Source organism: Pinus tabuliformis, chromosome 4_2 (assembly GCF_031772625.1).
Source record: "Pinus tabuliformis cultivar Carrire ecotype Pingquan chromosome 4_2, CPIR1, whole genome shotgun sequence".
Lineage (NCBI taxonomy): Eukaryota > Viridiplantae > Streptophyta > Pinopsida > Pinales > Pinaceae > Pinus > Pinus tabuliformis.
This window is the reverse complement of record NC_142304.1, coordinates 855,501,560-856,654,992: the sequence shown is the minus strand read 5'-3', so window position 1 is coordinate 856,654,992 and position 1,153,433 is coordinate 855,501,560. Positions and strand designations below refer to the sequence as shown.

Below are 1,153,433 nucleotides of genomic sequence, written 5' to 3'. Positions count from 1 at the left end.
ACGCAACAAATTACAGAGATAACCATACACACAAAGATGCAGTGGAAATAATACTTCATTTCATTAATGGAAAATACTGAAATATGCTTACAACCAGAAATGGAAATAAACCAGCTAGGGCGATGGTAGCTTATCTCTGAGAAGAGATGTGATGGCTACATGCCTCTGAACTGTGTTACAATGAGGCTCGAAGGCCTATTTATTGTTGAGAAACAATGAAAAACCCTTAACATTCCAAAACCTAACCCTAGGAGATGAAACGCCAAACTGTGGGCCCCGTTTGGGGTAAATTGGTACATCAATTTCCCGGGGTCGTAACTTTGGCATATGATCTCCGTTTGACGCATACAATAGCTCGTTAGAAAGATCTATCCGAGTACTGCCACTGTTGGAACGATAACCCCCGGATTCCCCAAAAAACGTCGTTTAGGGCCTCAAAACGGCTCTGGAAGTTCAGGACCCGAAAAACTGCTAAAAATAGTAAGTTGTGCTACAATTAAGGAAACTGAAAATGCTGAGAAAGGCAATGGTGGGGGTCCATGTGGACTTGGCAGGTGGCCACCAATATCCACCTGGATCATTCCTCCCCCCTTAGGAAGCAATGGTCCCCATTGCGTTGAGCTCCTCCATGAGATGAGGAAACTTTTGCTGAACTTGTTCTCTGGTGAGCCACTTGCCCTGCTGAAGGAGTTGGCCTGCTTTGACAACTCGATATAGTTGGATATTCTGTTGGCGAGTGTTCTTGATCTTTGTGTCCATGATCTGATTAGTTGCAGCTTATTCCATGCAATCTGGATTTAATTCTGTGGGTTTGAGCTGTTCTGCAATGTCGGATGTGTCGAGCAATGGTGGAAAGTATGGCCGAAGGCGGTCCACATTGAACACTGGGTGCAGGCCAAGGAATGGGGGAATGCTGAGCTTAAATGCATTGTCTCCCATAGCCTTAGTAATGGTGTAAGGACCATATCGGAGTGGTCTCAATTTCCGATAGGCTCCAGTAAGGCGTTCCTTTTGCAAATGCAACCAGACTTTGTCGCCCACCTGAAACTTGTGTGGCACCCGATGTTGATCATGTCGCTGCTTGTACTTGGCATTTGATTTCTCAAGAATGTCATGGACCTACTCGCGAATATGTTGGATGTGCTCAATGAAGCTGGTGGCCTTATCTGTTTCGGACTGGACATGAGCTGAATTCATGTGAGTAGCTGCAAGTGGCATGGCCACATCAATGGGGCATAGTGGCTGGAATCCCAAACCCACCTGAAAAGGGCTATGGCCAGTGGAGTTGTGAAGAGCTCGGTTGTAGCTGTGCTGAACATAAGGGAGGCTCTCGTCCCATGTGCGTGGATGTTTTGAGTTATACATGCGCAGAATGTGCACAATCATCCTATTGACAATCTTTGTCTGGCCATCAGTTTGAGGATGGAAAGCTGTGGACTTCGTGAGTTTGGTGTCCAGCATTGACCAGAGACTGGACCAAAATGTGCTGAGAAACCGACTGTCCCAATCTGAGATGATGGACTGTGGGATCCCAAAGTGCACCCACACTCGTTCAAAGAAGAGTTTAGCAGTGGCTTCTGCTGTGATATTCTTCTTGCAGGCCACCATAATGGCCATCTTCGAGAACCTGTCGACAACCACAAAAACACAGTCATTTCCATGCTTAGTGGAAGGAAGGCCTGACATGTAATCCATGGAGATGGATTCCCAAGGTCGACTAGGGGTAGGCAACGGGGTATAGAGGCCGTGCTTCTTAATGGTCGGTTTGGCAATGGCACAGGCAATACATGATCTGAAGTACTTCCCAACATCCTGTCGAAGATTCGGCCAATAGAAATAATTTTGCAGTACTGCCACTGTTTTCTCGACCCCGAAATGCCCAGCAGCCCGACTGTAGTGTGCTTCCCAAATCATCTTGGCACGCTCGCTTGAAGGAACACAAAGGTGACCGAGGTGGCATAATAGGGCATCCTGGAGGTGAAAATCTGCAACATGTCGACCGTCCAAGAGTGTCTGGTATGTGTGGCCGAATTCTGGGTCACTTTTGTAGAGAAGTGGCCAATCAGAAGTCTCGTGCCCACAAGAGTTGAGCATGGTGGTTAACGCCATGATCGGTGGTCGACTGAGGCAATCTGCAAGATTATTGGTGCTGCCCTTCTTATACTTGATATTCAAATGGAACAGTTGCAGGTATGTAGACCACTTCTGATGGCGATCATTCTGCAATTTCCCTTGGGTCTGTATGAACTGCAGGGGTCGGTGGTCTGTGTGGATGACCGTTTCCTTCCCCAAAATGTAATGCTTCCATTGTTGGCAGGCCTGTACAATGGAATACATCTCTTTATCATAAGTGGGGTACTTTCAGACTGTGTCTGAAAGTGTTTCACTGTGATATGCTACTGGATGTCCATGTTGAGTAAGGTCTGCCCCAATAGCATAGTCAGAGGCATCTGTCTCGACCTCAAATGGTTGTTGTAAATCTGGTAACGCGAGCACTGGTGCCGTGCAGAGGCGATCCTTCAACTCCATGAATGCCTTCTGTTGAGATTCAGACCAAAAGAAATTTGCTTTAGCCCCTCCCTTGGTGACTTGACTCAAGGGCCAAGAAATATCAGAAAACCCCAACACAAACCTGCGGTAGAAGTTGGCAAGACCTAGAAAGCTGTGGAGCTCTGTTAGAGTGGTTGGAGAGGGCCAATCCCGAATGACTTGGATCTTGGTTGGATCGACATGCACCCCCTGTTCATCAATGATGTATCCCAGATACTGAACCTGGGTCATGCCAAAAGTGCATTTCTCCAAATTGGCACATAGCTTGTGTTGCCGCAGTGTTTGGAGAACCTGTCGGATGTGGTGGAGGTGCTCTTCCCAACTCTGGCTGAAGATCAGAATGTCATCCAAGTATACTACTACAAAGGAGTTGGTGAATGGCCGCAAGATGTCATCCATTAGCCTCATAAAGGTTGCAGGAGCATTCGTCAATCCGAAAGGCATTACCAACCATTCGAAGAGGCCCTCCTTGGATTTGAAGGCAGTCTTCCACACATCAGAGGGTTCGATTGGTACCTGGTGATATCCTGACTTCAGATCGATCTTGCTGAAATATTTCGCCCCCTTTAGTTGGTCTAGGAGGTCATCAATCCGCGGGATCGGGTACCTATTACGGATAGTGATCTTGTTCAGCGCCCGATAGTCAATACAGATTCTCCACGTCCCATCCTTCTTTTGTACCAACACGATCGGGCTCCCACAGGGCGATGAACTTGGACGGATGTGACCTTTCTGCAGGAGCTCCTGAATCTGCCTCTTGATTTCATCGTTCTCCAGAACGGAGCGCCGATAAATTGGTCCATTGGGTAGCGGCGCCCCTGGGGTCAGATCGATGGAGTGCTTGACTTGAGAGTGCAGAGGAACCCCTGCCGGGGAGGTGAAGATGTCCTCGTACTCCTCCACAATCTTGTCCATCTGTAGTTGTCGTGTAGAGGGACCCCGTCTGGAGGCCGCGGCCACTGTCTTCTTCTTTCCTTGAGGGCGTATCATCAGGAAAACAAATTTCCTGGTTTTGGAAATGATCTTACTGCATTGTTTTGCAGTAATCAAAGAGATGGCAGCAGGTGGTGCTACCTCTGGTATCCTGAACAACTTATTTCCCAATGTAATAATAACAGCACGGGGCCTTGATTCATACACAGCATGTCGCTTCCAAAAGTATGGTTGTCCTAGTAATACATCACAAACTTCAAGGGGAGCAATGTCACACAATACCTCATCCGTGAAGGGCTTGATGTTGTATGGAAGGCGACACTGCTGGCTCACGCGAAGATCTCGTCCTTGGTGCAGCCACCCAATGGTGTATGGTTGTGGATGCGCTGTGGTCGGTAAGCCCAACCGCTTCATGACCTCTGCCGAAATGAGGTTCTTTTGACTCCCGCTATCAACAATGAACTGTATCGGGGAGCCCTTTACCCACATCTGGGAGTGGAAGAGACGCTCCTCCTCCTCTGGATCTTCGGGTTCATTTTTTTGGATCTTTGCGGTAGCAACAGTGGCGTTGGGATCCGCATCAATGATCTGCTTCCCTTTTTCATACCCCTTATCAGGTTCTGACTCAGAGTCGGAACATGCATCTGATTCTGAAACCTTTAGCTCAGCCACCAGTGACTGCTTGGCCCGACACTCACTTGTGTTGTGAGTGGAGCTCTTATGGAACTCGCACCATTTTCCAGTGTCCTTTCTCGGCTTCGCGGCGCTGTTCTTTGCTTGCAGCTTCGGCTGGTTGTCTTGGGCTGTCCCGCCTTGGCTTTGTCCTTTGTTCTGTGGTTTAGGGGCACCTTTCCCCTGCTTTGGATTCGCAGATCCAAAGTCTCGCTTCTTTTGTTTAAACTTCTGCTCGACCTTGACGGCATATCGGTATGCTGCGCCGAGCGAGGGGATGTTTAGGAATTGTATTTCTTCCTGGATGTAGTTGTGCAGGCAGCCACGGTATTTGAGTATCAAATGTTGCTCTGAATCCTCGATACCCAACTTTGTGCGAAGGGTATGGAAAAGATTGGTGAACTCCGGCACGTCTTGGTCCCTTCCCTGCCGCAGCGTGGTCCACTTTATGTATTAATCCTCATAGCTTCCAACAGGGTAGTACTGTTCCTTGATGGCATCCCGGAACGAATCCCAGGTGGGTGCGGCTGAAAATAGTGAGCCAGTACTTTGATCCTTCTGCTCGCAGTAGGTTTCCCACCAGTCCTTGACGTGGGGGGCTGCTTTGAGAAGAGCAAAAACAATCTTTTCCCGACTCGAAAATTCATGAACAGAAAAATAACCCTCTAGCAGATTTAACCATTTATCTACGGCATCTGCGTCTATCTGACCCTCGAATATGGGGATTTCAAAATTAAATTATACCTTAAAGGGTGTGGCGTTTCCAGAGTAGCTGCTGGAAGCCGATGCATTGCTTCTGGGTAGCCGCTGAAGGATCTGGGCAAAGCTGTCCATCATCGCGTTCCGTTGTCGCTCGAGGGCTTCTTCGAGCAAGATTTGATGGGATCTCCTGCCCCCTCGTCTTTCTTCTCGTCCGCCATGGGAGGTCGTCGGGATTTGCGAGGCTGGTCTTGCAAAGGTTCAACCAGTTCAAGCCATAACTCCTTATATCCCGACCTTGTTGGGGACATGCAAAGAAAAACAGAGAAAAAGCAGACCGCTCTAATACCACTGATCCAGATTTAAACATGAACGCAAAAAATTACAGAGATAACCATACACACAAAGATGCAGCGGAAATAATACTTCATTTCATTAATGGAAAATACTGAAATATGCTTACAACTAGAAATGGAAATAAACCAGCTAGGGCGATGGTAGCTTATCTCTGAGAAGAGATGTGATGGCTACATGCCTCTGAACTGTGTTACAATGAGGCTCGAAGGCCTATTTATTGTTGAGAAACAATGAAAAACCCTTAACATTCCAAAACCTAACCCTAGGAGATGAAACGCCAAACTGTGGGCCTCGTTTGGGGTAAATTGGTACATCAATTTCCTGGGGTCGTAACTTTGGCATATGATATCCGTTTGACGCATACAATAGCTCATTAGAAAGATCTATCCGAGTACTGCCATTGTTGGAATGATTGCCCCCGGATTCCCGAAAAAAAGTCGTTTAGGGCCTCAAAACGGCTCCGGAAGTTCAGGACCCGAAAAACTGCTAAAAATAGTAAGTTGTGCTACAATTAAGGAAATTGAAAATGCTGAGAAAGGCAATGGTGGGGGTCCAGGTGGACTTGGCAGGTGGCCACCAATATCCACCTGGATCACCAGTTTTGCTCCAAAAGCTTAGAAAATGCATAGGGCACATGTAATCATCATTGTGAATCCAAAATGCTGACCATTTCCTCATTGGATTCCCCTAGGAAAAGCGCAGTGCCAGTGACGCTGCGCATAGAGCCAATTTTTCTGAGTCAAAAATTGCAAAATTCTCCAAAAAGGAAAAAATTATCAAAATTTACTCAAAATTTGTGGAGAACACCACCATCAAGTGTTTGGATTAGCCAAGGAAGCTTCAACAAGTAGCCTAAGCCTATCACCCTCCTTTTTTCCTTTGAGTGCTTGTTTTAGTCTTATCTTCATTTGCTTGACTCTTATGTTACAAATCTTGTTCCGGGTCATGTAATGGCGAGCCATGTGCCTAATTATTTGATTATCCCTGTTGGCCCTTTGTAGTAGCTTCTCCAAATGCAAATTGACCCTGTCAAGCCATGTTTCTCTATGCTCTTCAATCTCCCTTTCAAGCCTCTGTTCTGTAGTCAAGGTGGTTGAGGTCTTTTCCTCTTGCATTACTGATTTTCCTTTGTCATCTTGCCTCTTTGACTTGAGAAGTTCTAGCTCCATGAGGACCTGTTTGTCACTTAGCTGCTTGCTCTCTTGCTCAAGGTATGAAATGACATACTTAGCTCTCGCCAATTTGTCCATCAGTTATTGGATCTATGCATCCACTAGTAGAAAACGATGAAATTAGTGACTAGGTGACTAAAAAGATTAGTCACCACAATTATTTCAAGTGAATTACTACTAAATTTGAGAAATTTTAAGTGACCGAACTAAAAATGACTAACTTAAATGACTAATTTAGTGTAGGGATAAAATATATGACTAGATAATAAGTGACCAAACTAAAGTGACTAATTTAGTCCCGTACTAAAATATATGACTAGATAATAAGTGACAAAATTAATAATGATTAAAGTAAACAACACATATTCAAACCATGTAAACAACACATATGCAAACCTTTACAGGTGTAGAGCCTCCATGCGTGTGTGTGAGGGAAGGTGTTTGATATCTTATAGTTGGTTTCCCTTCATCACCAAAGAGGCTTAGGCTATGAGTGGATTGGCCAAGCAACCCTCATAATTCGTTCCTTTGAGTTTTTGGGAAATCTCAAGTTCAAGTCCAACTAGTGCTAATAGATGGTCTCAAAGGTGTTTGCTAGGGTTTTTAAACAAGGTCACTAGATCCCAATGCAATAGAGGTGCCTTGGATTTGTTGAAAAGTAAAATACCCACATGGCACCGAATGGGTGATTGATGACTACCAGCTAGAGGACTTAAACCAAATTAATTATGGAGGTCAAAACTACAATTGAAAGAAAACAACACACATGTGATAATTCACACTAGAATTCATCCTCTCACAATCAAGAGTTGATGAATAAAATGTTAATTCTTTGATGAAGCCAATGAAACCAAGAAGATCCTTATCAACCCTTACTGGAGTTAAGAAAATCTTCACAAGGAGGATGCATATTTCATCCAATTAAAGATTGAAAGACATGCTCTTTTTTATTTCAATGAAAACTTTATGGAGAAACTTGAGATCGACAACTCATTAGAGTGACTTGAGCTACACTTGAGATGAACTAAAATGATTTCCACTGTAACCTAAGAGTATATTCAATATGTTTCAATTCTATAATAATAACATACAATTTAGCAAGGGTCAAGACATCTCTAAATACACTTGTGGGGTGGTCACACTCCTTGGGGAAACTACCCTTCTAGATTGAAAGTCATGTTCTTTTTTACTTCTAGGAAAAGTTTATAGAGAAACCCAACACTGGTAACTAATCAAAGTGATTTGAGCTACACTTGAGATGAAATGGAATTATTGCCAATATAACTCAAAAGTATATCCAATATGCTGCAAGTAGATACTAATAACACGTGATTTAGTAAGAAGGGTCAAGACATTTTGAGATACACTTGCGGGGTGGTCCTACTCCTTGGAGGCTTCTACTTTCCCAGTGTTATAAAGATGGGACAAATGTCTCATCAGGAATTTGAACCTAGGTGAGGAAATAAAGAACTAAACAAATACTACAACATTGATAATAACCAATTAAACCAACCAACCAATTACTCTTTTTCCCTTAATAAATTTTTTTACCCTAATTTATTACCCCTCTGGGTCAAAATTTCTCAAGTGAGGAAATAAAAAACTAAACAAATACTACAACATTGATAATAACCAATTAAACCAACCAACCAATTACTCTTTTTCCCTTAATAATTTTTTTTACCCTAATTTATTACCCTTTTGTTCAAAATTTATCCACAAAATTCTTTTAAAAAACCCCTATTGTAAAAAAATTTCTACAAAAAAATATTACCCCTTCGTTGTATTTAACCTAATGGACTCTCTTTAAACATACAAGTTTTATTTTTCCAACGTTTAATGAAGTATCATTTTTCTAGTCTTCACTCAAAAGTAAAATAAGCATATTTGAAATAGAACAAATAAAAACGGTGAACATTATTTTTCAAAGCCAACACAAAGAGAGTCCCATCAGATGACAATTTGATAGCTTTCAAAATGGGCACCCTAATTTGTGCGGTATGAAGCAACAATTACATTCAAAAATTTGAGAGAGAATACAACATAAAGCACTGTAACAATAAGAATGTAAGATGGAGTCCCATGAACACTAAATATCTCGGGGAATAATTCGCATAGCCCTTACAGAGCATGACGTCTTGCTAGGGATTGGCATCACAGTAATCGTTGTGATAACATGGTTCAAATTTCAGTCTCAGTCTCATTCAAAATCCCTTCAAAGCATATGGCATACACCGGGTCTTGCCAATAGCGGACTTGAGGTCACTCCTCCCACCTCAGTGGGACCATGGCGGTGATAGTGAAAATTGAACCCACGACCCACAGCAGGTGAAGCCCTTGGTTATAGTGAAGGAAGATTCAACCCAACACCTCTATGGAGAGTGGCGGGAAGAATGAGGGCGCTGACATGCCAACGATGCACAATTCAGGAGACAAGGCCGTGGTATTTGAGAAGACTATTTTGCTTCTACTAAAGAACTCTTGAAAATAAATGGTACAAAAAATCACCCATTGCAAATCATTTTGGCAAGTCCATAGTAGGAACAATGACCATTAGGGCTTTCAGCGTTGAGGATCAGTTCTTGAAGAAGAACTTAGGCCTTATTGACAAAAATTCGAGCCCCTTTTTCCACAGTTTTTGAGCCATTGAATGGTTGATTCAACGTCTAGAGGTGTTAAATGCACTTGTTCTTTGCTCCTCTGCTCTTTCTATGGTTCTACTCCCATAGGACAACTTCAATCCTGGTATGAACAATGAAACTAAATGTCAATTGTGGGTGTTTTCTGTTGTTACTGAATGTTTTTATGTATAATATGATCATTCCTAACAATTTGAATTGGTGCAAGTTTCGTTGGGATGGCCTTCTCTTATGGTCTATCATTGAACAGATTGTTTGTTAAAAGTATACAAAACCAATGTACACTTGCAAATTACATTGTTTCTGTAGAACACATCAAACAATACATGCACATTCCTAGTGAGGCCCCAGTTGTTATAGAAGATCATAGACCACCAAATACTGGAGAAATTTGTAGCAAGATGGAGTACCTGGCACAAACTTCCCTATACCACCAGGAAATAACTTTATGTACAAGTTCCAAGTGAAGGACCAGATAGGTAGCTACTATTACTTTCCCTCATTGTATTTGCAGAAAGTTGCAGGGGGCTTTGGAGGAATAAATGTAGCTAACAGGGCCCTGATCCTTGTTCCATTCCCCCCTGCCTAATGGTGATATCACTCTACTTATAGGTGACTGGTACACAACCAATGTTTTAGTAAGTTATTAATCCATTGATACATGTACATCTCTTGAAATTAAAGAGACTGGCTATGTTCAACTTCATCTTGTACACCAAAATGTTCTCTTGCAATGCATCAATCTCTGACTATATTCTATCTTTGGGCAGATCCTTAGAAGAACACTTGATGTGGGCAGATCTATTGGTAATCCTGATGCTGTTCACATTAATGTCCGTGGGCTACCAAATGAAATAGAAATTATAGTGGAACAAGGTACTTATCGTTGATCTCTATCACAAGGCAGTTCGTTAGATTTAGTATAGGTGTGTCTAGCTTTTCAACGATTCACAAGATCTAGTTTATTTTGATTTTATCTGATGGCTGTTGAATCCATTGCTTCTTCTCTTAAGATGTATTTAAAATGATCCATCTATTCATTAAGTTTTTTGTGCCAATCTTTCAAAGTGATAAGAAATGAATTTGAGATAATGACTATGCACCCATTTAGTTGGGATGCATTTATTTGATTAAACAGAGTTTGAGAAGTCATTTTTAAGAATATTAGGATGTGAGAAGTAAACACTATGCTCAAAGCTACGAGCCTGCAAAAAAATTCAAAACAAAACATGCAACAAGTTTTCAACAACATGGTAATAGCTCATCCTCTTACAATGATCACAATCATGTAGAGACATTTTGCACATGCTAAATATTTCCTAATCCGTATGAATACATGTAAGAAAATATAATGAATCAAGAAAAATAGGGTGGAAAATACTAGCACAACTTGAATTTGGTTAATGTAAGGATTCCAATGAAATCCTTTAGCACTGGCTCAAATTATTTCATGAATCCAACACAATGAACAACTGAAGACCCAAAACCGACTCAAGAAAGTTAGTGCACAAATAAACACAGAAATCCTCTCTTTGCAATGCTAGTCCTCCATCGAACCTAAAACTACCAAGACATATGCATCCAGTTCTCCTCCTAGATAGAAGTACCAAATGTCCAATATTCTAGAAGCACTTCTTGTGAACAATTGAGGGGCCAGACTCATCATATTCTGATTTTGAAATCCACATCTGCAATACACATAATAAGTGCAGATTTTTAGGTGAATCCAAAACTTTTTCCGTGATAAAATTAAAAATCAATATTTATCAAAATTTAATTTGATCAAATTTGTATCAAATTGGCCTTGATGTCATTCTTATTATGTTGGGCCAACTGTTGGGGATATTGTGGTGGTGGAATTGCGTTTTTGATCAAATCTCCCACCCCATTATCCTCCAATACTATCATGATCCTCCCTTTCAAAGAGACGATGTTAGAGGCTCCCTCTAAACAATGATCTACTCTCAATACTTGGTAGGCCATTCTGCTTCCCACAAACAAACTTGTAGTCCTTCACAATAGGCTAAAATATACAGATATTAATTTAAATCTAAGGATTCCATTTGTATGTGAGGAAGAGAGTGGAGAAAGAAAAGAGACCTAGATAACTGATATAGGTTCACAGACAAATAGATCAATCACTCTGAACTCAAATATAATACCTTCTGTATTGATACATATAGTGGTAAACCCAACTACGCTTATGCACCTCATTATGCAAGCATAGGCTACACAAAAGTATGATCAATGTTAGTAGACAAATCCTCCCTAAGGTCCTAGTAAAGCATTGTTACCGCATCTGGGAAAACAATAACATCTGACACAAACACACTTAAGAATTCAAATGTACAACATAAAAAGACATTACAAGCACTAGCAACTACTTCCAAACCTGGCACTCAAGGAACTTCCACAGTAAGACATGCTGCTGATTCAACATAGTTAATTGAGTTGTATCTTGTGAGTAATGACTATTTGAGAGATGTAGTAGTTGAAAATATATTTTTCTTTTATTTTGTTTTCATTCCATTCCCTATATGTGGGTTGAAGTAAGTGACCTAAGGCATGTGGCTTTGGTGATTTGTCTTGGATTAATTGGTAGTCTTTGAAAATATGACTTGGATCATTGTTTCTCTATGTTGGAAGAGACACCTATGATTTCAATTCTAAACCATTTCAAATGTAACATGTTTCATCGTTTAACTATTTATTCTATTTTTTTTCCAATATTCCCTTGGATGAATTATTCATCATTCATGTTATTTGTTGGTTGCGCAGGCTGGAGACTCTGGGAAGCCTCAAATGAAGCCTCATGATCCCTCTCATATTCTTCACATGAATTCAGGTAATGATAATGTGAACTTGAGTGGGACAGATAAACATTTCATCCTAGTGAGCATGCATATATGTATGGATTTATGTTAATTTTAGATAACAATGGTATGTTCTATGCTTAAGAGAAATTTTACTTCAATTTTATTATTAGCCTAATATCAATTTCCAGATTAGCAATCACATTAACATAATAGTAAAATGTAGATAGAACATAAACAATAACTAGAAGACAAGCCAAGACAAGAGGACACAATATTTGGCGGATGCCAGGGAAAAACCCCAATGTGGGGGAAACCCTTTGATCAAATCTTCTTATTATTCTTTAAAAGTTCAGTAGAGAGAGAGTACAATATACAAATTTATTTTCCCAATCATAGTCAAAATTTGTCCAGTCAAATAGCAGTCAACATGATGCCCTAACCAGAAAGTTAATGCTGGTCAACGTGGTAGAATATTTCCTCCAAATCAGCTCAGTCAAAACTAGTCAACTCGGCCTCCAAGGATAGTCTGAATCAGCCCAAAACAGTCTTGAAAATATCAGTCAAACTTGGTCAATGTAGAGTCAAACCTATGGTTAAACTTGTAGTAGTCAACGCTGGTCAAACAACTCTAAATGCCTCGATTTTTGTGCCCAAAAATGTGGCTTGCCCAAATAGAATATTTCCCAAGAAAAACACGGTCAATGTTGGTCAAACCTTCATGCAATTTGTTCAATGCCCAAAACAAAAATCGCAGTCAAACTTCGCACATGTGGAGGAGAAGAAGGCTGCCTTGAAGTTGTACGACCCAATCAAATGATGAGAGAGAGATATGTGTGAGAATGAATGATGTCCAAATGAGGTAGATTCACCTTCTATTTATATGCAACGTTGAGGATGAAAAGACATGTCTTTTGGGCTTCTGAGCCTACATAAGTTTGTTGGCCGACCTTGACAATTTGTCCATAATAGAAATAAATTCATAATTCCATTTGTACATGTCAGAATGAGATGATCTTTAGATCAATCCTACACCTCTCGGAAAGAGGAATCCAATAAAAATATCTTCTGCATCATATGAGTTGTCAAAGGTGGAGTTTGCCCTTAGTTGCCAAATTTAACACTCCCTCTCAACTAGGGAGAACTCCACCTGCCAAACCATCTGTCAATCTGTACCATATTTGACATCTCTATTATACCTTGCTATGATTTGCTTTTCTCTACTGAACCATGAAGAAATAATGAAGAAGAAATGATTGAGAATGTGTCTTACCATTCTCCACTGGCCCGAAGTTAGTCTCCAATAATCAAGAGTGTATCATACCACTCTCCACTAACCCGAAATCAGTCTCCATTGATCCCAGATCAATATCAAACATCCTAGCATAGGGAGTACTGTAGTACACGATGCATCCATCGGTAGTACTATGGTTCCTATCCTCATTTCCCTATTCATTGGTCAGATGAGAGGTACTTCCCATGAGTCCCGGACTGCATGGGTAGGATGTACTGCTAGGAAAAGGTGAACCACTCATTCTACTCATATGCCATAGGAGAAGGTGAACCACTCATCCTATGCATATATCAACATGGGGTATCACAAGGGAAGGTGAACCACTCACCCTGTACACAACGCACCACTAGGAGAAGGTGAACCACTCACCCTATGGTCGCTCATCGCTCCAAGAAGTACCCCAAGCCCCTCGGAGCTCCCAAAGCTTAATATCCATCTCATACGGGACCCTCATAAGAGGGTCTCTCTACGACTCCAAGTCGTTCACGGAAGGTTAAGAAATTGACCTTCCCCAGGGGCTTTGTAAGAATATTTGCGACCTGTTCATTAGTCCCAATGTGATGGAGCCTTATTGCTCCCCATTGTACCATATCCCGGATAAAGTGGTACCTGATATCAATATGCTTGGAGCAGTCATGAAACACAAGATTCTCAGAAAGATGAATCCCACTTTGGTTGTCAGAAAAGATCACGGTGGTATCTAGCACATGTCCAAACAACTCACTAAAGATCTTCCTCAACCAAACAACTTCACAGGAGGCCATGCTAGCAGCAATATATTCAGCCAAGGCGGTGCTCAAAGCAAACGAATTCTGCTTCTTTCTCATCCAGGATATCGAAGCATAACCTAGAGAGAAGCAACATCCATATGTGCTTTTACGATCCACCACACTGCTAGCCCAGTCTGCATCAGAGTAACCATGGAGCCTCACATTCTCGGCAGTGTATCTCAGTCCATAGGTGATTGTGCCCCGAAGATATCTCAAAATATTCTTGGCAGAAATCCAATGAATGTGATGAGGCTCGACCATAAACTGACTCAATGTATTCACTGCAAAACATATGTCCAGACGAGAGTTCACCAAAAACATCAGGGCCCTCACGAGTTGACGATACTCAGAAGGATTTCCCAAATTGGGCCCAACATTACTTTCGCATAACTTCTTGAAGTTAAGTTCCATCGGAGTAGTCACGGACTTGCAATCCACCATCCCAAATCTTTCAAGTAGCTTCACAATGTATTTTCCTTGAGAAATGAAAATATCACCTGGCTTTTGCCAGACCTCCAACCCTAAGAAATAATGCATCAGTCCTAGGTCCTTCATCTTGAATTCCGAAGCCAACTCCCTCTTGCATTGATGAATGAGAGAGTCAACACCAAGATGAGAGGTCTATCATTCTCAACCTTAAATTAAAGGTTTGAATCAACTTCATTTCTTGTAAATCCTAACTTCATCAAATAGTTGTCCATCCTCTCATACCAAGCCCGAGGTGCTTGCTTCAACCCATAAAGGGCTTTCTTCAACCTACATACATGTGTCTTATGATCTTGGACTTCGAACCCCTTGGGTTGTTTTACATAGACTTCCTCCTTAAGTGAACCATGCAAGAAGGCAGCCTTGACATCCATCTGGTGTAGGTTCCATCTTTGTGAGGTAGCAAGGGCTATGATCGAACAGATGGTGGTATATCAGGCAACTGGTGCAAATATCTCATCATAGTCCACACCTTCCTTTTGAGAGAAGCCTCGAGCAACAAATATGGCCTTGAACTTTTTAGCACTTCCATTTGCTCCATGCTTGATCTTGTAGAGCCATTTAGAGGTGACAATAGATTTGTCCTAGGGTCTAGGGACCACATCCTAGACATCATTCTTCATAATTGACTCATACTCTTCATTCATAGCATCCTTCCATACTTGGTGCTTCAAAACTTCTTCAAATGAGCAAGGCTTAGATTGAATAATGGTGCTCATGGCAGTTAAGTACCCTTGGTACCTACTCAGCTTCTTACTTTCACGAAATGTCCCCCTTGGTGCAATATGTCTCTCGACATCTTTGAGAGTTTCCCTAAGCCATGAGGGTCTCCTTTTAGAGCAGGAGGGCTCATGAGGAGGTGGATCAATGGGATCCATTGGTTCTTCAACATCGGGCATCGGCTCATCCTGTGTTTCTCCCTGTTTTCCTATATTTTCTTCTTTGTCCTTCCTTGGAATAGGAAGGTTGTTAATCTTCCAAAGGGAAGCATCTTCATCGAAGGTGACATCATGACTTATCTCCACTTCCTTTTGACCAGGCACATAGATCCTATATGCCTTGGAAGTTTCACTATAGCCCACAAATGTTCCTTTCTTCCCATATGCATCCAATTTGCTTCTCTTTTCTTTCGGCACGTGAAAATACATGGGACTACCAAAAATTCCAAAATGAGAAACATCAGGTTTCTTACCAGTGAAAACTTATTCAAGAGTTTTGGAGCCCAATGCTTGATGAGGGCATCTATTTTGAACATACACGACAGTGTTGATAGCTTCACCCCATAGGAACTTCAGAAGGCTTTGATCATGTAGCATGGCACGAGTGGCTTCTATGATAGAACGATTCTTCCTTTCAACAACACCATTTTTCTCAGGAGTATATGCAATAGTAGTCTCCCTCTTAATGCTAGCTTCTCTACAATAGTCATTGAATTCATTTGATTCATATTCGGTTCCATTATTGGTCCTTAATATTTTGATCTTCTTCCCAGTTTGATTTTCAACCAAGGCTTTGAAAGAACGAAACCATGAGAACACTTCATCCTTCTTCTTCAAGAAATATATCCAAGTTTTGCGAGAGAAGTCATCCACAAAGATAGCATAATATAAATATCCACCCAAATTTGTCACGAGCAACATACCAGATAGATCAGAATGAACCAATTGCAAAATGTCAGTGGTCTTGCTATCACTTGAGGGTAATGGTCCCCTTGTATGTTTTCCTTCGGCACATCCCTGACAAACACCTTCATGTTCTATTTTGAATTCGGGCATACCTGTAACCATCTTCCTTGCATCAGGTAGAGCCTTCTAATGAAGATGAGAAAACCTCCAGTGCCATAGTTCGGATTGAAGAGGTGTGACACAACACATAGCTCCCAATGGAATTCCTCCAACTTGATATAGGCTATCAACCATGAATCCAAGAGTAAATTCTTCTTTAAAATTTCATTTCCAAACATGTACCTTTCCATCGATGAATGCCACCTTGAATCCTTTGTCTTCCATCACCGAGATAGATACTAGGTTCTTCTTTAGATCAGGTACATATAGTACTTCTTGTAGATGAACAATGTTACCTTGATTCAATTGAAGAGTAACATTTCCAACTCCCTTCATGGGATAGGTGGCATTGTCTCCAAGGATAATTTCCAAATTTGTATCCTTTTCTATCAAATTTGAAAGAGCCTCCTTGTACCCAGTGAAGTGCCTTGAGGCACCACTATCAATCAACCAATTTCCTAAGGTGTCCAGAGGAGAGGTAGTAGAAAGGGAAGATATAAGATAAAATTCTTTTTTCTTGTTATCTACAACATTAGATTCATCATACCTAGAGTTTCTTGATCTTTTGGGAGGTCAATCATTTCCAAGTTGAGTAGCGAAAGCATTCCTTTTTCCTTTGTTGTTGAACCTGCCATTCCTTTGATTGTTGTTGCCCCTGAAATTGTTGTGGTTGTTGTAGTCATCATCATGAGGTGTATCCCTTCTATTAGGACACTCCCTAGCATAGTGGCCAAACTTGTTACAAATGAAGCATCTTCCCTTCCTTCCATTTTTGAATCTCGGTCTTCCTTGACATTGCTTCTTTGAACCTGCATTTTTCTTCTTTTTAGCATAGCAGAGAATGCAGTAGGATCATTCCCATTTGAAGGCATGTCCATTTCCATCATCCTTGTCTCTTCTTGAGAACGTTTAGTCAGCAATTCTTCAAAACCTAGAATCCTGTCATTGTTGAGGATAGTAGTGTTGAACACATGCCATTCACGAGGGAGACCTCCAAGGGCAATGCGAGTGAGCTCCTTGTCATCATAACTTCCCCAATTGAAAGTAGATCATTTTTTTATGTCGGTAATCCTCACGAAGTAGGATTGGATATCTTCACCTTTTCCCTTCTTTATGTCCTTCAACTTGTTCTTGAGAAAAAGGACTTGGTTTGCATTGCTAGCTTTGAACATGCCAACCAACCTATCATATATCTCCTTTGATGTGTTCAAATCAGAGATGTAAGCAACTAAATGCTTATGAATAGAATCCCTGATGATCTTCTTGGCTTTGACTTCACCTTTCTTGTACTTTGTCTTAGCAGCAACCGGTGCATTTGAAGGAGGTTCAGTAATTTTTCCCTGCACATAGTCCATAACATCTTGCTCTTCTAAAGTCAAATCAAGAGACATCTTCCATGCATGATAATCAGACTTATCATGAAGCTTGTCATCATATTTGAAGTAGGATGTGGAGGCCATTGACTCTTGTCCTTGATCAATAGATCTCAGTGATTTCTCTTCTCACTCTTGCTTGGGCTTTGTCTTCACCTCAGCTCTGATACCATGTTAATTTTAGATAACAATGGTATGTTCTATGCTTAAGAGCAATTTTACTTCAATTTTCTTATTAGCCTAATATCAATTTCCAGATTAGCAATCACATTAACATATAGTAAAATGCAGATAGGACATAAACAATAACCAGAAGACAAGCCAAGACAAGAGGACACAATATTTGGCAGATGCCAGGGAAAAACCCTTTGATCAAATCTTCTTATTATTCTTCAAAAGTTTAGCAGAGAGAGAGTACAATATACAAATTTATTTGCCCAATCACAGTCAAAATCTGTCCAATCAAATAGTAGTCAACAGGATGCCCTAACCAGAAAGTCAATGCTGGTCAACGTGGCAGAATATCTCCTCCAAATCAGCTCGGTCAAACCCAGTCAACTCGGCCTTTAAGGATAGTCCAAATCAGCCCAAAACAGTCACGAAAATATCAGTAAAACTCAGTCAACGCAGAGTCAAACCTGTGGTCAAACTTGTTGTGGTCAACGCTGGTCAAACAACTCTGAATGCCTCGATTTCTATGCCCAGAAATGTGGCCTGCCCAAACAAAATACTCCCCAAGAAAAATGTAGTCAAACTCGGTCAACTGTTGTCCGGCCAACATTGGTCAAACCTTCTTGAAATTCGGTCAATGCCCAAAACAGAAAATTGCAGTCAAACTTCACATGTGTGGAGTAGAAGAAGGATGCCCTGAAGTTGTACGACCCAACCAGATGAGGAGAGAGAGATATGTGTGAGAATGAATGATGTCCAAATGATGTAGATTCACCTTCTATTTATATGCAACGTTGAGGATGAAAAGACATGTCTTTTGGGCTTCTGAGCCTACATAAGTTTGCTGGCCGACCTTGACAATTTGTCCATAATAGAAATAAATTCATAATTCCATTTGTACATGTCAGAATGAGATGATATTTAGATCAATCCTACACCTCTTGGAAAGAGGAATCCAATAAAAATATTAGTTGCATCATATGAGCTGTCCAAGGTGGAGTTTGGCCCTAGTTGCCAAATTTAACAATTTAGGACTAGCAACTACAAATCCGGGTCCAAATTTGTAACATGCACCTTGTTTTCCTAATATTGAACAAAATTTCATGGAGAAGCTTGCAATAATTGCTGAAATTCTAAAAAATTCTAACATGAAAACATTATTTGTTCTATCATCACAAATGTTTGTTGGGCAATCCATTAGAGAAACTTACCCCATTGAATTGGATTAGGAATTCAGTAAATCTTCTAAATATCCAAAAGAAGATACTAAACAAGACATAACACTTCCAAAGGATTCTAGCATGGTTATACCCCTCTCATAGAGTTTTTCAAATGAAAATGCCACAATCACACAAAATCATTTGAATCCTTGGGTTGATGTAGTATCTTCGGCTATGAAGTTCACTCAATGAAGGGCTTGAAACACTCTCCAATGTCTTATAATACTTTTGGCCTCTACTGTGGTTGTAAGACCATTTTACCTTTGACGGATCCACCATTGCTTTACATGCAATTGCGTTAATGCACCGATTGACAATTTCGAGATCTTCAGATCAAGGCAAGAGAGCCTTGGTTGTCTGCAACGTGATGATTGAATCCTTCCAATCATGAAGGATGCATGAGTTGAATAAGATCTCAAGCTTGTCTATAAGGTTTCCCTTTTCCATTTCCTCTGGTAGCTTCTTCAATGTAGAAGGTGTCTAGTTTTGCCCCAAATTTCATAAACTTTCCCTAATTGAAAAGATTTCTAATATGCCATTAAGAATGTATGGTTGAAGCAACTAGAAGATAATTGTTGGAATTGTTGCATTGGGCAGGTCTACTAAACCATTATCCTTTTATGCTTTAAGTATTTTGAGTTCTGTGAGTGCTGCAACTATCATGGCAAGAACATAAACAAATGTCCCAAATCCTATCCTTTGGAGCATCGTAATGTCGTGCTTGAGACCTGTAAAATTTTTGGCTAGTGGAACAAAGATCCAATTAGACACAGGCACAAGCACAATAATACTGAAGGCTATGAAACACTGCAAGGATGCAGGAGGGATCTCAATATGTCCAATAATCACTATCCACTGTGCTGCCCTATTTTATGAAGAAAGTAGAACACTGTGCAAAGACAACCCCATACATTAAACATGTTACCCAAATAGGAATCAACCGTGCAAAGAGATTGAACTTTTTGGCACTCAATACAGTGTCATGAGATGATTTTTCCGGGAAACTGTTATGACATCCTTCTGACGTTGTTTTGGTATTGAACTAGAAATAAATGAATTACATAAACTGACCCCCACTCTAATTTCTCAACCCAATACTATATAGAATCCAAAATTATAGAAACTTGTGTCTTTGTAGTGACCCTCTTAATCATTTGCTAAACGTAAATGTTATTTAGAATGACATCAATTTTCTGTTTGAGCCAATGTCAAATGCACTAGAAGGGTAAGGCAACCTCTGTGTAGATATGATACCCAACATTGCAAGAATTCCATGTTCAAGAGAATTTTGAACTTGAAATTCATAATTATCTCTAGGTTCCAATGACATGGTTAAGATTACATGATCTAGTTGATAGCAACCATATAGGGAAACATATTTCACTTCGCAGGAATCTCCTACATCAACGAAAACATTTGCACCAGGTGAAGTCTACAATACCTTGTACTGGCCTATATTCCAGCATTCAACCCCCAAAATTGTAGTTTCCAGATGTTAGACTCTGAAGCCTATAGACTATAGAATGAAGAAATCAAAGGCTAAGATGTTTGTTTCTAGTGTGTTCTCATTACATTGTCAAGATGCCATTAGAAGTTGTTTCGCCCAAGTGACAAATAGTCATGAGAAAATGGGTGATGTAGTAAATTTCAGGACCAAAAATGCACTCTCATTTACAAGATATCAAAAAAGGAAACTGCCAGATCAGTGTAAAATATAGAGTGTTTTATTCAAGGTTTGTAGGTAGAGTTTATATTAAAAAAGCTATGGCCATACCATACAACTTGAGTTTACAAAAATTATGTAGTCCTAGGCAACCATGACCTGAAATTCCTAGCTAATGATGAAGGTTGAAGTAGCCAAAAAAAATTCTATGGAGGCCTATCCATATCTACCTCTTAGAAGTCCACAGGTATACTAAACATACTGGCATAATGTAAACGGTACTCAACAAACACACTAGGTTACTAAAAGAAATTAAAATGTAATGCCCATTTTGGGCTTTAGTTACTAGGTCCACATAAGTTGTTGGCCTCTAGGTCTTCATATTTCATTGTTGTAGAGTTAGTATCAAAGTAGATAGCCACATGTTTTTCTTTAGTGGGGCCTTCCAGCAGCTTTGAGATATGAGCAGTTAGGGTGTATCCATAGAATGATGTATGGAAAAGGAGGTAGAGTCTACAGAGATGTTGCTTAGGTTGAGAGTGGAAGATAACTCAACCTCTAGAGGGAGGTTGAAGTGAACCAATGTGCACCCAACCATCATTTATAGAATCCATATTTGAGGCCATTTCCAACTAGTTCCCTCTAAAAATGGTCATGGGGGCCTGAGGTTCATCCTCCCATTCCCTCTATGCCAGGAAACACTACATAATATTTCCAGAAATTCCACCAAAAAATGCACTGATAATCCTGTAGAAGAACATAAAACTGAGTTACCAATATTTAACCCTCACTCATGGCCAAAGCCCACCTACAATTCTGATGGAATTCTCACAATGATTCTGGCATAAAAGGGTATTAGCCTAACCTCAAATCCATTAACCACAAACAATTGTAATCATTATACAGTTGAACCCTTATCCCTCTCACCAAGGCTTGCTTTAATGTCACATAGGACCAACGTTCACCCTTGGATGAATCAATTAATCCCACATGTAGGATCCATTTCCACCAAAATATAGTTCTTTAGAGAATGAATCAAATAGACGTGCATAAGATTAGAAGGTGAGGCTGTTTAAGTCATGTCCTCCACATTTCCCTCATGATATGATAATTATTATGGGAAGGGTTTCCTGTCTTAATGCTTTGCTACTTCATGTGAGTGGGCACATGGAGCTTAAGTCTCTTAACCCCTCCTTTACACACAAAAAAACTCCTTATATTTGAACCCTTTAATCAACCTTTTAGTTTGCTTCAGCATTTAGACTTTAACATATTTTGGCAAGCTTTAGGTTTGTAATTAGGGGGAGTTTGAAGGAGGGTTTAGATAACCGATGTTGAGTTGTTGATTGTTGTCACCTTTCAAACACCTTTGTCTTTTAGTACATCGGCCTTTTAGTTTGCTTCAACATTTAGACTTTAACATATTTTGGCAAGCTTTAGGTTTGTAAGTAGGGGAGTTTGAAGGAGGGATTAGATAACCACCATTGAGTTGTTGATCATTGTCACCTTTCAAACACCTGTCTTTTAGTACATCAAGTCCTTGATGGACTTTAAGAGCTTTTGCTTCATTGGAATATGCTGACAATAATTGTAGTTGTGCTTAGATTCATGTCCATATCTCAACAGTTAGAGAAAATCTCTAACATTTATGATTTTACCTGCTATCTAATAGAGATATCCATATGTCCTATAGCACATTGCTCAATAATTCAATCTTATATATATATCTATATCTATATATATATATATATATATATATATATATATATATATATATATATATATATATATATATATATATATATAGATATATATATATATATATATATATATATGTATGTATATATATATATATTTGTTTGTTGGAGTTGAATTCAAAGGGAAAATGTGGAGACAAGTAGTTAGAAGGCTATCTATTGCCTGCTTTGCTAGGTTGTTGCATTCATCAATTATGTGCTAAGTCTCTTTCTGGAGCTAATTTTAGGAGTAATTTGTAGAGTATATGGTGTTTTTTATCAGAGATTTTGTATAATGGAGAATATATTTCATGCAAAGAGGGGCAGGAAAATATTAGGATTTGAATTGAAAAGGAAAATGTGAAGATAGAGTGGCATAGAAGACTATTTATTTCCCACCTTTCTATGTTGGTGCATTAAAAAATTATGTGCCACAATTTGGGTGTCCTACATTCAGCATCTGAACACCAAGGGTGGCTTCCCTCCACTAAATAAAATGAAGTACTTCTCAGAAAATTCACCACTGATAGTTCCTTTTAAAGCAAAATTCTAGTTTTACATGCAGGACATGATACCTCCCTTGGCACCTTCTTCCATTGCAGTGCCAACCTCTGATCGTGTAGTGGTGGAGGGATTTTTTTGCAAAGGCATGATAGACTACTCTTATGATGGCTCTCAGTGGCAAAGGAAGAATATGCATGGAAAACTATACCTTGTGCCTGGAGGAGATGAAGTTGGATCCTTCTACATGTCAGACAAACCAGATAGCCATGGTGGCAGATTCTCCTTGGAGACCTATAATCCCAATGGTTGGAAAACTCATGCCATTCCAGTGGTATAAGGCCACACCATTCATAGAATGATTAATACTGTGGAGCTCACCAATGAACCAATACTTCCACACATTTCAATAATATTTTTATGGAATCTAACTTTATATCTTAATCCTTTTTGTTTGTTTTGGTTAGCATAATTGTTTTTTAGCTAAAATATTCATGGTTTTTTATTCAACTTTGTGAAAATGTAGGTCACTAGTGGGACCATTCAGCTATTATACAATGGTGGGAACAAAAAGAGGAGTTCCTCCAATGTCTTCAAACATTACAAAGAAAGGGGCTTCATGGACATGGGTATTCAGTTGTTAGTTCTAGACATAGAAGCCTTGTTCTCCTCTGTTTTGCTGAATATGAAATTCTTCTGCCCTTTTGGTCTTGTTGGTTGTTCATGGAAACTTCAAAAATCATAGAGATTGCACAAATATAATTGTTACCATGGGCAGAGGCAGGCTTGAACGACATACTTTTGAGAAAAAGTGCTTCCCATAATTTTTGAAAAACTTATTTTATATTTTATGGTGAGAAAATTTTGATAATAATCATAGTTTGTAAATCTAATGTACGTGTATAGGTTTGTTGAGTTTTGCTAATAATCGTCTTGAATTTTGATAATAATCATAGTTTGTAAATCTAATGTATGTGTATAGGTTTGTATAGGTTTTCTTGTTTTGATGACATTTTTATGCTCAGTCCAAAATTTGAATATTGTAGTTGTTCTAAGAATTGAGCACTTAGGTTTTCAAATTTTGATCATGCTGTGTGCTTCTCTCCATTTTGGCCCCTCATGTTCCATTGCCTCCTAGAATTGATCTTTGCAAGAGTTTGATAAGTAAAGGTCCAGAGAATAAAGCATCATCCTTCACACTTATTTCATTTGATCAACATCCAACAATAATAGGTAAACTCAATGTCGTTGAGGAAGATGGTGATGGAAAATTTGAAATGGTGGATGGAAATTCAAAGACTGATGTGACTGAACATGGCAGTCTTCTTTTTGCTCCTCCTTAGTTTAAAAACATAACACTTCGTAACTTCTCAACTGTTTTTGAGGGAAACCTTCCTGACACTCAGAGCTTTGGTCATATTAATGTGAAGGTTGATGGAAAGCAGCTTCTAGAAATGTGGCACTCATGATTATGTACAACCCAATTTTCAAGGCCCTTGTTATCTTGTAGAAGAACACTTAGCCTACAAACACAATGGGGATTGTCAAAATGGCATTCAGCATGATGCTAGTCCAAAGCTCCTTCATGATAGTTATGGATTAGGTACCGTATTCTGACAATTTTCCCACACTTGACAACAATAAGGATCGAGCCTTTTCTAGCATGAGAAATGAACAAATCAAGAAGATATCCACCAGTTTTGTACCCTGTCTAGGAAATCCACTACAGAAGGAAAGGATCATGTCACACTTCTCCAAGCCTGATGACTTAGAAGATCCATCAGATGGTTAGATTTTCAATGAAAGGTGGAACAAAACCTTGAATGCAGGTAATGAACAGAGTTGTATGGTAGAAGAGCAGGTTTGTGAAGCCTTGAAGGCAGAGGAATCTAAATTTTTTGAAAACAGGGGAAATGGAGCCATTGGTAACTACAAAAATACAAATTTCGATATGAGTTTGAGCAAAATAATAATGTGATTCCTATGCTAAAATCTGATGATGATCATCTGTCCATCCCTCTGGCTGATCTGTATGGTAAAGTGAAGGTTAGTTGCTCCCTGTTTTTCAATTATAATTTTGAATACCATGGATTTTGTCAAAATTTTGAAATGTTGGGTGAAAATGGAAATTGTGATGAGAAGGAAGAACAATGGTGTATTCAAGTTGAAAAGGTGGATATCTATGCATCTGATCTTGTGGCGAATCTAACTCATGAAGTCAAAATTGACGAAAAGTTAGAATTGGAATGGAAACATGGGATCCAGGAAATGTCTTTGTTCCATTGATAACAAAAACATCTACATACAACTCAAACACTGGAGACCTAGGTCATATATTGTATTTTTTTGATGGACCTCCTATATATGATTCAGACTGTTTCAAGAAAGAACAACAAAGACGTTCTTACACCTAAATTTGTCCAAAAAATGACTCGTATGTGCAGAAAAGGGAACAATAACATGGTAAATGTAATGAAGGTAGGTCATATATTGTATTTTTTGATGGACTGTTAAAATTTGGGTACCAGAGGACAAGTGGTTCCCTAAGGCTTTGATCTTTGACCTAGGGAAAAGTGTCCAAATTTATTTTTTAATTTTCTCCTAAAGTGACTTTATAAGTGGTAAAGTCAATTTAATTTAAAAGTGACTTTATAAGTGGTAAAGTTACATTCTAATTTAAAAGTGACTTTATAATTCGTAAAGTTACGTTCTACTTTAAAAGTGACTTTATTAAAGTGAATGAAGAATTAGAAAGTGAAAAAGTGACTATGGAAATAAAAGGCTAAGTGGGTCTTTATTTAGGTGGGAGAGTTAAAAAATAGAAAGTGAGAATTAAATGCACATTTATTTTCATCCCTAGATCTAAATGAATCTCAGCCATTAGATCTTAGGGTAACCCAAAAGGTCATTTAGAGAATAAAAGGAGAAGAGAAGAGGAAAAGATCAATTCATTCTTTCATGAGCATTTGAAAGTAAGAGAAGAAGGAGCAAGAAGAAAATTTCTGAGTAGTGAGGAAGTGGAGGAGGGCAGCAAGAAGACATTTCAACAAATCTGGGAAACGGAATTTATTGGAACGCATCCCAAGGAAAAATCATACAGTAGGAGAAAGGCACAAAAATCGAGGAAGAGGGATAGCAAGTTCTGGGCACATTTTTCAAGGCTGGCTGTACAACATTTAATGTTGTTTTATTGCTGTAAAAATTTCTGTTTTGGCTATTTGCTGATTGGCACGATTTTCGAGGTGGAGTTCAAGCACGAAAATTGAGATAAGTTGTAATTTGTGGTTGCTGGAATTTTTACTGTGTATTTCAGTTTCTCTGTAAAATCATTTTCAGAAATAAAGAAGAGCTCTCAAACTGGTTTTCCCCAAGAGTTGTAGGGGGTTTTTCCAGGGTCACATTGACAAAAAATCACTGTGTTATTTTCGGTGTGCGACTGTCATAATTTTGCTGTGTTTTATTTATGAAATTTCAGGGGTTGTGAAATCTCTAAATTTGTGTTTTCAAAAAAATATTATCATTTCCAGATTTTAGAATTTTTATCATGCTTGGATTTAAAACTAAATGCATGGAGTGATAAGGAAAACTGATAACCAGAGTAGGGGTTGAAATTTCTTCATGGTATCAGAGCTTGGTTGGCTGAAAAGTGCAGTTTGGGACAACAAAGTGAAAATTATAGCAAGCTGATTTTTACACAGAAAACATAAACCTTTACCACAGATTTGAAAATTTTAGTTTGGTAGGATAGTGAAACATGTCTTTGGGTTTGAGAGTTGAAGATAGGTTGGATGGGCAGAACAACTACAGTGCATGGAGGGAGAGAATACAGAGCATATTTGAGGAAGCAGAAGTCTGGGGCATTATGGTAAATACCACACAAAACCCAGTAGTAGTACCTGTTGACCCTGTACAATTGGTAGAGTTTAACAAAAAGAATGCTAAGGGTAAAAAGATTGATTCTGGAAGGAATCAAAGACCATGTCATTCCTCATGTGAGAGGAAAGACTTATGCACATGAGATGTGGACAGCCTTGTCCAGTCTTTACCAGAGCTCAAATCAAAACAGAAAAATGGTCCTAAAGGAGAAACTGAAGGCCATTAAAATGGCTAAGACTGGCAATGCTACAACATACCTCACAAAGATCACTTCAGTGAGAGATGAGTTGGCAGTCGTAGGTGAGATCATTACACCCACTGAGTTGGTGAGAATTGCTTTGAATGGTATTCCCAAGACTTGGGAGAATTTTGTGGATGGCATTGTTGCATAGGAAAACCTTCCCAATTGGGAGAGGTTGTGGGATGATTGCATTCAGAATGAGATCAGAAAGAACCATCTTGGGGCATCCAAACAGGTGGAGGAGGATGACAATGTGGCATTGTTAGCAAGAGGCAAGAAGGGTAGAGCAAAGAAGTGAGCTTCCAACAGTGGAGGCAAAATCAAAGGTAAAGGCAAGCAACAGAACAAGGAGAAGGACTATTCCAAAGTCAAATGTTGGAATTGTCAAAAGTTGGGACACTATGTTGTTGTGTGTCTGGAGAAGAAGAACAAGAAAGGGAAGAGGAAAAGATCAATTCACATCATGAAGGTCATTTAGAGAATAAATCATTTGTCAAGAAGGTCATTTAATCTGAAGCCTATAGACCACAGAATGAAGAAATCAGAGGTTGAGATGTTTGTTTCTGGTGTGTTCTCATTACATTGTCAAGATGCCATTAGAAGTTGTTTCGCCCAAGTGACAAACAGTCATGAGAAAATGGGTGATGTAGTAAATTTCAGGACCAAAAATGCACTGTCATTTACAAGATATCAAAAAAGGAAACTGCCAGATCAGTGTAAAATACAGAGTGTTTTATTCAAGGTCAGTAGGTAGAGTTTATATTAAAAAATCTATGGCCATACCATACAACTTGAGTTTACAAAAAATATGTAGTCCTGGGCAACCATGACCTGGAATTCCCAGCTAAGGATGAAGGCTGAAGTAGCCAAAAAAAATTCTATGGAGGCCTATCCATATCTGCCTCTTAGAAGTCCATAGGTATATTGCTTAACATACTGGCATAATGTAAACGGTACTCAACAAACACACTAGGTTACTAAAAGAAAATTAAAAATGTAATGCCCATTTTGGGCTTTAGTTACTAGGTCCACATAAGTTGTTGGCCTCTAGGTCTTCATATTTCATTGTTGTAGAGCTAGTATCAAAGTAGATAGCCACATGTTTGTCTTTAGTGGGGCCTTCCAATAGCTTTGAGATATGAGCAGTTAGGGTGTATCCATAGAATGATGTATGGAAAAGGAGGTAGAGTCTACAGAGGTGTTGCTTAGGTTGAGAGTGGGAGATAACTCAACCTCTAGAGGGAGGTTGAAGTGAACCAATGTGCACCCAACCATCATTTATAGACTCCATATTTGAGGCCATTTCCAACTAGTTCCCTCTAAAAATGGTCATGGGGGCCTGAGGTTCATCCTCCCATTCCCTCTATGCCAGGAAACACTACGTAATATTTCCAGAAATTCCACCAAAAAATGCACTGATAATCCTGCAGAAGGACATAAAACTGAGTTACCAATATTTAACCCTCACTCATAGCCAAATCCCACCTGCAATTATGATGGAATTCTCACAATGATTCTATAATAAAAGGGTATTATCCTAACCTCAAATCCATTAACCACAAACAATTATAATCATTATTCATTTGAACCTTTATCCTTCTCACCAAGGCTTGCTTTAATGTCACATAGGACCAGCGTTCACCCTTGGATGAATCAACTAATCCCACATGTAGGATCCATTTCCACCAAAATATAGTTCCTTAGAGAATGAATCAAATAGACATGCATAAGATTAGAAGGTGAGGCTGTTTAAGTCCTATCCTCCACATTTCCCTCATGATATGATATTTCACTTCATGTGAGTGGGCACATGGAGCTTACGTCTCTTAACCCCTCCTTTACACACAAAACAACTCCTTATATTTGAACCCTTTAATCAACCTTTTAGTTTTCTTCAGCATTTAGACTTTAACATATTTTGGAAAGCTTTAGGTTTGTAATCAGGGGGAGTTTGAAGGAGGATTTAGATAACCGCTATTGAGTTATTAATTGTTGGCACCTTTCAAACACCTTTGTCTTTTAGTACATCGGCCTTGTACTTTGCTTCAAGATTTAGACTTTAACATATTTTGGCAAGCTTTAGGTTTGTAAGTAGGGGGGTTTGAAGGAGGGATTAGATAACCACCATTGAGTTGTTGATCACTGTCACCTTTCAAACACCTGTCTTTTAGTACATCAAGTCCTTGATGGACTTTAAGAGCTTCTACTTCATTGGAATATGCTGACAATAATTGCAGTTGTGCTTAGATTCATGTCCATATCTCAACAGTTAGAGAAAATCTCTAACATTTATGATTTTACCTGCTATCTAATAGAGATATCCATATGTCCTGTAGCACATTGCTCAATAATTCAATCTTATATATATATATATATATATATATATTTATATAGATATATATTTTGGAGTTGAATTCAAAGGGAAAATGTGGAGACAAGTAGTTAGAAGACTATCTATTGCCTGCTTTGCTAGGTTGTTGCATTCATCAATTATTGGCTAAGTCTCTTTTTGGAGCTAATTTTAGGAGTAATTTGTAGAGTATATGGTGTTTTTTATCAGAGATTTTGTATAATGGAGAATATATTTCATGCAAAGAGGGGCAGGAAAATATTAGGATTTGAATTGAAAAGGAAAATGTGAAGACAGAGTGGCATAGAAGACTATTTATTTCCCACCTTTCTATGTTGGTGCATTAAGAAATTATGTACCACAATTTGGGGGGGATTTCAACTCTTTTGTATTTGTTAGATAAGGGAAAAACTCTATTAGAATAGGGAACCAAGTTGGAATAGTGCGCTTCAACCTTCAAATGTTAGGGTAATACCTAGCAAGTGAATCCTCGCTGGATCCAAGTGGCACATATGAATTTGGATTGCAGTGAAAGACAGTAAAGGTGAGGTTGTGTAGCTCCTCACAAGATCATCCTTGCATATTGTCAGGAATCATGTCATGGGACAAAACTTATACTTGCAAGTCACCACTCTAAGGCAAACTAAGTTTTTTATCTCAACCACATAGTGGCTTTTCAAATAAAACTATTATGGGTATGGAAAAATCATTTAAAACTTTGTTTTTATTTTGCGTCTTTTGTGTTTGTATGTCCATGGATGTGAATTCAATTTCCAGGCTATTTATCCAAAAGGTCAGTTGAAAATATGAAACTACAACTTGTTTTCACCCATGGAGTAAGAGCCTATGCATCTTATCATAAGTTCTTTGCTTTTTAGGTATATTTTTTTCCACATCTTGATTGCATTGCTGACTATGATTCAATCATCTAACCAAATTTCCTACAGAAAGATTTTAAGCTTTTTGGCCAAGATCAACTATAGATTGGGGAGAGGATATATGTGACTCTCTCACTCACCATTACATTTCTATCCTCTGTGTCTCTGACTTTGCTCAGCTCATCGCATTGTGGCACCAATTCAATTCTTATTGTGATCATCCATCCATCCATATTTTTGTCAAGGACAATGAGCAGAACACAGCTGGACATGGAGAACAGAATTGATTGCTCACACTAATGCAGGCAGCTTTACAATAGGCATTTCACACCAAATTCCCCCATTTAAATGTAAAACTTCCTTTCTGGACGTGCAGAAGAGAAGTGCCTTTACAGTACATCAACCAATTGCTCTCTCACACACATACAACTTTAAAATATGCATATTTCAAACCAAGAGTTTTATGAATTTGCCCCCTTTCTCCTGTTTCTTGCAAATCCATGTGAACATGCCTCTTCTCTTCATGATTGTTGACAAATTTCGATGGCCCTTCTCTTCATGAACGATGATTTCATTTTGACAAATTTCGATGACCCTTCTCTTCACGAACGATTTCATTTTGACAAATTTTGGCTTGCTCTCAATTTTCACATCCATATGAAGATGGGTCTTCACGATTTGGAGAAATTTGGGCCTTCCACATCCCTTGAAGATGGGCCTTCACGATTTTCAATTTCAATATTTCAGCATCACAGCAGAGGAAAACCAAAAATAATTCGCTATCAAAATATGTCAAGCTTTTTCTCCTTCGCAACATAATGGGAGTCCAATGGCAGACTTGGATATCACCTGGACTTCCCCGCCAATCCAATCCATTAGTTTTGTGCTGCAAGTATAAAATACTGCACTCAAAATCACCATTGATCATTCAGGGGAGGCAAGCACCAGGCCCATGTCGCCTTCAAAATCCTGACAATGTACCACTAAAACTGAAACTGAAACCCAAACCCTGTCTCTCATTGTCCAGAGGGAAAAAGGAATGCACTGAAAATTGTCTCATTGTTCAGAGAGGGAAAAACACACTGAAAATTGTCTCATTGTTCAGAGGGAAAAAGGCACGCACTGAAAATTGTCACATGAAGCCCTGGTTGTGTCAAAATGACAATATTCATGGATACTCATGTCTTTGTTTGAAGCTACTCATTGTATCTTCATATAGCAAACACCTCGTTCATGAATTTTGGGGCATAGTGCTTATGATTTTTCCATGATGGTGGTCATGTCAAATTGCTCTGTTTTGGAGCTGCTCATTGTATCTTCGGCTAGCAAACCCCTCCTTCTCCTTCATGAATTTTGGGGCATAGCATTGGAGCAAGGCTACTTATGATTTTTCCATGATGGTGGTCAAGTCAAATGGGTCCGCTTTGGTGTAGTTTCATTGTTGTGTGCCCTTTTTCTATGTAGTTGGCGAAGATTGCTTTGCGACATCGCAACTCATTTTTTTGGGCGTTTCTTTCACTTATGCACCCAATGTTCTACGAATAATAGAGTCTAAATACATTGCATACACTATTTTTTGTGCTTCTTTCACTTATGCTCTCAATGTTCCATGAATAATAGAGTCTAAATACATTACATACATCATTTTCTTTTGTGCTTCTTTCACTTATGCTCTCAATGTTCCACAAATAATACAGTCTAAATACATTGCATACATCATTTTTTTGTGCTTCTTTCACTTATGCTCTTCATAGGCATGCATGGGCCATGACGAGCTTTTATTGTTTCTCCAATTCTGAGGGCATGTGACATGGGCATAGTGGGTTATGCCTTTAATAAACTCATAACACGTTGTTACCAACATTGCGCACGGGTGTTGTATGTTTGTTCCAAATTTGTCGGTGTATTTCACATGTGTGTTGGGTGTTTGTCCTAGTGTTGTAGCTGGCCTTGCATGTGTATTCTTTCAAGTTCCTAAACTCAAGGATGATGCTTTTCACGGGGATTTGATTTGAAACAACATGAAGACTCAAAACATTATGTTGCAGATTTAATTTGTTGACGAGGAGTGATGGAAGTAGAAATACCTTGAACTTTGTTGGAGTGTGAAGGCTTCTTGTAATGAAACCATATTAACTCTTCTATAATGTAATATAATGGGTGACCTAATTGTGTGGGCTACTACATGGGTTTGACTTGTTACATCGGGTTAGAAATGGTGTATAAAAGGAACACAGATGTGTTGTATTTGACGAGATGCCTCTTTGTGGGTTATTCTATTGTTTATACCTGCTACAGGGGAATTGTTGCAATGAAATGCCTCATGCTTTCTCCCCAACTATGTTCTTTGAGTTCACATTTCCTTTTATTGGTTAATTTATGCCTAATGATTTGTTACATGCGTATTCCATTGGCATATCTAAGCTATGCTTTTCTAACAAATAAACTCATCAAATTTGACACCATATATCAAAGGCAATAACTTGATGTGAGATGGAGTTTTCGTCTTTGCATGCAGTGGACATCCATAATAGGGGTTCGGGCATAAGATGGTTCACCACAAATAAACTTATTAGAGAAGGGAGAAGTTTAAATTCATCAACAGCCTGAGAGAAAAATCTCTTGTACTTTTATCCATACAAGTCTCCAAGTTAGAGCTCGCTTTGTTTGGCTTGGTTTCATAGTTGCATGCCCTTTCCCTTCAATGTTTATGGTTGCGATATGACAAAAATTGATACAAACACAAAAGTGGGGAGAGGAGGCCCAATGTTCAGAGAACTTTTGTGTTACATGTGTCAAATTGTGTCATATTCTGAGCCTAAGTCTGAAGGATAGAACAAGAAGAACATTACTAATGGAAAGAGATAATTCTGATGTTGTTAGTGAGATAGAAAGTTGTATGACTGGTAATGAAAATCTAGGAGAGCCATGGACCTGGTTAGATGTAGAAGTACAAAGTTCAGGTGTACTTAGATTAGATGAACGACCCATGATCAATTATGATGTTAGCCAACAAGATATATCATTCCACATTCCTTTGAATCGAATGCTTTTTTTATCTTTGCATAAAGCCATGGAGTTGTACACAACTGAACTTGATCGATCAGAGCTAAAAGACAAGAATTTGGCAGCAGCTTGCTATGGAAGATTTAATGAATTTTTTAGGCAACTATTAATGGAATGCCACCCTTGTGGATTTTTTGTATTTTTAATGGAGCACCCATTGCAATTGCAGGCATGTGGCAGCAAAATGGTCACTTGTTCCTTCTTTGTGAATACTGCCATTACATTCGTTGGTGAGTCAAAGGGTTTTCTTTTTCATTTACGGAGAAATATTCTTCACATGGTAAATTTTGAAATTTAAGGTTGCAAAGAGCTATTAAGTGCCATGTTTAACAAATTTACAAATTCTATTTGGCATTTATTTGCAAGTGTGATGACAGTTGCGAGCTTGATTTGTTTATCTTATAGTGTTGTGCTGCAATGGCTCCACCAAAACAATTTTCTCTCACAATTTTAGAAGGGTTTGGTTGATCTCATTATCTTTCACTTCATCTAGTATGACACAATGAGTATGTATTCAAATTTATTATGGTATTATTATCTTAGGGAATAATATGTATATTTGGTATAGTTTTATCTCAACATTAGGCTAGAATTTATAATAGGAATTATTTGTTTCCTTCACTAGTTTTGTCATAACATTGTGCCGATACAAATTTGTATTCCTGAATAACATCTTGTTGATGAGTCCTACAAGGTGATTGAACACTAGGGTTTAACTTATTTGAAAATAATAATAATTATATAGATGGTTTACACTCTTATCTTCATTCATGTGCTCTTGGTGGATGGATGAGAATGTATATGACTGATGTAGGTGGCAGAGATACAATGACATGTTGTCAGCTAGTGGTGGTTGTTAGGCGTTGCATGGTTGGCTGGATGGATGTGAAGAATGAGAGAAAATTTTTCTCCTATAGAATCACCCACTTCGATGGGTAATAGTCTGCACAATGCACTTTCTTTTATCTTTGTCTCTCTCGTTGCATCTAGTTCTATGTAACTACTGAAATGAATCATGGTAGTTTTCCTTCTTTCCTCTATAACTACTTTATTCTTAGTTACGTAACTACTTAATATGTTTGTGTTGGGTTCAGGAATCACACTTAAGAAAACTCCTCAACACTTAAATTGTCAACCCAGGGGATTCGTAAACTTAGAGACAAAGCATAGGCAATGCCAGAGATGGTATGAATATTTCTAATATCAATCCCTACTTTCTTTAAAGGAAAGATTGCAGAATCAAACTAAAAATAGAAAAAGGCAACTTGAACCATCAAAATAATCTAAGACTGGAACAAGGAAGAATGCATTTGCAAAAGGGATTTAGAAATAAAGGGGAAATCACTCTAGCTAACTATTGTTCAACTACTAAGTGTGTGTTTTTCTTTAGCAGAGACACTTAACGGTCTCATTCATATGGACCCTTTAAACCTACTCCTTCAGAGATTTCCTTCTTGCACTAATGTGTCCTGCACTATCGCAGTCTGCTTGCACTAGTGCAGGAACAGAGATTTATGCAAAAGGTATAAATGGTGTCTTTACTAAAGGCGTTTTGCTTCCTGCAAGGTCTTGAAATTTTCCAGGTTTAAAGCACTCAGATCCCGTGGCAAGAAACTAGTTCTTGTACCAGATCAGAGCTTCTTGCACTTAGCATTTAATTCTTAAAATAAGTGCTTAGTTACTGCAAGTGCTATTATACTGTGAAATCAAATTGCACACATAAAAAATGAATGTTTCTGATTTTGACAGAGTGCAGAAATAAAGAAACAATCCATATACATTTATCCTATCATAAAGTGTTTAATGAAAGCAAGAAAATTGTGGGAAGTAAACTAGAAAGGCTTGCTGCATCACACCAACGTGCACTGGTGCAGGTTCATTTCTCCTACTTGGACCAGGCGGGGAAAACCAACCAAACAAAACTGCAGAAAAGGAATATCACAGCAACGTGCACTGCTGCAGGTTTATTTCTCCTGCTTGGACCAAGCGGGGAAAACCAACCAACCAAAACTGCAAAAAAGGAATATCACACCAACATGAACTGGTGCAGGTTTATTTCTCTTGCTTGGACCAGGCGGGGAAACCAATCTGAAATCAGGTGCAGGAAAAGGAAATCTAGCTACTTCACACAATGGATCCACTTTCACTTAGACAGGAATGCATGTGCTTGAAATTAAATCACACTTGATAGTATAAACATAAATTACAAGAAACAGGAAATAAGGTAAACGTGCTAGGTTGGCTAGGCCCTAGCCAACCACCGCGTTTCCCTTTCAAACGAAAATGTTGCTCAGTACTTTAATCAATTCATCAGCTTCAAACACAAAAATACGATTTATAAAACATGAGGCGAAGCTCCCTTTTTATTAATTCACTGAGGCAAATACATGCGTGAATACATAGTCCAGCCCATATTCGAGTGATAACAAAATACAATAACCTGTTACTGCCTCTTTGGTTGTATCTCTATTCTATACAAAACTTCTATCAAAAAATATCTCATCCTATTTACATTCTTCATTATATAGATCTTTGGCTGAAGGCCAAAAAGATCGTTTAACCAATTACATAACCATATGCAGAATTTAGCTTCTCGGCCTTCAAAATTAGACAATTTAACAAAACTGGCCGTAGCCAATCTCCAGTTGTTCATTCTTCATAAATTCGATCTTGGCTGCCTTTGGATCGATCTTGTTGTCGTGGCTGAAGCTGCTCAAAATGAGGCAGTGATCAAGGAGGTTCAGATTTGCTGCAAGGATTTGTTGTGCTGGCACCAGTGCAAGATCCGATCCTACACTAGGATCAGCGGTCACGGTAAGTACTTGACTACCAAATAAACATTGGAGATATCGATAAGTTACAAAGAGTGATTATAAGAAATAAATCATGTAATAAATAATTAATTAATGCTAAGTTAAGTTAAAAATATGAAAAATAAAGTGCATACAAAATATGTCACCATTCTTGGACTAGTGCAAGATGAGGGTGTATAAGAGAGGTAAAACAACGGTAAATGGTTATGATTTAGGAAGGGGAAAATGGCAAAAAGAGAGAAAATTAGGGGGCTAACATCCTCCCATCCCTAAACTATTGTGTGTCCTCACACAACTCTTTACCTCTGCAAAAAACTTCAAAACTTTGAGCATTCCAGCTCAATCCTGCTCTGGCATACTATCATCAGCCTGCAATGTTTTAGACTTCTTCTTTTTGATGTTCTTTAGTTTCTTTGTCACCTTTTTAAGTCACTTGAAACATTACACAACTCGGTACTTCCAGAATTTAACTTCTCTTTTCTTTTTCTGGATCTTTGCCATCAATTCTCCTCTACTTTGTTCTTTATCCTCCTGTGCTTTAGCTACAAGCTATTCTAAGTTCTGCACTTGAAGCTCTAGTTCAACTACTTGAGCAGAAGGAGTGACCAATTCTTTTTCTTTTTCTGTTTTGGTAGGGACTATGTCTTCCTCAGGGACCTTAATATCCCTCATGGTTACATCAGGAAATTCTCCTTCCTCTGGTTCTTCTTCCTCTGGTTCTTCTTCTTCTGGTTCTTCTTCTTCTGTGGGTTCTTCTCCTCCTGCTTCTTCTTCTGCTTCTGCTTCTTCTTCTTCTTTTGCTTCGTCTTCTTCGAGTTCTTCTCCTCCTGCTTCTTCTTCTTCTGCCTCTTATTCTTCTTCCGCTTCATCTTCTTCTCGTACTGGTGCTTCTTCTTATACTGGTGCAGGAGGGAATTCAACGCCCTGTGGGGACTGTGGTTCTTTGCATGCATCAGATACTTTATTCTTTTTCCGGGACTTTTTAATGAAATCAACCAACAGAGAATCGTCTTCGACCTATGTAAATTTTGTTGCGTCCGCAAGGACTGACAGGTTGTCATTTTCGGGGTTTTGTGCCTATAGTGGTGGTGTAGAAGGAGTCTCCTCAGCAGGTTCGCTAACTGACTTCTTATTTGAAGATGGGGCATTTTCTTCTGTTGATTTTACTGATCGTTTCCTTTTTGCACTGGTGCAAGAAGGACTCCCTTTTTCATTTTTACTCGGGCCCTTGCTTATGCTGGCGAGGTGCTCTGTCTCCTTTCCAGCAGTTGTCTCTTTGTGTATCTGTTTTAACAGCGCCTCCCATGTCGTGCCTTTAACCTCTAGCTATTTTAAGACCAGAATTTTTATCAAGCCGTGGTCATATAGCTTTGTTTCGGCCTGGTCTGCCCATCCGTCCCACACACCTTTGGCCATTTTTTCCAAGCTCTTAAGCAAAAAATAGGGGAAATTCATCCTCCATCGGACGTGCCGGCCAGCTTCAAAATGCTGTAACATTCTAAAATGATATACAAAAGTGCGGGAGTATCTTCCCTCACAGGTTACAAACTTCTGTAGGATGAAAAGGAGGTCTTTCCACTATCCCAGTAGGGCACTGCGTGGAACTCCTTCCTTCTAGTCTACCTCCATCTTCTTGTCGACGATAAAACGCTGCCATCACTTCCTTTCTAGCTTCTGATTTTTAAACCACTGTTCACCAGTATTTTCCAAGCCTGTCGCTGCTGCTATAAATTCTTCTGTGACTTTAAATTTGAGAGGCCCAATTTTTACTCAACCGTTTTTTAAATTTCTGGAAAACTATAAAGCCACTTCTTTATCGTGCCCGTCAAACTTCTGCAAGAACTGAAGAAAGCCTGAGTCTTGCAATAGTGCAAGACTATTGCGATACTCGGCGGTCTATTCTACCCTACTGAGAGACGAGGGTTCGTTTCAAACAAGCGGCATCGCTGCTTAACAGATATGAACAGTCGAAAATTTTACATGCAACACCGGGGAAATCGGTTCTTATAAATAGAGATCTAGCTATCCACCATCCTTTCCATCTTATCACCCATTCATTCATTGTAGATGCACGGAAACTTTGAGATCAGGCCGGATTGGTACTTGCGGCGGCGTTTTAACGGCTAGGTGAGGTAATCATTATGAGTGAAGGACATCTAAGATTATGGCGGAGAGGGGTAATTATGTCCAAGCAACAGTTAAACACTTCTGCATTCCTTCATAATTCAAAACAAATAACTTAGCATTCATTAAAAAATGATCATGATTTCTAACTTAAAAACACCTTGTACTTTAAATAATTTTCTCCTAGTTAGTATGATAGCACAAGTACTCGTCGGCTAAGTGAAAGGACTTCATATAAATTTTCATGATGACCACTTTCCTATGCCGTATGCTATGAAAAAAATAACTTGTACTATGTTTCTGACAGGGTGCATGCTTGCACTAATCTGTTTGCACTGCTTAAATTATGCTATTCTGCTGGTACCATTCTGCTTGCTTTATCATATAGGACAACATGCTTGCACTAGTGCAAGCATAATATCTAAAAATAGAGAATTTAAATAAAATATAGGCTGGACTTCCACATGACTTCCTCAACTTATACTGGAAATTTGCTTCGCCCTTTCTTGATGCTTCAAAGCATATCCTTTTGCTCTTTGTGCGCGAGATCCTGCAATGAATTCATGAGGGAATAAAGAAGTGGGAAAAGGGAAATTTCAAAATGGGAAGGAATTCTGTTACAAGGATTCCAGGAATAGTACCAAAAGAGGGAATAAACAGAAGTGGGATAGGGAAAAAATTCAAGGGTAAAGTGGGATTTTTCAAAGCGGACAAGGTAAATTTAGAAGAATGTGGGAAGGTTAATCATTCTAGGATTGAAGAAGAAAACTGAGGGAATATTACGAAAGTGGAATATGAAGAAAGGTAGAAAATTTTCTGGAAGGTCTGCCTACACTGGTGCAAGAAAAAATAACTGCAACGAAAATTAAGTGTTACTTGAATAAAAATATCCATGCTAATTACCCCAATTGTATAAGGGTTGGTTCTATTGAACCTGATTTTACTTGGTGGTCACTAGCATATCTAAAGATCAAGCAACATTTTCTTTTTATTAGGAATTTTTGATCTTCCTGCCAGCAAGCTGGTTTTCAGGTTGATCCTTCTGTAATCATGTCAGCGAACTGATTTTCATAATTACAGGAAAATATTTTTTTCTTTACTTTTTTCTTATTATTTTTTATTTTATTTTTATTTTTAAGAAGAAGAAGAATTCATGTTTTCAAAAGGTTGGTATTACCATTCACCACTACCATCCCAAATTGCTGTTGGACTTGTTGTGTAAAATATTTCCTGGTAAGTGGCTGAAAATACTTCTTTAACCTGTGTCCATTTACCAAGAATACTGAATTTTTTCCATCAATAGTTTTAACTTCTACTGCTCCATTCTCAAATACTCGGATCACTTCATAAGGTCCCATCCAATGTGTATGGAATTTCCCTTTAAAGATTTTAAATCTAGAATCATAAAGGAGCACCCAATCACCTGGTTGGAATTGATTTTTCTGAATAGACTTGTCATGCCACCTTTTGCGTTGCTGCTGAATTAGTATGTTCTACTGAACAACATCCCTACGAAATTCATCTAACTCATTTAATTGGAGAAGACACTGTTGTTGTGCCTCAGAGAGATCTAGTCCTAACTGAACTGCAGTTCTGAAAGTTTTGATTTGGAATTCAATTGGAAACAGAACTTGTTTGCCATATACCAGCTCATATGGTGTATGTCATGTGCTATTTCTCCAAGTGGTTATGTATTCCCACAAAGCCTCTGGTAATCTTTTAGCCCAGTCTTTCTGATGCATATTTACTGTCTTTGTAAGAATGGACTCGATCACTTTGTTTGTGGATTCCACCTGGCCATTTGCTTGCGGGTGATATAGCGTGGATTTCCTGTGCCAGATCTTATATTGCTCCATCACACCCTATACCAGATTATAAATAAACTGCGGACCATTGTCAGAAACAATTTCTCTAGGCACACCAAATCTAGTAAAGGTTTTAGTAAAAAGAAAATCAACAACAACTTTTTCTGTAGCAAAAGAAATAGCTTTAGCTTCTACCCATTTCATAACAAAATCTGTACAAACCAAGATATGCTTTTTACTTAATGATGTTGGATTTATTGGCCCTATAAAATCAATAGCCCATTTTTCAAATGGCTCAATCATAACTTGGGGGCATAAAGGCATTTCATTGGTTTGATTAGGCTGGCCCATTCGCTGACAGCTATCGCAACACCTGACATACTGTTTGGCATCCTTAAACAAGGAAGGCCAAAAGTAACCAGAACACAATACTTTATATGCAGTCTGCTTATCAGCGAAGTGGCCTCCACAAGGTTCATCATGAGTAGATTTCAATATGTCAAACACTTACTCCTCTCTTACACACCTACGGATAATCATATTTGGACCAGTGTAAAAGAGATCTCCTTGAATCCAGGAATATGCAGCACTTTTCTGAATAATACTCCGCTTTTCACGAGCGGACAAGTGGGGTGGTGTTTTCCCAGTAACCAAGTAATTAGCAATGTCAGCAAACCATGGGGAATCTGTTGACATAGAAAAAAGATGTTCATCCGGAAAGTCATCATTAATAGGAGTTGCTTCACCAGGATTATCTAATCTAGAAAGAAAATTTGCTACAACATTAGATTTCCCTGGTCTATCAACAATAGTAATATTAAATTCCTGCAACAATAATAACCACCTAGTCACTCTACCTCTAGTCAATGGCTTTTTCATCAAATATTTGATCATAGAGTGATCAGTATGTACAAATACTTCATATCCTGTAATATAGTGTCTGAACTTATTAATTGCAAAAATTACAGCTAAAAACTCTTTCTCTGTAACTGTATAATTTAATTCAGCGGAAGACAAATTCTTACTAATATAATAAATAACATAGGATTGTTTATTTTCCTCTTGTCCTAAAGCTGTGCCAATAGCCAAATCTGAAGCATCAGAGGAAATGTGAAAAGGCAGGGACGAGTTAGGACCTCTCAAAACTAGTGCATGTACTAACTTTTCCTTCAATGTTTCAAAAGACTGTTGGCAAGTTGTGGTCCAAAAAAATTCACTATCCTTAGCTAGAAGTTGGAAAAGAGGGGCAACTATCTTAGAAAATTTTTCAATGAATCTCCTATAGTAACCAGCATGTCTTAAAAAACCTCTTACTTCCCTTTGAGTTTTGGGTGCATGAAGATGCATAATGATTTCGATCTTTGTTGGATCAACCTGGATACCTTTACCAGATTTCAAATGGCCAAGTACCACTCCCACTTTGCACATTAATCTACATTTCTTCTCACTCAAGGTGAGATGAGCTTCCTGAAAACGAAGAATTAATTTTTCCAGATTTTCGAGAGCTTCTTGAAAAGAATCACCAAACACAGAAAAGTCATCCATATAAATTTCTACAAATTCTAGATCAGCAAAAATGGCCAAGACTGCCCTTTGAAAGGTAGCCGGGGCATTACATAAACCAAAGGGAAGCACTCTATAAGAAAATGTACCCCATGGACATGTAAAAGTAGTTTTATCCTGATCTTCGGGTGCAATCTATATCTGGTTATAACCATTGAAGCCATCCAAAAAGGAAAAATATTTCTTTCCTGCAAGGGTATCAAGCACCTGGTCAATGAAAGGGAGAGGGAAATAATCTTTGAGAGTGGCTTTGTTTAATTCTCAATAATCAATACAAATACGCCATCTTCCATCTTTCTTAGGTACTAGCACTAATGGAGAGACCCACTAACTATCGGAAATAGGATAGATAAAACCAGTATCCAATAGTTTCTGTACTTCTTCCTTCACAATATCTCTTAGATCTAGATTCATTCGCCTTTGGGTTTGTCGGATAGGTCGGGCTCCTTCCTAAATATAGATATGATGTGTACAAGTTTTAGGAGGAATACCCTTCATATCTTCATAGCCCCATGCAAAGGCACTAAGATGGTTTTGCAACAAATTCACAAGCTGCTCTTGCTGAGATGAGTCCAAATCTGAACTAATATACAAGGATTTACCGGGGCTAATCTCAACAAGAGTAGTATCAGTCTCAGGAATACTCAAGGGGGTGGTCAAATGCAACGGTACAGAAGAATGAGAATCATGATTATCTTGAAAATCTAGGCTGAAAATCTGGCTCAATAGCTCAAAATTAGGCATAGTGTCTAGATTATTCAGGAAATCTTGAATCTCATCTTCTTGTGAAGACCCGGTATACTGATGGATAAGGGAAATGGGTTGAGTCTCCTCGTCACTGCTCTGATCCAACCATAAAGTATCTCAAAGGTCCTGAATGGATCTGGTAGGGGGGGTATAAGGTAACTTTCTTGCTAGAATCCCCATGCGAAATATACATATCACCGGAGCGACATCCAATAAATGCATCGGATGTAGCAAGCCATGGTCGACCCAAGATCAAGGGATGTCCTCATACTGCGTTCTTTGGCTGAAGCACAATGAAATCAACAGGATATTCCCAAGAATCTAATGAGATGATCACATCGTCCAATACTCCTTCTGGCTTAATTTTAGATCTATCCACTAATTCAAGCACAGTTCGTGTAGGGCGAAGATGAGATAACCGAAGTTTATCCATGGTTTGCTTAGTCATGACATTAATGGCTGCCTCTAGGTCTATAAGAACATTAGAGACAAGGACATTACCAATCTGAACTAAGACAACAGGGTTTCCGAGATCAATATATTTTTCCATAGACACACATCCTGTCATCAACTCTATTGTCCTACCAACAAATTGAATGGTTTGGGGTTCCAATCTCTTCCTCCCTAGTTTCTTGAGACATAGTTCCTTAATAATCTTGGTACAAATAGGGATCTCTTTGATGGATTGGAGCAGAGGTATCTTAATGAAAAGATTCTGAAGCTCTAATGCCAAGCTAGTCTCAGGAATAGGCTCACTTCTTTCCATTACTAGCCTCTCTGGGAAGGGAGGCTAGTTGGAAGAAGATGGCAAGGATTCAGAGGGTAAGGGATGGTTAGTGACAAATTTCAAAGAATGATTAAGAGTTTCCTCTTCTTCTTTCTCTTCAACAATCACTCTAGCTTGCTTCTGATTTTCTGATGTTAAGTCCTTCCCGATATTAATTGAATATAATGAACCCCAACTGTAATAGACTGGTACTCGAATGGTAAAGGTGGGTTTGTAACATAGATCATTTGCACTGCTTTATTATTGTTAGGATTGGGCATAGGTTGAGCAGGCAAATTAGGAGGTCGAAAAGGTGGAGGTAAAGGTAATGGTGGAGTAGACTGACTCAAAAGTTGAGGCATTGAATAAGGTGTATGTGTAGATGGATATGACTGCATGGGTGGTTGGTAGGAATATGGAGAATGAGTTGGCCCTCTCCAACCTTGTTGCCATGGTTGAGAAGGTTGCCCATGCTGATATTGATTCCCATACTGCCACTGTTGATTAGTGTTAGGATAAGAATATGCATGTGAATTATAACCAAAATAGTGTGGAGAAAATTCAGGAGCCATACCTGCACCTACCTGAGGCCAAGTTCTTTTTGCTCCCATAGCATACAAGTATTCAGCTTCAAGCCGTCCCCTTGTAAATACAGCGTTAAGTCCTGGTATAGAGGGACATTTTTTTGTGACATTGTCTTCTGCACAAATAGCACACTTATTAGTTTCTCTCAAATTAAGAGGACACTCTTTAGGAGGATGCTTGTATCTACATCTAGGAAAAAAAATACTTAATGACTCTTGTTCCTTCATGAAACAATGTAAACTTTGAAACGGGAACTATAAACTCAAAACGAGAACTCTGGCCCAAAAACCCCAAAAAAACCACAAAAACAGTGCTCAAAACGAAAAGTGTGTATACTGGAACGATGTTTTTTTTTTTTAGGTGTCAATTTTGCGGTTGTTTTAAAAATGGCAGTGACTACGAAATTTTCTACGAAATTTTCCTGCAAAATATAGCTTTAGAACGAAAGTGTTGATACTGGAATAATGATTTTTTTTTTTGGGGTCAATTTTCATACTTTTTAAACAATGCTAATAAAACCAATTTTTTATGTCTCAAACAAAGTTAAATTTTAAGGAAAAACACATTAATGTTTCTGGTAGAATATCATTTTTCTTTCCTAAGTATAAATTTAACATGTTTTCAACCACAAAAGTAAAAAAACATGACATTATGAACAAATTATATCACTGAATGAATTCAAAAGTCTTTATTTGTACACTGAATAAAACAGACATTATATCTCTAATTTGATATTGCATTGTAGATATTTAAACAATAAAATTTATCATACTTAAGACATAATCCAACAACATAAAAATGATTCATAACTTCTCATTTAACAAAATATGGAAAACATTAATTTTATTTGAAGATACGATGCATACATCAGTTATATAAACTGTCTTAAACAATTATTCAAAATCACTCATATTTTCTTGCACACCATCAGAATTCACATCTTCAGATGAGTGACTGGAAGCTGACGAAGATGTTCCATATTCTTCTCTGTCATCAACTAGTGCCCCATCTGAGTCCACATGCATGCCCAAGATTCCAGGTTTCAAAAGTCTTCTAGATCTACGACTGGTTTCAGCAGAGTCCCATGTCAACACTGTTCCTTCTGGTAACAACCTTTTCAGAATCTCTATCGTCTTGAAGCGAAGAGTTCCTCTCTTTGTTAAATTGAAGTCATAAACAAGTATGTCAACATCCTTCAATTGTAATATGTCTGTGTGGCGGCGATTTATATTTGTACCCTTTCTTTTTCTTTTTCCACCATTTGTTTTGTCAACTACCATCTCTGGCTTATACACACCATTGAATGGGTGTGTATTTGTGGCATACCAATGTACTTCAACACCTGTAACATCCTCATTTTCTGTAAAGACCTTTATAACTTTAGCAACCCAAAATGGATAGCCATTAGGATCTCCATCTGCTAGCACTGCAATCATGCAACCCTCCTTAATATCCTGTACTGAACCCCTATAAAGGTCTTCCATGGCTTCACGTTCTGCACGAGATCTTCTGGAACCTATATACATCTCTCTTTCCTCTGCCTGTGAAGAATTAATAATACCTTGAGATTGTTGCTGTTCAACAATGTTTACTTCCTCATGTTCATTCGACACATTTTGTGGCCAAATAAATGGATTTTTCAAAGGTATATCTTCATTTATTGTTGTCGAAATGAGATCACTTTGAATATTGAAAAACAACTCCCACCAAACTGAATGAGCAATGTCAAAGTACTCATATGTATATCTAATACATTTTTTAATTTCTTCCAGGCAATCAGAATAATTTATAGCCCTGTTCTGTCTACGTGCATTCTGAACTTCACCAATTGATTGTAATAACAATATTTTTGATGCAAATATTGGATGATATGGAATGAACTTCAAAAATTGCAATCCTGATGACGGTGCCCACTCTGTAGTAGTTGAATACTTCTTGCCCCATATTAGTGTTTCCCCATCAATTTTTTTGATACGAAATTGATGTTGGAAGCTAATGTCATTAAGTTGTTCAATGCATTTCCCCTCACCATATGATCCCAGAATAAACCTTCGCATGTCAACAGTTTCTTCCAACACTTCAAAAGCAGGCTCTGGCATGTATGATTTCTTAATACATTCAATTAGTGATGGCAAGCTCCCAACTTCCTTCCTCCTCAATGTGACTGAAAAACGACTGAACATCTGATCAATATGGTCATGAGTGTCCCCGACAAGAAGGAAACCAACCTTTACCTTTTGAAAAATTCTCAATTCAACAAGCATGTTCAGATACCCAAAAACAACCTGATTTTTGTTTTCACGGCAAGTGTTGTCCAATTGTAGATACAAAACTTCAGGAAGATTACCAGACCAATGAGAAATCACATCATGAATTATGGTTATGGTCAGATTTGCATCATTATGAATATTTGGAGCTGTGAAGTACACCCTTGGCAACATTTTCCCATTGAAGACCATACAACCGACCAAGTGAAACTGAATAAAATTTTCCTCTTGTAGATTTTTGGGTGTGCGAACAAAATGTGGTAAAAGTGTTTTCTTCTGGTCCATACCATCAATTATCAAACCCAAATATTTATTTGGATTATCATAACACTTCTTTCGATGCTTGTACAACTTCTTCCTTTCATTTGTTTGTTGTTCGTGATGCTCCTGAAGTTCTTTGACAATTAAATCTACACAACATAAAAGAAATTCATTAAGAAATATGTTTTTATAGTTGATGACTATACAATTTTAAAAGTAAAAGTTATGAACACTTACCTCTTTCTAAGCCTTCACATTTGTCCCTTTTTGATTTAAGAGAAGCAAATGTACTGCAAATCCCCATCCTTGTCTTCTTAGGAATACGAACATTATTGAATTCTTTCTTCCATATCTTCACAAAATATTGATATGTAATAAAGTGGCCCTGTCCCTTAGCACTTTCTGCATATTCTTTGTATAAGTTGTAGATTTCTCGTCTTGAAAAACTATCTGGAATATGTATTGTCTCTCTATTTGGCATACACTCTCCATGCTTTGAAAAGAAATCTTTCGTCCATGACATTGCAGTATTTGATAATGGCCCAAACTGTCTTTTATAACGTATGGTGGGCTCCAGTATTGTAGCAATAATGCTACAACTCCTGGAGCTTCCTATCTCTAATTTTATCAACCCAGTAGTTCGTACAAACTTGGAAGCGACGGTGCTATATGCACAAGTACTAGCTCTTGTCGCAGCTGTCACTTGGTCAGTTGGCACAAGTCCGCTAGGGCTCAAGCCAACTTCTATATGCTCTCAGAAGAAGCTTTCTAAATGATGGACGAAGGCTATCTCGAAGGAAATTAATCTACTTTGCAAAAATGAACTGAAAGCCAACCAAAACATGGAAACCCTAGTAAACCCTAATTTGACTAGCTTGACCCTTGCGATGCAAAAATGTGAATGAAACTTCTACCAATGATGCCATTACTTGCAGTGAGTTGAAATACTTGAATCTAAGCTACTTGCATCTGAAAAGACATGTTTTTGTATTTTTTCATTAAGTGGTTGGATTTATTGTGATGGTGCTTTTGATTAGGGTTTGACTGTGCAGGAGCGGTTCGAAGGGATGAAATGCTTTGGGAAAGGCTGGGATGGTACAGAGAGGGTCTAAGGGATACCTAACATTCTCTCTGAGAGTTTCACAAAGTTTGGATGACATGCAACCGTGTTTATGAACTTCTACAGGAAGTCTGCAGGGGTTTCTACAGGATGTTTACGAATTGGATTTTTGAGGATGGATGGTTGATGGAAGATGCATGGATGGTTATGGAGGTAGGATGGGGGTCTTTAGTGACCTAGGAACTGATGGATGGAGTGGTGAGATGATGTGGAAGGCTGACTTGCATCAACGAAGGTTTAGGCAATGGAAAAGCAAGAAGGTAGGGTTACGTGGCAAAAGAGCAGATGGGAGATGAAGAAACAGACTTGGTGATGGAGGAGCTAACCTGAACGTGGCTCAGATGAACGAGGAGGTGATGAAGGTGATAGAGATGCCCTGCACAATGCTTATTCAAACAAATCAATGAATTCTTGCAAACAAACCAAGTCCTAGCTAACTCAATCCAACTGTTAATGAATGAATAAACAACATCTTTGTTTGGAAAGAGAACCATATACATCACGTGAGCAAGAACATGCCAAAAGATATAAATGCATAACAAACTCCTACCAATCTATTATAAACATGAAAAGCTACTTGAACCATCAAAGAAACCTAAGTAACAAAGCACGAATTAAATCTGAAGAGCAGATTTTTTCTCAAGAACGTAGCAAACACACATAAAGAGAAACAAGGGAGGTACTGGGGGCTTGAGATGGGCCCAACCCCAAGAGCTACAGCCTCCCATGAAAGATTTAGAGCTGGTGCAAAGCTGGATCCATATTTATTAATCAAGAAATGAAAAGTACATCAAAACTGTCCACAAGGAGAACTTGAACATGAGCTGAAAGCAAAGCTAATCTATTGCATAAAAATCAAACTACAAACTAGCTAACTAATGGCTAAAACAAAATGACTAACTAGCTACACTGGCTAACCCAAAATGAGGCCCTAAGCCTTCTTATTTATACAATTTGAGGACCCAGCAGTCCTCCTAAACTTTAGGGACTCGGCTGCCCAAAACTTGGAGTTAACAGCAGTCCTACTTGACTTGCTTGGCTGCCCTTGTGCTGATTGATTCGGTGGCCCTTGAACTCCGAGCTGATGGTGGAGAATTCGAGGTAAGGGCCCATAAATGAAGGGGACACCTTCCTACAAATCCTCTAGCTTGTTCTCCCACGAATTTCGCTGCCAAGTGCTCATTAAGACCTTCAATTTTGTCTCCAAGTTGACCAAAAAGGCTACACAAAGCACCCATTAGACTTGTTGGCATAATGACTAACCAAATTCACTCTATTAACATAAATATAATCAAGAACATGCAATAAACAAATGAGAATGGTGGACTAAGCCAAATTAGGAGGTTGAATGAGCCCAAATAATTGTACATTTTTGGGGCTCATCATCACCCCCCTACTGAAAGTGTTGCTCATCCTCTGAGCAACCAAATCTCTCCCCTTGTCTTTGATGGCCCTGGTGACTTCCTTGGCTAGCATCTCGGCCGATTTCTCCTTTGGCTTCCCGCTTTTCAAACTTTCCTGTAGAAATTGTTCGCTGGCTTCCTGTAGAAACAGTCTCTGTCTTCCTGTAGAAACAGTCTGCTAGCTTCCTGTAGAAACAGTCTGCTAGCTTCCTGTAGAACCAATTTCACTGCTTTTACTTGCTTGGCTGGGGGTGCCTTCTCCATGAACTGTGCTACCTGAAAGCTGACGAATCCAACATGAATGGCAAGTCCAATGTATTATAAAATCACACAAGTACAATGAGCTGCCCGAAAATAGATAGTGCATGCCAAATCTGGATGGGAAGGAGTGTTTCCAGGCCTTTAACTGAATCAAATGGCATTCTTAATCTTGGATTTGAACTCTACTAAGAATTGATAACAGAAGCAGAACAAAACATAAGATAGATCAAGTTGTCCTTGCCTCAACAGCCGTTGGTACACAACAAATGGCATGGAATGCTCGAACAATGCTTCCATGTATTGAAGGTGGTGTCCAATTTATTAAAGATAATAGCTGGTATATGATCTCATCAGATCCCAATAATGCAGCTGTTGTGTCATTTTGTTCTTTGGGGCAATGTTGTAGACATAGCAAGGTTTGCATAGGTATTAGCAGCTTTTTCTCTCAGAGCAAATATAGTTGACAGTGGTGTGCATAGAAGGTCCAAGATGGGTCAGACCACCCCATCTTTGATCATTTGTAACGCATTCTCAGGTAAAATTGAAAGATTTTGAAGTGCCCCAATGGCTACTAATTAACATTTGAAATCATTTCAAGAAGTGGAAATACAACTCCCTCTTTGAGCAATGCAGCGTTGTTTTCATATGTTAAACCTATCTCTCACAACTTACTTGCTATAACAATCTTCATTGTGTCAGACCCTTCTCTCAGGTTCTGTATCAAGGGCTTGAAATAGTTCGCCTATGCCATTTGCACTACATTACGCTCACTGTATGGGAGATTCTCCAGAACTTCACTTGCATCCTTAGCAGCTTTAGGATTGTCACTATTTGACATTGTTACAAGGAGGAGGATACAACCTTGTACCTTGCCAATCTGTTCACACACAGCCGTATCCTCTGAAAGCTCTAAAAGCAATTCCACGGCTTTCATACCCTCTGCAATATCACGTGCAAGTGAACGAACAATAAAATAGCATGATCCACCTCAACTATTTTCACCTTTCTTCAAGCCCCAAACTTGATGAAGAGAAACTCAGGCTTCTCTGCTCTGTTGCACTTTCCTGTAGAAGACCCCACCCGTTTCCTGTAGAAAACGCCTGTAGAGTGCGACAGGCGGGAATTTTTTTAAGGAACTGAAGAGATCTCGAGAATAAAAGGCAGAAATCGGTAGAGCACCATTGTTTAACTGATCTGGATGGTGGACATGCGCTTCAGTTGACCGCAGTTGAACAAAGAGTGGTGAGAGTTTCAGCCGAGCATCCCTTGAATTACTGCGTGACTTGTGGTGAGGTGGAAAAAACATGCGCGCTGGCTTTTTCGAACTGAAGTGATGTTATGAACTGCTGTTGTTAACTATTTGTTCTCTGCTTGTATTCAATTCCATTAGTTGCACTAGAGTTTAGAATATCCCCAACTGACTGTGTTTTGTTTTTGAACTTCACGTGAATGGCTGATCCATGCATGCGTGATTTTTGCCTTGCTGAGTGCAATTGAACGTGGCTCCCTTCTTGGCTGAATCCACTCATCTCATTCATTCATGCATTGCTTTAGATTAGATCTATGCAAACAGAGGAACAAGGTTAAGTCACGTACCTGAAATCAAACGGCTGCTTGCGAAGCTTCTTGCTGCTGCATGCTTTGATTCTGCTGCTGCATGCTTGGATCCTTTGATTGCATGAGGCTTGGCTAATGATTTTTGATTTCTTTTCCTTGTGCAGGTGTCCGCTGGCCGGATCTGAGCTGCATGCAATCATTTCCACGTTCAACTCCACCCGTTCAAGCTGCTGCTGCTGCATGGTCACAAAACCAGACTTCTTTTTGCCATTTCTCCCAAACGGTAGATCGGTTTGATCTGAAACTTGGTGAACATGTTCCTACCATCATTATGCATCTCCCATAGCAAATTCGTGATCAATGGATGCACGGATTTCGAGAAAAATGGAAAATGGCTGAAGATTTCAGAGCTCTATTTCTCGGAAACCGTGCATCGGAATCGGCTGAAACTGCTTGGGTAGGCTACTATCACCCATGTGCATCTCCCCATGAAACAGGTTTTGAAACGGATGCACGGTTATGGAGAAAATGCAAAAATGGATGATGGTGATGGAGACTGATTTCTTGGAAACCGTGCACCAGAATTGCATGAAACTGCTCAGGCATGTTTTCATCAACCTTTTACAATTCTCCATAAAACGGTTTGTCAAATGGATGCATGGTTTTCAAGTTATGGCATAAACAAATTCTGCTCTATGGATTTTTTGCCTCAAGGCTTTTTGCATGTGCTTGCATGGGATGACAAAATGAATTTTGGCTGTGATGCAGGTATGGAGATGATGGAGGAGGAGTTGGAAGATTGCATGAGGGATTCTGAACCCTTGAGGAAGCTACCATGCTTGCCAAACCACTTTTTGAAATGCATGCCTAGTTTCCCACAATTTCTACACGAAGTTCCTGTAGAAGCACAATGAGGAGCACAAGGAGGTGAACGAATGATGGAGAAAGGCAAGGGATGGACACACAAGTGCTTGTAGGCCTAATCAACAGATTCCCACCATTAGATTCACTTTTGAAATTGTATTTGGCTCGTCCAAAGGTTCTACAGGATGTTTCCTGTAGAAATACAGAGCTTCCTGTAGAAGACACAGTTTTGAGGAAAGAAGCATAATGACATGAAAAAATGATGGAAAAGGGATGAGGAATGGAAACATGGATGTGGGTAGGCCTCATGGACATATTCCAAGCCTTCAGGTCCTCCTCGGAGATCAATTTGGCTTTTTTGTAAGCTTCCTGTAGAAGATACGAAACTTCCTGTAGAAGGCACAAAAACTCCTTTGTCTTTGTTTTGAGTGATCCACCTGACCTACAATGTCCTTCTTGCAACCTGCAATGTCATTGCTGCAACATGAAATTATTCAATGGAGATTAGCTTTTTATTTTTTATTTTTCTTTTTTCTCTTTTTTTTTGAAAAACAACTAGGGCGCCTCATGGAGGTTTTCACACTAATTGCCTGCCCTGGGCGCCTCCAAGGGAGGTTTTCACCCAGAGATCTTATTCTCTTTTCTCTTTTTTTTCCCAACCCATTGACCGCATCATGGAGGTTTTCAATCAATGAGCCAATCTAAGGCGCCTCCGAGGAGGTTTTCACCTTAGATTTTTATTTTCCTTTTTTTCATTTTTTCTTTTTCTTTTTTTTTCTTTTTTTTTCTCTTTTTTTTCATTTTTCTACCCTAACCTACTTGAAAAACAAACTCATTCTCAAGTATAGGAATACTTCCAATGGAGCCATGTGCACATCGAGATTAGAGAAAAAATGATGTGAAGGCTCGGAATGCATGCTTGGACAAGTATCCAGATCTCAGAGACCAAATGATCTGATCTTGAAAGGGTCAAACAAAACTGAGGAAGAAAGTACTGCTGCAACTTAGTGATCTTCTGAAACCATATCTCAATATAGCTTTGATATCCTTGGTTCTTTTGCTGATCTAGATCATTCTTCATGTCACCTTCTATCATGACCTTCTGATCTTCCTCTTTTTGTTGATCTTTCTCTTGAGTACATGGAAGATTTGATGGTAACCATGAGGGATCTCTCTCGATCTCTGATTTAGATCTCTTCTCTTCATTAAGTGCAGCCCATGGTTCTTTGATCTCCTCTTTGGAATCTTCTTTTACTTTTGGTCCTTCAATGTTGTCAATATAATCTCTGCTTTGCAACACTCTTCCTGAGCTTTGGTGAAGATCATTGGGCTCAAGAGGAGTTGTTTGGATATGTTGTGCCTCATATTTGCAATGGGTTTGATCTGCTCCATTGTATGGTTTTGGAAATGGTGGTACGGTTAGCTGAGTGGAGGTGTGTATTTGAGATGGAGATGGATGGCATTGTGGTTGGGTAGGCATTTGGGGTTGCCTTGGTGGAGGAGGAGGCGATGGTTGTGGATGAGCAGGTGGTGGAGGAAAATGAGCAGGATGAGAGTTGTACTGGGGCCTCCACTCCTGATAAGGTGTATTCCACTGAGGCTGTGGCTGAGCATAAGAGTGAAATGAATGAGCAACTGGTTGGGCATAATATGGATCTGTGAAGGAACAAGGAGGATATGACGAAGGAGGAGGTGTGAACCAGGAAGGATGAGTAGGGGGACCCCAAGAAGGCATGAAGGTGGCTTGGTAAGGGTCATAATAGGTCTCGAGTGTCCCTTGTAGTTCCTGCTGGTAAGATCTAGGTCCATGCGGCCAACTTTGGTTCATGTAATAGAGTGATTCAGTGGCTCCCTTGGCTCTTTGATATGTAGCTTTGATTCTGGGCAAGGAAGGGCACTGATCTGTAGGATGGTATTCTTCACAGATGAAACACACTTCTAGAGAGTGCATTGGACATTCGTTCCTAGGATGCTTTCTAGTGCACCTAGGACAAAAAATGGCCAAAACCCTCTTGGCTTCTTCTTGCTTCTTTTGGATCCGCAAGGTATCCAGTTGCATGGCAAGAAACTGCCTCATATCACTCTTGAAATCTTTGATCTGATTTTCAAATTCATCTTTGGACAAGATGTTGCTCCCAACATTTCTGCTTGTAGCCATTTGCTCCAGAGGAATGTTTTCTTCTTCTTCTTCCCTAGAGGTTTTTTAAATATGCTTTGATGTCCACCCAGGGGTTCTTTCATCACAGCCATCGAAGAAGAACGTTGGTTGTGTGAAGCAGTGGGGGTGTTGTGCAATCATTTTTCTAACTTATCTCTACTCCTACAAAGCATGAAATGAAATCTTTTTGGTTGTTTTTTTCTTTTTTCTACTTCTACTTGCAAAACTGAAATAGATTGAACTGCAACTAACTATCTTGCTAAAATGAAAATGCGGAATTGAAATGAAAGAAGGAAAGGACTAATCTATTTTGCTCAAATGAAATTGCAGGAATGGAAAGGCTAGTCTACGCTTGCAAAATTGAAATAATAATCTACGCTTGCAGAATTGAAATACTAATCTATGCTTGCAAAATTGAAATTGCGGAATTGAAAGGCTAATCTATGAAAGCAGGAAATGTCTATGCTACTTTTGCAGAATGAAAATGAAATAAACTACTGAGCAGAAGGTTGTAGTAGAAAATAGAAGAATAGCAACAATCACCAATACTCTGCCGCTTCCCCAGCAACGGCGCCAAAAAGATGGTGGGCTCCAGTATTGTAGCAATAATGCTACAACTCCTAGAGCTTCCTATCTCTAATTTTATCAACCCGGTAGTTCGTACAAATTTGGAAGCGACGGTGCTGTATGCACAAGTACTAGCTCTTGTCGCAGCTGTCACTTGGTCAGCTGGCACAAGTCCGCTAGGGCTCAAGCCAACTTCTATATGCTCTCAGAAGAAGCTTTCTAAATGATGGACGAAGGCTATCTCAAAGGAAATTAATCTACTTTGCAAAAATGAACTGAAAGCCAACCAAAACATGGAAACCCTAGTAAACCCTAATTTGACTAGCTTGACCCTTGCAATGCAAAAATGTGAATGAAACTTCTACCAATGATGCCATTACTTGCAGTGAGTTGAAATACATGAATCTAAGCTACTTGCATCTGAAAAGACATGTTTTTGTATTTTTTCATTAAGTGGTTGGATTTATTGTGATGGTGCTTTTGATTAGGGTTTGACTGTGCAGGAGTGGTTCGAAGGGATGAAATGCTTTGGGAAAGGCTGGGATGGTACAGAGAGGGTCTAAGGGATACCTGACATTCTCTCTGAGAGTTTCACAAAGTTTGGATGACATGCAACCATGTTTATGAACTTCTACAGGAAGTCTGCAGGGGTTTCTACAGGAAGTTTCTACAGGATGTTCTGTAATTCTTCTACAGGATGTTTACGAATTGGATTTTTGAGGATGGATGGTTGATGGAAGATGCATGGATGGTTATGGAGGTAGGATGGGGGTCTGTAGTGACCTAGGAACTGATGGATGGAGTGGTGAGATGATGTGGAAGGCTGACTTGCATCAACGAAGGTTTAGGCAATGGAAAAGCAAGAAGGTAGGGTTACGTGGCAAAAGAGCAGATGGGAGATGAAGAAACAGACTTGGTGATGGAGGAGCTGACCTGAACGTGGCTCAGATGAACGAGGAGGTGATGAAGGTGATAGAGATGCCCTGCACAATGCTTATTCAAACAAATCAATGAATTCTTGCAAACAAACCAAGTCCTAGCTAACTCAATCCAACTGTTAATGAATGAATAAACAACAGCTTTGTTTGGAAAGAGAACCATATACATCACGTGAGCAAGAACATGCCAAAAGATCTAAATGCATAACAAACTCCTACCAATCTATTATAAACATGAAAAGCTACTTGAACCATCAAAGAAACCTAAGTAACAAAGCACGAATTAAATCTAAAGAGCAGATTTTTTCTCAAGAACGCAGCAAACACACATAAAGAGAAACAAGGGAGGTACTGGGCGCTTGAGATGAGCCCAACCCCAAGAGCTACAGCCTCCCATGAAAGATTTAGAGCTGGTGCAAAGCTGGATCCATCTTTATTAATCAAGAAATGAAAAGTACATCAAAACTGTCCACAAGGAGAACTTGAACATGAGCTGAAAGCAAAGCTAATCTATTGCATAAAAATCGAACTACAAACTAGCTAACTAATGGCTAAAACAAAATGACTAACTAGCTACACTGGCTAACCCAAAATGAGGCCCTAAGCCTTCTTATTTATACAATTTGAGGACCCAACAGTCCTCCTAAACTTTAGGGACTCGGTTGCCCAAAACTTGGAGTTAACAACAGTCCTACTTGACTTGCTTGGCTGCCCTTGTGCTGATTGATTCGGTGGCCCTTGAACTCCGAGCTGATGGTCGAGAATTCGAGGTAAGGGCCCATAAATGAAGGGGACACCTTCCTACAAATCCTCTAGCTTGTTCTCCCACGAATTTGGCTGCCAAGTGCTCATTAAGACCTTCAATTTTGTCTCCAAGTTGACCAAAAATGCTACACAAAGCACCCATTAGACTTGTTGGCATAATGACTAACCAAATTCACTCTATTAACATAAATATAATCAAGAACATGCAATAAACAAATGAGAATGGTGGACTAAGCCAAATTAGGAGGTTGAATGAGCCCAAATAATTGCACATTTTTGGGGCTCATCAACGTACTTCTGAATAAAATGTGGGATCCTTTTCCAAATTTTCTTGAATTCTCGAGAGACGAAAATTCCCAATTGAATGAAACATTTTGAAAGCTTTTCTACACAACAAAAAATTCCTAATATGATAATCATAACCTGACAATGTAGATTGCATGAAACCAACTAAATATGAGTTTTGCATGCTTTTATTCATTGAAAAATATCTCTTCCTGCTTTCTAATGCAAATGTGAAATCCATACGTCTCAAGCAATTTTTTTGGCAACATTCACTTGAAATGAGAGCGCTGATAGAACTTCTTCTCGTCAGATATTCTACTCTACCCCTTGTATAACTAGAATAGCTTGCATCGATACGAAAAGGTCTGCTCCTACTCCTCGATACAATATTTCTTGGCAACATCTCCATCATTGGATCATCATTTTTATAAGGATTTTCATCATCATTAAGAGGAATGTTATCCACACTATGATCTGCTCTGATTTTCAAATTTTGACTGAGAGGATACCCTTCATCTTCCCCTTCTTCAGTGCTACTATCATAGTCCTTAGAATTCAGACTAAATGGAAAATCTGACTCGATGTTTAATGGATATTCTTCCTCATGTACATTGTCAGTGCTACTCTCATAGTCCATAGAATTAGGACTATGTTGAAAATGTGGCTGTTTACTTATTGAAGATGCTACATCCTGTCCTTTGTCACTGCTACCTTTATACTTATTAGAATTAGGACTAACTGCATCATCCTGTTCTTCATCACTGTTGCTCTCATAGTCCTTAGAATCAGGGCTAAGAGGACATTGTGATACTCCAATGTTTTGAAAATCATCATCCCGCGCTTCATCACCACTGCTCTCATAGTCCTTAGAATCAGGACTAAGAGGACATTGTGATACTCCAATCTTTTGAAAATCATCATCCCGCGCTTCATCACCGCTGCTCTCATAGTCCTTAGAATTAGGACTAAGAGGACATTGTGATACTCCAATCTTTTGAAAATCATCATCCCGCGCTTCATCACCGCTGCTCTCATAGTCCTTAGAATCAGGACTAAGAGGACATTGTGATACTCCAATCTTTTGAAAATCATCATCCTGCGCTTCATCACCGCTGCTCTCATAGTCCTTAGAATCAGGACTAAGAGGACATTGTGATACTCCAATCTTTTGAAAATCATCATCCCGCGCTTCATCACCGCTGCTCTCATAGTCCTTAGAATCAGGACTAACTGGACACTGTGACACTCCATACTTTTGAAATTCATCATCATGATCTTCATCACTGCTGCTCTCATAGTCCTTAGAATTAGGACTAAGTGGACACTTTGACACTCCATTTTTTTGAAATTCATTATCACATTCATCATCACTGCTGCTCTCATAGTCCTTAGAATTAGGACTAAGTGGACACTTTGACACTCCATTATTTTGAAATTCGCCATCATGCACGTCAAAACTGCTGCTCTCATAGTCTTCAGAATTAGGACTAAGTGGACATCGTGACCCTCCATTCTTTTGAACTTCACCATCACATTCTTCAAAACTACTACTCTCATAGTCCTCAGAATTAGGACTAAGTGGACATTGTGACACCCCATTCTTTTGAACTTCACCATCATGCTCCTCATCACCGCTGCTTTCATAGTCCTTAGAATTTGGACTAAGTGGAATCTGTGACTCTTTATTAATTTGAAATTCTCCATCCCCTCTTTCATCAGTGCTGCTCTCGTAGTCTTTAGAATCGGGACTAAGTGGAAGAATTGACTTTCTATTCATAGTGGAAGAATTCCCGCTATATTCATCAATATGAATAGAGTTGTTACGCGATGAATATGTTGATGGTGTATAAACCGAAACTTCACCATCAGAGAAATCCATCACTTTCAAATAGAAAATGTTGAATGATACAAATGGAGTCTCCTAAGAATATTATATAGCTTAAAGAATGAAATATTCCCTCCAAAGTTATTCCCTCCAAAAATTTTCGCGAAAATATTTCCCTCCAAAAGTTTGTTAGATTTATTTACCTTTATTATTTTATTCTACAATTGATTGAAAAACGTAAACTAATTTATTTTTATGAAATAAATCACTAAAATTCAAATTGTAAATCACAACTTGTACATTAATTATTCTAATAGTTAAAGTATATAATATTTACTTAACAAATTTTTTTTTTTAATTTTTATAATATATTCTCAAACAAATTAATCCCACATTCAATCCGTTGTAAAACAACTCTACAATATTCTCTCTATAATAATGTAAAACAAACTATCCCACATTAATCGTATGGAAAAGCATCTTCGTAATTTCACTTATATAATAAATTTCGCTATCACTATTACTCGCCTCACATCTAGGTTTTCTGAAGTCCCTTGAAAGACTCGTGAATTTGTGGAGCAGCGATATTGCTATCAACAATATATACAACGAAGAATTGTCGCAATTGAAAGGTAAGTTCAATTATTTTTTCGAAATTTTCATATTAAATTACTTTAATGAAGAATATTTTTTTTTTAAATTAAAAAATTTTCCAAGCCAAATTTTAATATTGCTATCTACCCCACCCCGCCCGCCACACCTCCCCCCTTCTCCAACCCCTGCCCCCCTAACTCCCTCCCCCCCCCCATATTTTTTTTTTAAATTAAAAAATTTTCCAAGCCCACCCCACCCCGGGCCCACCCGGCACCCGCCCCCACCCCGGGCACCCGCCCATCCCACCCGCCACCCGCCCCTCCCCCCTTCCCGCCCCTCCCCGGCACCCCCGCCTACCCCGCCCCACCCGGCGCACGGCCCAACCCCGCCCGCCCCTCCCCTCCCCGGCACCCCCGCCCCCCCCTCCCCCACCCGGTGCACGGCCCCAACCCGCCCCCGCCCCCTCCCCGGCACCCCTGCCCGCCCCTCCTCCACCTAGCGCACGGCCCACCCAGCACCCGCCCCCGCCCCGACCCATCGGGCTGCCCCACCCCCCGCCCCCTCCCCCCCCCCCGGCCGGGCCGCCCCACCCCCCTCCCCCTCCCTCCCCCGGCCGGGTCGCCCCACCCCCCTCCCCCTCCCTCCCCCGGCCACCCCCGCCCGAGCCGGCCACCCTCGCCCGGGCCGCCCCATCCCGCCCGGGCGGCCCCACCCCCTTCCCCCTCCCCCTCCCTCCCCCGACCGGCCCCCCCCCGCCCGAGCCGCCCCACCCCCCTCCCCCAACCGGCCCCCCCGCCCGGGCCGCCCCACCCCTCCCGCCCCTCCCCCTCTCGCGCCCCCTCCCCGGCCCCGCTGCCCACCACGCCCGCCCCCCCCCCTCCTGCGCCCCTTCCCCGGCCCCGCCGCACCCCGCCCGCCCCTTCCCCGGCCCCGCCCCACCCTGCCCGCCCCTTCCCCTCCCGCGCCCCTTACCCGCCCCGCCGCCCACCCCGCCCGACCCTCCCCCTCCCCCGCCCCCTCCCCCGCCCCCTCCCCGGCCCCGCTGCCCACTCCGCCTGCCCCCTCCGCCCGCACAGGGCCACCCCCGGGCCGCCCCGCCTCGCTCGAGGGGCGGAGCCGCCTGCGCAGCGCCACCCCCGGGCCGCCCCGCCCCGCCCGAGGGGCGGAGCGTCGATTCGCGCCGCCGCACAGCGCCACCCCCGGGCCGCCCCGCCCCGCCCGAGGGGCGGAGCGTCGATTCCCGGAATCGACGCTCCGCCCCTCGAGCAGGGCGGGGCGGCCTGGGGGTGGCGCTGCGCAGGCGGCGCCGCCGCGCAGCGCCACCCCCGGGCCGTCCCGCCCCGCCCGAGGGGCAGAGCCGCCTGCGCAGCGCCACCCCCGGGCCGCCCCGCCCCACCCAAGGGGCGGAGCCGCCTGCACAGCGCCACCCCCGGGCCGCCCCGCCCCGCCCGAGGGGCGGAGCGGGGCGGCCCGGGGTGGCCCTGTGCGGGCGGAGGGGGCTGGCAGGGTGGGCGGCGGGGCTGGGGAGGGGGCGGGGGAGGGGGAGGGGTGGGCAGCGGGGCCGGGGAGGGGGCGCGGAAGGGGGAGGGGCGGGAGGGGTGGGGCGGCCCGGGCGGGGGAGGGCGGTGGGGCGGCCCGGGCGGGGGTGGCCGGGCGGGGGAGAAAGGGGGAGGGGGGTGGGGCGGCCTGGGCGGGGGGGGGGGGGGCCGGGGGGGGGGGGGGGTAGCCCGGGTGGGGGTGGTCGGGCGGGGAGGGAGGGGGAGGGGGAGGGGGGTGGGGCGGCCCGGGCGGGGGTGGCCGGGCGGGGGAGGGAGGGGGGGCGGGTCGGGGGAGGGGGAGGGAAATTTTGATTATACAAATAAAAAATTTATGGTATATTTTTGTTGTTAATTTAAGTTAATATGTTTTTTTATTAATTTATGTGTTTTTTTTTAGGAAAATGGCATCAAGGAAAATTTCTGTGAATCTTTCTGGACCAAAGAATCTTAAAGGTGTATCTTCAAAAAACATTGGTGAACGAACTCCACCTGAGCTCATACCTACAAATATTTCAAGTGCTTTAAGTGATAAGAAGCTAATTTCAGATTGGAAAAGTTCAAAAGAGGTGAAATTTCCATCAAGAGCCTGGTATGTGAAAGAAAGAGAGAGCACAACCGTGAATATATATCTATACATTGATACACGCAATAATACTGAAAATTTGGAGGTGATGGGAAAAGTCATAGATATGTGTTCGGTACCAAACATTGAAGTTGTTTACGTACTTACAAAAGCTGCCAAGTCACATGAAAGGATTAAATACCGACTATCATATTCATTATATGACAGGAGAGAGGTATCTACAAAGTTGTGTAAACAAATCGTAAATGATATGACACAAAACACGGTAAGTATTGTTATTTGTATTTTTATTTTGCGTTTTGAAAATGTCTCGCTATATTTTTTAACTTTGATTATATTAACATATGATATTTTGTTTGGCAGAATTTTGTTGAAAGCTGTTCAATTATGTTGGGAGGCATTCATTACATAGAGCATGATATCATGAAAGTTGTCAGCCATTTTTACTCAGTGTCAGAAGAAGATAGTAAAACATGGAAAATGTAGTAATTGATGATGCTACAAAACTACATCCAAAGAATCAGAAAAAAAGGCCTCTCGTGGATAAATCTAGCAAGGGTAAACAAGTTACTTTTGAGGACGATGAAGTTGAAATTGACAATGAAGCATATGTTGCCATTACTGAAGATGACATTGAAATTGCGGAAGGTCGTAAAAGACCAAAAGTAACAATGCCCAAGAATAGATCTCTTGAGAATGTTAAGACGAAAAAAAGTAGAGTTGAAGATCTTGAAGTAGTCATTACCAGCAGTCAAGAACCTAGTGAAACTTCAAAAGAAAGCAGAGAAATCATTACACCAGGAGCTGATTTAGGTGATGGCATTATCAAAACAAAACAAAATGCCATTCGACAGAATTTGACAAAGAGAAACTTAGTTGATGGTGGTCGTACATTTCAGTTAAATGTCAGACAAACCTATAAGGCAAGTGAAGGACAATGCCAATATCAAGTCAGAAAGCCACATCATCTGCATGTTCACAACTTGAAGACATTGATGAGGTACAATCCATATGCTCATGTGGTTAGTTATGTGCTTCTTTTTGATCCACTTCAAGTTCCCAACAAAGAAGCATTTGATAAGTCAAAATGTTTTGAATACAATTATTATGTGCTTGGGGGGAACCATTCTGTTGAAGCTCAAAGACAATTGATGGAGGAATATCCTAATAACCCACGTTTTGAAACAATGAAATGTATCATTTATGCTGGTTTAAATGAAACAGAAGCAAAGTTAGTGGCATGGGATCATAATTCAGATAATGAATATAGGATGTCTATGACTTTGATCCAAAAGGTTAGATTTATTCATAGTGAATTCCTAGAAAAATGTGGTGGGGATAAGATCAATATTACTGCAGATTTCCGAAAGGAATGTTGTATGGAAATAGGCTATCAAATTGAAGATAAAGGCAATTCAAAAAGTGGAAAAGACAACAGATCTAGCGATTTATTCAGAGGTGTTGATAACATTTTCCAATTGGCATTTAGAACTGGAGATATTTGGAATTTGATTGATGACATTTTTAGCATGTGGGAAGACATTCGCATTAAAAACCAGAGGGTCAGAAAGTCTAAGCCATTGATATGTAGCAACAATAAATCAGCGCCTGAACTGAAGCAACTTCCAGACGATATGACCATCACGCCTTGGAGGGCGATGCAAGGAGTGAAAGATGAAAAAATTGTCAAAACAATATTATCTCGTGTGAAGTCGGGGGAATTATCATTGGAAGAAATGTCTGAAGAATTTCAAAAGTAAGTTTGCTGAATTATTTTTACTTATTTCCAGGATTATAGTTATCTTTTAAATAAAACATGTTGTTATTGGTAGTATTTGTTATACATATCAGTATATTAACTTTTTCTTACTTTATCTATGCAGTCACAAAGTTTACATGAAAATTCAGGAACAAATGGTTAAATTGTTGAATGAAGATAGTTGGGATGATGTTGTACGCAACTATCCAGATTCAAGTTCTACATCAACATTGAAAGCTTTTTATCTTGCATTTAAAAAGGTAACTTGATTTATACATTCAGTTTTAATCATCTGTGTACTATTTTTAATTTAAAACTTACACATACATTTGTTTGTTTGGTAAAAGATGAAGAAAGAAGATAATGGAGCACCAGACAATTTCAAGACTTTTATTGAAAAAATAAAGATTGAAAGACTGAGAAAGCAACGTATTAAGAATGTTGAACTTGATCCAACTCTTAATCATTTCATTTGGAATGGGCTAGACACTATTCAATATCAAGTAATACAAGGCGACTGTGAAGACATTGCGAAACTCGTACCAAAAAGGGATTATGCCCTGGTTATTGCAGATATTCCCCATGGTTTCAATATTCCAAACATTTGCTATGATATTGACCCTTATACTTATCAAGCTTTTAATAAAGTGGTGGCGGGATTTAAGGAAGTGACGTCATCACCATTATGGAGATTTGTGACATTTCATTCAGACACACAATTGGCAATGTTATTGTCAAGCTTCAAGGGGAAAACAAATTCAAGGATGCAGCTTACATGGTAAGATGTTTAAAGGTATATTTGATTAATGTTGAAAAATTAATTTATGTACAAGTTAATTGAACTTTTACTATTTTATGTTACAGGCAAAAGTCAAATCTTCTTGACAATGAAGATCAACAATTTATAAATGACTGTGAGTTCATTCATATTGATAGTTGGGCAAAAGATGATAGCCATATGTCTATGATTTTTAATCGGGTGGACAAAAAGAGTCATAGCCAAATACTGACTTATGATGCTGTTGTGAGAAAACTAACATATGAAGACAAAGAAATGAAAGGAGAGATAGTTAACATTTATCAGAAACCACAATTATTGATTAACTATCTTATAGACATATGTTCAAATGAAGGAGATTGGGTTCTGGATTTATTTTCTGGCTCAGGTACGTTTTGCCACATGGAATTGAATTTCAATATGTTCTTTTTTTTAATTAATATGTCATTGTACTAATTTACTTCATTATTTTTTTGTGCTTGATAATTAGGTACAACACTAGCATGCTACCTTCAAAAAGGAAGAAATTGCATTGCAATTGAGAAAGATCCATTACAATGCAATTTCATTCAGCAAAGAATTAATGCTCTTCAATTTCTTCCAGATGCAATGCAAGAAATTGGGTTGAAGAAAGGGGACTTTAGTGAATCACGTGTGGCAAAAAAGGCAAAGGAACCCCAACCACCATTACATGGAATGTATGGAAAGACAGATATTGGGGGATTTGCAGACATGAAAGACCCATTAGAAGAGGAAAATGAGCAAAATGAGCAAAATGAAACAGAAAATATTGTGGAAGAGGACAATTATGAAACTCTAGAGGACGAAGAGTTTGGATTACGTGACATTCTTGATTAAATTTAAGTTATGCTTGTAACTCAAGCTTTGCAATGTTTTGAATTTGACATTTTATGAGAAGAATAAACACTCAATTAGGGTTGTTATACGTTCAATATTGGTAATATGTGATTTTTTCATTGATTTTTAAGTTAATCATTATTTTTTGAAAAAAAAAGTAGTTATTATTATCTTTTTGACATGAAATTCATAAAAAAACTATTATTTGACCATTTTTAGTTAATATTTTTGTATAAAAATTGTGATTTTGACATGTTAATTCTAGCAAACAATTATCAAAACGTTTAGTTTTTTTGTTATATTTATGTTAAAAATGGTTATTTTTTATGTCCATTGTTAAAAAATGTTGTTTTTTAGAAACAATTATTTCATGTGGATTGAAAAATTAATTAAGGATGTCTAAATATGTAGATTATCTAAAATTCAAACTATCGACTTTCTAATTTAAAAACGCAAAACAATAAAAACCCCACTAAAAAAAATAAAAAATTAAGATAGAGAACAAGAAAATATGAATACAATGACGACTTCAAAAACTATCAAATTTAGAAAATAATTTTTTACATTTCACACACTAGAAAATTTAAAGTCAAAAAATAGGTCTTTTAAAAAAAGGGTGTGATGCAGAATACTCACTTTTTAAAATGAGGATGAAAATCACTACCATTCACTACCATGCTAAAACTTAATGCACATGAAAAAAATTAAAGTTCCAAAAACCATGTTCTTAAAAAACATGTGTATTCTGCATCAACACTTTTGAAAATCGGGTCATTTTTTTGCCACCTCTACAAAACGGGTAACAGTATCAGTTCCCGTTTCAAAGTTTACATTGTTATGAGTTTTTGTTGAAATTTTAAAGAGTCCAACTGTTTGGTAACAATGTTCATTATATCAGTTTTCATGTTTTCCATTTTATTTTCTAGTCCAATACTCATAGCATCAGTATATTTGGTTTTTCTATTTTTGTTTCGAGTTCCTCTACCGGATCTATACTGATTTCTTGAAACTTTCCTGCATAATTCACAAATTTGTTCAAAATTTTGCTGAGAAATATCACCTTGTCCTAACAGATTTAAATTATTTCTAGCATTATCAATAAGTCCTCTTAAGAACAAGGTTCTAATAGTGTTGGTATCAAGCTTAAGTTTTGACCCTTGTAAAATATACAAAAATCTTTCTAGGTGATCTTCAAGAGTTTCATCCTCATCCTGTATGATTGTAAAAATCTCATCCTGCATGTCCTGAGTTTTGCAATATTCTTGATATTTAGACAAAAACACTCTCTTTGTCTGATCCCAAGAGGCTATAATGTTTTCTCCTAACCCCATAAACCAGCGTAGAGATGAGTCCTTGAGAGTAACAGGAAATAATCTTAGCTTCTAAGCGCCAGTTGAATAATCATAACTTCTACACAAAATATCAATCTCAAATAAAAAAGAGTCAGGATCTTCATGAACTTTAACATGGAAATGAGGGAGAGTTGATGGTGGAATATTCTCATTTGTGCCACAGTATCGGTGTCCACAATTGGAAACACAAAAGTGGATTGTTCCCTACACCAGCCCCTTCCACATGATCTTCATGGTATGCCATTGTTTCCCTTTTGCTCCCAACAGACTGAACCACGCCTGAGATGTTGTCACCAAAATCTAGGTGGATTGTTCCTGTGTGATGGGTTTGAATTGGATTGGGCTTCCTTCTCATAGAAGGAGACCCAATATGAGAATTGCTTTCTGAATTCTTTTGGCCCTTAGTGGGCTTTGAACCCTTACCTTTTCTAGGCAATCATTTCAAAAAAGAAAGAACAATAACAAACAATTTCTAATAAAAAATGTTGTCAGAAATGAATCAACACTAGTAAAATTCCTTCAAAGAAGCTTTTCCAAACAATACTGCAAAACAAAGGAAAAAATTACCTCTATTATATAATCAGAAAATTCTTACCAAATCAAATCGCCTCCCAGGCAGTGGCACCAAAATGTTGGGTGCAAGAATTACACTTAAGCAAACTCCTCAACACTTAAATTGTCAACCCGAGGGATTCGTAAAGTTAGAGACGAAGCACAGGGAATTCCAGAGATGGTATGAATATTCCTAATATCAATCCCTACTTCTTTAAAGAAAATATTGCAGAATCAAACTAAAAAGAGAAAAAGGCAACTTGAACCATCAAAATAATCTAAGACTGGAACAAGGAAGAATGCATTTGCAAAATGGATTTAGAAATAAAGGGGCAATCACTCTAGCTAACTATTGTTCAACTATTGAGTGTGTGTTTTTCTTTAGCAGAGACACTTAGCAATCTCATCATATGGGCCCTTTAAACCTGCTCCTTTAGAGATTTCCTTCTTGCACTAATCTGTCTTGCACTATCGCAGTCTGCTTGCACTAGTGCAGGAACAGAGATTTATGCAGAAGGTATAAATGGTGTCTTTACTAAAGGAATTTTACTTCCTGCAAAGGCTTGAACTTTTCCAAGTTCAAAGCACTCAGATCTCGTGGCAAGAAACTAGTTCTTGTACCAGATCAGAGCTTCTTGCACTTAGCATTTAATTCTTAAAATAAGTGCTTAGTTACTGCAAGTGCTATTACACTGTGAAATCAAATTGCACACTTAAAAAATGAATGTTTCTGATTTTGACAGAGTGCAGAAATAAAGAAACAATCCATATACATTTATCCTGTCATAAAGTGTTTAATGAAAGCAAGAAAATTGCGGGAAGTAAACTAGAAAGGCTTGCTGCATCACACCAACGTGCACTGGTGCAGGTTCATTTCTCCTACTTAGACCAGGTGGGGAAAACCAACCAAACAGAACTGCAGAAAAGGAATATCACACCAACATGCACTGGTGTAGGTTTATTTCTCCTGCTTGGACCAGGTGAGGAAAACCAACCAAACAGAACTGTAGAAAAGGAATATCACACCAACGTGCACTGGTGCAGGTTTATTTTTGATGCTTGGACCAGGAGGGGAAACCAATCTGAAATCAGGTGCAGGAAAAGGAAATCTAGCTACTTCACACAACGGATCCGCTTTCACTCAGACAGGAATGCATGTGCTTGAAATTAAATCACACTTGACAATATAAACATAAATTACAAGAAACAGGAAATAGGGTAAACGTGCTGGGTTGGCTGGGCCCTAGCCAACCAACGCGTTTCCCTTTCAAACGAAAACGTTGCTCAGTACTTTAATCAATTCATCAACTTCAAACACAGAAATACGATTTATAAAACATGAGGTGGAGCTCCCTTTTTATTAATTCACTGAGGCAAATACATGCGTGAATACATAGTCCAGCCCAGATTCGGGTGATAACAAAATACAACAACCTGTTACCGCCTCTCTGGTTGTATCTTTGTTCTATACAAAACTTCTATCAAAAACTATCTCGTCCTATTTACATTCTTCATTATATAGATCTTTGGCCGAAGGCCAAAAAGATCGTTTAACCAATTACATAACCATATGCAGAATTTAGCTTCTCGGCCTTCAAAATTAGACAGTTTAACAAAACTGGTCGTAGCCAATCTCTAGTTGTTCATTCTTCATAAATTCGATCTTGGCTACCTTTGGATCGATCTTGTTGTCGTGGCTGAAGCTGCTCAAAATGAGGCGGTGATCAAGGAGGTTCGGATCTGCTGCAAGGATTTGTTGTGCTGGCATCGGTGCAAGATCCGATCCTGCACTAGGATCAGTGGTCATGGTAAGTACTTGACTACCAAATAAACATTGGAGATATCGATAAGTTACAAAGAGTGATTATAAGCAAGAAATCATGTCATAAATAATTAATTAATGCTAAGTGAAGTTAAAATATGAAAAATAAAGTGCATGCGAAATATTTCACCGTTCTTGGACTAGTGCAAGATGAGGGTGTATAAGAGAGGTAAAATAGTGGTAAATGGTTATGATTTAGGAAGGGGAAAATGGAAAAAAGAGAGCAAATTAGGGGGCTAACAGTTTGTTCACAATCCTAGTCTTCCCCTTGAGTAGTTTTTTTTCTTTTGTTGGCGAGGTTTGCTACTGGTCCTCTTGAACTTTTCCACTTATACAACTCTTACATGGACCATCCACGTAGCTTTCGTTTGATTGTTACTTGACTCTGGTGTGGGTAGGTTACAAGAAATGGGATTGGAAAAAGGATGGGGAGACAATGCAGAGCATGTTTCGGATATGATTCATTTGTTGTTCGAGATCCTTTAGGCACCTGAGCCATCAACTTTGGAAATGTTTCTAGGAGGGATTCTTATGGTTTTTAATGTTGTGATTCTTTCACCTCATGGTTATTTTGGGCAAGCAAATGTTTTAGGAATGCTAGACAAGACACTAGTGGATAGGTCAACAATTTTTTTATAATTGCAATGTTCATTCCATGATATCCTTTCTTTATTATTTGATTGTATTTTGAATGTTTCTTTTGATTTTGGTTTGTCTTTTAACTATGAAATTGAAAATACTTGGTATCATGTCCATTTAAAAAGCATCCAAAGTTTGAAGATGAGTTTAGTATTACATGATTTTAATTGAAATCATTTTAGTTGTTGTGTTAAAATCATGACTATTAAAAAAATTTACTTTCATGTTGTTATTTGAGCAGCCACAGGTTGTCTATATACTTTACCAAGTTCATGATTTAGGTAATGAAATGTTGTTGCGAATAAAATGACAAGGATTAGACATCACACTTAAGATTATTTGTTTTAACAAGTTATCTACAACCTAAGCTTTTTAGCATGTAACTTAGTTGGCATGTTTGTGCCTAAGTTTTCTCTGAAGGTTGAATATTAAGTTACTGAGGTGTTTTTTCTATGGTGACGTTTTATTTTTTTTGTTTATATAGGTCATCTAGCCACTATTGCCCAACTGAAGAAAACTTGTTCGAGTTTCTTGCTTTATGGTGGAAAATGGCATTGACATTGCTGGTGTTGAGGTATATGTCATATAAATATTTTATAGTCTACTTTAGTTTATATTTAAGTATTCATCATTTTTCATTTCTTATACTTTGCATTGTATCTTGTTTCATTTTCAGGAGAGGAACTCATTATTGATGGTAAGAAGCATGAATTGAAGAAAGAGGAGAACAATAACACTGGAGCGACAAATGCAAAAAGAGAGAGAAGAGAACCAGTCTAGTGATACCCTTAGAGCCAATATCTTGCATAAGACACACATATAGAGATTGATGGTCAAGTCTTAGAGTTGGTGAATTCACTTGCAATGCCTTGGCAAGACAGTGATAATGTTTTGAAGTGATAAAACATTATTTCATGTGTAAATTGTAGTCCAACCAATATTAAGTTGGAAACTCATAATGTAATAATTGAAATTTTATATAATAAAATTTATGTGGTTGAAATTATTTATATTTGCACTTGATATTATTTAGTATTGTAATTAATATATGTAATTTTGTGTTTTCATATTAGATGAACATGCACATTGTATGACATTTTTTTAATTTAGTCACAAAATTATATTCATTAATTTATGTTGATTAATAATGAACACAAAATCAATCTAAAACTACTAAATTAGTAGTTTATATTGATTAATGATGAACACAAATAAAATGAATATATGACTAAATTAGTCGTTTATAATGATTATTAATGAAATGAATAGAAACTACTAAATTAGTTGTTTATATAATGAAAATGAAACTACCAAAAAAAGATAAATGACTACTGCAAATGAGAAATTTGTGATTACAAATGACAACTAAATTTTGCATATATACAACTATTAGTAGCTAATTTACAGTATCTTATAACATAACCGAAATTTAGTCATATTTCTTTGGTCATTAATTGGTTTCAAACGATGACTAAAATTTGCATATATATGACTATTAGTAGCTAATTTATAGTATCTTATAGCATGACCAACATTTTGGTCATATTTCTTTGGTCATTAATTGGTTTTCTCAGGTAATCATATAGTAATATATTTTGTTGTATATTTGGTCATTAATTGTAGCAATTAATGACTAAATTAATGACCAAATTTATGACTAAATATACTACTAGACGATAAAATTCAGATAACAAATTAATGACTAAGATAAAAACGACTAAAAGTTGGTCGCGTTATAAGATACTGTAAATTAGCTACTATTGGTCACCGACTGAAAAATGGTCGTTTATATGCAAATTTTAGTCATTTTTTTAGTAACTAATTAGCCATTTTGTACTTGTGATCTTTTTCCTTTATGATTATATTTTCATTTTTCGCCTCATCTTGAGCCTCCAAGTGGACTATCTCAATGTGTGGCTTTTCTGGTTCATCATGTTCCATCAAATCAAATTCCCTTTCCTCTTCATCATTGAGGATTTCCTCCAACATCTTTTCCTTTCCTTTTTGCACCTGTTGCACCTGTTGTACCTGTTGTGTTGATGAAGAAGGCAAAGCCCCTTCCACAGTTTGTGGAGCAAGCATTTGCCTATGAGTTCGTGAAGAAGGCAAGGTCCCTTCCACATCGGGTGGAGTAAACACTTGCCTATCCACTGCAAACAACTCTCTATCCCCTCTCTGATAATTCTGCCTCCCTTATGTGGTTTTCTCTAATGCTGAGGTTCATCTCCCATGCTTTCACTGCCCCTATTTTCCTCCACCTCATAATATCTATCCTATCTATCCATGTTTTTTGAATTTGTAGCTTCAGAAACCATAGAGGAGGTAATCAAGAAGTGAGTTATGGTGAATAGGGAAAAGGGAAGGGGAGAGGAGTTTTGTGTGATGAAGGATGAGATATGTATGATGTGAGAGTGAGAAGGAGGGTATTTTTTGGTAGGGACTATTTAATAAATAGGGGTTTAAGGATTTGTTTTTGGGGATTAGGGTATGGGATAGGTGTAGGGATTTTCTTTGGGTGATTAGGGTATAGGGGATAGGTGTAAGGATTTTGTCTGGGGGGTTAGGGTATAGGGGATAGGTGGAGGGATTTTGTTTGGAGGATTAGGGTATAGGGGATAGGTGGAGGGATTTGACAATAGAATGTGGGAATAAGGGATACGGTAAGTAGGGAGGGTTTTTAAGACAACCTAGGGTTTGAAAATTAAAATAGCAAACAAACTTCAAAATCGTGAAATGAGTGTCGGTAGGATGGTTCGAGTGTACTTACTTGCTTAGAGGTTCTAGGTAGCAAAAGAGCAATTTAGATGGTTGATAGGGTGGTCTTGGTGTTTGCTGGCCCTATGCACAGTGCCTTGTACAGGTGTGGAGTTCTCTGGTTGTATGCGCAACGCCATGCAAAAATGCACTGGAAAACATGCTCTATGCATAGCGCTCTGTCTGTATGCGCAACACTCCCTCCTTTATGCGCAGCGCCCCATCTCTATGCGCAACACTTTTTGCAGGCCACTTTTGGAGGCTTTCCTAGTGTCCAAATTGAGCCCATGATAGCTCTTTGGAAAGGTATCTCTCTTGGATACACAATGGATCTATCCATAATTTACAATGATCAATTATAGCCCATGAAAAGTTAATTCTCCCAAGAATGGTCAAAAAGTGCAGAATGAGGGTGCAAATTGAAGTGTTCTCCTGCAGGAAACTTTTGGAGGTCTTCCTCAACTCAAAATTGAGTGCATGATAGCTCAGTGAACCGATATTTTTATCTAGTTATCATTTCACTCATCAAGAAAGTCATTTGGAGACTCCATATAGGAGAAACAATTATTTTTCCAAAGTCACTCCAGAAGTGCAGCAACTCTCTTGTAGCAATTGTAGTTTTAAAATTCATATAAAACCATGACACCTGTGTAAAACGTGAAGGAGGTTTGTCATCCTTGTCCTATTATGTACAAAAAACTTTCTCACTTTTGCCAAATTCATCCCTGTTTGGTCTAAAACATAGTTTGAAGAAAAACCGGCCCTATGTGTGGCAAATGATTTGTCCCTTGGAATGAATTCTTGAAAAATGATAGACATGATGTTTATGAGTTGGAATGTCATCATACTTGCTTAAATTACCTACCTTATGCCTCATATACTCAGATGTCTCTGATTCCATAGCCAACCCTAGCTCAATGGGTGAGGAAACTAGGGTTTAGTGCTTGTGGAAAATGATGATTTGGACACCCTTGGGAGAAGACAACTACCATTGGCATGCACTTAACCCTTTGAAACTTTACCCTTTCACTTGACTATTTCCTTTGACAAATTGATCTTTTGATGGTCTTGCATCTTTGAAACACTGAGTTAACAACTTGGGATGGTGAAATTATTACATTTGAAAGACATAAAATTACATAATGAAATAAGCATTTCTCTTTACAAATTATCTTCACATGGTGAAGGGATGTTATTTGATCACCCTTTAATCACTGGTCTTATGCAATGGAATGGAACCTTGGCAACCCTAATGACCTAATGAAACCTTGAAAAACCATAGAATACCTAATGAGACCTTGAAAAACCCTAAAAGACCTAATGAGACCTTGAAGGACTGAATTTCAAGATGACATAATAACCTCATGACTGATACAAATGGCATGATAAAAATAACTTAATGGATGATGCACAGTCAACAAGATATGAAACTATGCTAGAAAGTAATCACATTTAGGGAAGAGTGATGTTGTTGGACTAGGACTACCATAAGTGACTAATTTTTTTGCATGACCTAGTCGAATGATAAAAGATTTTTGTGTGGGACACCTAAAATGAATATGAAAAGAGAAATTTTGATCACTGATGGCAGTATGCAAATACTAACTCTAACAATATGCATTTGGGTAAATATAGGGTAAGAAAATGAAGGAATGGATGCATGAGAATCAATAGTAATCTCATTCTCTATTTAATTTATTTCGGTTTTATAATCCTGTCCATTCAATTCCATGAATGTTGTTGTTTGTGTTAAAAAAGGATGAATAGATAAAAACCTCTATAAGTTGCATATGTACATGAATTCCAGTCGGTTACTATCTAGAATTTGTTTATGCGTTGGTAGAATTCATTTTACTTTGCATCTGAAATCTGACTTGTATAGAAGCCAAATGGTTTTTGTGCCTTCATTTTTGTGAAATACTTCTGTTTGTATTGTAGATTTATAATTCTAGAATTATGTTCAGTAATCAAAATTATGTTTGTCCATACCTCTTTTTAAGAGAATTTCCCTCTATAACTGAAATTTAATAAGAGTAGTCACACAGAGTTATTCAAGGGCAGGGACAGGTTGTATCATTTTTCCCTTGATGTCTCTATGAATTCCTAGGAAAAAAATCCCTCTCAGCAACTGTGGTGAATAAAGTGATGAAAAATTGTCAATTTGGAGAAACTAATAACTCTCACATAATAGAGGCATGGGTGCATCCACAGATGATTTCCTCACAGTAGCCTATGATAGTCTTGGATCTCGGGGATGAGAAAAATACTATAACAGAGAAGAGACAACCACCTAAGAGTCGTTGAAATCTTATCCAACCATGTTCTCCTCATCGTATCAATGCTATGGAGGATTGAATAAATGGAATTTGGTTCTGTGCATGTTTACAAATAATAAAATTACATGAAATGAATTATATAAAGAAAATCCTCAACTTGTAAATTTTAGGTAAACAGGTCATTTACTATAAGTTGTTTTTGGAGAAAAGTCCTGGGAGGGAATTGAGATAATGTTCATTAATTACCCAGCAATTATGTCCCCTTTTCTCTAGGAAAAAAGTACAACTTGATAATATTTTTCAAACCAAACTGTCATATTCATAGCCATTATGGAAATGGTCCAGGAAAGACAACTTCAAATACTAAATATAGATTCCAATTTTCATCCCTTTGTTAGTTGGAGGCTGTACATTGAAATAATTATCATATTTATACATGTCCTAAATTTACAATTAGTTCTCTGAAATCTCCAGCTAGATCTTGACACCTACCTCGACTCATCACAAGGAATCCATTTCCATTATCGATGATCATCTATTCCTATGATGGCCATTGCTCTTGCTGAAACTGACAGACAGACTCCTCCAGTAGCCTTGTCCAGCCAAACTTCCTTGGTACCATTGTCGTGTTATGAAACCAGCTCACAAAAATATAGAAAAGATGGATCAACGCCTTAGAATTCAGCCTCTTCGATGGGGCAACCTCCTTTACATTACATAAATGAACAATTCTTGGATGATTCAAATGAAAAAACCTCCTTTCTATATATAGGAGTCTAAGGTGTCACAATATAACCAAGCCGACCTAACAATAATAATATAAGGGCACAAAAATAACAATAGAGGGATTCTATGGGGCACAATAATAACAATATGGGGACAATAGGGGCACAACAATATTAATAAGGGATACAACTACAATATTAATGGGGGCATCACTAGTATTATAGGGACCTAACATGCCCCTCTCCTTCAAAAAAGTGTTGTCCTCAATGCTTGAGTAGTTTTGGATGCTTCTGTATAAAATTCTCATCCTCCCATGTAGAATCTTCAGCAGATAAGTTCTTCCACTTGATGAGATACTCTAAAATGGATCGATTTCGTAGTTGTCGAGTTCTTGTTTCTATGACTGCTTCCGGTTCCAATATAATTTTTCCTTCCTTGTCAAGTTCTGGCAATATTGTTTGAACTGGGAGCTTTTCGCTTATAACCTTATTTAGACATGAAACATGGAAAACTAGGTGCACTCGAGAAGCTACAGGAAGCTCTAATTTGTATGCCATAGTACCAATATTTTGTAACACCTTGTACGGACCATAATACTTTGGTGACAATTTGTTATCCTTCTTAACTTGCTTGAGGGACATTTGTTTATATGGTTGTAGCCGTAGGAATACCCAATCACCTACATCAAAACTTCTTTCACTGCGATGTTGATCTGCTTGTTGTTTCATTCTATTTTGCGCCAACATGAAGTTATCCTTTAAGAGTTGGAGAACTTGTTGTTGATGCTTGATGTGATGTTCCCCTGCTTGAACCTTAGAATTTTCTCTTAAATATGATGTGATGGATGGTGGCTGATATCCATAAAGTTCCATAAATGGGGTCATTTTTGTTGCAGTATGGACATAAGTGTTATACCACCATTCAGCGAGAGGCAACCATTTGACCCATTGTGTCTATTTATCAGATACAAAGCAACGAAGATATCCTTCCAAACATTTGTTTACTATCTCCATTTGCCCATCAGATTGAGGATGATAAGATGAGCTATGAGCTACTGAGTAGCAAGACAAGAAAATAATTCTATCCAAAAATTCCTGTAAAAATGGGATCTTTGTCACTTACAATAATTTTTGGGTTTCCATGTAGCTTTTGAATTGTTTCCATAAATGCCATAGAAACTGTATTGGCTTTAAATGGATGTGATAATGCACAAAAGTGTGCATACTTGGTAAGTCTGTCAACTACCACCATGATGACACTCTTTCCCTCAAACTTGGGTAAACCTGTGATAAAATCCATTGAAACCTCCTCCCAACGTTGGCTTGGAATGGATAAAGGTTGTAATAGACCTGGTGTCTTAATTGTTTCAGCTTTATTTTGTTGGCATACCAAACATTCTGCCACAAACTTTTGAATATCCGATTTAAGGCCATCCCAAAAAAATTCCTTCTTAACCCTGTGGTAAGTTTTTAAAAATCCTGAGTGCCCTCCTAAGGGAGAAGCGTGCAATTCCAGAAGAATCTTTTGTTTGAGTTGGGAATTCTTACAAAGGTATAAGCGATCTTTGTACCATAACGAATCATTTTTCCAGCTAAATGTATCAAATGTACTGGAATCTTGTTGTAACTTTCGAATAAGTTCCCACACTTCTTCATCATTCTTCCATTCCTCCCTTTCTTCGTTTATCCAATCTGGTTGGATAATAGAAATGGCGCACAACAATGCTTCCACATCCTCATCCTTTCTTGAGAGTGCATCTGCCACAACATTTTGCTTCCATTTTTTGTATATGATTTCAAAGTCATAACCCAACATATTTGTGAACCATTTTTGTTGTTCTTCAGAGGATAATCTTTGTTCTAAAAGTATTTAAGGCTATCATGATCTGTTTTTACCTTGAAGTGTCTTCCCATTAGGTAGGGTCGCCATTTATTAAGTGCATGTAGTATTGCCAACATTTCCTTCTCATAAATAGCTTTGTGTAAATACTTTCCCTTGATTGGATGACTTTCGAAAGTAATGGGTCTTTCATCTTGCATTAAAATAGCACCAATTCCATTTCCAGAAGCATCACATTCCACAATAAAGGTTTTTGTGAAGTCTAGTGTAGCTAAGACCAGTGCTTGGCACATTTCCTCTTTAAGATCTTCGAAGGCCTTTGTTGCTTCTGGAGTCCATGAAAATGCATCTTTCTTCAACAATGTTGTTAGAGGTGCTACTATTTTCCCATAATTCTTAACAAACTTGCTATAATACCCTGTCAACCTGAGAAATCCTCGCAATTGATTTATGGATGTGGGGATTTCCCATTCCTTAATGGCTTTAATTTTGCTAGGGTCTACCTTAACTCCTTCATGAGATACAATATGACCCAGATATTCCACCTCTTGTACTCCAAAGAAACAATTGGATCGTTTTGCATATAATTGTTTCTCCTCCAATAATTGTAGCACCCTATCAACGTGTTCAACATGATCCTTCCAAGACTTGCTATAGATTAGTATATCATAAAAAAATACTAACACAAATTTTCTAAGGAAGGGTTTGAAAATGGAATTCATCAAACCTTGAAATGTAGAAGGTGCATGGGTAAGGCCAAAAGGCATGACCAAAAACTCATAGTGACCCTCATGAGTTCTAAATGTTGTTTTTGGAATGACTTGAGTCTTCATTATGATTTGATGATATCCTGAACGAAGATCTAACTTGGTGAAGTAAATTGATCCATGCAATTCATCCAATAATTCATCAATGACAGGAATGGGAAACTTATCTTTAATAGTGAGCTTGTTGATCTCCCTATAATCCGGATACATGCACCATGATCCATCCTTATTGTGCACCAATACTAATGGAGCAGAGAAAGAACTTTGGCTAGGTTGAATTATACCGGCCTCAAGCATTTCTGCAACCATACGTTCAATTTCACTCTTTTGGGCATAGGAATATCTGTACGGCCTGATGTTTGGAGGAACACTTCCTGGAATTAAATGAATAGCATGATCATGATCACAAATAGGTGGGAGACCTTTGGGAGTCTCAAATACCTTGGAATGATTGTCCAAGACATTTTGGAGATCTGGAGCAATAGATGAGTTTGATGTGGAAACATATAGCGAACATAATTGTGCAATTACACCTCGTTGTTCCTTTTTTAGAAGCTTTCTCATACCATTAGAGCTTATTATCTTTCCTGGTTTCCCTGCAATACCCCTTAATTCAACTCCCTTTCCTTCCACATAAAATTTCATGAAAATTTCTTGAAAGTTAAAAGCTATTGTACCCAAGGATTGTAGCCATTGGACTCCTAGTACAACATCAGCACCTCCCATTGGAATGGAAAGCATTGGGATTTTCAATACATATTCTCCCATGGATAGCTTGATATTATGGCACTTTCCAGAGCAATTTATCGTTCCTCCATTTGCAACCATCACTTGACACTCTGGTGCTGGATATAGGAAGCAATTCAATTCTTTTGCTATCTTACAATGAATAAAATTGTGGGTACTTCCTGAATCAATCAACACTATTAACTTTTTCTTCTTGATTTGTCCTTCTATCTTGATGGTTTGAGGAGTGGTAATTCCAGCCAATGCATTACTAGATATGGTCAGATTCATTTCTTCTTTATCCAGGCTTTGTTCCTGGAGTATATCCTCTTCTTTTGACCTTTCTTGCTCCTTTTTTTCTCCCTCTTCACAATCTATGTAGAATAATTTCTTCTTAGCACACTTATGACCTTTAGTGTATTCGCTATCACAACTGTAACAAAGCCCTTTTTCTCTTTTTTCTTCCAATTGTTATGGTGTCAACCTTATAGGTTGTGGAAGGATAGGGGCAACAACACTTCCATCTTTATAGTTGTGAGTGGTATGCTTCCTAGTTGCCATAATTTTGCTTTCCATTTTCCTTGCTAACCTGAATGCCTTCTCTAATGAATCAGGTTCCCAAAGGCGAACATCATGTTGGGTATTATCCTTTAAAGTCCCTATGAACACATCAATCCTATGCCCCTCTGGAATATTTTTTACCCTTATGTTCAATTTTTGGAACTCCTCAATGTGCTCCATTATTGAACCCTTTTGTTTGAGACTTATCAATTGGCTAAAAAAAGTGTTGCTTTTTGTATCCTCATAATGTGCTATCAATTCTTCTGTAAAAATTTCCCAAGTGATTATTTGTTTACAAGAGCAAAGCCATTGATACCATACAAACTGATTTGGTTCCAAATATAAAGTTGCAATACATACCTTTTGTGTGTTTTGCACATTATTGAGATCGAAAAATTGCTCCATCTGTAATATCTATGTTGCGGGATCCTTGCCATCAAACTTCCTCATATCAATTTTTGGAATATGGTGGGTCTTCGATCCAAAATTAGAGTCTATGGAATCATGATTAACATTTATTTTGTTTTCATCATGAGTTTCCTTTACTACCCTTTCACCATTAGTGACCATTTCTTGTAGCAACTTATTCATATTTATCTTCAATTCTTCCATCTTATCATCCATGCCATCTATTTTAGCGTCCATGCCATTCATCTTAGCTTCCATGCCATCCATCTTAGCTTCTATGCATTTCTTTAAACAATCCATCTTAGCTTCTACATCTTTCTTTAAACCATCCATCTTAGATTCTGTTACTTTTTGTGCAAGTGACACTTGTTGCACTTGGTCTCGTAATTTTGATATATCATGTTGCATTTCTTCCTCTTCTTCATGAGTCATGCTAGAGCTTTCAGGTTGCTTACTAGGTGTTTGCATTTTCTTTCCTCGGGGCATCAATTACCAATAATAATGCTTTACTATGCCCTTTGAATTCCTTCAAACTAATTTTTCAAACCAAGCTTGTGCAAAAAACTACACACCTTTTTTCACTTTGTAGGAGCTTGATATTGAATCTGATGTATCTCTGTAATTTTGAATCATCCAGTTCTAAAATTGCAACCTATAGTAGCCCTCTACGTCCTCTTTCCAATGCCACCAGTCTGATCCAAATTGGATTCTCCAAGGAAGAGTTATGCACAATCTCCCAAGATGACCTGATTATAGACCTTTCCAGAAGAGCGAACTTGTATGAAGTGCCACGTGTCACTGTTTCGACCTTTGGCTCTGAAAAATATATACAATAAACTACAATCCGTCCTCTTTTTGTACCTTCTTACAAAATTTCAATCCGATGCTTTGAGAGAAAGTTATGACGATTTTCCCCAGGTCACATGTTTGGAATGTAATGCAGGAATCTGCAAAAAGACCAACTTCCTCAGATCATATCTCCGCAAATATAGCGCGAAAAGCTCTGAAATTTGGACTCGAGGTTTAGTGTGATTTCATCTCAAATTGGTTTTTTTTCACTTCTACAACGTCGCAAAAAAAACGTTATAGCGAAAATGCCACGATGACCTATTTGGAGCAGCGAAACCCTAGAATCCAAAGCTCTGATACCAAATGTTATGAAACGAGCTCACAAAAAGATACGAAAGATAGATCAATGCCTTAGAATTCAGCCTCTTCGAGGGGGAAACCTCCTTTACATTACATAAATGAACAATTCTTGGATGATTCGAATGACAAAACCTCCTTTCTATATATAGGAATCTAAGGTGTCACAATATAACCAAGCCGACCTAACAATAATAATATAAGGGCACAAAAAATAACAATAGAGGGATTCTATGGGGCACAATAATAACAATATGGGGACAATAGGGGCACAACAATATTAATAAGGGATACAACTACAATATTAATGGGGCCATCACTAGTATTAGAGGGACCTAACATGTCGAGTGAAATAGGTATGCACAAAAGAGAATATATCTCCTTTTTCGACAGAGACAAGAGCTTTGAAATGGGCAATTTGGAGAGAATCTCTTGATAACACACAGGTGATTTTTTTTGCCGCATATCTTGTTACCAAAGGCGCTTATATAAGTGACTATCAATTAACATCTTCTTTATACTAAGCTTGCAATTGAAGGATTATTTGATGGAGCTTAATGTTTTTATTGAGGGAAGTCATGGTTTGTGCTTACATTCTCCTTGACACTTCCCTCATGACATTGTTGATCACCTCTGGTGAGTGTTGAGGTGTCTTAAGGAAAGTTGTTCTTATGCACACTTACCTAGTGTCATTTCCCTCGAAATCACATAACCATGGGGGTTTGTTACTATGATTTATTATTGATATCCCATGTTAGATAATGCACATTATGTCCTTGGTTGGCATCATCATTTCTTGTTTAGAGGCTTTCATCTAGCACATATGGTGTTTGAAATGTGATTGAGGGCCTTGCATAACATTGCTCAAACATTTGATTTACCCTTAGCACATTTATGATGAGGGATATCCATCAACTAAGAGTTTCCTTAAATATTGTTGGTTAATTATTGCTCCTTGACATAGTGAATTAGTTGTTGGGCATGTTTGCATGTGTTCATAGGGTTTCACTTGGATTATTGTTTCATGATTTTGATTGGTGAACCTTGAAGTAGTACACCCACCCTTTGTTGCATAATTGATGTCCCTTTTGGTGGATGTCTTGATGACATGGAAAAGTGGTTGTGGTTTGTTAGAAGAATGCCAATGGATATTTATAGTTTGGCTATGATGTGGCATGTTGTGAGTAGTTATTTTCTTGATAGAGGAAATCACTCCCCTTATTTGGCATCTTCTCATGCATTTGGAGGCATTCATACCTTGCTTGGGTGGTCTTCTACATTGACACCCATGGTTTTGGTCACTTGGTATGTTATTTTCACATTGTATCATATAGTTTCTCTTGGTTTGGGAAGATCCTTTATTACTATATTGGAGAGTGTCCTAGCCTCATTACACAATCTCTTAGGGTGAACTATTTATCATATTCCTTAGAGGAGAGGTGTTGGTACATGTGAATTTAACCACTTTGGCACATTGATTGAGGACACCCCACTTCTTTGAGGAGGTTATAACAACTTTATGGACAATTGTGGCACATGTTTCTATGGGATTACTATTTATGGCCAATTTGGTTGATCCTGGGAGATAATTCCCTAACATCTTTATACTATTTCCATTTGGAGGAGTTACGTTGTTTGTCTACAAGACTCTAATTACCTTGGTATATTCTTTGAAGTCACTCCACTTGTAAAGGTGGTCATGACCATTAACTGCAAATATATTTTTTTTTTATGGATTACTCTTGAAGGATGAGTTGCTCTCTTCTTGGAGAAACAACCTTAACATATTCTATTTTGGCCATGTATTTGGTATCTCTAGGTGGCTAACTACCTTGTCTAAGAGATTTCTCCCATTTTGGCTTGAGTATTTATAGGTGAAGTTATCTAGCTACATGGGTTACCCACAAAGATCATTTTGATAGGGACTCTCGCTTTACATACACATTTTGGACAAGTTTGCAATTAGTGTTGGGGACTTAGTTAAACCTTAGCACTGCACCTCATCTAGAAATAGATGGAAAGACTGAAAGAGTAAATCAGGTTATAGAATATATGCCTATAATGTATGTCATGGATAATTAGACTCGGTGGGAAAGGTACTTACCATTGATAGAGTTTTCCTATAACAAAAATTACCACAATTCAATTAGGATGCCTCCTTATCAAGCTCTATATGGATTCCATGCAAGACACCATTGCGTCGACGAAAGGATGGAAGACACAGTAATAGTCACAATAGGATTGTTCAAAATGGAGGAATAGGTGAGATATATTCAACGAAGTTTAAAGGAAGCACAAGATAGGAAAAAGAGTTATGTTGATGCACATAGTACCGATCGAAGTGTTAAAAGTGGGGGACCGATTTTTTATTTTTATTTTTTAGTTATTCCTAACACTATTTAGTTTGAGAAAGGTATGAAGTTACCACCTCGATTTATAGGACCTTTTAGAATCAAAGAGAAAATTGGACCAGTGTCCTATTGTCTTGTACTACCACCCCACTTACATAAAACTCATGATGTTTTTATGTATCTGTCCTATAAGATTATGTTTTTGGTGAATCCCACAAACTCGACTGGAGGGAATTATAGGTCTCAGACATAGGAACCATAATGATCAAACCAATATGCATATTATACCATAGGGTTTGATAGCTCAGGAATCACTTGGTGGACCAAGTTAAGATACAATGGGACAAGTATAACCCAAGATCTGCTACCCGGGAGGATGAAAAGACTATATGTCACAATTACCCCTCACTTTTGACCATTTATGATGTCCATTTTGACTTAGATAACTACGTATGCTAAGGCTCTATTTGTAGTTCCATGTTATTTATTTATGAATGTTATGTAATATTGATGCATTTAGTTGGACATGTGAAACTACTTATATAAATCATTAGATGGATTAGGTATTGATGATTGAAATGTTTGATGTATGACCTAATGTATGACTTACTTGGTTATGATTTATCTAGTGCATGACTTATCAAAGTTAATGTTGTTTCATGTATGGCTTAAGTGGATATGATTTATCTAATGAATGACTTAGTGAAATTATGATTTATCTAATGTAAGATTTATTTCCAGTATGAACCACAAAATTGACATGTGGATACTAGACTTAATAATATGATGTTTAAGATCACGCATATATATGTTGTCTTGTTGGGGCTTGACCCAGTTTCAGAGGTGATTTAGCCAAACAAATCCCGGTACTACTAGCCCTTTTGGCAATATTCTGCGGAGCACGAACTGAGGTTTCACCCGAAGTAGTATGGAAGGGTGCTAGAACTAGGTTTCTGCACCTTGGAGATGTTTGATGAGTTCAAGTGGTCTGCGGTTCGACCCTGCACGCACGTCGCTACGCGCACTTTCCCGTACCTTGCAGCCTGAGATGCTGCCTTTGCGCAGTTCTACTCGGGGGTCGAACGTTGTTATTACCCAAGTCCTTAGTGATATTCAATGTTAGTTGATTATCTTAGTCTACTTGCATGCTTTAAGTTATACTTAACAATATAAACCATTCATACAGGTGCGCGCAGTAAATAAACAATATATTTGCAATTTATATCAAACATGCAATAACCCAAGAACAGATACACAGAATTAAGATAAAAATTTTCTTTATTATTTTCTTCCTCGGTTACAAACTCGACTCCGCCCTGCGCACTCAGCTGCAGGGGTCTGCGCACTCAGCTGCGGACTACTAGGCCTCTGCGCACTCAGCTGTAGAGCCTTCTCCTACCCTACGACCCAAGACACCCTTAGAAACTTAGACTCTTGCTCTTTGCTTCCACTTCACTCTGCTTAGTTATGTTTTACACTTAGAGCCTCACTCTATTTATACAATCCCATGGTCTGCAGACCATGGGTAGGCTGATATTACATTACAAAACTAGGGCGGACAACCCTGTGACTCTATCATAGATTTTGTGCTCCGCGCCCGCAATTCGCGGAGTATTTACAACAATATTGGGTCAAAACTTGAGCTTTGAGCCCCAAAACATTCCTTGGGGGGATTCCATGCCCAAGATATATCTATTTTGTTGTTATATATATGCATGAATGAGAACTAACCTACAGATTGGAAAGAACTATACGATAACCAAGATCTACTCTTCCATTGGGGAAGGTCGAGACATCCAATGAGGAATGGTATGATTTACATTGTCCTTTTACATTTGGTATCTACTTGATATGCACTCTTATAACATGGGTAAAATGTAAATGGCAGGTGACAAGACTATCTGATTGGATTATTCGATGACAAGTATCAAACCAGCGCTGTAGTGTGGCCCAAATTAGGGTGTTGACCCTAGTTGTGAGGAGGGGTGGAGCTATTCCCCACCGTGTAACCTCCAAACCTGGAATCGTGGGAGGGAAATGATGGACACACTCCCCTAGACATGTGATGATGATTTCCAGTTGCCTACTGGGGAAGTAAGGTCAATATAGTCGACGCTTACGCCATATTGGTTTTATCAGTGGTTAGATTGGTATATCTGATGCCATAGTATATAGCAACAAAGGATGGATAGGGAGGGACTGGAAATAGGTTAGGAAGGATAGGAGGATATATATTAGTTGGATACTCTTGATGGGAAGTGGTATCATTGTCTGACTTATCAAATTTTACTACTATAACTCTCTCTATTTTGTTATGCCTTATTGTCAAACTGCTTTTTAACTCCTTGTATCTTTTTCACTCTAACTTCGGGATGAAGTTTTATGAAGGAGGGGTGTATGTAATGCCCTACTTAATCTTATTATGCAAATTTTATTTACCTGAAAATATTGACTTATAGTTATCAAGAAATATTGGTATATACTTACATTTGTGAAACTTTAATTTTTATTCACTGATATAAATTTTATTATTGTTATTATTCAATTCCCAACTTGTCTTCTTAGATTTAATTTTGGATAGGATATGGTCTCCTTCTATTTATTCCAATTTAAATATCCATATCCCAAGGTTTCATCTCAAAATCTACATGGGAGAAGATATGGTCTTCTCCAATTAATTTCCAAATTAAATATCCATATTTTATCGCCAAAATGTCTTCTCAAAATCTACTTGGGAGAAGATATGGTCTTATCCAATTAATTTCAAAATTAAATATCGATATCTTATCCCAAAAATGTCTTCTCAAATCTACTTGGGAGAATATATGGTAAGAAAAGTCAAGGATACTAAATGAAATATGAGGGGGTAGTCATGACATTAATGATAGGTGGTTGAGGTGGATGGGAGGAAGAGGCATAAAAGGGGAAGGATGATGAGAGGAGAGGGGGATCCTTGGTCTTGGTTTGGGTTTGGTTCTATTTTGGAGGATTTTGGTTTGGAGGAGGGATGTGGAGAAAGAGGAGGGAGATCAAACTTGGATCTGGAGAGTGTTGGTTAAACTTGGACACACTACATCTAGTTGGACTTGGGCTCGGAGGGCTAGGGAACCTGTGGAGGTTCCCTGGGCTAGGAAATACTTCCTAGTTGGCTGGGAGGAAAATCCAGTCAGGTATTCAAGAGGAGCATCCCAACAGAGTCAGGAGATTAAGAGAATCTCAACTAAGATATTGGAATAGGTATTCCTCCATTTATTGATTACTTATGTAAATGGTTGCAATGAAATTCTTACTTATTTAATTTGTGGTAAATAAATTTTAATGGTATATTATCATCAAATAAATGTTTAGATATAAATAAGTTATTTCCCATCTTATTGTGTTTAAAATTAGATAAATTTAGTTTTTAGTTAGAGGACCCTAGGAGGGAGCCTCACATATCTATGGAGTATCACAAATGACTGTCCAAGTTACGCCTCAAATATTTGTTCAACAACCTACACAGGTTATCCCTCAAGCATCTACTTATCAAACTGGTCTTACTTTCTAGTCTACAACACAGATTCCTATCAGACAACCTAGTATAGGGATAATGAAAACATCGTATCAAGGTCAAGCTTTTCAAAGCCAACCTTTTCAAGGTCAAGCTTTTCAAAGCTAACCTTTACAAGGTCAATTTTTCCAAGGCCAGCCTTTTCAAAGTCAATTTGTTCAAGGTCAACCTTTGCAAAGTCAACCTTCACAGGGGAAATACTACTTGGGTCAAATGGTTCAAAGCCCACCTTTTCAGAGTCAACCATACCCTGGTCATACTTTTCAAATTCCATTTCAACCACAACCTGGTATGTCTCACCCTGATTACCCTAGAGGAATGCAAATACCAACCACACAAGCTATTCTAGGATATCTTGGGTATCCTTCTCCCTAGGTTGGACTTAACCCTCAGGGTTATCAAAATCCACAACAAGACTTCAACTGACAATTACCATTCATCGCAACCTTAGACTTTATAGATTTATCTCGGCTCACAAATGATCCTATCTATTATTATCCATTTTGGATGGAAATTCCTACTAGGTTACCAAGTGATATACTGAATATTGAAGTTAAATCAGGATAGGACCCATCAAATCATGTTATGACATATCATATTTGGTGTGCGTCTAATTCATTTATTGATGATTCTATCGGATTATGACTTTTCCAGTGAACTTTAATCTGTTCAACAACAAAATGGTACATTGAGTGACCACGTGCCTCTTTCCATAATTTCAACTCTGTTATCACTTAGGGAAAACCCTGGCTGCGGGAAAAACCCTAAGGTAACATCAAACCTATTTTAGGTTGAAACTTGACCCTTCAACCGGGAGAGGGATCTCTCCATAAAGCTCAACTACTTTATGGTCACTATAGCATAAGGTTTTGCAATTGAGTTCGGTGGCCAGATTTAGTTTATGGGATAAAATGGGTTGGGCATTTTACAAAACATACCATTGGGCATGGAATCCAGTTCTAAACAAGTGAAGTTACAAATCTAATGAGAAAGATATAAAAATCATGATAGTAGCAAATACTTTGACTGTTTGAGAAATTGGAAGGAAAAAAATGAAGTGAGACAGAGTTTATAGCTAACTGAAATAACAAATACTAATGTCTGATAATACAAGAAAGGAGCATAAATGAAATCCAATCTTAGAAACTAACATTTTCAGACATGGAAGAAATCTTGTATTACAAAGAGGAAAACTGACAAGGAACTACAGGACACGAGTTTCATATAAATTTCTCAATAAAAACTGTAAATATATTCAATATTTTCTCAAATATAACAAAATGAAAATATGTTTTTCAATAAAATTCCAACCTTTCTTCATTCTTCATAAACTTTTTTATAGAACTTACATAAACTGTTTGCAAACAACTATTCTCCATATTAATTACAAAAATATGAGATATCTAAAATATCTTTCAAGTTCATGCATGTAAAATATAAAACTTAAATACATTCTGTTTTTCCTAAAATAGCTACAGGAAAATATGTTGATATGTAGGTGAAGTAAAATATCTCTCAAATTGTTTTCCTTGGAAAAAGAAACAGGTCCCTATCTAGTGGCTTAGCATCCTAGATGGAAAAATAGGCCCCTCTACAAATCACACCCAAAACTCCTCCATAAACTGCTTTTTTTTCCATTCCTCTTTCCATCGAAACTCCTGGAAAAAACATTGATATTGTCGTTGTCAGCTTCACTAGTTTTTTGTTTATAGCTTTCGCAGAGAGGCTAACTGTCAACATTTTTGTTTCCGCTTGATTTCAAAATCGCTAACAACCAGAGAGTCTACATTTTATTTGTCTGAATATTGCTGATAATGGAGATGTCAGTGCTCCCTCTTTGCTCCAAAATCACTGACAGGCTAACTATCAGTATTTACCTGTATTGTTTCTATCAATTGGCACACATACATTTCACCCCAAAATAGATATTAATGGCTCTATCAACTTTAACAAAAACATTGATGATGGGAATGCCAGCTCTCCCAACTGTTACGCTACACACAAAAGTTATAAGGTCGATTGTCAGCGATAAAATGAAAACCCTGTTTCATGAAAAGATGGGCAAAATTCCGAGTTTTATTCCCCCAAGAATCTTAGCTGAGGGTACTAGCAGCTCTAATAAATACATCTACCTTCTCCAATCTCTAAATTTTTATCTGGCTTTTGTCCATGGGTCCCTTTTTCGCAGTTTCTCTGCCTCTTCTCTTCTTAGAGCCTATAGCCCTTTTCCTGTTAATAATGAGGTGCTTTAGTGGCATGTTGTCAACGTCAATCACCTCCTTGGCCAAATCTGGGTTATTTATGAGTTTGATCTTGGATCTTAACTAGTTAGCTGGCCTAGTATATCTATTGCTACCCTTGAAGACCTTAGATAGTGTCTCATCCTCCTTGCTTTAAACCTCTGGTTCTTTTCCCTTAGGATCCTATATTTTAGCGGTGTCTACAGGGGAAGTTTTGGAAGGTGGATTTGCGGCATGGGAAGAGCCAACATCAACAGGTTGGTTCACAGGGGATACAGGGTTTGGTTTATGAAGTCGAGCATTTTTCCTCAGGTAAGCTTTAGGGATCTTCAGACCAGATGATGTATATGGAAATCCTAGGTTTTCCTAGCTAGGAGGGGGCTCAATAGGAGCTTGATTTTTATCTTTTTCCCATTTTTGTAAGTCTATGGTCTTCCTCTTCTTATCTTAATTGGTTGAGGTTGAATACCTCCCCAAAAAAGGAAATGATTCCAGGTTCTTTCTGCCTTATCTAGATGGATTTCTATTATCAATTTTATCAGGGCTTTATGGTATATAAAATGAGAAGAGGGATAAATGTGGGCCCTAAACATAGCTTCCATATGTTTAAGGCTCTCTAACAAATAAAAACATGGATTGATTCTAACTTACCTGCAAGATGTGCGAGAAAATAAAAATGGTAGTGGTTTACCCAATTAAACTGCCCTTCACACGTAAAATATTGCTGGTAGAGGCATAAAGGGACATGCCATTGGTCCTGCAACCGTGCTGCAACCGCTCCGTTCGAACTCTAGCCCTCCAATTTTTCACTCTGAATACTTCTTTGAACAAGAAAGGGACATTGATTACTGTGAAAAATCTTCTCACCGTCTACTAGTAAGGCTGCGGCCTCAAGAATGGTTTTCTCTATAACTGTAAATCACAAACCTCCCACCTCCACATGATTCCCATTGAAACCCCTGCGTAAAATACTGAGCCACAAGATCGTGGTAGTCGGTAAAACGGGGGAAGAATTCGCTCCACCCTGCCTGCTGAAACAACCAAACAATTTCGGGGTAAATTTCCACCAAATTTGGCGCTTTGGGCTCAGACCAGTTCATCTTACCTCCTTTCCCCATTTCACTATGTGGTATTCCCAAGATTCGATCATGAATCCCTGTGAACAAAATAGTTTCCAATTCCAAATGTAAATGATCCCGAATTAACACAAACAAACTGCTTACGGGACAAGGTGAGATAACTTTGACATGTGATTGAGGTAACAAAGGTGGCAAGTGAATGATCACATTGTTTCAGTTTATGATTACGAATAAAATTTGTATCATATGATAAGATCATGTTAAATAATGTTCATTCATTGCAACGGAGGAAAAATGATTTAACCGATACTTTTACCCTCTTTAAATAGATGGAGAAACATTTCACTAAAAATGTTGATGCTGGCGTGGTTAGCACAGTCATCATTTTTGAATTTCAAAAACTGGTTTTGGTGCTGACAATTGGCCTATCAATAAAGAATGAAAAATGTTGATATCCTTGTTGTCAACAATTTTATTCGCAAGATTGTATTGGATCATAAAATGTTGATAGGCCTGTTATCAGTAATTTTCCCTGCTTATTAGAATTAAGATGCTGACACTGCAACTGTCATCATTTAAAAAATAAAAATAAAAAATGAAGTTTATTGTCATAACAGTTGGCTCCACGGGGATGTTTTCGATCAATGATGGCAGCAAGAACTCCCCATAGACTAGTTGCCTCATCCATTACAAACACTAGTTCAAAACAAAAATGACTCAGAAATAAAGAATTCATCTTTTTAAGAGATGATTTTACAGACTTTGAACTTGAAAAAATATGACTGTTTCTAAAAAACTTTTATTTTTCTATGAATATCAACATAACCTTAGGGCCTTCGCTTTGGGCTTTAGTTCCCTTTGAATATTTGTCCACACCTGCAATTTATTTTTTGAAATATATGGATTTGTACAATGAAACTTGAAAACCATTTTGTGTTTAGGAAATATAATGCTTCAGGAAACGTCCATTGACTGGACCTCCTGACATGAATTCTCCTTGCAAACCTTCTAAGATGAAACTGTTCTTACCCTAGAAAGCTGCAATTATGTATGGCCCTTTCCAAATGTTCTCAAACTTCCCATGTTTACCCTTATCCTCAATGTGGGCATCCAATTTTAAAATCAGGTCTTGGCATTTGAAGTCATCCTCTTTAGTTTTTCTATCAAAAAATTTCTTAATCTGATCTTTTACTTCCTGATATTTTTCATACACCCTTTCTCTGGTTTCTTGCACTTTAATTAGCTTATTTATCCTTCTTTGTAGTTGATTTGGTTCTTCACCCCATTCTTGCAAATATTTCATAGAAGGCATTCCAATTGAAATAGGAAACAATGCGTCAAAACCATACACTAATTGGAAAGGAAAAGTGTTGAGTAATCTCTTAGTACTAACTCTATCTGCCCATAAGGAAAACTTGAGTTTTGTGTGCCAAGCCTTTTTTTTATCTTGTAACCTTTTTTTAATAATTCCGACCAAACTCTTATTAGAGGATTTTGCAAGTCCGTTACCTTGAGGGAAATAGGTTGTGGAATGACTAAGCTTCATATGGTAGTCTTCGCATAATTTTACTAACCTCTTAGTACTAAAACATTGTGAATTATTAGAAATAATCCCCTTTAGGCAACCAAATATATAAATAATATTTTCTAAGAATTGAATAACCACAAGATTAGTAGCTTGCTTGCTCGGAAGTGCCTCAATCCACTTTGTGAAGTAAGTTGTCCCTATCAAGATCTATCTATGTTGTGCTGATGATGTCGGATGAATATCACCTATAAAGTCAAGGCCCCACTGTTGTAAAGGTGCCTCCACAGAGATAGGTTTCAAAGGTAAAGACATCAGTTTTGACTTACCCTCGAACAACTGATATTTGTGACAAGCTGCTACGTCCTTTCTAACATCAAAAAATAGAGTACTAGGCCAATAAAATCCAACTCTCAGGATTTTTGTCTATTGTGGCCTTCCAGTCATGATGTCCCCCACATACTCCTTCATGAAACTCTTTACTCATTTTCTTAGCTTCGTCTTCTAGTAGGAAGTTTAATAAAATACCCTGAGGATCTTTCCAATACAAATAACCATTTAAAAGATAATACTTAATAGATTTCAATCTCAAAAATCTAGCCCATGTCTTATCTATTCCTAGTGGTACTTGTAAATTCTGCAAAATGTAAACAACATCAGCATACCACAGACATTGTTTAAAACAATCTTCAACCTTAACAACTAATTCTTCACCGGGTAGATCAAATGATTCAAAAATAAAATTTATACCAACAAAATCAATATTTGTTTCATTCATTAGTCTAGCCAGACCCTATCCTTTAATTAACTTGGTAGGTTTAATTTCCAAGTCAAACTCCAAAATTTTAGCAATCCAAGTCCCTCTTCTTCCATCACTGTCTGGTTGTACTAAAATCCTCTTTATTGCGGCATCTGGCACATACGCAGTCATATGAGAATGCAAAATAAAAACTCTAAAATCATTTAGTGCTTTAATTAATGCATATGCCTGTTTGCCTAGAATCTTTGATCCGAAATTAAACATGAATGAAACAACTTAGAGATATAATCATAAGCATAGAGATGCAGCAGAAAAACACTATTTCATTAATAGAAAAATAACGAACTATGCTTACAAACAAAATGGAAATAAGATAGCTCGGGTGATGGTAGCTTATCTTTGAGAAGAGATGTGGTGGATATATGCCTCTGAACTGTGTTACAATGAGGCTCAAGGGCCTATTTATTATTGGAAAACATGATAAAACCCTAACCCCAGGATATGTAACACCAAGAGTTTGTGGGCTCCGTTGGGGTTAGTTGGGCAACCAAATTCCCAGGGTCGTAACTTGGTCATATTATCTCCATTTGGCGAATACGATACCTTGTTAGAAAGGTATATTTGACTACTCCAGGTTTTCTTATAGGCCACGGCTTATGGCTATGGGCCTGCTGTGAACCCAAAAAAAACGCCGTCTAGGGGGTCAAAACTGCTCTGGAAGTTCAGGACCTGTAAAATTTCTAAAAATAGTAAATGTTGAAATGAACAAGGAAATAGATGAAACTTGATGGGGGGTCTAGGTGGAATAGGCAAGTTTCCACCAATATCCACCTAGATTATTCCTCCCCCCCTTAGGAATCAATGGTCCGCATTGCGTGCAGAGCCTCCATGAGGTGAGAAAATTTCTATTGAACCTGGTCCTTGGTGAATCAGTTGCCCTGGTGAAGGAGTTGTCCTGTTTTAACAAATTGATATAGATGTATCCTCTATTAGAAAGTGTTCTTGATATGTGTGCGCATTATCTAATCAGTTTTGGCCTGTTCCATGCAGTCCAGGTTGAGCTCTGTTGGTGTGAGTTGTTTTGCAATGTCAGATGTGTCCAGCAGTGGTGGAAAGTATGATCGAAGGTGATCTACATTGAACACTAGGTGCAAACCAAGGAACAGTGGGATGTTTAGCAAGAAGGCATTGTCACCGATGGCTTTGATGATGGTGTATGACCCATATTGGAGTGGGCGAAGCTTGCAGTGGGGTCCAGCAAGGCGCTCCTTCTACAACTGTAGCCAAAAATTTTCGCCCACCTAGAACTTGTGTGACACTCAATGTTGATCATGGCGCTGCTTGTACTTAGCATTGTATCTATCCAATATATCATGGACCTGTTGGTGGATGTGTTGAATGTGCTCAATGAGGATGTTAGCCCTTTCAGCTTTAGATTGAACGTAAACCGAATCTACCTGAGTGGCTGCAATTGGTATGGCCACATCAATCGGGCATAATGGTTGAAATCCCAGCCCTACCTAAAAGGGGTTGTGACATGTTGAGCTGTGGAGAGCTTTTTTGTAGCTATGTTGGACATAGGGGAGACTTTCATCCCACGTGTGTGGATCCTTTGAGTTGTACATGCGCAAAATGTGTATCATCCTATTGACAACCTTTGTTTGGCCATCATTTTGGGGATGGAAAACCATGGACTTAGTAAGTTTTGTATCGAACATCGATCATAGACTTCACCAAAATGCACTTAGGAATTTGTTGTCTCGATTTGAGACAATGGACTATGGGATCCAAAAGTGTACCCATACTTGCTCAAAGAAGAGCTTAGCAGTGGCCTCTGCTGTGATACTCTTCTTGTAGGCTGCCATGATGGCCATGTTAGAGAATTTGTTGATGACCACGAAAATGTGATCATTTCCATGCTTAGTAGAAGGAAGGCCCGACATGTAATCCATGGAGATAGATTCCAAAGGTCGGCTAGGAGTAGGTAGAGGAGTATACAGACCTTGCTTCTTGATGGTTGGTTTGGAAATGGTGCAAGCAGTGAAGGATCTGATGTACTTCCCAACATCTTGACGAAGTTTCGGCCAATAAAAATACTTATGCAATAGCGCCATTGTTTTCTCTACTCTGAAATGTCCAACGAACTGACTGTAGTGCACCTCCAAAATCATCTTGGCACGCTCACTCAAAGGAAAACAAATGTGTCCCAAGTGGCATAACAGTGTATCCTGAAGGTGAAAATTTGGAACTTGCTTCCCTTCAAGGAGTGTCTTATATATGCTGCCTATTTCTAGATCGCTCTTGTAAAGATGTGGCCAACCAGATGTCTCGTGCCCATAGGAGTCGAGCACAGTGATCAATGCCATGAACGATGGTCGACTGAGGCAATCAACAACATTATTGTTGTTTCCCTTCTTATACTTAATGTTCAAATGTAACTGTTGCAAATAGGTGGACCATTTCTGATGGTGATGGTTCTACAACTTCCCTTGTGTCTGTATGAACTGTAAAGGTCGGTGGTCTATGTGGATGACCATTTCCTTCCCCAGAATGTAATGTTTCCATTGACGACATACCCACAAAATGGAATACATTTCTTTGTCTTAAGTGGGGTACTTTCATACTGTGTCTAAAAGTTTCTCACTATGATAAGCCACTGGATGCACATGTTGAGTAAGAACCGCACCAATAGCATAGTCGGAGGCATCTGTCTCAATCTGAAATGGTTGTGAGCACTGGTGTAGAACAAAGGCGATTCTTCAACTTGGAGAATTCTTGTTGTTTGGTTTCGGACCAAAAAACCTTTTCTTTCGCTCCGCCCTTGGTGACCTAAGTTAAAGGCCAAGTGATATGAGAGAACCCCAACACGAACCTATGGCAGAAATTGGCAAGACCCAAAAAGATGCGGAGCTCTGTTAGAGTGGTTGGGGCTGGCCAATCCCGAATGACTTGTATCTTGGATGGGTCCACATGTATACCATGTTCATCAATGATGTACCCTAGATATTGAACCTGAGTCAGGCCAAAGGTGAATTTCTCCAAGTTAGAAGACAACTTGTGTTGGCATAGGGTTTGAAGGACCTATTGAATATGGTGGAGGTTCTCTTCCCAATTCTGGTTGAAGATCAAGATGTCATCTAAATACACCACCACAAATGCATTGGTGAAGGGTCGCAATATGTCATCCATCAGTCTCATGAAGGTTTTAGGGGCATTCGTCAATCCGAATGCCATTACCAACCATTTGAAAATGCCCTCCTTGGATTTGAAGGAATTATTCCACACATCAAAGGGTTCAATATGAACGTAGTGATAACTTGACTTCAAGTCAATCTTGCTGAAATATTTGGCCCCTTTGATCTGGTCGAGAAGGTAATCAATTTGTGGGATTGGGTACCTATTCTAGACAGTGATCTTGTTCATTGCTTGATAGTCAATACAGAGCCTCCAGGTCCCATCCTTCTTCTGTAACAATACAATCAAGCTCCCACAAGGTGATGAGCTTGGCCTTATGTACCCTTTCTGCAATAGTTCCTGAATCTGCCTCTTGATCTCATCATTCTCTAGAACAGAGCATCGATAGATCGGTCCATTAGGCAGCAACGCGCCCGGGGTCAAATCGATGAAGTGCTTGACTTGACAGTGTAGAGGTACCCCTGTGGGTGAGGAAACAATATCCTTGTACTCCACCATGACCTTGTCCATCTGCTACTTTTGTGCAGAGCAGCCCTGCGTGGAAGCCGTGGCCACAACCTTCTTCTTGATCTAGGGGTGAAGCATAAGGAAAAACAAATTCCTAGTTTGGGAAATGATCTTACTACATTTCTTTGCAATGATCAAAGAGATGGCGGTAGGCGGGGCTACCTTCAGTATCCTGTACAACTTATTACCCAAAGTACTAATCACAGAGCGAGGTCTAGACTCATATACAACATGTTGCTTCTACAAATACGGTTTTCCTAACAATACATCACAAACTTCAAGATGAGCAACATCACACAGTACCTCGTCCGTGAAGGGCTTGATGTTGTAGGGAAGGCGACACTGCTAGCTGACACGACGATATCATCCTTGGTGAATCCATCCGATGGTGTACAGATGTGGATGTGATATAGTCTTTAGGCCCAGCTGCTTCATCACCTCTACTGAAATGAGGTCCTTTTGTCTCCTACTATCGACAATGAACTACAGTGGAGAACCCTTCACCCACATATATGAGTGGAAGAGGCGTTTCCCCTCCTTTGGATCTTCAGGCTCAATCTTCTGGAACTTGGTGGTGGCCACGGTGGCACTGGGATCTGCATCAATGATCTTCTTCCCTTTGTTAGTTCCCTTATCGGGTTCTGATTCAGATTCAGAACCTCTGTCTGATTCGTAAGCCTTTAGCTTGGCCACCAGTGACTGGTTGGCCTCACACTCACTTGTATTGTGAGTGGAGCTCTTATGGAACACATACCATTTTCCCGTGTCCTTATTTGTCTTTAGGGTGTTTTTCTATTCTTGTGGCTTCGGCGGGTTGTCCTGGGTAGCGCCGCCTTGGCTTGGTCCTTTTTTATGTGGTTTGGGGGAGCTGTTTCCTTGATTTGGATTCACAGATCCAAAGCCCTGCGTATTCTATTTAAACGTATTCTCAATCTTAACAGTGTACCAATACGTCGTGCTGAGCGAGGAAATGTCTAGGAACTCCATCTCGTCCTAGATGTACTTGTGTAGACAGCCACAGTACTTTAGCACCAAATTCCGCTCAATATCCTTGATACCTAGCTTCGTGCGAAGGGTATGGAAAATATTTATGAACTCTGGCACATCTTGGTCCCTTCCCTACCATAGCATGGTCCACTTTGTGTATTTGTCTTTATAGCTCCCTACAAGGTAATATTGTTCCTTGATGGCAACTTAGAAAGAATTCCAAGTGGGTGCAGCTGAAAATAGCTAGGGTTCACTCTCCTCCTTTTGTTCACCGTAGGTTTCCCACCAATCCTTGATGTGTGGGGCGGCTTAAGAAATGAAAAAGTAATATTTTCTCGATTGGAAAAATCATGAACTAAAAAATATCCTTGGAATAGATTTAACCATTTATCTATGACGTCCACTTCTATTAGGCCTTTGAATATGGGAATATCAAAGTTAACTTGTACCCTAAAAGGAGTGGTGCCTCTAGAGTGGCTGGTGGATGAAGATGCATCGTGTGCGGGTAGCGTCGAAGGATCTAGGGAAAGTTGTCCATCATCGCGTCCCTTTGTCGTTCGAGGGTTTCCTTGACCAACATTTTCAAAGGATATCCTACACCCTAGTCTTTATGTTCTTCTACCATGGGAGGTCATTGGGTTTTGTGAAGTTGATCTTGCAATGGTTCAACCAGATCAATCCCTAACTCCTTATACCCTGACCTTGTTGGGGACATGGAAAGAAAAACAGAGAAAGAGCAGACCACTCTGATACCACTGATCTGAACTTAAACAAGAATGCAACAGCTTACAAATATAATCATAAACACAGAGATGCAACAAAAAAACACTTCATGTCATTAATAGAAAAATATTGAACTATGCTTACTAATAGAATGGAAATAAGATAGGTTAGGCGATGGTAGGTTATCTTTGGGAAGAAATGTGGCAGCTACAAGCCTTTGAACTATGTTACAATGAGGCTCAAGGGCCTATTTATTATTAGAAAACATTAGAAAACCATAAACAACCAAAAACCTAACCCCGGGAGATGTAATGCCAAGAGTTTGTGGTCCCCGTTTGGCTTAGTTGGGCAACCAACTTCCTCGGGTCATAACTTGGTCATATTATCTCTGTTTTCCACATACAATACCTTGTTGGAAAGGTCTCTCTAAGTACTACAGGTTTCACTGCAGGCCCCTACTTATGGCTACAGCCCTGCCACAGACCCCAAAAAAATATTGTTTAGGGGGTAAAAACGGCTTCGGAAGTTCATGACCTGAAAAATTGCTAAAAATAGTAAATGTTGAAATGAAAAAGGAAACAGATGAAACTAACTAGGGGGTCTAGGTGGAATAGGTGAGTGGCCACCAATATCCACTTGGATCAATGTTGTACTTCAATTCAACATCCCTCAACGCCCTGATGGAAACGGAGATGGGTTATTCTTGACCTACCTCATTCTTCTGAAGCAACACACCAGAGATAGTGTGTTCAAAGGCGAAAGAGAAGATCATGAAATCCTTTGAAAAATTTGGACTAATGAGTAAAGGTGCTTGGATTAAATCTCTCTTGATATCATTAAAATAATTCTTTTCTTGCTCAGTCCACTTAATTTCGCTCCCTTTCTTAAGCATACCTGTTATCACCTTTAAAATTTTTGTAACATTCAAAATAAAATGCCGCAGAAAATTTACTTTACCTAAGAAAGATTGCACTTCTTTCTTGTTTCTTGGTTTCTCAATATTTTGGATTTTTGTCACCCTGTTGGGGTCTATCTTGATGTCATCCTTTGATACTATGTGTCCCAATAGCTTACCTTCTTCATGGCGAAATGGGACTTTTTTGGTTTTATAGAAACTCCAAATTTCCTACACTTGTTAAATATTGTTCTCAAATGTTTCAGATGGGTAGATTCAGACTTTGAGAAAATAGTAATGTCGTCTAGATAAATTACCACAAACTTATCTCTTTCATCAGCAAAGGTAATGTCCATTGTGAGCTGAAAAGTAGCTCCTACGTTTATGAGTCTGAATGGCATCTTAGAATACATGAACATACCCCACGGTGTGGTGAAGGCAGTCTTCTCCTGATATTTTGGGTCGACCAGGATCTGATTGTATCCTGAAAACCCATCCAGCATGGAAATCCTTTCTGCACCAACAACTTTCTACAGAACGTGATCCATTTTTGGCAAAGGATAATTATTCTTTAGTGAAACTTTGTTTAAATTTCTGAAATCCACACATAGGTGAATTTCCCCACTTTTCTTCCTTACTGGCACCAAGTTCACTACCCAATTGGAAAATCTAAGTGTAATGATAATTTTTGCAGCCATTAGCCTTTTTACTTCTTTCTCAATCAGTGACAGTAGCTTCATATTGATCCTTCTTAACTTTTTTTTAAATGGTTTTTCATCCTCCTTAAGTGGTATAGTATGCTGGATGATGGACTGATCATAAATATTCAAATCATCATACCTCCAAGCATATATATCAGCAATAATTTTGCATATTTTGGTTTTTGCTCCTCTTTCAAAGTGTTGGAAACTTTGACTATCTTTGGGTCACTTTCGGTCCCCAAATTATAATCCTCCATTTCACCATCACTCGACATAATTCTTGGCTTTAGTGCTACATCATTAGAATAAAATAATCTTTCTAAAGGTACCAAGCCTCTAGGAATCAAATTATTACTTAGTTGAATAATTTCATTTCCAACCACAACATTCAAAAAGACTATTGTTTTAGAATTTTTATTTGTAGTTTCATCTTCATGCTTTTCTATTGGAGTGTTAAGAAATTCATCCATTCTTTCCAAAAACCTTTTGATGTGTTGATTGTCTTCAAACACCTATCAGTGCTTTGTATTGTCTGGAATTGAAGGCCCGTGTCTGTCAAGCCAGGCAGCAACTCCACAAAACAAAAACTGATTTGTGTGTTATTCCATTAGGTAGGTCTTTGTTATATACAATAGGGAGTGACTATTCAGTTCATCTCCCGATGATTGTTCACATTCCTAATTTAATTATTTACATAAATTCACCCAATCATTAAGATTAGGTGTCAACATTCCCACCCTTAATTTGAAGGGATGTTGGTGAGTCTAAGCATCGTTCTGAATCATTCAAGCTTTTCTCTTCCAAGCGCTTTGGTGAAGATGTCTGCAATTTTCTCATTTGTGGAACAATGACGGAGATGGATTGTTTTGGCCTCAACATGATGTCGAATCAGATGATATTTAGTATTGATGTGCTTCGTTCGATCATGGAACTTTGGGTTCTTGGCCAACTTTATTTCTTAGGTATTGTCAATCATGAGTGGAGTTGATTGTACTTGTTTTACCTGCAAATCTTTAAGAATTTTCCTGAGCCACACAATTTCCTTTGTTGCTTCAGCTGCTGCCACATATTCTGCTTCTGTTGTGGAATCTGCTGGAACTGATTGTTTGTATGATCTCCAGGAGACAGCTCCTGATCCAAGACTCCTAGCATATCCTGAAGTAGATATCCCAGTTTCTTTGTCTCCATCGAAGTCTGAATCAGAGTATCCAATCAAACTGAAGTCGTCCACCTGTGTATACTTGATTCCAAAGTCTTGAGTTCCCTTCAAGTACCTTAGAACTCTTTTTGCAGCAGACCAATGTCCCTCACAAGGCTTTTGCATAAACCTGGAGAGAATTCCAACAGCAAATGAAATGTCTAGTCTGGTAGTAGTTAGGTAGTTGAGACTTCCTACAAGCTGTCTATACTTTGTTGCATCCTCAAATTCCTTTCCTTCAATAGATGTGAGCTTTAAGTTTTGTTCCATTGGAGTAGTAAGAGGAGTGCATTCTGTCATGCCAAACCTATTCAACAGATCTCCAATGTATTTCTTTTGAGAAAGAAATATGGACTTTGGATGTTGGGTTACTTCAATGCCAAGATAGTAATGAACATAGCCCAAATCAGTCATTTCAAAACTTTTCCCCAATTCTTTCTTTATGGATGCAATGTAGCTTTCATTGTTCCCTGTCATCAAAAGATCATCTACATATACCACAAGATAGACAACTGTTTTGCCAACTTTCTTGACAAATAAAGTTGCATCAGCAAGATCAAAATGTTTGAAATTGAGTTTCAGAAGATGCTCAGTTAGTTTTTCATACCAGGCTCGCGGTGCTTGTTTGAGGCCATACAAGGTCTTCACAAGTTTGCATACTTTATGTTCATGTCCTTTCACAGAAAATCCTTCAGGCTGGGACATAAAAACATTTTCTTTTAAATCTCCATTCAAGAAAGCAGTTTTTACATTCATTTGATGGACTTTCCAACCGTTCTGAGCTGCTAGTGCAAAGAGTGTCCAGATGGTAGCCCATTTTGCTGTGGGGGCAAAAGTCTCCTCATAATCGACCCATTCCTTCTGTGCAAAACCTTTTGCCACAAGCCTAGCTTTGTGCTTTTCAAGTGAGCCATTAGCTTTATACTTGTTCTTGTAGACCCACTTGCAGCCAATTGGTTTGGTTCCAAATGGAGGATCAACCAGCTTCCAAGTGTCGTTCTTTATGAGGGCATCATACTCCTTTTGCATTGCTTCTTTCCATTCATCATGAGAAGAAGCTTCTTTGAAGGAAGTTGGTTCAAAATCTATAGACAAGTTCAATTCACTATCATAAGAAACATCCATATCAACAGGTGAATTAGAGTCATCTACATCACCTCCATTTTGTCGGTTTGAATTTTTGGTTCCTATCTTTCCAACTTCATCAGGATGAACACTTTCAAGTGTCTTTGTCACCCACTTTGGGGGACGTTTCTCAGATGGTCCAGGCTGCTCCATTGATTGAGTTGGGACTGAATCAAGATTGAGTCTCCCAATTCTATCAATTACATCACTTAAAGCATCATCCATTGTTGGAGTTTCATGTGGGGGAGAGTGTTCTTCAGAAGAAGATTCCACATGTTGATCTAGTATAGGAATCCCCCCTCAAGATGTGGAATCTGATTATCAAATTCTTGAAATGATTTTGCTTTTGCAAATCTATCCAAGTGATCAAGTTGCCGCTCAACAACATTGTCAGTTTTGGATGATTCAAGGAAAATTACATCTCTAAATACAACAAATTTTTTATTTACTTCATCATAGAGGCAGTATGCTTTAGAGGTGTTTGAATACCCCAGGAAGATACACTTACGACTTCTAGCACCAAGTTTATTTCTATGTACCTTTGGTATCAAAGCATAACAGGTGGAACCAAAGACCTTGAGATGTTTTACCGAAGGAACAAGTCCATACCACATTTCATATGGAGTCTTGTTTCTTGTAGCATTAGATGGACATTTATTCTTTATATATGCAACTGTCATAGAACAACATCAGCCCAAAACATTATCTTTACATTTTTGAAGAAGAGCATGGATCGTACCATATTTAAGATTGTCCTATTCATTCTTTCAGCTACACCATTCTGTTGGGGATTATAAGGCACAGTTTTTTGATGTTTGATCCCATGTTGGCGAAGATAATTTTCAAATTCATTTGATGTATATTCTTTTCCATTATCAGTGCGAATAGACCCAATATGAGATTGTGCATCATTTTCAATCCATTTATGAAAATTCTTGAATGTTTGAAAAGCATCAGATTTGTTCTTCAATAAATAAACCCAACACATTCTGGTGTAGTCATGAATAAATGTCATGATATATTTATTTCCATTTGCAGAAGGAATAGGCATTGGACCACATAAATCTGAATGAATGAGTTCAAGTATTCTATGTTCTCTTGAATGTGAATCATGAAAAGACTGTTTGCTATGCTTTCCTAGAATGCAAGCATCACATTGCTTAAGTTTCCTTGGAATTGTAGGCAAACTAACAACACCATTTTTCTTCAACAAGCGGAGACTGTCATAGTTCAAATGTCCAAATCTAGCATGCCATAATAAACTTGATGGAAGTATACCTTCTTCATGATGACAATTGTATGAGAAATTTTGTGCATGAGCAGAGGTTCCTTGCAGCTTGAGAAGCTTTTCTTCTTCTATTCCCCTCATGACAAGTGAGTGGTCAGATGTTTTTCTTACCTCAAGCTTGCCATCAAACATATGAATGGAGTGACCTTGCTGGCAGATGTGGACCAGGGACAACAAGTTTCTCTTCAGGTTTTGGAGATATAGAACATGATGCAGAAGAAAGTCTGGAAGACCAAGCAGTTTAAGCCTGATTGTGCCAAGCCCTGATGGCTTGATTTTTGATTGATCTACAAAGTATACTGCTCCATCAACATTGTCAGTGAAATCTTCAAAAAAATCTTTTCTACGAGTCATGTGACAGGTTGCTCCTGAATCAAGCAACCAATTATTTTTCCAAGAAGTAAGTGAAGCATTAAACAAATCTTCATTTACACCAATGTTACATTGTGCCTCAACATAGTGAGAGGATTCAGGTGCTTTACCTTTGTATGTATCATCAGTTTTACCTTTCTGTTGGTTTCTTTTCTGCTCAATTTTGTCCCATGGTAGCTTGCATGTAGAGGCATCATGTGATCCATTTCTTTTGCAACGAATACAGTGTAAATTTTCCTTTTCTCCTTGAGAATGTCTGCCCCCCTGCCTCTGAAATATCTTCCTCTTCCTCTTCGACCACCTCTTCCTCTTGTAGAATCTTGAGCAGGATGCTTTTCTTTATGAGCAAGGCACACAGCCTCTTCAGAAGATTCAGGGGCTGTCTGTTGGCATTATGATGCATGTGTTGTACTTGATGGCAACCCACTCATAGAAGAACATCTCACTTATATACATTCAGATGAATCTACAGAATAGATATCAGATGTGACATAATACATAGATGCAGGACAGTTCAAAGGAATCAAATGGCAAGTTCTTTGTAAGCTTTTCCATCAAGTCCAAAGGGGGAGATTGTTGGCATTATGGCTAAAGTGTTGTCCTTGATGGCAACCTGTACAGGTGATGGATCACAGTACAACCAGTCAGTAGCAAAGATTAATGAGTAGCCTCTCAGATTGGAAGAAAATAAGGGGTACGCAGGTACACCTTACAGAAGGTGCATACACGCAGGTCTATCTTACATAAAGTGCGTACATACCCGCAGTTATCCCATTCATGAGGTGCGTACCCCCAGTTCACTCACTTCAAGGCAGAGAAAAGCACACGTGGGGTTTCTTATGTTTAACCCTTGGTATTTAGCCGACGGTATTGTGTTATTATGGTTTTGGCCCGTGGTATTGATCCATGATTTGAGGAAGAGCTTGCCTATATAAAGCAAAGGAGATCATTTGGCTTGAGTATACTTTTGGGTTGAACATCTTATGGGAGCTAGATCTGAAATACTATGATCTCTTGGAGTAATGTCTAGATCTAAATAAGGCGAATCTACTGATGGGTTGAGATCTCTTCGGCGCATGATCAGATATGTAGATCTAACAGTCTGGGTTATTCTTGAAGTCTTGAAATCATCTATACCCGCAGGTACACAAGTACAGTGAAAGAAAAGTGCAGAGATACACAGGTCCAGAAGTGCTGCAGGTGCGCAGATACGCAGGTTCAGAAGCACTGCAGTTGCGGAGGTGCGCAGGCAGTTCATTGGACACAGAGCGCAGGTACGCAGGAAGTCTGTGAGGCACAGTGCGTGGGTACGCAGGTGCGCAGTTGGGAACAGTGCGTACTTGTACGCAGGCATTACATGGGTGAAGCTGCGTACTTCTCTTGAAATCTATTTAGCTGTCCATGTTTATCATTGCTGTGTTCTGGGTTTTGAAGTGATGTCTGATGTCTGGTATTATGTTCTGATAACAACAGTCTGAGAAGTGATTGATTAAATGTCTGTACATTGATGGATGAATGGATCAGGTTCTTAATGGCTCATCTTTATGTGATCTGATTGACTAGATCTGATTGATGACTCACTTGTATATGTATTGATCTAGTGCTTGGGTAATTCAGAAGGTTGTTTGATTATGAGCTTCAATGTTGTTGTTGGGTCCAGTATGAAAATTGGATGAAATGTGGCCTTTCAGATTATGTGTTGTGCTTCAGTGTATCCAGTATGAAAATTGATGAAACGTGGTACCTGGAGGAGAGAAGATTGTAGGTCAGCACCTACGTACTAGTATCTAAGCTAGTACAAGAGCTAAAGGAAATCTTTGGAGCATTGTAGCAGGTAGCAGCCTGCGTACTAGTAAATGGATTGGCTAGTACAAGAGCAAAGGGGGTTGTAGCTCCCGTACTGGTATAAGACTGCACCAGTACAAATATTGTAAAAGGATTTTCTTATTAAGAAGAAGATTGAGATGACTTGCAACAGGTGGTTTTCTCCCACATTGGGTTTCCACCTTATATCATGGTGTTCATGTGTGTGCCTTATGTGTGATGATCTATTCTATGTTACTACATCTGTTAACTGATAATATGGTTGATAATGTTCTAATGCACTCATTGAAGATCAATTAACTTAATCATAAGAAGTTGTGAAAGTAGAATATATGGATCAGAGTTTGGAAATGAAAAATGTTATTAATGTGATAATACTGATTCACCCCCCCCCCCTTCTCAGTATTATTTCCAACAATTGGTATCAGAGCAGGTCCTTTGATAGAAGCTTGATCACTTGAAGGAGATCCGTGGAACAATGGGAAAGAAGCTTAAGAAGAAAGCTCCTAAGAAGAAGAAGTCATCTTAGAAGATCTATGACAGTGGGAGAATCGATTGGGGATTAGGTATAAGAAGCTCTTCAGATTCAAAATCAGATTCAGAATCATTATCAGGTATGAATATATTGTCCTCTGATGTTCCATCCATCTTTCCTTCTGTAAGAGATGAAAGTGATAGCGAAACTACTGAACTTGCTCTTATGGGTGAACAAGAAAGATATCAAATAGAGGCAGAATTTAAAAGGCTGACAGACAAAATTAAAGATCAACAAGATCTATTGAACAAAAGGGAATGTGACTTCAAAGAAGAAGCTACCAAACTAAAGGCCCAAATAGAAGAAGGGAACAAGGTAAGAAAACTACTCAAGGACAAGGAAGACCAATTTCAAAAATTGCAGCATGAAGTGACTTCATTAAGAAAAGAAGTCAACGAAAGAAGCACAACCATCAAGAAACTCAGAGATAGATCCAGCTACTATGAAAGTCTTGAAGCTACAATCCTCTCACTAAAAGGAGATCTTGAAGAATCAAAGAAGCAGATTGAAGTTCTACATCAAGCAATTGAAAAACAAGACAACGAAGTCATCAACTTAAAATCCCAGCTGGAATGTGCCTTCCGAGTTCGTCAAATGCAGCAGGATCTGAATGAAGAACAAGAAAAGGAGATTCTCAAACTAAGGGAACAAATGGAAGAAGGAAGAAAAGTTGAAGAAGACATGAAGAAGCAATCTCTTGAAAAGGAAGAACAGCTTCAGGTTGAGGTAAATATCTTGAAAGGTAAAATAGAAGAAAAGGATAAGCTTTTACGATTTCAAGATAGCTCTAAAGTCTTGGATGATATTCTTAGTAGTCAAAGGTCTCCTGCTATAAAGACTGGTCTTGGTTTCCATGAATCTGTTGAAGGTGAATCTAGTTCACAAGGTGAGGCAAGGAACTCTAAAGAGAAATCTAAAGTGATCAACGAAGAAATGAAAGATCAATCTCATCATCAACCAAGGAAAGAAATTCCTCAAAGAAAATCCTTTACTCCTCCTATGAATAATGTTGAATGTTATGTATGTCATAATCTTGGACATGTTGCAGCTAGATGTAGAAGAAGAAGGGTTCAAGACCATTATGCAGAAAAGTCATCTCAATCAAGGTACTTTTATGGATATTGTTTTGCTTGCAATATGTATGGTCATAAAGCTGCTGACTGTTACAGGAGGAATATGAAACATGTAAGATGTTATGCATGTAACAAACTTGGACATATAGCTAAGGAATGCAGGAACAAAGTGTGGGCACCATATCAAAAGGAGAAAATGTCATCATCACACTTGAAGATATGGAAGAAAAAGGAAGTACAGTCAGAAAATGGCGGCACAGCACATCATACAGACATAACAGAGGGAGCCGGAAGTGTAAAACTTCAATCTCCTACGCAAGCTTGATAGAGGGAAATTGCATATATACGCGAATTGGATACTGCACAATCGCGTATATGATTGTCTAAAGAAAAGGCAGTAGGGAAAGTGAAGTTGATCTATGAAGTATGATCTCTCGGGCACAAGATCAGATCTGGGAATCTGACTGTCAGTGGCACAGAGGAGGACTGTTAATTGGGTTCTAATCTGAGGTACGCAGATCATTAACTGTGAAAGTGCGGGCATACGCAGCAGAGGGGAAGTACCGGTGCGGAGGTACGCAGGTGATACATGGAGAATGTTCGAGGGTATGCAGCGAAGCAAAAGCGCCAGTGCGGAGGTACGTGGCTAGCCAGAAGAAGAGGTGCGTAGCAAGATAGAAGTACACGGCGCGATAGAAGCAAAATTGCGTGCTGTACGCGACGCAACTGATGGAATAGGTGCGTGGGTACGCAGAGTAGTAGACGGCTGTCTGGGTGTGTACGCAGAATCACAGAACGCCAGGTGCGTGTATACACAGAGGAGCAGAAGACCAAGTGCGGAGCCACGCAGTTCGTATAATGAGAAACTGCGTACCTGTCTTAAGGCATTTATTGGCTGACTTTTTGATAAGATCTGACAGATGGCACCAGTTTAGGGGGAGCATATGTTCTTAATGCATTGTTGGCATTATGGTCCTTGGTGACGATGCTTATGATTCATCTTACTATGGTTATGGGTTGTTCACATGGTTCTTGGATCAGATTTGTGGTTGATTCTCTAATGGTGCTTGCATGGAGTCTTTATTGTTCTTAGCACATATATGGATGAAGATTGTTGGCTGGATACATGGATGCATTATTGGAGACATGATGATGATGAGATCTTACCTATATGATGATAGGTTGTTTCGTACATATGTTGATTGATGCAGATATTCCCAAATGATGATCATGATGGCTATGTGAAATTCTGTTGACACGGACATACCTTGATGATTCATGCACTAATTGTTGTTGACAGATACTATGGAGCAGATCATACAGTGTTGTTGCTGATGTTTATCTTAGGTGATTGGTCTCTACTCATGATGTAACAGTGTGTCTCTATTGTAGTCATCTCTTCAGGTCATGTAACGACCTATGTTGGTTTCCCCACTATGCCTGGGATGAATGATGTTATCATATGTAAACTTTTGATGTATCACCATTGTGATGGGTGATGGATGTATGTATTGAGTCTTTTGGTGATAGGAAGGTCATTTATATAGAATCATGTTCTTCTTGTAGAACATCCTTTTGCAGACCTTGCTTATTGTCAGGGGGAGCTTGAGCATGATCAGCACTATATAGCAGAGCAGATATTTCAGCTTGTTCTCAGAAAGAGCATTATCCGATTGAAGCACCATGGCATATACAAAGGGGGAGCTCATTCAGAGACTTCAGCAGATCTGGTTTATAGTCAAGAGGAGCATGTTCTTAGGGGGAGCATAACCCTTTGCCCTTGATGTCAAAGGGGGAGAATGATTTGGTGTTGTTGCCATCAAGTCCAAAGGGGGAGATTGTTGGCATTATGATGCATGTGTTGTACTTGATGGCAACCCACTCACAGAAGAACATCTCACTTATATACATTCAGATGAATCTACAGAATAGATATCAAATGTGACATAATACATAGATGCAGGACAGTTCAAAGGAATCAAATGGCAAGTTCTTAGTAAGCTTTGCCATCAAGTCCAAAGGGGGAGATTGTTGGCATTATGGCTAAAGTGTTGTCCTTGATGGCAACCTGTACAAGTGATGGATCACAGTACAACCAGTCAGTAGCAAAGATTAATGAGTAGCCTCTCAGATTGGAAGAAAATAAGGGGTACGCAGGTACACCTTACAGAAGGTGCGTACATGCAGGTCTATCTTACATAAAGTGCGTACATACCCACAGTTATCCCGTTCATGAGGTGCGTACCCCCATTTCACTCACTTCAAGGCAGAGAAAAGCACACGTGGGGTTTCTTATGTTTAACCCTTGGTATTTAGCCGACGGTATTGTGTTATTATGGTTTTGGCCCGTGGTATTGATCCATGATTTGAGGAAGAGCTTGCCTATATAAAGCAAAGGAGATCATTTGGCTTGAGTATGCTTTTGGGATGAACATCTTATGGGAGCTAGATCTGAAATACTATGATCTCTTGGAGTAATGTCTAGATCTAAATAAGCTGAATCTACTGATGTGTTGAGATCTCTTCGGCGCATGATCAGATATGTAGATCTGACAGTCTGGGTTATTCTTGAAGTCTTGAAATCATCTATACCCACAGGTACGCAAGTACAGTGAAAGAAAAGTGCGGAGATACGCAAGTCCAGAAGTGCTGTAGGTGCGCAGATACGCAGGTTCAGAAGCACTGCAGTTGCGGAGGTGCGCAGGCAGTTCATTGGACACAGAGCGCAGGTACGCAGGAAGTCTGTGAAGCATGGTGCGTGGGTACGCAGGTGCACAGTTGGGAACAGTGCGTACTTGTACGCAAGCATTACATGGGTGAAGCTGCGTACTTCTCTTGAGATCTATTTAGCTGTCCATGTTTATCATTGTTGTGTTCTGGGTTTTGAAGTGATGTCTGATGTCTAGTATTATGTTCTGATAACAGCAGTCTGAGAAGTGATTGATTAAATGTTTGTACATTGATGGATGAATGGATCAGGTTCTTAATGGCTCATCTTTATGTGATCTGATTGACTAGATCTGATTGATGACTCACTTGTATATGTATTGATCTAGTGCTTGGGTAATTCAGAAGGTTGTTTGATTATGAGCTTCAATGTTGTTGTTGGGTCCAGTATGAAAATTGGATGAAATGTGGCCTTTTAGATTATGTGTTGTGCTTCAGTGTATCCAGTATGAAAATTGATGAAACGTGGTACCTGGAGGAGAGAAGATTGTAGGTCAGCACCTATGTACTAGTATCTAAGCTAGTACAAGAGCTAAAGGAAATCTTTGGAGCATTGTAGCAGGTAGCAGCCTGCGTACTAGTAAATGGATCGACTAGTACAAGAGCAAAGGGGGTTGTAGCTCCCGTACTGGTATAAGACTGCACCAGTACAAACATTGTAAAAGGATTTTCTTATTAAGAAGAAGATTGAGATGACTTGCAGCAGGTGGTTTTCTCCCACATTGGGTTTCCACCTTATATCATGGTGTTCATGTGTGTGCCTTATGTGTGATGATCTATTCTATGTTACTGCATCTGTTAACTGATAATATGGTTGATAATGTTCTAATGCACTCATTGAAGATCAATTAACTTAATCATAAGAAGTTGTGAAAGTAGAATATATGAATCAGAGTTTGGAAATGAAAAATGTTATTAATGTGATAATACTGATTCACCCCCCCTCTCAGTATTATTTCCAGCACTGTCTTCTTTCCAAAAGCTTTCTCTCTTTCAGCAAACTTTTTCACAAGAGAGTCAAAGGTTATATCTTTGAGATTTCCATTTGCTTGCAATGACTCAAGATAATTGGAGTAAGTAGGATAAAGTGCCTTGAGAAAAGCGATAAGAGGAATATCCAATTCAACCTTAGTGGATTTGATATCATGCATTATATATTTTACTTCAGCTGCAAGAGCAAGAGGATCATTATTTTGCAGTTCAAGAGTGAAGAGTTTAATCATGAGTTGGACAACTTCAAGTGCAGAATGTGAGTCATAGAGTTCTTTCAACTTTTGTAAGGCTTCAAATGCAGTTGAATATGACGAAATATGGCGACTCACCTCTTCATTTACGGATGCTGCGATTAATGCATAAGATTTGCTGTTCTTTTTTTCCCAAATGACGAGCTCTTTGTCTGAGGTAGGCTGTACTGGGTCATTGTCTCCTTCTCCGACACACACTCCTTTCCACAACTCATTGAAAATGAGGATGTGTTTTATCATCTGGGACCATTCATGATAGTTCTCCTTGCCAGTGAGAACTATTCCCACCATGGATATGATCGAATGCATTCTGTAAAAAAAAACTTCTGCTTGATAGAAAAATACTTCTGCCAATATACAGTAAAATTGTACTCAAAAGGGAATTCTCAAAAGATTTCAAATCTCTTCCTCATATACCAATATGTACGTCAATACTTCACGCTACAGCTTTATGCACCATATTTTCTCCAAACTTATTTTCTTCAAATTACTCCAATATTTGATATAAAAGCATCCAGCATTTCATTCAAATATTATGTATTACATATCACTTCAACGTTTTAAATGTAATATACGCCCATTACATTTACATATTACATATCACTTCAACGCTTTAAATGTAATATACGCCCATTACATTTCACTTCAACGTTTTAAATGTAATATACGCCCATTACATTTACATATTACATATCACTTCAACACTTTAAATTTAATATACACCCATTACAAAATATTACATATTACATTACCATACAATGAAGCACGCAGGCGTGATGATTTCCCATGGTGAGGAGCAGCGGTGCGTGGTCTCTTAAGATTGTGCAGTGGCAGGGCTTCTTCCGTCGGGAGCTCGGCCTCTTTGGATGCGCCTTATCTCGTTTAGCCACACAACAATGGCGTTCGAACGCAAGTCTCTAGGCAGAAGGATTATGGAAAGGGAACAGCGATAGTCGCAGGAATCGAAAAATACAACGGTTCTTTACACAGGTAAAAACAGAAGTTCGTCAAACGAGGAGACCCTCAAAATATTTATTAACATCTCAGGTGACGCCAGAAGGATTATTCAATTGCAGTGTTTCTAGAGCCAACGTATATGCTTTCAAGATAATGTGACAGCGTTTCAAAATAGTCATAGTACAAGCGCTGGTTAAAACGCAAGACTTTTGCGTAGTTTTGAACAGTCAAGGAGACACAAAACATGGAGTTGTAGCAGGGTCGAGGTGGACATAGCAGCGTATGAGCGTATGGGAGCCAAATGCAGCAGAGTAACATAGCAATAGTCAATGGTGTAGGTAGGCTTGACATAAAATGTCAAGCAACTGACACCAACGAATATATGGGCAGCGTATTGTATGGAGCAGGGCGCAGGTAATGGAATATGGAGCAGAGCGTAGGTAATGGAATATGGAGCAGAGCGCAGGCAGTACAGGCACTCAGTCAGACAAGGGAGTTACAAGGCACAAGAGCTAAAAAAGGAGCTGGCTCTGATACCATGTCAGGCCAGGCAGTAACTCCACAAAACAAAAACTGATTCATGTGTTATTCCATTAGGGAGGTCTTTGTTATATACAATAGGGAGTGACTGTTCAGTTCATCTCCCGATGACTGTTTACATTCCTAATTTAATTATTTACATAAATTCACCCAATCATGAAGATTAGGTGTCAACAGTGTCTAACAATTATCTCATACTTTTCATTTGGATAAATCGGAATTCTGAATGCACTGGCAGTTGTCACTAAGGAGTCTGCAGTTCCATTCTCATCTCTTGATACCAGTGACATCTCATGTTCGGAAAAAAGGTTAGAAAATAAATCCCAAACTTTTTTCCTATAGGCTCTCATTCTCATATGCTTAGTTTGATAGGTACCTTTGACTTGGTTCAAAATCAGCTTCGAGTCCCAAAAAAAGTGAATTTCCTGCGCCTTTTTCTCTCTTACCAGATTAAACCCAATGATGAGAGCTTCATACTCTGCTACATTATTCGTACAATCAAAGTGCAGTTTAAATGAATGTAATTGACTTGTACAATCCAGTGGAACAATCCACACTCTTTCTCCAAAACCTTTCTCACACATGGAGCCATCAAAATGTAATTTCCAGACTTCATCTGAAAATTTTTGAACCTGTTCCTGCTGAATATTAGTTTCAATTGTTGCTGATGTTTCTCCCTCAAAACAACAATCATTGAAGAATATTTATGATTCTAGTTCTGTGTCTATTGCATAGATTGGGTGATTATCTACCTGGTTTCTTCTACTCACCATATAGGCCATATGAACCTCTTGATATAATCTTTTCATTTCACCAGACAATCATATAGCGGCATAGGACATGTCAATCTGTAAATTCCATCCATATCTCGCTGCCCAAGATCGGGATAAAAACATGCCAAATATGGCTAGAATTGTTTCTACTACTTTATCCATCAATACACTCTTAACGGGAATCTGAGCTAAGGTGACAACCAAATCCTTTATCAGCCCTAGGCATTTGACCTTTCTAGAATCAAAGGAGAACAAATATTTGTAGGGTCTAGTAATTTGGAATCCTAGATGGTCCATGACTGATTTAGGAATGATGGTCATTTGAACTAGTGACATGTGGTCCAAACATGAATTCAGGAGCATCATCATCTAGGTTCAAATAATCTTGTGAATTTATATTGACTTGATCAATTTCTAAATTTTTAATCATAGTAGAAATTATTTTCCTATATTGTCCATTCCTTACAAGTTCAATAAAAAGGGATGGGTACTTTCAACTTACTGATTTTCGACTCCAGATTAAAATATGGCTGTGATTTTTCTGCATATTTGGCCTCATTTCTTGTTTTTTCTGTCCTTTTTGGATTTTCCTTCTTTGGCTCTTTTGGTTTCTTCAAAATATCCTTTCTGGGTTTTTCTGGGTTCAACTTGTTGTTCAACTTTTGTCTTTTGTGGAGGAGCTTTGATAGGGACATTTCGGTTTCTGAGGTTGTACTGCCTTTGAAAATATGCCACCGCATTATTATACCCCTACTGAAAAACAACTAAATCACAGAGATGAACGTTGTCCTTTTCACCTTAGCATCTAGTAAAAATGTCATGTTCTTCTTTGGTAGAAAACACTTGGGTTTCCTTGTCATCGAAACACCCAATCTAACAATTTCCTTCATTAATAGTATCTTCATCATCAAAATATTCTGGAAAAGGAGGTAAAACAACAAGTTGTTGTTCTTTAGGAGATTTCTTCTCTCTAGGACAATTTTGAGTAGCCTGGGGTCTCCTGAAATTCAGATTTCTGACTTGAGGTTGATTCTCATCTCGGGGAGGAGTCAATTTATCCACTAACTTCTCCAAAATTTTCAGCAATATCACATCAAACTTCAAGTCAAGAGATGAAGATGAATCTTCTTTGAAACCCACTCTCCTTTCAACCTTCATTTTTTTTTCTTTGCAAACAAATTGGCCTCCACTCCAATTGCATTACTCTGCATTTTCTCTAAAGTAGCAGGATTCCTTTCATGATGTTGATATGCAAACTCAACATCGAAACAATTAGGATAGTGTAATAAAGCCAAACCAGGAGGCGGTTTGATTTCAGTTGGGATAGAAGTATAAATCTTATTAAATCTGACAGTGAATTCTTGTACAAATTCTCCTATGTTCCTTTTAAGGGCATCATACTCTGCTAAAATATGCAAGGGGTTTTTGTTCACTTCCTATATAGTGAGAAACAATTGTTCAAACTATTGGAAGTTATTAATACCAACTGCAGGTAAATATCTGAACCATTTCTTTACCTCACCCGACAGACTTTGTGCAAAACGTCTGATTTTGACGTCCTCATGGTCAACTCTTCTAGATCTATGAAATCGGTAAGTTTATCTACATGCTGCTGAGTTGTATAATACACAGTGCCATCAAATTGAATAATACATTGTCCATAATTCTTTGGGAGGTCATGGATCTTACCCCCAAGATCCAAAGGTGCATATCGGGTAGCCATAGGGCTGATATATGTGAAATTATACTGACAGCAGGAGTAAGGAAAACAAAAGTTATAGGTACTAAGATTGTTGGAATGACAGTTGATGGAATAGGCTTTTGAAAGCCTCCAGAGGACAGCTGAGTAGTTGGGGTAAACAAAGATGGGCTGAAATAAGGATAAGTTAGAGATTTAACAACGACTTCTTGAAGTTCCTATAATTTTTGTTCCAATTTATGGAAATGAGACCAAATCTCAAAATCTTAGGGTAAAAGCTCTAGTTCTGGGATAGAGGGCCAACGAGTGAAGGTCTTAAGATTTGTTGGATCTAGAACAATATTTGACAAACTACTCTTGGACTTATATCTGAGTAAGTTACTTTCAAATTTTATATCTAGCACTAAGTCTTCAAACGTTTCAAGCTTTGTAGGTAGAGAGAAAGATCTTTCTAAATCAACCGTACATGTTTCCTTGGGATTCTTTTTACTGAACAACATTTTTGTGCTTGAAAAAATCTGAGGTGGATTTGGATCCGAGTTCCTCCAAGTATGAATTCATGTATGATCTAGAAATCCATCAATAATAAACCTTCAGATCATAGTGTAGAGTCACTAGAGAAAACATCTTCAACCAAACTGGTATACAAATATATGTATGCCCTCAGAGATTTGATCTTCAACAACCAAATCGTCAGGGGAAAGAATATGCTTCTTGTTCCCTGGAAACAACGCCACAATTTCATCACTTATGGAAAAAAACCATTGTGGGAAAAACCCTAAGGTAACCTCAAACCTCTTTTAGGTTGAAAGTTGACCCTTTAACCCAGAGAGGGATCTCTCCGTAAAACTCAACTACTCTATGGTAACTATAGTATAAGGTTTCACAATTGAGTTCGGTGGATAGATTTAGTTTATGGAATAAAATTGGTTGGGCATTTTAGAAAACATACCATTTGGCATGGAGTCTAGTTCTAAATAAGTGAGGTTACATATCTAATGAGAAAGCTATAAAAAGCATGATAGAAACAAATCCTTTGACTGTTTGAGAAATTGGAAGAAAAAAATGAAGTGAGACAAAGTTTATAGCTGACTGAAATAAAAAATACTAATGGCTGATGTCAGGCCAAGAGGTAACTCCTCAAATCAAATTGTTCTACTTCATTAATATTACTCATGGTTTTGTACATGAGGGAGTGACTCTTGAGTTTCACCTCCCAATGACTCTTCCTTTTCCATTATTTACTATTTACATTATTTACAAGTGTTCACCCAATCCCCATGATTAGGTGTCAACATTCCCCCCCTTAATTTGAAGGGATGTTGGTGAGTCCAGGCATCATTTTGAATCTTTCAAGCTTTTCTATTCCAAGCACTTTGGTGAAGATGTCTGCAATCTGCTCATTAGTGGAACAATGGTATAGATGGATTGTCTTGGCCTCAACATGATGTCGAATCAGATGGTATTTTGTATTGATGTGCTTCGTTCGATCATGGAACTTTGGGTTCTTGGCCAACTTTATTGCATAGGTGTTTTCAATCATGAGTGGAGTTGAATGTACTTGTTTTACCTGCAAATCTTCCATAATTTTCCTGAGCCACACAATTTATTTTGTTTCCTCTGTTGTTGCTCTATGATTTTTAAGATTGGAAAGAAAAAGGATCATAAAGGATACATCAAACCACTTTGGAGTCTAGGATCTAGCCATCCTAGGCTCAGAGAGGGCTCTCTCTGTATATTTTGAGATTTGATTTTTCTTTCTGGTGTTTTAATATTTTAGGCTAGCTATATAGATAAAAGATTGATTAATTGGTTGATTGTTTGGTTGGTTGGGATAGATCTTGTTTAAACCTTTTCCATTGGGCTATGGAGTCAAAAGCTAGATTGTAGCATCAAATTTTTCAGAGCATTCACAAGGCTAGCTAACTATATCTACTGGATCTTAAAGCACAATAAGGAATGAAATGACAGAATAGTGAAATCAGTAGTGGTTAAAAAGAAATTAAGTATTTCTTAACCAGACCTCAGAGGAAAACACTTATATAGTCAACACAGATAGAAATAAGGTGCTCCAAAAACATATCTTACTCTAAACTTTCTGTTTTACAACAAGATTTTAATGATGCACAATGAAGGAAACAATGAAACATTTAGAATAGAAATAAAACATCACCAGATAAAAATAGCTCAAGTATCTTGCAAACGGTCTTTATTAGCAATGCTCTATCTCCAAAATTACAGTGCTCAAAAATAAAAGTTTTTCAATTGCTCGGGTCCAACCTCTAATACTTCCAATGCATGAATTATATAACTAAAATCTACAACAACTACCATATACACTTGGAAATTTGTTATTAATTACAAAGAAACTAAAATTTGACTAGTGTGACCACGAAGTGGCCACAATGAGATAACTTCGACATTTGCCCCTTTTTTCTGAATGTCATTGCTGGGTAATCAATTCTGCTGTAGTGGCTGATTTGGCTGTTCTTTAACAAATTGTGTTGGCTTTGCTGACTCGGCTGGGTGTTGACTCGGCTTCTGTGCTGACTCTTCAATCTTGCTTGTCTTGATCCTCCCGGTAGTCGCACAAATCGCTCCATTCTTCTTCATCTGGGATTTTAACCTTAATTAACCTGTGGTATATCTCATCTATTTCTGTGTACTGCGCAAAAGTGGGCTTCACTGTGAAAACGTGTTTCAATTCATGTTCAATGAAAATTGGATTGTTGATAGCATCCATCATTGTTTTTCCTGTTATGCTGCCTCTGATATTAGAGAGATTGACAACATCCTTTGTGATGTCCTTTAGCCTCTTGACATAATCTTCTATGGTCATGAGTTTATCATTAATGACAAACAGAGAAGGGAGACCCTTTTGTGTCAAACGCTCAATTCTATTGAAAAGTCTGTTTACTATCAACTCCAAATTCTGGCATTTCTCTTCAATCTATACAGTCAAGTTCTTTTTTGTTAATACCTTCTTCACCTGTAGGATAGTTTCTGTTCTGTCTACTACTCCCAGCTCTTCTAGCTCATACATGTTCTTTGAATTTAGGAATTTGATGATTTTGTTGGTTGTTGCTAGAATGTCTCCCAGCTCTAGGTTAGTGGTTGAAATAGCTTCTTTAGCTTTTTCAACTAGCTCCTTCTGCTCAAATATGGTTTAGATGTTGGGCCAAATCTCATTCATACCATTAATGATATTGTTCTAGATGATTTCCTTTATCTTGCCAATTGATGACTCCTTTTCAGATTTTTGTAGTTTTTCAATTAATGTTCGTGCCCTCCGCATTTCTACTGAATGTGCACTCTCAACTCTTTTAATCTAGTCTTGCAAAACGTTGACTTGAGTTTCCAACTCTTGATTTCTTTTGTCTGAAGGTTCATGCTCTCCATAGATTTGGTAGTTGTTCTGCACTGCTTCCTGTCCCTGTAGTGGTAGTTGTTGGAGTAGCTATGGGAATAGATGTAAGAGGGACAACCTCCATAGTGGTGGTGGTCAATTGTGTTACTTTCTCCTTTTCATGTACCATCTTATCCATCTCTATTTCCATTTGTTTTATTTGGAGTGACTGCTCCATTATCCATTTCATCATTTCTGCCTTCTGACTCTCCATTTCCTCTATTTCTTTAGTCAAGAGATCCTATGTTACAAGAATTTTGAGCTGTTTTCTTAAGGCTGCTATATCAGCCTCTTATTTTTAATAATCTCTTCTACTGCTTTCACATCTGATGGATCATACCCAATTTTCACCACTGAATCTTCCAAGGACTTAATTTTGTTATCTTTTGATTGAGATGAAATATTTTCCATCTTCAGCTGGCATTGGGCATTTGATAAAGCCATTAGCATTTTAAACAAACTCATAGAGGTACTTGTTAGAGTGGAGGAGATCATCTCACATGTTTTCTTATGCATTTCCAGCTGATTAATAGGATTAACATTTATGGCATCAAACTCAAAGGAAGTATGTTTATAATCAGTTGGATTTTTAGGTTCTGTTGTTTGTGCCTGAAGGAATGCCATATGCATTCTTCCTTTCTCTGAATCAAAAGCTGATAGAAGTCTACCTTGGGAAGTAGAACTTTGCTTCCAGAACTAATCATAAGTACTCTTTTTCAAAATTTCATTTCTGATGTTTATCTCTCTGAAAGTATAAAAAATGGTCTCCTCCTTTTCTCCTGTTACATTGGTAGATGTGGGAATTTGAAGAGTTTGTTGCCTTTTTGAGATAGGAGTTGTAGGAAAAGATTGAACTCCTTCTAGAGATGAACCAGGAATATCATTGAGGTTGATAATTATTTGATGTGGTGATTCTTTACCTAGGTCCATGTCCATACAAATTCTTGCCCTTTTCCTAAATTTTAGCTTGAACTCCTTTATAGAAGTATCAGTCCCTGGTGACTGATCTTCTCTCTGTCTTTTCCCAGTTGTTTCTTTTTCCTGTTCCTTTCCCTTGTCTAGTCTGTCCTCTATACTCTACCTTTCTTGCTTCCTAGGAGTCTATGCACTTGAAGAAGAAAGTATCTACTCCTCAGCCTCTTGGAAGGCTCGTGTCTTTATATTTCATAACTTGCAGAAAGTATTTGATCCTCACTTATCTCTCCTATTGGTTCAGATTGAACAGTTGAACCAATTTCATTTCTACCTAGCTACTGATTAGCCAAGCTTAAACTATTTGGAAGATCTTTGTTTTCTACCCTATCAACAGAAATTGAAATTTTTTCAATCATGCTTAGAATGTATGAATTGAACAATATTTGGGGTTTTCTTTTCTTTTCATTTTTTTTCTCTTTTGTTCTTTTCCTTTTTTTTAAAATACCCTCTTTTTTTCTTTTTCTTTTGGAAATCAATTGAATATTGAAATCTATGAACAATATGAAATCTACAAAATGTGAGGTACTCAATCACTTGAGATCCTATAAATTATAGGACCCTAACGGCCTCAACTGCTGCCACATATTTTGCCTCTGTTGTGGAATCTGCTGGAACTAATTGTTTGTGTGATCTCGAGGAGACAGATCCTGATCCAAGACTCATAGCATAACCAGAAGTAGATACCCCAGTTTCTTTGTCTCCATCGAAGTCTGAATCAAAGTATCCAATCAAGATGAAGTCGCCCACCTGTGGATACTTGAATCCAAAGTCTTGAGTTCCATTCAAGTACTTTAGAACTCTTTTTTTAGCAGAACAATGTCCCTCACAAGGCTTTTGCATAAACTTGGAGAGGATTCCAACAACAAACGAAATGTCTGGTATGGTAGTAGTTAGGTAGTTGAGACTTTGTACAAGATGTCTATACTTTATTGCATCCTCAAATTCTTTTCCTTCAATGGATGTGAGCTTTAAGTTTTGTTCCATTGGAGTAGTCAAAGGATTGCACTCAGCCATGCCAAACCTGTTCAATAGATCTCCAATGTACTTCTTTTGAGAGAGGAATATAGACTTAGGATGTTGAGTTACTTCAATACCAAGATAGTAGTGAACATATCCCAAGTCATTTGTTTCAAAAACTTTCCTCAATTCCTTCTTTATGGATGCAATGTAGCTCTCATTGTTCCCTGTCATCAAAAGATCATCTACATATACCACAAGATATACAACTATTTTTCCAACTTTCTTGACAAACAAAGTTGCAACATCAATATCATAATGTTTGAAGTTGAGTTTTAGAAGATGCTCAGTTAACTTTTCATACCAGGCTTGCGGTGCTTACTTGAGGCCATACAAGGATTTCACAAGTTTTCATACTTTATGTTCATGTCCCTTCACAGAAAATCCTTCAGGATGGGACATAAAAACATTATGTTTTAGATCTCCATTCAAGAAAGCATTTTTTACATCCATTTGATGGACTTTACAACTGTTCTGAGCTACTAAGGCAAAGAGTGTCCAGATGGTATCCCATTTTGTTGTGGGGGTAAAAGTATCCTCATAATTGACCCCTTCCTTCTGTGCAAAACCTTTTTCCATAAACCTAGTTTTTTCCTTTTCAAGTGAGCCATCAGTTTTATACTTGTTCTTGTAGACCCACTTGTAGCCAATTGGTTTGGTTCCCAATGGAGAATCAACTAGCTTCCAAGTGCCATTATTTATCAAGGCATCATACTCCTTTTGCATCGATTATTTCCATTCATCATGAGAAGCAGCTTCTTTGAAGGAAGTTGGTTCAAAATCTATAGACAAATTCATTTCAAAATCATAAGAAACATCCACATCAACAGGTGAATCAGAATCATCCACAACACCTCCATTTTTCCTAGTTTAATTTCTTGTTCTTGTCTTTCTAGCCTCATCGGGATGAACAATTTCAAGTGTCTTTGTCAGCCACTTTGGGGGACCTTTCTGAGATGGTCCAAGTTGCTCAGTTGATTGAGTTGGGACTAAATCAAGATTGAGTCTCCTAATTCTGTCAATCACATCACTCAAAGTATCATTAGTGGTTGGAGTTTCATGTGGGGGGGAGAGTTCTTCAAAAGAAGATTCCACACATTGATTCATTATAGGAATCCCCCCTTCAAGATATGGAATCGAATTATCAAATTCTTGAAATGGGTTTTCATGTATGAATCTATCAAAGCGATCAAGTTGCCACTCAACAATATTGTCAGCTTTGGAAGATTCAAGAAATATTACATCTCTAGATACAACAATTTTTTATTAACTTCATCATAAAGTTGATATGCTTTGGAGGTATTTGAATACCCCAAGAAGATACACTTACGACTCCTTGCACCAAGTTTGTTTCTATGTACTTTTGGTATCAAGGCATAATAGGTGGAACCAAAGACCCTGAGATGCTTTACCGAAGGGATGTGACCATACCACATTTCATAAGGAGTCTTGTTTCTAATATCATTATACAGACATCTATTCTTTACATATACAACATATAGAACTGCATCATCCCAAAACATTAATTTTACATTCTTGAAAAAAATCATAGAACGTACCATATTCAAGATTGTTCTATTCATTCTTTTAGCTACTCCATTATGTTGGGGATTATAAGGCACAATTGTTTGATGTTTGATCCCATGTTGGCAAAGATATTTTTCAAATTCATTTGAAGTGTATTATTTTCCCTTATCAGTGTGAATAGAGCCAATATGAGATTGTGCATCATTTTCAATCCATGTATGAAAGTTCTTGAATGTTTGAAAAGAATCAGATTTGTTCTTCAATAAATAAACCCAACACATTCTGGTGTAGTCATCAATAAATGTCATCATATTTCCATTTGCAGAAGGAACAGGCATTGGACCACATAAATCTGAATGAATGAGTTCAATATTTATCTCTCTCAGAAAATTTATTCACAAGGGAGTCAAAGGTATTTTCTTTGAGGTTTCCATTTCCTTGCAATGACTCAAGATAATTTGAATAAGTGGGATAAAGTTCCTTGACAAAAGCTATCAGAGGAATGTCTAGTTCAACATTAGTGACTTTGATATCATGCATAATAGATTTTACTTCTGATGCAAGAGCAAGAGGATCATCATTTTGTAATTCAAGGTTGAACAATTTAATCATTAGTTGGACAACTTCAAGTGCAGAGTGTGAGTCATAGAGTTCCTTCAATTTTTGTAAGGCTTCAAAAGCTTTCAAAAATGGTGAAATATGGCAACTCACCTCTTCATTTACAGATGCTGCAATCAAGGTATAGGCCTTGTTGTTCTTGTTTTCCCAAATGGTAAATTCCTTATCTGAGGTAGGCTTTACTGGTTCATTGTCTCCTTCTCCAACACAAACTCCTTTCCACAACTCATTAAAAATGAGAGTGTGTTTGATCTTCCGTGACCATTCTAGATAGTTCTCCTTCCCGGTGAGAACCACTCCCAGAATAGATATCAATGAATGCATTTTACTTCTGGTAGTAATATGTATAAAATTGTACTTCTGGTAGTAATATGTATAAAAATTGTACTCTGATATATCAAAATAGAGGTATTATGTGGGGGAGGTGGTTTATGGGGAAGGGTTTATATGGATAGCGTATAATGGGAGTGGGGTGTATATGTGTGGGAGGTGGTTTATGGGAATGTTTAAATGGTGGCAAGGCACCATTTTAAACAATGTTATGGCAGTGAAGGTTTTAACTTAGCAGAATCAAAAGTAATGAAATATAAAAAATTTAAGTTCTAACTAAGAGTACAGATTTCGACAGACACAGTTACGTAAATGAAGAATCAAGGTAGCTGGTGGAGGTTCTATCATGGGAGCCACGAGCCTTTCTATATCACAATTTTTTGACCAAGGATGAATGTGAATATTTAATTAATACTGTGAAACCACACATGGAAAGGTCATATGTTGTGGATAGCAAAACAGGGAAAAACGTGGAGAGTAGAGTCCGCACAAGCTCCGGTTATTTCCTAAGCCAAGGAGTCGAGTTATATGGCCAGTGCATGGAAACAGTGGTAGCGTTTAAACACAACAGTGGAAGGGCTTAGATGAGGGAGGCCAGGTCTCAAACAAGCTGTATGATCCTTGCACCTTCCTTCCCGCAACTGAAACCGTGTTAACGTAAAAACCAGGAGCAGATTTATGGGAGTGGTGAGAACATTCAGGCAGTATGGTATGTGAGGGGACATGTGGGAGGACCGCTGATATGTATTAAAAACACATAGTATTAAAATGGTCACGACCTTCACATTATACATTTCAACACACAAATGTAGCACATTAAAAATACCAAGTAATACCACAAAAAATACCAGGGAGGCCAGCAGAGCCGACTGTGCAATGGAGGGATGATCCAAGTGGGTCTTGGGACCTGTGGGTAGACTATGCAATGGAGGAAGGTCAGGGGACATGACTTTAGTATGCGTTGCAACTAATGCTTGACTACATCACAATAATACTACAACAAAACCTCCATCAACCTCCAGCAGAGGACGGAACATGGAAGAGAAATCTTACTGGAGTTACACTGCAGAAAACTAATTTCAGACCTATGCTTTGATACCATGTCAGGCGAGGAGGTAACTCCTCAAATAAAATTGTGCTACTTCATTAATATTACTCTTCCTTTTCCATTATTTACTATTTACATTATTTACAAGTGTTCACCCAATCCCCATGATTAGGTGTCAACAACTAATAATACAAGAAAGGAGCATAAATGAAATCCAATCTTAGAAACTAAAATTTTCAGACATGGAAGAAAGCTTGTATTACAAAGAGGCAAACTAACAGGGAACTACAACACATGAGTTTCATACAAATTTCTCATTAAAAACTATAAATATATTCAAGATTTTCTCAAATATACTAGAATGCAAATATGTTTTTTAATAAAATTCCAACCCTTCTTCATTCTTCACAAAATGTTTTATAGAACTTACGTAAACTATTTGCAAAATAATAATCTCCATATTAATTACAAAAATATGAGATATCTAAAATATATTTCAAGTTCATGCATGTAAAATATTAAACTTAAATACATTCTTTTTTTCCTAAAATAGCTACAGGAAAATATGTTGATATGTAGGTGAAGTAAAATATCTCTCAAACTATTTTCCTTGGAAAAAGAAACAGATTGCTATCTGGTGGCTCATCATCCTAGATGGAAAAATAGGTCCCTCTGCAAATCAGGCCCAAAACTCCTCCAAAAACCACTTTTCTATTCATCCCTCTTTCCTTTGAAACTCCTGGAAAAAATGTTGGTATTGTTGTTGTGAGCTTCAAAGTTTTTCTATTTGTAGCTTTCGTTGACAGGCTAACTGTCAGCATTTTTGTGTCTACCTGATTTCAAAATCGCTAACAACTGGAGGGTCAGCATTTTCTCCTATCTGAATATTGCTGACAACGGAGATGTTAGCGCTCCCTCTTTGCTCCAAAATCGTTGACAGGCTAAATGTCAGCATTTCCCTGTATCATTTCTATCAACCAACACACATAGTTTTCACCCTAAAATAGTTGGTAGTGGCTCTATCAACTTTATAAAAAATGTTGACGATGGGAATGTCAACTCTCCCAACTATTACGCTACACGCAAAAGCTATAAGGCCGATTGTCAGTGATAAAATGAAAACCCTATTTCATGAAATATAGGCAAAATTCTGAGTTTTATTCCCCCAAGCATATTAGCTTAGGGTACTAACAGTTCTAAGAAATACATCTACCTTCTCTAATCTCTACTTTTTGCTCTGCCTTGTCTCCATGGGTCCCTTTTTCATAGTTTCTTTGCCTCTTCTCTTCTTAGAGCCTATAACATTTTTCCTATTGATAATGAGGTACTTTAGTGGCATGTTGTTGTTGAATTGAGGGGCTTAGATCTAGGTTCAGAGTTAGTTGCACTAACCAACAAAACCCTATACTACAGGCCCTTTCGGAAATGATCTGCGTAGCGGAGACCGCTGTCTCACTCAAGGAAATATCAGGGGATGCTAGAACCATGTTTTTGCATCCAGAGGGATTACGTAGTGTGGTTGTATGTTTTTTATCAGTTTAGGTCTTAATCCAACCTTCACAAATTGTTAACCTTATTGTTATAGTCGTAAATTGTTTTCCTACTTAACTGACTTGCGAGTTGTGAGTAACTAGTCTAACATGTATTATTCATCATATAAAATAGTATTTGAACCTTTGAGATGCAATTGAATAAGAAATGTACAAAAATGAACCATAAATGGGCTAAAAAACAGAAACTACACGAACATAAGAAAATACACAGATCTGTCTCAAATTCGTCTTTATTAGTTCAAGTCTTCATAAATACAATCTTTCTGACCCTATGCACACAGCTGCAGACTTACAAAGGTCTCTGCGAACACAGCTTCAGGAGCCTTCCCCTTCACCAAATATAGAAATATCTCCTAATTAGAGACTCAAAAACATATATCTCCTCAATTGATTTCCTTAGACTTTCTAAGACATCCCTTTATATATTCTTTTACCCTTACAATACCATGGTCTGCAAACCATGGGTGGAGCTCAAAATACTCTAGATAATCCCATCCCTTTATAAAATAAGGGGCTTTGACCCGCCCTAAAGCCCCTTTGACTCTTATAACCTTGCGCTAATCACACTCCACTCCTCAAAATGTAGAGATTTACATGACTTGGACAAAAATTTAGACCTGTGGGACCTCTACCCAACAGACCCCCAACACAAAGATGTGACTCATCCTTGAGTCACTCAGCTGGTATGCCCTCGATCTTTGCTTTCAAGCCATTGTATGCAGACTTCAATGGATGAAGTGTTGTGCATTTCTATGTGTCCTAGAGAACTTCGTCCATGAGCTTCTCTGTTGTCAACCCTTCTGCTGCGAGGTTGATTCTCCTCTGTGTTTGCTACATGCTCTTTAATTTTCCCTCTACTTCCTGTGAGAGCTAGCAGGCCTCATCTTCCCAAGGTTGCGTGCACGTAGAGATGATTTATGCCTTCCTCCGCAACTCATCAATTTGTCCCTGCAGAAGTGTTCCTTCCTGAAGATGGGCGAACCATTGCACAGGTGCTAAGGTTCGCACCGCTGCTTTAAGCTCATCGAATTGCAGTTGCTTGTCTTTGATTTCCACTTCGATCTTATGCATATGTGGGTCCTCTTGCAGTGAGGCTCACACTTCCATTTTATCTTCAAAAAGTTGACTATAGTCCTTGACACTACAGTCGCTATATGTGTCATAACAACTTTTATGGAAGCTTCATGTTGCGCTCGAACTTCTGGTGGCATTGTAGGTTGGATCTTCATCTGAAGTTTTGTAATCTGCATCTGCAATTCAAATCTAACCTTTCCCACCTTTTCCTTCAATTCTTTGATTGTTGCTGCCAGTTTTTGAAGTTTTTATGCTAAAGCTACCTCAACAGGGATTTGGAGCTCTAGAAGCTCAATGCATACTTTCGTTATGATCTCCTCCAGCTGCTAGTTGCACGCAACTACCTCCTCGCGATCCTGCATTATTCTTTTCTTCGAACATTTTTTGGTTTTTGATTTTGACTTTGTTGATGACCAACATAGCTCGTTGCTCTTGTATCTTGAGCTCATCTGTGATTCCCTGGTGTAGCTCGTGCAACGTCTGAAGGAGGAGCATCGCGAGATTGAGGTGCATATTCTTTAATTTTTGTGTGCTCTCCCTTTCTTTTGTAGTCTCGACATGTAGTGATCCTTCTAGCAAATGTATTGCTTGGAGGTCTATGGTAAGCTCTGCTATCGAAGGTACCATGCTCACTTGATTCATGCTCGCCTGAACCATGCTCACTTGGATCACACTTATCTGAAGCTGGAATTATTTAAGGTGTTGTTGGAGCTTTGTCAATACTACCCTGTATTGATCTTCAATATTCCCCCACATCTCGTTCATCGCAGCTTGAACGATGTCGCCAATTTCGTCAAAGTCCCCCTCAATGAGGACCAATAATTTTACGCTTGCGGATTTATCTGACTTCTGCTTCTTCCGAGCACCGCCAACACTCTTCTTTTTCCACTTCCTTATTATAAACTAGGAATCAACATCCTCCGTTTCCACAACAGGGTCTTCACCACCCTGATCCCCCTCGTCAATCTCCTGCACAACTGCGTGCTCGGTTCCCTTCGTAGTCTTTTCCTCGAGGTCAATTATGACTCTCAGAGGCACCTTCTTTTTATCCTTCCCTGCCACTGATTTTTTGGCCTCTGTACCTGTAGTGGTCTTACTTGTGCCCGCGTTCTCTTTTGCTGTTATAGCTAGGGTAAAACAATTACTTGACCACTTACAGATGACCATCAAGATGTCCTCTTCAGAAATTAAGTATGGTAGCTCATGCCATACCTTCAAATATTTATTGGCGCGGATAAAGAAACTATGAAAATCTACTTTAAAGTCAGCAATGTGATAGCCATGCCCTTTGGTTGATGGCTATGTGTAGATCCATCTCAAATAGAACCTAGAAAATTTTGTTCTTTGTAACCCAGTTCGGTTCCTTAGATTCCCACAGCGAGGCATACTTTGCAGCCTCACACAGATTAGGGTCCACATTGGGGAACTTTGACTCCTACAACGTTCTCCATGCTACCAATGTGATTTAGAGAAATAGCGATGAGTAGTGGAATGGCTTCCCCTCTTCCTGTGCTTCTTGACAGTCATCGAAAATATCCTGACATAGATACCCAACCCAATCAAACTGGACCCCCTTGTTGCACTGCGGAGCCAAGGATATAACTAGGGTCAACCCTTCTTCCGCTCGACACTTCCTCATCATCTTACCGGCCAAAATGGATGCGGTGAAATGCATAACCTTATCATTAATAGAACTAATATCATAGCCCCGAGACTTCTTGACTAATCCGACGTCATTCTTCATCTGATTGACTAAATTTTTCTCCTAAGACTTCTTGAAAAATGCATCATCAGGGTTTTCCCCTTGGTAAGGCAGCAAATTAATCCTTCACATTAACATATCGTCAATCAAGATTGGCATTCCAAGCCATAGAAACCCATCATGTACCAATGCCAATAGTTGGCACACACAGATTTTGTTTATGTTGTTGCGCCCAAAGTGTGGAACATAAAGCATATTCAACAACCCAACGTGTTGAATCCTTGCTACCCACTTCATCGGCTCAACCCTTGTCACTCTAGCTTCTTCGTAATAAATAGATTGGAGGTACTTGCTGGGCTCGAATTGGGGATACTTGTTGCGATCATTGAAATCACAGTCCTCCATGTGTAGTTGTGGCACCCTGGCCAACAAATCTCCCTCAATTGGTACTTCCTCTGGTAACAGGGGTGTAAATATCTTGTATTTGATAGAATCTGGGTCCTTTGTCACCTTCGAAGTTGGCTTCCACAATGACATATAGGGTGGAAACCTGGAGATTGGTTCTGCCTCGTCTGTGTTGATATCCTCAAATCCACCAGCTATTTCTTCCTCATCAAGATCTTGGGGCTCCATTGGTTCCTTTTGTGTATCCATTCTCTCCTTAATTTGTTTCTTTGGGGGGATTTTCCTCAGTGATTTCCTAACCGGGGTCCTTTGGGGCTTCTTTTTCTTCTTGGCCACTGTTGTTATAGAAGTAGGCTTAGTTCTTGGCGATCTTGGTGTAGTAGTATGAGCTGGCTGTGAAGTGGTCATGATGGATTCTAACCCTCAACTCAGAAACTCCTGCTCAATCTCCTTCCAAATCCAACTAGACATGTAACAGACTATACTACTCAACAACATAACCATTTTTTGGCTTGAGGAGCTTAGACCTAGGTTCGAAGTTAGCAATGCTAACCAACAAAACCCTATAGTAAATACCGGCCTTTTCGGGAACGATCTGTGTAGCGCAGACCACAATCTCACCTGAGGTAATATTGGGGGATGCTAGAACTAGGTTTCTGCATCCAGAGGGATTATGCAGTGTGGTTGTAATTTTTTTATCAGTTTAGGGCTTAATCCAACCTTCATGAACCGTTAACCTTATTGTTACAGTCGTAAAGTGTTTTCCTACTTAACAGACTTGCGAGTTGCACGTAACTAGTCTAACATGTATTATTCATCATATAAAACAATATTTGAACCTTCGTGATGCAATTGCAGAAGAAATGTACAAAAACGAACCATAAACAGGCTAAAACACAGAAACTACGCAAACATAAGAAAATACATAGATCTGTCTCAAATTCTTCTTTATTAGTTCAAGTATTCATAGATACAATCTTTCTAACCCTACGCACACAACTGTAGGGGCATGCACACACAGCTGCAGATTCAGCAAGGTCTTCACTCACATAGCTACAGGGGCCTACACATACAGCTACAGACTTACCAAGGTCTCCGTGCACACAGCTGCAGGAGCCTTCCCCTTCGTTGAATACATAAATATCTCCTAATTACAGACACAAAAACATATATCTCCTCAATTGATTTCCTTAGACTTGCTAAGACATCTCTTTATATATTATTTTACCCTTACAATACCATGGTCTACAAACCATGGGCGAAGCTCAAAATACTCTAGATAATCCCCTCCCTTTACAAAATAAGGGGCTTTGTCCCACCCTAAAGCCCCTTTGACTCTTATAACCCTATGCTAATCGCGCTCTGCTCCTCAAAATGCGGAGACTTTACATGACTTGGACAAATATTAGACCTGGGGGAACCCTACCCAACAATTGTCAACGTCAATCACCTCCTTGGCCAACTCTATGTTATTTCTGAGTTTTATCTTGTATCTTAACTGGTTAGTTGGCCTTGCATGTCTATTTCCACCCTTGAAGACCTTAGACAGTGTCTCGTCCTCCTTGCTTTCAACCTCTGGTTCTTTACCCTTAGGATCCTCTTTTTTAGCGTGTCTGCAGGGGAAGTTTTGGAAGGTGGACTTGCAGCATGGGAAGAACCAACATCAATAGGTTGATTCACATGGGATACAGGGTCTGGTTTATTAATTTAGGCACTTTTCCTCTTGTAAACTTTAGGGATATTCGGACCAGATGATGTAGATGGAAATCCTAGGTTTAGATGATGTAGATGGAAATCCTAGGTTTTCCTAGCTAGGAGCGGGCTCAATAGGAGCTTGATTTTTAGCTTTTTTCCCTTTCTTGGCAGTCTGTGGTCTACCTCTTCTTCTCTTAAGGGGTTGAGGTTGAAAACCTCCCCAGAAAAGGAAATGATTCCAGGTTCTTTCTACCTTAGCTAGCTCGTTTTCTATTATCAATATTATCAGGGCTTTGTGGTATATAAAATGAGAAGAGGGATTAGGGTGGGCCCTAAACCTAGATGTCATATCTTTAAGGTTCTCTAACAAATAAAAACATGGATTGTTTCTAATATGACCAACAAGATGTGCTAGAAAATAAAAATGGTAGAGTTTTACCTGATTAAACCAACCTTCACACGTAAAATATTGTTGACAGTGGCATAAAGGGACATGCCATTGGTTCTGTAGCCACTCCTTTTGAACTACATCCCTCCAATTTTTTCCTCTGAATTCTTCTTTGAAGAATAAAGGAACATTGATCACTGCCAAAACATGACTATGAAAAATATTTTCACCGTTCGCTGGTAAGATTGCGCCCTCAACAATGGTTTTCTCATAGCAAATGAAAAACCTCTGACCTCCACACGATTTCCATCAGACCCCTGCAAAAAATATTGAGCCACAAGATCATGGTAGTCGGTACAACAGTGGAAGAATTCGCTCCAGCTTGCCTGCTGAAACAACCAAAGAATTTTGGGGTAAATGTCCAGTAAATTCGGTGCTTTGGGCTCAAACTGGTTCATCTTACCTCCTTTTACCATTTCACTACGTGTTCTTCCCAAGATTCAATCCTAAATCCCTGTGAACAAAACAATTTCCAATCCCAATTGTAAATGATCCCGAAGTAACACAAACAAACTGCTTACGGGACAAGGTGAGATAACTTTGACATGCGGTTGAGATAACACAGGTGGCAAGTGAATAATCACATCGTGTTAGGTTATGATTACGAATAAAATTCTTATCATATGATAATATCATGTTAAATAATGTTCATTAATTGTAGTGGAGGGAAAATTATCTAACCAGTACTTTTACCCTCTCGAAACATATGGAGACATGTTTCGTTGAAAACACCGATGCTGACGTGGTCGACACAGTCATCATTTTTGAATTTAAAAAACTGGTTTTTGCACTAACAATTGGCCTGTCAGCCAAAATGAAAATTGTTGATATCCCCATTTTCAGTGATTTTATTTGCAAGACCATATCGGATCACAAAATGTTGATAGCCCCGTTATCAATAATTTTCCCTGTTTATTTCAATTAAGATGCTGACACTGCAACTATCAACATTTTCTAAAAAAATTAAAAGATGAAGTTTATTGTGATAACAAACTCCTTAGTAACAACTTTTTTGACACATTTTTAGTTACCAATTTGATATGAAATTGGTACTAAAATTTTGACTTCGCTAAAACAATCGACACCTACCTACATTTCGGATCATATACATGAATGGAGGAGTAGGTGATGTTTAGTCAAAGTTTATATTCCAGATCAAATTTTGGCTGAATGGTTCACGAAATAATTACTTCCTGATATTACCGAGGTTGTTGCTAAAGGAGGTTTTGTAACGAAAGAGCATGTAATTGCTCGTTCCCAGTACCTAGACCTTGTCTATACCCAATCTGACACTTTGTACAATAAAATACCAAATCTACCTCGCCCAACAATTTCAAATCAACTAGATTCAACTCCTACATGATCTCACACTGCTGATGGTGTAATTTAATTTGTTAGCCATTAGTCTAAGGGTAAAATAAGAATTCTAAAAACACTCAGACTTTGGCTATACAAGATTCACCCTGTGAAAACCATTCTCCAGAAATTACTTCTTAAATTAATGACATATAATCCTCTACTGGTAAGAATCAACCATCTGGAGGTAAAGAAGGGGAAAGGTGAACAAAATAAAAATGCTTCTCAAAAAGAGAAACCAACAAAAAATGAACCTTCTGACGAGAAAAAGAAACCTCGTTATTCTTGTTTGATCTATAATGAAGATCATTATACAAAGGAATGCCCACATCAAGTAGAGGTTAGTAAATTCATAAAAGGTTCTCCTACTCCTATTTTTTTGAAAGATCCTTTTCCTTCTCAAGACAATAAAATGGTTCACATAATCCATCCTCTTCTTCCACATCGGAATATGTCATGATGATGTCTTCGCAAGTTATGGTAGCAACAAGATCTAAAGATTATGGATCTAGGGTGTTTGGTAATTTTTATCACTTCCATAATCATTAATTATCAACCAGGGTAATTCTTTTTATTTCAAAGGTGTCTGTAGTATCTGTGTCGATACATGTAACATCCAGGTAAAATAGAGAAGAAAAGACATCGTTGAGCACACTTGCAAAAATTAAAATACTCTTGCATAATGGAAGTAAAAACTTGTAGGAATTAAAAAGCACATTGCAGAAATGAAACACACTCGGCAAGGAAATAATCCACTCTTCATAAAAACTTCAGAATAAAGATAGGCGTGCCATATGCTATCAGCTAAATATATAACAGGAATTAAATAACATGGAATTGATTAATATGTGTAACAACACACAATAAATATGGAAGCAGAAGTGTATCTATCCACAATGAACATGTACAACGATAATAATAAATCCACACTTTAATGCATAAAAGAGATAAATATCCTAACAACACTGCGATCCATGGTAAAGAGGAGGGCCCTTCCTCCCTAGCAGGGTGTAGGAAGAAAATGAAAACTTAGTTAAAAATTCAACACAAAAATTGCAATAACATCACCAAATATTCTTATTCAAAATAATTGAAGAGTACAAGATCAAAAATGTCAGTACTGTCTTTGTTCCCCCCCCACCCAGCCTTTTTACATGAGACTAAGGTCTTTTTATAAAGTCTTTTTAGAGTCACAAAATTAGGAAAACGAATCAGTCATGAGAATCTAAGATTCTCATTCTGATTAAACTAACAAAGATAATAAAAATATATAAATTGTTACAAGATGTTTCAATAAATATTTGTTGTGGTTACACCACTCTTGTTTAGACACAATTATAACTGCTCATATCTTCTTAACCATCCATGTGGAATTACTTTATATGGCCCTTAACAGTTGTCTTTGAAAATAACAGCTACAATTTTGACAATTTGCAGTGTAACAACAACTCGAACTATGTACAACATAAAATGACAAACTTGAGGTGTAACAACAACTTGAACCGTTTAACAACAAGGAATCAACAATCGTTCATTCATGGCTATCAGTAGCTATGGAAATACCTGAAAGAAAAACATTCTGAAGAACTCTTCCAGAGATACCCTAGTTAGTCATCCCAAAGAAAGCATTGTTTCATTCAATACTTAGCATAAAATAGCATAATAATACGTCAAAGAAAATATTTCTTCTTTATCAGAGAGAGTGACATTGTACTAGGGATATTATAGGCTCAAATGAGGGAAAATGGCTAACAATTGGGGAAAGGATGCCTGAAATATCCTTAGATATTGCACCAAACATCTCCCCCCAAATAAAGCCACTACATGTCCTCATGCAGTCTATTTGAAATATTCAGGGTCCTCGACTATTGTGACATTGGCATGTTGTTAATGTAGCCTTGTGAAATCATAGGTGCCAACAATGTCTTCATCGTATTTCATGTACCCCTGGGTAGACATAAGCTGAGTTGTCCAGGAACGTTCATCATATTTGTTAAGGTGAAACAAAGGATGGTATTTCTCAATCTGGAGCCAAATCAAAGGAAACTTGAATTTGAGCCCCATCCAGAAAGCTCCCATCATTTTGACAATTCATGGATATTCAGGGAATCGAGTAACAACAATCATGAAATTTGGGTATCCAAAGGGATCCCCTACTTGTAATGCGTCATTGCAAGCTTCCCACCATTTCAGGCTCCCGACCAATGCTCTACTTTTCAATTGTTCATGAATATTAAAACAAAACCCACCAATCCTTCTCCTGTAGAGGGATAGTTGGTCTATCATGCCAGGGTTACTGAGAACTTCTTGAATTCCCATCTCATAGTAGTGACCATACTAGGTTCTAATCTTACCATCAAGGTTGCCTTTTCTTCATTCATAATAGATGATTTTGTGGAAAGGTGCCAATCAATTTGATTTCTCATAAATGATATGAAATCCCGTAGCTACAAATCTCCAACATAGGGAGTGATATTTACATCCATCCATAAACTAAAATGCTCAACAAATATAATATGTAAAAAGATTTCACATAACAAACTTTTCTCATTGAAATCGCATGCGTGAAATACCTCTAGAAAAGTTTTAGTGGAATTTCTCTCGTAGGGTCTATTCTCATAAATAGATTTCAATTGGAAAAAATAAAAATTTACCCACAAAAAGATTAGGTAGGATGGAGATGGTGACCTGCAACCCAAAAGGTTTAAGGCTAAGTCATACATTTTACCTTTCTCTTTGGTCAGCCTCTTGACCTCTTGTTGTAGTTGTTTTCTCTGTTTTTCCTTCTCCATCTCAGCTTTCCTCATTTCCCACTTTATCAACTTTTTTGTCAACAATTCCTCAACCCACTGATCCTTAAGGCTATGAATAACCTTCTGATGTTCTTCCATAGAAATCATTCCCTTTTTCAGGGAAAGTGCCAATTGCTTCCAATTATGTAGTTTCGATAACAACAAAAGTTTGTTTCTGAATGCCACCCTGCTCCACGGTCCTGTGAAATTTTTTGTTTAATACCAGTAGACGGTACAACAACATCTCATGTTTCAAGCTGCTCTGCCTTAGCTGTTGGTTCGTTTCTATCAACAACTTTATTGACAGGTTCTTGTGGAACAAATCTCAGTGCTTCTTCTTCCTTAAAAACCGATGTCTCAACCACTAGTTCTTGTGTATTAGCAACATAGTTGACAAGTTCTTTTGTGTCATTTTGTACACTAAAATTCATGGGGTACTCTGTTTCAACTATTGGTTCTTGTGTATCAGCAACATCGTCAACAGGTTCTTGTGTGTCATCCTCCCATGGTTCCATTTGGGTTCCTTCTGAGATGGTGTCTGCAACGCAAATTTTATACCCTGTTGTTGCCAAACCCTTTGCACATGCTATACATAAAGGCCCCTGGGTGGTTTCTGATCCTAACTTGTCAACAACCTTAGCCAATGTATCGAGACCCGAAACCTTCATTTTCATTTTTCTACCTCCTAATTGTTGCTTTAATTTCTTATTTTCTTCTTCTAATTTCTCAATTTTAAGCAGCAAGGTTCGGGTTTTGTCCTTACTAGGTGAAGAAGCGTCTTCCTGCTTGGTCTGTTTCCTTTTCTTCTGCTTCTCCTTTTGTTCTTATTTCTTTCTTGGTCTCTTCTTGGATCGTGGCGAGGGTTCTGGCTTCTTCTTCGATGTTAAGGGTTCTGGTTTCTTATTTGGTGGCAATGGTTTTAGTTTCTTCTTTTGTGGAGAGGGTTCTGGTTGAGAAACAAACTTAAGCCTTTTCTTTGGTACTCTGCCACCCACCGGTTTCTCAAGTGACATTTTCTTGACTCTAACTCTTGAAGACTATCCATGTTCCTTATTTGTATTAGCTTCCCCAGAGCATCTGTAGGAGTTTCACTGATAAAATTTTCCCCAACTTCTTCCTTTCTTCTCCAGGGATTCCATCACAATCAACTTTATGAGACCATGATTGGTAATGAAACTCTCTGGATGCAAGGCGATCTTTACCGCTATAGCCATATGCTTCAAATTTTCCAACGGGAAAAAGGGAATATTGACCAATTGCCCATGCCGAAGATGGTTCAACAACGAAAAATGATAGTTGAAGACTATCGTCGAGTGCCCCTCACATGTAATGTACTTAATAATGAACAAGGAAACATCGTCCCACAGCTAAGGAAGGGAAAGGCGGTCAACTCCTCTTCCCTTCTTGACCAATTATTCTTCTTCTTGCAAGAATTCATCTTTGAGAGCTGGGTCATTAATTTTCTGATTGAAGCCCCTCTTCCCTTCGGGTCGAAGTGTTGTTACTTTGGCAATTACTTCCTCTGTAATCTCCAGTCTTAGGCCTCTAACCTCTATTTGACTCCTGTTCAAATTTCAAGCAAATTCCAGAGCAACATTTTCATCCGACCCCCTGAGTCGCTCGAAGAATTTGATCCACCTTGGTTCTTTGAAGATTTGGTATGCTTTCGGACATTTCTCCAAAGCCTCTGTGGAATCTGGTTCATGCCTTACCGCTTCTCCCCCCATCCTTCATTGTTATAGACCCTTCACAATCACTTATGATTTTTTGCCTACTTATCATCACAATTCCTGAAAAGTTTGTGCAATGAGGGTACAAAGCTACGTTGGGTGGATATCAGGGCAATACGAAAGGATATTAGGTCGGAAAGTTGTGTGACGCGGGTTTTAATTCATCATTAATTCAAAAGGTGTAAAAATATGACTTGGATACAATTATAATTAATGAGGTAATCAATCATGTAGGGTGGTAATGATTAATGGGTATTGTCACTTTAAACCGAGTTATGTCATGGATCACAAAATGATTTGTCACCCCCCCAACTTAAATGCAAAGGCCATCCTCGGCTGTCAAAACGAAATGACGTATTAACTTCCATAATTTCTAAATAAAGAAAGAAACAATATTCCTTTTTCGAATAACTTACAAGTGGGTAATTTGATTGATGTCGACAACAGATGGCTAGTAATGGTGATTATTGAAGTGAACGGTTGCCACTGAGTTCATGCGATAGCTATCTTCATCAAACTGGTTGTTGCAAATGTAACAACAAAAGAATTTCTCCATGATGGTTCAATAATGTTTGCAGTAGTACTTTATTACAACAATGTATTCTTTTGAGGGCATTACAATTTTGTGCTTATAAAATAATTTTCAAAATAATACAATAAAATAAAAAAATTGGGCTTGTAACAAGCATGTTGTTATATATCATAAATGTCATTCTCTTACAAAACTTATTAAAATGAAAATGTGTATCAACCGCTACAAAGTGGGTTTCAGCTAGTACGATTGTATGTCTGCGCCCCACAAGAGGTTTTCACAGACAAGTTTTACTTGTTTACTATATATATATATATATATATATATATATATATATATAGATATAGATATAGATATATTTCTTTTTTTTCTCTCTTTTTTTTTTGGTGTATCGACTACCAACAAAAGGTTGGTTTTCAGCTGCTACACTTATTGAAATTTAAGAATTTGACAACACAGGAGAATTTTCCCCTGCTCTCATAACTTGGAGATCATATCCTAAGACAATTTTCACAAATGAATCCTTTGAGGTTGGTTTATGATATAACCAAAGACGATGCCCATTGGCAAGCAATGTCACTTTGGCATTGTCTATGGTAACTAATGTCACGGTCCCATTGTCAAAGACTGTATCTACCTCATAAGGACCTAGCCACCTGGTTCAGAGCTTCCCCTTGAAGTCTTTGAATCGTGAATAATATAGTAGATCCCAATCACATTTATGAAACAACTTCTTTTTTATAAACTTTTCATGCAACTTATCCCTCTGTCGCTGGAAGATGTTTGTTTGTTGGATGGCAGCCAATCTCTTCTCATCTAGTTCATGATTTAATTGGTTCAACCAATGTTTATGAGTTGTAGTCAAATCTAGGTTCACATAAAAAGATGTTATGAGTGTTTTTATTTTGAACTCAATGGGAAATAATGGGTTTTTACCATACACCAATTTGTATGGTGAAAATCTAGTAGTATTCCTCCATGTAGTTCTATATTCCCATAGTTCTTCTAGAAGTTTTTCAGCCCAGTTCTTTCGGTGGCTCCCTACAATCTTAGTGAGAATTCCTTCTATAAACTTATTAGTGCTCTCCACTTGACCATTTGCCAGAGGATGATATGGTGAATTAATTATGTGACAGATCTTGAATTTCTCAACTAACCTCTGGATCAAATGAGATGTGCAATTTGGTCCCCCATCTGTCACTATTTATCTAGGTGCCCAAAAGCAAACAAAAATGTCTTCAAATAATAAATCTTAAATGGTCTATTCAGTTCCCCTGGTTAGTTCCTTTGCTTCAATCCATTTTGTGACATAGTTTGTACAGACTAGAATGTAGGACTTTTGTTGAGATGAAGGATTAATTGGTCCTACAAATTCTAAGGCCCACTTCTCAAATGGTTCCAAGACTATTTGAGTCTATCACGAAATTTGATATGACCGGAGTGGTTGACCCATTCTCTGACAACTGTCCCACCCCTTTACAAATTTCTTTGCATCCTGGAATATGGTAGGCCAATAATATCATGTTGAAAACACTTTATACCCTGTCCTTTTGTCAGTAAAGTGTCCTCCATAAGGTTCTTCATGTCAGGCTTTAAAGATGTCAAAAATATCATCCTCTGTCAAACAATGCTTGATTTGATGATCTGGCCCTGTGTAATAAAGGTATCCCTCTACCCAAGAGTATCTTTCACTCTGTTGAACAATCCTATTTTTTTTTAGGGAAAATGTTGTGGAAATATCCCTACAAAAAGGTAGTTAGCTATGTCTGCATATCACGTTGAGTGAGTTTAAATAGAAAAAAGATATTCATTTGGAAAATAATCCTCAACAGGGATGTAATCACTATTGACAGTTAGCCTAGAAAGAAAATCAGCCAGTACATTATCTTTGCCAGGTTTATCTAAGATTTTTGTATCGAATTCTTGTAACAACAGCAACCAACATGTAAGCCTACCATTATTAATAGTTTTATTCATTAAGAAATGAATGACAGAGTGGTCAGTGTGTACAAATACTTGATAACCTGTAATGTAGTGCATAAATTTATGAATGGCATGCACTATTGCAAGAAACTCTTTCTTTGTAACTATATAATTTAACTATGCCGGAGTCAGATTCTTTTTGATGTAGTAGATGGCATATGGCTTCTTGTCTTCTAGTTGACCTAACATAGCTCCCACAAAAGTATTAGATGCATCTATTGCTATGTGAAATGACAGATCCCAGTTTGGTCCTCGCAAAACAGGGGCTGTTGATACACACTGCTTTAACTTTGTAAAGGCACATTCACATTTCCCTGTCTAAACAAATTCCATATCTTTAGTAAGTAGAGAAAATAATGGAGATGCAATCTTTGAAATTTTTTCTATAAACCTCCTGTAATACCCTGCATGTCCCAAAAAACTACGTACCTCCTTCTGTGTTTTGGGAGTTGGAATTTTCAGAATTACTTCTATCTTAGCAAGGTCTACTTTTATTCCTGCAGCAGAAATATAATTCCCAAGCACAATTCCTTCATTCATCATCATGTGACATTTTTCAGTGCTTAAAGCAACATTAGTTTTCTCACATCGCTCTAGCACTTTTTCGAGATTGGCTAATGCTGGTTCAAAATCATCACCATAAGGTGTAAAGTCATCCATGAATACTTCTAAACAATCATTTAGCAAATATGCAAATATTCCCAATATTTCCCTTTGGAAGGTTGTTGGCGCATTACAGAGTCCAAAAGGGAGAACTTTGTATGCAAAAGTCCCCCAAGGGCAAGTAAAGGTGGTTTTATCCTGATCCTCTGGGGCAATCTGTATCTGATTATAACCACTAAACCCATCTAGAAATGAAAAGAACTTTTTTCTAGATAAGGTGTCAAGGACCTGATCTATAAATGGAAAAGGAAAATGGTCCTTTTGAGTGGCTTTGTTAAGTTCTCTGTAATCTACACAGATCCTCCATTTTCCATTCTTTTTAGGAACAATAACAAGTGGAGATACCCATTGGCTGTCAGAAATGGGATAAATGAAGTTGGCATTTAAAAGATTTTTCAATTCTTCTTTTACTATTTCTTTAAGTGTTGGGTTCATGCGTCGTTGTGGATGCCTAACTAGATTTCAATCTTCTTTCAAGTAGATGTGGTGGGTACATAGGTTAGGGTGAATGCCTTTCATGTCTTTGTAATCCCATGCAAATGTCTTTTTATGTCTCTGTAATAGCTGTAACAACATCATGTTCTGTTCGAGAGTCAGATTAGGATTAATATTTAAACTTTTTATGAGCTATATTTCAACTAGGATTCTCTTGAGATTAGGGGCGGTTTTCATATGTTCTAGACTCAAGTATTCCATGGTATCTTCTACCCCTAAATCATCAATAAAAGTAATAGCAAGGGAATTTCTGATAAAGTCGTTGATAATATCATCCTCGGTTTCATTATTAAAATATTGGGCTTTGCCAAGAGTGAGGAGTGGATGAGAATGATCTAATTCGGGTTCAAATTCATCCCATAAGGGATTTTCCAAATCCTTACTTGGTTTTGTAGGAGGATAAAGGCTAAGGTTATTTGTGGCTTGTCCATCTGAAATCTTCATGAAGCTCGACCTACAACCCATGAATGCGTCTTCGTTGGCCAACCAAGGCCTTCCCAATATCAAGGGATGTCCCCCCATATTTGATTTGGTTTTCAAAATAAGGAGCTTTGCTGGATACCTCCAGAATTCCACTGTGATGACTAAGTCCTTCACCACTCCCACCCCCTATATCGACCAAATCATTGACGATTGTGTCAGTAACAAAATATTTTCTTTCATGGATGGATTTTCCGGATACAACCAGATCAACATACTCCCTTCTCATAAGCATAAAACTGAATTCATTTGTCCATGGGGAACTTTTTCTTATCGGAAAATCTGATTTGGATTAAAAAAATTTGACGCAACCTTTCAACAGGCCATGTCTTCACTTTTCATGATATAAAGCATATTGTACAACCATATTTGGATGATTTACCAACATATTCACTAAAACAGGAAGATCATCCAATGCATTTAAGAGTTATCTTTCTCAGGTTTCAACATTACAATATATGCTTGAATCCTCAAAAATGTGTTTTTTTGTACAATCCAGTCGATCGACTTAAGGTAGAGGCTATTTTGAATTTTCCGCCTCATTCCAACTTGCACCAACTCCAAATTTTACAAGGGAAATTGAACTTTTTACATTGATTCATCCCGAAATATGCTGAGCTAACTAAAGGTTTTACTCAACTCTTGAAAAAGGGCATCTCATTTACATAGGATGAAGTTCCTCGAAAAGATTTTGATGCACTCAGACACGCATTAACTCATACATCGTTGTTGCAACCGCCTAATTATCATCGAGATTAATTTTTGTATTTAGATACATCCGATGTCACCATTGGCATGGTTTTATTTCAGGGTGAGTTGAATGATGAACATGTGATAAATTATTTGAGTAGAAATATTATGAAAATTGAGATAAAATACACACATGTAGAAAAATTGGCATTGGAAACTGTTCAAGTTGTCCAAATATTCCGTCACTACATTCTCTTATGTAAGACAAAAATAATTTCAGACTGCAACCCTATGGTTTACATTCTTACGAGACAGTTTCTACGGGGAAATATTGTAAACAGATAGTTATTGTGCAAGAATTTGATTTACAATTCATAAAATCTAAGTCCAAGAAATCATTGGTTTTTTCCAAATTGTTATGTGACTTTCCCTATACTGAGACAGAAACCATGGTAGAGGATTCTCTTCCAGATGGATCAATTTTTCTTATTAGTAATTTAGACCCTTGGTATGGAGATATTATCATGTATCTTCAAACTCAGACTTTTCGGTGAGAATTAACTCGAACCGACCGTCATCGTATTCGATACCAATCCCAAAAAGACACTATTGTTGTCGATACACGTCATCGTCTTGGTGTTGATTCCATGTTTAGAAGATGTTTGACTCATGAAGAGGCCAAAAAAACATTGAATGGCTGTCATTCTGGAGCTTGTGGCGACAATATGTCAGGGTTTTCCACTTCTCAAAAAATCTTGCGCGTTGGGTATTTTTTTCCTTTGACATTCAAATATTGTATAACTGCAATCCAGAAATGCCACAATTTCAAAATATACGATCGTAGATTGTGTGAACATCCAAATCCTCTTCACCCAATCATTTTTGTCAGTCCTTTTGCAAAATGGGGCATCGATTTCATTACATCTAACCCTCACTTGGCTGGGGGGCATCGGTATATTATCCTAGTTGTGGATTATTTTACAAAATGGGCCGAGGCGATGCCTACATATAAGGATGATGGCGAAACTGTATCTATTTTCATATTCAATCATGCTATTTCTAGGTTCGATGTTCCACAAGCCATCATCATGGACCATGGTAGCCATTTTTGAAATTTTATGATAATCGGACGTACTGCAAAGCTAGGCTTGCGCCATGACAATTCTACCCCATATTAGCCACTGTCAGGCCAAGAGGTAACTCCTCAAATGCATTGTATATATTCATTTAGATTGTTCATAGTTATATACATGAGGGAGTGACTCTTGGGTTTCACTTACCGATGACTCTTACTTTTCCTTTATTTATTATTTACATTATTTACAATTGTTCACCCAATCCCCATGATTAGGTGCCAACATTCCCCACCTTAATATGAAGTGATGTTGGTGAGTCCAAGCATTGTTCTGAATCTTTCAAGCTCTTATCTTCCAAGTGCTTTGGTGAAGATGTCTGCAATATTCTCATTAGTGGAACAATGGTGTAGATGGATTTTCTTGGCCTCAACATGATGCCGAATCAAATGGTATTTTGTATTGATGTGTTTTATTTGATCATGGAACTTTGGGTTCTTGGCCAAATTTATTGCATAGGTGTTTTCAATCATGAGTGGAGTTGAATGTACTTGTTTTACTTGCAAATATTCCAAAATTTTCCTGAGCCACACAATTTATTTTGTTGCCTTAGCTACTACCACATATTCTGCCTCTGTTGTGGAATTTGTTGGAACTGATTGTTTGCGTGATCTCCAAGAGAGAGATCCTGATCCAAGACTCATAGCATAACCAGAAGTAGATACCCCAGTTTCTTTGTCTCCATGATGTCTGAATCAGAGTATCCAATCAAGATGAAGTCTCCCACCTATGTATTATTGAGTCTAAAGTCTTGAGTTCCCTTCAAGTACTTTAGAAATCTTTTTGCAGCAGACCAATGTCCCTCACAAGGCTTTTGTGTAAACCTGGAGAGGATTCCAACAACAAACGAAATGTCTGGTCTGGTAGTAGTCAGGTAGTTGATAATTCGTACAAGCTGTCTATACTTTGTTGCATCCTCAAATTCTTTTCCTTCAACAGATGTGAGTTTTAAGTTTTGTTCCATTGGAGTAGTTAGAGGATTGCACTCATCCATGCCAAACCTATTCAACAGATCTCCAATGTACTTCTTTTGAGAAAGGAATATAGACTTCGGATGTTGAGTTACTTCAATACCAAGATGGTAATGAACATAGCCCAAATCAGTCATTTCAAAACCTTTCCTCAATTCTTTCTTTATGGATCCAATGTAGCTCTCATTGTTCCCTGTCATCAAAAGATCATCTACATATACCACAATATATACAATTGTTTTGCCAACTTTCTTGACAAACACAGTTGCATCATCAGGATCATAATATTTGAAATTGAGTTTCATAATATGCTCAGTTAACTTTTCATCCCAGGATCATGGTACTTGCTTGAGGCCATACAAGTATTTCATAAGTTTGCATAATTTATGTTCCTGTCCTTTAACAACAAATCCTTTAGGTTGAGACATAAAAACATTCTCTTTTAGATCTCCATTCAAGAAATAAGTTTTTACATCCATTTGATGGAATTTCCAACTGTTCTAAGCTGCTAGGGCAAAGAGTGTTCGAAAGGTAGCCCATTTTGTTCTAGGGGAAAAAGTCTCCTCATAATCGACCCCTTCCTTCTATGCAAAACCTTTTTCTACAAGCATGGCTTTGTGCTTGTCAAGTGAGCCATCAACTTTATACTTGTTCTTGTAGACCCACTTGAAACTAACTGTTTTAGTTCCCAATGGAGGATCGACCAAATTCCAAGTGCATCAATTCTTTCCATTCATCGTGAGAAGCGACTTATTTGATGGAAGTTGGTTTAGAATCTATAGACAAATTCAATTCATAATAATAAGAAACATCCATATCAACAAGTGAATCAGAATCATCTACATCACCTCCATTTTGCTTGGTTGAATTTATTGTTCCTGTCTTTCCAACATCATCAGGATGAACAATTTCAAGTGTCTTTGTCAGCCACTTTGGGGGATCTTTCTGAGATGGTCTAGGTTGCTCAATTGATTGAGTTGGGACTGAATCAAGATTGAGTCTCCCAATTCTATCAATCACATCACTCAAAGTATCATCAGTGGTTGGAGTTTCATACGGGGGAGAGAGTGTTTCAGAAGAAGATTCCATAGGTTGATCTAGTATAGGAATCCCCCCTTCAAGATGTGGAATCTGATTATCAAATTCTTGAAATGATTTTTCATTTGTGAATCTATCCAAGAGATAACGTTGCCACTCAAAAACATTGTCATCTTTGGAAGATTCAAGAAAGATTACATCTCTAGATACAACAAACTTTTTATTAACTTCATCATAGAGATGGCATACTTTGGAGGTGTTTGAATACCCCAAGAAGATACACTTATAACTCCTTGAACCTAGTTTGTTTCTATGAACTTTTGGTATCAAGGAATAACAGGTGGAACCAAAGACTCTGAGATGCTTTACCGAAGGAATGTGGCCATACCACATTTCATAAGGAGACTTGCTTCTAATAGTATTAGATGGACATCTATTCTTTACATATACAACACATAGAACTGCGTCAGCCCAAAACATCAATTTTACATTCTTGAAAAACATCATGGAGCGCACCATATTTAAGATTGTCCCATTCATTATTTTAGCTACTCTATTTTGTTGGGGATTATAAGGCACAGTTGTTTGATGTTTGATCCCATGTTGGCGAAAATCGTTTTCAAATTCATTTTAAGTGTATTCTTTTCCATTATTAGTGCGAATAGAGCCAATATGAGACTTTGAATCATTTTCAATCCATGTATGAAAGTTCTTGAATGTTTGAAAAGCATCAGATTTGTTCTTCAATAAATAAACCCAACACATTCTGGTGTAGTCGTCAATAAATGTCATCATATATTTATTTCCATTTGCAAAAGGAACAAGCATTGGACTGCATAAATCTGAATGAATGAGTTCAATTTTTCTATGTGCTCTGGAATGTGAATCATGAAAAGAATGTTTGCTGTGCTTTCCTAGAATGCAAGCATCACATTGCTTAAGTTTCCTAGGAATTGTAGGAAAACTAGTAACACCATTTTTCTTCAACAAGCGAAGGTTTTCATACTTCAAGTGTCCAAATCTAGCATGCCATAATAGACTCGATGGAAATTTACCTTCATCATAATGAGAATTGTATGAGAAATTTTGTGCATGAGCAGAGGTACCTTGCAGCTTGAGAAGTCTTTCTTCTTCTATCCCCATCATGACAAATGAGTGATTTGATGATTTTCTCACCTCAACCTTGCCATAAAACATATGAATGGAGTGTCCTTGCTGGCGGATGTGGACCAAGGACAACAAGTTTCTGTTGGAAATAATACTGAGAGGGGGGGGGGGGTGAATCAGTATCACTTACATTTCATTTCACAATCAGAATTGTATACGCTACTTCAGTTATGGGAAACAGCATATATACATAACTGTGTCTAAAGAAACCAACGTATATCAGTAAACTTATGATTCATTAAATCTTGATCTTTAATCAGTGCATCAGAACTTCATTAACCTTAAGAATAGTAAACAGGTGCAGTAAAATAGAACAGATCATCACACACATGAACACAAGATATAAGGTGGAAACCCAATGTGGGTGAAAACCACCTACTGGAATTCGTCTCTATCTTCTTTTAATAAGAAACTTCTTTTTACAATATTTTTGTATTGGTGCAATCTTATTCTAGTACGTAGGCTTCTACCTGTAGAAGGGTACAAACTTCTCTCGTTCTCCAGCTTCTCCTGGAAGGGAGCTGCAACCCCCTTAGCTCTTGTACTAGCTAATGTACTAGTACGTAGTTGCTGACCTATAGAAGGCTACAACCTTCTCTTTTCTTCCAGGGACCACGTTTCATAAATTTTCAGACTGGATCCATCAATACATCAATCAAACATCAAATGTATCTGCATCAACCAATTTCCTTTGCACCAAACAAAACTGAATCAAATAGTCACTTCTCTGAATGTTGTACCCAGAAAACAGTAACAGTAACCAAACACCAATTCTAAACCTAGAACACTGCAGCAATAAACATATTTTGTGAGATGTACGCTACTTCAATATGTGAAACCTGCATGCATACGCTTCTGTATTAAGGCAAACCAGCGTATACGCTGTTTTGAATTACTGAACCAGCGTGTATACGTGCCTCTGCTGTGCCGAACCTGCATACAGATCTATAAAATATAATTTACCCTTTTCACTTACTCAGACATGAGTTATACCCAGATTATCAGATTTATTGATCAAGTCATGCGCCAAATATAACAGATCAAAATCACATAAAGATACTACTATTCAAGCCTTAAGATCTTGACCCAACAATAGAACTTATCCTTCTTCTAGCGCTCAGGTTGCTCCTTGGTTCAGATCCAGCTATGCACCATAACCCAATCCTAGATCTTGCTCTTCATAAGATATTCAATGCTTGAGTGAATGCCTTTGCCTAATGATCTCCTTGCCCTTTTACAATCTTAGGCCTTACTCAATACCATGGTCCAAAACCATAAAGAATCAATACCATGGATCCAATACCTGTGTTCAACACTTCAAACGAGATACCATGGTCCAAAACCATAGGTCCAAATACCAAGGACTAAATACCACGGACCAAAAACAAGTTTTGCCACATGTACGTGCTTTTCCTTGCATGAAAGTGTGTGCATACATATACACATCTTTTGATCTGTGATCCCACGTGTATACGCGACTTGGTTAAGAGGAACCTGCGTATATCTCTTTTTCCTTCATTCTGAGAGCCTGAACTGTGATCTGTCATCTGAGTGAGTTGCAATCAAGAACAATACCTGTGTCATAATGTCAACAATCTCCCCCTTTGGACTTGATGGCAACCCGAAGTCACTCAAAGTCATTCTCCCCCTTTGTCATCAAGGGCAAAGGGTGATGCTCCCCCTGAGTACGTGCTGAAATCTTTGCTCTATTGTGCTGTCCATGCTCCCCCTGACTGTAGGCAAGGTCTGCAAGAAGATGTTCTACAAGAAGAAACATGACTTTATACATCATAAATGACCTTCTTACCACCAAAGACTCATACATACATCCATCTCCCAACTAAGTGGGGATATACCAATATTGACTCATCCACCCAACCAAGTGGGGATACACCAAAAGTTTACACATGATAAAACAAGAACGTTACATCAACCATCCCAGGCATAGTGGGGAAACCAAGATAGGCCGTTACATGACCTTGATAATAAAGCAAATATATGACATAGAGACTAAATATCTGAGACAAGGCAACTAACATTAGCAGCATCTTTCAATCATCATCAAGACCAGCAACCATGATCTTCCTTTGCACCTATTCCACATGAAAGAAAATGAACCAAGATCTTCTAAGATAATGCCAACAATGCAATATATGCTCCCCCTGAACCTGTGCTAGATGGTCTCTGTCAGACCCATATCAGACTCTTTTCATCCTGAGTCTGGCTCCACTGTTTGTCTTCAAACCAACATATACGTGACTGTATCCATAGAAATAGGCATATGTACGCGGATACGCTTCATCAAACTCGCGTACAACCACTGTTCTCTGAAACAGATAATGTCAACAACAAGATGATGCATCGACTACTCCTAGCTTCTATCTAAGGTATTCAAATGTCTCCCTGGGTAGTGGTTTGGTGAATATATCAGCAACGTGTTCCTTGGAGGGAACATACTCCAATTTGACCTTTTGTTCAAGCACTTATTCTCGGAGAAAATTATATTTGATAGGTATGTGCTTGGTCTTTGAATGCATGACTGCATTCTTTGAAATACTGATTGCACTTGTATTATCACAAAAATGGAGATAGGTGGAGTACAAGTGATTTGAATATCTTGCAACGTTTGCATCATCCAAAGGAGTTGTGTGCAGCAAGATGCAACAGCCACATATTCTACTTCAGCTATAGATAATGCAATTGAGCTTTGTTTCTTGTTGAACCAATATACTAATCTGGAACCCATAAAGAATGCACCACCACTAGTGTTTTTTCTGTCATCCACGCTTCCTGCCTAATCTGCATCTGTATATGCATGAAGTGTGAGATCTGTATCTCTAGGATACCATAAGCCATAATTTTGCGTTCCTTGAAGATATTTGAAGTTCCTCTTAACTGCCTGAAGGTGTGCTTCCTTTGGATTTGCCTGGAATGTTCCAACTATTCCCACTGCATGCATGATGTCTAGTCGGGTACCTGTCAGATAGAGCAGACTACCAATCATGGATCTATAGGTTGGTTGATGTACTGCTGTTGATTCGTCATTTGCGCTGAGGCTGCATCCTGTTACCATAGGGGTACTTACTGGTTTCGAATCCTCCATCCCATATTTCTTCAAGATCTTCTTGAGGTATTTCGTTTGTGATATAAATATACCGTATTTGTTTTGTTGGACTTGTAAACCAAGAAAATATGTGAGCTCACCAAGTAAGGACATTTCAAATTCTTTCTGCGTCACCAAAGAAAAGTTTTGACTCATGTTTTCTTCATTGCTACCAAAGATGATATCATCAACATATACAACAAGTATTAGCAATTTGTCATTGTCAATTTTTATATATAGGTTGCTATCTGTTGATCCTTTAGAAAAACCTTGTTGATGGAGATATTTGTCCAACCAAAAATACCAAGCCCTTAGAGCCTGTTTAAGGCCATAGAGAGCCTTTTTGAGTCTGCATACAAGTTTTGGATCATTTCCAAGGATGAATCCATCTAGTTGCTCAATATACACTTCTTCTTCTAAGTCTCCATTTAGAAAGGTAGATTTCACATCCATTTGATATACTTTGAACTCCTGAAAGCTAGAAAGAGCAAGGAACATTCTTACGGAATCAAGTCTAGCAACTGGTGCAAAAGTTTCTTCAAAGTCTATACCTTCTTGTTGAGCATACCCTTTACAAACAAGTCTGGCCTTGTTTCTAATAACATCTCCATTCTCATTCAGCTTGTTTTTGAATATCCATTTTGTCCCTATAACATTCTTATCATTTCGTCTAGGAACCAACTACCAAGTGTTATTCTTTTCAATCTGCTCAAGTTCTTCATTCATGGCCTTGACCCAGCATTCATCTTTGCATGCTTCACTTACATTTCGTGGTTCAGTGGAGGAGAGCAATGCTAGATAGCTTGAAGCTTCTGAAATAGTTCTTCTTGTTTGTACACCTCCCTCTTTCTACCCCAAAATTTGAGTCTCTGGATGATTCTTCTAGACATACCTGGATGGAGTCTTTTCTTCTACCCTTATATGTTCTTTTGGTGCCTCATAGGTTTCTTCTTCATCCGTAGTCTGATTTGATGTTGAAGGATAGTCCTCATCATCTTCGAAATCTTTGGATTTTACCTGCCTTGGATTGTTTCCTGCTTCATCAACCACTACATCAATACTTTCAACAATTTTTCCAAGTCTTTTATTGTAACACTTATATCCTTTACTTCGGGAAGAGTAACCAAGGAGAATGCCTTCATCTGCTCTAGGTTCAAACTTACCAAGGTCTTCATCAGTCCTTTTGATGTAACATTTGCTTCCAAAAATTTTGAAGTATTTTACCGTAGGAGTCTTACCATACCAAAGTTCATGAGGATTTTGAGTGTTGTTCACTCGGATGTTTGTTTTGTTGAGAATAGTAACGACAGCAAATGTAGCTTCACCCTAGAAAGTTGCGGGAGTTCCAGATTCATCAAGCATAGCACGAGCCATTTGTTGAACCGTTCTGTTCATCCTTTCCAGTACTCCATTTTTCTGAGGAGTACTTGCAGTAGAGAATTCCCTTCTTATTCCATGTTCTTCACAAAAATCGAAAAATTCATCCGAGGTAAATTCCCCTCCTCGATCAGACCTGAGGCATTTGATTCTGCGATCTTATTCGTTTTCAACCAAGGCTTTGAATGCTTTGAACTTTTCGAAAGCTTCGTCTTTATGCTTCAGAAGTCCTATCCAACACATCCTGGAAAAGTCGTCAATGAACAATATGAAGTATTCTTCTCCTCGAGGTGACTTTTTCCTGGTTGGACCACATAAATCAGTATGGACAAGTTCAAGTGGCTTACTAGCTGATCCTTCCTTCTCAGGGAAATTAGTTATGGTTTGCTTACCAAACTGACATGATTTGCATATTGTATTGTCTGGAATTCTGATGTCAGGGAGATCACGAACCGCCTGATATTTTCATGCTTTCCTTATCTGAGAGAAGCTTAGATGCCCCAATCTTCTATGCCATAGCCAGTGTTCATCATTCTTGCTTAGATAACATTGTTGTTGTCCTCCCTTGAGTATGTATAAATTATTTGGATTTCTTATGCCTTTGATCATTGTTTCTCCTGTATCAAGCTCACGAACAATACAACCATTTGATCAAAATATTACCTCATTTCCTTGATCACACATTTGACTGACACTCAATAGATTATGTTTTAAGCCATCAACATACATAAAATTTCTAGCTTTGACATTTTCTTTCAAAAGAACAGAACCTTTACCTTTTATGAGTGCAGGGGTGTCATTTCCAAATGAGACCTTCCTTTCCTTTTCTAAGGCACTATATGACTGAAGTTTTTCTTTATCACCTGTCATATGTTTCGATCATCCACTGTCGATGTACGACTGATTTTACTGACCTTCCGCATATAAGGCTATACCACATCTTTCTAGTTGTGGTTCTTTCTTTCTCCATGTTTTGGGACTCAATGAAGCTTGCTCCTTCTGAGTTGTTTGCCGAAACCTACTCCTACATTCAGAATCTTCATGATCGAAGTTGTTACAAATAGAACATTCTATTTCATTTTCAAGAGCAGAAAAGTTATTGTAGGTTCTTTTCATGATTCCAGTCACACTCCTTTGATTTCGTGCTTCTCTGGTCATGATGGTCTTGTAGGCAACACATTGAGCTACTTTGTGTCCAAAGTTATGACAAGAGAAACATTGGCCATTGAAGAAATTCCTGCGATTATCAAACCTACCATCCAGGTGATTGTAGTTTCCATAGACATTCATTCTTGAGGCAAATTGAGAATGATTTACCTGTGGTTGGTTGTAGCTTCTATTCATCCTTGAAGTAGATTGCCCCCGATTTACTTGGTGATCTTTGTTCATCCTTGAAGTAGATTGACCTTGATTTACCTGGTGATCTGCTTTTTGCTGTCGATTGTCAACTTGTTCACTTCTCCTTGCTGCATCAAGATAACTTTTGGAGGTGGATGGCTTCTGTGCTTGAGATGCTTCTTCAGAATATCCAAGACCTGTCTTGATTAGAGGAGAACGCTGCACTTTGATAATCTCATCTAAAGTTTCAGATCCTTTAGCAAATCTAAGATTAAGAGCTTTTGTTTTCTCAATATCTTTTCTAAGTCCCACAATTTCACATTCTAACTTTTCATTGTCCTTTTCCCTTTCAGCAAGTTGGAATGTCAGAGTATCTATGATCATACTCTTTTCTTCTAAACAGATTTTAAGTTTAGAAATTTCTTCATAGAGATCATCTTCATCTATAGCATCCAAGAAATCATCATCTTCAAAAGCCATCAAAAGTCTATAATCATTACATTGCTCATCTTCATCACTAATTGAAAACCCATCACTGTCTTCATGAGTATAATAGCTCTTCTTACTTACATTATGTTTTCTGTTCCATCTAACTGGCTCCTTACCTTTGTCGAGCTTATCTTTATGAGGACACTTGGTTGCATAGTGACCGACTCTTCCACAAGCAAAGAATTTGAAAGGTAGCTTATCTCTGAATCTTCTAGAACCCCGTTGAAGGTTCTTAACAAAGTTTGATTCTTCCTCTCCTTCTGACATATGTCCTGACTCATTGTAATCTCCTTTTCCTGAAGCTTTGAATGCGGCTTCTCTCCTATCTGATGGTCCCCCTTTTCTCATTTCAAAAGCAGTTAGGATTTCGTGCAGCTGTGACATGGTAATGCTCTGTAGATCCTACTTTTCTTCTATGGCAAAAACTTTTGATTCAAACTTAGAAGACAAATATCTTAGCACCTTTTCAACCAAAGTAACTTCTTTTATTTCTTCACCCAAGTTTTTCATACGATTAACAATCTCACCTATACGTAAGAAGTAATTAGCCACACTTTCATCATTGTGCATTCTGAGATTTTCATATTGAATTCTGAGAGTTTGTAGTTTTGCACGTTTTACCTGATCGTCTCCTTCATAACCTTGACGAATTCTTTGTAGTTTTGCAGTTTTGAGCTGCATAACCTTGACGAATTATTATTGAGATAAACTCCCTAATAGAGTATTGACAGCCTTTGCATTTGTTTCATACTGCTTCTTACCAGCCGTATCTGTAGGAGTTGCTGATGGAAATTTGTATCCTGTTTCCATGATATCCCAAACTTCTGTACCAAGAGATTGAAGATAGGCTGTGATTCTTACCTTCCAATAGACGAAGTTTCTCCCATCAAATATCGATGGCCTGATAGATGCCTCTTTTTCGTAGTTGCTCATGATGATAGATCTTCCTTCAAGCGATCAAGCTTCTTTTGAAGGACCGGCTCTGATTCCAATTGTTGGAAATAATTCTGAGAGGGGGGGGTGGTGAATCAGTATCACTTAATTTTCATTTCACAATCAGAATTGTATACGCTACTTCAGTTATGGGAAACAACGTATATATGCAACTGTGTCTAAAGCAACCAGCGTATATCAGTAAACTTATGATTCATTAAATGTTGATCTTTAATCAATGCATCAAAACTTCATTAACCTTAAGAATAGTAAACAGGTGCAGTAAAACAGAATAGATCATCACACACATGAACACAAGATATAAGGTGGAAACCCAATGTGGGTGAAAACCACCCGCTGCAATTCGTCTCTATCTTCTTTTAATAAGAAACTTCTTTTTACAACATTTTTGTACTGGTGCAGTCTTATTCTAGTACGTAGGCTTCTACCTACAGAAGGGTACAACCTTCTCTCGTTCTCCAGCTTCTCGTGGAAGGGAGCTACAACCCCCTTAGCTCTTGTACTAGCTGATGTACTAGTATGTAGGTGCTGACCTACAGAAGGCTACAACCTTCTCTTTTCTTCTAAGGACCATGTTTCATAAATTTTCAGACTGGATCCATCAATACATCAATCAAACATCAAATTTATCTACATCAACCAATTTCCTTTGCACCAAACAAAACTGAATCAAATAGTCACTTCTCTGAATGTTGTACCCAGAAAACAATAACAGTAACCAGACACCAATTCTGAACCCAGAACACTGCAGCAATAAACATAAGTAGCTAAAACATATTTTTTGAGATGTGCGCTACTTCAATATGTGAAACCTGCATGCATACGCTTCTATATTAAGGCAAACCAGTGTATACGTTGTTTTGAATTACTGAACCAACGTCTATATGCACCTCTGCTATGTTGAACCTGCGTACAGATCTATAAAAGATAATTTACCCTTTTCACTTATTTAGACATGAGTTCTACCCATATTATCAGATTTATTGATCAAGTCATGCGCCAAATATAACAGATCAAAATCACATAAAGATACTACTATTCAAGCCTTAAGATCTTGACCCAACAATAGAACTTATCCTTCTTCTAGCACTTAGGTTCCTCCTTGGTTCAGATCCATCTATGCACCATAACCCAATCCTCGACCTTGCTCTTCATAAGATATTCAATGCTTGAGTGAATGCCTTTGCCTAATTATCTCCTTCCCCTTTTATAGTCTTAGGCCTTACTCAATACCATGGTCCAAAACCATAAAGAATCAATACCATGCACCCAATACCTGGGTTCAACACTTCGGACAAGATACCATGGTCCAAAACCATAGGTCCAAATACCAAGGACTAAATACCATGGACCAAAAATAAGTTTTCCCACATGTACGTGCTTTTCCTTGCATGAAAGTGCATGCATACATATACGCGTCTTCTGATCTGCGATCCCACGTCTATACGCGACTTGGTAAAGAGGAACCTGCGTATATCTCTTTTTCCTTCATTCTGAGAGCCTGAACTGTGATCTATCATCTGAGTGAGTTGCCATCAAGGACAATACCTGTGTCATAATGCCAACAGTTTCTCCTCCACTGTGGGAGATATAAAACATCATGCAAAAGCAAGTCTGGAAGACCAGGCAATTTGAGCCTGATTGTTCCAAGCCCTGATGGCTTGAGTTTTGATTTTTCTGTAAAGTATACTACTCCATCAACATTATCAGTAAATTCTTCAAAAAAATCTCTTCTAAAAGTCATGTGGAAATTTGATCATGAACTAAGCAACCAATCATTTTTCCAAGAAGAAAGTGAATCATTAAACAAGTCTTCATTTACTCCAACATTACAATGTGCCACAACATAGTGAGCGGATTCAGGTGCTTTACCTTTCTCTTTGTCATTAGTTTTACCTTTGGGTTGATTTGTTTCCTGCTCAATTTGGTCCCAATGAAAATTTCATGTGGATGCATCATGTGATCCATCTCTATTGCAGCGTATGCAATGCAAATCTGACTTTTCTCCTTGAGAGTGTGTGCCCCCCCTGCCTCTGAAATTTCTTCTTCCTCTTCCTCTTCGACCACCTCTTTCTCGGGAAGAATCTTGAGCAAGATTCTTCTCTCAATGTGCAAGACACACAACCTCTTCAGAAGACTTAGGAGTTGTCTTCTTCCCAAAATCTTTCTCTCTCTCAGCAAATTTAGTAACAAGGGAGTCAAAGGTAATTCCTTTGAGGTTTCCATTTGCTTGCAATGACTCAAGATAATTTGAATAAGTGGCATAAAGTGCCTTGACAAAAGCTATTAGAGGACTGTCTAGTTCAACATTACTGACTTTGATATTATGCATAATAGATTTTACTTCTGATGCAAGAGCAAGAGGATCATCATTTTGTAATTCAAGGATGAAAAATTTAATCATGAGCTGAGAAACTTTGAGCACAGAGTGTGAGTCATAGAGTTCCTCCAGTTTTTGTAAGGCTTTGAAATCATTTGAAAATGGCGAAATATGGCGACTCACCTCTTCATTTACAGATGTTGCAATCAAGGAATAAGCCTTATTGTTCTTAGAAAAATGGAGGCGAGAGCGAGGACTAGGTTTTCAATTCTTGTCTTCAGCTCAAATGGCATTGCTGAGAGGCTGGGGTTCCTTGCTGTGACTTGCAGGGACACTGGTCAAGGAGAGAATTCCCATAGGAGTGATCAGAGTTATGGATGGGACTGTTTTTTCCCTTTCCGATGGATTTTCCTCTATATCTACCTCAACGAGAGACTAGGGAGCTCTTCGGTGGCGGGGGTTTTGATCCTGAACCAGAATCACCAACTATTTGTTATCCCAATATTGTTTGTTGGAACAATAATTATGAAAATATTTGGTTGCTTGGCTTGGTCCGTGCTTTTTTGATGCAGAGCGTGCATCTGGGGCTAATGCATTTTCTTCTCACAAAGGCGTGTGTGACTGGTTTGCGCTTGCTTCGGCAATAGCTAATGAGTGCAGCATATGTAGGGTCCTTTCTGGGCTATTTTTTCTGGGAAGGAAAATCAGTCTCTGCTCCGCGATGGTTAAGTATAAAAAACAAGGGATACAAGTTTCCTGCATCCGGTTCAAACAAAGCTCTAGGAAAAAAGGAATACCCAAAGCAGTCCTACCCTGCGGCATCAAGGAAGGTTTTGGACCTAAGTGGCTAGTAAGTACCCCATGCTTTCAAATCTTCATAAAGACCCCTGTTGGGACCTCATTATTATTTTGGGTAAATACAGGAGACAGTGGGATGCTATTGAAACAATGCATCACACAAAAAACTGGATACCCTGTGAATAAACAAAATTTATTATACAGAGGCAGAATATTATAGGATAACCATTTCCTGATAGAATATCATATCTTATCATATTCCATAATAATCCTCAATCTGAGGCTCAAGGGAGGAGTGGTGACACCCAATAAACCCAAAAATGCAAATCGGGGAGGGGGAAGCAGCTTTGCAAAAGGCACAGGAACAAAATAGAAACCCGCAAGAATATACTTCAAGGGAAAAAATCAGTCACATAACCAACCAATTAGGCAGGGACTGCTCCAAGCCCATACATAGTGGAGAAACTAAACCATACCCGAGAACTAAACTTAGACATGCCAAAAATAGATTAACATTGTGCCTCTTTCGAATCCCAAGCCATTTTATGTTGTTTCAATTGCTTCTGGCCAAAACCAGGAGAACTTTTCCACTGGATTCTTACTAATTTGTCTCTACAGTGCGAAATACATCTTTGTTCTAAAGGATTATTTATTGTAAAGTTCCCATCACCTGAGGCAAGAGATTCAATCCTTCAGGCAAGACCATGGTTCTAGGGTTTGACTGGCCTTTTCACAACTCCCTGGTTCCCTAAATTCGATGCAAATACCATGGTGGTTTCCAGAATGCCTGTTTAGGTTCGGATGCACAATCTTCCCCTCCATTTCTGGGATGAGAGGGTCCTTGCAGGGATTGGTAATAGTTTTGGGCAGTTTATCAAGACTGATTCCCAAAGAATAGAGGAAAGGGTCTTCACTTATGCACGTATTTGTGTTGAAGTAGACCTCAGCAAAGGCCTACCGGACAACATCCGCCTAATCCACAACAAGCGGACTTGGACACAGATTTTAGATTATGAGAACACAACTTTTAGATGTAGGAATTGTAGGCAAACAGGGCACTTACACAACTTGTGTCCAGAAGCTAAAAAAGACACTCAAAGAAAGAAGAGCCTTGGAAAACAACCCAAAGGATGGCAATATCCCCCACTGAAACCTAAAGAGGAGGAGGATGAAGTTGTGGATGAACCATTACCAATGGGGAATAACCAGACTGCAATGGAACCTGAACCACAGGGGGGAACTCCAAAAGACCCAACAGAATCTCGGAATCACTGGGTGCAAGAAGACTTGATTCTTGACGATGGGGACATCAGTGGGAATAAGCATATTCACTCATCTGATAATTCAGACTCAGACAAGGATAATGCCAAAATGGATGTAGGGAATCAACTTGCACTTGTCTCTTCGTTTCCATCCCAAGGGGAATGGTGAAGGGTTGAGAAAAATAAGGGGAGAAAAGCTTAGCTTTTTCCCATCATGTATATTATCTTGCATTTTTCTACTTGTTTTTGTTTATCATTTGGTCTCTAACTTGATGATGCGGCTTCTAAGCCAATTCAACATGTAATTTTGTTTTCATTAATAAAATTACGCCTTTTTCCTTGATTAAAAAAAAAAAAAAACCTTATTGTTCTTATTTTCCCAAATGGCGAATTCCTTGTCTGAGGTAGGATTTTCTGGTTCTTTGTCTCCTTCTCCAACACACGCTCCTTTCCACAGCTCATTAAAAATGAGAGTGTGTTTGATTTTCTGCAACCATTCTAGATAGTTCTCCTTCTCGGTGAGAACCATTCCCACAATAGATATCAATGAATGCATTTCAAAAAATGTATTTAGGGGGAGGGAGTATTTAGGGAAGGTGGAATATGTGGAAGGGAGTATTTGGGGGATGTGGTATATGGGGGAGGGGCCAACTATTTGACAATATGGTTATACCGGACATCATTAATAAACTTCCAATAGGGAGAGTGTTAATAACATACCAAGCGTTATACCAATCGGGAGAGTGTAGAGTCCCGAAACTGCTTTATCTTGACATCCCTTTTTTCCATATTTACCTCCTTTTTCCTACTGCTATCATCCAAACAACTACAGTAAACAAAAGTTTTTGACAAGGTAAAACATTCATATTTCCTATTTTTCATATTTTGTTAATATGCCTTATTGTTTTATTGAAGTTTACATGCAGCTACAGAATTGATCTGATTCTGTAGCTAATCGACAGATCTGCAGCCATTTCCATTGTTGACAGGGATCGAGTGCGCTAGCTCAGAAAAGGAGTATATGGGTAGATAAGGAATGATCCTCTCATGGATTTCTTCATATTTACCTGAGCTAATTCACCAAGAGATTCACACTATAACATAGTCAACAATGGTGGTCAACAGCAGGACAACACGCTAGAACAGAGTCCAAATTTTAAGAGATTTCATCAATTTGCTTTTTCAATAGAAAATCGACAAATAAGCAATATGATCTAGTTTTGATAAGGACTATAGTGAAGTCTTGTAGGCTTAAATTTTTCATATTGTTAAAAATAACTCTATAAAAACACTGGCAGCTCTGTGTAATGTGTGCGCCACCGTATGTAGTTTGAGCATCATGTAGAACTATTTTTCGCTTAATGCAAAGTTCTTCTTTCATATATTTTATGTGTTGTCAATCTAAGGTGACGGATTACCTCATGGAGGGCCCGTGTGCGCAGATCAGGTCTCTGATTCACTGTAATTAGACTTTCCTTTTCAATTGTTATTTTATAGATTTAATTCATGGATGCCCTATTTTCATGTTTTTAAGATGTAGTTCAATGAAGATCACGACTAGGTTCACTTTATTGATTTCTGTATCGTTCATTTCATTTTCTTAATACCTAGCATAAACTTAGTAATTTTGTTTCATTCATTTTCCTAGCATAGCTTAGTGATTTCATAGCTCAGTAATTTCGTTTATGTTTTTCTTTTTGCATTGAAATAAAGTTGCAGTAGATAAGAGTGGCAGTCTTTCTCAGCTTCTAAATTCAAGCACATTTCATTTCCAAGTTGATAAATTAGGATTTTCTTTATATCATTTCATGCTTTCATAGTTATCTTTTCTTAGTTGCAGCATAAAAATCCAAAAACAATTGATAAGTTGAAAGGAAGATTAATGTAACACATCTATTGAAAAGAGTTAAAATCATTATCCAATCATTCTAAAAACTCAATTCAATCAGAACTAATTCTAGAGATAACATTTAGGATAATCAATTAACAATAAAATATTAGGAATAACATCCTAGTATAGATAATAACATCATCTCAACACTAATTCTAGAGTTTGACATTAACTTAGATAACGATAACATAATCACCTTAACGACATAAAAGACTTCTAACACATACAGTGCACTTGCACTTCATCAGTTTACCTACCCTAGTCGATAATTTATGCTTACAATTTAAGAACATTAAATTGACTAAACATTTTGGCACCATTGCTGGGGAAGTGCAAATAGAAGTTAAAAAAAAATGGAATAAAAACATGACATGCATAGGGAAAGAGACTCTAGAGGTAGATTTGTAGGACGAGGAAGAAGCTTAATTCCCACAACTCCACTCACTCCACCACGACTTCAAAGTTCCACACCACCCACTCAAACTAAAATTCCATCCATAGGCCAACAAAGACTTCTTGAAGTCTTAAGATCTGAAATCCAATCCAGAACCTCACCTACTTCATCTACTGAGGCTATAATCGAAGTAGAAGAAGATCCCACATCCCCAACTACAAGAGTAGCTTTTCTATCTTCCACTGCTGAACAAATTCTAGGAGAAGAATTAGAAATTCCCAGTGAAGAAGAGGAATAAGAAACTCATCTTGATTATCCATTGATAGAGGAACCAGAAGAATTAGAAGATCCTGTCATAGAACCAAATACTAAAGAATCCATCATCATTGAAGAAGCAGAAGGAGAGGTACACAATGTCAATGGTGAACAACCTAAGATTAGAGGAGGAGGTAAAGGTAGAGGAGGAGGTGGAGATAGAGGTAGATGAATAGGTAGAGGTGGAGAAGATTGAGACCCTTTTGGATTTCCTATCTTTGATGAGGATACAACCCTCACAATGAAGAATATTTCACCTTCTATTCTTCCTCATTTCCATGGAAAATGAAGGGAAGACCCAGAGACATTTCTCTTTGAATTTGAAGTATTATGTAGATCATATGATTATCTACATGATGCTCAAAAATTAAAATTGTTCCCTTCTACCTTAAAGGATTCAGCATTGAAATGGTTCATGAGTCTAGGAACAAATACTATAAGGACATGGGCACAAATGAAAGAAGCATTCTTAGAGAAATATAGGGACTACTGTATGCCTCACAAAATTAAGGACAAAGTCTTCAAAATGACACAGAAAGAATATGAGAATCTTGAAGACTTAGTCGAGAGATTTGTTTATAATCTTAAAAGGGAAAAAATGGATAGTCTGGATGAGGAAACTTTGAAATCCCTCCTACTCAAATCTATCAGAGATGAGTGGATTGATCTCCTTAACTTGACAGGAAAAGGAGATATTTCTCAATTACCATTTGCAGATATTTGTGATCTATGTGTACATATCTCAAGGGGTAAAGCACGAGTTGGAAAAAGTCCTAGGGATCCTCTCTTATCAAGAATCAATAAATCTACAGCTAGGTCAGTCAGTAGGGAAGAATTAGGAAGCTTTCTTGATACTTTTAAGACAAATATTTTAGGGATTCTTAGTGAACAAATTGACACCCTTAAAATACAAAACAAGCAAAAGGCCGAAAATGTTGCATTATCCATCATTTGTCCCAGGTGTAGAAAGAAGCATGCTCTGAGAGAATGTCCTTTAGACTTAAAAACCATAGAAACTTGTGTCATATGTGCAGATAACCATGATACTAAAGAATGTCCTTCTCTACCAGGTCTTAAGGCTGTATTTAATGATGAAGGAATACCAGAATAGGTAGATCCTCTTTGTTTTATTGCCAAAAGACCATGGTAGAACTCTCAAGCAAATCGACCACACGACTTTAAATAAAAACAATTTGATGAGTCTTCACAAAGTAATTGGAATCCATTTTGGCAGCTTTGGGCTCAACCACAATCACAATCTTGGAATCAAGGATGGCAAAATCCTTATGGGGCTTATGCTCAATATCAACAATATTCACCATCCTATCCTAATTTCCCACCACAATTCTTACCTCAATCTAATCAAATCCCTCAACCTAATCAAATTCCTCAAGCTAATTAATTACCTCAAGTTCAAATACAAAATCAAAATCCACAACTCTCCCTAGCATTTGCACAAAAACCAAATCAATTACCTTCTCAACCACTTATGAATCCAAATAATAAAATGTCACAACTTGTTTACAATATGGAAGGGCAGAATCCTCAAACCTATGTAATAACTCCACTAGATCTAAATAATGTTCAATTAATATCTGGTAGAGTATTACAAAGAAAACCCCCTGTTGTCATTCAGGAAGCAAGGACAAATCTTCAAAAATATAAAAATCAATCTGAAGAAGGAGAAATCTCTCTTCCTCAGAAAGAAAATAACCAAACATAGAATGTTCCTATAATTTTTTATGATACTCCTATTATAGAACAACCCTCAGTATCCATTAAACCACCTTTTCCTGAACGGTTGAAAATTGATGAAGGAGTAGAAAAAAAAATCACATTGCATGATTATGATATGCTGGATAAATTAAGAAATGTTTATAAAAAACATTTATTGCAACCCATAAAAGAAATACCAATTTTTGCAAAAAAAAATCAAGGAATTGAGTACTCAAAGATCAGGAAGAAAAATAAAAGACATAAAAAGAATTCAATTAGTTGGGAAAATTGCAGACATCACGATGGGGAAAGAAAAAATACAAAAATATCTAGATCCAAGCATTGTGAAAATTCACATCAATGGAATTGAAATACCAAACACACTGATTGATCTAGGAGCAGCCATAAACATAATGAGTAAACAAATCATGGATTCACTAAGGCTTCCTAATCTTCAATACACACCAACATTGTTGCAATTAGCAGATAGGTCTGTAATTAAACCTGATGGTGTGTTAGAAGATGTTTGTGTATCCTTAGATTCTTGGGAATATCCTATCGACTTCATGGTTTTAACACCCAAGAATAATTTAGGAGGACATCCATTAATCCTAGGAAGACCTTGGTTAGCTACAACTGATGCTTTCATCAGTTGTAGATTAGGTGACATGTTTATCTCAGATGGAAGTTCTACAAATAAATTTACATTGTATCCACCTGCAAAAACAAAAATAGAAATAGAGAGTGAGGAATGGATAGATGATGATGATGATATACAACCTGTTTTCACTACTGAACAAGTAAGTGAGCAGGACCGAATATTAAATCTAATGGAAAATAATGAACCCTCCTTACATTATGACCGTAGTCAAATCGAATATTTGTCATCTAGAAAAATGTCTTTACACTCTATGGAAAAATTTGGAAATTCTTCAATAGAAAATTTTCCAGGAAAAACTTTGAACATTAATGAAAACCTCGAAGAATTATAGAAAAATCAACTGGTATAAATTTTACAAAAACACTCTTCAACTTATGCATGTGAATACATTGATATGAATGGAATTAATCTTAAAACTTGCATGCACCATATTTACATTGAACAGAGTGCGAGACCAGTTAGACAACCACAAAGAAGAATGAATCCAAATCTGAAAGAAATTGTTAAGGAGGAATTACAAAAATTGTTGAATGTAAACTGCATCCATCCAATATTAGACCATTAGTGGGTTTCACCCCTAGTAATCGTTCCTAAGAAAAATGGGAAATGGAGAATATGTATAGATTACAGGGAATTGAATAAGGCAACATTAAAAGACCACTTTCCACTTCCTTTCATAGATCAAGTTTTAGACACATTAGCAGGGAAAAAGTATTTTTCATTTTTGGACGGTTTTAGTGGATACAATCAGATTCAGGTAGCACCTAAGGATCAAGATAAAACCACATTTACCTATCCATGGGGAGCTTATGCTTATCGAGTACTTCCTTTTGGATTATGTAATGCTCCAGCAACATTCCAAAGAGCAGTCCTCAGAATTTTCTCTGATCTTATTCATGATTGTGTGGAAGTATATATGGATGATTTCATAGTTTACGGAAATTCTTTTGAAGAGGCACTTGAAAATTTAGAAAAAAATCTAATAAGATGTAAAGAAACAAATCTTTCGTTAAGTCATGAGAAATGTTTTATGATGTTTAATGAAGGAATTGTTTTAGGTCACCATATTTCAGGAGATGGAATTAAGGTAGACTCATCTAAAGTAGAGGTCATTTCTAAATTATCAATACCAAATTGTCAACGAGATGTTAGGAGTTTTCTTGGTTTTACTAGATACTATAGAAGATTCATAGAAAACTTCACAAAAATTGCATCTCCACTCTTCAAACTACTTACCAAAGACTGTGAATTCAATTGGGATTCTGATTGTCAAAATGCTTTTGAAACTTTGAAAAAGAAAATCTCTGAAGCACCTATTTTAAAAGGACCTAATTGGAAATTTCCTTTCCATATATCAACTGATGCTTCAGACACAGCCTTAGGAGCTGTGTTAGGAAAAAAATACCTTACTCCTTATGCAATCTATTATACCAGTAAAAAATTAACTCCATCTGAGCTAAACTATACTGTAACTGAGAAGGAGTTTTTAGCTGTAGTTCATGCCATTAATAAATTCAGAAATTATATAACTAGCTATGAAAATTTCATTCACAAAGTCCATTTTGCCATTAGATATCTAATTAATAAACCAATCACTAATGGTATAATAACCAGATGGCTCTTACTGTTGCAAAAATTCAACATCACCATTCTAGATCGACCCAGAAAACAAAATACAATTGTTGACTTTTTATCTAGAATTCAAAATGATAACAATGATAAACCTCTAGAGGATAAATTTCCTAATGAATATCTTTTTGCAGTATCTACTAAATCACCTTGGTATGCAGATATTGCTAATGATTTAGCTACAAGGAAATTACCATTTCATTTGCCTCATAGAGAAAAGAGGAGGATAATTCAAAACAACGCATATTACTCATGGATAAACGAAGAATTGTACAAAACAAGACCAGATCTCATCATCAGAAGATGTGTTCGAGAAGACAAGATATCGGAAATACTTAAAGCATGCCATGATGAACCATGTGGAGGACATTTGTCTGATGAAAGAAATTCTTATAAGGTCCTTCTCTTAGGATATTATTGGCCTTCCATTTTCATGGATACCAAGGAATATGTTAGGAGATGTGATAGTTGTCAAAGGATGGGGAAACATACTCTTTCAAATGAAATGCCACTACAACCTCGAGCACTCATTGAAACTTTTGAGAAATGAGCACTAGATTTTGTTGGTCCAATCAATCCACCTTCAAAACAAAAAAGGTATATTCTGGTATGTACTGATTATGTCACTAAATGGGTAGAAGCTAAAGCACTTCCTTTTGCTACTGAAAATGTTGTAGTTTGATTTATTTTTTAGGATATTTTCACTCATTTTAGTGTCCCAAGAGAAATTATAATAGATCAAGGAACACATTTTACATCCAGAGTAGTGTAGAAGCTCGTGGAACCGTATACAATCAAGCATCGGAAATCTACTCCATATCATCCACAAGCCAATGGACAAGTTGAGTCTAAAAACAAGGTGATTGAAGAAATTCTCACCAAGACTGTACACTTGCATAAGAAGAATTGGGAAGAAAAGCTTCCAGAAGCTTTGTGGGCCTATAGAACTACATGGAGAAGCACTACATGACATACTCCCTATGAACTTGTTTATGGGAGGCATATAAAACAAAAGTCTAGCTGGACCTTGACTTATCAGAAGCACAAAAGCAAAGGATGGGACAACTCAATGAGATTGATGAAATAAGACAAGATGCCTTCCAGAAGACCATCCTAGTTCAACAACAGAGATCCAGATGGCATAACAAACACATCAAAGAAAGAAAATTTCATTCATGAGATTGGGCATTACTTTTTGATTCAAAGTTCAAGACTTCCAAGAAAAATTCCAAACTCACTGGCTTGGACCTTATGAAGTTGAAAAAGTCTTTGACAATGGTGTAGTCAGAATCAAGACTATTGATGAAGAGAAAATTCATCTTTTAGTGAATGGACATCGGCTTAGACTTTATCAAAACCCATTGACAAAAGAGGAATTTGTCAAAATTTTCCAAGATAACTAAGAATTGAAGATGGTTAAGAGGAATTCTTCTTCTTTTCCACCTTAGAAATTTTATTTTTCTCGGTTTCATATAAAATAATAATAATAAAAAGAAAATGTATAAACATGAAAACCAACAAGTTGTTGGCATGCTTATATAGAAAATTTAAAGTGAAAACAAAATCTTGTTGGCACCTTAAATTTTCTCTTAATCATTTTTATAAAAATCCCTTTTTCTAAACATCCCTTTCTTGAAAAAAAAAATAGCTACAGAATTACTGACTTTCTACAGCTTTGGAAAGTTTCTGCAGCTCTAACAAAGTTTCTGCAGCCAATCTGACAGGGACACTTGGTGGCTCAAACTGAAGAAATGATTGACTCCTTTCAAGTGAAAAGTACCTGCAAATGACATCAAAGGACAAATAAAGGTTAGAAAAAAAATCTAAGGTATGTAACACCTTAATTTCACAATAGGGGTTAACATATTGTATATATGAATTACGTGGACATAACATTATCGAAAAACTGGAATCATTGCAATTCATTGATGATATTCCCTTATCAAATCCATTATGATCCTCCACCATTTTAACTCCTATCTCATACTCATTTCGGATCCATCGATTTGATCGCCGAATCATTGAATTAAATGCAATAAAATGGATAACTCATTGCCGTGAACCTTCATTATACTTGCATGTTCTCTCATTCTTTCAATTCATATAGTCTTTCCATCCTAGAGAGAAACCCTACTAAGACTATTTACCCTGTCAAGTAAAACAGTTTTTGAGACGAAAAATCTCTCACCATGGGCGTTATTGTTCGATTGGAGCCAACATGAATGAAATTTTTGGAAGGATACACCCAAACTAGAGAATTGTTACAGAAATCTCAGTGGTTAGATTTCATAGAAAAGTTTGATGGTTTCCACAGGGAGGTGAAAACAACCTTTGCACGATCTTTTGATGGTGCAGAAGTCGAAATAGGCGATTTCAAGTTCACAGTGACAGAGTCCCTGATTGCAGAAGCCACCAGACTACCTAGAGTTGGAGAAAAGTCGTTCAAGAACAAAGGAATCAAAGGGGAATACTAGAAAATTTTCTTAAAAAAACCCAAGCATGGATACCACTGTCTTTAGAAAAGGTACTCCTAGCTCTGCCCTCAAAAGTAAATGGAGAAATTTTCTCCTTATCCTTCAAAATTTGTTGCTTGTGAAGGCCGATTTGGGTGTGTGTTTTTCTATGACATTAGGCTATTGATGAATTTCCTTGAAGAACATCAAATGAATCTTCCATAATTTCTATTGAATAGCCTTGAGAAAATGTCAGTACGTGTTCAGAAGAAAATCTAGCTTATAAACAACACAATGTACCATCATGGGTTAGTAAAAATTTTGATCAAGTTTCATCTTCAAAGCATAGATGATAATTGGGAAGATTTTCTAGTGAGGAATCACTTTGAAGAGAAAACCCCTGAAAAACCAAGTGGTATAAGAACCCTAAGGGGAAGAAAGAGAAAAATTGAGACAGTAATAGAACAAGAACCACAACATCAACAAGATTTATCAGAGGATGATCTACCAATTGTAGAAATTTTGCAAAAACTGAACACAGAAAGTCTTAGAAGAAAGAAAGACAACAAGAAAACATAGTTTTTACCCCAAATAAAAACCTACCTCAGAAAGAAATTACAAAAGTTAAGGAAAAAAATATTCAAAGAATACTGACCACAGGTTTGAGAAGAAGCACCAGATTGAACAAAGTGAAAGAGGCAGCCTCAAAAGTTGCAAAGCATATTGATCTTGAGTCAAAGGATCATTTTGAAAATCTCGAGGACTCTCCAAGAGTATCACTGAGAATGTCACCAAGGGTATCACCACCTCCATTCATTTCACCTCCAAAGATTCCAGTACAAAGCCTAGGTATTGATCCTATACAACAAGAAATCTATGATTACATAGAATCATTAGAGAGAAAGGAAGCAACAGCCAAAGGATCAATTCAGAGCCCAGAATAAGAAATCAACTAGTTTAATGAGCCACAAGAACCTCCAGTATCTAATGTCTTGAAACAATAAATCTTTGAGATGGAGACATTAAACAGGTACCTCAAAACTGAAAATAAAACTCTGAAGGCACAAAATGGAATTCAAATTGCCAAAAGTGATAACCTCATGCTTCACTTAAGTATATGGTATAAAAAGAATAAGAAATTAAATAAAGAAAACAAGGCCATGAAAAGAGAAATCATTAACCTGAAATACAAGATCCTTATGAGGAAGCCAAGGATGGCAGTAACTACCAAGAAGAAGAAGAAAGTGAAACCTGGATGTGTTGGCAAAGGTATCTAAAGACATATAGAAAAATGACAATTTTGTGTTGTATGAGGACATACAAAACCTCCAGTGTGGGGGAATGTAGAGTCCCAGAATTGCTTTATCTTGACATCCCTTTTGTCCATATTTACCTCCTTTTTCCTACCGCTATCATCCAAATAAATGCAGTAAACAAAAGGTTTTGACAAGCTAAAACATTCATATGTCCTATTTTTCATATTTTGTCAATATGCCTTATTGTTTTATTAAATTTTACATGCAGCTAAAGATTGATCTGATTTTGCAACTAATCCACATATTTGTAGCCACTTCCGTTGTTGACAGGGATCGAGTGCACCAGCTCAGCAAAGGAGTATATGGGTAGATAGGGAATGATCCTCTCATGGATTTCTTCCTATTTACCCAAGATAATTCACCAAGAGATCTGCACTATAACATAATCAACCATGGACATCAATAGCAGGACAACACGCTATAACATAGTCCGAAATTTAAGAGATTTCATCGATTTTATTTTTCAATAGCAAATTGACAAATAAGCAATATGATCTAGTTTTGATAAGGAATATAGTGAAGTCCCATACGATTAAATTTATCGTATTGTTAAAATGAACTCTATAAAAACACTGACAGCTCTGTGCAATGCATGCATCACCGTATGTATTTTGAGCATCCTGTAGAACTCTTTTTCGCTTAATGCAAAGTTCATATTTCATATATTTTATGTGTTGTTGATCTAAGGTGACTGACTTCCTCATGGAGGGCCTCTGCACGTAGATCAGGTCTCTAATTCACAGTAATCAGATTTTCCTTTTCAATTGGTATTTCATAGATTTAATTCATGGATGCCCTGTTTTCATGTTTTTAAGATGCAGTTCAATGAAGATCGTTACTAGGTTCACTTGTTTGATTTCCGTATCATTCATTTCATTTGCTTGATGCCTAGCATAAACTCAGTAATTTCGTTTCATTCAGTTGCCTAGCATAGCTTAGTGATTTCATAGCTCAGTAATTTCATTTATGTTTTGCTTTTTTCATTGAAATAAAGTTGAAATAGAAAAAAGTGGCAATCTTTCTTAGCTTCTGAATTCAAGCATATTTCATTTCCAATTTGATAAATTAGGATTTTCTTTATATCATTTCATGCTTTGATAGTTAGCTTTGTTTAACTGCAACATAAAAATCCAAAAACAATTGATAAGTTGAAAGGAAGATAAACATAACACATCTATTGAAAAGAGTTAAAATCATTATCCAATCATTCTAAAAACTCAATTCAATCAGAACTAATTCAAGAGAACATTTAGGATAATCAATTAACAATAAAATCTTAGGAATAACATCCTATTCTAGATAATAACATCACCTCAATGCTAATTCTATTTTTGACATTAACTTAGATAACGATAGCATAATCACCTTAACGACATAAAAGACTTCTAGCACATACAATGCACTTGCAATTCATTAGTTTACCTTCCCTAGTCGATAATTTATGCTTACAATTTAAGAGCATTAAATTGACTAAACAGAGAGCGTTATTATATGATGGGAGTTGTGAATCGGTGGGAGGTATGGTATTAAAAACACAACAAAAAAAACCATGGGTTGAGTAGTCGACAACATATGGAGTCCGATTATGATCGGGAGTAGATTATGGGAGCAAGGACAATGTATGGAGTCCGATAACGTGCAGTGTTAAAAAAATGAATTCAAGTCACAGGCACAACTTCCACATACAGCGCAATATTATTCACAACATTCAACACACTATTCAACGCACCATACGCATTGTATTTCAACACGCTCGGAACCATCAAAACTTCACACACATATTTTAAGAGAGAGGGTTTATGAACCAACGCATTGCAGGAATGACTAGCTTACAAGAAGTTCAATGCATTGTAAGAATAACCAACATTGTATTAAAACAAAAGTCGTCATGGGCTTGAGCTCACCATCCTACAATACACCCACTTCGTTGCCTCTGCCTATAGGATGCTGGTGCTCTCCTATGTGAGCTTCACAAACATCATCCCTGCTATGAATTTCCTGTACATATTTGGGATGCTTCAATGCTTCTTTTCACAAAAAAATTGAAACATGTCTCCAGTTTACATACAACAGAATAACGCATATGACAGTTTATGGAAGATGGGTTTGGGCCTTAGATCAATGGCATATGTGTCAATTCTTCAAAATAGGTAGAACATAGGCAGAAGGGAGTTACAAGGGCAAACTGGAATGCCAAAAATGGAGTTGGCTCTGATACCATGTGAGGCTAGGAGGTCACTCCTCTATTGAACTGTATCTATTCATTTAGATTGTTCATAGTTATATACATGAGGGAGTGACTCTTGGGTTTCACCTCCTGGTGACTCTTCCTTTTCCTTTATTTATTATTTACATTATTTACAACTGTTCACCCAATCCCCATGATTAGGTGTCAACAGCCACAAGCAAAGGGCCAAGTAGAAGTCATAAACAAGGTTTTGACAAGCATGATTAAACGAATTGTCAGAATTCATAAACGAAATTGGCATCTGATGATTTTTCTAGCCTTGTAGGCATATTGTACCTCAACAAAAACATCAACTGGTTTTACTCCCCTGTAGCTGGTTTACCATCTAGAATAGTCTTGCCTATTGAATGTGAAATCTCATCATTAAAACTGGCAATCGAATTATTATGAGCCACTTCTATAGAGGAGAAACATTTTTTATACTTAGCACAATTAAATGAGACTCATCATGATGTTCATTAGCTAGTGAGACTCATAAGAAATGTGTTAAGGTGCATCTTGATCAAAATGTAAATCCTCGCTCATATTTAGAAGGTGATCTAGTCTTGGTTTATGATCAAGAGCATGATAAATTAGATTTTGGTAAATTCGAGCCCATGTGACATGGTCCTTATATTGTAAAACATGCACTGGCAAAAGGGGCTTATGAGCTAGTTAATTATGACGACATTTCTTTATGAAAGCCCAAAAATTTTCTTTATCTGAAGAAATACTATGCTTAATTCACTTTGTGAAGACTTTGTACATTTTTGTATCATAATGTTTATGTGTGTGTGGCAATTTTAGCATATTTTTATGATTTTTCGCTACTTCTCTTGCTTATATTGTGTTACACATTATTTGCAGATGTCAACACTACAGAAAAAATGGACATTGGTGAGGGTCAAAAAATGTCATCATAAGATCATTGGTGACAAAAAACAGAGCCTCTGTCACCAAAAACTGAACATCACCAAAGGTGCAATCACCAAAAGTATAGGTGTTGTGGTGACATTCAAGGTCTATCACCAATAACTATTTATAATGACATATAGTCACTGTCACCATTTCATATGATTAATGGTGATGAACCTTAGCTTCCATCACCAAAAAATTGAACGTCACCAAAGGTGGCGTCACCAAAATTATGTGTTGTGGTGACATTCAAGGTTGGTCATGAATAATGATTATAACAATGGACAGTGATCGTCGCCATTTCATACGAACAACAACGATTTATTGTGATGGACCTTTCATGCCTGTCAGTATTTGATGCATATATATGGCAACGTTTGTTGACAGTCACCATTTCATATTTTGGTGAGGGTCAAAAAATATCACCGTAAGATCATTGGTGACGGTCAAAAGAGCCTTCGTCACCAAAGGCCACATAGACAAAATTATAACTGTTTTGGTGGCATTCAAGGTCTGTCACGAATAATGATTATAATGATAGGAAATGAACAACAGTTATTTATGGTGATGGACCTTTCATGGTTGTCATTATTGATGCATATATATGGTGGAATTTTTTGACCATCATTATTTCATATTTTGGTGAGGGTATAAAAATGTCACCATAAAGTCATTAGTGATGGTCAAAAGAACCTCTGTCACCAAAAACTGATTGTCACCATTCCATATGAATATCAGGCATGATGGAATCTAACCACTAACATCTTGCTTGTAAAGCAGATGCTCTTTCAGTGAGCTAGCACCCTTTAAATAATTAGACTTTAAAAATTTAAACCTTGAAATTTTATAAATTATAATTTCTACAATTTTCAATAAAATATAAATCTTTATAAAGTCTTCGCAAATATTTTACTAAACAGGGAAAGTAGCATTGAACCTGTAGGTCCCTACCTAATGGTTATGGAAGTTATCAAAAGTGGGTGGGGGGAATAGTTACATATAAGATACTCAATATGTTCAATTGAATACTCAATTAGAAGTGAAACTTTGAAGACATTTATAACCTATAAATGACTTATAATTATCAAACCTAAAATATGTAATTACACCAAATATTGATTTCTCACCTTGTGAATCATGTAAATATGTTGTGATAGCATAAAAATTTTCCTCTAAAAGACTAATTTGCATGCCAAAAAGTAAAAAAAATGAATATATATGATGCAATTATGAATAATGAGCTACTGCTTGAATCCTACTGGCTATGGGGTCTATAAAACTAATTGGGAGTGTTTTTCATTATTAACGAATTCAAGATGTCAAAATACAATGATCAATAACAATGATCCTAAAATGCAACCCCTAAACAAATGTTAAAATGGTAAGCACAAAGTTTGGCTAATACCCATTACACCAACAAAATATCCAAGGGGCATTCAAACACTTCCAAATCCACACCAAGCATGAGTATCTAAAGATGCAATTGCATGGATACAAGGAAAGAACTCTCTACCTCTCAATGATAACTATGTCCTCCTACAAGTACTTCAACTAGAAATGGGGTGTGAAGACAAGAACCTCAAAGCAAAAAGAACTACACAATACAAAAATACACTACATCCCCCTCTACCTTTATAGAATAGATCTAGGCGAATAACAAAATATCCATAGAGAATAGGACTAGCAATTGCCCCTAAAGCTGCAAAGATACACCGAAGGAATAGAATTTTTTTTTCTGCCTAGCCCAAGCCTTCAGAGAGACAACTTAGATGTAATTATGTTTCTTTGTCGCCATGTAGCTAAAACGAGGTTAAATTCTCTTGAGAAAACTTTGTAAAGCCTTCCATTGACATTCTTTTGATATGTTTTGGTTCATAAAATTCACGTTTCTCAATTTTTTTGGATTTTGTTAGGTCCCTATACTACTAGTGCAACCCCTTATTGTTATTAGTACAACCCCTTTATTATATTTTTGTGCCCATGTAGTCCCCATATTTTTATTATTGTGCCCCATAGAAGCCCAATATTGTTATTATTGTGCCCTTACATTATTATTGTTATGTCGGCTCTAATTATATTATGACCCCTTAGACTCCTATATATAGAAAGGAGGTCTTGTCATTTGTATCATCCAAGAATTATTCATTTTTTTAATGTAAAGGAGGCTTCCCCCTCGAAGAGGCTTATTTCTAAGGCGTTGATCAATCTTTTCTATCTTTTTGTGAGCTAGTTTCATAACATTTGGCATTAGAGCTTTGGATTCTAGGGTTTCGCTGCTCCAAAAAGTTCATCGTGGAATGTTAATTATACATTTTTCCCTACGAAGTTTCAGATGCTCAAACCAAAACCCATTTGAGAAGAAATCGGTCTGAAGCTCGGGTCCGAATTTCAGATCTTGTCTCGCTATATTTTTGGAGATATGATATGAGGAAGTTAGGGTTTTTGCAAGATCCAAAATTTCATCTCAAACAGGGCATCATGGAAGTTTTGCTATAATTTGGTTTCTACAAGGTTCAAACTCTTAAATTAACACCCATTTGAACCATAATCATGGGGAAGATCGGGCCCAAATTTCAGATCTTGTGTCACTATATTTTCAGAGATACAGTCGAAGACATTTAGGGTTCCTGCAGGCTCCCGAATTACATCCAAAACAGGTGACCTGGGGAAAATCGTCATAACTGCCTCTCAGAGCATCATATTGAAATTTCGTAAGAAGCTACAGAAATAGGACGAACTGTAGTTTTCTGTGTATATTTTTCAGATCCAAAGGTCGAAACAGTGATACATGTCACTTCGTACAAGATTACTTTACTGAAAAAGTATATAATTATGTCATCTTGGGAGATAGGGCATAACTCTTTCTTGGAGAGTCCAATTTCAATCAGACTGATGGCAATGGAAATAGGATGCGGAGGGCTACCGCAGGTTGTAATTGCAGACCTTGGAGATCATAAATTTCAAAGATATAACATATTCAAGAGCGAGCTCCTAAAATCAAGAAAAAGAGATATGAGGAGGCTTGATGGCAAGGATTCGGTAAACTGGATACTACAGATGGAGAAATATTTTGATATACATGATGTTCAACTGTTACAAAAGGTACATATTGCATCTTTATATTTAGAACCGAATCGATTTTTATGGTATAAAGGGCTTTATTCTCGTAAAGCACTTGTTACTTGGTCAATTTTCACAGAAGAAATGATAGCACATTATGAGGATACAAAGAGTAACACCTTCTTTAGCCAATTGATAAATCTCAAACAAAATGGTTCAATGGAAGAGAAAATTAAGGACTTTAAAAAATTGAATATAAGGGTAAATGATAGTCGAGAGAAGCAACTGATTGATGCCTTCATAGGGACTTTAAAGGATAACATTCAACATGAGGTTTGTCTTTGGGAACTTGATTCATTGGAGAAGGCATTCAAGTTGGAAAGAAAAATTGAAAGTGAAATTATGGAAACAAGGAATCCCACCACTCACGACTATAATTATGGAAGTGTTTTTTCTCCTAGCCTTCCACAACCTACAAGGTTTACACAACAACAATTGGAAGAAGAAAGAGAAAAAGGGCTTTGTTACAATTGTGATATAAAATACACTAAAGGTCATAAGTGCGCTGAGAAGAAATTATTTTACACAGTTTATGAAGAGGAGGAAGAAAAGGATCAAGAAACATCAAAAGAAGAGGATATACACCAGGAACCAACCCAAGAGAAAGAAGAAATGAATCTGACCATATCTTGTAAAGCATTGGCAAGAATTACCACTCCTCAACCTCTCAAGATAGAAGGACATATCAAGAAGAAAAAGGTTCAAGAAGTGAAATATTGCACCGAGAAAGAAGAAATGAATCCGACCATATCTTGTAATTCATTGGCTGGAATTACCACTCCTCAAACTATCAAGATAGAAGGACATATCAAGAAGAAATATGTTCAAGAAGTGAAAGATCACATCGAGCATCAAGAAATGAATTTGACCATATCTTGTAATGCATTGGAATAAATTACCACTCCTCAAACTCTCAAGATAGAAGGACATATTAAGAACAAAAATATGCAAGTAGTGAAAGATCACATCGAGCATCAACAATAAGTTCTCCAACTTTTAAATGATAACACCACTTTGGTGCAGAATCGAATGAAACAACAGGCAGATCAACATCATAGTGAAAGAAGTTTTGATGTAGGCGATTGGGTATTTTTACGGCTACATCTCAAGCAAGCTATTTATGAGAAGGAAATGTTGGCAATACTACATGCACTTAAGAAATGGAAACCTTACCTAATGGGAAGACAATTCAAGGTAAAAATGGATCATGATAGTCTTAAATACTTTTTATAACAAAGATTATCTTTAGAAGAACAGAAAAAATGGGTCACAAATATGTTGGGTTATGATTTTGAAATCATCTACAAAAAAGGGAAGCAAAATGTTGTTGCAAATGCACTCTCAAGAAAGGATGAGGATGTGGAAGCATTGTTTTGTGCTATTTCTATTATCCAACCAAATTGGATAAATGAAGCAAGGAATGAATGGAAGAAGGACGAAGAAGTGTGGCCACTCATTCAAAAGTTGCAGAAGATCCTAGTTCAAACAATATTTCTAGAACTTGACGAGGAAGGAAAAATCATATTGGAACCTGGAGCAGTCACAGAAACAAGAATCCAACAGCTATGAAATCGATCAATTTCAGAGTATCTCCTCAAGTGGAAGAACTTACCCACTGAAGATTCCACATGGGAGGACAAGAATTTTATACAGAAGCATCAAGAACTACTCAAGCGTTGAGGACAACACTTTTTTAAGAAGAGGGGCATGTTAGGTCCCTATACTACTAGTGTAACCCCTTATTGTTATTAGTACAACCCCCTTATTATATTGTTGTTCCCATGTCGTCCCCATATTGTTATTATTGTGCCCCATAGAAGCCTAGTATTTTTATGATTGTTCCCTTACATTATTATTGTTATGTCGGCTCTGATTATATTATGACCCCTTAGACTCCTATATATAGAAAGGAGGTCTTGTCATTTGTATCATCCAAGAATTTTTCATTTGTGTAATGTAAAGGAGGTTTCCCCCTCAAAGAGGCTTATTTCTAAGGCGTTGATCTATCTTTTCTATCTTTTTGTGAGCTGGTTTCATAACAGATTCTCTAATAATTTCATTGAAAACATGTAAAGAGCCTATCCATAATGCTAAAGGTAAATTTTGTCCTGAGTTGTTTGTTGGCCAAAAACAAAATTCAAGTTCAACCAAAATTGCATATTGGCAAAAAATAAGTCCTACGGCCCTTAATGAGGGAAATCAATTATTTTGACAACTAAACCATTCATGATCTCTCAGACTGATCAGTGGTTTGTTTCATGATCTATTATGTTTACTGTATAAGGTCAATGACTGCACCATCTTGTATTCTGTATTGATTGCTTGTTAAAGACATGTCTCAATCTCATCATGAAAGATAAGAGGATATTTGATGTTCAACAATTGTCTACTCTCCACAAACTATAATATTTTTTCCTCTTACAATAACTATAGTTTAAATATCAACAAAAAACTCATTAGACTAGATTGTCTGTTTAGTGGAAGCTTCTAATTGGGGCTCTGCATTTTACATGTGCCTGTCACTTTATAAGGGCCAAAATGTCCATGGTAGAATAAAATGTTACATCATTGCAACACAACTCAATAAAAATAGTTAAATGCAAAATGGCAGCTATGATAGAGTAATAAATTCATATATGGATAAAAAAAATTACTAAAAGTAAGGGTTATATAAAACAAAGAGTACATGATCAATATTTTACCCATGAAATAAACATGCAATTTAATGAGCTTATGTTCAAATTCGAAACATGCATTCTTTAGAAAAATAGAAGAGAGAGCTTTAAATTTCAGAAATTAAGATCACTTTAAAAGAATGTCCATCTTCATGATAGTTTAAGATATGAAAAAATGTATAATAGAAATGACATGATCACTAGGTAATTTCGCTAAGCACAAGCCTACCATAGGAAAATATTAGATGAATGACAAATTAATGTCACGTGAGATGCAAATTAGTTAAAAGCAACACACATGAAGAGCTTTGAAAGCATTGTTTTTGCTTTAATCTTATTACAAATAAATGAAACTTCAAGGATTTTGATTTGGAACCCTATTTGGATAGAATCTTGCTGACAACTTACTTTATTTTAGTTTCATTCACTATTTGTTTACTAGGGCACTTGGCTTTGTTCAATGTTAAAGCAACTTTTATAAAATTATATGGTATATTTACATTACTGCTAAATTCAAATTATTCTCATTGAAATATAATATTTATGGATGGTATCATTTAGTGTGGATGTTAAGAAGGATTCTATTGCAAAATTTGTTAGGGTTGAAGCATGAACTTCTCTGGTTTTAGGGAATAATTATGTGCTTTTGTTGGTTTTGGCACCAAGTGGAAATAAATCTTACCTTTGTGTTTCTTGGTTGAACCAACAAATCCCTCCTCATACTAATTAAAATGTACAACTCTAAACCAGGTCATGTAATTAGATGAAACTCTAGTAGGTTGTATCAAGAGACAATACCTCCTCACACTTCTTCCTTGTAACTACATGAAATGGTGTGTTTCCATTTCTGTCAGGTAGCATAACTATTGTTGGGTCAACCTGAAGTAGTTTCTTCACCACATACAAGAAGTTGGCTCCTTTGGATGCCATGTGCATTGTTGTCTAGCCCTTTATGTCTATTATTTGAGCCATTTTTGGATCCTTTTCTAGTAAATCTCTCACAATATCTGTGTAACCACTTCTTGCAGCAAAATGCAGTGCATTCTTGTCATTGTTTCTAGCAATCCCTGTCAACTATGTCTAGCAAGAAGCTCGTTGACCACCTCAACATGACCCTTAGTTTTAGGAGAAATGAGGTGTTACATTTGATAAATCCAAAGTTTTGCTCAGATCAAGGTTGTGGTTCAGAAGCTCCTTGACAACACGTGTACAATTTATCAGTGAACTTCGTATGAATGTATTGTGCTATGTATTTGTATATCAACATTCATAATATGTGATCCCAGAAACCAATTCAACCTCAATAGATCACAAAATGAATTCCACTATTTAGTAGTCCACAACTCACATTCATCAAAAGAGAAAATGGCATAGAGGTTTCTCACATGGCATGACTTCATATGCATTATTGTTTTTAAATTTGATCTAAGATTTTTACTAGCAGGTTGTGAAGGGAGAGTATGAGTATCATTTCTCCTGTTGTGTCTCTCTAATGGTTCCCAATAGCACATAATCATCATGGAAGCTTTCTTGTCCAAATGGTGATGCTAAATCACCTTAGACTTGAGATCAGGAGGTAGTTGTACTACATTCTTTGTTTGGTAGAGGGGCAATATTTTTCTTGAAGGTTGGTTCTCTCACTTTTATTTCATCTGTTGCATGCATGATGGCTATAGCTTTGCCTTGCAACTTTTTCTATCACCACTGAATCATGTTCCCCAGACTCAAAGTGGTGAAGTAAAGTATCTACCCTGTTGTAGAATTCATTTATTATTATTGTATACACATTTCTCTAACCTCTTTAGCAAATGAAAGCATTTTGTGATGATAATTTAGGAGAACCAAATTATATCAGCCTCGGGTGTTTAGATAGAAGAAGCATAACATCGATATTACTCACAATTACTTGCTCCAGGTACACCTCAGTTAAAAAGGTTTCAGTTGGTTAAACTCAGTATTAGGGTTTGTCTCTATCAAAAGTGTGCTCTGTGGTTTTTAAAGGCCTGTGGTTCGCCCTATGCATGCACTTGGCATGATGATGTGATATGGTATTAACCATGGGAAAGGAACATATTGAATGTTGGCTCCATTTATTTCTTTACATATATTGGTAATTTTCAAATTATTAACTCAGCACCGGGGATGCATAGGTGCTACCCTAAATTCTACCACTGCTGAAATGATTAAATAGAAGAATTTACTTCTATTGATTCTCTCAATATCCTAAATGGGACACCAGAAAAATATTAATACAAGAATATAGCATGAGTAAGCAATTTTGTAAAGGACTTTTGCATTCCACATAGTAATAAGTGATAGGAATTTCTGGGGCTATTAATTATTTGGGATTATTCATCTAAAAAGTTATGCCAATTTTTTTAATAGTATTGGACTATGGTCTGAATCCCTATATATGGTGTTTAAGTGAACTTGGAAGAAGTATTTTGGAAAATAAACATGGGCTATACATATGTAGCAGCCATTAAAGGCTATTTTGCTAGAGTTATTATGTTTTTTTGTGTTTACTCAAAGGGTCTTAATGTGAAACAAGGTTAAGAAAAATGATCTAATAGGAAAGAGACCAACCAGTTCCCAGGAGATGTGTAAAAGAACTTGAAATTTATCATCAAATCCATCAACAACATATGTATGGAGACTTTGATCCTGACAATATGATAATGCAGAAGGAAAGAAAAAGTTATATTCATAGTTGATGATAGAAGTCAAAATATAGCTCAATACATAGAAACTGAGGACAAAAAGGGTGAATTCATATGGACCAGAACATTTTCACAGATTCCTTTAGTGGTAGATCATAATAAATTCAGACACATCTAGTTGTTGCAACAACTACATAGCTAGTGCATAATATTTTTTTGCCTTCTGAGCTTGCAAAAAGGGAGAACAACCCCCTCAACTTGGCACAAAATTATGAGAAGCTTTGAAATTTTTTCCATCTCAATATTTGTGGGGCAAGCTAAAAAAGGTGTGGATGAGGTTATTTAAGTGCATGTGATATGTAGATACAAAAAAGAATCTAGTGGTGAGGAAAAAATAAAATATTCACTAGACAAGGAAAGCTATAGAGAATTAAAAAATCTAATGCTGATAAGGACACCTATAGAAAAATATATCCCAACAAGGACACCTATAGAAAAATATATCCTAATAAGGACACCCTCTTAGTATGTGTACTGATGTGTAGTGTCGGTATCAAATTCCACAATCATATTTGTGATTTTTCTTACAAAACAATAGAAATAAGCTTGAATATTAACATTGTTAAAATCCAAGTGGAAGGATGAAGGAAAATAAATGGCCAAGGAGAATGCATAATGACCCAAAAAGAGAAGAAGAATATGATGCAAGGACTGAAGTTGAATCAAAAAGGAGAGAGGGAAGGAGGCAGTAGGAGGGATATGATAAATATATGGAGTATAGTAAATATTGGCGTTGATGTGTGGGACATGGAAAAACAATAACAATATTTGACAGAAAATGTGATTAAACAACAAAATCATCTTGAAGAACAAAACATGCAATTGGACAAGGTACTGGAAAAACTGGATGAGACATGAACAAAATGAGTGCATTGATTTATAGTGTCAAGGAGTGAAAGAAAAGTTAGACTTGAGATGAGGCAAAACTCCTTAAGCTACTGGAAAAACACCATAGCCTTGACCCAAAGGTTATATTCCCTTAGAGAAGTTTGGGTTTGAGCTAGGAGGTTATGCCTGTAATTTTGGGATTTTGGGGTTGTAGCTAGCCCAACTTCCTATCTGGTATTTTTGTATAAATAAATAAATAAAATTATTTTATCTTTTAAAAAGCAATTTTGTGACAAAACACGACTCTACTTGGCTCCTTTTGCAAAAGGACCATGGATGAATAATATTTTAAACCAATCCTGTTAGTTTCTTGTAATGAATACATGATCTTGACTCCTAGCATCTAGGATCTACTAGAGAAAATATAATCATAATGAATTGATTTAATTGCCACAAGAGAAGATATGTGCATGGCCTAGTGATGGAAAATATCCATCCTCAGAGGGGATTTCTCATACATCAGAGGTGGGAGAGCCAAAAGAGTGAATGGAATTTTTATCAATACATATCCAATGACTATTACAATAGGTTCATGTATAATTATATTGTCTTCATATCTCTTTATCAAATAGTCACGTCATTGTCTCTCTATTAATAGATATTAAAGAATGTTATTATTATTCATTCAGCTATGATTGTCCTATTCATAATTACCAAAATGGTATGTAATATCTTGACAAATGTTTTCCCTTATACTTCTATTTTTGCTCAGCAGAGAAACTATAAAATTTGCAGTCCTATGCCACCATACACTACTCATAGCTTCCCATAATGGACTTCAAAATTATACTTTACCTAGTCAAACATGTGAGAAATCTCCATGGCATAGGACATCAAAATAGCCTATAAATTTTGTATATCCTACAATTAAACTTGTATAACTAATTATTATACTCAGACTTATCCAGAAGCCCCATTGCATAGGCATCAAAGTAACCTTAGTGACACCCTAATGACAAAGAATTCCCTAACTCATCTTTGTAATAATAGTAAATACCTTTTTACAAGCAAGAAACAACTATATTATGATTGATGCCTAACCAATATTTACAACAAAGATATGGAAGTGTATTATCAGTTCCAATTTCCATATCAATGCATGATTAGTTTACAAAAAATATCTTCTAAAAAGGGGCATGTTAAAGGGAGTTTGTATATTTGTTAAGTAAAACACTTAAAATTTAACATTAGATCAAAATGCAAAGAGAAGAAAATGGAAAAAAAGAAACTGGTATAGACAAAACTGTGAATGAAAAACTTACCCTTCCATCCTTCTAGTAGTGTACGGTGACATCCAACATATATCCCATGTAGAGAAGATTGAAAACTTATAAGTTTTATTAAATTGATCAAGTTCAAATCTTATGCTTCAAGCATGGAAAATTTTAAGGGCTAATGTTCACCTAGTGGGCTAATTTTCCATGATTTTTGCACAAAAAAGATTCACCAATTTCCAATTTTATAAAAGATGATTCGCCCAAATTTTAGAATATAAAATTATTTTCCCTTAAAAATCGCCAACATTATATAGAAACTATATATAAAATCATTATAAATTTGAATAATTTTACAAATATATCAATAAACATTTTATAGTTTGCATATTAGGGATTAGTGAGATTTGCCAATTTTTTTAAACTTCAAGAAAATTTTCCATCCTTAAAATTTTCCTTGGTTTCAAGTCTTAGAAGATGGTAATAAATATTATAAATTGATAAAGTTTAGCTTATAGGTTTCTAGCTTGCAACATAAGGTGCATACTCAGGTTGCTAGTGGCATACACATGCCATCTATAAGGTTCCAATTTTTCCAACACCTAGATCCATATCACATTCTCTAAGTAAATCTCACCCATAACATACATGAGCAAGGCATAATGATTATGATTTCTAGGGGCACATTTGTATTCAATAATAAAAAAAATAATCATCTCCACTTCAGACTCACTTCGTTGTATACTTTAAGGACAAAATTTTGGGTTCTCTTCTATGTTGTTGTCCTTTCCACCTGTAGTAGGAACTACAATCAGTGGTTGGGCATGATCCATACAAGGCTACCCACCCAAAGGGTTGAAATTTGTAGGCCTAAAACACTAGAAAGTACACACTGAATAAATTCTAACAAGACATATTAAATATGGATTCAATATAGAAGCATGAGCAAACCCTCATCCTCTTTTGACCCTAAGTTCATCCGTGTATTTATTGAATATTTTTTTCATAATAACAAAAGTTATTTAAAATTGAAAACAAAAAGGAAACAATTTCCTAAGTAAGAGTTTCAGATCATATAAAATTTGTTTCACATTATAGGATATTAGCATTGGTCATATGACACTATAAACAGAGAGAAATTCTCATAAAAAAATTCATACCTAAGTGCTCGAATATACATGTAAAAAACACCACATGATAGCATTAATCAAGAGAGAAAATAAATAAATTTCTGAAGAAAATACTTGTATTCCCCGTGAAAGCTCTACTTTCGCACTAGCAGTTAAAAGTTTTGAACTTCCCCACTCTCGCAACAGGTAGATTGAATCAGAAATATGACCCTTAGATGCAACAACATTTTCTCCCTTTTGAGTTGAATAGGTAGGAAAAATGGTTCAATTGTAGCCTTCTCTTCTCCCTTTGCTCTCCTAGCTCTTCTTTCCATTTGTCAATTAGATATTTCCTTTATATTATATGTCTTCTACAAAGGGGATATAGAAGAGTTGGTTGCAACTTTCATTTTGTTCAGATATATTACGCTACCTTCCAAGTGCAGGTGTAGAACTGGTGGATCTTGGAGATTGAGATTCATGTTCCCTTTCTGAGTGAATTGCAAACAATTGAACTCCATTTTGAGAAGTTCATATCTTCTAATTGTTCCATTTCAATGATTCTAGCCCTTCCAATCCTTAATAAGTCAGCCTCAGAAGGAAATTCCTTCAAGTATTCACTTTCTAATGGTGTTTGACCTTCTGATAAAGTATCTACCTCTCTGGCAGCCTTCACAACTAGTGGTGCTAGGTGATTTACCTTGACTTATTGTCTAATTTTATTGTCAAATATTATAGAGCTAGCCTTATCTGTTTTATGTTGCAAAGTATGGGAGTTTTGAAAATAAATCCTTCTGCAAATGGAAAACTACCTTATTGCTGGAGATTTACTTAAAGGCATCCTAAACACTGATATCCCCCTACATATATAACTATAAAGACCTTGGTTACTCAGTCAGTTGGAGTTTGAAGAGACTAGAAGTGATTGAACATATCATTTGACTACTTTGACATATGGAGAAGTCAAATTGGTGATGTATGCTAGGAAGTGAAAGAAAAACATTTCCGAAGGCACTCTGGTTGATATGGAGATGAAATATGGTATTTCACACATTCCCCAGTATGTTGATCAATCCAACAATATAGACAAGTGGAACCTCTTGTTAAAAGTTTCTAAAATGCTCATGTTCTGGCTATATTATCAAGGATAATGTGTCATTGATTTAGTGCTTCCTTCCTATCTTGCATCCATTCTTCCTAGACTCCATTTCCTTTTCATTTTTCATTATCATAGATGGCAACATGCATATGCTATAGCCTGCTAGAATACAGACCTTATCTTTCAAACTGCTTGGATTTACCTCATGTGTTACAATCCAATAGTAAATGATTTGTTGTTATTTATTAAAGTCACTTGGAAACATCCCCACTCATCCAAGTGGGGTGGATCCATGCTTGTCAAATTATTTATTTACAATTATTTTGGAGGGGATCCTTAGTTGTGAAATTATTTCCATGGACTTCCTACTTGCACTTTGGGTTTTGTCATGTTAATTTTGCTATGCTCACTCCCTTGGTTGTTGTTTTTTATGATGATAGATAGAAAAGGTCCTCTTTACAAAATTATAAATTATTGAGTATTTGTCATATGGGATTAGAGCCCTATGCACACCACCTTATCAAGTGGGGAAGGGATAATATTTCAAGAAGCATCAATGTTGATATTGAGAGTGTAGTATTTTACAAATATTTCCAACGTTTTTTATAATCTAGCATGGAGAAAAATTGAATTGAAAAAGCTTGATATATCCTCCAATATTGATAAGGACCTATGTCATTAGAGGGCATGGGTGGGTGTATTTTATGCCCCCCTATACCTCTTTAGTTTCTCCTTTTTGCTCCATTACATTCTCTCTAATGTTCCATTATGATATTCTGATTGGTGTTATAGATCCTATTCTTCAAACTTCTTTTTTCCAAAGAAAACCTCATGGGGAAGAACCAGGGTTGTTCCCCACATTTTTTTGATGTTACCTAGTGGAAACCCATTGGCCTCTGATTATGTTTTCTGACCTAGTAAGGGTATTGATTGAAGCACACACTAGAGGTAGCCACCCCAGGGGATTGACCTCAAGACCTCCTACATGAAGCTCAAGCCTCAAAGTACATAACCACTTGACATAACCTACTAGGCTAGCTATTCTTCAATCTTATTAGATTGATCCCATCAATATTGTTTATTCAATTTCAACCATTTTTGGATCAGACTCACCAATTCAACACTTTTCTTTGTTTCTTTTTTCCTTCCCAAGGAAAACATTTCATAAAGCCATAGTGCTTTGTTGTGGTCCCTGGATAGTAATGGGGAAAACCATTGACATTGATTATGGTTTTTAACCCTAACCTCCCAACTCTGAAAGGACCCATGTCTGGCTGCAAGATCACTTGAACCTACCGTTGGGGCTATGCCAATATCACCACTTATTTCCTAGCAGTGCAGTTTTCATACTTGTTAGTCCTTTTCAGTTTGAGTTGGCCTTCCCTACTCATATTTTGGATTCCATTTCAAGTCCATAAAATGTGTTTCTCCTTGGCTACAATTATTCCAATTAACATATGGGATTTGTCCTACTTCTTGTTTATCAATACATTACATTTAATATGACGATTAAGGATGTGGCATGACTCCTAGTTTGAAAATTGAAAGTGTGAAATGTTAATATATTCTTCACTAATATGATTTTAGAATTGTTGTACAATGTGTAGATGAACATGCATATTCCTTCAGAGGTGGATCTTTTAAGTTGGATGATTGTCAAAAGTTGTGCAATAATATTCCAAGCACTTCTAAACATGGAGAAATCAGTTTACTGGAAGAGGGTACTTTTCCAATTTGTGTTTCTTAGATTCCTGATGCAGAAGCTCCATTGAATGCTCAGTATATGGATAGTAATCCTTTTGCGCTAGTAAATTCAAAGGTTTGTGACACTTTTCAGATACAATATCAATCTAAGTGGAAATAGGAATTAAAAGATGAAATATTACAAAAACTAGAGAGAGATGAGTGTGAGTTTGATAGGGTGGAGAAGGAACATGAATGTTTGAATTCTGAAACAGAGAATTTTCATTCTGGCTATTTTGATGTTTCTGTATATTATTGGCAGGAAGCATTTAGAGAAACAAATGAAAAAAAATTATGAAGGATTTCACTTGAAGTATTAAACCATCTTATTCAGGGTACATAAATAAGGATATAATTATGGTATCTTCATTGGCATCAAAGTCAGGTAAAGTGGGGGTTATAACTCAATGCCTCATAGAGTTGTCATTTGAATGCCATAGAAAAGGAACATAAGACAAAAAAACCTATCATGTGGATTGTTGGAAGACAAATTACTGAAACATAGGATTGTGGTGTTAATAACATGGATGCTAATTTGGAATATGAGGATATGGAAATCCAATTAGTAATAGCTGAAGATTCAAGTTCACATTCTTATATCAAAAATAAATCTAGGGAAACTTTTCAATTGAGTTCTAAAGTGGGCATTTCAGTACTGTTTAACTCAATGCCTTTGCCTAAAATTTCTATTGGTGGCACTTGTTATTATCTTCTGAAATTTCACATGTCACTATGGAAACAAAATGTTGTGGTGCTTTAATTTTCTAAAATTTCACAGATGTCAGAGAATGTCTCAATGATTGCTTTAATTTTGAAGGAGACTCCTCCTAACAGATCTCTTCAGGAAGATTCAAATCAAGTAAAGGTTGAAACATATGCTGTAAATCTAGATAAAGACGATGTAGTATCAACATGTTTGCAAATAAAGACATCAAATAATGATGAAAATGATATTGCTTTGGAGGAATACATTAAGGGGAAATAAAACACATTTTCTATGAAGAAAGGTCAACCATCCACTGGTACTTTGGTTGTGTGTCCAACAAGTGTTCTTAAGCAATGGGCACAAGAAATTTGTGACAAGGTTACTAAAAAAGTCTATTTGTTTGTCCTGGTCTATCATGGAAGCAACATGACAAAGGACCCTGATGAGCTGGCAAAGAATGAAATTATTTTGACTACTTATTCCATGGAGGTTGCAAAATAAGATCTTGGAGATGATTATGAAGAAGTTGAAAGAAATCCTGATGATTATGGTCTAATTGACTATTTTATTCTTAAAATGAGGCGACAAAGACTATTATGAAGACAAAGAGTAGAAAGGGAGAAAATGGATCCTCAAGTGAACCTATTCCTCCCCCTCTTGCAAGAGTGGGTTGGTTTAGGGTGGTTCTAGATGAAGCTTAGAGTATTAAGAATCATAGGACCTAAGTTGCTAGATCATGTTGGGGTTTACGGGCTAAAAAAAAGGTGGTGTCTATCTGCGACACCAATAAAAAATTATATTGATGATCTTTTCATATACTTTAGGTTTCTTAAATATGATCCATATGTTGTTTATAATTCTTTCATTTCCAAAATAAAGTTGCCGATTTCCAGAAATCCAATTTCAGGATACCAGAAGCTCCAAGTTATCCTAAAGATAGTAATGCTTTGGAGCACAAAAGGTACTACCATTGATGGGGCACCTATTATTACATTACCTTCTAAAAGCGTTACTTTGTAGTAGGTTGAATTCTCTGTGGGAGAACATGATTTTTACCACTTTCCTAAATCTCATTCAAAAGCTCAATTCAAGATCTGGGGTCGTAGGTGGTTTTGGTTAAACCCCAGGCAGGATCTCATCGGCCCGACTCACTCGTTTTGGATGTTTCTATAAATAAATATCTCGCTGAGAGAGAGTTGTGGGTATTTTTTGTTTCAAGGTGGTAGATAACATCAACACACAGAGGATCATATGTTTCGCTAAGAGAGAGTTGTGGGTATTTTTTGTTTCAGGGCGGTAGATAACGTCAATACATAGGGGCTCGGGTTCTTCTATTGGTGGAAGCTCAATTCAAGGTCTATGATGTTGCAGGGACTATGAAAAAGAACATAGATGTGAATATATTATTGATGTTGTTACGTCTTCATTGAGCATGTGATCATCCTCTTTTTATTAAAAGTCACTTATCCATTTCTACTTGGATATGTTCTGCAAAAGTAGTAATGAATCTACCCAGGGAAAATAGATTGATTTGACAAATCGTTTGGAAGGTTCATTGTCTCTTTTTGGCCTTTGTAATGATGCCCCTGAAGAAGTTGTTGTCACCATCTGTTTTTCAATCTTTCCATATTAGTTCACCTTACTCAGTAAGACGATAGCATTTTCCCTACTCAAGGCTGCAAAAGCCATCTAAATGATGATTATATGTTTTCTCTGACTTCCTTAAACCATTGCACTTCTAATGATATTGTCAATGATGAGATCTTTGCAAGTTTATAAGGGATCAATGAATTGGATTTGAAAAATGAAAATCCAGACATTCATTCTTCAAAGATCAAAGTTGTATAGAAACTCTCTAAGCCCTCCCAAAGTTACAAGTGCCTCTAGCAACAATTATGTCAATAATATCAATAAATATTCAACTAAAACATATGATAGTGGTAATAATAATCAACATGCAGAGCCAAGTCTAAAGAAGTAGATTATAGAGACATTGGAGAAAGCCATAGTTTCTCCCAGTGGACGAGTATGTTCGATTTGCTTTAGGTTCAACTAAAAAAATCATGCATACAATATAGAAGGTTGGATGGAACTATGTATGTAATAGCACTAGATAAAGCTGTGAGTGATTTCAGGGCTCTCCCTGAGGTAAATGTTATGATAATGTACTTGAAAGTTGCAAGTTTTGGTCTCAAAATGGTTGTTGTATGTTATATTCTTCTTCTTTATCTTTGGTGGAAACCAACAATTGAAGACCAAACTATTGATAGATCAAATTGAATTGTACAAATTTTTCCTATAATGGTTTCTCGATTTACAGTTCAAGATATTGTTTCTGCATGTAAAAAGTTTTAGCATTTTCATTTATTAATTGAAGTTCAATTTCACTGTATCTTTGCATTTCTATTTTGAGTTTATATTTAATTTTGTTCCTTCATTAATTTGGATTAGGTAGACATGTAGGATAGGACACATCAAATGAAGGACATATTTATTGAGGGTCTAGATTGGAACATTCAACATGATAGAGGAGGCCATCAGGGACAATGATGTAGAGGAAAAAAAGATCCAAGGTAAGAAATCCAAGCTAAACATTATTGATGACTCATGTTTTCTAAAAAGTCACAATAGTAAGAAATTGTTAGAGAAGAAATTCATGCAAAAATAAAATTGGTTTATTATTAGAGGGATTTAATATAAGATTTAAGGTGAAACCCTTGTATCCAAAAAATAGTGATTTATTAGAGGGTTGAAACATAAGTAGCAAAGTAAAACCTTCTTTGAATGGTTACTATAGATTGTATCTGACAATCTATGGCTATGACGCCATGGAGTATTGGGACTTTGAGTTCTCAAAAATTGGTGCCCCATTTCAAGCAATTCAAATGCATGCATAGTCTAATCTTCTAAACATAGTGTTTTAAGAAAAACTATTGATCTAGGTGGATATTGATGGCCATCCACCTCTTCCACTGACTCAACATCTCTCTATCTTATGAGAAACGTTTCTATGATTTTTCGGTCCCAAACTTCCAAGGTTGTTTTGAGGCCCTAAACAATGTTTTTTGGTTATTCGAAGGACTAAGAATTACCATGGCATCCCCTTATCTAAAAGTTGTAATCCTCAGATCATTCTTTCCAACAAGCTATTGTGCACCCCAAATGGAGACTGCATGCAAAAGTTGTGCCCCCAGGAAGTTTGATGTACCAACTAACTACCTATGGGTCCACAAACCTTTTGGCAATTCTTCTTTTGGGGCTAGGGTTTTATGCCTATAGGTTTCTTTCTATATGTTAGAATGCCATTCTTTTATCCTATAATTATATATTTATTTATTTTTGAATGTGTGTAGTTCTCATCTCTCTCTCTAGAGTTTTCTACCAACACTTTATCCAATTTCTGTTATAAAATATTTTGTAATTTTATTTATTAATATAATTAGGGTTTTCACTATATTTTTGTGTTTTCTGCTATATTTCACTATGTACATGTTTCATTTCCTTTCCTTCCTTTCATTTTATTATTTGTACTACCTGTATTAGTGGTATCAAAGAAATTTGTGCCTTTTTGTTTCTTGGTGCATGTCCTTGATGAGGACAGGGTACAAAGAGTTGGATATTTAGTTTGTTTCTCTTAGGGACATTCACTTTCACAAACCTAAGAAAACTTCCATGGATAAAGAGAATGGAGATTATGGAGTAGAAGATCCTATCAAGTTGTTTCTTGAGGAATAACTCATTTGAGGAAGGAATAATATGATGGAAATTTTCTCCCAGATCCTTTAATGTCTTTCGAGGAAAGCCAATGCACCTTCAACAAGTGGCTATTTTAAAGGCACAAAACAATTCAAGTTACAAGTTAACTTTGATATCCCCTTATTTGAAGGCCAAATAGATGATGATGCTTTGGAGAAATGGTTAAATTTTTTAGTGGGCTATTACTTTATTAAAAAAAATATTGACGATAAAAATATCACCTCATGCTCCTAAAAGCCCTTCCCCATGTCAAATATTAGTAGGAAGGTTACTAGGAGAGATATAGTGAAGATGAGTATATGTTATTCAAGGTAGGAACCACTTGTATAGATTTTGTTAATTTCATAAAGGAGGAATTATACCCTATAGGGAATTATTATGACCAGTATACAAGATGGACAACTCTACGACAAGAGAGTGACTAGATGGTGCTAAGGTACTCCAATATATTCCATACATTGCACTCAAAGCTAGGTATCAAATATTTTTAGTAGCACCTAGTTCTCAAGTACTATAGTGGCCTACATAGGTACATCCAAACATAGATGGATTTCCTGGACATATCCTCACTAGAAGTTTCTTATCAATATGCTATCAAAATTGAGAAAAATTTGAAACAAAGGGACAAGTGGGAGTTCGGCTCTACAAATCCACCACAATAGTGTTGAGGAATATAGAGGCAGCTAGATTAGGTGATTTCTTTGATTTTGATAACTTCTTTTGATGTTATTTTACTTAACTTGATGTGCTTGTAGTTAGCTCTTCTTTACTTGATTATTATTGTGTGATTTTATCATCAAACAACAACCAAAAAATAAAGAACAATGAGCCAGGAGGGCACAAAATGTAGCCTTCTCACTAGGGCCAAAACCTCTCCTCTTGAGAGGAAAACCAACAAGAATTCTTCTCTTCTTATAGAATGTTCATATGAAGAATTCCATGACATATGAATTTTCACAAAGACCCCTCCAAGACCAAGTCAACCTTCCTTCTTGATGATATTTCCTTACACAACTTACAGCAACAACTTTGACCCTAGCAAATTCTCCAACAATTTTGACCCCAGTAGCAAATTCAACCACAATAAATTCTCCAATACTTTGACCTCTACAACTTCTCGACTACAACTCGGCCTTACTTCAAAAACCCTTGATTGGCACATGTGAGTATACGATGGTGAAACATATCATTATCTTCCTTCTCTTGAGTATATACTTATTCCTTTGGAACTCGTCCTGCAAGATGATCCCTTTTCTTCTTGATTTCGGCCCTCTAGTATGACTATAATTTTTAGCCTTACTACAATAATAGTTGCCCTAATCCTTTTGCATGTGTGGGAAATTTGGCCCTAAAACAATCCCTTTACAATTTGGTTTTTTCTTCCTTTTATCTCTCATTTTCTTCGCTAGGTATGAGGCTTCTTTTTGTGCTTCAACGAACTTGATGAGTGTGTCTTTGGTGAGGTTAGGTTATTCTTATATATATGATTCATAAGGTGGTGTAATAACCCTTCATGAGGCCAACTAGTTCTTTCAGGTAGGCCGACTTCTCTTCATGACAGCCGACTTGTCTTAGAGTTGATCGTTTGACTCACAAAAATTATTTTGACTTTATACATGATGCCCAAATGGGTCTTATACATATTACAATGACTCAATTGACTTCATTGACTCAATAAAAACCTAGAAACACTCAATGGTTTCTTGACCTACAAATAAAATAATCTTGAGCATGAAACCCATGCTACAAAATAATAATAATAAAATTTGTTTTTTGTTTTAATCAAATACATAAAATCATGATTGCATTAGACATCATGAAGACCGAACCTAGTTTCCCTTTTCAATAAATAGAAGCCTAGAAAAGGCGGACTTAACTTGCAGAACAAGGGAAATATCAAGGAGATCAAACCTCATGATAACCATCCCAAGTCACAGGAAAATAAGGGTAATGAGAATTTAAAGAAGGAAACTAGAAAATGTTATGACTTATAAAAAATCCCGTAGCAAAAAACTTATGAATGTTGCTCGAAAAAATCATTGTTTGTCGATATTAAAGAAAAAGAAATAGACCCTGTCTTTGACTTTGATTTTGGAACAAGATAAAGGAAAGTATATCATCGATGCAAAACCCAATGTTACCACCACAACCACAAATATCCAAATAGAAGAGTTAGAGGAGGTTGAAGAGGGGGTGCACCTCTTCCACTCACAAATTTGGCGGAAGGGGACCTTACTACATTTCATTGTTGATAGCATGAAGCAAAAGAACCTGATATCAATTGAGGTCATCAAGACATTGAATTTGTTGATAATGCCACACTGCCAACCATATACCATTGGTTGGTTGAGCCATGGATGAGACATGAACGTTAGCCAACAATGTCACTTGTCTTACAACATCAAGCCCTTTAAAGATGAGGTATTGTGTAATGTTTCCCCACATTGAAGTGTTTCATGTTATTTATAGTACAACCTTATATGTGGAAACATCATTCTACTTATGGGTCATCCCCATAGTGTTATTATTACTTTAGTAGGTTCACTTTATAGCATACGAGAGGTAGTTTCAACTACTTTAATTTCATTAATAGTAGAAAAATAGTGTAAAAAATATAATCTCTCACACTATAAGTTTTTTTAGAAATTATGATATAGATTTGCAATTGATTATGAAAATTTAATCAAAATCACAAGACACAAACCTACTCTACTTCTCTGTAGAAAAAATTCATAATTTAGAACATTAATTGCAAACATGCACTGAGAATAACACACATGCACACAATATTTTTCTAGGGGAAATGAATTTGCTAAAAACCCCTTTGTTTGTTGAAAAATGTGCAACAAGAAATGTTAAATCTAGAATGTGCTAAAAATAGACCAACTAAAAAAAGCATGTCTAAAAATAGCATGTCTAAAAATAGCCTGTCTAAAAATAGCCTGTCTAAAAATCGCCTGTCTAAAAATAGCAGTTTGGCCAGTGAAGTCATTGGCCACATTGGGTGAGACGTGAAACTGCTAAAAATAGAAAGTTCTAAAAATAGCATTTCTGGGTCCCTTCCTATTTATAGCAATCCCTAGTCTATCTATAGGAAGTAAAATTAATTTTGGTCTTAACAGCAGTTTGAAATATTAATTAATTAATTCAGTTGAGTTAATTAATTAAGGAAATTCAAATTTGAAGTCTTTGTGAGCATGCACATGAGTTTCCTCCACTGATTGAGGGAATAAGCATGAGTTCTATAATGAGAGAATCAGTTGACTTAGTTCTAACTAGTCAAATTCAGTTAGATTATTTTAACAAGTTGTTAAAATAATAAAATATAGTTTGTTAATGCTTGCATGCATGTGACAACTATTATTTTAGATAACTGAGGATTCACTCATGGATAACTGTTGCATGTCAGTTCTGTCAGAGACCCAATTGAGATCAGATGTGGGACAGTGTACTATCAGATGCTTAACTATTTCTAGTAAGTAGTTTTTGCATGGTTGAGGAACTAGCGTTCTCAAGGAATACGTAGTTGGACCATTGGTTAATTTTGGTATGTTGGAATTAATAGCATCTGCTTTTGCTATTATTTCCTAAGCAAACTATGTGAGGACCATAGGTGTTGTGGGGAAAAATGCCTATGCAGGACGATCCTATCCACCTAAGGTGTGACAGTGCCTTAGCAACAAACAGAGACAGCTATTCTGGTTTCTTCCTTTATGAAATGTGAAAGAGGGGAGATCAATGGACTTACCGGTGTCTTCCGTTTGTCCCTCGATCTAGATCCTCTTCTCTTTGGGTGTTCACAGCTACTTGCCTCCTCACTCGCCCAAGAGAACAGCTACTTGATTCCTGCGAGATCACAAGAGAACAGCTACTTGCGACAAGAGAAGAACATGACACAAAGGCAGATATTCATATTCATAAATGATTCAAGATTAGAAGTAAATCAAATACACTAATGCAATCATACATCAAAGATACATCAGTATATAGGAGAAAACCAAGATAGCTTTATTGATAAATAACAAGGTTCAGGAAGAGATACAACCCAGAGGGCTCCAATCCAGCATCTCCTTCCCAGCAGAATGGAATTCCTATCTTCACCTCCCTTCAAAGCATTAAGCACCCAATGATTCCAGTCTCAAACCAACAGCAATTCTTTGCAATAACAAAATTCCAGCCTCTAGATCTCATGGAGGAGAGATCTATATATAGATGTTTTGGAGAGAGGATGAGTCAGCTTGAGATCTGACTAGTGTCCTCTCCCTCTCTCAGTTCTTGAATCCACTTGGAGGTTCTTGCTTCCACTTGTAGATTTGGAACCTCTTACTCATCACCAGTCAAATTCCCTGAGGCAAGTGTCAATTTGGAAGCTTCCTGAGCATTGACACCTTGAGGAATGAGTCTGCCACATGTCCAATCTCGCTCAGCGCAGGTATCCAGTGTTGGAGTTGACATTCAACGCAGGTAGACAGTGGAGCCACTGACATTTAGCGCAGATGGTCAATGGAGCAGTTGACATGATCCTGAATTGACTTGTTTTTGAGCAGTTTTAGGTGGAGAACTTCTGTGAATTGCTGTGGTTAGTTAGCCTTGTTCCTCTAGGGGTAGGAACAACATGTTTAGGGACTTTGGATCCCTTAGATTATGGACATTTCATGCTCAATGCTGTAAGGCACAAAAATGTCTATAACAGTTGCCCCCTAAAGTATGAGGCCGTTTATCGGGTGAAATGCTTTATCTAGGAGGGTCCGAAGTTCATCCATTTGCTGGGAGGAGACCTGTAATAAGATACAATACAATACATTATGATTCATACTTCTTTCATGATCTAGCTGAGGCGGGCATTCCCATGCTCAGCTTTATAAATTCATTTTTGTACATAGAACAGACGATCGTCTGATGGTAGACTGATAATTTTGGTGAAATTATCATCCTTTGAGTAGGATGATCATCTGCTGCAATGATGTACATGTCAAATGCCTTTATCTTTCCTGAATATATATCACAGCCCGGATGGATGAAACTAGATCTGGGGTCTTCAAACTCGTTTGATCTTCACTCTAAGTACAAGTCGATCCATGTGAGAATTGCGCTGAAGTCGAACATGGAAAGACATCGCTTGATTAACGGTCAATGAGGTAAACCGTTAACAAGCGCGAGAGGAATCACCGATAATGATAATGACCCTCAAGGTACTGCAGTACAATTCACGTGGTGTGAATAAAGGACTTGGCATCGAACACCACGCAAAATCTTCTGGTCGAAGGTCATTGATGTATACCTGTCGCCGGAAGTGAGAAACTTGCCATTGAGGCATGCAAGCTTCAAAGTACTGAAGGGGTTGTTCCTAGATCAACTTCTTGGATAATGAGCTGATGTCGACAAGAAGCGATCCGTCAAAGGAGGGCCTTAATGAATCCCACATCAGTGACACGGAACGGAGCTAATGATTTTGATGGAGGTGAAAACGATCTGTGACATATGATTCAGGGTGGCGGTCATGAATGGATGAAGGATAATGTATGGCAATGGATGGGACCCGGTTGACTCTTTCTGAACGACTTCTCTTGAACATATGGCGACACTGATGCGATGGATCGGTAGCATTACCCCAAATATGGATGGTATGGCGAGACCATGGTGATGTGACTGGTGAATGAAACAACCCAACCCGATTGTGGTACGGAGGAAAAGTGTCATGTTCAAGAGCGACCTGCTACCATCAAAGTTCTCTTTAGTTTCTCCCAATCTTTCCCCAGTCATTGCTAACCAATACCTCTTTATTTTTGTCAAGCTTGAGGAGGATAACATATGCTTGTTCTATAACCTGCCCTTCGGGCAAGCCCATCGCTATGTTTTAACGAGCCTAGCGATAGTGAAACTCGTTCTCGTCTAAAGACAAGTTTGTCGCTATTTAGTGATTTTAACGAGTCTAACAACAAGGATAACTCGGTCCTTTTCATTTTTAGAGAGTCTGAAAAGGTACATAAAGTTAACTCCAAAATTCCTTTTTCGTCATCTAATCCCTTTAGTCTGAAAAAGTATAAAACAATACAGAAGGGATGAATTTTCGATAGTTTTAACGAGCCGAACAAAACAAGCGCTCGATCTTTTTGTGCAATAATCCCTCAGGTCCAAAAAGATTAAAATCTAGAGGAGGGATAGCACTTCCGGTCGCTTTAACGAGCTGGAAGGCCAAAACTCGGCAATCTTTTCATATTTTACGAGTCAGTTGAAAAGAGCTTAAAGAAGACTCGTCTTTTGAGGAACGAGTGATGAATAGGGTTAGCAGCTGATTCCAGGTACAGGTTGGAATTTTCCAATCACGGCAGTGTCACAAGGATGGCTAGGTGAAATCACTCTTCGCAGCTATTCCTCAAAATGGGTAAACAATCATATGGAGGTGAACGATCGGCCAAATGAAAAGTGGAGGTGATGGTGCAAACACGACCAAGGCTTTTATGGCTGATAAGGTTACATTCACAATGGTTATTTACCGAAATAGGTTCATTTTTTAAAGAGCTTGAATGCGCCAAAACACTACTCAAACTTATGTTTATTTTTTAACGAGCATGAACTATGTGCTAAAACGGCTCGGATCTTGCGTTTATTTTTTAACGAGCATGAACTGTGTGCTAAAACTGCTCGTTTATACCAGTCATATGAAAAGAGTGTCTCATTGGAGATGCTATTTTTTATGGAGCTTCATCCCACGTAAGCTTTGCTCCGGATCCTTTCGTTATGCAAGTTCGGGAACGACTAATCCTACGAGTTTAAAGGGTTATACCTACAGGTTTAAAGGGAGGACCTAAAAATTTAAAAAATAAATAGCTGCCCCTTGCTAGCACTCCAAAAGGTTTGCATGCCCCCAGGTATAAAACAAAGTTTCAAGGTTACCTCTTTCTTTTACGCCAAAACAAATGTTTTACCGCGCGAGGCCTACCTCTTCCAGGCTACCCAAAGATAGTTTCGTTTGGGATCCAAACAAAATACTTCTTCGGCGGTGTCTATCGAGATAGACAAAGGTGAATGACTTTGGCGCCAAACACGTAACTTTGACAAAAGAATCCTATTCTAGAACAACCCCTCTTCCTCTACGGACTGGGTACGGACTAGTCATATTCTCCCACGAAAACCTACCCTATACCCAAAGTTCTCTGCCGAAGCAGACCAGGACGCATGCCCCCTGGGTTCCAGTCATATCCTCCTGGATTACTCGCACTCATCAGGAGGACAGACCGTGGGTTGAGACATTTCTTGCATGAATAGACCATTTAGGGACGGTATATGACTATTTGCGATGCGTGATCCGGCGAATGAAAGTTGGTCCACGAGCTTGACCATTCTTCCTTCATGCGGAAAACACATTACTCTAAAGAGTGATGAGACGATGGCTCCCATGCAATATATATAGTCTCGTCCAAGGAGTAGGTTATAATCCAAGGGTCCTTGAACGACCATCACGTTCATTTGAACGGTCTTCCCTTTCAATGTTATGGGCACATTGGGGAGGATCCCTAAAGGTCGACTGGTTCCCTTATCAAAGCCTGATAGATTTCTCATTTCAGGAAAAAGCACAGGCGAACCAAGCGCTTTCCAAGCAATAGAGGAAAGGATACTCACAGATGCCCCTTCATCAATAACTGTGCCAACCATTACCATTCTGTATATTTGGACAATAATTCTGAATGGTATGCTAGCTGGCAAGCGGGGTCTGCCTAGTTGGTTCCAGTCAAAGGACATAACCAGGTTGCTTGGTGGTGGGACCGAATAGACGGCCGGATATCGCTCTGATGAACTTCCTTCCTGCGATAAAGGAATGGTGGCATTGCCCCCTTGATCATCAGAGTCAGTGTTGATGAAGAGAATTTGGACGGTGTCATCTTTGTTCTCCTCTGTGATGATGTCATTCGAAGATAGAGCCTCTGAAGGCAAAACCGGGTCAACTGCCGTTTCAACCTTTAGACTTTCGTCAGGTATGGATTCAGACGGTTCATCTTCAATGACAGGTGCTTCGGCTGACCACCTGGGCGGGTCAGCCGGGTTCTCAACTAGCGAGGGACTTGGCAAGAGTTTTTGATATCCAGGAGGAAGTTGCGCTCGTAAAATCGGGCGATCTTCCAAAACTCTTTTTGCCTCGTCTAAGAAGGGACAACGGTGGATGGCGTGATCACCTTCACACAGTCTGCAGGGAAATTTAGCTTTCCCGCTCTGTCCTGGGGCTTCACTCCCACTAGTTGACGGTGAGCAGTCGACATGGCTATCAGAGGTCGATGCTACCGAATTGTGCAAATGGGGGGACCAGTCCCTTAGTATCCGGGGGATACAGGGACAATCTCTGTGGAAGTGGTCTCCCTTGCATATGACGCATGGCGATTTAGGCCTTGCGAGTGCTGTGTGTGGATTTTTGTCAGATGACACTTGTTTGCCCCCAGTCGCCTTAGGCTCCTTCTTCTTCTTCTCCTTCTTCTCCTTAGGAACTCGGTTTTTTGATTTACCAGTTCTGTCGAGCGAAGAGGAAGGAGGAGAGGAAGATGAAGTAGAAGGCTGGGAGGCAACTCTTGTCTGATCTAACTATTGACTTGACTGTTTAGGAATGGTGGTGTTCTGAACGACATTGGTTGAAAAGAGCCAGACTGGTAGGCCAATTGCCAGTCCTGGAAGCGACAATGTGGCCATGTGGGGTGCACCAACATCACCCCAAGAGGAGAAGGGACTAGGATTTCCACCAAGGGGAATTCCTTGGTTGGTGTGCTCCATATTTTCAACCTAAAGATCAACGCGGGAATAAAGGGTGATTGTTCCGTTTAAAATAAATTGTTAACGACGCTTTAGACACAACTTGCTTTTTCACTTTTAAAGAGTCGAGAAAAAGCTAAAGATGACTCTAGTCTCCTTCGATGTTTTAACGAGCCCGAAGTGACAAATGCTCGGATGGACTTTTTCTGTTATAGAGTCTGAAAAAGGCCAAAATAAACTGCTCTCGAGTTCTAGGCAGAGGGTGTGCCAAACTTTTCGCAAAACTGCAGAATACTTTTTAAGGTACGGGCGGTCGATCTTCGTGAATGTTGTGTTCACTGCATTGCGATCAGTAGGGCGGTTGACACGGCTTCCTAAGGATAAAGGATATATGCCTATAGGGGTCTCCCAATATATACGCGACAGTACGTGGGAGCACAATCCGTACTAGCGCTATCGTCCCTCAGGAGGAATCACCCACCTTCCACGAGATCGACAGTCACTAGGCTTAACGACGCCGGAACACGTCTCTAGCCTAGACCTCTATGTTGTGCGTTATGTCGCAAAGCGTTGTTAGGTTCATTCAGTTTATTTTAAGTTGATCTTTTTAGAAGTTTGCCTTTCAGGATCACCACGAGATGTATGGTACAATTCCTAAATGCAGTCTAAGATGATAAGCAAGCTTTATTATCTTTTCAACTTTGAAAATCCTAGCTACTAAGGGAAAAGAAAGACACCATATTTTCTCAAAGAGCAATCAGCACACTCTAATGCACTCTTTCCTAAATCAAGCATGCAAACTTATCAAAATGCAAATGCACAATGCAGGTGTTTGTTTTCCGCTTTCCTAGTATTGATGCCTACAAAGAAAGCTTTTTGTACAACTTTGAATTTGCTTTTAAATGACAAGTACAAACAAGTTTACTTTTTCGAAATCAACAAGGGTAGAAGAGATTACAACACTTTGCGACTTTCGAAATGAATACTTGTTTCGACACTTAAAAGAGACAAACTCAAACCAATAAGCAAAAGCAAATGTATAATCAACTGTAAACAGCCAATGAACTCTCTCCTAAGATCACAGTCAATCAGATCTGAATCAAGGGCTACAGGATGATTATTTCACTCATGCAAAGGAAAACTATAAATGACGTAAAAACACATAAAAACACTCACAGTATTTTTGTACAAAAGGAGGCAGAATTCAAGCAAAGAAAAGGAGTTATCAGACTGGTACCTATGCTGGTTAAAGGCTGCAAAAACAGAGATCAAAACAGGGCAACAGAGAGCAGAGAACCCCAGCTGCACAAGGCCAAACTGGTTTAGCACAACCTCAACACTGTGGGTTTGACATTCAGCGCAAGTAGCCTTCACGGGACCTGCGTTGAAATGCAGACTGCCTTCACAGCAGTTGCGCTGAAGGAGAAACTCTCGTTTCTCATGTGTTCTGGGTCACAAATTGCTCAAAAATCAACAGTTTCAGGCCAAATCAGAAACACAAGCAAGGTATAATCAGAGGGATGCTTTGAGAGGGTACTAAGATCTATCACAAAGGATCATCAAATCATTTGTGAGTCCATTGTTCAGATCATAGACAAAATCCAGTGAAGGATCAAGGCAGCAACAATCTACTTTGCAGAAGCAGTTCGATTGTTGCTGTTGAGTCTATGAAACAAACAATGATGTAAACACAAATAAAATGACTAAAACAATTCTCCCCAGTGGAGTCGCCAATTTGTTGTGGGGAAAAATGCCTATGCAGGACGATCCTATCCACCTAAGGTGTGACAGTGCCTTAGCAACAAACAGAGACAGCTATTCTGGTTTCTTCCTTTATGAAATGTGAAAGAGGGGAGATCAATGGACTTACCGGTGTCTTCCGTTTGTCCCTCGATCTAGATCCTCTTCTCTTTGGGTGTTCACAGCTACTTGCCTCCTCGCTCGCCCAAGAGAACAACTACTTGATTCCTGCGAGATCACAAGAGAACAGCTACTTGCGACAAGAGAACAGCTACTTGCGACAAGAGAAGAACACAACACAAAGGCAGATATTCATATTCATAAATGATTCAGGATTAGAAGTAAATCAAATACACTAATGCAATCATACATCAAAGATACATCAGTATATAGGAGAAAACCAAGATAGCTTTATTGATAAATAACAAGGTTCAGGAAGAGATACAACCCAGAGGGCTCCAATCCAGCATCTCCTTCCCAGCAGAATGGAATTCCTATCTTCACCTCCCTTCAAAGCATTAAGCACCCAATGATTCCAGTCTCAAACCAACAACAATTCTTTGCAATAACAAAATTCCAGCCTCTAGATCTCATGGAGGAGAGATCTATATATAGATGTTTTGGAGAGAGGATGAGTCAGCTTGAGATCTGACTAGTGTCCTCTCCCTCTCTCAGTTCTTGAATCCACTTGGAGGTTCTTGCTTCCACTTGGAGATTTGGAACCTCTTGCTCATCACCAGTCGAATTCCCTGAGGCAAGTGTCAATTTGGAAGCTTCCTGAGCATTGACACCTTGAGGAATGAGTCTGCCACATGTCCAATCTCGCTCAGCGCAGGTAGCCAGTGTTGGAGTTGACATTCAACGCAGGTAGACAGTGGAGCCACTGACATTCAACGCAGATGGTCAATGGAGCAGTTGACATGATCCTGAATTGACTTGTTTTTGAGCAGTTTTCGGTGGAGAACTTCTGTGAATTGCTGTGGTTAGTTAGCCTTGTTCCTCTAGGGGTAGGAACAACATGTTTAGGGACTTTGGATCCCTTAGATTATGGACATTTCATGCTCAATGCTGTAAGGCACAAAAATGTCTATAAAAATAGGGAAAGCCTATATAAACAGGGCTTGGTTGGTTCATGAGACATATCTTCATAGTTCATTGAGAACTGAATAGCTTGAGAGCTAATTCCTTTTGTATTGTTAAGAGGATTTCCACTTGATTGATAATACATGGTTGGGGTTTTATGCTGGTGCCTTCCCCTGGATATATCTTGTGTTATGTGTGATTATTTCTCTTGATCAGTTATGCATGTTTCTACTTGATGTTGCTCATGAATTAGATTATGCTTCCGCTTAATGTTTTGTAGAAGTAGAACAAGTATTATGCTTTAGGACATTGCATATATCGGTTTGTTCTACAGGTGCAATTTCTACATTGTTTACTTGCATTAATCTGATTAATAGAGATGTATGACAATTGATTTTCTCAACTGAGCACAACCTGCAAGTGAATAACCTATCTCTCTACTCACTAAGAATCTTTAACCTAGACTTAGTCAATTTTTTCCTCTGCTCGAGCCCTTATTTCCTTGTGCAATTCTTGATAAATTAGGCCCTTATTATTTACAAAATTCCTCCAAAATGATTGCACAATTCCCAAGGTTGATCATATGGTTTCATGCAACATTTTTACAACCAAGAGTAGTCTACAATTGATGTTACACTTTCTTGGAATCTCCACCACAGTTGGGGAACTTGAATTCTTTGCATGCACTAGCTATTTGGGTCTGATTGATCAATTAACTAGATGATCACTAAGTTTGACTGAAGTCCCACTACACAACTGACTTTCCACTAGTTCCTTCAACAATTAGAACTAGTTTAACTGAAAACAACTTGAAATAATTGTCCTTGATTGCTACAAATTAGAAATCACACATGATTAATTGAATTCTAATTCCTCCAACTCGAATTTACTGAGACAATTGAGTGACAAGAGCCATGTCACCTAATTTAACTGCATCCAAGTTGTCTATTGTTGTGGAAATTTGAATTTTCTAAATTTAATCGAGGAAAAATCAAATTGAGAAATTATTGTTGCATTTTTCAACACTCCCTCTCAACAAGAAAGGGATTATCAACCACCCCTATCGTGCACCTATGGAAATTGAACTTCCCTCTTGACAAGGCCTTTGTCAAAATGTCAACATCTTATTCCTCTGTCATAATGTATTGTAGCAAGATTATATGCCTTTGCACACAGTCCTATAAATGGTGATACCAAATATTTATATGCTTAGCGTTAGAAAATTATATATTACAGAGCAATGGAACACATAAAATATTGTTGAAACACAAATGCAGAAAATGCATAAAACAAAAGAGACACATATATACGTGGTTCACCCAATTTAGGCCACATCCACGGAGAAACAACCAGTGCTTCGTTTTATATTATCCAACAAAATGAAGAGATACAACCTACAGTAGATCTGCTGTAATTTCCTTTTCGCTCTCACATAATCTCCTCTCTCTTTCTTGCTCAGAATAGACATCTACGTAGCTGCAATACAATTCCCTCATATATAGCAATGGGTTGTTTTCTAGGGGAAAAAAACCTTAAAATAAACATAACTTCTATCGTCAGATCATCCGCCTAATGAATGGCTCAGATTGACAACGAAATTACAATATTTTACAAGGCAGTTTTACATCTATTTTTAGCTTAGGGAGCGATGCCCTTTAACCCTCACCAAGGGGGGCTCATAAAATCGTCATAGCCACCCCCCCCCAACCCCCCGCGTGGTAAAAAAACAGGCAGAGTTTCCATCCCATTACGAACTGGGGTCCAGTGTAGTGATACCTCTGAATAAAGAAGATAATCAGGCTCCACACCCAACACTTGGATCGATCGTGAAATACAAGATTCTCAAAGAGCTTGATGCAACTCTGATTATTACACTAGATCACAATTGGATCCATCATCTAACCAAATATCACCACAAGTATCTTTCTCACCCATATCGCCTCACATGTTACTTGACTTGAAGCCATGCATTCTGCTTCTATTGAGCTAAGCATCACAGATCTTTGCTTCCTTTTGTACCAAGAAACAGTTGCGGACCCAACACTGAAAATTCCACTTGATGTACTCTTTTGGTCTGATGGACTCCCCTCCCAATCTGCATTTGTGAAGCCACATAGCTTCACTCCCTTTTTCCATGTGTACTATTACCGCTCAAACTAGCAGGGGTCATAAAAGGAATTCCTCAAGGGAAATTTCTAGATCAAGGGGCAATGATGGAGGCGTAGCCCACTACCACCTCAGCTAAGACTGCCTACTCTTTATGGACTTTCACCGATGGGAGGAGACCCGGTATATATAGAAGGTCACTTGACAAGGATAAATTGAGAAATGTATATGGAGTGACCCTTATTTTCCTTTTCCTAGAAGGGGTTTTAAGAATATATCTCTCTAGCTTATCAAGAAAGGCACAAAGATTTCTAGGAGAAGGAGGTAAGGAATTGAGGGTTAGGTTTAGAGGAATATGCCTTATGAAGGAGTTTCCAATCCTAAAATCCATATTGAACTTGACTTCCCTAATGGTTCTTGAATATTTGAATTTTCAAAGGTGGAGGACGACACGGGACCAAGTGGACCCAACCTAGGTTAAGGGGCAAGAATTGAGCAAAAACTGATGTTCTTAACCCTGACAAGGAGGAGAAAAGGATCAAAGCAATAATTTTCACTTAAAGGTGTCAAATTGATCGTATGAGGCACTGGCCTTAGGGATGCCATGGAAAAGTTTTATCTTGGAGCTAGGGATTTTTTTATCTCACAACTCCACCATTGGTGTAGAAAATTTGTGATAGGTTAACCCGATAATGCAATATAAATCAAAGCAGAATACTATAACCTACTTCTACTATCAATTTGCGGATGCTTAAATATCGAGCTGAACAATATAACCAAAAGAAGAAGAATCAATGGCCCAATACACATGAAGATACTTTGGGGAAAGTCTCAGATAAAACCCCACACTATTGTATTATCATACATGGTGGAAATACATAGGAATTATACAAAGCCTTAGCTCTCACAGCTAACCAGCTCTCAGTACAATCCTCATAGATGCTCACAGGAAATCTTGGCTTCTCTCCAGCCTGCCTCTCTGCCCTCCAAGCTCCTATTTCCTTGAGTTGTTCCTTGTGGATGATTAGCCTATTACCAAGTGGAAAATCAAGCCTTCAGAACTGCACAATCCTCAAGGATGAATCCTTGATTGCATGCATGAGTTTTCTCCATGATAAAACACATGCAACTGATAGTACACTATCCTTGAACATTAATCTCAACTAGGTCTTTCTCATAATAGACATGCATGAGTTTCTGATGAGGGAATCTTCAGTTAACTGGAGTAGCACTAGTTGAGTGCATTAATGCATCAACTGACTGTTAACTCACTATTAGTTCCTCAAACAGTTTGGAACTAATTTAACTGGAATTAACTCAGTAAACTAAGTTAACTAATTACAACTCAAATATAACTCAATATTATCTCCTTAATTTAAGGGATAACTCTTGCATGACTTCAGAAAGACTTCTAACTTGAATTTCTCCAACTAATTAATTTAAAATAAATTAATTAATTATTTCCAATTAGTTGTTAAGACAATTCAATTTTAATTCATAATTTAATTCAAGGAAAAATTAAATTGGAATATTCTTGTTGCCATATTTCAACATTCCCTCTCAACAAGAAAGGGATTATCTGCCACCCCGATCCTGTCTCTATGGAACTCGAATTTACACTTTGACAATGCCTTTGTCAAAATATCAGCGTCTTTCTCCTCTGTCGAAATATACTGCAGCAACATGATCCTCCTCGCTACACAATCTCTGAGATGATGATACCAGATGTCGATGTGCTTGGACCTATCATGAAATACTGGATTCTCATAGAGTTTGATACAACTATGATTATCACAATAGATCACAGTTGGATCCATCCTCTTATCAAACAAGCCAACTAGGATTTTCCGCATCCAGATGGGCTCACACGCTGACTGACTTGTAGCCATGTATTCTGCCTCTGCCAAGCTGAGTGCAACAGACCTCTGTTTCCTGCTGTACCAAGAAACTACCACTGGCCCAAGGTTGAAAATCCCTCCTAATGTGCTCTTCCGATTTGATGGACTCCCTGCACAATTTGCATTAGTGAAGCCCTGTAGCTTCACTCCCTATGTCCGTATGTACCATACTCCATACTGAGATGTGCCTCTTAGGTATCTCAATACATGCTTTGCCGCCTTCCAAAACATCTTGGTAGGCTGAACCATCGCTTGACTCAGTTGGTTCACGGCATAGCACAAATCTGGTCGTGTGTTCATTAATTACATCAGTGAACCCACAAGCTGCCTGTACACAGTAGCCTCTACCACTTCTCTTGAAGTAGCAACCTCCTTCCTCCAGTTACTTGCTAGAGGAGTCTACATGGGCTTGCACTTCTCCATGTGGAATATCCTCAGTATCTCACTGGCATACTTTCCCTGAGACACAAACAACTCCCCATCTTTCTACCACACTTCCATGCCAAGGAAGTAATGCATGAGACCCATGTCTTTCATCTCAATTTCTCTTGTAATGTCCTCCTTGCAAGACATGATCAACTGATCATCACTAGTCAATATGAGATCATCAACATAAAGTACGATGATTGATCAGCTTACCTTTCACCACGATGTGGTACAGGTTCGCATCCGCTTCACTCTTTGTGAAGCCCAACCCCGTGAAGTAGTTGTCTATCCTGGTGTACCAAGCACGAGGTGCTTGCTTCAGCCCGTACAACGCTCTCTTGAGTCAGCACACATGTGATTCATGATCGAAGGTCTCAAAACCTTCCGGCTGCTCTATGTACACCTCTTCCTCAATCTGGCCATTGAGGAATGCAGTCTTGACATCTATCTAATGGATCTTCCAACCCATCTGTACTGATAGTGCCAACATAGATCTGATAGATGAGTACCTTGTGACAGGAGAAAAAGTCTCATCATAGTCAATCTCCTTGACATGTGAAAAGCCACAGGCAACAAATCTTTCCTTATGCTTCTCCACACTACCATCAGCAGCTTTCTTTACCTTGTAAAGCCAACGGCAACTCACAACTGACTTGTTCTCTGAACTCGGAACCACGTCCCAAAAACTGTTACGAACTATGGAGTCATACTCCCCCACCATAGCATCAACCCAAATTGGCTACTGCACTGCTTCCTCAAAGGAATATGGCTCAGTCTCAACACACTCCCCAACAAGGTCCATGTATCCAGTGTACCTCTTAGGTGACCTCCTCTATGTGCGCTGAGAAGATGGTGCTCCCACATTCTCTCTCGCATCCTCCAACAATTTGTCAGCTTCTCTTGTGCGCTTCCATCCATCTTTGGAAGACTTTGCTTGAGTGGATGTCTCCACTCTTGGAACCTCTGCATGCGGCTACTCCGCATCAGTCTGAGGCTCCTCCTCCTTAGGAACGAACAGTTCTTCCACAGCCTGTAGTTGGAGCTCCCTCTCAAGGGAAACTCCCATGGCCTTCTTCTCATCAAAATTGAGATCTCTGCGAACCATTTTCCTCTGATTGGTAGGAAAGTACACCTGATAGTTGTGAGGTGTACCAGTGTACCCCAAAAATATCCCCAACTCTATTGTCAACTCAAGCTTCTTCCGTGCATCCTTTGTCACATGGCAATATACAGATGAGCCAAAGATCCTGACATGACTCACATCTAGTCTCTTACTGGAGAAAGCTTCCTCTAGTGTCTCATCCCAAGTATGCAATGTGGGCTTCTATTCAAATAGACCATTGTGTTGCATGCCTGAGCCCACAAGTGAAGTGGTAGGACTTGGTCATGCAGCATTTCCCGTGCTGTCCCTATAGTAGTTATGTTCTTCCTCTCAGCCACCCCATTTTGTTGTGGGTTATGAGGTGCCGTCAACTCTCGTTTAATTCCTTCCACTACACAGAAGTCCTTAAACTCTTGAGAGACATATTCTCCATCGTTGTCGCTTCTCAAGGCCTTGATCTTCTTCCCTGATTCTTTCTCGACCAGAGCTTTGAACTCACAAAACTTTGTGAAAGTTTGGTCCTTCTTCTGCATGAAATAAATCCATCATTTACGAGAATAGTCATCAATGAAAATCACATAATACCTTTGCTTCATTGTGGATGCCATCGAAAATGGTCCACAGAAATCAGTATGAACTCGCTCTAAGATAGCCTCTACTCGACTGTCTCAATCCTAAAAGGAAGACTTAGTGTACTTTCCCAAGGTACAACCTTTGCATGTGTCAACTTGATCAAGTTTACCTTTGGGAAGTCCTGTAGATATCTATTGCATTATCTTCAAAGCCCCATGATGCAAATGGCCCAACCACCTGTGCCAAAACTCGCCAATGTCTTGGCTTTGCACCAATTCTGCTTTCGTACTCAATGATGTACAATCATCAACCTCTAGTTTATAGAGATTCTTCACCCGAATCCCTATCCTCTTGGTCTGACCCATGGCTATGTGTCTTAGGAACGCCTTTCCTTTACTGAAGACAACATCGTAGCCTTTATTCTCCAACATCGTGACCGATACCAATTTCTTCTTCAGTCCAGGCACATACATCACATCTGTCAAGGTGAGAGGAGCTCCATGCTCCATCTGAAAAGGAACCGTGCCCACTCCTGAAACGTTATACCTTCCATCATCACCCATCTATATGCGCATCTTGAGGTCTTTCTCCTCCAAGGCACTAAATAAATTTTTATCACTGATCATGTGGAATGAGGCTCCACTGTCAAGATACCAGACACAATCCATCATCAATGACTCCATGCATGCGTTGAGGGTAAAGTCCATTTCGAACTGAGAAGCTAATGCATCACCTTCTGATCCTTCCGAGGATCCCTTCTTGGACTTCTTCGATGGGCAATTAGTCGCATAATGTCCCATCTTGTGACAATTAAAGCATATTACTTTAGACATGTCACCCTTCTTCCCTCCATGAGAAGAATTCAATTTGAAATGGGAAGCCTTCCCCTTCCCTTTGCTTGCCTTACTTGCTAAGGCCAGATTTTCTTCATCATCATTCTTGGATGAAGAACCATCTCGTGTGCTCCTCCTGATCTCCTCCTGCATAAGATCTGACCACAGTTGTTACACAAAAATATCGTCACCATGATTATTTGCAGTCAGTATGGGTCTATCATCACTTGTACTGTCCTCCTAAGCAAGTCTCAGGCCTCAGCTCTTCAAATCAAGCTTTGAAAATGAGAGAAAGACATTAAAAATCAATGTAACTCTGGTTCCGCACTTTCTCTCACTGTCACCTGCGGTCTCGCACCTTCTGTGTACAAAAACTGTGGACCTGCCCGCTCTGTCTCTAACGGTGTAGGTGCGGACCCCTATGAAAGTCAAAAGGCACAAGTTTTATCTTAAAAAACTCACTTTGAGTTAATTCTAGAGGTTTCTAGAAGGAATTTTGATGTGGATTGTTCGCTCTGAGGTGGTTCATGCATCCCAAAAGAGAAGGATCTAATCCCTTGATGAGAGGAGCTATCCCTTTGAAGGAGGGCTTTATCCCTTTGAAGGAGGTCCTAGTAACCTCCCTCCATTGCACTATAAATATAGGCATTGGGCTGGTTGCTGGGGGGGTTAGAAGCTGAACATTTTTTAGGGTGAATGCTGGTGAAATCAAGACTTCCTAGTTAAGCCTAAGAGGAGAGATCACATACCTTTTTGGTTTCATTGGGGAGTGAGTGAAACTTGTCAAAGTAGAGGAGACTTCTTGTTGGACCCTGGGAGGAGCTTGTACAGCGTCAAGGCAAAGGTTGTAAAGTTCTTCTTCTTTTGAATTAATACAATCAAACTCATTTTTCTCAACAAGTATCTTATGTTATTTGTTTCATGGACTCCTTGACTTTCATGTTAAATATGTTTTATGCAATTGGCTTTTCAGGTGCTATTTAATTTGTTTGCATTGTTTGTGTTTGCAGATTCGCGAGAAAGGAGCTCATTTGGATCAAAGGAGCGAGGGCATCCACAAGCTTGCGTTGGACCTAAGGTAGGCCCTAAAAAACACTTGTTTGTCATTGTTTATAAAAGCATATTTAGAGAAAGATAGTGTCTGGTTGGTTTGCTTGTCATTAGGTCTTCTTTAGATTCTAGAAAGGTCTATCTTGTCCGCAAGATCGACTTATTCCGTGTGACAAAATGGCGACCATACTGGGGAATTGATTGTTTTCCTTATTTGTACTTTGACCTGAGAAACTGTATTTTTGTTTCTGTTTTTGGCTTGTTGTGTGTAAAATTGGGTAGAGTTTGTAGATCCAGGGTTATTTTTCGTTTTTCATAGCTTTGGGAGAGGACCGCACCCTAGCCGTTTGACACAGTGCGTACCTACCCGCAGCTTGGATTTTAGCATAGAGCGGGACCGCACCTGTGTCAATTGTGGGCCTGCACACCCTGTTAAAATTTTGAAAAACCAAAGATTTCCTCTGTTAGTCAGCTTAGTTTGTGTTTAGAAATTGTTATCCACTGCCCAGACCTACATATAACCTGTCAGAAGCTTTCCTTTGATTGATTTCGTTAGTGTTAGGGTTTTAGGTGAAATTCCTAGGAGTTTTGCTTGTTGGGTTTGTTTTTCATTTTGGTTGTGTAGTGGCTCTGAGCTTAGAAGTTGTAGGGACTTCAGATCACATTAGTGTCTACCAGCCTTCTTATGAGTCTGATCATTTATGAAATCTCCCCTTGTTTGAGGAATCCGCTATGAGTTTTCTCTTTACAAAACTTCGAAAAGCTTGTATTTAAAATTTTGGATTTTCATTTTCAAAAAGAAAACAAAATTGGTTGTTCTTGACTGATTTGTGATTCTACATAAATTGGTCCTTAGCTTACATCTAGCTAAGTAAAACATCCTTAAAAAGACTTTTAGTAGGCTTTGACTTCAAATAGGTTTTTATAATTTGTAGATCTCAAAGTTAGTCATTTTCATTAGTTTTGAGTGTTTTATAAAAATATAAAAAATCTCTTTTGAAAAAAGTTTGTTTTCTAGTGTTTGAGTGCTTTGAAACGAAAAAGGGAAAATTTTGTGAAATAACTAGTTGTCTTGTTTTGAGTGCTTTGGAAAGGAAAAAGCTCTTCTTTTAATTTGTTTAATTGAGAAAGATTTGTGTTTACAAAGTATTTGCATTCTCAAACTCTTTCTTAGTTTAGAAGTTCATCGAAGAGAAAAAGATTGTTTAGATCATCTTAGGTGCATTTTTAGTGATTTTGAGTCGAGTCTTCATACCACGAGTTTCATCTCCGCACCTTTTGACTTAAACAAAAACCAATAAAAAATAACGCTTAAAGTAAAATTCATCTAGTAACATTTTTATTTCTAGGGCTCTGATACACCAACTTAGCTTAGGCTAGTGTCTTGGAGTAGGAGAGTAATTAACTCTCCAAGACAGTAAAAACAAACAAGTAGTTGTATCTTGTGGTAGGGAAGAAATCCAATTGTTGCATTTATGCTCTGGGAAAGCTCCTCTTAAAGGAGAAGCACGAGATCGTGTCCGAACCAGTGTGGGAATCAATCCTTCCTCATTGGGAACGACGCCAGATATTCACGTATTAAAAACGGTAAACCTCAGATTAACCATTGTCGAGGAGCCTGGGGTCACTTGTTGGTAAACCTTGGATTATGTCAAGGAGCCTTCAAGGGGATTGAGCTTGCTACTCTGCCCTTGCGTGCATATCGGATCGTAGACTGTTCCCCCAGGTGTATTTTTCTCAGTTGGTAACCTTAGTGGCCATATTCTTTAGGATTCTTCCTAAGGTGACAGTGGTGGGAAGATCCCACTGTACCTGGAGTAGACGTCGACTAGACTCACTTGGATTTTCTGGGGGGTTCTCTTTACTCGAGACGGTTAAGCGGAGGAACTTGTGCCAGTCTATTCATTAAGCAGGTTGCCGGGGTAACTGTTCCAACCGCCATTTCTGTATTGAACTCTGCGATGTTGGATTTCATCACCAACTAGTGTTTTTAGTACGGAAAGTTACTGTTTGTGTGTGTTTGATCTCCTAGATTCTTTAGGCGTGTGATTCAAATTTGTTTGGTTCTTTAGAGACTTTAGGTGCTTTTCATTGAGATTTTACCTTGTTTGCGTGTGAAGTAGTTAAAAGTTTTTAACTGTGGCTGAATTACCAAGGCAGTCCTGTAGACTTCGGGGCCAGTCTCCTGAGTTTGTAAACGTGGCTGAGTTACTGAGGAAGTCCCGTAGACTTCGGGGCCAACCTCCTGAGGAAGTACCGAGCCAACTTGAAGGCTTGAAAGTCCTTGTAACTCCTAGAGACAGTAGAGTTGGGTCACTTAAAGAAGGAGAATCTTCTTTGATAGTACATCCTGATTTTCAAACGCCAGTGGCAGATTATAATCCGCAGTCAGTGTCTGTTTCCGAAATTGTTGGTAGCTTTTCATCTACTAGTGATATAGGTGAGGAACCTAAAATATCCGAGCTTGAAAGTAAATTTGCTGCTACTCCAACATCGGGGTTTGTTTCTCCAACTTCTAGTTGTCCTGGTTCACCTAGGGTAGAAAGAGTAATCACCCAAGATCTTCCTTCTGGACTTATTGCTATTGAAGAACTTGCTACTCCGGAAGAAGAAGTAGGCATCCCTATCCCTGAAAATCAACCTGTTATTGAACTAAGGGAGCGTGAATCAATTTTTTACAGTCCACCTAGGAGCAGTTCTTGGTATCTTTCTTTGACTAATTTTTTAGAAAACTCAGGGTTAAGTTTTTCACCACCTCGTGCTCCTTATCACCCAACATCTAGAGGTTTTTATACTCCAGTAAATATGTCAGGACAGTCATCCATGTTTACTCAATCTCCCGAATCCTTTTTGTACGGCGGTCCTTCTGTTCCCTCTGGGTATCAGTCTCTTTCTAGTACTTTTTTGGGAGCATCTCCTCAACCCATTGAGCAAGGGTTATTAACTGGAAGCAATGGTACTAAGCCGTTGAGCGTAGAAGACATTCTTATGATGTCAAGTTCTATTCCCAATCCTCAACCTCAAGGTGGCCAGTTACCGCCTGGGGGGCAACCTCAAGGTACACAATTTGCATCTGGGGGGCAACCTCAAGGACAGTACATACCTATGGGACAGTACGTTCCTCAAGGTCAACCCCAGACTCAATATGTACCCCAAGGTCAACCCCAGTATCAATTTATACCTCAAGGTCAACCCCAGTATCAGTATGTGCCTCAAGGGTATCAACCCCAAGTTCAATACTCGAACCAAGGTTTCCAACCACCCCAAGGTCAAACGTATGTTCAAGGAACGAGAAATGCACCTTTCAATTATCAATCCTACCCTCAACCCGGTTATGGTCCTCAATATTCTCAACCTGTTATGGGTCAGTACCCCGGAATGAATATAGTGTGGGATCCATCGCAAACTCAACAGGTGTTGCAGCCAAATGTACAGTTGTCATCTCAAACTGGACAACCCTTAGTTTCTGGTACACCCCAGCAACCAGTCCAGTCTAACATTCAAACTTCTGTACCTTCGATAGTTTCTCAGCCTGGGCCTAGTACACCTCGTACTCCACCTCAAACGACTGCTACAACTGCCGCAACATCCGTTCAATCTACCCCACCTACTTCTGGAGTATCGACAGCTCCAGTTTCTACTGTTCTTGTATCTACTCCTCAGACATCTTTACCACCGTCTGGATCCACGATTCAAACTTCGGTTCAGATGCCTGTAGGACAACCTGGTTTAAGTACGGTTGTCACAAGTCAACCACAATTCACTTATCAACCGTATCAGGGACAGTACCAATTTGGTCCTGCTGTGCAGCATCCAGTCTATCAGTATCAACCGTACCCTGGGTACACTTATCAACAACCTCAACAACCCCAGTATGGTTCGGTTAATCCTAGTTTTCCGGGAGGATACAATATCCCAAACGCAATTCCTATTCCTAGTTATCCCGGATATCCTCCTCCTGGGGCTGGTCTCATGACCCAGAGTTTTAGGGATCCTAATCGACAGTTACCGTTTATCGCAACTTTGGACTTACCTGACTTGTCGCGCCTAACGAACGATCCTATTAATTATCTTCCGTTTTGGCCGCCAATGCCAAATAATTTGCCCAGTGACATTCCCAAGTTCGAAGGTAAATCAGGAGAGGACCCGTCGAACCATGTGATGACTTACCACCTATGGTGTGCGTCTAACTCCATTTCAGATGATTCGATCCGTCTTAGACTTTTCCAGCGCACTCTAATTGGTCTTGCGGCCAAGTGGTACATTGAGTTACCGCGAGGCACTTTTTATAGTTTTAGTCAGTTAGCTACCTCGTTTTTAACTCATTTTCAGTTGCCAGTCCAATATGACAATGGCACGGAATTGTTAACTTTGTTAAAACAATCGACATCCACTTACATTTCAGATCATATTCATGAGTGGAGATGTCGACGACGTTTAGTGAAGGTATTTATTTCGGATCAGATTTTGGCCGAGTGGTTTGTAAAATCTTTGTTGCCAAAGATCACTAAAGATGTAGCTAAAGCCGGAGTTGTTACTGAGGAGCAAGTGATTGCTCAAGCACAATACCTTGACTTGGTCTATACTCATTCAGGTACGTTACACGAAAAAATCCCTAATCTTCCCAAGCAAAATCAAATCGCTGCAGCTCCTTCGGGATCTCATGCCGCCGATGGTATGATTGGTACGGTTAACACTAAAAGTAAGAAGAAATCTTCCAAGAATTATTCTCCTATCATAACCTTGCCTGATTCCCCAACAGGAGATTCTTCTGCAGAGATTTCCACCGATATTCACATTGTAGAGTCATCTACAGCCAAATCAAAATCCGATGGAAAGAAGAAAGGAAAGAAGAAGAATAAAACGGACAAAAGTTCAAAGGAGAAACCTGAAAAGGCGGAATCCAATGATGAAAAGCGCAGACCTCATTATCCTTGTCTCATTTGTGACGATGAACATTTTACAAGAGACTGCCCTCATCGTGCAAAGGTTGCGAAGATTGTCAAAGGTTCCCAAACTCCTACTATTTTGAAGGATCCTTTTCCAGCTCAAGACAATAAGATGATAGGTTCATCCTCGAGTGCCAATGAAGAACCCATAATGATGATGTCCCATGTTAGGATTGCGACTCGATCGCAAGATTATGGTAGTAAAAGTCCTGTTGATGGTAAAGAAGCAGAATCTTCTCATTCTAATCCATCAACCTCAGCTCCCGGTTCCGATCCACTATAGATTGAGAAACCTAATCCAGACTTGGTAATCAAACCGCCCGCCAAGGGTATACTTCGAAAGTCAGCTTTCAATCCACATGCGAGAGCGGCTCAGAATTATAACATTGTTGAGGATTTAGTTGTTTCACCCTCAGCAATGTCGGCTTTGGAAGTGTTGCAATCATGTCCAGCACAACACAAATTACTTTTGTCGGCTATAGGAGCTGTTGACGTTCAGGACCCGAACCTAATAATTTTCGATCTAGAAAATAGTACACCGTGTTTGCCTCATCAAATGGCTTTCCAGATTCCAGTGATAGTCGAAAACAGGCCTATTCATCGGACTGTAATTGATGAGGGAGCCTCAACGTGTATTATGTCGATACAGTGTTGGAGATCGCTTGGTTCTCCTTCACTAAATCAATCCCCGATGATTCTAAAGGCCTTTGATGGCTGTGGGTTTCATCCTTTTGGCATTCTACAGGATTCTCCTATAGGGGTTGAAGGAAAAACCATTAGTCTAGATGTGGAGGCGGTTGATGCTCCTCTATATTACAACCTTCTCTTAGGTCAAAGTTGGTCTTACGCTATGACAACGGTCGTTTCATCGGTCTTTCGAGTAATAAAGTTTCCACACAGTGGAAAGATAGTAGCAATAGACCAGCTGGCTTACTTTTCATCCGACCCAGCCTCTTCGGAGAGTATTCAGCATGTTGGTAAAACGACTATCCCATATAAGGATGTTGGAGTAGGACTAGTTAAAGATGTCGGTTTACTAGGAACTTTTCCTTTTCCTCCAATCAACGCATCGTCTTCATTTGCAACTATTCATATGATTACATCAGACACCATTGTTTATGATGATCCTTGGATCATTCCTTCTGAATCTGAGATAGACTCATTTGGTAATGCCATGCCTTTGAGTCCATATGAAATTGCCTATGAAGCCATGCAGTCGTTTGCTGACCCATCTTCAACCGAAAATGACTTAATGAATGTGGTCCGTGAGGAATCACTTTTCACATCAACCTCGGATTTAACCACGTTTTCTGAACTTTTTCACTCTGATGAGAAAATTCGTGAAATCCTATGTGTAGATGATTTACCATGGGAAGATCTCCATCACAGATCTTCGTTTTTACCTGAGGATGATCGTTTTGAAAATGATTTCTCATCAATTTTTACAACTGAATATGTCAAGGAACCTCAAAATCCAATGAAACATCCCGATTCAGAGTTAAATTTGGGAAACATTTCTCGAACTATTCCTATTGACATTTCGGTTAAGCCCAGAATTGTTGAGAACATTCATATAGGTGCCTCATGTACAGATGACGAAATTCAGATATATAAGGCCCTATTTCAAGAATTCTGCGACGTGTTTGCCTGGTCCTATGAGGAAATGCCAGGAATTGATCCCGCGATTGTTGTTCATGAGATCAAGACTTACCCAGACGCTAAACCTGTCCGACAACGTTTGCGTCAGATTCACCCAAGAAAAGTTGCTGCAATTAAAGCAGAAGTTGAAAAATTGTTGAAAGCAGGTTTCATTTATCCGATCCCGTTAACGGATTGGGTATCGAATATTGTTCTGATTAACAAAAAACAGGGAACAATAAGAATATGCATCGATTATAGGGACATTAATCGAGCTTGTCCAAAGGAAAATTACCCAACTCCCTATATCGATCAAATCATTGATGATTGTGCCGGCAGCGAAATATTCTCCTTCATGGACGTTTTTTCCGGATACAATCAAATCAATATTCTACCTGCCGATCAACCAAAAACGGCTTTCATTTGTCCATGGGGGACATTTTCTTATTTCAATTTACCTTTTGGGCTTAAGAATGCCAGAGCAACTTTTCAAAGGGCGATGTCTTATGCGTTTCATGACATCAAGCACATTGTGCAACCCTATCTCGATGACTTGCCTGCTCATTCATTACATCGAGCTGATCACCTCGTCCATTTACGAGCAATCTTTATGAGGTGTAGGCATTATCGGATTCGGTTGAACCCACACAAATGTGTCTTTTGTATAAAAATGGGTCGATTACTGTGATTTGTAGTTTCGAAAGCTGGCATTTGCGTCGATCCCTCGAAGGTCGAAGCTATCATCAAATTGCCTCCTCCTTCGAGTCTTCGCCAACTCCAAAGTTTGCAGGGGAAAGCAAACTTTTTACGACGATTCATTCCTAACTATGCCAAGGTTACAAAGGGTTTTACCCGGTTGTTGAAACAAAATACTCCATTCTATTGGGATGAGATAGCTCAGAAATCTTTTGATGCACTCAAACACGCGTTGACCCATGCACCGTTGTTGCATCCTCCCAACTACAACCAGGATTACTTCTTGTATCTCGCCGCCTCTCATTCCACCATTGGAATGGTCTTAGTTCAGGAAGATGAATTCGGAACTGAACATGTGATATATTACCTTAGTCGAACTTTAAATCCAACTGAGCTAAAATACTCACATGTGGAGAAATTGGCATTGGCAGCCGTTCAAGCTGTCCAACGTTTTCATCACTACATTTTACTACGTAAAACTACGGTAATTTCGGATTGCAACCCTATGATCTACATTTTTACCAAGCAATTGCTAGGGGGAAAGTACTCTAAATGGATCGTTATCCTGCAGGAGTTCAACTTGGAATTCGAGAAATCCAAGTCTAAGAAATCTTTAGTTTTTGCGGAGTTAATGTGTGACTTCCCGCGTGCTGACACGGAAACTGTGGCGGAGGAGCCCATTGCGGATGAATCCTTGTTTCTAATCAGCACTTTAGATCCGTGGTATGGGGATATCATTGTTTATCTCCAGACCCAATCCTTTCGGCCAGAAATTTCAAGGTCAGAACGTCGAAAAATTCAATTCCAGTCCCAACAATTCAGGATTATTGGAGATACTCTTTATCGCCGTGGGGCAGACTCTGTTTTTCGACGTTGCTTAACTCACAAGGAAGCTGAAAGGGTTCTAAATTACTGTCAATCTGGAGCGTGTGGAAGTCATATGTCTGGGTTTGCCACAGCCCAAAAGATATTGCGGTCCGAAAATGCCACAACTGCCAGATTTTTGATCGAAAGATGCGCGCTCCACCTGCTCCTCTCCACCCTATAATTGCCGTTGGTCCTTTTGCCAAATGGGGTGTCGATTTTATTACATGTAACCCTCACTCGGTCGGGGGGCATGCGTATATCATCCTTGCGGTAGATTATTTTACTAAGTGGGCTGAGGCGATGCCTACATTTGAGGCAGACGGCAAGATAGCTGCAATTTTCGTGTTCAATCATATAATTGCTAGGTTTGGTGTCCCACAAGCGATAATCATTGATCATGGGCGTCATTTTCGAAACGTTATGATGACCGAACTTACAGGCCAGCTTGGTTTACGTCACGATAGTTCAACCCCTTATTATCCACAAGCGAATGGTCTGGTTGAATCCATCAACAAAGTTTTAGTTATCATGATTCGACGAATCATTGGGATTCATCGGTCGAATTGGCACAACATGCTATTTTCAGCGCTTTGGGCGTACCGAACTTCAGTAAAAACATCAACAGAGTTCACTCCTTTCCAACTAGTCTATGGTTTGGAAGCTGTGTTTCCCATTGAATGCGAAATCCCTTCACTGCAAATGGCCATCGAGTTACTTCCAGCCACTTCCGAAGAAGAAAAGCGTTTGTTATACTTGGCTCAATTAGATGAGAATTGACGTGATGCTGCATTGGCAATCGAGACTCACGCAAAACGCATGAAAGCTCAGTATGATCGAAATGTGACCCCTCGAAATTTTTCGGAAGGAGATCTAGTCTTAGTTTACGATCAAGCTAATGATAAATTAGGCGCTGGAAAATTTGTTCCTATGTGGCATGGTCCCTATGTTGTCAAGCGAAAGCTAGCCAAAGGGGCCTATGAATTGGTAGACTTTGACGGGGACTCTTTGGGTAAACCTAGAAATGGTCTTTACCTGAAGAGGTATTATGCTTAAAGAATGGGTATGGAAATTTTTAGTTAGGATAGTTTTTTTTTCTAGCTGGTGTGTTTTAGTTTAAACAGTGTGCTTAGCTTAGAGAGTGTTTTTTCGTCATTATTCCTGCTTATCCTGGTTTTGCTCTTGATATTTCATATGTTGATGCCTCTCCAAACATACATTGGTTTCGCTGATGGTGCTTGTCATAATACACGGAACATCTCTTCCGCAGCTTGGGTTATCTATTCGCCCTCTGACGAGTTAGTATCTATGCATGGGGTAAGCCTCGGTCAAACAACGAACAACATTGCCGAGTATAGTGCAGTGATTGAGTTATTATCTAAATCTATTTCATTTGGGATTCGGAGTTTGATAGTGAGGTTAGATTCTGAACTCGTTGTATTACAGCTTAATAGAGTGTATGCCATTAGAAATCCAGTGTTATTAAGATTATTTTTGAGAGTGCGTCTCTTGGAACGTGAATTTGATTATATTGAATATCAGCATATTCCAAGATCTTTAAATACATTAGCAGATGCAATTGCTTCTCGAATGTTAAATAGACATTTGCAATAATCATACATGTAAATTTAAAACCATTCCATAACATGATTTACAAGATAAGCCGGTAATAGTGATATATATATATATATATAGGAGTGTGTCAAAAAATACATCATCCTCGATCATAGGTTGAAAAACACCTTATGATCGGCAAAAATGATAAGTACAAAAAACAAAAATGTCATATGTGCCCACAATAGGCGATCATCCTATCACTGGTGATGATCTCTATAAGAAACCACTGCACTGGCCACCTTGCAAAGGAACCTCCTAAAAGGTCCCGGGACCCCAATCACATAGCGCTGAAGTCGACGAGGAATGTCATCTATAGTGGTCTCAGGAATATCTCCTGTCAAGCGCTCGAGATGACCCTCCAACTCGGCCAAAACCTCTGCTGATTCGTCCTGTGGGGCTAGCACGGGTGCAACTGGTTGCTTCCTCTCGTAAGGCCGGAGAGCGGCTGGTCACTGTGGACCCACATCTGCATTTGAAATTTTTGCTATCAGTTTTGAGACGATGGAAAAATAATAAAAAAAATTAAAATAGGAAAAATGTTGAAAAGGATTTTACCTAAGTCATCCCACTGCTCCCCTAGTGGAAGAGCCATGTCTAGGTCACCACGAAAATCTATCCCAGCATAAGGGAAGTCCTGAATAGAAAAGACCTGGTTTTCCAGCCATTGGAAATACTCAGGTTTGAATCGAGCAACCTCTGTCCTCTCGTCCGGGTGACGGGCCATAACTGCGACCCATCGCATCAGTTTGGGCTCTCGAGGAAGCTCAACTCCAACAGTAAGGTGCTGCGGGATCAGCATAGGAACCCTCTCCAGGCCAAAAATCACAACCAAAGCCCCATAACCAAAGGTCTTTAGTCGTCCGTTCTTGGCCCTAGTCAGTTGGCCTTTCACATTGGCCAACACAGCATCGCACCAGTTGAAGATGGTGCCTCGAAAGAAATCAACTGCCATACGCATCTGGGATCCGGTGGCAATATGTAATGCGGCAGCCCCGCAAAGTCTGGTGATAGTAAACGCAATCACCATGAGTTCAGGACGGGATATGGTATTTATGTCTATCCCTTTGTCTCTAGCCTGGTTGTTGCAGTACTCTAGCCTGAGGCTATCGACAGACTAGCCACCTGGCCTAGCCCCGAGCAGAGTCAAGTCTTCGCCTCTCTTAGGAAAACCAGTCAAGAAATATATGTCCGTCGGCTCGATTTCGAGCTGGTGGCCGCCAATGAAGAAGCACTGGTCCTGTATGCTCCATCTGTCAACCAGCCACTGTAAGAAATCCACCTGAGCCCTCATGCCAGGAATGGCCCAGAATTTGTACAAGCCGCACGCCCTCAAAGCATCAAGTGAAGGCTCATGATTCCATGTGGCAGCATCCACATCCTCATGCTCTCGTTCACGCCAATCTAGCATGATGTACTCTCTGCATCAAGTATAAGGATAAATTAAATTGCTAGAAATTGTTTTGTTTGGTCCATTTTTGAGAATTTTCGGGTTAAAAACCCTTGTGGCGGGGACCGCACCCTCCGGGTTAGACACAGTGCGTGGGACCGCACTTTGTCTACACGGAAGGTGTGGACCCCGAGCTTTTTCCCAATGGAGAAAAAGTCGAGGTCCCGCGCACGGGTTTTATGCCTAAAAACCCTCCCAAAAATGAAATAAATTACTAAAACAAAAAATGAAATGGTTAAAAATGAAGAGTGGGATGATGTGGGTTACCTGGAGAAGACGGCGTTCGATTCCGACGGTTGGATTTCCTGCAATCTTCACGGGAAGTTTTCTGAGCAAAAGCACTATTTTCTCACCCAAACTCAAACGGTGAAAATGAATTGACAAAGGCCCTTTTTATAAGTTTTTTGAGCAAATAAATTGCAAATTTGTTTATGTTTCACTTTGAAAAGGTATTTTTGCAACATTTTTATCTATTTCAAACAGGTATGAGTAATGTTTGTGCTTTTGTGCAAAATAACGGATTATTCAGGTGAAATCTATCATTTTCAACGGAAAAACATGTAGAGTCATCTTTAAGCCCTTTTCTGACTCATGAAACATGAAAAGATTTCCGAGTTTTTCTTTTAAAATCGTTAAAACGGAATTAAAAGACGGTCCACTTACAGCTCTTTTCCGACCGTAAAAACATGAAAAGATTGCCGGATTTTTGTCGTTTCAAATTCGATATTGGTTATAAAACGACGTGTCATTGATCGCTTTTTTACTTTTTTGGGTCAAGGGCACTAATAACGAAAAGTACTCCTTGGTCGTAAAAGATCAAGCGGTTCTCTCAAGTATTATTTTATACTTTTTCGGGCTTGGGAGACACAAATTTACGAAAAAGGTCAACCCTGGAGTCTTCTTAAGTTTTTTCAGACTCTTTAAAATTGAAAAATGCCGAGTTTATCCTATACTGGACTCGTTAAAATTTCACAGTAAAGGACCTGTTCAATTACAAACAGGAACGAACCACTCCTTCTTAGGGTTCGAATTTAAACTAAGTTGGACTCATTCGAAGGATGAGCTTATAATCAAGCAAATGTTATCCTCCTCAAGCTTGTCAAAAATAAAGAGGTACTTGCCAGAAATGGTGGGGGAAAAGAGAGAAAAATGAGCCTGTTTGTCATACTTTGTAACCACTCTTGAACACGACACTTTTATTCACCTGGGTTGGGAAATCCTTTGCCTAACAGTTGATCAAACCACATTGAAAGTATTCAGCCAGTTTCTGGGTATTAACTTTGGGTCAATTGTCACCAAGCCATCTGTCGTGTCGTTATGTGTTCAAGAGGTCACTGCTAATAAGCCATTCATCTGCAAAATATCTGTCATCCAACTTGACCATCCCTGAGTCAATCGTTGCAACTAAATTTCTTCAACTTGATCTATGATTTCGTGTTGTGGGCTTGCCCACGACGGATCACTTTCTATCGACATCAGCTCATTATCTAGAAAGATGATCTAGAAATCGTCAGTACCTTGAGATCTGCATGCCTCAATGGCAGGTTTCTCGCCTTTGACGACAGTTTACATCATTGACTTTCGATCAAAGGATTCCATGACATGTTCGACATCAACACATTTATTCACATCTCATGGATTGTACTGGGTACTTTGAGAGCCATTGACATCACTGGTGGTTTCTCTCACACTTGTTAACAGTTTACATCATTGACTGGTAATCAAGTGGTTTCTACCATGTTCGACATCAACACATTTATTCGCATGGATAGAATCGTACTATTTTGAGAAGTAGGAATGAAGACCCTGGATCTAGTTTCCACAATCCAGGTTGTGAGGAATTTTGTATTCATTATATAATGGACTATTCATAAACTGATGGCTGCGTCCATACTGTGTCCACCTGAGTCTATACTTGTGATGTTTTACAAGATCATTCCTATATCAGAGCAGTAGTTAGTTTTTCTAGTCAGTTTTGATCTGAGTATGGGAATGCCTACCTCAGCGATGATATGATCTCATATATATATCTTGCATTGAATGTTTTTACAGGTTCCAACCGGGCTCTCCACAAAATGATCCTCGAAATGATAAAGTACTTCACTCTTCCTAAATGATCAATGAAATCCTCATCTACTATAGACTTCGCACTTTAGGGGGCAATTTGTTACACAAAAATATCGTCACCATGATTATTTGCAGTCAGTATGGGTCTATCATCTCTTGTACTGTCCTCCTAAGCAAGTCTCAGGCCTCAGCTCTTCAAATCAATCTTTGAAAATGAGAGAAAGACATTAAAAATCAATGTAACTCTGGTTCCGCACTTTCTCTCACTGTCACCTGCGGTCCCGCACCTTATGTGTACAAAAACTGTGGACCTGCCCGCTCTGTCCCTAACGGTGTAGGTGCGGACCCCTGCGAAAGTCAAAAGGCGCAAGTTTTATCTTAAAAAAATCACTTTGAGTTAATTCTAGAGGTTTCTAGAAGGAATTTTGACGTGGATTGTTCGCTCTAAGGTGGTTCATGCATCCCAAAAGAGAAGGAGCTAATCCCTTGATGAGAGGAGCTATCCCTTTGAAGGAGGGCTTTATCCCTTTGAAGGAGGTCCTAGTAACCTCCCTCCATTGCACTATAAATACAGGCATTGGGCTGGTTGCTGGGGGGTTAGAAGCTGAACATTTTTGAGGGTAAATGCTGGTGAAATCAAGACTTCCTAGTTAAGCCTAAGAGGAGAGATCACATAACTTTTTGGTTTCATTGGGGAGTGAGTGAAACTTGTCAAAGTAGAGGAGACTTCTTGCTGGACCCTGGGAGGAGCTTGTACATCGTCAAGACAAAGGTTGTAAAGTTCTTCTTCTTTTGAATTAATACAATCAAACTCATTTTTCTCAACAAGTATCTTATGTTATTTGTTTCATGGACTCCTTGAATTTCATGTTAAATATGTTTTATGCAATGGCTTTTCAGGTGCTATTTAATTTGTTTGCCTTGTTTGTGTTTGCAGATTCGCGACAAAGGAGCTCATTTGGATCAAAGGAGTGAGGGCATCCACAAGCTTGCGTTGGACCTAAGGTAGGCCCTAAAAAACACTTGTTTGCCATTGTTTATAAAAGCATATTTAGAGAAAGATAGTGTCTGGTTGGTTTGCTTGTCATTAGGTCTTCTTTAGATTCTAGGAAGGTCTATCTTGTCTGCAAGATCGACTTATTCCATGTGACAACAGTCATTCCCAATCCAGTAGTTTCTCCCTTCCATTCACAGAGTCCTGGTAGCTATTCCAACTCTTTGGAAGGACAAGGAGAGTGAGGCTCACCATATCATCATCGGCAAGAGTTATTCCCACACTACCAAGCTCATCTCTACAGGTGGCGAGCTTGTTCAGATATGTGGAAATAGTATCGCCCTTCTCCATCTTTATTCTTCAAAGCTTATCCTTGAGCACCAATTTCTCTGGTCGCTATTGTTCTAGTAGAGGTCCTTCAATGTCTTCCACATTGAAAATGGAGTATCCTTCCCATGGAGACTTGAGACAATATGGTCTCGAACTCCCTCAAGGATGATCCGTCTCACCTTCACCACACACTTCTTCCACTCAGCCAACTCTTGTGCATTAGTTGAAGCTGGTTTTGGGATTTCTTGATCAATGAATTCCTTCAAGCCATTGTCTTCTAATATAGCCTCCATTCTATCTTTCCATGCTATGTAATTCGAGCTACCTTCCAAGGCATACTCGAGTCTCAAGCCATAGAACGCCATTGGCCAACCTTGAAGTATGATATGAATTTGATTTGCACCTGCAACCCCGAACTTCAAACTTCAAATTCTCTTCTCAGTATATTGTTCACAACTCCAATACCATGTAGAAAATTTGTGATAGGTTAAACCGATAATGCAATGTAAATCAAAGCAGAATACTATAACCTACTTCCACTGTCAAGTTGCGGAAGCTTAAAGATCGAGCTAAACAATATAACCAGAAGAAGAAGAATTAATGGCACAATACACATGAAAATACTTTGGGGAAAGTCTCAGATAAAACCCCACACTATTGTATTATCATACATGGTGGAAATAAATAGGAATTATACAAATCCTTAACTCTCACAGCTAGCCAGCTCTCAGTACAATCCTCACAGATGCTCATAGGAAATCTTGGCTTCTCTCCAGCCTTCCTCTCTGCCCTCCAAGCTCCTATTTCCTTGTGTTGTTCCTTGTGGATGATTAGCCTATTACCAAGTGGAAAATCAAGTCTTCAAAATTGCGCAATCCTCAAGGATGAATCCTTGACTTCATGCATGAGTTTTCTCCATGAGAAAAGATATGCAACCAATAGTGAACTGTCCTTCAACATTAATCTCAACTGGGTCTTTCTCATAATATATATGCATGAGTTTCTGATGAGGGAATCTTCAGTTAACTGGAGTAGCACTAGTTGAGTGCATTAATGCATCAACTGACTGTTAACTCACTATTAGTTCCTCAAACAGTTTGGAACTAATTTAACTGGACTTAACTCAGTAAACTGAGTTAACTAATTTCAACTCAAATATAACTCAATCTTATCTCCTTAATTTAAGGGATAACTCTTGCATGAATTCAGAAAGACTTCTAACTTGAATTTCTCCAACTAATTAATTTAAAATAGATTAATTAATTATTTCCAAGTAGTTGTTGAGACTAAATTCGATTTTAATTCAGAATTTAATTCAAGGAAAAATTAAATTGGAATATTCTTGTTGCCATATTTCAACAGTTGGAATGGCTTCAAACTTGGAGGAGGCCTTAAGGACACATTAATGGAGGAGATATTAGGAGATCAAACTTTTTGGAGGGCTACTTTGTTAGGAAAGTGATGCCCTAGGTGACCCAACTTAGCTAGAACTAGAAGAAGGTGAAAAAGAGTTGATTTTTTATCGGCCACGTCTTGGTAGATTAGTGCCTTAGTCTTGGTAGAATGGATTCTAGGATAAATATTAATGAGGACTGTATTTCTTGATCAAGGAAGCCTTAAGACTACTTCTCTTGTCTTCTAGGGAAAATGGAAATAACCTTACAACTTTATACTTTGACTTGCAAAAGGTGATGGATTATCAAGATGAATTCGTTGATGAAATTATCCCTAGGAAATTTCATTCAAAATTACATGACCCATACATTGAGAGATGCTATATACAGACAAAATTCCACAATTTAAGCAGTAAATGCATGCAACAGTTAGCCCTAAAAATAGCGAAATTCCCAATCCAATGTATATGACAAAGTAAAATAAGAATGGAATTGAAAGCATGTACTTACATGTAATAGAAAATATCCAACCATTCACAATTTGACAACGGAGAAGCTCCAAGATAAGATAAACCAAATCCAAACATCAAAATTCATCCATAAAGCTCCAATTCATCCTCCAAGGAGAAGTGTGAAATTCTCAAGAGAGAAAAAAGATCCAATAAAAATTATGATGAGAAAATGAACTCATCTCACTCGTATTTATACACTAATTAGGAGTTTGAATTAGACTCTTACACGTACATAAGCCCCAAAAATAAAATAATGTGTTAATAACCTAACTTTTGGTGACAAGCCCACCAAACTAGCTCATAAATGAAATAATAAGCCTATTAAGATGTCAATTGATAAATAATACATGTTGTAGGGCCCTCCAAGAGGCCTGATGAGGTGCATAGGTGCCATAATGAAGAATATGACCCTCAAAAGTGATGGACAAGGGATTGGCCCCTTGTTCTCCAAACAAAAAACCTGTGATGCTCCCAATGGGTGTGGGGGCACAATAATAACCTAATGGGTGTCCAAATGAGTCAAAGATTCTTTTAGATCATCTATAAGGGCTCTGACGATGGTGTAGGTGATGCCACATCATCCTACAAGTCTTGGGTTAGTTTCCAAGTGCATGGTACATCATTGGGGCTGGCTCGATAAAGGTGAACCATGTGCATCTTCCTCGTCCAATAGGTGAATCTTGAGAAATATCTGAACATCCTAAGGGATCCATTGAGTGTTGTCTACTGCTGTGGAGGCCCATGTCTCTCAACACACGCCCTACATGTTCTAGTGTAGCCCTATGGAGGGTTAGGACCCCGTATAGGGAGACCAAACCTAAGAATCATAGAGACCATCTACAATCCTTCATAAGATCTAATGTGCCCCCTAGCCTTCCAGCATAACAAGTCATTAAGGAAATCAAGTAAAAGAGCTTATAAACCATGGACCACATGTGGGGACTTCATAATGGCCCACCCTTCCATAATGGGCTTTGGGATGTGCTAATGTCTCTAAACTCCAAATGGGGTTAACCAAGTACCATATTATGCGGTTTCTACTTCTAAAGAGGATAATGTGTCCAAGGTACATCCTTTAAAAGGCGGTGGTATGTGATAAAGAGGTGAAAGGAGTAAGGATGAGAAGGGGCGGACCTAGGCCACATGTTGGGGCACAAGGGTAGCTAGTAGAAGGGAAGCCCACACTTGGGTATATAATGTATAGGAGGGAGAAATCATGGTACATGAGGTGCCCCGACCTTGATTTTTCCACCCTTCTTTATATGCCTTTTTCATTTTTATGATTTTTCTTTGATTAACTGCTTGGGGCTCAAAGGGTAAGAGCATTATGTATGAGATATAGAAGTTGATACCCCCTTTTAAGGTAGGCTAGTTCATTTCCCACCAGGGGCTGGGAAAATCATGGGTTCCTATATGATGAAGGAGGTTCATAGGGCCTGTAGGGACGAGGGTGATGGCCATGATGATGGGGTAGAGCTCATGTATAGGATTTTCCCATGTCCTAAATGTGTTTTTCCCAGCATTCTTTGGCATTTTGTGATACATTCTCGTATTGGATGTGGCCAATTATTCTTTTACTTTTATTTTTAGTTACATCAACCTCAGGGGCATGATTCCAAGCCCAAACCAAGGTGTGGGCAAGGGGAAGGGGAGAGTTAGCCATATGTGGACCCAATGGAGGGGTGTGGACTTAGGTGGGAGAAATGATGAATGGGGTAATAATGAGTGGAAAGGGGGTAATATGTGTAGATTAGTGAGCGGGACCACACAACCAAAATCAGGGTTTCCCATGAAATGCCATCCTTAAAACCAAATGTTCAGTAAAAGAGTTCCCACGAGACTAGAATCCAAGGTTAATATCCCAAAGGGGGTCTAGGGGACAATCGCACAAACCTAGCCTATTCTTTCCACTAAATCCCCCCATTAATCCATGCCCAAAAGTGTCCATGATAAGCAAACTATAATACTCAATCACCAAATGACAATGCATACCTTTATTTTTAAGAGGCCCACCTTCAAACTTACGATCATGACAGATGGGTGAGGGACCACATTGCTGGCTTAGGTGGCAGATAAGTGACACAATGAGCTAGTTTGTGGTTGTAAGGGGCTGTTGGCTACCGACTGAGGACCATATTGGAGAATTTTTTTCTCCTAGGGATATCACCCACAAAATGGTGGGTAACATGTACCATATTCCAAATTAGGTAGTGCCTCTGAGGTACCATAAAACATGCTTACATTCCTTCCAAAACAATTTGGTTGGCCAAGCCATAGCTTGGATAAGCTAGATGATTTCATGGAATATATCTAGTTGTGTGTTCACAAGATACATTAGTGAACCCACTAACTGTTGATAAATACTAGCATCCACTTCCTCACTTGAAGTGGCATCCTCCTTCCTCTAGTTGGTTGTTAGAGGTGTCTCCATGGGTTTGCAAATCTTGATCAAATGTCTCAAAACATTTTGGTTGCTTGATATACACCTCATCCTCAATAACCCCATTGTGAAATGTTGTTTTTACATCCATCTAGTGGATCTTCCGCCCCATCTGCGTAGCTAGATCAAGAATTGATCTAATGGATGAGTACCTTGATATAGGAGCAAAGGTCTCCTCATAGTCAATTCCCTCAACTTGAGAGTACCCCTCGGCCATAAACCTAGCCTTATACTTCTTTATTCTTTCATTTATTGCCTTATTAACCTTGAGTATCCATCATGAACCCACAATTGATTTATTTGTTGGTCCTGGGACCATTTCCCAAATACTCTTATTTACAATAGATTCGTATTCATCCACCATTGCATCAATCCATACATGTTTCTCTACTTCTTCCTTGAAATAGGATGGCTTAGTCTCTGCAAGCTCAGTCATTGGAGTCATGTAGCCAATGTAAGGATCAGGTGACCTCCTATGGTTGTGAAAATTTGAAGGAGCTCCCACATTCTCCCTCTCATCCTGCACAATTTTATTAGCTTCCCTAGTCCTTTTTCTGCCTTCTCTAGATGGCTGTGCTTGAGTGGTTGTCTCTGCTCTCTACTCCTCAATTTGTGGCTGCTACACAACTTCCTGAGGATCCTCCTTTGGAGCTAAAATCTCCTCGTCTAATGGGATATAAAGCCCCTTCTCAAGAGAGCACTATATCACTTTCTCCTCATAAAATTTTACATCCCTTCACACAACTGTCATTTTTTGGGATGGCAAGTACACATGGTAGTTGTAAGGAATTTCTATGTATCACAAAAATATACCCAATTCTCTTGTTGACTCAAGCTTCTTCATTGATTATTTGGAGACATGACAGTAAACAAAGGCTCCAAAAATATTGAACCGCGAGAAAGCCTCCTCTAGTGTAATCTTGCCCAAAATCCAATGAGGACTCTGGTTTGTTCTGTAAATAGACTATTGTGTTGCATGCCTCTGCCCACAAACGCAGTGGTAGGACTTGGTAAACTATCATTGAATGGATTCTTTGGCACAATTTTTTTTGAATTCATTCGACACATACCTCCATTATCACTCTCGAGATCCTTCACTTTCTTGTGAGTTTCTTTCTCAACTAGTGCCTTGAATTCTACAAACTTGGAGAATGTCTCATATTTCTTCCACATGAAGAAGATCCAACACTTCTATGAGAAGTCATCAATCAAAATGACAAAATATTTTTTTTGCTAGTGGAGGTTATCAAGAAAGGTCCACAAACATCATAGTGGATCCTTTCCAAGACTGCATTTTCTTTGTTGTCCCGATCATGGAATGTGGATTTTTTGTACTTCCCCAAGGTACATCATTTGCATACATCTTGTTTCTCAAGTGCTTCTTTGGGGAGGCCAATGGTTATTTTCTCCATAATCTACAAGGTGTCATGATGCAAATGACCAAGTCTTATGTGCCAAAGTTCACCGACATCGTGACTCTTCACTTTCTCTACCTTAGTGCTTAATGCAGCACAATCTTCCACGACTAGATTATATAGGTTCTTCACATCAACCCAATCAGCTTCACATGTCTCGTGGCTATGTGTCTTAGGAATTCTTTTCCTTTTCTAAAGATCACATCATAACCACGATCTTCCAAAACTACAACAAAGATGAGATTTTTCTTTAGGCCTGGTACGAACATGCCATCCTTGAGTTTGAGAGGGGAGCCTCACTCCCTCTGAAAGGTGACTGTACCAATCCTGGTCACGTTATAACTTCGGTCATGCCCAACTCAATGTGCATCTACAAATATTTCTTCTCCAGGTCATTGAAAAACTCTCTGCACCCTGTCATGTGGAACGATGCAGCTAAGTCTAAGTACCACACGATCCCCATAACCGTGTTAACTATGCATGGGATAAGGGTAAAGTCAAGCTCAAACTGTGAAGCCAAGGCTTGTAATATATCTGACCTGCAAATATATACAAATATAGAAATATGCTCAGAAATAAGAAGATCTGAATATAGAAATGCTTCTCTTTATTAATCAAAACCCTTAATGTAGGGTAACAGCATACAATCACTCCTTAAGAAAGGAGAACACTCCACAAGCCATATCCCTGTCAATACAATAATCCTTCACATCTCTCCATGGAGAGTCTCTAGCTTCTATATAGGCTTCATACATACAATACCATGGGTCATTACCATGCGTCTATCAATACCATATGTCTAATACAATGGGCTTATCACATTATTGCTAACTACTTGTGGTCCCTTACATGATGTGGGTTAACCACTTTATTTATTAACTATGGCCCATCACATTATTACATTATTCCCTTAGGTACCTCCCTCTGTACCCCATAATATCCCCCTTAGGTATACTACATTCCACCCCCTTAAACATTTTTTGTCCCTAAAACATAAGAATAACACAAATAATAAGATCTACTCAAAAGAGTAGTCCACTGGTACCATGCATGTGCATCTAGCCATCATAGAGACATGTGATTACTCGATCTAGCCGGTGCCTCGCTCGCTTGAGATGGGATTTGATTTTGGCAGTTCCTCTATGTTGATGTGCTGTGGTTGGATCTTTGCACCTCTCTATCTGTCGTGCGGGGGTTTTTGTCCTTGTTGCTAATTCGTTGTCACCGTGTTGGTTGTTTTCTTGCTGGATGATGTGATTTGTGATATGCTGAAGTTTTAACCAATGGTGTGTCTTTCTTTAATTCACCACCTAATGGAGCCTGATGGGTATCTGGTACATGTTGTGGCACCTATAATTGTTTCTTATCTTCCAGTATTACTTCAACCACAAACTCCTCATCTCATGTTTCAGTACATGTAACATTTTCTGCTTCAGCCTCCTTAGACTCTACCTGTTTATTGATGGAAATATCCTGTAATGTAATTTTCTTCTTTTTATACTAGAGCTTCAAGAATTTCTTCTACATATTAATATTGATAGTACCAACAGATTCCATCCAAGGGTATCCCAAAACAACATCCACATTAGCTATATCTAAAGCATAAGAATCAGAATGCAATACATACTTATCCATAGAAATCTTCAAATATTTATATACTTTCACCTGCTTATTATTAACCTGTATGTGCTCCATTTGTTTAGCGAGGACTTGCAACGTTTTAGCCAAATGAACACTAATAAAATTATGCTTGCTATTAGGATTGATAGACACAATTATCTTCTCTTTCTGAATACATCCATGAACTTGTAATAAGGAGATACCATCAGAAAATAACCCCTTACATGTCTCATTCTCCTGTTTTTTAGCATGAGACCATTTTTCTAAGAGGATTTTTTCAAACTCTTCATCAAGAAGCCTTAAATGCTTATGGCAGTCAAGTGATTTCCACCATATGGAAACCTAATCTCTAAACTTAAGCCATGCGCAAGGTCTCCAATATTGCCCAACTTCTGACTTTTCCCTTTTTATGAATTCTTCAATAGTAGGGCCATCATCTTTTCCTGTAAAATAAAATCCTTGCTAGAAGCCATGAAAAGGGTTTTGAAAAAAATCACTTTGGCGAAAATTTAAAATGGACACAACTCGATCAATATGGCTCAGAATCCTTATTATAGACTATTTTGGGGAATGGAATAATAATTCTGCATCTTCCCTTGCGATAGAAATCTCTATCTAGGCACTTTGGAAATTCAGATTCGCTCTGCAATTGTCCTGCCGTAAAAACATTATGAAAAAAGAGATGATTTTAAATCAGCGATATGTCCCTCATCCGGACTCCGATTCAACTGATTATTTTTTAAATTGGGTAAGTTTTCAAGAAGATCTCATATCTTTAATTAGTTTTTCAAAATTCCCCACAAAAACTACAAAAATTAACTAGAGATGCGTCGTCCATGAATTTTCGTCAAAAAAAATCTGCAACACACCGGATTTTTAAATTAGCGATATCTCCCTCATCTGGACTTAGATTCGATAGTTTTTTTTTTAAATTAGGTAATTTTTCAAGAGGATCTCATATCTTCAATTATTTTTTCAAAATTCCCCACAAAAACTACAAAAAGTAACTGGAGATCTGTCGTCCATGAATTTTCGTCAAAAAAAATCTACAACACAATTGATTTTTAAATCAACGATATCTCCCTCATTCAGACTCCAATTCGGCCAATTTTTTTGTTGAATTTAGTTATTTTTTTTAAAATAAACCATATCTGCAATTTTGTTTTGCAAATTTTGCACCATAAGTTTCAGATATGATCTGCAAAATCGCCGCCCCAAAAAATGCCTGCAAAAAAAAAAAAAAAAATATCTCTCTGCTTGCCCAAGAAAGTGCTCTAATACACTTGTAATAGATCTGACTTTGAAATATATGAAAATAGAAATATACCTAGAAATGACAATATTTGAATATAGAAATGCTTCTCTTTGTTAATATTAAAACCCTTAAGGTAGGGTGACACCATACAAATACTCCTTAAGGAAGGAGAACACCCCACAAGCCATATGTTTACCAATACAATAATCCTTGACATATCTCCATGGGGAGTCTCTAGCCTCTATAGAGGTTTCATACATACAATACCATGGGTCATTACCATGCGTCTCTCAATACCATATATCTAATACAATGGGCTTATCACATTATTGTTAACTGCTTGTGGTCTCTTACATGATGTGGGTTAACCACTTTATTTATTAACTATGACCCATCCAATTACTACATTATTCCCTTGGGTAACTCCCTCTGTACTCCATAATATCCCCCTAGGTATACTACAAGGCTTCACCTGTTTCGCCTCCTAAGGTCTTCTTGCTTGGATTTTTGTGTGGACAGTTCGTGGCATAGTGCCTGAATTCATGACAATGGAAGCATTTAATTTTGAAAAAATCTTTCTTCTTGCCCCCATGGCTAGACTCTAGTTTGGATTGAGATTTCTTCCATTTTCCCTTCTTTCCCTTTCCAACCAATTCATTTTTTTCTTCGTCCTCACCCTTAGATGAAGTCCCATCTCTGGTATTTCGCCTTATTTCCTCCTATACCAAATCAAACCATACGTGTTCCTAATTCAATAGTTTCTCCCTCCCATTCACCGAATCTTAGTAGCTATGCCATCTCTTGGTAAGGCCTAGAAGGGCTAGGCTTACCAAGTCATGTTTTGCAACATTAACACCAACCCCGCTAAGTTCATCACAAACTTGTGTGAACCTGCTCAGATACTACAGAATAGTGTCATTCTTCTACATCTTGATATTTCAAAGTTTATCCTTGAGCACCAGCTTCCTGTGGTCACTACTATTCTTGAACAATTATGTCAGTGCTTTCCACATTGCAAACGAAGTTTCTTTCTCATGGATATTTAAAACAATGTGATCCCGTGCTCCCTCCAAGATTATTCTCCTCACCTTGGCTACGTCTTTCTTCCATTGAGAAAGGTTTTGGGCATCATATGCTTGTGGTTTTGCAACATTTGTCTTGATGTACTCTATCAATCTATTGTCATCCAATAGCACCTCCATGTGATGAAATTATAGTTTCCTTCCAAGGCATACTCTAGCCTCATCTCGTTGAAGGTCATCTTCTTAGATCTGAAGATATCTTGCTACACTTAACTGCAAATTCGATCCTCCTGAGAAAAAACTTTGAAATTCTTGTTCTAATGTGAATCCTGCTCTGATACCATGTAGAAATTAAGATATAGATTTGTAACTACTTATGAAATTTTAATCAAAATCATAAGACACAAACCTACTCTATTGATCTGTAGAAATCAATTCACAATTTAGAACATCAATCACAAACATCAAATGAGAAATAATGCACATGCACACAATATTTTTCCATGGGAAAGAAATATGTTGAAAATCCCTTTGCTTGCTTGCATTAATTTAATGAATAGAGATGTATTATAATTTCTTTTCTCAACTCAGTACAACCTACAAGTGAATAACCTAATCTATGACCCAAACTTAGTCAATTTTTTCCTCTACTTGAGCCCCTATCTCCTTGTGAAATTCCTGAGAAATTAGGCCCCTATTATTTATGAAATTCCCAAGGTTGATCATCTGAATGCATGCAACACCTATACACTCAAGGCTTGTCTACCACTGATGTTACACTGTCTTGGAATCTCCACCACAACTGGGGAACTTGAATTATTTTCATGCAATAGCTATTTCGGGTTGATTGATCAGTTAACTGGATGATCACTTAGTTTGAGTGAAGTCCCACTACACAACTGGATTCCACTAGTTCCTCCAATAGTTAGAAATAGTTTAATTGAAAACAACTTGAAATAATTGACCTTGATTGCTAAAAATTAGAAATCACACATGATTAACTAAACTCTAATTCCTCCAACTCTAATTTACTGAGCTAATTGAGTGACAAGATCCATTTCACCTCAGTTAACTGAATCCAATTTGTCAACTAATGTGGAAATTCAAAATTTCTCAATTTAATCAAGGAAAAATCAAATTGAGAATTTCTTGTTGCATTTTTCAATAATTTTTTCCACTTCATGGTTCAGTTAGAAGGTGAAAAGAACACCTATGGAACCACCATAGCCTTAGCATGGGGTTTCACTACAAAACTCAAGTAGGTGGACAAGATTGTTGAGACATAAAGAGATATCTTCACTTCACTTATGTGGGTGCCTCTTCATTACTAGTTCAAACTTTCAATTGACTTGATAATTGGTTCTTCTTTACCTAATGACCTAATATATAGATACTCACTCTTGGAGATGAGGAGATAAAATTGCATATTCACGTCCTCATCCATAAGGGCCACATTAGACTAATCTCCCCACTTAGCAGGAGCCTAATTGTGTTGGTAGAGAAGAAGGATGAAACATGGAGACTATGTATTAATTATAGATCCATAAACAAAATCACTATTAAGGAGATATACCAAATCCCCTAGATTTATGATCTTTTTGATCAACTTAAGGGTTCCAAGCTCTTTATTAATATTGATTTGAAGTTAGACTACCACTAGATTCCAATAAAACAAATTGATATATCAAAGAAAACCTTCAAATCTAAAGAAAACCTTTTTGAGTTGTTGGCCATGCCATTTGGCTTGAATAATGCTCTAGCAACATCCATAAGGATGATGGACGATATCTTATGGCCATTCAAAAAATATTTTGTGGTTTTATATTTGGATGGCATCTTCATATTCAGTAGAACATAGGCATAATTATAGCACATTCAACAACTCTTGAGCACGTTGCAATAATACAAGTTGTATTCCAATAAGGAGAAATGCTCATTTGGAATGTAGAGAATTCAATATTTTGGATACATCATGGATGTTCATGGGGTGCATGTGGACCCAACCAAGATAAAATTTATTCAGGATTGGTTAGCCCCAACTACTCTAACATAGTGCAACAACTTATTAGGCCTTACTAAATTCTACTAAAAGTTCATGTTGGGGCTTTTTTCATATTATTTCTCCCTTAATTCAAGTGACTTTGAGTGGATCTAAATAAATGTTTTCCTAGTCTAACTCACAACAATAAGAATTCAAGGATTTGAAACATTGGCTATTTTTTGCACTAGTCCTCACCCTCTAAGGCCTACAACAACCATTTGAGATTGAGACAAATGCCTCCAACTATGTTATTAGTGTAGTCCTCATCCATCAAGGAAATTCAATGGAATATCCTAGTGAAACACTCTCTGATACTATCTAGAGATACCCCACCTAGAACAGGGAGATGTACTACATCATGAAAGTCTATTGGTAGTGGAAGAATTATATTATGGGAAATGAGACAATTTTCCACACTAATCATAGTCCTATGTAATTCATCTAGACACAAGAAAAGTTAAATAATTGTTGCCATAAAAAATGGTCCACATACCTAAAACGATTCTACTCTAACGCTAAGTACAGGAAGGTCAAAACCAATCATGTTTTGTACTCCCTCAGTCGTCCCCTAGTTGTGCTACAAACCATATATCCTAACTCTTGTGAGAATGAGACCTCTAAGTGGCGACAATTATACAACAATGATTTTTAATTCACTACCACAAACCCGACATTGATAGTGGGAAAATAAGTTACACAACTCCACCTATAAGATGCATTCTCGTGCTACCTAAGACACCTTTATGTTCCTTCAAGTGTGTGTCAGGCTTATTTTGGGGGCACATTACAATTGGGTGGTTTGGAAATTTGGTGTGGATAAAACACTAGTAGTAATTCAAGTGTATTTCTATTGCCCAAATCTTTGACAAGATGTCCACTAGTATATCAAATCATGCACTGCCTTGCCATTGTTAAAAAAACCATGAAGTAGGGGTTGTAAACCCATCTAAGTAAATGAGACAAGCCTTGGGATTCAGTCTCCATGAATTACATTTTACTTTTCCCTCCACCAAGTGTGGTAATGATGATGTGTTTATGCTTGTTGATATATTCTATGAGATGGCCATTTTGGCACCATGCAAGAAGAGTATCATAGTGAAATTCCACAGCTAAACTCTTCTTTAAGTGTGTTTGGGTTCATTTTGGGCTACCTTAGACCATTATTTTAGATAGGGAAAATAGGTTCCTTAGTACCTTTTGGTCTAGTTTATGGTTTCTTATGGATACCAAATTGACAAAATTGATTGCTTTTCATCCCCAAACAGATGGACAAACATAAGTGGTTAATAAGATGATTGTGAATATCTTGCAGATGTATAACTCCAAGCATATGCATACATGGGATGAAAGCCTTTCATTTGTTCAACACAGCTATAACAAAGACCTCCATATCTTTATTTTCCATAATACATTTTAGGTGTGCTTGGGGTTCCAACCATTGGGCTTAATCAATGTATCTCTATCCATTGCCTCTTCACTAACAGAGTCCTCCCATTCTTAGGTTGAGGCAGATAGAGAAACCAATTTTTTTAACAAATACAACACCTCCAACAATAAGTTCATGACATCTTATAGGAATCCAATGCAAATACAAGCAATGATATTACCACCATTAGGGTCCACACAAGTTTCAGGTTGGTGATAAGGCGTGGTTGCATTTACATAAAGAGTGTGTCACATGACCCCATAAGAATGTAAAACCACTCCAATATGGACCTCAAAAAAACACAAGGGGTGTGGGTGAAAATTCTTTTGAATTGAGTACTCCCCATTTCCTTAGTTTGCAACCAGTATTTAATGTAGAGAGTTTTCTTCTACCATATTTTCCACCTTTGTTGGACACCCCAAAGGTAGTTGAGAAATTATCCCCCATATAACTCAATATTGATTATATTTAATATGTTGTATTGTATTAGATTAGTGACACTAAGATGAAGGATACCTACTAGTAGAACATACAACTCTACTAGGTTGTCAAAGTAGGGAAGCTTCCTCACTACGGAAATTGGCTCACCAGGAGCCAAATTCAACATAAGTTTCCCCATATGACAATGGAACTTGAAACAATATATAGCATTGCTTTGTAATGGGGTATAATTGATCTAGGCAAATATCAATGTCCACACACCCCTTCCACAGGCTGAAAGGTTCTATATCTTTTTAGCAATTTTTTTATCATTTTTGGGACTCAAACTTTTAAGGCCATTCTGAGGCCTTAAATTATGTTATTTGACCATTTGAATGAACAGTGGTTTCCATGGAATTCCTTAGCATTGGCCAAAAGTTTTAATCCTCAAATGATTCTTTCCAATGGGCTACTATGCACCCCAAATGGAGATTGTATGCAAAAGTTGTGTCATTGAGAAGTTGATATACCAATTAACCACCATAGGGCCCACAAACCTTTTGGCACTTCATCTTCTAGGGTCAAGGTTTTGAATGCATATGGTTATTTATTTATGTTAAAATGCTATTCTTTCATCTCCTTGTAACAACATTTTTTGAATGCATGTAATCAACATGTTTCTATCTTCAGAGATTCTTATAACAACTCTAGCCAATTTGTGTTCTATAATATTCTACAATTTTATTTATTAATAGAAGTTGGGGTTTCACTATATTACTATTCTCTCTGCTATATTTCTCTATGTATGTGTTTCGTTTCATATCCTTCCTTTCATTTCATTCCTTGTACAACTTGGATCAACTATGCAAAAATTGTGCTCATGTGATATCTGTAGTTACAAAAACGTAGAGATGATAAATTTAATGTCCCTTTCTTATGGAGATTCCATAAATTTTGAACCACTAAAATATTCCCATATACAAGTTTCTTTTGATTCAGAACATAGCAACATGTGATTTGAATGGGTGAATTTCCAACGAACTCATGAAACCAAAAACCCAAAAATGTCTTTTGTATGTGATGATCCGAATTAGTCTGACTTTGTGGACATTCAACCACCATGTGATGATATTGTTAGAGGTAAACCCATGGATATCACCATTGAGGTCATTTGTGGGACAAATGAATTATACAAAATCGAGCATAGCATTGGGAAGCTTCAATTTTCCAAAGATTTGTTTGCTCTAGAGTCATATCTTAGTTTTTTTTAGAATCTTAATCTTAAAATAACTCTAGTTCAATCAATAGATGATACAAGTTATGGTGTATGCTCATTTCAATGAGCAATACTCCTTGCAAAAATGGATCTATGAGGATCCACCAATTTCAAGTTTATTTCATCTGAGCAGTCTTGGTTCTTGCTTCCAAGGCTTATTACAACTACATAAGAAGCAAGCAAAGTGGTGGCTTCAATTTTGATGTTCCAACCATATGTGTAGCTTGTGTTGTCTTTTAAACTGTTTTTGCACATTTTGTTGTTTGAAATATATATATATATATATATATAAAGCCTCTTCCAAGGGATGAATATAGGATAATAGAATTCTTATGTAGTAATGGTTCTGAAATGTTTGGGTACAGGACTTGTGGATTATTTCATTGCATAGATAATTGTGAAGAATATCTAGATATTTTTATGATGTTATTTTGCCATATAATGACTAATCAAATATCTTGATCAAGGAAAAAATGTCCTCAACATAAGGCTTCAATCCAATGGTATTCCATATGACTAGTTTGGATACAATTTTTAGTGTAGGTGAAAAAACCCCTCTTCACAGTGTTATTACTTGTGTACGTAGATATATTCTCATTAGTTAATAGATAGGGCCAAAAGTCATGTACATATAACATGGATGTATGTCATGAAATTTTTTGTTATTTAGACTTAATGAGATGGGCACTCTTATCTAATTACATGTATTTGAATAAAAAAATTACGTCTATTACATAGAGTAGTGATAATTAAAAAACTTCCATATGTGTTTCTTGAAAAATGTATGAGCACACGTAAGCATGCCATTTTCATTATTTTTAATTTTAGTGATGGAACTAAGTATTTTAAGTAAGGAGAGAACAAGGATGAATTTTCAATACCTAGTGTTATATTTGTATTGAAGTGTTCATTTTGATGAAATGAAATGGGCACTTTTGTCTAATTGTGTGTATGTCAATGATATCCATGAGACATTGATCCAAAATGGATCTTGTATAAAAACCTCTAAGTCTAAAATCTTCATTTGATTAAACAATGCAAACAAAAGAATGGCGAAAAAACCCAAAATCCAAAGGGAAGCGGAGAAGCGCAGCGTGAATTCCCCAGAGTCGTTGGATCCACAGGATCAACGGATGAGATCAAATCACATCGGAGGAAGCCAGCGGCATATCAACCTCAGCCTCAAGTGATTTGCGATCAGCGATGACATATGAACCATTGATCGAGCGCGCAGATCAACGGTGGAGCGAGATCGTATTGCATCACAAATACGCTAAAGGGAGGACTTAACACAGGCGGAAGGCTTTCAGCGGACCCGAAGGAGTTATGAATTAAACAGCGAAGGATTTGAGTTCCGTGGTAAATGGTATTTCGGGCGGGCTTCAGGTGGTAAGTGGTATTGGAAGGGCTTCACCCGATTCCATACACCAGCTGAAACGTAGCACATCGCAGGAGAGAGAACCCGCTTTTTTGGGTGGGTAATCTCCGTGCAATTGGGCCACCCGAAATGGTTGTCAGCTGTTGGATTGGAGATCGTGGATCAACGGTGGAGATTGAGCGGACTACTTGATGTTTCGGGTTGGATGCAAACCGCCGGATTGAAGGCAGGTCAACAGTGTGGAATACAAAGGGATTATGACTCGTAGCCAATGTGACTTGTGACTACGATCAAGGCGGACCCGAGAGGACTATAGGGTGGAATTTATATCATTTGAAGTTCGGCTTTGACGTTTCGGTCAGATTTTCCATTGTTTCAGTGTATTTCCGTGTATTCCCTGTGTAAATGGAAAAGTGTGTTCTCTGGGATTTTCACCGCACCCGGTCCTTTCGTTGTAAATAGGTGGCCTCAATGCCTTAAGCGTTTTTGCAATGATTGTTTAAACGCTCAGTAGGGAGATGAAGGGACAGCGCCGGGAGCTAGAGAGCCCAAGAAGGGGATTGAACTGACAGCATCGATAGGCTTAAAAGCCATTCAATGGCAGCATAGAGAAAGGAGGAGGTGAGAGATAGAGAGTCAAAGAAAACACACAACTACAAATAGTTGATCAGAGGCACTAAGAGGGAGAGTTTGTGCACTCTTTAGACTCGAGGTTTTCGAGTGAAATCCCTGTGTAATATCACTGTTGTTGTGTTATGGCTCTGATTGAGCTCACACCTGTAAAATCTGTTCTTGAAGACATAATATAGAGGTCGACACTGAAAGCTGGACCAGGAGATGTAGCCAGGAAGTCTGGTGAACTCCTTGATTATTTGTTGTGTTGATGTGTTGAATTGTTATGTTTTCCAATTGTTAAATGTCTGTATTATTCGCAATCTTTTCGATCCATTGCACTAAATAATATAGGCATTCCTGCACATGAGTTTGTAATACCTTTTCTTCTTGATTTAGTATCCATTTCAGATCAAGTGGTATCAGAGCATTTGGTTTTGGTTTTATTAAGGTTAGACAAGCTTGTGCTAGATTTTGAATGCTAACTAGATTAAAGCTCAGACTAGGAGAAGGAGAACTTGTTGAGGCTAATCCAGAGATTGGAAGAGTCTATTCTTAGAGGAGAATGGCAAAAGAAGCTCCATTGGGGTCAAAATCTCAATTTATATAAAGTTTTAAAACACTCCAAGCCATGGTGGAAGAGATGTATCTGGAGTCTAAGAAGGGTCGAGGTGAAAGCACTGCAACACCCAAACCAAACAAAGGAGTAGAGGAACATTTTCTAGTTTCCCCTCCAAAAGGCAAAGGAAAAAGAGGAATGACTCCTCCACCATCTCCTCCATCATCATCCTCGTCATCATCATCCTCTAGCTCTTCTAAGAAAGAAGAAAACTTCCTTAATCAAATTAGATGTGAAGTTTGATTTGGAAATTTATGATGGAGAACTCAATGCAGAAAAGCTAGATAATTGGATAAGACAAATTGATGTATATTGCAGGGTACAGAACGTTGATTCAGAAAGGAATAAGATTTAGCTGGCTAGCCTTCGACTTGGAGGAACTGCACTAGTATGGTAGGAATGCAAGACACAAGTTGATCTGCAAAAACATGGTAAAATAATTTCTACCTGCAATGAATTTGTTTCTGCTATCAAAAAGCAATTATATCCTTTAGCTTACATGCAGCAGGCAATGATGAGTTGGCAAACTCTTTGTCAGTTGAAGGGTCAAAGTGTATAGATTTATACTCAGGAATTAAGAAAAAAGAGCTTTAACTCTAGGTATATCATTAGACTCACCTAAGACTTTATTGAAGTATATAGGTGGTCTTCATAGCTATTTAAAGCATACTATTCTCATGTTTAATCCCACTAGCTTAGATGATGTATCAGTTCAAGCCACACATCTAGAAGCTAGAGGTAAGAATGTAAACCCAGAGGTTGGGGGATCATCTAAATATTCTGTAAACAAGAATAAGGAAAAGAAGAAACTGAAATGGAAGGAGAGGAAAGCAAACACTGTAAAGAAGGATAAACCTTCATGCACTCATTGCAAGAAAGAAGGACACGATGAGGCACACTGCTGGTTTTTGCATCCAGAACGGAAACCTAAGAAGTTCAGTGGTAAGAAGAAAAAGAATGTTGCTGCTATTCAGCAAGACGGCGATGAAACAACAGTTACAGCCACGGGCATTAAAGGTAAATATTTTAAAGCATCCACAAGTAATTCTGCACAATCTGTTGATAATGAAAATAATGAGAGGGAAAGAAATGAGCTTTTTCGTATTAGAGTGATTTCTAAGCACAATAAGATTGATACTTTATTTGATAGTGGATCACAAGTAAATTTGATTTCTGAAACAATTGTAAAGAAGTTGGGATTAGAAACAAAACCTCATGAGAAGCCATATCCATTAGGTTGGGTGTGTGATAAAACAAAGCTACAAGTAACGATACAATGTAAACTTAGGTTTGCTGTTGGATCAACATTTGTAGATGAGGTTGAGTTAGATATAGTTCCATTGGATATATGTGGTATTGTTTTGGGAATTCCATACTTGTATGATAGGAAAGCTATTTTCTATAGAGCTGAGAATAAGTATTAACTCACTAAAAATGGAATAGAATACATTGTAAGAGCTCATAAACTCAAAGGTAACTATTCTCTCATAAACTCAGGATAGATGAAAAGAATTGTGAATTCAAGTAAGCAATTTTTACTAATGGTTGTAAAGGCAAAGGATCCTGATAAATCCAATGCATTTGAAGGCTGTGATTCTAAACAAAAAGTTGATTTAGTTAAAGTTGTTTCAGAATATGATGCTCTGTTTCAAGAACCTAAAGGTCTGCCACCCAAGCGAGAAATAATACATGATATTTATTTGCAGCAAGATGCTCCATTACCTAACATTGGAATGTACAGGTTGTCATCTTTAGAGAATGCAGAGATAAAGAAGTAGGTACATGAGTTGCCCGATAAAGGGTTTATATGACCAAGAACATCACCATGTGGATCTCCAATCGTGCTGGTGAGAAAGAAAGATGGTTTGTGGAGAATGTGCATTGATTATAGAGCACTAAATAAAATAATTATCAAGAATCATTATCCTCTTCCTCGTATTGATGATTTATTAGATCAATTGAAAGAAGCAGTTTACTTTTCTAAGTTAGACTTGCGAAGTGGTTATCATCAGGTCAGAGTTGCAGAACAGGATGCATGGAAGATTGCTTTCAAGATGAAGCAAGGACTGTATGAATGGTTGGTTATGCCTTTTGGCTTAACTAATGCTCCTGCTACATTTATGAGAGTCATGAATGATGTACTCAGACCATTTATTGATGATTTTGTAATTGTTTATTTAGATGACATTCTTGTTTTTAGTAAGACATGGGAAGACCATGTAAAGCATGTGAAGCAGACTTTAGATGTTTTAAAAAGAGAAAATCTCTATGTAAAACTGTCAAAATGTGAATTTGGCAGAACATCTTTAAATTATTTGGGTTATATTGTAGGGGGTGGTGAATTGAAGATAGATCCCTCTAAGGTTGAAGTCATTGTGAACTGGCCTAAACCCAAATCTGCTACAGAGGTTAGGAGTTTCCTAGGGGTAGCACAATACTGGAGAAAGTTTATTGCTAACTTCTCATTGATTGCAGCTCCATTACATGATTTAACAGGATTGAAACAGGTGTTTAAGTGGGGAGGCAAACAACAAAAAGCCTTCGACACCTTAAAAGAAAAAATCAGTACAACACCAGTACTAGCACTGCCAGATCTTCAACATCCATTTGAGATTGAGACAGATGCCAGTGACTATGCCATGGGAGCAGTGTTGATGCAACACAAAAAACCCATATGCTATCATTCTGAGACATTTACTTCTGCAGTAGTTAATTATCCCACATATGATAAAGAATTGTATGCATTAGTACAAAGTGTGAAAAAGTGGAAACATTACATAATGAGTAAAGAAACAATCATACATACAGATCATCAACCACTTCAATATTTTCACTCACAAACTAAATTGCAACAATCAAGACATTATAGGTGGATGGGTTTTCTACAGCAATTTCATCTTATCATCAGATATAAGAAGGGCATACACAATAAGGTTGCAGACATGTTATTAAGACCAATCATAAATGCATCTACTATACTTAAGCATAACTTAGTAATGCATGAAAGTTGCATTGAACAATATGCTCAAGATGTAGATTTTAAAGATGTATATGCAACTTTAAGTCATGGCAAGCAAGTAGAAGAATTGGATTATTATGTAAAGGACAAACTCTTATATCATTTGGTAAAGTTATGCATTCCACAAACTGAAAGAGTTAACATAATTCGAGAAGCACATACTTCTCTCATATTAGGTCATTTTGGTGTAAGTAAAATAGTTGCATAATTGCAAAGGTTCTGTTATTGGCCAAGAATGCATGAGACAGTTTCTAGATATATCAAAGGGTGTACTATGTGTGCTACAAGCAATCCTAGTAATAGAAAATTAGGCTTGTACACTCCACTTCCAATTCCTTCTCGTCCTTGGGAAAGTGTTTCCATGGATTTTGTTGGGGGATTGCCAAAATCTAGGAAAGGTCATGATTATTTGTATGTTGTTGTGGATAGGTTCAGTAAAATGTGTATTTTGATACCATGTAACAAGCAGGTTACAGTTGAACAAACAAAAAAGTTGTTCTTTCAAAATGTATGGGTTCATTTTGGGTTACCCACTTCTATTATATCTTATCGAGATTCTCGATTTGTTGGGAAGTTTTGGTCAAGTTTATGGGAGTTGATGGACACCAATTTGAAGAAGAGCATAACATTTCATCCACAAATAGATGGTCAGACAGAAGTGGTCAATAGGACAGTGATCCAGTTGCTCAGAGGCTATTGTAGCAAGCATCCCAAGCTTTGGGATGAGCATTTGTGTTATGTGCAACATTCTTACAACTGTGCCAAGCACTCTTCTACTCAGAGGTATCCTTTTGAAACTTGTTTTGGTTTTATACCAAAGTCCCCTTTGGATTTTGTCTTTGGTAAAGACATAATAGTTGATGGACACAGTGATGTGGACATAGCAACCAAGTTCATTGAACAAATCTAGGAAATTCACCAGGCAGTACAGGAACAGCTGGAACTAAGTCAAGCAAAGTACAAGGCAAGACACGACAAGCATCGAGCTTAACATAGTTTTCAAGTTGGTGATCAAGTCTGGCTGTATATCAGCAAAGACAGAATGCAGGGTGAAGGTAAGAAGCTAAAACCAATAAGATATGGACCTTTCAAGATACTTGATAAAATTGGTGAAAATGCTTTTCACCTTGATTTGCCAGCTTATGTGTAGATATATTTAGTCGTTAATGCAGAAAACTTGAGATTGTATGAACCGTCATTGATTGAGGATCCTGAAGAGCAAAGTCAGTTGCCTTCTATTGGGGATTTGTTGCCTAAGTATCTCAATGAGTTACAGGAGGACACAGTTCTGGACAGGAAGGTAAGAACTATGCATCAAGGGGATGTTGAGTACCTAAGAGTGGGACTCAAAGGTTCAAATCCAAGCAAAGCATGATGGATAGAAGTTAGACAGGTGAAGGAGCAGTATCCTCACTTGCTCGAATGCTAAAAACCAACTTTTGGTGGTCCAAAAGCTTTTCAGTGGGAAGGCATGATCCAAAATGGATCTTGTATAAAAACCTCTAAGTCTAAAGTCTTCATTTGATTAAACAGCACAAACAAAAGAATGGCAGAAAAACCCAAAATCCAAAGGGAAGCAGAGAAGTGCAGCATGAATTCCCCAGAGCCGTTGGATCCACGGGATCAACGGATGAGATCAAATCGCATCGGAGGAATCCAGCAGCATATCAACCTCAGCCTCAAGTGATTTGTGATCAGCGATGACATATGAACCATTGATCGAGTGCGCAGATCAATGGTGGAGCGAGATCGTATCACATCGCAATTACGCTAAAGGGAGGACTTAACACAAGCGGAAGGCTTTCAGCAGACCCGAAGGAGTTATGAATTAAACAGCGAAGGATTTGTGATCTGAAAATGGAATGTACTTGTTTAAGGGTGCAAGGTATCCATTTCCCATAATTTCAAATGTGAGCTATACACTCCAAGTGACCTCTGAAAATGTGAGAACTTCTTATTTCTTATACAGAGATAGACTGTAGGGGCATTCACTGGACATGTCACCTCTAAAGAGAGGATGAGTTCCAGAGGCTACCTAGCCCTCTACAGGCTCTGCCTAAAGAAATAACGAAGTAAACACTTAGAAGTCTTTGACATACACATACTTGAAGTTTGATGTCTTGTGGAATAAGACAAATAACTTTCTGCAGTTGAATAGGTGATTATGTGTGTATGCAAGTTATGTATATTTGTTGTTTAACACTTTATATCAGTTTTGTTTAGCATATCATCTTCAGCAAATAAATACATCAAAATGATAAAGCAGTTCACCCCCTCTGGGCTACATCTGCTGGACCAAGCCTCTCAAACTAGGCTTGTCCTCTTGCATTAAAAATGCTACAAAGGCTAATACAAGAATATGAGTGTCTCGAAAGACAGATCTAACTATAAGTACAAAATCAAAAGATAGGAATTAGCTAAACATGCTCTTTCCCAAACACTAAACAGTGAAATTGTACCTTATACAGTACTTTCCCCAATTGGCCCTCGTGGTCCTTTAAACTTGCATGTAGAATTTCGAGGTGAAGATGACCTCAATTGGTTCTAAAACCTCTGCCATTAGACTTAGAAGGTCGAAAATAGCAGACATAGGCTTTTGAATCACCAAAAATGGATGAACATAGCCCCCAAATAGCTCAAGCACTGAAATGGCCCTTATGGCCCTGAAAGCTTCCCTGAAGCTAAACAGTGAGAAGAATGCCTCAACAGGCAAAACGAGCTGTAGAAATAGATTCAGAATGCTGAAAACCTTCAGGAATGACCTTCGTTCCACATTCACTGGCTGCACAATTCCCAATGTAGCTCCCAAACTGATTTGGCCCTAGTGGCTCCTGGAACTTCCAAGAAGCTAAAACACCTGCAAACGACATCAGATGGCTGTGAAACCTGTGCCAATGGCTTCAGAAGGTTGAAGAGCCCCAAAATACAAAACAAATTCGTCCAAAACGGACTTTCCTAGCCAAAGTAATGGCCATTTACTCCCAACTGCCAATTGGTCCTAAAAAGACTCCAACTAACTTTAGTTAGAGTCCCAATAGGCACGCCAAATACGGCGGGCCCGCCAATTTTGGCTCTCCGCCAATTCCGTCGCTAATTGACCGCTGGTTATCCATTTTTCATAACTGTGCATGTGAACGGGATTTAATTGAACAACAGTTTATCTCGGATTTTGTGCCGACGGTTAAGGGTTAGGCCCTTGGATCCGGGTGGTGGTCGTATTACATGGGGGCTGGCCCCCTTCGGGTCCCGCCAAAAACCACTATAAACTTCAAATAAAGTTTTTTCCGCTCACATATCATGACTCGCCCATGTGGTGGAATGGTAAAGCGTTGTAATGATACAAGGGAGGTCGTGGGTTCAAACCACAATACAACCAAAATTTTAAACATGCGCCCAAGTGCTGATGTCACCTTGCCACGTGGCGGCCTCTGCGATTGCCACGTGGTGGCTTCTGATTGGCCTATCCAAAAGGAATATTCACTGGAATATTCTATGGAATATTCTTCTTTTTATTTTTTTTGAAAAAATTCAAAAATTAAGGGTTATTGGGCGATTTTTTTTTGGCATAACTTTCTCATACGACGACCGTTTTTCGAACCGTTTGTGGTGCCGGAATCAAGAGGACGAGCTCTATCCGATCGTTTAGGTTCAAATCAGTTCTGAGCACTTTCATTGTTAACCATTTGATGACACTTGGTCCTGAGCTCCTGATCACACCTCCCAAATGAGAAGGCTTTTGGTCCCCAAAAGCTTATTGAATCTCTGAACTGAACTGTACAGCACTTGAGGAACAGAAACATCCTCTTCCGTTCAGCCAAAAGAGCATACTGATGCCAAAATGTCCTGCCTTGCCAACTGTCGTCATGGCGACTTTTTGTTGCATAAGCCAAGTACTTGTCGAATCCCGACCAAGCTTGTTTGCCAGACAAACTGAAAATTTGCAGAAACCAGCAATGATACTTGCTGATATATGAGCTGAAATCTTCCTCTGAACATGTGGGCTTGCCAACTATCACGATGCCCATCCATGGCACCTCCACTCCAGAGGAAGAGCTGCCTCCCAAATGAGAAGGCTTTTACCGGCTATAGCATGCTGAATGTACTGCAAATGCTCATCCCAAACTCTTGGGATACTTGCTGCAAAAACTTCTGAAAAGAAGTAGAGACCCATGCTGAAATTTGAGCCCTCTTTGCATGCATGCTTTTCCAGCTTGCAACTTGCATTCCCTTAACAAAGAAATGCATTCAATCAAAAGACATGCAACTTTAATTGGATAAGAATTCTAACCATTTCTTACCAATCCATTTCAAAGGCGCTTCCTTTAACTGCACATCGATATCAACATGTGTATCATCCTGACACATATCAATGATGGAAACTTCCTTCCCATTCTTGCCATACTCTTTCTCCAATTTCTTCAACTTTTGTGGAAGTATTGTTGGATTCAAAGTCCAACACCTTTCAGCAGTATGTCCTTGCTTATGGCAATAAGTGCAACACATGTTCATCTTCTTGACAGCATGATTTGCATTGTTCAATGGAACTTTGGCTTCTTGCCTCCTTTCCTTCAAAAGTTTCCTGTATGTTTCCATTCTTTTCCAACATCTAGAAACACTATGGTTAACCAAACCACAAAAAGAACATGCAATTATTTTCCAATGCTTATGTGGAAATTTACCATGCTTTACATGATCAAAGGAAATATGATTGAAATCAGATTTATACCTTTCTCTTTCACCTTCATTACCTTCATGAGGAGGTGAATCAAATGAAGAAGAAGCTCCTTTTGGAACACCATCAATCCCTTCAATGGTTTTAGAGCTTTCACAATTCTCTTGTTCAAGTGCATTCTTATGCACACCTTCTTCTTGCAAGGTATGTTTCAAACTATTTCATTCCTCAAGGATACAACCTTTACAACCTTGAGATAGAGAACCTGCAATGAAACTCCTTCTAGGAACTATTTCAATTGCCTTCATGGCTGCTTTGGAACTTTCTCCATAAGATTGTCCATAGCCAAGACCCAAATTCTTAGGCCTTACCTCAACCATTATTGGCTCAACTATACCTTGTGCATGTTTTCCCAATCCTTTTCCTTCATATCCCATTTTGGACATCAACTTGGACCCTGTGCCTCTGGTATGTTTCTCAAAAGATCCAACATAAACATTCTTATAATAATTTGAAGATAAACTAGAATTGTTTACCTCTTCTTCAAGCTGATAGTTGGCTAAGGCTTCTTTGGCAACAAGGAGTTGTGTCTCCAACTCATGCATCCTTTCCAGATTCATGTTTGCAATACGAAGTTGGCCTTTCATTTCCCGCAATTGGTTAGAAAGCAACTGCTTCTCTTCCCTCATGGAATTCAACTGCTCTTGAAGTCTAGAGCTCTTTCTTTCATCCTCATACATTTCTCTCACCATTTTCATCATGATGAAAAATTCTTGCTTCAAGCCTTCATCAAAAAATCTTGTGAAGGAGGATGATTTTGAGAACTCACTTATGGAAGTTGTCATTATAAAAATGAACAAAAGAGCTTCAACAAACTCAAACAACAAGTAGTTTGCATAATAATAAAGTAGTCAATCTTCAACACTGCTTAAGACACCTTTCAAGCTACACAATCAAGCTAGCGATGTCAGTCAAGCAAACCTAGTGCTCTGATACCATCTGATCTGAAAATGGAATGTACTTGTTTAAGGGTGCAAGGTATCCATTTCCCATAATTTCAAATGTGAGCTATACACTCCAAGTGACCTCTGAAAATGTGAGAACTTCTTATTTCTTATACAGAGATAGACTGTAGGGGCATTCACCGGACATGTCACCTCTAAAGAGAGGATGAGTTCCAGAGGCTACCTGGCCCTCTACAGGCTCTGCCTAAAGAAATAACGAAGTAAACACTTAGAAGTCTTTGACATACACATACTTGAAGTTTGATGTCTTGTGGAATAAGACAAATAACTTTCTGCAGTTGAATAGGTGATTATGTGTGTATGCAAGTTATGTATATTTGTTGTTTAACACTTTATATCAGTTTTGTTTAGCATATCATCTTCAGCAAATAAAGACATCAAAATGATAAAGCAGTTCACCCCCTCTGGGCTACATCTGCTGGACCAAGCCTCTCAAACTAGGCTTGTCCTCTTGTATTAAAAATGCTACAAAGGCTAATACAAGAATATGAGTGTCTCGAAAGACAGATCTGACTGTAAATACAGAATCAGAATATAGGAATTAGCTAAACATGCTCTTTCCCAAACACTAAACAGTGAAATTGTACCTTATACAGTACTTTCCCCAATTGGCCCTCGTGGCCCTTTAAACTTGCATGGAGAATTTCAAGGTGAAGATGACCTCAATTGGTTCTGAAACCTATGCCATTAGACTCAGAAGGTCGAAAATAGCAGACATAGGCTTTTGAATCACCAAAAATGGATGAACATAGCCCCCAAACAACTCAAGCACTGAAATGGCCCTTATGGCCCTGAAAGCTTCCCTGAAGCTAAACAGTGAGAAGAATGCCTCAACAGGAAAAACGAGCTGTAGAAATGGATTCAAAATGCTGAAAACCTTCAGGAATGACCTTCGTTCCACATTCACTGGCTGCATAATTCCCAATGCAGCTCCCAAACTGATTTGGCCCTGGTGGATCCTGGAACTTCCACGAAGCTAAAACACCTGCAAACGACATCAGATGGCTGTGAAACCTGTGCCAATGGCTTCAGAAGGTCAAAGAGCCCCAAAATAAAAATAAAGAATCGTCCAAAACGGACTTTCCTAGCCAAAGTTATGGCCATTTACTCCCAACTGCCAATTGGTCCTAAAAAGACTCCAGCTAACTTTAGTTAGAGTCTAGATAGGACCGCCAAATATGGCGGGCCCGAAAATTTTGGCGCTCCGCCAATTCTGCCACTAACTGACCGCCGGTTATCCGTTTGTCATAACTGTGCATGTGAACGGGATTTAATTGAACAGCAGTTTATCTCGGATTTTGTGCCGACGGTTAAGGGTTAGGCCCTTGGATCCGAGTGGTGGTCGTATTACATGGGGGCTGGCCCCCTTCGGGTCCCGCCAAAAACCACTGTAAACTTCAAATAAAGTTTTTTCCGCTCACATATCATGACTCGCCCATGTGGTGGAATGGTAAAGCGCTGTAATGATACAAGGGAGGTCGTGGGTTCAAACCACAATACAACCAAAATTTTAAACATGCGCCCAAGTGCTGATGTCACCTTGCCACGTGGCGGCCTCTTAGCCTACCATGTGGTGGCTTCTGATTGGCCTGTCCAAAAGGAATATTCATTGGAATATTCTATGGAATATTCTTTTTTTAATTTTTTTGAAAAAATTCAAAAATTAAGGGTTATTGGGCGATTTTGTTTTTGGCATAACTTTCTCATACGACAACCATTTTTCGAACCATTTGTGGCGTAGAATCAGGAGGACGAGCTCTATCCGGTCATTAAGGTTCAAATCAGTTCTGAGCACTTTCATTTTTAACCATTTTATGACACTTGGTCCTGAGCTCCTGATCAATTTGAATTCCATGGTAAACGGTAGTTCGGGCGGGCTTCAGGCAGTAAGTGGTATTGGAAGGGCTTCACCCGATTCCATACACCAGCCAACACGTAGCACGTCGCAAGAGAGAGAAAATTACTTTTTCAAGTGGGTAATCTCCGTGAAATTGGGCCACCCGAAATGGCTGTCAGTCATTGGATTGGAGATCGTGGATCAACGGTGGAGATTGAGCAGACTACTTGATGTTTCGGGTTGGATGTGAACCGTCGGATTGAAGGCAGATCAACGATGTGGAATACAAAGGGATTATGACCCGTAGCCAATGCGACTTGCGATTACGATCAAGGTGGACCCGAGAGGATTATAGGGCGGACTTTATATCGTTTGAAGTCCAGATTTGGCGTTTCGGTCGGATTTTCCACTGTTTCAATGTATTTCCGTGTATTCCCTGTGTAAACGGAAAAGTGTGTTCTCAGGGATTTTCACCGCGCCCGGTCCTTTCATTTGTAAATAGGTGGCCTCAATGCCTTAAGTGTTTTTGCAATGATTGTTTAAACACTCAACAGGGAGATGAAGGGATAGCACTGGCAGCTAGAGAGCCCAAGAAGGGGATTGAACCAATAGCGCCGATAGGCTTAAAATCCATTCAATGACAACATAGAGAAAGGAGGAGGTGAGAGACAGAGAGTCAGAGAAAACACACAGCTACGAATAGTTGATTAGAGGCATTAAGAGGGAGAGTTTGTGCACTATTTAGACTCGAGGTTTTCGAGTGAAATCCCTGTGTAATATCACTATTGTTGTGTTATGGCTCTGATTGAGCTCACACCTGTAAACTTTGTTCTTGAAGACATAATATAGAGGTCGACACTGAAAGCTGGACCAGGAGATGTAGCCAGGAAGTCTAGTGAACTCCTTGATTATTTGTTGTGTTGATGTGTTGAATTGTTATGTTTTCCAATTGTTAAATATCTGTATTATTCACAATCTTTTCGATCCATTGCACTAAATAATATAGGCATTCCTGCACATGAGTCTATAATACCTTTTCTTCTTGATTTAGTATCCATTTCGGATCAAACACATAGAAATAGGAATGTCAATAATAATGATATTGGATTGACTATTCATGACCAACATTTATTAATGCATGATCACTTGCAAGCATCCCTTGAATTTTCTTGCAAATTTTAAGAATGGAACTTAGTGCTTTATTTAAGAAAAAAGCTAAAATCATGTTTTGATGCTTTATGTTTTCATTTTACACTTTAAGTTTCCTAAAAACACAACTTTTCAGATTAAAAATAAGAATAAAACACCTCTATATTAATAATTCCAAATATATATACGTTGTTGATCAAACTTGCAATTAAATCCAATTTTACTTTAATCAAATTTTATTAATTAAATTAAATAATTTTAAATATTAATTATTAATTTAAATGAAATAAAAATAATTAATTTTTAATATTAAAACATTTTATAAAACATTTTGTTTACTCTTTCATCGTTTTTTCTCATCCTTTTCATATCAAACTTTAATATACTTCAATAAAATTTATTAAATAAATTAAGTCATTTTAAGTATTAGTGGTGGATTAAAATAAAATAAAAAACAGTAACAAAGCAGGTTACAAAACAATTTTGAAATATCAATATGTTATCAAATTACTTTTATTATTCACATTATGTTTAGTTATCGTACGGAGATGAAAAAAAAATGCTAAACCACTACAAAAGGAAAATGAACTAGTTCTTGGGTTATACCACCATATCTACATACACCACCATATCTTGTGTGTTATCTTCATGTACAACTTGATTAACCTTTGCTTAAATAAAGTCAAAAGGGCTTTAGTTAGGGTAACTTTTTAGTCTTCAAAAGCTAAAGTTGAGAATTTTTATAGAGTATTTGCACAATCAATTCATGAACACAATGTCCTAACTCTTGAGACACAATTCGTTGTTAGGGTGAACAATATATGTATATTCGTTGTTAGGGTGAACAATAGGTAGGTATATTTTGTAGTCTTGTGAATATTTTAATAGATCAAATTAGGCCCTCTCCTTGGTCCATTGAAGCTAATATTTTTTATGTAGGTTTTCCCTACTTCGTCTTGATGCGGTAATTTTTGAGAACATGGGTCTATTAATAAGTTGTTATAGGTTATTTTGCAATCTTGTGCACACTATATGAGATAATGTCGCCTTTTCCTTGGTATATTAAAATCTATATTTTTTATTTAGGATTTTCAGATTTTGTTTTGAAAAGACAAATTGGAATTTATTGACATAATAAAGAAAAATTATGAAATTTTTTATTTTGATTTTTTGCAATTTTATAAAAGAAGATTAATTATGAGTAATTTTATTAAATTATTTTCATCAATCATATTAAATTTGAAAAATTTGTCATCCTTACAAAAAAAGGACTTGATTGGATGGAGTCTTTATAAGCCAGGAACACTCCAGTGGAAGTCAGGTATGGCTTCTATGAACTATACCCCTTTGGTTACTCTTTCCCCTGCTAGAGATAGAAATTATAGAGGCACTATAGTATGAGGTGGAGGGATTGCTATCAGACCTTACCTTGCTTTAGCCACTCACCCACCTACCAAAAATACCTTCTCTATACCATAATACAACACTCCATATACACCATAATATAGCCTTTAATAAATAAATTTAATAAGGTTTGATTCTTGGATCACTTTTTATTAAACCAACCATGTTTCCTATTGAAAGAGGTAGCAAAAACAACGCCACACTAATATTAGAAGAGTGTGTCACATAATTTAATTAGGCTTCTTAGATTTCAAAGTTTTATAAAGTATTCACAAAATCAAAAACGATGTCACACTAATATTAGAAGCTTGTGTCACATAATTTAACTAGGCTTCTCAGATTTCAGAGTTTTATATAGCATTCAGAAAATCAATATTTGAATGCAATGTTATAATTGTGAAGAACCTCGGTATACTAAATAATTTTAGAAAACAATTAGTTGTGAATGTGAATAATAGATATGTATGTTCTTTAGTCTTGCACATACTTTACAGAATCAAATTAAGCCCTGAGTCCATGGAAGTAGGTTTCAAGATTTTGTTTTAAAAAGATAAGCTAGAACTTATTAGCATATTAAAGAGCAATCAATTTCTAAACACAATGCCTTAAGTGTTTTGCAATCTTGTGCTTATTCTTTTTTATCAAATTAAGCTTCTTCTTGGTCCATCAAAATTGATAATTTTATGTAGGTTTTCAAATTTTGTTTTAAAAAAACAAGTTCGAATTTATTAGCATATTAAAGAGCAATTTATGAGATTTTTTTATTTTGAGCATTCACAATTTTATAAAAAAAACATTTTTATTGCTATTATCTTTAGAGAAATCCACCATTACATCATAATTTTAATCATTTATAAAACAAAAATTAGAATTCTTATATAAAAATTAGTAAAATTATAATTTCATTATACATAAATATAATTAATACATAACACTTTCAAAAATAATTATTATAACATTAAGATATAATAATTAATATTAATATGAAACACATTAATACACTTTATTACACTTTATTAGCATATTGATATGAAGACGTTATAAGAATTAACCTACTCTAATATTTTTGGATTTGAAGAGATGTGACATATTATTACTCATTAAGCTCCTCTAAGTTATTATTATACAACAAAATTAAAATTGTGTTATTATTATACTATAAAATTAAAATTAATGTTTTTATATTATATAATGATGTATTATTATAGTAAGATATTAATATTATTAAAATGTAAATTTATGGTTGAATAATCATTAATCATAACAAAATATGACAATTATAGGGAAAATATGATGAAACAAAATGAAACATAGTTGGAGGGAATTGAACTTCATCATGTCATTTGTGAGACATGAATATGAATGGAGAGAATAACAATGGTTTCTCCCACCCCTGGCTAGAGGGAATTTTGTGAGACATGAATATGGATGGAAGGAATAAAAATGATTTCTCCCACCTCTAAATAGTGGGGGGAGTAGCACTTCCTAACCAAGTATTGCAATTGGAAGGCATGGCACAATGCCCCTTGTCCTCCATTAATACTCCACTCACCTTACAATTATGTTGCCATTCAGCTCAACATGCGGAAGGTTTCATTACTCAAGGTGGATTTTAATGAGAGGACAACCAACCATCAACTCCACATTGAATGGAAATGAGAAGATGTGGGAGTTATCACACATTCACACTAGTGAGGATTATTGTGAGGTGAGTCATCTATACTCCACATGCACAGACATGAAGAGTTGTGCAAAATTGAGTTATTAGCCAAGCTGGGTAGCACTCTCTTTGTCCCTCTATGTATCAAAGGCATGAAAAAGCACTCATGGTTGAAAGGTTCCCTTGTAGCTATTAGGGTTCAAATATAAGGCCTTAGTTATAAAAAGTAACAACTAGCTACCGAAGTATTTTAGGTCTAGTTGTTTCCATGTTGAGTTCAAATGTCAAGTTTTTAAAGTTTTCTTTTTACGTATGGTTTTCCTTGCAATTTTTTCTCTTTTCTTTCACCTTATCCTCCTTGTTGTCCCACTTATTTTCTTGCCTCGATACCTTACCCTCTCGTGCCCTTTCTTTAATAATTTTCACTCTAATATTGTGCGTGATACTCTCTTTTGTGGGTTTAGGAAAACTGTAGTTTAACTGGATATCTCTAGATTTTTCTCTAAACAACTCCTTGCCCCACCTCCCCTCATCTTCCTTTGTTTTTTTATTTTGGTTCCTTTGAGACGAGTCCTAATCTATGAAAACATTATGCCACGAAAACGATTTAGAATGTGAAGGGGGGAATCGTACCACAGGGAAATGGGAAGATATTGGGCCCAACAAAGAGCAACGACCGTGACTAGAGGGTACAAGGAAAACACACTAGTGCCGATTCAATAGGAAATTGAGCAAGTTGAACAATAGATTACTAGAGAAAGAGGTTGTTTGTCAGATATAGAAGTTCTTGACTAGATTCCAGATGTGGGTCACACCCGAGGAAGAATCAATCACTACATGCATGTCATTGATATTTATTGGCATCTCAAGATTCCCATGGGATGAGTATTAGTGGACCAAAACAAAACAATGGAGGAAATACTATTTATACTAAAAAAATTGTTTTTTCATGGGGACTTGATCAGTGGATGGAGTGAATTGTGTCACAACTAGGCATTTCTCTAGATCTAGGCTACTCACAAGGAAGCAACAGGGATTGATCGTTGTCGATGAATCCAAATCTTCCAAATCCGAATAAAGTACTTAGTACTCACTTTTTCTATTACTCTAGCGAAATGTGTTTCTAGTTTGAAGTTGTCACACTATTTTGGCTAGTTTAAAGCCATATAGTATTAGTTTTTTGTTTCCAACTATATTTGAACTCAAATTATTTTGGATGTTGAAGAAACCATGACATTGCCACTGGTAAGTTTTCTCTAGTGACAGACTAGGCCTTGAGATATAATGTTTATTTTTACCAAAAATTAATGAAATGTTGCACCTTTGCTTTAGACAAAAACAATTCCTCCCATCTACCAAGATAAACTCAATTAACATAGCATACTACTAATTATTAATATTATAATAATCTTTTTTTTTTGTTTGCTAGGTAACACCTAACCTGTGGCTTGAGTAATCGCGATCTAGGAGCATCTAAGTTGTCAAAATCACACAGGATTCCACCCATCCTGGGCCACACCAACCCTTAGCATCGCTGGATTTTTTCCCACAGAATTTTGAATCAGTGACTTTTACACCACATAGTGCCTTAATAGAACACCCTATCACTATTTACTCTGCACCCCATAGACTATAATAAATCATATTAACATAAATATATATAATTATATAAAATTTAATTTTGATAAATCTTAATCATATTCATTAATATTATATAAAAATTATTATATTATAAACTTAAATATTATTATATTATAATATTTAAAAATTAATATAACTATAATTTATCTTATATTAACCTAATTCTTAAAAATTCATATATACTAATTAATATAAATATAAAATACATTACAATAATTATAAAATATAAATAACTAATATTAATATAATTTATTATTATTAGAATTATATTTAAAAAATATTATAATATAAATATTTAAAAGAATGTTTTTGTTAATATGAATAGCATATATTTATTTTATTAAGAATAGTCTTTTCGGTAGAAATCACATAGTTTGCCAAGGCGTTTCGAACCAACTAGTGTGGTTCATCATCAGGACCGGATGAAGATGTAGATCATGGCATAGGCTTAAATAGAGTACGATGTAGAGACCAAAAGATCATAAAACGACTAGTTTATGAAAATTAATATTTTAACAATGATTATTAAGATCAAATAATATTCCTATAACGGCTAATATAACAGGTAGTTTAAGAATAATAATATTATAATTTACAATAATAATTAAGATAAAACAAAAAATAAAACAAAAAATATATATAATAATGTTAATTAAGAAATATCGAAAAACGTAAACAAGAAACAAATAATCCAAGTCAATCAAATACAGGGAACAAACTAAAAAAATAAAAAATATAAATATAAATAAATAAATAAATAGGAGTAAAGACGTGATTAATGAGTCAAGATCGTATAACAAAAATAATAATTAAAGGAGACTAAAATTAAAACAAAGCAATCAAAATGGAGGGTTAAATGGAGTTGTCTTTAGTGCGACTTTTTGGGCTTTTCTGAATATCGCGGAAAACATTGAACAACGAGCAGTGTGAGAGCAGAGGTATAGAGTAGCAAGCAAGCAACAACAAATGCATTCAAACATGACAAAGGAACCAGAAAGTTCAGAACATGTGGAGACAAATGATTTAGGACAAGTGAAAACTGCCTCATCTGCCAAAGCTGGGAAGTGGGTTTGGGTCAATGCTAAACAATATCGGGGCATTTTAAAACGAAGAATAGCCTGTCTAAAATGGGAGCAAACAAGGAAGAAACAGTCTAAAAAGAAAAGTAATCGAGCCCTTCACAAAAATCACTCAAACAAGTCTCCTCCACAAGCACGTGGCAACAAGAAGTCCAAAGGAAAATTCGTCAATGATTCTGCCTTATATAGTCCCACATCCACACCTCTCACCTAGTCATCTGATCTTTATGTGAAAAAATTGTTAAATGCAAAACAAAGGTTGGAGGTTTTAGAAGCTAAAGGGCAAGAAAGAGATCATAAAATTCATATAATAACAGCTGAGAACAAGGCGTTAGCAAAAAGCAATAAAATTTTAAAAGAACAAGTGGCATTGCTATAGGAAGCTCTCCTAATAGGGAAGACAGAATGGCAACACATGAAAGCGGATGTGCAAAACATAAAGAAATCTGTAGTGGAAAGTACACAGGTGGTGAATGTGAAATCATCCCAAGATAAAGGGAAAATGATTGCCCAAATAAACAACCATGAAGAGAACGCAAGAGAAGAAACGAAAGGAGATTCCACCAAAGTTTCCAAAACTTGGGCTCAAGTTATTAGCAACTCTGCTAATAAGAAAGGAGAAACAAATATATAGGTTGACAACATACAAGATAGTGAAGGCAAGGAAAGACAAAAGGGCAGCAAACATAATTATTTAAGGGGTGAAAGACCATGGGAAAAATGAATGTACTCTTGACCTTGCAAGAGACTTCTTGAAAGACAAGTTGCTATGGCAAGGAAAAATATGCCAAGCATGGAGGGCGGGTAAGTTTAATGGGGAGAGAGACAGATCCATAAAAGTCATTATGCCTAGCTTGTGTGATAAATATATTATTCTAAGCAAGAAACATCTCTTAAGGGGTTCTCGATTTTTCCTAGAAGAAGATTTAACTGTAAAACAACAGGAGGAAAGAAGGGAGGAAAATTTAAATGTTAGGGCAACAAGAGATGAAGGAAAGAGAGCATGGATTTATAAAGGCAAAGCTGTGATAGCGCAATTTGGACCTCCTTCCAGAACATAGCAGCAAGATGGTAATAAAGAAGAGGCAACAAACTCTTCAATAGGAAATCAGGAAGCAAGGTCGGTATGGGAGAACAGGGACAAACTCAAATGTGAGTCTTGCAAGTCAAAATAAATAGCAATCAAGTCATACCCAGGTTTCCTTAAGATTAGTTTGTTGGAACTGCAGAGGTTACCCATGGAGACGAGGACCTGGGTTAGCGGAAAATAGAGACATAATTTGCCTCATAGAAACACATGAGCATGAAGGGTGCAAGACACCTTTGTTTGAAGGATACTAGAAGATGGCAGTGTGGAACAAGGCAATAGGGAATGGCAAAGGGCATGGGGGTATCATGGTTTTAGTAAGGGAGAAAGAAGGTCGTCTCATTCAGTTAGAAAAAGAAGACTCAAATAAGCAATTCATTTGGTTTAAAATATCAAAAAATGGAAACCACATCAGAATTGCAGCATGCTATTTTGTGCCACAGGTTTCAAAAATCTACAAAGGTAGAGGGCTTGACCACAAAGATCCATTTGTAGCTTTAAAAGCAGATATTGCAACATATTCGTAGCTAGGTGAAGTCCTTATAGTGGGTGATTTCAATGCTAGGACTGCAAGTGAGCAAGCTAGCATTCTTTGTTGTAAAGATAATTGTGACCCGATTTGACTTATAAAAGAAAGTAATCATAAGTGGGAATAATTCAACCTTATTAAAATTCATAAAATTAAAATTAAGTAAATAAAAAGTAAAACAATAACCTTTCTTAATATCTCATAAACCAAATTTAATATACATGAGAAAAATATAATTCATTCTCAGTAGCGCAAGCTTGGTTGCCTGGAAATTAATTATAAATTGCCCATGTTATTAATTAAAATGGCATTTTTTTTGTGACGTTTTAAATAAAATGGATATTTTTTTTAAACAAAAATATTATATCATTTATAATTAAGTTACTTTTTTAAGCTACTATAGCAAGTTAATATAGCAATTAAATTTTTATTTTATTTAATCTAAAATAAACTTAAAACAAGGCAGTGTGCTGTGCTAAATGGAAGATAAAGTCTTTGCAGGTTAGATAAATAAAATGAAAAAAAAATAACACATTCATTAACTTAGTGCATAATGCGACCACATATTATTTGCAGAAATAAAAAATTTGTAACACGAGCCCTGAGCTCTAACTTTTTTCGAAGTCAATGGTCGGTGCGGAAATTAACTTTAATATGCAGTTATTAAAATTTTGGATGATGGAGTTCGCGATGGATCTTGGACCGCGTGGAATTTGTGCAACGTTGAAATGTAATTAATATTTTTTTAAATATTGGAAAAATAGGGTTAATCTGCGCCAATTTTATAGGAGTTGTTTATGGAGGTTGAGAATTGTTTGAACCGTCAAAAATGACTCGAAATTGGGCAAAAAAAATTCAAAAAATATTGTTGAAGTAGTTTTTGAATCATATTTTGGATGGTTAAAATGGGTTCAACACCATCAAAAACTTATAGGGTACCTAAAATTATGAATTTTAACAACATTTACTTGGATTTACAAAAGTCCCTGCCAATTTTTTCAAAATATTACCAAAATTTCCATAATTTTCAGAGCAAAAAAGCATAATTGTTAGACTATGGTAATTTTAGAGGGTAAACACTTTTTGGCTTTTGCTCCATTATGTTTGCTTTACAGACTTATGTTACTATTCTTATGTTTCACTATTATTATACCTGAGCTAGCAGTATATAAAGTATTTAGTTTTTCATTGACTTGCTATTAGATTTTCTTTCACTAAAAAAAATTTAAAATCTATCTCAAGTTGAACATTATGAAATTAAATTTATAATTTTAAATAAAATTTATTTCTATTTATCTCAAATATGATTCGCTAAAATGTCTCCCCTCTTATTGTGTAATGATGGTCAGAATTGGTTTTTGTGTACTCTATTATTAATTACTATATCCTATATCACTAATTACTATGTAAAATAAATATAAATAATTTGAAAAATAACATTATATATTAATTACTGTGTACCATAAACACAAATGGTTTGTAATTAAATTCAAAAATTCCATTTTCTTATTGGTGTAAAGTATTGAATAGACAATTTTTATGGGTTTTATTTTTTAACTTACTAAAAAATAATTTAAAAAATATAAATTTGAAAAAAAAAAAAAAAAAACATGTGTACAATTTGTACAACTCTCATTATATCAAATCTATACTCTAATGACATGACATGTGTACTATAATATGAACATTATATAAAAAATTTGTCACCATTCAATATTAAATAAATAATTATTAACTTATTATCATTCCCTTCAATGTCATATATATATATAAACTTTTATCTACCAAAAAAATACTTAATTATAATAAAAAAATTAAACAAATATTCATATAACTCATTTAACAATTTTATTATTATTTGAAATACATACAACACATCATAATATTAAAATATTTTATTAAATTAAACGTTACCTAATTCAATGAAAAACAGTATTCAATATTTTTTTTTGGTTACCCTGTTGTGATTCTACAACATTTTAATATTTTATGAGCTTGTTTACAGTCTGCAAAATGTCAGGTCAATTTGGGTAGCCTTGTAGAGCGTAATAACTAGTGTAACTAAAGTAGCCTTGTAGAGTGTAATAACTAGTGTAAATTGCTTTGTAGAGCGTAATAACTAGTGTAACTTGCTTTGTTTCGTGTCAGTCAACAACATGTCGCTTGCATACAGCCAACAACATGTCACGTCAAGTTGGCCTAATTTATAATGTAGCGATGTAACGGTGTTGTATTTTTGCCCTAAGTCATCAAATAAACGAATTGCAAATGTTTAATTTTTATAAATTTGTTTACTAAACATTGTTTCAATTACAAAATATAATAATTAAATCAATTGATATAGTCATATAGTGTATGGCTTTAATTCAGTTGGCTAGAATGATAAAATAAATAAATATTTTTCAACGTTATTATTATTAGTTGTTACTTAATGAACATTGTAATCTAAATATTAATTTGGTTAAATGTTTTTTAATGTTGTTTTATTCTCGCCAGTTAAGGAACATTATAGTCTAATTGATATGGATTTAGTGTAAATTTATTAATTAAGTTTTTTAAATATTTAATTATTATGAGTATATTTGTCCACTATAATTATGCTTTGTTTACCATTTATATATTTTTCTCATTATTATTTTTAATGTGGTTGTGCTTTATTTACCACATATATTGTTATTATTTGGTGTTTTCTCATGTATTTGGTGTGACACCTTTATATTTATCCACTCTGCCATGGTTGTGGTGAAGATTTTCTCGAATGGATGTAGAGTAGAGTAAGGAAATACAATCTAAGCATTTAATAGTTTCAAATATTTTATGGCAGGTCCTTGAATTGTGGTTGCTATGGTGTTAGTGGGAATTGGTTTTTATACTAAACATATTTGACATTTTACGTGGGCCATTGTGAAACTCAGTGTGATTTTTTTTTTTTTTTTTTTTCCACCATCCTTCAAATCTAAGTGAAACAATTTGGTCATTGTCAAAATTGTAATTTTAAATTCTGAATATTTAAATTTATTTAGCATGGAATTTTTTAACATCCTTTTTAATGTGCAATTTTGATAATAATTTATAATTTATAATTCTCATTACTTTGACTTTTACGGAGATCATTTATATATACCTTCTCTGATTCCTTTAACACTAAAATGGAATCTTTCTATCATTTAACATTTCTTGATCACATACAACCTTATATGCATAAATATATGTCACCTATATATTTATCCATATATGTTTTGCTTCTTTTTACTATACTCTTGTCAAAGTATAGACTTCATTTTAAGTATTAAAAACTGCATTCTATTAAGGTAGGAAATTTGGTGTAATTTTTTATTCTGTAATAAAGTGGTTTTATACATTTGCTCCAAAAAAATTATGTAGTGAAATTTCTATGAAAATATCAATGTCGTCAAGTGAAAAGAAGAATATTATACAGCAATTTGATCTATAAATAAATTACAATCTTAAAATTAAAATATTATTTTATTTTATTTTATTTTGTATATTAAATAATTTTCTTATTTTATTTTTATTTTTATTTTGAATTAATAAAAATATGTTTTTAATTTTTAATAAATAAAAACATCTTTCCACATTATTGTTCACAAAATACTATAAATAAAAATATTTATTATACTAATTAAATTGTTTTTTTCAAAAGCAAATATAATTTTAACTCAGAAATTAAAAACATTGTTAAAAACATTATTCTAACAATTATACTATGTATTATTAATTCATACATATAGAAAGTAAGAACACATTTTCAATATAAGGAATCCAAAACTTGCTTGCTTAATTGATGTGTCTAAGTAATGACATATATAAATTTTATGAATTAAGAATGCTTATTTTTTTTTGTTACTTTGGCTCACATGGTTTTGAATCTCATTGTTTACATAGTCTTTCATAACAAGGTAGTCACCAATTAAGCTACCTTAGTGGACAAAATAAAAATGTATTATTTTTATTAAAAAAAAAAAAAAAAAACTATATTTAAACTAAGGGAGAATAACTATTTTGTAGCCCTTGTTCAAATGTAGGAGCTAATTTTCACTACACTGCTTTGTTAACTACTCAAAAACCATAAAATTGTATAATTTTCCAAATTTATGTTAACATCAATTAAAAAATTATATATTTATGTTTTCTATTCCCATTAAGCTAAACCCTCCTAACAAATCCATTCTATTAGAATAACAAAGCTAGCAAATTTCACGGGTATGATTTAATGAACTCTATTAAAGATAACAAATCTATTGCAATAAACATGCTTCGAATTTTCTCCAAAAATTAGATGTGCTTCAAATCTACTAAAATGAACCTGAAATGACTCATTAATAATGAAACATCTCTCCATTTTAAAACATATTCATACCAAAAAAATCATTTTTTCAAATTCATTTTTTGGATAATTCATTTTCAAACTTTACAAACTTTTATCACACTTGACTAATAAAACATAACATAGTTATAGATATATGAATGTAATGTCGTCATAGTTGAATCAATTAAATAATATATATATATATATATATATATATATATATATAATCTCAACCAAACGAATCTACGACAATGGATAAGCATTTTATAATTTACAATTTTAAAAAAGTAAGAGCAATCTGCCATAACTTATTCTCCTCATAGAAGTTGATTTGTTCTTTATTGAGAGCGTGGCTAGGATTTGGTATGTAGTGTCTAAGCATAATATAACTAACATGAATGAAAAGAGGTTTACTAATATTGATTCAAGATATAATCAAAATCACTTGTGACTAAAGAGGAGTTGACATAAAGATGACAATTTTTGGCTAAAGAATCACAACGTGAAGGAGTATGTTAATCTACTGATTATGATACTTATAAATTTGAGGAAAAGTTATAGTATAAAAAATAAATGGAGGACAAGAAAAAATTAAGATTCTATAAAGACATCATTGACCTTAATCTAGAAGATCAAAATTAGTTTTCTATTATAGCTAGCTTAAAAAAGAAAGTGAAAATTGCTAAAATAAGAACGATCTCTTACAATCTTTATAGTGAAACAAGATTTTGGACAACTCCTAAAACATCCAGTCTTGATGAATTCTCCATATTTGTGATACTAAGAAGGTGGAGGGTGAAAAGAACTTTCCCTTAGAATATTAAATTACCAAAGCTATAAGCATTTATGAAATCTTCTTTCCAATTTTTTTTGGTAGAGAAAGGAAACTTTTAATTAAACCAATTAAGGCATTACAATTAATGGACTATAACAATCATCATTATCATCATCAACAACAATAACAAAAGCATAAAAGGATTAACTATTTCCTTTTGTAATCTAGGGACATTTTTTTCTACTTTAAGCAAAAGATGGTATTCCTATAGCTATTGTCTTCACGCTTGGAAACCAAAATAATAGCACATGCATATATTTTTTGTCAAAATTATCAAATCCAAATGTCAAAAGGATTTATAGAAAATATAGTATCTAGGCCTATCAATAAAACTACTAATTGACTTAGAACTTGAGCTATTAGCTAGACCAATGTTAAGCCATATATAATCCCTAGGCTAACCCTAAAATTTATCCCTATATATAACATTATTACATTTCTATTGTTATATTTTTATGTTAGCTATAACATTTTATTATAACATTTCAATATAATTGTACCCTTTGTCTCTTATATATACACAAAGGGGACTCAGACTTAGGATCATCAAATCTTGTCTTATACATTGTATTCATTGTAAAAAAATAGTTTCCCCCTTGAAGTGGACTATAATTATTTGTTTCTTATCATTTTTAAGTTGCAAGATTTATAACATTTGGTATCAAAGCTATGCTCTTGGGATTTTGTTGTTTCAAACAAGTCATCTTGGAAATTTTTTCTATTTATCTTTTTGTGGGAAGACTTAGACTGTGAAATTTCGAGCATGTTGAAAAAACATTTGAAGATAATTTTAGTGAAAATTTAAAATTTCTTTCACTATTGTTTCAAGATATAGCTTGTGAAAGTTAGGGTTTGTGAATGGTCTCAAAATCAATTTTGAACGAGTGATCATGGCATTTTTTATATAACTTTTTTTTCCAAACATTTCAAACAGTGAAATTTTCATATATCTAGGGAGACATACCAAAATACGTTAGGTAAAAATTTCACTATCCAATTTGGAGAATTACACACATGACACACTATACAAGTTTTCTATTGGGAAAAGACAAATAATCCACAGGTTTTGGGAAAGTTACCATAACTTTCAATTGATAGATCAAATTTTTTTTAGACCCATGAATTTATAGAGAAGTCATATCAGTGTAATGCAGCAAAAAAATTTAGATTCGAAAGAGATTAAATCTCAAAGATATATTAGGACAAATGTTAGCCATCCAAGTAGGCTAAAGATTAGAGTTTTGAAAGGTGCATAACTTACAACTGGCATAAATTTCGGGTAGAGGATCTATTTTTCGTGAATCAAAATTAGTGATAAAGTAGAAAAATAGGAGCATTATTATTTACTCACATGGCTCCTGAGGTTGCCTTAAAAGTAACTCTCACCTTGGTCACACCTAACTTCACAAAAACCTTCATTATTAAGTGTGATGCCTTAGGCCATGGGATTAGTGCAATTTGAAGTAAGAAGGAAGGCCATTGCCTTTAAAAATAGTGAACTTAAAAGAAAGAACTTAGACTCATTTATGAAAAAGAAATATTGGTCATACTAAATGCAATTAATAAATGTCATCATACCTAATAGGAGGGAAATTCGAAGTAAAAATAATTCATGAGAGTTTGAAATAGTTCTTGGAGAAAATATTATATTTAGAAAAGAAAAAAGAAAAAATGCTACAAAGATATAGGTTATTATTTTAAAACTATCTACGAATAGGGAAAACAAAATACTGGTAGATGCACTCTTAAGGAAAGAGAAAGAGAAAGATGATTTACTATGCACTATTTCCATTCCACAATCTTGCTAGGTGGAAGAAGTAAGGATAAAATTTAAGAAAGATGAGAATGTATGCAGGATCATTGAACAACTATAGGATGACCCTGACGCAATAAAACATGTATGCAGAAGAGTGGATTATTGTGGTATCACGATTACTTATGTAAGAATTCTCAACTCAAATAGAAGGTCCTTTTGGAATTACACACTACTTCTGTAGGAGGACATTTTGGGTTCTTGAAAACATACCATAGGATCAAGAAAGTTTTTTTCGGAGGGTCTTAAAGAAAATGTATAGAGATTTTGGTTGAATGTGTGGTATGTCAATAAGATAAGGGAGAGATAATCAAGACTTCAAGTCTCCTACAACCATTAGCCATACCAATCCAGTGATCGAAAGAAGTTTCAAAATATTTAATTACATTTTTAACCAAATCTAAAGGAAATAACGTCATTACGATAGTGGTAGATAAAATGAGAAAGTATTCCTATTTTTTATCTCTTTCTCATCCTTTTAAATAAAATATAGTGGTAGAAGAATTCATGGAAACAATCCAAAAGTTACATGTACTACCAAAGAATCATTATTGTAAGTGACAGAGATCCAATTTTCATTGAAATGTCGTAGATTAAATTTTTTCTTGTTTCTGTACTCAACTAGCTCACTACTCATCTTATCATCCTCAATATGATGGGAAAGCTAATATTTTGAATAAATTTTTAGAATGATATCTACATTTCTTTGCATCTGGCAAGTAGGCACAACGGATTAAGTGGTTTCCCTTGGCAAAATGGTGGTACAACATATCCTTTGGCACTTCATAAAAAATGCCCTCATTTTTTACACTTTATAGATATCATCCTCTATGCATAAAGTCACCCTTGAAAGGGATTGTAAAATCTTAAGAAGTGGAGGACCATATAGGACACCAACAAGAGGTTCTCAAACTGTTAAAGTACAACTTGGTTATAGAAAAAAATAGGCTAATATAGCAACCATATCAACATTGCAGTGAAAGGAATTTTGAAGTGGGGGATTTGGTATTTGTGAGACTACAATCATATTAAAAAACGTCCCTCAAGAAATAAAAGAAGAATAATAAATTACCATAGGATCAAGAAGGATTTTTCTAGGAAGGTCTTAAAACTGATGTCTAAAATTTTGTGGTGGAATGTGAGGTATTCCAATAGAATAAGGAAGATACAATCAAGATCTTGGGTCTCCTACAACCATTATATATACAAGTTTAACAATGGGAAGATGTTTCAATGGATTTAATTTTAGGTTTACCCAAATCTAAAAGAAAGAATGTCATTATGGTAGTGGTTGATTGATTGGTAAATTTATCTCTTTCTCATTCATTTAAAGCAAGTAATATGGTAGCAACATCCATGGAAATTATCCAAATTCTACATCTCGAAGATTATTGTAAGTTATAGAGATCCAATATTCATTGGAAATTTCTATATTAAATTATTTTCTTGTTTGGGTACTCAATTTTTTAGTAAGCAATCTTATCATCCTCAATTCGATGGAAAACCTAAGATTGTGAATAAATAGACACAATGGGTCCAATGGTTTCCCTTGGTTGAATGGTGGTACAACACATCCTTCCATACTTCATCAAGATGTATCGATTTATGAAACTTTATGGGTATCATCCTCCATCCATTGCATCACCTTTGAAATAGATTGCAAAGGTTCACATTGTTATCATCTTATTTTTCTGTAGAAAATATGTGATAGGTTAACCTGATAATGCAATATAAATCAAAGCAGAATATTATAACCTACTTCTACTATCAATTTGAGGAAGCTTAAAGAACGAGTTGAACAATATAACCAGGAGAAGAAGAATCAATGGCATAATACACATGAAAATACTTTGGGGAAAGCCTTAGATAAAAACCCCACAAAATTGTATTATCATACATGGTGTAAATACATAGGAATTATACAAAGCCTTATCTCTCACAGCTAGCCAGCTCTCAGTACAATCCTCATAGATGCTCACAGGAAATCTTGGCTTCTCTCAGCCTTCCTCTCTGCCCTCCAAGCTCCTATGATCTGAAATCACCCATAAATGACCTCAGTGAATTAATAAAGGTATTACAGACTCATGTGCTGGGCTGTGCCTATGTTATTTTATGCAACGGATTGATAAGATTGCGAAATACACAGAAACTAAAACAGTAAGAGAAACACAGTAAGCAAACACATAAAACACAACACGCTTAATAAGGAGTTCACCCAATCCTCCTGGGCTACGTCTCCTGGTCCAGCCTTCAGTGGTGGCCTTTCAATTGTCTCTTAAAAAGCAATTTTTTTACAATAAGGAGCTCAATTTGAGTCTCACTTAATAGATGATGATCAGTAGGATTGTACTTGGATTCCCCAAGTCTCTGGAGTACACAGACTCCCCTTACTGAATCTCAACCTCAACTGGTCTCAGTAGTATGAGTCCAATTTGGTACTCAATACTTGACAGGTATACACAGAAGAGTTGCTTGAACCTCTCAAGCCTTCTCTGGAGATCACATGCTCTCGGACACTCTCTGTCTTTGTCTGCTCGATGATGCCTTTGTCTGTAGGTCAGCTCGGATTCTCTGTTCTCTGCAATTTGCTTCTCTCTCTTTCTACCTCCTTCTCTTACTCTTTGTCTGTTCATGGCTTAAAGCAAATCCCCTCCCTGACTATTCATTTCCGCTTCCCGACTCCCTGGATCTCTTGCCTCTGTCTGCTTGAATTCCCCTGCTTTGCGTCATCATCACTATGTAATGCTTCACAGAGAGGTGGCCACCTGTTTCCTCAAGAACTGAGTGTCAGTTCTCTTTGAATGGTCGCTATTTCCATTGCTCCAAGATTGCCCACGAAACTGATTCCTCTGCTAGCTCAGAGGTCATGCCGGACCTCAAATCTTATATGACTCAACCTATTTCCCTGTCGAATCCGGTCATCCATCGGATCATTTCTCCATCGTTGATATGGAGCCTCCAGATCCTATGGTCTTCGTCCATATCAGGCGGGTAAGTAGCATGACCTTTATCTGAGTGATGTGAGCGGTTTTCTCTCTCATCCGCTAGATGCGTGTCGCCCAGTGTATGGCATCGGGTGGCACTCGGTCGAACCTGCTTACCACTTGAAGCCCTTCCGATATCCTGCCGGTTTTAGCGTGGGACCCACCTTCTGCTGGAATCGACATTTTCCGTACAGTTTTATGCTTTTCCTCGCAATCGAGCACTTGGGGGATTTTCCTTCACTGAGGGGGATGCCCTGTGATACGTGATTAGCCTCTGTTTTGGATTTGACCTCCCATTTGTCAATTTGTGCCAGTGCGCGGTCACCATGGGCCAGCGGTCTGCGCGCTTTGACCGAGGGTCCTCGTTGTTCCGTGCCGACCACAAATTTCCATTGTTTAGAGGTTATTTATGATAAGGTCAATATTCATAAGATTTTGAAGCTTGAAATAATTTGAAACAGTCATGAAAACTTAGAGAATGTTTAAGGATCCAATTCGGATCACGACCTTCCCACTGAAAAAGCTTTTGGACCACCAAAGGTTGGTATTCAAGCATCGACTAAGTGAGGGTATCGATGTCTCACTTGTCCAATCTCTATCCACTTTGCACAGCTTGGCTTTGAACCCTTGAGTCCAATCCTGAGGTACTCAACATCCCCCCTGCACGTCGTCCTCACCTTCCTGTCCAGAACTATATCTTCCTGCAATTCATTGAGATATTCAGGTAATAGATCATCAATAGAAGGCAATTGACTCTGCTCTTCGGGATCTTCAATTAATGAAGGTTCAAATAGTCTCAAGCTGTCTACATTAACGACTGAGTATATGTGCTTGTAAGCTGGTAAATCAAGGTGAAAAGCGTTCTCACCAATTTTCTAAATTATCTTGAAAGGTCCATACCTTATTGGCTTTAGCTTTTTACCTTCACCTTGCATTCTGTCTTTGCTGATATACAGCCAGACTTGATCACCAACTTGGAACTATGCTCCATTCGATGCTTGTCATGCCTTGCCTTGTATTTGGCTTGGCTCTTTTCCAGCTATTCCTGTACTGCCTGGTGGATCTCTTGGATTTTTTCAATGAACTTGGTTGCCTTGTCCACATCACTGTGTCCATCAACTACTATGTCTTTAACAAAGACAAAATCCAAGGGAGACCTTGGTGTGAAACCAAAACAGGTCTCAAAAGGAGATCTTTGTGTAGAAGAATGTTTTGCTTGGTTGTAAGCATGTTGAACATAACACAAATGTTCATCCCAAAGTTTGGGATGCTTGTTGCAATATCCTCTGAACAACTGGATCACTGTCTTGTTGACCACTTCTGTCTAGCCATCTGTTTGTGGATGAAAGGTTGTGCTTTTCTTCAGTTTGGTGTCCATCAGTTCCCACAAACTCGACCAAAACTTCCAAACAAATCGGATGTCTCGATCAGATACAATGGAAGTGGGTAATCCAAAATGAACCCATACATGCTGAAAGAACAACTTTGCAGTTTGTTCAGCTGTAATCTATTTGTTACAAGGTATGTTTACTCACATGGCTCCTGAGGTTGCCTTAAAAGTAACTCTCACCTTGGTCACACCTGACTTCACAAAAACCTTCATTATTAAGTGTGATGCCTTAGGCCATGGCATTAGTGCAATTTGAAGTAAGAAGGAAGGCCATTGCCTTTAAAAATAGTGAACTTAAGAGAAAGAACTTAGACTCATTTATGAAAAAGAAATATTGGTCATACTAAATGCAATTAATAAATGTCATCATACCTAATAGGAGGGAAATTCGAAGTAAAAATAATTCATGAGAGTTTGAAATAGTTCTTGGAGAAAATATTATATTTAGAAAAGAAAAAAGAAAAAATGCTACAAATATATAGGTTATTATTTTAAAACTATCTACGAATAGGGAAAACAAAATACTGGTACATGCACTCTTAAGGAAAGAGAAAGAGAAAGATGATTTACTATGCACTATTTCCATTCCACAATATTGCTAGGTGGAAGAAGTAAGGATAAAATTTAAGAAAGATGAGAATGTATGCAGGATCATTGAACAACTATAGGATGACCCTGACGCAATAAAACATATATGCAGAAGAGTGAATTGTTGTGGTATCACGATTACTTACGTAAGAATTCTCAACTCAAATAGAAGGTCCTTTTGGAATTACACACTACTTCTGTAGGAGGACATTTTGGGTTCTTGAAAACATACCATAGGATCAAGAAAGTTTTTTTCGGAGGGTCTTAAAGAAAATGTACATAGATTTTCGTTGAATGTGTGGTATGTCAATAAGATAAGGGAGAGATAATCAAGACTTCAAGTCTCCTACAACCATTAGCCATACCAATCCAGTGATGGAAAGAAGTTTCAAAATATTTAATTACATTTTTAACCAAATCTAAAGGAAATAACGTCATTACGATAGTGGTAGATAAAATGAGAAAGTATTCCTATTTTTTATCTCTTTCTCATCCTTTTAAATAAAATATAGTGGTAGAAGAATTCATGGAAACAATCCAAAAGTTACATGTACTACCAAAGAATCATTATTGTAAGTGACAGAGATCCAATTTTCATTGAAATGTCATAGACTAAATTTTTTCTTGTTTCTGTACTCAACTAGCTCACTACTCATCTTATCATCCTCAATATGATGGGAAAGCTAATATTTTGAATAAATTTTTAGAATGATATCTACATTTCTTTGCATCTGACCAGTAGGCACAATGGATTAAGTGGTTTCCCTTGGCAAAATGGTGGTACAACACATCCTTTGGCACTTCATAAAAAATGTCCTCATTTTTTACATTTTTTGAAAGGGATTGTAAAATCTTAAGAAGTGGAGGACCACATAGGGCACCAACAAGAGGCTCTCAAACTATTAAAGTACAACTTGGTTATAGAAAAAAATAGGCTAATATAGCAACCATATCAACATTGCAGTGAAAGGAATTTTGAAGTGGGGGATTTGGTATTTGTGAGACTACAATCATATTAAAAAATGTCCCTCAAGAAATAAAAGAAGAATAATAAATTACCATAGGATCAAGAAGGATTTTTCTAGGAAGATCTTAAAACTGATGTTCAAAATTTTGTGGTGGAATGTGTGGTATTCCAATAGAATAAGGAAGATACAATCAAGATCTTGGGTCTCCTACAACCATTATATATACAAGTTTAACAATGGGAAGATGTTTCAATGGATTTAATATTAGGTTTACCCAAATCTAAAAGAAAGAATGTCATTATGGTAGTGGTTGATTGATTGGTAAATTTATCTCTTTCTCATTCATTTAAAGCAAGTAATATGGTAGCAACATCCATGGAAATTATCCAAATTCTACATCTCGAAGATTATTGTAAGTTATAGAGATCCAATATTCATTGGAAATTTCTATATTAAATTATTTTCTTGTTTGGGTACTCAATTTTTTAGTAAGCAATCTTATCATCCTCAATTCGATGGAAAACCTAAGATTGTGAATAAATGTTTAGCATAATATATTAATTTATTTCACATATGATAAATAGACACAATGGGTCCAGTGGTTTCCCTTGGTTGAATGGTGGTACAACACATCCTTCCATACTTCATCAAGATGTCTCGATTTATGAAACTTTATGGGTATCATCCTCCATCCATTGCATCACCTTTGAAATAGATTGCAAAGGTTCACATTGTTATCATCTTATTTTTCTGTAGAAAATATGTGATAGGTTAACCTGATAATGCAATATAAATCAAAGCAGAATATTATAACCTACTTCTACTATCAATTTGAGGAAGCTTAAAGAACGAGTTGAACAATATAACCAGGAGAAGAAGAATCAATGGCATAATACACATGAAAATACTTTGGGGAAAGCCTTAGATAAAAACCCCACAAAATTGTATTATCATACATGGTGTAAATACATAGGAATTATACAAAGCCTTATCTCTCACAACTAGCCAGCTCTCAGTACAATCCTCATAGATGCTCACAGGAAATCTTGGCTTCTCTCAGCCTTCCTCTCTACCCTCCAAGCTCCTATGATCTGAAATCACCCATAAATGACCTCAGTGAATTAATAAAGGTATTATAGACTCATGTGCTGGGCTGTGCCTATGTTATTTTATGCAACGGATTGATAAGATTGCGAAATACACAGAAACTAAAACAATAAGAGAAACACAGTAAGAAAACACATAAAACACAACACGCTTAATAAGGAGTTCACCCAATCCTCCTGGGCTACGTCTCCTGGTCCAGCCTTCAGTGGTGGCCTTTCAATTGTCTCTTAAAAAGCAGATTTTTTACAATAAGGAGCTCAATTTGAGTCTCACTTAACATATGATGATCAGTAGGATTGTACTTGGATTCCCCAAGTCTCTAGAGTACACAGACTCCCCTTACTGAATCTCAACCTCAACTGGTCTCAGTAGTATGAGTCCAATTTGGTACTCAATACCTGACAGGTATACACAGAAGAGTTGCTTGAACCTCTCAAGCCTTCTCTGGAGATCACATGCTCTCGGACACTCTCTGTCTCTGTCTGCTCGGTGATGCCTTTGTCTGTAGGTCAGCTCGGATTCTTTGTTCTCTGCAATTTGCTTCTCTCTCTTTCTACCTCCTTCTCTTACTCTTTGTCTGTTCATGGCTTAAAGCCAATCCGCTCCCTGACTATTCGTTTCCGCTTCCCGACTCCCTGGATCTCTTGCCTCTGTCTGCTTGAATTCCCCTGCTTTGCGTCATCATCACTATGTAATGCTTCACAGAGAGGTGGCCACCTGTTTCCTCATGAACTGAGTGTCAGTTCTCTTTGAATGGTCGTTATTTCCGTTGCTCCAAGATTGCCTGCGAAACTGATTCCTCTGCCAGCTCAGAGGTCATGCCAGACCTCAAATCTTATATGACTCAACCTATTTCCCTGTCGAATCCGGTCATCCATCGGATCATTTCTCCATCATTGATATGGAGCCTCCAGATCCTATGGTCTTCGTCCATATCAGGCGGGTAAGTAGCATGACCTTTACCTGCGTGATGTGAGCGGTTTTCTCTCTCATCCGCTAGATGCGTGTCGCCCAATGTATGGCATCAGGTGGCACTCGGTCGAACCTGCTTACCACTTGAAGCCCTTCCGATATCCTGCCGGTTTTAGCGTGGGACCCACCTTCTGATGGAATCGACGTTTTCCATACAGTTTTATGCTTTTCCTCGCGATCGAACGCTTGGGGGATTTTCCTTCACTGAGGGGGATGCCTTGTGATACGTGATTAGCCTCTGTTTTGGATTTGACCTCCCATTTGTCAATTTGTGCCAGTGCGCGGTCACCATGGGCTAGCGGTCTGCGCACTTTGACCGAGGGTCCTCGTTGTTCCGTGCCGACCACAAATTTCCATTGTTTAGAGGTTATTTATGATAAGGTCAATATTCATAAGATTTTGAAGCTTGAAATAATTTGAAACAGTCATGAAAACTTAGAGAATGTTTAAGGATCCAATTCGGATCACGACCTTCCCACTGAAAAAGCTTTTGGACCACCAAAGGTTGGTATTCAAGCATCGACTAAGTGAGGGTATCGATGTCTCACTTGTCCAATCTCTATCCACTTTGCACTGCTTGGCTTTGAACCCTTGAGTCCAATCCTGAGGTACTCAACATCCCACCTGCACGTCGTCCTCACCTTCCTGTCTAGAACTATATCTTCCTGCAATTCATTGAGATATTCAGGTAATAGATCATCAATAGAAGGCAATTGACTCTACTCTTCGGGATCTTCAATTAATGAAGGTTCAAATAGTCTCAAGCTGTCTACATTAACGACTGAGTATATGTGCTTGTAAGCTGGTAAATCAAGTTGAAAAGCGTTCTCACCAATTTTCTAAATTATCTTGAAAGGTCCATACCTTATTGGCTTTAGCTTTTTACCTGCACCTTGCATTCTGTCTTTGTCGATATACAGCCAGAGTTGATCACCAACTTGGAACTATGCTCCATCCGATGCTTGTCATGCCTTGCCTTGTATTTGGCTTGGCTCTTTTCCAGCTATTCCTGTACTGCCTGGTGGATCTCTTGGATTTGTTCAATGAACTTGGTTGCCTTGTCCACATCACTGTGTCCATCAACTACTATGTCTTTACCAAAGACGAAATCCAAGGGAGACCTTGGTGTGAAACCAAAACAGGTCTCAAAAGGAGATCTTTGTGTAGAAGAATGTTTTGCTTGGTTGTAAGCATGTTGAACATAACACAAATGTTCATCCCAAAGTCTGGGATGCTTGTTGCAATATCCTCTGAGCAACTGGATCACTGTCCTATTGACCACTTCTGTCTAGCCATCTGTTTGTGGATGAAAGGTTGTGCTTTTCTTCAGTTTGGTGTCCATCAGTTCCCACAAACTCGACCAAAACTTCCCAACAAATCGGATGTCTCAATCAGATACAATGGAAGTGGGTAATCCAAAATGAACCCATACATGCTGAAAGAACAACTTTGCAGTTTGTTCAGCTGTAATCTATTTGTTACAAGGTATGTTTACTCACATGGCTCTTGAGGTTGCCTTAAAAGTAACTCTCACCTTGGTCACACCTGACTTCACAAAAACCTTCATTATTAAGTGTGATGCCTTAGGCCATGGCATTAGTGCAATTTGAAGTAAGAAGGAAGGCCATTGCCTTTAAAAATAGTGAACTTAAAAGAAAGAACTTAGACTCATTTATGAAAAAGAAATATTGGTCATACTAAATGCAATTAATAAATGTCATCATACCTAATAGGAGGGAAATTCGAAGTAAAAATAATTCATGAGAGTTTGAAATAGTTCTTGGAGAAAATATTATATTTAGAAAAGAAAAAAGAAAAAATGCTACAAAGATATAGGTTATTATTTTAAAACTATCTACGAATAGGGTACATGAACCATCTGGAGGCGCTCAATACACGTCGAACAACCTTCTAGAATGCTCTAGAAATGACCACAAGTAACTTTTTAAAGATGAAACTTGCGCATTTTTACCTTTACAGGGGGACGCACCTACTCCTTTACATACAGAGCGTCCAAAGACGCAGCTTTTGTGAACACTGGGTGCGTACCCGCAGGTAAGGTTGAGAGAACCTGCGTACCCAGAGATAAATACATTTGTAAAGACTTTCTCTCTATTTTGAAGTTTGACATGGAGAGAAGAGGCTTAAGACTTGCCCAGGAGGTTAGCATATCTGTTGATAGAGCCATACTAACTGTACATAGCCATGGTGACATTTTTTAGTGTAACAGATTGCCCCCTAACGTGCGAAGCCTGTAGTAGATTAGGGTTTGGTAAATCTAGGAAGGGTGAAGCGCTTTATCATTTCAAGGATTATCTCGTGGAGAGCCTGGTCAGAACCTGCAATTTTCAACACAAAATACATGTATAAGATTATATCATCACTGAGGTAGGCATTCCCATACTCAGATCAAAACTTTAACTAACAGACTAACTACTCTGATACAGGAATGATCTTGTAGTACATCATAATCATAGACTTTTGTAGACACAGTATGGGCGCAGCCATCTGTTTATGATTAGTCTACTTAGATAATGAATACAAAACTCCTCGCAGCCTGGATGGTGGAAACTAGATCCAGGGTCTTCATTTCTACTTCCCGAATTGGTACGATTCTAGCCATGCGAATAAATGAGTTGATGTCGAACATGGTAGAAACCACTTGATTACCAGTCGATGATGTAAACTGTTAACAAGTGTGAGAGAGACCACCAGTAATGTCAATGGTTCTCAAAGTACCCAGTACAATCCATGAGATGTGAATGAATGAGTTGATGTCGAACATTTCACGGAATCCTTCGATCGAAAGTCAATGATGTAAACTGACGTCAAAGGCAAGAAACCTGCCATTGATGCATGCAGACTTCAAGGTACTGATGATTTCTAAGTCATGTTTCTAGATAATATGCTGATGTCGATAGAAAGTGACCCGTTGCAGGCAAGCCCACAACACGAAATCATAGTTCAAGTTGAAGAAATGTTGCTGTAAGGACTGACTCAGGGATGGTCAAATGGATGACAAGTATTTTGCAGATGAAAGTTTTGCTTGCAGACCTCTTGAACACATAACGACACGACAGATGGTTTGGTAATGAATGACTCAAAGTTAATCCCCGGAACCCGGCTGAAGACTTTCAAAGTGGTTTGATCAACTATGAGGTAAAGGATTTCCCAACCCAGGTGAATGAAAAGTGTCGTGTCCAAGAGTGGTAATAAAGTTTCTTCTGAGACAAAAGATAACAAATAGGCTCATTCTTCTCTTTTTTCCCCCACCATTTCTGGCAAGTACCTCTTTATTTTTAACAAGCTTGAGGAGGATAACATATGCTTGATTATAAGCTCATCCTTTGGATGAGTCCAACCTAGTTTTGATTCGAACCCTAGGAAGGAGTGGTTCATTCCTGTTTGTAATTGAACAGGTCCTTTACTGTGAAATTTTAACGAGCCCAGTATAGGAGAAACTCGACGTTTTTCAATTTTAGAGAGTCTGAAAAACTTAAGAAGACTCCAGGTTGAACTTTTTCACAAATTTGTGTCCCTCAAGCCCGAAAAAGTATAAAATAATACCTGGGGGAACCGCTTGATCTTGCGACCAAGGAGTACTTTCATGATTAGTGCCACTGACCTGAAAAGTAAAAAGCGATCAAGGACACGTCGTTTTATTTCCAGTATCGAGTTTGAAACGACAAAAACCCGGCAATCTTTTCCTGTTTTTACGATCAGAAAAGGGCTATAATGGGACCGTCTTTTTAGTTCCGTTTTAACGAGTTTAAAAAGAAAAAACTCGGAAATCTTTTCATATTTTGAGAGTCTGAAAAGGGCTTAAAAGATGACTCTGCGGTTTCACTTTTTCGTAAGTTTTAACGAGTTCGAAAAAATGATAAAAATGTACTCATTTGGCCGACTTTCAATTTAATTTACGAGCAGGAAAAGACGGAAAGAACTCGGCATTTTCATTTGTTTTACGAGAATGAAAGATAGCAAAATAATCTCGAGATTTTCATGAGTTTAACGAGTCTTGAAAATAACTGAAATTGACTCGAGATAGGTTTCATTTTTACAAAAGCTTGAAACAGATAAAAACTATGCTTCAGAGTAGTTTCATTTTTGCACAAGCTTGAAACAGAGAAAAAACCATGCTTGATGCCCCCTAAGCATAACGGCTAGAGTGCATGCCCCCCAGCTTCATTTCATTCAACCAGTTGGATGAATTGAAGGTTCAGTGATGAGATCATTTGAAAGACTCGACCTAAAACTGTAAGAAAATTATGCAAAAAACTGAAATAACTAACCTAAATATACCACTTAACATTTACGAGATCTAGTCAATCTCTCGACTCAATTAGAGGAGGTTTTGTTTCATTTTTTAACGAGCTTGACACAGGAAAATAACTATGCTCGGATTCGGTTTCATGTTTACGCAAGCTTGAAATGAAAAACTATGCTTGTTATAAGTTCACATGCCCCCATCATAATGACGCAAATCAAGGTACATGCCCCCCAAGCTTCATTGCATTCAAATGGGTGGATGAAATGAAGGTTTACTTTCAAGATCTTGTAAATATTCGACTTGAAAAGGGAGTTGTTTCATTTTTTAACGAGCTTGACACAAGACAAGGAACTATGCTCATAACTACTCTCTACAATCTACCTAACAATAAACTCTACTCTAAAAACCTTGATTCATTTTTTAACGAGCTTGACACAAGACAAGGAACTATGCTCTTAAAATCCTTGATTCATTTTTTAACGAGCTTGACACAAGACAAGGAACTTTGCTCGTGACTACTCTCTAAAATCTACTTATCTAACCTATCCTTGTTTCATTTTTTAACGAGCTTGACACAAGATAAGGAACTATGCTCAAGAAGTTCGCATGCCCCCAGCATAATGATGCAAATCAAGGTACATGCCCCCCAGGCTTCATTGCATTCAATGAGGTGGATGGAATGAAGCTTTACTTTCAAGATCTTGGAAAGACTTGTGGGAGTTGTTTCATTTTTTAGTGAGGTTGACACAAGAAAAGAACTATCCTCAAAACCCTTGTTTCATTTTTTAAACGAGCTTGACACAAGATAAGGAACTATGCTCATAACTACTCTCTACAATCTACCTAACAAAAACTTTACTCTAAAAAACCTTGATTCATTTTTTAACGAGCTTGACACAAGACAAGGAACTGTGCTCTAAAATCCTTGATTCATTTTTTAATGAGCTTGACACAAGACAAAGAACTATGCTCATGACTACTCTCTACAATTTACCTACATATCCTAAAATCTACCTGATTCATTTTTTAATGAGGTTGACTCAGTAACAGGAACTATCCTCAAACACCCTGTTTCATTTTTTAATGAGGTTGAGACAGGAACAAAACTATCCTCGTACCTGATTCATTTTTTTAATGAGGTTGACTCAGTAAAAGGAACTTTCCTCGTACACACTGATTCATTTTTTAACGAGGTTGACACAGTAAAAGGAACTTTCCTCACTACATCCAGTTTCATTTTTTAATGAGGTTGAGACGGGAACAAACTATCCTCACGGACACCTATTTTATTTTTTAACGAGGTTGGCACAGGAAAAGGAACTGTCCTCGCTACATCCAGTTTCATTTTTTAATGAGGTTGAGACGGGAACAAACTATCCTCACGGACACCTGTTTCATTTTTTAACGAGGTTGGCACAGGAAAAGGAACTGTCCTCGTACTCACTGATTCATTTTTTAACGAGGTTGACACAGTAAAAGGAACTTTCCTCGTACTCACTGATCATGGCTTCCAACTGGAAGAAAGACATGTCAATGGAGACACCTTGATCATGGCTTCCAAGAGGTCTTCATCAGAAGGAAGAATACTTCTCTGGAAGGAACACATGTCAAGGGACTCAAAAGGGATAAGAACATCGTGTTCAAGTAATCCCATAGAGTTTGCCATGTCGATTACCGGATCTAAATCAAAGGAAGATCAGCAAACAGTGAGAGGCTCACTTACATCGGTAACTGAAAACATGGGACCAGTTGCCACATAATTAACCCATGGCGGGGTAGATACCACTTTAGAATCAGGAACATTTAGGGCTGTCATATTACTGGTAGTTGAAACAAGACTAGGGAACGAAAGCTGGTCTACAGTCACAATACTTCCATTGTGAGGGAAAGACATCACATGAAAGAGTGTCGATAGGACAGCTTTCATTGCATAAACATAGTCTCGCCCAAGGAGTAAATTGAAATCCAAGGGACCTCGAACTACCATAAGATCAATACAGACAGTTTTACCTTCCAAGGTAATAGAAAACTTAGGAAGGATCCCTAAAGGTTCGCTAATGGTTCTGTTAAAAGCTTTTAGATTCTGCGTAATAGGCGCAAGCTGAGGGGAACCCAAAGCTTTCCAAATAGTTGAGGATAAAATACTAACAGAAGCACCTTCATCTACCTGAGTACGATGTATGTCCCTACCACTAGCCTTGACAATGATTTGGAAAGGGATGGAGGAAGGAAGACGAGGTTCTGTCAGTCCATTCCAGTCAAAGGAAAAGACCTCAGTACTTGGAGGGGGTTCTGTAGAAACAGGTGAAATGCCCCCCGGCATAGAAGAATCTGATGTAACAAGAAGAACCTGAGCGGTATGAAGTTCACTCTCTAAATGGAAAGTGGGATCGACCGAATGTGAAATTGAATCGACCACTTGATCAACTAATTGATCATCAACCTGAGTGACATGAGTTTCACTCTCCAATGGGAGAGTGTGATCGACTGTACTTGAATTTAGATCAATCACTCCGTCAGCTGACGGTAGGTTGGGAGAAAGTTTACGGTAACCAGTCGGAAATTCTTGCTGTGGAATAGTAAGTTTTTCCAACAATGTTGAGGCTTCATCCATGTGAGGGCAAATGTGAGTTTGATGACTCCCTTTGCATAACTTACAAGGAAACCTAACTTTACCCTTTTTCCCAGGAACCTGACTATCACTGGTTGATGGATCAACGGAAAGTTGATGAGATTTTTCTGACCATACTTCCAAGATCTTGGGAATACTAGGACAATTGACAAGGAAGTGGTCACCCTTACAAAGCCTGCAAGGGTATTTGGGTTTATGATGCATGTTGGAGTTTTCCTCAACATAACTAACACTTACAGCCACGGTTGGTTGGTTGACTTCTTTCTTATCTTGCTTCTTCTTCTTCTTCTTCTTCTTCCCTTTCTTCTTCTTCTTAGCCTCCTGGTTACTAGCATCAAGGCTTTTACCAGGCGAAGAGGAAGAAATGGAGGAAGAAAAATTAGGCGAAGAAGGTAAAGGGTCAACAGAAGGTTGGTGATGTTGAGATGGTGAACTCTGTTGAGTTGAAGCATCCGGTTGAGGTGGAACAATTGGAGTACTTTGGGCCAACGAAGTTGAAAATAACCATATCGGTAATCCTATTGTAAATCCAGGTAATGACAAAGTAGCCATATAAGGAGGACCAACATTTCCAAAGTAAGGAAAAGTACTAGGATTCTCGTTAGGAGGGGTTCCTAGGTTGGTAAATTCCGGAACATTTGCCATTATATTCAACTTCAGTGAATTTTATTAACAATTTAAAACTAAAATTAACAATTCACAATTCACACCTAACAATTAAAATTCACAATTCACACCTATGGTCTCTAAAAGTAAAAACAAACAAATTAAGACGCACTATCAAATCTAGGAGTCAAACCACATACAAACAGTAACCTTCCGGACCGAAAACACTAGTTGGGGATGAAATCCAACATCGCAGAATTCAGTACAGAAGTGGCGGGTGGAACAGTTACTCCGGCAACCTGCTTAATGAATAGACTGGACCAAATTCCTCCACTTTAACCGTCTCGAGTGAAGTGAACCCCCCAGAAAATCCAAGTGAGTCTAGCCGACGTCTGCTCCAGGTACAGTGGGATCTTCCCTCCACCGTCACCTTGGGTAGAATCCTAAGATAATGACCACTAAGGTTACCAACAGCAACAAATACACCTGGGGGAATAGTCTACACTCCGATAGCACGCAAGGGCAGAGTATCAAGCTCAATCCCCTTATCGGCTCCTTGACAACAATCCAAGGTTTACCGATAAGTGACCCCTGGCTCCTCGACAATGGTTAATCCTAGGTTTACCGTTTGTAATACGTGCGTGTCTGGCGTCGTTCCCAACGAGGGAGGATTGATCCCCTCACTGGTTCGGACACGAGCTCGTGCTTCTCCTTTAAGAGGAGCTTTCCCAGAGTATAAATGCAACAGTTGGATTTATCCTACCACAAGATGAGCTACTTGTTTGGTTTTTCTGTCTTGGAGAGTTAATTACTCTCCTACTCCAAGACACTAGCCTAAGCTATGTTGGTGTTTCAGAGCCCTAGAAATGTAAAAATTACTAGATGAATTTTAATTAAGCGCTGTGTTATTAAGGTTGTTATTACTCAAATGGGTAAATGGATACGAAACCAATGGTGTTATGACCCGACTCAACTGAATGCAATCGAATATGATAATGTAATCCTTTCAATTCGATGAATCCTAACTAGAGTAAGGAGAGAGTTTCCATTCACTTCCAACAATGCAAAAAATTGATCACTAAGAGAAAATATAACAATTTCTCTAATGCACTAATTTTATCAAGAAAAACTAATGCATATCAATTCCAAACCATTTTTTTTATTTTTATTTTTGTGTAAATTCAAATCAAAGAAAGCTGATCTAAATCTACGATTGATTTTTCAAAATGTAAACTATGCAATTGTAATCTATGCACAATTCATTTGAAAAGTATGCAAATGTAATCTATGCACATTTTTCATTCATATTCTGAAAATGAGAATTCTAATTATGCAAATGTGATCTATGCAAGAGAATTCTCAAACACAAGATGATTCTAATGTAATATAAGAACCAATCAAGTGCAAGTCGAGAAAATTGGGCGAGAGTTCCAAAGATCAAAAATAAAAACACTCAAAGGCGATTAACACTCATACACAATTTAGCCCCCCCCCGGCGAATAGGGGGAAATTTTTTTGCAAAAACAGAAGCAAAAAGATGCAAAATTGTGAAAAGACTGAGACAAACCTCCAAGTAATGACCGAAGGAAATCAAATTAAGAATTTCTCAAAAAAGAGACTCAAAACACCCAATTGATGAAAGCTTAAAGCAGGAATGCCGATGAAACAAGCTTAGGTGAAGATTATGGCAGGTAATCAGTGGATCTGGGCAGAAAAAACTAAGAAAAAGCAAAATCTAAGAGGAAAAAAGTAAAAAAATGGAAATTTCTTAATTTTAAGCAGGGGACACAGGCAACCCGTTAGAACAGGTGCGGGCCCGCTCTGTGCACACAGCGACAGTGCGTACAGGGACGCACTGTGCAATACTCAGAGGGTGCGACCTACTGGAAAATTCAAGAAAAACTAAATCTAATTTAATCCTAAGCTAATCCACCCAAATACAAATTCACACAGCCAAAAACCAGAAAAATAAACCAATTTTCTCAGAGCAAAGTAGCATACAAAGGAAAAAACTTTCACATCAATGGATCCCCAGTATGGTCGCCATTTTGTCAAGCAGAAAGAGTCGATTGTGCGGACACAACCAACCTCCCTAGGAGCCTAAGACTCTCTAGTGACAAACAAGACAAACGAGAGCAATCCTTCTCTAAACATGCATTTACTATATAAGAAATCAAGTGTTTAGATCCTACCTGTAATCCAACGCTGTTGTAGCAGTCCAGCTCCACTGATCCGGATGAGCTCCTCCTTCACTTCGAAACCTGCGTTCACTAACAATCAAATGATTAAATAGCACTTGATAATCTCATAGAATAAAACATATTTAACACATAGACCAAGGAGTACATGAAACAACTCATAAATAACAAGTTATTGAGAAGAATGGACTCATTTGCATTAATAGGTAACAAAAGGAACAAATACAACCTGAGCCTTGGTGTTGTGCAAGTCCCTCCCAGGGTCCATCAAGAGTTCTCCTTTACTTTGACAAAGCTCACCCACTTCCAAATAGAACAAGCAAAGATGGTAATCTCTCCTCACAAGCTTCTAAATGGGAGTCCTAATTCCAGCAGCATTTACCCATAGAAATGTATAGCTTCCAACCTCTCCTCCTTCTGGCCCAATGCCTGTATTTATAGTGCTCAAGAGGAAGTTAATCAGGTCCACCATCAATGGGATAATCCCCTCTTTGGATGGGATAGCTCCCTTATTGATGGGATAAGTTCCTCTTTGGTAGGGGCACATGAACCATCTGGAGGCGCTCAATACACGTCGAACAACCTTCTAGAATGCTCTAGAAATGAACACAAGTAACTTTTTAAAGATGAAACTTGCGCATTTTGACCTTTACAGGGGGACGCACCTGCTCCTTTACATACAGAGCGTCCAAAGACGCAGCTTTTGTGAACAATGGGTGCATACCCGCAGGTAAGGTTGAGAGAACCTGCGTACCCAGAGATAAATACATTTGTAAAGACTTTCTCTCTCTTTTGAAGTTTGACATGGAGAGCAGAGGCTTAAGACTTGCCCAGGAGGTTAGCATAGCTGTTGATAGAGCCATACTAATTGTACATAGCCATGGTGACATTTTTTAGTGTAACACACCCTATCAACATGTTCAACATGATCCTTCCAAGACTTGCTGTAGATTAGTATATCATCAAAAAATACTAACACAAATTTTCTAAGGAATGGTTCGAAAATGGAATTCATCAAACCTTGAAATGTTGAAGGTGAATTGGTAAGGCCAAAAGGCATGACCAAAAATTCATAATGACCCTCATGAGTTCTAAATGCTATTTTCGGAATGTCTTCAGTCTTCATTATGATTTGATGATATCCTGAACGAAGATCCAACTTGGAGAAGTAAATTTATCCATGCAATTCATCCAATAATTCATCAATGACAAGAATTGGAAACTTATCTTTAATAGTGAGCTTGTTGAGCACCCTATAATCTGGACACATGCGCCATGATCCATCCTTCTTGTGCACAAATACTACTGGAGCAGAGAAAGAACTTTGACTCGGTTGAATTATACCAACCTCTAGCATTCCTGCAACCATACGTTCAATTTCACTCTTTTGGGCATAAGGATAACTGTACGACCTGATGTTTGGAGGAACACTTCCTGGAATCAGATGAATAGCATGATCATGATCAAAAATAGGTGGGAGACCTTTGGGAGTCTCAAATACCTTGGAATGATTGTCCAAGACTTTTTGGAGATCTGGATAAATAGATGATTCCAATGTGGAAACATCTAGTGAACATAATTGTGCAATTACACCTCTTTGTTCCTTTTTTAGAAGCTTTGTCATACCATTAGAGCTGATTATCTTTCCCGGTTTCCCTGCAATACCCCTTAATTCCACTTCCTTTCCTTCCACATAAAATTTCATGAAAAGTTCTTGAAAATTAAAAGCTATTATACCCAAGGATTGTAGCCATTGGACTCCTAGTACAACATCAGCACCTCCCATTGGAATGGAAAGCATTGGGCTAGTCAATACATATTCTCCCATGGATAGCTTGATATTATGGCACTTTCCTGAGTAATTTATTATTCCTCCATTTGCAACCATCACTTGACACTCTGGTGTTGGATATAGGAAGCAATTCAATTCTTTTGCTACCTTACAATGAATAAAATTGTGGGTACTTCCTGAATCAATCAACACTATTACCTTTTTCTTCTTGATTTGTCCTTCTATATTGATGGTTTGAGGAGTGGTAATTCCTGCCAATGCATTAAAAGATATGGTCGGATTCATTTCTTCTTTATCTAGGCTTTGTTCCTGGAGTATATCCTCTTCTTTTGACCTTTCTTGCTCCTTTTCTTCTTCCTATTCACAATCTATGTAGAATAATTTCTTCTCAGCACACTTATGACCTTTAGTGTATTTGCTATCACAACTGTAACAAAGCCCTTTTGCTCTTTTTTCTTCCAATTGTTGTGGTGTCAACCTTATAGGTTGTGGAAGACTAGGGCCAACAACACTTCCATCTTTATAGTTGTGAGTGGTATGCTTCCTGGTTGCCATAACTTTGCTTTCCATTTTTCTTGCTAACCTAAATTCCTTCTCTAATGAATCAGGTTCCCATAGGTGAACATCATGTTGGATATTATCCTTTAAAGTCCCTATGAACACATCAATCCTATGCTCCTCTGGAATATTTTTTACCCTTATGTTCAATTTTTGGAACTCCTCAATGTGCTCCATTATTGAACCCTTTTGTTTGAGACTTATCAATTGGCTAAAAAAAGTGTTGCTTTTTGTATCCTCATAATGTGCTGTCAATTCTTCCGTAAAAATTGCCCAAGTGATAATTTATTTACGAGAGCAAAGCCATGGATACCATACAAACTGATTTGGTTCCAAATATAAAGTTTCAATATGTACCTTTTGTGTGTTTTGCACGTTATTTAGATCAAAAAATTGCTCCATCTGTAATATCCATGTTGCGGGATCCTTGCCATCAAACTTCCTCATATCGATTTTTGGAATATGGTGGGTCTTCGATCCCACATTAGAGTCTATGAAATCATGATTAACATTTCTTTTGTTCGCATCATGAGTTTCCTTTACTACCTTTTCACCATTAGTAAGTATTTCTTGTAGAAAATTTGTCAAATCTGTCTTCAAATCTGCCATGTCTGTCTTGAAATATTTCTTCAAATCTATCTTCAAATCATCCATCTTAGCTTCCACACCATTCATCTTAGCTTCCATGCCCTTTATCTTAGATTCCACGCCATTTATCTTAGCTTCTGTTAGCTTTTGTGAGAGTGACATTTGTTGCACTTGGTCTTGTAATTTTGATATATCATGTAGTATTTCTTCCTCTTCTTCATGAGTCATGCTAGAGCTTTCAGGTTGCTTACTAGGTGTTTTCATTTTCTTTCCTCGGGGCATCAGTTACCGATAATAATTCTCTACTATGCCCTTTGAATTCCTTCAAAATAAATTTTTCAAACCAAGCTTAAGCAAACATTTAAAAAAATCTACACACCTTTTTTCACTTGGTAGGAGCTCGATATTGCCTCTGATGTATCTCTGTACTTTCCGATCATCCAGTTTTGAAATTGCAACTTTTAGTAGCTCTCTGTGTCCTCTTTCCAATGCCAAAAGTCTGATCCAAATTGGATTCTCCAAGGAAGCGTTATGCGAAATCTCCCAAAGTGACTTGATTATAGACTAGTTCAGTAGAGCGAACTTGTATGACGTGCCACGAGTCACTGTTTCTACTTTTGGCTCTGAAAAATATATAGAAGAAACAAAAGTCTGTCCTCTTTCTGTAGCTTCTTACGAAATTTCAATCCGATGCTCAGAGAGAAAGTTATGACGATTTTCCCCAGGTCACCTGTTTGGAATGTAATTCAGGAGTCTGCAAAAAGACCAACTTCCTCAAATCATATCTCCGCAAATATAGCGCGAAAAGCTCTGAAATTTGGACCCGAGATTCAGCGTGATGTATTCTCAAATGGGTTTTTGTTTTAGCTTCTGAAACGTCGTGAAAAAAACGTTATAGCGAAAATTCCACGATGACTTGTTTGGAGTAGCGAAACCCTATAATCCAAAGCTCTGATACCAAATGTTATCAAACCAGCTCACAAAAAGATAGAAAAGATAGATCAACACCTTAGAATTCAGACTCTTCTAGAGGGAAACCTCCTTTACATTACATAAATGAGCAATTCTTGGGTGATTCAAATGACAAAACCTCCTTTCTATATATAGGAGTCTAAGGAGTACAATATAACCCAGCCGACCTAACAATAATAATATAAAGCCACAAAAATAACAATAGAGGGATTCTATGGGGCACAGTAATAACAATATGGGGACAATAGGGGCACAACAATATTAATAAGGGATACAACTACAATAGTAATGGGGTAATTACTAGTATTATAGGGACCCAACATGCTGCCCCAGACCCCATAGAGTGGGGTTACCTGCACCCCTCAGACTCCCTGGTTAACTATGTGGGCTAGTCGTGGAAAGAATATAAAACAAACCAACAACATCCATAAAGAAGGAATTGAGGAAATGTTTTGAAATGACTGATTTAGGCTATGTTCATTACTATCTTGGTATTGAAGTAACTCAACATCCAAAGTCTATATTCCTTTCTCAAAAGAAGTACATTGGAGATCTGTTGAACAGGTTTGGCATGACTGAATGCAATCCTCTAACTACTCCAATGGAACAAAACTTAATGGTCACATCCATCGAAGGAAAATAATTTGAGGATGCAACAAAGTATAGACAACTTGTAGGAAGTCTCAACTACCCGACTACTACCAGACTAGACATTTCTTTTGCTGCTGGAATCCTCTCTAGGTTTGTGCAAAAGCCTTGTGAGGGACATTAGTCTGCTGCAAAAAGAGTTTTAAAGTACTTGAAGGGAACTCAAGACTTTGGACTCAAGTATACACAGGTGGGCGACTCCAGCTTGATTGGATACTCTGATTCAGACTTCGATGGAGACAAAGAAATTGGGGTATCTACTTCTGGTTATGCTATGAGTCTTGGATTAGGAGTTATCTCCTGGAGATCACACAAACAATCAGTTCCAGCAGATTCCACAACAGAGGCAAAATATGTGGTAGTAACTGAGGCAACAGAAGAAATTGTGTGGCTCAGTGGAATATTTGCAGGTAAAACAAGTACATTCGACTCCACTCATCATTGAAAACACCTCTACTATAAAGTTGGCCAAGAACCCAAAGTTCCATGATCGAATGAAGCACATCAATACAAAATACAATCTGATTCGACATCATGTTGAGGCCAAGACAATTCATCTATGCCATTGCTCCACTAATGATAAAATTGCAGACGTCTTCACAAAAGCACTTGGAAGAGAAAAGCTTGAAAGATTCAGAACGATGCTTGGACTCACCAACATCCCTTTAGATTAAGGGGGGGAATTTTGATACCTAATCATGGGGATTGGGTGAGCAGTTGTAAATAGTGTAAATAATAAATAGTGGAAAAGGAAGAGTCATCGGGAGATGAAACTCAAGAGTCACTACCTCGTGTAGATAACTATGAGCAAAGTAAATGAATAAACATATTTCATTTGAGGAGTTACCTCCTGGCCTGACAAATAAAATTCACTAGACTCGTCTTTTATTTTTGTTGGTAGTACACAAACATTAGCTTAGCATAGCATTTTGGAGATAGGTATGTGAGTAATCTCCTCAAGACTATAAAAAAAACTTAACAGTCTATGGTAGGGAGTGAAAAAATCCTCCATAATCCCACGGTCAACGACAGAGTGTGTCAGAAACCCGATCTAGAGGGGGTTAGGCTTAATCTATGGTGCGAGCGGTTCTCCTCAAGGCTACCCAACGCATGGCAGGGAATCTTGTGTCAGCATCTAACTACCCAGAGGCCCAATATTTGTGTGCCCTCATGAGACAGAGCTACCTTAGTGGCCATTCTTAGTAAAAACACCTTATAGATGGTGGTTATGGGAAGCAACCATCCGTCTACCCTACCTTCCCCTTGACCGCTCTGGTTGCAGAGTTGAGATCCTGCAAGTAAGAAGTTGTTTGGAAGTAAATCTAAGACATTGTACTAGGATTGGTTTACGTGTGACTACCTTTTAGGTCTTTTCTAGTGTGTGTTGTTTAGTCTAGGTCAACAGTTTGACCATAGGGGTGTGTTGGTAACTTACTTGGTTAATAAATTTATACTCCCCATGGTTGAATGAAGTAACTATCATTCTTGTATATTGTTAGGCCTTTCTCCTAAAGAGGAGGGTCCACCAACACACAAATTTATGGGATGGGGTCCCCTGGGTCAATTTTGGGGCAAAAGCCCAAGTTTTGGGGCAGAAAGCCCAAGTTTTTATGTATAAGATGTAAAGTCTCTGCAAATTTTGGTCGCGAAGCGTGTAGATAATTAAAGAGTAAAAAAGGGTTTTACCCTTCTTTATGTAAGTTAAGTCGGCTTTTAAAGATCTACCCATGGTCTGCAGACCATGGGATTGTATAAATAGGTGTGTCTGAGAGAGTCTAAGACAAGTAGTAGATGATGAAGAGGAATGTAATGGGTCAATAACAAGAAGATCGTAGAAGTCTTAGAGTACAAGGAAGGCTATGTAGCTGTGTGCGCAGAGTCCTAAAGTAGAGTCTGCAGCTGAGTGTGTGGACCCCTGCAATTGAGTGCTCAGGGAAGTCTTGAGTCTATAAGCTGAACCGAATACTAATAAAGAAGATTGTTATAGAAATACCTGTGTTTATCTATATACTTTTTTTTTTATATGAATGCACTTTATGTTGTGATAAATGATGGGTTTATGAAATAACAATGTACTGATGCACGACTTTACTTGATTTATACTGTTATATGAATGCAATTGATGTTAACTATTTACGCGAAGATTATCTTGTTGTATGTTAAATTTATCGAACACTTAAGCCAATCAGAGTAATTACTGGGTTAAGAGTAATCTTTGATGCGCGTAAGTAGCTAACCAACCTGTTTAGGATTTGTGAAAGACAGTCGTAACCTTCACGGAGGTCTAGAGGCTGATTAAAGGGAGTTATATCGATAAGCCATAAAGGCTTATTGTTCTGCACGAAGGTATATTTAGGGCACAAAATGACATTACACCGATCTTTGGGTGCGAAAACTTGGTTCCAACATCCCCCCATACTGCTTCAGGTGAGACTTCCATCCACACACCGCGGATTGATGTCGAAAGGGAGAGTAGTGTAGGGATTTGTTTGGAGCAACTAACTCTGAACCTGGGTCAAGACCCACTAAGCCAAAAAAAGGTTTTGTTTCTGGGACCGAGATCTACATAAAGAGATGTGTGATGTCGCATCACTAGAATCCAACAAAGAAAGAAATTGAGAAATGGTTGGATAGAAAGATCCATGAATTCGCAGCGCAAGAAAACATAAATCCTCGCCTGAAAAAAATAACATTGCTTGGATAGATACTTATACACAGAAATACACAAGATCTTCTTCTGCACCTTCCCAATCGAACTATACGAGTGGATTGCTAAATTGGCAAACAACCAAGGAAGGTGGAGGCTTGACGGTCCAATAGTGTGGACCCTAGAACTAGTACGAAGATTGGAAGCTTCTGAAGATAAGATCACATGTGCTGTTGACCATTGGCTCAATAGAGTCATAGGAGGATTTGTGACAAAATTTGCGGTCAATACCTCAGTTAGCTACAATGAAGAAGAGCGATGCTTCTTCAAGGTACCGTGAGGTAAGTATTTGAGATCTTTGAATACTTGGATTAAAATGACCTTGTGTGAAAAGCGGGTTATGCCACTACCTTGATGTTTGGATCTACACGAAGTGGATGAATCTTTAGAAATTAGGAAAGAGCAGGTCCTGAATACATCCCATTGATAGAACCCCCTTTGAGCGATGATGAAGGAGCGGTACATGCCTCACCATGAAGCGTTGTACAGTTGATAAGACAAGGCTTTCTGCAAATACCTCATCCACCCACACTACCTCCACCTTCACCTCCACAACATACACCTTTTCCCACACCACCACCACCTCCACCACTGTTCAACATGTCGAATATGATAATGCTTCCCATTTTCAAGGGCTTGGGAAATGAGGGCTCAAACCAATTTTGGTTTTTTGTGAAGGCTGTGTGGATAACACAAAATATTATAGATGAACATATGAAGAAAGCACAGTTGGTTATTGCTCTACATGATCGTGCATTGACATGGTACATTAAGTATTGTACTGACAATCTGTTGGCATCATTAGCGGACACTCAGACTGCTTTAAACAAGGAGTTCGGAAGGCCTAAGTCTGAAACACAATCAGTGGTGGGGTTCAAGGAAATCACAATGAGGATTGGTGAAAAACCCTGGGAGTTGGATCAAAGACTGAAGTGTGGAATCCACGAAGCAAGCATGTATCTCACAGAGAGTCAACACCACGATCGGTTTATAGCCACGCTCCTAGCTCACTTAAGGATTTCTTTGTCACAAAAAAACATAGGGACTCAGGCAGAAGCAATGGAGATCGTAATGAGATTACATGAGACACCTATCCAAGACACGATGTTGGGAGTTCAATAGATTTATTCGGAGTTTTAGAACCTCTTCCTAGAGTTTCAGAGCTTGAAAAAGGAGAAGTGGCTCGATCGGAGGTGCACGAAGAAGTTTGGTGCCTGAAGTGTAAAAGCAGGGGCATGATAAGGATCATTGCCCTATTTTCATGAACTATATGGTAGGAGGAGATCCCATGCCTCTGGGGAAGGAAGCTCCAACGAGACCAAGTACAGGGCCCGTGCTATGTTTTTCTATTTGTCAAGTAGTAGGAAAACATGTAGTTGCATACAATTTCCACTTGCTGCAAAAATTTGTGCAAACACCGCAACAATTATTCTGTAATTTCTGTAAATCGGTGGGCCACGATGAGCGTAACTGCCATAGCTATGAATTGATGATGGAAAGAACGTCCGTGTATCGAATGCAAATAGAAACTCGGCCTCTAGATCTAGGTGCTGGGGGAGTGCGCGGAGGATATTAGGGCCGCAGACGAGGCCAGGGAGGAGGAGGACCTAGTAGAGGTCGAGGGCAAGTTATTTTCTATAATTGTGGAGTGTCAGGACACTACACATGGGAGTGTATGAGCGAGACACACCTGTCATGCCTATATTGTACTCAGTTTGACAATGTGATAGAAGAATTCCCTATATTGATAGCTAGGATGCAGATGAAAAAGGTGCAGCCTCAGCAGCCTACCTAAAATTTACAGATGATGAGGGCCGAGCCCTGCGAAGAGGATCCCAATGTGAATATTGTGCTGCGAAGTGGGATGATGAATGGTGATGATAAAGGAAAGAAACCTGAATAAAGTGAGTGGGTTTGCAAGGCTCCAGAAAAGGAGGTTGGGTTTGATCTGGAATCTGTGAAGGAAACATTCATGGAAGCGAAGAAAAACTTCGTTGAGGCCTCTACCTAAGAAAGTCAAGACAAGGTATCTAAGAGGTTGACCCCTCTATGCTTACCACCTTTTTGGAGACTTGTATGAAGTTGTTGCATGATAGCAAGGCTATGAAATGGTTACAAGAACTCATAAACAATTGTGTTGGCAAGGGAACTTCTCTTGAAGGGCACCGTGTAGTAAAAAAGATAGGCAAACACAAGACAAGAACAGGGCACGAGATGAGGCTCACCGCGCAAATAGGAGAGTATGTAATGGATCAAGTTATTCTAGATCTATGGTCGGATGTGAATGTTTTTCCTAAACATACGTGGGAAAGAATGGGGAGACCTACACTGCAGTGGCCTCCAATTCAATTGAGAATGGAAAATCAACAGAAGATTATCCCTAGGGGGAGATTGCATGGAGTGATAGTAGATATAGAAGGTGCGAGCGCGTTGGCCGATTTCGAAGTGATAGAGATTTTTGATGACAACAATCCATACCCTGCACTCCTTGGGATTGATTGGGATATCAACATGAATGGGGTGATCAATTTGAAGAAGCAGACTATGTCTTTCGAGAGGAAATTGCTATGTGTAGTAGTACCATTGGACCCTGTAGAAGGACCCCGCTATACTAAACTGGCTCGTGATTATGAGGAAAGAGATGATGATTTGGACCAGATCTATAAAATAATAACACGAGACCAAGATTGGGTTAATCTGACAGTCGATGGATGAATTGCATGGACCGTGAAAGTTCCTGTACATCAAATTCTAATGAGGAGTTGGAACATTGGCACAAAAGGATGGATGAACTATCTACACTATGTTGTAATATGATGACTAAATCGCTACGCTGTGTATCATCTGAGGTAAGAAGTTTTCCTTATTATGATGGTCTAACTGATGCAGATAAATTTTTGGATGCATTTGAAAGGGAGGTTCTTGAGAAACATCGCTTCCAAGCACTAGATTTGGCACTGTGTGCTACGCTTGCATGGTGGTGGGTTATGCATAAAGATAGTTTTGATGAATGGCACGAGTACAAGAGAATGATGATATTGTGGTTTGGTTGCCCGAAAGTTTGGCTAACTAAGAAATATGATGGGAGAAATGATCCACACGATCATTTAGCGAAGTGGACTAAGTTCTATGGAACGGAGCTGCAACCAGAGTGGGTGCATATATTCTGTCACACTTTGGATATCATTCCTATGAATTGGTACTTGGAAATAGAGCTTTGCCATGACACCGTAGAGTGGGACATCTTAAGGGAAGGGTTTTTGATGACCTTAAGCTTTGAGGATGGATTCGAAAGCATTGACACAGCGCTGTAGGAGGTTAAGGCATCAATCTTCAGAATACCACAGGATCCTTTAGAATTGATTCAACTAGATTGGAGCACCCAGTTGCGCCATGCGCTGGAGTGCTATAATGTGACAGCCGAAGCAGATGATGAGGATCCAAGGAATATTAACATCCTAGAGGAAGAAGGCCACCGTGAAGTTGAAGGACCGCAGATAGAGGATCCAGATATCACTGTGCCAATGAAAACTAGGCAAGTAAATATTGGCATTGAAGCGGAGCTAAAGTTTACGAAGATTGGGGGCTAATGGGATGATGCCATAGTAGATAAGGTTGCTGAGTTTCTCCATGAATATTAGGATTTTTCCCCTACAAATATTTTAGACCTGAAGGGTATCATAGGTGATTTGGGCATAATGAAGATTACCTTGAAGCCGGACGCGAAGCCAATTAAGAAGAGGCCATATCACCTTAATCCCAAGTATAAGGAAAAGGTTCACTTAGAATTGGATAAGATGATGGAGGCATACATTATTGAACCAGTGGAAGAATCTGATTGGGTGAGCCCAATGGTAGTCCAAGAGAAGAAGCAGAAGGGAGAGATATGAATTTGTGTAGATCTCAGGAAGCTCAACGATGCCTACGTTCATGATCCTTTTCCGACACCATTTACAGATGAAGTACTGGATAATGTTGGAGGACATGAAGCATATTCATTCACTGATGGGTTCTCTAGATACCATCAGATTAAGATCGCGCCAGAAGATAGGAGCAAGACGACCTTCACGACAGAGTGGGGATGTTTCCAGTATACAGTGATACCATTTGGGCTTAAGAATGCGTCAGCAATCTTATCGCGCATAGTCATCGCGACGTTCAAAGAGTTCATTCACAAATTTTTGGAGTTATATTTTGATGATTAGACAGTGTTTGGACTGGTAAAGTGCCATGTGGCCAGTTTGCGTTAAACTTGAAGAAATGATTGTTCTGTGTCCCTTTCAGGATCTTGTTGGGTCATGTGGTGTGCAAGTAAGGACTAATGGTGGACCTTGCTAAGATCGCGGTGATAGTCGATTTGGAGGCACCAAGAAGTGTTAAACAAATGCACGTAACACTAGGTCATACTAGATATTGAAGGAGAAGATGGTCACCGCGCCGATCCTAGTCTTCCTAGATTGGTATAAGGAATTCCATGTGAATGTGGATGCCTCGTGTATTGCGGTGGGAGCAGTACTGATACAAGCTGGTGAAGGAGAGATGGATCACCCTATAGTATTTGCGAGCAGGAAGTTGTCTAAGGCTGAAAATAATTATTCGACAATAGAGAATGAAGGATTGGCTATGGTGTATATGCTCTAGAATTTCAGACATTACCTGCTAGGTGAACATTTTAAATGTACACAGAACATTCTGCATTAAATTATCTAGTGAACAAGCCTCTCTTGTGCAGGAAGATATGCAGATGGCTACTGCTATTTCAAGAATATGATTTCGAGGTAATTGTGAAGCCAGGAATGTTGAATGCAGGGCTAGACCATCTATCGCGCATTGAGACAGGAGAAGAGCCTACCAATTTGGAGGAAGGGATGCCTAATGCGTAGCTCTTCATGGTGTGCGTAGCAGATAATCACTTCACATACATTATCCACTTTATGACTACAGGGACGGCTCCAGAAGGATACACCAGTCAGCAGAAGAAAGAAATGGTGGTGCATGCGGCAAAATTTTTAGTTATTGCAGGGCATTTGTACAAGATGGGATCGGATGAGATAATGCAACACTATGTGCCCGAATTTGAACGAAACAATATCCTCATTGAAGCTCATGGAGGAGCTGCGAGAGGGAATTATGTAGGAAAATAAACAACGCAAAATATTTCGCGCGCTGGATTGTGGTGGCCATCGCTGCATAAGGGTTCTAAAGCATATTGTAGGGCATGCGACGCATGTCAGAGAACGTGCAGGCCATCACAGAGGGATGATATGCCTCTCAATCCGTAAGTGTCATTGCAGCCATTTGAGAAGTGGGCAGTTGATTTTGTAGGACCAGTTCAGCCTCCAGGTAAGAAGATGAGTGCGCAGTATATCATCACCACGATCGAATATTTGACTAGGTGGGCGGAGGCACAGCCTGTGAAGGACTGCCTAGTCAATTTAGTATCCTAAATTGCTCTACATAAATTATCAATCTGGGTATCGTAAATTGATGAAGTGTGGTGCACCATATGTGCTTAGTTAACCCTTTTTCTTACTTCGTTGTTTTATAGTTTATGTTGTTTTTGGGGGTTTTGTTTCTTATGTTAGAATCCAATTTCTAAAGGGAAGAGAAAATGAAACAAATCAAAACTAATGTTACACTAATGAAAAAGCAAGTCATCTCATCTATAATCATAACATTCCACCAATGTTGGCTCTAGAAACATCATCATATAATCATGAGAGAACGAAAGACTACAATAAGCAGAAAGAAAGAAAAACAAATCAAGTCCCATTCATAACTTCATATATCACCAATTTCGCTCTTAAGGAACTAGAAAGGCTCAGGAAACATGAACTTATGTAATGAGTATCCTACTAAGAAAAAAGCATTGAAAAGCAAACAAATCCCATTCATAACTTCATATATCACCAATTTCTCTCTTAAGGAACTAGAAAGGCTCAGGAAACATGAACTTATGTAATGAGTATCTTACTAAGAAAAAAGCATTGAAAAGCAAACAAATCCCATTCATAACTTCATATATCGCCAATTTCGCTCTTAAGGAACTAGAAAGGCTCAAGAAACATGAACTTATGTAATGAGTATCCTACTAAGCAAAAAGCATTGAAAAGGAAACAAATCCCATTCATAACTTCATATATCGCCAATTTCGCTCTTAAGGAACTAGAAAGGCTCAGGAAACATGAACTTATGTAATGAGTATCCTACTAAGCAAAAAGCAAGAACATGTAAAGAAAAACTAATCTACAATCAACCAGTTGAACACACTTGCATGAATTAAAATTGCATGAATGGAAAATCTAAACTATCAAACTTGAAAGCAATAAAATTACATACTTGAATGAAATCAAAGCAAAACTTCAAAACAAAATCTACTCTACCTTACATTCTAATGTGCTCCATGACATCTGCTTCAAATCTCATTCCATGTTGAGAACATCAAAGCTTTATTCAAATTCTTCAAAATTACAAAGTACAACAAATCTCTCCAAAGCTTTCCAAAACCATCAAAGAAGAACTACAAGCTCCAAGCTACAAAAAAGCTACAAGCTTAAGAACTAAAAATCTAAGCTAACAAGTGAAGGAGAGAGATCTCCTATTTATACAAAAGGATGAGAAGCCATCTCATTAATGAGAGTCCATGAATCTCTCCCTCTACCTCTAGAGTCCTAATCAAAATAGGAACTGATAAGACACATGTCTTCTTAGAGTTTCAATACAATTAGGAGATGTGACACATATCCTCATGATCCCATGATTCTCTCCACTCAAATTCGAATTTGGCCTTAGAGTGCCACATAAAGGTATTCTAGAAGCCTCCTTTTGACCTACACATGTCAACAATCTCAACCCACTTGTTAGGTATAAGCATGTGCACAATATTTTCTAATTTTAACCACAAATTCAATTAAAAAGGCTAAGAATTAATAAAGTTCAGAAAAACATAAATGTGGCCCAATGATAATGAAAGTGGGATGAATGTAGTGACATAGTAGTGAAATGGAGGTGAAATGGAGGTGATATAATGGACATAATAATGAAAGTGTAATGGAAATGAATGACATTTTCAAGACCCAACAAGCACTTTACAGGGGAAACATCAATGAAATTCTTTTTTGAATATGTGTTGAATAGGTTTGATTGCCCGAAGGTTTTGATGAGCGATCGCGGTACACATTTTCTCAATGAAATGATCAGCGCAATGTCAGAAGAGTTCCAGGTTTATCATCAGAAGAGTACGCCATATCATCCTTAGGCCAATGGAACGGTTGAGGCTTTTAATAAGATATTGGAGAATGCAATGACAAAGGTTTGCAAGGGGCAGAGAAATGATTGGGACGTGTGCGTACCAGTAGTATTATGGGCTTACAAAACTACTTGTGAAAATCTCACAAGTCATACACCTTTTAGGTTGGTCTATGGTGTAGAAGCTATGATGCCTATGGAATACATTGTGCGTAGTCTACACATAGCATCTTTCACAGGAATGGTGGACCGTAGAGACTTAGAAGAAAGGCTTACACAACTAATGGAGCTCATGTAAGATAGGTTTTTGGTTGGATTCCATCAACAGGTTCAGAAGGAACGCGAAAAATCTTGGCATGATCGACACATCAAACTGCACACCTTTAAGGTAAATGATTTAGTTCTATTATATGACAGTAAGTTTGATAAGTTTCCAAGAAAGTTTCAGATGCACTGGTTCAGACCATAGTTATCAAAGAGATTACAGATGGTGGAGCAGTTCAGTTTGTGAAGTTGAATGCAGATCCATTTCTGGGAAGGGTAAATGGAAGCTGATTGAAGCCATACACTAGGGATAATGACTACATGACAGCAGCACAGTCTTAGCGCTCCAGGCAGCTGCAAGGAGGTGCGAGACTATAAAATATACTACCTAGTTTGTAGAGCTGCGCGACAGAAGGGTTGCACGAAAAAGGATGATTTCACAGTACTAGAAGAAGCGCGAGGGGAGCGGCGCTATAGGGGGAGAGACCATGCAACATAGCTAGAAAGTCACTGTTACAGTCATTGTTCATGATTTGACTGTGAGGAGACGGTTAAGAGGAGCGGCGGGAAGGGGGGGACAACATTTAAGGATGAATTTAAGAGTTAAATCTTTGGAAATATACTGCCAATTCAGTATTTATGGATGATTTTTGGGGGGAATGGTCGAATTTGAATTCGAATTCGCCTATAAAAATACGTGTTGTCATCTAGTGAAAAACACTTTGCATTCTTAGAATTTCTGTGTTGAGCTGTCGATTGTTTATGAATCCTCATGTTTTCACTGACTTGGTCGCTAGCTCTGTATTTGATAAGTTACCCGAGGATACCTAGCAGTTTACTCTCAGCACGATGTCCGGAACAAGAGAGACTTCTAGTACTAGATGGGCTGTCACCTCTGAGGGAGCTGCTCCAGAGGTTGTGAGCATGGAGGTTCCAGCTGCTGTGCCTACAACACCGAGGTTGCCTAGGCCGAAACCTACACCAGTGAGAGAAGTCCTGAAACCCAAGAAGGGCTAACAAAGTAAGCCCATGCTGGTGCACAAGTCATAGAGGAAGCATGCTGCTACCCAGGCTCAGAAGAAAGAAAAATTGAGTTCAAAGGATAAGGGGAAAGTGGTGGATCTGGAGGTTGAAGAGGGTGCGGAGGACATAGACATTGAGGGGGTGGATCCTATATCCAAGTTGCAAGATTACATACCTCCGCACAAGGGGAAAGTCAAAATCACCAAAGATTCAGATGCAAAGAAGTTATTGATCCACACACCCCTGTTACTGGATAGCGTTACATTCGAAGGTATGTGCTTAGCATAGATTCCACATTTAAAGTTGGAGGACTGGGATTTGGTGGACCATGAGAGGTTCCCCCACTTGGCCACAGAAAATTACATGAAGGGGGTCTTTTACAAGGAGTTAGGTGTGACTGCACCGGAGCTTGTGGAGTGGATTCACGGAGTGAATCAATCAGGGTTTTTGAACCTGTTATGGGTGCCCCACTACCACCACTCCAACATCAACCTAATTTTGATCAAGTAGTCGCTGACCCTGGTGCATGACGGGTGTTTATGGCTGAGCGCACCAATCCCCATTACTGATATGTTGATCCATCAGATCACGCTGCTACCGCACTCAGCATTGAATCCAGCCAAGGAGTTTGTCAGAAAGACGAGTGAGCGCGATCTCGCAGAGAAAATGAAGGAAAATGTCAAGCTTTTGAAGAAGCCCCACGAGTACATGATCACCTCTATCACTGACCCCGCAATAAAGATTTCCACCCAGATCCTTGCTGGCAAGGTCATGAGAAAATGTTGTGTGGATGAGGTTCCGGCGCTAGTTATTTTTTTGGCTGCACAGTGCGCGAAGGGTGTGTAGTTCAATTGGGCACGCTACCTTTATAGTGAGTTCCTCACGAATTGTCGAGAGGCGTAGGAGGAGAGTAAAACATTCCACTATGTGTGGCTATTACTCTCCATCATATTGGTAGCATGGGATCTGCCGGAGGAGAGTCAGTTTCCTCCTGTGGACAAGGGATTGCTGGAGGCTGCCTAGTTCGCATCCCTTTGGGTGACAAAAGATGCTGCGCAGGTCACAGAGACCAAGGTGTTTTGGGTTTTGATGGAGGCCAGTCTACGCATGGCCATCAACCAGAATCCGTGGTTGTCTCCAATGGTGTTTGAACAACTCTCGAAGTATGTAGAAGTCAAAGAAGATTTCCATCATGTATATATCAGGGTGAGGAAGGATCTACAATAGAAATGGTTCGACCTACTATACATGGCCACGAAGGATATTATTCAAGAAACCATCAAGCGTTGGCCAACATATTGGCACTCTCCATCTGATCTAGCTGTAGCCACTAGCAAGTCCACGGAGAAGAAAAATAAGGAAGCGGCCAAGCAGAAGGTTTAGCAGTTGGCCGAGAAGCACAAAAAAGAGGTTGAGGAGAAGGCCCGGGTGGAAGCGGAGCGCATCGTGAAGCAGTAGGCTGAATAGGAAGAGCGTGACTCCGAGCAGAGTGGTAAGTCTCCTTCACCCCAAACAGAGGAGGAGGAGCAGTCAGAGCAGGGCAGCAGTGGTCAGAAGGAGCAGAGCACTCCCTTCTGGATCAAAAGATACAGGAAGCAAGGGAAGGAAGGGTCGCAAAAGAAATCGAAATCAACCAATCCATCGCTGGATCCAATCACTCCGACAGATGGCGACCTTGATGAGATTGGAGACAAGGTGTGGATACCACCGCAGAACTGTTGCAACAGTTCAAACAATAGCAACAACTGGCGCTGAGTACCATTCAGAAGGATCTGCACAAGTTGTAGATTGAGACGAATAGGATCTAGGTAGGCACTTGGCATATCAGCACTGCATTAATGAGTTTGGCACCGGGGACCACTCACGCAGCAGAGATGGTTCGATCACTGGATCTCTGGGCAGTCACGCTACCAGATGGATCCTTGAGCACGGAGGTGGCCAATGACAAGGTCATTGTGAGTTCTTTGAAGAACACCGGCCTCAACCTAGCCACGATCCTAAATGAATGTCTTCACACACTACAAGCAGGTGTGACAACAGAATTCCGGGCATGGGAGCAGTGCACGCTCAGCCTCATAAGTGAATATAGAGTGAAAAACAAATAGAAGTTCACTAAGAAGTCAGAGGTTGATCCAAGTGGATGTTGGTGGCCACCCGCCTATCCCACTTGGACCCCCACAACTGTCTCTATCAGTTTTTCAGTTTCCTTAATTGTAGCACAATTTACTATTTATAGCCGTTTTTCGGGTCCTTAACTTCCGAAGCCGTTTTGAGGCCCTAAACGATGTTTTTTGGGAAATCTACCATCAACGATTTGCTCTTTAAAATCCTCTTTTCCATCATAGTCCTCGAAGAGATCTTTCCAACGGGTTATCATATGTGTCAAACGAAGATAATATGACCAAGTCGCAACCCCAGGAAGTTGGTTGTCCAACTTCTCCCAACAGGGCCCATAAACTCTTGGTGTTACATCTCCTCGGGTTAGGGTTTTGGTTGTTTATGGTTTTCTCTTATTGTTCAATAATAAAAAGACCCTTGAGCCTCATTGTAACACAGTTCAGAGGCATGTAGTTGCCACATCTCTTCTCACAGATAAGCTACCATCGCCCTAGCTGGTTTATTTCCATTTCTGTTTGTAAGCATATTTCAGTATTTTACAGTAATGAAATGAAGTATTATTTTTTATGCATATCTGTATTTATGGTTATCTTTGTAATTTGTTGCGTTCCTGTTTAAATCCAGATCAGTGGTATCAAAGCAGTCTGCTTTTTCGTTGTTTTTCTTTGCATGTCCCCAACAAGGTCGGGATATAAGGAGTTATGGCTTGAACCGGTCGAACCTTTGCAAGACCAGCCTCGCAAATCCCGACGGCCTCCCATGGCGGATGAAAAGAAAGACGAGGGGGAAGGAGATTCTATCAAAATCTTGCTCGAAGAAGCCCTCGAGTGACAAAGGAAGGCGATGATGGACAGCTTTGCCCAGATCCTTCAACGGCTACCCAGAGGCAACGTATTGGCTTCCAACAAATACTCTAGAAACGCCACACCCTTTAAGGTACAAGTTGATTTTGAAATTCCCATATTCGAGGGTCAGATAGATGCAGATGTTGTAGATAAATGGTTAAATCTGCTAGAGGGTTATTTTTTTTTGTTCATGATTTTTCCAGTCGGGAAAAGATTATTTTCGCTCTTCTCAAAGTAGCCCCCCACATCAAGGACTGGTGGGAAACCTACTGCGAGCATAAGGATGAAAGTACGGGCTCACTGTTTTCAACCGCACCCACTTGGAATTCGTTCCGGGATGCCATTAAGGAGTAGTACTACCCTGTCAAAACCTATGAGGGCCAATACATAAAGTGGACCACGCTGTGGTAGGGAAGGGACCAAGACGTACCAGAGTTCACCAATATTTTTCATACCCTTCGCACAAAGTTGGGTATCAAGGATTATGAGCTACATCTGGTACTCAAATACTGTGGCTGCCTACATAAATACATCCAGGAAGAGATGGAGTTCCTGAACATCTCCTCGCTCGACACAGCAATACCGATACACTGTCAAAATCGAGCAAAAGCTAAAACAGAGGAAGCAAGACTTTGGATCTACAAATCTGAAGACCAAAGGACAAAGCCAAGGCGGTGTGACCCAAGCCAACCCATCGAAGCCACAAGAAAAGAAGAACACCACGAATTTCAAGAAGGACATAGGAAAGTGGTGTGAGTTCCACAAGATCCCCACTCACAACACAAGTGAGTGTCGGACCAAGCAGTCGCTGGTGGCCGAGATAAAGGCTTAAGAATCAGATGCATGTTTCGACCCTGAGTCAGAACCCGACAAGGGGAATGGAAAAGGGAAGCAGATCATTGATGCGGAGCCTAGCGCCACTGTTGCCACTGCCAAGATCCTGAAGAATGAGCCTAAATATCCAGAGGAGGGGGAGTGCATTTTCCACTCAGAGATGTGGGTGAAGGGTTCGCCGCTACAATTCATTGTCGATAGTGGTAGCCAAAAGAACCTCATTTAAGGAGAGGTCATGAAGCAGTTGGGCCTACCAACTACACCACACCCACAGCTGTACAATATCGAGTGGCTTCACCAAGGACGAGATCTCTGAGTCTACCAGCAGTGTCGCCTTCCCTACAGCATCAAGCCCTTACAGATCAGGTATTGTGTGATGTTACACCTCTTGATGTTTGTGATGTACTATTAGGCCAACCATACTTATGGAGGCAACATGTTGTGTATGAGTCAAGGCCTCACGCTGTTATTATTACTTTGGGTAATTCATTATACAGGATACTGGAGGTAGCCCCACCTACCACCACCTCTCTGATCACTGCTAAGAAAGGCAGCAAGCTCATCTCCCAAACCAGGAAATTGATTTTCTATCTGGTTCACTCCCAAAGTAAGGGGAAGATCATCGCCACATCCATGACCCCCGCGAAGGGTTCCTCCACGGAGTAGTAGCAACCGAGGGATATGGTCATGAAAGAACATAGGAACAACTTCTCCTCACCCACAGGGGTTCCACACAAGTTTTAGGTGGGCGACAAAGTCTAGTTGCATCTGTAAGAACGCCTTACAAGAACCCATCAGAAGCTCAAAGCACTCCGACATGGTCCTTAAACCATTACCAAGGCTGTGGGAAATGCTTTGGAGCACAACATTCCCTCATTCCTTCTCCTATACCAAGTATTCAATGTGTACCGCCCTCGACCATGCTTCCCACCATTACTGGACACATCAGAGATTGCAGGACAGCTCACCAGGGACCAAGTTCAACAGATGGAGGAACTCAACACAATGGGGACCATTGCTTCCTAAGGGGGGAGGAATGAACTAGGTGGATGTTGGTGGCCACCCAACTATCCCACTTGGACCCCCACAACTGTCTCTTTCAGTTTTTCAGTTTCCTTAACTGTAGCACAATTTACTATTTTTAACAGTTTTTTTGGTCCTTAACTTCCAGTTTTTTAGTTTCCTTAATTGTAGCATAATTTACTATTTTTAGTAGTTTTTTGGGTCCTTAACTTCTGGAGCCGTTTTGAGGCCCTAAACGATGTTTTTTTGGGAAATATACTACCAGCGAATTACTTACTAAAATCATCTTTTTTGTTATAGTCCTCGGAGAGATCTTTCCAACGGGTTATCATGCGCGTCAAATGGAGATAATATGACCAAGTCGTGACCCCGGTTAGTTGGCTGTACAACTTCCCCCAATGGGGCCCATAAACTCTTGGTGTTACATCTCCTCAGGTTAGGTTTTTGGTTGTTTATAGTTTTCTCTTATTGTTCAATAATAAAAAGGCCCTTCAGCCTCATTGTAACATAGTTTAGAGGCATGTATCCGCCACATCTCTTCTCAGAAATAAGCTACCATCGCCCTAGCTGGTTTATTTCCATTTCAATTTGTAATCATATTTCAGTATTTTACAGTAATGAAATGAAGTATTATTTTTGCTGCATATCTATATTTATGGTTATCTCTGTAATTTTTTGCGTTCCTGTTTAAATCTGGATCAGAGGTGTTGTAGGCAAAGGGGAAACTTCAAGCACAAAACACCCAGCTTGCAGCCGAAGTGGCAGAAGCATGCATAATGGTGCTATAATTTCATATTCCATAGGAAGCACCATTGTAGGGAAAGATCAGAAAGCTGGCTGCGGGTGTGCATGACGCCAAGACAAAAGTGCCTAGAGTTCAGTTTGAGTTGAACCTGAAGATCACAAAATTGGTGTTGAAGTAACAGCCTTCAACTCCGCCATAGGTGAGGGAACAACGCGAAGCCGTTGTGAAGGATGGAATCACGATGGTGGATGCTGCACTGGTGGACTGCACCGCACTATTTGAACAAGCTATGGAGGTATTCACAACTCTATAGGAAGATCCCACCCTGCAGGTCTTGAATATAGAGGTCCGTGAGCTCCAACAGCAATATGATGAAGTGAGGGCAATGATGTGCACTGTTTCTACGGCAAAACGCCTTGCCAAGCTGTAGGAGGCGAAGAAGTTTCTTACACAGGTGGAAGTAGCATAGAAGAAAGAGGCAGTCCTCAAGGCCAGATTGGGGCCTTGGCTAGATGAGGCCTACATCGTCTTCGCCAATATTTATGAGAAATTGTCAAACTTGCAGAGTACGCAACAGAAGATCAAGGACGACAGTGTAAGACTAGCCACAGAGCAGTTGGTAGAACAGATCAAGCAGGTAGCCACACAGAGTGCGACTAAGGTAGTAGTTGCATAAGTGGAGCTAGGGGATCTTCACAGTAATATCTTTGTAGTAAGATCTCCACGCCAGGCGAGTGAATCGAGGGCAAGTCACGATCTTTGTGTTGGGGTCCTGTTGGGATGGGGTCCACTGGGTCAATTTTGGGGAAAAAGCCCAAGTTTTGATGTATAAAATGTAAAGTCTCCACAAATTGTGGCCGCCGAACGTGTAGATAATTAAAGAGTCAAAAAGGGTTTTACCCTTCTTTATGTAAGTTAAGTCGGCTTTTAAAGATCTACCGGACCATGGGATTGTATAAATAGGTGTGTCTTAGAGAGTCTAAGACAAGTAGTAGATGATGAAGACGAATGTAATGGGTCAATATAAGGAAGATCGTAGAAGTCGTAGAGTAGAAGGAAGGCTTCACAGCTGTGTGCGCAAAGGCCTAGAGTAGAGTTCACAGCTGAGTGCGCGAATCCCTGTAGCTGAGTGCACAGGGAAGTCTTGAGTCTGTAAGCTGAACCAAATACTAATAAATAAGATTTTTACAGAAATTCTTATGTTTATCTCTTTACTTCTGTTTTATATGAATGCACTTTATGTTGTGTTAAATGGTGGGTTTATGAAATAATGATGTATTGATGCGTGACTTTACTTGATTTATACTGTTATATGAACACAATTGATGTTAACTGTTTACGCGAAGATTATCTTGTTGTATGTTAAAGTTATCTAAAACTTAAGTCGATCTAAGCAATTAATGGGTTAAGAGTAATCTTTGATGCACGTAAGTAGCTAACCAACATGTTCAAGATCCACAAAAGATAGTCGTAGACCTTCGCAGAGGTCTAGAGGTTCATTAAAGGTAGTTATATCGATAAGCCATAAAGGCTTATCGATCTGCATGAAGGTATATTTAGGGCACAAAATGACATTACACCGATCTCTGGGTGCAGAAACTTGGTTCTAGAAACCCCCCATACTGCTTTGGGTGAGACTTCAGTCCATGCTCCACTGATTGATGCTAAAAGGGCCAGTTGTGTAGGGATTTGTTTGGTACAACTAACTCTGAACCTGGGTCAGGACCCACTAAGACAACACAAATGTAGGGTAAATTCCACATTGGAAGACCCATACCATACTCAAGTCAGGGAGATAACCTTGTTCCTAGGAAGGATGATTCTATTACTATTGAGGTAGTCGATGAAATTCCCTTACAACACTTTAATCCACCTTTGACTGACCCTCTCGGCCAATTTTTAGTGTAGTTGAGACCTTACGGTAGTGAACCTATTTACGTACAAGTCCCTTTAATGGCTAGTGAGAATATTTCTTCTTCTACGGAGGGGGCATGCCCCACTTTACCTTCTGAAGCAGCAGTCTTTGTTGCCATGTCATCGCTACCGCCACTCAGTGTCACACAGTCTATGCCTCCTTCTACACCTCTTACTTATTCTTGGGGCATTCCACTAGTCACCTTTGTAAGCTCATTAATTTTTCCATCTTTATCTGTGTCATTACGTTTTCCTAACTTCACATTTTGAGCAAGGAGAAGCTCTAGTCAACCTATGGGAGCTAATATATTTACTCCTAGTTCATCTCAACCTATGGTTCCTAACTTGGGTACGGGAATATTTACCTCGGGAAACATGATGGGGGGATTGTATATTCCCAATAGTCAGCTTGGGGGGAACATTTTTTATGGTAGTACATCTCAACTTGGGTCAAGTTCTATGTTTGGAGGGACACCTTTCTCTGGAACTTCCTTCTTCTTTCAAGGGGTGAGTATACTTGGGGGTACCATCCCCACTATCAGTTAGTCCTATGAGTTATAATGCTTATACTAGTTCTTCTGCATAATGAGGTCCATTCCCTAGTGTTGGGTATAACTGATGAGCCTCATCATTGGGTGATTATATGGGCCCTAATTCACCTCCTAACTTAGTCAAACCAACTATTCTCACAACTTATTGCGTACTTTTGATAATATTTTGTTTATGAGATGAGTTAGAGTTGGATATTTTTCTTTGTGATCTAATGTGCATTTAATGCAGGAATAAAGGATAAAAGCAAGGAACTATAGCAAATACCATGGTAAAAAATCGAATGGAACAAGGGAGAGGAATTATAGGAGGTAAATCCTCCTCATTTACTACCCCTCCATTCAAATATTCCTCCATCAACTTGGAGTACAAATAGTTTATCTTGAGTTGGGAGCCGAGCCTCCCTAATTTTAAGGAAGTCGTTGGAGACTTCAAACGTATAAGTAGAAAGGTTTAGGACCATAGTAGGATTCAGTTTTTATTTGGATTTTTAATATTGAAGATGAGTTTTGTTTTGAGCGAGCACTGAGTTAACTCAGAGGGCTGAAGCTCTTGGGTTAGGGCCCGACCCTAGCAGCCAAAGCTCCTCTTTATTGTATATGTATGCTAGCGTAGATTCCTAGTTTAATCATTCATTTGATTAAGTAGTTGCATTTCCATTACAACAATATAGCACATAGATTCATGGTTTAATTGTTCATTTGCTTGAGTAGTTTCATTTCCATTATAGTAGTGTAGTGTAGATTGGTTGTGTTTCAGATTTCTAGTTCTTGCATGAAGTTTGTGTTTTGATTCAGTACGTGGTTCATTTCACTGTCATCCTTTTCCATCACTCTCGGTCCACCCTCACCCTCACTAGTTTTTCGGTCGTCTCCATTGAAATTTCCTTCAGCACGAAATGCTTAGGTGGAAGCTAATAATTCACGTTTTAATAGGTTTATCCCCATCGATCTCCTTTCCGTCCGATCCACAGCAAACCTGAACAATCACCATCCAATTCATTTCAACACTTAACTTTACGTGCTCCATTCTCCACCGTCGATCTGTCTCGCCTGATCCGATGGCTACCGCGTCACTCGCTTGCCAACTAGCTTGGTCAATCTCTTTAGTTGATTAGTCCCGCCTGATCCAACAGCTATCGCGCAATCTCGCACGGATTCTTGCATAGCCGTTATCCGATCAAGAGCACACGAGAAAAGTGGTTTTCCTGTGCTATGTGTCACCCAGTTAGGCTAATCGCGTGAAATTTAGAAATACAGCTTACAACTTTGAGGGCACACGAGAAACTGCTTACCACCTATGAAAACCTGCTCCATCATTTCCGCACGTTTCTCTCGTGATAATATCTTCGCCATTCATCTGCCATTAATCTTGTTCGTTCATCCATTCACTTAATCTCCCATGATAAGATCTTCGCCGCACATCTCCCATTCATCCTGTTCGCCCGTCTATTCACTTAATTCCCCATGATAAGATCTCTGTCGTTCATCCTATTCATTACCCTATTCGATTCATCTATTCACTAAATCTCCCGTGATAAGATCTCCATCGTTCATTCTCTGTTCGTCGATCGATCCAACGGTTCCTATGCACTACTACTTCATCACGTCCTCCTTTCACTGATTTCGTCCTTCGACTGCTCTTCTGCTTGACTCCTTCCCGAACTTTGTTCTACATATTAGTTAAACACTCCCACCAGATTAGTTTAGCTTCCCTGCTTACACTAGTATAGTTTGATGCTCTTTACTTTTGTAACTTAGATAGCAGCATTAGGTTAGTGTTGATTTAGTAATTCTATTTAGAATGGCTTTTTAAATGGTTAGTTAGGTTATGGTGTGAGTTAACATTGCATATTGTTTTCTTCATTACTGCAGTTAGAATAGATTTTCTCTTCTTCCATCAAGGAATTAAGATTCTTCTGACCCTATAGAAGTCTGGCTTGGAACCCCTGGGGTCTCTTGCCAGATGAGCAGTGACAATAAGCAGGACCTTCCCTTCTAGTTGTGCATATAGCACTGTCACCTCCAAGTTTGTATGAACCCCGGGTTGATAAGTAAAGCTGGTAGCCCAGGAGTTACAACATCCTTACTGCAATACTGGTGCTCATCACTTTTTTGCGGTGTTGCCGGGGAAGTGTCAAAGTAGAATGTGATTAGTACTTTCTTTTCTTATATTTCTAGTCTTCAATTTTCTTCCATTAGTTTATTTCTGCAAAAGTAATCTAGTAGCTTCCTTTCTTTCATTTGTGATTATTTTCTTTCCTTTTAATTATGCAAGTAGAATTTCAATTCAGCAAGTAGTTCTTTTTCTGTTAGTAGTTTTCATTCAATCAAAAATTTCATTTCTATAAAGTACTTTCTATCTTTACAAAAAAAACAAAAAAAGTCTTCCAAAAACCAACCCAAAAAGATTTCCTTTCATGCCTCGTCGGAGTAGGGACAATTTAGGGAAATTCTTGCCAAATACCCCCACTGCATCCAACTGTCAACCTTCTCTCTTCTTCAGCGACTGTGAATTGGAAGAACCTTTAGGTGAGCAACCTGACATATTTGAAGAACCTACAGGGGAAGAAGAAGAGGAAGAACCCATTCCTACTGAACCAATGGCTAAAAACCAAAATGACAGAGGAAATAGAGAGAGATTTGAGGGTGCCTTCCCCATCAGGGAAACTAATGGGGACACTAAGATGAAGAATATAAGCCCCTCTGCTCTACCTCATTTCCATGGCCTGACCACAGAGGACCCTCATACTTTCCTATTCGAGTTTTCTATTCTATGCCGAACCTATGACTATACAGATGATGAGACAAATTTAAAACTGTTTCCATCTACCCTCAAGGATGTAGCATTGTGCTGGTTCATGGGTTTACCTGGAGATAACATCACAACTTGGGCTTAGATGCAACGGGATTTTAACAAAAAATATAGGGACTATTGTAGGTCAAAGGATACTAAAGAATAGATTTTCAGGATGACCATAGGCCAGGATGAATCCCTAGAAGACTACAAAGAAAGATTCCAACTCAGTTACAAAAGGGCCAGGTGCAAACTTGACCCTGAGTCACTAAAGCTGGTCCTGCTCAGAGGAGTAAGGGAAGATCTTCTAGATACCTTACATTTGTTAGTAGGAGGAGATATCTACCAATTACCCTATGAGGATATCAAGACTGTCTTTAGAAACCCTTCTAGGGCAACCAGGTAAAAAGGTAGGAGTAGTCAACCTATGGCCAGTACATCATCTTCCAACTTATCCATCAAGGGTGAAATTGGAAACATGCTGGAGGATTTCAAAAGTGAGATGTTGCAAACCCTTGCCTTGTAATTGGACACCATGAACATCAAAAGGAAGCAAGAGGAAGTAGAGAGAGCCTTGGCTATCGTTTGTCCTAGATGCACCAGGTGGCATCCTACGAATGAATGTCCATTGAACTATTTTGAGATTTTCTCGGTCTGTGAAGAAAACCACTCCATAGACAAGTGCCCTTCTTTACCCAGACACAAATTTATATATCAAGGAGCTAAAGGGGTCACTGAGAATCTTTTCTACATCAACCAAAGGAGACCTCTTAGGCCTAGACCATACCAGCAGTGTATGTAAGGGTCATCCCATGCATATTACAACCCCAACCAAACCACAACTATACCTTCTTGGGGACCCCCTGCTCATCCTTCCTGGTCTACACCCCCTCCTGGTCCTATGCATCTCAATATCATTCCCAGCTAGCTAGCCAATCATTTCAACCTTATGTTTAGCGACAACCCGAGTGGAATACCCCACTCCAGGGGTGGAGGCCCCAATTCAACAATGTTCCAGCCCTATTGCCTCCACCACCTACCCAACCATGACTCTTGCACTCTGCTCCACCTAAGCAACCCCAGATGCCTAGCCAACCAAATCTGAACCCAAACAATAGGCAGGCTCAAAAAGTATACAGTGGAGAGACATCATACCCAACTTATGTTGTAGAAATCTAGGAGATCAACCTAAGATCTGGGAGAATTCTCCTTGATAACCAACCTCCCTCTCCACATAGGGAGGTTGAGGAATAAAGAGAGGAAAGAAACCCTAAAGTAAATCAACCCTTTCTTGAGAGATTAGCCCAACCACTCCAGCCTAACCCAGAAGAAACTGGATTTCTGGGAGAATTGAAAAATCTATGTGTAAAGATCCCCCTTCTCCAGGCAATCAAAGATGTTCCTACTTACAATAAACTGATTAAGGAGAAATGCTTCAAGCATCCAAGAAGAAGAAAAAGGGATGTCCCTGTTATCACCCCAATAAACTCTCCTAGGTTGTATCTCAGAGATGCTCGGGAACATTACAAACTCAACAAAAATGTTGGAGATGGATGAATGGAAGGAATGATGCTTGTCCAAGCCAGATAACCACTTCTACTATGCTTAACTCTAGACATGGGTGAACACCCCCAGACTACAAGGCTTTAGACCACTAATTACTCACAGTTTGAGGATTAGGTGTACGTGGAGAATACTAACCACACCAGCAGATGCACAAGACCATGTGATGGCCGGCTACAACCAGTAAAGAGGTCTGCAAATCTATTTCCTAGTGCACAGACAAGATGACAGCTCTCTGGCACTAAGTTAATAGAAACCTACATACAGATTCAATAATACATACAAGACTTCAACACAGAGGTGGGATGACAGCCCCTCTAATGCTAAATATCAAGAGCACATGAACAAATGCATAACAGGCATAGCCTAGAACAGAATAGAAGTAGACAGTGAGCAATTAACAACAAAAGAAGCTTGTATTAGTTGAAAATGAAGACTAGAAGCTGCATGTATCAAAGTAGTTACAGTCTCCAGAAGTTGAACCTTACATCAAAACTATAACCATCAACCCTGATTACATCTCTGTTCTGGGTATATATAGAGTTTGTTTACAAAAATGCTCTGCTGTTCTATGCGTGGAGGGGTCATAATGGACCACCAACCACTTTAACTGTTTAGTATGGGTCTCTGCTACAATCTGACTGTGTTCTGCAAATGAATTTGACGCTCTCTGGTGCTCTGTTTTCCTTCTCGAGCAGGCGGAGTGTTGTCTGAGAGGAGCGCCATAACTGATAAATGCGTTTAACTGCTCGAGGCTTGTCCTTTCCCTTCTCGGCCATCCTGCTTGTTGAATGCGGGGGTATGTTGCGCTGTACTGCTCCATGACTACTTTGTCGGTGGGGATGAGCTGCTTGTGTTGTGTTGTCGCCTTTCCACTTCCAACCTTCTGTCTCTGTCTCTCGGCCTCCTTTAGATGATGGAATGGCTATTCGGGCCTTCGAAACCCCTTTAAAACGTGGATAGTGGTTGCTTTCTGTTATAAATAGAAAGCACAGCAATTCTGTGAATTCCTGCTCCTCTCTGTCCTTTTCGGACTTCAAAAAGTCCATAAACGTGATTACTTCCTTTATCGGGTCCGCCCTTCAGGTCACTGTCACATGTCACACTGCCCCAAGGTTCCTTTGTATTTTGTTTAAACAACAAAATACATTAAAATTTGGGTGATGGCGGAACTGAAAAATATACATTTTAACTCCAAAACCCCTTCAGGTCCAGTTATCGGGTCACATGCATGTATATGTAAAGGCCCTCCCCCTTGGTTTTCCCGATTGCGATCCGCCGATGTGGTGATCAGCGATCGCTGATCGGCAGTGTCCTGTGCCGATAACCTCTGACTTGCCTCTGCCGATTGTGACCCGCCGATTCGATCATTGGCGATCGCTGATTGATGGTGTCATGTGCCTACCTTAAGCCTACCCACTCTACTTGGCCGATATGCGATATGTGATTAACTGGCTAGATCTGGGCCGTTGATCGACTAGATCTAACGGTGGCTGTGCGATGCCCAGTTTAAGCCTGCGGAAATGCTTTTGCTTGATTTTAGAGTGTTTTGAGCCTCCCGATAGTGTATTTCCGCCCTTCCAAGGGCTCTCCTCTTGCGATGGTTTTGACTTTGAATGATCCTTAAGAGGATTTTGGAGACTTTGGGGCATATTTGGATCCATTTTTCGGGCCAACCAAGCGGACCAAGCCTGTCTCTGACCATAGAAAATCTTCACTGTATAGCAGAGCTAACAGTCCCTACCATTAATGTCATTGGGCAGCTGTTTGACTTAATGCTGGGGTAGGTAATATGTCCAAAATATTTGGACCCTGGAAGCCCTATAGTAGATGTGCACATCAATGGCACCATTGTCCCACACACTCTGATTGATCTTGGGGCTGCCATTAATGTGATGACCAAGGACATCATGCTCAACCTCAACCTCCAAGGGTCATTGAGGAATACCACAATAGTTTTGCAACTTGTAGACCATTCCATAGTCACCCCTGAGGGAATTGTGGAAGATGTGATGGTCTCCATTGACTCTTGGGAGTACCCTATAGATTTTCTAGTTCTCCAGCCTAAGGCTAAGCTTACTGGTTACCCTCTCATCCTTGGGAGGCCATGGTTGACCACAACCGATGCTTAAATTAGTTGCGGAGCTGGGAATATGATCATCAAGAACGGGCATATGTCCAAATAGTTAGTCCTATACCCTCCTGCTCAACCTTCCCTAGAGCATGATTTACCTTTATGGTTGGAGGAGGAGGAAGAAGATGAGGTTTATTCTGCCCAACTTTATGCTTTGGAAGCAACCATAGGAGGAGGACAGTAAGATGAGGATGACTTAATTGAACACCTGCTCAAAAGTCCAACTCCTAATTCATTACCATTAGAAGAAGAAGTAAGGAAAACCCAGAGCAATCATCCAATTGACTTATGCTTGGCTGATTCCAACCCACTCCATGTAAAAACCATAGAATTTGGCCCAAAGAAAACTTTGAAAATTAATCCATCTCTTATTTCATTAGAAGAGGAAAATCTATGCAACATGTTGAGAGAAAACTGAGAAGCCTTCACTTGGAGTTACAAGGAAATGAAGGGAGTACACCCCTCAGTGTGTACTCACCACATATACATCAAAGAAGGTTGCAAGCCAATCAGGCAACCACAAAGGAGGATGAATCCAACTCTTAAAAACATAGACAAAGAAGAACTGCAAAAACTGCTAGATGTAGGATTCATTTACCCTATCTCAGACAGTGAGTAGGTCTCTCCTTTAGTGTTAGTTCCCAAGAAAAATGTTAACTGGAGGATTTGTGTCAATTATAAAGAGTTGAACAAAGCAACAAAGAAGGATCATTTTCCCCTACTCTTCACCAACCAAGTGCTAGATGGCCTGGCAGGGAAGAAGTTTTTTTCCTTCCTAGATGGATTCAGTGGGTACAACCAAATCAAAATCTGCCCAGAAGACTAGGATAAGACCACATTCACCTGTCCTTGGGGTACTTTTTCCTATAGGGTCCTTCCTTTTGGCTTGTGCAATGCTCCTATTACTTTCCAGAGAGAAGTCTTGAGTATTTTTGTTGAATTAGTACATGATGTTGTGGAAATTTATATGGATGATTTTACACCTTATGGCTATGATTTCTAAGAATCCCTGACTAACCTAGGCAAAGTATTACACAAATGCATTGAAATGAATCTGTCTCTCAGTGCAGAAAAATGTGAATTCTTAATGACTGAAGGGACTGTGCTAGGTCATTCAATATCTCAGCAAGGACTACAGGTGGACCCAAAAAAAATAGCAATCATCCAAATGGTCCCACCTCCACAAAAGCAGAGAGATGTCAGGAGTTTCTTAGGGTTAGCTAGATACTAGTGAAGGTTCATAAAGGACTTCAGCAAATTGGCCTCTCCTCTGTTTGGGTTGTTGGCCAAAGATTCCGAGTTTATATGGTCAAAGAGATGTCAAGAGACCTTAGACATTCTAAAGGGTAAGTTAACCACTGCACCATTTCTTCGAAGCCCAAATTGGGCCCTCCCTTTTCATATTCATGTTGATGCCTCACATAAAGCCATAGGAGCAGCCTTAGGTCAGGTAGAGGAGAAATTGTTGTATGCCATCTATTTTATTAGTAAGAACCTATCAAAGGTTGAGCTAAATTATATTGTGACCGAAAAGGAACTCCTGGCTGTTGTGCATTCATTAAACAAATTTAGGCATTACATTACAGGCTATCAAACATTTGTGCATACTGACCATGCTGTAATAAAATATTTAATGAACAAACTAGATGTGAATGTTAGAATTATAAGATGGTTGCTTTTATTACAACAGTTTGATCTAACTATTGTTGATAAGCCTGGTAAGGAAAATGTTGTTGTAGACTTTCTATCTAGGATGAATCTACCTGCATGTCAAGAAGAAATGGTGGATGACCAGTTACTAGACGATCATTTGTTTTCTATTTCAGTTCTCTCCCCATAGTTTTTTGATATAACAAACTATTTGATATCAGCATAGTTCCCACCAAACTTTACCTCCAAAGAAAAGAGCAAGATAGTTAGGAAAAGAGCCCCCTTCACCTGGATTGGGGGAAATTTGTTCAAACATGACCCAGATCAAATCTTAAGAAGGTGTGTAAGGGAAGAGGAATTTTTTGACATCCTTCTGACCTATCAGGATGGGCCTTGTGGAGGTCACTTTGCGGTAAAGAGGACAACATTCAAAGTGTTGCAAGCAGGCTATTATTGGCCTACTCTTCATTAGGATGTGAAAAAGTACATTAGTCAACGTGATCGGTGCCAGAGGATGGGAAATCCTACTCCAAGAGATGAAATGCCCCTACAACCTCAAGTGACTTTGATAAGTGGGGCATGGACTTGATTGGGCCTATCAACCCTCCTTCAAAGCAAAAGCAGTACATTATTGTGTGCACTGATTATTTGACTAAGTGGGCTGAAACCAAGGCAACTAAGGCAGCAACAGAAGAGAAGGTGGCTGAGTTCCTACGGGAGAATGTATTCTACAAATTTGGGTACCCTAGAGAGATAGTCACAGACCAAGGCAACCAGTTTACCTCCAGCGTGATTGAAGAACTGCTCAACCATCACAAAATCAAGTATAGGACCTCCACTCCTTATCATCCACAAGCTAATGGGAAAGTGGAGGTGACCAACAGGGCACTAGAGAGCATCTTAACCAAGGTAGTGAGCAGTAGTAGGAAGGATTGGGTAGAGAGACTAGTTGAGGCCACCTAGGCCTATAATACAACATGGAAGACCACCACTGGATTTACACCCTATGAGCTGGTCTATGGGAAAAAGGCTTTGCTGTCCATCGAGTTTGAATATAACACATTGAGGATGGTAGCCCAACTAGATTTGATCTCATTAATGCACAGAAAGAAAGATTGTTCCATTTGAATGGCTTGGATGAATTCAGAATGCAGGCCCTCCTACATACAGAGATAGTTTAGCTTCAGAGGAAGTTCTGGCATGACAAAAATATTAAGGAGAAGCAATTTCAAGAGGGAGACTGGGCATTGTTATATGATTCTAGGTATAAAGACTTCAAGGGCAAGATAAGGACAAGATGGCTCAGACCTTATGTGGTGGAAAGATTCCATGACAATGGTTTAGCGAAACTCAGAACTATAGATGAAGAAGCCATTCCATTGCTAGTTAATGGACACCGATTGAAAATGTACAAGAGGCCTTTATCAAAACAAGAGTTCATTTACAATATCATTAAGACAATGATGATGGTGGAGAAAGTTCCAACTCCTCCCTCATCAGGTCACTGAAAAAGAGAAAAAAGAATAAGGATTCAAGTGAAAACCTCCATGAGGCGCCTGAGTCCCATATTTGGGTTGAAAACCTCATGAGGCAGCCCAAGGATGAAAAAATGAAAAATAATAAGAAGATCCCTGGGTGAAAACCTTCCTTGAGGCGCCCAGGGAAAATATCTAGGGTGAAAACCTCTTTGAGGCAGCCTAGGTGTTTTTCAAAAAATAATAAAATAAAAAAGAGAAAAAATACATAATCGTTATTTACAGGTGGGTGAGAAGGACAATCAAGGAGCAAAGAGAAGATCCAAAGGGAACCGTGCCTCGCATATATTCATCTCCTCCACTCCTTACCATGCACCCTTCCATCAATTCCATTTTTTTTTACTTCATTGCTTCAATTTAGGTGCAGGTTGTGTTTTTTACAGGATCCCCTGAATGGTCGATTGGTTAGGTCCCCAAAATTCATTCTAGACATGATCTAGCCATCCCTGGATCCACACACACTCCTACTCCCTTTGTTCATTCATTGTAGCATCCTCACAACCCCAGCCAACAACATGACATCAGCTACAGGACATCTTGTAGGAAATCCTGTGGCATCCTATCCCACAGAACATCAATCATCAGCTATAGGTCTTCACTAGGATGATCCAGGGGCTCCACAACAGCAGCAACAACATCAGATATTTAGTCACAGACACCATCAACAGACAACAGAGGAGGAAGAAGAATGACCATACAAAAAATAAACAACGTAGCACCTCTGATCCTTGACAACTGCAACATGGCATCAAGACCACAGGTAAGTATCCTGCTCACTCTTTCACATGCATCATTTGATCAAAAGTTGTAAGGGTGACAAGGTAGTTGGTTTAAGTGAAACTCCTGCAGTAGGCCACCACCATCGCTCCACTCCATCTCATCTCCTCCATGTCATCCCCGACCTTCATTCATCACCGTCCACCTCATTCACCGTACGCGTCACCTCATCTACCATTCCATAGATACAATGTTGTTTATGGCTGCCAGTTTAGAATGCTTGAAGAATTACGATTTGGGGTAGAAACACCAACTCACCAAAGACTCAGCATACACTATTTCTTGATGCAATTACTCATAGACTCTAGTAGCAAAGTAAAGGAAGAGAATTCCCAACAGTTGGCTCACCATGGGTTGATCAGAATCCTCATTAAGGATGCCTTCCAAAACCTCAGGATCCCTATAACATGGTCAGACTTTAGAGACTTACCAGCAGAGGATGACATCAAAACTCTAACCTATGATATTAGTCCTTTTGTCAGTGAGGAGGAGGAAAAATAAGAATAGGAAGATACAGAGCTAGATGGGGATGAGATGGATAAAGGAGAGCCTAGTAGAGGAACATGATGAATCAGAAGAGAAGGAGGATGATGCTGAAATAGAGGAGGAAACGAAGGAAGAAACTGATAGAGATGAGGAAGAACAACAAGAGGAAGAAGATAAGAAAAACATAGAGGAAGAAGGCATTGAAACAGAAGGGGAAGAACAAAAGGAAAACAAGGAGGAAAACCCCTCTATATTTTAGAATAAGAAAGAGCAGCAAGTGTTGGACACCTAATCCTCTAAGGGTTGGTGTCGAAGCTGAACAACCAAAAGGAGTCCAAGAGACCATTTGGAATATGAATCCAAGGGTCACACCATGTACTATAAATGTATATCATCTGTTAATAATAAATGGAATCTCTTGCTTATCATTCAAATTCTGTTGCTGCCATGTGTGTGTTTAACATGGTATCAGAGCAGGCGATCTCCTGCCGTGCTTAAGTGTGAGCCACCTATTTCTGTGGCTTTTGTAAACCAATGCTCTCCTCCTGATTATACCTTTCTGAGCATTTGTTAGAATAGAGATTGTTACCTCTATCAACTCTGCCATTCCCCTGTTCTGAGCAGACCTGCCCCTGCGACTGCAAAGAGGAATATTTCCAGACCTGTCCCTCTCTACCAATGGAAAACTCTAACACTTTCTGTGTGTTTCATGCTCCCACTCAGACCTGTTCTTGCAAACCAACATAAGTTGTGTTCTCTTTCTCCATTCCTCGTTCAAACGTTACCTCTGCCTTTTAGTTGTGCATCAAGTCCTGTCCAAATTCTCAGCAATACAATTTAAATTGTTTGTCATTTGCTATTTTTTGCGACCATTCATTGCCAATATTCCATTTGCAGCATGCTCCGCGTGGTACAAATGGAGGAGTGACTATTTTAGGCCTTGTTGCAGCTGCAGCTGGAGGTGCTGTGATTGGGCTAACCTTTGTAATGGCAGGGTTGTTCACAACAAGTTGTGAAGGCCGGTTAGCATCAAGGCAATTACTAGCATTTCCAATTGGTGCTTTTGCAGAGCTTTTTTGGTAGTGTTATTGACTCTCTGTTGGGCGCCACAGTGCAGTATAGTGGGTTTTGTGCTGTGAGGAAGAAGGTCGTAGGAAAACCAGGGCCAACTGTCAAGAAAATCTGTGGGCAAAATATTCTTATCAACAACGGAGTGAATTTTGTTTCAGTGTTGTTGACCACACTGGGAACATCTGTTGTTTGTTTATATTTGTTCTAATATTCCAACACTCGTTGATCTTGCTGAGTACTGGAATGCATAACTAAAGTTACTAGATGCTTGCATTATTTTTTATATTCCGTGTTAGGGTGAGGGTGGTAATGCTGCACATAATTAAGTTGACTAAGCAGCTATAGTTTTCATGAAAACTGAGGAAAAGGAAAGCAAAACGTGTGTCAAGCAATTCACTGCGTGATTGCACCGTGAACAACAATATTTCATTATCACGTTTCTCAGAGGGAAATACAACTGAGGCAAAATAAAAGACACAGAGGAAACAAGGCTAGTCCATCGACCATCTTCATTCTTCGCGAGCCTCGTGTTCTGAATTATGACAGTGGGAGGCCAGACAATATCATCGTCCGATGGCTTGAACTTTCGCTTCTGGCGAATGGTGGGGGTAATCACCAAAGTCTTACTATCAACCATGGTCAGCCCAATAAAAATATGAAAGAACCAGAGTTACATGCCAAATTTACTGATACAAGACTACCAGACTTTGCCAAAAGGCAAAGGTGCCCACTATCTTTCTTTATATATGCCAAGAGCAAGTGGAGAGTTATTGTGCAAGATGGAATTGGTAATGGAGTTGCGGTGTAACTATCGCATAGCCTTGAAGCTAACTGGTCATTGATGGAGTGACACTCTCTCTTCTTTCTGTCTCCATTCGCCAGCTTTGCGATTTTGAAACCACTAGTGTACGCTCTTGCTTTGAATGGTACCATACGTCTGTAGTCAACCGGAAATCTCATCAATTTGATTGGGAGTGGGATTGCGGATCCCTTCCCTGTACATTTCTTCTAATAAATCTTTTTGTTCTTTTGCTAGAATCCATCTAATGTTTATGGTGGATGGACCTTCTACCATTTCTCTGCGTTCTTGACCTCCCTTCGTCTCCTACTCAAACACTTTGTTGAGAAGAAAGTGATTTGTGGATTTTGATTGACAGCGTCCATGCCCCTTCATCGACATTATATCTTTGCGAAGGATCCCACATTGCCTGGGTCATTGTAGCCTCCTGTTCTGCCATACAACATGGCCCTGAGTGTAATTGTTGCGACTGTATATGGTGCATTATTTTGCGTTTGGGTTGTTACAAAGAGGAAGTGATACATTATTTGGAGCATGATGTCAGCTTGAATGGTATGTATACTTGTTGCAACTAATCTGTGGTGTGTAAAAGCCATGATATATGTATGTGGAATATTGTGCATGGTTCATTGGTATCTTTCTATGAAGACTGTAATTTGGTATGGGTATGTTGGCTCACATATATGATGCATGGTTGGTGCGTGGCTGCTATTTAAATCATTGAAACATATAAAGTCAAATTACAACGTTATTTTGGAGATAATTGCATAAATATATCAGATTTTTTTTACTATTTTGGGCCCAACTCCACCTCTATCTCTTGGGATTTATTTTATCAATTGAAGCCATAATAAAAGAAGCTTAAAGAACAATGGTGCATTTCTAGTTGAAATCCTTTGAGGTCTTCATTTTTGCTGAGACAATGGCCAGAATCAATGATTTTTTAGAGCTATTGAGCACATTAATGTTGTCTACTGTTGAAGACATGGTGAAGGTCAACAAAGACACTCTCTTTGACATCCAAACCTGTCTGCAAAATGCACAGGAAAACATTGATTTTTTGCAGCTTGAATCTCAGCTACAACGAGCAGAATTACAACAATGGAGTCATCATTCTGAACTTGTTTCTGTTCAGAACAATGAAACAGACTCCCATAAATAGCAAGAAAATAATGTTACAATTGATTCAGATCCAATGCCCAATAAAGCAACAGTTGTACATACAGATGCAGAAATTCAGTCTGCACTTCCCAAGTCGGTCATCAAACCTTGGGAAGAGCTTGTCCACAACAAGCACATAACTAGTCTTGGATATGACAAGGACGTGTCCTTTCACATTCCAAACTACTCAAAGCCCATTCAGTTTCAGAGTGTTGGATTCATTCATGACAGTTCACCTCCAGCTGTTCCAGATTCTGCTCCTCTTCCATAGCAACAACAACAGATTGTGAAATGCCAACACTGTGACTGAGTTGGCCATATGAAATATCATTGTTTTAATCTTCATCCATGTAAGCACTGTCATAAAGCCAGTCATTCTTCAAACAAATGCTTAAGAAAAAAACCTCCTGCAAGAACAAAGATTCATCTTGGATGGATCACTTCTTGGCAATGGGCATCAACAACCAAGAAGATATTCCAGTCACGTGTCAGAACTTGTTCTAGAGTATTGAACAGTCTTGCAATTGAGTTTTCTCCATCATCTCACCTTGTATCTGATAGGGGGAAATAATGGTCATCTACAAGCTTCAAAGCCACATCAAGTGAGCCTGAGCCACAACTTGCCACACCAGTTTCAGAGTTGTAGCTAGAGACAAAGATGCCCATGAGCATGCCTTCAGTTGGTAATTTGGGACACTTCCTCTAGCAGAAGACTTCAGCTTCTTGCCAGTTTCGAAAGAGTTCCAGGAATAGAATTGGGGACACTTCCTCTAGCAGAAGACTTCATCTTCTTGCCAGTTTTGGAAGAGTTCCAGGAATTGCATTAAGCATTCCAGAGTTGGTGGTAATCCTTAAACCATCACAGGTTGAGACCTCCCTTTTCATGTTGAGATTCTCCCTTCTATGCAGGGTGAGACCTCCCTTTCATGGTTGAAGGTTTCCCTCTTCAAAACAATAAGAACACTTCCTCTAGAAGAAGACTTCAACTTCATGCTAGACTTGGAAGAGTTCTAGGAATTGCACTAAGCATTCCAGTGTTGGTGGTCATCCTTAAATCACCACCCTTTATACCAACATTTCAGAGAGCACAATCAACCTAGTGCTACCATGCATTTTTTTTCACATTTTGTATTATAGCTCTCTTCTTGGACTCATACATAACCCTTGGGATTAAGGGGGGGAATGTTGGACACCTAATCCTCTAAGGGTTGGTGTGGAAGCTGAACAACCAAAAGGAGTCCAAGAGACCACTTGGAATATGAATCCAAGGGTCACACCATGTACTATAAATGTATATCATTTGTTAATAATAAGTGGACTCTCCTGCTTATCATTCAAATTATGTTGCTGCCTTGTGTGTGTTTAATAGCAAGAAATAAAAGAGCTAAGTAGCTTTAGGGACAGAGAAGCAATAATGAGAGATCAACTTGAGAATAAAAATGCATGGCTGAGAGGATAGCTGCAAGAAAAGGGAAAACCAACTAGCATGTATGGCCAGCCTCTCCTTGGAGGCCATCTAGTGTAGAATGCCAGCTAAATCATATGCTCCTTACCTCAGAGAACAATGGCTGCAATTTCAGATTAAAACACTAGCACAGAGGGGCACCATGCCATTTTAGATTACAGGCAGTTTATTGATCTTTGTGATCAAAGTGCACTAGAGGATAGGGCTAGAATGGCTGAGTTTTACTTGCACAACATGGCCCTCATCGACATGAATATTTGGGATCCTAATGCAGTGCTAGGAGATCTACAATTAATGGCCTTGGCATCATCAATGAACCATGAGGAGTCAAGGGCTACAGAGATGAAATGAATATTGGCCAAAGAGCAAAATAAACCACTTTTCATCAAAGCTGAAAAATCAAATCCCATTGCCCTAATCAGCACCCATAATCTAATTGCAAATGATCCTCAGCTGGCACCTAGATATCTTTCTTCCAAACAGCAAGCAATTTCACATTTTGAGGTTATGTTTAGGCTGCTGAGAGACGATAATATCCATGTCTGCTAAAGGAGATGGAACACACTGCCACATAGCTTGAAGATTAGAAAATATCACTCCCCTCAAAGGTTGAGAGAGGCACTCAACAGGACACCTATGTATAATCAATCAATGTAAAGGTTTAAGGTCAATTGGATAGGCCTAAAACTCAGTCCACCACTACTCCTAGGATGCTATAAGGGAGAAAAGAAGAAGAGGAAAAGAGGCAGCGGGAAGAAGTAGAAAGGAAAGAAGGATTCTATGAACAAGAAAAAGATACCACAGTAGAAGCATGGGATGTTAGAGAGGCTACCAGAGCCATGAAGTACACGGCCATTCACTAAGTTGCTCAAAGGATGAGCAACACTTTCAGTAGGGGGTGATGATGAGCCTCATCATTGGGTGATTATATGGGCCCTAATTCACCTCCTAACTTAGTCAAACCAACTATTCTCACAAATTATTGCATACTTTTGATAATATTTTGTTTATGAGATGAGTTAGAGTTGGATATTTTTCTTTGTGGTCTAATGTGCATGTAATGCAAGAATAAAGGATAAAAGCAAGGAACTATGGCAAAGACCTTGGTAAAAACTCAAATGGAACAAGGGAGAGGAATTATAGGAGGTAAATCCTCCTCATTTACTACCCCTCCATTCAAATATTCCTCCATCAGCTCAAAGTACAAATAGTTTATCTTTAGTTGGGAGCCGAGCCTCCCTACTAGAAGGCAACTGAGCAAGTGAAAGTACAAATAGTTTATCTTGAGTTGGGAGCTGAGCCGCCCTACTAGAAGGTAGCCGAACAAGTGAAAGTGAAAGCACGAGTTTATCTTGAGTTGGGAGCCGAGCCTCACTAATTTTAAGGAAGTCGTTGGAGACTTCAGATGTATAAGTAGAGAGGCTTAGTACCTCAGTAGGATTCAGTTTTTATTCAGATTTTTTATTGTAGAACTCTAATTTATTCTCGAGCTACAAGACTTGTGATAGATTGGATGTAATCCATTGTTTTGATAATGAAGATGAGTTTTGTTTTGAGCCAGCACTGAGTTAACTCAGAGGGCAGAAGCTCTTGGGTGAGGGCCCGACCCTAGCAGCCAAAGCTCCTTTTTATTGTATATGTATGCTAGCATAGATTCCTAGTTTAATCGTTCATTTTCTTAAGTAGTTGCATTTCCATTACAACAGTGTAGCACATAGATTCATGCTTTAATCAATCATTTGCTTGAGTAGTTGCATTTCCATTACAACAGTGTAGCGTAGATTGGTTGTGTTTCAGATTTCTAGTTCTTGCATGAAGTTTTGTTTTGATTCAGTACATGGTTCATTTCACTGTCAATCGTTTTCCATCACTCCCGGTACACCCTCACCCTCACTAGTTTTTCTGTCGTCTCCATTGAAATTTCCTTCAGCACGAAATGCTTAGGCGTAAGCTAATAATTCACGTTTTAATTAGTTTATACCCATAGATCTCCTTATCGTCTGATCCACAACAAACCTGACCAATCACCATCTGATTCATTTCAACGCTTGACTTTACGTGCTCCGTTCTCCACCGTCGATCTGTCTTGCCTGATTTGACAGTTATCGCGTCACCCGCTCACCAACTAGCTTGGCCAATCTCCTCCGTTGATCAATCCCTCCTAATCCAATGGCTATTGTGCAATCTCACGCAGATTCTTGCACAACCGTTATCCGACCGAGAGCACATGAGAAAAGTGGTTTTCCCGTGCTACGTGTCACCCAGTTAAGCTAATCGCGTGAAATTTAGAAATAAAGCTTACAGCTTTGAGGGCACATGAGAAACTGCTTACCACCTACGAAAACCCACTCCATCATTTCTGCATGTTTCTCCTGCGATAATATCTCCACTGTTCATCTACCGTTAATCCTATTCGTCCATCCATTCACTTGATCTCCCTCTGCCGCTCATCCCCCATTCATCCTATTTTCCCGTCTATTCACTTAATTCCCCGCAATAATATCTCCATCGTTCATCCTATTCGTTACCCTGTTTGATTCATCTATTCACTAAATTGACGCGATAAGATCTCCGCTATTCATCCTCTATTCGTTAATTGATCCAACGGTTCTAATGTACTATTGCTTCATCACATCCTCCTTTCACTGATTTCATCCTCCGACTGCTCTTTCGCTTGACTCCTTCCAGAACTTTGTTCTGCATATTAGTTAAACACTGCCACCAGATTAGTTTAGCTTCCCTGCTTACACTAGTATAGTTTGAGGCTCTTTACTTCTATAACTTAGATAGCAACATTAGGTTAGTGTTGATATAGCAATACTATTTAGCATAACTATTTAAATGGTTAGTTAGGTTATGGTGTGAGTTAGCATTGCATATTTTTTTCTTCATTACTACAGTTAGAATAGATTTTCTCTTCTTCCATCAAAGAATTAAGCTTCTTATGACCCTAAAGAAGTCTAGCTTAGAACCCCTGGGGTCTCTTGCCAGATGAGTAGTGACAACAGGTAGGACCTTCACTTCTACTTTTGCATATAACACTATCACCTCCAAGTTTGTACGAACCTCGGGTTGATAAGTTAAGTTGGTAGCTCAGGAGTTGCATCATCCTTGCTGCAATACTGGTGCTCATCAATAAGCCTATGGGCAATCAAGCCTATGGGGATCCTTTGTTCTCTGGGGGACTTTCCCTAGGGGAGATAATTCTTATGCCTCATCTACTGGCCTAGGATATTAAAATATTTGGATGAACTATAATCGTGGTCCTAATCTTGTTGCCTTTCATTACGGGATGGGAGGACCTTATGGTCCATCTAGGGTTATGACCCTTATGATTTGTATGGTCAGTTACAAATTCCTTTTCTCACTCCTCTTGATTTACCTAATCTAGATAAATTGACCAATGATCCCATTTGTCATGATCCTAGGTGGCCACATATGCCTTCCAAGCTACCATCTGATATTCCTAAGTTTGAAGGGAAGCCTCAGGAAAATCCTTCGACACATATCACCACTTTTCATCTATGGTGTTCATCTAATTCTTTGGTGGATGATTCTATGAAGTTGAGACTTTTCTAAGATACCCTAAAAGGGGATGCTACCCGTACAACAAACTCAATTGTGCATCCTATAGCGACTTTGCTTCCTTGGCTAGGAATTTCCTGAATCATTTTCAATTACATAAGTGACATGATCTCGGGATTGACCTTTTGTACAACTTTAAACAAGATGATTCCACCCCATCTTTGATCATATTCATGAGTGGTGCAGACACAAGAAGTTAGTACAAACTAGACTCCTTGATGATGTTCTTAGAGACAGGTTCACTCGATCCCTTCAACCTCAGATTGCCTGGGATGTCACTATGATTAGGGTAGCTACAAAGGAGCAGGCCATTTTACATGCTCAACACTTTGATTTTATTTATTCTCAACCAAGAATATTATATAAAATCCTTACCAATTCTACTCACCCTTCAATGGACCCACAACCACCCAAACTTGGACCACACTCTGATGGAGTGATTGGTTCTCTTTCTTTTGATACCATAAGCCAATTAGTTTCTCAGCTAAGGCAAATGATGGTTAGATCCAAAGCCCCTACAAGTGCCCATGTCTCTCAATAAGAACCCAATTATTCTATGCATTCCGTTGACATTCTTACCGTGAAGTCCAAGTCACCTAAGAATGCTCAACAACCTAGTGAAAAAAAGAACCAAAAGGATAAGCAAAAGAATAAACTTGTTCATGAGAATAAAAAAGACCAACCTACTTAGGGTGGGGGCATGAATGAACAACATCATAAGGTTAATTTCCCTTGCAATATTTATCAAGGTGTTGTACTGTAAAACAACCCCACATTTAATAAAATTTTTATAATATGAAATGGGTCCCTTTTAGATTAAATTGGTATCAACTTATCATTATCCAAAAGGTCCGAAAAGAAATAAAACATATAAACCTTTTTGATAAATCACATAATCAGTCTTATAATAGAAAATGAATAATCCTTTGTTATTGCGATAAAGCGATCGCAAGATCGCATATCGCAATAACAAAGGATACATAACGATAAGACCCATTGTTTTTCCTCAATGTGACAATGCACGAATAACTATCGGATATCGGGAAGACAAGCGATCATAACAAAAGGCCCCTCTCTTTGCTCCGATGTGATATCGCTATCGGCGATCGGGGAATGTAGCATGCATATATCTAAAAGCCCTCGTTTAAAACTCCCGATGCGAATTGGAAATATCACTATCCGCGATCGGGGATTCCGAAAGGACGCCAATATAACAACTTAAGCATTCTCTCGATCGCCGATTGCGATAAAGCTAGGCGCGGATTTCAAAAAGGATTGATAAGGCTGGGATATATTATGGTTAATTAGTATTAAAGGATTTTCTCTTCCCAATAGTGATTCACTTGCACTCAACTGCCAAAACATCAAAGCCACGCTTAAATGAATTATTCGGTCAATAAACAATATGATGAGCATTTAAAGGATTGACTAGTTTAAACGACCATTTAATGAAACAGTAAGGCTAAAATATCTTCAGAGATTGTATCCACGGCCACCTTAAGTTAATCCTCCACTATTCATTGATTAATATATCTCGTTCATATTTGGTTTGTGCCACCAATTCTCCACATTACGTTCATTTTATCTCCTGTGCAGAGCTCCTCCGAAGCAGCAAATTCAAGCCAAATGGGGAAGAAATCTAAGAAAACTGGAACAGCTTCAGCTTCCGCAGTAACATGACAACACATTGCTGATCCGGGACCAAGCAAAAAGGGATTGATCTTGGACATAACATGTCTAGGACTCAGTAAAACTACTTGGCTGAGTATCTATAATCTGATTAAGGCCGAAGAGCCTCAGGTAACAACAGTGCAAGCCACAGCAGACCCGACCCGGAAGTCTGATGCTACTCTAAAGGATTTGGCCGACTCTTACCTTCATCAGATAGTAGCCCGAGAGCAAATTCTCCCATAAACAGATGTGGTGAGATGGGAAATTGAAGAAATCCCAATTACAAATAGAACATTTTGCACCATCGACGGGAGAGTGTTCGGCTCATTTCAACTCGATGATTTGAGACAAATGTACCATTTGCCTGCACCGGAGAAGAAGTACAATAAAGCATTTCTGGAGAAGTTCAGAGATGAAAATGACATTGAATCAGAACCTATACAGGATTTGAGGCAAAACCCAGCAAAACACAAGCATGAGTCTCCGGGTAAGTACTCTGTTGATTCCTTGTGTTCTCCTTATTGTTATGCCGGAGTAATGATGTGTAGGATTTGGGGGTTACATGATTCTAAAAATTTCACCATAGAAATGGTACCTTTAATGGAAGCAGCATGCAATAGTGAAATAATGGATTGGGGGACTATACTGTCTGATAAGTTAGCAACAGCTGTTCTTGAATTCAAAAACAAATCCCGCGTTACTGAAAGGTTCATTCCTCCATTTTACTATAGTGCCTACATCTTGGATACCCTCTGTTTTAATTCCGAATTTCCTGTGCTCGGGTGGAGATGGACTCCACAGGACCCCATGCCCATTCATATATACCACCAGAAGTTGTGGAAAGCCCACCATAAACACCACCTGTATCAAGTTTGCAATGGATTTATGTTACCCATTCACTATGCCATTTTTGACAAACCTGCTCCTAAAGTCTCCTCACAAGCAGAGATTGACTTAACAGCCATAGGGAGATGGTTCGGAGAAGAAAAATTCACCTATGTAATAGTTTTCGGCAGTCATGCCAAGCCTCATGTCCTCCCCTTATATACACCAGACAAATTGTTGGCCCGAGAGATAGCATATCAGCTTACATCTGAAGGAGTTACACAGACTCTAAGGAATAAAAAGAAGCAGGTTTGGCCTCCTTTTCCTCTAAGGTGTGGCATCTACGCTCTGCATGACTATAAACATGCAGAGAAAGAAGCAGAAGAGATTAATACACTGAATCTCGCCACTCTTCCTAACAGGCGATTTGATCCAAACAAAGTCGCCTACAATGCACTTGAACATGCAAAACTCACTAAATTTGAACATAAAGATGATGAGTTTGATGACCTATTCTCCTCAGCCGAGTCGATATTTCAGGTTCAAGAACTAGCCAGAATGAGATATCACGACGACGGTTTAGTCGAATTTAACAGACTTAGGGAGTAGAGGTTGCAAACTCTGCCTCTAGATCTGTTAGAAATGGCCCCGACGACACAGTCAAGTGAGCCTGAACAACGACTTACTAATGAACCTCCTGCTACATCAGAAATGACTGGAGAAATCCAAACAAAAGAGCGGGAGGAACTCCAGAGGAAGGAACAGGAGAAAATCCAGAGGAAAGAACAGGAGAAAGTGCAGAGGAGAGAGAAGGAGAAAGTGCAGAGGAGAGAGCAGGAGAAACTCCAGAGGAAAGAACAGGAGAAACTCCAGAGGAAAGAGCAGGAGCAGAAAATCACGGGCGTGAATGTCGATGTCCAGATTGACCCGAAGTTTCTCCAGGAATGGAAGCAATTCGATTCAATCATAAGTAATCTTGAAAGCTCAAAGGAAGCCGATACATTGAAAGCAGCTGATACATAGGATACAACATCAAAAGAGATTCCAAGTGGAACCAGCGGCCTACCCCCTTCTACAGAAATAAAGATAATTCCCAAAGATCCTTCAGATCAGATCATTTTGCAAGTGGAGGATATACCTCCATTGGATGTCTTTTACAGCCCAAAGCACAGGGCTGTAGTAAAGCAACAACGGAAAAGGAGAAGGATTGATCAACCTTCCCTATTCCCTGAACAAACAGTGACAGCCAATGTGGTTTGGAAAGAGGAGTTTGATCCTTCTGATGACCTAACAAAATTGTCCCAATATGCTGGAGCCTATTCGGCGGCCACCATGGACAAGGCATCAGAAGTGAGTAATCTATTAAGAGAAAAGGACCAAGCAATCGCTTCGCTACAAGCACAGTTATCGGAGGCACAACAGAAAGCAGAACAACTCGAACAGCAGTTGTCTACGCAGCAACAAATTAATAATCAATTGAATAAACAATTGCAGGAAGAGAAACAAAGGATTGATTCAAGTGCAATTCAAAAGCAGAAAGAGCTGTCGGAAGCATTGGAAAAATTGAAAGCAGTGAATGAACAGATGGTGAGGTCGAAAGATGATCAAATTGCTCAATTATCAGGCCAAATAGAAAAGTCCAAGAACCTTCCGCAGCCTGCCGAATTCAGAGCATAGGCACTACAGATTAACAAGGCATTGGTAACACAAATAAGACTATTATGTCAGAAAATTGCTCAAGCAGAACCCTTATGTGACATAATAGCGTCAATAATCGATAAATGAATCGACGCTAGAATAGACTTGGAGCAGGCCGATGAGACCGTGACAAATTTTCTTGATTGGCAGGACACTGATGAGGGACAGGCAGCTAATTTGCCAAAAATCTTAGAATCCCATAAAGAAATCCTATTTATGGAATGGCAGTCCCAGTTAAGGAAAGCAGAGAGAGCAGTTTCCAGATGCAAATTAACCACAAGTAATTTGGTTGAATTGATTAATGATACTCTCTACTTATCTAATATGATCTCTCAATGTACCCCAGGTAAATTACTATCGGCTAAAACATTGGAGCAGTCATGCTATCAAGAGCTGGAAAAGAACGAGAGGTTGATCGCAGGTATTAACAGTTTAACTTGGGACACCTATTGGTTGTTCCTAGTAAAACCATACATCCAGAGAGCCGTCCTCAAGTGCCTAACAGATGCAATCGGGTGTATCATTCCCGATATACAAGATGCCACCTACGCTGCTTAACTCAATTCTCGTCTCAGCCGCCCTCAAGAAGTGGAACCAATGCTAGCAATATGCCAACTCAGGTCTAAAGGCAAACAGCCAGAGTGATGAATCATGCTGCCGACTGCCAGATTGCTATGAGGAAGATACTCCAGATCAAGTTGTACCAATTAAGTAGCATTTTAATTTTATAGTTAGTTAGTTTTAATCAAGTATTTATAGACCCTTTCAATGCATTGGAAAGGGTCGTAAGTTTTTGTATATGACTTAAACCTGAAGTTGCACTACTGTACTTCAGGCATATTTTTTTTATAAAGACTGGGCCAATTATTCCAATTTTGATAACAAAGCTTTTATGTGGATGTGCACTATTGCCTTTGTTTAAAAGTAATTCTGAGTCGGAAGAAGGAATTCAAATAGCGATTGATGTTGGGAATGATTTGCAGCTCATATGGTACTACTATCTATGTCTGAGTTCATTCTTTTTATGTGAATTGTTGTTTGATCGCTCTTGCTGTTATCAGATATATGCATGTGTTTTTAACAGCATTCTTTATATTTTCCACTACTGGATGTTTACAACATGCTTATCTTTTAATCATACATGTATCGGTAATATAAAAAGATAAGTGTAACAATGTTTTGTTAATCACTTTGTTCAACTATTTGAACAAAGCAATCATTAAGTGAATTAATGTCTATGTTTATCGAGCAGAGTCATCTATATTCCTATCGATGAACAGAGATCATAAATCGTTGCACTTAAAAGAATAGAAGCTTCCCGGGATAGAATAGTCATTTATATTTTCGCTGTTAGATTAATTCATCCACTCATTATCATTTATTAGAAAACCAATCACTCGCCCATCCCCTTTTTATTCATTATTGGGAAACTGGTCCCATTATATCCAGTCGGAGCCACCATCCCAAACGGAAAAGGAGCTGTATTAAGGTCCGGACCAGGTGGTTATCCCCGATGTTGATGCAACGATTTTCGGGGCATCAACATTTTTGGCGCTAGAAGGAGGGCCGAACTATGAATGGCGAGCAAACCCAAATCTACAGACCATTCTGAGAGTAAATCTCCCTCCACATCACCTCGTACTTCTCAATTGCATGCTGGTTCTCCAACATCCAAGCAAGAAGAGGAGGAATCAACTACCACTGCTCAAACCCATAATACCCCAGAACGATTAAGTCCTGAGTCCCGTGAAGTTCAGTTACTCATCCATAAAATTCAAGGCTTCTCGATATCGCCACATAAATCTGAGGTATCTCAAGGCAGTGGGACTTCGCAATTCAATCTACCTCACCCTCTCACCAGACTTCAGAGCGGAAAGCTTGGTATTGAACCTACTGAGTTGCCCTTACCTAAAAGGAAAAGGGCAAAGAAGAACACTGAAGGATCTGACAGTGATTCATTTTCATCCACATCATCCATCTCATCTTCCCCAGTGTGAAGTCAACCATCCACTCCCTCATTACATATTGTTGTTCATCAGGGATTAGGAACTTCAACATCCCAACCAGCGCAATCCTCAATATCAATTCCTTCCCAAACATCTGGAATTCCATCAGCAATCTCATCCACTACTGGTGTTTCAATGGAAAATCCATGGAATAGACCTGGTGCGGTCAATATGCCTGCACCATTACATGCATTACCAGATGCTCCCGAAAAATGGCTACCCAAGTTTAACCCAGATGATGGAATACAAGCTGAAGAACATATCAATAACTTCATGTTATCAGTTAATTTGAAAGGAGTAACAGAGGAAGATATTATCGTTAGGCTTTTCCCTTATACTTTGCAAGGATCAACGGGATCCTGGTATTTTTCCTTGCCTTCTAGATCCATTACCAGTTGGACCACTTGCCAAGAACAGTTTCTTACTAAGTATGGTGATGATAGATCTTTAGACACATTAATCAATGATCTCTCCAATCTTAGGATAGAGCATAGGGAACCGATTAAAGAATTCAATACGTGATTCAATAAACTCTTGAATAAGATCCCAACGGCCTCCAAACCAAGTGAGCAAATCAGAAGCGAATGGTATATAACTGCCCTACCTGCCAATATAGCTATCTTCGTAGATAGGGCCGGAAAACCAACTTTAGCTGAAAACATGAAAGAAGCACTTGCTATGGAGAAACGTATTAATGCTCTAGAAAAGAAAGCTGCTCTTGAAGATAGAAAATCCAAAAAAGTTTCTTTTAAAGATGATTCAAAGAAGAAAACCCCTAAAGATCCATATGATATGGAGGGTCTACAAAAAGTCCTCAAGACCCTGTCCAATGAAATGGTTGAAATCAAAAAGCAAGTAGCAGAAACCTCAACAAAAAGGCCCTTTAGAAATTTTAAGAAAACCGAATCAAAACCACCAAATGTTATATCTAATGCAGATTCAGATCCTGAAGAAGAAGAAGGAGATGAAACAATTGCACCAACTAAAGAAGAAGAAGAAGTTGTTGAATGCCATGGAATGTGGGACTTTATATTACCTAACTCCGATACAGAAAATGAACAAGAAGCTTTTCCTGTGACTACAAGGAGCAAAGGTGCCCACGAACCTGTCCAGGCAAGTTCAAAGAAAAGAAGTGCATGTGCTACTACTACAAAGTAAAAGGTATCCACAAAGAAGCCAGCTGCAACAGTACCACAAAACCAACCTTCATCCTCAAATATACCTTCAACATCTAAAACGTTGGTAGTATCGGATTCAATGGATTACAATATTGTTGATGATATGAAGAAGACTAAGGCAAACATTACAATGTTTGAACTTAGCAAACTAAAAAATCAGCAGAAACTGCTTCTCAAGGAATTGAATGCCGTGCCTTCTTCGCCTCCTCCTAGTGCTAAAGCTGCAAATGATTCAAGTCAACCACCTTCTGGTAGGATTGAAGCTACTGATACGATTCTGATTGGAGACAGATCAAATTCCCACACTCCTCATTTCCTCTTAACATATGAGATTTATAATCGAAATCTACACAATTGTTTGATTGACTCAGGGGCATCCTCTAATATAATGCCAGCTTCAGTTTGTTCCAAACTGAACATTGAGCCCCAAAAGTATTCAATTCACATTGTGCAGTTAGATAGAACCAAAGTCCAGGTTTTAGGGGAAATTAACTCTGTAACTATAAGGTTATTAGCTGATCCACGAGTAGTTCAAAGAATTGATATCCTAATCGCTGATATACCTGAGTTTTATGGTTTAATCTTGAGTAGGGATTGGTCTGAAAAGCTCCATGGGTATATTTCTACCGATTGGTCCCATATGTGGCTACCCTACAAGGGAAAGCCAAATCAAATAAAAATCGATCGGTAGAAACACATGACCCATACTGTTACAGAATTTGAACAGGAAAATCAACCAATAGTATTTAATAACAATATCTTGGGGAATTATTCATCTGAATCATTCTTTGGCAACATCACTACCCAACCATCTCCTTTCTCATTAAACAATTTTACATCTCAGATCGAAAATTATTCACAAACAGATAAATCAATATGTTTTAACAATACTGAGGAAACTGTAAATAAAATTGTTGATAATTCTTTATTTTGGTCGCTATATTTTGATGGGTCTAAGTCTAGTGAAGGTTCGGGAGCAGGTTGCATTTTGGTTAGCCCCCAGGGAGAAAAAACGATTCTGTCCTGTAGGTTGGAATTTGAATGCACGAATAATACAGCTGAGTACGAAGCCTTAGTCCAAGGACTATACAAAGCGATTGGGCTCAAGGTTCAATACTTGAAAGTATTTGGTGATTCAGAAATCGTTATTAAATAGGTGAGAAATACAATTCATTGTCTTTCTAGCCATCTCAAACATTATCAGTCGCTGGTACAAGAACTCACCTCTCAATTCTTAACATTCAATATTTCTCCTATCCCTAGGTCTCAGAATTCAGCAGCTGACTTGCTAGCCAATGTTGCTTCCAAACTCCTACCTTCCGAAGATTATAGCCCAGATAGATTTTCAGTAGAGTTACTTTTTAGACCATCAATTCCTGACAATGTCACTAATTGGCGAGCGTTCAATCACGATGAAGACATCTTACATTTTTTAACTTCTGACAAGTCCTACGATGATCAGATCATTGAGGAAAGCGAGCATGACCTTCAGATGAAAGAAAAGCACGAAGAAAACTCAATACCAAAGCTTGTGGTTAAGCTTGAGGATCTTTACGATATTAAAGACAGATTTAAACCAGTGACCAATACAAAGCTCCAAAGTTCCACCTTAAGATTTGAATTGATAAATCTTGGGACTGAGAAGTATCCTCAAAACATTAATTTGGGATTAGGACCTTCTGTGGAAGAAAGGATAGCATTCATTAGATTACTAAGAAAAAATAAACATGTCTTCGCTTGGAAATATGACGATTTAAAAACATACGATGCATCTATCATCCAACATACCATTCCAATGCTTTCCGAACAAAAACCAGTTCAACAAAAGTTGAGGAAAATACATCCGAACTTAGAGAGTCAAATAAAATCAGAACTCAATAAACTCTTGAAAGCTAAGATTATTTTTCCTGTTCGACACTCAAACTAGGTCTCCAATATGGTGCCTGTTAGGAAGAAAAATGGCGACATCAGGATTTGTATGGATTTCAGAAATCTGAATAAGGCAAGCCAAAAAGATAATTTCCCATTACCTACTATGGAGCAGATACTCCATTTAGTAGCAGGTTCTGAGTTAATGTCCTTTTTAGATGTTTTTTCAGGATATAACCAAGTTTTGGTCCATCCTGATGACAGACTCAAAACTACCTTCAGAACGAAATGGGGAACTTATGCTTATCAGAAAATGCCTTTCGGACTTATTAATGCAGGAGCCACTTTCCAAAGAGCGATGGATATAGCTTTCAAAGGATTGATCAACAAAATAGTAGTTGTCTACTTAGACGATATTACTGTATTTGATAATAAGAGATCCAATCATTTGCATGATTTAAATCAAATTTTTGAACGATGCAGAAGGTATGGTATTTCACTCAATCCCAAAAAATCTTTCTTCGCTCTTAATCAAGGAAAGCTCTTGGGTTTTATTGTTTCCAAATATGGAATTTATATTGATCAGGATAGGATTAAAGAAATCTCTGAAATTCCTTTCCCTCATAATAAAAAATCCATGCAGTCATTTTTAGGCCAAATAAATTTTGTTAAGAGATTTGTTCCTGATTTTTCCCACATTATTTTACCATTACAAACTATGATTAAGAAAAATTCAGTGTTTAGATGGGGATCTGCAGAAAAGGAAGCATTTGATTCAATCAAAAAATCAATAATCAATGTCCCCGCTTTAAACACTCCTATTTTTTCTAATCATTTCACATTGTATACTATCGCATCTGATTCATCTTATGCAGCAGTACTCACTCAGATTAATGATCACAACTTTGAAGCACCGATTTCATTTTATAGTTCAAACCTGTAGGGTGCTGAACTGAATTATTCCAAAGTGGAAAAACAAGCCTTTGCTGTGTATAAAGTTGTCGAACATTACAGACCCTTCCTTTTAAAAGCTCATACGAAAGTTATAGTTCCTTTTCCTACAGTAAGGCAATTACTAATCCAAAGGGAATTATGTGAAAAAAGGGCAAACTGGGTTATAGCACTTCAAGAATATGACTTGGAAATCAAGCCAGCAAAGATTGTTAGAGGCCAAGGTTTTTGCAGGTTATTAGCAGGAGTATCCAACATTCAAGAACCAGGTGATACAGAACATATTGAAGAAATCAACCAGATAAGTATTACTGATTCTGAATCGCAATATGCAGACTTGATCTTTTATTTGAAAAATGGATATGCACCTCCTAACCTGTCTTATAAAAACAAAAGGGCCATTAGATTAAAAGCAAAAAACTTCACAATCATTGATGATGTACTTTTTAGGCAAAATTATGATTCAATTTTATTAAGATGCCTAGAAAAACCTGAAGCACAAAAGGTTTTGCAGGAACTACATGATGGACCAGCAAGAGGACATTTTGGAGCTGACACAACAGCTCACAAAATCATTCATGCTGGATACTATTGGCCCACCTTGTTTAGAGATGCTCACGAATATGTAAGGAAATGCCGAAGTTGTCAAACTTCCAGTGGAAGACAAAGAAAGCCAGCTTTCCTTTTGCAACCAGTCAACATTGAACAACCATTTGAGCAATGGGGATTGGACATCATTGGGGAAATCACTCCACACTCATCCAAACAGCATAAGTATATCCTTACTGCCACTGATTACTTTACTAAGTGGGTTGAAGTGATTCCTTTAAAGACAAAAAATTCTAAAGCAATTATGTAATTCATAGATCAATTCATCATTACCAGGTTTGGTGTCCCAAATGCTCTTGTTTTCGATAATGCATCTTATTTCTCTGGAAATGCTATGTTTGATTTCGCTATTAAAAGAGGGTTTAAATTGAAATATTCTGCAAATTACTATCCCCAGGGTAATGGTTTAGCGGAATCTACCAATAAAAATCTAGTTAAAATTATTAAGCGAATTATCGAATAGAATCATAAAAATTGGCACAAATCTTTAATATTCTCACTATGGGCTGATAGGATAACGCAGAAGACTTCCATAGGTACTTCTCCATTCAACCTTGTGTATGGGAAAGAAGCAGTACTACCAACCAATCTAGTGCTTCCTTCTCTAGCCCTAGTTCAGTTTATTGAAGAAAGCCCCTCTTCTTCTATCCAACTTAGATATGATCAAATCTTAAAATTAGAAGAAGAAAGAGAAAAGGCCAAAATTACTCATGCAAAACATCAGCAAATTGTCAAGTCATCTTTTGATTCAACTTCATCCAGTTCAAAACAGTTACAGATTGGTGATCTAGTTCTAAAATGGGACAAAGCCCATGAGGATAAAGGAAAACACACCAAGTTCCAGAAGATGTGGCTTGGACCATTTCAGATCTGCGAGAAGATAGGCCATTTGACATTCATATTACAAGATTTATCAGGTAAGATAGATTCTCTTCCTGTTAATGGCCTCATCTTAAAGAAATTCTTCAATTGAGGAGGTAACCCCTTCTCCTTTTAGTTAAGTAGAATTTGTAGTTTGTAGGACCATTAGGAAATAAAGTTGTATGGTATCTTCCATTGACCTTTGCTATACTGAAAAGTTGCTCAAAAGAAGTAGTTTTGATATTTACTTTTAAAATAGAATCCTTAAACAAAAGGGAAAATTTCTAGGAAATTAGGTATATTCACATTCTAAAACCCCATTTCAATTTTTGTAAAATCTTCTCAAGATTTAGAAGTATTGTAAATAATTTTATGGTTTTCAAATTGGTCACAAAAAGGTTATCAATATCAAAACAGAAACTAACTCAACTTCAGCATCTTCAACTCTTACCCTGTCAGCCATTCGCTCTTAAGGAGAAAATTGTCCATCCCATTCATCAAAGTTTATGATTACTCAGAGTGTAATTCTAAAATATTTGATATAAAAGATAAGGGGTCTTATTACAAGTCTGCTTACCACGATCATTGGGAAATAATTTAACCGACATTACCAACACTACATACCAAAACAGGGTAATGGCTTACAATCATAAGACAAGGCGTCTCATCACGAGCCATCTTGTTTGGTTAGATTAATACCAGTGAATGGCATTGTCAAGTAGCTGGCCACCAAACCAGGGCAATGGATTTTTATCTTACAAAATAATAGAAAAGAAAAAAGAGAAACAAAATATGAAAACATGTTTTGAATTCGTTCTTTTAGTCATACTCTGAAATGGATGGGATAATGGACAGTCAAATGGTTAAAATGTATCCCTGTCGAAACTATGAACATTTGCTGGCAGCAGAGGCTCTACCTATGACAAAGGAGTCAATTAAAAAGGCTGAGTTGGAAAGGTTTTCTGTTTTATCATTATCAACTAATAGAGGCCAATTTAAAACTTAGAATGTATATAATTTTAACGAGAGAAGAAAGTAGTAAAAATAGCTTTCATTTTATTCAGAATGAATATATACCTAGTTATATTAGAATTTTCCTCTTTGATAAGATTCCTATTCAAAGAAAGTCTAAGTATTTCAATATTTCCCAGAGTTAATTGTTTCTCCCAGCAAATCGCCAATTGTTGTGCTGTACAACAACCCCCCATTTAATAAAATTTTTATAATATGAAATGGGTCCCTTTTAGATTAAATTGGTACCAACTTATCATTATCCAAAAGGTCCGAAAAGAAATAAAACATATAAACCTTTTTGATAAATCACATAATCAGTCTTATAATAGAAAATGAACAATCCTTTGTTATTGCGATAAAGCAATCGCAAGATCGCATATCGCAATAACAAAGGATACATAACGATAAGACCCATTGGTTTTCCCCGATGCGACAATGCACGAATAACTATCGGATATCGGGAAGACAAGCGATCATAACAAAAGGCCCCTCTCTTTGCTCCGATGCGATATCGCTATCGGCAATCGAGGAATGTAGCATGCATGTACCTAAAAGTCCTCGTTTAAAACTCCCGATGCGAATTGGCAATATCGCTATCGGCGATCGGGGATTCCGAAAGGACGCCAATATAACAACTTAAGCATTCTCTCGATCGCCGATTGTGATAAATCTAGGCGCGGATTTCAAAAAGGATTGATAAGGCTGGGATATATTATGGTTAATTAGTATTAAATGCTTTTCTCTTCCCGATAGTGATTCACTTGCGCTCAACCGCCAAAACATCAAAGCCACGCTTAAATGAATTATTCGGCCAATAAATGATATGATGAGCATTTAAAGGATTGACAGGTTTAAACGACCATTTAACGAAATAGTAAGGCTAAAATCTCTTCAGAGATTGTATCCGCAGCCACCTTAAGTTAATCCTCCACTATTCATTGATTAATATATCTCGTTCATATTTGGTTTGTGCCACAAATTCTCCACATTACGTTCATTTTATCTCCTGTGTAGAGCTCCTCCGAAGCAGCAAATTCAAGCCAAATGGGGAAGAAATCTAAGAAAACTGGAGCAGCTTCAGCTTCCGCAGTAACAGGACAACACATTGCTGATTCGGGACCAAGGAAAAATGGATTGATCTTGGACACAACATGTCTAGGACTCGGTAAAACTACTTGGCTGATTATCTATAATCTGATTAAGGCCGAAGAGCCTTAGGTAACAATAGTGCAAGCCACAGCAGACCCGACCCGGAAGTCTGATGCTACTCTAAAGGATTTGGCCGACTTTTACCTTCATCGGATAGCAGCCCGAGAGCAAATTCTCCCATATACAGATTTGGTGAGATGGGAAATTGAAGAAATCCCAATTACAAACAGAACATTTTGCACCATCGACGGGAGAGTGTTCGGCTCGTTTCAACCCGATGATTTGAGACAAATGTACCATTTTCCTGCACCGGAGAAGAAGTACAATAAAGCATTTCTGGAGAAGTTCAGAGATGAAAATTACATTGAATCAGAACCTATACGGGATTGGAGGAAAAACCCAGCGAAACACAAGAATGAGTCTTCAGGTAAGTACTCTGTTGATTCCTTGTGTTCTCCTTATTGTTATGCTGGAGTAATGATGTGTAGGATTTGGGGGTTACATGATTCTACAAATTTCACCATAGAAATGGTACCTTTAATGGAAGCAGCATGCAATAGTGAAATAATGGATTGGGGGACTATACTGTCTGATAAGTTAGCAACAGCTGTTCTTGAATTCAGAAACAAATCCCGCATTACTGAAAGGTTCATTCCTCCATTTTACTATAGTGCCTACATCTTGGATACCCTCTGTTTTAATTTCGAATTTCCTGTGCTCGAGTGGAGATGGACTCCACAGGACCCCATGCCCATTCATATGTACCACCAGAAGTTGTGGAAAGCCCACCATAAACACCACCTATATCAAGTTTGCAATGGATTTATGTTACCCATTCACTATGCCATTTTTGACAAACCTGCTCCTAAAGTCTCCTCACAAGCAGAGATTGACTTGACAGCCATAGGGAGATGATTCGAAGAAGAAAAATTCACCTATGTAAGAGTTTTTGGCAGTCATGCCAAGCCTCATGTCCTCCCCTTATATACACCCGAAAAATTGTTGGCCCGAGAGATAGCATATCAGCTTACATCTGAAGGAGTTACACAGACTTTAAGGAATAAAAAGAAGCAGGTTTTGCCTCCTTTTCCTCTAAGGTGTGGTGTCTACGCTTTGCATGACTATAAACATGCAGAGAAAGAAGCAGAAAAGATTAATACACTGAATCTTGCCACTCTTCCTAACAAGCGATTTGATCAAAACAAAGTGGCCTACAATGCACTTGAACCGGCAAAACTCACTAAATTTGAACATAAAGATGATGAGTTTGATGACCTGTTCTCCTCAGCCGAGTCGATATTTCAGGTTCAAGCACTAGCCAGAATGAGATATCACGGCGACGGGTTAGTCGAATTTAACAGACTTAGGAGCAGAGGTTGCAAACTCTGCCTCTAGATCTGTTAGCAATGGCCCCGACGACACAGTCAAGCGAGCCTAAACAACGACTTACTAATGAACCTACTGCTACATTAGAAATGATTGGAGAAATCCAAACAAAAGAGCGGGAGCAACTCCAGAGGAAAGAACAGGAGAAACTCTAGAGGAAAGAACAGGAGAAAGTGCAGAGGAGAGAGCAGGAGAAAGTGCAGAGGAGAGAGCATGAGAAACTCCAGAGGAAAGAACAGGAGAAACTCTAGAGGAAAGAGCAGGAGCAGAAAAGCACGGGCATTAATGTCGATGTCCAGATTGACCCGAAGTTTCTCCAGGAATGGCAACAATTATATTCAATCATAAGCAATCTTGGAAGCTCAAAGGAAGCCGATACATCGAAAGCGGCTGATACACAGGATACAACATCAAAAGAGGTTCCAAGTGGAACCAGCGGCCTACCCCCTTCTACAGAAATAGAGATAATTCCCAAAGATCCTTCGAATCAGATCATTTTGCAAGTGGAGGATATACCTCCATTGGATGTCTTTTACAGCCCAAAGCACAGGGCTGTAGTAAAGCGACAGCAGAGAAGGAGAAGGATTGATCAACCTTCCCTATTCCCTGAACAAACAGTGACAGCCAATGTGGTTTGGAAAGAGGAGTTTGATCCTTCTGATGACCTAACAAAATTATCCCAATATGTTGGAGCCTATTCGGCGGCCACCATGGACAAGGCATCAGAAGTGAGTAATATGTTAAGAGAAAAGGACCAAGCAGTCGCTTCGCTACAAGCACAGTTATCGGAGGCACAGCAGAAAGCAGAACAACTCAAACAGCAGTTGTCTATGCAGCAACAAATTAATAATCAATTGAATAAACAATTGCAGGAAGAGAAACAAAGGATTGATTCAAGTGCAATTCAAAAGCAGAAAGAGCTGTCGGAAGCATTGGCAAAATTGAAAGTAGTGAATGAATAGATGGCGAGGTTGAAAGATGAGCAAATTTCTCAATTATCAGGCCAAATAGAAAAGTCCAAGAATCTTCCGTAGCCTGCCGAATTCAGAGCAGAGGCACTACAGATTAACAAGGCATTGGTAACACAAATAAGACTATTATGTCAGAAAATTGCTCAAGCGGAACCCCTATGTGACATAACAGCGTCAATAATTGATAAATCAGTCGACGCTAGAACAGACTTAGAGCAGGCTGATGAGACCGTGACAAATTTTCTTGATTGGCAGGACACTGATGAGGGACAGGCAGCTAATTTGCCAAAAATCTTAGAATCCCATAAAGAAATCCTATTTATGAAATGGCAGTCCCAGTTAATGAAAGCAGAGAGATCAGTTTCCAGATGAAAATTAACCACAAGTAATTTGGTTGAATTGATTAATGATACTCTCTACTTATCTAATATGATCTCTCAATGTACCCCAGGTAAATTACTATCGGCTAAAACATTGGAGCAGTCATGTTATCAAGAGCTGGAAAAGAACGGGAGGTTGGTCGCAGGTATTAACAGTTTAACTTGGGACACCTATTGGTTGTTCCTAGTAAAACCATATAGCCAGAGAGTTGCCCTCAAGTGCCTAACAGATGCAATCGGGTGTATCATTCCCGATATACAAGATGCCACCTATGCTGCTCAACTCAATTCTCATCTCAGCCACCCTCAAGAAGTGGAACCAACGCTAGAAATATGCCAACTCAGGTCTAAAGGAAAAATGCCAGAGTGATGAATCATGCTGCCGATTGCCAAATTGCTATGAGGAAAATACTTGAGATCAAGTTGTACCAATTAAGTAGCATTTTAATTTTATAGTTAGGTAGTTTTAATCAAGTATTTATAGACCCTTTCAATGCATTGGAAAGGGTCGTAATTTTTTGTATATGACTTAAACTTGAAGTTGCACTACTGTACTTCAGGCATATTTTTTCTATAAAGACTGGGCCAATTATTCCAATTTTGATAATGAAGCTTTTATGTGGATGTGCACTACTGCCTTTGTTTAAAAGTACTTCTGAGTCGGAAGAAGGAATTCAAATAGCGATTGATGTTGGGAATGATTTGCAACTCATACGGTACTACTATCTATGTCTGAGTTCATTCTTTTTATGTGAATTGTTGTTTGATCGCTCTTGCTATTATCGGATATATGCATGTGTTTTTAACAACATTCTTTATATTTTCCACTACTGGATGTTTACAACATGCTTATCTTTTAATCATACATGTATCGGTAATATAAAAAGATAAGTGTAACAATGTTTTGTTAATCACTTTGTTCAACTATTTGAACAGAGCAATCATTAAGTGAATGAATGTCTATGTTTATCGAGCAGAGTCATCTATATGCCTATCGATGAACATAGATCATCAAGCGTTGCACTTAAAAGAATAGAAGCTTCCCGGGATAGAATAGTCATTTATATTTTTGCTGTTAGATTGAGTCATCCACTCATTATCATTTATTAGAAAACCAATCATTCACCCATCCCCTTTTTATTCATTATTGGGAAACTAGTCCCATTATATCCAGTCGGAGCCACCATCCCAGACGGAAAAGGAGCTGTATTAAGGTCCAGACCGGGTGGTTATCCCCGATGTTGATGCAACGATTTTCGGGGCATCAACACAAGGAGAGAATTTAACTCATGAGTGCCTACATATGGATGAATTCCATTGTTTCCTTGCATCACCAGTTGCTTCCCAACAACCCGTTGAATTGGCTTATCCATTCCCAGCCCAACCACAACAACAAATGGTTGCACAGGCTCCTCAATCTTCGTAATGGGGAAATGGGGGGCTACAATTTCATCCTATTGCTACCAATGCACCAATCCTAATGTGTCAAAAATAGGTTAACATGACAATGCAATAAAAATCCTATGACCTTCCTAAGTCGAGTTCCGCTCCTAAGGACTCGACCACCCATACTTATTCTCTTGGACCTCTCACGTTAGATAAACCTATAGAAAAAATATATCACCCACCTAATGGTGTAGTCTGAAATTTAACACACAAAACCCAATGCATGGGTTGCCCAACACTATAGTATTATTGAGGACTTTTCCCAAGCAGTGCCATATCTACTTTGGAGGTTTTGCAGAGCTTCCCTCAACAACACAAATCCTTGTTGACTTCCATTGGAGGGGTGGACCCTTGAGAGTCTAGTTTGATCACATTTTATGTTAATGCACCTCATAGTATAATTTCCCATCAGGTTTCCTTTCAGATTGCAGTGAAAATTTTCACTCATGATGTATATTTCTCTTTGGTGGATGAAGGGTCTTCCACTTGTGTTATTTCAGCATCGTTATGGAAATGTCTCATGTCTCCAACACTTGTGAAGTCTAGTACTACTCTTAAAGCCTTTGACAACCACCATTTTGTTCCTTTGGGGGTTCTTCTAGAGTTTGCCATCGAGTTAGGGGGAAAGACTACCTAAGTTGATGTTGAAGTTGTAGATGCTCCCTTAGATTATAATTTTCTCCTTGGATGTAGTTGGTTTTATGCCATGTGTTTTGTCGTATCTTCAGTGTTTCATGTGCTTCGCTTTCCCCATGAAGGAAATATTGTCACAATTGATCAACTCGGTTATTGTATACCATTGAATAAACTTATATCTACGTGTAATACGGTACCATTCATTAGAGATATCCCTGGAAGTTATCAGAGTGTTGGGGTGAGGTTGTTGAAACATTCCTCTCTCATGGGAGTCTTTCCTTTACCCCTGCCCAATGTTCCTTCTTCTTCTACCATTGCTCCTATGTACATGATCCCTTTTGTCACATGTGGACCCCAAGATATCCTAACCCTTGGGTGGTGTCTTATTCTATAGATGTAGATCAACATGGTGAGCATGTGTCACCACATTTGGTGGAAGAGATTTCCTCCTTGACAGTCCTGTTAGTACCTCCTAACACTGCACATAAAATTCATCCCAATATGTAATATGACCCGAATCATTTTCCCACATGGGCCATCACTCTGCCTCTTCCACATGACGCCCTTGATGACAAGTATTCTTGACAAGTCATATTGGAGGTCATGGATCCACCTATTTCTCATCCTAAGGATATTATGCCTCTTCATGCCTCTAGTCTTCTCAACTTGGAAAAGATAGAGATTGGCAAACAAAACCTTAAATAGACCCAGGGAGCATCTCCTTGGCTTCCCTTAGAAGTTCCACCCTTGGACCGAGTCAAGTCTTGGGTCTCTAATGTTGAACTTTCCAATGAATTGTCCCACTTCTCTCCACCTATTGACAAATGTCTTATACCCCCTTTACATCTTGATAATCCTTGTTAAGGAGCTCCATTAGATCACAAGATCACTCACCTTGTATGTCATTAGTTCATTCCTTATAATGCTATGTTTCTAGGTTTTCCCTAGCATCATCAACATTTAGGAATCGAGAAGTTAAATTTTTTATGGAATTGCCCCACCACTGTGGACCATATGGTACATCAACTCCTCCATGACTTCATGTATGGGAATCCTTGGCCTATGCCCAATAGTGGGCACACTTTGATGTGACCTATTAGACTAAGTTATTCTTGTACATTTTGTACATAAGAGTGTGTGTGATGCTTTTATCTCTTTTTGGTTTGGTGTGTGGTGCGAGCTCTTTTCTAGTATCTCATATATGCCAAAAATCCAAAAAGAAATATAAAAATAAAAAAACCAAAAACATATGGTTATGTTTTTACCTCGTCCATGTTTTATTTATTTCCTTATGTTATTTAACCATGGGTCTAGTCTTTCTGGATGTCCTTTACAGGACAAGGCAACGTCTTTATTGCGACATCCATTGGACCTTAGGTTTGTTTCTCCTGAACCTGACATACAAGAGTAGGTCACATATCGTCATCTTCGTTTCCTTATTGAACATCAGTGCCATCATTGTGCCTTAGGTCTGACCCCATTAATTTGCGACATTAGCCTCTCTCTTTTATACACGTCATAACTTGGCGGTAGCACCTACCTAATAATGGATTCCCTAGTTTAGCACCTCTTTAATGTAATGGTTTCCATGCAATATATCATTTATTTCCTTTGTGGAATTCCTCCTTCTGATCTTCCATGACCTAGAATATGAGCCTTGTGTTCTCTTCTTCGTCATATTTCTAGCCTTACCCTAGGAGGATTTTACAACTTTATCCATTGTGATTGATGCATTTTATTTGCCTATTTTTGCACGATGAACCTTGGTTTCCTCATCCCATCATAATCCTCTATTTAGCCTATCATTCACTTTCACTTGCCGTTTTACCATTTTTTGGAGGAATCATTGTGATGAGTGGTCTTATCAAGCCAACCTCTTTATATCCTTATGCTTTGTGTGGTTCCATTATATCAGAACTAGATGTTATCTTTTATACCACTTTCTCCTCTAGGACAAGCTTTCTTCGTGTCTTTCTTATGCTCGTTAAATCCTGAATGGAACCGAACTCATTCTTTCCTTGTTTTCATCCTCATTAATCAATGAAAACAACGAGTTCATTTTGGTCCTATTTTCATTACTCATTAAAATTATGAAAACCTCGATCTTCTTTTGTTATCTTTTCATGCTCATAAAATCTAAATGAAAATGTCAAGTTCTTTTTATCCTTTCCTACTTGTTAGTTAAATTGAAAGTCAGTGGGTGATCTCTTTTCCATTCTCAAATCTCGTTAAACCATGAGAAGGGTACGAGTGTACTTTTATCTCTTTTTCAACCTCGTTAAACTTTACAAAAAAGGAACCTATTGAGCATACTTGTCTTCTCTTTCATGCTCATTAAATCATAAGGGAGGCTAAAAATAGAAAATGGGAAGGGAAGCTTTATTTCTCTTAGTCATCAAAATGGAAACGTCAGTGGCATCACCCTTGACCATGACATTTGTCTACATTATTAGCTTACATTTGAGTTTTAGCTTGCCTGAGAGCCGTACCATACATATGAGTATGTCTACTCCTCCAACTGGTTACTCTTCTAGTCACTATGGAGCATGCTTCAATGTCTCTTTCTTTTTTTTGCACAATATCACGTGATGCTCATTAGTCATGATGCCAAGTCAATTTTGTGTCATGTCATCATGTGTTTAAGGGATGTCCTAGCCTATGTCAGCCATCTACAGTTTCCTATTGACATTGTTGAATCAATCATGCTATGTTAGTTTTACTTCACCATCACTTCATGACTTCATCCATTCATTTCATCTCTTGTTTTGTTTTGTATCGATTGATGGGGGAGACATCAAGGCCCTCATTTGACAGATCTTTTTCGATCAACTTTATATAATTATCCAAGAGCTTGATCCAACAACCAATAGTACCTTGGAGATTTTAGACCTCAGTGGTAGGTTTCCTTGTGATTGACAGTGGTTTTACATCATTGACACCTGATCAGTCGAGTTCGCAAGTGTTCGACATCAACTCATATATTCACACTTAGTGGAATGTACTAGGTACCTTAGGGTCCATTTTCATCATTGGTAGGTCCCCTCATGTCTATTAACGGTATACCTCATTGACCGGTAATCAAATAGTTTCTACCATGCTCTACATCAGTTCATCTATTTACATGTTGTATATTCGTACCATTGAGGTTATGTCGAAGAACCATGGTTAATGACATCTCACTCTTATATGGTAACCTTCCCAAGCTGCATTGGAGTTATGTATCACTTTTTAGGACTAATCTAGGCCACCTCCTGTCTTATGTATCCATAGTCCTACTGATGTATACTGTGACATAGATCTAGATTGTATTTTCTTGTGGCTATGATATTTTTTATGTGTCACATGGATCCACTATGTATTGTTCATGGCTATGTCTTAACATTTCATGGCATGGATCCGTAGTGTGTGTTTGGCGGCCATGTTTAGTATCTCTTTATGACTGAGCATGGGTATGCCTACCTCAGGGATGTTATTAACAAAGTTGAAACTATAGAATTTGGATTCTTCTGATCTGGTTCCTTGGCTTTGTCTCGTTCCTCCCAATTTGACCTCTAAGCTTTATTGTAATTCATTTCATCCATCAATTAATCTTCTAGCCTCATGCATTAGGGGGGATCTATTATTAGCCTATTTTTCTCCCTAAAGTTAGTGCTCATCATTCCTTTTACTTTTTACCACTTGCTTGAGCTTTGACCCCTTCTTTGACTTAGTTTTGTCCATAGTCATTGGGACCTAGTGTCTAGAAGAGTAGTTCTAGCCCTCTAACCGCATGGAGCATCCTATCTTCATAGTGACTAGAGCTGAACTTTCCTATTTTAATCCCTACGACCCTAGATTATGTTCTAGAGGCTTACTTTCCTTAGGACATCAATTCGAAGCCACATATTATCTTATCCCTTCAAGTTGGATTGGGTGCATTATTAGAGAAGATTCCTAACTTCTCTTCACCATAAGCATCTACATTCATCCTCCTTGGAAGAAATTTTAATATTTATATATTGTTCCATCCTTGAGGTTCAAGCTAGAGAGTTTTGGAGAATTATAGATTCATGTTGCTATTTTTATTTTGTGAGAGATTGTGAACCATTTTGTTCTCAAGGGCATATTGCTTGGAGAAGGGGAGACTCTATCAGAATCTGGAGGAGAAGATCCATATGATGGTATAATACATTTTGTATTCATTTTATTTCATGATTAATAGAAGTGAAGATTCCTTTCAATCATATCTGTGTTTATGATCAATTATTCATGTTCATGTTTATTTGTTTGAGCTGGTGATCCTACATGGAAGGTCATTTGTGTGCATTGTTTGGTGTTGCAGATCTATTGTAGAGGACAAGATCTCTTGCATGGATGATTGATTTGATTGTATGATTTGGGGATTTTTTTGTTTGCTCACTTCTTTCCATATACTCCTCGATCTGTTAGTCTTGTTAGGGCCAAGACTATGGAGCAATAACTCCTAGTGGCTATGCTTAAATTTCCATAACACACATAGTAGAGGGCCACATAGGGAACCAAAAATAAGTTCTCAAACTATTGAAGGAAAAATTATTTATGACACAAAATAAAATGAAACAACAAATAAATCAACATCACAATGAAATGGAATTTGAAGAGGGGGATTAGGAGGTTTTTTAGGATACAACCATATAAACAAATGTCCATCAAGTAACAAGATTGATGAGCCTCATCATTGGGTAATTATATGGGCCTTAATTCACCTCCTAGCTTAGTCAAACCAACTATTCTCATAACTTATTGCATACTTTTGATTATACTTTGTTTATGAGATGAGTTAGAGTTAGATATTTTTCTTTGTGGTCTAATGTGCATTTAATGCAAGATTAAAGGATAAAAGCAAGGAATTTTGGCAAAGACCAAGGTCAAAACTCGAATGGGACAAGGGAGAGGGATTATAGGAGGTAAATCCTCCTTATTTACTACCCCTCCATTCGAATATTCCTCCATTATCTCGGGGTGCAAACAACCAAATCATGAGGACTAGAAGGCAACCGAGGAAGTGAAAGACAAAGCACCATTTTATCTCGAGTTTGGGAGCTGAGCCTCCCTAATTTTTAGGAATTCATTGAGGAATTTGGATGTATAAGTAGAGAGGCCTAGGACCTTAGTAGGATTCAGATTTTTTTTATTGTAAAACTCTACTCTATTTTCGAGCTACAGGACTTGTGACAGTTTTTTATGTAATCCATTGCTTTGGTAATAAGAATGAGTTTTGTTTTGATCCAACACTGAGTTAAATCAGAGGGCTGAAGCTCTTGGGTTAGGGCCCAACCCTAGCAACCAAGGCTTCTCTTTATTGTACATGTTTGCTAGTATAGATTCATAACTTAATTGTTCATTTGCTTAGTAGATGCATTTCCATTACAACAGTATAGATTAGATTAGTTGTGTCATAGTTTGCTTCCATTCGTGAATTATTTCAAGTAGCAAGTTAGTAAGGAGAAAAAGGATCACCACAAGGTTTTCAGCAGGTGTCTCAGCCTCACTTCCTCCCTCCGGGACCATGACTTGACGAAGGGACCCTTCAGCAACCCCAAAAACATAGATTTCTAGTTCTTGTATGAGCTTTGGAGTTTGTTGTCTTTGATTCAGTATTTGGTTCATGTTGCAAGGAAGATTTCATTTTCATATTTTTCCATCTCCATTTTTGCAATAAGATCTGACTCATGCTTTCATTTCCTTCAACAACTTTCTTCATGCATAATATAGGCAATTGATTCATGTTTTTCTAGTTTATGAAAATGTATCTTGTTGCATAGTTCTTGGAAGACACACAGGTTTTAAGCAGAGAAGGTACTTTAGGAGGATACCTAGACTTCAATACCAGCAGCCACCTTCCACTTCATCCACCATATCCATCTCTTATTTCACCGTCACCCTCACTAGTTTTTCAATGAAATTCCCCTAGATACATTGAGTGAATCTAGCCATCTCTTATCTTGGATATTAACTCCTGAGTGCTCCTAGACCTTCTAACACCCCATTCCACTCATCACACACCTTTCCCAAGCTTCCCAACACCTCCAATATCTCACAATTAGCTCTCGGTTGTATCCTGTAGGTTTCCTGTAATTCCTACAGGATCATCCTGTAGGTTTCTAGTACATCCTGTAGGTTTCCCTGAAATAGCTTGTTTTGAGGCCGAATTGATGGGAAACCTCTAGGAAGTCACAAAAAGCCTCATAGGATCCCTCCACACCATCCAAACACTTCATAAACCTTCTAGCAACCCTCAAACACCTTCCATCCACCTGTCACATCCACAAGAACAATTAGTTTGCATACTTGATTTTGCCTAAAAAAACCCAAAAAAGTGAAAACAGATTTAGTTTAGTTTTTTTGCTTGCACATTAGTATGGTTTGATGCTTTTTACTTCTGCAACTTAGATAGTAGCATTTTTTTAGTGTTGATTTATCAATTCTGCTTAGCATAGCTAATTAAATGGTTAATTAGGGTATGGTGTGATTTAGTATTACATGTTGTTTTTTTATTACTGCAGTAGAGTAGCTCTCTTAGAGTAGATTTTCCTTTCTTCCATCAAAGAATCAAGCTTCTTCTGACACTATAGAAGTCTGGCTTGGAACCCCAGTGGTCTCTTGCTGGCTGAACAATGAAAATAGACAACACCATTACTTTTACTTGTGCATACAACACTGTCACCTCCACGTTTGTACGAACCCCGAGTTGATAAGTAAAGCTGGTAGCCCAGGAGTTATAGCATCCTTGCTGCAATACTGGTGCTCATCAAAGATAAGGTCAATAAATTAGCACCAAGGTATTATCACCTCTATAAATTGTTGCAAAGGATTGGAAATATAGATTGCAAATTGGAGTTTCCTCTATGTTCACGTATACATGTAGTCTTCCACATTTCTTTCTAAATGAAGGTGATTGATGATAAGATCCTAGTACAAACTATTTTTCGAGCCTATATATATATATATATATATATACAATGTCGAGCCTATCTCTAATGAGATTCAATATTATAAATAAAACGATCAACCCAACTTTTAGGCACTAATAATTAGAACTCTATGGCCTCCCGATATAGGGTTCCAGCACACGTGCATAGCCACACTCTACAATAGGAGAACCACAATGATAACCATGAATCCTTAGTCATATGCACAGACACACACGCACACACACACATGTTGATGTTAGTTTGGTAGCTTAGTGACAAATTCCAATCATGGGGCTAGACTCCTCTTTTCGAGAGGACCAATTTTGACTTTTGAAGCACTTGATTTGGACAAGGGAAAGTGTATTTTTGAATTGAAGCCCACATGTGCACAAAAGGATAGGTCGGCCCAAAAGAGAAATTGGACACCCTCGGATGGCTATAAATACAAGTCAAGTGACCCTCATTTTGAAATCATAGTGGTCAATCTGCTTTCTTTGGTTTGGTTCACGCATGTTTGATGTGGTTCACATAGATTGGTTCATACATGTTCGAAATTGCAAGGTCTGAAGCTTGCATGTGAGATCTAGGGTTTTGGTTTCTAGCTGCAGGGATGACACAATCATTTTTCGGTTGTAACCACAGGGATGACACAATCATTTTTCAATTGCAACCATCAGCATGTAGGCTCATTATTGCAGTTGGAGGGTTTCAACCACACACACATACACTCTCTGCATGCGGTTGGAAACTAGGGTTCAATTTTTTAGTTGACAATTGAATTCATCATTTGAACATAGAAATTGATAATTGACTGCAAGCTTCTGACACATGGTTTTGATTATTAGCATTTTTGGGTTCATTTCTTGGATGTTTATTAGTTGATTTTGATGGATAGTTTTATGGTTGAAGATTTGGATCATTGTACTCTCTCTTTTTGAACATTTTATGACAATCTAATAAGAAGAAGAATTTGAAAGTGTTTTCCCCATAATGGGTTTTTCCCTAGTCTCTGACCAATCCTAGTGTCTCTATGTGTGAATGATTTTCTTCTATTGTTCCTTTATGTTTCGTTGCATTGATGATGATATTGTTCTTTCTATATAATTGCATATGTTGTTGAATAATGTGGTAAAACTGAATAATGTTATGATGTTGTGGGGTGAATTTAATATGTAAATGAAGAAATGAAATTATCTAAAGAAAATAACAATATATCCCTAAGAAAAATTAACATGGTATCAGAGTTGGGTTGAAGAAAAGTCATTAAGATCACCCCTATGAAGACATCATTGATGGAAGCAAGAGAATATGGAGGAGACCTAAAAGAAGGCTAGGGTTTGAAGGAAACCTTATGTTATATAGTTATTAGGGTTTTATAGATATGATGAGATTAGGGTTTGGAAGAAACCCTATATTATCACAAAGATTTGAGATATGCAATATAGAAACCTAACATGATTAGCATGAAGATGTTATAGCACTTGTGACAAGTTTGATGTAGCACTAGATGGGATAGTCGAAATTAGGCCAGGTTGTTGAGGAAGTTGGTTGAAATATAATGAAGGCAACAATGATATAGGGACAATGGACAATCATGACTCTTGTATGTTGGTTCAAGATGGAGGTGATCACCTCTAATTAAAGATAAGTAAAAAAATTTATTTATGTTACTTCTTTATGTCTTTACTTTTGTTTAGATTCATTGATTTGATCATTGATTATATTTCTTTCATGTATATTTGAGTATTCAGATACTTATAACCTCTTGATGAGATGTGATAAGTGGATCCTTCTTTAGGATCATCTGAGGTGAAGGGAAATATAGCTAGTGCAGGGAGATAAGAGCTACAATTTCCCATGGAAAGTAAGTGATACAAAGTCAAAAAGGTATCTGAATGTTATAAGGTATGTATAGTATATTGTTTCAATTACAATTTTCGATGGAAAGGTAAGACCTAGGGTATGATGGAAATACCATCCTCATTAATGACTCATATATGCATATGAAAGTAAGTTTTATTTATGGTACATGTAATATATTGGTGCACTTGATATATGACAAGTATCTTACATTTTAGACATGATGGATTTCTTGATTTTACGAAGCAAGCTAGATACATTGTTTTTTATATATGGTGACTTAATACTATTGTTAATTCTTGTGAGAAGCATGATAACCTTGATGATAAAAGTATAACAATAAGATTGATACTCAAGACCTTCTTGTTAGGTTCTAATAAGCTTACCAAATTTGATAATGTGGTAAATCTAGATGCCATGTCTTGATGGTTGGATAATGTGATAAAGAAGTGATGAAGTGATTATGATCCTTGAAGTATGATGGCACACTTTTCACATGCCCTAATTATATGAAACTAACCCTTGATGAAATTTTGATGTCATATTCATATGTGATGATAAAGTTGTCGAAAAGTTGGCATTGTTTGTCTGGCTAGTGGCAGTAAGTGTGTTGGCATTGATGTCAACAATCATGCTGGGAGATCAAGTTGGGCAGTTGGAATTTCTTGACAGTTAGCAAGTGTGTTTCCATTGATTTCAACTAGATTATCATGGATGAATGTGCTAGCATGATATTAGGCAAGACAACATTTATGTCCACTAGGTTAGCTATGATATCACCAGATGCTAGTCGGTCTATCATTGCTCTAGCTACTGACAGGGTTGGATTCTTCATAAGATGGATGTAAAGACACATTTTCTTCATGTTATACTTAAGGAAGAGGTGTACGTAGAAAAACCTCAAGGCTTTGAGGAACATGCTAGGGAAACCCATGTATGCAAATTGAAGAAAGCTCTCTATGAACTAAAGCAAGCCTCTAGGGCTTGGTATGCTCGGCTCGATGGATATATGATGAAGCTTTCATTCAACAAAAGAAATGTCGACCCCAACCTTTACTTAAAGGTTGTCTAAGGTATGCCTTTGATTTTTATTTTATATGTTGATTATTTATTCATGATAGGAGCAGAGCCTTTGATCATCCATTGTAAGAGGGAGATTTCCTCCAAATTTGAGATGAAATAACTTGAATTGATGCACTATTTCTAAGGCTTAGAAGTGTGGCAGAAACCAGGAGAGGTTTTCCTCAGCCAAGGAAAATATACTATCAAACTCTTGGAGATATTTGGGATGTTGGATTGCAAATCCATGGCCACACCGATGGAGGCGAATTTCAAGAGGCTATGTGGAGAAGATGCGGGATCAAATCTTGTGGATCCTTTTATATATCAACAGCGGATTGGGGCTTTAATTTTCTAGTAAACACTAGACTAGATATATGTTTTTCTATTAAAACCTTAAGCCTATCCATGGTGGAACATTTGCATGATCACTCGGTAGCCACAAAAACATATGTTGTGATATCTTCATGGGACAATAAATCATGGACTGAGTTATGTCTCCAATGATGATTTGAGACTACATGGGTATTGATGAGACCCGGTATTGCAACAAGAATGTTGCAACTCCCAAGACTACTAACTTTAATTATCGATCTGGGGTTTGTATAAACTTAAGAGGTGTCGACACTATATGTGCAACATGCACTGTGTCCTTCTTTAGCTAATATGATGCAATGAAGTGAATGTCATGAAATCAAAGCCTAGAATAATTGTAGAAATGGAAATGTTACTCTAGTTGCAAGAAACAGAAATTTTTCTCACTCAAATGTAAATGCTAATCCTAATTGTAGAAATTTAAAACCTATACTACTTGCAAAAATGTAAACATTAAGATACTTGCAGAATGTAAATGTTGCATTGAAAGGAAACCTGGTCTATGGGATGGAAATAACAATGCTTGAAATAGAAGCCATAGCTTAAGAATAAAGAAAAAAAAATATAACTTACATGAAGGAAATAGAATGTAATCAATCACTGCATTCCAAATAGTCTATGTCCATTGACAGAGTTCATTAGATGTGGCAATTAAGAAAATCATTATTGTGCTATCCAATTCATAAATATGTCCATTAACCATAACTTCAAAGGTGAATTGTAATGGAGAAGATGCAAGGCTTAAGAGGTCTTTGGTCTTACTCAATCATGGTTTTGGAGCCTAAGAGTCATTATTGAAGGATAAGAGGCAAAAATCAAGCTTCAAGGACAATTCTAGTCAAGTTTGGAGGGCTTTTACACGGTGCTATAAGATGCTACAATATTGCCCTGTTTTTTTACAGGATTGAATCCATGAGTATTATAAAGGAGAAAAAGGTGATGTAAATGTGGTAAAGGGTAGTGGAATGTAGTATACGTTTGTATGTTTCCATTTCCAAGTTTAGTACCCTTCAGGAGCCCATCTTGCACAAGGAACAATGCACACGATGACCTTCAACAAACTAGAAATGTACTCTTGATGAATAGTCTTTTGGAGGATTTTCTAACGAGGAAAGGAGATGGTGGTAGAATAAGGAGTGTAAATGACAATTATAACCTTGAAAATCAATAGTATCACCTACACACCATAAGAAGATTATGATTTTTATACTTTAAAAGATTAAATACCTAGTCTGCCAGTTAGTCTGTCCTCTAAGTTATTTCTCCAATGACCAAAAAAATCAAATGAAAATAAGATGGGGTGAACTTTGTTATTAAGTAGGATATCTTAGGAATCAAATACTAGTGAAATCACTTAAAAATACCATTTTTAACATGTGCAAGAAAATAGCAGAAAATTACTACTCCAAAAACTAGAAATTTAAGAATCAGTGAGCTAGTTAACCTACCAAATGCCTAACTTAATCAAGTGAAAATGATGTGGGGTAAATTTTGTTATTAAATTGAATGTTTTTAGGACTTAATCCAAGTGTAATAAACTCAAAATTGGCTTGTTAACATGTGATAAAAAATAGCAGAAAATTATTACTATTTTGTTACATGCCTGACTTCTAGAAATTCTAGATTTGTGAACTAATAAACCAATCCAAGTATCTCAATGATGAATATGCATTTTCAAAGTTGTTCTAAGGGAGAATCATGCTTTTGACTCTATAAATAACTGCAAAACAACTCATTTCAATCATTTGACAAATATGACCTAAAACAAAATAAGCATGAACAGTAAATGCAGAAATAAGAGATGCGAGTGAAAAGGACATTCAAAGGAATTAAAGAAAATGTACATCAAGGCTCTGAGGATCCTGTGATGGCCAAGCCCAAGGATACTCATATTTCACTTAAAGAAACCAAGTTTTAGAAGCTAAAAATGGCACCAAAGTTCATAATTTGAATCAATACAAGTACATCTCTGTTAGAAATGAAAGTGGAGAAGCTAAATAACAAGATTTCTCCACAAGAAGACTAAGAAATGCATGCCCCTAGACGCAAATTTGAATTGGTACTTATAAAAATATATGGGGAAGCATCCTCCTTGAAAGGAGGCATCTTTCCCCTCCAAAATCCCTCAAAAATTAGATCTAGTTCCCAACAGTACTAGGAATCTTCATTTAATGATAGGGAACACATTCCTAAATTTTCTCAATTAGTGGAGATCCATAACTTGTCAATAATTTCATGATATATTGTTCATTTATTATCCAATATTGGTCCATCCTGTAGGGGAGAAAGTCCCTATGTTATCTCATTTATAATTTACTCAATATTCTGCATAAATAAACAATATTAGGCACATAATATGAAATTATCTGTAAACCTCCCTAAGAATATATTGAAGCTAATAAAACATTACTAAGTGTAGAAGGAGAGGTTTAATATATCCCTTATGTGCCTAATAAATGTTAAATGGGCATTAATTTGTGTCTTATTTGGAGGCCCATCAGGTATACAAAAGAAAATTTTGCTAGGAGTGTTACAAACAGAAAGAGCACATCAAGATGTTGCTTTAGCTTCATATCTACCATAATTTATGGGATGAGTAAGAAACAACGATTTGTTTCTCTTAGTAAAATCGATGTAGAGTATATTAAAGCTAGTAGGGCTAGCTCTAAGGCAGTTTGTCTATGGAATTTTCTTGCAGAGTTGTTTGATCATGTGCTAAATATGACTATGATATGTTGTGACAATCAAAGCGAGATCAAAAATTTAGAGAATCCAGTATTTCAGGACAAGTTGAAGCACATCAAGATAAGGTACCACTACATCAAATATATGTTACAGAGAGGAGCAGTGCGGTTCCAACATATTTCAACTGATAAGTTGGTTGTAGACATTCTCACCAAGACATTTTCCAAAGTGAAGTTCTTATTCTTTAGAGACCAACTTGGCCTACAGGAGAATGTATCCCTCCTTAAGAGGGAACATTGCTAATTGAGAGCATTGAGCATATGCTCTTCCCTTGGTCTTTTGACTATCCATGGACTTGGTAGGGAGGGATGAGAAGAGTATCTCTTGGGTGTGAGGTTACTCCTTGGAGCCATGGACTTGGCTTAGTACATACCCCAATACTCATCCCACCCACAATTCATCTTCATGTCATAATTGACCAAGGGCCCTTTTGTGATGGTTAAGCTTGTCGATATTTCCACCCATTTGGCCAGTGGGTGAGGATAATTAGGTGTGTGTCATATTTACCAAGGTTAGACATGACTTCCAGGGACATGGTTGTGGCAAATTGATCTCCCCTAAGTGTTGGATGTAAGTGTTATCCCACTTGATCGTTGAGGATCAAGCTAGGTGAGAATTAGTCAATAAACATAGGGTGTGTGATCATTACCAAGGTCATATGTGACTGCCATAGACTTGGTTGTCATAAAATTGATCTCCCCTATCTTCGATTGTGGATCATTATTCTTCTATGGATCAAGAAATCATTGTTCAACTGAGATGAGATCTATGGTGCAACTAGAAATTCCTCCCTAGCTAAGAGGGAGTGTTGAATTTGGTAGCTTCGATCAATATTTTCTTTGGAAATTAATGTAGACAAGTCATATTTTTTACTTTTTTACCAACTCGGCCTCATGAAGGACAAGTCAACCCCACATGTGTGAAAAACCACCTCTTCAAACACATATATTTACAACTTCGTTGGAGCTCATTTGACACATCTCACATGCATCCGTTCGATCTGAAATCACATAATGAATTCACATGTGCAAAGGAGACAAGAAGGAGATATTCCATTCTACATTGAACAACATTTTTCTCTCTATTTTGACTTGCTTTGACTTCTGTTGACTTGGGATATTTTGGATCTATTTGACCGAGATCTTTGATCGTCTCGGAGGTTGATAATTTCATGAAGACTTTGACCCTATTTGACCGCGCATTCATCACTATTTTGGGCACGTTTACTTGCACTAATCAAAGGGTATGACTGAGGCTTTGATAGAGATTTGAATGGTTTATTGACTATGATTATGAGGAAAATTTTAGGATCAAATTTCAACCCCTTTGTTCAGTTTCCACAAGAAAAAATTCAACCCTTTGTTGCAGACTATAACCTTTGACAAACATTGACTTTTTTCTCCTCATTGACTGGTTTTAACTAGATATTGTTAAGGTCAAATTTGGAAATTTGTTGGAACATTCTTGATGTACAAATTGGATATTGTATCTCAGTGGAACATTGAATAAATATCTCCTAAGAAGAAGATTTATTTGGGTTTCCCCCTTGTGGGGTTTTTCCTAGACTTTGACCAAGATTCTTTGTCTCATTGTGCATGATTGTCTTCTATTGTTCATTACTATTATTGTACTTGTTAATTTTTCAATGTTTTATGCTTATCACAATCACTTATTCCAATTCTTCTTCAATTAGCAATCACTTTTCAAATAAATTCAACATTCAATGAAAATAAGAAATTGTAGATAGAACAGTAAATCCAATTCATAATAGAAGATATCCAAGAGCAATAACAAGAGACACAAGATTTTGTCAAAGGCCAAGGAAAAACCCCACAAGGGGAAAATACTTTTAGATTCTTCTTCTATTAGATTGTCATCAAATATTTAGTAGAGAGATACAATGTTCCAATTAAAAAAAAATGAGTCAAAGTCAAATTTTTGACAATCCAAAAATTCAACCAACCAAAATCAAGACATGAGCCCAAAACTCAAATTTGGTCAACAACTCAAATTTGCAAATTCTATCAAATTCAACAGTAGTAAATTATGCCCTAACTAGTCCAAAATTCAATGGTAAAACTTCCTCCAAAAGAGTCCGATCAACAGTCAAGCAACTCAACCTTTTTTTTGTCAAACCATAGTCAAAACAATCCTCAAAAGTTTGGTCAAAGGAGAGAGAAATTTTGCAGTCAACTTCTATCAAGGGCATCAATAAGCCGAAGTCAAACATCCCACAAAAGTTTGTTACCTTCACCAATCAATTCAGCCTCCAAAAATCAGAATTTTCCGAGTCAAAGCAAGGTAAAACATGAAGTCAAAATTGGTCAATAGTTGGTCAGACTGTCCGAAACTAAAAAATCAACGCAAAAATTAGATATGCCCTTCTTCCCTTTGCATATGTGATCTTGGTCTTGAACCTCCTTATTTGTGACCTATACAAACTAATCAAATGAAGAGAGAGAAGATGATATGAGTGATGATGATCCTCCAAAGTGATGTGACATTAGGTCCATTTATATGCATTGGAGGAGACCCAGTTTATCCTTAAAGTTGACCTGAACTTTTGTGCACATGTGGGCTTTTCATTAAAATTAATATTTTTCCTTGACCAAATTAAATTATTCCAAGGGCTAGGAGGGTTCTTTCTTGATGACAAGGGTTTTCCAATGGACGAAATTTATCCCTAAGCTACCAAATTAACACTCCTTCTCAGTTAGGGAGAAATTTTCGACTACACCATGAATCTCATCTCAAAAATATCGTCATCGTCATAACTGAACCAAGTCATATATTTTTTATGTTCATCTCTTCTCATCTGCTAAACATTCTCAAATCTAAAGAAGAAGAACCATCATATGGGAGCTCAAGCTACCACCCCATATCCAAGGACAATAGGCAAGATACTACTTACTATGAGGTAAGGATCACAACTATCCTAATATTTGTTAATCTTCCCACCTTGTCCCTTAAGTGTTAAGTGGTGGAACACCTGCATCCACTACCTTGGGGGGATACACACTTACCATGTGAGGTAAGGATCAGAGACACCCAAGGAACTTGGGGAAACTACACACTTACCATAAGAGGTAGGATCAGGCACACCCAAGTCTCCTCACTCATTGGTCAGATGGGTGGAAATCGTGACAAGCCTAGCTTGTGGGTAGGAAGCATATTGGGATATAATATATAGGGGGAGATACACACTTACTCTGAGGTAAGGATCAGACACAACCCTACAATGACAATAGGGGAGATATACACTTACAATGAGATAAGGATAAGACACATCTATTTTGTGTGAGTTCCCTTAATCCCAGGAGCTCTCCAGTCCAATTCCTTTCCCTAGGAGCTTAGACACGAGGGAAGATCATAACTCATTGTTCCGAATTAGTTGGGACCCTTACTCAGGAGGGTCACATCCATCAACCCAAACTTCTCTCTAAAGAATAATAACTTCCCTTTAGGAAAATCCTTGGTGAGTATGTCTTCTATCAGCTCATCTATCGATGTGTTAGAGTCTCACAACTCATATCTACACCATATCTTAAATGAAGTGATACTTGATCTCAATGTGCTTAGACTTATCATGGAAGAAGAGATTGTATGCCAATCAGATCCCACTCTTTTTGTCACAATATATAATTGTCATATCGAGTACCTGTTCAAACAACTCTCCAAAGAGCTTCATCAACCATACAACCTCACAGTTATCCATTATGGCAGCTATACTCAGCCTCAACAATGCTAATGGAAACAAACTTGCGCTTCCTCCTCATCCAAGATATCATGGTAGAACCAAAACTAAAGAAGCACCCTGATGTGCTCTTCCTGTCAATGATATTTTTGTCCCAATCAGCATCAGTGTACCCATGAAGTCTCAAATCTCTGGAAGTATATCTCACACCAAGATTAATCGTCCCATGAAAATATCTCAGCACGTGCTTGGTAACAACCTAGTGTGCATGAAGAGGCTCAGTCATGAATTTATGCAAAGTGTTAACTGCAAAACATATGTTCATATGGGTGTTCACAAGGAACATTAATGCCCCAATAAATTGTCGATACTCGGGGGGATTCGCCAAGTCAAGTCCTGCAACATCTCCACATAACTTGTTGAAGTTCATTTGCATCAGTGTAGCCATAAACTTGCATTCTACCATTCCAAAAATTTCACAACATGTTTTCCTTGTGAAAGGAAAATCTCACAAGGACTTTTCCACACAAGGACTTTTCCACACCTATAGGCCCAGGAAATAATGGATCAATCCAAGGTCCTTCATCTCAAACTTAGAGGTCAACTCCATCTTGCACTCAAGCATTAGAGGCTCACTACCTTTCAAGAATAGATCATCAAAATATACAACAAAAATAAAAGGCATAACTTGGACTACTTTGAAGTAGAGGTTTAGGTCAACATTGCTTCTTGTAAGTCCAAGCTTCACCAAATAGCTATCAATATGGCCATACCAAGCTTTGGAGGATTGCTTCAATCCATAAAGTACCTTTTTCAGCCTACAAATGTGAGTCTTCTTGTCATATACTTCAAATCCCTATGGTTGCTCAAAAGATACTTCTTCTTATAGTATGCCATGAAGAAACGCAATCTTCACATCCATCTGGTGAAGCATCCATCCCTAGCTAGCAGCAAGGAAAACAATAGATCTAATGGTAGTATAGGGGGCAACAAGTGAAAATATATCATCATACTCTTCTCCCTCTTTCTAAGAGAAACCTCTAGCCATGAACCTCGCCTTATATTTCTCGGTGCTTCCATAAGCTCCATTTTTATCTTATACAACCATTTAGAAGTTGCAATATACTTCCCTCTGGGCCTTAGAACAAATTCCCACACAACATTCTTCATAATAGATTCATATTCTTTGGTCATAGCATCTTTCCAAACTTGTTATTTCACTGCTTCTTCAAAGGTGTGTGGTTCAGCCTGTATGATGGAGCTCATACCCACAACATATCCTTGGTATCAACATGCCTTCTTACTATCCCTAAAGATTCCTCTAGCATTAGCATGTATTTCAACATCTTGTAATGTATCACGAAGCCAAAGAGGTATCTTCTTAGAAGGAGGATAATATGGAGGAGGATCTAAGGGGTCCATAGGTTCCATGGGATCATCATCAACTTCTTTCTGAGGTTCAGGCATATAAGGACATTCTAGTAGGTCCATGTCATAATATTTCTTTTAAATAGGAGGAGGAGGAGGAATGTCTCTTGCTTTTCCAAGAGTAGAATCTTCATCGAAAGTCATATCCCTGCTAAACTCTATATTCATTTGGCCCGACACGTATATTCTAAAAGATCCATAATTATTACAATACCCAACAAACATACCTTTCTTCCCAATGGCTTCCCTCGTGTTCCTTTTTTCCTTTGGCACATGAAAATACACGGGGCAGCCAAAGATTCTTAAATGACCAACATCGGGCTTGATACATGTGAACACTTCTTCGAGAGTCTTATCATCGAGAGCTTGATGAGGAGTTTTGTTTTGAACAGAGAATGATGTATTAGTGTCTTCTCCCCAAAGGAACTTTGGTATCTTTTTATCATGTAACATGCCTCAGGAAGCTTCCATGATGGTATATTATTTCTTTAGCCACACCATTCTGCTCAAGATTATAAGATACAATGGTCTCCTTCTTGATTCCAACCTTATTACAAAGGTAAACAAACTCATTAGAAGAGTATTCTCCACCATTATCATACCTGAAGACCTTGATCTTTTTTCCTGTTTGATTCTCTATCAGTTCCTTGAAGTCCTGGAACATATCAAATGCTTCATCCTTGTGCTTCAAGTAGAATATCCATGTCTTCTAGGAGAAGTCATCCATAAATATTATATAATATAGATAGCCACCCAAATATTTTACTGGCATGGGTCCACATAGATTAGAATGAATGAGTTGTATAATATCATTGGTCGTACTTTTGTTGGAAGGGAATGATCCCCTTGACTTCTTTCCACTGGCACATCCTAGACATACCCCATCATGCTTAGTTTGAACTTTAGGAATTCCAGAAACCATCCTTCTTACTTTAGTAAGGGCTTCATAGTGTACATGAGAAAATCTTTAGTTCCATAGCTCACTTTGATGATTGATATCATGTATCATTGCTCACATCAGTCTTTCATTAACTCTGTAGAGTCCTTCAATTCTAGATCCCAAGGTGAATGCATCTCTCATGAGAGATTCCATAAGCCAAGTGAGGACATTTCCTTTTATGAAGGAAAATCTCATCCCTTTGTCTTCCAAGGTATATATAGATACCAAGTTCTTATTTAATATCGATACATACATAGCATCATGAAGAAGAACGGTTTACCCATATTTTAAATGAAATGTAACAGAACCAAAATCCTTCATAGGATAAGTAGAGTTGTGCTTAAGGCTAATCTTTAGATTAGTCTCCCTCTCAACCAAATTTGAGAGGACCTCACGATACCAAGAGAAGCTTCTAAAAGCCCCACTATCAACCAACCAACTATCACATGAATCCGGAGGAGAGGAACTAGAAAGAGAAGAAATAAGAATATATTTAGATTGAGTAGCAGTTGCATTATTTCCATACCTTGAGTTTCTTGATCTATTTTGAGGATGATAGACCTCTTCACGATCATCGGGATAATTTATTCTTCTTCTATCATTAAACATGTTGTTGTTGAAGTCATGATTATTGTTGTAGTTGGACCTTGGAGCATGTCTCTTTTCTGGACAGTCTCGAGCTTAGTGATCATGCTTGTGGCAATTGAAGCATTCAACTTGAGGCATATCTTTTCTATACACTCCCTTGGAGTCATTGGATTCAGAAAAAGACTTTCTAGTATTATATGGTCTTCCTCTTCCTTTCTTCTTATTTTCTTGACCAACGAATGCAAAGGGCTCTCCTTCTTCATGCTTTGGAATCCTTCATCTATCTATCATCCTAGTTTCTTCTTGAGTGCACTTACCAACAAGCTCATCAAATTTCAGTAACTTGTCATTGTTTCTTATAGTAGTAATGAAGGTTACCCAAATAGGAGGAAGGCCTTGAAGAGAACCAAGCACCATCTCTCTATCAGACATAGATTCTCCAGCAATGTGCAACTGATCCCTTAGTTGGGATATCCTCGTGAAATATGATTACATGGTTTTCCCCTTGTTAATATTAATGTCCTTGAGTTGATTCTTCAAGGAAATAATGTGATTCAAATTGTTGACCTCATACATCCCAACCAACTTATGATAGATATCCTTGGACTTATTCAACTTAGTAATGTGTTTAGGTGAAAACTCAACCCCCCACCCCCCCCCCCCAACTTTTGACTTATTTATTTCAATAATGGGGACCCTTTCCGTAAAATTTTGTCTAAATTGACTTTTAATATTTTTCATTTGGTTAAGTGAACTAAAATTTTGATAAATTTTCATTTTCTTCAGGTTTTTCTTTTGATTACTTCACTGTGTTCAATTTTCTGCTAGCTTTCTATAGAATTTTGTTTCATCTCATTTGGATGCACAGTTTTCAAATGGCACGTCTCCGAAGTTTGATAATTTTTACCATGAGGCCTAAAAAATGTATAAAATTTATATTATGTTAATTGTTGTAAATTATTTGTAAATATTGATTTTTAGTTAATTTTTACTAATTAATTCATTTTTTCGGTAATAGTCCTACAAAATCACCATAGCCAGTAGAACAATTAAAATTGTGTTATCAGATTTCAAAGGTTAATTCAAATTTCAATTTTAATTAAATTCTAAGATTTGAAATATTTTAATATCATTTGGCTATAGTTTTTAATCTTGGGACTTGAAATTACAAAGTGGTTGTAGTTTTTGGGTGGGTCTCACTCCACGTGGACCTTATTACACACATCCCCTCGCTCCTTACTCCTTATCGTGGCACCTCAGGACATATTTTATTATAAAATTCTTACTCTCTCACCTCTGATATGACTTACCTTCCAATGCTTCTCACTTCCGATGCCCGATATACATCGAAGCTTTGGGATTTTTGGTATCAAAGAAACTTTTTAAAAACTTACAATATACCACACTTCCGATATTATTATGGTCCGATATCATTATATCGTCAATATTCCAAAAGTCTCGATATCATAATTACGATGGCTCCATTCCTCTGATCTTTGATATTTCACTTCACATCTGATGTTCCAATATTCATTCTTCCCAATGTTTCGATGACTCTACCTCATGCTTCTCGGTACTCTTCATACATCGGACCTTGATATTTTTTTCCATCGTAACTTCATTTTAAAAACCTTTGATATCACTTCATCTTTGATGTCCGATGTCCCTCATAGCTTCGACGAGCTTGGTTATAAAACGTTGATTTGTATATTAAATTTTATATAAAGGTTTCTTAACATAGAGAATTTATTTCATACTAGTTATGTAATTTTCTGAATATAATATTATGATGTATTTTATTAATATAATGTTTAATAATTTAATTAAATTAATTTCTAATTAATATTTTTATTTTGTAAATAATTTAATTCATATGAGAATTATATTGGATTTTGTAATTAATTAAATTTTTTAGTTTGTAATTTAATTTAATATTTTTAAATATAATGTAATTGTAATTAATCAGTTTTAGTTGTACATTTAATTAGAATTAGATTTTTAATTAAATTTTCTGAATTTTAACCCAGGTAGACATTTTTCTAGAATTCGGATTATTTTGGCACCTCATTTTTGGAGAGACATATCTCGATATTTACTCAACCAAATAAAGCTCCCAATAGCTCGTTGGAAAGCTAACACAGAGAAGGATAATCTGAGATTGTTAATTTTAGAAAATATCATCATTTAATGAACCAGAAATCCAGCAGAAAGAAAAGTGACAAATTTGAAACAAATTTAATTTTGTATGTTGATTTGGACAAATTTTATTAGTTTTGGAAAATTGATGTTACTAACTCCTCCTCCAACATAACTCAAAAGAAAACCAGATTCAACAGAAACAATCACATCTTGAAATTTATTTGGATTTTAATTTATTGTTTTATTTTTAACAATTTGTGAAAATAATTTTTTGTTTTCTATTTTGTTCATCAAATCTGTTTTAATTTTTTGAAATTCAATTGATTGTGGCAAGAGAGCAGTTAATGATATGAGTAAGAAAATATTTTAATTAATAGAATTTCTCCAACAAGAGAGGAAATAAAATTTTGGCCAACCAATTTATTGGAGCAAGTTTATTCTCCCAAAGTTCTCTCATTTTAATTCTCTTTTGTAATTATAAATTGGTATTTTTTTTAATGGAGTAAAGGATTCCAACTCTGAAGCTTGGGGAGAAAATTCTCGGCAAAGAGAGGGATTTTGCACTACTATAGTGAGCAATATTTTTGTAGAGAATTAGTTAGTTTGGACTAGACTTGTGAATATTAAAAGAGATATATTTCAGCTCTGAAAAATTCATGCTATCATGAAATTTTCTGAGATTTCATGTACTCAAAGGTTGTAATCAGATCTTTAATTATTGCATGCTACTGTTAGAGATAGAGGTTGATTGGTGGCCTACACTTAATAAAATTTGTGGAAATTTTTGATTCAGGTAAATATGTGTTTTTGAGCTTTTGCACTATTGTGAATTCATTTAAATACATGCTTGTTTTAATCATTTGAAATCTATATTTTAATGATGGATCTAATTGTTGTGAAGTTAATTTCCAAATTCAAATAGATAAATAGGGCATACTTGTTAACTATTTAGCAAATTCATGACAAGTTTATCTTGGTTTTAATAATAATTTTTATGTCAACTATTTCCTTAATGCGTTCATATATATGTTTTAGTTTGAATTCATTTTATTTGAAATTGGATGTATTTATATCGGAGATCTAATGACTATTCATCAGATAATTGAATACATATACTTGCTTGAACTAGTAATAAATCTTGGAACTGTTTCCTTAGCTTATTGACTTCATTTTTTATTGCAAATTCAAAACTAATTCAAATCCCTTTTTACTTTGCTCTTGGTTCAGAGGGGGACTAATCCTTCTTTTAATCGAGATAGATTTGGCATTTACTTTCTATTGCTTAGAGTAGGTTTGTATTTGGTTTTAATTATTGCATGCTAGAAGTCATCTTATACAAGTACATATTTTAGAGTGGCCTGACTGAGCCATTAATTCAGCTTAAGGTTCTCTTTCTTGCATGAGCTCAGCAAGAGAGTTGATTTTATGTCTCTTCTCTATTGGTAATTAAAATGCATACTTTAAGCCAACAGAGATAAAGAGAAGGTAAATGGACCTAGTTTAACTAGTTGGAACCGCCATTCCAAGCGGAAAATTAGCTACTTTAAGGTCCCGACCGGGTGGTCTCCCTTATAACGTTGAATGGTCATTTTTGGGCCATCAACATTTTTGGCTCTAGAAGGAGTGCTTGATGACTTGTTGTCTTTTGGATTTTTTGTATTTTAAAGTTTTTATTTAATCAAATGAATCCTCTCAAACTTTCCATTTGGAATTGTATCTTTGGATGTGCATCCACTAATACTCTACCAGAAATAGTAAGAAACTTGTCAAAGGTCAAATTTAACAACAAGAATAATGTTTCTGCATTTGACCATGCCTTGCAATTTATTCAAAAAATTTCAAATTCTACTTTTCATGATATTGATGAAGGTATTTTATGCAGAATTTTTACTCTTACATTCTCGGGAAAAGCTAGAAGATGGTGTCAATCTCTTCCAGTTGCCTATATTCACAGTTGGGATCAATTTATCACAAAATCCCTTTATGAATTTTATGGTTATGATTATGAACAGTTATGTGATGAATTTGAAAATTTACGAAGGTTTGAAAAATGAATATTTTATGGATTTTTATTGTTAAATTTCGATTAAATTGCTTAATATTCAAAGTTGAAGATAAACCTTTAGAAATTGAATTGATGGATTGGTTTGAATATGTTTGTTCCCTTCCTTGCATTCCAAATCCAAATGAGACAATTACAAGCTTTGATGAATCTTCTTCAACCTTTATTAACATAATTGAGAATTCCAATATGGAGGTGCATACCAATCATGATGAAGTTGCCTCTACCATGTATGATTAATTTCTTCATTTAGTACACACCTGTTATAGCATTAATAATGATCATGATTCTCTCTCTCATGTTAATGAAACACAATCACAAATCTTGGAAATCTCTACTAATCAACTGTAAGAAGATACCAGTGATAATCTTGAAAAACCACCTGCCACGAAATCTGAAAATTAGCCTGAAATTAATTCAGAAAATCACTCAATAAATTAGCAAGCGCAAGTAGAAATCAAAGATTCCAATATGCAATATATTGTAAGAATTTCTGAATTTGATCATGTTGATCAAATGCCAAATTCAAGGAAGTCAGTTTACATTCTTCAAGAAAGCATAAATAAACAAATGAATGGTCATAAATTTGAAATTTTCAATAGAGAAAATGTACAAGAGTCTGCAAACAAAGATATTCAGATTCATAATTTTTAACTCACATTTCTCTCTTTATCCTGATATTTTTGCTGATAGTAATTTATCCCCTCTTCGCATTAATTTTTTTCCAGAAAACAAAGAAGTTGGTATTTTTGAATTAGCAATTTGTTTTTATCGGGATAGATAATTATTCATTCATCATTCTTCCAACATTGATGAATGTGTGCATAATATTCCTTCTTGTCTTGATACATCATATGGGAATGAACATAATTTTAATGAATATCGTGAAGTCATTTATGATAATTACTTTGACATTGAGGATGTTAATTTATATTCCTCTCTGTCAAACCTTCATAATAAAATTCAAATCATATTTGAGAATGAAGAAAACTCAAATTCAAAAATTGCTCCAATAAATTCTCATTTTCAAATAATTAATCATTTTCGTGATTTCAACATTCAAGAATCCATCCCAATTTATGATTCCTATGGTGATAAAGTTCTCACACCTATTCATAGTCCTGAATCTTTCCTTCTTCCACAAGTCGATGTCGATGATCATTATAATTGTATTATTTTGGCTAATGCTTGTGAGAAGGCAATTGTTTCAAATCAGTTTATTTTTCTTTCTAGAGTGCATCGTCAATATGAGTCAACAATTGTGAGTGCATTGATCCAATATGATCAGCGATTTAACCAAATTGAAGATCTTCTGACATATACACTAAGCATCCATCCACACTTCATTGATCCATTTCAAAGTTGTTTGGAAGTTTTATTTTCACATAGGATTGCTAATAGTTTGTTTAATGACTTGTTTCATGGTTCTTCAACCTCTCTTTCATATAATCTCTTCCATTGTCTATTAACTACTCATCCTTATTTTTATGATCCCATAGAAATTTAGTTGGAGGGAACTTTCAAAAAGAGAATGTTTGTAAATAAATTTCTTGTTATAAATATGTTAGCATTAAATACTATATTCATATTTATTTCTATTGGCCTTATTATAATTGTATTTTTGTTACTAATGTGTGACCTATAAATACATGCAGGAAATAAAATGTTTAAATGGTTACATTGGAAGTATGTTTGTACTTAGTCATGTTTCCTTTTCATTCAATTAGGATTAGGCATAGATTAGTTTAGATTATTTTTTGTATTTATTTCATTATTGTGGATTTTTAATAAACATATAATGTACTTCCTTGTTATTTACTCCATTCTCTAGCGAAGAGTGTTTAAAAAGTATGATTTCTCAAATTATGCTTATGCTACACTCGCTTATTCTTCTTCGTGAAACTTCGTCACATTTTTGAAACTTGCAAAGAAAAATCAGGAAGGTTGAAGTTTCAAACAATCTTTACAATCAAGCACTCTTGAAAAATTCAATTTTCAATTCACAAATGTTTCTATATGGTCACTTTTAACACTCATATTCCTCAATGTAACTATGAAGTGGATGCAAATTGAAAGCTCATTACTTAGCATTTTAATAAGTAGATGATTTTGAACATATGCAAGTTTTGAGAAATGCATGGGAGAACTTGAAGATTCTTGAGGTAAACTTGCAGACAAAATTCTTCCAAGTATGCATCCATATGTTCATCTTCATCTGTTGCTAATTTCTATTTTCATTATTTTATCTCTTATTTCTGTTTTTCTTCTTTTGCAGGGATTCATTGGCTTGATCCGGAGACTTGATTTTTATTAATTAGCTTTAAAAATAAGTAACCAACCAACCCTTTCTAATCTGCAACATGTTCATGGAAGTATTTGTTTTTCAGCAAAACCTTGGTATTCTTTATTGTTGATTCTTTTCTTATTTCCTTGCTTCACAAATACACAAGATGAGTCAATAATCATTAGTGTAGCTGAAATCGAATGTTAGACTCTATCTTGTCCATATTTGCTACAAGCAAAGGAAATTGCAAAAATCTTGCAGCATATGATCTTATCCATGATTTTATCACTTTCCCTTCCTAATAACATATTTTACAGGTTGAGTTGAACCATTTCACTTCACTCATTCATCTTGTATCCACTTTAGTCACAATCCTTTATACTGAAATGTCTCAAAGCCTCTAACTGGTAAATCTTGAAGTTCTGATTCTCTGTTATTCATTCTTCCAAGATTTCCATTGCTCTCTATTTTGAGCCTTTGAATTTCTTAGACTAGTGAAATATCAAATCATATAATCTTGTTGACCTCTCGTCAATTAATCTATTACTATATAGTTTGACTTATCATTATATTCACATGAAGTCCTCTTTGCTTATCTTTGTATCTTTATGTTGACTTCCATGCTACCCTTGTATTTGAGAACCTAGATGCTTTTTTAATTATAATTTAGTCCAACATCTAAGCTTTCATTTCTCAGGATAACTTTGTGACTTTGAGGATATACATACTTCATGGTGTGTGCACATGTGTCTCTTTTTAATTTTCATGGCAATCTTCCTAGCGAATGAAAAATTAATCACTTGTGGCTCGCTTACATTTTGATCTTTATTCTACTATTGGATGCCCATCTCTTTTTCCTGTGTTCTATAGTGTGCATCTTTTATTTGATTTTCAAAGATACTTTTGAGCAACCACTATGGTAATGAAACAATTGGTAAGGAATTTGGAACAAGTAAAGGTAATAGATCATGGGAAACCTATGTTCCAATTCTCTTGTAATTTTCCTATTTCTGATATATCACTCCATATTTAGCATGCAAAATTTCAAGACCTCTCCATCTACACATATGCATTATATTGTTTAGGACTTGGTCTTGATTCTTGACAATTTATGAAAATTGTGGAGTATATATGAAATCTAAAATATAAAGGAAACCATTCTTGCTACAATTCATAAAAAAGCATATCTTTATTATCATTTCTGATGGATTTGATTTCCTCTTCCAACTCCTTGAACATGAGACATCATTTTTCTAGTTTTATTGCTTGTTTTAGTTTACCTTTAATAAGTTATGATTTTGGGCAAATGAAAACTACATTGAAAGCCACTTATTTATGCTTTTAATTCCAATTATAATAAGAGGTTATCTTTCGTCGGAGAAACTCAATATCTCTCAGGTAAAATTTTAACGAAATTCTCCAATGGTAAGTTTCATATGCCCACTTTCATCCTTTTATATTTCTTTACATTTTTGTTTCATTTTTATTTTTAATTTTTCTGATATATATCTCTATTTTGCAAGTCTCCCATAATTATCTTGCACTTCTATCATCTCAGATTTGGAGCTCATTCTCTTTGTTGTTTGCCTCTAAGTTTTGAACGAATGGTAATGACATTCATCAAATCAGCTAAATTGAGGAGTCCTTGAACCTTCTATTCATTTCACATGTATTTATTTTATTTGGAAAATTGTTAAGATGCTTTCATTGCAGCCTTTGCTATGAAACAAGAAAATTTGCAGCAGGTAGAAACTTCTCATTTTGGCTGAATTTTACCTCATGATTCATTTTCACCTTTTTAGTTTCAAAGCCTAATTTCTTGTAACACTGCAAGATAAAATTCATTAGATTCTCAACATAAAATGAACACACACATGGTTTTCCTATTTGTTGAGACATTTTATAATTAGTCTTGATGGGGTTTGTCTTTTAAATTTGAGATTTTCTTTCAGCTTCTCCTTTTCTCATTTTTAGATTTTTTGAGTTTGTTGATTTCTTCTTTCACTTCCATTTGAACTTATTTTTCCATTTTTCTATTGGCTATGGTTTGATTCTGGTGACTCCGCTAAGATTTATGTGGAAGGATTTTTCCTCACCCAACTTGGGTTGGCATACATAGGAAATTTCTACTCTATCTATTTCAATGAGTTTCATTTAACTTAAAGTTATATCTTTAGGAATCCTAAAGGCCTCTCAAAATAAATATATTCCATGGAGGAACATGTATCATTTCTAAGTGATATAGTTCACATTTTCAAGGAAATAACTTACTTGATCTTAATTCAATGGATCCCTCTCATCCCTCCACTTTATAAAACCTATGATTGATAGTCACAGGGAAATATCTTTGGAGCCAACAATATTGAAGTATTATATTCATTTGCTTAAGTCTCTATCACCATCCCACCTCTTTCACTTAGGTACATCATAAACTAAGCTCGCACATGTGTTTATCAAAAGGGTGATCAAATTTAAGAGAAAGCATGGGAAATACAAGTAAACCCGTCAGGGCTATGGATGCTCATTAGCAGCGGGGTCATGCTTGTATGGCATTAAAAACAACTTCGTTGGGGTATTGTTCATGCTCAGTGGTAGCGAAGCAATGTTGGAGACCATTCATATCAATGGATATATGCTTTATCAAAATACTCCTATCTATATCTTCTTATATTTCTCATACAAGGTAATCTTAAAATAATTTTTTTCAAAATTCGGATTCATGATTTTAGGTTTAGTCTGTTTTGAGTACTTATCATTTTAAACTTATATTGCTTCATTCATTAATGTAGGACTCTTTGAAGTGTTTTATTGTTTGACGGTTTAATACAATTCATCACCTTTAGCCTTTGGGTAAAATGAAGTTCCTCACTTTTAATCAGAAATAACGGGTTCTTCCCCATGTGTCGCCATTGCTGAGGTAAAAACTCAACCCCCCCATTTTTACTTATTTATTTCAATAATGGGGACCCTTTCCGTAAATTTTTGGCTAAATCACATTTTAATATTTTTTTATTTGGTTAATTGTCCTACAATTTTGCTAATTTTTCATTTTCTTCGGATTTTTCTTTTGATTGCTTCATTGTTCGATTTTTCGCTAGATTTCTATCAGCTTTTGTTTCATCTCATTTTTCAAATGACGCTTCTCCGAAGTTTGATAATTTTTACCACCAGGGCTAAAAAATGTATAAAATGTATATTATGTTAATTGTTGTAAATTATTTGTAAATATTGATTTTTATTTATTTATTTCTAATTAATTCATTTTTTAGCTAACGATCCTACAAAACCATTGTAGCCAATTTGTAGAACACTTAAACTTGCGTTATCGGATTTCAAAAGTTAATTCAAATTTCAATTTTCATAAAATTATGAGATTCAAAATATTTTAATATCAAGTGGCTATAGTTTTTAATGTTGGGAATTGAGTTTACAAAGTGGTTTTAGTTTATGGGCAAGTATCACTCCCCGTGGACCTTATTACACACATCCCCCTTGTTCCTTACTCCTTACCGTGATACCTCAGGACATCTTTTATCGTAACATTTTTACTCTCTCACCTCTGATATGGCTTACCTTCCAATGCTTCTCACCTCCGATGCCTGATATACATCGGAGCTTTGGGATTTTTGGTATCGAAGAAACTGTTTTAAAACTTACGATATACCACACTTCTGATATCATTATGGTCTGATATTATTATATCGTTGATATTCCAAAAGTCTCAATATCATAACCCCAATGGCTCCATTCCTCCAATCTCCAATATTTCATTTCACCTCCGATGTTCTAATATTCATTCTTCTCAAGGTTCTTATGACTCTACCTCGTGCTTCCCAAAAATCTTCATACATCAAACCTTGGGATTTTGGTCCATCATAACTTCGTTTTAAAAACCTCTGATATCACTTCATCTCTGATGTCCGATGTCCCTCATAGCTTCAACGGGCTTGGTTATAAAATGTTGATTTGTATATTAAAGTTTGTATAAAGGTTTCTTAAAACATAGAGAATTTATTTCATATTAGTTATGTAATTTTGTGAATATAATATTATGATGTATTTTATTAATATAATGTTTAATAATTTAATTTAATTAATTTCTAATTAATATTTTTGTAAATAATTTAACTCATATGAGAATTATATTGGATTTTGTAATTAATTCAACATTTTTTTTAGTTTGTAATTTAATTTAATGTTTTTAAATATAATATAATTGTAATTAATTAGAAATTTTTTTTCTCGGTAAAAGACTAAACTATTCTATTATGTACAGGATACAAAAATACATCATGGTGAAACAGAAGAGAGTCAGGCTCTGGGCATGTCACCCGAGAGCGATTGAGTCATCCCAAAACTAGCCCACACAAGGGCGCCAGACACAGAAACTAGACTTCCATAGGAGCTCGCCCACGCAGGGGCATTAACCATTTCATCCCACGCAGGGGACACCGACCTTACCCAGATCATTGACACAAAATTCAGGAACTTGGAAATAGACCCAGACACGAAAGAGACCAGACACATTGTTACTTTAACAAGTTCAAAATAAAACAAACAACAAAAGACCATACAGAAGGCCATAGAAACCTTATGTGCGGGCGTCCTCAGTCGTCCATTTGCACCTCCTCGACCCGGCACCAGCCATAGGCTTCTCTTTCAGCCGCAGTGGGATAGGTGTCTTCCTCCTCGCAAGTTCCCGGCTTCTTGTCTTGCTCGCGTTGCATTACGTCTTCCAGGGCTGAGGCCGCATCCTTACCCTTCTGCTCCTTGTCCGCTTCAGAGGCCGCTGCTTCATGGTGTTGATTGTCATTCGTCCTCTGCCCCTGTTCGTCCAGGGCGTCCTCATCTTCCCTGGCATTTTCTATGAACAAGACAGAGACATGCGCGCTAATCCGCGGATTGTTCATGGCGCTGCTGAAATTGAATATGGCCGAACCAAAGGCAGGCAGGGCATTCGAGCTCGAAGCCCCTGCATCCATGAATTGGCTGGAGTGGAGGGGGTTGGCGTGAGAAGAGCGAGCGAGGTAACAGTGGCAACAATGGACAGCATTGTCCGCTTCTTGACTGCGCGTGGATCCCCCCCTGGAGGTACCTCGGCGGCTAAGCATGCGCTGTCGAGGTCTCACCATTCTTGCGGGATGCGGAAGAGCGAAGTGCCAAACGACCACAGGGTAGTTCAAGTCCCCTGCAACCAGACCCCCTGCAACCAGACCTCCTGCACCCAACTCCGAATGAGGGATAAACCAGACAGACGGATAAGAAATCCCGACAGAGACGGAGAGGCCGGGCACCTGCAAAACCCCAAACATTCTCTGATCCCAAGCTGCGATTTCCCTTATAACTTCAGCGGCTCTGCTTTGGATCTCCCCCGCCATAACTGTTGCCGTCGCCTGAGCCAATTTACCTCGCGGGTCATTAACTCTCGTCTGCCATCCCACCTTATACCAGCTGCAGCCGATGGCAAGGTTCTTAACTGCTGCCACGTGATGGCCACGGGCTGGCATGTGGCCATCTCCCATCGCCTGTCCCATCTCATATATCACCCGCATCCGGGGGCGCTGCATCGTTCTGGACCAGTTGAGAGCACTCTTGAGCCTTGTCATGTGTTAATATAGTGTTCAGCTGCCCTATGATTAGAGAGTGATCAGTCTCCACTCCTACATTGGCCATGAAGTCCGCAACCCTGTTGCCTTCCCGTCTTGTGTGAGTGAAGGTGATTGCTCTGTTGTTATGGAGCTCACATTCTATTTCTTCCAGTCTTGCTTCAAGCCTCCAGCTGGTGGTGATATTCCTGGCCTGAGATCCATTAAGGATTTTTTTGGCCAGGATTATAAGGATCTGAGAATCTCCTTCCACCTCCAGGGGGTGATAGTTGTGTCCTCCAGCAAGTAGTAATCCTCGCCATCGACCCTCTAGCTCAGCTGAGTTATTGGTGTCCCATCCAATGTTTCCGAAATACAGCATTAGGGGGGCACCTTCATGATTTCTTATTATTCCTCCAAAGCCTGCAAGACCAGGATTCCCTTTTGAAGCTCCATCGAAGTTGAGTTTGAATGTAGACCTTGCTGGGGGCTTCCATGTGTTCTGATTTTTGTTGTTGGTTTTAGAGTGGTCCATCTTATGAGAGCCTTGAGTATGATGAATTTGCCAGTTGTCCATAATGGTTTTTTCGCTGGCTAGCGTAGGCCAGTCCTCCTCCTTCCAGGATTTTAACATAAGAGTCTCCTGAAGATTTCTGCATAGCAGGTTCCAAATGCTGTCTATCGTGGAGTACTGATTTTTAAATATATGCTTGTTTCGCTCCTTCCATGTGCTCCACAAAACTAGCCCGGGTACTAGTTTCCAAAGATGATTGAGGATTTCACTCTTGTAAGGGTTTTGTGGCCACTGACGAATTGAGTGCGTGATGTCATTCTCAAGTCTACATCTTCTTTGACACCGAAAGCTCGCTTTTTCCCAGAGTTGATTTGCCAGGGGGCAAGAGTCCAGCAGATGTTGGAGAGTTTCCTCATGGGCGCTGCAGTTGTAACAGATGGAGGGGCCATGAAAATTTCTTCTTCTAAGCTTGTCCCAGGTTAAAATTCTCTGATGTCCTACCAGCCAGAGAAAATGACAGATTTTGGGCCAGGAGCCCGAACTCCATATTTTACTCCAGATTGGGTCCTGAGGAACGGATTCATTGCATAAGATTTTGTAGGCCTCGGATGTGGTGTAGGCTCCTTTCGGCTGGTATCCCCACCTTAGAATGTCTCTACTCTCGTCACACCTAATTTTCCTTTTGCTGAGTTCCCTTTCCAGCTCCACAGAGAGTTGTATATCTTCATTTGTTAGAACATGGTTACCCGGTTTCCAGATTCTGAATCCCTTCTCAGAGTCCTGAGCCCAGTATTGCCTAATCTTCGCTTGCTGTGTCTCCTCCTCAATGGTGTCCGGAGGCAGGTTCAGAACATTACTAAGAGTAGGCATTTGGTTCCAGGCGTCTGTCCAAAATCTGGTGGTGAGACCATTTCTTACTTCCCAGAAACTGTGCTGCTGAATCATTTGATAGTGTTCTTTGGCTGCATTCCAAATTAGCGATCCTTTATCATTGGGCTTTAATCTGATGAGTTCTTCCTGGGGTCGATGATTGGCATACTTTGCCGTCCATAATGTAACCCATGGTTTGCCTGGACTTGTGAGCCATTGCCACCATATTTTGGCCCCCATGATGGCATTGTTGTGCTCGGGATCTCGAAGTCCAATGCCTCCTTTTGCTTTTGGTTTGCATACAGTGCTCCACTTTACCAATGCCCATTTGCGATTAGTTGCATTGCCGCCCCAAAGGAAGCGTCTCTGGATATTCCTTAGTCTTTTTAGGACCCACTTCGGTGCAGCTAGGATTGAAAATAAGTACAGCGGCATTGCTTGTAGAACGGCCTTTATGAGCACTGCGCGGCTGACTAAGTTCAATGCTCTGTGCGTCCACTGGTTGAGACGGGATTCAAGCTTTTCAATGAGGTTGCGCCAAGAGGAGTGCTTGATGGCTGAGACAGTGAGGGGGGCCCCAAGGTACTTGGAGGGAAGGGTGGCGATAGGGAACCCCAAAATGCGGACTATAGCAGACTTGACAACCGGAGGGGTATTAAAGAAGAAGATCTGCGATTTGGAGCAATTGATGCTGGTTCCAGAGGCTTCGGCAAAGTCATTGAGCACAGCTTTAAATCTGGAAGCTTCTTGAATGGAGGGGTAACCAAAGAGCATGGTGTCATCAACAAATTGCTGATGGGAAATGGCAGGCAGCTGATGAATAGAGAGACCTTTAAGCTGATGAGTGTGAAGGGCATTATTAATGTGACGTCCCAGTCCTTCAGCCATTAAAACAAAGAGGAAGGGGGAAAGAGGGTCCCCTTGCCTTATGCCTCGGGAGGGGGCAAAGGGTCGAGAAGGGATCCCATTCACGAGTATGGAGAAACTAGTGGAGGAAATGAGGCTAATGACCCAGCGAATCCATGCGGGACTAAAACCGAAAGCAGTTAGCATTTGCTGTACATAATCCCAGCTGAGTTTATCAAAAGCTTTTGAAAGATCCAGTTTTAGGAGCATACCTGCCTGTTTTGAGTGCTTGAGAGTGTGTATGATCTCATGCGAGAGGATGATGCCGTCCATGATCTGTCTCCCCTCCACATATCCTGACTGCTCCGGGGAAATGAGCATAGGCAAGAGGGGCTTTAGCCTGTTTGCAATGACTTTGGAGATGACTTTGTATATTACATTGCAGAGTGCGATCGGTCTGAACTTATCCGGTTTGATCGAGTCCTCCTCTTTTGGGATTAAGGCTATGAATGTGGTGTTGAGTGAGGGAAGCAGCCAGTGATTCACTCGCGATTCCTCAACCACTTCCCAAACTTCCAATTTTATTAGCTCCCAGAACTTGTGGAAGAAAGTGGTGGTGAAACCATCCGGGCCGGGAGCTTTACCTTCTTTAAGCTGAGCCATAGCTACGTCCACTTCCTGTGTTTGGATTGGACTGAGGAGGAGTTCATTGTGCTCCTCCGTAATTAATTTTGGCACATTGCGTATGATTCTTTCGATTGCTGGACGTCTGTTGATGTCAGGCTCTTGATGGACTTGCTTGAAGTGGTTGAGGAATTCCTTCTCAATATCTTCGTGCTGTTCCACCCTTTCTCCTCCTGATGTTTGAATGTAAGGGATATTATTGCACATTCTACGCTGCACTGTGGTTCTGTGAAAGAATTTGGTATTTCGTTCTCCCTCTTTTAACCATCTGATTCTGGACTTTTGCTTCCAGTATATCTCCTCCTGCCTTCTTCTCTCCTCAAGTTGGTTGTGGATGAGTTGCTCCTGCTTAAGGGTTCTCTCTGTGTGGCCGTTTGTACTTATTTCTTGCTGCAATTCCTTCAGAGCTTTATGGAGATCATCTTGCGCCCTGAAGATGTTTCCAAAGGTCTCTCTGTTCCATCGCTTGAGGCAGAGCTTTAAATGTTTGAGTTTCTGTTGGAACTGGTACATCTTGGAGCCATCTGGGGGCCTGAAGGATGTCCATGTAGAGTGAACCAAATCTTTCAATGAGGGATGGGTGAACCAAAATTCCTCGAAGCGAAAAGGTCTTCTTGTGGTGCTGCCAGGACGCTGCCATTGAAGGGCTACCGGCCAGTGGTCGGATCCAGAATGTGGAAGAATGGTTGCCGAGAAGTCTCCCCCTAGGTGAATCGAGTTGTCTGAGATAAGGAACCGATCTAGCTTGGAGGCTATTTGATGCTTGCCTGCTCTTCGATTACTCCACGTGAAAGTGCCATTGCAATAATGTAGATCTATCATGGATGCGTTCTGGATGAAGTCTCTAAAGAGGGTGTTTTCCTGTTCCAGCCTGTTTCTGCCCCCAATCTTTTCCTCTAATTTTGTTATCATGTTAAAATCCCCCCCAACAATCCAGAGCGGGTGCCTTCTATTGGAGTTAAGAGCTTCTATGGTCTGGAGGAGAGCAATTTTTTCCTTGGCTTCCTGCGGGAAATATACATTCGAGAGATGCCCATGTATATTCGTGCCTATTATGTGAAAAGCAGCTTGAATTAGATTATGAGAAGCATGAAAGTCCGTGAGGGTAAGTGCTTGGGAGTTCCATGCGATAGCCAGCCCTCCAGATGCCCCAGAGGCATCCACCGCCACCGAGTGACTACCTGGCCATGCTTTAGAGAGGATCACTTCTAGAGTTGAGCTGTTACATTTTGTCTCTTGGAGAAAGCATATTTGCGGCTTTTCCATTCTTAACATATTTTTTAGCATTCTGAGTTTTCCTGGGCTATTGAGCCCCCTTAGGTTCCATGAAATGAGCTTCATGATTCACTATTGGTAGAGGGCTTGTAGTACTTCGTAAGCTTAGCATACCTGCCTGAGTCTACCAGGATCTTCCCTACCGCTATTGTTCTTTGGAGATCAGTTCTTCTTCCTCTTTTTTTGGAGTCTTTTGGAGTTTGGCTTAAATCCCATTGGCTTCCTGCTTGGATACCTAGCTGGTGCTGATGGTATGCTCTGGAAATTACCATTTCCAGTTTGTTAAGCTGAAACTCTGGGATGCTTTCATAAGCTTTCTTCTTGCATGCTGCTTCAAGTTCCAATATGTCTAATCCATTTAGATCTATACTCTCTGGTTCTTCCTCCATGCGCTGCATCTGGTTGTCCTCTTCCGAGGGCATGTTTGAGCTTTGGAGTGGGTCTGAGGACCCGTCAACCTCCATTTCATTTTCTTTTTCCCCTTGCTTTTCCTTGCTTTCCGAGGGGTTATCTGGGACCGCTTTGGTAGGAGGAAGGTTCGAGGAGGGGCCTGAAAGAGGTGGTTGGGTGGAGGAGGAAGGGATATCAGTGTTGGGGGGAGAGGAAGTGTTTTGCTCTTCCGTGGTTTGAGCCAGGATTCCAAAGCTATTTCTGACCGCAGGGTCAGAGGTGTTATTTTGCTGGGGTTTCTTCCTTGTTTTTGATTTTTTGTGAGCTCGTTTGCGAGTAGGGGCTTTGGTGAAGCCATCATGGGTCAAAGAGTCAGAGGGGATAGGGTCCGTAGCTTTGACATTTAGGGGGAAATCTCTAAAAAAGATGCCCTATGGCATGGCATTTACGACAGCGAAACAGGACATGTTCATAGTCTAAGGGTTGAATCCATTCATAGTCACGGTGCGAGAGACTTACCGATTCTGGAAAAGCTTTGTCCAGGCACATAAAGACGCAGATGCAAGCGTATGATGTGTATCTTTGCATTTTCGTTTCTTCGGCAGCCTTTATGTATTCCCCCAGACCATTTCCAATGTTTCTCAGGATATCCTCGCCCCAATACTCATCTGGGAGTGAGTATAGTCTTATCCAGACCGGAGCCCAAGTGAGGTCCTCCTTATCCGGGTTGAACCTGGGTGCCCGGTCACTTAAGTATAGACCTGCTGAGTTGAAAAAGTAAGGTCCCTCCACTAGGATTCCGTATTTGTCTTCCAGGCAGAAGAAGATCGCTGTGAAGAATCCTTTTGGGCCTAGCTGCAGAGTTACATCACCCTTCGGCTTCCATTTCGCTGCGATCCAACTGTGTAGGGCTTTTTCCGTCGGCCAAAACCCTATAAATTTCCCGATGAGTGCATGATCTTGCATAAACTGGATTCTTTCTTCTATTTTCTCTCCCGGCAGTTCGATTCTGGGTCGATCTGTTGCTATTGGTTTGCAGGTGGTCGAGGAGACCTTCGGGGTATCTTCTGGTCAGTTATTCCGCCCTGTTTCTTCATCCCCCTTATTATCCGGTTTGTTCTTGCCATTGCGCTCATGCTGGCGCGGGATCTCCTGATTGATCACATTCTCGTTGATCGATCCAAAGCGTATCGTTCCTTCTATTTGGTTCTGCGCTTTATTTGCCATGGGGGAGGTCGCCGTAACCCCCCCTGGGGGTTATCCATTTGCCTTCCGGTCCCTTCCAATGCAGATGAGTGATCTCTGGGTGCAGGGTCAGGTCCTCGATGGCTGTCTGCGTAGGTCAGGCTGCGTCGTCTGAGGAAAGTACGAAACCCTAGCAGTCAGGCTGCTTCAGTCCCATCTCCGCAGACCCGAGTCGAGACGATCCTATTGGAAAATTTTGTAATTAATTAGAAATTAATTAGTTTTAGTTGTACATTTAATTAGAATTTAATTTTTTTAATTTTAGCCAAGAGACATTTTTCCAGAATTTGGATTATTTTGGCCTCTCATCTTTGGAGAGGCATATCTGGAGATTTACTCAACCAAATAAAGCTCACAATAGCTCGTTGGAAATATAAGATAGAGGAGGATAAACTAGGATGGATAATTTTAGAAAATATCATCATTTAATGACCCAGAAATCTAGTGAAAATAAAAGTGGCAAATTTGAAACAAAATTAAACTTTTATGTTGATTTAGAAAAAAAAAATATTAGTTTTGAAAAAATTGTTGTTACTAATTCCTCCTCGAGCATTACTCAAAAGCAAATAAGATTCAACAGAACCAATCACATCTTGAAATTTATTTGGGTTTTAATTTATTGTTTTATTTTTAACAGTTTGTTGAAAATGTTTTTTTGTTTTCTATTTTGTTCATTAAATATGTTTTAATTTTCTGAATTTCAATTGATTGTGGCAGGAGAGCAGTTGAGGAGATGAGGAAGAAAATATTTTGATCAATAGAATTGCTCCAGCAAGAGAGGAAATAAAATTTTGGCCAATCAATTTATTGGAGAAAATTTATTCTCCAACCTTTCTCTCATTTTAATTCTCTTTTGTAATTATATATTGAGCTTTTGTTGAATGGAGTAAGGGGTTTAGTGAATGATTATTATTCATTGCATGAGTATATTGTTGCCGATTTAAGATCTAGATCTAAGCTTAAGGATGCAACGACTTTATATGGTCGGGAACTATGAGAAAAATCTATATGAATAGTTAATGCAATCTAGAGGCTATTCATTTTGCTTTTAAGATGTAGATCTGATTTGTTAATGGTGTAGTAGGCATTTCTAGTCGAGAGGGTTATTCAAGGAATATTGCAAAGCTTCAACTTCTTCAAAAACTCAAGGCTCTCTCGTATTTTTCCACTCAAATAATTCTTTCTTATTCCCATAAACTAAAGCTCATGCCACTGATCCAACGTCTCAGGAATCAGACCTGCAATCAGGCTAGGCATAATGGTCAAGTTTACAAGTGAAATTAGCAAACCGATGGTGCCATCGAGCTATTAGAAAAATTATTCTCAAGACCCTAAATTCAAGTCCGCAATGGTGTTCGATCCATCAGATCTAGTGGTTGATCGCATAATTTCTCTGCATGTTTTCTCAGGCCATGTTGGCAAAGGAGCCGCTCTTCCCAAATCACAGAGGTCGATGCCCATGTGTGTTTTAGATTCTAATTTCTTAGCTGCTCTGATATCGACTCCATTTTGTTTGGAGAGGGTCCATCTCTCAACGTAAAAATTGGTGAAGGGGCCACCTTCAACCATTTCCTACACGCAGATCCTTGATTGTCGCACGTTGTTTTCTTGGGTCTCCTCACTATGATTTGCGTCGCATGAAGATCTGTACCATGCGATGGGTATTTGAGGAGCAACAGACAACCTAAGGGCGTAATATGCAACGTAAGAGGCAACATGCCATCGACTTTGAGGATAAAAATTTGACATGGGATGACGTAGTTGAATGTTGTTATGCTTTGTTGGATGTTGTTGTTTTGTTGTGTTGAGGGGTGGCAGATGTTTGTGTGTTGCAAGCTAAATTGCAGTGCGAGTCAAGTTGCTAGGAGCGTTGGAGAAGAATAAGATTCACATATCTCATATCTGAAAGAGGAAAAATATGTAACATGGACTCTCTTCATTTAGAGAAGTTTAATGGCATCAATTTCATACATGGAAAGTTAAAATTCAAATGCATCTTATGAATAGAGGTCTGTGGAGTATAGTAAAAGGAACCGAAAAGGCTCTTACCGATGCCAAGCTTTTAGTAGAATGGGAAAAGAAATAAGATAAGGCTAAGGCTATAATTGGATTGGGTCTTTCAGACACTCAAATGCATTTGATTGATTTAGCAAAATTGGCTCATGAAATCTGGGAACATTTGAGTAATCTATTTGGGGAAAAGGCTATGAACGCAAAGTTCTCTTTAAAACTGCAACTCTTTAGTCTCAAAATGCATGATGAGACACCTCTCTCTAATCATATAAATGAGTTAATGTCTCTCTTTGGGAAATTGGATGAAATTGGTGCCAAGGTAGAAATAGATGATGTTAAAGAAAATTTATTAAATAGCTTACCTCCCAAGTATAGAAACATTGTATTCACATTAATCTAAATGTCTTCTCAATCATTAGAAGGAATGGTATCATCACTTTTAGTTGAGGAAAAAAGGGCAAATACAGAAGGTTCAGATGTTGGTGGTCAACATGAACTTGCACTATTTTCCAAAGGCAAAATGAAAAAAACAAAGGGTTCAACATAATGCTTCTACTGTCACAAATATGGGCATACCGCATGGAATTGTAGAACTTGTGTAATATATATTCTAAATGGAAAGGAAACTGGAAACATATCCAACTTGGATGACATGTCAGAATCAGATAGTGATGAGTGGCCATCAGAACCACCTCTCAAACTATTTTAAAAGTAAAAGAGATTTAAGTTCTTCTATTGTGTGGTGTGAGTTGAAGAAGTTTTCTATTTGTGTTTTTTATTGGTTATAAAAAGGATTGTTGGTTCTCAAACTGGTAGCCCCAGTGTCCTAAACATTAATTCTTATGTTAGTAAGGTCAAGTTGTTTGATCAACTTTTGAACACATTCAGTATCCAGACCTCCATCCTAGCAACTGACGGATCGCTGAAAGTGTAATATCTAACAGATGGTGGTTGGTCCACAGGCTGGTTCATTACTTGATGGCTCTTATCGCAAAATCCCTGACGAGCCGAGTTGTCAATATTGTGTCAATATTGTTGATATTGAATCAACGATGGTAAACGATGTTCAGAGGTGGTTACGTTTTAAATGGAGGTCAAGTAACACCTCAAAGATGTGGTGGTGAAATAGTAGTGTTTGCAAGATTCCAGAGTGGATGTGGGTGTTTATGAAGACCATTCAGACAAAGATTTGTTTATTGTTGTAAAATGTGTTTTTCTTGTTATTCATGTAAAAATTAAGGGAGGGTGTTGGAAGTAATGCTTCCATGTCATGTGTAGTTGTCATTGTGAGTCCCTAGGCGTCAATCTAGAAGATGTTGGTTTCTATGTTATGAGTTGGAATCATAATCTAGATGTGTTGAAGTCAGTGTGTTATGTCATTTATATTTGTATCTCTTGTGATCAATAATACAGTGAGTGATTTGTGTGTCTAATTGTTCTCTCATCTCATCTCTCTTAATTTTCTATTATGAAAATTGGGGAGGAAATTCTCTGCAAAGAGAGGAATTTGCACTACTATAGTGAGAAATATTTTTGTAGAGAATTAGTTTGTTTGGACCAGACTTGTGGAAATTAAAAGAGTTGTATTTCAGCTCTGAAAATTCCATGCTATTATGAAATTTTCTGAGAATTTCATGTATCAAAGGCTGTAATCAAATATTTAATTCTTATACACTATTTTCATAGATAGAGGTTAATTGGTGGCCTGCAATTAATAAAATTTGTGGCAATTCTTGATTCTAGATAAGTATGTGTTTTTGGGCTTTTGCATTATTGTGAATTCATTTAAATACATGCTTGTTTTAATCATTTGAAAGCTATATTTTAATGATGGATCTAATTATTGTCAAGTTAAATTCTAAATTCAAATAGATAAACATGGCATACTTGTTAACTATTTAGAAAATTCATGACATGTTTATCTTGGTTTTAATAATTATTGTTTTATGAGAACTATTTCCTTAATGAAGTCATATATATGTTTTAATTTGAATTCATTTTATTTGAATTTGGATATATGTGCACTGTAGATCTGATGACTATTCATCAGATAGCTGAATACATATACTTGTTCGAACAAGTAATAAGCCTTGGAACTATTTCCTTGGCTTATTGACTTCATTTTCATTCCAAATTCAAGGTTGGTCCAAATCCCATTTTTACCTTGCTCTTGGTTGAGATGGGGACTAATCCTTCTTTCAATCGAGGTAGATTTAGGATTTACTTTCTGTTACTTAGAGTAGATCTGCATTTAGCTTTAATTATTGCATCCTAGAAATCCTCTTACAAAAGGGGCAAACGTTAGAGTGGTTTGGTTGAGCCATTAATTCATCTTATGGATCACTTTATTGCATGAGCTCTGTAAGAAGGCATATCTAATGTCTCTTCTCTATTGGAAAATAATAGACATACTATAAGCTAGTAGAGATAGGGAGAAGGTAACTGGACCTAGTTTAACCAATAGGAACCACCATTCCAAACCGAAAAGGAGTTTCTTTAAGTTCCCGACAGGGTTGTCTCCCTTACAATGTTGAATGGTCATTTTGGGCCATCAACACAATGTAAGTAAGAAAATGATATTTCAAATAATATATAACAATTTTCTTTGCTTTGATCTCACCTTTCTTGTACTTAGCCTTAACAGTAGTAGAACCATTCTAATATTCTATGGAGGTTCAGGTTCCTTCCACATATTCCAAAACATCATTTTCATCCAAGGTTACTTCAAACCTGATCTTCCAAGTAACAAATTTTGATGAGTCATTCAACTTCTAGGAATCCTTGAAGTATGAGGTAGACATCTTGACCGAGTCAAATAAGCTCCTTCAATTTCTTCCAAAGATGATTACTTCAAGGGTGATTTATTTTGTCTCTTGTCTCCTTGTGCTTGTATTCACCTCATCTCTAATTTTTCCTAATTTTTCAATGTTTTATGCTTAGCACAATCATTTATTCTAATTCTTCCTCAATTAGCAATCAATTTTAAAATAAATGCAATCTTCAATAACAATAAGAAATTGTAGATAGAATAATAAATCCAATGCACACTAGAAGAAAACCAAGAGCAATAACAAGAGACACAAGATTTGGTTAAAGACCACGGAAAAACCCCACAAGGGGAGAACCCTTTCAGATTCTTCTTCTATTAGATTTTCATCAAATGTTAACCGTAGAGATATAATGTTCCAATTCAACAACAATGAGTCAAAGTCAAATCTTTTACTATCCAAAAATTCAACCAACCAACATCAAAAGATGAGCCCAAAAGGGAAATCTGGTCAACAAGTCAAATTTGCAAATTCTGTTAAAGTCAATAACAACAAATGATTCCCTAACCAATCCACCAGTAAATGGTCAAACTTCCTCCAAAAGATCTTGGTTAACATTCAAACAACTTGACCTTCTTTGCTAGCGAAACCATAGTCAAAATAATCCTAAAAATCTTGATAAAAGGAGAGAGAAAGTATGTGGTCAAAATTTGCGTTGAACTTCAATCAAGGGTTGTGGTCAACCTAATTCAAACTACCCATAAAATTTTGGTTCCTTAACTAGTCAATTAGACCTCCAAAAATCAAAACTTTCCAAGTCAAAGCAAGTCAAAACTAGTCAAATTGTTCCAAACAAAAAATTCAACACAAAAATCGTATATTCCCTTCTTCCCTTTGTAGGTGTGAGTTATGACCTCCTTATTTAATACCTATACGAACCAATCAAATGAAGAGAGAGAAGATGAGATGAGTGATGATGATGCTCAAAGTGATGTGATATTATGTCTATTTATATGCATTGGAGGATACACAATTTGTCCTTAAAGTCGACCTGAACTTTTGTGCACATGTGGGTTTTCCATCAAAATTAATATTTTTCCTTAACCAAATTAAGTTCTTCCAAGGGCTAGGAGGGGCATTTCTTGATGAGGAAGGTTTCCCCATGGAGGGAATTTATCTTTGAGCAACCAAATTAATAGTTCTCTCTATACTTGCTTAACTATTTTGGGGTGAATGTAATTGAATGAAAAATTGTTTTAAGTAATTATTACAATAGAGAACTTGTGGAAAATTAATAGAAGAAAAAATTAAACATTTTACGGAGAAGATTGATGAGTGTGTGGCCTCCTGTTGAGCGATGGAAAAGGTATGTATTTGCCATTTATTTCTTTATCTTTTCCTTTGAATCATAACTCCTTTACATTCTAAAATGGTAATATGTTAAATAATTATGGTAGAATTAAGGAGATTTGTGATTGATACAAAATAACTGATTATTATCTTTTTCTATACAGAAAATGAAGGAAATGGAGAACCACTATTCAAGATCCGTCTCCAGACAAGGAGATCAAGATCGGAGCGCATAATCCAGGAGAAGAAAGGGAAAGTGCAGCATCAGTGCAAGAAGACAAAACGATAAATTGGAAATCAAAGATAGAGCGAATCCATCGCTGCTTCAAAACTTATCTGTACTCTTGATATATCCGCCTGGCCATTATAAAAAGGGACAACGCTTGTAGCCCAGGGGGCATGTATTATCATTTTGTAGAACTTCTTGTTGTGCTATTACTTTGATCATCGACTCTTGTTGGTTAAAACAGAGTACGATTGCTTGTAAACTGTTTATACATGATTAATACATAAATCAATTGTTGTTCCATTCCTCCCTACTGAATTAGCCTGGCAGTGCTTCACTAGTGACTAAGGGCCAGGCCCTGGTGGATCCAATTGCTATCTGTACCATTATTTTACAGTTCCAGTCGTGTGATGGTTTGATTTACTTTTCATCTCTTTGAATTGCATTGCTTTACAATTTCTTGTTTCTTTAAATTTCCCTAAAATCATTTTATGGCATAAATTGTAATTGAATCGTGTTGCCATTTTCTTTCATCATAACAAGATTATTATCCTTTGCAACTTAAATTGTTATGCTGTTCATTCTAGTTATAAAGCTTCATTGTTCACTTCAAACTCTTCCGTTCATTACGGATTGTTGTTCATTTAGTTTTGTTGTTCATTTCCATTAATTTGTCTTTGTTGTTCATTTCCATTAATTTAGCTTTGCTATTCATTTCCATTAATTTAGTGTTGTTGTTCATTTCTGGTAAATTAGCTTTGCTATTCAAATAGGCTTTTCTGTTATCTCTTTCATGCAACGATTTGGTTTCTCCTTTTAAATGTTATTGTAGCAAGTTTGTTTGTTCCATTTCTACTAGCAACATTATTGATTGAATTGTCATTTCCAGTTAATTGTTTTGGTGTCGAGTGTAAGATCAACAACTGTAAAGGACATGGACTATCACTATCTAAGTTCTCAGATTGAGGATCTTGTTTTATTGCATTTGCATTAGTTGACAGTGGAAAGAGTTATTACTACTGCATCCTTGACTGATGATTGCTGTAGTTTCTTGAGAGAATGATCTAGTTTCAGAATATTAAGTTTCTTGCCATTGCAATTAGATTTTATTTCAAGCATCTATTTACTCTTGTATTTGAAGCACTGTATTGCAATTTAGAAACATTACTCTTGAGTAAATGAACACCTCAGACTGAGCACACTCTTGAAATAAAAAAATCATACCTGGATTGATAATTAATGTGAAGATAATTAGGAGTTAAAAATACACCTCTTTATTGCTCAACATTCTAGCATCATTGCCAAGGAGAGTGTAGCCATTTCTAAAGAGTAGTGTGCATCTGATGGGTGCTTGTTAGGAAAGAGTTGGGTATTAAAAATGGAAGATAAGAACCTGTGTACAAAGCATGCAAAAGCCTTGCTCCCCCACCCGCTTTCCAGCAGGATTGTTAAAGAACTTAGGGTAGAAATAAATGTTTGAATTTCTATGTGAATGATTAAGAAAAAAAAAATAGAAATTTTGAAAAGCAAATCTCATGATTTCACTTAAGTGGTGATGTAAGAACCACCCATTTCACTAACCAATTGATAGGAACATTTGAAAGAGGAGCCTCAAATAAACACATGAAGAACATCTTATATTATGGTAAGAAATGGCTCACATTTCTACTTTTGAATTCCCTATCAAAGATCTAGGAGGAGTGACACAAATGCACATAATTCCCCCATCTTCTCTACCAAGTTTTCATGTTTTGACAAATGAGGATCCAGATACATTGTTATTTGAGTTCGAAATACTTTGTAGAGGATATGATTATTGTACTAATGTTCAAAGGTTGAAAGTGTTTCCTTTTACTCTAAAAGGAGCAGCTCTCCGATGGTTCATGAGCCTAGTTAAGGGTTTGAGTGTTACCTTATAACTAAAAATCAAATTTTGATGTACTATTTAAAAAGAAGAAAAACGCATGAAAGGGGTTTGGTCCAAATATTTTGAAAATTTTAGCTACAATGTAATGCTTTATCTTCCTTGGAGATTAATAAAATAAAGTCCATCTAGTTCAATCTCTTATGGCATGTTATAGTATGTTGTGTTATTTATCTTATGTGGTGTTTTTCAATTGCTAATTTTATTGAAATGAAGTCAATGTATGATGTAACAAGTCCATCTTGAAAAGAGATACAAATTTATTTATGTTACAATGAGTTGCAGACAATACCTATGTTTTCTTTAAAGAAACCTTAAGAAGTACTCCATTGTATTCAACATTTTCATCTTCTTTGTTTTCTTTGTTTATTTCATTACTTCTTCTCTCAGTCTAAATATTGGATTCCTTCCGGCCTAAGTGATAAAACCATGCTTCAATTTATTTTTTCTTTTTCTGCTAAATATTTTAAAAATTGTATTCACTGAAGAAAAGTCCAGTTTGATTAAGTTTAGTTTATATCCGAGATTAATTTTTGGATTACACTTACAAGGTGTTTGTTGGGTTGTGTTATATTCTTTCCATGACTAGCCCAAGTAGTTAACCAGGGGGTTAAAAGGGGGGCGGAGCCCTCCCTTTGTTGCGCCGATTGTGTAGCGGGGGGGGGTCACAGGGGGTTTGAGGGGTGTAGGTAACCCCCCTCTATGGGGTCCGGGGAAGCGCCCCGGAAATTTTTGTTTTTTGGACCCTATATTAGGTTGGCTGGACCTATCTATGGTTTTGTGGATGATTTTCACACATGGCTTTGGATGCGATGGTTTTCGTTCCATGGTATTGGATGCTTCGGAATGTATAAATATGTATTGTAACATTGAAAGGAACATAATGAAAAATCAAGCTGGTAGTCCCAGTTTTGGGATCCAAGGGAAAATCTTGTGTATATGTGTTTTATATGTTATTCTCTTGCATTGTTTATTTTATGTGTTTTAGAATTCGTATGCAGGTAATTTTTGTACAGGGTTAAAATCTACATTTGGTATCAGAGTTGTTTTGGCTTCAAGGGGACACCTTTGTTGCTGAGGGGTTTCGCTCAGGCCTATGGTAGACCCTATTCAGTGGGAGATCTGTGGGATCGATTTTGGTGGTGAAAGAGGAGGGCGAGCAGTTGAAAGATAGAGATCGAGAAATTTAATGGTCAGAGTTTTGAGTTATGGAAACTCAAGATGGAGGATTTGTTGGTGGATAAATATCAATGGGTCGTGGTAGATCTAGGTACTAAACCAACAGGAGTGTCCGACGAAGAATGGAAGAAGTTGTATTGGAAGGCAAAGAGCACAATATGATTGTGCGTCTCAGATTCAATATTGCTGAATGTATCAGGGGAAGCTACGACGAAGGCTTTGTGGGACAAATTAGGGACTTTGTACCAATCTAAGTCTTTGGTGAATAAAGTTTTCCTACGGAAAAAGCTATATAACCTGAGGATGAAAGATGGAGACTCGGTAACAAAACATCTGAATGCATTTAATACTGTGGTAAGTTAGTTGTTATCTTTTGATATTAAAATTTTAGATGAAGATAAGTGCATTAGTTTATTGTGTTCTCTACTAGATTCGTGGGATAATCTGGTTATTGCAATAGGTAGCAATGCAGTTGCCTTGCAGTTTGATGAAATAGTATCATCCCTGCTGACGAAGGAGATGAGACGAAAAAATATGGAGAGCCAGAATGGTGATGCCTTGTCTGTACGAGGACGGTCCCAGAACAGAAACAAAAATAAGTCATCGAGTGGGAGATCTAAATCTAGAGGGAGACCTAAATCTCCAGGAAAACCTGTAAAGGTGGTGTGGTGGAAATGCAGAAAGGAAGCGCACTACAAAAGGGATTGTAAATCAAAAGCCCCTAACAAAGAAAAGGGATCTGATGATGCTCCTTCTACAGAGGCGAAAACCACCTCAGATGAAGGTGGGGACGTGTACTTTGCTTCTTCAAGTACACATGTAGATCATGAGGCATGGTTGATTGACTCAGGTGCATCCTCTCACTTCACTCCCCATAGAGAGTGGTTCTGTGAGTATGAGAAATATGATGGTGGTGATGTCTTCTTGGGGGATGACAGGAAGGCTAGAATTCTTGGTTGCAGAAAAGTAAAGTTAAAGTTTCAAGGTGGAAGGGTTAGAACACTTCCGGGTGTTCTGCATATTCCTGCATTGGCCAGAAATCTGATTTCTGTAAGCAAGTTGGATGATGCAGGTGTAAAAACAGTGTTCGAGAAGGATACTTGCAAAATGGTTTGGGGAGCACTGGTATTGATGCAGGAAGTTCAGATTGGAACTCTATACAAGCTGCAAGGTAGCACTGTTATTGATGGTTGCAACAGTTCTATGGTTCTCGAAAGTGGAGCAGAAAATCTAGTGGTCTCTGGAGAGAAGACCATGTTGTGGCATCAAAGGCTTGGAAGTATTGGAGAGAAGGGCCTTCGAATACTTCATGGTAAAGGTATGGTAGAAGGTATGAGTAATAGCTCTCTGGATTTTGATTTCTGTGAAAATTGTGTATATGGGAAGCAGAATTGGGTGAGTTTCCCCTCTGGTGGTAAGAGGGTGAAACAAATATTAGAGCTTGTGCAAAGTGATGTGTTTGGACCTGTGAAGGTTCCATCACTGGGTAAGTCTATGTACTATGTATCATTTATAGATGACTTCTCAAGGAATACATGGATATATTTCCTTAAGAAGAAATCTGAAGTCTTTGACAGGTTTAAATAATTTAAGGCTCTGGTGGAAAACTAGACAGAGAAGAAGATAAAGGTGTTGAGGACAGATAAGGGTGCAGAGTTTTGCAGTAAGGAATTTGAAGAAGACTGTAAGAAGTGTGATATAGCATGACAAAAGACTACTGCATATACACCTCAGCAAAATGGAGTTGTAGAAAGAATAAACAAGAAGTTAATGGAAAGGGCAAGAAGCATGCTCAGTGGTGCCGGGTTAGGACAATAATTTTAGGTAGAGGTGTTGGAGACTGCATGTTACCTAGTCAACATATCACCTTCATCAACATTGGAAGATAAGACTCCACAAGAGGTATGGACTGGTAAGAAACCTTCTCTTTCACATCTGAGGGTATTTGGATGTGATGCATATGTACATGTTCCAAAGGAGAAAAGAACCAAGTTAGATAGTAAATCTGAAAAGTGCATCTTTATTGGGTATAAGGATGGTTTAAAGGGTTATAAGCTCTGGAACCCAATAATAAGGAAGGTTGTGTACAGCCGAGATGTGGTCTTCAGAGAGGTGAAAGATGTTATTAAACATGAAGTCCAACCAAAGGAACCTGAGAAGATAGAGTTTGAGCTAAAGGAGGAAGAATCAGACTCTATAGCAGAGGAGAAATCAGAAGATGAAGAGCCATAAACTCCGGGTGTGAGAAGATCAGTTCGAGAAAGAAGGCAGCCAGAAAGGTATAGTCCATCTGCTTTCTGTTCAAATTTTTCTTTATCTATTACTAATGATGATCCCAGAACTATGAAGTAAGCAGTAGATTCAGAGGATAGAAAACGCTAGAAAGAGGCCATGGTTGATGAAATAGCATCTTTGCACAAAAATGAGGCTTGGGATCTGGTGGAGTTGTCAGTTGGAAGGAAACCCATTGGCAGCAAATGGGTCTTCAAGAGGAAGACAAATGTAGAAGGAAAGGTGGAGAAATACAAAGCTCAATTGGTAGCAAAAGGTTATTCCCAGGTGCCGAGAATTGATTTTGGTGATATTTTTCCTCCTATTGCCAAGGTAAGTTCTATTAGATTACTTTTATCTATTGTTGCTGCTTTTTATTTTGAGGTAAAACAGATGGATGTGAAGACAACATTTCTTCACGGGAATCTGGAAGATGAGATCTACATGAAGCAACCTAAAGGCTTTGCGGTGAAGGGTAAGAAAGAACTGGTATGAAAGTTAAAGAAGTCTTTGTACGGGTTAAAACAGTCACCAATGATGTGGTATCAGAAATTTGATACATTTATACAGGGACTTGGCTTCACCAGAAGCAAAGGAGATCACTGTGTGTATTTTAAATTAATTCGTGACCGTGTTATTTATCTGGTCTTGTATGTGGATGATATGTTGCTTGTTGGAAATGACAAAGAAATTATCCAAGATTTGAAGACCCATTTTTCCTCCAAATTCGACATGAAATATCTTGGTGCTGCAAAATATATTTTGGGCATCGAAATTAATAGAGATTGGACAAAGAAGAAGCTCTAGTTAAACTGGAGGAAGTATGTAGAGACAATATTGCATAGGTTTAATATGCAGGATAGTAAACTGGTGAAGTTTCCTATTCCTGTAGGTATAAATTTATCTGCTAAACAGTGTCCCAAGACACAAGAAGTGAAAGAGGACATGTCCCGTGTTCCATATGCAAGTGCAGTCGGTAGCCTGATGTATACGATGGTCTGTACTAGACCAGACATTGCACATGCAGTGGGAGTATTGAGAAGGTTTATGTCAAAACCAGGGAAGGAGCACTGGACAGCAGTGAAGCAGGTTTTTAGGTATTTGCGTGGCACTAGTGATTATGGTTTGTGCTACCAAGGAAGACTAGGATTTTACAGAGTGTTGGATATTCATGACATTGTTGATGCAGACTGGGCTGGAGATCTGGATCAAAGAAGATCTACAAGTGGGTACGTGTTTAACCTATTTGGAGGTGCAGTCAGTTGGATGATTAAGAAACAATCTGTAGTGGCACTATCAACTACAGAGGCAGAATACATGGCAGCCACTCATGCAAGCAAGGAAGCAGTTTGGTTGCAAAGATTGTGTTCAAATATCGGGTTAGTTCAGGGAGCTATAAGGATAGACTATGACAACCAAAGTGCAATTTTCTTGGCAAAGAACCCTGCATATCATTCAAAGACAAAGCACATTGATGTTCAATATCACCTTGTGAGGGATATGATAGAAGACAAAAAGGTGTTGCTGGTAAAGGTGGACACTTTGAAGAATACTGCAGATGCATTGACTAAATCTGTGAGCTCTGAGAAGTTCTCTTGGTGTAGAGAAAAAATGGGCATTGCAGGGCTAGATAAATGACTAAGATCTCTTGTGTCCCCCTATGGAAAGAAAACAACAAGTGGGAGAATGTTGGGTTGTGTTATATTCTTTCCACGACTAGCCCATGTAGTTAATCGGGGGGTTAGAAGGGGGGTGGAGCCCCCCCTTTGTTGCACTGATTGCATAGCTGGGGGGGGGGGGGGGGTCACAAGGGGTTTGAGGGGTGTAGCTAACCCCACTCTATGGGGTCCGGGATAGTGCCCCGGAAAATGTTTTTTTTTGGACCCTATATTAGGTTGGACAGACCTATCTATGGTTTTGTGCATGATTTTCGCACATGGTTTTGGACACAATGGTTTTCGGTCCATGGTTTTGGATGCGATGGTTTTCGGTCCATGGTATTGGATGCTTTGGCATGTATAAATATGTATTATAACATTGAAAGGAACATAATGAAAATCAAGTTGGTAGTCCCGGTTTTGGGATCTAGGGGAAAATCTCTATGTATATGTGTTTTATGTGTTATGCTCTCGCATTGTTTATTTTCTGTGTTTTAGAATTCATATGCAGGTAATTTATGTACAGGGTTAAAACCTACAAATACAAGTGACAATACAAAATGTATGTTGATATAATGAATAAGAGATGAAACATATCTATGCCCACGTGAACTATTTCTCAAATATCATGGAACAATGTGGAGGGGCAATGAGTAAGGTGTTGTAACATGCTAATAAAAAAACATTCTTCATTGTTTAGGACATAAGTCAAAGCATGGATATATATATATATATATATATATATATATATATATATATAGATATATATATATATATATATATATATATATATATATATATATATATATATATATATATATATATATATATTGATAGATAGATAGATAGATAATGTGGTGGGAGACAATAAAAAATAAAACATTTGTAGCAAGGGTAAAGATAAAACAATACTCTTAGGTTCTCAAAATTCTTGCCATGAAAATCAGCATGAAGAGGCACTCATATACAAAATTGAGCAAAAACATGACTTGAGTGAACTGAACCTTTTATTTTCTTATTCAGACTGATTTTTAAATTATAATAGACTATATATTTCCCAACACTTCATTTTGGATGTGATCATGAACATAGAAGAAAGTAGGGGATGTTATCTCAATGTAGGAGGTGGCAAGTGATAAGTATGGGATGCATGTGTGTTTGCAAGAGGGGCCAAAATTTTAATCACTTGGCTTTTCCTGGAAGTAGACTATAAGTATATTGAGCATATGAGTTAGATAAGTTTGTAATAATAATAAAAAAAAATAACGCATTTATGTGACATGCTGCCCAAGGGCCTCGTGGCACAAATTGACAATCAGACTCAATAGAGAGGAATGAATCAAATCCATCTCTACATTATATGTAGTACGAACAAAAATGTTTTCATATTTAATCTTAGGAAAATAGGCTAGGGAGCCACATAATGAAGCTTTTGAAATACAAACAATTGGACATGAACTAGATGCCCTCTAAGAACTATATGGATGCTCATGTATGGTGGAATGTGGTTGGGGCAAGGTCAAGGGTGAAATTGTTATTTTATTTTTCACTGTGAGTTGAGCTTGATGTGCCAATCAAATTAGGAAAAATATAACAATTTTTTTAAAAGGCGAGGCACCCAAGGTGGTCATGAGACAACCATGGGGGTAGGACCTGGGAGCAAGTAGCAGATTTTGTCCAAAAATCATAATGCAAATGGAAGGCTATTCAATCATAGCAAATCACAAAAATACGAACCCATTAGAATTTTGCAATGAAGGGTAATGTATAAGTTGAGACTGTGAGTCAGATTCACATGGAAGGTTTCCATACATTTTCCCACATAGGAGACATAGACCTAGTTTTCCAAAGTTGGGCATGAGTTGGGGATTTACCAATTTTTAAGGATACTTGGCTTGGGTTAAGCCATGGCTAGGAACTTAATATAATTCCCCTGCACTAAGACTAGATATATCCTGAGAGAGGAATATGGTCATATATAATTTGTTCAAAAAATTGTTTAACATAGTTGTAGGTTGTGCTGGTCATGTGCTAGTTGACACATGAATGATTGATTAAACTCGTGAATTTGATGCATATATGAATGACATGTTTGGGATAACATAATGAAGTTATCCAATGAGATTCTCGGTTGTGTGAGGAATCTATTGAACAAGTGTGAATTCATTTTGATGATATAATATCATGTGCCCATTTTTATATCATGATCATCAAGTAGCCTCACAATGTTAAATAATGCAAAGTGAAATTTATGTTTTCACATCATTCATACCATCATAATCCTGTTAATGATAAATGGTTTATCTTGCTATTGTGATGGTACCATACGTTTTCTCATATCTTTATTTCATTTTCCCTTTTCTCTCATATCCATGAAAAATAGAATATCAACCATATGTAGTTTTAGTTAAGGAAACTATCCTTTCCCATGCCATTATCATGGTTATCCATTGACTGTCCATCTATTCATATGAACCCAACCAATTCGCATAGTTGTTCTTTCCCATTTTCTTTCTTTCAACTGCCCCTTTTATTTTTACACGGATCTTTGTTTGGGTTGTATACTTCCTATTGGGTTCCACTTTGAAGCTCCATTACTTTCCTTTTAGGACCAAAATTTCCCATGACCCCAAAACATAAAAAAGGAAAGAATAAAGAAGAAATGAAAAGCAATAAAAGCATGTGACAACCACGCAAAAATCACAAGCAAGGTAGCATGGCCATGTTCAAGTCAACAATCTAAGCAACAATTAACTTGTAAATCTAGTCATGAAACACAAACACATGAAGTATTCAATAAACCACAATCAATTCAATCCCATGAATTTTGGTGTTCATTGTGCCCTTCACCACCTTGTGTGTGTGTCTATAAATCAGACTATGTCCTTTCCAAGGTATTTATGTCAACTATTTGAAAATTTAATCTCCCCTCAAATAGTTCATATAGGGGATTTTCAATATATATATATATATGAGAGCTTAAGGGGGTGCTCCTTCCTCTCCTTTGACAATACGCATTTTTGATTTGAGTACCTGAAGCCCGCAAGAACTATCCTTATTCTTCTTTTTCTTTTTGTTGGGATAGTCCCTTCTCAAGTGTTCCTCTCCACAATACCAACAAGAGATTGGTTTCCATTCCTTTTGACCCTTACGAGGCCTCTTTTTGGCCCTATCAGAATGACCTCCCTCTTATTGCAACAATTCCTACATGTATGATATTTGTTTTCATAACATTGAGCTCAACTCTTCCAGCCTTTGTTGCTTCCGAGCGAGCCTTTCAATTTTTTGTTTACAGCTCTTCAACTCAACCTTCAAGCTCCTGAAGGTCCCTTCTCTTTCAAGGGAGTTTGCCCTCTCTTGTTCATGATGGATTTCATTATCCATGCCCTTTTCTTGTTGCTACGCCTGAGATTTCTTATGTGTTGTCGCACATGCACTTAGCTACTAGTTATAATAAATAAATAAAACTCAGTCATTACCTCACCATGCTCACACCATGCATGTTGTCCTGTAGATATTCTTTCGTTTCAATTTTCATGTCAGTCACGTGTTCCTAAAAACTGGGAATACATCTACATATATTATCATGCCATTACAAAATTTGAAAACAACCCTTTTACCTAGACTATGATCATCAACTAAAATTGGTCTCTTTACCATAATCAACATTCTTAATTAAAATCAACCTTCTTTTCCCAATGCTAGCAACCATGACCTCTACAATATTAAAATTCTATTAGAAAGAAATCTAACACATTAGAATTTGTCATCTTTATAATTTTGCAATTATATCATCATTATGAATATGCATGCAATACACATTTGGAAATCAACACATAGCTATCAAAGGGAAGCAATTCTTAAAACATAATAACAAATGATCAATTTATGAAATTGGCCAACCTCCAATTCATTGAAGCTATTTACCACACTTAACATGTGTACCATAGGATTTCCATACCCCAATCAACCTATATATATATATATATATATATATATATATATATATATATATATAGATATATATATATATATAAGCATGTCATTCAACCAGTGGTTCCAATATACTGCAAGCACATGGCAATACAAGAAGCCCTGTCATTACAAAGGAATGACGACATCCACACATTCCCTCGACCCCTCCGCATGCTCTTGAAAACCAATACAACATAATCATTGTGCATACATATACCCATATGCCCCCTCTGGTGGATCAATGACTTCTATGTGATGGGGGAAATCAATGGCATGGATTAATAGTGGACCCCCCATTTTAACACACGCACACACACATTTATTTATTTATATCTCAAGCATCCCATCGTAGACCAATATGACTACCCTACTTTATAACAGGTCCTAACACTCTATCACACTATGTTAGAGACCTTAACTCACCTCCATAGGTCTAGTATTGAACCTTCTACTTTGATACCACTCTTTTACCAACGTGTTGTGACCTTCTTGTGCAACATCACAAAACTTCCTCCTTGCTTAACAATGCATCCAAATTCTTTCTCCGTTGCCCAATGTTGTCTCTTGCTAATTCTCTACCCTCCTTCATAATTGTACCACCACTTGTTATAGATCTAACCCAAAGATATTATGATAATAGAAATACCCAAGAATAACAACATAGAAATAGATAGAAATGCTTCTTTATTGATATCAAACCCTTAAGGTAGGGCAACACCATACATTCACTCCTTAAGGAAGGAGAACACTCCACAAGCCATATGCCTGTTCATACAATAATCCTTGACTATTTCTCCATGTGGAGTCTCTAGCCTCTATATAGGCCTCATACATACAATACCATGAGTCATTACCATGGTTCCCTCATACCATCAACTAATACCATGGGCCCATTACATTATTATTAACTACTTGTGGTCCCTTACATGATATGGGTTAACCACCTTATTTATTACTATGGCCCATCCCATTATTACATTATTACCTTGGGTACCTCCCTTGGTACCCCATATTATCCCCCCTAGGTATATAACAATAACTCCCTCGCTCTTTTATCCTCTCCTCAAACTGGTTGGGTAGTTGAACCATTTTTGTCATTTGTTATAATATATTTTCTAATCAAATATCGATTAGAGTTTGAGAACGAGAGTTCTAAAGGGAAATATAAAAAGATTAATTTTAAAACAATTATATTTGAATTTCCTAGTAGGTGGGACCCCCACCCTATTCCATAATATGAGTCATTTAATATAACTTCTTGACATAAATTTTTAACCCTTAATAATATGATCATCATAAAATACACGTGTCATATAAGTCAATAAATAAACCAATTATGTTGTCATAAAATATTCATAAGAAAACATAATCTTTGTACTTTTGTAAAAGTCATCATCGTCTATGTGTACTGGTGAGCTCCAGTATTGTAGCAATAATGCTACAACTCCTGGGGCTTCCTGTCTCTTAATTTTATCAACCCGGTAGTTCGTACAAACTTGGAAGCGACGGTGCTATATGCACAAGTACTAGCTCTTGTCGCAGCTGTCACTTGGTCAGCTGGCACAAGTCCGCTAGGGCTCAAGCCAACTTCTATAGGCTCTCAGAAGAAGCTTGCTAATTGATGGATGAAAGCTATTCTCAAAGGAAAGCTACTCTACTTGAAAAAATGAACTGAAAGCAAATCAAAGCATGTAAACCTAGGAAACCCTAATTTGACTAGTCTAACCTCTATAATGCAAAGAATGTGAATGCAACTTCTACTAATGTTGTCATTACCTCTAATAAGTGCAAATGCATGGATCTAAGCTACTTGCATCATAAAAGACATGTTTTTGTATTTTTCCTTTAAGTGTATGGAATGATTGTGATTTTGTGCTAACTAGGGTTTGGTTGTGCAGATGGGATGGAAAAGGAAGGAAGGCGTGGGACAGGTTGGGGAGGCTAGGAGAGGTCCCTAGGGATCCTTAGCATCCATCCACAGAGGTTCCTCACGTTCAGAAGCTCAGCAACCGAGTGAGTGGCCTCCTACAGGATGTCTGCAGGGGATCCTACAGGATACTCTGGTTTCTACAGGATGTTTACGAATTGGGTTTTTGAGGATGGATGGTTGATGTAAGATGCATGGATGGTTATGGAGGTAGGATGGGGGTCTGAAGTGACCCAGGAACTGATGGATGGAGTGGTGAGGTGATGTGGAAAGCTGACTTGGCTTGAAGGTGGTTGAGACAACAATGGGGAAGAAGGTAAGGTTACTTGGCAAAAGAGAAGATGTGAGATGAGGGAACAGACTTGGTGATGGAGGAGCTGATCTGAACGAGGCTCAAATGAACGAGGAGGTGATGAAGATGCCCTGCACAATGCTTATTCAAACAAATCAATGAATTCTTGCAAACAAGCCGAGTCCTAGCTAACTCAATCCAACTATCAATGAAATGAATAAACAGCAGCTTTGTTTGCAAAGAGAACCATATATATCACGTGAGCAAGAACATGCCAAAAGGTCTAAATGCATAACAAACTCCTACCAATCTATTATAAACATGAAAAGCTACTTGAACCATCAAAATAAACCTAAGTAACAAAGCACGAATTAAGTCTAAAGAGCAGATTTTTTCTCAAGAACGCAGCAAACACACATAAAGAGAAACAAGGGAGGTACTGGGCGCTTGAGATGGGCCCAACCCCAAGAGCTACAGCCTCCCATGAAAGATTTAGAGCTGGTGCAAAGCTGGATCCATCTTTATTAATCAAGAAATGAAAAGTTACATCAAAACTGTCCACAAGGAGAGCTTGAGAATGAGCTGAAAGCAAAGCTAATCTATTGCATAAAAATCGAACTACAAACTAGCTAACTAATGGCTAAAACAAAATGACTAACCACTAGCTAACCAAAATGAGGCCCCAAGCCTTCTTATTTATACAATTTGAGGACCCAACAGTCCTCCTAAAAGTTAGGGACTTGGCTGCCCAAGACTTGTAGTTAACAGCAGTCCAACTTGACTTGCTTGGCTGCCCTTGAGCTGATTGATTCGGTGGCCCTTGAACTCCAAGCTGATGGTGGAGAATTCGAGGTAAGGGCCCATAAATGAGGGGGACACCTTCCTACAAATCCTCTAGCTTGTTCTCCCACGAATTTGGCTGCCAAGTGCACATTAAGACCTTCCATTTTGTCTCCAAGTTGACCAACAAGGCTACACAAAGCACCCATTAGACTTGTTGGCATAATGACTAACCAAATTCACTCTATTAACATAAAAATAATCAAAAACATGCAATAAACAAATGAGAATGGTGGACTAAGCCAAATGAGGAGGTTGAATGAGCCCAAATAATTGTGCATTTTTGGGGCTCATCATCACCCCCCTACTGAAAGTGTTGCTCATCCTCTGAGCAACCAAATCTCTCCCCTTGTCTTTGATGGCCCTGGTGACGTCCTTGGCTAGCATCTCGGCCGATTTCTCCTTTGGCTTCCCTCTTTTCAAACTTTCCTGTAGAAACTGTTCTGTCTTCCTGTAGAAACAGACTCTGTCTTCCTGTAGAAACAGACTCTGTCTTCCTGTAGAAACAGACCTGTAGCTGAGTTTTGGCTTCCTGTAGAAATCGTTTCAACTGTTTTGGTCTGCTTGGTTGGGGGTTCCTTCTCCTTTCAGCTTTGTTGTGGCAACCTTCATCTCCTCCCCCTTTCTGCTCTTCTTCCTCACTGTCTGCTGCTTTTCTTACTGAGTATTCAGCCTTGTTATGAGTGCACAATCATATGGAAGAAATGGTGCCCTCTTCTCTGTCAAAGACAATTCACCAGCATTTTGTGTGAAAGCAAATGTACCATCAAACTATCACCTCTCAGCTCCAAAGTAAGATCTTCACAGAAATCATCACAGATGAACATCTTGCAAACAATCCTCAAATGCTAAGTTGGACCGGTTAGCAGAATGAAGCCATCACCAAATCACCCCACTTTTCAAAGGCTTTGGTAAGCAGGTTATTGTGCTTAAGCATATTAGTAAATGGAATAAGTAGCAATATACGAACACACCCAAGTCCCAAGTTGAAAACACCTTCCTCTTTTATAAATTTCACAAACATCAGTGAAACAAGGAGACACAAGACACTCAATCAGAACCAAGCCAAAATAGTGTTTTCAGGACTTCCTGTAGAAGTCCTGTAGCTGATTTCTGGCTTCCTGTAGAAGCCATTTTTACACTTCCTGATTTGGCTTGCATGGCTGGGGTGTATTCTTCTTCAATTTTGTTGTGGTTTCCTTGGTTTTGACTTCACTTGTTTGGACTTTTTCAGTCCTCTCTACCCTGCGTTGCAATTGTTTCTCCCTTAGCATTTATGCCTTTATTCTACCCACAGCTTTGGTCTTGGTAGCTTGGCCTTTGTTTGTTTCTCTTCTTTCTTTTCCTGTGGTGGCCTGTCTTGGGTCTTTTCTCTGCTGTTCATCAGATGCTTCCTTGTCTGCACTGCTGGATGAGGTGAATTCATAACTTGAAGGCTGACCTTGCTACCAAAAAGGATGTAAGCTGGTTGGTCTGGTTTGGTGAGAGTGCCCTGTTTCAATGCTCTGAGCAGAAAGGGACTGTTTTTTTTTATGCTTTCCTCTTTTGATCCTCAGGACAAGATTTCTCGGGTGCTTGTATTTCAACTTTGCACCAATTCCCTGGTTATAATGCTTTTGCTGCCCAAACCCGACTGTCAAAAGGGAATCAGGCTCCCACAGACAAAGTGTAGAGCTTCATCCTCAGCATGCATACAATCACATAAAATTCGTATTCTTCATGCATAGGTTAACCCTCATAGTGGTTTATCGTTTCTAGCAGAGGAATTTCTTAACATGAACTGTGGAAGAGAATTTGACGCAGAACCAACTAAAACATTCCATGTACCACACAGGAAAACTACTATTCTGGATTCACAAGAAGATTTGTTTCATACTTTCTTATTCAAAACAGTTTTAATTTGCCATCTTTCAGATGTATCATGCATGGAAGAGTTTTTTCAAGCCTACCACTTTCGGGACTCCCAATTTGTCGAAGAAAAATCCAAGCTTTTCTGCTCTGGAAGGCTCTGTTGTACTTTCCTGTAGAACGCCTTCCTGTAGACTGCGTTCCTGTAGAACTGCGTCCCTGTAGAAACGTCCGACGGGAATTGTTTAAAGAACTGGAGAGATCTCGGGAATAAAAGGTAGAAATCGGTAGAGCACCATTGTTTAACTGATCTGGATGGTGGACATGCGCTTCAGTTGACCACTGTTGAACAAAGAGTGGTGAGAGTTGCAGCCAAGCGTCCCTTGAATTACTGCGTGACTTGTGGTGAGGTGGCAAAACACATGCACGCTGGATTTTTCGAACTGAAGTGATTTTATGAACTGCATGTCTTCTATTTGTTAATCAACTGCACTAGAGTTAAACTTCCGATCACTGTTTTTTTCTTTTACAATTTTTTTTAATTTTTGCGAGAGTCCATTGTCCACGTGCACTGCGTGGCTGCCGGCGGAGTTCTGAAGCAGAAAATCAATTGATCCTTGCTACATTCGTGGCTTAATCCCTCATCCAATTCATTTATGCAGCTCCCAATTAAATCTATGCAATAGAAGAATGAGATTAGTCACATACCTCAAAGTCGAATGGTTGCCGTGAGCTGCTGTGGCCTGTCCTTGCTGCATGCATTGATTTTATGATTGCATGATGGCTTGGCTGCTAATATTTGATTGTGTTTTTCATGTGCAGGTGTCCTCTGGCCGGATCCAAGCTCCAGAAAATTGTTTCCACGTTCAAATCTGCACATTCAAGCTGCTGTTGTTGCATCTTCCCCGAACCAGAACTTGTTTTCGACATTCCTCCCAAACGGTAGATCGGTTTGATCTGAAACTTGGTGAGCATGCTACTACCATCATTATGCATCTCCCATATCAAATTCGTGATCAATGGATGCACGGATTTCGAGAAAAATGGAAAATGGCGGAAGAATTCAGAGGTCAATTTCTCGGAAACCGTGCATCGGAATCGGCTGAAACTGCTTGGGTAGGTTACCATAACTCACATGCATATCCCCATGAAACAAGTTTTGAAATGGATGCACGGTTATGGAGAAAATGTAAAAATGGCTGATGGTGATGGAGGCTGATTTCTTGGAAACCGTGCACCGGAATTGCATGAAACTGCTCAGGCCTGTTTTCATCAACCTTGTACAATTCCCCATAAAACGGTTTGTCAAAAGGATGCATGGTTTTCAAGTTATGGCAAAAACAAATTTGGTTCTATGGATTTTTGCCTCAAGGCTTTTTGCATGTGCTTGCATGGGATGACAAAATGAATTTTGTTTGTGATGCAGGTATGGAGATGATGGAGGAGGAGTTGGAAGATGGCATGAGGGCTTCTGAACACTTGAGGAAGCTACCATGCTCGCCAAACCACTTTTTGAAATGCATGCCTAGTTTCCCACAATTTCTACAGGAAGATCCTGTAGAAGCACAATGAGAAGCACAAGGAGGTGAAAAAATGATGGATGAAGGCAAGGGATGGACACACAAGTGCTTGCAGGCCTAACCAATAGACTCCCACCATCAGATTCACTTTTGAAATTGGATTTGGCTCGTCCAAAGGTTCTACAGGATGTTTCCTGTAGAAATACAGAGCTTTCCTGTAGAAGACACAGTTTTGAGGAAAGAAGCATAATGACATGAAAAAGATGATGGAAAAGGGGTGAGGAATGGAAACATGGATGTGGGTAGGCCTCATGGACATATTCCAAGCCTTCAGGTCCTCCTCGGAGATCAATTTGGCTTTTTTGTAAGCTTCCTGTAGAAGATACGAAACTTCCTGTAGAAGGCACAAAAACTCCTTTGTCTTTGATTTGAGTGCTCCTCCTGTCATGAAACGTCCTTCTTTAACCTGCAATGTCATTGCTGCAACATGAAATGGAGATTAGCTTTATTTTTCTTTTTCTTTTTCTCTTTTTTTTTGAAAAACAACTAGGGCGCCTCATGGAGGTTTTCACCCTAATTGCCTGCCTTGGGCGCCTCCAAGGGAGGTTTTCACCCAAAGATCTTATTCTCTTTTCTCTTTTTTCCCAACCCATTGACCGCCTCATGGAGGTTTTCAATCAATGAGCCAATCTAAGGCGCCTCCAAGGAGGTTTTCACCTTAGATTTCTATTTTACTTTTTTCATTTTTTTCTTTTCTTTTTTCTCTTTTTTTTCTTTTTCTTTTTTTTCTACCCTACCCTACTTGAAAAAAAACAAAATCATTTTCAAGTATAAGAATACTTCCAATGGAGCCATGTGCACATCGAGATTAGAGACAAGATGATGTAAAGGCTTAGAATGCATGCTTTGACAACTATCCAACTTTCAGAGACAACATGATCTGACTTTGAAAGTACAAAACATAGCTGAGGAGGAGAGTACTGCTGCAACTTAGTGACCTTCTGAAACCATATCTCAATATAGCTTTGATATCCTTGGTCATCTTGCTGATTTGGATCATTCTTCATGTCACCTTCTATCATGACCTTCTGATCTTCCTCTTGTTGTTGATTTTTCTCTGGAATACATGGAGGATTTGATGGTAACCATGAGGGAACTCTCTTTATCTCTGATTCTGATGTCTTCTCTTTATCAAGTGCAGCCCATGGTTCTTTGATCTCTTTTCTTGAATCTTCTTTTGCTGGAGGTGATCCTTCAATGCTTTCAAGATGATCTCTTTTTTGCACCGCTTTTCCTGAGCTATGGTGAAGATCATTGAGCTCAAAAGGAGTCATTTGCACATGTTGTGCCTCAGCTTTGCAATTAGGATGAGCTACTCCATTGCATGGCTTTTGAAATGGAACGGGTAGATGAGTGGAGGTGTGAGTTTGAGATGGAGATGGATGGCATTGTGGTTGGGTAGGCATTTGAGGTTGCCTTGGTGGAGGAGGAGGCGATGGTTGTGGATGAGCAGGTGGTGGAGGAAAATGAGCGGGATGAGAGTTGTACTGGGGTCTCCACTCCTGATAAGGTGCATTCCACTGAGGCTGTGGCTGAGCATAAGAGTGAAATGAATGAGCAACTGGTTGGGCATAATATGGATCTGTGAAGGAACAAGGAGAATATGACCAAGGAGGAGGTGTAGACCAGGAAGGATGAGCAGGGGGACCCCAAGAAGGCATGAAAGTGGCTTGATAGGGGTCATAATAGGTCTCGGGTGTCCCTTGCAGTTCTTGTTGGTAAGATCTAGGTCCATATGGCCTCCTTTGGTTCATATAGTAGAGTGATTCAGTGGCTCCTTTGGCTCTTTGATATGCAGCTTTGATTCTGGGTAAGGAAGGGCACTGATCTGTAGGATGGTATTCTTCACAGACAAAACACACTTCTATGGAGTACAATGGACATTCATTCCTAGGATGCCTTCTAGTGCACCTAGGACAAAAAATGGCCAAAGCCCTCTTGGCTTCTTCTTGCTTCTTTTGGATCCGCAAGGTATCCAGTTGCATGGCAAGGAACTGCCTCATATCACTCTTGAAATCTTCGATCTGATTTTCAAATTCATCTTTGGACAAGATGTTGCTCCCAACATCTCTGCTTGTAGCCATTTGCTCCAGAGGAATGTTTCTTTCTTCTTCTCCCCTAGAGGTTCTTCAGATATGTCTTGATGTCCACCCAGGGGTTCTTTCATCACAGCCATTGAAGAAGAACGTTGGCTGTGTGAAGCAGTGGGGGGGTTGTGCAATCATTTTTCTAACTTATCTCTACTCCTACAAAGCATGAAATGAAATGCTAATCTACGCTTGCAGAAATGAAATTGCGGAATTGAAATGCTAATCTAGGAAAGCAAGAAATGCTAATCTAGGAAAGCAGGAAATGCTAATCTATGAAAGCAGGAAATGCTAATCTATGAAAGCAGGAAATGCTAATCTACTTTTGCATAAATGAAATTGCATAAGGGAAATGAAATAAACTACTTAGCAGAAGGTTGTAGTAGAAAATAGAAGAATAGCAACAATCACCAATACTCTGCCGCTTCCCCGGCAACGGCGCCAAAAAGATGGTGAGCTCCAGTATTGTAGCAATAATGCTACAACTCCTGGGGCTTCCTGTCTCTTAATTTTATCAACCCGGTAGTTCGTACAAACTTGGAAGCGACGGTGCTATATGCACAAGTACTAGCTCTTGTCGCAGCTGTCACTTGTCAGCTGGCACAAGTCCACTAGGGCTCAAGCCAACTTCTATAGGTTCTCAGAAGAAGCTTGCTAATTGATGGACGAAAGCTATTCTCAAAGGAAAGCTACTCTACTTGAAAAAATGAACTGAAAGCAAATCAAAGCATGTAAACCTAGGAAACCCTAATTTGACTAGTCTAACCTCTATAATGCAAAGAATGTGAATGCAACTTCTACTAATGTTGTCATTACCTCTAATAAGTGCAAATGCATGGATCTAAGCTACTTGCATCATAAAAGACATGTTTTTGTATTTTTCCTTTAAGTGTATGGAATGATTGTGATTTTGTGCTAACTAGGTTTTGGTTGTGCAGATGGGATGGAAAAGGAAGGAAGGCGTGGGACAAGTTGGGGAGGCTAGGAGAGGTCCCTAGGGATCCTTAGCATCCATCCACATAGGTTCCTCACGTTCAGAAGCTCAGCAACCGAGTGAGTGGCCTCCTACAGGATGTCTGCAGGGGATCCTACAGGATACTCTGGTTTCTACAGGATGTTCTGTAATTCTTCTACAGGATGTTTACGAATTGGGTTTTTGAGGATGGATGGTTGATGTAAGATGCATGGATGGTTATGGAGGTAGGATGGGGGTCTGAAGTGACCCAGGAACTGATGGATGGAGTGGTGAGGTGATGTGGAACGCCGACTTGGCTTGAAGGTGGTTGAGACAACAATGGGGAAGAAGGTAAGGTTACTTGGCAAAAGAGAAGATGGGAGATGAGGGAACAGACTTGGTGATGGAGGAGCTGATCTGAACGAGGCTCAAATGAACGAGGAGGTGATGAAGATGCCCTGCACAATGCTTATTCAAACAAATCAATGAATTCTTGCAAACAAACCAAGTCCTAGCTAACTCAATCCAACTATCAATGAAATGAATAAACAGCAGCTTTGTTTGCAAAGAGAACCATATATATCACGTGAGCAAGAACATGCCAAAAGGTCTAAATGCATAACAAACTCCTACCAATCTATTATAAACATGAAAAGCTACTTGAACCATCAAAAGAAACCTAAGTAACAAAGCACGAATTAAGTCTAAAGAGCAGATTTTTTCTCAAGAATGCAGCAAACACACATAAAGAGAAACAAGGGAGGTACTGGGCGCTTGAGATGGACCCAACCCCAAGAGCTACAGCCTCCCATGAAAGATTTAGAGCTGGTGCAAAGCTGGATCCATCTTTATTAATCAAGAAATGAAAAGTTACATCAAAACTGTCCACAAGGAGAGCTTGAGAATGAGTTGAAAGCAAAGCTAATCTATTGCATAAAAATCGAACTACAAACTAGCTAACTAATGGCTAAAACAAAATGACTAATTGGCTACAAAATGACTAACCACTAGCTAACCAAAATGAGGCCCCAAGCCTTCTTATTTATACAATTTGAGGACCCAACAGTCCTCCTAAAAGTTAGGGACTTGGCTGCCCAAGACTTGTAGTTAACAGCAGTCCAACTTGACTTGCTTGGCTGCCCTTGAGCTGATTGATTCGGTGGCCCTTGAACTCCAAGCTGATGGTGGAGAATTCGAGGTAAGGGCCCATAAATGAGGGGGACACCTTCCTACAAATCCTCTAGCTTGTTCTCCCACGAATTTGGCTGCCAAGTGCACATTAAGACCTTCCATTTTGTCTCCAAGTTGACCAACAAGGCTACACAAAGCACCCATTAGACTTGTTGGCATAATGACTAACCAAATTCACTCTATTAACATAAAAATAATCAAAAAAATGCAATAAACAAATGAGAATGGTGGACTAAGCCAAATGAGGAGGTTGAATGAGCCAAAATAATTGTGCATTTTTGGGGCTCATCATGTACGCATGTTGAAATAAACATCATCATATAGTAATCAATAATATCCTTGTGCCTCCCAAAATACCCTTGTCTCTCCATCGTCATAATGACCAATACATGAATACATCCTCAAAAATATACATGCATCCTCAGAAGAATATACGTAGTAGATTTATCATAAAAGACCCAAAAATGCCATCCATAAATAAGTGTTGTAAACCATCCATATGAACATACAAAACTGACATAAGTTTGTGTAAGTTGGTGTTGATAAAGTAAACCAAAATAGTAGAAGAAAATGAGATATATCCATACGTGCATAAAACTCAATATGAAAATACCCAAGGATTGTCATTCTAGCCTATGAGAAGGAGCACTTTCAGCCTGTTGCTCCCGTTGGCGGGGATGGGATGTGACAGAGTGAGAAGAACCATGAGATGAATCAGATCTTGTAACATGAGCCTTTTGGTTTTCTTAGTTGGTGGTAGCTTGAACAAGAATAATGGTATGTTTAGAAGGTTGAGTAATAGATGGAGAAGGTTGGTCGACAAGCCTAGAGGATTGGGTTATTGGTTGTGGCATGGGAACAACAAGAGAAGTAACTAATTGTAATTGATGTGAAACAATATGTTCAAGAGGGGGACGAGGTGGAGGAAGTGAAGTTGTTAGCCACCCCTTAATGGACCATAATGGTTTTGGATACCAAATAATGTTTTTCCAACCATCATTAGCAGGGATTGCAAGAAAAGTATAATGTGAGGTGGTACTAGGATTTTGATACTAGGCCTATTATGAAAAGAAGGATGTGGAGTTTGAGCAAAAAGATGACCAGTTAGACTAACAATGATAGTTTGGAGTAGCTGCCTTAGCTCCTTTGAATATCCATTAAAATGAACGGAAACTCTAGGCCTTCTTTCTCTCCTTATTCTCAACCCCTTATCTCTATTATTCCTTCCCTTTCCTCTATTTATGTTATAAAAACTCATGTTGTAACATAAAAATCAAGAAACTTGCAGGTCATGACAAAATAAAATATCCTAGTATCAACAAATTTAATATTACACGAAACTTTAAATAACAAATAATTAGGAATAAATAATTGCAGGTTTTTGTACCGTGGAGACAATTCTTGGCTGAACGAATTAATGCCCAAGACATCCTCTAATATTGATGCAAATTGTAAAATGGTAGCTTGAAGATAAAACACTTCAGGTTTTAACCCTGTACACAAATTACCTGCATATGAATTCTAAAACACATAAAATAAACAATGCGAGAGAATAACACATAAAACACATATACACAGAGATTTTCCCCTGGATCTCAAAACTGGGACTACCAGCTTGATTTTTCATTATGTTCCTTTTAATGTTACTATACATATTTATATATGTCGAAGCATCCAATACCATGGACTGAAAACCATCGCCTCCAAAACCATGGAACGAAAACCATCACGTCCAAAACCATGTTCGAAAATCATGCACAAAATGATAGGTAGGTCCAGCCAACCTAATATAAGGTCCAAAAAACAAAATTTTCCTGGGGGCTACCCTGGACCCCATAGAGGAGGGTTACCTACACCCCTCAAACCCCCTGTGACCCCCCCCCCTCCCCACTGTGCAATCGGCGCAACGAAGGGGGAGCTCCATCCCCCTTCTAACCCCCTGATTAATTACGTGGGCTAGTCATGGAAAGAATATAACACAACCCAACATTCTCCCACTTGTTGTTTTCTTTCCACAGGGGGCCATAAGAGAGCTTAGTCATTTATCCAGCCCTGCAATGCCCATTCTTTCTCAACACCAAGTGAACTTCTTAGAGCTCACAAATTTTGTCAATGCATCTACAGTATTCTTTAATTTACTAGCAACACCTTTTTGTCTTCTATCATATCCCTCACAAAGTGATACTGAACATCAATGTGTTTTGTCCTTGAATAATATGCATGGTTCTTTTCCAAGAAAATTGCACTTTCGTTGTCATAGTCTATCCTTATACCTCCCTATACTAACCCCATACTTGAACACAATCTCTGCAACCAAACTGCTTCCTTGCTTGCATGAGTGGCTGCCATGTATTCTGCCTCTGTAGTTGATAGTGCCGCTACAGATTGTTTCTTACTCATCCAACTGACTGCACCTCTAAATGGGTTAAACACATACCCACTTGTAGATGTTTTGTGATCTAGATCTCCAACCCAGTCTGCATCAACAAAGCCACGAATATCCAACACTCTGTCAAATCATGGTCTTCCTTGGTAGCATGAACCATAATCACTAGTGCCATGCAAATACCTAAAAACCCGTTTCACTGTTGTCTAGTTCTCCTTCCCTGGTTTTGACATAAACATGCTCAATACTCCCAATGCATGTGCTGTTGGGTCCCTATAATACTAGTGATTACCCCATTACTATTGTAGCAGTACCCCTTATTAATATTTTTGTGCCCCTATTATCCCCATATTGTTATTACTGTGCCCCATAGAATCCCTCTATTGTTATTTTTGTGGCTTTATATTATTATTGTTAGGTCGGCTGGGTTATATTGTGACTCCTTAGACTCCTATATATAGAAAGGAGGTTTTGTCATTTGAATCATCAAAGAATTGTTCATTTATGTAATGTAAAGGAGGTTTCCCCCTCGAAGAGGCTGAATTCTAAGGCGTTGATCTATCTTTTCTATCTTTTTCTTGAGCTAGTTTCATAACATTTGGTATCAGAGCTTTGGATTCTAGGGTTTCGCTGCTCCAAACAGGTCATCGTGGCATTTTCGCTATAACTTTTTTTTCTGCGACGTTTCAAAAGTTGTAAAAAAAACCAATTTGAGAAGAAATCACGTTGAACCTCGGGTCTGAATTTCAGAGCTTTTCGCGCTATATTTGTGGAGATATGATCTGAGGAAGTTGGTTTTTTTGCAGACTCCTAAATTACATTCCAAACAGGTGACCTGGGGAAAAGCGTCATAACTTTCTCTTTGGGGATCGAATTGAAATTTCATAAGAAGGTATAGAAAGAGGACAGGCTGTAGTTTCTTTTATGCATTTTCAGATCCAAAGGTCGAAACAGTGACTTGTGGCACGTCGTACAAGTTCGCTCTACTGAACTAGTCTATAATCAAGTCACTGTGGGAGATTTCGCATAACTCTTCCTTGGAGAATCCAATTTGGGTCAGACTTGTGGCATTGGAAAGAGGACACAGAGGGCTACTGTAGGTCACAAATTCAGATCTAGATGATTGTAAAGTACAGAGATACATCAGAGGCAATATCGAGCTCCTACAAAGTGAAAAAAGGTGTGTAGATTTTCTTAAATTTTTGCTTAAGCTTGGTTTGAAAATTTATTTTGAAGGAATTCAAAGGGCATAGTAGAGCATTATTATCGGTAACTGATGCCCCGAGGAAAGAAAATGCAAACACCTAGTAAGGAACCTGAAAGCTCTAGCATGACTCATGAAGAAGAGGAAGAAATGCAACATGATATATCAAAATTACAAGACCAAGTGCAACAACTGTCCCTTGCACAAAAAGGAACAGAATCTAAGATGGATGGTTTAAAGAAATGCGTAGAAGCTAAGATGGATTGTTTAAAGAAAGGTGTAGAAGCTAAGATGAATGACGTGGAAGCTAAGATGGATGATTTGAAGATAGATTTGAAGACAAACATGGAAGAATTGAAGATAAATATGAATAAGTTGCTACAAGAAAGGGTCACTAATGGTGAAATGGTAGTAAAGGAAACTCATGATGAGAACAAAAGAAATGTTAATCATGATTCCATAGACTCTAATGTTGGATCAAAGACCCACCATATTCCAAAAATCGATATGAGGAAGTTTGATGGCAAGGATCCCGCAACATGGATATTACAGATGGAGCAATTTTTCGATCTCAATAATGTGCAAAACACACAAAAGGTACGTATTGCAACTTTATATTTGGAACCAAATCAGTTTGTATGGTATCAATGGCTTTGCTCTCGTAAACAATTTATCACTTGGGCAATTTTTACGAAAGAATTGATAGCACATTATGAGGATACAAAAAGCAACACTTTTTTTAGCCAATTGATAAGTCTCAAACAAAAGGGTTCAATAATGGAGCACATTGAGGAGTTCCAAAAATTGAACATAAGGGTAAAAGATATTCCAGAGGAGCATAGGATTGATGTGTTCATAGGGTCTTTAAAGGATAATATCCAACATGATGTTCGCCTTTGGGAACCTGATTCATTAGAGAAGGCATTCAGGTTAGCAAGAAAAATGGAAAGCAAAATTATGGCAACCAGGAAGCATACCACTCACAACTATAAAGACGGAAGTGTTGTTGCCCTAGTCTTCCACAACCTATAAGGTTGACACCACAACAATTGGAAGAAAAAAAGAGCAAAAGGGCTTTGTTACAGTTGTGATAGAAAATACACTAAAGGTCATAAGTGTGCTGAGAAGAAATTATTCTACATAGATTGTGAAGAGGAAGAAGAAAAGGAGCAAGAAAGGTCAAAAGAAGAGGATATACTCCAGGAACAAAGCCTAGATAAAGAAGAAATGAATCCAACCATATCTTGTAATGCATTGGCGGGAATTACCACTCCTCAAACCATCAAGATAAAAGGACAAATCAAGAAGAAAAAGGTAATAGTGTTGATTGATTCAGGAAGTACCCACAATTTTATTCATTGTAAGGTAGCAAAAGAATTGAATTGCTTCCTATATCCAGCACCAGAGTGTCAAGTGATGGTTGCAAATGGAGGAACAATAAATTGCTCGGGAAAGTGCCATAATATCAAGCTATCCATGGGAGAATATGTATTGACTAGCCCAATGCTTTCCATTCCAATGTGTTGATGTTGTACTAGGAGTCCAATGGCTACAATCCTTGGGTACAATAGCTTTTAATTTTCAAGAAATTTTCATTAAATTTTCTGTGGAAGGAAAGGAAGTTGAATTAAGGGGTATTGCAGGGAAACTGGGAAAGATAATCAGCTCTAACAGTATGACAAAGCTTCTAAAAAAGGAACAAAGAGGTGTAATTGCACAATTATGTTCGCTAGATGTTTCCACATTGGAATCATCTATTTCTCCAGATCTCCAAAAAGTCTCGGACAATCATTCCAAGGTATTTGAGACTCCCAAAGGTCTCCCACCTATTCGTGATCATGATCATGCTATTCATCTGATTCCAGGAAGTGTTCCTCCAAACATCAGGCCGTACAGATATCCCTATGCCCAAAAGAGTGAAATTGAACGTATGGTTGCAGAAATGCTAGAGGCTGGTATAATTCAACCAAGTCAAAGTTCTTTCTCTACTCCAGTAGTATTGGTGCACAAGAAGGATGGATCATGGCGCATGTGTCTGGATTATAGGGAGCTCAACAAGCTCACTATTAAAGATAAGTTTCCCATTCCTGTCATTGATGAATTACTGGATGAATTGCATGGATCAATTTACTTCACCAAGTTGGATCTTCGTTCAGGATATCATCAAATCAGAATGAAGACTGAAGACATTCCGAAAACAACATTTAGAACTCATGAGGGTCATTATGAATTTTTGGTCATGCCTTTTGGCCTTACCAATGCACCTTCAACATTTCAAGGTTTGATGAATTCAATTTTCAAACCATTCCTTAGAAAATTTGTGTTAGTATTTTTTGATGATATACTAATCTAAAGCAAGTCTTGGAAGGATCATGTTGAACATGTTGACAGGGTGCTACAACTATTGGAGGAGAAACAATTATATGCAAAAAGATCCAAATGTTTCTTTGGAGTACAAGAGGTGGAATATCTGGGTCATATTGTATCTCATGAAGGAGTTAAGGTAGACCCTAGCAAAATTAAAGCCATTAAGGAATGGAAAATCCCCACATCCATAAAGCATCTGCGAGGATTTCTCGGGTTGACAGGGTATTATCGCAAGTTTGTTAAGAATTATGGGAGAATAGCAGCACCTCTAACAACATTATTGAAGAAAGATGCATTTTCATGGACTCCAGAAGCAACAAAGGCCTTCGAACATCTTAAAGAGGCAATGTGCCAAGCACCGGTCTTAGCTACACCGGACTTCACAAAAACCTTTATTGTGGAATGTGATGCTTCAGGAAATGGAATTGGTGTTGTTTTAATGCAAGATGAAAGACCCATTGCTTTTGAAAGTCGTCCAATCAAGGGAAAGTTTTACACAAAGCTATTTATGAGAAGGAAATGTTGGCAATACTCCATGCACTTAAGAAATGGCGACCCTACCTAATGGGAAGACACTTCAAGGTAAAAACGGATCATGATAGCCTTAAATACTTTTTAGAACAAAGATTATCCTCTGAAGAGCAACAAAAGTGGGTCACAAAGATGTTGGGTTATGACTTTGAAATCATCTACAAAAAAGGGAAGCAAAATGTGGTGGCAGATGCACTCTCAAGAAAGGATGAGGATGTGGAAGCATTGTTGTGCGCCATTTCTATTATCCAACCAGATTGGATAAACGAAGCAAAGGAGGAATGGAAGAATGACGAAGAAGTGTGGGCACTTATTCAAAAGTTACAACAAGATTCCAGTATTTTTGATACATTTAGCTGGCAAAATGATTCGTTATGGTACAAAGATCGCTTATACCTCTGTAAGAATTCCCAGCTAAAACAAAAGATTCTTATGGAATTGCACACTTCTCCCTTAGGAGGGCACTCAGGATTTTTAAAAACTTACCACAGGGTTAAGAAGGAATTTTTTTGGGATGGCCTTAAATCAGATATTCAAAAGTTTGTGGCGGAATGTTTGGTTTTCCAACAAAATAAAGTTGAAACAATTAAGACACCGGGTCTATTACAACCTTTATCCATTCCAAGCCAACGTTGGGAGGAGGTTTCAATGGATTTTATCACAGGTTTACCCAAGTCTGAGGGAAAGAGTGTCATCATGGTGGTAGTTGACAGACTTACCAAGTATGCACACTTTTGTGCATTATCACATCCATTTAAAGCCAGTACAGTTTCTACTGCATTTATGGAAACAATTCAAAAGCTACATGGAAACCCAAAGATTATTGTAAGTGACAGAGATCCCATTTTCACTGGAAATTTTTGGACAAAATTATTTTCTTGTCTTGGTACTCAGTTAGCTCATAGCTCATCTTATCATCCTCAATCTGATGGGCAAACTGAGATAGTAAACAAATGTTTGGAAGGATATCTTCGTTGCTTTGTATCTGATAAACAGACACAATGGGTCAAATGGTTGCCTCTGGCTGAATGGTGGTATAACACTTCCTTCCATACAGCAACAAAAATGACCCCATTTATGGCACTTTATGGGTATCAGCCACCATCCATCACATCATATTTAAGAGAAAATTCTAAGGTTCAAGCAGTGGAACATCACATTGAACATCAAAAACAAGTCCTCCAACTCTTAAAGGATAACCTCGTGTTGGCACAGAATAGAATGAAACAACAGGCAGATCAACATCGTAGCGAAAGAAGTTTTGATGTAGGTGATTGGGTATTCCTACGGCTACAACCATATAAGAAAATGTCCCTCAAGCAAGCTAAGAAGGATAAAAAATTATCACCAAAGTATTATGGTCCATACAAGGTGTTGCAAAAGATTGGTACTATGGCATACAAATTGGAGCTTCCTGCAGCTTCTCGATTGCACCCATCTTTCCATGTTTCATGTTTAAAGAAGGTTATAGGCGACAAGCTCCCAGTTCAAACAATATTGCCAGAACTTGACGAGGAAGGAAAAATTATATTGGAACCGGAAGCAGTCACAGAAACAAGAACTCGACAGCTACGAAATCGATCAATTTCAAAGTATCTTATCAAGTGGAAGAACTTATCCGCTGAAGATTCCACATGGGAGGATGAGAATTTTATACAGAAGCATCCAGAACTTCTCAAGCATTGAGGACAACACTTTTTTGAAGGAGAGGGGCATGTTGGGTCCCTATAATACTAGTGATTACCCCATTACTATTGTAGTTGTACCCCTTATTAATATTGTTGTGCCCCTATTATCCCCATATTGTTATTACTGTGCCCCATAGAATCCCTCTATTGTTATTTTTGTGGCTTTATATTATTATTGTTAGGTCGGCTGGGTTATATTGTGACTCCTTAGACTCCTATATATAGAAAGGAGGTTTTGTCATTTGAATCATCGCAGAATTATTCATTTATGTAATGTAAAGGAGGTTTCCCCCTCGAAGAGGCTGAATTCTAAGGCGTTGATCTATCTTTTCTATCTTTTTCTTGAGCTGGTTTCATAACATGTGCAATGTCTGGTCTAGTACAGACCATCGCATACATCAGGCTACTGACTACACTTGCATATGGAACACAGGACATGTCCTCTTCCTCTTCTTGTGTCTTGGGACACTGTTTAGCAGATAAATTTACACCTATAGGAATAGGAACCTTTGTCAGTTTACTATCCTGCATATTAAACTTCTGCAATGTTGTCTCGACATACTTCCTCTGGTTTAACTAGAGCTTCCTCTTTGTCCAATCTCTTTTAATTTCCATGCCCAAAATATAGTTTACATCACCAAGATCTTTCATGTCGAATTTGGAGGACAAATGGGTCTTCAAATCTTGGATAAATTCTTTGTCATTTCCAACGAGCAACATATCATCCACATACAAGACCAGATAAATAACACGGTCACCAATTAATTTAAAATACACACAATGATCTGCTTTGCTTCTGGTGAAGCCAAGTCCCCTATAAATGTATCAAATTCTTGATACCACATCCTTGGTGACTGTTTTAACCCATACAATGACTTCTTTAACTTGCATAGCGGTTCTTTCTTACCCTTCACCGCAAAGCCTTCAGGTTACTTCAAGTAGATCTCCTCTTCCAGATCCCCGTGAAGAAATGTTGTCTTCACATCCATCTATTCTACCTCAAAATCAAAAGCAGCAACAACAGATAAAAGTAATCTAATAGAAGTTACCTTGGCAACAGGAGAAAAAATATCACCAAAATCAATACCCGGCACCTGGGAATAACATTTTTCTACCAACTGAGATTTGTATTTCTCCACTTTTCCTTTTGCATTTGTCTTCTTCTTGAACACCCATTTGCTGCCAATGGGTTTCCTTCCATCCAGCAACTCCACTAGATCCCAAGCCTCATTTTTGTGCAAATATGCCATTTCATCAACCATGGCCTCTTTCCAGAGTTTTCCATCCTCTAAATCTACTTCTTCCTTCACAGTTCTGGGATCATCATCAGTAATAGATAAAGCAAAATTTGAACAGAAAGTAGATGGACTATACCTTTCTGGCTGCCTTCTTTCTCGAACTGATCTTCTCACACCCGGAGTTTGTGGCTCTTCATCTTCTGATCTCTCCTCTGCTATAGAGTCTGATTCTTCCTCCTTTAGCTCAAACTCTATCTTCTCAAGTTCCTTTGGTTGGACTTCATGTTTAATAACATATTTCACCTCTCTAAACACCACATCTTGGTTGTACACAACCTTCCTTGTTACTGGGTTCCAAAGCTTATAACCCTTTAAACCATCCTTATACCCAATAAAGATGCACTTTTCAGATTTACTATACATATTTATACATGCCAAAGCATCCAATACCATGGACCGAAAACCATCGCGTCCAAAACCATGGACCGAAAACCATCGCACCCAAAACCATGTGCAGAAATCAAGCACAAAACCATAGGTAGGTCTGCCAAACCTAGTATAGGGTCCAAAAAACAAAATTTTCCAAGGCACTGCCCCAGACCCCATAGAGTGGGGTTACCTGCACCCCTCAAACCCCCTATGACCCCCCCACTGCTACACAATCAATGCAACGAAGGGGGGGCTTTGATCCCCTTCTAACCCCCCAGTTAACTACGTGGGCTAGTTGTGGAAAGAATATAACACAACCCAATAGTCTTGGTGGCATGAATGGAGAGTTACCTCCCCTACTTTTTATATTTTCCCTTGTGTGTGTATAGTAAACACTCCATGATTTCAAATAGTCATTATTTTGCTAATTATGTATTTATGTTCAGAAAAATTGATGGATGCATGAAAAATGTTCTTAATCACACTACAATATGAGTTTATTTAGTAAAGGTTCATGGGGAAACAAAAGAGGGAAGAACAAAAGAGCCAATATGTCATGGAGGGAAAACATGAATAAAAAAATCAATTTTTCTATTCATTTTGATGTGGACTCTAAAGAGTTTAACCAATTGACCCAAACTGGTCATTTACACCTTAGAGGTCCTCCTCCCCCTCCTCCTCTAGTGTATGATTCTCAAAACATGCCTCTTCCACATCCAAGGATAATGGAAATTCCTGAACCACATGCATATTAGCAACAACTAGTTCAAAATGATTCTTAGGAAGCCAACTCTATTAGGCTTGCATCTAGATTTGCACATTGGCCTACTATTTCTCATAATTCAATCCAAACTGTCGTCATTCCTCTTCAGATACCCTCTGCTTTATCTCAAGCTACTTCTTCTCATGCTCAACTTCCGCTTGATTGCCCTGTACACATAGCATTGGGAAATTTTTTATGTCTACTATGCTTGTACATTCTCCCTATGAAGCTACTTCATCTCATACATTTTGATATTCCTACAATGTAAGGAGGGGGGAGGAGAGAAATATTCTTCCAAGACATACACCCAAAGGTACAAGGAGAGAGGGAGGAGGAAAAGAATCCATCTTACATGGCTAGCCCTAGCAGGCCACTTGAGCTGACTTGAGTTATTTCTTTGATATCATATGTTTTAACTTCATTTTACTTACGGTTATCTCAAACTATGACATTATCACATTTGTTAGACAACATAATATTTTTTACTATGCTACATGTTTTGATAACATTTTGGTTCATGGGAGACACAAGGACGATTTTACATGCTTGATTATATATGTTTGTGGATATTGGCATGTTTCATATATGTGATTTTTCATGATGGTGGTATTGTTGATGATGTCATATTTATTTAAGTTTTATTACATGGAAGTACAAGGTTAATGGAAATGTCAGGGAGCCAACCTACTAATATAAAATTAATTAATTTAAAATAAAGACCCTTCTAAGTGCCTTCTCATGAATTAAAAATAAAAGAAGTTTAACATAACACAAACATTAGTTATGAGACAATTTTGCCCTCCAACTACCCAAGGAGAGTATAAAACTAAACAAAAGGCACAAAATGGAGGATGGAAAATACTAGTGAGGAGAGGTATGCATAAGTTTTGAAAGTTTTCATTTTTCCTCTGATTCATTTATTCTAGAGTACTAGAGCTTTCTTGTTCTAGTGACAACAAAAATAGCTTTAGGAGTGATAAGGAGAAAGTGAGCTCATCAAATTTCTAGTTTTTTTTATTAAGGTTACTATTATGCTTGCATGAATTAGTGTTGTTAGAAGGTCTAATATTTTGTCATGTCAGTGCTAATTGGTACATTTTTTGTAGAAAATATTGTTGATCCACTCTCACTGAAGGAGTCCAAGTTGCCCAACATTTTTCCTCGCTTGTTATTTTCCATTTCAAGTGCCTACGTATGAGTTTTGTTACATCTTAGACATTTTGAAATTGATTTATGGTCTTGATTCTCATAAGAATAAGCTAAAACATTATGTCGTACTTATGTTATTATCAATAAAATCAACAATTGATAGTTGATATTTTTCTCTCATATTTCTCCAATAATTTTACTTTGTATTCAATTTTTGGGAGCATATTTCTTTGATATTATTGTCTAAAAAATTCTAGATGATATATATCATATTTTATAACATACCTGTGTGGTTTTTGTTGATTTTGGGTAGCATCGGATGTGATATAGCCATGAAAATTGGTGGAGAGGCTAAAGCACATGAGATCTCCAAGACCCAGAAATGGTTTGAGGAAATTATGCCCAGTTAGGGAGATATTAAAATAATTAATATTTTTAATGGGTTCCTAAGTCTAAACTTAGGAAAATAAAAATACTATGGGTATTAATATAAAATTGGGTGAGAATGTTCTAAAAGACATGGATCAAGCCAAATCTAACCTTACCCATTGATTAGAGATTTAATCTCGGCCATTGAAGACTCAAAAGAAAAAGTATAAGAGGAGGCTTGAGGGTCAGTTGGAGATACACCAAAATTGATGAGTCAGTTCGATTTTCTAGAGTAGGGTTTGCTGAGAAAATTCAAACAAGTGATATGTTGTAGCAAGGGGTAGTGAGTACATAGTAGAGAGGCAAAGATAGTTCCTGAGGGTCAGCGCAGTGACTAGAGAGGCTGACGCAGAGGCAGCCAGAGCTACGTAGAGGTAGCAAGAGCCATGCAGAGGTAGCTAGAGACTGCACAGAGGTTGAGGGGCCTACGTGGGTGACACAAAAGGCCAAAGAGCTGACGCAGAGAAGCAGAGAAGCAGAAGGTTAATGCAGAGGGTTCTAGAGCTACAATGAGGCTAGCAGGGCTGACGCAGAGACTTGGAGAAGTGCCAGAAGGATTTTCATGGGGCGGACTTGCTGAATATCTGTCTTCGAGAAGAGGTATTACTGCCATGTAAAAATATTTGTTGGGTGAGCCAGTTTGGCACCCAGTGTACTCAAGAAAAGTTTCTTAATAATAAAACCCTCACAACTGCTGCACTGGTTTTCCCAAGTTGGGTTTTTCTAGGGACGATTGTCCAAAAATAACAATGTCCCTTGTGTGTTTGTTTATTTCTTTCAATTGTTGATCTGTAGATGGTTGAGACTGTATTGTGTTTATTTCAGTATTTATATGATTAAATAACTTGTTAGTAATTAAAACAAGTAGGCGAAATAAACCAGAGAATACAAAAAAATTTCTAACGGGTAATACTTAGAAATTTAAACATGGTATCAGAGCATTGCAGATCATAGAAGAGTTGAAGGCACCAGCTGAATCGGATAATTTGCAGTAGAAACAGCTGTCCCGAGTGACGAAAGCTATTCCTAAGCAGAAAGCTGCAAAGAAAGGTTGACGCAGAGGGTCTGCATCATCAGTTCAAGCCAGAGAAGGGGCTAGTGCAGAAGCAGTGAGAGGCAGAAGAGGCTCAAGAAGAGCCACATCATCCTACTCAGCCAAGTAGGAGTGACACAGTTGGCTAGTGGAGTGATTCAGCCACTGTCGGGATTGCGCAGAGCCTAGAGGCTCAGTTCTTCAGTTACTAGGGCATAGGAAGTTGTGGGCAGATTGTGAAGCATGAAGCTGGTGGGGTGTTGTTGCTGTTGAGAGAGAACAGTACCTAATGGGAGAAAACCAAGGTAGTAGGGAGTCACTACCTAGGCAAATTTCTAGCCAAGAAATCCGGATCAGTATTGCAGGAGCAAAGGAGATTTGAGAGGTGTGATTTGACTGTTGGCAGAAGGATTTCCAAGAGGGAAATCGAGACTTTGAGGGAGTCTAGCAGAGAACTTCTGAGAGGGAAGTAGAGACTCAGAGGAGTCAAAAAGAAGACCAGATATGGCCATGAACAGACTAAGGGATCAGGACAGGCTGGACAGGGCGTTCAACTTTGTGATCTGGAAGGCCATGATCCTGTGCGTTTCAGATAGACATCGCATCAAGGCCTTCGCCTTGAGAACCGTGGCTATCCCAGCCGAGCCAGTTGATAATGAAAGGTATGATGATGCGATGGAAAAGGCAAAATGAATAATTCTTGATGGGGTCAAGGATCATGTGGTTCAGCATATTGCCAAGAAGAATACGGCAAAGGAAATGTGGGACACCTTGACGACATTGTATCAGGGCACTTCCGTGCAGAGGAAGATTCTACTAGAGAATCAGTTGCGGTCATATCAAATGTTGAAGGGGGAGTAGGTAGATCACTTCCTCAGCAGGTTGAAGGATATTCAGGACCAACTGACTTCCATCGGGACCACGCCGGATCAGGAGTTAATGGTGAGGACCTCCCTGAATGCAGTCTCCAAGGAGTGGGAGACATTTGTCCACAACATTTTGGGCATAGAGCATCTTCTAGATTGGGAAGAACTATGGGCAACTCTTCGTCAAGAAGAGATCAGACAGCTGACCAAGCTGGGAAGTAGTAGCAAAGGAGCCTGAGTCAAGAAAGAGGAGGTAGAGGATGCATCTCTGGCATCTGCGGGACAATAGGGGAAGAAGAAGAAAAAGTACCTCTCCAAGATAAAGTGATTCAACTGTGGGGAACTGGGCCATTATGAAAACCAGTGTCCAAGGAAGAAGAATAAGGGAGAGGCTTCTGACTCCAAGATAGCGCCAACGAGGCAGAAACAAAGGTAGAGGATGATGACGATTGTGCCATGAGTGCTCATGTACCTCTAGAGAAGAGGTGGGGAGATATCGAGCTGTAGTAAGGAGGACTACAGGAGATGAGGGGAAGGATCCTTGAGGCACCCTAACTCTTGGATCATATCTGGCTACGGGATCCCCGAAGAGACAGTAGCAGGATGATGGATGTCGGTAGAAGCAAGATGTAGATGAAGCGACAGAATAGTGCTAGAGTGCAATGACTTGTAGCAGCACAGTGAGGGTTGCAGCAGTGAGAGAGGCACATATGTGGTTGCAGCAGTGCAAAAAGGCATAGAGATGTTTGCAGCAGTGCGAGAGGCACAAAGTTGTTGCAGTAGCATAGAGGCAGCAGAGGGAGCACATGATAACAACAGAGGGAGCTTTAGCATTAGGAGGGATTATAGCCTGACAAGGATGTTAGTAGTTGGGTAGATCAGTTACTTACTTCTCAGTAACTGAGTTACAGTGCAACAATTAGTAGTGTTAGTGCTATGGACAACACGATGTAGCATGATGAGAGAGATTTGCAGTGCAAATGCAGTGTTGGGAGGAAGGACCAGCAACAACACAGATGCAAAGGGATCTGCAGTACAGATGTAGCAGTGGTAGTGGCATAGCCATGGGAAGCAGTACAGGAGGTAGCAGTGCAGAGGATGTTGGGGAGTAGGCCAAGTATCATCACAAGTATTGGTGCTGGATGATCAGAGCGATGTTCAGTGATGGAGCATTACTAGAGCACATTCCTTACTAAGAGGGAGTGTTGATTTGGGGTAGCATCGGATGTGCTCTAGCCATGAAAATTGGTGGAGAGGCTAAAGCACATGAGATATCCAAGACCCATAAATAGTTTGGGGAAATTACGCCCAGTTAGAGAAATATTAAAATAATTAATATTTTTAATGGGTTCTTAAGTCTAAACTTAGGAAAGTAAAAATATTAATGGGTATTAATATAAAATTGGATGAGAATGTTCTAAAATACATGGATCAAGCCAAATCTAATCTTAGTCATTGATTAGAGATTTAATCTCGACCGTTGAAGACTCAACATAAAAAGTATAAGAGAAGGCTTGAGGGTCAGTTGGAGATACACCAATATTGATCAGTTGGTTCGATTTTCTGGAGCGGGGTTTGCTGAGAAAATTTGAACAAGTGATTTGTTGCAGTGAGGGGAAGTGAGTACATAGCAGAGAGGAAAATATAGTGCATGGGGTTAGCGCAGTGACCAAAGAGGCTGATGCGGAGGCAACAGGAGCCACGCAGAGGCAGCTAGAGACTGTGCAGAGGCTAAGGGGCCTGCGTGGGTGATGCAGAAGGCCAAAGAGTTGATGCAAAGAAGAAAAATGCTAACGCAGAGGGTTCTAGAGCTATGTTGAGGCTAGCAGCGCTGACGTAGAGCCTTGGAGAAGCACTAGAAGGATTTTCGTGGGGTAGACTTGCTGAATATCTGTCTCTGAGAAGAGGTATTACTGCCATGTAAAAATATTTGTTGGGTGAGCCAACTTGGCACCCAGTGTACTCAAGGAAAGATGATTAATAACAAAACCCTGAGAACTGCTGCATCAGTTTTCCCAAGTTGGGTTTTTCCGGGGACGATTATCCAAAAATAACGATGTCCCTTATGTGTTTGTCTATTTCTTTCAGCTGTTGATCTGTAGATGGTTGAGACTGTGTTGTGTTTATTTCAGTATTTATATGGTTAAATAACTTGTTAGTAATTAAAACAAGTAGGCGAAATAAACCAAAGAATACAGAAAAATTTCTAATGGGAAAAATTTAGAAATTTCAACAGTTTTATGGTTGACAAGGTATGATCTTAGAAGTTTTCTTGTAATTTTTTTCATATCTTTATTGTTAGTTTGTTTAAATTTTAGTTTATTAACTCTCATCAATGTATATGGATGTTTATATTGTTTCTTTCATTATTGTAAAAAAAAATCTCTATGTTATTGTACAAATATGTTGTAAATAATTTTAATATAACTTTGGGCATTAAACCCTAGGCCTAGTCCCATTATCTCACCAACCTAGTGATATTTGAGGGTGTCACTAGTAAAGCATAAGAAATTTCTCTCATAAACACCCTTAACTCAATAAAAACCATTTTCAACAACCAAAATGTCCTGCAACCTTAGAGTTGTGAGTCTTTCCAATAAGATATAATCTTTCACCTCTAGGGACAGAGAGCTTGTCTAGCTTGTATAATACCCATCATGGAGATGATTGAAATCTTTGATATTACCATATTCTACATGAATTTGGCCTTGAAGTTGATGAAACACCTTGAAGACCCCATATTCTATGTATGCCTCTTTACAAGCATCATGGTTAAAAGGATCCAGTGCATAAGAGTTCCCAAACTTGAAATCTAGGCAAGAATAGAGAAGAACGTTGTGGAGAATTAGCAAGAGACAACACTAGAAGATAGAGAAATAATTTGGAGGCAATTTTAAGCAAGGAGGAAGTTTTGTGATATTGCACAAGAAGCTCCCAACACGTTGGTAAAAGAGTGGTATCAAAGTAAAAGGCTCAATACTAGACCTATGGAGATGAGTTAAGGGTTCTAACATAGTGTGATAGGGTGTTAGGACCTGTTATAAAATAGGGTAGTCATATTGGTTTATGATGGGATGCTTGAGATATAAATAAATAAATATGTGTGTGTGTGTGTGTGTGTGTGTTAAAATGGGGGGTCCACTATTAATCCATGTCATTGATTTCCCCCATCACATAGAAGTCGTTGATCCACCAGAGGTGGCATATGTGTATATGTATGCACAATGACTATGTTGTATCAATTTTCAGGAGCATGCGGAGGGACCGAGGGAATGCGTGGATGTTGTCATTCCTTTGTAATGATAGGGCTTCCCGTATTTCCATGTGCTGTGATATATTGGAACTACTAGTTGAATGGCATGCTTATGTATATATGTGTGTGTGTGTGTGTGTGTGTTGATTGGGGTATGGAAATCCCATGGTACGCATGTTAAGTGTGGTAAATAACTTCAATGAATTGGAGGTTGGTCAATTTCATAAATTGATCATTTGTAATCATTTTTTTAAGGGTTGCTTGCCATTGATAGCTATGTGTTGATTATCAAATGTGTACTGCATGCATATTCATAATGATGATATAATTGGAAAATTATAAAGATGACAAATGCTAATGTGTCATATTTCTTTCTAATAGAATTTTAATATTGCAGAGGTCATGGTTGCTAGCCACGGGAAAAGAAGGTTGATTTTAATTAAGAATTTTGATCATGGTAAAGAGGCCAATTTTAGTTGATGATCATCGTCTTGGTAAAAAGGTTGTTTTCAAATTTTGTAATGACATGATAATATATGTATATGTATTCCTATTTCTTAGGAACATGTGACAGACATGAAAATTCAAACGTGTGAATAGCTGCAGGACAACATACTTGGTGTGAGCATGGAGAGGTGATGACTGAGTTGTTTTTATTTATTATAACTTAGCAACTAATTGCATGTGTGACAACGCATAATAAATCTTAGGCATAGCAATAATAAAAGGACATGGATAGTGGAATCCATCATGAACAGGAGAGGGGAAACTCCATTGAAAGAGAAGGGACCTTTAGGAGCTTGATGGTTGACCTGAAGAGCTGTAAAGAAAAAATTGAAAGGCTCCCTCGGAAGCAACAAAGGCTGGAAGATTTGAGATCAATGTTACAAGAACACATATCATACGTGCAGGAATAGTTTCAACGAGAGGGAGGTCATGTTGATAGGGCCAAAAAGAGGCCTCGTCAGGCTCAAAAAGAATGGAAACCAATCTCTTGTTGGTATCGTGGAGAGGAACATTTGAGAAGGTATTGTCCCAACAAAAAGAAAAAGAAGAATAAGGACAATTCTTGTGGGCCTCGGGTACTCAAACCAACAATGTGTATTTTCAAAGGAGAGGAAGGAGCACCCCCTTAATCTCTCATATATATATATATATATATATATATATATATATATATATATATAAAGGCCCCTCTGTGAACTATTCGAGGGGAGATGAAATTTTAAAATAGTTGACATAAAAATCTTGGAAAGGACTTAATAGTTTGATTTATAGACACACACACACAAGGTGAATGGCACAATGAACACCAAAATTCATGGGATTGAATTGATTGTGGTTTATTGAATACTTCATGTGTTTGTGTTTCATGACTGGATTTACAAGTTAATTGTTTCTTAGATTGTTTACTTGAACATGACCATGCTACCTTTCTTGTGATTTTTGTGTTGTTGTCACATATTTTTATTGTTTTTCATTTCTTCTTGATTCTTTCCTTTTTTATGTTTTGGGGTCTTGGGAAATTTTGGTCCTGAAAGGAAAGTAATGGAGCTTTGGAGAAGATCCGAGTGGAACCCAATAGGAATTATACAACCCAAATAAAGATGGTGTAAAACTAAAAGGGGCAGTTGAAAGCGGGAAAATATGAAAGAACAACAAGGCGAACTGGTTGGGTCCGTATGAATAGATGAACAGTCAATTGATAACCATGAGAATGGCATGGGAAAGGATAGTTTACTTAACTAAAAGTACATGAGAGATAAGCGAAAATTAAATAAAGATATGAGAATTGGTATGGTATCGTCACAATAGCAAGATAAACCATTTATCATTAAAAAGATTATGATGGTATGAATGATGTGAAAACATAAATTTCACTTAGCATTATTTAACATTGTGAGGTCGCATGATGATCATGATATAAACATAGGCACATGAATTATTGATTATACTTGTGAATTTGATGCATATATGAATGGCATGTTTGGGATAACACAATGAAGTTATCCAATGAGATTCTCGGTTGTTTGAGGAATCTATTGAACAAGTGTGAATTCATTTCGATGATCATTATTTTTTATGATATCATGTGACCATGTTTATATCATCATCATCAAGTAGCCTCACAATGTTAAATAATGCTAAGTGAAATTTATGTTTTCACATCATTCATACCATCATAATATTTTTAATGATAAATATTTTATCTTACTATTGTGACGGTACCATACCAATTCTCATATCTTTATTTCATTTTCCCTTTTCTCTCATATCCATGACAAATAGAATACCAACCCTATGTATTTTTAGTTAAGGAAACTATCCTTCCCCATGCCATTCTCATGATTATCAACTGATTGTCCATCTATTCATATGGACCCAACCAATTCGCCTAGTTGTTCTTTCCTATTTTTCTACTTTCAACTGCCCCTTTTATTTTTACACCGATCTTTATTTGGGTTGTATACTTCCTATTGGGTTCCACTTAGATCTTCCCCAAAGCTCCATTACTTTCCTTTCAGGACCAAAATTTCCCAAGACCCCAAAACATGAAAAGGAAAGAATCAAGAAGAAATGAAAAACAATTAAAGTATGTGACAACAACACAAAAATCACAAGCAAGGTAGCATGGCCATGTTCAAGTCAACAATTAACTTGTAAATCCAGTCATGAAACACAAGCACATGAAGTATTCAATAAACCACAATCAATGAAATCCCATGAATTTTGGTGTTCATTGTACCCTTCACCACCTTGTGTGTATATGTCTATAAATCAGACTAGGTCCTTTCCAAGGTTTTTATGTCAACAATTTTAAAATTTCATCTCCCCTCAAATAGTTCATAGAGAGGCTTTTCAATATATATATATATATATATATATATAGATATATATATATATATATATATGAGAGATTAAGGGGGTTCTCCTTCCTCTCTTTCAATAGTACGCATTGTTGGTTTGAGTACCCGAGGCCCACAAGAACTGTCCTTATTCTTCTTTTTCTTTCTATTGGGGCAATCCCTTGTCAAGTGTTCCTCTCCACAATACCAACAGGAGATTGGTTTCCATTCCTTTCCAGCCTTATGAGGCCTCTTTTTGGCCCTATTAGCATGAACTCCCTCTTGTTGCAACAATTCCTGCATGTATGATATGTGTTTTCGTAGCATTGAACTCAACTCTTCCATCCTTTGTTTCTTTCGAGTGAGCCTTTCAATTTTTTCTTTACAACTCTTTAGCTCAACCTTCAAGCTCCTGAAGGTCCTTGCTCTTTCAAGGGAGTTTCCCCTTTCCCATTCATTATGGATTCCACTATCCATGCATTTTTATTGTTGCTACGCCTGAGATTTCTTATGTGTTGTCACACATTCACTTAGCTGCTAGTTATAATAAATAAAAACAACTTAGTCATTACATCACCAGATTGCTCACACTAGGCATGTTGTCCTGCAGCTATTCACACGTTTGAATTTCCATGTCAGTCACATGTTCCTAAAAACGAGGAATACATCTACATGATTATCATGCCATTACAAAATTTGAAAACAACCTTTTTACCAAGACTATGATCATCAACTAAAATTGGCCTGTTTACCATGATCAACATTCTTAATTAAAATCAACCTTCTTTTTCCCAATGCTAGCAACCACGACCTCTGCAATATTAAAGTTCTATTAGAAATAAATCTGACACATTAGCATTTGTCATCTTTATAATTTTACAATTATATCATCATTATGAATATGTATGCAATACACACTTGGAAATCAACATATAACTATCAATGGCACGCAATCCTTAAAAAAATGATAACAAATGATCAATTTACGAAATTGGCCAACCTCCAATTTATTGAAAATATTTACCACACTTAACATGCGTACCATGGGATTTCCATACCCCAATCAACATAAATATATATATATATATATATATATATCAACATGTGCCACGTGTGCTTATAAGATAGTAGCTAGTTTGTATTGGGTAAGCTAAGGCCACAAGCTTGGTTACTTGCTGAGATAGCCATGACAACGTGTTGTGTACATAAAGCCAAAATATAGAAAAATGAACTTACAGGACCATGGAATATGTTGATAGGCTTTGTGGGTGGTGCTTATAGAGTGTCTACATGCATCATTTTAAAAATTATAGTGAGACCTAGGTGGTGTAAGAATCTTTTGAGTTGACAACAATGAAAGTTGAGTACGACAACTTGAAAGTGGATGTGAACAAGGTTGTTTGAGGAGTTTTGAGCAAAAATACCCAATCTCATGTGTGCATAATTGAAAACAAAAAGAAATGGGAGAAATGAGGAGAAAAGTTTGGTTGGGCTTAACTCCTGGCATAAGGTTCAACAGATCAAATAATTCAAGATTTTGCAAAAGAATCACTAACAATGGAAGTTGAGATGAAATCATCTGTGTACCTATGACCAATGTGTTTTATCTATTCTAGAACGAGTTGTTGTCGGTTCCTTTCAACCATTGTAAGTCCTAGATAAGAGTTCCAGTAAGCCTCTGACCTCGATTTTTCCTCAAGAGCTAGAGCATATGCCAAATACCGACCTTTTTTAATTTTAGGTATGTTCTATGCTAGATCAATTTATTTCAATTTTCACAGTTAGCTCAATATCTTTTGCAGATTAGCAATCACATCAACATTAAATTAAACTGTAGATAGAACATAAATATAAATCATAGAAGACAAGCCAAGACAAGAGGACACAAGATGTGGTGCTAGCTAGGGAAAAACCCCAATGTGGGGAAACACTTGATCAATTCTTCTTATATGTTATTCAATAGTTCAACAGAGAGAGAGAGAGATAGTACATTTACAACAGAAGTCAACACTTTGATTTATCTAGATAAGAGCATAGATCATCTCTAAGAAGATGATACCTGAGATCAGTTGAAGACATGCTACTTCAACTAATTCTCCAAGGTGACTCCTTCACCTATCGTTGTGCTGCATTTTGTCATCATGTTGCACCCATCATCACTATGCTACATCTCATCCCTTGCTTGCTTGTTGTCCCTAGCATGCTTGTTGTCCTTAGCATGCTTGTTGTTGCATGCTAGCTGTCCCTTGCATGCTAGTTGTAACATTGCATGCTTGGTGTATTTTCTGCTAAGTACCATACAACTATCCCAATGTTAGTTAGTTGTCCCTTGCATGCTGCTCTCCTTCAGAGACAAATGCTCTGACTGTTTCAACAGTTCCCAGTGGTTATGGAAGTTCCAGCTATTTTCGGCAGTTCTGAATGTTCCTGGCAGTTTCAGCTTTTCTGGCAGTTCCGACTTTTCCGGCAGTTTCGGATTTTCCGGCAGTTCTGGCTTTTCCAGCTTTTTTGGCTTTTCTTGCAGTTCTGGCTTTTCCAGCATTTCCGTCTTTTTAGGCTTTTCTGATAGTTCTGGCTTTTCCAGCTTTTCCGGCAGTTCCATCCTTTCCGGTAGTTCCGGTAGTTCTGGATTTTCCACCTTTTCTGGCAGTTCCGATAGTTCCGGATTTTTCGGTAGTTCCAGCTTTTCCAACATTTCCGGTAGTTCTGACAGTTCTGACTTTTTCGGTAGTTTCGTTTTTCCGGTAGTTCCGGCTTTTCCAGCTTTTCTGGCTTTTCTGGCCTTTTCGGCTTTTTGAGCAACATAGAGCTTATTATCCCATGACTACATTTAGATCTAAGGCATGTCATCTAGGGCAGCGTATACCCTAGGGCACTCCCTCTAGCTCTCATCTTCATCAAACCCAAAACAAGATGAAGTGAGATCACAAGAGTGAGTGTGTGTGTGACAAATGACTTCAAGTCCTCTTCTATTTATACTAAAACGTAGAGGTTGAATAGACATGATTGTTGGGCTTCTGAGCCTACATAAGTTGCTGGCCGACTTGACAATTTGTCCATAATCAAAATAAATTCATATCTTCATAAATAATTATCGGAATTGGATGATCTTTAGATCAATCCTACACCTCTTGATGAGAGGGATCCAAGAAAAATATCAGTTTCCATAAATAAGATGACCCACATGGATTTTGGCCCTAGTTGCCAATTTTAACACTCCCTCTCAACTAGGGAGAACTCCATCCGCTGATCCATATGTCCGATTGTAATATCCCTGCCATCAGTGCTCTGCACTGCTCTGATCTACTGAGCTCTGCTTTTCTCTGCTCTTCTCTGCTCTGCTCTGCTAAACCATGAAGAATAAGAATTGATCGAGAATGTCTCATACCATTATCTACTGACCCGAAGTCAGTTTCATCTGAAGAGAGTGTGTCACATCACTCTTACTGACCTGAAGTCAGTTTTATTGATCCCAGATCAATATCACAAGAGAGTGTCTCAAACCACTCATACTGATCCCAGATCAATGGAGGTCATCCTAGCATTGGGAGTATGGTAGATACAACGATGCATCCATCGATAGAACTACTATGGTCCCTATCCTCATTTCCCTGCTCATTGATCAGATGAGTGGTACATCCCATGAGTCCCAGATAGCATGGGTAGGACGCCTCAACAGGAGAATGAATCATCCTATCCACATGAGAAAAAATCATCCTGTTAGTGGATGCCACGAAGAATGAATCATCCTGGCCAACAAGAGAACGAATCATCCCGTTCCACAGTCACCATGGAGAACGAATCATCATGGCCCACAAGAGAATGAATCATCCTATTCCATAGTCGCCACAGAGAACAAATCATCCTGGCCCATAGGAGAATGAATCATCCTGTTCCACAATCACCATGGAGAATGAATCATCCTGGCCCACAGGAGAACGAATCATCCAATTCCATAGTCGCCACGTAAAACGAATCATCCTGGCCCACAAGAGAATGAATCATCTTATTCCACAGTCACAACGGAGAACGAATCATCCTAGCCCATAGGAGAACGAATCATCCTGTTCCATAGCGCACCACCAGGGGAGGGTGAGTTGCCCTGTGGTCGTATGTTGCTCCAGTGAGCACCCCAAGCCCCCTAGATCTCCTAGAGATAAATTCATGCAACATGCAGGACCCTTATAAGAAGGTCTCTCAACGACTCCAAGTCGTTTAGGAAAGTTATAGATTTGACCTTTCCCTGGGGCTTTGACAAAAAATGTCTGCAACCTTTACATCAGTCTCAATGTGATGGAGCCTCCCTGCTCATCGACTTACCATATTCCAGATAAGGCAGTATCTGATGTCTATCTACTGGAGCAATCATCGAATACGGGATTCCTCAATAATCGAATCCCACCTCTGGTTGTCACAAAGAATCACAGTGGTATTCATCATGTGTACAAACAACTCACTTAAGAGTTTCTACAACCATGCAGCTTCACACGAGATCATACTCGTAGTTGTGTATTCAGTCTCAATGGCCTTATCGAAACCGATTTCTGCTTCCTGCTCATCCATGATATTGAAGCAGAATCCAAAGAGAACTAGCACTGAGAAGTGCTCTAGTGATCCTCCACACTGCCTGCCCACTTAGCATTCAAATAATCATGCAGTTTCATATTTCCAGCAGTGTATCTCAATCCATGAGAGATTTTTCCCCGAAGATATCTCAGAATATTCTTGGCACCAATCCAGTGAGGCTCAACCAAATATAAGCTCACCATGCTAACTGCAAAACATATTTCTGGACGGAAGTTCACCAAGAACATCAACACAAATGAGTTTATGAAACTCAGAGGCATTTCCCAAATCTAGTCCGACATCACTACCATATAACTTCTGAAAGTTAATATACTCGAGGTAGTCACAGGCTTGCAGTTTATCATTCCACATTCGGAATCCAACTCCCTCTTACTTTTGAAAATGAGAGGGTCTACACCTGTCAGAAATAGGTCTTCCTCATAAGGTGTCGGTATGATAGGTCTATCATCCACAACCTTCGGGTAATGGTTTGGATCGGTTTCACTCCTAGTGAATCTCAACTTCATTTAACAACTATCAATCCTCTCATACTATGCCTGGGGAGTTTTTCTTCAAGCCATAGAGGGCTTTCTTCCAACTATATACATGAGATTCCTGTCATGAATCTCAAACTCCTCGGGTTGTTCCAAACCTGTGGACCTGCTACATGAGGGGAATGGTCCCCTTGTAAGATTCTCCTTTGGTACATCTCAGACATGTACTTTCATGCTCTTTTTGAATTCAGGCATCCCTATCACCATCTGACTCACAGACCTTCGGTGCTATGTGTCAATGGACATGGTCCCCAGTGGACTTCCTGCAACTTGATACAATCCTAAACTCAAAAACATCTTTGAAAATTCTGTTTTCAAACACATACCTTTCCATCGATGAGTTCCACCCTGAAACCTTTGACTTCCATTCCTGAAATGGAAACCAGGTTCTTCTTGCGATCAGGTACATAAAAGAGATTCTGTAAATGAATTGAGTTACCCTCATTCAATTGAGGGATAACATTCCTAACACCCTTTCCGGGATAGGTGGCATCGGCTCCAAGTATAATCCCACGGTTGTTTCCATCTCTACCAAATTAGAGATTTCACCCATCTATCCAATGAAGTGCCTTGAAGCACTACAATCAATAATCCATATTCCCAAAGAATATGAAGGAGAGGGCCAATACATGATAACGCTTCCATATCTTATCAGAAACAACATTTGATTCTTCATACCTAGGGTTCCTTGCTTTCTTTGAAGAGTCGACCATTTCCTTGATGACCTGCATTACCTGTCATTCTTTTGATCATTGATGATGTCTCTAGAATGATTGTTATCTTCATGAAGAGATGTGTCTCTGCCATTCAGACACTCATTCACATAATGGCAAAACTTATTGCAACCAAGGATCTGCCTTTCCTTCAAACCTAAGATCTGAACTTCCCAATGAAGTGATCTTTAGGTAGGCCATTAGAAACTTCCGCTGCACCATTATGATAATATTCTCTGCTTCGACTTCACCCTCGATGAATTTGAAGAGGGGTGAGGAATCCACTGATCCTTTTGTCCTTTCCCAACTGTCTTCGGTGATTTCTCTTTCACGCTTGCTTGGGCATTGTCTTCACCTCAACTCTAATACTATGTTAGTTTTAGGTATGTTCTATGCTAGAGAAATTTATTTCGATTTTCATAGTTAGCTCAATATCTTTTCCAGATTAGCAATCACATCAACATTAAAGTAAACTACAGATAGAACATAAATAGAAGTCATAGAAGACAAGCCAAGACAAGAGGACACAAGATGTGACACTAGCCAGGGACAAACCCCAATGTGGGGAAACCCTTGATCAATTCTTTTTATATGTTCTTCAATAGTTCAGCACAGAGAGAGAGAGAGAGAGAGATAGTACATTTACAACAGAAGTCAACACTTTGACTTATCTAGATAAGAGTGTAGATCATCTCTAAGAAGATGATACATGAGATCAGTTGAAGACATGCTACTTCAACTAATTCTCCAAGGTGACTCCTTCACCTATCATTGTGTTTCATTTCGTCATCATGTTGCACCTCACTGCGCTGCACCATGCTGCACCCATCATCACTATGCTGCATCTCATCACGCTTCATTAATCATGACTGTACCCATCACTGTACTACATTATGTGCCATTGTTGCACCATGTTGCCATCTTGACCTATGTGTTGGCTGCACCTTGCTTGCTTGTTGTCCCTTGCTTGCTTGTTGTCCCTAGCATGCTTGTTGTCCTTAGCATGCTTGTTGTTGCATGCTAGTTGTCCCTTTCATGCTAGTTGTAACATTGCATGCTTGGTGTATTTGCTGCTAAGTACCATACAACTGTCCCAACGTTAGTTAGTTGTCCCTTGCATGCTGCTCTCCTTTAGAGATAGATGCTCCGACTATTTCGGCAGTTCCCGGCAGTTCTGGAAGTTCCGGTTGTTCCCAGCAGTTCTGGCTGTTCCTAGCAGTTCCAACTTTTCCGGCAGTTCCAGCTTTTCCGGCAGTTCTGGATTTTCCGACTTTTCCGACTTTTCTGGCAATTCCAGCTTTTCCGGCATTTCCGGCTTTTCCGGCATTTCTGGCATTTCCGGATTTTCTGACAGTTCCAGATTTTCCGGCTTCTCCGACAGTTCCGGCTTTTCCGAATTTTCAACTTTTTCGGCTTTTCCGGTAGTTCTATCTTTTCCAGCAGTTCTGGTAGTTCCGGCTTTTCCGGCTTTTCCGGCAGTTCCGACAATTCCGACTTTTCCAACAGTTTCGGCTTTTCTAACAGTTTTGGCTTTTCCGTCAATTCCTACAATTTCGACTTTTCCAGCAGTTTGAGCTTTTCCTGCAGTTCCAGCTTTTCCAGCTTTTCCAGCTTTTCCGGCTTTTCCGGCTTTTTGAGCAACGTAGAGCTTATTCTCCCATGAATTCATTTAGATCTAGGGCATGTTATCTAGGGCAGTGTATACCCTAGGGCACTCCCTCTAGCTCTCATGTTCATCAAACCCAAAACAGGATGAAGTGAGATCACAAGAGTGAGTGTGTGTGTGACAAATGACATCAAGTCCTCTTCTATTTATATTAAAACTTAGAGGTTGAATAGACATGACTGTTGGACTTCTGAGCCTACATAAGTTGTTGGCCGACTTCACAATTTGTCCATAATCAAAATAAATTCATATCTTCATAAATACTTATCGGAATTGGATGATCTTTAGATCAATCCTACACCTCTTGATGAGAGGGATCCAAGAAAAATATCAACTACCATAAATAAGATGACCCACATGGAGTTTGGCCCTAGTTGCCAATTTTAACACCCTCTAGTTGCAAATCAAGATGTGTTCTTCAGGGAGTGGTGAGATCAACTTATGTCACGTCTAATAACCTCATCTAGTAACCAAATCTTGTTCTATATGATTCGAGCTCATACTTCCACATACCAAACACTTACAATTTCATAAGGATTATTTACACCAGGGTGTATACATCACCAATATCATCCACATAATATACATTTACGATGATGTGGTTGATAACATTTTATCATGATGTATACATGTCATGCTTTGCTGGTAGGGGCATATTCATTTTACAATTGTAATTCCTTATGTGCCTCTTTGGCTTTTGTTTACAATTAATGCCACATGCATGGCATAGATGATCCTTGTGTGGTTTAATTTACACTATGCACCACTTTGAGTATGTGACATAGAGTGTTGTAAACTTACATAGGGTTTAATTATCCAAATGGATGAGTAAGATTTCGCCATTATATTATTGGTCACATTGTGTGTATTGGTAACTCTGGAAGGGCAAGGTCATACTTAAAATTTCAAGTGAGAAAATGTGTTTATGCCCATCATGAGAGCCATGTCACAACACCAAATGATATGGTTAATATTTTAACAACCAACCTTTGCAACCATGCTCTGCCCAACACTATAGCTTATATGGCCTAGGTTAATCTATATATACTTTTAGTGCTTGAGGTGGGCCCACAAATCTTATGATAACCTAACAACAATGGGTATATACCTTCATGGAAAATATTCAACAACATGATTTAATAATTAGATATACATGTATACAATTTATGACCAAAACAATAAATTGTTGGCTTGAAACTCAATTTATACTTTTCACCCGAAATATAATCTCAGTGTGAATCATATTTTTCCAATGAAGACTGCTCATGGAATTTTGATGAAACAATGTCGACAATGAAACTGTTGTTATCAATCTTGTAAGTGTATCAAATTATATTATTCGTATAGTAAAACCTTTCAAACGATATATGAAATGTATATCACACAATGTATAAATTCTTGTAAGACTATATCCTGACATAACAAATATAAACTGCAAAATGATGTCATGTAAATACCTTTTATTTCTCAAAGGGAACCCACCTACTAAGAAAAAAATTTAGTTATTTTAGGGAAATTATTTTAAAGTTTTTTCAGGAGTCATGATGAGGTGCAATGACCTACACAAGGTTTTTCATGTAAGTGGCTCAATAAAAGGTTGTCCAAATGAAAGAGGAAATTACATAGTCAAATAACATATTTCGAGACCTTTCTAAGATATATGGCACACCTTCTAACTTCTCAAGGTTGAGGATAAATTATTTTTAGAATATATTCATTTAATTATTTTGGATTTGTACAAGTTGGCCCTTCTAGTGGACAGGTAGGCCCCAAGATAACTTGTCCCCCGACTTGTTTAGTATAAATAAGGCCATTCATGTGACTCATTTAGAAATCAACTTGTTTGTGTCAAGAATGAGGTCTAAGATAGACCATAGATCTGAACTAAAGGAGGAATGTCGAGTCTAACACAATATTTGAGCTAAGAAAAGAAAAGATCAAGTTGAGACAGGGCTAAGTTTGAGGAGTGGTGAGTAGACTGATTTAGAGGAAGGAAGCTAAATTGGAGAAGTTTTCTATGAGGCTTTTTGGCATACTTTTGGGAAGGGTTATCTACATTTTTTAGGGAAAGTTGCAGACTTATTCTAGTTGAAGGTCGAGCCTTGTTGAGGCCAAATTTCAGTCTTGGTTAGAAGGTGAGTTGTAGACTTATTTGGTTCAAGGGCAAGCCTTATTGAGGCCAATTTTCAATCTTGATTAGAAGGCAAGTTGTAAACATGTTCTCGTTGAAGGTCCAGTTTGAGACTTGGTTAGAGGTATAGTTATAGACCGGTTCTATGTGTTAGAGGTCGAGTTTTGTATGCTAGTTTTGAGAGAGGTTGAGTTAGTTTTGTGTGCTAAGGAGATTGGGCTAAGGCACAACAAGAAGACTCTTAGTTTTTTAAGAAAGAGGTTATATCAAAGGTGAACATATTTGTTGTGTGAAGGGTCCAATTAGTCTTAGAAAGTGCACGATGAAGGGTAACTAGACCTAACCCCTATCCAAGGACAAATCGAAGCAGAAGGGAATGAGTTATATTGAAGGAAAGATAGACCCAAGTGTCACACTACACTCTTATCAATTTGGGTTGGAAGTTTTTGGCAGTAAATATTAGTGAATCCATTCACATGTACTATAGGAGTAATGTTGTGAAAGTTTTTGAAATGTTTGATGGTATGTTATTAGAAGTAAGATACATTAGGATATGATCTACAAGGAAAATGTAGTTTTTCACATAGACTTCATTGCAATGAATGGGGGAGAAATAGATTGTGACCTCAACATTGAAATTGTATAAGTGATTGACCAATGTGCAACATGGACAAGGTTGTGGATAGTCGGAATGAATAATCAAGGAAGTTGAAGATCAGTGTTGTGAAGGAATTGTAAAGTAATGTAAAGCTTGTTGCTATGGAGAAGTCCAAGGAAAAAATTGACAAAGTATTCCATAAATGAAAGAACAAGAAGTAAGAGAAGTTGTGTAGTACTTTGAATAAGTAGGTTGGTTCCTACAAATTGCTAAGTTGGTGCTCAAGAGAAACTTTGAGGTCAAAAAGGGGTCTCAAAACAAAAATGTACAACATAAATCAACTTTATAAGAACCAATAAGATTGAATATGATGATGTCAACCATGGGGGATGATTCACCATTTTTGGAGTAAAAATGTAAAAAGATAACAAAACAAAAAAAAACTATCTTTTCAACTCATTTTCAACTTATCTCCCTATGATTTTACTCAAATTTCAAGTGGGGGCACTTGTTGGATGTGGAATTTAATTTTTCATCCAAGGAGTACCCATGTTGCATACTTCCGATGGACCCTACACGAAAACTGTGAATTGCAATCATGTTTTTTTTTATGTATTTCTCATTTTCGTGTAGTAATGTCCATCGAAAGTATGCAACATGGGTACTCCTTGGATACAAAGTTAAATTATTCATACAATGAGTGTTCCCGCTCAAAATTTGAGTAAAATCGTAGAGGGATAAGTTGAAAAATAGTTTTCTCATTTTTCCCTCCAAAACTTGATGAGGCAATCTAATCTTATTTTATTATTTCCACTATTATTTTATAATATTTCTTAGGAGGCTCGTTTTAGACCTAAAAATTTCTCTAATGGGGATTAGCATCTCCTGTAACTTAGTTCCTATGAAGTTTTTGAGTTGATGCTCAGCTAGGGGATTGAAATCTCCTATAAGTTGGTGCCTACAAAAGTTGTAAGTTGGTGCTTTGTATGTGGAAGTTTTCAAAATATTTATACAAATTATGTAAGTTTTTCTTTTATATAGATTTGTGTTTCATAATTTATGTGCATTAAATGTTTTAAAAGCAAAAAAAATGTTAAAAGTATTGAATAATTGATTCACCCCCACTCTCGGTATTTCCAACAATTGGTACCAGAGTATGTTCATGTAGACACAACCTAACAATGGGAAGGCAGACCTAACAAACACAAATGGAAAAGGTAATAAGACATGACTCCAAACCCTTGAAAGAAGTTGATGATAATTCCACATCACACAAAAAAGAACAATTGAGCGCAAAATGTTCTGCTCTTGGGGTGTGGAGCCATAAAAAAAATAGGAAGAATATCCAAAAGACTGTATCGGTTGGAACTGCCGCTATTGTTGGATATGGATTAACTTAAATTGGTGCCATATTTTCTCTTGGTGTGCGGATAATCCTATGGAAGGCTATTGAGATTTTGATCAAAACACTCTAGATGCTCTGCTACCTTTCTGAGGTTTCGAACCCGGGACGAAAGCTGGTCATACAGATTCAACTAGCAGGTACAAATAATACAACGGGCTTCAAGCGGGCATTTATTGGTTAGTTGTTGGTTTGGTGTAGCGCATTGGCTGCAATTAAGGGACAATCCATAGCCCAATCTGGGATGTCAGGGCCAGATCTTTCTGATTATATCTCTTTTCCCTTTTGTTGCTCACATCGATGTGGAAGACATTAGGTACTCTCCCCTGATTTCTCGGGTTCTGTCTCGACCATTTGGACTTCCATTTCCCTGTCTACTGGCGTTTGCCATTAATCCGGGAGGATTTCAGGCATAATCGGGGGATCCTTAGATGGTGATCTGGGTCTGAATTTAACTTGGGGGAATTTTATTTTATTTAAAAAATTCTAAAGTCACTGACATACGCTCTATCGCCACCTGACAGCCATTCATTGGGGATTTTCTTCGGCGTTACATGATGGAATTGGATGGCCCAATTAGATGAAGACTTGGCATTCCGATCCGCCAAATTTGATTGGACAAGTGAACATGAATAGGGATCATTGTTGAGGTGTTTCCGGTCTCGTAGTTGTGCCCCTACCATCATGCTCTGTGCGTACTTTTCTCTTATATACATTCTGCTGGTCTATTTTGACATAAACACATCCGACTTTCTCTGATTTTTGTCAGCTGCACTCTGGCACTTTGCTTTAATATTCATCCTGTAGATTCGTTTTGACGAAAACACACCCCGATTATCTTTGATTTCGGTCAGTTGCACTCTGGCATCCTGGACAGATTGGGCACACTCTTCCCTTAATGTTGCCTCGTGGATTTGTTGGATGACAACACACATTTACCATCCTCTACATCTCGTTCTGTGTTAGTTGGTGCATTCACCACTCCGCTCTTTCGATCATGGAGGGCCAGCCACCGATTGAAGACCTGGATTTTGATTTCACAAAACTCATTGAAGCGAGCCATCAGAAACAAGCTGCCATGAAGCTTGGGGAGCACAATACTCAGGGTAATCCTGCGGTGAACAAACATCTGGGCCACACACCCACTTCAGGGTTTACAGAACATGACTTAGGAGCTGTGGTGGGTGGACAGGTACCCTCCTTGTCTAATCTGAATCCTCTGCCACGAGGGCACAGAGAAAACAAAAGGAAACCTATCAAAGCACAGGAGGAGGTCGAGAAGATTATCTTGGGGGTTGATTTGTACTGGGAAAATGTGGTGAGATTGTGCAAGCGGTTGTTGGTTGCAAAATGGGAGTTTACGAAAATGAATGGGGTTCAAATCAAAGACTGGGTACAAAAACGTTGGTCTGGTTTGCTGGGATACAGGCCCAAAGTGAGTGTTATGGTCAACAGTTGGTTTGGGTTCCATTTTCTAGAACGGGGAGATGTGAACAAAATCGTCACATTACCATGGGTAGAGGAGCGCGGTTTCCTGGTTCTCCAACATTGGAAGGTTGGTTTTGATCCTATTTCGGAAAGGTCCAAGCGGAAAATTATCTAGGCAAAACTGCCTAGCTTTCCCATTGAAATTTGGACCAAAAGTGTGATCCATGAAATTGCGAACATAATTGGAGCTCTAAACTATGTGGATGAGGGGTGCATGGGACTATTGGACAATAAGATTGCTTGGTTCTTAGTTGAAGTAGACATGTCTGGTGGACTACCTACTGAGATTGATCTATTTTGGGCCACACTTTTTATCAAACAAAAGGTTCACTATTGGGGTGTATTGTTTTGATGTCTTATATGCCATAACACTAGTCACCTGATGTATAATTGCCCTAACAGACTAAAAGACAACGGGAGGAACATTGAGTCAAGGGTCCCAAATGGCAGAAATTACACAAAAATTGATATAGAAAGCCATGAAGTCGGGTCTCCTCAAAACCGTCAGGAGCAGCCCATGGACAATGCTGTCACGATTGTTGAGACATGTGGCTTGATTAGTGTGCATCACTCTGTGATTCCTAATTGTATACACGAAGATGGGTCTCCACAGAGCTGCCCGGATAAGAATTTGGACAGTATGGCCCTTGTCCCAAACCCATTTGGATATAAAACCTTTGCTGACAATGGGATGGACAAAAGAGATGATTTCTACATAAATGCAAATGTTATTGGTCATCGAGTTAAGCCTCCACATCAGCAAGTAATGACTCCAACAAAACGGAAGGGAAAATCCATCGATTTAGAGGGGAGTAAAACATGCAAACTATCACTATTATCACCTATCTACAATAGGACTGGATCTCCAAATGATTACCTTACCTCCTCTATTGACAAGGGTCTTTTAGCTCTGAAAAGGTTTCCGAGAATTGATCTTGAACTAATTTCCATCAAGAAACTATCAATTGTCAATTCGGATCCTCCCAGTGGGACCTTCAGTTCCCTGAAGAACAGCTGGAAGAAGAAAAGGGAAGCCAAATACAAGAGTCTTGCACTTTGTGGAGGTCTTGGGTTTGATTTAAACTCCTGCTTCTCTGAAGCCTTAGAGGAAGCCTTATCCCTGGCTTTTGACCCTGGACCTGCTTGCACATCATATGAAGTTAAAGATGGAACTTTCCCACAGGACCTTAGAGCAAAATTTCCTGCTAACGATGGCCCCCAATGAAGGTCATGTCTCTAAATGTTAGAGGCCTAAGATCTACCCAAACAAGAAGATCCTTAAAACACATCATTAACTCTAAAGGACCATCCATCGTACTGCTGCAAAAAACTATGACATCAAAGGAAAAATCCGTTGATATTTTGTTTAAGATCTGTCCGTTGTGGAGGGGTTGTGCAACGAACTCTCATGGAAATTCTAGGGGCCTGGCAACTATATGGGATCTAACAATATTCCAATTTCAGGCATACTCTTGTTGTGCTGGCATTATTCTGACTAGTCCTTGTAGGGACTACTCCTTCAGATTACGAGTGATGAATATATGCACCATATGCCAACTGAAGAGAAGACTTAATTAAATCCTCAGGAATTCTAGACATTCGTCCCCTAATCATTGCTGGGGATATGAACTTCATTATTGCTGCAAACGAAGTTTGGGGTCACAGGGCCAAATTGGATTCGATGGCTAGATATTTCAAAGAACTGATAGATGATAATGCCCTCAGAGACGTGGCTCCGTCTCCCCTGTGCCCAACATGGCGGAACAATCATGACAAATTAGAGGGTATTGCTAAAAGAATCGATAGATTCATGGTTGACTCAATCTTATGTCGAAAACTAAATCAGTTACAATCATATGTCTTCTTCTCAGACATTTCTGATCACGATGTCATCATGTTGGAATGGAATGTTGCGTTGGACTCATCCATAAGACCCTTTAAATTTAACCCAATATGGCTCGATGATTCGGATTTTCAGGCACTAGTTCTCTAGTCTTGGTCCTCTTGGCCAATTCTCACTCTGAATGTCTCATTCTGAGGATCAAAGACAAACTTTTGTGACTTAAAAAGGTAGCAAAAACATGGATTTTCAACAAGAATGGTTCCCTATGTTATGAACAGAATTCTATAGTGTTAAAATTGGCAACCAGGGCCAAACTCCATGTGGGTCATCTTATTAATGGAAGTTGATATTTTTCTTGGATCCCTCTTATTGAGAGGTGTAGGATTGGTCTAAAGATCATCCGATTACGATAAGTATTCATGGAGATATGAATTTATTTGTGTTATGGGACAATTCGTCAAGGTCGACCAACAACAAAATAAACCCCACTTGTGCTCAACGTTTTAGTATAAATAGAGGTGGCCTTCAAGTCATTTCAACACACTTGGGATCTCTTCCTCTCTACTTGCCTTTGGGTTTTAGTAGGAGGAGAGATCCTAAGGGATAACGCTGCCCTAATCTAGAGGGAAGAAGCTCAAACTGTCGGAATTGCCAGAAAAGCCAGAACTGCCGGAACTGTCGGAACTGCCAGGAAAAGCCAGAACTGCCAAAACTTCTAGGAATAGCCAGAACTGTCGAGAACAGTCAGAATTTTTGGAACTGCTGGGAACTGACGGAACAGGTGGGAAAGCTGATGCAGAGGGCGGAAGCTGGTACTGCCGGGAAAATCCGGAAAAGCTGGAACTGCTCGGAACTGTCGGAACTGCCAGGAACAACCAAAATTGCCAGAACTGCCGTAACTGCTGGGAATTGCCGAAACAGGCGGGAAAGATGATGTAGAGGGAAGAAGCTGGAACAACCGGGAACAGCCGAAATTACCGGAACTGCTGGAATTTTCGGGAACAACTAGAACTATCGGAGCTACCGAAACTGCCAAAACTATCAGGAACAACCGGAACTGCCGGGAACTACCGGAACAGCCAGAGCATCTGTCTCCGAAGGAGAGCAGCATGCAAGGGACAACTAACTAACATTGGGATAGTTGTATGGTACTTAGCAGCAAATACACCAAGCATGGAATGTTACAGCTAGCATGCAACAACAAGCATGCTAAGGACAACAAGCATGCTAGGGACAATAAGCAAGCAAGGGACAACAAGCAAGCAAGATGTAGCCAACGCATAGGTGAGTATGGCAACATGGTGCAGCAATGGCACATAATGCAATATAGTGATGGGTACAGTCATGATTAATGAAGCGTGATGAGATGTAGCATAGCGATAATGGGTGCAGCATGGTGCAGCATGATGACGAAATGCAACACAACGATAGGTGAAGGAGTCACCTTGGAGAATCATTTGAAGCAACATGTCTTCAACTAATCTCATGAATCATGTTCTTAGAGATGATCTATGCTCTTATCTAGATAAGTCAAAGTGTTGAATTTTGTTGTAAACGTACTATCTCTCTCCCTCTGCTGAACTATTGAAGAACGTATAAGAAGAATTGATCAAGGGTTTCCTCACATTGGGGTTTGTCCCTGGCTAGCACCACATCTTGTGTCCTCTTGTCTTGGCTTTTCTTCTGCAATTTATGTTTATGTTCTATCTACAGTTTACTTTAATGCTGACGTGATTTCTAATCTGGAAAAGGTATTGAGATAACTGCGAAAATTGAAATAAATTTCTCTAAGCATAGAACATACCTAAAATTAACATGGTATCAGAGCTGAGGTGAAGACAATGCCCAAGCAAGAGTGAAAAAGCAATCACCAATGATAGTTGGGAAAGGACAAAAGGATCAGTGGATTCCTCATCCCTCTTCAAATTCACCGAGGGTGAAGTTGAAGCAGAGAATATTATCAAAATGGTGCAACGGAAGTTTCTGATGGCCTACCTAAAGACCACTTCATTGGGAAGTTCGGATCTAAGGGTAGAAGGAAAGGCAGATGCCTTGGTTGCAATAAGTTCGGCCATTATGCGAAGGAGTGTCCGAATGGCAGAGACACATCTCTTGATGAAGATAACAATCATTCCAGGGACATATTCAATGATCAAAGGAATGACAGGCAATGCAGGTCATCAAGGAAATCGCCGACTCTTCAAAGAAAGTAAGGAACCCCAGGTATGAAGAATCAAATGTTGTTTTTTATAAGATAAAGAAGCGTTATCTTGTATTGGCCCTCTCATTCAGATTATTTGGGAATTTGGCTTATTGATCATAGTGCTTCAAGGCACCTCATCGGATAGAAGGGTGCTCTCTTGAATTTGTTAGAGACGAAAACAACCGTGGGATTATACTTGGAGTCGATGCCACCTATCCTGGAAAGGGTGTAGGGAATGTTACCCCTTAATTGAATGAGGGTAACTCTATTAATTTACAAGAATCTCTTTTATGTACCTAATCGCAAGAAGAACCTGGTGTCCATCTTGGAAATGGAAGTTAAAGGTTTCAGGGTGGCATTCATCGATGGAAAGGTACGTGTTAAAGAATAGAATTTTCAAAGATGTTTTTTCTCATGGGTTCAGGGTTGGAAATTTGTATCAAGTTGTAGGATGGTCCATTGGGGATCACGTCAATTGACATATCGCATCTATAACACCGGAGGTCTACCTATGGGGCCCTACCCGATGTGAGTCAGATGGTGATAGGGATGCCTAAATTCAAGAAGAGCATGAAGGTACATTTCTGAGATGTACCGAAGGAAAATCTTATAAGGGGACCATTCCCCTAATGCAACATGTCCATAGGTTTGGAACAACCCGAGGAATTTGAGATTCATGATCGGGAATCTCATGTATACAGGTGGAAGAAAGCCCTCTATGGCTTGAAGCAAAACACCCCGGGCGTAGTGTGAGAGGATTGATAACTATCTGATGAAGTTGAGATTCCCTAGGAGTGAAAGCGATCCAAACCATTACTCGAAGGTTGTGGATGATAGACCTCTCATACCGACACCTTATGAGGACAACCTATTTCTGACAAGTGTAGACCCTCTCATTCGCAGAAGTAAGAGGGAGTTGGATTCCAGATGTGGAATGATAAACTACAAGCCTGTGGCTACCTCAAGGATCTTAACTTTCAAAAATTATATGGTAATGATGTCGGACCAGATTTGGGAAATGCCTCTGAGTTTCATAAACTCATTTGTGTTGATGTTCTTGGTGAACTCTCGTCTAGACATATGTTCTGCAGTTAGCATGGTGAGCTCATATTTGGTTGAGCCTCACTGGATTGGTGACAAGAATCTTCTAAGATATCTTCGAGGCACAATCTCTCATGGATTGAGATACACTACCAGAAATATGAATTACATGATTATTCGAATGCTGACTGGGCAGGCAATGTGGAGGATCACTAGAGAACTTCTCAGTGCTGGTTCTCTTTGCATTCTGCTTCGATATCATGGATGAGTAGGAAGCAGAAGTCGGTTGCTATAAGCACCGCCGAGACTGAATACATAGCTACGAGTATGATCTCGTGTGAAGCTGCATGGTTGCAGAAGCTCTTAAGTGAGCTGTTTTTACACATGATAAATACCATTGTGATTCTCTATGACAACCAGAGGGGGGATTCGATTACTGAGGAATCCCATATTCGATGATTGCTCCAGCAGATAGAAATTAGATACTGCCTAATCTAGGATGTGGTAAGTCGATGAGCAAGGAGGCTCCATCACATTGAGACTGATGCACAGGTCGCAAACATTTTGTCAAAGCCCCAGGGAAAGGTCAAATCTGTGACTTTCCCGAACAACTTGGAGTCATTGAGAGACCTTCTTATAAGGGTCTTGCATGATGCATGCATTAAGCTCTAGGAGATCTGGGGGACTTGGGGTACTTACTGGAGCAACATACGACCACAGGGTGACTCACCCTCCCCTGGTGTTGCGCTATGTACAAGATGACAGGTTCAACCTCCCCTTGTGATACCCTGTGGCAACTGTGGAATAGGATGATTAGTCTCCTATGGGTTGGGATGATTATTTCTCCCGTGGAAACTATGGAACAGGATGATTAGTTCTCCTGTGGGCCGGGATGATTATCTCTCCTATGGCAACTGTGGAACAAGATGATTAGTTCTCCTGTGGGCCGGGACGATTAGTTCTCCTATGGGCCGGGATGATTAGTTCTCACGTGGTAACCATGGAATAGGATGATTAGTTGTCCTGTGGGCCGGGATGATTAGTTCTCCTGTGGCAATTGCAGAACAGGATGATTAGTTCTCCTGTAGGCCGGGATGATTAGTTCTCCCATGGCAACTGTGAAACAGGATCATTATTTCTCCTATGGGCCAAGATGATTAGTTCTCCCATGGCGACTGTGGGGCAGGATGATTCGTTCTCCTGTGGACAAGATGATTAGTTCTCCTGTCGAGGCATCCTACCCATGCAGTCTGGGACTCATGGGAAGTACCTCTCATCTGATCAATGAGCAGGGAAATGGGGTTAGGGACCATAGTAGTACTATCGATGGATGCATCGATGTATCTACCATATTCCCTATGCTAGGATGACCTCCATTGATCTGGGATCAATGAAACTGATCTGGGATCAGTATGAGTGGTTTGAGACACTCTCTTGTGATATTGATCTGGGATCAATAAAACTGACTTCGGGCTAGTAAGAGTGATGTGACACACTCTCTTCAGATGAAACTAACTTCGGGTCAGTAGAGAATGGTATGAGACATTCTCGATCAATTCTTCTTCTTCATGGTTCAGAAAAGCAGAGCAAAACAGAGCTCAGCAGAGCGTAGTAGTGCAGGGCACTAATGGCAGAGATAGTACAGTCGGACATATGGATCAGTGGATGGAGTTCTCCCTAGTTGAGAGGGAGTGTTAAAATTGGCAACTAGGGCCAAACTCCATGTGGGTCATCTTATCAATGGAAGCTGATATTTTTCTTGGATCCCTCTCATCGAGAGGTGTAGGATTGATCTAAAGATCATCCGATTTCAATAAGTATTCATGGAGATATGGATTTATTTGTGTTATGGGACAATTCGTCAAGGTTGGCCAGCAACCAAAGAAACCCCACTTGTGCTCAACGTTTTAGTATAAATAAAGGTGGCCTTCAAGTCATTTCAACACACCTGGGATCTCTTCCTCTCTACTTCTCCTTGGGTTTTAGTAGGAGGAGAGATCCTAAGGGATAATGCTGCCTTAATCTAGAGGGAAAAAGCTGGAACTACTGGGAACTGTTGGAACTGCCGAAAAAGCCGAAACTGCCAGGAAAAGCCAGAACTGTCGGGAATAGCTGGAACTGCCAAGAACAGCTGGAATTGCCAGAACTACTGAAATAGGCGAGAAAGCTAACAGAGAGGGCAGAAGCTAGAACTGCCGGGAAAAGCCAGAAAAGCCAGAACTTCCAGGAATAACCGAAACTACCGAAACTGCCAGGAACAGCCAAAATTGTCGGAACTGCTAGAACTGCCGGGAACTGCCGAAACAGGTGGGAAAGCTAATGCAGAGGGTAGAAGCCAGAACTTCCGAAAACAACCAGAATTTCCAGAATTACTGGAAATGTCAAAATTTTTGGGAACAACTAGAACTGCCAGAACTACTGGAATTGTTGGGAACAACTAGAACTGCCAGAATTGTCGGGAACAATTGGAACTGCTGGGAATAGCCGAGCTACCGGAACTGCCGGGAACAGCGAGAGCATCTATCTCCGAAGGAGAGCAGCATGCAAGGGACAACTAACTAACATTGGGATAGCTGTATGGTACTTAGCCGCTGTTAAAATTGGAAAATAGGGCCAAAATCTATGTGGGTCATCTTATTCATGGCTGATAATATTTTTATTAGACTCCTCTTGTAGAGAGGTGTAGGATTCATCTAAAGATCATCCGATTCTGATAATTATTTATGGAGATATGAATTTATTTTGATTATGGAATAATTATCAAGCCTACCAACAACTCATGTAGGCTCAGAAACCCAACAGTCGCATCTATTCAATTATCATAAGATGTGTATAAATACAGGAGGATTTTTCCTCATTTGGACTCACTCAAATCATCACATCTCTCTCTCTCCAGCGCAGTAAAGAGTTTCTTCTCTCCTGCGTAGTAGGTGACTCTCTCTCACATAGGTGGAAGGAAGGACACAGAATTTAGTGTTGCAACTGCAGAACCAAAGTTTGACCAATGTTTACCAGAAGACTCCCTCCTCAAAACTGCATTGTAGGTCCATCTGGACCTCCTCTGAAGGCCGCATTTTTTGGTGGTGGAATCAAGCCGATCTGACGGTTGGTTTGCGAGATATCAACTACCCTAGTTTTGATGATGAAGCCGCTAATGTTGATGTTGCTAATCTAGGGTTTGCTACTGCTGATATAAATCAGATTTTTGTACTATTTCTCTCTGCTGAATTATTGAAGATAAAAGAAGATTTGATCAAAGGGTTTCCCCATATTGGGGTTTGTCCTTGGCTAGCCGCCACATCTTGTGTCTCTTGTCATGGCTTGTTTCTGTCGATCGTTTAATGTTCTATTTGCACTTTACTTTATGTACATGTGATTACTAATCTGTGGATAGTAATAAGAAAGATAAGTAAACTGCTATAAGCATAGAAGCTACCATAAATTAACATGGTATCGGAGTTGAGGTGAAGACAAAGCCCGAGCAAGAGCAAGAGAAATCACCAAAGAGAAGATTGGCAAGGCTATCCTAAAATAACTATGGGGTCCTCAACACTCTTCCCTACCGAAGACAAGCTCCATGAGAAAGCTGACTATCACGGATGGAAGATGTCTCTCGATCTAACCTTAGAAGATCAAGGAGTGTTGGACCATGTGAAAGGCAATATTGTCAAGCCTCCATCAAATGCACCTGCTACTGCTAGGAACAAATGGAAAACTGGTGAATTCAAAACAAAGAAGATCATCCAGGACTATATTGAGAAGCGCTTGGTGGTCTACATCTCCGACCTAAACACCTCCAAGGAAATCTACGATAGACTGGTGAGTTTATTTAAATTTAATGATGCAAATCATGTTTTGTTTCTTAGAAATAAGCTGAAGGAAATTAAGAAGGGCAAAGATGAGAGTATGCAAGCATACTTCTTAAGAATCACCGAGATTAGGAAAAATCTCCTATCTATTGGGGAGACTATTACTGATAGGGAAATGGCACTCACAACTCTTGGAGGATTACCATCCAAATGGTACGTGTTCAGGACTACTCTTTTGAACAATAATTTAATTCCTGGTTTCGAGGAATTAATGGCTAGATGCATTCAAGAAGAAACAAGGGTTGAAGAGCAAGAAATGCCCATGCCTAAAGGTCCTCCTGCTACCTTTTCTTCTCATGCTAAGGAAAGAAATAATTCCGGGACTAAATCAAAAAGAAAGGCTAGACCTAAGGGTGGAAGAAAAGGACGATGTTACATTTGCGATAAACCAAGTCACTATGCAAAGGAGTGCCCTGATAGAAAGATCTCACACCGGGACGATGATCAAAATTCCTCTCATGGCAATCAGAGGAATGGGAAATCTAATAGCAAAGGTAAATGGAGTGCTGGTAATCAAGGAAGAGGACAAACATTCAAGAAGGCTAAAAATTCCAAGTATGAATCCAACATTGTTGAAAATAAGCAATATGAATATTATTTACCAACTGCTCTATCTACCTCTGCTCCTTCAGACTCAATGGGAATTTGGCTCATTGATAGTGGCACATCAAGGCACTTCACTAGTTACAAAGAAGTTCTCCATAATCTAAAAGATAAGGAAACTAACCAGGAAGTTGTCCTCGTAGATAATATGAAATATCCCGTGAAAGGTGTACGCAATTTCTCTCTTAAATTGAATCAAGGAAATATGATCCACTTACAGGATGTATTATAGGTACCTGACCTCAAGAAGAACTTGGTGTCCATCTCAGTAATGGAAGACAAAGGCTACAAGGTGACCTTCAGTGATGGAAAGGTACATATATGGAAAAATAATGTTAAAGATGCCTTCACTCTTGGGTTTCGAGTTGATTCATTATATCAGGTCGGTGGAAGTCTGCTAGGTGTCATGTCTTGTGACACATCTATTCAATCTGAACTTTGGCATCGAAGGTTTGCCCACCTTCATTATAAATCTCTACCCGATGTAAGACAAATGGTAACAGGGATGCCCAAATTCCGAGTAGAGAAAGAAGGTGTATGTCCACGATGTGCTGAAGGAAAGCTCAAAAGGGGCCCATTCCCCTCAAGCCAAAGCAAGACCTTCAATATATTACAACTGGTTCACTCAAGCATATCTAGTATGATGCCTATGAACTCCCTGAGAGGATATTTATATTATCTTACTTTTACAGATGACTATTCTCAAAAGACTTGGATATACTTCTTGAAAAGGAAGGATGAAGTGTTCTCTTGGTTTCGACACTTCAAAGCTCTGATCGAGAATCAAACCGAAAAGAAGATCAAGATCTTAAGGACTGATAATGGGACTGAATATGAGACTAAAGAGTTTCATGACTTTTGTAAAGAGGCTAGCATCAAGAGGGAGACTACTACACCATATACTCATGAACAGAATGGTGTGGCAGAAAGGAAGAACCATACGATTGTGGAAGTTGTCCATGCCATCCTCCATGATCAAAGACTTCCGAAATTTCTATGGGCCGAAGCTGCAAACACCGTTGTATATGTACAAAACCGATGCCCTCATCAAGCATTGGGTTCTAAGACTCCTGAAGAAATGTTCACCGATAAGAAACCTGACGTATCTCATTTTAGAATATTTGGAAGCCCTGTATATTTTCATGTGCCGAAAGAGAAAAGGAATAAATTGGGTGCATCTGGAAAGAAAGGAATCTTTTTGGCTATGGTGAAAATACTAAGGGCTATAGAATCTATGTTGCCAGTCAAAGGGAAGTCATGATTAGTCATGATGTTACTTTTGACGAAGATATGGCCCTCAGCAATGTGGACAATCTTCTGACTTTGAAGAACTCTCAAGAAGTCGACACCAGGGAACCGAAAGAGAAGGATGATGAAATAATGCATGATGTGGAAGAACCCATGGATCCTATTGATCCACCTAAACCCTCCTCTTCTAGGAAGAGGCCCTCTTGGATCAAGGGGCTACTCGATGATGTTGAAGGACACACTGCACCCCGAGGAACCTTCCGTGAAAGTAAGAAACCCAACAAGTATCAGGGGTACCTGACCATCATGAGCATGATCATACAAAATGAGCCTTCATCATTCTCAGATTCCGTCAAGCATCAAGTATGGAAGGATGCTATGACCGAAGAATATGAGTCCATTATGAAGAATGATGTCTGGGAAGTAGTTCCTAGACCCCAAGACAAGATAGTTGTTACTTATAAATGGGTTTACAAGATAAAGCATGCAGCAGATGGAAGTATCGAAAAATATAAGGCTCATTTTGTCGCTCGTGGCTTCTCTCAGAAGGAAGGTATAGACTATGACGAGATATTTGCACCTGTTGCTAGATATACCACCATCCGCTCAATCATAGCCCTTGCGGCTTCACAAGGATGGAATCTACATCAGATGGATGTCAAGACAACATTCTTACATGGTTCGATCAAAGAAGAGGTCTACGTGGAGCAGCCCGAAGGATTTGAGATTCATGATCAAAAATCTCATGTATGCAGGTTGAAGAAAGCTCTCTATGGGCTGAAGCAAGCACCCCGAGCATGGTATGAGAGGATCGACAGCTACTTGATGAAGCTGGGATTCACTAGGAGTGAAGCCGACCCTAACCTCTACTTCAAGGTTGAAGATGAAAAACCTCTCATACTGGTGTTGTATGTGGATGACCTCTTCCTAACAGGTGCAGACCCTCTCATTCACAAATGTAAGAGGGAGTTGGCTTCTGAATTTGAAATGAAGGACCTAGGACTGATGCACTATTTCCTAGGACTTGAAGTCTGGCAGAAGCCAAGGGAAATTTTCCTATCTCAAGGAAAATATGCGGTGAAGATATTGGAAAGATTCGGTATGGTAGACTGCAAGCCTGTAACTACCCCAATGGAGCTTGACTTTAAGAAGCTAAGCAGTAGCGCTGCTAGACCTGTTTTACGAAATGCCACCAAGTATCATCAACTCATCGGAGCATTAATGTTCTTAGTGAACTCCCGTCCAGATATATGCTTCACAGTCAACACGTTGAGTCAACATATGGTTGAACCTCACCACATACATTGGATTGGTGCCAAGAATCTATTGAGATATCTTCATGGCACAATCACTTATGGGTTAAGATACACTCCCGGAGATGTGAGTCTACTTGGATACATAGATGTTGATTGGGTAGGTAGTGTGGTGGATCGTAAGAGCACTTTCAGGTGTTGTTTCTCCTTGGGATCTACTTCGATATCCTGGATGAGCAATAAGCAGACGTCGGTGGCCTTGAGCACTGCCGAGGAAAAGTATATTGCTGCTAGCATGGCATCCTATGAGGCAGTCTGGTTGCGGAAACTCTTTAGTGAGCTGTTTGGATTTACACTGGATACCACTGTGATCTTATCTGACAACCAGAGTGGGATTCGTTTGTCAGAGAATCTAGTATTTCATGATCGCTCCAAGCATATCGATATCAAGTACCACTTTATTCAAGATATGGTGCAGCAGGGAGCTATCAGGCTCCAACATATCGGTACAGATGAACAGGTCGCTGACATTCTGAGAAAGCCCCTAGGAAAGGTCAAATTCTTGACTTTCCGAGAACGACTTGGTGTCGTTTAGAAACCATCTAATGAGGGTCCTGAATGATGTATTGAGATTTGGGAGATTTGGGCGGGGGATGGGGTACTTCTTGGAGCGACATATGATGACATGGTAAAAGAATCAAAACTTTCCCTGTATCACCCCGTGGCGACTATATAGCAAGATGATTAGTTCTTCTGTGAGGTCTGGATGATGTGTTCTCCATGAAAAAATGTAGCATGATGATTAGTTCTCCTGTGAGGATGAGATTGATTAAGTTCTCCTATCAAGGCATCCTACCCATGCAGTCAGGGACTCATGGGAAGTACCTCTCATCTGATCAATGAGCAAGGAAATGAAGTTAGCGACCATAGTAGTACCGATGGATGCATCGTTGTATCTATCGTACTCCCTGCGCTAGGATGACCTTCATTGATCTAGGATCAATGATACTGGTTTGGGACCAGTGGTAGGAGTGGTACCTACTATGATGCTAACTTCGGGTTGGTTGAGACTGGTCTGGGACCAGTGGTACGCAATTTGAGACTGACTTCGAGTCAGTGGAGGATGATACTAGTCTGGGACCAGTGGTAGGGGTTGTATTCACTATGACACTGACTTCAGGTTGGTTGAGACTGGTCTAGGACCAATGTTACGAACTCTGAGACTGACTTTGAGTCAGTATGATGCATCCTCAATCATTTCTTCTTCTTCATAATTCAGACAAAAGTAGAGCAGAACAAAACAAAGAAAAGCAGAGAAAAATAGAGCGGAACAGTGCAGATCAGTACAGGGCAGAACAGAACAAAGTAGAACAAGCAGAATAGAGTAGATCAGGGCAAGGGTCAAGTTGTACAGGGCAGTGCATTTGATGGATGAATAGTAGCGACCGATAGATAGATTATAGATGGAGTTATCCCTAGTTGAGAGGGAGTGTTAAAATTGGAAACTAGGGCCAAACTCCATGTGGGTCATCTTATTCATGGCTGATAATATTTTTATTAGACTCCTTTTGTCTAGAGGTGTAGAATTGATCTAAATATCATCCTATTCCGATAAGTATTTATGGAGGTATGAATTTATTTTGATTATGGAATAATTATCAAGCTTACCAACAACTCATGTAGGCTCAGAAGCCCAACAGTCGCATCTATTCAATTATCATCAGATGTGTATAAATACAAGAGGACGTTTCCTCATTTGGACTCACTCAACTCATCACATCTCTCTCTCTCTCTCCAACGCAGTAAAGAGTCTCTTTTCTCATACGCAGTAGGTGACTCTCTCTCACACAGGTGGAAGGAAGGATGTAGAATTTAGTGCTGCAACTGCAGAACCAAAGTTTGACCAGTGTTGACCAGAAGACTCCCTCCTCAGAACTGCGATGTAGGTCCATCTGGACCTCCTCTGAAGGCCGCATTTTTTGGTGGTGGAATCAAGCCGATATGACCGTCGGTTTGCGAGATATCGATTACCCTAGTTTTGATGATGAAGCCGCTAATGTTGATGTTGTTGATCTAGGGTTTGCAATTGTTGATATAAATCAGTTTTTTGTACTATTTCTCTCTACTGAATTATTGAAGATAAAAGAAGATTTGATCAAAGGGTTTCCCCATATTGGGGTTTGTCCTTGGCTAACCGACACATCTTGTGTCTCTTGTCTTGGCTTGTTTTTTGTCGATCGTTTAATGTTCTATCTGCACTTTACTTTATGTACATGTGATTGCTAATCTGTGGATAATAATAAGAAAGATAAGTAAACTGCTATAAGCATAGAACATACCATAACTTAACAATAGCAAATATACCAAGCATGGAATGTTACAGCTAGCATGCAAGGGACAGCTAGCATGCAACATTAAGCATGCTAAGGACAACAAGCAAGCAAGGGACAACAAGCAAGCAAGATGTAGCCAACACATAGGTCAGTATGGCAACATGGTGCAACAATGATACATAATGCAATACAGTGATGGGTACAGTCATGATTAATGAAGTGCGATGAGATGCAGCATAGTGATGATGGGTGCAGCATGGTGCAATGCGGTGAGGTGCAGCATGATGACGAAATGTAGCACAACAATAGGTGAAGGAGCCACCTTGGAGAATCAATTGAAGCAACATGTCTTCAACTGATCTCATGTATCATCTTCTTAGAGATTATCTATGCTCTTATCTAGATAAGTCAAAGTGTTGACTTCTATTGTAAACGTACTATCTCTCTCTCTCTCTGTTGAACTATTGAAGAACATATAAGAAGAATTGATCAAGGTTTTCCCCACATTAGGGTTTGTCCCTGGCTAGCGCCACATCTTGTGTCCTCTTGTCTTGGCTTGTCTTCTGTGATTTATATTTATGTTATATCTGCAATTTACTTTAATGCTGATGTGATTGCTAATCTAGAAAAGATATTGAGCTAACTCTGAAAATTGAAATAAATTGCTCTAAGCATAGAACATACCTAAAAGAATCGATAGATTCATGGTTGACTCAATCTTATGTCGAAAACTAAATCAGTTACAATCCTATGTCTTCTTCTCAGACATTTCTGATCACGATGTCATCATGTTGGAATGGAATGTTGCGTTGGACTCATCCATAAGACCCTTTAAATTTAACCCAATATGGCTCGATGATTCAGATTTTCAGGCACTGGTTCTCCAGTCTTGGTCCTCTTCGGCTGATTCTCTCTCTGAATGTCCCATTCTAAGGATCAAGGACAAACTTCTGCGACTTAAAAAGGTGGCAAAAACATGGATTTTCAACAAGAATGCTTCCCTCTGTTATGAACTGAATTCTATAGACAAGGAAATTGCAAGGCTTTGGGAGCCGATCACCCCTGGACTTTTCTCTATCCAACAACAACATGCAATCCTGAAATTAGTGACAGAAAAAGACAAAATCCTTCAAACACAAGAAGCTGATTGGAGGCAAAAAAGTTGCCTTGCATGGATCAAGGGAGGAGATCGTAACACAAAAAAATTCATCAGGCAGCCTCCAAAAGGAACCAAATCAACTCTATTTGGGCCATAAAAGATCTTGCAGGGAACATTCATACCACTGATATGGAGATTAAAAGGGAGGCACACAGATTTTTCAAAGATTTATATAAAGAAAGAGAGGATGACTACTTGTCGGAAAAATTGAGTCTTGTTGAAATGCTTCCCCTCATGGTCAAAGATGAGGACACAATGTTGTTGGACCAGCCAATCTCGCTGGAAGAACTACTCCAAACCATCAAAGAGATGGCCAAAGAAAAAAGTCTTGGGCCTGATGGCTGGCCGATCGAACTGTTCCTCTTCTTTTTCGATATGATGGGACTAGAACTGGTGAAAATGGTGGAAGTTGTTTGCATCTCTTGGCATATCCCAGGTGCTATCAATTCCACCTTTCTTACTCTTATTCCAAAGAAAATAAACTCTCTCTTTCTCTGATTTCAGGCCTATTTCATTATGTAATTTTGTTTACAAGATGACATCTAAATCCCTTGCTAACATAATTAAAAAGATTTTATCACCTCATATCTCTTTGGAGCAGTTTGGTTTCTTGTCTAACAGGCGGATCCAAGATGCCATTGCAATTGCACAAGAGTGCATTCATTCGATCAAGACAAAGAAACTAAATACATGTCTCATGAAGTTTGACCTCCGAAGGGCTTTTGACTGTGTGGACTGGGAATTCCTCACACTGATTTTATATAAGATCGGCTTCAAGCATAGACATGTTCAATGGATTTTGGCCTGCATATCATCTGCGTCTATGGCTGTCCTCATTAATGGCGCGCCTTCCCAATTCTTCAAAACTCATCGAGGCCTCAGACAAGGATGTGCACTATCACCTCTTTTGTTTATATTAGTAATGGAAGCACTTAGTAGAGGTATCAAGAATAAAGCTGATGCAAGGGCCATCGTGGGATGCAAACTCGCTAGAGGTTGTAGCATAACCCATCTAATGTTTGTGGATGATGTATTGTGCGCTGGAGAAGCCAAACTCTCTATGTGGGCAACTTTTCATAAGATTTTTGGTGACTTCAGCAAAGCTTCTGGCCTCATAATTAATCAAGAAAAAACAGAGTTGATTTTCGACTCTGTTGATTCCTCGATGATGACTGAAGTTGCTAATATATTTGGAGTCAAAATAATGTTGATTTGGGGTAGCATCGGATGTGCTCTAGCCATGAAAATTAGTGGAGAGGCTAAAGCGCATGACATCTCCAAGACCCAGAAATGGTTTGGGGAAATTCCACCCATTTAAAGAGATATTAAAATAATTAATATTTTTCATGGAGTTCCTAAGTCTAAACTTAGGAAAATTAAAATATTAATGGTATTAATATAAAACTGGGTGAGAAGGTTTTAAATGACATGGATCAAGCCAAATATAATCTTAGTTGTTGATTAGGGACTTAATCTAGATCGTTCAAGACTAAACAGGAAAAGTATAAGAGGAGGCTTGAGGGTTAGTTGGAGATACACCAAGATTGATCAGTCAGTTCAATTTTCTGGAGTGGGTTTTGCTGAGAAAATTCAAACAAGTGATCTGAGTTTCAACGAGGGGAAATGAGTACATAGCAGAGAGGCAGAGATAGTGCCAAAGTTCCAACGTAGTGGTTGAGGAGGTCACACAGAGGCAACAGGAGCCATGCAGAGGCAACCAAAGATTGCGCAAAGGTTGAGGGGCCTACATGGGTGATGCAGAAGGCTAGAGAGCTGACGTAGAGAGGCAAAGGGTTGATGCAAGGGGTTCCACAGCTATGTAGAGGCTAGCAGGGCTGACGCAGAGCCTTGGAGAAGTGCTGGAAGATTTTTCATGGGGCAGACTAGTGCTGAGACGCTGAATATTTGCGTCCGAGAAGAGGTATTATCGCTGTGTAGAAATCTCTGTTGGGTCAGCCAGTTTGGCACCCTAGTTGTACCCAAGAAAGCTACTTAATAATAAAACCCTCAGAACTACTGCATTGGTTTCCCTAAGTTGGGTCTTTCTGGGGACGATTGTCCAAAAATAATGGTGTCCCTTGTGTGTTTGTCTATTATTTCAGTTGATGATCTGTATATGAGTTGAGACTGCATTTGTGTTTATTTTTAGTATTTATATGGTTAAATAACTTGTTAAGGAATAAACAAGTAGCTGAAATAAACAATATAATGCAGTAGGAATTTCCGACGGGTAAGACTTAGAAATTTCAACATGGTATTAAAACATTGCAGATCACAGGAAAACTGAAGGCACCAGCGGAAATCAGAAGATTTGCAGTAGTAGCAGTTGTCCCAAGAGACAGAGCTGATCCTAAGCAGAAAGCAACAAAGGAGTGACGCAGAGGGCCTGCTTCATCAATTCGAGTTAGAGAAAGGACCAACGCAGAGGCAGTGAGAGGCAAAAGGGGTTCACGAAGAGCCATGTCATCCTACTCAGCCAAGAAGGCTTGACGGAGTTGGCCAGAGGAGTGATTCAGCCTTGTCGGGATTGCACAGAGCCGAGAGGCTCCGTTTCTTCAATTGCTGGGGCCTAGGGAGCTGTGGACAGATTGTGGATTGGGAAGCTAGTGGGGTGTTGTTTCTGTTAAAGCAGAGAAGTATCTAATGGGACAGAACCAAGGTAGAGGGAGTCGCTGCCTTGGCGGATTTCTAGCCAAGAAATCTAAATCCGAGTTGCAGTTGCAAAGAGGATCGGAGAGGAGCGGATCGACAGTTGGCAGGAAGATTTCCAGCAGGGAAATCGAGACTCAGAGGGAGTCTAGGAGAGAACTTCCAAGAGGGAAGTCGAGACTCAGAGGGAGTCTAGGAGAGAACTTCCAGGAGGGAAGTCGAGACTCAGAGGGAGTCCAGAAGAGGAGCGGAGATGGCAATGAATGGACTAAGGGATCAGGACAGGTTGGACGGGGCCTCCAACTTTGTCATCTAGAAGGCCAAGATCCTATCTGTTTTGGATAGACATCGCATCAAGGGCTTCACCTTGAGAACCATGGCTATCCCAGTTGACCCAGCTGATAATAAAAGGTATGAGGATGCAATGGCAAAGGTAAAGCGCATAATCCTTGATGGGGTCAAGGATCATGTAGTACCACATATTGCTAAGAAGAACACGGCAAAGGAGATGCGGGATACCTTGACGACATTGTATCAAGGCACTTCCATGCAAAGGAAGATGTTATTGGAGAATTAGTTGCGGTCGTATCAGATGCAGAAGGGGGAGCAGATAGAACTATACCTTGGCAAGTTGCAAGAGATTCGGGACCAACTTACTTCCATAGGGCCCACACCGGATCAGGAGTTCATGGTAAGGACCGCACTGATTGTAATCTCTGAGGATTGAGAAACATTTGTCCAAAGAATTTTGGGCAGAGCTAATCTTCTAGGATGGGAAGAAATGTGGGCAGCTCTTCGCCAAGAAGAGATCAGACAATTGACCAAAGCGGGAAGTAGCAGCAAAGGAGGTCGAATCAAGAAAGAGGAGGAGGAGGATGCAGCTCTAGCATCTGTGGGACAACAGGGGAAGAGGAAGAAGAAGGACATCTCCAAGGTGAAGTGCTTCCATTGTGGGGAGCTAGGTCATTATGCAACCCAGTGTCCCAAGAAGAAGAATAAGGAAGAGGCTTCTGACTCCAAGGCAGCTTTGGCTAAGGCGGGGAAAGAAATCGAGACAGACAATGACTGTGCCATCAGTGCTCAAGCACCTCTAGAGAAGAGGTGGGGAGACATCGAGCTATAGTCAAGAGAACTACAGAAGATGAGGGGCAGGATCCTTGAGGTACCCAAACGCTTGGATCATATCCGGCTACAGGAGCCCCGAATGATAGTAGCAGGATGATGGATGTCGGTAGTAGCAAGATGTGGATGGAGCAACAAGGCAGTGCTAGAGTGTAGAGGTCTGTAGCAGCGCACTGGGGGTTGCGGCAGTGTGAGAGTTGTGGAGATGGTTACAGCATTGCAGAGAGGCATAGAGGAGGTTGTAGTAGTGCGAGTGGCATAGAGGTGTTTGCAGCAGTGCAGAGGCAGTAGAGGGTGCACATGATAGCAGCAGAGGTAGCTTCAGCATCAAGAGGCTTCTGAACTGACAACGATGTAAGTAGTTGGCTAGATTTGTTACTTACTTCTAGATAATTGAGTTGTAGTGCAACAGTTAGCAGTGGCGGTGTTATGTGCAGAATGATGCAAAATTTGAGAGAGTTGCATTGCAGATGCAGTGTTGGGAGGAAGGGCCAGTAGCAACACGGATGCAGAGGGAACTGCAGTACAGATGTAGTAGTGGCAGTGGTAGAGCCATGGGTAGAAATACAGGAGGCAGCAGTGTAGTGGATGTAGGGTAGCAGGCCCAGCATCAGCACAAGTACCGGTGTGATGTTCAGGGGTGGACCATTACTAGAGCACATTCCTCACTAAGAGGGAGTGTTGATCTGGGGTAGCATCGGATGTGCTCTAGCCATGAAAATTGGTGGAGAGGCTAAAGCACATGAGATCTCTAAGATCTAGAAATGGTTTGGGGAAATTCCACCCAGTTAGATAGATATTAAAATAATTAATATTTTTAATGGAGTTCCTAAGTCTAAACTTAGGAAAATTAAAATATTAATGGGTATTAATATAAAACTAGGTGAGGAGGTTCTAAATGACATGGAACAAGCCAAATCTAATCTTAGTCGTTGATTAGGGACTTAATCTCGGTTGTTGAAGAATCAACAGGAAAAGTATAAGAGGAGGATTGAGGGTTAGTTGGAGATACACCAAGATTAATCAGTCAGTTCAATTTTCTGGAGTGGGGTTTGCTGAGAAAATCCGACAAATGATCTAAGTTTCAGAGAGGGGCAGTGAGTACATAATAGAGAGGCAGAGATAGTGCCAGAGGGTCAGCATAGTGATTGAGAAGGCTACGCAGAGGTAGCAGGAGCCACGCAGAGGCAGCCAGAGACTGCGCAGAAGTTGAGGGGCTTGCGTGGGTGACACAGAAAGCCAAAGAGCCGATGCAGAGAGGCAAAGAGCTGATGCAGGGGGTTCCAGAGCTACGCAAAGGCTAGTAGGGTTGACGCAGAACCTTGGAGAAGCATCGGAAGATTTTTCATGGGGAAGACTAGTGCTGAGAAGCTTAATATATGCTTCCGAGAAGAGGTATTACTGCCATGTAGAAATCTCTGTTGGGTGAGCCAGTTTGGCACCCTAGTTGTACTCAAGAAAGCTGCTTAATAATAAAACCCTCAGAACTGTTGCACCGGTTTTCCCAAGTTGGGTTTTTCCGAGGACGATTGTCCAAAAGTAATGGTGTCCCTTATGTATTTGTCTATTATTTCAATTGATGATCTATATATGAGTTGAGACTGAATTTGTGTTTATTTTGAGTATTTATATGGTTAAATAACTTGTTAAGGAATAAACAAGTAGGTGAAATAAACCAGATAATGTAGTAGGAATTTCTGATGGGTAAGACTTATAAATTTCAACAAATCATACTCATGTCTATGTTTTTAAAATATCTTTGCTGCAGATTAAAGCCTAACAAGTATTCCATTTCGGTGGGATTGGCTTATTTCTAAATTCAACAAAAAGTTGTCTAGCTGGGACAAGAGATGGCTCTCCTTGGGTGGAAGAGTGATAATGATTAAGGTTGTCTTGATAAGCATTTATGTTTACTGGATGCACCTCTTCCATATTCCACAAGCTATCATCAACAAAATTGACTCCATCGTTGCCAAGTTTCTTTGGTTTGGAGTGGGTGTTGCACGAAAGTACCATCTAACGGGCCTGCAGAACATTGCGAGGTTTGTCATGAAAGGTTGCAAGGTCTATCATGAAAGGTGGATGGGGTATCATTGATTCCCATAGTTTTAATTTGGCTCTATTGGTGGCAAGCATATGGAGGCTTTTCTTCATGAAGGGGCCTTGGCAAAAGATCATGTTCGGGAAATATATCAAGCAGGCAAGCTTGGAGGAGTGGATTGTTGTGGGGGTCCCTTCGGCTGGTAGACATTCAAAAATCTGGAGTAGTCTCCAACTAGCCATCCCCTGGCTTTGCAGCAATTTGAGTTGGAGGGTGGGTAATGGACTCTGCGTTAAAGCGGGACTAGACGCCATCAAAGGCCTCAACGGCTGCCACCTTCTCCCTTTCACAATCATCAATGACCTTAACACAAAGGGGCTAGACACTCTTGCTAAAATTTGGGAGTGGTCATGGTTGCGTGTGGATGCCCATTCCTGGCCTCATGCCTGGCAGATCAGACTTTCAGAGGAATTGGTGGTTGAATGGGAAAGGTATCATAGCATGCTTTGCATGGTTGGCATAAACATATCACAGCAGGCTGATGTTCTGGTGTGGGGTGGACACCATGGGAATGACCGGATTTCGGTCAAGGAAGCATATGAACATATTACCTCCACTTCCCAAATACTGCCCTTCTCTGACATTACCTCTATGTTCTGGAAGTGGGATGCCCCCTTGAAGATAAAGTGCTTCTCATGGCTGGTCATTCACAACCGCATACTCACTTGGGACAATCTTCTTAGAAGAGGCTTCATTGGTCCTGAATGGTGTTGCATGTGTAGACAATTCTTCAAGGACTACCTCCACCTGTTTATTCATTGCCCCTTGCTGTTGAGATTTAGGCTAGGGTTGCCACAATTTTGGGTGTCCCACAGATCAACGATGCGCCCTCTATTCTCAAATGTTTCCAATTATGGAATTTCAGAGAAAAACCTCATAGAACTCTTCCCATCTATGTACTTTGGGGGATTTGGCGTGCTAGGAATGCTCTGATTTTCAAAGGAATTCGGCGAGTGACACTGACCGCTGCCATGGACATTACTGCCCATTTCATGGAAATTGGTCCCTAGACTCCGAAGCACTCTCTACGAACTGTCTCATATGTCGATCTGACTGGCATCTACCCTATCTGCTTCTTTGATGGTGCCTCCTCTGAAGGGACTTGTGGATGCGGTATCTCACTTCATTTAGACCCCGTTGTCCAATATCATTTCTCATGGCACGGTGGTTGGGGGGACAATTGCAGAGCTGAGTTGATTGCATTGTGGGGGGCTCTCAAGTGCTCTTCATGGCTGGGCATTGATAATATTCTTATATCCGGGGACTCCCTAGTCTTAATCAACTGGATTCAGGGTCGTTGTTCTCTTGAGGTTCCTGCTCTTTGCCACTGGATTGAGTCGATTCAGAACATCCTCCCCTCATTCTCTGACATCTCCTTCTGCCATGTTTTTCGAGAGAAAAACAGGGAAGCTGATGCGCTCTCCAAAGCTGGCCTCTGCCTCTGCCCGGGCTACATGTTCTTTGAAAAATTCTCAGCTGATCGAGGTTGTGGTCTGGGCTTCTTTGAACTTTAACTTCCATCTTTGCTGCGGGTTTTTGGTCACTGTTTTTTGTTGAATCCTGTTTGGGTGGGGATCCCTGCAACTCCCTTGTTTTTTCTATTCTGTTTTCTTTTTCGTCGTATCCATCTGCTCTGTCATTAGTACAATGTGTTTGTTTTTCAGATGATCATGTTCGGATATAGACTTGTGATTATGTAACTTTCTCTATATAATGGAATGAAAACCTATTTTTTTTCTTCTGGAAAAAAATGGACAAACGGATCTGTGAAACTTCATATTTTTCATATTTCTTGTTATGCACTTATCATCATCATAGCTTGGTCTGGGTGTACCCAAGAATCTAATCCTTCTCCCAATGGTACTTCTCATAAACTATAGTGGACACATAGAGTTATGGAAATTCCCTACATGTCAACCATTTAATTTAATACGACAAGAATAATAATCAACCATCCATTTTGCACCACTGACCCTCCTAGAATTGGATGACATTTTCTACCACTGATTTGGTAGCAGAATTGGATGACTCTTCCTCCATTCCATAATAAAGGTTGAATCAAACACCACAAATTTTGTTGCCACAAAATCAAGTGGCGTAACATAATGAAAGCACACGGAGCCACAAAAAACGTGTGGAAAGAACCTAATTAGCGACAGATTGACTAGAGTTGGTGTCAGAAATGGCCAACAGCTTACGATTGTGGTCACATCACAGCCATTGTTTATGGAATTGTACCCCAACATCCCACACATTGGAAGACACTTAGATTCGTAGTCATAGATGACGAAGGAGATGAGCAGCATAAATTGTAACGTTAATGGACATCAACAACACACTCCCATGCTGATTCCTTTGGACGTACTCCAAGTCTAAAGATGTGAAAAATCTTACTCATGAAGACATTGAAAAATGACGTCTATCTCCAATCCGTCATTTATGAAATATTAAAACGTCATGAAGACATCAAAAAATGATTTATATCACCAATCCGTCATTTATGAAATATTAAAATGTTTACCACTCAACCTGCAAAAAGTGCTACCTAGTCAACTACCATCCCTTAGAAACCTTAAATGCCACCCTTGCATTTAATACATTTCTGTATGTTGGATAGGTTTTGCCTTATGGCTGACCTTACATTTTTCCTAATGATCGGCCTTACAATTTTCCTGGCATACAAACTCAACTGAACATGTTTTCATAAAAATTGCAAATCTGGCAGCTAATTGTGCAGTTCGGCCTTACAATTTTCCTGGCATACAAACTCAACTGAACATGTTTTCATAAAAATTGCGAATCTGGCAGCTAATTGTGAAGTTCGGAGCAGTGAGAGTTGGTTGCTTCTGCTGCCTATATCCAATACATTGGCGGTCATGACCTTGGGATTGCACAACAGATCTCACATTATCCCAAAATTCTTTGTGATTATTCCTCTTTTCCTCCGCTTTAAAATTCTCCACATGAACATGATTGTTATTTTTAAAATTCCATAAATAACATTGGACATAACGACTGCAAAATTGCATTTCTCGGAATGAATGGATAGCTTATACAGTGCACACAATTGAAGTTGGTTCAATTTCATTTTCTCGGTTTTGCAAACAGGGAGTATTTTGGTTGACTGTAGATAGATTAAACGGAGGAGCAACGTTGCAACACTAAAGAGCTTGCTTGCATTCAAACAATTCCAAGTTTCGACGTAAGTGTCGTTGTAAATTAATGCAAAGAGTTGCTATACATGTTTGATGGCTCCATGCTGGTTGCTTTTAAAACATGCGTCGTATAAAAAGGGAAATGCATCTTCCCAAAGATGTAATGTGAATTCTATTTTGTTGGCCATTTTTTTTAATGCTTTGGTTTTTAATATTCCATGTTACAAAATGTTTTCTATTCTGTTTTCAGAGTTTTATAATTTCTTTGTTAGGTTTTGGGTTTTATTTTTTCCATTACCCAAAACTTTTTGCTAATAATTAAATGAAATTGGATAAGAATTCCATTACCCAAAAATTTTGGTTTAAAATTGAATGAAATTGGATAAGAAAATGTAAATTATATTTATATAGAGTGAGTGGTTAGAAGAAATAATAAAATTTATCAACCATAGAATCACACTTTTGCTAGTTGAATTTGGATTTAAAGTTGATGCATAATCTTCCAACATTTTATTGAGATGATGAGTTATTTTTCCTCTCGACATGAAAATCCTATAAAAAAGGTCTTACTGAGTGCTCCCTCCTTTGCTCAATTGCTACTCATTTTAGTGAAAAACTGAAATTTATCCTCTTTTTTGAGCTGGGAGGCTTTTATTTTGATGGGTTGGGGTTTGTGGGCTCTTATGTTTTCAGTAGAATTTTTTTAAGGTTTGAAGAAGGTTCCAAAAATTTGCATAAAGTTCTTCCTGTTTCTGACATCCATAAAATGTTTCCAAGGCAGCTTCTGGGTCTAGATGCAATTTTGAGTGCATAAATGTATTCTTTCCCACCAGAATCAATTATTTCTGACATCCTGAATATGTTTCAAAGTTAGCTTATTGGGCGTGGTAGCACTTTTGAGTGTTGAAATGCACTTCTAAGCCCCGGAAATAGTTTTGAGGATGCGTAGCTTGCAAACTCATTTTAGGCAGACACTAAGTTCCAACAAAGCAATATATATGTCTTTAAAGAAAAAAGGTCTAAAAATTGTGGAATTAACCTTGAAGGAAGCATTGTAAAAGAATTTGGTAATTTGAAGGACTCAATTTCTTTCTTTTTTTAATAAATAGTGGTTACTCAATTATACTTAATAACTGGTTTCTAAAGATGTTTGAGAAACTAATCACCATCCAAACGATACTCCCTCAAAAGCTAGAACGATAAATAGGACCTCCTGCAGAATTTTTATGTGCATTTTAAAGTATCAAAAAATAAGGAAGTGGCACAAGATAAAAAGACAAGTATCAAGAACCCTATGAGAAGAATTATTATGAAAACGTCTTTCAAAATTATGGCAATACATCATACCTGAACATGCTAAGAAGGCTTATTGGAACTGTCAAATTACCAACACGTAGCCTCAGGTGTAGATGAATTCTTCTATTGCCTTTCATTTCGAGCCTTCTTCAGGGCTTTTAGACTAAAATTAGACTTGTCCTCATATAAATAGAGGAGAGGATGTTTTCATTTATCATCATCATCACCACTTGGACAATTTGGCCTCTCTTAGCATAATTTCAGCCTTCTTTAATTGTGTAAAGATGTGATCTATAAAACGAATTTTATATTGGAGCTATGTCTTTGTCTTTGGACAAGTTATCTTGGGTCAATGATGGATTATTCATGCACTAATTACTCATTATATAACATTTGAATGGTATTCCTATTGGTGAACTCATGTCGTAGCTCTCCCAAGTGCCTTTGATCCCTCACAAAGACAATAGTTAGGGTTTTGATGCTAGGGCATCAAAAAATGCTTACTCCTTTACAAGGATTAGCTAGCATTAAACATCCATATATTCCATCCACCCAAGGATAAGGCACTAGCCATCTTTTGTTGGTGATCAACCCACATATTTTTTTTGCTTTTTCTACTCTTACCTAATTCGGCCCTCTTAAGGCAAAGCGGCCAACTAGGGCTTATTGTGAATTGATAAAGAGGATCTTTTGGTCTTGGAAAGTCTAAACATCGAGGGTTGAGTGGTTTCCATAAAATCATTCCCCTTTGGTGGGAATTCATTATATTTTCGTCCATAATTTCTTTTTCCCTAGTTGTTTGCCTAAGAAAACCCAAATTTGGTGATAGCTTCAACTTGGGGGCTTGTTAATGGTTTCATGTGTCATAGCCTTGTTGAAATACATTGTGGGAAACCATTTCTTTTCACTTGGACCTTTAGTCATTCCAACTCTCAACCTATCTATCAAACCCTAGGTCTTGTGTTGCCCTAATTTGGCCTCTTCAAGAAAAGCAAGTTGCCTCCTCTTCATAGTTGGAGCCGTGTACCTAAGTTGAATTTTTCCCTTGAGAGCCTTTTGTGTCACTTTGTACCTTTAAACTTAGAATGTCTATTAGGTGACCTTATACCGAGACCCCTCCCATTGGTGAAATTCCATAAATACAAGGGGGTTTTGGCTATGGTGATAGTGGGCCATCACCCCATTGTTGTCACTTGGCCTAGTGTTTTCCTTGTATGGTACCCGTCTACAAGACTTGCTAGATTTTATAGCAACGTTTTTGGTTCCATTGTCAGGGATGAAGCAAGTTTACCTCCTTGTAATTCGAAGATTTAGCTTCATCCCTAATGACAAGATGGACTCTTTTATGATGACTCCATTAGAAGGACGAAGTCCTTGTTCTTCACTAAACACCAAATTTCAATGCTTGTAGGGTGGAGTAAGCTTCTCTCAAGGCCTTTTGAAATCCCCTGGGTTACTCCTCATTCGTTTGCTATGAAAGACTCGAGGTAATGGCTCCTTGGGATTTGCATGAGATGTACCATGATTTGGATGTCAAGGATATTCCTAGATATCCAAATCAATTGAGTTTAAATTCTATGATGAATGTCCCAAATTTGATGGTGATCCTTCTTTAGTTGTGAATCATGTTGCCAAAATTTTCAAGTATACCCCAAAGATCAACATTATTCATGAGGATTCTATTATGATATTCTTCATTAATTTGTTTGGGGATGGTCAAAGAGATTGGCTTAAAAATGTAGACCAAAGTGCATCCCCCCTATTGGGGTATTCATTGAATCATTTGTTAAGTATTGGGGACCAATGTGTCATATTGAAGATGCCATCCGAGACTTGACTATTCCTCTCACGAAGAAGGCCTCTTCAGCCATAATGAAGAAGTTGGAGAAGAGTTTCCATCCAAAGGAAAGTATCACCCTTGATCATAGATCATCCTATTGATGAAGGAAACCAAGGTAGTGACAAGCAAGAGTACATTGAACAAGAATCCTCCCTTGATCATCTAGAAGAGCACTGTGAAGGTGGTCTTAAAGATGGCCTAGAGGATTGTATGCCTGAGGTTTCTCTTCAACGAAAGTTCCTAGGCTTGATTGTTGATTACTCCATATTCTGGCTACAAGAAAGGATTCGATGATGCATACACGATTTGTGTCCTCCCTTTTCATATGTGACTCCTTTTCATGATACATGGTCTTCTCATTTTTCCTCCTCACACCCTTGTGCCTCAACGTGTAAATTTTGCAAAGGAGAATGTGATATTTGGTTGTCCTGTCTCATAATGACTCACTCCTTGAGAGAGGCAAATTTATCAAGTTCTCAAAGGAGACAGATCCCTTGAAGTGCAATCATTTCGTCAATTTTTGACACCATAAAAATGATCTGCACTTTGCTTCATAGTTCCATGGTTAAGAGGGATCCATGTTGAGGGAAGCTTTGTCTAGAAAGATGTCTTCCTTTGTAAGCTTTGTCTAGAAAGATGTCTTCCTTTATCAAGACAGCATTCCAAGATAAATCAGCTCTCAAGGTTACAAGTAAGGTGGGCACCTTTAATAAGTGTTAAAAAACTCCAGCTAAAGAGATTTGTCCCAAAAAGGGTGGATCTTCATAACCATAAATAAGGTTCCCTATCAAATTACTAAAAGAAATCTAGACCTCAATAAACCGAGAAGAGTTTGCTTGACTGTAGTGCTTATTCCTATTGTGAGATCATTTCAGGACTGGATTAGATCAGCCTAAAGCTGCAACGCCTTTGCTTCCAAATATGAGGATAAAATTCTGTTTTCTAATCAAGAATTTATCATAGCTGAAAGACTGCTTATAGTTGTTCACCAGACATGATCCTCTGCAGGATTAATTCAAGGCTGCACCCTTCATAAAGATGAAACCAATCTCAATCTGGAAGGAAAGGCCTGTCAGATCTGCTACAAATAGTCCTCCAGATCTGATACTGTCATCAATTTGCTGTTTAGAAGTATCTCAGACTGATCCATCAATGACTTCATAAGTGCTGGCACAGGTGTTCTTTTAAAACAGATAGGCCTGAGCACTTGAACAAATCTAGAAAACTCTTGTTTCTTCCTCGGCCATTAGCGCACTAATTCTTGGTAGAAGCAACACATATATGTATGTGTGTTTGTGTTTCTTCTTTATAACAATAAATTGATTAGTCAACCCCAGTATTTATTATGTACAAATCAGCTCCAGTCTGTTCATTTGAATGTTGTTATCAATTTACTGTCCAGACGTATATCTCAGACTGATCCATTAGTGTATTCATCAGTTCTGCTATAGGTGCTCTTTTAAAACAGATAGGCCTCGGCAGTAGAACAAATCTCGAAAATCCTTGTTTCTTCCTCAGTCATTAGCACACTACTTCATGGTAGACAAGGGGCATATGTATGTGTGTGTGAGTGTTTCTTCCTTGCAAAGATAAATTGATAAAAAAGCCCCAGTATTTATTATGTACAAGTCGACCCTCTTTTCAAGTCTGTCAAGATTGGCAAATAGATAAAAGAGCATCCCTGCTCTCCATTCTTAGAACATGGATTAAGTCTACTTTCATAAAAGGCATCACCCCATCAAAAGTTCATATATGCAGGAAACTAATCCACAAGAATTATCCTGCACAAATTAAACCAGCATATCTCTGTGACTTTTATGATGATGTACCAAGTGACATACAAGATGTGTCGTGTTTGACACATTCTTTGTTCATAATTTTGTTCAGATCAGAAAACCTTTACTCACATGTTACTAACTTTGTACCAGGATCGTAAAAGTCCAACGATCTACAGCAGCTTCATGAGAATTTAGACCATGATAGTTATTCAATGGCAAAATGAATTAAGCACCCCCTGAAATCTTTTGCCTAAGCAGCATCAATAGATATTTAAAATGGTATGTGCTCCCTCATCATGATGCTCAAATTTCTGGTCTGGTTACAAATATATCGGAACAAGTATTTATTGCTGGCTGCTTTGATGCAACACTGTAACTTGCTGCTTCTCTCATCATGATAACAGCGGCTTCCCTGATGGCTGTGTCATTCTCTCTGAATACTTTCTTCTTTGTTCATCTGGTTTTTTTAAATCAAAAGCTAAAATTCCATTCCAGATTCACTATCTTCAACCCGCAGGTAGAATACTTGCACACTCGAAAGACATTTTAAGATAATCACAGGATTCATATGAACATTTGGAAATATCTAGCAGAACGTTTGAAGGCAGGAATCTTAGCATTTCCACAAACCATGACTAGTCCTGTATTAGTGCCTGTAGAAGAAGATGGTTGCTAAGGCTTCGACATTTGATTGTTTCCCTATCTCATAAATATGCCAGTGTAATCTGGTATAGAATCAGTGGCCTTTAGATCCTTATTATATTATTTTGTTTCACAACATTCTTCTACAAACAATACCACAAACAGTGCTGGAAAGTTCATCCCAGCGGATCAAAGATAAAGATGTCTTCAAGCTCCCTTTAAAACAGATTCCAGATTAGGAGCCTGTTTATCGTGTAATACAGCTAATGGTCCTCACAACCTTTGAAGTGTGAATGTAATGCAATAAGTATGCCTTCCTACCATGATATCAGGATGACTCGTGAAGTGCAACCATCCTCCTCAGATAAATTGGTCCATCCAAAAAGAGGTGCACATATTTGAGAAAAGGAGCATCAATAACACCATATCATAGCACCAAGGATGCATGTCACTAATAATCATCAAATATGAAGAAATCAATATCAACGAAGCAATTGAACAACCTAACATCTCAAGAAAAATAAAATAAAATGTACCACCAATGAAGAGATCATACACGTGTGATGAAAATTACACTTGTTAATGCTCATACAATATGACGGCTAACACATCCCTTTATTGCATCTCAGCGACTGTTAATAAATAATAGTTCAATAATCAATTGTGGGAAGTTATTTATTGATGTTGAGAAAAGAAACAATTTGTGACACATTTTATTACCCAAAAAAGGTCATTTACTTCCTTGCAATGTACTCTAGAGTCTAAAGACAATCTTTGAAAATGCTACTCTACCAGTGTTGATAGAGCACTATGTTACAATTTTGAACCACCATCTGGGCCAGCAGTATGACATAAGAACTAGACATCAAATTTGTTATGCACACAACGTTCACTCAGAAATCCTTCCTGCAATCATCGCCCTTTAATTACAAGATGGTGTCATCATTGTCTTAGACAAAAGCAGCTACAATTACGAATGTATTATAGTATTGGTTGGTATATAGACTAGAAGGGAAAGATACTCACATCCCTTCCATTCAAAATGCCCTTTGAAGTTTGAAGTGCATTGAATTCAATGCCTTCAAATCCTCTCTAGTGCTACGAAAACAAAATTGACATATAGAAAACACTTTTTACATATTAAAATACAATATGGTGTCAATGCATCAGCTAGAATACAAAGAATAAGAAGACAAAATCAGTCTCTCACAGAGTAAACCTTAGAAACTGTACAACGAGGTACACGACTGCAAGAAACAGACCGACCTGATAAACATCTCTTTGAAAACTATTATCAACCTGGAAGAACTGCACATACCATAAATGAAGTTTCATAATTACAGAGCAAAGAGAAAGAACAGAGAATGAATGAATACTTCAGTGTATTATATTAGAGATATTTTTGGTGGGTGAACTAACCGCATAGTCTGGAAATCAACCAAGACATACAATTAAGATAAGAATCTCAAATTTACCTTTGTTGGGTCACCAGACGTGTCTGAAAAGATGTCTGGGCGTTCCTCTTCTTTACCAAATCGATTTTTCGTACCGTTTACCAGTTCAGCCACATCTTTACCAGGTTCTACTGTGACATACAACCATTGAGATGCCCAGAAATAAGCCTGTTCCAGGCCAGATGATGCAGAGAGATCCCAATCTTCTTGATGTTTTAACACTTGACCACTTATCTGGTTCAATGTAAATGTTGAGTTGATATAAATAATCACATCTCCAGAAACTAGTGCAGAAATTTTAGGCCTTCCTCTGATAGTCCACTTTATATTTAAAACACTTGTTGATTGCAATGACATTTCCTGTACTGTCTGAGACAAAGTATAGAATGTTAGGTTCTGTACTGTAAAACATGAAAGACAAGGTATGCACTTCTCTTTAGCCTAAACAGATACAAATGCTTATTTAGTGTGCCCATCTCATGTTGATGGTTTCAACTTAAAACATCAATTAGAGCAACAGAAAAGACAGATTTTACTATTTATCTCAAGCTAACAAAGGAAGACTTTATCCAGCAAAAGTTTTCCTTGAGTGGATTATATATATATATATATATATAAAGCAAAGTTTTCCTTGAGTGAATTAAAAATTTTAAAAATTGTATATATGTAAGTTGCACAAAGTGCCAAAACATTTCAGAGTTTCCGAAATGGGTACATTTAGGAACGCCACTGTAATATCCCCAATTTTGATTTTCAGCATTAGAAATGAGTTTTGGGAGGACGAAATTCCAGCATTGGGACTTAGGAGGAAAAGGGAAAAATTGTGGCTCTAGTTGAATATGGGGACCATGAGAAGGAGAATTTGACCCAAGGAGGGAACTTGCACTCTTGGAGGAGAGAGGAAAGAGAAGAAAGTGTGAATTAGGAGAGAGAGAGAGTGGGGACCACAAGGAGAGAAGGGACCAACAAATTATAAATAGAGCTTGGGGGTCTCACTTTTGGGCATATTTGATCATTTGACAATCTAACAATTGTTCTTTTGCACTTCTTAGCCAAGACAACCGTGTTGTTTAGCACAAGGAATTTCCAAGTGGGAATTCCACCCTCATTTCGGAGAACTTCGAGTGTCTCCCTAGTGAGGAAATTTGGGGAGCTCAATTCAGAGTTTCCTTTGGGCATCATTGCAGGAGTTACTTAGCAGTATGCATTTCTTGGGTGCAGAGGTATCTCTGTGGAGCACATTGTGGGAGAAAGCGTGGATTAGAGGCTCCGGGTTTTTGCAGGAAATTCTCTTATAGTTAGACTAGAGTTTGGACAAGGATTTTCGGGTTGGATTGGAGGCTATCACTTGGGTCGAATTTCCTACCTCTTGACAGGGATGCAGAAGCTAATTTGTGGTGCTTGGAGGAGGAGATTCACAGAGAATTTCCCTTTGGGAATTTATAGGAAATTTCCTTGGGGAAGGACGAAATTATGGAGTAATTTTCAGGGCTAGAGGTACTTGCTTCAGTGTGGGACGAATTTGCCTTCCTAGGGCCTACGCAGTCATTTTTTGGGCTCAGCTTGCAGCAATAAAATTACTTAGAGTTAGCGGGATTTGAAGGTTGGACTCTCACTTCTCTTCCAGTAAAATATTGTAGGAATTTCCAACTCAGTGGAGGAGTTTTGGAGCAGGGATTTAGCAGATATTTTTGAATTGGGTGTTGGGCTAGCAGTTGGAGGAGAACGCACCAATTTTGGGTAATTTTGGGTCGGTTGATTCAAGCCAAACCCTTTCTGGGTTTTTGTGGGTTTGGTGAGAGGAGCCCGGGATTAATTTTTGCAAAAAATTTTGAGCAGATTTGAGGGGTCAAATAGGGGTCCCAACTCAGCCAGCAGCTAGAGGAGCTAGGGGGAATTTGGGTCGAAAATCTGAGGTTAACATTTGGCCAATTCCTTCGTGGGTTATTCTGGGTATTTGGTGGAGAGATCGGGGTTAATTTCCTGGAATTTTCTGAGCACCGGAGGAGGCCCTAGCAACAGTTCTTCACACCGAGCAACATATTTCTGGGTAGTTTCAGCGCAGAGCCAGAAGAGAGCATCAACACATTGGAGAGGGATTTCTTCTTGTTCATTTGAGCTTAGCTCACTTGCCTTGAGCAAGCCCAGGTGCACTCTTTCCAGGACCTCATTGCACCCTCTTCTTATTGTAATGTGTAATGTCCTAAATGAAGAAAATTTGGAACAAACCCTTCACATAAAATTATCATTCACTTAACAGAGGATTGCTATGTAAAACCCAAACACTGGAAATTTGACTGAAACAATAAACCTATAATTTGCATGAAAATCTCATTAAAATATCACAACATGAGGAACAATGAGAAATGCAACAACAATAACAAAATCCAACTTTATTATATGGAAATATATGCCAATACAATAGTTGGGAACAACTCTCCAAGATATGTGATAATGTTGATGTCAGCCTCCAAACTAAAATGGGAAATCAATCACTACACCTGTAGTTTCTGAATGAATCCACCAAGGGGAGATGGGTTCTCGCCCAATCTCTCTAAATCACCCGATGGTTTCTGTCCTGGGGCTACCAATGGAGTAGAGAACCGGGTTCTCAACTTCTCATACAAGAAACAATATCAAAAATCCAAGATGTCTCCAAATGACCTCCTCCCTTTTTATAGATCTAATAGATAGATCTCCAAGCCTCTAGAAGCATCTTATTTTATTATTTTATTATTATTCTAGAAACTCCTCCATTGACTTTATCTTAAGTGACATTTTTATTTGATTTTATTTCACTGAAGTCACCTTTGGCCCATTTTCTCCAATTTAATTATTTTTCCTTAATTAAATGGCTAATTCAAGTCATTTTTAACTAAGGAAAATGGTAAATCGCCCACCATACTCTCTTCGGTCATTGGAAGCCACTTCTTAGCATCCCATCCTATAGATCTTCTCGTTCTGGTTCCAATGAACTATTACACTGAGGTGTTCCATCAAGTAATCTCCCTGGAATGCCACCTTGAGCATAATTAATTAAGTTAAACTCCATACTAATGCTAATTTTTTAAAGTTGTCGGAATGCGACGGAACGAAAGGCAAACTGTGTGGATGATGAAATATTGTTAATTTTAGATAACAATGGTATGTTCTATGCTTAAGACAATTTACTTCAATGTTCCTTTAGTAGCCCAATGACAAATTCCAATTATATCCAGTAGCAATCACATTAACTTATAAACATTGACAGTAAATGCAGATATAACATAAAATCATATGCATAAGACAAGCCAAGACAAGAGGACACAAGATGTGGTGCATGCTAGGGACAAACCCCAATGTGGGGAAACCCTTTGATCAAATCTTCTTATTATTCTTCAATAGTTCAACACAGAGAGAGAGAGAGTACAAATATAAGCCCAAAACAGATTTGCTAAATCAACAGTCAAATCAGCCCTAACCAAAAAGTCAACAGTGGTCAAAGCTGCCCCAAAATATCCTCCAAATAGCAGTCCAATTTGTTCTTCCAAGAGAGTCAAAGTCAGCTCAAAATCTTTAGTCAAACTCAGTCAAAGGAGAGAGAAATCCTGCTGTAATTTTCTGTAGTCAAACCTAAAGTCAACGTAGGTCAAACCACTCCAAATGCCTTGATTTTTGTGCCAATAAATGTGACCTAGGAAAAGAGAAATTTTGGCCCAAAAATTGAGGTCAATGCTAGTCAAACTCCTCTTGGTCAACGCTCTGCAATTTTGACCTGTTCTGCCTAGAAGAAACTCTTTCTCCTGCCACACATGCAAAGAAGATAAAGAGTTGCCCAACCACATGTGTGAAGTAGAAGAGAGAAGCCTCCAAAGTTGTGTGAGCTAGTCAAGAGAGAGAAGGTGTGATGAGATGATGATGTCCAAATGAGGAAAAGGTCTCTCTTATTTATACACAACATTGAATGTGAACAGACACCTCGGTTGGGCTTCATGAGCCTACATTTGACTGGAGCCAACCTTGACAATTTGTCCATAGGAGAAATAAATTCATAATTCCATTTCTACATGCTAGAATGGGATAATCTCTATATCAAAATTGTACCTCTCCGAAAGAGGAATCCAATGCAATAATCATTTCCAACATATGAGTTGTCCTAAGGTGGAATTTGACCCTATTGCCAATTTTAACACTCCCTCTCAACTAGGGAGAATTGCACCTGCCAATCCATCATCATGCCAACTTGTCATCATGTACCATCCTGTCATCATTGCTCTGCTCTGCTCTAGTGAACCATGAAGTAATAATGAAGAAATGATCGAGAGTGCATCATAACACTCTCCACTGACTAAAGTCAGTCCTTGATCCTAGATCAAGTTGTTGAACACCATGCATCCTAGTCATAGGAGGTACGGTAATACATGATGTGTCCATTGGTAGTGCTATGGTCCCTGACCAGCTTTTTCCAACTCATTGGCCAGATGAGAGGTACTTCCTATGAGTCCCAGACTCCATGGGTAGGATGTGTGTCGAGGCATTCGCAGGAGAAGGTGAACCACTCATCTTGCTCATATGCCATAGGAGAAGGTGAACCACTCATCCTATGCATATGTCAACTGTAGGGAAGGACTCACCCTAGATGCATGTGTTTGGGTAGGGGAAGGTGAACCACTCACCCTACATACATGTCAACCATAATGGGGTATCATAGGGGAAGGTGAGCCACTCACCCTGTATCCAACACACCACTAGGGGAAGGTGAACCACTCACCATATGGTCACTCATAGCTAGCTCCAAGAAGTACCTCATGCCCCAAGGAGCTTCTAGAGCTCTATGTCCAACTTATACGGGACCCTTGTAAGAGAGAAGTTCCACGACTCCAAGTCTCTCTCAGAAGGTTAAGAATCTGACCCTCCTGAGAGGCTTCGTGAGAATGTCAGCAACCTACTCATCCATCTTGATGTGTTGGAGCCTAACTGCTCCTCATTGTACCATATCCCGGATAAAGTGGTACCTTACATCAATGTGCTTGGAGCAATCGTGGAACACGGGATTCTCTGATAAACGAATCCCACTCTGGTTGTCGCAGAAGATCATAGTCATACCTAGCACATGCTCTAATAGCTCATTGAAGAGATTCCTCAACCAGACTGCTTCACAACAGGCCATACTCACAACAATGTCTTCATCCTCGATTGTGCTTAGTGCAACCGATTTTTGCTTCTTGCTCATCCTGGATATAGAAGTAGGCACCAAAGAGAAGAAGCACCCAAACATGCTCTTACGATCCACCACACTTCCAGCCCAGTCAGCATCTGAATATCCATGTAGCCTCAAATTCCTGACAGTGTATCTCAGACCATAGTGGATAGTGCCCCAGAGATATCTCAAGAGATTCTTGGTAGCAATCTAATGAATGTGATGAGACTCAACCATATATTGACTCAATGTATTCACAGCGAAGCATATGTTAGGACGAGAGTTGACCAAGAACATCAGTGCCCCCATAAGTTGATGATACTCGGTAGGGTTCGCCAATTCAGGCCCAACAACACTTCCACATAACTTCTTAAAGTTGAGTTCCATCGGAGTAGTCACGGACTTGCAGTCCACCATCCCACATCTCTCAAATAGCTTCACAATATATTTTCCTTGAGAAGGGAATCTCACCTAGCTTTTGCCAGACCTCCAACCTTAGGAAATAATGCATCAGTCCTAGGTCCTTCATCTCGAACTCAGAAGCCAACTCCCTCTTGCTTTGATGAATGAGAGGGTCATCACCTATGAGAAAGAGATCATCCACATAAAGGACCAGAATGAGGGGTCTATCCTTTTCAACCTTGAAGTATAGGTTCGGGTCAACATCACTTCTTGTAAATCCCAGCTTCATAAGATAGTTATCGATCCTCTCATACCAAACCCTAGGGGCTTGCTTCAACCCATAAAGGGATTTCTTCAACCTGCATACATGTGTCTCACGATCTTGAACCTCGAACCCCTTGAGTTGTTCCACATATACTTCCTCCTTAAGTAAACCATGCAAGAAGGCAGTTTTGACATCCATCTGATGAAGGTTCCATCCTTGCGAGGCAGCAAGGGCTATGATCGAACAGATGGTGGTATATCGGGAAATTGGTGCAAATATCTCATCATAGTCTATTCCTTCCTTTTGAGAGAAGCCTCGAGCTACAAATCTGGCCTTGAATTTCTCAGCACTCCCATCAACTCCATGTTTGATCTGTAGAGCCATTTCGAAGTGACCATAAGGTTATCTTGGTTCTAGGAACCACATCCCAGACATCATTCTTCATGATCAATTCACACTCTTCGTTCATTGCATCCTTCCAACACATGTTACTTCACGACTTCTTCGAATATACAAGGCTCAGATCGTACAATGGTAATCCTGGCAGGTAAGTACCCTTGGTACCTATTCGGCTTCATGCTTTCAAAAAATTTCCCCCTCAGTGCAATGTGTTTCTTGACATTCTCAAGAGTATCATTGATCCACAAAGGCCTCTTTCTTGTAGTAGAGGGATCACAAGGAGGTGGATAAATGGGATCCATCGGTCCTTCAACATCAGGCATCAGTACATCAGACAGAGATTCATCCTATTTTTCTGCATCTGCATCATCATTATCATTGGCCTTATTACGAATAGGAAGATCTCGAATCTTTCTAAGTGTCTAATCTTCATCGAAAGTGACATCAAGACTTAATTCCACTTCCCTTTGACTAGGCACATAGATTCTATATGCCTTTGAAGTTTCATTGTAGCCCACGAATGTTCCGTTCTTCCCAGATGCATCTAGTTTGTTTATTTTCTCTTTCGGAAAATGAAAGTATATGGGACATCCAAAAATTCTAAAATGAGAAACGTCAGTTTTCTTACCAGTGAATACTTCTCCAGTTGTCTTGAAGTCCAAAGCTTGATGTGGGCATCGATTTTGGACATACACAGTGGTGTTGGTAGCTTCTCCCCATAAGAACTTTGGAAGACCTTGATCATGAAGCATAGCTCGAGTGGCTTTGATGATAGTATGATTCTTCCTTTCAGCAACACCATTTTGTTCAGAAGTATATGCAGTGGTAGTCTCCCTCTTAATGCCAACTTCTCTACATTAGTCTTTAAATTCATTAGAATCATATTCAGTCCCATTATCGTTCCTCAGAACTTTGATATTCTTCCCTGTTTGATTCTCGACGAAGGATTTGAAGGAGAGGAACCATTTGAATTCTTTGTTCTTTTTCTTTAAGAAATAGATCCATGTCTTGTGAGCGAAGTCATCCACAAAAATAGCATAATACAAATATCCACCCAAAGATGTAATGGGCATCATACCTGATAGATCATAATGGACCAATTGAGGAATATCAATGGTTAGAGTCTCACTTGAGGGGAATAGTCCCCTTGTATGTTTTCTAGCTTCACATCCCTAACAAACACCTTCATGACTCAAGTTGAATTTGGGCATCCTTGTGACCATCTTCCTTGAATTGGATAAGGCTTTAAAATGAAGGTGAGCAAATCTTTGGTGCCATAGTTCAGATTGAAGAGAGGTGTCACAAATCATAGTTCCCAACGGAATTCCTCCAACTTGATAGAGACCTTCAACCCTAAATCCTAGAGTGAATACATCTCTTGGATTCCTTTGCCAAAGACAAACTTTCCCATCAACGAATGACACCTTAAAACCTTTATCTTCCATCGCAAAAATAGAAACCAAGTTCTTTTCAAGTCAGGTACATATAACACTTCTTGTAGGTGAAGGGTTTGACCTTGATTTAAGTGAAGAGTAATGGTCCCAATTCCTTTCACAGGATAGGTGGCATTATCCCCAAGTATGATCTCCATATTTGTCTTCTTCTCAACCAAGTTTGAGAGAGCTTCTTTATACCTAGTGAAGTGCCTTGAGGCACCACTATCAATCAACCAATGGTCCAATGTATCTGGAGGAGAGGCGGTGGAGAGGGCAGAAATAAGATAAAATTCATTTTGCTTTGCAACATTAACTTCATCATACCTGGAGTTTCTCAACTTCTTGGGAGGACGATCACCTCCATTTCGAGCAGTAGGTGAATTCCTCTTGCCTTTGTTATTGAACCCGTTGTTCCTTCAATTGCCATTGCCCTTGAAGTTGTTGTTATTATTGTTTTCATCATCTCGTCGAGTATCCTTCTTGTGAGGACACTCTCTAGCGAAGTGGCCAAACCTGTTACAATTGAAACCCCTTCCCTTTCATCCTTCTTTGAATCCTTGCTTGGACCCTTGTCCTTGATTCCTTGGACCAGCATTGTTCCTTCTTCTAGAATGAGTGGAGAACACAGTAGGATTGTTTCCATTTGAGGGCTTTTCTCATTCCATCATTCTTATTTCTTCTTGAGTGCATCTGGCCAATAGTTCCACATATCCTAGTATCATGTCATTGTTAAGAATGGTAGTGTTGAACACATCCCAATCTCTTGTAAGGCCCCCAAGCGCAATAAGAGAGATTTCCCTGTCACCAATGAGTTCTCCAATAGATAAGAGATCATTCTTGATCTCGGTGATCCTCATGAGGTAGGATTGGATAGATTCTCCTCTATCCATATTGATGTCTTTCAACTTGTTCTTGAGAAAAAGAATTTGATATGAATTGTTCACTTTGAACATCCCAACCAGTCTTTCATACATCTCCTTAGATGTTTCCAAATCAGAAATATATGCAACCAAAGGCTTGTGAATAGAATAAAAAATAATCTTTTTAGCTTTTGTCTCAACTTTATTGTTCTTTGTTTGAACATCAACATATGCATTTGAAGGAGGATCAGTTATTCTTCCCTTGAGATAGTCCATGGCATCATTCTCTTCCTGAGTCAAATCCAAAATAGTCTTCCATGCATATAGTCGGATTTGTCCTCGATCTTGTCCTCGGATTTGAAGAAAGATGTAGTCGTCATTAGGACTAGTTCCAAGTCCTTGTCCAACAACGTCCTTTAGTGATTGATTTGCTTCACTCTTGCTTGGGATTTGTCTTTCACCTCACCTCTGATACCATGTTAATTTCAGATAACAATCGTATGTTCTATTCTTAAGACAATTAACTTCAATGTTCCTTTAGCAACCCAATGAAAAATTCCAATTATATCCAGTAGCAATCACATTAACTTATAAACATTGATAGTAAATGCAGATAGAACATAAAATCATATTCATAAGACAAGAGGACACAAGATGTGGCACATCCCAAGGACAAGCCCCAATGTGGGGAAACCCTTTGATCAAATCTTCTTATTATTCTTCAATAGTTCAGTAGAGAGAGAGTACAAATATAAACCCAAAACAGACTTGCTAAATCAATAGTGAAATCAGCCCTAACCAGAAAGTCAATGGTGGTCAAAGCTGCCCTAAAACATCCTCCAAACAGAAGTCTAATTTAGCCTTCCAAGAGAGTCAAAGTCAACTCAAAATCTTCGGTCAAACCCAGTCAAAGGAGAGAGAAATTCTGCTGTAATTTTCTGTAGTCAAACCTAAAGTCAATGCTGGTCAAACCACTCCAAATGCCTCAATTTCCATGCCAATAAATGCGACCTAGGAAAAGAAAAATTCCTGCCAAAAAAATGAGGTCAACATTGGTCAAAATCCCCTTGCTCAACACTCGTCAATGCTCTGCAATTTCGACATGTTCTGCCCAGAATAAACTCAACCTCCTGCCACACGTGCAAAGAAGATAAAGAGATGCCCAACCACATGTGCAAAGTAGAAGAGAGAAGCCTCCAAAGTTGTGTGACCCAATCAAGAGAGAGAAGAAGATGTGATGAGATGGTGATGTCCAAATGAGGAAAAGGTCTCTCTTATTTATACACAACGTTGAGGGTGAAAAGACACATTTGTTGGGCTTCATGAGCCTACATTTGACTAGAGTCGACCTTGACAATTTTTCCATAGGAGAAATCAATTCATAATTCCATTTCTACTTGTCAAAATGGGATGATCTTTATATCAAAATTGTACCTCTCCGGAAGAGGAATCCAATGCAATAATCATCTTCATAATATGAGTTGTCTTAAGGTGGAATTTGGCCCTAGTTTCCAATTTTAACAAATATACCAAGTAGATGCCATCATATCCCATAAAAACTTCTCAAAGCTCCATTGGAACCCCTGATGACATAAACCTGCTCTGCTGACCTGGCCATCCCCTGCCCTGGAAATCCACCATAGTTGTACTATGGAGGAAAATAAAAATGGGGACATTACAAATCTTCCCACCCTAAGATTTCTTCTCCTCAAGCAATCCACACCTGTCCAGTGTGGAGGTGCTTACAAACTGATGCCAGGATCCCATATGAACCACTGGTCCACATCATGCCTCCAAGTGTTGGGTTGTGTTATATTCTTTCCATGACTAGCCCACGTAGTTAACCAAGGGGTTTGAGGGGTGGAAGAGCCCCGCCTTCGTTGTGCTAATTGCGTAATGGGGGGTCACAGGAGGTTTGAGGGGTGCAGGTAACCCCACTTTATGGGGTCCAGGGTAGCGCCCTGGAAAGTTTTGGTTTTCGAACCTATGTTAGGTTGGGCAGACCCACTTATAGTTTTGTGCATGATTTTCGCACATGTTTTTTGGACGTAATGGTTTTCGGTCCATGGTATTAGATGCGATGGTTTTTGGTCCTTGGTATTGGATGCTTCAGCATGTATAAATATGTATTATAACATTGAAAGGAACATAATGAAAAATCAAGCTGGTATTCTTAGTTTTCGGATCCATGGGAAAATCTCTGTGTATATGTGTTTTATGTGTTATGCTCTCACATTGTTTATTTTCTGTGTTTTAGAATTCTTATGCAGGTAATTTTTGTATGGGGTTAAAACCTACATTTGGTATCAGAGCTGTTTTGGCTTCAAGGGGACGCCTTTGTTGCTGAGGGGTTTCGCTCAGGCCTGTGGTAGACCCTGTTCAGTGGGAGATTTGCGAGATCGATTCTGGTGGTGAAAGAAGATCGCGAGCAGTGGAAAGATAGAGATCGAGAAATTTAATGGTCAGATTTTTGAGTTGTGGAAGCTCAAGATGGAGGATCTGTTGGTGGGTAAAGATCAGTGGATCATGGTAGATCCAGGTACTAAACCAACAGGAGTGTCCGATGAAGAATGGAAGAAGTTGGATCGAAAGGCAAAGAGCACAATATGATTGTGTGTCTGAGATTCAGTATTGCTGAATGTATCAGGGGAAGCTACGATGAAGGCTTTGTGGGACAAGTTAGGGACTTTGTACCAATTTAATTCTCTGGTGAATAAATTGTTCCTATGGAAAAAGCTGTATAACCTGAGGATGAAAGATGGAGACTCGGTGACGAAGAATCTGAACGCATTTAATACTGTGGCAAGTCAGTTAGCATCTGTTGATATTAAAATTTCAGATGAAGATAAGTGCATCAGTTTGTTGTGTTCTCTACCAGATTCGTGGGATAGTCTAGTTATTGCAATAGGTAGCAATGCAACTGCCTTGCAGTTTGATGAAATAGTCTCATCCTTGCTGACGGAGGAGATGATACGGAAAATATGGAGAGCCAGAATGGTGATGCCTTGTCTGTACGAGGACAATCCCAGAATAGAAACAAAATAAGTCATCGAGTGGGAGATCTAAATCTAGAGGGAGATTTAAATATCTAGGAAAACCTGTAAAGGTGGTGTGGTGGAAATGTGGAAAGGAAGGGCACTACAAAAGGGACTAGAAATATAAAGCTCCTGATAAAGGAAAGGGATTTGATGATGCTCCTTCTATAGAGGCGAAAACCACCTCAGATGAAGGTGGGGATGTGTACTTGGCTTCTTCACGTACACATGTAGATCATGAGGCATGGTTGATTGACTCAGGTGCATCCTTTCACTTCACTCCCCATAGAGAGTGGTTCTGGGAGTATGAGAAATATGATGGTGGTGATGTCTTCTTAGGAGATGATAGGAAGGCTAGAATCATTAGTCGCGGAAAAGTAAAGTTGAAATTGCAAGGTGGAAAGGTTAGAACACTTCTGGGTGTTTTGCATATTCCTGCATTGGCTAGAAATCTGATTTCTATAAGCAAGTTGGATGATGCAGGTGTAAAAACAGGGTTCGAGAAGGATAACTGCAAGATGGTTCGGGGAGCACTGGTATTGATGCAGGGAGTTTGGAATGGAACTCTGTACAAGCTTCAAGGTAGCACGGTTGTTGATGGGTGCAATAGTTCTGTGGTTCCTGAAAGTGGAGTAGAAAATCTAGTGGTCTCTGGAGAGAAGACCATGCTTTGGTATCAAAGTCTTGGACATATTGGAGAGAAGTGCCTTCAAATACTTCATGGCAAAAGTATGGTGGAAGGTATGAATAATAGCTCTCTGGATTTTGATTTCTATAAAAATTGTGTATATGGGAAGCAGAATCAGGTGAGTTTCCCCTCTGGTGGTAAGAGGGAGATACAAATATTAGAGCTTGTGCACAGTGATGTGTTTGGACCTATGAAGGTTCCATCATTGGGTAAGTTTGTGTACTATGTATCATTTATAGATGACTTCTCAAGGAATATATGGATATATTTCCTTAAGAAGAAATATGAAGTCTTTGACAGGTTTAAATAATTTAAGGCTCTGGTGGAAAACTAGACAGAGAATAAGATAAAGGTGTTGAGGACATATAACGGTGGAGAGTTTTGCCGTAAGGAATTTGAAGAATTTTGTAAGAAGTTTGGTATATCACGGTAGAAGACTACTCCATATACACCTCAGCAAAATGGAGTTGCAGAAAGAATGAATAAGACGTTGACGGAAAGGGAAAGAAGCATGCTCAGTGGTGTCGGGTTAGGATAGGAATTTTGGGCAAAGGCGGTGGAGAGAGCATGTTACCTGGTCAACAGATCACCTTCATTAGCGTTCGAGGATAAGACTCCACAAGAGGTATGGATTGGTAAGAAACCCTATCTTTCACATCTGGGGTATTTGGATGTGATGCATATGTACATGTTCCAAAGGAGAAACGAACCAAGTTGGATAGTAAATCTGGAAAGTGCATCTTTATTGGGTATAAGGATGGTTTAAAGGTTATAAGCTTTGGAACCTAGTAACAAAGAAGGCTGTGTACAACCGAGATGTGGTGTTCAGAGAGGTGAAAGATGTTATTAAACATGAAGTCCAACCAAAGGAACCTGAGAAGATAGAGTTTGAGCTAAAGGAGGAAGAATTACACTCTACAGTAGAGGAGGAATCAGAAGATGAAGAGCCACAAACTCCATGTGTGAGAAGATCAGTTCGAGAAAGAAGGTAGCCAAAAAGGTATAGTCCATCTACTTTCTGTTCAAATTTTTCTTTATCTATTACTGATGATGATCCTAGAACTATGAAGGAAGCACTAGATTCAGAGGATGGAAAACTTTGGAAAGAGGCCATGGTTGATGAAATGATATCTTTGCACAAAAATGAGACTTGGGATCTGGTGGAGTTGCCGGCTAGAAGGAAACCCATTGGTAGAAAATGGGTGTTCAAGAAGAAGACAAATGTAGAAGGAAAGGTGGAGAAATACAAAGCTCGGTCGATAGTGTTGAGCTCTGAAACTACATCTCTCCTACACATTTTCCTAGACTTTTTTCCCTCACCAGTACCTCATAAGCTATCGAAGATCATTGGATATTGATTCTAAAAGAGCATTTAAGTGGTTTTCTAACTATGTTTTTGTGTTTGATATTTGAATTAGATTTTGCTCATTAGCTGCGGAATGCAGCCACTTTCCGTAGCTGTTTTTGTTAATCTCTAGGTTGCAGGTGTCATCAAGCAAAACGAGGCACGTGGGCAGTTCAAGAATGATCTGGACATGAATCAGGTCCTATTGATTTAGCCGGATTCATAAAGGAACTCCTTGGTCAAATGGTGGTCAAACGAAGGAGTCCTACGGCAACAGGTCTCTGTTTTTCAACACGTGAAGGGTCCGAGGCCGTTCTTAGATCTCTGGGTTCATTTTGACAGTTGTAAATTGCCTCCACGACGCAAATCCAGCAACCATCTTTTGATAGATTGAATGATCTTGGCAACCATCATGCTAAACTCACGGATGCTGTCTTTTTACGTGTCCTCTGTTGAAGGTGTTTCATAAGAAAACATTTATGTAATTTCCCTTATAAATAACATGTTTGCAAACGCATAGAGTTAGTTAGTTTTTTATGTCATTTTGTTGTTAATCATTGTACTGTGTTGTGAATTGGTCTCGCTGTTGTAACGAGAGGAGTCTTCCTCTGTTTTGCAATATAACAAGACTTTGTTTTATATGACTGTGTGAGCATAATTCCAGACTGATAGCGTGTTGACCAAGGCCGTGCAGAGGGCCCCCGCACACTGAGGTTTTGTTTTCTTTATTGCTATAAAGTTTTTATGTATTGTTTCCTTATTTCCATTGTACATATTTCGTAATTTGTTCACCTGTGTATTTTTATGATGTTAACGTTACAGTCCTATACATGATTTTTCAAGCATTGTATATTTTTGCTAACATTGATCAGCGTGTGTTTTAGGATAGGCTAGGCCCCGGCATTTTCATACAATTTTTACGATAACTAGTGACATGAGATTAACCTCTCTGCTAACTTTACTTTTCTTAGCTTTTCAATTTCAGTTATGCTTTGATATCAGTTTTATTCATTTGCTTTGTCAGTTAGTTTAGATATAAAATTCCTCATATCATTGACGTTATCTCCAGAGCCATAGCTTAGACTACTTGGCGAGCTATCGTACTATGAATGATGTGATTTGATCTAGCTTTATTTTTCTGCAATTAGATATCAAATTCCTCATATCATTGACGTTATCTCCAGAGCCATAGCTTAGACTACTTGGCGAGCTATCGAGCTATGAATGATGTGATTTGATTTTAGCTTTATTTTTCTGCAATTAGATATCAAATTCCTCATATCATTGACATTATCTCCAGAGCCATAGCTTAGACTACTTGGAAAGCTATTGGACTATGAATGATGTGATTTGATTTTAGCTTTATTTTTATGCAATTAGATATAAATTCCTCATATTATTGACATTATCTCCAGAACTATATCTTAACCCCGAAAAGACTACTTGGCGAGCTATCAGACTATAAATGAAGTGAATTGATTTTACTTTTATTAGTTTGCAGTTTTTGATTTGTTTGAGTGCAGTAACTTAACTCATTTTTCTTTCTGTATTTAGATAAGCAGCAGAGATAGTGATTTCATGATCAGTAGTTCATTATTTGTTTGATTTGAATAGCAGCACATTTCCATTCTTGTTCAAGTATCAATTTCATCACTAGTATGTTTTAAGACCTTCTGAAGTGTTAAGTTCTGGAAATTATTATAGAGGACATAATTGCCTTAAAATATATACCCAAACTTGCCTTCTAAAAGTATTCTTAAAAACTTAGGAATAGGATTATCATTTTCATTAGGAGACAAACCAAGATAAAACCCCCAAAAACAAGATAAAATTGATAGAAAGTAAGAAAGAGGCTATCTTGCACATATAGTGCGCCACACTTCATCATTTTACGACTCCCGGATTGATAATTAATGTAGCAATTTAGGACATAATAAATTGACTAAACATTTTGGCACCGTTGCCGGGGAAGTGTAACTAGGTAGCCAATCTCTTAAAAAAAAAAAAGGGAAAAATTGATAACTTCTTGAAGTATGCTCTCCTCTTGCACCTAGCGTGCTCTGGTGGATTAGAAAAGAGAGTTATTAGTTCAATAAATCTTGATTATGCTCTCTTCTTGCACCTAGTGTGACCTAGAAGATCAGAAAGAGAATTATTAGCCCAACTTAAAAATAAAAAAAAAGATAAAAAATGACATGCATAGAGCAAGAGATTCTAGGGGAAGGTTTATAGCTAGGGCCAAAAGTTTGATTTTCACAACTCCAGCTACTTCAAGGCATAGACAAGATACACCTCCATCATCTCCGACTCATACTCCCAGCCTTAGGATTCCTGGAATTCAAGGAGCAACCGAATTAGGAGATTCTCCCACACTATTTACTAAATCTGATCTAAGAGAAGAACCTTTCTTCACTTCTACAGGGGAACATATTGTAATCAAAGAATTAGAATCACCTGAAGAAGAGGAGGAAGAAACTCTTCTTTGTTCACCATTAATAGAGGAACCAGAAGAATCTGAGGAAACTATCATGACAGAGGAAGTAGTAGATGGATTTGGAGGAGGGGGTAGAGGTAGAGGAAGAGGAAATAATGGAGGAGCTAGAGGTAACAATGGGGGAAATAGGGATGGAGATAACTCATTTGGATTCCCTATAGCCGATGAGGAAACTCATACAACAATGAAAAACATTTCACCATCTGTTCTCCCAAACTTTTATGGGTTGCGAAGTGAAGATCCTGAAACATTTCTATTTGAGTTTGAAGTCTTGTGCCGAACCTATGACTATATGGAAGACTCTCAAAAACTCAAACTGTTTCCTGCAATATTGAAAGGAGTTGCTTTGAAATGGTTCATGGGATTAGTCACTAAATTTATTAGGACTTGGAATGATATGAAACAAACATTTTTGGATAGATACCTGGATTATTGTATGCCCACCAATCATAAGGATGAGGTATTCAAGATGATGCAAAAAGAAGATGAAAACTTGGAGGATTTACTTGAAAGATTTCAATACAACTTAAAGAGAGCAAAAATGAGTAATTTAGATGAGGAAACCTTGAAAGCCCTTCTATTGAAAGCCATTAGAGATGAATGGATAGATATTTTAAACATGATGGGGAAGGGAGATATTTCTCAACTTCCACTTCATGACATAGCAGAACTATGTGTTCATCTCTCAAGGGGAAAATCTAAAACTGGAAAAGGGCCGAGAAATCCTTCCCTTATTAGAGTAAACAAATCTGCAACTGGATCAGTAAGTAGGGCAAAGATTGGCAATATGCTTGATGAGTTCAAAACTGATATTCTAGGGAGCCTTAGTGAACAACTAGACACCCTTAAAATACAAAACAAGCAGAAAGCAGAAGCTGATGCCTTGGCCATCTTTTGTCCAAAATGTAGAAAGAAACATGCTCTAAGGGAATGCCCCTTGGATGCAAAAGTTGTAGAAACATGTATGATTTGCTCAGAAAGCCATGAGACCAAGGATTGTCCTTCAATTCCTGGGCTCAAAGCTGTCTTTCAGAAAGATCCAAATTCAGTAGTCCCTTTTTTTTGTTTCAAGAAGACCATGGTAGGGGCCACAAAATCAAGTGTTTAACAATCCTATGAACTTTCAGCTCTCGCCAAATTGGAATTCTTGGCAACAACCTTGGCCCCAACCTCAAAATCCATACCAATCATGGGCACAAGGGATGCAAAATCCTTATGGGAGATTTGCTCAATTTTATCAATATCCTCCATCTTTTCCAAATCAACAAAATCCACCAATTCCAAATCAAAAACCATAAATTTCATTACCATTCCCACAACAACAACCTTCTCAACAAAATCCAAATTCTCAACTCTTGCTTCCATTTCAACAAAATACAAATCAACTACCAGCCCAACCATTACCAAATCCCAACAACAAAAATCCTCAGAATGCTTACATGGTAGAAGGACAACAATTTCCTACCTATATGATTGTTCCTCTTAATGATGTTCAACTTAGATCTGGTAGAGCTTTGGAAAAACCTTCTATAGATGTTCAAGAGCAAGGTACTTCTAAAGAGGATTCTCTTAAAGTCAGTAAAAGTTCTGAGGAAGCATCTCTTCAAAACCCAATCATTCAAAAAGAAAAAGAAAAAGAGTCAACCCCCACAACTCCTATAGTTGGGCAACTTGCATCTTCATCCACGCCTCCTTTCCCCGAAAGATTACAAATTGACAAAGGGGTGGAAAAAGAAATCTTGTTGCCTGACTATGATTTTCTAGATGAATTAAAGAATGTTTGTATCAAGATTCCCTTGCTACAAGCCATTAGAGAGATTCCTATTCTAGCAAAAACAATAAAGGAGTTGAGTCTTAAAAGACCAGGAAGGAAACCAAGAGATACAAGAAGAATCCACCTGGTAGGAAAAATTGCAGATATCATGATGGGAAAAATTACCATGTAGAAGTATGTAGATCTAGGTAGTCCAATTGTCAAGACACATATAAATGGGATAGAAATTCCAAACACTTTGATTGACTTAGGGGCTGCTATCAACATTATGAGTAGACAGACTATGGAACAACTTAAACTTCCTAATCTTCTTTTTACACCCACCTTACTGCAACTTGCAGATAGATCAATAATCAAACCAGATGGTGTACTAGAAGATATTTTAGTCTCTTTAGATTCTTGGGAATATTCAATAGATTTCATGATTTTGACTCCCAAGAGTAATTTAGGAGGGCATCCACTCATCTTAGGAGGACCTTGGCTAGCCACAACTGATGCTTTCATTAGTTGTAGATCTGAAGATATGTACATTTCTGATGGTAGTTCGACAAAGAAATTTAATCTGTATCCTCCAACAAAGGCAATTATAGAAGTAGGAGACAATGAATGGGTTGATGATGAAGATATTATACAACCTGTCTTTACTATTTCTGAAATTAGTGAAGATAGTCAAATTTTGAACACATTAGAAAATTTTGAAACATCTTCAGAATATGACCACACACAATTTCAGTTAGATTTTGATATTGAATATCTATCATCAAGACAAATGTCTCTTTACTTTATGGAAGAGTTTGGTAGCTCTACCATTGAGATTTTTCTAGGAAAAACACTGAATATCAACAAAAATTTGGAAAAGTCACAATAGGAAGAGCTAACCAAAATCTTGCAAAAACATTCTACTACATTTGCATGGGAGTATACTGATATGAAAGGTATTGATCCTAAGACTTACATCCATCATATCTATATCGAGGAAAACAATAGACCAATCAGACAACCTCAGAGAAGGATGAATCCAAATCTTAGGGAGATAGTGAAATAAGAGCTCCAAAAAATACTCAATGTAGATTTCATTTACCTAATTTCAGAGAGCCGATGGGTTTCTCCTTTGGTTATAGTACCCAAAAAGAATGGTAAATGGAGGGTATGCATTGATTACAGGGAATTGAACAAAGCAACTTTGAAGGATAACTTTCCCTTGCCCTTTATCGATCAAGTATTAGATACATTAGAAGGCAAAAAGTATTTTTCATTTCTGGATGGTTTTAGTGGTTATAATCAAATTCAGGTAGCACCTGGAGATCAGGATAATACCACATCTACCTGTCCATGCAGAACATTTGCTTATCGAGTGCTTCCTTTTGGATTATGTAATTCACCCACAACATTCCAAAGAGCAGTACTAGGAATTTTTTCTGATCTAATCCATGATTGTGTAGAGGTTTATATGGATGATTTTACAGTTTATGGTGATTCGTTTGAAGAGGCATTAGAAAATTTGGAAAAAGTCCTTATAAGATGTAAAAAACAAACCTTTCACTAAGCCATGAAAAATGTTTTATCATGTTTACTGAAGGTATTGTTTTGGGACATCATATTTCAGGGGATGGGATTAAAGTTGATAGATCAAAAGTTGAAGTCATCTCCAAGTTGCCTATTCCAAATTGTCAAAAAGATGTTAGAAGTTTTCTGGGATTTACTGGATATTATAGAAGATTTATAGAAAAATTCACTAAAATAGCATCTCCACTCTTAAAACTACTTACAAAAGACTGTGAATTCAAATGGGGTCTTGATTGCTAATCAACATTTGAAACTTTGAAAACAAGAATATCTGAAGCACCTATCTTGAGAGGACCAAATTGGAAACTTCATTTCCATATTTCTACAGATGCTTCAAATACAACTCTAGGGGCTGTATTGGGACAAAAATATTTAGTTCCTTATGCTATTTACTATACCAGTAAAAATTTAACTCCTACAGAGTTGAACTATACTGTGACTGAAAAAGAGTTCTTAGCTGTTGTTCATGCAATCAATAAGTTTAGACATTATATAACAGACTATAAAACTTTTATTCATACTGATCATTTTGCAATTAGATATCTAATGAAAAAACCCATTACTAATGGCAGAGTTACAAGGTGGCTCTTACTTTTACAGGAATTCAATATTACTGTGTTAGATAGACCAGGGAAACAAAACACAGTAGCTGATTTCTTGTCTAGGATTCAGAATACTAAAGAAGATTCTCCTGTAGAGGACAAGTTTCCTGATGAATATTTATTTGCAGTAACTACTAAGACTTCTTGGTATGTAGATATAGCTAACTATTTGGTTACAGGGAAACTACCTCCACATTTATTTCCTGGTGAAAGAAGAAATATTATTCAGGAGAATTCAAAATATTCATGGATCTCTAACGAATTGTTTAAAATAGGGCCAGACTTTGTGATCAGAAGATGTGTTAGGGAAGATGAAATGCCTAATATTCTCAAAGCATGCCATGATGAACCATGCGGCGGACACTTTGCTGACAAAAGGACAGTCTATAAAATTCTCTCTTTAGGATATTATTGGCCATCCCTCTTCAACGATGCAAAACAATATGTTAAAAGATGTGATAGCTACCAAAGAGTAGGGAAACCTACCCTTTCAAATGAAATGCCATTGTAGCCACAGGTACTCATCGAACCCTTTGAAAAATGGGCTTTAGATTTTATTGGACCTATTAACCCACCATCTAAAAAACGAAAGTATATATTGGTGTGTACTGATTATGTCACTAAATGGGTAGAAGCCAAAGCATTATTTTCTACTACTGAGCATTCAGTTGTTAGTTTTCTTTATGAGGATATTTTTACTCGCTTTGGTGTTCCAAGAGAAATTGTGACAGATCAGGGAGGACAATTCACATCCAAACTGGTGGAGAAGATGATGGAAGAGTACAAGGTCAAGCACAGAAAATCTACTCCTTACCATCCGCAAGCAAATGGTCAAGTGGAGTCTATAAAAAAAGTTCTTGAAGGCATCATTACCAAGACTGTTCATCTACACAGAAGAGATTGCATATAAAGGCTTCCTGAAGCTTTATGGGCTTACAGAACTACATGGAGGAATACAACAGGACATTCTCCCTATGAACTTGTTTATGGGAAAGAAGTTCTGCTCCCCATTGAGTTCCAAGTTAGAACCTTCAAGATGGCAGTTCAATTGGGAATGGATCTATCAGAAGCCCAAAATCATAGAATGGAGCAGTTGAATGAGCTAGATGAGATCAGACAAGAAGCAATCCTAAGAACTGATATAGTTCAATATCAAAGAGCTAAGTGGAATGAAAAATACATCAAGGAGAAAAAGTTTCAAGAAGGAGATTGGGCATTGCTATTTGATTCCAAGTTTAAATATTTCAAAGGAAAATTTCAGACTCATTGGCTTGGGTCATATGAGATTGACAAAATCTTTAGCAATGGAGTGGTAAGAATCAAAACCATTGATAAACATCAAACTCCTCTTATTGTGAATGGCCACAGATTAAAGATCTATCATAAGCCACTCTCAAAGGAGGAATTTGTCAAAATCTTTCAAGATAATTCTGCAATAAGGCTGGTGAAGAAGAATCCTTCTTCTCCACCAACCTAGTCTTTGTTCTTTTCTGTTAAAAATAAAAAATAAAAAAAAATTGTATAAGCCTAAAAACCAATCACTGATTGGCAGTCTTATACAGAAAATACAGGGCGAAAATCAGAAACTTCTGACGCCCTATATTTTCCAAAAAAATCTTTCCTCATTTTATTCATAGTTTCATGTCATTTCACTTCATTTCACTTCACTCCATTTCATTTCATTTCATTTCGCCAATAAAATTCCTTTCATGACCAGTTTTCATATATCATTCACTCAGTCATCATTCATTTCCATCCATCTCCATTCAGTCATATGTTTACTATGTCAGTTTTCGCAGCTGAATTCAGTTTCCGCAGCTAGAAACTGATTCCGCAGCCAGTTGATTGATTCCGCAGATAACACTTATTTAGTCAACACTAACAGTCAGATGTTAGCCAAATAATGATGAGAACCAAGTGCAGGTATGACAAAGGAAAATATTTTGAAGTTATAAAGCACCAACAGGAAGTAGCTAATCAAAGGTTAATGGATGAAAGTGGCAAAAATTCCAAGGTATGAGCAAGATTTATTTCAAATAGCATTTAAAAAAAAGCACATTCTATATAGTTATGAAACCACGGCTCCATTATATGTAATGATTAGCATTGATAGCTTCCATAACCGCTCCATGACCTTTACATGATTTCTCCATGAACCTTGCATTAATTTTTAACGGCCTCATGATCCACCTTTGAATTTAACTCGTGTTTATTTGTACGTTGGCATTCCACCTGCTGAAATGGGTAATTATGACGACGTAATCTATTTGATCACGGCTCTATCACGTCGCACATTCCGCAACCATTTTGAGAACGTGCTCACGCTTATTCTGCAGCCGTCCATCTCAAAATCTAAGCTCACTCTATTCCCATACTACCCCGTTTGTTATTTCCGACCTGTTTACACTCCCGTGAACTCATTATCATTACCTGTTCTCTGCTCTTTCGTTTACGATTACTAGTTTTTCTCCACAAACCTTTGCCATTCCTCGCTAACACAGCCGTTTCACCTCCATCAATCCATTATCCACTCAAATGTATTTTAAGGCAGGGGGTAGGAATGGGTCTTTTGCTAAGAGTAGAACCGGAAGGGCCCAAATTCATGGAGGGGTATCCCCAATTGAAAAACATACTAAGGAAGGCATGGTGGCTACAGTTCATCCAGAAATTCAAAGGCTATAGCAAAGAAGTTACGAAGACATTTGCGAGGTCTTTTAATGGCATGGAAGTTGAGGTTGTAGACCTTAAATTTTTAGCTACAGAGGCATCTATCACTACAGCAATGGAACTCCCACAGGAGGGGGAACGGTGGTTCAAAAACAAAAGCTTTGATGAGAGGGCCTGGAGGGTTATCCTACGCAGTCCAGGTATGGATATAACCATTTTTAAACGTGGAATCCTTGTCTCTGCTTTAGAAGAAAAGTGGGCTAGTCTATTATTGATAATCTATAAGTTTATTACATGTGAGGGACGGTTCGGGTCCATGTATATGTACCACACCCGGTTGCTAATGAATTTTCTAGAAAATCAAACCATCAATTTGCCTTACTTTTTATTGAATAGTTTGAAAAAGATGTCCATAACTGTACAAAAGAATTTGGAGGACATAGAACCCCACCTGTACCATCACAGCCTTGTAAAAATTTTGATTGAAAAACAGTTGAAGGAAAAGAAGGACACCTGGGAACAGTTTTTGGTTAGAAACTTCTTTCAAGATCCACCTGAAACACCCGAGAGCAGCTCAGCAAGGAAAAGTAGGAGAAGGAAAACAAGTGTGAGAATTCAGGACACTCCTACTAAAATAGCTAAAGAAACTAATAAAGAAAAGAAGCTGCCAGAAAGTAGGAAGGAAAGAACTGAGGTTAGGAAGCAGAGAAAATTAAAGGGGAAGAGAAAAATTGAAGTTGTCTATCAAACCCCAGAACCTTCCTTAGAAGAGGACCACCAGATACTTTCTTGAAGACTAGTTTATCTTCATGAATAATCAGCTGCAACAAAGAGGAAAGGGAAAGAAAAACAGAGTGTGGAGAAAGAAGACACTAGCTCACAAAATCTAAGGAGGAGCTCTAGACTTAAAGGAAAACTGAGGAAAGTACAAACTAAAGGGCCCCACTTCATTGATTTAGGAGGGGAAACACCGAAACAACCTCCAACAATCCCTCCTGGCTGTGGCCCACACCATACTCCTATTCCTCAGCCAGATTTTGAGATTAGTCCTTCTCAACGAGATCTTGAGATCAGTCCTTCTCAACCAGATTTTGGGGACAACCCAAGGAAGACTACACCTGAGATAGATCCAACCCAACAAGAAATGTATGATTATATTGAAACATTGGAGAAAACTGCCATAGATCAAGGCACGTCATCTGCCTAGCCTAAGACAGCCCAGGAAGCTCTAATCCAATCACTAAAATAGGAAGTTTTTGAGCTGGAGGTCCTAAATAGACACATCAAAAGAGAAAATGAAACATTGAGAGAACAAAGCAAGTTGGATAAGATTATTCATGACAAAACCATGTTGCATCTTGGGCTGTGGTAGAAGAAAAATAGAAAACTGAAGAAAAAGAGCAGGAGGTTGAGTAGAGCTCTCAGCAACCTCAAATTCAAGTGTCTAATGAGGAAGCTGAGGATGGCAGTGGTCCCAAGAAAGAAGAAAGGAAGGCTGGATGTGTTGGCAGAGGTCTCAGAACACATGAATTGAAGGGAGGATGGTCAAAGTTTTGGTTGCATGGGGACATGCAACACCTTCACAGTGGGGGTATGTTGAGCTCTAAAACTACATCTCTCCTACACATTTTCCTAGACTTTTTTCCCTCACCACTACCTCATAAGCTATCAAAGATAATTTCATATTGATTCTAAAAGAGCATTTAAGTGGTTTTCTAGATATGTTTTTGTGTTTTCTATTTGAATTAGATTTTTCTCATTAGCTGCGAAATGTAGCCACTTTCCGCAGCTGTTTTTGTTAATCTCTAGGTTGCAGGTGTCATCAAGCAAAACGAGGCACGTGGGCAGTTCAAGAATGATCTGGACATGAATCAGGTCCTATTGATTTAGCCGGATTCATAAAGGAACTCCGTGGTCAAATGGTGGTCAAACGAAGGAGTCCTACGGCAACAGGTCTCTGTTTTTTAACACGTGAAGGGTCCGAGGCCGTTCTTAGATCTCTGGGTTCATTTTGACAGTTGTAAACTGCCTCCACGACGCAAATCCAACAACCATCTTTTGATAGATTGAACGATCTCGGCAACCATCATGCTAAACTCACGGATGCTATCTTTTTACGTGTCCTCTGTTGAAGGTGTTTCATAAGAAAACAGTTATGTAATTTCCCTTATAAATAACACGTTTGCAAACGCATAGAGTTAGTTAGTTTTTTATGTCGTTTTGTTGTTAATCATTGTACTGTGTCGTGAATTGGTCTCGCTGTTGTAACGGGAGGAGTCTTCCTCTGTTTTGCAATATAACAAGACTTTGTTTTATATGACTGTGTGAGCATAATTCCAGACTGATAGCGTGTTGACCAGAGGGCCCCTGTACGCTGAGGTTTTGTTTTCTTTATTGCTGTAAAGTTTTTATGTATTGTTTCCTTATTTCCATTGTACATATTTCATAATTTGTTCACCTGTGTATTTTTATGATGTTAACGTTACAGTCCTGTACATGATTTTTCAAGCATTGTATATTGTTGCTAACACTGATCAGTGTGTGTTTCAGGATAGGCTAGGCCTGGGCATTTTCATACAATTTTTACGATAACTAGTGACATGAGATTAGCCTCTCTGTTGACTTTGCTTTTCTTAGCTTTTCAATTTCAGTTATGCTTTGATATCAGTTTTATTCATTTTCTTTGTCAGTTAGTTTAGATATCAAATTCCTCATATCATTGACGTTATCTCCAGAGCCATAGCTTAGAATACTTGGTGAGCTATCGGACTATGAATGATGTGATTTGATTTTAGCTTTATTTTTCTGCAATTAGATATCAAATACCTCATATCATTGGCATTATCCCAGAGCCATAGCTTAGACTACTTGGCGAGCTATCGAACTATGAATGATGTGATTTGATTTTAGCTTTATTTTTCTGCAATTAGATGTCAAATTCCTCATATCATTGACATTATCTCCAGAGCCATAGCTTAGACTACTTGGCGAGTTATCGGACTATGAATGATGTGATTTGATTTTAGCTTTATTTTTCTGCAATTAGATATTATTTCCTCACATTATTGACGTTATCTCTAGAGCCATAGCTTAACCCCTAAAAGACTACTTGGCGAGCTATCGGACTATAAATGAAGTGAATTGATTTTACTTTTATTAGTTTGCAGTTTTTGATTTGTTTGAGTGCAGTAGCTTAACTAATTTTTCTTTCTATATTTAGATAAGCAGCAGAGATAGTGATTTCATGATCAGTAGTTCATTATTTGTTTGATTTGAATAGCAACACATTTCCATTCTTGTTCAAGTATCAATTTCATCACTAGTATGTTTTAAGACCTTCTGAAGTGTTAAGTTCTAGAAATTATTATAGAGGACATAATTGCCTTAAAATCTATACCCAAACTTGCCTTCTAAAAGTATTCTTAAAAACTTAGGAATAGGACTATCATTTGCATTAGGAGACAAACCAAGATAAAATTGATAAAAAGTAAGAAAGAGGTTGTCTCGCACATATAGTGCACCACACTTCATCAGTTTGCGACTTCCGAATTGATAATTAATGCAGCAATTTAGGACATACTAAATTGACTAAACAGGTAGTAAAAGGTTATTCCCAGGTGCCAGGAATTGATTTTGGTGATATTTTTTCTCCTGTTGCCAAGGTAACTTCTATTAGATTAATTTTATCTGTTGCTACTGCTTTTGATTTTGAGGTAGAATAGATGGATGTGAAGACAACATTTATTCACGGAGATCTGGAAGAGGAAATAAACATGAAGCAACCTGAAGGCTTTGCGGTGAAGGGTAAGAAAGAACTAGTATGCAAGTTAAAGAAGTCTCTGTATGGGTTAAAACAGTCACCATGGATGTGGTATCATAAATTTGACACATTTATATGGGGACTTGGCTTCACCAGAAGCAAAGCAGATCACTATGTGTATTTTAAATTTATTGGTGACCATGTTATTTATTTGGTCTTGTATGTGGATGATATGTTGCTGATTGGAAATGACACAGAAATTATCCAGGATTTGAAGACCCAATTGTCCTCCAAATTCAACATGAAATATCCTGGTGCTACAAACTATATTTTGGGCATGGAAATTAAAAGAGATCGGGCAAAGAGGAAGCTTTGGTTAAACCAGAGGAAATATCTCAAGACAATATTGAATAGATTTAATATGTAGGATAGTGAACTGGTGAAGGTTCCTATTCCTGTAGGTGTAAATTTATCTACTGAACATTGTCCCAAGAAACAAGAAAAGGAAGAGGACATGTCCCATGTTCCATATGCAAGTGCAGTCGATACCCTAATGTATGCAATGGTCTATACTAGACTAGACATTGCACATGCAGTGGGAGTATTGAGCAGGTTTATGTCAAAACTAGGGAAGGAGCATTGGACAACAGTGAAGCGGGTTTTCAGGTATTTTCATGGCACTAGTGATTATGGTTTGTGCTACCAAGGAAAACCAGGATTGGACAAAGTGTTGGATATTCGTGGCTTTGTTTATGCAGACTAGGCTGGAGATCTGGATCAGAGAAGATCTACAAGTGGGTATGTGTTTAACTTATTTGGAGGTGCAGTTAGTTGGATGAGTAAGAAACAATTTGTAGTGGCACTATCAAATACAGAGGCAGAATACATTGCAGCCACTCATGCAAGAAAGGAAGCAATTTTATTGTAGAGATTATGTTCAAGTATTGGGTTAGTACAGGGAGCTATAAAGATAGACTGTGATAGCCAAAGTGCAATTTTCTTGGAAAATAACCCTACATATCATTCAAAGAAAAAGCACATTGATGTTCAGTATCACTTTCTGAGGGATATGATACAAGACAAAAAGGTGTTGCTGGTAAAGGTGGACACTTTGAAGAATACTGCAGATGCACTGACAAACTCTATGAGCTCTGAGAAGTTATCTTGGTGTAGAGAAACAATGGGCATTGCAGGGCTGGATAAATGACTAAGCTCTGGCCCCCTGTGGAAAGAAAACAACAAGTGGGAGAACATTGGGTTGTGTTATATTCTTTCCACGACTAGCCCACGTAGTTAACCGTGGGGTTAGAGGGGGGGGGCAGAGCCCCCCCTTTGTTGTGCTGATTGTGTAGCGGGGGGGTCATAGGGAGCTAGAGGGGTGCAGGTAACCCCACTTTATGGGGTTTGGGGCAGTGCCTCGGAAAATTTTGGTTTTGGAACCTATGTTAGGTTGGGCGGACCCACCTATGGTTTTGTGCATGATTTTCACACATGTTTTTTGGACGTGATGGTTTTCGGTCCATGGTATTGGATGCTTCAGCATGTATAAATATGTATTATAACATTGAAAGGAACATAATGAAAAATCAAGCTGGTAGTCCTGGTTTTGGGATCCAGGGGAAAATCTCTGTGTATATGTGTTTTATATGTTATGCTCTCACATTATTTATTTTATGTGTTTTAGAATTCGTATGCAGGTAATTTATGTACGATGTTAAAACCTACACCAAGCAATCCAATAATGAGTGGATCCCCTAGTACCTGGATCCCATTCCCATCTCTGACTCAACCTTCTACTAGTAGATCGACCTGGATCCTAATGCCACCATGGCCAATCATCGCCCAAGTCCCTTGGCTCACACTGTGCTCTGTCTCTAGCCAAATTTGTTGCTCTATAAAGCAAATACCAACTCATCAACTCTCTCTAATCCAGATCCTGACTCAATCCAATGCTAATCCCACTCTCCTGATGTGGAGAAGTAACATTGAAGAGTCTTCAACCTATATCCCACTGCCAATTGGAGCATGTAGTCACTGACATGTATGGGGGTCCCTGCTCTACTACGCCCATGACTAAGGATATCACACCATCAATAAGATACCAACTCATGATCTCTCGTTAATCCATCCTGTGGGAAGGATCGAATGGATAGGCATCTGTAAAGGTGATAAGTCCCCTATGCTGCACTGTGCCCACTCATGCAACCTCGCCTCATCAGTCAGCAATATCGATCGAGAAATCCGTACCTCTCTCCCTATAATGGGTATAAGTGGCAAAACTATGCTACAAGACCTATCTATGTACGCCTGGAGACTGTTTCTCCCTAAAATTCCTACAGCTCTGCCAGCTACCTGTGCATCTACCCGCACCTCATTAATGGGTCGGCCCAAAGATCGATGCACCACCATCTCCAACAGTCCTTGCCATCTACTAGCCTCTTGCAAAACTATCTTGTCAATATCCAACACCTCCTGAGGACAAGTTTTTGCAAATACTACCTCCCTGTACGCTGCCTGCACATCTATTTGCTCCACTACAATGGCTAGCACCAAGGGTGTCTGCTCATCCTCCATTATGGGCTCAACATGAGCCATTGTTTGACTGTTATAGACATATTTGGGCACTGCAACCCTAATCACATATTTCCATAAACCAAGGGCTTCTAAACCCCTAAAAGTGTTGTTTCATACCCTAAAGGATCAAGGTCAACTGATTACAGCATTTCCCAGAAGTTCTCCTTGAAAAACTGCTCAGAACTGGTCAAAACTGGATCATCTCACCTGCTCCATGGCCAGGGTGTGATGCATCTCACCTTGTACACACAGGAGGTGTGATGCATACTGAAAAGGCCTTTTGTAGGGTGCGATGAGTGAGAATAGACAAATGGCAGAGACAGTTTGCTAAGTGGATGATCAAGGAATCTTCTAGAAAATTCTCATATGACACTTGCCTCTTAGAATTCGCCCAGGGTGTTATAGACATTTTTGGGCACTGCAACCCCAATCACAAATGTCCATAAACCAAGGGTTCCTAAGTCCCTAAAAGTGTTGTTCCAACCCCTAAAAGAACAAGGTCAACTGATTACAGCATCTCCCAGAAGTTCTCCATGAAAAACTACTCATAACGGGTCAAAACTGGACCATTTAACCTGCTCCATGGTCAAAGTGCGCTGCATCCCACCTAAATACACACAATAGGTGTGATTCATGTTGAAAATCCCTTCTATGGGGTGCGATGGGTGAGAGTGGACAAATGGCAGGGTCAATCCGCAAGGTGGAGGATCATGGAATCTTCCAGAAACTTCTCCTGTGACACTTGCCTCTCTACATTCGCCCAGGGATGAGTAAGAGATCATCAATCTCCAAGTGGAGTCAAGAACTATCAGAGAGAGGACACTAATCAAATCTCAGAAGCTGAATCACCTCCCTTACAAACATCTATATATGGATCCCTCATCCCAGAGATCTAGAGGCTGGAATTGGTATCTTGTAAGGAAGTGCTGCTGGTTTCTTGGTGCAACATCATAGTGTTGGGTGATCTAAGATTTTCATGAGGTGAAGAAGGGCTTTCTTGCTGAGAGGATGATGCTGGGTCAAAACAATTGGTTGTAATCCTCTTTGCTCTTTCTTGATTATCAATAAAGCTATTCAAGTTTTCCTCCACATTCTTGTATGATTGATGATTTATGCATTTGTGCGGTCAATATATATCTGGTCCTATATTGTTTATGATAGTAGATCTCTGTTCTTGATAGTGTTATGCTGCTTTGATTCTATAGGTGTTATTTGAAGCTGGGTATACGAGGAAGCGAGTGGCAAAAATCTATCAGAAGGGAGAGGAATCAAATAAGGAACCAAGCGCAAGACAGAGGTTTGTCTCCTTTATTCCCCTCTTATCTATTTCTCATAAAGGAAAACGAAAGTAGTTTTAGTTTGTTTGTTTCTAAGGTAGCTACCAGCATTAGTGGGACTAACAGATCTACATAGACACTAGTTTTCCCGATAACAAAATGGTGACTCCACTGGGGAGCGAATAGATTGTTTGTTTGTCTATATTTGTTTACTTTATAAACTTACAGACGAAGCCTGAAGTCAAGCCAGTTAGCCTTCGAACTGCATTTGCTATGCAAGTGAAAAGTAGATCAATGTTGCTTCAGTCTATCTCCGGGTTTTGTTTATGAATTAAACAATTGATTTACAAGATCTCTAATTGCCCTTGTGGTGGCTCTAGTAACCTCCTTAGATCTACCCCTGTGATTGATTTACTGATTACCACTTGCCCAGCCTAAATCCCTGAACTGAGCTACAAACTATGACCCGGAACCCAGTTAAAGTCTCGTCCTTGGTCCATCGCACTGTCTCTTCTTTGGAACCTGAATGCATCGCACTTCCCGAGTGTAGTAGGTGCATTGCATTTCACTTTCCTTGTGTAACAGGTGCGCTGATCAGAAAGGGCTAATTTTGCCTCTAGACTTTGGTTTTTTCACTCTTTTCAGCTCTATTCAGGAGTTTTTCTGTCTGTAGTCAGTACACCTATGTTGGAAACCCCCTTCCTTGCCATTATTCCGCCTCCATTGTGCAAAGAACTGTAAATCTTTTTATGTATTTTAAGCCATTGTCAGTTCTCTTTTACAAAGAAGTAGCGTAATTGAACTGTCGTTTCTTGATTTGGAAGTGTCACAAGTGTCGTTTTCAGTCATAGAAGAGAATCTAATTGTTCTTGATAGTTGATTACACTGTTACTCTTGTATTTGATTTGAATTGGTAGTTTTTCAAGTGTCAAAAGCAAGTTTTCAATTCCAAATAACAAAGTGTCGTAATTGTCCTCATTTTGTCTTGAAAAGAAACTTGTTAGTAATGTCGCTTTGAAAAATAATTCAGATTTGCGCTTAGCTTTCTTTTTATCATTCACACATTAAGAAGGCTGAAAAAAAATACATGCACGTGCATTTGCATTTAGAATGTTTGTTGGTTTGATTTAGGACAGTGCATATAGTGTGTGCTCTCTGCTCTATGTTGAAAGAAAATCATCTCTCTTTCCTTAGTAGCTAGGATTTTCATTGCAAAAAGAAGACTAAACGACTGTTTATCATCTTAGATTGCATCTTAGGAATTGTACATCTACATCACGCGGTGAACCTGAAAGGAAAATTTCTTAAGAAAGATCAACTGTAAAATAAATTTAATGAATCTAAAAATGCTTTGGAACCTAACGCACAACATTTAGAAGTCTAGGCTAGAGACATATTCCGGCGTCGCAAAGCCTGGTAACTGCTGTTTTCATTGCTGGTTGGGTGATTCCTCAACTTTGAGACGATAAGTGCCAGTACAGACTTATGCTCCCACGTGCCGTTGAGTATATATTGGGAGACCAGAATAGGCTTTATCCTTTATCCATAGGAAGCCGTGTCTGCCGCCCTATCGATCGCAATGCACTGAACACAGCATTCGGGAAGATTGACTACCGTACCGTAAAATGTATTCTGCAGTTTTGCGATTGGTTTGGTAATCCCTCTGTCTAAATTTCCAGAGCAGTCTCTTTCATTCCTTTTCAGACTCCTTAAAGGAAAAGGTCCATCTGAGCACTTGTCACTTCAAGCTCATTAAAAATCGAAGGTGACTAGAGTCATCTTTTGTTTTTTCTCGACTCTTAAAAATTGAAAAAACAAGTTGTGTCAAAGCGTCTAAAATTTATTTTAATTGGAATAAACATCACCTTTCCTACGTTGGTCTTAGGTTGAGAAAAATGGAGTCCACCAACCAAGGAGTTCCCCTTGGAGGAAATCCTAGTCCCTTCTCCTCTTGGGGAGATGTTGGTGCACCCCATATGGCCACATTGTCTCTTCCAGGATTGACAATCGGCTTGCCCGTATGGCTCTTCTCAACTTCTGTCGTTCAGAACACCGTGATTCCTGAACAATCAAGTCAGCAACTAAACGATACCAGAGTTACCCCCCAACCCTCTACTTCATCCAATTCTTCCTCTCCTCCTTCCTCTTCGCTTGATGAAGCTGGTAAAGCCAAAAATCAAGTAACCGAGAAGAAGAAGGAGAAGAAGAAGAAAGAGAAGAAGAAGAAGGAGCCAAAGGCGAAAAGGGGCGACCAGGCATCGTCTAGCGAAAATCCACACACTACACCATCCAGGCCTAAATCGCCATGTGTCATTTGCAAAGGAGACCACTATCATCGAGATTGTCCTTGCATCCCTCGGATCTTAAGGGACTGGTCTCCTCGTTTGCACAATCCGGTGTCATCAACCTCTGACGATCATGTTGAGCATACACCGTCAACTAGTGAAAGTGAAGCCCCTGGAAAAAATGAAAAATATAAATTTCCTTGTAAATTATGTGAAGGCGATCACACCGTCCACCATTGTCCCTTCTTAGACGAAGCTAAAATAGTTTTGGACGACCGTCTGGTTTCACCATTACGGCTTCCTCCTGGATATAAGAAACTCTTGCCGAGTTCGTCACTAGTTGAAAATCTGGCTGACACGCCCTTGTGGTTGGCCGAAACGTATATCATTAAAGATAAACCATCTGAATCCATACCAGACGAAAGTCAAAAGGTCGAGGCGGTAGTTGACCCGGTCTTGCCTTCAGAGGATCCGTCTTCAGATGATACAGTCACCGAAGAGAACAAGGATGACACCGTCCAAATTCTCTTCGTAAGCACAGACTCCGATGAACATGGGGGCAGTCTACCCGTTCCTTTACCGCAGGAAGGAAGTTCGTCAAAGTCATATCCGGCTGTCTATTCAGTCCCACCTCCAAGCAACCTGGTTGTTTCCTTTGACTGGAATCTACTAGGCAGACCCCGTTTACCGGCTAGTGTACCATTTCGAATCATTGCTCAAATATATAGAATGGTCATGGCCAGTACCATCATAGATGAAGGGGCTTCTGTGAGTATGCTTTCCTCAACTACTTGGAAAGCGCTTGGTTCGCCATCGCTTTTGCCTGAGATGAGAAATATAATAGGCTTTGACAAAGGAACCAGTCGACCGTTAGGGATCCTTCCCAATGTGCCGATAACATTGAGAGGGAAAACCGTTCACATGAACATAATGGTAGTCCAAGGACCCCTGGATTATAATCTACTCCTTGGACAAGACTATATTTATTGCATGGGAGTCATTGTCTCCTCACTCTTTAGAATAATGTGTTTTCCGCATGAAGGAAGAGTGGTCAAGCTCATAGACCAGCTTTCATTTCCCGGTTCACACATTGAAAATAGTCATACACCAACCCTAAATGGTCTTTTCATGCAAGGAATGTCTCATCAATCCCCAGTCCGTCCTCCTGATGGGCACGAGTGATTTAGAGGATATGATTGAAACCCAGGGGGCATGCACCCTGGCCTGTTTCGACAGGAAAACCTTGGGTATAGGGTAGGTTTCCGCGGAGGATATATGACTAGCTGACACACCCGTCCATTTTGGAAAATGGGATTAGACCGGAATAATATACCTCTGTTAAGGTAGGCCTTTCCCGATAAAACAAATGTTTTGTCTCCAAATTGAGAGGTAACCTGGAAAAGGCAGGCCTTTCCTGATAAAACAAATGTTTTGTCTGCAAATTGAGGGGTAACCTGGAAACTCTACTTCGCTATACCTGGGGCATGCAAACCTTTTGGCGTGCAAGCGAAGAGCGACCATTTATTTTTTTAAATTTATAGGTCCTCTAACCCTTTAAACTCGTAGGATTGGTCGTTTCCTAACTTGCATAAAGAAAGGATGCGGGGCAAAGCTTTGAAAAGATGTCGTTTATATATGAGACATCCTTATTATACGACTGGATTATCGAGCAATTTTAACGCAGAATTCAAGCTCGTTAAAAAATAAACATAAGCAATGAGCAATTTTAATGCGGAATTCAATCCCATTAAAAAATAAACATAAGCAATGAGCAAATGTTCCTCTAGAATTTAAGCTCATTAAAAAATGAACCAATTTCCGGTAAATAACCATTGTGAATGTATTACCATCAACCTTTGAAGCCTTGGTCGTGTTCTCATCATCACCTCCACTCTGTATTGGCCGATCATTCACCCCCATTTGATTGTTTACCCTTTTTGAGGAACAGCTGCGAAGAGTGATCCTGTTAGCCATCCTTGTGACACTGTCGTGATTGGAAAATTCCAAACCTTACCTGGAATCAGCTGCTACCCGAATCTATCACTCGTTCCTCAAAAAATGAGTCTCCTTTAAGCTCTTTTCAACTGACTCGTAAAATATGAAAATATTGTCAAGCCATTGGCCTCTCCAGCTCGTTAAAGTGACCGGAAGTGCTATCCCTCCTTTAGATTTTAATCTTTTTTGGACTTGAGGGATTATTACACAAAAAGATCGAGCGCTTGTTTTGTTCGGCTCATTAAAAGTACCGAAAATTCATCCCTTTTGTATTGTTTTATACTTTTTCGGACTCAAGGGAGTATGTGACGAAAAAGGATTTTTAGAGTTTTCTTTATGTCCCTTTTCAGACTCTCTAAAATTGAAAAGGACCGAGTTATCTTTGTCGTTAAACTCGTTAAAACCAAATAGCGACAAACTTGTCCATAACAGACAAGAACGAGTTTCACTATCGCTAGGCTCGTTAAAACATAGCGATGGGTTTGCCCAAAGGGAAAATTATAGAACAAGGAGATGTTATCCTCCTCAAGCTTGACAAAAATAAAGAGGTACTGGTCAGCAATGACTGGGGAAAAATTGGGAAGAAAACTTGAAGAAAACTTTATTGGTAGCAAGTCGCTCTTGAACATGACACTTTCACTCCGCATCCGAGTTGGGTTGGGTTGTTCCATTCACTGGTCACATCACCATGGTTCCGTCACACCATCCATATTTGGGGTTAATGCTACTGATCCATCATGTCAGTGTCGTCGATACGTTCAAGAGAAGTCGCTCAGAGAATTCACCTGTGTCTCACCCACTGCAATACATTTACGCTCCATTCTTTCATGACCGCCACCCAGAACCTTATATCACCAGATCGTTTTCACCTCCATTAAAATCATTTACTCCGTTCCGTTTCATTGATGTGGGATTCACTAAGGCCCTCCTATGACGGATCGCTTCTTGTCGACATCAGCGCATTATCCAAGACATCGATCTAGGAACAACCCTTTCAGTACTTTGAAGCTTGCATGCCTCAATGGCAAGTTTCTCACTTGCGACGACAGGGTTAGATCAATGGCCTTCGACCAAAAGATTTTGCATGGTGTTTGACGCCAAGTCCCTTATTCACACCACATGAATTGTGTTGTAGTACCTTGAGGGTCATCATCATTATCGGTGATTCCTCTCACGCCTGTTAACAACTTACATCATTGGCTGGTAATCAGGCAATGTCTTTCCATGTTCGACTCCAGAACATCTCTCACATGGATCGACTTGTACTTTGAGTGAAGATCGAACAAGATTGAAGAACCCGGATCTAGTTTCATCCATCTAGGCTGCGATATATATTCAGGAAAATAAAGACATCAAATGTACGTCATTGCTGCACAGATAATCATCCAATCTAAGGGATGATGGCTCTACCAGAATCATCAGTCTACACTCAGACGATTGTCTATCTTATGTACATGAAAATGAATTTATAAAGCTGAGCATGGGAAATTCCTGCCTCAGCTAGATCATGAAAATATTATGAAGATAATGTATTGTATTGTATCTTATTACAGGTCACCTTCCGGCTTGAAAAAACTTTAGATCCTCATGATAAAGCATTTCACCCGACATCAAAAGATTAACGACCTAATGCTTTAGGGGGCAACTGTTATAGACATTTTTGGGCACTGCAACCCCAATAAAAAATGTCCATAAACAAAGGGTTCCTAAGTCCCTAAAAGTGTTGTTCCAACCCCTAAAAGAACAAGGTCAACTGATTACAGCATCTCCCAGAAGTTCTCCATGAAAAACTACTCAAAACTGGTCAAAACTGGACCATTTCACCTGCTCCATGGTCAAAGTGCGCTACATTCCACCTAAATACACACAGTAGGTGTGATGCATGTTGAAAATCCCTTCTATGGGGTGCGATGGGCGAGAGTGGACAAATGGCAGGGTCAATCCGCAAGGTGGAGGATCATGGAATCTTCCAGAAACTTCTCTTGTGACACTTGCCTCTCTGCATTCGCCCAGGGATGAGTAAGAGATCATCAATCTCCAGGTGGAGTCAAGAACTATCAGAGAGAGGACACTAATCAAACCTCAGAAGCTGACTTACCTCCCTTACAAACATCTATATATGGATCCCTCATCCCAGAGATCCAGAGGCTGGAATTGGTATCTTGTAAGGAAGTGCTGCTGGTTTCTTGGTGCAACATCATAGTGTTGGGTGATCTAAGATTTTCATGAGGTGAAGAAGGGCTTTCTTGCTGAGAGGATGATGCTGGGTCAGAACAATTGGTTGTAATCCTCTTTGCTCTTTCTTGATTATCAATAAAGCTATTCAAGTTTTCCTCCACATTCTTGTATGATTGATGATTTATGCATTTGTGTGGTCAATATATATCTGGTCCTATATTGTTTATGATAGTAGATCTCTGTTCTTGGATAGTGTTATGCTGCTTTGATTCTACAGGTGCTCTTTGAAGCTGGGTATACGAGGAAGCGAGTGGCAAAGATCTATCAGAAGGGAGAGGAATCAAATAAGGAACCAAGCGCAAGACAGAGGTTGGTCTCCTTTATTCCCCTCTTATCTATTTCTCATAAAGGAAAATGAAAGTAGTTTTAGTTTGTTTGTTTCTAAGGTAGCTACCAGCCTTAGTGGGACTAGCAGCTCTGCATAGACACTAGTTTTCCCGATAACACAGGGATGAGTAAGAGATCAATGAAATCTCCAAGTGGAACCAAGAACTATCATTGGAATGACACTAATCAAAAACCCAGAGCTGACTCACACCTCTGCAGATATCTATATATGGATCCCTCATCTTAGATATCCAGAGGGAAGAGGTTGGACTTTTGTAGTTTGCAAAGAAGTGTTGTTGGTTTCTCTTTGAAGACATTGTTGGGTGATCTTGCCTTGTATGAGGTGAAGAGGGCTTTCAAGCTGGGAGGATGGCGTTGGGTCAGACCAAGTGGTTGTAATCCTCTCTTCTACTACTTCTATCAATAAAGTTATTTGAGTTTTCCTCCATATTCTTATGTATCTCTGAATCTTGTGTTGATATATGCATTTGTATGGTCAATATATATATATGATCCTATATTGTTTACAGTGATAGATCTCTATGCTTTGATGGTATTATGCTATTGTGACTCTACAGGTGCTCTTTGAAGCCAGAAAAGTAAGGAAGGAGTGGCAAGATTCTGTCAAAGGGGAAAGGAAGCAAGCAAGGAACCAAGAGAAAGACTGAGGTTGGTACTCTCTGCTTCTTTCTCATCTATCTCTCGTAAAGGAAAACACAAGTGACTTTAATTTGTTTGTTTCTAAGATAGCTACCCATCTTAGTGGGACTAGCAGTTCTGAATAGACACTAGTTTTCCCGATAAAAAAATGGAAACTCCACTGGGAACGAATAGTTTGATTGCTTGTCTCTATTTGTTTGATTCATAAACCACAGACGGAGCCTGAAGTTAAGCCGACTAGCCTTCGAATTGCATTTTCTATGCAAGTGAAAAGTAGATCAACGCTGCTTCAGTCAATCTCAAGGTTTGTTTATGAACTGAACAATTGACTTGCAAACATTCTAAGTGCCCTAGAGGTAGCTCAAGTAACCTCATTAGATCAGCCCCTATACTTTGTAGTTACTGGCTATCATTAGCTCAGCCTAAATCCCTAAACTAAGCTGCAAACTGTGACCAAAAACCAAGTTAAAGTCTTGTTCCTGGACCATTCCACTGTCTCCTTTTGGCAGACTAGATGCATTGCACCTCCCGTGTGTAGTAGGTGGGATGCATCCCTGTTTCCCTATGTTACAGGTGTGATGATTAGGTAAGATTGTTTCTGCCTCTAGATTTTGGTTTTTTCTTCACTGTCTTCAGCTTTTTTCAGGAGTTTTGTTGTCTGTGATCAATAGACCACTATTGAAACCCCCTTCCTTTGCATCATCCACCCTCCATTGTACAAAGAATTGTGAATTTTTTTATGTATTTTTCGCCATTTACAGTTCTCCTTTACAAAATAGTAGCTTAATTGAACTGTCGTCTTTTGATTTGAAAGTGTCGCAAGTGTCGTTTTCAGTCAAAGAAAAGAATCCTCCTCTTTTTGATAGTCGATTACACTGTTACTCTTGTATTTGATCTGAATTAATAGTATTTCAAGTGTCGAAAGTAGTTTTCAATTCAAAATCGCAAAGTGTCGTCTTGTCTCCCTTTCGTTTTTTGAAAAGAAAATCGTTAGTACTGTCGCTTTGAAAGAAGAGATAATTCAGATTTGTACTTAGCATTCTTTTTGTCATTCACACATTAAGAAAGAGGAAAACAAATACATGCATGTGCATTTGCATTTAGACTGCTTGTTGATTTTGATTTAGGACAGTGCATTTAGTGTGTGCTTTCTGCTCTATGTTGAAAGGATTTCGCTTCTCTTTCCTTAGTAGTTAGGATTTTCATTGCAAAAAGAAAAGTAAACGACTGTTTATCATCTTAGGTTGCATATTTAGGAGTTTTATATCTATAGCACGCGGTGAACCTTAAAGGAAAACTTCTTAAGAAAGATCAACTGTAAAATAAATTCAATGAACATAAAAACGCTTTGGAACCTAATGCACAACATCTAGAAGTCTAGGCTAGAGACGTATTCTGGCATTGTAAAGCTTGGTAATTGTCACTTTCATCGTAGGTTGGGTGATTCCTCCTCTTTGAGATGAAAAGTGCCAGTACAGACTTGTGCTCCCACGTACCGTCGAGTATATATTGGGAGACCATAATAGGTTGTATCCTTTATCCTTAGGAAGCCATGTCTGTCGCCCTATCGATCACAATGCACTGAACACAACATTCGGGAAGATTGAATGTCGTACCGTAAAAAGTATTCTGCAGTTTTGCAATTGGTTTGGTAATCCCTTTGTCTAGATTCCTAGAGTAGTCTCTTTCATTCCTTTTCAGACTCCTTAAAGGAAAAGGTCCATCTGAGCACTTTTCAATTCAAGCTCATTAAAAATAGAAGGCAACTAGAGTCATCTTTAGCTTTTTCTCGACTCTTAAAAATTGAAAAAGCAAGTTTTGTCAAAGCGTCTAAAATTCATTTAATTCAGAATAACATTGTCCCCTCTTATTTTGAGTTGATCAAATAATCCACAATCGTGGAAGAAAGTCAATCAAAACCCCATCGTTCATGGAGATTGACGAGTCATTCGTCTTTGACTCTGGAAACAAAACCATTCCAAGCCAAGCGAACTCGTTTAACTGGGTCAAAGTCTCCTGGTTTGTTTGAAACTTGTGTTTCAACATCCTCTGAGACTCCAGTTACTCCAACCATTTCTGGTATCCCTGCCTCTATAGAAGAAGTTCCGCAGTTACAAGAGAACATTAGAACTGATCCTAGTGTAATAGTAAACACTTCTATTCCTAAACCATCTCCATCTAGGGTTGATTCGGAAGGTGTTACCCCTCCAGCATCTGTTGCTGCAGAATCTATACCCTCTTTGTCACCAGAAATATTTTATAGACCGAACGGTCTACCTCTTCCACCTGGATTGATTGCTATAGAAGAGATTACGGAGGATCTTCCATCCAGTACTCCATCACATTTTGGAACTGGGATCCACCTACATCCTTCTACTTCAGAAGTTAGTACCCCTTCATCGCAAGTTCCTGTAGAATCGCTAGGAAGTCTTTTGGATAGACTCAATATGTCTGGACAACCATCGACATCTAGGACTGTGTCATCCGATATAGCGGTAGCAGAACCTCATGCCGTCACTCCGACAATGTTTGCTGGTATACCATCTGTCCCAACTAGTTCTCAACCGCTAGAGGGAGTCCACCCAGGGACTGTTTCGACAGTATGGTCTGTTCCCGTTTGTTCGTCCGAAATAATATCTGGAATTTATTATGTTGAGTCTCAGCAAATTGATCCTTCACGACAGTATCAATTTGGGCAGTCCAGTCTCCAAAGGCCAATCTTTCCTATCAGCACTGGATTGCCGCCGTATGGGGGGCAGTATGCCCTTTCATTGTTCCCTCTGGGAGAACAACCATATGAGAGTTCTCAACCAAATTCGGGTCAAAATGGAATCACATCCAGTGGTTGGGTGCCAATACTGCCTCAACAACCAAGAATTGTATACTCAATGCAACCGAGTCTACCTGTGTCGAATATCCCCACTACACCAGCTATTGTGACAGTGTCGCAAGTACAAGCGTTGCTTGTTGTATGCCAGCCTCAAGTTTCTCAGGTCGTAATACAACAACCTTTTGTCTATATGATGCAATCACAATCGCCGGTTAGTGGCTCCTTAACTGGAGCGACTCAAGCTCAAACAGGTATTATTACCCCTCATCTTGGTCAAACATCCAGTATTGGGGAATAGCAAATGGTTTCATAGCCATGGCTAGTGCAACATTAACAACCGCAATTCCAACAAGCTTACCAAGGACCTGAGCAGCAAAGCTTTGCAGGTAATGGGCAGTCGTATATTCAAAACGGTTATCATCAATCATCCCAAATTGGTTATGCCCAGCAACCTTATCAAAGTTATCAACATCAAATGCATTATGGTGGTATGCAAAGACCCACTGCTCAGGCGATCCCATCTTATGCTGGGTACGCTTCACTCAACCTGAATCAACAGTTGCCCTTCGTGGCAACTTTAGAGTTACCAGATCTAAATCGGCTAACGAATGATCCAATCGCTTATGCCCCTTGGTGGCCAGCAATTCCTCATAAACTTCCGTCAGATATTCCTAAATTCAATGGAAATCCAGGTGAAGATCCGTCGAATCATGTGATGACCTTTCATCTATGGTGTTCCTCCAACACCCTAAATGATGATTCGATTAGGCTTCACCTTTTTTAGTGAATGTTAACTAGTCCGGCAGCAAAATGGTACATCAAATTGCCTAGAGCTTCGTTTTATAACTTCGGCGGCCTTGATACCACCTTTTTTAACCCATTTTTAGTTACCAATAAGGTACGAAACATGAATAGAGCTTCTTACCAATTTCAAACAGATGACAACCACACACATATCTGATCATATTCATGAATGGAAACGTCGTTGTAGAATGGTAAAAACATATGTCCCTAATCAGCTACTAGCTAAATGGTTTATTAAGTCCTTGTTACCTTCTATTACAGAAGATGTGGCAAAGGGAGGAGTCGTCACTGAAGAGCAGGTCATTGCTCGTGCGCAATATCTAGACTTGATCTATACTCAGTCTGGCACGCTCTATGACAAAATCCCTGATGCTCCAAGGCCAAAATTTTTCGTTCCTCCTCCTCCTAAATCAAACAAGGACTCTCATGCCAGCGATGGCGTGATAGGTACGACAAGCACGAAATCGACAAAGGCTACATCTAAGAAAGCTCGTAAGGTTTCTGGTCAAAATGCAAATGAAGAACTTCTAGCCTCGGAGGTTAATGCCATGTCGACCGACAAAGGCAAAGAACCGAAGCAACCAGGGGGCAAGAAGAAAGGGAAGAGAAAAAAGAAGAAACAGGACGATTTGTCTCCTGAAAAATCTTCTACAAACCCTTCTGGGCAAAAGAAACCTAGTCAGCCATGCCTCATATGCGATGAGGATCATTGGACAAGAGATTGTCCATATAAAGCTGAAGTTAAGAAAATCTTTAAGAATTCAAGAACTTCAGCAGTATTGACTGACCCATTTCTGAACCTAGGAACCAATCTGGTTGCTAGCGACAATGCTTCCCCATCCCAAGTTCTTATGTTGTCCATTTCAAAATAGAAAAATGATGCTTTGATATCGACAAGGAATAAATACTACGGGAATCTACAGCTGTCGAACAACAAGGCTACTGATCAACCTAGTAGTTCGACAACAACTTCGACCGAAGTTGTGCCACCCATCATTCCTGAGCTAACGATAAAGCCACCAAAGGGAGTAGTACACAAATCAAAATTTAATCCTTGTGCCAGAGCGACACAGAATTATAATATAGTAGAGGACCTGGCCCAATTGTCGTCCACTATGTTGACACTTGAAGTACTGCAAAATTTCCCCTCCCAAAAGCAGGCTCTATTATCAGCAATAGGTCGGATTGACCCAGCGGATTCCAATCTTGTGGCCTTTAATCATAAAGGATATGAACCTCAGTTACTGGCTCAACTCGCTTTCCTCATTCAAGTGAAATCCCTCAACAAAACTGTTCATCAAACAATTATTGATGAGGGGGAATCTACATGTATTATGTCAATGAGTTGCTGGAAAACTTTAGGCTCACCACCCTTGTCGCAATCATCAACGACGTTAAAAACATTCTATGGATGAACATACACTCCATACGGGATTTTGAGTAACTTACAAGTTGAACTGGGGGGAAAAACAGTAGAAATTGATGTTGAAGTTATCGATGGAAACCTTGATTATAACATCCTACTGGGAAGGCCTTGGATTTATGCAATGGCCACTGTTGTGTCAACATACTTCAGAAAGATTGCATTTCCTTTTCAAGGAGGAATTACAATCGTCGACCAAAAAACCTTTCTCCCCAACAGTTCACAAGTTACGGGAAGCGTCCCAATGATCCATGGAAGCTCTCATTCGCTTCAAAATATTGGAGTAGGCCTGCTAAAAGACCCTACATTGATGGGTACTTTTGCCCTACTACCTCAGAGTAATTTGGCGGAAGTGGCCACGGTGGAAACCTGAAATATGATATCTTCTATATCTAAAAGATTCAGAAGATTCCCGCACATTTTGTCACCGTGGATCATCGCCATTTTAGAAATATTGTAGCAATATATTTTCTTGGCCTAGGGGGCAAACCCAAATCAATGCTCACCAAGTGTTTGGATAGATAGGTCTAAGGAATATGGCACCTCTTCAGATCCTTGGTCGCATGTACATTCTACAGATGAAGGAATCATTCAGTCAATGATGATAGGAGAGACACCATGGGAATATTACCACCATTGTTCCCATCCTCCGGATCACCATGAAGATTATTCCAGCAACCTTAATCATCCTTTAGTTTTTGATTTTCTATCAAATACTGTAAATACGGTGGATTATGAGGATAGTTCTTTTACTATGTCAACCTCATTAAAAATTGAAACAACTCCCTTTCCAAATCAAGTCTTTGATTATGATCTCATAAAATCCAAGTCGAGTCTTTCAAAAATCTCAAAAGTGAACCTTCATTCCATCCACCTCGTTGAATGCAATGAAGCTTGGGGGGCATGCACCTCGATTTGCGTCATTATGCTGGGGGCATGCGAACTTATAACAAGCATAGTTTTTCATTTCAAGCTTGTGTAAACATGAAACCGAATCTGAGCATATGTTGTCACATGGTTCAAGCTCATTAAAAAATGAACCAGGCCACGAGAAATTTTATGCGAAGTTCAAGCTCGTTAAAAAATAAACCTAGCAATGAGCATATGTTCCACCAAAGTTTAAGCTCATTAAAAAATGAACCCACCTATGGTAAATAACGATTGCAATTGCATAATTATCAGCTTTTGATCCTTGGTCATGTTCTTACCATCACCTCCACTCTTTTCTAGCCGATCATACGACTCCATTTGATTTTTTACCCCTTTTGAGGAACAACTGTGATGAGTGATCCTATTAGCCACCTTCTTTACACTGTCATGATTGAAAAGTTCCAAACATTACCTAGAACCAACTGCTATCTGAAAACATCATTCGTTCCTAAAAAACGAGTCTCCTTTAATCTCTTTTCATCTGACTCGTAAAACATGAAAATATTGTCAAGCAATTGGCCTCTCCAGATCGTTAAAGTGATTGGAAGTGCCATCCCACCTCTAGATTTTAATATCTTTGGACCTGAGGGATTATTACACAAAAATATCGAGTGTTTGTCTTGTTCGGCTCGTTAAAACTATCGAAAAGTCATCTCTTTCGCATTTTTTTATACTTTTTTAGACTTAAGGGATTATATTACGAAAAAGGAATATTGGAGTTTCCTTTCCGTCTCTTTTCAGACTCTCTAAAATTGAAAAGAACTGAGTTATCCTTGTCGTTAAACTCGTTAAAACAATAGCGACAAACTTGTCCATTCAGATAAGAGTAAGTCTCACTGTGGCTAGGCTCGTTAAAACATAGTGACGGGTTTGCCCAAAGGGAAAATTATAGAACAAGCATATGTTATCCTCCTCAAGCTTGACAAAAATAAAGAGGTACTGGTCAGAAATGACTGGGGAAAATTGGGAAGAAAACTTGAAGAAACTTTATTGGTAGTAGGTCGCTCTTGAACATGACACTTTCACTCCATCACCATGATTGAGTCGGGCTGGGTAATTGCATTCACTGGTCATATCACCATTGGTCCACCGTACCATCCACTTTTGGGGTTAACGCTACCAATCCATTTCAGTGTTGCCGATATGTTCAAGAGAAGTCGCTCAAAGAATTCACCTACCCAGCTTGTGTCTCATTCGCTGCAATACCTTCATGCTTCATTCTTTCATGACCGCCACCCTAAACCTTGTATCATCAGATCATTTTCACCTCCACAAAATCATTTTCTCCGTTCCATGTCGTAGATGTGGGATTCATTAATGCCCTCCTATGACGGGTCACTTCTTGTCGACATGAGCTCATTATCCAAAAAGCCGACCTAGGAACAACCCTTTTAGTACTTTGAAGCTTGCATGCCTCAATGGCAAGTTTCTCACTTCCGGCGACAGGTTTACATTAATGGCCTTCGACCGAAATATTTTACGTGGTGTTTGACATCGACTCATGTATTCACACAACGTGAATTGTACTGCAGTACCTTTAGGGTCATCATGATCATCGGTGATTCCTCTCGCGCCTGTTAACAACTTACATCATTGGCTGGTAATCAGGAAATGTCTTTCCATGTTCGACATTAGAACATCTTTTCACATGGACCGACTTGTACTTCAGGCGAAGATTGAACGAGTTTTGAAGACCCCGGATCTAGTTTCATCCATCCGGGCTGCAATATATTCAGGAAAATAAAGACATCAAATGTACATCATTGCTGCACAGATAATCATCCAAACCAAAGGATGATGGCTCTACCAGAATCATCAGTCTGCTACATAGACGGTTTTCTGTCCTATGTACATGAAAATGAATTTATAAAGCTGAGCATGGGAATGCTTGCCTCAGCTAGATCATGAAAATATTATGAAGATAATGTATTGTATTGTATCTTATTACAGGTCACCTTCCAGTTCGAAAAACCTCGGATCCTCATGATAAAGCATTTCACCCGACATAAAAAGATTTACGACCTCATGCTTTAGGGGGCAACTGTTATAGAAATATTTGGGCACTGCAACCCTAATCACATATGTCCATAAACCAAGGGCTTTTAAACCCCTAAAAGTGTTGTTTCATACCCTAAAGGATCAAGGTCAACTGATTACATCATTTCCCAGAAGTTCTCCCTGAAAAACTGCTCAGAACTGGTCAAAACTGGATCATCTCACCTGCTCCATGGCTAGGGTGTGATGCATCTCACCTTGTACACATGGGAGGTGCGATGCATACTGAAAAGGCCTTCTGTAGGGTGCGATGAGCGAGAATAGACAAATGGCAGAGACAATTTGCTAAGTGGATGATTAAGGAATCTTGTAGAAACTTCTCATATGACACTTGCCTCTTAGAATTCGCCCAGGGATGAGTAAGAGATCAGTGAAATCTCCAAGTGGAACCAAGAATTACTAGTGGAATGACACTAATCAAAAACCCAGAGTTGACTCACACCTCTGCAAATATCTATATATGGATCCCTCATCTTAGAGATCTAGAGGGAAGAGGTTGGAATTTTGTAATTTGCAAAGAAGTGTTGTTGGTTTCTGTTTGAAGACATTGTTGGGTGAACTTGCTTTGTATGAGGTGAAGAGGGCTTCCAAGCTAGGAGGATGGCATTGGGTTAGACCAAGTGGTTGTAATCCTCTCTTATACTAATTCTATCAATAAAGCTATTTGAGTTTTCCTCCATATTCTTGTGTATCTCTGAATATTGTGTTGATATATGCATTTGTATGGTCAATAGATCCTATATTGTTTACAGTGATAGATCTCTATGCTTTGATGGTATTATGCTACTGTGACTCTACAGGTGCTTTTTAAAATGGGACAAGTAAGGAAGGAGTGGTGAGATTCTGTTAAAGGGGAAAGGAAACAAGCAAGGAACCAAGCGAAAGACTGAGGTTGGTACTCTCTGCTTATTCCTCATCTATCTCTTGTAAAGGAAAACACAAGTGACTTTAGTTTGTTTGTTTCTAAAATAGCTACCCGTCTTAGTGGGACTAACAGTTATGAATAGACACTAGTTTTCTCGATAACACTGACTCTCCAAAAATGGCATCTCGCACACTGTGTATCATCTGTCTCATGCTCCACTATGTGCTCTCCATGTTGAATCACCAATCGCTCATCTGATCTCGTATCTCCTTCCCAAATGGCAACAATATGTTGCTCATCATACTCCTCTACCACACATTGTTTATGGGAAAACTAGTGTCTTTTCGATCGACTAGCCCTCTAGGTTTGGCAGCTACACTAGAAACAACAGTTTAAAGCAATTCACGATTTCTTCTATGTATAATAGATAAGAGAAAGACAAAGGAAACAACCTGGATCTTCCACTCAATCCCTTGCTTGATCTCTCCCCCCCTTGACAGAGCTTGCAACTCCTCTCCATATTTATCTCGCTTCGAGAGTACCTGTAGAAACACAGTAATAGAGAACCATCATAGCATCTTGATCTATTATGACATAAGCATTATAGAATCGGATATATAATAAACATACAATAGAATTCACAAATAACAACATTCACAAATGCATAATTATATGGAAGAAAACTTGAAGAACTTTATTAAATAGAAGGGAGAATTACAACCCAGTTGTCTGATCCAGCATCATCCTCCCAGCATCAATCCCTCTTCACCTCATGAAATGGCAAGATCACACCAACAATACAATGCTCTTTTCTCAAATACAAATTATCAGCACTTCCTTGCAATTCACAAAATTCCAGCCTCTAGATCTATTAGATGAGGGATCCATTTATAGATGTGTGCAAGGGTGTGAGTCATCTCTAGGTTTTGATTAGTGTCATTCCACTTGTTACATTTGGTTCCACTTGGAGATTTCTTAGATCTCTTACTCATCCCTGGGTGAATTCAGAGAGGCAAGTGGCATAGGAGAAGTTTCTAGAAGATTCCACGATCAACCACCTAGCAAACTATCTCAGACATTTTTCCATCCTCGCCCATTGCACCCTACATAAGGCCTACTCAGTATGCATTGCACCTGAGTAGTGTATCACTCAGTATACATCGCACCTGGCTAGTGTAACAGTCAGTATGGTCTAGTTTAGGCCATTTCTGGATGGTTTTTCACGTGGAACTTTTGGGGAATGATGTAATCAGATGACCATGTTCTTTAAGGATATGAAACAACTCTTTTAGGGGTTGAAGAGCCCTAGTTTATCGACATATAATATTGGGGTTGGAGTGCCAAAATATGTTTATAACAGTTGCCCCCTAAAGCATGAATTCGTAAATCTTGATGTCGGGTGAAATGCTTTATCATTAGGATTCGAGGTTTCAAATTGGAAGGTGACCTGTATAATATACAATACAATACATCATCATAATATAATCTTTCATGATCTAGCTGAGGCGGGCATTCCCATGCTCAGCTTTATAAATTCATTTCATGTACGTAGAACAGATAGTCGTCTGCATATGCAGACTGGTGATTCTTAAGATGTAGAGTCATCATCCTTGGCCGGATGACCATCCGTGCAGCATCTTTGTACATTTGATGTTTTTATATCCCTCAATATATCGCAACCCGGATGGATGAAACTAAATCCGAGGTCTTCAAACTTGTTATATCTTCACCCGATGTACAAGCCGATCCATGTGAAGAGATGTTCTGAAGTCGAACATGGAAAGACATCGCCTGATTACAAGCCAATAATGTGAGCTGTTAACAAACGCGAGAGGAATCACTGATAATGATAATGACCCTCAAGGTACTACAAAATAATTCACGTGGTGTGAATATATGATACAATGTCGAACACCACGCAAAATATTTTGGTTGAAAGCCATTGATGTCAACCTATCGTCGGAAGTGAGAAACTTGCCATTGAGGCATGCAAGCTTCAAAGTACTAAGAGGGGTGTTTCTAAGTCAACTTCTTGGATAATGAGCTGATGTTGACATGAAGTGACTCATCGTAGGAGGGCCTTGAGGTATCCCACATCTACGACATGAAACAAAACAAATGATTCTGGAGGTGAAAACGATTTGACGACACAAGGTTCAAGAATGGCAGTAATGAAAAATGGAGGTTGAAAGTATTGCAATGGATGAGGCATTAACTGGATTGTGGTTTCTCAACTGAATGACTTCTCTTGAACATGTCGGCGGCACCGAGATGGATTGGTAGAGTTAACCCCAAAGATGAATGGTGTGGAAGACCAATGGTGAAATTATCTGTGAACGGAATAACCCAACCCAACTCAATAATGGTGATGGAGTGAAAGTGTCATGTGCAAGAGCAACTTGCTACCATAAAGTTTTCAAGTTTTCTTCCCCTTTTCCCCAGTCATTGCTGACCAGTACACCTTTATTTTTGTCAAGCTTGAGGAGGATAACATATGCTTGTTCTATAATTTGCCCTTCGGGCAAACTTGTCGCTATGTTTTAACGAGTCTAGCGACAGTGAAACTCGTTCTTGTCTAGAATGGAGAAGTTTGTCGCTATTGTTTTAAAGAGTTTAACGACAAGAATAACTCGGTCTTTTTCATGTTTAGAAAGTTTGAAAAAGGACAAAAAGGAAACTCTGTCTCGTCTAGAATTGACAAGTTTGTTGCTATTGTTTTAACGAGTTTAACGACAAGGATAACTCGGTCCTTTTCATGTTTAGAGAGTTTTAAAAGGGATGAAAAGGAAACTACAGCAGTTCTTCTTTGTAAAATAATCCCTAAGGTCTGAAAAAGATTAAAATAATACAAAAGGGATGACTTTTCCGATCACTTTAACGAGCCAAAAAAGATAAGCGCTCGAACTTTTTCGTGAGATAATCCCTCAGGTCTGAAAAAGATTAAAATGTACAGGAGGGATGGCACTTCCAATCACTTTAACAAGTTGGAAAGGCCAATTTATCGACAATATTTTCATATTTAACGAGTCTGAAAAGGGTTTAAAGGAGACTCGTTTTTTAGGAACGAGTGGTGTCTAAGGTAGCAACTGGTTCTGGGTAAGCTTGGAACTTCTCAAAACATGGTCGTTTCTGGGAAGAGGTTGGCTAACAAGACCACTCGTCGCAACTGTTCCTCAAAAAGGGTAAACAACCAAGTGGAAGCATATGATCGGCCAAAAGAATGGAGGTGATGGGAGGTACACAACCAAGGCTCAAAAGGATGATAGCATGGCAATCACAAAGGTTAATTACCCAAGGTGGGTTCATTTTTTAATGAGCTTGAACTGTGGGGGAACTATGCTCGGTGTTTAGTTTCATTTTACGCAAGCTAGAAATGAAAAAACTAAAAAGGTAGAAAAAAGGTAGAAATGACAAAACTAAAAAGCTAAAAAAATGAAATTAAAAATGGGAAAAACGTTTGCATGCCCCCAGCATGAAAAAAAGGAGAGTCTCCTGTAACCATATGGAAACTTACTGAGGTTAGGTAGGACGGTTTTGTCCACAGAATAGAGAAAAAACTTCCTTGGCTTCGTCTGCAGAATAGATAATGGTGAATGGTGTGTCAGGCCAATCACATAACCTACAGGGAAACTTATCTTTTCAGTTGGGTTTGTCCGCAGAATAGACAAGGGTGCATGCCCCCTAAGCTTCGTTACATTCACTAGACTACTCATGGAAATTAGGTGGATGGAATGAGGGTTCAAGAGATACCGCTGATGTAAAATGACCATTTAGGGATGACAATTGACTTGGAGCTATGCTTGAACCGGGAAATGAAAGCTGGTCAACAGTGACAATTTTGCCTTCATGCAGGAAACACATCACTTGGAAGAGTGTTGAAACAATAGCTTCCATGTTATTAACATAGTCACGTCCAAGGAGTAGATTGTAATGTAACGGTCCTGGGACTAGCATCACGTTCAAATGAATGGTTTTCCTTCTCAAAGTGATCGGTAACTTGGGAAGGATCCCTAACGGTCGATTGGTTCCTTTGTTAAAGCCTTACAGATTCTGTGTAACAGGCATAAGTGATGGGGAACCAAACACTTTCCAAGTAGTTGAGGAAAGGATACTCATTGATGCACCTTCATCTATGATAGTGCCAGACATAATCATTTTGTAAACTTGTACTATGATCCAGAAAGGTACATAAGAAGGAAGGCGGGATCTTGCTAGTCGATTCCAATCAAAGGAAGTGACTAGACTACTTGGAGGGGGTACCAAATAAACAAGAGAAATAACCCCTTGATTTATGAGAACTGGGGGATTTTCCTCCTGTTGTGAAGGAACGGGCGGATTGCCCCCAAGTTCATCGGACTCTAAAGTGACAAAAAGAATTTGAACGGTATCATTCTCACTCTCTTTGGGAAGGATATGATCTTTTGAAGGTGAAACTGGGTCAACTGTCACATCGACCTGTTGATTTGGGTTGGGTATGGACTCCTGAGATTCACTTTCAGAGAGAGTGGTTTTGACCGACGATTGAGTTAAGTCAGTCAGTTTTTCAACTAGTAAAGGACTTGGGGAGAGTTTCCTGTAGCCAGATGGGAGTCGCTGTGGTGAAGTAGGATGGTTATCCAAAACTCTTTTGGCTTCATCCAGAAAAGGACAATGGTGAAGGGAATGATTACCTTCACATAACCTACATGGAACTTTGACCTTTCCTTTCTATCCATGAATCTCACTATTACTAGTTGATGGTGTACTATCAACATGATCACCAGAGGTTGATGACACCAGATGGTGCGAACGGGGAGACCATTCTCTCAAGATCCGAGGAAAGAAAGGACAATCTCGATGAAAATGGTCTCCTCTACAAATTATGCAAGGAAATTTGGGCTTGTGAGCTTTAATGTGCGGATATTCACCAGATGATTCATGGTTGCCTCCTCGCTGAATTGACTTCTTCTTCTTTTCCTTCCCTTTCTTCTTCTTCTCAGCCACCTAGTTATTAGCATCACTACTTTCACCAAGCGAAGAGGAAGAAGCGAAGGGAGAAACAAACAAAGAAGAAGGCGAAGGGTCAACTTCAGTATCAACTGGATGCTGATAAGATTGCGGAGGAATCATGGTATTTTGAACCATAGAGGTTGAGAATAGCCATACTGGCAGGCCAATGGTAATTCCCGGAAGGGACAATGTGGCCATATACGGAGCACCAATATTTCCCCACAAGGAAAAAGGGCTAGGATTCCCCTCAAAAGGGATTCCTTGATTGGTGGATCTCGGATTTGTCTCCATATATATCAACCTAAGATCAACTAAGGAACAGGTATGTTATTTCGATTTCAATTAATTTTAAAGACGCTTTGACACAACTTTGCTTTTTTAGTTTTTAAGAGTTGAGAAAAAGCTAAAGATGACTCTAGTCCCCTTTGATTTTTAATGAGCCTGAAGTGACAAGTGCTTAGATGGACCTTTTCTTTTAAAGAGTCGAAAAGGAACGAAAGTGACTACTCTGGAGAATCCAGACAGAGGGATTACCCAACCAATCGCAAAATTGCAATATACACCTTGGTGATAAATTAAGGAGAAATTACCAAGGACTTATGTATGGCAGTCAATCTTCCCGAATGCTGTGTTCAGTGCATTGCGATCGATAGGGCGGTAGACTCGGCTTCCTATGGATACAGGATATAAGCCTATTGTGGTCTCTAAATATATACGCGACGGTACAGGGAGCACAAGTCCGTGCTAGCACTTGTCGTATCAAGGAGGAGGAATCACCCAACCTTCGATGAAAATGATAGTTACTAGTTTTTACGATGCCGGAACATGTCTCTAGCCTAGACCTCTAGATGTGTTGCGTTAAGTTCCAAAGCGTTGTTAGATTCATTGAAATTTATTTTAGAGTTGATATTGTTTAAAGTTTTCCTTTCAGTGGTTCACCACATGATGTTGATCGAAAATTCCTAAAATGCAATCTACAATGATAAACAATCGTTGTTTATTTTGAGCAATGAAAATCCTAGCTACTAGGGAAAGAAGATTACAATTCTTTCAAACAAAGAGCAAAGAGCACACACTAGTGCATTTTCCTAAATCATTTTTCGCACACAAACTAACTACAAATTCAAATGCATGTATTTGTTTTTCGTTCCCCTTAATGTGAAAAAATGCCAAAAAGGAAAACTAAATGCAACAAATATCTGAAATATTTTACTCAAAGTGACATTTTCGACAATTTCTTTTTCAAAATAGAAAGGAAGACTAAATGGCACTTTTCAATTTCAAATAGAAAATGCTTTCGACACTTCGAATATCACCAAATCAAATCAAATACATGACAAAAAGTTCAATCGACTATCCAGGGAAGAAAGAATCAACGACACTTCTCTTTTTGACACAAAATGACAGTTACGACAATTTTTGTACCAAAGCGATAGATCGATTTAAGAAATTTTTTGACAAAGGATTGTAAATGATGAACAAATACATAAAAAAATTTACTAATCCTAATCAATGGAGGCTGATCTATGTGATGCAAGCAGGCTTTAGTAAGGAGGCACTGTTCATAAGTAGCAAAGCAACTAAACAGAACTGAAAACAAGGACAAAAACCCCCAATTTCAAGAATGGAAATAGGTTCAGTCAGTCATCGCACTTGGGCTTCACAAAAATAGGGATGCATCGCACCTACTGCACTCGAGAAGTGCGATTCATACTGGTTTACAGTGACAGACGGTGCAATGGGCCAGGGAGCGCAACTGAAATGGGTTTTGGCTCAGATTTGTAGCTGTTTTCAGTGAGTTAAGCTGAGCTATGATGGACAGTAAAGAGAAAAGTACAGAGGAATGTCTTGAGAGGTTACTGAGCTACCAAAAGAACATTTAGAATGCTTGTAAGTCAAATGTTTAATTCATAAACAAAACCAGAGATTGACTGAAGTAACATTCATCTACTATGCAATTGCAGAGAAAGAGCAGTGCGAAGGCTACCTGGCTGACTTCAGGCTCTGTCTATAGTTTATAAAACAAACAATAAAAACAAACAAACATCTATTCGATCCCCAACGGAGTCGCATTTTGTTTATGGGAAAACTAGTGTCTTTTTGATCGACTAGCTCTCTAGGTTTGGCAGCTACCCTAGAAACAATAGTTTAAAGCAATTCATGATTTCTTCTATGTATAATAGATAAGAGAAAGACAAAGGAACCAACCTGGATCTTCCACTCAATCCCTTGCTTGATCTCTCTCCCCCTTGACAGAGCTTGCAACTCCTCGCCGTACTTATCCCGCTTGGAGAGTACCTGTAGAAACATAGTAACAGAGAACCGTCAAAGTATCTTGATCTATTATAACATAAGCATTACAGAATCATATATATAATGAACATACAATAGCATTCACAAATAACAACATTCACAAATGCACAATTATATGGAAGAAAACTTGAAGAAATTTATTAAATAGAAGGGAGAATTACAACCCAGTTTTCTAATCTGGCATCATCCTCCCAGCATCAATCCCTCTTCACCTCATGAAATGGCAAGATCACACCAACAATACAATGCTCTTTTCTCAAATACAAACTATCAACACTTCCTTACAATTCACAAAATTCTAGCCTCTACATCTCTTAGATGAGGGATCCATTTATAAATGTGTGCAAGGGTGTGAGTCATCTCTGGGGTTTTAATTAGTGTCATTCCACTTGTTACATTTGGTTCCACTTGGAGATTTCTTGGATCTCTTACTCATCCCTGGGTAAATTCAAAGAGCCAAGTGTCATAGGAGAAGTTTATGGAAGATTCCATGATCAACCACCTAGAAAATTGTCTCAGACATTTGTCCATCCTCGCCCATCGCACCCTACAGAAGGCCCACTCAGTATGCATCGCATCTGAGTAGTGTACCTCTCAGTATGCATCGCACTTGGCCAGTGTAACAGTCAGTATGGTCCAGTTTAGGCCATTTTTGGATGGTTTTCAGGTGGAACGTTTGGGGAATGATGTAATCAGTTGACCATGTTATTTAAGGATATGAAACAACTCTTTTAGGGGTTGAAGAGTCGTAGTTTATCGACATATAAGATTGGGGTTGAAGTGCCCAAATATGTCTATAACACACATGGATGCATATCTGGGTTACTGTCATCAACTCCACATGACTACGCGTGCTCCTTAGAGGTATCATCATATGAACCCATGGACTCATCCAAAGAAAAATCCTCACCCTGAAAGTCAGAAGGAATCAACTCTTTCTCTACCTCTGTCATCTCTTCAGTGTCATTCAAGCATGAGTGGTCAGGTCCCGAAGGTCCTTTGCAAATGAAGTAAAGTCCCTTCCTCCTCAACTCATTCTTGCTGCATGATCCACCAAACCTTAGCAGCTCCTATCTAGTCAACTGTCTCCTGAACAACTCAATGTTTTGCTCAACCAACCTCTCGGCTAGCTCATAAGCAGCAGGTGAGACCGACTGCTCTCTTGTCCAAGTAGACAACAATTGAGACTGCAACTCCTGACAAATGGAATCATGACCTCTCATACATGATGATAATATGGACTGCATGTGTGCTATGACTGCATCAAGATGATGTTTCCTAATGCTGAAGAATCATTGGAACATCTGCAAGATCAAACCATCACACTCTAGATCAAACATGATTTCATAAGTCCTAGTCATGGCCATAACTCCTAAAAAGTCAAACTTCTTCCCAAAGGTAGAGCCTACACTATTGCCCAAATCTCAAAAAAGTTTCTATGCTCACTCTAAAAACTCTCCTCATAACATCATCATTGTAAGGAGCTATAGGGGTGGTTAGTCTCATGATGTTACTGAGACAAGATACAACTGGAAGTCTAACCCCTTCACAAGGTTCCTCCAAGAACTTGTGTTGTATGAGAGCAAGCATAGTTAGTTTTAGAGCCCAAATTAGTTTCTTCCCTTCTAATTGGTTCACTTCAGAAAGGAGTGCATCTAGTTCATCTAGTTTGAAAAGAACTTTCCATGTGACCCTCATGTGTTTCAAATTTGTCCCAAGTGCAAATATTTTGTGTCCTATTTCCTACCCCTTTTGTACATCTTTTGGCTGCTCTCTCTAAAGAATGGCATAGACCCCCTTTGAGAATGGTATATTGTTTGTTGTTGTTGGTTTCTTGAGGGATTTTGTGAAATTTTTATCCATGTTTGGCTTAATGATCACAACAAAAATTGTGATAATGAGGCCATTGTTTTTCTGAGTTCATTGAGGTATTTTGACAAACAATTTGGGGACAAACTCTGTATTTTGCAGCTGGTCTCAAATTAGACCAACTGTGGTCTTTGGGATGATAAAGAAGACCTCAAATAACTGAACCACTTGTGTTTATAAACTCATAATATATATATATATATATATATATATATATATATATATATATATATATATATATATCACTGTTGTTGCAATATTAATTAAAAAATGAAAGATCTGGGCATATATCAACTTCTACTCATTGTCTAAACATTTATAAACACCAAAAATAACAAAGTTTGAAACTTGATTGCATATGTTGTAGATATGGCATGCTACAGGACCTTCAGGTGACAACTCCAGCGTCTCTCTTCATTTATCAGCAATAATTTCCATCCTCTTTGTCCTAAAAATATTTCAGGGAATATGCATCGCTATCGAATTCGAACTAGCCTCTAAATTTGACTGATGGTGTTGGGTGTGGAGCCTGATTATCTTATGTATTCAAAGGTATTTTCGCATTGGACCCTAGTTCAAAATGGGGCAGAAACGTCGCCCGTAAAATATTTGCTGCAGGGGGGGTCCAGGGGGGGCGGTTGCGACCTTTTCAGAGCCCCCCCTGTTGGGGGGATTGGGGGCAGCGCCCCTAAAGCTAAGAATAGATGTAACATTGCCTTGTAAAATGTTGTAATTTCATAGACAAGGGGTTACCTTGCCCTAGAAGGTAACCCCTCGCTATATATGAGGAAATTATATTGCGTCTATGTATATCTATATTTTGAGTGAGGAAGAGAGAGAAGATTGAGAGCAAAGAGGGAATTACAATGGATCTATTGTAGGTTGTATCTCTTTATTTTGATGGATAATATAAAAGGAAGGACTTGCTGTTTCTCCATGGACGCAGCCCAAACTGGGTGAACCATGTATATCTGTGTCTCTCTTGTTTTATGCATTTTCTGTGTTCATATTTATGAAATATTTGATGTGTTCCATTTCTCTGTAATATATATTTGTCTAACAACTGGTATCAGAGCCAAAGGTTTATTTGGTTGACAAACTCGCAGGAGAGAAGGGTTCCCGGTTCGAGTGGGAGCAATGACGGAAGATGGTAGGTTTAGGGTCGAAAAATTTAATGGCCAAAACTACCAACTGTGGAAGATGCAGATGGAAGATTATTTGTACCAAAGAGATTTGTACCAATGATTAAGTGGAATGACAAAGAAGCCGATGAGTATGATAGACACAGAATGGGATATTCTTGATAGAAAAGCACTTGGAACATTACGGCTGTGCCTAGCAGCGTCGGTAGCGTTTAATATTTCAAAGGAAACGACAACAAAGGGTTTAATGTTGACATTGGCCAAACTATATGAAAAACCTTTGGCCTCAAATAAGGTATTTCTTATGAAGTGTTTATTTAATATGAAGATGTCAGAAGGTGGATTTGTTGCTGATCATTTAAATGAGTTTAATATAGTTACCAGTCAGTTAAGTTCTGTAGGGGTAACTTTGATGATGAAGTTAGGGCTCTGTTATTTCTGTGCTCATTGCCATAAATTTAGAATGGTTTAGTTATGACCATTAGTAACTCTGTCTTTGGATCTAGTACTTTAGAGTTTAATGATGTTGTTGGTGCAATCCTTAGTGAGGAAATGCGACGGAAAAGCTCCGGTGAGACATTAGTTAATGCTTTGATTGCACAGAATAGGGGAAGAAAAATGGAAAGAGGAAAGAGCCCTGGATATCGCAGTAAGTCAAGAAAAGGAAGATCCAAGTCCAGATTGGGGATAGTGTGCTGGAAATGTGGGAAGAAAGGACACCTGAAGAAAGAATGCAAGTCTCGAAAGGGAAAAGAAGGAGACACGCAGCAAGAAACTAATCATGAAGCGAATGTAACAGGCGATGTGTTTCAAGATGCTTTGATTCTTTCATTAGAAAATATTATTGATGCCTGGGTGGTAGATTCAGGGGCCTCATTCCATGCCACACCTGATAGGAAACATTTTTATGATTATGTTCAAGGAGATTTTGGACAGGTTCGACTGGGTGATGATAAACCCTGTAAAATCATTGGAATGGGTACAGTTTTCATAAAACAACAAAATTTAAATCAATGGCTATTGGAGGAGGTAAGGCATGTTCCAAATCTAAAGAAAAATCTGATTTCAATAGAGCAGTTGGGAGGTAAAGGTTGTGTAACTACTTTCACAGATAAAACTTGGAAGGTCACTAAAGGATCCTTGGTAATAGCGAAAGGAGGAAAGGTTGGTAGATTGTATTTAGGCAATGGTATTTATAATTCTATTAATGCTTTAACCTCTATAGGAGAAGATACGACATTGTGGCATCATAGGCTCGGGCACATGAGTGAGAAGGGGATGCAGATTCTTCACTCAAGAAATTTGTTGCCAGGTTTGAAGCATGTTGATTTAAAATTCCGTGAGAATTGTGTTTATGGAAAACAGAAGAGAGTCAGATTCCTAAGAGTTGGGAAAGAAAAGAAAAGCGAAAAATTAGATCTTGTGCATACAGATGTATGGGGACCTGCTCAAGTATCATCTCTTTGTGGCTCTCATTATTATGTTACTTTTATCGATGATGCAACCAGAAAAACCTGTATTTATTGTATTCGAAATAAATCTGATGTATTGTATACTTTCAAGAAATGGAAATCTTTGGTTGAAAATGAGACAAGAAAAAGGTTGAAGTGTCTCAGATTAGACAATGTAGGTGAATATTGCAGCAAAGAGTTTGACAGGTACTGTTCAGAGAATGGAATTCGTAGAGAGAAGACAGTTCTAGGAACACCACATGAAAATGGTGTGTCAGAAAAGATGAACAGGACAATCATGGAGTGTGTAAGGTGCATGAGATTGCATGTAGGATTGGCTTTCCAATTTTGGGTAGATGCTGTAGATACTACTATTTATCTAATAAACAGAGGGCCTTCAAGTTCCTTGGATGGTGGTATTCTAGAGGAGGCATGGATAGCTAAAAAGATAAAATACTTTTTTTAAATACTTTTGGTTGTGAAGCCTTTTCCACATTAATAAAGAAAATATAACAAAGCTTGAGGCAAAATCAAAGAAATGTACCTTTATTGGATATGGTGTTAATGATTTTGGTTATCGCTTTTATGATTATGAAAAACACAAAATCATTAGGAGAAAAGATGTCATATTCAATGAAAAGGTTTTGTATAAGGATCAACTGCAGGAAAAGAAACAGGAAAAAGAAAATAGAGAATACACAGTGCTTGACGAGATCACAAAAAAAGTGATGGTGCCTGAAAATCATAATGATCAATAGCCAGAACAACAACCACAATAGCAACAAGCACCTCAAACACCTGAAATTGGTGTTATAAGATCTACCAGGATAGGTAGACCCCCTGAACGATAATCTCCTTCATTATATTATGTATTGTTGACTGATTCTGGTGAACCAGAATGTTATGAGGAAGTAGTGCAGGTAGAAACGAGGAAGAAGTGGGAGCAAGCCATGAAAGAAGAGATGGACTCCTAAGCACATAACCAGACTTGGGACTTAGTTAGGTTGCCTGCAGGTAAAACAACATTGTAGAATAAATGGGTTTACATGTTGAAGGAAGAATATGGAGGTAGAAAAAGGTATAAAGCTAGACTTGTGGTGAAAGGGTTTGCACATAAAAAGGGTATAGAATTTGATGAAATATTTTTTTCTGTTGTTAAAATGACTTAAATCAGAACTATTTTAAGTCTAGTAGCAGCTGAAGATTTGCATCTTAAGCAATTAGATGTAAAGAAAACTTTTCTCCATGGGGATTTGGAGGAAGAGATATATATGCAACAGCCACAAGGATATGAGGTAAAAGGGAAGGAGAAACTAGTGTGTGGGTTGAAGAAGAGCTTGTATGGCTTAAAATAGGCTCCAAGGTAGTGGTATCTAAAATTTGACAGGTTTATGTTTGAACAAGGTTATACTAGATGTCACTCTGATCATTGTGTTTATCTCAAAAGGCAAAATGATGGAAACTATATTATAGTCTTATTGTATGTAGATGACATGCTTGTTGCAGTTTCTAACATGCAGGAAATAAATGTGCTCAAAAGAAAATTGGCAAACTCATTTGCAATGAAGGATTTGGGTGCTGCAAAACAAATCCTTGGTATGAGAATAACTAGAGATAGAAAGAATCGCAAATTAACATTGTCTCAAAGTGAGTACATAGGAAAGATGTTGAAAAGGTTTAATATGCAGAATGCAAAACCAATTAGTATACCTTTCGCTATCCATTTCAAATTAAGCAATAAGGAGTGTCCCAAGACTTGGAAAGAAATGGCTTATATGTCTAAAGTTCCATATGCATCAGCAGTTTGAAGCTTAATGTATGTAATGGTCTGCACAAGGCCTTATATTGCACATGCAGTGGGAGTTGTAAGTAGGTACATGAACAATCCAGGAAAAGAACATTGGATGGCAGTGAAGTGGATTCTCAGGTATTTGAGAGGTACCACAAATCAAGCATTATGCTTTGGTGGTTCAAACATTGGTCTACAAGGATATGTTGATGCAGATATGGTGGGTGATAGAGATAACAGGAGGAGCACAACAGGGTATGTGTTTACTATAGGTTGAACAGTTGTCAATTGGGTCTCAAAACTACAAAGTGTTGTTGCACTCTCAACAACAGAAGCAGAGTATGTTTCTGCTACAGATGCTAGTAAAGAAATGATTTGGTTACAAAGATTTCTGGATGAATTGGGTAAGAAGCAGGAGTTGGGAAGGTTATACAGTGAACTCTACATTTCATTCCAAGACTAAGCATATACAGCTCAAGTGCCATTTCATACATTCAGCGTTGGAAGATGGACAATTGAAGTTGGAAAAGACACGCACTAGCCAGAATCCTGCAGATATGTTAACAAAAGTTGTAACTAGGGAGAAACAAAGAATCTGCTCAGTTTCAATTGATCTTCAAGTATGATGAAGAATATGAGAAACAACCAGGTCCAAAGTGGAGTCATTGTCCAACAAATGTAGCAGCGGTGGAGTTGCTATAATTAGTCTCCAAGTGGGAGATTATTGGGTGTGGAGCTTGATTATCTTCTGTATTCAAAGGTATCGTTGCATTGGACCCCAGTTTGAAATGAGGCGGCAATGCCGCCCGTAAAATATTCGATGCAGGGGGGGTCTAGTGGGGGTGGCTGCGACCTTTTGGGAGGCCCCTCAATTGGGGGCAACACCCCCGAAGCTAAGAATAAATGTAAAATTGCCTTGTAAAATGTTGTAATTTCGTAGACAATCTGGGTTGTTCATTAGGAGAAGATCTGACGGTAGAAGTTATGTTTAATTTAGGGTTTTTTTCCCTAGAAGGCAACCCCTCGCTATATATGAGGAAATTGTATTGCGTCTATGTAGATCTATATTCTGAGTGAGGAAGAGAGAGGAGATTGAGAGATAAGAGGGAATTACAGTGGATCTGTTGTAGGTTGTATCTCTTTAGTTTTCTGGATAATATAAGAGGAAGGACTAGCTGTTTCTCCGCGGACGTAGCCCAAACTAGGTAAACCATGTATATTTGTGTCTCTCTTGTTTTATGCATTTTATGTGTTTATATTTCTGCAATATTTTATGTGGTCCATTGCTCTGTAATATATAATTGTCTAACAGATGGAACTCAACCAGCCCTTGTCTAGAGGATTCGGCCCAATAACAACTTCGAACCACCTACAGCACGTAAATCCTTCAACACGATTTTGCCCCACACATCAGAATCTGTCCTACACAATTCGGCCCATCGATGTGGCCATTTGATGGCTTGCACGATGACAGTCGGCCCCACAATACAACGTGGCCCTCCAATTAAACGGCTACATGGAAACAACTGGTTCCTTCAAAATATGAAAAATTTGCCCAATTAAATTCGGTGTTGCACAAATAATAATTACACTCATAAATGGCATGCATAGCAACTTGCCCAACGAATTTGTCAATCAACTCTCTTTTACTGTGTAAATTTACTCACTGTGATGGATTCAGGGAGGACTAGTTACACGCCCATCAAGAGGAACAACGCTTACTTTAGCCCAATGATAAAGAAGTTCATGGCCCTTCAATTTTGATGCTACAAGTTTAGCTTCCACTAGAGTAATACAACCCACAACGACCCAATCGACTAACAACCAACCCAAAAATTGGTGCATATAGTAGTCACGTACAGGGAACAATGGCATCAACTTTCACGTCCACAAAATGAAACATACAGACCATCTATGACTTATAACGACTTCCAACAACCATATGCGTTCAACCCACCAGTCAAGCATGCAGTCACTTTGGACAACAGAGTGAGTAGCAAGGAACACAGCCTTACACAACAAAAAAAAATCGATCTTGTATGGCCAAAACTCGACCCCCCAGAAAATAGCTTCAACAAATATGAAACCGACCCCTGCAAACTTATCATCAGATTTGGCCTGCGACTCTTGAATGGCAACTCAGAGTGCATATAATCCCAATAAATCCGTGGCCAAATAATTTAGCCTCTAAATAATTAGATCTCAGCTCTCAGGATAGGCAATCTGTCGACTTGTTGTTGCTCTCGGTTTGCAGAAATCCTCACTCTCGGTCTATAGAAATACTCATGTGACCTGACACTGGACCATGATATCTCAGCTCCTGTGATCTTCTTTCATGATGAACTTTGTCTACCAATTTCAATATCAGGCCCTTTCCATTTGCAAAAGATTGTCTGACTTATGCCAACATCCCCTTGTGGGTGTTGTTGTTGCACTGTGTTCCACGTACTAATTAGTCACGATGAGCGAACCAGTTTTGTGCAAATGTCAACGCACTTGTGTGCTTAATTCATCCTTCCATTCGATCTCGCTCCAACAATTAGATAAAATCAGCCTCTGCTCCACGAATAACAAATGCACAAGCTTGATTAGGGCTCCTCCATTCTGTTATAATGTTCACAACTTTGTGGCTTCCGAAACAGAAGTGGCTAAGTCCAATTTCAGCATTGTTGGCTCAGTGTTTTGCGCGGCGGACAGGGCTTTGAACTGCATGAGCTTGGCTTCATAATCATCTTATGAAATTCGATGAAGTTTGGCCTTTAATTAACATGTCCACTTTAATGAATTCCTTCACAATATTCAGAAAGTCGGCCCCACCTTTTAATTAATTCTCGGCCCTCTTCACTTAAAATTTTTCCCTTGGCACTTTCAAATCTTCTTATAGTTCAAATAGAATAAATACCAAACCTTGGCCCTTAGACTTAAAAAAATAATGCGTTGGCCCTACTGACCACTCGAGTGGCACCTAATGATTATATGAAGACTCCATGCCCAAGGATGATCTAGAAGATAGTTGTACCATCATATATCATCAGTCAACAGAGTTTTTTAACTCTACTTCTATGTTTTCATCATCTTTCTTGTACACAGATTCCACACCTTGTGGGGAACTCTAATAAGTGATACTAGTAATGATGAGTTTCTTGAGTCTGTAACAGGCCTAGGATGTTGGGACTTGATTAGCAAACGAGTACACCTTGGAGTGTTTTTTGTATCTAGTTAATTATCCCTTCTTTTTCAAATTGGATAATTTTCTGGGTTTTTTCACTCACCTTTTACCCCAAAGCCAGGGTGATGGTTTGAAGGTTGAGCCCCTAACACATCTTAGTGCCTAGAGTCTATGTATATTTGTTGGAAATACTGGGGGGGGGGGGGTGAATCAGTATTTCTTACAATCTTTATTCTAGTAATTGCCAAAAGCATATATAGATATGTATGTGTATACACAGAACACAAAAACCAGCAGCTGGAATAAATGCTTTTATTAAAAATCAAGACAGTGCAATGAAATAAATACAATATAAGTATATATCTGACTGTGAATAGTTGCCAAGCTCCAACTTGGACTTTAGTGAGGCTCCAACCTCTAGAGCACCAACTTTGTTTAGCAATGGTTCTACACTTAGGAGCACCTACCCCTAATGACTTTAGTCCTGTTCAGTTCTAAGGCTCCAACCTCTTGGGCTCCAACCCAATCTTGGTATACACTAGTATGCTGCTGCACTCTATTCAACTGAGGTTCTCTCACTCCTACTCTCCTGCCTCTGCTACTTCTATAGCCTTTGTTGCTTCTGCTCCCTCTTCTACCTCTGCTGCTTCTGCTACCTCACGCTCTAGTTCTTCACCATCATAACATCCCCAATAGTTCTCTGTTTTTACCGTTTTATACATTCCCATCCCTTTGTCCATTCATTTCCGCTTACACCGTCTCTTAGGATTCCTCCTCAGTCGCTGTCGTTTCTTCTGACTCGCTTGATCTTTCAACTTCCCTCCTTGATCGCTGTGACTTCCTTTGTGCTGGCTTTCCATTCAACTTCTTGGATTTTCGGTCACTGTGTGTTAAAAACTGTAACCCAGGCCCGTTTTTTTCAATGATAACAGGAATCCACCGAGACTGTTTTGTTTAACGGACATGCTACATCCTATCACAGTCGCAATCGGCATTATTTCAGCCTCCTGTGCATATATTTTCAAGTCTGCTTTTCACCTCCGATAGTGTTAAACGCATGTATGTAAGGTTTTGGCCACTGATGTATGTTTATGCTGTGGATAGTGTGTTATATATATGTGTGTGTGTGTGTGTGTGTTTCTCCTCCAATAACGTATTCTATGCATATATATATAAAATTTGCCTTTTCCGTTGGTCGCTGCACCCCGACGTAATATTTCCCTGTCACATCTGACTAAGTCACATGGTTTAAGCCCTGCCGTATGATCATTCGCCAAGTGATCCAATGGCATTCACTCCTCCTAATGCCGTAACTTATCCGCATGTTAATGCGCGATAAAGTGGTTTTTGGCCGCATCCCGTCATCCACGTTTCTTGCAATGAATGGTATCGCACGCCATGGTACGTTTACCACCCACCTCTGAAAGCGGTGCAGGGAATACCGCTTACTGCCGTCCCCGCTCGCTATCTCTCGTGCATCTTTATCACCCATGACCGTTGGATCTGCCCGTCGTGCTGTATCTTCCGTCCATTTGCGCAACTCTGATAGTGTATTTGCTGAGGATTCATAGTATTTTGCCTCCATTTATGTTAATGCATATTTATATGGTTTTTGCTCCGATAATGTATTAAAAGCATATATGGGCTTTACAGGCCTGATAAGCTTCCGATAGTGTAATCGCTAGCATCTGATAAGCTTCTGATAGTGTAATCGCTAGCATACAACTCTTTTGTGGCCTATACGGCTCCTGATGGCTCCCGATAGCATTATCTGTGGCATATTTGCTCCTCTCGTCTCCATCTGCTCCGATGGCTCTGTGTGCTCCTCTTCTTTGGCTCTGTCTGCTCCTCTTGGCTCCATTTCGTCTGCTCCTCGAATATTTCCATATTGACATCAATGACAATCTGTGTCCAACAATCTCCCCCTTTGTTATTGATGGTAATATTCTTCTTTCCCCTCTCCCCCTTTGAAATCAATGGCAAAGGGATGCATATGGACTCCCCCTGTCAAACTGCTGCCCCTGTCCTGCTACATCTTTATGACTGAACTTGAGTGATGATAAAGAAATAACCCCCATATTTTGACACAGATGTTCGAACGCTTCTCGAGGAAGAGGTTTTGTGAAAATATTAGCTATCTACTCCTTAGTACTGATATATTCCAGGACGATGTTTTGTTCAGCTACTTGCTCACGGAGGAAATGATACTTGATTGGTATGTGTTTGGTTCTTGAGTGCATCACTGGGTTTTTGTTGAGACTGATAGCACTTGTGTTGTTACAATAAACGGTAATTGGTTGATCTGTACATATGTCGAGATCTATTAAAGCTTCCTCATCCATAGTATCTGAGAACAACAGTCGGCTGCAGCAATATACTCAGCTTCGGCTGTGGATAATGATATGGATGACTGTTTTTTGCTGAGCTAGGATACCAAACAGTCTCCTAGGAAGAATGCATTTCCACTAGTACTTTTCCGATCATCTATGCTTCCAGCCCAATCGACATCGGTATATGCAGTTACAGTCAGTGTTGAGTTCTTTTGGTACCAAAGACCGAAATTAGAAGTTCCCTTCAGATATCTAAGAATTCTTTTTACAACTAATAAATGGGAATTTTTGGGAATAGACTGAAATCTTCCCACCATTCCTATTGCTTGCATTATGTCTAGTCGTGTAGCTGTTAAGTATAGAAGGGCTCCAATAATTGACCTGTAATGAGTTGCATCTACTAAAGGGGAGCCATCATCTTTGCTCAGTTTGTAGTTTGTGGTTATAGGTGTGCTCATGGGTGCATAGTCCTCCATTCCATATTTTTTGAGAATGTCTTTTAGATATTTGGTTTGAGATATACACAATCCTGCTCTGGTTTGAGATATTTGAAGTCCAAGGAAGTGAGACAGCTCTCCTATCATTGACATCTCAAACTCTTTTGACATGCTTTGAGAAAATTCATGGCTCATTTCATCATTATTACTAGCAAAAATTAGATCATCGACATAAACAAGAGCAACTAGAAACTTACCTTCATCTGTCTTTATGTATAGATTACTTCCATCCACTCCCTTTTTGAAGCCTTGTTGTTGTAAATAGTGATCCAGTCTTTCATACCAAGCTCTAGGAGCTTGTTTCAACCCATATAAAGCCTTTTTCAACTTACAAACTAAGTCCTTTCCTGCTGTCAGATCAAAACCTTCTGGCTACTCCACGTAGACTTCCTCCTTGAGTTCCCCATTTAGAAATGCTGATTTCATGTCCATTTGATAGATTTTGAATCCTCTTGAGCAAGCAAATGCCAAAAGCATCCTAATAGCTTCCATATGGGCCACTGGTGCAAATGTCTCTTCAAAGTCAAATCCTTCAATTTGTGAATAGCCTTTCTAGACAAGTCTTGCCTTGTTTCTGATAACCTGTCCTTCCTCATTCATTTTATTTTTGAACACCCATTTGGTCCCTATTATGTTTTTGTCCTTTAGACGAGGTACCAACTCCCATGTCTTGTTCTTCTCAATTTGGGACATTTCTTCTTCCATGGCTTTTACCTAATGAGGATCCTTACTTGCTTCTGCAAATGTTTATGGTTCTATGACTTTTCTCTTGGGTGTGATAGTTATCCTTCTTCGGGTCTGCACACCTTCATCTCTATTGCCAATGATCTGCTCTTCTGGATGATATCTTTGGACATACTTCATCTTTGAAGGGCTATTAGGTGGTTCTCTTTCCTCTTCTTCTTCTTCTTCTTCCTCTTCTATTTCTTCCTCTTTAGGTTCTTCTTCTTCAATGAGAGAGTCATCTTCATGTTCTTCAATTTCCTTTTCTGGAAGATCTTCATCAATTTTTACATCAATGCTTTCCACTATTTTCTTCAGTTAATAATTGTAGCACTTGTAAGCCTTGCTCCCTGTAGAGTATCCAAGAAATATCCCTTCATCAACCCGAGAATCAAAATTTCCGGGTGAGCCATCACTTATTTTTATGAAGCACTTGCTTCCAAAGATCTTGAAGTACTTCACCGAGTCTTCCTTTCCATAGCTCATAAGGAGTTTTTTCAAAATTTGGTCTTAATTGAGTTCGATTCAGTGTATAGATAGTTGTCCCTACTGCTTCTCTCCAAAATTTAGGTTGTAAGTTTTCTGCTAATAGCATATTTCTTGCCATTTCTTGGACTGTTCGGTTTCTTCTTTCAACTACCCCATTTTGCTGAGGTGTTCTGGTAGTCGAGAATTCTCTTTTAATTCCATGAATATTACAGAACTCACTAAACTCGTTTGATGTGAATTCTCCTCCTCTGTCTGTTCTGAGACACTTAATTTTTGAATTTTTTTCATTTTCTACAAGGGCTTTTAGATTCTTAAAGCACTCAAAAGTTTCAGATTTATACTTTATGAAATATATCCACATCATTCTAGTATAATCATCAACAAATAACACAAAGTACCTTTCTCCTTGGAGTTCTTGATTTCTAGTTGGCCCACACACATCAGCATGGATGATCTCCAAGGGCTTCGATGTATAGAGCTCCTTTGTCTTGTGGCTAGTTCTGGTCTGCTTTCCATGTTGGCATGGACCACACACTGATTTGGTTTGGACAGCCTTGGGATGTCTCGTATAGCTTTGATCTTGTTGATATTGATCATATTTTCGAAGCTTGTATGTCCAAGTCGCTTGTGCCATAGCCAACTCTCATCTGTCTGACTTAAGTAGCATTTATTTTCTTGAATCTTGTTCAGAATGTAAATGTTGTCTGATGGTCTCACCCCTTTTTCCACAAGTTTCCCTGAGGCAGAGTTCCTTATTTGATAGTCTTTGGTTCTGAAAACGACCTTATGTCCTTGATCACAGATTTGGCTGACACTCAGGAGGTTGTGTTTGAGCCCGTCAACTAGCAGAGCATCTTGAGCTTTTCCTTTTCCATTGATTAGAGTAACTGTTCCTTTTCCTGCAATTCTGCCTGATCCGCTTCCAAAGGACACATTCCCTTCCTTTTTACTCAGTGAGACAAACTTCCTTCTGTCTCCTATCATGTGTCTGGAGCACCCACTATCTACAAACCACTGGTTTTCATTATTTTGAGCATATAGAGCCAGGCCACATTTGTCCATGCTGGAGTTCTTGCTACTCGTCTTTCTTCCTTTGAGTGGGCAGTCTTGTTCATAGTGTCCATTATTGTAGTAGAAAGAGCAAATCAGATCAAATTTGATCAAGGGATAAAATGAATTGAACATTTTGATTTGTCCCTGCCTTTTAGGGGCATATGAGTTGATTATTCGGTCCTTTAGATTTGTCTTTTCACTTCTGCGAGCCATACAATGTCTGGCTTGATGACCGAAGTTTTTACAGTGAAAGTAGTGTCCAAGAAAGATGGTTTTGTACTTGTTGAAGCAACCATGATTTGAGTCGATGTCCATCCTAGGAATTAATCCTCCCTCGTTCTTCGGATTTGCGATGGGCTTTTGGTGGAGTACAGGTTTGTATTTGTTGTAGTGTCCATGATTTGACTCCACATTCTTCTTTGGAGCAACTCTCTCTTCATTCTTGGGGTCTGGGATGCACTTTTGATAACATATTCTTTCATCTTTTGGATTGCAGGAAAGTGCATCGGCATAGCTTTTCGCACTATTCTTAGTTCTTGAGGATTCTCCTTTGAAACCTATTCCATACTTGTCATGTTGAGGTTTTTGATTTTTAAGAATAGTCTCAAGTATTTGGGAGCTTTTACAACCCTTTTTAATTTGCTCCAACTCCTTTCTCAGAGACACTATTTCGGCCTCGCATTCTTCACAAGTGTCTTCCTTTTCTTTAAGCTTTGTTTCCAAGAGATCTTCTCTCCTTCTTATTTCCTCGTTTTCCACTTTGAGAAAATGATTTTGTTCCGTAGTTTCTCATTTTCTTCAATGGCACTTATTAACAGTTCGTCTACATTTCCTTCCAGCCTTGAGTCATCATCATCTGCGAGTGCCATGAATAATGCTTCTTGGCTTTCATCATGATCACTTTCCTCATCTGATTTCTTTTTGATGACCATAAACTCATCCTCATCAGACTCATTTTGCTTGGAGAAGAAGTTTTTCTTATTGAACCCTTTCTTTTTATGTGCCATTCTTTTAGAATTTCCTTCATCATCAGTGTCATGTTTATGAGGACATTTTGCTGCATAATGACCTATTTTACCACATTTAAAACAAATAAGAGGATATTTACCTTTAAGCTTAGATCCTCTCTTCAGCTTTCGTACAAATTGAGCCAATTCGGATTCCACATCTGACTCTCACTATAGTCATTCCTTTCTTTCCCCTTCTTTGATTTTGAGGCCTTGAATGATGCATCTTTGGAGCTTGGGCCACCTTTCCTCATTTCATAGGCAGTGAGAATTCCATGGAGTTCATCCATTTTGAGGGTATCTATATCCTTTTCTTCTTCTATAGCACTTATTTTGGAGTCAAATCTATCTGGAAGAGACCTTAACACCTTTTGAACAATGGTACTTTCTTCAATTTTTTCGTCCAATCCTTTCAAGGAATTTACCACTTCAGCTACTCGGAGGAGATATGCTGCAATGTCTTCTTCATCTTCCATCCTAAAACTTTCAAATTGTCTTCTGTGAGTTTGAAGCTTTGCCTTTTTTACTTTTGAGTCTCCATCGTACAAGCCAACTAGCTTCTCCCACATTTCTTTGGCAGATGTACAGTGCATGATTTTTGTAAACTCGGAATCAGTGATTCCACTAGTGATGGACTTCATGGCCTTTGCATTTGCGATGTAGGCTTTCCTATCGTCTTGGTCTGTTGGAAGAGTGGTAGTCATTTTGTATTCATTTTGAACAAAATGCCAGACTTCAGGTCCAAGGGACATTAAGTACTAGGTCATTATTTTCTTCCAAAGTTAGTGGCATTGAACAAAGGAGGTCTTCTTGATGCTTCGCGATTTCTCATAATGGCTGCGGATCCTTCTTCAATCTGTTAGGCTAGTATGAAGAAGCCCGCTCTAATACCAATTGTTGGAAATACTGAGGAGGGGGGGGGTGAATCAGTATTTCTTACAATTTTTATTCTAGTGATTGCCAAAAGCATATATAGATATGTATGTGTATACGCAGAACACAAAAACCAGCAGCTGGAATAAATGCTTTTATTAAAACTCAAGACAGTACAATGAAATAAATACAATATAAGTATATATCTGACTGTGAATAGTTGCCAAGCTCCAACTTGGACTTCAGTGAGGCTCCAACCTCTAGAGCACCAACTCTGTTTAGCAATGGTTCTGCACTTAGGAGCACCTACCCCTAATGACTTTAGTCCTGTTCAGTTCTAAGGCTCCAACCTCTTGGGCTCCAACCCAATCTTGGTATACACTAGTATGCTGCTACACTCTATTCAGTTGAGGCTCTCTCACTCCTACTCTCCTCCCTCTGCTACTTCTACAGCCTTTGTTGCTTCTGCTCCCTCTTCTGCCTCTGCTGCTTCTGCTACCTCACGCTCTAGTTCTTCACCACCATAACATCCCCAATAGTTCTCTATTTTTACTGTTTTATACATTCCCATGCCTTTGTCCATTCGTTTCCGCTTACACTGTCTCTTAGGCTTCCTCCTCAGCCGTTGTCATTTCCTCTAACTCGCTTGATCTTTCAGCTTCCCTCCTTGATCGCTGTGACTTCCTCTGTGCTAGCTTTCCATTCAACTTCTTGGCTTTTCGGTCACTGTGTGTTAAAAACTGTAACCCAGGCCCGTTTTTTTCAATGATAATAGGCATCCACCGAGACTGTTTCATTTAACGGACATGCTACGTCCTATCGCAGTCATAATAGACATTATTTCAGCCTCCTTTGAATATATTTTCAAGTCCGCTTTTCACCTCCGATAGTGTTAAACGCATGTATGTAAGGTTTTGGCCGCCGATGTATGTTTATGCCGTGGATAGTGTTATATATATGTGTGTGTGTGTGTGTGTGTGTGTGTTTCTCCTCCAATAACGTATTTTGCGCATATATATATATATATATATATATATATATATATATATATATATATATATATATATATATATATATAAATATATAAATATATAAATATATATATATATAAAATCTTCCTTTTCCGTTGATCGCTGCACCCCGACGTAATATTTCCCTGTCACATCCGATGAAGCCACACGGTTTAAGCCCTGCCGTCCGATCATCCGCCAAGCGATCCAATGGCATTCACTCCTCCTAATGCCGTAACTTATCCCGTCATCCATGTGTCGTGCAATGAATGGTATCGCACGCCATGGTACGTTTACCACCCACCTTCGAAAGCGGTGCGGGGAATACCGCTTACCGCCGTCCCCGCTCGCTATCTCCCGTGCATCTTTATCGCCCGCGACTGTTGGATCTGCCCATCGTGCTGTATCTGCCATCCATCTGCGCAACTCTGATAGTGTATTTTTTGGAGATTCATAGTATTCCGCCTCCATTTACATTAATGCATATTTATATGGTTTCTGCTCCGATAATGTCTTAAACGCATATATGGGCTTTATAGGCCCGATAAGCTTCCGATAGTGTAATCGCTAGCATCCGATAAGCTTCTGATAGTGTAATCACTAGCATACAACTCTTTTGTGGCCTATACGGCTCCCGATGGCTCCTGATAGCGTTATCTGTGGCATATTTTCTCCTCTTGTCTCCATCTGTTCTGATGGCTCTGTGTGCTCCTCTTCTTTGGCTTTGTCTACTCCTCTTGGCTCCGTTTCGTCTGCTCCTCGAATATTGCCATATTGACATCAATGAAAATCTATGTCCAACAATATTACCATAATAGATCACACAAAAAAATTCCTAGAATTTGGTTAGGTCTAGGTAGTCATTTTTTAATTTTTTAGATTTCCCCTACGTAAAAAATTGCAAATAAACTTGTATTTAAATCGTAATAAGTGTAGTCTAGAGAAGTTGTATGGGGTATGAGCAATCAAAATTACACCTTTCTATTATGACACACTTTGAGGGGTTAATATTGTGTTTTGGACCCTTAAAAGCCACATTTCCTAAGTTTAGTGGGAAATCTGGTAATTAATTAAACTAGAAATTAAATAAATGGAGAAAAATAAAGATCCACACATGTTAAATGTTGTAGAAATGAGGTGGAAAATTATGGGGGAGTTAAAGTGAAGTCCCAAGGTGACGTGGACTTCTAGAATCAAGCAAAGGACATGTGCTAAAAAAACCGAATTTGTGGCACTAAAGGAGAAAGTTGTTTACATGGAAATTCGAATTTGTGAAGTTAATGCACATTTGGGAGGATTTGGGAGAATATTTGGTGGAGATTTTTATGGGAAATTGTCCCCACATGGGTTACCACCCATATACACTTGTCATTCCATAATAAAATTCGAATTTGGCACATAAGGGAAGAAGAAAATGATGTCCACTTGCCAAAATTCGATTTTTACACTTGACATTGGAGCTCCATTCAACAAATTTGAATTTCTCTTTGGGATTGTCACCTCATGCCACTTGTTTAATCACTTCTACATTGGTATTAGCTCCCATAGTTCTATATAATAGAGCCTTGAGCTCTCATTTGTATCATGTAATATGAGCTATTGTGCTTGAGGAGACTCTGTGGGATTGTATTCACTACTTGCAACATAATACAACAATGTTTGGGGTAAAGCATGATGGTGCTCTTCTCCTTGCATGTGGTAAATTCTTGACTTTTTGTTATACTTCTATTTATTTCCTTGTGTCATTATTTATTTCATGTTTGTTTCAAGTTATGTTAGTATGCAGTTATCTCATATTAGCATAAGAATTAATTATTTGCTTTAGGAAAAGAAATCTTCTAATAGATAATAGTTGTATATCTAGGAATCCTTTCCACTACACTTATTTAATTTCATGTCGATTTAATGATTTTTAGTGAAGTTTTGTAGATGAATCATTATTTGGTCAAGCTTTTCAAGTGTGAGGGGAAATTCTCGAGGAATCAACCCATTCTTGAAAAATATTCAAGGAGAACCCAAATGTTTTGAATTCCAAAGTCTCATATATATCTTATTTGTGTCTTGCAGAGATTCTTTCAAGTTTCTTAAAGTTTTTATTTCTTGCATCAAAATATCAAACTTGGAAAAAATTATTTTTTACGTATTGTACTTCATTTATCAATATCTGGCTATTTCAAAAAGCTAAGTCATGGCTAGTCAAAGAGGAGAGCTTGGTCATACTTTTTGGCCTAGCCTCTTGTAGATTATTTGTGTAACATACTTTGTTGTCATCTTGGTCTAACATTTGAGTTATTTTCGTATCCTTTTGAGCAAGATAATTTCCATTCTTTGATTTGTAAACTTATTCATCTTGAAAGCATTTATAATATTTTGTGCTAACAATTTAGTGTTTCACTTTTCAGGGTTATTTTGGCCTTCCATTTGAAAGCATTTCACTTCATTTTAAGCAAAATGAAATTTCATTTCTTAAAGAAAAAATACTTGGAAAGCGCTGGTTGTTTATGTATTTCATGCTTATTTTATGATGGTTATTTCTCATATCAATTTTTTACTTATAAATCTTAAAGAGATAATCTATTTAACTCTAACAATTCTCCTAGAAACTCAAATCCCTTTTAAATTAACTTTTCATTAGGGACCACCCCCCATAGCTAAACTAGGAGATAGCTCAAACGAAGAGAGTCGGGATTAGTGTGATAGCCCCTTCTTTGAGTTCTCCGCCACCAACCACACCTTGTGGGGTTGAAGGCTTTTCTTACTGACTTGTAGGTAGGTGTAGGTGGCAAGGTCAACATCTTTGGCATTGTTGCTGGGACAAGATTTCATGTACCTGAGAAATCAACTAACCTTTTGCTTTTAGCATTTTTGAACTTTAGATTTAGATTCTTGCTCAAGTGGCAACTCCACTCAATCCAAATATTGCAAGAGTCTCTACTAGGAAAAATTCAAGTGGTCTAGTTAGCCCCTCTCCTAATGCTGGAAGGGTTTTTCGAGAGAGGTTGAATAGAATTTCTCATAGTAGAACTCTTGCTAGTCTTGGCCAAGAGGCTATTTCTGATATTCATTTGCTTTTTCAAGAAAAAGTAGATCCTATCATCATGAATGATCTTTTTTCTCCTTGTGACTTCACTAACATAAATGGCTATCCTCACAATATCCCTAACAAGGCTATTGAAAAGTTGTCTTCCTTTCAAGGTAACAATGCCATTAGTGCTACATCACATGTGAAAAAATTTATTGTTTGTATCTTTAAATGGTGAAACATTGCTAATTATGAGGATGTGAAGATGAGGCTTTTTCTTTTATCTTTAGAAGAGGATGCTCTTGATTGGCTCACTGAGCAACCTGTTAACTCATATAACTCTTTACAAGTCATTCTAACTACGTTTTTAGATAAGTTTGGAGAGAAGAAGGAAAATAAGCATTTGATCAATGCCATTAGCAACATGAAGAAAAATGAGAATGAAACCATGGAGGAGTTTAACAAAAGATTCAATGAATTAGTAAAAAGCATGCCTACTATTGTTAAACCTCCTGATGAATTTACTTTATGCTCATATCTAGATGTGTTTGGGGTTGACACTACCTATGAGTTGAGGAGGAAAGAGCCTACAAATCTAAGTGTAGCTCAATCTGAAGCCTTGAAGATAGAAAGGGCTAGAAAGCAATAAGGAAAATTTGAAATTCCCGGTTTCAATAGAGGGCCATCAAAATCAAATGATTCCAAAGACAAGGCCAAAGAAAAGACTACGCATGATCCTATTAAAGAATTAACTCAACTCATCATGAGCATGGAATCAAATCACATTAAAGAAATGAAAGCCATGCAAAATAGGTTGGTGGCCATGGAGATATCACAACTGTAAAGATTCCAACCTAGGCTAAATGATAGGCGACAAAAGAATAAAGGCCCTCAATAGGAGCATAGGCCTCCAAATCCATTGGAATCTACCAACATGGTAGATCACATTCCCCCTTTTTGTAGGCCAAGTAATGAGTTCCATGAAGAAGCCAGATGCCCATATGTGAAGAGAATCATGGAAAGTGGCATGTTAGGCGATGAACATGTAGGGACAATGGGTCAAATCAATATGTTCTCCATGGAAGATCATATATACACCATTGAGAGAAAACAAAAGATTGACCATATTCCTAATAATCTTGGGGTTTACAATATGATTGCAAATTTTGACGAAGTCACTAAGATTTTTGGGGGAAAACCTACATCTGGGTAGATTCTTGATATGGAAAAATACGAAGGGATGACTTATCAGAGAATGGAAATCCAAGACCAAAATAATCACAGGACCTTTTCTCCTCCTACTTCAGAATTGAATTTTGACTTGGGAAATTGGGTGAATAATGCAAAGGTTTCTATTCCAGTGACAAAACTTTTAAAGATACCATCTCAAAGGGCCAGGTTACTAAGTTCCATTGAAGTTACTCAAAGGGAAGAAAAGCCTAGTGGCAAACCAGAAGATGAGGAAATTGTATTGAAAAGTATGAATTGTTATGTGGGGAATGAAGATCATCTACCATTTTATGTTTCTTTGATAGGGAATGATTGTATTTTACAGAGCTTCATGCTGGATTCAGGGGCTTCATCTAATGTCATGACCAAGAAAGTCATGGAGCAACTGAATTTAAGGGTATCTAGCCTCTATCACAACATATGTTCAATGGATTCTAAAATAATTGAAGTGTGTGGGATAATTAAAGATTTACATGTTTTCCTAGCTGCATACATAGATGGAATAATGACTATGGATATTGTTATGATATATGTTCCTGATTCATGGGGAATTCTCCTATCAAGAAAATGCACATCAGATCTAGGTCGTAGCCTTCAAATGGACTTATCATATGCAACCATCCACATGCCTGATAATACCTTTGTCAGACTTGATCAAGAGTTATAGAAAAGATATCATGTTGAAGATCCAAGGAAACACAACAATGAGATTATCTACATATCATGCTAGACAAGAAGTGATGCAGTGTTGACAAATTTTCTTCCCCCATTAAGAGAGTAGATTCAAAACGAAGAGACTAGGCATAACTAAAAATCTAGGGTACTTGAAATCTTCCATTAGAGAATTTTCAAGACAAAGTAGTAGGATTGGCAATAAATGCATCATCATCACCATCGCAACTAACCAAGAAGAAAAGAAAAAGTGAAAAAGGAAAAAAGATATAAAAAATGAACCACCAGTTTTGAGCAGGATCAAGCCTCAATGCATCAATAGTCTGAAAAGGAAAAGGAAGAGGTTTGGTATATCTGATGGCCAGAAACATGTTAATATTAGGGCAAGTCATAGTCCCAAGATAATCAGAATTGGGCAAGGCACATCAAAGAAAGAACCTATGGACTTGCCTATGAGTAGGCGGGTTATCAAGATGGATTTCACTAAATACATTTGATGCCATGGGGCATCTTTTTGTATCATATTTCTAACCTTATCCCTTGTCATTTTTGTTTAATTAGTTTTATTTCATGAATAAATTATGATTTATGCTCTTAGAATAAATTTCAATTTCTTCATTTTTGTACTTGATTTCATTTGATGATATTTTGAATGGATACTGCTGATATGTCTTTTGTCGGTGGATGCAAATTCTAGTTTCTTGCATACTATCACTTCATATCTAGCATGCATCTCCATATGGAGCCAAAATGTTGATTACTCGAGTGGCACTTGATGATTATATGAAGACTCCATGCCCAAGGATGATCTAGAAGACAGTTGTACCATCATATATCATCAGTCAACAGAGTTTTTTAACTCTACTTCTATCTTCTCATCATCTTTCTTGTACCCAGATTCCACATGCTACAGGGAATTGTAATAAGTGATACTAGTAATGATGAGTTTCTTGAGTCTATAACAGGCCTAGGATGTTGGGACTCGATCAGCAAACGAGTACACCTTGGAATGTTTTTTTATCTAGTTAATTATCCCTTCATTTTTAGAGGCGGATAATTTTATGGGTTTTTTCACTCACTTTTTACCCCAAAACTAGGGTGACGGTTTGAAGGTTGAGCCCCTAACACATCTTAGTGTATAGAGTCGATGTATATTACCATACTAGGCCATGCAAAAAATTTCGTGGAATTTGGTTAGATCTAGGTAGTCATTTTTTAATTTTTTAGATTTCCCGCAGGTTAAAAATTGCAAATAAAATTGTATTTAAATTGTAATAAGTGTAGTCTAGAGAAGTTGTATGGGGTATGAATAAGAAAAATTACACCTCTCACCCTCAACTTTCAACTATAACACACTTTGAGGGATTAATAATGTGTTTTGGATCCTCAAAACCTACTTTTCTTAAGTTTAGTGGGAAATTTGGCAATTAATTAAGCCAGAAATTAAATAAATGGAGAAAAATAAATATCCATACATGTTAAATGTTGTGGAAATGAGGTGGAAAATTATGGGGGAGTTAAAGTGAAGTCCCAAGGTGATGTGGACTCCTAAAATCAAGGAAAGGACAGGTGCTAAAAAAAAACCAAATTTCTGGCATTAAAAGAGAAAGTTGCTTACATGGAAATTCGAATATGTGAAGTTAATGCACATTTGGGAGGATTTGGGAGAATATTTTTTGGAAATTTTTGTGGGAAATTGTCCCCACATGGGTTACCACCCATATACACTTGTTATTCCATCATAAAATTCGAATTTGGCACTTAAGGGAAGAAGAAAATGATGTCCACTTGCCAGAATTCAATTTTTACACTTGGCATTGGAGCTCCATTCAACAAATTCAAATTTCTCTTTGGGATTGTCACCTCATGCCACTTATTTAATCACTTCTACATTGGTATTTTCTCCCATATTTCTATATAATAGAGCCTTGAGCTCTCATTTGTATCATGTAATACGAGCTATTGTGCTTGAGGAGACTCTACGGGATTGTTTTCATTACTTGCAATATAATACAATAGTGTTTGGGGTAAAGCGTGATGGTGTTCCTCTCCTTGCATTTGCGGTAAATTCTTGACTTGTTGTTATGCTTCTATTTATTTCCTCATGTCATTATTTTTTTCATATTTGTTTCTTAGTTATGTTAGTATGCAGCTATTTTATATTAGCATAAGAATTAATTGTTTGTTTTAGCAAAAGAAATCTTCTAGTGGATAATAGATGTATCTCTAGGAATTCTTTCCGTTGCACTTATTTAATTTCATGTCGATTTAATGATTTGTGGTGAAGTTTTGTAGATGAATTATTATTTGGTCAAGCTTTTCAAACGTGAGGGGAAATTCTTGGAGGAATCAACCCATTCTTGAAAAATATTCAAGGAGAACTTGCATGTTTTGAATTCCAAAGTCTCATTTATATCCTATTTGTGTCTTGCAGGGATTATTTCAAGTTTCTTAAAGCTTTTATTTCTTGCATCAAAATATCAAACTTGGAAAATTTTATTTTTTACGTATTGTACTTCATTTATCAATATCTGACTATTTCAAAGAGCTAAGTCATGGCTAGTCAAAAAGGAGAGCTTTCTCATACTCTTTGGTCTAGCCTCTTGTAAATTACTTTTGTAACATACTTTGCTGTCATCTTGGTCTAACATTTGAGTTATTTTCATATCCTTTTGAGCGAGATAGTTTCCATGCTTTGATTTGTAGACTTATTCATCTTGAAAGCATTTATAATATCATGTGCTAACAATTTAGTGTTTCACTTTTCAAGGTTATTTTGGCTTTCCATTTGAAAGCATTTCACTTCATTTTAAGCAAAATACAATTTCATTTCTTAAAAAAGAAAATACTTGGAAGGCACTGGTTATTTATGTATATCATGCTTATCTTATGATGGTTATTACTCATATCAATTTTTTTCTTATATATCTTAAAGAGATAATCTATTTAACTCTAACAATTCTCCTAGAAAATCACATCCTTTTTAGATTAACTTTTCATTAGGGATCACCCCCCATAGCTAACCTAGGAGATAGCTCAAATGGAGAGAGTCAGGATTAGTGTGACAACCCCTTCTCTGATTTCCCTGCCGCCAACCACACCTTGTGGGGTTGAAGGCTTTTCTCACTGACTTGTAGGTAGGTGTAGTTGGTAGGGTCAATAGGCCCTTTTTGAAAAAAAAGAAAATTACATGCCTTTTTAATGTGTCAACTACATTGGGTTTAAGAAAAATTAAATTCTCATTTTGCAAAAACTGGTTCTTTGACTTCCCTGGCAAAACCCTCCGACAATAATCGTTGCAATTGGAAACTGAAAATCTGTAGGCTAAGGCAAGGCCAAGGCTCTAATACCACTGTAATGTCCCAAAAGAAGAAAATTTGGAACAAACCCTTCACATAAAATTATCATTCACTTAACAGAAGATTTCCATGTAAAACACAAACACCAGAAATTTGATTGAAACAATAAACCTATAAATTGCACGAAAATATCATTAAATTATCACATGAGGAACAATGAAAAACACAACAACAATAACAAAATCTAGCATTATTATATAGAAATATATGCCAATACAATAGTTGGGAATGACCCTCTAAGATATCTGATAATGCTGATGTTGACCTCCAAACTGAAAAGGAAAATCAATCACTACACGTGTGGATTTGGAATGAATCCACCAGGGGGGGATTGGTGCTCACCCAATCTCTCTAAATCACCTGAGGGTTTCCGTCATGGGGCTACTAATGGAGTAGAGAACTGGGTTCTCAAATTCTCATACAAGAAACAATATCAAATCTAAGAGGTCTCCAAATGACCTCCTCCTCCCTTTTTATAGATCTCCAAGCCTCTAGAAGCATCTTGTTTTATTATTTTATTATTATTCTAGAAGCTCCTCCATTGAATTTATCTTAAGTGACCTTTTAATTTTATTTTATTTCACTTAAGTAACTTTTGGCCCATTTTCTCCAATTTAATTATTTTTCCTTAATTAAATGACTAATTAAAGTCATTTTTAACTACAGAAAATGGTAAAGCGCCCACCATACTCTCTTCGGCCACTAGAAGCTACTTCTCAGCATCTCATCATGTAGATTTTCTCATTCTGGTTCCAACGAGATATTACACTGAGGTGTTCCATCAATTTAACTCCCTAGAATGCCACTTCGAGCATAATTAATTAAGTTAGGCTCCATAATTATGCTAATTTTTTAAAGTTGTCAGAATGCGATGGAACGAAAGTAAAACTGTGTGGATGATGAAATATGCCAAGCGAATGCCATCGGATCCCATAAAAACTTCTCAAAGGTCCATCAGAACCCCTAATCACATAACACTGCTCTGCTGACCTGGCCATCCCCTGGCCTGGAAATCCACCCTGGTTGTACTATGGAGAAAAATAAAAATGGGGACATTACATAATAAAATGGCTCAGCAATGCAGATTTTGGTGAAATTGTGAAAATTTCTAACAAGAAATTCTACTACAGTAACTGATTTATTTCTCCTACTTATTTCCCACAATAAGTTATTGACGAAACCCTTCAGTAAACATTAATATAAATTCTACTGCAATTATCACATAATTACATAGAGAAAATAATAGTGATATACAAGCACAAGAATCAATCAAATCAACACAATTGTTTTTGGACAATTGTCCCCCGAAAAACCCAATTCGAGAAAACCAGTGCAACATATAGAGGATTTGTATTATTAAGCATATTTCTGAATACAACTAGGGTGCCAAACTCGGCTCACCCAATCAGAGACTAAACCCGACAGAAGTACCTCTATCCAAAGACAGATGAACAAACCCCACAAGTGACTGCATTGTTCCCAGTCCTGGGCAGCGATGGCTGCTCCAAGCTTTTTGCTGGAACTACGTCACCTCCTCTAGGAGTTGCGTCACTGTGTCAGAGCTCTCCCTCTATGTCACTGCGTCATAGCTCTTCTTCTGCATCACTGCTCTCCCTCTATGTCATTGCATCACTGTGACACTGCATCATTGTGTCAGAGCTCTCCCTCTGTGTCAGAGCTCTCCCTCTATGTTACTGTGACACAACATTAGAGCTCTCCCTCTTCCTTCACCCCGCAACTCTCCCTCTGAAATCAAACTCCTTCTCCTTGAGAATCGATTTCCCTCGGGTTACTGAGTATTTGACCGGTGTGTCTCCAAATGACTCTCAAGTCTTCTCTTATACTTTTCCTGTTGATGAATCAATGATCGATATTAAGTCTCTAATCAACGACTAAGATTAAAACAGAGTTGATCCTCGTCTCTTAGAAGCTTCTCACCCATATCTTTATTAATACCCATTAATATGTTTATTTTCCTATGTTTAGACTTAGGAACACATTAAAAATATTAATTATTTAAATAATTCCTCATCCAGGTGGAATTTCTCCAAACGATTTCTGGGTCTTGGAGATCTCATGTTTTCTAGTCCCTCTACAAAATTTTGGAGCTAGAGCACATCCGAGGCTACTGAAAATCAACACTTCCTCTTCGTGAGGAATGTGCTCTAGCAATACTTCCCAATAGAAGCATCACACTGATCCACGACATCGGTCCTATGCATTGTTGATGCTCGGCCAACTGCCCCTCATCCAATGAGCTACTACAACCTGTACTACTGCCCATAGCACTGCCATTGTCACTACTACATCTGTACTACAGCTCCTTATACTATGTGCTTCTGCTATTGGAACAGATTCTTCATCATCCCCATCTTCTCCCTGAAGTAAACAAAATTTGTTCTTCCTAGAGCCTTGGTGAGAATGTCTTCCACTTGTTCTCCTGTTGGAGTGTACCTCAACTATCTTTCCCCTCAGTGGACACAATCTCTGATAAAGTGACACATGATATCAATGTGATTTGACCGATCATGAAAGACTAGATTCTCAGAGAGCTTGATGCAACTCTGATTATTGCACAAAATACCGGTCACTTCAATCTTTCTCCTGAATACATTCACAAGCAATTTCCTAAGGCATATTGCTTCACACAAAGTTTTGTTAGCTGCCATATATTCAGCTTTAGTTGAGGTCAGAGCCAAGGATTTTTGTTTCCTACTACACCAGGAGGTCATTCCTGATCCAATGTTGAAATAGTACCTAGTGGTACTTTTCCGATCTACTGAACTTCCAACCTAATCTGTGTCAGTGAACCCACATAACTTGATGTCATTGCCTTGGCTGTACATTAGTCCATGCTCAACTGTTCCTCATATATATCTAAGAACATGCTTCGCTGCTACCTAGTGTACCCTCTTTGGTTCCACCATGAACTGACTGAGGGTGTTGACAGCGTAACATATGTCTGGCCTAGTATTAACCAAATACATCAGGGACCCTATGAGCAAACAGTACAAGGTGGGATCAACTTCTTTATCTTCGGATGCATCAATCTTATTCCAGTTTGTGATCATTGGAGTATCCATAGGTCTACAGTCCTGCATTTTGAACCTTTTCAAAATATTTGTAGCGCATCTCCCTTGCCAAAGGAAAACTTCACCCTTCTGCTACCAAACTTCCAACCCTAGGAAATAATGCATCCATCCCAAATCCTTCATGTCGAATTCTGTGGCTAGGTTCTCCTTTCAATCTTTGATGAGCCTAGAGGAGGCTATCAGAAAGAGATCATCCACATATAAACCAGGATTAGAAGTTCATTCTCTACAACCAGATAGTAGAGGTTAGGATCTACGTCACTCTTGACGAATCCCATCTTCTGCAAGTAGCCACCAACTCGACCGTACCATGCTCTAGGTGTCTATTTAAGACCATACAGAGATTTATTCAACCTGCATACATGAGATTTCTTCTCATGTGTCTCAAAACCCTTTGGTTGTTCAATGTATACTTCTTCTATCACTCCGTTCAAGAATGTCGTCTTGACATCCATTTGGTGAATCTCCCACCCCATCTGTGCTGTAAGGGATATCATGGATCTAAAAGTATACCTAGCTACTGGGGCAAAGGTTTCTTCGTAGTCTATCCCTTCCTTCTGAGTAGACCACTTAGCCACAAACCTGGCTTTGTATTTTTCCACACTGCCATCTGCACTATATTTGACTTTATAGAGCCATCTCGACCCTACAAATGACCTGTCTCGAGGCCTAGGTACCACTTCCTATACATCATTGACCATTATGGAACTGCATTCCTCGACCATAGCATCTACCCATACCTGATGCTGAACGGCCTCTTGAAAACTGGAGGGTTCTCCAACCTGAGCCACCAAGGTTTAGTATTTGTCTGGCTGTCTACACTCCCTTTTCTCATTCCTGGGTGCCCTGACGGTCGAAGTTCCCAGCTCGTTCTACCATGGGTAGTGGGTATATCTATCTACTCCTCCTCTTCCTGAGGCTCCACCTCTGGAGTTTTCCCTTTAGGAGAAACACTAGTGATAGTTTTTGCTAGTTGAAGTGGCTAGAACAATGGATCATCCTTTGACTACTCTTTGGAAGGCATTTCTCAGGATTTCCTGAAAGCTTTATCTTCCATGAACTTTACATCCCGCCGAATTATGATCTTCCTATTCCCCGGAAGATAGACTCTATATGTCTTAGCATTCTTGCTATGTCCCACAAGGTATCCTTTCCCGTAGTATGATCTAATTTGTTCCTTTTTCTTCGAGTACATGGCAGTATGCCAAACCTCCAAATATCCTGAAATGACTTACCTGAAGCTTCTTACCGGTGAAGACACTCTCCAAGTAATCTTACCTAATGCCCTGTGAGGAGTCATGTTCTGGACATACACTGTCGTGTTGCATGCTTTTGCCCATAGAAACTTAGGCATATCCTGATCATACAACATCACCCTGGTTGCTTCAACAATAGTCTGGTTCTTCCTCTGCTACTCTATTCTGTTCCAGATTATAGGGGGTTGTCCACTCTCTTGTGATGCCTTCCCTTGTGCAAAAATCAGTGAAGTCCTTGTCGATGTATTCTCCACCATTGTTTGAGCGCAATATTTTTATCTTCTTTCCTATCAAATTCTCAACTAGAACCTTCAACTCTTTGAATCGACCAAAAACCCCATCTTTGGTTTTTAGAAAGTAGATCCAAGACACTCGAAGTTCTCCAAAATGAGGGTGGAATTCCACTTGGAACTCCTGTGCTAAACATCACTTCTCTTCTTATGCTAAACAACTCTAAGAGAAGATGTAATGTAAAGTGTAATAGTCAAAAGATGATTAGAAAATAAGTGTATCCTCCTTTTATAATTTCTCTACATGCTTCTAGACTCCTTTTTTTTAATTATTATTTTGTTGGTGGGGGCCATTTTCCACTAAGTGACTTTTGTTTCCATTTTAATAAAATAATAATTTATCGCCAATCTCCAATAAAATAATACTTGTCACCTTTCTCCAAAATAATATTTGCCCCTTTACTTAATATCACCAGAATTAGGCAAAATTCTCATGCTCACAAAATTGGGGATATTACAGTTTTGCAGGTACATAATCTTCAAGATGTTGAAGATGTTCATAATTAAAGATGATGAGCATGATAAAGGAAGCTACAAGAATGATGATGATCAAGATGACCTTGATGCCATGAGAAAGAATGAAGCCTTGAAAGGTTGAAGTTTCTCTGATGTTATAAAAGAAGGAAGTTGTTGATCTCCCTAAGTTGAGAGGGAGCTTGGATAGAAGAAAGAGTATATCTCCCCAGTTAAGAGGGAGGGCATATTATGAAAATTCCTAGTAAATACCTTGAAGAAAGAATGAAACCGAAAAATGAATGAAAGTACTATAGATGGATTTGCAAACAAAAGATTTGAGAAGGATTGAGGCTATATTTAGTGCTACTAAAGAAGTGAAAGAAGAAGAAAGCTTCCGACAAGTTGTATTTGGATAACTTGATGATGATATAAGTAGCATTAGAATGATTGAGGACCCCGAAGGTTTTTGTTTACTTGTATATATACTTGAAGGTTTATTATTGATTGGGGTTGTGATTGTGAAATATCTCTCTGGGTCCACAGATATCTGAGTGCATCAATCCCAAAACACTCTTAGCCCTATTGTTGCTTCTGGAAAATGCTGCCTTGGCGTACTTGCCTAGTGCACATCCTCTACATACATCATCTCGTTTAGTACTTAATTCTGGAACTCCTAATACTATTCTCTCGAGAATTCTTAGAGCCCCATGGTGTAAGTGTCCCATCCTCCTGTGCCATAGCTCATTCAAATCTTTTTCCCCACTACTGCCTATTAGTGCTAGTGGAGATTCTAGTTGTAATCTATATAGCCTGTTACTTCTGACTCTAATTTGGGCCTTCCTTTTCCAACTTGGGTGTTTGACATATACTTTCTCCTTAATGAAGAAAAAGTCATAGCCCTTGTTTTGAAGCTGAGATACAGAGAGTAAGTTCATCCCCAATCCTGGCACATGTAGCACATTGGTTGCGCGAAGCCGATCCCCTACTTTTTCTTGAAAGATTATAGTACCACTTCCTACGAGGGTACATTTTGACTTATTTCCCAGGGTGATCTAGAAGTGTATCCTTTCTTCCTGATAATTCAAAAAACATTCTCGTATTCTTGTCATATGCCAGGAAGCTCCACTATCTATATACCAAACCTTAGAGGAGGCAGAACTTTCTAGGCAAGCGACTCCTTCTTCCAGTTTGGAAGCTAACATAGAATAATCATGATCCATATTCTTCATGCTTTCTTCTTTCTCTGGAGATTTGTGTGAGTCCCTCTGAGTTGATGCCCCAGAATCAAGCTCTTGACTCATCAATCCTGTTGCCCAATCCCTACTCTGATACCATGTGAAAATTTCTAACTTGAAATTCTACTGCAGCAACTGATTTATTTCTCCTACTTATTTCGCACAATAAGTTATTTACAAAACATTTCAGTAAACATTAAAATAAATTATACTGTAGTTATCACAAAATTATATAGAGAAAATAATAGTGATATACAAGCACAAAAATCAATCACATCAACACAATTGTTTTTGGACAATTTTCCCTGGAAAAACCCAATTCGAGAAAATCGATGTAGCACATAGAGGGTTTGTATTATTAAACAGATTTTTGAATACAACTAGGGTGCCAAATCTAGCTCACCCAATCAAAGAATAAACCCAGCAGAAGCACCTCTATCCATAGACAAATGAACAAACCCCACAGGTGACTGCGTTGTTCCCAGTGCTAGGCAATGATGGTTTCTCCAAGCTCTGCACTGGAACTGTGTCACCTCCTCTAGGAGCTCCGTCACTGCATTAGAGCTCTCCCTCTGAATCACTATGTCAGAGCTCTTCTTCTGTGTCACTGCATCACTACTCTCCCTCTGTGTCACTATGTTAGAGATCTCCCTCTGTGTCATTGCATTAGAGCTCTCCTTCTACGTCACTGCGACAATGCATCACTGGGTCAGAGCTCTCCCTCTACATCACTACGCCAACGCATCACTGCGTCAGAGCTCTCCCTCTTCCTTCAACCTGAAACTCTCTCTGAAATCGAACTCCTTCTCCTTGAGAATCGATTTCCCTCAGGTTACTGAGTATTTTCCCATTGTGTCTCCAAATGAATCTCAAGTCCTCTTTTATACTTTTCTTGTTGATGAATCAACGGTCGAGATTAAGTCTCTAATCAATGGCTAAGATTAAAACAGACTTGATCCTCATCTCTTAGAAGCTTCTCACCCATATCTTTATTAATACCCATTAATATTTTTATTTTCCTAAGTTTAGACTTAGGAACACATTAAAAATATTAATTATTTTAATAACTCCTCATCCAGGTGGAATTTCTCTAGACGATTTCTGGGTCTTCGAGATCTCATGTGTTCTAGTCCCTCCACAAAGTTTTGGAGCTAGAGCACATCTAATGCTACCCAAAATCAACATAAATTTCATGGTTTGATTCATATGTTTGATTTTCATGGTTTTATGTTTGTGTTTGCTTTGTTATGTACTGTAAAAATTCCCTAAGAATATTACAGGCGACCTCCCAAAAATGGAAACATTAGCTGAAACATCATATATGTATATATATATAAAGAAATTTATAAATAAGTGAATAACACATTATCTTGCAAAAAAAAGGAATAACACCCATAGATGACAATTTAGATGGAAAATCAAGTCTATATTAACTCTCATAGATGATTACATGATGGATGAGTTTCGGAGTTTTAGGTACAGGTACAACCCGAAACGTTGTGGTCCTAAAAGTTTTGTGCAATCTCTCTCTCTCTCTCTCTCTCTCTCTCTCTCTCTCTATATATATATATATATATATAATCCTAAAGTATTGTAAGAAACTACTCAAAGCAGTGGGGATGGGAATTACCATGATATAAAAAAGTTGAAGATTTTTCCTCCTATTGTGTAGCGGATTTTGTAATGTTATTTATACTACATATCAATAGATAGGTTTTACTAATTCATAGGACACCATCAGTGGTGATATGGTGAAAAATCTTATCTCTCTCAGACTGTTCAATCAAAAGAAAAGTCAAACTAAAAAGATACTAGAAACAATCATTGATCAGAAGGAAGAAAGGAAGCTTGACACATTATCAAGAGAAAAGAGTGCCAAGCTGGAGAATAATATCTCTATAGAATATATAGTAAATAAAAATAGGTTATAAAAGCACGTCATCAACTTCAAAAGAATATCATTGATTATGAAAAATGTAAACCAAGGTAGAATCACAGCTAAGAGTGATTTAAAGCTCCAATTCCTGATCACTGGAAAATTTACACAGTCCTGTGTAATGCATAGAATGACAAGATAAACATAGATTCTTGACATTTGCTTGCATGACAAGAGAGAGAGACTGCTTCACCTGGGTAACAAAAAATCCTAAACTACAACAGAAAGGCCCTTTCAAAATGAATATCACTAGAGTAATAGAAGAACCCAAACATTTCTCTTATTTTAAGGGAACAAGTCATGAGCTAAAAATAGATTGATTTGCAAAGGCAATGAGATGACCTGTAAGCAACATAATCTCCTCAAGAGAGCACAAAGGCTTACGCTGTCTCATTCATGGAATTTTGAATGTTGAAGATAGCTCTTATACCAATTCTACTGAACATGTAAGACCTCAAAAGCATTTAACAAACAAAAAAGATAAAGGTCGCAGAAAAAATCAAGGTAGGAGAATATGATGAGTTAAATGAATCGATAATTTACATAGCACCTCTTGCCAGGGACTACTTTTTGTCGCAAAATGACACTACGTATGACTTAGGATTTAAGGAGCTGATGTCTACACCTGAAGCCCATGTAATTCCATTATGACAAAGCTTCAGCCTAGTGGGCTAGCTTGAGAGGTTGAATTTGAGCTTCACGCAGGAAGTCTCAGGATTAATTTTGCAGGCTGGCTACCTCTATTGTGTGCCTTACTTGATGTCCCTACCATAGCATCCTCCAAAATAAAGGGGGTTCAAATGAGATCTCTGATTCTAGTCCATGGGAAAAAAAAGATATATCTCTCTATCGATCATACAATCTTCCCATACATATTATATACTACATATTCATCCTTGTTCTGTATTGTTAAATTTAGGTATGTTCTATGCTTAGAGCAATTTATTTCAATTTTCACAGTTAGCTCAATATCTTTTCCAGATTAGCAATCACATCAGCATTAAAGTAAACTGCAGATAGAACATAAACATAAATCGTAGAAAACAAGCCAAGACAAGAGGACACAATATGTGGCACTAGCCAGGGACAAACCCTAATGTGGGGAAACCCTTGATAAATTCTTCTTATATGTTCTTCAATATTTCAGCAGAGAGAGAGAGAGAGAGAGAGAGAGAGAGAGAGAGAGAGAGATAGTACATTTACAACAGAAGTCAACACTTTGACTTACCTAGATAAGAACATAGATCATCTCTAAGAAGATGAGATTAGTTGAAGACATGTTTCTTCAACTGATTCTCCAAGGTGACTCCTTCACCTATCATTGTGTTGCATCTCGTCATCTTACTGCACCTCACTGCGCTGCACCATGTTGCACCCATGATCACAATACTGGACCTCATGACTGCTGCACCTAATGCTGCACTGCGTTCCCATGCGCCATGGTTGAAAAATGTTGTCATACTACATGTCTCATGTGCTTGCAGCAACATGCCCATTCTGTCCACACTTGCCATGTTGCACCATGCTTGCTGCTGTCCATGCTTGTTGTTGCCATGTCATATCACAGTTGTTGTCCCACTTTGCTATCATGTCATATCACAGCTGTTGTACAATTTCTGTTGTCCTATGTCATAGGGTTGTCCCATCATAGTTGTTGCCCCAACATAGTTGCTGTCCCAACATAGTTGCTATACCTTGCTGCTGTCCTATGTGACTTTGTAGCAGTATGTAGCCTGCTTGTCCATGCATCTTGGCAACACCATGTAGCCCAGTTGTCTATTTACTTTGCTGCACTGGTTTGTAGCAACATGTAACCTTAGAAATGTTGTACTAGTCACCTTGCTTGCTGAGCAGCACCATGTACCCTTGCTGCCATGTGTTGTTTCACCATGCTACACTACTACACTACATCACTGGATAGGGCATCACCCTATAGCCCTTACCTTCCATAAAAATCAACAAGGCAGCTTTCTAAAGATTGCGGTTAAGCAAGGGAATAACCCTCCATACCTACACTATTTCCTTAGGCCTTGTTTAACTGTGGTTAAGGCCATGTTGTCCCTTCAGCTCCTTCACATTGTCTAGGGCAGCCTCCACGCTATCCTTCTAGTCCTTCAAATTGCGGCTAAGGTCACAATGTCCCTTCAACCCCTTTACGTTGTCTAGGGTAGCCTCCACGTTGTTCCTTTGACCCCTTATATTGCGGCTATAACTCTATTGTCCACATAACTATTCCTCGGCCTAATCTTCCCATCATTATGCACTTGGAACGACCCACATTGTCACCAACAGCAAAACCTCATTGCGGCCCATAAACTTGACTGCGTTAGGGATGAATTAGATCAGCGTTTAGGGCTAGATTAGACCAGCATTTAGGGCAGCTTTTAGGTCTGCGTTAGGGCACCCTTTAGTCTGCATTTAGGGCTGCCTTCCATCTGCATCTAGGGATGCCTCTTTTCCTCAAACTTCAAGGGCTTCCACTCCTAGATTTCTCTTCCACTAAAACCCAAGACAAGTGGAGAGAGAAATCAAGATAGAAGTGTGTGTGAGAAATGACTCTCAAGTCATCTCCTTTTATACTTAAACGTTGAGCACATGTGGGGTTTATTTGGTTGCTAGCCAACCTTGATGAATTGTCTTATAACACAAATAAATTCATAACTCCATGAAAACTTATCGGAATCGGATGATTTTTAGATCAATCCTACAGCTCTCAATGAGAGGGATCCAAGAAAAATATCAGCTGCCATAAATAAGATGACCCACATGGAGTTTGGCTCTAGTTTCCAATTTTAACACTCCTTCTCAACTAGGGAGAATTCCATCCGCTGATCCATCTGTCTGATTGTACTATCTCTGCCATCACTGCCCTGCATTGCTCTGCTCTGCTGAACCATGAAGAAGAATAATTGATCTAGAATGTCTCATACCATTCTCTACTGACCCGAAGTCAGTTTTATTGATCCCAAATCAATATCATAAGAGAGTGTCTCAAACCAATGATACTGATCCCATATCAGTTTCATTGATCCCAAATCAATGGAGGTCATCCTAGCATAGGGAGTATAGTAGATACAACAATGCGTTCATCGATAGTACTACTATGGTCCCTAACCCCATTTCCCTGCTCATTAGCCAAATGAGAGGTACTTCCCATGATTCCCAGACTACATGGGTAGGATGCCTTGACAACAGAACATTCATCCTGTCCCTAAGTCACCTCGAGTTATCAAAGGGGAAGTTTGAGCCATTCACCCTATATACAATGCACCATTAGGAGATGGTGAGTTGATTTATGGTCGTTGGTTGCTCGAATAAGTACCCTAAGCCCCTCAGAGATCCCAGAGCTCAATGCATGCAACATGTAAGACCCTCATAAGAGAGTCCCTACATGACACCAAGTCGTTCGGGAAAGTCACAAATTTGACTTTTCCCCGGGGCTTTGACAAAATGTCTGTGACCTGTACATTAGTCTCAATGCGATGGAACCTCCTCACTCATCAACGCACCATATCCCAGATAAGGTACTATCTGATGTCTATTTGTTGGAGCGATCATAGATATGGGATTCCTCAACAATCGAATCCTCCCCTAGTTGACACAAAGGATCGCGGTGGTATTCATCATGTGTCCAAATAGCTCACTAAAGAGCTTCCACAACCAGGCAGCTTCACACGAGATCATGCTCATAGCTATGTATTCGGTCTCAGCGGTGCTTATAGAAACCGACTTCTACTTCCTGCTCATCCAGGATATCGAATAGAACCCAAAGAGAACCAACACTCAGAAGTGCTCTTGCGATCCTCCACACTGCTTGCCCAATCAACATTCGAATAATCATGCAACTTCACATTTTTGGCAGTGTATCTCAATCCATGATAGATTGTGCCCCGAAGTTATCTCAGAAGATTCTTGGCACCAATCTAGTGAGGCTCAACCATATATGAGCTCATCATGCTAACTGCAAAACATATGTCTGGATGGAAGTTCACCAAGAACATCAACGGGAATGAGTTTACAAAAATCAGAGGCATTTCCCAAATCAGGTCCGGTATCACTACCATATAACTTCTGAAAGTTAAGATCCACGAGGTAGTCATGGGTTTGCAGTTTATCATTCCACATCCAGAATCCAACTCCCTCTTACTTTTGCAAATGAGAGGGTTTGCACCTATTATCAATAGGTCGTCCTCAGAAGGTGCCGACATGAGACGTCTATCATCCACAACCTTCAGCAATGGTTTGGATCGGCTTCATTCCTAGTGAATCTCAGCTTCATCAGACAACTAGCAATCCTCTCATACTAAGCCCGGGGTGCTTTGCTTCGAGCCATAGAGGGCTTTCTTCCACCTGCATACATGAGGCTCTTGATCATGAATCTCAAACCCCTTGGGTTGTTCCAAACCTGTGGACTTGTTACATGAGGGGAATGGTCCCCTTGTAATATTTTCCTTCAGTACATCTTGGACATGTACCTTCATGCTCTTCTTGAATTCAGGCATGCCTACCACCATCTGAATCACATCGGGTAGGGCCCCATAATAAGTAGACCTCCAAAGCTACAGATGAGATGTGACAACTGACATGGTCCCCAATGGACCATCTTGCAACTTGATACAAATTTCCAACCCTGAACCCATGAGTAAAATCATCTTAGAAAATTATATTTTCAAACACGTACCTTTCCATCGATGAATGCCACCCTGAAACCTTTGATTTCCATTGCCGAAATGGAAACTAGGTTCTTCTTGTGATCAGGTACATAAAAGAGATTTTGTAAACGAATCGAGTTACCCTCACTCAATTGAGGGGTAATATTACCTACACCCTTTCTAGGATAGGTGGCATTGGCTTCAAGTATAATCCCACGATTGTTTCCATCTCCACTAAATTAGAGATATCACCCTTCTATCCGATAAAGTGCCTTGAAGCACTATAATCAATAAGCTAGATTCCCATAGAATCTAAAGGAGAGGGCCAATACAAGATAACACCTTTTTATCTAATTAGAAACAACATTTGATTCTTCATACCTAGGGTTCCTTGCTTTCTATGGAGAGTCAGCCATTTCCTTGATGACTTGCATTACCTGTCATTCCTCTTATCATTAAAGATGTCCCTGGAATGATTGTTATCATCATCAAGTGATGTGTCCTTGCCATTCAGACACTCCTTCGCATAATGACCAAACTTGTTGCAACCAAGGCATTTGCCTTTCCTTCCACCCTTAGATCTAGACTTCCCATTGAAGTGATCTTTAGGTAGGCCATCAGAATCTTCTGCTGCGCCATTCTGATAATATTCTCTGCTTCGACTTCACCCTCAGTGAATTTGAAGAGGGATGAGGTATCCACTGATCCTTTTGTTCTTTCTCGACTATCTTCGGTGATTTCTCTTTCACTCCTAGTTGGGATTTGTCTTCACCTCAACTTTGATACCATGTAAAATATAGGTATGTTCTATGCTTAGAGCAATTTATTTCAATTTTCACAGTTAGCTCAATATCTTTTCTAGATTAGCAATGACATCAGCATTAAAGTAAACTGCAGATAGAACATAAACATAAATCATAGAAGGCAAGCCAAGACAAGAGGACACAAGATGTGGCACTAGCTAGGGACAAAACTCAATGTGGGGAAACCCTTGATCAATTCTTCTTATATGTTATTCAATAGTTCAACAGAGAGATAGAGAGAGAGAGAGAGAGAGAGAGAGAGAGAGAGAGAGAGAGAGAGATAGTACATTTACAATAGAATTCAACACTTTGACTTACCTATATAAGAACATAGATCATCTCTAAGAAGATGAGATTAGTTGATGACATGCTGCTTCAACTGATTGTCCAAGGTGACTCCTTCACCTATCATCGTGTTGCATCTCATCATCATGCTGCACCTCACCGTGCTGCACCATGCTGCACCCATCATCACAATATTGTACCTCATGACTGCTGCACCTAATGCTGCACTGCGGTCCCATGTGCCATGGTTGAATAATGTTTTCATACTGCATGTCGCATGTGCTTGTAGCACCATGCCCATGTTTTCCACACTTGTTGTGTTGCACCATGCTTGTTGTCCATACTTGTTGTTGTCATGTCACAGATGCTGTCCCACTTTGTTGCCATGTCATATCATAGCTATTGTCCCACTTTTCTTTCATGTCATATCACAACTTTTGTAAAATGTTTGTTGTCTTATGTCATAGGGTTGTCCCATCATAGTTGTTGTCCCAACATAGTTGCTACACCTTTCTGCTATCCTATGTGACTTTGTAGCAGTATGTAGCCTGCTTGTCCATGCATCTTGGCAGCACCATGTAGCCTAGCTGTCTATTTACTTTGCTGCACTGGTTTGCAGCACCATGTAACCTTAGCACTGTTGTACTAGTCACCTTTCTTGCTGAGCAACACCATGTACCCTTGCTGCCATGTGTTGTTTCACCATGCTACACTACTACACTGCATCATTGGATATGGCATCACCCTATAGCCCTTGTCTTCCATACAAATCAATAAGGCAGCCTTCTAAAGACTGCAGTTAAGCAAGGAAATAACCCTCCATACCTACACTATTTCTTTAGGCCTTGTTTAACTACGGCTAAGGCCACGTTGTCCCTTCAGCTCCTTCACGCTGTCGAGGGTAGCCTCCAGGCTGTCCTTCTGGTCCTTCAAATTGTGCCTAAGGTCATGCTATCCCTTCAACCACTTTACGTTTTCTAGGGCAGCCTCCGCATTGTTCCTTTGATCCCTTATATTGTGGCTATAACTCCATTTTCCACACAGTTGTTCCTCGGCCTAATCTACCCAACATTATGCACTTGGAAGTTGGAACAACCCACGCTGTCAACTATAGCAAAGCCTCATTGTGGCCCATAAACTTGACTGTGTTAGGGCTGAATTAGATCAGCATTTAGGGTTGGATTAGACCAGCGTTTAGGGTAGCCTTTAGATCTGCATTAGGGCACCCTTTAGTCTGTGTCTAGGGTTTCCTTTTTGCCTCCAACGTCTAGGGCTTCCACTCCTAGATTTCTCTTCCACTAAAACCCAAGGCAAGTGGAGAGAGAAATCAATATAGAAGTGTGTGTGAGAAATTACTCTTAGGTCATCTCCTTTTATACTAAAACGTTGAGCACATGTGGGGTTTATTTGGTTGCTGGCCAACCTTGACGAATTGTTTTATAATACAAATAAATTCATAACTCCATGAATACTTATCAGAATTGGATGATCTTTAGATCAATCCTATACCTCTTAATGAGAGGGATCCAAGAAAAATATCAGCTACCATAAATAAGATGACCCACACGGAGTTTAGCCCTAGTTGCCAATTTTAACATATATATAACACAAAATTTAAGACAAAGCTCAAGGCAACCTCATATGACATGGCATGTAGGAACAATGTTCAATCTAGAGCAGGTGCTTAATGGTATGAATCTTGAGTTGGAATCTTCTCCTTTGTATTGAGTATCCCAAGAGCTTTCCAAGCACAAAACAACACACAATTATAAGCTTGGATAAGAACAATTTAGTCATTTTGTTGCTCTTGATTTTTCCAATACAAAAGAAGCAAGTAATTATTTCTGAAACGTGATAATTACTTCCAATGATGTAGATGATTATTTAGCTCTTTCAATGTATCATTAAGTAATTACACATTCATAAGTTCAAACATAGAAATACTAGAGCAATAAAGATCATAATGCACAAAGAGACAAGAAGATTTTACCTTGGGAAAACCCACAATGGGGGAAAATCCCATCCAACCTTTTCCTTAGAGAATCAATGCAACAAGAGATACATCAAAGTCAACTAACCAACAAGATGACCATCCACCAAGAGCCAAGTCAACCCTCGACAGAATCCAAGACAAGTATTCCCCATTCTGTTCACGATAATGTCCAAAATAGGGTCTGCTATAGATCTCCAAGATGACTGAAATTCGTCCTGTCTCAGCCTCTAAATTGGGATGATGCCACATAAATATTGTGCCTCAAAACTTTGCACTCTACCACAGGAACTTCACACTATGCCACAGAGAAATATACCTCAGAAACTCATACACAATTCGGTCTCTTTGATTGCTAGGGCGAGGGCAAGTGTAGTGTATCTCTTCCTTCTGATGTTAACCTTGTATTCCTTCTCTTCTTCATTCATATAAAATACATATGAGATGATTTGAAGCGTGTCCTTGGAGGTAGATGAATAGGCTACTTATAGTCTTCCAACCATGCGAATGGGTGCCTCTCATGGGCAGGCCGACATGAATTTTGGAGGGTTGACTTGGCTTGTGGAGGTGTTACCCAACATTTTGTGGGTGATATCCCTAGGAGAAAAAAATTCTCCAAGATGGTCCTCAGCCAACAGCTAGCAGCCCCTTGTAGCCACAAACTAGCTCATTGTGCCATTTCTCTGCCACCTGAGCTAGCCATGTGGGCCCTCACCCGTCTGTCATGATGGTATGTTTGAAGGTGGGCCTCGTGAACCTAAAGGTATACCTTTTCATTTGGTAATTGGGTATTGTAGTTTGCTTATCATGGACACTTCTAGGCATGGATTAATGGGGGGATTCGGCAGAAAGAATGGGCTAGGTCTGTGCTCTTGTCCCCTAGACCCCTTTTGGATATTAACCTTGGATTCTAGTCCCGTGGGATCTCTTTTACTGACCATTTGGCTTTAGGGATGGTATTTCATGGGAAACCCTGATTTTGGTTGCGTGGTCCCACTCCCTCATCCACATATATTGCCCCCTTTCCACTCATTATAAGCTTATTCATCATTTCTCCCACCTAGGTCCACATTCCTCCACTGGGTCCACATAGGGATAGCTCTTCCCTTCCCATGCCCACACCTTGGGTCAGGCTCGAAATGATGCCCCGAAGGTTGATGCAGCTAAAAAGAAGAGTAAAAGCATAATTGGCCACATTCAACAGGAAAATGTACCACAAAATGCAAAATATGTTCGGGATAAAGATATTTAGCACATGGGCAAAATCCAATAAATGAGCTCTACCCCATCATCATGGCCATCACCCTGGTTCCTACAAGTTCTATGAGCCTCCTTCATCATATAGGAACCCATGATTGTCACAACCCTTGGTGTGCAATGAAATTCCCTACCTTAAAAGGGGGTACCACTGCTATATCTCACACATCATGCACTTACCCCTTGAGCCCCAAGCAGTTAATTGAAGAAAAATCATAAGAAAACAAAAGGCATATAAAGAAGGGTGGAAAAATCAAGGACGGGGCACCTCATGTACCACGATTGCTCCCTCCTTTACATTATATACCCAAGTGTGGGCTTCCCTACTACTAACTACCCTTGTACCCTAGCATGTGCCCTAGGGCTGCCCCTTCTTATTCCCTACTCCATTCACCTCTTTATCACATGCCACCACCTTTTAAAGGATGTACCTTGGACATATTTTTCCCTTTAAAAGTAGAAACCACGTAAAGGGATACTTGGTTAACCCCATTTGGAGTTTGGATACATTAGCACAAAGCCCATTATGGAAGGGCAAGCCATTATGAAGTCCCCACCTGTGGTCCATGGTTTTTAAGCTCTTTTACTCAATTTCCTTGATGACTTGTTGTACTAGAAAGCTAGGGGATGCATTGGATCTTATGCAAGATTGCAAGTGGTCTCCATCTTGGGTTTGGTCTCCCTATAAAGGATCCTAACCCTCCAGAGGGCTACATTGGAACATGTAGGGTGTGTGTTTAGAGCCATGGGCCTCCACAGTAGTATACAACACTCCATGGATCCCCTGAAATGTTCATAGATTGCTCAAGATTCACCTATTGGATGAAGAAGATGCAATTGGTTCACCTTTGCCTAGCCAGCCCCACAGATGTACCATGCACTTGGCACCTGAACCAGGACTTGTAGGATGATGTGGCATCACCTACACCATCATCTAAGCTCTTACAGATGGTCTACAAGCATCTTCGACTTACTTCAAGACCCATGAGGTCACTTGTGTGCCCTCATAGCCATTGGGAGCACCGCATGTTTATTATGTGGAGAACAAGGGTCCAACCCCTTGTCCATTACTTTTGGAAGTCCAACTCATCATTTGGCACTTACGTGCTTCATTAGGCCTCTTGAAGAGCCCAAAGACATGCATTATTGATCATTTGACCTCTTGGGAGGCTTATTATTTTATTTGTGAGCTAGTTTGGTGGGCTTGTCACCAATATACAGTTATTTGCACATTATTTTAGTTGATGGGCTAATGTAGGCTCAAATTAGGTAATTCAAACTCTTAATGAGTGTATAAATAGGATAGACATGAATTCATTAGTATCATCACTTTGGATTGGATCATTCTTCTCTTTCGAGAATTTTGCACATTTTTTGGGATGATGAATTGGAGCATGGATGAATTTTGATGTTTGGATTGGAGTATTTTATCTTGGAGCTTCTTTATTGTGAAATTGTTGATGGTTGGATATGTTCTATTACATGTAAGTACACACATTTAATTCTATTCTTGTTTTACTTTTGTCATATGCATTGAATGGGATTTTCGCTATACTAGGGCTAATTGTTGCACTGCATAATTGTAAAACTGTGGAATTATTGTTTATATATAGCATCTCTCAATTGTTGGGCCATGTATATGAATGAAATCTCCTAGGGATAATTCCACCAATGAATTTATCTTGATAAGCCATCTCTTTTTTCCGTGCGAAGTATAAAAGCTTTGAGGTCTCCTCTTCTTGTCCTAAAGGCCGAGCGAAGTAGTCCTTATGGATTCCTTGACCGAAATATGAATTCCTTTCTCATCATTCTCCTAGACTCCATTCTCCCCAAGGGATTAGGCATGGGTCTGCCAATAGGTGATCACTCAAAGAACATTTCTTCTCCACCTTTCCCTTTCTCTTCCAGGTCTAGCCAAGTTGGGTCACCTAGGGCATCACTTTCCCGACAAAATAACCAAAGAAAAAGTTCGATCTCCTAGCCTCTACTGCACTGGCTTTTCCTCAAGGCCTGCTCCAATTTTGAAGCCACTCCAATGCTATAATTGTGAGGTAACTCAAGCCCTAGCTCTGAGATCAAAATTTGCCCTATTATTCCCTAGGCTGACACCTCATAGGATCACTTTAACACTTTTAGTTGGAAATTTTTGCTTTGATCCTTTCCCCTTCCTTGTTTGGGTTAATAACATCATTGGTTGCTTGATTCTCTCTCCTTAACCTAGGTTGGGTCCACTTGGCCTGTGTGGTCCCATACCTTTGAAAGGTCAATTCTTCAAGAACCATTCAGGAAGCCAAGTTCAATAAGGATTTTAGGATTGGGAAACTCCTTTACAAGGCATATTCCTCTAACCTAACCCTCAAATCCTCCCCTCCTTATCCTAGAAATATTTGTACCTTGCTTGAAGACCAAGCAAGCTCCATTCTTTACCCCCTTCTAGGAAAAGGATCATCGGGGTCACTTCACATCCATTTGTTGATTCATCCTTCATAAGTGACTTCCATATACCGGGTCTCCTCCCATTGGTGAAAGTCCATAAAGAGTAGGGAGTCTTAGCTGAGGTGACAGTGGGCTAAGTCTCCATTGTTTCCCTTGGCCTAGCAGTTGTCCCCTTTAGGAATCCCCTTTAGCCCCCTTGCTAGTTTGAGCGGTAACATTTTGGCACCATTAGCGGGGACAAGAAATGTGTTTTTGGTTCCCCATATGACATATCGACATAACATTATTGGTGACTCCATTAGAAGAACGAAACCATAGTTCTTCATTGAACTTTAAAGTCAATTCTTGTAGGGTGAAGCAAGAATTTGTTAAGGAAATTTCATTCACCCTAGAGACTCCCATGTCATTAAGGACCCAAGAACATGTTGACCACATTATTCCAACCATACATATGACAGGGACCCCGAGATATCCTTCATCAAAATCCATGAAGAATATGCCAATGTTCGATGGGGATCCACATTCCGCAGCAAACCACGTGGTAAGGTTCATAAGGTACCTTTTAAAGGAAAATATATTTCAACCTTGTGACCAAATCGAATTGTTTGTCCTATCCATTGCCCTAAGTACCAATTGGCTTGAGTCACATAAACCTAAAAGCATCTCTTCTCTTCCAATGTTGACTACGCATTTCTTGTTGCATGAAGGGCCGTGTTGTTGCACAGTGTCTAGGCACCATGACAACGCTCAGATTGGGGATGTCACCCTGATCCCCAATCTCTCCATTTAAACTATCTCCCTATAGCAAGCTAATGGGGGTAGACCCTATGGAAAAGAAGAACTAGTTGGGAGCCAACCAGTTCGGGAGACATAGCGAGGCGATCAAATACTTGATTAAGGCCTAGCAAGAGTTAAGATTTGATTAGACTTTAAATGATTAATACCAGTTCCTTATGGTGTTAATGATCTCGCTAGATAAAATGAAAACCAAGTAATTAATTAGCTGCTGCTGATTCAGAAACAGAGATATAATTCCATGATAAAACTCTTTAACAATCACTTGAAAATATTTGCAAAATGTCTAGCATGTAATGAGCATTAAATGATTCAAGCAATGACGATCAATTTCACTAGACACACAATGTATTAGCAATTTGATTTCAAGAGATAGAAACACCTTAATTAACCACAAAATTTAAAAGCTAACCAGTTTCAAAAATGATTTACCACTTTCAGATAGTTAATCTTCAGATATAAAAAATTTAAGCACATTTAACTACAGAGAAAGGAAAAATACCACAAAAATTTACCTTTAGCACAAAAAGGACGCCAAGAAGAAATTTTAAATTTGACAACTTGATTACTTCTTAGGTGAATTTCCTGATATTTTAAGCAAGACTAAATGTGACCTAAATAAATAAAAAAAGATTTAATAAATTTTTAAATTTTTTAATGGGCCAGAGGCCACATAAAATATTTAAAACCCTTAATTATGAAACTTATTTCGATTTAATACTTTAGGATTTCTTAAAGTGACAAAATATGAAATGTTAGAAAATTATATATTACAGAGCAATGGAACACATAAAATATTGCATAAATATAAACACAAAAACACATAAGACAAGAGAGACACAGATATACGTGGTTCACCCAGTTTGGGCTACGTCCACCCTGAACAGCCAATCCTTCTTTTCTATTATCCAGCAAAATGAAGAGACACAACCTACAGCAGATCTGTTGTAATATCCTCTGTTTTCTCTCACAGTCTCGCCACTCTGTTTCTCGCTCACAGAATACACATCTATTACATAGCCTCAAATACAATGCCCTCATACAAAGAGAGGGGTTGCCTTCTAGAACAAAAAACCCTAAACTAAACATAAGTTCTACCGTCAGATCATCCGCCTAATGAACGGCCCGAATTGACTAGAAATTACTATACTTTTACAAGGCAATTTTACATCTATTTTTGGCTTCGGGGGCGCCGCCCCCGAGCCCCCATCGAGGGACTGCCGGTCCCCGGATCCCCCAGCCGGGGGGGATCGACCCCCCCGGACCCCCGCGGGGGGGACAAGTCCCCCTCGCACCCCCCCGCGTGGAGGAGTGTACAAACTTCCTGGGGTATACATCCGGCTGAAACAAAGACCTCTGAACAATCATGCTCCACACACAACATGAAATCCCTTTTACCCCCTTTTTAAAGGAATTTTTTAATGTTTTTGGATTCAATTTTTTTTTTTTTTAAATCAGGGAAGGAAGGAAAAAGTTAAATGTCACAAAGTTAATTTTTTAAAAGTTTTATTAATTTTTTTAGAAAAGAAGAAATCAAAGTGGAAAAGAGAAACCAAAATTGAAAACCATTTTTATATGTTATATATATATATATATATATATATATATATATATATATATATATATATATATATATATATATATATATTATTAATAAAAAAAAAAACTAACTAAAACCCTAATTAAATATAAAAAAAAATCAAATCATAATAATACAAATGAAAATTAAAAGGGAAAGTCGAATATGCTAAACAATTGACTAAAACCTAAAAGCCAATACAAAAAAAAAAATCAAAGCGTTTTGTATATGCTAGGCAGGTGTTCGATGGTGGAAATGAAGAGCAGGTCAATGGAAACTTCACGCATTTGATCGTTTGATTCTGATGCAGGTTAGACGACGGCAACAAGGAGAAGCTACGCAGGTTTGAAGCGTGGAGAGGTGGAGCTCAACGTGGACAAGGATGGAGCTACGATGAGGGGAAGGGAGCTGCGGCAGAATGGAGAAGAAGCGCGGATTTAACAAATTCGAGCTTGATTGAGCAGTGGGAGGAAAGTTGGATAGCGTGGAAGGGATGAGCGATGGTATAAGGGTATGCATGGGAGAGTGTAGAGGGCTCTGGGAGTGTATAGAGCAAAGGTGTATGGATAGCGATGAGGAGCAGGTAGGTAATACACTACAGTATGGAGAAATGTGCGAAGAAGCTGGCAGACAATGAAGGGAGAAGGAGTCATAGAGAATGTGTGTGAACAGAAAAGGAGGATGCAGCAGAAAGGTTAATGGTGGGCAGCGTGGATGGGTTTGACAGCGCAATTCTAGAAGAAGGAAGGAACTGCGTAAGGACAACAAGGGAGAGATGAGCGGGGTAACAATGGAAGATGATAAAATGATGGAGCTGATTATAGAAGAGAGGGTGTATCTGATGGGTAGCGAGATCAGCAAAGGTTTTACACAGTTTTCTTAAAGAATTTTCGAAATTTTCATACAACAAAAATGAAAACCCCAGGCAGTGGCAGACATGAATGGCAGCCTAATAAACTATTAAAAAATTCCCAGAGACTTCTGAAAAAAATTTATATGCTCTGCTTCAGATTTATTACTTGAAACCCCTGTAAAATCATCTCCAGATAAAAAACATTAAAACCCTGGACTGCAGAAATAATGCCCCTGCAAGAGATGTTTCTGAGGCCAGATCTTACCCTCCAGGGCCTAGATCTGGCTTCGAAATCAAATTTCACCTTAACATCCGCAACCTGTTCCTGAAAACACAAGCACCCAGAACCTGGATATACAAAAATGGATGAAACCCTAGAAACCGTAAGTCAAAAAAATTAAAAAAAATTACAGATCTATGCACAAGAGTAGTAGATCTACCAGATTTGGTGAGTATGAGTCCAACTCTGCTCCCAAATTTGATAATTTGAGGCTCTTAAAAACCAAATTTATCAATTTAGCACAAGATTTTTTTTTGTGATTTAAAATTTAAACGAAGGTGCTTCGCCCAAAACCCTTCATGCATCAACAATGAAACTTCTTATGATAAGCCCGGGATTTAATCAAGCTGGGCTCTTCAGAAAATACTAATCGGGAGGTGGCTGGTCCAATTGAAAACTTCCCCGAACGCTCGATGATCTAAAAATAAAAATTCCTTGCACAACTCAATTCAACCATTAACGTAGAGCGAGAAAATGATAATGAAATTCAGATTTAATAGGGATACCTGCCATTATATTCACAACTCAAATTACCATTCAAACCCCAGTGATCAAGCAAGATACTTGTGCTTAAATCACTCTTCATAAAGCTATCATCAATGGCTGAAAGGAAATCTATGCATAAAAATAACACATCTTACAGCATTTCCACGAAGAGTAACACCAGGAGAAATTAACCCCAAAGTTTTTCTTTATTGCTCATAAAAAAAAGGTTACAAGAGAGCTTTCACTTAGCACATGACTCAAAGATCGAATGGTCTCAACTGACAAATGATCTCCTATTTAAAGATAAATCCTCCAATGGCTAGTTCGAGTGATCCTTGTCAAAGTGATCTTGACTATTGATGAGGATTAAAATTTCTTTTAATCTCATCCATCGAAATTTTAATTTATTGAGGAAATTTCGAATTTTTCAATTAAATGCATTTTAATAAATTCAAAAATTAAAATTTTGCATTTATTTCCTCAAAATTTTGACTTTGACTTAACCCCAGGGTCCCAAGGCATAAAATTTAGCAAAATAATTAGTTAACCTTAGTCCTTGGACCTCTTAAACTTTAATTTTTTAAAAGATCCATGAATTTTACCTCTGGAAAATTTAAATTTACCTAGGACTTCGGACCTATGAGGGGATAAATTATTTTTCTAACCCTCAAGACACTTTACATCATGATTTTTACATTTTTTACATCTCAAGGGGGAAAAACCCATTTGAAAAGGACCCTCACAGACTACCCAGTTCTGCGACACAAATATAATCTAGCAAATCAAGCAATTTGTAATAAAATAACCTAACCAAATAGTTAGGATTATTCCCAAATCACTTTTACATAGACTCGATCTAGAACACTAGGACTCCCCTAAGATGCCAGTGACAAAATCCATTCCGAATTTGGGGTAAGGTTGAAGGAAAACTCTGTCGACCATCCGAGAATGGATCGGTGAGACTAGAAACCTCTCAGAATGTAGATTGTTTCCAAAAAAAATAGGTTTACCTAGGCAATTACATACATGACACAGATCTGCTGAGATTATTTACATCACATATATGCAGAATGGGTTTACATTATAACATGATAATTAGGCTGATGATGATAGCTAGACGACACGGACACATCGATCAGACGCTATCCCTTTTTCGAAAAAAGGGGGTGTACTGCTATGGGTCGTTGACACGTAGTGGTAAACATCTAGCTCTACTTGGGGACACATTGCTTAACTGTAGGAATGTGAGAATCCAGAATTTGCATCCACGCAACACACAACAAAACATAAGTTACGTCCATCCAAAAATCATCATATAACATTAAGCACAGGAAAGATATAAGCTCTTCATTTATTAACTATATAGTAACATGAAAAGTAAATCTAATCCTAAAACAGAAATGAAATGCTGAAATGACAAGTTGTAGGGTTAGAAATATAATACAGAGGATACCCCATGGCATCAAATGTTATATTTGAAGAATAGCTTGAGCATTTGGCCATGCGCAGGTAAGTCAAGTGGTTTGCCATCCAATCGGCTCAAGTGGAACGAATTTGGCCCAGCAATGTCTCGAATAATGTATGGTCCCAGCCACAAACTATCAAATTTCTTATGTTTTCCCAGTTTTTCATTCTTGCGATCCCAAAGGAGTACCGTATCTCCAACCTGAAAAGATCTATATCGAGATGATTTATCAAAGATTTTCTTAATGTTAGATTGACTTTCACATATATTATCAAAATTTGTCCTACGAGTTTCATCCAACTCCACAATCTGATCAATTTTATGTTGAACAACATCTTTATTAGTGGAAAAACGTTGAAGGAGTTGATAAGCTGGCAATTTCAGGTGCATAGGTAAGGTTACAACCAAGCCATAAACCAATTCAAAGGGACTTTTACCAGTATCTTTCTTTTTAGTAATCCTATCTGCCCATAAAGCATACTTGATTTTGCTATCCCAAGATCACTTATTATCTCCTACTATCTTCTTGATAATGGTTATGAGATTTTTATCACTTGATTCAACAAGTCCATTACCCTCAGGATAGTAATTTGATGAATGAGATAAGACAATGCTATACTTGAAACAAAAAGATGAAAATTCTGAAGAACTAAAAGCCTTGGCATTATCAGTAGTGATCTTAGCAGGGACACCAAATCTGGTAATGATATTATTTTCAATGAAATCCATAATAACCTTTTCAGTGGCATTCTTAGCAATGATGTCCTCAACCCATTTAGTGAAATAATCGGTAGCAGTCAAAATCCATGAGTAGCCATTGCTAGAATTTTCATGAAACTTTCCAATGATGTCCAAACCCCAATGCTGAAAAGGTGCCTCCACAACGACAGGTTGTAAGGGAAGGGCAACAAGCTTCTATTTCCCAATGAATATTTGGCAGGCTTGACAACTCCTAACAAATTTATGCACATTAGAAAAAATTGAAGGTCAATAATAACCAGCTCTCAGAATTTTTTGGGCAGTAGTTCTTGCAGCATAATGACCACCACAAAACCCTGAATGAAACTCAGAAACTAACTTCTTGGACTCAATTTCATCAACACACTTAAGTACTATGCCCTCAGGATTTCTCCATCCAAGGCCATCCTTCATGAGGCAATACTTAGTGGCTTTTAATCTAAGATCCCTTCTCTTATGAGCGACTAAATGGTTAGGACATGTAAGATTTACCAAGTAATAAATAATGTCCTTGTACCACTCATGCTCTCCTAATCTTTGTAGCTCAGGTGAAGATGAATCGTTAAGACAAACTAGACCAAGAGCTTTCTCATTACCTTCAATCATAATTTGAGCCTAGACTTGGCCGTTTACTAATTTGGTGGGTCTAATCTCTAAATCATATTCTTGTATTTTAGTAACCCACCTAGCACGAGTCCCTAAGCAATCAGTTTGAGTTAATATATCCTTAACCATAGAATGTGGGACAAAGGCAATGATTTTGGAATAACCCACATAAGTCTTGAAATTCTTAAGAGAATTGACTAAGGCATAGGCTTGCTTTTCCATGGTATTGTATTTAATTTATAATTTTGAAGTGTTCTACTCATGAAAGCAATAGGCTGCTTGTGACCATCCTTATTTTTCTGCTATAAGACACCAACAATGGTATCTTCAAAAGCGAAAGAGAAAATCATGAAATCCTTAGAGTAATCAGGACTAACTACAACAGGGGCTTTTGCAATAGCACCTTTGATTTCCTGGAAAGCCCTTTTGCCATCTTCTTACCAAACAAATATTACATCTTTTTTCAGAAGACTTTGAGTAGGCTTAGCTACTTCCGCCTAATTTGGAATAAATCTTCTAAGAAAATTTGTTTTTCCAAGAAAAGATTGAAGGGACATAAGGTTATGGGGAAGAGAAATATTTTGGATTGCCTCAACTCTTTCAAGATCAATCTTGATTCCATCTTTAGAAATGATGTGACCAAGTAATTTCCTTTTAGTTACTCCAAAAGCAGATTTAGCCAGATTTAAAGAAATCCCATACTCTCTGGATTTATCAAAAACTTGCCTAAGATGACTTATATGACTAATACCATCCTTAGAAAAAATAGTAAGATCATCCTCATAAATTTTGATAAACTTCCCAATTAAACCTTTGAAGGCATAATATATAGCCCTTTGAAATGTAGCTCCAGCATTGGTTAACCCAAACGACATTCTAATATATTCAAAAGTACCCCATGGTGTGGTGAATGTAGTTTTGTGACGATCCTCCTTCTTAACCCATAATAGATTATATCTAGGAAAACCATCTAGCAATGACATCATTCCAGAACCAGTTACTCTTTGCGACATAGTCTCCATGTTCGGCAAAGGGTAATTATCTTTCTTACATGCTATATTAAGGTTTCAAAAATCGACGCAAAGTCTTATTGTACCATTATTTTTCCTAACAATCACCAGGTTGGAACACCATGTTGAATGCCTCGTTTGAGCAATAATGCCTGTTACAAGCATCTTTGAAAGCTCTTTTTGAACCAAAGGGGCTAACTTAGGATTTATCTGCCCAAGCTTTTGACGAAAGGGTTTAGCATTTTCATCTTTCAAAGGGATAGTTTTCTCCATGACATCTTCCCTGTAACCTTTTAATTCATCATAAGAAAATGCTAAAACGTCACGGTATTCACGAAGTAAGTTGGTTAAATTTTTTCTTTCTTCAAATTAGTACCCTTACCAATTTTGATAATCTTTGGATCCCTAGAAGTACCAATGTTTACCTCAATGTATTCACCTGGATTCATTTTATTTTCCTCTTTCATTTTTGTGGCATCATGTCGATCAAAGTGTTGTTCTAAAGAAACCACATTCCTAGGAGTAGGATTTATGATATCTTCATGATCATCAGATCCATCCTCCTTAGAATCTATCCGAAAAATTTCAGACTCATCCAAATTATCAAGAAAACGAATCACTTGTTTCTCATGATCAAAAACTTGGCAATGCTTCGAGTTATCTGGAACAAATGGCCTAAATATAACTTCCATTTTTATCTTATCCTTAATTAGCCCATCAGATAACAACAAAGTAGAAGCAGCTACAACAAGCTCATCTGCCGAACTATTATGCTCTCTTGGGATAGCCTCAAAGTCAAGGGCATCAAAGTATTCCATAGTATCCCATACAACATTTCGATAATTCTTTAACCTTTGATTTTTACATGTAAATTTATTTTTAATTTGCATGATAATTAAGTCAGAATCCCCCTTGATGCTAAGCAACTTAACTCTTAAAGCCTTTGCCAACTCAAGACCCAACAACAAAGCTTCATATTCAGCAATGTTGTTGGTTGCTTCAAACTCTACTCGATAGACAAATTTGAAAATATGACCAAGGGGAGATTTTAATACTATTCCTACACCTTTACCATGCCTAGACAATGCCCCATCAAAATACATGTACCAAACTTTATCCTTGAGACCCCCAATGTTTTTATCAACCTTATCATCAAGAAGAACTGTGGAATTAGATAGGATAGCATAATTCCCAATGTCAGAGTGTTCTTTAATTATCTCATTATGGGGTCTCTTAGGATCTTCGACATGGAATCTTCTCTTAGGCTCTCTATTAAGTCTCACAAAACCATCACCTCTAGGAGAAGAAATTATATTATATGACCAATTCATTTGAATAATCCCTCCTAGATAAGAGGCCCATTTTCTTGATAAAAGCATACCCCAAGCCTCAGGCACATCAACAATGACAATGTCCATAACAATCATAATGTCAGAGTAAACTAATAAATGAAGCCGTAAATCCTTGATCAAACCGTGAACTTCAATCTTCTTATAATCCATGGCACATATATTGTAGTAAGGCCTAGAAACTCTTAAATTAAGTTGTTCCATGACCCTCTTGGTCATGACACAAGCTGATGCACTAGAATCCAGCATGCAATTATTTAATTTATACCCATTAACCATCAAAGTAATAAAGAATGGTTGATGATCCTTGTTATCTGAATCTAAACTTTGCAAATATATAGGAGCATCCTAATAATCAACCTCAAGTGCATTTTGTAGAGAAACATTCAAATGAGGAGATTCAATAGCTTTTAGTAACTTATCCCTTTGGGAAGGAATCTTTGCAATCTCGGAGACAGGAACCCAGATTTTTGCATTATTAAACCAACTTCCCAGATCGACATCTAATCCAGAGTTTGAACCCGGGTTAAAAATTTGAGGGGGAATTTGATTCCCGCTTTGATCTTTATCCCTTCTTTGATAAGTTAAACCCTTATCTTTAGCAATTTCCATGATTCGCTCTGGAGAAGGCTTCTCACCATATAATTTAACCATCATATCATCTTCATTCTCAAAATTATTTATACTAAAAGCTGATGTGGAAGGCATAACATCTCGACTGTTTTCCTTAACTTCCATCCAGTCTTTCATAGACAAAGAAAACTCTTTACCCACACAATTTATTTGATTACCTGCCCCAAACATTCCATTATCCAAAATACTTCTAACTATGGGGTAAGAAGCCTCCTCATGAAGAGCATCACAAGCCTAACAATAAGGCGGAGCATCATCGACCAAATTAGTATGTTCAAGCGGATTAGGTGGTCTCTGCTCACTAGATTGACCTTTCTTTTGCCAATTATTATTTCGATTATTATTATTATTTCTAGGCTAGAAATTTTGCATTTGAGCTCTTTCCATTTGGACCAACCTATTCTGCAAAGTAGTTATTTCCTTAGCATGGTTAGAGGTTAATTTCGCTTGGTTAATCTCCATGCTTTCAATTTTTTGCAGTAATTTTTGAACGAGGTCATTATCAGATTCTTGAACCTCTTTTCCTTTAGGTTCTTTCAATTTCGTTGAAGCCCTATCAAAACTTGGGATTTCAAACTTCCCAGATGTTGCCTTATCTTTTTCAAGCTCTACTGCTAAAGCTTGACAATCCCTATAATCAGGAAGTTTAGCACGTCTTAACTCATAAGAAGGCTCAGGGCTAAAGGCATCAATATAAAAGTCTCGAAGAGATTTATTAGTAGGTTTATAATCTTGAGGTAATTCCTTAATGATATCATTGAACCTCTTGTTAAATTCTTCTACAGTCTCATTTTCTCTCTTTTTAATGATACTAATAGCTTTTACGAGATGCCTTCCTTCTCTCTTATCTCCATACTTTTCCTTAAAGGCATTAACAATCAATTGCAAAGAATCAAATGAATTTTGAGGCTTTTCCGTAAACCAGTCTAAAGCATCCCCCTCCAAGGTAAGAACAAAAAGGGTCATTTTTACATCTTCATGATTAAAATCAACAACCCTTGCATACTTACCCAGCCATGAACTAAAAGATTTTAAATGAGAGTTAGCACTAACTACATTATTGCCCTGAAAGATAGGTATCTTATCCATTCCATGTTTTGGAATATCATTAGGATAACCTTGAATGTTAGTAAAGTCACAAGGCGTGAATATGTCCATGATGTCGTGCTCGACCGGGTTAGTAAAAAGCAAATGGATATCAGAGATGGCTTCCTATCCGAGATTAACAAGAAGGGTACAAGAAGAGAGTTTGTGTAACCGTACTCTAAGAGCCCTTTCAGGATCAGGAGCAGGATTAATCAAACTGTTTGGATGTCTTCTAGTATACACTCTTAGAGAAGATAGATGAAGTGGAGTCACCACCCAAACAAAAATTCTAACTCAGAATAGCCCGAAAGCAAGGAGCCAAGGACAAGGGACTTATCTTGGTAAGAGACGAAAGGGATGAGAGGAAAGAAATGAGATGAATGTCGAAAAAAAAAAAGGACATAATTACTTTTTCCTCGACAACGGCGCTAAAAAATGTTGTCAAACAGAGTGTCTAGGCACCGCAACAACGCTCAGATTGGGGGCTGTCACCCTAATCCCCTCTGTTTAAACTATCTCCCTATAGCAAGCTAAGGGGGGTAGGCCCTATGGAAAAGAAGAACTAGTTGGGAGCCAACCAGTTTGGGAGACACAGCGAGGCAATCAAATACTTGATTAAGGCCTAGCAAGACTTAAGATTTGATTAGACTTTAAATGATTAATACCAGTGCCTTATGGAGTTAATGATCTCGCTAGATAAAATGAAAACCAAGTAATTGATTAGCTATTGCTACTTAGGAAACAAAGATATAATTCCACGATAAAACTCTTTAACAATCGCTTGAAAATATTTGCAAAATGTCTAGCATGTAATGAGCATTAAATGATTCAAGCAATGATGATCAATTTCACTAGATGCACAATGTCTTAGCAATTTGATTTCAAGAGATACAAATACCTTAATCAACCACAAAATTTAAAAGCTAATTAGTTTCAAAAATGATTCACCACTTTCAAATAGTTAATCTTGAGATATAAAAAATTTAAGCACATTTAACTACAGAGAAATGACAAATACCACAAAAATTTACCTTTAGCACAAAAAGGACGCCAAGAAGAAATTTTAAATTTGAGAGCTTGATTACTTAGGTGAATTTCTTGATATTTTAAGCAAGACTAAATGTGATTGAAATAAATCGAAAAAGATTTAATCATTTTTAAAAAAATTTAATGGGCCAGAGGCCACATAAAAAATTTAAAACCCTTAATTATGAAACTTATTTTGATTTAATACTTTAGGATTTCTTAAAGTGACGGAATGTGAAATCCCTTTTACCCCTTTTTTTAGGAATTTTTTAAAGTTTTTGGATTCAATTTTTTTTTTTTTTTTTTTTTTTTTTAAATCAGGAAAGGAAGGAAAAAGTTAAATGTCACAAAGTTAAATTTTTCAAAGTTTTATTAATTTTTTAGAGAAATAGAAATCAAAGTGGAAAAGAGAAACCAAAATCTAAAACCCTTTTTATATGTTTTAGAATTTTTTTTTTTTTAAATTAAAAAAATAAAAATAAAAACTAACTGAAACCCTAATGAAATATAAAAAAATTAAAATTAAAATTAAATCATAATAATACCAATGAAAATTAAAATGGAAAGTCGAATATGCTAGACAATTGACTAAAACCTAAAAGCTAATATAAAAAAAAATTGAAGCGTTTTGTATATGCTAGACAGGTGTTCGACAGCGGAGATGAAGAGCAGGTTGATGGAAAATTCACACATTTGATCATTTGATTCTAATGCAGGTATGCGTGGGAGAGTTTGGAGGGCTGCGGGAGTGTATAGAGCAAAGGTGGATGGATAGCGATCAGGAGCAGGCAGGTAATACACTGCAGTATGGAGCAACGTGTGAAGAAGCTGGCAAACAATGAAGGGAGAAGGAGCCATAGTGAATGTGTGTGAACAGAAAAGGAGGACGCAATAGAAAGGTTAATGGTTGGCAACGTGGATGGGTTTGACAACGTAGTTCTGGAAGAAGGAAGGAACTGCGTAAGGACAATAAGGGAGAGATGAGCAGGGTAAGGATGCAAGATGATAAAATGATCGAGCTGCTTATAGAAGAGAGGGCGAATCTGATGGGTAGCAAGATCAACAAAGGTTTTACACAGTTTTATTAAAGAAATTTTGAAATTTTCTTGTAACAAAAATGAAAACCCCAGGCAGCAGTATACAGGAATGACAGCCTAATAAACCCTTAAAAAGTTCCCAGAGATTTCTAAATAATATTTATATGCTCAACTTCAGATTTATTACTTAAAACCCCTGTAAAATCGTCTCCAGCTAAAAAAAAAATTAAAACCCTGGACTGCAGAAATAATGCCCTTGCAAGAGATGGTTCTGAGGCCAAGTCTTACCCTCCAGGGCCTAGATCTGGCTTCGAAATCAAATTTCACCTTTAGATCTGCAACCTATTCCTGAAAACACAAGCACCCAGAACCCGGATATACAAAAATGGACGAAACCCTAGAAACCCTAAGTCAGAAAGATTAAAAAGAATTACAGATCTATGCACATGAGTAGCAGCTGTACCAGATCTGGTGAGTGTGAGTCCAACTCCGCTCCGAGATCTGATAATCTAAGGCTCTTAAAAACCAAATTTATCAATTTAGCACAGGAATTTTCTTTTGTGATTTAAAATTTAAACGGAGGTGCTTTGCCCAAAACCCTTCATGCATCAACAATGAAACTTCTTATGATAAGCCCGAGATTTAATCAAGCTGGGCTCTTCAGAAAATACTAATCGGGAGTTGGCTGGTCCAACTAAAAACTTCCTCGAATGCTCGATGATCTAAAAATAAAAATTCCCTACACAACTCAATTCAACCATTAACGTAGAGCGAGAAAATGATAATAAAATTCAGATTTAATAGAGATACCTGCCATTATATTCAGAACTCAAATTACCATTCAAACCCCACTGATCAAGAAAGATACTTGTGCTTAAATCACTCTTCAAAAACCTATCATCAATGGCTAAAAGAAAATCTTTGCATAAAAATAATACATCTTACAACATTTCCATGAAGAGTAACACCAGCAGAAATTAACCCCAAAGTCTTTCTTTATTGCTCATAAAAAAAGATTACAAGAGAGCTTTCACTTAGCACACGAATCAAAGATCGAATGATCTCAACTGACAAATGACCTCCTATTTAAAGATAAATCCTCCAACGGCTAGTTCGAGTGATCCTTGTCAAAGTGATCTTGACCGTTGATGAGGATTAAATTTTCTTTTAATCTCATCCATTGAAATTTTAATTTATTGAGGAAATTTCGAATTTTTCAATTAAATGCATTTTAATAAATTCAAAAATTAAAATTTTGCACTTATTTCCTCAAAATTTTGACTTTGATTTAACCCCAGGGACCCAAGGCATAAAATTTAGCAAAATAATCAATTAACCTTAGTCCCTGAACCTCTTAAACTTTAATTTTTTAAAGGATCCACGAATTTTGCCTCTGGAAAATTTAAATTTACCTAGGACCTAGGACGTGTGAGGCGATAAATTAATTTTCTAACCCTCAAGACACGTTACATCATGATTTTTACATTTTTTACATCTCAAGGGGGAAAACCCCATTTGAAAAAGACCCTCACAGACTACCCTCATAGACTCGATCTAGAACACTAGGACTCCCCTAAGATGCCAATGACAAAATCCATTCCGGCTTTGGGGTAAGGTTGAAGGAAAACTCTGCCGACCATTTGAGATGGATTGGTGAGACAAAAAACCTCTCGGAATGTAGATCATTACCAGAAAAATAGGTTTACCTAGGCAATTACATACATGACACAGATCTGCAGAATGGGTTTACAATGTAACATGGTAATTAGGCTAATGATGATAGCTGGACGACATGGACACATCGATCAGGCACTATACCTTTTTCGAAAAAAGGGGGTGTACTGCTATGGGTCGTTGACACGTAGTGGTCAACAAGCTAAGTTTCCAATCTCATGAAGACATATCCCAAACATTAGATATGGCCCTTCGAGAGGAGGAAGTTATTGAATATGTTTTTATGTTTGGGGAAGAGTCCCTTATTAATCCATAATTTAATGATGGTGCCAAAGGAGAGACTCATGAATTGGAAAGCATGTCCACTAAGGATAATGAGGAAGATCTCAACCCCGAGAGCCCTCAAACATTGCAAGAATGGATGATGGAATATGAAAATTCTTGCAGGACACTGATGGCCACATATAATTCCCAAGAGATTTTCTCCCACTATTGTAAGAAATCAGAGAGGCTCCGTAACATGAAGAGTGAATATAAAGAGAGTCCTACTAATGACCTTCTTCTTGAGGCATTTGATCAAAATCATGTAGTAAATACCTTGGAGATCATTCTTCGGGAAATGAAGGAGGAAAAGTCCTCCCTATCTAAAGAAGAGAATGAATGGCATCCTAACCAACACCAAATATATAGTGAAGAGTGAGAGGATTCTAAGGAAGATCATGATAGTCGAATAAATGAAGTGTTAATTTTAGGTATGTTCTATGCTTAGAGCAATTTATTTCAATTTTCACAGTTAGTTCAATATCTTTTCTAGATTAGCAATCACATCAGCATTAAAGTAAACTGCATATAGAACATAAACATAAATCGCAGAAGACAAGCCAAGACAAGAGGACACAAGGTGTGGCGCTACCCAGGGACAAACCCCAGTGTAGGGAAAACCTTGATCAATTCTTCTTATATGTTCTTCAATAGTTCAATAGAGAGAGAGAGAGAGAGAGAGAGAGAGAGAGAGAGAGAGATAGTACATTTACAACATAAGTCAACACTTTGAATTATCTAGATAAGAGCATAGATCATCTCTAAGAAGATGTTACAGGAGATCAGTTGAAGACATGCTTCTTCAACTGATTCTCCAAGGTGACTCCTTCACCTATCGTTGTGTTGCACCTTGCCATCATGCTACACATCACCATGTTGCACCATGTTGCACCCATCATCACTATGTTGCATCTCATCATGCTTCACTAATCATGACTGTACCCATCACTGTACTGCATCATGTGCTTGCTGTCTCATGTGCCATTGCTGCACCATGCTGTCACACTGCTTATCCCAATGTTTAGCACTGTTGTACCTTGTTGTCACACATGTTGTTCCAATGTTTAGCACTGTTGAACCAAGCCATCATTGTAACATTGTTGCTATCATGTTGTCATGGCTACTAGCATTGTTGTCCCACTGTTAGTGACAACTGCTCCTAAGATAGCTTGCTGCACCAAGCTCTATTACCTAGCTATCCCATTTACCTTGCTCCAACAGGCACCCTTGTTGTTGTTGTTGTCCCATGTATCATACCATTATGAACAACCACCAATTTGACCTCCACTGACTGCCCAACAATCTGGTCCAAACTGATCCTCATCTAGGATCCAACACCTACAAGAAGTGTCATAGACAACATACCTTAACTCACTGTTTTGAGGTCTGATTAGTTTGTTGCAAACTAGGCCTGGTTAGGGCATATCACAGTCCCTTTGCCAGCCTTCTTTTCTGCCCAGATTTGCTCCAAGGTGATGCGGCTGCCCTTCCTTGTGGGGATGTGACCCTTCACAATAATCCTGGGCGGTTCTAGTCCTTACAAGGTCCACGGCCTGCCCTCACAGCAAGCTTCCATAGATTTGCAGCAACCTGGTTAAGGGTTTGCCCACCTCTAAACAGTCTCTTCTAGCCTCGGCCCTCTAGCAAAGCTTCACGACCCTCCTTCCAATAATTCGGTTACCTGAAATGGCCTTGCAACAATCCTTCAAATCCTCATTCGAATGCTGCCTTAGTTGCGGCCATCCCTTTACTCGACCTGTTATACGAGAGAACAATCCTCAAATACATCCATTTCTCAACCTCCTTAATTTCACGTTGTCTAGAATCTCCTCGGCCTTCATAATCTAATTGTGGTAGGCTTTAGACAACCTACTTAGGACAACGTATGGGATGGCTGAGTCATCACTCATTATCTAGGGCACCTAACCCTCCTTGACTGTGGTTAGGGATTGTGTGTGTGGGTCTTCCTTAGACAATAGCATAGATAGACTTCCTTGACTACGGATAGGTGTCATGATCCCTTTAGGATAGCATTTAGATCTCTCCTCCATAACTGTGTTGAGAGCTAGATCATCCTCCTTAGGACTGTGTTAGGGCATCCTCCTTAGAACTGCGTTAGGGCTACTTGTTATAGACATATTTGGGCACATCAACCCCAAACTTATATGTCGATAAACTAGGGCTCATCAACCCTTAAAAGAGTTGTTTCATACCCTAAAAGAACATAGTCATCTGATTACATCATTCCCCAAAAGTTCCACCTGAGAAACCATCCAGAAATGGCCTAAACTGAACCATACTGACTGCTCCACTGGCAAAGTGTGATGCATACTGAGTGTTACACTACCCAGGTGTGATGCATACTATTTGGGCCTTCTATAGGGTGTGATGGGTGAGGATGGACAAATGTCTGAGACAGTTTGCTAGGTGGTTGCTCATGGAATCTTCTAGAAACTTCTCCTATGCCACTTGCCTCTCTGAATTCGCCCAGGGATGAGTAAGAGATCCAAGAAATCTCCAAGTGGAATCAATTGGAACAAGTGGAATGACACTAATCAAAACCCCATGGATGACTGACACCCTTGCACACATCTATAAATGGATCCCTCATCTAAGAGATCTAGAGGCTGGAATATTGTGAATTGCAAGGAAGTGCTGATAGTTTGTAATTGAGGAAATAGCATTGTATTGTTGCTGTGATCTTGCTATTTCATGAGGTGAAGAGGGATTGATGCTGGGAGGATGATTCTAGATCAGACAACTGAGTTGTAATTCTCCCTTCTATTAATAAAGTTCTTCAATTTTTCTTCCATATGATTGTGCAATTGTGAATGTTATCATTTGTGAATGCTATCATTTGTTCATTATGTATCTGATTCTGTAATGTTTATGTTGTAATAGATCAAGATGCTTTGACGGTTCTTTGTTACTGTGCTTCTACAGGTACTCTCCAAGCGGGTTAAGTATGGGGAGGAGTTGCAAGCTCTATCAAGGGGGAGAGAGATCAAGCAAGGGATTAAGTGGAAGTTCTAGGTTGGTTCCAATATATTTCTCTTATCTGTTACACATAGAAGAAATCATTGAATTGCTTTAAACTGTTGTTTCTAGGGTAGCTGCCAAACCTAGAGGGCTAGTCATTCGACAAGACACTAGTTTTCTCAGAAACACTACTTCCTCCTAGATTTCTCTCACAATAAAACCCAAGACAAGTGGAGAGAAATCAAGAGAGAAGTATTGTGTGAAATGACTCTCAAGTCATCTCCTTTTATACTAAAACGTTGAGCACATGTGGGGTTTATTTGGTTGCTGGTCGACCTTGACGAATTGTCTTATAACACAAATAAATTCATAACTCCATGAATACTTATTGGAATTGGATGATCTTTAGATAAATCCTGCACCTCTTGATGAGAGGGATCCAAGAAAAATATCAACTGACATAAATGAGATGACCCACATGGATTTTGGCCCTAGTTTCCAATTTTAACACTCGCTCTCAGCTAGGGAGAACTCCATCTGTTGATCCATATATCTGATTGTACTATCTTTGCCATCAATGTCCTACACTACTCTGCTTTGCTGAGCTTTGCTGAACCATGAAGAAGAAGAATTGAATGAGAATGTGTCATACCATTCTCCACTGACCTGAAGTCAGTTTTATTGATCCCAGATCAATATCATAAGAGAGTGTCTCAAACCACTCATACTGATCCCAGATCAGTTTCATTGATCCCAGATCAATGGACGTCATCCTAGCATAGGGAGTACGATAGGTACAACGACGCGTCCATCAATAGTACTACTATGGTCCCTAACCCAATTTCCCTGCTCATTGGCCAGATGAGAGGTACTTCCCATTAGTCCCAGACTGCATGGGTAGGATGCCTCCACAAGAGAACCATTCACCCTATCCCTAAGTCGTCTAGGGGTATGACAGGGGAAGGCTGACCCATTCACTCTGTAAACAACGCACCATTAGGGGAGGGTGAGTCACCCTATGGTCGCTTGTTGCTCCAAGCAGTACCACAAGCCCCCCGGAGCTCCCAGAGCTCAATGAATGCATCATGCAAGACCCTTATATGAAGGTCTCTCAACGACTCCAAGTCGTTTGGGAAAGTCATAAATTTGAGGTTTCCTCGGGGCTTTGATAGAATGTCTGCGACCTGTACATCAGTCTCAATGCGATAGAGCCTCCTCACTCATCGACGTACCATATCCGAGATAAGGCAGTATCTAATGTCTATATGCTGGACCAATCATAGAATATGGGATTCTTCAACAATCGAATCCCCCCTGTGGTTGCCATAGAGGATCCCGGTGGTACCCATCATGTGTACAAACTACTCGCTGAAGAGCTTCCACAACTAGGTAACTTCACACAAGCTCATACTCGTAGCTATGTATTCGGTATCAACGGTGCTTATAGCAACCAAATTCTGCTTCTTGCTCATCCAAGATATCAAACAGAACCCAAATAGGACCAGCACTCGAAAGTGCTCTTGCGATCCTCCACACTACCTACCTAGTCAGCATTCGAATAATCATGCAGCTTCACATTTCCGACAATGTATCTCAATCCATAAGAGATTGCGCCCTAAAGATATCTTAGAATATTCTTGGCACCCATCCAGTGAGGCTCAACCATATATGAGCTCATCATACTAACTGCAAATCATATGTCCTGACGAAAGTTCACCAATAACATCAACGTGAATGAACTCAGAGGCATTTCCCAAATCTGGTTCGGCATCACTACCACATAACTGCTGAAAGTTAAGCTCCATTGCGATAGTCATAGGCTTGCAGTTCACCATTCTTAATCCAGAATCCAACTCCCTCTTACTTTTTCAAATGAGAGGGTCTGCACCTATCAGAAAGAGGTCATCCTCAGAAGGTGCCATTATGAGAGGCCTATCATCCACAACCTTCAAGCAATGGTTTGGATCGACTTCACTCCTAGTGAATCTCAGCTTCATTAGGCAGCTATCAATCCTCTCATACTAAGCTCGGGGTATTTTGCTTCAAGCCATAGAGGGCTTTCTTCCACCTGCACACATGAGATTCTCAATCATGAATCTCAAACCCCTTGGGTTGTTCCAAACTTGTGGACCTGCCACATGAGGTGAATGGTCCCCTTGTAATATTTTCCTTTGATACATCTCAGACATGTACCTTCATGCTCTTCTTCAATTCAGGCATCCTTGTCACCATTTGACTGACATCAGGTAGGGTCCCATAATAAGTAGACCTTTGGTGCTATTGATGAGATGTGACAGCTAACATGGTCCCCAATGGACTTCCTGCAACTTGATACAACCCTGAACTCAAAAGCATCTTTGAAAATTTTCATTTTCAAATACGTACCTTTCCATCGATGGATGCCACCCTGAATCCTTTGACTTCCATTTCTGAAAAGGTCACCAGGTTCTTCTTGCTATCATGTACACAAAAAAGATTCTTGTAAATGAATCGAGTTACTCTCATTCAATTGAGGGGTAACATTCCCTACACCCTTTCCGGGATAGGTGGCATCGGCTCCAAGTATAATCCCACGATTGTTTTCCATATCTACTAAATTACAGAGAGCACCCTCCTATCCAATGAAGTTCCTTGAAGCACTACAATTAGTAAGATAGATTCCCAAAGAGTCTGAAGGAGAGGTCCAATATAAGAAAACACTTCTTTATCTTATTAGAAACAACACTTGATTCTTCGTACCTAGGGTTCCTTGCTTTCTTTGAAGAGTTGTTCATTCCCTTGATGACCTACATTACCAGTCATTCCTATGATCATTGAAGATGTCCCTAGAATGATTGTTATCATCATCAAGTGATGTGTCCCTACCATTCAGACACTCCGCATAATGGCCGGACTTGTTATAACCAAGGCATCTACCTTTCCTTCCACCCTTAGATCTGGACTTCCCATTGAATTGATCTGAAGGCCAATAGAAACTTCTGCTGCACCATTCTGATAATATTCTTTGCTTCGACTTCACCCTATGAAAATTCTATCACTGCAGCAATTGATTTACTTTTCCTACTTATTTCACCATAAGTTATTCATGAAATTACTTCAATAAACATTAAAATAAATATTGCTTTAGATATCACACCGTAATATAGAAACAAACATATCCACAAGAATCAACACATTGACACAGTTATTTTGGACTAATGTCCCCAGAAAAACCCAATGTGGGAAAACCGGTGCAGCAAGGGAGGATTTTATTATTCAACAATTTTCTAGTACAATAGGGTACCAAACTGGCTTACCCATAGATAGACAAATTCTTTAGCACCTCTTCTAAATGCAGTGTCAGCCCTACTGACCTCTGCGTGACCTAAAACCCTCTGCATCATCCTGTTGAGCCTTTGTGCAACCTCTCTGACCTTCTGTGTCACTCCTGCAGCCTCTGCGTGGATGACGCAGGCCCTGCTAGCTCTACGCAGTCTCTATTGCCTCTGCATGGCTCCCTATGGCCATGCATCTACCTTTTCTACCTCTGTGCTAATCTCACATCTCTTATTTCCGTACTTGCTGCCTCCTGACTACTCTCCAGACCACTGGTTCAATTTCTTAGCTAACCCCGCTCTAGAAATTGAACTGACTAGTCTCCCTCAGTGTGTTCTCCACGTGCCCCTCAAGCCTCCTCTTATACTTTTCTCGTTGACAAATCAATAGTCGAGATTAAGTCCCTAATCAATGGCTAAGATTAGATCTGGCTTGATCCATGACTTTTGGACCATTCTAACACATTTTCATATTAATTCACATTAATATTTTATTTTCCCTAAGTTTAGACTTAGGGATTACATTAAAAATATTAATTATTTTAATATCTCCCAAACTGTTTAGAATCTGTGCAAACCCTTTCTGGGTATTGGAGATCTCATGTGCCTTAGCCTCTCCACCAAGTTTCGTAGCTAGAGCACATCTGATGCTACCCAAAATCAACACTCCCTCTTAGCAAGGACTGTGCTTTGGCAATACTCCTCACTAAGCATCACCTTGATCATTTGGCATCAGTTCCTGTGATGATGCTAAGTCTTTCTGCCCAACATCCACTGCACTGTTGTATCTTGTACTGCTTCCCATGGCTCTACCACTGCTACTACCACTATTTCATATGTACGACAACTCCCTCTACATCTTTGTTGCTATTGGCCCTTTCTCCCAACACTGCATTTGCACTGCAACTCCCTCTTCATTCGTGATGTTAACAAACTCATTTCTACTTTTGAAAGGGGTTCTTTACCATCCCCATATTTTCCCTGAAGTAGTCAAATTTTGACTTTCCAAGGGCCTTGGTGAGGATATCTGCCACCTATTCTCCTGTAGGAGTGTAGCTCAACTGTACAGCTCCTTGTTGGACACATTCTCTGATAAAGTGACACTAGATATTAATATGCTTCAACCTATCATGAAACACTGGATTCTCAAAGAGTTTGATGCAACTTTGATTATCACACATGATCTTGGTTGCCTCCATATTTCTTATGAATAGGTTTACCAACAGTTTTCTAAGCCATATGGCCTCACACGAAGCTATGATTGCTGCCATATATTCTGCCTCAGATGAGCTCAGAGCCATAGACTTCTATTTCCTACTGCACCAAGAGGTCATTCCTGATCCAATGTTGAAACAGTACCCAGAGGTACTTTTCCGATCCACTGAACTTCCTACCCAATCTGCATCAGTAAATCCACTCAACTTGATATCCTTCCCCTTGGTGTATAAGAGCCCATAATCAATTGTTCCCTATAAATACCTGAGAACATGTTTGGCTACTGCCTAGTGTGCCCTCTTTGGTTCCACCATGAACTGACTGAGGGTGTTGACAACATAGAAAATATCTGGCCTCGTATTGACCAGATACATCAGGGATCCTATGAGTTGTCGGTATAGGGTGGGATCGACATCCTTGTATTCTGATGCATCAATCTTCTTCTAGTTAGTGACCATTGGCATAGCCATAGGTCTATAGTCTCCCATCCCAAACCTTTTCAGGTTTTTTGTAGCATACATCCCTTGCCCAAGGAAGATTTCTCCTTTCTGTTGCCAAACTTCCAACCCTAGGAAGTAGTGCATTCGTTTCAGATCCTTCATATTGAACTATGTGGCTAGATTCTTCTTGTAGTCCTCAATGAGTCTGGATGATCTTGTTAGAAAGAGATCATCCACATATAATACTAAGATAAGAGGCTTGTTCTCTACAACTAGATAGTAGATATTCAGATTCGTGTCACTCTTGACAAACCCCATCTTCTGCAAGTAGCCATCTATTCGACCATACCATGCTCTCGGTGCCTGCTTTGGCACATACAAGGATTTCTTCAGTCTGCATACATGAGACTTCTTCTCATGAGTTTCAAAGCCCTCTGGTTGTTCAATGTATACCTCTTCTTCTATTACCCTGTTCAGAAATGTCATCTTGACATCCATTTGATGCATCTCCCATCCCATCTGGGCTGCAAGAGATATCACGATCCTAATAGATGTATACCTAGCTACCGGGGCGAAGGTTTCCTCATAGTCAGTCCCTTCCTTTTGAGCATACCGCTTAGCCACAAACCTAGTTTTGTATTTCTCAACATTGTCATCTGCAGCATATTTGATCTTGTACATCCATCTTGAACCTACCCCAAATCTGTCTTGAGGTATTGACACCACCTCCGAGACATTGTTCACCATTATGGAGTTATACTCCTCTACCATCGCATCTAGCTAGACCTGATGCCAAGCTGCCTCCTTGAAACTGGTAGGCTCTCCATCCTGAGCTACTAATGCCTGATATCTGTCTGGTTGTTTTCGCTCCCTCTTACTGTTCCTTGGCTCACTGATGAAGTTCTCTCCATCACACAGAATCTGAAGAAGTTCCCTACTAGTTCTTCCTCTGCTAGCAGGTGCTTCTGTTCGCTCCTCCTCCTCATCCTGAGAATCTTCCTAACCTGAGGAAGAATTCTTCACTTCTTTTGGTCGGAGAGGCATGACCAACAGATCCTCTTTCGCCTGCTCCTCGGAAGGCATTTCTGAGATCTTCTGAAAGCTTTGTCCTCCATGAACTTTAGATCTCATCGTAATACTACCTTCCTACTCCCTGGAAGATATATTTTGTATGCCTTAGTGTTCTCGCTATATCCCACCAGATATCCATTTTCTACAGTCTGATCCAGCTTCTTCCTCTTTTCTTCGAGTATGCGACAATATGCTAAACTCCCAAATATCCTGAAATTACTGACTTCAGGTGTCTTCCCAGTGAAGACTTTCTTTGGAGTAATCTTGCCTAGTGCCTGATGAGTATTCCTATTCTGAACGTAGATAGCTGCGTTGCATGCTTCCGCCCATAGGAATTTTGGCATATCTTGATCATACAACATGGCCCTAGCTGCTTCTACAATGGTCCTGTTTTTTCTTTCTGCCACCCCATTCTGCTCTGGATTGTAGGGAGTTGTCCACTCTCTTCTAATTCCCTCCTTAAAATAATATTCAGTGAAGTCCTTATTGACATACTCTCCACCATTATCTGAGTGAAAAACTTTTATTTTCTTCCCAATCAAATTCTCCACCAGAGCCTTGAACTCCTTGAATCGATAGAAAACCTCATCCTTGGTTTTCAGAAAATAAATCCAAGTTTTCCTCCAGTAGTCAACAATGAAGGTAAGGAAATACTCGGCACCACTGAGAGCTTTGACAGACATGGGTCCGCAGATATCTGAGTGTATCAATCCTAGTACACTCTTGGCCCTGTGTTTTCTCCTAGCAAATGGCGCCTTGACATACTTTCCTAGAGCGCATCCCCTGCATACATCATCTCATTCTGTACTCAAATCTGGAACTCCTATTATAGTTCTCCTGATAATTCTTAGAGCTCCATAGTGCAAGTGACCCATCCTTCTATGCCATAGTTCATTCAATTACTTGTCCCCATGACTGACTATTAGTGCCATTGGTGATTCTAGTTGTATTCTATACAACCGATTACTTTTGGTCCCGATCTGCACTTTCCTTTTCCAACTCGGGTGTTTGATGTATACCGTTTCCTTGATGAAGTAGACGCCATAGCCCTTGCCTTGTAGTTGTGACACGAAAAGTAATTTCATCCCCAATCCTGGTACATGCAGCACATTTGTGGCACCGAACCGCTCTCCTGATTCTGTCTGAAAAACTATGGTACCCTTCCCTACTGGAGTACACTTTGCCTTGTTCCCCATGATGATCTGAAAGTTCATCTTCTCTTCTCAATATTCTGAGAAACACTCCCTAATTCCCATCATATGCCACAAGGCTCCACTATCTGTATACCATACTTCTAATGATGCAACAATAGTCATGCATGCCACTTCTTCTTCCAGCCTGGAAGCCAATATAGAGAAATCAAAATCTCTTTCTCTTATGCAATCTTCTGAAAATCTGTGTGAGTCCCCTGAGGTGTATGCCTCTACATCGTGGTCTCGATCGATAACTGATTTTCCCTTTCTGCCTCTGATTACTTGCTCTGATACCATGTGAAAATTTTATCACTACAGCAACTGATTTACTTTTCCTACTTATTTCACCGTAAGTTATTCATGAAATTACTTCAATAAACATTAAAATAAATATTGTTGCAGATATCACACCATAATATAGAAATAAACATATGCATAAGAATCAACACATTGACACAGTTATTTTGGACTAATGTCCCCGAAAAAACCCAATGTGGGAAAACCGATGTAGCAAGGGAGGATTTTATTATTCAATAATTTTCTAGTACAACAGGGTACCAAACTTGCTTACCCACAAATAGAAAAATTCTTCAGCACCTCTTCTAAACCCATCATCAGCCCTACTAACCTCTGCGTGACTTGAAACCCTCTGCGTTAGCATGTTGAGCCTCTGCGCAACCTCTTTGGCCTTCTGCGTCACTCCTGCAGCCTTTGCGTGGATGACACAGGCCCTGCTGGCTCTGTGTAGTCTCTGCTACCTCTGTGTGGCTCCCTCTAGCCCTACATTTACCTTTTCTACCTATGCACTAATCTCCCGTCTCTCTATTCTATACTTGTTGCCTCCTGACTGCTCTCCAGACCACTGGTTCAATTTCATAGCTAACCCAGCTCCAGAAATTGAATTGACTGCTCTCCCTCAGTGTGTTCTCCAAATGCCCCTAAAGCCTCCTCTTATACTTTTCTCGTTGACAAATCAACAGTTGAGATTAAGTCCCTAATCAATGGCTAAGATTAGATCTAGCTTGATCCATGACTTTTGGACCATTCTAACACAGTTTCATATTAATTCACATTAATATTTTATTTTCCCTAAATTTAGGATTACATTAAAAATATTAATTATTTTAATATCTCCCAAACTGTTTAGAATCTTCCCAAACCCTTTCTAGGTATTGAAGATCTCATGTGCCTTAGCCTCTCCACCAAGTTTCATGGCTAGAGCACATCTGATGCTACCCCAAATCAACACACCCTTGGTGAATTTGAAGAGGGATGAGGAAGCCATTGATCCTTTTGTCCTTTTCCAACTGTCTTCGGTGATTTCTCTTTCACTCTTTCTTGGGCTTTGTCTTCACCTCAGCTCTGATACCATGTTAATTTTAGGTATGTTCTCTTCTTAGAGAAATTTATTTCAATTCTCATAGTGAGCTCAATATCTTTTCCAGATTAGGAATCACATCATCATTAAAATAAATTGCAAATAGAACATAAAAATAAATCGCATAAGACAAGCCAAGACAAGAGGACACAAGATGTGGTGCTAGCCAGGGAAAAACCCCAATGTGGGGAAACCCTTGATCAATTCTTCTTATATGTTCTTCAATAGTTCAGCAGAGCGAGAAAAAGAGATAGCACATTTACAACAGAATCAACACTTTGACTTATCTAGATAAGAGCATAGATCATCTCTAAGAATATGATACAAGAGATCAGTTGAAGACATGCTGCTCCAACTGATTCTCCAAGGTGAATCCTTCAACTATCATTTTGATGAACCCTGTCATCATGCTGCACCTCACCATGCTGCACTATGTTGCACCCATCATCACTATGTTGCATCTCATCATGCTTCACTAATCATGATTGTACCTATCACTGTATTGCATCATGTGCTTGTTGTCTCATGTGCCATTTCTACACCATGCTATCACATTGCTTATCCCAATGTTTAGCACTGTTGTACCTTGCTGTCACACATGTTGTTCCAATGTTTAGCACTGTTGAACCAAGCCATCATTGTAACATTGTTGCTATCATGTTGTCATGGCTACTAGCATTGTTGTCCCACTGTTAGTGATAGCTGCTCCTAAGATATCTTGCTGCACCAAGATCTATTACCTAGATATCCCATTTACCTTGCTCCAACTGGCACCCTTTCTATTGCTGATGTCCCATGTATCATACCGTTATGAACAACCACCAATTTGACCTCCACTGACTGCCCAACAATCCGGTCCAGAATCTCCTCGGTCTTCTTAATTTTCTTGCAGTTGGCTTTAGACAACCTGGTTAGGACAACGTATGGGATGGTTGAGTCATCACTCATTATCTAGGCACCTAACCCTCCTTAACTGCGGTTAGGGATTGTGTGTGTGGGTCTTCCTTAGACAGCAGTGTAGATAGACTTCCTTGACTATAGAGAAGTGTCATGATCCCTTTAGGATAGCATTTAGATCTCTCCTCCATAACTGCGTTGAGAGCTAGATCATCCTCCTTAGGACTCCGTTAGGGCTACTTCCTCCTAGATTTCTCTCACACTATTATAGCTCCAAATCTCACTCTTATGGTTTGTGATGCTGCACTCATGGCCTAGGGAAACCCCTCCTTCCAGACCTAGCCAAAATATTCAAAAAACAATGTTTTTTCCCTTATACGTGACATTGCCTTGAGCTAAACGCATGTATACGCAGGTCTGTGTATACCCAACCCACGTATATGTATAAAAACACTTAAAAAAATATAAAACTCCTTAATTTCGGGTGCAGATCGCGGGTTTTACCTGCTGATCACCTGTTAGTGCCCATGGCCCAACTGTTCCCAACCAATTCCCAACTAAACAACTACCTTGGGAGAAGTATAAAAGGCTTCCATGGGAAGGCCTAAAGGAGGAGAGAATTGGGAGAAAGATCACGCTGTTGAGATCATCCCTATACCAGGTCTGATGTCCCTTGTGCTTCCAGCACTTCCCACATTTGCAGGAAACCCTTGTTTCCTTGTAGGTTGATGTCTATCTACCTTTTGAGATATCATGGAGTAAGTCATGGAAGGAATTTGTTGAAGGCTTGAGGTTGGGCAAATCCAAAGATCGGTTCCGCTTGGAGCCTGTGGAAGGTTGAATCAGGTGAAATTATTCCTTTCTGTACTTTATTTGTCTATAATAAAAGAAACACTTGTCCTTGTTCCTGATATATATCTTCTTCATGTTTATGATATCCATGTTATGATTCATGAATGAATGGTTGTTTAATTGCATAACTAACTTCCTTTCAATATAATATGAAGATGATTTCTTGATGATGTTTAGTCCATATATTGCTATACTTTCTTGAATTGATGGTTTTGCAGGTCAAAGGAGCAAAAGGGACTCAAAGAGGGTTTGCACCCTAAGTGGATCTTCTCAAACGAAGGACCCCCAGGTACGCCCCCTACTGCGTAGTTTGCTTATATTAGTAGTATGGCTGCATGTAATGTGTGTTTCTTTGCATAGACAAACTCCAGTCTGCTAGGGTATTAACCCAAGACCCTAGGCGAACATTTCCCTCAACAGAATTGGCGAATCTGCTGGGGACAACACTCTTGTTGTTCCTAGTTTGGGTTTGTTCAAGCCATTGAGGGTTTAGCTTTGCATCTACTTACTGTCATTAAGTAATATGTCTTTATAAGAACCTGCTTTGAAAGTTTGATCAAGTTCTTCAGACTGTTTTCTTTGTTTTTTTTGAAATCTGTCATATACACTTTTTTACTTGTTTATAGAGGCGTATACATGCATGTTTCCTTAAGTGAACCAGCGTATATGCAGGTTTCCTTAGGTACAGTTGCGTATACACGCATATGTACATTAGTACAGTCGCGTATATCTTAAATTTTCAAGATGTTAGCATCCTATTGCAATAGGTTTCATATTTCATGATTGACATTAGAAGTGCCAAAAATGTTCATCTTTCCATGCTGCAAAAGTTCCATTTTTGAAGGATTTCTCAGTTAAGGGAAGGCCAAACAGCTTAATCTTGGCTTCCCTAAGTTAAATTTCTTGTTTTTAGAGATAGAGAATAAAGATCTGACCAAACTGTTTAATCTTGGCATATTATTAGATAGGTAGAGAATCATGGGTGCTCAACAACTTAATCTGAGCCCCTGGCAGAAATAAGGATAGATTTAGATAGGAGGATAGCTAAAAGAAAGATGAAAAACTGGGTTTGCTAGTCCAAGTGCACCCATCCAAAAGAAGACAAAATGTTAGGTGAGTAGGTAGGGTAGGTAGTTTTGAGGTGGCAGAATGATGAATTGTGATCCATTTTATGTTTTCAAGTGTTATATCCATTCAAATCACAAGTATGAGGCATTTTTCCCTTGGAGCAGCTCAAGCGAGGCATGACTAACTTCCCCTTCTTCCTTTTCCCCAAATCATTCACTAATTTCCCCAAAGGATATTGAGATCTGCTCAATAGTCCTAGATTTCTCCATTAAACTCCTTTTTCCCCTTTAAAGCCTAAGATTCCTCATACTTAGCGCTTTCTCCACAAATTCATACTAATTTCTAACTTTATTATATAAATCCCCATGTTATTTCCCCTTCCCCTATTAAAATATGCTAAATAGCTCCCTTATATACATATCCCCTCCCCTGGTTGAAATATAACCATAAATATTCCCTTGGGAATTACTAAGTTTGCCTGAAACTTAGTAAGAACCCTCATCTTGCCTCTTTAACCATCTTCCTATGCATTCGTACCCCTTCCGATGCATTAACAACCCCCCCATTTTGGCAATCGCAACAATAATAAAGCCGCGCCCCATGCTCCCCGCCGCCGTGAAATGCCGAGTTAATCTCAGCCGTCCATCACCCCGCCCATCCAACGGCTCTGATCTTTTCGGCGATCGCATATATATAAACCCTCCTCCCCGCCGATTTCCGAAATGCCGAGTTGTTCGCAGCCATCCATTGCCCCACCCAGATCAATGGCCCACATCATTTCGGCGATCGCCCATTTTCAGTGATCGCATATGAATAAACCCTTCGCCCCGCCGATTGCCGAAATGCCGAGTTAATCTCAGCCGCCCATTCGGGCCCGCAGATCAACGGCCCATGTTTAATCACATCTTTCCCATATATAGCGCCGACTGGTCGGAGCCGAAATAATATAGAGTGCAGCATATAAGGAGTTCGGCTCCACTTATCCATTTTCATCAAATCTGCCGATTGGGTTTCGTCGATGGGCCGGACCCGATTTCAATAAAGAAGGAGCCTATAAACATTTCGAGTCCGCGGCATTTCGGAGGTTTTGTGTTTTGGGACTGCCGATCCGCCAATCGCCGATTTAGCGCCAGCCGTTGGATCTGCCCATGCTAGATCTAATGGCCAGGATTTAATCTTTGCTACAGTGTCGCTCCCGCTCCAAATTTTCGTGATTTTTGCATAGAAATGGGTCTTTTTGTGTAAAAGGAAAAGGCGGCATTTTTTCATATTTTCATATATATGCCTATACGCGCTCCCGATAAGGGAAATCATGCATTCTTAAGCCATTTTTGATCGCTCCAAGCCCAGATTTTGCTCCGAACAACGAGCACGGCCCAAGCACAATTATCTTTTTGTAGATCTCCGCCATTTTTGCAGCATTTCTTCATTTTGGTTGATATTTTGATCGGCCAGTGCCGAAACAACTCCAAAGCTTACAGAAAGCCACGGAAAACACAGCAGTAGTCAAATCTCACCATAAAGGGGTAGACAAGGGCGATTTTGCAATTAAAGAGTATCAGAGTAGCGACAAAGAGTATCAGTGGGGCAAAAGAGTCCCGATTCAGTGAAAGAGTATCAGTTCGGCCGAGAATTCAAAGAATATCAATGCAGCAGTAAAGCCACAACAAAAGAGCATTAAAGAGGATCCATTTAATTCAAAGAGTATCAGTGATGGAATTTAAAGCTATTAAGGCTCACCAGATCGAAATTAATGCATATTAAAGCCACTTAACAGCAGCAGAACCGCCTAAAGGGAGCAGATAGGAGATTTAAGGCCCAGATTTTGCAGAGACAATGTATAAAGACACATAGGAGCAGTGTTGCAAGTCCCAAGGCGCAGTTATGGCAAAATTACCAGTGCATTGCAAAAAAGAAAAAATATTTATTCATTCTTGAGGCTGCTGCCCCAGCGCAGCTGTTAGATAAACATTTTTTCATTTATTTTCAACATATGTTAGGTTAGAAGCATTTATTTCTTCAGATCTGTCTCAGATCCGTTGTTGTAGATATTTTTAGATATTTTCTCTATAAAGACCACCCTCTGTATTATGAAAAGGGTTGGTTGGTTGATTTCCTCATTCTAGACATGCGATGTATATGTTGAGAGCTTTTATAATCAAAGAATGCTGGAATGCTTGTTTATGAACTGCTGGTTGTGGATTTGATGGCTTAAAGAGTATGATACAGAATTTTGGTGTTTCAACATGACTCAATAAGTCCTTCTTGTCTCTGTTTTCAGTTTATATGTGTTTATGCCACCCTTGTTTCACCATCTAAATAGCAGGAAAGAAGAATAGCTTAGAATTTGCTTAGCAGCACTCTATGCTCAATTCCTGTCATTTCTTTATGTTTTCCTTTGAATTAGTGATGAATATGCATACTTAATTGATCATGTTTAAGCTATTTCTCTCATTTCTGAATGTTGTCTAGGAATTCTTCATTGCTCCTATTTAGCCTTCATCCACTTTCCCTCTTTGGCTGGATGAGAGATCCTTAATTGCCTCTCATCCCCTAACCTCCATTTCATCCTTGTTCCAGCATTTAACATTGTGCCATGTGTAGCTATCCTGCTCTGTATTTCCCTCTTTTGCTAAAGAAAACACACTCTTCAGTTCACTTTCATTGACTCCATGCCCAATGGTCTGAACCTCTCATCCTTTGCAGGCCAACTCTGTCTGAAGCATCAACCATCCCACCAAACGTAAATCAAACTCATGCACTCATATCTAGCCTAAAATCACCCCTAAACAAAGGTAAATCATAAAGAGAGAGCCCTCTTTGACTGCAAGTAGGCTAGGACCTGCAGTCCAAAGATTGGTTTGTGGTTACCTCGGCCATATCCCTTAAGGAGCCAAGGGACAACCTGAGTGATAACAATACTAGCGACTCCGCTGGGGACCTGAATCATTTGTTTATTACAGTAAATCCCCAATTTTGACCAGTTTTCCTTTCGCTTAAGTCTTTTTGAAAAAATCCCAAAAAAAAATAAAAATCAAAATAATCATAAAAAATCTCAAAATTCTTGTTTTCTAGAGAAAGTCGACCCTTTCTTCAGAATTATTTCATGTTTAGCTCTGATCTGTGATGGTGGACAGGGATCAGACACACCAAGGTTAATTCATCCACCTGGCGACTCCACATCATCCTCATAATAAAGACTCCGCTGGAGAAATGAACCCGTAAGAATTATATGAGCAGAACAGGGTTTTGACCTGGATTATTATCCAAGAGATCATGTTCTTTCTCTTCCATAAAATTTTTCAATGTATATTGTATTTTAAAGACGATTTTAGATCAGATTTTTATGATTTTCCTTTGGAAAATGTTGTTGAAAAGCCTCCTTGCACATTAGAGCAGCAACCTTCTAATGCTGTTGAAGATCATCATACAGTCAAGGAGAAACCAAAAATTGAGCCCAATCTTCCAATCCCTGTACATATTCCTACAGCTCGTAAAGTTCCTGATAGATATAAGCCTCTCATTTTGCCTCCCGTGCTCAATCCTTTGCGTAAATATCATCCTGAGTATCTCCCAAGATTTGATGGAGAGAATGGAGTTACTGTGCAAAAGCATATCCAGGCTTTTGAGGACTATCTTAATATATTTGAAGTAGAAGATGAGGATGTTAGTATTAGGTTGTTCGCCCTTTCTTTGCAAGGCGAAGTTAGGACTTGGTTTAAAGCATTGCCTGAGGCTAGCATCTCTAATCTTGAGCAGTTATTCAAACTCTTCCTTGATAGATGGATGATCAAAGTCAATTTCCTCATGCTCATAGAAGAATATAATCAGTTAAAAAGGCTTCCTAATGAATCTGTTCAGCAATTTTCTGACCAGTTCAATCAAGTTTATCATTCTATGCCATTGAATATAAGACCTCCCCCTGATTTAGCTCTATTGCATTATCCAAGAGCTTTTGATGCAGAAATTGAATATCGTTTGAGAGAAAGAGGCCCGTCCACCATGAAACAGATGCAAGACATGGCTGTGGACATGGAGGCAAATCTGAAGATGAGGGAAAAATAGCGCAAGGCAGAGCAAGAAGAAAAGCTTCTTTATTTGTTAAAAGAAGCAGAGGAAAGGATGCAGCAGATCGCTATGAAAGTTGAATGTTTAGAGCACCAGAACACATCTGTTTTGCAGAAGGAAAGTAGTGACATTCACGAACAAACCTACCACAAATCAGATGACATATTCATAGAGCCATATGTGAAGGAGCAGTCTCCTGATATACTGTGTGAATATAATAGCTTCTCTTCTTTCAACTGTCTGCCCAAATATGATCAATATGATGAAGATTATGCTCCTCAAATCCAAATCAGCCTTGCAGAGGAATCAGAAGCTATTTTGGGAGAAAGCAAAGTTCAGGTTCAGCAGCCTGAACCCAGTGATCAGCTTGCCCATTTCAGCTATGAAGAGGAGGAAAATGCAGAGAATTTTGATTTCAACAAAGGAACTTTACCATTTTGTTTCGAATCTTTTCAGTTTATTAGGGAGAATTATCATGCAGTTAATAATCAAGTGTCAGCGTGTTTTGATATTGATCATCTAGAGGAGAGTCAAATCCTTGCTCCTAATGCATTACCTCTAGATTTGCAGCCCCAAAGTGCCACTGAATGTCAGATGGAGGAAGACTCGGAAGCAGCAGCATGTGTTCAAATGATCCAAGTAGATCCCCTGCCTCTTTGTTTTCAGTCTTCTGAATTATTTGAAGAAAAAGAGGAGCAGCCTGTGCAAATCAGTCAAGTGCCAGCTGAGCCTGTTTGTAATGGGTTGCAAGTATCGCTCCAAGTTTTGTGCAATCCATTAGATGGCAGGCTGAGTGATGAAATAATTCAGTGCTCTTCTCCATTAGCGGGCTGTGTGCCTCAATATCAAGATGCTGGTGATTTCCCAATTCAAAGGCATGATAGTCATCCAAAGCATTTGTACAGTTGTTTAATTCCGCCCAAGAATAATGTATATATGTTGCAGAACCCTTTTTTACAGTGTTTAGATTCAGCAAAGGAGGTCAGCAGTTTCTTGATCTTCTCAAAGATTAACAAAGCTATATCAGATTGGAAGATCTCTATTCAAGCACCAACAAACACAAGTAGCAAAGATCATTGATGTTTTTAATACTTAAGTGGCTTCATTGGCTGTTTCATTTCACCTAACCAGCAAAGTAAGTGCTGATTAGAGTAGGTAGGTAGGATTCCATTTTTTTGTTTGGATAGCAAGCTTGCTGCAGTTGAAGACCGAAGTGAAGGCCCTAAGCTCTTCAAGTCTGCTGTCATATATATAAATAAAGTAGCCAGCAAAGGGAAGTTTTCAGAGTACAACAACAAATGAAGATCAAGGAAATCTGACCTGCTATTCTTGACTTTTCACAAGGAAAAGCCATCCCCAAGTGGAGCCACTGTTAGCCTCCTATTGCAATAGGTTTCATATTTCATGATTGACAATGGAAGTGCCAAAAATGTTCATCTTTTCCATGCTGCAAAAGTTCCATTTTTGAAGGATTTCTCAGTTAAGGGAAGGCCAAACAGCTTAATCTTGGCTTCCCTAGGTTTAAATTTCTTGTTTTCAGAGATAGAGAATAAAGATTTGACCAAACTGTTTAATCTTGGCAGATTATTAGATAGGTAGAGAATAAGGGGTGCTCAACAGCTTAATCTGAGCCCCTGGCAGAAATAAGGATAGATTTAGATAGGAGGATAGCTAAAAGAAAAGATGAAAAGATGGGTTTGCTAGTCCAAGTGCACCCATCCAAAAAGAAGACAAAATGCTAGGTGAGTAGGTAGGGTAGGTAGTTTTGAGGTGGCAGAATGATGAATTGTGATCCATTTTATGTTTTCAAGTGTTATATCCATTCAAATCACAAGTATGAGGCATTTTTCCCTTGGAGCAGCTCAAGCGAGGCATGACTAACTTCCCCTTCTTCCTTTTCCCCAAATCATTCACTAATTTCCCCAAAGGATATTGAGATCTGCTCAATAGTCCTAGATTTCTCCATTAAACTCCTTTTTCCCCTTTAAAGCCTAAGATTTCTCATACTTAGCGCTTTCTCCACAAATTCATACTAATTTCTAATTTTATTATATAAATCCCCGTGTTATTTCCCGTTCCTCTATTAAAATATGCTAAATAGCTCCCTTATGTACATATCCCCTCCCCTGGTTGAAATATAACCATAAATATTCCCTTGGGAATTACTAAGTTTGCCTGAAACTTAGTAAGAACCCTCATCTTGCCTATTTAACCATCTTCCTATGCATTCGGACCCCTTCCGATGCATTAACAACCCCCCCCCATTTCGGTGATCGCAACAATAATAAAGCCACGCCCCATGCTCCCCGCCAACGCGAAATGCCGAGTTAATCTCAGCCGTCCATCACCCCGCCCATCCAATGGATCTGATCTTTTCGGCGATCGCCCATTTCGGTGATCGCATATATATAAACCCTCCACCCCACCGATTGCCGAAATGCCGAGTTGTTCGCAGCCGTCCATCGCCCTGCCCAGATCAACGGCCCACATCATTTCGGCGATCGCATATGTATAAACCCTCCACCCCGCCGATTGCCGAAATGCCGAGTTAATCTCAGCCGCCCATTCGGGCCCGCAGATCAACGGCCCATGTTTAATCGCATCTTTCCCATATATAGCGCCGACTGGCCGGAGCCGAAATAATATAGAGTGCAGCATATAAGGAGTTCGGCTCCGCTTATCCATTTTCATCAAATCCGCCGATTGGGTTTCGCCGATGGGCCGGACCCGATTTCAATAAAGAAGGAGCCTATAAGCATTTCGGGTCCGCGGCATTTCAGAGGTTTTGTGTTTTGGGACCGCCGATCCGCCGATCGCCAATTTAGCGCCAGCCGTTGGATCTGCCCGCGCTAGATCTAACGGCCAGGATTTAATCTTTGCTACAGTGTCGCTCCCGCTCCAAATTTTCGCGATTTTTGCATAGAAATGGGTCTTTTTGTGTAAAAGGAAAAGGCGGCATTTTTTCATATTTTCATATATATGCCTGTACGCGCTCCCGATAAGGGAAATCATGCATTCTTAAGCCATTTTTGATCGCTCCAAGCCCAGATTTTGCTCCGGACAACGAGCACGGCCCAAGCACAATTATCTTTTTGCAGATCTCCGCCATTTTTGCAGCATTTCTTCATTTTGGTTGATATTTTGATCGGCCAGCGCCGAAACACCTCCAAAGCCCGCAGAAAGCCACGGAAAACACAACAGCAGTCAAATCTCGCCATAAAGGGGCAGACAAGGGCGATTTTGCAATTAAAGAGTATCAGAGTAGCGACAAAGAGTATCAGTGGGGCAAAAGAGTCCCGATTCAGTGAAAGAGTATCAGTTCGGCCGAGAATTCAAAGAATATCAATGCAGCAGTAAAGCCACAACAAAAGAGCATTAAAGAGGATCCATTTAAGTCAAAGAGTATCAGTGATGGAATTTAAAGCCATTAAGGCTCACCAGATCGAAATTAATGCATATTAAAGCCACTTAAGAGCAACAGAACCGCCTAAAGGGAGCAGATAGGAGATTTAAGGCCCAGATTTTGCAGAGACAATGTATAAAGACACATAGGAGCAGTGCTGCAAGTCCCAAGGCGCAGTTATGGCAAAATTGCCAGCGCATTGCAGCAAAGGACCAATATTTATTCATTCTTGAGGCTGCTGCCCCAGCGCAGCTGTTAGATAGACATTTTTTCATTTATTTTCAATAGATGTTAGGTTAGAAGCATTTATTTCTTCAGATCTGTCTCAGATCTGCTGTTGTAGATATTTTTAGATATTTTCTCTATAAAGACCACCCTTTGTATTATGAAAATGGTTGGTTGGTTGATTTCCTCATTCTAGACCTGCGCTGTATATGTTGAGAGCTTTTATAATCAAAGAATGCTGGAATGCTTATTTCTGAACTGCTCGTTGTGGATTTGATGGCTTAAAGAGTATGATACAGAATTTTGGTGTTTCTACATGACTCAATAAGTCCTTCTTGTCTCTGTTTTCATTTTATATGTGTTTATGCCACCCTTGTTTCACCATCTAAATAGTAGGAAAGAAGAATAGCTTAGAATTTGCTTAGCAACACTCTATGCTCAATTCTTGTCATTTCTTTATGTTTTCCTCTGAATTAGTGATGAATATGCATACTTAATTGATCATGTTTAAGCTACTTCTCTCATTTATCACTGCTGTCTAGGAATTCTTCATTCCTCCTATTTAGCCTTCATCCACTTTCCCTCTTTGGCTGGATGAGAGATCCTTAATTGCCTCTCATCCCCTAACCTCCATTTCATCCTTGTTCCCGCATTTAACATTGTGCCATGTGTAGCTATCCTGCTCTGTATTTCCCTCTTCTGCTAAAGAAAACACACCCTTCAGTTCACTTTCATTGACTCCATGCCCAATGGTCTGAACTTCTCATCCTTTGCAGGCCAACTCTGTTTGAAGCATCAACCATCCCACCAAACTTAAATCAAACTCATGCACTCATAGCTAGCCTAAAATCACCCCTAAACAAAGCTAAATCATAAAGAGAGAGCCCTCTCTGACTGCAGGTAGGCTAGGACCTGTAGTCCAAAGATTGGTTTGTGGTTACCTCGGCCATATCCCTTAAGGAGCCAAGGGACAACCTGAGTGATAACACAAGATTTTGCAAATATTTTTGTTTCTAAAGGTCTGTCTGCTGGTATGATTCAATCTTGCATAGTTACTTTTTTCTGTCAGTCTGCATTTTTACAACAAGCATCTGATTTCAAATTCTCTCTGATTGTGAGTAGTGTTGGTCTTGTTTTTGTTTTTTCAAGCGTCATCGTCTTTGTCTAAGCACACAAGATTTCTTGTTAGGAATCTTGGCTGCTCTGATCCTTCAGGGTAGGAAGATTGTTCTCAATCTTCGTGTCAAATCTTGCTTTGGTGACCTTTTTGTTTGCTTGACAAAACTACTTTTTGTGGCCATCTACTTTTCTTGTTTCTTGAAAGTTGTTGTTTGAACTTTCTTGGAAATTGTCTTTTTGATCTTCTTGGTCTTCGTTGCCAAGGCTTTCATTGTTGCTTTTGATTGTTAAGAGCATCTTTAAAACACATTGTTTTTGTTGAGTTTTCATCCATTTTGTGTTGTCAACTTGCAAAAGTGTTTGTTGCCTATTCTTCAATCATAAAGTTTCAGTCTTGTTGAGAGTACTTTTGAAAAGACATTTTGTTTTTCGCTTTTTGAAGAAAACTTCTTGAAAAAAACTTGGTTTTTCTTTCTTGAACTTTGTTTTTCATTTAGTTTCTTTTAGTGAATGAAAGTGCATTTTTTGTTTGTCCTGAAACTTGCTTTTAGTGTAGAGACGAAAGTGAGCTTTAGTGACTTATATTCCATCTAAACATTTTAAGTGGCAAATTGAATTGATAAACAAGCAACTTTCATTTCTTGATTTTGAGTAGTTTTGAGTTTTTTGCATCAGCATATATCTTTTTCATTTAGGATAAATTTGCACATATTTTTAGGCATCCATAGTTTTGTTAACTTTTGTGAGTGTGAAGATTGAACTAAAGAAAAGAAAATAAAAATTTGTTTATTTGAAGTTCCTCTGAACCCCTGTAGAAATTTCTTTTCATCGAAAAACGAAAACAAGTGCATTTGCATGTAGTTTGGTTTTTATTAATTTCTTTTGCATCAAAACACCACTAGTTTCACTTCCGCTTACCTTGTGACTTAAAGAATAGCCTATTTTAAAATCAAGCGCTAATTAAAATCCATTAAAACTTTTTATTATCAAGTTAGATACACCAACAAGTTTAGGATTTTAGGGCCTTGGATTAGGTGTGTGGAGAGTTAACTCTCCAAGGCCATTTAAACAGTCAAACGTAGGAGTCTGAATAGTGAGTGAAAATCCAATAGCGTCAGGAAGACCAGGAAAGCTCCGGATCTGGGAGTTAAGCACGAGGGTCTGTGAATAAAGGGAAGAGAGATACCCCCTCTCCTACTTGTCCGAACTTACCTCACAACTGTTCCGCCTGGCTTCTGCGACGAGTTGGTACCCATAGTTACCACTCCTAGGGATCTACACAGGTGGCTGCGGAGGGGAATCCCGTGGCACTTGAGGTCGATGTTGCATCACTCTCAACGGTACTACCGTAGGGCACCCTTGCGAAGCTTGGGGGATTGCACCGGTGCAGGCTGTTGTTAGGAGGTCAGTGTAACTTCCTCTGTCACCTTCGCTGGTAGGACTGGGCCGTCATTATCCCAGACTATCTTCGGAAGGTCCCTTATTTTCGCTTTCTTGGATTTTGGTGTCCGGTCCTCATCACCCGGAGCGTAAATACTCGAAATTTGTTTGACTAGCTGATATCTTTAGGGACTTTGTAGTGTGTGCTCTGTGCTCTTAGTTGGCCTAGCTTTCAATTTTTTGAGTCTTTAGCTAGATCTTAATAAAAAATTCAAAGTGGCTGACCGATCTCCTAGACGGTCTCAAAGACTTCGTGGTCTTTCACCACCAAGTTTAGAGCCTTCTCCTAGAAGGCGCAGAGGTAATACTGCCGGTGGGTTTCATCCAACGGCAGCTGATGCATCGGGGATTGATCCTCCTCTCTGGGACATTAGTGTTCAAGATAGGCCTGGTACTTTTGCTGAACAAGAGAGGAACACTCCAGTTCTATCTCGAGTTCTCTTTCAAGCGGAGGATAACATTGAGGTAGAAGAGTTTTCAGAGTCGTTAGCAGCTCCGAATTCTCCCCTATCTTCTAGTCATCCAGAAGTATTACGATACATCGGATCTCCAACGCATAGACCATCAAGTCTAGGTCATACTATGCACTTACCATCGATGACTACCACTGGAAGCATGGCTTCCACCACAAGTGCTACAACGATGCAGACTCCAACATTAGTACAGGGAGGAGGAACCATTTCCATCTCCTTTGCATCTCTATTTGGGTCTTTCGCTAGTACATCTTTAGTTGGGTCTACCTCCATTCCTTCTACGAGTGTAAATTCCCAAGCCAATGTTTTAAGTACTAGATTATTCCCTTTTGGCACCCAGTCACAGGGTATTCCGTCAGTTCCGTTTAGTGCCGCCACATCCATGATGGGTGGATCAGCTTCATTTCAGGGTTTTCCTTTTGGAAGTGGTCATATACCACATTCCAACCCCACAGTAGGATATATGCCTTTTTCTTCTATAGGACAAAGCAGCAATCCTTTTCAAGGTTGAACTAACCCTGCGGTTAGTGGCATGGGAACTGGGAATCTGTTATACAGCCAACAAGGGAGTGTGTCGTACTCCACGGTTAGCTCGTTTCGAAGCATTCCTCCCTTAGCTTCTGCTTGGAATCCGTATCAGGGGTTATCAACTCCTTATAATCCTTTAGGAGGAAGCTTCGCCGGTTATGGAGGTTTTACGGCAGGAGTTGGTCAAACTCCGAGTTTTTTTGGATCACAAGGTTCATCCTTTGGTCCAGCTGGTTCTGCTGGTTACTTCGGGTAGCCTGGTGCCTTTCAAAATCTAGGCCAATCTTTTCATAACTTTGGGAGTTCTGCCCAGTCTGGGTGAAATCCCCAAGGTCCTCCTAGATTTCCGTTTCTGGCAACTTTAAACTTGCCAGACCTCACGAAATTAACAAAAGATCCAATCAAATACAACCCGACCTAGCCTCCGGTCCCAACCAAACTCCCTTCGGACATTCCAAAATTTGAAGGAAAGGGTGGTGAAGACCCAGGTGACAACGTAACCACATTCCATTTGTGGTGCTCATCTAACTCCCTTATTGATGACTTAATTAGGTTGAGACTCTTTCAACGAACCTTGACTGGTAATGCGGCCAAGTGGTATATAGAGTTTCCAGGGGGTAACTTTACATCTTTCGCTGACTTAGCTAATATTTTCTTAAATCATTTCCAGTTGCCTGTCTGTTATGATGCCGGAACTGAACTTCTAGCCACTTTTCGTCAGGGCACAGCAACGCACATTTCTTACCATATTCAGGAATGGAGATAGAGAAAGAGGCTCATTAAAGCTGAAATCCCTCCGGAGTACCGTCTCGAATGGTTTTTGAAATCTTTACAACCTGAGATCTCTAAGGATGTCTCCATGTCTAGAGTCTATTCTGAGGAGCAAGCCATTTTTAGGGCCCAGGAATTAGAATTTATCTATTCTCAGTCTGGGATCCTTCAAATATACTTGCCAGATGCTCCTAGGTCTAAGGTTGACTTAGGTAAGTCGAAGCCAGGTCTGCACGCCGATGGTATCGTTGGATCGGTAGAAACAAGTGCAGTGAACTTGTTGAACCAATTGCAGCAGTTGTCTTTGCAAACTGCTTCTAACAACCAAGACACATCGTCTAACCTTTCGTCTTCCCAGACCTCTTCGATTAATGCCGTCCAATATGATAAACCCAAAGGAAATCAAAATTCCAATGGCAAAAAGAAAGGATGAGGTAAGAAAAAGAGTCAAGATGGGAAGGCCGATGCAAATAAATCCGGCAATAATGCCGGTGATGGTAGAAATGAGCCTAAAAAGAAAGTCAAGTTTCCATGCAAGTTGTGCAATGGAGACCATTTAACTCATCTCTGCCCCAAAATCCAAGATGCTCAGCGCTTGTTAGGACAGCAAGGGACTTCTAGTTCTCAAGTTGTGTTAACAAACCCCTTCCCCCAAGGGCAGCAACTTCTTGCTGGCGCAAGTTCAAACCCTGGTACCTCCGCAGGGGGCAACCAGGAAGGGGATAAAGCATCAAATGTTTTCATGATGGGTTCCAATGTCCATGTGGCCACTCAGTCACGTGATTACGGTGAAGCTGAAACTTCCAAGGAAAAAATTGCTCCTGGAAATACCGACCTTCATATTGAGCGACCCCCTATCGAGACTATACAACGGATATCGAAAGGTTTTGCTAAACACGTGACTATTAATCCTAATGCCAGGGCAACCCAGAATTACTCCATCGTGGAGGATCTGGCTCAGAGTCCATGCACCATGTCCACTTTAGAGGTTCTCTAGTCGTGTCTGGCTCAAAGAAGTGCATTACTTTCGACAATTGGGGTAGTTGATCCAACTAACTATTTAGTGCTCACTTTTGACATGTTGAATGTCAAAAAGTGACTCCCTCATCACATGGTTTTTCAAATAAAGTCTACATACCGGAAAATTAACATTTTTCGTACCGTTATTGATGAAGGAGCTTCCACGTGTGTCATGTCAATGTCATGTTGGAAGGCTATTGGATCACCTTCGGCTATGCCTTAACCTACCCTCCTGACTGCATTCGATGGGCATTCTCACAAGCTGCATGGGATTATCCCAGCCTTTCCCATATGTGTTGGGGGAAGGTTGTCAATATTGAAGTAGAAGCCATAGATGCTAACCTAGACTACAATCTCCTTTTAGGAAGGAACTGGGTGTATGAAATGGACGTCGTTGTTTCGACTCTGTTTTGTGTCATTTGCTTTCCTCATCAGGGGAAAATCGTTAAGGTTGATCAATTGGATTACGCTCCAGTCGATCCTCAAGCAACCGCTGACTCTATTGTGCCTTTAGTGGATAACCCTCGTCCGCCGACTAAGAATCTAGGAGTTGGGATGTATTCCTCATTGATGGGTACTTTTGATTTCCCCTCTCCTATCGCTAGAATCAATGTCGTTTCATCATCTAAGGAATCTTCTCGAGAAGAGTTTTTTTGAACTCGTTATTTTTCAGGCCCTTGGACCTTGCCTTTGCCTACGACCACATTAGCTGAAGGACAAGTAAATGGAATGTCATTCCCTATGTCTGCAGCTGAGCTTAGATATCAGTCTATCGTTAACTCTGCAGACAACCACTCTACACCTTTTTCCGAAGAGGAGTTAGATGGTGATGTGGCCCCGGCCTGGAGCCTTGATTCTACCTCTGCCTTGGACTGCTTAGATTCGGTTTACCTTTTGAAGAAGCAATCCTCGAAGCAATGATGGGTATAGATCGACCTTGGGAAGACTTACACCATCGTTCATACTTTCTTCCTCCATTGCAGGAAGTAGAATCCAGATTCTCCGAGCTCTTTACTAGTGATGTTTGTACGATGTCAAATCCTTTTGCTCCAGCACACTTTCATGCCGAAGGTAATATGTTGGTGATTTCAGAAACGATATCTATAAACATCTCTAGGGACCCTAACGTGATCGAGAATCTCTTCATTGGAATTGAATGTTCCCCTGAAGAAATTCGAGTTTACACCGACCTTTTCAAGAAATTTCGAGATGTATTTGCTTGGTCTTATGAAGAAATGCCTGGCATCGATCCTTCTATAGTTCAACATGAGATCAAGACGCATGAAAACGCCAAACTGATTCGTCAAAGTCTTCGGCCAGTCAATCCTAGGAAAGCGGCAGCAATCAAAGCTGAAGTAGAGAAGCTGCTAAAGGCGGGTTTCATATACCCTGTTCCTCTTACCAATTGGGTTTCTAATCCAGTCCCTGTAGACAAAAAACAAGGAAAAATCCGAGTATGCATCGAAAACAAGGCTTGTCCAAAAGATAATTACCCCACGCCATTCATTGATCAGATTATCGACGAGTGTGCGGGTAATGAAATTTTTTCCTTCATGGATGGTTTTTTCGGTTATAATCAAATTTCTATCCATCTTGAAGATCAACATAAGACAGCCTTTATATGTCCCTGGGGTACCTTTGCATATAGAAAGATGCCTTTTGGTCTTAAAAATGTTGGAGCCACCTTTCAGTGGGCCATGTCATACGCTTTCCATGACATTAAACATATCATCGAAGCATACTTGGACGATCTCGCTGCTCGTTCTCGAAAGAGAACTGATCACCCTAGTCATCCTCGAATGGTCTTTGAGCGATGTCGTTTTTATAAAATCTAGTTGAATCCCAACAAGTGCGTTTTCGCGGTTACGTCCGGTTGGTTATTAGGGTTCATCGTTTCAAATGAAGGGATTCGGGTTGATCCCTTCAAGGTTGAGGCAATAGTTCAGTTGCCTCCCCCGTCCTCAATTCGACAACTTCAAAGTCTTCAAGGGAGGGCTAATTTCCTAAGACGGTTTATAGCGAACTATGCTGAGATCACTAAAGGGTTTATGCGTTTGCTATGTAAAGGAGTTCCATTTGTGTGGGACGACTTTGTGCAGCGGTCGTTTGATGCTTTGAAAAAGGCATTAGTCTCTGCCCCGCTTTTGAGTCCACCGGATTATGGTAGGGACTTTCTTTTATATCTCGCTGTAGCAGAACCAACCATTGCGATGGTTCTCATTTAGGAAGATGATGCTCTCACGGAGCATGTGATTTATTATTTGAGCCGAGGCTTGATAGGTCCTGAGCTTCGCTATTCTCCTGTTGAGAAATTGGCTTTAGCAGCTGTTCATGCTGTCCAGCGGCTCCGTCATTATATTTTGCTACGAAAAACTTTTTTCTTAGCGGCGGTCAATCCATTTCAATTTTTCCTCAGTAGGCGAGTGATTGGGGGCAAATATAATCAATGGATAGTCATTTTACAAGAATTTGATCTCGAGTTCTTGTCCGCCAAGTCTAAGAAATCCATGGTTTTCGCCGAGCTTATTTCCGAGCTGCCTTGTGGAGAGGACACTGTTTATGAGGAAAGTTTTCCTGACGAACATTTATTCCTCATCTCTTCACTCGACCCTTGGTATGGAGACATCATTGTTTATCTCCAGACTTCGAAGTTTCCCTCCACTTTCTCTAAGGATGAACGCCGGAAATTACATCACCTGGCCAAGAATTATATTATCATTGGTGACACGTTATATCGTCGAGGGGTTGACTCAATCCTTCGACATTGTTTAACCTTAGAGAAAGCAGAGTCAGTTCTCAATGATTGCCACAGTGGAGCTTGTGGTGGTCATCTATCAGGGCTTGCTACATCCCAGCGTATCTTGTGTGCCGCCTATTTTTGGTTGTCGCTCTTCAAGGATTGTGTTGAAGCGGTCAAACGTTGTCACCCGAGTCAAATTTATACTCGGAAGATGCACGCACATCCAACTCCTCTCTTCCCCGTTGTCACTGTCGGTCCTTTTACTAAGTGGGGTATTAATTATACAACTTGTAATCCGCCTTCAGCGGCAGGTCACAAGTACATTATCGTGGCTGTCGACTACTTTACGAAGTGGGGCGAGGCCATGCCTACTTATAAAAACGATAGTGATACAGAGGCATTGTTCCTTTTTAATTAGATTATCTCAAGATTCAGTATCCCGAGAGAGATTTTCATTGACCATGGCAGTCATTTCCAGAATCAACTTATGTCTGAATTGGCTCGTAAATTAGGTTTCCAACAGGAACATTCGTCTCCTTATTATCCTCAGGCCAATGGACAGGTTGAGGTAGTTAACAAAACTCTTAAGATGATCCTGGAAAGAACAATCGATAAAAATCGATCCAATTGGCATCTCATGTTGTATTCGACTCTTTGGGCATACCGAACCTCTATCAAGACTGCTACTGGTTTTACACCTTTTCGGTTAGTTTATGGGATGGAATCTATCTTTCCGGTTGAATGTGAAATTCCATCTCTTAAGTTAGTTGTTGAGCTCCTTCCAGAGACTTCTAGTCTCGAAGAGCACCTCATTCATTTAGAACATCTCGATGAGCAGTGTCGAGATGCCGCCACAATTAACAAGGCTCATAAGAAAAGGGTTGAAATGCAGTATGATAAATCTATCTGTCCTCGAGTCTTTTCTGAAGGCGACCTCGTCCTGGTCTATGACCAAGACAAGGACACCTTGGGGGTAGGCAAGTTTAAGCCTATGTGGTACGGTCCTTTCATTATTAAACGAGTTTTAGAAAAAGGAGCGTATGAGTTAATCGATTTTGAAGGAAACAAGTTGGCAGAGCCCCGAAACGGGCTCTACCTTAAGAAGTATTTTGCTTAGCAGTTAGGCAAATAGCTTCTTTGTACATTTTGTATATTTGTACATATCTCATCGAGAGTTTGTTGATATCGACACTTTTGGTCTGTTGTGGCAGGTGTTGATGGATGACATGGTTTATTTCGGATTCGTCGATGGTGCTAGTTGGCACACTCGGAACCTTGCTTCCGCAGCTTGGGTACTCTATTATCCAACTGGTCAATTGATGGTGTCAAGGGGAGTATGCATTGGTCCTGCTTCAAACAATATGGCTGAGTATACTGCCGTCATTAATTTACTATCCGAGGCAATTTCTCATGGAATCGACTCATTGGTAGTTTATCTTGATTCTCAATTGATAGTGTCACAATTAAATAACATTTATCGAGTAAGGGATCCATGTTTATATCACCAGTATTTAAGGGTGAGTTTGTTGCAAAGATCATTTACTTACATTAATTATTTGAATATTCCAAGATCTCATAATTGGTTAGCTGATTCTATCGCTAATCAAGCATTAGACTGGCACATCAATCATTCATCACAATAAAATCAAATATCAAAAGTCGAACTGTATATACATATCATAAAAACATATCGAGTGTACATATGTCTGTCCAAAAATAATATACAAAATTGGGACTCAAATGCCCATAATCATGTCCGGCATATCTAAACCCTCGGCTCAGGATGAGCGGCTAATTCGGTAACTATCGCATTGGCCACACACTGAAAAGTGCGAACCCAGTCATGTGGCATGCCAACCACATGACGCTGCATATCCTCAGGAAGGTCCTCTATGGCAGCCATCGGTACTCAGTGACTCAGTCTCACGAAGTGTCGCTGGACGTTATGTAGAAGTCGTTCTGTATCAGCAGCCGCCTCTTCGGCTCCTCGACCGTGTTTTCCATGCCATGGGAACCCATCTGGTCATACCAGCCCAATATCTGGAACATGATCATCATATTAATCATTTGAATCCTATCAAAAATATTTTTCATAATTGATTATTATATTTGAAAAATCACAAAAAAGTCATAAAATCAAAAAATCACTTACCAATGTAGCCCCATGCTACGGTTGGTGGTAATGCCAAATCGGGATCTCCTTGGAAACCCAACCCAGCATAAGGGTAGTCATCTATGGCGATGATCTGCTGATCCCACCAGGTAAAGAAATCATCGTCAAATGCGGTCCGTGGGACGTCCCCACCTCCTAGGCGTTTCATCAGGTCAGCCCACCTGCCCATCCGTGGATCGCGTGGGGTGCTGATTGAAACTGGCACTCTAGGATGTAGTGCTGGGACTCTCTCAAAGAAGAAAGAGCACAAGATGGTCCCATATCCAAAGTTCTTGGTCTGCCCTCTCTTGATGGAAGCAAGCTGGCTTTTCAAGCCAGCCAGCAGAGGAGTACACCAGTCAAATACGGTAGTGAGACAGTCTACCGCCAGGCTCATGGCTGGTCGTGATGCCTGGTGCAGAGATGTTGATCCGTTCACTCTGGCTATGGTCAACAGGATTATCCTCAGTGATAAACTCGCTACATGTTTGATTGGGATCTGACTCCCAACATTTTCCGGATGTCCCGGGTAGTATATATGAACATAATCCTCGATCGAGAGATTGCTTTGTGTCCTGCCCCTAGATCGCACTATCTCTCCCATAGAAAATTTTAGGGGTGAATGTTCGCCCTTTGGCGAAATTAAGGGGTTTTAAATTTTTAGTGGGCGAATATTTTGTATCATAGTACATTTTTACAAATCACCTCAAATAGCCCACCTTATTTTAAGGGAGATGGTAAAAAAGGTAAATTTAGCCCTTAAAATTAGGAGTTACAACCTTCCATTCGCCCATTTTCAAAAATAGGTTTTATTTAAGTGAATCCATTCGCCCATTTTCAAGAATATTTTTTATTTAAGTGAATCCTATGGGCCAAAGGCCCAAATACCATATTTATAAAAGAGGTATGGTAAATTAATAAAAATATAAATAAATGAGAGGTATGGTAAATAAATAAAACATTTTTTATATTTACTCCATAAGTCACCTTATATACATGCAAGGGTGTAAACAAATAAAAATATAAGTAAAGTGGAGGTATGGTAAATAAATAAAACGTCTTTTTATACTTACTCAAAAGGTATGGTAAATAAATAAAAATATAAATAAACTAGACGCATGGCAAATAAATAAAACCTCTTTTTATATTTAGTCCATAACTGTTGGGTCCCTATAATACTAGTGATTACCCCATTACTATTGTAGTTATACCCCTTATTTATATTGTTGTACCCATATAGTGCCCATATTGTTACTATTGTGCCACATAGAATCCCTCTATTGTTATTGTTGTGCCCTACAATATTATTGTTATGTAGGCTCTGATTGTATTGTGACCACTTAGACTCCTATATATAGAAAGGAGGTTTTTCATTTGTATCATCCAAGAATTGTTCATTTATGTAATGTAAAGGAGGTTGCCCCCTCGAAGAGGCTGAATTCTAAGGCGTGGATCTCTCTTTTCTATCTTTTTGTGAGCTGGTTTCATAACATTTGGTATCAGAGCTTTGGATTCTAGGGTTTCGCTGCTCCAAACAGGTCATCGTGGCATTTTCGCTATAACTTTTTTTCTGTGACGTTTCAGAAGTCGCAAAAAAAACCCATTTGAGAAGAATTGGCGCTGAACCTTGGGTCCGAATTTCAGAGCTTTTCTCGTGATATTTCGGAGATATGATCTGAGGAAGTTGGTCTTTTTGCAGACTCCTGAATTACATTCAAAACAGGTGACCTGGGGAAAATCGTCATAACTCTCTCTCTGAGGATCGGATTGAAATTTCGTAAAAGGTACAGAAAGAGGACGGACTGTAGTTTCTTGTGCGTGTGTTTCAGATTCAAAGGTGGAAACAGTGACTCGTGGCACGTCGTACAAGTTCGCTCTACTGAACCAGTCTAAAAGCAAGTCACTGTGGGAGATTTCACATAACTCTTCCTTGGAGAATCCAATTTGGCTCAGACTTGTGGCATTGGAAAGAGGACGCAGAAGGCTACTACAGGTAGCAATTTCAGAATTGGATGATCTGAAATTACAGAGATACATCAGATTCAATATCAGGCTTCTATAAAGTGAAAAAAGGTGTGTAGTTTTTTTTTTTTTTTTTTTTAATTTTTGTGTAAGCTTGGTTTAACGGAATTCAAAGGGCATAGTAAAACATTATTATCGGTAACTGATGCCCCGAGGAAAAAAAATGCAAACACCTAGTAAGGAACCTGAAAGCTCTAGCATGACTCATGAAGAAGAGGAAGAAATGCTACATGATATATCAAAATTACAAGAACAAGTGCAACAAATGTCACGCTCACAAAAGCTAACAGAAGCTAAGATAAGTGGCGTGGAATCTAAGATAAATGGCATGGAAGCTAAGATGGATGGCATGGAAGCTAAGATTGATGCTAAATTTGATGGCATGGATGATAAGATGGATGAATTGAAGAAGTTGCTACAAGAAAGGGTCACTAATGGTGAAAAGGTAGTAAAGGAAACTCATGATGAGAACAAAAGAAATGTTAATCATGATTCCATAGATCTAATGTTGGATCGAAGACTCACCATGTTCCAAAAATCGATATGAGGAAGTTTGATGGCAAGGATCCCGCCACATGGATATTACAGATGGAGCAATTCTTCGATCTCAATAATGTGCAAAACACACAAAAGGTACGTATGGCAACTTTATATTTGGAACCAAATCAGTTTGTATGGTATCAATGGCTTTGTTCTCGTAAACAATTTATCACTTGGGCAATTTTTACGGAAGAATTGATAGCACATTATGAGGATACAAAAAGCAACACTTTTTTTAGCCAATTGATAAGTCTCAAACAAAAGGGTTCAATAATGGAGCACATTGAGGAGTTCCAAAAATTGAACATAAGGGTAAAAGATATTCCAGAGGAGCATAGGATTGATGTGTTCATAGGGTCTTTAAAGGATAATATCCAACATGATGTGCGCCTTTGGGAACCTGATTCATTAGAGAAGGCATTCAGGTTAGCAAGAAAAATGGAAAGCAAAATTATGGCAACTAGGAAGCATACCATTCACAACTATAAAGACGGAAGTGTTGTTGCCCATAGTCTTCCACAACCTACAAGGTTGACACCACAACAATTGGAAGAAAAAAGAGCAAAAGGGCTTTGTTACAATTGTGATAGCAAATACACAAAAGGTCATAAGTGTGCTGAGAAGAAATTATTCTACATAGATTGTGAAGAGGAAGAAGAAAAGGAGCAAGAAAGGTCAAAAGAAGAGGATATATTCCAGGAACAAAGCCTAGATGAAGAACAAATAAATCCGACCATATCTTGTAATGCATTGGCGGGAATTACCACTCCTCAAACCATCAAGATAGAAGGACAAATCAAGAAGAAAAAGGTAATAGTGTTGATTGATTCAGGAAGCACCCACAATTTTATTCATTGTAGGGTAGCAAAAGAATTGAATTGCTTCCTATATCCAGCACCAGAGTGTCAAGTGATGATTGCAAATGGAGGAACAATAAATTGTTCTGGAAAGTGCCATAATATCAAGCTATCCATGGGAGAATATGTATTGACTAGCCCAATGCTTTCCATTCCAATGGGAGGTGCTGATGTTGTACTAGGAGTCCAATGGCTACAATCCTTGGGTACAATAGCTTTTAATTTTCAAGAACTTTTCATGAAATTTTCTGTGGAAGGAAAGGAAGTTGAATTAAGGGGTATTGCAGGGAAACCAGGAAAGATAATCAGCTCTAATGGAATGACAAAGCTTCTAAAAAAGGAGCAAAGAGGTGTAATTGCACAATTATGTTCGCTAGATGTTTCCACATTGGAATCATCTATTTCTCCAGATCTCCAAAAAGTCCTGGACAATCATTCCAAGGTATTTGAGACTCCCAAAGGTCTCCCACCTATGCGTGATCATGATCATGCTATTCATCTGATTCCAGGAAGTGTTCCTCCAAACATCAGGCCGTACAGATATCCATATGTCCAAAAAAGTGAAATTGAACGTATGGTTGCAGAAATGCTAGAGGCTGGTATAATTCAACCGAGTCAAAGTTCTTTCTCAGCTCCAGTAGTATTGGTGCACAAGAAGGATGGATCATGGCGCATGTGTCCAGATTATAGGGAGCTCAACAAGCTCACTATTAAAGATAAGTTCCCCATTCCTGTTATTGATGAATTACTGGATGAATTGCATGGATCAATTTACTTCACCAAGTTGGATCTTCGTTCGGGATATCATCAAATCAGAATGAAGATTGAAGACATTCCGAAAACAGCATTTAGAACTCATGAGGGTCATTATGAATTTTTGGTCATGCCTTTTGGCCTTACCAATGCACCTTCAACATTTCAAGGTTTGATGAATTCAATTTTCAAACCATTCCTTAGAAAATTTGTGTTAGTATTTTTTGATGATATACTAATCTACAGCAAGTCTTGGAAGGATCATGTTGAACATGTTGACAGGGTGCTACAACTATTGGAGGAGAAACAATTATATGCAAAAAGATCCAAATGTTTCTTTGGAGTCCAGGAGGTGGAATATTTGGGTCATATTGTATCTCATGAAGGAGTTAAGGTAGACCCTAGCAAAATTAAAGCCATTAAGGAATGGAAAATCCCCACATCCATAAAGCATCTGCGAGGATTTCTTGGGTTGACAGGGTATTATCGCAAGTTTGTTAAGAATTATGGGAGAATAGCAGCACCTCTAACAACATTATTGAAGAAAGATTCATTTTCATGGACTTCGGAAGCAACAAAGGCCTTTGAACATCTTAAAGAGGCAATGTGCCAAGCACCGGTCTTAGCTACACCGGACTTCACAAAAACCTTTATTGTGGAATGTGATGCTTCAGGAAATGGAATTGGTGCTGTTCTAATGCAAGATGAAAGACCCATTGCTTTTGAAAGTCGTCCAATCAAGGGAAAGTTTTTAAGAAAAGCTATTTATGAGAAGGAAATGTTGGCAATACTCCATGCACTTAAGAAATGGCGACCCTACCTAATGGGAAGACACTTCAAGGTAAAAACGGATCATGATAGCCTTAAATACTTTTTAGAACAAAGATTATCCTCTGAAGAGCAACAAAAGTGGGTCACAAAGATGTTGGGTTATGACTTTGAAATCATCTACAAAAAAGGGAAGCAAAATGTGGTGGCAGATGCACTCTCAAGAAAGGATGAGGATGTGGAAGCATTGTTGTGTGCCATTTCTATTATCCAACCAGATTGGATAAACGAAGCAAGGGAGGAATGGAAGAATGACGAAGAAGTGTGGGCACTTATTCGAAAGCTACAACAAGATTCCAGTACTTCTGATACATTTAGCTGGAAAAATGATTCGTTATGGTACAAAGATCGCTTATACCTCTGTAAGAATTCCCAGCTAAAACAAAAGATTCTTATGGAATTGCACACTTCTCCCTTAGGAGGGCACTCAGGATTTTTAAAAACTTACCACAGGGTTAAGAAGGAATTTTTTTGGGATGGCCTTAAATCAGATATTCAAAAGTTTGTGGCGGAATGTTTGGTTTGCCAGCAAAATAAAGTTGAAACAATTAAGACACCGGGTCTATTACAACCTTTATCCATTCCAAGCCAACGTTGGGAGGAGGTTTCAATGGATTTTATCACAGGTTTACCCAAGTCTGAGGGAAAGAGTGTCATCATGGTGGTAGTTGACAGACTTACCAAGTATGCACACTTTTGTGCATTATCACATCCATTTAAAGCCAGTACAGTTTCTACTGCATTTATGGAAACAGTTCAAAAGCTACATGGAAACCCAAAGATTATTGTAAGTGACAGAGATCCCATTTTCACTGGAAATTTTTGGACAGAATTATTTTCTTGTCTTGGTACTCAGTTAGCTCATAGCTCATCTTATCATCCTCAATCTGATGGGCAAACTGAGATAGTAAACAAATGTTTGGAAGGATATCTTCGTTGCTTTGTATCTGATAAACAGACACAATGGGTCAAATGGTTGCCTCTGGCTGAATGGTGGTATAACACTTCCTTTCATACAGCAACAAAAATGACCCCATTTATGGCACTTTATGGGTATCAACCACCATCCATCACATCATATTTAAGAGAAAATTCTAAGGTTCAGGCAGTGGAACATCACATCGAACATCAACAACAAGTCCTCCAACTCTTAAAGGATAACCTTGTGTTGGCACAGAATAGAATGAAACAACAGGCAGATCAACATCGCAGTGAAAGAAGTTTTGATGTAGGTGATTGGGTATTCCTACGGCTACAACCATATAAGCAAATGTCCCTCAAGCAAGCTAAGAAGGATAATAAATTATCACCAAAGTATTATGGTCCGTACAAGGTGTTGCAAAAGATTGGTACTATGGCATACAAATTGGAGCTTCCTGCAGCTTCTCGATTGCACCCAGTTTTCCATGTTTCATGCTTAAAGAAGGTTATAGGCGACAAGCTCCTAGTTCAAACAATATTGCCAGAACTTGACGAAGAAGGAAAAATTATATTGGAACCAGAAGCAGTTATAGAAACAAGAACTCGACAGCTACGAAATCGATCAATTTCAGAGTACCTTATCAAGTGGAAGAACTTATCCGCTGAAGATTCCACATGGGAGGACGAGAATTTTATGCAGAAGTATCCTGAACTACTCAAGCGTTGAGGACAACACTTTTTTGAAGGAGAGGGGCATGTTGGGTCCCTATAATACTAGTGATTACCCCATTACTATTGTAGTTATACCCCTTATTTATATTGATGTACCCATATAGTGCCCATATTGTTACTATTGTGCCACATAGAAGCCCACTATTGTTATTGTTGTGCCCTACAATATTATTGTTATGTAGGCTCTGATTGTATTGGGACCACTTAGACTCCTATATATAGAAAGGAGGTATTTTCATTTGTATCATCCAAGAATTGTTCATTTATGTAATGTAAAGGAGGTTGCCCCCTCGAAGAGGCTGAATTCTAAGGCGTGGATCTCTCTTTTCTATCTTTTTGTGAGCTGGTTTCATAACAATAACCCTCGTTCTATTTATGAAGGCTCAAGAAAGAGGTTTTATTTAAGTGAATCCTATGGGCCAAATACCATATTTGTAAAAGAGGTATGGTAAATTAATAAAAATATAAATAAACGAGAGGTATGGTAAACAAATAAAACATTTTTTTTATGTTTACTCCATAATTCACCTTATATTTATGAACACTCAAAAAATGCGTTATATTTAGGTGAAACCTATGGGCAAAATACTATGGGACAAATACCATGGACTAGATTGTTATTAATACCATGCAAAAAAACATTATTAATAAAAATAAAAGTGGCACATGGTATTGACCCATGGTATTCACCTGGAATGTAGCCTATTTAAATGGGGGAATTAAACCAGCATAGATCCATCTTTACTCTAGATCTACTAACCCCCGAGAGGTATCAAATATCGTGGTATGCAAACTAGCATAGAGTGAAAAAATATTCGATCCGATCAAGAGTAAAAATGGATGTTGTAATTTAATGTATGTTAAACATTTTAGCTTGGTTAAAATAAAAAATAAAATAAAAATCAACTATTAATTTTATTAATTTTTATAAATTACTAATAGTAATTTTTAAGCTCCAGGTTTATGATAACCCATGGTATTGATGCATGGTAATACCATGGTATTCTAATAGTAATTTTTAAGCTCTAGGTTTATGATAACCCATGGTATTGACCCATGGTAATACCATGGTATTCATGTGAGCATAGACTATTTAAAGGGGAAATTCTATCATCTTAGATCCATCTTAATTCTGGGTCTACCAAGTGCTCAGAGGGATAAATAGATTTCATCCCCGTAAGAGTGGTAGATGTGGAGTTAAGATGGATATAGGTTGGTTTTTATGATAATGAAGATATTAAATAGACTTATGAAATAATATTGTAAAAACATCTTAAGGTGAATGGTTAAAGCATAAACATTGGACAAGTATATTTGTATACTTCTATTTTAAACTGAAACAAATCCAGGGCTAAAAGGAATGGATTGATTGCACTATTCATCCTTCTATAACTTTCCAACATATGCTGGAGTAAATAGATTGTAATTTGGGTAATTTTTCTAATTGCAAACAGGAACATACTTGTGTATTGGCAAGGTGGTTACGAGGTTGCTAGAAGTGATGAATTTGAATTTTTCTTGGTTTTATATATAGTATTAGTTTTTTTCTCATGCTTTCTATGAATGGCATGGGTGAATTTTATCCTACACCCACTAGGTTATCAATATGTAATTTCAGTAATTTTGACTTCAAAAGATATTTTAAAGAAATGCAATGATTTCATTTGTGTATTCAATAAACACAAGATTTTATAATTGAGTAAAATATTCGCCATGCCTGGTGAGAGATTCGCCAAAAAATTATATATACATATCATATTATTAATAAAATCGCCTTCCATTTTTCCTATATACCATGGAGATTCGCCCATTTATTATACATGTAAATTTGGGGGGGTTCTTAAAATTTTCCCTAATCTCTCCCCTCTGGGAAAGGCCTGTGATAAAGTAAATGTCTTCCACTTCCATCCTGAGTGGCATCTCTTCAATCATAAATGCATCATCCTCGATACTCCAATAGTGAATGAGCATCTCAAGCAACCGTGTGTTTGCTTTCATATTTGGCAATTTGAAGAATTTTAGCAAACCACATCCCCGCAAGGCATCCAAAGCATTTGGATCGTTCATGGCCTCATTATCCACTGAGGTATGCTCTCTTTCTCGCCATGTGACAGTCATCCTAAAGAAAAAATGAGTTTCAACCGTTAGTTTTTTTGTTTAAAACATTCAAGGCATATACGCGGGTTACCTTTACACACAGTCGTGTGTAGGGCCCGCGTATACGCCACGGAGAAATTTGGGCAAAAAATCCAACGGTAAAACCTAATTTAAAAATTTTGAAACTAGTCACAAATTAATGCAAGTCAAGGATAGAGCTTACCTGGTGATTTTCAAAGGATTTGAACAGTTGAATCCCGCGTATGGAAGATTTGCTTCTTTTTCTCCAAACTTTTGCTCTCCAACTCAAATGGTGAAAATGGTGAGTCCAAAATGTGTTTTATAGGTTTTGAAAATGCAAAAATTTTTCAAAATTTGATTTTGTTTGGTCTCAAGTCACTTTTAACTTGGGAGCTTGGAATGTCGAGAATGGTTTGATTTTCAGGTCATTTTGGACACTTTTTCGACAGTTTCGAGACGTTTCCATGACTGCTGACCCGTCATGGCAGGTATCGTTTTCTCACTGGCATATAGGTTAGGGACACCATTTTTTCCGCTGCATTATGCATACTAGCCTCCATTTGTCGATACATCTGCCATAGGGTCGATCCCATCGTGTTATGGTCAGTACACCATCTTCACTCGCCGATTTTTTAACCATGACATGATGGTAGAGCCATCCTTTTCATGGGCATCGTAGTTAGCACCTCACTGACATTTGTTGCCCATGCTGCTCCGATTTGAGTAGGCTCGGGAGTCCTCTGTAGTCCCGCCATGACTTATGCGACGGAGACTCATTCCTCTTTGCTTCTTTGCTTTGTTCTGGCCTTATACCTAGAGGCTTCTTTGTGTTGAGTTGTACTGCTGCATTGCATTTTGACCATTTGCACCTATTGGCCTTGAGACAGCTTCACTTGGACTCGTGTTTAAGCCAACTTTTGACCATGACTACTGCGAAATCAAACTTGCATGCCTTAGCCTTCTGCAGCTTGACACACCTTGACCCGTGGAAGCAACATACCTTTGAGTGTCTTTGACCAGTTTTCGCCTCCCTACATTGAGCATAGGAATATTCCCATCCCAGGAACTAGATCATCTGTTTCACCGACACTCGTTCTTTCCACTGTACTATAGAATTCTTTTATTCTTTTTCCAGCTTAAAGAAAAAGACAAAAAAATTATATATTCCAAACAAGAGCGGGAACGGGACAAGTATTTCCATTTATTGTTGGCAGCTAGAGTCAGTCGTGTCGCCCTTGAACAAAGCACTCAAAACAAAGTCTCCTCCACTTGGGTGGGATTTAGTTTGACTTAGGTACGCCTAACCTTGTTATTGAGTCAGTTCTCCCCCGATTGGTTATCTCTTCCAATCATATGGATGGTTCATTTGTGCCTCTTGCACAATGAACTTATACAGAGTCATCATATGTTGCCACATAGTCACATTGAGTGGTGCTCTTTTTCAAGGGAAGTTAGCCTAAGTCGGCCTCTCTGCGGTGTCTCACGACTCATTTTTCAGTCGGCCATCCCTGGTTTTCAGTGTCTTGTCTATCATCACATCAGTTATATTGGTCCTTTACTCGTGCCGGTTTGAGAAGGTCCCCATTGACTTCTTGCTGGCGGGTCTTGTCCTTATCGACGACGACATCTTGCTTTGAGGGCAGGCCTAGAGTCGCACCCTGGACCTATTTACATTATTGATAGGTCACCTTGTGATCAGCATCGATCAGTATCATGGGTCTTTGACTGAGTAGTTTCCCTTGTGTTCGAAATCAGCTTACATTATCACACATTGGGATTTGTGCAGTACCTTGGTTTCCATTTGACCCTATTGGTGGATACCTCGCCTCTGTGTCAACTTTCATTATTGGTTGGTTCAGAGGGTTTCTGTCGTGCGCTAGCTACATCTTGTGTATGCCGGAAACATGCTTCGGTCGGGTTACTACATCTTTTTTCGTCCGATTCCTTCCACATTATTGGCCTACGGGTTACACTCGCACTAGATTGATGAAGGATGCCTTAATGCCTTCCTTCTAGCAGATCTTTCCCCATCGACTACGATTCATTGCTCTAGGGCAAAGGTCTAGAGTCCATTTGGCAGTACCTTGGGGTTTGCAGTCATTAGTGGCAGATCCTTCGCTATCGACAATGGGAAACCATCATTGTCCCCTGATTGATAGATTCTTACAGGTGTTCGACTCCAGCTCATTCATTCACACTTGTTGGATTGTACTGGGTACCTTGACGCTCATTATCATTATCAGTGAGTAGTCTCGCGTTTGTTAATGGTATACATCAATGACCGGTAATCAAATGATTTCTCATGTGGTCGACTTCAGATCATATATTCCCATGGTGTAGAAATGTACCACGGCAATCGGTGAAGACCTCAGGTTACATCATCATTCATTGGTTCACTTGACAGTTGCTCCTGTTGCTGCTAGTTGATACCATTCCACCTTATATGTTGCAGTCATTCATGGCGACATTCTATATGCTGGCACCTGAGTTTGCAGTGTAGTACCATCTTACTCCATCATGTTCATTTGGTACCTTATGGGATCAGTCTTTGATATCAGTGATCCGTTGCATCTTTCAGCATCATTGACAGTCTTATATGTGATATTCAGACATGTACTTGTTCGATTATGATCAGATGATCCATTATGTATTTTCCAGTTCATTATACTTGTATACTTAGTGGATCTGCTTGTACTTGATATGCGGACATGCTTTACTTTTTTTGAGCATGGGTATGCCCACCTCAGACAGTGTTTCTTTCTGATCTCCTTTTCTGGCTTGGCAGGTTGAAATCTGGTGACGTCCTCCTCGGTTTTTGACAGATTTCCTTTCCATGTACTTGCTTAATACATTTCGGCCATCATGTACCCCTTCTGACCTCATATATTAGGGGGCATCTGTTATAGCTCCAAATCTCACTCTTATGGTTTGTGATGCTACACTCATGGCCTAGGGCAACCCCTCCTTCCAGAGCTGGTCAAAATATTCAAAAAACAATGTTTTTTCCCTTATATGCGACATTGCCCTGAGCTAAACGTGTGTATACGCGGGTCTGTGTATACCCAACCCACGTATATGTATAAAAACACTTAAAAAAATATAAAACTCCTTAATTTCGAGCGGAGATCGCGGGTTTTACCTGATGATCACTTGTTAGTGCCCGTGGCCCAACTGTTCCCAACCAATTCCCAACTAAACAACTACCTTGGGAGAAGTATAAAAGGCTTCCATGGGAAGGCCTAAAGGAGGAGAGAATTGAGAGAATGATCACGTTGCTGAGATCATCCCTATACTAGGTCTGATGTCCCTTGTGCTTCCAGCACTTCCCCCATTTGCAGGAAACCATTGTTTCCTTGTAGGTTGATGTCTATCTACCTTTTGAGATATCATGGAGTAATTCATGGAAGGAATTTTTTGAAGGCTTGAGGTTGGGCGAATCCAAATATCGGTTTCGCTTGGAGCCTATGGAAGGTTGAATCAGGTGAAATTATTCCTTTCTGTACTTTATTTGTCTATAATAAAAGAAACACTTGTCCTTGTTCATGATATAGATCTTCTTCATGTTTATGATATCCATGTTATGATTCATGAATGAATGTTTGTTTAATTGCATAACTAACTTCCTTTCAATATATTATGAAGATAATTTCTTGATGATGTTTAGTCCATATACTACTGTACTTTCTTGAATTGATGGTATTGTAGGTCAAAGGAGCAAAAGGGACTCAAAGAGGGTTTGCACCCTAAGTGGATCTTCTCAAACGAAGGACCCCCAGGTACACCCCCTACTGCGTAGTTTTCTTATATTAGTAGTATGGCTGCATGTAATGTCTGTTTCTTTGCATAGACAACCTCCAGTCTGCTAGGGTATTAACCCAAGACCCTAGGGGAACATTTCCCTCAACACACACTAAAACCCAAGACAAGTGGAGAGAAATCAAGAGAGAAGTTGCGTGTGAAATGACTCTCAAGTCATCTCATTTTATACTAAAATTTTGAGCACATGTGGGGTTTATTTTGTTGTTGGCCAACCTTGACGAATTGTCTTATAACACAGATAAATTCATAACTCCATAAATACTTATTGGAATTGGATGATCTTTAGATCAATCGTACACCTCTCTATGAGAGGGATCCAAGAAAAATATCAGCTGTCATAAATGAGATGACCCACATGGAGGGTGGCCCTAGTTGCCAATTTTAACAAAGAATCTACGAGTGACTTTTGGGTTGTTGATTGGGGAATTGGGTATGATTATAGAAATAAAGATGCAATGGTTTCTCAAGTCCATAAGAATGAGCTCAGGGAAGAAGAAAATGCTCTACCCCTTGTCAATAACAATGTTGGTCCTTACAAAGCCCTTCCTGGTGGTTGGAAAGGTCCCTTCTTTATGTTCCACAATGATTCAATCAAATAAGAGCCTCCTAGATTGTCGGAAATTCTTATGACTCTACTATAGAATAAATTGAGGAAGATGCTTCCCTATGCCATGCCACCAATAAAGGGTTTTTCTTCATGTTTGAGCATTCCTCCCCTGCCCTGGAAATAGATGTTTGTGATGATGTTCATTCCCCTAGTCTTGATGAAGAGCTTCTTTCCCCTATGAAGGACCAAGAATCATGGTTTTTCCCCAAATACGATGATGGATCCACTTCTTGTTTTCCCAATGACCAAAATAGTATCATCCTAAACATGTTTAAGTCTTTCACCCCTTCTTACCCTAATAATGTGTTTACCAGAACATGTCAACGACCATAGCAATACACCCCCTTTTTTCGCAAAAGGGACAGTGCGTGATCGATGTGTCCTTGCCTTCCAACTATCATCATCAGTCTCACTTCCAAGATGTTATGTAAACCCATTATGCATGTGTATAATGTAAATAATCTTAGCAAACCCATGTCATGTATGTAATGACCTAGGTAAACCTACCTTTCTAGTGACGATCTCCATTCTAGGAGGTCTTTTGCCTCACCGATTCATTCTCGGATGATTGGCAGATTTTTTCCCTCCGGTCTTACGCCAAAGATGGAATGGATTTTGTCGCTAGGATCTTAGGCGAGTCCTAGCGTTCTAGACTGAGTCTATATAAAAGTAATTTGGGAATAATCCTAACTATTTGGTTAGATTATTTTATTACAAATTGTTTGGTCTGCTGGATTATACTTGTGTCGCATAAATGGGTAGTCTGTGAGGGTCTGTAACAAATGGGTTTTCCCCCTTTATGATGTAAAAATATGTAAATCTTGATGTAAAATGTCTAGCGCATGGTCCCTCATAATTAGAAAACCATGGCTAAACATTTGAGAGTTGGAAAAATAATTTATCCCCTCATAGGTTAATTAATTAAATTTTCTAGCCCAAAATTAATTAAAATCCTAAACCAGAAATTTAATTAATTCTAAGTCTTAGGTAAATTTAAATTCTCCAAAGGCAAAATTCGTCGTCCTAAAAAATTAAATTTTAAGAGGTCCCGAGACTAAGGTAAATTAATTATTTTGATAAATTTTAAACCTTTGATCCCTGGGGGTTAAGTCAAAGTCAAATTTTTGGGGAAATTAACTCAAAAATTCTATTTTTGAGTTAATTAAAGTGCATTTAAATGAAAAATTCGAATTTCCTCAAAAATAAAATATTTCGACGGATGAGATTAAAAGATATTTTGATCTCTATCAATGATCAAGATTACTTTGACAAGGATCACTCAAACTAGTCGTTGGAGGATTTATCTTTAAATAGGAGGTCATTTGTCAGTTGATCCATCTGATCTCTGAGTCGTGTGCTTAGTAAGAAGCTCTGGTATAATCTTTTTTTGGATAATAAAGAAAGACTTTGGGGTTAAATTCCACTGGTGTTACTCTTCATGGGAATGTTGTAAGGTGTTTTATTTCATGCATAATTTTTTCTAAAGCCATTGATGATAGCTTCTAAAGAGTGATCTGAGCACATGTATCTTGTTCAGTTTGTTGGGGTTTGAATAATAAATTTAATTTTGAACGTAATAGCAGGTATCTCTATGCATTAGGGGACAGTCTTCACCTGGACCAACCAACTCCCGATTTGTATTTCCTGAAGAGCCCAGCTAAATAAGCTCTGGGCTTATCATAAGATTTTTGCTTTGTGATGCATGAGGGTTTCGAGCTAGCACCTCCTTTTAAAATTCACAAAAAAATTAGTTTTTGTGTAGCATAATGGTAGATTTGACTAATTAGAGCTTTCAGTTTGTAATTATTGTAATTGTCTCACTGGGTCTTTCTGGGTTTTTAATTTTATCATTGTATATATCATTTGGGTGTTTTCTTTTCGTTGTGCAACTGCATATCTGAAGATAAATTTTTATTTGAAGCCAGATCTAGGCCCTAGAGGGTAAGATCTAGCCTCAATATCATTTTGCAGGGGCATTATTCAATTTATTTATTTATTTATTTATTTTTTATTTTATAGTTCGCGGATTTTAAACTTTTAGATCTGGGGATTTCATGATTTTTTCCTGAAAGGAAAACTGAAGCCAAAGTATACTCGTTTAATATAAATTTCCTAAAATTTTTTAAGGGTTTCTTGGGCTACCATATTTTTTTGTTTGCTACCCTGAAGCTCTTCAAAAATTGCAGCTCCTCTTTGTTGCATTTTTCCCATTTTCTGCTGCATTTTTTTTCTCTGGAAAATTTTCGAAATATTTTTACTGCCTGGGGTTTTCCATTTTTCTCTACAATCTTCTCTTCCTCAAACCCACATCCCCTTCTTCTCTACGTGAGCTCTTTCCTTCTCCTCTTTGCGTCGCCTTACCTCCGCGTCCCTCATCCCTGCTCACATCTCCCTCTCAGTTCCCTTAACCCAGCTCCCATTTCTCTGCGTTTTCCTCACTCGGCAGCCTAAACCTTCGCTTCCTCGCTTTTCCTTCTACGTCTCCTTTCTGCCCCGCGTGACCTAGCTTCCCTATCTGCCCACTGTCAGATCCTCCGCTTCCCTGCTCTCCCGCGTCCCCTTGTTTCTCCTTTCCCGCTGCCATATCCCTGTTGCCCGAGCTCCATTTCTCATCACTCCATCCTCCATCCTACTGCAAACTTGCATCATCGCTCCTCCAGACGCCGCCACTAGGCCTGCGAAAAACAAACGCTTATTTTTCTTTTTTTTATTTCATTTGTTTTATGTTTCATGTTTTCATTTAGGTTAGGTTTTAGTTTTATTAACAATTCGAATTTCTTTTTTAGCTTGTTGCTTTTTCGATTTGTTTAGTTTTCATTTCATTTTTTTTAAAAGGAAAATTAAAAAGAAAAATGATTTTTAATTTGGTTTTAGTTGTGTTTTGATTTCTTTTTAACTTTTTTTTAAAAGAAAAAACAAGAAAAACAAAAAAATTTAAAAAATTTCATTTGTATGTGACTTTGAAATTTCTAAAAGAATTAAATCAAAAGAGGACTTATGCTTTTACATTAAAAGATTTTAGATTTTTTACGTGGCCTTTGGCCTATTAAAAATTTAATTTATTAACCCTTTTGATTTTTTACTTTTTTGCACATTGAAAAACTTTCTCATAAAACTTAGCACATTAAAAATTGCCTAAGGAATAATCAAATTTTTAATCTAAAGTTCATTCTTGGGTTTTTATTTGTGTTAAGGGTTTTTGGACTTTAAAAATTTTAAAGGAAAATTTTGTGGTATTAATTTCTCTATTGTCAAACACGCTTAAAATCATATCTAAAGATTGACTATAGGAAAATTAACAAATTTTCTAGATCTGGGTCATTAAAGAAAAATCATTTTAATTCTAGGATTGTGAATTGCCTAGCATTTAAATTTCATGGTTCTTCATGGTATTTAGATCTTTCTGAATTTAATTGCTAAAATATTTTTCATGCTAAGATCATTATTTCTATCACATATCTAATTCTTTTCTGAATAGTTTGATTTTATTTCTTCAAGGAGGTTCATGGTTAATTGAGTATCTAAGGCATTGGTCTACAAATCATTTCTATATTGTGGTTGGGTCTTATTCATCTCAGTTGATATATATAAATAACTAGTTAATAAGAAATTGTCTCATTTTCATTAAGTTATTCAGCCTTAAGTCTCCTAGAGCCTGTGTTCCACATGTTTTCCTCATTCATTTACCCCTAAGGACTACCCTCCTTCACACTTTGTCTGACAACATTTTTTGGCGTCGTTGTCGAGGACCAATTTATTGGACTTTGGCTTTATGACATTCCATCATTCTTTTTTTTCTCATCCTTTTGTCTCTCACCACGATAAGTTCCTTGTCCTTGGTTCGTTTTACTGACTTTCTTCCTTGCATTTGGGTTATTTGAAGTTAGATTTTTGTCCGAGTGGCAACTTCGCTTCCTTCATGTTCTACAAGAGTGTGTACTAGAAGACATCCAAGTAGTTTGGTTAATCCTGCTCCTGATCTTGAAAGGGCTCTCAGAGTATGATTACGCAAGCTCTCTTCTCGTACCCTTCTTGTTAATCTCGGACAAGAACCTCTCTCTCATATCCATTTGCTTTTTCCTAGCTCGGTTGAGCATGACATCATGGACGTGTTTTCCCCTTGTAACTTTGCTAACATTCACGGTTATCCCAATGATCTTCCAGACAATCAGATGGATAAATTGCCTTCTTTTGAGGCCAATAATGCAATTAGTGTTAATGCTCATCTAAGAGTTTTTGTTTCTTGGCTAGGTAAGTATGCGAGGGCTACTGATTATAATCATGAAGATGTAAAAATAAGCATTTTTGTTCTTACCTTGGAGGGAGATGCTTTGGTCTGGTTTACAGAAAAGTCCAATAATTCATTTGATTCTTTGTAATCGATTATTAATGCCTTTAAGGAAATGTATGGAGATAAGAGAGAAGAGAGGCATCTCGTAAAAGCTATCAGTGTCATAAAAAAGAGAGAAAATGAGACCATAGAAGGATTTAACAAGAGGTTTAATCATATTATTAAGGAATTACCTCAAGATTATAAACCTCCTCATAAATCTCTTCAGGACTTCTACATTGATTCTTTTAACGTTGATACCTTTTATGAATTAAGACATGCTAAACTTCCTAATTATAAGGATTTTCAAGCTTTACTAGTAGAGCTTGAAAAATATAAGAAGGCATCTGGGAAGTCTGAAATCCCAGGTTTTGATAGGGCTTCAACAAATTGAAAGAACCTAAAAGAAAAGAGGTCAAAGAATTTGATGACAACCCTATTCAAAAATTACTACAAAAAATTGAAATCATGGAGCTTAACTAAGTGAAATTAATCGCTAACCATGCTAAGGAAATAACTACTTTGTAGTCTAGGTTGGTTCAAATGGAAAGGGATCCAACATAGAATTTACAGCCTATGAATCATAATAATAATCAAATAATAATACTTGGAAGAAAAAGGGCCAATCTAGTGAGTAGAGATTGCCTAATCCGCTTGAATCTACTAATTTGGTCGATGAAGCTCCACCTTATTGTAGGGCTTGTGATGCTCTTCATGAGGAGGCTACTTGCCCCACGGGTAAAAGGATTATGGATAGTGGAATATTTGGGGCAAGTAATCAAATAAATGTAGTGGGTAAAGAGTTTTCTTTGTCTATGGAAGATTGGATGGAGGTTAAGGTAAACAGTCAATATGTTAGGCCTTCCACATCATCCATTAGTATAAATAATTTTGACCATGAAAAGGATGTGACGGTTAAATTATTTGGTGAAAATCCTTGTCGGGAGGAAGTCATGGAAATTGCTAAAGATAAGGGTTTAACTTATCAAAGAAAGATAAGGATAAAAGTGGAAATCAAATTCCCCCTCAAAGTTTTAACCCTGGTTCAAACTCTGGATTAGATGTCAATTTGGGGAGTTGGTTTAATAATGCAAAAATATGGGTTCCTATCACCGAGATTGTGAAGACTCCTTCCCAAAGAGCTAAGTTACTAAAAGCTATTGAAGCTCCTCAAGTGAATGTTTCTCAATAGAAGGCACCTGAAACTGACTATCAGGATGCTCCTATATATTTGCAATGTTTGGATCCAGATAGCAAAGGGATTGTTGAAGTTTCTAAGTTTACTTAGTTAGAAACCCTTCATGCACTTTTCCTGTTTTATTCCCACCTACTTGTTATTTTTCTTTAACAAGTTATTTACAAAGTAAATAACTTGTTAAACACCAGTGCATGCTCAACATATTAAAGATTAACAACTAAAAGAAACAGAACAAACACGCCACATGACACCATTATTTTTGGACCAATGTCCCCCGAAAAACCCAATGCGGGAAAGTCGGTGCAGCTATCTGAGGGTTTTCTTATTAAGCAATATCAAAGTACAATCTGGGTGCCAAAACTGGCCTACCCAACAAAGAATTTCCTTAGTAGCTATACCTCACAGTTTGAGAGAAATCTCCTGGCTAAAACCCCGGAAAATCCTTCCGGCAGTTCCTCAGCACAAAACTCCTCTGCAACCCCAGCGTATGCCCAATCTGGACTGCATCAGCTCCTCTCTGTCTCACACTAGACCTGCGTTAGCCCCAGGAGGCCTTGCATCAGCTTTCTGGGCCTCTGCGTCAGACACGATGGCCTCTTTGGTGCTTTGCGCAGTGCTTGGCTGCCTCTGCGTGGCCCTGCATGAGCCCTTGCTGGCTCTACATCACTCTCCTTAGCTGTTGCGCTACTCTCCTGGCACAATATCTGCCTTCTCTGTTTCTCTGTACTCAATGCCTCTTAGCTACTCTCCCGATCACTGATTCTATCTCTCTTAGGAAACCCCGCTCTAGAGAATAGAATGGCTGATCACTCTAGTGTACTTCTCCAAGTGACCCTCAAGCCTCCTCTTATACTTTTCCTGTTGACATCTCAACGACTGAGATTAAGTCCCTAATCAATAGCTAAGATTAGATTTGGCTTGATCTATGTCTTTTGGACCATTCTAACACAGATTCATATTTTTTTTTTTTTGAGTAAAGACTAATTCTATTAAAAAGAAGAGTATAGTACAATCAAGCTTGCATGCAAGCGAAGCAGAAAAGCAAGGGAGCCCAAGGAGATAGTCTCCACCTTGCTCCTTGGCGAAGAACCAGGAGAGGGCTAAAGAGAACATGGAATAACAAAGAACTGGAACTAAGCAGAGAGAACTACCCTGAGGGGGCTGTTACTATCACACGACTTGTTTTTTCCTTTTTTCTTGCTTACTTTGACCCATTCAGTGGAATTTGGCTGAGCCGAAACAAGTTGAAGACTATTCTACCCTAGCGGTGGAATATCCTTCTCAGAATCTGAGGACGAAGTGAAATGAGAATGTTTCTGGGATATCTGAGAGATGGAGGGGTTTGTCTGATCGTCCAAGGGAGCATCCAGCGGAATCTCAACGTTTTGTCCATCTGCAACAGTTTCCTCCTCATCTGAACTGGCAGAATCTGAATCGTCCATAGGGGGAGGAGGCGCACAGGGGTTCCAACTTTTGGACTTGGGCTTGCGCTTTGGAATCTTCTTTTTGTCGAGGTACTGGGGACAAGAACTTTGGAGGTGTCCTGTTTGATGACAATGGCGGCAACGGAAAGCTGTGTTCTCGTAATCCAAGGTTTGAGTCCAATGGAAATCTCCATACTTGAGATTAATCTGATCCGGCAGTCCTCTGCTTATATCTATTTCTGCACAGATTCTACCATAGGTGTAGAGCCCATTTGCCTTTCGAGAAGAATCTACAGCCAGGTAGCGTCCTAAAGTTTCTGCAATTGCTATGAAGACCGAAATATGCCATAGATGCACCGGAAGGTTCGGGAGCCTGACCCAAATGGGAATCTTGGTGATAACAGTTGTAGAAGGGTCAAAGTCTGGAAACCAAGGAGTAAAAAAACGTCCCACCGAGCCCCAAAACCAAGGGCCTCCCGTTAAGACCTTCTGATAATCTTCATTTCGGTCAAAAACCACAATGAAGAATCCTTTTGAACATAAGTATATCTCGCTTTTTTTAGTCCAATTGGTATGAATCCATTGGTATAGATCTGATGTGCGAGGCCATAGCCCATTGAATCTACATACAAGTGCGGATTCTGCAAAAAGTTGATAGCGATCATCAATCCCAGGATGGGAGAGATTGATGGAAGGAATGTCCTCTGATTTGTCTACCAAAAAGGGCTTTGGAGCCTCGAATGGATGGCCTGCTGTTGAAGAAGGCTGTGAATGGGCAGCATCTTTGTGGAAAACATCTTTAAAAGAGAAAGAAGGGGCAAAGGAGGTCTGCCTGAAGGAACCCCCTCTCAAACGAAAAGTAGCTACAATAGAGGTGTCCCTCTAAATGATGTAATAAGAGAGAGGAAGGGTAGTAGTAAGTTGCTTACCCTTGTATATCAGTCTGAGGCAAGATGAGGGGATCCCTAGCCGGCCTTCAAGATTTTGCAAAAGGTCCTGCACAAGATCCGTTGCGCGTGCCCATTGCATTGTTGTCTTGCCCGAGAGGTTGACTTGGATCTGGAAAACATGTGAATCTTCATGCAGATCTGGGTCAGATCTGGCTCCTGCTACCCGGCTCCAACCTTTGCAAATCTCAGATGAGAGAGGACTGGAGCTTTGAAGGGCCTTCTCCTCCTGAATTTGCCGCAGGGGAATGAGAGTAGAAGAGGGGAGGGTCCAAAGATTAATGAGCTTGTCAATGCATTCCGTTGAGGAGAGTTTCCGGGAGATCCGTCCAGGCAGATCCAGGAAGCTTAATAAATTTTTCAGATCTAGAACAGGGTAATAGCTATTCTGGGGGAACAGATAGAGTGCTAATATGAATGGGCTTCCTTCCAGAGCGAAGAAATTCTTCCTGGGGGCCTTTGCCTGAGGATGGATAGGAGGGTACTCTGCACGTTCTTCCTCAGCCGCTATACCTTCATTTTGATGGGGTCAGCTCGCGCATGAAGCAGCTACACAAGTCCATGATCTGTCGGCTACAGGGCCGAGGGCTAAAAAATGAGGGGGGCTTTCAGAACATGATGGCCAGCAAGCATATTCGAGGTGGAAGAAACCTGAAATCCGTGGATGCAATGCGCATCGCCAAAGGCAGATGTAACAAAGGAGAGGTTAACCAGAAACTCATGGAGGAAGCACTCGTCCCATGCGTCGACAAAACCGTCTCGAGGCCAGACGGTGGCCAAAAGTGAGGAGACGGCAATATTTTTAGGGTTCATCTTTTTTTCTAAATCCTCAACCTTAACACAGATTCATATTAATACACATTAATATTTTATTTTCCCTAAGTTTAGACTTAGAAACTCCATTAAAAATATTAATTATTTTAATATCCCCTGATCTGTTTCGAATCTGCCCAAACCATTTCTGGGTATTGGAGATCTCATGTGCCCCAACCTCTCCACCAAATTTCATCGCTAGAGCACATCCGATGCTACCCCAAACCAACACTCCCTCTTAGTGAGGATTGTGCTCTAGCAATACTCCTCACTCAGTATTACTCTGATCATCTAGCATCAGTACTTGTGCTGATGCTAGGCCTTCCTACCTAACATCCTCTACACTACTACCTCCTGAACTACTGCACATGGTTCTGCCACTGCCACTGCTACATCTGTACGACAACTCCTTCTGCATTCGTGCTACTACTGGTCCTTTCTCCCTGCACTGCACCTCCTCTCATCATGCTGCATCGTGCTGCCCATTGCTACACTGCAACTTAGTTACTTAGAAGTAAGTAACTAATCTCCCAACTGACCTCCCTATTGGGCTAGAAACACCCACTGATGATGAAGCCCCCTTTGTCGCTGAAAAATGCTCCCTCTCTCTGACCTCTGTGTTGTTGCAACAACTCCCTACATCTCACACCGTTTCACACCTCGATGTGCCTTCCTGCACTAGTGCAACACTCCTGTGCCTCTCACACTGTTGTAGCCTGCTAGCCCTACACTGTCTTGGGACTCCTCGGTTAACCCCATTTGGCGTTTGGAGACATTAGCACGTGCCAAAGCCCATTATGGAAGGGCAGACCATTATGAATTCCCCACCTGTGCTCCATGGTTTGTAAGATATTTTACTCAATTTCATTGATGACTTGTTGTATTAGAAGGCTAGGGGACACATTGGATATTATTCAGGATTGCAAGCGGTCTCCATCTTGGGTTTGGTCTCCCTATACGGGGTCCTAACCCTCCAGTGGGCTACATTGGCACATGTGGGATTTGTGTTGAGAGCCATGGGCCTCCATAGCAGTAGACAACACTCCATTGATCCCCAGAGTGTTGATTTGGGGTAGCATTGGAAGTGCTTCAGCCATGAAAATTGGTGGAGAGGCTAAAGCACATGAGATCTCCAAGACCTAGAAATGGTTTGGATAGAATGTACCCGGTTTGGGAGATATTAAAATAATTAATATTTTTAATGGAGTTCCTAAGTCTAAACTTAGGAAAAATAAAATATTAATGGGTATTAATATAAAACTGGGTTAGAAGGTTCCAAAATTCATGGCTCAAACCAAATCTAATCTTAGCCGTTGATTAGATATTTAATATCGGTTGTTGAAGGACCAACGAGAAAAGTATAAGAGGACGCTTGAGGGTCAGTTGGAGAACACACCAGAGTGATTAGTCATTCATTTTTCTAGAGCAGGGTTGCGAAGCAAAGTTGAATCAGTGATCAGTAGTGAGGGGCAATGAGTACTGGATAGAGAGGTAGAGACAGTGTGAAGAGACCAACAAAGAGGCAGAGAGTGAGAGTAGTAGCTAGAGTAGGCCACACAGAGCCCAATAGAGACAATGTAGAGCCCAGAGGGACTGTGCCATCCACGCAGAAGGTAAAGGAAGTGACGCAGAGGGTCCCAGAGGTTGCACAGTGCCTCAAAGGGCTGACGCAGAAATGTTTGAGGTTGATGCAGAGCAGAAGGAGGTTGACGCAGAGGCCAGAAGGGCCGGCGCAAAGCTTCAGAGTCGCTGGAGAGGGTTTCGTGGGACAAGTTTTCTGAATACCTATTTCCGAATAGAGAGGTATTGTTGTTGTGTAGTTTTTCTTAGTTGGGTGAGCCAGTTAGGCACCTAATTGTACTTAATGAAATACTGCATAATAATAAACCCTTAGAATAATTGCACTAGTTTTCCCACATTGGGTTTTGCCAGGGACATTTGTCCAAAAATAATGGTGTCACTTATGTGTTTGTTTTCTTTCAGCTGATGATTTGTAGATGTTGAGACATTATTGTGTCTATTTCATTATTTATATGTTTTAAATAACGTTTTCAGAATTTACAAGTAGAAGAAATAAACCAGCAGAATACAAATTAATTTTCTAACGAATAGACTTAGAAAATTCAACACATAGATGTTTAGAGATTCTTTGAGATTCACCTATTGGACGAGGAAGATGCACCTAGTTCACCTTTGCCCAGCCATCCCCACAAATGTACCATGCACTTGGCAGCCAACCCAAGACTTGTAGGATGATGTGGCATCACTTACACTATCATTTGAGCCCTTACAGATGGTCTACAAGCATCTTCGACTTACATCGAGACCCATGAGGTCACTTGTGTGCCCTCACAGCCATTAGGACACCAAAGGTTTATTATGTGGAGAAAAAGGGGCAAGCGCCTTGTCCATTACTTTTGGAAGTCCAACTCATCATTTTGGCACTTATGGACTTCATCAGGCCTCTTAGAGAGCCCAATTATGTGAATTATTGATCATTCGACCTCTTGGGAGGCTTATTATTTTATTTGTGAGCTAGTTTGGTGGGCTTGTCGTTGATAGATAGTTATTTGCACATTATTTTAGTTGATGGGCTAGTGTAGGCTCAAATTAGGTAATTTGAACTCTTAATGAGTGTAGAAATAGGAGAGACATGAATTCATTTGGATCATCACTTTGGATTGGATCATTCTTCTCTTTAGAGAATTTGACACTTTTCCTCGGATGATGAATATGAGCATGGATGAATTTTCATGCTTCGATTGGAGTATTTTATCTTGGAGCCTCTTTATTGTAAAATTGTTAATGGTTGGATATGTTCTATTACATGTAAGTACACACATTTAATGTTATTCTTGTTTTACATTTGTCATATGCATTGAATGGGATTTTCGCTGTACTAGGGCTAATTGTTGCATTACATAATTGCAAAATTGTGGAATTGTTGTTTCTATATAGCATCTCTCAATGTTTTGGCCATGTATATGAAGAAATCTCCTAGGGATATTCCACTGGTGAATTTATCTTGATAAGCCATCTCTTTTTGACAAGCAAAGTATAAAAGCTTTGAGGTCTCTTCTTCTTGCCTTAAAGGCTTCCTTGACCAAAATAAGAGTTCCTTTCTCATCATTCTTCTAGACTCCATTCTCCCCAAGGGATTAAGCATTGGTCCGCCAATAGGTGATCACTCAAAGAACATTTCTTCTCCACCTTTCCCTTTCTCTTCTAGGTCTAGCCAAGTTGGGTCACCTAGGCATTACTTTCCTGACAAAATAACGAAACAAAAAGTTTGATATCGTAGCCTCTACTGCGTTGGTGTGTCCTCAAGGCCTCCTCCAATTTTGAAGCCACTCTGACGTGGAGTTGTGAGATAACCCAAGCCCTAGCTCTGAGATCAAACTTTGCCCTAGTATTCCCTAGGCTAGCACCTCATAGGATCAATTTGACACTTTTAATTGGAAATTATTGCTTTGATCCTTTCCCCTTCCTTGTTTGGGTTAAGAACATCATTGGTTGCTAGATTCTCTCTCCTTAACCTAGGCTGGGTCCACTTGGCCCGTGTGATCCCATACCCTTGAAAGGTCAATTCTTCAAGAACCATTTGGGAAGCCAAGTTCAATAAGGATTTTAGGATTGGGAAACTCCTTTACAAGGCATATTCCTCTAACCTAACCCTCAAATCCTCCCCTCCTTATCCTAGAAATATTTGTACTTTGCTTGAAGAGCAAGCAAGCTCCATTCTTTACCCCCTTTTAGGAAAAGGATCATCGGGGTCACTTCACATCCATTTTTTGATTCATCCTTCATAAGTGACTTCCATATACCAGGTCTCCTACCATCGATGAAACTCTGTAAAGAGTAGGGAGTCTTAGTTGAGGTGACAGTGGGCTAAGTCTCCATTGTTTCCCTTGGCCTAGCAGTTGCCCCCTTTACAAATCCCCTTTAGGCTTCTTGTTAGTTTGAGCGGTAATAGGAGAAAAATACAAATTTCAGATTTTCATTTTTTCCCGCTTTGATAAGGTCATGAAGAACATCCCTTATAAAATTTCTTTTGAATATAAAAATCATTAAATATTTTTCTTTTACAAATACAATCTATTTTTTATCATTACAAGTACAAATGAACATTATGAAGACCAACCATAGCTTAAAAATTCAACACTCCAACTTAGCTAGGGAGGTATTCATAATAACTATCCAAATGTTCTCTATATACATGATCTCTCTAAGGAAAGGTACAATTCATCAATAGCATCATCATCTAGGTCAACACCCTTGACCTATATCAGCATCATCAATAGGTACCACAACCCAAGTTAGCTCTCCTAACCAATGGTACTCAGTCAACTAGTCATCATGATCCGATGGGCACCTCACCTCATGGTACTCTGACTAGTTCAGGGTTGCCATCACTCATGGTCAAACCCTAGGGAAACCCATGTCCCAAATCCAAAGGCCTCACTCTAGGCCATGATGCTGAAGAGGCACCCACTCCATGAGTGTTTGGGCCTCAGGGACCATTCTCTCTAGAATGTTCATCCCTCATGCTATCTCATCAATAATACAGGCTATGCTCTTGTTGTCACTAACAGTTTGAGCCATGCCCCTGTTGTCCATCCATCAACAGTCTGTGCCATGCTCCTATTGTCACCAATAGTCCAAGCCATGCCCTATTGATGTCACACCAATACTCCTTCTCACTGATAGAGGGGTTCCCCACAAGTTCAATCTTGTCTCCGAAGTATACAAACTTCACCCAAGATAGAGGATTTGTGAGAATGTCAGTTGTTTTCTCATCAGTGGGAATATATGGGAGAATCATTGCTCCCTTCTGTACCAGATCACAAATGAAGTGGAACTTAGTATTAAGGTATGGAAAACTCGTTTTGCAAATAAGGGTTTTATTATTCTTCAGCAAATCTGTAATTGAAAATTTACATAAATTGTTTTCCATAAACTGGAAAAGCACCAGAAAATTATGTCCTTCACTTTTGCAAGCTAATTTGACCTCCTAGAAGCTATTCGACCCCTCATAATCAATTTGGCCCTCCTGTACGGCCTTGAATCGTCCCAGACATGTGACCCTGGAGAACAGCTCAACCTCCACTGGAAACTCACACCACCTAGCAAAATAATTCGACCTCCACTAGAAATCGATCTTTACTTGAAAACTCAACTTCTCTCATGCAAATCGATCTCTCTAGCAAACTTGGCCTCTCACTGGCAAATCAGCCTTTCTTTGTCAATTCGCACCAACAATAAAAATTTGACCTCTGTAGAATAATTTGATCACTCAAATCAATCTCAATCACTACTGAACCCTCTGTTGGTGTCAACCCACACTATCATTGCGTCTTTGCTCACTCAAATTGTGTCTCCAAGATGCCCATCAATTTCCTCTTATAATCTCTCGTTGTGCAATCAACTACCACAATCTAATCACAATCGATGGCTAATATCATCTTGACCTCATCAAGTCACTTTTCTAGAAGTCACTAGAGAGAAATCAACTTGTCTCAATTAACATTGATTAATTAACCCATTTTCGTAAGTTAGACTTAGGAAAATAATTAAAACTAGTTAATAAATCTAATTAAGACATTTTCACTTTCTAAACTAAGTTGGGCTTGGAGATAATTAATCCATTTGTGTTCCTAGCCTCTTTAACACCACTTGAGACTAGAGCACTTATAAGTGATTGGAGGCTTTCACAATTTTTCATATTATTAGATATTTCTGCGAGGGAATTTTGTAATGGATTTTCGATCCATCCAATGTTTCGGATGGTTACTCCATCCATCATCAGGGACCAAAGAGTTGATCCAAACTACACTTGTCCAAGCTACACAAACTAACATCTTATACCGGCCAAGTGTTGCTTCAACCTATGGATGGCCCCTTCTTGCCATTGGGCGCTTGCAATATTTGCACAACACTTTTCCATCAATAGCATCGCAATTAACCAATGTAGCATCTTTGGTTTTTGGTGCCATTGTGGATGGTGAAATATCATATTTGAATGGAAAAAGATACCCAAATAGAAAAGAAAAATGCATCTAAGTAAAATGCAAAACCTATGATAAATTTCAAAACCAAAAAATAGACATATTTAGCCTACAAACAGGGATTGTTTTTTACTTGAAATAGGGGGAAAAAATTAAAAACTGGGACAACAATTAAATTTGGAAATTTTGAAAAGAGAAATCATACCTGGGAATGAAAAACAATTGCTAAAGCTTCCTCCCAAAGATGCCAACTCCCCTAGAGAGCTTTGAACCAACTCCAAGATGAAAAAGAACATCCAAAATTGTTGTTGTTGCTCCAAAACTCAATGTTGTTGTGGAACTTTCCAATCCCTCATATGCTCACAAACACTAGAAATCATATATGTAAGGCAAATAGGAGTTTAGGCATGATTTTATAAGCTTGAAGAGGCATGCTTAGGAGGGAACCAGCCCATGATTTGCAAAAAACCACCTATAAAACTACTTGTGGGTCCCATCTCCTCTTTGAGCAATGTGTTAACCTAACTACGCCAGTATTTTACGAATGCGGCTGGTTTTGACCAATTACGTACCAAATCATCTAGTTTGGTACCTAACCAATCCTTAGATCGGATTTTTTGCTCCATTTAGCAAGCAAGAGGGTCTGATTGGTTGGCTTGGCACATTGAAGGTTCAACCCGACTGATTTTTAAAACTATGTGATGAAATGGTGGACCTTGGATGCTCAATTTTCATCTTGAATGACTAGCTTAAGGCTCAACTTGCTTGGATGGAGGTTCCACTTCGTCCATAACCCACATCAATCGGTCCTTGTTACACAGTAATTCGTCACTGTCTTCCTGTCAGTCTTCCTACTGTGTCATGAGTTCAAATTAATCATGCTCATGCTTTCTGATGTTGCCAAATGACCCACTTTGCCAAAGTTTTTGCTATCATCGCGACTGTTGTCAAAATAAACGCGCTGACGGGCACTCCATAACAGACGGAATGCGCTGCTAGTGTGGAAGCACACGTGTTTCCCGCACTGGTCAAATTTCATGAGCCAGCGCATCTGTTATTCATATCCGACCGCGCTGACATGACCTTCTTTGTTATTCAGCTGCGATGTCAGCGCTCCAGTGTAGTTATGGACCCGCGCTGATCCAGTTTGGGCGAGTTTGTTCTAACAACCGGCCTTCCAGATGACTCCAGACTTGGTTGTTGGCCTTGTAAATGTCGCCCTCCCTTCTCTGGCATGTCTGTTTCGTCATTTGAGCCACCTTCCTTGGAGATAAGCTCATCCTCCCACCATTCATGGAGACTCCTTCTCCTATTTAAGCCTCTACCATTGCCATGAGCAGCTAGTTTGGATAGTTTGGAATTGATAGTGCTTGGAGTGTTGATGCTAGTGTGTGAATTTGATAGGTAGTTGGTGTGACAAGTGTGGGATTGCTAGAGAGCTAAAGGAAGGTTGTGAAGTGTTTCTTTCTTGTGTAAACTTGTGTGAGAGAGAGTTTTTGTCTTGGGAGATCTACCTTCAAGGGTGAATGCTTAAGAGACTTGCTGGCTGGACCCTGTTGAGAAGGATTCGATGTCAGAACTTTGGTTGTACTCTTCTCTGTTATTTATTAATAATAGATGACTATCATTATGGTTCCACTCTCATTGTTTCATGTTTGATGTTGAGTTATATCTTTTCTGACTGATATATAATTGCATCTACTAGATTTTACGCTTGTTTTCGTGTTGTTCTTTGCATGTGCAGGTATCTAATCACGGAGATCGTGTGGATCGTGACCGGCCAAAGCAAAGGAACGAAGGTGACATCTCTTCGACGAACACTAGCGTTGGAATCCAAATAGATTCTCACCATCTACTTTTTATTTGCAATTAGGAACTTGCGTGATAGCATTGTGTGATTGTTGCTAGACCTGGTCTGGGCTAGTAGGGATCGTCTCTGTCCGCAGAGAGGATTTACCTCTACAACAATTTGGCGACTCCGCTGGGGAGTTTCTTTACCTTGTTGTTTGATTTGTAAACTTTGGACGGAGCCTGAAGCATGGCCAGGTAGCCTTCGAAACGCTATTGCTCTGCATTAGCAAAGTAGATCAAAGCCACTTCAGTCCATCTCCGGTTTGGTTTACAAACTGAACAGCTTGGAGCTGGCTTTTGTCTTTTTGTGTTCATTTTTTGTCCTTGAGTTTGATTTTTGCTCTCTTTTCAAATATTGGGGATTAGTTCTCTGCTTTTGGATTTCCTGGTTCAGTCTGGGAGGTGCCTTGATTGTTTAAAGAATGATTGCCTTGGTTTGGGAGCTTTTGGCTTGATTGTGCCTGTTTTTTAGCTTCAGCGCGGTTTAGAATAAAACAGTCGCGCTTCCATCACATAACTGTTTCTTTGACTTCGTGGTCATCGCGTTTATAAACCTAACAGTCGTGACGGTTCTGAAAATCGAACCAGTGCGGTTAAGCCGTGTACTTCCGCGCTGACAGCACTTTATTGCTACGCGTGGTTTCTGATCAGCGCTTTGTTGCTGTGTATCACCCGCGCTGATACCTGTAGAATTGAATTTCTTCAATTCTGCCTCCTGAGCCTGTTGGTTTTGCTACCCCCTGCTCTTTTCACTTGGTTTATGACTTGATTTCCATTGTCTGAAGATTGAAGCACTTTCTTGAGAAGTCTTGTTGGGCGGATCTTGTTTTTTGTGTCTTGTGACCTGGTTTTATCATTCCAATTTCGTTGGATTGGCTTTGCTTGGTTACTCGCTCACAAAGATTCGTTTACTGCTTGCTTTCGGTTTTGTGAAACCTTCCTCTTTGCTTGCTTTTGCTTGGTTGTTTAGGTGATTGTTATTGAACCAGTCTTCGCATTGTTTCGATTACTTCTCACTACCCGGACACAGATCACAGTTGTTTGGGGTCAACCGGTTCTTTTCACATTTGTTTGTTATTATTTCTCAAAAGTTTGTTTAGTGCACTTTGCCATTGAAAAGAAAACGAACAATCTCTTTTGCGTTGAATTAGTTAATTGAAATTAGAAGCTTTTCATTGATTAAGCGATTTAAAACAAAGAAAAGTTTCGTTTATTTGTCATTAGCTGCATTAGAGTAGCTCTTGTTTGTTTGTGGTCATTTTGTTTGAAAAATCCTTAACTCTTTCGTAGTTAGTATTCATCGAACGAAATGATATTCTGTGGCATATAGTTTGCATCTAGGAAATTTTGAGAGATTTCATACGGTAGGACCTGGAAATTGAAACTTAACTAAAGATCAACCATAAAATGAACTGAATGAACTTAAAAACTCATTGGAACATAACACTCATTGATTAGAGGTCTAGGCTAGAGACGTGCTACGGCGTCGTTAAACCTAGTCACTTTTGTTTCACACTACGGTTGGGTGATTCCTCCTTTTGTGACTCGATAGTGGTCTAGCACGGACTTGAGCTCCCACGTACCATTGCGTATATAGGGGAGACCCCACTAGGTTATCATGCTTTATCCACAGGAAGCCGCGTCTGCCGCCTTACAAGCCGTAACGCACCGAACACAGCATTCGGGAAGATTGACTGCCGTACGGGAAGTCCTTGGTTTTCATATGACTGCCAAGGTGTATATGCAGTTTTACGGATTTGTTTGGTAAACCCTTTGCCTAGTCTCTCCAGAGTAGTCACTTTTGATCCTTTTCAGACTCCTTAAAAGAAAAGGCTCACTTGAGCAGTTTGTCACTTTGGGCTCACAAAACATTCGAAGGTGACTAGAGTCACCTTTTTGTCCTTTTCTCGACTCTTAAAACATGAAAAGGTCAAGTTGTGTCCTTGCGTCTTAAAATTTATTCGGCCGCGTTCACATTTACCCGGTTAGATCTTGTTTGCGTTAGCTTGAGTAGGCTTCTTTTCGTTCTCAATGGCAACTTTTCCGGGGTTCACCAACCCAGGGATCCCCTCTGACGGGAACCCTGGTCATTTCGCTCCTTTTGGAAATGTTGGTGCTCCTTATATGACAACGTTGTCCCTCCCAGGGTTAACTGTTGGGTTGCTGGTCTGGTTGTTCTCAACCTCTTTGGTCCCCGCCGTCTCACCGTCTAGTCAATCCGTCCCTCCACCTGAACAACCTCATGTTGATTCTAAGGTGGATCTCTCCCCTTCTACGTCCACTTCTATGTCCTCATCTTCTACTTCACTTGGTGAAAGTCTAGATTCAAGTAACCAGGTGGCTAAGAAGAAGAAGAAGAAGACGAAGAAGAAGACGAAGAAGAAGAAGGCCCCTCAGGGAGAGGTTACAAGTTCAGCTACCCCCTCGAGTACACCTGAAGTCAGGCCCCCTTCCGCTCCTCCGCGGAAGGTCAAGTTTCCTTGTCGATTATGCAAGGAGGACCATCTCCTTCGCGATTGTCCTGGCATTCCCAGGGTACTAGAAGTATGGTCTCGCGATCCGGCCCGCCCCTCATCGTTCTCTGAAGCTCACGGCGATGCTACCCTATCAGTTGGGAATGGTAAGGGAAAAGGGAAGATTCGAATCCCCTGTAAACTTTGTGAAGGCAATCATCCCCTTCACCTTTGTCCGCTCATGGATAAAGCCTCCGTTGTATTGGAAGGTTTTACAGCTCCTTCACCCCAACTTACCGTTGGTTATCAACGTCTCTCTGCAACTGCAGATCGTCCCCCTGCTGACAAAGAGATTGCTTCAAATTTTTCTCTTGTCAAGGCCCCTCTTCCTGAATCCAGCTATCCCCAGCCTGTTCCAGACCAACCATTGGTTGGAAAGAGTGTTGACTCGAGTCCGCCACTCGCTCACTCTGTTTCGGAAGAGAATCACGCCCATGTTCTTTTCGTCTCTTCAGATTCTCCTGAGTCCCGAAATGACTCTCTTAACCCAGTTGCTCCCGAAGATTCTCCTTCGGTTCCTTTAGCACATGGGGGCAATCATACGATTCCCCCACCAAGTAGTTTGGTTGCATCCTTTGATTGGAATCGCCTGATCACCGGTCGCCTTCCATCCCATATGCCTTTCCAGATCACAGTACATGCCTGTGGTAAGGAAGTACCTGGCACGGTTTTGGATGAAGGCGCGTCTGTCAGTCTTATGCCGTACACTACTTGGCAAGCTTTAGGTTCCCTGCAGCTTGGGCCAGTCACTCAGAATCTGTTGGCCTTCGACGGAGGAGCCTGTCCATCTCTAGGAGTTCTCTCAAAGTTCCCTATTACTTTGGGAGGCAAAACCGTCTATATAGATGTCCTGGTTACCCAAGGTGTTTTAGACTTTAGTCTTCTCCTTGGTCACGACTATGTTTATGCTATGGGGGCCCTTTTCTCTTCACTTTTCCGTGTGGTGTGCTTTCCACACGATGGAAGAATTGTGACTATCGATCAAGTGTCATTCGTTAGTCCCCCGCTGCCTCCTACGCTGTTGTCGTCCCCTCCTAGTTTTTATCCACCAGTTGTATCTGCCCCACTGTAGATCAACTACGTGGCCACCTATCCCGTGCCTATATCCAGTGATGACACCGTCGTGCATAGTCTCCTGGGGGCATTAGGTCCTGACTTCCAAGATGTCGTCCTTTCACCGGGAGTAACACTCTTGGAAGCACCGACTTCCTGTTCATTATGATGCAATTCGGTCGGAGCATAGTTCACTTTCCTATGTCAAGCTCCTTAAAAAATGAAATTGGGTCTGGTCGGAGCATAGTTCTTATCCTGTGTCAAGCTCCTTAACAAATGAAACTAGGTGTCACGAGGATAGTTCTTTTAAGTGTGTCAACCTCGCAAAAATAATGAAACATAAGCTCGTGCAATTCGAGTGCGATCATAATATTGTCAACCTTCACTCCATTTTTAATGGACTAAAGCTTGGGGGGCATGTACCTCGAATTGAGACATCATGCTGGGGGGGCATGCCCGTTTTCCCTTGTCTTCAAGCATAGTTTGCATATGTGTGGTCATGTGTGTTTTTAAGCTTGCATAAAAATAAAATCCTTTTCCAAGCATAGTTTGCATGTGTGTTGTCATGTGTGCTTTTAAGCTTGCGTAAAAATTAAAATATGTGGGTCGTGTGTTATGCAACTGATACATTAGATTACATTTGTGTTAGACATTTGCATAGCATATAAAAACATCATCACATGTAAAAGATCCATCCAAAATTGGTATATATATATATATCATGTGGCGCATCAAAGCGCTCAAAAATAAGTGTATATGTCTAGATAAGGCCCGTGTTCTCGGTACATCTGAGACACATGTCTCTCAAAAAACCATCAGTAGGAAATAAAGACCTAGATGTCTACTGTGGTGGGTTATGCTCTCTATAATCTGCAGCCGCCCGTGCCACCCGCCTCAAAAGGCGGTGCATCCTGGGTTCTACCCCCACTGTATGGATCTGAGATGCTATGGGGACCTCCTCTATCCCCTGGTAATCTGGAATCCCTGCCAGTAAGCCCTCGAGGTTCTGTATCACAGTCTCCATCGTATCGACTCCCGGAGGAGCCAGGGCTAGAGCTCCAATGCCCTGTGCATCCCTCCGTGCCTCTGGGGCCAAACCAAGGGGTCTCGTTGGTCCTACATCTGCATACCATAGTATTCATCATTAAGACATGTACATGAAAAATAAAAAACATTAACAAAAATAAAAAATCAAAAAGAGATCAAGTGGCTTACCACCATCGTCCCACTGCTCTCGAGTAGGCAGCGGCATGTCTGGGTCTCCATGGAAGTCTATGCCAGCATATGGCCAGTCCTCCACAAAAATAGTCTGTCGATCCAGCCACTCTCGGAAGTATACTCCCCATGCCACTGGTCGGCTGCCACCTCCTCGCGGCATGACATGGCCCCATCGACTGGCCCTTGTCTCTCGGGGACCTCTAGGTGGATCCACGACCATGTCCTGTAGCTGTAATGCCGGTACCCGCTCCAGCATGAGCGGGACTAAAATCGACCCATAGCCAAACTGCTTCGACTCACCACATCGGCAGTTGGTCAACTGTCTCTTCATACTGGTTGTTATTGCTGCTGCCCAGTTGAATATGGTGGGATTTAAGCATTCGAGAGCCAATCGAAGATGGGTCTTCGAAGCCTCATGATTGGCCAAGGAGCCCACTGCCCGAGTCACCATGAAGAGTATGGTTCGAAGGACGATGTCCTCCACCGTAGGAATAGCTACTTTCCCACTCCGCGTCTTGCGTGCCTGTGGGCACACTCGGGCCATCAGCATATCAAGAGTTTCACCAATAGGTCACTGCCCCTCCAAAATGGGCATCTCACCTCGACGTGATAACCCGGTCAAAAAATAGATATTTGTATAGTCGAACTCAATGTCTTGACCTCGAATCACAAATTTCCCATCAGTGGAATTCCAGGCTCTGATCAGGAACTCGAGAAGGTCAGGCTGTGCTCGCAGGCGCGGAGTTAGGAAGAATTTGAGCAACCCGCACGCCCGCATTGCATTACGGCACCCAGCATAGGAAAATGGCGCTATATCCTCATTATCATGAGCTCGCTCCTGCCAAACGAATGCCATTTTATCCTGCATGGTCACAAAAATTCATTAGGGCCCTGTCCATAAAGTTTCACACGTTCAATTTGTTAAAAAACTTGTTTCGCGGCGTCAGCGCGACTGTTTTTAAAACAGTCGTGCTGATAATGGCGCCCTTTGATATTTTTCCTGGGTCAGTGCGGAAGTACATCACTCTTCCGCGCTGATCCGAGGGTGGTCTGTGTAAATATTTTTCGATCAACGCGGACCTGATAAGGAAATCCGCGCTGACCGAGAGCGAATTGAAGTTCAAAAATTCGCCCCAATCAGCACTTCCCACCGTTAGAATGCAGCTAAAATACTTCAAAATAGAGCGCAGAGGAGGGTGAACCTACCTGAAACAGACTGCAGGATGGTTGATGTGTGCACGGAATGGAATTTGGTTCGTCAACCTCGCAGCTCCACCACGTCCTCCACAGCTCCAAATGGTAACAATGGTAAAAACTTTTTTTTCCCCCCTATTTATGGTAAAATTTCATAATTAAGTATTATTTTTCATAAATGTGGGTTTTTTGTGATGTTTTTTACCATGTGCTTGGTGCCAATATAGTTTTACTATGTTTTTATGTGTGTGGTCCGTATTATCTCGAACAGGTTTACGCGTGCGGTGTTTCTTGTGCAGATTCTCATGCCGGTGGAATTACGACGGTTCAATACACACTTGGTCCCGGAACGTCGTCTTTAGGCTCTTTTTCGACGTGAAATAAGAAAAGATAGCCGAGTTCCCCCTCTCGGCTCGTTAAAAGGAATGAGAGGCGATCGCTTTTAAAGCTCTTTTTTCGACCGTTTAAACTAAAAAAGATTGCCGGGTGTTTGTCGTTTCGAACTCGTTATTGGCTCCAACAAGACGTACTTCTGATCGCTTTTCTACTTTTTCGGGTCGAAGTCACTACTTACGAAAAGTACTCCTCGATCATACTAGTCGGGCGGTTCTTTCGAGCATTTTTTTATACTTTTTCGGGCTCGAGAGACACAACTTTACGAAAAAGGACCCCCCTGGAGTTTACTTTTCTGCTGTCTTTTCAGACTCTCTAAACAGGAAAAGATGCCAAGTTCTTCCTTTGTCAGACTCGTTAAAACTTAATGACATCGGACTCCGTCGAAATGATGCTCACAAGCATATGCTATCCCCGTCAAGCTTGTTAAAAATAACTAGGGTACTCGCCAGCAATGGTGGGGCAAAATGGATCCATAATCCTTGTTGTGTCGACAGTATGTCGCTCTTGAACATGGCACTAGTCTGCATTCGTGTCTGGGTGGGGACATCTCATCTTGTTTTACACTGGCCTCCGTGGGTTTGGGTTATCCTGTTTGACTTTTCATCTGCTCATTGATTTGTCACCATGACCCTTGATCATTTGAATATCAATACTGCCAAGTCCACTGTCGTGCCGCCGATATGTTCAAGAGAAGTTGAACTCTGCAAGAATACTCAACCCTCCCTCTGATGCCTCACACAAAATATCTTATCCTTCTCTGTCTCGTGTCGATGATGTGGGAAACATTATGGCCCACCTTCGATCAAGGTCACTTCCTATCGACTTCAACTCATTATCCAGGAAGGTGACTTAGAGACTCCCTTTAGGTGCCTTAGAGCCTGCATGCCTCAATGGCCAGTTCTTCGTGTTCGACGCGAGGTTTTCATCATTGGCCTCCGATCGAATGATTCTGCGGGTGTTCGACGCCAGCTCATTGATTCACACGCCGTAGATTGTACATATAGTACCTTGAGGGCCATTGTCATTATTGGTGGTACCTCTCGCGTCTGTTAACAGTTTTCATCATTGACTGGTAATCAGACGATGTTCATGCATGTTCGACTTCAACTCATGTATTTGCATGCCTGGACTTGTACTTTGTTCGGGTCGAGATGGAGCGCAAGACCCTAGATTTTGTCTATTGCAATCCAGGTTGCGATTTTGTGGATTATTATGATCATTAAATGACTCATTGATGGATGGTTGCGCCCATACCTGAGTCTTCATGGATGGCTGCACCCATACCTGAGTCTTCATGGATGGCTGCGACCATACCTTTATTATCATCATGGTCTCTTTAGCTGGGTAGCTGCGTCCATACCACAGACCTCCTTCGTATGTCTTTTGGATCGCTGCGCCCATGCCTGGACTACATGTAATCGATTGTCAGAGATATCAGTTGTACATACGTGCAGGTCCTTCCTGGTGGTGTTCCAGTTCAGCCAGTTTCGTAAAGCATTTCACCCCTCCCACTCTCTCGGGCTTCATGCTTTAGGGGGCATCTGTTACACAGTAATTTGTCACTGTCTTCCTGTCAGTCTTCCTACTATGTCATGAGTTCAAATTAATCATGCTCATGCTCTCTAATGTTGCCAAATGACCCACTTTGCCAAAGTTTTTGCTATCATCGCGACTGTTGTCAAGATAAACGCGCTGACAGGCGCTCCATAACAGATGGAATGCGCTGCCAGCGCGGAAGCACACGTGTTTCCCGCGCTGGTCGAATTTCATGAGCCAGCGCGTCTGTTATTCATATCTGATCGTGCTGACATGACCTTCTTTGTTATTCAGCTGCGATGTCAGCGCTCCAGTGCAGTTATGGACCCGCACTGATCCAGTTTGGGCGAGTTTGTTCTAACAGCCGACCTTCCAGATGACTCCAGACCTGGTTGTTGGCCTTGTAAATGTCGCCCTCCCTTCTCTGGCATGTCTGTTTCGTCATTTGAGCCACCTTCCTTGGAGATAAGCTCATCCTCCCACCATTCATGGAGACTCCTTCTCCTATTTAAGCCTCTACCATTGCCATGAGCAGCTAGTTTGGATAGTTTGGAATTGATAGTGCTTCGAGTGTTGATGCTAGTGTGTGAATTTGATAGGTAGTTGGTGTGACAAGTGTGGGATTGCTAGAGAGCTTAAGGAAGGTTGTGAAGTGTTTCTTTCTTGTGTAAACTTGTGTGAGAGAGAGTTTTTGTCTTGGGAGATCTACCTTCAAGGGTGAATGCTTAAGAGACTTGCTGGCTGGACCCTCTTGAGAAGGATTCGACGTCAGAACTTTGGTTGTACTCTTCTCTGTTATTTATTAATAATAGATGACTATCATTATGGTTCCACTCTCATTGTTTCATGTTTGATGTTGAGTTATATCTTTTCTGACTGATATATAACTAGATTTTACGCTTGTTTTCGTGTTGTTCTTTGCATGTGCAGGTATCTAATCATGGAGATCGTGTGGATCGTGACTGGCCAAAGCAAAGGAATGAAGGTGACATCTCTTCGAAGAACACTAGCGTTGGAATCCAAGTAGGTTCTCACCATCTACTTTTTATTTGCAATTAGGAACTTGCGTGATAGCATTGTGTGATTGTTGCTAGACCTGGTCTGGGCTAGTAGGGATCGTCTTTGTCCGCAAAGAGGATTTACCTCTACAACAGTCCTCTTGAAGTTTGATTTGGTCCTTGGGTGCTTTCTTGATTTTTCAACAGCTACTTTTGTGTCGAAAATATAACAAATGGTTCCTTTGACCCGTAACATTCACCTCTTGACCTTGAAATGGCTACTTTTGACCCCAATGGCTACACTAGTAATAAGTTGACTTTGACACCTTTGCTTGGATCTTCAACACCCTTGGGTAATTTCCCTTGATTTTTTACCATTCGTTAACCTTTTTCCTTGATATCATATGCCACTAGCCCCATTGGCTAGAAATTCAAGAATGCCCTGTGTTTCCACATCATCATGCCTAAAAGAGGGATCTCCAATGCCCTTGAGGATCTTGGGAATTTGCAATCTGGGTTTTGTTGACCTCTTTTGATGTAAGGCATGCAAAAAATTGTTAAGTTTTGCAACTATTTTGCCACCTGAAACCTAAGTTACACTGAAATGGATACGGGAACGGATACAGATACGAGGTTTGAAACGAATAGGACAAATTTTCAAAATATTAGGATACGATACGATAAGGAAATGTCTTATATATATATATATATATATATATATATATATATATATATATATATATATATATATATATATCTATTACTATTCATCTTTTAGAATCTAGAATCTATATCTAAAAATGCATAGTCATCGTCATGAATTCAACATAAACAAATCATCATCATCAATTCAACATCATTAGTGATTATTATAACATTCAACATATTATCATCATCATTAATAATGTAATCAGAAATGCTACAACCTTTGTGCTTTCGGGTCCAACTCCTTCAAAGAACGTGTCATGCATGGCAAATGATATCTATCTTCCTTGCATGACAATTAAAAGGCCCATGGGATCATTGGGATATTCCATCAAGACCTATTTGAACATTTCAATCTTCTCAATGTCAGCTTGGTCTCATGACTATATGTAGGCACAAGATTGGCTAGAGAAGATTTGTTATATTGGATGAATTTATGAAATCAAGAGCAAAATCAATGACAATTAACAAAACCTTAACCAAAATGAAAATTAATCTCTCAAATAAATATCTTTACGAAGACATTCATCAAACCCTTTTATTTGCATTTTTGAACATCTATCTTTTTCTTAGTAAGAATCCTTGATAAATATATGGAGTGTCGTTGTTTCTAAAGATTTAGAAAAGACTTTATGAGACTCTGTTTATAGTGAGTTTATTTGCAAATCTAATTTCTTCATTTTTATTATTTATTTATGGCTATAAAAAATTTCAAGCTTTTTAACATTTTAAGGGTGGATTTTGATCACAATTTCCGTGGATGCGTTTCCGAAAATCCGGAAACGGATCTAAAAAACTTAAATCCCTTAGAAACGTATCCAATTCCAAATCTAAAGTTTCTTATTTTTTGAAACGGCACAAAAACCTTTTTACAACGTTTCAGACAAGAATCATATCCGTTTATGTATTGGAAACGGGGATCCGTGTTTCCGGAAAATTCTTCAGGAGTTTCTAGTAACTTAGCCTGAAACCCTAATGTGCCACTATACAAATTTTGACCGCCTACTTTGGCACAATGCCTTCACTATTTGGAAAAATTTCAACGCAACATGATATCTTCTCTTCATTTTGAGCATTTTGAGACCAAGTTGACTTTTTTACTTTCGAGACTACATGCATCAAGAAACGTGAACTACCTCGAGAAATGTGAATTGTTGAATTTATGAGACTACCTATTGAAAACTATCTGAGGAATAATGCACTAAGGCCAAGGCAACATATAGACTCAATGAAACACATAACCATGCAGTATGACATAGGTGCACCCTGAGGCAAGTTGGCCTAGCCCATACACCGACAAACACCTCTACATAACCAAGGCTCCCCTAAACCATTAGTCCCCATGAAATCAATCCAAATCCCCTAACCTATACAAGACAAAAGGACCTAGGACATATCCCAAGAGGACAAGCCATGGTCGACCATCACAAGGCCTAGGATACCTAAATATAAAGATTCACATAGTTTTTACAACGCTTTTGACTTGTGACTTTGGGCTTACAATGGTGATAATGTAAATTGAAATATGTATATACCCTTGCTGACATAAGGGGTAATATGGCCCTTCATTAAATGTCAGTTATTATTTAATTATGAGTTTATATATATATACATATATATATAATGAATTAATATATGCAACATTTCTCAAACATAATAATATTAAAACATTTAACAAACGATAATTTTTAAAAGGGAAAAAAAATCAACGAAGAATTGACTCATACCCAATATAAAGTGAAAGAGAATGGTGTCCTATGAAGCATAAGATAACACTTCAAGTTTGCAAAGACAACAGAAACCAAAACCAACTTTCTAACCTCGTAAGTAAACCATACGCAACAGATTTGTTGTTGGAGAAGAGAAATGAAAAATATGACTCAAATTGTACATGATCTTGGCATATTACCAAGTTATTCAAGTTAAAGCAAAAAGAAAAGAATAGATGCTAAAAACATTTGAATTAATCTATACAATAAATCCCCTCAAAACCATTCTGTATTCTGTCTTAAAATTGGTTTTTATATTGAATTCATCTAAATTGTTTATCAATAGAAACGATGATATAAAAAATAAGGGTTCTCATATGAATCTATTTTGAAGGGCACATAATTTTATTTTACTTGGTCTTCAAATCAGCAGGCCAAAACTTTCACCATCATACAGAAACAAATTAGGAATACAGAAACAGATTACGACTTACCACAGAAGGTCCATCTAAAGCCCCTTTCATCCAAGAAGGTCTCTTGTACTTCTCCCGGCCAATAAAAGATCTTAATGGATCCTACAGATAAAAGAAAGAAATCATTGTACTGAAATTCAAGCAAAACATGTTCGTAGATGACAATAAATTAGATGCAAAATGAACAGAGATCAGAGAAAAAAATTGTTTCAAGCAAAGTCCATTAAACGATTAAACGATTTGGACTCATATATGCTTAAAATTGATCAAATCGTAACCAAAAAAGGTCAATATGTGACCAAAATGAGTCCAAACTGTATAACAGTTAGATAATTCCATTTCTATAAAATAGAACAATAATGTTTTCCATTGCTTTAATTTCTATTCCTAGAAGCTCCAATTTAGTAGAGAATTGCAAGCTAAAAGATATAGTGGAATGGAAAAGGGCCACGAAGTTATGTTGCAGTCCAAAAAAGATCCACAAACATCAGTGCTGCAATAAGTTCCGGCTTTAGGGAAAGCAAAGCAAGGTAAGGTTGCAAAGTATAAGATGCCACAAGAATGGATTGAGGAGCACATAAAGTACCACAAAGTTAGGTTGCAGAAGATAAAAGATCGTGAAAAAATGGTTGCAGAACACAAAAGCACTGCAAGGACTATTTGCAGTAGAGAAGAAAAGTGTTGGAATCAAATTTGTTTCAGAAACATGGCAAGTTATAAGATGCCACAAGGATGGTTTGACGAACAAATAAAGTACCACAACTGAGGCTACAGAAGATAAAGGATTGTGAACAAATGGTTGCAGAACATAAAAGCACAGCGAGGACTAATTGCAGTAGAGAAGAAAAGTGTTGGAATTAAATTTGCTTTAGTCACTTGTTCCAACCATTGTATTTTTGTAATTTATCTGGTCTATAAAGTCTAACCCTCAAAGTATATGTGACAGCTGAGATATTGTTTTATATACTCATGATTAATGAGAATTGAAAAGTGAATAAATAGGTTGCATTTAGTGTGAGGTTATTTTTTAATTGTACCAGATTAGTTTTGTTCTTTATCCATTAAGATGAAATGTTTGATGATATGTACATAACATGGTTTCTAAGTATAATTAGCCATCAATAATTTAAGGATAGGTTAGCCACTGAAAGGTTAATGCAATGTTTTGTTGAAGCTTTTGGTAGCTTCAGAGGGTTTTCTGCATAGGATTGGTGTCTTAGCATGTAGAATATGGTTTATGGCCTTTTTAGGTGTTTGCTTGGAGTAAGTGATTGATGTCTTCTTTCCTAAGTCTAACTTAGGAAAAGTACAATATTAAAGTCAATTAATTATTGTGGACTATTAAGTCAACTTCTAAGGATAAATAATTAAATTATCTAAGTGATTTAGAAATGATCTCAATCATTGATCTCCTAGATTTTCTAGAAGGGAGATTAGGGTTAGGGACTTGGGCTCGATGAAGATTATAAAATAAGCTTACAGGAGAGGTGAAGACATACAAGTTGAAAACAAAATTTTCTCTAGAGTGAGAGGCTCAGCGAGACTGTAGCACAGAGGAGGAAAAGTGCATGTGGATTCAAAAGAATTTCCGGGAGGCAAAATTAGTGGAAATTGCAGGGTCAAATTGCTGAAGCGAGAAGGTCAAATTGTTCGAGAGGATGATTTGCCAGAGCCGAAGTCCCTGAGCTGCAAAAGCTATTCGAGGGGAAGACAGTGTCAAATTTTCGATGAGAGTTGGGATGGAAATCTCTAGGTCGAATTTATTCAAGGACTAATTTTCAATGGGCCAAAATTCCTAGGGTTGCATTCTTCCAATGGGGATGAGTTACAGGTTCCAGTGAATGCATATTTCCTTGTAATTTCTTTGTGGGTTGAAACCCTAATTTTCCTAAGAATAATTGATGGAGGAGAATCTTCTGGGTGTATTACCTCAAAATATAGCAGGTCTTGTGAGAGGAGCTCACAACACAAGTAGACTAAGTGACAACACATTGAGGTGTGGCCGACTGCCACCACATCCACCACCTCCTACTCTTTACTGGGTTTTCACCACAAGGGAGGCTTCCCAATATTAGGTCTTCTAAAGGATAGATATAATCCAACAGGTAAAGGTGAAAAAATACACCAAGGAGGGATTCTCTTCTTAAGAAGAAGGCTCAACTAGCACAATTAAGGAAATGTGCATTCTCCAAGATGCCTAGTTAGGGCACAATGTGACCTAAGGTTTATGATTGACCAAGGTCAAAAAGCTTATCTAGGGTCACAAGGCCAAGAAAGGCATGAAAAATATGTATTTGATCAATCAATGGCATGTCAAGCCCTCAACAAGCCTCAAGTTGAAGCTTATGGAAAACTATGGCTTAGCTAGGGCAAAGGACATCAACCCTCAAATGGAGAAATTGGCCACAGGAAGAGGTTGATTTTGATTCAAATACCTCACAACCAAGTGTTGAATCTCTCCACTAGGCAACGTGGTCAACCCAAGTTGAATTTGGTGCCCTAAACCTAGCTAGCACTTTCCATAAGAGGCCAAAATTCAGGTTCTAGGTATGAAATGTGAAGTTTAATGTGAATTTTTGGTGTGATCAACAATGTGACCAAGGCTAGTGCCTTGACCTTGGGTGATGGAGTCTATGGGATTCCTAACTTAGGAGAAAAATACTAAACCCTAACAAGGAGTAAGGGAATATGAAACCTTAGGTTTCAAACCCTAGCTATCATTTTTGTGAGAGAGCAAAGTCAATGAGGAGAGTTAGTTTAAAGATTCACTCATGGCATTGTCATACAAATTCTATAGTGGGTAATGCATACAATACTATTGCTAATATTTCATAAAATAATTCAAACAATAACTAGCACATAGAAACCCTAGACAATTAACCATTCCATGCAATAGCCACAAAATATAAAGATATATCAAATAGAAGGAACACTTACAAGATAGAATGCATGAATCAATCCTTTATTGCTCCAAAATGACATCTCCAATACCAAAGAATATCTCCATAAGCCAAAACCCTCAATAGATCACATCTCCACAAGATACAAGGTGAATTTCAGCTAGGCCGAAATCTCTAAGAGGGTTGAAATTGATCCTAAGCGATGATGAAAATGAAATGTCAGTAACCTCTTTATATGAGGCTTATCTCACCTAATTTATCCTAATGAAGCCCCTAAAAACATGTTTGACATTAAATGACCTTGGGTTACAAGCCAACCCATTAGCTAATGATAAAATAGACCAAATTAGCCCACACATATGAGCCTTAGCCTCTCTAAATGTTGAAGCCATGCCCAATTAGGGCTCAAAATGCCATGCCAAAGTGTGTTAAGGTGTCAAAATGGGTGAAGATGCCTAGATGATCCAAAATTTCAGGGATGGTCCTCAAATCCACCTCAATATCTCCTTTGGGGTCCCAGCTGCAGCTAAGATGCCATCAAGTGATATTCATGGGTCTCTAACTATCAAATAAGGTCTCCTTCACTCCAGCATTAGGGATTCCTATGGTGCAACAAGCCCTCCCTAGTCTCTCAATGGATGAACATCTGCATCTGGGCTCTAAATCAGGTTGTGTCAAGGCCAACCTAGGGGCATACTAGGTCCAATGGTGTCATCATGAAGAATCCTCAAAGCAAGGTTAAAGTTGACCAATGTCCTGGATCCTAGAGGTACTCTGGGACATGTGTCATATGCTAATGTTGTTAGGAGGTTACTAGCTATCAACATTATATCTGCTTAGGCCATGTACTTCTCTGAAAGGCCTAGGTACCTGTGGAGTGGGTGCCCTCAAGGCCTAGGTTGTAGTGAACCACCTTACAAAAATAACATGGATTCTAGTGAAAGCAACCATCCATCAAAGACTAAGACCAATAATGCATTTAAGTGAACCAAACTTGAATCTTAAAGGCATATTAATACTTCAAACAAAGATCACCTTCCAATATCAAGACCAAGTCCTTGCAAAGGTGTTTTCTCCCTTGGTAGGGGTGGCTAATGGTCAACCCTATTAGGTGCTTTCGACCCTTAAGAGGAGGTGACATTTCCATGGTCCACCCCTCAATTGATAGGTGTTAGTGTATATAAATGTGGTAATGGAGGATAGAAGACTTCATGGCCAAATGCCACAGTCAAAGGGACCAGTTGATTGGGGTGTCCACGTCCTGAGTGTATGGATGTAAGGAAAGAGCATTCATGGATGCATGAGTCACCGACTTGGCCTGATTTTTCCACCTCTCTTGTGTGCCTTTTACTTCTTAATTATTTCTTGTATTACCACTTATAGCTCAAGGGTTAGAACTTGCTCTTTATGATGTAACAATTTTATTACCCCTTAGGATGAGTCAGTTTATTTCTCATGAAGTTTGGGATATGCAAGGGTTCCTTTTTTATGTAATGGAGTATCAAATGCTGAAGAACTGGATGATAGCCAGATGAGGGAGGTAGAGCTCATGTTAGACCTTCTGAGACATGGGAGGGCTAGTAGTGCCTGGAAAGCCCTTAACATTGGAGAAAATATGGGCACTTTGACCTACTAGACACCCAGAACATGACCTCTTGTGCCCCAAGATGAAATTTGGGGACAACATAGGGATTTTGACATAGATTAGAGGGCCAACCCTTTCATCATGACTTTTAGAGGCTTCTACAACTTTCATGGCACCCTTAAGCCTCAATGCATGCCACATAGAGCTCAATGCATGGATGACGTCAGCGTTTTGACTCACACATGTGGGCATTTCACTTGGTTTTATGTTTTGGCTAGTTTTTGGCTTGTAACCCAATTCATCATTGTAATTGTACTTGAGATTTAGGGGCTTTTAGGCTAATTAGACATTGTTCCTCATATAAATAGATGAGAGGATCATTTTGTTCAGCATCATCACTTGGTGAACTTGGCTTCCTTTGGATATTTTGGCCTCTTTTTCTAATGGGAAAGATGTGATCTATAGAACGAAATTTGTCTTAAGCATTTTTTCTTGTCGTTGGAGAAGTCACTTTGGATCAATAATTGGATTGTTTCATGCATATTGTCGTGTGAGTACCATGTTTATTGCAAATTTCTGATTTCATGTCTAATGTATGGAATGAAATTGAAAGTCTAGGATAAATGTTGTGCCCTAGTTTTGTTGAATATCAATTGAATGAAAGCTATGTCATATTATTGCATGCATTACTCATATTATGATATGTGAATGGAAATCCCCTTGGTGATCTCATGTTAGCTCTCCCAAGTAAATTTTTGATCCCTAACAAATGTGATAGTTAGGGTTTTGTTGTTAGGGCATCAAAATATCCTTACTCCATTGCAATATCAAATCAAGTTGAAGAACCCGTAGACTTTATTAACCCTAGGACTAGGCACTAATCTTCCTTGTTGGTGATCAAATAAAACTTTTGTCCACAAATTTTCTCTTTCTTTCTCTTGCCTTAATTCGGCCCCTTTAAGACCAAGCGACCAAGCTAGGGCTTGGTCCAAAATTCCAAGGGAGGTGAGTGTTAAAAATTGTAGCTCGGATAAGTGTTCTAGACTTGAGAGGTGCCATTGGGGCTAGAAACACAGAGGAATTAATTATCTCCAAGCCCATGTAATTTTTCTAAATTTCACCTAGGGAAAATATTTTAATTATGTCAATTATTGAATTTTAAAATATTTCATAAGTTAAAACTTAGGGAAAGTGGATAATTAATTGATAATAGTTGGGATAATATTGCTTTGCCTCTAGAATCTTATTGAGAGTTTCTAAGATGATCTTAGCCATCGATTGGATCAAGTGAACTGTTAATTATGTCCATTCAATGAGAGATTATAAAGTTAGTCGATGCGCAGCATTGGAGATCATTTGAATTGGGTGAGTTTTCAGTAAGACACCAAGAGGATTTCAAGAACAGTAATTGAGGAAATATTTTCCAAAGTTATTCTTCACCTAAGAGACTTACAACTTCTGAGTTTTAGAGGGAGTTTTTGCTATTAGTATATTTTCTACAGAGAGGGCCAAGTTATTTTTCCAAAAAGCAGTGTGAGCTTGCAGAGGAGGTGTGAGTTCTCTGGGAGGTACTGTGAATTGCTTGAAAGAGATTGAGTTTCCAGGAAGGCAAATCAAGCATCCAAAATGCCATACATGTGAGAAATGTGAGTTTGTCGGAGAGCTAGTGCAAATTGCTAGAGTGCTAGTGCGAGTTGCTAGAGGCAGTGCGCATTTTAGGAAAGGGGCCAAAGGTTTACTTCCCTAGCTGAATTGATCAGCAGAGGAGAAGATAAATATTGTTATATCTTTGCCAATGTGAGGCAAGCAGATGTATTTTTATCAATAGCAGTTTTTCTTAAGATAATAATATAAACCTTCAGACTTAAGACTGGTTCTCCCCACATTGGGGTTTTTCCATGGATGTTTGTTTAAAAATATGTGTTCATTTATGCGAATGGATTTTCATGTATTCCACTACAATTTATTTTGTGATTGGTGCTATTTATGTTTTTATTCTTTACTTTCAGCTAAAAAATTAATTTGTTTTCTATATGAAACCAAAATAATTAACCGGGTTAATAACACCTTCTGGGTAGCCAAAAATCTCACGGTGAGATTTTCGATGTTGGATAGTCTAGACTCTAAACATCAAGGGGATAGTGGTTTCCACAAAATCACTCCCTTTGGTGGGTATTTACTCCAATTTCATCCATAATTTATGTTTCCCCAGTGGTTTTCCCTAGGGTAAATACTTATAACACTAGTTTAGCTTTAGCTTCAACGCGGGGGCTTCTTGAGGGTTTCATGTGCCTTGACCTCATTAAAAAACATTGTGGGGAACCCTTTCTCTACACCTTGACCTTTGGCAACCCCAACTATCAACCTATTAAACAAGCCCTAGGTTTTGTGTTATTCATCCTAGGTCTCTCTAGAGAAAGACAATTGCCTCCACTTGGAGCCTTATGCCTAAATTATGTCTCTCTTAGAAGGCCTTGTTGTGTCACCTTATACCTCAAACCCGAGAAAATATATTAGGTGTCTTATACATATACTGAAGCTCCTCTCACTGGTGAAAATCCATAAATAACAGGGGGTTTTGGTTGTGGTAACAATAGGCCATCACCTCCAAACCGCGGAGCAGAATCATTTATGTTTACTCCTACTTTGGTTCAACCAGAAGGTGGTTTGTATTACATTTGTCCATGGATTTTGTGGAAGGACGAGGAGTAGGCAATGGTCCTAAACGTATGTACAGAGCAGCACAATGAACAGAGCAAATTCTATTCTGGCAAATTGGTTGTATCTCACACATCAAAAGGCGGTCCAGACAATTCCAGCAATTTCAAAGCACCTCCAATCATGGATTCAACGACACAAATCCACCAAAGGGCAGTCCAGTCATTTATGCAGCATCAACCTCCTGCTGTATCAAAGCGTGAAACCCTCTCTATGTAATAAGAAATTATGTGTAACAAGAAATAATGTGTAACAAGTGAAATACTGTGTAACAAGTACGTGGCCGCTGTTTTGCCGCCTTTCAAAGAAAGTTAACCGTTAAAGTCAAAAAAAAAAACAATAGGTCATCACCTCATTGTTGTCACTTAGTCTGGTGTCTTTCCTTGTAGGGCACCCCTCTCAAAGGCATACTAGATTTTGCAGCAACAATTTGGCATCGTTACCAGGGAGAAAGTGAGTCTCTCACGGTAATTTGAAGATTTATCTTCATCTTGAACAATAGGATAAATCATCTTAAAAACTAGGAAAACACTAAGAGGGGGGATGAATCAGTATTGTGAGATTTTTAAAACTTTCTTTCACAAGTAAAGAATACTAGGACACCAATAAACAATTCAACAACCATTCATATAGGCATCACAAGAATCAACACTAGAAGCACAAATTAAACACAGATTCTTCAAACTTCTCTTTAATTACTTTCACAAAGCCAAGCTTCAACTTGTTGTAACAAACTTCTCTGGATGCAACCAAAAAGAAGCTACTACTCTCTCATTTATCAACTACTCCTGAAAGGAGCAACTACCCTTGTTTATCAGCTACAACTGAAAGGACCTACAACCCCTGATTTATCAGTTGCTACTGAAAGAAGCTCGTAGCCTTGATTTTTTACCACCCACTTCTAGAAGGAGCTACAACCCCTGGAATGCAAGCTTCCACTTGTGCATTCCACTTGCTTGACTTCCTTGATTCATATTTCATTCCATTTTCAAACTCAAATCATGAAGGCCACTCTCTTACATAAAACCAATAAATATCTTCTTAATCACATACCCCAATCACCACAAAATCACCTTCAGCATCCTTTGATCTCTAATCAACGCACACAACACTAGCACCAATAGCAATAGCATCAACAACAATCTTGCAAATTCAATGTTTCTTATAAAGCAATAAGGATAGATAATTTTGGTTTTTAGAACTTTAGTTAACCTCAGCTCTTTATCATGGATAAATCCTTGATTTTGCTTATGTAACATTTTTGTCAAGACTTCTAGGTGTGTTCTTGAAGTCTTCAATCTCTAATCTCCTATCTCTGTGAGAAAATCTGAGTTAAACTGCCAATTTTCTCAATTTTGAAATTTTTACAGGTTTAAGTAGGCCTTTTATCTGTAGTTCTAAATTTGGCAAACTACCAGATTTGGAAAAACTACTAAATTTTCCTCTAACTTTGTCAACTTTTTTAGTTAACTTTAGTTCTTTGTCACTTTTGGCATGGTTGCCAAATATGCCACCAAATTTGGGCCATACTGCCAAAGTTGTCAACCCATTCATTACAATAAGTGCTTTAAATCATGGTTGTGAAACATTATGGCCACGAGGGCTTAAGTCCTTTGTTAAAACACAACTGCTGACCCATTCATACATTATATAAGCCCAAAGGCCTATCACACAAAACTATGCATATGTCCATTGATTGGGCCCCTTTGCACTATAGCCCCGAGGGTTTAACAAACATGTGCCAACCTTTGTGACCTTGGTCACCTCGCGCACATGAAACCAAGTCCTAGAGCTTGACTTTTATACCCCGTATTTATTCCCCAAGAAAGCACTCAATGTGCTATGATTGAAACCGTCGGGGTTTAATCCTCCGAGGTTGCATGTCTCGGTGGGACCACTTCCCAATTATTCTGGGTGATGTGTCAACCCGTGAAGCCTCCAACACTTGCTACTTGTGCACCAAGTTGTCTTGAATCCTCGTCAACCCAATGTTTCCATAATGAGCTCATTAGAAAATCGTCAGGGTGCCGAGACCTCTGAGGCCCGAGATGACATGTCCCTATGGGACCTTGCACCGCACACATGGACCAATCACAAAATTGTCGAGGTGATCTATCTTTGCCACCTAGATGTCACTGTGTCCCGGAGCTATCTCTCTGGACTTTTCTTCTTATGCACCCTTGTAAACTTCCAGGGTCATTTCTTCCAAGATGATGTATCTGCCACAATGATGCCACCTGTTCTCCTTTGCCACATGTCACTAGCCAACAAGTGCCACGTGTCATCCATTTCTAGCCCACTTGGCCACCCAAAAACACCAAATTTTCATGCCACGTGTCACATCCCTGTTGGTGCTACATGTCCCACTAACATCATTATGCCATCATGGCTCCACATCACCTTTGTAGGCCAATAAAATCATGCCACATCTCATCCTCCAATTTTTCCACGCAATCAAGGGGTGCTGAGGAAGAGGATTCGCGAGGAAATGAATTTCGTCGAAGTTCTTTATAAAATTTGAAGGTGAGACAGGAATTCGTGCACCAACTAACGAGGATATTGTAATTTCTCCAATCCTCCTCCCTGGAGATTTATTATGAGGCTCCCTTTGACTCTTCTAGGGTGACAAGCCAAGCATTGGTAACTCCACGAAATGATGCATTTCATTAAGAAGGATAGGTGATATATACAAGGAGAGGGAGACTATTGCAATTCATATTCCAGTGTCCCTTTGTATTATTTATTTTCTTATTTACATTATTTACATTATTTACAATTTTTCCAATCCGAGAGATTAGGTGTCAACATTTCCCACCCCCCGCCACACAATCTGAAGGAATGTTGGTGACTCCAAGCATCATTCTGAATCTTTCAAACTTTCCTCTTCCAAACGCTTTGGTGAAGATGTCTGATGTCTGCTCATTTGTGGAACAATGGCGTAGGTGCATAGTCTTGGCCTCAACATGATGTCGAATCAAATCATACTTTGTATTGTTATGCTTGGTTTGATCATCGAACTTTGGATTATTGGCCAATTTTATTGCAAAAGTATTGTGAATCAAAAGAGGAGTAGAATGCATTTGTTTCTCCTACAAATCTTCAAGAATTTTCCTGAGCCACACAATTTCCTTCGTTGCTTCTGTAGCTGCCACATATTCTACTTTTCTTATGGAATCTGCTGGAACTAAACAGACTATTTGTGTGACCTCCAGGAGACAGGTTCTAATCCAAGACTCGTAACATAACTGAAAATAGATACTCCATTTTCTTTATCTCCATCAGAATCTAAATCAAATTATCCAATCAAGCTGAAATCATCCACTTGTGTATACTTGAGTCCAAAGTCTTGAGTTCCCTTCAAGTACCTTAGAACTCTTTTTGCAGCAGACCAATGACCCTCACAAGGCTTTTGCATAAACTTGGAGAGGATTCCAACAATAAATGAAATGTCTGGTCTAGTAGTAATCAGGTAGTTAAGACTTCCTACGAGCTATTTGTACTTGCATCCTCAAATTCATTTCCTTTTGTGGATGTGAGCTTTAAATTTTGTTCCATTAAAGTGGTCAAAGGATTGCATTCAACCATGCCAAATTTTTTCAACAGATCTCCAATGTACTTCTTTTGAGAGAGGAATATAAACTTCGGATGTTGGGTTACTTCAATACCCAGATAGTAGTGAACATATCCCAAATTTGTCATTTCAAAACCTTTCCTCAATTCTTTCTTTATGGATGAAATGTAATTTTCATTGTTCCCTGTCATTAGTAGATCATCTACATACACCACAAGATATACAACAATTTTTCCAACTTTCTTGACAAACAAAGTTGCATCATCAAGATCATAGTGTTTGAAATTTAGTTTCAAAAGATGCTCAGTCAATTTCTCATACCAGGCTCATGGTGCTTGTTTGAGGCCATACAAGGATTTGACAAGCTTGCATACTTTGTGCTCCTGTCCCTTCACAAAAAATCCTTCTGGTTGGGACATAAAAACATTCTCTTTCAAATATCCATTCAAGAAAGTGGTTTTTACATCCATTTGATGGACTGTCCAACCATTCTAAGCATCCAAGTCAAAAAGAATATTGATAGTAGCCCATTTTGTTGTGGGTGCAAAAGTCTCCTCATAATTGATCCCTTCCTTCTGTGCAAATTCTTTTGCCACGAGCCTAGCTTTATGTTTGTCAAGTGAGTCATCTGCTTTATACTCGTTCTTGAAGACCCACTTTGATCCAGGTGGATCTCCAGACACCGGTGGCATGGAGAAGGCTCAAAATTCAAAGTGGCGGAAAGACGATTAACTTAACATCATATTGAAATGATTGTCACCCTGATTCCAATGGTGTGAATACCACTCCAATCCGAGTCTGAATGAAGGAGATAGAGGCAGTCAAGTTTCGGTTGAATTTTGCTAACTTGGCAGGACTAATGAAGACACAATTTGGACTTTTCCTGTGGATGAAATCCAGCAAACTCCGGCCATATTCTAGGCGAAATTGTCACCTGGTTAAAACGACTCCTTCGGTCAAAATCTGAATTTTCAAAAAGGGTTGGGTTGTTTAATTTAACAAAAAAAAACTATAAAAAAGGGTGGCGGGCCACCAACCCTGCCACCCCAAACTGTATCAAGCAATGTTTAGTGGAGGGGTAGGCCACTACCCCTGGCCCCTCCTACGGAACCACCATACCATACACAACAAAGTTTGGGTGGGCCGACCCTTGGGGCACAGACCCAACCCTCGTTAAAAAACAAACAACGTGCATTAGAAGGTGGGTCAGTGCTTGGGGTGTGAGACCCAACCTCTAAGCATGACCCCATTATAATCAACTGCCCGCATAAATAAGGGGACAGGTGAGGTGGGCGGGCTGCCCAAGGTGGGCCTAGCCTGACCTCCCTACCCATTAACAAATTTTCGTTATGTAAAAAAGGAGGCAGGGGGTTTGACTACCCAACCTCCTCCGTAACAATCTTATCTCAAACCGACTCCGCCAATAGGATCCTTGTAAACTCCATCCAATTTTTATTTAAAAACTCATTTCACTAGTGTGCCCAGGCAGAGGAGGGAGCGCATGCAGTTCAAGGCAGATTTTTGCAGGAGGGCCGGATTTTCACTTTGTCAAATTTTATATGGTTTCAACATTTCTTGACACCACGAATGCAATGGCGCTGCCCGTTTCTCCATCAAAGTTCTACATTTTTCGGCCATTTTTCAGTATGGAGGTATAAAACTCCTTTTCTGTAACGGATGCTTGTACTCTTCTTTCTCATGCCACTTAATGAATGAAGGCCTCTCCATTGACCGAGGAAGGCCCATAGACATAGTCCAAGTTGGACAAACTCCGTTATCAAGTTTTGTTTTCTTCTTTCATGCTTTATGTGTTTCTCCTCTTCTCTCATGTGCACATTAAATTTCTATGTTGAAGCTACAATTTATGCATGTAATTATTTAATACATCTATAAGCAAAAGAACTTGGATCACACTTGCAGCCAATCGTTTTGGTTCCAATGGAGGGTCCACCAACTTCCAAGTTCCATTCTTTATCAGAGCATCATACTCTTTCTGCATTTCTTCTTTCCATCCATAATGAGAAGCAGCCGCTTTGAAGGAAGTTGGTTTGAAATCCATAGACAAATTTAAAATCATAAGAAATATCCATATCAATAGGTGAATCAGACTACAACACCTCCATTCTGTCTAGTTGGGCTTCTTGTTCCTATATTTCAACTGTGAAAATTTCAACTACTAAAATTCTATTGCAACAACTGAAATTTTTCTTCTAACTGTAAATTAATTTATCAGTTTATTGCTATGAAAAAAATGAAATAATCACATTGCAATCTTCACCAAATTAAATTATCCAAATGATAAAGATAGGAACTGAGAAATTCTAGCACACACATAAAAATTTACACAATTATTTTTGGACATATGTCCATAGAAAGACCCAGTGCGGGAAAGACGGTGCAACAGATGAGGTTTTTATTATTATTATGTAGCAACAGAAATTATGAGTACAATCTATGGATTCCCAATTGGAAATCCAATCTTAGAGAAACACTGGAAAAAATATTCTAGAGAAATTTGCTCCCTTCTACAAACCCACTGTGAATTCCTGTAATTACACGTGAATCCCTGTAATCATGAATTCCTACAATTACGCGTAAATTCCTGTAATCGCAAAGTCCTACAATTAATTGCAAATTCTTGCAATTATATGTGAATTCCTGTGATCGCACGTGAATTCCTACAGTGTGGCCCTTTTTTGCAGAAATATTCAGCCTCCTCTCTCCTGACTCTTCCGAAATTGGAAAGTCCTCCGGAAATCTTCTACTCTGCTACTCAATCACTGCCTCGATCTCACTACTAACTCACCTGCTACTGGAAAATTGATTTTCTTTGATCACTGAGTATCTGCAACTGGTGTCTCACTCATGTGTCCTTTTGGCTTGAACTTCTCTCCCTTGCTTGATCTATGAAACTGGGTAGATCGATCTGCCAAGGAACTCACACACTGAGTGTGTTCCTCCATCTATTCATCGACCTCTTCTTATAATCTCATTGTGGCACTCCAATGACCAAGATTAAATTTGAATCAATGGCTGAGATTATTTCCTAGTCCATCCGTGTGAGTTTCTAGAGAAATATCACCTTCCTCAATTAATTCTTGTTAATTAACCATTTTTCCTAAGTTAGGCTTAGGAAAAAATTAATTACTGATTAATTAATTTAATTAAGGCATTTCTAGGTGGATTTTCCTGAAACCTTTTCTAGGTTTTGGAGTCCTAGTGTTTCTTATTCTCTCTAACAACTGTCGAGACTAGAACACCATCCAATGCTACAAAAACTAACACTCCCTCTCGGTGAGGAAGGTGTTATAGTGCTGCACTACTGCTACAACACCCTATCTCTATATCACGCTCTGTACATTGTAGATGTCTGGCCACTGTGACTTCCTGCCATTGCCCACCAACCACTGCACAACTCTGATGCTTCATTTGTGTTGTTGTTGACACTACACTGTACAACCTATATTGTTGCCACTCTGCATCTGCACTACAACTCCCTCTCAAATTTTGTTGTTGTTACTACAACTACTGCAACTGAGAAGCATCTAAAATACTGAATATATTGTGTCTTTGTGCTACATCTGTCTCTTGAGCATCTAATTGCTACTAGCATCTACATTGTCCACTAGGAATCTGCGTTGCTGCTGACTCTGCCACTAAGCCTCCTTCTCTACTGTTAACTCGACACTATGCTCCTCAGCACTTGAATACAACTAGTCTGTAACTGACTTAGGAATCTAACTGCATCAACTGACACTGATCCATCCTATTATTGAATACTATGGGCTCTTGTAGCAAAGGTGATGGCCTTGCTGCAACAATCTAGAACTGATCTAACTGATTTCCTTGTTGCAACTAGGTTAGACCCTGCCCATTCAGCACGTTGGAGTTTCATACTCCTCCTCCTCCTGGATTTGGTGCCCAACTATCTTCTTTCAAGCCTAGTCCCTAGTTAGGAACCTTCACTTTGTAACTTGCACTGGATAACTCATACTTCCTCTGACACCTGTCTCCAGCAATAGGAAGTTGATCTACTACCCAGATCTACATTTTGGTTAACTCAAACAGGGCGCTCTAGAAATCTTGTACGTCCATCTTTAGAAAGCTGCAAAATCTGCTAAACTCAAACATCCGAACATAAATTTCCTCTCTTTTTTGCGGTCGTGCTTCTACTACTCGCACTCCCTTCTGGAATACGCAATCATGCCCATTGGTTCTACCTCTCCAATTAGAAATTTTGGATTTCTGAAGCTAGAAAACATATGAGAGAAATTCTCTTTATGTGTGCCTTTCTCTTCCTCATCATTGATCTGCTAGTGTTGGTATAGCTGTAAATCAACTACGCCCAGATCTTCTCAATGAAATTTTTGATCTACTCACCTTAACCCTCTATCCAGAAAATCTATTACAAATTCCTACGAGTTCCTGCAATCACACTACAAATTCCTTCAATTATGCACGAATTCCTGCAATTACGTGTGAATTCCTGTAATTGTGAATTCCTGCAATTATGCATGAATTCCCATAGTGCAACCCTCTCGCTACTGACGTTGATCGAATTTTCCAATGGTTGCAAACTAAAAGTTAAACCCCTGCCTATGTTATTTTCACTTTGCGTAGGTCTGTAAAAAATTTGCTCAGATCTCCCTCTAAACTGTGAAATTTTCTCTCGCTTCATCTCTGAGCCTCTGATCTTATCAACAATACTCTGATACCATGTGAAAATTTCAACTACTGAAATCCTATTGCAGCAACTGGAATTATTTCTTCTAACTATAAATCAATCTTTTAGTTTATTGCTACAACAACAATGAAATAATCACACTGAAATCTTCACCAAATTAAATTTTGCAGACAATAAATGTAGGAACTAAGAAATTCTAGCACACATAAAAATTGACACAATTATTTTTCGACAGATGTCCCCGGAAAAACCCAATGTGGGAAAATCGGTGCAACAAATGAGGGTTTTATATTATTATGCAGCATCAGAAATTTTGAGTACAGTCTATGGATGCCAACTTGGTAATCCAATCTGAGAGAAATACTAGCAAAAATATTCTAGAGAAATTTTCTCCCTTCTGCAAATCCACTGCAAACTCTTGTAACTGTGAATTCTTGTAATTGTGAATTCCTACAATTATGCATGAATTTCTATAAACATGGATTCTTGCAATTACGCATGAAATCCTTCAATTACGAGTGAATTCCTGCAATTATGCGTGAATTCTTGTGATCAAGCATGCATTCCTGCAGTGGCCTTTTTCGACATAAATATTTGGCCTTGTCTCTCCTTACTCTTCTGGAACTGGAAAATCCTCCAGAAATATGCTACTCTATCCCATGTTGTCGCTCAGATTGTACAGGCACCGCAAGAATGGCTCAGGGTGAGGACTGTCACTCTGATCCCTACCCACTCCATTCTAAGTATCTCCCGACAGCAGGCTATGGAGGGTAGTCCCTATGGAAATGAGATGATGAAAGACAAGTTGGGAACCAACCTGTCTGGGAGACACAGTTGAGTAGCCTAGCTACTTGGTTAAATTTAGCAAGAATTAAGTATTTAATTATATTTAGAAATGAGAGCAGTGCCTTATGGAGTCACAATTCTTGCTTATCACAAATTAAGACCAAGTAACTGGATTGACAACTGCTGCTTGAATGATTGACTAACCTATATGTTATATAAATCCTAAGATCTAGGTGTAATGCAAGGATCTTGGTTACTTTTAAATTTATATGCCTAATCTAAATGGAACCTCTCTCTTAATTGTTTTGAGGCCTGTTACCCACCATTTTGTGGGTGATATCCCTAGAATAAAAAAAATCTTAGAAGATGGTCCTCAGCTGGTAGCTAGCAACCCCTTATAGCCACCAACTAGCTCATTGTGCCATTTCTCTACCACCTGAGCTAGCCATGTGGTCCCTCAGCCATCTGTCATGGTCATATGTTTGAAGGTGGGCCTCCCACACCTAAAGATACGCCTTGTCATTTGGTAATTGAGTATTGTAGTTTACTTATCATGGAAACTTTTGGGCATGGTTTAATGGGGGAATTCAGTGGAAAGAGTGGGCTAGGTCTGTGCTCTTGTCCCCTAGACCTCTTTTGGATGTTAACCTTGGACCCTAGTCCCGTGGAATCTCTTTTATTGAACTTTGGGCTTTAGGGATGGTACTTCACGAGAAACCCTAATTTTGGTTGCGTGGTCCCCCTCCCTCATCCACATATATCACTCCTCTTCCACTCATTATAATCCCATTCATCATTCCTCCCACCTGGGTCCACATTCCTCCACTAGATCCACATAGTGTTAGCCTTCCCCTTCCCCTTGCCCACACCTTGGGTTGGGCCTAGAACGATGCCGGGAAGGTTGATGCAACTCAAAAGAAAAATAAAAACATAATTGGCCACATTCAACAAGAAAATGTACCACAAAATGCAAAATATGGTCGGGACAAACACATTTAGCATGTGGGAAAAAGCCAATACATGAGCTTTCTTGACCACTCCATGTCAATGACCCCATAGCTGTACATTTTTCGCACAAGGACTTCCATCATGTCTGAGCAGTTAGATGATCCATGGATTCATCATTACCAGCTATATGTACACTGGAGTTTTGTAAACCCATTTTGCATTTTGTAATGCAAATGATCCTAGTAAGACAAATGTATGTAAAAACCTAGGTAAATTTATTTTCTGATGATGATTCTATCCTAGGAGGCTTTTCGTCTCACCGATTCACGTGTGTTTATAAACACGGATGATTGACAAAGTTTTTCCATTTAGCCTCACCCCAAAGCTAGGGTGGATTTTGTTGTCAGGATCTTGGATGAGTCTTAGTGTTATTTATCGAGTCTCTGTAAAAGTGATTTGGGAATAATTCTAGCTATTTGGTTAGATTATTTTATTACAAGTCACTTAGTCTACTAGATCATATTTTGAGTCGCAGAAATGGGTAACTTATAGAGGGTCTATAACGAACGGGTGTTCCCCCTTCATGGGTTAGAATGTAATATTTCATGTAAATAATATTTTAGCTATAATGCTAAAGTATTAGAGGGTTGGAAAAATTATTAATCCCCTCATTAGTCAATTAATTAAATTTTTTGGCTAAAATAAATTAAAAATGTTAAGCCAAAAATTTAATTAATTTAGGTCCTAGGAAAAATTAAATTCTCCAACATTTAAAATTCGTGGGTTTTAAAGTTTTTAATTTTTGGAGGTCCCCGGCCAAGGGAATATTGAAAATTTCAAGATATTTTGGACCCTTGGACCTTAGTAGTTAATTCAAAGTCAATTTTTTGAGGTAATTAACTCAAAATAATCATTTTTGAGTTAATTAAAAAGAAATTAAAAGTGAAATTTGATTTTCCTCAAAAAGGTAACTTAATTTCGACAGTGATGATTAAAAGATAATTTGATCTTCATCAACGGTTGAGATTACTTTGACGGAGATCAAGCCATCTAGTTTTGGAGAATTTATCTATAAATTAGAGGTATCTCTCCATTATTTGGATTCGATCATTGAATCGTGTACTTGCTCTGAAAAGCTCTTGTAACTTTTTTCTGGTTAATAAAACACAAAGACTTTGGGGTTTCAAACGGTGGTGTTCCTCTTTTAGATTTATGTGGTAATATTGCTCTTAATACTTTGCTGCTTTTATTTGTATTTGCTAGATAATATCATTTGAGGATTGGTTTATGCACATGTAGCTTGCACAGATTTCTAGGTTCTAAAAATATCATTTTGATTTGATAGAACTAGCAGGTATCTTTATTTTTTGATGATTCTATGATTATTTTGAATCTCTATTAATCTAACAATCAAATCTAAGTGTGCAGAAGTTATTATTTAGGATTTGGGCATTTTGGGAATCCTCAGCTGGACCAATTGACTCTCATATTACAGAATCTAAAGAGCCTATTGTTTTAATTTTTGAAGTCATCTTACAAAATATTTTAGTTGCAGGGTTTTCTAGGCATGTGCCCCTTTAAAATTTCTAGTTTACTTATAAATTCGTGCAAAATTGTTTACATCTAGCTAATAGAGGGCTTTGATTTACAGATCTGGGAGCGGAGTTGGACTTATACTCTTCAAATCTGCTAGACCTTTAGAATATTATTGTAGATTTGTAAATTAATTTTTTTTTAATTCATTGGGGTTTTGGGGATTTCATATTTTTGTATCTACATATTTTAGGGTTTTCTATCTTTTGTTTCTATAGGAACTAATCTGAAGATTGTCGATGATTTTTGTGGATTTTGGAGACAAATCTAGGCCCTAGAGGGAAAGATCTGATCTCCATTTTATTTGCAGGTCAAAGAAGAATTTCAAAAAGGAAACTCGTAATATTTCGATATGGGTTCTCTTTATCTTGTGAAAGATCATGGGCAAATTTTTTGTTAGGGCCTAGAGGCCCTGCATTGGCCATCTCCAGCTCTCAAACCCCCTTCTTTTCTCTCAGCCCTAACCTCCTTATTTCTCTGAGCTCCTTTCCTTCCCCTCTATCCTCCCAGCCTAGCTCATGACCTCCCTTATCCCTCCAGCTCCTACCCTTGGCTCCCCTGCTCCTCCTTTCTCCCTCTCCCTCACGGCATCCTCCCTTCTCGCTGCCTCTTCTCCCTCACTTCCCCTTGGCCATCTCCCTTATGGCCTCCCTCATCTCCCTTATCCCCTTGGCCCTAGCCATCATTCCTCCCTCATCTCCCTTATCCCCTTGCCCTAGCCATCTTTCTTCCCTCATCTCTTGGTCCCTACCTCCTCGGCCCTCACCCTCAAGCCCTCAGCCCTAAGCTCCCTTTCAGCCTCCTTCCCTATATCCTTTTCACAATCTTAGCTCGCCTCAAGGGATTTCCTTATCGGCCCTAATCCTTGCAGCCTCTCTTCCTTCACCCTCTTTCACCAAAAAATTCACTAAATTTTGCCCTAAATTTCCAAATAATTTTGAAAAAAAATCCTTAAAAATAAAAATAAATAAAAATAAATCTGAAAACAATTTATGAGTTGGCATCTGGATCTGGTGCACATCCTCTAAAACCTTACCTCATTTCATTAATCTAATTGAGAGCAAGACTAATATTGGCATAGAGTTTCAGTTAGCTAAAGTTTGACAACAAATTTAGTTTGCGTCTTTTACTCCATTACATTTCAGAAATAGAATTATCTTCAGAAACTTTTGCATGCTAAATGACAAATTTTTGAGTATTTTTTTTTTTTTTTAGACAAATTTGGGTTGCTATATTATGATCTGAAAAAAAGAGAGGCAGTTCGCCATACATACAATGTTTCCTGGACATCATGGATCCAAGGAATTACAAAAAGGGTCCTTTCCTTGGTCCTTGTTCTAATATTCCTGCCTCTAAGGCTACTTAAACTACTGTAAATCCTTACATATTGCAAACACCAAAATTTACAACTACACAACATATCTAATCTATCTCTATATGGCTGATCTTCCTAGCTGTGGACTCTTCTGGGTATGGGTCTGGTTCATTCTGTTTTGCACTGGAGGAATAAGGGGTTTCCTTGAGCTTTTTGTCCATCATGAACTTGAGGACTACTATCGATTCTTCTGCGTGGCTGCACCGGTTGGCCAAGTTGCTGAACTGCTCATGTAGAGAATTGACTCTGTGCAGAAACAGATTGATCTCTGCCCGATACTTCTCATTGAGAACTCTGAACTGATCTTCCATTCGCGTTTCCAAACCTCGGACTTGGTCCTCCAGTGCACGTTGTTGCGCTCTCAACTCCTCGAACTCAGCCTGAAGGTCTCTGCAGTGGAAGCAATCTTCTGAGCGGGCCATTATCACTGAAAATTCCCTGTCTGCGTTGTCGGCTTCTTTAGCGCTGGACCTCTGAGTTCTTCGCTTCCAGCTGACTGCAACCACAACTTTCACAGGATTGTTATGCTTCTGCTGGGCGCTATAGCAACTACCTCGGGCTGACTGGAGATGAACGAGAACTATAATATTCTGTTGCCTGTAGAAACTGGATTTCTTAATGTATTGAAGAGTTCTGCCATCTGGGGTATAAATAGAATCCATTTGCCTGTTGTGAGGGCGGGAAGATGCCCGTCTACGTCTCACAGTATTCCACGGAATGGTCAAATGCATATCTTGAACCGCAGATGGGATCCTTCTGCAAGGACGATTTTCTCCTGGATTACTCTTGATTCCCATGCGCTGAATCGATATTCTGACCTCATTTCTGATCCAAATCCTGCCTACCTTACCTGCTCCGTCATCGGCACTGATTACTTGTCTGGTGTCATTGATTCTGTCAGTTTGGGTACTCCTGCTGTTGACTAAATGTTGTGGGTTCATGGTAAAGGTTGAAGAGAGACAGTGTTATTACAACTCAGGCTGCCCTTGGAGCGCTCGCATGCCCTGTTGGCATACTTGTCAGCCTCCTTGTTCAAGCCACGTAGGATGTGATAATATTCGACATTTTCCATTGAAGCATGGAGGATCTGATTCCGGTGGTTTATCTGCTGGAGGAGGATATTCGGCGTGCTCTGTCTCTGCGCCATTAGTCTGATAATTATTGCTGAGTCCCCAAACACCACTGCCGTTCTTATCCCTAACTTTAGCAGCTGTGTGAGGCCCTGATATAATGCTAATCCTTCTGCCCTGTTGTTGGTAATCTCTCCTAGCCCCCATTCGAAATGAAGTATGCTCTCTCCATTTGCGTTGCAGATTAGACCCCCTGCACCTGCTTGACCCGGGTTCGATTTAGAAGCACCATCAAAAAATAAGTAGAACCTGTTGCAATTTCTCAGCCAATTCGAAAATTCCTCATCCTTTAACCTCAGTTTCCATGCGCTGTTTGTATCTTTCGTTTGTGTTCTTCCTTGATTTATTTCCTGAGCGCTAGCAATATTCTCTAAAACATAGCTGATCAGGTTTCTCTCTTCCATGCTATAATTTGTTGCCTCAATCTTGCCTTTGGTGTGATTTGTGACTGTCTCCACCGCTAACATTTTTGCCTTGTGACACATTATCCTGGTGTTTCAACCTTTCTCCTGGAAGACCCTTCCATTTCTTGCCAACCAAATGCGCCATAAAAGGGTTAGAGGAATGGTGTTCCATACCCTTTGCACCAATTTACTCCTTTTCTCTTTCCATGGACAGTTCCTCCTCCATTTGTGAATCGTTTCTGCAATAGTTGCCTGAGGCTCCCAGGCAGCTTCCCCTATTGAGGCCATCTTTCTCCAACATTCATCTGCCACCGGACATTCTATAAACAGGTGCTGGATTGTTTCCTCCGATCTACAGTAGTTTGGGCATCTAGATGGCCCCATTATGCCTCTTTTCTTTAAATTTTCCGCTGTTAGTGGTTTTCCTTTCAAGAGCAACCAAATGAAAAATTTGACTTTGGGGGGTGCTTCTGCTCTCCATACAAGTTTCCATTGGTTCCATATTTCCTGATGGAAGTTGCTATTACATAGAAATTGGTGTCCAGCTTTAACCGTGTATTGAGTTCCAGTTGGATCCCAACGATAGCCATCATGCTTGCCTTCTTGGATCGGAGCTTTGCTGTGTAGGAGATTCTTTAGGACAGTGAGGCTAGTTTCTAGCTCCCTGGGATGGTCCGGAAAATTCCAACCTGTCCAAGCTTGAGAATGATTGTCCCATTGTGATATTTGAGCCAAATTCATTATTCCTTTTCCATTGAGCCAGTTTATGGCAGGGATTGCCTCCATGTTTGTTCCAATGGGATGCTGCCCTAAAATTCTATCTGTGGAGAAATTGATGCTGCTCCCCCCTCCTGGGACCTTTGAGATATTCTGAGACATAAAGGTAATAGCCTTCTTGCAGAGTTGCCAAATTTTTGTGCTATCTCTGTTGGGTATATTTGTCTCCAGGAGTTGATGCCTTGTGCAGTTAAGGTATTTTGATTCCAAAACATTCTTCCACCACGATGTAGGCCCTGTGATCATCCTCCATACTATTTTAGCTCCCAGTGCTAAATTTAGCAATTTTGGTGATCTGATGCCTAATCCTCCTTTATCCTGAGATTGAATGATGTTCTTCCAGCTTACAAGATTGAATTTTTTTTTATCCGTTTTCCCTCCTTGCCAAAGGAAATGCCTGAGGGCTCTTTCCATTTTCTGATGGAAAACAACAGGAGCTTGATATAAAGAGAAACGATATATGGGAAGAGAAGCTATACCTGATTTTAGAAGAACTAGTCGTCCTGCTGGATTCAGCCACATGGTGCCCCATTGCTGGATTTTTCTCTTTATTTTGTCAAGAATTTCATTCCAGGTATCAGCTTTCAGCGGTCCCATACTTACTGGCATCCCTAAATAGGAGAAATGATTCTAGACTAATTTGCAGGAAACTCCAAATATACTTGCAATGTTATGAATGGTGTGATTTGATGTATTCCAACCATATATACAACTTTTTATCTGATTGACCTTCCCACCTGAGCAATCCATGAATTGGTCTAAGGTCTTCTTAAAGCGCCTTGCTATAGTGATGGAAGCTCCTCCTATTAATAGAGTATCATCTGCAAATTGAGAGTTATTGATGTTCTTTGTTCCTTGCTCAATCTTGATGCCAGTGATTAGACCTACTTTCTGGTTGTAATCCAAGGTTTGACTGAATGATTCAGCCATAAGGATAAACAAGTAAGGAGATAGGGGGCAGCCTTGTCTAAGGCCACGAGAGGATTGGAATGCAGCACACGGTCTCCCATTAATTAAAGGGGAGATCCAGGGATCAGTTATACAAGCTTTAATCATTGTGATGAAGGAGGGGTCAAATACCATTTTATGAAGAACAACAAACAGGAAGGAATGCCTTACCCTATCAAAAGCATTGGCAAGATCCAGCTTAAGGACAAACCCTTTCTCTTTTCTGCTTAAGCTTGAGTGGATGGCCTCTTGCACAAGAAGGATAGAGTCAGTGATGTGCCTATTAGGGAGAAAGCCCCCTTGGTTTTCTGAGATCAGGGATGGGAGGTGTGGCATGAGCCTGCATGCTAGAATTTTTGAAATTATTTTATGTGCTGAGTTGCATAAAGATATTGGCCGAAATATTGAAAAAGAGGAGGGTCTGTTCTCTTTTGGGATTAAGGCTAGATAGGTGGAGTTGGTAAATCCCCCCACTTTGCCTTTTTGTAGAACCCAACATATCATCTTTAAGAGATCTTTTTTGATCATCTGCCAATATTCTCTAAAAAAGTTGATTGGAAACCCATCAGGTCCTGGAGCCTTATCTGGGTGTAAGCTCCAAATTGCTGCTTGGATTTCTTCTTCTTCTACTTCTTTTCTAAGGCTGCTGTTCATTTCTTGTGTGACTCCTTTAGACAGGTGCTGCAGCATGCTTGAATAATCCTCCTCATCTTTATCCTCAGTCAGAAGGCTATTAAAGTGTTTGGTGGCTGCTTCCTTTATAGAGTCCTGAGTGTTGTAACTGTTTCCTTCATTATCCTTTATTGTATTCACTGTATTTCTGGCCTTTCGAACCGTGGCCTGCTTGTGGAAATAAGATGTGTTTTTGTCCCCCTCTTGCAACCAGAGTTGCCTTGATTTCAGTCTCCATTTTGTTTCTTCATCCCTTATAGTTTGACTCAGCTGAGAATATAATCTAGTTTCTTGCTCCTTAGTTTGCTGGGATAGCCCAAGAGCTTCAATTCTTTGCTGCACTTCTTCTAGCTCTTGCTTAATTTTCTTTTTGTTCACCTCGGGCTCTTGATAGTTGTTCTTTGCCCAATTTTTTAGAGCCTGTCTTACTCTCTTCAATTTTGTCTCCCAAATATAAGTTGGCGAACCTTCCACATGTTGAATCCAAGCCTGTCGCACCACATCTTTTGCTGCTGGGAAACGATTCCAAATGGAGCAGTATTTGAATGGTATGGGTCCTAGCTGACATTGATTATGAAGAGTAAGCGTTATTGGGTAGTGATCAGAGGCTGAAACATTGAGAATATTTGAATGGCCTGTAGTGAAGGTGGACAGATATGCTATACTTATAAGGAATCTATCAAGACGTTCCATGATATTGCCGGCACCAATTCTTCTGTTACTCCAGGTGTACCTACGGTTTGTGGGTCTGATATCAACAAGGTCTTGTTCCTGCATGATGGTCTCAAGTCGACTTCTGAAAGGATCAGGGGTAAAATTTCCTCCTCTTTTTTCGTTAGCGTGCATCACCAGATTTAAGTCTCCTGCTATAATGAGGTTATTGTTCTGCTCTTCTTCTATACTTGCTTCCAATGTGTTCCAACACACTTCTTTCTCTCTGTACTGATTCGGAGCATATATGTTGTAAACTGTTACCTTTGAGCCACCAGTCTTGCTTTCCAGTTTGACTCGGATCCAGTTTTGGTGGACTCTGGTGGAGTCACAGATCCATTTATTGTTATCCCACATAGTTAGAATGCCGCCTGAGGCTCCTCTTGCTTCGCTTGCACATCCATTGAAATGCTTTTGCTGGCTTATTACTCTACTAATTTCTGACTGATCTTGCTTTGTTTCTTGGATAAGGACAATTTCAGGATTTTCACTATGTATTAAATCCTTGAGGGCTGCTAGCTTGGAGGGGTGCCCTAATCCCCTACTGTTCCAAGATAGTATTTTCATCATGATTTACTGGTTACATGGAGAGGTGCTCGCCTCTCATTGCCTTTGTTACTATTTTCTTTTTCCAAGTGTCCAAGAATGAAGGACTCTATTGGAGTATGGGAACCCATGGCTATGTCTTTCTGAGCATTTTCCTCCCTCTGTTGCTTGTCCGATTTCCTGCCAAGCCCATGCTTTTTAGGGACATCACTGGGCGCTCCATGTTCCTTTGAAGAGCTCCTGGTAATCCTAGAAGAAGGGGGATCAGGAGAGGGCTGAGTGATGTGAGGAGGAGAAAGAAGGAGAGGTGGATCTGTGGAAGTGAAATCAGGCCCGAAATCAGCCTCAGAGAGGATCATGAAGGGGTTAGAGGATGGAGGGATAGGAGGATCGGAAGTCCGAGGAGGTGAGGGAGGATTCTGAAGGGGAGGCTGCTGGGAGGAGGAGGGTTGCTGATGGGAAGGTTGCTGACGGGAAGGATGCTGATGGGAGGGGCCAGGGGCCTCAGGATCCGAAGATTTGAGGGGAGGAGATGATTTTTTCCTTTTTACAGTTTCCCGTTGCCCATCCTGCTCATCAGATTCTACGTTAACTAATTTAGTGCATCTATTTGCAAAGTGTCCATATTCGTGGCATACCTTGCATTTGAAGGGTATCTGCTCGTAATCCAACTGCTGAATATGGAACCAGTCATCAACTTTCAGCTTGATCGCTTCCGGCAGTCCTCGACCCAGATCGACTTCAACACAAATCCGCGCACACGCCTGCATGTTGTCTTTAGGTTCACTACGATCTATGTATTTCCCAACCACATTTCCTATTGCTTTAACCGAGTCATCCCCCCAGCAGTGAAGGGGAAGGTGAGGCAGTATAACCCAAACTGGAACCGCATTTGGTATATCAAGTTCTGGATCAAAATCTGGAGTCCATTTATTGAGATAGAGGCCCCTGGAGTCCATAAAGTAAGGCCCATTTCTGAATATTAGATCTTTATCCTCTTTGGTTTCAAAATGAAAAGTAAAATATCCTCTGCCACAGAATCTGATGGATATTTTACCCTGGATCTTGTCCGACCAATTTCTCTCGACCCATCTTTGCACTGTTGTGGGTGATGGCCACAGTCCTGTAAATTGCCCGATTAACCCTTTCTCTGCTAGGGAAATGGCTGCCATGCGCGGAATGGTAGGAGGCAGTTGGACTTCCTGTAATACATCAAGCTTCTTCACAAATTTTGTTGCTGTTGGTCTAGGTCTTTGCAGAGGGAGTGACTTTACCAGATTGGAGAAGGCTCTTTGCAGCTCTGGATCCCCACCGGGTGGATCCGGAGGATCCATGATGGAGCTCGTTCAGGTGTTCCCAGGCCGAGGCTCGATCGCGGGTTCAGACGCGCGCGCAGCAGTAGCTTGATGCGCAATGACAAATTTTTGAGTATTATTTCACTCCTTTTTCAGTAATTTAAATATTATTTCACTGTTTTTTCAATAATTTATTTATGAGTTTTAAGATCAAATGCATCACTAGATTGGAAATAGTTAAACCCATAAATTTTCTAAATTGTTAGTTATCAGTTTGTCATATGAAGTTTTTGTTGTTACACATAGAAAAAATATGAATCTTGAATGGTTATAGGACCACAAGTTTAAAACAAATTGTTGGCAATTCCATTTGTTTTAAGAGCAGATTACTAGAACTAATATTTCAAAGTTTGCACCTAATTGTTGTGATCTGAGTTTAAACGCTTAATTTAATTCCTGAAGTGCATTTGTTTTTACATGCTCATTCAAGTAGGATTAATTTAGTTTTACTTATGCATCTAATGATCTCTGATTGAGTACTTCATACAAATGGATTTCTGAATATAAAGTGTTTTATTTCCAGCATTTTACATTGGTTTCCTATTGTGTTTTCAGTAATTACTTGTGCAGACTTCATATTTTACATTGTTGGTATAAGTATTTGTTTTCACATTAAGATCATTTTTCTGAGCCTCAAGTTAAAAAACACTCACGACATACCTCAAAATAACTCATATTTTAGGCCCTCCTTTCGCCATCACATCATTTCACTTTGCATTTGCATACTAAGCTAGTACTTGCACATTAAAATTTTACTTCCAAGCATAAGCTTGGTCGATAGAAGCATTAAGGGATCAAACTTAGAATAGGCATTTAACTAAAATTAACCAAGTCCTTGCATTTCACACAATTTTAAGTTTTGCATTTGCATATAAGATAGTCAAATCATTTAGTAGAAGTTTCTCATCCATTACTTGGCCTTTATTTCCTTCACAAGATAGTTGACTCCACAAGGCACAGGTATCATTTTCCTCAAATCAAATTGAATCCTTCAAAATCTTGCACAATATAAACAAGTATTGGTTGCTTAATTGTCTCCAAGATTGGTTGGTTCCCAACTAATCTTCCCTCATTCCATTTCTTAGGGTTTACCCCCCTTAGTATGTTGTTGGGAGACACTCAAATGGAGAGATTGGGTATCAGGGTGACAGCGCTCAATCTGAGCCATTGTCATAGTGTCTAGACATTTTGTTCGACCACATTTTTTGGCACTATTTTCAGGGACCAATTTATTGGAACTTGGCTTTAATACAATTATAATCTTTCATCTTCAATCCTTCATCTATCATCTCAAGTGTTTGAGTTAGATTTTTGTCAAAGTGGCGACTCCACTTTATTCACTTCCTACAAGGGTTTTCACTAGAAGAAATCTAAGTACAATGGTTCATCCCACTCCAGATCCTGAAAAGGTTTTTATAGTTCATTTAAACAGGCTCTATTCCCATGCACTCCTTGATAATCTTGGACAGGAACCTCTCTCTGATATCCATTCGCTTTTTTTAGATCCCATTCAGCAAGACATCATGGATGACTTGTATCTTCCTTGCAATTTCACTAACATTCAGGGTTACCCGCATGACCTTCCTAATGCATGTATGGATAAATTGCCTTCTTTCCAAGGCAATAATGCGGTAACTACTAAAGAACATCTTAATCGCTTTGGGCATTTCATTAACAAATGGGGTGGTGCTAATGTTTCTCACGAGGATGTGAGGATAAAGCTCTTTGTGCTATCTTTGGAAGAGGATTCTTTAGAGTGGTTCACCGAAAGACCTGATCATTCCTTCAATTCATTACAAGCTCTTAATAATGCGTTCAAGGTTAAGTTTGGAGATAAGAAGGAAGAAAGGCATCTAGTTAAAGCCCTAAGTATCATAAAGAAAAAAGAAAATGAAATCGTTGAGGAATTTAACAGAAGGTTTAATGGTATTGTTAGGGAATTACCTCAAGATTATTAGCCTCCTAATAAATCTCTCTTAGACTTCTACATTGATGCTTTTAACGCCGATGCCTCTTATGAATTAAGACGTGCTAAACTTCTTGATTATAAGGATTGTCAAAATTTAGTCGAAGAGCTTGAGAAGGATAAGAAGGCATCTAGGAAATATGAGATTCCAGGCTCTGATAGACCTTCCAAAAAGCTAAAAGAGCCTAAGGGTAAAGAAGTTAATGAATCTGAAGATGATCCTATGTAGAAGTTACTTCAAAAGCTTGAAAGCATGGAGCTTAACCAAACAAAATTAATCTCTAACCATGCTAAAGAGATAAGTACTCCGCAATCTGTTGATTTGGGGTAGCATCAGATGTGCTCTAGCCACAAAATTTGGTGGAGAGGTTGGGCCACATGAAATCTCCAATACCTAGAAAGGGTTTGGGTAGATTCTAAATAGATCAGGAGATATTAAAATAATTAATATTTTTAATGGAGTCCCTAAGTCTAAACTTAGGGAAAATAAAATATTAATGTGTATTTATGAATCTGTGTTAGAATGGTCCAAAAAAGACATGGATCAAGCCAGATCTAATCTTAGCTGCTGATTAGAGACTTAATCTCGGTAGTTAAGATGTCAACAGGAAAAGTATAAGAAGAGGCTTGAGGGTCACTTGGAGAACACACCAGATGATCAATCATTCTATTATTTAGAGTGGGGTTTTCTAAGAGAGATAGAATCAGTGATCGGGAGAGCAGTTGAGGGGAATTGAGTACAAAGAAATAGAGAAGGCAAAGATTGTATCGGGAGAGCAACACAACAGCCAAGGAGAGTGACGCAAAGCTAGCAAGGGCTCACGCAGGGCCACGCAGAGGCAGCCAAGTGTTGTGTAGAGTACCAGAGAGGCCAACGTAGCTAATGCAGAGTCTCCCAGAGCTGACGCAGGGCCTCCTGGGGCTGATGTAGGCCGAGGAAGGCTGATGTAGTGCCAACGCTAGGCTAGGAGAGGCTGGCGTAGTCCAGATTGGGAAGACGCTGGGGTTGCAGAGCAGTTTTGTGTTAAGGAACTGCCAGAACGATTTTTCGAGGTTTCATCCAGGAGATTTCCCTCAAATTGTGAGGTATAGCTGCTAAGGAAATTCTCTGTTGGGTAGGCCAGTTTCAGCACCCAGATTGTACTCTGATATTGCTTAATAAGAAAACCCTCAGATAACTGCACCGATTTTCCCACATTGGGTTTTTCCAGGGACATTGGTCCAAAAATAATGGTGTCATGTTGTGTATTTGTTCTTGTTTCTTTTAGTTGTTGATTTGTAATATGTTGAGCATGCACTGGTGTTTATTTTCAATATTTACTTTGTAAATAACTTGTTAAAGAAAAATAACAATTAGGTAGGAATAAATTAGAAAAAGTGCATGGAGGGTTTCTAAACTAAGTAAACTTAGAAACTTCAACATGGTATGAGAGCATGATTGCAGATCATAGGAGGACTAAAAGACATCAGCCGTGAGGAGAAATAACAGCAGAAAACAGTTGTCTCAAGATGACAAAAGTTGTTTCTAGCAGCACAGAAGCCAAGAAGTGTGATGCAGAGCCAACCAAAGCCATGTAGAAGAAGTTGAGAGTTGCGCAGAGTCTCAGAGAGGCCAGCGTTGTTGACACAAAGGGCCAAAGGGTTGATGCAGGGCATCGCAGGACTAACGCAGACCCATCTGGGGTGACACAAAGCCAGCGTGAGGCAAAGAGGGGCTGATGCAATTCACAGAGAGGCAGTTGTTGGAGTCTAGAAGGCTGCAGAAATATTGCAGAGTGGAGCTGGTGAGGTACTGTAGTCAGAACAGTACTTGACAGAGCAGGGCTAGAGGAGTTGTTATCGAGGGTTTCTAGCTGAGGAACTTGGATCAGCAGTGTAGTTGCACAAGATGATCAGAGTAGGGGGCATCTCGACAAGCTGCAAAAGTATTTCCAAGAGGGAAATTAGGACTCGGAGGGAGTCCAAAAGATAACTTCCAGACAGGAAGTAGAGACTCAGAGGAGTCGAACAGAGAACTTCTAGGAGGGAAGTAGAGGAGTGTCATGGCACTACACAGGGTAAGAGACCAAGATAGACTGGATAGAGTATCAAACTTCGCAGTCTAGAAGGCCAAAATCTTATCAGTGCTTGATAGGAATTGTGTCAAGAATATCGCGTTAAAGGTTATAGCTATCCCAGTCAACCCCAATTATAACGACAAGTACGAAGAGGCGATGGCGAGGGCCAAGTGCATTATCCTTGACATGGTCAAGGATCATGTGGTACCACATATAGCCGAGAAGGAAATGACAGTTGAGATGTGGGAGGCTCTCAAGAACCTGCACCAGAATACTTCTATGCAGAGAAGAATGTTTCTCGAGAACCAGATGAGGTCATATAAGATGAAGAAGTGTCAATTAATTGACACTTTCCCGGAGGACTAAATGAGATTTGAGACAAGTTGACTGCTAAAGGAGCGACACTAGATCAGGAGCTTATGGTGAGGACAGCCCTGAATGCTATCTTAGAAGATTGGGAAGTGTTTTTCCAGAGTATCCTGGGTAGAGGGACTCTCCTACCTTGGGACGAGATGTGGGTAGCTCTTCGCCAGGAAGAGATCAGATGACAGTCAAAGAAAGGTAGGAACATCAAAGGGATCAAGGTCAAGCAGGAGGTGGAGGATGTGGCCCTAGCAACTAAGGGTAAGCAGCAGAAGTAGAAGAAGAAAGATCTCTCCAAGATCAAGTGCTTCCACTGTGGGGAGATGGGTCATTATGCGACCCAGTGCCCAAGGAAGAAGAGTAAGGGAGAGTCTTCCAAGACTAAGGCAGCGCTAGCACAGGCAGAGAAGGACATTTTGATAGACGATGACTGTGCCATGAGTGCACATGCACCACTTGAGCAGGAGAGGGGAGACATTGAGCTGTAGTCAAGTGGACTATAGGCGATGAGGGGCAGGATCCTTGAGGTACCCAGCCTCTTGGATTAGACCTTGCTACGGGAGCCCTGACGAGGAGTAGCAGGATTGGCTGAGTGGGTAGAGACGGATGCGAATGGAGCGATAGAGAGAGCTACAGTGCAAGATTCCCAAGACAATGTAGAGCTAGCAGGCTGCAACATTGCAAGAGGCACAAGAGTGTTGCACCAATGAAGCTCGGCATAGAGAGGTATGCAATGGTGCGAAATGCAAGGAGGTGTTGCAATAGCGCAGAGGTTAGAGAGAGGGAGCACTTGTCAATGGCAGAGGGAGCTTCACCATCAATGGGTGTTTCTAGCCCAACAGGGAAGTCACTTGGGAGATCAGTTACTTACTTCTCAGTAACTGAGTTACAGTGCAACAGTGGGCAGCACGATGTAGCATGATGAGAGGAGGTGTTGTGCAGATGCAGTGCTGGGAGAAAGGACCAACAGCAACACAGATGTAGAGGAAGTTGTCATACAGATGTAGTAGTGGTAGTGGAAAAATCATGGGAATCAGTACAGCAGGGTGCAGTGCAGAGGATGCTAGCAGGAAGGCCTAGCATCAACACAGGTACCAATGCCGGATGATCAGAGTAATACACAGGGAGGAGTATTGATAGAGCACATTCATCACTAAGAGGGAGTGTTGATTTTAGGTAGCATCAGATGTGCTTTAGCCATGAAATTTGGTGGAGAGGTTGGGCCACATGAGATCACCAATACCCAGGAAGGGTTTGGGCAGATTCTAAAAAGATCGGGAGATATTAAAATAATTAATATTTTTAATGGAGTCCCTTAGTCTAAACTTAGGGAAAATAAAATATTAATGTGTATTAATATGAATTTTTGTTAGAATGGTCCTAAAAAACATGGATCAAGCCAGATCTAATCTTATCTGTTGATTAGAGACTTAATCTCGACCATCGAAATGTCAATAGGAAAAGTATAAGAAGAGGCATGAGGGTCACTTGGAGAACGCACCAGATGATCAATGATTTTATTCTCTAGAGCGGGGTTTGATAAGAGAGATAGAATCAGCGATCGGGAGAGAAGTTTAGGGGCATTGAGTATAGAGAAACAGATAAAGCAGAGATTGTGCCGGGAGAGAAACACAACAACCAAGGAGAGTGACGTAGAGCCAACAAGGGCTCACACAGGGCCACGCAGAGGCAGCCAAGTGCTACGCAGAGCAACAGAGAGGCCAGCATAGCTGATGCAGGGCCTCCTCGGGCTGATGCAGGCCAAGGAAGGCTGACGCAAGGCTAGCACTGGGCTAGGAGAGGCTGACGCAGTCCAGATTGGGTAGACGCTGGGGTTGCAGAGCAGTTTTGCGCTGAGGAACTGCCGAAAGGATTTTCTGGGGTTTGAGACAGGAGATTTCTCTCAAACTGTGAGGTATATCTGGTAAGGAAATTCTCTATTAGGTAGGCTAGTTTCGACACATATATTGTACTCTGATATTGCATAATAGGAAAACCCTTAGATAGCTACACCATTTTTCTCATATTGGGTTTTTCTGGGGACATTGGTCCAAAAATAATGGTGTCATGTGGTGTGTTTGTTCTTGTTTCTTTTGGTTGCTGATCTATAATATGTTGAGCATGCACTGGTGTTTATTTTCAGTATTTAATTTGTAAATAACTTGTTAAAGAAAAATAACAAGTAGGTAGGAATAAATCAGAAAAAGTGCATGAAGGGTTTCTAAACTAAGTAAACTTAGTAACTTCAACACAATCTAGGTTGGTCCAAATGGAAAGGTCACAAGCTCAAAGTTCCCAACCTAGAAATAATAACAATAGAAATAATAATGCTTGGCAGAGGAAAGGGAAATCTAATAAACATCGACTGCCAAATTCCCTTGAATCTGCTAATCTTGTTGAGGATGCTCCTGCATATTGTAGGGCTTGTGATGCCTTGCATGAAGAAGCTACTTGCCCCACTATTAAGAGAATTGTGGGAAGTGGAATGTTTGGGGCAAGTAACTAGATTAATGTCATTGTTAGGGAATATCAACTATCAAATGAAGAATGGGAAAGGGTTAAAGAGCATAGTCATGATGTCAGGCCTTTCGCATCTTCCCATAGTATCAATAATTTTGACCATGACAATGATATGTTGGTTAAATTATTCAGTGAAAGGCCCTCTCCAGATCAAATTTTAGAAATTGCGAAAGATAAGGGGCTAACTTATCAACGAAGGGATAAAGATCAAAGTGATAATCATGCTCCCATTCAAAATTTTAGCCCTGCCTCTGGAATGAATATTGACTTGGGTGGATGGTTGAACAATTCCAAAATTTGGGTTCTTGTCACTAAGGTTTTGCAAATACCTTCCCAAAAATCTAAATTGTTAAATGCCATTGAGAATCCTCATATTAATGTTGCTCAAGAAAAGGCTCCTGAGACTTTCTACTAAGATGCTCCTATGTATTTGCAAAGTATGGGTTCTGACAATAATGAGCATCAACCTCTTTTCATTACCATGATGGTTAATGGTTACAGGTTGTACAATTACATGTTAGATTCGGGAGCTTCAGCTTGTGTTATGACCAAGAGGGTCATGGAACAACTAAATTTAAGGATTTCCAGGCCTTACTACAACATATGTGCCATGGATTCTAAGAAAATTGACATTCATGGGTTAATAAAGGATTTAAAAGTCCATTTGTCTATCGACCCTGACAATATGATCATGATGGAAATAGTTGTAGTTGATGTTTCTAATGCTTGGGGTATGCTATTGTCTAGGAAATGGGCCTCTAATCTAGGAGGAAGTATCCAAATTAATTTGTCATATGCTATGATTCCTAGAGGTTCCGAGTTCTTAGACTAAATAGAAAGCTAGAAAGGAGATTCCATGTGGAATATCCTAAGAGACCCCATAATGAGGTGATCACCGAGAAACCTGACTTTGGGAATTACGCTATTTTTTCTAATTCCATAATCCCCTCAGAAGTTAAGGTTGATGAAAATATAAGTGATATGAAGAGTCAACTATGGTATATATGCATTTCGATGGTGTATCATCTAGGCATGGTAAAGGTGTTGGGATTGTGTTAAATTCTCCCCTGGGGCATGTTTTCAAATTTTCCTATAGATTAGAATTTGGAGCAACCAACAACGTGGTTGAGTATGAAGCTTTGTTGTTGGGCCTTGAGTTGGCAAAGGCCTTGAGGGTTAAATTGCTTCATATCAAGGGAGACTCTAATTTGGTTATCATGCAAGTTAAAATTAAATTTACTTGTAAGAATCAGAGATTAAGAAACTATCAGAATGCAATGTGGGATATCTTGGAATACTTTGGCGCTCTTGACCTCGAAGCTATCCCAAGAGAGTAGAATAGTTTGGCCGATGAGCGTGTTGTAGCCGAATCTACCTTGTACTTGTATGATGAATTAGTGAAGGATAAGATTAAAATGGAAATCATTTTCAGACCTTCTGTTCCAGATAACTTAGAGCATTGGTAGGTTTTTGACGATGAAAGCAAGTGGTTCGCTTTTTAAATAACTTGGATGAGTTTGAGAATTTTCAGGTAAGCTGTAGGGAGGATGGATCTGATGACTATGAAGATATTATAAATCCTACTCCCAGGAATGTTGTTGCCTTAGAGCAACACTTTGATTGGCATGATGCCACAAAGAAAAGAGAAGAAAATAAGATGGATCTTGGTGAATTTATTGAAGTAAATATAGGTACCCCTAGTGACCATAAAATTGTTAAAATTGGTAAGGATACTAGTAAGGAAGAAAGGAAAAAGATAATTGATTTACTTCATGAATATCGGAATGTCTTAGCATTTTCTTATGATGAGCTAAAAGGTTATAGGGAAGATGTCATGGAGTACACTATCCCTTTAAAGAATGAAAATGCTAAGCCCTTTCGTTAGAATCTTAGGCATATAAACTCTAGGTTGGCCTCCTTAGTCCAAAAAGAGCTTGCAAAAATGGTTGCAGCTGGAATCATTGCTCAGAAAAGGCATTCATCATGGTGTTCCAATCTGGTGATTGTTAGAAAGAAGAATGGAACAATCAAAAACCTTAATCTATCATGTAAGAAGGATAACTACCCGTTTCCAAACATGGAGACTATGTTGGAAAGGATAACTGGTTCTATAATGAAGTCCCTGCTAGATGGTTTCTCTGGGTACAATCAAGTTTGGGTTAAGAAAGAGGATCGACACAAAACTACTTTCACCACACCATGGGGTACATTCGAATGCCTTTTGGATTAACTAATGCTGGAGCTACCTTTCAAAGAGCTATGGACTATGCCTTCAAGGGTTTAATCGATAAAATTATTGAAATTTATCAAGATGATCTTACATTTTTTTTCTAAGAAATGTATTAGTCATATAGGTCATATTAAGTAGGTTTTTTATAGATGTAGAGAATTTGGAATGTCTTTGAATCCTGCTAAGTTCGTTTTTGGAGTAACATAAGGGAAGTTGATTGGTCACATCATTTCCAAGGATGGGACCTGTTAACACCCAGGTTGTTCCCTTTGACTCCCAAAGGAATACGGCCGGGGTAACCACTAACCAATCTTTGGATTACAACTTCTAGCCCAACTGTAATCAGAGAGGGCTCTCTCTTTAAGGTTTGTCTCTGTTCTGTAGAGATTTTAGGCTAGTTATGGGTTCAGGGTTTTGGTTTATGTTTCGGTTGAGGGATGTCTTTCTGTACGTAAAGTGGAAATCTGCAGATAATGTTAGTCCATTGGGCAATGGAGTCTGTGGCTACAGGTTTTTTGAAATATTGAGTAGAGTAGCTGAAGTTACAGGGCCATTTAAATACTTCATAAAACAAACTTGAAATTGTGATGATGATATGTAAATAACCAGTGAAAAGCAATTAAGAATTTTCCACTAAGCTGGGGTGTGAGAAAGAGATATATTCCTTAGGAGCAAAACTTGAATTCCTGAAACAATAATCACTGTGAAAGATATAGTGTGAAGGTGCAGCAATTAAGAATTACACCTTTATTACTATAATCTGAAGAAAAACATGTGTAATAGCTTAGATTGAGTTAAGGGTAATCTGTGATTAAATCCTAGAACTATTCTTTTTCCTTACTATTAACTGTGAATTACAGAACATGAAAGAGGTGTGAAAAGATAACAAAACACATAACGAAAAGTTTTAAGAAAAACTTATTGTGCCATGAAATACGCAGGAATCCTGTAACATTCAGCTAAACACCACAATGCATCAAGAAACACAGAGCTTTGGAAATTCCATTAGCTTTTGTATTACTTCTCTGAGAATTTACAGCAAAGGAAATCTAGAAGAGAAATCAACAACAACCCCTGCAAACTTATGCGAGGGGGAATATATACAAACGCTCATACAAAATATCTGAAGCGTTGAGTCATCTGAGAAATGAATACGTTCACCAACTTTTCAAGATAGTAGATAAGAAAGTTATTACATCATTGAATACAAAATAAATGCTCTTTATATCTATCAGGAGATACTTTGACCTTTGGAGGCCACTTAGTCGGTTTGAACGTTCTACTTTAATGCTGGAAAATGTGCTTTTATGGCTGTCGTGCTGTAGCTTTTCGGCCCTGTTACCTGTTAGCTGTCAATCTTGCTTTGTTGGCCGAATATGATCTGCTGAGTTGGCTCAGCCCTTCCCTTTTCACGCATGCTGATTTTACTAAGTTTTCCTGTGCATGACCACTTATAAATTTGAACAAAAAACTTGATTTACAGGCTCTGGCCTACAATATCAGCTGTATCATTTTGGTCCAGTATTCCTGTGTGGGCAATTGATGTCTAAGAATTGCATCCAAAGTCTCATCTGCCTCTGTGTATTTGTAGAAGTTTGGAGGCACTTCAAACAGATGTTTAATTTCATTCATTATAAAGAATAAATTCTCTACCCTGTTGTAGAGACTTTGTCCTGTAGCTGGCCCTGTTTCCTCTGAGGTGCTGGGTCTTTCAATGATCTGATTTGTGGCGAATGTGTTGACCCTCTTGGCATACTGCTCATGTGTAAGTAGCCTTCCTGCGCTGTTCAGTAAGCCAGGGAGACCTCTGTTTTGCAATGCCACAAATTTGTCCATGAATCTATTGACCTCTGTCTGCATGTCCTGGGTCCTTCTTTCTAGTGTCTGCACCAGGTTTCTTAGTGTCAGGACCCTCTTTATTAACAGAATAGTCTCAGTCCTGTTGGAGATTCCCATAGTTGCTAACTGAGCACTTGTTCTATTATTAAGCACATTGATCATCCTGTTGGCAACCTCAGGCATATTGCCTAGAGATGCCCTTGATCTCTGGATTTCCCTGTGTGCTTTTGCAATGAGCTCCAGCTGTTCATGAATTGTCTCAATATATTGCCATTGATCAGTTATGGATTGGCCAATGTTGGCCCATAGCACTGTCTTGAGCTCAACTGTCACTTTTTCAAGTGTGAGCTCCTTCTCCAGCTCTTTTATCTTATCCTTAAGGGCCTTTATTTGCCTGCCCTTTTCTGCTACAGCCTGCTTGGATTTGTCATATCTTTCATTTAATTTGACCAAATTTTCCCTGGCCTCTTTTAACTCTGCCATTTGGCTTCCAGGGCTTGGATTTCATTCTTGAGCTTCTGCATATCTAGGCTTAGAGCCTGCTCTGTTGTTGGTGCAACTGCTGATGTAGATGGTGCTGTCTGTTCAGTCTGTTGAGTGAGGGGAGCAGTAATTGGAGGAGCTTCCTCAAGGTTAATTATTTCTGGAGGAGGCTGAGATGTTTGACCTCCTTCCTTTTGCTGTAATGCTGCTTGCAGTGCTGCCTGTGCAGCCTCTGATTCTCCCAACTTCTCTTGAGTCTGGATCAGCTGTTTGTATAAAGACACAAGCAAAGCTGCCGCATCTTGATCATGTCTCAGCTGGGCAACTTCTTCCGTTTGAGGGTGAATAGTTGCTGGGATTTTGATCTTTTTCTTCAATGCTGCCATGTCTGCATCCCTCAATTTCAATAATGCTTGTATACCCTTGATGTCCTTGGGGTCATGCCCAATCTCTATGATTATATCTTCTAAGGCCCTGATCCTATTGTCCTTTGCTTGGGAGGATGCTCTCTCCAACTCAAGTTGGGCAGCTGTATTATTTAGGCTATTTTCTAGCCTGTAGTTATCCAATGTCTTGTCTACCAAGGAGGCATACACCATCTCACCCGTTTGCTTATGCAATTCGATTTTGTCCATTGGGTGGATGTCTTTGGCAAGGACCTCAAGATTGGTCCTCAAGTAGTCTGAAGGGGATTGTGGCTGCAATGCAGTTGGCATAAAGTGACTCATGATCATCTTGCCCTCCTGGACATCATATGCAGACATTAGTCTTTGCTGGTTAGTGGGAGCCATTTTCAACAAATGATTATATAGCTGTATTTTTATGGGCTCATTCCTCTTCTTTATGTCAATGAACTGCTGTTTGATGCCCAGTTCACCTTCTCTCTGCTGGCTTGAGGAGCTGACTTCTCCTCCCACTGTCCTCTCTTGTTCCTGCTGGAAGGAACTTGCAGATGCCTCCATACTAGGTGGGCCCATGCCCAATGACTGCCCAATAGGCATTTCCTCCTCTGAAAGGGGATTCATTCTGTGCCTTTTCTCCCCATGACTTATTGATGTGGTTAGGGGAGTCTCTCTGTCCCTCTTTCTGCTTATGTCTTCCTTTTGTGGAGTTTGGAGGACTGAAGCTTCAGCTGTTGTTTCCTGCCTAGGAGGCACAATTTGTGGTGGCTGCTGCTCAGTAAAAATTGGGGCCTCAGCTGCCTTTTCTTGCTGTAGTGGCTGCTCTTTCTCTTGCTGCCCCTCTTGTGGCTGTTGTACCTGTTGCTGTTGCTGCTGTACCTCCTCATGAGCTGGCTGTTCTAGTTCCGTTTCCTTTTCCTTGCCTTTGGTAGAGGTTTGCTCAGTAGCTTTGGCTGCTTGCTGATTTGCTGTGGAGGAAGATGCAGCTGTTCCCACTTGAGTGCTTGGAAGAGTAAACACCTGTGAACAAAGCTCTAGATCAGCCATCTTTTTCAGATTTCTTAGTGCTCTTTGATTTAACTCTTCTTGTGTGAGAGGTTCCTCTAAGGTTCCTCTCCTCCACTTTGTTTGATTTGCATACTTTTCTATATGAGGAATCCTTATGTGGTCATACCCGGACAGCCTATATTTGACTCTTCTTAGGCTTATGAAGTGACCGGGGTCATATGGTTTCCAAAGGAAACTGGTTTGTAGGCCAAGGGATTCAAGCATTCTGTCTGCTTCTTGCCAACCTTCCTCCCTCTTGTTATAGATAAAGTGGCCTAATTGGTTCCTGACCTTGAGTTGTGCTTTCTTGCCTTTGCCTGAAAAATGTAGCACATCAGCATTCCCAAACTGCCTGAAATATTCAAGGGCAAACAATCTCATGGGCACATATTTGGGCAATCTGTAGGGAGGCAATTCACACCCATATATCCTGATGACCGTGTGGTTCTGGTAGAAGTACCAGTCCCCAATGCTGTATGATTTAGACAACTGAAGTACCCTTTGCATCTCATCAGTTAGTCTTGGAGGAGGTGAGCTCATCATTAGAGACATGGCTGGGTGGATGAAGAGATCTATGAACTCACAGTAAGTATATGGGGAGTCAGGTCTGCAGTGGAAGACAGAGGACCAATAGACCACTGACCTTGGATTGCCTTGGGCATCCACCCTTTTCATAGCAAAAGAAAACTTTTCATGTTGATAATATAGGATTAAGTGGTAGATGTAAGAGGTGTATCTGAACACCTTTTCTCTTGCCAAGTTCATCAACTGCTCATGTATCTTATCAGAGATGTAGGTGGCATAGTCATAGAAAATTGGAGACTCGCCAGGAGCGAACATGAGCATGATCACTAGCACAGTTTCATCAACAAATTCAATTGAATTATAGCCCAAAATGGGACTAATCATGTCTGCAAGATCCCTGCCCAATTGGTTGAGGTATACTTGGTTAATAGGAGGATACTTTACAGAGTCAGAGCCAATGTACAACTGATTGAGTTTGGTGACCTGAGCATCTGTCAATCTAGCTCCTTGATTTATCAAATCTATTAGTGATAAAGGAGCTAATTTCTTCTCAGTCTTGAAGTTCAGCATCTCTTTGATAGCTTCAGGGGTGATATAGAAAACAGCTGAGCCTGAAGGGTCAAGCACTGCCCTCTGAGTAGGGTCATAGCATTCGGCACATAGGTGAATTAAATCAGGAAACTGGTTGACCTGAGGGAGCTTGAAGATAGGGAGAAAAGAGTCCCATATGCCCAGCACATCTGTTCCACTCTCATGTTTAGCCTTTAATTCATTCAGCAGGTGGATGTGGAACTTGGTTTTCATCAGCCTTTCCTCTGAGATTTGATAATCCAGGTCTGCTAGAGGTTGCCATTCCAATTCTCTCTGAGGGGCATTTAAAGGGGCAACATTCAATGCTACAGGTGCTACTGGAGGATCCATGGTCACTTTTAGGATTTCTGTTGTTTATAAACTGGTGTTACTGTGCAGAGCAACACCAAAGAGTTTTTCTTTAAAAGAAAGGTGAATTACTGATGAACAGAGGGTAAATGGTCAATTGCAGCAATTGAAATACTTCTTAAAGCATGGATAAGACAAATGTCTGGCCTCAAACTCTTTTTCTCAGCAAATTGGTACAGTTTGGGCTACCAGTTCGCGATTGCGCGAACATAATGAAATTATTGGTAAAAACTCGAGCAAACAAGGCTCAACCGGTGGATTTCGACCTTAGAGTGTAAATGGGATCTAGGCACAGGGGATTTGCCGGTGAATTATAAGTTTCTCAGTGTTTTAAGCTTTCTTGGCAATTTACAGACGAAACCAGGTGCAGGAGGGATTCACAAGGATAAATACCTGGTATACAGAGAACAATGGACACGAATGCAGGTGGAAATGGCACGCCAGCGGTCTCCAGGTCGAGTTCAGCAGGTTGGTGCGCGGTTGGACGTAAAAACCATGCAGAGAAAACAACAGCGTTTTTGGAAAAAAGTGCAAAAAACGCGAATTTTTGGCCAAAATATGGATTTTTGGCACATTGGCGCCTTTTTTGGATGACGTCAGCATGACATCATCAGGTGGGGTCAAGGTCGGATGACGTCAGCATGACGTCATCGAGTGACGTGGCGGCATAAGAGAGGTCCACGGGAATGGTGAGGTGGCAGACAGGTGGAGCAATGGCGGACGGGGCGTACCGACGCGGCGCTGACGTAGCAGTGATGCTGGCAATGACGTAGGCAAGGCGGATTAACTGAAACCGGAAGTGGTTAGCGGTTTCATATCGCACTGCCTTCCATACGGAAGCGGAATTGTCAGAGGTACCTCCGATACGATGTGGGGGTGATGCGTGGCAAAGGCCTGACATCACCTTCTAACAGATATTGGAAGGTATCTTTCGGACGTCGGGGCTGGTCCGATATGCACGATGGCCATCAGATGAAAAGGGCCCGATCCGACGGTAGACGGATCGTTGAGCTGGCCAGACGATACGGATGCGGGCGGGATTAAAGTACTATTTCTTTTGAGATTTGCGCCTGGCGGAACCTTGGGAATTTTGGCGGTTTGCATAGTTTTTTCAATGTATTTTGTAAAAATGCGCATAGCGCCAGGACTTTGGATAAAATGAAAAAGTGGGTTTTTGGTGGATATTTTGCAGATGAAGCAGGTTAGGGGTACAATAATGGGGTTTATTACAAGGTTTCTTAGCCAATGAAGGGTTTAATGGGTCAAATGGCTTCAGAAGGGGAAAAAGGGGTAAGGTTTAGGGTTCTTAAACTGACCAGATGCCAATTTAATCCCTAACAGTGAACATATGGCTATAATGCCAAGGGAAGGGATATTTATACAATGCTTGGGGTTTATACACCATAGTGTTATAATAGTAGGGAAAGGGTGACATAGGGGATTTAAATAATAAAAGTCAGGGGTTAATATGGAGGGAAAAGGTGAATGAAGAGTGATATCACTAAGTTTATTTGAAAACCACTTAGCTTAGGGAGTAGATCAAAATGAAAAGAATTTTTAGACAAGAAATGTGGCTCTTAAAGGAAACCAGAACCAACATAAAACCTTGAATTCTTTCATAACCACAACTGGTGTAGGGATGTTAGTTATGAGTGTAAAACAGGGAAAAAGGGAGTTAGACATGCTCCATTGTGTTGCTTTTCTTATCTTGACCAGCAAGATTCAGTTTGAAAGGAATGCCACTTCTGCAACCCCATCTACCTACCCATCTACTTGCCTAGCATTTTTTGTTTCTTCTTGGAGGGTGCACTTGGACTTGCAGACCCTTATGTGCCTTTTCTTTTCCATTGGCTTTTTCTTTTGATTGCCTATCTAGCACTACCCTTATTTCTTCCAAGGCCCCAGATTAAGCAGTTGGGAACCTTAATTCTCTACCTAACTACTGGTCTGCCAAGATTAAGCAGTTTGGACAGACTTCTTTCTCTATTCTACAACAGAAAATTGAAACATGGCATGATCCAGATTAGGCTGTTGGACCATCCATCAAAATTTAGTAAACATGAAACTATGTACACACCTTGTCTTCTCTTGGAAATATGGGATCTTTGTATCAGCAAAGCAGAGCATATTTGGCATTTGAATTTGCCAATCATGAAATATGAAACCTATTGGTATAGGTATCCAACAGGACCAAGATTGACCCTAAGAGGGTTGAGGCAATCCCAAAGATTCCTCTCCCTCATAATCTCAAATCCCTTCAGTCTTTTCTTGGGAAAGCCAATTTCCTTAGAAGATTTATTCCAAACTACGCAAAAATAGCTAAGCCTATTCAAAGTCTTCTAAAAAAGGATGTTAAATTCTTATGGAAAGACGATGGAAAAAAGGCTTTTCAAGAGATCAAAGGTGCTATTGCTAAAGCTCTTGTCTTAGTTAGTCCCGATTATTCAAAGGACTTCATGATTTTCTCTTTTTCTTCTGAAGATACCATTGTTGGTGTCCTGTTACAAAAGAATAAAGACGGTCATGAACAGCCTATAGCTTTCATGAGTAGAGCGATTCAGAATTTTGAATTAAATTATACTACCATGGAAAAGCAAGCCTATGCCTAGCTCTTGTAACTTTTTCCTAGTTCTTCCAAGATCATTTGTTTTATCCCACACTCTTCTGTTAAAGATATATTAACTTGAACCGATTGCTTAAGGACCAGTGCTAGGTGGGTTACTAAGATCCAAGAATATGATTTAGAGATTAGACCCAGCAAGTTATTCAAAGGTCAAGGTTTGGCTGAAATGATGATCGAGGGAAATGAAATAGCTCTTGGTTTGATTTGTCTTAACGATTCATCTTCGCCTGAGTTGCAAATATTAGGAGAGCATGAATGGTACAAGGATATTATTTATTACTTGTTAAATCTTACATGTCCTAACCATTTAGTTTCTCATAGGAGAAGGGCTCTTAGATTAAAAGCCACTAAGTATTGCCTTATGAAGGATGGCCTTGGATGGAGAAATCCTGAGGGCATTGTACTTAGACGTGTTGATGAGATAGAGTCTAAAAAGTCAATTTCCAAGTTTCATTTGGGATGTTGTGTGGTCATTATGCTGCTAGAACTATCGCCCACAAAATCCTTAGAGTTGGTTACTATTGGCCTTTGGAAAAAATGCTTCCATTTCCTCGTTTCCAAAAAACATCCCAGCTTCATAGAGCTCTACTTGAATGGTTCATGAGGCACAATACTTGCTATGGTTTTGCAAATGGGGTAGCAAGCTAAGTGGGCTTGATTGTGGGTAAAACTCCACAGTTAAGCACACTTGAGCTAAAGGCGATCTGGAATGGGTGACCTCCTGGGATGTCCTAGTTACCGAGTGCAAGCCCCGGAAGTGATGATTGATGCTATGTGATTCATTTCACTAGTTTCAATCCCACTTCTTCACTCCTCTGAGCATCACCCGATGCTATGAGTGCTATGTGGGCTACCCAAAAATCATGAGAAATTAGTCAATTACAACTACTTCTCATGGAAATGGTCATTAATGAATGACTTACTTAACGCAATTGAATCCCAAAAAATGATATCTAATATAATGCACTGTGAAAACCCCTCAATACTTAAATACAAAAGAGTGAAGGGAGCTCTACCTGAATGGTTCATGAGGCACAATACTTGCTAAGGATTCGTAAATGGGGTAGCAATCTCAGTGGGCTTAATTGTAGGGAAATATCCATTGTTAAGCGCGCTTGATCCAAAGGTGATCCAGGATGGGTGACCTCCTGAGAAATGCTAGTTACTGGGTGCAAGCCACGGAAGTGATGATTGACGCTATGTGATTCATTTCACTAGTTTCAATCCCACTTCTTCACCCCTGTGAGCATCACTCGATGCAATGAGTTTTAAGTCTACTTTTCAAAAAATCATGAGAAATTAGTCAGTTACGACTACCTCTCATGGAAATGGTCATAGATGAATGACTTACTTAACGCAGTTGAATCCCAAAAAATGATATCTCATATAAAACAAGTTATGTAAAGTAAATGACTTAATAGTGTAAGTCCCTAATATCGGATTCTTCACGCTTGAATTTCTTTGAGTCTCCTTCTTCAGCAAAGTTGGCTTCATTTCTTCCTCTCTTCTTATTCCTTGGATTCTCGAGATAGTCATTTTTGTAGTGACCTTTCTTACGACATTGATAGCAGTCTATCTTAGACATGTCAACTTTCTTCCTTGGTCCCTTCAATCTCTTTCCTTTATGGTGAGAAACATAAGAATTTGATACTCCTTCAAGATTGGCAACCATTGAGATCCTTAATTCTTCTTGGCTACATGTGGTCCATAATTCTTCAAAGGTAGGAGCTACCTTCCAACTGTTGAGACCTGAAGCAAATGCACCCCAAGAGGGTGGCAATACTAATATAGCAGTGATCACCAATTCTTTGTCGGGGACAATCTCATTGATGGCTAAAAGATCATCCCTGAGTCTAAATATCTTCACAAAGAAGTTTTCCACATTATCTTCTTTAGTCATCTTTGTATTCCTCAGCTCATTCTTCAAAATTACTACTTGACCAATGTTCTTAATAGTGACCAATGTTCAAATTGTTACATTTCAGGCTATACAATGTCACTACTAGGATTTAGCTGCAAAACCCTAGATTTTCATTTTCAACAATCATCTAATAGATTTCAGATTGTTATATCATGCATAATAGACATTTTAAACTTCACTAGGGTTTAGCTATAACACCCTAGATTTCTAGATATCATCATCTTAGAATCTCAGACAAGGACTTCCATTAAATCCTAAGACTCATGACCATCAATGACTAGGTCAACACATATATCTAGGAATTCATAACCATACATAGGCATATCATATGTCCAATAACATAAATACATTTGACCTAGACCAACCTAGGATTTCAACCAAAAGGACATATCCAAATAAGTCTAGATTTCATCATCATGCAAATGCATTTCATATCCCAACTTCACAAATATCAATAAGAGTTAGACACACTATCATTTTGATTACACTAGAGTTTAATCAGACAAACAAACATATACCAGAGAAAACATTTTTAAGATAATGGAAGGGTCTTTCTCACACATTCCACCAAACCCCAATGAGCTAGGGTTCCACTATAGAATCACACATTCCACCAAACCCTAATGAGTTAGGGTTCTAATGTAGAAACATAGTAAACCCAACATTACCAAAACTTCAAAGGTTCGGGATTTTAGACCTCATCATTCAACCCTAACAAGTTAGGATTTCCATATCACACCAAAATCCCAAACAAGACATCAACAATAAAAAATTCAACTAGCATTTCACAGTATCTGTAATCATATTTAGGATTTCAGACATTCACAATAGCATACCCTTTGGTTATGGTTTTCCATAACCTGTCTTGGGTTCTACAAAATCATTTAAGAGTGTCGTGGGTAGATTTATCAAGAAATGAATCACCCAAACAAGAATCACTAAGATTCAATATAGCTAGTCATGAAAAAGTTAGTAATAGATCATCAAATGAATAATCCTTTCAATCAATGTATTCAAATCATACCTTTGTTTCTTGAATAACCTTGTCCTCCTCCTTGCAGATGTTTTCCTGATCAAGTCAACAGAGGGAGAAAGGTGATTAGTATTTAATATAATCAAAACTAAATGAGTACATGAACCCAAAACTGAAAAGACATGAGATAATTATCTTTGAGAGTTGTGGGGAGCTCCTTGTTGGGAACGAGATCCCCTAAGGGCAGTTTTGGGGCTTAGAGCCCAAATTTTGGTCCAATTTTGTAATTCCAATGTAAAGACTCCATATGTTGTGGGCGCGGAGCGCGTAATTGTTAAAGACTCATAGGGTTGTCCGCCCTTATTTTGATAATGTAATGTCAGCTGTAGAAGACCTACCCATGGTCCGTGGACCATGGGATTGTATAAATAGAGTGAAGCTCTAAGTAGTCAAAGGCATCTAATGAAAACGCAATGAAGATGTATGCGAGATAGCTCTGAAGTGTAAGTCTAGTTTTGGGTCATAGCGTAGGTAGAGGCTCTGCAACTGAGTGCACAGAGGCCTAGTAGTCTGCAGCTGAGTGCGCAAACCCCTACAACTAAGTGCGCAGGGCGAGTCGAGTCTATAATCATCTGGAAGTATTAATAAAGAGATTTTTTCTATCATTTATGCGTCTTTATTTCCTGTTATGCATCTGTTATATTGGGTATGAATTTCACTTCTAATGCTCATATGATGCGCGAACGTGTATAACTGTATTGGTTAAATGAACGCAAGTAAGAACATCTGTTTTTGCGAAGCTGACTAAGATCTGTTGATAAGATAAGTAAGATACTTAACCTAGGTTGGGAAATAACGTAGTTCGTTGCCCTAGCAACGTGAAAGGACTTCATCCCCTGGATGGGGCTGCACGAAAGCCGAGTGTAACATTTCACGAAGGGTAGAATAGAGCGCGAAGCAACCTGCGCAAAGGTAGGTATAGTTGGAATAAAAAAACATCACAACCATATCAAGGGTGCAGAAACTTGGTTCTAGCACCCCCCCATATTGATTCAGGTGAGACTTGAGTCCACGTTCCGCGGGCTGATGACGAAAGGGCCAATAGTGTAGGGATTTGTTTGACTAACTAATGCTGAACCTGGGTCAGGCCCGCTCAAGCCAACACTCCCTCCAAACATTTAGGGAAACCTACAAACTTAAAGCAATACAAGCCCCCTCAAGCCAACAGTCCCTCCAAAGATTTAGGGAAACCTACAAACTTAAAGCAATACATAAATGTCTTTTTCCAAAGATATGTTAAAAATCTATAAATTCTAAAATGTATAAAACAAGTATTAAGGGGTTTTCGCAGTGCATTATATTAGATATCAATTTTTGGGTTTCAACTGCATTAAGTAAATCATTCATCTATGACCATTTCCATGAGAGGTAGTCAGAATCGACAAATTTTTCATGATTTTTGAATAGTCCACTTAGCACTCATTGCATCGGGTTATGCTCACAGGGGTGAAGAAGTGGGATTGAGACTAGTGAAATGAATCACATAGCAACAATCATCAATTATGGGGCTTGCACCTAGTAACCAGGACTTTCTGGTAGGTCACCCATCCCAGATCACCTCTAGCTCAAGCAAGCTTAACTGTGGAGTTTTCCCCACAATCAAGCCCACTTAGCTTGCTACCCCATTTGCAAAACCTTAGCAATTATTGTGCCTCATGAACCATTCAAGTAGAGCTCCCTTCTGCAAAATATGCCACAATTCAAGGGTGATCCATCCACAACAATGGACCACATAACAAAACTTATGAAGCTTGCTTCCAAAGTTAATGTGGTCCATCTAGATAGCCTCATGGAGTTATTTATTGCTTCTATTGAATACAAGCACCGAGGTTGGCTCAACTCTTGTGAGCCTAAAAGCATTTCATCGTTTATCAAGTTTCTCAACAAATTCATAGAGTATAAGTGACCCAAATTCCAATCTAAAGAAGTTGCTCGTGAAAGCCTAGAGGAAGCCCTCTGATGGGAAGGTCTCATTAGTCAAGATGAAGAAGTTGGAGATAACCTTGAGGATCTTAGTGATGAGTAGGAAGATGAGTCCTCATTAGGTGCACATAACGAACAAGAAAGCATAGGTGGTGGGAAGGATGAGTTTATGGAAAGTGAAATTGAGACCAACCTTACCTTTCTCAAGGATATTACTCTTGATGACTCCTCTTTTGAGAACCTTGAGAAAGTTAATCCCATTAGCTCCTTGGAAGATGACATTGAAAATTATTTTTGCATTGAAAAGGAGAAATGGGAAATTGTTGGGCCTCAATTTGATTATGCTCCCATTTATGATACCGACAAGGAAGACGAGGTTGAGATTGGTTTTCCCTTTATCCCGGGCATTACTTGCGATGACATATCCATCGATACCCTTGGGAAGGAGAATTATTATTTTCCCTTGCATGAAGAGGGACATATTGGAAGTAATTGATTCTCTTTTTAATGAAAACCCAATATTTGATGCTTATAATGAGGAAAGCAATGAGGATCCTACCTACCCACCTTATGATTATATATTCAAATCAGTTGAGACTCTAGAGTTGGATTTTCAGGAAAAGGATTTCGTTGATACTTCACCCTCCCCTTTTCCCTTTTCTATTGTTCATCATCTTGAGTCTTCATCAAATGACTCCCTCGCCCCTTGTCATATGATCTCAAGTGACCGTGAGCCCTTTCCCCATTTCGAGATAGTGTCGAGGAAGAAATGTTGATCAAGGTTGTCATTGATGTCAATAAGGCATTGTTGGAGATGGCAAATATTATTGTGATACATAACCTGAGGCAAACCCTAGGAGAAAATCCTAAGCATGAAGATGATGCATATTCAAGTCATATCATGCATGACCTATCTTGAATGATCTAATGATGCATGATGATGAATGAAGAAGCCCTTTCCATGAAACCCTCCTAGGCACATGTATGCATAAAACCATAGCCTTTGACCTTATGAGATAATGTTGCGTGGATGACCATTGGTTGGCAAATAAGATGAAGGCCTAACCTCCTTGATTAATGCTCATGGTGACCTAGTCTTTAATGAAATAAGGAAGCCCTAATCCTAGTAGGTTCATTCCATGAATAAAGAAGGACCTTTAATCAAGATGCCCATTATGCCTTTGAAGATGCCCTAATCCTAATTAAGAACACAAGTGAAGAATCCCTAAACATTGTCCAAAACATAATCCTAAGGGCTACCAAGATAAAATAATAATGGGAGTTCACAAAAATATAATTTTATTAATGGAAAAATGACTTCATGTTGATTTTTGGTAGCATCGAATGTGCTCTAAGTATAAAATTTTGTAGGGAGGCTTGGGCACATGTATTCCAAAGAACCCAGAAAGCATTTTGGGAAATTCCACCTGGAGACAGTTTTATTAAAATAATTAATTATTTTTAATGGGGCCCTAAGTCTAAACTTAGGAAATTAAGATAATTAATGGGTATTAATCTAACTTTGGGTGCAACTTCTATAAGAAGACAAGGATCAAGCAGAAATGGTCTTAGCCATTGATTAGCTTCTAATCTGGGTCATTGAATGTCAACGAGGAGATTATTTAACGAAGCTTGAGGTTCATTTGGAAGACACATAGAGAGTTGATCAATTAGATTGAATTACTGAAGCTAGAGACATCACAGTGATTTGTAGTGATCATGTAGAGAGGGGCAGAGGGAGTTTTGGCTGGAGAATCTTCTCCACAGCCAAGAATACTCAGCAGAGAGGTAGAGAGACACACAGAGGAAGCAACGCAGAGGCCAGAGGAGGTAGCACAATGATTTGTAGTGATCACATAGAGAGGGCAGAGGGAGTTTCAGTTGAAGCATCTTCTCCGAAGCCAAGAATACTCAGTAGAGAGGTAGAGAGACACACAGAGGAGACAACGTAGAGGCCAGAGAGGGTGACGCAAACCAAGGAAGAGCTCATGCAGAGCAGCGCAGAGCCTCCCACGCAGAAGTCAAAATTTAATGTGGAAGTTGACGTTTCTAAGCCAAGAGGGTTGGAATCAACGCCAGAAGGAAAATCGATCTCCAGCAAAGGTGACACGGGGCCTTAGAGGTTGACATAGGCCCACGCAGGGGCACCATTGAAGTAGCCGAGGAACTCGTTGGTTCAAGTATCGGATCAGTCGGGAGTTGTAGTGTAGAGTGAGGTAAACTCACTAATTTCTTCTACCGAGTGATATTCTCTGTAACTAGATTGTCGGGAAGGCATCCAGAAGTTGTATTGAGAAATAACGTTGTAGCTCTAACCCAGAAATATATAATAATATAAATAAACCCAAGAATAAAAAAATCTGAATATAGAAATGATTCTCTTTATTGATATCAAACCCTTAAGGTAGGGCAACACCATACATTCACTCCTTAAGGAAGGAGAACACTCCACAAGCCATATGCCTGTTCATACAATAATCCTTGACTATATTGACATGGAGTCTCTAGCCTCTATATAGGCCTCATACATAGAATACCATGGGTCATTACCATGGTTTCCTCATACCATCAGCTAATACCATGGGCCCATTACCTTACTACTAACTACTTGTGGTCCCTTACATGATATGGGTTAACCACCTTATTTATTACTATGGCCCATCCCATTATTACATTATTACCTTGGGTACCTCCCTTGGTACCCCATATTATCCCCCCTAGGTATATAACATTCGACCCCCCTAAGCATGTTTCGTCCCCGAAACATGGGAAGAACACAAATAATAAGATCTACTCAAAAGAGTAGTCCACTAGTACCATGCACGTGCATCTAGCCATCCAAGAGAAAGGTGAACCCTCGATCTCGCTGGTGCCTCGCTCGCTTGAGATGGAAGTTGACCGTGGCAGCTCTTCTGTGTTGATGTGTAGTAGGTGGATCTTCTCTCCTCGCTATCCGTCATACAGGGGTTGTTGTTCTTGTGACTAATTGGTTTCCATCTTGATGGTTGTTTTGCGGGGTGATGTGGGTGATGATATGTTGAAGTTTTAACCCATGGTGTCTTTTTCTTTAATTCACCCTGCTGTGGTGCCTGTTGTCGTCTCTTCTTTTCCAATATGACTTCAACCACTGAGTCGTCCTCTGATGTATCAGCACCTATAACCTTTTCTGCTTCAGCCTCTGTTTGTGTTTGATTATCTATCATTACTAGCTCATCATCTAATATGTCAGACTCTGGAACATCTTCTGCTTCAGCCTCCTTGGACTCTACCTGCTTATTAATGGAAATATCCTGTAATGTAATTTTCTTCTTTTTATACCAGAGCTTCAGGAATTTCTTCTGCACATTAATATTGATAGTACCCACGGATTCCATCCAAGGATATCCCAAAACAACATCCATATTATCCATCTCTGAAGCATAAAAATCACCATGCAACACATATTTATCCATAGAAATCTTCAAATCCTTATACACTTGAACATCCTCATTATCAACTTGTGCAGTTTCAATGTGTTTTGCTGGAACTTGCAATCTTTTTGCCAAATTAACACTTATAAGATTTTGCTTGCAACTAGGATTTATAGACACAACGATTTTCTCCTTCTGAATCAATCCATGAACCTGCAATAAAGATATACCAGTAGGAAATAACCCCATATGTTTCTCTTTATCTTGTTTTCTAGTATGAGACCATCAGTCTAAAAGGAATTTTTCAAATTCTTCATGAGGCAGGTTGTAACACTTCGGTTGGTTAAGTAATCCCCACCATGTGGCCGCCTCATCTCTAAAATCCTCCACTGCCCACCATTTCCAATGGTTTTTCCATACCCACTTATGTTGTTTTATGTATTCTTCAATAGTAGGACCATCATCTTTTCCTGTAAAATATAGAGTCGCCATGAAGAGGGTTTGAAAAAAATTCGCTTACTTGGCGAAAATTTGAAAGTGTCACAGTTTCGTCAATATTGCTCAGAATCCTTATTATGACCTGTTTTCAGAAATGGAACAATCATTCTGCATCTTCCCATGTGATAGAAATCCTGATCCAGGCACTAGAATTCCAGATCTGCGCTGCTACTCTCCCGCCGTCACCCAAAATTTCTGAAAAAAGAGCTGATTTTAAATCAGCGATATCTCCCTCATCCGGACTCCGATTCGACTGATTTTTTTTTTGAAATTAGGTGTTTTTTCACAAAGATTCCAGATCTATAATTAGATTTTGCAGATTGTGTACCAAGATGTATAGACCTGTGCCGCAAACTCGCTGTCCTGAAAAATTGTCTGCAACCCCACTGATTTTTAGATCAGCGATATCTCCTTCATCCGGACTCCGATTCAACCGATTTGTTTTTTTGAAATCGGCTATTTTTTCACAAAGAATACAGATCTACAAATAGATTTTGCAGATCTTGCACCAAAACGTATATATCTGATCTGCAACTCGCCACCCAAAAATCCCTGCAAAAAAAAATTCTCCACTTTTGTGCCCAAGAAAGTGCTCTGATACCACTTGTTTTAGCTCTAACCCAGAAATATATAATAATATAAATAAACCCAAGAATAAAAAAATCTGAATATAGAAATTATTCTCTTTATTGATATCAAACCCTTAAGGTAGGGCAACACCATACATTCACTCCTTAAGGAAGGAGAACACTCCACAAGCCATATGTCTGTTCATACAATAATCCTTGACTATATTGACATGGAGTCTCTAGCCTCTATATAGGCCTCATACATACAATACCATGGGTCATTACCATGGTTTCCTCATACCATCAACTAATACCATTGGCCCATTACCTTATTACTAACTACTTGTGGTCCCTTACATGATATGGGTTAACCACCTTATTTATTACTATGGCCCATCCCATTATTACATTATTACCTTGGGTACCTCCCTTGGTACCCAATATTATCCCCCCTAGGTATATAACAAATAATTCAACTTAACAATAAAAACCCTCAGATGTACTACACTGGTTTTCCCGCATTGGGTTTATCTGAGGACGTTTATCCAAAAATAACTATGTCAATTGTGTTGTATCTTTCTCTATTGTTCAATTTCTTGTTTCGACATATTATTTAATTGGTGTAGGCTGCAGTTTATGTATTTTGATGTTTGTAGGAAACTCCAAATAACTTGTTCGTGTATATCTAACAAGTAGGAGAAATATCATCATTTGTTGCAGTAGGGATTCCGGTTTAAGGAATTTTCACGTGGTATCAGAGCAGTGCAGGTGGAGCAAGAAGATAGTGCCAGAGAACCTAGCATTGAGCAGAGAAGAAGACTGAATAGCTACAGGAGGCAACAGTTCGAATCCCCAGAGGTTTTGCGCAGTCCTATCCAGGAGGGCTAAATTTTTAAGGCAGTCTCTCTCTGAGTGAGTTGACAGAGAGGAAGGGCTTTCAAATCGAAAACTTGTCATTGCAAAGGGAGATGCATTGAGCTTCAACATGAGGAAGAGTTGGTGGGATGAAATTTTTCTGCAGGCTGTTTTGCTAGGCAGAAAGATGTCAGAAGAGAGAAGAGAAGCACAGTAAGGGAATTTTTCCTTAGTAGACTTCCCGCCAAGAAGTTCATTTTCTTATTGGCTAAGAAATAGCAATAAGAAGCAAAGAGGAGCACTTCAACATTTTTGTGGTAGAGATGGCAACCAGTGGGTTGAGAGATCAGGGTGGGTTGGATGGGACATCTAACTAGGTCATCTGGAAGGAAAGAATATCATTCCTTCTAGATGATCATTCTCTCAAGACATATGTCGACAGCGTGGTGGCTATGCTTGTAGATCAAGATCCACTGAAGAAGTACCAAGCAGGAAATGTCGAAGGCTAAGAGGATGATCCTTGATGGAGTAGAAGATCACATGGTTTGTCACATCACTAGTAGACGAACTGCTAAGGAGATGTGGGATGCCTTGGAAACACTGTATCAAGGATCTTCTGAGCAGTGGAAGATGCACTTAGAGTAGAAACTAAGATCTGCATAGATGTAGAAGGGGGAGCGCATAGATCTATTCTTCACAAAGCTTTACGAGACCCAGGACGAGTTAGTAGCTATGGGGTCTACACCTCAAGGGTTTGTGTTGGTTAGAATGGCCCTCAATTTAGTCTCAGTTAAGTGGAAAGTCTTTGTCTAGAGCATCCTGGGCAGGGTGACTTTTCTAAATTGGGATGAGATGTGGGTAGCTCTTAAGCAAGAGGAGCTGAGGAGAGATCTAGTCAAGTGTAAGCTTGACGGAAGCAACAACAGTGGGTTGAAGCCCAAGGAGGAGGAAGAGAATGTAACCCTTATGGCCAAGGGGTAGCATGAGTAGTGGAGGTGAAAGAAGGACGTCTCGAAGATCAAATGCTTCAGGTGTGGTGAAATGGGTCACTATGCAACAAAGTGTCCTCTCAGGAAGAAGGACAAAGATGAAGGTTGCACCCGTGAAGATTGAGGAGGAGTTTCCCATGAAAGCCGAGATACCTCCAGGAGGGAGGTGGGCTAATTTAGAGTTGTAGTTCGAAAGAGCTACAAATGGGTAGGATCCTTAAGGAGCCCACCTCTCAGATCAATTCGTTGATACGGGAGGTCAGATCAGAAGTAGTAGGATGGACCAGTGTCAGTTGGTGTAGAGGAGTGTTAGAGAAACGGATGCAGTGGCTAGAACGCCAAGTCTGAGAAGTGTAGTACAGAGTTGCAGCAGTGTAGGGAGGCACAGTGCAGTAGTAGCAGCAACTCAATGGCTTCAGAAGGATAGCGTGGGACTAGTAGCAGTCAGATCTTCAACATCGAGATGCATCTATGCTAAACACTTGTGCAGATTTTGGGATGTTTTTCCGTTAATGATGCAGTAGTAGCAATAGTTTGCAGTGCAAGGGAAGTTGTTAGTGGTAGTGCCAGCAATAGCACATATGCAAAAATTAAGAGCAAGTTGCAGTATGGATGTAGTGTTGACAATGGCAGGGTCAGCAGTAGTACAGATGCAGCATTTGGGCAGTAGTTGGTGGACAACATGTTAGATATCAGCAGAGGAGAGGACGATGTTATGAAGTTAGGGTGATGCTTCAGTGGGAGGCATTGCTACAGCACATTCCTCACTAAGAGGGAGTGTTGATTTTTGGTAGCACTGAATCTTCTCTAAGTCTCATATTTTGCAGGGAGGCTTGGGCACATGTATTCCAAAGAACCCAGAAAGTGTTTTTCGAAATTACACCCGAAGACAGTTTTTTGATATAATTAATTATTTTTAATTGGGTCCTAAGTCTAAACTTAGGAAACTAAAATAATTAATAGATATTAATCTATCTATGGATGTAACTTCTAGAAGAAGACGAGGATCAAGCAGAAATGATCTTAGCCATTGATTAGCTTCTAATTTGGGTCGTTGAATGTCGAGGAGATTATTTACGAAAGATTGAGGGTCATTTAGAAGACACACGGAGAGTTGATCAGTCAGATCGAATTTTTGAAGCTAGAGGCAACATAGTGATTTGTAGTGATCACACAGAGAGGGGTAGAGGGAGTTTTTCCTGGAGGATCTTCTCCGGAGCTAAGAATACTAAACAGAGAGGTAGAGAGACACACTAAGGAGGTAGCACAGAGGCTAGAGAGGGTGACGCAGCGCCAAGAAGGGCTCACACAGGCCCCATGCAGAGCAGCGCAGAGGCCAGAGAGGGTGACGTAGTGCCAGGAAGGTTTCATGCAGGCCCCATGCAGAGGAATGCAGAGCCTCCCATGGAGAAGTTTGAATTTGCTGAGGAGGTTGATGTTTCTGAGCCGGGAGGGTTGGAATCAGCTCTAGAAGGCAAATTGATCTCCATTAGAGGTGACATGGGCCTTAGAGGTTGACACAGACCCACACAAGGGCAGTGAAGTAGTCAGGGAACTCGTTGGTTCAGCTACCGGATCCGTAGGGACTTGCAATGTAGAGTGAGGTAAGCTAACTAATTCTTCTACCGAGTGATATTCTATGTAACTAGATTGTTAAGAAGGCATCCAAAAGTTGTATTCAGAAATACTTCAGCTTAATAATAAAAAAACTCAGATCTACTGCACCAGTTTTCCTGCATTGGGTTTTTCTGGGGGATGTTGTACACAAATAATTGTGTCAATTGTGTTGTATCTTTCTCTATTATTCAGTTTCTTGTTTCGGCATATTATTTAATTGGTGTAGGTTGCAGTGTATGTATTTCGATGTTTTTCGTAGGAAACTGCAAATAACTTGTTCATGTAAATCTAACAAGTAGGAGAAATATCATCAGTTGTTATAGTAGGGATTCTGGTTTAAGGAATCTTCATGTCTCAGTCAAGGATGAAAATGGCACAAGCTCGTAGATGTCATTCTCCCCTATCAAACGAGCTATTACACACCTTATAACTCCTCTTAGTTTGTGAGAAAATGATTTTTTAAGATGAAATAATATATTTTATCCTAGCCAACCTAAGTTGACTTGTGTAGGCTACATGCCCCATCAATAGACGTGTCTTTTCATTTATGGTCAAAGCTAGTATATATGACATCTAGACTTGTCATTCCAATCATCAACTTGGTGAAGATTTCAGAGATAAGGTTAAGAACCATAGGAACAACTAAGAGGCCGAGGAAGACATTGAAATTTACACTTTGGGGAAAAAATTGATTGGGTATACCTCATGTTTGTGGACAGCTCGGACCAGTTTTCTTTAAACTCAAAATCTTAGACCTATTGCAACTTGTCAAACTCAGATTGTTGAACTCGGAGAAAGAGGTTGATCAACTTAACTATCATTTAGATAATGAAACTCTACCTCAAACCTGTTACAAACAGCTTATTGTGAAGGCTTGATAACTCTGCTTTGGAGCTCGGACTTCACCTTACCTTAGTCACTTGTACAAACTTGTATATCCATTACAGTGACAGTCATCACCTTGGTAGCTGTGTTAGGTCCCTATAATACTAATGTATTCCATTATTATTATTGTCACTGTAGCTCCTTATTGTTATTGCTGTTCCCATGTTATCCCCATTTTGTTATTATTATGCCCCATATAAGCCCACTATTGTTATTGTTGTGCCTTTACATTATTATTGTTATGTCGGCATGATTATATTGTGACTTCTTAGACTCCTATGTATAGAAAGGAGATCTTGTGATTTGTATCATCCAAGAATTGTTCATTTGTGCAATGTAAAGGATATTTCCCCCTCAAAGAGGCTACTTTTAAGTCGTTGATCTATCTATTTCTTCTATTTTGTGACATGGTTGCATAACAATTGGTATCAAAGCTTTGGATTCTAGGGTTTCACTTCTTCAAATAGGTCATTGTGACTTTTTCGCTATAAATGTTTTTCTATGAAGCTTCAGAATATGAAATCAAAACCATTTGAGCTGAAATCGTGATGAACCTCATGACCGAATTTCAGATCTTGTCTCGCTATAGTTTCGAAGATATGAACTGAGGAAGTTAGCGTTTTTGCAGGCTCCAGAATTTGATCTCAAACACGTCACCTTGAGAAAATCATCATAACTTTCTCTATGAGCATCAGATTCAAATTTCATAAAAAGCGACAGAGAGAGGACGAATTGTAGTTTGTTGGGTATCATTTTCAGGGCCGAAGGTAAAAATAGTGACACGTGGTACATCATACAAATTCGCTCTACTGAACAAGTCTATAATAAGGTCATCGCGAGAGGTTTGGCATAAATATTTCTGGGAGAATCATATCATGATTAGACTTGTGGGGTTGGAAAGAGGACTCATAGGGCTATCACAAACTAAAATTTCATAACTTGGAGATCCGAAATTATAGAGTTACAGTTGTTTCAAGATTGAGCTCATACAAAGAGGAAAAAAAAGGTGTGTAGTTTTTTTTTAAATTTGCATAAGTTTTGTTTGAGAAAGTAGTTTGAAGTGATTCAAAGGGAATTGTGAAGCATAATTATCATTCATTGATGAACCGAAGAAAGAAAATGGAAACACCTAGTAAGCAACCCAAAATCTCTATTATGACACATGAAGAAGAGGAAGAAATGCAACATGATATATCAAAATTACAAGACGAAGTACAACAAATTTCGCTCTCACAAAAGTAACTGAAGCTGAGATGGATGGTTTAAAGAATGGAATGGAAGCTAAGATGGATGGTATAGAAGAAAAACTTAAAGGCAACATGGAAGATTTGAAGATAGATTTGACAAAGTTGCTACAAGAAATGCTTACTAATGGCGAAAGGGTAGTAAAGGAAACTCATGATGAGAACAAAAGAAATGTTAATCATGATTTCATAGACTCTAACATTGGATTGAAGACCCACCATGTTCCAAAGATCGATATGAGGAAGTTTGATGGCAAGGATCCCGTAACATGGATACTACAGATGGAGCAATATTTCGATCTCCATAATGTGCAAAACACACAAAAAGTACACATTGCAACTTTATATTTGGAACCCAATCAGTTTCTATGGTATCGAAACAAAAAGAAATCACTTGTTCAATTTTTATGGAAGAAATGATAGCACATTATGAGGATACAAAAAGAAACACTTTTTTTAGCCAATTGATAAATCTCAAACAAAAGGGTTCAATGGTGGAGCACATTGAGGACTTCCAAAAATTGAATATAAGGGTAAAAGATATTCCAGAGGAGCATATATTGATGTGTTCATAGGGACTTTAAAGGATAACATCCAACATGAGGTTCACCTTTGGGAACCCGATTCATTAGAGAAGGCATTCAGGTTGGCAAGAAAAATTGAAAGCAAAATTATGGCAACAAGGAAGCCTAACACTCACAACTATAAAGATGGAAGTGTTGTTGCCCCTAGCCTTCCAAAACCGACAAAGTTGACACCACAATAATTGGAAGAAAAAAGAGCAAAAGGGCTTTGTTACGGTTGTGATAGAAAATATATTAAAAATCATAAGTGCGCTGAGAATAAATTATTTTACATAGATTGTGAAGAAAAGGAACAAGAAATGTCAAAAGAAGAGGATATACACCAGGAAAAAACCCTAGAGAAAGAAGAAATGAATACGAAAATATCTTGTAATGCATTGGTCATAATTAACACTCCTAAAACTCTCAAGATAAGACATATCAAGAAGAAAAGGGTAATAGTGTTGATTGATTCGGGCAATACACATAATTTTATTCATTATAAGATAGCCAAGGAATTGAATTGCTTCCTATATCCAGCACCAGAGTGTCAACTGATGGTTGCAAATGGAGGAACCATAAATTTCTCTGGAAAGTGACATAATATCAAGATATCCATGGGAGAATATGTATTGAATAGTCCAATGCCTTCCATTCCAATGGGTGGTGTTGATGTTGTACTAGGAGTCCAATGGCTACAATCTTTGGGTACGATAGCTTTTAATTTTCAAGAACTTTTCTTGAAAATATTTTTGGAAGGAAAGGAAGTTTAATTAAGGGATATTGCAGGGAAACCGGGAAAGATAATCAAATATAATGGCATGACAAAGCTTCTAAAGAAATAACAACGAGGCATAATTGCACAATTATGTTTGCTAGAGGTTCCCACATCGAAATCATATATTTCTTCATATCTCCAAAATGTCTTGGACAATTATTCTAAGGTATCTGAGACTCCAAAAGGCCTCCGACCTATTTTTGATCATGATCATGCTATTCATTTGATTCCAGGAAGTGTTCCTCCAAACATTAGTCCTTACAGATATCCCTATGCCCAAAAGAGTTAAATTGAACATATGGTTGCAGAAATGCTAGAAGCTAGTATAATTCAACATAGTCAAAGTTCTTTCTCTGCTCAAGTAGTATTGGTGCACAAGAAGGATGAATCATGGCGCATGTGTCCGGATTATAGGGAGTTCAACAAGCTCACTATTAAAGATAAATTTCCCATTCTTGTCATTGATGAATTATTGGATGAATTGCATGGAGCAATTTACTTCACCAAGTTGAATCTTTGTTTAGGATATCAACAAATCAGAATGAAGACTGAAGGCATTCCGAAAACAACATTTAGAACTCATGAGGGCCATTATGAATTTTTGGTCATGCCTTTTGGCCTTACCAATGCACCTTATACATTTCAAGGTTTGATGAATTCCATTTTCAAAACCTTCCTTAGAAAATTTGCATTAGTATTTTTCAATGATATACTAATCTATAGCAAGTCTTGGAAGGATCATGTTCAACACGTTGACAGGGTGCTCAAACTATTGGAGGAGAAACAATTATATGAAAAAACCTCCAAATGTTTCTTTGAAGTACAAGAGGTGGAATATATGGGTCATATTGTATCTCATGAAGGTGTTAAGGTAGACCCTAGCAAAATTAAAGCCATTAAGGAATGGAAAATTCCCACATCCATAAAGCATTTGCGAGGATTTCTTGGGTTGATAAGGTATTATCGCATGTTTGTTAAGAATTACGAGAGAATAGTATCACCTCTAACAACATTACTAAAGAAAGATGCATTTTTCTGGACTCTAGAAGCAACAGAGGCCTTTGAACATTTTAAAGAGGCAATGTGCCAAGCATCGATCTTAGCTACACTAGAATTCACAAAAACCTTTATTATGGAATGTGATGCCTCAGGGAATGGAATTGGTGTTGTTTTAATGTAGGAAGCAAGACCCATTGCTTTCGAAAGTCGTCCAATCAAAGGAAAGTATTTACACAAAGCTATTTATGAGAAGGAAATGTTGGCAATACTACATGCACTTAAGAAATGGCGACCTTACCTAATGGGAAGACACTTCAAGGTAAAAACGGATCATGATAGTCTTAAATGCTTTTTAGAACAAATATTATCTTTAGAAGAGCAACAAAAATGGGTCACAAAGATGTTGGGTTATGACTTTGAAATCATCTACAAAAAAGGGAAGCAAAATGTTGTTGCAAATGCACTCTCAAGAAAGGATGAGGATGTAGAAGCATTTCTTTGTTCCATTTCTATTATCCAACCAGATTGGATAAACGAAACAAGGGATGAATGGAAGAATGAAGAGGCAGTGTGGGCACTCATTCAAAATTTGCAGCAAGATCCCAGTACATCTGATACATTTAGTTGTAAAAATGATTCGTTATGGTACAAACATCAATGATACCTCTTTAAGAATTCCCAACTCAAACAAAATATTCTTCTAGAATTGCACACATCTGCCTTAGGAAGGCAGTCGGGATTTTTAAAAACTTACCACAGGGTTAAGAAGAAATTTTTTTGGGATGGCCTTAAATATGATATTCAAAAGTTTGTGGTGGAATGTTTGGTTTGCAAACAAAATAAATTTGAGACAATTAAGACCCCAAGTCTATTACAACCTTTATCCATTCCAAGTCAATGTTGGGAGGAGGTTTCAATGGATTTATCACAGGTTTGCCCAACTCCAAAGGAAAGAGTGTCATCATGGTGGTAGTCAATAGACTTACCAAGTATGCACACTTTTGTGCATTATCTCATCCGTTTAAAGCTAGTACAGTTGCTACTGCATTTATGGAAACAATTCAAAAGCTACATGGAAACCCAAAGATTATTGTAAGTGATAAAGATCCCATTTTCACTGGAATTTTTTTGGCAGAATTATTTTCTTGTCTGGGTACTCAGTTAGCTCATAGCTCATCTTCTCATCCTCAATCTGATGGGAAAACTGAGATTGTTAACAAATGTTTGGAAGGATATCTTCGTTGCTTTGTATCTGATAAACAGACACAATGGGTCAAATGGTTGGCTCTGGCTAAATGGTGGTATAACACTTCCTTCCATACTACAACAAAAATGACCCCTTTTATGGCACTTTATGGATATCATCCACCGTCCATCATATCATATTTAAGAGAAAATTCTAAGGTTCAAGCAGTGGAAGATCACATCGAGCATCAACAACAAGTTCTCCAACTATTAAAGGATAACCTCACTTTGGTGAAGAATAGAATGAAACAAAAAGTGGATCAATATCACAGGGAAAGAAGTTTTGATGTAGGTGACTGGGTATTTCTACAAATACAACCATACAAACAAATGTCCCTCAAGCAAGCTAAGAAGGATAATAAATTATCACCAAAGTATTATGGTACGTACAAGGTGCTGCAAAATATTGGTACTATGGCATACAAATTGGAGCTTCCTGCATCTTCCCGAGTGCACCTAGTTTTCCATGTTTCATGCTTAAAGAAGGTTATAGGTGACAAGCTCCCAGTTCAAACAATATTTCCAGAACTTGACGAGGAAGGAAAAATCATATTGGAACCTGAAGCAGTGGCAGAAACAAGAACTCCATAGCTACGAAACCGATCAATTTCAGAGTATCTCATCAAGTGGAAGAACTTACCCGCTGAAGATTCCACACAGAAGGATGAAAATTTTATACAAAAGCATCCGAAACTACTCAAGCATTGAGGACAACACTTTTTTGAAGGAGAAGGGAATGTGAGGTACCTATAATACTAGTGTATTCCCTTATTATTATTGTCATTGTAGCCCCTTATTGTTATTGTTGTGCCCATGTTATCCCCATATTGTTATTATTTTGCCCCATAGAAGCCCGCTATTGTTATTATTGTGTCCCTACACTATTATTGTTATGTCGGCTCTGAATTGTGACCCCTTAAAGGAGGTTGCCCCTTCGCAGAGGCTACTTTTTAAGTCGTTGATCTATCTATTTCTTCTATTTTGTGACATGGTTGCATAACAAGCTAAGAGTTCAGTCCTGTGGAAGATTAGTGAGCAGTCACCAAGACATCTCGAACCTTCAAAAACAGTCAAGAGCTTGGATCTGTGATTATAGCTCACAATTGCACAGAACTGTTGGAAGAGCTCAGATTACTGCCTTAAGCTCAAACCCATGGAAGAGGTATATATATATATATATATATCTATATATATATATATATATATATATATATATATATATATATATATATATATATATATAGAACTCAGACCTCAGCTTGGACTTAGTCAAGATTTGTAGCACGGTGCTTGGATTTGTGGGTGAACTGTGATCACAAACAGCTTGGATAGAATAGTGACACTTGAATTTGTAATCAATACCTCAGACTTGTTACACTGCCTAAAGCTTGGATTTGTTGGAGGATAGATCTCAGGTTCAGAACTGTGCCCCTGTATCTTGTATAAACTTTGGACTTGAGAAGAAGACAAGGAGCTCAGATAGTTATCTATAAAAGAAGACCTCACCTCAGTTCAGTAACATTCTTGGACAGTTATCACTACAGCTCGTAGAAGAATAATATCTCGGACAGGGGACAATCATATTTGTCTTGGCTCGAATTGATAGCTCATATATGTGAGGATCTGTGCTACAATCATCGATGGAGCCTTAATGCTATATTTCAGATCTATGATATTTCAAACTTGAGGAAAGAAGGGTTGGATCTGAACTTGTGGAGGGGTTATCCTTTAAAGGCTCAGACCTATAGCAAAGAACCTATGGCGTAGCTCTCTATTGCAAGAATTATAGGAGCACTCATTGAAGGATTATTGAAGTACTATTTGAGGCGTTATTGAAAACACTCTAAAGGAATCTGTGGAAGAAGACCTATTGAATAAATCTTGAAGAGTAGTTGGAGTTGATCTTGAGCATACCTTGAAGAGTCATCTAGAAGCCTATTGGATACATTATTGGAGACCATGATGCCTTGTTGATGTCATCATGAGGTAACCTTGAAGATTTTGTTTGGGTGAAATGAAGAGTTGTGGTGACAGCTTCATGAGAAGACAAAGTTGTCATTGATGAGCTAAGTGCCTTGGAGATCGTTTGAGGGTAGTGTTGTAGGTAAAGATATTGTTAGGACTCGTTGCAGAAGATATTGGGATCTGTGAAGAATCATTAAAATTATCTTGACGAATTGAAGTTGTGAGTTGGAGCCTTAGAAGATCGGAGTCCTCAAGAAGTCCAGGTTGGAGCTTGTACCAGTGAGAGGGTTGGATCCCTAAAGGTTGGAGCCTTGTGAAGTCCAAGTTGGTGCATATAAAAATACAAGTTGGAGCCTGGCAGATTTTAGATTGGTGTCTTCATTTAAGGTTGGCACTCTACACTATATTGTACTTGATTTATTTTAAAGAAGAGGATTGAAGTCTTGGTTTTTCCTGATTAATAAAAGTATCTATTCTTATTGTTCATTTTGTGTTCTAATTATAAGTGATCTAACTGGTAAAAATAACAATTGGAAAGAAATATTGATTCACCCCCCCGCTCAGTATTTCCAACAGATTATACGTTACCTCATGTTGTCACACAGAATGTCTAAGCACCGCGACAACGGCTCAAATCGGGGTTTGTCACATTGATCCCCAATATCTCCATTTGAGTTCTCCAAATAGCAGACTAAGGGGGGTAAACCCTATGGAATTGAATAAGGGAAAATTGGTTGGGAACCAACCAATCTGGGAGATAGAGTTAAGCAACCAATACTTGTTTAAATTGCGCAAGATTTTGAAGGATTCAATTTGATTTGAGGAAAATGATACCATTTCCTTGTGGAGTCAACTATCCTGCGAAGAAAATAAAGTTCAAGTAAAGTATGGGAAATTTCTGTTGAATGATTTGACTATCTTATATGCAAAAGCAAAACTTAAAGCTATGTGAAATGTATGGACTTGGTTAATTTTAGTTAAATTTTTGTTCTAAGTTTTATGCCTAAATGTTTCTATTTACCAAGTTTATGCTTGGAAGTAAAATTTTAATTTGAAAGTACTAGCTTAGTATGCAAATGCAAGGTGAAATTATGTGATGGCAAAGGCAGGGCCTAAAATTATTTTTGAAATATGTCGTGAGTTTTTTTTTAACTTAAGGCTCAGAAAAATGATCTTAATGTGAAAAAAAATACTTATAACAACGATGTAAAATATGAAGTATGCACAAGTAATTACTGAAAACACTATAGGAAAGCAATGTAAAATGTTGGAGATAAAACACTTTATATTCAGAAATCCATCTATGTGAACTACTTAATCAGAGATCATTAGATGCATAAGAAAAACTAAGTTAATCCTTCCTAAATGAACATGTAAAAACAAATGTACTTCAGAAATTAAATTAAGTGTTTAAATTCATATCACAACAATTAGGTGCAAAGTCTGAAATATTAGTTCTAGTAATCTGCTCTTAAAACAAATGACAATACCAGCAATTTATTTTAAGCCAACAATCCTATTACCATTCAAGATTCAATTTTTTTCTATGTATAACAACATAAATTGCATATGACAAACTAATAAATAACAATTTAGAAAATTTCTAAGTTTAACTATTTCCAATCTAGTGATGCATTTGATCTTAAAACTCATACATAAATTACTGAAAAAGCAGTGAAATAATATTCAACAATTTTTCAATTAGCATGCAAGAGTTTCTGGAAATAATTATATTTCTGAAACGCACTGTAGTAAAAGATGCAAACTAAATTTGATGTTAAACTTCAGCTAATTGAAACTCTATGCCAGTATTAGACATGCTTTCAATCAAATAAATGAAATGAGGTAAGGGTTTAGAGGATCTGCATCAGTCAGCCTTTAGGGACTTGAATATACTTGGAGATAAGTTGCCCAAGTCATTGAAAATATTCAAATCCAATGCCAATCTGAGAAGAAAAAAAATTGAGAAAAATTTTGTTAGATTTCCTAAGAAATTTTTTTAGTGAAAATTTATGGTGATAGGGAGTGAAAGAAGACAGGCTTGAGGGTAAGAAGAGGGAGATCGAGAGGGCAAGGGAGAAGAGGTTGGTTGAGAGTGAGGGTCGAGGGTTGGCCAAGAAGGAAGAGGGAGAAAGGGAAGCAGGGGAGTCGAGAAGGGGAAGGTGAGGATGCCATGAGGGAGGCTGTGAGTGAGGGTCGTAAAGGGAGGCCATAAAGGAGGAAAGGAGGTCGAAGAGTAGGGGAGGAAGGCTGAGAGAGAAGGGGAGAGGAGGAGAAATGGGGCACCGAGAAGAGAAGTGAGGTCGTAAGGCTAGAGGGAGAAGGGGAGGCTGAGAAGAAGGGGAGGCTGAGAAAGAGAAAAGGGAGGCCGAGAGGAAAGAAAGGGAGCAGGGGGCTAGAGATGGCCAACGCAGAGCCTCAAGGCCCTAAAAAATTTGCCCACGATCTTTATGAAAATTTTCTTCAACCTAAAAATAAACTGGAGATCAGATCTTATCTTCAAAATCCACAAAAATCACATGCAATCTTCAGATCTGTTACTACACAAACAAAAGCTAGAAAACCCAAAAACTTGTATATACAAAAATATGAAATACTCAAAACCCCAATGAATTAAAAATATTGAAATTTACAAATCTAGAATAATATTCTACAGATCTAGCAGATCTGTAGATTAAAGTCCTCTATTAGCTAGATATAAATAATTTTGCACAAATTTATAAATAAACTGGAAATTTTAAAGAGGCACAAACCCAAGAACAACCCTACAAATAAAATATTTTGTAAGATGACTTCAGAAATTAAAAACAGTAGGCTCTTTAGATTCTGTAATCTAAGAGTCATTTGGTCCAGTTGAGGACTTCCCCAAACAGCCAAAATCCTGAATGATAACTTTTTCACATTGAGATATGATTGTTAGACTAATAGAGATTCAAAATAATCGTAAGATCATCAAGAAATAGAGATACATACTAGTTCTATCAAATCAAAATGATATTTTAAAAACCCAGAAATCTGTGCAAGATACCTGTGCACATATCAATCCTCAAAGGCTATTATCCAGCAAATACAAATAAAAGCAGTAGAGTATTAAGACCAATATTACCACATAAATATAAAAGAGGAACATTATGGTCTGAAACCCCACAATCTTTGCTTTTTATTAACCATAAAAAATTTACAAGACCTTTCTTAGAGCAAGTATATGATTCAAAGATCGGATCCAAATAATGGAGAGAGACCTCTAATTTATATATAAATTCTCCAACAGCTAGATGGTTTGATCCGTGTCAAAGCAATCTCAACTGTTGATAAAGATCAAATGATATTTTAATCATCACCGTTGAAATAAAGTTACTTTTTGAGGAAATTCGAATTTCATTTTTAATTTCCTTTAAATTAATTCAAAAATTATTATTTTGAGTTAATTGCCTAAAAAATTGACTTTGACTTAATTATTAAGGCCCAAGGGTCCAAAATATCTTGAAATTTTCAATATTCCCTTGGTCGAGGACCTCCAAAAATTAAAAATTTTAAAACCCATGAATTTGAAATGTTTGAGAATTTAATTTTTCCTAGGACCTAAATTAATTAAATTTTTGGCTTTACTATTTTAATTTATTTTATCCAAAAAATTTAATTAATTGACTCATGAGAGAATTATTAATTTTTCCAACCCTCTAATACTTTAGCATTATAGCTAAAATATTATTTATATGAAATATTACATTCTAACCCATGAAGGGGGAACACTCATTCACTATAGACCCTCAACATTTACCCATTTCTGCGACACAAAATATGATCTAGTAGACTAAGTGACTCGTAATAAAATAATCTAACCAAATAGTTAGAATTACTCCCAAAACACTTTTACGGAGACTTGATAAATAACACTAGGACTCATTTAAGATCCTGACAACAAAATGCACCCTAGCTTTGGGGTGAGGCTAGAGGGAAAAACTTTGTCAATCATTCGTGTTTAGAAACACACATGAATCAGTGAGACAAAAAACCTCCTAGGATAGAAATCATCACCAGAAAGATAAACTTACCTAGGTTGTTACATACATTTGTCTTACTAGGATAATTTACATTACAAAATTCATAATGGGTTACAAAACTTCAGTGTACATATAGCTAATAATGATGAATTTATGGATCATTTGAGTGCTCAGACATGATGAAAATCAATGCACAAAAAAATGTACAGCTATGGGGTAGTTGACGTGGAGTGGTCAACATCTGGCTCTACTTGGGGACATGTTGCTTCATCGAAGGAATGTGAGAACCCAAAATTTGCATCCAAATAACACACAGAATGGCATAAGTAGCATCCATCCAAATATAATCCAAAAATCATCATATAACATTATATTTATGAAATAAAATCTCTGTAACAATTTTTCAATCATGAAATGTAAACTTAATCTAAGAACAAAAATAAAATGCTAAAATGACATGGTGTAGGGTTAGAAATATGATACAAAGGATTACCCATGGCATCAGATGATTTCTTTGAAGAACATCTTAAGCATTTGGACATTTGCAGATAGGTCAAGTGGTTCACCTTCTAATGTGCTCAAGTGGAATTAATTTGGACCAGCAATGCCTCGGATGATGTAAGGTCCTAGCCACAAACTGTCAAATTTCTTATTCTTTCCTGGTTTTTCATTTTTGCAATCCCACAGTATAACCATATCTCCAACCTACAAAGATCTAGACCGAGAATATTTGTCAAATATTTTCTTAATGTTAGATTGATTCTTGCATATACTATCAAAACCTTTTCTATGCAGTTCATCCAATTCCATGATTTGATCAATCCTATTTTGGACAACATCTTTATCACTAGAAAAATGTTGAAGGAGTTGGCAAGCGGGTAATTTACGATGTACAAGCAATGTCACAACCATGCCATAGACAAGTTCAAAGGGACTTTTACCAGTAGCTTTCTTTTTAGTTATCCTATTTGCCCATAAAGCATACTTGATTTTGTTGTCCCGGGACTGCTTGTTATCTCCTACTATCTTCTTGATAATGGTTATAAGATTCTTTTTACTTGATTCAGCGAGGCCATTACCTTGAGGATAGTATTTAGAGGAATGAGATAACACAATGCCATACTTAACACAAAAATATGAAAAATCCATAGAACTAAAGGCCTTGGCATTATTGGTGGTGATTTTAGTTGGGACACCAAATCTAGTAATAATATGATTTTCAATAAAATCCATTATGACCTTTTTAGTGGCATTCGTAGTAGGAATAGCTTCAACCCATTTAGTGAAATAATCGGTAGCTGTCAAGATCCATGAGTAGCCATTGCTAGAATTTTCATGGAATTTGTCGATGAAATCTAGACCCCAATGCTGAAAAGGTGTCTCAACAACAACAGGTTGTAGGGGTAGGGAAACTAGCTTTTGCTTCCCAGTGATCAGTTGGAAAGCTTGGCAATTTTTAACAAACTTATGAACATCAGAAAAAATAGAAGGCCAATAGTAACCAGCTCTAAGGATTTTGTGGGCGTAGTTCTAGCAGCGTAATGACCACCACAAAATCCTGAATTAAACTCGGAAATCAACTTTTTAGACTCTATCTTGTCAACATGTCTAAGTACAATGCCCTCAGGATTTCTCCATCCAAGGTCATCCTTCATAAGGCAATACTTAGTGGGCTTTAATCTAAGGGCCCTTCTACTGTGAGCAACTAAATGGTTAGGGCATGTAATATTTAACAAGTAATAAATAATATCCTTGTACCATTCATGCTCTCCTAATCTTTGCATCTTAGGCGTAGATGAATCATTATGACAAATCAAATCAAAAGTTATTTCATTTGCTTCGAGCATCATTTCAGCCAAGCATTGACCTTTGACTAACTTGGTGGGTCTAATATCTAAATCATATTCTTGAATCTTAATAACCCACCTAGCACGAGTCCCTAAGCTATCAATTTGAGTTAATATATCTCTAACAACAAAGTGTGGGACAAAAGCAATGATCTTGGAATAACCCACATAAGTCCTGAAATGCTTAAGAGATTTAACTAAGGCATAGGATTGCTTTTCCATGGTAGTATAATCTAATTCACAATTCTGAAGTGCTCTGATCATGAAAGCTATAGGTTGTTTATGGTCATCTTTATTCTTTTGTAACAAGACACCAGTAATGGTATCTTCAGAAGCAAAAGAAAAAATCATGAAGTCGTTTGAATAGTCGGGACTAATTAAGATAGGAGCTTTAGCAATAGCACCTTTGATCTCCTAAAATGTCTTTTTGCCATCGTCTTTCCATAAGAATTTAACATCATTTTTCAGAAGACTTTGAATAGGCTTAGCTATTTCTGCATAGTTTGGAATAAATCTTCTAAGGAAATTGGTTTTCCCAAGAAAATACTGAAGGGATTTGAGATTATGAGGGAGAGGAATCTTTTGGATTGCCTCAACACTCTCAGGGTCAATCTTGATCCCATCCTTGGAAATGATGTGACCAAGAAACTTCCCTTTTGTCACTCCAAAAACAGACTTAGCAAGATTCAAAGAGATTCCAAATTCTCTGCATCTATCAAAAACCTACCTAAGATGACCTATATGACTAATACAATTCTTAGAAAAAACCATAGGATCATCTTGATAAACTGTAACGACCAAAAGTTGTATACACAGCGGAAATATTTAAAATACTTCGTAGACAAAGACATCCATCGTAGGATAGTAATTGTAAATTGTATATTGTATAAAAGAATGAATGTAGGATGATACAAATGAGAATGAGGGTCTTGTATATATAGCCAGGTAAGTACCCTTTCACTAACGGTTATGTCCTTAGGGACATACCTTTTCATTAATTGCTAACTAATTAATCATTAATCTTATTTGTTGTTTTTTACATTATTTGTGTTTATTTTTATATAAATTTAGTTTGTTACATTGCCTTCCCCTTCAAAAATATTTGTCCTCAAAGCTTACTGATGACGGATCAGATCTCTTCTATCGTTTGGAATATTTTCTCATTTTTGAACTTTCATCTTTGTTGATACAAGACGATATGATGTTCTGAGCAACAGACAGAATTGTCATACTGAAAACAGATCAGACCATCCTAGATTAATCTTCTGGGAAATCTTCTTGCCCGTGGAGATGTGTGGTGAATAGTTATTGTATAACTAGATTGAGCTTATTTCAGTATCCTTCGAAACATAAGTTTGTTTATGTTTTGCATGATATAGATTTTTAGATTTATTAAGAAGTCGACTCTTGTGATTTGGATGCAGATAAGGAATTTTTTTTGTTTGAACTTCCTTAAACGTTTTTATGGAAGTTTCCTGATTTCCATCAAGCATTTTTTTGATGACTTATCTACTCAATCCTTATTTTGGGTGTCCTCTATTTGAACGATAACCTCTGAGTATGTTTTCACTTCAATAGGGTTTGGATTTGCCTGAACTGCGAGATTAGTGGTATTGATGTTTGTTTCCTTAGTTTGGACTACTACATCTGGATATTTTGATTCTTCCTTTACGACAAGTTCTTTGAACCTATTTGTCAATGCTTTATTTTCGTGCTTAAGTTTTTTAATCTGTTTGAGTAGATTTTGATTATGATTTTTGAGACATAGGCATTCCTCATTCTCTGAGTCAACTTTATTTTGGCCTTCACGCTTCTCGTCTTTTAAACACTTGATTTGTTCTACTAATGTTTGTTTAAGGCTCTTTAAACATAAATTTTGTTCTTCTTGTTCTAATAAATGATACTTGAGTTCCTTCTTTGATGCTTTAGCTTTCTTGACTTGTTCGAGTAGTTTTTCTTGGTGATCTTTGAGGCGCGAAATTTATTTGTCTTTGCTGCAGATGACTCCTTCAAGCTTTTTTTGCTGCTTTGATATAGTTTTTTTTGTTATCTTGAAACATTGAGTCCATGATATCCTTAAGGTATTCTAATGAAGATTTTATTGATTTTGATTTACTTGTTATGTCTCGAAATGTGACCATCTTCCCTTTATAAGGAAACATCAAAACTTGTTTCTTTATGTTTAACATGAATGTACCCAAATCCTTAAATCAGGGTTGACCAAGTATGATGTCTATCTTTTTATCCGTCCTTACAACATGAAATCGAGATATGTACTCATAATGACCTATTGTCACTTGTAGATCACTAATTTTATACTCTTTTTGGTCAAAACTATTTTTCTTTACACCAACACTTAGATCTGGAATTAATAGTTGATTTGCGAAGTTGATGTTGATATAATTTTTATCATTGCTTGAGTTGATAGTGACATTAACATCTCTTCCTTGGATACTTCCTTTTAATGTAATTACTCTGTGATATGTAACTGAAAGACCATTATAGGAAAACCTTTCTTCCTTTGTCATTTTAGAATTGAGCTCCATCATTTTTTTTCAATGATTGATCCCATTTGTTTTGTCGAGATGACTTAAGGTATTATGTAATCTAAATATATAAAATTTCTTTTAATTTGATGGATTGTGAACACTTAGCTATCAATTGGAATATTCTCCAAATTCACCTTTTTATGTTTTATAAGAATATATATCTTCCCTTTAATCCACTAAGGAATAAAATTTAATACTACCATTTTCTTATATTCACTTATATATATTTGAATGTTTCTCTTTATACTTATATAAAGAGATATGCTTTAACATAACCTTATTAACTTTTAATAATAATAAAAAAAATTAACTTTATATTCTCTCTTTTTTTTTCACTTGAACTTTTCTTTAAAATACCCCTTTATAATATAAAACTTCTCTTTATATATCTTTTATTTATAATATTTTCCTTTTCTTTTTGCAAAATTACAACCCTAGTGAAACATGACTATTCATCTCTTTGGGGTATAATATAAAATATATGTCCACTTATGTTCCTTTGACTCAGTTAATTTCCTCCACATAAAAGTAAACCTTACCATTCACATATAGACTTTTTGTATTCCTTTCGTTTTTATTTTACCTTGAAAATACCATGGGAAATTACCATGGGTTGCTAAAGCCACGGGTTTGTAAACCACTCAATGAAGAATAAAAATAATATTATATACTCTTCCTGCTCTTAAGTATAGTTTTAAAGATATTTGGAAAGATTCCCTCTTAACTTTATCGTGTACATTTTTTATTAATAATGTAGAACCTTTATATATATATGAATGTTCTCCTTCAAATTTTACATGAGACTATATATATATTTTATTTTTAATAGTATATTTTTATATGATTTTTTTCTTTAATTTTTTTTTTTAATCTTTATATGTACTTTTTTTTCTTTGACTATCTTCTTTTTTTCTTTATTTTTTTTTGTTTAATGGCCAAAGGCCTCTAACGAATTAGTGACGGAGAAACTCCCAAAAGTGTAGCGAAACACTTCAATCTCAATGGAAACAATGTTGATGAAACCTGGATGGCCAAGGGCCTAGATTTGAGAGCATGACTCTGTGCAGCGGTGGTGTGGCCAGAGGATCGAACTAATCTAATACCAATGTAATGACCAAAATTCGTATACGGAATGGAAAGACATCCATCATAGGATAGTAATTGTAAATTGTATATTGTATAAAAGAATTAATGTAGGATGATACAAATGAAAATGAGGGTCATGTATATAGCGCCAGGTAACTACCCTTTCACTAATGGTTATGTCCTTAAGGACATACCTTTTCATTAATTTCTAACTAATTAATCATTAATTTTATTTGTTGTCTTTTACATTATTTGTGTTTATTTTTATATAAATTTAGTTTGTTACATAAATTTCAATAAATTTTTTGATTAAACCCTTGAAGGCATAGTCCATAGCCCTTTGAAAGGTAGCCCCAATGTTAGTTAATCCAAAAGGCATTCAAATGTATTCGAATGTACCCCATGGTGTGGTGAAAATAGTTTTGTGTCAATCCTCTTTCTTAACCCAAACTTGATTGTACCCAAAGAAACCATCTAGCAAGGACATCATTCTAGAACCTATTATCCTTTGCACCATAGTCTCCATGTTTGGAAAAGGGTAATTATCCTTCTTACATGCTAGATTAAGGTTTCTAAAATCGACACAAAGTTTGATTGTTCCATTCTTCTTTCTAACAATCACCAGATTGGAACACCATGATGAATGTCTAGCCTAAGCAATGATTCTAGTTGCAAGCATTTTTGTAAGCTCGTTTTGGACTAATGGGGGCAACCTAGGGTTTATCTGCCTAAGCTTATGATGGAAGGGCTTAGCATTTTCATCCTTTAAAGGGATAGTGTGCTCCATGACATCTTCCTTATAACCTTTTAGCTCATCATAAGAAAATGCTAAGACATCCCGATATTCATGAAGTAAATCGATTATATTTTTCCTTTCTTCCTTACTAGTACCCTTACCAATTTTAACAAATTTATGGTCACTAGGGGTACCTATATTTACTTCAATAAATTTGCCAGGATCCATCTTATTTTCTTCTCCTTTCTTTGTGGCATCATGCCGATCAAAGTTTCGCTCTAAGGCAACAACATTCTGGGGAGTAGGATTTATAATATCTTCATAGTCATCATATCCATTCTCCCTACAACTTACCTGAAAATTCTCAAACTCATCCAAGTTATTTAAAAAGTGAATCACTTGCTTTTCATCATCAAAAACCTACCAATGCTCTAAGTTATTTGAAACGGAAGGTCTGAAAATAATTTCCATTTTAATCTTATTCTTTACTAATTCATCAGACAACTGCAAGGTAGATGAAACTATAGCAAGCTCATCGGCCAAACTATTCTGCTCTCTTGGGATAGTTTCGATGTCAAGAGTGTAAAAGTATTCCAAAATATCCCACACTCCATTCTGATAGTTTCTCAATCTTTGATTCTTACAAGTAAATTTATTTTTAACTTGCATGATAACCAAATCAGAGTCTCCCTTAATATGAACCAATTTAACCCTTAAGGCCTTTGCCAACTCAAGGCCCAACAACAAAGCTTTATACTCAGCCACGTTGTTGGTTGCTCCAAATTCTAATCTATAGGAAAATTTGAGAACATACCCCAGGGGACACTTTAACACAATCCCAACACCTTTACCATGCTTAGATGATGCACCATCGAAATTCATATACCATACTTGACTCTTCATATCACTTATCTTTTCATCAACCTTAACATCTTAGGGGATTATAGAAATAGACAAAATAACATAATTCCCCAAGTCAGGTTTATCAGTGATCATCTCATTATGGGGTCTCTTAGGATCTTCCACATGGAATCTCCTTTCTAGCTTTGTATTTAGTCTAATGAACCTAGAACCTCTAGGAGAAGGAATCATAGCATATGACCAATTCATTTGGATACTTCCTCCTAGATTAGATGCCCATTTCCTAAATAGTAGCATACCCCAAGCATCAGGAACATCAACTACAACTATGTCCATCACGATCATAATGTTAGGGTAGATAGACAAATGGACTTGTAAATACTTTATCAACCCATGAACCTTGATTTTCTTACAATTCACGACATAAATGTTGTAGTAAGGCCTAGAAATCCTTAAATTTCGTTGTTCCATGACCCTCGTGGTCATAACACAAGCTGAAGCGCCCGATTCTAACATGCAATTGTACAACCTATAACCATTAACCATTAAGGTAATGAAAAAGGTTGATTCTCATTATTGTCAGAATCCATACTTTGCAAATACATAGGAGCATCTTGGTAGATAGTCTCAGGAACCTTTTCTTGAGCAACATCAATATGAGGATTCTCAATGGCATTTAACAACTTAGCCTTTTGGGAAGTGATTTTCAAAACCTTAGTGATAGGAACCCAGATTTTGGAATTGTTAAACCATCCACCCAAGTCAATATTCATTCCAGAAGCGGGGCTAAAATTTTGAAGGGGAGCATGATTATCACTTTGATATTTATCCCTTCTTTGATAAGTTAGCCCTTTATCTTTCGCAATTTCTAAAATTTGATCTAGAGAGGACCTTTCACCGAATAATTTAACTAGCTTATCAATATCATGATCAAAATTATTGATACTATAGGAAGATGCGAAAGGCCTGACATTATGACTATGTTCCTTAACCCTTTCCCAATTTTCATTTGATAGGTGATATTCCCTACCAATGACATTAATCTAGTTACTTGCCCCAAAGATCCCACTTTCCACAATTCTCTTAATAGTGGGGAAAGTAGCTTCTTCATGCAAGGCATCACAGGCCCTACAATATGGAGGAGCATCCTCAACGGGATTGGCAAATTCAAGGGGATTTGGTGGTCGATGTTCATTTGATTTCCCTTTCTTCTACCAAGTGTTATAATTTTTATTGTTATTATTTCTAGGTTGAGAACTTTGATCTTGCGACCTTTCCATTTGGACCAACCTAGATTACAAATTACTTATCTCTTTAGCATGGTTAGAGATTAATTTTGCTTGGTTAGTCTCCATGCTTTCTAGCTTTTGAAGTAACTTCTGCATAGGATCATCTTCAAATTCCTTAACTTCTTTACCCTTAGTCTCTTTTAGCTTTGTGGAAGCTCTATCAAAGCATGGAATCTCAGATTTTATGATGCCTTCTTATCCTTCCCAAGCTCTTTGGATAAAGTTTGACACTCCTTATAATCAGCAAGTTTAGCATGTCTTAATTCATAAGAGGTATCAGTGTTAAAAGCATCAATGTAGAAGTCCCAAAGAGATTTATCAGGAGGTTTATAATCTTGAGGTAATTCCTTAACAATACCATTAAACCTTCTGTTAAATTCCTCAACGGTTTCATTTTCTTTTTTCTTTATGATACTTAGGGCTTTAACCAGATGCCTTTCTTCCCTCTTATCTCCAAACTTATCCTTGAAGGCATTAGTAAGAGCTTGTAATGAATTGAAGGAATGATCAGGTCTTTCAGTGAACCAATCTAAAGCATCCTCTTCCAAAGAGAGCACAAAGAGCTTCATCCTTACATCCTCATGAGCAGCATTAGCACCACCCCATTTGTTAATGAAATGCCTAAAGTAGTTAAGATGATCTTTAACAGTTACCACATTATTGCCTTGGAAAGAAGGCAATTTATCCATATCGGTATAAGGAAGGTCATGCAGGTACCTTTGAATGTTAGCGAAATTGCAAGGAAGATACAAGTCATCCATGATGTCTTGTTGAATGGGATCTGAAAAAAGTGAATGGATGTCAAAGAGAGCTTCCTATCCAAGATTATCAAGGTGTGCATGAGAAGACATCTTGTTTAATCGAACTCTAAAAGCCTTTTCAGGATCTGGAGTGGAATTAATCAGGGTACTTGGATTCCTTCTAGTGCAAAGCCTTGAAAGAAGTGAATAAAGTGGAGTCGCCACTTGGACAAAAATCTAACTTAGACACTTGAAATGAAAGATGAAGGATAGAAGATGAAAGATGAGAATTGTCGTAAAGCCAAGGTCCAATAAATTGGTCCCCGGCAACGGTGCTAAAAAATGTTGTTGTTGCTGGAAAAAATGATAAAGATTATATGAGGAGAATAAAGATAAAATGTCGTTGAAGTGCTGAGAATAAAATATCCCCAGCAACGTCACCAAAAAAAGTTGTCGCACAGAATGTCTAGGCACCGCGACAATGGCTTAGATCAGGGGCTATCACACTGATCCCCAATCTCTCTATTTGAGTTGTCTCCCAATAACAGGCTAAGGGGGGTAGACCCTATGAAAATGGAATGAGGGAAAATTGTTTGGGAACCAACCAATCTGGGAGAAAGAGTTAAGAAACCAATACTTGTTTACATTTTGCAAGACTTTGAAGGATTCAATTTTCTTTGAGAAAAACGATACCAGTGCCTTGTGGAGTCAACTATCTTTCGAAGGAAATAAAATTCAAGTAAAGGATTGGAAAACGTTGTTTAATGATGCGACTATCTTATATCCAAATACAAAACTTAAAGCTATGTGAAATGCCGGGACTTGGTTAATTTTAGTTACATGCCTATTCCAAGTTTGATACCTAAATGTTTCTATCGACCAAGCTTATGCTTGGAAGTAAAATTTTAATGTGAAAGTACTAGCTTAGTATGAAAATGAAAGGTGAAATGTTGTGATGGCAAAGGTAGGGCCTAAAATTATTTTTGAAATATGTCATGAGTGTTTTTTAACTTAAGGATTAGAAAAATGATCTTAATGTGAAAACAAATATTTATACCAACAATGTAAAATATGAAGACTGCACAAGTGATTACTGAAAACACTATAGGAAAGAAATGTAAAATGTTGGAAATAAAACACTTTATATTCAGAAATCCATTTTTATGAACCACTTAATAATAGATCATTAGATGCATAAGTAAAACTAAGTTAATCCTTCCTGAATGAACATGTAAAAACAAATGTACTTCAGAAATTAAATTAAGTATTTAAATTCAGATCACAACAATTATGTGCAAAGTCTGAAATATCAGTTCTAGTAATCTACTCTTAAAACAAATGACAATGGCAGCAATCTATTTTAAACCAGGAGTTCTATTACCATTCAATATTTAGATTTTTTCTATGTATAACAACATAAACTGCATATGACAAACTGGTAACTAACAATTTAGAAAATCTATGAGTTTAACTATTTCCAATCTAGTGATGCATTTGATCTTAAAACTCGGAAATAAATTACTGAAAAAGCAGTGAAATAATATTCAACAATTTGTCAATTAGCATGCAAACGTTTCTGGAAATAATTTTATTTTTGAAATGCACTGCAGTAAAAGATGCAAACTAAATTGTTATAGACATTTTTGTGCCTTACAGCATGGAGCATGAAATGTCGATAATCTGAGGGATCCAAAGTCCCTAAACATGTTGTTCTTACCCTTAGAGGAACAAGGTTAGCAAACCACAGCACTACAAATCAGTTCTCCACTGAAAAACACTCAAAAACAGGTCAGTTTTGGATCATTGCAGCTGCTCCACTAGGCATCTGCGCTGCATAGCAGGTACAACAAAGGCTACCTGCATTGCATAGCAAGTAGAACAAAGGCTACCTGCGTTGGGCGTACTTGGACATGTGGAGGAATCTTTTTCTCAAAGTGCCAGTGCCCAGGAAGCTTCTAAAAAGACACTTGATGATAAGATTCGCCTAATGATGAGTTAAGAGCTTCTAAAACTCCAAGTGGAAGACAGAAACTCCGAGTGAAGAACTGAAGAACAACTGAAGTTGAAGAGGACAACAAGTCACACATCAAGCTGACTTATCTTCACTCCAAAACTCTATATAAGGATCTCATCCCATGGGATCTGGAGGCCGGAATTTAGTGCAAAGAATTGCTGTTGGTTTACAGTTGTTAGTATCGGGTGATTGCTTGAGGGAGGTGAAGAAGATATTTCTCTCCGTCGGGAAGGTGATGCTGGGTTGGACCTCTCATGGTTGTATCACCGCCTGAACCTTACTTCCATATATTAATAAAGCATTTGATGTTCTTCTATTCGCATGTGTTTCAATGGTGTATTGTCTTACTTGCGTCTTTGATTTATGCTAATCCTTGAATCAGTTATGCATGCATGCTTCTTGTAGTTTCCTTTCTTTGTCTTGTTTGTAGGATCTCGTGTAGCTGGGCCCGTGAAAAGACTTGGAGCTGGGAGCAAGCGGCAATCGAAGGAGATTGGATCGACCATTTGCGCAAGACATCGGTAAGTGGATCTCTTCCTTTTATCTCTTGCATGTCATAAAGAAGAAACTTTAGATAGCTTTGCTTTCAGCTGTTGCTAAGGAACTGTCACCCTTAGAGTGGGTTAGGGTCATTCCGGGTTGGATACTTTCCCCCACAACAGACTGGCGACTCCGCTGGGGATCGTTTCTTGTTGGTAGCTTGTGTATTCTTGCTATTTATCTCTTGAACAAAGGGAGTACCGAATCGAACTGCATTCGAATCCTTCGAATGCAAAGTAGAGGGCAGCTACTCTAGCCCAGTGCTGGGCATGTTCATGATTTAAAGAGCTGATCCACAAGGAATCTTTTAATCTCTTTGTGATAGTGTTCATCTCCCTTAATCATCCTCTAGTGTATACTTGTCTGATAGCTTCTGATTTGGCCAAAAACCGCTCATTTTTGAGCAAACTGTGACCCGGAATCTGAGAGAGACGTGACTTGTCTCATCAGTGCAGCTGCCACAAAGGCTACCTGCACTGCAACGCAGGTCCCGAAGGGGCTACCTGCGCTGCATCTCAGATTCACAGTGTAGCACCTGCGCTGATCCAGTTTTGCCTTGTGCAACTTGGATTCTCCACTGTCTGTTGCCCAGTTTTCAGTATTGTTTTTGCAGCCAGTTGTCAACCTGTATACCCAGCTGAAACCACTTCTCTTTGCCTTCATTCCGCCTCAGTTGTATGAAGAAACCGTGATTGTTCTTATTGTATTTCTTGCTGTCATTCACAGTTTCCCATAGCGAAAGTGAACTAGTCTTGCTATGACCTCTTGAATCTAGACCTGTGAGAAAGTGTCGTTGTGATTCTAAGAGTTAGTTTATTGTTGTTCATAGCTGCTTGAGCATTTGCTTTCGTTATATGGTTCGAATTTCAGTATTTCTTGTGTTTGAAATGAGTGAATCTTAAGGTGTTCTTTTGATTATTGGACAAATACTTGTTTGCTTTCGCTTGAAATTGAATTCGAAATCGTACAACAGCTTTCTTTTTGTCATACACCAAACATTAAGAAAGAAGAAAAGAAATACTTGCATTGTGCATGTGCATTTTGACAGTTTGCATGTCGATTTAGGAAAAGTGCATCAGTGAGTGCTCTATGATCTGTTTGAAAAGATGATGTCTTTCTTTTCCTTCAGTAGTTAAGGTTTTCATAAGTTGAAAGAATTGAAAAATCTTGCTTATCATTCTTAGACTGCATTTAGGAGTTGTATCATACATCACGTGGTGATCGTTAAAGGCAAACTGCTAAGCAAGATCAACCTAAAAAGAACTGAATTTATCTAACAACGCTTTGAAACATAACGAAACACAATAGAGGTCTAGGTAGAGACGTGAACCGGCGTCGTTAAACATAGTGACTGTCGATCTCTACGAAGGTGGGTGATTCCTCCTGAGGGACGATAGCACTAATACGGACTTGTGCCCCCGCGTACCGTCGCGTATATTGGGGGACCCCTATAGGAACAAAGCCTTTATCCATAGGAAGCTGTGTCGGCCGCCCTACTGATCTCGATGCAGTGAACACAACATTCACGAAGATTGACCACTCGTACCGTAAAACGTATTCTGTGGTTTCGCGAAAGGTTTGGCACACCCTTGCCTAGAACTCCAAAGTAGTTTCTTTTGGCCTTTTTCAAACTCTATAACTGAAAAAGTCCATCCGAGCATTTGTCACTTCGGGCTCGTTAATACATCGAAGGAGACTAGAGTCATCTTTAGCTTTTTCTTGACTCTTAAAAAGTGAAAAAGCAAGTTGTGTCTGAAGCGTCATCATATAAAATTCATCTTAAACGGAACATAATTACCCCTGATTCCTACGTTGATCTTAAAAGTTGAGAACATGGAACACACCAACAAAGGGATTCCGCATGATGGAACCCCTAGCCCTTTCTCCTCTTGGGGAGAAGTTGGTGCGCCCCACATGGCCACATTGTCGCTTCCAGGACTGACAATTGGCTTGCCAGTTTGGCTATTCTCAACCGCTGTAGTTCAGACCGTCGCGGTTCCTGAACAGTCGAGTCAATAGTTAGACTAGTCTAGAGCTACCCTCCAGCCTTCCACTTCTTATGAGCCTTCCTCCGATCCTTCTTCTTCGAAAGGTCAAGCCACCAAAAGCGCAGCTCCCATAGAAAAGAAGAAGGAAAAGAAGAAGAAAGAAAAGAAGCAGAAGGAGCCAAAGGTGCTTGGGGGCAAGCAAAAGGTATCTAACGAAAACCCACACACAGCATGGACCGGGCCCAAATCGCCGTGTGTCATATGTAGAGGAGACCACTTCCACAGTGATTGTCCCAGTATTCCCCGGATACTAACGGACTGGTCCCCTTGTTTGCACGATTCGGAAGCGTCAACCTCTGACAACCAGGTTGAATGCTTACCGTCGACCAACGAAAGTGAAGGTCGCAGACGACGAAGAGGGATGAGATTCCCCTGCGAACTGTGTGAAGGCGATCACACCCTTCGCCGTTGTCCCTTTTTAGACGAGGAAAAGAGAGTCTTGGAAGATCAACCGGTGGCACCGGTGCTACTTCCTCCTGGATATCAAAAACTCGCGCCAGGTCCTTCGTTGGTCGAAAATACAGCTGTCTTGCTCAGAGGGCCAGCTGAAGTGTCAGTCACTGAAAGTGAATCTACTGAATCCGGACCGGACGAAAGTCCAAAGGTCGAAACGGCAGTTGACCCGGTTCTCCCTTCAGAAGTTTCATCTTCAAATACCACAGTCACTGAGGATTCATCTTCAGTTGACACCCCCGCCGAAGAGAATAAGGATGACACCGTCCATATTCTTTTCGTCAACTCCGATTCTGATGAGCATCTGGGCAAAGCGCCCACTCCTTTATCGCAGGAAGGAGCATCGTCAGGATCATATCCGGCCGTATATTCGGTCCCACCACCAAGCAACCTAGTTGCGTCCTTTGATTGGAACCAACTAGGCAGACCCCGGTTACCAGCCAGTATACCATTTAGAATTATAGTCCAAATATACAAAATGGTGATGGTTGGAACTATCATTGATGAAGGGGCGTCTGTGAGTATCCTGTCCTCTATTGCTTGGAAAGCACTGGGTGGCCCGGCACTTTTTCCCGAGACAAGGCGTCTCTCGGGTTTTGACAGGGGAACCAGTCGACCATTAGGGATTCTACCTAATGTGCCTATTACCTTGAAAGGGAAGGCCGTCAAGATGAATTTGATGGTTGTCCAAGGACCCTTGTATTATAACCTACTCCTTGGACGGGACTACATCTATTGCATGGAAGCAATAGTCTCCTCACTCTTTCGAATAATGTGTTTTCCATACGAAGGAAGAATGGTCAAGCTCGTAGACCAACTTTCATTTCCGGGATCACGCATCGCAAATAGTCACATACCTATCCTGAATGGTCTATTTGATCAAGAAAGGTCTCTACCTCCGGTGCTTCTTCCTGATGAGCGCGAGTGATTCGGGAAAGGAAGGCCGGAACCCAGGGGGCATGCGTCCTGGTCTGCTCTAGAGGCAGAAAAAACCTTGGGTGTAAAGTAGAATTTCCGCGGGAAAATATGACTAGTCCGTACCCCATCCCCCCCTTCATCTTTGAGAATCTTCCTCTGAGCCATCTTCATGGAGAAGAAGGACAAGAAGACAAAGAGAGAGATGGGCTCTCAGAAGGGGTAATTGGGAGTGGGGTTGTTCTAGAATAAGATTCTCTTGTTAAAGTTAAGTGTGTGGCGGAGCGTCGTCATTCACCTTTGTCTAAATAGGTAGGCTCTGCCAAAGAAGGGGATCCGTTTGCGGCAGCAAGTAGTAACCATCTTTGGATAAAAGGCAAGCCTCACCCATTAAAACAAATGTTTTAAAGGATAAGTAGGGGCAGCCTCCAAAGAAAGAGATTCTATTGCTGCAACAAATTGTAACCATCTTTGGATAACCTAATGATAGACATCGCCGAAGAAAGTTTCTGTTTAAAAGAATTAACAGAACAATCTTTGGGTAACCTGAAAGAGGTAAGCCTCACCTGTTGAAAACAAAGGTTTTTAACGGAAAAGTAGGGGCAACCTTGAAATTAGACTTACACCTGGGGGCATGCAAACCTCTTGGAATGCAAGCACGGGCAGCTATTTTGTTTTTTAGTTTTTTAGGTCCTCCCTTTAAACCTGTAGGTCTAACCCGTTAAACTCGTAGGATTAGTCGATACCCAGCTTGCATAAAAAGAGGGTATGGAGCAAAGCGCAGGAAGATGAAGCTCTTTAAAAAATAGGAATCTTCCATGAGACCTTACTACTTTATGACTGGTAAAAACGAGCAGTTTTGGCAAAGTTCATGCTCGTTAAAAAATAAACGCAAGAACCGAGCAGTTTTAGCGCATAGTTCATGCTCGTTAAAAAATAAACATAAGATTGAGCAGTGTTTTGGCGCATTTAAGCTCTTTAAAAAATGAACCCAGTACCGGTAAATAACCATTTGAGACCGTAAATTCATCAACCATAAAAGCCTTGGTCGTGTTTGTGCACCGTCACCTCCACTTGTCATTTGGCCGATCATTCACATCCACTTGATTGTTTACCTATTTTGAGGAACAGCTGCGAAGAGTGATTTCACCTAGCCATCCTTGTGACACTGTCGTGATTGGAAAATTCCAACCTGTACCTGGAATCTGCTGCTATCCCTGTTTATCACTCGTTCCTCAAAAGACGAGTCTTATTTGAGCTTTTTTCACTGACTCGTAAAATATGAAAAGTTTGCCGAGTTTTGGCCTTCCAGCTCGTTAAAAGGACCGGAAGAGCTATCCCTCCTCTAGATTTTAATCTTTTTGGACCTGAGGGATTATTGCACAAAAAGATCGAGCGCTTGTCTAGTTCGGCTCGATAAAGATATCGAACATTCATCCCTTCTGTATTGTTTTATACTTTTTCGGACTTAAGGGATTAGATGACAAAAAAGGACCCCTGGAGTCTACTTTATGTACCCTTTTCGGACTCTCTAAAAATGAAAAGGACCGAGTTGTCTTTGTCGCTGGGCTCGTTAAAAATATTAGATAGCGACAAACTTGTCTTTAGACGAGAACGAGTTTCCCTATCGTTAGGCTCGTTAAAACATAGCGATGGGCTTGCCCGAAGGGCAGGTTATAGATCAAGCATATGTTATCCTCCTCAAGCTTGACAAAAATAAAGGGGTACTGGTCAGAAATGACTGGGGAAAAATTGGGAAGAACCTCAAAGCTTAATGGTAGCAAGTCGCTCTTGAACATGACGCTTTTGCCTCCGTAAATATCGGGTTGGGTTATTATCATTCACCGGTCCCTTCACCATGGTCTCGCCATACCATCCATACATGGGGTAATGCTACCGATCCATCACATCAGTGTCGTTATATGTTCAAGAGATGTCATTCAGAAAGTGTCAACCGGGTCCCATCCACTACCATACATCGTCTTTCATCCTTCCATGACCGCCACCCTGAATCGTATTTCACAGATCGTTTTCACCATCATCACTAGCTCCGTTCCGTGTCACTGATGTGGGATTCATTAAGGCCCTCCTTTGACGGATCACTTCTTGTCGACATCAGCTCATTATCCAAGAAGTTGATCTAGGAACACCCCCTCAGTACTTTGAAGCTTGCATGCCTCAATGGCAAGTTTCTCACTTCCAGCGATAGGTATACATTAATGACCTTCGACCGGGAGACTTTGCTTGGTGTTCGACGTCAGATCCTATATTCACGCCACGTGAATTGTGTTGTAGTACCTTGAGGGTCATCATCATTATCGGTGATTCCTCTCGCGCTTGTTAACAGTTTACATTATTGACTGGTAATCAAGCGATGTCTTTCCATGTTCGACTTCAAGAAATTCTCACATGGATCGACTTGTACTAGAGTGAAGATTGGACAAGTTTGAAGACCCCGGATCTAGTTTCATCCATCCGGGCTGCGATATATATTCAGGAGATAAAAACATAGACATGTGCAGCAGATGATCATCCTACTAAAAAGGATGATAATTAAAAGCAGAGAATTATCAGTCTATTATCAGACGATCGTCTGTTTATGTACAGCAAATGTATTTATAAAGCTGAGCATGGGAAATGCCCGCATCAGCTAGATCATGAAAAGAAAGTATGAAAAGATAATGTATTGTATTGTATTTTGTTACAGGTCACCTCCCGACGATTGAATGAACTTCGGATCCTCCTAATAAAGCACTTCACCCGATAAATGACCTCATACTTTAGGGGGCAACTGTTATAGACATTTTTCTGCCTTACAGCATGGAGCATGAAATGTCGATAATCTGAGGGATCCAAAGTCCCTAAACATGTTGTTCTTACCCTTAGAGGAACAAGTTCAGCAAACCACAGCACTACAAATCAGTTCTCCACTGAAAAACACTCAAAAACAGGTCAGTTTTGGATCATTGCAGCTGCTCCACTAGGCATCTGCGCTGCATAGCAGGTACAACAAAGGCTACCTGTGTTGCATAGCAAGTAGAACAAAGGCTACCTGCGTTGGGCGTACTTGGACATGTGGAGGAATCTTTTTCTCAAAGTGCCAGTGCCCAGGAAGCTTCTAAAAAGACACTTGATGATAAGATTCGCCTAATGATGAGTTAAGAGCTTCTAAAACTCCAAGTGGAAGATAGAAACTCCGAGTGAAGAACTGAAGAACAACTGGAGTTGAAGAGGACAACAAGTCACACATCAAGCTGACTTATCTTCACTCCAAAACTCTATATAAGGATCTCATCCCATGCGATCTGGAGGCCGGAATTTAGTGCAAAGAATTGCTGTTGGTTTACAGTTGTTAGTATTGGGTGATTGCTTGAGGGAGGTGAAGAAGAGATTTCTCTCCGTCGGGAAGGTGATGCTGGATTGGACCTCTCATGGTTGTATCACCGCCTGAACCTTACTTCCATATATTAATAAAGCATTTGAGGTTCTTCTATTCGCATGTGTTTCAATGGTGTATTGTCTTACTTGCGTCTTTGATTTATGCTAATCCTTGAATCAGTTATGCATGCATGCTTCTTGTAGTTTCCTTTCTTTGTCTTGTTTGTAGGATCTCGTGTAGCTGGGCCCGTGAAAAGACTTGGAGCTGGGAGCAAGCGGCAATCGAAGGAGATTGGATCGACCATTTGCGCAAGACATCGGTAAGTGGATCTCTTCCTTTTATCTCTTGCATGTCATAAAGAAGAAACTTTAGATAGCTTTGCTTTCAGCTGTTGCTAAGGAACTGTCACCCTTAGAGTGGGTTAGGGTCATTCCGAGTTGGATACTTTCCCCCACGACATAAATGTGCCACTAAACTTCAGCGAATTGAAACTTTATGCCATTACTAGTCTTGCTTTCAATCAGATAAATGAAATGGGGTAAGGGTTTAGAGGATGTGCACCAGTAAGCCCTTCATGGCTTGAAGATAATTGGAGATAAGATGCCCAAGTCACTGAAAATATTCAAATCCAAATGCCAATCTCAGAAAAAAACTTGAGAAAAAAATTGTTAGATTTTTTAGGAAATTTTTTTAGTGAAAATTTATGGTGATAGGGAGTGAAAGAAGAAAGGCTTGAGGGTGAGAAAGGGAGGCCAAGAGGGGAGACTGAGAAGAAGGAGAGGGGGAAGGCTGAGAGGGAAAGGGAGAAGAGGGTGGTCGAGAGTGAGGGCTGAGGCCTAGAAGGAAGAGGGAGAAAGGGAAGAGAGGGAGCCGAGAAGGGGAAGGTGAGGATGTGGTGAGGGAGGCTGAGAGTGAGGGCCGTGAGGGGATGCCATAAAGGAAAAAAGGAGGCCGAAGAATAGGGGAGGAAGGCTGAGAAAGGGGACATCAAGAAGAGAAGTGAGGGAGAATGGGAGGCCGAGAAGAAGGGGAGGCTGAGAAAGAGAAAAGGGAGGCTGAGAGGAAAGAAAGGGAGCAGGGGGCTAGAGATGACCAACGCAGGGCCTCAAGGCCCTAAAAAAATTACCCGTGATCTTTTTGAAAATTTTCTTCATCCTGCAAATAAACTGGAGATCAGATCTTGTCTTCAAAATCCACAAAAATCACCTGCAATCTTCAAATTTGTTCCTACGCAAACGAAAGCTAGAAAACCCCAAAATATGTATATACAAAAATATGAAATACCCAAAAGCCTAATGAATCAAAAAATTTGAAATTTACAAATCTACAATAATATTCTACAGATCTGCAGATTAAATCCATCTATTAGCCAAATATAAACAATTTTGCACAAATTTATAAATAAACTGGAAATTTTAAAGAGGCACAAGCCCAAGAACAGTGCTGCAAATAAAATATTTTGTAAGATGACTTCAGAAGTTAAAAACATTAGACTCTTTAGATTCTGTAATCTGATAGTTAGTTGGTCCAGCTGAGGACTTCCCCAAACGCCCAAAATCCTGAATGATTACTTCTGCACACTTAGATCTAATTGTTAGATTAATAGAGATTCAAAATAATCATAAGATCATCAAGAAATAGAGTTACTTTCTAGTTCTATCAAATCAAAATTATATTTTAAAAACCAAGAAATCTGTGCAAGATACCTCTGCACAGACCAATCCTCAAAGGTTATTATCCAGTGAATACAAATAAAAGAAATAGAGTATTAAGAGCAATATTACCATATAAATCTGAAAGAGGAACACCACGGTCTGAAACCCCAAAGTCTTTGCTTTTTATTAACTAGAAAAAAGTTACAATAGTTTTCTCAGAGTTAGTACACGATTCAAAGATCGGATCCAAATAATGGAGAAAGACCTCTAATTTATAGATAAATTATCCACCCCGTCAAAGCAATCTCAATCGTTGATGAAGATTAAATGATCTTTTAATCATCACCATTGAAATAAAGTTTCTTTTTGAGGAAACTCGAATTTCACTTTTAATTTCCTTTTAATAGCTCAAAAATGATTATTTTGAGTTAATTGTCTCAAAAATTTGACTTTGACTTAACTACTAAGGCCCAAGGGTCCAAAATATCTTGAAATTTTCAATATTTCCTTGGTCGGGGACCTCCAAAAATTAAAAACTTTAAAAACCACGAATTTTAAATGTTGGAGAATTTAATTTTTCCTAGGACCTAAATTAATTAAATTTATGGCTTTAGCATTTTAATTTATTTTAGCCAAAAAATTTAATTAATTGACTCATGAGGGGATTATTAATTTTTCCAACCCTCTAATACTTTAGAATTATAGCTAAAATATTAAATACATGAAATATTATATTCTAACCCATGAAGGGTGAACACCCGTTCACTATAGACCGTCAACATTTATCCATTTTTGCGACACAAAATATCAGCTAGTAGGCTAAGTCACTTGTAATAAAATAATCTAACCAAATAGTTAGAATTATTCCCAAATCACTTTTACAAATACTCGATAAATAACACTAGGACTCATTTAAGATCCTGACGACAAAATCCACCCTAGCTTTGGGGTGAAGCTAGAGGGAAAGACTCCGTTGATCATCCGTGTTTAAAAAAACATCCGTGTTTAAAAAAACACATGAATCGGTGAGACAAAAGACCTCCTATGATAGAAATCATCATCAGAAAGATAAACTTACCTAGGCTGTTACATACATTTGTCTTACTAAGATCATTTACATCACAAAATGTAGAATGGGTTTATAAAACTTCAGTGTACATATTGTTGATAATGATGAATTTGTGGATCATCTGAGTGCTTGGACATGATGGAAATCCATGCATGAAAAAATGTACAACTATGGGGGAGTTAACATGGAGTGGTCAACACCTCCTTAGACACATCCTTAGGGTTTTGATCACTCAATGACCTCCCCTCTCCAATGTGACCACCACTTTGACCAACCTATTTGTTGCACTCCTTCTTTCCCTCACCCTTCATTCCCCTCTCATCACAACCTTGTGGCAACTATAAAGCACAATATTATAAGTAATGATTGTGATAAGAAGTTCTTAAGGATAATCATTCATTCCACCACTGTATACTTAGAGGGAAGACTTTGCATTTCTAGATTAACTCATGTTCCTTCTCTTAGGGATTCCTCTTACCTCACATGGAAACCATATTTTCCCACTTCTCGCCTGCAACATCCTCCATGTGTTTGGATTTGCATTTGCTTTAGGATTTGTTGCATGAGTAATCATATAGGCAAACATATTTACATTGATTTGATGATATGTTGGTTGCATTGGCTTTATGATTACACTCGATATTAGCTTCGTCATATGCATGTTAGGGTAGGATGCATTGCATGTTGATTTTTGCATTAGAACTAATGACATATGATATTTATCATGGTAGATTAGTTGCATTTAGATTAAAGTGTGTTCAAGTTTCTAAGTTTACTTAGTTAGAAACCCTCCATGCACTTTATCTTATTTATTCCTACCTACTTTTTATTTTCCTTAACAAGTTATTTACAATGTAAATATTGAAAATAAACACTAGTGCATGCTCAAAATATTACAGATCAGCAACTAAAAGAAACAGAAACAAACACACCATATGACACCAATATTTTTAGACTAATGTCCCCGGAAAAACCCAATGTGAGAAAAACGGTGCAGCTATCTGAGGGTTTTTTTATTAAGCAATATCAGAGTACAATCTGGATGCTAAAACTGGCCTACCCAACAAAGAATTTCCTTGGCAGTAATACCTCTCAGTTTTTGACAAATCTCTTGGCTGAAACCTCGCATAATCCTTCCAGTGGCCACTCAACACAAATCTGCCCCAGAAACCCCAGTGTTAGCCTCTCTCTAGACTGAATTAGCCCCTCTGTCCCATGTTGGCCCTGGGTCAACCCTCTATCCCTCTGTGTCAGCAACGTTGGCCTCTTTGAGGCTCTGCACAACTTCTGACTACCTCTGCGTGGCTCTGCATCACTCTCCTTCGCTACTGTGCTGCTCTCTCAGCACTATCTCTGCCTCTTTGTCTCTCTCTACTCAAATTCCCCTCAACTGCATCTCTCGATCACTAATTCTATCTCTCTTAGCAAACCCCACTCTAGAGAATAGAATGATTAATCACTCTAGTGTGTTCTCCAAGTGACCCTCAAGCCTCCTCTTATACTTTCCCTGCTGACATATCAACGGCCGAGATTAAGTCCCTAATCAAAGGCTAAGATTAGATATGGCTTAATCCATGCCTTTTGGACCATTCTAACACAGATTCATATTAATACACATTAATATTTTATTTTCCCTAAGTTTAGACTTAGGGACTCCATTAAAAATATTAATTATTTTAATATCTCATGATCTGTTTAGAATCTGCCCAAACTCTTTCTGGGTATTGGAGATCTCATGTGCCCCAACCTCTCCACCAAATTTCGTGGCTAGAGCACATCCGATGCTACCCCAAATCAACACTCCCTCTTAGCGAGGACTGTGCTCTAGCAATACTCCTCACTAAGTATTACTCTGATCATCTGGCATCGGTACCTGTGCTGATGCTAGGCCTTCCTGCCAAACATCCTCTGCACTGTTGCATCCTGTACTATTTCCAATGGTTCTGCCACTGTCACTACTTCATCTGTACGACAGCTCCCTCTGCATCCATGCTACTGTTGGTCCTTTCTGATAGCATTGCATCCACACTTCACCTCCTCTCATTATGCTGCATCATGTTGCCCACTGGTGCACTGCAACTCAGTTACTGAGAAGTAAGCAACTAATCTCCCAAACTAACCTCCCTATTGGGCTAGAGACACCCACTAATGCTGAAGCTCCCTTTGTTGCTGACAAGTGCTCCCTCTCTAACCTTTGTGTTGCTGCAACAACTCCCTGCATCTTGCACTGTTGCACACCTCTCTATGCCATCTTGCACTGGTGCAACACTCTTGTGCCTCTCGCACTACTGCAACCTGCTAGCCTCGCATTGTCTCAGTACTCCTGTACTATAGCTCTCTCTATCGCTTCATCCGCATCCATCTCTACCCACATCAGCCAGTCTTGCTACTCCTCGTCGGGGCTCCTGTAGCAAGGTATAATCCAAGAGGTTGGGTACCTTGAGGATCCTGCCCCTCATCGCCTGTAGTTCGCCTAACTATAGCTCAATGTCTCCCCACTTCTTCTCAAGTGGCGCATGTGCACTCATGGCACAGTCATCGTCTGTCAAAACTTCCTTCTCTGCCCACACTGGCATTGCCTTAGTCTCGGAATACTCTCCCTTACTCTTCTTCCTTGGACATTGGGTCACATAGTGACCCAGCTCCCCACAATGGAGGAACTTGATCTTGGAGAGATCTTTCTTCTTCCACTTTTCCTACTTTCCCTCAGATGCTAGGGCCACATCTTCCTCCTCCTGCTTGACATTAATCCCCTTGCTACTGCTACCTGTATTCGACTGTCATCTGATCTCTTCTTGGCAAAGAGCTGCCCACATCTCGTCCCAAGGTGGGAGAGTCCCGCTGCCCAGTATACTATGAACAAATACCTCCCAGTCTTCTGAGACAACATTCAGGGTTGTCCTCACCATCAGCTCCTGATCCGGTGTCGCCTCTATAGTATTCAACTGATCTTGCATCTCATTCAGTCCTCCGAGGAAGGTGTCAATCCGTTCTCCCTTCTTCATCTAATACAACCTCAATTGATTCTCAAGCATCATTCTTCTCTGCACAGAAGTATGTTGGTACAGCTTCTTGAGAGCCTCGCACATCTCAAATGTCCTTTCCTTCTCAACTATGTGTGGTACTACATGATCCTTGACCTCGTCAAGGATAATGTTCTTGGCCCTCGCCATCACCTCCTCGTAGTTATCATTATCATTGGGGTCGACTGTGATAGCTATTACCTTCAAGGTGAAGTGCTTGACATGATTCATGTCAAGCACGGATAAGATTCTAGCCTTCCAGACTGCGAAGTTCGATGCTCCGTCAAGTCTATCATGGTCTCTTACTCTGTGTAGTGCCATGATGCTCCTCTACTTCCCTCCTGGAAGTTCTTTGTTCGACTCCTTTAAGTCTCTACTTCCCGTCTGGAAGTTCTCTTCTGGACTCCTTCTCAGTCTTGATTTCCCTCCGGGAAATCATTCTATCGCTGTCGAGATGCCCCCTACTCTGATCATCTTGTGCAACCACACCACTGAACTGGGTTCCTCGGCTAGAAACCCTTGGTAGTAGCTCCTTTGGCTTTGCTTTGTCAGGTACTATTCTAACTACAATACCTCACCATCTCCACTGTGTAATATTCATGCAGCCTTCTAAACCCCAGCAACCTGAAGGTGAGAGCTCTTAATCTCTCCGCAATCTCAGCACCAGCAACCTGGCCTCCTCAGCCAACTGCGTCATCCCTCCCAGCTACTGCATGGCTCTCCATGAGGCTTCTTTTTCCTTCCTTAGCATCTGCGCTACCTCTTCTCGGCTCACCCTTGATGACGCAGGCATTGTGTCATCCTTCCTTGTTGTTGCTCTCCTAGAAACAACTTCTATCACCTCGGGACAACTATTTTCTACTGCTATTACTCTGCTCAGCTGATGTCCTTTAGTCCTCCTATGATTTGCAATCACGCTCCAATACCATGTTGAAGTTTCTAAGTTTACTTAGTTAGAAACCCTCCATGCACTGTATTTGATTTATTCCTACCTACTTGTTATTTTCCTTAACAAGTTATTTACAATGTAAATACTGAAAATAAACACTAGTGCATGCTCAACATATTACAGATCAGCAATTAAAAGAAACAGAAACACACACACACCATATGACACCATTATTTTTGGACTAATGTCCCCGGAAAAACCCAATGTGGGAAAACCAGTGCAGCTATCTAAGGGTTTTCTTATTAAGAAATATCAAAGTACAACCTGGGCATCAAAACTAGCCTACCCGACACAGTATTTCCTTGGCAGTAATACCTTTCAGTTTCTGACAAATCTCCTGGCTAAAACCCCGAATAATCCTTCCGGCAGCTACTTAGCATAAATCTGCCCCAGAAACCCCAACATTAGCCTCTCTATATCCCACACTGTCCCTGCGCCACCCTATATGGGTCTGCGTCAGCCCTGGGATGCCCTGCGTCAGCCCTCTAGCCCTCTGTCTCAGCAATGCTAGCCTCTCTGAGGGTCTACGCAACTCTCGACTGCCTCTGCGTGAGCCCTGGATGGCTCTATGTCACTCTCTTTGGCTACTGCACTACTCTCCCGGCACTATCTCTGCCTCTTTGTCTCTCTGTACTCAAATGCCCCTCAGTTGCATCTCCCGATCACTAATTTTATCTCTCTTAGAAAACACCGCTCTAGAGAATAGAATGACTAATCACTCTGGTGTGTTCTCCAAGTGACCCTCAAGCCTCCTCTTATACTTTTCCTGTTGACATATCAACGGCCGAGATTAAGTCCCTAATCAATGGGTAATATTACATCTGGCTTGATCCATGTCTTTTGGACCATTCTAACATGGATTCATATTAATTCATATTAATATTTTATTTTCCCTAAGTTTGGACTTAGGGACTCCATTAAAAATATTAATTATTTTAATATCTCCTGATCTATTTAGAATCTGCCCAAACCCTTTCTGGGTATTGGAGATCTCATGTGCCCCAACCTCTCCACCAAATTTCGTGGCTAGAGCACATCTGATGCTATACCAAATCAACAAATCTTGCATATTTATTTTTCTGTTGATTTTACGGCCTAACACTAAGCATGGGTGATCATAAGAAATTGTGCAATACATGTTTCCTTGTGGGTTTAATCATTGATATGTGTAGGCAATAGGTCTATGGTAACCAAGAGATTATTGGAGTTCTCATGACCTTCCATTCGAGTAGCTTTGTCCTCTTCAAGAGAGATCATGTCCTAGTTGGAGCCAGGTGTTACTCACCATTTTGTAGGTGATATCCCTAGGAGAAAAAATTTCTCAAATATGGTCCTCAGTCGGCAGCCAGCATCCCCTTGTAGACACCAACTTACTCGTTGTGCCATTTCTCTGCCACCTTAGCCAGCCATGTGGTCTCTCACCCATCTGCCATGATCGTATGTTTGAAGGTGGGCCTCCTAAACCTAAAGGTATGCCTTGTCATTTGGTAATTGAGTATTGTAGTTTGTTTATCATGGACACTTTTGGGCATGGATTAATGGGGGATTCAACGAAAAGAATGGGCTAGGTCTATGCTCTTGTACCCTAGACCCCTTTTTGATGTTAACCTTGGATTCTATTCCCGTGGAATCTCTTTTACAGACCATTTGGCTTTAGGGATGGTATTTCATGGGAAACCCTAATTTTGGTTAAGTGGTCCCGTTCCCTCTGTTACCGCTCAAACTAGTAGGGGATCCTAGAGGGGCACTTGCTAGGTCAAGAGAAACAATGAAGCTAACGCCCACTATTGCCATAGCTAGAGCTTCATACTCTTTACGGACTTTCACTGATGGGAGGAGACCTGATATATAGTGAATCATTTATTAAGGATAGATCATTTAAGATGGGCGTGAAGTGATCTCGGGGACCCTTTCCTAGGGGAGGAATGGGACTTGCTTGCTTCTTACACAAGGTACAAGGATTTCTAGGAGAAGGGGATGAGGATTTAAGGGCTAGTTTTAATGAGTGTGAATTGTAAAGGAGCTTCCAAAACCCTAAAATCCTCATTGAATTATGAAAATTCCACAAGAGGAGTCCCTACTACAGCAAACTGACGTTAATTCTCCTACTTGTTAATCCATGCAAATTATTTACTATTTTCTATGGTAAATATCGAAGAAAATACTACTGTAGCCTTAACTTAATTAAATTATAAGCGAAAACAAGACACTAAGAAAGAAAGAAAATACAACACAATAGACACCGTTATTTTTAGACAAATGTCCACAAAAAAACCCAATGTGGGAAAACCTGTGTAGCACCTCTAAGGGTTTATTATTATTAAGCAGTAGCAAATTTTGAATACATCTCTGAATACCTCATAGGGTTATTTGGTTACGGAGAGAAATATTGGCAGAAAGATTTGTGAGATTACCTCACACAATCACTGAGAAAATCTCTGCTGATCCAGATACTGAATGAATGGCCTCTGGAAGGCCCTACGTTGCTCTGTGCAGTCCTCATGTAGGCTCTGTGTCAACCTCTCTAGGCTCTACGTCACTCAGTTTGCTGATCGATTTGCTGCCCATAGTCTCTGATCTCAGCCTCTCGGTCTCACACCCCAACTCCCGGCTTCTGAAATTGACTCTCCTCAGCGAAATCTCGGATTATCTCTCACCCTCTGCGTTGCCTCTACATCTAGGCTACTGGATCACCCTCTGCCTCTCTTTGTTGATGATTCTTCGACTAAGATAATCTCTCTCTTCAGAACCTATCCCTACACCTCAACTGCAAGAAATCTCGTAATCGAATTTTCCTCCTGAGACCTTCTCACTTCAGAAAATCGATTTCTTGATCTCTCTTAGTGTGTTTTCCAAATGAACCTCAAACCCCTTCTTATATATTTCTGTTGGATAACCAACAGCCTAGATTAACTCCTAATCAAAGGCTCAGATAATTTTGGTTTGATCTTTGTCTTCTTTTAGAAGTTACACCTACAATTAGATTAATACGCACTAATATTTTACTTTTCGTAAGTTTAGACTTAGGAACTCCATTAAAAATATTAATTATTTTAATAAAATTGTCTCTGGGTGGAATTTCCCAAAATGCTTTATGGGTTCTTTGGAATACATGTGCCCAAGTCTCCCTACAAAATTTGAGACCTAGAGCACATCCAATGCTACTCCAAATCAACACTCCCCCTTAGCGAGGAATGTGCTCTAGCAATATACTGTTGTTTCATATTTCTTTGACTCTGAAGCATTGTTCTCTAGGTTGTTGATGTCTGACATGCTCTCCACAAACTACTATGTTGCTGCTGCAACTGTATTTCTTCCTTTGACACTGCCACTACCAATGCTACATTTGTACTGCAACTCCCTCTCAAATGCTGCATCTGCTATGCTCCTAGCACTACCACTGCTAACACTGCATCCATACTGCAACACAGTTGCTGAGAGAAGCGACTAAAAAACATACAAAATTACTGAACTAACTATGTTCAGTATGATACCATGTGAATGTTGGAACTGACTGCTACTAGTCTCTGCAGTGAGCCTCTGAATCCACTACGCTACTGCTACCAACTTTGCTTTGCGTTGTTCAGCCTCTAGCACTCCTAGCCACTACAACCATCTCCCCGACACTCTTCAACACCATCTGACACTAGTCCATCCTGCTACTACAAAACTGGGCTCCCATAGCAAGGTATTGATCCAAGAGGTGGACTCCTCAAGGATCCTGCCCATCTGTAGCTCTTTTGAACTACAACTCCAAATCAGCCCACCTCCCTCCTGGAGGTATCTCGGCTGTCATGGCGAACTCCTCCTGTTCGATCTTTGCGGCTGCAACCTTAGGATCATGCTTCTCATCCTTGTCATTTTTTTTCAAAGGACACTAGGATGCATAGTGGCCCATCTCGCCACATCTGAAACACTTCACCTTGGAGATGTCCTTCTTTCATCTTTGTTGCCCCTGTTGTCCCTTCGATGCAAGGGTTGCATTCTCCTCCTCCTCCTTGGGCTTCGACCCACTGCTGCTGCTGCTTCCGTCAAGTTTGACCTTGACTAGGTCTCTCCTCAGCTCCTCTTGTTTTAGAGCTGCCCACATCTCATCCCAATTAGGCAATGCTGCTCTACCCAGGATACTCTAGACAAAGACTTGCCACTCATCTGAGACAGAATTGAGGGTCAGTCTAAGTAACTATGAATCCTCAGGTGTATGCCCCATAGCATACAACTCATCATGGGTTTCTTTCAACTTCGTGAGGAATGGATCCACACACTCTCCCTTCTGCATCTAAGCAAATCTTAGCTTTTGTTCCAAGTACATCTTTCGCTGCTCAGAAGATCCCTGATATAACGTGGCCAAAGCATCCCACATTTCCTTAGCAGTTTCTCTGCTAGCAACGTGACACACTACGTGATCCTTGACTCCATCCAAGATCATCCTCTTTGGCTTTTCCATCTCAGCCTTGTACTTTTTTAGCAGATCTGCATCCATAGGTTCAGTCACCAAGCTGTCGACATATGTCTTGAGAACATTCTCATCTAGAAGGAAAGACATTCTAGCCTTCCAAATAAAGTAGTTGGATGCTCCGTCCAACCTGTCTTGATCCCTCAAGCCACTGGTTTCCATATCTACCAAAATTTTTCTAAAATCCCCTCTGCTTCTCACCATTGTTGATTAGCCAATGAGAAAACAGACTTCTCGTAGGTGCTTCTCTTCTCTCTTCTAATGTTTTTCAACCCAACAATAGCCTGCTGAAAATCTGCATCCCACCAGCTCTCTCATGTTGAGGCTTAAGCGCTACTCCCTCTGCCCTTGCAAAAATTTGAACTGGACATCCTTCTCTCCGTCGACTCACTCAGAGAGAGATTGCCTCGAAATTTTAGCCCTCCGGCTAAGAACTGCACAAACCCTCTAGGGTTTCGAATCATTTCCTCCTGCAGATTTTCGATTTCTCTCTTCTTCTCAACGTTGGGTTCTCTGGCACTGCTCTTCTTGCTTCACCTGCAGCTCTGAGACCATGTGAAAATTCCACAAGAGGAACCCCTACTGCAGCAAAGTGATGTTACTTCTCCTACTTGTTAATCCATGCATGTTGTCTGTTGTGTTCTACAGTAAATATCAAAGTAAATACTATTGCAACCTTCAATTAATTAAATTATAAGCGGAAACAAGATAATGAGCAAGAAATAAAATAAAACACAATAGACATCGTTATTTTTGGACAAATGTCCCTGGAAAAACCCAAAGCGGGAAAACCGGTGCAACAACTCTATAGGTTTATTCTTATTTTTTTGAGTTTTTAGAAATATTTTCGGAAAAATGACATTAGTAAATCTTGTCGACGCGTTTCGAACCAACGAGTGTGGTTCATCATTAGGACAAGTTGAAAAAATCAGATCATGGCTACATGTTAAATAGGGATGGCAGATCTTCCAACGGTTAGGTTTGACTGGAAAAACGACTATATTAGGCTTAATTGGACCAAGGCCATCATTGATTAATAAATGGCTAGATTAGGTAGGTTAAAAATATTTAATAATAATATTATTATCAATGAATTAGAGTAAAAATATTAGTATTTTATAATGCCATTTAATACATTCTTGGATTATCTAATAAGTTTTATAAAATTATTATACTAAATCTTATTAAATTATAATACTATAATAGGGTAGAATTTACAAAAAAATTTAGCCAAAACATATTACTCAAATCTAAATATCAATCTTATAATGGTTAATATTAACCCCTTACAGTTAGTTATAACAAGGGTAATCATAATTTAATGTATAATATTAATATTTATTACGAGTCAATCTTAATTATAATGATATTGATAATAATTTAATATGGGTCTAATCTTAATTATAATGATAATATTAATATTTATTTAAAACAAGTCATAAATGCTTTAATATAATGATACTAAGTATAATAGTAATATTATTATAGTAATAAACCTCCGATTATAAATCTAGATAGTGATCTTATATTAACTCATTTAATGACAAGGGTAATATTATTAATGTTTAATATGACAAAATAGTATCATTGTCTTTAAATTAAATATTATTAAACAATTGTAGAAAGTAATATTATATCATTAATGGTTTTTGGGAAACTTTTTAAATTAATTCATTCAACCATCTAAAGAGAAACAAACTAGTTAGTTATGATAAGGGCAAAAAAGGAAAGGGTGAAATTTTTAGTTTAAGTTATTAATAGAAGGGGGGGGGGGGGGGGGTGGGGGGGGGGGGGGGGAGGAGGAAGTGAAGCAGAGGGGAGATATGACTGGGAAGAAAGGGCAGGGATCCAACAACTACTTATCTTCCACCCATCATCCCTATTGAGATTAAAAGGCCTCTTTTCAATTCAATAGCTTCCCTAAATTTCCGGTGATGAAAATGCATAACCTTAGCAAACACTTGGGCTTCCCCAATAGAAACATGACATTAGTCTTCTCCGCATGTTCCGCCAATGCAGAGGACTTGGTTCTCCCATGTTTTAGGTTAGTTGCGTGCTCATTAATTCTTTGCTTAATAGAACGATCAGTCTCACCAATGTAGGGGGTTCCGCAGGAACAAGGAATAACATAGACACCTTTCATGTCCTTGGGGTTTATTATTATTATGCAATAGCAAGTTTTGAATACATCTCAAAATACCTCACACGGTTATTCAGTTACAGAGAGAAATATTGGCAGAAAGATTTGTGAGATTACCTTACACAATCACTAAGAAAATCTTGGCTGATCCGGATACTAAATCAATGGCCTCGAGTAGGCCCTACGCTGCTTTATGTAGTCCTCACATAGGCTCTACATCACTCAGTCTGCTGATGGATTTCTTGCCTGGAGTCTCTGCTCTCAACCTCCCAGTTTCACACCCCGACTCCCGGCTTCTAAAACTGACTCTCGTCAGCAAAATCTCGAACTCCCTCGCACCCTCTATGCTGCCTCTAGGTGGCCCTGCATGGCCCTGCACCAGCCTCTACGTCTAGGCTACTGGATCACCCTCTGCCTCTCTTTATTGATGATTCTCTCACTGAGAAAATCTCTCTCTGGAACCTATTCCTGCCCCTCAACTGCAATAAATCTCCTCAATCAAATTTTCCTCCTGAGAACTTCTCACTTCAGAAAATCGATTTCTCGATCTTTCTTGGTGTGTTTTCCAAATGACCCTCAAGCCTCTTCTTATATATTTCTATTGGATAACCAACGGCATAGATTAACTCCTAATCAAAGGCTTAGATCATTTTTGCTTGATCTTCGTCTTCTTTTAGAAGTTATACCCACAATTAGATTAATACCCATTAATATTTTAATTTTCATAAGTTTAGAGTTAGGAACTCCATTAAAAATATTAATTATTTTAATAAAATTGTCTCTTGGTGGAATTTCCCAAAACCTTTTATGGGTTCTTTGGAATACATGTTCCCAAGCCTCCTTGAAAAATTTGAGGCCTCGAGCACATTTGATGCTACCCGAAATCAACATAAACTTGGTTTCCCAAGTGGTTTTTGAAGAGTTGACTTTCCAAAGGTATGGGACCACATAGGACCAAGTGGACCCAGGTTAGGTTAAGGGGAGGGAGTTTAGCAACCAATGATGATCCTAACCTAAACAAGGAAGGGGAAAAGATCAAAAAAAGAGTTTCCACTTAAAGGTGCCAAATTTATCCTATGAGGTACTAGCCTAGGGAACACTAGGGCAACATTTAGTCTCAGGGCTAGGGCTTGGGATATCTCGTAATCCCACCATCGAAATTTCTTCAAATTTGGAGGAGACCTTGAGGACACAATAGCGCAGTAGATGCTAGAAGGTTGAACTTTTTCTATGGGTACTTTGTCGGGAAAATGATGCCCTAGGTGGCTCAGCGTGGCTAGACCTAGAAAAAGGGGAAAAGTGAAGAAAGAGAGTTTTTAAGGTGATCACCTTCTAGTGGATCAGTGCCTAATTCATTTGGGGATATGGGGTCATGAAGAATTATGAGAATGGATCTCATTTCTAGCTCAAGGAGGCTTTAAGGGCACATCGTTTAGCATTAGGGATAAAAGAGAGTGACCTTAAAGCATTTATACTTTGTTTGCAAATCAAGATGGCTTATCAAGATAACTTAGATCTCTAGGAAAATTTGTTCAACAAACAAGGAACTAGTAAATGCATGTAGCAATCAGCCCTAAAGCAGTGAAAATCCCATGATCAATGTATGTGACAAAGTAAAAGAAAATAGCATCAAAATTGTACTTACATGTAAGAGAATATATACAACCCTCAATACATTTGCCAATTAAGAAACTCCAAGATAAGAAAATGCAATCCAAACATCAAAATTCATCCATGCTCCAATTTTGCCCAGCAAGAAGGAAATGTGAAATTCTCAAGAGAGAGAATGATCCAATCCAAGTGATGATGAGAAAGAAATTTTTCTTAGGTTTTTGGCTACCATTTTTCTCTTGTTTGTTGCCTTATTGAGCCTCTGGAAAATTTCGAATTTTTTTTTGTTATCTACGTTTTGGGGTTTCTGGAAAATTTTGAATTTCTTTTTTGCATCACTCTTCTGCTGCTATACTCCTCGCCCTCCTTGTTGATGTGTTTTCTTCCACTTATGTATTGTTGCCAACGTTCTTGACCTGTGTTTCTCTTTCTGTCCCTTCCTATCCCACAGCCTTCATTTTCTCTTGCATTCCTTGAGCTCCCCAACACCAGCCCGCAACCTTCTTTCCTACCTCTACCGTCGGTCTCTCCCTTCTTGTGGCCCACTGCTGCCATATGCATGCTACCTTTCACTCTCCTTTGCTCCCTGCAACCAAACCCTACCTTGCAGCCATATCTTCCCCTCCGTCTACCTTACATCTGCAACTCGAGCTCCATTCCCATCCTTGCAGCCCCTCGGTGCTTCTACCTGTGTGCAACTCCTCTAAAGTGTAGTCTCCTTCCATCCTTGCTGCCGTCAAGGCCCTGCCAAGCCTGCACAGTAAAGCAAAACAAATTCAACTTTTTTCTTTTTCATTTCATTTGTATATTTGCATTAGGTTTAGTTTCAAGCTTTCATTTTTCTTGTTTGTTCTTTTTGTTTTAGGTTAGGTTTTGTTTTCACGTTTAATTCAATTTTATTTTTTTCACTTTTTGTTTTAATTTGATTTTATTTTTTGTTATTTTTTATTATCTTGATTTTGTTAAAAAAAGAAAAAAAAAACTCTAAAAAATCTACTTTTTGGTTTAGGTTTCATTTTTAATTTCTTTTCCATTTTTTTTGTTTAGTTTTCATTTTAAAATTTTTGTTCTTTTGAATTTCATTTTTAAATTAAAAAAAAAAAATCATTTAAAACATCTAAAAATAATAATAAAAAAATCATTTATGTGACTTCAAAATTCCTAAAAGAATTAAATCAAAAGAGGATTTGCGCTTTCACATTAAAAATTTTAATGTGGCCTATGGCCCATTAAAATTTCAATTTATTAACCCTTTTGATTTGTTTTACTTTTATCACATTTAAAAATTTAATTTTTTCATTTGCCACATTAAATTAATTACTTAATGAATAATTAAATTGTTAATCTAAAGTTCCTTGGTGTCCTTTCGTGGTAGTGATTTCTCTATTGTTAGATGCTATTAATGTTTTAAAATCATTGACTATTGGAGAATGATAAATTAATTCTAGATCCCGGTTATTGAATAAAATTATTTTTAATCTAGAACATATTACAATTTTGGGCGTTTACATTTAATTGTTCATGATTGTCACTATTTATCACATTTATAAATTGCCTTGGATAACTTGTTTTTTCATTTAGTCTATGGTTAATTGAATATAAAGACATTGGTCTATAATCATTTATATCTTGTGGTTGTGTCTTATTTTATTAAGATTTATCCATTTTGGTTAACTAGGATTTGTTTACATTCATTAAGTTGCCCATCTTTAAGTCTCCTAGAGTCTGTGTTCCACAAACTATTCTCATTCATTCACCTTAGGGACTACCCTCCTTGACTTGTCTAGGAGAGAGTCTAAATGGAGTGAGTAAGGATTAGAGTGACAGCCCTTACTTTGAGTGTTGGAATTTGTAAGCCTATCTGTTACAAATCCTTCACGTACTTTATGATTTATTTCTTCCTACTTGTTCTGTTAATTAACAAGTTATTTACCATGTAAATACTGAAAATAAATACAATTACAATCTCAACACATACAGATCATCAACTGAAGGAAAAACAAGCGCAAAAGTGACACCGTTATTTTTGGACTACTATCCCCAGAAAAACCCAATGCGAGAAAACCGGTGCAGCTATCTGAGGGTTTTATTATTAAGCAGTTTCAGAATACAATCTGGGTGCCAAAAATTGCTCACCCTACAGAGAATGCCCTCGACAGTAGTACCTCTCAATCAGAGACAGACATCAGCCCCAATCTGCCCCATGAAATCCCCAAGCGTCAACTTCTAGGATCTGCATCAGTCTCTCTAACCTAGCGTCAGCTTAGGGTCAGCATTTTTGACCCAGCCTCAGCCTCACGGGGCTTTGCGTTAGCCTTTGCATCTCCCATGATGGCCTTCCTCAGGCTCTGCACAGCTCCTGGTTGGCTCTCTGTGGCCTCTGGCTGCTTCTGCGTGGCCTCTAGCTGGCTTTGCGTCAACCCTCTCCTGGCTTCTGCGATGATGCTCCCGATACTATCTCTACCTCTCTACTACTACTACATTCACTACCCCTCAGCTACAACTCTGATCACTCCTTTGATTTCCTCAGCAAGCCTTGCCCTAGAAAACCGAATTCTTGAGCAACTCGATGTATTCTCCAAGTGACCCTCAAGCCTCGTCTTATACTTTTCTTGTTGACATTTCAACGGCCGAGATTAAGTCCCTAATCAATGGCTAAGATTATATCTGTCTTGATCCATGACTTTTGGACCATTCTAACTCAGTTTTATATTAATTCACATTATTATTTTATTTTCCCTAAGTTTAGACTTAGGGACTCCATTAAAAATATTAATTATTTTAATATCTCCCAAACTGGTTAGATTCTACAAAAACCATTTTTGGGTATTGGAGATCTCATGTGCTTTAGCCTCTCCACCAATTTTCGTGGCTAGAGCACATACGATGCTACCCAAAATCAACACTCCTTCTTAGTGAGGTTTGTGCTCTAATAATACTCCTCACTAAGCATCACCATGATCATCCAGCATCGGTCCCTATGTTGATGCTAGACCTGCTGCCCAACATCTGCTGCACTGCTGCATCATTAACTGTTACCCATGGCCCTGCCACTGCCACTGTTTCATCTGCACTGCAACCCCTCTCATCACGTTGCATCATGTTGCCCATAGTACTGCCACTGCTAACTGTTGTACTGCAACTCAGTTACTGAGAAGTAAGTAACTGATCTCCCAACTATGACATCTTTGTCAGGCTAGAAACACTCCCGATGCTGAAGCTCCCTCTGTCACTAACAAGTTCTCCCTCTCTAACCTTTGCGCTGCTGCAACAACTCTGTGCATCTTGCAATTCTTCCTCACGCTATCCTGGGACTCCTACACTATAGCTCCCTCTACCACTCCATCTGCATCCGTCTCTACTGACATCTACCAGTTCTACTACTCCTCTTCGGGGCTCTCGTAGCATGGTATAATCCAAGAGGTTGGGTACCTCGAGGATCCTGCCCCTCATCTCCTGTAGTCCTTCTGACTATAGCTCGATGTCTCCCCACTTCCTCTCAAGTGGTGCATAAGCACTCATGGCACAGTCATCACCTGTCTCCACTTCTTTCTCCACCCTTGCTGGCACAGCCTTGGTCTCAAAAGCCTCTCCCTTGCTCTTCCTTCTCGAACATTGGATCACATAGTGACCCAGTTCCCCACAATGGAAGCATTTGACCTCGGAGAGGTCCTTATTCTTCCATTTCTCCTTCTTTCCCTCAAATTCTAGGGAAACATCCTCCTCTTCCTCCTTCTTGATTTTGACCCCCTTGCTATAGATTCCTGCCTTGGTTAGCCTTTCGATATCTTCTTGACGAAGAGCCGCCCACAGTTCCTCCCAATCTGGAAGGGTCGACCTGTCCAGTATACTTTAAACAAATACCTCCCAATCCTCTGAGACTACGTTCAATGCGGTCCTCACCATCATCTCCTCATCTGGCGTGGCCCCTATGGAAGTCAGTTGATCCTGGATCTCCTTCAATCAGTTGAGGAAGGTGTCTATCTGTTCTCCCTTCTGCATCTGGTATGACACAGTTGATTTTCTAGTAGCATCTCCCTCTGCATGGAAGTATGATGATACAATTTCATCAGGGCCTCCCACATTGCATTTGTCGTGTCCTTTTCAACAATATGTGGTACTACATGGTCCTTGACCCCATCAAGGATGATGTTCCTGGCCCTCACCATTGCCTCTTGGTACTTTTCAATCTCAGCTGGGTCAACTGGGATCGCTATTGTGTTCAAGGTGAAGTGCTTGAGATGATTCCTATTTAGAATGAACAAGATCTTGGCCTTCCAAACTACGAAGTTTGAGGCTTGGTCCAGTCTATCTTGATCTCTTACCCCATTCACTACCATTTCACTTCTCCTCTTTCAACTCTTCCATGTCTCTCTACTTCCCCCCTGGAAGTTCTCGGTGTGACTCCCTCTGAGCCTTGATTTCCCTCCTGGAAACCCCTCTACTAATGTCGAGATGCCCCCACTCCGATCGTTAGTTCAGCTGCACCACTGATCCAGATTTCTTGGCTAGAAATCCTCAGGAGCAACTCCCTCCTCCTTGGTCTTGTCCTATTAGGTATTGTTCTAACCACAGTACCCCACTAGCTTCACTCTGCAACTTACCCACAACCTCCTATGCCCAACAAACTGAAGGTTAGAGCCTCTAGGCTTTGCACAATCTTGGAACTAGAAAAGTCTGCACCTCCTGGCCACAGTTGTCAATCCTTCCTCACTGAGAAAGATGATCGGGCACTGCATAGGTTAGGTCTTCTCCTCTCTGCCACTGCGTTGATCCTCTTCCTGGTTCGAACTGATGAAGCAGGCACTGCATCACCCCTTCCTTGCTTCTTTTCTGCTAGGAACAACCTTTGTCACTCAGGACATTTGTTTCTATTGTTGTTGCTTTGCTCGGCTGATGCCCTCAGTTATCTTGTCATCTGCAACCATGCTCTGATACCATGTTGGAATTTCTAAGCCTATCTGTTAGAAATCCTTCCTGTACTTTCTGATTTATTTCTTCCTACTTGTTTTGTTAATTAACAAGTTATTTACCATGTAAATACTGAAAATAAATACAAGTACAGTATCAACACATACAGATCATCAACTGAAGAAAAAATAAGCACACAAGTGACACCATTATTTTTGGACTAATGTCCCCAAAAAAACCCAATGCAGGAAAACTAGTGCAGCTATCTGAGGGTTTTATTATTAAGCAATTTTAGAATACAATCTGGGTGCCAAAAATGGCTTAGCCAACAGAGAATGCCCTCAGCAATAGTACCTCTCAGTCGGAGACAGATATCAACCCCAATCTGCCCCATGAAATCTCGTAATGTCAACCTCTAGGGTCTGCGTCAGCCTCTCTGGCCCAACATCAGCCTGACATCAGCCTTTTTGGCCCAGTGTCAGCCTCTCGGGGCTCTGCGTCAACCTCTGGAGCCTTTGCGTTTACCACGTTGGCCTTCCTCGGGCTCTGCGCAGCTCCTAGCTACCTCTGCGTGGCCTCTGGCTGCTTTTGTGTGGCCTTTAGCTGGCTCTGCGTCAACCCTCTCCTGGCTTTTGCGTAGATGCTCCTGGTATTATCTCTACCTCTCTGCTACTACATTCACTACCCCTTAGATGCAACTCTAATCACTCCTTTGATTTCCTCAGCAAGCCCTACCCCAGAAAATCGAATTCTTGATCAACTCGGTGTATTCTCCAAGTGACCCTCAAGCCTCCTCTAATACTTTTCCCATTGACATTTCAACGGCCACAATTAAGTCCCTAATCAATGGCTAAGATTAGATCCGGCTTGATCCATGACTTTTGGATCATTCTAACTCAGTTTTATATTAATTCAAATTAATATTTTATTTTCCCTAAGTTTAGACTTAGGGACTCCATTAAAAATATTAATTATTTTAATATCTCCCAAACTGGTTAGATTCTGCCCAAACCATTTCTGGGTATTGGAGGTCTCATGTGCTTTAGCCTCTCCACCAATTTTAATCGCTAAAGCACATCCGATGTTGTCCCAAATCAACACTGAGCGGTTATCATGGTGCCTAGACACTGTGCGGCAACATGTATTAATCTAACTGTGGGTGAAACTTCTAGAAGAACACAAAGATCAAGACAAAATGAACTGTGCCATTGATTAGAAGTTAATCTGGGTCATTGGTTGTACAACAGAAATATATAAGAAGAGGCTTGAGGGGCACTTGGAGAATATACATAGAGGGGAGATCAGAAGTTCGATTTTCTGAAGCAGAGCAACTGTTGGAGAGATTTTCGATAGTGATCTTTTGCAGTGAGGGGCAAGGATAGTATTCGAAGGGAAATATTTCCCAATCGGAGAATACTCAGTAGAGAAGAGAGAGAGAGAGATCCAGTAGAGGCAACACAAAGCCACACAGGACCACGCAGAGGTAGTGTAGGCTGACGCAGAGGCAGTGCAGAGCCTTGAGGAAGTCTAAAAATTTTTATAGGAGATTGATTTCCGTAGCTAGAAGCCTGGGTGTGAGACCGAGAGAGAAGAATTTAGAATCTTAGAGGAAAATTGATCAGTCGGGAGGAGTGACACAGTCCCTAGAGGGTGTGATGCTAGGCTGACACAGTGACTGCACAGAGGCAACACATAGGTAGCCAGAACAGTTCATTCAATAGCTAGATCAACCAGGATTTCCTGTGATAGTGTGAGGTAAGCTCACTTATCCCTCTGTCAGTGATATTCTCTGCAACTAAATTGTCAGGAAGGCATCAAGATATTGTATTTAGAAATTACTATTGCATAATAATAAAACCCTCAGAGCTCCTGCACTTGTTTTCTCACATTGGGTTTTTTCGGGGACATTTGTCCAAAAATAACTGTGTAGATGTGTTGTATTTCTTTCTTGTTCAGTTTCTTGTTTCCATATTTTACTTAAATGGTGAAGGTTGCAGTGTATTTGTTTTAGTGTTTACTATAGGAAACAATAATATACTTTTTTTCAGTAATTAAGAAATAGGAGAAACGTAATCAGTTGTTGCAGTAGGAATTTGGGCATCCAAATTTTCACATGGTATCAAAGTTGCAGGTGAAACAAGAGAACAGTGTCAGAAGAGCCTAGTGCTGAAGGAGGAAGGGAGAATGAAATTCCTGCAGAGGTAGCAATTTGAATCCCCAGAGGGATTGTGCAGTTCAGGCCAGGAGGGCTAGATTTTCCTAGTAAATCTCTCTCTGAATGAGTCGATAGATAGGTAGGATTTCCAGATGAAAATTTTCCAGCGACAAAGGGACCAGCACAGCAGTAGCTTCAACAAAGAGGGGTTCCTAGTGTGATGTAGTTTTTCTGCAGGCAGTTGTTGGGCAGAAAGTCGCCAAAATGAAGAAGAGAGAAACTTGAAGGAATTTCTTCCTCAGAGAATTCCTAGCCAAGGAATTCGAATTCTCATTTGCTGAGCAAGAGCAGGAGAGAGGAGGTCATTCAACTTTTTTGATTGGCAGAGATGGCAGCCAGTGGATTGAGAGATCAGGATATGTTGGATGGTGCATCCAACTATGTGATTTGGAATGCAAGGATGTCATGCCTTCTAGATGGTAATTTTCTCATAGTCTACATCGACAGCATGGTAACTGAGCCCGCGGATCCATATCTGCTCAAGAAGTACAACAGAGAAATGGAAAATACCAAGAGAATGATCCTCGATGGAGTGAAGGAACATATAGTTTGTCACATCACTTGTAGAAACATTGCCAAGAAGATGTCGGATGCTTTGTCAATGCTATGTCATAGATATTCCGAGCAGTGGAAGATGTACTTGGAGCAGAAGATGAGATCTATGCAGATGCAGAAGGGGGAACACATTGATTCATTCATCTCTAAACTTTAGGAGAACCGAGACGAGCTTGCAGTTTTGGGGTCAACACCTCAAGGTTTCGAGATGGTAAGACTGGCCCTAAATTTAGTATCTGAGGAGTGGAAAGTCTTTTTCTAGAGCATCCTAGGCAAGGTGACTTTGCCAAACTGGGATGAAATGTGGGTAGTGCTTAAGCAAGAGGAGCTAAGAAGAGACTTGGTCAAGTGTAAATTTGATGGAAGCAACAACAGTGGGTCGAAGCCCAAGGAGGAGGAAGATAACGTAGCCCTCGCATGCAAGGGGCACCAGGAGCAACGAAAGAAGAAGAAATATGTTTCGAAAATCAAATGGTTTAGGTGTCGTGAATTAAGTCACTACGCAACACAGTGTCTTCTCAAGAAGAAGGACAAAGATGAGAAGCATGATCCGAAGGTTGCAACTGTGAAGATCGAGGAGGAGTTCACCATGACAGCTCAGGCATCTACAGGAGGGAGGTGGGGTGATTTAGAGCTGTAGTTTGAAAGGACTGTAGATAGGAAGGATCATTGGGGAATCCACTTCTCGGATCAATTCCTTGCTACGGGAGCCCAGATCAGAAGTAGCCGGATGGACCAAGTCAATTGATGTAGAGGAGTTCCGGAGTGACAGTTGCAGTGGCTAGTAGTGCCAGAGACTGAGCAACACAGAGAAGATTTGGAAACAGTGCAGATAGCATAGAGCAGAGGTCAGCAGCAATGTAGAGGCTTCAAAGGGTTAGCGCAGAGACTAGCAATAGTCAGAACTCCAGCAACGAGATGTATCATATTGAACACTAGTTCAGTATTTTTGGATGCTTTTCTATTGCTGATGTAGTAGCAGCAGTAGTTGGAGAAGGTTGCAATGCAGATGTAGTATTGGCAGTGGCAATGCCAACAACAGCACTAATGTAGAATTGAGAGGGAGTTGCAGTACGGATGCAGTGTTGATAGTGGAAAGGTAAGCAACAGTACATATGTAGCATTGTTATAGACATATTTGGGCACTGCAACCCCAATCACATATGTTGATAAAACAAGGGCTATTAAACCCCTAAAAGTGTTTTTCCACACCCTAAAAGATCAAGGTCAACTAATTACATCATTTCCCAGAAGTTCTCCCTGAGAAACCACTCAGAACTGGTCAAAACTGGACCATACAGACTGCTTAGTGCTGAGGGTACGATGCATACTGGTTGTTACACTGGCCAGGTGCGATGCATACTGAAAGAGCCTTCTGTAGGGTGCGATGGGTGAGAGTAGACAAATGGCAGAGACAATTTGCTAAGTGGAAACCCAGAGAATCTTCTAGAAACTTCTCATATGACACTTGCCTCTCTGAATTCGCCCAGGGATGAGTAAGAGATCATGAAATCTCCAAGTGTAACCAAGAACTATCAGGGAAATGACACTTATCAAAAACCTAGAAGCTGACTCACCCCTCTGCAAATATCTATAAATGGATCCCTCATCCTAGAGATCCAAAGGCTGGAATTTGTAATTTGTAAGGAAGTGATGTTGGTTTCTCTTTGAGACATTGTATTGTTGGGTGATCTTGCTTTTCATGCTGGGAGGATGATGCTGGATCAGACAGCTAGGTTGTAATCCTCTCTTCTACTTCTACTATCAATAAAGTTATTTGATTTTTCCTCCATATACTTGTGTACTTGTAAATCTTGTAATGGTGAATGAAATTGTATGGTTAATGTACTTCTGATTCTGCATTGTTTATGGTATTATAAATCTCTATGCTTTGATGGTTTTATGTTACTTTGTCTCTACAGCTATTCTTTAAAGTGGGACAAATGAGAAAGGAGTGACAAGCTCTATCAAAGGAGAGAGGAAACAAGCAAGGAGCCAAGCGAAAGATTAAGGTAGGTGCTCTCTTCTTCTCTCTTATCTATCATACATAAAGGAAAACACAAGTTACTTTGCATTGTTTGTATCTAAGATAGCTACCCATCTTAGTGGGACTAACAGATCAAATAGACACTAGTTTTCTCAGAAACAAGCATTTGCGCAGTATTTGGTGGATAGGATGTTAGACATCAGCAATGCAGAAGGATATGTTACATAACAGAGTGATGCTTTAGTGGGTTGCAATACTAGAGCACATTCCTTGCTAAGAGGTAATGTTGATTTCTGTTAGCATCGGATGTGCTCTAAGTCTCAAAATTTTTAGGGAGGCTTAGACACATGAATTCTCAAATACCCAGAAATCATTTTGAGAAATTCCACCTAGAGAGAGTTTTATTAAAATATTTAATTATTTTTAATGGGACCCTAAGTCTAAACTTAGGAAATTAAAATAATTAATGGGTATTAATCTAACTGTGGGTGAAAATTCTAGAAGAAGACAAGGATCAAGAAAAAATGATCTGGGCCATTGGTTAGAAGTTAATATGGGTCATTGGTTTTCCAACAGAAAGATATAAGAAGAGGCTTGAGGGGCACTTGGAGGATATACAAAGAGGGGAGATTAGAAGTTTGATTTTCTAAAGTAGAGCAGCTGTCGGAGAGATCTTCGATAATGATCTTTTACAGTGAGGGGCCGGGATAGTATCCAAAGGGAAATATTTCCCTATCGGAGAGTACTCAACAGAGAAGAGAGAGAGAGAGATCCAACAGATGCAGCGCAGGGCCAAAGAGGATGATGTAGAACCACGCAGAGGCAGTGCAGAGCCTTGAGGAAGTATGAAAATTTGCTGAGGAGATCAATTTTTGTGGCTGGAAGTCAGGTGTGAGATCGGGAGAGCAGAAGTCAGAATCTCAGAGGCAAATTGATTAGCCGAGAGGAGTGACGCAGTCCCCAGAGGGTGTGATGCTAGGATGATGTAGTTACTGCACAGAGGTAGCTAGGGGCAGCTCATTCAATGGCTATATCAGCTAGGATTTCTTGTGATAGTGTGAGGTAATCTCACTTATCTCTCTGTCAGTGATATTTTCTGTAACTGGATTATCGAGAAGGCATCCAGAGATTGTATTCAAAAATTAATATTGTATAATAATAAAACCTTCAGAGTTGTTGCACCGGTTTTCCCACATTGGGTTTTTCCGAGAACATTTGTCCAAAAATAATTGTGTAGATGTGTTGTATTTATTTTCTGTTCAGTTTCTTGTTTCCGTATTTTATTTAAATGGTGAAGGCTACAATGTATTTGTTTCAGTTTTAACTGTAGGAAACAGTAAATAATTTTGTTCAGTAATTAACAAATAGGAGAAACGTAATCAATTGCTGCAGTAGGAATTTTAGCATCCAAATTTTTACACTGGCTACTAGCTGAGGACCATCATGGAGAAAAAAAATTCTCCTAGGGATATCACCCACAAAATGGTGGGTAACATCTGGCTCCAATTGGGACATGATCTCTCGAAAAAGTGGACAAAGCTACTCAAACGAGAGGTCACGAGAACTCCAACAATATCTTGGTTAACATATACCTGTTACTTGCACATATAATAGAGGAAAAACATGGGGCAACATGCTTTCGCGACATCTCATGATTGCACATGCTTGGATTAGACCCATAAAATCAACTCATAGAAATAAACTTTCAAGTACAGTTTTTTTGAAATCTAAATGCAGCTATTCTATCATGTGAAATATCATATGAAATTAGTTTTAATGCGAAAATCAGTATGCGATGCATCCTACCCTAACATTCATATGGTAAGAGCATTAGTTAGTGTAATCATAAGGCTAGTGCAACCAACATATCATCACGTCACTATACATACCCCTGCTAGTATGATTACTTATGAAACAAAACCATAAGCAAATGTGGACACAATCACATGGAGGTTGAAGTGTGTTGAAGGTGGAAAAACAAGAGACCCATATGATATAAAAGGGAACCCTAGAAGAAAGGAAAGACATCAAATGAGAAGATTCAATTTGATCTTCTAACCAGGAGATAAATATGTCCATGATCAAGTACATGAATCTTTGATGAAGATCTATCTCAGGCCTATCGCCATCTAGTTAAGAAAGATTGAATGTCTCAAACATATTTAGGATGATATTATTTTGGTCATTGGGAAAACAAAAAGTGGACTCGTCATTGTATTTGGAGTAAAACCATGATTCTTGGTTCTTCATAGGGGAAAGTAGCTCTTCATCAAGACTATGGGAATGAAAATCATAATAAACATCTATCTCCAGGGTAGGGGCATAACAAGGGGAGGAATGCTCAAACATGAAGAAAAACTCTTTTATCAATGGCATGGCCTAGGGAAGCATCTTCCTCAATTTCTTCTATATTAGAGTCATCAAAATTTTCCACAATTTTGGAAGGCTCTTCTCTAATTGAATCATCTTAGAACATAAACAAGAGGCATTTCCAATCACTAGGAAGGACTTCATAAGGGCCAACATTGTTATTTAGAGGGGGTGCAGCATTTCCTTCCTCCTTAAGCTCATTATTATGGATTTGAGAAACTATGGGGTCTCCATTTCTATAACCATACCCAATTCCCCAATCAATAGCCCAAAAGTCACTCATAAATTCTTCGTTTATTTGACTATCATGATCTTCCTCAAAATCCTCCCCTTATTCACTATATATATGGTGTTGGTTATGATGCCATTCATTCTTTTTTTGGATAGGGAGGACTTTTCCTCCTTCATCCATTCTCAAAGAATGATCTCCAAGGTATTTACTACATGATTTTGATCAAATGCCCCAAGATGAAGGTCATCGGTAGGACTCTGTTTATATTCACTCTTCATGTTACAGAGCCTTTCCGATTTCTCACAATAGTGGGAGACAATTTCTTGGGGGTTATATGTAGCCATTAACTGCCTGCAAGACTCTTCATATTCCGTCTGTTAGCCTCCTGTTGCAACAGGGTATCATCTTTCATGATTGACATTTTTACATGCCAAATATGTCATACTTGGCAAGCTGCAGTGTTCCATATTTCCAGAAGATACCATGAGAGTGTGCTAGTCCAAATGCCACTGCTGAGATTCCATTTTGAGGAGTTGTCCCAGTTTTGAAGAATTTTCATTTAAGGGAGGTCCAAACAGTCTAATCTTGGTCTCCCTAGGTTTCAATTTCCTGTTGTAGAATATAGAGAATGCATTTGTCCAAACAGTTTAACCTTGGCAGATTTTGTAGATAGGTAGAGAATCAAAGGGACCCAACTGTTTAATCTGGGCCCTGGCATAAATAAGTGTAGATTTAGATAGGAAAAATTCAAAAGAAAGAATTGTAATTCTGGGTCTGCAAGTCTAAGTGCACCCAAATCAGAAAAGAAGAAAAAATGTTAGGAAAGTAGGATGGGTAGGTAGCTGTGGTTGCAGAAAGTTGATTCATGATCAATTCTGTGTTTCAAACTGTGTTTTATCTTTACAGATCACATTGCAAGCAGTTTTCATTCAGAAAGAGATCAAAGCTGGACATCACTAACTTCCCCTTCTTCTAATTCCCCAAGTCCCTTACTAACTCCCCAAAGAGGTCAAGATCTGCTTGATTCCTCTTAGCTTCATCATCATCCATATCAGTCACCTTGGTGAAGATCTCCTTCACTCAAGGATCTCAGTTCCTTTCAAGTTATTTTCCCCAAAATTTAGCCTAAGGTCCCTGACCTTAGCGCTTGCTAGTCACCTTCATATTAACTACTAACAGTATTATATAACTCCCTATCAGTTTTCCCATTCCCCTACTAAAGCTATGTACATATAACTCCCCTATGTAAATATCCCCTCCCTGGCAATATAGCCATATTTTTATAAGTCCGGGGAAAAATAGTCCATCTGGGGCTATTTTAGCCCATCTGAGTCATAGCAGGGGTTAGATGACACCTGGTCATGCTAACAACCTGTCCCCTAGCCCAAAAACCCCCAAAAATCCTCAAAAACCCATGTTTTACCCCTCATCACCAAGTCCCAGCTGTAAATATTTCAACCGCGCTCATTTTACATCCATAAACCCCCTTTCCCCGCCCCTAACCCAAAGTTTTTTGTATAAAATATTAACCCCGCCCCTATTAACCCTCATAATCCACCGTTCCCTAAGTTATAACCCACCGCGCACATTATTAAAAAAGGAATATTCTTTGAATATTCCCCCGCCGTATTACCTTTGCCGCTAGCTGTCGGATTATCTTCCCCGCATATCAATGGCTACCGGGCCGTCCCATCCCCGAGCTGCCCGAGCTTTAGCGTCCAGGAGATGGGCGGTATTATCGCCATACTCCCGCCACACGTCAGCTCCTGGGCTGTGGCGGGCCCCCCTCCCCCAAAACCGCTCTCCCCCAAAGGCGGTGCGCCCAAAACCGTAAACTGTACCTACCACGTCACCGACCGTACATGATGACATCATGTTGACGTCATCTCGCCACATCATCATGCTGACGTCATTGCTGACGTCACCCGTCGTACAACATCACATCATGCTGACGTCATCAGCACTTTTTTGGCACAAAGGAGCAAAAGTCGCACTTCGGAGCCCCGGAATCCAATTCTAACGCAGTTTTTGATGAGCGATTTGCACCTGCAGGATTTTTTAGGCAGAAATGGAGAATCTTCAGGGAATCTTTCCATTATGCAGCCCCCAGGAAGCCCGAAAGGCGCAAAAATGACCCGTTTTCTTCGCAGAACATACCGAAAGGATCAGAAGACAGTTCCAGAGGATGCAAAGGCCGAACAACAGCCATCAATGCGTGATTAGACTTGCAGCACATCAGAATAGCAGTCTATATTTTGTCAAAAGAGTATCAGAAGAAAGAAAAGACACCCAAGAGTATCAGCAAAGATTTTTTAGGGGCTCGAAGCACCTGTACATTAATGAAGCCCCCAGAAAGTCAAATCAGGCATCATCAGCCCATCCTTACCCTCAAATCACAATTAAGGCATTTAAAGCCACAGGACAACAAAGAAGCAGAAGCCCATGCACATTTATTTCAGAAGCACCTGCACCAAGCCACCAAGGACTACATAAGTTATTCAGTTTTGATACAACCGCCCCAACGCAGCTTGAGATATTTTCATGCATTTATTTCAGATAGGAGTAGGTAAGTTAATTATTCTTTATGACCTAATTAGGTCAAGATGTAATAAAGAACTCTGTAGATAGTTTTGCCCTATATATACCACCCTCTGTATAGTTTTAAGGGTTGGTCGATTGAGAATTTTCACTAGAGACTCGCACTGTATACCTCACTGTTTCTATAACCAAAGATTGCAGAAAGCTTGGATAACAGACTGTCTATTGTAAATGAAAGTTTTTGAGATATGAAGATGGAATTCTTGTGCTGCAGCCTGAAGCAATAAGTGCATCTTACCTCTGTTTATTGTTATCACTATCTAAATAGCAGAAAGAAAGAATAGCCTAGAATTAGTTTAAATACTCTCTATGCTCAATTTCTGCTATTTCTTTATGTTTTCCTCTGATTGAATTGGTCATGAATATGAATTCCTCCTGGCTCATGTTTACCCCAATTCACCTGTGTTTGCCAATTATCTAGGGATTCTTAACTGCCCCTAGGTAGCGCCTTGTCATTTTCCCTTGTTAAGCATAATTGAGAGATTCTTAACTGCCTCTCATTACTTAGCATTTCTCTCCATCCCTTAGACCTGGAACATTGTTTCATGCTCAGCTATCTTGCTCCATTTTCCCTCACTGTTATTAGGGAAAAGCACCAGCAGTTTTTATCCTTAACTCCATGCCCAATGGTTTGAAACTTCCAGACTATGCCTTGCCTCTCTGTCTGAAAACATCAATTTTCCCACCAAAAACAAAACAAAAACCCTCTGAACTCGAGACCTAGCCTAAAATCCTTTTCAAACAAAGTTAAATCTAAAAGAGAGAGCCCTCTCTGATTGCAGGTTGGCTAGAACCTGCAGTCCAAAGTTGGTCTGTGGTTACCTCGGCCGTATCCTTTCCGGAGCTTAAGGACAACCTGAGTGATAACATAATGGCGACTCCACTGGGGATTCTAATCCTCAGAAAGTTTTATTGATTAAGTTGGAAAGCTCCACTGGGAACTTCCTCAGATAGTTTCACGAAGAAGGTAAGAAAGCTCTGCTGAGACCATAAATCAAACTTTCCAATTGTTGTTTATCTCTTAAAACTACAGATGAAGCCTGAATGTCAGCCAGGAAGCCTTTGAGACTGTTTTTTGCTTTGCATTAACAGGAGTAAATAAATGCTGCTTCAGTCAATCTTCATGCTAGTTTTAAGTTACAAACAAGCTGTCCCATATTTTAATTAGTCCCTTGTCGATTACAAAAACATTCCCAGGAAAAATACCCAAAAAACAATTCGGAAGCTGGCTCCCAAGAAAAATCCACGATATACAAGGTCAAATCCAGACCCCAACCCTCCAGCTGTTTTTGAAAACCCTAATATAATCCCGAAAATTCTTAGGAAGCAAGAAGGACAGGAAAATTTTGATGATTTGAGCCCTGAAACAACTTACCCTAGCTGTTTTCCGACTCCTGTCAAGGTCTTGTTCCGTTCAACCCCTATTTCCATCAGTTCATCATCTACATCCCGTAGTACTCCTTCCACTCCTTCATTCACTGCACATACTGACACCACTGTTGTTTCCAGCGTTCCAGTTAATCCTGTGATCCCCGTCACTCCAGTTGTTCCACTTATCTCTGTTGTTCCACTTATACCTGCCAATATGGCTAATAGATATGCACCCCTGCAATTACCTGCTAATGCCGGGGCTTTACCTCAAGACTACCAATCTAAAATCACATATTTTGACAGCACCGGTCCTTTCACAGCCATTCAGCATACCAAAAATATGCAAGACTATTTTGAAAACTATGAGATAGACGATGATAGTGTTAGGATGAGAATTTTTGTTCAGAGTTTGACAGGTGATGTAAGAACTTGGTTTAGATCACTTGCTGCAAATTCCATAACCACCCCAGATGAGCTTTACCAATCCTTTACCAACAGATGGGAGAAAAAGAAAGACCCCTTGCACATACTAGCTGAATATGATACGATCAAACGAGGTCCTCAAGAGACTGTTCTAGAGTACTGTGCAAGATTCAATAATGTATATAACGCAATACCACAGAACTTAAGGCCTCCACCTGATCTGGCCTTGTACAAATTTCCCGATGGATTCGACCCGGATATGGCATACCAGTTAAAAGAAAGAGCTCCTCAAACCCTTGCAGACATGCAAAATGTTGCTGTCAGCGTAGAAGCCAATTTAATTGCCAAAAGAAACCGAGCTAGAATGGAAAGAAGAACCACCTTTAAAGAAGAACCCTCAGCCTTTGACTAGAAGCTTGATGCTATTATCAATGGCCTGCAAAGGCTAGGAGAAAGAGTAGAAAATGTTGAGAGAAAAGTATCATGGGAAGGACAACAGTCTAATACCATAAGGAACCCAAATTTTAGAAAAACACAGAACACAAATGCTGGTAGGCCTAACCAAGACCATTATATAAGACCCCCTTTCCAAGATAATTATGTTGAAGGATCTACTTCTAGTCAACCCATAGAAGACACTCACATGAACTTAATGGATCTAAAGGGTGAGCATCAAACTGTCCTGTCCCAAGAAGACCAAAATGAACCCGATTACAATCAGTTTCAGACTAAGTCTGGCGAGTCTTTTGATTTTAAACAAGGTTATGATACCGTTGTGTATGAAGTACACAAACAATATAAGCTGAGAACTAGGACCATTGACATTTCCGAACCTAGTAAAACAAAGGATGGCAAACAGCCCAACAAGATCAAAGGCAAGGCTGTCACAACAGAACCAGCTGATATACCTGTTCCAAACCCGCATCAAGTGACTGTAGAAGACATAAAAGATTCGTAGCCTTCGGTTGAGCAGCCTTTGCCACCCCATTCCTCAAAAGAAAATTCAAATAGTAGCCCAAAAAGCACTCCTAAAACTGGAAAACCGCAAGCAAAAACTTCCCATAACGCTGATAAACAAGATCAGATCGCTGAGAATTCAAATGTAACAGAAACAACTGCCATTGTCAACACCAAGACACCACTGGAAAAGCCATTTAACTTAGAGGCAGAGATAGGAAAACTCAAGATAGCCATCCCTCTTTCAGAACTGGTTAAACACGATGTATATAGGTAGCAAATTCAAAGGTCACTTCAAATTCCAGAAAACAAGGATGATTTAAATGTTTTAGACGACACCCCAGAGCTGCTATTTGGCCCAGAAGTTAACGAAAAATCAACACATGGACCTATCCCACCCTTTTATGTCCGTTTGCATATACATGACAACGTTTTGCACAATGCTATGTTTGACTCAGGGGCATCGCACAATCTTATGCCCAAAGCAGTTATGGAAAAACTAAATCTTGATGTTACAAGACCTTACAAAGATCTGTACTCATTTGACTCAAGTCAAGTGAAATGTTTAGGCCTCATCAAAGACTTGTGTGTCTCCTTAGTCCAATATCCCAACAAGACTATCCTCATGGATGTAGTGGTGGCTAACATTCCACCAAAGTATGGTATGCTCCTGTCAAGATCATGGGGAGAAAATTTACAAGGATCCCTTCAATTAGACCTTTCCTACGCCACCATTTTAGTCTTTGGGCAACCAAAGAGACTGTACAGAGAAACGCTGATGAAATATGTCGTGAGTAGTGAGAGCAGGCCTGAAAATTTTCCCATTTACTCAATCCACTCTGATATGGATTCATTTATTTTGTTTAATCATGATACAAATGTTTCAATTGATAATGAGCCCTTCGCTTTAGAGCAACAAGCACACATAAATGAAGAATCGGTTGCGCATACCCACGAAACTGTCACAGCAGCTGATGCAACCAGCCTACCAGAAGAATATCCTCAAACAGAAAGTTTAAGTCTACCCAATCCTGAGATAGCTCAAACTCTTACTACGAACCACAAGCAAGAAATCACATGGTACTTAGAGTTTGATGGCTCTGTCAACAAGTTAGGAGCAGGGGCAGGTGTCTGGATTCACAACACATACAATAACCATGCAGAAGGTCATGCCTACAAACTGAACTTTAAATGCACAAATAACATGGCAGAGTATGAGGCTCTGCTTTTAGGCCTTAAACTACTTAAAGCTCTAGGAGCTGTAAAAGTGTCTATCTTAAGTGACTCTGATCTAGTTATACAACAGATGAAAGGTAATTTTGTTACCAATGACAACAGAATGAGAGCCTATAGAACCGCTGCTACAGACATACTCCAGGCATTCACTGAATTAAAGCTTGACAAGATTTCCAGAAATCACAACATTCATGCACATAGCCTAGCCACCTTTGCTAGTACATGCAAGCTTCCTTTTGACCCAAACCATCACTTCACGGCTAAAATAAAACATAGGCCTACTGTCCCAAACAACGTTAGAGATTGGCAAGTATTCAAAAATGATTCCCAAATTAACAGTTTCCTTACCCTTGAGCATGAATTTTCAAATATTAACATTGACATGGATGCTATGACAGATACAGAACACCAAACAACTGAAAATCAGCAAGATATAACAGTTGCAACAGTCAAGAAAATCACAAAACCAACTATTTTTGACAAAGAAAACATAGAACAGCTGAAACAAACACAGATAGAAGAGATAGATAAAACGGAGGCAGAGGTCATTGACTTGAAAGATAATTTTTTGCCTGCTGGCCTAACACCATTAGAAGATATGTTTGATGCTAATGACGTGCCCAGAAAGCCGAAATTGCAGCCCATAAACATTGAAATAGAAGAACACAACATTGGGACACTAGAAAATCTGAAAATGATCAAACTGTCCAAAAATTTACCACCTGATCAAAAGCCCAAGTACATTGACTTATTCAAAGAATTCCAAGATGTATTTGCTTGGAGCTATGAGGATCTGAAATCCTATGACACCTCGGTGATCCAACACACCATTCCTTTAAAACCAAACCAGAAACCCTTCAAGCAGAAACTTAGAAGAATTAACCCCATGCTTCTTCCCCCGATTGAGAAGGAAGTAAAGAGGATGTTTGAAGCAGGCATTATAGCACCCATCAGATTCTCCGATTGGGTGTCCAATCTTGTCCCTACAAGAAAAAAGACAGGTGAAATCAGACTTTGTGTAGATCTCAGAAATTTAAATCAAGTCTCCTTAAAAGACCACTATCCTTTGCCCAAAATGGACCACATATTGCAGAGAGTAGTGGGAGCCTCTAGAATCTCTTTGCTAGATGGTTTTTCAGGTTTTAACCAAATACTTGTTCACCCAGACGATCAAGACAAAACTGCTTTTACTACACCCTGGGGAACATTCAAATATGTAAAGATGCCATTTGGACTTAAAAACGCTGGTGCAACCTTTCAACGAGCAATGGATATTGCTTTTGCAAAAGAAATACATGACTTCCTAGTTGTCTACCTTGATGACTTAACCCCATTTTCCAAATCTGATGAAGAACACCTCAAGCATCTCAGGCAAATTTTCATAACATGCAGGAAATATGGCATTTCCTTGAACCCCAAGAAGTCTCTGTTTGGCCTTGAAGAAGGCAAATTACTTGGCCACATCATATCAAAGGATGGGATCAGAATTGATCCTGAAAGAATACAAGCCATCCTCCAAATCCCATTTCCAAGAAACATTACAGAGCTACAAGCATTCCTTGGGAAAATCAACTTCTTGAGAAGATTTATTCCAAATCTAGCTGAGCTAATAAGATTGTTAAGCAACATGTTAAAGAAGGATGCCAAGGTAAAATGGTCTCTTGAAACCAAGCAAGCATTTGAAAGTATCAAATCAGCCTTAACACAAACCCCTGTCCTAACTAGCCCACAGTTTGATAAAGATTTTATCATATTTTCGTTTGCATCAGATCACACTATAGCTGTTGTCCTGCTGCAAAAGGATGAGCAGGGAGCTGAAAAGCCAATCGCTTTTTTCAGCCGAGCCTTAAGAGACGCCTTGTTGAAGTACCCAATCATGGAAAAATAGGTCTACGCACTTGTTAAGGCCATCAAGGATTTTAGAGTGTACATACTGTATTCACACGTAATTGCCTACGTCCCACATGCTGCTGTAAAAGACATATTGACCCAAGAGGGATTAGAAGGCAAAAAAGGCAAATGGATCGCAAACATCCTTGAATATGACATAGAAATAAAACCAACCAAGCTGATAAAGGGACAAGGTTTAGCTAAACTGATGTCCGAGACGAATTTTCAAGCCTTAGAGATTAACCAGCTGGACAATGAACCGGAGCTGGCGACTCCACAGATCAGTGAGATCTTTTTACAATCCCCATGGTACGCTGATATATGCTTTGTATTGTTAAACCTGTGTGCTCCCCCAAGATTGTCCAGAACTAAGAAAAGATTTTTGAAAATGAAGACTTTAAAGTTTTGTGTTATAGATGGTGTATTATTTTGGAGAAATCATGAAGGTATATTGCTTAATTGTTTAACCATGAATGAAACTAACAATGTCATGAAAGAATTCCATGCAGGTGATTGTGGAGGACATCTCTACTGGAAGTCCACTGCTGACAAAATTCTAAGGGCTGGTTTTTATTGGCCCTCTCTTTTTGCAGATGTAAAAAAGTTTTCCATATCATGTCACAAATGTCAAATTTTTGAGGGCAAGAGAAAACTGTTGCCCCTGCCCCTTAAACCCATATCCACCGAAAAACGTTTTCAACAATGGGGTCTTGACTTCATTGGAGAAATCCATCCCTCTTCCTCAGGCCAGCACAAATGGATTCTAACAGCCACCGACTATTTCACTAAGTGGGTTGAAGCCATTCCCTATAGACAAGCCAATGATACCATCATTATCCAATTCCTTGAGTGCAATATCCTTTCCAGATTTGGCTGCCATGAGAAAATCATCACTGACAATGCCGCTGCCTTTAAGTCTAAAAAGATGATCAATTTTTGCCACAGATTTCATATTACCTTGGGCCACTCCACAGCCTATTACCCTCAAGGCAATGGCTTGGCCGAATCATCTAACAAAAGCCTCATCAACATCATAAAGAAAGTGTTGGAAGAAAACAAGAAGAACTGGCACAAAAAATTCGTAAATTCCCTATGGGCAGACAGACTTTCAAGCAAAAGATCCATTGGAATGAGCCCTTATGAGCTAGTATATGGCATGGAGGCTAGATTTCCTTCATCCCTAGGCATCCCTACTATCAAGCTGTTACAAGAGATTCAGGCTGAACCGAATGACATTCAAAGAAGAATCAATCAGACCATCCATCTGCAGCAAACCAGAGAACAAGTTTATGACAGAGCTCAGATTGTGCAAGAAAAGCTCAAAAAGATGTTTGATAAGAGAGCAAAAGCTGAAGATTTCAATGTTGGTGACAAAGTTCTAAAGTGGGATTCAAGAAGAGAAGACAAGGGTAAACATGCCAAGTTTGATTTTCTATGGAAAGGTCCATTTGTAATTTCTGTTGTTCAGGGAAACAACACTTATTTTCTCAGATCTATGGAGGACAACACTATTGAAGAAGGCCCTGTGAATGGCAGGATGTTGAAACATTATCATGATCCTTGTTGTTGAAACAATGCAAATTCTGTAAATACCTTTGTACAACATTATTTGTAAATATCAGCACTCAGTTTTTTATTTTTGTATAAACCGGCTGATTTTTGAGGAATAACAATAAATTCGGTGAGGACGCAGCTGATGCAAAATTTTCCAGTCTCAAAAGCATCAAAACAGAGCAAAATTTTCAGTTTATATCAGCACCGTGCTCTGAGTAAAAGCAAGGCAAACACAGCAGTTTGATCCATGTCCCTAAACTGTTTTAAAGGGCATGTTCCAGCAGAATTGTGCATAATTATCAAGCACGCAGAAGAAAGCAAGCGATGCTATGCAATTCACAGTAACTCAGTTGAGGAGGAGGTTTTTCATAGTTCAAAGTTTCATATCTTTATACAACCAGAACAAAGAAGAATTTCCCAGTCCACAGCAACAAACAGAAGATCAAGGCAGTCTGACCTGTTGTTCTTGACTTTTCACAAGGAAAAGTCATCCCCAAGTGGAGCCACTGTTAGCCTCCTGTTGCAACAGGGTATCATCTTTCATGATTGACATTTTTATGTGCCAAATATGTCATACTTGGCAAGCTGCAGTGTTCCATATTTCCAGAAGATACCATGAGAGTGTGCTAGTCCAAATGCCACTGCTGAGATTCCATTTTGAGGAGTTGTCCCAGTTTTGAAGAATTTTCATTTAAGGGAGGTCCAAACAGTCTAATCTTGGTCTCCCTAGGTTTCAATTTCCTGTTGTAGAATATAGAGAATGCATCTGTCCAAACAGTTTAACCTTGGCAGATTTTGTAGATAGGTAGAGAATCAAAGGGACCCAACTGTTTAATCTGGGCCCTGGCAGAAATAAGTGTAGATTTAGATAGGAAAAATTCAAAAGAAAAAATTGTAATTCTGGGTCTGCAAGTCTAAGTGCACCCAAATCAGAAAAGAAGAAAAAATGTTAGGAAAGTAGGATGGGTAGGTAGCTGTGGTTTCAGAAAGCTGATTCATGATCAATTTTGTGTTTCAAACTGTGTTTTATCTTTACAGATCACATTGCAGGCAGTTTTCATTCAGAAAGAGATCAAAGCTGGACATCACTAACTTCCCCTTCTTCTAATTCCCCAAGTCCCTTACTAACTCCCCAAAGAGGTCAAGATCTGCTTGATTCCTCTTAGCTTCATCATCATCCATATCAGTCACCTTGGTGAAGATCTCCTTCACTCAAGGATCTCAGTTCCTTTCAAGTTATTTTCCCCAAAATTTAGCCTAATGTCCCTGACCTTAGCACTTGCTAGTCACCTTCATATTAACTACTAACAGTATTATATAACTCCCTATCAGTTTTCCCATTCCCCTACTAAAGCTATGTACATATAACTCCCCTATGTAAATATCCCCTCCCTAGCAATATAGCCATATTTTTATAATTCCGGGGAAAAATAGTCCATCTGGGGCTGTTTTAGCCCATCCGAGTCATAGCAAGGGTTAGATGACACCTGGTCATGCTAACAACCTCTCCCCTAGCCCAAAAACCCCCAAAAATCCTCAAAAACCCATGTTTTACCCCTCATCCCCAAGTCCCAGCTGTAAATATTTCAACCGCGCTCATTTTACATCCATAAACCCCCTTTCCCCGCCCCTAACCCAAAGTTTTTTGTATAAAATATTAACCCCGCCCCTATTAACCCTCATAATCCACCGTTCCCTAAGTTATAACCCACCGCGCGCATTATTAAAAAAGGAATATTCTTTGAATATTCCCCCGCCGTATCTCCCTGCCGTATTACCTTTGCCGCCAGCCGTCGGATTATCTGCCCCGCAGATCAATGGCTGGCGGGCCGTCCCATCCCCGAGCTGCTCGAGCTTTAGTTTCCGGGAGATGGGCGGTATTACCACCGTACTCCCGCCACGCGTCAGCTCCTGGGCTATGGCGGAGCCCCCTCCCCCAAAACCACTCTCCCCCAAAGGCGGTGCACCCAAAATCGTAAACCGTACCTGCCACGTCACTAACCGTACATGATGATGTCATCCTGCCACATCATCATGCTGACGTCACCCGCCGTACAACATCACATCATGCTGATGTCATCAGCACTTTTTTGGCGCGAAGGAGCAAAAGTCGCACTTCAGAGCCCCGGAATCCAATTCTGAGGCAGTTTTTGATGAGCTAGCGCAAATCGCTCATCGCAGAATTTTTTAGGCCGAAATGGAGAATCTTTAGGGAATCTTCATGGAATCTTTCCATTATGCAGCCCCCAGGAAGCCTGAAAGGCGCAAAAAGGACCCGTTTTCTTTGCAGAACACACTGAAAGGATCAGAAGACAGTTCCAGAGGATGCAGAGGCCGAACAGCGACCATCAATGCGTGATTAGACCCGCAGCACATCAAAATAGCAGTCCAGATTTTGTCAAAAGAGTATCAGAAGAAAGAAAAGACGCCCAAGAGTATCAGCAAAGATTTTTTAGGGGTTTGAAGCACCTGTACATTAATGAAGCCCCCAGAAAGTCAAATCAGGCATCATCAGCCCATCCTTACCCTCAAATCACAATTAAGGCATTTAAAGCCACAGGACAGCAAAGAAGCGAAAGCCCATGCACATTTATTTCAGAAGCACCTGCACCAAGCCACCAAGGACTACATAAGTTATTCAGTTTTGATACAGCCGCCCTAGTGCAGCCTGAGATATTTTCATGCATTTATTTCAGATAGGAGTAGGTAAGTTAATTATTCTTTATGACCTAATTAGGTCAAGATGTAATAAAGAACTCTGTAGATAGTTTTGCCCTATATATACCACCCTCTGTATAGTTTTAAGGGTTGGTCGATTGAGAATTTTCACTAGAGACTCGCACTGTATACCTCACTGTTTCTATAATCAAAGATTGCAGAAAGCTTGGATAACAGACTGTCTATTGTAAATGAATGTTTTGGAGATATGAAGATGGAATTCTTGTGCTACAGCCTGACGCAATAAGTGCATCTTACCTCTGTTTATTGTTATCACTATCTAAATAGCAGAAAGAAAGAATAGCCTAGAATTAGTTTAAATACTCTCTATGCTCAATTTCTGCTATTTCTTTATGTTTTCCTCTGATTGAATTGGTCATGAATATGAATTCCTCCTGGCTCATGTTTACCCCAATTCACTTGTGTTTGCCAATTATCTAGGGATTCTTAACTGCCCCTAGGTAGCACCTTGTCATTTTCCCTTGTTAAGCATAATTGAGAGATTCTTAACTGCCTCTCATTACTTAGCATTTCTCTCCATCCCTTAGACCTGGAACATTGTTTCATGCTCAGCTATCTTGCTCCATTTTCCCTCACTATTATTAAGGAAAAGCACCAGCAATTTTTATCCTTGACTCCATGCCCAATGGTTTGAAACTTCCAGACTATGCCTTGTCTCTCTGTCTGAAAACATCAATTTTCCCACCAAAAACAAAACAAAAACCCTCTGAACTCGAGACCTAGCCTAAAATCCTTTTCAAACAAAGTTAAATCTAAAAGAGATAGCCCTCTCTGATTGCAGGTTGGCTAGAACCTGCAGTCCAAAGTTGGTCTGTGGTTACCTCGGCCGTATCCTTTCCGGAGCTTAAGGACAACCTGAGTGATAACACCGTCATCCATTCTTGCAACACCTGAGGGCTCTCGGGATCTAGATCTTCTTTATCAGCCTTGGAGGACATGCCTTTCAATTCATGAGTTTCTTTTTCAGCACAATCCTCAAGGTTATTTCCAAACTCTTCATCTTCCTTACTAGGCATATGAGATCTCCCTTCTTCTTTATTTACCTTATCGAAGAGCTCCTCAAGGCTCAAATGAGTTTGGCTTTCCTTGCTCTCTTGATTAAGATTATTTTGATTGGTCCATTTTTTTACAAAGACATCCTTGAATTGATCAAAATCTTCAATACTTCTTGGGGGGAGGTTGACAAACCAGTCCCTAGCCTTACCCTCAAGTGACAATGCAAAGATCATCATGAAGATATCATCGTCATCCTCATTAGGCATCCATAAGGTACATTCCCATATAAAGTCAACCATATATTTCTCGGCATCGACACTATTTCCATCAAACTTGGGCAACCATTCATAATGCTTAGCAATTAATAGGTGCGGAGGAATGGAGGAGGCCCTTAAGTTCAGTGCCTTAAATGAATTTAGGTGTTGAATGACATCTTCAACCACCTTTAGTTTGAGCTTCTTGTGTGCCAAGAAGCGGTCAACCAAAGTGGATAAAGAAGAGATACTTTTAGGTTTGCATGATTTTTCAAGCCAACCCCCAGGTGCGGTCCCAATAGAGATGAGGAACTGATGAATCCAAACATCTTCATGAACAATGTTGGCCTTTGAAATATATGCCATGAAACTAGCCACATGGTCAACTGCTAAAGATGGGTCATCATCAAACCTAGGCAAGGCTTCCCCATGATTACGATTAATGGCATTTGGGTATCTCGAGATCCATTTAGTATCCAATGTTGGGTGTCTTGCTGCCCAATCCCACATGGTTTTGAATATTCTATGGGGATCATATGTGGAGTCGCCAGGGTGATTGAAATTGCCTTCACAAATTCTTGCTTCACCCTTCAAGCGTTGAATTTGAATCATAATGAAGAAATAGAACTTCGTTCTTCCAAAGGAGTTGCCAATAATGATATGTCAACATGTCGTGTGTAGAACAAAACACACGTTTCATGTCCCTGACAATGGTGCCAAAATGTTACTTCTCAAGCTAGCAGGGGGTCCTAGAGGGGCACTCGCTAGGTCAAGAGCAACAATGAAGCTAAAGCCCACTGTCACCACAGCTAAAGCTTCCTACTCTTTACGGACTTTCACCGATGGGAGGAGACCCGATATATAGAGAATCACTTATGAAGGATAGATCAACTAAGATGGGTGTGAAGTGATCTCAGGGACCGTTTCTTAGGGGAGGCTCGAGAATGGGACTTGCTTGCTTCTTATGCAAGCTGCAAAGCTTTCTAGAAGAAGGAGATGAGGATTTAAGGGCTAGGTTTAAGGAGTGTGAATTGTAAAGGAGCTTCCAAAACCCTAAAATCCTTGTTGAACTTGGTTTCCCAAGTGGTTTTTGAAGAGTTGACTTTTCAAAGGTATGGGACCACACAGGACCAAGTAGACCCAGGTTAGGTTAAGGGGAGGGAGTTTATCAACGAATGATGATCCTAACCTAAACAAGGAAGGGGAAAGGATCAAAAAATGAGTTTCCACTTAGAGGTGCCAAATTGATCTTATGAGGTACTAGCCTAGGGAACACCAGCGCAAAGTTTGGTCTCAGGGCTAGGGCTTAGGATATCTTGCAACCCCATCATCAGAATTTCTTCAAATTTGGAGGACACCTTAAGGACACACCATCCCAGTAGAGGCCAGGAGATTGAACTTTTTCTATGGCTAATTTGTCAAGAAAATGATGCCCTAGGTAGCCAAACGTGGCTAGTGTTAGGAAAAGGGGGAAAAGTGAAGAAAGAGAGGTTTTAAGGTGATCATCTAATGGTGGATTAGTGCCTAATTCCTTTGGAGATATGGATTCAAGAAGAATTATGAGAATTGATCTTGTTTCTAGCTCAAGGAGGCTTTAAGGGTAACTTTGTTTAGCATTAGGGAAAAAAGAGAGTGACCTTAAAGCGTTTATACTTCTTTTGCAAATCAAGATGGCTTATCAAGATAACTTCGATCTCTAGGAAAATTTGTTCAACAAACATGGCCCATACATAGACATATTCTATATAGAAACATAATTCCACAATGAAGTAGTAAATGCATGCAATAATTAGCCCTAAAATAGCGAAAATCTCATGATCAATGTATGTGACAAAGTAAAAGAAAGTACCATCAAATTTGTACTTACATGTAAGAGAATATATCCAACCATCAATACATTTGCCAATTAAGAAGCTCCAAGATAAGAAAATGCAATCCAAACATCAAAATTCATCCATGCTCCAATTTCGTCCACCAAGAAGGAAATGCGAAATTCTCAAGAGAGAGAATGATCCAATCCAAGTGATGATGAGAAATGAACTCTCATCATTTGTATTTATACTCTCCTAATGAGTTCGATTTACCTATTTGAGCCTACATTAGCCCATAAAATAAAAATAATGTGCAAATAACTAAATTTTGGTGACAAGCCCACCAAACTAGCTCATACACAATATAACAATCCTCTCAAGAGGTTGAATAATCCATATCGTTGGGCTCTCTAAGAAGCTTAATTAAGTGAATAAGTGCCAAAATGATAAATTGGGCTTCCAAAAGTAATGGACAAGGGGTTGGCCCCTTGTTCTCGACATAATAAACTTATGGTGCTCCCAATGGTTGTGAGGTCGCACAAGTGATCTCATGGGTCTCCATGTAAGTCAAATATGATTATATACCATCTGTAATGGCTCAGATGATGGTGTAAGTGATTCCACATTAGCCTACAAGTCCTGGGTCATATGTCAAGTGCATAGTACAACTGTGGGGCTAGCTGGGCAAAGGTGAACTAGGTGCATCTTTCTCATCCAATAGGTGAATCTCGAGCAATCTCTTAACATCTGTGGGGATCAATGGAGTGTTGTCTACTATTGTGGAGGCCCATGGCTCTCAACACACACCCTGCATGTGCCAATGTAGCCCTCTAGAGGGTCAGGACCCTGTATAGGGAGATTAAACCCAAGAAGGAGACCACCTGCAATCCTGCATAAGAACCAATGTGTCCCCTGTCGTCTAGTACAAGTCATCAAGGAAATCAAATAAAAGAGCTTACAAACCATGGATAACATGTGGGGACTTCATAATGGCATGCCCTTCTATAATGGGCTTTGGCATGTGCTAATGTCTCCAAGCTCCAAATGGGGTTAACCGAGTATCCCATTAGGTGGTTTCTACTTCTAAAGGGGATAATATGTCCAATATACATTCTTTAAAAGGTAGTGGCATTTGATAAAGAGATGAATGGAGTAGGGAATGAAAAGGGGCAGTCTTGGGCCACATGTTGGGGTACAAGGGTAGGCTAGTAAAAGGGAAGCCCACACTTAGGTATATAATGTATAGGAGGGAGCAATTGCAGTAGATGAGGTGCCTTGGCCTTGATTTTTCCACCCTTCTTTATTTTCCTTTTGCCTTATATGATTTTTCTTTAGTTAACTGCTCTGGGCTCAAGGGGTAAGAACATGATGTGTGAGATTTAGCAGTCAATATCCCTTTTAAGGTAGGGCAGTTCATTGCCCACCATGGGTTGGGACAATCATGGGTTCCATAATGATAAAGGAGGCTCATCTAGGGCCTATAGGAACCAGGGTGATGGCTATGGGTATGGGGTATGTGATAATTCCTAGACTCGAAGGAACCCTTACTACAACAAATTTGAATCTACTTCACCTACTTGATTTTTAAATTACATTAATCAAGTTATTCTTCTGAATATTGAAGCAAATTACTTCTGTAGCCTACGCTAATTAAATATTTGATATCATGAAACAAAAAACGAAGCAAAGAACAAGATACATAGGACACACTTATTTTTGGGCACAATAGTCCCCGGAAAAACCCAACGCGGGAAAACCGATGCAACAGTTCTAAGAGTTTATTATTATGCAGGAAAAATATCTGAATACAAATCTAGGATGCTCATCTAACAATCCTTTACAGAGAAAATACTGGCGGAAAATCTAAGTGAGTTTTACCTCACTTCACCCAACAAAATTTCGGCTAATCTGGCACAAGGCTAGCTAACCCCGACTATTTCTGCGTTGGCTTTGTGTAGGCTCTATGTCAGTCTTTCAACCTCTATGTCAACTTTGCGTTAACTTCTCTGCCCTCTGTGTCAGCTATCCCAGTTGTTCCAACAGTTCCGGTTGTTCCCGGGAATTCTGGATTCTGCGTGATAGGAAGCTTTTCTGCTCTGAGCAGGCTCTTCTGGCTCTGTGTCAAGACTACGTGGGCCCAGATTGGCCCTGCGTCAGCCTTTCCTGTCTACTACACTGCCTCCTTACAAGCTCTCTCCACCTCTCTGTCAGTATTATCCAAAAATTCCTTCTTCCGAAGTGTCACTGCCCCTCTATTGTTGAATGATCACTTAGGTCGAGTTTCTCAGCTTCCTAGCCCCAGAAATCGAACTCTAGATCAATTCTATCTCTGTGTGTGTTTCCAAATGAGCCCCAAGCCTCCATTTTATACTTTTCTTGTTGAGTCTTCAATGGCCAAGATTAAGTCTCTAATAAATGGCTAAGATTAAAACATGACTTGATCCACCTTCTAGCTCATTCTCACCCATATTTTGATTAATACCCATTAATATTTTAATTTCCCTAAGTTTAGACTTAGGAATCCCATTAAAAATATTAATTATTTTAATAAAATACAATCTGGGCAGAATTTCACCAAATGGTTTTGGGTTCTTTAGAACTCATGTGTCTTAGCCTCTCCACCAATTTTCAAGGCTAGAGCACTTCCGATGCTACCAAAAAATAACAAGGTAGAGCTCATGGATTTGGATTTTTCCCACGTGCTAAATGTGTTTGTCTTGGCCATATTTTGCATTTGTGGTACATTTTCTTGATGAATGTGGCCACTTTTTCTTTTACTTTTCTTTTTAGTCACATCAACATCTGGGGCATGATTTCAAGCTTGACCCAAGGTGTGGGCAAGGGGAAGGGGAGGTGATGAGCCCCATAAATGGGTAATTATATGGGCTCATTTTGCCTCCTAACATAGTTAAATCAACCATTCTCTTAGCTTATTTCATGTTTTTTTATTATGGTTATGCTTAATGAAGTGAGTTGAGTTAGTTATGATGCCATGAGGTCTAATATGTGTTTAATGCAGATTAATGATGCTTTTTGTGGTCAAAGTAAAGGATTGAAGGGACAATTGGCAGCAATAATTCGAAGTGGACAAGGAAAAGGATTTATAGGAGGGAATTACCCTCATTTATTACTCCCCCACTTCGAATTCTCCTTCATGCAGCTCGGAGCACAAACAACCAAATCAATGCACTAGGAGGCAACCAAGCAAAGTGGAGGATAACTTATGTTTATCTCGAGTTTTGGGAGCCAAGACTCCATGATTTTAAGGAAGCTATTGGGAGGTTTAGTTTTATAAGTAGAGAGGCCTAGGGCCTCACTAGGTTCGAATCTTTTTTTTGAGTTTTGTTGGACCTTTTGCTGCAGTTTTTCTCATACTTCGAGCTTATTTTTGACAGTCTTGTGTAATCTGATTATTGTTGTGGAAATAAAGATGAAATATTTTTTGAGCTATCACTGAGTTACCTCAGAGGGCTGAAGCTCTTGGGTTAGGGCCCAATCCAAGCAGCCAAGCTCCTCTTTTTCCTGTATTTGTATGCTTCATTTCAGCTTGTAGATTAGTTTGTTGTTAAATATATTTCTCTTCATGGTTTGGAATAGGTTGCTTTTGATGATTTAGTAGTTTGTTTCCATTTGTGTTTTCTATAGTAGGTTAAGTAGTGATAAAGAAAAGATCCAAAAGGTTAGCAGCAGTTCCTTGGACTCTCTTCCTCCCTTTGGGACAATGATTTGAGGCAAATACCCTTTTGCTGCCCAAGAAACACAAATTTTCCTTTTTCAATAGGACTTCTAGTGTTTGTAGCTTTCTAGTTGATTGATAGTCTAGTTTTCTTTGCTTCAGAACTTCTTCATCATGCTCATTTCCTTATTTGCAACAGTATTCTTTCATGCTTTTCTTTCATAAAATGGTTATCAACACTTCCTTTCATAGATCATAGTTTACTTGATGCAAAAGCTCTGTTTTTTAGATGAACTTCTTTCCTTGCTTGCTTAATCCCATTGGTTGACTGTCAGTGTTCATGAAGAAGATATCTTCTACTAGTAGTCTAGCTTATCAACCATTCCATCTACCATCTAATCCATTCCCTACAGGTCACCCATGTCTCCCCTCAAAATCTGCCTTAGTTTCTAACATTCTCCATAGACTTTCTTCTCGCTCCTTGAGCTAATCCAACCAAATTTCTCTCTCCTACTGATTCTTGGTAGACCCTAGGTGTCCTAACACTTCATCCCAACCTTCATCCACCTTTTTCACCCACTTTTCCACCTTCAAAAAAGCTAAAACTGGTCTCGGCCTCCTCTTGTAGGCCTCTTGTAGAACGTTGTTTTTCCTCCTGTAGAATTCCTGTGTCCTCTTGTAGATTTTCTTGTAGGCTTTCTTTTGAAGGCCGAGCTTGGGAAAAGCCTCCAGAAGGCCACTTAAGACCTCCTAGGACCCATACACACCCTTCCACATCCTCTCACATCCCAAATTCACTCTCCATCACCACCTATTCACTGCCACATTCATAAACAAATAAATTACATGCATGACAAATTCCTACAAGAATACATAAATGTCCAAAAATATATTTTTTGCTCATTTGATTCCATGAATAGTTCAGTTAGATGTTGTTTAACTCTTTCAATAGATAATGGCATTCTTTTTCATGGCTTTCATAGCACTTTCTGCAAAAGTAGGTGTTTCTGGGAAAACTAGTGTCTTGTCGAACGACTAGCCCTCTAGGTTTGGCAACTACCCTAGAAACAATAGTTTAAAGCAATTCAATGATTTCTTCTATGTGTAATAGATAAGAGAAAGATAATGGAACCAACCTGGAACTTCCGCTTAATCCCTTGCTTGCTCTCTCTCCCCTTTGACAGATCCTGCAACTCCTCCCCATACTTAACATGCTTGGAGAGTACCTGCACAAGTACAGCAACAAAGAACCGTCAAAGCATCGTGATCTATTACAACATAAACATTACAGAATCAGATATATAATGAACAAATGATAGCATTCACAAATGATAACATTCACAATTGCACAATCATATGGAAGAAAACTTGAAGAACTTTATAAATAGAAGGGAGAATTACAACCCAATTATCTGATCCAGCATCATCCTCCCATCTTCAATCCCTCTTCACCTCATGAAATAGCAAGATCACACCAACAATATAATGCTCTTTCCTCAATTACAAACTATCAGCACTTCCTTGCAATTCACAATATTCCAGCCTTTAGATCTCTTAGATGAGGGATCCATTTATAGATGTGTGCAAGGGTGTGAGTCATCCATGGGTTTTGATTAGTGTCATTCCACTTGTTACAATTGGTTCCACTTGGATATTTCTTAGATCCCTTACTCATCCTTGGGCGAATTCAAAGAGGCAAGTAGCACAGGAGAAGTTTCTAGAAGATTCCATGAGCAACCACTTAGCAAACTGTCTCAGACATTTGTCCATCCTCGCCCATCACACCCTATAGAAGGCCTAATCAGTATGCATCACACCCTAGCAGTGTACCACTCAGTATGCATCATACTTTGCCAATGGAGGAGGCATTATGGTTTAATTTAGGCCATTTTTGGATGGTTTCTTAGATGGAACTTTTGGGGAATGATGTATTCAGATGACTATGTTCCTTTAGGGTATGAAACAACTCTTTTAGGGGTTGACGAACCCTAGTTTATCGACATATAAGTTTGGGGTTGATGTGCCCAAATATGTCTATAACAGTTTCCCCCTAAAGCGTGAAGTCATAAATATTGATGTCAGGTGAAATGCTTTATCATGAGGATCCAAAGTTTCAAACTGGAAGGTGACCTGCATGAGTTACAACACAAAACATCATCATAATATAATTTTCATGATCTAGCTGAGGGAGGCATTCCCATGCTCAGATTTATAAATTCATTTCATGTACATAGATCAGATAGTCGTCTGCAGATACAGACTGGTGATTCTTCAAATATAGAGTCATCATCCATGGGTAGGATGACCATCTATGTAGAGCCTTTGTAAATTTGATTTTTCTATATCCCTGAATATATCGCAGCCTAGATGGATGAAACTAGATCCAGGATCTTCAAACTCGTTCAATCTTCACCCAATGTACAAGTCAATCCATGTGAAGAGATGTTCTGAAGTCAAACATGGACAAACATCGCCTGATTACCAGCCAATGATATAAGTTGTTAATAGATGCGAGAGGAATCACCGATAATGATAATGACCCTCAAGGTACTACAGTACAATTCACGTGGTGTGAATATATGATCCGATGTCGAACACCACGCAAAATATTTCGGTAGAAGACCATTGATGTCAACCTGTTGTTAGAAGTGAGAAACTTGCCATTGATGTATGCAAGCTTCAAAGCACTGAAAGGGGTGTTTCTAAGTCAAATTCTTGGATAATGAGCTGATGTCGACAAGAAGTGACTCGTTGTAGGAGGGACTTGATGTATCCCACATCTACGACATGAAACGAAGAAAATGATTTCTGGATGTGAAAAATGAACTGACGACTAAAGGTTTAGGAATGGCGGTCATGAAAAAAAATGAAGGTTGGAGGTATTGCAGTGGATGAGACATTAACTGGATGGTGGTTTCTCAACTGAATGACTTCTCTTGAACATGTCGGAGACACTGAGATTAATTGGTTGCGTTAACCCCAAAAGATGGATGGTATGAAAGACCAATGGTGAGATGACCGGTGAACGGAATAACCCAACCCAACTCAATGATGGTGATGCAGTGAAAGTGTCATGTTCAAGAGCGATTTGCTACCATAAATTCTTCAAGTTTATTCCCTTCTTCCCCAGTCATTGTTGACCAGTACCTCTTTATTTTTTTCAAGCTTGAGGAGGGTAACATATGCTTGTTCTATAATTTTCCCTTCGGGCAAACCTGTCGCTATTTAATGTTTTAACAAGTCTAGCAACAGTGAAACTTGGTCTCATCTAGATGGACAAGTTTGTCACTATTGTTTTAATGAGTTTAACGACAAGGATAACTCGGTCCTTTTCATGTTTAGAGAGTTTGAAAAGGGATGAAAAGAAAAATCCATAAGTTCTTTTTTGTAAAATAATCCCTTAGGTTCGAAAAAGGATAAAATAGTATAAAAGGGATGACCTTTCCAATCACTTTAACGAGCTGAAAAAGACAAGCGCTCGACAATATTTTCATATTTAACAAGTCTAAAAAGGGTTTAAATATGACTCTATTTTCAGGAACGAGTGGTGTCTAGGGTAGCAACTGGTTCCGGTGATTTTGGAACTTCTCAAAACATGTTGATTTCTGTGAAGAGGCTGGCTAATAAGACCACTCATTGCGACTGTTCCTCAAAATGAGTAAAAAAACCAAGTGAAAGCGTATGATCGGCCGAAGAGATGGTGGTGATGAGATGAAAACAACTAAGGCTCAAAATGATGACAGAATGGCAATCACAGGGGTTTAAAAATTGAAAATGAGTTCATTTTTAGATAATCTTGAACCATGGGGAACTATGCTTGGCTTCAGTTTCATTTTTACACAAGCTTGAAACGAAAAACTATGCTTGGATTCAGTTTCATTTTTACACAATCTCGAAAGGAAGAAACTATGCTTGGATTCGGTTTCATTTTTACACAAGCTTGAAATGAAAAACTATGCTTGGATTTAGTTTCAATTTTACAAAAGCTTGAAGCAAAAAACTATGCTTGGATTCAGTTTCATTTTTACACAAGCTCGAAATGAAGAAACTATGCTTGGATTCGGTTTCATTTTTACACAAGCTTGAAACGAAAAAATTATGCTTGAAAAAAGGTTTGCATGCCCCCAGCATGATGAAAGGGAGAGTTTGTTGTAACCAGATGGAAGTCACTGTGGTGAAGCAGGATGGTTATCCAACACTTCTTTGGCTTCGTCCAGAATAGACAAAGGTGAATGGTATGATAGACCAATCATATAACCTACAGGGAAACTTATCTTTACTACTAGGTGCATGCCCCCCAAGCTTCATTACATTCACCAGATTACTCCTGGTTATTAGGTGGATGGAATGAAGGTTCAAGTGACACCATTAATGAAAATGGACCATTTAAGGATGATGATTAACTTGGAGCTATGCTTGGACCGGGAAATGAAAGCTAGTCAATGGTGACAATTTTGCCTTCATGCAGGAAACACATCACTCGAAAGAGTGTTGAAACAATAGCTTCCATGTTATAAACATAGTCACGCCCAAGAAGTAAATTGTAATCTAAAGGTCCTGGGACTACCATCACATTTATATAAATGGTTTTCCCTCCCAAAGTGATAGGTAACTTAGGAAGGATCCCTAACGGTTGACTGGTTCCTTTGTTAAAGCCTAACAGATTCTGTGTAACAGGCATAAGCAGTGGCGAACCAAGCGCTTTCCAAGCAGTTGAGGAAAGGATACTCACTGATGCACCTTCATCTATAATAGTGCCAGACATGATCATTTTACGAACTTATACTATGATCTAGAAAGGTACATAAGAAGGAAGGCAGGATCTTGCCAGTCGATTCCAATCAAAGGAAGTGACTAGACTACTTGGAGGGGGTACTGAAGAAATGGGAGAATTGACCCCTTGAGTTACAAGAACTGGAGGGTTTTCCTCCTGTCTTGATGGAACAGGTAGATTGCCCCCAAGGTCGTTAGAATCTGAAGTAATGAAAAGAACTTGAACGGTATCATTTTCACTCTCTTCGGGAAAGGTATGATTAGCTGAAGGTGAAATTGGGTCAACTATTACCTCGACCTGTTGACTTTGGTCGGGTATAGACTCATAAGATTCACTTTCAAAGAGAGTGGTTTCGACTGACGGTTGATTTAAGTCAGTCGGTTTTTCAACTAGTGAAGGACTTAGGGAGAGTTTCTTGTAACCAGATGGAAGTCGTTGCGGTGAAGTAGGATGGTTATCCAACACTCTTTTGGCTTCATCCAAAAAGGGACAAAGGTGAAGGGAATGGTTACCTTCACATAACCTACATGGAATCCTGACCTTTCCCTTCCATCCATGAACTTTACTATCACTAGTTGATGGTATGTTACCAACATGATCTCCAGAGGTTGATGACATGGGATGTTGTGAATGGGAAGATCATTCTTTCAAGATCTGAGGAAAGCAAGGACAATCTCAGTGAAAATGGTCTCCCGCGCAAATTATGCATGGAAATTTGGGTTTGGGAAGTTTAATGGGTGGATTTTCATTAAAATGATGCATTCAAAGCAATGGTTGCTTGGTTGCCCCCTTGCTAAATTGGCTTCTTCTTCTTCTCCTTCCCTTTCTTCTTCTTCTCAGCCACCTGGTTACTAGTATCACTACTTTCACCAAGCGAAGAGGAAGAAGGGGAGGGAGAAACAAACGAGGAAGAAGGTGAAGGGTCAACTTCAGGATCAACTGGAGATTGATTTTGTTTAGTTGAAGGTGTACCCCCATTTTGAACGAAAGAGGTTGAAAACAGCCATACTGACAGGCCAATGGTAAGTCCTAGAAGGGATAACATAGCCATATAAGGAGCACCAATATTTCTGAAAGAAGGAAAAGGACTAGGATTTCCTTTAAAACAGATTCCTTGATTGGTGGACTCCGGATTTGTCTCCATATATCTCAACCTAAGATCAACTAAGGAACAGGGATGTTATTCCGAATTCAAATAATTTTAATGATGCTTGGACACAACTTTGATTTTTCAGTTTTTAAGAGTCGAGAAAAAGTGAAAGATGACTCTAGTATCCTTCGATTTTTAATGAGCCTGAAAGGACAAGTGCTCAGATGGACCTTTTCTTTTAAAGAGTTGAAAAGGAACGAAAGTGACTTCTCTGGAAAATCTAGATAGAGGGATTACCTAACCAATTGCGAAACTGAAATATTCACCCTTGTTGATAAATTAAAGAGAAATTACCAAGGACTTATGTACGACAGTCCATCTTCCTGAATGTTGTGTTCAGTTCATTGTGATCAATAAGGCGGAAGACTCAACTTCCTATGGATAAAGGATTTAAGCCTATTGTGGTCTCCCAGTATATACGCGATGGTACGAGGAGCACAAGTCCATGCTAGCACTTGTCGTATCAAGGAGGAGGAATCACCCAACCTTCAATGAAAATGATAGCCACCAATTTTAACGATAGCAGAACACGTCTCTAGCCTAGACCTCTAGATATGTTGCATTAAGTTCCAAAGCGTTGTTACGTTCATTGAAATTTATTTTAAAGTTCATCTTGTTTAGATTTTGCCTTTCAATGGTTCACTGCGTGATGATGATTTGAAATCCCTAAAATGCAATCTACAATGATAAACAATCTTTGTTTATTTTGAGCAATGAAAATCCTAGCTACTAGGGAAAGAAAATTACAGTGCTTTCAAGCAAAAGCAAAGAACACACACTAGTGCATTTTCCTAAATCATCTTTTCGCACAAAATTCTAAAAATGCTAAATGCAAATGCATGTATTTGTTTTCATTCTCCTTAATGTGAAAAACGCCAAAAAGGAAAACTAAATGCAACAAAGATCTAAAATATTTTACTCAAAGCGACATTTTCGACAATTTGTTCTTCAGAAGAGAAAGGAATACTCAATGAAACTTTTCAATTTTGAATAAAAATGCTTTCGACACTTCGAATATAAAAAAATAAAACCAAATACATGAATAAAATTTCAATCGACTATCAAGGGAAGGAAGAATTCACGACACTTCTCTTTTCGACACAAAATGACAATTACGACACTTTTTGTAGCAAAGCGACAAATTGATTTAAACAATTTTTCGACAAAGGATTGTAAATGACGAACAAATACACAAAAACATTCACTAATTCTAATCTAATTGAGGCTTATCTATGTGATGCAAGTAAGCTTCAGTAAAGAGGCACTGTTCATTTGCAGCAAAAAAACTAAACAAAACCGAAAATGTGGTAAAAAAACCCTCAATTTCTAGAATGGAAAAAGAGTTCAGTCAGTCATCGCACCTGGGATTCACAAAAATAGAGATGCATCACACTTACTGCACTCGAGAAGTGTGATACATACTGAGTTATAGTGGAAGACAGTGTGATGGTCCAGAGAGCGCAACATGAATTGGGTTTTGGCTCAGATGTGCAACTGTTTTCAATGAGTTAAGCTGAGTTTTGATGAACAATAAAGAGAAAAGTATGAAGGAATGTCTTGAGAGGTTACTGGGTTACCAAAAGGGCATCTATATGTGCTTGTAAGTCAAATGTTTAATTCATAAACTAAACCAGAGATTGACTGAAACAACATTTATCTACTACGCAATTGCAGAGCAAGAGCAGTTCGAAGGCTACCTGGATGACTTCAAAATTTGTCTATAGTTTATAAAACAAACAACAACAACAAACAAACATCTGTTCATATCCCCAGTGGAGTCGCCAATTTGTTTTTGGGAAAACTAGTGTCTTGTCAAACGACTAGCCCTCTAGGTTTGGCAGCTACCCTAGAAACAACAGTTTAAAGCAATTCAACGATTTCTTCTATGTGTAATAGATAAGAGAAAGATAATGGAACCAACTTGGAACTTCCGCTTAATCCCTTTCTTGCTCTCTCTACCCTTTGACAGATCCTGCAACTCCTCCCTGTGCTTAACACGCTTGGAGAGTACCTGCACAAGTACAACAATAAAGAACCGTCAAAGCATCATGATCTATTACAACATAAACATTACAGAATCAGATATATAATGAATAAATGATAGCATTCACAAATGATAACATTCACAATTGCATAATCATATGGAAGAAAACTTGAAGAACTTTATAAATATAAGGGAGAATTACAACCGAGTTGTCTGATCCAGCATCATCCTCCCAACTTCAATCCCTCTTCACCTCATGAAATAACAAGATCACACCAACAATACAATGCTCTTTCCTTAATTACAAACTATCAACACTTCCTTACAATTCACAATCTTCCAGCCTTTAGATCTCCTAGATGAGGGATTCATTTATAGATGTATGCAATGGTGTGAGTCATCCATGGGTTTTGATTAGTTTCATTCCACTTATTACAATTGGTTCCACTTGGAGATTTCTTAGATCCCTTACTCATCCTTGGGCGAATTCAGTGAGGAAAGTGGCACAGGAGAAGTTTCTAGAAGATTCCATGAGCAACCACCTAGCAAACTGTCTCGGACATTTTTCCATCCTCACCCATCACACCCTATAGAAGGCCTAATCAGTATGCATCACACCCTGGCAGTGTACCACTCAGTATGCATCGCACTTTTCCAGTGGAGCAATCAGTATGGTTTAATTTAGGCCATTTCTGGATGGTTTCTCAGATGGAACTTTTGGGGAATGATGTATTCAGATGACTATGTTCCTTTAGGGTATGAAACAACTCTTTTAGGGGTTGATGAGCCCTAGTTTATCGACATATAAGTTTGGGGTTGATGTGCCCAAATATGTCTATAATAGTAGGGTTAGTGGGTTAATTAGGATTTCCTTGGTTTGCTTTACATTTCAGTCTTCCTTTCTGTAGTTAGAATAGCATCTATCTTTCTTTCTTTCATCACATTAGAGCTTCTTCTAGAATTCATAGAAGTTGGCTTGAGCTCCTAGTGATCTTGTGCCAACTGACCAAGTGACAACCTGCAGTACAAACTAGTACTTGTGCATACAGCACCGTCGCTTCCAAGTTTGTTACGAACTACCAGGTTGATAAGAGTAAAGTAGATAGCCCAGGAGTTGCAGCAATATTGCTGCAATACTGGTGCTCACCACTTTTTGGCACCATTTCCAGGGAAGCATCAGAGTATTTTATGATTACTGCTTTCTTCTATTTCTTCTTGCAACATTCTGCTAATAGTTTATTTCAGAAAAAGTAGAATAGTTGTTTCTTTCAGTTCTGCATTTCCTTGCTTTCCTTTTCAATTCTGTAAATTTCATTTCAGCAAGTTCATTTTAGTTAGTTGCAAATTGTTTTATTCAATCAATTTCAGTTTTTCAGTTACTATCAGTGTGAGGAAAAAGAAGAAAAAACGAACCAAAAATATTTCCTTTCATGCCTCATAGGAGTAGAGATAAGTTAGGAAAATTGTTGCCCAACACCCCCACTACTTCACAGCCAACCTTCTCTCTTTTTTGGTTGTTATGATCAAGAAGAACCCTTAGGTGAACATCCAGACATATTTAAAGAACCTATAGGGGAAGCAGAAGAAGAAACATTCCTCTGGAGCCAATGGCTGAAAACAGAAATACTGGGGGCAGTACCTTTTCTTCCAACTCGTCCATTAAAGGTGAAATTAGAAACATGCTGGAAGACTTCAAGAGTGAGATGTTGCAGATTCTTTCCACGCAAATGGATACCTTACATATAAAAAGAAAACAAGAGGAAGCAGAGAGGGCTTTGGCCATTTTTTCCCTAGATGCACCAGGAGGCATCACAAGAATGAATGTCCATTGAACTCTATAAAGGTTTGTTCAATTTGTGAAGAAAATCATTCTACTGACAAGTGCCTGTCCTTGCCCAGACTTAAAGTTGTATACCAAGGGGCCGAAGGAGCCACTAAATAGATCTATTACATATACCAAAGGAGGCTGCATGGACCTAAACCATATCAGCAAGGGATGTAAGGGACATCTCAGGCATGCTACAACCCCAACCAAGTCACATCCATACCTTCTTGGGGCCCCACTGCTCATCCTTCCTGGTCCACACCTCCTCCTTGGTCCTTCAAATCTCCATATCATGCCCAACCATCCACCCATTCATTTAAACCCTATTCTTAGCCACAACCTTAGTGGAATGCATCTCATCAGGGGTGGAGGCCCCAATACATATCTCTTCCCGCTCCTCTACCTCCACCACCTACCCAGCCACAACCCCATCCACATCCATCACAAATATACACTCCCACTCAACTACCTGTACCACCATTTCCAAACCTGCACATTGAAGTAGCTCAACCCATTTACAATCTTGAGGTACAACACTTCCAAACAACTCCTTTTGAGCTCAATGATATTCACCATAACTTAGGAAGAGTATTGAAAAAAAGAGATTATATTGATATCATTGAAGGACCACATCCAGAAAAAGAAGATTCAAAAGAGAAGATCAAAGAACCATGGGCTACACTTGATGAAGAGAAGACATCAAAATCATAGATCGAGAGAGCTCCCTCATGGTCACCATCAATTCCTCCATGTATTCAAAAGAAAAATCAGCAAAAAGAGGAAGATGTGAAGGTCACGGTAGAATAAGACATGAAGAATGATCCAGATCAGCAAAAGGACCAAGGACATCACAACTATATTGAAATATGGTTCCAAACAGTCACTAAGTTGTAGCATCACTCTCTTCCTCAATTATGCTTGATCCCTTCAAAGTAAAATCATTTGGTCTCTGAAATCCGGAGATATGTCAAAGCATACATTTCCAGCCTCCACATCATTTTTCTATCATATCGATGTGCACATGGCTCCATTGGAAGTATTATTATACTTGAAAGTGATTTTTTTTTTCAAGTAGGGTAGGGTAGAAAAAAGAAAAAATGAAAAATAAGAGAAAAAACAAATCTAAGGTGAAAACCTCCTTGGAGGCGCCTCAGATTGACTCATTGATTGAAAACCTCCATGAGGCGGTCAATGGGTTGGAAAGAAGAAAAAAAGAGGAAAAAGAATAAGATCCCTGGGTGAAAACCTCCCTTGGAGGCACCCTAGGCAGGAAATTAGGGTGAAAATCTCTCCGAGGCGCCCTAGTTGTTCTCAAAAAAAAAAAAAAAATAGAAAGAGAAAAATGAATTTGCAGTTGCATTGCAGGTTTGCAGGAGGACTAAAAAGAGCAGCGAAGGTGCCAAGGGAGCCTTGAATACAATACCAGCACCCATCTCATATTCTCCACACCTTCCTCCATCATTTCTGGCATTTCTTTCACCCCACTGTACCAGTTTTTTCAAAGACTGTGTTTTCTATAGGAGACTTCTGTAGGAATTACAGAGAGCCAAAAGTGACTACAGAAGGCAGTTTGAGGGACGAAGAAGCTGCATAAAGAACCTATAATCCCTCCTACAATCTTCAAACCTCCTTGCCCTCATTTCCAAGCCTGCATCACACCCCAAGCTCATTTTTTACTATAAAAAAAAATACAGGATGCTCTGATACAAAAAGACATAAAGCATAAATTTGTTTTTTCCCTAACTTGAAAACCTTGCATCCATTTAAAAAAAAGTTTCATGGGGAGTTGCATATGGATGATGGTAACATGCTCAAGCGATTTCAGCAAATTCCAGTGCAGGGTTACCAAGAAATTGGCCTCCATCACCTTCAACCATTTTTGCATTTTCTCCATATTCGTGCATCCATTTAAAAAATTGTTTCATGGGGAGATGCATATGGATGATAGTAACATGCCCAAGCAATTTTAGAACATTCTAGTGCACGGTTTCCAAGAAATCGACCTCCATCACCTTCATCCATTTTTATTTTTTCTCGAGATACATGCATCCATTGACCAAATTTTCTATGGGGAGGTTCATAATGATGATGGAAACATGCTCAGAAAGTTTCAGGTCAATCCAGTCTACCATTTGGGAGCTATGGGCAAAACAAGTCACTATCCCATTAAAATCTAGCGTCAACAGCATGAGGGTGCAAATCTGAAGGTTGAAGCAGACACCTGAAGATCAAATCCAGCCAGAAAGGAACCCGCACACAGCACAACCATCTCTCAGCAAGCAGACAAGCATGCATCAAAAGAAATAAAGGCATGCAACAGAAGGAAAGGCCATAACACCTCAAAACAAATGCATTTAGATCTCAAGTAAGTAGCTAACCCACTCCTCCATTGCATTTGTGTAATTGAAAGATATGCATGAGAAAGGGAGATGGTTGAGATTGAACGAGGTTGAGGTGGCTAGTTAACTTGGCCACCTTCATCCAGTTTACTTTAGATGTCACCACACGTTCGCTTAATCAACTTAGGGAAATATACCAAGGACAGGTAGTGGAGGGTATGCAAACTCCGATGCAATAATGAGAGGTGATTGCAGGAAGGAACCATGATGAAAAGGTAGGTGGTGACCAATAGTCCAAATATGGCCAACATCTAGTTCTGCCAGCTCACCCCCATCACTAGAAAATCTAAAAGAAGTAATAAGTATGCCTCCTTAAAGCACTCTCGCCACCTTCTTCCTCATTCTCTCCTCGTGAACTTAGCTGCAATAAACTCCTTGTCACCCCATAGCCTCGAAACCATCATTTTCCATCGATCCCACCAGTCCTCCTACTCTCGGCGTTGTCTATAGGAGCACTTACAGGTTCTATAGGAGCACCTACAGGCAGTTCTACAGGAGGGACAGTGAGCTGTTTTTAAGAAGAAAACACAGGGTTTTTGCTCGGTTTCGGGCTTGATGAGGTAGGTTCCGTGCATACCCACCTTGATTATCAGCATATGTAAGAAATTATATCATTTGAAGGGTGAATTAAGTCCATAGAAGAAGAATAATTGCATAAGAATTTTCTGTCTATTTAAAAAGAAAAAAGAACACACACAGTTTTCCTCTGTTTTCCTGTTTTCTTCAAAATTCTTGTCTCCATCTCTACATTTGGTGTTCAAAAGGGGGTATAAGCACAATTACAAGAGGATTCATAAGGAAGGAGCCCACTAATTCAACCAAGCTCCATGAACATCCCCAAGTAGTATCCATATTCACAAGAGCAAATTAGATGGCCTTCTTTGAAAAATTTTGAGGGTTTGATGAGGAAATCGCTCAAGAATTTGCCCTTTCTTTAGTCCCTCACTCAAAAACCCATGCCAATATCACTTTTAGAGGTCTCTCCATGGAAATCACCCTAGAATTTATCAGTAGGATTACTACCCTTCCTCTTGGATTACCTTGGAGCAAAGATGAAAAACCAATTGGACAGGCTGCCAAGAAAACCTTCTTCCAAAACAATGAACATCCTGTAGAAGAAAAAAATGGCATCAGAAGGACAAGCATACCCTACCCTTGGGATGAGGTTAGTTACCAAATCATCAAGTATATTTCCTGTGAGGGGAGGTATAGCATATATATGGCTACCATTTTAGAATTCTTCATGAGCTGAGGTATGGCATGGACACTCCAACACACCAAAAACTCAGCATCCCCTATTTTCTCCTACATTCCCTCATAGAATCCAGCACTAAGTTTAAGGCAGGGATTCCAAATCAACTGGCTCACCATGGGCTCATCAAAATTTTGGTGGAAGAGGCCCTCCATATATTTACAATCCCCACAGCCTAGGATCTTTAGAAATATGATAGCAGAAGATGACATAAAATCCCTCACCTATAATATTAGTCCTTATGACAGTGAGGAAGAAGAGCAGAAAGGGGGAGAAGGTGAAGAATTTGATGATGTAGAGGAACAAGAGGAGAAGAAGGAAGAAACCAGAACAGAGCAGGGAGAAATAAAGCCAACAAAAACTGAGAAAGAACAAAAGCAAGAGAAAAAGGGGCAAAAAAGGAAGAGGTGTCCGCTGAGATCCTAGAAAGGGAGGCAACCGCTGTTCTCACTGCTCTTAGCACACCCATTAAGCCAAAACAAAAGAGGAAGAGACAGACACCTCTGTATTTCAAAGCCAAGAAAAGCACAAGGATAAAAAGAGGAAAACCCCAGCCATCTTCAACAGTGCCCATTACAATTGAAGATTCCCCCACTGTCAAAGGGGAAGCATCTACCTCTAAAACTCCTATCACATATGAAAGAGGGACTCCTAGGGCTTCAACATGGAGAGAAAGAATAAAACTACAGGACTCGTAAACAGTCCTATAGGAGGCACCGACAATTCTACAGGAGGAACTGTCAAAGCTACAGGAGGCCCAACAGCTAGAGAAAACAATGGAGGAATAACCAAAGGGGAAGGAGGCAGCTATAGAGCTTCAAGAGCCTGATCCCCAGCCTAGCCTGGCCTCTTATTACAGACTTCTAGAGGGAGGACAAATTATTTCGGACATTTGCAATCCCATTGTTCTTTGAGCTAGAAAAAGAGAGAATAAGGACCCATAAGTGGATGCAAATTGCCAAATCCAAGGGGGTGGAGGATATTGGCCACATGGAGAACAAGCTTAAAGAAATGGGAAAGGAGCTAAGTGCTACCAGAGATAGGGAAATAATCACAAGGAGCTGCCTTGAGACTAAAAATGCATTCCTAAGAAGGCAGCTACAAGAAAAGGAGACCTAGCTGGCATGCATGGCCAGCTGGTCCATGGAGGCATTACAATGTAGGTCACTAGCAAAATCTTATGGATTATACCTCAAGGACCAATGGATACAGTTTCAGATCAAGACTTTGGCACAAAGAGGCACAATGCCTTTTCAAGATTATAGACGATTTATGGACCTGTGTGACCAAAGCATAGCTGAAGACAAGGCAAAAATGGCAGAATTTTACCTGCATAATATGACCCTCACAGACATGAATGTGCGGGACCCCAATGCTAGGCTAGGGGACCTACAAATAATGGCCATGGATTCATGGATGAACCATGAGGAGTTAAGGGCAGCTGAAGTAAAAAGGATGATGATCAGAGAGAAGAATGAGCCACTAATTATTAGAGCTGAGCCATCAGATCCCATGGCTCTCATCAGCACACACCAGCTGCTTGCAAATAACACTCAAATTACCCCTCAGTATAGAAGTGATCAAACACAGACCATTGCACATTTTGAAGACATGGAAAGGTTACTTGGGGATGACTGTGTGCATGCATGCACAAGGAGGTGCAATACCTTACCACACAGTCTGCAAATCAAGGAGTATCATTCCCCAATGATGATGAAGGAGGCACTAAGGAGAGTGCCAATGTACAATCGATCAATGCAGAGGTTGAAGGTCAATTGGATTGGCCTAACACTGAGTCCACCAATGTTGCTAGGCATGCTAGAAGGGAGAGCCGAAGAGGAAGAGTAGAACCGAAGAGGAAGAGCAGAGGCAGTGGGAAGAGATAGATAGTAAGGTAGGCTTCCATGACAAGGAATAGACACAACATCAGAAGCTTGGGATGCAAGAGAGGCCACGAGGGCCATCAAAGATGAGGGACTGGACTAAGTTGCTCAGAGGATGAGCATCATCTTCAGTAGGGGGTGATGATGAGCTCCATAAATGGGTAATTATATGGGCTCATTTTGCCTCCTAACATAGTTAAATCAACCATTCTCTTAGCTTATTGCATGTTTTTTTATTATATTTATGCTTAATGGAGTGAGTTGAGTTAGTTATGATGCCATGAGGTCTAATATGTGTTTAATGCAGATTATTGATGCTTTTTGTGGTCAAAGTCAAGGATTGAAGGGACAATTGGCAGCAATAATTCGAAGTGTACAAGGAAGAGGATTTATAGGAGGGAATCCCCCTCATTTATTACTCCCCCACTTCGAATTCTCCTTCATGCAGCTCGGAGCACAAACAACCAAATCAATTCACTGGGAGGCAGCCGAGAAAAGTGGAGGATAACTTATGTTTATCTTAAGTTTTGGGAGCCAAGCCTCCCTGGTTTTAAGGAAGCTATTGGGAGCTTTAGCTATATAAGTAGAGAGGCCTAGGGTCTCACTAGGGTCGAATCATTTTGGAGTTTTGTTGGACCTTTTGCTACAGTTTTGCTCATACTTCAAGCTTATTTTTGAGAGTCTTATGTAATCTAATTATTGTTGTGCAAATAAAGATGAAGTCCTTTTTGAGCTAGCACTGAGTTACCTCAGAGGGATGAAGGTCTTGGGTTAGGGCCCAATCCAAGCAGCCAAGCTCCTCTTTTTCCTGTATTTGTATGTTTCATTTCATCTTGTAGATTAGTTTGCTGTTAAATATATTTCTTTTCTTGGTTTGGAATAGGTTGCTCATGATGATTCAATAGTTTTTTCCCATTTGTGTTTTCTATAGCAAGTTAAGCAGTGATAAAGAAAAGATCAAAAAGGCTATCAGCAGTGCCTTGGCCTCTTTTCCTCCCTTTGGGACAATGAGTTGAGGCAAATACCCTCTTGCTGCCCCAAAAACACATATTTTTCTTTTTCAATAGGACTTCTAGTGTTTGCAGCTTTCTAGTTGGTTCATAGTCTAGTTTGCTTTGCTTCAGAACTTCTTCATCATGCTCATTTCCTTATTTGCAATAGTATTCTTTCATGCTTTTCTTTCATGCAATGGTTATTAGCACTTCCTTTCATAGATCATAGTTTACTTGATGCAAAAACTCTGTTTTTTAGATGCACTTCATTCCTTGCTTGCTTAATCCCATTGGTTGACTATCAGTGTTCATGAAGCAGATATCTTCTACCAATAGTCTAGCCTATCATCCATTCCATCTACCATCTAATCCATGCCCTACAGGTCACCCAAGTCTCCCCTCAAAATTTGCCTTAGTTTCCTGCATTTTCCATAGACTTTCTTCTCGCTCCTTGAGCAAGTCCAACCAACTTTCTCTCTCCTACTGATTCTTGGTAGACCCTAGGTGTCCTAACACTTCATCCCAACCTTCATCCACCTTTTCCACCCACTCTTACACCTTCAAAATAGCCAAAACTGCTCTCGGCCTCCTCTTGTAGGCCTCCTATAGAATGTTGTTTTTCCTCTTGTAAAATTTCTGTGTCCTCCTGTAGATTTTCCTGTAGGCTTTCTTTTGAAGGCCGAGTTTGGGAAAAGCCTCCAGAAGGCCACTTGAGACCTCCTAGGATCCATCCACACCATTCCACATCCTCTCACATCCCAAAGCCGCTCTCCATTGCCACCTATTCACTGCCACATTCACAAACAAATAAATCACATGCATGACAAATTCCTACAAAAATACATAAAAATCCAAAAAGATGTTTTTTTCTCATTTTCTTCCACAAATAGTTCAGTTAGATGTTGTTTACCTCTTTGAATAGATAATGAAATTCTTTTCATGGAATTCATAGTGCTTACTACAAAATTAGGGTTAGTGGGTTAATTAGGATTTCCTTGGTTTGCTTTACATTTCAGTGTTCCTTTCTGCAGTTAGAATAGCATCTATCTATCTTTCTTTCATCACATTAGAGCTTCTTCTGGAATTCATAGAAGTTGGCTTGAGCTACTAGTGATCTTGCGTCGGCTAACCAAGTGACAACCTACAGTAAGAACTAGTACTTGTGCATACAACACCGTCGCTTCCAAGTTTGTTACGGACTACCGAGTTGATAAGAGTAAAGTAGGTAGGCCAGGAGTTGCAGCATTATTGCTGCAATATTGGTGCTCACCAAGAGGCCAACCCTATGTGGATCCAGTGGGGAAATGTGGATCCAGGTGGGAAGAATAATGAATGGGGCTATAATGAATGGAAGGGAAGTAATGTATATGGATGAGGAAGAAAGACCACGTAGACAAAATCAGGGTTTCCTATGTAGTACCATCCCTAAAGCCCAAGGGTCATTAAAGGAGATCCCACAGGACTAGGGTCCAAGGTTAACATCCAAAATAGGTCTAGGGGACAAGAGCATAGACCTAGCCCACTCTTTCTGCCGAATCCCCCCATTAACCCATGCCCAAAAGTGTCCATGATAAGCAAACTAAAATACTCAATTACCAAATGATAAGGCATACCCTTAGGTCGGGGAGGCCCACCTTCAAACATACGATCATGAGGGATGGGTAAAGGACCACACGGATGGCTCGGGTGGCGGGGGAATGCCACAACAAGCTAGTTGGTGGCTGCAAGGGGTTGTTGGCTACCCTATGAGGACCATCTTGGAGAAAAACTTTCTCCTAGGGATCTCACCCACAAAATGGTGGGTAACACCCTCATCCACATATATTGCCCCCTTTCCACTCATTATAACCACATTCATCATTTCACCCACCTATCTCCACATAGGGCTAGCTCTCCCCTTTCCCTTGCCCACACCTTGGGTCAGGCCTGGAATGATGCCTTGGAGGTTGATGTGGCTAATAAGAAAAGTAAAATCATAACTGGCCACACTCAACAAGAAATGTACTACAAAATGCAAAATATGGTCGAAGCAAACACATTTAGCACGTGGGCAAAAGCCAATACATGAGCTCTATCTCATCATCATGACCATCGCCCTGGTTCCTACAGGCTCTATGAGCCTCTTTTATCATATAGGAACCCATGATTGTCCCAACCACTAGTGGGAAACAAACCACCCTACCTTAAAAGGGGGTATCCACTGTTATATCTCACACATCATGCTCTTACCCCTTGAGCCCTGAGCAGTTAATTAAAGAAAAATCATAAAAGGCAAAAGACATATAAAGAAGGGTGGAAAAATCAAGGTTGGGGCACCTCATCTACCATGATTGCTCCCTCTTATACATTATATATGCAAGTGTGGGATTCCCTCTAACTAGCTACTCTTGTACTCTAGCATGTGGCCCGGGGCTGTCCCTTTCATTCCCTACTCCACTCATCTCTTTACCACATGCCACCACCTTTTGAAGGATGTACCTTGGACATAATATCCCATTTAGAATTAAAAAACACTTAATGGGATACTTGGTTAACCCCATTTGGAACTTAAAGACATTAGCACCGACCAAAGCCCATTATGGAAGGGCAAGATATTATGAAGACCCCACTTGTGTTCCATGGTTTGTTATCTCTTTTAATCAATTTCCTTGATGACTTGTTGTACTAGAAGGCTAGAATACACATTGGATCTTATGCAGGATTGTAGGTGGTCTCAATCTTGGGTTTGGTTTCCCTATATGGGGTCCTAAACCTCTAGAGGGCTACATTGGCACATGTAGGGTGTGTGTTGAGAGCCATGGGCCTTCATAACAGTAGAGAACACTGCATGGATCCCCAGAGATGTTCAAATATTGCTCGAGATTCACCTATTGGACAAGGAACATTCACCTGGTTCACCTCTTCCCAACCTGCCCCATAGTTGTACCATGCACTTGTCAGATGACCCAGGACTTGTATGTTAATGTGGCATCACTTACACCGCCATTTGAGCCCTTACAAATGGTCTACAGACATCTTCGACTTACTTTGAGACCCATGAGGTCACTTCTGTGCCTTCACAGCCATTGGGAGCACCATAGGTTTATTATGTGGAGAATAAGGGGCCAACCCCTTGTCCATTACTTTTGGAAGTGCAACTCAACATTTTTCCACTTATGGACTTCCTCAAGCCTCTTAGAGAGCCCAACGACATGCATCATTGCTCATTCAACCTCTTGGGAGGCTTATTATTTTATTTATGAGCTAGTTTGGTGGGCTTGTCACCAATACATAGTTATTTGCACATTATTTTAGTTGATGGGCTAATGTAGATACAAATTAGGTAATTCGAACTCATAATGAGTGTATAAATAGGAGAGACATCAAATCATTTGTATCATCACTTTGGATTGGATCATTCTTCTCTCTTGAGAATTTTGCACTTCTTTCTTCGAGGGTGAATTGGGTCATGGATGCATTTTGATGTTTGGATTGGATTATCTTATCTTGGAGCTTCTTTATTGTCAAATTGTTTATGGTTGGATATGTTCTCTTACATGTAAGTACACACATTTAATGTTATTCTTGTTTTAATTTTTCATATGCATTGGAATGGGATTTTCGCTATACTAGGGCTAATTGTTGCATTGCATAATTTGCAAAATTGTGGAATTATTGTTTCTACATAGCATCTCTCAATGTATGGGCCATGTATGTTGAATGAAATCTCCTAGGGATAATTTTGCCAGTGAATTTACCTTCATAAGCCATCTCTTTTTGAAAAGCAAAGTATAAAGTTGTGAGGTTACTTCTTCTTGCCCAAAAGGCGAAGCGAAGTATTCCTTGCGGCCTCCTTGACCGAGAAACAAAGTCCTTTCTCATCATTCTCCTAGACTCCATTGTCCCCAAGGGATTAGGCACTAATCTACCATTGGTGGTCACTCAAAGAACCATTTTTCTTCACCTTTCCCCTCCTCTTATAGGTCTAGCCAAGTTGGGTCACCTAGGGCATCATTTTCGCAACAAAGTAGCCATAGAAAGAGTTTGACCTCCTAGCCTCTACTGCATTGGTGTGTCCTCAAGGTCTCCTCAAAAATTGAAGAAATTTGAATGGTGGGATTGTGAGATATCCCAAGCCGTAGCTCTGAGATCAAACTTTTCCCTAGTGTTCCCTAGGCTAGTACCTCATAGGATCAATTTGACACCTTTAAGTGAAAATTCTTGTTTTGATCCTTTCCCCTTCCTTGTCTAGGTTAAGATCATCATTGGTTGCTAGACTCCCTCCCCTTAACCTACATTGGGTCCACTTGGTCCTAGCTGGTCCCATACCTTTGAAAATATCATTCTTCAAGAACCACTTGGGAAATAAAGTTCAATAAGGATTTTAGGGATTGGGAAAATCCTTTACAAGGCACATTTCTCTAACCTAGCCCTTAAATCCTCACCTCCTTGTGAGAATTCGAGAAACCCCGAATCACTACTGCAACAAATTAATATTTCTTCTCCTACTTGTTAATCCATGCAAGTTATTTACTGTGTTCTACTGTAAATATCGAAGTAAATACAACTGCAACCTTCACAATTTTAAATAATATGCAAAAACAAGAATCTGAGAAAGAAAGAAATAATACACAAGTGACACCGTTATTTTTGGACAAATGTCCCTGGAAAAACCCAATGTGGGAAAACTAGTGTAGCAACTGAGGGTTTGTATTATTAAGCAATACTTTTTTGAATATAATCTTTGGATGCCTTCATAGCAATCCAACACAAAGGGAAACTGGGCAAAAAAATAGTGAGATGATCACACCTTATCATTGGAAGAACACTGATCTGCGTTGGAGATGGCACTTTGCACTGCCTTTGCACAGTTCTGTGTCACTCCTACGTAGTCACTATGTCACTGCAGCTGGGACTGCGTTGCACCTCCTTCTAATCCTCTGTTGATTGGAAATTTCATTTCTCTAGCCTCCCGGGCTTCGACACTGATCCTGAATTTTCCTTAGCAAAATTTTGATCTCCCTTTCAAGCTCTACGCTGCCACAACATGGCCCTGTGTCAGCCTCTCTGGACGTCTTTCTGTCCTCTCAGCCTTGTACTCTCTGGACAAGGAAAAATTCCATCTAGAAACTATCCCTGCCCCTCACTGCAAGAAATCTCCTTGATCGATTCTCTAGTAACTGTTGTGTTGCCCTCTATGAGAAATTCAATCTCTTGATCTCTCTCTAATGTCTTTTCTGAATGCCCATCAAATTCCTTATAATCCTCTAGTTGAATAATCAACGACCCGGATTAGATTCTAATCAATGGCTCAAATCATTTGGACTCGATCTTCGTCTTCTTCTAGAAGTTTCACCCTCAGTTTGATTGATACCCTTTAATTATTTTAATTTCCTAAGTTTAGACTTAGGCACCCATTAAAATTAATTATTTTAATAAAACAATCTCTGGGTGGAATTTCCCAAAATGATTTCTGGATATTGTAGAATACATGTGTCCTAAAATCCCTGCAAATTTTGAGGCTTAGAACACATCTTATGCTACCAGAAAACAACACTCCCTCTTAGCGAGGAATGTGCTCTAACAATGCAACTTGCTAAAGCATCGACCTTCTCTATAACATCTCCCTTTGTGTTGTTGATGTCTGACATCATTGCCCACCAACCACTACGCAAATGTTGCATGCATACTATCGTTGACCTTTCCACTGCCAACATTTCATCTATACTGCAACCCTTGCAAATGTTACATTTTTGCTACTATTGGCCTTGCTACTGTCAACACTGCATCTACACTACATCCTATTGAAGAATCTAAGGCAAGATGACATTAATGATTCTTCTAACTATGATAACTACTTGTGATGTCTTTTTACTTATTAGGATTATCTTCTTCTTATTATTATTATAGTTTGTTCTTCAATAATCAAACAACTACCAAAACAAGAAGATCAACAAGATACAAGTACACAAGATGTAGGCTCCAAGCTAGGGAAAAATCTCTCCTCTTGAGATGAAAACCCTTCAATCTCTTCTTATAGATTCTTTATTGACGAATACCAAGACCCTTGACCAACAATGAAGCCTTTCCAAGACCAAGACCAGCTTCACAAGAATGTGCATGCTTTACTACTTTTCAAACCCAACAGAGTCTCTTTCGTCAACACTACTTCGACCTCCAACCACAGCTTTTCAGCCCTAACTACAAATCTGCAACTTCAGCCCCCAGGCTGTAGTTTCTACTTCACACGTGTGGACTAGAACTGCTTCTTCTTAGCCTCCATCTACCTCACTTGACCTAATTTTTCTTCTGGATCTAGAAGGGTACTTTGTTGGCCCTTCCTTCAGTTGTTTTTCATCAGATCAAACTGTCACAATGAAACCCTAGCCCGGAAGCAAAAACCCTAGCCCAACAGCAGAAACCCTAGCGAAAAGCTGTAGAATTTCAGCCCTCTTCTTCGCACGTGTGGAGAGAAAGAGAGAGAGAGAGAGGAATCCAAAACACTTCTTCTCCCTCTTCTGCCTTCTTCGCTTGCTCTTTTTTGCTTCTTCCTTTGCATGAGAGAGAGAGAGGAATGAATGTGTCAAAATGAGGCAAAATTGTCCTCTATATCATTATATAGGTCTTCCAGGGGTACGAATTCCAGCTTCTAGGCCAACTTGGTCTTGGAAGTCTCAGTAAAAAACAATGTAAACTTTGAAACGGGAACTGACACTGTTACCCATTTTGTAGAGATAGCAAAAAAATTGACCCGATTTTGAAAAGGGGCGATGCAGAACACACATATTTTTTTTAGAACATAGTTTTTGACACTTTAAATAACCTTAAATAATTGATACGATTACCCGTTTCATAGAGGTAGTAAAAACATGGCCCGATTTTGAAAAGTGGTGATGCAGAATACAATACTTATTTTTTGGAGCATATTTTTGATAATTTAAATATTCTTATGTATCAAATATAAATATTTGTTTTTAAATGTTAGTGATTTTTATGTTGATTTTGAAACGTGTTGATGCAACGCGTTATACAACATACCTTTTTTTTTTAGAGGACTTATTTTTCACACTTTAAAATTTATTATGTCCATTTTTTTTTAATTATGATTACTTAAAGAATTTTTAAGTTGTTTTATTTTTATTTTTTTAAATGTTGATTACTTCAAGAAAGTCATATAAAAATATATATAAAAAAAAAAAGACAAAAAAAAAATGTTAATAAAAAAAAATTATCTCATAAACTATAAAAGAATTTGGAAAAAAAAAAACATAATTTAAAATATATATATATATATGTATATAAAATTAAGTAAGTCAAAATTGAAAAATTGAAAAAACATTAACAAAAACAAGAAAATAAATAAATCAAAACAAACTAGATTAAAAAAAAAAATAGAAAACTAACAAAAATAAAAATAAAAAACTAGTAAAATTAACATTAAAAACATTTAAAAATAAAAATACAAAAATACACTGAAATTAAAAAAAAAAAAAAAAAACCAAAAAAATATAAAAATTTTAAAAATATGTCTTATAAAAAAAAAAAAAAAATTTAAAAACATATATTTAAAATTGAAAATTAAATTTTTCAAGAATCATGTATTTTTCTATTTAAAAAATAAAAAACAAAATTGATTAAACACAAAAAAAATAAATTAAAATGTTTTAAACTTACCTTTTTTTATTTAAAATACCAAAAAAAAAAAAATTTAAAAATTTAAATTTTTTTTTATACATTTTTTTTTTTTAATTTAGAAAAGTATATATTAAAAATTTTTAAATTAATTGCTAAACAATTTTGTTTTTTTTTTTTTTTTATTATTAAAAAAAAATAGTTATTAAAAAATGTTTTTTTTTTTAAACAAGGTTTTTTTTTTTTTTATTTAAAACAAAATTTTTTAAAGTTTTTTTACTTAGAAAAAAAATTTATTAAAAAAAAAAAAATTGGGCCCTCCCGGCCGCCCACAGTGGCGCGGCCCCGGGCAGACGCCTGCTTGCAAGACCTCCGCCCGGGGCCGCGCCACCGCGGGCGACCTGCAGGGTGGAGGGGCGATTCCCGGGATTTGCCACCGTGGGTGGCCGGGAGGGCCCAAATTATTTTTTTCAATAATTTTTTTTTAAATAAAAATCCTTTAAAAAAATTTGTTTAAAAAAAAAAAAAAAAAAACCTTGTTTAAAAAAAAAATGACATTTTTTAATAATTATTATTTTTAAATAATAAAAAAAAACAAAATTGTTAAGCAATTATTTAAAAAAATTTTAATATATAATTTTCTAAATAAAAAAAACAATATGTATAAAAAAAAATATTATTATTTTTTCTGTGTGTTTTAAATGAAAAAGGTAAATTTAATCAATTTTGTTTTTTATTTTTTAAATAGAAAAATAAATGTTTCTTTAAAAAATTTAAATTTTTTTAATTTTTTTAGTTTTTTTTTTTTTTAATTTGAAAAGACATATTTTTAATTTTTTTGTTTTTTTTTTTTTTTTTAATTTCAGTTTATTTTTATTTTTTTTTGTTTTTTTTTAAAATGTTTTTGATGTTAATTTTACTAGTTTTTTATTTTTATTTTTGTTGATTTTCTATTTTTATTTTTAATCTAGTTTGTTTTTAATTATTTTTTTTCCTAGGTTTTTTTAATGTTTTTTTTTCTATTTTTATTTACTTTTATATATATATATATATATATATATATATATTCTTTTTTTTAATTTTGTTTTTTTTTTTCCTAATTCTTTTATGGTTTATGAGATAATTTTTTTTTACATTTTATTTATTTATTTATTTTGTCTTTTTAATATATACATTTTTAAGTAATTAAAATTTTAATCTTAATTTTAGTAGTTTAATTTTATTTTTTTTGTTAATTTTTTATGTTTTTATTAAATTTAGTTTGTTTTTAATTTTCAATTTTTTTTTTTAGTTTTTGGATAATTTTTTTTAAATTTTTCTATTTTTCCCTAAAGTATATAGTTTGTTTCAATTATTTTTTTCTTTTCCATATATAGATATATATATTTTCCTTTTCTTTTGACAATTTTTTTTATTGTTTACAAGATTTTTTTTTTCTTTTCCATTTTTTTAAATTTACTATTTATTTGTTTATAATTTTTAAGTGTTTTTTAGTTTTCTAATTTAGTTTTTTTTTTTTACTTTTTTATGATTGATTTTTTTTTTTTTTTTTATGTTCTGTTTTTAGTATATGCTTTAATTTATGTTTTGTTAATTTTAAACTTTTTTTGTTTTGTGTTTTTTCATTGTTCTAATTTTTTTATTTTTAATTTTATTTTATGTCTTCATTATTTGTTTGAAATTTTAATATTTTTCAGGGTCATGATAAAATATTTTACTCTATTATTTCGAAATGTTGAAATATTACCCTTGAAAAAAAAGGGAAAAAAATTGTTATCCCAATGTTAACACTTTTTGTTTTGAGGGCGTTTTTTGGACATTTTTTGCACACAAAATTGGTTTTCACCGCCATTTTTAAAACATGTTCAAAATTTACCCTAGAAAAAAAAAAAGGTGTTATTCCAGCATCAACACTTTTTGTTTTTAGCACTGTTTTTGATGTTTTTAAGGGGTTTTTTGGCTAGAGTTCCCGTTTCAAGGTTTACATTGTTAAAATACAAAAATAATTCTTTTTACAATTTACAAGATGCTCGATGGGGTCTTCATATTATGACAATGTCCCTATTTGACTTCTTGACCTAAGACAATCCTAAAAGCACTTTCAATTAGTGCTTGACCTACAAAACAAATTGTTGATTTGGGGTAGCATCGGATGTGCTCTAGCCATGAAAATTGGTGGAGAGGCTAAAGAACATGAGATCTCCAATGCCCAGAAATGGTTTGGGCAAAATCTAACAAGTTTCGGAGATATCAAAATAATTAATATTTTTAATGGAGTCCCTTAGTATAAACTTAGGGAAAATAAAATATTAATGTGAATTATTATAAAATTGAGTTAGAATGGTCCAAAAGTCATGGATCAAATGAGATCTAATCTTAGATGTTGATTAGGGACTTAATCTCGGCCGTTGAATTGTCAATGAGAGAAGTATAAGAGGTGGCTTGAGGGTCACTTGGAGAACACACCGAGTTGATTAAGAATTTGATTTTTTGGGGCGGGGCTTGCTAAGGAAATCGAAGGAGTGATCAGAGTTGCAGCTGAGGGGCAATAAATGCAGTATCAAAGAGGCAAAGATAGTACCGAGAGCATCAGTGCAGAAGCCGGGAGAGGGTCGATGCAGAGCTAGCAAGAGGCCACGCATAAGCAATCTGAGGCCACGCGGAGGTAGTCAGGAGTTGCGCAAAGCTTGAGGAGGGACAGCATGGGAGACGCAGAGGCTGACGCAGAGAGATTTCGTGGGGCAGATTGGGGCTGATATATGTGTTTGGGTGAGAGGCACTACTACCAAGGGCACTCTCTGTTGGGTGAACCATTTCTGGCATCCAAATTGTATTTTGAAACTGCTTAATAATAAAACCCTCAGATAGCTACACCGGTTTTTCTGCGCTGGGTTTTTCCAGCGACATTAGTCCAAAAATAACGCTGTCACTTCTGGGCTTGTTTCTTCCTTCAGTTGATGATTTGTATGTGTTGAGACTGTACTTGTTTTTATTTTCAGTATTTACATGGTAAATAACTTGTTTTTTTTTTTGGTAGGTAAGACCCATGGGGGATTTGAACCAGTGACCTATCACGCAGAGTGCCTTAACAATGCACTCATTAACTGTCAATCCAAAGCCCCATGGGCATAAATAACTTGTTAATTAACAGAACAAGTAGGAAGAAATAAATCAATAAGTACAGGAAGGATTTATAATAGTTAGACTTAGAAATTCCAACATGGTATCAAAGCGTGGTTGCAGATCATAGGGTAACTGAGGGCATCAGCTGAGCAGAGCAGCAGCAGCAGAAACAGTTGTCTCGAGTGGCAGAAGTTGTTCCTAGCGGAAAAGAAGCAAGGAAGGGGTGATGCAGTGTCTGCGTCATTAGTTCAAGCCAAGAAGAGGATCAGCGCAGTGGCAGAGAGGAGTAGACGTGACCTACGCAGTTCTCAATCACCTTTCTCAGTCAGGAAGGATTGATGCCCGTGACTAGGAGGTGCAGATTTTTCTGGTGCCAGGATTGCGTAGAGCCTAAAGGCTCTAACCTTAGTTCGTTGGGGCATAAGAGGCTGTGGGTAAGTTGCAGAGTGAAGCTGGTGGGGTACTATTGTCAGAAAAGTACCTAATAGGGCAAGACCAAGGTGGAGGGAGTTGCTTACGAGGATTTCTAGCCAAGAAATCCAAACTAGTGGTGCAGCTGCACTAACGATTGGAGTGGGGGCATATCGACATTGGCAGAGGGGTTTCCAGAAGGGAAATCAAGGCTCAAAGGGAGTCACACCCAGAACTTCTAGGAGGGAAGTAGAGAGACTCAGAAGAGTCAAAAGAGGAGTAGCAAGATGGCAGTGAATGGGGTAAGAGATCAGGACAGACTGGATAAAGCCTCAAACTTCGTAGTCTAGAAGGCCAGGATCTTGTCCGTTCTAGATAGGAATCACCTCAAGGACTTCGCCTTAAAAACGATAGCGATCCCAATTGACCTGGATGAGAACGATAAGTATAAGGAGGCAATAGCAAGGGCTAAGAGCATCATCCTTGACAAGATCAAGGACCATGTAGTGCCACATATTGTCAAAAAGGACACGGCAAATGCGATGTGGTAGGCCCTGACAAAATTATATCAACATACTTTCGTGCAGAGGAAGATGCTAGTATAAAATTAGCTGTGGTCATATCAGATGCAGAAGGGAGGATAGATCGACACCTTCCTCGGTCGATTGAAGGAGGCTCGGGATCAGCTAACTTCCATAAGGGCCACACCAGACCAAGAATTAATGGTGAGGACCGCATTGAATGCAGTCTCATAGGACTTAGAGGTATTTTTCCAGAGCATACTGGACAGATCAACCCTTCCAGATTAGGATAATTGTGGGCAGCTCTTCATCAGGAAGAGATCAGAAGGCTAATCAAGGCAAGAAGCAGCAACAAGGGGGTGAGAATCAATAAGGAGGAATAGGAGGATGTTTCCTAACATCTGAGGAAAAGCAGGAGAAACGAAAGAAGAAGGGCCTCTATAAGGTCAAATGCTTCCACTTTGAGGAACTGGGTCATTGTGCAGCCAGTGTCTGAGGAAGAAGAGCAAGGGAGAGGCTTTTGAGACCAAGGATGTGCCAGTAAGGGCGGAGAAAGAAGTAGATACAGATGATGACTGTGCCATGAGTGCTTATGCACCTTGAGAGAGGAAATGGGGAGTCATCGAGCTATAGTTAGATGGACTACATGCGATGAGGAGCAGGGTCCTCAAGGTACCCAACCTCTTGGATTATACCTTGCTACAAGAGCCCCAAAGAGGAGTAGTAGAACTAACAAAGATGTCAGAGTTGGGAGATTAGTTACTCACTTCTCAGTAACTGAGTTGTAGTGCAGTAGTTAGCAATGGCAGTGCTATGGGCAGCACGATGTAGCATGATGAGAGGGATTACAATGCAGATGCAACAGTGGCAGTGTTAGGGCCATGGGCAGCAACACGGATGCAGAGGGAGTTGTTGTACAGATGCAGCAGTGGCAGTGGCAGGGCCATGGGTAGCAGTACATGATGTAATAGTGCAGAGGATGTTGGCAGCAAGCCTAGCATCAACACAAGGACTGATGCCGGATAGGGTGATACTCAGTGAGGAGTATTACTAAAGCACAATCCTCACTAAGAAGGAGTGTTGATTTGGGGTAGCATTAGATGTGCTCTAGACACAAAAATTGGTGGAGAGGCTAAAGCACATGAGATCTCCAATACCCAGAAATGGTTTGGGCAGAATCTAACCAGTTTGGGAAATATTAAAATAATTAATATTTTTAATGGAGTCCCTAAGTCTAAACTTAGGGAAAATAAAATATTAATGTGAATTAATATAAAATTGAGTTAGAATGGTCCAAAATTCATGGATCAAGCTAGATATAATCTTAGCCATTGATTAGGGACTTAATCTTGGTCATTGAATTGTCAACGAGAAAAGTATAAGAGGAGGCTTGAGGGTCACTTGGAGAACACACCAAGTTGATCAAGAATTCAATTTTTTGGGGTAGGGCTTGCTGAGGAAATTGAAGGAGTGATTAGAGTTGCAGCTGAGGGGCAGTGAATGCAGTAGCAGAGAGGTAGAGATGGTACCGGGAGCATCAGCGCAGAATCCGGGAGAGGGTTGACGCAGAGCCAACTAGAGGCCACGCAGAAGCAACTAGAGGCCATGCAAAAGCAACTAGAGGCCACATAGAAGCAACTAGAGGCCATGCAGAGGCAACCAGGAGCTACAAAAATCCTGAGGAGGGCTAGCATGGGAGACACAGAGGATCCAGAGGCTAACGCAAAGCCCAAAGAGGCCGATGCTGGGCCAGAGAGGCCGACATAGACCCTAGAGGTTGATGCTAGGAGATTTCGTGGGGTAGATTGGGGCTGATATTTGTCTCCAACTGAGAGGTACTAATGCCAAGGGCATTGTCTATTGGGTGAGCCAATTCTGGCATCCATAATTGTATTCTGAAACTATTTAACAATAAAACCCTCAGATAGCTACTTCGATTTTCCCGCATTGTGTTTTTTCGGGGACATTAGTCCAAAAATAACGATGTCACTTATGTGCTTGTTTTATCCTTCAGTTGATGATCTGTATGTGTTGAGACTATACTTGAATTTATTTTCAGTATTTACATGGTAAATAACTTGTTAATTAACAGAACAAGTAAGAGGAAATAAATACGAAAGTACAGGAAGGATTTCTAACAGTTAGACTTAGAAATTCCAACACAAATTTCTTGGGCAAGAAACCCAAGCTCAATAATAATAATAATCGTTTTTATTTCTTTTTCAAAATACAAGAATCAAAAATACATTTCATATTTATGAAGACTGAACCTAGTTACACTTTCTTCAACACTCCTTCTTAACTAGGGAGGTATTCATAAATGGTACATGGCTATTCTCAATACTTAAGAGATCTTATAAGAAGAGTCAGACAAGTAATCCATCTGTATAGCATCATTATAACCAACATTGTCACATAGCAAGGCCTTGACTAACAACTCTATCTCTCAATAGATCAGATCACAATGTTGGTGAGACTAATGATTATAGACACCTTCAGCATTGTCTCTCAAGGTACATACCCACCTGGGTGTTCACCGAGTATGACCTTCTAGGTCTATTCTTATCTTCGGTCCACAGCCCTCAAAGAATATCATTCCTCTTGCCTACTCTTATCTCGGATGTCCTACCACATCCTCAAAGAGTATCAGATGCCAGAAGATTACTCAATCCTCCATTATTTCTTCCAAAATGAAGACAAGAATGATGTGTCTATCTCTCCCTCTCAACTAGGGAAGATATGTAAACCAATCCAAGCTTGTTTCTAAAATACACAAGCTTCATATTGGGAAGATATTTTGTCAAAATATCAGTACTTTGATCATCAGTGGAGATATACTCCAGCTTCAGTACACCATCTTGTACAAACTTTTGAATGTAGTAGTACTTATTGTTTAGGTGCTTCGTCTTTCCATGAAATATCGTGTCCTCAAATAGTCTAATACAGCTGGTATTATCACAATGAATTATGGTAGGATCCAACAATCCTGCAAACATATCAGATAACATCTTCCTTAACCAAACCTCTTCCCTGCTCACTTCATAGGCTGCAATGTACTCGACCTCAGCACTACTCAAAGCCACTGTCTCTTTCTTTCTGCTCATCTAAGAGACCATGGAGGATCCCAAACTAAAACATCCTCTTGTAGTTCTTCTTCCATCCTTCTCGCGGCCTCCCCAATTGGAATCAGTAAATCCTTCAAGATGAACATATTTTCCTTTTTCATACTTCAGTCAGTAATGGATGGTTCCCTGTAGATATCTAAATATATGCTTGACAACTATCATGTCTTGGCTCCATTTGAAATTGACTGAGAACATTTACTGCAAAACATATGTCTATCCAAGTATTCACCAGTTACATCAAGGAGCCAATCAATTGTCTATACTTAGTAGGATCCACTAAACTAGATTCAGAATTCCTTAACATTTTCAGGTTTGTGATCATCAGAGTTGTCGTGGGTTTGCATTCCATCATATCAAACCTTTTCAATAGCTTGATCACATACTTTCCTTGTCCCAGGAAGATTTCATTTACTTCCTACCAGACTTCTAGTCCCAAATAATAATGCGTAAGTCATAGATCCTTCATATCGAATTCCGCTACCAACATTTTCTTACACTCTTGAATTCTTTCTTCATTACCAGATCATCTACATATAGAAGAATGATGAGAGGTTCATCATTATCTACTTTGATGTATAGATTGGGATCTGTCGTGCTTTTCCTAAAACCCAACATTTGCAAGTATGCATCCATTCAAGCATACCATGCCCTAGGAGCTTGCTTGAGTCCATAAAGTGTCTTCTTCAATCTGCAAACATGAGTTTCTCTATCCTTTACTTTGAATCCCAATGGTTGCTCTATGTAGACTTATTAATCTATGGTACCATTCAAGAATGTTGTTTTGACATCCATTTGATGTACCTTCCATCCTATTGATGCTGCCAGAGATATCAGAGATCGGATTGTGGTATACCTTGTTGTGGGAGCAAAGGTCTCTTCAGAGCCAATGCCTTCTTCCTGAGAGAATCCTCAAGCCACGAATCTAGCCCTGAATTTATCTATGCTTCCATCTGCAGCATGATTGATCTTATATAGCCACGTAGAGGTTACCACTGATTTGTTTTCCGGTCTTGGGACAATTTCGCAGACTCCATTCTTCATAATAGATTGGTATTCCTCATTCATTGCATTCTTCCATTCTTGGTGTTTGGCTACTTCTTCGAAAGTGGAAGGTTAATCTTCAATGAGCTTCGACATGTATGTTGCATATCCTAAGTATCTTTTCAGTTTCTCTCTCCCTGAATCTTCCTCTTGCAGTGTGACCTTCTTCTTCTTGAAATGTAGAAGTTAACTAGTTAGGTCTCCTTCTTCTTTCAGGGAGAGAGATTGGTTCACTAGGACCTTCTTCATGATGAGAGACTTATTCTTCCTTATTAATTTCTTCCTCAAACATAGGAATATCCTCCTCATTAGAATAAGATGGGAGATCTTTAGATTTCTTGAAGGCAGTGCTCTCATCAAAAATGACATCTTTGCTTACTTCTTTTTGATGTCCTTTTATGTAGATCCTGTAAGCCTTGGAAGAGTTGCTATATCGAACAAATATTCCTTTCTTTCTTGCAGGATCTAGCTTCTTTCTTTTTTCCTTGGGAATGTGAATATATACGTGACACCCAAATATTTGGAGATTATCAATAGTTGGTTTCTTTCCAGTTAAGACTTCTTCTAGAGTTATATTACCAAGTGATATATGAGCACTTCTATTTGAATGTATACTGCAGTCTTTGTTGCTTCTCCCCATAGGAATTTTAGTAGATCTTGATCATCGAGCATAGCTTTGACACTTTCTTCTATAGCTCTATTCTTTCATTCAGCTACTCCATTCTACTCGGGATTGTATGGAACTATAAGCTCCCTCTTAATCCCAACCTCCTTACATAAAGAAATGAGTTCTTTGGAAGTATACTCGCCTCCATTATCTGACCTTAGAATCTTTATCTTTCTTTCTGTAAGATTTTCTACCTCTTCCTTGAATTGTTCAAATTTTATGAATACTTCATCCTTGGATTTAAATAAATAAACCCAAGCTTTCCTTGAATCAACATCAATGAAAGTAACATAATATAGATGACCTCCAAGTGATTTAGACATGGGACCACATACATCAGAATGGATGAGATGTAGAATCTCTTGAGCTCTAGATGTACTATTTGCAAATGGTTTCTTTGCATTCTTTCCCATAGCATAGCCTTTGTAGAGTCCTTCATGGTCTTCTTAGAGATTTGGTATCCCATTTTCAATGGATTTTAGAGTTGGCAAGATCTTGTAATGAAGATGGCCAAATATTCTATGCCAAAGTTCACATGGACTTATCTCAATGTGGACAAGTGTTTGATTTAGAGGAGATGAGAGTTTGTAGATTCTTCCTTCTTGAACTCTAATTGTTCTAGATTTTTCAATGTTAGAATCTTTAGGCCAAACCGCTACTTGACCATCTATAAAAGAAATTATATCTCCTTTTTCTTCTAATGATGAAACAAAAATAAGATCTTTTCACAAACCTGGAACATATAGAATTTTGTTGAGATGAATGTTACCTCCTCCTTCTTCAATTGAGGTAGATCCAATGCCTTTTACCAGATAGCTCTTATTGTCACCAAGCTCCACAAAGTATGAGGACTTCCCTTTGGATAGGGTTTTGAGTTTCTTGTGATATCTAGTCATGTGTCTTGAAGCTCCACTATCTATCACCCATATATTTTCATCTTGAAATGTTCTGGTGAGGGCTAAGAAGAATCCTTCATTCTTTGAAGATTTGAGATCTTTGAAAGAGAAGAGACTATTCCATACTGCCTTGAAACTTTTCTTGATGAGACTTGCTAATGATGAACACTTCTTTTCAAGATTCTTCATAATAGAGTTGGCCTTATTCATGCCTTGTGCAAACCATAGCTCTAATTCCATGTTGAAGAATCTAAGGCAAAATGACATTAATGATTCTTCTAATTATGATAACTGCTTGTGAGGTCTTTTTACTTATTAGGATTATCTTCTTATTAATATTATTATAGTGTGTTCTTCAATCGTTAAACAACTACGAAAACAAGAAGATCAACAAGATACAAGTACACAAGATGTTGGCTCCAAGTGAGGGCAAAACCTCTCCTCTTGAGAGAAAAACCCTTCAATCTCTTATAGATTCTTTATTGACAAATACCAAGAATCTTGACCAACACTGAAGCCCTTCCAAGACCAAGATCAGCTTCTCAAGAATGTGCTTGCTTTACTTCTTGTCAAACCCAGCAGGGTCTCTTTTGGCAACACTACTTCAACCTCCAGCCACAGCTTTTCGGCCGTAACTATAGATCTGCAACTTCGGCCCTCGAGCAACAATTGCTACTTCGCACTTGTGGACTAGAACTTCTTCTTCTTAGCCTCCAGCTACCTTGCTTGACCTAATTTGTCTTTTGGATCTAGAAGGGGACTTTGTTGGCCCTTCCTTTAACTCTTTTTCATTAGATCGAACACTCACAATGAAACCCTATCCCTGCAGTAGAAACCCTTGCGAAAAGATGCAGAATTTCAACCCTCTTCTTCGCACGTGTGGAGAGAAAGAGAGACAGGAACCCAAAACACTTCTCCTTCTTCTACCTTCTTCTCTTTCTCTTTTCTGCTTCTTCCTTCGCATGAGAGAGAGAGGAATGAATGTGTCCAAATGATGTCGAACTGTCTTCTATATATAGGTCTTCCAGGGGTATGAATTCTAGCTTCTAGGATGACTTGGTCTTGGAAGGCTTAGTAAAATACAAAAATAATTCTTTTTACAATGTACAAGATTCCTGATGGGGTCTTCATATTATGAGAGTGTCTCTATTTGATTTCTTGATCTAGGACAATCCTAGAAGCACTTTCAATTAGTGCTTGACCTATAAAACAAATTTCTTGGGCAAGAAACCCAAGCTCAATAATAATAATAATAATAATAATAATCATTTTTCTTTCTTTTACAAAATACAAGAATCAAAAGTACATTTAATATTTATGAAGACCAAACCTAGTTATACTTTCTTCAACAGTTTGATTCAATTTGATTAATACCATTTAATTGTTTTAGTTTCCTAAGTTTAGACTTAGGCATCCATTAAAAATAATTAATTATTTTAATAAAACTGTCTCCGGGTGGAATTTCCCAAAACAATTTCTGGGTATTGTGGAATACATGTGTCCTCGCCTCCCTGCATATTTTGAGGTTTAGAGCACATCTGATGCTACCAGAAATCAACACTCCCTCTTAGCGAGGAATCTGATCTTGTAATGCAACCTGTCGATGCATCACCCTTCTCTATAACATCTTCCTCTATGCTACTAATGTCTAGCATCACTACCCACCAACTACTGTGCAAATATTTCATTTGTACTGTTTCTGACCCTACTAGTGCCAACATTGCATCTACACCACAACCTTCTCCAACTGTTGTTGCTACTGCATTAGGAACATAAAAACATCCAAAATTACTAAACAGGTGTTTAGTATGATGCATCTGTTGCTGGAGTTCTGACTGTTGCTAGTCTCTGTGCTGTCACTGAAGCAATTGTGTTGTTGTTGACTATGCTCTGTGCCAACTGCACTGCTGTCAACACTAGCTCTGTGCTGCTTTGATTTTGGTGCTCCTATCCATTGCAACTATCACTCTGACACTCCTTTGGATCAACTAACCTGGTCCATCCTCCTACTTTTGATATGGGCTCCCATAGCAAGGTATTTACCAAGACGTGGACTCCTCAAGGATCCTACCCATCTGTAGTTCTTTCGAACTACAGTTCTAGATCACCCCACCTATCCCCTGGAGGTATCTGGGCAATCATGGAAAACTCATCCTCGATCTTTGTGGATGTAGCCTTCAAATCATGCTTCTCATCTTTGTCCTACGTAGCATAGTGACCAAGTTCACCACACCGGAAGCACTTGATCTTCGAAACATCTTTCTTCTTCTTCCACTTCTCCTACTACCCCTTAGATGAAAGGGTTGCATTCTCTTCCTCCTCCTTTGGCTTTGTCCCACTGCCGCTACTGCTACTATCAAGTTTTCACTTGACTAAGTCTCTCCTCATCTCTTCCTGCTGAAGAGCGGCCCACATTCCTTCGCAATCTGGCAATCTCTCTCTATCCATGATACTCTAGAAAAACACTTTCCATTCTTCTAACACTCAGTTTAGGGCCAACCTCACCATCTCGATAGGTTGAGGTGTCGACCCCATAGCTGCCAACCAATCTCAGATCTTCTGAAGCTTCGTAAGAAACGGATCAATGTGTTCCCCCTTTTGCATCTATGTGGATCTCATCTTCTGCTCCAAGTACATATTTTGTTGCTCGAAAGATCCTTTGTATAGTATGGCCAAAGCTTCCCACATCTACCGAGTGGTATCCTTGCCATCAATGTGACACACTACATTATCCCTCACTCGATCGACGATCAACCTCTTGGCCTTCGCCATCTCGGCTTTGTACTTCTTGAGTGGATCTGGATCCATGATTATAGCTACCACACTATCGACATAAGTTTTGAGATCATGCTCATCCAGAAGGCATGAGATCCTTGCCTTCCAGATCACGTAGTTGGATGCACCCTCCAACTGATCCTGATCTCGCAACCCATGAGCTACCATCTCAGCCAGTGAAATGTTGAATTGCCTCCTCTCTCCTCTGCATAGCTATTAATATGGCCTACGCACTTCCTGCTGGAGTTAGTAGATTTATTCATCTTTGTTGCTACTCAGCACTTGAGAAATCAAATTCCTGGGCTAGGAATTCTCTGAGGAAGAAATTCCTTCAAGTGTATCCTTCCTTCTTCTGACGTTTTTCTACCCCAGAAACTGCTGCAAAAAATTGTGTCTCACCAGAAAACTGCTTTGCATTGATGCTTCTACAGTACTCCCTCTGACACTGGCAAACTTCAGTCTCGAAATCTTTCTCTATGTTGACTCACTCAGAGAGATATTTTCCCATGAAAAATTTTCCCTCATGGCCTAGACTGTGCAATCCCTCTAGGGATTCGATTTGCTTCCTACGCAACACTTCAACTTCCCTCCTTCTTTTCAGCGTTGCGCTCTTCTGGCTCTTCTCTCTTGCTTCACCTGTGCTTCGATACCATGTGAGAATTAGAGAAACCCTGAATCACTGTTGTAGCAACTAATATTACTTCTCCTACTTGTTAATCCATGAAAGTTATTTACTGTGTTCTACTGTAAATATCGAAGTAAATACAATTGCAGCCTTCACAATTTTAAATAATATGCAGAAACAAGAATATGAGCAAGAAATAAATAATACACAAGTGACACAGTTATTTTTGGACAAATGTCCCAAGAAAAAACCAATGCGAGAAAACTGGTGCAACAACTGAGGGTTTGTATTATTAAGCAGCAGTTTTTTGAATACAATCTTTGGATGCCCTCATGGAAATCCAATACAGAGGGAAACTGAGCAAAAAAATAGTGAGATGATCTCACCATGTCACTGGAAGAACCCGTATTGATTTGCGCTTGACATGAGCCTCTACACAACTCTGCGTTACACCTATGCAGTCACTGCGCCACTACAATTGGGACTGCACTACACCTCTTTCTGATCCTCTGTTGGCTGGAAACTTCAGCTCTCTGGCCTCCCGATCTCACACCCCAGCTCCGGAACTGATCCTGAATGTTCCTTAGTAGAATTTCGATCTCCCTCTAAAGCTCTGCACTACCACAGTGTAGCTCTACATGGCCCTGTGTTAGCCTCTTTAGACGTCTTTCTACCCTCTCTTCCTTGTACTCTCTAGGCCAGGGAAATTTTTCTCTAGAAACTATCCCTGCCCCTCACCGCAAAAAAATCTCCTCGATCGATTCTCTAGAAACTGTTGCACTGCCCTCTCTGAGAAATTCGATCTCTTGATCTCTCTCTGATGTGTTTTCCAAATGCCCATCGAATTCCTTCATATAATCCTTTAGTTGAGTAATCAACGACCCAAATTAGATTCTAATAAATGGCTCAGAGCATTTGGTCTCAATCTCCGTCTTCTTCTAGAAGTTTCACCCTCAGTTTGATTAACACCCTTTAATTATTTTAATTTCCTAAGTTTAGACTTAGGCAGCCATTAAAAATAATTAATTTTTTAATAAAACTGTCTCCAGCTGGAATTTCCCAAAACAATTTCTGGGTATTGTGGAATACATGCGTCTTAGCCTCCCTACAAATTTTGAGGCTGAGAGCACATCCGATGCTACGAAAAATCAACATTCCTTATCCTAGAAAGATGTGTACCTTGCTTGAAGAGCAAGCAAGCTCCATTCTTAACCTCCTTCTAGGAAAATGATCATTAAGGTCACTTCACATCCATTTGTTGACTCATCCTTCACAAATGACTTTCCATATACCGGGTCTCCTCTCATTGGTGAAAGTTCATAAAGAGTAGGGAGTCTTAGCTGAGGTGACAATGGGCTAAGTCTCCATTATTGCCATTGACCTAGTAGTTATCCCTTTAGGAGTTCCTTTTAGGCCCCCTACTAGTTTGAGCAGTAATAGGCCCCTTTGTGCTATAGCCTCAAAAGCTTAACCAGCACGTACCAACCTTTTTTCCTCGGTCACTTTGTGCACACGAAACCAAGTCCTGGAGCCTGAATTTTAGCCCCTAGTTCTATTTCCTTGGGAAAACAATGTGCTACGATTGAAATCTTCAGGGTTTAATCATTCGGGGTTACATGTCCCAGTGGGACCACTTGTCAATTGTTTTGGGGTGATGTGTCAACCTGTGAAGCCTCCAACAATTGCCACTTGTGCGCCACGCTATCCCGGATCCTCATCAACCCAAAATTTCCATAATGAGCTCATTCGCAAATCGTTGGGGTTCTAAGACCTTCGAGAACCAAGGTGATGTGTCCCCATGGAACCTCGCGCTCCACACATGGACCAATCACAAAATAGTTGGGGTGATCTATCTTTTCCACTTGGATGCCACCCATGTCTCGGAGCTATCTCCCTGGACTTTTTTGCTTATGCACCCTAGTAAACTTTTGGGGTCATTTATTTTGGGATGATGTGTCTGCCACAACAATGCCACCTATACTCCTTTACCACATGTCACTAACTGATGAGTGTCACATCCTCATTGGTGCCACGTGTCCCACTGACATCATGTTGATGTCATCATGCCATCATGGCTCCATTTCACCTTTGTAAGCCAATAAAATCACGCCATGTGTCATCCTCCAATTTGTCCATGCTATCAAGGGTACAGAGGAAGAGGGGTTGCGGGCCTGTGATTTTTGTCGAAGTTCTTTATAAAATTTAAAGGGGTGAGATGGGAATTTGTGTAGCAACTAACGGGGATATGGTCATTTCCCTGATTCATCTCCCTAGAGATTTCTTATGAGGCTCCCTTTGAATCTTCTCGAGATAGACCTTCGAGGTGATGTGATTGTAAGGTTCTCCTAGCTCTGAAACTCCACGAATCAACTTTGTTTTACCTGCCACGTTGTTCGGCCATGTCCTCTATCACTGCTCTAGCTCACCCTGGGATTCGGGACAGTCTCGCCGGCATTTTTAACCTAGGCACCTTGAAGAATTCCTGGGGAAAGACTTCCGGAGTGACATGTCTAACATGGGCCCACCTTGCCAACTTTATTCACTATCCAAACTTGGAACCATTTTCCCAAACGTTTAGCCTTGCGCTCCTTTGAAAATTTCCATGGTAAGACCATTGATGGTTTTTGAGGATCCCCATTTTATGGTTTCGTGGTAAAGGGAGAGGGGGTCCACTTTTAACAAGGATCATCAATCACATAACTGACGGTTTGGTCAATCCATCCCATTGTAGACCCCCCCTGTTGTTTAACCCTTGGACAGGCATGGGCCCCACTCTTTCTTCTATGAGTTAGAGGTGATGTGTGGCACACGATCCACCCACAAACTTGCCTATAGTTTAAATACCACTCCGCCAACTCCACCAACTTTGGAGAACCTTGCCAAAATTAGTGCCAGCTAACCCCTTACCACCAATTTAGCTCTACAACTTTGGCTTTCAGTCAGCTACCTTTGACTAGCCACATCTTTCAATCCAAGATGCCTTTTGCATACTTCAATATATTGTTAGAAATCTCTTTTCGAGCAATATCCAGTTGAAAAATTCCCAATAGCTATTGAGACGATCTTATAAAATGAAAATGGCTCCAAAGTCTCTTCTCTTTGATCAATCTGCTGGCACCCATCTTTACCTTTGCCATCAATGACAACTTATGTCTAACAAATCCTTTTCTAGTGGCCCCACTGGAAGAAGGAAGCCCTTGTTCTTCATCTAACTACAAAATTTGATGTTGTAGTGTGGAGAAAGCATCTCTCAAGGCATTTAGAATTCACCCCGATGACTTCTTATTTGTTTGGTATGCAAGACTCGAGGCAATGACTCCTTGGGATCTGCACAAGATGTACCCTGCTTTGGATTTCAAGGATATTCCTGGATATCCAAATCAATGGGATATAAATTCTATGATGAATGTCCCAAAACTTGATGGTGATCCTTCTTTAGTTGTGAATCATGTTGCCAATTTTTTCAAGTATACCTCAAAGATCGACATGGTTCATACAGGGGCTCATGATACTCTTCATCATATCCTTTGGGGATAATTAAAGAGATTGGCATAAACACTGTAGACCAAAGAGAATCCCTTCTATTGGGGTATTCATTGAATAATTTCTTAAGTATTGGGGACCAATGTGTCATATTCAAGATGTCATCCAGGACTTGATTGTTTCTCTCCAAGAAGGCAGCCCCCTTAGCCATAGTGGAGAAGTTGAAGAATACCATTTCCATTCAAAGGAAAGCATCACCCTTGATCATCTTGATCATCCTCTTGATGAAGGAAACCAAGGTAGTGATGAGGGAGATTACCCTGAGAAAGAGTACTCTCTTGATCATCTAGAAGAGCACATTAAAAGTGGTCTTAAAGATGGCTTGAAGGATTTTATGCCTTAAGTTTCTCTTCAGCAAAATTTCCTAAGCTTGATTCTAGATTACTTCATATTTAGGCTGCACGAAAGGATCCAATGGGCATATTGGATACCTCTTCTCCCTCCTTATCGTTGAATCCTTTTCAAGATGCATGGTTATCTCATTTTCCCACCCCACACCCTTGTGATTCAATATGCCATTCTTGCAAACTGATTGTGATGTTTGCTTGTGACTCATAAGGGAAAGAGATGTTATATTGATCTAATGATATGTTGGTTACATTTGTTATATGGCTATACTTAGGTCATTACATTGTATGCTAGCATTGCATTGTGTTGACCACTACGTGTCGACGACCCATAGCAGTACACCCCCTTTTTTTGCAAAAGGGATAGCGTCGATCGACGTGTCCGTGCCATTAGAATATCATCATTAGCCTAATCGTGTTACATTGTAAACCCTTTCTGCATGTGTAGATTGTAAAGAATCTCAGTAGATCCGTGCCATGTATGTAATTGCCTAGGTAAACTTAATTTTCTGGTGATGATCTACATTCTGGAAGGTTTTTTGTCTCACCGATCCATGATCGACAAAGTTTTCCTTCAGCATTACCCCAAAGTCAGAATGGATTTTGTCATTAGAATGTTAGGGCACTCCTAGTGTGCTAGTTCAGTCTATGTAAAAGTGATTTGGGAATAATCATAACTATTTGCTTAGGTTATTTTATTAAAAATTACTTGATATGCTGGATTATATTTGTGTCGCAGAACTGGGTAGTTTGTTAGGGTCTTTTTTAAATGGGTTTTCCCCCTTGAGATGTAAAAATGTAAAAATCATGATGTAAAATGTCTTGAGGGTTAGAAAAATAATTTATCCCCTCATAAGTCCTAGGTCCTAGGTAAATTTAAATTTTCCAAAGGCAAAATTCGTGGGTCCTTTAAAAAAATTAAATTTTAAAAGGTCCAGGGACTAAGGTTAATTGATTATTTTGTTAAATTTTATGCCCTTGGTCCCTAGGGTTAAGTCAAAGTCAAAATTTTGAGGAAATTAATTCAAAAATTTAATTTTTGAATTAATTAAAATGCATTTAATTGATAATTTCGAAATTTCCTCAATATTTAAAATTTCGACGGATGAGATTAAAAGAAATTTTGATCCTCATCAACGGTCGAGATCGCTTTGACAAGGATCACTCGAACTAGCCGTTGGAAGATTTATCTTTAAATAGGAGGTCAGTTGTCAGTTGAGATCATTCGATCTTGGAGTCGTGTGCTAAGTGAAAGCTCTCTTGTAATCTTCTTTTATGTGCAATAAAGAAAGACTTTGGGGTTAATTTCTGTTGGTGTTACTCTTCATGGAAATGTTGTAAGCTACTTTATTTTCATGCATAGATTTAATTTTAGCCATTGATGATAGCTTTATGAAGAGTGATTTAAGCACAGGTATCTTGTTTGATCACTGGGGTTTGAATGGTAGTTTAAGTTCTGAATATAATGACAGGTATCTCCATTAAATTTGAATTTTATTGTGATTTTCTCTGTCTATGTTAATGGCTGAATTGAGTTGTGCAAGAAATTATTGATTTCAAGATCATCAGGCATTCGGGGAAGTTTTCAGTTAGACTAGCCAACTCCCGATTAGCATTTTTTGAAGGGCCCAGCTTGATTGAATCCCAGGCTTGTCATTAGAACTTCCATTGTTGATGCATGAAGGGTTTCCTATGAAGCACCTCACTTTAAACTTAAAATTTTAAAAAAATATGTGGCATAATGATAGATCTGGCTACTTAGAGCCTTCAAATTGTAATTACTGTAATTATTCAACTGGGTTTTTGGGGTTTTAATTTCATCATTGTATATTTTTTTCTGGGTGTTTTTTTTTTTGTCATCACAAGTTGTAGATCTGAAGGGGAATTCTTGCTTGAAGCTAGATCTAGGCCCTGGAGGGTACACTCTGGCCTCATAATTAGCTCTTGTATGGGTATTTATTTCAGGTCTAGAAAACTTTTGTGGGGTTTTCATCGGGAATATCTAAAGCAGGACGATTTAAAATTTTATTAAGATTTTTAGAAAATTTCAAACATTTCTGGGCCACCTGTCTGCTGTTTCCTGAGGTTTCATTTTTACAGGGAAATCTCAAATTTTTTTAAGAAATCTATGTAAACCCCTCACTACTCCCATCAAATCTACATTTCCTTGTTTGGCTGCCAAACCTTTCTGCATATTTTTCTCCAAACCTGTGTTGTCCCTCATACTCAAAGTTGCAATCTCAGTGTCCTTATATTTTTTCCCTCCATGCAGTTTCAAATTTAAACCCTTTGCCCATCTACATGGCCTCCTTCTCCCTCTGCATCTATCATCCAGCTTTCTCTTCCAGCCTTCACACAGCCATACATCCTTCTCAACGCTTTCTGCCTGAAATACCCATGCAGCCAAAACACCTGCCATCCACGCATTTTCCTTCTACGCATCTCTCTGCCATTGCATACCCATCACATAGCTGTCTTTCTCCTATGTGAAGCCCTCTCCTATCCGCAGCCTTCCCCATCGTCCCTCTCCACTCGCACACAACCTCCATTAGAGCTGCTCCTCATGCGTGTTCACCTGCAAACTCTTTCCGTCGTCAAGTTCAAACCTGCTTTCACCCACACAACAAACAACATTAAATAAAAACATTCAAAATCCTTTTGATTTGGTTTTATGTATATGTGTTAAGTTATATTTTTTTTAGGGTTTTGCTAAGTTGGGTGTTTTTTTAGTTTAATTTCGTATATTATTATAGTTAGGGTGTAGGTAGATTAGTTTTCATATATTTTGATTTTATGATAGTTGTTTCATTTGAAATTAATAAATCATAAAAAAAGGGACTTCACATCTTCTCACCGCAAGAAACCTTAAGTGTCAAATCGAAATAAATTTCAAATTTAAGCCCTTTAAATTTTTACGTGGTCTTTGGCCCGTAAATTTTTTTAAAGTTTTATTGAATATTTTTTTTCGATTTGTCTTGCTTAGCCACTGAGAAATTTTTCCTAAGGATCAATTAAAGTTGGAAAATCTAAAGTTTCTTCTTGGTTTTTTTATGCTAAGGAAAGATCTAACAACAAATTTTTGTGGTGTTTTTCATTTTACTTTTTACTATAGTTAAATGTGCTTAAATTTTTATATCTAGAGATTAACTATTTGAAAATGGTGAGTTTCCTAGATTTGGGTCATTAAGCATAATCATTTAAATTATAGGATCTAAACTCATTAGCTTTTAAATTTTGTGGTTGGTTAAAGCATTTGCATCTCTTGAAATTTAATTGATAAGACATTTTTTATCTATAGAAAATCTATCGTCATTGCTTGGATTATTTAATGCTCATTACATGCTAGATACTTTGCAAATATTTTCAAGCGATTGTTAAAGAAGTCTATCATAGAATTTTCTCTATTTCCTAAGAAACTACAGCAAACCAATTACTTGGTTTTCATCTAGCGATATCATTAACTCTATAAGGCACTGGTATTAACCATTTAAAGTCTAATTAATCTTAAGTAATGCTAAGCCTTAATCAAGTATTTGATTGTGTCAGGCCAGGTAGTAACTCCTCAAAACAAATTGATTTGTATATCATTCCTTCAGGTTGGTCTTTATTATATACATGAGGGAGAGACTGTTCATATTACTTATTATTTATTTACATTATATTCACCCAATCCTGATGATTAGGTGTCAACATTCCCCCCCTTAATCTGAGGGGATGTTGGTGAGTCCAAGCATTATTATGAATCGTTCAAGATTTTCTCTTCCAAGCGCTTTGGTGAAGATGTCTGCAATTTGCTCATTAGTGGAACAATGACGAAGATGCATTGTTTTGGCCTCAACATGATGTCAAATCAGATGATATTTAGTATTGATGTGCTTCGTTCGATCATCAAACTTTGGGTTCTTGGCCAACTTTATTGCAGAGGTATTGTCAATCATGAGTGGAGTTGATTGTACTTGTTTTACCTGCAAATCCACAAGAATTTGCCTGAGCCACATAATTTCTTTTGTTGCTTCCACTGCTGCCACATATTTTGCTTCTGTTGTGGAATCTGCTGGAACTGATTGTTTGCGTGATCTCCAGGAGATAGCTCCCGATCCAAGACTCATAGCATATCCTGAAGTAGATACCCCAGTTTCTTTGTCTCCAACGAAGTTTGAATCAGAGTATCCAATCAAGCTGAAGTTGTCCACCTATGTATACTTGATTCCAAAGGTCTTGACTTCGAATCACACCCAGCTCGCGCTGGGGGGGAGATTTTTGGGCATTGGATAATCCAACGCTCCCCGTGTGTTTCGTGACATGTGCTTAACTGCCTCTTGAGGATCCGTTAACTCTGGCGATGCATCCGTTTACTAACACCTGCGGCTCTTGAGGATCCGTTAACTCTGGCGATGCATCCGTTTACTAACACCTGTGGGTTTTGGTGTAACGACAATTGTGATCAGAAGAAGATTCCACATGTTGATCTAGTATAGGAAGCCCCCCTTCAAGATGTGGAATCTGATTATCAAATTCTTGAAATGAGTTTGCTTTTGCGAATCTATCCAAGTGATCAAGTTGCCACTCAACAACATTGTCAATTTTGGATGATTTAAGAAAAATTGCATCTCTAGATACAACAAACTTTTTATTGACTTCATCATTGAGACAGTATGCTTTGGAGGTGTTTGAATACCCCAGGAAGATACATTTATGACTTCTAGCACCAAGTTTGTTTCTATGTACCTTTGGTATCAAGGCATAATAGGTGGAACCAAAGACCCTGAGATGCTTTACCGAAGGAACATGTCCATACCACATTTCATATGGAGTCTTGTTTCTAATAGCATTAGATGGACATCTATTCTTTATATATGCAGCACATAGAATAGCATCAGCCCAAAACATTATCTTTACATTTTTGAAGAAGAGCATGGATCGTACCATATTTAAGATTGTCCTATTCATTCTTTCAGCTACACCATTCTATTGGGGATTATAAGGCACAGTTGTTTGATGTTTGATCCCATGTTGGCGAAGATAGTTTTCAAATTCATTTGATGTGTATTCTTTTCCATTATTAGTGCGAATATACCCAATATGAGATTGTGAATCATTTTCAATCCATTTATGAAAGTTTTTGAATGTTTGAAAAGCATCAGATTTGTTCTTCAATAAATAAACCCAACACATTCTGGTGTAGTTATCAATAAATGTCATCATATATTTATTTCCATTTGTAGAAGGAACAGGCATTGGACCACATAAATCTAAATGAATGAGTTCAAGTTTTATATGTGCTCTTGAATGTGAATCATGAAAAGAGTATTTGCTATGCTTTCCTAGAATGCAAGCATCTCATTACTTAAGTTTCCTAGGAATTGTAGGCAAACCAGCAACACCATTTTTCTTCAACAAGTGGAGGCTGTCATAGTTCAAATGTCCAAATCTAGCATGCCATAATAAACATGATGGAAGTGTACCTTCTTCATAATGAGAATTGTATGAGAAATGTTGTGCACGAGTAGAGGTTCCTTGCAGCTTAAGAAGCGTTTCTTCTTCTATTCCCCTCATGACAAGTGAGTGGTCAGATGATTTTCTTACCTCAAGCTTTCCATCAAACATATGAATGGAGTGACGTTGCTGGCAGATGTGGACCAAGGACAACAAGTTTCTCTTGAGCTGTGGGAGATATAGAACATGATACAGAAGAAATTCTGGAAGACCAGGCAGTTTAAGCCTAATTGTGCCAAGCCCTGATAGCTTGATTTTTGATTGGTCTGCAAAGTATAATGCTCCATCAACATTGTCAATAAATTCTTCAATTTTTTTTTTCTATGAGTCATGTGGTAGGTTGCTCCTGAATCAAGCAACCAATCATTTTTCCAAGAAGCAAGTAAAGCATTAAATAAATCTTCATTTACTCCAATATTACATTGTGCCACAACATAGTGCGCGGATTCAGGTCCTTTACCTTTGTCTGTATCATCAGTTTTACCTTTATGTTGGTTTCTTTGCTGCTCAATTTTGTCCCATGGTAACTTGCATGTAGAGACATCATGTGATCCATTTCTTTTGCAGCGTATTCAGTGCAAATCTGCCTTTTCTCCTTGAGAGTGTCTGCCCCCCCCGCCTCTGAAATATCTTCCTCTTCCTCTTCAACCACCTCTTCCTCTTGAAGAATCTTGAGCAGGATGATTTTCTTCATGAACAAGGCACACAATCTCTTCAGAAGATTCAAGGGTTGTCTTCTTTCGAAAAGATTTCTCTCTTTCAACAAATTTTTTCACCAGAGAGTCAAAGGTAATGTCTTTAAGATTTCCATTTGCTTGCAATGACTCAAGATAATTGGAGTAAGTAGGATAAAGTGCCTTGAGAAAAGCGATAAGAGGAATATCCAAATCAATTTTAGTGGCTTGGATATCATGCATTATAGACTTTACTTCAGATGCAAGAGCAAGAGGATCATTATTTTGCAGTTCAAGAGTGAAGAGTTTAATCATGAGTTGAACAACTTCAAGTGCAGAATGTGAGTCATAGAGTTCTTTCAGCATTTGTAAGGCTTCGAAAGCAGTTGAAAATGGCGTAATATGGCGACTCACCTCTTCACTTGCAGATGTTGCGATCAATGCATAGGCTTTACTATTCTTGCTTTCCCAAATGGTGAGATCTTTGTCTGATGTAGGCTGTTCTGGTTGTTTGTCTCTGTCTCCAATGCACACTCCTTTCCACAACTCATTGAAAATGAGGGTGTGTTTTATCACCTGGGACCACTCAGGATAGTTCTCCTTGCTAGTGAGAGCTATTCCCACAATGGATATGATTGAATGCACACTGTAACAAAAAACTTCTGCTGCAAAACTTTTACTCTTAATGGGAAAAAAATATAATTCTGATATGTTTGGACAACAAATTAAACTCGACAGCAAATGTCAATACCCAAGGCTGTAAATACACAAATCTGTACAACACATTCAACACTTCATGCCACAATTCTTTGACCCACGACCTAGTTTTTAAAAACTTTATTCGACACATGGCATTCAACACATTTTATATGCCAAAAACTTCAACTGTAGGACCAGCATTACAATATCATAGGAATTGGCATTCAACACATTTCAACGCATACAATGATAACAACGTTATATAGTGTAATGAGACTAGCATGAATAAAAATGTAATGAGACCAGCATGAATATAATGTAATGAGACTAGAGTGAATAAAATGTAATGAGACCAACGTGAATACAATGTCATGAGACCAACGTGAATAAAATGTAATGAGACTAGTGTGAATACAATGTAATGAGACCAGCGTGAATACAATGTCATGGGACCAGCGTGAATAAAATGTAATGAGACCAGCGTTATAATACCAACGTGAGTACAATGTAATGAGACTAGCATTATGATACCTGCGATGGCTACCAACGACACTCTCTTACTTCATTTTCGAAATACTAGTTCTTCCACCAAGCCCTCAAACTTCAAATAAAATTAACCTTTTTGCAACAGCTAAATCCACAAAAGTAGTTCGATGCGCTATTTCATACAAGTTCTGCAGGATTTGTAAATACACTGGAGCCGTCCCTCTCTCAACACAGCAGCATTCCTTCACGTAGGTATGGGAACGTTTTCTGAATTTAGGCAGCAAGAACAGTGGATAGACTGCGTAGTAGGCACGCACAGAGGCAGTGGATAGACTGCGCAGTAGACAGAGAGCACAGTAGGCAGACTCCACAGGGGCAGTGGACAGAGTGCGCAGTAGGTAGAAGGAAGTTACAACTAATTTTGGTAGCTGGCTCTGATACCATGTCAGGTCAGGAAGTAACTCCTCAAAAAAAATTGATTCGTATATCATTCCTTCAAGTTGGTCTTTATTATATACATGAGGGAGAGACTGTTCACTTCATCTCCCGATGACTGTTGATATTACTTATTATTTATTGACATTATATTCACCCAATCCTGATGATTAGGTGTCAACAGATTGCCTCACTGTGTCTCCCGAGCCGGTTGTTTCCCAGCTGATTCTCATTCATCCCATTTATCCATAGGGTCTATCCCCCTTAGCTTACTGTAGGGAGACAACTTAAACAGAGATATCGGGGATCAGGGTGACAGCCCCCAATCTGAGTGTTGTTGCAGTGCCTAGACACTCTGCGCGACAACATTTTTTGGCGTTGTTGCTAGGGATAGAGTTTTTTCTATCCTTGGTTTATTCAACATTCATCTCATTTGTTTCCTCTCATCCTTTCATCTCTTACAAGGATAAGCTCCTTGTCCTTTGCTCCTTTCTTTCAGGTTATTCCATGTTAGAATTTTTATCCAGGTGGCGACTCCACTTCATCTATCTTCTGCAAGAGTGTATACTAGAAGACATCCAAGTAGTTTGGTTAATCCTGTTTTTGATCCTAAAAGGGCTCTCAGAGTACGATTACACAAACTCTCTTATCGTACCCTTCTTGTTAATCTCGGACAAGAAGCCTGTTACACTAAAATTTGTCACCATGACTATTTGCAGTCAGTATGGCTCCATCAATAACCATACTGTCCTCCTTGGCAAGTCTTATACCTCTGCTCCTCATGTCAAACTCCAAAAAAGAGAGAAAGCCTTTGAAAATCAATATAAGTCTGGTTCCGCACTTTCTCTTACTCTTACCTGCGTGTACGCACCTCAAGTACATAATACCTGCGTACTTGTACGCTCTGTCTGTAAAGGGGTGGGTGCGTACCCCTGTAAAAGTCAAAAGGCACAAGTTTTACTCCAAAAAACTTACTTGTGGTCGATTCTAGAGCATTCTAGAAGATGGATTGACGTGGATTGAGCGCCTCCATATGGTTCATGCATCCCAATGAAAGAAGAACTTATCCCATGAAGAGGGGAGATATCCCTTTGAAAGAGGAGCTTATCCCATTGATGGTGGACCTGTTTAACTTCCTCCAAAGCATTATAAATACAGGCATTGGGCCAGAGGCAAGGGAGGTTGAAAGCTGAACATTCCTAAGGGTAGATGCTGCTGAAATTAGGACTCCCTTATAGAGCTTGAGAGGAGAGATCCCAATCCTTTCTTAGCTTCATTTGGAAGTGGGTGAACTGATCAAAGTAGAGGAGAACTCTTGCTGGACCCTGGGAGGGACCTGCACAACACCAAGGCACTGGTTGTAAGGTTTCTTTTGTTTCCAATTAATACAATTAAGTTCATTTTTCTCAACAAGTTGTTATATATAATTTGTTTCATAAACTCCTTGGTCTTTATGATGAATATGTTTTATTATATGAGTTATTCAGGTGCTATGTAATCGTTTGCTTGTTAGTGAATGCAGGCTTCAAGGAGAAGGAGCTCATTTGGATCGAAGAGGCTTGGCTGCTACAAACAGCGTTGGACTAGAGGTAAGCCTTAAACACCTGGTTGCTTTTATTTTAAATGCATATTTAGGGAAAGATAGTGCTTGATTGTTTTGTTTGTCACTAGAAAAGCCTTGTTTTCTAGGGAGGTCGGTTTTGTCCGCAAAATTGACTCTTTCCGCATGACAAAATGGCGACTCCACTGGGGAATCCATGGATTTGATTGATTTCTCTTTTGATTGATACTTTGATTTGAGAAACGTTGATTTCTTTCTAGTTTTTGACTGATTGACTGTGAATTTGGGTGGAATAGCTTAGGATTGAGTTAGTTTTTTATTTTTCTTGTTTTTGAGAGCAGTACGCACCCTCTGCGTTAAGCACAGTGCATACCTGTACGCACTTCTGCTTTGTACACAGAGCGTGGCCGCACCTGTGCAAACAGGCTGCCTGCGTACCCTGTCAAAAGTTTAGAAAATTTCAATTTTTTCCTTTTTACCTTTTAGATTTTGTTTATAGTTTATTTATTGCTGCCCAGATCGACTGGTTACCTGTCAGAAGTTCTCATCTAAGATTGTTTCATTTGCATCAAGGGTTTTAGTGAAGTTCATAGAAATTCTAGCCCTAGGTTTGATTTTTGTATTGGTCTTGTAGTGACTCTGGCTTTAGAAGTTGTAAAAACCTTGGATATCCCTGGTCTTTTCAGTCTTTTTAGGAGTGAGACCATTCGTAAAATCCACCTTTGTTTGAGAAACCTACCGTTGTGTTGTCTCTTTGCGGAATTTCGAGAAGGCTTGTTGTTAAGCTGTGAATTTCATTCTTAAGAAAAAGAACAAAAATTTTTTGTTTTTGTTTTTGACTGATTTATGATTCTGCATGAATTAGTCCTTGGTTGAATTATAACTGAGTAAAACAACCTGGAATTATATTTTGTAGGCTTTTACCTCATTAGATTTGCTTTTAGGTAAATTTCTCTTAGATTTTCATAGATCTTAAAATTGATTTTTGTTAAGTAGTTTTACATGCTTTGTTAAAATAGGAAAAATACAAAATCTCTTTTGAAGAAAGTTTGTTTTAGTAGCGTTTGAAGTCTTTGAAAAGAGAGGGGAAGTTTTCGTGAAATAATTAGTGGTCTTGTGTTGTGTGCTTTGGAAAAGATAAAGAGATTGTTTCTTTGATTTTCATTGCCAAGAAAGTTGTCTTTATAAATTTTGCATTCTCCAACTCTCTTAGCTAGGGAATTCATTGAAAAGGAAAGATTGTTTTTTCATCCTAGGTGCATCTTTTTAGTGGATTTGAGTCGAGTCTACACATCATAAGTTTCATCTTCGCTACCTTTTGTCCTAAAGAAAAGCCATAAAAAATTAACGCTTAAAGTAAAATTCACTTAGTAACTTTTTATTTACTAGGGCTCTGATACACCAACATAGATCAGGCTAGTGTCTTGGAGTAGGAGAGTAATTAACTCTCCAAGACAGTAAAAACAAACAAGTAGCTTATCTTGCGGTAGGATAAATCCAATTGTTACATTTATGCTTTGGGAAAGCTCCTCTTAAAGGAGAAGCACGAGATCGTGTCCGAACCAGTGAGGGAATCAATCCTCCTTCATTGGGAACGATGCTAGATATGCATGTACTACAAACGGTAAACCTTGGATTAACCATTGTCGAGGAGCCTGGGGTCACTTGTCGGTAAACCTTGGATTATTGTCAAGGAGCCGGCAAGGGGATTGAGCTTGTTACTCCGCCCTTGCGTGTGTATCGGATCGTAGACTGTTCCCCCAGGTATATTTGTTGTTGTTGGTGACCTTAGTGACTATTATCTTTAGGATTCTTCCTAAGGTGATGGTGGAGGGAAGATCCCACTGTACCTGGAGCAGACGTCGGATAGACTCACTTGGATTTTCTGGGGGGTTCACTTCACTCAAGACGGTTAAAGTGGAGGAACTTGGTCCAGTCTATTCATTAAGCAGGTTGCCGGGGTAACTCTTCCACCCGCCATTTCTGTACTGAATTCTGCGATGTTGGATTTCATCACCAACTAGTGTTTTCGGTCCGGAAAGTTACTGTTTGTGTCTGGTTTGACGCCCTAGATTCTTTAGGCATGTGATTCGAATTTGTTTGGTTCTTTAGAGACTTTAGGCGGTTTGCTTTGAGATTTTACTTTGTTTGCGTGTGTAGTAGTTAAAAGTTTTTAGCTGTGGCTGAATTACCAAGACAGTCCCGTAGACTTCGGGGCCAGTCTCCTGAGGTTGTAACCGTGGCTGATTTGTTGAGGAAGTCCCGTAGACTTCGGGGCCAACCTCCTGAAGACGTCCCGGGCCATTACGAAGGTTTGAAAGTCCTCGTCACTCCTAGTGGCAGTAAAGTAGGGTCACCTGAAGAAGGAGAGTCTTCGTTGGTTGTTCATCCTGATTACCAAACTCTAGAAACAGGTTATAATCCTGAAGCTATTTCAGTTTCCGAACTTGCTGGTAGCTTTTCATCTACTAGTGATATAGGTGAAGAACCTGAGATATCTGAACCTGTTACTCCAACATCGGGGTTTGTCTCTCCAACTTCTAGTGCTCCTAATTCACCTAGGGTAGAAAGAGTAATTACCGAAAATCTTCCTTCTGGTTTGATAGCTATTGAAGAACTTGCTCCGGAAGAAGAAATAGGCATCCCTATCCCTGAAAATCAACCTACTATTGATCTAAGGGAGCGTGAATCAATTTTTTACAGTCCACCTAGAAGTACTACCTGGTATCTTTCTTTAACTAATTATTTGGACAACTCAGGGTTAAGTTTTTCACCACCTCGTGCTCCTTATCCACCTAGGGTTTTTATACTCCCGTAAATATGTCAGGTCAGTCGTCCATGTTTACTCAATCGCCTGAATCTTTTTTGTACGGCGGTCCTTCTGTTCCCTCTGGGTATCAGTCACTTTCTGGTACTTTTTCGGGAGCATCTCCTCAACCCATTGAACAAAGGATATTCACTGGAAGTAATGGTGCAAAGCCGTTGAGTGTAGAAGACATTCTTATGATGTCAGGTTCTATTCCCAATTCTCAACCTCAAGGTGGCCAGTTACCGCCTGGGGGGTAGCCACAATTAACGGCTGGGGGGCAACCTCAAGGTACACAATTTGCATCTGGGGGGCAACCTCAAGGACAGTACATGCCTACGGTACAATACATTCCTCAAGGTCAACCCCAGACTCAATATGTACCCCAAGGTCAACCCCAGTATCAATTTATACCTCAAGGTCAACCCCAGTATCAGTACATGCCTCAAGGGTATCTACCCCAAGGTCAGTACTCGAACCAAGGTTTCCAACCACCCCAAGGTCAATCTTATGTTCAAGGAATGGGAAATGTACCTTTCAATTATCAATCCTACCCTCAACCCGGTTTTGGATCTCAATATTCTCAACCTGTTATGGGTCAGTACCCCGGAATAAACATAATGTGGGATCCATCACAAATTCAACAGGTGTTGCAGCCAAATGTACAGTTGTCATCTCAAACTGGACAACCCTTAGTTTCTGGTTCACCCCAGCAACCAGTCCAGTCTAATATTCAAACTTCTGTACCTTCGGTAGTTTCTCAGTCTGGGCCTATTTCACCTCGTACTCCATCTACGACTGCTGCAACTGCCGCAACATCTGTTCAATCTACCCCACCTACTTCTGGAGTATCGACAGCTCCGGTTTCTACTGTTCCTGTATCTACTCCTCAAACATCTTTACCACCGTCTGGATCCACGATTCAAACTACGATTCAGATGCCTGTAGGACAACCTGGTTTAAGTACGGTTGTCACAAGTCAACCACAATTCACTTATCAACCGTACGAGGGACAGTACCAATTCGGTCCTGCTGTCCAGCAACCAGTTTACCAGTATCAACCGTATCCTGGGCACACTTATCAACAACCCCAGTACGGTCTGGTTAATCCTGGTTTTCCAGGAGGATACAATATCCCGAACGCGATTCCCATTCCTAGTTATCCTGGATATCCTCCTCCTGGGGCTGGTATAATGACTCAGAGTTTTAGGGATCCTAATCGGCAGCTACCGTTTATCGCAACTTTGGACTTACCAGACTTGTCGCGCCTAACGAACAATCCAATTAATTATCTTCCGTTTTGGCTGCCAATGCCAAATAAGTTGCCCAGTGACATTCCCAAGTTCGAAGGTAAGTCTGGAGAGGACCCGTCGAATCATGTGATGACTTACCACCTCTGGTGTGCCTCTAATTCCATCTCGGATGATTCGATCCGCTTACGTCTTTTCCAGCGCACTCTCATTGGTCTTGCGGCCAAGTGGTATATTGAATTACCACGGGCCTCTTTTTATAATTTTAGCCAGTTAGCTACCTCGTTTTTAACTCATTTTCAGTTGCCGGCCAGATATGATAATGCACAGAGTTACTAACGTCATTAAAGCAATCGACGTCCACTTATATTTTTGATCATATTCATGAATGGAGACGTCGAAGGCGGTTAGTGAAAGTTTTTATCCTGGACCCGATCTTAGCTGAATGGTTTGTTAAATCATTGTTACCAAAGATTACTGAAGACGTAGCTAAGGCCGGAGTAGTTACTGAGGAGCAAGTGATTGCTCAAGCGCAATACCTTGACTTGTTCTATACTCAGTCAGGTACGTTACACGAAAAGATCCCTGATCTTCCTAAGTCAAATCAAATCGTTGCTGCTCCGTCAGGGTCTCATGCTGCTGATGGCATGATTGGTACGGTGAACACTAAAACCAAGAAGAAATCCTCAAAGAATTCTTCTCCTATTATAACCTTACCAGACTCCCCGACAGGAGATTCTTCTGCAGAGGTTTCCACCGATATTCACGCTGTAGAGTCATCTACGACTAAATCAAAATCCGGTGGAAAGAAGAAGAATAAAACGGACAAGAGTTCAAAAGAGAAAACTGAAAAGGAGGAATCTAATGATGAAAAGCACAAACCTCGTTATCCATGTCTCATTTGTGAAGAGGAACATTTTACAAGAGACTGCCCTCATCGAGTAGAGGTTGCGAAAATCGTCAAAGGTTCCCAAACTCCTACTGTCTTGAAGGATCCATTTCCAAAAGATAGCAAAATGATAGGTTCTTCCTCGAGTGCCAATGAAGAACCCATATTGATGATGTCCCATGTAAGGATTGCGACTCGATCACAAGATTATGGTAGTAAAAGTCCTGTTGATGGCAAAGAAGCAGAATCTTCTCATTCTAATCCATCAACCTCAGCTCCCGGTTCCGATCCACTACAGATCGAGAAGCCTAATCCAGACTTAGTAATCAAACCGCCCGCCAAGGGTATACTTCGAAAGTCTGCTTTCAATCCACATGCGAGAGCGGCCTAGAATTATAACATTTTTGAGGACTTGGCTGTTTCATCCTCAGCAATGTCGGCTTTGGAAGTGTTGCAATCATGCTCAGCACAACGCAAATTACTTTTGTCGGCTATAGGAGCTGTTGATGTTCAGGACCCGAACCTAATAATCTTTGATCTAGAAAATAGTACAACGCGCTTACCTCATCAAATGGCTTTCCAGATCCCAGTGATAGTCAAAAATAGGCCTATTCATCGGACTGTAATTGATGAGGGAGCTTCAACGTGTATTATGTCAATACAGTGTTGGAGATCACTTGGTTCTCCTCCACTAAATCAATCCCCGACAATTCTTAAGGCCTTTGATGGCCGTGGGTTTCATCCTTTTGGCATTCTACAGGATTTTCCTATAGGGGTTGAAGGAAAAACCGTTAGTCTAGATGTGGAGGTGGTTGATGCCCCTCTAGACTACAACCTTCTCTTGGGTCGAAGTTGGTCTTACGCTATGATAGCGGTCGTTTCGTCGGTATTTCGAGTTGTAAAGTTCCCACATAATGGAAAGATCGTGACAATAGACCAGCTGGCTTACTTTTCATCCGATCCAGCCTCTTCAGAGAGTATTCAGCATGTCGGTAAAACGACTATCCCATATAAGGATGTTGGAGTAGGATTAGTTAAAGATGCCGGTTTACTGGGAACTTTTCCTTTTCCTCCAATCAACGCATCATCTTAATTTGCAACCATTCATATGATTACATCAGACACTATTTATTATGATGATCCTTAGATCGTTCCTTCTGAATCTGAAATAGACTCATTTGGTAATTTTATGCCTTTGAGTCCATATGAAATTGCCTATGAAGCCGTGCAGTCTTTTACCGACCCGTGTTCAACCAAAATCGACCTAATGAATGTGGTCCGTGAGGAATCACTTTTCACATCAACCTCGGAGTTAATAGCATTTCCCGAAGTTGTTTCATCTGACGAGCAACTTCGTGAAGTCCTGTGTATAGATGATTTACCATGGGACGATCTCCATCATAGATCTTCGTTTTTACCCGAGGATGATCATTTTGAAAATGATTTCTCATCAATTTTTACAGCTGAATATGTCAAGGAAGCTCAGAATCCCATGAAACATCCTGATTCAGAGCTGAATTTGGGAAACATCTCTCGAACTATTCCCATTGACATTTCGGTTAAGCCTGGAATTGTTGAGAACATTCATATAGGTGCCTTGTGTACAGATGACGAAATTCAAATATATAAGGCCCTATTTCAAGAATTCCGCGACGTGTTTGCCTGGTCCTATGAGGAAATGCCAGGAATTGATCCCGCGATTGTTGTTCATGAGATTAAAACTTACCCGGATGCTAAACCCGTCCGACAACGTTTGCGTCAGATTCACCCACGAAAAGCTGCTGCAATTAAAGCAGAAGTTGAAAAATTGTTGAAAGCAGGTTTCATTTATCCGATCCCGTTAACGGATTGGGTATCGAATATTGTTCCGGTTAACAAAAAATAGGGAACAATAAGAATATGCATCGATTATAGGGACATTAATCGAGCTTGTCCAAAAGACAACTACACAACTCCCTATATCGATCAAATAATTGATGATTGTGCCGACAACGAAATATTTTCCTTTATGGACGGTTTTTCTGGTTACAATCAAATCAATATTCTACCTGCCGATCAACCAAAAATGGCTTTCATTTGTCCATGGGGGACATTTGCTTATTGCAAATTACCTTTTGGGCTCAAGAATGCCGGAGCAACTTTTCAAAGGGCGATGTCTTATGCATTTCATGACATCAAACACATTGTGCAACCATATCTCGATGATTTGCCTGCTCATTCGTTACATCGAGCTGATCACCTTGTCCATTTACGAGCACTCTTCATGAGGTGTAGGCATTATCGTATTCGGTTGAACCCACACAAATGTGTCTTCTGTATAGAAGTGGGACGATTGCTAGGATTTGTAGTTTCGAAAGCCGACATTCGCGTCGATCCCTCGAAGGTAGAAGCTATCATCAAATTGCCTCCTCCTTCGAGTCTTCACCAACTCCAAAGTTTGCAGGGGAAAGCAAACTTTTTACGACGATTCATTCCTAACTACGCCAAGATTACAAAGGGTTTTACACGGTTGTTGAAACAGAACGCTCAATTCTCTTGGGATGAGATAGCTCAGAAATCTTTTGATGCACTCAAACACGCGTTGACCCATGCACCGTTGTTGCATCCTCCCAACTACAACCAGGATTACTTTTTGTATCTCGCTGCCTCCCATTCCACCATTGGAATGGTCTTAGTTCAGGAAGATGAATTCAGAACGGAACATGTGATATATTACCTTAGTCAGACGTTAAATCCCACTGAGCTAAAATACTCACATGTGGAGAAATTGGCATTGGCAGCCGTTCAAGCTGTCCAACGTTTTCGTCACTACATTTTACTACGTAAAAATACAGTCATTTCGGATTGCAACCCTATGATCTACATTTTGACCAAACAATTGCTAGGGGGTAAGTACTCTAAATGGATTGTTATCCTGCAGGAGTTCGACTTGGAGTTTGAGAAATCTAAGTCTAAGAAATCTTTAGTTTTTTCAGAGTTAATGTGTGACTTCCCGGGTGCTGACACGGAAACTGTGGCAGAGGAGCCCATTGCGGATGAATCTTTGTTTCTAATCAGCACTTTAGATCCGTGGTATGGGGATATCATCGTCTATCTCCAGACACAATCCTTTCGGCCCGAAGTTTCAAAGTCGGAGCGTCAGAAAATTCGATTCCAGTCCCAACAATACAAAATTATTGGAGATACTCTTTATCGCCGTGGGGCGGACTCTATTTTTCGACGTTGCTTAACTCACGAAGAGGCTGAAAGGGTTCTAAATGACTGTCACTCTGGAGCGTGTGGCGGTCATATGTCTGGGTATGCCACAGCCCAAAATATATTCCGCGCTGGCTACTTCTGGCCGTCCTTGTTTAAATATTGTATTACTGCGGTCCGAAAATGCCACAACTGTCAAGTGTTTGATCGAAAGATGCGCGCTCCACCTGCTCCTCTCCACCCTATAATTTCCGTTGGTCCTTTTGCCAAATGGGGTATCGATTTTATTACATGTAACCCTCACTCGGCCGGGGGGCATGCGTATATCATCCTTGCGGTAGATTATTTTACTAAGTGGGCCGAGGCGATGCCTACATTCGAGGCAGACGGCAAGACAGCTGCAATTTTCGTGTTCAATCATATAATTGCTAGGTTTGGTGTCCCACAAGCGATAATCACTGACCATGGGCGCCATTTTCGAAACGTTATGATGACAGAACTTACAGGCCAGCTTGGTTTGCGTCACGATAGTTCAACTCCTTATTATCCACAAGCGAATGGTATGGTTGAGTCCATCAACAAAGTTTTAGTTATCATGATCCGACGAATCATTGGTATTCATTGGTCGAATTGGCACAACATGTTATTTTCAGCGCTTTGGACGTACCGAACCTCAGTGAAAACATCAACAGGGTTCACTCCTTTCCAACTAGTTTATGGTTTGGAACTTGTGCTACCCATTAAATGCGAAATCCCGTCACTGCAAATGGCCATCGAGTTACTTCCAGCTACTTCCAAAGAGGAGAAGCGTTTATTATACTTAGCTCAATTAGATGAGAATCGACGTGATGCTGCATTGGCGATCGAGACTCACGCAAAACGTATGAAAGCTCAGTATGATCGAAATGTGACCCCTCGAAATTTTTCGGAAGGAGACCTAGTGTTATTATATGATCAAGCTAATGATAAATTAGGTGCTGGAAAATTCGTTCCTATGTGGCATGGGCCCTATATTGTCAAGTGAAAGCTAGCAAAAGGGGCCTATGAGTTGGTAGACTTTGACGGGGACTCTTTGGGTAAACCCAGAAATGGTCTTTACTTGAAGAGGTATTATGCCTAAAAGATGGGTATGGAGAATTTTTAGTTAGGTTAGTTTTTTCTTTCTAGCTGATGTGTTTGTTAGTTTAGACAGTGTGCTTAGCTTAGAGAGTGTATTTTCATCGTTATTTCTGCTTATCTTGGTTTTACTCTTGATGTTGCAGATGTCGATGCCTCTCCAAACATACATTGGTTTCGCTGATGGTGCTTGTCGTAGTACACGGAATATCTCTTCCGCAGCTTGGGTTATCTATTCGCCCTCTGACGAGTTAGTATCTATGCATGGGGTAAGCCTCGGTCAAACAACAAACAACATTGCCGAGTACAGTGCAGTGATTGAGTTATTGTCTGAATCTATTTCATTTGGGATTCAGAGTTTGATAATGAGGTTAGATTCTGAACTCGTTGTATTACAGCTTAATAGAGTGTATGCCATTAGAAATCCAGTGTTATTAAGATTATTTTTGAGAGTGCGTCTCTTGGAACGTGAGTTTGATTACATTGAATATCAACATATTCCAAGGTCTTTAAATACATTAGCAGATGCAATTGCTTCTCGAATGTTAAATAGACATTTGCAATAATCATACATGTAAATTTAAAACCATTCCATAACATGATTTACAAGATAAGCCGGTAATAATGATATATATATATATATATATATATATATAGGAGTGTGTCAAAAAATACATCGTCTTCAATCATAGGTTGAAAAACACCTTATGATCGGCAAAAATGATAAGTACAAAAAACCAAAATGTCACATGTGTCTACAAAACGACCATCCAATCACTGGTGATGATCTCTATATGACACCACTGCACGGGCCACCCTACACAAGAACCTCCTAAAAGGTCCTGGGACCCCGACTACATAGCGCTGAAGCCTGATTGGAATATCATCTATGGTAGTCTCCGGTATATCTGCTGTAAGACGCTCTAGGTCACTTTCCAACTCAGCCAAAGTCTCTGTGGCCTCGTCCTGTGGGGCCGGTGCCGCTGCAACTGGTAGTATCCTCTCGTAAGGCCAGAGATTGGCTGGACGTCGTGGGCCTACATCTGCATTTTGAAAATTATTACTATCAGTTTTGAGACGATATAAAACAAACAAAAAAAATAGATAATTTAAAGAACTTGTGGAAAATGAAGTTACCTGTATCATCCCATTGTTCTCCCGGTGGAAGAACCATGTCCGGATCTCCATGAAAATCAACTCCGGCATAAGGAAAATCTTGTATAGAAAAGACCTGGTCTTCTAACCAGCAAAAGTACTCCGGAGTAAATCGGACAACCTCCGTTCCCTCATCAGGATGACAGGCCATAACCGCAACCCATCGCATCAATTTGGGCTCTCGGGGAAGCCCAGCCTGAACAGTGAGCTGCTGTGGGATCAGCATCGAAACCCTCTCTAAGCCAAAACTCACAACCAAAGCCCCATAACCAAAGGTCTTTAGCTGTCCGTTTTTGGCTCTAGTCAGTTGGCCTTTTACATTGGCCAACACAGCATCACACCAGTTGAAAATGGTACCTCGATAGCAATCAATCACCATCCGCATCTGGGATCCAGTGGCAATGTGTAAAGCGGTAGCCCCGCAAAGTCTGGTAACTGTAAAGGCAATCACCATAAGTTCAGGACGAGATATAGTTTTGATCTCTATCCCCTTCTCCTGAGTCTGAGTGTTACACCACTCTAGTCGGAGACTAGCGATAGACTGGCCACCTGCCCTAGTCCCGAACAGAGTCAAGTGTTCGCCTCTCTTGGGCAAACCAGTGAGAAAGTAGATATCTGCCGGCTCCATCTCAAGCTGGTGCCCTCCAATATAAAAACACTGGTCCTGAACGTTCCATCTTTCTACCAGCCACTCTAGAAAGCTCACTTGGGCCCTCATGCCAGGTATGGCCCAGTATTTATAAAGGCCGCATGCCTTCAAAGCATCAATTGACGGTTGATGATTAATGGCAGCCAAATCAACATCTTCGTGCTCTCTCTCGCGCCAATCAAGCATGGTGAACAATCTACACACCATAAAACATCCATTAGAGTCCATAAAATCAAAATTTTTGGTCCATTTTGGAGAATTTGGGGTTTAAAAACTTGTTGCGCGGAGTACGCACCCCGCCTTTAGGAACAGAGCGTGGGTACGCAGGGTCCCTGAAGGCAAGGTGCGTACTCCCGACATTTTTCCAACTGAGAAAATGTCGGGGTACGCGGGTCCCTAGTGTGGTGCCTGCGTACCCCGAGAGGCGGTCTTTGAAACCCCAAAACCTCCAAAAAATGAAATCTGGGGCCTAAAAAGAATTCTAAATGGATGAAATTGAAGAGGAGGATGTTGAAAATTACCTGGAAGAGACGGCGTTCGGTTTCGACGGTCGGATTCTCCGCAATGTCCACGGGAAGTTTCTTGCCAAAAGCCCTTTTTCTCTCCTCAACAGTAAAATGGTAAAAATGAATTGGTAAAAGCCCTTTTTATAGGTTTTTTGGGTAAATAAATGGTAAATTTGTTTATTTTTCACCATGAAAAGGTATTTTTCAAAGTATTTTTATCTATCTTCAACAGGTATGAGTAATGTGTTGGTTTTTGTGCAGGATAAAGGATTTTCAGGGAAAATTGTCCTTTTTTACAAACAAAAACATCAGAGTCATCTTTAAGCCCTTTTCTGACTCCTAAAACATGAAAAGATTGCCGAGCGTTTCTTTTACACTCGTTAAAACGGAACTAAAAGACGGTCCTCTTACAGCCCTTTTCTGACCGTAAAAACATGAAAATATTGCCGGATTTTTGTCGTTTCAAATTCGATATTGGAAATAAAACGACGTGTCCTTGATTTCTTTTTACTTTTCAGATCAGAGACACTAATCATGAAAGTACTCCTTGGTCGTAAAGATCAAGCGGTTCTCTCAAGTATTATTTTATACTTTTTCGGGCTTGAGAGACACAAATTTACAAAAAAGGTCAACCCTGGAGTCTTCTTAAGTTTTTCAGACTCTCTAAAATTGAAAAATGCCGAGTTTCTCCTATATTGGACTCGTTAAAATTTCACAGTAAAGGACCTGTTCGATTACAAACAGGAACGAACCACTCCTTCTTAGGGTTAGAATCTAAACTAAGTTGGACTCATCCGAAGGATGAGCTTATAATCAAGCAAATGTTATCCTCCTCAAGCTTGTAAAAAATAAAGAGGTACTTGCCAGAAATGGTGGGGGAAAAGAGAGGAAAATGAGCCTATTTGTTATCCTTTGTCTCGAAAAAACCTTATCACCACTCTTGAACACGACACTTTTCATTCACCTGGGTTGGGAAATCCTTTGCCTAACAGTTGATCAAACCACATTTCTTCAACTACATTTCTTCAACTTGATCTATGATTTCGTGTTGTGGGCTTGCCTGCAACGGTTCGCTTTCTATCGACATCAGCACATTATCTAGAAAGATGATCTAGGAATCGTCAGTACCTTGAAATCTGCATGCCTCAATGGCAGGTTTCTCGCCTTTGACGACAGTTTACATCATTGACTTTCGATCGAAGGATTCTGTGACATGTTCGACATCAACACATTCATTCACATCTCATGGATTGTACTGGGTACTTTGAGAACCATTGACATCACTGGTGGTCTCTCTCACACTTGTTAACAGTTTACATCATTGACTGGTAATCAAGTGGTTTCTACCATGTTCGACATCAACTCATTTATTCGCATGGTTAGAATCGTACTACTTCGGGAAGTAGAAATGAAGACCCTGGATCTAGTTTCCACCATTCAGGCTGCGAGGAGTTTTGTATTCATTATATAGTAGACTAATTATAAACAGATGGCTGCGACCATACTGTGTCTACATGTGTCTATGATTATGATGCATTGCGAAATCATTCCTATATCAGAGCAGTAGTTAGTTTGTTAGTTAAGTTTTTGATCTGAGTATGGGAATGCCTACCTTAGCGATGATATGATCTCATATATTTATTTTGTGTTGAATATTTGCAGGTTCCGACTGGGCTCTCCACAAGATAATCCTTGAATTGATAAAGTACTTCACCCTTCCTAGATGATATAAAACCCTAATCTACAACAGACCTCGCACTTTAGGGGGCAATCTGTTACACTAAAATTTGTCACCATGACTATTTGCAGTCAGTATGGCTCCATCAATAACCATACTGTCCTCCTTGGCAAGTCTTATACCTTTGCTCCTCATGTCAAACTCCAAAAAAGAGAGAAAGCCTTTGAAAATCAATATAACTCTGGTTCCGCACTTTCTCTTACTCTTACCTGTGTGTACGCACCTCAAGTACATAATACCTGCGTACTTGTACGCTCTATCTGTAAAGGGGTGGGTGCGTACCCCTGTAAAAGTCAAAAGGCACAAGTTTTACTCCAAAAAACTTACTTGTGGTCGATTCTAGAGCATTCTAGAAGATGGTTTGACGTGGATTGAGCGCCTCCAGATGGTTCATGCATCCCAATGAAAGAAGAACTTTTCCCATGAAGAGGGGAGATATCCCTTTGAAAGAGGAGCTTATCCCATTGATGGTTCACCTGTTTAACTTCCTCCAAAGCATTATAAATACAGGCATTGGGCCAGAGGCAAGGGAGGTTGAAAGCTGAACATTCCTAAGGGTAGATGCTGCTGAAATTAGGACTCCCTTATAGAGCTTGAGAGGAGAGATCCCAATCCTTTCTTAGCTTCATTTGGAAGTGGGTGAGCTGATCAAAGTAGAGGAGAACTCTTGCTGGACCCTGGGAGGGACCTGCACAACACCAAGGCACTGGTTGTAAGGTTTCTTTTGTTTCCAATTAATACAATTAAGTTCATTTTTCTCAACAAGTTGTTATATATAATTTGTTTCATAAACTCCTTGGTCTTTATGATGAATATGTTTTATTATATGAGTTATTCAGGTGCTATGTAATCATTTGCTTGTTAGTGAATGCAGGCTTCAAGGAGAAGGAGCTCATCTGGATCGAAGAGGCTTGGCTGCTACAAACAGCGTTGGACTAGAGGTAAGCCTTAAACACCTGGTTGCTTTTATTTTAAATGCATATTTAGGGAAAGATAGTGCTTGATTGTTTTGTTTGTCAACAGAAAAGCCTTGTTTTCTAGGGAGGTCGGTTTTGTCCGCAAAATTGACTCTTTCCGCATGACAAAGCCCTTTCTGATATCCGCTTGCTTTTTACTAGCCCAGTCAAGCATGACATCATGGACATATTTTCCCCTTCCGATTTTTCCAACATTCAAGGTTATCCCAACGATATTCCAAAGCATGGTATGGATAAATTGCCTATCTTTCAGGGCAATAATGCAATTAGCGCTAATTCTCATCTAAAATCTTTTAGTTCATGGCTGGGTAAGTATGCAAGGGGTACTGATTTTAATCATGAAGATGTAAAAATGACCATTTTTGTTCTTACCCTGGAGGGTGATGCTTTAGATTGGTTTACAGAAAAGCCTCAAAATTCATTTGATTCTTTGCAGTCAATTGTTAATGCCTTTAAGGAAAAGTATAGAGATAAGAGAGAAGGAAGGCATCTTGTAAAAGCTATCAGTATCATTAAAAAGAGAGAAAATGAGACCACAGAATAATTTAACAAGAGATTTAATGATATTATTAAGGAATTACCTCAAGATTATAAACCTACTAATAAATATCTTCGGGACTTTTATATTGATGCCTTTAGCCCTGAGCCCTCTTACGAGTTAAGACATGCTAAACTTCCTGATTACAGGGATTTTCAAGCTTTATCAGTAGAGCTTGAAAAATATAAGGTAGCATTTGGGAAGTCTGAAATCCTAGGTTTTGATAGGGCATCAATGAAATTGAACGAACCTAAAGGAAAAGAGGTTCAAGAACCTGATAACGACCTTGTTCAGAAATTGAAAGGATGGAGATTAGCCAAGCGAAATTAACCTCTAACCATGCTAAGGAAATAACTACTTTGCAGAATATGTTGGTCCAAATGGAAAGAGCTCATTTCAGACGAGATTCCACGGGGCTCTCTATGCATGCCTCTGGAAAACTACCGCAACATAGGCTAGCTAAAGAGAGATAGATCGAGTAAGTCTACATTGAATTATATATGCCATTACGATCTGAATCTCTATTTTATGAAGCCGCAACTACCACATGCTCATATATAACTAACTACGCCGTATCTAGCAACCAAGCTACTTACGGAGGAGGCTTATAAACCGCCCCATTATGGTAACCCTTCGACCCAGGAGGCTTATAAACCGCCCAATTAAGGACCTTTAGGTGCTCAACCATAGGGAGAGGATGCGTAAGCAGGATCGACTGTTAAGGATGCGTAAGCAAGCTCGACTATTAAGGCCGCCATCACCTTTAGGTGCTCGACCATAAGGTCCGTTTAAATGCAAAATTTCCATACTAGAAATAATAATAATCAAAATAATAATTGGCAGAAGAAAGGTCAATCTAGTGAGCAGAGACCACCTAATCCACTTGAACATACTAATTTGGTCGATGATGCTCCACCTTATTGTTGAGCTTGTGTGAGGAGGCTACTTGCCCCATAGTTAGGAGGATTTTGGATAATGGAATGTTTGGGGCAGGTAATCAAATAAATGTAGTGGGTAAAGAGTTTACTTTGTCTATGAGAGACTAGATGGAAGTCAAGGAAAATAGTCGAGATGTTATGCATCCCACATCAGCTTTTAGTATAAATAATTTCGAGAATGAAGATGATATTATGATTAAATTGTATGGTGAAAAACCTTCTCCAGAGCAGATCATGGAAATCACTAAAGATAAGGGTTTGACTTATCAAAGAAGGGATAAAGATCAAAGAGGGAATCAAATTCCCCCTCGAATTTTTAACCCATGTCCAAACTCTGGATTAGATGTCGATTTGGGAAGTTGGTTTAATAATGAAAAAGTCTAGGTTCCTATCTCCGAGACTGTGAAAATTCCTTCCCAAAGGGCTAAGTTACTAAAAGCTATTGAAGCTCCTCAAGAGAATTTTTCTCGACAGAAAGCACTGGAGTTTGATTATTAGGATGCTCCAATATATTTGCAAAGTTTAGATTTAGATAGCAAAGATCATCAGCCTTTCTTTATTACTTTTATGGTCAATGGGTATAAATTGAATAATTACATGATGGATTCTATTGTGTCAGCATGTGTCATGACCAAGAGGGTCATGGAATAGCTTAATTTGAGAGTTTTTAGGCCTTACTAAAATATATGTCCCATGGATTCGAAGAAGATTGAAGTTCACGGTTTGATCAAGGATTTACAGGTTCATTTATCAGTTTACCTTAACATTATGATTGTTATGGACATTGTTGTTGTTGATGTGCCTGATGCTTGGGTATGCTTTTATCTAGAAAGTGGCCTCTAATCTAGGAGGGAGTATTCAAATGAATTGGTCATATGCTATGATTCCCTCTCCTAGAGGTGATGGTTTTGTGAGACTTAATAGAGAGCCTGAGAGAAGATTATGTGTCGAAGATCTTAAGAGACCTCATAATGAGATAATTAAAGAACAACCTGACATTGGGAATTATGCTATCCTATCTAATTTCATAGTTCTTCCCGATGATGAGGTTGATAAAAACATTGGGGGTATCAAGGATAAAGTTTGGTACATATATTTTGATGGGAATGGTGGGCTCCAGTATTGTAGCAATAATGCTACAACTCCTGGAACTCCCTTCTTTAATTTTATCAACCCGGCAGTTCGTAACAAACTTGGAAGCGACGGTGCTGTATGCACAAGTACTAGCTCTTGCCGTAGCTGTCACTTGGTCAGCTGGCACAAGTCCGCTAGGGGATTAAGCCAACTTCTATGAGCTCTTAGAAGAAGCTTGTTAATTGATGGATGAAAGCTAACTCAAAGGAAGTTGATCTACTTGCGGAAAGAAACTGAAAGCCAAAAAGAAACGCAAACCCTAGCAAACCCTAATTCTACCAGCTAGTCCTACTGACGCAAAGGAGAGCATGCAAACTACTAAAAGAGATGCCATTACTTCTATGAAGGTAAAATACATGTGTCTAGACTATCTCTATCTGAAGAAAACATCTTTGTGTATTTTTGTTTAAGTTGTTGGAATTATCATGCATGTGCTTCTAACTATTTTTTACTGTGCAGAGGTGGATCAAGGAGGAGAAATGCTTGGGAAAGGTTGGGAAGGTTTAGAGAGGGTCTAAGGGGTCCCTAACACCCTTCCAGAGAGTCTCACAAAGTTTGGCTGCCAAGAAACCGTGTTTATGAGCTTCTACAGGAAGTCTGCAGGGGTTCTACAGGATGTTCAGGATTTCTACAGGATGTTGTGTAATTCTTCTACAGGATGTTTCGAAATGGGATTTTGGAGCATGGATGGAGGGAAAAAGATGGAGGAATGAGTATGGAGGTGAAATAGGGGTGTGAAGAGGTCTAGGACTTGGTGGATGAGTCTAAGGAGCGATTGGATTTGTTCAAGGATGGAGGAAGCGATGATGCACAAGAATGTAGGAATTAGGGCAAGGTGGGGAAAGTATGGCAAATGAAGGGTACGAATCATGGACTAAGGGTTGGAGCAGATTATCTGATGGATTATGGGTAGATAGAGAAGGATAACAGGTGCTCTGCAAGTTATTTTTCAAACTAAACAAACAAACACTTATAAAACCTATGACCTAGTTACTTCACTCTAATCTGACCTAACAGCAAAAGGAAGTGAACAAAAGTTTATTTGCAAGGAAACCATGTGAAACAACTATGCAACTAAGCAATCATAAACCTAAACATGCATCCAAAACTGATATCAAGTTCTGCAAATGAGATTCGAACACTAATAATTGCATGGTGAAGCAAAACAACGTTTTTGTGGGCAGCAAGGTCTCCTTTGTCCCAACTCACGATCCCACTGAGGGAGAGGTAAGATCAGAGGTGCTTGAGCCCCTTTTTCCAAGGATCCTTTATGTTATTAACCTATAAAATCAATCTGAATATGAAAATCTACTTTAATCATCAAAAGCAACCTAAATAACAAAACAAGATTTAGATCTAAATGGCAGATTTTATTCTAAGAATGCAGCAAAGACACATAAAGGTAAACAAAGGAGGTACTGGGCGCTTGAGATGGGCCCAACCCCAAGAGCTACAACCTCCTAAGAGAGATTTAGAGTTGGTGCAAAGCTGGATTCATCTTTATTGATCAAGAAATGAAGAGTTACATCAAAATTGTCCACAAGGAGAACTTGAAAATGAGCTGACAGCAAAACTAATCTATTGCCTAAAAATCGAACTACAAAATGACTACAACAAGACTATGAAATGACTAACTACCAGCTACAAACTGACTGACCACTATCTAACCAAAATGAGGCCCTAAGCCTTCTTATTTATACAAATTGAGGACCCAATAGTCCTCCTAAACTTTAGGGACTCGGCCGCCCAAAACTTGTAGTTAACAGCAGTCCTACTTGACTTGCTTGGCTGCCCTTGTGCTAATTGATTTGGTGGCCCTTGAACTCCGAGCTGATGGTGGAGAATTCAAGGTAAGGGCCCATAAATGAAGGGGACACCTTCCTACAAATCCTCTCCCTTGTTCTCCCACGAATTTGGCTGCCAAGTGCTCATTAAAACCTTCAATTTTGTCTCCAAGTTGACCAAAGAGGCTACACAAAGCACCCATTAGACTTGTTGGCATAATGACTAACCCAATTCACTCTATTAGCATAAATATAATCAAAAACATGCAATAAACTAATGAGAATGGTGGATTAAGTTGAATTAGGAGGTTGAATGAGCCCAAATAATTATCCATTTTTGGGGCTCATCATCACCCCCCTACTGAAAGTGTTGCTCATCCTCTGAGCAACCAATCTCTCTCCTCATCTTTGATGGCCCTGGTGGCCTCCTTGTCATGCCAAGCTTCTGAAGTGATGTCCTCTTCTCTGTCATGAAACCATGCTTTTCTCTTTGCTTCTTCCCACTGCCTGCTCCTTTTCCTAGTGAATTCTCAGCCTTGGTATGAGTGTGCAAGTATATGCAATCATATGAAAGGAGATGAAACCAGTGGAGGATGGAAGAAAAGAGTGGTTGCATGCCTCCTCAACAAACTTCAAGCTTCAAATCCCTCTTCATAATCAATTCTGGCCTGCCCAACGGCTCTACAGGATGTTTCTGGTAAAAATACAGAACTTCCTGTAAAAAGTCTTGTAGCTTCCTGTAGAATAGTTTTTTGACTTCCTGTAGAAACGGTTCTCCTCGATTTGGCTCGCTTGAAGGTTCTATAGGATGTTTCCTGTAGAAATATAGAACCTCCTCTAGAAGGCACAAAAACTCCTTTTTCTTTGTTTTGAGTGATCCTCTTGACCTGCAATGTCATTGCTGCAACCTGAAATTATTCAATGGAAATTAGATATATTTTTCTCTTTCTTTTTCTCTTTTTTTTTTGAAAAACAACTAAGGCGCCTCATGGAGGTTTTCACCCTAATTGCCTGCCTTGGGCGCCTCCAAGGGAGGTTTTCACCCAGAGATCTTATTCTCTTTTCTCTTTTTTCCCAACCCATTGACTGCCTCATGGAGGTTTTCAATCAATGAGCCAATCTAAGGCGCCTCCGAGGAGGTTTTCACCTTAGATTTTATTTTCTTCTTATTTTCATTTTTTCTTTTTCTTTTTTATTTTTTCTACCCTACCCTACTTGAAAAACAAAATCATTTTCAAGTATAAGAATACTTCCAATGGAGCCATGTGCACATCGAGATTAGAGACAATATGATGTGAAGGCTCGAAATGCATGCTTCGACAGCGATCCAAATTTCAGAGACAAAATGATCTGACTTTGAAGGGATCAAACATAGCTGAGGAAGAGAGTACTGTTGCAACTTAGTGACTGTCTTGAACCATATCTCAATATAGCTTTGATATCCTTGGTCCTTTTGCTGATCTGGGTCATGTTTCATGTCACTTTCTACTATGACTTCCTAATCTTCCTCTTTTTGCTGATCTTTCTCTTAAATACATGGAAGATCTGATGGTAACCATGAAGGATCTTTCTTTATCTCTGCTTCTGATGTCTTCTCTTCATCAAGTAAAGCCCATCGTCCTTTGATTTCCTCTTCTGAATCTTCTTTTGCCTGATGTGGTCCTTCAATGTTTTCAATATAGTCTCTTTTTTGCAATACTCTTTCTGAGCTATGGTGAAGATCATGGAGCTCAAGAGTAGTTGTTTGGACATGTTGTGCCCCAGCTTTGCAATTGGGTTGAGCTGCTCCATGGTATGGTTTTGGAAATGGTGGTACGGGTAGCTGAGTGGGGGCGTAGATTTGAGATGGATGTGGATGGGGTTGTGGTTGGGAAGGCATTTGGTGTTGCCTTGCTGGAGGAGGAGGTGATGGTTGCAGTTGAGTAGGTGGTGGAGGAAAAGAAGTGGGAGGAGTGTTGTACTGGGGCCTCCACCCCTGATGAGGTGCATTCCACTGAGGCTGTGGCTGAGCATAAGAGTGAAACGAATGAGCAACTGGTTGGGCATAATATGGATCTGTGAAGGAACAAGGAGGAGGTGTGAACCAGGAAGGATGAGCAGGGGGACCCCAAGAAGGCATGAAAGTGGCTTGATAGGGGTCATAATAGGTCTCGGATGTCCCTTGCAGTTCCTGCTGGTAAGATCTAGGTCCATGTGGCCTCCTTTGGTTCATATAATAGAGTGATTCAGTGGCTCCTTTGGCTCTCTGATATGCAGCTTTGATTCTAGGTAAGGAAGGGCACTGATCTATAGGATGGTATTCTTCACATACAAAATACACTTCTATGGAGTACAATGGACATTCGTTCCCAGGATGCTTTCTAGTGCACTTGGGACAAAAAATGGCCAAAGCCCTCTTGGCTTCTTCTTGCTTCTTTTGGATCCGCAAGGTATCCAGTTGCATGGCAAGAAACTGCCTCATATCACTCTTGAAATCTTTGATCTGATTTTCAAATTCGTCTTTGGACAAGGTGCTGCTCCCAACATTTCTGCTTGTAGCCATTTGCTCCAGAGGAATAGTTTCTTCTTCTTCTTCCCTTGAGGTTCTTCAAATATGTCTTGCTGTCCACCTAAGGGTTCTTTAATCACAGCCATCGAAGAAGAGAGAATGTTGGCTGTGTGAAGCAGTGCGGGTGTTGTGCAATCATTTTTATAACTTGTCTCTACTCCTACAAGGCATGAAATGAAATCTTTTTGGTTGATTTTTGTTTTTTTCTACTTCTACCTGCAAAACTGAAATAGATTGAACTGTAACTAAATATCTTGCTAAAATGAAAATGCGGAATTGAAATGAAAGCAGGAAAAGACTAATCTATTTTGCTCAAACGAAATTGCAGGAATGAAATGCTAGTCTACGCTTGCGGAATTGAAATGCTAATCTACGCTTGCAAAAATGAAATTGCGGAATTGAAATGCTAATCTATGAAAGCGGGAAAGGCTAATCTACTTTTGCATAAATGAAATTGCATAATGGAAATGAAATAAACTACTTAGCAGAAGATTGTAGTGGAAAATAGAAGAAAAGCGGCAATCACCAATACTCTGACGCTTCCCCGGCAACGGCGCCAAAAAGATGGTGGGCTCCAGTATTGTAGCAATAATGCTACAACTCCTGGAACTCCCTTCTTTAATTTTATCAACCCGCAGTTCGTAACAAACTTGGAAGTGACGGTGCTGTATGCACAAGTACTAGCTCTTCCCGCAGCTGTCACTTGGTCAGCTGGCACAAGTCCGCTAGGGGCTTAAGCCAACTTCTATGAGCTCTTAGAAGAAGCTTGTTAACTGATGGATGAAAGCTAACTCAAAGGAAGTTGATCTACTTGCGGAAAGAAACTGAAAGCCAAAAAGAAACGCAAACCCTAGCAAACCCTAATTCTACCAGCTAGTCCTACTGACGCAAAGGAGAGCATGCAAACTACTAAAAGAGATGCCATTACTTCTATGAAGGTAAAATACATGTGCCTAGACTATCTCTATCTGAAGAAAACATCTTTGTGTATTTTTGTTTAAGTTGTTGGAATTATCATGCATGTGCTTCTAACTATTTTTTACTGTGCAGAGGTGGATCAAGGAGGAGAAATTCTTGGGAAAGGTTGGGAAGGTTTAGAGAGGGTCTAAGGGGTCCCTAACACCCTTCCAGAGAGTCTCACAAAGTTTTTCTGCCAAGAAACCGTGTTTATGAGCTTCTACAGGAAGTCTCCAGGGGTTCTACAGGATGTTCAGGATTTCTACAGGATGTTCTGTAATTCTTCTACAGGATGTTTTGAAATGGGATTTTGGAGCATGGATGGAGGGAAAAAGATGGAGGAATGAGTATGGAGGTGAAATAGGGGTGTGAAGAGGTCTAGGACTTGGTGGATGAGGCTAAGGAGCGATTGGATTTGTTCAAGGATGGAGGAAGCGATGATGCACAAGAATGTAGGAATTAGGGCAAGGTGGGGAAAGTATGGAAAATGAAGGGTACGAATCATGGACTAAGGGTTGGAGCAGATTATCTGATGGATTATGGGTAGATAGAGAAGGATAACAGGTGCTCTGCAAGTTATTTTTCAAACTAAACAAACAAACACTTATAAAACCTATGACCTAGTTACTTCACTCTAATCTGACCTAACAGCAAAAGGAAGTGAACAGAAGTTTATTTGCAAGGAAACCATGTGAAACAACTATGCAACTAAGCAATCATAAACCTAAACATGCATCCAAAACTGATATCAAGTTCTGCAAATGAGATTCGAACACTAATAATTGCATGGTGAAGCAAAACAGCGTTTTTGTGGGAAGCAAGGTCACCTTTGTCCCAACTCACGATCCCACTGAGGGAGAGGTAAGATCAGAGGTGCTTGAGCCCCTTTTTCCAAGGATCCTTTATGTTATTAACCTATCAAATCAATCTGAATATGAAAATCTACTTTAATCATCAAAAGCAACCTAAATAACAAAACAAGATTTAGATCTAAATGGCAGATTTTATTCTAAGAATGCAGCAAAGACACATAAAGGTAAACAAAGGAGGTACTGGGCGCTTGAGATGGGCCCAACCCCAAGAGCTATAGCCTCCTAAGAGAGATTTAGAGTTGGTGCAAAGCTGGATTCATATTTATTGATCAAGAAATGAAGAGTTACATCAAAACTGTCCACAAGGAGAACTTGAAAATGAGCTGACAGCAAAACTAATCTATTGCCTAAAAATCGAACTACAAAATGACTACAACAAGACTATGAAATGACTAACTACCAGCTACAAACTGACTAACCACTATCTAACCAAAATGAGGCCCTAAGCCTTCTTATTTATACAAATTGAGGACCCAACAGTCCTCCTAAACTTTACGGACTCGGCTGCCCAAAACTTGTAGTTAACAGCAGTCCTACTTGACTTGCTTGGCTGCCCTTGTGCTAATTGATTTGGTGGCCCTTGAACTCCGAGCTGATGGTGGATAATTCGAGGTAAGGGCCCATAAATGAAGGGGACACCTTCCTACAAATCCTCTCCCTTGTTCTCCCACGAATTTGGCTGCCAAGTGCTCATTAAAACCTTCAATTTTGCCTCCAAGTTGACCAAAGAGGCTACACAAAGCACCCATTAGACTTGTTGGCATAATGACTAACCCAATTCACTCTATTAGCATAAATATAATCAAAAACATGCAATAAACTAATGAGAATGGTGGATTAAGTTGAATTAGGAGGTTGAATGAGCCCAAATAATTATCCATTTTTGGGGCTCATCAGGGACGTCGTCTAGGCATGGTAAAGGTGCAGGAATAGTATTGAAGTCTCCCCTTGGTCATATTTTCAAGTTTTCCTATCAATTGGAATTTGAAGCAACCAAAAATGTTGCTGAGTATGAAGCTTTGTTGCTGGGTCTTGAGTTGGCAAAGGCTTTAAGAATTAAGTTTCTTAGCATCAAGGGGGATTTTGACTTAATTATCATGCAAATTAAAAATAAATTTACATGTAAAAATCAATGAAGTACTATAGAAATGTTGTATGGGATACTATGGAGTACTTTGATGGCCTTGAATTGGAGGCTATCCCAAGAGTGAAGAATAGTTCGACAGATGAGCTTGCTATAGCTGCTTCTAATTTGCAGTTATCTGATGGGATGATTAAGGAAAAGATAAAAATGGAAATTATATTTATACCTTCTGTTCAGGATAACTCAGAGCATTGGCAATTTTTTGATGATGAGAAACAGGTGGTTTGTTTTCTTGATAAATTGGATGAGTTTGAAAATTTTCGGATAGATTCCAAGGAGCATGGATCTAATGATCATGAAGATATCATAAATCCTACTCCTAGGAATGTGGTTGCTTTAGAACAACACTTTGATTGGCATGATGCCACAAAGATGAAAGAGGAAAATAAAATGGATCCTGGTGAATACATTGAGGTAAACATTGGTACATCTAAGGATCCAAAGATCATTAAAATTGGTAAGGGTACTAACATTGAATAAAGAAAAAAGTTAAACAATTTACTTCATGAATATCAGGATGCTTTAGCATTTCCTTATGATGAATTAAAAGGTTATACGAAAAATGTCACGGAGCATACTATCCCTTTGAAAGATGAAAATGCTAAACCCTTTCGTCAAAAGCTTAGGTAGATTAATCCTAAGTTATCCCCTTTGGTTCAAAAGGAGCTTTCAAAGATGCTTACAGCAGGAATTGTTGCTCAAACGAGGCATTCAACATAGTGTTCCAACCTGGTGATTCTTAGGAAAAAGAATGGTACAATTAGACTTTGTGTCAATTTTCGAAACCTTAATCTAGCATGTAAGAAAGATAATTACCCTTTGCCAAACATGGAGACTATGTTGCAAAGAGTAACTGGTTCTAGAATGATGTCATTCCTAGATGGTTTTTCTGGGTATAATCAGGTATGGGTTAAAAAGGAGGATCATCATAAAACTACATTCACCACACCATGGGGTATTTTCGAATATATTAGAATGCCGTTTGGATTAACCAATGTTGGGGCTACGTTTCAAAGGGCTATGGATTATGCCTTCAAAGGTTTAATTGGGAAATTTATTGAAATTTATCAAGATGATCTTACTATTTTTTCTAAGGATGGTATTAGTCATATAGGTCATCTTAGGCAAGTTTTTGATAGATGTAGAGAGTACGGGATTTCTTTAAATCCGACTAAGTCTATTTTTGGAGTAAATGAAGGGAAATTACTTGGTCACATAATTTCTAAGGATGGAATCAAGATTGATCCTGAAAGAGTTGAGGCAATCCAAAAGATTCCTCTTCCCCATAATCTTAAGTCCCTTCAGTGTTTTCTTGGAAAAACAAATTTTCTTAGAAGATTTATTCCAAATTACGCAGAAGTAGCTAAGCCTATTCAAAGTCTTCTAAAAAAAGATGTAAAATTTTTTTGGCAAGAAGATGGCAAAAAGGCTTTTCTGGAAATCAAAGGCGCTATTGCAAAGGCCCCTATTTCAGTTAGTCTTGATTACTCTAAGGATTTCATGATTTTCTCTTTCACTTTTGAGATACCATTGTTGGTGTCTTATTGCAAAGAAATAAGGATGGTCATGAGCAACCTATTGCTTTCATGAGTAGAGCACTTCAAAGTTAAATACAATACCATGGAAAAGAAAGCCTATGCCTTAGTCAAATCTCTTAAGCATTTCAAGACTTATGTGGGTTATTCCAAAATCATTGCTTTTGTACCACATTTTGCGGTTAAATATATATTGACTCAAATTGATTGCTTAGGGACTCCTGCTAGGTGGGTTACTAAAATACAAGAATATGATTTAGAGATTAGACCCACCAAGTTAGTCAAAGGCCAAGGCTTGGCTCAAATGTTGACCGAAGGTAATGAAAAAGATCTTGGTTTGATTTGTCTTAACGATTCATCTTTGCCTAAGCTGTAGAGATTAGGAGATCATGAGTGGTACAAGGACATTGTTTATTACCTAATAAATCTTACATGTCCTAACCATTTATTCGCTCATAAGAGAACGGCTCTTAGATTAAAAGCCACTAAGTATTGCCTCATGAAAGATGTCCTTGGATGGAGAAATCCTGAGGGCATAGTTCTTAAGTGTGTTGACGAAATTAAGTCCAAGAAGTTGGTTTCTGAGTTTCATTCGGGGTTTTGTGGTGGTCATTATGCTGCTAGAACTACTGCCCACAAAATTCTGAGAGCTGGTTATTATTGGCCTTCAATTTTTTCTGATGTGGATAAGTTTGTTAGAAGTTGTCAAGCCTACCAACTGTTCACTGGAAAATAGAAGCTTGTTGCCCCACCCTTACAACCTGTGGTTGTGGAGGCACCTTTTCAACATTGGGGTCTGGACTTCATTGGGAAGTTTCATGAAAATTCTAGCAATGGCTACTCATGGATTTTGATTGCTACTGATTACTTCACTAAATGGATCGAAGCCATCCCTACTAAGAATGCCACTGAAAAGGTCATTATGGATTTCATTGAAAATAATATCATTACTAGATTTGGTGTCCCTGCTAAGATCACTACTGATAATGCTAAGAATTTTAGTCTTAAGAATTTTCATTTTTTTGTTTCAAGTATGGAATTGTCTTATCTCATTCATCAAATTACCATAGAAAATTTTAGGGGCGAATGTTCGCCCTTTGGCGAAATTAAGGGGTTTTAAATTTTTAGTGGGCGAATATTTTGTATCATAGCACATTTTTACAAATCACCTCAAATAGCCCACCTTATTTTAAGGGAGAGGGTAAAAAAGGTAAATTTAGCCCTTGAAACTAGGAGTTACATCCTTCCATTCACCCATTTTCAAGAATAGGTTTTATTTAAGTGAATCCTATGGGCCAAATACCATATTTATAAAAGAGGTATGGTAAATAAATAAAACATTTTTTATATTTCCTCCATAAGTCAGCTTATATACATGCAAGGGTGTAAACAAATAAAAATATAATTAAAGTTGAGGTATGGTAAATAAATAAAATGTCTTTTTATACTTACTCAAAAGGTATGGTAAATAAATAAAAATATAAATAAACTAGACGTATGGTAAATAAATAAAACCTCTTTTTATATTTAGTCCATAACCCTCGTTGTATTTATGAAGGCTCAAGAAAGAGGTTTTATTTAAGTGAATCCTATGGGCCAAATACCATATTTGTAAAAGAGGTATGGTAAATTAATAAAAATATAAATAAACGAGAGGTATGGTAAACAAATAAAACATTTTTTTATATTTACTCTATAAGTCACCTTATATTTATGAACACTCAAAAAATGCATTATATTTAGGTGAAACCTATGGGCAAAATACTATGGGACAAATACCATGGACTAGATTGTTATTTATACCATGCAAGAAAACATTATTAACCCTAATATTAGTGTTAATAAAAATAAAAATGGCACATGGTATTCACCTAGAATGTAACCTATTTAAATGGGGGAATTAAACTAGCATAGATCCATCTTTACTCTCGATCTACTAACCCCCGAGAGGTATCAAATATCGTGATATGAAAACTAGCATAGAGTGAAAAAATTTGATCCGATCAAGAGTAAAAATGGATGTTGTAATTTAATGTATGTTAAACATTTTAGCTTGGTTAAAATAAAAAATAAAATAAAAATCAACTATTAATTTTATTAATTTTTATAAATTACTAATAGTAATTTTTAAGCTCCAGGTTTATGATAACCCATGGTATTGACCCATGGTAATACCATGGTATTCATGTGAGCATAGACTATTTAAAGGAGAAATTCTATCATCTTAGATCCATCTTAATTCTGGGTCTACCAAGTGCTCAGAGGGATAAATAGATTTCATCTCCCTAAGAGTGGTAGATGTGGAGTTAAGATGGATATAGGTTGGTTTTTATGATAATGAAGATATTAAATAGACTTAGGAAATTATATTGTAAAAACATCTTAAGGTGAATGGTTAAAGCATAGACATTGGACAAGTATATTTGTATACTTCTGTTTTAAACTGAAACAAATCCAGGGCTAAAAGGAATGGATTGATTGCACTAGTCATCCTTCTATAACTTTCCAACATATGCTGGAGTAAACAGATTGTAATTTATATGCTGCAGTGAACAGATTGTAATTTGGGTAATTTTTATAATTGCAAACAGGAACATACTTGTGTATTGGCAAGGTGGTTAAGAGGTCCCTAGAAGTGATGAATTTGAATTTTTCTTGGTTTTATATATAGTATTAGGTTTTTTCTCATGCTTTCTGTGAATGGCACGGGTGAATTTTATCCTACACCCACTAGGTTATCGATATGTAATTTTGGTAATTTTGATTTCAAAAGATATTTTAAAGAAATGCAATGATTTCATTTGTGTATTCAATAAACACAAGATTTTATAATTGAGTAAAATATTCACCATGCCTAGTGAGAGATTCGCCAAAAAATTATATATACATATCATATTATTGATAAAATCGCCTTCCATTTTTCCTATATACCATGGAGATTCGCCCATTTATTATACATGTAAATTTAAGTGGGGTTCTTAAAATTTTCCCTGCAAATTACTATCCTCAGGGTAATGGTCTTGTTGAATCAACTAATAAAAATATCATAACCATTATCAAGAAGATAGTAGGAGATAATAAAAGATCTTGGGATAGCAAAATCAAGTATGCTTTATGGGCAGATAGGATTACTAAAAAGAAAGCTACTGGTAAAAGTCCCTTTGAATTAGTTTATGGCTTGGATGTAACCTTACCTATGCACCTGAAATTGCCAGCTTATCAACTCCTTCAACATTTTTCCACTAATAAAGATGTTGTTCAAAATAGAATTGATCAAATTGTGGAGTTGGATGAAGCTTGTAGGACAACTTTTGATAATATATGTAAAAGTCAATCTAACATTAAGAAAATCTTTGATAAATCTTCTCGATCTAGATCTTTGCAGGTTGGAGATATGGTGCTCCTTTGGGATCGCAAGAATGAAAAACCAGGAAAACATAAGAAATTTGATAGTTTGTGGCTGGGACCATACATTATCCGAGACATTGCTGGACCAAACTCATTCCACTTGAGTAGATTGGATGGCAAACCACTTGACCTGCATGCAAATGGCCAAATGCTCAAGCTATTCTTCAAAGATAACATCTGATGCCATGGGGCATCCTCTGTATTATATTTCTAACCCTACACCTTGTCATTTCAGCATTTCATTTCTGTTTTAGGATTAGATTTACTTTTCATGTTACTAGATAGCTAATAAATGAAGAGATTATAGCTTTCCTGTGTTTAATGTTATATGATGATTTTTTGGATGGACGCTACTTATGTTTTGTTGTGTGTTGCATGGATGCAGATTCTGGATTCTCACATTCCTACAGTGCAGTAACGTGTCCCCAAGTAGAGCCAGATGTTGACCACTACGTGTCGATGACCCATAGCAGTACACCCCCTTTTTTCGCAAAAGGGATAGCACCCGATCAACGTGTCTGTGCTGTTAGACTATCATCATCAGCCTAATCGCGTTACATTGTAAATCCTTTCTACATTTGTAGATTGTAAATAATCTTAGCAGGTCCGTGTCATGTATGTAATTACCTAGGTAAACTTAATTTTCTGGTGATGATCTACATTCCAGAAGGTCTTTTGTCTCACCAATCCATGATCAGCAGAGTTTTCCTTCAGCCTTACCCCAAAGTCGGAATGGATTTTGTCATTAGAATGTCAGGGGAGTCCTAGTGTGCTAGTTCGAGTCTATGTAAAAGTGATTTTGAAATAATCCTAACTATTTGGTTAGGTTATTTTATTACAAATTACTTGATCTGTTGGATTATATTTGTGTCATAGAGATGGGTAGTCTGTGAGGGTCTTTTTCGAATGGGTTTTCCCCATTGAGATGTAAAAATTTAAAAATCATGATGTAAAATGTCTTGAGGGTTAGAAAAATAATTTATCCTCTCATAAGTCCTAGGTCCTAGGTAAATTTAAATTTTCCAAAGGCAAAATTCGTGGGTCCTTTAAAAAATTAATTTTGAAAGGTCCAGGGACTAAGGTTAATTGATTATTTTGCTAAATTTTAGGCCCTTGGTCCTTAGGGTTAAGTCAAAGTCAAAATTTTGAGGAAATTAATTCAAAATTTTAATTTTTGAATTAATTAAAATGCATTTAATTGATAATTTTGAAATTTCCTCAATATTTAAAATTTCGACAGATGAGATTAAAAGAAATTTTGATCCTCATCAACGATTGAGATCGCTTTGACAAGGATCACTTGAACTGGTCGTTGGAAGATTTATCTTTAAATAGGAAGTCAGTTGTGAGTTGAGATCATTTGATCTTGGAGTTGTATTCTAAGTGAAAGATTTCTTGTAATCTTTTTTTTATGTGCAATAAAGAAAGACTTTAGGTTTAACTTCTGCTGGTGTTACTCTTCGTGGAAATGTTGTAAGATGTTTTATTTTCATCCATAGATTTCCTTTTAGCCATTGATGATAGCTTTATGAAGATTGATTTAAGCACAGGTATCTTGTTTGATCACTGGGGTTTGAATGGTAGTAAGAGTTCTGAATATAATGGCAGGTATCTCCATTAAATCTAAATTTTATTGTCATTTTCTTTCTCTATGTTAATGGTTGAATTGATTTGTGCAGGAAATTTTTGATTTCAAGATCATCAGGCATTCGGGGATGTTTTCAGTTGGAATACCCAACTCCCAAATAGCATTTTCTGAAGGGCCCAGCTTGATTGAATCCCAGGCTTGTCATTAGAACTTCCATTGTTGATGGATGAAGGGTTTTCTCTAAAGCACCTCACTTTAAACTTAAAATTAAAAAAAAAAAAGTGTGGCATAATGAGAGATCTGGCTACTCAGGGCCTTTAGCTTGTAATTACTGTAATTATTCAACTGGGTTTTTGGGATTTTAATTTCATCATTGTATATTTTGTTTCTGGGTGTTTTGTTTTTGTCATCACAGCTTGCAGATCTAAAGGGGAATTCTTGCTTGAAATCAGATCTAGGCCCTGGAGGGTAAGATCTGGCCTTAGAATCAGCGCTTGTAGGGGTATTTATTTCAGATCTGGAAAATGTTTGTGGGGTTTTCATCAGGCAAATCTGAAGCAGGACGATTTAAAATTTTATTAAGATTTTTGGAAAATTTTGAACGTTTCTGGGCCACCTGTCTACTGCTATCTAGGGTTTCATTTTTACAAGGAAATCTTAGAAATTTTTAAGGAAGCTGTGTAAAGCCCTCGCTGCTCCCATCAAATCTACATTTCCTTGTTTTGCTGCCAAACCTTTTTGTGCATTTTTCTCCAAACATGTGCTATCCCTCATACTCAAAGTTGCAATATTAGTGTCCTTATATCTTTTTCCCTCCATGCAGTTTCAAATTTGAACCCTCTACCCATCTACGTGGCCTCCTTCTCCCTCTGCAGCTATTATCAAGCTTTCTCCACCACTCTTCACGCAGCCATACATCCTTCTCAATGCTTTCTGCCCGAAATACCCACGCAGCCAAAACACTCACTATCCACGCATTTTCCTTCTACGAATCTCTCTTCCATTGCATACCCATCATGTAGCTGTCTTTCTCCTATGTGAAGCCCTCTCCTATCCGCAACCTTCCCCATCATCCCTCTCCACCTGTGCGCAACCTCCATTAGATCTGCTCCTCATGCATGTTCACCTACAAACTCTTTCTGCCGTCAAGTTCAAACCTGCGTTCACGCACACAACAAACAACATTAAATAAAAACATTCGAAATCCTTTTGATTTGGTTTCATGTATATTTGTTAAAGTTAAATTTAGTGTAGGGTTTTGTTAAGTTAGGTGTTTTTTTAGTTTAATTTCGTATATTATTATAGTTAGGGTGTAGGTAGATTAGTTTTCATATATTTTGATTTTATGATAGTTGTTTCATTTGAAATTTATAAATCATAAAAAAATGGGACTTCACATCTTCTCACCACAAGAAATACTAAGTGTCAAATCGAAATAAATTTCAAATTTAAAGCCCTTTCAAATTTTTAAGTGGTCTTTGGCTGTAAATTTTTTTAAAGAGTTATTGAATCTTTTTTTTCGATTTGTCTTACTTAGCCACTAAGAAATTTTTCCTAAGGATCAATTAAAGTTGGCAAATCTAAATTTTCTTCTTGGTTTGTTTTATGATAAGGAAAGACTAACAACAATTTTTTGTGGTGTTTGTCATTTTACTATAGTTAAATGTGCTTAAATTTTTATATCTAGAGATTAACTATTTGAAAATGGTGAGTTTCCTAGATTTGGGTCATTGAGCATCTCTTGAAATTTAATTGCTAAGACATTGTTTATCTATAAAAAACCTATCGTCATTGCTTGGATTATTTAATGCTCATTACATGCTAGATACTTTGCAAATATTTTCAAGCGATTGTTAAAGAAGTCTATCGTAGAATTACATCTCTGTTTCCTAAGAAGCAGTAGAAAACCAATTACTTGGTTTTCACCTAGCGATATCATTAACTCCATAAGGCACTGATATTAACCATTTAATGTCTAATTAATCTTAAGTATTTCTAAGCCTTAATCAAGTATTTGATTGCCTCGCAGTGTCTCCCAAGTAGGTTGTTTCCCAGCTAGTTCTCCTTCATCCCATTTATCCATAGGGTCTACCCCCCTTAGCTTTTTGTAGGGAGACAACTTAAACAGAGAGATCAGGGATCAGGGTGACAATCCCCAATCTGAGCATCATCACGGTGCCTAGACACTCTGTGCGACAACACATAGTAACGTGGGTGCATTGCATATTGTGTGAGCATTCTAATATCATACATATCATGTTTCATGCTAGAGTAGGTGCATTTAGAATAGGTTTTATTTTTTTGTATCGATTCATACTTTTATATAAACCAAGGGTAATAACCTATGCCCAGTGCACATGCTCCCAAACAAGTTGATTGCAATGTGTAAGTTACAAGTCTGTGAGCATAGGGAGTATTGGAGTTCTCATGAACTCCCAGTTGGATTTAGATGTTACCCACCAAAATGTGTAATCCCATAGGAGAAATTTTCTCCCACTCTTCTCATCTAGCAAGCTAGCCAGCAACCCTTGACAACCACCACTAGTTGATGATGACGTGCCATTATATCTATGCCACCTACATTAGTAATATGACTCTTACCCACCTGGCAAGAGCATATGAACGAAGGTGGGCTTTGTTAATATGTGGTAGCATTGGATGTGCTCTAGCCACAAAATTTGGTGGAGAGGTTGGGGCACATGAGATCTCTAATACCCAAAAAGGGTTTGGGTAGATTCTAAACAGTTCAGGAGATATTAAAATAATTAATATTTTTAATGGAGTTCCTAAGTCTAAACTTAGGGAAATTAAAATATTAATGTGAATTAATATGAAATTGTGTCAGAATGGTCCAAAATACATGGATCAAGCCAGATCTAATCTTAGTCATTGATTAGGGACTTAATCTCAACCGTTGATATGTCAATGAGAAAAGTATAAGAGGAGGCTTGAGGGTCACTTGGAGAACACACCAGATGATCAGTCATTCTATTCTCTAGAGTGGGGTTTGCTAATAAGAGAGATATAATTAGTGATTGGAGTTGTAGCTGAGGGGCATTGAGTATAGAGAGGCAGAGAGGTAGAGATAGTGTCGGAAGTTCAGCACAGGAGCCAGAGAGAGTGACACAGTAGCAGCCAGGGCTCACGCAGGGCCACACAAAGGCAGCCAGGAGTTGTGCAATGCTTCAGAGAGGTCAATGTTTCTGACATAGAGGACCAGAAGGCTGACATGGACCCATTCAAGGTGACGTAGGGCCAGCGCTGGGCAGAGAGAGGCTAACATAGTCAAGAAAGGTAGACATTGGGGTTTCTGGGGCAGATTGGAGCTGAGGAGCTACCAAAAGGTTTATCTGGGGTTTCAACAGGGACATTTGTCTCAGACTGAGAGGTACTACTTCCAAGGAAATTCTCTATTGGGTAAGCTAGATTTGGGACCCAGATTGTTCTCTGAAATTGCTTAATAAGAAAACCCTCAGATAGCTACACTGGTTTTCCCACGCTAGGTTTTTTCGGGGACATTCGTCCAAAAATAACGGTGTCATTTGGTGTGATTGTTTCGGTTTCCTTTAGTTGTTGATCTGTAATATGTTTAGCATGCATTAGTGTTTATTTTCAGTATTTACGTTGTAAATAACTTGTTAAGTAACGAAACAAGTAGGTAGGAATAAATCAGATAAAGTGCATGGAGGGTTTCTAACTAGTAGACATAGAAACTTCAACATGGTATCAGAGCGTGGTTGTAGATCATAGGGTAACTGAGGACATTAGTCGAGTAGAGAAATAGTAGCTGAAAACAGCTGTCTCGAGTGATAGAAGTTATTTCTAGTAGAGCAACAACAAGGGAAGGGTGATGCAGTGTTTAAGTCATCAAGGGTGAGCTAGGAAGAGGTAGCGCAGAGGCTAAGGGAGGCAAAGGGAGCCTCATGTAGAGCCATGCTGAAGCTAGAAGGGCTGATGCAGTTGGTTGAGGAGGTCGGGTTGCTGGTGCCATGATTGTGAAAAGCCTACGAGCTCTCACCTCCAGGTTGTTGGGGTTTAGAAGGTTCTCGAAACATTGCAGAGTGGAGCTAGTGAGGTACTGTAGTCAGAATAGTACCTGACAGGGCAAGGCCAAGAGGAGGGATTTTCTACCGAAGGTTTCTAGCCGAGAAACTTGGATCAGTGGTGTAGTTGCATAGACGATCAGAGTAGGGGGCATCTCGACATCGACAGAAGGATTTCCAGGAGGGAAATCAAGACTCAAATGGAGTCAAATAGAGAACTTCCAAGAGGGAAGTAGAATAGCATCATGGCACTACACGAAGTAAGAGACCAAAACAGGTTGGATGGAGCATCAAACTTCACTGTCTGGAAGGCCAAAATCTTATCTATACTTGACAGAAATCATGTCAAGCACTTCGCCTTGAAGACAATAGCTATCCCAGTCAAGCAAGAAAAGCTGAAGAAGAAGGATCTATCCAAGATCAAGTGCTTCCAGTGTGGGGAGCTAGGTCATTATGCGACCCAGTGTCCAAGGAAGAAGAGTAAGGGAGATTCTTCTGAGACTAAGGCAGCGCCAGAAAGGGCAGAGAACGAAGTGCTCACAAACGATGACTGTGCCATGAGTGCACACGCACCACTTGAGAGGAAGTGGGGAGACATCAAGCTGTATTCAAGCAGACTATAGGCGATGAGGAGCAGGATACTTGAGGTAACCAGCCTCTTGGATTAGACCTTGCTATGGGAGCCCCGAAGAGGAGTAGCAGGACTGGCTGATGTGGGTAGAGACAGATGCAGCTGGAGCAGTAGAGAGAGCTATAGTGTAGGAGTCCTGAGACAACGCGAGGCTAGCAGGCTGCAGTATTGTGAGAGGCACAGGAGTGTTGCACCAGTGCAGGATGGCACAGAGAGGGGTGCAACGATGCGAGATGTGGGGAGTTATTGCAGCAGCATAGAGGTCAGAGAGGGAACACTTGTCAGCGACAGAGGGAGCTTCAACAACAGGAGGGTCTTTAGCCCAACAAAGAGGTTAGAGTTGGGAGATCAGTTACTTAATTCTCAGTAATTGAGTTGCAGTGCAGTAGTGGGCAACACGATGCATCATGATGAGAGGAGTTGCAGTGCAGATGCAGTGTTGGGAGAAAGGACTAGCAACAACACGGATGTAGAGGGAGTTGCAGTACGGATGTAGCAGTGGCAGTGGCAAGGCCATGGGTAGCAGTACAGGATGCAGCAATGCAGAGGAAGGTGGGCAACAGCCCTAACATCAGCACGGGGACCGATGCTAAATGATCAGGGTAATTCTCAGTGAGGAGTATTACTAGAGCATAGTCCTTGCTAAGAGGGAGTGTTGATTTGGGTAGCATCGGATGTGCTCTAGCCATGAAATTTGGTGGAGAGGTTGGGGCACATGAGATCTACAATACCCAAAAATGGTTTCGATAGATTCTAAATAGTTCAGGAGATATTAAAATAATTAATATTTTTAATGGAGTCTCTAAGTCTAAACTTAGGGAAATTAAAATTTTAATGTGAATTAATATGAAATTGTGTTAAAATGGTCCAAAAGACATGGATCAAGCCATATCTAATCTTAGCCATTGATTAGCGACTTAATCTCAGTCATTAATATGTCAATGAGAAAAGTATAAGAGGAGGCTTGAGGGTCACTTGGAGAACACACCAGATGATCAGTCATTCTATTCTCTAGAGCGGGGTTTGCTAAGAGAGATAGAATCAATGATAGGAGTTACAGTTGAGGGGCATTGGTTACAAAGAAACAGAGAGGCAGAGATATTGCTGAGAGATCAGCACAGGAGCCAAAGAGAGTGATGTAGTAGTAGCTAGGGCTCACGTAGGGCCATGCAGAGGCAGCAGGGAGCTGCCCGGTGCTTCAGAGAGGCTAGCGTTGCTGACGTAGAGGGATAGAAGGCTGATGCAGGGCCTCCTAAGGCTGATGCAGACCCATTCAGGGTGACGCAAGGCCAGCGTTGGGCAGAGAGAGGCTGATGCAGTCCTGAAAGGCAGACGCTGGGGTTTATGGCGCAGATTGGAGATGAGGAGCTACTGGAAGGTTTATTCGAGGTTTCAGCCAGGACATTTGTCTCAAAATGAGAGGTACTACTACCAAGGAAATTCTCTGTTGGGTAAGCCAAATTTGGCACCCAGATTGTACTCTGAAATTGTTTAATAAGAAAATCCTCAGATAGCTGCACTAGTTTTCCCACACTAGGTTTTTCTAGGGACATTGGTCCAAAAATAACGATGTCATTGGGAGTGATTGTTTTTGTTTCCTTCAATTGTTGATTTGTAATATCTTGAGCATGCACTAGCGTTTATTTTCAGTATTTACATTGTAAATAACTTGTTAATTAAGGGAACAAGTAGGTAGGAATAAATCAGATAAAGTGCATGGAGGGTTTCTAACTGGTAGACTTAGAAACTTCAACAGGCTTCTGATCAAAGGGTACTTTATTCTTTTTTCAATTAGGTGCTTATGCTTGTTTGTATTCAGGCATTTGACATGGATTCTGGGGTAACCTGGAAAAATGGCAGGTGTTGGTTGTGATCTTGTTCTCTCACCTTAAATGGGTGGGTTAATCTTCAATCCTAGTCCAGTGGGACCTCCCCTAATGGTCCAATGGGTATAGGAGGGGCAATATTCAAAAGCCCTGATTGAGATAGGGTAGTCTTATCTATCCCTATTCCATACTTACCACTTTCCATTACAAGCCCTTATCTCACATCCCTTCTTCAGGTTCAACTGACTAGTGGTTCTCTATGATTTGGCACCCATACATCCTCATACCTGGGTAGCGCTTGGAACTTAGACATGGGAGGTTGATGTGGCTAAAAGAAAAATAAATAGCATATAATGTCCACAAGAAAAACAAAATAAATAATATCAAAATGCAAAAGATGGTTAGGAGATACATATTAGCACATGGAAAAACGCCTAGCATGAGCTCTACCTCGCTCCTTATGGCCATCACCCAATTCCTAAACACATGTTGCTCTTTCACATCATAAAGAAACCTTTGCATGTCCCAACCCCAATGGGCAATGAGCTTCCTCATCATTAAGGGGTAATACAATTGCTATACATCATACAAAGCAAGCTCTAACCCTTTGAGCTACAAGGAGTAATACTATCAAAATTGGAAACTAGGGCCAAATTCCATTATTGGTTAGCTCATCTATTGGAGATTATAATTTCATTAAATTCCTCTTTCTTAGAGGACCAAAATTGACATAAAGATCATCAAATTTGGACAACCAGAAGTGTGTTTTTGAATTTTTTCCCTCACATGTGCAAATTGTCAATGTTGGCCACATCATCATAAAGCCCAATGGTCGTGACACTTGACCCCCATCAATCTGTATATATGGAGGCACCTACAACCTCATTACACACATAAAAAATGTCTCAAAAGGTATGTCTGAGGTAAAAGAATTCAAATGGAGGACGGAGGAGTGTTTTAGTTTGGGTTTTCTCATCTGTCATGAAGCCAAGAGTCTTATTAGCGACATCCGCAGGACATAAAGGGTAATTATGACCATTGTTGAAGTTTGTTTTGTCTCTTTCAAGAGGCTGAGTAGGAGCTGAAGGCAGCTGCTATGATTTAGGGTTGCCGCAGGCCTATATATAGTGTTATATGAAGGTTGAGCTTCATACCCTAGGAGAAGGAGGGTCACAGGTCTACTTTAGGGTTGGTATAGCTCAGACTAATTGTATTATATTGCAAACCTTATTTGAAGACTGACCACAACTGATAAAGGTGTTTTGATCAAGTGGAAGACGGCTACTTTACCCTAACCAGGTCACCTAACCCTACAACTGAGAAGCAAACCCAGATCTAAGGAAATTATCAAGGAAGGAGAGTCACAGTTGTTGGGAGACCACAGGAGTTGTTTGGAATAATTTGACAGTGGCTATTAGGAGCCCTTACCAAGAAATAAGCTACATCAATTGAAGTTGTAGACTTTACAAGGTAGTTTTGGACAATGATTAACCAAGTCAATCTGACTTATATTATTGTACTTGCTCTCTCTCTCTAAACATTTGATATTAATATTAAGAAGAATTGATCAAGGGTTTTCCCCATCTTGGGGATTTTCCCTGGCTTGAGCCATATTCGTGTGTCATCTTGTCATGGCTTGTCTTCTATATTTATTGTTGATGTTATTTCTTTAGTTACTTTATGATTCACGTGATTGCTAATTGATTGATAAATGGGCTAATATGGAATATTAAAATAACTGTCATAAGCAAATAACATGTTAACCAATAATTAACAAATAAAAAGAGAAATCAAGAATAAGTAAAAGTCCAACAAGAGGGGTGGAAAATCAAAGGCTGAGTTGGTAACTCATGCATCCACGATTTCTCCCTCCTCGCATCTATACACAAGATCAAGATCCCCATTATGATGGTCCCTTTGAACATGGCACTTGGCCATGAAATCTTCTCCCCTCCATTCCATCATTATTATTCACTGACACCTATCAATTGAAGGGTGGACAAAGGAAATTTTACTGCCCCTTACGGGCTAGAAGCACCTAATAGGGTTGTCCATTAGCCACTCCTACCTAGGGAGGTAACACCATTGTGAGTTCAAGGCTTCAATTTTGGAATGGAATCCTTATTTGAATTGTTAAATAACCCTTTTCTTTCAAGATTAGTTCACTTAGATGCAAGAATGGTTATCAGACCTAATGATTGGTTGCTTGCACTAGACTTTATGCTCTGATTGTCAGGTGTTTCAATAGCCCAAGTCTTGGGCACCTTACCCACATGTACTTGAGGCATTTAAGGATCATATTGGCACCCACATGTGAAGCGTTGAGAGCCTTGGGTCCCCGAGTAGTAGCAACACAATATTTGCACCCTATACACCTCCTACACCATGGAAGTTCTACCGCTTTGCACATTATCTGATGATTCTTCAGGATGATACACCTGCACCAGCATGCCCATGGTCAGCCTTAGCACTCTTAGAGATATGGCACCTGATCTAGAGCCGAGATGAAGATGGTCTCACCTTCTGAGACATGGGAGGGCTAGTAGCACCTAGAAAGCCCTTAATGTTGGAGCAGAGATGGGGGCTTAGACTTGTTGGAGACCCAACCTTTTATGCCCCAAGATGAATTTTGTTTACCAAAAAGGGGTTTTGATAAAGATTAGAGGGCCAACCCTCTCATTGTGATTTTTAGAGTTTTCTACAACTTTCATGGCACCCTTCAGACCCAATGCGTGCCACATAGAGCTCAATGCATGGATGATGTTAGCATTTCAGCTTACATGTGTGGGCATTTCACTTGGTTTTATGTTTAGGCTAGGGGGTGGGCTTGTAACCCAATTCATCATTGTAATTTTACTTGAGATTTATGGGATTTTAGGCTAATTAGACATTGTTCCTCCTCATATAAATGAAGGAGAGGATCATTTTGTTTAGCATCATCACTTGGTGAACTCTGCCTCCTTTAGAGATTTCAGCCTCCTGTTCTATTGGGAAAGATGTGATCTATGGAGTGAAATTTTCCTTGAGAATTTGTTCTTCTCTTTTGAGAAGTCACATTGGATCAATAATTGGACCATTTCATGAATATTGTCTTGTGAGTACCATGTTTATTGGGAATTTCTGATTTCATGTCTAATGTATGGAATGAATTGATGATCTAGGCTAAATTTTGTGCCCTAATTTTGTTGAATATCATTTTAATGGAAGCTAGGTCATATTATTGCATGCATTACTCATATTAGGATATGTGAATGGAAATCCCCTTGGTGATCTCATGTCAGCTGCCCCAAATAAATTTTTGATCCCTCACAAAGGTGATAGTTAGGGTTTTGATGCAAGGGCATCAAAAGATCCTTCCTCCCTGGCAAGATCAAATCAATTTTAAGAACCCATAGACTCCATTGACCCTAGGACTGGGCACTGACCTTCCTTGTTGATGATCAAATATAACCTTTTATCCATAAATTTTCTCTTTCTTTCTTTTGCCTTAATTTGGCCCCTTTAAAGCCAAGCGACCAAGCTAGGGCTTGGTGCAAATTCCTAGGGAGGTGAGATTTTTAGTGTTGGAGAGTGTAAACATCAAGAGGATAGAGATTGCCACAAAATCACTCCTTTTGGTGGGCTCACTCCAATTTTGTCCATAATTTCTCTTGCCCTAGTTGTTTTCCCTAGGGTGAAAACTCTAGTTTGGTTTTAGCTTTAGCTTAGGGGCTTCTTGAGGGTTTCGTGTGCCTTGAACTTGTTAGAATACATTGTGGGAAACCCTTTCTCTACACGTTGACCTTCAGCTACCCCAACTATCAACCTATTAAACAAGCCTTAGCTTGTGTTGTTCATCCAAGGTCTTTCCAGACAGCAAATTGCCTCCCCTTGAAGCCTTGTGCCTAAATTTTCTTTCTCTTAGAAAGCCTTGGTGTCACCTTATACCTCAAACCCTAGAAAATCTATTAGGTGAATTATACACATACCGTGACTTCTCCCATTGGTGAAAATCCATAAAGAGAAAGGAGTTTTGGCTATGGTGACAGTGGGCCATTACCCCATTGTTGTCACTTAGTCTAGTGTCTTTCCTTGTAGGGTAGCCCTGTCCAAGGCCTGCTAGGTTTTGCGGAAACACTTCCCATTTGAATGAAACAAAGAATGCCAATAACATATGATAACATATTTTCTAGTAAATTATTCTTCTTGAGTGCAGTGTAAGGAACGGGTGCCCCCCATACAATCTATCTGCTTGACATGAAACACTCTGACTTGTAGGATTGTCAACCAAATATTGGTGTTCAACTCTCCCAGATATTTTCTATTGAAAATTTTATAATTGATCAAGATATAAAGTTAAACATCTCGATTATTGATGTTCCAATTTTCCTTAAATACAAATTGCATAGACAATATTTGTCCCATTGTAACATTAAAAAGCTATATAACAGATATGGCATCTATCTTTCTTCATGCTGGATTAGTCATGCCATTTCTCAACACTAAGGCAATAAATGCAATAGAACTTGTGATGAATCTTACAAAGTGATGATAAACCATTGTCTTGACAACAACAGATACAAAAAATCTTGCATAAATATGGAAATGAATAAATAAGGAGTACAGTGTTAGCCATGCCATGTCTTGGCAAAAGCAGGAAAGTTCTTGAAGCAACAAATGGTCAATGCAATAAAAATGTATGATGTTCCTGGGTTCACATAAGTCAGTCCAAACAAAAAGACCCATATTTTTAGTAAATTAACATCATTTTTGACATATGGAAAATCTTAATAAAGAAAGCCACCTTGTATTTGACAAAAACTGCAAAGGTTGCCAGTGTTCTGTTGCCTTCTCGCATCTCTAGAATATCTCTTGCAAGCTATCGTGTTGTGTCTTCTACATAAGGAATGCTGACACACTTGAATTCAATGCATAACTCACTAAAATCCATTTTATCAACAAGTTTGTCAGCCTCAGATCTCTCCTTTGCAGCCATAGGAGAACCCTCACTTCCTTCAACATCATTCCGAACTGCCATTCCAAAATAACATATCTATTATGCTATAGTCATTGCCCAAAATAGAAAATGAACCAAAATTATACAGAAATTGAAAACATTCATAAACAATAGAAAATTTCCTTTTATAGTATTTATTTGTCTTTTCCCTAGGCATCCTTACTAAGCTTCTACATGTAGCAAACATATAAGTACCTATAAAGTGAATAATTTTCCTTCAACTCATTTTCCAATAGTGATTTAAAAATAAAATAGTCATGAATTGTAAAGAATCAAGAGAGGGCTTGTGTGAATGTTAAATTATTATACAAAGAAATGTGTGGACAAAGAGTACTCACCATCTGTCCATGGGCAATAAAGTATTGATAATAAACAAGAAAGAGAATGTTATATTTTTCACCACCTAAACTCGTACATCTTAAGGTGAAAGACTTACAACTCATGTAATGCCCTTGGGTAACATGGAGAGGTTGTCCAATGTCACCACAACACCCTCCCACTCTTTAGGCCAGCTCTCCTGAGACACTAAGCAAACTATATGATGGACACAAGTAACAAAAGAGAGAGCTTAGATATACAAATTTGAATTCTAATTTTTGTAATTTTCAGATTTATGGACAGTGTCACCCATCATTTTGCATGAGTCTTATACTAGTGATTTTTTTCCACTACACATGATTTTGATCACAAAGGCAAGTTTATAGATCAATGGAGCTTAGGATAACATAGGGGAGTGAGTTCACTTGATGATTTTTGATGCCCTAGTTGATAATTATGAGATGATGTAGTCATGGGTGTCTTGATGGTGTTTTGCTTGGTACACTTGTTTATCATAAAGAAAACATTGCACTTCGGCATGTGATGTTTTAGCCTTCAAAGTTCATGCTTGAAAGATGATTGAATATGAAGATATATGACTCCCTTAATGGAATTCCATAGCGCTTTGGGGCTAAGTTGATATCATATTGCATTCTGCAATCAACCGGCCTCATGAAGGCATAAAGAATTTGACACTTCCCCCTTTGTCTTCACTTATGTGCACATTATTTTTGAGGTGATTTGACATGGTCTAGTATCATTGGAGCCTTGGTATAAGAACACCTGAGCACTTTGGCGTTCATCTCATTATGGATTACATCTTTCTTAGCTGATCACTTGATTATGTAGAGCACCCCCATTCTTTGGCTCATATGTGGAGGAGCATACACACTTGTCATACTATTACTGCTTCAATGATGGGATCATACCCATCCTTTATTCACTTGGATGACTTGGAATATGGATTAATGGTGATAAATGGTGTGCTTCAATTGAGAAATCTCTCTATAGATCTAACACATTACACATTATTCCATAGTAGCTTGGTCCCTTGCATTATGGAGCTAGCACTTGGTACATTTTGGAGGGTTGTTACATCTTGTATCATGAACTTGAGTGATCTTTTGCATACTTTTCTATGCTTTATTGTTGAGCACTCCACCTTATGAGGTGAACTTGCACACCTTCTCATGCATTATTCTTCACACGTGCCATTTTTGGAGGAGTATCTTGCACACATATTGAGATATAATCTCACATTGTTGGTTGCTTATGCGGCCATGTTGGTTGAGCTTTTGATACACTTTGCATGTGATTTATGATGAAGTGATTCATTGCTTTATGGATCTATGAGTTGGAAAATGTGGTTACACCTTGGAGATTGAACTCATGCATTATTGTTGAGGTTATCCACTCTTGGGAGGTTGTAGATTACATACTCATGCACTATTTATGAAGTTCTCTAGCTCTTGAGCCCCTTTTTCACACCTTATTGATCAAATGTTTATCTTGGATATGTCACATTTGTTATCCTCAAATCGTTGGCATGGTTCATGCCATATTTTTGGGAGACATCCACCTTGAGGTGGTTGTTCGCACTCATGTAAATGCTTATGGTTAAGGATGTCCCATATTGGAGGAGTTTTGTTGCACATCTACTCATTATTGGAGGACATCTCACTCATGATGCCAAACATTCCACCTTACAAGAGTTTTACTTGGCCTTTTTACTTTCTTTCATGATTTGGGGAGGACATCTCACCTTGCAGAGCTACATGTCCACTCTTGAAGGGTTTTACTAGGTCATTACACTCTTTGCAATGCCCTTGATGAGGATGTTCCACATTGGCGGAGATCTAGGAGGTTTCAAACACTAGTACCAGGGTTTCGTTGTATAATTTGAGCATATTTTATGGGACTGCTACACTTGGAGGCCATTTTGATGCTAGACATTGGAGCTTTGACATGGCATTTTCCCCTTTTTGATGAGGTGTACTGCCTTCACTTTTAGATTTTGTAGCTCGGAAAATTATTCTAGGCTTGAGAGGAGTCATTATGCCTACGAACATAGAGGAAATAATTATCTCCAAGACCATGTAATTTTTCCTAAGTTTCACCTAGAGAAATATCTTAATTATGACAATTAGTGATTTAATAATTTTCTAAGAATAATCGAGGGAAAGTGAATAATTAATTGATGTTAGTTGGGATAAGATTGATTTTCCTCTAGAAGTTTGTAGAAAGCTTCTAGGTGTTGAATTTTCTAAGTCTACTTAGTTAGAAACCCTCCATGCACTTTATTTGATTTATTCCTACCTACTTGTTATGTTACTTAACAAATTATTTACAATGTAAATACTAAAAATAAACACTAGTGCATGCTCAACATATTACAGATCAACAACTAAAGGAAACAAAAACAATCACACCATATGACACCATTATTTTTGGACCAATGTCCCCGGAAAAACCCAATGTGGGAAAATCGCTGCAGCTATATGAGGGTTTTCTTATTAAGAAATATCATAGTACAATTTGGGTGCCAAAATTGGTCTACCCAATAGAGAATTTCCTTGGCAGTAATACTTCTCAGTTGGAGACAAATATCCTGGCTGAAACCCCGGACAATCCTTTTGGTAGCTCCTTAGCACCAATCTTCCCTAGAAACCCTAGCGTCAGCCCCTCTCTGCCCAGTACTGGCCGTGTATCACCCCAGAGGGGTATGCGTCAGCCTTAGGAGGCCCTGCGTCAGCCTTCTGGCCCTCTGTTTCAGCAACACTGGCCTCTCTAAGGCTCTGCGCAGCTCCCGGTTGCCTCGGCATGGCCCTGCATGAGCCCTGGCTGGCTATGCATCACTCTCCCCAACTACTGTGCTGCTCTCTCGGTGCTATCTCTGCCTCTTTGTTTCTCTATACTCAATGCCCCTCAGCTGCAACTCCCGATCAATAATTCTATCTCTCTCAGAAAACCCCACTTTAGAGAATAGAATGACTAATCACTTTGGTGTCTTCTCCAAGTGACCCTCAAGCCTCCTCTTATACTTTTCCTGTTGACATATCAAAGGCCGAGATTAAGTCCCTAATAAATGGCTAAGATTAGATTTGGCTTGATCCATGTCTTTTGGACCATTCTAATACAGTTTCATATTAATACACATTAATATTTTATTTTCCCTAAGTTTAGACTTAGGGAATCCATTAAAAATATTAATTATTTTAATATCTCCTGAATTGTCTAGAATCTGCCCAAACCCTTTCTGAGTATTGGAGATCTCATCTGCTCCAACCTATCCACCAAATTTCATGGTTAGAGCACATCCGATGCTACCCCAAATTAACACTAGGGTGATCATAGCCATCGACTGGATCTAGTGAACTTCTAATTGTGAACATTCATTTGTGAATGAGACATTATAAATGGAATCAATGGGAAGTATTGGAGACACATTCGAGTGGGTGAATTTCAAAAGACACCATAGGGTTAGTAGTAGTGATTGAAAGATATTTCCAGGATTATTCTTCATTAGATAGATTTCCAGTTTTTGAGTTCTAGAGGGAGTTTATTAGGGCCAAATTATTGATGCAAAAGGAGGCTGAGTTTGGCAATGCGAGTTTTCCAGTTTACCAAAGCATGAGTTTCCAAAGGTCCAAATTGAGTTGCCAGTGCGAATTGTTGGAAGCAATGTGAGTGCCCTGTGCAAGTTGTTGGAGTTATTATGACTTGCTAGATCAATTTCTCGGAGGTGGTGCAAATTGTTGGGAAGGGTAGTGCGAGTTCCCAATTAGCCAGCGCGAATGTAGGAAGGGAGTGTGAATTGCAAGAAAAGGTCGAGTTGATCTATAGAGGGAGATAATGAAGGTTTCCAGTTTGATTTGTTCAAAGGCGGAGATAAAAATATTGTCAGAGCTTTGCCAGTGTCAAGCAAGCAGTTGTAATTTCTCAACAGTGGTTTTTACTGAAGATATTATAAAAATTCCTAAGATCTGAAAACTTGATTTCCCCACATTGGGGTTTTTCTAGAGACATTTTGTCAAAAAATACTAGTGTAAATTGTGTGATTGGTTTTGTTGTCGCCTGAAGTGTACACCTAAGGCGCAATGCTCAGAACAGGGGTTGTCACTCTAAATCCCTATTCACTCTGTTTAGACTCTCTCCTAGCTAAGTCAAGGGGGGTAGTCCCTAAAGGTAATGATGAAAGAGAAAACTTGTTGGAACAACAAGTCCTAGGAGATTAAGGGCAAGGCAATTATTATTAATGTAACTTGATTATTAATTAAAGCAAGTGTGAGAGTTTATGAGCAATGTATATTAAGATAAATGCAATTGGGATCAATAAGGCAGATACAAAATATAAATGTAACAGACCAGTGCCTATACAATGCTCAATGGAAATTTAGAAACTTGCAAGAAATAGATACTCAAAGTTACAATAACAATAATGTTGCAAGAAGAGTTAGCACAGAAAATTAAAGACCAAGATAACCAGATATATGAGCAATGAACCTTAAAGAAAGACAATTGCAAGAAAAGATGATATTTCCAGATACAATAAACTTGCAAATTATAAATTTAGCCCACAATTCCAATCACCAATGATCAACAAGGAATGAATGCAAGATCTAAGCTAATGTGAAATGCAAAATCTTGGTTGATTTTAATTAAGATGCCTAATCTAGATGAATCCTTCCTCCTAGTTGTTTTGAGGCTAGTCTCTAGAGTAAGTTGTGGAGAGAAAGCAAGGGGAAGCAAGTTATGGCTTGATTAACGATCCCTCCCCTTGAGATCTAACCACCCGATGCCTCTGGCACTGCAGAGACTGTGGCTCTGACGACTGCAAGGTCACTGTGTTAACCACTAAAGAGGGTCTATCCTTCGCAAGCTACAAAAGAAAGGTGGTCCTAATTTTCTTTCAACCAAGCTTAGGCTTGGAGGTAAATTTTAAGGATGCAATCTAAACTAGGATGCAAATGCAAATGATGACAAAGTTAGATAGCTTCAATGACAATATGCCTCAATGTAAAGATGTAAATTACTTATAACCAAGCTTTATTAAGATACCAACTTAGATCACAAGGCTACAAGATTTCTAATAGCAACTCAATGAAGCAAACTTAAGATAATGATAACGATAACAATTTCAAAGTCTTTAGTTATAGCGTTATTAGAGCGTTCTTCACTTATGAGATATAGAGAATAGGAGCAAGTGAAATTTAATGACATCAACACAAATAACTAAAAGACAAAGAGATTGCTAACAGTGATTTTCAAAATGATGAAATGCAACAAAAAGATTAAACTATGCAATGCAAATAAAGTTAGAATGCAAATGCAAGTTAGTAGGCAGAAGTAAATTAGTATGTTAGTTCTCCTTTTGAAATAAGGAGATGGAGGATTCCAAGGGATCTAAGTCCCAAGCTCCCCAAGAGAAAAAATTATTTATTTTTTTATTTATGTGAATTACAAAGAAGGAGAAGAAGCCCTTTGACAATCTGAGAGGCTTCTTCACTTAAGGAGATTTACAATGATGATAAAGACTTCACAAAACGAATAGTCTCCTCAAGAAAGAAAGAAATCCACTTATGATAACTTCAACAATTTCTCCAAGCACGGACTTCAAATGTTTCAAACTTCTAGCAAATGATAGCAAGGTGACAAAAAGAAATTTCTTGGCCTGCAAGACTGCAACGTTAGCCTTCAAAGTATGGCAGATCCCTTCAAGATTTTACAAATGATGATAAGCCTTCTAGAAATCAGTTTCTATGCCAAAACTTATGCTGAAATCTTCTTCAGAATTTTACTAGAACACTTGAAAACTGTTAAGAGATAAATGAAATTTAATGAGAAAAATCAGGTCTATTGTTTATTTGCAAATAACCAAAATTAGAAGAACAATTTTCAATTTTTTTATTTCTTAACAATGTGATGACAGTGAGAAAAGTTCACAGCCCTAGATGATTCTAAAGAACTTGATTTTTTGCTCCTAGGAAAGCTCAATGCTTCAAAGGTAAATGTCCCCTCAGACCTTTATGAAGACTTGATGACAAAATTTAAGGAACAAGACCAGATTTGATGCTAAAAGATGCACCAGGCTTCAGAAATATCACTTTTAGTCAAGATATCAGTCCTCTGCAAATGTATACATTCAATGAGGTCAAGAGAATACAAGCAAAAATAGCCAAATATATATTATATTGTTAGCAATGTTTTACATAAACGACTCAACCAGTTAGATCTTAATCAATGATTCCAACAAAGAGCAGAAAAGATGACTCAACTACAAACAGAAGATAAACCAAGAGAAATTACTTTAGCTATCCAAATGTCAAAATATTGCACAACTGTAAACCAAACCTTATTGTCAGAATATATCAGTGTACTATAATGAAACAGTCACAAGTGAACAGTCACCCAAGAAGCAAGGGATAAGAGTTTAAAATACTTATTAATTTTCTTATGATGCCCAAAATTCACCTGCAAAACAGTTTTGTGAAGAAACCCTTGAATTTGTTTTCATATCTTCAAATTGAAAGGAATATATATATATATATATAGAGAGAGAGAGAGAGAGAGAGAGAGAGAGATATACAAGAAAATAAAATTTATACAAAAAATTATATACAAATTTACAAATCTATTGGATCAAAGGAGTATGAGTACAACTTCATTCCTTGATCAATAGAAAAATAAGCTCTATGTTATGTGTTGTAGTTTGATACTAAATTTTGATTATGCCTGCAAAGTTCTGTCCCTTTAGATATGGCTGGATAAATGTAACAAAACTACGGCCTTGCAGACCAGAAAGTCTTAGACAAGCTCTAGGAAATCAAAGCAATTATGAAACTCAGTATTTAACATAAAATCATGTTGTGTGTTTGCATATATTTTGCTAATATAATTATTTGTTTCTATTAAAAAATAAAAAATATTCAATCCTAGCATTGACCCTGTTACCGCTTCACACTAGTAGGGAACCTAAAGGGGGATCCCTAAAGGGAAAATGCTAGGCCAAGGGCAACAAATGGAGACTATGCCCACTGTCACCTCATCTAAGTCTCCCTTCTATTTACAAACTTTCACCGATGGGAGGAGCCCCAATATATTATGGAGTCACTGATGAAGGATAGGTCAATGAAATGATGTAGATTGACCCAAACAATCCCTTTCCCAGAAGAGTTAGAAGGATAAGGCTTGCTTATTTTCTAAGAAAATTACAAGGTCTTCTAGGGAAAGGAGAGGAGGATTCAAGGGTTAGTTTTATGGGATATGACTTATGAAAGAACTTCCCAATCCCTAAAATCCTTATTGTAATTGGTATCCCGGATGGTTCTTGAAGAATTGTCTTTTCAAAGGAATAGGACTATACCAGACCACGTGGACCTGGTCTAGGATAGGGGGAATAAGTATAGCAACCAATGATTTTCTTACCCTAGACAAGGTGGGGGAAAGGATCAAAGAAAGAATTTTTCACTTGAAGGTGTTGATTTTATCCTATGAGGTACTAGCCTTGGGGATGCTAGGGAAAAGTTTGATCCCGGAGCTAGGGCTTGGATTTTCTCCCAACTCCACCATTGGAATGGCTTCAAAATTGGAGGAGACTTGAGGAAACACCGACACAGGAGACCCTAGGAGATCAAACTTTTTGGCAGGATAGCTTGTCAAGGAATTGATGCCCTAGGTGACCCAACTTGGCTAGACCTAGGAGAAGGTGAAGAAATGTGATTTATGGTGACCACTTTTTGGTAGATCAGTGCCTTAATATTTGGGAAAATGGATTCTGTGATGAATATGAGTAGGATTTCTTGGTTCCCAGTCAAGGAGGCCTCAAGACCACTTCGCTAACCTTCTAGGTCAAGGAGAAGTAATCATTCAGCTTTTATACTTTGATGCACAAAGGAATGGCTTATCAAGGTCAAATTATTTGATAGAATTACCTCTAGGAGACTTCATTCATATTGCATGGCCCATGCATTTAGAGATGTTATAATAGAGACAAAATTCCAAAATTTTAAGCAATAAATGCATGCATCAATTAGCCCTAGAACAACAAAAATCCCAGTCTAATGTATATGACAAATTAAAACAAGAATAACATTAAAAGCATTTACTGACATGTAATAGAATATATCCAACCATCCACAATTGACAAGAGAGAAGCTCCATGAGAAGATAGACCAATATCCACACATCAAAATTCATCCATAAAGCTCCAATTCATCCTGTGGAAAAAGTGCAAAAATCTCAAGAGAGAGAAAAGGTCCCATCCAAAGTGATGATGAGCAAATGAGCTCATCTCACTTGTATTTATACACAACTGAGGAGTTTGAATTAGCCTCCTTGGCCTACATAAGCCCCAAAAATAAAATAATGTTATAATAATTCAACGTTTGGTGACAAGCCCACCAAACTAGCTCATAAATGAAAAAGTAAGCCTCTCAAGAGGTCAAATAATAATCTATGCATGTCGTAGGGCCCTCTAAGAGGCCTAATGAGGTCCATGGGTACCACAATGAAGAATAGGACCCTCAAAAGCAGTGGACAAGGGGTTGGCCCTTTGTAATAACTTGTGTTGCTCCAAATGACATGTGGGAACACACAAGTGTCCTCATGGGTCTCCAAACAAATCGTAAACCATGAGAAATCTCTAAATGGATATGGGGATACATGGACTGATGTATATTGTTGTGGAGACCCATGGCTCTCAACGCACACCCTACAAGTGCCAATGTAGTCCTCTGAATGATTAGGACCATGTATCAGTGTTGGTAATATTGGTATTGGTAAAATATTGACGAGCGTCCAGAAAAAACCTTATCGGCAATATCGGTAAAAATATTGACAAAAGATCGGCAAACATCGGCAAGCATAAAAAAATGAAAAATATATTCATTTTTTTAGGTTTTTAAACATATAAAGCAATAACAACATTAAATAAACACATTGACACATAAATATGAAGAAATCATTGATATATATGATGTCAAATAGAAATGATACATCAAAGGTGATACCAAATCTTGAGTTATATGTAGCAAAACAAATAAAACTAGTAACTATCTATCTGAAATTAGTGCCCTCTCTCCCTTCTATGGGAAAACATGATGGGATGTTTGCCAGGCCTGCTCCTAACAGTAGAAGGCCCTGGCCCTGCCCCTGCACCTAACGTCAAATAATGAGTGCTAGGTATGGATCTGTGATCTCCTATATCTATAGCAGATGGCGTTGATTCTGATGCTCCCACAATCTCCTCCTCCTCTTCCTTCACCTCATGCTCCTCCTTCTCATGTTGCTCCTCCAAGTCCTCCTCCTCTTGCTGCCCCTATTCTAATGGATCATCTAGCTCTAACCATGAAGTTGAATCCTCAAAGATGGGAACCTCAGACTCTACCCTCCACTAAGACGATACATCAATATTGTCTAAGGAAATGGCATCTGGATCCATTGGTGCTTCTATTTGCTTCACTCAAAGTTGGATATTGTAATGTACATACACTAAATCATTGAGGCGTGCGCACTCCAACCCGTAAGAGTGTCAAAAAAACTAATGAGTCTTGACTCTTGACTCTGGGCACTTGAGGGTCATAAATAAAATTTTTTAACTACAATAAATCCAATTGCTCAACTGAAGGTTGAAGCTCAAAGTTATACTTGTTGTGCTTTTTTGAGTGTATTTTCTCAAATACATTCCAATTGCGCTCACACCCTAAAGAGCTACATGTTTGACTCAAGATTATTATGGCCAATTTCTGCAAATTTGGTGCCCTTGCACCATAGCTTCACCACCAAATATCTACAACAAAATAAAACAATAAAAAAGTTGAAAACATAAAACATAATTAAAATTTCAAATAAAAGTTACATAATTGAATTTTAAAAATCTAGAATTAGAAGTAAGGAAATTCTAAATTGAAAATTCTAATGAGTGATGACTTGTCACTTACATGGCATGAAGAAGGTCCTTTCCCTAATAGAATCATCAAAGCCAAATAGGTCAACATAATCCTGATAAAATTGTATCTCGTGATTGATTTTGCTACAAAGATCAAGATCAGGTACCATCCTCTTAATCCAAGAATGGAGCCCTTCCATCACCTTGCCATCAAAATCAAAGGCGCATTTGTATGAAAATGTGAGGTTGAGGAAGAGTGCTGCTGCATGAATGGGTCGATGAAGCATCCTTGTCCACCGACTATCAATCACATCCCATAACATCATATGCCTATCAAGCCCAATAGAACCCTTGTCTACATAATAAGAATGAATGGCCTCCTTGGCCCTATCCATGGCCTCATACAAATAAGCCATTGCAGGCTTGTCCCCATCTACCAATCTCAGAACCTTTACTATAGGTTCACTAACTGACCATGCTTCTTCTACTCCCTACCAAAACATGTCAAGGTACACAATTTTTGCAATGGCTCTCCCATCCTGTCTCCTACTGTATCTACAATCACGCCACTCATTATAAACAAACATTTTCTTCAACTCGAACTGGCATCAAAGCAAATACTGAAGAGTAATAAAGTTGGTGGAAAAGCGTGTGATTGCAGGACACCGCAACTCCGAGTTTCTAGTGTACTTCCTCATGAGGCTAAGAACAAAAGCATGGTTATAAATAAACTTGGGGATGCTCCTAGCCATATCAATCACCTCCTTGATGAAGGAGAGTTTCCCCATATCCTCAAGCATCAAATCAATACAATGTGTTGCACACGGAGTCCAAAAAAATGTGCAGTGCCTCTCCATAAGCATCTTGCTGGTAGACACATAATTAGTTGCATTGTCTGTTATGACTTGCACCACATTCTGCACACCAATCTCCCGGATGAACCCATATAAGGACTCACATATCATTGTTGCATCTTTGATATGTGTTGATACATCCATTGATTTAATAAACATGGTACCTTTAGGACAATGTACCAAGAAATTTAGAAGGGTCCTACCCTTCCTATCTGTCCAACCATCAGACATCACTGTGCATCTAGAAAACTTCCCATGTTTGTTTCAACTCTGCCAATGTAGAGTTGATGTCCAGCCTTTATACTTGAAGAATTGGCCCCCGCAACTCCTCATATGTAGCACTTTTGTACCCTGGGCCCACAACAACAATAGCATCACACATTGACTGCCAAAATGGATTGGTTTTGGTGATACTAAGAGGTAAGTCACTCCAGAAAAGACACCTTCCCACAACTCTATCTACTTCTTGCTTCTCCTTTTTTTTAACAATTGATTTTATGGAAGGTTGTGCTCCATGTCTTGTTCGTGGAACAAAAAATGATGACCTCACACTAGCAGTAGCAAGTGATGTTGTGGAGCCCCTCCCACTACAATCAACCTCAAAATCAGAAGAAAATATCCCGAAAGATCTACTTGCATGTTCAGCCTTGTTTCTTTCTGCCTCTTCCTTCTTTCTGTCTTTTTCATCAATTACTTCAAGAGCTTCTTGTATAAGCTCTGGACTAGAAATTGTACAAAGCCCAATATCATGTCTAGGGAGTCTAGCCAGATGGTTTTCAATCATGTAACCCCTCCTGTCATCCTGGTCTCACACAATTTGCATGATAGATATGCCCGATTTGTCCCACCATCAAGATCCCCATACTCCAAAATGGGTCCAAGGCATTTGGCATATTTGTAGTGAGCTAATTCAAACCTAAAGCCCAAAAAAAACCAAAAATTGGATTTAATGATTAAAGTTACTCCACCCATACACAAAAAATAATAAGTAATAACCATCTCATTTTACAAAATAAATTTTTTGCTACATTATTTGCAATGTGAATTCAATGAAAAATGACAATAAGAGAGTGCATTTGAAAGTTAAAAAAAGAAATGGAGTTTTTTGTCCAAATATGGAGAAAACCCTTGCATTGGTTCATGGGCATGAAAATCATAGCAAATGGAAGAAAAAAAAATTGTTTCTAGGCAAAGAGGCAAGCAAGAATAACCCTAAATCTATCAAAAAAATCATTAACATAGTGGTTTTTTAGAACATACCTGTTAATGGAAGAAATGAATATTGTCTCACTGTTTTTCAATATTTTATCAACAAAAAATCCATAGTTGGTGATGATAAAGGTTCTTAGATCCTCAATTCCTCCTTGACAACAACCACAACACTCTCCCCTTCCTTCTCTAACATTAAAAAAACAAAAATGAGCCAAAAAAATTTGTTAATTCCCTTTTCTAGCCACGGCTTGGTGATATTCCATATCGTTTTGCGATAGTTTCACGAGATATTGGTGATATCTCAGAAATATTGCGATATTTTTGGGGAGCAAAAATATCATGATATTTTATCAACAATATTTCAGGCCCCCGAAAATATCACGATATTTTTGAATATCGGCGATATTTTCAACACTGCCCCGTATAGGGAGACCAAACCCAAAAAGGAGACCATCTACAATCCTGCATAAGATCCAATGCATCCCCTAGCCTTCCAGTACAACAAGTCAATAGAAAAATTGAACAAATGAGCTTACCAAATCATGGACCACAGGTGGGGACTTCATAATGGCATGCCCTTCCATAATGGGCTTCTAGATGTGCCAATGTCTCCTAAACTCCAAATGGAGTTAACCAATAATCCTATTAGGTAGTTTCTACTTCTAAAGGCAATAATATATTCCAGATACATCATTTAAAAGGTGGTTGCATGTGGCAGATAGGTGAATGAAGTAGGGAATGAGAAGGGGCAGCCCTAGGTCACATGTTGGGGTACAAGGGTAACTAATAAGAGGGAAGCCCACACTTGGGTTTATAATGTATAGGAGGGAGAAATAATGGTACATGAGGTGCCCCGACTTTGATTTTTCCACCCTTATTTATATGTCTTTTGCCTTTTTATGATTTTCTTTGATTAATTGGTTGGGGCTCAAGGGGTAACAGCATGATATATAAGATATAGTGTTGAAGTTTCTATGTCTACCAGTTAGAAACCCTCCATGCACTTTATTGATTTATTGCTACCTACTTGTTCCATTACTTAACAAGTTATTTACAATGTAAATACTGAAAATAAACATTACTGCATGCTCAACATATTACAGATCATCAACTGAAGGAAACAAAAACAAGAATACAAAACGACAACGTTATTTTTGGACCAATGTCTTAGGAAAAACCCAATGCAGGAAAACTGGTGCAGCTATCTGAGGGTTTTATTATTAATCAGTTCTTTTTTGAGTACATTGGGTGCCAAACTGGCTAACCTGACAAAGATAAAAAATCTGGTAGTAATACCTCTCTTCGGAAGAAGGTATTCGGAAATCTTGCTCCACGAAATACCTCTTCAGCACAATCTGAAGCTCAATGCCAGCCCTGTTGGCCTCTGCATTAGCCTGAAACCCTCTGTGTCAGCTTAATAAGGCTCTGTGTAGCCTCTCTAGCTGTCTGTGTCACTCCTGTAGCCTCTACATGGATGACGCAGGCCCTTCTAGCTCTTCGTAGTCTCTGTTGCTTCAGCGTGGCTCCCTCTGGCTCTGTGTCTACCTCTCTCCGCTTCTACGCTACTCTCTTGGCACTGTCCCTGCCTCTCTTCCTCATACTCACTACCCCTCGCTGCAATTGATCACTAATTCTATCTCTCTTAGAAAACCCCACTCTAGAGAATAGAATGACTGATCATCTGGTGTGTTCTCCAAGTGACCCTCAAGCCTCCTCTTATACTTTTCTCGTTGACATATCAATGGCCGAGATTAAGTCCCTAATCGACGGCTAAGATTAGATCTGGCTTGATCCATGTATTTTGGACAATTCTAACACATTTTTATATTAATCCACGTTAATATTTTAATTTCCCTAAGTTTACACTTAGGGACTCCTTTAAAAATATTAGTTATTTTAATATCTCTTGAACTATTTAGAATCTGCCCAAACCTCTTTTGGGTATTGGAGCTCTCATGTGCCCCAACTTCTCCACCAAATTTCGTGGATAGAGCAGATCTGATGCTACCACAAATCAACACTCCCTCTTAGCAAGGATTGTGCTCTAGCAATACTCCTCACTGAGTATTAGTTTGATCATCCGGCATTGGTCCCTATGCTGATGCTAAGCCTGCTACCCACCATCCTATGCACTATTGTATCCTATACTGCTACCCATGGTTCTGCCACTGCCAACACTGCATCTGTATGACAGCTCCCTCTGCATCTCTGTTGCTTCTGGTCCTTTCTCCCAACACTACATCCGCACTGCAACTCCTCTCATCATGCTACTTCGTGCTTCCCACTGCTCCACTGCAACTCAGTTATTGAGAAGTAAGTAACTGATCTCCCAACTCTGACCTCTCTGTTAGGCTAGAGACACTCGGTGATGCTAAAGCTCCCTCTGCCACTGACAAGTGCTCCCTCTCTGACCTCTATGCTACTGTAACAACTCCCTGCATCTCACACCGTTGCACACCTCTCTGTGCTATCCTGTACTCATGCAACACTCCTGTGCCTCTCACATTAGTGTAGCCTGCTAACCTCACGCTATCTTGGGACTCCTACATTGTAGCTCTCTCTGCTGCTCCATCCGCATCCATCTCTACCCACACCAGCGAGTCCTACTACTCCTCTTCGGGGCTCCTATATCACGGTCTAATCCAAGAGGCTAGGTTCCTTAAGGAACCTGCCCCTCATCACCTGTAGTCTGCTTGACTACAACTCGATGTCTCCCCACTTTCACTCAAGTGGCATACGAGCACTCAAGGCACACAGAACAGAAAGGATCCTAGCCTTCCAGATGACAAAGTTGGATGCCTCATCCAACCTGTCCTGATCCCTCAGCCCATTCATGGCCATCTATCTACTCTTCTTGTCGACTCCTCCGAGTCTCTCTACTTCCCACCTGGAAGTTCTCTGTTCGACCCCTACTAAGTCTACTTCCCATCTGGAAGTTCTTTATTCGACTCCTGCTAAGTCTCTCTACTTCCTGCCTGGAAGTTCTCAGTTCAACTCTTGCTAAGTCTCTCCACTTCCCATCCGGAAGTTCTCGGTTCGACTCCTGCTAAGTATTTCTACTTCCCATTTGGAAGCTCTCTTCTGGACTCCCTCTAAGTCCTGATTTCCCACCTAGAAATCCTTCTGCCAATGTCGAGATTCCCCCTACTCTGATCATCTGTGCAACTGCACCACTGATTCGGATTTCTCAGTTAGAAACCCTCGGTAGAAACTCCCTCCTCCTTGGCCTTGCCTTTTCAGGTATTGTTATGACTATAGTACCCCACCAGCTCCACTCTGCAACTTTCCCACAACCTCCTAAACCCCAACAACCTGAAGGTGAGAGCTCTTAGGCTCTGTGCAATCCCAGCACCAGCAACTTGGCCTTCTTAGCCAACCGTGTCACAACACTCTAGCCCTCTTCATGGCTCTACATGAGCCTCCCTTTGCCTCCCTTGGCCTCTGCACTGCCTCTTCCTGGCTCACCCTTGATGACATCGACACTGTGTCCTTCCCTTGTTGTTGCTCTGCTAGGAACAGCTTCTGTCACTCAGGACAATTTTTTCTAGTGCTATTGCTCCAGTCGGCTGATGTCCTCATTTCTCCTGTGATCTACAACCACACTCTGATACCATGTTGAAATTTCTAAGTCTACAAGTTAGAAACCCTCCATGCACATTACTGATTTATTCCTACCTACTTGTTCCGTTACTTAACAAGTTATTTACAATGTAAATACTAAACATAAACACTAGCTCATGCTCAACATATTATAGATCATCAATTGAAGGAAACAAAAACAAGCACACAAAACGACACCATTATTTTTGGACTAATGTCCCCGGAAAAACCTAATGCGGAAAAATTGGTGCAACTATCTGAGGGTTTTATTATTAAGCAGCCCTTTTCTAAGTACACTGGGTGCCAAACTGGCTAACTCGACAAAGATAAAAAAATATGGCAGCAATACCTCTCTTTGGAAGCAAGTATTCGGAAAGCCTGCTCCACAAAATCCCTCTCCAGCACAATCTGAAGCTCAATGTTAGCCCTGCTGGCCTCTACGTTAGCTTGAAACCCTCTGTGTTAGCCTACTAAGGCTCTACGCAGCCTCTCTGGCTCTCTATGTCACTCCTGCAGCCTCTACATGGATGACGCAGGCTCTTCTGGCTCTGCGCAGTCTCTATTGCTTCAGCATGGCTCCCTCTAGCTCTGCGTCTGCCTCTCTCTGCTTCTGTGCTAGTCTCTTGGCACTATCCCTACCTCTCTGCCTCATACTCACTGTGCCTCACTACAACTGATAACTAATTCTATCTCTCTTAGCAAACCCTGCTCTAGAGAATAGAATGACTGGTCATCTAGTGTGTTCTCCAAGTGACCCTCAAGCCTCCTCTTATACTTTTCTCGTTGACATATCAACGGCCAAGATTAAGTCCCTAACCAATGGCTAAGATTAGATCTGGCTTTATCCATGTCTTTTGGACCATTCTAACACAGTTTTATATTAATCCACATTAATATTTTAATTTCCCTAAGTTTAGACTTAGGGACGCCATTAAAAATATTAATTATTTTAATATCTCCCGAACTGTTTAGAATCTGCCCAAACCCTTTTTTGGTATTGGAGATCTCATGTGTCCCAACCTCTCCACCAAATTTCATGGCTAGAGCACATCTGATGCTACGACAAATCAACATATAGCAGTGAATACCCTCTTTTAAGGTGGGGGGGTTCATTGCCCACCAGGGTTAGGACAATCATGGGTTCCTATATGATGAAAGAGGTCCATAGAACCTGTAGGAACTAGGGTTATGGCCATGATGATAGGGTAGAGCTCATGTATTGGCTTTTGCCCACGTGCTAAATGTGTTTTGTCCTGACCATATTTTGCATTTGGTGGTACATTTTCTTGTTTGAATGTGGCCATATATGCTTTTATCTTTCTTTTTCGCTGCATCAACCTTCAGGATTCATTCTAGGCCATGACCCAAGGTGTGGGCATGGGGAAGGGGCATGCTAACCCTATGTGGACCCAGTGGAGGAATGTGGACCCAGGTGGGAGAAATGATGAATCGGGTAATAATGAATGGAAAGAAAATAAGGTAATATAAGCATATAAGGGAGTGGGACCATGGGACCACGCAACCAAAATCAGGGTTTCCCATGTAATACCATCCCTAGAGCCAAATGGTTAGTAAAAGAGATCCCATGGGACTAGAATCCAAGGTTAATACCTAAAAGGGGTCTAGGGGACAAGAGCACATACCTAGCCCATTCTTTCCGCCAAATCCTCCCATTAATCCATGCCCAGAAGTGTCCATGATAAGCAAACTACAATACTCAATTTCCAAATGACAAGGCATACCTTTAGGTTCGGGAGGCCCACCTTCAAACATACGATCATGGCATATGTGCGAGGGACCACATGGTTAGCTCAGGCGACAGAGAAATTGCACAATGAGCTAGCTGGTGGCTGCAAGGGGTTGTTGGCTGTCGGCTGAGGACCATCTTGGAGAAAAAAAAAATCTCCTAGGGATATTACCCACAAAATGGTGGGTAACATCTGGCTCCAACTGGGATGTGATCTCTCGAAGAAGTGGGCGAAGCTACTCAAACAAGAGGTCATGAGAACTCCAACAATCTCTTGGTTACCGTAGACCTATCTCTTGCACATATAATAGAAGGAAAAACACGAGGCATCATGCTTTCATGACATCTCATGATCGCACATGTTAGATTTTACGCCATAAAATCAACAGAAAATAAAATATGCAGATATGCACCTATCTACCATGAGAAATATCATGTGATGTTATTTCTAATGTAAAAATAGTCATGCAATGCATCCTACTCTATCATGCGTATATTAAGGGTAATACTAAGTGTAATCATAAAGCCTGTGCAACCAACATATCATCACATCAATATACATATGCCTGCCAGTATGATTACTCATGTAACAATTCCCAAATCTAATGTGGACATAATCACATGACAGATGAAGTAGCTGGGAGGCGAGAAAGCATGATCTCCATCCGAGGTAAAGGGTAGTCCCAATAGAAAGAAAATAGATCGATCTAGAGGTCCCAAGATTTCCTTCTAAGTACACAATGGTGGAATGAAAGATTACTTTCTAGAACTCCTCATCACAATCATTGCTTGTAATGTCATTCTTTGAAGATGTCACGTGATTGTGATGAGAGGGGAACAAAGGGTGAGAGAAAGAAGGACTACAACAAATAGGTTGCTCAATGTTATGATCATATCGGAGAGGGGAGGTCATGGAGTGATCAAAACCCTACGGGTGAGTCGAAGGGGATAAAATATATTCAATGAAGGGTTCTTCCTTGACACCATATTCAGAAAGGAGAAAAGGAGCATGGTCACTCGAGGTCGTACCAAAAGGGACAAGGGACTCACTTCAGGAAGACTCAAGATGATGAACAAGAAGGAAAGTCAAAGGGGAGGGTGAAGTGTCATATTCAACGGGTTTTCCTTCCCCATAAACTAAAGGCTTAAGTGATTTGATTATATAATCATAAGCTAGGTAGGTAGGAGCCTCATTGCTTTCCTCATTATAAGCATAAAAAATTGGGTTTTCATTAAAAGAAAAATCAATCACTTCCAACTGTCCTTCACGCAAGGGAAAATAATAATTCTCCTTCCCAAGGGTATTGATGGATATGTCATCGCAAGTAATGCCCGGAATAAAGGGAAAACCAATCTTAACCTCATATTCTTTGTCAGTATCATAAATGGGAGCATAATCAAATTGAGGCCCAACAATTTCCCATTTCTCCTTTTCAATGCGGAAATAATCTCCAATGTCATCCTCCAAGGAGCTCATGGGATCACCTTCCTCAAGGTTTTCAAAAGGAGAGTCATTAGGAGTGATACCCTTGAGAGAGGTAAGGTCAGTCTTGGCCTTACTTTCCATAGCCTCATTCTCCTCAACACGTGCTCTCAAAATCATCCTGTCCATCTTGCGGCCCTAACGAGGACTCATCTTCCTACTCATCACTGAGATCCTCAAGGTCATCTTCATCTTGGTTGGTTGACAAGCAGGACCTCTCTTCTTCTCTCTTCTCTTGAAGAATAATGGCTAAGGTATTTGTTACATGATTTTGGTAATATGCTTCTAGGAGGAGAGCATTAGTAGGGTTCTCTTTATATTCACATTTCATCTTATGAAGCTTCACCTCTTCATCATATAGATGGGAGAATACTTCATTAGAATTACATTCCCTTGCTAACCCCCTGCATGGCCTTTTATATTCATCCATTCTTTCTTGCATGATTTGGAGGCTTTCAAGATCCAACTCTTCATCATCCTCAGAGGAGATGTCTTTCACTTCAATATTATTGGCACTAAATTCCATAACTTATGTTTGCTCATCATCCTCATTTTCTTGGTCATCCTAGTCATCCAAATCCTCATCTGGCAATGAGCTATATTTTTCTTTGATCTTGTGAGACAAGGAAATAAATGCACCAGTATAATAGAAAAGCTCCAAGAAGAGATAATCCGTGGGCCTTTCTTCATACTCCTACCTTATGATGTTGAGGTTTGACTTGCTCTTGTTATAAAATTTGGGTATGAAGTCCTCGTTCTCATGCTCTATCAGATGATCACAAAGCTCAAACTGTTGAAGTTTCTAAGTTTACTTAGTTAAAAACCCTCCATGCACTTTATCTGATTTATTCCTACCTACTTGTTATTTTACTTAACAAGTTATTTACAATGTCAATACTAAAAATAAGCACTAGCGCATGCTCAAAATATTACAGATCAATAACTAAAAGAAACAGAAACAAACACACCATATGACGCCATTATTTTTGGACTAATTTCGCCAGAAAAACCCAATATGGGAAAACCAATGCAACTATCTGAAGGTTTTCTTATTAAGCAATATCTGAGTACAATCTTGGTGTCGAAACTGGCTTACCCAACAAAGAATTTCCTTGGCAGTAATACCTCTAGGTTTCAGACAAATATCCTGGCTGAAACCCCAGATAATCCTTTCGGCAGCTACTTAGCACAAATCTGCCCCAGAAACCCCAACATCTGCCTATCTGGACTACGTCAGCCTCTCCTTGGCCAAAGCTGGCCCTGCATCAGCCTATATAGGCCTACGTCATCCCCAGGGGGCCCTGTGTTAGCTCTCTGACCCTCTGTGTCAGCCACGCTAGCCTCTCTGGTGCTTTGCGCAGCACTTAGTTGCCTCTGCGTGGCCCTAAGTGAGCAATGGATGCTCCTGCATCACTCTCTTTGGATTTTCTGCTACTCTCCCGACACTATCTCTGCCTCTCTGTCTCTCTGTACTGAATTCCCCTCAGCTGCTCTCCAATCACTAATTCTATCTCTCTTAGCAAAGCCCGCTCTAAAAAATAGAATGACTAATCATCTGGTGTCCTCTCCAAGTGACCCTCAAGCCTCCTCTTATACTTTTCCTGTTGAAATCTCAACGGCTAAGATTAAGTCACTAATCAATGGCTAAGATTAGATCCAGCTTGATCCATGTCTTTTGGTCCATTCTAATAGAGATTCATATTAATACACATTAATATTTTATTTTCCCTAAGTTTAGACTTAGGGACTCCATTAAAAATATTAATTATTTTAATATCTCCTGATCTATTTAGAATCTGCCGAAACCCTTTCTGGGTATTGGAGATCTCATGTGCCTGAGCCTCTCCACCAAATTTCGTGGCTAGAGTACATCCGATGCTACCCAAAATCAACACTCCCTCCTAGTGAGGACTGTGCTCTAGCAATACTCCTCACTGAGTATTACTCTGATCATCTAGCATTGGTACCTGTGATGATGCTAGGCCTTCCTGCCCAACATAGTTTTCACTATTGTATCCTGTACTGCTACCGATGGTTCTACCACTGCCACTGTTGCATCTATACGAGAGCTACCTCTGCATCCATGCTATTGTTGGTCCTTTCTTCCAGCACTGCATCCGCACTGCACCACCTCTCATCATGCTGCATTGTTTTGCCCACTGCTGCACTGCAACTAAATTACTGAGAAGTAAGTAACTGATCTCCCAATCTAACCTCCCTGTTGGGCTAGAGACACTCCTCATGCTAAAGCTCCCTCTACTGCTAACAAGTGCTCCCTCTCTGACCTCTACATTGCTGCAACAACTCCCTACATCTCGCACTGTTGCACACCTCTCTACACCATCTTGCACTAGTGCAACACTCCTGTGCCTCTCGCATTGGTGTAGCCTGCTAGCCTCAGACACTCTCGGGACTACTGCACTATAGCTCTCTCTGCTGCTCCATCCGCATCTGCCTCTACCTGACTCAGCTATTCCTGCTACTCCTCTACGGGGCTCCCATAGAAATGTCTAATCCAAGAGGCTGGGTACTGCGAGGATCCTGCCCCTCATCACCTATAGTCTACCTAACTACAGCTCGATGTCTCCCCACTCCCGCTCAAGTGGCATGTGTGCACTCATGGCACAATCATCATCTGTCTCCACTTCCTTCTCTACCTGTGCTGATGCTGCCTTAGTCTCGGAAGACTCTCCCTTACTCCTTTTCCTTGGACACTGGGTCGCATAATGACCCAGCTCCCCAAAGTGGAAGCACTTGATCTTGGAGAGATCCTTCTTCTTCCGCTTTTCCTACTTTCCCTCAGATGCTAGGGCCACATATTCCTCCTCCTGCTTGACTTTGATCCCCTTGCTGCTACCACCATCTTCGACTGTTGTTTGATCTCTTCCTGGCGAAGAGTTGCCCACATCTCATCCCAAGGTGGAAGTGTCCCTTTGCCAAGTATACTATGGACAAATACCTCCTAGTCTTCTGAGACAATATTCAAGGTTGTCTTCACGATTAGCTCCTGATCTAGTGTCACCCCTATAGCAGTCAACTAATCTCGGATCTCATTCAGTCCTCCAAGGAAGGTGTCAATCGATTGTCCCTTCTTCATCTAATACGACCTCATCTAATTCTCTAGCAGCATTCTTCTCCGCACAGAAGTATGCTGGTACAGCTTCTTGAGAGCCTCCCACATCTCAAATGTCATTTCCTTCTCGGCTATGTGTGGTACTACATGATCCTTGACCCTATTAAGGATAATGCTCTTGGCCCTTACCATCACCTCCTCGTACCTGTCATTATCACTGGGGTCGACTGGGACAACTATTACCTTCAAGGCGAAGTTCTTGACATGATTCTTGTCAAGTACATATAAGATTATGGCCTTCCAGACTGTGAAATTCAATGCTTCGTCTAGTTTATCCTAGTCTCATACTCTGTGTAGTGCGATGATGCTCCTCTACTTCCCTCCTAGAAGTTCTACGTTTGACTCCTCTGAGTCTCTACTTCCTGTCTCGAAGTTCTCTTCTGGACTCCCTCTGAGTCTTGATTTCCCTCCTGGAAATCTTTCTGCCACTCTCGAGATGCCCCTACTCTAATGGACTTATGCAATCACACCACTGATCGAGGTTCCTTGGCTAGAAACCCTCGATAGCAACTCCTCTAGCCTTGCTCTGTCAAGTACTTCTCTGACTATAGTACCTCACCAGCTCCACTCTGCAATATTCCGGCTATCTTCTAAACCCCAGCAACGTGAAGGTGAGAGCTCCTAGGCTCTGCACAATCCCAGCACCAGGAACCCGGCCTCCTCAGCCAACTATGTCAGCCCTCCCAGCTACTATGTGGCTCTACATGAGGATTCTTTTGCCTTCCTTAGCCTCTGCGTTGCCTCTTCCCGGCTCACCCTTGATGATGCAGGAACTGCATCACCCTTCCTTATTGTTGCTCTGCTAGAAACAAATTCTATCACCTCGGGATAGCTATTTTCTACTACTATTGCTCCGCTTGGCTTATGTCCTTTAGTCCTCCTGGGATCTCCAATCACACTCCAATACCATGTTCAAGTTTCTAATTTTACTTAGTCAGAAACCCTCCATGCACTTTATCTGATTTATTCTTACCTACTTGTTATTTTCCTTAACAAGTTATTTACAATGTAAATACTGAAAATAAACACTAGTGCATGCTCAACATATTACAGATCAGCAACTAAAAGAAACAAAAACAAGCACACCATATGAAACCATTATTTTTGGACTAATGTCCCCGAAGAAAACCCAATGTGGGAAAACCGGTGCAACTATCTGAAGGTTTTCTTATTAATAAATATCAAAGTACAATCTGGGTGTTGAGACTGACCTACTCAACAAAGAATTTCCTTGGTAGTAATACCTCTCCGTTTCTAACAAATCTCCTGGCTGAAACCCCAGATAATCCTTTTGGTAGCTACTCAGCACAAATTTGCCCTAGAAACCCCAATGTCTAACTATCTGGGCTACGTCAGCCTCTCCTTGCCTAGCGCTAGCCCTACATCAGCCTATATAGGCCTGCATCATCCCCAGGAGGACCTGTGTCAGCTCTTTGACCCTCTTCGTCAGCTATGTTGGCCTCTCTGGTGCTCTGCGCAGCACTTAGCTACCTTTGTGTGGCCCTGCGTGAGCACTAGCTACTCCTGCGTCACTCTCTCTGGCTCTCCCGACATTATCTCTACCTCTCTGTCTCTCTGTACTCAATGCCCCTCAGCTACTCTCTGATCACTAATTCTATCTCTCTTAGCAAACCCCACTCTAGAAAATAGAATGAGTGATCATCTAGTGTTCTCTCCAAGTGACCCTCAAGCCTCCTCTTATACTTTTCCTGTTGACATCTCAATGGTTGAGATTACATCCCTAATCAATGGCTAAGATTAGATCTGGCTTGATCCATGTCTTTTGGATCATTCTAACATAGATTCGTATTAATACATATTAATATTTTATTTTCCCTAAGTTTAGACTTAGTGACTCCATTAAAAATATTAATTATTCTAATATCTCCTCTTATGTTTAGAATCTTCCCAAGCCCTTTCTAGGTATTGGAGATCTCATGTGCCCCAGCCTCTCCACCAAATTTCGTGGCTAGAGCACATCCAATGCTACCCTAAATCAACACAGACCATTAATCCAATCTTTCCCATAGGTCTTGTTCTTCTTCAGGGCTAATGTCATGGATACTTTCTTTAGCCATTTTTCATCATCTTGCATATAATGCCAAAATGGAGTCATCAGGGTGAATTAAAATTCCTTCACAAATGCTTGCTTCACCCTACAAGCATTGACTTTGAAGTTCAATGAGAAACTAGGACCTCATCCCTCCAATGAAGTCGCCAAATGATATATCAATAATGTCTTATGGGGAACGAAGCACGTGTTTCGTGTCCCCAATAACGACACCAAAATGTTATCACTCAAACTAGTAGGGGACCTAAAGGGGGATCCCTAAAGGGAAAATGCTAGGCTAAGGGAAACAAATGGAGACTTAGCTCACTGTCACCTCAGCTAAGGCTCCCTTCTATTTACGGACTTTCACCAATATATATTGTGGACCTTTTGTCTCCCGCTGTCGACAATGAATTATAGCGGAGAACCATTCACCCACATTTGTGACTGGAAGAGGCGTTCCCCCTCCTCTGGATCTTCAGGCTCATTCTTCTAGAACATGGTGGTGGCAACAATGGCACTGGGCTCCACGTCAATGATATGCTTCCCTTTATCATTCCCCTTCTCGGGTTCTAACTCAGACTCAGAACATGCATCTGATTCAGAAACCTTCAGCTCAACCACCAGTGACTGCTTGGCCCGACACTCACTTATGTTGTGAGTGGAGCTCCTATGGAACTCACATCACTTTCCCATTTCCTTCTTTATCTTGGTAGTGTTGTTCTTTGCTTACGGCTTTGGCGAGTTGTCCTAGGTCGCCTAACCTGGGCTTTGTCCTTTGCTCTGCAGTTTGGGGGCGCCTTTCCCATGCTTCTGATTGGCAAATCCAAAGTCTCGCTTCTTCTGTTTAAACTTATGCTCAATTTTGATAGCGTATCGATACGTTGTGCCAAGCGAGGAGATGTTCAAGAACTCCATCTCATCCTAGATGTACATGTGTAGACAGCCATGGTACTTGAGTACTAAATGTCACTCAGAATTCTTGATACCCAACTTCGTGTGAAGGGTATGAAAAACACTAGTAAACTCTGGCACATTTTGGTACCTTCCCTGCCGCTGTGTGGTCCACTTTATGTAATTATCCTCATTTCTCCCAACAAGGTAGTACTGCTCCTTGATGTTGTCCCAGATCAAATTCCAATTGGGTGTAGCTGAAAATAGTGAAGGTGTACTTTCGTCCTTCTTCTCACAGTAGGTTTTCCACCAGTCCTTGACGTGGGGGGCGACTTTGAGAAGTGCAAGATAATATTTTCCCAGCTAGAAAAAACATGAATAGAAAAATATCCTTCTAGAAGATTTAACCATATATCTATGGCATCTGCATCTATCTGACCTCCAAATATGGGGATGTCAAAGTTAGCTCATACCTTGAAGGATGTGGCACTTCCAGAGTGGTTGTTGGAAGGAGATGCGTCGCCTTTAGGTAGCTGCTGAAGGATTTGGGCAAAGTTGTCCATCATCGCATTCCTTTTTCACTCGAGGGCCTCTTTGAGCAAGACTTTGAAAGGATCTCCTATCCCCTCGTCTTTCTTCTTTCCCACCGTGGGAGACCATCGAGGTTTGCGAGGTTGATCTTGCAAAGTTGCGACCAATTCAAACCCTAACTCCCTATATCCCGACCTCATTGGGAACATGCAAAGAAAAAAAGAGAAAGTGCAGAACACTCTCATACCACTAATCCAGACTTAAATAGGAACACAAAAAATTATTAATATAACCATAAATACAGAGATGCAGCAGAAATAACACTTCATTTCATTAATATCAAATATTGAATTAAGCTTACAAATAGAATGGAAATAAACTAGCTCGGGCAATGGTAGCTTATCTCTAAGAAGAGATGTGGTGGCTACATGCCTCTGAACTATGTTACAATGAGACTCAAGGGCCTATTTGTTATTGAATAATAAGGGAAAACCTTAAACAACCAAAACCCTAACCCCAAGAGATGGAATGGCAAGAGTTTGTGGGCCCCGTTGGGGTTAGTTGGGCTGCCAACTTCCCGGGGTCGTAACTTGGTCATATTATCTCTATTTGGAGTGTATGATACCTTCTTGGAAATATCTCTCTGATTACTACAAGATTTGAAATAGACCCATCGACCTGTTGCAAACCTCAAACAAATGTCGTTTAGGGGGTCAAAATTGCTCCGAAAGTTCAGGACCTGAAAAACTTCTAAAAATAGTAAATGCTGCAATAAATAAGGAAATGAATGAAAATCACTGGTGGTTTAGGTGGAATAAGTGGATGGCCACCAATATCCACCTGGATCAATCCTCCCTCCTTAGGAAGAAATGGTCTCCATTGTGTGCAGATCCTCCATGAGGTGAGGAAATTTGTGTTGAACCTGGTCCCTAGTGAACCACTTGCCTTAGTGATGGAGTTGGCCTGCTTTGTGAACTCGATATAGTTGGATCCTCTGTTGGCGAGTGTTCTTGATCTTCGTGTCCATGATCTAATCAGTTGTGGCATGTTCCATGCAGTCTAGGTTTAGCTCTATTGGTGTGAGTTGTTCTGCAATGTCAGATGTGTCCAGCAATTGTGGAAAGTATGGCTGAAGGCAGTCTACATTGAACACTAGGTGCAGACCAAGGAACAGTGGAATGCTAAGCTCGAAGGCATTATCTCCTATAGCCTTGGTGATGGTGTATGGCCTGTATCGAAGTGGCGGAGCTTGCGGTGGGGTCCAGCAAGACGCACCTTCTACAAATGTAGCCAAACTTTGTCGCCCTCCTAGAACTTGTACGACACCTGATGCTGATCGTGGCGCTTCTTGTACTTAGCATTGGCTCTATCCAATATATCATGGACCTACTGGTGGATGTGTTGAATTCGCTCAGTGAAGTTGTTAGCCCTGTTGGCTTTGGACTAGACATGAGCCGAATATGCCTGAGTAGCTGCAAATGGTAAGGCCACATCAATGGGACATAATGGTTGAAATCCCAGCCCTACTGGAAAGGGGTTTGGCCCATTGAGCTATGGAGATGATCCGAATTGGATCCGTGAAAATTATTAGAGTTCTATGATTGTTTCAAATCATGACGGACTTCAAAATCTTGTAAACAACGAGGTATCAGAAATAACCTCTGTATAATGGTAAATTGCAGCCAGCACGGAGCAACGAGGACCTTCGGTCAAAGTGCGCTGACCGTTGGCCCATGGGGACTATGCATGGCACAAAAATGGCAGTTGGGAGCTCAAACCCAGAAACAGAGGCTATTTCTAATGCGTGAGAAGGAAAAGCCCCGAGCACTCGGTCACAAGGGAAGCCAGGAAACCATAGGAAAAGCGCTAAACCCGACAGGTGGGTCCCGCGCTCCAAAACCGGCGGAATATCATAGGCATTTTGGGTGGTAAGAGGGTTTGTCAGAGTACCAAGCGATTCCATACACCGAGTGATGCGTGTCTGGTAGGGAGAGAGAAAAACCGCTTACGTCATGGGCTAATGGTCAAGCAAGTCAACCGCGTGATAAAAGTGAAGACTGTAGGATCTGGGGGCTCCAGATCAAACGACGGAGGTTCAATCCGACGGATGACCGGACCCGAGGGAGAAATAAGCTACGACACATAAAGGTTTGAAGTCCGATTTGACCGCTGAGCTGGTGGATGAAACATTCGCAGAATAACCGAAATAATGACCATTCGAGGAAGAGCTGGTCCTCAGTTCGTGAGGGGACAAGTGGCCACCTACCTGTGAAATGTTACACAGTGGCGATGATGTAGAGGCAGGGAATTCCAAGCGGATAGAGGTAGGTGATTCGAAGGGCTAGAAGAGGAAGCAAACAGTGAAGGGACATATTGGCTATAAGCCACGAACAGACAGAGGAGACAGAGGAGACAGAATAGTGAGTGAAGCAAGAAGCAGAGAATAAAGAAGCCAAGCTGACCTGCAGAGCTAAGGAAACATTGAGCAGATAGAACTGAGAAGGCTTGAGAGGTTCAAGCAATCCCTGCGAGGATATCTGTAGGGAACTGAGTACCAAATTGGACTCATCCCCTCAAGAACAGTTGAGGTCGAGACTTGATAAAGGGGGAGTCTATGCACTCTAGTGGCTTGGGGAATCCAAGAACCACCCTACTAAGCATCATCTATTTCAGGAGACTCAAATTGAGCTCCTCATTGTAAAAACTCTTCTTGAAGACACAATAGAAAGGCCACCACTGAAAGTTGGACTAGGAGACGTAGCCCAGGAGGATTGGGTGAACTCCTTATTAAATTGTTGGGTTTTTTCATTTGCTTGTTGTGTTTCTCTTACTATTTTCCATTGTCTGTTTATTTTGAAATCTTATCGATCCATTTCCTAAGATAATATAGACACACACACCAGTTCATGAGTCTGTAATACCTACATTAATTAACCGAGATCACTCACAAGTGATTTTTAGATCAAGTGGTATCAAAGCTCTAGGTTGTTAAGGTTAGACAAGCTTGTGTTGGATTTAGCTATTGAATGCTAACTAGATCAAAGCTCAAATTAGGAGAAGGAGAGTTTGTCGAAACTAATCCTGAAATTGGAAGAGTCTATCCTTAGAAGACAATGTCGAAGGAAGGTTCTGTGGGGCCATACCCTCAATTTATAGATATTTTCTTGGCCATAAGGTCCATGGTAGAGGAAATGTATAAAGATTTTAGGAAACACAAAGATGAAGATTCATCAAGCTCCAAACAAGATAAAGGAGAAGAAGAGTCTCTCCTCCATGACCACTCAAAAGGAAGAGGGAAAGAAGAAAGCTTTCTCACACCTCCTAATAGCCCTGAACATAAAAAGAAGACATCTTTGATTAAACTAGATGTTAAATTTGATTTACCAATATATGATGGAGAGTTGAATGCAGAAAAGCTGGACAACAGAGTATCGACTCAGACAAGAGCAAGATTCAGCTGGCCATCCTACACCTTGTAGGCACTACCTTGGTTTGGTGGGAAGGCAGGAACTAAGCTGACATGAAGAGACATGGTAAGACTATTTCTGTCTGGAGTGAATTTGTTTCTGCAATAAAAAAGAAGTTCTATCCACTGGCCTACATGCAGCAAGACATGATGAGCTGGCAAACTCTTCGACAGTTGAAAAGGAAAAGTATACAAGGTTACACCCAAGAATTTAGGAAGAGAGCATTGATTCTAGGAATCTCATTAGACTCACCTGAGACTCTGTTGAAGTACATCGGTGGTCTACATATCTACATGAGGCACACTATCCTCATGTTTAATCCCACTAGTGTAGATGAGGTATATGTTCAAGCTACGCATCTAGAAGCTAGAGGAAAGAATGGAAACCCAGAAGTTGGGGGATCATCCCAACCCACTGCAAGAAAGAATAAGGAGAAAAGAAAATAGAAATGGAAAGCAAGGAAGGCCAACACTGCACAGAAAAGCAAGTCTTCATGCACTCATTGTAAGAAGGATGGGCATGATGATGAGCACTGTTGGATTCTACATCTGGAGCTGAGACCTAAGAAGTTCGAGGGAAAGAAGAAGAAGACTACTGCAGCTATTCAGAAATATTTGGGGTTAGACTCAGGAGATGAAACAACCATAGCAGCCACAGGTATAAAGGGTAAGAATTCTTAAGCATCTACTAGTAATTATGCACAATCTACTATTGATGAAGAAAATGAGAGAAAAAGACATGAGCTTTTCCATATTCGAGTTATTTCCAAACATCAAAAGATTGATACTTTGTTTGATAGTGGCTCACAAGTAAATTTAATTTCTGAAGCAATTGTAAAGAAGTTGGGATTACTGACTACACCTCACAAGAAACCATACCCATTAGGATGGTTAAGTGATAAAGCACAACTACAAGTGACTAGACAATGCAAACTTAAGTTTTCTTTTGGGTTAGCATTTGTAGATGAGGTTGAATTAGACATAATTCCTTTGGATATATGTGGAATTGTTTTATGAAGTCCTTACTTGTATGACAGAAAATATATCTTCTATAGAGCTGGGAACAAGTATCTACTCGTTAAATATGGAATCGAATACTTTGTAAGAGCTCATAAGCTCAAGAATAATTATACTCTCATAAACTTAGGGTGGATGAAAAGAATGATAAATTCATGCAAACAATTTTTACTGATGGTTGTAAAGGAAAAGAAACTTGATAAAACCAATGTATTTGAGTGCTATGATGCTAAACAGTAAGCTGATTTAGAAAAAGTTGTTTTAGAGTATGATATCTTGTTCCAAGAACCTAAAGGTCTACCACCCAAAAAGGAAATAGTGCATGAAATTAATTTGCAGCAAGATGCTCCATTTCCTAACATTGGAATTTACAGGTTGTTCGCTTTAGAGAATGCAGAAATCAAGAAGCAGGTGTAGGAGTTGCTCAAGAAGGGGTTCATCAGACCTAGCACATCACCATGTGGGTCACCAATCGTTTTGGTGAGAAAAAAAGATGGCTGATGGAGAATGTGCATTGATTACCGAGCACTGAATAAGATAACAATAAAAAACCATTATCCCCTTCCTCACATAGATGACCTGTTAGATCAATTGAAAGAAGTTGTTTATTTTTCCAACTTAGACTTGCATAGTGGATATCATCAGGTCAGAGTTGCAGAACAAGATGCATGGAAGACTGCTTTCAAAACAAAGCAGGGATTGTATGAGTGGCTGCTTATGCCTTTTGGCTTAACTAATGCTCCTGCTACTTTCATGAGAATAATGAATGATGTACTCAGACCGTTTCTTGATGATTTTGTTATTGTGTATCTAGATGACATTATGATATTTAGCAAAACATGGGAAGAACATTTAAAGCATGTTAAGCAGACACTAGATGTTTTGAAAAGAGAAAAACTTTATGTTAAACTTTCAAAATGTGAATTTGGCAAAACATCTTTGAATTATTTGAGACATATAGTAGGGGGTGGTGAATTGAAGATAGATCCCTCTAAGGTGGCAGTCATTGCAAACTGGCCTAAACCCAAATCTGCCACAAAAGTTAGGAGCTTCCTAGGAGCAGCACAATATTGGAGAAAGTTCATTTCTAACTTTTCCTTAATTGCAGCTCCCTTACATGCTTTAACAGGATTGAACAAGGTGTTTCAGTGGGGAGGCAAATAGCAGAAAGCCTTCGACACCTTGAAAGAAAAGATTAGTACAGCACCAGTACTAGCACTGCCTGATCTTCAAAGACCCTTTGAGATCCAAATGGATGCCAGTGACTATGCCATGGGAGCAGTGTTGATATAGCACGGTAAACCCATATGTTATCATTATGAGACATTTAATTCTGCAGTAGTTAACTATCCTACATATGACAAAGAATTGTATGCATTAGTACAGAGTGTGAAAAAGTGGAAACATTATTTAATGGGAAAAGAGACAGTAATACGTACTGAGCATCAACCACTTCAATATTTACACTCCCAAACTAATTTGTAGCAATCAAGACACTATAGATGGATGGGTTTTCTACAACAGTTTCATTTAGTCATCAGATATAAAAAGGGCATACACAATAAATTTGCAGATATGATATCTAGACCCATTATAAATGCATCTACTATACTTAAGCATAATTTTGTGTTACATGAGAGCTACATTGAACAATATGCTCAAGATATAGACTTTAAAGATGTATGTGCAACTTTAAGTCAAGGCAAACAAGTAGAAGAATTGTATTATCATGTAAAGGATCGACTCTTATATCATTGTGGGAAGCTATGCATTCCACAAAATGAAAGAGTAAAGATAATTCGAGAAGCACACACTTCTCTAATATCAGGTCACTTTGGGTAAGTAAAACAGTTGCACAGCTGCAAAGATTTTGTTATTGGCCAAAAATGAACGAGACAGTTTCTAGATATGTAAGAGGGTGTACTATGTGTGCTAAAAGCAAGCCCAGCAATAGAAAACTAGGCTTATAAACTCAATTACCAATTCCTTCTCATCCTTGGGAAAGTGTTTCTATGGACATTGTTGGAGGAATGCCTAAATATAGGAAAGGTCATGATTATCTGTATGTTGTTGTGGATAGGTTCAACAAAATGTGTATTTGGATACCTTGTAATAAATAGATTACAACTGAACAAACTGCAATACTGTTCTTTCAACATGTATGGGTTCATTTTGGATTACCCACTTCCATTATATCTGATCGAGACACCCGATTTGTGGGAAAGTTTTGGTCGAGTCTGTGGGAACTGATGGACACCAAACTGAAGATAAGCACAACTTTCCATCCATAAACTGATGGCCAGACAGAAGTAGTCAACAAGACAGTGATCTAGTTGCTCAGGGGATATTGCAGGAAGCATCTTAAGCTTTGGGATGAACATTTGTAATATGTGCTGCATGCTTACAATTGAGCAAAACATTCCTCTACACAGAGATCTCCTTTTGAGACTTGTTTTGGTTTCACACCAAGGTCTCCCTTAGATTTTGTCTTTGGTAAGGAAACAACAGTTGAGGGACACAACAATGTGGATAGGGCAACTAGGTTCATTGAAAAAATTCAAGAGATCCACCAGGCAGTACAGGAACAGCTAGAAAAGAGCCAGGCCAAATACAAGGCAAGGCATGACAAGCATCGGATGGAGCATAGTTTCCAAGTTGGTGATCAAGTCTAGCTGTATATCAACAAGGACAAGATGCAAGCTAAAGGTAAAAAGCTAAAGACTATCAGGTATGGACCTTTCAAGATACTTGAGAAAATTGGTGAGAACGCTTTTCGCCTTGATCTACCAGCTTACATGCACACCTACTTAGTCGTCAATGCAGACAGCTTAACACTATTTGAACCTTAGTTAATTGAAGATCCTGAAGAAGAGAGTCAATTTCCTTCTATTGATGACCTGCTACCTGAATATCTTAATGAATTGCAGGAAGACACAATTCTGGACAGGAAGGTGAGAACGACGCACAGGGGAGATGTTGAGTACCTCAGAATTGGACTCAGGGGTTCAAAGCCAAGCAGTGCAAAATGGATAGATATTAGACAGGTGAGAAAGTTGTATCCTCACTTAGTCGATGCTTGAAAACCAAATTTTGGTGGTCCAAAAGCTTTTTCAGTGGGCGGGGCCGTGATCCGAATTGGATCCATGAAAATCATCAGAGTTCTATGACTGTTTCAAATCATGATAGACTTCAAAATCTTGTAAACAACGAGCTATCAGAAATAACCTCTATATAATGGTAAATTGCAGCCAGCACGAAGCAACGAGGACCTTCGGTCAAAGCGCGCTGACCGTTGACCCATGGGGATTGTGCATGCCGCAAAAATGGAAGTTGGGAAGCTCAAACCCAGAAACGGAGGCTTTTTCTGATGGCACGATTAGCGCATTGTTGGGCAAAGCCCCTCGAGAAGGAAAAGCCCCGAGTGCTCGGTCACAAGGGAAGCCAAGAAATCATAGGAAAAGTGTTAAAATTTACAGGCGGGTCCCGCGCTCCAAAACCAGTGGAATATCGGAGGCATTTCGAGCAGTAAGCGGGTTTGTGAGAGGACCAAGTGATTCCATACACCGAGTGACGCGTGTCTGGCGGGGAGAGAGAAAAGCCTCTTACATTGTGGGCTAACGGTCGAGCAAGTCAACCGTGCGATAAAAGTGAAGACTGTAGGATCTGGGGGCTTCAGATCAAATGACAGAGGTTCAACCCGATGGATGACCGGACCCGAGGGAGAAATAAGCTATGGCGCATAAAGGTTTGAAGTCTGATTTGACCGCTGATCTGGTGGATGAATCATTTCGCAGAATAACCGAAATAATGACTGTTCGAGGAAGAGATGGCGCTTAGTTCATGAGGGGACAAGTGGCCACCTCCCTGTGAAACGTTACACATTAGTAATGATGCAGAGGCAGGGAATTCCAAGCGAACAGAGGTAGGAGATCCGAAGGGCTGGTAGAGGAAGCAAATAGTCAAGGGACAAATTGGCTATAAGGCATGAACATACAGAGGAGATAGAGAAGACTGAATAGAGAGTGAAGCAAGAAGTAGAGAACAGAGAAGCTGAGTTGACGTGCAGAGCTAAGGCAGCATCGAGTAGACAGAACCGAGAAGGCTTGAGAAGCTCAAGCAATCCCTGTGAGGATATCTGTCGGGAACTGAGTACCAAATTGGACTCACCCCATCAAGACCAATTGAGGTCAAAACTTGGTAAAGGGGGAGTCTGTGCACTCTAGTGGCCTGGGGAATCCAAGAACCACCCTACTAAGCATCATCTATTTCAGGAGACTCATATTGATCTCCTCATTGTAAAAACTCTACTTGAAGACACAATAGGAAAGGCCACCATTGAAAGCTGGACCAGGATAAGTAGCCCAGGAGGATTGGGTGAACTCCTTATTAAATTCTTGTGTTTTTTCATTTTCTTGTTGTGTTTCTCTTATTGTTTTCCAATGTCTGTTTATTTTGCAATCTTATCGATCCATTGCCTAAGATAATGTAGAGACACACACCAGCACATGAGTCTATAATACCTACATTAATTAACCGAGATCACTCACAAGTGATTTTCAAATCAAGTTGTATTAGAGCTCTAGGTTGTTAAGGTTAGACAAGCTTGTGTTGGATTTAACTGTTGAATGCTAACTAAATCAAAGCTCAAATTAGGAGAAGGAGAGTTGGTCGAATCTAATCCTGAAATTGGAATAGTCTATCCTCAAAAGACAATGTCAGAGGAAGGTTCTGTGGGGCCATACCCTCAATTTATAGATAGTTTCCTGGCCATAAGGTCCATGGTAGAGGAAATGTATAAGGATTTTAGAAAACACAAAGATGACAATTCATCAGGCTCCAAACAAGATAAAGGAGAAGAAGAGTCTCTCCTCCATGACCACTCAAAAGGCAAAGGGAAAGGAGAAAGCTCTCTCACACCTCCTAATCACCCTGAACATAAAAAAAAGACATCTTTGATTAAACTAGATGTTAAATTTGATTTACCAATATATGATGGAGAGTTGAATGCAGAAAAGCTAGACAATTGGATTAGACAAATTGATGTTAATTTCAGAGTGCAAAGTATCGACTCAGACAAGAGCAAGATTCAGCTGGCCAACCTACGCCTTGGAGGCACTTCATTTGTTTGGTGGGAAGGCAGGACCCAAGCTGACATGAAGAGACATGGTAAGACTATTTCTGTCTGGAGTGAATTTGTTTCTGCAATCAAAAAGTAGTTCTATCCACTGGCCTACATGCAGCAAGCCATGATGAGCTGGCAAACTCTTCGACAGTTGAAAGGGAAAAGTGTACAAGGTTACACCCAAGAATTTAGGAAGAGAGCATTGATTCTAGGAATCTCATTAGACTCACCTGAGACTCTATTGAAGTACATCGGTGGTCTACACAGCTACATGAGGCACACTATCCTCATGTTTAATCCCACTAGTATAGATGAGGTATCTGTTCAAGCTACACATCTAGAAGCTAGAGGAAAGAATGGAAACCCAGAAGTTGGGGGATCATCCCAACCCACTGCAAGCAAGAATAAGGAGAAAAGAAAATAGAAATGGAAAGCAAGGAAGGCCAACACTGCATAGAAAAGCAAGTCTTCATGCACTCACTGTAAGAAGGATGGGCATGATGATGAGCATTGTTGGATTCTGCATCCGGAGCTGAGACCTAAGAAGTTCGAGGGCAAGAAGAAGAAGACTGTTGCAGCTATTCAGAAAGATTTGGGGTCGAACTCAGGAGATGAAACAACCATTGCAGCCACATGTATAAAAGGTAAGAATTTTGAAGCATCTACTAGTAATTCTACACAATCTACTATTGATGAAGAAAATGAGAGAAAAAGACATGAGCTTTTCCATATTCGAGTTATTTCCAAACATCAAAAGATTTATACTTTGTTTGATAGTGGCTCACAAGTAAATTTAATTTCTGAAGCAATTGTAAAGAAGTTGGGATTACTGACTACACCTCACAAGAAACCATACCCATTAGGATGGTTAAGTGATAAAGCACAACTACAAGTGACTAGACAATGCAAACTTAAGTTTTCTTTGGAGTCATCATTTGTAGATGAGGCTAAGTTAGACATAATTCCTTTGGATATATGTGGAATTGTTTTAGGAAGTCCTTACTTGTATGATAGAAAAGCTATCTTCTATAGAGCTGAGAACAAGTATCTACTCGTTAAAGATGGAATCGAATACTTTGTAAGAGCTCATAAGCTCAAGAATAATTATACTCTCATAAACTCAGGGCAGATGAAAATATTGATAAATTCATGCAAACAATTTTTTTTGATGGTTGTAAAGGAAAAGAAACATGATAAAACCAATGTATTTGAGGGCTGTGATGCTAAAAAGTAAGTTGATTTAGAAAAAGTTGTTGATATCTTGTTTCAAGAACCTAAAGGTCTACCACCCAAAAAGGAAATAGTGCATGAAATTAATTTGCAGCAAGATGCTCCATTGCCTAACATTGGAATGTGGATAGGGCAACTAGGTTCATTGAAAAAATCCAAGAGATCCACCAGGCAGTACAGGAACAGCTGGAAAAGAGCGAGGCCAAATACAAGGCAAAGCATGACAAGCATCTAATGGAGCATAGTTTCCAAGTTGGTGATCAAGTCTAGCTGTATATCAGTAAGGACATGATGCAAGGTGAAGGTAAAAAGCTAAATCCTATCGGGTATGTACCTTTCAAGATACTTGAGAAAATTGGTGAGAATGCTTTTCGCCTTGATCTACCAGCTTACATGCACATCTACTCAGTCGTCAATGCAGATAGCTTGAGACTATTTGAACGTTCATGAATTGAAGATCCTGAAGAAGAGAGTCAATTGCCTTCTATGAATGACCTGCTACATGAATATCTTAATGAATTGCAAGAAGACACAGTTCTGGACAGGAAGGTGAGAACGACACGTAGGGGAGATGTTGAGTAACTCATAATTGGACTCAGGGATTCAAAGCCAAGCAGTGAAAAATGGATAGATATTGGATAGGTGAGAAAGTTGTATCCTCACTTAGTCGATTCTTGCAAACGAACTTTTGGTGGTCCAAAAGCTTTTTCATTGGGGAGGCCATGATCCGAATTGGATCCATGAAAATTATCAGAGTTCTATGACTGTTTCAAATCGTGACGGACTTCAAAATCTTGTAAACAACAAGCTATCAGAAATAACCTCTGTATAATGGTAAATTACAGCCAGCACAGAGCAACGAGGACCTTCGGTCAAAGCGCGCTGACCATTGGCCCATGGGGACTATGCATGGCCCAAAAATGGTAGTTGGTAAGCTCAAACCTAGAAATGGAGGTTGTTTCTGATGGTGTGATTATTGCATCGCTGGGAAAAATCCCTCGAGAAGGAAAAGCCCCGAGCGCTCGATCACAAGGGAAGCCAGGAAACCATAGGAAAAGCGCTAAAACCAACAGGCAGGTCCCGTGCTCCAAAACCGGCGGAATATCAGAGGCATTTTGGGCGGTAAGCGGGTTTGTCAGAGGACCAAGCGATTCCATACACCAAGTGACGTGTGTCTGGTGGGGAGAGAGAAAAACCACTTACATCACGAGCTAACAGTCAAGCAAGTCAACCGCGTGATAAAAGTGAAGACCGTAGGATCTGGGGGCTCCAGATCAAACGACGGAGGTTCAACCTGATGGATGACCGGACCCGAGGGAGAAATAAGCTATGGTGCATAAAGGTTTGAAGTCCAATTTGACCGCTGAGATGGCGGATGAATCAGTTCGCGAAATAACTGAAATAATGATTGTTCGAGGAAGGGCTAGTGCTCAGTTCATGAGGGGACAAGTGGCCACCTCCCTGTGAAACGTTACACAGTGGTGATGACGCAAAGGCAGGGACTTCCAAGCGGACAGAGGTAGGCGATCTGAAGGGCCGGAAGTGGAAGCAAATAGTCAAGGGAGGAATTGGCTATAAGCCACGAACAGATAGAGGAGACAGAGGAGATAGAATAGAGAGTGAAGAATGAAGTAGAGAACAGAGAAGCCAAGCTGACCTGCAGAGCTAAGGCAGCATCGAGCAGACAGAACCGAGAAGGATTGAGAGGTTCAAGCAATCCCTGTGAGGATATCTGTTGTTGACGACCTCTATTTGGCCATCAGTTTGGGGGTGGAAAGTCGTGGACTTAGTAAGATTTGTGTCCAGCATCGACTAGAGACTTGACGAAAATGCACTTAGGAATCTATTGTCCCGATCTGAGACAGTGGATTGTGGGATCCCAAAGTTTACCCACACTCGCTCAATGAAGAGCTTAGTAGTGGCCTATACTATGATACTCTTCTTACAGGCTGCCATAATTTCCATCTTAGAGAATTTGTCAATGACTACGAAAACGCAGTCATTGCCATGCTTAGTAGAAGGAAGGCCCGACATGTAATCCATGGAGATGGATTCCCAAGGTTGACTAGGATTAAGCAAAGGAGTATATAGGCCTTGCTTCATGATGGTTGGTTTGGCAATGGCGCAGGTAGTGTAGGATCTAATGTATTTCCCAACATCCCAATGAAGGTTTGGCCAATAAAAATACTCATGCAGTACTTCCATTGTTTTCTCTACTCAGAAATGTCCAATGACTCGACTATAGTGCGCCTCCCAAATCATCTTGGCACACTCGCTTGAAGGTACATAGATATGTCCCAAGTGGCATAACAGTGCATCATGGAGGTGAAAATTTGGAACTTGATTACCTTCCAGGAGTTTTTGATATGTGCTACCAAATTCAGGATCACTCTTGTAAAGATGCGGCCAACCCAAAGTCTGGTTCCCACAGTAGTCTAGCATAGTGATCAACGCCATGACTGGTGGACAGTAGTGGTAGTCTGCAACATTATTCACAATTCCCTTCTTGTACTTAATGTTCAAATGGAATTGTAGCGAGTATGTGGACCATTTTTTAAGGCGATCATTTTGCAACTTCCCTTGTGTCTATATGAACTGCAAGGGTTGGTGGTCTTTGTGGATGACCGTTTCCTTACCCAAAATGTAATGCTTCCATTGACGACGGGCCTACACAATGGAATACATTTATGTCATACGTGGGATACTTTCGGACTGTGTTTGAAAGTGTCTCACTATGGCAAGCCACTGGATACCCCTGTTGAGTAAGAACTGCACCAATAACATAGTTGAAGGCATCCGTTTCAATCTCAAATGGTTACTGCATGTCTGGTAACGTAAGCACTAGTGCAAAGTGGAGGCGATGCTTCAACTCAAAAAAACATTTGTTGTTGGGTTTAAAACCAAAAGAAATTTGATTTCGCTCCACCCTTGGTGACTTGACTTAAAGGCCAAGTGATATGAGAGAATCCCAACACGAACCTGCAATAGAATTGGTGAGACCCAGAAAGCTATAGAGCTCTATCAAAGTAGTTGGGGCTGGCCAATCCTGAATTACTATATCTTGGTTGGGTCCACATGCACACCCCTTCTCATCAATGATGTACCCTAGATATTAAACCTGGGTCATGCCAAAAATGCATTTCTCCAAATTGGCACACAACTTGTGTTGTTGCAGGGTTTGAAGGACCTATCGAATATGGTGGAGGTTCTCTTCCCAACTCTAGATGAAGATCAAGATGTCATCTAAATGCACCACCATGAATGCATTGGTGAAAGGTCACAAGATTTCGTCCATCAATCTCATGAAGGTTGCAGGAGCATTCGTGAACCCGAAAGGTATGACCAACCATTCAAAAAGGCCCTCCATGGATTTGAAGGCAGTCTTCCACACATAGGAGGGTTCAATAGGCACCTGGTGATACCCGGACTTCAAGTCAAACTTGCTGAAATATTTTGTCCCTTTGAGCTTGTCCAGAAGGTCATTAATCTGTGGGAATGGGTACTTATTCTGAACAGTGATCTTGCTTAGTGCCCGATAGTCAATACAGATTCTCCAGGTCATGTCCTTATTTTGTACAAATACAATTGGGCTCTCGCAAGTTGATGAGCTTGGCCTCATGTGCCATTTTTGCAACAGCTCTTGAATCTGCCTCTTGATCTCATCATTCTCTAGAACAGAGCATCAATAGATCGGTCCATTGGGTAGGGGCACGCCTAGGGTCAGATCGATGGAGTGTTTGAATTGATAGTGCAGAGGTAGCCCCATAGGTGAGGTGAAAATGTCCTTGTACTCCTCCACAACCTTGTCCATTTGTTGTTGTTGTATGGAGGAGCCCTATTTGGAAGCTGCGACCACAATCTTCTTCTTTCCCTGAGGGCGAATCATATGGAAAACAAATTGCCTGGTCTATGAAATGATCTTACTACATCCCTTTGCAGTGATCTAATAGATGGTAGTAGGTGGGGTTACCTCCAGTATCTTGTACATCCTATTTCCCAAATTAATAATCACAAAAGGCAGTCTAGAATCATATACAGCATGTCGCTTCCACAAGTATCTCTCTCATTCATTTCAAATCCCTCTGGTTGTTCGATATACACCTCCTCTATCACTTCATTCAAGAATGTTGTCTTGACATCCATCTGGTGAAACTTTCATCCCATATTCACTGCTAGAGATATCATAACACTGATGGAAGTGTATCTGGCCACTAATATGAAGGTCTCCTCATAATCTATGCCTTTCTTCTACACATATCCCTTGGCCACTAACCTAGCCTTATACTTCTCCACGTTTCCATCTGCAGCATACTTGATCTTGTAGATCCATTGAGAGTTAACTATAGACCTATCCACTGGTCTAGGTACAACCTCCCATACATCATTGATCATGATGGAGTTGTACTCGTTCACCATTGCATCCTGCCACACTCGATGTTGCTCATCCTCCTAATAATTGGAATTCCCTTTGTCAATGACCTTTGTCTCCAAAACCTTGTACTTGTCTAGTTATTTACGCTCTCTGGTGCTTACCCTAGGTGCTCTCATGAACTCTTGTGCATCCTTAAATGTCTGAACCACCTCTCTACTTCTTCTTCCATTGGTGGTGGTTGGAGCTCCATGTTCCTCATCCTGCCCCTACTGCTCCATCTGTTGTGAACTCACTAGACTTTTTGCACCTGAGCTAGTGCTAGTGCTCATATTAGTAATAGTACTCATGCATTTTTGTCCTTGTGGCTATTGCTCAAACTTTGGAGCTTTTGTTGGCCCACTCTAATCATTTTCTAGCAACTTGTTAATTTTCTTAGGGTTGCATGTGTTATTTGCTTCAGATAATTGCATTATATCATTTACACATTCAATTCACCCCATAGCATCATAACTTCATAACATCATATGCAACTACATAGAAAGAACAACATCATCAATAATGCAGCGGAATGTAAAAGGAACATTAAAATAAAATCATACAATCAAAGAGATGTCGGAATTTGGTCGAAGACAAGGGAAAAACTGCACAAGGGGGAAAACTCGGAATTCAATTCTTCTTCTTCTATTAGATTGTAGGACTCTGGACACCACATATCTCCACAATGGTATGATATTGTCCACTTTTGGCCTAAGCCCTCATGGATTTGTTTTTGGGCTTTACCCCAAAAGGCCTTATACCAATGGAGATATTTGTCCATCCTTATATACCCATGATCCTCCCCACTTCTAGTCAATGTGGGACTTTGGTGGTATACCCAACATAGATTTCATTAATTTTTCACCTGAGATATAAAGTACATAGAGACTTCTCAAATTTAATGGGCCACTTATGGCTTGTTACTGCTCAAACTAGCAAGGGTCCTAGGAGGGGATCCTCTAGAGAAACAACTAGGTCAAGGGCAATAATGTAGTGATAACCCATTGTCACCTCAGCTAAAGCTCCCTACTCTTTACAGACTTTCAACGATGGGATGAGACCCAATATAAAGGGGAATCACTAGATGAATGGAACAATGAGAGGACAAGGAGTGATTCCTAAAGTCTATTCACAAGAGAGACTCAATTATATGGTTTTCTTGCTCGGGAAGCAAGGTGATATGCTCTCCAGGAAGGGTTAAGAGGATCTCGAGGCTAGGGTTTGGGAATATATCCTGCAAAGATGATTCCTAGACCTAGAAATCCTTAAGGAGAATTGGTCTTTGTGTGATTTTTGTAGAGTTGGCATCAATAGGTTGTGGGACCACATGGCACCAAGCGGACCCAAAATTAGGTCAAGGGTATGGAGTTGATCACCCAATGAGGGAATTGACCTAATTAGGGAGGAGAAGAGGATCAAAGGACAAATTCTCTTTGAGGTTTGAATTCAATGATCCTAATGAGGACACTAGCCAAGGGAAACCTAGGGCAAGAAATAGTCTTTGACCTAGGGCTTGCTATATCTCAAGATCCCACTGTCAAATTTGCTTCAAATTTGGAGGGCCTCTAGATAAAACCTCAACGCATTTGTGGAACAAAAATTGAAGTGTTTGGATGGCTATATGTGATATAAATGATGCCATAGGTGACCTGCGTAGGCTAAGGTCTAGAAAAAGAGGGAGGTGAAAAGAATAAGCATTGAAAATGATCGCCTATGGAGGATTAGTGCCTTATCCTTTGGGAGAGATGGAGTCAAGGGGAATTTATAGTTTGGGAAGAATTCACCCAATCAAGGAGGCATTCAACAACTTTGCATGGCATTTAGAGCATGAGAACAACTGTTGCAAGGACTTTATACTTCGATTTACAATAAATGATGACTTATCGAGATGTATTTAACATAAATTATCTCTAGGAACATTCACCCATTCATACATGGCCCATGAAATGATGCAACGCTATAAAGAACAAAATTCCCATGACTTCGTATAGAGCAGCAGTAAATGTTAGAGTTGTATAGTGAAAATCCTAGCAACAGTCATGTGACAAAATTAAATGACAATAATAAGCATTAAAAGAGTACTTATATGTATAAAATGAGCATATTCAATTATCAAATTATGCCAATAATGAAGCTCCAAGACAAGTGTGAGATATCCAAACATCAAAATTTATCCATAACATCCAAACTCATCCTCCTAAAGGGATAGAAAAAATCTCACAAGAGAGAATAACCCAATCCAAGTGATGATGATCCAAATGATTCATCACACTTGTATTTATACACTTCTTAAGGAATTCAATTTAGCTAATTTGGCCTAATTTAGCCCCTAAAATAAAATAATGTACATAATAACAAAACTTTTGGTGACAAGCTCTCCAAATAGATCAATAATGTAAAGATAAACCTTTCAAGAGGGTCGAATGAACAACCAAGTGAATCGTTGGGCCTTTGAGGAGGCCTGATGAAGTCCAAGGGGTGCCATGATGTAGAAATGGACTCCAAACATAGTGGAAAAGGGGTTGGCCCCTTGTTTTTCAATCAAGAACCTGTGGTGCTCCCAAGTGGGTGTGGCGGCACAAGGACATCCTCATGGATCTCCAAATGGAACAAATATGCTTGTAGACCGTTTGTAAGGGTTGGAGTAGTGACATAAACCCTCCCTTTGCAGTGGGAGGCATCCTAAAACATTTTCCAAGTGTATGGTGTGACTATGGAGCTAGCTGGGCATGGTGGACCAGGTGGCATGTCTTTCCATAGTGGGGTTTGGCATGTATAAGTGTCTCCAAGCTCAATAGGGGGTTAACCAAGGACTCTATTAGGTGGTTTCAACCTCTAAAGGGGGGACATGTCCATGGTGCATCCTTTAAGAGGTAGGTGGCCAATGATATAATAATGGAATGGAGTGGGGATCAGCGAAATCATCCAGACCACATGTCTTGGTACAACGATAGCTATGATAAGGGAAGCCCACACCTGGGTATATGATTGTAGGAGGGAGAAAATCATGGTACATGAGTTACCTCGACCTTTGTTTTTCCACCCTTCTTCATATGCCTTTTTCCTTTGATTGATTTTTCTTCATAACTACTCGAGGCTCCATGGGATGAGAGCATGATGTGTAGTATATAGCAATGGATACCCCCTTAAGGTGGGGTAGTTCATCGCCCACCATGGGTTGGGACAATCATGGGTTCCTTAATGATAGAGGGGGCTCATCTAGGGCCCATAGGAACCAGAGTGATGGCCATGTATAAGGGGCAGAGCTCATGTTTGGCCTTTACCCACATGCAAAATTTTCATGTCCCAACCATCTTTTGTATTTTCTGGTACATTCCCTATTGAGATTGGCCAAATTAGGCTTTTATTTTCTTTTTAGCCGCATCAACCTCTAGGGCATTGTTCCATGCCCAACCTAAGGTGTGTACAAGGGGAGAGGGAGGCTAACCCTATGTGGACCCAGCAGACACATGTGGTCTTGGATGGGAAAAGAGATGAAAGGGGCTAAAATGAGTGGAAGGGGAGTAATGTAGTTGGTATCGGGAAGTGGGGCCACACAACCAAAATCGTGATTTCCCATGTAGTGACATCCCTAAAGCTAATGGCTACTAAAGGCGATCCCACAGGACTAGGATACAAGGCTGACCACGAAATCTGGCAATGGAGACAAGAATACAGACCTAACCCACTCTTTCTGCCAAATGCCCCCCACACCAATCCATGCCAAAAAGTTCCCATGAAAAGTAAACAAAATTACTCAACCAAACCAATCAAAATTCATACCTTTCGGCTCGGGAGGCCCACCTCAAAACATACATTCATAATAGATGGGTGAGGGACCACATCGTTAGCTCGTTGTGGCATTGAAAATGGCACATCGAGCTATCTAGGGTTACAAGGGGCGGTTGGTTGTTGACTAAGCTAGGATAAGAAAGTTTCTCATATATACACTACCCACAAGTAGTTAGTAATAGGGGTTGTTAACCACTACATGTCAACGACCCATAGAAATACACCCCCTGTTTTGGCAAAAGGGTTAGGGCCTGATCGATGTGTCTGTTTCATCCAGCTATCATAACCAGCCTAACTTCCAATATGTTATGTAAACCCATTCTACATGTATATGCTGTAAATAATCTCAACAAAACCATGTCATGTATGTAACAACCTAGGTAAACCTACCTTTCTAGTGACCATCTCCATTCTGGGAGGTTTTTTATCTCACTAATCCATTCTCGGGTGGTCGGAAGAGTTTTGCCTCTAGTCTTACCCCAAAGCTGGAATGGATTTTGTCACTAGGATATTAGGTGAGTCCTAGTGTTCTAGATTGAGTCTATGTAAAAGTAATTTGGGAATAAATCTAACTACTTGGTTAGAATATTTTATTACAAATTTCTTGGTTTGCTAGATTATACTTGTGTCGTAGAAATGGGTAGTCTGTGATCATCTATTACAAATGGGTTTTCCCCCTTATCATGTAAAAAATATGTAAATCATGATGTAAAATGTCCAGTGCATGGTACCTCATAATTAGAAAACCATGGATAAACATTTGAGGGTTGGAAAAATAATTTATCCCCTCATAGGTTAATTAATTAATTTTTTTTGCCCAAAATTGATTAAAATCCTAAGCTGGAACTTTAATTAATTCTAAATCCCAAGTAAATTTAAATTCTACAAAGGAAAAATTCGTCAATCCTAAAAAATTAAATTTTAAGAGGTCACGGGACTAAGGTAAATTAATTATTTTGATAAATTTTAAACCTTTGATCCCTAGGGATTAAGTCAAAATCAATTTTTGGGGGAAATTAACTCAAAAGTTCTATTTTGAGTTAATTAAAATGCATTTAAATGAAAAATTATATTTTCCTCAAAAATAAAATATTTCGACAAATGAGATTGAAAGAAATTTTGATCTTCATCAAAGGTCAAGATTACTTTGACAAGGATCACTCGAACTAACCGTTGGAGAATTTATGTTTGAGGCCATTTGTAAGTCGATCTACCAGATTTATGAGTTGTGTGCTAAGCAAGAAGCTCTTATGTAATATTTTTTCTGGATAATAAAGAAACACTTCGGGGTTAAACTCTGTTGGTGTTACTCTTCATGGGAATGTTGTAAGATGTCTTATTTCATGCATAATTTTTTCTAAAGCCATTGATGATAGCTTCTGAAGAGTGATTTAAGTACATGTATCTTACTCAGTCGCTGGGGTTTGAATAATTTTAAATTTTGAACGTAATAGAAGGTATCTCTATTTGTCTAAGTTTTATTATTATTTTGTCACTCTATTTTTAATGGTTGGATCGAGTTTTGTAGGGGGATCTTCATTTAGATCATCGGGTGTTAGGGGAAGTTTTTAGTTGGACCAACCAACTCTCGATCTATATTTTCTAAAGAGCCCAACGAAATTAACTGCATGTTATAGACATTTTTGTGCCTTACAGCATTGAGCATGAAATGTCCATAAGATAAGGGATCCAAAGTCCCTAAACATGTTGTTCCTACCCCTAGAGGAACAAGGCTAGCAAACTACAACAATTCATAGAAGTTCTCCACCTGAAACTGCTAAAAAACAAGTCAATTATGGATCATGTCAACTGCTCCACTGAGCATCTGCGCTGAATTTCAACTACTCCACTGTCTACCTGCGTTGAATGTCAACTCCAACAAAGGCTACCTGCGTTGAGCGAGTTTGGACAAGTGGCAGGCTCATTCCTCAATGTGTCAATGCCCAGGAAGCTTCCAAAATGACACTTGCATCAGCGAATTTGATTGGTGATGAGTAAGAGGTTCCAAATCTCCAAGTGGAAGCAAGAAACTCCAAGTGGACTCAAGAACTGAGAGAGGGAGAGGACACTAGTCAGATCTCAAGCTGACTCATCCTCTCTCCAAATATCTATATATGGATCTCTCCTCCATGAGATCTAAAGGCTGGAATGTTGTGATTGCAAAGAATTGCTGCTAGTTTGAGATTTGAATCATTGGGTGCTTAATGCTTTGAAGGGGGTGAAGATAGGAATTTCATTTGCTGGGAAGGAGGTGCTGGATTGGAGCCCTTTGGGTTGTATCTCTTCCTGAACCTTGTTATTCATCAATAAAGCTATCTTGTTTTCTCCTATATGCTGATGTTTTCTTGATGTATGATTGCATTAGTGTATTTGATTTACTTCTAATCCAGAATCGTTTATGAATATGAATATCTATCTTTGTGTTGTGTTCCTCTCTTGTCGCAAGTAGTTGTTCCCTTGTGATCTTGCAGGATTCAAGTAGCTGTTCTCTTGAATCTGGGCAAGCGAGGAGGCAAGTAGCTGCGAACACCCAAAGAGAAGAGGATCTTGATCGGGGGACAAACGGAAGACATCGGTAAGTCCATTGATCCCTCTTCTTTCTCAATTCATAAAGGAAGAAATACTTGAATAGTTGTCTCTGTTTGTTGCTAAGGCACTGTCACACCTTAGATAGGATCGTCCTGCATAGGCATTTTTCCCCACAACAAATTGGCGACTCCGCTAGGGATATTTGTTTTAGTCATTTTATTTGTGTCTCTATCATTGTTTGTTTCATAGACTCAACAGCAACAATTGAACTGCATCTGTTTCTCTCAGATTGCAAAGTAGACAGTGCTGCCTTGATCCAGTCTTTGGATTTTTCTATGATCTGACCAATAGACTCACAAATGATTTGATGATCCTTGTGATAGATCTTAGTACCCCCCTCAAAGCATCCCTTTGTTTATACCTTGCTTGTGTTTCTAATTTGGCCTGAAACCATTGATTATTGAGCAATCTGTGACCCAGAACCTGAGAGAAACGAGAGTTTCTCCTTCAGCGCAGACACAGTGATGGCAGTCTGCATTTCAACGCAGTTCCCGAAAGGGCTACCTGCGCTGAATGTCAAAATCACAGTGTTGAGGTTGCGCTGAACCAGTTTGGCCTTGAGCAACTGGGGTTCTCTGCTTTCTGTTGCCCTGTTTTGATCTCTGTTTTTTGCAGCCTTTAACCAGCATAGGTACTGATATGAAAACTCCTTTTCTCTGCTTGCATTCCGCCTCATTTTGTGCAAAAAGATTATGAATGTTTTTATGTGTTTGTGACTTCGTTCATAGTTTTCCTTTACAAGAGTGAAATAATCATCCTGTAGCCCTTGATTCAGATCTGATTGTGATCTTAGGAGAGAGTTCATTGGCTGTTTGCAGATTGATTATACATTTGCTTTTGTTTATGGTTTGAGTTTGTCTCTTTTAAATTGTCAAAACAAGTATTCATTTCAGAAATTGTTAAGTGTTGTAATCTCTTCTACCCTCTCTGATTTTGGAAAAGTGAGCTTGTTTGTATTCGTCATTTAAAAGCAAATTCAAAGTTGTACAAAAAGATTTCTTTGTAGGCATCAATACTAAGAAAGCAGAAAACAAACACCTGCATTGTGCATATTGCATCTTGATAGTTTGCATGTCTGATTTAGGAAAAGTGCATTAGAGTGTGCTGATTGCTCATTGAGAAAAGATGATGTCTTTCTTTTCCCTTTGTAGTTAGGATTTTCATCTGTTGAAAAGATATATAAAGCTTGCTTATCATCTTTAGACTGCATTTAGGAAATTGTACCATACATCTCGTGGTGATCCATAAAGGCCAACTGCTAAACAAGATCAACCTAAAATAAACTGAATGAACTTAACAACGCTTTGTAACATAACGCACAACATAGAGGTCTAGGCTAGAGACGTGTTCCGGCGTCGTAAAACCTGGTATCTTACCGTTGAGTGGTTGGGTGATTCCTCCACGGTGAAGAGATAAGTATCAGTACGGATTGTGCTCCCACGTACCGTCGCGTATATATTGGGAGACCCCTATAGGAATAAAGCCTTTATCCATAGGAAGCCGTGTCGGCCGCCCTACGATTCGCAATGCACTGAACACAGCATTCGGGAAGATTGACCGCCCGTACCTTAAAAAGTATTCTGCGGTTTTGCGAAAAGTTTGGCACACCCTCTACCTAGAACTCCAGAGCAGTTCCTTTTGGCTTTTTCAGACTCTATAACGGAAAAAGTCCATCCGAGCATTTGTCACTTCGGGCTCGTTAAAACATCGAAGGAGACTAGAGTCATCTTTAGCTTTTTCTCGACTCTTTAAAACTGAAAAATCAAGTTGTGTCTAAAGCATCGTTAAAAATTTATTTTAAACGGAACAAAATCACCTCCTATTCCTGCGTTTATATTTCGGTTGAAAAAATGGAGCACACCAACCAAGGAGTTCCCCTTGGTGGAAATCCTAGTCCCTTCTCCTCTTGGGGAGATGTTGGTGCGCCCCACATGGCCACGTTGTTGCTTCCAGGACTGACAATTGGCCTACCTGTCTGGCTTTTTTCAACCAATGTAGTTCAGAACACCACCATTCCTTAATAGTCGAATTGACAGCTAGATGAGTCTAAAGTTAACCACCAACCTTCTACCTCTTCTAACTCTTCCTCTCCCCCTTCCTCTTCGCTTGAGGGAACTGGTAAAGCTAAAAACCAAGTTCCTAAGGAGAAGAAGGAGAAGAAGAAGAAGAAGGAGCCAAAGGCGACTGGGGGCAAACATGAGTCATCTAGAAGAAATCCACACACAGCACTGACTGGGCCTAAATCGCCATGTGTCATATGCAAAGGAGACCACTTCCATCGAGATTGTCCCTGTATTCCCCGGATACTAAGGGACTGGTCCCCTCGATTGCACAATCCGGTAGCATCAACCTCTGATAGCCATGTTGAATGTCTACCGTCAACTAGTGAGAGTGAAGGACAAAGAGGGAGAGCTAGATCTCCCTGTAGACTGTGTGAAGGCGACCACGCCATCCACCGTTGTCCCTTCTTAGACGAGGCAAAAAGAGTTTTGGAAGATCGTCTGGTTTCACCGTTACGACTTCCTCCTGGATACAAAAAACTCGTGCCAAGTCCCTCGTTAGTTGAAAATCCAGCTGGCCCGCTCAAGTGGTCAGCTGAAGCGTCAGTCATTGAAAATGAACCTACTGAATCCGTACCTGATGAAATTCAAAAGGTTGAAATGGCAGTTGACCCGGTATTGCCTTCAGAAGATTCATCTTCGAATGATTCCATCACTGAAGAGAAGAAGGATGACACCATCCAGATTCTTTTCATCAACACAGACTCCGACGAACAAGGGGGTACCCCTCCCATTCCTTTATCGCAGGAAGGAAGTTCGTCAGAGCGACATCCGACCGTCTATTCGGTCCCACCACCAACCAACCTGGTTGTGTCCTTTGACTGGAACCAACTAGGCAGACCCCGGTTGCCAGCAAGCATACCATTTCGAATTATGGTCTAAATATACAGAATGGTAATGGCTGGCACTATCATTGATGAAGGGGCATCTGTGAGTATCCTTTCCTCTATTGCTTGGAAAGCACTTGGTTCGCCAGCGCTTTTGCCTGAGATGAGAAATCTATCAGGCTTTGATAAAGGAACCAGTCGACCTTTAGGGATCCTCCCCAATGTACCTATTACATTGAGAGGGAAGACCGTTCAAATGAACGTGATGGTCGTTCAAGGACCCTTGGATTATAACCTACTCCTTGGACGAGACTATATATATTGCATGGGAGCCATCGTCTCCTCACTCTTTAGAGTAATGTGTTTTCCACAGGAAGGAAGAGTGGTCAAGCTCGTAGACCAACTTTCATTTCCCGGATCACGCATCGCAAATAGTCAAATACCAACCCTAAATGGTCTTTTCACACAAGAAATGCCTCCACCCCCAGTTCTTCTTCCCGATGAGCGCGAGTGATTCGGAAAGGTGTAACTGGAACCCAGTGGGCATGCATCCTGGTCTGCTTTGGGCAGAGAAAACCTTGGGTATAAGGTAGGTTTCCGCGGGAGAATATGACTAGTCCGTACCCTGTCCGGCATGGAAGAGGGGTTGTTCTAGAATTAGATTCTTTTGTCAAAGTTATGTGTTTGACGGAACAAGGTCACTCACCTTTGTCTATTTCGGTAGACATCGCCAAAGAAGTGTTCTGTTTGCAACAGAACAATCTTTGGGTAACCTGAAAGAGGTGGCTTTTCCTGATAAAACAAAGGTTTTATTTGCAGAGGGGTAACCTTGAAATCGTACTTTATACCTGGGGGCATGCAAACCTGTTGGAGTGCAAGCAAGGGATGACTATTTATTTTTTAAATTTTTAGGTCCTCCCTTTAAACCTGTAGGTCTAACCCTTTAAACTCGTAGGATTAGCCGTTTCCAAACTTGCATGAAGAAAGGATCCGGAGCAAAGCTTCGTGAGATAAAGCTCCATAAAAAATAGCATCTCACATGAGACATTTCTTATCTTATGACCGGTATAATCGAGTAGTTTTAGCACACAGTTCATGCTCGTTAAAAAATAAACGCAAAGATCCGAGCAGTTTTAGCACATAGTTCATGCTCGTTAAAAAATAAACATAAGACCGAGCAAATGTTTCCACCCACGTTTAAGCTCGTTAAAAAATGAACTATTCCCCGGTAAATAACCACTGCGAAAGTAAAATTATCAGCCATTAAAGCCTTGGTCGTGTTTGCACCGTCACCTCCACTTTTCCATTGGCCGATCATTCACCTCCATTTGATTGTTTACCCATTTTTAGGAACAGCTGCGAAGAGTGATTTCACTAAGCCATCCTTGTGACACTGCCGTGATTGGAATATTCCAAGCCGTACCTGGAATCTGCTGCTGCCCTGTTCATCACTCGTTCCTCAAAAGACGAGTCTTCTTTAAGCTCTTTTCAACTGACTCGTAAAATATGAAAATATTGCCGAGTTTTGGCCTACCAACTCGTTAAACGACCGAAAGAGCTATCCCTCCTCTAGATTTTAATCTTTTTGGACCTGAAGGATTATTGCACAAAAAGATCGAGCGCTTGTTTAGTTCGGCTCGTTAAAACTATCGAAAATTCATCCCTTCTGTATTGTTTTATACTTTTTCGGACTTAAGGGATTAGAAGACGAAAAAGGACTTTCGGAGTTAACTTTATGTACCTTTTCAGACTCTCTAAAAATGAAAAGGACCGAGTTATCCTTGTCGTTAGACTCGTTAAATGCATTAAATAGCGACAAACTTGTCTTTGACGAGAACGAGTTTCCCTATCGCTAGGCTCGTTAAAACATAGCGATGGGCTTGCCCGAAGGGCAGGTTATAGAACAAGCATATGTTATCCTCCTCAAGCTTGACAAAAATAAAGAGGTACTGGTCAGCAATGACTGGGGAAAAATTGGGAGAAACAAGAAAACTTTGATGGTAGCAAGTCGCTCTTGAACATGACACTTTTCCTCCGTACCACAATCGGGTTGGGTTGTTTCATTCACCGGTCCCATCACCATGGTCTCGCCATACCATCCACATATTGGGGTAATGCTACTGATCCATCGTATCAGTGTCGCCATATGTTCAAGAGAAGTCGTTCAGAAGAGTCAACCGTGTCCCATCCACTGCCATACATTATCCTTCATCCTTTCATGACCGCCACCCTGAATCATATGTCACAGATTGTTTTCACCTCATCAAAATCATTAGCTCCGTTCCGTGTCATTGATGTGGGATTCATTAAGGCCCTCCTTTGACGGATCGCTTCTTGTCGACATCAGCTCATTATCCAAGAAGTTGATCTAGGAACAACCCCTTCAGTACTTTGAAGCTTGCATGCCTCAATGGCAAGTTTCTCACTTCCGGCGACAGGTATACATCAATGACCTTCGACCGAAAGATTTTGCATGGTGTTCGACACCAAGTCCTTTATTCACACCACATGAATTGTACTGCAGTACCTTGAGGGTCATCATCCTTATCGGTGATTCCTCTCGCGCTTGTTAACAGTTTACATCATTGACTGGTAATCAAGCGATGTCTTTCCATGTTCGACTTCAGAAAATTCTCACATGGATCGACTTGTACATCGAGTGAAGATCGGACGAGATTGAAGACCCCGGATCTAGTTTCATCCATCCGGGCTGCGATATATATTCAGGAAATAAAGGCATTGACATGTACAGTATTGCAGCACATAATCATCCTACAGAAAAGGATGATGATTTCATCAAAATCATCAGTCTACCATCAGACGATTGTCTGTTCTATGTACAGAAAAATGAATTTATAAAGCTGAGCATGGGAATGCCCGACTCAGCTAGATCATGAAAGCAGTATGAAAAATAATTTATTGTATTGTATTGTATTACAAGTCTCCTCCCGGCAATGAATGAACTTCGGATCCCCCTGATAAAGCATTTCGCCCGATAAACAACCTCATACTTTAGGGGGCAACTGTTATAGACATTTTTGTGCCTTACAGCATTGAGCATGAAATGTCCATAAGATAAGGGATCCAAAGTCCCTAAACATGTTGTTCCTACCCCTAGAGGAACAAGGCTAGCAAACTACAGCAATTCACAGAAGTTCTCCACCTGAAACTGCTCAAAAACAAGTCAATTCTGGATCATGTCAACTGCTCCACTGAGCATCTGCGCTGAATGTCAACTGCTCCACTGTCTACCTGCGTTGAATGTCAACTCCAACAAAGGCTACCTGCGCTGAGCGAGTTTGGACAAGTGGCAGGCTCATTCCTCAATGTGTCAATGCCCAGGAAGCTTCCAAAATGACACTTGCATCAGGGAATTCGATTGGTGATGAGTAAGAGGTTCCAAATCTCCAAGTGGAAGCAAGAACCTCCAAGTGGACTCAAGAACTGAGAGAGGGAGAGGACACTAGTCAGATCTCAAGCTGACTCATCCTCTCTCCAAATATCTATATATGGATCTCTCCTCCATGAGATCTAAAGGCTGGAATGTTGTGATTGCAAAGAATTGCTGCTAGTTTGAGATTTGAATCATTGGGTGCTTAATGCTTTGAAGGGGGTGAAGATAGGAATTTCATTTGCTGGGAATGAGGTGCTGGATTGGAGCCCTTTGGGTTGTATCTCTTCCTAAACCTTGTTATTCATCAATAAAGCTATCTTGTTTTCTCCTATATGCTGATGTTTTCTTGATGTATGATTGCATTAGTGTATTTGATTTACTTCTAATCCTGAATCGTTTATGAATATGAATATCTATCTTTGTGTTGTGTTCCTCTCTTGTCGCAAGTAGCTGTTCCCTTGTGATCTCATAGGATTCAAGTAGCTGTTCTCTTGAAGCTGGGCAAGCGAGGAGGCAAGTAGCTGCGAACACCCAAAGAGAAGAGGATCTTGATCGGGGGACAAACGGAAGACATCGGTAAGTCCATTGATCCCTCTTCTTTCTCAATTCATAAAGGAAGAAATACTTGAATAGCTATCTCTGTTTGTTGCTAAGGCACTGTCACACCTTAGATAGGATCGTCCTGCATAGGCATTTTTCCCCACAACACTGCGGGCTTATCATAAGAATTCTTTTGTGATGCAAGAGGGCTTCGAGTTAGCACCTCCTTTTACAATTTGAAAAAAAATTGTGCGACATAATGATATATCTAGCTACTTAGAGCCTTTAGGTTGTAATTATTGTATTTCTCTAACGTGGGTTTTTGGGGTTTTCAATTTTATTTGTATATCTTATTTCTGGGTGTTTTGTTTTTGTTATTGCAGGTACAGATCTGAAAGGGAAATTTTTATTTGAAGCCAGATCTAGGCCTTGGAGGGTAAGATTTGGCCTCAATATCATTTTGCAGGGGCATTATTCCTTTTTACAGTTCGAGGGTTTGAAAAATTTAAATCTGTGGATTTTATAAAGAAATCTAAAGCATAAGTGTACTGGTTTGAAAATAAATTTTTCTGGGTTTGTTCTCGAGTTTTTGAGGCTACCATTTGTTGCCTGGAAGCTTCTCTTTTCTCTATTGCCTGGGGTTTTCCATCTGTTGCAAATTTCAATTATTTTTTTTGTTACACTATCGCAGCCCCTCAAAACCCTATATGTTGCCATCACTACGTTCTCCCCATCTGAATCTCCTCCCTCAACCTGCAACCTCACAGCTCCTCATCCCAGAGTAAAAAACCCTTTTCCGCAGTTCCCTCGACTTTCATTTCTTCATCCCTGCCCTCTAGTTGTTTTCCTCTTCCCCGTGGCTCCTCAACCTGCCAGCTCTCCTCCGCTTGTCCTTCTTGCAATCCCTTTTGCTGCCGCTATTGCTGCTAACGTGCCCTCCATACCCTTGCTCACTTTCGTGTGGATCCCTTCTCCATTGCTTGTAACAACTACATCTCCCTTCACTGCTTTCAACATGTTGCCAAAGCTAATCGCTCCCATATGTCGCTGCCAGACCTGCAAACAAATGAACATTCATTTCATTTTTTTGTTTATTTTGTTTTATATCTCATGTTTTTATGTTTTAGGTTGGGTTTTATTTAAATTTCGATTTTTTTTTTATTTTTTATTTTGGTTGCTTTTTCGTTTTATTTACATTTCATTTTTTGTTTTGATTTTTCATTCAAGCTTAAAGAAATCTAAAAATTAAAATTTTGTTTTTAATTTATGACTTCATTTTTATTTATGTTTTGATTCCTCTTTTGACCTTTTTTATTGTTTCGTATTAAAAATAAAATAAAAATAAAAACCCTCAAATTTTTTGTGTGACTTTGAAATTTCGAAGGAATTAAATCAAAGGGTAACCTATGCTCTCACATTTAAAAATTTAAATTTTTCAATCTTTTGAATTTTATTTTTGTCACATTAAAATTTTTAATTAAACATTTACCGCATTAAATTTTCTTATGAGCTTAATACATTAAAATATTCCTAAGAAATAATTAAATTGTTAACCTAAAATTCCTTCTTCGTATCTTTTCGTATTAAAGTGTTTTTGACTTTGAAAATTAAAAAGGGGAAAATTTTGTGGTATTGATTTCTCTATGGTCAATCACGCTTAAATCATATTTAAAGATTGACTATAGGAAAATTGACAAATTTCCTAGATTTGGGTCATTAAAGAAAATCATTTTAACTCAAGGATCGTATATTGCTTAGAATTTAAATTTCATAGTTCTTCGTGGTATTTACTTGCTAGAATCTTTTGCATGCTAAAGTTTTGAGCATTTTTTATCTATTTGTTCATGATCATCACTTCTATTACATATCTAATTTTCCTCTGAATAACTTTTTTTATTTGGTTTATGGTTAATTGAACATTATGCCACTGGTTTAAAAGGAATTTCTATCTTGTGGTTGTGTCTTATTTATCTTAATTGTTAGATCTATCCATCTCGGTTTAACCAGGACTTGTTTCACATTCATCAAGATATTCATCTTTAAGTCTCTTAGAGCTCATGTTCCACAGGCTACCCTCATTTATCCACCCTAGGGACTACCCCTTTGACTTGTCTATGAGAGAGTCTAAACAGAGTGAGTGAGGATTAGAGTGAAAACCATTACTCTCAGCATTGTTGCGGTGCCTGGACACTTTGTGTGACAACATTTTTTGGCATCATTCCCGAGGAAAGATTTTTTTTGTCTTTGGTCCTCTCAATCTATTTTCATCATTTGATCCTTTCATCTTCACCTATTCGTTTTCATCTCATTTTCATCATATCATATTTTGTGTCTAAGTTAGATTTCTGACCGGGTGGCGACTCCACTTCCTTCATCTTCTATAGGGGCATGTACTAGGAAGAACCCAAGCAACTTGGCTAATCCTGCTTTGGATCCTGAAAGGGCTCTTAGAGCTAGATAACACAAGCTCTCTTCTCGTACACTCCTTGACAATCTTGGCTAGGAAGCTCTCTGTGGCATCCATTCACTCTTCTTCAATCCTCCCGTTCTAGACATCATGGATATCTATGAGCCTCTTAACTTTGCTAACATCCAAGGTTATCCCCACAACCTTCCTAATATTGGTAGAAACGTTTCCCGCTTTCCAAGAAAATAATATAATCACTGTTAAAAATCATTTATATTCTTTTCAGGCTTGGTGGGCTAAATTCACTAATGTTCATAACTATGAGGATGTGCAAATGAAATTCTTCGTCTTAAACCTTGACCAGGATATTATGGATTTGTTTAGGGATAGGCCTGATCATAGCATTGATTCATTTGATTCCCTCCTTAATTATTTTAGAGAGAAATTTGGTGATAAGAAATAAGATCGATTTTTAGCAAAAAGGTCCAAGCCTTCTAGAATATTATCTCGATGCTTTCAATCCCGACGCTTCTTATGAGCTAAGAAGGAGAAATTTGGTGATAAGAAAGAAGATCGAGTTTTAGCAAAAAGGTCCAAGCCTTCTAGAATATTATCTCGATGCTTTCAATCCTGACACTTCTTATGAGCTAAGAAGGTCCAAGCCTGTTGACTACAAGGCTTGTTAACTCACAGCTTTAGAGATGGAAAAAGATAAGAAGGCTTCTAGAAAATATGAAATTCCTAGGTTTAATAGATCTGATGTTAAATAAAAAGAGCCTAAAGGAAAAGAAAAGGAATTTGAAGAAGAACCTATGCAAAAACTTATTAAAAATTTGGAAAATATGGAGTTAAATAAAGCTAGGATGATCGGTGATCATGCTAATGAAATAACTACATTATAGTCTAGGTTGATTCAAATGGAAAGAGCTCAAATGCAAAATCATCAACCTAGGGGTTAGAATAATAATAATAATTGAAAGAATTGGTAGAGGAAAGGTTAGTCTAGTGAGAAGAGTCCTCCTCACCAGCTTGAAATGAATAATATTGTGGAGGAGACCCCACCTTATTGTAGAGCATGTGATGAGCTTCATGAAGAAGCCACTTGTCCTGTTATAATGAGAATCATGCATCATGAGATGCTTGGGACAAGCAACCAGATAAATGTGGTTGGTAAAGAATATCGTTTATCGCAGGAAAATTGGGAAGAGGTCAAGGGAAATAGTCAACCCGTCAGACCTTTCATATCTTCATATAGTATCAATAATTTTGGTCAAGAAACTGATGTCTTAGTTAAACTCTTTGGTAAGAAACCTCCACCTGAGCGAGTCCTTGAAATTGCTAAGGACAAGGGGTTAAATTATAAAAGGAGAAATCAAAATGATCTTTTCTTGATCTTCATAGCATATCAGTATGTGGCACCAAACAAGGAGATGTCGAGGAACTCCATCTCATCCTAGATGTATTTGTGTAGAGACTCGCGATGCTTGAGTTCCAAATGCCACACAAAATCTTTGATACCCAACTTCGTGTGAAGAGTATGAAAAATATTTGTGAACTACGACACGTCTTGGTCCCTTTCCTACCATAGTGTGGTCCATTTTATGTACTTATCTTCATAGCTCCCAATAAGGTAATATTGTTCCTTGACAGCGTCTCAGAAAGAATTTCAAATGGGTGCGGCTGAAAATCATGAGGGTTCCTTCTTGTCCCTCTATTAACATAAGGTTTCCCACTAGTCCTTGACGTGGGAGGTGGCTTTGAGGAGTACAAAAGTAATCTTTCCCGATTGGAAAAATTGTGGGCCGAAAAATATCCTTCCAACAGATTAACCATCTATCTACGACATTTGCATCTATCTCACTTTCAAATATAGGAATTTCAAATTTAACTTGTACCTTGAAAGGGGCAACGCCTCCGATTTTACTACTGGATGAAGATGTTTCGCTCGTTGATAACGACTGAAGGATTTAGGAAAAGTTATCCATCATCTTGTTCCTTTGTCGCCCGAGGACCTCTTTAAGCAACATTTTGAAAGGATCTCTTGCTCCCTAGTCTTTCTTTTCGTCCACCATGGGAGGTCATTGGGTTCGGCAAGGCCGGTCTTGCAAGGGTTCAACCAGTTCAAGTCCTAACTACTTCTACCACGACCTTGTTGGGGACATGCACAAAAAAACAGATAAAGAGAAGACCGCTATGATACCACAGATCTGAATTTATATAGGAATGAAATGAAATACAAATTTAAACAAAAACACAGAGCTACAAAAAAAGTTGAACTTCAATTAATTAATAGCAAATACTGAAAAATTGTTTACATGCAGAATGGAAACAAACTAGCTCGGGCGATGGTAGCTTATCTGTGAGAAGAGATGAGGCAGTTACATGTCTTTTGAACTCTATTACAATGAGGATAAAAGGCATTTTTATTATTGAGAAACAAGGGAAAACCCTAAACATCCAAAAATATAAACCTAGGAAATTAAGTGTCGAAAGTTTGTGGGCCCTGTTGGGGTTAGTTGGTACATCAACTTCCCTTGGTCGTAACTTTGGTATATGATCTCTACTTGACATGTAAAATACCTCATTAGAAATATCTATCGAGGACAACAAGTATAAACCAAAGACCCTTACGATGAGCTTTCGATTTGCCCGTTTTCCAAAAAAACGTCGTTTAGGGCCTCAAAATGGCTCTGGAAGTACGAGGCCTGAAAAACTACCAAAAATAGTAAATTGTGCTAAAAATTAGGCAACTGAAAGGAAATAGTGTTGGGGTCCAAGTGGAATAGGTGTGTGGCCACAATTATCTGCTTGGAACACTAACACTCCCTCTTAGCAAGGAAGGTGTTCTCCACTACTCCTATCTTATCCCTGAAGAAGACAAAATTTGTTGACTTCTGGTAGCATCAGATGTGCTCTAAGTCTCAAAATTTGCAGGGTCGCTTGGACACATGTATTCAACAATACCCAAAAATAGTTTTGGGAAATTCCACCAAGAGACAGTTTTATTAAATAATTGATTATTTTTTATGGACCCTAAGTCTAAACTTAGGAAATTAAAATAATTAAAGGGTATTAATCTAACTGTGGGTGAAACTTTTAGAATAAGAAAAATACCAAGTCCAGATGATCTGAGCCATTGATTAGAATCTAATATGGGTTTTTTGTTCTTAACTATAGGATTATAAGAAAGAATTCGATGGGCATTTGGAAGACACACCAGGCAGATACACAGTTACCTGAGTAAAATTGATTTTCTCACTGGTCGAAGTTTGGCAAGAGGAAATCGATTCAGAGCGAGAGTTGCAGGTGAGGAGGAGAGAGAGGGTAGAAGCATCAGTAGGGAGTGCAAGAGAAGAAGACAAAGTAGAGAAGGGACAACGCAAAGGCTGTGACGCAAAGGGACAGCATATAGGCTGATGTTGGGACTGCGCAGTCCTCACGTAGAAGTTGATGCAGTGAGACACAGAGGGGCCAGCAAGTCCTCTCCTAGATTAGAATCTCATTGGGAAGTGTGAGAGAACTGTCTATAAATTTCTCACAGAGATTCCTCTTCTATTCTACTGGTTGTATCTTGTACATGAGATTTTTGCTAAAGATTAATAAAGAAACCCTCATCTACTACACCGATTTTCCTGCATTGGGTTTTTCCGCAGACAATTGTCCAAAAATAATGGTGTCATTGTGAATATACTTGTGCTAGTATTTTTCCTTGCATTTATTTTCTACAGTATTTTAATTGTGAAGGCTGTAGTAGAATTTATTTCGATATTTGGCATAGAAACATTGAATAACTTATTTCTGAATTAATAAGTAGAAGAAATAATATTAGTCATTGCAGTTGGATTTCTATCTAGAAATATTCACATGGTATCAGAGCACGTATTGTAAGTAGAAGAGCTTAGAAGAAGAGAGTATAAGGATTTTGAAATTATTGCAGAGGTAGCAATTCGAAACCTTGGACGCAGCGCAGTTCGAAGGCCAAGGAGGACGAAATTTTCAGGAGAAAACGATTTCTCTGAGTGAGTCGCCAGAGAAATTCAATCTCCAGATGAAGCTTACCAGAGGCAGAAGAGAGCAGCATATTTTCTTATAGAGCAGATCTTCAACTGGGACGCAAATATTTTGTAGTAGTTGTTGGGGCAGAAAATCGTCAGAAATCGATAGGAAAATAGCACAAAGAAGGATGGAAAATCAAGATGTCTCTAGATTATCTGCTAGATTAGAAGAAAAATTCATATGCTTGGCAAGTTCAGCATTAGTAGATGTTTGGTACATTAATAGTGTGGCTTCAGCCCATATGACTGGAGTACGAGAATATTTCTCAAGCTATGAAGAATAGCAAATGGACTTCCAGATTACTATGGGAAACAGAACGAAGTGCACTCTAGTAAAGAGAGCCACCATAGCATTTCAAATGGAAGCAAGAACCAACATCCGAGCCACTAGTGTTTTGCATGTACCTGGATTAAGAATGAAACTGATTTCAGTGTCCTAGTTACATGATGAGGGATATGATGTATACTTCATTGGAAAGAAAGTATATGTCAAACATCCAAGCTGGAAGAAGAAGAGACAAATTGGAGCTTGAAGCAACAGACTACATACGTTGCAGCTCGAGTCTCCAATGGCACTAATAGGTAGCAATCTTAATAGTGAAAAGGAATTGAATGAGCTATGGCACAGGTGAATGGGACACTTACACCATGGAGCACTAAGGATTCTTAGAGAGATTGTTACATGAATTTTAGTTCTTAGTAGTGAGCATGATGATATATGCAGAGGATGTGTTCTAGGGAAGTACGCCTAAGCAGCTTTTTCTAGGAGTAAAAATAGAGCAGAGGGTATATTGGGATTGATACACTCAAATATTTGTGGTCCAATGTCTACAAGAGCTCTTAGTGGTGGCGAATACTTCGTCACCTTTATTGATGATCACTTTAGAAAAACCTGGATCTATTTCTTAAAGACCAAGGATGAGGTCTTTGATCGATTCAGAGAGTTTAAGACTCTCATTGAGAACATGACAGGGAAAAAAGATATTGCGTTCAAATAATGGTGGAGAATATACGGACAAAGAATTCACAGATTTCTGCACAAAAAAGGGCATCAAAAGAGGATGGACAGCTCCATATAATCTGGAACAAAATGGAGTAGCAGAGCATGAGAATAGAACTACTGTTGGGGCAACAAAGGCTATGTTGTATGATCAGGATTTGCCTAGATTTTTATAGGCAAAAGCTTGCAACACAGTGGTGTATATCCATAATAGAATTCCTCACAGAGCCTTTGGGAAGAAAATGCCCGAAGGTGTCTTCATAGGGAAGAAGCCGAAAGTCATTCATCTCAGAATATTCGGAAGTGTGGCATATTGTCATGTCCCATATGAGAAGCGTAGTAAACTAGATCAGACTACAGAAAAGGGGTACCTCATAGGATATAGCAAGACCTCGAAGGCATACAGAATCTACATTCCTAGCAGCAAGAAGATTTTAGTAAAACTGGGCGTGAAGTTCATGGAGGATAGAGATTTCAGGAAATCTCGAGAGATGCCAATAGAAAATCAGTCAGAAGATATTCCTTTAGTCTAGCAGCAGGAGGACAGACACCTGGAACTAGCACCATGACCAGTACTAGTATTTCCTTAGATGAAGGAAATCCAAGTAGCTCTCAATAGGTGGAACAGCAGGAACAAGAGGGGGATTTTATCGAGCCTCCTACCACCAATGGCAGAACCAGTAGAGAAGTATGACAAACATTGAGGGATGTAGAGGAGTTTGTTGGAGATCCTAGAACCAAGAAGAGGCAGTGTAGACAGCCTGACAGGTACCAAGCCTTGGTAACACAGGTTGAATAACCCTCTAGCTTTCAGGAAGTCGTTCAACACCAATTGTGGGTGGATGCCATTGTAGAAGATTATAGTTCTATCATGATGAATGATGTCTGGGAAGTGGTACCTAAGCTAGAGGATAGATCAATTGTAGGATCAAGATGGATCTACAAGATCAAGTATGCTACATATGGGAATATAGAGAAGTACAAGGCTAGGTTCATAGCAAAGTTGTATGCACAAAAAGAGGGAACAGACTATGAGGAGACATTCACCCTAGTAGCCAGATATACCTCTATCAGATCCGTTATATCCCTAGAAGCTCAAATGGAATGGGAGATTCATCAGATGGATGTCAAGACAACATTCTTGAATGGGGTGATAGAAAAAGAGGTGTATATAGAACAGCCCAAAGGCTTTGAAACTAATGAGAAGAGAAATCATGAATGTAGGTTAAAGAAAGCCTTGTATGGGCTCAAGCAGGCAGCTAGAGCATCATATGGTCAGGTTGATAGTTACTTGCAGCAATTAGGATTCATCAAGAGTGATGTTGATCCCAATCTCTACTATCTAGTGGTGGAAAATGAGCCAATTATTCTAGTATTATATGTGGATGAATTGTTTCAGCAGGGTCATCTAGGCTCATAAAGGACTACAAGAAGAATCTTGAAGAATAATTTGACATGAAGGATATGGGGCTGATGCATTATTTTCTAGGGTTGGAAGTGTGGCAGAAGGATGGGGAGATATTCCTTGCACAAGGAAGATATGCTACAGAGGTTCTGAATGCAGGATTTTCAACCCATGGCTACTCCCATGATCACCAACTAGAAGAAAATAGATGCATTAAGAGACAAGGAAGTGGACCCCACCTTATACAGACAACTCATTGGGCTGCTCATGTATCTAGTCAATGCTAGGCCAGACATTATCTTTGTTGTTAATACCCTTAGTCAGTGCATGGTGGAACCGAAAAGGGTGTATTGGGCAACAGCTAGGCACATTCTTAGATATATGCATGGAACAGTCAGATATGGGTTGAAATACATCCGAGAAGATAACATTCAATTGAATGGATTTGCATATGCAGATTGGGCAGGTAGGTCAGTAGACAGGAAAGATCAAGTCCGAATGATACGAGTCTTTAATTAGAATCTAATATGGGTCGTTGGTTCTCAACTAGAGGATTATAAGAAGGAATTTGATGGGCATTTGGAAAACACACCAGGCAGATACTCAGTTACCCCCAGTAAAATCGATTTTCTCACTCGTCGAAGTTCGGTAAGAGGAAATCGATTCAGATGGAGAGTTGGAGGTGAGGAGGAGAGAGAGGGTAGCAGCATCAGTCGGGAGTGCAAGAGTAGAAGACAGAGCATAGAAGGGACACCGCAAAGGCTATGATGCAGAGGGACATCATAGACAATGACAATGGTATTGCACACTCCTCACGCAGAAGCTGACGCAGTGAGACGCAGAGGGGTCAACAGGTCCTCTCCTAGATCAGAATATCATTAGGAAGTGTGAGAGAACTGTCAGTAAATTTCTCACGGAGATTCCTCTTCTATTATGTTGGTTTTATCTTGTACATGGGATTTTTGTTGGAGATTAATAAATAAACCCTCATCTACTGCACTAGTTTTCCCACGTTGGGTTTTTCCAGGGACAATTGTCCAAAAATAACTGTGTCATTGTGAATATACTTGTGCTAGTATTTTTCCTTGAATTTATTTTCCATAGTATTTTAATTGGGAAGGTTGTAGTAGAATTTATTTCGATATTTGTTGTAGAAACACTGTGAATAACTCATTTCTGAATTAATAAGTAGAAGAAATAATACTAGTCACTGCAGTTGGATTTCTATCTAGATATTTTCACAAACTTTCCCTTACCAAAGGCCTTCATGACAATATATAAAATCTACTAATCTATGGGACCATATTGTAGCTGAACTAATCCATGTTGTATGCAATCTCTGATGAAGTGGTATTTGATGTTGATATGCTTAGACCTATCATCAAAGACTGGATTCTCAAAGATTTGATGCAACTCTGATTATCACAGCAGATATTGGTCGAACCTAACCGCTAACCAAACAGTCCCACTAGTAGATTCCAAAGCCAAATAGCTTCGCATGTGGCCATGCTCGTTGCCATGTATTTGGCTTTTGCATAACTCAATGTGACAAACTTCTGCTTCTTACTGCACCAAGAGATAACCCCTGATCCAATACTGAAACAACACCTGAAGTACATTTACAATCCACTGAGCTTCCTGCCCTGTCTACATATGGATATCCCATCAAATTGATACCATCACCTCGATCATATCTTAGACCATACTCGAATATCACATAGATATCTCAATACATGCCTCATTTTTGTCCAGTGTACTCTCTTTGGCTCCACCATGCGCTAACTGAAAGTATTGACCATGAAACAAATGTTTTCCCTTGTGTTGACCAGATACATGAGAGATCCATCGAGCTGCCTATATAAGGCCAGGTCTACTGCTACATCATTTGATGCAGCTATATTCCTCCAATTGGTAATCATAAGCACAAACATGGGTCTACAGTCCTGCATCCTAAATCTCTTTAGGATCTCCATAGTATATCTCCCTTTTCCAAGGAACATCTTCTCATCTGTCTTCCATACCTCCAGTACTAAGAAATAATGCATCAGTTCTAAGTCCTTCATCTTGAAGTTAGTTGGCAAGCCCCTCTTACAGTCCTCTATGAGCCTTGATGACCCTATCAAGAATATATCATCCACATGCAATACGAAGACGAGTGGCTCACCTCCTACCATCAAATAGTGGAGGTTGGAATTTGCCTTGCTTTTCATGAAGCCCATCTGCTACAAGTAGTTATCAATCCAACCATACCATGCCCTGGGAGCTTGTTTGAGTATGTATAGTGTGCTCTTAAACCTACATATATGATTATCGCTCTCATTCATTTCAAATCCCTCTAGTTGTTTGATATAAACCTCCTCTATCACTTCGTTCAAGAATGTTGCCTTCACATCCATATGGTGAAACTTCCATCCCATCTGCATTACTAGAGATATCACAACACCGATGGAAGTGTATCTAACCACTAGTATGAAGGTCTCCTCATAATCTATGCCTTTCTTCTGTGCATATCCCTTGGCCACTAACCTAGCCTTATACTTCTCCACGTTGCCATATGCAGCATACTTGATCTTGTAGATCCATCGAGAGTTAACTATAGACATATCCACTGGTCTAGGCACAACCTCCCATACATCATTGATCATGATGGAGTTGTACTCGTTCACCATTGCATCCTGCCACACTTGATGTTTTTCATCCTCCTAATAATGGAAGTCTCTATGTCAATGACCTTTGTCACCAACACCTTGTACTTGTCTAGTTATTTTTGCTCTCTGGTGCTCACCCTAGGTGATCCCATGAACTCTTGCGCATCCTTAAATGTCTAAACCACCTCTCTACCTCTTCTTCCATTGGTGGTGGTTGGAGCTCCATGTTCCTCATCCTACCCCTGCTACTCCATCTGTTGTGAACTCACTAGACCTCTTGCACCTGAGCTAGTGCTAGTGCTCGTACTCGTAATAGTACTCATGTGTTGTTGTCCTTGCAGCTATTGCTCAAAATTTGCAGCTTTTGTTGGCCCACTCTAATAATTTGCTAGCAACTTGTTAATTTTCTTATGGTTGTATGTGTTTTTTGTTTTAGATAATTGCATTATATCATTTACACATTGAATTCACCCCATAGCGTCATAACTTCATAACATCATATGAAACTACATAGAAAGAACAACATCATCAATAATGCAGCGGAATGTAAAAGGAACATTAAAAGAAAATCATGCAATCAAAGAGATGTCAGAATTTGGTCGAAGACAAGGGAAAAACCAGACAAGGGGGAAAACCCAGAATTCAATTCTTCTTCTTCAATTAGATTTCATCAATTGTTCAGCTGAGATACAAAGTACATAGAGACTTATCAAATTTATTGGGCCACTTAGGGCCTATTACTGCTCAAACTAGCAAGGGTCCTAGGAGGGAATCCTATAGAGAAACTACTAGGTCAAGGGCAACAATGTAGTGATAGCCCATTGTCACCTCAGCTAAAGCTCCCTGCTCTTTACAAACTTTCACTGATGGGAGGAGACCCAATATAAAGGGGAATCACTAGATGAATGGAACAATGAGAGGACAGGGAGTGATTCCTAAAGCCTATTCACAAGAGAGACTCAATTATATGGTTTTCTTGCTCGGGAAGCAAGGTGATATGCTCTCCAAGAAGGGCTAAGAGGATCTTGAGGCTAGGGTTTGGGAATATAGCCTGCAAAGATGATTCCTAGACCTAGAAATACTTAAGGAGAATTGGTCTTTCTATGATCTTTGTGGAATTGGCATCAATAGGTTGTGGGACCACATGGCATTAAGTGGACCCAAAATAAGGTCAAGGGTATGGAGTTGATCACCCAATGAAGGACTTTACCTAATTAGGGAGGAGAAGGGGATCAAAGGATAGATTTTGAGGTTTGAATTCAATGATCCTAATGAGGACACTAGCCAAGGGAAACCTAGGGCAAGAAATAGTCTTTGAGCTAGGCATTGCTATATCTCAAGATCCCACTGTCAGATTTGCTTCAAATTTGGAGGGCCTCTAGAGAAAACCTCGATGCAGTTTTGGAACAAAAATCGAAGTGTTTGGATGGCTATATTATGATATAACTGATGAACTATGTGACCTATGTAGGCTAAGGCCTAGAAAAAGAGGGAGGTGAAAAGAATAAGCATTGAAAATGATCATCTATGGAGGATTAGTGCCTTATCCTTTGGGAGAGATGGAGTCAAGGGGAATTTATAGTTTGGGAAGAATTCACCCAATCAAGGAGGCATTCAACAACTTCACATGGCATTTAGAGCATGAGAACAACTTTTGCAAGGACTTTATACTTCTATTTGCAATAAATGATGACTTATCGAGATGTATTTACCATAAATTATCTCTAGGAACATTCACCCATTCATACATGGCCCATGACATGATGCAATGCTATAAAGAACAAAATTCCCATGATTTCGTATAGAGCAATAGTAAATTTCAAACTTGTATAGCGAAGATCCTAGCAACAATCATGTGAAAAAATTAAATGACAATAATAAGCATTAAAAGAGTACTTATATGTATAAAAAGAGCATATCCAATTATCAAATTATGCCAATAATGAAGCTTCAAGACAAGATTGAGATATCCAAACATCAAAATTCATACATAACATCCAAACTCATCCTCCAAAAGGGATAGCAAAAATCACACAACAACAAATAACCCAATCCAAGTGATGATTATCCAAATGATTCATCACACTTGTATTTATACACTTCTTAAGGAATTCAATTTAGCTAATTTGGCCTAATTTAGCCCCTAAAATAAAATAGTGTACATAATAACAAAACTTTTGGTGACAAGCTTCCCAAATAGATCAATAATGTAAAGATAAACCTTTCAAGAGGGTCGAATGAACAACAAAGTGAATCATTGGGCCTTTGAGGAGGCCTGATGAAGTCCAAGGGGTGCCATGATGTAGAAATGGACTCCAAACATAGTGGATAAGGGGTTGGCCCCTTGTTTTTCAATCAAGAACCTATGCTGCTCCCAAGTGGGTGTGGCGGAACAAGGACATCCTCATGGGTCTCCAGATGGAACAAATATGCTTGTAGACCATTTGTAAGGGTTGGAGTAATGACATAAGCCCTCTCCCTGTAGTGGGAGGCATACTAGAACATTTTCCAAGTGTATGGTGCGACTATGGAGCCAGCTGGGCATGGTGGACCAAGTGGCATGTCCTTCCATAGTGGGCTTTGGCATGTACAAGTGTCTCCAAGCTCAATAGGGGGTTAACCAAGGACTCTATTAGGTGGTTTCAACCTCTAAATGGGGGACATGCCCATGGTACATCCTTTAAGAGGTAGGTGGTCAATGATATAATAATGGAATGGAGTGGCGATCAGTAGAATCATCCAAACCACATGACATGGTACAACGGTAGCTATGATAATGGAAGCCCACACTTGGGTATATCAGTGTACGAGGGAGCAAATCATGGTACATGAGATACCCTGACCTTTGTTTTTCCACCCTTCTTCATATGCCTTTTTCCTTTGATTGATTTTTCTTCATAACTACTCGGGGCTCCAAGGGATGAGAGCATGATGTGTAGTATATAGCAGTGGAAACCCCCTTAAGGGGGGGTAGTTCATCACCCACCAGGGGTTGGGACAATCATTGGTTTCTTAATGATATATGGGGCTCATCTAGGGCCCATAGGAACCAGGGTGATGGCCATGGATAAGGGGTAGAGCTCATGTTTGGATTTTACCCATGTGATAAATTTTCATGCCCCAACCATCTTTTGCATTTTTTGGTACACTCCCTATTGAGAGTGGCCAAATTATGCTTTTATTTTCTTTTTAGCTACATCAACCTCTAGGGCATCATTCCATGCCCGACCCAAGTTGTGGACAAGGGAAGAGGGAGGCTAACCCTATGTGGACCAAGTGGACACATGTGGTCTTAGATGGGAAAAGAGATGAAAGGGGCTAAAAGGAGTGGAAGGGAACTAATGTAGGTGGTATTGTGAAGTGAAACCACACAACCAAAATTGTGATTTCCCATGTAGTTCCATCGCTAAAGCTAATGGCCACTAAACGCAATCCCACAGGACTAGGATACAAGGCTGACCATGAAATCTGACAATGGAGAAAAGAATACAAACCTAACCCACTATTTCTGCCAAATCTCCCCCCCCCCCCCAACCACCAATCCATGTGCAAAAGTGCCCATGAAAAGTAAACAAAATTACTCAACCAAACGAATTAAAAGTCATACCTTAAGGCTCGGGAGGCCCACCTTCAAACATACATTCATAACAAATGGGCGAGGGACCACATCGTTAGCTCACTGTGGCATTGAAAATGGCACATTGAGCTATCTGGGGATGCAAGGGGCTGTTGGTTGTTGACTAAGGAGCATCTAGGAGAAAAAATTTCTCCTATATACACTACCCACAGGTGGTTGGTAATAGGGCTTGTTGACCACTACATGTCAACAACCCATAGAAATACACCCCCTTTTTTGGCAAAAGGGTTAGGGTCTGATTGATGTGTCCGTGTCATCCAACTATCATCACCAACCTAACTTCCAATATGTTATGTAAACCCATTCTGCATGTATATGCTGTAAATAATCTCATCAAAACTGTGTCATGTATGTAACAACCTAGGTAAACCTACCTTTAGTGACGATCTCCATTGTGGCAGGTTTTCTATCTCAATGATCCATTCTCGGGTGGTCGGTAGTATTTTTCCCTCCAGTCTTACCCCAAAGCTGGAATGGATTTTGTCACTAGGATCTTAGGCGAGTCCTAGTGTTCTAGATTGAGACTATGTAAAAGTAATTTTGGAATAAAACTAACTATTTGGTTAGAATATTTTATTACAAATTACTTGGTCTTGCTAGATTATACTTGTGTCGTAGAAATGTGTAGTCTGTGATCATCTATTACAAATGGGTTCCCCCTTATCATGTAAAAAACATGTAAATCATGATGTAAAATGTCCAGTGCATGGTCCCTCATAATTAGAAAACCATGGCTAAACATTTGAGGGTTGGAAAAATAATTTATCCCCTCATAGGTTAATTAATTAAATATTTTGGCCCAAAAATGATTAAAATCCTAAGCCAGAACTTTAATTATTTCTAAGTCCCAAGTAAATTTAAATTATCCAAAGGAAAAATTCGTCGGTCCTAAAAAATGAAATTTTAAGAGGTCATGAGACTAAGGTAAATTAATTATTTTGATAAATTTTAAACCTTTGATCCCTAGGGAATAAGTCAAAGTCAAGTTTTGGGGGAAATTAACACAAAAGTTCTATCTTTGAGTTAATTAAAATGCATTTAAATCATAATTTATATTTTCCTCAAAAATAAAATATTTCGACAGATGAGATTAAAAGAAATTTTGATCTTCATCACCGATCGAGATTACTTTGACAAGGATCAATTGAACTAGTCATTGGAGGATTTATCTTTAAATATCAGGCCATTTGTAAGTCGATCTATCAGATCTATGAGTCGTGTGCTAAGCAAGAAGCTCTTATGTAATATTTTTTCTGGATAGTAAAGGAACACTTCAGGGTTAAACTCTGTTGATGTTACTCTTCATGGGAATGATGTAAGATGTCTTATTTCATGCATAATTTTTTCTAAGGCCATTGATGATAGCTTCTGAAGAGTGATTTAAGTACAGGTATCTTGCTCAGTCACTGCGATTTGAATAGTAATTTAAATTTTGAACGTAATAGCAGATATCTCTATTTGTCTAAGTTTTATTATTATTTTCTCGCTCTATTTTTAATGGTTGGATCGATTTTTGTAGGGGAATATTGATTTGGATAATCAGGTGTTAGGGGAAGTTTTCAGTTGGACCAGCCAACTCTCGATCTATATTTTATGAAGAGCCCAGTGAAATTAACTTCAGGCTTATCATAAGAATTTTTTTGTGATGCATGCGGGTTTCGAGTTAGCACCTCATTTTACAATTTAAAAAAATATATGTGCAACATAATGACATATCTAGCTACTTAGAGCCTTCAGGTTGTAATTATTGTATTTCTCTAACATGGATTTTTGGTGTTTTCAATTTTATTTGTATATCTGGTTTCTAGGTGTTTTGTTTTTTATATTGCAGGTACAGATCTGAAATGGAAATTTTTATTTGAATTCAGATCTAGGCCTTCGAGGGTAAGATTTGGCCTCAATATCATTTTGCAGGGGCATTATTCCCTTTTATAGTTCGAGGGTTTGAAAAATTTAAATCTGCGGATTTTATAAAGAAATTTGAAGCAGAAGTGTACTAGTTTGAAATTAAATTTTTCTAGGTTTGTTCTGGATTTTTTTAGGGTACCATTTGATACCTGGAAGCCTACCTTTTCTCTGTTGCCTGGGGTTTTCCATCTGCGACAAATTTAAATTTATTTTTTTGTTGCACTATCACTGCCCCTCAAAACCCTATATGTTGCCATCACTACGGTCTCCCCATCTGAATCTCCTCCCTAAACCTACAACTTCACAGCTCCTCATCCCACAATACAAAAACCCTTGCCACAGCTCCCTCGACCTTCATTTCTTCATCGTTTCCCTCTAGTTGTTTTCTTCTTCCCCGTGGCTCCTCAACTTGCCACCTCTCCTCTGCTTATCCTTCTTGCAATCCCTCTTGCCGCCGCCATTGCTGCTAACATGCCCTCCATACCCTTGCTCACTTGTGCGTGGATCCCTTCTCCATTGCCTGCAACAGCTCCATCTCCCTTCACTGCTTTCAACATGCTGCCAAAGCTCCTCACTCCCATACGTCGCCGCCAAACCTGCAAATAGATGAACATTCATTTCCTTTTTTTGTTTATTTTGTTTTATATCTCATGTTTTTATGTTTTAGGTTGGGTTTTATTTAAATTTCATTTTTTTTTTTGGTTGCTTTTTCGTTTTATTTACATTTCATTTTTTGTTTTAATTTTTCGTTTAAACTTAAAAGAAATCTAAAAATTAAAATTTTGTTTTTAATTTATGACTTCAGTTTTATTTATGTTTTGATTCCTCTTTTGACTTTTTTTATTGTTTCATATTAAAAAAAAAAAAAAAAAACCTCAAATTTTTTGTGTAACTTTGAAATTTCGAAGGAATTAAATCAAAGGGTAACCTATGCTCTCACATTTAAAAATTTAAATTTTTAAACCTTTTGAATTTTATTTTTGTCACATTAAAAGTTTTAATTAAACATTTAACGCATTAAATTTTCTTATGAGCTTAATACATTAAAAGATTTCCTAAGAAATAATTAAATTGTTAACCTAAAATTCCTTCTTGGTATCTTTTTGTATTAAAGTGTTTTTGACTTTGAAAATTTAAAAGGGGAAAATTTTGTGGTATTGATTTCTCTATGGTCAATCACGCTTAAATCATATTAAAAGATTGACTATAGGAAAATTGACAAATTTCCTAGATTTGGGTTATTAAAGAAAATCATTTTAACTCAAGGATCACATATTGCTTAGCATTTAAATTTCATAGTTCTTCATGGTATTTAATTGCTAGAATCTTTTGCATGCTAAAGTTTTGAGCATTTTTTATCTAATTGTTCATGATCATCACTTCTATTACATCTCTCATTTTCCTCTGAATAACTTTTTTTATTTGGTTTATGGTTAACTGAACATTAAGGCACTATTCTAAAAAGAATTTCTATCTTGTGTTTGTGTCTTATTTATCTTAATTGTTAGATCTATCCATCTCGGTTTAACCAGGACTTGTTTCACATTCATCAAGTTGTCCATCTTTAAGTCTCCTAGAGCTCGTGTTCCATAGGCTACCATCATTTATCCACCCTAGGGACTACCCCTTTGACTTGTCTAGGAGAGATTCTAAATGGAGTAAGTAAGGATTAGAGTGACAACCCTTACTCTTAGAGTTGTCGCATTTGTGTGACAAAACATTTTGGCATCGTTACCAAGGAAAGATTTTTTTTGTCCTTGGTCCTCTCAATCTCTTTTCATCATTTGATCCTTTCCTCTTCACCTATTCGTATTCATCTCATTTTCATCATATCATCTTTTGTGTCTAAGTTAGATTTCTGACCAGGTGGGGACTCCACTTCCTTCATTTTCTACAGGGCCATGTACTAGGAGGAACCCAAGCAACTTGGCTAATCCTACTCCGGATCCTGAAAGGGCTCTTAGAGCTAGATTACACAAGCTCTCGTCTCGTACACTCCTTGACAATCTCGACCAGGAAGCTCTTTGTGACATCCATTCACTCTTCTTGAATCCTCTCATTCCGAACATCATGGATATCTATGAGCCTCTTAACTTTGCTAACATCCAAGGTTATCCCCATAACCTTCCTAATATTGGTATAGAAACGTTGCCCGCTTTCCAGGGAAATAATACAATCACTGTTAAAAATCATTTATAGTCTTTTCAAGCTTGGTGGGCTAAATTCGCTAATGCTCATAATTATGAGGATGTGAAAATGAAATTCTTCGTCTTAAATCTTGACCAGGATATTATGGATTTGTTTAGGGATAGGCCTGATAATAGCATTGATTCATTTGATTCCCTTCTTAATGCTTTTAGAGAGAAATTTGGTGATAAGAAAGAAGATCGATTTTTAGTAAAAAGGTCCAAGCCTTCTAGAATATTATCTCGATGCTTTCAATCTTGACACTTCTTATGAGCTAAGAAGGAGAAATTTGGTGATAAGAAAGAAGATCGATTTTTAGAAAAAAGGTCCAAGCCTTCTAGAATATTATCTCGATGCTTTCAATCCTAACACTTCTTATGAGCTAAGAAGGTCCAAGCCTGTTGACTACAAGGCTTGTCAACTCATAGCTTTAGAGCTGGAAAAATATAAGAAGGCTTCTGGCAAATATGAAATTCCTAGGTTTTATAGATTTGATGTTAAATAAAAAGAACCTAAAGGAAAAGAAAAGGAATCCGAAGAAGAACCTATGCAAAAACTTCTTAAAAATTTGGAAAATATGGAGTTAAATCAAGCTAGGATGATCGCTGATCATGCTAATGAAGTAACTACATTACAGTCTAGTTTGATTCAAATGGAAAGAGCTCAAATTCAAAATCATCAACCTAGGGGTCAGAATAATAATAATAATCAAAAGAATTGGCAGAGGAAAGGTCAATCTAGTGAGCAGAGTCCTCCTGACCCTCTTCAAACGAATAATCTTGTGGAGGAGTCCCTGCCTTATTGTAGAGCATGTGATGAGCTTCATGAAGAAGCCACTTGTCCTATTATAAAGAGAATCATGCATCAAGAGATGCTTGGGACAAGCAACCAGATAAACGTGGTTGGTAAAGAATAACATTTATTGCAGGAAAATTAGGAAGAGGTCAAGGCAAATAGTCAACCTATCAGACCTTTCACGTCTTCATATAATATCAATAATTTTGGTCAAGAAACTGATGTCTTAGTTAAAATCTTTGGTAAGAAACCTCCGCCTGAGCTAGTCTTGAAATTGCTAAGGACAAGGGGTTAACTTATCAAAGGAGAAATCAAAACGATAATTCGGTTAATTCTCAAAGTCTTAACTTTGGGTCAGCTTCTAGTATGAATATTGATTTAGGAGGTTGGTTTAATAAGTTTAGTCCCTGTCACCGAAATAATAAAGATCCCATCCCAAAGGATTAAGTTATTGAATGCTATTAGTAGTACCCAGATAAATGCATCTCAAGAGGAACCTCACGAGGTTTTATATCAAGATGCTCCCATATACTTGCAGAGTATGGATTTTGATAATAAAGAACACTCTCTGTTCTTCATTACTTTGCTTGTGAACAATTATCAGTTATACAATTGCATACTTGAATCTGGTGCTTCTACTTGTGTGATGACTAAGAGAGTCATGGAATAGCTTAAATTAAGGATATCGAGGCCTTACTATAACATATGTGCCATGGATTCGAAGAAAATTGAAGTTCATGAGTTAATTAAAGACTTCTAAGTCCATATGTCTGTTTATCCTGACATCATGATTGTCATGGACATAGTTGTGGTTGATGTGCCTGATGCTTAGGGTATGTTGTTTTCTAAGAAATGGGCCTCTGATTTAGGAAGAAGCATACAAATGAACTGGTCATATGCTATGATTACTTCCCTTAATGGTCAAAGATATCTTAAGTTAAACAAAGAGCCTGAAAGGAGATTCCATGTGGAAGATCCTAAAAGTCCCCACAATGAAATCATAAGTGAACAACCTAGACTTGGGAATCATGCCATCTTGTCTAATTCTATCATTGCCTTGGAGGCCAAGGTTGAAGAAAATGTGGGTAATTTAAAAGATAAGGTTCGACATTTATACTTTGATGGTGCAACATCTACGTTGGAATTTCTAAGTTTAACCCGTTAGAAATTCTTCTTGTACTATCTAGTTTATTTCTTCCTGCTTGTTTAATTACTTAACAAGTTATTTACCATGTAAATACTGAAAAAAACACAAGTACAATATCAACATCTACAGATCATCAACTGAAAGAAAACAAGCACACAAGTGACAGCGTTATTTTTGGACTAATGTCCCCGGAAAAACCCAATGCTGGAAAACTAGTGCAGCTATTCAAAGGGTTTTATTATTATGTAGTTTTCAAAATACAACTAGGGTGCCAGACATGGCTCACCCAACATAGAATTCCCTCAGTAGTAGTACCTCTCCTCGGAGACATATATTCTAGTTGATTAATCACCGAATGAATAATCCCACAGCAACAATTGCAGCTCCCACTGCTCTGTGCCACTCTGATAGGGACTGTATCACCCTCTCCAGCTCACCAACACCCAGACTATCCCATGAAATCCCTCTAGCATTGCCCCTTGACCTTGCATCATCTCTGCTAGCCTTTGCATCAACTTTTGGAGCCTTTGCGCCAGCCTCTCATCATGCTGCATCGTGTTGCCTATAGCACTACCACTGCTAACTATTGCACTGCAACTTAGTTACTGAGAAGTAACTAATTGATCCACACAACTCTGACATCCCTATTAGGCTAGAGACACTCCTGATGCTGAAGCTCCCTCTTCCACTAACAAGTGCTCCCTCTACTAACCTTTGGGTTGCTGCAACAACTCCCTGCATCTCGCACCGTTGCACACCTCTTTGTGCCATCCTGCACTGGTGCAACACTCCTGTGCCTCTTGCACTATTGTAGCCTGCTAGCCTCATGCTGTCCGGGGACTCCTACACTGTAGCACTCTCTGTCGCTCCATCCACATCTATCTCTACAACATCTACCAGTCCTGTGACTCCTCTTTGGGTCTCCGTTAGCAAGATATAATCCAAGAGGTTGGGTACCTCAAGGATCCTGCCCCTCATTCCCTGTAGTCCTCCTGACTACAACTCAATGTCTCCCCACTTCTTCTCAAGTGTCACATGAGCATTCATGGCACAATAGTCATCCTCCTCGACTTCTTTCTCCACCCTAGTTTGTGCTGCCTTAGTCTCGAAGCTTCTCCCTTGCTCTTCTTCCTAGGACAATGGTTTGTAAAATGGCCCAGTTCCCCACAACGGAAGCACTTGACCTTGGAGAGATCCTTCTTCTTTCTCTTCTCCTGCTTCCCCGCAAATTCTAGAGCTACATCCTCTTCTTCCTCCTTCTTGACTCTGACCCATTTGCCGCTACTCCCTGCCTTGGTCACCCGTCTAATCTCTTCTTGACAAAGAGTGCCCACAGTTCCTCCCAATCTGGAAGGCTCGACCTGCCCAGTATGCTCTGGACAAATACCTCCCAATCCTCTGAGACTACGTTCAATGCGGTCCTCACCATCAATTCCTGATCTAGCATGGCCCCTATGGAAGTTAGTTAGTCACGGATCTCCTTCAATTGACCGAAGAAGACATCTATTTGCTCTCCCTTCTGCATCTGGTATAACCGCAACTGGTTTTCAAGTAACATATTCCACTGCATAGAAGTATGCTGGTGCAATTTCTTCAGGGCCTCCCACATCTCATTTGCCATATCCTTTTCATTTTCAAGGTGAAGTCCTTGATGTGATATCTGTCTAAAATGGACAAGATCATGACCTTCCAGACCACGAAGTTGGATGCTCCGTCCAACCTATCCCGATCTCTCAGTCCATACACGGCCATTATGCTGCTATTCTTTCGACTCCTACTGAGTCTTTCAGCTTCCCGTCTGGAAGTTTTCTTTTGGACTCCCTCTTAGTCTTGATTTGCCTTCTCAAAATCCCTCCTCCTTGGTCTTGCCCTGTTAGGTATTGTTCTGACCACAGTACCCCACTAGCTTCACTCCGCAAATTACTCGCAACCTCCTATACCTCAGCAAATGAATGATTTAGCCACTTGGCTCTACGCAATCCTGGCACCGACAAATCAACACCCCTAGCCAACTGCATCAGCCCTCCTGGCCTCTACATGGCTCTGCGTGAGCCTGATTCTGCCTCCATTAGCCTCTGTTTTGCCTCTCTCTGGCCTAGAATGATGATGTAGTCTCTCTGCATCACTCCTTCCTCTATCGCCTTCTGCATGGATCAACTTTGTCACTTGGGACAATTGAATCTGCTGCTAATCCTCTGCTAGTTGATGCCTTCAGTTATCCTGTGATCTGCAACCTCGCTCTGATACCATTGTTGGAATTTCTAAGTTTAACCCATTAGAAATTCTTCTTCTACAATATGGTTTATTTCTTCCTACTTGTTTAATTACTTAACAAGTTATTTACCATGTAAATACTAAAAATAAACACAAGTATAGTATCAACATCTACGGATCATCAACTGAAAGAAAATAAGCACACAAGTGACACTGTTATTTTTGGACCAATGTCCCCAGAAAAATTCAATGTGGGAAAACTAGTGCAGCTATTCTGAAGGTTTTATTATTATGCAGTTTTCAGAATACAACTAGGGTACCAGAGATGGCTCACACAACAAAGAATTCCCTCGGCAATAGTACGTCTCCTCGAAGACAGATATTCTAGCTCATTAATCACCGAATGAACACTCCCACAACAATAATTGCAGCTCCCACTGCTCTACATCACTCTGATAGGGACTACGTCACCCTATTATGCTCACCAGTATCCATTATGTCCCACAAAATCCATCCAGTGCTGCCTCTTGACCCTACGTCAGCTCTGCTAGCCTCTACATCAACTTCTAGAGCCTCTGCGTCAGCCCCTAAACCCTTTGTGTCTCACATGCTGGCCTCTCCTGGCTGCCTCTGCGTCAACCTCTTTGGGCTTTGCACTGTCTCTCTAGTACCAACTATACCTCTCTACTATGTATTCACTGCCCCTCACTGCTGATCATTGATTCTATCTCTCTTAGCAAACCCCACTCTAGAGAATAGAATGACTGATCTCTCTGGTGTATTCTCCAACTGACCCTCAAGCCTCCTCTTATACTTTTCTCGTTGGTCCATCAACAGTTGAGATTAAATATCTAATCAATGACTAAGATTATATTTGGCTTGATCCATGACTTTTGGAACATTCTAACCTAGTTTTATATTAATACCCATTAATATTTTATTTTTCCTAAGTTTAGCTTTAGGAACTCCATTAAAAATATTAATTATTTTAATATCTCCCAAACAGATTAGAATCTACCCAAACCACTTCTGGGTCTTGGAGAACTCTTGTACTTTAGCCTCTCCACCAATTTTCATGGCTAGAGAACATCTGATGCTACCCCAAATCAACACTCCCTCTTGGCGAGGACTATGCTCTAGTAATACTCCATACTGAGCATCACCCTGATTATCCAGCATCGGTCCCTATACTGATGCTAGGCCTCCCAGACCAACATATTCTGCACTGATGCATCCTATACTACTACCCATGGCCCTGCCACTGCCACTATTGCATCTGTACGACAGCTCCCTCTACATCCATGCTATTTCTGGTCCCTCCTCCCACCAATGCGTTGGAAAAAGCCTGGAAAGTTAAATTTCTAAGTATCAAGGGTGATTCAGATTTAGTTATCACACAAATCAAAAATAAATTTACATGTAAAAATCAAAGATTAAAAAATTATAGGAATGTTTTGTGGGATACCATAGAATATTTTGACGCCATTAACCTTGAAGCTATCCCAAGGGAGCAAAATAGTTTGGCTGATGATTTAGTTGTTGTTGCTACCACCATGCAGTTATCTAGTAATTTAATTGAAGATAAAATTAAGATGGAAATCATTTCAGCCCTTCTATGCCAGATAATTCTAAGCATTGGCAGGTCTTTAATGATGAAAGAAAGATTATTCACTTCTTAGACAATTTGGATGAGTTTCAGGGTTTTCAAGTAAATTCTAAGGAGGATGGACCTAATAACGATGAAGATATTTTAAATCCTACTCCTCAGAATGTTGTTGCTCTTGAGAAACACTTTGACCAGCATGATGCTGTTAAGAAGAAAGAGGAAAATAAAATTGATCCTGGAGGGTTTCTCCAAGTAAACATTGGTACATCTAAAGATCCTAAAATTATTAATATTGGTAAAGGTACTAATGATGATGAAAGAAAGAAATTATTTAATTTACTTCGTGAGTATAGGGATGTTTTAGCTTTTTCGTATGATGAATTAAAAGGCTATAGGGAAGATGTTATGGAACATACTATTCCCTTAAAAGATGAAAATGCTAAGCCATTTTGTCAGAAACTTAGACAAATAAATCCTAAATTGGCCCCCTTAGTCCAAAAGGAGCTCACAAAGATGCTTGCTGCTGGCATTATTGCTCAAACTAGGAATTCTACATGGTGCTCAAATCTGGTGATCGTTAGGAAAAAGAATGGTATGATCAGATTGTGTGTCAATTTCAAAAACCTTAATTAAGCTTGTAAAAAGGATAATTACCCTTTGCCTAATATCGAGACCATGTTGCAAAGAGTGATAGGATCCGGGATAATGTCATTGTTAGATGGTTTTTCCAGGTATAATAAAGTATGGGTAAAAAAGGAGGATCGATATAAAACAACTTTCACCACACAATGGGGAACATTTGAATACATAAGAATGCCTCTTGGTTTAATGAATGCTAGGGGTACTTTCCAAAGGGCTATGGATTATTCTTTTAAGGGTTTAATTGGAAAATTAATTGAAATATATCAAGATGACCTTACTATCTTTTCTAAGAATTGTATTAATCATATAAGTCATCTTAGGCAAGCTTTTGACAAATGTAGGGAGTTTGGCATTTCCTGAAATCCTGCTAAATCTATCTTTGGGGTAACTGAAGGGAAGTTACTTGGTCACATAATTCTTGGAAGGAATAACCTTACGTGCATGAAATCAGCAAGTTGCCTACAGACAGACAAAATTGAGTTCGCTATGCCCCAAATGAACCATCCGCCTTTGTAACCCCCAAACCACCATCTTTGATTTATAAAAGAAAATTGGAGTTATCCCAAAAGAAAGGAAAGTATCAGGCAAAGAATTTGAAAGCCATCTTGCTTCTTACATTTACTCATGGACTACTCATCACATATTGTAGGAGCTGCTACTCCAGTTATAGGATGCATGTGCCCAACTTTGTTGCAATGCTGCTGCGCCGCACCTAGTTTCAAAGGATGGGATCAAGATTGATCCTGAAAGGGTTGAGGCAATTCAAAAGATTCCTCTGCCCTATAATCTAAAATCCCTCTAGTATTTCTTAGGAAATATAAATTTACTTAGAAGATTTATTCTGAATTATGCAGAATTAGCGAAGCCTATTCAAAGTCTTCTGAAAAAGACACAAAATTTCTGTGGAAAGAAAATAGTAGAAAGACTTTTCAAGAAATAAAGAATGCTATAGCCAAAGCTCCTGTTCTAATCAGTTCCGATTATTCCAAGGATTTCATGATTTTCTCTTTTTCTTCTGAGGATACCGTTGTTGGTGTCTTACTTCAGAAAAAGAAATATGGGCAAGAACAACGTATTGCCTTCAAGAGTAGAGCACTCTAGAATTCTGAGTTTAATTACACTACCATGGAAAATCAAGCTTATGCCTTAGTTAAATCTCTTAAGCATTTCAGGACATATGTGGGATATTCCAAATTCATAGCTTTCGTCCCACATTCCATTGTCAAAGATATATTAACTCAAATTGATTGCTTAGGGACCCATGCTAGGTGGGTAACGAAAATTCAAGAATATGATTGGGAAATTAAACCCACCAAGTTGGTTAAGGGTCAAGGTTTAGCCGAGATGTTAACTGAAATTAATGAAAAAGCTCTTGGTTTGATTTTTCTTAACGAATCATCTTCACCTAAGCTGCAAAGGTTAGGAGAGCATGAATGGTATAAGGCTATTATATTTACTTGTTGAATCTTACATGTCCTAACCATTTAGTTGCTCTTAAAAGAAGAGCTCTTAGATTAAAGGCTTCTAAGTATTGCCTCATGAAGGATGGCCTTGGATGGCGAAATACAGAGGGAGTTATACTTAGATGTGTTGATGAAATTGAGTCTAAAAAGTTGATTTCCGAGTTTCACTCTGGATTTTGTGGAGGGCATTATGCTGCTAGAACTACTGCCCACAAAATCCTTAGAGTTGGACATCACTCGCCTTCAATTTTTATTGATGTGCACAAATTTGTCAGAAGTTACCAGGCCTGTAAACTATTCACTAGGAAGCAGAAGCTAGTTTCCCTGCCCTTTCAACCTCTGGTTGTTGAGGCTCCTTTTCAGCATTGGGATCTAGATTTCATAGGGAAATTCCACGAAAATTATAGCAATGGCTACTCATGGATTTTGACTGCTACTGATTATTTTACAAAATGGGTAGAAGCCATTCCAGCTATGAATGCCATTGAAAAGGTCATTATGGACTTTCTTTAAAATCAAATAATTACTAGATTTGGTGTCCCTGCCAAGATCACTACTAAAAATGCTAAGGCTTTCAGTTCTATGGAACGTTTATCATTTTGTTTTAAGTACAGCATTGTGTTATCTCATTCATCTAACTACTATCCTCAAGTTAATGGCCTAGCTTAATCAAGTAATTAAAATCTCATAACCATTATCAAGAAAATAGTAGGAGATAATAAGCGATCTTGGGACAGTAAAATCAAGTATGCTTTGTGGGCAAATAGGATAACGAAAAAGAAAGTTATTGGTAAAAGTCCCTTTGAATTAGTCTATGGCCTAGATGCAACTTTGGTGGTGCACCTCAAATTGCTAGGTTACCAACTCTTTCAACACTTTACTAACAATAAAACTATTGTACAAAATAGGATTGATCAGCTTGTAGAGTTGGATGAAGCTCGTAGGAAGGATTTTGATAATATGTTTAAGAATCAATCTAACATTAATAAAATCTTCGACAAAAAGTCTCATCCTAGATCTTTGCGGGTTGGAGATATGGTCTTATTGTAGGATCGAAAGAATGAAAAACCAAGAAAGCATAACAAATTTGATAGTTTGTGGCTAGGATCATACACCATTCGAGGCATTGCTAGACCCAACTCATTCCATTTGAGAACGTTGGAAGGCAAACCAATGGATTTACCTGCGAATGGCCAAATGCTCAAACTGTACTTCAAAGAGGACATTTGATGCCACTTGGCATACTTTGTATTGTATTCCTAACCCTTCACCCTTTCATTTCAGCATTTCATTTTGTAGTTATGTCAGATTTATGTTACTAGACTAGTTAATAAATGAAGAGCTTATATTTTTCATGTGTTTAATATTATATGATGATTTTTGGATGGACGCTACTTATGTTATCTCGTTTGTTGTGTGGATTCAGATTCTAGATTCTCACATTCCTCTGGTGCAGAAAAGTGTCCCCAAGTAGAGCGAGATGTTGACCACTACGTGTCAATGAACCATAGCAATACATCCCCTTTTTTCACAAAATGGATAGCGCTTCATCAATGTGTCCGTGTCATTCAGCTATCATCAACAATTTGACTTCTAATATGTTATGTAAACCCATTCTGCATGTATTTAATGTAAATAATCTCAGCAAAACTGTCTCATGGATGTGACAACCTAGGTAAACCTACCTTTCTAGTGACGATCTCCATTCTAGGAGGTTTTTTATCTCACTGATCCATTCTCGTATGGTCGGCAAAGTTTTTCCCTCCAGTCTTACCCCAAAGTTGGAATGGATTTTGTTGCTGGGATCTTAGGTGAGTCCTAGTGTTCTAGATTGAGTTTATGTAAAAGTAATTTGGGAATAATCCTAACTATTTGGTTAGAATATTTTATTACAAATTACTTGGTCTATTGGATTATACTTGTGTCGCAGAGATGGGTAGTCTGTGAGGGTCTATTACAAATGGGTTTTTGACCTTATGATGTAAAAAATATGTAAATCATGATGTAAAATGTCTAATGCATGGTCCCTCATAATTAGAAAACCATGGCTAAACATTTGAGGGTTGGAAAAATAATTTATCCCCTCATAGGCTAATTAGTTAAATTTTTTAGCTCAAAAGTAATTAAAATCCTAAGATAGAAATTTAATTAATTCTAAGTACTAAGTATATTTAAATTCTCCAAAGGTAGTCCTAAAAAAATAAATTTTAAGAGGTCCCAGGACTAAGGTAAATTAATTATTTTGATAAATTTTAAACCTTTGATCCCTGGGGATTAAGTCAAAGTCAATTTTTTGGGGAATTAACTCAAAAATTCTATTTTTTAGTTAATTAAAATGCATTTAAATGAACAATTCGATTTTCCTCAAAAATAAAATATTTCGACAGATGAGATTAAAAGAAATTTTGTTCTTCATCAACGATTGAGATTATTTTGACAAGGATCACTTGAACTAGCCGTTAGAGGATTTATCTTTTAGTAGTAGGTCATTTGTCAGTTGATCTATCCAATCTATGAGTCATGTGTTAAGCAAGAAGCTCTTATGTAATCTTTTTCTCTAGATAATAAAGAAAGACTTTGGGGTTAAATTCTGCTCGTGTTACTCTTCATGGAAATGTTGTAAGATATTTTATTTCATTCATAATTTTTTCTAAAGCCATTGATGATAGCTTTTGAAGAGTGATTTGAGTACAAGTATCTTGCTCAGTCGCTAGGGTTTGAATAATAATTTAAATTATGAACTTAATAGCAAGTATCTCTATTTGTCTAAGTTTTATTATTATTTTCTCACTCTATTTTTAATGGTTGGATCAAGATTTGCAGGGAAATCTTGATTTAGATCATCGAGCGTTAGGAGAAGTTTTTAGTTGGACCAGCTAACTCTCAACCCATATTTTCTGAAGAGCCCAACTAAATTAACTTCGGGCTTATCATAAGATTTTTTTGTGATGCAAGAGAGTTTCTAGTTAGCACCTCCTTTTAAAATTAAAAAAATAAATAAAAATTGTGCAACATCTGGCTACTTAGTGCCTTCAGCTTATAATTATTGTACTTCTCTAATGTGGGTTTTTGGGGTTTTCAATTTTATTTGTATATCTGGTTTGTGGGTGTTTTGTTTTTGTTATTGTAGGTACAGATCTGAAAGGGAAATTTTTATTTGATGCCAGATCTAGGCCCTCGAGGGTAGGAAGCCTCTCTTTTCTCTGTTGTCGGGGGTTTTCCATCTACTGCAAATTTCAAAAAAAAAAATTGATGCACTATCACAACCCCTCAAAACCTTGTTTGTTGCCATCACTACATTCTTCCCATCCGAATCTCCTCCCTCAACCTGCAACCTCACAGCTCCTCATCCCATAGTACAAAACCGCTTGTCGCAGCTCCCTCGACCTTCATTTATTCATTGCTGCCCTCTAGTCATTTTCCTCTTCCTCATGGCTCCTCGACCTACCATGTCTCCTCCGTACGTCCTTCTTACAATCCCTCCTACCACTGCCATTACTGCCAACGTGCCCTCCATACACTTGCGCGTGGATCCCTTCTCCGTTGCATGCAATAGCTCCATCTCCCTCTGTTGCCTTCAACTTTCTGCGAAAGCTCCTCGCTCCCATACATCACTACCAGACCTGCAAACAAATGAACATTCATTTCCTTTTTTTGTTTATTTTGTTTTATATCTCATGTTTTTATGTTTTAGGTTAAGTTTTATTTAAATTTCATTTTTTTTTAATTTTTTTTTTTGGCTGCTTTTTCATTTTATTTACATTTCATTTTTTGTTTTGATTTTGCATTTAAACTTAAAAGAAAACTAAAAATTAAAATTTTGTTTTTAATTTATTACTTTAGTTTTATTTATTTTTTGATTCCTCTTTTGACTTCTTCTTCTTTTTTTTTCTTTTTTTTTTTATTTTGATTTTGTTTCATATAAAAAAAAAAACAAAAAAATCAATTTTTTTGTGTGCCTTTGAAATTTCGAAGGAGTTATATCAAAAGGTAACTTATGCTCTCACATTTAAAAATTTAAATTTTTAAACCTTTTGAATTTAATTTTTGTCACATTAAAAATTTTAATTAAACATTTACCACATTAAATTTTATTATGAGCTTAATACATTAGAAGATCGCCTAAAGAATAATTAAATTGTTAACCTAAAATTACTTCTTGGTATCTTTTCGTATTAAAGTGATTTTTACTTTGAAAATTAAAAAGGGTAAAATTTTGTGGTATTGATTTATCTATGGTCAAACATGCTTAAATCATATTTAAGGATTGACTATAGGAAAGTTGACAAATTTCCTAGATTTGGGTCATTAAAGAAAATCATTTTAAATCTAGTATCTTATATTGCTTAGCATTTAAATTTGATAGTTCTTCATGCTCTTTAATTTCTAGAATCTTTTGCATGCTAAAGTTTTGAGCATTTTTTATCTAATTGTTCATGATCGTCACTTCTATTACATCTCTAATTTTGCTCTGAATAAATTTTTTTGTTTGGTTTATGGTTAACTGAACATTAAGGCATTGGTCTAAAAAGAATTTCTATCTTGTGGTTGTGTTTATTTATCTTAATTATTAGATCTATCCATCTTGGTTTAACCAGGCTACCTTCATTTATCCACCCTAGGGACTACCCCCTTCAACTTGTCTAGGAGAGAGTCTAAACAGAGTAAGGATTAGAGTGACAGCCCTTACTCTGATCGTTGTCATGGTGCCTGGACACTTTGTGCGACAACATTTTTTGGCGTCGTTGCTGGGGAAAGGCTTTTTTTGTCCTTGGTCCTCTTAATCTCTTTCATCATTCGATCCTTTCATCTTCAGGCATTCATATTCATCTCATTTTCATCATATCATCTTCTATGTCTAAGTGAGATTTTTGTCCGGGTGGTGACTCCACTTCCTTCATCTTCTACAGGGGCATGTACAAGGAGGAACCCAAGAAACTTAACTGATCCTGCTCAGGATCCTACAAGGGATATCAAAGCTAGATTACACAAGCTCTCTTCTCGTACACTTCTTGACAATATCGGCTAGGAAGCTCTTTGTGACATCCATTCACTCTTCTTGAATCCTCCTGTTCCAGACATCATGGATATCTATGAACCTCTTAACTTTGCTAACATCCAGGGTTATCCCCATAACCTTCCTAATATTGGTATAGACAAGTTGCCCGCTTTCCAAGGAAATAATGCAATCACTCTTAAAAATCATTTATATGCTTTTCAGACTTGGTGGGCTAAATTCACTAATGCTCATAATTATGAGGATGTGCAAATGAAATCCTTTGTCTTAACCCTTGAGCAAGATGTTATGGATTGGTTTAGGGATAGGCCTGATCATAGCATTGATTCATTTGATTCCCTCCTTAATGCTTTTAGAGAGAAATTTGGTGATAAGAAAGAAGATCGATTTTTAGAAAAAGCCATTAGCGTCATTAAAAAGAAATAAAATGAGACGTGTGAAAATTATAATAAAAGGTTTAATGGTATTCTTAAAGAGATATCTATTGATTATAAACCAACTGAGAAAATGCTTCTAGAATATTATCTCGATGCTTTCAATCCTGACACTTCTTATGAGCTAAGAAGATCCAAGCCTGTTGACTACAAGGCTTGTTAACTCACAGCTTTAGAGCTGGAAAAAGATAAGAAGGCTTCTGGAAAATATGAAATTCCTAGGTTTGATAGATCTGATGTTAAATAAAAAGAACCTCATGGAAAAGAAAAGGAATCTGAAGAAGAACCTATGCAAAAATTTCTTAAAAAATTGAAAAATATGGAGTTAAATCAAGCTAGGATGATTGTTGATCATGCTAATGAAATAACTACATTACTATCTAGGTTGATTCAAATGAAAAGAGCTCAAATGCAAAATCATCAACCTAGGGGTCAGAATATTAATAATAATCGAAAGAATTGGCAGAGGAAAGGTCAGTCTAGTGAGCATAGTCCTCCTGACCCTCTTGAAACGAATAATCTTATGGAGGAGACCCTGCCTTATTGTAGAGCATGTGATGAGCTTCATGAAGAAGCCACTTATCCTGTTATAAAGAGAATCATGCATTATGAGATGCTTGGGACAAGCAACCAGATAAACGTGGTTGGTAAAGAATATCATTTATCGCAGGAAAATTGGGAAGAGGTCAAGGGGAATAGTAAACTTGTCAAACCTTTCACGTCTTCATATAGTATCAATAATTTTGGTCAAGAAACTGATGTCTTAGTTAAAATCTTTGGTAAGAAACCTCTACCTAAGCGAGTCCTTGAAATCGCTAAGGACAAGGCATTAACTTATCAAAGGAGAAATCAAAATGATAATCCGATTAATTTTCGAAGTCTTAACTTTGGGTCAACTTCTGGTATGTGTTATGTTCCTATACTAATAGGTGGCATATATCATGATTGACTTGGTTTAGCTCTAAAATATGTACATAAATTTGCTTGTTGCAAATGCTTTCCATATTCAAAAAAAAAAATGTGAAGAGGGTATGTCATAGAAAGAATAAAAGGACAAAAAGAATGAAAAGGTCAAAAGAAAAAAAAATTGAAAAAATGAACAAAAAGACCATGAAAGTGTGCAAGTCCAAATGCCACTACTATTTACTTTTCTATATAATAATGATTTTGTGTAGCTTGTTGCCTTATGCCACAATCCATGAATAGTCAAACAGTGTAAACTTGGCTATTTCGTGTTTTGAATTTCATGCTTAGAGATAGAGAATAAAAATCTGACCAAACTGTTTAATCTTGGCAGATAAGTAGATAGGTAGAGTGAATAAAAGGAGGTCAATAGTTTAATCTGAGCCCTTAGATGTAATGAGGTTAGACTTAGATAGATTTCTATATGTAAAAGAAAAGAAAGTTTGATAAGGGTTTGCCAGTTTAAGTGCACCCTAATAAAAAGAAGAAAAAATGGTAGGATGAGTAAGTAGGGTAAGTGGATGAATGGTTGCAGAATTGTGTATAATGAATGATTATCGAGAGATCAAGTCATATACTTTCATCATCAAAAGCACTTAAAGATATGGATGACAATGAAGACATTTACATCATAGACAAAAGTCAGACTAATTAACCTCCTCACTCATTTTTCCCTAAATTTTACTAAGTACTGAAGGCACCAACAACCTGAAAGTTAAAGGGGCTCAGAGCATTTCTCTGACTTCTGGAGGGACAGGACCCTCGGCCCAATAACTTGTAAGGCCTAAGTTCTAAAGCCCCTTCATCAAAATTCACCCCCTTCATAATTCATGCATTCCCTACAAATCCTTTTCCAAGGTAAAATCACTCTTTTACATAGGAAAAATAAATGGTTCTTTGTAAAACCCCCCCAAACACATTTTAGCCTAAGACATAATGTTGGATGATGAATGTATTTTCAAAAAACATTTACTTAACGCATTTTCTTTTTCCATGGTCATATTAACTTTTAATTCTTATTATTTGTTTAATTCCCGAAACAAATTACCCTTTCTCGTATTATTAATAAAAATCCCAAAATAAATATATATCCTCTCCCGATTGTTTGGAAAATAAACCATAATAAAGTTAATTAAGTTGGATTAATTAATCAAACCACGATTAATTAAGAGCTAAAACCCCCCGACATGTTAAAAAGGGATTAATTAATCACCTGAATTAATTAATAGCCTCTCTGCCAATACAATCATCCCCGATGTAATTAAAGTTCCTTAATCCTTTATTCATCCAATCATATCATCCCCGATATAATTAAAGTCATTTTAATTACTTTGATTATTCCATTGGGCCCCTCCATTAACTCCCTATCACATCTGCACCCCGATCACCATGCGATCTCACTCCTTCAGATCCAACAGTTGACGCTCATATCGGGCGGCCTCCGACGCCAAACTTTACTCGCCCAATGTGAGTGGTTTTACTGTTCACCCTGATGCAACGTGTCACCCGATGAATGGCATCAGGCAAACCTCTAACAATACCACCAAGTGTCAAAAAGCAGTGTGATAGATCCTGCTTACCACCTCCGCTAAACGACAAAGTATCCCATCGACTAGTTGGCGCCAACTGTCATTTTCCCATTCACCCGCCAAAAGTCATTGACTTAGCGCATAAAAACAAAAATATTCATTGTTTTTCCTTTTACTGAGAAAAGAAACTTCTGCCTTCCATGCATGCACAGATTACGTCCAGACCAGTAGCTCACTCCAAACCATCAACCACCATCAATCGCTGAACTCCAGACCACTGCAGACTACTGTGCACGCCCAACAAAGCATGCACCACAGCCATTTGTCCCTTCAGTCAACCATAACCAGGTATTTACTGCATTTCCTTCTCAGAAACCCTATTTTCGTAGTAAAACCTCCACCAAATTACTCTAAACTCAAGTAGTTCAATACAATTAATTTGTTTCTCAGTCCAAAGGCTTCCACAAACAACTTTTTATCTAAAATCCTTGAAACCCCCAACTTTCTTGCTTGAATCCACAAGAACCAAGGATGGAAGCTCCGGTTGCCCTGAATGTCATGCCATTGAGTGCCCCTCATCAAGATTTAGGTCACCTCGCCTTAGCTGACAAATATTTTCAAATTAAAGACATTAGTTTGGAAGAATCCCCATTGAAACTTCACTACAAACAACAGAGACAATTATCTGAATCAGGCAGATAAAATAGGTCTATGGGAATTGAATTTTCCAAAATACCAGTTTCCAAGTGTACATGTGTTTCCTGAAATTGTCCACTACTGCCATGCGAACTATGAACCCAACATGAGGGCTGTGATGTCTGCGGACCAAAGGATTTTGTTCACAATCACAACAGAGTCTATTAATGAGATGCTCTAGTTGCCAAATGAAGAAAACCTAACTCCACTTACTATTTCTGACCTGCTTGATAGGTTTGCAAAGCTGTCCAGTGAGAGAAAAACCCAAATTCTACAAACCTTCATATTTGCAGAGAAATACATGCCAAAAAACCCTCCACCCTATGTCTCAACCATGTTTTCTCAGTTAGGGAGGGACATCATCTCCATGATTTCATGTATTTTAGGTTTCTCCACCAGTGAGTATGTTGAAGAACTGGTTTTTGCTTACTTGTCTATTTTTACCCCTGGTCAGCCTCCATCGGTGAAATTTGATTATGCCAAGTTCATTGCTGAAAAGATACATGATCAATTCATGAGATTTGAGAATGAAAGAGTGTTCAAGTACTCTTCAGTCTTGTATCACCTATTTATCTATTACCAAAGTGACAAGTTCCCATTTTCTATACAAAAGCTTGATACTAAAGGAAGTCCTAGGTCAGTCATTTTTTGGACCCCTGTGTTCCACACCTCCAATACATACACAGATTTTATTGATTTATTTGTACATCCAGTGGTCACATTACTGCTAGGAAGCCCTCCCCTCAGAATCAGTGCAGACATTAAGAGGGTGCTTCAGCTATCTAAATAGTACAAAGTAGGGGATTGGTATCTATACCAAAACCATACAGAAATCAGGATCTATGGGTGTGAGCTGCCCCCATACAAACTTCCAAAATATCTCCCAATGAGATTATTTGCCCTGGAGTACTACAGGTAAATGATTAATTCAGATGAAATACATTTTGTGAGAAACAAGAAGAGAACCCAGCTAAGAATCAACGATCACTTAGGGCCTTTCATTTGTAACAACAAAGAGGCTGGGCATGAAGCAAAAGAAATGTTGCAAAAACTAAGATTGAAACAAAGCTTTATCTAGGCCTATGACCCACACAGCTTTATCTGCAACAGAAGGCAGAAAAATAAGTTGTCCCCCTACATCCATCATAGAATTCCAGAGATAGAACAATATGCAAATCAAAATGAATTGGTGGAGGGAACACTTGTAGATTGAGATAGTATACAAGTTGAAATAGAAAATGTTTTGAAAGATTTGGAAAGAAGACTTAATCAAGATTCCTTTGTACAGGTGCCTAGAGAATCTTCATAGGGACCAGCACAGGAGCATAGTGCACAAACATCAGGTCAACCAGAGACTTCAAGACAGGGAAAAGATTCAGGGTCACAAAGCATTTCTGAGGAGTTGTCCTAGACTAATACAAACATGGGCAACCCTCCAGTATTGTAGACCCCTCTTAATGAGGAGAGAAGTCAAAAAAGAAGTCGAAATGAGGCTAGCCCCTCTACAGTGCCATTGAACCAGGTATATGTAAAGAGGCAGAGATTGAATCATATGTCCGAGTAGGAATATGAAGAGATAGGAAGTGACACAGCAACTGGGGGAAGTGACACAGTACAGACAACACTAGCAGGGGAGACACCATCTACCTCCCAAACATAGGCACTAAGCAGGCAGCAAAGTGTAGAAGTGTCATTACTAAGGCCAGCTTCAGAGCAGAGCCAAGATTTGAAAGAAAAGTACAAAGAGATTAAGGCTAGGAATGAGAAGCTCAAAGCTCAAACCTATGCCCAATATCTAAGAATGGCTCCTACAAACCAAACAAGGTTGATGTCAGCCTTTGACATCAAAGAGGGAAAGATGCAGATGAGCATTTTAAAGCCAACAGTATAGCAACCAAAGTCCATGGATGATTATTTAAAAATGGATTTTGAAGTTCTTGCTAGAGACATCCACCCAATTGATCAGATTAAGCTCCATAAGCAAACAGGTGAGATGCTCTATTCCACATTGACCAGTAAAGCCATCACTACACATCAGTTGCAGAATTATCTGAGTAATACTATAGCACAGTTACAGTTGGAAAAAGCCTCTTCTCAAGCTAAGGACACCAAGATAAAAACATTGGAAGACCTAGTGATTGATTTGGGACATGATCCCAAAGATGTTAAAGCAGCCAAAAGATTGATAACGAAAAATAATGATGACATAGCTACACTCAAGAAAAAGCTCAAACTCCCTCCCTTCCTACATCCACAAACTGCAAAATTAATTGAGAAACAAAAGGAGGAAGAACTTATGGACTTGGTCCTTAAGTTGAATGATCAGTTGAAAGAAATAGAGCAAGAATTGGAAAAAGCTTTACATTCCAAGCCAATGACAACAATAGCAAGTACATCAGAAGCAATAGCAACTTCTACCAGGCAAACAAAGGACTTAGTAAAGTCCATGGAGGAAATGCAAATCCAAGCAACTGAAAGAAATGGTTACTAGCTTGGAAACCAATTATGAGCTATCACAGATTCATTACACTGAAGAAGAGAGAAAAAATAGAAGGATAATTGAAAGAATCAAAGCATTGGAGAAGGACTTAACATTAGAAAATCCTCTTAGGGACATCAAAGAAATTTTGTGGAACAATATTATTGATTCCATCAATGAGATTTGGCCTTCCATTCAAGTCATTTTTGAACAAACAGAACTGGTTAAAGTGGCAATGGAGGCCATTCAAAGGATTAAAACAGAGTTAGGCAATAAGCCTGAGGAAGCTAACCACTTGATCAGTTTTTTGAATAGCAGAAACAGGTACCAGCTAGATGAGCTGGAGATTGAAGATAGGACGGCTACCATAATAGAAATAAAAAAGATTTTGATAAAGAAAAACTTAATGTTAAATTTAGAGAGAAGATATCAGAGTATTCAGGCTGACATAGATGATTTCATGTTTAAGTATGGCATTTTGAGAGAGAAGGGCCTCCCTAGTCCAATGGTAATTCATGATAAGCTTATGACTTAGGTAGACTACCTAGAAAGATTGAATGCACAGGCCAAGACCCAAGCCAGTTCCTCAACTGTTAAAGCTTTACCAACTGGGAGAGTTCTTTATGATGGCTTGGAGAACTTATTTTTCATTGAGCATGAAATCAAACATTTGTTCAGTACTCAGCCTAATTTTTGCTAAATACATAGAGGCAGATGAAGTGTACAGGAAAGTAATCAGAATAAAACTGCCAGATGATGAATGGTGGGCCAATTTGACAGATTTGCTATAAATCTACTATGGTAAATCTGTGAGGTGGAAAATGTTGCCAAAGTAAAAACTGGTAATAAAGGTAACATTTGGTAAAATGCACAGGTTAAAGAGTATCAATAGGTAAAATTAAGAGTGAATGTCCAGCACACAGTTATCAAGACAGCTGCAAAGAGCCTAAATCGAGTCCCAGTCTTCCAGCACATGCACTAATAAAGGAATAGCCAACAAACTGTTCTCATCCATCTCTATCTTTGGGTAGAAGATAGGCTTCTGTTTCCTAGAATATATCTCATCTAGTTATGAGATATTTTGTATTTAGAGATATTTTTGCAAAGATATTTTTTACTATATTTTTCATAAATACTTTTCCATTCGAAGTATTTTCGGTGGATTAAAAAAGACATTTCTGTAGACTATTTTTTGGAGCTAAAGAACTATTATAAAGGCTGGACTATTTTTCTGGAATGAATAAAGCTGAGGACATTTCACTCGATTCATGTGCATTGTGGAGACAAATAAGTATCACTTTCTTGAGTTGTATTATTGTTTTTCCTTTACTGTGTTAAATATCATATGCGTTTTCATACCTCTTTAAAGCAAATAAGGAAGAATACTACAGAATTAGTTTAATTACTCTTTGTCTTAACTTAATTTTCTTATGTAAGTGTTTTCTGGTAAATTGTTTGAGTTAGGGAATTCTTGATTGCTCCCCAACTTCTATAATTTCAACCTTTTCTAGCCGTTATTACAGGATTCTTAATTTCCCTTGCTATTTGCCATTTTTCCCTTCTTCGTCCTGATCCCTGCTAAGGAATCTTCATTGCCCTTAATGCTGGTTAGGATTTCCATCCATCCGATATTCTAATATTTGTCCTTGTGGTGCTATCTTGCCTTGTGAACTCTTACCTCTGTGAGTACTCATATCCAGTAAAACTTTCCTCCTTGACTCCATTGCCTAATCGCCTAAACAGCTGCGCTGCCCATCTGTTACCTTAATTCCTCCAGACAATTAAAAAAAAAACACTTTAAGCTTTAATAACTAGCCTAAAATCAACCTAAAACAACGCTAAATTATAAAGAGAGAGCCCTCTCTGGACTTAGGTTGGCTAGAACCTAAGTCTAAAAGATTGGTTTGTGGTTACCTCAGATCCTTTCCCTCTTCCACTAACTTCTGAGGAAAATCTGAGTGATAACAGTATGAATATTGATTTAGGAGGTTGGTTTAATAACTCTAAAGTTTTGGTCCCTGTCACCGAAATAGTAAATATCCCCTCCTAAAGGACTAATTTATTGAATGCTATTAGTAGTACCCAGATAAATGCAGCTCAAGAGGAACCTCCTGAGGTTTTCTATCAAGATGCTCCCATATACTTGCAGAGTATGGATTCTGATAATAAAGAACACTCTTTATTCTTCATTACTTTGCTTGTGAACAATTATCGGTTATACAACTGCATGATTGACTCTGGTGCTTCTGCTTGTGTGATGACTAAGAGAGTCATGGAACAACTTAACTTGAGGATATCTAGGCCTTACTATAACATATGTGCCATGGATTCGAAGAAAATTGAAGTTCATGGGTTAATTAAAGACTTGCAAGTCCATCTGTCTATTTACCCTAACATTATGATTGTCATGGACATAGTTGCGGTTGATGTCCCTGATGCTTGGGGTATGTTGTTTTCTAAGAAATGGGCCTCTAGTTTAGGAGGAAGCATACAAATGAATTGGTCATATGCAATGAGTCTTTCCCTAATGGTAAAAGATATCTTAAGTTAAACAGAGAGCCTGAAAGGAGATTCCATGTGGAAGATCCTAAAAGTCACCACAATGAGATCGTAAGTGAATAGCCTAGCCTTGGGAATCATACTATCCTATCTAATTCTATCATTTTCTTGGAGGTCAAGGTTGAAGAAAAAGTGGGTAATTTAAAAGATAAGGTTTGGCATTTATACTTTGATGGTGCAGCATATAGGCATGGTAAAGGTGTCGGAATTGTCCTATAATCTCCCCTTGGTCATATTTTCAAATTTTCCTATCGGTTAGAATTTGAAGCAACCAAGAATGTGGTTGAATATGAAGCCTCGTGGTTCGGTATTGAATTGGAAAATGCCTTGAAAGTTAAATTTATAAGTATCAAGGGTGATTCATATTTAGTTATCATGCAAATCAAAAATAAATTTACGTGTAAAAATCAAAGATTAAAAAATTATAGGAATGTTGTGTGGGATACCATGGAATATTTTGATGCCATTAACCTTGAAGCTATCCTAGGGGATCAAAATAGTTTGGCCGATGAGTTAGTTGTTGCTGCTTCCACCATGTGGTTATCTGATAGTTTAATTGAAGATAAAATTAAGATGGAAATTATTTTCAGCCTTTCTATCCCAGATAATTCTGAGCATTGGTAGGTCTTCAATGATGAAAGATAGATAATTCGCTTCTTAGACAATTTGGATGATTTTCATGGTTTTCAAGTAAATATTAAGGAGGATGGACCTAATAACGATGAAGATATTTTAAATCCTACTCCTCGAAATGTTGTTGCTCTTGAGAAGCACTTTGACCGGCATGATGTTGTTAAGAAGAAAGAGGAAAATGAAATTGATCCTGGAGAGTTTGTCGAAGTAAACATTGGTACATCTAAAGATCCTAAAATTATTAAAATTGGTAAAGGTACTAATGATGATGAAAGAAAGAAATTAATAAATTTACTTCGCGAGTATAGGGATGTTTTATCTTCTTTTTTTTACGATGAATTAAAAGGCTATAGGGAAGATGTTATGGAACATACTATTCCCTTAATAGATGAAAATGCTAAGCCATTTCATCAGAAACATAAACAAATAAATCCTCAATTGGCCCCCTTACTTCAAAAGGAGCTCATAAAGATGCTTGCTTCTGGCATTATTGCTCAAACTAGGCATTCTACATGGTGCTCAAATCTAGTGATCGTTAGGAAAAAGAATGGTATGATCAAATTGTGTGTCGATTTCAGAAACCTTAATTTAGCTAGTAAAAAGGATAATTACCCTTTGCCTAATATGGAGACCATGTTGCAAAATGTGACGAGATCCGGGATGATGTCATTGTTATATGGTTTTTCGGGGTATAATCAAGTATGGGTAAAAAAGGAGGATCGACATAAAACAACTTTCACCACACCATGGGAAACATTCGAATGCATAAGAATGCCTTTCGGTTTAATGAATGTTGGTGTTATAGACATTTTTGGGCACTAAAACCCCAAGCATAAAATGTCCATAAACCAAGGGCTCCTAAGTCCCTAAAAGTGTTGTTCCAACCCCTAAAAGAACAAGGTCAACTGATTACAGCTTCTCCCAGAAGTTCTCCATGAAAAACTACTCACAACTGGTCAAAACTGGATCATTTCACCTGCTCCATAGGCAAAGTGCATTGCATCTCACTTAAATACACACAGTGGGTGCGTTGCATTTCAAAAATCCCTTCTATGGGATGCGATGGGCGAGAAAGGACAAATGGAAGTGTCAATCCGCGAGGTGGAGAAGCATGGAATCCTCCAGAAACTTCTCCTGTGACACTTGCCTCTCTGAATTCGACCAAGGATGAGTAAGAGATCATCAATCTCCAAGTGGAAGCAAGAACTATCAGAGGGAAGACACTAATCAAATCACAAGCTGACTCATCTCCCTTGCAGACATCTATATATGGATCCCTCATCCCAGAGATCCAGAGGCTTGAATTTTGCATCTTGTAAGTAATTGCTGTTGGTTTCTTGAGGCAACATCATAGTGTTGGGTGATCTAAGCTTTTCATGAGGTGAAGAAAGGCTTACTTGCTGAGAGGATGATGCTGGGTCAGAACAACTGGTTGTAACTCTCTTGGCTCTTTCTTGATTATCAATAAAGCTATTCAAGTTTTCCTCCATACTCTTCTGTAATTTATGTTTCACACATTTGTATGGTCAATTTACATCTGATCCTAGATTGTTTATGATAATAGATCCATGTTCTTGTATAGTATTATGCTGCTTTGATTCTACAGGTACTCTGTGAAGCTGGGTATACGAGAAAGCAAGTAGCAAAGGACTATCAGAAGAGAGAGGAATCGAGCAAGGAACAAAGTGCAAGACAGAGGTTGGTCTCCTTTATTCTTATCTCATCTATCTTTCATAAAGGAAAACGAAAATAGTTTTACTTTGTTTGTTTCTAAGGTAGCTACCAACCTTAGTGGGATTAGCAGTTCTGCATAGACAGTTTTCCCTGTAACAAAATGGCGACTCCACCGGGGAGCGAATAGATTGATTGTTTATCTACATTTGTTTACTTTATAAACTTACAGACGGTGCCTGAAGTCAAGCCAGCTAGCCTTCGAACTGCATTTGCTATGCAAATGCAAAGTAAATCAACGCTGCTTCAGTCAATCTCTGGGTTTTGTTTATGAATTAAACAACTGATTTACAAGTTTTCCAATTTCCCTCGTGGTGGCTCTAGTAACCTCCTTAGATCTACCCCTGTGATTGATTTACTGATTACCACTTGCTCGGCCAAAATCCCTGAACTGAACTGAAAACTGTGACCCGGAACCCAATCAAAGTCTCGTCCCTGGCCCAGCGCACTGTCTATTCTGTGAATCTCAAATTCAGCGCACTTCCCGAGTGTAGTAGGTGCGTTGCATTTCAAATTCACTGTGTTACAGGTGCGCTGATCAGACTATGCATTGTTCCTAAATTTTGGTTTCTGTGTTCACTCTTTTCAGATCTATTCAAGAGTTTTGCTGCCTGTAGTCAGTTCACCACTGTTTGAAACCCCTTTCCTTGCTGTTATTCCGTCTCCATTGTGCAAAGAACTGTAAAAAAAAATTATGTATTTGTTGAGTCATTTTCAGTTCTCCTTTACAAAGAAGTAACGTAATTGTACTGTCATTTCTTGATTTGAAAGTGTCGCAAGTGTCGTTTTCGGTCATAGAAGAGAATCTGATTGTTCTTGATAGTCGATTACCCTGTTACTATTGTATTCGATTTGGATTAGTAGTTTTTCTAGTGTCGAAAGCAAGTTTTCATTTCCAAATCGCAAAGTGTTGTCGTTGTCTTCATTTTGATTTCGAAAAACAAACTTGTTAGTAATTGTCGCTTTGAAAAATAATTCAGATTTGCACATTATCTTTCTTTTTATCATTCACATATTAAGAAGGCTGAAAACAAATACATGCATGTGAATTTGCATTTAGACTGTTTGATTGGTTTGATTTAGGACGGTGCATATCGTGTGTTCTCTTTGCTCTTTGTTGAAAGAATACTATCTCTCTTTCCTTAGTAGCTAGGATTTTCATTGCACAAAGAAGATAAAACGACTGTTTATCATCTTAGATTGCATTTTAGGAATTGTATATCTACATCACGCGGTGAACCTGAAAGGCAAATTTCTTAAGCAAGATCAACTACAAAATAAATTTAATGAATCTAACAAAGCTTTGGAACCTAACGCACAACATCTAGAAGTCTAGGCTAGAGACGTATTCCGGTGTTGTAAATCCTGGTAACTGTTGTTCTCACTGTTGGTTGGGTGATTCCTCCACTTTGAGACAATAAGTGCCAGTACGGACTTGTGCTCCCACGTACCGTCGAGTATATTTTGGGAGACCACAATAGGCTTTATCCTTTATCCATAGGAAGCCGTGTCTGCCGCCTTATCGATCGCAATGCACTGAACACAGCATTCGGGAAGATTGACTGTCGTACCGTAAAAAGTATTCTACAGTTTTGTGATTGGTTTGGTAATCCCTCTGTCTAGATTTCCAGAGCAGTCCCTTTCGTTCCTTTTCAGACTCCTTAACGGAAAAGGTCCATCTGAGCACTTGTCACTTCAGGCTCATTAAAAATTGAAGGCAACTAGAGTCATCTTTTGTTTTTTCTCGACTCTTAAAAATTGAAAGAACAAGTTGTGTCAGAGTGTCTGAAATTCATCTAATTCGGAAACATACTTCCCCTTGATTTTTATTTGATCGAGTAATCCACAATCGTGGAAGAAATTCAATTGAAACTCCGTCGTTCGCGGAGGCTTACGAGTCAACCGTCTTTGTCTCCATAATCGAAACTATTACGGACAAAGCGAACTCATTTAACCGGTTCCAAATCTCCTGGTAAAGTTAGAACAAGTGTTCCAACAACATCAGAGACTCCGGTTACTCCAAACATTTCTGGCATCCTTGCCTTTACAGAAGAAGTTCAGCAGCCACCGAGGGACAGTAGCTCTGATCCTAGTTTGAAGGTAAACACTTGTGTTACTGAACCAGTTTCATCTACAACCGGTTCAGAGAGTGTTATTCCCCAAACATCTGTCGCTACAGATTCCCTACCTTCTGCGGCACCAAAAATATTTTACGGACCTGATGGTCTACCTCTTCCACCTGGTCTGATTGCTATAGAAGAGATTGTGGAGGATCCTCCATCTAGTACTCCATCGCAATTTGGAGTCGGGATCACTCTGTATCCTTCTTCATCGGAAATTAGTCTACCGCCAGCGGAAGCTCCTGTAGAATCGCTAGGTAATCTTTTGGATAGACTAGAAATGTCTGAACAACCGTCGACATCTAGGACTGTGTCGTCCGACACAGCGACGATAGGGCTTCCTGCTATCACTCCAACAATGTTCGCCGGTATACCATCTGTCCCAACTAGCTCTCAATCGCTAGAAGGGGCCCACTCAAGGGCTACTTCGACAGTATGGTCCATTCCTGTTTGTTCATCCGAAATAGTATCTGGAAACTCTTATGTTGAGTCTCAAAAAATTGATCCTTCAGGATGTCAATTTCTCCAGTCCGGTCCTCAAGGGCAAACCATTCCTTTAAGTACCGGATTACCGCCGTATGGGGGGCAATATACCCTTTCATTGTCTCCTCCAGGAGGACAACCATACAGGAGTTCACAGCAAAATTCAGGTTATGCTGGAATTACATCTAGCGATTGGGTACCGATACTACCTCAACAACCAAGAGTTGTATATACAATGTAACAATGTTTACCTATGTCAAATATACCAACTACGCCAGCTATTGTGATGGTGTCGCAAGTACAAGCGCTGCCTGTTGTATGCCAACCTCAGGTTTCTTAGGTTTTAATGCAACAGCCCCTTGACCCTATGACTCAACCACAATAACCAACTGGTGGAATGACATAGACCCAAACGGGTACAATTACCCCTCATCTTGGTCAAACAGTTAGTATCGGGCAACGACACATGGCTTCACAACCATGGCTGGTGCAATACCAACAACCGCAATTCCAAAAAGTATACCAAGGATCTGAGCAACAAATCTTTGCAAATAGTGGGCAGCCGTATATTCAAAACGGTCAAAATCAACCGTTCTACAATGGTTATGCCCACCAACCTTACGAAGGTTACCAACATCAAATGCATTATGCTGGTATGCAAAGACCCACTGCTCAGGGGATTCCATCTTATCCTAGGTATGCTTCACCTAACCTGAATCAACAGTTACCCTTCATGGCAACTTTAGAGTTACCAGATTTAAATCAGTTAACAAACGATCCAATTGCTTATGCCCCTTGGTGGCCAGCGATTCCGCATAAACTTCCATCAGATATTCCAAAATTTAATGGAAATCCGGGTGAAGATCCATCGAATCATGTGATGACCTTTCATCTATGGTGTTCGTCAAACACCCTAAACGATGATTCGATTAGGCTTCACCTTTTTCAAAGGACGTTAGCTGGTTCGGCAGCAAAATGGTATATCGAATTGCCCAGAGCTTCGTTTGATAACTTCAGTACCCTAGCCACAACCTTTTTAACCCATTTTCAGTTACCGATAAGGTACGAAATGGGAACAGAACTTCTTACCAATTTCAAACAAACAACGGCCACTCACATATCCGATCATATACATGAGTGGCGACGTCGTCGTAGAATGGTAAAAACGTATGTTCCTGATCAGCTTTTAGCTGAATGGTTTATTAATTCATTATTGCCTTCCATCATGGAAGATGTGGCAAAAGGGGGAGTCATCACCGAACAACAAGTTATCACTCGTGCACAATATTTAGAATTGATTTACACTCAGTCTGGCATGCTCTACGATAAAATACCTGACGCTCCTAGACCGGAATTCTCGGTCCCTCCTCCTCCTAAATCAAACAATGACTCTCATGCCGATGATGGCGTGATTGGCGCAACAGACACAAGATCGACAAAGGCTACATCTAAAAAGGCCCGTAAGATTTCCAGTCAAAATGCAAAAGAAGAACTTCTTGCCTCGGAAGTAAATGCCGTCTCGACAGATAAAGGCAAAGAAACCAAGAAACCAGGAGGCAAGAAGAAAAACAAAGGGAAGAAGAAGAAATAGGAGGAATCATCACCTGAAAAATCTTTTGCAAACCCTCCTGGAAATAGGAAACCAAAAAATCCATGCTTTATATGCAATGAGGATCATTGGACATCAGACTATCCACACAGAGCTGAGCTTAAAAAATTCTTCAAGAATTCAAAAACCTCGACAGTATTAACTGATCCGTTTCCGAACCCAGGGACAAATCTGGTTGACAGTGGAAATGCTTCCCCGTCTCAAGTGCTGATGTTGTCGGTTTCCAAACAGCAAAATGATGCTTTGATATCGACAAGGAACAAATATTACGGGAATCCACAGCTGTCGAACAACAAGGATAAAGATCAGCCTAGTAGTTCGACAACAACTTCGACAGAAGTTGCGTCACCCATCATTCTTGAGCTGACAATAAAACCGCCAAAGGTAGTAGTACACAAGTCGACATTTAATCCTCGTGCTAGAGCAGCACAGCATTATAATATAGTGGAAGATCTAGCCCAATCGCCATCCGCTATGTCGACACTTGAGGTACTGCAAAATTGCCCATCCCAGAAGCAGGCTTTATTATCAGCCATCGGTGGGATAGACGCAAAGGATTCCAATCTTGTGTCCTTTAATCATAAAGGATACGATCCCCAGTTACTAGCTCAACTAGCTTTCCTCTTTCAAGTGAAAGCCCTCAATAAAACTGTTCATCCAACAATTATTGATGAGGGGGAATCTACATGTATTATGTCAATGAGTTGCTGGAAAACTTTAGGATCTCCAACCTTGTCGCGATCTTCGATGACATTAAAAGCATTCGACGGATGAACATATACCCCATATGGTATTCTAAGTAACTTGCAAGTTGAACTAGGGGGGAAAACAGTAGAAATAGATGTCGAAGTAATCGACGGAAACCTCGATTACAACATCCTACTGGGAAGACCATGGATATATGCTATGGCTGTTGTTGTGTCGACCTATTTTAGGAAGATTGCATTTCCCTTTCAAGGAGGGATTACAATCGTCGATCAACAAACCTTCCTCCCCAATGGTTCTCAAGTTACGGGAAGCATTCCAATGATCCATGGAAGCCCCCATTCGCTTCAAAATATCAGAGTAGGCCTACTTAAAGACCCTATATTAATGGGAACTTTTGCCCTTCTGCCTCCAATAAATCTGGCGGAAGTAGCATCAATAGGAACCTGCAATATGATATCTTCGATTGAAAAGATCTCAGAAAACGATATAAACATGGATCATATGCAGGTATTGCGTCCAAGCCCAATGGAAATATTGTAGCAATCAATGTTCCTAGCATGGGAGGCAAACCCAAACCAACACTCACCAAGCGTTTGGATAGATAGGTCTAAGGAATATGGCACCCGTTCAGATCCTTGGTCGAGAATGCATTACACTGACGAAGGAATTGTTCAATCAATGGTAATTGAAGGGGCACCATGGGATGATTACCACCATCGTTCCCTTCTTCCGGATTGTGAAGAAGATACTCCTGATGACCTTCATCATCCTTCAGTTTTTGATTTCCTATCAAATACTGTAAACACGGTGGATTCCGAGCGAAACTTGTCCAACATTGAAGAGACAATAGCAATAAATATCTTGACCAAAACAGATGTTGTAGAGAATATTTATGTTGGCAAATGTTGTTCTCCTTCAGAACTGGAAATATATAACGCTCTTTTTCACGAATTCAAAGATGTCTTTGCTTGGTCATATAATGAAATGCCAGGCATTGACTCGAGTATTGTTGAACACGAAATCAAGATGTATCCAGATGTCAAACCAGTACGACAACGGCTACGGCAGGTGCACCCCAAGAAAGCCGCTGCCATCAAGGAGGAAGTTGAAAAGCTCCTCCATGCTGGTTTCATTTACCCGGTTCCTCTAACTGATTGGGTATCGAACATTGTTCCTGTTATGAAAAAACAAGGAACGATTAGAGTGTGCGTCGATTATAGGGATGTAAATCAAGCTTGTCCAAAAGACAACTACCCTACACCCTTCATTGACCAGATAATTGATGAGTGCACTGGATGCGAAATCTTTTCATTTATGGATGGATTCTCCGGGTATAATCAAATAAATATCTGCCCACAGGACCAGTCAAAGACTGCATTTATTTGTCCGTGGGGCACATTCGCATATCGAAAATTACCCTTTGGTTTAAAGAACGCAGGGGAAAAATTTCAGAGGGCAATGAATTATTCCTTCCATGACATCAAAAACATCGTTCAACCATATCTCGACGGCCTTCCAGCTTATTCGCTAAAGCAGACTAATCATCCGCAGCATTTAAGAGCGATATTTCTACGTTGCCGACACTACAAGATACGACTCAATCCACACAAATGTGTGTTCTGTGTCAGTTTTGGTCGTTTACTTGGCTTTGTAGTCTCAAAGGACGGGATTCATCTTGACCCATGTAAGGTTCAGGCAATCATTAATTTTCCTCCACCTTCGAATTTGCTTCAGATTCAGAAACTCCAAGGGAAAGCAAACTTTCTGATGAGGTTCATTCCAAATTACGCTGAACTTGCTAAAGGTTATACACGTCTATTGAAAAAGGAAGTGCCCTTCATCTGGGATCAGGTTGCACAAGCTTCCTTTGATGTTTTAAAAGAATCCCTAATGAAAGCATCATTAATGTACGCTCCTGATTATCAAAAAGACTTTAACTTGTATCTGGTTGCAGCGGATACAACCATCGCAATGATTTTAGTTCAAGAAGACATCGGAATTGAACATCCTATATATTATTTGAGTAAGAACTTAAATGATACAGAAAGCAAATATTGTTATGTTGAATAGCTAGCACTCGCAGCTGTTCAAGCGATACAGAGATTTCGACACTATGTCCTCTTTCGAAAAACTACCATTCTATCATATTGCAACCCCATGACTTATATATTGTCGCGACAGTTGCTGAGGGGGAAATATTCAAAATGGATAGAAATTCTACAAGAGTTTGATCTGGAATTTGTAAAATCCAAGTCAAAGAAAGCCCTGGTTTTTGCAAAATTATTATGCGATCTCCCATCGTCATCCAACGATGAAACAACCGAAGAAACTATCGTGGATGAATCTTTGTTTCTGATATCTTTAAGCAATCCGTGGTATGGAGATATAATCATTTATCTCCAAACCCAAAAATATAGGGCTAATACCCCCCGTTCCGAACAAAAACGTATTCGATACCAATCAAAAGACTACATGATTGTCGGTGATACACTTTACCGTCGTGGTGTCGATACACTTCTACGGAGGTGCCTCACCCATGAGGAGGCCGAAAAAGTCCTGAATGATTGCCATTCAGGCGCATGTGGGGGGCATCAATCCAGTTATGCTACGGCGCAAAATGTTTTACGAGCAGGATACTTCTGGCCAACAATGTTCAAAGATTGCATAATCGCAGTCAGAAGTTGCCATGCCTGTCAAATTTTCGATAGCAAAACCAGAAGACCACCCGCACCTCTGCAGCCAATAGTTGTTGTTGGGCCATTTGTAAAATGGGGCATCGATTTCATGACATGTAACCCCACCTCGACCGGGGGCATGGGTATATCATAGTCGCAGTGGACTATTTTACCAAATGGGCCGAGGCGATGCCTACATTAGATAACACTGGTGAAACAGCTGCCCTTTTCTTTTTTAATCATGTAGTCACCAGATTCGGCGTTCCACAAGCTATAGTCAGAGATCATGGATCGCATTTTCGCAATCACATGATGGTTGAATTAGCTGCCAAATTAGAGTTGTCCCACGACAGCTCTACTCCATACTACCCGTAGGCCAACGGACAAGTTGAAGCAATCAACAAGGTCCTGAAATGCATGCTGCAAAGGATGATTGGAGTCCACAAAAGGAGTTGGCACCTGATCCTGTACTCAGCCTTGTGGGCATACCGAACATCGGTAAGGAATGCGACCAGGTTTACACCTTTCCAACTGGTGTATGGCCTAGAAGCAATCTTACCAGTTCAGTGTGAAATCTCGTCCCTCAAACTCGCAATCGACCTTCTCCCTGGAACTTCAGAAGAGGAGGCTCGTTTCTTGGAACTAATCCAATTGGATGAAACCCGTTGTGATGCCACTTTGGCTAATGAAGCCCATAAGAAATGAGTCAAGGCGCAGTTCGACAAGAATGTCAAACCCCGTGTCTTCTCAGAAGGTGACTTGGTCTTGCTTTATGACCAAGAATCTGATAAATTGGGAGCAGGTAAATTCAAGTCTTTATGGATGGGCCCCTATATTGTTAAGCGAGTGTTAGCAAAAGGAGCCTACGAGTTAATGGATTATGACGGGATTCCACTGGCACAACCTCGTAATGGGTTGTACCTTAAGCGTTACTATGCATGATTCAGTGTGGTAACCTATATGCTTTTGTTACATTTTTGTTTTCGCTAAAGTATTTGTTTTGGTCAAGTAAGTCTGCTTTTTACATTTGTCGCAGATGTCGAACCTATTGGAATTTTTTGTTGGATATGTCGACGGAGCAAGTCGTAGTTCGCAGAACCTATCTTCTGCAGCCTGGGCCATTTTCGATCCAAGCGTTGAGTTAGTAAGTTGCATAGGGGTATGTATTGGTCGATCAACGAATAACATCGCTGAATATAGCACGTTGATATAACTTCTCTCTGATGCCATCACACATGGCATATGCCGACTGGTCGTCAAGCTAGACTCACAGCTCATCATACTACAGCTCACTAGTATCTACTCCGTCCGAAATCTAGCTATCTATCGCATGTTCCTAAGGCTCAAGATTTTGGAAAGGCAATTTGATTTTATTCAATATCAGCGTATTTCCATAAGCTTAAACACATTAACTGACTCATTGGCAAATTATGTGTTAGATAGACATTTGCAACATTTATAAAAAGAAGCATCTCATCAATATTTGCATCAGGATCATGTAACTTAACCAAAATAAAACTCTAAAAATCAAATATATATATATATATATATATATATAACTGTTTATGGTTTACACATAATGTTCTGTAACCAAGACAAAATTGGTCAAATGACCCAAAACTCAAAACGCTAGGGGGCACCCTAGTCTAATGATGCTGGTGATAACAAGTCACCGCCTGTGAAATCATGCGTAAAAGCCTAGTCCATCGATTTGGCATGCCAGTAGTATGTCGCTACAACCTCAAAGGCAGCACGTCAGTCCTCACATCTGGAATACCGAGAGTGAGGCCCTCGACCTGATCCTGTAATGCTGAAAGAGTCTCGGCCACATCAAGGTCGCGAAGGATAGCCCTTCCCACAGCCTCTCCTGCTGGAGCGGTAGCTGGCACTCTCAGGCGTACTACTGGCCGAACGGGACCAACATCTGCATGCTCACATGAGTTCTGATTAGTCTTGATAGAATAAAGCACAAGGACATTATAAAAGGAAAAACGATAAACATAAATATGGTCAATAACTTACCAATGGCACCCCACTGTTCGCCAGCCGGTAGTACCAAATCCGGGTCACCCCGGAAGTCCATACCAGCATATGGATACTCATAATAAACCACCTCCTGACAATCAAATCACCCGAAGAAGGTATCAGAAAAGGAAATCTGATACTGACCAGCATGCCTAGACATATGGTCGACCCATCTCTGCGTACGTGGTTCAGTCAGTGGAGGTAAACCAAGTGAAATATACTGCGGCTGTATCAGTGGTATCTTTTCCAAGGCGAAGGCAGTCAAAATAGAACCGTATCCAAAGTTCTTCAATCTCCCGTTTTTCACCTTGGTCAACTGTTCTTCCATCATAAGGAGTACTGCGTCACACCAGTTGAACACCTTCGGTTCGAGACATTCCAAGGCGTACTGCATATAAGATTGGTTGGCCACATGAAAAGCGCACCACCAGCCATCCTACCAAAAGTGAACAGAATGGTCCTCAAAGACCTGTCAATGACATCTCAGATGATGATCTTGTCGTCTTTACTCGGCTGAGATCCGTCTCTGCAATACCTACGAACATAATCTCTCATAGATTCACCTCCACGGGCCGAACTTGATAAAGATATGGGGCCACCACACCTCGATAAGCCGGTCAAAAAATAGATGTCCACTATAGTCAAGGGGATGGATTTGCCCCTAATCTGGAACACCTGGCTGGTAGGATCCCAAGCATCGAGCAAATACTGCAGCAAGTTGATTTGTTGTCTCATGCTAGAAATGCGGAAAAACTTCAACAGGCCACAGGTCCGTAATGCATTTACTGTAACCGGATCATGTAAAGCAAGCATGTCATCTTCTTCATGCTCACGTTCTCGTCATGTAATGGTCATTTTGCTCCAATAAATCTGTGAAAACAAACAAGAGAAGAGTTAGATCCTGATTTGGTGAGAAACAAGCAAGAATTTCCACTAAAAAGTGCATAAATTTCCTTCCTTGCGCTCATCGCACCTACAGTAGTGTTCTGGGTGCGTTGCATGTCAATTGGCCAGTGGACAGGCTAACATCCAACGCACCTTTCGATTCATAAAGGGTGCGATGGAGCCAGGGCGAGTTTTTCAAACCCCAGAGGCTCAGAAAAACCAGAAATTAGGCTCAGAATGCAAAATGGAAAGGATGAAATGAAAGAGCTCAGGTTTAGCTCCTACCTGGTCCAGACGGCACCAAAAATCATCCACAAAATCTCCCGGAATCAGCTGGTGAAAAATCAAAGGGGGAAAGCACCTCCAAAGCTCCAACAAGCCAAAGTTCAAATGAAATGGTAAAATGAGAGGTAAAAGCACTTTTAAATTACTTTTACATAATTCGAGTAAAATATTAGTGTCCTAACTCAATTTTCAAACATATATTGTTCATTTCTAACTAGTTTGATGAAGCAATTGAGCATGCAGTACAATCTTTGAAAGAACAAAGCTATTAATGGTAAATTCAAGAAATGAACATTATATCGGGCAGTTTTAACGCGGACTTCATGCTCGTTAAAAAATAAACATAAGCAATGAGCAAATGTTTCCCCTAGCGTTTAAGCTCAATAAAAAATGAACCAATTTCTGGTAAATAACTGTCGTGGATGTAGTACTTCAGCCTTTAAAACCTTGGTTGTGTTCTCATCATCACCTCCACTCTGTATTGGCCGATCATTCACCTCCATTTGATTGTTTACCCCTTTTGAGGAACAGCTGCGAAGAGTGATCCTATTAGCCATCCTTGTAACACTGCTGTGATTGGAAAATTCTAAACCTTACCTGGAATCAACTGCTACCCAAATTTATCACTCGTTCCTCAAAGACGAGTCTCCTTTAAGCTCTTTTCAACTGACTCGTAAAATATGAAAAGATTGCCGAGCCATTGGCCTCTCCAACTCGTTAAAGGGACCAGAAGTGCTATCCCTCCTTTAGATTTTAATCTTTTTGGACCTGAGGGATTATTACACAAAAAGATCAAGCGCTTGTTTTGTTCGGCTCGTTAAAAGTATTTAAAATTCATCCCTTCTGTATTGTTTTATACTTTTTCAAACTTAAGGCATTAGATGACGAAAAAGGATTTTTGGAGTTTCCTTTACATCCCCTTTTCAGACTCTTTGAAATTTAAAAGGACCGAGTTATCTTTGTCATTAAACTCGTTAAAACCTAATAGCGACAAACTTGTCCATGACAGACAAGAACGAGTTTCACTATTGCTAGGCTTGTTAAAACATAGCGATGGGTTTGCCCGAAGGGAAAATTATAGAACAAGCATATGTTATCCTCCTCAAGCTTGACAAAAATAAAGAGGTACTGGTCAGCAATGACTGGGGAAAAATTGGGAGGAAAACTTGAAAAAACTTTGTTGGTAGCAAGTCGCTCCTGAACATGACACTTTCACTCCACATCCAAGTCGGGTTGGGTTGTTTCATTCACCGGTCACATCACCATGGTCACATCACACCATCCAAATTTGGGGTTAATGCTACCAATCCATCATGTCAGTGTCGCCGATATGTTCAAGAGAAGTCACTCAGATAATTCACCTGTGTCTCACCCGCTGCAATTCATTTATGCTCCATTCTTTCATGACTGCCACCCTGAACCTTATATCACCAGACCGTTTTCACCTCCATTAAAATCATTTGCTCCGTTCCGTGTCATTGATGTGGGATTCATTAAGGCCCTCCTATGACGGATCGCTTCTTGTCGACATCAGCTCATTATCCAAGAAGTCGATCTAGGAACACCCATTTCAGTACTTTGAAACTTGCATGCCTCAATGGCAAGTTTCTCACTTCCGGCGACAGGTTTACATCAATGGCCTTCGACCGAAAGATTTTGCGTGGTGTTCGACACCAAGTCCCTTATTCACACCACGTGAATTGTACTGCGGTACCTTGAGGATCATTATCATTATCGGTGATTCCTCTCGCGCTTGTTAACAGCTTACATCATTGGCTGGTAATCAAGCGATGTCTTTCCATGTTCGACTCCAGAACATCTCTCAAATGGATCGACTTGTACTTTGAGTGAAGATCGAACAAGATTGAAGACCCCGGATCTAGTTTCATCCATCCGGGCTGCGATATATATTCAAGAAATAAAGACATCAAATGTACATCATTGCTGCACAGATAATCATTCAATCTAAGGGATGATGGCTCTACCAGAATCATCAGTCTACACTCAGATGATTTTCTGTCCTATGTACATGAAAATGAATTTATAAAGTTGAGCATGGGAATGCGCGCCTCGGCTAGATCATGAAAATATTATGAAGATAATGTATTGTATTGTATCTTATTACAGGTCTCCTTCTAGCTTGAAAGAACTTCGGATCCTCATGATAAAGCATTTCACCCGACATCAAAACGATTAACGACCTCATGCTTTAGGAGGAAACTGTTATAGACATTTTTGGGCACTACAACTCAAAGCATAAAATGTCCATAAACCAAGGGCTCCTAAGTCCCTAAGAGTGTTGTTCCAACCCCTAAAAGAACAAGGTCAACTGATTACAGCTTCTCCCAGAAGTTCTCCATGAAAAACTACTCAGAACTGGTCAAAACTGGATCATTTCACTTGCTCCATAGGCAAAGTGCGTTGCATCTCACCTAAATACACACAGTGGGTGCGTTTCATTTCAAAAATCCCTTCTATGGGGTGCGATGGGCGAGAAAGGACAAATGGCAGTGTCAATCCGCGAGGTGGAGAAGCATGGAATCTTCCAGAAACTTCTCCTGTGACACTTGCCTCTCTGAATTCGACTAGGGATGAGTAAGAGATCATCAATCTCCAAGTGGAAGCAAGAACTATCAGAGGGAAGACACTAATCAAATCACAAGCTGACTCAACTCGCTTGCAGACATCTATATATGGATCCCTCATCCCAGAGATCCAGAGGCTGGAATTTTGCATCTTGTAAGGAATTTTTGTTGGTTTCTTGAGGCAACATCATAGTGTTGGGTGATCTAAGCTTTTCATGAGGTGAAGAAGGGCTTACTTGCTGAGAGGATGATGCTGGGTCAGAACAACTGGTTGTAACTCTCTTGGCTCTTTCTTGATTATCAATAAATCTATTCAAGTTTTCCTCCATACTCTTGTGTAATTTATGTTTCATGCATTTGTATGGTCAATTTACATCTGATCCTAGATTGTTTATGATAATAGATCCATGTTCTTGTATAGTATTATGCTGCTTTGATTCTATAGGTACTCTGTGAAGCTGGGTATACGAGAAAGCAAGTAGCAAAGGACTATCAGAAGAGAGAGGAATCGAGCAAGGAACCAAGCACAAGATAGAGGTTGGTCTCCTTTATTCTTCTCTCATCTATCTTTCATAAAGGAAAACGAAAATAGTTTTACTTTCTTTGTTTCTAAGGTAGCTACCAGCCTTAGTGGGATTAGCAGTTCTGCATAGACACTTTTCCCTGTAATAGTTGGGGCTACTTTCCAAAGGGCTATGGATTATGCTTTTAAGGGTTTAATTGGAAAATTCATTGAAATATATCAAGATGACCTTACTATTTCTTCTAAGAATTGTATTAATCATATAAGTCATCTTAGGCAAGTTTTTCACAAATGTAGGGAGTTTGGTATTTCCTTAAATCATTCTAAATCTATCTTTGCGTAACTGAAGGGAAGTTACTTGGTCACATAATTTCAAAGGGTGGGATTATGATTAATCCTAAAAGGATTGAGGCAATTCAAAAAATTCCTCTGCCCTATAATCTAAAATCCCTCCAGTCTTTCTTAGGAAATATAAATTTCCGTAGAAGAGTTATTCTAAATTACGCAGAATTAGCGAAGCCTATTCAAAGTCTTCTAAAAAAAGACGCAAAATTTATATGGAAAGAAGACAGTAGAAAGGATTTTCAAGAAATAAAGAATGTTATAGCCAAATCTCATGTTCTAATTAGTCCCAATTATTCCAAAGAATTCATGATTTTCTCTTTTGCTTCTGAGGATACCATTGCTGGTGTCTTACTTCAGAAAAATAAAGATGGGCAAGAACAACCTATTGCCTTCATGAGTAGAGCACTCCAGAATTCTACGTTTAATTACACTACCATGGAAAAGCAAGCTTATGCCTTAGTTAAATCTCTTAAGCATTTCAGGACACATGTGGGATATTCCAAATTCATAGCTTTCATCCCATATTCCACTGTCAAAGATATATTAACTCAAACTAATTTCTTAGGGACCCTTGCTAGGTGGGTAACGAAAATTCAAGAATATGATTTGGAAATTAAACCCACCAAGTTGGTTAAGGGTCAAGGTTTAGCTCAGATGTTAACTAAAAGTAACAAAAAATCTCTTGGTTTGATTTGTCTTAATGATAAATCTTCACCTGAGCTGCAAAGGTTGGGAGAGCATGAATGGTACAAGGATATTATATTTACTTGTTGAATACTACATGTCCTAGCCATTTAGTTGCTCATAAAAGAAGCGCTCTTATATTGAAGGCTTCTAAGTATTGCCTCATGAAGGATGGCCTTGGGTGGCAAAATCCAGAGTTCATTGTACTTAGATGTGTTGATGAAATTGAGTCTAAAGAGTTGATTCCTGATTTTCACTCTAGATTTTGTGGAGGGCATTATGCTCCTAGAACTACTGCCCATAAAATACTTAGAGTTGGATATTACTAGCCTGGGATTTTGTTGACACCTAATCTTCATGATTGGGGGAATTTTGTGTAAATAAATAAATTAGGAATGTGAACAGTCATCGGGAGATGAACTGAACAATCACTCCTATTGTATATAACAATGACCTACCTATGGAATAATAGACGAATCAGTTGTTTGTTTTGTGGAGTTACTACCTGGCCTGACATGGTATCAGAGCCAGCTCCTTTTTTTAGCTATTATGCTCCTGTAACTCCTCTGTCCTGGCCTCTACCTCTGCCTTATTCCCCTCAGACCTGAAATAACCTACCTCTGCCAGCACTGCACATCTGTCCATACTGTCATTTCCTGTTTTAGCGCTGAGGCCTGATGGTGCCACTGCAGAGATACGCCACCATCGATGAAGATCCAGCTTCTGGTATGCGCATGGTTCGAAGTTGAATGGTATGCGTATGGTTTTTGAATATTAACGATGTTGAATGAATGCGTTATGTTCGAAGTTGAATGCGTTTGGTAACGCTGTCTAGTGGTATCGACGTTTGGTTTATTGAATGAGTTTGTATCAGAAATTGTATTTGCGTTGAACAGCTTTGGTATATGCGTTGAACCTGAATGGTATACGTTTGAATGGTAATACACCGTTTGGTATATGCCTGTGCGTTTGAACTGTGGTTTTATTGAATGGTAATACACCGCTTTTGTATATGGTATTGAACTGGCTTTGCGACTTTGGTATATGCCTGTGCGTTTGAATGGTAATACACCGTTTGGTATATGCCTGTGCGTTTGAACTACGGTTTTATTGAATGGTAATACACTGTTTGGTATATGCCTGTGCGTTTGAACTACGGTTTTATTGAATGGTAATACACCGTTTGGTATATGCCTGTGCGTTTGAACTGCGGTTTTATTGAATGGTAATACACCGCTTTTGTATATGGAATTGAACTGCGGTTTTATTGGATGGGCACGAGTTTATACTGAGTAATGCCCAGTACCTTCAGTTCTACGTGGACCAGTTTCCTAGTAATTTAAGTGGGTTGAGTTGCATCTATTGAAGCTTGTATATCTGAATCTATATGGCTGGTTTTATCTCTACATGTGACTGATATTTTGGGGCTGCTCTCTGAACGAGGCTCCAGGTTCCTCTATTCTCATTAATCACTGTGTATTTATAAATTAAATTGAAAAGAGAACTGCGTTGAAGGGGCCTGTTATATCAGAGTTGGTATATGGTATTAACGTTGTTTGAGTATTATATCAGAGTTGGTATATGGTAATAACGTTGTCCCATAACATTTTATTGATTCGTATATATGGAATATGAACTGAGTTTATAGTATGGTCCAGTTATATGTTGGATATATTATATGAGGATGTTTTTATAAACATTGGAGGGATTTGAAGAAAACATAGTGCATAAAGTATTTGAAATCTTTTTTCCCTTTTGAGTACAATTTCACTGTATATCAACAAAAGTATTTTTTCTATCAGCAGAAGTATTTTTTTTACAGAATGCATTCAATCATCTCTATGGTAGGAATAGTTATCACTAGCAAGGAGAACTATCCTGAATGGTCTCAGATGATAAAACACACCCTCATCTTCAATGAGTTGTGGAAAGGAGTGTGTCGGAGAAGGAGACAATGACCCAGTACAGCCTACCTCAGACAAAGAGCTCGTCATTTGGGAAAACAAGAACAACAAATCCTATACATTAATCGCAGCATCTATAAATGAAGAGGTGAGTCGCCATATTTCATCATATTCAACTTCCTTTGAAGCTTTACAAAAGCTTAAAGAACTCTATGACTCACATTCTGCACTTGAAGTTGTTCAGCTCATGATTAAACTCTTCACTCTTGAACTGAAAAATAATTATCCTCTTGCTCTTGCATCTGAAGTAAAGTCTATAATGCATGATATCAAATCCACTAAGGTTGAGCTGGATATCCCTCTTATTGCTTTTCTCAAGGCACTCTATCCTACTTACTCCAATTATCTTGAGTCTTTACAAGCAAATGGAAATCTTAAAGATATAACCTTTGACTCTCTTGTGAAAAAGTTTGCTGAAAGAGAGAAAGCCTTTGGAAAGAAGACAACCCCTGAATCTTCTGAAGAGACTGTGTGCCTTGCTCATAAAGAAAAGCATCCTGCTCAAGATTCTACAAGAGGAAGAGGTGGACGGAGAGGAAGAGGAAGATATTTCAGAGGCAGGGAGGGCAGACATTCTCAAGGATAAAAGGCAGACTTACACTACATTCACTGCAAAAGAAATGGATCACATGATGCCTCTACATGCAAGCTACCATGGGACAAAATTGAGCAGAAAAGAAACCTACATAAAGGTAAAACTGATGATATAGACAAAGGTAAAGCACCTGAATCCACTCACTATATTGAGGCACAATGTAACATTGGAGTAAATGAAGATTTGTTTAATGCTTCCTTGCTTCTTCGAAAAATGATTGGTGTATTGATTCAGGAGCAACCTGTCACATGACTCATAGAAAAGATTTTTTTGAAGATTTCACTGACAATGTTGATGGAGCAGTATACTTTGCAAATCAGTCAAAAATCAAGCCATCAGGGCTTGGCACAATCAGGCTTAAACTGCCTGGTCTTCCAGACTTTCTTCTGGATCATGTTCTATATCTCCCACAGCTCAAGAGAAACTTGCTATCCTTGGTCCACATCCACCAGCAAGGTCACTCCATTCATATGTTTGATGGCAAGCTTGAGGTAAGAAAAGCTTCTGACCACTCACTTGTCATGAGGGGAATAGAAGAAGAAAGGCTTCTCAAACTGCAAGGAACCTCTGCTCATGCACAACATTTCTCATATATTTCTCATCATGAAGAAGGTACACTTCCATCAAGTTTATTATGGCATGCTAGATTTGGACATTTAAACTATGACAGTCTCTGCTTATTGAAGAAAAATGGTGTTGCTGGTTTGCCTACAATTCCTAGGAAACATAAGCAATGTGATGCTTGCATTCTAGGAAAGCATAGCAAACAGTCTTTTCATGATTCACATTAAAGAGCACATAGGAAGCTTGAACTCATTCATTCAGATTTATGTGGTCCAATGTCTGTTCCTTCTGCAAATGGAAATAAATATATCATGACATTTATTGATGATTACACCAGAATGTGTTGGGTTTATTTATTGAAGAACAAATCTGATGCCTTTCAAACATTCAATAATTTTCATAAATGGATTGAAAATGATGCACAATCTCATATTGGGTCTATTCGCACTGATAATGGAAAAGAATATACATCAAATGTATTTGAAAACTATCTTCGCCAACATGGGATCAAACATCAAACAACTATGCCTTATATTCCCCAACAAAATGGTGTAGCTGAAAGAATGAATAGAACAATCTTGAATATGGTACGATCCATGCTTTTCTTCAAAAATGTAAAGATAATGTTTTGGGCTGATGTTGTTCTATGTGTTGCATATATAAAGAATAGATGTCCATCTAATGCTATAAGAAACAAGACTCCTTATGAATTATGGTATGGACATGTTCCTTCGGTAAAACATCTCAGGATCTTTGGTTCCACCTGTTATGCTTTGATACCAAAGGTACATAGAAACAAACTTGGTGCTAGAAGTCGTAAGTGTATCTTCCTAGGGTATTCAAACACCTCCAAAGCATACCGCCTCTATGATGAAGTAAATAAAATGTTTGTTGTATCCAGAGATGTAATTTTTCTTGAATCATCCAAATCTGACAATGTTGTTGAGAGGCAAATTGATCGCTTGGATAGATTCGCAAAAATGAAATCATTTCAAGAATTTGATAATCAAATTCCACATCTTGAAGGGGGGATTCCTATACTAGATCAACATGTGGAATCTTCTTCTGAAGAACACTCTCCCCCGACTGAAACTCCAACAACAGATGATGCTTTAAGTGATGTAATTGATAGAATTGGGAGACTCAATCTTGATTCGGTCCCAACTCGATCAACAGAGCAGCCTAGACCATCTCAGAAAGGTCCCCCAAAGTGGCTGACAAAGACACTTGAAAGTGTTCATCCTGATGAAATTGGAAAAACAGGAACCAGAAATTCAAACCGACAAAATGGAGGTGATGTAGATGACTCTAATTCACCTGTTGATATGGATGTTTCTTATGATTGTGAATTGAACTTGTCTACAGATTTTGAACCAACTTCCTTTAAAGAAGCTGCTTCTCATGATGAATGGAAAGAAGCGATGAAAAAGGAGTATGATGCCCTCATAAAGAACGACACTTGGAAGCTGGTTGATCCTCCATTTGGAACCAAACCAATTGGCTGCAAGTGGGTCTACAAGAACAAGTACAAAGCTGATGGCTCACTTGACAAGCATAAAGCTAGGCTTGTGGCAAAAGTTTTTGCACAGAAGGAAGGGGTCAATTATGAGGAAAATTTTTCCCCCATAGCAAAATGGGCCACCATCCGGACACTCTTTGCACTAGCAGCTCAGAACGGTTGGAAAGTCCATCAAATGGATGTAAAAATTGCCTTCTTGAATGGAGATCTAAAAGAGAATGTTTTTATGTCCCAGCCTGAAGGATTTGCTGTGAAAGGACATGAACATAAAGTATGCAAACTTGTGAAGTCCTTGTATGGCCTCAAACAAGCACCGCGAGCCTGGTACGAAAAACTAACTGAGCATCTTCTGAAACTCAACTTCAATCATTTTGATCTTGATGATGCAACTTTATTTTTCAAGAAAGTTGGAAAAATAGTTGTATATCTTGTGGTATATGTAGATGATCTTTTAATGACACGGAACAATGAAAGCTACATTGCATCCATAAAGAAGGAATTGGGGAAAAGTTTTGAAATGACTGATTTGGGCTATGTTCATTACTATCTTGGCATTGAAGTAACCCAACATCCAAAGTCCATATTTCTTTCTCAAAAGAAATACATTGGAGATTTGTTGAACAGGTTTGGCATGACAGAGTGCAATCCTCTTACTACTCCAATGGAACAAAACTTAAAGCTCACATCTATTGAAGGAAAGGAATTTGAGGATGCAACAAAGTATAGACAGCTTGTAGGAAGTCTCATCTACCTCACTACTACCAGACCAGACATTTCATTTGTTGTTGAAATCCTCTCCAGGTTTATGCAAAAGCCTTGTGAGGGACATTGGTCTGCTGCAAAAAGAGTTCTAAGGTACTTGAAGGGAACTCAAGACCTTGGAATCAAGTATACATAGGTGGACGACTTCAGCTTGATTCGATACTCTGATTCAGACTTCGATGGAGACAAAGAAATTGGGGTATCTACTTCAGGATATGCTATGAGTCTTGGATCAGGAGCTGTCTCCTGGAGATCACGCAAACAATCAGTTCCAGCAGATTCCACAACAGAAGAAAAATACGTGGCAGCAGCTGAAGCAACGAAAGAAATTGTGTGGCTCAGGAAAATTCTTGAAGATTTGCAGGTAAAACAAGTACAATCAACTCCACTCATGATTGACAACACCTCTGTAATAAAGTTGTCCAAGAACCCAAAGTTCCATGATAGAACAAATCATATCAATTATAATATCATCTGATTCGACATCATGTTGAGGCCAAAACAATCCATCTCCATCATTGTTCCACAAATGAGCAAATTGCAGACATCTTCACCAAAGCACTTGGAAGGGAAAAGCTTGAACGATTCAGAATGATGCTTGGACTCACCAACATCCCTTCATATTAAGGGGGGGAATGTTGAAACCTAATCTTCATGATTGGGGGAATTTTGCATAAATAAATAAATTAGGAACGTGAATAGTCATCGGGAGATGAACTGAACAATCACTCCTATTGTATATAACAATGACCTACCTATGAAATAATAGACGAATTAGTTGTTTGTTTTGTGGAGTTACTGCCTGGCCTGATAGATTTTTACTGGTGTGCACAAATTTGTCAAAAGTTTCCAGGCCTATCAACTATTCACTGGGAAGCAGAAGCTAGCTTCCCTACCCCTTCAACCTCTGGTTGTTGAGGCTCCTTTTCAGCAATGCGGTCTGGATTTCATAGGGAAATTCCATGAAAATTCTAGCAATGGATACTCATGGATTTTGATCGCTACTGATTATTTTACAAAATGGGTAGAAGCCATTCCAGCTATGAATGCCACTGAAAAGGTCATTATGGACTTTTTGAAAATCAAATAATTACTAGATTTGGTGTCCCTGCCAAGATCACCATTGAAAATGCTAAGGCTTTCAGTTCTATGGAACTTTCGTCATTCTGTTTTGAGTACAACATTGTGTTATCTCATTCATCTAACTACTATCCTCAGGATAATGGTCTGGCTGAATCAAATAATAAAAATCTCATAACCATTATCAAGAAAATAGTAGGAGATAACAAGCGATCTTGGGACAGTAAAATCAAGTATGCTTTGTAGGCAAATAGCATACTGAAAAAGAAAGCTAATGGTAAAAGTCCCTTTGAATTAGTCTATGGCTTGCATGCAACATCGTTGGTGCACCTTAAATTACCAGCTTACCAACTCCTTCAGCACTTTACTAACGATAAAATTGTTGTCCAAAATAGGATTGATCAGCTTGTAGAGTTGGATGAAGCTCGTGGGAAGGCTTTTGATAATATGTATAAGAATCAATATAACATTAAGAAAAGCTTTGACAAAAAATATCGTCCTAGATCTTAGCAGGTTGGAGATATGGTCTTATTGTGGGACCGAAAAAATGAAAAACCAGTTAAGCATAACAAATTTGACAGTTTGTCATTGGGACCATACACCATTCGAGACATTGCTAGACCCAACTCATTCCATTTGAGCACATTGGAAGGCAAACCAATGGATTTACCCGCGAATGGCAAAATGCTCAAATTTTGGAGAGGACATCTGATGCCACTTAGCATCCTTTGTATTGTATTCCTGACCCTACGCCCTTTCATTTCAGCATTTCATTTTGTAGTTATGTCAGATTTATGTTACTAGACTAGTTAATAAATGAAGAGCTTATATCTTCCATGTGTTTAGTATTACATCATGATTTTTGGATGGACACTACTTATGTTATTTTGTGTTGCGTGGATTCAGATTTTGGATTCTCACATTCTTATGGTGCAGCAACGTGTCCCCAAGTAGAGCCAGATGTTGACGACTACGTGTCAACGGCCCATAGCAATACACCCCCTTTTTCACAAAAGGGATAGCGCTTGATGGATGTGTCCGTGCCGTTCAACTATTATTTCCAGCTTGACTTACAATATGTTATGTAAACCCATTTTGCATGTATATGATGTAAATAATCTAAGCAGAACCATGTCATGTATGTAACAACCTAGGTAAACCTACCTTTCTAGTGACAATCTCCATTCTGGGAGGTTTTTTATCTCACCGATCCATTCTCAGATGGTCGGTAGAGTTTTTCCCTCCAGTCTTACCCCAAAGCTGGAATGGATTTTGTCGCTAGGATCTTAGGTGAGTCCTAGTGTTCTAGATTGAGTCTATGTAAAAGTAATTTGGGAATAATCCTAACTATTTGGTTAGATTATTTTATTACAAATTACTTGGTCTGTTGGATTATACTTGTGTCGCAGAAATGGGTAGTCTGTGAGGGTCTATTACAAATGGGTTTTCCCCCTTATGATGTAAAAAATATGTAAATCATGATGTAAAATGTCTAGTGCATAGTCCCTCATAATTAGAAAACCATGGCTAAACATTTGAGGGTTGGAAAAATAATTTATCCCCTCATAGGCTAATTAGTTAAATTTTTTTGCTCAAAATTAATTAAAATCCCAAGCTAGAAATTTAATTAATTTTAAGTCCTAAGTAAATTTACATTCTCCTAAGGAAAAATTTGTCGGCCCTAAAAAATTAAATTTTAAGAGGTCCCGGAACTAAGGTAAATTAATTATTTTGATAAATTTTAAACCTTTGATCCCTAGGGATTAAGTCAAAGTCAATTTTTTTGGGAAATTAACTCAAAAAATCTATTTTTGAGGTAATTAAAATGCATTTGAATAAAAAATTCTATTTTCCTCAAAAATAAAATATTTCGACGGATGAGATTAAAAGAAATTTTGATCTTCATCAACGGTCGAGATTACTTTGACAAGGATCACTCGAACTAGCCATTGGAGGATTTATCTTTAAATAGGAGGTCATTTGTCAGTCGATCTATCCGATTTCTAAGTCATGTGCTAAGCAAGAAGCTCTTATGTAATCGTTTTTCTAGATAATAAAGAAAGACTTCAGGGTTAAATTCTGTTAGTGCTACTCTTCATGGGAATGTTGTAAGATGTTGTATTTCATGCATAATTTTTTCTAAAGCCATTGATGATAGCTTCTGAAGATTGATTTGAGTACAGGTATCTGGCTCAGTCGCTGGGGTTTGAATAATAATTTAAATTTTGAACATAATAACAGGTATCTCTATTTGTCTAAGTTTTATTATTATTTTCTCTCTCAGTTTTTAATGGTTGGATTGCGTTTTGCAGGGAAATCTTGATTTAGATCATCGGGCGTTAGGGGAAGTTTTCAGTTGGACCAGCCAACTCTTGATCCATATTTTATTAAAAGCCCATCTAAATTACCTTCGGGTTTATCATAAGATTTTTTTTGTGATCCAAGAGGGTTTCAAGTTAGCACCTCCTTTTAAAATTATATATATGTGTGTGTGTGTGTGTGTGTGTGTGTGTGACATAATGATAGATCTGGCTACTTAGAGCCTTCAGCTTGTAATTATTGTATTTCTCTAATGTGGGTTTTTGGGGTTTTCAATTTTATTTGTATATCTGGTTTCTGGGTGTTTTGTTTTTGTTATTGCAGGTACATCTCTAAAAGGGAAATTTTTATTTGAAGGCAAATCTAGGCCTTGGAGGGTAAGATTTCGCCTCAATATCATTTTGCAGGGGCATTAATCCTTTTTACAGTTTGAGGGTTTGAAAATTTTAAATCTGTGGATTTTATAAAGAAATCTGAAGCAGAAGTTTATTGGTTTGAAATTATTTTTTTCTGGGTTTGTTCTGGAGTTTTTGAGGCTACCATTTTCTACCTAGAAGCCTCTCTTTTCTCTGTTGCCTCAGGTTTACCATCTACTGCAAATTTCATTTTTTTTTACTTGCTGCATGTCACAACACCTCAAAACCCTGTCTATTGCCATCACTATGTTCTCTCCATCCGAATCTCCTCCCTCAACATGCAACCTCACAGCTCCTCATCCCACAGTACAAAACCCCTTGCCACATCTCCCTCGACGTTCATTTTTTCATCGGTATCCTCTAGTCATTTTCCTCTTCCCCATGGCTCCTCGACCTACCATCTCTCCTCCACGCATCCTTCTTACAATCCCTCCTGTCATCGCCGTTGCTACCAACGTGCCCTCCATACCCTTTCTCACTTACGCGTGAATCCCTTCTCTATTGCCTACAACAGCTCCATCTCCCTTTGCTGCCTTCAACGTATTGCCAAAGCTCCTCGCTCCAATATGCCACCACCAAAGCTACAAACAAATGAACATCCATTTCCTTTTTTTCTTTATTTTTTTTCATATCTCATGTTATCATGTTTTAGGTTAGGCTTTATTTGAATTTCGATTTCTTTTGTTTTGGTTGCTTTTTCGTTTTATTTACATTTTATTTTTTGTTTTGACTTTTCACTTAAACTTCAAAGAAATCTAAAAAATAAAATTGTATTTTTAATTTATGACTTTAGTTTTATTTATGTTTTGATTCCTCTTTTGACTTTTTTTATTTTGATTTTGTTTCGTAAAAAAAAAAAAAAAAAAAAAAAAAAAAAAATCAATTTTTTTTTGTAATTTTGAAATTTCAAAGGAATTAAATCAAAAGGTAACCTATGCTCTCACATTTAAAAATTTAAATTTTTAAACCTTCTCAATTTTATTTTTGTCACATTAAAAATTTTAATTAAACATTTACTGCATTAAATTTTTTTATGAGCTTAATACATTAAAAGGTCGCCTAAGAAATAATTAAATGGTTAACCTAAAATTCCTTCTTGGTATCTTTTCGTATTAAAGTGTTTTTTACTTTGAAAATTAAAAAGGGGAAAATTTTGTGGTATTGATTTATCTATGGTCAAATGCGCTTAAATCATATTTAAAGATTGACTATAGGAAAATTGACAAATTTCCTAGATTCAAGTCCTTAAAGAAAATCATTTTAACTCTAGGATCGTATATTTCTTAGCATTTAAATTTCATAGTTCTTCATGGTCTTTGATTGCTAGAATCTTTTGCATGCTAAAGTTTTGAGCATTTTTTATCTAATTTTTCATTATCATCACTTCTATTACATCTCTAATTTTCCTCTGAATAACTTGTTTTTATTTGATTTATGGTTAACGGAACATTAAGGCATTGGTCTGAAAATCATTTATATATTGTGGTTGTGTCTTATTTATCTTAATTGTTAGATCTATCCATCTTGGTTTAACCAAGACTTGTTTCACATTCATCAAGTTGTTCATCTTTAAGTCTCCTAGAGCCCGTGTTCCATAGGCTACCCTCATTTATTCACCCTAGGGACTACCCCCCTTGACTTGTCTAGGAGAGAGTCTAAATGAAGCGAGTAAGAATTAGAGTGATAGCCATTACTCTGAGAATTGTCGTGATGCCTGGACACTTTGTGTGACAAAAGGGCCAATTAAGGATCATACATGGTCCTCATATGAACTGCTATACATTATACCATTGTTATGCATTTCAATGATTACTGCCCTCAAAGTTACTACCTTGACTCTGTCTTTCAAGGTCAATTAAAGTTGTTGCCATGTCTTTCATTACGGTTACTTGATTACTGCAAGATCACTATTATACCAAGGACACTTCCATGCATCATTGTTGCAATATTGTCATCTATTACTATTGAGAATATACCACCAACTCTTGTGATAAAGTCACTACATCTAAGTCCCTATTGTCATCAAATATCATTGACATAACATCAAATCTACTGCCATACCAAAAATCATGGTCTAGGTTACTACTACACTAAGGACCCCTATAATGTCAATGTTCCATCAAGTTGCCATCAGTCACTATTATTATATAAGAGCAAGATAATAGTTATGCCAAGACTGCACTATCTGGAAGTTATCCGTAAATACTTTTGAGAGCTACAAAGATATACCGGTGAACCAAGCGAGTCATAGAGACATGTTATAAGAATAATATAATCCATAGGGAATGCAACAATGCAATGTAACTTAAAAGACAGAGAACACATCGTTACTTGATAGGCCTGAGAACAAAGTAATGATGCCATTTACTAATGCGATGCCATACTATATAGACCGATGTCACACTATCGTTGTGCCAATATGATGCCACTCATGCAGGGGTAGGTGCTACTAGTACAATGTCATTGAAACGATTCCAAGTTGTAAAGGTAGATCTATTTTTAATGCCATTGGATCAATATTTAACGTTGAGCCACATAGATCACTATAGTGCGGTCTAGAGTAATACAATGCTAGATTATTGGGTTGTCTATCCAAGTAGCAGGTCAGTGCTCTGTGAATGCAAGGTTTTCCATAGTGTGAGACTGCCTCAAAGTGAACCTACCTTAGAGTAATGCGAGCTTGGAACAAAGTGAGGAAATGATCAAGTCACAAGGTGAGTCAATATTCAGAGTGACTCACTGTGCGTAGGATGAGATGCCACAAGGTTGCAGTACGAACTGCTGAAGTCTATTTGCCCAATTTCAAAAAGGTATTGACAACGAACCAATGCAAAAGCTTGAAGGAGGTCAACAAACCAATAATCGAATCATAAGAGCAAATATGTGTTGCAGACTTTATGAGATCGAGCCTTAGAGATTTGTTGCCAGCCATAGACTTACGAACTTTTGAATTTACTAACCATACATCTAGTTCTGTTCAATGATTTTGCACAACTTGCCTTTTATATATAATTTGATGGGGTTTCTTTGAGAGGCCAACATTTAATTTGGAGGGAAAAGAAAATCTCTCAAATTTAATTTTTCAAGTTTTCCCTCCAATAGAAGCTAACTTGAAGAGAAGACAAAGCCTATTCTTTATAAGTGTTTTCTTGCTATAATGTCTCCTTTGCTTAATCAAATGGGAGAAGTTCTATGGAATTTCTCCCTAGCTGCCAGATTTAACACAACTCGTGAGATCTCCTGAAGGTTTTCCTTTCCTGGAACTTCACATCCCATCTCACGATGATCCTCCTACTATCAAGAATGTGGATCCAGTATATCTTGGACATTTCTCTATAGCCAATGAAATAGTCCTTCTTTGCAATCTGATCCAATTTGTTGTGTTTATCATCTGGTACATGATAATAAGCTAGACTGCCAAAGATCCTGAAGTGCCTGACCTTTTGCTTCTTCCCTTTGAATAATCCCTCCAGTGTTATCTTTCCAACACTCTGTGAGGAACCCTATTATGTAAGTACATTGTTGTGCTACATGCCTCTGCCCATAGAAACCTGGGCATATCTTGGTCATATAACATTGCCCTCGTTGCTCCAACAATTGTCTTGTTCTTCCACTCAGCGACCCCATTCTGTTGTGGGTTGTATGGAGCTATCCACTCTCTCTTGATACCCTCCTTTGCATAGAAACCCATGAAAGTCTTATCTATATACTCGCCTCCATTATTTGTACAAAGCACCTTAATATTTTTACTTCTCGTGCTCTCCACAAGAGCCTTGAACAATTGGAAACGACTGAAGACCTCATCCCCCATCTTCAAAAAGTAGATCTAGTTTTTCCCGGAGAATTCATCGATGAAGGTTATGAAATACTCATAACCCATGAGAGATCTAGTAGACAACACACCACAAATATCTAAGTGTATCAATTGAAAGCTCATGAGAACTACATTAAATGGGTTCTCAAAGTAGTGGGCCATGTTTTTCCCAGTGATCAATGGACAACAAGACCTACCTGACTGGGATCGATTTTGGATCGATTTCACTCAAGAAGAGCTTAGGTTGAGCCTTGTCAATGGCAGCAACGGTAAAAGCAAGAAGCATGAGGATGACAAGAATGTTTCTCTTGTAGAAAAGGGCAAAGCCATGAAGGGCTCAAGAAAAGGTCCTAACTCCAAGGGAGTAAAGAAAAAGGACTTGAGTAAAATAAAGTGTTTTGGATGTGGTCAACATGGACACTTTTACCACGAAATTTAGCAAGCCTTGGAGAGGGAATCCTACAAGGCTAAAGCTAAACCAAGTGCTAACAATGGGGTAGTGGCCCACTATCACCACAGCCAAAACCCTCTACTCTTTACACAATTTCACCGACGGGAGGAGTATTGGTAAGATAAGATCATCTATGAAAGATATTTTTAAGGGTGGAGAATAAGGTGATCAACTAGGATCTCCTTAAGAAAGACTCAATATATGGCTCAAGGCTTCACTAGGAAGCAATCTGCTTTCTACAAGAAGACCTAGAAAGATATGCGCAAGACCTAGGGTTTGATAGGTTAGGCAAGTGTTGGAGTTCCCAAGAGTCAAGGCAAGGAGAAAAGGTTCCTTAAGATTGATTTCAACAAGGTCAAGGCTCATGAAACCTTCAAAGAAGTCCTCAAGTTGAGAGAAGAAAACTAGGGTTTCCCTCTTAGGGAAAACACCTAGGGCAAGAGATTTTATGGATGAAATTGAAGTGGATGCCCACCAAAATGAGAGATATTGTAGCCAAGAAACTCCTCTTGATGTTTAGGCTCTCCAACCACCAAAAATCTCCTTCCCTAGAATTTCACACCAAGCCCTAGTTGACTAGTCTAGCCTTAAAAGGACTGATTTTGAGAGAGAAGAGTGGATAAATTTTGAGGGTGATCACCAAGTGATTGGACTAGTGCCTTGTCCTATGGGCGTATGGAGTCTATAATGCTTAAGAGAAGCCAAAGTTGTTCCCAAGGAGGCCAAAATTTGATGCAAGAGCAATCAAATTTCCAGCATTCACCCATTCAATGGAATAATGGAGTTTCATGGGAGAGCTACAAGGAGTTCACCACTAGGAACATTCATTACATGTTATGATGAGTAATGCACACAACATTCATCTAGATATCTTTCAATAAATTGATCTTCAACAAATTAGGGCACAAAAATTAACCTAGAATCAATAGTTCCATGCATTAGACATTCAAGAAATAAATATTCAACAATAAAATTGACTTACAAGATAACATGCAATATATCCTTCCATTAGACCAAGAATAGCTCCAAAGAATATCCAAAAATCAGCTTCCATACATCAAAATGCATCCAATGATCTCCAATTTACCCACAAGAAGCAAGTGTGAGTTCTCTAAAGAGGTCTGAGTTCACAAGTTTTTGATGATGATTGATCACAATGGAGTGATCTCCAATATATACAGGTCCTACTAAATCGAATTAGGCCTAACATCCCTCTAAATCATAAAGTAATGTGAGAAAAAGACCCTAGGTCACAGGCCAACCTAGTAACCAATGTGAAACATAAGTAATTACCCACAAGAGGGTCGAAATGTTGATGTCATGCATGCATTGGCCCTTTTAGGGAATTTGTTAGACTCCTCCAATGCCAACGTGTGCGTAGAGGGCTCCTGAAATCAAGGCCTGGGGGTTGGCCCCTAGATATCCATGCAAATCATCTTGTGGGCGCCAATTTTTGGTTTGGAGCACAAAATTGGGTCTCATGGGTCTCCAAGTGGTGAAATCTTTGTCTTTGCTCCAACGTTGAGGGCACTGAATATGGTGCTAGCCCTCCCATGTCTCAAGGTATGAGAAAAATCTATATGGGCCCTAGACCCATTGTTTGGACCTCATGAGTGTTAAGCTAGTTGTTAAGGGGCATGATGGTTCAAGTGCATCATCCTATGGATAATATAGGGAAAAGTGCAGAAGTAGTGGGTGCTAAAGGTGCCCATAGCTATGAATGATGCTCTATAACTATCCAAAGTCCCATGGCTCTCAACACATCACCTATGGTGTCAATATGTCCCTCTAGAGGACCTAGACCCTAGTTAAGTTGCCCAGACCTATAGATGGAACCACCTACCAATTACACACAATATCCAGTGTTGCAATTTTCATCATCAAGTACATCAATCATTAGTGCATCTAAGTGAACCAAGCTTGAAAGAAATGGGCATAACAACCCTTCATATGTGGCCTCAGTCATGTAATGGTGTTACCTCCCTAGGTAGGAGTGACTAATAGACAACCCTATTAAGTGTTTCCAACCCATAATGGGAAGTGACATGTTGTCAATCCTCCCTTAAATTGATAGGTTCCATGTGAATAATAATGGAATGGAGAGGGGAAAAGGACTCCATGGCCAAGTGCCATGGTCAAAGGGCTAGTTATGATCTAATACCTCATCTTGGGTGTATAGAAGTGAGGAGGGAGCAATCGTGGATGCATGAGTTACCTCGACCTTTGTTTTTCCACCCCTCAATATTTCCTTTTACTTTTTCATGAATTTTACTTGTATTATTGCTCGTAGATCGAGGAATGAGAGTTTTCTTTGTACGATGTATAGCAATTATTACCCCCGTTGACCACTACAAGTCAATGACCCATAGCAGTACACCCCCTTTTTCGCAAAAGGGATAGCACCCGATCGACGTGTTCATGTTGTCCATCTATCATCATCAGCTTGATCATCATATTATAATGTAAACCCATTCTACATGTGTATAATGTAAATAATCTCAGCAGATCCGTGTCATGTATGTAATCACCTAGGTAAACCTACTTTTCTGGTGACAATCTACATTCCGAGAGGTTTTTTGTCTCACCGATCCATTCTTGGATGGTCAGCAGAGTTTTCCTTCAGCCTTACCCCAAAGCCAGAATGGATTTTGTCACTGGGATCTTAGGGGAGTCCTAGTGTTCTAGATCGAGTCTATGTAAAAGTGATTTGGGAATAATCCTAACCATTTGGTTAGGTTATTTTATTACAAATTGCTTGGTCTGCTGGATTATATTTGTGTCGTAGAATTGGGTAGTCTATGAGGGTTTTTTGCAAATGGGTTTTCCCCCTTGAGATGTAAAAAATGTGAAATCATGATGTAAAGTATCTTGAGGGTTGGAAAAATAATTTATCCCCTCATAGGTTAATTAATTAAATTTTTTGGCCAAAATTAATTAAAATCCTAAGCCATAAATTTAATTAATTCTAGGTCCTAGGTAAATTTAAATTCTCCGAAGGCAAAATTCGTCAGTCCTTAAAAATTAAATTTTAAGAGGTCCAGGGACTAAGGTAAATTAATTATTTTTCTAAATTTTAAGCCTTTGGTCCCTGGGGTTAAGTCAAAGTCAAAATTTTGAGGAAATTAATTCAAAAATTTAATTTTTGAATTAATTAAAATGCATTTAATTGAAAAATTCGAATTTCCTCAATAATTTAAAATTTTGACGGATGAGATTAAAAGAAATTTTGATCCTCATCAACGGTCAAGATTGCTTTGACGAGGATCACTCGAACTAGCCATTGGAGGATTTATCTTTAAATAGGAGGTCATTTGTTAGTCAGTTCATCCGATCTCTAGATCGTGTACTAAGCGAAAAGCTCTCTTGTAATATTTTTATGAGCAATAAAGAAAGACTTTGGGGTTAATTTCTATTGGTGTTACTCTTCGTGGAAATACTGTAAGATGTGTCATTTTCATGCATAGATTTATTTTTAGCCATTGATGATAGCTTTCTGAAGAGCGATTTGAGTATAGGTATCTTGCTTAGTCGCTGGGGTTTGAATGATAATTTAAGTTTTGAATATAATAGCAGGTATCTCTATTTATCTGAATTTTATTATTATTTTCTCACTCTATGTTGATGGTTAAATTGAGTTTTGCAAGAAATCCTTGATTATTAGATCAGTGGGCATTCGGGGAAGTTCTTGGCTGAACCAGCCAACTCCCGATCTTTGTTTTCTGAAGAGCGCAACTTGATTTGATCTCGGACTTACCATAAGATTTTTCTTTTTTTATGGATGATGCATGAAGGGTTATGAGCTCAGTACCTCCTCTAAAATTTGAAAAATTTTAATTTTTTCTGTGCTAAATTGATAAGTTTGGCTTTTAAGAGCCTTAGGTTATCAGATCTCGGAGCGGAGTTGGACTCACACTCGCCATATCTGATAGATCTATTGTTCCTCTACATAGATATGCAAAAAAAATTATTTTTCTAACTTGGGTTTCTGGGGTTTCATTTATTTTTGTATATCTGAGTTTTGGGTGTTTATGTTTTTAGGTACAGGTTGCAGATATGAAGGTGAAGTTTGATTTTGAAGCCAGATCTAGGCTTTGGAGGGTAAGATTTGGCCTCCAAATCAGCTATTGCATGGGCATTAATTTTGCAATCCAATGGTTTTTCAAATATTTTAAATATAGAGAAAATTTTAAGGGCTTTCATTCAGAGAAATCTGAAGCAGAAGTATAACATTTTAATCAAGGTTTTCTGGAAATTTCTTTGTTTCTTCAGCTATCACTTTATACTAGGTTTCTTTCTATCTGCATTTTGAAGGTTTTTCAGCAGAAAAATATGGAAGTATTTTCGCTGCCTAGGGCTTTTCTGCTTTTTGCTGCATCTTCTTCCTGCGTTTTTCCTTCTCTGCCTGCACTCCCTCTTGCTGCTGCGTTCTCCATCTTCCATCATTATGCTGCCAAACCCTTCTTCATATTACTGCCGTCATCGCAGTCCTTTCATCCATTCCTTGCAACCTGCGTGCTATCCACACCCTTCTCGCTGCTCTGTTTGTTGCGTCCTCTCTTCTGCACGCTCCTGAAAACCCTCACGCAGCTACCCACAGCTGCCATAACATGCTAAATCCTACATGCAACCCGTCTTTTTCCCTGCCCGCATCCAAGCTTTTGATCTAGCTAACGCTTCTCCTCGCTACTGTACAGTTCCCTCTGCCATCGCATCCCTTTCCTATCGACTGCCTATCCATTCCTTTCCACATTGTCCGTCCAAACCTGCAACAAATCTCCTTGCTATCCGTTGTCTGCACTTGATTTTCGTTGTCCATTAATACAGCTCCCCGTTGCGTCCATCAATGCTACCTTCGCTGACTCGCAGTCCATCCCTCAACCTTCTCTCGAACACTTCTTTCGTTGACCTACAGAACATCAAACAAGAAGTCCGACCTTTTTTTGTTTTGTGTTTATAGTTTAATGTTTATGTTAGTTTAGGTTTTAGGTTTTATGTTTTATTTTTTATGTATATTACGTTAGGTTTTATTCTTATAATTTCTTCGATTTCCTTTTGGTTTTGTATTTTATCTTAGGATTACTTTCTTTTATCGAATTTCATTTTTTTAGTTTGTATATAATTAGCTTATATGCATTCTTTTTAAATTCCATTTGATTTCATTTAATAAAAAAAATCTAAAATACTTTAAAAATCTGAAATATTAATAAATCTAAAAATCCAAAAAAAATTAAAACATTTTAAAAACCCTAAAAAAAAATTCTCAAAATTAAAAAATTTTAAACGATTAAAAAAATCTAAAAAGATTTGGTAAAATAAAAGGGATTTGCGCTTTAACATTAAAAAAATTAATGTGGCCTATGGCCCATTAAATTTTTTATTTTTAACCCTTTGATTCATTTTTCCGTTGCATTAAAATATTTTAATTTCTTCAATTACCATTAAAAAAATTTGCCCAAGGAATAATTAAATTTTAAATTTGAATTTCCCTAGCATTCTCTAGTGATTAAATGCGTTTTTTCTCTATTGTCGAGTGCAATAAATGTTTTAATTTATATTGACGATACGAGAAAGTTAAATGTTCTATATTTGGGCCATTAAATGAAGATCATTTTAAATATGGAATGTCTTGCATGATACAGCGTTGGGCATTTATATTGATTATTCATTATTCGTCACATATTGCAAATTGTTCTGGATAACTTATTTTCTTACTCAATTTGCGATTAATTGAACATAAAGGCATTGGTCTATAATTGTTTCTATCTCGTGGTCGTGTCTTGGTCACATTAGCATTTAATATATTCATCTGAGTTAATAGAGATTCATTTAAATTCATTAAGTTGTCCATCATTAAAATCTCCTAGAGCCCATGTTTCACAGGTTTTCTCATCCATTTACCTCAGGGACTACCCCCTTGACTTACCTAGGAGAGAGTCTAAACAAAGTGAGTAAGGATCAAGAGTGATAGCCCTTACTCTGAGCATTGTCACGGTGCCTAGACACTTTGTGCGACAACATTTTTTGGCGTCGTTTCCGGGGACCGATTTATTAGGCCTTGGCTTTACAACATTCATCTTTCATCTTTCTCATCTCTCATTCAAGCCGGAAAATCCAACACTTCTTGGCATTGCCACTGGGGACAAAGTTCTTTATGTCCTTGGCTTCTTCGACATCGTTTTAATCATCTCATCTTTTCTGCCATTAATTAGCCTGTCAGGCGACACAACATTTCCTGGTTTCATTTGATCTTTTCATCACCTTATCTTTTGTCATCTCATTTATCGTTTCATCTACAATTTTAGCACCAAGACATATCAGTTCATTTCTTGTTTGGGGGGCAAATCCATTTCTTTCATTTATTATTTCTCAGACAAGAAGCCCTCCTTTATATCCATTTGTTTTTTTTGCCTTTAAGATCCTAGAGTTAGATTCATGTTCAAGTGGCAACTCCACCTCTTTCGTTTCTTACAAGAATTTCTACTAGAAGCTCGTTTCTTGTGGATCACTTGATTTTCTTGAGTAGGGGTCCCTCTCTGGCATCCATTTGGTCCCTCATTATTCCTTCAATAAAGTCATCATGGATGATTCATTTATCCTATGTCATTTTACTGATCTTCTCCATGATATTCCGAAAGTGGCCATTCATAAATTACCTTTGTTCTCGAGTGATGATTCAGTGGTTGTTAGAAAGCATCTATGCAGGTTTACTCATACAATACTCAGATATTGTTGTTCTCCCCAATCTGATCATGAAGATGTAAAAATGCATCTATTTTCCTTTTCTTTAGAGGGTGATGCTTTGAATTGGTTTAATAATTGTCCTGAAAATTCACTCACTACTTTACAAGACATTGTCAATGCTTTTATAGATAGATATGGTTATCAAGGTAGCCCACCTTGTGCCCCTAAAATTATGTAGCATGAATGAAAGTGATCTTGTAAATGATCCAGTTGTTAATGAAGGATTTCAAGACAATTCTCCTTATCAGAATGTGTCATCCACTTGTACCATTGCAGATCAAATCCATGACAGTGGGAAAACAGGGACAAGTTGTCAAATCAATGTCAAAAATGAAAGGGAAAATGATAAGCAAATTGTAGAAGAACTAAAGGAGTTGGTTAAATACATGCAGTTCAATCAAATGCAGTTGGTAAAAAATAAGGAGCTTAATCAAGAAAAAATTTTAACCGATTATGTCAAGGATATGACAAATTTATACACCCACTTAGAAAAGCATGATAAGGAGACGGAAATCATGAAAATTAAACACTCTGATCACATAATCGACATGCAGAGTCAGCATGCTAAGGAAATGGAAACCACGAAAGCTAATCATGACAGGGAAATTAATTCTATGCAAAGCAAGTTATTAGTTATAGAGGAAAATATGATGATCATGGAATCCAATAATTCAAATCAAGTGACTACCATGGAAGCAAGTTATCAGGAAGAAACAAGTTCGATTCAGAACAAATTGTCAAATATGGAAGAAATGACCATCATGAGATTCGATTATAATAATCAGTTAGCTACCATGCAAGCAAATCATAAGAAAGAGAATAACTATATGCAAAACTGTTTCATGGGCATGAAAGAAAAGAATGATAAAATTATAAAGGACATGGAAGTTGGTCAAATATCTCTTTAGAATAGATTATTGGCCATAGAAGAAAAGCAAGTACCATGTGTCATAAATACAAATGGAATACATATCATCGAAAACAAATTAAAAATAATGGAAGTTATTCATTCTAATCAGATGTCCATTATTCAGAATCAAATAAAGGCTATGCAAGCTAATCATGTCACTTTGCAAGAAAGATTCGTGCAAACGGATATCAATCAATCAAAGTTAATAGTAAGACATGCAAGAGAAATGGGTTCATTACATAAGAGGCTGGAAGAGAGGAAATAACAGGTCCTGTCTTGTTGTGAATATCCTGAGAAAGAAGCTAACTCCACTAATGAAGATTTAACTAAGAATGACATGACCGAAGGAGAAATAAAAAAGGGTCAAGTTATAACTCATGACACCTGTATGACTGATCCATCATTCTTGACAGAGGAGATGCAGAATAAAGAAAGACATGTCATGCATATCTTACATACTTCATCTAGGAGTTTTGAAGCAGAATGTTCCACGTCATCAGTGATACAGCCCGTCACAAAGAAAAAACGCAAGAGAAAGAGAATGAGAAAGTGATTTGATGCATCAAATGGCCGCGAGTAGCTTGATTTTTAGATATGAAAAAGTCCTACCGTACGCAGGATTGGACATGGCACATCCCATAAACAACCGACAGATTTGCCTAAAAGTAGACAAATGCTCAGTATGCACTATATTGAAAGCATCTGATGCCATGGGGCATATTTTTATTGTATTTCTAACCTTATGCCCTATTATTTCAATATTTCATTTTGTAGTTAGACTTGTGTTTTTCATGTTGTTATACTAGTTAATAGATAAAGAGCTTATATCTTTCCTGTGCTTAACATTATATGATGATTTTTGGATGGACGCTACTTATGTTATGTTGTGTGTTGCGTGGATGAAGATTCTGGATTCTCACATTCCTCCATTGTAGCAACGTGTCCCCAAGTAGAGCCAGATGTTGACCACTATGTGTCAACGACCCATAGCAGTACACCCCCCTTTTCGCAAAAGCGATAGCACCTGATCGACGTGTTCATGTCGTCTGGCTATCATCATCAGCTTGGTCAGCATCTTATAATGTAAACCCATTCTGCATGTGTATAATGTAAATAATCTCAGCAGATCCATGTCATGTATGTAATCACCTAGGTAAACCTACTTTTCTGGTGACGATCTACATTCCGAGAGGTTTTTTGTCTCACCGATCCATTCTCAGATGGTTGGCAGAGATTTCCTTCAGCCTTACCCCAAAGCCGGAATGGATTTTGTGACTGGGATCGTAGGATATTCCTAGTGTTCTAGATCGAATCTATGTAAAGGTAATTTGGGAATAATCCTAACCATTTGGTTAGGTTATTTTATTACAAATTGCTTGGTCTGCTCGATTATATTTGTGTCATAGAATTGGGTAGTCTATGAGGGTCTTTTGCAAATGGGTTTTCCCCCATGAGATGTAAAAAATGTGAAATCATGATATAAAGTATCTTGAGGGTTGGAAAATTAATTTAACCCCTTATAGGTTAATTAATTAAATTTTCTGGCCAGAATTAATTAAAATCCTAAGCTAGAAATGTAATTAATTCTAGGTCCTAGGTAAATTTAAATTCTCCTAAGGCAAAATTTGTCGGTCCTTAAAAATTAAATTTTAAGAGGTCAAGGGACTAAGGTAAATTAATTATTTTGCTAAATTTTAAGCCTTTGGTCACTGTGGTTAAGTCAAATTCAAAATTTTGAGGAAATTAATTTAAAATTTTAATTTTTGAATTAATTAAAATGCATTTAATTGAAAAATTCGAATTTCCTCAATAATTTAAAATTTCGATGGATGAGATTAAAAGAAATTTTGATCCTCATCAACAGTCGAGATTGCTTTGACGAGGATCACTCGAACTAGTCATTGGAGGATTTATCTTTAAATAGGAGTTCATTTGTCAGTCAGTTCAATCAATCTCTAGATCATGTACTAAGCGAAAAACTCTCTTGTAATATTTTTATGAGCAATTAAGAAAGAATTTGGGGTTAATTTCTATTGGTGTTACTCTTCATGGAAATACTGTAAGATGTGTCATTTTCATGCATAGATTTCTTTTTAGCCATTGATGATAGCTTTCTGAAAAGCGATTTGAGTACATGTATCTTGCTCAGTCGTTGGGGTTTGAATGATAATTTAAGTTTTGAATATAATAGTAGGTATCTCTATTTATCTGAATTTTATTATCATTTTCTCGCTCTATGTTGATGGTTAAATTGAGTTTTGCAGGAAATCCTTGATTATTAGATCATCGGGCATTCGGGGAAGTTCTCAGCTGAACCATCCAACTCCCGATCTGTGCTTTCTAAAGAGCCCAGCTTGATTTGATCCTGGGCTTATTATAAGATTTTTCTTTTTTTATGGGTGATGCATGAAGGGTTATGAGCTCAGTACCTCCATTAAAATTTGAAAAAAATTAATTTTTTATGTGCTAAATTAATAATCTAGCTTTTAAGAGCCTTAAATTATCAAATCTGGGAGCGGAGTTGGACTCACACTCCCTAGATATGATAGATCTATTGTTCCTGTGCATAGATCTGTAAAAAATAAAAAAATAAATAAATAAAAATAAAAATAAATAAATAAATAAATAAATTCTGACTTGGGTTTCTGGGGTTTCATTTATTTTTGTATATCCGAGTTTTGGGTGTTTGTGTTTTCAGGTACAGGTTGTAGATCTGAAGGTGAACTTTGATTTTGAAGCCAGATCTAGGCCCTGGAGGGTAAGATCTGGCCTCAAATATTTTAAATCTGGAGAAAATTTTAAGGGTTTTTATTCAGAGAAATTTGAAGTAGAAGTATAACATTTTAATCAAGGTTTTTTGGAAAATTTTTGGGTTCTTTGGCTACTGCTTTCTACTGGGTTTCTCTCTGTCTGAATTTTGAAGGTTTTTCAGCAAAAAATTTTGGAAGTATTTTCGTGCCTAGGTTTTTTCTGGTTTCTGTTGCATCTTCTCCCTGCATTTTTCCTTCTCTGCCTGCACTCCCTCTTGTTGCTGCATTCTTCATCTTCCATCATTCCACTGCCAAACCCTTCTTCATATTGCAGCCTTCATCGTAGTCCTTTCATCCATTCCTTGCAACCTACGTGCTATCCACACCCTTCGCGATGCTCCATTTGTTGTGTCCTCTCTTCGTAGGCTCCTGCAAACCCTCGCGCAACTGCCCATAGCTACCATAACCTGCTAAAGCCTCCACGCAACCCATCTTTTTCCCTTCGCGCGTCCAAGCTTCTGATCCAGAAAATGCTCCTCCTCATTGTTGTACAGTTCCCTCTGCCATCGCATCCCTTTCCTGTCGACTGCCTATCCATTCCTCTGCACGATGTCCATCCAAACCTGCAACGAATCTCCTTGCTATCCCCACGTGCTATCCGTTGTCTGCACTTGATTTTTGTTGTCCATTGCTACAGGTCCCCATCACATCCATCAACGTTGCCTTCGCTAACTAGCAGTCCCTCCCTCAGCCTTCTCTCAAACACTTCTGCCATCGACCTACAGAACAACAAACAGCAAACAAGAAATCTGACCTTTCTTTTTGTGTTTATAGTTTAATGTTTATGTTAGTTTAGGTTTTAGGTTTTATGTTTTATTTTTTATGTATATTACGTTAGGTTTTATTCTTATAATTTCTTCAATTTCCTTTTGGTTTTGTATTTTATCTTAGGATTACTTTCTTTTATCGAATTTCATTTTTTTAGTTTGTATATAGTTAGCTTATATGCATTCTTTTTAATTTCATTGGATTTCATCTAATAAAAAATTCTAAAATACTTAAAAAATCTAAAATATTAATAAATCTAAAAATCCTAAAAAAAATTAAAACATTTAAAAACCCTAAAAAAAATTAAATTCTCAAAATTAAAAAAATTTTAACGATTAAAAAAATCTAAAAAAATTTGGTGACTAAGGAGTTTAAAATAAAACAAAAGGGATTTGCGCTTTAACATTAAAAAAATTTAATGTGGCCTATGGCCCATTAAAATTTTTATTTTTAACCCTTTGATTCATTTTTCCGTCGCATTAAAAGATTTTAATTTCTTCAGTTACCATTAAAAATTATTGCCTAAGGAATAATTAAAATTTAAATTTGAAGTTCCTTAGTATTATTTGGTGATTAAATACATTTTTTCTCTATTGTCAAGTGCAATAAAAGTGTCTGGGTCTTTTCTACTGGGCTGCGTGCACGAGCCTACTATTTGACCTAGCGGGTTCCTTCTCTGCTCGCAGTCGCCACTCAGTAGCCTACTGCTGCTGAGATCTCAGAGCCAATGGATCCCCTAGAGGAGGGCGATCCACTAACAGATCAAATCCAAGGAAATGAAGAAACAGCGGATGTGTTTTCCTCCCTTATAGCAGCTACAAGACCTCCAAGAATCAGGCCAACAGTAAACAAGTTTGTTAAAAAGCTCAATGATATTCTAGAAATCTCCCTTCCTCCTGCTCTTCCTCGCAGAGCAGCGTTGTCTCTCGCTGAACGTGGTCTAGTTGGACAGTTCACTGGGCTATGGCCATCCCCCAAATCAGTCTAAAGATGGGTCACCAAGAAACTAGAACTCAACCATCAATGGGAAAATCACAATAAGATTCTGTGGAAGGGGATACTACACCTTTCATTTTGAATCAAAGGAAGATAGAGATCTGATCTTTAGAAATGGCCCATATTTCATGGATACCAAAGGACTATACCTAAACTGATGGACCCCATACTTCGATCCTAAAATGGATGTGCCAAGTGCAGTGCTAGTATGGATCAGGTTACCCCATCTCCCTCTACACTGTTGGGGAGATGAGTCAGTAAAGGCCATAGGAAATGCAGTAGGAAAATATATAGATAGATGTGAACCGAAGGAAAATATGCATGCATGTGCCAGAACATGCGTGGAAGTGGATCTAGGAAAAGGACTTCTAGAAGTGATCAAGATCAAAGTCGACCAATGGACACATATACAACAACTGGACTACGAGAAAATCCCTTTCAAATGCAAGGTATGCCACAAATATGGTCATTTTGCAAATAGATGCTCTTAAAAAAAAGGAAATTGAAAATGTATAGGAACAAGAAAATAAATGGGAGCAAGTAAAAAGGAAGAAACCCACCAACAAGCAGCCTCCCCCCCCCATCTTCACAGCCCCAGGAATCAAATGAAACTTCCTCACCATCTCCTTCCACTGTCCACCCCCCACACCTCACAAATTCGAACCCCTTTGGGCCACTAGAAGACACTACAGATCCTCCCTCACCCAGATCCCCAACGCATTCACATAACCCCCTTATCCTCTCCACCATCCCTTCAAACCCTCGCTCCCCCCCCCCCCCCCCCCCTCCTCTCCCCCCCATTAGTGGACCGTATCTTAACTAGAAACCAATCCAAAGAGACCCTACAAATCAATGAACAACAAAAAAAGGCAGGGAGAAAATCCAACAAGGAAATAAGGGATGAAGCAGCTACCAAAGAGATGGCTCTCAGTACTTAGTAACCAATGGACTCCTTCCTTAGGAAAAATTCAGGAAACAGTGAGAAAAATTAGCAGAGAGGGAAGGGCATCATGCACCAACAAACCAATAAATAATGATAGTGGTATCTTGGAACTTTCATGGTCTAGGCACATCTTACAAAGCAAATGCAGCAAGAGACATCCTAACGAAAGAAGTGTCGGACATTTTCATGATCCAAGAGACCAAAACAAACAGTCAAGAAACTAGAAAAATGATACAAAAATTAAAAAATTATGAAGGAATAGCGCTTGAAGCAACAGGAGCCTCAGGAGGAATTTGCACTCTTTGGAAAAAAAGGAAATGGGAAATGACAAATCAAAAAATCGGCAAGCATTGGATCAAAACAGAATTAAAGGATCTTAGCACAAAGGAAAACTACAACCTCATTAACATATATGCTCCAAATCATTATAAAGAAAAAGAACAATGCTGGAACTCGGTAAAAGAAGTACTAACAGAAAGTCAAAATGGGAAAATAATTTTGGGAGGTGATCTAAACTTGGTAAGAAAGGTAGAAGAAAAATTTGGAGGGACTTATCATGCGGATTCATCAAGAGAAGCTCTGGAAGAAATAATGGAGCAACACAATCTAATTGATATCCCACCAAGTAACGGGAAATACACATGGAGCAACAAGAGAGTGGGTAAGAATAATATAAAGGAGAGGTTGGACAGAATTTTAGTTCAAGAAACCATAGCAGCTGATTACACCTCTGTAAAATCCAAAATTATTCATACAACAGCCTCGGATCATAAACCAGTAGCACTTATTTTGGGCAAAATGGACAACCAAGGTCCTCTTCCTTTTAGATACAATTCAATCTGGGACAGCAATGAAGATTTCAGAACTCAAATCAAAGAGGGATGGGCACAAAACATTACAGGATCTCCCCAATATGTATGGGAAACAAAATTAAAAAATCTGAGAATAAAGCTAAAAATATGGGCAAGAGAGAATGAAATTAAAAAAAAAAAAATAGAGCTGAAAAAAATGGACAGCATGCAAGAAGAAAAGGAAAACAAAGAGGAGGACAAGCAGGATTATTTGAAAGAAAAGGAATTATTTTGGGAAATATACAGGCAAAATAGAAAGGAAGAAGAAGAGCTCAGATTAAAATCCAGATGCCTTTGGCTGAAAGCAGGGGATAAAAATACTGCCTTCTTTCACAACACAATGAAAATTAGAAGAGCCAGAAATCAGATAGACCAAATTAAAGTGGATGGACAAGAAATAAAGGGAGTGGAGGAATTAAAAAAAGTATCCCATAACTACTTCAAAGATTTATTAACAACAAATGAACAGCTAGCACATCATGAGGATTTTCTATAGCTCATCCAAAAAAAAAAAGTGAGGAACAAAATTCAGAAATAAATAAAGAAATCTCTGAAGAGGAAGTGCCAGCAGAAATATGGAGTCTTCATCTAGACAAGGCTTCGGGGCCAAATGGGTTCACAATCGCCTTTTTAGAGAATGAAAAAAAATGTATTCAAAAAAAAAAGGGAAGAAATACCAAATCCTCTTATCTGGCTCTAATTCCAAAGGAATCTAGCCCAACAACTTTCAACAGATACAGACCAATATCTCTCTGCAACTCCTCCTACAAAATTATCACAAAAATTATAGCCAATAGAATCAAAAGAGTTCTCCTTGATGTAATCTCTAAAAATTAGGGCGACTTTGCCCCCATCCTGTAAATAATTGACAATGTGATTATTGTCCATGAAGCAATTCATACCAGCATTCAAAGGAAAGAGAAAGGAATTATTATAAAGCTAGACATCGCAAATGCTTTTGATAGAGTCAGCCACTCATACCTAACAGCAGTTCTTAAAAATTTGGGTTCTCTCAAGACATAATTGAGACCATACAAGCTTGTATCTCAACCCCTTGGATAGTGCCACTAATAAATGGAAGGCCCAACAACTTCTTTCAGAGCTCAAGAGGGTTGAGACAAGGATGTCCTCTATCTCCATTTCTATATATTATAATGGATAAAATGCTAAGTGCAGCATTGGAAAATCAAAGGAAAGAAAAAAAAATCACAGGTATTCAAATTGCAAAAGGAGTCAAAAATATCAATCATTCTCTTTTTGCTGATGACACTCTTTTATTGGGAGGGGCATCAAGTATAATAGAAATAAGATTTAAAAAAGTTCTGGATGATTTTCTTCAGGTATCCGAAGGGCTATTAAATAATTCAAAATGTAAAATATATGGTTGGAACACTCCTCCAAGAATAATGCAGAACATCTCACAAATCCTTGAAATTCCAACACAAGCAAGATGGACGCACTTCACCTACCTAGGACTTCCAATAGCCAAGGAGAATGTGAAAGCTGAAGTATGGAGCAAACATGTGGAAAAAATGAAGGACAAAATACAAAAATGGGGTATGATGTGGCTCAATATGGCAGGCAAGGTGATTATGATTAAGGCACTACTTTCAGCTCTCCCAATATATCAGTATGCGATTATTTTGGCTCCAGCAAGCACTCACAAGCAAATGGAAATAATCATAAGAAGCTTTCTTTGGCAGGGAGGAAAGCAAGAGAACAAAAAGTTCAGTCTGGTAAAGTGGGACCAAGTCACACTACCATATGAACAGGGAGGTCTATCCATACGTTTACCAGGCTTAATGAACGCTGCATTAGGGATGAAAATAATATGGAGAATGATAACCGGAAAGGAAAGTTGGTGGAAAAAAGCCCTCGCCACAAAATACTTGAATCAAACCAGAACAAAGTTATTGACAGACATCATTCCTGTGAGACCTTGCATGCAAGTTTGGAAACTTGTAAAGAAAATAATCCCCTCAATCAGGAATCATATATCTAAAACTCCAGGAAATGGGAAATCGGTGGCAATTTGGGATGACAGAATAATGGGAAAAGAGCCCCTAAATCTTCAACGAGACCTCCTTGGCATACAAAAATGGATGGAAAAAATAGGGTTGAACACTCTTCCTTCAATTTCAGCATGGGAACATCAAACTTGGCATGAGTGGAAAATCCCAACAATCCCCTTAAACTTAAAAGGACAATGAGAGAAATTAAAACATCACCTCAAAGGTACAGCGCCCATAAGTATCGAGGAAGAGGACAATTATGTTTGGGATCCAAATGGAGGAGGATACACGGTTAAAACAGGGTACAGAGCACTTCAAGAACAACAAAACCATCAAGAGTGGAGCCTCTAGAAAGTGGTTTGGAAAATTGAATGTCTCCCTAAAATCAAAGCATTTATATGCACTCTTGTTAAAGGAAAAATACTAACTACAGAAAACTTAAAAAAAAAAAAAAAGGAATTCAATGCCCATCTAGGTGCTCCATGTGCTTGATAGAGGAAGAGCCCATCGAACATCTCTCCTTGGAATGCAGGATAGCCAGAGAATGTTGGAAGCAGATTACAAGCCCACTGGAAATCAATTTAAACTTCACAAATACTTTCTTATATTTTTATAAAACATGGGAGAAGAATTACCCTTACTCTAAAAAAAACAATGCTACAATTATCAGGCTCTAGAAATGCCTTCCAACAGTACTGTGTTGGCATATTTTGCTAACTAGAAATAAAAGTATCTTCAAAGACCAAAAGCAAGGAACATGTAAAATCTTATCAAAAACATGTGGTTTAGTCTCAGAAATTATAAACACTAAAGGGATGTCAGCAGTGGATCACAACAATCTTCAGCAAGAGGAGAGAGATTGGATTGGCAAAGCTATATTGGAAAACACTGGGAAAGCAGGACCAAAGAAAGCTCCTACAACAAGAAATTGGAAACTAAGGATGAGTGAAAAAGAATTTGAAGAGTGGAGAAAAAAAACAAACTAGATTCAATCTTTTTTTCGATGGGCATCGAAAAAAAATCCAGGGAAAGCAGGAACAGGAGGAGTGATAAGTGATCCAGATGGGAAAGAGATCGTCACCTATGAATGGGGCCTAGGAGAAACCACAAATAACAAAGCAGAAGCCTATAGTCTTTTATTAGGCTCAAGGATACTAAAAAAAAGCAATCTGAGATCCTCTGATAATAGGAGACTCTGCAATTGTCATTGAAGCAATGATCAATAGTAAAAATCCCAATAATTCAGCTATCAACAGAATATATCAGAGGATAAGATTGAATCTAAAAGGATTGGGAAGAGTCAGCTTCAAACATGTCCTGAGAGAACATAATAAAGAGGCTGATAACCTTGCCAATAAGGCTACAGAAAGAGAAGCAAGTAGCGTCAAGGAAAACAATGAAATATATTGTATTTCCATCCCATAATTTACAACATCCCTCATGAAGAAAGAGAAAAAAAAATGGAAAAAAGCATGAGGCAAATCAAAAAATCAGTGAGTACTCCAGAAAATCAAAAGGTAGATTTGTTAACAGAGGCACTCAATTGGTACCTTCAGAAGTATAAGCAGAAAATCCAAACAAAATCTAACACTATCCAAAGCTCGCAGGCCAAGGATGACAGAAATATTCTCTTCCTGAATCGAGCCGATATCTGTCACTTCAGTGTCAAGTTTCAAGAAACAAATGTGTTCATAAATTGCAATCGAAGGACCATATTCAAACACTGCAACAGGACATGTATCCTCGCGTTCATCAACAAGCTTAGTAAACTCAATACAAGCTTATGTAACTCTTCAACGAATAGCAACAGTTCTCAGTTATATGTTTCCAGTTTTCTGTGTCAAGCCATCAGTGGAGCAATCTCTCAGTCAGGAATTTTCATACATTCGGGTCACCCATCGTCCTTCTATGAGCTCTCCGCTAGTCTCTCAGCCATCTCCAAACATTGTAACAACAAGAGCTTTCTCATTCCTTCCAACAAGCATATCGCTCCCAATAATTCCTTGTGTATCCCTCCATTGAATCGACATAGCATTATGCCCTGTGTTTCCTCTTCTTTGTGTCATTTTATCAGGGTGTCTCCAAATCTCCATCATTTTCTTCAGTCCCATCTACCTTCTCACAGTGCCTTCTCCATCATCCATTCAGCTTTCGCAAAAGTCTCGGTGGACATCCCTTCAAATAGGCTTCATAGTATTTCTTCAAATCAAGCTCATAACATCTTATCTTTGCCAGATTGGGCGTTGTTGTGTATTTGGGTGGTAACAGGCTGCAACAGATCAAACTCTCATTACAAGGACAGAGAAGCAGAGCAAAAGAATCTCAACAGAAGGTATATCAAAAACAACAGTAAGATCAGCAAGAGCAAATACAAAAGGAATAAAAAAATCACAAAAGATTCAGCAAGTCAGAGGAACAAAATGGAGTGCAATCCCATAGAAAGAGTTGCAAAAAATGATGGTTGTCCAACATGCAGAGCAAACAAGTTCATGATAGGTAGGTTCAACAAAGCTCTCAAGGATCTCAGGTCGGAAATGAAAATAGAGAACATGTATAAACAGAGAGACATAGATAAGCAGAAAGCAGAAATAATAGAGCTCAAAAACAAATGCAAGCATCTTGAGGAAGCCATAGATTATATCAAGTCAATCACTCAGAGCCAGCAAGGGGAAACCTCCACTCAGCAAAGCAAGAAGCACCACTCTCAACAAGAACAGTCAGTCAACCAGTTTTGGTGAAATCTTTTAATTTTATATGTATTGCAAGTTTATTTTACTTCTAGGACAGTATGTATGGCAATACGCCAAGCTAGTCAAAGGAATACATAGAAAATTGGAATCAAGTTTAGAAATAGGGACTGCGATCCCATTTTCATCTTTCTACTTGAATCCAATCCCCATCGAATGTAATAGGAGTTTGTCTCTCTATTTTTTTGCGATATAATCAATACCAAACCATGTTAAAAAAAAAGTGCAATAAATGTTTTAATTTATATTGGCGATAGGAGAAAGTTAAATGTTCTAGATTTGGGCCATTACATGAAGATGATTTTAAATATGGAATCTCTTGCATGATACAGTGTTGGGCGTTTATATTGATTATTCATTATTCGTCAAATATTCAAAATTATTTTGGATAACTTGTTTTCTTACTCAATCTGTGATTAATTGAACATAAAGGCACTAGTCTATAATTGTTTCTATCTCATGGTCGTGTCTTGGTTACATTAGTGTTTAATCTATTCATCTGAGTTAATCAAGATTCATTTAAATTCATTAAGTTGTCCATCACTAAAATCTCCTAGAGCCCATGTCTCACAGGCTTTCTCATCCATTTACCTCAGGGACTACCCACCTTGATTTTCCTAGGAGAGAGTCTAAATGGGGTGAGTAAGGATCAAGAATGACAGCCCTTACTATGAGCATTGTCACGGTGTTTAGACACTTTGTGCGACAACATTTTTTGGTGCCATTTCCGGGGACCAATTTACTGGGCCTTGGCTTTACGACATTCATCTTTCATCTTTCTCATCTCTCATTCGAGCTGGCAAAGCCAACACTTCTTGGCATTGCCACTGGGGACAAAGTTTTTATGTCCTTGGTTTCTTCGACATTGTTTAAATCATCTCATCTTTTCTGCCATTCATTATCCTGTCAAGCGGCACAACATTTCCTGACGTCATTCGATCTTTTCATCGCCTTATCTTTTGTCATCTCATTTATCGTTTCATCTACACTTTTAACACCGGGACATATCAGTTCGTTTCTTGTTTTGGGGGCGACTCCATTTGATTCATTTATTATTTCTCAGATAAGAAGCCCTCCTTTATATCCAGTTTTTTTTTGCCTTTTGGATCCTAGAGTTAGATTCATGTTCAAGTGGTGGCTCCACCTCTTTCATTTCTTACAAGAATTTATACTACAAGCTTGCTTTTTGTGGATTTCTAATTTGAAGTAATATTATTTAATAAAACACAATTAATGATGTTTTCAAGATAACATTTCATAGACCCATATATAGAATTGCTTAACAATTTTTAATACAACCGCATTATAAAAGTAAATTGCTACGATATATCATTCTTTTTTTTTAATTAATTTAAATATGTGATTTTATTCATTTTAAAAATATTAATTACTAAATTTTACATTTTTAATATATTAAAAGTTTTAGAAATATTAAATTGATGCCTATAACTCGGATCAACACGCATTAAAATAATATTTGTTTTGTTATCAATACATTTTTTTAAATGATTTTTTTTTGTTATTAATACATTTTTTAAATGATTTTTCGTTATAATATTATCTTTTAACATGTATTTTACATATATAGATATATATGAAGTTTAACCATTGGTTGTATATTGGTTGCAGGTTTTGACAACCAATGATATTTTCCCATGGTATTTGAAACTTCTTACGTATATTTATATATAGAAAAAAAAAAAGTTCAGGGAAAATATTTTAAAGTTGTATAATATTTTAATATTAATTAATGTTGAAGTAAAAATATATTAATAACAAAAATATTATTTTAATGTGCCATAATAAAATGGTTCAATGCACATGTTATGCAAAATATATTATATATTGTTTTAAAAAAATATTTATATATCATATTAAGTTATTGAAAAAAAAAAGATTTTATGGTAAAAACCTCTGGTCATAGTATTTTACAGTTTAATCCTTTTTAGGTAAAAAAAAATCAAAATCCAGCAAATCTTTTTTAGACTTACGGATTTAAGTTATGTAATCTCTATAGCATTCAAAAATACATTTAAATAGTGAAAAAATACATTACATAAAAAATACATTTAAATAGTGAAAAAATACATTACATAAAATGTGTTAGAAGGAAATAAGATAATCACCTCTAATTAATACGAATATTATTTCTTAAAACACAATTAACGATGCTTTCAAGATAACATTTCATAGAGAAAGATATAGAATTGCTTAAGAATAACTTTTAATACTACTGCTTTGTAAAAGTAACTTGCTATGACATATCAGTTTCTTCCCTTTTTTTAATTAATTTAAATATGTGACGTTTTTCATTTCAATAATATTAAATAATAAATTTTATTTTTTAATATAATAAAAATTGTGGAAATTTTGAAATTGATGTCTATAACATAGATCAACACACATTAAAATGATATTTTTTTGTTATTAATACATTTTTTAAACGACTTTTCTGTTATTGATACTATAGCTCAATATTAACTCATATTAAAATATTTAATTTATAACATTAAAAAAATTATTGCATATTCATTATATATAACATTAAAATATTATATTTTAACATGTTTTTTTCCATATATAGATATATATGAAGTTTTACTATTGGTAATGGATCTGTCAAGCGCGAAGAGGGATCAAATCTCAATGCAAAACTTGAGATATTTTGCACTTTGACAGATTTGATCCCTCTCAACGCTTCATAGTCTGGAGTCAAGATGGATCTAGGCTGGTGTAAGTCGTGTGCGGCCAAAGAAAATATATCAAAGATCTGATTAATTTTATCAATAATATGTAAATACATCTAATATTAATATTATCATTTTAAATATGCTAAATATGCCTGAGATTAATCTAGTAATTTTAGTTTGTTTTAAATTTAGATATGATTAATTTTGTCAATAATATGTAAATACATCTAATATTAATATAATCATTTTAAATATGCTAAATATGTCTGAGATTAATCTGGTCATTTTAGTTTGTTTTAAATTTTCTTAGTTAACTCAATTTCTTGAGATGATAAATATTGTTAATAACTTTGATGATGAAAAATTTTGAAATATAAATTTTGAATGGAAAGTGACAATGTAATAGTGTTGAATGATAGAAAATGTGAATAATATATATCAAAGATATGATTAATTCTATCAATAATATCTAAATACATCTAACAATAATATCGTAATTTTAAATAGGCTAAATATGTCTGAAATTAATCTGGTTATTTTAGTTTTAAATTTTCTTAGTTACCTTGGTTGAGATGATGAATATTGTTAATAACTTTAATGATGAAAAATTATGAAATAAAAAATTTTGAGTGGAAAGTGACGATGTAATAGTTTTGAATGATAGAAAATGTGAATAATAAGAACGCAATCAGTTACAAATAGTATTCATTGTGATTAATCTCAAACTATTTTCTTCTACTATCCTTATTTTCACCCTTGTTACTTTTTTTCATATTTTCATATCATTTATATGAAAATGACAGTCAAAATAGTAAACCATTTAAATCTTTAGCTTGAGTTGTTGTATTAAACATCCTACCTTCTCTCTCTTGCTATTCAATATTAATAGGTTGAATTACTATAACATTAAAATCAATGTACATTGTCAATAATTTTTTGCACTTACACTAAAAGAAATGCACAATGTTAATCCAATTACTTCAAAATTAATGTGCCATCATACATCCAATTACATCAAATCAATATCTACACTGAAATCAATGCATCTAATGCAGGCTGGCAACCAAATAAGATTAGAAAACAACATTTACATTGAAATCAATGCATCTAATGCAAGCAATCAAATAGGATTAGAAATCAACATCTACACTCAAATCAATGCATCTAGTGCAAGTAAGAAAATAGGATTAGAAGCCGACATCTACACTTAAATCAATGCATCTATGCAAGCAATCAAATAGGATTAGAAATCACCATCTACACTTAAATAAATTAATTTAGTGCAAGCAATCAAATAGGATCAGAAATCATCTACATTGAAATCAAAGCATCTAGTGCAAACAATAAAATATTATTAGAAAGCAACATCTACATTGAAATCAATGCATCTAGTGCAAGAAATCAAATAAGATTAGAAATCGCCATCTACACTGGAATCAATGCATTTAGTGCAAGAAATCAAATAGGATTAGAAATCATCTTCATTGAAATCAATGCATCTAGTGCAAGCAATCAAACACCATTAGAAATCAACATCTACACTAAATCAATGCATCTAGTGTAAGTAGTAAAATAGGATTAGAAATCACCCGCTACACTAAAATCAATGCATATATTGCAATAAATATTCTTTCCTCTCTCCCCCTTCGATCTATATCTATATATACCTTCATCTCTCCTTCTTTACCTCTCTATCTCACCACCCCAAACACACATGCTGTCTCAGTCCATATATATGAATCTCTCTCTCCCTCTCTCCCTCTCTCCATCTCTTTCTTCCCTCTCTTCACCTTCCATCTATATCTCTATCTCCCTTTGTCTCTCTATATCACCCCAAAAACATACACTCTCTTTCTCCAATCTATATATCTATCCCTCCCTCATCCTCTCCCCCTCTCTCTCTCTATTCCCCTTCTCTCCCTCTCCACCGCTTCTATCTCTCTTCCCTCTTGATTTCCTCTCTCCCTCTTTTCATATTCCTTATCACTCCCTCTCTCTCTCCACCTTTCTCTCATTATTTCTTTCTTCTTACCTCCCTCCCAATCCCCCTCAAAATCCATCTCTCTTTCCCTCCCTCTCTCCTCCTCTCTCTTAAGTCCTCTCTAGTCCTTCCTCTCTCTCCCTTTCTCTCCTACCTCCCTCTCTCTTCCCCCATATATATATATATATATATATATATATCTTTCATCAAATCCTCTCTCTTCCCTCATGACTCTCCTCCGATCTCTCAAGTCTTGTCTCTCATCCTCTCTCTTCCCCCATCTCTCTCTCTCCCTCTCTCTCCAACTATGTTACTACATCCCTCCCTCTCTCCTTCTCTCCCCCCTTCTCTCCATATCGCCTTCTTTGTCTCTTTATCTCATCCCTAAACATACACACTCTCTCTCTCCATATCTCCCTTATCCCTCCCTATATCTGTTAGGGTCAAACACTAACCCCCTAATTTGTGTAATAGGGTTGAGTCATATTTATAGCTAGTTAAAGAGTCAATAAAGCCCATATTAATAATTGTAAGTGGTTGACCTACATTTAAATAAGGGACCACAGTTACTTGCAAATGGGCCATGGTATTAGATAAATGGTATTAATAAGAACCATGGTACTGACCCATGGTATTGCATGTACGAATCCTATATAAAGGATAGATACTCCCCTCGAGGAGCATCGTATCTTATTTTGTAATTGAGCCCAACTCTATTGGAGGTTGCCCCCTCGAAGAGAGAAGTGAACATTGCTTTCCTTTCTGAATAATAAAATACATGCTGTTTTTTCTTATTGTTCTGGTTTTGGGTATATTTCTTCGCATATTTGGTATTCTGGTATCTTCTCACAGGTCAAGAGCATAACAAGTGGTATCAGAGCACTTTCTAGGGCCGGTGGGATCTCCATTTTTAGCAGAATGTTTTTGGCTAGAAACGTGTTCCAGCGTCTTTAAACCATGGGATCTGTCGTTGAGCGCATAAACCTGCGCATTTGGGGAGGCATGCACACAGGAAATACAAGAGGTGGTCACGCTTGTTGGACTCCCTTGTAACCTGTTGAGGCCCCGAAAATCAGTTCGACAACAAGGGGGATACCCGCCCAGTCCGGACCTTGGTTGGCAGCTCCTTATCCGTTTGGTATAGGGGGTCTGACTGGGGATAATGGGACCAGTTTCCCAATCTATGAGTGTGTGTGTGTAGAATTTGATGTTGCTGATCTAAGAGTTCCTATTTAAGATATTCTAATTCAAACTTTAATCTAATTTTATGCTATTGTAATCTAATAAACAGCACATCTAAATCTATACTAACCTGGGATGTAATTCTTCTATTATGCGATCTAAAGAGATTTAAAATAACAACTGGTAATAAAGATCATTAAACGATTATAAGAAAGGAAATCAATAAAGATGAACCACTTCGCATAAAAAGTTAGATGAAATAGTTGTGAAAAACATATCGCATAATGAGCTATTCATACATTAGGCATAAATAAATAGCTATCACCATACAAAAGTGCCAAATGATAACTCATGCATTCATGCAATAATACATAAACAACTAAAAACTGTATATCACTTTAACATATAAGCAAAAATGGTCAAGAGATAAAAGTACCATTTATGACTAGTCCTACTCATAATCTTCAAGCGACAATGATTTATCTCTCCTTGCTCTAACATCCACTAAGAGTACAGAAGTGCAACATCAGTAGCAGATATCAAATGCAAACATCAACAAATCTTGATCCATTCATTCACCAAAACCTCCTCGGAGGGTGCAAAAGTGCATGTTCTGAGGACAAGTTTTTGATAAATTTCTGGACCCTTCTCTAAATGCATGAGAAGGGTTTAAATACTACTTACTAAATATAATAATAACTTATTTACAAAAATTCAGGATGCGGTTTAAATGACCGCCCTTTTTCTAAGCAAAATTAAAATGAAAATTGAATCCAGAATTAAACTATTTCAGTATTTGGTCTTTAAAATTGCATGTATGCAGCATTGGTTTAAGGAGAGTCAGTTGGCTGACTTCTGCTTTTAACTGGGCTGAGAAAATGGAATCGATGAGAGCTAGTACCATCTTTTCGGCCACATTTATGATACACTTAACAGTCATCCACTGGCTATGCGGCTTCACCAAGTACGCCCAGTAATATTCCCAATTTAACCTGTTCAACCCTTGAATTGCTTTTCCCTTTTCTTGCGCTCTCTGTTTCCATTCTGCCTCTAGTTGTAGTTTGTTCGGTAAATATCCTGGGGTGGTTTCTGCGATCAAATTTTCCCTATGAAAATTCTCATTTACACAATCAATAAGACTACTTGCTGCTGTCGTTGCTGTTTCTGCCGCTTATTCTGCCTCTCTGATTTGATCGTCCCACTTGTTAAAGAGCAGCTCTTTATGGTTCTCATTTATCCTTAGTGCGCCTACTCTTTTTCCCTCATATTCATCCTGCCAAGCCAAGTACTCAGTCACTCGTTTATCAATCAGATCATAGTCACTTCGTAAATCGACCACTTGATTAGTGATCTTATCACTAATTTCACAATAATAACTCCACTGTGATATCTTTTGGCCCAACACTTCTTTCTGCTGCAGTAATTGTTCATTCAAGGAAATAGATTCTGAAATAAACTTTGTAAGCTTAGGGTCGTCTTTGTGCATCTCTTGTAAATCCTGTAACTGCTTTCCTTTCTCATCCAAACTTTTATGATATCCTATCTGCATTTGCTGGAAGTCCTGCTGCAACCTTTCAAGCTGTTTTTGTGCTTCATTATTGGTGTTGGCTTGTTGCAATTGTTGTTGCAGTACTTGTATCTGATCTTCCCATTCTTTTAACAACTACTGTACTTCAGATGCTTTATCAATAGTCGCAGAGTCGTATGCTCCTGCGATCTGAGATAGTTTGATGAGATTTTCAGTAGGATTGCTAGTGGGATCTTTCCACAAGACGTCTAATTCTTCTGCGTCTTGAGAGAGTGTATTTTCCAATTTCCTTTTCTTTCTCTGTCTTCTTACTACTGCTTTTTGTTGTGGGCTATAAAATATATCCAGAGGGGGAATTTCTTCTATGTTAAGTATAAGCTCAGAAGATGGGGCAACAGGAATATGCTCCGTATCTGAGACATTGCTGACTATTGTTGTGACTACTTCTTGTGCTACCTGTGTATTGCTCACAGGTATTTTTAGGGCTTGTCCTTCAAGATTGATCAATTCATTGAAGGTTTCCCATTCTTTATCTAATTCAGTTATGACTGGTGGTGCTTCAATGATGAGAGGAGGAGGATCTCTTTGCGGGGAGGCAATAACCTGTTGTTGTAGAAGTTCCATTGACTGAGCAGTATCTTTAGCTAACTCTTCGCTCCTATCCTAGTCATTTCTTGATCTTTTAGAGTGTTCGGGCATTTCTTGTTCAGACTTGGATTTAGATCCATTAGTGCTTGAACTCCCACTGAGACTAATGCTTGGAGTTGGTTCTCTTGCGGACAGTCGTAGTTTCTCTAGAGGAATACTGGCTAATCTTCTTTCTCTGTATACCATGAACTTTTGAAAGTCTTCTGGAGACAATTGCAATTGGGATTCGCGCAAAATATCTTGAAGTGTGCTTTTCTGTTGGAATATGTCATCAAATAAATCCTTTTTCCCAACGAACACTTTTGTCTTGACTGTAGTTGTGAAATTCTAAGCAACCTCATTCGGGTCAAATGGTCTTCCCGGGAATTTGAATAGTTGTAAACATGTCATATTCTGTACTTCAGTGAACGCGTGACCTACATCAAATAGCGAAAAGGCCCCACAAGCTACAGGAAACTGTGGCCATATAGCCTTCTTTTTGTCCTTTAAGTCTTTAGTTAGGCCACCTTCTCCACAGGTTTGATATGAAATTTCTCGAGCTAGGAGTTTATCAGGGATATACAAAGGTAGAACATGAGGGGGTGCAGTACTTCCAAATACCCTAACATAAGTGAACAATTCCTCTCTGAACCATCTTGCGATGGGGAGGATGTCTACCTATGCTTCAGGTGAGCACCTCGGGGGGTCTTTATCATACAACATTCTATACAAGGGCAGCATAATTCCATGACAAATTTGGTAGAAGTATGGAGTGAACTGAGAGTCCCACAATTCCTTATAATAGACATGGATGGGTAAAGGGTCTTGAGTTGTCCACTTCCAACCCATAACAGGGAACTTAGAGACATAACATATTGAATCCATAATATATGCAGATAGGTAAAAAGGAGGATAAATCCTTTGAGACGTAGTGCTTCTGGACTGATAACTGACAATAGCTGTGATTAGGTTATCAGATAAAATTTTGGCCCAATCTACAATAGTGGCATTTGTGGCAGCATCTAGTAATGGTAACCATTGGGATGAAAATTTGTTGATAATTGGCATTCCAAATATTCTACAGAGCATGGCAGCAACAAAGCAATATGGGGAGGTAAGGGAACCAGTACTGTACATACCGTGTTTATCTTTCTTGAGTGGTTCGTCTTTTCTGGACCAGTCTTTGGTGGTTTCTGACAGGTTCTGGTTCTCCTTCACGAATTTCTCTATGAATTGCGTGTTATAAGTTGCCTGTGGCTCAGGCAGATGATACATGAGCTTTAAATCCTACGCAGTGAATGACCCGATGAGCCCTTGACCATGAACCTTGAACTGTCTATTTTTTATTTCTACGCTATCAAGTATCCACTTGACCATATCTGTGTATGGGAGGATTTTTGGCCTCGCTACTATCCGATGTAGGAATGAGCAAGCTAGCTCTGTTAGGGTTGCTTCAGAAGAACTCTGTGAGCCCGCAACAGCAGTAACTTCCATTACTCTGGGGTTCTCCTCTTCGAGTAGCCTGTACATGCCTTCCCACGTAGCTATTCCCGCATCTCTGTTACAAGTCGTGTCTGTATACAAAGGTGCCATTTCCTTTTCTTCGGAGCTCGGGGCTTTGTTTTTCTTTCCTATTTCAACCTAAGTATTGCTTTATATCGTCCTTCGTTCTCCGTTCCTGCAATTCACAAGTGAAGTAGAAATGAATGACCAGGAAGGGTGATGGGAGAGTTTTAAATACCGCAGACATACCAAATACACCACCTTACGTGAAGTGATTCTTTGAAAGGCATGCGTTCATATTTTATTAATAACTTACAACTAACTCCTTTATTAGCATTTAAAGCGCATAATAATGTGTCAGCTTATGGAAAATAGCTTTTCTTGAATATTGTGCCCGAAAGATCTGTGATGGAGTGATTTTGCAATTTGCTTCACAACATCGCAGATCGCACCATCGCATATCGCAACATCGCGGAATCGCACAAACATAACATCGCAGCGTTGATCTGGCCTAGCATCACAACCATCGCTTTATCACGATATTGCGATATCACAGATCGCAGAAATTTTATGTATGACAAATTTTGTTAACCTGTTTCCTGTGATATGCGATCTTGCGATCAGCGTCATCGCAAATCGATAAATTCTGAAGTATTTCATATAAGTTTTGTTTAATGTGACGCGATATTTGCTTAATGACACGATCTTGCAAATGCTGGGATTACACTTGAATGGTGGCATCCTACTACCTTTTTTACGATGTGATTTTAAAGATTTTTTCCTTAGCATAAACTTAGATTTTACGTATTCAAAGAAGTTTCCTAAGCTTATGATGGTAACTTTATTTGCAGAAAAGGAATTTAAGCACTACTTTTGCTTTTCCTAAATTTTAACTAAGGGTCCCCACACATTTAGTATTTCGGATGACACTTAAATGAGAGGGGGGGTTGTTGCTGCTCACAACAATTGGCGATTCACTTGGAAGAACCAGTTATCTCTATTTTCCTACTAAATTTTCTAAACTTCCAAAACAGAAAATTTTCCGAAAAGTTAAACTTTGTTATGGAAAGATAAAGTACATTATGCTCTAACCTGTTAATGACATTTTGTTTCGACTATTTCCAATTTTGATTATTTGCTTCCTCAGGCTAGTCCATGTATTTACATCAGTCATTACTTGGTCTTTGTAAAGATAAAACAAAGTCTCCTCTGTAAACCAGTCTTAAATATGCTCATTTGTCGTAGGTAAATCCTCTGCTGCCAGCAGGCTTTCATAGCCTCGACAGAGTTACCTGTTACCCAGCAACGATCCTGTATCCTACTAAAAGTAGCCTACAACTTTCAAAGAAAATCCATATCCACACTTATTGCTTTGATTTTGTTTTTTTTTTAACTTCTTAAAGAACAATGTCTTGGTTTGGTAGCCAAATTATGACACAGTCATTCACTCGATTTATAACTTTGTTGAACAAGCTAGCTCATGATGAGACCCCTTGTCTTTTGATTGCAACAATCTTGAGTCGTTGCCCTGTTGTGGTGTACAGTATTGGAAAAGTCAGCAAGTTATAATATCTATGATTATGATAATCCGGCTCATGATGAGACCTCCTATTCTTAAAGATAAAGTGTATCCTTGGGTTGTTCCTCTGAAAGTTGTGATTTCCTTAGTAGGGAGGAAGTCATTGTTTCCTTAAGATAGCTCTGGACGACAATAATAGAGGTTTTAGAAACAACTGTTTTACAGAGAATCTTTATTTTGTTGTTGATACCTTTCATTGTACTCAGATAAAACAATTTCTTCACTAAAGGTTGTTTTCATCAAACTTTTTGAAGTTGAAACTAGTATCATATCTAGGCTAGAGTCTTTAACTGTATCTATCAATAATAAAGATCAGTTTTCTAGAAGATTTGCTATTTATACAAGTGAAAAGTTCAAAATCTGAAAGAGAATTGGTGTCCTTTCGTAAATGCCAAATGCAGTTATCAACAACAAATTTTATTATGGAAAAACATATTTAGGAAAATGAGAGGTAACTATTCCTTCGGATTATTTATATGATATGAAGAGGGCTAATTACTTCTTTTATTTTGCCTACAAACTGTTAAAAATAAACTATCCACCTAACAACCTAACTAAATTAATCCTACTCCTATTTTAACTATACACACAAAATTGACTAGGTATAATGATATTTCCAGTGTAACCATTTTCTCATTTTTATTCCTGCATGTATATACATTTCAAATATCAGTACTAGGAATAAAGTTTTTTCTGAACTGAAAACGTTAAATGTGGAATTAGAAAGCGTAACTATTGTCAGAATTTTGCCTGAAATCTCCTTCTTATGAAATTTTCTTTCCAATTGAATACCTATTGGATCATAAAAATTAGGATGAGTTTCCATTATGGATTGGTAATCGTTCAATGGGAAAGATGACAGGCTAGATTGAGAATATGAATTTTTGGATTTAATAGCCTATAACGTATTATTATTGTTATGTGTGAAAGTTAGGCCTTTGACAATTTCTAATGAAAGGAAAGTTTCCAAATATATCTCTCGGAATGAATCCATGAAGAATGGATGGAAATCTCTCAAAGGAAAATTATCAATTAACTTGAATTTTTGGCAATTTTCTAAAAATACATTCTTTTGTTGACATATGTTTGGATAAGATAGAAGCTTTTCAAAAAATCTTGATATTGATTGGAATTGGAACTGAAATAGTTCTACATTCTTTCGAAAAACTTTAATTTTCCAAAATGGTAAAACATCACTCGAATGTTTGACAGTAAGGTGCTCAATATGCCAAAGTAATCTATCAAGAGTCTGAAAATTAAAATCTAAAGCAAAATCCAGTTTTATACAAAATGAGTGCAAACAAAAAAGAATGCAATGACTATCTTTACAACTAGTGTTATAGCACAATTGGGATCGTTTTGAAATATTTTCTCTTTCACAAGGATTGGCCAGAATTATGGGATTCGAGTAATTTCGAATTCCATCTTGTGAATTAGAAAACCAATTATGATTGTGAACAGGCGTGAAGGTTTGTTCATGATATGAATCATAGATTGGAATACTCTTTTGGGTAGTGAAATCATGCAGATGATTTGCTGCTTTAGAATGAGGATCGGTTGAAATGATTTTTGATTTAAAATATCTCTCATTCTCAGATATTATTTGAAGTTTTTGATGATTCTCTCGAGATAAATCAACATCTTCCATATCAAAGTAATTATCATAAATGACTTCACAAGATTCCTTAGATTCCTCTTTTTCATCCAGTATATTCAAACAAGGAGGGACAAGCCGTTCATGTTTGTTAATGGCAAAAGGGTGTTTTATAGCTACTTCTTTATCTTGAAAACCTAATGTTGATTCATTTAGATCAGCCTCTGTATTTTCTAAAATATCATTAATACTGAGGGGGTAAAAATTATCATCATTAAAAATATCAAGATAAAAAGAAAAATGCGACTCTAAAATAATGCATTTAAAAATATCTCCCTGTGAGAACTCTTGTGCATTACATTCATTGTGGATTTCGGGTTTTAGATCATACCTTTGTGTGCTCATGTTTTTTGGAAGAAGATTATTTTTCTGTTCTAACCTTGGCATTTGCATTTGTCGAGTTGCGATCATATTTTCTGAATTTGTCTCAAAGTTGCTTTCTGATTCCAAGGCGGCCTTTCTTCCAAAGTTGTCGCTTTTGTCTTCTTGTATGGGATCAGACATATCCTCTAAGCTTTGGGAAATTTCTTCATCATGATTTATTTGCACATCCAAATTGGATTTCTCATTTATATTAGAAGAAAATGGAACAAAGCTTGGACTAATTTCCACTGGATCGGGGATAGGAGGCAGAGAATAATTATGATCAACACAATCTAATGATTCTTCATTCATGAGTTCATTTTCAACATAATATCTTAAACAATTAAGATGAAATCGAATATTAAAATCTCTAACAGACTCATCTTCTTTGCGTAGATATTCAATTTCATCATATACTTGAACATAATCATAGCAATCAAATTTACAAATGAAAGCTGTGAAAAATTGATCCCAACTGTGAATTGAGGCAACTGGAAGGGTTCTACACCAGTTTCTAGCTTCCACTACAAATGTGAGAGTAAAAATTTTGCATAAAATGCCTTCATAAATTCCTTGAAAATTTGAATTTGAAACATTTTGAATAAATTGAAGGGCATGATTAAAAGCAGAAGAATTTCTCTTACCATTGAATTTTACCTGAGACAAGAGTCTTACCACTTCGGGTGGAGTGTTGGAAGAGGCACGAACATGGATACAACTCCAAATGGGAAGTTTAAGAGAGGCCATCCTAATTTGAATGTTACAATTAAAGACAAACCCCAACAGACAACATGTTTCAGGCCCTCCTTCTAGCGCCAAATATGTTGAAGCCCCGAAAATCAGGTCGACAACAAGGGGGATACCCGCCCGGTCCAGACCTTGGTTGGCAGCTCCTTATCCGTTTGGTATAGCGGGTCTGACTGGGGATAATGGGACCAGTTTCCCAATCTATGAGTGTGTGTGTAGAATTTGATGTTGCTGATCTAACAGTTCCTATTTAAGATATTCTAATTCAAACTTTAATCTAATTTTATGCTATTGTAATCTAATAAACAGCACATCTAAATCTATACTAACCCGGGATGTAATTCTTCTATTATGCGATCTAAAGAGATTTCAAATAACAACTGGTAATAAAGATCATTCAACGATTATAAGAAAGGAAATCAATAAAGATGAACCACTTCGCATAAAAAGTTAGACGAAACAGTTGTGAAAAACATATCGCATAATGAGCTATTCATACATTAGGCATAAATAAATAGCTATCACCGTACAAAAGTGCCAAATGATAACTCAGACATTCATGCAATAATACATAAACAACTAAAAACTGTATATCACTTTAACATATAAGCAGAAATGGTCAAGAGATAAAAGTACCATTTATGACTAGTCCTACTCATAAGCTTCAAGCGACAATGATTTATCTCTCCTTGCTCTAACATCCACTAAGAGTACAGAAGTGCAACATCAGTAGTAGATATCAAATGCAAACATCAACAAATCATGATCCATTCATTCACCAAAACCTCCTCGGAGGGTGCAAAAGTGCATGTTCTGAGGACATGTTTTTGATAAATTTCTGGACCCTTCTCTAAATGCATGAGAAGGGTTTAAATACACCTTACTAAATCTAATAATAACTTATTTATAAAAATTCAGGATGCGGTTTAAATGACCGCCATTTTTCTAAGCAAAATTAAAACGAAAATTGAATCCAGAATTAAACTATTTCAGTATTTGGTCTTTAAAATTACATGTATGCAGCATTGGTTTAAGGAGAGTCGGTTGGCTGACTTCTTCTTTTAACTGGGCTGAGAAAACGGAATCGATGAGAGCTGGTACCATCTTTTTGGCCACATTTATGATACACTTAACAGTCATCCACTGGCTATGCGACTTCACCAAGTATGCCCAGTAATATTCCCAATTTAACCTGTTCAGCCCTTGAATTTCTTTTGCCTTTTCTTGCGCTCTCTGTTTCCATTCTGCCTCTAGTTGTAGTTTGTTCGGTAAATATCCTGGGGTGGTTTCTGCGATCAAATTTTCCCTGTGCAAATTCTCATTTACACAATCAATAAGACTGCTTGCTGCTGTGGCTGCTATTTCTACCGCTTGTTCTGCCTCCCTGATTTGATCATCCCACTTGTTAAAGAGCAGCTCTTTATGGTTCTCATTTATCCTTGGTGCGCCTGCTCTTTTTCCCTCGTCTTCATCCTACCAAGCCAAGTACTCAGTCACCCGTTTATCAATCAGATCATAGTCACTTCGTAAATCGACCACTTGATTAGTGATCTTATCACTAATTTCACAATAATAACTCCACTGTGATATCTTTTGGCCCAACACTTCTTGCTGCTACAGTAATTGTTCATTCAAGGAAATAGATTCGGAAATAAACTCTGTAAGCTTAGGGTCATCTTTGTGCATCTCTTGTAAATCCTATAACTGCTTTCCTTTCTCATCCAAACTTTTCTATCCTATCTGCATTTGCTGGAAGTCCTGCTGCAACCTTTCAAGCTGTTTTTGTGCTTCATTATTGGTGTTGTCTTGTTGCAATTGTTGTTGCAGTACTTGTATTTGATCTTCCCATTCTTTTAACAACTGTTGTACTTCAGATGCTTTATCAATAGTCGTAGAGGCGTATGCTCCTGCGATCTGAGATATTTTGGTGAGATTTTCAGTAGGATTGCTAGTGGGATCTTTCCACAAGACGTCTAATTGTTCTGCGTCTTGAGAGAGTGTATTTTCCAATTTCCTTTTCCTTCTTTGTCTTCTTACTACTGCTTTATGTTGTGGGCTATAAAATATATCCAGAGGGGGAATTTCTTCTATGTTAAGTATAAGCTCAGAAGATGGGGCAACAGGAATATGCTCTGTATCTGAGACATTGCTGACTATTGTTGTGACTACTTCTTGTGCTACCTGTGTATTGCTCACAGGTGTTTTTAGGTCTTGTCCTTAAATATTGATCAATTCGTTGAAGGTTTCCCATTCTTTATCTAATTCGTTTATGACTGGTGGTGCTTACACGATGAGAGGATGAGGATCTCTTTGCGGGGAGGCAATAACCTGCTATTGTAGAAGTTCCATTGACTGAGCAGTATCTTTAGCTGACTCTTCGCTCCTATCCTGGTCATTTCCGGATCTTTTAGAGTGTTCGGGCATTTCTTGTTCAGACTTGGATTTAGATCTGTTAGTGCTTGAACTCCCACTGAGACTAATGCTTGGAGTTGGTTCTCTTGCGGACAGTCGTAGTTTCTCTAGAGGAATACTGGCTAATCTTCTTTCTCTGTATACCATGAACTTTTGAAAGTCTTCTGGAGACAATTGCAATTGGGCTTCGCGCAAAATCTCTTGAAGTGTGCTTTTCTATTGGAATATGTCATCAAATAAATCCTTTTTCCCATCGAACACTTTTATCTTGACTGTAGTTGTGAAATTTTGGGCAACCTCATTCGGGTCAAATGGTCTTCCCGGAAATTTGAATAGTTGTAAACACGTCATATTCTGTACTTCAGTGAACGCATGATCTACATCAAATAGCGAAAAGGCCCCACAAGCTACAGGAAACTTTGGCCATATAGCCTTCTTTTTGTCCTTTAATTCTTTAGTTAGGCCACCTTCTCCACAGGTTTGATATGCAATTTCTCGAGCTAGGAGTTTATCAAGGATATACAAAGGTAGAACATGAGGGGGTGCAGTACTTCCAGATAGCCTAACATAAGTGAACAATTCCTCTCCGAACCATCTTGCGACAGGGAGGATGTCTACCTATGCTTCAGGTGAGCACCTCGGGGGGTCTTTATCATACAACATTCTATACAAGGGCAGCATAATTCCATGACAAATTTGGTAGAAGTATGTAGTGAACTGAGAGTCCCACAATTCCTTATGATAGACATGGATGGGTAAGGGGTCTTGAGTTGTCCACTTCCAACCCAGAACAGGGAACTTAGAGACATAACGTATTGAATCCATAATATATGCAGATAGGTAAAAAGGAGGATAAATCCTTTGAGACGTAGCTCTTTTGGACCGGTAACTGACAATAGCTGTGATTAGGTTATCAGATAAAATTTTGGCCCAATCTACAATAGTGGCATTTGTGGCAGCATCTAGTAATAGTAACCATTTGGATGAAAATTTGTTGATATCTGGCATTCCAAATATGCTACATAGCATGGCAGCAGCAAAGCAATATGGGGAGGTAAGGGAACCAGTACTGTACATACCGTGTTTATCTTTCTTGAGTGGTTCGTCTTTTCTGGACCAGTCTTTGGTGGTTTCTGACAGGTTCTGGTTCTCCTTCATGAATTTCTCTATGAATTGCGTGTTATAAGTTGCCTGTGGCTCAGGCAGATGATACATGAGCTTTAAATCCTGCGCAGCGAATGACCCGATGAGCCCTTGACCATGAACCTTGAACTGTCTATTTTTTATTTCTGCGCTATCAAGTATCCACTTGACCATATCTGTGTATGGGAGGATTTTTGGCCTCGCTGCTATCCGATGTAGAAATGAGCAAGCTAGCTCTATTAGGTTTGCTTCAGAAGAACTATGTGAGCCCGCAACAGCAGTAACTTCCATTACTCTGGGGTTCTCCTCTTCGAGTAGCCTGTACATGCCTTCCCACCTAGCTATTCCTGTATCTCTTTTACAAGCTGTGTCTGTATACAAAGGTGCCATTTCCTTTTCTTCAGAGCTCGGGGCTTTGTTTTTCTTTCCCATTTCAACCTGCGTATTGCTTTGTATCGTCCTTCGTTCTTTGTTCCTGCAATTCACAAGTGAAGTAGAAATGAATGACCAGGAAGGGTGATGGGAGAGTTTTAAATGCCGCAGACATACCAAATACACCACCTTATGTGAAGTGATTCTTTGAAAGGCACGCGTTCATATTTTATTAATAATTGACAACTAACTCCTTTATTAGCATTTAAAGTGCATAATCATGTATCAGCTTATGGGAAATAGCTTTTCTTGAATATCGTGCCCGAAAGATCTGTGATGGAGCGATTTTGCGATTTGCTTCACAACATCGTAGATCGCACCATCGCATATCGCAACGTCGCAACATCGCGGAATTGCACAAACATAACATCGCAACGTTGATCTGACCTAGCATCGCAACCATCGCTTTATCGCGATATCGCAATATCGTAGATCGCAGAAATTTTATGTATGACAAATTTCGTTAACCTGTTTCCTGCGATATGCGATCTTGCGATCGGCATCATCGCAAATCGATAAATTCTGAAGTATTTCATATAAGTTTTGCTTAATGTGACGCGATATTTGCTTAATGACACGATCTTGCAAATGCCGGGATTTCACTTGAATGGTGGCATCCTACTACCCTTTTTACGATGTGATTTTAAAGATTTTTTCCTTAGCATAAACTTAGATTTTACGTATTCAAAGGAGTTTCCTAAGCTTATGATGGTAAATTTATTTGCGGAAAAGGAATTTAAGCAGTACTTTTGGTTTTCCTAAATTTTAACTAAGGGTCCCCACACATTTAGTATTTCGGATGACACTTAAATGAGAGGGGGGGTTGTTGCTGGTCACAACATAACCCCTGTAGGTACCCCTTCAAGTAGTAGCGCACTAGACAGAATCGTGCATGGATTGTCTTCCAAGTACCCTCTGGATATATTGGAAGCCCCCTAGGCTCTCCTGAAACCTCTCGATAGATAAACTGTCGGTCGTCTTGCTGCTATAGTACATCGAGAACAACACTCGGGGAGATTACTCATGCGTACGATAGGGTAGTTGGGTTGTACGGCTAAGGGTATGGTTGATCCTCCTTAGTTACTGCTCTTAAAGATTGGGCCAAGTACTACTTTCGGACCCTTATGTATATTGCGATGTGTGTTGGGCACCAAATCGGGCTATCTTTCTATTGCATTTTCATCACCCTTTTTATCCTTTTTGCACTTATTTACCCATGGTTTTTATGCTAAATTTACAAGGTAAACACCCCTGACTCGTCTATTGGGATATTTTTATTAATGAAGTAAAGTCATGGAGTTTTACCTATTTGCAACACTAAAATGTATGTTTGACCGCAGCTTCTAGAGAATAGGAACCAAGGCTTCAGCATTCCACAACAGATCTGCTATTCACAGCAAAAATCGACCACAGGGAGGCCGCACAGCTGGAGTTGCAGATCCCTGAACCATTTTTGGGCGTCTTGCTGATCTTGCCTACCGGGTGTTGGTGCCGTTCCAAACTAATGTATATTCTTGGGGTTTTGGTTACTACAATTTGGGGAAAGAGGTTGTTCTCCCTTGTTGTGTATAAAAGGACAGTTTATTCCTATAAATGGGGATGCCCCATTAATATTGTAATCACCTGTTATAAATTAATAAAGTATCACATGTTTTGTTGTTCCAATCTTCGCTGTGACTAATGCAGCCCTGATCAGAGAGCTAGGCGCGCTCTTCTGATCAGGTGATACATCTTTGTGTGTGTGTATTTATCAGTCTATGCTTGCTGTTACAGTTCTTTACTCCTTGTAATGGTTTATGGAGTTCTGTGGTTAATTTAATCTTACAGTCATGTTTTGAATTTTAACCGCGAACCCTTGGTCGGAACGGATTACATTTTTGCCCCTGCATATACCTTGTGCATTGCCTTGAAAGGATATGCACCCGGATTGATAAATTAATGTCGGAATAGGGTGAATAAATCATTCATACCTACACACCAACATTTTGGCGCCGTTGTCGGGGAGGCTAACAAGGTGCAAGACAACGATCCAGACCAACCAAAGGGTCAATCTCTCATCCTAGGGAGAGAACAGGTTTTCTCACTCTGCTTCAGGTCCTGAGTGTAGGTGTTCTTTATGCTTGTTATTTTTGCTTTTCTGTTTGATTTTGGGCCACTCTCTTGTCTTGGGGAGGGAAGAGTCTTTTGACGCCCTGCTCCAGGCCCTAAGTTAGATTTATTTCTTTTAACCCCTTTGTGTGTTTTTTGGGAAAACCCTAGCTTTTACCCTAGGGAGGAAGGAGTCTTTTGATGCCCTGCTTCAGATCTGGAAGTATTAGGTTTTCTCGAGGGTTGTGTTTGTTTCTGGTTCTTGTCTCAGGGAGGGAGGAGTCCTTTGACGCCCTGCTCTGGGCCTAAAACCCTAGGTTTTCATTTTTTTAGCTGCATTTCTTTTTTTTTGTGAGTTCTTTTGTCTTGGGGAAGGAATGGTCCTTTGACACCTTACTTCAAGATTGAAGCATTGTAGGTTCATACCAAGACCTTCCATCAAACCAACTTCTGTATGAAAAAAGAACCAAATAAAATGGGCAGAGGGAGAGCCCCAAAAGGGGGAGGACCAGATCTGGGAAGAAAGACCTATATCTAGAAAATCATAGCAAAGGCTGAATCAGAAGCATCTTCTCGTGCGGCTGTGAGACCATGGGCACGGAGAGTGAAGTCCGAGGGACAATCAGTGGATCAACCAATGTTGGCTACTGCATTCGTTAGTGATTCAACACAATAGGTCCCTCTAGCAGTTGAAGAAACACCTAGCAGTATACCTAACCAAGGAAACCCTACGCTGGGAGAAGAAGTCACAAGTAGGACATCGTAAGGGTCAGACCACTCCAGCAAAGGAAAGGAGGTTGTAGTTGAGGGATCAAGTCATCAAGACGAAGGAGTACCTGCATCACCAAGGGACCGGGGAAGTGTTGCTAAAGCAACTCGAATCCAAGTGGTAAGGAATCCTCAGCCATCTTCCATAGAGCCTGTTGAAATCCCCAGCACTTATTAGAATATATTTATGGCACCCACAACCTCCACCATCGATTTTCCAATTGGGGATCTAGGTGCCGGTGCGCCCACAAAGCCTATTCCATTAACAACCCTACCCAACTTTCATGGTCTCGTCTCAGAAGACCCTGACACATTTCTATTTGAATTTGATATAGTGTGGCAAGGGTATGACTACATGACAGATGCCCAAAAGTTAAAGATTTTTCCTTCTACATTAAAAGGAACAACTCTGCAGTGGTTTATGGGCCTTGGAGGAAGCTCTATTGCCACATGGGATGATATGCAGACAACTTTTCTGGAAAAATACCATGATTACTGTAAATCCCAAAATATTAAGGAGGAACTTTTCAAGTTCACACAAAAATAGGATGAGAGCTTGGAAGATTGTGTGGAATGATTCAAGTATACCTTACAGAGGCCAGGACATTCCGACCTGGATAAGGAAATTTTAAAAATCATCCTCCTTCTATCTTTCTGCGAGGATTCGATGGAACTATTGAACATTGTAGGGAAGGGAGACATCTCTAAGGAACCCTTTGATGTTATCTACAAACTGTGCATTCAGTGCTCAAGGGGGCTTGCAAGAAATAGACAAGGAGTTTGCTCAGCAAAGGGGTCTAGCGGTGGAGTTACGAAGGTAGAAATCGAGAACCTGCTAGACAACCTGAGAACCGATATCCTCAATACTCTATCGGCACAGATGGATACGTTACAAGCAAAACAGAAGCAGCTGGCATTAGACAGGACAATGGCGGTATTCTGCTCGAAGTGTAGGAAGAAGCATCCACAAAGGGAGTGTCCATTAAACTCCATAGAGGAATGTGCAATTTTTGAGCTGAATCACACAAAAAGCTCATGCCCCTCCTTACCAGGCCTGAAAGCAGTATTTCAAGGGGCAGGAGAAGACACGGAGCAACTATACCTCATGGGGTCTAGGAAGCCATGGAAGCCTCGACCACCGACAGGAAATCAAGGTATGTACTCAGATCCATCTCAGCATTTCAATAATTTTAATATGAATCCTGAGTGCATGCCCTATCCTTCCATGTGGCCGCAATACCAGTTTCCACCTTGGCAACAGTGGAATCCTCAAGCCAGTTCGAGCTCCCCATGGGCTCCAACTTGGCAAGGGTCCCCTCCTGGATAGTTTCCCCAACCAATGCCACAGCAACAAATTCAATTTCCCTCGAATATACCTCCTAGTAACCAGCCTGTCTATCCTCAGCTTCCAATCCAGGCCAATCCAAATCCCAATAATAAGGGAGCTCATCAAGCTGACATTCTTAACTTACCTTCCTATAGTATCTCCACTGCAGAGTTGTATGAAATGAATCTGCGATCAAGGCAGACAATTAATGTTCAACCTCCTCTAGTTATCATTGAACAACTCGATATTGAAGGTAAGGAACCAGAACCAATTAATAGAGAGCCAAAGCAAACTGACAGAAATCAGGCACCTCATGTGAAACAACATCAATCTGAACCGCCTTACCGAGAGAGACTAATTTTGAATAAATCAGGCCCTCAAGCTGAATTTGATTTATTAGGAGAATTGCAGAACCTATTTGTTAAAATTCCCTTGTTACAGGCCATGAAGGATGTGTCAATATAGGCAAAGACTCTTAGGGAATATTGTTCAAGGAAACCTGCAAAGAAATCCAATGATCCCTTTACCATTCATGTTACGGGAAAGTTATCAGATTTCATGACGGGAAAATCAATGCCCGAAAAGTATGGAGATCTAGGTGACCCAATTATGACAGTGCAAATTAATGGCTTAGAGATTCCAAATGTGTTGGTAGACCTAGGTGCTACTATCAATGTCAGCACCACTGAAACCATGCATGCATTAGGTATTCGCAACTCGAAACATACACCTACAGTATTGGAATTAGCAGACCGATCCACAGTCAAACTAGTAGGGAAGTTGGAAGATGTAACAATTTCAGTGGATTCATGGAACTATCCCATAGATTTCTTGGTTTTACACACACAATCTTCGGTAGGCGACCATCCTTTAATTTTGGGTATAACATGGCTAGTTACTCCGGATGCTCACATTCGGCGTCATTCAAGGAACATGGTTATTTCTAATGGGCATAACACTAAGAATTTAGTGTTATACCCACCTATAGAACCTAACCCACCCATAAAACCAACAGGTGGCAAGGAAATTTTATCTAGGGAAGAGCCTGAAATGGAAAATGAGGAATTGAGACCAGTCCTCACTATTGGACAGATCCTTCAATTGAAAATGGAATCGGAAGATGATATAATCACTTCCTTTATGGATAATCCTTGTTCCATATCCAAGCCAACTTAACAGATCCTAGAATCTGTCCTAAGTTGTGAGACTTAGGAAACAATTGAAACAACAGAAGGGTCAGAGCAGCTACCTATTGATGCACCTCATGAAAGTATACCAGTAGAATTAGAACCAAGAAAAACCTTGAATATTAATCCAAACCTGTCAGAATCCCAGAAGAAGCAACTTGTAGACATTCTTCAAAAACATAAATAAGCCTTCGCCTAGGATTATTTAGATATGAAGGGGATTCCTACCAACTTATGTACCCATCAAATATATATTAAAGAAGATTTTCGTCCTGTAAGACAACCCTAGAGAAGAATGAACCCTGCGTTGAAAAATGTTGTGAAAGAAGAGCTTCAGAAATTACTGGACGTAGGTTTTATCTACCCTATCTCAGATAACCAATGGGTCTCACCATTAGTAATGGTCCCCAAGAAAAATGGTAAATGGCGGATCTGCATGGATTATCGAGAGTTAAATAAGGCAACATAGAAAGATCATTTTCCCTTGCCATTTATTGATCAAGTTTTGGACACATTGGCTGGCAAGAAGTTTTTCTCTTTTCTAGATGGGTTTAGTGGATATAACCAGATCCAAATAGCTCCTGAGGATCAGGACAAAACCACTTTCACATGCCCCTGGGGAACATTTGCATATTGGGTCCTTCCTTTTGGCCTATGTAATGCTCCTGCAACGTTCTAGAGGGAAATTTTGGGGATCTTCTCTGACTTGATAGATGACAGTGTTGAAATTTATATGGATGACTTTACTCCATATGGGGACTCATTTTTAGAAGGGCTGAAGAATTTAGAAAAAGTTATTGAAAGGTGTATACAAGCACGTGTCTCTCTGAGTACAGTAAAATGCCATATGATGATGGAAGAGGAAATTGTTCTGTGACATTTTCTCTCAGCTGAAGGAATCATGATGGACCCAACGAAAATAAAGGTAATCCTGCACTTCCTAACACCCACATAGGTACATAGATTTATTGGTTTTGCTGCTTATTACAGATGTTTCATAGAAAATTTTACGAAATTTACACACCCACTGTTTCAACTACTAACAAAAGATTCAGAATTTGTGTGCTCAGGTGACTGTGATGCAGCCTTTACAAAAATCAAAGAATTGGTCTAGAGTGCTTTGATCCTTAGAGGACCAGAATAGGAATTACCTTTCCACATTCATACGGATGCTTCTCAAACAGCAATTGGTGCAATATTGGGACAACAAGAGGATAAAGTACCTTACGCAGTCTACTATGTTAGTAAGAATTTGGCTCCTGCTAAATTAAACTACATAGTGACCGAGAAAGAGTTCCTTGTTGTCATTTATGCCAGCAACAAATTCTGGCACTATATTACCGGGTATCCTACTTTTGTGCATACTAATCATACAGCCATCATGTATTTAATGAACAAACCTATTACCCCTGGTCGCATTACAAGATGGCTTTTGCTACTATAGGAATTTGATATTACTATAGTAGAAAAACCAGGAAGGGACAATGTGGTTGCAGATTTCTTATCTAGGATAGAACATGATGGTAAAAATACACCAATTGAAGATAATTTTCTAGATGAGCATCTTTTTTCAGTCTTTGCTAACACTCCATGGTATGCAGATATTGCTAATTATCTTGTTACAGGAAAGGTTCCTCGTCATCTGTCATATAAGGAGCAAAGGAAGATTATTCACTAGAGTACTCGATATTCATGGATGGTAGGTTATCTCTTCCATACAAGGGTCGACCAACAGATTCGGCATTGTGTGGTAGACGATGATATCTACAAGATATTAAAAGCTCCACATGATGGACCCTATGGATGACATTTTGCAGACAAAATAACAGGTCATAAAGTACTACAAATGGGATATTACTGGCCCTCCATCTTTCATGACGCTCGAGATCACGTTTGAAGGTGTGATAGCTACCAACGGATGGGACAACCTGGGAAAGCGGAGGAAATGTCGTTACAGCCCCAAATAGTCCTTGAACCATTTGAGAAATGGGCCATCAATTTTGTTGGACCCTTCAACCCGCCTTCTCATCAGAAATTTTACATCCTGGTTTGTACTGATTATGTAACTAAATGGGTGGAAGCCAGAGCAGTCACGAGAGCAACAGAGCAAGTAGTGGCAGACTTTTTGTTTGAAGAGATATTTGCCCGATACGGTACTCCAAGGGAAATTGTGTCAAATGGAGGGTCACATTTCACTTCTCATATGATAGGGAAATTGATGCAGAAATGTGGAGTCAAACATAGAGTAACAACCCCCTATCACCCCAGGTGAACAGACAAGTAGAAAGCACAAACAAGGTATTGGAAAATATCTTGACAAAGACAGTAGCGAGTCATCACCGAGACTGGGCACAGAAACTTCCAGAGGATTTATGGGCATACAAAAAAACATGGCAGAATGCGAATGGGTTTTCTCCATTCGAATTAGTTTATGGGAAATTCCCCTTGTTCCTGGTGGAATTTGAAATCAGTACACTCAGAATGGCCCTAGAAGTAGGCCTAGACCTATCAGAAGCACAGAAACACGAACTGGAACAACTGAATGAGTTGGATGAGATTCGGTCAGTAGCTGTCCAGAAGACTACTACTATTCAATAGCAGATAATGAAATGGCATGATAAATTTATCAAAAGTAAGGTGTTTCATGTGGGGGATTGGGCACTACTTTATGACTCCCGATTTCATAATTTCAAAGGCAAGCTCTGCACTCGCTTGATGGGGCCATATCAAGTGGATGCAGTGTTTGATAATGGAACGGTTAAAGTAATTACAATAGATGAAAATCATACATCATTCTTAATAAATGGGCACCATCTAAAACTATACCACCACCCAGCCTCTAGAAGTGCCTTTGTAAAGCATCTTTCTGAATCAACTAATTTAATGATTGTTGGGATTAGGGACACTCTCACTCTGTTACTTGTTTGAATTTTGTAGGAATAACAAAGAAAAATGGTTGGGAGAAATGTAACACTCGGTGTTGTTACTCCACTAAGTGGTGTTACTCCAGTAAGTGATGTTACTCCGCAACTGTCATTACTCCACTGGTCTTATTACTCCGCAACTGTTGTTACTTCACCGGTGCTGTTACTCCGCAACTGTCGTTACTCCGTCGATGCTGTTACTCCGCAACTGTTGTTACACCGCCGATGTTGTTACTCCGCAACTGCTACTACTCCACTGGTGTTGTTACTCTGTAACTGTTGTTACTTCATAACTGTTGTTACTCTGCAACTGCCGTTACTCCACCAAGGGCATTACTCCGCCATTGCCATTACTCTGACGTTGATGTTACTCCGCAACTACTGTTACTCCACCGGTGCTGTTACTCTGCAACTGTCGTTACTCTACCGATGTTGTTACTCCATCATTGTCGTTACTCCGATGTTGCTGTTATTCCGTAACTATTGTTACTCACAGATGTTGTTACTCACTGTTACTGTTACTCAATGTTGTTGTTACTCACTATTGTTGTTACTCACTGTTGCTATTACTCACTGTTGCTATTACTCCCTGTTGCTCTTACCCCATTAGACATTTTTTTTTGTTGTTACTCCACCATAAGGTAGGTCCACAAGTACATCTCCGTTGATTTTATGGATTTAATTAAAATATTCCCAAAAAGACATTAGAACATGTCATGGACAACCATAATTAAGTTGGGGGGGTGGGGAACCATCATAATAAACGACGGTGTACCTTGAAAAAATATTAATGACACACAATCCTCACCTAAAAGAATCTAGTGATTGCAGTACTAGGTAATCATACCCTTTGATGTGTTGGATTGCATATTCGTACACGCAGAGTCATAATCTGTCACCTCCCCAATGCGCTGCATTAAATTTCTGAAATATCCAATAGTACCACCATAACCTGTCATCATTGCCAAATGTACCAGTACTGTTTTATCTTTCGTCCCCAAAAGCGACCATGACGTTATTTCATTTGCCAAAGTTTTGGATCCCTGTCACTCTTCCCTGCCATCCAACTGCATTCATCATGATGATCACGCCTTTACAGCAATGGGTGGATGATCTGTGCGCCATGAGCCTGAAAATACCATGAGAATTCGGAGCAATCAGGAGGTATGGCAAGTTTTCGAGAATGCAGGCTGGAATGTTTATTTCGACAAGTTGAGAGGGTCGAATGAAGAAATTACAGTGGAATTTGCACTAAACTTGGGAGAAGGAGGCTCTCAGGTCCACAGAATTGAAATCCCTATGACAGAGGAAACCATCGCGAAAGTCAGTGGGCTCCCTCAAAATGGATAGCGATGGTTTTCGAGAAGGACTACCCTTCCATAATTTCCTGAGGCCTTTCTACAAGAAGGAGAAAGTAAAGTGCAGAAGGGTAGAGGATATGACCAAAACTCGCTACCACATCCATGGGGAGGAGTAGCGGAGTTCGTCATAAAATATATGACTTGTGAAGGAAGATACTCCACCATATCCAAATACCATCTCCGCATACTAGCTCACCTATTATTTCCATAAGAAAAAGCTTTTTCAATGAATGTGCCCTATTTTCTACTAAGGAGCCTTCATTTAATGGCACATTTAGCTCAACGGTCGCAATAGGTATTAGCGGTCATCACTCACCATCGGTTGGTTCGGCTGTTAGTAATGAATGCCATTAGTCGAATTTTGATTCTGTGGGAATTGTTTCGGAATGCTACAGAGGAAGAAGTGGCAGCGGTTGTGGCTGCCAGAGAAGAGGAACTAGAGGCCATGGAGGAGGAAAATGCAGGACAAGATGATTTTGTTGACAGGAGGAGCCGGAAGAGATTGAGATGGAAGTCGAAGAGTTTGAAGAGGAGGTTGCTCCTGAAGAGAAAGCTGAAACAATGGAGTTGATGGAAGATGCGGAAACTAATACAGAAGGGCCCACTAGTGCCATAGCCGAGGCTGTCCCACAAGAACTAGCCTTGCCCATGGGACTAGCAGAGCAAGTGTATAGGATGGTGACCACAGAGGCTGACCCACAATAGGCAAGAGTGGGTGAATTGGTCAATATGGCGACAGAGGGTACCCCACAGGGATCTCCTGCCACCATGGAGCTAATGGAGGAAGATAATCCAATTGAAGAATAGGTAATGACCACCCCAACCATAGAGCCCATGGAAGAGAAGGAACAGGGACAAGAAGGGCCCGTAGCTGAGGAAACCATGGGACCCGTGGAGGAAGCACTGGGAGAACTAGGATGTGATGTTGACGCTGACCCACAAGAACTAGCGTTGACATCGGGACCAAACGTTGAAGACTCGTTCCAGTTCTCCTTCTTCTCCTCTATTACAAGAGAAGCAAGGGTATCTCAGTCCCCTCAGTGGAAAGAAGAAGCAGATTTCACCATTCCTATGGCTTTGAATTTATCACAGAGACCAGAACTGTGTGGGGTGGATGCTACTCAGCTGACAGGCACTTCAGAGCCTAAAAGAAGAGAAGAGATAGAGGTCCATAAGGCTGGGGAACCGGAAGGGATTCCAACAGGTACATTGGCAGGAGAGCATCTCGCCAGGGCGTCACCGGTCGCAGTGAGCACACATGAAGAAGAAATAACCATTGGAAAAGAGGAGGGACCAAACGAAGTGGTCCCGATGAATGAGCCAATGGATCAGCTGGGCGAGAAGGTTGTGAAGCACGAGATAATCGAAGAAAAGCGGGCAACGGAGGAAAACCCGACAGTCAGAACAATAGAAGCTATGCTAGGGGTTTTACCTCTAGTTGATGAAACGGAGGAAGCCTTGGTTAAGCAGGAATGGATAGAGCTGTGTGAACAGTGAAGACTTCCAGGCAAACAAAAATATTAGCTGCAATTTAAGGAAACCATGTGGCTTAAGATGGAGGTCAAGAAACTAAGGAAGCAGGTACACAAAATGCAGAAGTGAATGAAGAAGTAAAAGTGGCAAGCTAAAAAGTCCAAGCTCACAATAGTAGAAGCAGAGACTCAGACAGACCAGGTAGCCACGACCTCTGCTGCCACTCAAACAGATCCAGTCGAACGATTTTTGGAAGACCATGAGTATGCCTTAATGGTTGAAATACAGACCTGGAGATCTACTGCGGCCCGATATCAAAATGAGGTCAGAAGGACTCAGGAACGGGCCTCCACAACTATTTTTGAGTACGTGGAGCACATAGACATTATGAGGTTAAGGCATGCAAAGCAACAACTTAAGGTGGAGTAGCTGGAAAAGCAAGTGGCAAAGCTGAAAACTGATAAGGAGCAGATGTTCAATTTGGTGCAAGAGGTGATGGAAGGTTGCCCCCCTGCTTCTTGTTACTCTTTATTCTTACATGAACATTTTCTTTTATTCTGCATGGAGAGCATTAAAAATGAGACTATTTATGAAATAGAAGTTGGTGTACAATTCCTCTTAATAATGAGGAGTCATGATCTGCCAACTCAGCACTTGATGTGTGAGTTTTACCTGCACGGGTATCTACTGCTCCTAGACAGAGAATTCAACCCTGTTCCATACGTGGGGGACATTCATTTAAGGGCCCTCACCTCTTACATGTTTAATCAGATTATCTGCAAAAATTATTTTAACACATTTAAATCCAATCAAGTTGCAAAGCCATTTTTGGTAAGAGGAGAACATGAGCGGTCAATCACCATGTTTACTAAGCACAATATCTTTTTGGGAATTGAGGGGAATAGAGATAGAATGCTAAGGACACAGAAGTGGTGCCTTGATATTTGTGTCCGGCAATTAGTTACATTTCAAGATGAGGCCCTTGGTTGTTGTCAGAGAAGGTGGATGATGTCACCTACAGCTGTCCAGAGGAGGGAACCTTTTGGGGCACCAAATTTTGCACAAGTGCTTCCGAGAGTTCCGAGATATGTGGCATGTGTCCGAACATGCGGGGTCCAATGGATGGGAATATGATTTTAGTTTCCTACTCTTTGGTTGCCTTTAGAAAATTACACTCCAGCATATAATGTCCTGGGAGACTGGTGGAAGGAATTCCTCCTTTCAAATGGTTTCAAGGTTCCAGGAACAAAGATGGTGGAGGAATATGATCTCGCCCAACTTTAGGAAGCCAATAGCTTGCGAAATCCAGACCTGCGGAGGCGGCGAACTGCATGAGGGCATGCAGAAGGCTAGTTGGGTGGAGATGTTGGGCACCAAATCAGGCTATCTTTATGTTGCATTTTCATCACCCTTTTTATCCTTTTTGCACTTATTTACCCATGGTTGTTATGCTAAATTTACAAGGTAAACACACCTGACTCGTCTATTGGGATATTTTGATTAATGAAGTAAAGTCGCGGAGTTTTACCTATTCACAGCACTAAAATGTATGTTTGACCGCAGCTTCTGGAGAACAGGAACCAAGGCTTCAGCATTCCGCAACAGATCTACTATTCACATCAACAACCAACCATAGGGAGGCCGTGCAATTGGAGTTGCAGATCCCTGAACCATTTTTGGGCGTCTTGCTGATCTTTCCTGATTGGTGTTGGTGCTGTTCCAAACTGATGTATATTCTTGGGGTTTCAGTTACCACGATTTGGGGAAAGAGGTTGTTCTCCCTCGTTGTGTATAAAAGGACAGTTTATTCCTGTAAATGGGGATGCCCCCTCAATATTGTAATCACCTGTTATAGATTAATAAAGTATCACATGTTTTGTTGTTCCAATCTTCGCTGTGACTAACGCACCCCTGATCAAAGAGCTGGGCCGACTCTTCTGATCAGGTGCTACGTCTTTGTGTGTGTATTTATCAGTATATGCTTGTTGTTACAGTTCTTTACTTCTTGTAATGGTTTATGGAGTTCTGTAGTTAATTTAATCTTACAGTCATGTTTTGAATTTTAAAAGCGAACCCTTGGTCGAAACGGATTGTGTTTTTAACCCTGCATATACCTTGCACATTGCCTTAAAAGAATACATACCCAGATTGATAAATTAATGTCAAAATAGGGTGAATAAATAGTTCATACTTAGACACCAACACTCTGTAGCACCGGACACTCCCTGAGACCATAGTTCCCTTGTCTCTCTCTAGATCATGCATCATCTTTGCCAAATTAGATCTAGTAGGTTGGGTTCTATCGCAGCTACAACAATCAATCTACCATTCAAATCTATCAGATCCACCATTCAAATCTATCATATCCTCCAATCAGATCTATCAGATCTGCCATTTAGATCTAGCAGTTTGGGTTTTGTAACAGTCCCAACAATCAGATTTGCCATTTAGATCTAGCATTCGGGGTTCGATCACTGCCAAATTCCTACTCATACTCTGCAGTTGATGGTTTTGCCGACAGATCTGAGTAGGAATGTGGCCACAATCCTTGCTTTCTTCTTTCCACCATTTCTCCCAGGAGGCTTATAGGAGACTTAGCCCATAAGAATCAGGTCGACGGGCTAAGCAAGGTGGTACCATTAACTTGTAAGCGTAAAAAAATTTGGGTGGTCCCAAATGTTTTTTTCAGTAACAACAAGTGCACCAGACCTGTGCATGGTACAAACCAGAGCTCAAGCTATGGCCAATGAGAAGATAGAAACCCTTGAATACAAATTGGAGGCATTAACGAAGCAGATCCAGACCTTACAGGACATAATCACAAAGGGCAACTTGGGGGAACAAGCAGAGGCATATGATTTTAATCAAAACCTTGAGGGCGAGTCTAGCCATTCTCTTCACTTCTATGGAAACCACCAACAGTCCTAGGCTCGACCACCCAAACTGGACATGTATAAATTTGATGGCTCTCATCCGGCCACATGGCTAGCACAAATGGAGCAATATTTCACATTGAATCAGATCAGAGATGATGCGACTAAGCTAAGTGTGGGAAGCCTGTACTTGGACCAAGAAAGATGGCAATGGTGGCAGTGGCATCAACACTGCTATGTAAGGTGAGTGACTTGGTCGATATTCTCAAAAGTCCTTTCTAATCGCTTTGACCATGAATCTAAATTTTTGGGTCGTCTTACTAAGCTGTAACAGACAGGCATAGTGAAAGAATATATTAAAGCCTTTGAAGCATTAGCCTTCCGCACAGGAGGTTTAGGAGATGAACTATACTTGGAATGGCTTGTCAGTGGCCTCAAATACACCATACAAGCTCACGTCTGACTGCAACACCCAATCTCATGGCTGGTAGCTTGCACGATAGCTCGTGAAGTAGAATGCACGTTAGAGGCCCAGTCAACTCGTCCAAATTGCATAGCCAAGGGTCGCCCCACCCAGGCTCCGAGCACTACCCAAACACTTAAGGTTCAAAAGGTGTCACCAGCGGAAATGGTAGAAAGAAGAAAGCAAGGATTGTGTTACTACTGTGATGAGAAATACTCCCCGGGGCATAAATACAAGGAACCCAAATTCTTTCAAGTTGATGCTACTAATCACAGTTCATCTGAGGAAGCCCCACAATTTGAGGGACGAAAGGAGGAAGATTAGGACAACTAGCTGGACAATGAGCTCCCAGCCACACTTGAAGAACTAGTTATCTCGCTTCATGCTTTGGCAGGGATTTCTTCTCCCCAAACTCTCAAAATCAAAGGTTTTATTAAGCATCACCCTGTAGTAGTCTTGATTGATAGTGGCGGTACGCATAACTTTATCCATCAAAGAGTCGTTGAGGCAGTGCATTATTTTTTCAAAGCCATCTCTAATTTCCAGGTCTAGATTGCTGATGGGGGGACAATGAAATGTGAAGGCCGTTGTGAAAATGTCAAACTTCAAATGGGGGATTATCACCTAAAGACCCACATGTTTTCCATCAACATGGGTGGGTGTGACATTGTCTTGGGTGTTTAATGGCTCCACACACTCGGCCCAATCACAATGGATTTCCATGAGTTAAGTAGAATAACCACACACATACACTCCGCAGACTCCAGGCAGGTACTCCCTCTATCATCAGCTTGCATAGAATGGAAATTTTTTTTAAAAAGGGCCACCATGGAGTTATAGCCCAATTTAATGCCATCCAGCCCCTCAAACCCACTTCTCTTCATATTCATCCTGAGATGCAACAGGTCTTAAACAACCATTTGCCAATCTTTGACAAGCCTCATGAGCTTCCACCCTCGAGAGGGGAACATGATCATAGCATTACTTTGGTCCCAGGGGCACAACCACCAAATGTGCGCCCATATAGATATCCTTTCACCCAAAAGAATGAAACTGAAAAAATCACCAAGGAACTCCTGGAAGCAGGTGTCATTCATCCTAGCATTAGTCCTTATTCATCGCTTGTGGTCATGGTGCTCAAGAAAGATGGGGAATGGTGCATGTGTCCAGACTTCAGGGCCTTCAACAAGCTGACAATCAAAGATAAATTTCCCATCCCAGTTGTTGATGATTTGCTGGATGAACTAAATGGGGCTCAATTCTTTACTAAGCTCGACCTTCGCTCGGGCTATCACCAAATTCGCATGAAAGAAGTAGACATTCCAAAGACTTCTTTCCAAACTCATGAAGGCCATTATGAATTCCTGGTCATGCCATTTGGTCTCTGTAATGCCCCATCCACTTTTCAGAGCCTCATGAATCACTTTCTCAAACCATATCTCAGAAAATTTGTCCTTGTTTTCTTTGATGACATCCTCATCTACAGCCTCACCTGGGAAAAACATCTTCAGCATGTAGATCTGCTCTTGCAACTGCTCCAGAAGCATAAATTATTTGTCAAGATGTCCAAGTGCTCTTTTGGCATGGAAGAAGTTGAGTATTTGGGCCACTTTATGGCGCGTGAAGGTGTCAGGGTGGACCCCAAAAATATCCAAGCAATGTAGGATTGGCCTCAACCAAATACCTTGAAGAGCTTGAGAGGATTTTTGGTTCTCGCTGGCTACTATCGCAAATTTTTCCGCAACTATGGTCGCATTGCTAGACCCCTCACTCACCTTCTCAAGAAAAAATCATTACTCTAGAATGGTGAAGCGCAAAAAGCATTTATAGCTCTCAAACATGCCATGTGTTTCACTCTAGTATTGGCACTACCCAACTTCACCAAATCTTTTGTGATTGAATGTGATGGTTCAGGTACAGGTATTGGGGTTGTCTTAATGCAGGAAGGTCGACCCTTGGCCTTCACTAGCAAACAACTAAGTGGGACAAATCTGGGACAATTCACCTATGAGAAGGAGATGATGGCTATCTTACATGCAGTGGATACCTAGTGACCATACCTATGGGGGTGGCATTTCCAAATCCGCACAAACCATCAAAGCCTTAAATATTTTTTGGAGCAATGCCTATCCTCGCGACAACAAAATAAATGGCTAGTCAAAATGTTGGGATATGATTATGAGATAATTTACAAGAAAGGGCACGAAAATGTCGTAGTGGATGCTTTATCACGCTAATTTGAGGAGGAAACCACCTTGTTAGCAATCTCTCTTCCCATTTCAGAGTGGATAGAAGAGGCTCGCAAGGAATGGTTTTCACATCCTGTGCTCTCCCAACTCATTAATAAATTACAGATGGATCCAAATTCCACAACGGGCTACTCTTGGCAGGATGAGATTCTTCACTACAAGGACAAAGTAGTGATATCACCAACATCCACCCTTAAAAGTCGTATTTTGGCAGAGTTGCACTCATCTCCCACTGTAGGCCATTCCGGCTTTCAGAAGACTTATGCTTGCACTCGATGTTCATTCTTTTGGATAGGCATGAAAAATGACATTCTTACTTTTGTAGTTGAGTGTGATGTGTATCAGCGCCACAAAGGAGAAACAATCAAATCCCCGGGCACATTATAGCCATTTCCCATCCCGGCCTCAATCTGGATAGAAGTTTCTATGGATTTCATTACTGGTCTTCCGAAGTCAGGCAACAAGTCAGTCATCATGGTGGTTGTGGAAAAACTTTCTAAGTATGCTCATTTTTGCGCCCTACCCCACCCTTTTACACTGGCTTTGGTGGCTCAATCTTTCATGGACTAGATCTTCAAATTGCATGGCATGCCCACTTCCATTGTGTCTGATCGTGACCCGATCTTCACCAGTAACTTTTGGCAGGAACTCTTCAGGCTACAAGGTACCCAACTACAACTCAGTACTTCCTATCATCCCCAAACTGATGGTCAAACTGAAGCAGTCAACAAATGTCTGGAGACCTACCTCAGGTGTTTCACTTCAGAAAAGCAACATCTATGGGTACAGTGGTTACCTCTAGCCAAATGGTGGTATAATACTAACTATCATGCCACCACCAAAATGACTCCATATGAAGTAGTTTATGGTCAACTCCCTCCTTCACCTACTTCTTATATCCAGGGATGCTCAAAGGTACAAGCAGTGGATCAACTCCTACAGAACCGCGCAACCATGTTGGCCCAACTCAAAGAGAATCTCCATCAAGCTCAAAATCACATTAAGCAACAGGCAGACCAACATCGTTCAAAGTGCAAATTTCAAGAAGGGGATCGAGTATTCTTGAGGCTGCAATCATATAAGCAAACATCACTCAAAGACAAGAGTTGTCAGAAATTATCTCCAAAATTCTATGGACCTATCAAATAATTTAGTGCATTGAAGAAGTAGCCTACAAGCTAGCCTTGCCACCCACTGCAAAAATCCATCCCGTTTTCCATGTCTCATGCCTCAAGAAAGTGGTGGGGAACCATTGCAGAATTCAAACCAATCTATCGGAATTGAATGAAGAAGGTTCAATCTGGCTCCAACTGGAATAGGTTCTTGACACGTGAGAAAGGCACCTCCATGGCTGCACGATCAAGGAAGTCCTCGTCAAGTGGAAAGACACCTCTCCAGAAGATGCGACCTGGGAACCAGCCACTGTTCTTCAGCAGTTTCAGCAGCTTCAGCCTTGAGGACAAGGTTATTTTTATGGGGGAGGGCATGTTAGGGTCCAACCCTAACCCCCTTATTTATGTAATAGGGTCGAGTCATAGTTATAGTTAGTTAAAGAGTTAATAAAGCCCATATTAATAATTGTAAGTGGTTGACCTGCATTTAAAGAAGGGACCACATTTAGTTGCAAATGTGCCATGGTATTAGATAGATGGTATTAATAATAGCCATGGTACCGACCCATGGTATTGCATGTATGAATCCTATATAAAGGATAGAGACTCCCCTCGAGGAGCATCATGTCTTATTTTGTAATTGAGCCCAGCTCTACTGGAGGTTGCCCCTCAAAGGGGAAAGTGAACATTTCTTTCCTTTCTGAATAATAAAATACATGCTATTATTTCTTATTGTTCTGTGTCCTGGATATATTTCTTTGCATATTTGGTATTCTAGTATCTTCTTGCAGGTCAAGAGCATAACAATATCTCTCCACTTATCACTCTCTATTTATTTGTTCTTCCATCCCTCTCTCCCCCTCCAACTCCCTCTCTCTATCCCTCCCTCTCTCCTCCTCTTTCTCAAAGTCCTCTTTCTCCATTTCTCTCATACATCCCTTTCTCCTTATCTCTCACCCCCCTTCATCTTTGTGTCTCCCTTTCTTAACCTTCTCTACCTCTCTCACTTCTCTCCTTCTCTCCCCTCTCCTTCATTTTATATCCATATCTCCCTTGTCACTCCCCCTATCACTTCCCTATCCCAGTGGTAGTCTTTTAACCACACATAGGTGGGTGCGACACCATCATACTTTTTCTTTTCTCCAATACTCAAGTACACAAACTAAGTCTACTTCAACACTTCACCAATTTCTTCTCTAAGCGTTATCACAATGCAGTGGAAATAACATTATCATTCATCGTCTTCATTATCTTCAATTATACATATGCAACAGAATAAAGAACACAAGTATACACATATACTTGGGGGGTGGGGATGGACTCCCGGTTAAGTCTGCCTAATAATATATAAAATCTTTCGTAATGTATAAATACAATATTTTACAACTTTTCCCAAGTTTGTGCACCCACCTACACACCTTTCTTAAGTTTCCCTGGTGGTCATGCTCGGGTCGTGCAACACTGCCACCCGTCCACACTATCTTTGCCGGAAACCCCAAAATAGTGATGCCCAAAATATTCATGCAGCCCCCCTGCGTTCAAACTTTGCCAACTCGTCCATTCAGTTATGCCCAACCTGTTGTGCACCCTCTCCTAGGAAACAGGTTCAACCCGGCCCGTGCCTTTATTCGGCCTCACCCAGGTCTGCATTCAACCCCATTCAACCATGCCCAAGTCCGCCCATTCACCATCGTGTCTTCCCATTTAGCTCTATGTGCAGCCTTGTCTGCCACGCGAGCATGTTGCACAAGCCAATGCTAGCAGCACTACCTGCCCATGCCCTACCTACGACTTGCCTGCCTGTTAAACCTGACCTCCTCTGCTTGACCTGTGACCCGACTCAAGTCTTCACCCTTCGACCTTCCTTCTTCTCTATCCTTTGCCTTCGCTCTGTTTTATGTATGTGGAGCGAGTTTACTGGTTACCTTAGCTCCTCCAACTTGGCTTCTACTTATACACCTCCCATCCAAACATATTCCACCAAATAATCATGATGTTTGGGTTTCCCATGGGTCGGTCATGAGTCAACCTGCCCAACTCTATGTTGGCCGACCTATCCACCCATTGCCATACTTCATTGCACAATGAATCATTACGTTCCTTCATTACATCTATGGGTCAGCTCCACCATATAACTATTTGACTGACTATACACGAATCTGCACTTCGCCAACACGACTACCCAAGTTTCCTTTCCCACACACTCACCCTCATTAGCTCACCCAACTCGTCACACATGATCACCTCGTCCACCCGGACACACGCACCCACCTCAGTACCTAACAGGGGTCGCCCATCATGCCCTCACGCATCGTGTACTCGCCAAGGGGTATGTGCTCACCTAAAATGGTGTGCCCATCATCACCACACATAACCAAATGTCATACCAAGTCATTGTACCCACATGTTCACCACCCGAGTCTATCTAACACAGCTGCCTGTCGCACATGGGTGTGGCCACTATGACTCGGTCTCACGTCCTCTTGAATCAGAGGCCTGACATCCTCCCCCACTCTAAATAAGGTTTTCGTCCTCGACAACACCATCATCATCAAAACATCACAAAGTGTCGCTAGCTCCAACATCCAATGTCCATGCTGCCCAACTCTGCTTTCCATCGCACAAACCTCCATCAAGGCTCGTGTCTCCAAAAATGAGAATGTATCCTCAATCCATGATCATCAACCACATATGTCACAACTCCACATGCTACCTCGTCATGGAAGGTCGATCCCTCCAGCTCAAGCTACATGCTAACACTACAACATATATCGTGTCGACTCATCACGTCTCATCATCATGTGAATCTCTACCAGTATACTCCATCCCAACATAACATACCTCAGTAAAACCTCGATACATCTCTAACATAGCTCGGTGCACTTCATGCCCCCATGAATCAAACTAGTCGGGTAGCTAATACAATTGTCACGCCAAACAATGAGAATGATCCTCCTCATGCCACCGTTGGTCATTTCTCTAGCATCCTGTGACAATATAAACTTGATCAATAATCCATCCCATCCCTATCCAAATGTAGAATAAACCATGTTCAGGTCCATGAAGTAGTCCTTCATCTCATCTTCAACATGTTTTCATCAATGCTAATGTCCATGTGATTCTCATGGTGAAGTCCTAATCAGCCACATCCATCTAAGAATCATCATCAATGTGTGAGAGGCCCTTTCCCTAAAGGCCCCTTTGTCAAGGTGGTGCAGTCCTTATCATCATCAAGGCACTACACACACCCATCCCCAAAGGTTTAGTGTATAACAAGGGTCGGGAAGTTGCCTCACTGAATCTCATCCACCCATGTATTAGATTGATGTCGCATCCTCATGTACTCGTGCACAAAAACAACCTCCAATGGTGTACATCCAAGCTTCTCAAACATGGATTTCATCAACTGAAAGTCATATATGCCCATATCATACCCGCAAAATATCATAATTCCAGCTAGATCTCTACCTGTATATCCTTCCCCAACTTATGCCTTAGAACACGTGCTCAGACTTCCTCTCTCCTCAACAACCTCATGGTGAATCCTTTCAGTAGAAGATGCACCTGTCATTTTGTCCATGATGGATGGAACTTCCTTTCCACCTCCATCATATTTTCCTTCCTAGCTCTTGCAACAAAGTCGATCATCCACTTCTCCTTCGTTACTCGAGTCACACATCCAAGTTCCCTTTGTTCCCTTTGGATACAATCTTATCAAAGAAATCCTTGGTTTGTATCCCAAGCGACTCTTCCTTGTCATCAGAATGATCATTGTCTGCCCTCCAATTGTGATCAAGAGTATGTCATGGTCCACCATTAGTATGTCTTGTGCATATACCAAGAAATATTTCCCCAAAAATATAGAATAATCATACATATCAATCACCTTTAAATCCAACTTTCCAAACCACAAACCCACTCTCACCTGTGTGTTCTTCAAAACACTTGTCACAACTTTCATGGTAGAGTTTATAACTTTGAGAGCACTCAACTACGTTTCCACTTCAACTTTCTTCCTAAAAGATCTTTATGCCTTCCTACTAAGGAAACTATGTGTAGCCCCCATGTTAACCAATGCTGAAAACTTCTTGCCATGTACAGTCAACTCCACAAAACTCAACATCAAGGCATCTCCATCCTCCATAGGCTTTGTCATGTGTCTTACCTCATAAACCTTCTTCAATAATTCAACCTCAAAGTTGTCTTTTGACTTGTGCCTCGATCTTATATTCCTCGTAGGGTATGGGATCTCCCCTTTTGGCTCATTCGAGAAATTTTATCTTGGTCTAGCTTGAGTTCCATCGAGCTTCTCCTTCTTCAAATGCTACTCAAGTGCGCCTACTTGGAACACATTGAACTCCTCCACTCGAAGTGACCCAACCATCCACACATCATCATACATGGCCCGATAGTAAGCTCCAAGTTTTTCAATGTATTCAAACACAGATTCTTCTATGACAACAGGTTTATGACCAATAAAGTCCCTCTTGATCTCATCGTCAAGTCCCTTGACTTTATCCTGCAACATGGCACTTCTCTCCCTTAAGTGAACTCGTACATCCATGAGTTCTTGGAGTCTTCGATCACCCTGTTGTATCTTCTCATTATGTTTTTAAAGTTCAATAAACATTCCATGAAGATTACTTAAGGCCTTCCACGCCTCCACTATCCCATCTCCAAAGTCCCCCAAAAGTTCCCACTCTCACACAATAGCCTCATAGTGTTGATGCTTCTTTTCCTTCCAATCACATGTCATGTCTTCAAGCTTTTAAAAATCTCTCCCTACCAACTTCCTTCGTCCAACTTAGCCCAAGCTTCCTCTTTGCCCCTGCTCAACTATGTCACATTGTGATCAAATCCTATATACCCAAGCTTCAATACCAACTGCAACCACTATTATCGTATTCCTACTTCTTCTTCAACCAAAGCCCACTTTCTGTAAAACGGTCTCTGATACCATCTGTCACACCCATATCTCAGTGTTATTCTTTCAACCATACATAGTGGGTGTGACACCACTGTACTTTTTCTTTTCACCAATACTCAAGCACACAAACTACACTACTTCAACACTTCACCAATTTCCTCTCTAAGTGTCATCACAATGCAATGGAAATAACATTATCATTCATCATATTCATTATCTTCAATTATACATATGCAGCAAAATAAACAACACAAGTATACGCATATACTTCAGAGGGTTAACTATTGGTTAAGTCTGCCCAATAATATATAAAATATTCAATAATGTATAAATACAGTATTTTACAACTTTTCCTAAGTCCTTGCAGCCACCTGCACATCTTTCCAAGGTCACCCTACAGTCATGCCTAGGTCATGCATCATTGCCACCCATTCGCACTATCTCTGTCGGAAACCCCAAAATAGTGAGTCCAAAACAATCTTGCAACACCCTTGCATTCATAGATTCCCAACTTGTCCATTCAACTATGCCCAACCTGTCATGCAACCTCACCGAGGAAACACGTTCAACCCTTCCCCTGCCTCCGTTCAACCACGCCCATGTCTGCATTCTCCCCCATTCATTTGTGCCCAAGTCTGCCCATTCACCGTCATGTCCACACGTTCATCTATTTGTGCAGCCCTGCCCACTGGGTGCGCACATTGCCCAAGCTAGTGTCGAAGGCATTGCCTACCTGTGCCATGCCTGCAACTTTCCTGCCTGCGGAACCCAACCTCCTTTGCCTGACTTGTGACCCGACTCAAGTCTTCACCCTTCGGCCTTCCTTCTTCACTATCATTTTCCTTTACTCTGTTTTATGTATGTAGAGTGAGTTTCCTGACTACCTTAGCTCCTCCAACTCAACTTCTACTTATATGCTTCCCATACAAACACATTCCACTAAATAATCATGATGTTTGGGCTGCAAATGTGTTGGCCCATGCGTCGGCATGCCCATCTCTAGGTTGGTCGATCAGTCCACCCACTGCCACACTTCATCGCAAAATGAATCATTGCATTCCTTCGTCACGTCCATGGATCGGATCCACCATAAAATTGTTAGGATGACTATACACAACTCTACACATCGCCAACACGATTACCCGAGTTGCCTTGCCCACACACTCACCCTCGGCCGACTTGCCCAACTCGTCGTACATGGCGGCCTCTTCCTCCCGGGCATCCAACACTGGTCACTCGTCGCGCTCTCACTCGGTGACTCACTAATCATGTACTCACCAAGGGGTGAGCGCTCACCCAACACGATGCACCCACTATGTGCACACCTTCACTTTCATACATAACCGAATGTCATACCAATTTGTCACACCCGCGCGATTTCCACTTCAGTCAGTCCAACACGAGTGCATGTCACACATGGGCATGCCCGCTATGACTCGGTCGCACGTCCTCCTAGCTCGAAGGCCTGACACCCCCTATCTCTCCACCTCTATCATTTTATGTCTTTGTTCTTCCCTCCCATATATATCTAGAGTTAATATATATCATGATATATTAATATATATTATAGTATAAAAAAATTAATATTATATTAAACCAAAATTATTAAATTTAATAATCTTAATATTATAACATATTAATAATAATAATAATAATAATAATATTTTAATATTAATATTAGGGTTAATAATGTTTTTTTGCATGGTATTAATAAGATTTTGGCCCATGGTATTTGGGCCACAAGCTTGGTATATAATTAAATGTTGATTTTTAATCCTATTTGATATGTTTTTATTTTTTTACCATACCTCGTTATACCTCTTATATTTGTTTATTTACCATGCCCCTTTTATAAATATGGTATATGGCCCATGGTATTAATAATAATTTGTCCCATGGTATTTGGCCCATAGGCTTCACCTAAATAAAACCTCTTTTCTGAGTTTTCGTAAATATAAAGAGGTTTGTGAAGTACATATAAAAAAGTGGTTTTATTTATTTACCATACCTGTAGTTTATTTATATTTATATTTATTTACCATACCTCTAGAGTAAGTATAAAAAGAGGTATTTATATTTATATTTATTTACCATACATTTTTTTAGTGTTCATAAACCTATCTATATTTTAAATTTATATTGTGTTTATACATAACAATAATTAGATTAATATTAGTTAATATTGAAGTAAAAATATATTAATAACAAACAAATTGCTTTAATGTGCACATGTTATGTAATATATATTATATATTGTTTTAAAAAATTATTTATATATCATATTAAGCTATCCAAAAAAATAAGTTTTATGGTTAAAACATTTGAGGTTGTCATAGTATTTTATAGTTATGGTTTTTATAAAACCAAAATTTTAATATTTTCATTATCACATATTTTAAATTTTACATAAACATATCTCTTGTAGTGATTATTAATTAAAATGTGTTAGAAGGAAATGAGATAATCACCTCTAATTAAAAGTAATATTATTTCATAAAACACAATTAATGATGCTTTCAAGATAACATTTCATAGACCAAGATATAGAATTGCTTAATAATTACTTTTAATACTACTGCTTTATAAAAGTAAATTGCTGTGATATATCATTTTCTTCCCTTTTTTTTTAATTAATTTAAATATATGATTTTTTTTTATCTTAAAAATATTATATTTTATATTTTATATTTTTAATATAATAAATTTTTTGGAAATATTAAATTGATGGCTATAACATAGATCAACTCACATTAAAATGATTTTTTTTTGTTATTAATACATTTTTTAAAATGCATTTTTTGTTATTGATACATTTTTAAGTATACCTCAATATTGATTCATATTAGAATATTTTATTTATAACATTAAAATATTGTTGCATATTTATTATATATAACATTAAAATATTATCTTTTAACATGATTTTTCCATATATAGATATATATGAAGTTTTACCATTGGTAGTTTATGGGTTCCAGGTTTTGACAGCCCATGGTATTTGAAACTTCACATATATTTATATATAGCATTTTTTTTAAAGGAGAATGTTTTAGAGTTGTATATAATAAAATACCCAATGAAAGTTATGAACCAGCCTAGATCCATATGAACTATGTATTATTAGAAAATTATATATTATAGAGCAATGGAACACATAGAATATTGTAGAAATATAAACACAAAAACGCATAAAACCAGAGAGACACAGATATACATGGTTCACCCAGTTTGGGATACATCCACCCCGAACAGCCAGTCCTTCCTTTCTATTATCTAGCAAAATGAAGAGACACAACCTACAACATATCCGCTGTAATATCCATTGTTTTCTCTCACAAACTCACCTCTCTATTTCTCGCTCGGAGAATACACATCTATTATGCAGCCTCAATACAATGCCCTCATACGAAGGGAGGGGTTGCCTTCTAGGGGAAAAAAACCCTAAACTAAACATAAGTTCTACTGTCAGATCATCCGCCTAATGAATGGCCCGGATTGACTAGAAATTACTATACTTTTACAAGGCAATTTTACATCTGTTTTTAGCTTTGGGGGCACTTCCCCCGAAACCCCTGTCGGGGGACCGCTGGCCCCCAGACCCCCCAGCCGGGGGGATCGGCCCCCTGAACCCCCGCGGGGGGGACAAGTCCCCCCCTGCACCCCCCCGCGTGGAGGGGTGTACAAACTTCCTGGGGTATACATCCGGCTGAAACAAAGACCTCTAAATAATCATGCTCCACGCCCAACATGTATCTCTTGAGGTGAAAACCTCTTTTTTGAGTGCAAAACTTGAGGAATGGTTTGCACCTCTTTGATCTCTCTCAACGCTTCATAGATATGGAGTTAAGATGGATTTAGGCAGGTTTCATCTGTGTGCAGCCAAGGAAAATATATCAAACATATGATTAATTTTATCAATAATATGTAAATACATCTAATATTAATATAATCATTTTAAATATGCTAAATTTTAATTTTAAATTTTCTCAGTTACCTCACTTTGTTGAGATGATAAATATTGTTAATAATTTTAATGATGAAAAATGATGAAATAAAAAATTTGAATTGAAAGTGACAATGTAATAGTCTTGAATGATAGAAAATGTGAATAATAAGAATGAAGTCAATTACAAATAGTCTTCATTGTGATTAATCTCAAACTATTTTCTTCTACTATTCTTACAGTCAGCCTTGTTACTTTCGTAATCTTTTCATATCGATTATATGAAAATGACAATTGAAATCGTAAACCATTTAAATGAGGACACTTGAAATCGTAAACCATTTAAATCTTTAGCTGGAGTTGTTGTATTAAACATCCTACCTTGTCTCTCTTACTCTCCAATATTAATAGGTTGAATTACTATAACACTAAAACCAATGCACAATATAAATTCAATCACTTTAAAATTAATGTACCATCATACATCCAATTACATCAAATCAAAAATCAACATCTACACTGAAATCAAAGCATCTAATGCAAGCAATCAAATAAAATTAGAAAACAACATTTACATTGAAATCAATGCATCTAATGCAAACAATCAAATAGGATTAGAAATCAACATCTACACTCAAATCAATGCATCTAGTGCAAGTAAGAAAATAGGATTAGAAACCAATATCTACACTCAAATCAATGCATCTAGTGCAAGCAATCAAATAGGATTAGAAATCGCCATCTACACTGAAATCAATTCATTTAGTGCAAGCAATCAAATAGGATCAACAATCATGTACATTGAAATGAATGCATCTAGTGCAAGCAATCAAATATTATTAGAAATCAACATCTATATTGACATCAATGCATCTAGTGCAAGCAATCAAATAGGATTAGAATTCACCATCTACACTAAAATCAATGTGTTTAGTGCAAGAAATCAAATAGGATTAGAAATCATCTTCATTGAAATCAATTTATCCAGTACAAGAAATCAAACATCATTAGAAATCAACATCTACACTAAAATCAATGCATCTAGTGTAAGAAATCAAATAGGATTAGAAATCACAATATACACTAAAATCAATGCATATAGTGCAAGAAATATTATTCCCTCTCTTGCCCTTCCATCTATATCTATATATCCCTCCATCTCTCCTTCTTTCATCTAACCCCCCCAAACACAGATGCTCTCTCACTCCATATCTATCAATCTCTCTATCCCTCCCTCCCTCTCTCCATATCTTTCTTCCCTCTCTTCACCTTCCATATATATCTCTATCTCCCTTTGTCTCTCTATATCAACCAAAAAACATACACTCTCTTTCTCCAATCTATATATCTGTCCCTCCCTCATCCTCTCTCTCTCTCTCTCTGTTACCCTTCTCTCCCTCTCCACCGCTTATATCTCTCTTCCATCATATTTTTCTATCTCTCTCTCTCTCTCCATATTCATTATCACTCCCTCTCTCCCTCCGCCTTTCTCTCTCTATTTCTTTCTTCTTACCTCCCTCCCAGTCCCCCTCAAAATCCATCTCTCTTTCCCTCCCTCTCTCCACTCTCTCACATCCTCTCTCTCATCCTCTCTCTCTTTCTCTCTCTTTACCCTCCAACTTTGTTACTATATCCCTCCCTCTCTCCTTCTCTCCCCTATTCTCTCCATCTCTTCTTATTTGTCTCTTTATCTCACACCCAAACATACACACTCTCTCTCCATATCTCCCTTGTCACTCCATCTATCCCTTGTCACTCCATATCTCCCTTGTCACTCCCTCTCTCTATCCACTTCTCATTCAATGTATTTCTTCTTCCCTCCCTCTTTCCTCCTCTCTCCCTCCCTCTCTCCTCCTCTCTCTCAAGTCTTCTCTCATCCTTCCTCTATCTCCCTTTATATATTACCTCCATCTCTCTTCCCACATCTCTTTCTCTCTCTCTCTCTCTCTCTCTCTCTCTCTCTCTCTCTCTCTCTCTCTCTCCAATCCTCTCTTTTCCCAAATCACTCTCCTCCTCTCTCTTAAGTCTTGCCTCTCGTCCTTCCCCTCTCTCCATTTCTCTCCTACCTCCCTCTCTCTTCCCCCATCTCTCTCTCTTTTCCTTCCAATACTTTCTCTTCCCCCATCTCTCTCTCTCTCTCTTCCTTCCAATCTGCTCTCTTTCCCCATCTCTCTCTCTCTCTCTCTCTCTCTCTCTCTTCCTCCCAACCTTCTCTCTTCCCCCGTCTCTATCTCTCTCTCTCTCTTCCTCCCAACCTTCTCTCTTCCCCCGTCTCTCTCTCTCTCTCTCTCTCTCTCTCTCTCTTCCTCCCAACCTTCTCTCTTCCCCCGTCTCTCTCTCTCTCTCTCCAACTATGTTACTATGTCCCTATCTATCTCCTTCTCTCCCCCCTTCTCTCCATCTCTCCTTCTTTTTCTCTTTATCTCACCCATAAACATACACTCTCCATCTCTCCATCTCTCCCTTGTCACTTCCTCTCTCTCTCAACTTCTCACTCTCTATGTCTTTGTTCTTCCCTCCCTCTCTCCCCCTCCAACTCCATCTCTCTATCTCTCCCTCTCTCCTCCTCGCTATCGAGTCATCTCTCTCCCTTTCTCTCCTACCTCCCTCTCTCTTCCCCCATATCTCTCTCTCTACCCTCCAATCCTCTCACTATCTCCCTCCCTCTCTCCTTCTCTCTCCTCCACATCCATATTTGTGTCTCCCTCTCCATTTCTTACCCTTCTCTACCTCTCTCACTCCTCTCCCCCCTATCTCTTAATTCCTCATCTCCCTTCTCCATCAGTTTGTATCCATCTCTCCCTTGTCACTCCCCCTGTCACACCCCAATCCTAGTGGTAATCTTTCAACCACACATAGGCGGTTGCGGCACCGTCATACTTTTTATTTTCACCAATACTCAAGTACATGGACTACGTCTACTTCAAAACTTAACCAATTTCTTCTCTAATTATTATCACAATGCAGCGGAAATAAAATTATCATTCATCATCTTGATTATCTTCAATTATACATATGCAATGGAATAAAAAACACAAGTATACACATATACTTGGTTGGGGGTAGGGGGAAACTCCCAATTAAGTCTGCCCAATAATATATAAAATCTTCAATAATGTATAAATACAATATTTTACATATTTTCCCAAGTTTGTGCAGCCATCTACACACCTTGCCAATTTCAACCGGTAGTCATGCTTGGGTTGTGTAACACTGCCACTTGTCCACTCTATCTTTACCAGAAACCCCAAAATAATGTTGCCCAAAACAATCGTCCAACATCCCTGCGTTCAAACATACCCAACTCGTCCATCCAGTTTTGCCCAACCTATCGTGCAGCCTCGCCCAAGAAACACGTTCACCCCTTCCCGTGCCTCCATTCAGTCATGTCGAGGTCTGAGTTCAACCTAATTCATTCGCACCCAAGTCCGCCCATTCATCGACATGTATTCTTGCTCATCTCTTTATGCAGCCCTACCAATCGGGCGAGCGCATTGCCTAGGCTAGTGCTGGTGGCACTGCCTGCCCGCACCCCGCCTACGACTTCCCATCCTGCGAAAACCGACCTCCTCTACCTGAATTGCGACCCGACTTAAGTCTTTTCCCTCAGGCCTTCCTTCTTCGCTATCCTTTTCCTTCTCTCTATTTTATGTATGTAGAGTGAGTTTCCTCGTGGCCTTAGCTCCTACAACTCGACTTCGACTTATACACTTCCCATCCAAACACATTCCACCAAATATTCATGACGTTTGGGTTGCCCATGGTTTGGCCCATGGGTTAGCCTGCCCATCTCTATGTCGGTTGACCTGTCCACCCATCACCACACTTCATCGCATAATGAATCATCGAATGCCTTTGTCGCATCCATGGGTCAGCTCCACCATATAGCTGTTCAGTCGACTATGCACGACTCTACACTTCACCAACACGACTAGTTGAGTTTTCTTGCCTGCGTGCTCACCCTCGCCAGCTCTCCCAACTCGTCGCACATGGTCGCCTCATCTACCCGGGTGCCTAACATGAGTCGCTCATCGCACCCTCGCCCGACAACTATCCCATCGTGTACTCACCATGGGATGGGCGGTCACCCAACACAACGCGCCCATCACCATCGCGCATAACCAAACATCATACCAAGTTGTCACACCCCAACGCTCTACACTCGAGTCTGTCCAACACAGGCGCTCGTCACACATGGGCACGCCCGCTATGAATTGGTTGAACGTCCTCCTGAATCGTAAGCCTGACATCGTCCCACACTATAAATAAGGTTTTCAACCTCGATAACACCATCATCATCAAAGCATCGCAAAGTGTCGATAGCTCCAACATCCAATATCCATGCTGCCAAACTCTACTCCCCATCGCACAAACCTACATCAAGGCTTATGTCTCCAAAAATGGGAAAGTCTCCTCAATCCATGATCATCAACCACATTTGTCGCAACTCCACATGCTACCCCGTCATGTAATGTTGATCCCTCCTACTCATGCTACATGTTATCACTGCAACATATATACTGTGTCGACTCATCATGTGAATCTCTGCCATGATACTCCATCCCAACACAACATATCTCGGTAAAACCTCGATACATCATTGACATAGCTTGGTGCACTGCATGCCCCCATAACTCGAAATAATTGGGTAGCTAATCCAACCATCGTGCCAAAACCCTGAGAATTGTCCTCCTCATGCCGCCATTGGTCATTTCTCTAGCATCCTATCACAATATCAACTTGATCAAGAATCCATCCCGTATCTATCAAAATGTAGAATAAGCCATGTTTAGATCCATGAAGTAATCCCTCATCTCATCTGCAACATGTTGTCATTAATGCTAATTTTCATTTGTTTCTCACGGTGATGCCCCAATCAGCGACATCCATCTAAGCATCATCATCAATGTGTGAGAGACCCTTTCGCTAAAGGCCCCTTTGTCAATGTGGTTCAGTCCTTCTCTGATCCAGTGAATGTTGGTGGCCACCCACCTATTCCACTTAGACCCCCACTATTATCTCTTTCAATTTTTGAGTTTCCTTAATTGTAACACAATTTACTATTTTTGGCAATTTTTTGGGTCTTGAACTTCCAGAGTCGTTTTCAGGCCCTAAGCGATGTTTTTTGGGAAAACAAGAGCCATCATAGTATATATACTAATGTTGGCTACTCGGAAGTTGTATTCCTCAGATATATATTTCTAACGAGGTATTTTACACATCAAATGAAGATCATATGCCAAAGTTACAACCTGAGCAAGTTGATGTACCAATTTGCCTAAACGGGGGCCCATAGTTTTGGTGTTTCATCTCCTAGGGTTGGGTTTTTGGTTTTTTAGGGGTTTCCATTGTTTCTCAATAATAAATAGCCCTCCAAGCCTCATTGTAACATAGTTCAGATACATGTAGCTGCCACATCTCTTCTGAAAGATAAGCTACTATCACTCGAGCTAGTCTTATTTCCATTCTATTTGTAATAATATTTCAGTATTTGATATTAATGAAATAAAGTTTTAATTCCTGTTGCATCTCTGTATTTATGGTTATATCTATGATTTTTTTCATTCATGTTTACTTTTGGATCAGTGGTATCAGAGCGATCTACTCCTTCTCTATTTTTCTTTGCATGTCCCCAATGAGGTCAAGATATAAGGAGTTAGGGCTCGAACTGCTCGAACCTTTACAAGAACAGCCTCCCATGGCAAAAGAGAAGAAAGGCTTGGGGACAAGATATCCTTTAAAAATCTTTCTTGAAGAAGCCCTCGAGCTACAGAGGAACGTGATGATGGAAAACTCTGCCCAGATCCTTTAGTGGCTACCTAAGGGCGACACATCTCCTTCTATAAGCTACTCTGGAAGTGCCACACCCTTTAAGGTACAAGTTAACTTTGAGATCCCCATATTTGATGGTCAGATAGGTGCAGACGTCATAGATAAATGTCTAAATCTGCTAGAAGGATATTTTTTTGTTCATGATTTTTCCACGAGAAAAAAGATCGCTTTTCCACTTCTCAAAGCCACTCCCCACTTCAAGGATTGGTGGGAAGCCTACTGTGAGAAGATGGAAGAAAGTACACCCTCACTATTTTCAACCGCACCCACTTGGAATTTGTCCCAGGACGCCATCAAGGAGCAGTACTACCCTGTCAGGATTTATGAGGATATATACATAAAGTGAACCACGCTACAACAAGGAAGGGGCTAAGGTGTGTCGTATTTTACCAATTGTTTTCATACCCTTCGCACGAAGTTGGGTATCAAGGATTCTGAGAAACATTTGGTACTCAAGTACTGAAGATGCCTACGTAGGTACATACAGGATGAGATGGAGTTCCTGGACATCTCCTCACTTGGAATGGCATATCGATACACTGTTAAGATTGAGAATAAGTTTAAACAGACTTTGCATCTGTGAATCTGAAGCAAGAGAAAGGCACCCCCAAACTGCAGAGAAAAGGGAAAAGCCAAGGAGGGGTTACCTAGGATAACTGGCCGAAGCCACAAGCAAATAATAACACTACGAAGATAAAGAATGACATAGGAAAGTGGTGTGAGTTCCATAATAGCTCCACCCAAAACTCAAGTGAGTGTTGGGCCAAGAAGTCACTAGTGGCCGAGTTGAAGGCTTCTGACTCAGACACATGTTTTGACTCTAAGATAAAACCTGACAAGGGGAATGACAAAGGGAAGCAGATCATTGATGCATAGCCCAATACCACTGTGGCAACCACCAAGATCCATAAGATTGAGCCTAAAGATCTAGAGGAGGGGGAACACATACTGCACTCACAAATATCCATGAAGGGTTCTTCGTTGCAGTTTATTCTCGACAACAGGACCCAAAAGAACCTCATTTTAGCAGAGGTTGTGAAGAAGCTGGGGATATCAACTATAGCACATCTACTATTGTACACCATCAGATGGTTTCACCAAGGATGAGATATTTGCGTCAGCTAGCAGTGTCGCCTTCCCTACAACATCAAGCCCTTCATGGATGAGGTACTGTGTGATGTTGCTCCTCTTGAATTTTGTGATGTATTATTAGGACAACCATACTTGTGGAAGCGACATGTTGTATATGCTTATAGACCTTGCTCTGTTATTATTTCTTTGGGTGGTACGTTATACAGGATACCGGAGGTAGCCCCGCCTATCGCCATCTCTTTGATCTCTGCTAAGTAAGTCATTAAGATCACCTCCATAATGGGAAAATTGTTTTCTTTCTGATTCGCTCTCAATGTAAGGGGAAGATCATAGCCACATCCATGGCCCTTGGGAAGGGTTCCTCCACGCAACAAAAGCAGGTGGATACGGTCATGGAAGAATACAAGGACATCTTCTCCTCACCCATAGGGGTACCCTTCCATTGTTAGGTCAAGCATACGATCGATCTAACTCCCGGAGCAACTCTACCCAACAAGACGATATATCATCGCGCCATTCTAGAAAATGAAGAGATCAAGTGAAAAATCCAGGAGTTGCTTCAAAAAGGGCACATCCAACCAAGTTACTCACCTTGTGGGACCCAATTATACTTGTACATAAGTAGGATGGGACCTGGAGGCTCTGCATTGATTATTGGGCACTAAACAAAATCATTTTCAGGAACAGGTATCCAATCCCACAGATTGATGACCTTCTGGACCAACTCAAGGGGGCCAAGTATTTTAGCAAGATCAATTTGAAGTCTGGCTATCATCATGATCCAATAGAACCCACAGATATATAGAAGACCGCCTTCAAATCCAAGGAAGGCCTTTTTGAATGGTTGGTTATGCCCTTCGGGTTGACAAATTCTCCTGCGACTTTTATGAGACGAATGGATGACATCTTTTAGCCTATTGTAACATGCTTTATTTTTGATAAGTTAGTTGTTATTTTATAAAAGAGGGTATAAAAGAATAAATAAAAAAATAAAAATATGAAAAAATAAAAAATAAATAAAATAAAAAATAAAAATAAAAAGAAAACCCCTTCAACAGAAAATCAAAAGAGTTGTATAAGTGTCCTTTTTTAAATGTCACTTCATGAATAAATTCCATTGTAATAATAAAGGTCTGTGTGCAGCTTGTTTTTATGCAACAACTTTTGCTTCTGATCTGAATCAAACTATTTAATCTTGATCAGATTATTTAAAATTTTGTTCTGGACTAGTAAATAAATTCAACCAAACAATTTAATCTTGGTTGAAAATTAGAAATTAGAATAGATTAGGACAAATAACAGGCCTAATATGCTTAAAAATTGGCCTCAATTTGGTTTAGATTAGGTTTAGATTAGTTAAATTTTTTATTAAGGGCAGCTGGTCTAAACGTGCTCTAGTTAGATTAATTTTCATTAGTGATTAATTACCACATTTAAAATGGTGATTAATATTTGTAAATAAATATGTTTTATGTTTTTTAAGCCAAAGTCATATTCGATAAAAAATTCTTGTCGGCAACTGTTAAGCTTCGGGAAAAGATCAACGGTCATTAGCCTTCCTACCCAGATCAACGACGGGGAAGCTCTTCACACCCCCTCACCATGAAACTAGATAAAGGCGAGGGAGGGAGAGTGCAAAAATCATTTTTTCCCACGCAGGCCCCTCATGTACAGAGAAACTTTTAGGGGCTAATATTTGTAGGTGGGCTAATTTTCCATGTTTTTTCCAAAAAAAAGATTCGCCAATTTCGATTTTTTCTAAAAATAATTCGCCCGCATTTTACAGTACAAAATTATCTTACCTTAAAAATCGCCAAAATTTATATAGACTAATATAAAATCATTATAAATCTAAACAAGTTTTTAAAAATATTGGAAAAAAAATTTCAATTTGCATATTAGGGACTATTAAGATTCGCCAAGGCTTCTAAACTTTAAGATAAACTTCCATCCTTAAAATTTTCCTGAGTCGTGTACGTGTTGTCTCCTCGACACTTTCCACCCCCTCGCTCCAAACCACTTACCACTACCCCCCCCCCCCTTCCGAAATCCGTCATCCACACTCCCGCTATTCCTGATACTACACCAACAATCACTCTTCTAGTGCCATCCTCCTCCAATCACTCCATGCCACATGCCCTCCCCCAATGTCTCCTAATAGTTCTCACATATCCGTTGCCGCTATTAATGGCTTCCCATTACTGCTCTTCCTTCCCATTAATGCATTTATTTCCAAATTAGTCGATCAGCAATGAAATTTACTGTAACTGTAGCCTAATTCATTTATAAATATCCATATCCCCCATTACAATATGTTTTCCTAAACATTTCCTCACTGTTTCTATTTATTGTTCTCGTCTGCAAATTCTCTCTTGAGTCAAGCCTGTAACTAGAAACATCCTCTTAGCCTACTTCTCTATTTTTCTGCCCTACACCATTACAGCTCTATTATATCATGGCTCCCAAGAAAAAGGACAAGCCTTATGCCAACTCCTCTGCAACTCAGGAAACCCCAAAGGCCTTTGATGCCTTGGACCTAGACCATATCCCATTAGTCGATCAATACTTTAAAATTGTAGACACTGAAAGTGAATTCGTCATGTTCAAATTGCAAAACTAGCTGAAGCAAACTTACCTTGATTATGAGCATGAAATAAACCTCGGAAATCCAATTTACTCTTGTACATGATTCCCCAAACTTATTCCTTTACTGATCTAATTATCTCGTGCCAATCCGAATATAATCCCTTACATAGAACAGTTGTAGGTCAAAATGGAGACATTCTTATAATTATTTCTGTAAAAACCATAAACAAAATGCTTATGATACCTGATAGTGACTCCCTCAGATTTTTCTCCACTGCAGCCTTAATTGACCTATATCAAAAGTTGACCTTCCCTCAAAGAGCTCAAATCTTTGAGATCTCTCTCCCTGAAGATGCTGAGCTCCCCAAGAAGAATCCTCCTTACTCAACATCTATGTTCCCTGAGAGAGCCAAGCATATTGTTTCCTTTATTTCTTTCTTGTTAGGCTACCAATCAGACCAGTGGGTAGATGCAACTATCCTAGGATATCTCTCCATCTTTTCTAATGAAAATAAGCCTACCTTCATGTTTAACTATAGTCAATTTTTGGCTAAAGACATGTATGAGCAATTGATGAACCTCATTATTGAGGGAGTGTTTAAATACTCCTCTATCCTATTTCATATGTTTATTTTTTAGTAGGGAGACATGTTTCCAATTGTTTTGCATAAGAAGGATGATCAACAAGTGAATCAAGCAGTTATTCACTGGACTTCATTGATTAGAAAGAACTCAATTGAGTTTAGATTTTCTAACTTCATAGACTGTTTCATTCACCCAGTTGCACAGCTTCTCAACAGTGAATGAGACCAGAATCAGCATAGAAATTAAAAGGATCCTGCACCTCAGTGATCAAGTTAGAACATGAGAATGGTATCTTTACCAAAAACTACATAGAGATTCGAGTATATGACTATGAGTTGGCTCCATATAAGTTTCCAAAATATGTTCTAATTAGAATTGTCTCTCTGGAGTATATTAGGCATATGATGAACATGGATGAGCTCCATTTCATCCCAGGGAAGAGAAGATCACAGTTCAAGATAAAGGAACAGGTTGGATCATTCATTTGTAACACTAGATCAGTTGGTTTAGGGACATATGCTATATTAAAATAGATGGGTTTCCAACCCAGGTTCACCTGGTCCTATCATCCATTTAGCATTATTTCAGACTTAAGGGTGGAACTCAATACCACTCCTTATAATCATACACCTAATCCAGAGATTGAGAATTACATAAATCAAGAAAAATGGGAATAGAATACTCTTCAAGAAGTAGAAGAACAGGTTTTACCTCCTTCTACTCTTCAGTCTCCTACTTCTCAAACTAAGCATGACAAGAGGCCTAGGGAAGGATCATCATCATCAACAATTTGAGAAAAAGAATTCATCCAGTATCATAATAAATCAAGGACTGAATTAAAGGCACTACAACTACTACTACTTAGGGTCAGAAGGAGCCTATCATCATCAATTTGGATGATTCACGGGTTTCTGTAGGGACAGAAGAACCTATAATTACTACTCCTTCTTCTTCTTCTACTTCACAGAATTTTCTAGAAATTACTCAATCAGCAGGAACAAGTGAAACCAAGGAGTCAAATGTTTTCACTAACTTCCTTGAAATCAAGCAGAAAAATGAAGCTTTGAAAGCTAATGTTTATGCACAATTTTGGAAGCAGACTTCCACATCACAACACATATTGTTAACAGCATTTGACAATGAGAAGGGAAGAATGAAAATGGCCTTTATATAGGCTCAAGTGTGTTTTCCTAAAGGTTCTTCTGATTATAAGAAAATTGTGTTTACATTTGATGCTAATCAAATACATCCAATTGATCAAATGGACATGCATAGGCAGTCTGGTGAGATGTTGTTCTCAACCATGACCAACACTGCTATGGAATTGTCAAAGCTTAAAACTTCTCTGTCAAATGTGCAGTCATAGTTGAAGATTGAGAAAATTTCCTCTTTAGCTAAGGACAACAAGGTTAATTCATTGGAGGACTTAGTAATTAAAATTTGATATGACCCTGCTGATGTCAAAGTTGTTGAAGATATTATTAGAAAGAAGAACAAAGATATTGCATTATTGAGAAAACAGTTGAAATTTCCTTTTACAGAGGACCCCCAGACTAAGGAGATAGCAGAGAGTGAACAACATAAGGAAGAAATGCTCAAACTGATAATTTAGCATAATGTACAGATTAAAACTATGGAGGAGCATATTCAGAAATTGCTTAAGGAAATAGAGCAATTTACTCAATTAGTTATATCTCCCATCACAGCTATCCCTATTACAGTTTCCTACACAGCAGGGGAATCTACATCAGCCACAGGGGAATCTACATTGACAACAGAGGATCTGAACAAACTCTCATAGGAACTTACTCTCCAGAAGCAAGAGAATGAAAGGCTACATAAGAAATTTCAGAATCTGGAATCTCAAAAAATAAAGAATGATCTATTGTATGTTGAGGAAATGCAGAAAACACATAGGTTGAACAGAAGAATTGAAGAGTTGCAGAGTCAGTCATTGATGGCTTAGACCTTGGCCGAAGCCAAGGAAAGCATATGGGCAAATATCTGTTAGGCCGTAACTGAAGTATGGCCTTCCACTTAGGCCATTTTTTAGCAAGAGGAACTCATAAACAGATGTCAGGTAGCCATTGATGAAGTCAAGCAGCTTCTCAAATATAAACCAAGTGAGGTTGCAGACATGATCTGAGTTCGTAACTCAAAAACTAGGGCTGAGTTAGGGGAGATTCAAATTCTGGACAAAACATAAATTATATTGGAAATCAAGAAGGTGTTTCAGAAAAATAACTTGATGACTTAGCGAGAAACTAAGTGTCAAACCTTGAAGACTTCTGTCAAAAGGTTTCATTTTTAATTTAATTTATTGAATCAGAGAGGAATACTAGGATTAGTGCCCCAAATGACAGGTTGATCAGTCTGGAAGAATATTGTCAGAAGCTTTATACCATAACCATGGATAAATCAAACTTTGCAGGTATAAAGGGGCATATTATAGGGAAACAAGCATTAGAAGCTTTAGATTTTGATTTGACTATTAAGCATGAAATTAAACATATTTTTGTAAATAAGCCCACTTTTGAGAAATACACCGAGGTTGATGAAGTTTACATAAAATCGACTAATCTTTCCATACCAAGTGAAGACCGATGGGATCACTTGTGTGAAGTTATTGACTAACTTTCATCAACAATTGAAGGATAGTTGGGAAACACTTTTTGGGGACCATATCATCAACACATGCCTAAAGGATAACGCCATCATTTAGCATTTTTTAAAATTCCTACAATTTTGTACATTTTTTGTAATTTTGTTTTGAAAATATCTAGTATAAATTTTTATATAAATAACTCCTCCTTCAAGTTATTAAGGGTTGAACTCTTGGATGAACTTTGAGAACAGAATTGTAACTGAGTTGGAGATTTACAAAGCTAATGAAAGGATTCTAAAATTGCCTTCTATAGTTTTGTCTTCTTGTAAGTTTTCATATGTGCTTATTTCATTATGTATTGCTTCATATATTAAAGTCTTTATGTAGAGATCTGGGTAAGATCATACTGAGTATCCATTAATCTTAAATCCCATGTGGAGTTATCAACAATAACTAGGGACTAGCTTATAAGACTATCTGTTATTATAAACTCCCCTATATCAATTAATTGCCACTTAAATCTGCATTCGTTTAAATATGTTTTGTTCTACAGGAAACGTTGTTTGCCTGTATTCTTTGCTTATAACCAATCAAATATTCTGTCTGGATAGTTAGAAAGTTATACCACCACACATTCTGTTATTCATTCCCTTTAAATCAATTAACTATAGCTAGACAAATAACAACCCTTTCATCTAGCTTAGTAATTGTTAAGGCTTAAGCACCTGTTTTCAAATAATTCATATCATTTGTCATCCAAAAAATTTAAAACCAACAAAATATTTTAGATGCTCTAGCATGACTAACTGACATAGTGACATCTCAGAGGACAACATCAGACTAGTGTCATTTCCAGGGAGCAAAAATTAAACTTTTTCTCTGGGACAACGATTAAAAACTTTTTCTCTAAGGTGAATAAATAAATTGTAGGTTAAAAATCATTCACCTGGTGACTTCACTAGACCAATATGGCTCCTTCGATACATACCAGATCTCACTCTTACTCTCAAATTATATCTCCTTTTTCTGATCCTAAGAGAATCGTGAGAGAGGCCTCGTTTAGAAGGAGACTTGAAGCTTCTAGTTCTTCTTCTGTACCATTACAACCTGAAGATATTCCAGCTTCTGGTCCCTTTAGCTCTGTTCAATCCCAATTAGATTTAGTTGATTTAACACCTAGGGTTTTATAACTTTTATCTGAAGGAGGTAATCTGCAGTCAGCTCTCTTAGTCCAATCTTTGGAATCTTACAAACTTCCTCAAATATTTCCAAATTCTCCCAAGTCAAAGGAAGAACTAGATGTACATTTATCGGAGCTAAAACCAACCGATTTTATATCCCCCACTCATTATACATTACCATCCACTTCTCCCAAACCTGAAGAAACCTTCTCTATATATTCAAACTCGTTGTTTGAAAGTAAAGAGGAGGTTGAAATAGAGGTTTAGAAGTTCGTAATAAAACACCTTTGAAAACTTTTAAGTCCCCTCCACTTTCTCATTCTCCTCCTCCCACCTTTACACCTCCGTCTTTACCAACTTCTTCACCACCTGCTTCATCATCCTCCACTACATAATCTCCAACCTATTCTACTGAATCATCTTCTTCTTCATCTTTAGATATGGAATTTCGACCTATAATCCAAGCTAAATATGTTGCTCTGCATCTTCCCAACTAGCTAAACAATTTTCTTGATGAGTATTTGAAACAGCTACCCAGGTTTAATGGTGAAACTGGCCTTTCTGCAGAGGATCATCTAGATGCATTCCTAGATTTTCTAGATAATAAGAATATAGAACATGAGGATGTATACATGCATTTATTTGTTCAGGATTTAGAAGGAAATGTTAGGATATGGTTTAGGCAACTGAGGGCTGATTCAATTCAGTCTTGGAATGATTTAACTACTATATTCAAGAATCAGTGGGGGGTAAAAAAGGACGCAGTTTACTACCTTACTGAGTTCGAGAAACTTAAAAGGAACCATGGAGAACCTGTGGCTGATTTCATTAAATGATTCAATAAACTCTACCAAAAAATGCCTCATGATTGTAAACCTCTTGTTGCATCCGCAAAGGTTAGGTTTTCCAAATCCTTTGATGATGACTTTGCAGTCATGTTGAGGGAAAGGATATCTCCTACCCTTCAGGATATGCAAACTAACATGATAGAAGTTGAGGCTAATAGATTAGCCTCATCTAAACTAAAATCCAAGGCTGAAAATGCTAAAAGAAAAATGTAGGCTAAGCAGAAAGGATCCTCCTCAAAGACCAACAACGATGATCAGAAAATAGATGAGATAACATCATTACTTAGAAACATATTTAATAAGATTTCTAAGATTGAAACTTAGCCTAGAACCATACAAAAAATTGTTTTCAAACTACAAAATTAGTTTAGAAGAGCCCCACAAACTCACATTTTACATAGGCCTAACAATGATCAGCAGATCCAACCCCCTCTGATGATTGATGACCAACAACCAGATGATATTGGTCTTCTAATTTCCAAATATATAAATACTTTTGATTCTACATTTGTACATAATTCTATTGTTCCTCGCCCTTCAAATCAGTCTTCCCAAAATAAAGACGACAATCAAATTTCTAAATACCATGCCTTCTCTAAATTCCTAATTGGTGAATTAAATAGAAGATACGATCTTAGACCTAAGGTAAGGTCTAGTAGACCTCGAAGAGGTCCCATTCAAAATCAACCTCAGATAAAATATGTTGAAACCTAGACAAGTATCATTCAACCATTGAATCAAATAGCTGAAACAAGTCAAGCTCATAAAACTGTTTTGACAACCTTCAATGTTGAAAGAGAACTGGAAAGAGTTAAAATACCAATTACCCTAGCCGAACTGTCAAAAAATATAGTGTGGATGTTGAAGGGGATGTGATAAGCCTGAGGACGAAAAACCCTCAGTAGTTTTTGGTCCTAGCTCTGACATGATAGATGCGAATGTATTACCATTTTATGTGACTTTGAAAATTCATGATTTCCTGTTATATAATTGTATGCTACATTCTGGGGCTTCCCATAATCTAATGCCTAAAGTGATCATGGACCAGTTGCAATTAGAAGTCACTAGAACTTACCATTCTCTTTACACTTTTGACTCCAAGAAAATTCCTTGCCTTGGACTCATTAAAGATTTGGTGGTAACCTTAGCTTAGATTCCTGTCAAAAGTGTGGTTTTAGACATAGTAGTCACTGACATCCCTACAAACTTTGGCATGCTTCCCTCAAGATCTTGTTGTGCTAAACTAGGAGTGTTACAGGGAAAAGTGTCTACACAGAACTGCTTATCCCACTAAGGTGTGATAGCTACCTTAGAAACAAACAAAGTAAAGCTACTTTCATTTTTCCTTTATGAAATATAGATGAGAGAAGAACAAAGAAGACCAACCTCTGTCTTGCGCTAATCTCCTAGTTCGATTCCTCTCTCTCTTGATAGTCTTTCGCTACTTTTTCCCTTGCACGCCCAACTTCACAGAGTACCTGTAAGATCACAGTAGCATAGCACTATACAAGAACATGGATCTATAATCATAAACAATCTAGGATCAGATGTAAATTGACCATACAAATGCATAAAATATAAATGACACAAGAGTATGGAGGAAAACTTGAATAGCTTTTATTGATAAACAATAAAGAGCCAAGGGAGTTACAACCAGTTGTTCTGACCCAGCATCATCCTCTCAGCAAGGAAGCCCCTATTCACCTCATACAAAGCTTAGATCACCCAACAATCTGATGTTGTCTCAAGAAACCAACAGCATTCCTTACAATATGCAAACTTCCAGCCTCTAGATCTCTGGGATGAGGGATCCATATATAGATATCTGTAAGGAGATGAGTCAGCTTGTGATTTGATTAGTGTCTTCCCTCTTATAGTTCTTGCTTCCACTTGGAGATTGATGATCTCTTACTCATCCTTGGTCGAATTCAGAGAGGCAAGTGTCACAGGAGAAGTTTCTGGAAGTTTCCATGCCTCTCCACCTCGCAGAATGACACTGCTATTTGTCACTTCTCGCCCATCGCACCCCATAGAAGGGCTTTTTGAAATGCAACGCACCCACACAGTGTATTTAGGTGAGATGCAACGCACTTTGCCTATGGAGCAGCTGAAATGATCCTGTTTTGACCAGTTTTGAGCAGTTTTTCAGGAGAACTTCTGGGAGAAGCTGTAATCAGATAACCTTGTTCCTTTAGGGGTTAGAACAACACTTTTAGGGACTTAGGAGCCCTTGGTTTATGGACATTTCATGATTGGGGTTGTAGTGCCCAAAAATGTCTATAACAGTTGCCCCCTAAAGCATGAGGTCGTTAATCTTTTGATGTCGGGTGAAATGCTTTATTATGAGGATCCGAAGTTCTTTCAAGCTGGGAGGAGACCTGTAATAAGATACAATACAATAAATTATCTTCATAATATTTTCATGATCTAGCTGAGGCGGGCATTCCCATGCTGAGCTTTATAAATTCATTTTCATGTACATAGGACAGACAATCGTCTGAGTGTAAACTGATGATTCTGGTAGAGCCATCATCCCTTTGATTGGATGATCATCTATGCAGCAATGATGTACATTTGATGACTTTATTTCCTTGAATATATATCGCAGCCCGGATGGATGAAACTAGATCCGGGGTCTTCAATCTCATTCGATCTTCACTCGAAGTACAAGTCTATCCATGTGAGAGATGTTCTGGAGTCGAACATGAAAAGACGTCGCCTGATTACCAGCCAATGATGTAAGCTGTTAACAGGCGCGAGAGGAATCACCGATAATGATAATGACCCTCAAGGTACTGTAGTACAATTCACGTGGTGTGAATAAAGGACTTAGCGTCAAACACCACGCAAAATCTTTCGGCCGAAGGCCATTGATGTAAACCTGTCGCCGGAAGTGAGAAACTTGCCATTGAGGCATGCAAGCTTCAAAGTACTGAACGGGGTGTTCCTAGATCAACTTCTTGGATAATGAGTTGATGTCGACAAGAAGCGATCCATCACAGGAGGGCCTTAATGAATCCCACATCAATGACATGGAATGGAGCAAATGATTTTAATGGAGGTGAAAACAATCTGATGACATACGGTTCAGGGTGGTGGTCATGAAATAATGGAGTGTAAATGTATTGTAGTGGGTGAGGCACAGGTGAATTCTCTGAATGACTTCTCTTGAACATATCGGCAACACTGACGTGATGGACTGGTAACATTAACCCCAAATGTGGATGGTGTGATGGGACCATGGTGATGTGACCGGTGAATGAAACAACCCAACCCGACTTGGATGCGGAGTGAAAGTGCCATGTTCAAGAGCGACTTGCTACCAATAAAGTTTCTTCAAGTTTTCTTCCCAATTTTCCCCAGTCATTGCTGACGAGTACCTCTTTATTTTTTTCAAGCTTGAGGAGGATAACATATGCTTGTTCTATAATTTTCCCTTCGGGCAAACCCATCGCTATGTTTTAACGAGCCTAGCGATAGTGAAACTCGTTCTTGTCTGCTATGGACAAGTTTGTCGCTATTAAGTTTTAATGAGTTTAACGACAAAGATAACTCGGTCCTTTTCAATTTTAGAGAGTCAGAAAAAGAACGTAAAGGAAACTCCAAAATTTCTTTTTCGTCATCTAATCCCTTAAGTCCGAAAAAGTATAAAACAATACAAAAGGGATGAATTTTCGATACTTTTAACGAGCCGAACAAAACAAGCGCTCGATCTTTTTGTGTAATAATCCCTCAGGTCCGAAAAGATTAAAATTTAGAGGAGGGATAGCACTTCCGGTCACTTTAACGAGCTGGAGAGGCCAATGGCTCGGAAATCTTTTCATATTTTACGAGTCAGTTGAAAAGAGCTTAAAGGAGACTCGTCTTTCGAGGAACGAGTGATAAAATTGGGTAGCAGCTGATTCCAGGTAAGGTTTGGAATTTTCCAATCACGGCAGTGTTACAAGGATGGCTAGTGAGATCACTCTTCGCAGCTGTTCCTCAAAAGGGGTAAACAATCAAATGGAGGTGAATGATCGGCCAATACAGAGTGGAGCTGATGATGAGAACACGACCAAGGCCTTTAAAGGCTGAAGTACTACATTCACGATGGTTATTTACCAGGAAATAGTTCATTTTTTAATGAGCTTAAATGCGGGGGGAAACATTTGCTCATGGCTTATGTTTATTTTTTAACGATCTTGAACTATGCGCTAAAACTGCTCGATTAATCCAGTCGTATAATAAGAACGTCCCATATATGATAACGGCAATTTTTAGAGTTTTGTCCCACATCCTTTCTTTGTGCAAGTTAGGAAACGACCAATCCTACGAGTTTAAAGGGTTAAAGGACCTACAAATTTAAAAAAAAAAAAATGGTCGCTCTTCGCTTGCATGCCAAAAGGTTTGCATGCCCCCAGGTATAAAATAAAGCTTCAAGGTCACCTTTTGTTCTACTGACAAAACATTTGTTTTATCAGGAAAGGTATACCTCTTTCAGGTTACCAAAGATTGTTTTGTTCACAGCGCAAACAAAACATTTCCTCGGCGATGTCTACCGAAATAGACAAAGGCGAGTGGAGGAGACTACTCCACTCACATAAGTTTGACGAGAGAATCTTGTTCCAGAATAACTCCCTCTTCCAATCACGGATGGGAGTACAGACCAGTCATATATCTCTCGAGGAAACCTACCCTATACCCGAATTTTTCCTGCCGAAGCAGACCAAGGTGCATGCCCCCTGGGTTTCAGTCATGTCCCCCGAATCACTCGCGCTCATCAGGTGGACGGACTAGAGATTGATGAGACATTCTTTGTGTGAAAAGACCATTTAGGGATGGTATATGACTATTTGCCATGTGTGAACCGGGAAATGAAAGCTGGTCTACGAGCTTGACCACTCTTCCTTCGTGCGGAAAACACATTACTCTAAAGAGTGATGAGACAATGGCTCCCATGCAATAAATTTAGTCTCGTCCAAGGAGTAGATTATAATCCAGGGGTCCTTGAACTACCATTACGTTGATTTGAATGGTTTTCCCCCTCAATGTTATGGGCACATTGGGAAGGATCCCTAACGGTCGACCAGTTCCTTTGTCAAAGCCTGTTAGCTTTCTCATCTCAGGCAAAAGCGATGGCGAACCAAGCGCTTTCCAAGCAGTCGAGGAAAGGATACTCACAGAAGCCCCTTCATCTATGATGGTACCAACCATAACCATTCTATATATTTGAGTAATAATTCGGAATGGTACACTAGCTGGTAAACGGGGTCTGCCTAGTTGATTCCAGTCGAAGGAAACAACTAGGTTGCTTGGAGGTGGGACCGAATAGACGGCCGGTTACGACTCTGATGAACTTCCTTCCTGCGGTAAAGGAACGGGTAAATTTCCCCCATGTTCATCGGAGTCTGTGCTTACGAAAAGAATTTGGACGGTGTCATCCTTATTCTCTTCTGTGATTGTATCATCTGAAGATGGAACCTCTGAAGGCAAGACCGGGTCAACTGCCGCCTCGACCTTTTGACTTTCGTTTGGTATGGGATCAGATGGTTTGTCTTCAATGATAGATGCTTCGGCTGACCACCTGGGTGGGTCAGCCAGCTTTTCAACTAGTGACGGACTCGGCAAGAATTTTTTATATCCAGGAGGAAGTCATAACGGTGAAACCGGACGATCGTCCAAAACTTTTTTAGCCTCATCTAACAAGGGACAACAGTGGACGGCATGGTCGCCTTCGCACAGTTTAAAAGGAAATCTATATTTTCCTTTTTGTCCTGGGGCTTCACTTTCACTAGTCGACGGTGTGCTTTCAACATGATCATCAGAGGTTGACGACACCGGGTTGTGCAAACGAGGAGACCAGTCCCTTAATATCCGAGGGATGCAAGGACAATCTCGATCATAGTGGTCTCCTTTGCAAATTACACATGGCGATTTAGGCCTGGTCGGTGCAGTGTGTGGATTTTCGCTAGAAGACGCTTGGTTGCCCCCTTTCGCTTTTGGCTCCTTCTTCTTCTTCTCTTTCTTCTTCTTTTCCTTCTTCTCAGGTACTTGATTTTTGGCTTTACCAACCCCATCAAGCGAAGAAGAAGGAGGAGAGGAAGAATTGGAGGAAGTAGAAGGTTGGTGGGTAACTCTGGATTCGTCCAGTTGCTGATTCGATTGTTCAGGAATTGCAGTGTTCTGAACGACAGAGGTTGATAAGAGCCATACGGGCAAGCCGATTGTCAATCCTGGAAGCGACAATGTGGCCATATGGGGTGCACCAACATCTCCCCAAGAGGAGAAGGGACTAGGATTTCCTCCAAGGGGAATTCCTTGGTTGGTGGGTTCCATTTTCTCAACCTAAGATCAACGTAGGAAAGGGTGATGATTATTCCATTTAAAATAAATTTTAGACGTTTTGACACAACTTGCTTTTTCAATTTTTAAGAGTCGAGAAAAAACAAAAGATGACTCTAATCGCCTTCGATTTTTAATGAGCCTGAAGTGACAAGTGCTCAGATGGACCTTTTCCGTTAAGGAGTCTTGAAAGGAACGAAAGGGACTGCTCTGGAAATCTGGGTAGAGGGATTACCAAACCAATCACAAAACTGCAGAATACTTTTTACGGTACGGCAGTCAATCTTCCTGAATGTTGTGTTCAATGCATTGCGATCGATAGGGCGGCAGACATGGCTTCCTATGGATAAAGGATTAAGCCTATTGTGGTCTCCCAAAATATACTCGACGGTACGTGGGAGCACAAGTCCGTACTGGCACTTATCATCTCAAAGTGGAGGAATCACCCAACCATCAGTGAGAACAACAATTACTAGGCTTTGCGACGCCGGAATATGTCTCTAGCCTAGACTTCTAGATGTTGTGCGTTAGGTTCCAAAGCGTTGTTAGATTCATTGAATTTATTTTATAGTTGATCTTGTTTATGAAATTTGCCTTTCAGGTTCACCGTGAGATGTAGATGTATAATTCCTAAAATGTAATCTAAGATGGTAAACAGCCTTTTATCTTCTTTGTGCAATGAAAATCCTATCTACTAAGGAAAGAGAGACATTATTCTTTCACAAAGAGCAAAGAGCACACTCTAAATGCACTGTCCTAAATCAAACCAATCAAACAGTCTAAATGCAAATGCACATGCATGTATTTGTTTTCGACTTTCTTAGTATGTGAATGGTAAAAAGAAAGTTGATGCACAAATCTGAATTACTTTTCAAGCGACAATTACTAACAAGTTTCTTTTCGAAATCAGAAATGGAGACAATCGCAACACTTTACGATTTGGAAATGAATACTTGCTTTCAACACTAGAAAAATTACAAATTCAGACCAAATACAATAGTAACAGGATAATCGACTATCTACAGCAACCAAACTCTTTCCTATGACTGAAAATGACACTTGCGACACTTTCAAATCAAAGGACGACAGTACGATTATGTTACTTTTTGCAAAGGAGAACTGAAAATGACTCAACAAATACACAAAAACATTTACAGTTCTTTTGTACAACGGAGGCGGAATAACAGCAAGGAAAAGGGGTTTCAAACAGAGATATACTGATCACAGGTAGCAAAATTCATGAATAGAATTGGAAAGAATGAATCACAAAAACCAAAACTGAACAATGCCTAGTCTGATCAGCGCACCTGTAACACAGGGAATTTGAAATGCAGCGCACCTACTACACTCGGGAAGTGCGCTGAATTTCAGATTCACAGAACAGTACCTGCGCTGGGCCAGAGACGAGATTTGTTTGGGTTCCAGGTCATAGTTTGCAGTTCAGTTCATGGGTTTTGGCCGAGCAAATGGTAATCAGTAATGCAACAATCAGGGGTAGATCTAAGGAGGATCTAAGAGCTACCACAAGGGGCCATCAGAGAGTTTGTAAATCAGTTTTTTAATTTATAAACAAATCCTAGAGATTGAATGAAGCGGCATTTATCTACTTTGCATTTGCATAGCAAATGCAATTCAAAAGCTACCTGGCTCGACTTCAGGCTCCGTATGTAAGTTTATAAAATAGACAACAAGGAAGATAAACAAACAAACTAATTCGTCCCCAGTATGGTCGCCATTTTGTTACAGGGAAAGTGTCTACACAGAACTGCTTATCCCACTAAAGCGTGATAGCTACCTTAGAAACAAACAAAGTAAAGCTACTTTCGTTTTTCCTTTATGAAATAGAGATGAGAGAAGAACAAAGAAGACCAACCTCTATCTTGTGCTAATCTCCTAGTTCGATTCCTCTCTCTCTTGATAGTATTTCTCTACTTGTTCCCTTGCACACCCAGCTTCACAGAGTACTTGTAAGATCACAGTAGCATAGCACTATACAAGAACATGGATCTATAATCATAAAAAATCTAGGATCAGATGTAAATTGACCATACAAATGCATAAAATATAAATGACACAAGAGTATGGAGGAAAACTTGAATAGCTTTTATTGATAAACAAGAAAGAGCCAAGGGAGTTACAACCAGTTGTTCTGACCCAGCATCATCCTCTCAGCAAGGAAGCCCCTCTTCACCTCATACAAAGCGTAGATCACCCAACAATCTGATGTTGTCTCAAGAAACCAACAGCAATTCCTTACAATATGCAAAATTCCAGCCTCTGGATCTCTGGGATGAGGGATCCATATATAGATATCTGTAAGGGAGATGAGTCAGTTTGTGATTTGATTAGTGTCTTCCCTCTGATAGTTCTTGCTTCCACTTGGAGATTTATGATCTCTTACTCATCCTTGGTCGAATTCAGAGAGGCAAGTGTCACAGGAGAAGTTTCTGGAAGTTTCCATGCCTCTCCACCTCGCGGAATGACACTGCCATTTATCACTTCTCGCCCATCGCACCCCATATAAGGGATTTTTGAAATGCAACGCACCCACACAGTGTATTTAGGTGAGATGCAACGCACTTTGCCTATGGAGCAGCTGAAATGATCCTGTTTTGACCAGTTTTGAGCAGTTTTTCATGGAGAACTTCTGGGAGAAGCTGTAATCAGTTAACCTTGTTCCTTTAGGGGTTAGAACAACACTTTTTGCGACTTAGGAGCCCTTGGTTTATGGAAATTTCATGCTTGGGGTTGTAGTGCCCAAAAATGTCTATAACAAGGAGGAATCTTACAAATGGATATGTCTTATGCCACTATTCGAGTTTATGGGGGTGAGCATCTCAGGGTACATAGAGAGGTCAGATTTATGAACACTGTTTATAGAGTTGATTAGGCTAGGAATCATCCTATTTATGTTTTTGACCAAGAATTTGGGTGTTTTGACCTATATGTAAATAATTCACAAAATACTCAACTTACTATTGAAGATATTTTTGATCAACCTAAAACCATTGAAATTGGTATTTGGAAAATGTACTTTGATGGTTCTTGTTGAAAGGAAGGAGCGGGAGCTAGAATTGTATTAATTTCTCCAGATAAAGAAAACATTACCCAATCATACAAACCTTAATTCGATGTAGCCAATAATGTAGCAGAGTATGAATCTCTTCTAGTAGGATTGGAGTTAGCAAGAAGTCTTAAGGTGCAAAACTTAAGTTTATACAATGATTCTAAACTTATTGTCAAACAAGTTAGGAATCAGTGTCAAACTAAGCACCCAAGATTGAGCTCTAATAGGAATGAAGTTTGGGATTCAATTGAAAATTTCTTTTCAACATTCAATATTACTATTATTCCTAGAGATCAAAACATGCATGCAGATTCCCAGGTTGATTCTGCAAGTTCCTTTAAAATCCCCGATAAGATGCTTGTCCAGTATCAAATTCAAGTCAAGTATAGACCATCCATTCCTAACAATCTTAAGTACTAGAAAAAAATTTATGATGACAAGCAACTAAAATCCTTTTTTCAAGTCATAGATGGATTCTCAAACATGCAATTTGAGGAAGAACCACTTCATAATATTGAAACTGACAATGAAAATCAAACACCACAATTTGATTCTACAATTGTTGATCATAACATTATCCAACTCTTTAACAATTTTATTCCAAAGGGGTTAATCCCTCTTTAGAAGCTCTTTGATCATAATGATGTCCCCATAAATCCACTTTTTGAGTCACCTGATGAAAATATTGAAATTATAACCTTGGAAGTTCTAAAGATATCATAAACGTTAAAATTTGTGCATCCCTGTCAATGGAAGCTAAAGACAAATATTTAGCCCTCCTTAAAGCCCACAATGATGTTTTTGTCTGGTCTTATAATGAATTAAAAATGCATGATACATCTCAAATTGAACACAAAATTCCATTAAAACCAGAGGAAAAACCTTTCAAACAAAAGCTAACGAAAATTAATCTTGTCCTTCTTCCTGTAATTGAAAAAGAACTAAAGAAGTTACTGGATACTAAAATAATACTTCCATTAAGATATTGAGATTGGATAACCAATCTAGTTCCAGTAAGGAAAAAGAATGATGAAATTAGATTATGTGTGGATTTTAGGAATTTGAATAAATATTCCCAGAAGGACAATCATCCATTACCTAAGATGGATCAATTACTTCAGAAAGTTTTAGGAGCCCAAAGAATTTCCAGGTTAGATGGATTTTCTGGATATAATCAGATTATGGTTAGTCCAGAGGATAGAGAAAAAATGCATTTACAACTCCATCGGCACATTCATGTATAATCAGATGCCTTTTGGGTAAACTAATGTTGGAGCCACATTTCAATGTGCTATGGACCTAGAATTTGTAGCTAAGACCAACAAATGTTGTTATTTATTTAGATAATTTAACTAATTTTTCCAATTCTAATGAAAAGCATTTGAAGCATTTGAGAAAGCTTTTTGACAGGTACTAAAAATTTGGGATTTCTCTTAATCCCAAGAAGTCTTTGTTTGCACTCAAAGAAGGAAAACTCCTTGGTCACATCATTTCCAAAGAAGGAGTAGTCATTGATCCAAAAAGAGTCTCAAAAATTCAGGCACTCATATTACCAAGGAACAAGAAAGAATTTCAAGCTTTCATTGGCAAAAATAATTTTTTAAGAAGATTTATCCCTAACTATGCCGGAATAGTTAAGGACATAACTGATATGCTAAAAAAGAATCATGAAATCAAATGGACTTTTCCTACTATGTATGCTTTTGATCCGATTAAAAAGGCCATTGTAGAAGCCCCCATCTCAGCTAGTCCTGATTACTCTCAAACCTTTCAATGTCTTTTCTTTCGCTTCTGAAACCACATTAGCTGATGTTCTTTTGCAAAAGAAAAAAGATGGAGATGACCAACCCATTTCCTTTCTTAGCAAGGTTATGAGAGATGCTGAGCTAAAGTATGAAATCATTGAAAAAAAGGCTACTCTTTAGTTCAAGCTCTGAAATCCTTTAGAGTCTATCTCCTCCACTCTTCTATCATTGCATATGTACATAATAGCACTGTCAAAACTATTCTAACTCAGCCTGACACTGATGGAAGGAGAGGGAGATGGATAAATAAAATTTTAGAGTATGATCTCATCATCAAGACTACTAAACTGGTAAAAGGTCAAGGCCTGGCCAAGCTCCTTGTTGAATCCAATTGCATGATCTTAGGAATATTTTGTTTTTGACATCTCAGCTGAGAAGAATACACAAGAACCTTCTACAATCCCCACATAAGAGAATCCACAAGAACCTTCTAAGATCCCCATACAGGAGAATCCACAAGAACCTTTTGCATCATATTAGACAATTTTGATTCACATTGATGGAAATTTTTTGTTATCATATTGGTAGTTTGACATTGTGAACTTTCTTAGAGAACTTGAAGGTCCAGCTGAATTTAGCATAAATCAACGTAAAACACTGAAATTTAAAGTTGTATAGTATTGTATTGTAAATGCAAATTTTTACTGGAAGGATCCTTTTAATATCCTTTTACTTTTCCTAACATAGAATGAAACATAAGGGATCATTGATGAATTTCAAGTAGGAATTTGTGGAGGTCATTATGCTTGGAGGACTAGAGCATACAAGATCTTAAGGGCAAGGTTTTATTGGCCTACTCTTTTTGCACAGGTGGAAGCAAAGGTTAGGAGTTGTACGCAGTGTCAAATGTTTGCTGGAAAGAAGAGAATAACAACTCTTCCATTGGTTCCAGTCTTAGACCAAGCACCATTCTATCAATCGGGATTGGATTTCATTGGCAAAATTCATCCTGCATCGAGCAGTCATCACAGATGGATATTGACTGCTACACACTACTTTACCAAATGGGTAGAAGCCATTCCAATAAAAAATGCAATTGATGCTATTGTTAACAAGTTTATTGAAGAATATATATTGTCTAGATTTGGATGACCCCAGCAAATAGTGACAGACAATGCACAAGCATCCAGCAGTACTAAGATGTTTGAGTTCTGTCAAAAATATTATATCTTGTTGCATAATTCTACACCATATTATCCACAGGGAAATGGACTAGCAGAGTCCTCAAATAAAATTTTGGTTAAAATAATAAGGAAAACATTGGAGGATCATAAAAAAATTTGGGACAATCACCTTATTTATGCACTTTGGGCCAACAGGATTTCACCCAAAAGATCAACAAGTAAATCCCCTTTTCAGCTTGTTTATGGAAAAGAAGAAATATTTCCCAGACATTTAGCTTTTCTTGTTTTAAATTTTTTGCAAGATTCAAATGAAGAGGCTGATGACTTCTCTCGAAGAATAAATCAAATCATAGAATTGAATGAGGATAGAGATGAAGTATAGTACAAGCTTAAGAAATATCAGAGTAAAATGAAAATCTTGTTTGATAGGAAATCCAAGGAAAGAGATTTCAGGCAAGGTGATTTGGTACTAAGATGGGATGCTAGGAGAGAAGACAAAGGCAAACATGGCAAGTTTGACAACCTTTGGTTGGGACGTTTTAGCATTGTTGAGGTCAAGGGTAATAACACTTTCATTTTGCAGAATTTGGAGAGAGAGTACTCCTCATTGTCTGTCAATGGGAAGTCTTTGAAGCACTATATTCAGTATTGAGAGGTTTCCATTCATTAACCATTATATTTTACCAAAGAGATTTATTTTACATGCAGTGTGTATTTGTTTCAACAGAAGACCCCATTAGCCCAAGGAGAAGGCACATGGATTTGCAAGTTCTCTACATCTTGCAGAAGGAAGCAGTCCCCAGTTGGAGCCAATGTTGTAACATGCTTAATTTTTGATAAGTTAGTTGTTATTTTATAAAAGAGGGTATAAAAAAATAAAGAAAAAAAATAAAAATATGAAAAAAAAATGAAATAAAACCCCATCAAAATAAAATCAAAAGATTTGTATAAGTGTGCGTGTTTAAATGCCACTTCATGAATAAATTCCATTTGTAATAATAAAGGTCTATGTGCAACTTGTTTTTATGCCACAACCTTTTCTTCTGATCTGAATCAAATTGTTTAATCTTGATCAGATCATTTAATATTTTGTTCTAGACTAGTGAATAAATTCAACCAAACAGTTTAATGTTGGTTGAAAAATAGAAATTACTTAGTACAAATAACAAGCCTAATATGCTTAAAATTTGGCCTAAAGTTGGTTTAGATTACGTTTAGATTAGTTGAATTTTGTATTAAGGGAAATTAGTCTAAACGCACCCTAGTTAGATTAATTTTCATTAGTGATTAATTACCTCATTTAAAAGGGTGATTAATATTTGTAAATAAATATGTTTTATGCTTTTTAAGCCAAAGTCATATGTGACAAAAATTTCTTGTCAGCAAGTGTTAAGCTTCGGGCAAAGATCAACGGTCATTAGCCTTCCTGCCCAGATTAACGGCAGGGAAGCTCTTCGCACCCCCTCACCACAAAACGAGATAACGACGAGGGGAGGGGGGGTGCGAAAAATTGTTTAGCCCGTGTAGACCTCTCGTGTTCATGTCACCTCCTTGGCACTTCGCACCCCCCTCTCTCCAAACTACTTACCACTTACCCCCCTCCCCCCTCAGAAATCTGCCATCCACACTCCTGTGCTTCCCGATACCGCACCAACGGTCACTCATCTCGTGCCATCCTCCTCCAATCACTCCATGCTACGTGCCCTTGCCCAATATCTCCTAACCATTTCTGCGTATCCCTTGCCAGTATTAATGTCTTCCCGTTGCTACTCTTCCTTCCCGTTAATGCATTTATTTCCAAATTATCCGATCAGCAATAGAATCTATTGTAATAGTAGCCTAATTCATTTATAAATATCCATATCCCCCGTTACAATAGTTTTTCGTAAATATTTCTTCATTTTTTCTATTTAATGTTCTTGTCTACAAATTCTCTGTTGAACCAAGCCTGTAACTAAAAACATCCTCTTAGCGTACTTCTATGTTTTTCTGCCCTACACCATTACATCTCTGTTATATCATAGCTCCCAAGAAAAAGGACAATCCTTCTGCCAACTCCTCTGCAACTCAGGAAACTACAAAGGCCTTTGATGCCTTAGACCTAGACCATATCCCATTAGCCGATCAATACTTTAAAATTGCAGACACTAAAAGTGAATTCGACATGTTCGAATTACACAATTGGCTAAAGCATACTTACCTTGATTCTAAGGATGAAATAAACCTCTGGGAATCCAATTTACCCTTGTACATGTTTCCCTAGACTTATTCCTTTCCTCATCTAATTATCTGGTGCCAATCCAAATATAATCGCTTACAGAGAACAGTTCTAGCTGAGAATGGAGACATTTTGATAACTATTTCTGTAGAAACCATAAACAATATGATTCTGATACCTGATAGTGACTCCCTCATATTTTTCTCCACTATAGCCTTAATTGACCTATATCATAAGTTGACCTTCCCTCATAGAGATCAAATCTTTGAGATATTTCTCCCTAAATATGTTGAGCTCCCCAAGAAGAATCCTCCTTACCCAACATCTATGTTCCATGAGAGAGTTAAGCATATAATTTCTCTTATTTCTTGCTGTTAGGCTACCAATTAGACCAGTGGGTAGATGAAGCTATCCTAGGCTATCTCTCCATCTTTTCTAAAGAAAATAATCATGCCTTTATGTATAACTAGATTAAATTTTTTGTTGAAGCCATGCATGAGAAATTGATGAACCTCACTACTGAAGGATTGTTTAAATACTCCTCTATCCTATTTCATATGTCTATTTTTTAGCAAGAGGACAGGTTGCCAATTGTTTTGCATAAGCAGGATAATCAGCAAGTAAATCAAGCAGTTATTCATTGGACTTCATTGATTAGAAAGAAATAAACTAAGTTAAAGTTTTATGACTTCATAGACTGTTTCATTCACCGAGTTTCACAACTTCTGAGTAGTCAGAGTGAGCCCAGAATCCACACAGAAGTTAAAAGGATATTTCACCTCAGTGTACAAGTCAGAACATGAGAATGGTATCTTTACTAGAACTACACAGAGATCTGAGTATATGGCTGCGAGTTGTGTCCATATAAGTTGCCAAAATATGTTCCAATGAGAATTTTCTCTCCGGAATATATTAGGCAGATGATGAACATGGATGAGCTCCAATTGATCTCAGGGAAGAGAAGATCACAGTTCAAGATAAAGACACAGGTTAGATCATTCATCTGTAACACTAGATCAGCTGGTTTAGAAGCAGATGCTATAATAAATAGACAGGTTTCCAACCCAGCTTCACCTCATCCTATCATCCATTTAGCATTATTTAAGACTTAAGGGTGGAACTCAAAACCACTCCTTATAATCATACAACTATTCGAGAGATTGAGAAGTTTAGAAAAATGGGAAGAGAATACTCTTCAAGAAGCACAAGAACATTTTTTACGTCCTTCTACTCTTTAAACTCCTACTTCTCAAACTAAGCATGACAAGAGGCCTAGGAAAGGATCATCTTCATTGGTAATTGGAGAAAAAAAATTCAGCCACTATTAGAAGAAATCAAGGACTGAATTAAATGGCACTATAACTACTACTACTCAGGGTCCGAAGGAGACTATCATCATCAATTTGGATGATTCACAGGTTTCTGTAGGGATAGAAGAACTTGTAATTACTACTCCTTCTTCTTCTTCTATGTCATGGAATTTGCTAGAAATTACTAAATCAGCAAGAACAAGTGAAATCAAGGAGTCAAATGTTTTCACTAACTTCCTTAAAATCAAGAAGAAAAATAAAGCTTTGAAAGCTAATGTTTATGCACAGTTTTGGAAGCAGACTTCCACATCACAGCACAAATTGCTAACATCATTTGACAATGATAAGGGAAGAATGAAAATGGCCTTTTTGCAGGCTCAAGTCCCTTTTCCTAAAGGTTCTTCTGATTATAATAAAATTGTGTTTGCATTTGATGCTAATGAGATACATCCAATTGATCAAATGGACATGCATAGGCAGTCTAGTGAGATGATGTTCTCAACCATGACCAACACTGCTATGGAATTGTCAAAGCTTAAAATTGCTTTGTCAAATGTGTAGTCACAGTTGAAGATTGATAAAATTTCCTCTTTAGCTAAGGACAACAGTGTTAAGTCATTGTAGGACTTAGTAATTAAAATTGGATATGACCCTACTAATTTCAAATTTGTTGAAGATATTGTCATAAAGAAGAACATAGATATTTCATTATTGAGAAAACAATTGAAATTTCCTTCTACAGAGGACCCCCAAACCAAGGAGATAGAAGAGAGTGAACAACACAAGCAAGAAATGCTCAAACTGGTAATTGAGTAGAATGTACAGATTAAAACTATGGAGGAGCAGATTGAGAAATTCCTTAAGGAAAAGGAGCAATTTACTCAATTAGCTATAGCTCCCATCACAGCTATCCCTATTACAATGTCCAGAATAGCAGGGGAATGTACATCAACCATAAAGGAATCTACATCGACAGTATAGGATCTGAACAAACTCTCACAGGACCTTACTTACCAGAAGCAAGAGAATGAAAGGCTTCATAAGAAATTTCCGAATCTGGAAGCTCAGAAAATAAAGAATGATAGTTTGTATGTTGAGGAAATGTAGAAAACACACAAGTTGAATAGAAGAATTGAAGAGTTGTAGAGTCAAGCATTGATGGCTCAAACCTTGGCCTAAGCTAAGGAAAGCATATGGGCAAATATTAGTCAGGCCATAGCTGAAGTATGGCCATCCATTTAGATCATTTTTTAGCAAGAGGAACTCATAAAAAGATGTTGGGTAGCCATTAATGAAGTCAAGTAGCTTCTCAAAGATAAACCAAGTGAGGTTGCAGACATGATCAGAGTTCTTAAGAGAATATGGTCGAACCCAAATAAGGGTAGCTAAGAATTGTTCCTTCTATAGGTTATAGCAGGGTTCCCAGTGCCTCATAAATAGACCAACACTATTCATGAAATAAGGGCCATTATCTAGGATTCACTTTCGATCTTCCAGATCTTTGAGTATTGCTGTGAAAAAACCTTTGGCACGCAGGCAAATATCAAAGGGGGATTTTGGTTGCCATTTGATCTGGATCGATCGCAGGATATCAGATTCTCGAGGCCAGATATCGATTTAATTTATAGATGATTGCATGATCCTGCATAAACTGGTGGGATTGCTTAAGGAGGTTGTTTTAGATCACCACTTTACGATTCTTGGTTGTTTTTGGAAGGCGACGATCTCTCATACGCGACTACCACTGAGCACCGACGGTCGGCAATTCAGGTTGTTTAGCTTTGTGCTGACCGATGGTAGACAAGGGGGCAGCAGGTGAACGAAGCACGCTGGTGAGGATTGACTTAAAGCAGGGGTGGATGACACTCTCTCTCTAGACCCACTCTCTAGTTAAAAAATCACACTCTAGAGAATGACTTCCCTCTGTCTCCATAGCCATAAAAATCCCGTGAACTCTGTTAGGTCCCTATAATACTAGTGATTACCCCATTACTATTGTAGTTTTATCCCTTATTAATATTTTTGTGCTGTTATTGTCCCCATATTGTTATCACTGTGCCCCATAGAATCCCTCTATTATTATTTTTGTGCCTTTATATCATTATTGTTAGGTCGGCTGGGTTATATTGTGACTCCTTAGACTCCTATATATAGAAAGGAGGTTTTGTCATTTGAATCATCAAAGAATCATTCATTTGTGTAATGTAAAGGAGGTTTCCCCCTCGATGAGGCTGAATTCTAAGGCGTTGGTCTATCTTTTCTATCTTTTTGTGAGTTGGTTTCATAACATTTAGTATCAGAGCTTTGGATTCTATGGATTCGCTGCTCCAAATAAGTCATCGTGGCATTTTCGCTATAACGTTTTTTCTGCAACATTGTAGAATAAAAAAAAAACCCATTTGAGACAAAATTGCGCTGAACCTCGGGTCTAAATTTCAGAGCTTTTGCGCTATATTTGCAGAGATATGATCTGAAGAAGTTGGTCTTTTTGCAGACTCCTGAATTACATTTCAAACAGGTGACCTGGGGAAAATCGTCATAACTTTCTCTTTGAGCATCAGATTAAAATTTCGTAAGAAAGTACAAAAAGAGGACAGACTGTAGTTTCTTGTATATATTTTTCAGAGCCAAAGGTCAAAACAAGGACATGTGGCACGTGGTACAAGTTCGCTCTACTGAACAAGTCTATAATCAGGTCACTGTGGGAGATTTGGCATAACTCTTCCTTGGAGAATCCAATTGGGATCAAACTGGTGGCATTGGAAAGAGAACACAGAGGGCTACTACAGGTCACAATTTTAGAATTGGATGATCTGAAAATATAGAAATACATTAGAGGCAATATCGAGCTCCTACAAAGTGAAAAAAGGTGTGTATATTTTTTTAAATTTTTGCTTAAGCTTGGTTTGAAAAATTATTTTGAAGGAATTCAAAGGGCGTAGTAGAGCATTATTATCGATAACTGATGCCCTGAGGAAAGAAAATGAAAACACCTAGTAAGCAACCTAAAATCTCTATCATGACTCATGAAGAAGAGGAAGAAATGCTACATGACATATCAAAATTACAAGACCAAGTGCAACAAATTTCACTCTCACAAAAGCTAATAGAAGCTAAGATAAATGGCGTGGAATCTAATATAAAGGGAGTGGAAGCTAAGATGAATGGCGTGGAAGCTAATATTGACGATTTGAAGATAGATTTGAAGACAGATTTGACAAATTTTCTACAAGAAATACTTACTAATGGTGAAAAGGTAGTAAAGGAAATTCATGATGCGAACAAAAGAAATGTTAATCATGATTTCATAGACTCTAATGTTGGATCGAAGACCCACCATATTCCAAAAATCGATATGAGGAAGTTTGATGGAAAGGATCCTGCAACATGGTTAGTACAGATGGAGCAATTTTTTGATCTCAATAATGTGCAAAACACACAAAAGGTACGTATTGCAACTTTTTATTTGGAACCAAATCAGTTTGTATGGTATCAATGGCTTTGCTCTCGTAAATAGATTATTACTTGTTAAATTTTTATGGAATAATTGACAGCACATTATGAGGATACAAAAAGCAACACTTTTTTTAGCCAATTGATAAGTCTCAAACAAAAGGGTTCGATAATGGAGCACATTGAGGAGTTCCAAAAATTGAACATAAGGGTAAAAAATATTCCAGACGAGCATAGGATTGATGTGTTCATAGGGACTTTAAAGGATAATATCCAACATGATGTTCGCCTTTGGGAACCCGATTCATTAGAGAAGGCATTTAGGTTAGCAAGAAAAATGGAAAACAAAATTATGGCAACCAAGAAGCATACCACTCACAACTATAAAGATGGAAGTGTTGTTCCCCTAGTCTTTCACAACCTATAAGGTTGACACCACAACAATTGGAAGAAAAAAGAGCAAGAGGGCTTTGTTACAGTTGTGATAGAAAATACACTAAAGGTCATAAGTGTGCTAAGAAGAAATTATTCTACATAGATTGTGAAGAGGAAGAAGAAAAGGAGCAAGAAAGGTCAAAAGAAGAGGATATACTCAAAGAAAAAAGCCTAGATAAAGAAGAAATGAATCCGACCATATCTTTTAATGCATTGGCTGGAATTACCACTCCTAAAACCATCAACATAGAAGGACAAATCAAGAAGAAAAGGGAATAGTGTTGATTGATTCAGGAAGTACCCACAATTTTATTCATTGTAAGGTAGCAAAAGAATTGAATTGCTTCCTATATCCAACCCCAGAGTGTCAAGTGATGGTTGCAAATGGAGGAACAATAAATTGCTCTGGAAAGTGCCATAATATCAAGCTATCCATGGGAGAATATGTATTGACTAGCCCAATGCTTCCCATTCCAATGGGAGGTGTTGATGTTGTACTAGAAGTCCAATGGCTACAATCCTTGGGTACAATAGCTTTTAATTTTCAAGAAATTTTCATGAAATTTTCTGTGGAAGGAAAGGAAGTTGAATTAAGGGGTATTGCAGGAAACCGGGAAAGATAATCAACTCTAACGGTATGACAAAGCATCTAAAAAATGAACAAAGAGGTGTAATTGCACAATTATGTTCGCTAGATGTTTCCACATCAAAATCATCTATTTCTCCAGATCTCCAAAAAGTCTTGGACAATCATTCCAAGGTATTTGAGACTCCCAAAGGTATCCCACCTATTCGTGATCATGATCATGCTATTCATCTGATTCCAAGAAGTGCTCCTCCAAACATCAGGCCGTACAGATATCCCTATGCCCAAAAGAGTGAAATTGAACGTATGGTTGTAGAAATGCTAGAGGCTGGTATAATTCAACCTAGTCAAAGTTCTTTCTCTGCTCCACAAGTATTGGTGCACAAGAAGGATGGATCATGGCGCATGTGTCCAGATTATAGGGAGCTCAACAAGCTCACTATTAAAGATAAGTTTCCCATTCCTGTCATTGAGGAATTACTAGATGAATTGCATGGATCAATTTACTTCACCAAGTTGGATCTTCGTTCAGGATATCATCAAATCAGAATGAAGACTGAAGACATTCCGAAAACAGCATTTAGAACTCATGAGGGTCATTATGAATTTTTGGTCATGCCTTTTGGCCTTACCAATGCACCTTCTACATTTCCAGGTTTGATGAATTCCATTTTCAAACCCTTCCTTAGAAAATTTGTGTTAGTATTTTTTGATGATATACTAATCTACAGCAAGTCTTGGAAGGATCATGTTGAACATGTTGATAGGGTGCTACAACTATTGGAGGAAAAACAATTATATGCAAAATGATCCAAATGTTTCTTTGGAGTACAAGAGGTGGAATATCTGGGTCATATTGTATCTCATGAAGGAGTTAAGGTAGACCCTAGCAAAATTAAAGCCATTAAGGAATTGAAAATCCCCACATCCATAAAGCATCTGCGAGGACTTCTCAGGTTGACAGGGTATTATCGCAATTTTGTTAAGAATTATGGGAGAATAGCAGCACCTCTAACAAAATTATTGAAGAAATATGCATTTTCATGGACTCCAGAAGCAACAAAGGCCTTCGAACATCTTAAAGAGGCAATGTGCCAAGCACTGGTCTTAGCTACACTGGACTTCAAAAAAACCTTTATTGTGGAATGTGATGCTTCAGGAAATGGAATTGATGTTATCTTAATGCAAGATGAAAGACCCATTGCTTTTGAAAGTCGTCCAAGCAAGGGAACATTTTTACGCAAAGCTATTTATGAGAAGGAAATGTTGGCAATACTACATGCACTTAAGAAATGGCGACCCCACCTAATGGGAAGACACTTTAAGGTAAAAACGGATCATGATAGTCTTAAATAATTTTTAGAACAAAGATTATCCTCTGAAGAGCAACAAAATTGGGTCACAAAGATGTTCGGTTATGACTTTGAAATCATCTACAAAAAGGGAAGCAAAATTTGGTCGCAGATGCACTCTCAAGAAAGGATGAGGATGTGGAAGCATTGTTGTGCACCATTTCTATTATCCAACAAGATTGGATAAACGAAGCAAGGGAGGAATGGAAGAATGATGAAGAAGTGTGGTCACTTATTCAAAAGTTACAACAAGATTCTAGTATATCCAATACATTTAGCTGGCAAAATGATTTGTTATGGTACAAAGATCGCTTATACCTTTGTAAGAATTCCCAACTCAAACAAAAGATTCTTATGGAATTGCACACTTCTACCTTAGGATGGCACTCAAGATTTTTAAAAACTTACCACAAGGTTAAGAAGGAATTTTTTTGGGATGGCCTTAAATTGGATATTCAAAAGTTTGTGGCAGAATGTTTGGTTTGCCAAAAAAATAAAGTTGAAACAATTAAGACCCTGGGTCTATTACAACCTTTATCCATTCCAAGCCAACGCTGGGAGGAGGTTTCAATGGATTTTATCATAGGTTTACCCAAGTCTGAGGGAAAGAGTGTCATCATGGTGGTAGTTGACAGACTTACCAAGTATGCACACTTTTGTGCATTATCACATCCATTTAAAGCCAGTACAGTTTCTACTGCATTTATGGAAACAATTCAAAAGCTACATGGAAACCCAAAGATTATTGTAAGCGACAGAGATCCCATTTTCACTGGAAATTTTTGGACAGAATTATTTTCTTGTCTCAGTACTTAGTTAGCTCATAGCTCATCTCATCATCTTCAATCTGATGGGAAAACTGAGATAGTAAACAAATGTTTGGAAGGATATCTTCGTTGCTTTGTATCTGATAAATAGACACAATGGGTCAAATGGTTGCCTCTCACTGAATGGTGGTATAACACTTCCTTCCATATAGCAACAAAAATGACCCCATTTATGGCACTTTATGGATATCAGCCACCATCCATCACATCATATTTAAGAGAAAATTCTAAGGTTCAAGCAGTGGAACATCACATCGAGCATCAACAACAAGTCCTCCAACTCTTAAAGGATAACCTCATGTTGGCGTAGAATAGAATGAAACAACAGGCAGATCAACATCACAGCGAAAGAAGTTTTGATGTAGATGATTGGATATTCCTACGGCTACAACCATATAAACAAATGTCCCTCAAGCAAGCTAAGAAGGATAATAAATTATCACCAATGTATCATGGTCCGTACAAGGTGTTGCAAAAGATTGGTACTATGGCATACAAATTGGAGCTTCCTGCAACTTCTCGAGTGCACCCAGTTTTCCATGTTTCATGTTTAAAGAAGGTTATAGGCGACAAGCTCCCAGTTCAAACAATATTGCCAGAACTTGACGAGGAAGGAAAAATTATATTGGAACTGGAAGTAGTCATAGAAACAAGAACTCGATAGCTACGAAATCGATCAATTTCGGAGTATCTCATCAAGTGGAAGAACTTATCTGCTGAAGATTCCACATGGGAGGATGAGAATTTCATACAGAAGCATCCAGAACTACTCAAGCGTTGAGGACAGAACTTTTTTGAAGGAGAGGGGCATGTTAGGTCCCTATAATACTAGTGATTACCCCATTACTATTGTATTTTTATCCCTTATTAATATTGTTGTGCCCCTATTGTCCCCATATTGTTATTACTGTGCCCCATAGAATCCCTCTATTGTTATTTTTGTGCCTTTATATCATTATTGTTAGGTCGGCTGGGTTATATTGTGACTCCTTTGACTCCTATATATAGAAAGGAGGTGTTGTCACTTGAATCATCAAAGAATCATTCATTTGTGTAATGTAAAGGAGGTTTCCCCCTCGAAGAGGATGAATTTTAAGGCGTTGACCTATCTTTTCTATCTTTTTGTGAGCTGGTTTCATAACAAATTCCCTGACTACACAAGCCCTGGCAACGGGTCCTTGCGCCAACACCAACCAGGACAGAGACAGGCCCTCTCTTTTTGCATAATATTATACCATTATGCATCCATTTATATATTTTTTTAAGCCTTATCCATATGAGGAAGTGTGGGACTAAAGGGCTTACCTCTTAGATCCCACTGATCCACCATGATGATCTTGCTTGCTGAAATGACTTTTGCCTTGTCCAATTTCATCTTCCCCTCATGTGAACCATCTGATCCAAGGCAACAGAAGTAAATGCAATTCTCGTTTAGAGATATTTCACATGTTTGTTCCTTGAATTCACCTGCTACAGATCCGAATCTGAGAAGCGATAAACAAAGTTTCCACACTTAAGCACAAGATTACGCCAACTGTTTCAACATGCTTAGAACTACGGGCATGAGGCAAATGGAGAAGGTTTTCACGCTTAGGAATGTAGCCACGAGGTGGGGAGAAGGGGAGATAAGTGAGAGGACGGATGTGATTGGGTAAGGGAGGACAAGAGGAAGGGTGAAGAAGGGCGAGCAGTGATGGAGGTCAAGGTAGCCAGGAGAGGTGGGTCAGGGTCAGGGTGATGTGGTAGGAGAGGAGGGAGAGGGGAGGGCAGGGGGAAGGGGGAGAGTGATGTGGCGAGAGAGGAGGAAGAGGGGAGGGTAGGGGGAGGGAACCTTGAAGGAGAGGACGTAACCAATAATTTCTTGAGTCTTCATAGGTAGAGGGGAAATAGGGACAGAAAAATCCATTGGAACCTTCATTTTTTAGCAATGGTTATGATTTTTTATATAAGGGTCAAGATTAACTTTCAGGTTTAGGGCATTCATCTAAGAAATTAGGGAATAGGGAAGTGTCCCTCTATTTCATTTACCTTGCTTCTTTCTTCTTTCATTTAGCAGGCCTTGTTTCTTTCATATCAACTTCCTTGTTTTTACCTCTTAGGATGTGAAAAAACTTTAGTTTCCCAAATAGAGGTAGCATTCCGTGGGCTCTCTTGAGAATTTGATTCAGTTTTTTGTTTTGAGATGCAGAGTTGTGGTTCATATGTTTTATGATCAGAAGGTATCCCCCCAAGATATTCATATCCATGATTCCTTTTTGTTCAGTTAAAGTAAGACCGAGGTACAATCCATAGGCCTCTACCTGGTTGTTTGTCTTCTTGCCCAAATTCTAGGAAAATCTATCTTCAAATATTCCTTCGAGATTAATGAGAATCCCTCCTCTTCCTTTCATCCCATTTAACCATAATATATTAATAAATATATATTGGTACATTAATTTATAGATTAGCACTGTAAAAACACGTTTATTTACATATAACACATTAATAATATATTAATTTACGCATTAAAAAATGAAGAAATGCATAAATATATTAATATAAACATTAACACATGTTAGTCATGAGTGACATGGCCAACTATAGTCAACATAGAAATATTAACTATATAATAAACATATTAACTATGCATTAATACATGTTAACTATAGTTGAATTTAGTTGACATGGTCAACCATAGTTGACATGATCAACCATAGTTGACATGGTAAACCATAGTCAACATAGACATCAATAATCAACATGGTTGTCATGTTCAACCATACTTACCACATGCATTATGGTCTATGTATATGTGACCCATAGTGAACCATAGTGAACTTTATTAAACCATAGTGGATGGTCATGACTAACCATGGTGGCCTATAGTGGATGGCCATGACCAACCATGGTGGCCTATCATGAATGGCCAAGGTTAACTATGTTTGACCATATTGACCTATAGTTGATGGGAATGATTGTCCATGTTTGAACTATAGTGAGCCATCAGAAACCATAGTGGCATATAAGATTTATCGAGTTCATATATGATAGTTACAAATAAACCATAGGGTTTCAGAATATGGTTAACCATCAACAACCACCATTGCAATGGTAACCATAGTCAAATCATGGTCAACTGTATAAAATTCATAGTTAAAATATGTTCAACCATAGTCAAATCGTATTCAAACCATGGTCGACTATAATCATACAATCATTAACCATAGCTAGTCATAGTTAAAACATAATCAATGATGTTTAAACATGGTGAACATGGACAACTATAATTAACTGTAGTTAACCATAGTCAAACAATTGTTAAACATAGTCACTCATAGCCAAAACATAGTCACTAATGTTTAAATAATATGAACATGGAAATTCATAGTCAACCATGGTCAACCAATGTCAAACAATAATTAACTATAGTCACGACATAGTCGATGATGTTTAACAATAGTCACATATGATCAAACATAGTCTAACCAAAATCAACAATCGTCAACTATCATCACCATGGTTGACTATGGTTAACTATTATTGACCATAGTTAACTATTGTCACCATGTCCAACCATTATCAACCATAGTTGACTTTAGTCAATGTGGTTGACCATCACCAAACATGTTTAGTCATGTTTAAACATGGGAAACCTAAGCCAATCATGGTCATCTTTGGTCAACCATAGTCACCATAATCAACCTTTGAAAACCATGGTTAACCCATGCTCAAAATGGACAACAATGGTTAATATGGTCAAACATGGTCAACCTAGATGACCATTATAAAGCATGGTCAATTGTAGTTATTAATTATCAGTATAGACATCCATAATCTATAATGGAAAACTGTGGTCAACCATGGTCAAATTTGAACTTGGTTAAGCCATGTTCACCCATGGTTAAACCATGCTCACCCATAGTCAATGTCTAAAAATGTTTAATAATATTAATATTAATATGATTTAAAACACATTATTTTATTACTATGGTTAATTGTGCTCAACTATGTTTGACAATCAACTCTCTTCAACTTCGGTTAAACATAATCACTTATAATTATTAATATTGAATAATAGTAATAGTCAAACAAAGTCAAATTTTATAGTCAATGTTTAAATAGTTTACCATGTACAAACTTGGTCAACCCTATTTTACCATATTTAACAATAGTCAACTTGTTCACTCATAGTCGTCCTTAGTCAACATAACTCAACCATATTCACTTATACTCAATGTTATGAAACTAGCTCACAAAAGATAGAAAATATAGATCAACGCCTTAGAATTCAGCCTCTTCGAGGGGGCAACCTCCTATACATTACATAAATGAACAATTCTTGGATGATTCAAATGACAAAACCTCCTTTCTATATATAGGAGTCTAAGGGGTCACAATATAACCAAGCTGACCTAACAATAATAATATAAGGCACAAAAATAACAATAGAGGGATTCTATGGGGCATAGTAACAATAATATGGGGACAATAGGGGCACAACAATATTAATAAGGGATAAAACTACAATAGTAATGGGGGCATCATTAGTATTATAGGGACCTAACATGCCCCTCTCCTTCAAAAAAGTGTTGTCCTCAACGCTTGAGTAGTTCTAGATGCTTATGTATCAAATTCTCATCCTCCCATGTGGAATCCTTAGCAGATAAGTTCTTCCACTTGATGAGATACTCTGAAATGGGTCGATTTCATAGCTGACGAGTTCTTGTTTCTATGACTGCTTCCGGTTCTAATATAATTTTTCCTTCCTCGTCAAGTTCTGGCAATATTGTTTGAACTGAGAGCTTGTCGCCTATAACCTTCTTTAAACATGAAACATGGAAAACTGGGTGCACTCGAGAAGCTGTAGGAAGCTCCAATTTATATGCCATAGTACCAATATTTTGCAACACCTTGTACGGACCATAATACTTTGGTGATAATTTATTATCCTTCTTAGCTTGCTTGAGGGAAATTTGTTTATATGGTTGTAGCCGTAGGAATACCCAATCACCTACATCAAAAATTCTTTTACTGCGATGTTGATCTGTCTGTTGTTTCATTCTATTCTGCGCCAACACGAGGTTATCCTTTAAGAGTTGGAGAACTTGTTGTTGATGCTCGATGTGATGTTCCACTACTTGAACCTTAGAATTTTCTATAAATATGATGTGATGGATGGTGGCTGATATCCATGAAGTGCCATAAATGGGGTCATTTTTGTTGCAGTATGAAAGGAAGTGTTATACCACCATTCAGCCAGAGGCAACCATTTTACCCTTTGTGTCTTCTTATTAGATACAAAGCAACGAAGATATGCTTCCAAACATTTGTTTACTATCTCAGTTTGTCAATCAGATTGAGGATGATAAGATGAGCTATGAGCTAACTGAGTACCAAGACAAGAAAATAATTCCCTCCAAAAATTTCTAGTAAAAATGGGATCTCTGTCACATACAATAATCTTTGGGTTTCCATGTAGCTTTTTAATTGTTTCCATAAATGCAGTAGAAACTGTACTGGCTTTAAATGGATGGGATAATGCACAAAAGTGTGCATACTTGGTAAGTCTGTGAACTACCACCATGATGACACTCTTTCCCTTAGATTTGGGTAAACATGTGATAAAATCCATTGAAACCTCCTCCCAACGTTGGCTTGGAATGGATAAAGGTTGTAATAGACCTGGTGTCTTAATTGTTTCAGCTTTATTTTGTTGGCAAACAAAACATTCCGCCACAAACTTTTGAATATCTGCTTTAAGGCCATCCCAAAAAAATTCCTTCTTAACCTATGGTAAGTTTTTAAAAATCTTGAGTGCCCTCCTAAGGGAGAAGCGTGCAATTCCAGAAGAATATTTTGTTTGAGTTGGGAATTCTTACAGAGGTATAAGTGATCTTTGTACCATAACGAATCATTTATCCAGCTAAATGTATCAGATGTACTGGAATCTTGTTGCAACTTTCGAATAAGTGCCCACACTTCTTCGTCATTGTTCCATAGCCCCCTTGCTTCATTTATCCAATTTGGTTGGATAATAGAAATGGCGCACAACAATGCTTCCACATCCTCATCCTTTCTTGAGAATGCATCTGCCACAACATTTTGCTTCCCTTTTTTGTAGATGATTTCAAAGTCATAACCCAACATCTTTGTGACCCATTTTTTTTGTTCTTCAGAGGATAATCTTTGTTCTAAGAAGTATTTAAGGCTATCATGATCCGTTTTTACCTTGAAGTGTCTTCCTATTAGATAGGGTCGCCATTTATTAAGTGCATGTAGTATTGCCAACATTTCCTTCTCATAAATAGCTTTGTGTAAATACTTTCCCTTGATTGGATGACTTTCGAAAGAAATGGGTCTTTCATCTTGCATTAAAACAGCACCAATTCCATTTCCTGAAGCATCACATTCCACAATAAAGGTTTTTGTGAAGTCTAGTGTAGCTAAGACCGGTGCTTGGCACATTGCCTCTTTAAGATGCTCGAAGGCCTTTGTTGCTTCTGGAGTCCATGAAAATACATCTTTCTTCAATAATGTTGTTAGAGGTGCTGCTATTCTCCCATAATTCTTAAAGAACTTGTGATACTACCCTGTCAACCCGAGAAATCCTCGCAAATGCTTTATGGATGTGGGGATTTTCCATTCCTTAATGGCTTTAATTTTGCTAGGGTCCACCTTAACTCTTGCATAAGATACAATATGACCTAGATATTCCACCTCTTGTACTCCAAAGAAACATTTGGATCTTTTTGCATATAATTGTTTCTCCTCCAATAGTTGTAGCACCCTGTCAACATGTTCAACATGATCCTTCCAAGACATGATGTAGATTAGTATATCATCAAAAAGTACTAACACAAATTTTCTAAGGAAGGGTTTGAAAATGGAATTCATCAAACCTTGAAATGTAGAAGGTGCATTGGTAAGGCCAAAAGGCATGACCAAAAATTCATAGTGACCCTCATGAGTTCTAAATGCTGTTTTCGGAATGTCTTCAGTCTTCATTCTGATTTGATGATATCCTGAACGAAGATCCAACTTGGTGAAGTAAATTGATCCATGCAATTCATCCAATAATTCGTCAATGACAGGAATGGGAAACTTATCTTTAATAGTGAGCTTGTTGAGCTCCCTATAATCCAGACACATGCGTCGTGATCCATCTTTCTTGTGCACCAATACTACTGGAGCGGAGAAAGAACTTTGGCTAGGTTGAATTATACCAACCTCTAGCATTTCTTCAACCATACGTTCAATTTCACTCTTTTGGGAATAGGGATATCTATACGGCCTGATGTTTGGAGGAACACTTCCTGGAATCAGATGAATAGCATGATCGTGATCACGAATAGGTGGGAGACCTTTGGGAGTCTCAAATACCTTGGAATGATTGTCCAAGACTTTTTGGAGATCTAGAGAAATAGATGATTTCGATGTGGAAACATCAAGCGAACATAATTGTGCAATTACACCTCGTTGTTCCTTTTTTAGAAGCTTTGTCATACTGTTAGAGCTTATTATCTTTCTCGGTTTCCCTACAATACCCCTTAATTCAAATACCTTTCCTTCCGCATAAAATTTCATGAAAAGTTCTTGAAAGTTAAAAGCTATTGTACCCAAGGATTGTAGCCTTTGAACTCCTAGTACAACATCAGAACCTCCCATTGGAATGAAAAGAATTGGGTTGTTCAATACATATTCTCCCATGGATAGCTTGATATTATGGCACTTTCCAGAGAAATTTATCGTTCCTCCACTTGCAACCATCACTTGACACTTTGGTGTTGGATATAGGAAGCAATTCAATTCTTTTGCTATCTTACAATGAATAAAATTGTGGGTACTTCCTGAATCAATCAACACTATTACCTTTTTCTTCTTGATATGTCCTTCTATCTTAATGGTTTGAGGAGTGGTAATTCCAGCCAATGCATTACAAGATATGGTCGGATTCATTTCTTCTTTATCTAGGCTTTGTTCCTGGAGTATATCTTCTTCTTTTGACCTTTCTTGTTCCTTTTCTTCTTCCTCTTCACAATCTATGTAGAATAATTTCTTCTCAGCACACTTATGACCTTTAGTGTATTTGCTATCACAATTGTAACAAAGCCCTTTTGCTCTTTTTTCTTCCAATTGTTATGGTGTCAAACTTATAGGTTGTTGAAGGCTAGGGCCAACAACACTTCCATCTTTATAGTTGTGAGTGGTAGGCTTCCTGGTTGCCATAATTTTGGTTTCCATTTTTCTTGCTAACATGAATGCCTTCTCCAATGAATCAGGTTCCCAAAGGCGAACATCATGTTGGATATTCTCCTTTAAAGTCCCTATGAACACATCAATCCTATGCTCCTTTGGAATATTTTTTACCCTTATGTTCAATTTTTGGAACTCCTCAATGTGCTCCATTATTGAACCCTTTTGTTTGAGACTTATCAATTGGCTAAAAAAGGTGTTGCTTTTTGTATCCTCATAATGTGCTATCATTTATTCCTTAAAAATTGCCCAAGTGACAATTTGTTTACGAGAGCAAAGCCATTAGTACCATACAAACTGATTTGGTTCCAAATATAAAGTTGCAATACATACCTTTTGTCTGTTTTGCACATTATTGAGATCGAAAAATTGCTGCATCTGTAGTATCCATGTTGCGGGATCCTTGCCATCAAACTTCCTCATATCGATTTTTGGAATATGGTGGGTCTTCGATCCAACATTAGAGTATATGAGATCATGATTAACATTTATTTTGTTCTCATCATGAGTTTCCTTTACTACCCTTTCACCATTAGTGACCATTTCTTGTAGCAACTTATTCAAATTTATCTTCAATTCTTCCATCTTGTCATCCATGCCATCCATCTTAGCATCCATGCCATTCATCTTAGCTTCCGTGCCATTGATCTTAGTGTCCACACCATTCATCTTAGCTTCCACACCTTTTAGCTTAGATTCCATGCCATTTATCTTAGCTTCTGTTAGCTTTTGTGAGAGTGACATTTGTTGCACTTGGTCTCGTAATTTTGATATATCATGTAGCATTTCTTCCTCTTCTTCATGAGTCATGCTAGAGCTTTCAGGTTGTTTACTAGGTGTTTCCATTTTCTATCTTCGAGGCATCAATTACCGATAATAATGCTTCACTATTCCCTTTGAATTCCTTCAAACTAATTTTTCAAACCAAGCTTATGAAAATATTTAAAAAAATACACACTTTTTTTTTTACTTTATAGGTACTAGATATTGAATCTGAGGTATCTCTGTATTTTCGGATCTTCCAGTTCTGAAATTGTGACTTGCAGTAGCCCTCTGTGTCCTCTTTCCAATGCCACCAGTCTGATTGAATTTAGATTCTCCAAGAAAGCGTCATGCACAATCTCCCAAGATGATGTGATTATATACCTTTTCAGAAGAGCGAACTTGTATGACGTGCCACGTGTCACTGTTTTGACCTTCGAGTCTAAAAAATATACACAGGAAACTACAATCAGTCCTCTTTCTGCAACTGCTTACAAAATTGCAATCTGATGCTCAAAACAAAATTTATGACGATTTTCCCAAGGTCACCTGTTTGGAATGTAATTTAGGAGTCTGCAAAAAGACCAACTTCCTCAGATCTTATCTCCGTAAATATAGTGCGAAAAGCTTTGAAATTCGAATACAAGGTTTGGCACAATTTCATCTCAAATGGGTTTTTTTTTGCTTCTGAAACGTCGTAGAAAAAGTTATAGCGAAAATTCCACGATGACCTATTTGGAACAGCGAAACCCTAGAATCCAAAGCTTTGATACCAAATGTTATGAAACCAGCTCACAAAAGATAGAAAAGATAGATCAACACCTTAGAATTCAGCCTCTTCGAAGGGGCAACCTCCTTTACATTACATAAATGAACAATTCTTGGATGATTCAAATGATGAAACCTCATTTCTATATAGGAGTCTAAGGGGTCACAATATAACCAAGCCGACCTAACAATAATAATATAAAGACACAAAAATAACAATAGAGGGATTCTATGGGGCATAGTAATAACAATATGGGGACAATAGGGGCACAACAATATTAATAAGGGATACAACTACAATAGTAATGGGGGCATCATTAGTATTATAGGGACCTAACACTCAACCATGGTTGAACAAAGTCAAGCATTATCAACCTTGGTCCACTATGGTTGTTAGCCTTCAGTTTTGGTCTATTTTTGCTTAGGGAAACCTACTTAATCCTTATATTTTCCATCACATCCATCTCATTTTGATGTATTTTATGCATATTCAGGTGTTTAATTTTAATTTTGCAATTTCTAGAAGTTTTTATGAAAATTGAGTTTCAAGTGCAATTTTGGACTGAATCATAAATTCCTGTAATAGTTATGTGGATGACATGTTTGCAGGACACTTGGGCTCGAGTTTGATGCATGGATGGATAGCTTGGGAACTAGGACTAAGCTAACTCCACTTGGTTTAGCCAGAACAAGCTTTATTAGGCCCGGTCAAGGCTGGTCAAATATGACTAGTCACCAGAAAATCCCTAGGAAATAGGGCAGTTTTGAGATTTTATGGGATTGACCATATTTCTTGGGATGAATTGGATGAGTTCGACTTAGATAGGTGGATATGAGTAGATATGAGTGTTAGAGATAATATAGATCAATTTGTTTCATTAAACCTCTATTTAAAGCCAAGACTTTGATGGCTTTTGTAATGGAATTTGTATGTAACTTTTGTATAATTGGAGTTGGGAGCTAATTTGAAGAACTTGTTTCATTCCAATTTGTTGTTCATGCTTGGTTGATTTACTGAAGTTGTTGTAGCTGAGATTTCTTCAAGTGTGCAAGGCAAGGGTGGAGGGCCCCCACACCAAGCTAAGTACACTTCTTGAAGCTGAAACTTCAGTTAAACAACCTGAGCGATTGCCACATATTTGCCATTAATTTAATAAATGAATCCTCGCAAAGGCAATTTTATTTAATTAAATTGGCGCTGGAGATCTGGCTGACGTGTAAGCTCAAGCAGAATGGACTGAGAAAGATATTTCGTGAGAAAAATGGTAAGAGCCAAAATCCGATTCATTTTCATTAATGCAACAGATATTCTTGAGGAAATCTCGGGATATTTTAATAAAAACATCAGTTATAAGATAATGCATTTACCAGTGTCACTGTCATCATTCATTGAGACTCTTCCATCAGTAAGGCCGTAGGATGTTTAAATGCAGTTTAACAGTGGAAAACGCAGGTTAATTGAGCCACGTTGCAGAGGAATCACAACAGTTCATCACAGCCAGTGAGTTTGCTTGCACAAATAAGGCACGGGGAATGAGTTGTTAACTGTGAAATGGAGACAATCAAAATAAATCATCTGACAGATCCCGGTTCTCCCTGAAATAAAATGTTTATTACGGGTTGACTGCATGCTGAAGTAATGAATAAAAAGTTTGAGTGCAGTTTTGAAAACATGGAGTTTGCTGAGCCGAAAATTACACCTGTCCATGCATTTTTATGATCAAACAAGTCGAGTTTCAGTTTGATGCATGAAGGAATGGGTCTTTAAAAACACAGTGTGGGCTGATGTTTAAAGATTTGCGTTCATATTTGCTAACGGTTTTCAATAAATTTGTAGAATCCATGGCCTCGAGCCTCATTTGGATATTGGATATTTTTTAATGGATTTCAGCCTTGATCCATACATTGACACTATAAATAAAAATAGTTTTTGAAGGGAAAACTTCAATACGTTTGTTGGAGTCCCTAAATACTCACAATGGAATTTCTAAGATTTTGGTTTATTTGTGTCAGTGTGGCACTCACTACGTTGGTTGGGGTTGTAGCCATTGCCTATGGAAAAGAAGGAATTATCTCCATTAGATGCCAATGGACATTGTAGTAGGTGCAATTGATTGTCATATTTTGATTGAATTAAACAGTGTAGTGGTGTATATAGATCATGGAGCAATGAAATGACATATGACGATTGTATAAACAATGCAATGGTTTATATTGGTCATTGGAACAGTGAATGGAAAATTGTCATATGACGATTGATATGCTGAAGATTAGGCTTGCATAAAGATTTATACAGAGAACAAAATTTTTCCTTCTTTCTTTTTACACACAGTGGGAAAAATGCGTTTCATCCATGTATGGGCACAGTGAAAAAAATTCGAAACAGAGAGGGGATTTTTGATGAATTTTGGCAAGACACAGAAATTGAAGGCAGAGAAGAATGATTTTTATTTTCTAGATTTCGATTTTTGGGGAATATTATGTAGCTGAGCATAATTATGATTGCCTTGTAGGTTGATTTTCATTTTCCAAGAATCAATTACTCAAAAGGTAGTGAATGAATGAGTGGTTATGTTGCATGCAGTGGTTACCTTGAGTAAATGTTGTCTAAAGCTGCTCATCTAGAATGATATATTGGTAAATAATGTCATCCACAAGAAAAGAGAAGAAGTACATGAAAGCATAGATATCCTTTTACAGGTAGCTCAAGAGAAAGCTTCATATTCAAGGGACAGAGCCATCGGTAGAATAGCAAGGGAGGTCAGCATACAGAGGCAGAAGATCAATGAGACAAAGGCAAGCATGAGGACATGCTTGAAGATCAGCAAGGGGGAGATGTTGGCCCTCAGTTTTGGTCTATTTTTGCTTAGGGAAACCTACTTAATCCTTATATTTTCCATCCATTTTCCATCACATCCATCTCATTTTGATGTATTTTATGCATATTCAGGTGTTTAATTTTAATTTTGCAATTTCTAGAAGTTTTTATGAAAATTGAGTTTCAAGTGCAATTTTGGACTGAATCAGAAATTCCCGTAATAGCTATGTGGATGACATGTTTGCAGGACACTTGGGCTCGATTTTGATGCATGGATGGACAGCTTGGGAACTAGGACTAAGCTAACTCCACTTGGTTCGGCCAGAACAAGCTTTATTAGGCCCGGTCAAGGCTGGTCAAACATGACTAGTCACCAGAAAATCCCTAGGAAATAGGGTAGTTTTGAGATTTTATGGTATTGACCATATTTCTTGGGATGAATTTGATGAGTTCGACTTAGATAGGTGGATATGAGTAGATATGAGTGTTAGAGATAATATAGATCAGTTTGTTTCATTAAACCTCTATTTAAAGCCAAGACTTTGATGGCTTTTGTAATGGAATTTGTATGTAACTTTTGTATAATTGGAGTTGGGAGCTAATTTGAAGAACTTGTTTCATTCCAATTTGTTGTTCATGCTTGGTTGATTTACTGAAGTTGTTGTAGCTGAGATTTATTCAAGTGTGCAAGGCAAGGGTGGAGGGCCCCCACACCAAGCTAAGTACACTTCTTGGTTCAATTTTCATAGTTTTCATAGACTAGTTTTTGTTTCAAATGTATTTAGATGTGTGATGATTGCTGAATGAATATTGGTTTAATTCTAATCTACATATGAAGGGACACAAAGGAATTTAAGTTAAATTCCCCTTCTATTTGATCTTGAACTAAAACTGAATTTCATTCTCCATTTCTTATTTGAAGTTATTTCTGCATTTCTGGTTTGAAGCAATGGTGATTGTGATATAGTAGGATTGTGAAGAAGGACAATCTGGACCTCCTTAGTTAGGAGCATCTTCTTCTACATCTTCTGCATCATAAACCATTGTTAATTAGTGCTCTTAGATTTATCTTCATGAAAGTAGTATTGTAGGGAAGGACAACCTGGTTCTCCTAAGTTAGGAGCCTCTTCCCTCATATATTACATAAATGAATTAGAAATTGTTAAAATAGGTTTATATTTGTAATATGTACTTCCTTAATTCTTCAAATTTTATCTTCTAAACTTGATTATATCTGATGTCCATATATAGTGGATTTGCCTCCAAGTTTTACAAACCTGGATTGATAATTAAATACTTGTGTTAATTTAGTCAATAAATTAGCCCAACAATGGTCATCATAGATCAATCATAATCAAGATTTTAAAATCTTTATTAATAACAACTGTTGGTACCATTTCATTGCCATCCTTTTCTTCTAGAAACACCATCATTTGTCTATCTTTTTCTTTCATAAACCCCTCATATCCATCGAAATTGATTAATCAATAGCATTATAGTTGTAAGTTTACATTAAAATTAATTTGTGAATTTTTATGTTAAAAATTAGGAATTTTCAACAAAAAGATTACAGGAAGTCATGACTTCCTGTAAATGGTTTATGATGTGACACGTGGCATGACAGGAAAGTAAAAGCAATGGATAGGAACGTGATCTGGAATGTACATGCATGGTGAAAAATTGATTCAACAGCAAATCTAACGCTCCTGGATATGCGTTCAATGCTGGTCAAACCCAGCCTTTTTGGTCACAAAGGTAGCAAAAAGCCATGGCTTCCCAAACTGATTTCGTTTTGCTTTTGGAAATCGGTTTAGATTAGTGTCATGCGGAAAGAGTCAATTTTGCGGACAAAACCAACCTCCCTAGAAGCTAAGGCTTTCTAGTGACGAAAAAGACAATTAAACACTACCTTTCCCTAAATATGCATTTAGAATACAAGTAATCAGGTGTTTATAACATACCTTTAGTCCAACGCTTTATAGTAGTCCAGTCTCGCCGATCCGGATGAGCTCCTCCTTTTCTTCGAAACCTGCATTCACTAACAAGCAAAAGAATACATAGCACCTGAATAACTCATAAAATAAAACATATTCATCATACAGACCAAGGAGTATATGAAACAAATCATGTATAACAATCTGTTGAGAAAAATGAGCTTAATTGTATTAAGTGGAAACAAAAGAAACCATTACAACCTGAGCCTTGGTGTTGTGCAGGTCCCTCCCAGGGTCCAGCAAGAGTTTTCCTTTACTTTGATCAGCTCATCCACTTCCAAATGAAGCTAAGAAAGGATGGGAATCTCTCCTCTCAAGCTCTATAAGGGAGTCCTAATTTCAGCAGCATCTACCCTTAGGAATCTTCAGCTTTCAACCTCTCCTCCCTCTGGCCCAATGCATGTATTTATAGTGCTTTGGAGGAAGTTAATCAGGTCCACCATCAATGGGATAAGCCCCTCTTTGGATGGGATAGCTCCCCTCTTGATGGGATAAGTTCCTCTTTCATAGGGATACATGAACCATCTGGAGGCACTCAATACACGTCAAACAATCTTCTAGAATGCTCTAGAAATGACCACAAGTAACTTTTTTGAAGTGAAACTTGCGCCTTTTGACCTATACAGGAGTACGCACCCACCCCTTTACAGACAGAGCGTACAAGTACGCAGGTATTGTGAACTTGGGGTGCGTACACGCAGGTGAGGCCAAGAGAAACTGCGTAACCAGAGTTAATTGACTTTTGAAGGACTTTCTCTCTTTCTTGGAGTTTGACATGAGGAGCAGAGGTATAAGACTTTCCAAGGAGGATAGTATGACAGTTGATAGAGCCATACTAACTGTAAATAGTCATGGTGACAAATTTCAGTGTAACAGATTGCCCCCTAAAGTGCGAAGCCTGTAGTAGATTAGGGTTTCATATCATCTAGGAAGGGTGAAGTACTTTATCATTTCAAGGATTATCTTGTGGAGAGCCCAGTTGGAACCTGCAAGTATTCAACACAAAATACATGTATGAGATTATATCATCGCTGAGGTAGGCATTCCCATACTCAGATCAAAAACTTTAACTAACAAACTAACTACTGCTCTGATACAGGAATGATTTCGTAGTACATCATAATCATAGACTCTTGTAGACACAGTATGGACGCAGCCATCTGTTTATAGTTAGTCTACTATACAATGAATACAAAACTCCTCGCAGCCTGGATGGTGGAAACTAGATCCAGGGTCTTTGTTTCTACTTCCCGAAATGGTACGATTCTATCCATGTGAATAAATGAGTTGATGTCGAACATGGTAGAAACCACTTGATTACCAGTCGATGATGTAAACTGTTAACAAGTGTGAGAGAGACCACCAGTGATGTCAATGGTTCTCAAAGTACCCAGTACAATCCATGAGATGTGAATGAATGTGTTGATGTCGAACATGTCACGGAGTCCTTCGATCTAAAGTCAATGATGTAAACTGTCGTCAAAGGCGAGAAACCTGCCATTGATGCATGCAGATTTCAAGGTACCGACAATCTCTAGGTCATCTTTCTAGATAATGTGCTGATGTCGATAGAAAGGGACCCGTTGCAGGCAATCCCACAACTCGAAATCATATATCAAGTTGAAGAAATGTAGCTATAAGGACTGACTCAGGGATGGTCATGATGGATGACGGGTATTTTGCATATGAACAGTTTATTTGCAGCAACCTCTTGAACACATAACGACACGACAGATGGCTTGGTGACAATTGACCCAAAGTTAATACCCAGAAACAGCTAAAGACTTTCAATGTGGTTTGATCAACTTGTGAGGAAAAGGATTTCCCAACCCAAGTGAATGAAAAGTGTCGTGTTCAAGAGTGGTAATATGGTTTTTCTGAGACAAAGGATGACAAATAGGCTCATTTTTCTCTCTTTTCCCCCACCATTTCTGGCAAGTACCTCTTTATTTTTTACAAGCTTGAGGAGGATAACATATGCTTGATTATAAGCTCATCCTTCGGATGAGTCCAACTTAGTTTAGATTCGAACCCTAAGAAGGAGTGGTCCGTTCCTATTTGTAATCGAACAGGTCCTTTACTGTGAAATTTTAACGAGCCCAGTATAGGAGAAACTCGGCGTTTTTCAATTTTAGAGAGTCTGAAAAACTTAAGAAGACTCCAGGTTGAACTTTTTCGTAAATTTGTGTCTCCCAAGCCCGAAAAAGTATAAAATAATACTTGAGAGAACCGCTTGATCTTTTATGACCAAGGAGTACTTTCATAGTTAGTGTCTTTGACCTGAAAAGTAAAAAGCGATCAAGGACACGTCGTTTTATTTCCAATATCGAGTTTGAAACGACAAAAACCTGGCAATCTTTTCCTGTTTTTACGGTCAAAAAAGGGCTATAAGGGGACTGTCTTTTAATTCCATTTTAACGAGTGTAAAAGAAACGCTCAGCAATCTTTTCATATTTTAGGAGTCAGAAAAGGGCTTAAAAGATGACTCTGATGTTTTTGTTTGTGAAAAATGACAATTTTCCCTGAAAATCCTTTATCCTGCACAAAAACCAACACATTACTCATACCTGTTTAAAGATAGATAAAAATACCTTTTCACGGTGGGAAATAAACAAATTTAACATTTATTTACTCAAAAAACCTATAAAAATGGCTTTTACCATTTCATTTTTACCATTTTACTGTTGAGGAGAGAAAAAGGGCTTTTGGCAAGAAACTTCCCGTGGACATTGCGGAGAATCCGACCGTCGAAACCGAACGCCGTCTCATTAGGTATTCTACAACATCCTCCCTTGCATTTCCATCCATTTAGAATTTGTTTTTAAGCTTTAGTTTCATTTTTTGGAGGCCTTGGGGTTTCAAGGTCCGCTTTTCGGGGTACGCAGGTGCTCCACTGGTGACCTGCGTACCCCGACATTTTCTCAGTTGGGAAAATGCCGGGCGTATGCAGCTTGCCTTAAGAGAACCTGCGTACACACGCTCTGTCTCTAAAGGCGGGCTGCGTACACCGCGGAGAGGGTTTGAGGATTTTCAAACCCCCATTTCTCCAAAATGAACCAAAAACTTTTAATTTTATGAACTCTAACAGATGTTTTATGGTGTGTAGATTGCCCACCATGCTTGATTGGCGCGAGAGAGAGCACGAAGATGTTGACTTGGCCGCCATTAATCACCAACCTTCCACTGATGCTTTAAAGGCATGCGGTCTTTACAAATACTGGGCCATACCTGGCATGAGGGACCAAGTGCGCTTTCTAGAGTGGCTGGTTGAAAGGTGGAACGTTCAGGATCAGTGCTTTTACATTGGAGGGCACCAGCTCGAGATAGAGCCCTCAGATTTTACTTTCTCACTGGTTTGCCCAAGAGGGGCGAACAATTGACTCTGTCTGGGACTAGGCCGGGTGGCCAGTCCATCGCTAGTCTCCGTCTAGAGTGGTGCAATGATCAAAACCAGGAGAGGGGGATAGAGATTAAAAAGATATCCCGACCTGAACTTATGGTAATTGCCTTTACAGTTACCAGACTTTGCGGGGCTGCCGCTTTGCACATTGCCACTGGATCCCAGATGCGAATGGCGATTGATTGCTATCGGGGCACCATTTTCAACTGGTGCGATGCTGTGTTGGCCAACTTAAAGGGCCAACTGACTAGGACCAAAAACGGACAGCTGAAGACTTTCAATGAGGAAAGCTGGAGTCGCCATTTTTTCATGCGGAAAGAGTCAATTTTGCGGACAAAACCAACCTCCCTAGAAGCTAAGGCTTTCTAGTGACAAACAAGACAATTAAACACTACCTTTCCCTAAATATGCATTTAGAATACAAGTAATCAGGTGTTTATAACATACCTTTAGTCCAACGCTTTGTAGTAGTCCAGTCTCGTCGATCCGGATGAGCTCCTCCTTTTCTTCAAAACCTGCATTCACTAATAAGCAAAAGATTACATAGCACCTGAATAACTCATAAAATAAAACATATTCATCATACAGACCAAGGAGTATATGAAACAAATCATGTATAAAAATCTGTTGAGAAAAATGAGCTTAATTGTATCAAGTGGAAACAAAAGAAACCATTACAACCTGAGCCTTGGTGTTGTGCAGGTCCCTCCCAGGGTCCAGCAAGATTTTTCCTTTACTTTGATCAGCTCACCCACTTCCAAATGAAGCTAAGAAAGGATGGGAATCTCTCCTCTCAAGCTCTATAAGGGAGTCCTAATTTCAGCAACATCTACCCTTAGGAATCTTCAGCTTTCAACCTCTTCTCCCTCTGGCCCAATGCCTGTATTTATAGTGCTTTGGAGGAAGTTAATCAGGTCCACCATCAATGGGATAAGCCCCTCTTTGGATGGGATAGCTCCCCTCTTGATGGGATAAGTTCCTCTTTCATAGGGATACATGAACCATCTGGAGGCACTCAATACACGTCAAACAATCTTCTAGAATGCTCTAGAAATGACCACAAGTAACTTTTTTGAAGTGAAACTTGCGCCTTTTGACCTTTACAGGAGAACGCACCCACCCCTTTACAGACAGAGTGTACAAGTACGCAGGTATTGTGAACTTGGGGTGCGTACACGCAGGTGAGGCCAAGAGAAACTGCGTAACCAGAGTTAATTGACTTTTGAAGGACTTTCTCTCTTTCTTGGAGTTTGACATGAGGAGCAGAGGTATAAGACTTGCCAAGGAGGATAGTATGACAGTTGATAGAGCCATACTAACTGCAAATAGTCATGGTGACAAATTTTAGTGTAACAATTAGAAAGGACAAAAATCACTCTTTTGTAAAAGCAGAAACATCTGCTTAATGTATGTACATTCGATTTAGATAGGATACAAGAAGATAAATACTACGTATTGTATTGTTTTAAGGACAATTATTATCTCTATGTATTGTTCCAAAACGCTGCTCTTGTATGTGATTTCAATCTTCAGAACTTAATTACAGTCACCGTTTTACTCCAACAGTGCTTATGCATTAACAATCTCATTGCTTGAAGTTTATTCAGTGTGCCATTGAAGCATGGACGGGCCCTACGTGGATTGGTATACTGTTAATTTCATTTCCATAGCGTTTTGAATTTGAATAGTGTGCATAGTGTTTAATGTTATTTCCTTGTCTGTGAGTTTATCGATTTGATTAGAAATTCTAGCAAATGATATTCATGATGATAGCTTGAAGATTTGATTGTTAGATCATTGAACAATATCTTGTAAAAGATTTGATCGATCATTAGATTTCAAAGCATCTCCATAGACTCTGTTTTCATGAATTTAAAACTCAGTGTGCTTTTGATTTTCATGAATGCTTAGTGTGTTAGCTAGAAAGAGCTTTTGTGCATAACATCCTTGTAATAGGGTTGAAAACTCAGTCTAGCAATACACTGTATCTTTAGAACAGTTAGATAAACTAGATGATCTGAGTGCTAAAGTGTGAGAGGGAACACATTTTAACCCCTTGTAAAGGAGTGTTGTAGCCTGTCATAGTAAACACTTAGTTAGGTAGACGAGATCCTTTTAGGTCTATAGACTTTAGACACGTGCCTCTAAGTTTACCTACCTTGGTTGATAATAAATCTAGTCTAATCTAGCACCCTAGATTGGCCACTACATTTTGGCGTCGTTGCCAGGGAGGCGCAGCTAGAGGATTTCTAAAAACAAAATAAAATAAACAAAAACAAAAACAAGCAAAAACATAGATTTAATTTTAATTCATCATTTTAGAAGTCATGTTTACTTATGCCTAGATCTAGAGATAATAAAGGTAGATTCATAAAAACCCCCCATCCAAAAACTAACCTACCATCAGGAGCAGACCCTTTAGGAAAAGTTGAACACACAACATCAGCTGAGGAAGTCACCATACAAAAATTAGAGGATAAACAGAAATCAGGGCAAAGACTCACACTCATCGAGAGGCAAATTCTATTAGCACACAAATCACAGAAGAAACATTTCCCTGAATCCTCTATAAAAAGAGAAAGTAGCACAGTAACTCAACAATCTTTCCTTGAACTTCTCTTTGAAACAAGTGACACTAAACAATAAATTAAATCAACAGAGGAACCTATCAAAATGGCTGCAGAAGGACATGGATCAGAAAGAGGACCACCAAAAATCAAGGTCAAGAGGAAGAGTCAACCTTTAAATTTCCTATCCAAGAACCAGAAGAGGATGACGAAATAAAAATGAAAAACATACCTCCATCTGTGCTACCAAACTTTTATGGCATGGCTTCAGAAGACCCAGATTCATTCTTGTTTGAGTTTGACATTGTATGTCAAACATATGGTTACACAGATGATGCCCATAGGCTTAGACTCTTCCCAGCAACATTAAAAGCATCAGCATTAAGATGGTTCATGGGGCTTGGTGAACATGCAATAACTAGTTGGGATGGCATGAGAAGAATATTCCTAAAGAAATACTAGCCTTATTGTAGATCGAAAGATTCCAAAGATGATATCTTTAGGATGAACCAACAAGAGGATGCAAATTTAGAGGAGTACTTAGAGCAGTTTGTTTACAATTTACAAAAATCAGAACACAGAACCATGCCCCTTGATCTGATTCAAACAATATTTTTGAATGGCATTTGAGAGGAATACTTAGATGATCTTAATTTGATGGGCAAAGGTGATATTTCCACTTTACCTTTTGAAGAAATTGTTGAGTTATGTGAAAAGTATTCTAGGAGCAAAGCCAAAATTGGAAAAAGAACCATATCATCCAAAGCCACAAAATCTGCTTCAGCAAGTGTCACAAGAGCTGAAATTGGAAACCCGTTAGAGGAATACAAAACAGATCTATTGATTACATTAGGAACTCAAATTGACACTCTCAAAGCTAAGAAAAGACAAGAAGAGGAAGATCAAATGATGGCTATCTTTTGTCCAAAATGCCAGAAGAAACATGCCTTAAAAGACTGTCCATTAGAAAACATTCAAGTTTGTGCCTTTTGTACTGAAAATCATGATATATTTCATTGCTCTAAAGTCAAGGTTTTGTAGAATTGTAATGTGGCAGCTAACACAGATATGGAAAATGTGTATTTCATGGGCGCAAAGAGACCATGGCAACCAAAACCTGCACCTCAAGGTATGTTCCCAAACCAGAATTTGCAATTTCCTACACATGATCAGATGTATGCTTAGAATTTGTGGAATGTACCCATGCCATGGCAACACCAAAATTACCCACAACAACAATGGAGACCATCTTAGCAATACTCTCAACAATATCAACCATATCCTCAACCATACCAACCATATTTGTAGCCATATCAACAATATCATCAGCCATATTCGCCATATCATCAACCATATCAGCAATATCCTCAGCAACAAGTTGTTTACCCACATCAACCCCAACCCACTCAACAAGCATTACCTGCTCCTCCACCAATAAATCCACCATAATTACAACTTCCATCTAACCCACAACCTCCTAGACCTACTCAAATCCCTGCTCAACCTGTACCAAATCCAAATAACAGAGCAAAGAGACCAGCTTATAATGTAGATGAGGGACCATCATATCCCACATTACCTTTGCAAAATATCAATTTGAGGTCTGGTAAGATGCTTCAGAAAGAATCTCCAGCAGCTGATAAACAAGAAGAAAACGAAGAAAATGAAAATGAAACTCCAATTCAAAGGAAACAAAATGATGACATCAAAAATAAACAAATGCAACCATTGCATCCACCACCTTTTCCAGACAGATTGGTCCAAACAAAACTTTCCATGTCTATGCCACAGTTTGATGTTTTAGATGAGCTAAAGAATGTCTATATAAAAATTCCACTACTACAAGCCATAAAAGACATTCTGATATATACTAAAGCCATCAAAGAACTGTGCCTTAAAAAGCCTACTAGGAAAAGAGTTGATCCACAAACTATTCATGTTATTGGACATTTAGCTGGCCTTATGACAAACACCATTTCAATGGAAAAGTATGTTGATCCTGGTATTCCTAGAGTCACTACAATCATTAACAACATACATATTCCAAACACCTTAATTTATCTTGGGGCCGCAATAAATGTGATGACTCTTGAAACAATGAAAACACTTTAGCTCACAAACTTGCAGCACACAACAACTGTTCTAGAACTCGCTGATAGGTCTAATTTGATTCCTGAAGGGATTTTGGAGGACATAATTGTTTCACTGAACTCTTGGGAGTATCCAGTGGACTTTTTAGTTCTTCAGCCAAAATCCAATTTAGGAGGACACCCTATCATCCTTGGTAGATCATGGTTAGCAACTGCTAATGCATTCATAGGATGTTGATCGGGTAATATGATCATTTCACGAGGAACTGAAAGAAAAAAAACTCACTCTTTACCCATCAGCACAATCACCAGCAGTAGCACACACTTATGGCTTGACGATAAATACAAGGACAAGGAAGAAGTTCAATATGTTTTCAGCATCAACCAAATCTATGATTTTCAAGAACATAATAATGATGATCTAGTAGAATTGTTCCTTTCTCAACCTGATGTTTCTGAAGAATTGAGAAATGACCAATATCATGCTGCAGATGAACTTTTGGCACAAAATTTTCAGGAAACATGCACCATTCATTCCTTGCAAACAACATTTCACAACATTTTTCCTATCCAATCTATCACAAACACATAGAGCAAGACCATAGAGATTAGTCCAGGAAAAACTTTGAATATTGGCACTCACCTAGACTCATCTTAGGAAGAGAAAGTGATTCAATTATTGAGAAAATACCAGAAAGCATTTGCTTGGGACTACACCGATATGCACGGAATTCACCCTGAAACATGCACTCACCATATTTATACGGATAGTAATATCAAACCAGTGAGGCAACCGCAGAGACGAATGAATCCCATTCTTCAGGATATTGTTAGAGAGGAATTACAAAAACTGTTGAAAGTCAATTTTATCTATCCTATCTCTAACAGTCAGTGGGTATCTCCATTGGTAGTAGTGCCCAAGAAAAATGGTAAGTGGCGGATTTGTGTTGATTATAGACAATTAAACAAAGCAACCCTCAAAGATTATTTCCCACTACCATTTATCGACCAAGTGCTAGACACATTAGCTGGGAAATCATCATTCTCTTTTCTTGATGGTTTCAGTGGCTACAACCAGATCAGGATAGCCTTAAAGGACCAAGACAAAACCAATTTTACTTGTCCTTGGGGCACTTATGCTTATAATGTTTTACCATTTGGACTTTGCAATGCTCCAACTACATTTCAAAGAGCTGTATTAGCTATTTTTGCTGATTTAGTTCATGATTGTGTTGAAGTTTACATGGATGATTTTTCAGTGTATGGTAATTCATTTGATCTGCATTAGAGAATCTTGAAAAAGTTTTGAAGAGATGTATTGAAGCTAATCTGTCCCTGAGCAATGAAAAGTGTTTTATGATGTTAAATGAGGGGATAGTATTAGGCCACTATATTTTTTTTCAAGGCATTAAAGTTGATCCATCAAAAATCCAGATCATTGTCAATTTGCCAATTCCAAAGACTCCAAAAGAGGTAAGAAGTTTCCTTGGGTATGCAAGCTATTACAGAAGGCTTATTGAACATTTTAGTAAAATAGCTTCACCTCTGTTTAAACTTCTAGCAAAAGATACACCTTTCAACTGGAATGAGAATTGTCAGCAAGCATTTGAAACACTCAAAGAAAAGTTATCAACCACACCAATCTTAAAAGGACCTAACTGGAACCTACCATTTCACATCTTTACAGATGCATCTGATACTGCAGTAGGTACCTCATTAGGCCAAAAAGAGGAGTCTTTTCATTATGCCATCTATTTCATTAGCAAAAATCTAACACCTGCAGAATTAAACCACACAGTCACTGAAAAAGAAATGCTTGCCATCATACATGCTATGAATAAATTCCGACATTATATAACTGGTTATGAGGTTTTTGTACATACTGACCATTCTTCCATTAAGTATTTAATGAATAAACCAGTAACTAATGGCAGAGTTACCAGATGGCTGTTATTATTACAGGAATTTAATATCACAGTGTTAGATAGACCAGGTAAGGAGAATCAGGTGGCATATTTTCTTTCTAGACTGCAAAATTCAGGTGAGGTTGTTCCGGTTGAAGATTCTTTTCCAGATGAAAATTTATTTGCAATTTCAATAGTGAATCCTTGGTATGCTGACTTGGCCAACTATTTGTCCATAGGAAGAACACCTCCATATTTTACTCCAAAGGAAAAGAAGAGGCTAATCAAACAAAGTGCTCGATACTCATGGGTTAATGGAGATTTATTTTACACTAGTTATGATATGCTTATTAGACGATGTGTAAGAAATGACATAATAATTGATATTTTAAAATCTTGCCATGATGAATCGTGTGGTGGGCATTTTGCAGCTAAAAGAACAACATTCAAGATTCTTAGTATTGGATACTACTGGCCATCTATTTTTAAGGATTCCAAGAAGTATGTGAAGAGTTGTGATAGCTGTCAAAGAATGGGTAGGCCAATAGCTACAGATGAAATGCCACTTCAGCCTCAAGTACACTTAGAGCCATTTGAAAAATGGGCTCTAGACTTCATAGGACCCATCAATCCAACTTCTAAAGGTAAAAAGTACATCTTAGTATGTACTGATTACGTAACAAAATGGGCTAAAGCCAAAGCACTAGTCCGAGCAACTGAACAAACAGTGGTAAACTTCCTTTTTGAAGAGATTTTTGTAAGGTATGGAGTACCAAGGGAGATAGTGATAGATCAAGGTACTTAGTTTACTTCAAAGCTAGTTAAAGACATCACAGAAAAATATCAAATCAAACACAGAAAAAGTACACCTTACCATCCACAGGCCAATGGCCAGGTGGAATCTACCAATAAAACATTGGAAGGAATTATCACTAAGACCGTAGCAATGAATAGAAATAATTGAGAAGAGAAGCTCAAAGATGCACTCTGGGCTTACAGAATCACATGGAAGAACACTACAGGATTTACACCATATCAGTTGGTGTATGGCAAAGAGGTAATGCTTCCTATTGAATTTCAAATACACAGTGACTTATAAGATGGCTGCAGATTTAGGAATTGATCTCAATGAAGCCCAACAAGAGAGGATTCAACAATTGAACCAACTAGATGAAATGAGGCAACAAGCAGATGAGACAACACTCCTAATTCAGAAACAAAGGAAGCAGTGGCATGACGCACACATCAAGAAGAAACAGTTCAAAAAAGGAGACTGGGCTTTACTCTTTGACTCTAAATTCAGAGATCATAAAGCCAAATTTACCACACATTGGATGGGCCCATACGAAATAGTTCAAGTTTATGAAAATGGATCAGTCAAGCTTATTACCATTGATGGAGAAGGCCACCCCTTTATTGTCAATGGCCATCGCTTGAAACTTTACCATAAGCCCATCAGCAAGGAAGATTTTCTTCAAACTATATCTCAGCAAAGGGAGGTTGAGATATTGCAGCCTTCAACTGTGATATCTCTACCTTAGTTCATTTCATTTCAATTTAAAAAAAATTAAATATATATATATATATATATATATATATATATATATATATATCTATATATATATATATATATATATATATATATATATATAATAATGGTTTAGATGTGAAAACCAGACTCTGGCACACTCTAACCCAGAATTCTTACTTGAAAACCAATTCTTTGGCTGGTAAGAATTCCTTGTTTTATTTGTTTCCTGTTTGATTCATAGATTCAATAATGACTTGAGGACAAGTCAAAGCTTTAGTGGGGGAGAAGCATCAGCACATTTTTGTTTTCCTTATCTCATCTCCTCATTGTAAATTCTCAAAGAGTTTGTTTCAGCACTTCAGTATTTCAATAAAGAATTTGTTTTTGTCTTTGTTCTAATCAGAGGGACCTGTTCAAAGTGTAAATGCAGTGAGACCTATTCAGAAGATTATGTTACCAGCACTAATATTAGAGGGACCTGTTCAACAAACATCAGAGGGACCTGTTAAAGACTGCTATCTCAAGCTACTTCAGCAAAGCTTCAACAAGGTGTCAACAGAATTTCAAAGTTTGCTTATCACCGAGGCTCAATCAACACCAAAGATCAAGAAAGCTGCACACACATAGTTCTTTTCCAGATTTCAAAGAAGCTACACAAACATTCTCCAGATCTCAGAGGGACCTATTGTATTCAAATTCATCTCAGAAGGGACATGTTATGGATAGTGAAGATTAGCCATATCTGAACAATAAAGATCAGTCCTACATATGCATGCCAACTCAACTCTTGATCAACCAATAAAGTGTAATGAATTGTTGTAATTTTTATTTTTAACATTTAAATTCTTGGATTATTTTAGTGTTAAATGTGATGACTATGATTGCTTATGATCAATTTCAAAAACATCCCTATACCCATCACCCTTGTCATATTCCTAACTACTATCATTTCCCAACACACTCTAGCCTATCACCATACTCCTCCTACGATTTCTAAATCTTCTCCTACACCACCCTTCAAACCTTGTTATTAACTCCTTATTCTTGAATCGGCCATCCAACCTTATTATTGGTCCAAAATTCTCCTAATCGACCAAGTACCAATGAGAAAGGTACAGGTGGTGAATCATTGGAGAGCCAAGTGTTCAACGATTTCATTCATTATTTTTTGAATCGGCCAAGTTATAACATGATCGTTCGACCCAAGTCGACTCATGCAAACAACTATCCATTATCATCACTCCAACACTCCACATATGCTTACGACGTTCTCATGATGGTACCTATACAACCCAGTACAGCTACTCCTCTATCTTTGTACTATGAATACGCTCTGTCATTATCATTATAGTGAATTGGGTCAAGTCAGTTGTTAAAGTTCCATTTCATTCTCAGTTTGTAAAAAGGGCATTCCATACTAGTAATTCAAACATTGTGATTTCAAAAAAGGCCGTGAACAGCAGGTGCTACGAAGGGAGAGCATAGTAATTGGGCTCACGAGTTTCCACCTCTGCCATAATCCAAGGACATTCATCCAGTCGCTGCCTAAGCCATTGAAGAAGATGACCACGAGAACAGAGGGCGCTACCAAGTCGGTTGAGTGGAGCGAAAAAATAGAGGTAACAAATCAAGAGACCCTTGTTGAATTATTAAGCATAAACGAGGAGGGTTAGAACAGGAGTTTCTTTGTCAAAATGACTAATAGAGTAGAGCCTAATACATTTGATAGTTCCCAGTATCATGATGATTGTATTACAATTTTAAGGGAAAAGCAATGGCTACCCTTCTTGGAGAAGTTTAATGGGAACAATGAAGAAGTAACTAAGCAGTTTGCCTTTACATTTAATGGAGAGAAAGCATTGATAGGCAACTTCTCTTTTAGGATTTCAGAAGACACCATAGCACAATCCTTGGGGATCAGCCCAGAAGGAGAAAAATATTTCAAAACAGAACAATTCAAGGAAAAATCATGGACCCAATTCATGTCTAGGTCGAGGGTTTCATCTGTTAACTGGAAAAAGGGTGTCCCTAGGAGCTGGCTGATGCACCCATGGGATGAAATGGTGTATATTATTCAGAAATTTGTTACGTGTGAGGGTCGTTATAGCATAGTCTATTTATATCACATCAAACTCCTGTTGCACCTAAAAGGGAAATGCACCATCAGTTTACCTTACTTCCTCTTACAGAGCTTGACTAAGATGTCAAAAAATATTCAAAAGCAAAAGGGTAATGAAGATAAAATTTTATGTCATTTTGGGTTAATTAAAATTCCAATTGAATTTGAAATGCAGAGGAGGGGAAAGACATGGAAGGAATTTCTGGTTGCCAATCAAATCAAAGATGGAGAAGATGAACAAGAACAACAAGAGCACTCAGGATTTATGCTTGACATTGATGAGGAAATCCCTGTGCGCAAGACAAGCAATGTCCCTCCACCCAGCAGTAGTGTAAAGACGAGAAAGATGAGGCAAGAAGCTGCCCAGAAAATTGAACAACACAAGATTTTCACTACATATACAAGAAGATCGAGGAGAATACAAAAGACCCAGACACAAGAAGATCAACCAGATTCAAATGCACATGCACCAATGGACATTGAGGGCAGTGCTCATTCACAGCCTATACCCGAAGCCGAAATGGAAGTTGAGAGCAACAACAGACAAGGGAAAGAGTCACCACCTGCAAACAAAAAACAAAGGAGGTTAGAAAAGCAAATTGAAAAGTTAAAAGAAGAACTGATGGAGGCCAACATGCTAGAGAAGGTCATCAAGAGGGAGAATGAAATGTTGAGAGCTCAAAGTAAGGAGACTCAGCAAAAAAATGAGAAGCTGAAGGAGAAAATCAAAGAACTCGAGGCTGAACAAACCGACATTTGCAAGGGGGCAACCAAATGGTATACTCAAAAGAAAGCTCTCAAAGAGAAATACAAAAATTTGAAACATAAGCTCCACGTTCAGAAGAATGCCCAAGCTCAGAAGAATATAGATGCATTGTTACAAGCAGCAGAGGCACAAGCAGGAACAGAGTATAAAGGAAGTACATCAGGATTAGCATGAGGACATGCTAAATCATTGAGCTTGGGGGAGACGTTGGTACCATTTCATTTCCATCCTTTTCTTCTAGAAACACCATCATTTGTCTATCTTTTTCTTTCATAAACCCCTCATATCCATCGAAATTGATTAATCAATAGCATTATAGTTGTTAGTTTACATTAAAATTAATTTTTGAATTTTTATGTTAAAAATTAGGAATTTTCAACAAAAAGATTACAAGATGTCATGACTTCCTGTAAATGGTTTATGATGTGACATGTGGCATGACATGCAAGTCAAAGCAATGGATAGGAACGTGATCTGGAATGTACATGCATGGTGAAAAATCGATTCAACAGCAAATCTAACGCTCCTGGATATGCATTCAATGTTGTTCAAACCCAGCCTTTTTGGTCACAAAGGCAGCAAAAAGCCATGGTTTCCCAAACTGATTTCGTTTTGCTTTTGGAAATCAGTTTAGATTAGAAAGGACAAAAATCACTCTTTTGTAAAAGCAGAAACATCTACTTAATGTATGTACATTCGATTTAGATAGGAGACAAGCAGATAAAGACTATGTATTGTATTGTTTTAAGGACGATTATTATCTCTGTGTATTGTTCCAGAACGCTGCTCTTGTATGTGATTTCAATCTTCAGAAGTTAATTACAGTCACCGTTTTACTCCAACAGTGCTTATGCGTTAACATTCTCGTTGCTTGAAGTTTCTTCAGTGTGCCATTGAAGCGTGGATGGGCCCTACGTGGATTGGTATACTATTAATTTCATTTCCATAGTGTTTTGAATTTGAATAGTGTGCATAGTGTTTAATGTTATTTCCATGTCTGTGAGTCTATCGATTTGATTAGAAATTCTAGCAAATGATATTCATGGTGATAGCTTGAAGATTTGATTGTTATATCATTAAACAATATCTTGTAAGATATTTTATCGATCATTAGATTTCAAAGCATCTCCGTAGACTCTGTTTTCATGCATTTAAAATTCAGTGTGCTTTTGATTTTCATGAATGCTTAGTGTGTTAGCTAGAAAGAGATTTTGTGCATAACATCCTTGTAAGAGGGTTGAAAACTCAGTCTAGCAATATGTTGTATCTTTAGAACAGTTAGATAAACTAGATGATCTGAGTGCTAAAGTGTGAGAGGGAACACATTTTAACCTCCTGTAAAGGAGTGCTATAGCCTGTCACAGTAAACACTTAGTTAGGTAGACGAGATCCTTTTAGGTCTATAGACTTTAGACACGTGCCTCTAAGTTTACCTACCTTGGTTGATAATAAATCTAGTCTATTCTGGCACCCTAGATTGGCCACTACAACAACATTAATATTAATAAAGTTTTGTCGACGTGTTTTGAACCATCAAGTATGGTTCATCCTGATGATGAACCACACTGGATGGTTTGAAATGCGTCGACAAAACTTTGATGATGTGATTTTTACTGAAAGTTTTCTTGCTTTCATGATATGGATCACATAAACCTAAATTCAATTATTAATAAAGTTGACAAATAATAATAATATTACTATTAATATTGTGATCATAATGCTACAAAAGTCTATATCCAATGTCACAATGTGACAAACATTGCTGCAATGTTATATTACATTGCAATTTATCCAATTCCACAATGCAACATTACAAAATTTGTCAACCACATTTACTATTGTGGTTAACTATGTTCGATTTTTTTTATTATGTTTGACAGTCAACACTTTTCAACTTTGGTCAAACATAATTGCCTATTAATATTATTGATTAATATTAATAAACAAACATGATGTGACATTGGAATGGTATGGAAATCTATCCAATGTTGCAATGTGATAAACATTGTCGCAATGTTAAATTACACTGCAATTTATCTAATGTTGTAAATGACATTAAAAAATTAGTCAACCACATTTATTAATGGGTTTGACTGTGTTTGAGAGTCAACACTCTTCAACTTTGGTCAAACATGACAACCTATTAATATTATTGATTAATATCAATAATCAAACACAATCAATCAAAGTTAACCTTTAGAGTCAATGTTTACATAGTTGACTATGATCAAACTTGGTGAACCCTATATTTACCATATTTAACAATAATCAACCCTATTCACTCATAGTTTTCCTTAGTCAACATAACTTGACCATATTCAATTAATAGTCAACCATGGTTGACCAAAATGAAACATTATCAACCTTAGTCAACTCAACTCATCCTTGGTCAATCACAATAAATATTTAAAGATGTTTATTAATAATAAAATGTTGACTAATAATAATAATATTAAGGTTGACTATACTAACCATATTCTAGTATAGTCAACCATGATTGTCTAAAGTCAAATGAATATATTATTAAATTTAATATATTATTGATAGTTGATCATGATCAAACTTGGTTAACTCTATATATACCATAGTTGACAATACTCAACATTGTTCACTCATAGTCATCATCAATCAATGTAACTCAACCATACTAAATTATAGTCAACCATCATTGACCAACATAAATCAAGGTAAACTTTAGTCATCCAAAGTCAATTTTTTATCTAGGTGGATGTTGGTGGCCACCCACCTATTCCACTACAACCCCCACCACTATCTCTTTCAGTTTTTCAGTTTCCTTACTTGTAGCCTAATTTACTACTTTTGGCATTTTTTCGGATCTTGAACTTCCAGATCTGTTTTGGGGCCCTACGTGATGTTTTTTTGGGAAAATTGAGGCCAACCAAAGTTATGACCCCTGGAAGTTGATGTACCAATTTACCCAAACGGGGCCCATACTTTTGTCGCTTCATATCCTAGGGTTAGGTTTTTGGATGTTTAGGGTTTTACATTTTTTCTCAATAATAAATAGGCATTCGAGCCTCATTGTAACATATTTCATAGGCATGTATCTACCACATCTCTTCTCAAAGATAAGCTACCATCGCTCGAGCTAGTCTTATTTCCATTCTGTCAGTAAGCATATTTCAGAATTTGATATTAATGAAATGAAGTGTTATTTCTAATGCATCTTTGTATTTATGATTATATCTGTAATTTGTTGTGTTCTTGTTTAAATTCGAATCAGTGGTATCAGAGCAGTCTGCTCTTTCTCTGTTTTTCTTTGCATGTCCCCAACGAGTTCAGGATATAAGGAATTAGGGCTCAAACTGGTAGAACCTTTGCAATACCAACCTTGCAAATCCCAACGGGTTCCCATGATAGAAGAGAAGAAAGATGAGAGGTCATGTAATCCTTTCAAAATCTTACTCCAAGAATCCCTCGAGCGATAGAGGAGTACAATAATGGACAACTTTGCCTAGATCCTTCAACAGCTACCCAAGGGAGACACATCTCCTTCCAGCAGCTACTTTGGAAGTGCCACACCCTTTAAGGTACAAGTTAACTTTGACATCCCCATATTTGAGGGTCAGATAGATGTGGATGTCGTATATAAATGGTTAAATCTGCTAGAAGGATATTTTTTGTTCATGATTTTTCCAACTAGGAAAAGGTTACTTTTGCACTTCTTAAATCTACCCCCCACATCAAGGATTGGTGGGAAACCTACTGGGAGAAGAAGGAAGAAAGTACACCCTCACTATTTTTGGCCACACCCACTTGGCGTTCGTTCAAGGTCGTCATCAAGGAGCAGTACTACCCTGTCTGGAACTATGAGGATAAATACATAAAATGGACCACACTGTGGCAGGGAAGGGACCAAGACGTGTCAGAGTTTACCAATATTTTTCATACCCTTCACACGAAGTTGGGTATCAAGGATTCTGAGCGGCATTTGGTACTCAAATACCACAACTTCCTACATAGGTACATCCAGGATGATATGGATTTCCTGGACATCTCCTCTCTCGACACGTCGTACCGATACACTGTCAAGATCAAGCAGAAGTTTCAACAAAAGAAGCGAGACTTTGGATCTGTGAATCTGAAGCAAGGGATAGGTACCCCCCAACTAGAGAACCAAGGACAAAGCCAAGGCAGTGTGACCCAAGACAACCCATCGAAGCTACATGAAAAGAACAACACCACAAAGTCAAAGAAGGACACAGGGAAGTGGTGTGAGTTCCATAAGAACCCCACTCACAATAGAAGGGAGTGTCGAGCCAAGCAGTCATTGGTGGCTGAGTTGAAGGCTTTAGAAGTAGATGCATGTTTCGACTCTGAGTTAGAACCCAACAAGAGGAATAAAAACGGAAAGAATATTATTTATGCGGAGCCCGGTGCCACTGTTTCCACCACCAAGATCCAGATGAATGAGCCCAAAGATCCAGAGGAGGGGAAGCGTCTCTTCCACTCACAAATGTGGGTGAAGGGTTCGCCACTGCAATTCATTGTCAACAATGGGAGCCAAAAGAACCTCATTTCAGTAGAGGTCATGAAGCGATTGGGCCTATCGACCACACACACCCGCAACCGTACAACATCGACTGGCTTCACTAAGGACTAGATCTCTGAATCAGCCAATAGTGTCGCCTTCCCTACAACATCAAGCCCTTCACAGATGAGGTATTGTGTGATGTTGCTCCTCTTTATGTTTGTGATGTATTATTAGTGAAACCATACTTATGGAAGAGACATGTTGTATATGAGTCGAGACCTCGCTCTGTTATTATTTCTTTGGGTAATACATTATACAAGATACCAGAGGTAGCTCTGCCTACCATCATTTATTTGATCTCTGCTAAGAAATGCAATAAGATCATCTCCCAAACTAGGAAATTTGTTTTCTTTTTTATTCATTCTCAAAGTAAGGGGAAGATTCTAGCCACATCCATTATGGAAAATTCCAAGTATAAGCAGTGAAATGATCAACGTTGAGTGCCACACAAATTTCAGTTGGGCGACAAAGTTTGGTTGCATTTGCAGAAAGAATGCCTTACCAGAGCTCATCAAAAGCTTAAACCATTCCGATATGGTCCTTACACCATTACCGAGGCTGTGGGAGACAATTATTTTGAGCTTAGCATTCCCTGATTCCTTGGCCTACACCTAATGTTCAATGTGGACCACCTTCGACCATACTTCCCGCCATTACTGGAAACATCAAACATTGCAGAATAGCTCACACTAACAGAGTTAAACCAAGACTGCATGGAACAGGCCACAACTAAACGGATTATGGACACAGGTCAAGAACACTCACCAGGAGAAGATCCAACTATATCAGGTTGTCAAATATGGCCAACTCCTACACCAAGGCAAGTGGCTCACCAAGGACCAAGTTTAGAAGAAGTTTCTCCATCTCATGAAGGCACTCAACGCAATTGGGACCATTGGTTCCTAAGGGGGGAGGAATGATCCAAGTGGATGTTGGTGGCCACCTGCCTATTCCACTAGGACACCCACCATTGTCTCTTTCAGTTTTTCGGTTTCCTTAATTTTAACACAATTTACTATTTTTGGCAGATTTTCGAGTCCTAAACTTCTGGAGCCGTTTTGAGGCCCTAAACGACGTTTTTTGCGAAACTCGGGGCCAATAAAGGTTGTTAGCTAGTGTTGGTCAGTCGGAAGTTGTATTCCTTGGATAGATATTTCTAATGAGGTATTGTGTGTGTCAAACGAAGATCATATGCAAAAGTTACGACCCCGGGAATTTGATATACCAATTTACCCAAACGGGGCCCATAGTTTAGGGGCTTCATCTCCTAGGGTTATTCTTTTGAATGTTTAGGGTTTTCCATTGTTTCTCAATAATAAATAGGCCTTTGAGCCTCATCGTAACAAAGTTTAGAGGCATGTAGCCGCCACATCTCTTCTCAGAGATAAGCTACCATCGCCCGAGCTAGTCTTATTTCCATTTTGTTTGTAAGCATATTTTAGTGTTTGATATTAATGAAATGAAGTGTTATTTTTGCTGCATCTTTGTGTTTATGATTATGTCTATAATTTGTTGCGTTCTTTTTTAAATTCAGATCAATGTTTGTTAGTCAAAGTCAAGGTTTAATAATAATAATAATAATGACGACTATATTATTGTTATTATTATATGATTGAATATATTATTAATAGTTTACCATGAGATAACTTGGTCAACCTTATGTTTACCATAGTCAACAATAGTCAACCTTTCTCATTCATAGTCATCCTTAGTCAACATAACTCTTGACCATATTTAATTATAGTCAACTATTGTTGGTCATAGTCAAGGTTTAAAAATGTTTAATAATAATAAATTAATGTTAATAAAGTTGACTATTACTAATATCAGTATTGACAAATATTAATATTAAAATTGACTATATTATTATTATTATATGATGATTGAATATATTATTAATAATATTATTATTACTATAAAAGTTAATAACATTAATATTAGTATTAATAAGGTTTATTAATAATATTAATATTAGGGTTTATGGATAAAGTTTAATATTTAATAATAATATTAGGATATCTCAATAAGGATTAATAATGTTGATTAATAATAATAATATTAAGGTTGAATATATAAGGTGACCATAGCTAGTTATGGTCACCATGTTTTATAGTGGTTGACCATAGTCAACTATTGTAGCTTGTAGATAACTATGTTCAACGTGGTCAACCATCATCAACCATAGTCGACTCTGTTCAAGAGGGTTGACAATAGTCAATCACTCTCAATTATGAAATTTAGCTAGCCATCATAAGTCATTGTCAACAATGGTTAATGATCATCAACCATGACTAACCATAGTCATCTCTAGTTGACCATAGTCAACCTTGAATAACAATAGTCAACCCATGCTCAACATGGAAAACCATGGTCAACCATGGTTAAAATGGTCAAACATACTCAACCTTAGTTAAGAATGGGCAACATTAATGTAACATTATTAAATTGAAGTAACATTAATATTTTGTTACATTAATGGTTGATCATGGTCAAATGTAGATAACCTCTATGAACCATGTTCGACCTTGGTCAAAATCATCAACCATGATCAAATTGATCAATCGTCTTCAACCATGGCCAACAACTCCATCCCCCCCCCCCCCCATATCGGTCCTCAACCAACACAATAACATTAGTAAATATGGTTGATATATGTTAACTAAGTCATTTTCCCGCTTTCGTAATGCAATAGGCATATGAAAATAACCTCAACTTATATTAACCATATTTACTAATATAATTGTGCTAGATGACATTTCTTTAAAAATTAAAAAACTAATCAATTTTATATATTCTTAATATCTCATACACTCAATCTAATATACAAGTACATATAATGCATTCTCATGAGAAAAAGACTTTCTTGCGAGGAAATTAATTAGAAAGTGTAGACTCAATCTCATATATATATATATATATATATATATATATATATATATAGTGATTGACTCATTATTATTAATATCTCATAGACCAAATCTAATAAATAGAGATATAATTCATTCTCACGAGCGAAGGGCTATGTTGCCGGCGAATGCTATTTCCAACCCTATAGCTCCATAAATACCCATCCTTTACAGCCCAGAGACCCATCCTCCTTACGTCATCGCATGTTCCCGACCATGCATCCATCGAATGTTGACGTAAGAAGGGGTGTAAGGACGGGTATTTATGGAGCTATAAGGTTGGAAATAGCATTCGCCTATGTTACCAGGTAATTAATTCAAAAGTGAAAACTCATTCTAATTTCAAAAAAAAGTTATGTATCCCTGGATGCGGTCATTGCGGCTTCTGGGCTTGACTCTTAGTGATGGTTGTTGGAGCTCGCGAGCAAACCTGGAATTGGACTTTGACGTCATGTTGAACGTATTTTAGTTTTTTTCAACATATTTACGGTTAATAAAAAATTTAAAATGTTAATAGGACATGTTTTAAAAAAAATTAAACCTCTTAAATTGCGAATATATGTTTCCAAGAAATTAATTATAAAGTGCAAACTATTCTCATTTCAAAAAAATATTCCAGGTTATTAGTTTTGAAATCCGTATGTTCAGATACGGTCATTCCTATTTCTTGGCTTGAGTCGCAGTGATGGCTCTAGAGCTCGCGAGCAGGCCTCAAATTGGAATTTGACGTCATGTTGAATGTTCAATTTTTGGAACTCCTCAATCTGCTCCATCATTGAACCCTTTTGTTTGAGACTTATCAATTGGCTAAAAAA

The 1,153,433-nt window shown here is 38.9% G+C and overlaps 1 pseudogene; it reads right to left on the bottom strand.

Moving 5' to 3' along the window:
- Nucleotides 1-475,501: 475,501 nt before the first annotated feature.
- LOC149172363 (uncharacterized) lies at nt 475,502-1,015,211 on the bottom strand (annotated as a pseudogene).
- Between the last annotated feature and the right edge of the window lie 138,222 nt (nt 1,015,212-1,153,433).